General features: G+C 44.9%; 1 protein-coding gene and 1 long non-coding RNA gene across 2 annotated transcripts; one reads left to right on the top strand and one right to left on the bottom strand.

The window, feature by feature from the left end:
• Positions 1 to 231,949: 231,949 nt before the first annotated feature.
• LOC138294203 (uncharacterized) lies at positions 231,950 to 259,681 on the bottom strand. The gene is made up of 3 exons (XR_011203265.1): positions 259,569 to 259,681; positions 258,689 to 258,736; positions 231,950 to 232,186 (listed from the first exon to the last, which is right to left on the bottom strand). It is a non-coding gene; the product is annotated as an uncharacterized lncRNA (long non-coding RNA).
• A 124,085-nt stretch (positions 259,682 to 383,766) lies between these two features.
• On the top strand, positions 383,767 to 1,096,620 carry ST6GALNAC5 (ST6 N-acetylgalactosaminide alpha-2,6-sialyltransferase 5). The gene is made up of 5 exons (XM_069232254.1): positions 383,767 to 383,953; positions 390,087 to 390,308; positions 835,399 to 835,808; positions 930,627 to 930,734; positions 1,095,867 to 1,096,620. The coding sequence occupies exons 1-5, from the start codon at positions 383,936 to 383,938 to the stop codon at positions 1,096,096 to 1,096,098; spliced, it is 990 nt and encodes a 329-aa protein (XP_069088355.1). The 5' UTR covers positions 383,767 to 383,935; the 3' UTR covers positions 1,096,099 to 1,096,620.
• Positions 1,096,621 to 1,153,433: the final 56,813 nt, after the last annotated feature.

Here is a 1,153,433-nt window from a genome sequence, read left to right as displayed (position 1 = left end):
GAGGGATCCAACTGGAGTCAGGAAGGTGTAGAACTGGAACATGTCCCTGCTGTTGTGGGCCTGGGTCCTTGTTCTATCGCCCTAATCAGGGAAGTACATCAAGGTATTGATTGTTCTCCCCTGCTTTAGGCTGGTAGGGGGTTGTGTTGGACTTTTTTGCTTATGCATGGTCATCCCCAATCTTTTGCCTCCTATTTTTTTCGTGACCTGTTGCTGTTAGCTTTTGAACTCTGAGCACTTTACCACTGCTAACCAGTGCTAAAGTGCATATGCTCTCTGTGTAAAATTGGATGTAATTGGTTTATCCATGATTGGCATATTTGATTTACTAGTAAGTCCCTAGTAAAGTGCACTAGAAGTGCCAGGCCCTGTAACTCAAATGCTACTAGTGGGCCTACAGCACTGGTTGTGCCACCCACATAAGTAGCTCTGTAATCATGTCTCAGACCTGCCACTGCAGTGTCTGTGTGTGCAGTTTTAACTGCAAATTCGACTTGGCAAGTGTACCTACTTGCCAGGCCTAAATCTTCCCTTTTCTTACATGTAAGGCACCCCTAAGGTAAGCCCTAGGTATCCCCAAGGGCAGGGTGCAGTGTATGGTTAAGGTAGGACATATAGTAAAGTGTTTTATATGTCCTGACAGTGAAATATTGCTAAATTCGTTTTTCACTGTGGCAAGGCCTGTCACTCTCATGGTTAACATGGAGGCTACCTTTAAATCTGATTAAAGTGTAGATTCCCTTTTGGAGCGACTGGACATGTGGAGTTTGGGGTCTCTGAGCTCACAATTTAAAAATACATCTTTTAGTAATGTTGATTTTAAGATTGTGTGTTTGAAAATGCCACTTTTAGAAAGTGAGCATTTTTTGCTTATACCATTTCTGTGACTCTGCCTGTTTGTGGATTCCCTGTCTGGGTCAGTTTGACAGTTGGGCTGGTTCCACCACACACTAGACAGTGACACAAAGGGATATGGGGTGTAGTCTGCATTTCCTGATGAGCCATGTGTGCTAGGAGGGAGGGGAGGAGTGGTCACTTACACCTGAAAGGGCTGTGACTGTCCTCATACAATGCAGTCTCCGACCCCCTGGTGAGTGTCTGGGGCCTGGCCTGGGCAAGGCAGGGTTTCGCATTCAAAAGAGACTTTACTTTGAAGTAGGCCTACTTCAAAGGAGAAATTGGGTAGAAGAAGGGCACCCAAAACCACAGACTTTAGATCACTTCTGGACATCAAGAGGAACCTCTGCCTGGAGAAGAGCTGAAGAGCTGAGGAGAAGTGCTACCCTGCCTGTGACTGTGCTTTGTGGAGCTATCCTGCAGTTGCTGCTTCTGCCAGAGTAAGAGGGCAAAGACTGGACTTTGTGTGCCTTCCATTTTGTGAAGAAATCTCCAAGGGCTTGATTTAGAGGTTGCCTCCTGTTGTTTGAAGTCTCAGGGACAGCAAAGACTTTTCTCTGATAGCACCTGGATTCTCTGGAGAGACTCCTGCTCTGACAAGTGGTGCGCTATCCAGTCCCTGGGCCCTTGAAAGGAAAGCTGGTGGAAATCCAAGGAAATCGACTTCGGACAACTTCGGGGCGGAGCCACTGCTGAATGCGGTGACGCCGCCTGCAACCGAGTCCATGATCTTCAATGGAACGCGACGACCTTCACAGGCCCCACGCCGCTGCACCCCACTGAAGTCTGCGACTCCGTGGAAGTCGCCGCACCACATTGTGACCGACGCCGCTCGAAGTGCGCGGATTAAACGTTTCGCACAGACGCTGCGATCCCCGACTTCTTACAGTGACTTGTTTTCACTCTTTACCAAAGGTACTGTACTTTAGGGTCTACGCGACTCTGTGTCCGGCGCCACTGGTGTCGGCTCGTTAGGAACGACTCCGTCACAACGCCATGTTAACACCTCACCAAAGCATTTTGTGTTTCTAAGCGCCATTTTTGAGTTTAATCTTTAAAAATTCATAACTTGACTTGTGTATGTCGGGTTTTGGTCTTGTTTTGTTTAGATAAATAGGCAATAGGTAACAGAGAGCAAAAAACACCACAAAGACACTCCACACCAAGTTAGAAAAATAGATTATATTTTTATAAATGAAACAGACTAAAACAACAAAAAGACAATAAGTAGAAATCGAGATATGAAAATATATGTAAAAATTAGCAGTTAGAAGCGAATAAGAGTTCAGGCTGGCTACAAGAACCACGCAGGGCCCGCTGAGCAAAAGTACCTTAATCCTTGCCGTAACACAAGATGCTTCAGTGGTCCCCACTCAGTTGGTGTGCGACGCTGGATTTCTACATGTAACTACAGTGATGCATCAGTTCTGCTGAGTGAAGCACCGGATCCCAGTGTGCGATGGTTCAGAGTGTGATATGCTGGGTTAAACCATGCTGAAGCGAACGATGCATCGTTCTTCTCCAGGCAGTGGTGCAATGCGCTGGCTTTCAAGCGGTGGTTCCAGAGGCGATGCTACGGTTTCGAGTACGATGCATTATGTTTTTCCACTTAGTGGAGAAGATGCGCTGGTTCCAATGAAAATGCAGGGGCTCTGGTAGTTCCAGCAATTTATACTCACCTCCAAGGGCCCTGGACTGAGTTGGCACCTCTAGGTAGAGCAAGACTTGCAGCAGCAAGATTGAAGAGAAGTCTTTGATGTACCTGAGACTTCAGAACAGGAGGCAAGCCAGCAAGCCCTTGGAGTCACTCTGGGTTCAAGAGCGATGGGTCCAGTCCTTTCTCAGCAGGGCAGAGGGCAGCAGAGCAGAAAAGCAGTTCTTCCAGAGCAGCAGTCCAGAGTGACAGTCCTTGCATCAGCACAATAGTGCTTTTTCCGGGCAAATCTCTTCACATTTCCTGTACTGCACTGATTTAGTAGGGTCAGAAGTCCAGTATTTATAATCAGTCGTGCCTTTGAAGTGGGGGTGATGACACGCAATAGTCTTTGAAGTGCACAGAGGTCCTTTCTTCCTGCCCTGGCCCCAGACTCACTACAGGTAGTTATGCAGTTTTTTTTGTATTGAAGCAGTACACTTCATATTCAGGTGTAAGTGTTAGCTCCTACCTCCCATCCTGTCAGGTGCGTACCATCAGGATATTGATGGCCCATCAGTCACAACGTAGCTCCCTTTGTGTGTGACTGTCTGGAGGTAATGCACAAAGTCCAGCTGTCTCCTACCCCAGACATGTATTGGATATAGGCTGCAGGCACACAGAGATAAGAGCAGGAAAATGCCAACTATCTAAAAGTGGCATTTTCAAAATTGTAACACAAATCGGACTTTACCATTAAGGGGGATTTATTATTACATTTCCATAGATACTGAACATGATATATCTACTCCTTCCCAATTGGGAATTACAGCTCATTAAATGTAATAAGGAATCCCCAATGTTAACCAATGAGAAGGGTCGGCCTTACAGTAGTGAAAAACATTTTTTTAACGTTTTCACTATCAAGACAGGTAAAACCTAAAAGTGCATGTCTGTCTTTTAATTGCATAGCACCCTGCCCCCTGGGCTACCTAGGGCCTACCTATGGAATAAAAGGGGAGTTTAAGGCTTGGCAAGAGGTTCTAAATGCCAAGTCAACATGGCAGTGTAAACTGCACATACAGTCTCTGCAATGGCATTCCTGAGACATGTTTGAGAGCTACTTGAGTAGGTGGCACAAGCAGTGCTGCAGTCCGGGTAGCAGCCTTTAACTTACAGGCCTTGGGCACATGTAGTGCATTATACTATGGGCTTACAAGTAAATTAAATATGCCATTTGTGAATGTACCAATCAAACCATGTTTAGGGATAGCAAGCACATGCACTTTACCACAATTCAGCAGTGGTAAAGTGCTCAGAGTCCTAAGGCCAACAAAAAAAATCTGCAACATTGTGGGGCATACAGTCAAAATGTTTGAAGGAAAACTACCCTAATGCTGTCAGATCTAACACACGTTTATCATAAAGCCTTTTGTATAAAACAGGCTTTGTTCTGGCTCTCATCTAGTTCTTCTCCATATAGACCTCTCTGGCTTGATATGGGGTATCCTTACTTGCCCCTTTTTTTTCCCAGGGAAGCCCTTTATTTTCCACAAAGATTAGCATTACCTCTCTGCCACTGTTTAAACATACTTGCATCATCTTGTTGCTCTTTTACCAACCACAAATTATAACTGGAGAAGCCTTCTTCAGTATCCTATGTGGTATAACAGTCTTGCTGCTTTGAATAAAAAGCCAATATTTTGGAAGTCTTGGATGCAGAGGGGGTTTGGGGTTTGTTGGATGGTGAACTCCCAAATTCCATCCCTCAATTTCAGAAATCATTTAACTTTCCCCATACATTCCTGTCCCAATTTTATGTCCTCATTAATATTATCATAGATGTTTTGTATTCGCTGCCAATAGCTTTAACTCCCTTTTCACCCAAATCCGTCATTTTTACTATTTTGACTTCTACTCCTAAAACCTCCCTGATGTATAAACATTTTTTCTCTCTTGAGCCATCTAGATCTAAGTCTAAGGTTGAACTTAATTGGGAATCTGATTTGGGATGTATCTGTTCTATTTCATTCTGGAACACAACATGATATAAAATTCACAAGGTATCCAGAACGGCTACTACTACTCAAACACTATTTTTTGTGTAGTAGACTTTATCATACCCACCACTCGACTTGCTAATTTTTCTAAGAGACACTGATGGTGGTTGTTGGTCCTGTGGTTATGCTACTTTCCACCCACTGCTTCTTTTTGGCAGAAAGTTTGGTCTTAGCTTACAACAATTTATAAACTATGTCCTACTTTTTCCCCTTCGATCCTTTTAAGGTAGTTTGTTAGATGAATCAAAGCTGCTCATTCATAACAATACGCTGTTGGATCTCTTACTTGCATTAGCTTTCCAATAAATTACAATTAATTGGAAGTGTTCCTCTAATATTTCATACAAGGCATGGTAGTACAATCTATGTCATTATCACAGATTAGATACAGCCTATGTTTCTTTTTCACTTCCATATGTAAATAGAGAATTATCATAGTTACTGCTGACAGATTTTCTAGATGCTATTATTGAAAGGCAAATTAATTGTATTTCTTCAGAAAACGCCATAATCTGTTAATTTTTTTTGCATATGTCTATAGTTTATCATATTATCAATTTATATTGATTTCACTTTTATTTTCTCAGATTGTTCCAATTTTATGACTTGGCCTTCAGGTTTCATACCCCCCTACTTTTTTCCACTCATAATTAAAAATAATTGCTAGAAAGCTTATTTTCTTGTTGTCATTACAGTATTGATATTTTGGTCTACAGCATATTTTTTACTTTCCTCATTATTTCTATTGTATTTGGTAATTTTCAATAACACTTTTCAAACTTAAGAAGAAATGGATCTATTTCAACATGACCAAGAAACATATTTAAAAGGTCAAAATTCTATAAGTTTAAGTTCATTCCGCATTAATTAGGCTGATGATGATTACATTTCCTGTGAAATCACTGTTAAAACTTTTGTAAAATCCACCCTTTTGACTTTGATTGAGATAATATAATCAGTCTTCTGTTTGTCACCTTGTACTACTAATTTTTTTTTTCCACCTGTGAGTCTTCATATGAATGTCAGAATCTCAGATATGTACTAAAGCCCAACTTACTGACTTGCAATTCAGTTAGCTACTGATAGCTGTAAGAAATTGGTTGACTTGTTGAGGGGTTTGGATCTCTGTTAGAGCAGCAACCCCAAACCTTGTCCGGGTGAAGTCACAAGCTAACCCCAATTAACCTGTGCTCAACCCTCGGGAAGCTTTGGACAGTGCAGCCAGGCTCAACTTAGAGGTAATGTGTAGAGTATTTATGCAGCACTTCAAAGAGTAATAAAGTGAAAACACAACACAAGAAACATCCCACAACAATTTAGAGAAATAGAGGAAATTCTAATAAATAAAACAAGACGAAAGTGACAACAAATCCAATCAGTAGAACCAGAATTTTGCAATTTCAAAGATTTCAGTGAAAACAGTGCCAAAAAGCACAAAGCACCAACTGTGGATATCTGGCCAGGCAAGACTGGAACAAAAACATTCAGGCTAACCTTGATGGAGTTGAGGGCCACTGTGATGGAGTGCAGGCCTGCTACAGAGACCCAGTTAGGATCGCTGAACAAGAGCACCTTTTATCCTGGTTGTGCAACATTGCAGAGTCCCTCATTGAGGATGCATTGCACAGCTGTGATTCCTAGGAACTGCACAGCTGTGATGCATGGTCCTGCATCATTGTTGAAGGTGCTGTCAAATAGCGGTTTGTGATACGAAGTCCTGCATCAAGATCTGTTGTGCACAGGCTGATTCTGAGGAAGTTGCAGGCCTTGCGATGCGGAGTCTTTGATGAAGGGCTTGCAGTGCGATGGGCTGCATCACGGATGCGTTGTGCAGTGGCAGTTCCTTGGAGGCTGCGGACGGTGATGTGAAGTCCTTGCCTCAGGGAAATCCATGCAGCAGAGGTGATGAATTGGTTCTGCGTAAAATTACGCTTCTCAGCAAAAAAGGTGCATTGGCTCTGCTGAAACCACAGATGGCCTGGCAGGCCCACGTCAAAGAGTCGTGGACTGGTGTGCCACCACTTGGCAATGTAGGACTCACAGATGGCAGAGTCCAGGTGCCGAGTTCAAGATTGTTGAAGCCTTTTGTCCCTGAGGTTCTAGTCAGACGGCCAGCCAACTGGCCCTTGGAGTAATCTGGGGTCCGCCACGCCAAAGATCCCAGATCTAACAATACCTAAATCATGTTCTTGCCTTGATGTGCATGAAGCTATAGGTTGGTTCTCTATATGTTGAAATGGTGTATGACATCAGCCGGAGGGAGTTGAGGCCCTGAAAAGTATTAAGGACTTGAACTTCTGTGAAGAGAGCAGTAGTTCTAATTTGACCACGGAACAGTAAATTAGAGAAGGCAGTGAATGATAGAGGGTAAACCCTGTCTTCTCCCAAGTGTGATCCTTCAACAGGAGTAGATGTTTTAGGTAATCTTTCAGCCAATTTTAATGCATAAAGTTGTGGGTTGCTAGGAATGTCAAGAAATCCTAAGGTAGGAATATCGTCCACTAATTTGCGATTGTACCCAAACTTATCAGCTAACACTTCTTCTGGTCAAACTGCTGCTGTTGGAGATGTATTTACTGTTAGAGGATTGAGTTCAGAAAGCTCTTCATTCATTTTGGAGAACCAATATATTTTTTTTTTTTGCCTCAAAACAGGCTTGAAGCATTTACACATTTGTTAAATCTTCTATTAGACATAAGTTAATCTCTGTTAGAGTAAATCTTGAATCTGTTGAGTTTTTTACCTATCGATTCACCATCCCTGTTTATGGGAGTCTTTTATTACTTTACAGGTATCACTGCTCACCTTCACCTTAGCCATCAGGATATCTTTGAACAGAGACTGAATCTTCTTCAATGTCTGTTTTTCTTTAATTACATAGTTTTCTGTAAAATTTGTCTAGGGCTTTGGGTTTTTGGACTCCAAAGGCGATCAATAGAGTGCAGAAAATTCAAGGTGAATGTGTGAATTTGGATGTGGTTTTTCACTGTCACTGATTCATTCAACAGATGAAACAAATGAAACAAATGAATGTTACAGGAACAAACTGAGTTTCTTTCTACCAATTTTCTAGCAAGCAGCTGTGGAATCCCAGTTCCAGTTACCCCAAATGATGTGTGAGCACTACTTTATATAACCAATCATTCTTGCCTAACACCACAACTCTCTGTGGCTCCAGATAGCAGGGCATAGGAGAAGCATTGAAGCCCCTATAGCTGTGTATGGTGTAGGAAAAGCATTGAAGCCTCTATAGCTATGTAGGATATTCAATATATCAATATATTAATATATAAATAATATTGCAATACAGACCTTCTCTACAAAACAGTATACAAGAAATATATTATGTTATGAGATATATATTGTGTTAAAATTAAGTGCCAGCGACAGAGAGTCCAGTTGGAATCAACAGTGTTTATGGACTGGCTTGACAGCGCAACTGCTGCCAGATAATTATGTGAGCATCACTAGCGGGCTTTTGACTTCCCCCACTTGTTAGGAACCAGGAGTACATGTTTGATTGGGCAAATGTTGTGTGCTTCCACAAACAACATCCTTGCCCATCACACAGCTGCCATCATTTTATTTATTTATCTAACTGGCTAAGATTGAACGTTCAGGGGCACACAAATTGCATGGTAATGGTGTAAATGTGTCTTAAGTAACTAGATAGTTTATGATGTTTGTCTTTCTCTTGTAGCAGCACAGGAGGAGGAGGACTGTCATTAATCTACATTAATTATTTAGGTCTGTCTTCACAGTGCAACAGGCATCTAACCTTTTAACCTACACTAATATTATTCTACAGTTATTTGCTCCCACATACCTGCATAATCATTTCCATTCTATTTTTTGTAATGGTTCACATTACCATCCAAAATTCTTTAAAGCCAGATCTATTGGCATTGCCAATGGTTGTCTTGAAGTGTGTATTAGCTTGTTCAAGGGGAATTCATGTTTGAACAATATACACAGGGTCCTGCTACACAGCCGAGGTGCCTTTTATACGGATTTCCAAATTCCAAATTCATTGACAAAATACAAAAACTTAAACGTTTCCATTGAACACAATCATCGACATATAGTATCAAGTTAAAAACAATAAAAATAAAATATTGACAATATTCAAATCAGCAGTATTCTTCCAATATTATCTTCAATTTCGGGTGAACAGGTGAAGGGAATTAGAAAACTACTCTTACAGGCACTAAGATATTATAGAGCCTAAAATCTTCTGGCACATCCACCATGTGGTCTTGATAGATGTAGCCAAAGCAAAAACTATGACTGCCCTTGTGTTGCTTTCAGATATCCTCAATGAATTAATGCGATCAGTCAGACCCAAAACTCATCACATTGGAGCTGTGATCTGGTGTATGCCATACAGAAAAACAAAAAGTGCTCCTCCTACTTTTCTGTTAAAAGACAGACTGGGCAGAGATTTGACTTGTTGAATGACGAGGCCCATCGTGAGTCTTAGTTAGCTGGTGGGAGGACCCATAATGAAACTGCAGGTAATGGAAACATGCTCAAGATAGGTTAATGTAATCCAGGACATACTCAAATTCTAATACATTTTTGTTTATAAGAAAGGCTTTGGTCCTGCTGACTGTAGAGTTGGAAGGCTCACTAAGTGTAATAAAATGTGCCCAATATGGCTGCTTGACAACACATTAAACATTGCTGTTCATGGTTGGGAGGGCACACCACAGGCTACCCAGCGATTGGCTGCTAAAGGTCTGCTTAATGTATGTCAGCCAAGTGATTTTATATGAATCTTTTAAGGCAATAACATTGATTAGGACTTCTCTAAATTGCATCAAGGCCTCTGTTGTGTCGCAAGGATTCTGCTTTTGCATAACGGTGCCATTGGACAACAGAACGTCAGAATGCAGGGGCTGTTTGACTTATGCCAAATAAGTACTGTAATACCAAAATATCTAGCTAACTCACAGTGCCCTAATTTCACTCCTAACCTCACAGAATGGCAGGCAGTTTTGGCAACCCAAAAAGCACAACACTCTAGCCCCCTCTCAGGGAACCTTGGTGAAACAGGTCAGTCCTTTTCGTACATTATCTCAGACATACATATCAATAGCAACAGTAAAAGAGACACGATGAAAGTGCACAATATATTTATTGCAACTAACTTAGTCTATTATGAAGCTAATTAGATGTGATTACAATATTGGTGATAATTATAAAAATCAGAATAGCAGTCAGAAATCTGTATAACACAAATAGTGCCACCATAATGCAAATAAAGTGGCCTAAGCCTATCTTGTTACGGCATGCACAGGAAGACTATTATCATTGTTAGTGATTTCTGGGAGCAACAAACCCCATACCTCTGTTTGGGTAGTCAAGTGGTCCTCTTAGGGACGTGTAAACCCAATTTGCACTGGCTGCATGCCCAAGAGGGCATCTATTCCACAGACTGGTCAGCTCTTGTAGAATCCTTCTCTCTAAAACTAAACACTTTGGGACCTAATTTATAACATTAGCTTGATACTTTGTTATGTGTATAGGAGCCTGGGAGTGATTGCTGGATGGACAGAAAACACATAACTGGTACATGTGCCTGATGAGCAGTCACAGAATGTACAGACTGAATCCCAGGAAAGTGGCTGCAAAACAATCAACAGCAGAGTGTGTTTCAAAACAATGACACGAAAGAAAAATGTGCAATGTACGACAGTGCAGAGCAGAAACATCATAATTACTATAGTGCTAAGAAAATAGGCATAACATTAGTGAGTTCAGGGATGGGCATCATGGCAGTTGACTATACGCGAAGCCAGTACATTAAAGGTGATAATTCCGCCTCTTCTGTAAAGGGCTTGAGGGCGAGGGCCAATCTCAGCGGCAGGAGTGGTATCCCGTGCACCAGAAAGGCAACAGTCCTGTGCCCTAGACAGGCATTAGAACTTATAAAGTTATTTGTCACCCATTTCAAGATGCGAGCAGTCACTATAACCCCACCACTCAGCATCGCACAAAGCGGTGCTTTTGATTTTGACGTTATAAATCTGCATCACAGTGGAGATCAGATAGGGTAGGATTTGTTTGTCAAATCTCATGATGGCAAATGCTCTATGGCTGATTAGTGCACAGCTCTTTTGAATTTGGGGTTCCCAGGACTCCTTATTCAGCAATCTGATCCCTAAATAGTGGAATTCTGATACTCACTGAAGAGGAGAACCACCTAGTCTAATAGTACTGCCCAATCTCTTCTTTTTAGAGCAAATCATGAATTTAGGGGCATATTTATAAGCCCCTAGTGCCACCTTGCACCACATTAACGTCATTATTTTTTACACCAATGTGGCCCAACATGGCCCAAATCCTAGCAACATATTTACAAAGTGGTGCAATGGGAAAAAGTGGCTGCAGAAGAAGGCTTGTGTTTTTTTCCCTGAAAATGGCATCAACAAAGGGTTTGTGGTGCTAAAATCACCAGCTTCCCAGCTTTCAGGAACAGGCAGACTTGAATCAGAAAACCCAATTTTTCGACACACATTTGGCATTTTACTGGGACATACCCCATTTTAAAAAAATTTTGTGCTTTCAGCTTCCTACCAGTCAGTGACAGAAATGGGCGTGAAACCAATGCTGGATCTCAGAAACCTAAACATTTCTGAAAAGTAGCCAAAATTCTGAATTCAGCAAGTGGTCATTTGTGTAGATCCTACAAGGGTTTCCTATAGAAAATAACAATTGAAAAAGAAAAATATTGAAATTGAGGTGAAAAAAACTGAAATTTTTCTCTACGTTTTACTCTGTAACTTTTTCCTGCAATGTCAGATTTTTTAAAGCAATACACCGTTACGTCTGCTGGACTCATCTGGTTGCGAGGAGATATAGGGCTTGTAGGTTCATCAAGAACCCTAGGTACCCAGAGCCAATAAATGAGCTGCACCCTGCAGTGCGTTTTCATTCTATAACGGGTATACAGCAATTCATTTGCTGAAATATAAAGAGTGAAAAATAGCTATCAAGAAAACCTTTGTATTTCCAAAATGGGCACAAGATAAGGTGTTGAGGAGCAGTGGTTATTTGCACATCTCTGAATTCCGGGGTGACCATAGTAGCATGTGAATTACAGGGCATTTCTCAAATAGACGTCTTTTTTACACACTCTCTTATATTTGAAAGGAAAAAATTTAGGGAAAGACAAGGGGCAATAACACTTGTTTTGCTATTCTATTTTCCCCCAAGTCTCCTGATAAAAATGATACCTCACTTGTGTGGGTAGGCCTAGCGCCCACAACAGGAAATGCCCCAAAACACAACGTGGACACATCACATTTTTTTAAAGAAAACAGAGGTGCCTACCTGTAGATTTTGGCCTCTAGCTCAGCCGGCACCTAGGGAAACCTTCCTTCCCTTTGAAGCCTCTCTGGGCCTCCCCCACGTGATCGAAAGAGAAATGCTTTGCATTTCTCTTTCGATCGTGCTGGAAGCTGAGCTTCCAGCGCAATGGGAGGAGGCCCTCTGTGATTGTCAGCGGGCGATGCACGCTGATGTCACAGGGGGGTTAGGGGGTTGGCGGTGGAAGGGGAAGGGCTTCCCCTTTCATCCCTGGCTTTGGGGGGTTGGTGGGGAGCACAGGGGCAGAGCGCTAGTGCTCCCCCCAGTTCCCGGGAGTAGGACAAGGTCACCTCGTCCAAGGCACCCAAGAGGTTAAGGGGCTCAGGGAAAGTGGCGCTGCATTTGGTGCCGGGCCACTTTCCATAAATCTGCTCCTTAGCCTATACAGCATTGATCTTGAATCCATGTGTGTCATGAAAAATAAGAATTTGTCCATAAGCGTCTGAAGGCCTATGTGTGTTTTAGAAAGGAGCAAGGTGTCATCAGCAAAAAACAAAGCTGGTAACATTTTGCTAGCCAGAGATGGGGAGTCATTAGCACAATTATGTAGGTAATCTATGCTTTTGTTCATAAACAAAAGAAAAAGGGTGGGGGCCAAAACACAGCCTTGGTAAACACCTTTTGCTACATCTATCATGTCCTTCAATTCCCCATGTGGTCCTCACTAGATCCCAGCTTAGTTCCCCTCATGCAATTGCGTAATTATATTCAACAAATTGCCCAAGAGGTTCATGTATGTTAGGACCTTCCACAATTCTGCCCTTCGGACCAAGTCAAATGTTGCTCGGATGTCAATGAAAGCAACAAAGAGTGAGCAATTTCGGTCTACAGTCTTTAGCCATAAGGTACCTAAAGGTCTTGGCAATGGTTCTAATTTGTGGCTTAAATCCTGCTTGGAGGGGGGAGATGACATTGTTATCCTCTATCCAAGATGTTAAGTGGCCCAAAACCTGCTTGCAGAACATTTTTTGCAGGTTGTCTAATAAGCTAATAGAGCAGTAGTGACTAGGGAGGTTACAATATCACTTTTTGTTGATTGGCACAATTTCCATTCCTTTCCACATAGATGGAATTTGGGCCAGATGTAGGAACAAAACATTTTGCGAATTGCAAATAGCGAGTCATAGCGACTCGCTATTTGCAACTCGCAAAATGTTATGCAGTACGGTGTCTCAGACACCGACTGCGACTCGCTATGGGGTCGCAATGACCCACCTCATGAATATTCATGAGGTGGGTCGCAAATTGCGGCCCCATAGCGAGTCAAGGCACTCGCAAACATGGAGGCCTGCTGTAGTCAGCAGACCTCCGTGTTCGTGACTGCTTTAAATAAAGCAGTTTTTTTTTTTTTTAAAGTGTAGCCCGTTTTCCTTAAAGGAAAACGAGCTGCACTTAAAAAAAAAACGAAACCTTTAGTTTCGTGTTTTTTTCAGGGCAGGCAGTGGTCCCTTGGACCACTACCTGCCCTGAAAAAAATATTTGGGGTCCATTCACAAACTGCGATTCAACCCTTCCAATTTGCGAGTGGGTTACCATCCACTTGAAGTGGATGGTAACTGCGATACGATTTGCGAGCGCGTACGCGGTCGCAAATGGTATTGCATCCCACTCAGACTCGCAAATAGGAAGGGAACACCCCTTCCTATTTGCGAGTCGGAAATGCATTTTGCGAGTCGGTCCCGACTTGCAAAATGCATTTCTGAATAGGAAACTGCGATTTGCGACTCGCAAACGGCAAATTTTGCCGTTTGCGATTCGCAAACAGTTTCCTACATCTGGCCCTTTGTGTCTACAGCTGTTACTTTGGAAACAATGTTAATATATGGTCCCCAGATAGAGAGGTGAGAACAAAACATATCACAAGGAATGTTATCTAACCCTGGGGTGTTCCCCTGCCTTTGAGAGCAAATTGAAGCCAAAGTTTCCTTGAGGGAAAAGTTAAATGTCTGGGTCACAAGGCTTGGAACTTCTGTATGTCTGTCAGAAAATGGTGGTGGGCTGTTGGACAGCTGAACTGGGTTGTTACACAACAATTAGAAATGCTCTTCCAATTCTGTGGGCTGAATAGTTATTTGGGTTGTTTAATCTGATCTTTGGCTCCTTGGTTCGCTATCTGCCAGAATGTATTTGACTACTTCTTAGATGAGGCCTCTAAGAGATCTCCCCAAATTGATTGTTCCCACCTTCATTTGGCCAGTTTGATTGTCTCCCTAATTATTGCTCTAGAATACCTGATGGCAGCCCTTTTGCCTGACTTTAGGATAGTCACAAAATTACTACTAGCCCTCTACAAGCAGCCAAGAACAACTCCTGTGCTTTTGAATTCTTGACACCCTGTTTGGAATCCTTTGTGAAGTATTCTTTGGGATTCAGAATAAGTGGATATGTTCCTTAAGGATGGAATCTGGGTAATCACAGTTCTCAAATATGTTTTCTATGTAGATGGCCACTTCATCATAAATGCTGGGGATCACGTACTTAGTGGAACAAAGTGCATTCCAATTGATGTTCCTTCGACTATATTCTCATTAGATATTGGGCCCTCCATTGTTGTAGGAGACAAAAGGTAACATAATGTTATTATTAAAAATGTTGCAGTTACTCTCGACTTTATGCTTGGCCAATATACCCACAATGGGTCCACAAAAGCAGAGCTCTAAGAGGATTTAGTCTACAGAGCTAGTGTATTTGCCTTGGTGAAATGTTGGATCAGGTCTTAGGTCCAGAGCAGAACAACCATTGCAAGCACATAATCCATGAGTAAGAGTGAGGTCCGCCATTTGCAGAGTGGCCCTATACAAATTGATCCTTAAGGGAGATGTTAACTTGAGAATATTACATACCACATCTTCCTCTGTGCATAGGTCTTGTGCTATATGATTGGTATTGAAATTGAAATTTCAGTCCCCTGCAATGATGACATTGTAAGAGAATACATCTGAGGATAATATGGGATCCACTTGTACAATAATTCTTGATTATACCCGCCAACCTTTGCTTCTATTATATATGTTGATTAGCAGGATGGAAGTCCTAGGGCATTATGACAAGCCCCTGAAGATGAGGTGAAGGAAGTGACAACTCTGTGATACAATACTTCAGTGTAATGGTCACTCTTATTAATAAACACCCTGAGGGTCTCCCAGCAGATAAGCTAATTGCAGAATTAAAAACACTTTTGTAACCAATCTAATACACATTTTCCAGTACCCCTGTCTCTTGAAAGAGACGTACACTGTGATCATCAATGAACTTTCCCCACCCAATGTCCTCAGGTTTTGTCTTGATCCCTGCCACATTCCAACTTAGCATTGATGTTGACATTTGCTGATTAGCATAAGATTCCAAGGGTGGTAATAAAGAAGAGGAAGGGGACAAAATTAGTGGGTGGAATGATATTAGGAGAAGCACCTAAAAGCCTTGAGATGTTTCACACAAATATAAAGGGTGGGATAGACCTATTCTGGGCAAGAGAAGGAGAGGCTCTCTAAGATTCAACTCTAGCTATCTCTTGGGCCAAGTCACACAGAGTGGGGGTGAACATATTTGGCACTCCTTTTCCTGGTGCTGATTCTCCACCAAGTGTGTTAGTGCTAGTGGTCAATGTGCATTGTGTGCGAGAGCTGGAGCAAGAGGAGGGGTCAGACAGGCCATTAAAAGGCCACGCAATATCTGTCACCTGGTAGTTATTTTCCGGTAAGGAAAGGACTAATTCCACTTCATTAACAAAGGGGTATTTGGTTGGATCCTTTTGGTCATGCCAGCCCAGGTGGGGGGTAGATCCTAGGTTAAACTCTCTTGCACCAAGTGGCAGTCAATCGTTCTCATTTAGGCATGGAGGGGATGCAGTGGACATTTGGAATTGGGTAGGGGTATGGTCCTTGCTATGAGAATTATTCAAAAGCGTTTACAGGAAATGGTGATAGAAATAGCTTAAAGATAATAGCTTCATGCCACACTCCTGTGTATTGGCTTGGCTATGTTTTGAGCCGTATGTTTGGGCTAGCCTTGGATACCTAAAGTGGATTATCACGCAGTATCCTTCTATGTTTTTCTCTAGTGGGCCCACCCATCTAGCTCCATGAACCATTAAAATGTTATGGGCGTTTGAAGAGGGGAAGTCTTAATTAAAGTTAAGGCAGTGCAAAACCTTATTCCTAAGCTGTTGGAATGTTTCTACTGCATGTTGAGGAAGTGGGGGAACTTGATACAATACTGCCACACAAGGGCAGGCAGCTGGAAGATTGTATATAACATTGCTAGTTGGAGGCTGCAAAGTTGCAGTCCGATTCCCTTGGCACACCATTGCCCTCCCTAGGAGCCTGTCAATCAAGCAGCTGCAAACCTTGTTTTCTGTGGATGTAGCAGCTCCATGCTCCTCTGACATGTATCACTTGCTGCAGCACCCCAGAATCCTAGCTAATATTTAAACTGAATATTGGATTCTGCGCTAGAGGTCAATGGATCGATATGACATAGGAGTGAGGGGATGCCATCAGAGAGAAATGTAAGCAACAACAAATATAATATAAATCAAGATCTTGAATCTCAAACAATAACCACACCAGTTTATTAAGAAGAATTATAGGATTTATTTCCCTAGATTAACAATGCTAATGTCACAAACATAACTCTCAAACATAAATGATAAGCATATAGGATTAATAATGGTTGATTAGAATGTCTATGTCTGAGTTTAGTCAAAACAATCAAATAATAATCTCCAAAATAATAACACTGATCAGCAACACCAAAAGCGGTAACAATGGCAATGTATGCATTAGTACAACAATCAAAGAGTGTCAATATAAATCTCGAGCATTTCAAAGTTAATACCCTCAATAACCACAAATTAGCATCAACATGTTGGGCTTCATGTAAAAAGAATTTAGAAACACAAATTTAGAAAAATCGGTTATTATAAAAAGAAAAACATCATTAATATGCAGCAATCAGATTATAAATTGCAGCTGGTACCTACAAAGCAAAAGAGACACATATAACATATCAATTTAATATGTTATCCCAACGATAATAACATGTAGTCTACTTCAGCAAGGGGACATCATCAGGTAAGTCTTCAGAAGAATCGCGCCTAACAATTAGCTAAACCCACACTGCTAATATGACCCAGCCTACGGTTCTCCAATTCTAAAATCTCAAATCTCTGACTCTTCTCTGTAAAATCTGCCTAAAGAAAATCCTACTCAGGTTGTTATACACATTTTCAAAAAGTTTATGATTGGTCAATACATGGGGTGTTTACAATTCAACCAATAAAAACTCTAATTGATAACCTAAATGTTGAAACATCTACGTCAAACATGACATTTTCATAACAGTAACTTTTCCTCTTCCGTCTTGTCTGTAGCTCCATTCTTCCATCTCATCTAGAACTTCTCTTCTCAGGAAGAAACTTTCACATTTGTTACATTCATTTCCATCCTTGAGGAAGAAACCATGTATTAGTAACATTCTCAAACAATAGAACATTCAATTTATGCAATGGTCAGTTACATATGGCCTTGTAAGACATAATTCAGCAAGCCGCTAGGGGTAGCTGTGGACACATCTATCAAAGCATCAAATACGCTTTTATGTAAACATTGAATTATGGAAAATAACCACAACATTTAGTTAGAAGTTTGCTCAGTTAGGAACAGAAATGAACTGTGGCAACCATTTTCAAAAGTCACCCGTTTTAGACATTAATTCATTATGCATTTAGGGGGTCATTACGACCCTGGCGGAAGGCGGAGAACCGGCGGTAAGACCGCCAACAGGCTGGCGGTCTTACTTTATGGAATTATGACCATGGCGATGACCACCGCCACGGTCATCCGCCGGTTCTCCGTTCTGTCCGCCAGGGCGGAGACGACCGCTGGGCTGGATACCTGTGTCTCCAGCCCGGCAGCCGTCACTATACCGCCGGCTGTATTTTGACCCGGCTTACAGCCGTGGATTTCCAGCGGTTTGAACCGCCATGAAATCCATGGCGGTAAGCACTATCAGTGCCAGGGAATTCCTTCCCTGGCACTGATAGGGGTCACCCCCACCCCTCACCCCCACCCCGACTCCCTCACCTACCCCCCACCACCCCTGCCACCCCCCAATGTGGCAGGGCCCCCATCCCCACCCGACCCCCAACATCACATCACCCATACCCACACGACACGCAGGCACCACCTACACACTTACACGCACACACGCCGACATACATGCCTACATCCACACACACAGTCAGACACGCACACCCACATACAAACATACACGCACACATCCATACAGACACACCCACAGAAATACACGCACTCATTCCCATACACACAACACCCCTGCAAGCATACACGTACTCACACACCACCTCTACATACACACACGCACATCCCATGCACCCACACAACACACAACACCCCCCCTCCCCTCACGGACGATCGACTTACCTGGTCCGACGATCCTCCGGGAGGGGACGGGAGCCATGGGGGCAGCACCGCCGACACCACACCGCCAACAGAACACCGCCACGGCGAATCACAGGACGTGATTTGCTGGGCGGTGTTCTGTTGGCGTGGTGGTGAAGGTGGAGCAACCTCCACTTCCCCGCCTCCCGCCAGTATGGCTGTTGGCGGCTCTCCGTCCGTAAAAGGACGGAGAGCTGCCAACGGTCATAATAGGCCGAGCGGCAAACCGCCACCCCCTTAGTGTTCCAAAATCATTAATAAACATGTTAGAAAATGTACAGTCTCACAGTCCCTCCTCTGATGACTATTTATGTCATCACACTAATCCATAATAAATGTATTTATTATCATCAATACTTCAAAATTTTGTCTAATTTATTTTCGCATTATTTCTTTTTCTTCTCTTATTTTCTCCATAGAATTTAATAATTTTTATGTCAAATCTTTTCCGATTCTTTTCTAATTTCCTCTTTTTCAAACATTTTATCATTTTATGTGTTTTATGTGTTCCCCAGATTCCAATTAAACAAAATACAATTATTGACACACATTTTGCTATTATCAAAATAATTCCTCTTCCCACATTACTAAACCAATTTCCCGCAGCTGTAATTCCCTTGCCAGCTTTTTCCCAAACTGTTATTTCTGCTTTTAAATCTTCTTTGTTAGTTGTTACATTTTTAATAAATTCTTAAACTTTTCCTGAATTATCAGGAATATATGTACAATGATTCAAACCAAGTAATTTGCAAACTCCGCCCTCCTTTGCTAAAAGAATGTCTAACACAAGGCAGTTTTGAAGTGCCTTAGCTCTTGTAGTGGCCAACTCAGTATCAAGAAGAATGATAGCTCCAGAATAATTTGTCAACATGTTATCCACTATTGTAGATAACTTCTGTATCTTGATGGAATTCAAGACTACTCCCACTGAAGGAATTATAGCCCCATAAATGTCTCCTACAATGCTAGAAATTGATTCACGCTGGTGTCTCGTTTGAAATTTCATCATTTCAGGCATTTTACTCAAGTCTTCCAATTGACAGATTTTCGGAAAGACTATCCCCAAGTAACATGTTCAATACCATCCTCTAGGAAGATGGTAATATGCATTTCTTCCACAAATATAGTAAATACCAGGCACTATTGGATCCTGTCCATTCATCATAAAATCCCGCTTACTCCTAAACATAAAAACATGTTTACACTCACTCTTTCACACAAACTCACTATCATTCTTACTCCAAGGTCTATTTATACAAAGTCTTCCCACGTGTTCAGCATCTAATGTTAGTTTTCCTTGTTTAGTAATATCAACATAAGCATAATCAACCCCAGGTCTTCTACTAATTATTCCCCTTATCTATCTTAGCCTTAATTTCTCTTCCTCTATCTTCTGTGTCTTCTAAGAATTTATTTTCTACAGGTGTTAGTAAGCATGTTAGATTTTTCCTATGTGTGAATGCAGTGCCAAAAGATAAAGTAGGCTCAAAGAAATCTCTCATTGATAACTATGTTATTATCCTTGGCAATTCTATTCAAATGACCTATGACAGGTACAAATGAAAATACCATGACATAATTTGAATAGAAATACTGAATATGTTCTTGATTATAGAAACGCGTTAGTAAAAAACTGCAACGTATAGCATAAGTTGCAGGCAAGCTATGGTAAGTAAATCCTTTTTCCACTGAAGTTGGAATCTGTGTACATACATAACAATCTTTCGCGTCCATCAACATACTCATGCAATAGGTGATAGAAAACATTAGAAGAAAGCTCCTTCTCTTCATGCAAATATTTACCATCTATTCTAAACGTGTCTTTTGTTCGTGATGTACCAGTTGTATCCAAAAAAATTATCAATCTTTACAGTATGGTTGGCTCCATTCATCTCATAAACAGTCACGCCTACAAACAACAATAAACACATTAACACACTTGCTACTGCCAATACAGTACTTGACTTTACAACAACTAGTTCTACTGTTTTGGTTAGGAAAGTTTCTCATGGTCTCCATAATCTAAAAAAAAAACAAAGAAACAACATTGTCCCAAAATTTTCAAAAATTTGGTAAATTAGGTAAACGAACAATCACAATCTCTCCTAAAATAATTATTTTCACAAAAATTCATTTACTCAGGACAGTCTCTTTTCAATTTCAGTATAGCAGCTTGTCAAAATCTGTCATCTTTCTGTCAATTCCTCTTATTAAAGTCTCTCTTAAGCACGTCTTTTTTAAACAAAAATTCAACTTCTTTTCCCAAATTCTTTTCTTATAATCTTCACGTGTCAAAATTAAAGTTTTCAATATCTCTGTCAAGGCAATATTTCGAAAATTCTTCTTTCCAGTTATTCATTGTTAAATATGCTAAATATCGCTCATTCTGGTCCAGCATACCACTTACTTGCAATTCTCTTTCTTTTTGGTCTTTTACTGTTTTCACCGTCTCCTTCATTCAACTCTTTTTCCTCTTCTATTGGTGGTAATACATTAACTCTTCTACTCTTTGAACTTTTCTCTGACTAATTGTCTCCTTTTAATGTCTTTTTCGTCAACAATTTTCTTAAGAATGAGTCTTCACTTGCCTTGGAACCTTTTTTTTCCGACGTTCCTGCAACTGGTTCAGGAAGAGTATAATCCACTTGGGCGGGACTACCCTCAATTCCTTTCCTAATGGGGTCAGTCCTTTGTTCAGTGTGGTATGTCAAACCACCTGCTTCTGAGGACACCCTCCTCTGAGTATATCTTCTCTCAGCCAGTTCTTTCTGATCACTCTCATTCGAGGACACCCTCCTCTAATCACACTCAATCGGAATTTCTCTTCTTCTCTTTCTGTTGGGTCGTTCACTTTTCTCGTGTGGCTAGCATGCACCCAGTTCGGCAAACCTGCACACTTTACAGCTGTCATTGTTGTAAGTATGATTTGATAAGGACCTTTCCACTGTGGTTCCAGGCAAGACTTCCTTACGTGCTTTCGTATGTGCACCCAGTCACCAGTTCTCAAGCTATGGCCTTGACCTTGTGTTTGCTGTACTGTTGCTGCTTCCACCTTATGAGAAAAAGACCAAACCACATCAGCTAGGCTTTTGCAATAATCTAGCACCATGTCACCTGTAATATTCACAAGTGCATTTTCAGGTATTGCTGGCAATGTCACTGCTCTCCCTATTAGAAATTTTTGTGGAGACAACCCAGTCTCCTCATTAGGAGTACTTCTCATAGACATTAGCACTAGTGGTAAAGTATCTGGCCACTTTAAATTTGTTGATGCACATACTTTTGCCAATCGGGATTTTGAAGTTCCATTCATTTGCTCTACAAGTCCTGTGGCTTCTGGGCGATCACTACAATGTAGTTTCTGCTAAATGTTTAATGCTGAGAAAATAAATTTCATCACTTCGTTATTGAAGTGGCTTCCTCTGTCTGATTCTATAGAGACCGGGAAACCGAAACATGGAATTAGGTCTCTCAGAAGTAACTTAGCTACTGTAAGGCTGTCATTTCTCCTTGTTGGATATGCCTCAATCCAGTGACTAAAAATGCACACAATCACCAACACATATTTCAAACCAGCACACGCAGGCATCTCAATAAAATCCATTTGAATTCTGCTGAATGGACCTCCTGCCATGCCTATATGTCTCATGTTGGCAGCTGTTCCTTTTCTGACATTCATCTGCTGGCACACCACACATCTATGGCAAACCAGTTCACCAACTTGTCTAAATTTGAGATTATACCAGAACTATTTAAAACACCTGATCATTGCATCTCTCCCTATCTGTGCCTGACCATGATAGTACCTGGCCATTTGCGTCAACAGACTGTTTGGTAAATCCACGTTTTCCTCTATTGTCATCCAAGCTTCGTCTTCTCTTTGAATGCAATGATGTTTTATCCAATCCCTACGCTCTTCTTCTGGAACATTGTTCCGTATGGCCTTCTCCTAGTGTCTCAACAATCTGCATGGTAAAATTTGTATACACTTCATAATTTTCAGACATTCATTCCCAATTTCTCTTGAATGAAATTCCATACAGAGCACAACATTTTGCAACCTAGTCTGCATAAGCATTTCCCAATGTTACATAATCTTGTCCTCTCTGGTGTGCACTGCATTTAACCACAGCAATTTTCTCCGGTTTCTGTACAGCTTGTAGCAAATCTTATTACTTTCACCATTTCTCACAGGTGAACCTGATGATGTTAAAGACCCCTCTGTGACCAAATTTGCCCAAAATAGTGTCCAATATCAGATCCATATTGACTATCAGTGTAGATCGTTTCCTTCATCTGGTCTGATAATAGGCATGCTCTAGTAAGAGCCACCAATTTTGCAACTTGAGCAGAAATTACTCCTTTAAGCCATGAGGCTTCCAGTATGCCAGTAAATGTGCCGGCTGCGTAACCTGCTCTTAATGCACCTCTGTTGTCTGTTAGACAGGATCCATCAACAAAAAGGATTTGAACATTGTCTTTCAAATAAGTGTCTTTAATGTCATTTCTTGGTTTTGTACATAATTCTGTCACTTCCAGACAATCATATTCAATGTCATCTATTTTGTTTAGATCTTCTCCCTTATTTGGTAATAAAGTTGCCGGATTAAGCACTGTGCATCTCTTTATTTTTACATTTGGTCCTCCAAGGATTACTGTCTCATATTGTGTCAACCTTGCATTTGTCAGGTATTGCCTTTTTTATCTGGTTAATAGAATTTCTATTGAACAAGGTACCATCACTGTCAGAGGATAAACCATCACAATGTTTTCACTTTGAGTTATACTCTGATCAACTGCTACAACTGCTCGTAAGCATCCTGGTAATGCTGCTGCAACATTATCCAAAGTAGCTGGAACGTGTGCTACTGGTCGATTGACACCACCATTTGTTTGTTTCAAAACAGATAAGGAACATCCATCATGCTAATGGCAAAACAACAAGAAAGGTTTTGTGTAATCAGGCATACCTAAAGCTGGAGCTTGACACAAACTCTCTCTCAGATCAGTAAATGCTCTCATGCATTCCTCATCCATCATTATGGGATCTGAAACATCCTTATGTGTCAGTCTTTGCAGTGGCTTAGAAATAGCTGAAAAATTCATAATCCACTGGCGACAATATCCTACCATTCCCAGAAACATTCGCAACTCTTTCTTTGAACTATGGTTTTTCATTTTAATTATTGCCGCTACTCTTTCTCTTGGAATTCTTCTTGATCCTTTTTCAATCAAATGACCCAAATATTTCACCTCTTGCTGACAATACTGCAACTTAATAGGAGATACCTTATGTCCACTGTCTCCCAAAAAGTTCAACAATGCAATCGTATCCTCTCTACATCCTTCCTTTGTCTTTGATGTAATAAAAAAATCATCAATATATTGCACCAATGTCGATTGGTAAGGCATTACCAGTGACTCCAGGTTCTTTTTCAAAATCTGATTGAAAATTGATGGTGATTCTGAAAACCTTTGAGGAATTCTACACCAGCAGTAGACTCTGGTCAGGAACTTGAAACAAAAGAGATATCTATGGCCTCATGTAGTGGCACGGAAAAGAAAGCTCGGCACAAATCAATCACTGTGAACCATTCTGCATCACACGGAATATGAAACATTACCACTGCTGGATTAGGCACCACTGGACAACATTTTACCACAATATCATTTATTTTTCTCAAATCCTGGACAAGACAAATTTTTCCATTCGGCTTTTTCAAACCCATAATTGGTGAATTACACGGGCTGCTCATCACTTCTTTTAAAACTCCTTGCTCTAAAAATTGTTCTATCAATGGTCTTATCCATTCAATCGCCTCATTTGTCATTGGATATAGTGCAGTCTGTGGAAACACTAGATTCTCTTTCACTGTTACTTTGACTCCTTCAACTCCTTTATTCAAACCAATGTCTTTTCCTGATAAATCACACACCTTTAACTTAACCCTTTATTGTAAATCAATCGGCAGATCTTTTGTTTCAAAAACTGGAAAAAAGTTAATTAAATCTACCGAATTATTATCGTCATTTGTCGTCTCGTTTCGATATCAGTCAAAGGAAGTTCTTGAGACACCATCCTTCTTTCAACAACAACTGACAAATCTTTTCCATCACTATTTGTCTCAATCTCAATCCCCTTCATTGAACACAAAATTGAACAATTTATTTTGCACAGCAAGTCTCTCCCCATAATGACACTGGGCTAAAATCACAAATAACAAAACCATGGAAATCTCTAAAATTTCCAACCTTCACAAGAACTGGTTCTGTAAGAGTATTAATCAAATGTTTATTTGCAATTCCTACTATCTGCACTGTCTTCTCTGAAATTGGTATGTCTGGAACGTCTACGGTTCTCACTTGTTAGAAATGGGGTCTTTGGTTGGCAGTCAGGTTACCCCCTGTCCAAGCAAGGACCCTCACTCTAGTCAGGGTGAAAGAGAATCACCCTCACCTAGCTCCTGCTTACCCCCTTAGTAGCTTGGCAGAGCAGTATGCTTAACTTCAGAGTGCTAGGTGTAAAGTATGTGTACCAACACACACAGCAACTTAATAGAAAACACTAACAAATGACACAACACAGGTTTAGAAAAACAGGAAATATTTCTCTAAACAAAACAAGACCAAAACGACAAAAATCCACAATACACAAGTCAAGTTATCAATTAAAAAGCAAAAAGAGTCTTTATGTAGTTTAAAACACACACTAACACTGTTAGCGTGAAAATGTACCTTGGGTGTGCCAAAAATAACCCTGCATGGGTGAGTGTGCGTCAAAAAGGGCTTGCGATGGGTCAACTTCACTCACGAGTGAACCTTGCGTTGTTTTTCCTTTCGTCGGGTCGGGCGCGTTGTTTCTTCTCTCCGCAGGAGAGAGAAGCATCGATCCGGTCAGCACTCTCGGGTCCGGGCAGGCCTTGCGCTGTTTTTACACACCCAGCGGTACTTGCATTGGAAATCCAGCTGCACGATGATCCGAAAACCACGCAGCGCGGGTTGCGATCTCCTAGCCTCCATCAGCGATGGTGTGCATCATTGCTCCAGCTCTGTGCGATGATTCTTAGGTAGCATTTCTGGCGAGTGTAGATTTTCAGCTGAGGAGCCAGCGGCGCGTCATTTCTTCAGCCGCAGATCGGAGTTGCGTCGATCTTTTCTCTGCATGGCACTCCGTGCGTGGATTTCCTCCTCTTAGGCTGCCTGCTTCTCCTTTCAGGGTCCCAGGAACTGGATGGGCACCACGGGGCAGAGTAGGAGTCTCTCCAGAGACTCCAGGTGCTGGCAGAGAGAAGTCTTTGCTGTCCCTGAGACTTCAAACAACAGGAGGCAAGCTCTAAATCAAGCCCTTGGAGAGTTCGCCTCAAGATGGAAGGCACACAAAGTCCAATCTTTGCCCTCTTACTCTGGCAGAAGCAGCAACTGCAGGATAGCTCCACAAAGCACAGTCACAGGCAGGGGAGCTATTCTTCCTCAGCTCTTCAGCTCTTCTCCAGGCAGAGGTTCCTCTTGTTTCCAGAAGTGTTCTCAAGTCTGTGGTTTTGGGTGCCCTTCTTATACCCAAGTTCTCCTTTGAAGTAGGCCTACTTCAAAGCAAAGTCTCTTTTGAATGTGTAATCCTGCCTTGCCCAGGCCAGGCCCCAGACACTCACCAGGGGGTTGGAGACTGCATTGTGTGAGGGCCACTCCTCCTCCCCCTCCTAGCACAGCTGGCTCATCAGGAAATGCAGACTACACCCCAGCTCCCTTTCTGTCACTGTCTAGTGTGAGGTGCAACCAGCTCAATTGTCAAACCGACCCAGACAGGGAATCCACAAACAGGCAGAGCCACAGAAATTGTATAAGCAAGAAAATGCTCACTTTCTAAAAGTGGCATTTTCAAACACACAATCTTAAAACCAACTTTATCAAAGGATGTATTTTTAAATTGTGAGCTCAGAGACCCCAAACTCCACATGTCCATACGCTCCCAAAGGGAATCTACACTTTAATCATATTTAAAGGTAGCCCCCATGTTAACCTATGAGCGGGACAGGCCTTGCAACAGTGAAAAACAAATTTAGCAATATTTCACTGTCAGGACATAAAAAAAACACATTACTATGGGGGTTATTCTAACTTTGGAGGAGGTGTTAATCCGTCCCAAAAGTGACGGAAAAGTGACAGATTTACCACCAGCCGTATTACGAGTCCATTATATCCTATGGAACTCGTAATACGGCTGGTGGTATATCCGTCACTTTACCGTCACTTTTGGGACGGATTAACACTCCTCCAAAGTTAGAATAACCCCCTATATGTCCTACCTTAACCATACACTGCACCCTGCCCTTGGGGCTACCTAGGGCCTACCTTAGGGGTGTCTTACATGTAAGAAAAGGGAAGGTTTAGGCCTGGCAAGTGGGTACACTTTCCAAGCCGAATTTACAGTTAAAACTGCACACACAGGCACTGCAGTGGCAGGTCTGAGACATGATTACACAACTACTTATGTGGGTGGCACAACCAGGGCTGCAGGCCCACTAGTAGCATTTGATTTACAGGCCCTGGGCCCCTCTAGTGCACCGTACTAGGGACTTACTAATAAATCACATATGCCAATCATGGATAAGCCAATTACATACACATTTTGTAAAGGAGCACTTGCACTTTAGCACTGGTTAGCAGTGGTAAAGTGCCCAGAGTAACAAAACCAGTAAAATCAGAGTCCAGCACACATCAACAACCTGGGGAACAGAGGCAAAAAGTTAAGGGAGACCACGCCAAGGATGAAAAGTCTAACATCACTGTTGAGCATGTTGCTCCTGTATCGACCAAAAAATTAACCTCATGACCATGTACTTCACTCTTCACATAAGGAACCCTCTGATCCACTTCTAATTATGCGGCCATCATACACTCCTCCTCATCTGAACTATCTAATGACCATTCAGCTTTTATTTCATCCTCACTGTGTAAAGGAAACTGTTCAGATGTTTTTACACTTTTGTTTTTCCTCTGATTTGTGACCACTTGCGAAAGCATTACTGTTGTTGATCCATGGGACTCTGTATCATTTGAACCTGTCTCGGCATATGCATTTGCTGTACAGGCACAATCTGCACCTGTGGCTGCATTTGTTGCATTTGTGGCATTTGTACCTGATGTACCTGGGGCTGTACAATCTGCACCTGTTGCAGTGGCTGTAAAGGCTAAAAATCTGGAAATTTTGATTCTGACCCACCATTCTCGGTCCTCTCATGCTCTGATATGTATTGACAGCATTTGTCTGTTGCACAAGACCACCTTGATTTAACATCAGGCACTGTCTCTTCCAATGACCAATTACTCCACAATTATGACAAGGTAATACCTTTCACCTTTGTTCATCCTGCATCACCACTGAACTCAAATCCACATTTCTATTGACTACCGGAAGCATCATTCCACCTCGACCTCTGCCTCGACCTTGACTCGGAATCAAACTATTTCCCTGTGGCATCTGCTGAAAATTTTCCTGTAATCCTTTCTGTGCAGCCTTAATCTGCATCACCATCGCTTATTCTTTCAACTTTCTCTGTTTCAACTCAATCTCATCACTACAGTATTTAGTATACTGTAACACCTCATCAATCGGTTTTGCTTGCCAGCAAATTAAATGAGTCTTAATCATCTGATGTATTTCTGGTTTCAACCCTTCAACAAACCTGAGCACCAAGTGCTTCATGTTCTCTTTCTCAATTGTTTCTACACCACTGAATTGTTTGAACGCTTTCAACAATCTTTCATAATATGCATGTACTGATTCTTTTCCTTCTTGTGATGTTCTATCTATGCGCTGCCAATCAACGTTTTTTGGTGAAACTCTTGTTTTCAAAAAACTCAATGACCTTGTAGTAATATTTCATTACTTTAGGAGATGGTGCACCTGTTTTCAGATCTCTCTGTGGGTCACTCGTTGGCTAATCAACACTCCTTTTGCATTCGATCCCCAAATCTGCTGGAACAACAATATCAAAAAGTGTATTCATGTCTACCCACAGACATTCCGCAAGTTTCACAGACCTATCTGTCTGCTGGTACCACTCCATTGGTTTCTCTCTCAATCTTGGGTAATAATTTGTAAAACTTAAAATATCATTCCTATTCCAAGGTACATGTACAAAATTCCCTCCAGGTGTTTCCCTAATTGGTAACATTTGCACTGAATCTCCTGGTTGAGGCACATCATCTTTCTTTGGTCTTTCTCTATTCTTGACCAATCAGCCTTCCCATTTGTCTAATGCTCTCCATACCTGCACTCTTTCAAGTAATTCTCTAAGATGTGTTTTCATCCCTGCAGATTTCATGTGTATAAAATCTTCTTCCTCCCTGTTTAATCTGTAACTTATTTTTAAACTTTTCATTTTTGACAAATCAATTCATAATCATCTGCTATTTCTTGTAACTGCTGATGAATTGCCTCTGCCCCTCTGGTAATTATTTTACACAAATATCTCAATTGAGCTTCAGTATAGGACTCAAGTCTATTTATTCCCATTGTTACTTCCAGAAGTTAATTTTCTTCCATTGTCAATCGTACTCTGTTTATTGTGTCTTCCTCTCTGTCCTTTCTTTCTAATGTTTTTGAATTGCTTAGATCATCCAACCAATTTGTTATTTCCTGTGCAGACAAGCCTTTTAACCCCTTCGCTGCCAGGCCTTTTCCCCTCCTCCGCCAAGGCTTTTTATGGCTATTTGGGGCAGTTCTCGCTTTGGCCCTCATAACTTTTTGTTCACATGAGCTACCCACGCCAAATGTGCGTCGTTGTTTTCCAACATCCTAGGGATTCTAGAGGTACCCAGGCTTTGTGGGTTCCCCTGCAGGAGACCAAGAAATTAGCCAAAATACAGCAAAAAAATAGTTTTTTCCAAAAAAATGGGAAAAAGGGCTGCAGAAGGCGTCTCGGGTTTTTTCCCCTGAAAATGGCATCAACAAAGGGTTTGCAGTGGTAAGATCACCATCTTCCCAGCTTTTAGGAACAGGCAGACTAGAATTAGAAAACCCGATTTTTCAACACAATTTTGACATTTTACTGGGACATACCCCATTTTTACTATTTTTTGTGCCTTCAGCCTCCTTCCAGTTAGTGGCCGAAATGGGTGAGAAACCAATGCTGGATCCAAGAAAGCTAAACATTTTGGAAAGGTAGACACAATTCTGAATTCAGCAAGAGGTCATTTGTGTAGATCCTACAAGTGTTTCCTACAGAAAATAACAGCTGAAATACAGCCATTTTTCTCCACATTTTACTCTGTAACTTTTTCCTGCGATGTCAGATTTTTTAAAGCAATATACTGTTACGTCTGCTGGACTTTTCTGGTTATGGGGATATATAGAGCTTGTAGGTTCATCAAGAACCCTAGGTACCCAGAGCCAATAAATGAGCTGCACCTTGCAATGGGTTTTCATTCTATAACGGGTATACAGCAATTCATTTGCTGAAATATAAAAAGTGAAAAATAGGTATCAAAAACACCTTTGTATTTCCAAAATGGCCACAAATAAGGTGTTGAGAAGCAGTGGTTATGTGCACATCTCTGAATTTCAGGGTGCCCATACTAGCATGTAAATCACAGGGCATTTCTCAAATAGATGTCTTTTTTACACACTGTATTACATTTGGAAGGAAAAAATGTGGAGAAAGACAGGGGGCAATAACACTTGTTTTGATATTCTGTGTTCCCCTATGTCTCCCGATAAAAATGGTACCTCACTTGTTACCCAGAATCCTTTGCAAACCTCAAAATTTGGCCAAAAAAACACTTTTTCCTCTCATTTCGGTGACAGAAAGATCTGAGAGGAGCCACAAATTTCCTTCCACCCAGCGTTCCCCCCAGTCTCCCGATAAAAATGGTACCTCACTTGTGTGGGTAGGCCTAGCGCCCGCAAAAGGAAATGGCCCAAAACACAACGTGGACACATCACATTTTTCCACAGAAAACAGAGGTTTTTTTTTACAAAGTGCCTACCTGGGGATTTTGGCCTCTAGCTCAGCCGGCACCTAGGGAAACCTAGCAAATCTCCACAGTTTTGAAAACTAGACCCAAGGGGAATCCAAGATGGGGTGACTTGTGGGGCTCTGACCAGGTTCTGTTACCCAGAATCCTTTGCAAACCTCAAAATTTGGCCCAAAAAACACTTTTTCCTCTCATTTCGGTGACAGAACGTTCTGGAATCTGAGAGGAAACACAAATTTCATTCCAGCCAGCGTTCCCCCAGGTCTCCTGAGAAAAATGCCCCATAACACTATCTGGACACATCAAAATTATCAAAAACAAAACAACCTGTTTTTGCGGGGGGCACCTGCATGTTTGGTCCTGGGCTCAGCAGCCATCTAGGAAAACCTACCAATCCCAGACATTTCTGAAAACTAGACACCAAGTGTGAGTCCAGGCAGGTCTGACTTGTGTGGATCCCCCAATGTTTTCTTACCCAGAATTCCCAGCAAACCTCAAATTTAATCAAAAATCACATTTTTCCAACATTTCTGTGTGGGATTACCGCACTGGGACAAATGCCATACTACTCAACCCTCCCCTCAGTCTCCCAGTAAAAATGATACCTCATTTGTGTAGGTGGGCCAAGTGCTTGTGAAAAAACATGTCGATATTGAGGGGGAACCAAAGGGGTCCAAAAGGGCAGTTTACAAAATAAAATTTTTAGGCTGACAAGTGCAGCAGAATTTTTATCGGTATAGATGAGACAATGCTGGGTGGTAGGAATTTTGTGGATTCCTGCAGATTCCGGGAGGTTACTTCACAAAAGCGTGGGAAAAATGTGGGATTTCCAGCCAAGTTGGAGGTTTGCAGGGCATTGTGGGTATGAAAATGGTGCGAGGTGCATGTGAAACACTCCACCCTGGAATCACCCAGTTGTTTAGTTTTCAGATGTGTCTAGGTCTTGGGGATTTTTCTACATGGCAGCGTCCCAAAGTCCATAAAGTGCAGCCCTCACCATTCCAAGTGGGACGATTTTGAGAGTTAGCCAAGCTCTCATGGGCCAAATGTAAAACCAAAACACAAAATAATCAAATGACTTCTTGCTTGCTGTGGGATAAGATGTTTTAGAGTGCGGAGGAGAGCTGAAAGACCGTTACCCCCTTCAGTTGGGAATGTGGCATAACAAGGCCCATACTGGTTGGTAGCCACCACCCCAATATATATATATATATATTTTTTTAATTCCCTGGCATCTAGTAGACTTTCTGCCCCCGGGGTGTGGATCAGGGGTAATTGCCCCATCTGCCCACTGGTGGGCATAACAACTTTGGCCCCATTTATTTGGGGTGGGGGTATGGCCATACCCCCACCCTCCTATTTAAAAAAAAAAACAAATACCTGGCCTCTGGTGGGTTTTCTGCCCGCTCTTGGGGGCAGATGGGCCTTCCAAAAATAGGCCCATGGGGCAGATATGGCCAACAGTAATGTGCCCCCATGGGGAGCGACCCTTACCCAAGGGGCTGCCCCTCTAAAGAAAACACATGCATACACACACACCAATCCCTGGTGCCTAAGTGGTTTCTGCCCCTCTTGGGGGCAGATTGGCCCCCCAAAAAAGTTGTACAATCTGCCCTCAAGGGGGGCAGAAATGGTCTAAATACAATTTGCCCTCCAGGGGAGCGACCCTTGCCTAATGGGTCGCTCCCCATCTCGAAAAAAAACAAATAAATAAAAAAAAACACCCCAAAAAAATTAGCCCTGGAACCTAGAGGTTTCTTCCCCCCCGGGGGCAGATCGGCCTAATAACAATAGGCCGATCTGGGGGCAGAAATGGCATAAATATAATTTGCCCCCTAGGGAGCAACCCTTGCCTAAGGGGTCGCTCCCCAGAAAAAGAAAAAAAAAAATGATCCATTGCGCATAGTGGATTCTGCCCCCCCGGGGAGTGACCCTTGACTAGAAAAATATTTCCACCCTGGGGAGTGACCCTTGCCCAAGGGGTCGCCCCGCTCATGCCAGTTTCATACAAAAAAAAATCCCTGGTGTCTAGTGGGCATTTCAAAAGCCGGATTGCTTTACAATCCGGCTTTTGAAATGCTCTGAGAGACTTCAAAGGGAAGGTAATTCCTTTCCTTCCCTTTGAATGCTCTCAGGCCCCCATCACATCCGATCGCCCTGGAAGCTGACCTTCCAGCGCGATGGGGAAGTGGCCTCTGATGAGGTCAGCGCACAAATGTGTGCTGATGTCATCAGACGTCACTGGGGGGTATAGCGGGGTCGGGGTGGAAGGGGAAGGGTTTCCCCTTCCATCCCTGCCTTGGGGGTGTGGGAGGGACATCCACAGAGGGAGCGCAGCGCTCCCTCTGAGCTATGTGCCGACGACATAATGGTTACGTCCTCAGCATACGAGCACTGTGCCGCAGGACATAACCATTACGTCTGCAGCACAGAAGGGGTTAAAGAAACTCCATTTGACTGTGCACCTAAATCCTGCTCTTGTCCTGAACTTGCGCATTGCTGCGGAACCATTACTCTCTGTCCCTGACTATTGTAAGATATTATTCCTGAATTTTCAACTGGAGACAAGAATTAGTCTCATTAAAGGTTAGTCCTTGTCTGGGAATTAATCTTTCCAAAACCCCATTTTGAACTTTAATCGGAGAAGTTACTCACTATTGTTTACTCGTGCATATAATGGAGTTACCTGACCCATCATAATAGCTACAGTAATTGCATCCGCATTAGCTAATGATCCAACCCTCTGCATCTGTCCTGCACCCAGGCTCTGCTTTTATGGAATCTGTATTTGAACAGGGTCTCATACATTCAATCCTTGTTGACCAGGAGACAGCAATAAATTAGTAGTTGTCCTTATGAACTGAGCCTCTGTCTGTGTCTCAGGAATGTTTATTTCAAACTGTTGTCTATTATTCAATGAATCATTGAAGCTACTCTGCATCTGAACTCTTTCATTATTCGGGATACCTCTTGATATCTCTGATGTGGATGGGGCAGTAGGAACTGTATTGCTGATCCCACTCCCATTTGATCCACTATTACCCCTCTGGTTCGGATGTGGTGTAGGATAAGCCTCTAAAATCTCAGAAATGATCTCATCTTCACCCATCTCATCGTCACCATTGAACATGAATCGTTTAAAATGTTTACATTTTTTTCTTTAGTCTCTGTTAAACCTTTTTTCTTTTTCTTTCCTTCTTTTGTTTTGGCCTCACCCTCCTTTGTTCTCGCAGGAAATATTCAAATTCCCTATAGTGTTTCTACTGTCTACCTTTTCTGCTCTTCATCCCATCTAGCATCCGCTAGCGTCTTTTCTACTCTCCTTATTTTCTTTTCAAACTTTAATGCCTGTTGTTGTCTTGCTACCAGCTCCCAAATCGCTAAGGCTTTGTATTGTGCTGGCCTGAATGGAGGTTTTAAACTGTACATCTTCAACCTCAAACTCACCAAATTCTCAAATTAAATGTTCCATTCTCTGGAAAAGCCAAACACCCTTCTTTTCTTGCAATCTTAACCCAATGTTTCAAACAAAGACACGCTCCTGCACCCTTGTCCTTAAATATGATATATGCCGGAGTATTTTCTGGTGGACAAATTTCTCCTTCGAGTGCTGGAAAATATTCATCACCTCTCAATGCGCTTCCCAAAGCCTTGAAAAACTTAATTTTCAACTGAATTAATTCAAACCTGATGCCCACAACAAAAATTATTTCCGAACTCAGTTAAAACTAAGCAACACATATAGTAAATCAAATGTAAATAAAGAACAATCAATCATGAAAAGTGACTACGATCCCACAATTCGTTTTGACCCTCTCACCTTCCAATCACGTTACCCTATTGTCAGACTGATCAACGAATCCGTGCGCAACCATTCTCACTAAACAACCAATCCTAGCGCTGCACCACTTATGTAACACTAACACACATCTCCTCCCAGCGCGATCACCAAGGCACTGACAAAGTCTATTGTTCCGATTTCTTTCACATCCCACACATAAAATCGACACAATATTAATTTGCGAGCAAAACTCAAAACTAAAATATGAAAACAAATTTGCCCATTTACTACAGGTAGGATAACACAATCGCTTCAGAACCTTCCAAAGTAACCTTCAGCTTTCGCCTACTCTTTTTCACAGATCCTTGCACTTAGTACTCACCAAATCTCAGTGTAGTTTCAATTACACCAATTATCTCACATCCTCAACTTATCAATCATGCCAGATCGGCCTATTAAATGGACAAATTACAACATATACCAAATGTCTCACTACACTTTTCAATATACTCCGGAGTCCCAGACCTCTCTCCTTAGGTCCTTAATTTTTTCTGCATTAAGCGCCACACTCAAATGAAGAACACAGCTTCCCTACTCTCATGCCTATAGGAATAAGAACACTCCTTCTAATTTCTACTTGAGTACCTCCACTCATCTAAATTCGTACACACCTCAATCATCTGCAAATTAGCTCAAGCTATGCAAGCGTGAATCACTCCACTCAATTCAACCAAACACCTCTAGAAACATACCCTTCAACCTAGAGGGCCTCCAAGAACCAGGGAAAGTCACTTAAAGCAACTAGCAACTCATCTTGACAAATCTGTATAACATTTCAGAAAAAAAAAAGAAAACCAACAAATTTTGTTCTTCAAGAAAAGAAAATCTTACATTATTCTCTTCTATGACATCATCAATTAATGACGTAACTGTAATCTGCTACCAAAATCTGCTGCGGTGCCTCAGAATCCTAGCTAATATTTAGACTGAATAGTGGATTCTGTGCTAGAGGTCATGGATCGACGTGGCATTGGAATGAGGGGATGCCATCAGAGAGAAACGTAAGCAGCAACAATAATAATATAAACCAAGAGCTTGAATCTCAAACAATAACCACACCACTTTATTAAGAAGAATTATATGATTTATTTCCCTAGATTAACAGTGCTAATGTCACGAAAATAACTCTCAAACATAAATGATAAGCATATAGGATTATTAAAGGTTGATTAGAACATCTAATATATCTAAGTTTAATCAAAATAATCAAACAAATAATCTCCAAAATCATAACACTGATCAGCAACACCAAAATCGGTAACAACGGCAATGTATGCATTAGTACAACAATCAAAGATTGTCAATATAAATCTCGAGCATTTCAAAGTTAATACCCTCAATAACCACAAATTAGCATCAGCATGTTGGGCTTCGTGTAAAAAGAATTTAGAAACACAAATTTAGAAAAATCTCTTTAACTCGGTTATTATAAAAAGAAAAACATCATTAATGTGCAGCAATCAGATTATAAATTGCAGCTGATACCTGCAAAAGAGACACATTTAACATATCAATTTAATATGTTACCCCAACAATAACAACATGCTGTCTATTTCCGCAAGAGGACATCATCAGTTAAGTCTTCAGTAGAATTGGGCCTAACAATAAGCTAAACCCACACTGCTAATATGACTCAGCCTCCAGTTCTCCAATTCTAAAATCTCAAATCTCTGACTCTTCTCTGCAAAATCTGCCTAAAGAAAATCCTACTCAAGTTGTTACACTAATCTTCAAAAAGTTTATGATTAGGCAGTACATGGGGTGGTTACGATTCAACCAATGACAACTCTAATTGATAACCTAAATGTTAAAACATCTACGTCAACCAGGACATTTTCATAACAGTAACTTTTCCTCTTCCATCTCGTCTGTACCTCCATTGTTGTATCTCATCTAGAACTTCTCTTCTCAGGAAGAAACTTTCACATTTGCTACATTCATTTGAATCCTCGAGGAAGAACCCATGTATCAGTTACATTCTCAAACAATAGAACATTCAACTCATGCAATGCTCAGTTAAACATGGCCTTGTAAGACATAATGCAGCAACCCGCCAGGGGTAGCTCTGGACACATCTATTAAAGCATCGAATACGCTTTTATGTAAGCATTAAAATATGGAAAATAACCACAATATTTAGTCAGAAATGTGCTCAGTTAGGAACAGAAATGAACTGTGGCGACCATTTTCAAAAGTCACCCATTTTACACATTAATTCATTATGCATTTAGTGTTCCAAAATCATTAATAAACATTTCAGAAAATTTACACTCTCACTCACTCTCACCCCTCCTCTTCTTCAGGGAGCTGGGAAGGTTGGGACATGTATCACCCAAAGAGTACATACCAGAAAAACTTCCCTTGCTTCGGGGTATAGTGCACTCTTAAAAAGCGTGTCACTCTTGCCCCTCCTCCTTTTCAGGTCGCTGGGAAGGCTGTGACCTGGGGTCTCCCGAGAGGCCACAGCAGCAAAGGGTCCCGCACAATGGGGGTAGAAGTGCGCTTAAATAGCACAAGTGTCACTCTCGCCCGTCCACCTCCTCAGGGCGCTGGAAAGGCTGGGACATGCAGCCCTCCAAGAGTCCACAACAGATTCCACAATAGGAAAGCATTATACAGAGTTCATTATTCAAGTGACTGTCACCATCACCTATTCCATAATGTTCCAACACTGCTAACTGATATCCAGTCAATCATATTGATAAATTAAAAATAATACACAACAGGAAAATGTCCAGCACCACAAAGATTGAAGTGCGCTTAAATAGCGTGTGTCACTCTTGCCCCTCCTCAGAGAGCTGGGAAGGTTGGGACATGTACCCCCCAAAGAGTACATAACAGAAAAGCATCCCTCACTGCAGGTTATACTGCACTCTTAAATAGAGTGTGTCACTCTCACCCCTCCTCTTCCTCAGGGCACTGGGAAGGCTGGGGCATGCCGTCCTCAAGAATTCACAACAGAATCCACAATGGGAAGGCATTATACAGAGTTCCTTACTCAGGGTATTGTCACCATCACTTATTCCAAATGTTCCAACACTGCTAACTCATATCCAATCAATCATATTTATAAATTAAAAAGCAGAAAGCATGATGTTATTTTCATTTCTTCTGTTAAATATTTCTTTCTTCTAACAATTTTTTTATTAGGTATCAATGAACATTAGAATATTGGAAGGCTGGGAGCTCCATTTAAGACAATGGAGTTCTCTGGGCTTCTAAAGGCTGGTAAAAGCCCAGTGCTCCAACATTTCAATGTTTGTCTTTCAGCAACAAATGTGAACAAAGTCCCTGTGGAGCCCGAGGGGATTACAGTCGCCTAGGGCTCCTCTAGTGGCAGAATGTTCTAGCACCCTTATAGCATGCTGTAGCTGGGCTATACCTTTGGCTCGGGCCTTTAACACTGGAGTGGGCCTTTAATTGCCAGAGTAGCCCACTATAGCGAGCAATTAGGCTATATTGCAACAATAATAATAAATGTAATCAGACATTATTGGCATATTTCAGCCATCTGTTTAATGGTTAATTTCAATTAGCTGTTAAAACATTTGAATAAATGGACATTTTTAGCAAATTTACAAATATTGGAAGTAAATGAAGAACTTGCAAATACATCGACTAAGAATGGATAAACGAGTGAAAGGAACTTACTGGTGTATTTATATCAATCGAAAAGGACACCTTTTGTCACAGCATTTCTAAATGGACAAAATACAAATCAAAAAGCTTCATATTTTATAACAATGATCCCTTGAGTATTTATGTCTGTGATTGATGGGTGATTCCTTGCATACGTGTAGCACTAACTTCAATGTTCTGTTATAAGTGTAAAAACCAGACCAACAATATTCACAGTCATTAGCATTTCCAGCAGATGGTGTTTTCTATTAAAGCAAGCGGGAACATCTTCAGACCATTACGTTGCGTGTGATATTCTGATTTATAGTTCTCTCATCATTATGCTGTACTATGTAAATTAGATACATTTGCAAATGGTGATTCTTTCTGCTTCTGATGTCTTCCTTGCTTTATTTCCTCTGGTGATGCACTTTTCAGTCTATTAGGTGATTATAGTTTTCCAGTAGATATGATGAATACATTGGTGTTGTTTTGGCACTGCCAAAGCACAGCAATAGGTGAGGAATGAATAAACGCAGAGGAGAGAGGAACTGAGTAGAAAATGTATGTGTAGCAAATCTATCAATGTATCTCTTTCTTGTTGCTCCTTTCTGAAGCTCTTTACTGTGAAAACCCTTCTTACAGACCTAAAAGGGATTTCCAGTTGTTCCAGATCACCCAATGTTTTTATATATTTTATCTTAATAGACGAAAATAGGGAAAGGGGATCATTTCTATGTGAACAAACCACACGGAAGAACACTCAGTATTCAAATACCTCAAATCCTTGCACAATATTAAAGTCTCATACTGGTAATATAATTTAATCCATCAACTTAGAATAACTGAATCTGTTTATCAGTCATTGTCACATATACAAAACTAATTTTATTGATTAGAAATCATTTTGAAAAACACTGCACACCACTTACTATACACTAAAATACTGCTTTCCAAACCATGATCCAATTTGTAGAGTGAAAAACCTTTGTGACCCGTCTAGCTTTAATGGACATGAGGTGGGCAATTATTTGATGAAGTGGTAGAGCACTGTTTTTGTTCCATTGAAATGGCCACCAAATTTGCACAGACATACAGTTTTACTGATAAAACTATATTGCACATTGATTGCATCGATTATATTGGGTTACTTTGAATATTCATCATTTGTCTATCACCAATAAAGTGTCTTGATTTGTTTTGATCCTATAAAATCTTTGTTTCCATTACACGTCAGAATTATAAAATATGTGCTTCATTTTGCTTTCCTAATTGTTGAATGTGTGCAATTCATTTACAGGTATTTACATTTTATAGTGTGCTACAAATAGGGCTACTACAGCATTTCTTTCCAATTCCTGCACCCCAGCAAGGTTGTCACATAAATCACCTTTCTTTACCTCAGTGCTGTTGGGCCTTGTCCCTCTGCATGTTTCCTTCACCTCCACTATTTTGCTGAATTTGTTTTTTGTTTCTATTGACTTTAGGGCTCTGTGCACTTTACCACTGCTAACTGCGCTAAAGTGCTTGTGCTGTCTCCTAAAAAATAGTAAAATTGGCTTACACCTAGTCAGCACATTTAACTCACTAATAAAGTGATACTATGTGTACCCAGAGCCTGTAAATTAAATGCTACTAGTAAGTTTGCAGCACATAATATGCCACCCACTGAAGTAACCCTTTAAAACATGACTCTGACCTGCCATATCAACCTGTGTGGAGTTTTAACTGCCATTTCACTGGCAAAATAAACCTTTTTTCCAGGCATAAACATCCTTTTTAAATGCATACGTCACCCCTTGGGTAGATCCTAAACAGCCAAGAGGACAGTGTGCTGTGTGTGTAACATGGTAGACAAGTAGATTTAGGTTTTACATGTCTGGTTAGTGAAAAACTCTTAAATTTGTTTTTCAGTACTGCAAGGCCTACCACTTCCATAGGATAACATTGGGTTGCGTTATTCCATTTATTATGTGATAACGTTTGATTGGAAGCAGACAGAAATGTCTAGTTTGGTCTCAAATTAGTTGTAATATAAAACCCTCTTTAATGTTGTAGTCTGATTTTAAGTCACAATTTTGAAAATGCCATGCTTAGACAGTTAGCATATTGTTTTCCTAACCACTGGGTGCCTACAGCTTGTGTCCAAATGTGTAGTTGACTTTTGAGTGTTCTTCCCAGATAGTGTTACCCTGGAAGACTGGGTGTTAGCAGGATGGGCTACCTTGGGCTGATGTGAGGGGCAGAGCTGGCACCTGCATAATTGAGCTTTAAAGGAATTGCCTTAGCAGACTCATAAAGAATTTCACACTATTCTATTGTCACCTCAGACTCCACAGAGCAGCGGCAGGGGAAGAAATTTGCAGAAGCAGCTGTGGGGAGGGGGGAGTCTAGAAGTTTCTCCCACTTCAAAACTGCCACCACATTTAAATATTGGACCCTCAGACCAACTCTTCAATACTCTCCTGGAGCTGTGGAACACTATAGAAGTATTGCCTTGTACTTCGGAGTACTGTTCTGCTGCTTGAGGACTGCCTTGTTTCTCAGAGCACCGCTGTGCAGCTTGAGGCCTGCCTTCTTTCTTGGAGGACTGTTCTGCTGCTACCAGAGGAATGCCCTGTTGCTTGAGGCCTGCCTTGTTTTTCAGAGGACTACCCTGCTGCTTGAGGCATGCCTTGTTCATAAGAGAACTGCTCCGCTGCTTGAGTCCTACCTTCCTGCTTGAAGGAGAGAGGACCATGTGCTTGAAACCAGGGCTGGTAGAGTGCCTCAAAGAGTCAGTTGGCCGACCTCCTGTTTCGAGCTACAGGGACACAACAAGACCCAGAGGGCTTCCTGCAACTGCCCAGGTGGTCTGGTGCAACTGGCCCTGCATGGACATGAAATTGAACTTGCCTAGACCTGCAACTGGGCTTGCCTGAACTCTGCTAGCCTCTGCTAGTTCCTGAGCCCCAGTGGTACCTTCATAGATCCTGGATTCTTCACTTCTGTGGAATCCTGAAGTTTTGAACTCTGCATGCCAGATGTTGAGAAGGTGACTTTTTCAACGTGACTAACCTGGTCTTTGTATTTGACCTGCACTCCACCGTGGTGGGACTCAACTTGTGACTTTGTCCTGGTCTAGCCCGACCAGATACTCACCCTTAGTGCTTATTGATCCTTGGCACTATTTTTAAATAAATCTTTACAATTAAATATCTCTGGACCTACTGTTTGGACTTTTGTCATTTTGGTCAAAATTTTATTTATTTAATTTTACTCTATTCTTCTAAATTGGTTTCAGGTTTTTCTTGTGTTGTGTATTCACATTATTATAGTGACTTTTGCAGTTCACCATGATAATGATTGTGGCTGTTCCTTGAGAAGGGTTGATATCCCCCTCAATCAATAACCCAGTTTCTCATAACTGCACAGTGAGAGGAGTTTGTAAACATCAATCCCCATGTAAAAAAAATAAGCAGCCATTTATCGGGAAACATAGCCTGACATTTGACCTCTAGCTTTGAAGCGCATCAAAAGTGACATGATAAATACAGAATTTTGAAGTCATCTTTATTAATTGCTTGGACATCCGCGACCCACAAAAATCAGCTCATGATCCATAGTTTGGGAAACTGCACTAAAACTTATTTTTGAAAGTTGGGTAGGTTTATGATTCCTTTACTAATTTTCTCCTGATTGGTTTAAAAACACTTTTCTGACCTAAGATTTGCAGATGTAGCTGGGTACCTAAAGAAGGTGACCTAACAAGGGAAACCCTCCAAATATTTCTTCAAACATACTTAAAAACACAGCAAATAAAATGAAAATGACACACTCAAGAAAAGTGCAATAATCATGTAGGAACACCACATTCATCATTGCTACTGAAATAAGCACATTATGTAAAATCTTAAAATTAATGCAAGAAAGAGGCAGCTTTGAATGGCGATGCCTCTTTGGCATGAGGACGAGAAGGTAGAAGATATGACATGTGAAGGCTGGCCCTTTTGGTGTGTGCAGGGATAGATTCAGAAGTGATTAAGGAGCAAATGAAGAATGTTGTACAGAAATAGGCTTTTTGAAAGCCATGAGCAGTTGGAGACAGACTGTGAATACAGAGTCATTCTGGTACAGTTAAGAGGCAGAGGAAATGGCCTGTCTGATAGCTGCATGAGGTTGGAGAAATCTGAGATCACAGAATCATCTATAAGAGCTTTGGGTTGAGAGGAGAAGGTAAATAGTCTATTTGAGTTGGAAAGATTTGAGTTTACAGAGTAATCCTGAATCCAGAAATGGGCTCTAGCCATGGCAGATTATAGAGATTTGAAAATTTAGAATTATTTAGTAAGCGTTGAGATGAAGAGGTGAAGAATTATTGTTCCCTTTTTGATGGGCTGGTTCTACTCTGTTTATCTTGCAACATTTTGATTGAGGTGGTATAAAGGTGTTGAAAGGTACCATCCAAAAGTGATATTGCTGTTTTAAAATCTGTTGTGTTCAAAAGACGTATATTCAGTGATAGGGAGTGATAGCGCTTATGAAATAACATTAATACAAACAGCTATAGGTTTACAAAATGAATCAAAGCAAGAAAATGATATCCTAAACAAATTTATATACAACTACAATAGGCATCACAATCAGTGGCAAGACCTTCAAAAATCCATTAGGGCTTTCAAAGTATAATTTAAACAGAAAGATTTCAGCTATGATATAATCTGAAAAGCAATCCTACATATAGCTGTAGACCTATTCACAAACTGCAGTTTGAAGTACTACAAAATACTATTCACAAACCCAGGAGCTGTGGTCCACCTCCATCTCCTCTATAATTTTATGTTTGGAGAGCATTACCATGATTGGGCAGTCTCTGTACACATAGGAATAAGGTTTAATTGTAAATGTAGAAGGGGGGACAGGGTGGAGTGAATGGAAATGGGGAATGATTTCTACTAAAGGGGAGGGCTTAATGGAGGAGTGAAGATAGGTTAATGGAGGGCCAGTGAGGGGTTTAGGAAGGGACATACACCAAGCTACAAAAGAGTAACTCAGTTTTTATTTACAAATGTAACTTCTAAAGTTACTACAGCCAAAAAGGAAACATTTGCAAACGCACTCAGAGCTGAAGTAATTCTAGCACCCCACTTGGCCAACACCTGTTACTAAAATACACTCCAAAAAAATAAAATAAGGGATAACAGCATAAAATGATGGAAGTAGAGACTTACAATAAGACCCCACAAGAAATATTGTTAAATCAAAATATATTGTTTAAAATAGCTACTAATATAAATAAATGTAATTTAATGTTAAAAACAATGTCAATAAAATATTTTTTATTTTATTTTAACATATTTTGGTAACTTTTTTTGCATTTGGAAAATTAACGCATTGCCGTCTTTATCTATCTCAATGACTTTTAATTAATTCTATGCATCACTTTTAATAATTACTAATACATTTTTGTTTTACATTGGCTGGATATGATGTTTGTAATTTAACCTTCAGAAAACTAATTTAAAATATTTAATTACATTTTGGATTAAAATAAGTAAGTAATGACATAACATTTTACTTGTTCTATGTTTAACTTTTATGCAACACATTTACAGTACAATATATGAAATATAAAATATGTTTACTATTTTCTCCAAGAATAATAAACTTTTTTACTTTACCATTAGGAGATCTCTGCCACCAGGAATAGGAATAAGACCAGATATATATTCTAAGACTATATAAAAAAAAGCATCATAAGCATTATAAAATGTATGGAGCTTATTCACCAAAATTATTGTACATATGAGTAAATCTACACATGTAAACATACGCAAACTTTTGTGTGACTTTACTACTTTCGGCTCTTCACCATTTACAAGTGTTAAGTTATGCAAAAGGGTAGAAACATGAAACGTATGTCTCCTCACCCTTAAACTGGGAGTGGTTCCAAATTTACAAGCATGAAATTACTACAGGCAAAAAGGAGAAGTAGTAGGTCCTAAACCACATGGCCAGCCACTAATTCTGCAAAACCCTCCCATGGGAAATAATGTGTGCATATGTATGTATATATAATATATATATATATATATATATATATATATATATATATATATATATATATATATATATATATATATGCAAAACAAAGTTGTCCTCCGGAGAAAAGCGCACTCTCAACAGGTTGCAGTTTAGTTTGGAAAGAAGCAAAGCCAGTAACATTCAAAGAATTCTTTACACATTTTTCAGGCCTTACGCGTTCCAGACATCTCGTCCTTGGTAACAGGCCAAATGCTTGGGTTGAGCTAATGATTGCAGGCACCTGATTACTTGATTAAATGCTCTGGTTAGTTACACAATGCACCCTGGTCGTGGTAGACCTGCACATTTATATTACATCTTTAGTAGACAATCATTTCTGCCTTGGTAGGTTGCTGCAGCCAAACACACATTGAAGCACATTTAAAAACCTTAGTAGGTGAATTGAAAACACAGTTACCGAGTTTTGCTGAAATTATTCCATACTGTTGCTCTTTACATGATGATGTAGTAAAGTCACACAGACTTGCTTTCTATCTGCAGGGGTGCTGCTTTCACGGCTGGACAGGCCGTTATTTATGTGCAAAACAAAGTTTTCCTCCGAACAAAAGCGCACTCTCAACAGGTTGCAGTTTATTTTGGAAAGCAGAAAAGCCAATAACATTCAAAGAATTCTTTACACGTTTTCCAGGCCTTACAGCGTTTCAGACAGAATTTTTTTTATATTTATTGATTTAATGTGATATTATGTTTATGCTTTGTTTAGTTAGTTTTGTGTTGCTATTCTAAGACAATATATATATCTGGTGTGACGTAGTATATGCGGTGAGCACAACAGCCCATGACGGATTTTAAATCATACTCGAACAATTACGTTTTGAATCTAGCAAGGGTCCACATATAGGGAAATGATGATTAACACCCGCCTTTCAGACGGAGAGTGTTTAAGTAGGTGAATGCTTTGAGGAAAATCTTTTAGAAAGACGCCATTCTGGGACCTGGGAATCAGCACAGATAAAAGCAGGTCCAACCCCTCTGATAGATAACTCTGTGTTAGATATGCCATACCAAATATATTCAGCAGTGGCAGCTGGCTCGTATTTACAATGGGGGACAGGAGAGGAGAATACAATTAGAATAAAAATTTTAAAAAGGCACTTACCTGATGATGATCCTCTCTCCTCTCTCCGTCTCTCCCAGGTCCGATATGCGATGGTCACGGGACCCAGGAAACTGCACAAGCCAATCCTGATGCTGGTTTCATGCTGGCAACCAGCATGAAACCAGTGTCAGATCGGTGGAAGCGGCCTCTCTGAGCTCTCATCAGAGTGCTGGAGGCCTGTGCTTTCTCTAACCCAGCTGTCTTAAGACTGCTGGGTTAGAGAAGTTTAAAGTGCACATGTCAGGCTGGCTGTCACAAGAAAAGCGAGTCTAGCAATGTAGATATGTCTCTTCCTTCTCTTTTTTCCATTTGTGCATTATGTAGATTGCTTGGTTTTGAATTAGAATGCTAAAATGGAGAGATAAGTCAGTGATAACACTATTAAAGGAAACTGATAAAAGAGACAGAAGTTAAGCATACATTCAGATTAAGAAACCAAAAACGTTGAATTAGGTAAACTATGATGTGTGTACTGGGAAGGCACGAGATTTGCACTCCTTGCGCCTCGAGTAAATGTGCAGGTTAATTCTATCTCTGTAGGCTTTAGTGTTGACAGCACTTAAGGAATACTAGCTCCGTGGAACTCCACTAGTGATTTGGGTGACTCTGGAAGTTGGTGAATACTGTTGTGCCATTAGTGGTAACAAGTTTTGAAGAAAGTTGAAGGTGAGTGGAGAACACACTCCACGCTGATAGCTGTGTTTCAGTCAAATATATACACTATGGCCCTCATTCCGACATTGGCGGGCGGCGGACGCCGCCCGCCAAGCGGAAACCGCCATTTGGCCGCTCCGTGGTCAAAAGACCGCGGAGGCCATTCTGGCTTTCCCGCTGGGCCGGCGGGCGCCCGCCAAAGGAGCGCCCGCCGGCCCAGCGGGAAAGGCCCTGCAACAATGAAGCCGGCTCCAAATGGAGCCGGCGGAGTTGCAGGGGTGCGACGGGTGCAGTTGCACCCGTCACGATTTTCACTGTCTGCAATGCAGACAGTGAAAATCTTTATGGGGCCCTGTTGGGGGGCCCCTGCACTGCCCATGCCAGTGGCATGGGCAGTGCAGGGGCCCCCATGGGCCCCACGACACCCGTTCCCGCCATCCTGTTCCTGGCGGTAAAAACCGCCAGGAACAGGATGGCGGGAAGGAGGTCGGAATCTCCATGGCGGCGCTGCTTGCAGCGCCGCCATGGAGATTCAGCCCAAGCAGGGGAAATCTGGCGGGAAACCGCCGGATTCCCTTTTCTGACCGCGGCTTTAACGCCGCAGTCAGAATGGGCATTGAAGCACCGCCAGCCTGTTGGCGGTGCTTCCGTGGGCTCCGGCCCTGGCGGTCTTGGACCGCCAGGGTCGGAATGACCCCCTATATAATGAAAGCAGCACAAGTAAAAAAATAATATATTGGTTATTAGACCTAGGTAAACACGTTCAAAATATGATCAATAGGAATAATTGCACACTTTCACTATTAATGTGTAAGTCATTACATTTGTTTACATGTATGAGGTTGTAACTTATTCAAGATGTTTACATGTATCTATTACATTTACAAGTTTAAATGTATATGTTGAATGGGCTTTCAGGATTTATTTGTATTTTTTTGTAATCTGTTTCTACTCAAATATCGAATATATAAATCCTGGCATGATATTTTATATGAGTAAGACTTAACTGTGATGATATGCCATTTGAAAGGACTGAAAAAATTCTCACGTTTGAGAATATTGAAGTGATTAATATCCAGTTATGCTAAAAACTTTTTTTTTTTAATTCTTATTTCATTCCCGAAGAAGGAACTGTGATCACTGTGAAAAAAGTGCTGGCTGAGGCAATGTTTGTTATGGTGGCTAAAACTTACTTTTAATGGTGTTTCTAAATAATGTATAATAATGCGATTAGGAACAATTCCTGTGAAACAAGTTTTAATTTTGCAAAACTGTGTTTCCTATGGTAACTCAACAATATATCAGAATTAATCTATACACAATTTTCAAGGACTGTTTGAATGTAATATTAAGGTAATATGTATGTAATATTAAGATAAGGGCTCCCTACAAAAGAAATGATTTCCATAATTTCATGGGTCATTTGCTAGAATATATATTAAAAGGGATGGAGGGGTATGAGTCCAACTGGCATTACCGCTTCTTCATTAAAATGTCTCTAAGTGGCCGAAATTTGAAATATTGCAGTCTTGGTGGCCTTTAAATAATGAATAAGCAAATTGAAATACAGAACCTCCCCATACCTTGTTAGCTTTAGAAAGGCAGAAGGAATGTAGGGCTAATCCGAAAATACCCACTCTCCATGTTCTATAGGTATCTTGAGAAACGAATGTAAGCAACCTCGTACAAGAGCCAAATGTGTTAAAACCTTAAACTTATAATGTTTGGTTTGGAGGCATGGCCTAATTAAGCATATCAGATCATAAGGTTGGTGACACTAACGTACTTGATTCAATTGAATTGCTAACCTATAAGACTTAACTAACTGGGTCAGTCCACTCCCTAGTGCTAGGTTGTAATGAACCTGAAATTTGGAAAGTTCCCAGCCCCCTTGAGTATGAGAAAAATGCAAAAACTCCACCTTGGCTTTTATGATTCTAATTAAAGTTGGTTACTGCATCGTGCAAACTACAAAAAATAATGAGAAGAAACAAAAATTGGAAAGGGTGTAATCAAATACAGCAGGTTCAGAAGGATTAACAAAATGATCTACCAAGGTCAGCCGAAAGTGTTCCCATGCCTTCATGAGTCTTGTTATTTGCCTCAACAAAAGCACGATATTTGCTTCAAATATTCCTACATATTTTCTGTCCAATGGGATTCTAGGAAATTCTAGCTTACCAGATGCATTCACATCATGTTCTACCCATTCTACCAGTTTTATCTATGATTTTCTACTGTTTAATCTGTAACCTACTTCTTTCCCAAACTCCCTCTAATTGCCATTGTGGGATTAGTTGTAATAATGATCATGTAATCAGCATATGTCGAATCTTCAGGCTATAGGGTCCGACAACCCATGGATCTGTGTATTATGGTGTACTGTAATGAGGTATGGTCCAGAAACAAGGTGAACAAGACAGGAAGATTAAAGAGAGTGGGCAATGCTGTCTTGTCCTTTGAGTTATAGAAAACAGTTCTGATATTTGATTGTTTATCAGGAGGCATGCCTGTGGCTTTCCGAATTACATTTTAATGCAGTCCATCTTGGATTTTTCTGTGGTTTGCCACTGGAATGTTCACATCTTCCAGTCAAATGTTGCCTCCCTATCTAAAGTAATATGTGCTACTGGCTGTTCCTTTCCACCCGATCCAAAAAGGATACTATAAGATTCATTTGTGAGATTGTATCCCTTCAAGTTATGAACAACACTGAAAAGAGGATACCACAGGGTGCATAGATGCTTTGCTAAAATACCGGTCTCACCAGAGCTTCACGATGGCAGTTGTTGGACTTTTTTGCTTATGCAGGGTCACCCCCAATCTTTTTGCCTTCTGCCTCCTATTTTTTCTGACCTGTTGCTTTTGAACTCTGAGCACTTTACCACTGAAGTGCATATACTCTCTTTGTAAATTGCATTGTTGATTGGTTTTTCCATGATTGGCATATTTGATTTACTAGTAAGTCCCTAGTAAAGTGCACTAGAAGTGCCAAGGCCTGTAACTCAAATGCTACTAGTGGACCTGCAGCACTGGTTGTGCCACCCACATAAGTAGCTCTGTAATCATGTCTCAGACCTGCCACTGCAGTGTCAGTGTGTGCAGTTTTAACTGTAAATGCGACTTGGAAAGTGTACCCTCTTGTCAGGCCTAAACCTTCCCTTTTCTTACATGTCAGACACCCTTATGGTAGGCCCTAGGTAGCCCCAAGGGCAAGGTGCAGTGTATGGTTAAGGTAGGACATATAGTAATGTGTTTTATATGTCCTGACAGTGAAATATTGTTAAATTTGTTTTTCACTGTTGTAGGACCCTGTCCCTCTCATAGGTTAACATGGAGGCTACCTTTAAATCTGATTAAAGTGTAGATTCCCTTTGGGAGCGTATGGACATGTGGAGTTTGGGGTCTCTGAGCTCACAATTTAAAAATACATCTTTTACTAAAGTTGATTTTAAGATTGTGTGTTTGAAAATGCCACTTTTAGAAAGTGAGCATTTTCTTGCTTATATGATTTCTGTGACTCTGCCTGTTTGTGGATTCCCTGTCTGGGTCAGTTTGACAGTTGGGCTGATTGCAACTCACACTAGACAGTGACACAAAGGGAGCTGGGGTGTAGTCTGCATTTCCTGATGAGCCATCGGTGCTAGGAGGGAGGGGAGGAGTGGTCACTTACACCTGAAATGGTTGTGCCTGTCCTCACACAATGCAGTCTCCGACCCCCTGGTCAGTGTCTGGGGCCTGGCCTGGGCAAGGCAGGATTTCACATTCAAAAGAAACTGTACTTTGAAGTAGGCCTACTTCAAATGAGAAATTGGGTATAAGAAGGGCACCCAAAACCACATACTTTAGATCACTTCTGGACATCAAGAGAAACCTCTGCCTGGAGAAGAGCTGAGGAGAAGTGCTGCTCTGCCTGTGACTGTGTTTTGTGGAGCAATCCTGCAGTTGCTGCTTCTGCCAGAGTAAGAGGGCAAAGACTGGACTTTGTGTGCCTTCCATCTTGTGAAGAAATCTCCAAGGGCTTGACTTAGAGCTTGCCTCCTGTTGTTTGAAGTCACAGGGACAGCAAAGACTTTTCTCTGGCAGCACCTGGAGTCTCTGGAGAGACTCCTGCTCTGACAAGTGGTGCCCTATCTAGTCCCTGGGCCCTTGAAAGGAAAGCTGGTGGAAATCCAAGGAAATCGACTTCGGACAATTTCGGACTGACGCCGCTGCTGAATCCGGTGGTGCCGCCTTCACCTGGCTCCATGATCTTCGCTGGAACGTGACTACCTTCACAGGCCTGACATCGCTGCAGCCCCGCCGAAGTCCGCGACTCCGTGGAAGTCGCCGCACAACGTCGTGACCGACGCCACTCGAAGTGCACGGATTCAAGGTTTCACACAGACGCCGCGACCCCCGACTTCGAGCATCAGCTCGTTTTCATTTCTTCACCAAGATACTGTACCTGGGGGTCTACGCGACTCTGTGTCAGGCGCCGCTGGTGTCGGATTGTTGGTTACAACTCCGTTACAACGCCGTGTTAACACCTCATCGAAGCATTTTGTGTTTCTAAGCGCTATTTTTGAGTTTAATCTTTAAAAATTCATAACTTGACTTGTGTATGTCGGATTTATGTCATTTTGGTCTTGCTTAGATAAATATTTCTTATTTTCCTATACCTGTGTTGTGTCATTTTGTAGTGTTCTCATTAAGTTACTGTGTGTGTTGGTACAAATACTTTACACCTAGCACTCTGAAGTTAAGCCTACTGCTCTGCCAAGCTACCAGGGGGGTAGGCAGGGGTTAGCTGAGGGTGATTCTCTTTTACCCTGACTAGAGTGAAGGTCCTTGCTTGAACAGGGGGTAACCTGACTGTCAACCAAAGACCCCATTTCTAACAGCGGTTATCACAGGCGGCAGAGTTTGAGCATGAATGGGCTGTTCACAGTGCCGAGGAGCCCAAACCTCAGGTTTTTCAGCCTTTTTTGTGGAGGAGCTCTCACTGATGCCAGCCAAGAGTCCAGGGCCTAGGGAGCAGCTGTTGGAGATTGTGACTCCCTCCAGCAGATTCTCGGGTAGGTCCAGGCAGGTCCAGTTGCAACTAGTCAGCTGGGGAGTTGAAGAGAGGCCTCTGGAAGCTTGTTGTGTTCCTGTAGTTCACACAGGTAATCAGCCAACTAACCTTCGGAGTCACTCTGTGTATCCTGGGATCTGGACAAGCAGGTTCAATCTGTCTTTTTCAGACAGGAAGGCAGTCCATCAAGCAGCAAGACAGTCCTTCTTTTAGCTGGGTAGTCCTTCTTCTGAATCATCCAGAGGTCTAAGAGTGTTCTGATGTGTGGGTCTGATGATCGCTTTTTAAACCTGGTGCCAGCTTTTGACTGGGGGAATTCCCTGACTGACCCCCAAATATGGTTCTAGTCAGTTCTCCCCACTCCCCTGTTCCAGGCTCCAAACTGTCTAGGGAACAAGCTGCAGGGCAGACTTGGTGGCAGGTTTCTTTTGTGTGTGCTGTAGACAAACCCTTTTGAAGTGTAAGAGAGGCTGGGTACAACATTCCACCAGCCATCCTGTCCACACCTAAGCCCCCTTCGCCTTATTGTCTGGGAAGCAATACACAAACCCCAAAAACAAAGCCCTTCTGTTGAGAGAAACATGGTGGATAGCGAAGACAGCAGGCCTAAAGATCTCCTCTAGTGCCCTGCATTGTGAGAGGTACAGGCAAACACAATGTAGAGATTACCTGTAGATAGTGGGTGAATTTCGGAGTGGTCATTAGGGGTGGCGTGAACGGTTGATGGGGGAATCGTGAAGGGCTAGTGGTGTTTTCCAGAGAAGCCTTGCTGCAGTATTGCACTTTGGAGGGAGGAGTCACTAGGACTCCAGAGGATCAGCAGGCCTCATTACAGATTCCTCTCCTGTGAGTGCTAGCAAGCATCAGCACAGCCTGGCGGCAGTGTCCGGATTCACCAGGGGCAATTATCACAGAGTTTATGGCTTTGGAGGTGAGGAAAATTGAAAGCCACGCCAGCCACCATATGAGTTCAGTGCAGGGGCCCACGACAAGCATCATCGAGAGAGCCTGGGGATCACCTGCAACACCAACCAAGCTGAAAAAGCTTAGAGGAAAGAGGTTAGTGCATTCTGGTGCAAAGTGTGGTAGGTTAGGAAGGGTGATGGCAAATATTCTCTAAGAAAATAAATAATCAAAGAAGATTAGAGACCCCAACAAGCCTGGAAAGCAAAACAGGTTAAGAGGTTATGGCGGTGTTTTGGCCCTGAGCACTTCCCCTGTTTTGGCTGCAACTATGTATATTCCAAACTGTACTGCCACAAATACGGTATCTCTAAAATCCATACTCTGGCATCTGCTCCTGCTCCATTAGCACTCCCCACTGCCCCCTCCAAAGCAGATGTAGGGCAAAAAGAACAATTGAGGCTGTGTCAAAAACTCTACATAGTACGATGATTACTCCGTCTCTGAAGTCTTTTTTAAGGTTCAGTCCACAAAAGAGGTGGGTAAGCCAGCTCTCTCCACACGTAAGCCTCTAGATGCTAGACATAAGAGCAGATCCTCGATGGAGGCAGGAATGTATGGTCTGTAAGAGACTGTAAGCGCAGAGGGGATCATAGCAGGGGTGCCCACAGAGATTAGGTTTCAGGTTTTGGTGGAAAAGGGTCCTGATCTCAACCAGGCCAGAGAATCACAATCGTACAGCAGAAAGGGTGGCACACATAACCTTACGGGACAGGTAGGGGTTGAGATGCTGCTAACATATATAATGGAAGGGGTTAAGTCTAAATTTTTTATTTACAGTTTCTGAGACGAATCAGGCAAGCATAAAAGGCACCTGTGAGACTCTGGAAGGGAAGGTGGACACATTATTGTTAGGGATAAACATGACGGAATTATCGCTGAAGGAGCTTAAGGAAGAAGTTAAGGTAAATTCTAAGGAGATTTGAGCACTAGGAACAGACAAGCAGGGGCTTCCAGACAAACCAGAATCTCTAGATAACAATGGAAGGCGCAATAATGTGAGCTTGCTGAATATTACTGAACAAGCTGAAGGAGATGATATGAGAGGTTTGTGATTAATCTAAATAAAGAATGTATTCCATCTGTAGATTCTAGAAAGTTGGCTGTGAAGAAGATTCTGATTAACTTTAAGTCTTGCACTCTGTAAGAACTGACAGCTTCTAGTCAGGAATTGGTCCTTTTGCATGAGATCAGACATTTCAGGCACCACACAGGACTGGCAATGAGATTCAGGGAAGCATAAACAAGAATGTAGGCCACTGCCAAATTAAGGATACCTGCAACTGGTAAAGTCATGTTGAATAGGAGCATGAATAATCTGAGAGAACCAGGGGGAAGGAGACCTTACTCAAACAGATCAGGGCACAGAAGAGGTAATATTGGGACTAGATGAGAGACTCAAATGGGTATAATGAGACTATCCAAAAGGATAGTAGGGAGGGTTCCCTAGGGGTCTTTGGGGGGGGGGGGACTGAAGAGGCAGTCAGTTTTTTTATTTTTTAAATGAACAATGGATCAGCTCCCCTGCATATAACATGGGATGCTTTTTAGAGAATTTATTAGGGTAGGGAATATCAGTTTAGTGGCACGAAGCATAAAGAATCCTAGCATAAACTTAGTGATTTAGAGGAAACAAATACAAAAATACAGGGGGACAGAATTGCCTATTGTGGAGTGCAGGAATTAACTACTCTCAACAACAAGATCAGAGAGGCAAGGGATGAGCTTGCTGACTATCTGGAAGGCATTTTGTGTAGGAAATGAGAAGCCAGTAAGTTGGTCCACCATGAGTGTGTGGGAGGATAGAGGAAGCTTTTGGCCGGGAAAAGATAGGTGGATAACGGGAGTAATGTTATTAGGTTGTTTAAAGACATAGATACTGGAAAATGGTGTACCGATGAGAGACATATAGGGCTTTACCAGCTTGTATTAGGAGTTATACAATGATGATCTGGAGGTGTTGGAAGATTAAATAGAAAATTGGCTTAGGACAATTCCCCTTCTGAAGCTTGGGCCTGATTTGAAAATTGATCTAAATCAGGAGATAAGTCAGGAGGAGGTGATGGTGACAATTATGGAGGTAAAAAAAAGGGGACAACCTCAGATCCTGATGGCCTACCAAATTAATTGTATATGGCTTTGGTGGATGAACTAATCCCTATATTGGGAAGGTTGCTAGTTCATATTTTTTAAAGAGGAAATACTTCACTATGATCATGGGATGAGGCCACAATTAGTGTGATATTAAAGTCTAATGAGAATCCTAAATTCTTTGAACCTTACAGAAGTATCTCATTGCTGAACTGTGATTACAAGACTTATAAACATATGTTGGCCAGAAGATTAGGTCGGCCGATCGGGGGTCTTGTTCATGACGGACAAAAGGGCTTCATTAGGGGATGGTAGCTACATGAGCGTTCACACTACTTGGTGGAAGCAGTGGATATGGCAAAAGAACAGAAAACACCATTAACAATCTTAATGTTGTGTTGTAGAAAAGGCTTTTGACAAAGTGAGTGAACCTTATCTAAACAGGGTAATTATACATGATGAACTGGGGAAGGAATTTCAAGAGCAGACCGATCAATCTACAGAGAGTTGACCAGGAGAATTTTCCATGAATGGGAGACTGACCTGAGAGGTCATAATAAAGAGAGGGACCCAGCAAGGGTGCCCATTGTTGCCCTTGTTGCTCAACCAGTATATTGAACCTCTAGCAATAATGATGAGGGAAAATCCCAGCATTGTACCTGTCAAATGCAATCAATGTTAGAGGAAGGTTGCATTGTATGCATATGGTTTGATGGTTTATACCTCAAGTTTGGCATGCTCATATCCCATTATTCAGCTAACTTTGGGGGAGTTTGGAAAGGTCTCCAGTTATCTGTTGAACAAGCAATAAAGAAGATAAGGGGATGGAATACCCCATGCAAAAGCCCCCCTCTTAAAGAAAGAAATTAGGTATCTTGGACTTTCAGTAATACAAGATCTGGATAGGATGGCCCAAGTCAATTTTAACAAAGTTATGACAGATACTAAAAGACTTTTAAGGTCATGGATGTGTCTGCCGCGTACGATCTTTGGGAGAGCCTATAGTATGAAGGTGTTGACACCACCAAAGTTCACCTTCATCTTCAAAAAGATTCCGCAAACAATTTCGACAGAGTGGTTTAAGAAACTGCAGGGAAAAGTAAGCAGCTTTTTTTGGGCCACCAGGGTTGTTGGAATTGCATGGAAAAAACTCAGCAGGAAGACGATTGATGGTGGTATAGATGCCCTGGACTTCCAAGTCTACTGTTGAGCCTCCTAGTTGAAGTACATAAGAACATTGCTAAGGGGAGTGGATTATTTACAGACAGGTCTAATGTTCCAGGCCATGCTGAAAAAACTGCCATTTGGGGGGTAGACATTCCTTAAACAAGTAAAAAAAAAACAGTTTTTTAAGCAGGTTAGACTGAAGACTCTGAACGCTGCATGTAGGCTTTAGTTGCAGATTAGATGGGTTTTAGGGATGCCTTATTATTGTGAATTTGCCCAAATCTCCAATTTGCGTGGAACCCTGGAATGTCTACAGGAAAGTTTATCAAGACCTCTAAAAAAAGCAGAGCTAAGCAGATGGGGCAGATCATCATGAATGTTAGTTTGAAATCTTGGGGAGATATATATCAGATCACAGGTTATAGGTTTTCCAGATTTAAGTGCTATCAACTGGCCAGGTGGGCACGTTGGCTGCATCAAGATGTCAGGGGGTACATTGAGTGGGGAAAACTACCGCAAAGTAGCTCCCCCAAAAAGCGATAGGTGGCCAAATGGTCTTGGATGATAGTACAAGGCATCAATTGAGTCTTCAGCTCGCCAGAGGAGATTTTGAGACAAGCCCTTTCCAACTTTGGACATAACATACTTCTGCTAAATATTTATGTTTACTTTATGTGAATCAGTGAAATCTGCATCTCTCAAGCAAAATAATCTGTTTGCATTACACAGAACCACTGGACTCCAAAAAAGCTGTCAAGATGACTAATGATCTGGACCTGTACATGTTTCTGCAGTGTCCCACTGTTCAGCTCTTCTGGCAAGACGTGGATAAAGCTCTATCCAAGATGCTGAGTAGAGAAATAAAAGTAAGCCTGGCACTGGTGATTTCTGGTACCTTAGAGGATAATTAAACTATCTAAGAAGCAGAGATCAATTTATTTGTGCTAATCCTGCTGTTGAGAAGGGTGATTTGCATGAAATGGGTATCCTCTACCTCTATAGGATATGCAGAGTGGGCACTCTCAGCTCGGCATGTTAGTAACCTTGATTATAACCGTCTTTCATCAAGAAAGGCAGAGATGTGGAAGAAACAGGAGAACTGATGGAACAAACGGAACCTGTGAAGGGATGATATTCAGTTGAAGAATGTCCGATTATTAAGACCTAGGAACCAACACCTGGGAAGAACGGGGGCCAGCATGATTAATCAACCAATGTTGGGTACGTCTTGGATAAGGTCTTGCTCGGATTGAGGCATTTAGGTAGCGGGTGTAGTTCCAGTGATCCCTCTCATTGCTACCTGCTGCAAAATGAGGACTAAAAAAAGAGGAAAAAGAGAAGAAGCAAAGCCACTTATGGTCCTGTGACCCAGATCACTGGTTGGTTGGGGTAAGAAAATGCCAACATTCTAAAATTGGCATTTTTAGAATTATAGCTTAAACCTGCTAAAATAGCTAACTAGCTAAAATAGCTCAAATCTGACTTCATTATCAAAGAGGATTTTAAATTACAATTAATTTTAGCGTGAACAGCAATTCTGTATTGCTCCCAATTTAAAGTTAGCAGTTATTAAAAGTAATAAGGTAACTGAATATTAGTCAAAGGCAAAGATAGGCCTTATAACAATGAAACACTTCCATAACATGTAAAACTTACTTACCCATGTCCTAATTGTTAAATACAATGCACCCTGCCCTACAAGCATTTAGGGCCTAACTTAGAGATGATTTATAAGTTGTCTGAAGTGGCAGACCTGATACATGTTTTACAGTGGTACTTTAGTGGGTGGCACAATGAGTGCTGCTGCCCACTAGTAACACTTAATTTACAGCCCCTAGTAGTAGGAACTTACAATTGAATTAAATGTGCCAATTAGGTGTAGTTCAGTTGTACCAGGTTTGAAGGAGAGAGCACAATCACTTTAGCTTTGGTTAGCAAGGGTAACATGCACAGAGTACTAATGCCAACAAAACGAGTGCAGCAAATGAGTGCAGAGTGTGAAGGCACAAGGGTTGGGTGAATACCATGCCAAGGATGTTGGATCTAACATTCTACCTTCTGTTATTGTGCTTATCCACTTATGCAGTAAGGGAACTAAAATGTTTGCAGCTTCTTGTTGAGCTCACCAAGAATCTGGGCCAGGTCTGGTTTTGTTTTTTAAATTGGCTAGATTTCAATAGCCAGTTTAAACTTTTAAAAAGGGGGTAGAAGCAGAAAATATGATATCTAATCTTCATTCAAATGTGATAATTATAATTTCTCACAAAAGTTGAGAATTGACCAGGTCTTTCTGCTGAGGTGATATAAGTGAACTGCCCCTTCTCCTGGGCTGATTGCTGCAATTAGTGCTCCTCCCTCCACTACACTGGTGCTTTATAATTGGAACTTTTGAATTTTTCCATTGCCTGGACCACATGTTTAGCTTAGACATGAAAGCTTTACTGTTATTATTTATATAACTTCATTTTGTTCTTGTACCGTCACACAGCACCATTTTAGGATGGAGAAAGTCCTTAAACTGATTGATCACTCTTACATGTCTCCTTTTTCATTCTTCTTTTACATGAAACACAGTGAATCATATAATACCCCTCATTAATGCATCAAACATATTCAAATGACTTGCATCAGAGCAGCATCTTTAAATGACAAAGTTCAAATATCTCTTTCTTTAAATTTTTAGGTATCTTTCAAACCATGCAGATACTTTCTAAAAATCCAATGATATGCGGCCTCAGGCCAGAGTAAATATTGTATGCTCACATCACTGTGTTGCTCAGACACTATTCTGGGGCGTGCTTTGCTGTGTCACTGGTATTATAAAACAGTCTATTCTGGACTGTGTGAAAAAGAATAGAAGTATTTACACTGCCTTGAGGATATACACTCACCAGATGTCTGACTGTTGTAAAGAAGCGTACATTGCTTTCTGACCTTCTTCCTTCTCTTCCTTTAAGATGTATCGAAGTGTCTGCTTGGGTTGCAATATGCAGGTGAAATCACCTATAACCTAATGTGATAATAGCCATATTAATTTGTTATACAACCAGTGCTTTAAATGGGCCGGTACTGTCCGGTACTGAGTACCGGCACTTTTTTATTTTGAGAGGGAGAGTACCGGCACATCTCAAGAATAACGTAATACTTTCAATTGGAGAGTACCGGCACTTCTTAGAAACAAGCAGGTACTCTGATATAGAGTACCGGCACTTTAATTTTTCCATTTCAAGCACTGTATACTCAATATAACCGCACACCAAGCTGCCAGTGCAGACAGCTATGGCAACATATTTTATGAAGGTTACTTGTGTCATATGAGTTACAATCTTAAAGTCCATTTTCAAAAAGACTTTCCTGATCTGGAATGCAATTTCAATCGACTGTAAACAGCTGAAAAGTCTGTTCTGCTGCTCCCTTTCCATTGCGTGTCGCCAGGAGACAGTTATAATCACTGTGGTTGCTGCCCATCCTCCAGATTCGCATAGGGAATGGTGGAAGTAGCAAAAGCACCACTGCCTCGTTTCTTCAATGACTCACATCCATGCTCCTTCCTTGGGCTTCCCAGCAGGTACTTATCCCCAACTCCATCTAGCCCACTGGGCATTATCCACCAGACAGGTATGAATATGTACAATGCTATCGCTGTTGATGCAGACACTTAGGCCCGTATTTATACTTTTTGACGCTAAACTGCGCTAACGCAGTTTAGCGTCAAAAAGTTTTGCGCCGGCTAACGCCATTCTGAAGCGCCATGCGGGCGCCGTATTTATTGAATGGCGTTAGCCGGCGCTAGCAGACCGGCGCTGCCTGGTGTGCGTGGAAAAAAAACACGTACACCAGGCAGCGCCGGCGTTGGGGAAAATGGCGTTAGGGCATCTTAAAATGGTGCAAGTCAGGTTGACGCCAAAAAGTCGCCTCCACCCGATTTGCGCCATTTTTAACGACGCCCAGACGCCATTTACATGACTCCTGTCTTAGTAAAGACAGGAGTCATGCCCCCTTGCCCAATGGCCATGCCCAGGGGACTTATGTCCCCTGGGCATGGTCATTGGGCATTGAGGCATGTAGGGGGGCACAAATCAGGCCCCCCTATGCCAAAAAAATATATAAAAAAAATAAAAAATTATACTTACCTGAACTTACCTGAATGTCCCTGGGATGGGTCCCTCCATCCTTGGGTGTCCTCCTGGGGTGGGCAAGGGTGGCAGGGGGGGTCCCTGGGGGCATGGGAGGGCAGCTGTGGGCTCATTTTGAGCCCACAGGTCCCTTAACGCCTGCCCTGACCCAGGCGCTAAAATCCGGCGCAAATGCAGGGTTTTTTGCCCCGCCCACTCCCGGGTGTGATTTTTGCCCGGGAGTATAAATACGACGCATTTGCGTCGCAGTCATTTTTTTAGACGGGAACGCCTACCTTGCATCTCATTAACGCAAGGAAGGCGTTCACGCAAAAAAATGACGCTCTTTCCTCATACTTTGGCGCTAGACGCGTCTAACGCCAAAGTATAAATATGGCGTTAGTTTTGCGCCGAATTTGCGTCGAAAAAAACGACGCTAATTCGGCGCAAACGGAGTATAAATATGCCCCTTAATTTAGCACCATACATGAATGGCAACAAAGCCACCTCAGATTAGCAGTTTTGGAGATCAGGCAGCGTGGCACCTCCCACTGAGCGCTGTGGCTGCCATTTCTTCCCGTGATATGTGCGATGTGAGATTGCTAAACAATGAGGAAATGAGGCGCGTGGCGTCTGGTAACACTGTAGGGACACGCTGTTAGCAATGGGGCAGTTCTTCAGAGCAGTTACTTTGTAATAGAGTTGAGGAGGAGCTGCTAAAAAGGGGTGTTGCAGGACAGTGGAAGAGGTTGTATTTAAGGTTTTAAGATATGGTGAAGGACAGAAGCAAGTTGTAGAGACAATTTGATAATGTGAAACAGTATGTGATGGACAGCGGTATGCAGCAAGGGAGTCATGTAGAGCTGATGTCCCTGATAGAAGTGCAATTGGCTACGAGTGCATGTGTTTTGAGTGTAATGTTTAGCCAAAGAATATAATTTTCCCCAATATTAAGCAAACATGCATATGCGAGTTTCACCATGCATAGAATCAGGATCATTATTTAAATCATGTCTTTCTTGAATTCACAAGACTTACCTAGAATGCTGTGATAGTTGTGTATTCTTGTTTGTCTTTCTTTATATTCTATAGTTACTATTTGATGAAATACCGACACCTTTGTGCAATAGCACATATACGTTTGTTTTTTTCACCAACGGGAAAATACTCTGCCCCACACCCTCACCAGTTTGAGGAGTGTGCCCGATCCACCCTGCAAGAGAACTTGCTTCTGCCCTTAGCAGTAAGTTTTTGGGGGGCTATTTCAGTGGTGGTAAGAGGTCCGCAATTAATTTAGAACACCGGAACAATCTAGAGTTGGTGGCTTAGTAAACATCCCAGAGAACCCTACCCAAGAACTGCTTGTTTCCACTGCTTAAATGGAATTTATTACGCGTGGGATAATCGTGTTCATTAGTAAATGTATTTATGAGGGGAAGTCAACTTTCTGAATAGCTTGCACTTGTAAATCGAGTACAAGAAATTCAGATTTACAAGGGCAAATGCTTCTGGATCGGGCATACGCTTTTTGAGGATTGTGACGAACATACTAGCATTTTCCTTTCCTCCAAAAGCTCATCAGCTCACCTATGTTGGATCTGACATGACCCAGTATAACCCAATATATCCTGCGCTTTTCAGATTTCTATTACTGGACGGAACTGAGCAATTATCAGGATGTGTTTGTTTTTTCGTTTAATGTCTGTTCAATTGAGAGGGCTCACAAATTCACGACCATTTTAAAGAAGATTTTGTTCCAGAAAGAGGAATCTACATACCCTGTATTTCTGTGTCTTTTTAGACAATATAAGAATTTAACCAGCCTTCCTCGTGGAAGATAATGCCACGTAAAATTATCATGTACAAGTAAGATTTTGCAAAATACAATCAACAGACGTGTTTTAACAAACCATAACATGTTTGCAAGAGCTTTAAAGATTCCTAATTGCTTTCTTATCTTGACTATTTGCATGAAAAAGGTAAACATATAATTAGTAAAATTGCCTGCGGTGAAACTGATTATTTTTACATTCTTTTTCTTTCATCATAGCCATTATTTTCAATGCTACATATATTAATCACTGATACTTAACATAAGTGTGGACCCCCTGAGGCTAAATGAGATTCATTGATTTGATTCTAATTCTATCTACACTATCCTCTCCTAATGTTCAAGCATATTAATGTACATAATTGTTGTGTTATCTGTTGCTATTGGTAAGAAAACGAAATCATGCAACCTTTAGGTTCCAGACTCATTACCTGGACTTCGCAGCCATGTGCTTTGCAAAAATGTGTACCGAAAGACAAACAAGCTTGGGCAATGCCAATAGGTCTGGCTTTTGAATGAATGTGCCTTTTGTGTTACTCATGTTTGTACTCGTGCATCTATTCATCCATCCACTAACTCAAAGCTGCATTCATCCTCTGACACAACAGCATAAAAACACACACAAAATCAATAACATATAGAATACAGGTACTAAAAAGAAAGCTTGTAGCATATGCTTACAATAATGAAACTAAACATAATAGCAGGTGCCCTTCTTGCGAAGGCAAAACAATGATTCACTATGAACAACAGCATTCCACAATGGCATCCTGGTTTAGGGAAAGTGACTGCATAGAATATGGTGCACTGCCGATGATATGAGCTGTAAGCAAGTGACCCATTACCACTTCCTAAAGAGCTGTAGTAACCTCTCAAGAAACATTAAAATACAATGTAGAGAAGCAAATAAGTAAAAGGGGACTACAAAAGTAGAAAATTAAAAACTAATGGGCTGGGAAAACCAGCCCTGACCCCGAAGCATACTCATTTTTAGGTGGGCATATGTGATCAGAAAATGCTGTCATTCATATGGTAAGAGACAAAAGAGCCAAATAACTTGACTGAACCATTATCCCATGCTGTTTACTGTCATAATAAACCGATCAGAACTATGGCAACATATTTGTTTTTCTTAGTGAACCAATCAGGCTTGTAGATCTTATTGTTGACTTATCACCATACCCACCTGAGGCATCCTGTATTAAGCTTAAACTTTTCCATAAGGCAGACATGCAGTCCTAAAATTACATAGTGTACAAAATTACAGTTGGCAAAGCAAAATACAGGCTGTCTCTGGAGGGACTAACAAAGGTTCTGACAGTACAAATCATCTGTATCCACGATTTGTTAGAAGATGCAATCAGGACCAAATTCCTTGCCTACTATGATAATCTGTGAGATGCGATGTAACAAACAACTGTCAGTAGGGCTTATTACAGAGTAACAACAATCTACTCTTAAATGCATTTTGGCATTAACATATGCTTTTCATAATCAAAATCTCAGCCTTCTGCCTTTACCATAACACTTTAGGCCTATAGCCTTTATCATTGGCTTGTCACCTTGTCCAACTCAGACCTACAGTGTTCGGTCATAAGTTCAAATCAACATACCCCTTGGTTTGTTCATGAGGGTCAACAAAAACAAAACCCTTGCCTACTAGTAATCTGCAAGATGCTATGTAACAAAATACCTGCCTACAGACTTCAGCATAGTGTAATAACAGTCCACCCTCAAAAGCGTACTGCCTTTAACACAAACGTTTTACAATAAGTAAGCAAGGCCTAATTGCTTTGTTATAAATTTTCATTATGAACAAGTCACGCCTAGGGAATCTGACATAACATTTCCCAATGAACAGATAAGACCTCTAGCCTTTACCACTAGAGCTTGTCACTGTATACAACATAGGCCTGCTAACGTGCACATAAAGTGGCAGCCATTAGGCATACATTTATACAATTACAAATATGTACACAATTACGACTTGAAAAACCATATACAGCCACTTTCAAAAGGCCTAATCATCACAGTGAAATTCGACATCCAGTGTATGTAAGAGTGGGGGGTCAGCACCAAAGTCTTTGCCGCCTAGATTACATGTAAGCAAATACCTTTTTATAGCCTGTAACATAATGTGATAACAATCCCTAATAGTGGCCTATTGGCATTACCATGTGCGTTTCACAATATATATGCCAGAGCTACTGCCTTTGTAATAGCTTTTCATAATAAACAGGCAAGACCTATGGCACTGGGCACATTTCCTTGCGCACCAATCAAGCATACAGCTGTTCTTGGTTTTTCACTACAATAGCTCAGGGCTACTGTACTAGGCGTAAGCTTTCCCGCAAGGCAATCACCATGCATACAGTCAGAAAATTGCAAATTTGTACTCAATTACAGTTGGCAAAGTAAAATGCCATCTCTCCTAAGAAGGTTTAACAAGGATACCTTAAAGTGCAAATCTTCAAAATTCCAATATAGAGGCTTATCTTCATGCATGGTGTATGTGTTGCACTTTTGTGGGTTCACTGACATGATATCATGAACAATAATATTGGGAGATAAAATATCATATCAAAAATATTATTAGCAAAAATATTGTGATCCTGTACTTATAATGTCAAATGCAAACATATTGTGGCAAAAATGTAGTGGACAAGTATATAGACCAAAAATATGCTAACTAATTTATTTTTTTAAATAAATATTGACTTTAATGTAATTTATTTAAAGTAGTTTGTTATTTAAAAGTAATGCATTGGTTATGTAATACATTTAATGCAGGTTATTTTCCGTGCTGGAGGTGCCTCTGACAGTGATTAGTGCTGAACGAAAATCCACAAGGGAATCAGCAGCAGATTCCAGATATGTAGATATTTAACAGAGTTCTGATCAATGAATTCCAACTGGTAATCAGACTAACAGTCATTCCGTACTTTTGGCACTAGAAAAACTATTGAAAAAACTAATGAATAAGTGGTGGGAAATGATCTCATTACAGACATATATTCAGGTTGGTCACATTACTAGTGGGTGTAAGAAGCTTTGCCATCTCTTCCTATGAGATCCTTGACTCCCAAATGCTTGAAGAAAGGTTTGAGAATATTCATTGTTATTTTATAAACATGCTTAGTGAAAGTCTTAGTTAAATATGCTAAGAAAGACTGAGAACAATGTTTGCAAGAAATTGAAACTATCCTGAAAGGTTTAAAGAAATGTAACAATCAAGAAGCTATTGAAAACTATAATCAACAAAAAACTTGACAAGCAGAGGAAGTTTCAAAGGGACCGATATGATTATAAAGCAAGCCACATCCCTACCATCAGCACAAAATATGACGGTCTAAGGATGCAAGAACAAAAGACCCTGTCACATACAAAATATGATGTAGCGATATCAGGTAAACTCTCAGGGACAACATTAGAACCAGAAAAGGAGCAATCAAAGTTTCTTTAACAAATTTTCATTGATGAACAATAGCAGGACTCCGGCACAAGGAAGGGGAGACAATCATGTGGTTGAAGAGGGAAAAATAGAGAATGAAGATCAAGAAAAGCAAGAATAGACAATCAGGGCCCTATGGGAATCGTAACAAGGGACAGCACATTTGAACTATGTAGCCCATTGCGGTGCTATGCACATTATGGAACTTGACTTGTTAGGTGGAGGATTTGGAATATAACTTGTGCTACTGATGATTTCTATATATTATTTTAATTTATTATTTTACTTTGCATGACTTTGGGTTTTTGCAAAGCCCTGGGTTTTATGTTCATTAAACAGTAAACATATTATTTTACAAGAAGGTGCTTATGCGTACATATATATGGATTCATGTATGTTGTCCTTTCACTATGTTTATGATCACCTTTTCACAAATTAATTGTCCTGACTATGCCTACCTATTCATGAGTAAGGCTTTAGCCAAAACACATTGGATGGCTCATAGTCTACATTAATTGACTGGCATTATTTACCTCCTGGTACTGCATTCATGTTTTTAAATTTGTTTGTGTTCCTTGGTGGTCTAACTGTTTGCTCTGGGAGCACAATGCAATTTTGAACTATTTGATAGCATGTTATTTTTTTCCTCTGAAAGGATCATCTAAAGACAGATTTAAAAAACAAAAATAAGAATCTCTTAGCTTGGAAGCAAAGTTCGTGTGGCAAAAGAGAACTGAACTTGGCTCAGCGGTGAGATGCATCTGAGACATGGTTGAGATGTGGCCAGTGCAGTTGAGGGGAAGACACAGAGACGTGGTGGGCAGACAGAGAGGTGGGGGAGCACTGCAAAATCAGTAAATGCCCCACCACCTGCGGCATCCTACGAGTACTGAGGAAGTCTCAGCAGAGCAGCTTCAACCTGCAGGCAGCATGTAAATTGCAACGTGACTGTAAGGGCTCTAAGCCACAGGCTCCTCATGTTTTGTGTAGGTGGCTAGAATTTGGCCAGTGCAACTTGTCCTTCGTAGAGGAGTCTGCCTGCCTCACACATGCTCAATTGCAGCCCTGCTGCTCTGCTGCCTTGCTCTCTGTTGCCTTGTCTATTTTGCCTGCACTGCCAGCACTGCCTGCAAGGCCTAGAGAGCCAGCCTTGTCCTGCTAGCTCACTTAAGGCTCACCCAAGGCTCTATATACCTCAGCTAACCTTTGGTGGGGTTACGTAACTCACAGTAGAATACTGCAGTACTATAGTGGACATAATCACTATTACCATTGTCTGCCTTGAAGTGACCGGAAGTGCCTTGAAATGCCTCAGTTTTAGGATGCTCCTTCCTAGCTCTCCTTTGAAGGAATAAATCTCTTGTGGGATTATAGGGCAATTAAGAAGCACAGCAAATCAAGAGTTGTATTCAGCAAACACAGGATGAGCCTGTAAGGAGCCAACAGGGAAAATAAGACAGCTTAGGAGACATTTTCAGTGATACAACTCAATCAAACCAAGCATCACAGGCATTGTTACAGGCAATAGGCTATAAGCTACAGGCTGCAGGTTGTTCTGATCTAAGGGACTCTGGATCGGCTCGGGATTTTGGAGGGACAGTTTAATCTAAGAGACTCATGGATCTCAGGATTACAATTTATTTAACTCAATCAAGGACTATGTGCAGCAATCTGGGTTGGTGGCAGCTCAGAAAAATCTTAAGAGTCAGTATTGCCATAAGCTGACTAACTAAAACTAGTCAAAATGTAAAACAAGGGGACCTGTAGTGAATCAGAACCGCAGAAGAAAAAGAGCTCATATGGCAAGTGGGAACTGGAACATAATACAGACCCCGCCAATTACAATAAATGTTCCTCACCAGTCAAGAATTGTTGCTTACCGGAAACGGCATGGCTCAACCTGGAATATAGTCCCTCACAGCCTAAGATTACAGCAAAATTCAAATATTTTATGGATGCCAGGGCAGTTATATAGTCAAGCAGCAAAGACATTTCAGGCCTTTCCTGTCCACTTAGCCCCATCATAATCATTCACCCACAGGGGAGGATTAAGAGTGACCTGACAGCCACTGATGACGTTTAAGAGACTGACAGTTCAGAGAACCTTAAGGCTAAAGGGGGAATGCCAGAAACAGTAATAAGAGAGGTTAGAGAAACCAGCAGGGGAATAGTAGGATTTTCTTCACCAATTATAAATCCAAATTCCAGAATGACAACCCATGAGCAACCATCAAACATGGAATTTTAAGCTACAACTGATCCCAAACAGAAGGGACAAAACTGAGCGGGCAAAGCAGAGTTTTCAGACTCCTCGCTGAGAATTGATGATATTCCCCACTTTATATACTGACTGGAGGAAGAGGGGGGTCAACCACAAACTTTAGGGTGAAATTGAGGCACCAAACATCAGAGCTGGGAGTTCATGTGAATCCTAATATAGACCAGGAATCAACAGTCTTGCGAGGGGGAACCTAATTGTAATAGAGAAGTAAGAGGGAGCCAAGCCACACAAGCTGTATACGAAGAGGGTTCTGAGCTCATCAACTATACGCTCAAGTCAGCAAAAGACCTCTCACACCGAAGTACTCAGAAGTTGGAAAAATATGGTGGTCACATATGCTAATAACAATGCCAACAATTCTAACTATACAGTAAAGCTAAAATTACAGGAAGTAGCCATGAGAAAGACTCAACAGGAGGAATCTGGCCATCTTTGCTTAACTCTTGAACTATCAACAATCAGTGGAAGTGATGAATTATAAAGCCAACAAATTGGACGTTCAAATCAGTCTTTCAAATGCTTTGGCTGTGTAGGTATCAGAGATAATCAGCAAGAAAATTGCTGATTTGAACAGCCTGATAACACACACACAAACAGAGGTTTCCAGCACCAGGCCAACATGTATCTGCTCCCCAGTTCTCGATAAACTTGAAATCTTAGATTGTAAATTCACTCCGTATTGAGTTAAAGGAAGCTTAGCTGCAAAAGACATCCAACAGCCAAGGGCACAACTCAGTCACTTTGAGAGTTGATCGCACCGCTCTCACATTTGGATTCCGGTTAAATCAAGTGAGCTAATCTCTGATACCTTGTTCTAGAAGATGTCCAGGTTGAAGACCAACAGCAATTCACATAACAGCAACATATACAACAAAAGAGGGTAATATGTACAGAATCCGCCTGAGATATCTTTAAACAATTGGATATATTGCTAATTCCCCACAAAAACACAGGCTATGCACATTCACTTGCAGCACCCAGGGCAGACTGTGAGTTTCTCGGTCAGACAATGAGAGTCTATTCCATTTAGAATAAAGCTTGGAGCACTTCTCCAAGAATTTAAAGCAGAATAATTGGAGAGGATAATTGTTGTAAAGGGCCTTTCTGCAGGTTCACCCCCAAACGTTTTTGCCTTCCTCCTCCTCTTTTTCTGACCTCATTTTTGCTGGCTTTTAGAACTGCTAAAAAGTGCTAAAGTGCATATGCTCTCTCCTTAAAACATGGTGACATTGCCTCATACCCAATAGGCTTATTTAATTTACTTGTAAGTCCCTAGTCAAGTGCACTACATGTGCCCAGGGTCTGTAAATTAAATGCTACTAGTGGGCTGCAGCACTGGTTGTGCCACCCACATAAGTAGCCTCCAAACCATGCCTCAGGCCTGCCTCTGCAGTGCCTGTGTGTGCAGTTTCACTGCCACTTCGACTTGGCATTTAAAAGTACTTGCCAAACCTTAAACTCCCCATTTTCTACATATATGTCACCCCTAAGGTAGGCTCTAAGTAGCCCATAGGGCAGGGTGCTATGTAGATAAAAGGCAGTGTAGGAGGCTGGACTGGCTTGTAGTGAGTACCAAGGGGTACTTGCACCTTGCACCAGGCCCAGTTATCCCTTATTAGTGTATAGGGTGTCTAGCAGCTTAGGCTGATAGATAATGGTAGCTTAGCAGAGCAGCTTAGGCTGAACTAGGAGACGTGTGAAGCTACTACAGTACCACTTAGTGTCATATGCACAATATCATAAGAAAACACAATACACAGTTATACTAAAAATAAAGGTACTTTATTTTTATGACAATATGCCAAAGTATCTTAGAGTGTACCCTCAGTGAGAGGATAGGAAATATACACAAGATATATATACACAATAGCAAAAATATGCAGTATAGTCTTAGAAAACAGTGCAAACAATGTATAGTTACAATAGGATGCAATGGGGAAACATAGGGATAGGGGCAACACAAACCATATACTCCAAAAGTGGAATGCGAACCACGAATGGACCCCAAACCTATGTGACCTTGTAGAGGGTCGCTGAGACTATTAGAAAATAGTGAGAGTTAGAAAAATAACCCTCCCCAAGACCCTGAAAAGTGAGTGCAAAGTGCACTAAAGTTCCCCTAAGGACAAAGAAGTTGTGTTAGAGGAATAATGCAGGAAAGACACAAACCAACAATGCAACAACTGTGGATTTCCAATCTAGGGTACCTGTGGAACAAGGGGACCAAGTCCAAAAGTCACAAGCAAGTCGGAGATGGGCAAATGCCCAGGAAATGCCAGCTGCGGGTGCAAAGAAGCTTCTACTGGACAGAAGAAGCTGAGGTTTCTGCAGGAACGAAAAGGGCTAGAGACTTCCCCTTTGGTGGACAGATCCCTCTCTCCGTGGAGAGTTGTGCAAAAGTGTTTGCTAGCTGCAAATCGTATGGTTAGCGTTTTTGGACGCTGCTGTAGCCCTGGAGGGACCAGGAGGTCGCAAATTGGACCAGGAGAGAGAGGGGACGTCGAGCAAGACAAGGAGCCCTCTCAGCAGCAGGTAGCACCCAGAAAAGTGCCAGAAACAGACACTACGAGGATGCGTGAAATGGTGCTCACCCGAAGTCGCACAAAGGAGTCCCACGTCGCCGGAGACCAACTTAGAAAGTCGTGCAATGCAGGTTAGAGTGCCGTGGACCCAGGCTTGGCTGTGCACCAAGGATTTCCGCCGGAAGTGCACAGGGGCCGGAGTAGCTGCAAAAGTCGCGGTTCCCAGCAATGCAGCCCAGCGAGGTGAGGCAAGGACTTACCTCCACCAAACTTGGACTGAAGAGTCACTGGACTGTGGGGGTCACTTGGACAGAGTCGCTGGATTCGAGGGACCTCGCTCGTCGTGCTGAGAGGAGACCCAAGGGACCGGTAATGCAGCTTTTTGGTGCCTGCGGTTGCAGGGGGAAGATTCCGTCGACCCACGGGAGATTTCTTCGGAGCTTCTGGTGCAGAGAGGAGGCAGACTACCCCCACAGCATGCACAAGCAGGAAAACAGTCGAGAAGGCGGCAGGATCAGCGTTACAGAGTTGCAGTAGTCGTCTTTGCTACTATGTTGCAGGTTTGCAGGCTTCCAGCGCGGTCAGCAGTCGATTCCTTGGCAGAAGGTGAAGAGAGAGATGCAGAGGAACTCGGATGAGCTCTTGCATTCGTTATCTAAAGTTTCCCCAGAGACAGAGACCCTAAATAGCCAGAAAAGAGGGTTTGGCTACCTAGGAGAGAGGATAGGCTACTAACACCTGAAGGAGCCTATCAGCAGGAGTCTCTGACGTCACCTGGTGGCACTGGCCACTCAGAGCAGTCCAGTGTGCCAGCAGCACCTCTGTTTCCAAGATGGCAGAGGTCTGGAGCACACTGGAGGAGCTCTGGACACCTCCCAGGGGAGGTGCAGGTCAGGGGAGTGGTCACTCCCCTTTCCTTTGTCCAGTTTCGCGCCAGAGCAGGGCTAAGGGGTCCCCTGAACCGGTGTAGACTGGCTTATGCAGAATTGGGCACATCTGTGCCCAAGAAAGCATTTCCAGAGGCTGGGGAAGGCTACTCCTCCCCTGCCTTCACACCATTTTCCAAAGGGAGAGGGTGTCACACCCTCTCTCAGAGGAAGTTCTTTGTTCTGCCATCCTGGGCCAGGCCTGGCTGGACCCCAGGAGGGCAGATGCCTGTCTGAGGGGTTGGCAGCAGCTGCAGTGAAACCCCAGGAAGGGCAGTTTGGCAGTACCAGGATCTGTGCTACAGACCACTGGGATCATGGGATTGTGCCAACTATGCCAGGATGGCATAGAGGGGGCAATTCCATGATCATAGACATGTTACATGGCCATATTCGGAGTTACCATTGTGAAGCTACATATAGGTAGTGACCTATATGTAGTGCACGCGTGTAATGGTGTCCCCGCACTCACAAAGTTCAGGGAATTGGCTCTGAACAATGTGGGGGCACCTTGGCTAGTGCCAGGGTGCCCTCACACTAAGTAACTTTGCACCTAACCTTTACCAGGTAAAGGTTAGACATATAGGTGACTTATAAGTTACTTAAGTGCAGTGAAAAAATGGCTGTGAAATAACGTGGACGTTATTTCACTCAGGCTGCAGTGGCAGGCCTGTGTAAGAATTGTCAGAGCTCCCTATGGGTGGCAAAAGAAATGCTGCAGCCCATAGGGATCTCCTGGAACCCCAATACCCTGGGTACCTTAGTACCATATACTAGGGAATTATAAGGGTGTTCCAGTAAGCCAATGTAAATTGGTAAAAATGGTCACTAGCCTGTTAGTGACAATTTGGAAAGAAATGAGAGAGCATAACCACTGAGGTTCTGATTAGCAGAGCCTCAGTGAGACAGTTAGTCACTACACAGGTAACACATTCAGGCACACTTATGAGCACTGGGGCCCTGGGTTACCAGGGTCCCAGTGACACATACAACTAAAACAACATATATACAGTGAAAAATGGGGGTAACATGCCAGGCAAGATGGTACTTTCCTACACAACCCCCCCCCAAAACGAAGGACAATAAGACTAGCCATGACCTGATGAGTCTTCATTGTCTAAGTGGAAATATCTGGAGAGTCCATCTACATTGGAGTGGCTACTCCCAGGTCTATGTTCCACTGTATAGTCCATTCCCTGTAGGGATATGGACCACCTCAACAATTTAGGATTTTCACCTTTCATTTGTTTTAGCCGAAGTAGAGGTTTATGGTCTGTCTGAACAATGAAGTGAGTGCCAAACAGGTATGGCCTCAACTTCTTCAGAGCCCAGACCACAGCAAAGGCCTCCCTCTCTATGGCAGACCAACGCTTTTCTCTAGGGGTCAACCTCCTACTAATAAAAGCAACAGGTTGATCCTGGCCCTCAGAATTAAGTTGTGATAGGACTGCCCCTACTCCTAATTCAGATGCATCAGTTTGGACATAGAATTTTTTAGAGTAACAAGGGCTTTTCAGGACAGGTGCAGAACACATGGCCTGCTTCAGCTCCTCAAAAGCTTTCTGACAGTTTGCTGTCCATAATACCTTTTTAGGCATTTTCTTGGATGTGAGGTCATTAAGAGGGGCTGCAATGGAGCCATAGTTCTTAATGAACCTCCTGTAATACCCAGTGAGGCCTAGGAAGGCTCTCACCTGAGTCTGAGTAGTAGGGGGAACCCAATCAATAATTGTTTGGATTTTCCCCTGAAGTGGTGCACTCTGTTCCCCACCTACAAGGTGTCCCAGATAAACCACCTTACCCTGCCCTATCTGGCACTTTGAAGCCTTGATAGTGAGGCCTGCCTTTTGCAGGGCCTCCAAAACTTTCCATAGGTGGACCAGGTGATCATCCCAGCTGGAGCTAAAGACAGCTATATCGTCCAAATATGCTGCACTGAAAGCTTCCAGCCCTTGCAGGACTGTGTTCACCAACCTCTGAAAAGTGGCAGGTGCATTTTTCAAACCAAAAGGCATTACAGTAAACTGGTAATGTCCTCCAATGGTTGAAAATGCAGTCTTAGGTTTAGCATCTTCTGACAATTTGATCTGCCAATACCCTGCAGTCAAGTCAAAAGTGCTTAGATACTTGGCAGATGCCAGTGTATCTATGAGCTCATCTGCCCTGGGTATAGGGTGAGCATCAGTTTTGGTTACCAAGTTGAGACCTCTATAGTCTACACAAAACCGCATTTCCTTCTTTCCATCTTTGGAATGGGGTTTTGGTACCAGTACCACAGGAGAAGCCCATGGACTGTCAGAGTGCTCAACCACTCCTAGTTCTAACATTTTCTGGACCTCTTGCTTTATGCAGTCCCTGACATGGACAGGCTGCCTGTAGATCTTACTTTTGACAGGCAAGCTGTCTCCAGTATCTATAGTGTGCTCACACCAAGAAGTGGTACCTGGCACAGTAGAGAAGAGTTCAGAGAATTGATCTAGGAGATTTATGCAATTGTCTTTTTGCTCAGCAGTAAGACAATCAGCCAAAACTACACCTTCCACCAGAGCATCTTGTTCTGTGGAAGAGAAGAGATCAGGTAGAGGATCACTGTCTTCTTCCTGTCCCTCATCAGTTGCCATGAGCAGGGTGAGATCAGCCCTGTCATAGTAGGGTTTCAGGCGGTTGACATGGAGCACCCTAAGGGGACTCCTGGCAGTGCCTATGTCAACTAAATAGGTGACTTCTCCCTTCTTTTCAACAATTGTGTGGGGTCCACTCCATTTATCTTGGAGTGCTCTGGGGGCCACAGGCTCCAAGACCCACACTTTCTGCCCTGGTTGGTACTGAACCAAAACAGCCTTCTGATCATGCCATTGCTTCTGGAGCTCTTGGCTGGCCTGAAGGTTTTTACTGGCCTTTTTCATGTACTCAGCCATCCTTGATCTGAGGCCAAGTACATAATCCACAATATCCTGCTTAGGAGCTTTTAAAGGTTGTTCCCAACCCTCCTTTACAAGTGTGAGTGGACCCCTAACAGGGTGTCCAAAAAGAAGTTCAAAGGGGCTGAAGCCCACTCCTTTCTGAGGTACCTCCCTGTAGGCAAAAAGGAGGCATGGTAGAAGGATATCCCATCTCCTGCGGAGTTTTTCAGGGAGACCCATGATCATGCCTTTGAGAGTTTTATTAAATCTCTCCACCAGTCCATTTGTTTGTGGATGATAGGGTGTTGTGAACTTGTACGTTACACCACACTCCTTCCACATGGCCTTTAAGTATGCAGACATGAAATTGCTTCCCCTGTCTGATACTACTTCCTTTGGGAAGCCCACCCTGGAAAATATTCCCAGGAGGGCCTTTGCCACTGCAGGTGCTGTAGTGGTCCTTAAAGGAATAGCTTCAGGATATCTTGTGGCATGGTCCACTACCACTAAGATGAATCTATTGCCTGAAGCAGTAGGAGGGTCAAGGGGGCCAACTATGTCAACCCCTACCCTTTCAAAGGGAACCCCAACCACAGGCAGTGGAATAAGGGGTGCCTTTGGTGTGCCACCTGTCTTGCCACTGGCTTGACAGGTTTCACAGGACTTACAAAATTCCTTTGTGTCCTCAGACATTCTAGGCCAATGAAACAGGGGAACAAGTCTGTCCCAAGTTTTCATTTGTCCTAGATGCCCAGCTAGGGGAATGTCATGTGCCAGGGTTAGGAGGAACTTTCTGTACTCCTGAGGAATCACTAATCTCCTGGCAGCTCCAGGTTTAGGATCCCTATGCTCAGTGTACAAGAGGTTGTCCTCCCAGTAAACTCTGTGAGAGTCACTGACATCCCCATTAGCCTGTTTGACAGCTTGCTGTCTGAGACCCTCTAATGTGGGACAGGTTTGCTGTGCCACACTCAGCTCCTCTCTGGCAGGCCCCCCTTCACCCAAAAGCTCAGCAGTATCTGCTTCCAGCTCCTCTGGTGTAGGTTCTGCACAGGGAGGGAATTCTTCTTTCTCTGAAGTTGAATCCACTGTAGAGGGAGGGATAGTAGGAAGTGGTTTGCTTCTACTAGCCCTAGCTTTAGGGAGCACTTGGTCCATTGTTCCAGGATCCAAGCTTCCCTGTCCTTTTTGCTTTTTGGCCTGAGCCCTTGTCAAAGCAAAAATATGCCCTGGGATGCCCAGCATTGCTGCATGGGCCTCCAACTCCACATCTGACCAAGCTGATGTCTCCAAATCATTCCCTAATAGACAGTCTACAGGTAAATCTGAAGCTACCACAACTTTCTTTGGACCAGTAACCCCCCCCCAGTTGAGATTAACAACAGCCATGGGGTGGCTAAGTGTGTTGTTGTGAGCATCGGTTACTTGGTACTGGTGACCAAGTAGGTGTTGTTCAGGGTGGACCAGTTTCTCTATGACCATAGTCACACTGGCACCAGTGTCCCTGTAGGCCTGAACCTCAACACCATTTATTAGGGGTAGCTGCTTGTACTTATCCATATTAAGGGGACAAGCAACTAAGGTGGCTAAATCAATAGCCCCCTCAGAGACTAACACAGCTTCTGTGGCCTCCCTAACAAGGCCAACCCCAACTAAGTTACCAATAGTGAGCCCAGCTACTCCCTTGGATTGGCTATTAGTAGGTTTGCTCCCACCACCACTGCTATTAGTAGGGACACTAGGTGTAGCAGTAGGGGTTGTAGTGGTAGGAGGCTTGGTGCCTTTCTTTGGACAACTGGGATCTGTTGTCCAATGGCCTTTTATTTTACATAAATAGCACCATGGTTTATTTTCCTTGTTTTGATTAGAAGAGGATTTGGGCCCACCACCCCCACCAGAGTGTTTTTGTGGGCCTGATGAAGACTCATTTTTAGATTTGTCCCCACCCTTGTCAGAAGACTCACCATCCTTCTTCTTGTTGCCATCTTTGTCACCCCCTGTATGAACTTTTCTGTTCACCCTTGTTCTGACCCATTTGTCTGCCTTCTTTCCCAATTCTTGGGGAGAGGTCAGATCAGAGTCCACCAAGTACTGGTGCAACTAATCAGACACACAATTATTAAGAATATGCTCTCTCAGGATCAAGTTATACAGGCTGTCATAATCAGTAACTTTACAGCCATGTAACCACCCCTCCAAGGCCTTCACTGAATGGTCAATGAAATCAACCCAGTCTTGTGAAGACTCCTTTTTGGTCTCTCTGAACTTTATCCTGTATTGTTCAGTGGTTAAGCCATAACCGTCCAGGAGTGCATTCTTAAGAACTTTGTAATCATTAGCTTCATTTTCTTTTACAGTAAGGAGCCTATCCCTACCTTTTCCACTAAATGATAGCCATAGGATAGCAGCCCACTGCCTTTGAGGGACATCCTGTACAGCACAGGCCCTCTCAAGTGCAGCAAACCACTTGTTAATGTCATCCCCTCCTTATAAGGGGGAACTATCTTGTGCAGATTCCTGGAATCATGCTCTTTTGCAGGATGACTATGGGGAATACTGCTGCTGCCACCATGGGTTTCTAAACCCAGTTTCTGTCTCTCCTTCTCTACTTCTAAAGTCTGTCTATCCAAATCCAGCTGTTGCTTCTTGAGCTTCAGTCTGGTTTGTTCCACTCTCAATCTATTGAGCTCCCTTTCTAACAATCTGTCATCAGGGTAGGTGGGAGGGACATGCCTTGAAACAGAAGTGTGGTGAGAATGGACAGAAGGAGACCTGTCCCTTACAGAGGGCACCCTAACAGCTTGGCTAACAGAAACATCAGTACAACTGTGGTGAGAATAAATGCTTTTGCTATAATGTGAGACAACACTATTTGTATGGTGTGACTCCACATCATTACCAACTATGCTAGACTGTCTAGTAATGGGCAGGCTAGGAAGTTTCTTTCCTGAATCTTTTCCTGGGGGAGTCCCTGGATCAGATTGGGAACCATTAGCTACTTTTTCAACAGATGGGGCACTTCTTGCCTTATCTTGTTCTCTAAGCATGTTAAGTAACAATTCCAAGGAAGGATTCTTCCCTACACTCAAACCTCTCTCTATGCAGAGACTCCTTGCTCCTTTCCAGCTAAGGTGATCATTTGCAAGTTTGGACAGATCAACATTTTGGCCTGTGCCAGACATTTTTAGAGAGAGTTAAAGTGATAGAAAAAGATACAAAGTTTGTCAGAGCTTTTAGAAAGACAGAGAAAAAAAACTTTTAAAACTTTTTAGAACTTTTTAGAAAGTTAGAAGTACTTTTCAGCACTTAGAAAAGAGTGAAAAGAGGAAATGAAAAACTTTTTGGCTATGTGTATATACACTGACCTTGTTTTGTATATTTTTCTCTTATGAAAAGTACAATGACAAGAGTGGTAAGTAGTCTCAAAGCACTTATCCCACCGCTGCACAACCAATGTAGGAGGCTGGACTGGCTTGTAGTGAGTACCAAGGGGTACTTGCACCTTGCACCAGGCCCAGTTATCCCTTATTAGTGTATAGCGTGTCTAGCAGCTTAGGCTGATAGATAATGGTAGCTTAGCAGAGCAGCTTAGGCTGAACTAGGAGACGTGTGAAGCTACTACAGTACCACTTAGTGTCATATGCACAATATCATAAGAAAACACAATACACAGTTATACTAAAAATAAAGGTACTTTATTTTTATGACAATATGCCAAAGTATCTTAGAGTGTACCCTCAGTGAGAGGATAGGAAATATACACAAGATATATATACACAATAGCAAAAATATGCAGTATAGTCTTAGAAAACAGTGCAAACAATGTATAGTTACAATAGGATGCAATGGGGAAACATAGGGATAGGGGCAACACAAACCATATACTCCAAAAGTGGAATGCGAACCACGAATGGACCCCAAACCTATGTGACCTTGTAGAGGGTCGCTGGGACTATTAGAAAATAGTGAGAGTTAGAAAAATAACCCTCCCCAAGACCCTGAAAAGTGAGTGCAAAGTGCACTAAAGTTCCCCTAAGGACAAAGAAGTCGTGTTAGAGGAATAATGCAGGAAAGACACAAACCAACAATGCAACAACTGTGGATTTCCAATCTAGGGTACCTGTGGAACAAGGGGACCAAGTCCAAAAGTCACAAGCAAGTCGGAGATGGGCAAATGCCCAGGAAATGCCAGCTGTGGGTGCAAAGAAGCTTCTACTGGACAGGAACGAAAAGGGCTAGAGACTTCCCCTTTGGTGGACGGATCCCTCTCGCCGTGGAGAGTCGTGCAGAAGTGTTTTCCCGCCAAAAGAATGCCAACAAGCCTTGCTAGCTGCAAATTGTGTGGTTAGCGTTTTTGGACGCTGCTGTGGCCCTGGAGGGACCAGGAGGTCGCAAATTGGACCAGGAGAGAGAGGGGACATCGAGCAAGACAAGGAGCCCTCTCAGCAGCAGGTAGCACCCAGAGAAGTGCCAGAAACAGGCACTACAAGGATGCGTGAAACAGTGCTCACCCGAAGTCGCACAAAGGAGTCCCACGTCGCCGGAGACCAACTTAGAAAGTCGTGCAATGCAGGTTAGAGTGCCGTGGACCCAGGCTTGGCTGTGCACCAAGGATTTCCACCGGAAGTGCACAGGGGCCGGAGTAGCTGCAAAAGTCGCGGTTCCCAGCAATGCAGCCCAGCGAGGTGAGGCAAGGACTTACCTCCACCAAACTTGGACTGAAGAGTCACTGGACTGTGGGGGTCACTTGGACAGAGTCGCTGGATTCGAGGGACCTCGCTCGTCGTGCTGAGAGGAGACCCAAGGGACCGGTAATGCAGCTTTTTGGTGCCTGCGGTTGCAGGGGGAAGATTCCGTCGACCCACGGGAGATTTCTTCGGAGCTTCTGGTGCAGAGAGGAGGCAGACTACCCCCACAGCATGCACAAGCAGGAAAACAGTCGAGAAGGCGGCAGGATCAGCGTTACAGAGTTGCAGTAGTCGTCTTTGCTACTATGTTGCAGGTTTGCAGGCTTCCAGCGCGGTCAGCAGTCGATTCCTTGGCAGAAGGTGAAGAGAGAGATGCAGAGGAACTCGGATGAGCTCTTGCATTCGTTATCTAAAGTTTCCCCAGAGACAGAGACCCTAAATAGCTAGAAAAGAGGGTTTGGCTACCTAGGAGAGAGGATAGGCTACTAACACCTGAAGGAGCCTATCAGCAGGAGTCTCTGACGTCACCTGGTGGCACTGGCCACTCAGAGCAGTCCAGTGTGCCAGCAGCACCTCTGTTTCCAAGATGGCAGAGGTCTGGAGCACACTGGAGGAGCTCTGGACACCTCCCAGGGGAGGTGCAGGTCACTCCCCTTTCCTTTGTCCAGTTTCGCGCCAGAGCAGGGCTAAGGGGTCCCCTGAACCGGTGTAGACTGGCTTATGCAGAATTGGGCACATCTGTGCCCAAGAAAGCATTTCCAGAGGCTGGGGGAGGCTACTCCTCCCCTGCCTTCACACCATTTTCCAAAGGGAGAGGGTGTCACACCCTCTCTCAGAGGAAGTTCTTTGTTCTGCCATCCTGGGCCAGGCCTGGCTGGACCCCAGGAGGGCAGATGCCTGTCTGAGGGGTTGGCAGCAGCAGCAGCTGCAGTGAAACCCCAGGAAGGGCAGTTTGGCAGTACCAGGGTCTGTGCTACAGACCACTGGGATCATGGGATTGTGCCAACTATGCCAGGATGGCATAGAGGGGGCAATTCCATGATCATAGACATGTTACATGGCCATATTCGGAGTTACCATTGTGAAGCTACATATAGGTAGTGACCTATATGTAGTGCACGCGTGTAATGGTGTCCCCGCACTCACAAAGTTCAGGGAATTGGCTCTGAACAATGTGGGGGCACCTTGGCTAGTGCCAGGGTGCCCTCACACTAAGTAACTTTGCACCTAACCTTTACCAGGTAAAGGTTAGACATATAGGTGACTTATAAGTTACTTAAGTGCAGTGAAAAAATGGCTGTGAAATAACGTGGACGTTATTTCACTCAGGCTGCAGTGGCAGGCCTGTGTAAGAATTGTCAGAGCTCCCTATGGGTGGCAAAAGAAATGCTGCAGCCCATAGGGATCTCCTGGAACCCCAATACCCTGGGTACCTTAGTACCATATACTAGGGAATTATAAGGGTGTTCCAGTAAGCCAATGTAAATTGGTAAAAATGGTCACTAGCCTGTTAGTGACAATTTGGAAAGAAATGAGAGAGCATAACCACTGAGGTTCTGATTAGCAGAGCCTCAGTGAGACAGTTAGTCACTACACAGGTAACACATTCAGGCACACTTATGAGCACTGGGGCCCTGGGTTACCAGGGTCCCAGTGACACATACAACTAAAACAACATATATACAGTGAAAAATGGGGGTAACATGCCAGGCAAGATGGTACTTTCCTACACAACCCCCCCCCAAAACGAAGGACAATAAGACTAGCCATGACCTGATGAGTCTTCATTGTCTAAGTGGAAATATCTGGAGAGTCCATCTACATTGGAGTGGCTACTCCCAGGTCTATGTTCCACTGTATAGTCCATTCCCTGTAGGGATATGGACCACCTCAACAATTTAGGATTTTCACCTTTCATTTGTTTTAGCCGAAGTAGAGGTTTATGGTCTGTCTGAACAATGAAGTGAGTGCCAAACAGGTATGGCCTCAACTTCTTCAGAGCCCAGACCACAGCAAAGGCCTCCCTCTCTATGGCAGACCAACGCTTTTCTCTAGGGGTCAACCTCCTACTAATAAAAGCAACAGGTTGATCCTGGCCCTCAGAATTAAGTTGTGATAGGACTGCCCCTACTCCTAATTCAGATGCATCAGTTTGGACATAGAATTTTTTAGAGTAACAAGGGCTTTTCAGGACAGGTGCAGAACACATGGCCTGCTTCAGCTCCTCAAAAGCTTTCTGACAGTTTGCTGTCCATAATACCTTTTTAGGCATTTTCTTGGATGTGAGGTCATTAAGAGGGGCTGCAATGGAGCCATAGTTCTTAATGAACCTCCTGTAATACCCAGTGAGGCCTAGGAAGGCTCTCACCTGAGTCTGAGTAGTAGGGGGAACCCAATCAATAATTGTTTGGATTTTCCCCTGAAGTGGTGCACTCTGTTCCCCACCTACAAGGTGTCCCAGATAAACCACCTTACCCTGCCCTATCTGGCACTTTGAAGCCTTGATAGTGAGGCCTGCCTTTTGCAGGGCCTCCAAAACTTTCCATAGGTGGACCAGGTGATCATCCCAGCTGGAGCTAAAGACAGCTATATCGTCCAAATATGCTGCACTGAAAGCTTCCAGCCCTTGCAGGACTGTGTTCACCAACCTCTGAAAAGTGGCAGGTGCATTTTTCAAACCAAAAGGCATTACAGTAAACTGGTAATGTCCTCCAATGGTTGAAAATGCAGTCTTAGGTTTAGCATCTTCTGACAATTTGATCTGCCAATACCCTGCAGTCAAGTCAAAAGTGCTTAGATACTTGGCAGATGCCAGTGTATCTATGAGCTCATCTGCCCTGGGTATAGGGTGAGCATCAGTTTTGGTTACCAAGTTGAGACCTCTATAGTCTACACAAAACCGCATTTCCTTCTTTCCATCTTTGGAATGGGGTTTTGGTACCAGTACCACAGGAGAAGCCCATGGACTGTCAGAGTGCTCAACCACTCCTAGTTCTAACATTTTCTGGACCTCTTGCTTTATGCAGTCCCTGACATGGACAGGCTGCCTATAGATCTTACTTTTGACAGGCAAGCTGTCTCCAGTATCTATAGTGTGCTCACACCAAGAAGTGGTACCTGGCACAGTAGAGAAGAGTTCAGAGAATTGATCTAGGAGATTTATGCAATTGTCTTTTTGCTCAGCAGTAAGACAATCAGCCAAAACTACACCTTCCACCAGAGCATCTTGTTCTGTGGAAGAGAAGAGATCAGGTAGAGGATCACTGTCTTCTTCCTGTCCCTCATCAGTTGCCATGAGCAGGGTGAGATCAGCCCTGTCATAGTAGGGTTTCAGGCGGTTGACATGGAGCACCCTAAGGGGACTCCTGGCAGTGCCTAAGTCAACTAAATAGGTGACTTCTCCCTTCTTTTCAACAATTGTGTGGGGTCCACTCCATTTATCTTGGAGTGCTCTGGGGGCCACAGGCTCCAAGACCCACACTTTCTGCCCTGGTTGGTACTGAACCAAAACAGCCTTCTGATCATGCCATTGCTTCTGGAGCTCTTGGCTGGCCTGAAGGTTTTTACTGGCCTTTTTCATGTACTCAGCCATCCTTGATCTGAGGCCAAGTACATAATCCACAATATCCTGCTTAGGAGCTTTTAAAGGTTGTTCCCAACCCTCCTTTACAAGTGTGAGTGGACCCCTAACAGGGTGTCCAAAAAGAAGTTCAAAGGGGCTGAAGCCCACTCCTTTCTGAGGTACCTCCCTGTAGGCAAAAAGGAGGCATGGTAGAAGGATATCCCATCTCCTGCGGAGTTTTTCAGGGAGACCCATGATCATGCCTTTGAGAGTTTTATTAAATCTCTCCACCAGTCCATTTGTTTGTGGATGATAGGGTGTTGTGAACTTGTACGTTACACCACACTCCTTCCACATGGCCTTTAAGTATGCAGACATGAAATTGCTTCCCCTGTCTGATACTACTTCCTTTGGGAAGCCCACCCTGGAAAATATTCCCAGGAGGGCCTTTGCCACTGCAGGTGCTGTAGTGGTCCTTAAAGGAATAGCTTCAGGATATCTTGTGGCATGGTCCACTACCACTAAGATGAATCTATTGCCTGAAGCAGTAGGAGGGTCAAGGGGGCCAACTATGTCAACCCCTACCCTTTCAAAGGGAACCCCAACCACAGGCAGTGGAATAAGGGGTGCCTTTGGTGTGCCACCTGTCTTGCCACTGGCTTGACAGGTTTCACAGGACTTACAAAATTCCTTTGTGTCCTCAGACATTCTAGGCCAATGAAACAGGGGAACAAGTCTGTCCCAAGTTTTCATTTGTCCTAGATGCCCAGCTAGGGGAATGTCATGTGCCAGGGTTAGGAGGAACTTTCTGTACTCCTGAGGAATCACTAATCTCCTGGCAGCTCCAGGTTTAGGATCCCTATGCTCAGTGTACAAGAGGTTGTCCTCCCAGTAAACTCTGTGAGAGTCACTGACATCCCCATTAGCCTGTTTGACAGCTTGCTGTCTGAGACCCTCTAATGTGGGACAGGTTTGCTGTGCCACACTCAGCTCCTCTCTGGCAGGCCCCCCTTCACCCAAAAGCTCAGCAGTATCTGCTTCCAGCTCCTCTGGTGTAGGTTCTGCACAGGGAGGGAATTCTTCTTCCTCTGAAGTTGAATCCACTGTAGAGGGAGGGATAGTAGGAAGTGGTTTGCTTCTACTAGCCCTAGCTTTAGGGAGCACTTGGTCCATTGTTCCAGGATCCAAGCTTCCCTGTCCTTTTTGCTTTTTGGCCTGAGCCCTTGTCAAAGCAAAAATATGCCCTGGGATGCCCAGCATTGCTGCATGGGCCTCCAACTCCACATCTGACCAAGCTGATGTCTCCAAATCATTCCCTAATAGACAGTCTACAGGTAAATCTGAAGCTACCACAACTTTCTTTGGACCAGTAACCCCCCCCCAGTTGAGATTAACAACAGCCATCGGGTGGCTAAGTGTGTTGTTGTGAGCATCGGTTACTTGGTACTGGTGACCAAGTAGGTGTTGTTCAGGGTGGACCAGTTTCTCTATGACCATAGTCACACTGGCACCAGTGTCCCTGTAGGCCTGAACCTCAACACCATTTATTAGGGGTAGCTGCTTGTACTTATCCATATTAAGGGGACAAGCAACTAAGGTGGCTAAATCAATAGCCCCCTCAGAGACTAACACAGCTTCTGTGGCCTCCCTAACAAGGCCAACCCCAACTAAGTTACCAATAGTGAGCCCAGCTACTCCCTTGGATTGGCTATTAGTAGGTTTGCTCCCACCACCACTGCTATTAGTAGGGACACTAGGTGTAGCAGTAGGGGTTGTAGTGGTAGGAGGCTTGGTGCCTTTCTTTGGACAACTGGGATCTGTTGTCCAATGGCCTTTTATTTTACATAAATAGCACCATGGTTTATTTTCCTTGTTTTGATTAGAAGAGGATTTGGGCCCACCACCCCCACCAGAGTGTTTTTGTGGGCCTGATGAAGACTCATTTTTAGATTTGTCCCCACCCTTGTCAGAAGACTCACCATCCTTCTTCTTGTTGCCATCTTTGTCACCCCCTGTATGAACTTTTCTGTTCACCCTTGTTCTGACCCATTTGTCTGCCTTCTTTCCCAATTCTTGGGGAGAGGTCAGATCAGAGTCCACCAAGTACTGGTGCAACAAATCAGACACACAATTATTAAGAATATGCTCTCTCAGGATCAAGTTATACAGGCTGTCATAATCAGTAACTTTACTGCCATGTAACCACCCCTCCAAGGCCTTCACTGAATGGTCAATGAAATCAACCCAGTCTTGTGAAGACTCCTTTTTGGTCTCTCTGAACTTTATCCTGTATTGTTCAGTGGTTATGCCATAACCGTCCAGGAGTGCATTCTTAAGAACTTTGTAATCATTAGCTTCATTTTCTTTTACAGTAAGGAGCCTATCCCTACCTTTTCCACTAAATGATAGCCATAGGATAGCAGCCCACTGCCTTTGAGGGACATCCTGTACAGCACAGGCCCTCTCAAGTGCAGCAAACCACTTGTTAATGTCATCCCCTCCTTATAAGGGGGAACTATCTTGTGCAGATTCCTGGAATCATGCTATTTTGCAGGATGACTATGGGGAATACTGCTGCTGCCACCATGGGTTTCTAAACCCAGTTTCTGTCTCTCCTTCTCTACTTCTAAAGTCTGTCTATCCAAATCCAGCTGTTGCTTCTTGTGCTTCAGTCTGGTTTGTTCCACTCTCAATCTATTGAGCTCCCTTTCTAACAATCTGTCATCAGGGTGGGTGGGAGGGACATGCCTTGAAACAGAAGTGTGGTGAGAATGGACAGAAGGAGACCTGTCCCTTACAGAGGGCACCCTAACAGCTTGGCTAACAGAAACATCAGTACAACTGTGGTGAGAATAAATGCTTTTGCTATAATGTGAGACAACACTATTTGTATGGTGTGACTCCACATCATTACCAACTATGCTAGACTGTCTAGTAATGGGCAGGCTAGGAAGTTTCTTTCCTGAATCTTTTCCTGGGGGAGTCCCTGGATCAGATTGGGAACCATTAGCTACTTTTTCAACAGATGGGGCACTTCTTGCCTTATCTTGTTCTCTAAGCATGTTAAGTAACAATTCCAAGGAAGGATTCTTCCCTACACTCAAACCTCTCTCTATGCAGAGACTCCTTGCTCCTTTCCAGCTAAGGTGATCATTTGCAAGTTTGGACAGATCAACATTTTGGCCTGTGCCAGACATTTTTAGAGAGAGTTAAAGTGATAGAAAAAGATACAAAGTTTGTCAGAGCTTTTAGAAAGACAGAGAAAAAAAACTTTTAAAACTTTTTAGAACTTTTTAGAAAGTTAGAAGTACTTTTCAGCACTTAGAAAAGAGTGAAAAGAGGAAATGAAAAACTTTTTGGCTATGTGTATATACACTGACCTTGTTTTGTATATTTTTCTCTTATGAAAAGTACAATGACAAGAGTGGTAAGTAGTCTCAAAGCACTTATCCCACCGCTGCACAACCAATGTAGGAGGCTGGACTGGCTTGTAGTGAGTACCAAGGGGTACTTGCACCTTGCACCAGGCCCAGTTATCCCTTATTAGTGTATAGCGTGTCTAGCAGCTTAGGCTGATAGATAATGGTAGCTTAGCAGAGCAGCTTAGGCTGAACTAGGAGACGTGTGAAGCTACTACAGTACCACTTAGTGTCATATGCACAATATCATAAGAAAACACAATACACAGTTATACTAAAAATAAAGGTACTTTATTTTTATGACAATATGCCAAAGTATCTTAGAGTGTACCCTCAGTGAGAGGATAGGAAATATACACAAGATATATATACACAATAGCAAAAATATGCAGTATAGTCTTAGAAAACAGTGCAAACAATGTATAGTTACAATAGGATGCAATGGGGAAACATAGGGATAGGGGCAACACAAACCATATACTCCAAAAGTGGAATGCGAACCACGAATGGACCCCAAACCTATGTGACCTTGTAGAGGGTCGCTGGGACTATTGGAAAATAGTGAGAGTTAGAAAAATAACCCTCCCCAAGACCCTGAAAAGTGAGTGCAAAGTGCACTAAAGTTCCCCTAAGGACAAAGAAGTCGTGTTAGAGGAATAATGCAGGAAAGACACAAACCAACAATGCAACAACTGTGGATTTCCAATCTAGGGTACCTGTGGAACAAGGGGACCAAGTCCAAAAGTCACAAGCAAGTCGGAGATGGGCAAATGCCCAGGAAATGCCAGCTGTGGGTGCAAAGAAGCTTCTACTGGACAGAAGAAGCTGAGGTTTCTGCAGGAACGAAAAGGGCTAGAGACTTCCCCTTTGGTGGACGGATCCCTCTCGCCGTGGAGAGTCGTGCAGAAGTGTTTTCCCGCCAAAAGAATGCCAACAAGCCTTGCTAGCTGCAAATTGTGTGGTTAGCGTTTTTGGACGCTGCTGTGGCCCTGGAGGGACCAGGAGGTCGCAAATTGGACCAGGAGAGAGAGGGGACATCGAGCAAGACAAGGAGCCCTCTCAGCAGCAGGTAGCACCCAGAGAAGTGCCAGAAACAGGCACTACAAGGATGCGTGAAACAGTGCTCACCCGAAGTCGCACAAAGGAGTCCCACGTCGCCGGAGACCAACTTAGAAAGTCGTGCAATGCAGGTTAGAGTGCCGTGGACCCAGGCTTGGCTGTGCACCAAGGATTTCCGCCGGAAGTGCACAGGGGCCGGAGTAGCTGCAAAAGTCGCGGTTCCCAGCAATGCAGCCCAGCGAGGTGAGGCAAGGACTTACCTCCACCAAACTTGGACTGAAGAGTCACTGGACTGTGGGGGTCACTTGGACAGAGTCGCTGGATTCGAGGGACCTCGCTCGTCGTGCTGAGAGGAGACCCAAGGGACCGGTAATGCAGCTTTTTGGTGCCTGCGGTTGCAGGGGGAAGATTCCGTCGACCCACGGGAGATTTCTTCGGAGCTTCTGGTGCAGAGAGGAGGCAGACTACCCCCACAGCATGCACAAGCAGGAAAACAGTCGAGAAGGCGGCAGGATCAGCGTTACAAAGTTGCAGTAGTCGTCTTTGCTACTATGTTGCAGGTTTGCAGGCTTCCAGCGCGGTCAGCAGTCGATTCCTTGGCAGAAGGTGAAGAGAGAGATGCAGAGGAACTCGGATGAGCTCTTGCATTCGTTATCTAAAGTTTCCCCAGAGACAGAGACCCTAAATAGCTAGAAAAGAGGGTTTGGCTACCTAGGAGAGAGGATAGGCTACTAACACCTGAAGGAGCCTATCAGCAGGAGTCTCTGACGTCACCTGGTGGCACTGGCCACTCAGAGCAGTCCAGTGTGCCAGCAGCACCTCTGTTTCCAAGATGGCAGAGGTCTGGAGCACACTGGAGGAGCTCTGGACACCTCCCAGGGGAGGTGCAGGTCACTCCCCTTTCCTTTGTCCAGTTTCGCGCCAGAGCAGGGCTAAGGGGTCCCCTGAACCGGTATAGACTGGCTTATGCAGAATTGGGCACATCTGTGCCCAAGAAAGCATTTCCAGAGGCTGGGGGAGGCTACTCCTCCCCTGCCTTCACACCATTTTCCAAAGGGAGAGGGTGTCACACCCTCTCTCAGAGGAAGTTCTTTGTTCTGCCATCCTGGGCCAGGCCTGGCTGGACCCCAGGAGGGCAGATGCCTGTCTGAGGGGTTGGCAGCAGCAGCAGCTGCAGTGAAACCCCAGGAAGGGCAGTTTGGCAGTACCAGGGTCTGTGCTACAGACCACTGGGATCATGGGATTGTGCCAACTATGCCAGGATGGCATAGAGGGGGCAATTCCATGATCATAGACATGTTACATGGCCATATTCGGAGTTACCATTGTGAAGCTACATATAGGTAGTGACCTATATGTAGTGCACGCGTGTAATGGTGTCCCCGCACTCACAAAGTTCAGGGAATTGGCTCTGAACAATGTGGGGGCACCTTGGCTAGTGCCAGGGTGCCCTCACACTAAGTAACTTTGCACCTAACCTTTACCAGGTAAAGGTTAGACATATAGGTGACTTATAAGTTACTTAAGTGCAGTGAAAAAATGGCTGTGAAATAACGTGGACGTTATTTCACTCAGGCTGCAGTGGCAGGCCTGTGTAAGAATTGTCAGAGCTCCCTATGGGTGGCAAAAGAAATGCTGCAGCCCATAGGGATCTCCTGGAACCCCATACCCTGGGTACCTTAGTACCATATACTAGGGAATTATAAGGGTGTTCCAGTAAGCCAATGTAAATTGGTAAAAATGGTCACTAGCCTGTTAGTGACAATTTGGAAAGAAATGAGAGAGCATAACCACTGAGGTTCTGATTAGCAGAGCCTCAGTGAGACAGTTAGTCACTACACAGGTAACACATTCAGGCACACTTATGAGCACTGGGGCCCTGGGTTACCAGGGTCCCAGTGACACATACAACTAAAACAACATATATACAGTGAAAAATGGGGGTAACATGCCAGGCAAGATGGTACTTTCCTACAGGCAGGACATGAACATGTGTGTTCTATATGTCCTGGTAGTCTAAAACTCCTAAATTTGTTTTTACACTGCTGTGAGGCCTGCTCCTTTCCTAGGATAGTATTGGGGCTACCCTCATATACTGTTTGACTGGTAGATCCTGATCTGAAAGGAGAAGCCAGGTCATATTGAGAATGGCCAGAATTGTGTAACAAAATTCTGCTTAATAGTGAAGTTGGATTTTATATCACTATTTTAGAAATGCTTCTTTTAGAAAGTGAGTATTTCTCTACACTTAAAGCCTTCTGTGCCTTCCAATCCACGTCTGGCTAGGTTTAGTTGACAGCTCCCTTGTGCATTCACTCAGACACACCCCAAACACAGGATACTAAGCCTCACTTGCATACATCTGCATTTTGAATGGGTCTTCCTGGGCTTGGAGGGTGGAGGGCTTGACACTTACATGTCAAAGGACAGTAGCATGCCCTCACACAAAGAACTGCCACACCCCCTACTGGACCCTGGCAGACAGGATGGAACTGAAAGGGGACCTTGTGCACTTCTAAGCCACTCTTTGAAGTCTCCCCCACTTCAAAGGCACATTCGGGCATTTAAACAGGGTCTCTGACCCTATTAACTTAGACACTTCTGAGGTAGACACTCTACCTGACGAGACACTTCCTGGAGAAGAGAACCAGAACCTGCATCCTGCAAAGAAGAAGTGCCAGGCTGCCCAAAGGACTCACCTGTCTGCTTTCTGTGAAGGACTGCTGCCTTGCTGTTGCCCTGCTGCCTTGCTGTTCTCTGGCTGTGGTGAGAATTGCTCTCCAAGAGCTTGGCTAGAGCTTGCCTCCTGTTCCCTGAAGTCTCATGACCAAAAAGACTTCGGCCCTCTTTACAACGTTGGCGGCAAAAGCCGCTTACTGCCGTGCAGAAGACCACCAACACACTGCCGCGGAATTCCGCCACAGCCATTATGACCCACAGCTCGGAATCCGCCAAAATTCAGACACCCACACAAGTCCGCCACACCAAAGGTTAGTGATAAACTGGCGATAATAAAACCTCCACCGTCACGCCAACAGAAATACGCCCACACTATCACGACACACGAATCCACGCGGCAGTCTTTCAACCGCGGTATTCCATTGGCGGTACACACCGCCGTGCTCAAAATACACACACTTTTACAAAACACTGCCACATTGGACAATTCGAAACACACACACCTGATACACATACACACACCACTCCCACACACCCATTACAATATAAAACACACACCCACATCACCCACAAACCCCTACAACCACAATTACCGAGAGAAGGCCATAGAGAGACACCACAAACAACTACCAAGCATCCACAGGCACACAATACCATCACCCACAGAACTTCCACGCACCTCACACAACACACCACTAAATATTACCCCACTTATCACTACACACGGAGGAGTTGGAGAAACTTGTGGATGGGGTCCTCCTCCAGTACAGGCTACTCTACGGTCCTCCAGACAAACAGGTAAATACACTGGGAGCATGCTGTATAGGCTATGCCTGTGTGGAGTGGGGGGGATGAAAGATGGGGGGGGAGATTGAGGCGTGCATGAAACGACGGTGAGTGCATGTGCATCCTGGCAAGGGTAGGGATGGGGGCCAATGACTGTGACGGTGCATTTGGTAATAACTTTTCTTTTCCCCCTGTACAATTCATGTAGGTCAGCGCCCACCAGAAAAAATATACTTGGCGTGCCATCGCCAAGGACGTCCGGACCCTGGGGGTCTACCACAGACGGAGCACCCACTGCTGTAAGAGATGGGAGGACATTCGCCGCTGGAGCAAGAAGACGGCGGAGGCCCAGCTGGGGATGGCCTCCCAACGTGGAAGGGGTGCCCGTCGCACCATGACCCCCCTTTTGTTCAGGATCCTGGTGGTGGCGTACCCGGAGTTGGATGGGCACTTGGGGGCATCACAGCAGCCACAAGGGGGTGAGTACACTCTCATTCTGCTGATTTTGCGCGCAGTGGAGGTGTCTGGGTGGGGGAGGTGGGCTGTGGGTTTCCCTAGGCCAGGGCGAGGGTGCTAGTTAGGTCCCCTTGTTCTGGCAGACCCTGTGGCACCCCACCCCACCTGTGTACAGTGCCAAGTACACCTAGTCAGGCTCCTGTGTCATCCATGTGTGCAGATGTCGTCCATAGCCTTGTAGGCCATGTCCCAGGGATTGAACAGTGGAGCCCAAGTGCGCGGCGTAGTGCAGGGGGCTTCTGTGTCTGTTGTGTCCGCCAACGGTAGCGGTAATGCATGCACTCAACATGTCTTTCTTCTGTCGTCCCCCCCTTTTTGTGGTCTCCCTGTTCTTGTGTGCATTAGCATCATCAGGCGGAGGAGCAGTGGCACCGGAGCAGGAGGGAGCTGCATCACACATGGGCGACACTACGGACGCGGAGTTCACCAGTGGGACGGAGGGCGAGGGGAGCTCCACGGCAGGGACAGGAGCTGACACCAGTGACACGGACTCATCCTCTGATGGGAATTCCCTTGTGGTGGCAGCAACATCTGTGCCCCCCGCATCTACAGGTACAGCCGCCACCCCCCTTCCAGCACCACCCTCCCAGCAGCCCCTCAGCCTTTGCCCTGTGCCCACTCGCCCAGGAGGGTGGGCATCACCTTCGCCCCAGGCACCTGAGGCCCTGCCCCAGTCACCCCTGCTGCCCTCAGTGAGGAGGCCATTGACCTCCTCAAGTCCCTCACTGTTGGGCAGTCTACCATTTTGAATGCCATCCAGGGTGTAGAAAGGCAGTTGCAACAAACAAATGCATTCCTGGAGGGCATTCATTCTGGTCAGGCGGCCCTTCAGCGAGCTTTTCAGACTCTGGCCTCAGCACTGATGGCACCCATTGTCCCTGTGTCTAGCCTCCCCCCTCCAACTTCCTCCACCCAGACCCAATCCCCTCTACCTCAGCCTATCCCAAGCACACCTTCAGACCAGCATGCACACACATCAACACACAAGGGAAGCTCAGGCAAACATAAGCACCACACATCCCACAGGCACTCACGCAAGCATCACACACATGGAGGCACACCAACATCCACTGCCTCCACTGTGTCCCCCTCCTCCTCTTGTCTCTCCTCCCTCCCAGTCTCATCTACACTCACACCTGCATGCACTACATCTACAGCCACTACTGCCATCACCAGCACACACACCACCACACCCCGCTCACGTGCAGTCACCACCCCCACTGCCATTCACATGTCCCCTGTGTCCTCTCCCAGTGTGTCTGTGACGCCACCTCCCAAGATACACAAACGTAGGCACACACCCACCCAACAGCCATCCACCTCACAACAGCCTCCAGCGCATGCACCTTCACCCAAAGTCATCAAACGAAAACCTCCTACAACCACAACCTCTTCCTCCACTCCCAAGCCCCCTCCAGCTACCCGTCCCAGTGTTTCCAAAAAACATTTCCTGTCCAACCTTGACCTCTTTCCCACACCTCCCCCACCCCGTCCGTCTCCTAGGGCCCGACTCTCCAGGTCCCAACCTAGCACCTCAGCCACAACATCTCTGGGACCAATGGTGCCTGTAGTCACCAGAATCTGGAGTGCACCGGCCACCAGGGCAGCCAGTGTGGCACAGAGCCACAGCACAGACAGTCCCCCACCTGTGAAGCATCAAAAGTTGGCCAGTGCCCGGCGGGAGAAGGGGAAGACTCCAGCCTCTCCCAGGGGTACAGGTGGGATGGTGGAGTCAGCCACAAGAAAGTCAGCAAGTCTGGGAGTCGGAGAAGACCGCCATCATCCCCGCTGCCCAGGAGGCCACCGCCAGCACCTGCCCTGCTGCCCAAGAGGCCACCGCCATCATCCCCGCTGCCCAGGAGGCCACCGCCATCATCCCCGCTGCCCAGGAGGCCACCGCCAGCACCTGCCCTGCTGCCCAAGAGGCCATCATCCCCGCTGCCCAGGAGGCCACCGCCATCATCCCCGCTGCTCAGGAGGCCACCGCCAGCACCTGCCCTGCTGCCCAAGAGGCCATCATCCCCGCTGCCCAGAAGGCCACCGCCAGCACCTGCCCTGCTGCCCAGGAGCCACCACCATCATCCCCGCTGCCCAGGAGGCCACCGCCATCACCAGCCCTACTGCCCAGAAGGCCACCGCCATCATCGCCGCTGCCCAGGAGGCCCCGCCACCAGCCCCGCTGGGCCAGAGAGGACCGCCAGCACCTGCCCGCTGGGCCATGAAGGACCGCCAGCAGCTGAGTCACTGCAAAGGACCCCGCTGCAACAAGCACCGCTGAACAGGGCACCACCGCCACATGCAACGCTGAACAGGGCACCACCGCAACAAGCACCGCTGAACAGGGCACCGCCGCAACAAGCACCACTGAACAGGGCACCGCCGCCACAAGCACCGCTGAACAGGGCACTGCCGCCACAAGCACCGCTGAACAGGGCACCACAGCAACAAGTACTGCTGAACAGGGCACCGCCGCCACAAGCACCGCTGGCCCATGAGCGCCAAGGGTCCGTCACAAGCAGGATGAAGCACTCTGGGCACCAAGCCCCCTCCAGAACGAGTGGAGACATGCATCCACTACCTGTGTCCTTGGCAGGATGAAGCACTCTGGGCACCAAGCCCCCTCCAGAACCAGTGGAGAAAGACATCCACTACCTCAGTCCTTGGCAGGATGAAGCACTCTGGGCACCAAGCCCCCTCCAGAACCAGTGGAGAAAGACATCCACTACCTCAGTCCTTGGCAGGATGAAGCACTCTGGGCACAAAGGCCCCTCCAGTACCAGTGGAGACTGTCATCCACTTGAGAGACTGTGTCTTTGCACTCCCCAGGATAAAGCAGTGGGCAAACCACCCACTGTAGAGACTTGAGAGACTGTGGCTTTGCACTCCCCAGGATAAAGCAGTGGGCAAACCACCCACTGTAGAGACTTGAGAGACTGTGGCTTTGCACTCCCCAGGATTGAACAGTGGGCATGTGGCCCCCTTGTGGATTTGGCGTTGTGCACTCAACCGGCTGAGGTGCCCCCCCTTTCGCTCCCCCTGAGGTGCCTGTTTTATTGCTATCTGATGCCCCTGCAGTGTTCTCTCCGTCATGGTCGGGGATCTTGTGTGGGCCTCGCCCATACCGTGTGGGCCCAGTGTTCCATGGACTTCAATGGAGCACTACCTGGACTACTATTCTTGGTGTATATTTTGTTTATGGTGTATATATGTATATTTTTGCGTACTGGATTTTAATATATTGCAATGGTTACACTAATTTTCTTTGGTCTTTGCATTCTTCCGGGGGGGTTGCGGGGTGTAACTGTAATGTATCAATATGTCTTAGTGTGTGTGTTGTCGTGGGTGAGGGTGGGGGTGGGGGTGGGGGTGGGTGTGTTGTGTGTGTGTGTCCCTGTTTTTTCCCTGCCCCCTCCCCTGTGTCGTAGGTGCAGTACTCACTGTGGTCTTCGCCACCGGCATTCGTGCTCCTGGTAGAGGAGCAAGAACATAAGGGCTGGCAGGATCTGCAGCTCTGGTTCCATGGCGTCCTGGTTCCTCGTGGGGTGTGTAGAGGTGAGCGTTTTCTCTTCGAAGTCCTGTTTCCACCGTGTTTTTGTCCACGGTGAATCCGCCCCGGAAAAGGTGGCAGATTGGTAGGTTGTGATATTGTGGGCGGTACTTTGTCCTCCGCCTGTCTGTTGGCGGTGACCGCCGCGCTGTTTGTTTGTACCGCAGTGGCGGTCGGAGTGTTAAAGTGGCTGTCTTTGTTGGCGGTTTCCGCCACGGTCGTAATTCCAATTGTTTTACCGCCGGCCTGTTGGCGGTCTTACCGTCGCTTTAACACCGTCCGCCAGTTTTGTAATGACCACCTTCATCTCTACAAGAAGGACTCCTTCTGTGGCGAAAATCGACGCACAGCCTGACAGAAACGATGCACAGCCTGCATTGCGGTGAAAATTTCATTTCGATGCAGCGCCAGCGTAGCGACCGGAAATTCGATGCATGGCCCAATGGATCGACGCACAGCTGACCCGGACCGACGCAGCCCGACTTCCAGAGAGAAATCAATGCAGCGCCTGCCGTGCAGTAGAAATTTCCACGCAATGTCCACCGGATTGACACAGCCCCTGTGACTTCATCCTGTCAGTGCCGGAAATCCACGCATCATCCCTATGGTGTCCGAAAACCGCGCAACCCGAAGAGGATCCACGACCAAGTGCCGTAAATCACCGAAAGCCATCCTTGTGTGAAAACTAAATTATGCATTGCCGTGTGTGGCACGAGAAATCAACACATACCTCCCTGTTTTCCAAGCATCTCCTCCTCTGCAGTTTTTTGCGTAGATTTTGAACGCAAACCAGGTTCTTTGTGCTTGAAAGAGACATTTGTTGCTTTTAAAATACTAAAGACACTTTATATCATTTTTACAGGGATATCTCAACATTTACTTATTGGATTTTATTTGTTTTTTACTTTGACCTGCATCTTATCAGATAAATATTATATACTTTGCTAAACACTGTTTGGTGTATTTTTGTGGTGCTATACTGTGTTATTGCATGATTTATTGCACAAATACTTTACACATTGCCTTCTAAGTTAAGCCTGACTGCTCAGTGCCAAGCTACCAGAGGGTGGACACAGGATAATTTGGATTGTGTGTGACTTGCTTGGACAGGGGTAACCTGACTGCCAATCAAGGACCCCATTTCTAACAATAATGCTAAACCCAGTGTTTCAAAACAGTTCCGTAGAAGACTGTGGCTGGCTACCAGGCACCCTAAACTCAACAAATACGTTCTGATGAATTGAAAGTGATCGACAAGACAATGGATTCCCAGTGATAAAGATGTTCAGGGTGTGTTGCTGAAACATTATTGGCCTGGGTGGTAAAAAGAGTGATTCTAAGGGGCATATTTATTCTCTGTTTGCACTGTATTACCATATTTTTTTAACACAAATTCAGCGCAAACTTAACTCCATGTTTATATTTTGACGGTAGACCCGTCTAGCGTCCAAATATTGGAGTTAAAGTCATTTTTTGCATACGTGAAACCACTTGCGTCAATGAGACGCACAGTAGGCATTCCCGTCCAAACAAAGATTCAAAGCCCCTAGCGCCTTATTTATCCCTCTCGTGAAAAAATGGTGCACGAGGGGAGGGATGCAGGCCTAAATAATGGTGCTAAGCCTTCTTAGCATCATTATTTAACGCCTGGGTCAGAGCAGGCGTTAGGGGACCTGTGGACCCATTTCCACGGTCAAACCAGATGGCCCTTTTTCAATTACCACAATGAATGTCTACATCCACCTAAATGCAACATCAAGAACTGAGGTATGAGAAAGCCTGACATATGAGATCATGAAACTGCAGAATGAGAATGTCAAGTCAGAATTCTTAGCATCAGGAGACTTTATATGTGGCTTATGGGCTCATTGGGACGAAACAAAATTTTGAAGTTGAAGAGCAATCCTGGGATATACCTCAATAAGGAGGAATGTCTCGGCAAAAAAATGATAAAAAAAGGGCAGTTACTGTTGGAAAATTTGATAATCTGGGTCTTTGAGTAATAAACTGAGAGTGAGTCTCATTGATGGATTATACGCTGATGAGCTTGCCCTTACTGAAATATGTTTACTTGTTCACGTTAGGAGAGAATACCAACAGTGATCATCTTCCTCAAGAGATAGAATTGTCAATCAGAGCCAAAGACTATGAGTGTTTAGCTGACCAAGTACTTTCAATACACATAATGGATAATAAGAAGATAAAATGCACACCCTCCTCCCTGCAAGCCTACTCTAATGATGCTAAGTTAATATTGCAAGAAGTCAAGAAGAAGGGGATTAGTCCCATGAGTAACTGGGAAGATTTCACCTGCCAATTTTCAGGGAAGCATGCAAAGTTAGTAAAACATTGCAAGCAGGAGTCTGCCTATAGCATCACTAAGCAAACTTCCTGGGAGGGAAACATGCACTATAAACAACATTAAGAGATCCTCAACTAGAGTCTTAAATTCAAAGGTCTCAGAATCCACATTGGTGCATTACTTAACAGAGCATTTCAACATGAGGAACATAAATCATACAGGGATAGACCTCCTCTTCCATAAACTGACTGAGTAGAGAAGCCAAAAGTACAACCCCTCAGAAGAAGAACCTCAAAATAACATCTATGAGGATAAAGATCTTGTTACAGGTTATCAGCCCATATGAAACCAAGAGGGAAAGAAGCCCTCTGCTGATGCCAGCTGGAATTTCTTTATTTATTTATTTATTGGATTTATATAGCGCACAGCTACCCGGAGGTTTCCCGGCGCCGAGACAATGCAAGACAAAAGGCAGGGTCAGGAGATCAACTTGGGCGATTACTGGTTAAAAAGCCATGTCTTAAGCTCCTTACGAAATCTAATGAACACCCTTTCGTGCCGTAAGTGAAGAGGAAGAGAGTTCCAAAGAGAGGGAGCTAGGAAGGCAAAAGAACGTCCCCCCATTTTGACACGTCTGAATCTGGGCACCTGGAATTTGTGTTGATTGGAGGATCGAAGAGAATGAGAGGGCCGATAGAGTTGGACCAAAGTTTTAAGGTAATTGGGAGCTAGGCCCATAGTAATTCTATGCATATAGCATAGAGCTTTGAATTTGATGCGATTCTCAATTTTCAGCCAATGTAGTTCACAAAGTGCACCAGAAGTGGGAGCAATTCTGGGAAGTTGACAAAGAAGCCTGGCCGCAGAATTCTGAACAACTTGAAGTTTGTGTAGTACTTCTTTATTTGCACCCAGATAGAGCACAAATCCAGTCTATAACCCTGCAGAGTCTTGCAGCAGGACATTTTTAATCAATTCATGTGGAATTCAAAAACACATAGGTAAGGGATGATAAGAAGGGGGTCCGGGCCAAAAACAGATTTATGCTGTGATTTATAAAGAATAGCCCGCTTTCTTGGTGGATCAACTAGTCCTACTTTTTAGTTACATTCTATGCAATAGCAATATTCCTTTTTCATGGAATGACTGAAGAAAATCTCCAATTTATAAAGGAAGTGATAAAAGCATCCCAGGAAACTATTACCTGATAGCCTTAATGGATAATGAGGTCAAATATTTTCCCAGGATCCTATTGGAAAAACTTCAGTCTTGGGCCAAAGATATAACTATAATCCGACTGAATCCAATGGGCTGTCCTAAAAATAGTGGAACAACAACCAAACCCGTAGCCCTTTCCCTCCTGACTGACTTTGCAATAACTTCTAATCAATCACTTTATATATGTTTCAATATTACAAAGTTGCTTTGGACAGGGTAGACCGGAATGAACAGCATGTTTGGCATTTAAGTAAAAACAAGTTAGAGTTCTTCAATGATTAGAAATACTTAGGGGTGTTTTTCAATGCCAGTGGCAGCTTTAGTAATCAAATGGAGGATATTTAAAGGAAAGGCAACATACTCATAGCAGATGTGGGAGCACGGCATAAAAAACTAGTGGGCCCAACTCTAACATTGTATTACAAGTTTCCCAAGCAATGATATTTCCTTCTTTAACCCATAGGAGTGAAGACTTGAGATGGTGGGACAGTACAACATTGGATGAGATAACAACAAAGATCTACAGGAGCAATTTTAAATTACCAACAGATACATCTCCTGCCCAAATCTAAGCTAAATAAATATTGGCAAACAGCACTGGTGTGGCTGACTTGACCAATATAGCTATAATGGAGAGTTTTGGGGGCTAGAGCTTTTCAGCAGTATGTATATTGGGTTGCGACCTTGATCACATTTTCTGACATTTTATTCTAATGCATCAAAACAAACATTGTCATCATGTGTTTGTGCATTGTTTCTACTGAATCTTTCAAATCTGAATACGAAAAGCAATCTGGATAAAGTAAAAAAAGAAATTTGCTGAAAGGCAGACATTAAACTCAGTATAAAAGGAACTGAATTAGTACATACATGTGCAGATAAGGATGGCATTGTTGATATAATAGATTCATTCACATGTAAAAAGTATTTGTACTGATGAATAAATTGTGATGAAGGATATGATTACTTGTCCACATACCAAAATAATTTGAATATAGATGATGAACTAAGTTATTGAAAGAAAGAAAGTCTGTTAACCATGGAACAGGGTATGCACAACTAGTTAGTTACAATTAGGACCATGTTTCCATAGAAAAATCCGTTTTTGACTTACCTATATCTTTGGCACCATTTGATGAATCTTCACGAATTCCAAAATTGTGCCCATGTGATTACTGTTATGAATATAAAGTTCCAGGGTGATCCGTCAAGTGGGGGTCGAGAAAAAGGGGGGGGGGCAGAAAAGTTGTGTTTCCCATGTTAATTCCCATAGAACCTTTCGGCACGACTACAGCCTAAACCACAGGATTGCATTATACCAAATCTGACAGAAAGCTAGCTTTCAGTACGGAGATTAAGCTTTTGCTTAATTGTTGTAAATCTGTTCAGTAGTTTAGGAGATGTTAAAGGGAAAATAATTTGTATATCTAGGTCCGCAGATCCTTCCTGATGAATTTGCAAATAGTGGTGAGCTAATGCAGGGGAATGTACAGTTCTGATTGGCAGCCAACCAGGAAGTGTTGGCAGCCATCTTGCGTCTTGGCTTCAGCAGATTCCCACAAAAGAAAGCATAAAAAAAGGAAAAGTGGTCAGGGTAGAGTCACTCTGACTCCTCAACTCTGGTGTAGAGGTAAAAATTAAAAAAAGAAACAAGTGCTGTCTCCTGCACTTGTTTGATTAAAGCCCCCAGTTGGGCCAGGTCTGGATGGCATGTTTAAAATAAAGGAGGGGGTGCACTGGGGTTTATCTCTGTCCCAGACACCAGCACCTACCCAGGGCTTAAGTGTTATTGTAGATGGGGGGCGCACGGTCCCCCCACAGCCCTGGGGACTGCCACCTCCCTAGGGCTTTAAATAAATACAAATGAGGGGGGCCGTTTGTATATACAAACGGAGGACCACCATCTCCCTGGGGCTACAACAAAAGAGTGAAGGGGTTTGTTTCTGACCCCTGAGCCCTGAGGACCAGCACCTCCCCGGGGCAATGCTTTTAGGATAGGGGGCCATGCGGCCCTCCTCGTTGAGGAATGATGGCCTTGGGAACCTCCACCCCCAGGAGAAGGCTACTGCTATATCCCAGGTTGCCCGCCCCCAGGACATAGTTGTTTGCTTTTGTTTTGTGGGAGTTGACAGCCCCACCCAAGCAAAAGCAAACAAAGTTTGCATTCTGACAGCAGGAGCTGTCAATCAGCTCCTGCTGTCAGAAAGCAGAGCTTTCATCTGTTTCCCTGAAATATGTGTGCAGGGAAACTGGTAACAACATTGCTCCCACAAGCTGGGAGCTGCTTTTTAAAGCGGATCCCTGCTTGTGGGAGTAATGCCAGCTCCCACAGGGAGGGAAGAGAGGGAGAGAGATTGTCATTGCAATGGTCTTTCCGTGCAATGACTTAAAAGATTAATACCAGCAATATGTATGGGAAGAATGTTATGGTTACGCTTGGATGCAGAGCAGAACAGAGTCACTTTTGGGCTAATGGTCATGGTCCTGCGCTATCACTCAGTAGGTTGAAGGTTAAAATCCTAGTATGGCTTTGCAGTGTAGTTGTTTATGTACAAGTGTTTGGACTGTTAAACCTTCATAGGGATAGAACATTCACGTTTCTTTCCAATCACACACTAGGGTTGAGTGGCATAGTTATGCCTGGAAGCATCACATTAAGCAGTCAGTTAAGGCCTAAAGGTTAAGGTCACAGATCCTCACACTGAAAGTTGAGGGCTCTACTCCTGGTGTGCCTCTGGTCATTTTCCTTCTTTAAATTACCTTAAACTTCAAAAGTATAAGGTTCATACTGAAAGGTGATCTCACTCTTTTTCTATTTGTCGAGAAATATCTCATTCTAAGTACATCATTCAACAAGGACTCAAAACTCTCTCTCTCCCTCTCACTTTCTTTTTCTCTCTCTTTCAATCTCTTTCCCCCACTCACGCACTCATTCATATCCTTACGCACCCATTCACAGACCCACTCAGACACTCATGCACCCACTCACAGAACCACCCAGACCCTCGTACACCCACTCACAGCTGCCCACAGACCTTCATGCACCCACTCACAGACCCACTCAGACTCTTACACACCCACTCATAGACCCACTGAAACCCTCACGCACCCACTCACAGACCAACACAAACAGTGATGCACCCATTTACAGACCCAATAAGACACTTGTGCACCCACTCTTACATCCAGGCACGCACTCTCACAGGCACTCTTACACCCCAATACACCCTATCACACTTATTTTCACATCCAGAGAGACTGGCTGTGGCCAACTCCTGCTGCGCAAGGCCAAAGGCAGTGCTCAGTGTGGGGTTGGGTGGTTAGGGGGATTGGCACATAGCAATCATGGCAATCAGATCAGCTAATGGTCCCCTGAATTGCTATTGGGATTGTAATACACTCACCTCATTGGGTATTTTCTGATTTTGGACACCAGGGTTGGAGGTCTGTTTGCCCCAATTACACAGAGACCCATGGAGGGAATTAGTACTATACATTTTGTGCGATTGAAGGTGATTTGGTTTGATTTAGTTACTTAAAATTTTAGACACCTGTATTGGCAGTCCGCTTGTCTCTTCTACATTGAGACTTATGGAGTTAATTAATGTTATGTAGGAAGTGCAATAAATGGTGTTTTTTGGTTTGCCCAATAACATTCTGGGCTACATTATTATTGCTGACCACAGAAAGAAAGTTAGATTGGTAGTTTGGCGAAGTACAGTGGTATGGTTGGCTAATGGTTTCCTCCAATGAGGACTCGCACCTGGGTTGAGATTGTGGCACACTTCTCAGATTGGATAATGCCTGATTATGGACACCAGAATTTACCCCTATCAAATGGGGAATAATGGAGTGAATCAAGGCTATATGTGGAATGAAATAATCGGTTGTTTGGATTGCCCTCTCACATTCTACGTTATTGAGAACATCGTCTGTAGAAAGTGAAGCCGATTGGTGGTTTTGAGATATGGAGTATTTTGATTGGACAATGGATTCTTCCAATGAGGACTCACAACTGGGATGAGATTGTGACTAACTTGTCTTATTGGGTAATACCTGAGTATGCATACTGGGACTGGCTAAAGGTTGGCTCCTATCAAATGAGGAATAATAGATTGAATCAAGGCTATATGTGGAATGAAATAATTGTTTGTTTGGATTGCCCTATCACATTGTGGGATATGAAAAACATCATCTGTTGTAGAAAGTGAAGCTGATTGGTGGTTATGAGATATGGAGTATTTTGATTGGACAATGGTTTCCTTAAATGAGGGGTTGCACCTACAAAGGAATTAGGGCAAACCTGTTCACAACCAGTAAGGCATGGTAACACGGAGTCCCACAGCAGGTTGGTGTTGATACAACATGAGGCGGAATTGGTGCTACAAGCGGAGTCATGGTTATGGTATGTTTTTGTTTGGAAAATGTGAATTGGGATATGACTGAGTCTTTGGAGAAAATGTGTTTGGTTGATTCAGGGTGTAAGATTGCATATGCTTGTGTGATTAGGACTGTGGTGACATTGGGATAATGAGGATGTGATGTTTGGTTTATTGTTATTATTGGATCTGGGGACAATGATGTGAATGTGGATATATGGACAGAAAATGTTTCATATGATGGGGTTGGTTCAGGACCCCTTTTTTCTCTGTCCTCACTTGATGAAACACGCTTGAAACTTTCCAGTCTGCAGCTGAACTAACTTGCGTACTAGTTTTGGACATTTTGTGAAGATTTATCAAACAGCACTAAAGATTAGTCCTTTGTCTATTGTAAAAGTTGGCCCTATCTATAACTACATACTGGCATAATTTAAGGTGAGAGGGGGCATGCAGTGCCCCCTCCGAGAGCCTTAATAGACCGTGAGGACCCATGCTAGGGGCCACATACAATATAAAAGGGAAAGCAGATGAGTTCCCACCTCCCTGAGCCTTCTTGGGCCCTAGTAACTACACCCCAGGCCAATATATAAGGAGAGGGGGGCATGTAGACCCCTCCCCTAGCCTTAATAGGCCCAGAGGACAACATCCCCTGGGGCTAAATACAGCAGCGGCTGATGCAAATCTTAAGGGGAGTGGTGGGGAGGATGGAAACAGAGGGTAAAAAAATTATATTAATAAATTCACCTTACTTCTGTCTCCTGCAGCCTCACTACTGTTACCTCGATGAGTGTCCCAGCATTCACTGGGACACCAGCACAGGCTCCCCAGCAATCGTGGTGCTGCTTTCATGCTAAACCTAGCTCAAAAGCAGTGCAAGATTGGTCTGAGCAGCTCGGTCTGCCACTCAGACAAAGCTCTGGGGTCTGTGCAGTTTCTTTAGCCTGGCTGTTAAACACAGAGAAACCTGATTGTGAATGTGTATTGGCTGACCTGAGTTGACGTGCCAAACAAATGTGCACTTAATGCACTCTCTCCTTCCCCCCCCCCTACCTCCTGTGGCCCAGCCCCACTCCTCCCTGCACTGCTGGCTGAGCCAGCAGCAGAAAAATAAAACAACTATGGTTTCAAACCATTAGTAATTAATAGAGTCCTTCATGTCACAAAGGTCATCAGAATGTGACAGTTAATGTTTTATGTTAATCGGAGTGTAAATGGATTAACGTAGAAAACTGAACTGACACGCAATTTGAATGTGCACTTGCTTCTATTTCAGAGCTCGACTTAGGTGGTATTTGAATTAAGTTACATGTTAGAGGGATTATCAGTGCATATAGAAACAATACTGAATTTGTGATGATTAGTAAATGATTAATGTGTTTAAAATTATGTGCGAAAGTGAGAGAAATTGAATTCTCTGTTGTACTAATAAAATGCAGTTACAAAGCTTTCTCATTTGAAATGTAATGTTTTATTCAAAATAATCAAATATAATAAATGTGGAATTTGTAAGGTTCCATTTTATGCGTGTTTTTACTAAAACATTTTAGTTAAATGCATTTTATATTTCTCTTGTGTTAGCATGAGTGAGGCATGTTGAAGCTTGTAATTTGTGACCGTGCTAGAAATGCTGATTCATTTCCTAACATGAACTTTCTTTTAGGCTATGTTCTCGTGAGAAGCTTAGCTAGTTGGTAATAGATTCTATTGTTTAAGTATACAGAGAATGTAGCATAGTGTCCTTGGTGGAAGAACAGTGTGAAACATGGACTGGAAATGTGTACAATTGTTTCAAACGTGCATTGAGCCATACAGATAGAGGATCGATCCATGACAGACCTGGGAAGGAATGGGACTGTTTCAATTTGGAGTCATACGATTAATTTCTATTGAATGATGCCCATTCAACGTGACATGAACTGATACTTTTGATGAATCAGAATCCTTTGTGAATTGTAAAATACTGAGGAATATTTGAATTTTGAAGCATACTCTTGCAGTCCTTGCAGTTCTTAGCAGCTTGCAGAGAGCTTCTGATGCCGTGCCCTAAGATAACTATAACTCGCGTCCTCGACATGCACAGCTTTCTCATCAATAATTTTACTGCAAATGTTACAATGATATTATTAATGATGGCAAAGAAGATGTCATGAGTGATGTTATATCTCAGGTAATTAGCAGTTCATGGTGAAGGAGCGAGTTATAGCTACCTTATGGCTCTAATTATGGTTACTTGAAATAACTCTAACAGCTGAATTTCTATGGTTTTGTGCATGCACAAACTGAACCTAACTATAACATCCCTGTAACCTTTGTTTTTTAGCGAAGTTCTAAGGTTTTTTTTATTCTATTTCCTAACTATAACGTCACTGGAACCTATGTTTTTTAGTGAATGTCTAGGTTTTTTTTAACGTTACATAAGATGCCTATCGCAATGCACGGTAGGAGTAATGAACACAGGTCCTGGCTCCCTAATTCCCTTATTGACTGCAATATCCTCAGTAAAAAATGTTTTCAGTTTTCCACTTCGATTCCATCAAGATGGCATTCACATGTGCCAACCTTTTGGCATAAATTCAGAATGTTAGCACTGTAGTTCCTCATTAGAACACTGTAAGCTGCTGATCACCAGGGAGTTAACTGGCAGTCTACTGCTGGTGTTGAAAGTGCACGTTTCTTTCCACATGTTAGATTGTTTTAATAAAATAGAAGAGAAGAGAAAGGTATTTATGCTAATTTTTCTTTCTACAGCACTAGATATAACTTCTATGTCAAAATGAACCCTCTCATCTTGTTGTTTTCTAAATTAAATGTTTGACATTTTACCAGCTTGATTCACTCAAGATGACTTCAGTTGTGCCACACGTTTGTCATAAGTAAGACTGCTAGAGCTCTAGGTGTTCTTTAGAACACTCTGGGAGGCGGCAGTAGAACACAGGGGAATGAACTGACAGACTGCTCCTGTTGTAAGTACATGTTTTACTGAGAATGTCTGACTTCATTCTCATATGGCTGAGAAAGATAGTGTGAATTTACAAAAATATGGTCTCATTTTAGCTTCTGGAGCACCGTCCATAAGGTGAATGGAAAAATCACAAGAAAACCGTTTTCCTTCAGACATGTTTTATGAAATCCCAGCAGGGTAGAATCACCTTAGAACACATCACAATCCCTAAAGTTAGTATGGTACCATCAACAAATGATTTCTATTATAACTAGAATTTATCACCCTTACATTTTCTTTTTTGTGACCATCAAATCCTGCCATTCACTACAATGCATTTCAATGGTGTGCTTTCATGTATATTGGTCCCAAGTTGGCTGCCATCATTTCAGGTTGAAGTGCTGACAGCCAATCAGATCTCTCCATGAGATCTGTGCTTAGATTCTATCCAGATATACATATGTGGTTTTCTTTCTGGACCAAGAGCTACTTTACTGCTGAATTTGGTGTAATTCATTCCCATAGGACCTTTAGACACGACAACAGGTTGAACCACTGGATGGAACTACACCTCATTTGACAGAAAGCTAGCTTTTGGTATGCAGATTGTGCTTTTGCTTATTTGGTGTAAATCCGTTCAGTAGTTTTTCAAACTTTAAAGGAAAAACTAATTTTTGTTATCTCTGGCCGTGCCTACTGCGTGAAGATTAAGAGCTCGTGCACAGCAAATGAACAGCTCAGATTGGCTGGCAACACTTCAAACCAGAAAGTGTTGGCAGCAAGGTTGGGACTGGGCTTGAGCCGAGTCCCACAAAAAAGTGTAAAATAAAAAAGACAAGGGGCCAGGGTAGGGACACCTGGACCCCTTAGCTCTGGTGCTGGGGTCCCCTGCCCCAGCGGAAAAAAAAACATTTTTTAAAATTTTTAACCCCAAATCACGACAGTATCATGAGCTTGTGGGAAAAATGTAAAAAAGCAAGCACAGGCTCCCGTGCTTGTTTTTAATAAGCCCCAGGTGGACCAGGTCCCAGGGACAATGTTTTCTTTTAAATGGGGGGCCTCCTGGTCCTCCCACAATGCCGGAACCCACCACCTCCATGAGGCAAAATGATTTTCAGATGTGAGGGAGAGCCCACATCCTCCCCCACAGCCCAGGGACCATCACCACCTCCCCAGGGCACCATTTAAAAGGCATGCGGGGTACCCACCCCAGCAGCTCAGGGACCACTACCTCCCTGGGGCAAATAGTAAATAATGTAAAGGTGGTCTGTTTCAGACCCAAGCCCGAAGGACCACCACCTCCTGAGGCTATTTCCATGTTGAGGCCCCCCTCAAGGAGCCAATGATGGCCCTAGGGACTGCCACCCCCCAGGGCCGACTCTGCTATGTCCTGGGGTGCCCACCCCTGGGACATAGCTGGTTGCTTTTGCTTTTGCTTGGTGGGAGCTAACAGCTCCCACCAAGCAAAAGAAAACATCACTCTGCTTTCTGATAACAGGGCCTGTCAAACAGGTCTCACTGTCAAAAAGCAGAGTTTTCATCTGTCTTCCCTGCATGCAGATATGCGTGCAGGGAAGACAGATCACATGGGGAAGTGCCCTGCATCTGATTGGAGAACCAGTATCCCCCTGTTTTTCACCCAGGACCAAGGATAAATATGGCAGAGCTGCACCCACACCTCAGATCCCTACTAGATCCCTACAATGAAGAACATCAGAAGAAGAAGAAGGACTGCCCTGCTGGACCCCTGACCTGCACTTGGACACTGCGCTCTGAAGGACTGCACTGGCTTCACCACAAGCAGGACTTTGCCTGGCTTCAACTGATTCAAGAAGGGACTTCCTGTTTGCTACAGGTGGCAAATTGCTAACCAGAGTCACCTTCCTCAGATCCAGAAGAAACTGACCAGCTGACCACAGTCCAGTGGCTGTTTTGGAGTTTGAGCCAGATGCATTCAGGGAGTTGTAGTCCACACCCTCAAGGAGTAACTCAGAGCTTCTGGAACCTTGGGGGTGAGCTGTGGACTCCAAAATAACCTTAAAAGACCTTCTGGAAGAAGATCCGGAAGTTTGGAGAAGATTGGAGAACTTTTTGGAAAAAGCTCCATAGGGGCACCGACCCGTCACGGCAGCTCTAGCCGGCTTGCCTCAGCCACGACCCGACCTGACTTGCAGGTTTATCCCGCTGAAGAAAATCTCTGAAAAATTGACTAAGTCCGAACGTAGGAAGTTGACAGGGACCTACCGAGCAGTGTTTCCAAAGAGGGCCCTAGGGACGTTGGATCAAGATTCAGGTTCGACCCGGTCGAAGGATTTTCATCTAAAAAAAGCATCTAAGTCTGAACATAGAAATCTTCATAGAGGGCTCTTGCGACGCGTATCCAGGAAGGGCTCCAGGGAGGTCGGACTGGACTGGTGACTTCGTCCCGCTGAAAAAAATCTTCAAGAAAACTACCAAGTCCAAAAGTAAACTTTTGACCAAGGCCTCCCATTCGCTGTAGCAAAGCAAAGCTGCATCGCAGTTGTCCTTAAACTTTGACTTTGCCCCAGACGAGGTATGACCAGATGACCAGATTGGCGCTTTTTGTTTCTATGTTCTACAAAACACTTAGGCCCTAATTACAATATTGGCGGTTATAACAGCCTACCGCCACGGCGACGGCTGCCAACATACCGCCGGCGTGGCTACCAGCCGGCAACACGTATTATGACCACCCACGGTATTCCTCCTGAAATCTGCCGGAACGCTGCCGCCGGTCATGGCGGCAGATGGCAGTAAGGCAGCGCTGCTGACAGCAGAACCACCACGCCAGCAAAACACTGACGACCGTATCATGAGCAATGACACGGCCTGGTGGTGTTTTGCTGGCGGACGCTGCTGCTGACAGCAGCGCCGCAGACCGTCTCCAGCCGGAGGACCCCCTGCAAGCAGGTAAGTTGGATTCTCCAACTGGAGAGGGGGGCGTTGTGTGTATGTGGGGAAGTGTGTTTATGTTTTGGGATGCATGCAAGCGGGTGTGAGTCACGTTGGATGCATGTGTGCATGAGTGATTGTGAGTGTTGTGGATGCATGTGTGTGACAAGGTGTGTTGGTGTGTGTTGTGGTATGTGGGTATGTATGTGTGCAAGCGTGGGTGGAGGTGGGTATGCGTGTGTGTATATGAGTGCGCGTGTGGGTGTGTATATGTGCAGGGCAGGAGCGGCGGGGGAGGGTGGGGGAGGACTGTGGGGAGGGGGTGAGGGGCAGGGGAGACCCGGTCAGTGCCAGGGAAGGGATTCTACTGCCATGGTTTTCGTGGCGGTACAGCACACGAAAACCACGGAAACCATGGCGGTAGGCCGGGTCGTAATCCCGAGGGTGGGAACCGGCTGCCGGGCTGGAGACCAAAGTCTCCACCCCAGCGGCTGTTACCACCCTGGTGGTCGGTGTGTTAAAGTGGCGGTGTTGGATGGCGGAAACCACCAGGGTCCAAATCCCATTTTTTTTACCGCCGGCCTGTTGGCGGTATTACCGCCGCTTTAACACCGACCGCCAGGGTTGTAATGAGGGCCATAATATCATAAAAAATATACTGGTTTATTTTTGCTGGCAAAACAAAAATTTAAGTGGATTTTAGACCATAAATAGTGCCATATTGAAACTGGAAAACCATATATCCAATCCTGCTTTTCAGGGCCGGACTGGGAACCCAAAACAGCCCAGGCAATTTTGTTGGGCCAGCCCCTGGAGTTTGGGGGTGGGAGGGTTATAAGTGTGAAGCACTGCTGCTTTTAATACCGGAGGCCGATATTACAGCATTTCTGCAAAAACGACCCCCAGTAACAAAAACGGCCTCCGTCACTGCAGATCCAGCCACTAGCCTTCTGGGGAAGTGCCCAATGCCCACTACAGCCACTCCGGCCCTGCTGTTCTTTTAGTAATTCAATCTTGGTTTTAGGTTTATCAATATCGTGTAGTATAAGTGGTTTCTAATAGAGTTAAATGATTCTTCTAAAATGTTCCTTCACCACATTGGAACAATGAATGGCACTTTTAATATGTTTCTTAGTTACACAAGGAACTTCACTAAGGTCCATGGTAATCTCGATTCAGCCATTAATGGAAGACACTTGCTGAAGTCTGACAAAGCCATAATGAGTCTTCAGATGGTGAAAGCAGCCAAAATCTCCAGATGAAATACTGGGCAAAAACCTGCAGGTGTTTATCTAGAAATATCAAATCCAATATGTAATGTCCCCACAAAACATGCAGGAGTAAATTCCCCCCTTGGATCTACTGATGATCCACAAAAAGTAATTTGCCTATTTAGACTGAGAGCAGTTTCTGAATAAAAAAGTGGTACATAGAAAAATGTATAATCTGAATAGTTCTTTCCCAATGAGTCACCAAGCAACAGAGCTGAGTCATAAAACAGAATAGTATCCAGAGTTAACAGCGAATATGGGTCAGATTGAGTAAGGCTAAGAGTCTGTCCAGATTGTCGCCTTCAGATTGTGAGCAGGGCGCTCTCCTAATTCTAAGAGTGATCCTATCTGTTTTACTGTACTTACCAGGCTCCCTCTATGAAAATAGAGGGGGTTACATCTAAGTCTAATAAATAACTAAAGCAAAATGTTAACAACAGTGCCATGAGTTCTGATATCAAACATGGGCATAAATGTCATGAACGTCTCATTTATGCTGGGAAGACGAGTCTGCAACCAGCAAATGTTTTTCCTCTGTTGATGACACATTCAGCATGACACAAAAGACAAATTAGGCAATGCTTAAGTACACTAGTTGGTGTTTTCATTCATTCTCTTAAAACAATACTCATATTGAATGAATGTAGGCCTATCTCATACGACTTCCAACCATCTTTATTTCCTCCAAAGAGTCTTTTAATTACGTAAATGTAAGTAAAACTTTTGTAAAGCGTTCAATTGTTGTGGCGTCGTAGTGCTAACATTCTCTAAATAATGAACAGTTGAATTAGTTGACGCAAATAGAAAAGAGCCATGTTTGAAGCATTTTACTGAAGGATGCTCTGTTAGATTGAGATCTGAGGGCAAGGAGCATGGTGCTCCAGAGTCTACATGCTAAGAAAGAGAAGCTTCTCCCTCCCCATCCAACTCTCTTTTTAGGAACCACTACCAAAGAGGCGGTGCTTGATCGTCGTTTATGAGAGGGTACATGCCAGAAAAAGATTTTCTGGAAATAAGACGGGCCTTCTCCATAAAGCACCTTGTGTTCCATGCAACGGGCCTTGAATTTCATTCATTCGCTAATTACCAGCCAATGTAAGTCCTGAATACCTTCGGAGATAGAATTATATTTAGGTATTTTAAGCAGCAGATGAGCAGCTGCATTTCGAAGTGATTGGAGCTTCAATTGTTGTCATTTCTGGATTCGTAAATAGAGTGTGTTGCAATAGTCTATCCTAGATAGTACTAATGCTATGATAACCTTTTTTTGCATTTCCAGAGGGATGAATGGAAAACCCTTTCCGTAAAACTCTACAAAGATGGAAGCAGGAGGATGTGACCAGTTTTTTTTTTTTTTTTATTGGAGCGACAAAGCTGTCCAGTAACAACACCCCCAGATTTGTTTGCCAGGCAATTTCTAAATTTACTGGCTACTTCATCAACATCCGATGAAATAGACACCATTATTTGTGTATCGTCTGCATAGGCCACAGCAACAAAGCCATAAGACCTAATAAGAGGGATGACGGAAATGTTGAATAACATGGGGGACAATGATGAACCCTGAGGCACCCCACAGGGTAAGGAAATAGGATTTGAGACAAAGGCCCTGATTATGACCTTGGTGAAGGGGATTATTCCATCACAAATGTGACGGATATCCCACCTGGGAAGCAGCCTAAACAACCACACGGGAACAACTTGGTGTGTTGTCCACGAAAGCGGAACAACTCTTTCGTGAACAACAACCTTATTTTCCTCTGCCTTAACCACGCATGTTCGGAACAATGAACATGCGTGGGTAAGGGTGAGGAAAACAGACTCAGGATTGGAGAGGATGGGGTCAGGTAAGTGGGGCTAAGGTAGGGTTGGGGGTAGTTTTAGGGGCAGAGGTAGTTTTAGTTTTTAAGGGCGGGGTGGGGGGTCAGGGTAGTTTTCGTTTTTTAGGGGTGGGGGTCTGGGTAGTTTTCGTTTTTAGAGGCGGGATGGGGAATCAGAGTCATTTTAGGTTTTAATGGCGGGGTGGGGGATTGAGGGAATTTTAGGTTTTAGGGGTGGGGTAGGGTGTCGGGAAAGTTTTAGGGGCGGGGGTGGGGTAGTTCACGTTTTAGGGGCGGAGGGCGGGGTAGTTTTAGGTTTTAGGGGCCAGGGTGGGGGGTTGTGGTAGTTTATGAGGCGGGTGGTGGGCTGGCTAATTTTAGTTTTTAGAGGTGGGGGTGGGGGGTCAGGGTAGTTTTAGGAAAGGGGTGGGGGGTCACAGTAGTTTTAGAATTTAAGGGTGGGGGTTGTGGGGTCACAGTAGTTTTAAGGGTGGGAGTGGGAGGTCGGGTAATTTTAGTTTTTAGGGGTGGGGTGGGGGTCCGGGTAGTTTTAGGTTTCACGTATGAGGTGGGGGGTTGGGTTAGTTTTAGGGGCAGGGTGGGGGGTTGGGGTAGTTTAGGTTTTAGGGGTGGGTGTGGGGATGGGGTAGGTTAGGTTTTGGGGCAGGCTGGGAGGTCATTGTAGTTTTAGGGATGGTTGGTCGGGGTGATTTTAGCTTTTAGGGGTGGGGGTTGGGTTAGTTTTAGGGGTAGGGAGGGTGTTTGGGTAGTTTAGGTTTTAGGGGCAGGGGTGGAGGGTCGCATGCTGGAACCATGCATGCCGTTCCACGCATGCCTTTACCAGGCATGCCTTCACAATGAAAAATCACTGTTAAGGCATTCATGGTACAGGCATTAGTGGTAACAACTTGGTCGTTGTTCCGACACGTTTTTTCAGGCATGTGTGATTCCAGCATGTGTTGTACCAACGTATATTCATCCTGCCCACCGTATTACAAGTTCCATTAGATCCTATGGAACTTGTAATACGGCGGATGGGATTTCTGTCACGTTTGTGACGTAGTAATCCCCTCCGCCAAGGTTGTAATCAGGCCCTAAATCTCCAAAAGCCGCACTTTGTTCTCTATCAGAGAGAAAAGAGCTGAGGATGTTGAGGGCTGTGCCCTCAAATTTCGATACTCTCTAGCCAGTTGACAAGCAGAGAATGGTTCACCGTGTCCAATATGGATAAGAATCAGCGCAGCCCTACCTCCTGAGTCCACCAGCCTACGAATCTCATTGGTGACAACCACTAATGCAGATTCCATACGGTGTAGCGGTCTGTATCCATGCTGAGAGGGATCTAGAATATTATGGACATCTGGGAATGGCATAAAGTCTTCATTCAGCACCTTCTCCAGATTTGTAGCAGGTAAAGGTGGTCTAGATATAGAACAATAGGTTTAAGTGTCCTCTGGACCCAAAGAAGGTTTTTTCAATAATGGGCAAATAGACGCCCCCTTCCATTCTGCTGGAAATCGACCCACAGACAGTACCCTATTACAAAAATACAGTAAGATGCCTAGTGACTATCTTAGAAACCATATGCAATACAAATGGTGGGCAGGGGTCCAATGATGAGCCTGACTTATTCGTCCCAAGAAGTCTGATTGCTCTATCCTCAGTTAAATTTGTGAAGCAGTCCAGCACATTCTGACTGACTCCACCATCCTTCTGTAATTTCTGGGGTGGTGACCAGAGGGGATGAATATTGCTCAAGCTATCAAACATACAATTCAAGAAGACACTTCTCACTTTTGCCTGAAAAAATTCGGCCAACTTAATGCAAAATACTTGTGTAGGAGCTGTCCATTTCAATTACCATTTTAAGAGAGATAGAAACTTAACGCAAACCTATTGCCTGAGTATATAATTTCTTCTTTATGCATAAGGTTTTTTCCATGCATAAGGATCATATTTCATTTTTTGCTTTATTAATCTCGCGTGATAGGTTTCAACATTTGTGTAGGGCTTTCACCTTTTGGCTGACTGTCCTAAGTAAAATCGAAAACAGTGAGGTTATGTAATGCTTCATGTATTTTTGTTGATCTAGTAAATGGGTCAAGAACACACTGAAAAGCTCGAAAGCGAAATCAGGAGGTAATGTCTTGTGGTTTTCAATGGCTATATAAATTCTTACATACAGTTGTTACGGGATTTACAAAGACCCCTCTTAAATTATTAAACCTGTCCTAAAGAGAGTCATAGAGGTGTCAAAAGGGTCATGTAACTACAATAAACTCTGAAATAAAATTACAAATACACACATACTTACCCACATACACAATTATACATGTATATATATATATATATATATATATATATATATATATATATATATATATTGCATCTTTCTCAAGCATATGCTTAAAATAATGCATTTTACTAACCCTCACAACAGTTTGCCAATGCCAGAACTGTTAGCTTTGCCAGTGTTTTTCTTTTATTTTAGGCATCAGCATGACAGGGCACAGAGCAATATTAATAGTTCTCTTCGGGAAACACTGAGGAAATAAATAACTTGTGATAACATTTTTTTCATCTGGTTGGAGCAGTTTGACAATGCAATTACACAACATTTTAGTAAGAATTATGGCATACAGCTTGTTAATGTTTATTTTTTAAATTGACCGTGCAGGTCACATTTATTTGTTTTTTGTTTGTACAAAAAATAGCCCGATACCTTAAGCCCCTAGGAAGGAGTTGTTGATAAGTTGCCAAAAGTTGAGGATCCCCGTTCTGCTCCGAGCTTTAGCATTTGACAGAGAATCTTTTGATTCTAGGCGTCACTTGTTCCCTGGACCTCAGCTGTAAGTGTGTTGAATATGATAAAATGTTATATACGTGAAATTATATTTACTTTTGCAAATGAATGCGTACAAATGTACCTTTGAATTAAAAGATCTTGTGTAAACTCCCTACATCGCTTATTAAAGTACATCACTTTGAGCTCTCTTGTTAGGATTATGCTATATAAATACTGATACAATATACTACATGATATATATCAGAGGGCAGTTACAAACTTCGATCATTTATGCTAAAAAATATTGCTTTTCCTTTTTACATTTGCAAAAGGCAGCGCGGATGTGTTTTTGTTTCTGTCACTTATGCTTAAAATGTAGAGGACTAACGACTCATGGCAGGCTCTTAACACTTTGAGTTATTCCATTAGGTTTAAACCTCTAACCTGCATTTTGCACAGTTATCTTCAACATATGATCAACTCACTGAGAAGTGATATGTTAGGGACCGGCCTTGGGAGGACTACAGCTGCAATGTAACAATTCAGACAACACCTTAAAAATCGAATATCAACGCAGGTATAACTTAGCATATAGTGGAATTTCAAGGGCTTAAAGGATATCGTATTACTGGAAGATCAGTGCATGGTGCCCAGCATTACAGAAGTGGAGGTTTGCGTCCCGCAAATGTGTGAATACTAGAATATCAGTGTATTACAGGTTATTTATACATGTGCATCATGGGAATATTTTGATAGTATCAATATAGTATTGTTACTGCTCAATGCAGGGCAATAAAGAGATACCCCCTGAGAGCTCTGTGGGTTCCCCAGTGCTACGAGACCAGTACATCATAATGGTTTTGTGGGTATCTTTATTAAGCCTGGGTGGAATTTCAATTACATTGAAGTAATTAGAGTAATTTCGGTAATTCCGCTTTAACATTAGACATTGAATTACCAATAATAACTCGATTACTCCTGCTTGTGTAATTAAGAGTAATTTTATTAATGTTCTGCTGCATTTAGCGCTATTTCTTAGTGCAAAATGTATCCTTGCATCCATTTTGCACGCGACGGGTAATTTTGCGCTAAGAAAATAGTGCTAAATGCCGGGAGTAATTTGGTTGAAAATACTACCTGAAGAGCACATTTAGCGAGCAGCTCCTCAGACTCCCTAGTCGTATTATGTTGCTTTTACTGCCATTTCTACAAAATTAATTTTCATACCCATTTTGGACACAAGAGGGAATTTTAGTACTAAGAAGTTGATTTATATTCAGAATTACTCTTTATGCGTAATTATGCCTAATCTCACAGAATATTTAAGTAATTTCGAGTGATTACAGTACACTGAATTACATGAGTTACACTTACTCCTAATTTTTATTACTGCAAGACCAGTCCAAGGTGAAGTGTCTGTGTAGTAGTACTTGAGGATTGTGTGCAGTCAGCCTCATATATCACATGTGGTGGAGCAGCGAGGTCACATGGCTCGATACTGTTTCCAGATGTCACCAATGATAAGGCTCCACACTCCTAAATTTCCATAGTTCGGAAACAGAGGCATATCAACCACAATAAAGGTACATAATTGCTGAACCCTCCAAAATGGCAGAACCGTGAGTTATTATCGAGTATTCAGCAAAGAGCTTTATTTGGTGAAATGTCTAGAAGATAAGGTGGTTCCACTCGCCTGGTAGCTGTCCATGTTTTAGGTCAGAGCACTAAGAAAGATATCAGTGCATGGTAGAAGACAAAATATAAGACCAGTGTGAATCTTTTTAATGCACTGTAAAATGATAACTGTTTGTTTGATACTGCGAGGAATGGATTGTTTTTGTGTTTTAAAAGTGTAGACTAAAAATAAAACGTTTAGAGCTAGTTACGCTGGACATTGCAAATTATATAAATTCAGACCGTGCCAGGTATTTCCTTTTACTGAGTATGATAGCTCTGCTCTCAAACCTACCAGTTCCATCGCTCACTACTACAAGCTTCCATCTCACCAATTTAGTTTGGTGTCCTATATTGCTTATCAAGATATCTCCCACCACCTCGCATCTCTGCCACTGTAGAGAGCAAATCAAAATTCTTTCTAACCCTCCAGAAATATATTTTCTGAGCAGTAGTTTCTTGTCAGCATTTTACCATGACACTTCCAACCAAACCAGGGACTGTACCATAGTTAGGTTACCTCAGAACTTTGCTTTTCCTCTGTGTCACAGGGAATAATTTTTTGACAAATTGGTTTTTAATTTTTACATGTCTTTATATGTACAGTGCAGCCACTTTTTCTTACACCGCATGACTGTCAAGATTAAAGGGCTTAATACGAGTCTGGCAGTTTTAAGACTGCCAGACTCCCAGTGGCGGTCAGACTGCGCACTCCTCGTGGTCTCACTGACAAATTATGACCCTGGTAGTCAGACCACCGGGGACCACTCCAATGGCAGGAACATGGTTCCAGACGGGGTGGCAGTGGTTGGACTCATGGTCTGCCACAGCAGCGCTGAGTTCAGTGCAGCCGTGCTGGTCACGATTCCTCTTTCCACCAACCTTTTCATGGCAGGGACCCCACCATGAAATGACTGGCAGAAAGGCAGTGCAGCCCCCCCTGCCCAGCACCCTCAGAATGCACGCTGTCTGCTTCAGCACCCTCTGTGCAATGACAATGGCCTCGGCTCCATGCCAATGTCAATGCTGCACACTGTTTCTAATGGGCTGACCAGCGGAAACCTCTGACTTCTGAGGTTTCTGCTGGGTAGGCCAGTGAAAACATTGTAATCGGCCCGGGGTGAAACCACCACCTCCGCGGCATTCTCCTCTCCATGGGGCTGAAAGGCCGACAGTCGGCCCGCCAGCCTCATAATGAGGCCCTTGAAGTTTGCAAAGGATTGAGACATAAGCCGTCTGTCTGTGCATGACATCAGTAAATGCTAAATCACACATCAGCTGAAATCGGTTGTGAACTTGCAAAGCCAGTAGATCTGCTTTATTTTGTTATTGCAAGCAAGCATCTTTTGTGTGTGCTTGCATTGATGCATTAAAGTCAGATCTGTTGGTTCTGACAGGGCTCGTTCTAGGAACCTATCCTTTGTTTATTCATGTGGGTGATTTCCACTAACGAATACCCAAATATTTAGCATGTGCTCCATACTTAATTACACATGGATGGCTGTTGAACTAGGCACTTGAGTTCATCAGTTTATACCTCTCGAGTTAAAGGCCCACATTTACTAAGGGCTTGCATCACACAAGGTGACGTTGGGTAATGCAAGCCCCAAATGAGTTTTACGATGTCACACAGAGCCAGTCACCTTGCATCACTCTGCACGGCATAATAAATCTGGAGTAATGCAAGGTAGAGCAAGTTGCTCCCTTGCATTTATTTTGCCCTGGAAATGTGTTCCATGGGTGGAGCCTGGGTGTTCCCTCACATCCACCCATGGTTTGTGGTGTATGCCCAGATTTACTAACAGTAGTGATATGCCTTATCAGGAGAGGTGTAACAAGGAGAAACATGTTTATTTCTCCTAATTTTTCCTCTTCCTACGTGTGCAGCACACATACAAAAAAGCAAAAAGCCTGAGAGGATTGTTTTTGCGCAGGAATACATCCCTTCCTGCACAAAAGCTATCCTGCCTGCATACAGGCACCCTGCACCATGGTGCAAGGGTGTTTGCACTGGTCCTTAGCAGCCACTAATGCACCAGCAAAGAAAGATACCACAAATGCACCATATTTTAGTAGATATGGCTCATTCCTGCCCTCTCCATTTGAGGCAGCGCTAGTGAATGCTAGTAAATCTAACTCCCCGTGCATGTGAATCTTTTGAGGCCTATTGCAAGAATGTGATGAGCAAACTGCGTATCTTCGATGAGCAAACAGCCTAGAGTGATAAACATAAAGACAGACACCTGGTATACTATATAACAAAGAGCACCTTAGCCCACAGTTTTTATTACTAAAGAAAATAACAGTCGCATTTACTAAATTTCAGGCCAACAAGTTAGAAGTGGAGTGCAGCTTACAATTTAACAAATCTAGTTAAACATCAGTATGCTGTCTGAAAGTGAAAAGGATTTAGTACTACTGCCTGGTGGGTCACTTTGAACCTTTAGGAGTCTTGAAAATAATGGCCCAGGTTTCTCTTGGGATTCCCTATCTCCAATATCTCCAATGTTACCGTGTTTCTTAATGAGGTAATGATGTGAATATATGTTACTTAATAAACAGTATGGGAAATATTTTAAAAATGCTGGTCCTTGCATCTTGTCATTGTTGCTCGCTATTGTTGTCAAATGCCTTTACTCTGGCTAGCCTCATTCAAAATAAGATGAAAAGGCCTGCTGCCTTGTGTTTTTTTTACACTTCTTAGTATCCAGACTGATGGTGTCTTGGCAGCTGCGCTGAGAGCCATCAAAGATGGTCAACCTATCTGCAAGCTAGGTGGAAGTGCTGGTAGTGATGGCTTTGTACATGATACTCTTGGCTTTAGATGTGGTGAATGCCAGCAATGATATGGCGTTTAGGTTGTGGTATTTAGGATGCTCTTAAAGAGAGCCAGTGTGGAGTCTGGGAGGCCATGGAGGAGGGTGATACCACCATTCAGATGCAAACTTATGAGAAAGGCAGTTCTGAAGTCGCTTTCTGAAAGAAACTGTTTCACTTTCTTTGAGGGGAAAAGGGTAGTATCAGGCCATCTTTGCTGTTTTGGCAATGATTTCCTTGACTGCAAGGTTGGTGTCAAGGGTGAATCCAAGAAACCGGGCATTGTAAGCTATCAAGGTTCATGTTATTGAGCCCTGTTTCTATTACTACTTTCTTGGTAAACTTGCAGAATAACAGACATTCAGTCTAAGTGGAGTTAAGTTTCAGGTAGGTTCTAGGCATCCAGGTCTGAATGAGGTGCAGGAAGGCACTGGATGTGTGTAGTAGACAAGGCTTTCAAGTAGTCCTATATCATAGGTGTATTGGTGAATTTTTATGCTGTTGGCTGTAAGTACAGTTCCAAGGAGCTCTATGTAGAGGTTGAAGATGAAAGTGCACAGCCACCTGGGCTACTTGGTATGTGATAGGTAATGTTTCAGACCTGGAGGTACCCAAACCAGTGATGTTGCTTTCTGTGCAGATAGATGATTCAGAATTAAGCCTGCTTGCCTGACAATATCTATTTTTTTCATGGACCCTACTCCTGGTTCTGGTATGCACAATCTACACAATCTAGACACACCCATTTCCACAGTGGGTACAATTAAATAAAACAGTTCCAGTTCCCAAACCAGTGGTTCTTATCTGATGAGGATGGCAAATAGTGCCTACTAGCAATGTCAAAATCTTCTTCATATGCAATCATCTATTTTGTGATCTGTCTGAAGAGGGAATAATGTCCTCAACATAGGTGTTGTTTGACATGCATAAAAGAAACAATTGATGTAGATTGGTCTCACAATTCATTTAATTAAAATGATTCTGTGGCGTGGGTAGGCTCTGTCTCTCATTGAAACATTCTTCATAGTGAAGTGGATGTAGTGGACGTGACATTACAGACAGAAATCTGTAAATGGCTTTAGCAGAGTTCTGCACCAACCCTCCTAGGATTATGGCTGTGAATCGTTCAGACAAAGAAATCAAAACAGCCCTCAGAAGGAATTGGAGGGTTATAAAGAACGATGATGAGTTAAAGATTGGGTAATAGAACATCTAAAAATCACCTATAGAAAAACACCGTCCCTTAATGATTTGTTAGTCAAAAGCTACCTACCTAAACAAGGAAGTGGGATAAGAAACTGGCTTCAGACTGAGGGCTTTTTTAAATGTACCAAATGTAAAGCCTGCCGGTATGGTAAGAATATGACAGAGCTCAAGTGCCTTGATTGGTCCATAACGGAAATCAGCGAACAGATAGGATGTGCAACCTCATTTGCAGCTTATTCCCTAGAATGTGGTTGTGGCAAAAGATATTATTAGAAATTATGGCGGTCATTCTGACCGCGGCGGTCGCCACCCGCCAAGCGGTTCCCGCCGAAAGACCGCGGCGGCCATTCCGGCTTTCCCGCTGGGCCGGCGGGCGACCGCCAGAAGACCGCCGGCCGGCCCAGCGGGAAAGCCCCTTCAACAATGAAGCCGGCTCCGAATGGAGCCGGCGGAGTTGCAGGGGTGCGACGGGTGCAGTGGCACCCGTCGCGATTTTCACAGTCTGCAAAGCAGTCAGTGAAAATCTTTGTGGGGCCCTGTTAGGGGGCCCCTGCACTGCCCATGCCAGTGGCCCACGGCACCCGTTCCCGCCATCCTGGTTCTGGCGGTGGACACCGCCAGAAACAGGCTGGCGGGAAGGGGGTCGGAACCCCCATGGCGGTGCTGCATGCAGCGCCGCCATGGCGGATTCCCTGGGCCAGCGGGAAACCGCCGGCTCCGCGGTCAGAATCGCCCAGGAAGCACCGCCAGCCTGTTGGCGGTGCTTCCGCTGCCCTCCGCCATGGCGGTCATGGACCGCCAGGGTCAGAATGACCCCCCATGTCTCTGGTTGGCAGTCAATTTGCACTCTGTCCAAGCAGGGACCCTCACACTAGTCAGGGCAAACGAGAAACACACCTGGTTAACCCCCACTCACCCCCTTGGCACAAGCAGGAAGGCTTAACCCAGTAAGCAATGTATAGAGTATGTGTACCAGCACACTCAGTAATACAGTGATAACACTACAAAATGGGCACCACACCAGTTTAGAAAAATAGGAAATATTTATCTAAGTCAAACAAGACCAAAATTACAAAAATACAACATACTCAAGTCAAGATATGAATTTTCAAAAGAAGAAGCCCCTCATTATGACTTTGGAGGTAGATCCCGCTTACCACTCCTGTGACGGCCCGCCAACATACCGTTGCGGAGGCGAACATTCGTTCACCATACTATGACACACACACTAAGGTTAGTGTTAAACTGTCAGTATGAACACCCAAACTGTTACACCAACAAAACAACACCCTCTACATTATGACCCACGAATCACCACAGCGGACATTCAACGGTGGTAAACCATTGGCGGTATACACTGGCACGGTCAGAATGGCCATTCAAATATAAAACAAAACAACATTGGCCAACACTGAAAACACACACCTGACACTGTAACACGCACCACACCCACGGACCCACAGCACTATAAAACACACACACACATTACCCACAACCCGTTCCTAACATGAAAATAACCAAGAGATAGCCACGCAAATCATAGACACAACTACACACACACCACAAACACCCTTTCATCCGTCACACACCCCACACCCCACCACATTACTCAACACCCACTGCACAACAAACAACACACATGTCCCCACAAAGCCACCCCCGTTTCACTGATGAGGAGTTGCCGGTCATGGTGGAGAAAATATTCAGGGTAGAGCCACAGCTGTTTGGAGCACAGCTAAAGTAAATCTGCATTGCAAGGAAGATGGAGCTATGGCAAAGAATCGTGAACCGTGTGAACGCCGTGGGACAGCATCCACGAACAAGGGATGACATCAGGAAGAGGTGGAATGACCTACGGGGAAACAGTACGTTCCATGGCAGCAAGGCACCAGCTCGCCATCTAGAGGACTGGCGGTGGACCCCCAATTCCTCCCCCACAGCTGACATCATGGGAGGAGCAAGTCTTGGCAATACTGCATCCTGAGGGACTCACTGGAGTTGCCGGAGGACTGGACACTGGTGAGTCAATATTTAACACCTATTCCCCCATACCTGCATTCCACCACTACCCCTCACCCTGACACCCACCTCTCCACTCTATCCCACACAGTGCACCAACACAAACAACAATCCTAAATGCCAAGCCTTGCATGCCATACCTACTGCATGCACGTCCCTCCCAGCCCTGCATGTACACCCACCACCAATGTATGCACAGCATGAAGAACTAACAATCCCGCAATACATCATCATAAACAAAGGTGGCAGGGCAACAGCAACGATATAGGGGAATTTAGGGATGCAAAATATGTCACAGACATGTAGCATAATACACCACTTACATCCCCACCAGTGCTCCAGCCAATCCCAGTGGCAAGGAGGTGCTACGGCTACCCAGTCCCCCACCAGATGTTGCCCCCAGTGATGACAGCAACTCTGGACTACTGGATCTGGATGAACTCCCTGGCCCAACAGGGGCCACTGGTCAGTCGGATACCCCAGCCAACCCCCACTCCACCACAGAGCCTCCCCATCAGTATCCAACACCACAGCAGCCACCCAACGTCCCCACACCTCTGTCCACGGTTCTCATAACATCATTTTCTGACTCTCCTCTGCTGGGCTCTCGTCTGCAGCCATTTTGTGTGTTGCGGGAGTAGAGCTACTGTCGTCGCTCGATTGTCTACGCAGGGACCCGCGCTCATGTCTCACAGCGGAGCCTCCGTGACAGATGCCATTACTGAAGACTCCATCAGCATTTTCGTACATCTGGCTGTGTAAGGATCAGCTATTTCTTCACTGTAACACTGGGAGCAGAAGCGGGACTCGGCTCAGTGGAGCGGGGCGCGGCACGGCGGTTGGTAGCAAGCTGAACTGAGCATGGAGCCGGACCTCACCGAGGACGAACGAACTGAGGACACCCGGTGGCTGTTTTTAGCAAGGAGGCGTGCATTGCTGCAATCAGGGAGAGGACGTTGTGAGGCCAAGAAGCCGGTGGTTAGGCGAAGTAGGCAGCGGGGCATTGAGGTTCAGCCTGGTGAGACTGCTGACTCTATTAACCCTCTATTAACCCCCATCCTCCGTCCCAATGCCCTGTGCCCCAGCCCCTACTACAGCCCTAAGCTAAGAGCAAACAGCACAGGATCCTTAAATTCAGACTTTTTCTTTGTCTTTTTCTCTGGTCTCTACCAGAGTGGATTTAAATGGCTCAAGTGGGCTCAAAGTGGACTCAAGTGGGCCCGGAGGCCCTAGTGGGCACGGATAATACTCTGCCTACCGTTCAGTGAGTGGAGTGGTGGCAGGCAGGCAGTAGGTGGAGGGGGTAAGGATATCCCAACCCCCTTTGCCACTTCTGTTACTGTCAGTACTATATTGCGTACTGTGGCTTATGGTGGCGTACATCGGGTAGCGTGGACAGCGTGGTCAGCTTTGGCTTCTCAGTGGATCCAGGTGAGGAGTTTGTGAGGAGCACAGGCCCTCACCCTCGACCTTAGTTGGAGAGTCCTGAGGAATTTTGGAGTGTAAAAGGAACCTAGTGGCATTAGTAATTTGTTGTTAGCCCCTGGTGGTGGTGCGGAAACGGCTGGTACCAGGTCAGACCAGTGCGGTTTGCCCCCCTCGGGTGCTGGATCAAGAAGTGAAGGAACTCCTACAGTGAAGTCCCCTGCAGTGTAGAGTGTTGCGATCTATTGTGGAAATTTATTGTGGAAATCTGCATACTATTACGTCTTAGTATAATACTGGGTATATACCTGGTATACAGTATACAGTACACAGTGCATGGTGCACAGGATGCCGGCAACCAAAGCTCAAGCATGTGGCATTAAAAGGGGTCCTACATCAGAAGGGGGAGTGGGGAAGATAGCGGAGGCAGCTCAGGACAATATTCTAAAGATAGGCCATGACCAAGGGTGGGAAGCAATAACCGGAGAGCAAGGGGCTATGTCGCAAAAGGTATCTAGTATACCCCATAGAGAAGTCAGTAAGCAAGGGAATAGAAAGAAGGGTAGGCATGGAGGGGAAGTGGAAATGGAAGTAGTAGAAGAAATAGAAGAAAGAGGAGAAACTAATGGTTTGGAGGGAGAGAATAATAGTAAGAGATCAGTGAGAAGTAGGGGTGGTAGAGAATTAGTAAACCCAATTTACCCAATGAAGAGTGGGGTTTCATTCTCCCCTAATGACCATGAGAATAAGAAGGAGCGAGAAAGCCCCAGTGGGAGTAAAGGCAGGTGGATCTATTTGGAGCCTTGGGGAAGAGAGATTGGGAGGAAACGGCAAAGGAAGTTAAAACCCTTGAACCGTACACGCCTTTTAGAAGTTATGGCCTTGTGCCCAAGCTTATCTGACTGCATTAGACGATTAGTACTACAAGCAGAGGCGGAACTAATGAAGGAGGGTAGAAGATTAGTGCAGGGAAATGTGACAGAGGATGAGTCACAAGATAGGCGAGCCCTCAGGTGCCATGCAGGTTTATTCCCAAACCAAGTGCAGTGTAATCTGTCATATAATAAAAATTGCAGAAGGTGTGTGGATGGAAACAATGGTAGTTTAAGTGTAACCGTAGCCACTGAGTATAACGACTCACAGTGGAGGAATGATCTTGAGTCCATTGTAAACCCCTATGACAAGTATAGTAGGGGAGAATTGAGTGAGGTGAACTAGGAATTAAGCACTGCGCACAGCCATTTGATTTTATCCTGGAACTTGGGAGGATACAATAAACACTTAAAACAAGAACTATTTAAAGGAGAGTTCGAAGAGTATGATGTAATGTGTTTCTTGGAAATTTGGCTGTGCGATGAACCCGAACCAGTAGATGGTTTTATGAGGCTTTTCAGAGGAGCAACATGGCAAGGGTTAGGACGTCCATCAGGGAGCATATTAACGTTAGCCTCTATAAGAATAGCGAACAAGATCACAGAAATAAAAACCAAATGTCGCTGGCTATTGGTAGGCCAGGTAGATCTCTACAATGAAATTGGAGGTGTTAAACAGGTTTTGATAATCAATGTTTATAAACAACCGGGGAATACGTCTGATTATAATACCCAGTGGGGTCTCTTTGAGGAAGATTTGGAACTTCTATGTACTGGTAAAGCAGGATACTTAATTTTAATGCTGGGAGATTTTAATCATAAACTTAACCCTAACGGTAGTGACAATCTATATAAGGAGCTATTGGCAGCTGCACAAATCCCTAGTAGCATCTTTCCCAATGTAGAAGGTTCTGCCCGTGGCTTGTCCTTAGTAAGAACTTTAGGATCTCTAGGCATGTTATGTGTAAATGGGTGTATGAAGATGGATCGTCAGGCAAAAAAGACTTTTCGAATAGGCAAGCAGGAATGCCCTATTGATTATGCTTTTGTAAACACTTGGTTCTTTGGAGAAGTGCTAGACTTTGAAGTTCAGCATATAGAGGGCAGTGATCACTGACCACTCCGTTTAGCAATACGATCAGCTGGTAAAACCCAAAAAGAAAGAGAAAAGCCATTGATAGTGCTAGTTGAGTATCCCCGTAGGATAACGACTTGACTTACAGAAAGTAGTCTTGAAGTACTTAATAATCTGATAGTAAACTATCCAATCCTTAGTATGGAAGAAGATCCAGAAGATATACTCAAAGGCTACAATAAGGGCATAATGGTTAACTGCTTAAAAACTAAATAAAAAATATTGCAAAAGGGAAAGTTAAAGGGTGAACCACATAAGACAAATAATAGCAAAACATGGTTACATTGGGAATGTAGGCGGAAATAGCAAATGAAGCGAAAATTAGAAAGGGAATATAAGCTAAGACCCTCCGTGGATACGGAAGAGATGCTCCGTCAAGCAAAACAGGGCTATAAAATATTGATTAGACAGAAGAAACAAAAATATGCCAATAAAAACTGGTATATAATGATTGAGGTGATAAGAACACGGAATATTAGGGGCTTTTGGCAGCTGGTAAGGGAGGGGAAAAAAGGTAGGAACTATGCGGTGTCTGGTCGGAGAAGAAGACTGGTATAAATATTTGTCCTCATTATATAAAGGTACCGATGATGCAGAAGGTTATAGTATCATTAGGAAGTTTGGCGAGAACATGAGATTAGCTTTCGCCCCACAAAAAATAAAAGAAACTATTGCAGCACTAAAATTAACTAAAGCGGCTGACCCAGACAATCTCCCAGCAATAACAATAAAAAAGAATATTGATTTGTGGACTAAATTTCTCTGTGCTACGTTTTGTAAAATTTTGGATCATGGCCGTTTCCCAGAGAATTGGAAGGGTGCCATGATAAGACCAATTCACAAAAAGGAGGATCCAACTCAACCAAAAAATTATCGGCTCATAAGCCTCTTAGATGTAGGTGAAAAGTTATTTACAAAGCTATTGCTGGGGTTAATCAAAGAATGGGCAGATTATAATGATTTGATACCAGTAGAACAAGGTGGCTTCAAAGAAGGGCACTCAGCAATCGACCACTGCTGTAGTCTGTGGGCATTAACAAAAAAATCAGTGGAAATGCGAGGCAGCCTGGTTTGGTGCTTCGTTGATTTTCGTGCCGCATTTGACTTGGTAGATAGGAAATTACTATCAGGTTATGCTAAAACAGTTAGGGATTGGTTTGGATTTATTATCGCTCCTTCAGGGTCTGCATTCACAAAATTGGGCCCAAGTAATTTTAGATATGAGCGGCTCACTTTCAAAAAGGATCCCCATAAAGAATGGCCTTCGCCAAGGTTGCGTGTTGGCCCCAATATTATTCTCATTATTTCTGTCAGACCTGCCAGGGTTGTTACGGGAGACCAAAGGCTTAAGCCCAAAAATGGATGGTGTACATGTTTCCTGTTGACGATCTAGTGATAATGGATATGACCGAGTTAGGGCTACAAAGAAAATTGGAGGCGTTTTACTCCTATTGTCAAAAGAAAAAAATGATAGTACGTATGGAGAAAACAAAAATAATGTCTATAGGGAAAGAGAAAAGTGCATTTACCTACCATTTAGGAGGAGAAAAAATAGAGAAGGTAAAAGAATATAAATACTTAGGCATATGGTTTGACTCACACTTGAGATGGAAAGTTCATATCAAAGCCCTAAAAAATAAAGCTCTATCATCAGTTTGGGGATTAAAACAATTCAATAATAAATATGGGGGTCCTCCCTTCCAGCTGGTTATTTCTGCCTTTAATGCCAGTTCCAACATGGAGTGGAAGTTCTAACATTTTCTGGGAAATTAAACTGGGAGTCAGAAGAAAGCATTTGTGTAAAGCATATGCTCTCACTGTCCCCTTCAAGTATGCAACACAAAAGGATGATGGACGTAGTGCTGAACAATGCAAACACTCACCCCCAGTCACAGATCTGGGTTTAATCCATCGTTGTTCATCCTGGGACCGGTTTCAGGGTTTCACCCCTCATCAGCCAGGCTAGCTTGAATCCAGTGGCACAGTGAGCAAGGGACCCACGTCTGGGAATACACTTAGGTCAACTTTAGCAACACAAAAGGATGATGGACGGAGTGCTGAACAATGCAAACACTCACCCTCAATCACAGATCTGGGTTTAAGCCATCATTCTTTTGCTCACCATGCCACCCCAGTTTGGACCCAGCCATATGCAAATCAGTCTTGACACTGTTCCTCATGGGAACAGTCCAGCCCGAACTGCCAAACCAAATCCTCACTGGACCGGAAACAAGCATCCTGGGACCGGTTTCAGAGTTTCACCCCTATCAGCCAGGCTAGCTTGAATCCAGTGGCACAGTGAGCAAGGGACCCACGTCTGGGCATACCCCCCACACTTAGGGCAACTTTAGCAACACAAAAGGATGATGGACGGAGTGCTGAACAATGCAAACACTCACCCACAGTCACAGATCTGGGTTTAATCCATCGTTCTTTTGCTCACCATGCCACCCCAGTTTGGACCCAGCCATATGCAAATCAGTCTTGACCCTGTTCCTCATGGGAACAGTCCAGTCCGAACTGCCAAGCCAAATCCTCACTGGACCGGAAACAAGCATCCTGGGACCGGTTTCAGGGTATCACCCCTCATCAGCCAGGCTAGCTTGAATCCAGTGGCACAGTGAGCAAGGGACCCACGTCTGGGCATACCCCCCCACTTAGGGAAACTTTAGCAACACAAAAGGATGATGGACGGAGTGCTGAACAATGCAAACACTCACCCCCAGTCACAGATCTGGGTTTAATCCATCGTTCTTTTGCTCACCATGCCACCCCAGTTTGGACCCAGGCATATGCAAATCAGTCTTGACCCTGTTCCTCATGGGAACAGTCCAGCCCGAACTGCCAAGCCAAATCCTCACTGGACCGGAAACAAGCATCCTGGGACCGGTTTCAGGGCAGCACCCCTCATCAGTCAGGCTAGCTTGAATCCAGTGGCACAGTGAGCAAGGGACCCACGTCTGGGCATGCCCCCCCCCGCTTAGGGCAACTTTAGCAACACAAAAGGATGATGGACGGAGTGCTGAACAATGCAAACACTCACCCCCAGTCACAGATCTGGGTTTAATCCATCGTTCTTTTGCTCACCATGCCACCCCAGTTTGGACCCAGCCATATGCAAATCAGTCTTGACCCTGTTCCTCATGGGAACAGTCCAGCCCGAACTGCCAAGCCAAATCATCACTGGACCGGAAACAAGCATCCTGGGACCGGTTTCAGGGTTTCACCCCTCATCAGCCAGGCTAGCTTTAATCCAGTGGCACAGTGAGCAAGGGACCCACGTCTGGGCATACCCCCCCCACTTAGGGCAACTTTAGCAACACAAAAGGATGATGGACGGAGTGCTGAACAATGCAAACACTCACCCCCAGTCACAGATCTGGGTTTAATCCATCGTTCTTTTGCTCACCATGCCATCCCAGTTTGGACCCAGCCATATGCAAATCAGTCTTGACCCTGTTCCTCATGGGAACAGTCCAGCCCGAACTGCCAAGCCAAATCCTCACTGGACCGGAAACAAGCATCCTGGGACCGGTTTCAGGGTTTCACCCCTCATCAGACAGGCTAGCTTGAATCCAGTGGCACAGTGAGCAAGGGACCCACGTCTGGGCATACCCCCCCCACTTAGGGCAACTTTAGCAACACAAAAGAATGATGGACGGAGTGCTGAACAATGCAAACACTCACCCCCAGTCACAGATCTGGGTTTAATCCATCGTTCTTTTGCTCACCATGCCACCCCAGTTTGGACCCAGCCATATGCAAATCAGTCTTGACCCTATTCCTCATGGGAACAGTCCAGCCCGAACTGCCAAGCCAAATCCTCACTGGACCGGAAACAAGCATCCTGGGACCGGTTTCAGGGTTTCACCCCTCATCAGCCAGGCTAGCTTGAATCCAGTGGCACAGTGAGCAAGGGACCCACGTCTGGGCATACACCCCCGCACTTAGGGCAACTTTAGCAACACAAAAGGATGATGGACGGAGTGCTGAACAATGCAAACACTCACCCTCAATCACAGATCTGGGTTTAAGCCATCGTTCTTTTGCTCACCATGCCACCCCAGTTTGGACCCAGCCATATGCAAATCAGTCTTGACACTGTTCCTCATGGGAACAGTCCAGCCCGAACTGCCAAACCAAATCCTCACTGGACCGGAAACAAGCATCCTGGGACCGGTTTCAGAGTTTCACCCCTATCAGCCAGGCTAGCTTGAATCCAGTGGCACAGTGAGCAAGGGACCCACGTCTGGGCATACCCCCCACACTTAGGGCAACTTTAGCAACACAAAAGGATGATGGACGGAGTGCTGAACAATGCAAACACTCACCCACAGTCACAGATCTGGGTTTAATCCATCGTTCTTTTGCTCACCATGCCACCCCAGTTTGGACCCAGCCATATGCAAATCAGTCTTGACCCTGTTCCTCATGGGAACAGTCCAGTCCGAACTGCCAAGCCAAATCCTCACTGGACCGGAAACAAGCATCCTGGGACCGGTTTCAGGGTATCACCCCTCATCAGCCAGGCTAGCTTGAATCCAGTGGCACAGTGAGCAAGGGACCCACGTCTGGGCATACCCCCCCACTTAGGGAAACTTTAGCAACACAAAAGGATGATGGACGGAGTGCTGAACAAAGCAAACACTCACCCCCAGTCACAGATCTGGGTTTAATCTATCGTTCATTTGCTCACCATGCCACCCCAGTTTGGACCCAGGCATATGCAAATCAGTCTTGACCCTGTTCCTCATGGGAACAGTCCAGCCCGAACTGCCAAGCCAAATCCTCACTGGACCGGAAACAAGCATCCTGGGACCGGTTTCAGGGCAGCACCCCTCATCAGCCAGGCTAGCTTGAATCCAGTGGCACAGTGAGCAAGGGACCCACGTCTGGGCATACCCCCCCCCCCACATAGGGCAACTTTAGCAACACAAAAGGATGATGGACGGAGTGCTGAACAATGCAAACACTCACCCCCAGTCACAGATCTGGGTTTAATCCATCGTTCTTTTGCTCACCATGCCACCCCAGTTTGGACCCAGCCATATGCAAATCAGTCTTGACCCTGTTCCTCATGGGAACAGTCCAGCCCGAACTGCCAAGCCAAATCCTCACTGGACCGGAAACAAGCATCCTGGGACCGGTTTCAGGGTTTCACCCCTCATCAGCCAGGCTAGCTTTAATCCAGTGGCACAGTGAGCAAGGGACCCACGTCTGGGCATACCCCCCCCACTTAGGGCAACTTTAGCAACACAAAAGGATGATGGACGGAGTGCTGAACAATGCAAACACTCACCCCCAGTCACAGATCTGGGTTTAATCCATCGTTCTTTTGCTCACCATGCCATCCCAGTTTGGACCCAGCCATATGCAAATCAGTCTTGACCCTGTTCCTCATGGGAACAGTCCAGCCCGAACTGCCTAGCCAAATCCTCACTGGACCGGAAACAAGCATCCTGGGACCGGTTTCAGGGTTTCACCCCTCATCAGCCAGGCTAGCTTGAATCCAGTGGCACAGTGAGCAAGGGACCCACGTCTGGGCATACCCCCCCCACTTAGGGCAACTTTAGCAACACAAAAGAATGATGGACGGAGTGCTGAACAATGCAAACACTCACCCCCAGTCACAGATCTGGGTTTAATCCATCGTTCTTTTGCTCACCATGCCACCCCAGTTTGGACCCAGCCATATGCAAATCAGTCTTGACCCTGTTCCTCATGGGAACAGTCCAGCCCGAACTGCCAAGCCAAATCCTCACTGGACCGGAAACAAGCATCCTGGGACCGGTTTCAGGGTTTCACCCCTCATCAGCCAGGCTAGCTTGAATCCAGTGGCACAGTGAGCAAGGGACCCACGTCTGGGCATACCCCCCCGCACTTAGGGCAACTTTAGCAACACAAAAGGATGATGGACGGAGTGCTGAACAATGCAAACACTCACCCCCAGTCACAGATCTGGGTTTAATCCATCGTTCTTTTGCTCACCATGCCACCCCAGTTTGGACCCAGCGATATGCAAATAAGTCTTGACCCTGTTCCTCATGGGAACAGTCCAGCCCGAACTGCCAAGCCAAATCCTCACTGGACCGGAAACAAGCATCCTGGGACCGGTTTCAGGGTGTCACCCCTCATCAGCCAGGCTAGCTTGAATCCAGTGGCACAGTGAGCAAGGGATGTCCAATGATGGCATGGACTTACCTGGGACTACAAGCAACACTGAAGTTCTGGTTAAGTATAAGAGATGAAGGGAACTGTAAGATCGCGAGATTGTGTAAAAAAGAAATAACAACAAGCAAGTTACATTGGGCGCTACAAATGAGAGGACGGTTAGAAAAGATTTGTGTCCTCTTAGGCTTACCCGGCAACCAGTGGTGTGGTGCACAAATTCTGAAATCTAATCTATGAAGAACAGTGAAGGAGAGAGCTTACTCTCTAAGACCTGAAGTACTTAGAGAGTAAAAAATCAACTCAGGCTATGGTTGTCGGATGGCGGAATCCGGAAAACGTTCCCTATATAAAGGCTCTACCTAACCCAAGATTAAGAAACTCAGTGTTACAGTTCCGAATTGTGCTGAATCCAGGCTATAGAGATCCCAAGGTAAAAGCATTCCTTAAGGATGCCCAGGGTTTATGTACATGTGGCTTACAACAGAAATATACTATGCAACACTTTTGGATTGTCACTGGTTTTTAGAAGTGCGTAATACGTTTTTAAAACCAATTTTTAAGGAATAAAATATTATTAATCGGGACCAAGCATTTAGGTTACTCATTGATATGAGATTTTTAAATGTAACCTGTGCATTGGGCCTATTTTTAAATAGCCTTAGAGGTGTTTTAACTGGAATTATAGGCTCCGGTACGATGTAGAAGGTAAACAGGAATGAAGAGTTTTTAATACTATAAATAGTTGACGGTATTTTAGAAAATTGTGCCAAGTTATAACAAGGCAAGATTTTAAATGGAGAGTACGTTATTTCTGAAATTGCACTTTATGAGATTATAAGGATTTTATATCGGAAATTGCATTTTAGGAGATTGTAAGGACCTGAGTCTAATCAGAATTGTATGTGGGATAAATCCGGTTGGCACGTTGCACTTTATGAAAATTGTAAGAATTTGAACTTTGTAGGAAGTAAAGAGGAATGAAGAGATTTTTACTATAATTTACTATTTTAGAATTATATTGGACACTGGCATTTTAGAAAATTTTGCCTCGCCTTAATGAAATACGATAAAATGAGGTGCATTTTATATCGGAAGTGTGAGAAAACAGGGCTGATTGCAGAGGCCCCATAACTTTTTGCCCCCATTTTCCACTTTTTGCTGGTGTTTTCCTGACTTTAAAGGTGCCCTGGGCACTGCTAACCAGTCCCAGGGCCTGTGCTCTGTGTAAAATGGATATGCAAATTAGGCTAATTATAAGTGGCTAAGTTAACCTACCTATAAGTCCCTAGTATATGGTAGGGCATGTAGGTTTAGGGACCACAGCATAGGTGGTGCACACCTAGGTGCATTGCTGAGGTGCCCAGTGTCATTTTAAAAGCAAGCCTGCCTTGCTGGCTGCTTTTAAATTAAAGTTATATGCAAATTCGACTTTGGAATTAAAGGTACTTCCAAAGTCTTAAACTACCTTATTTTTACATATAAGTCACCCCTAAGGTGTGCCCTATGTGCCCCTAGGGCAGGGTGCCATGTAACTATAAGCAGGGACTTTATAAAAATAGATTTATAAGCCCTGGTGAGGTAAAAACAGCCAAATTCGTTTTTCCCTCATTGAAGTAAATGGCCTTCATAGGCTAGAATGGGCAGACTTTATTTTAAATTTTAAAGTCTCCTTAAATGTTGCATACCAAGAATTTGGTATCAAATTAATTGTTGTAATAAATCCTACAACTTCCAGTTGTTGGATTTAATATAACTAGTTCAGGTAAAAAGTTTAGACTTTACCTAAAAAGTTGCCAATTTCAGCTCTGCATTGTTTTTGCTGCTGTGCTCTGATTGGCCAGCCTGCAGCAGCTTCTGCCAGGCTGCCTTGATGAGGTGTGAAGTGGCCAGGCTTCACACAAAGGAATGTGCTTGGGGGAGAGAATCTCCCCTCAGCAGATGGTGAGGCAGGAAGGGGGAGGGCTGCCAAACTGGTCTTCAAAGGCAGAGAAGGACATTTGCAGCACCCAGCAACACCCCCACATCCTGCAACCCCAGACAGCTAGGTGCCCCCTTGATTAGATTAGGAGAGGGCAGGAGAGGGGTGTGTTTATGATTTTTAGCCACACCAGTGGGTGGGCTCAGCCAGATGTAACCTCCAAAAATCAGATTCATCCATGTTGGATTTTTAGAGACTGTTGCCTTCTGGGATGGATTTTTGCCACACTTCCCAGGAAGTGGTCATCACAGGGGGACGACCCTGTCCCTGATTGGAGAACCAGGGCCCCCCTGCTTTTCACCCAGGAGCAAGGATAAAACTGGCAGACCTGCACCCACACCTCAGATCCCCTCCAGAATTCAACAAGAAAGGAACTAAAGAAGAAGAAGGACTGCCCTGCTGGACCCCTGGCCTGCACCTGGACCCTGCACTCAGAAGGACTGCACCAGCTGCACACTTGGGCTTCACCACAAGAAGAACTTTGCCTGGCTTCAACTGGTTCAAGGAGGGACTCCCTGTTTGCTACAGGTGAAAAATTGCTAAACCAGAGTCCCCTGCACCAACTCCTGAAGAAAGCGACCAGCTGACCACTGTCCAGTGGCCAAAAAGGAGTTTGCGCCAGGTGCATTCTGGGAGTTGAAGTCCGCACCCCCCAAGGACCATCACAGAACTTCTGGACCCTTGGGGTGAGCTGTGGACCCCAAAAGAACCTTAAAAGAACATCTGGGTGAAGCCCCAGAAGTTTGGAAAAGATTTGAGAATTTTTGGAAAAAAGCTCCAGAGAGGGACCGACCCGCCGCGGAAATTCTAGCCGGCTTGCCTCAACCGCGACCCGGCCTGACTTCGTGGTTCGTCCCGGTAAAGAAAAACATCCAAAAAAGAGACTAAGGCGGTCATTCTGACCCTGGCGGTCAGAGACCGCCAGGGCGGAGGACCGCGGGAGCACCGCCGACAGGCCGGCGGTGCTCCAATGGGGATTCCGACCGCGGCGGTAAAGCCGCGGTCGGACCGGCAACACTGGCGGTCTCCCGCCAGTGTCCCGCCACCCCATTGAATCCTCCAAGGCGGCGCAGCTTGCTGCGCCGCCGAGGGGATTCCGGCCCCCCCTACCGCCATCCAGATCCCGGCGGTCCAACCGCCGGGAACCAGATGGCGGTAGGGGGGGTCGCGGGGCCCCCGTAAGAGGGCCCCTACGCGACGGGTGCAACTGCACCCGTCGCACAGCTTTCACTCCGCCGGCTCGATTCCGAGCCGGCTTCATCGTGGAAGCCTCTTTCCCGCTGGGCTGGCGGGCGGCCTGAAGGCGGCCGCCCGCCAGCCCAGCGGGAATGTCAGAATTACCGCCGCGGTCTTTCGACCGCGGAACGGTAACCTGACGGCGGGACTTTGGCGGGCGGCCTCCGCCGCCCGCCAAGGTCAGAATGAGGGCCTAAGTCTGAACGTAAAAAGTTGACCGGGACCTCCCAGCCATCGTATCCGAGAAGGGCTCCATGGACGTCGGATCAAGATCCAGGTTTACCCCGGTCGAAGGATTTTCATCTCGAAAAAACGACTAAGTCCGAAGGTAAAAGTCTCCACCGAGGAAACCCACATCGCGTATCCGGACAAGGGCTCCAGGAGGTCGGATTCAACTGGCAGGTTCGTCCCGGTGAAGAAAAACTTCAAAATAAAGACTAAGTCAGAAGGTAACTTTTTAACCGAGGCCTCCCGCGACCTGTAGCCGAGCAGGGCTCCATCGCGGTCGGCCTGAAAGTTTGACTTTGCCCCGGTCGAGGTGCAACCAGATGACCCGATTGGCGCTTTTTGTTTCTAAGCGCTAGAAAAGTAATAATTCTTTAAAAATTCATATCTCCGGTTCCCCTGAACCGATTTTAATCGTTTTTGTGTCATTTTAAAGATAAAAATATAAACTATTTTTATAAATTGGTTTTGGATTTTTAAACTGTTTCCTGTGTTTTATTTAATTACTGTTTTGTGATATTTGAATGCTTTACACTTTGTCTCCTAAGTTAAGCCTTGACGCTCGTTGCCAAGCTACCAAGGGTTGAGCTGGGATTAATTTACTGAGACCTAACTGTACCTATGTGGAGGTTAGTGGCTTGTTGCTAGGTGTAGGTACCTACCTGCCCTACCAATAACCCATTTTCCAACATAATTGGAAGCAGCGACGGGATCCTGTACTTGTGTTCAATATCACGTTACAGTTTTAGGTAAAACAAATTAAAAATCCTTTAAATTGTCCTAGTGCAAAAATTGTTTTTAATTTTTAATTTGGATTAATTTCAATTATTGAATTTTTGTAATTTTTCTAAATTCTTGTTTCCAATTTTTGCAAAAAGTTTTTGTTGACACAAAACTAGGGAACCATAGAGCTTGATCTGGCTAGCCTACCCACACTGACAGTAGTCCAGCTTAGGGGGTTGTGTATTGAAAGAGGGTTGCCTGCAACCACTGATCTCAGGAAGCAAATCCTGATCACATCCCTGACAGCATGGGCTGAGGCCCAAGAGGTAGAGTCAGAAGAAGCTCCAGAGGAGGGAGAAAGAAGGGAGGATGCAAGCTCTAACCACTCAGGGGAGGGAAGGCATCTGACCCTAAGTGAGGACGAGGAAGAACGGTCCTCAGTAAATACAGTCACTAGGGGCAGATCCAAAGCTAGTGGTGGGAAGGGGGTCCTTTCAGGAGGAGAGAACCCATCCATCAGAGAAAGAGAGCTGGAGGCCCAGCTAGCATACATAGCTTTGGAAGCAGAGAAGCTGGCCCTAGAAAAGCAAAAGTGGGCATACAAAGAAAAAAGAGATGAAAGCAGCGATAAAGAAGCTGAGGTGTCCATGGGTGGGGGAGTTTGCCCCAGGTTACCCAAGGGGGTAATTCCTGCTTATGTAGAGGGGGATGACATAGATAAGTGGCTGGGGGCCTTTGAGAGGGCACTCCAAATGAGAAGGGTTAGGCCTCAATACTGGGGTTCCCTTTTGTGGGAGTTGGTCCCCAACTCAGGGAGGGATAGGCTTCTGACCTTAAGGGGGGAGGAGGCAGATTCATACCCTAGTATGAAGAGGTGCTTAGCCAAGAAGTTTGGTCTGACCCCAGAGCAATATAGAATGAAGTTCAGGGACACCCAGAAGGTCAGTACCCAGTCTTGGGTTGACTTTGTGGACATTTCACTAAAGGCACTAGAGGGCTGGATTATTGGTAACAAAGTAGATACGTATGAGGGGTTATACAATCTGATCATGAGAGAGCACATCTTGACCAATTGTACCCAAGAAAGGTTACGCCAGCATCTAGTGGACTCTAAGCAGACCAACCCTAGAGAGCTAGGGGAGGCAGCTGATGAGTGGTTGAGAACCAGGGTGGTTGTCAAGTCCCAGGGGGGAGACTCCAAGAAGGGGGGGACAGGTCCCCAAAAACCTAAGGAGGGAGGTGGTAAGCCCACCACAGAGACTCCCTCTGTACCCCAGAACCCTAAGAAGGAGGAGAGTAAATCCCACTCCCACTCTGACAAGCAGAGACAGGGAGACCCAGGGTTAAAAAAACTCTTGGACAGTAGGGCTTGCTTTGACTGTCAGCAGACAGGTCACTTCAGAGGAGATGCAGCCTGTCCAAGGAAGGTGGTTAGCACTGGGCTGTCCAGTGTAGCCATAGAGGAGGATTCCTCAGATGATGAAGTCCTCCTAGCATTGTGCTGGGAGACAGGACCAGATGGTAAGCTGGTGATCCCTGAGGGTGGGAGTAGGCACTTCCACCACATTCAAGTGAATGGGATCCCTACCACTGGCCTGAGGGACACCTGTGCCAGTCACACTATAGTGAGTGACCGGTTAGTGACGCCAGACATGTATGTCCCAGGAAAGACAAAGAAAGTCAGGATAGCCACAGGGGAGGTCACCTCCAAACCTGTAGCCATAGTGCCCCTAGAGAGGGAGGGTATCCTTGACTGGATTAGGGTGGTAGTCAGTGCTGACCTCCCCCTAGATTGTATCCTGGGCAATGACCTCCCAGAGGTGAGTCTGGTCACAGATGGGGTGGTCGCCCAGGGAGCCCCCCCAATCCAAAGTCCTGGGGAGTCAGTCCCGACAGTTAGGAGACAGGGGTCCCCAAGAAAAGGAAAGAAGAAAAGGAAGGGTAGGCCACTCTTAAAGAGAGTTCCAGGGAGCCAAGGGCCTTCTGCCCCAGTAGGGGGGGAGCCCAGAGTTGGCACTGGTGAGGCCTCACCTGACCTCAAGGAAGTCCTGAGTAGTCAGGCAGGTGTCCAGATGCAAGGTGTTGCCCCTGCATTGACAGAAGGGAGAGTGGAAGGAGGGTGTCTGCCACAGGAGGTGGTAGCCCCCCACTCTAGACAGCAAGAGGGGTGCCAGGACCCCAAAGATGCCCCTAAAGCAGCTCAGCCACCTGTCAGTGGAGAGCTTAGGGTGTGGTTCTGGGTACTGACAGCTGTCAGTAGCCTCTGCTGGGTGCTAGCCTTCCTGGCAGCACTGTACTTGGCCTGGGAGGCAGACCCCAGGGCCAATAGCAAAGTAGGCCCCCTGACCCTATTGGTCATGGTGGGGTTGCTCAAGTGTTGGGTGACCTCTTTGGGTAAGCTAGGTGTTGCCCTAGCAAAGTTTGGAGTAGGGGAGGTGGGCACCTCACTACCCAAGTTGGCAGAGAGAAAGGAGGAAGACCCCCCTAGAGGAAAGTTTCAGTTTGTGTTGGGTCCTTTTACTGTTGGGATGGCTTCACTACCCATAGGGAGTGACCTTGACAGGAGGATATAAGGCAGAGTAGGCCCTGCAAAGGGACAACCAGTTTTCTTCACTGTCTTCCTCGCCTAACAAGCCAGGAAGACTCTCCCAGGGTTGGGCTGAGTCTCCTGGGCGTGTGGGCTGGGGGGGGTTGTGTGAGAAAACAGGGCTGATTGCAGAGGCCCCATAACTTTTTGCCCCCATTTTCCACTTTTTGCTGGTGTTTTCCTGACTTTAAAGGTGCCCTGGGTACTGCTAACCAGTCCCAGGGCCTGTGCTCTGTGTAAAATGGATATGCAAATTAGGCTAATTATAAGTGGCTAAGTTAACCTACCTATAAGTCCCTAGTATATGGTACGGCATGTAGGTTTAGGGACCACAGCATAGGTGGTGCACACCTAGGTGCATTGCTGAGGTGCCCAGTGTCATTTTAAAAGCAAGCCTGCCTTGCTGGCTGCTTTTAAATTAAAGTTATATGCACATTCGACTTTGGAATTAAAGGTACTTCCAAAGTCTTAAACTACCTTATTTTTACATATAAGTCACCCCTAAGGTGTGCCCTATGTGCCCCTAGGGCAGGGTGCCATGTAACTATAAGCAGGGACTTTATAAAAATAGATTTATAAGCCCTGGTGAGGTAAAAACAGCCAAATTCGTTTTTCCCTCATTGAAGTAAATGGCCTTTATAGGCTAGAATGGGCAGACTTTATTTTAAATTTTAAAGTCTCCTTAAATGTTGCATACCAAGAATTTGGTATCAAATTAATTGTTGTAATAAATCCTACAACTTCCAGTTGTTGGATTTAATATAACTAGTTCAGGTAAAAAGTTTAGACTTTACCTAAAAAGTTGCCAATTTCAGCTCTGCATTGTTTTTGCTGCTGTGCTCTGATTGGCCAGCCTGCAGCAGCTTCTGCCAGGCTGCCTTGATGAGGTGTGAAGTGGCCAGGCCTCACACAAAGGAATGTGCTTGGGGGAGAGAATCTCCCCTCAGCAGATGGTGAGGCAGAAAGGGGGAGGGCTGCCAAACTGGTCTTCAAAGGCAGAGAAGGACATTTGCAGCACCCAGCAACACCCCCACATCCTGCAACCCCAGACAGCTAGGTGCCCCCTTGATTAGATTAGGAGAGGGGTGTGTTTATGATTTTTAGCCACACCAGTGGGTGGGCTCAGCCAGATGTAACCTCCAAAAATCAGATTCATCCATGTTGGATTTTTAGAGACTGTTGCCTTCTGGGATGGATTTTTGCCACACTTCCCAGGAAGTGGTCATCACAGGGGGACGACCCTGTCCCTGATTGGAGAACCAGGGCCCCCCTGCTTTTCACCCAGGAGCAAGGATAAAACTGGCAGACCTGCACCCACACCTCAGATCCCCTCCAGAATTCAACAAGAAAGGAACTAAAGAAGAAGAAGGACTGCCCTGCTGGACCCCTGGCCTGCACCTGGACCCTGCACTCAGAAGGACTGCACCAGCTGCACACTTGGGCTTCACCACAAGAAGGACTTTGCCTGGCTTCAACTGGTTCAAGGAGGGACTCCCTGTTTGCTACAGGTGAACAATTGCTAAACCAGAGTCCCCTGCACCAACTCCTGAAGAAAGCGACCAGCTGACCACTGTCCAGTGGCCAAAAAGGAGTTTGCGCCAGGTGCATTCTGGGAGTTGAAGTCCGCACCCCCCAAGGACCATCACAGAACTTCTGGACCCTTGGGGTGAGCTGTGGACCCCAAAAGAACCTTAAAAGAACATCTGGGTGAAGCCCCAGAAGTTTGGAAAAGATTTGAGAATTTTTGGAAAAAAGCTCCAGAGAGGGACCGACCCGCCGCGGAAATTCTAGCCGGCTTGCCTCAACCGCGACCCGGCCTGACTTCGTGGTTCGTCCCGGTAAAGAAAAACATCCAAAAAAGAGACTAAGGCCCTCATTCTGACCTTGGCGGGCGGCGGAGGCCGCCCGCCAAAGTCCCGCCGTCAGGTTACCGTTCCGCGGTCGAAAGACCGCGGCGGTAATTCTGACTTTCCCGCTGGGCTGGCGGGCGGTCGCCTTCAGACCGCCCGCCAGCCCAGCGGGAAAGAGGCTTCCACGATGAAGCCGGCTCGGAATCGAGCCGGCGGAGTGGAAGCTGTGCGACGGGTGCAGTTGCACCCGTCGCGTATTTCACTGTCTGCGCAGCAGACAGTGAAATACATGTAGGGGCCCTCTTACGGGGGCCCCTGCAATGCCCATGCCAGTGGCATGGGCACTGCAGGGGCCCCCAGGGGCCCCGCGACCCCCCCTACCACCATCCGGATCCCGGCGGTCGGACCGCCGGGATCTGGATGGCGGTAGGGGGGGTCGGAATCCCCGCGGCGGTGCAGCAAGCTGCGCCGCCGTGGAGGATTCAATGGGGCGGCGGTACACTGGCGGGAGCCCGCCAGTGGTGCCGGTCCGACCGCGGCTTTACCGCCGCGGTCGGAATCCCCATTGGAGCACCGCCGGCCTGTCGGCGGTGCTCCCGCGGTCCTCCGCCCTGGCGGTCTTTGACCGCCAGGGTCAGAATGACCGCCTAAGTCCGAACGTAAAAAGTTGACCGGGACCTCCCAGCCATCGTATCCGAGAAGGGCTCCATGGACGTCGGATCAAGATCCAGGTTTACCCCGGTCGAAGGATTTTCATCTCGAAAAAACGACTAAGTCCGAAGGTAAAAGTCTCCACCGAGGAAACCCACATCGCGTATCCGGACAAGGGCTCCAGGAGGTCGGATTCAACTGGCAGGTTCGTCCCGGTGAAGAAAAACTTCAAAATAAAGACTAAGTCAGAAGGTAACTTTTTAACCGAGGCCTCCCGCGACCTGTAGCCGAGCAGGGCTCCATCGCGGTCGGCCTGAAAGTTTGACTTTGCCCCGGTCGAGGTGCAAACAGATGACCCGATTGGCGCTTTTTGTTTCTAAGCGCTAGAAAAGTAATAATTCTTTAAAAATTCATATCTCCGGTTCCCCTGATCCGATTTTAATCGTTTTTGTGTCATTTTAAAGATAAAAATATAAACTATTTTTATAAATTGGTTTTGGATTTTTAAACTGTTTCCTGTGTTTTATTTAATTACTGTTTTGTGATATTTGAATGCTTTACACTTTGGCCCTCATTCCGACTTTGACCGGCGGCGGTCGCCGCCGGCCTGTCGGGGGCCGCCAGAATACCGCTGCGCGGTCAAAAGACCGCCGCGGTAATTCTGACTTTCCCGCTGGGCTGGCGGGCGGCCGCCTTCAGGCCGCCCGCCAGCCCAGCGGGAAAGATGCTTCCACGATGAAGCCGGCTCGGAATCGAGCCGGCGGAGTGGAAGCTGTGCGACGGGTGCAGTGGCACCCGTCGCGTATTTCACTGTCTGGCAAGCAGACAGTGAAATACTTGTAGGGGCCCTCTTACGGGGGCCCCTGCAATGCCCATGCCAGTGGCATGGGCACTGCAGGGGCCCCCAGGGGCCCCGCGACCCCCCCTACCGCCATCCGGTTCCCGGCGGTCGGACCGCCGGGATCTGGATGGCGGAAGGGGGGGTCGGAATCCCCTCGGCGGCGCAGCAAGCTGCGCCGCCTTGGAGGATTCAATGGGGCGGCGGTACACTGGCGGGAGACCGCCAGTGTTGCCGGTCCGACCGCGGCTTTACCGCCGCGGTCGGAATCCCCATTGGAGCACCGCCGGCCTGTCGGCGGTGCTCCCGCGGTCCTCCGCCCTGGCGGTCTTTGACCGCCAGGGTCAGAATGACCGCCTTTGTCTCCTAAGTTAAGCCTTGACGCTCGTTGCCAAGCTACCAAGGGTTGAGCTGGGATTAATTTACTGAGACCTAACTGTACCTATGTGGAGGTTAGTGGCTTGTTGCTAGGTGTAGGTACCTACCTGCCCTACCAATAACCCATTTTCCAACAGGAAGCTGCACTTTATGAGATTGTAAGGACTTGAGTCTAATCAGAATTGTATGTGGGAAACCTGGTTGGCACACTGCACTTTATGAAATTATAAGAAGCTGAACCTTAAATTAATGATCTATGTAAGTAGAGCTGGTTATTAAGACTTAGAATGATTTAAGAATTTTGTATGTGAATGTGGTATGTAATAGAATTTTTTTTTACATTTTATTGTTTTTATACTTTTAATGGCTATGCCAAATAAAATAATTTGTGAATTGAATTGACAGGACACGTCAATCAGCAGTGTGCCCACCTGTACAGGGGCCCCAGTCCACACCTCACAGCCAAGAAAATCAGGGTCCTGGGGTCAGTGGAAGTGAGCACACCACTCAGGGGACACAGGCACAGGGGGACAGGGACACACAGAGGACAGCTGTGCACCAAGGGTGAGGACAGTCCCATGGAACCGACTGCCCAGGAGGCACTCACCCATGTCCTGGGGGCTGACCAACAATCCCAGGACAAGATGGGTCAGGTGATAGACATCATGCAGGAGAACCAGCAGCTGCAGGAGGAACACCACCAGGAGACCAGGAAAGAATTGCAGGCCCTCAAAACCACCATGGTCTCCATAGCAGGGGTGCTGGGTGATGTGGCCAACATACCAGCGGGCCCCTACCACTAGCCAGTCAACTGAACAGCCCTCCACATCTGCTGCAGCCAGTGGACTGGAGGCCCTGCCACAGCACCCGCAGGCTATCATCACCCCTCCCTCTACAGAAGGTGAACCACCCCCCAAACGTTCCCTGAGGCCCAGACAGACACCAGAGACACTTGCCAAGACAAAGACCACCACCAGGAAATGACACCCTCTTGAATGTCCCCCTGTGTTCCACTCTGTCACCTTGTCTACTTTGAACTGCTATTGCTTCCCTTCCTATGGCCCCTTGGACACTGGATCTGTGCTACAAACAGACTGGACCAATATCCTTGACTCACCTCTACCATCACCCCATTCCATTGCACTATTCCTTCTAAATATTTCCCTTCAATAAACAGGCTTGAACACAACTTGAGTGATAGTGCTTTATCTGACAAAAATGTGCAATGTTTTGAACTGTTTCTTCTTGTGCAATTGTCCTGAACTTTGTGATTCCATCCAAAAAATGTCCTGTAGCTGTTTGTAGTCATCACATCAGTACACAGTTGTAACCACACCAACATCTGCAAAATGGGAAGGCATAGGTGACAAGTTGGGATGCAAAGGAAGTGAGTGCCATCATGCTGCAGCCACACAGAAAAATAAATAATCAGAGGAATGGTCAGTTCCACTGTCGTACCTGTGTGTCATTGGGAGTACTTCTGAATAACTGATGTCCTGTTGTCCACATCCTCATCCTCATCCTCTGCCTCCTCTTCCTCACTGTCCTCAGGGTCCACTGCTGCCACTGCAGTATTTACACCCTCCTCCTCCTGCAGATAGGGCACATGTCCTCTGATGGTCAGGTTGTGCAAGATGCAGTATGCAACAACTATATGGCAGACCTTCTCAGGGGAGTAGCAGAGGGATCCACCTGTCGAATGGAGGCACCTGAACCTGGCCTTCAGGAGACCGAAGGTCCTCTCAATCATTCTCCTGGTTCACCCATGAGCATCATGATACCTATTCTCAGCCCCTGTCCTCGGATTCCTTACAGGAGTCAAGAGCCAGGACAGGTTTGGGTAGCCAGTCACCTGCAAGAAGTGAGGGACAAACATTAGCCTTGCACAATGGCTTGGGGAATGATTCCTGATGCCATACACTGACATGCATTGGGTGGGGACCCAGGCTTACCTATAAGCCACACCTTGTGCCTCTGTAGTTGTGCCATCACATGTGGGATGCTGCTATTCCTCAATACGAAGGCGTCATGCACCAACCCAGGACACTTGGCAGTGACGTGGAAGATGTACTTGTCATCCAGGCACAGCATTTGCACATTGAGTGAGTGGAAACTCTTCCGACTCCTGAACACCTGTTCATTGGCCCGGCGGGGGACAAATGGCCCCAATAACATTTGAAAAATGTCCCATTGCATAGAGACCAGTCTTCACATTGGCCAAATCATCCACTTGAGGGAAAGCGAAGTAGCTGCACATGAGCAGGGCAGCCAAAATCCTTGCCAGCACTATTGAGAACATTGTCTGTGACATTCCTGCAGCCAAGCCCACTGTCACTTGGAAAGAGCCAGTTGTCAGGAAATGGAGCACTGATAGGACCTGCACCAGGGGGGGAATCCCAGTGGGTTGAAGGATAGCAGATGAAGTGTGTTACAGTGGTTAGAGCGGCAGACCCTGAAGCAGAGATCTGGCCCAGGACCAGGGTTCAAGTCCCGCCTCGGCAGGTCTTGGGCTCAATTCCCTTGCACCAGATAATTCTCGCCTTGGTGCCTAATCTAATTAATGGGTCCCACTCTGGGTAATAGCTTGCTTAATCTCCACAACGGCCCCAACAGCGCTTGGATGCCTGGCTTCACCCTGGGGGTGCCCAGGATTGGGCACCTCACAGGGAAAAGCCAGGAGGGGTTCTATAGCGGTATGTGTACAGTGCCTTGAGACCCTGACGGGTGAGTAGTGCGCTATACAAGTGCTAAATTTACAGATAACAGATTAGGCTCCAATTTTGCACACAGCTCTGTGAATGTGGCCCTGTCCAGTCTATAGGTGAGTATAATGTGCTTCTCCTTCAGTGTAGCCAAGTCCACAAGGGGTCTGTACACGGGGGCTTGCCTCCTCGTCCTATTCCTCTGCAGTGGTAGGTACCTAAGGGACACAAGAGTGAGAAGGGGGTGACAAACTGAACAATGGAACCACCACTTCAGTGTACATTGACCATGTATGTAACTGGATTATGCATATGGCAATGTATGTACAACTGACAGCAATGACGCAGTTTTCAATTTAAGAATGTTGACCTGCACCATAAAATGGCGATCGCCCATCCTGTATGTAGGGACAGGTGGAAGTGATGTAATTTCGCCGGCGTTGGGCGTCATAGCGGAAGGCAGTCTTGCACCGCCATGCTATTCCTCATTGGCTAAAATGGGACTCTATGGAGTACAGTGTCCAATGAGGATCACTGGTGGCAGTGATGGTGTACACCGCCTCGGACGTGACCACCATTTCTGACTATAACCTCACTTGATTCCACTGCGTGTGCTGCTGTGACCTGTGTCTGGAACCTGCCATGGCCCGTGTGACAGGGGAAGTTGGAGCGCCTGGTGGCTGGGGTTCTACCCCTGTATGGACAGCTGTATGGACCTCCAGACCAACAGGTGAGTACACCATTGGGACGACACATGCAACAAGGTTGCATGGAGATGTGTGTGTGCTGGAAGTGTGTCATTTGGGTGGAGGGGTATGGCTGGTTGTAGTGTACATGCAGGGCTCCAAGTGTTGTGCGTGCCTGAGGAAGGAAAATGTTTTTTGTGGGCAATATATGTGTCTGTCTGTTTCTTCTGCAAGTCAGCGCCCATCAGAAGAAGGGATTGTGGCATGCCATTACCAAGGATGTACGGACCCTGGGGGTCTATAGGAGGCATAGCACCCACTGCAGGAAACATTGGGAGGACCTGAGACGCTGGGCCCGGAAGACCGCGGATGCCCAGCTGGAGATGGCCTCCCAACGAAGGAGGGGTGCCAGTCGGAACCTGACCCCCCTGATGGCCCACATACTCGCTGTTGCCTACCCAGAGCTGGATGGACGCTTTAGGGCAGCACATAAGCCAGAAGGGGTTGAGTACAGTGTGTGTAACACCCATCTTTGTTGTCAGCCATAGAATGCAGGTGGTGGGTTTCAGTCAGTGGGTGCCCCTTAATGCCAGCTCATACATTGCTGCGTGGTCCAGCTCAGGCTAAATGGGGAATAGCAAAATCATGTTAGCTTGCTAGGTGGCATTCCATGTCAGACAGGGCTTAGCAGGCCCCAGGAGGGGTGCAGATGGTGGTGGTTGGCTCTCATCTTGCTGTGGTACCTAGCCAATGGTATGCCAGTGCAGTGCATAGTGCTCAATCTTGGTCCCCGTGTGTGATGGTAATGTGTATGCCATCTGTGGTGTTGGTGCTGTATTTGACCCGACGCCGTGGGAACCAGTGGGACGGAGGGCGAGGTGAGCACCACGGCGGGGACAGGAGGTGACAACAATGACTCTGAATCCTCCTCCATTGGGAGCTACCTAGTGGTGGCAGACACCTCTAGAACCACCACAGCTACATCTACAGCTGCCACCCCCATACCAGCACTGTCCTCCCAGTAGCTCCCTACCAAGTTGCCCATGCCCGCCCACCCAGAAGGGTGGGCATCTCCTTCACCCCAGGCACCTGAGCCCTGCTGCCCTCAGTGAGGAGACTATTGACCTCCTGAGATCCATCTCTGTAGGGCAGTCAGCCATAGTGAATGCCTTCCAGGGGCTGGCATCCAAGATGCAGCAAGGCAATGCCTACCTGGAGGGCACCCACGGTGGGTTGGCGGCACTACAAAGATAGTTTCAGGCTCTGGACTCCTCTCTGATGGCAACCAGTGTCCCTGGTCCTACAGTCCCCCCTACAACTACCACTTCCCAGTCCCAGTCCCAGTCCCCTGAACCCCAACCCATCCCATGCACATACAGACAAGCATGCACACAAAATATCACACAAGAGTGGCACAGACAAATGCAGACAGTAAACTTCAAGCCACAAGCACTCACACAAACAACAGGCAGTTGCACCAACAACAACATTCACTCCCTCCACTGTCTCCCCCGCCTCCTCCCTCACAGTCACACCCGCATTCACACATGCATGCCAGCATCAACAGCCACCACCACCATCACCGCATCATGCAGCACACCCATCTCTCTTGCAGACACCTTCAAAACATCCATCCACACGTCCTGTTTGTCCTCTCCCACCCTGTCTGCCCCCACTCCTAAGAGACACAAATGCTCGCACTCAGACACCCAACAACCATTCACCTCACACACATACACTGTCTATGCACCTGCACCCAAGTCAAGCAAACGTACACCCACTACAACCACTACATCTACTTCCACTCCCATCCCTCCTCCCACATCCCACCCCAATGTCCCTAAGAAGCTTTTCCTTGCCCATCTTGACCTCTTCCCTCCGCCTCCCCCCGGCCTGCCCGTAAGGGCAGGGTCCCAACGACCCTGCCCAGCACCTCAGCCAAACAGTCAGACACTGCTCCCACCAGGAAATCTGCTGCTGGCACGAAGAGGCCCCTGAGTGTGATGGCAGCCATTCCCAGTAAGTCCACACCTCAGAAATGAAGCACTAGGGTGGGGAAACCTAAGGGACAGAGGACGGGGTCAGTGGAGGCAACTCCTAGACCTGGAGGCAAGGACACAGGTCACATGACAAAGGCGAAGGGAACCATTCACAAGATGGAAACCAAGGATCACCCAGCAAAGGAACCCATGGAGCCCCCTCCACCAGCAAAGGAACCTAAGGTGCCCCCTCCACCATCTGAGGGCAAGGAGCCCCCTCCACCAGCAAAGGAACCCAAGGAGCCCCCTCCACCATCTGAGAGCAAGGAGCCCCCTCCACCAGCTGAGTACAAGGAGCCCCCGCTAATATCTGAGGGCATATAGCCCACCTTCCAGAAACTGTGGCCTTTCACTCCCCTCCAAAGACTGTTGGGCAAAGACCCCCCTCCAGAACCAGTGAGCATGATACCCACTCCAGAGACTGGCCTTTCACTCCCCTGCAGAGACTGTTGGGCAAGGAGCCCTCTCCAGAACCAGTGGGCATAATACGCACTCCAGAGGCTGTGGCCTTTCACTCCCCTACAAAGACTGTTGGGCAAGGAGCCCCCTCCAGAACCAGTGGGTATCATACCCATTCCAGAGACTGTGGCCTTTCACTCCTGTCCAGAGACTGTTGGGCAAGGAGCCCCCTCCAGAACCAGTGGGCATGAAACCAACTCTAACTGAGGTGTCCCCACAACCCTCCTACCCCCTGAGGTGCCTGCCTATTTCCAACATGATGACCCTGAACAGTGGAGTCCGGATGTTGTCAGGAGTCAAGTTGGGGCTTGGACTATGCCATATGGCCATGTGATCTTTGGTACTTTGGACTGGCCATTGGCCCAATCTGTACATTGACGTCTGTATTTTAATTTCATGATTCATTATGGTGGCTGTTGGCAGCAAATTACAGTGTTCGTACTTCAGAATTGTTGTCCTTGCATTATTTGCTTGTGGGTCCTGTGACAGTCGTTTTACTCTGCAGCAGGTTCTGTGTATGTGGTGTGTGTGTGTTGTGCGTGTGTGTGTGTCACTCTCCTTTTCTTACCTCCCTCCCTCCCTTGTGTGCTAGGTGGCAGTACTCACCGTTGTCGTCTTCGTCGTTGTTGGTGCTCCAGGACGGCCATGGCATGGTAGAGCACCAGGAAGACTTTGAGTTCCAATTCAATGGCTGCAGCGGAGTCCTCTGTGTCCCTGATGGTGAGTCTTTTGTTTTCTGTACTGTGTTTCCGCCAGGCTTTTGATGGTGTTCGTACCACCCCAGAAATCCTGGCTGTTTATTATGTAATAATATAGTGGGCAGTACCTTGACTTCCACCTAGCTGTAGATGGCTACCGCCGTGGTCAGTGGTGTTAATGCCCTGGCGGTTGGTTTGGTACATTGGCTGTCTATGGGAGGTATCACCGCCATGGTCATAATTTGGCAGTAATTACCGCCAGGCTGTTGGCAGTATTACCTCCACTTTAACAGTGGCGGTCAGTACACCGCCAATGTCATAATGACCAGCTAAGAGTCTTACTTCATAGAAAACAATCGAAACATTAATTTGACAAAGTACCTGGTTTGCGTCAAACATAAAGCCACACGGGCGAGCGTGCGTCGGAAAAGTCAGTGATGGGTCGATTCCTTACTCAAAGTGAGGCCGTGCGTAGTTTCTTCTCCGGTCTAGTAGGCAATGCGTTGTTTATCTCCCTCACAAGAGAGCGGTGCATCAATTTCCAGATGGGACACCTCGGATCCATGCAGGTTCACGATGACTTTGACGCCCAGGGACGATGCATGAGAAATCCGGTCCCACAGTGTTAGAAGACTGCGTTGCATGGGGTTTGCGTCGTTATCAGCAGCCGCAAGCTGGTGCTGTGTCGTTTCTCCAGCCACGATGCGTTGATCTCCCAGTTGAGAGGCAGGTAGAATATTGATTTTAGCTGCAAAACAGGAGGCGCGTCATTTATCAACAGTGTTGCAGATGGTTTCGTGGAAAATTCCAAGCACAGTGTTCTGTGCGTGTATTTCCGCTCTTATTCTGCCTTTCGAGGGCCCAGGGACTGGATAGGGCACCACTTGGCATGGCAGGAGTCTCAGCAGAGAGTCCAGGTGCTGGCAGAGGAAGTCTTTAAAGGCCCTGAGACTTCAAAACCCGAGGCAAGCTCCGTTCAAGCCCTTAGAGATTCTTCACAAGCAGGAATATACTACAAAGTCCAGTCTTTGTCCCCTTTCACAGACAGAAGCTAACTGCAGGATAGACCAACAAAGCACAGTCACAGGCAGGGGCAGCACTTCTCCTCAGCTCTTCAGCTCTTCTCTTTGGCAGAGGTTCCTCTTTGTTCTAGAAGTGATCTTGAAGAAATCTAAAGTCTGGGGTTTTGGGTACACTACTTATACCCCTTTCTACCTTTGAAGTAGGCAAACTTCAAAGGAAAGTCTCTGTTGTTCACAAGCTCTTGCTTGCTGAGGCCAGGCCCCAGACACACACCAGGGGGTTGGTGACTGCATTTTGTGAGGGCAGGCACAGCCCATTCAGGTGTAAATGACTACTCCTCCCTCCTCTCCAGCTCACATGGCTCATCAGGATATGCAGGCTACAGCTCAGTTCCGTTTGTGTCACTGTCTGGAGGAGATTCACAAACAGACCAATTATCAGTGTGGCGCTGAAAGTAAATGCACAAACAGGCAGAGTCACAGAATGGTTTAAACAAGAAAATGCCCACTTTCTAAAAGTGCCATTTTTGAACTAACAATCTAAAAGCTAACTTCACTAAAAGATGTGTTTTAGAGTTCAGAGACCCCAAACTTCATATTTCGATCTGCTCTTAAAAGGAAATGGCACTTTAAGGATATTTAAAGGCAGCCCCCATGTTAACCTATGAGAGAGGTAGGCCTTGCGGCAGTGAAAGCCTAATTTGGATGTATTTCACTGTTAGGACATGTAAAACACATCAGTACATGTCCCACCTTTAACATACACTGCACCCTGCCCAGGGGGCTACCTAGGGTCTACCATATGGGTGCCTTACATGTATAAAAAGGGTACACTTGCCAAGTCAAATTGGCAGTTTAAAACTGCACACACAGACACTGCATTGGCAGGTCTGAGCTATGTTTACAGAGCTACTAATGTGGGTGGCACAACCAGTTCTGTAGGCCCATTAGTAGCATTTGATTTAAAGGCCCTGGGCACCTCTAGTGCACTTTAGTAGGGATTTACTAGTAAATCAAATATGCCAATAATGGAAAAGCAATTACACATACACTTTATACAGGAGCACTTGCACTTTAGCACTGGTCAGCAGTGGTAAAGTGCCCAGAGTGCCAAAAACAGCAAAATCAGAATCCAGCACACAGTCAAAACATGGGAAGCACAGACAAAAAAAGACAGGGGAGACCACATTAAAGATGCCAGGTCTAACAAATACATAAGGAGTACTATAAACAAACTAAAATTACGCACATTGCAACATTTAAGAACAATAAAAAACAAAGACTATTCCTATGTTATTGCTAAACATATTTGGGAACAACACGCTCAGGATTATGAGAATTTACGCTACTATGATATCTATCATGTGAAGACTAATATAGGAGGAGGAGATTGTGAATTGACCCTTAGGAGATCAGAGTCAAGGTGTATCATGATAATTGGAACAGAAATACCTTGGGGTCTAAACATGGATGCTGAACTTTATGTTCATTTATGAACCAATCATGGAACTAGACTGGATGTCTCTGATGTATTTTATGCATGTGACTTTTTTTGGAATCATCAGTTGGGGACTCGAATTGTTGAACAGTGCAGAACAAATGCTGTCCTCTCACCTAATACTTTTATATATTTTTTCTATTTTTATGTTGTCTATCATTTATGCTGTCTTATCAATTCCCTTTTCTTACATAAGATATCACATAAGGATCACATAGTCATGAATCTGCTTGTTTTTATGAGATCAGTTGTCTCTTGAGATGAGGATGTGTTTTTGATACTCTTGTGAAATTCGTACTTTTACCATGATCGCAATTGTGGAATGCAGCAGAATAAGTGTTGTCCTCTCATCTACTATCTTGATTTATGCCACTTATCTCCTTTGATGAATCATGTTATTATTATATTATTGAGTTGAGCTCGTGAAAACATATCAAATAAGTTCTTTACCATTAGTGAGCAATAACTTGAGCAAATCATTGCTGAATTAAGTGATTATTATATTAATTAGATTTCTCCCCTTATGCAAGGAGTGGAGATTGACTATAAAAGATTGCACAGGGTAAAGATGAAATTGTTTATTTTATGCAGTCTGTGCATTTATACCTTTATGATGAGGTGTGGGTAAAATGAGGAAGTTCCTTTAAATTGATGTTTTGCACTGCACCATGGGATGGCCCAGTCATAGGCTTTTGCCGAAATGTGTAGGCCAGTTTTCTATGTGGAACCTCGCTCTTTGCACTCTATTATTATGAAATAAAAACCTTTTGTAATAGCAAATTAATCTGTTCTAGTTTGTGCTGTCTCCTGGATTTGCCTGTGGGAAAAGGTCGTTGATTTGGGCTGAATTTGTAGGAGAAAATCATATATATATATATATATATATATATATATATACATGTATACATACATATTAACACTTGAAGCGGTGTGCTCAGCTGCACCTGAACGCCGGAGGTGCCAGATCGGACGCGCGCCACCGCGTCTAATATATTCACACAGCTCCAACAACTCCAAGAAGGGGATCGGCACTCCGAGAGCACTGGCAAATAAGTTTTATTGATGAACTACGGGATGCGTTTTGGACTGAAACCGCCTTTGTCAACCTCGCGGTCGCCATTTTAATACTTGCATTTATGCCTCGTATCCCATCACGTGATTCGAAAGCATAATATCTAAACTTCTGACAACAGCACCTTTCATCTACTACATGCAAAAAGTATTTAAGTCATCCTTATATCTTCTATCATATAATTACAACTGATTATTTTCAATAACTGTTAACCTTCCAAATAATAGTCCACATTGTAAATAACATCGCTTCATACAACGATGATAAATGGTTACATAATCAAATGGACTAAACTTTCAAGGAACATAACAATAACAATTTAAAAAATCAAACAATAAAAAAAGTATCAAAAATGTATCAAAAAATATATGACACCCTCACTGTAAATAACAGTAACAATCTGGTCTTTCAATGAAAATGTGGAGCATATAATGTTCCTTATGTACCCAAAATATAGATATACTGAATGCACAGTGCCAAATCCTGCCACATGCCTATCCATATGTGTAAATACTGAACTAATTGATATGTATTGACAATTCTTCATGAATATTCAAACCATTTGGTTCTTTAGCATCCAATTTGATAATATATCTGGATTCTAACATACGCAATTTCAGTTCTCTATTACCACCTCTTACATCATAGGGAATACCATCTATAGTGCTGTATCTTATATCTTGCAAATTATCAGCATGGTGACTGTGCATGTGGCGTGCAACCGGATACGAATCATCATTATGTTGTATGGCTCTCAAATGCTGTAAAATGCGTTTATATGCTTGTAATTTGGTACTCCCTACATATTTTTTAGGACAGCTACATCTCAAAATATATATCACATACTCACTTTTACAGGTGTAATGGCCCTTAATGGTATGTATAGTTTTCTCTCCTAGCTGTAAAGATTTCATGTTCACGCCATTTTTGCACGCTTTGCATTTTGCACATTTGAAAATACCATCTTGTTGTTTGAATCACCCTGGTTGCATGACTGCAGTTCTAATGTCACTTTTAACTAGAATGTCATGTGGATTTACTCCTTTTATGTGTTTTTGAGGGCGCATTAGGTATCACTTTTCCAATAACAGGATCACTTTGTAATATATGCCAATGCTTGCGCAATATGTTCCTATTCTGAAAATGCACTACATTATATGCTGTGATAAATCTAACTATATTGGATCCTTCATCTCTATTTTTAACCGTTTGGACCCTGGAGCCAAACAGGAGTGTATCCCTAGTTAGAGTCTTCACTTTCCTTTTTGCACTTTCTAAGGTTCTATCTGGATAACCTCTTGCTTTAAGTCTTGCACTTATTTCAGCTTGGGCATTCTCAAAATACTCATGGGTACTACAAATTCGCTTAGCTTTCAAAATTTCACCAAATGGAATAATCTCTTTCAACAGAAGGGGGTGAGAACTAGTGGCATGCAATATGCTGTTGCCTGCAGTTGGTTTTCTGTACATAGTGGTTTGTAGCTTGTCTTGATTGATAATGATCTTAAAATCTAGAAATTCAATTTCACTTGTGTGTATATTACCAACAAATTTCAAGTTTAGATCATTCAAATTGATCTGTTGGATGAACGATCTCGCACTCTCCTCATTACCTTGCCATATGACACAAATATCATCTATGTAACGCAGTCACATGACAATTTGTTTGTTCCATTGATCTAAAGGAGGATTATTAAGTACCTGCTCTTCCCACCATCCCATGTACAGATTTGCATAACTTGGAGCAAAGCAACTTCCCATCGCTGTCCCACATTGTTGTTGGAAAATCTCCTTGTTGAAAAAGAAGATATTGTGGTACAAACACCAATTGATCATTTCAATTAACATCTTACTGTGTTGGTAGAATTTGACCGGTCTGACTCTTAAAAAGTGTTCTACTGCTCTGACTCATTCCTTGTGTGGAATACTAGTATAGAGGGCAGAAACATCCAAAGTCATGAGGAGCATGTTAGAATCCCAACTTACATCAAATACCCGCTGTAGGAATTCTGTCGTATCCTTCAAATATGAGGGCAAGCTTGTCACCAAAGGTTGCAAAAACACCTCAATATATTGAGATACAAACTCAAATAGGCTTCCTTGAGTAGCTACAATTGGTCTACCTGGTGGTTTCAGGGCATTTTTGTGAATTTTAGGAATTAGACAGAAAACCGGTAGTCTAGGATAATCTACCTTTAAAAAATGTTATTCACCCATATTGATTAATCCTTGTTCCTTCCATTCCCACAGATTTTTATGAAACTCCTTTTTGACATTATTGACATAATCCATATCAACAGGAGATATATATGTATGTATAGTTCTAGAGCTTGGGATAGAAAGTTAAAGAACAGTATGCTTCGGTATTTTGTCCCACAATATTGCTGTTACAATATTCCCCCCATCGATATTCGGTATTCGATATTGCAAGCCTATACCCATTCCCAGTGGTGGCCAAATATAACACACACATAATAGTATTGCCAAGCAATTTCCTGCACTCACTCAGTGAAAGGGAGTTGCTATTACCTCTACTTTGATCGTGGAGCTCAAAGTGGCACAAAGTGATTCTGCGTATCGCTAATCTAACACATGACTCAGGCTGCAGAAGGATGCTAGTATCCTTATAAACAATGAAAACATAGATGTGATTGGACAAAGATTGCCCAAAATGAGAGAAACATGTTTAGATCCTTCCCTTGTTTATGTCTGTCTTCATGATACATGTGCCAGGATTGGATACTTTGAGAGAGGCTTATTCTCAAGGATCCTTTTCCCTACTCAGAGTCTTCAGGAAACATTAAAGCCAAAATGTATTGTGTTGCCGTTATATGGTGACTAAGCAGGGACATAGCTTCCAACTAGCATTCTTTATATTGTTTACAAGGTAAGATTGCTGCGGTTTCTTCAAAATCTGCTCACTGTAAGAGACTCTCATAACACAAAATACTCCCACTTTTCTTAAGAAAGTGCTCAGTTGGTTAGCTTTGCATTGTTGTTTGGCCAAGTACCTCCCCAATCTGATAATCAAATATGTAATTTGGAATTAAGAAAGACCTCTCAAGTGTGGGCTAACAAGTGTAGACCAAAGAGAAGGGGAATCCTCAAAAGCCTTTCTTGCACTCAGGACCTTACTGTGCAGGGCTGCTTGCAAAGTAAAGTTCACAAATGAGGTATCAATTGGCTGGGGTCAGGGATAAAATCCATTTAGTAACTTATGCTGTCAAGAAAGTAAATGGCATTCTTGTAGCTACAACCAATATGGCTTTCAAGAAGTCCAGATGTGCAGCCCACCACATCCCTGGTGTAGGTGTAAATCTTCCATATGCTTAGGTGACCTTGCCTAGGACAACATGGCACTATATATGCTTAACTATCAGTATTGCTGCTTAGTTCTAATTAATATAGCCTTAAGTTGCTTATCATGGAATTTTATGATTGTGCTGAATTTGGCAAAATGGAGGACTGTACGCCTTTCATGATGCTTTCTGCTTTTATTATTCATACCAGAAAAGTTGATAGTGCACTCAAGTATTTTAAGTGGTCAAATGAAAGCTATTTTTCATTCTGAGTGAGTCTGTATTCCTCACTTGTCAGTTCTCTTCAGTAATTCGAAAGTGGAAATTTACTTGGAGATCCCAGCTTTCCCGGAAGCTGATCTATAACGTGCAAAAGCTAATCATGCCCCTTGGTTATTTAGCTTAGATTTGTGTTGTCTGTAAGCAGCAAGGTCTACGATCATATCTACTCCCCAACCATGTTTGCCATGCAAAGCAGTAGCAGCTGGTGTCAGGGAAAAGTAGTGGGGCAGCATTGGGGGTCAATAATAAAACAAAAAAAAAAAAAAAAGAACTTGCCGTCTGCTCGCTGCTCTTCTGCTGTGCATAGGCTGAGGCTCTGCGACTCCTTAACGGTCAATCCAGATGCTGCTCACATTATGGTTATGCCCATGAAAGCAGTATCGGGATTGAGCAGAGTGGACTGGTTTTGTGCTCCATCGGGGACTGGAAACCTATGCCTGCTGTTTAGCCATCCTAAGATGGTTAGCCAAACTAACATACGCGCTGACAGCAGTGCCCACCACCCCTCCACCATTCTTTGTGTGGCCCCACCCCCAAGACTCGGCTCCTGATGAAAAATAAAATAATAATAAAAACTGTGTTATTATTTTATTGTTCGTCAGACACCAAAATATAAAATTATAATCTTATTATCATTTCATTGTTCGTTCATCTCTGCTGGCAGGGGGGCAGATCTCTTCCATCGGCGGAGCCAACACTGATGCCAAGGCATTGAGTTCTGTCTGTAGGAGGCCCACTATGGGGGCAGTGCACTGCACATTTCCCTTCTCATGCATATAGAAAATGGTTTATCTAACTGTTATCTAAATGTGTTTGCTGGACTTCATTATCTGCACAGGTGAACCAGTGTCTCCCCTTTGGATCACAGTAATACATTGGTTCAAAGGACATGAGCTCTTCCCACTTACATGTGTCTATAGGTAAGTGGAAAGCAGCTATGGAAGGTTTTTTGTTCATAGACTTCCATGATGTTGGGCAAAGGTAATGGGCAAGCTCTTAAATACCTAACCTTTTTCACAGAGACTGAATGGATGGAGAAATAACATGTTGCAGTGATAGCTGCTCTTATAGACATGCCAAAAGCCATGCCAAATTCATGCATGCTTTGTTACTTGGATTGCCTGCCTCATCAAAAATCACTTTGTTGGAAACCTGAATAACATCTGCATGAAGATAATGAACTTGCTACTGTATATGAGTATATAGTATATGTGTGTGTATAATTTTTTTTAATATACATGCACAACCACATAGATAGATAGATAGATAGATAGGTAGATAGATAGATAGATAGATAGATAGATAGATAGATAGATAGATAGATAGATATTTTTAGGTCTTTACAGTGGGTATGGGTTTTTGGGTGCTAAGGGAAATTTTAGGGTTTAGCGTGGGTATATGTTTTTGGGTGGTTAAAGGATTTTTACGGTTTAGGATGGGTATAGGTTTTTGGGTGGTAAGGGGATTCTTAGGGTTTGGGGTGGGTATAGGTTTTTTGGTGGTAAGGGAATTTTTAGGTTTTAGGGTGGTTATGGGTTTTTTGGATGGTAAGGGAACTTTTAGGTTTTAGGGTGGTTATGGGTTTTTTGGTGGCAGTGGAACTTTTAGATTCTAGGATTAGTATGGATTTTTTGGGTAGCAAGGGAACTTTTAGGTATTAGGGTGGTTGTGGGGTTTTAGGTTGTAAAGGACCTTTTAAATGCTAGGGTTGGTATGGGCTTTGGGGTAGTAAGGCCATTTTTAGGATTTGGGGTGGGTATGGGTATTTGGGTGGTAAGTGAACTTTTAGGGTTTAGGGTGAATATGGGTTTTTGGGTGGTAAGGGAACTTTTAGGTTTCAGGGTATTTATGGATTTTTGGGTGGTAAGGGAACATTTAAGTTCTAGGGTGGGTATGGGTTTTTGGCTGGTAAGAGACTTCTTAGGGTTTGGGGTAGGTATTGGTTTTGGGTCGTAAGGGAATTTTTAGGATTTGGGGTGATTATGGGTCTCAACCAGAGACTCCACTTCTACATGCCCACCAGGCAGCTCTGCTCTGCCGACCTCGCCCCCTCTCTGCCATCCCACACATCCGGAAGGCCACAGCCAGAGGAAGGTCCTTCTCCCACCACGCCGCCAAGACCTGGAACCCCCTTCCCATCCCCCTCAAAAGATCTCCCACCCTATCACAATTCAGAAAAGACCTCAAAACTTGGCTCTTCACCTGATCTCCTCTGTTCTTCGATGACCACTCACTTACTGCCCCCCCCCCCCCAAAGCACCTTGAGACCCTAGCGGGTGACTAGCCGTGCTTTACAAGTACACTGATCGATTGTAGGTGGTAAGTGAATTTTGGGGTGGGAAAGTATTTGTTTTATGTGTTCAGGTGTTATTGATTAAATGGTGTGGGTATATGTATATATGTATATATATACAACTGATGCCTTCCCACAAAAAATGCAAAGATTTTACAAGTAAAAATAAACCCATCTATATAGAGAGAGATAATATGTGTATGTGTGTGTGGTCTCTCTCGCTCTCTCTCTCTCTCTCTGTATATATATATATATATATATATATATATATATATATATATATATATATAAAGGCTTTTGTTCTAAAGGCAAATTCATTTTAAAAAATGTTCTTGTAAAAGCCTTTTGTTGTAAAGGCATTTTCGTTACAACGCTTACGTTATAAAGCCAATTGTTCTAATGGCATTCGGTATTCCGTCATACATCCTCAAAAAATAGAGTAATACGGTGCAATAGCACTATACAACAGATTACATATTTCGCTGCTGGTTTTAGCTACTCATGATTCTATGGACATCTGCATTAGTATTTTGTTAAAATTATGCGCATTCTAGAATTTTTAACAGTTTATTGATGTAACATCCCTGCATTACTGTAACACTACCATCATCTATCAATTAATTTTATTTTCTAGTTTTTCTTGTTCCTGATATAACGATTAGTCCTCTTAATGCACAAAGTGCGATTTTCCAGGCAGGGTTTAATTAATCATAATCAAATTATTCTCTTTCAGCGGAGTGAGCCTGATCTTTTTTGTAAACATTCCCAGAAGTCAGACGAGTTTTAATTACTAATATGGTTTTGTTCTGAGCTTAGAGGAGTATTTTTATTCACTAATTGACCCTCTTCATTCCCAGTGTCTAGACACAAATCGCCCCCCACAGTCTGTAAGAGCGGCTTTACGTGTACATACTCTTACTAAAAAATCGTTTCTATTCCTGTAATATTTCTGTACACATTGAATAGTGAAAATGGAAACACAGAGTGCTCCAAAGAGCACAAAAGAATACCAAAACTGTGTGGGGGACCTAATTACATTGTATCTTACACTTGTTCTCATCACAAGCACTTTAGGATTCAATAGCGACTGTTATCATGGTGATTATGATAAATTCATACCCTGAGATTCACAGAAAAACCGCTAAATGCACCAAAAGCAATGTGTTTACCATTAATACTGTGCACCACTGTAAATAATTGATGCATTACAATTGTGGTACGGAAAGTTACCTAAACATTTAGAGAAAGTGGAAGGGTAAAATCCAATACAATTATTTTATTAATGCAACTAGTCTTATTCTAAAAACTGACCATCTGTTAGCGCTTGAAATGTGATAAAGGCATTGGCAAATAAAATATGTTTGGCAATGGCTACAAAAATGTTTGATTTGCGAGGGCTTTGTTTTATGTAATGGGTTTTGTAAATCTTTATCACTAAAAATATTAAATAATGGCAATCCGGGTGGGCATACTCATGAGCACATCTGACCTTGAAATTACGGGATGAGAGTAGCTCTGTAGCAGTGTTGGGCCATCAGCAATATAAACAAGCATATGCAATAGATCTCACGTTTGCTCCACTTGGAGCTATTAGCGTTGTAAATTCCTAACTGTACTTTTCTTACCACATAAAGTGAAAATGAAAAGTAAAACAGTTGACATAAGGAAGTCAATTCAAAGCGCCAAGGCCGCCATGAGCATGAGTGCAAGAGTTATTGACTCCCTGCGTGAACGTATAGAAAGGATCGCGGCTGGGATGAAAGGCAAACCCGAACCAAAGGAGTGGCCCTCACACGCTATAATAGTAGAAAGTATGACATAGTGTAATGGCCAACAAAAATGTTCACTTAGTGAAATCGCCTGGGAGGGAACTCCACACACAAAGGAGGGACATTACACAAAATGCACCATTAAAAATAAAGCATTTAAAGCAAGCACTCTAAAGAATGAATAGCAGATTGGGCATGGTTAAAAGCCCACAGTAAGATTACAACAGGCTAGAGCGCTTGCGCTCGACCCTAAAAACTTTTACATGAACCTAACTCTGGTGGAGAACTTTTGGCTCCTGTCAAAGATAATGAATGGAAAAAACAAACAACTTTCCAGGTATTCGAAAGAAACACAGCAAGGAGACCTGTTTATAATGATGGGAAGCCTGATACAACAGGCCTACTACTTATTTCACTCAGACATAACAAGCTGATCTCTTACTGCAGGTGAAAGAGAGGGGGCCCAGCCCGGCCTCCTCCGGTCTCTGACGGGCTAAGGACGGGCCCGCCCTTGGCCCGGGCTTCGCCCGGGCGCCGCCCGCGCGCGTCCCGCGACGGCGGGAGCGCAACGAAAGTTTTAAAGGGCTCCTTGCCCTGCTGACAGGCACCTCCTCCCGGCTCCTCCAATGCGCGTCCCGCGACGGCGGGAGCGCAACGAAAGTTTTAAAGGGCTCCTTGCCCTGCTGACAGGCACCTCCTCCCGGCTCCTCCAATGCGCGTCCCGCGACGGCGGGAGCGCAACGAAAGTTTTAAAGGGCTCCTTGCCCTGCTGACAGGCACCTCCTCCCGGCTCCTCCAATGCGCGTCCCACTACTTATTTCAAATCCTGTTGATATTTTAAATCCTGCTGAAACCTACACATAGCACTGCATGGTAGAGAGTGTGCCTTTCAGTCTTGGCCACTGGCTTATGACATCAGCAAATATTTAAACTAACACTGAATAAAAAAAAAATTGTTTAGGGAACAACATGAATACTCTTCTTTACTCTAACAACCATGTGCACTGCAGAATGCATAAGCAGATGCACATAAGTACTTACATATCACCAGCGAAACACCAACATTCAGGCAAAGTCATTAAAAATTCCAGATGCACTGGCAAATAAAACTTAACAAATAAGAACAGGTTCTCTCCAACTTTTGAACCTTTCACATTGAATACTGATAAACACGTGTTACTTTAAATTACGCAAGTATGTAACTGTTCTGTGATACCATCTGATATAGCTCTCTTGTTGCACAAAAGATGACTACTTCTTTTAAGCTCAAAAAGGCCTATCTTTCCTTGTCGTACTCACATGTATTGCTTCTATCACTTTCAAGTGCGCTAAATATCAGATGTTACTAATATTCAGCTCAGGGTACTCAATCAATTGACTCACGTTTTAAGGATGAAAGAGTGGAATTTGTACTCATGACATGCAAAGCACTACATTTCATAGTTCAAACTTTCAGCTCACTGAGCCATCCTTCCAGCCACAGCAGTCTAATATATTTCCTTTACTGCCCAAAATTAAGAGTGTGTAAAACAAAAACAGTCCTCTCTCTTTCATATTTTGCAAGCCGTTATCACCAGGTTGCATATTATTTCTCATATTCATTAAATACATTTCAGCACAAAAGGAGCAAATACCTATTTTGACAGAAACTGGCTGCTGCTCTTATTAGCCTCTCGAAAGCCTACACTGTTTTCCAGGAAGCACCATCTTTACTCACAAAGCAAAGCACGTAAAAAACACACCCGTTGGAAGTTCCCATTCTACAAGTGACCATCCTGCTCATCTGTTCCAAGAGCACAGCAGAGAAAAAAATTATATTTTTCAAGTGATTGTCACAATTTGATGGATTTAGCAACACAAGATCAACAATTACTGAAACTAATGCATAATAAATGCACACAGTGTTGACTGTTACGTTTTGCAAGTGAGGAGCAGAAACAGGTATACAAATCGCTCCTCGACAACTAGCATTGGCAAAGCCAATGGATCGCTCCTTAGTGACGCACTGGCTTTTCAAATGCAGTGCAGCACCTACAAAAAGAAAACAAGCATTTGCAATGCAATCAGTGTTGCGTTTGCTCAAGTTAGAGCTATTAACGTTGTAAACTGAAGGATGCGTGGCAATACATATGTGCAGCGGCAGCCACCGCAAATCTCAAGGGGAGGGCGGGCTTTCGTGTGGATGGGGGAAATTTACCAAAAAGAATCACACAAAAAAAAAAACTACAGCGATCGCGCTGTGTAAAACTCAGCAAGATTGCGCTGTGTAGGAAATAAAAAGAAAAAGTAGTCCAGAAACAATGCTGAATACATGGAGCCTTGTACGTTTTCAGTAGTTGGCTGGTGCGCTCAAGGAGGGCTAATCACTGGAAAAGGTATGAGCTATGCATGCCTTTCACAAATGAAATAAATCAAATTTTAAAAGGCAAGACCACGAACCAATGAAAGTGATGGGTGTGATATATGTGTGGTTAAAATCCCACAGAGAGATTACAACAGAGGCCTCAGCTCTTACGTGCTCGACCCTAAAAAGGTAAAATAAACATTGGGTGAAGACAAAACTATATTTTCTTTATCAAAAATACACATTGACAAAGTATTCCCTAGCATTGGAAGGGATTACTTTTTGTGGATGTGCACCTTGTATAAGAGCGGAATTTCATCACTCATAATGAATAAGGTCAATGGCTGAAGTGGGCTGATCCATTGCTTAACACTGTATAAACTACTGGAAGAAAGAAAATCGTGAGCGATACAACAGACGACTGGATAAAAAGGACTGGTTGAGTCTTAATAAGCAGATATGTCCGTAAAATTGCTAAAATCAAAATATCTTGGCTACCTTCAACTCTAACATTAAACACGTATCTCAGCAAAGCTCACGTGACAGAAATGTGGCGAGTTGTCCCTCACTTAGACATCTGTCCAGTGCCAGGAAGAACAAGTATACTTTTCAAGCAAATGCTCTGAGATTAAGCCAGTTCTTTCTTGAGTACGGTGACCATCCGTCCCGGATATGTCGGGACAGCCCCGGTCATTCACCTGCAGTTCCGGAGGATTTTTGCAATTTCGTGTTAGATCCCCTTTTTCCGGTTAGGGTTGACTTCAAACAGTGAAGGCACGTTTCATGTTTTACAACGTAAAGAGCCATCTAAATACCATGTATGCTGCAGGGTATTAAAGGTGCCTTTTTGTTTATTCATCTAGTCCCTCGTCTGTGTTTCAATATTGATGATCACTGCCAATCAGTGCCCCTTGCATCATGTTGAATTGGTCATTTTCTGCGAAATGTCGCTGGTCTCCCTATTCTTGAGAGATGACAGATTGCAAGTGGGAATACGAAATAGTGGCATATTTAGTGAATATAGACGTCACTGTAGGCTTTAGATTGGTAATGCAAAGTGTATCAATGTGTTTTTTCTAAGTCTAAGAACGTGAGGTTTCATAATCTTTATAACCAGATGCACAGTTGTTTTTTAGCCAGGCTCTATTTATTGTCCGCCCTGACTGCCAACATCGCTTCCTCTGCCCATAATGGAAGTGGAATCAGCCTTCGGAGCTTGTACGAAGGCAAATTCAGCATTCATTTTGGAAAACCTGCCTCTTTCCAAGCTGCTTTGGCACTCAGCAAACCTCTGTCTTTACAAGCAGAGCTTAATGGGTTTGGTCAGCAGTATAGTGTAACAGATGTCTTGCACGCAGCCATGTCCGTGATTTAGAAACATGGTGTTTCAGCCTGGCATGGCGCGGATATTCCCAGCGGGGTAGGCCTGTGGCAGCCTGTTGCAGATGAAATACGGTGTTGTAAAATGTATGAGGTGTGCTTTGGTGGTCTGTAAATCTCGGAAACATTCCGGTAATTTTCTGGGTTGATTTACCAGGTTGCCTCATTATTTTACTCATTTTGATATCCACTGAAAGAGCATAATCCGCAGTTATCAAAACAAGATAACGTTCGATTTTTTTAAATCTCTGATGTCCCTTATTCCTCTAAGCATTCCATTTAGAATACTTTCTCTTTGTTCTGAACAAAAGTGCACTCAACAGAATTTAGGTTTAACGTTAGCCAATACTTTTGATTTTACTAAAATAATATTTATAATATACTTATCTAAAGGGGCTTTTTGTCACCTCTCTTAACCCATTGGTCTGTTGTTGTATCATTCCCATTTTGCTTCTGCCCACTACAGCATACAGCATAGGAGCGATGGGTCAGCCTACTTAAGTCTCTGGTTAACATTAGTCCCAGTGTAGCCTGGGCGCATTTGAAGTATGCACAGGGAACAATCCAGTTTTATCTGTTTCTGTCTTCATTCAATGCCTTTGTAAATCCCTTTTGAAGTGGAATGCTGGTATTTCACAGTTTACTATATTATGTTTCTGGACTAGGTCTCAACAATGGTCCTTTGATCAACTTTGCCCAGGAAGCAAAACAAACGTTATGGTGTTCAGTTTTCAACACATTTCCAAGTTTTATTTAAACATAGATGTGGTGTAATATGGGATTTAGTATCCAATATTTTATACTGTGAACTCTTTTTCCTTCCTTCTTTCTTCTTTCATTCTTTCTTTCCTCGTCTTTCTATTTTTGCCTCCGTTTCCTTTTCTTACTTTTTGCCTCCTTCACTTTTTTATTCACTTTTCTCTCCTTTTTTGCCTTTTATTTTTCTTTCATTTCTTTCTTTTTCTTTGTCCTTCTTTCCTTTTTTCTTCCACCATTCCTTTATTCTTCCTTCTTTTTTCCTCCTTTCTTTTATTTTCATTCTTTCTTTTCCCTTCTGTGTTCACTTTTTCCTTTTCATTCTTTCTTTCCTTCTTTCTTTCTTGTTTGCCTTCCCTATTTCTTTCATTCCTTCTTTTCTTTTTCACCTCCATTCCTGTTTCTTTTCTTCTTCCTTTCCTTTTTTTGCACCTTAATTTCTTGCCTTCTATATCTTTTTGTTTTCTTTTTATCCTTCTAGCTTTTTGTCTTCTTTCCTTCTTGCTTTCTTTCTTTCATTTTGCCTTCTTTTTTCCTCCTTTCTTTCCTTTTACCATCTTACCTTCTTTCTTCCTTTGTTTGCTTCTTTCTTTTTTCCCACTTCCTATCTTTCTTTTTTGTCTGCTTCCTTTCCTTCTTGCTTTCTTTTTGCCTTCTTTCCCTTTCCGTCTTTCCCTTTCCTTTCTTTCTTTCTTTCTTTCTTTCTTTCTTTCTTTCCCTTTCCTTTCTTTCTTTCTTTCTTTCTTTCTTTCTTTCTTTCTTTCTTTCCTTCTTTCTTTCTTTCCCTTTTTCCATCATTTTTCTTTCTTTTTTGCCCTATTTCCTTTTTTCCTTTTTTTCTCTTTTCCTTCTTTCTTTATTTTGTTCTTTCATTCTTTCTTTCTCACCTTTTTCCTTTTTTGCTCTTCCCTCGTTTCATCCTTTTTTTCCTCCAACACTTTCTTCCTTTTTTGCCCTTCTTCCTTCCTTTCTTGTCTGCTTTACTTCCTTTTTGCCTACCTTCTTTCACTCCTTCATTCTTGCTTTTTTTCTGAAAGGCACAGCTAGCAGCCAATGCCAGACCAATGGCTTTTTTAGGTCTGTCTTGGCCAAGATGTTTTGATTTTACTAAAAGTATGATCACATAGTTATAGGGCTTTCAGTCAGACCTCATCCATTAGTCCTTAATTGTGTCATTCATATGTTTTTTTTTCTTCCACCCATTCCAGCATCCCTCAAGTGGCCCAGTTCAGCCACTGACAGACTTCACTATTACGTACAACATGCTCCCCTTTCACAAGGAGCACATACGCACACATGGTAGTTTCTTTCAGTGCCAGGTGTGCCGGGTGTACCATGGTAACAGGTACTTTTTTGAGAGCAGAAAAAAACTTTTACCTTTAGCAATTCTTTTTTTAATAAGGGTCAGCAGCTTCCCGAAAAGTAAAGTTTAACGACAACCATGACAAAACAAGAATTGTCAAAAGGCTGGCGACCAGAGCCAGACCTATTGGGTTTCCCAATGCTTGTTAAATATATAACACTACCTCGTGCACTGTGACCCTCATTTAGAGTGGGATGATAAATATCGGTATGTGCAGTAACTTGTGAGGACTTCGTTGTTGTCATTTATTTAATGAGACAGAGGCCAATGACAGCCTAAATTGCTGATGTCATTAGAAGCAATGACTGTAATGGATAAAACCTTATGGGTTATGTACTAATATTTTGCGTGTGCACATCAGTGACACAAAGGGAAGCAAAGTTTACTCACATTTAAAAGTCCAAAGGACTGACAGCTTAGCCCTCGGGTGTTTTCATACAGAATACATACTATTCCCCTAGTCTAATTGTGTATTCTGTTTTTTCTGTCCCTGGCAGTGTTGTCTGAGCTCCCTCTCTTTGCAGATGAGCCTGAATGAGGTAGCACGACCAAAGTTTGAGATTCTGAATTTTGGGGATATTTGTGTTTATTGAAGATTTGCAGTTATTTGGGCTGTTCAGTTTCTACAATCTTTTGCGTCTGCTACATAAAACAAAAGCTCTTTAATAGTAAATAAATGCCCGTCCATGAAATCAAGCACACTAAGGAAATTGTTGCCATGTATCCAGTTAGCTATGGAAGTTGCAAATAAATTCCAACAACAAACAAATGATAGCCTCTCTCCCAGGAAGCACTTTAAAAAAGAGAATAGGAGTGATGTTACAGGAACACCTAAAGGGAGGTCACAAAAATTATTTTGAATGTCTAGGCTTTTTTATTTTCTTTCTATTAAAAATCACAAAACTCAAGCTTTCCCTGGCTATGTATATCCCTAAATTTAATTCAATGCTTCTATGTGTAGGTATTGTTGGTTTATGTGTATTTACCCCGGCTTGATATCCATTTTTTGTGTTCTTACTATTACTTTCATTCAAGACCTTAAGACTGCAGCACGTACCACTAGGCTGTAAAAAATTGCGAGCAGAGACTTGGCAGGAAAAAACTATGTAGGCTTTATCTGACGTCAAATGCTGCCTCCACAAGAAGTACATGAGTCCAAATTAATTGGCTCACAAGTAAAATATAAGATTTAATTAAATAGTGGTAGCATAGTGTGGAAGTTAAATTGTAACCACTGCCAGGCTCAGCAATATGCACACTCTCAGAAAGGCAGCCCGATGTAGCCTAAATTCGGGGAAATCACGTTACTCACTCCTACGGAGTAGGAAACACCACATAGGCGGTCAACGTAAGAAAAAATTGCAGTCCAACAGAGAAACTGTAAAAGATGCTATCAACGGTCGTGGTGACGTGTTTCGGTAGGGCACTGCTTTATTCACCGGAGAGCATATGGTAAAATCATATACAGCTGTCAGCCAAAAAAAATTATATATTATCACCAATCAGATGTGAAGAAATGGGACATATAAAACATACATAAAGCCAAACATATAAGGAAATATAAAATAACATTTAGCGATCAATCTCCATCATCATAATTTCATCATGGTGTCAATATTTAACATAAAACATCTCTCCACATAAATGTCATCTTTTTACTAGTCCAGCCACTGTAGGCAAGGAATTGCAAGTTTTAGTTTCGCCACAGAGGCTCTTTATTCTTCACAGCGAAGTTCAAACTGGAAAAAAGCATTCCTATTTAGTAAAAAAAAACATGCACTCTTACAAACTAAAAACACACACCATAAGGGACAGATAGGACAAGGCTCAGATTGTTTTAAATGTACAGATAACTCTTCTGTGATACAGAAACCACAAGGAGAATATTAAGGTTAACTATGTACGAGGATTCCAATCTATAAACCGCCCACAGGTCGGAGCTTGGCTGCCAAATAAAAATGCCCACCTAACGCCAAAGCTCCTGACTGCCATGGTCTACCGGAGAGCCAGCTGCATCATTTGGATTGCATCCGATCATGATATACCCTTGATCATGATCCTCACCACTCAGGGCGACACCTGACTCTTCCAGCTGCCCTTTTTGGGATCCAAGAGCGCCCAAGACAGGCAGGACCTGACAGCCACAGTCTCGAGGACAGAGCTCCCGGGAGGGGAGAGGAGGTGGCACGGGTGATACCTACACCCAATCTGAGGACTGATTCCATCCTCTACCCGACCACATCCGTCACTCCTGAGGACCACCTTCAGTGGAACAACTCCCCTGTAGCACCCACCTCATATCATGGGAGCCCTGCATCCTCGTCCCAGAGTCCATTGGCCCTTCCAACCTCAGCCACACCAAATGATCGCGACTTGAGTCCCATCGCTGCATTTGATGCAGAGATTGCACCATTCTGGAAGGGGCCCCTCCCACCTTACCTCCCGCCCCACCTGTTAACAATGGAGTGCCCCTTTCAACCGATGCAGTGACTCCCTGACCTGGTTCTGGCCAGGAGTCCACTTGGCTCCACCAGCCTGCCCCCGTGCCCCTGAACCTCCCGAGTGCCACCTGGACAGCAGTTCGAGGACCTCCTCCACCCGCAGGCACCCGCCTGCGCCTCATCCCTGGTGCCGAGTGGTAGGCTACTCCGGTTACCGGGTAAGTGTTCCTTTTGTGTTTATGTAATTTTTGTATGCCGTACTTGCCGCTTATGTACTCTGTATTCTGTTTATGCCGCTTTTTCTTTCAGCTTCTTTAAATCCTCCTGTTTTTTCCTCTGTTATCCTCTGCAGTGCGCTTTTTGTGCCCCCCTGACTCCGCTGTTCTGAGTTCTCCCGCCCGTTCTCACTCCACCGGCTCCGGCCAGTCTCTGCCTCCCCTGAAGCCCACCCCCACGCACACCCATTGGCCCCCTCCCTCCTCCCAGCTGCTCCACCCTCCCACCCCACCCTCTTAATGACGGCCACTGCGTGGAGCCCCATGTGACTCCCTGTGACCCCATGTGACCACGCCGCAACCTCGGCTTCATCTTGGACCCTCTTCTCACCATGACCAAACAAGTCAACGCCGTGTCCTCCGCCTGCTTCCTCACCCTCCGCATGCTCCGCAAGATCTTCTGCTGGATCCCCGCCGACACCAGAAAAACCGCGACCCACGCCCTCGTCACGAGCCGCCTGGACTACAGCAACACCCTCTATGCTGGGACCACCGCTAAACTCCAAAAACGCCTGCAACGTATTCAAAATGCCTCGGCCCGCCTCATCCTCGATGTACCCCGCAACAGCCACATCTCCGCACACCTGAGACACCTGCATTGGCTCCCAGTCAGCAAAAGGATCACCTTTCGACTTCTCACCCACGCACACAAAGCCCTCCACAACAAGGGACCGGAATACCTCAAACGTCGCCTCAGCTTCTACGCCCCCACCCGTCTCCTCCGTTCCTCTGGCCTCGCACTCGCTGCTGTCCCTCGCATTCGCCGCTCCACGGCGGGTGGGAGGTCCTTCTCCTACCTGGCAGCCAAGACCTGGAACACCCTCCCCACCAGCCTCAGGACCACCCAGGACCACTCCGCATTCCGGAGACTCCTCAAGACCTGGCTTTTCGAGCAGCAGTAACCCCCGCTCCCCCCTAGCGCCTTGAGACCCGCATGGGTGAGTAGCGCGCTTTATAAATGTTAATGATTTGATTTGATTTGATTTGATTTGACCTGGTTCTGGCCAGGAGTCCACTTGGCTCCACCAGCCTGCCCCCGTGCCCATGAACTTCCTGACTGCAGCCTGGACAGCAGTTCGAGGCCCTACTCCACCTGCAGGCACCCGCCTGCGCCTCATCCCTGGTGCCGAGTGGTAGGCTACTCCAGTTACCGGGTAAGTGTTCCTTTTGTGTTTATGTAATTTTTGTATGCTGTATTTGCCGCTTGTGTACTCTGTATTCTGTTTATGCCGCTTTTTCTTCCAGCTTCTTTAAATCCTCCTGTTTTCCTCTGTTATCCTCTGCAGTGTGCTTTTTCTGACCCCCCCTGTTCTGAGCTCTCACGCACGTTCTCACTCCCCCGGCTCCTGCCGGTCTCTGGCTCCCCTGACGTTGCCTCCCCTGCAGCCCACCCCTGCGCACACCCATTGGCCCCCTCCCTCCTCCCAGCCGCTCCACCCTCCCACCCCACCCTCTTAATGGAGGCTGCTGCGCAGACGCGCCGCTGGCGTGCCAGAGGCAAGTCTGTCTGCGCCCGACCGCGCCTGGACCGCGCCCAGCGCCAGTCCCCCTGGTCCCCCTAGCCAAGACAACCCCAGACAACACTACTGCGCAAACACACTCCACTCCCTCAACCCAGGACCACGCCCGCATGCACATTAACCAACCCCACACACACAAGGACCCTTCACCTGCTATGCCTGCCGTTTTTCATGCTCCACCGCTCACACCTCCGACACCCACACGCCCCACACCACCCCTGGCACCACTCACACCAAACACCACAACCTCAACACAACAGACTCACGCACAACCCCCACACACCCTAACAGCCCCCACCACAATAAAAACCACAACCCCAACACACGCCACTACAACACCCCCACAACCCACAACAACAGCACAGGCACCCACACCAACACCATCGCAGGACACAACAACAACACCCCCCACAACCATCTCAACTGCCTACTCCTCAACACCTGATCCCTACACAAGCACGCCATAGAACTCTGGGACCTCATCACATCACACTCACCTGACATTGTCTTCCTCACAGAAACCTGGTCTAACCACTCATCTGAGACCGACATAGCCACAGCCACCCCTGATGGATACAAACTCCAACGCAAAGACCGCCTAAACAAACCAGGAGGTGGCATCGCTATCCTGCACAAAGACACCATTAAGGTCACCACCAACACACACAACACCCTCGACAGAGCAGAACACATGCACTTCCTAATCCACATAAACAATAATACCACCCTCAGAGGGACACTCATATACAGACCCCCAGGGCCACGCACCCCCTTCTGCGACACCATCGCGGACACCATCAGCCCTCACGCACTCTTCTCTACAAACTACATTGTCCTTGGTGATTTTAACTTTCACCTGGAGAACCCCCAAGACCACAACTCCTCTTCAATCCTAGACAACCTCAACAACCTCGGACTCAAACAACTGGTCACAGCACCCAGCCACTCAGCAGGGCAAACACTAGACGCAATCTTCACTTCGACCCAACACATAACCTACACCCACACCACCGAATTCCATTGGACCGACCACCACTGCGTCAATTTCTCCTTCGCCAAACCCCCCACACACCACCAACGACACACCACGCCCTACCGCTTGCGGGACAAGATCCCCACAGAACACCTGAACTCCCAACTGGCACAGAACCCCCCCACCCACACCAACGACCCCAACACTGCTGCCCACAACCTCACAAACTGGATCACCACCTGTGCAGACACCTCGCCCCCTCAGAAAAAACATCACCAACCGCAACATCAAGAACGCCCCATGGTTCACCACTGAACTCCAACCGCCAGAGGCAAGTCTGTCTGCACCCGTCCGCGCCTGGACCGCGCCCGGAGCCAGTGGCCATGGTCCCCCTAGCCAAGACCACCCCAGACAACACTACTGCTCAAACACACTCCACTCCCTCAACCCAGGACCACGCCTGCATGCACATTAACCAACCCCACACACACACAAGGACCCTTCACCTGCTATGCCTGCCGTTATTCATGCTCCACCGCTCACACCTCCGACACCCACTCTCCCCATACCACCCCTGGCACCACTCACACCAAACACCACAACCTCAACACAACAGACTCACGCACAACCCCCACACACCCCAACAGCCCCGCCCCTACCCCCACAAACCACGCACACAACCTCAGCATCATCCTGGACCCTTCCCTCTCCATGACCCAGCAAATCAACGCTGTCACCTCCTCCTGTTTCAACACACTCCGCACGCTGAAAAAAACCTTCAAATGGATTCCCATAGAGACCAGAAAGACCGTCACCCATGCACTCATCAGCAGCAGGCTAGACTACGATAACGCCCTCTATGCCGGCATCACACACAAACTCAAACGCAAACTCCAGAGAATCCAAAACACAGCTGCACGCCTCATCCTGGATCTCCCTCGCCATGAACACATCTCACCGCACCTCAGATCCCTTCACTGGCTCCCAATCGACAAGAGGATCACCTTCAAAATCCTCATCCATGCGCACAGATCCCTCCACAATGACGGCCCAGCCTACCTCAACCAAAGAGTGAACTTCCACACTCCCATCCGCCACCTCCGATCTGCCGACCTCGCACTCGCCACAATACCCCGCATCAAACGCACCACCATAGGAGGCAGATCCTTCTCCTACCTCGCCCCCAAGGCCTGGAACTCCTTCCCCACCAACCTCCGCAAGACCCAGGACCTCCGGCTCTTCAGATAAAAACTAAAGACATGGCTATTCGAACAGTAACCTTCCCTCCCTCCCACCCCTGCCTCCCAGCGCCTTGAGACCCTAACAGGTGAGTAGCGCGCTCTATAAATGTTTTGATTGATTGATTGATTGGACCCACTGCTCCCGGAGTGCAGAGCTGTCCCCATGAGGCCTACTGACTGAATCAACACTACCCGCCTTAGAGATTGCAAGCCCTGGCCTGCGGGCTGAGTGACCCACACCCTCCACTATAGCCGCTCACAACACAGGACCATCCCTCCCTCCTGGTCCAGAAGCCCCAAAACAAATGCAAGCACATTAGCATGCACTGGACACAGTCTATGGCCTGCCCTCTCACCCACATGTGCAGGGGCCTCCTTTGGAACGGATAGGAATAAAAAATGCAGGGTGAACAGAATGCCAAAGTACAGAAGGTCGACATATACAAACTGCTCGCTTCTGCTAACTAATCGGACTTCACTTGGGGTCTCACCAGACAAAACACACAATGCTGGGGGAGGGGGTGAACTGCCTGACCTGGCCTACCAACACCTGTCCGCAACCACTGGCCCCAGGGCTCTTAGACTGAATTGTCTCTGCTTGATAATGGAGGACTGGCCTTCTCTGCCCAGTTAGCTGGCTGAGGCAGACAATCCTTTCCTCCAACTAGATATGGAGATGACCTCCCCCACTCCAGTTGGCTGGACGCCATACCACCCCTTCTATCCCATCAGGTGCTCACAGCTTAGGGCTGGCATTCTCTTTACAGCAACCCTGGTGACCCTTCAAGAAACTGAAGTCTCCCTACACATTGCTACTCTGCCAAAGTCTGGACAATTTCTGACCAGCCTGAAGAGGTACCTCCTTCACCCCCCCTCTCACCCCCAAAGCAATAGGATTGGCTTTTCTAGCAAAGAAGCGGTGGCAATCTGTGTGCCTGTGGGCAAGCTCTGTCTGGGATCTCTTCTGCTACCCACCACAGGCCATTCAGCTTCTGGGGCCTGGCTTACTGAGAGGAGACTGACAGGGTTCAAACCCCTGACCTTATGCTGCACACCTCTTGTACCACAAAAAGGCAGCCCACAGGTCTCTAACCCACTGGCTACAAGTGTCGTCCATGGCTTCTGGGAAAGTATTGCACCAGGTGTGCTTTACAGAGGCTGTGGTCCATCATAAAGCTTCAACACTGGCACTGTCAGGACACATGAATGACACAATGGAACACTTCCAGCAGGAAGTCACAGCGTTGACCTCACCACCGATACAAAATCCATCAAGATGGAAATAGGGCCATTCTAAGGATGACTAGATGGCACAGGCTCCTGCCTCACTGTGCCAGCATCGCACATGACAAGCTCTGAAGACTGGAACTCGGTACACTGGGACTTTGTCCACAAGGTCACAGACCTAGAAGCCAGAAGCCAGAGAGATAGCATATGCTTTGTCAGCTTCCCAGAGAAGATTGAATGGGATGACACATGGCTCTTCCTATGTTACCTACTCCCACACCTCATGGAACTGTTTTCACCCCACCCCTGGAGATCCAACATGCCCACCGTATCCGTGCCTGCAGACCTACCAACAGCAACAAAGTTAGCCCACTTACAGCATGCCTTCTGAGACACACCCAGGTTAGGCAAATTCTGACCAGGGCCAATAATCATAGCCCCAACAACTATGAAGGGCACAAAATCCACATGGATGCAGATTTTTCCAGGGAGACTAATATAAAAAAAAAAAGCTTTCCTAGCTCTCCGACATGCTCTACGAAAATGGGACATTAAGTACAGACTGCCTGAACTGGCTGGAATGTGGATCCCCATAGATGGCAAGTACAGGGATTTCTTGAACAGCAGGACACTGCGCAGGCTCCAGTTTGGACACAACCCGCTCCCCTGCTAACACTGGGGACACTCTCACAGCCAAGGCCAACAGAAAATCCCAGCAACTGGGTAGACCACAGAAACGGGGTTTCCAACCCCATTCCCACAGTGGGAAGTAAAGAGCTAACAGGGCAGTGATGGACCTCACACTTGAGACAAGAAGAGACAAATTCCTGCGCACCACTGAGAGTGCCCAGGGTCTTTGAAATGGCTAATGGTGCCCACCGGGCGCCCCTTCAACACCCTGCGATGCTGAATTAATTATTACCTCCAGTTTCTTCTAGTAAACTTTGCCAATGCCTATATGTACCATGCCTCCCACCCCCAACTGTTCTCTGCTGATGAATGTTTTCTATTACAAGGTATAATGTTCTATGTTGTTTCCATTGTCCCTATCACATTGCAGTGATGAGGCCCAACCCTCTGGGGTCCCACTAGACACACGCTTTTCGCTAGCCAGGATGGTTGCCTTTTCCACCCTCAGATCTTAGACCAAGGCCCCCTCCACCACAGTCTGAAGGGGACACACACACCCCGACACCCCTCTGGCAACCTTTTCTGGAAGATGTTCTGAATTTCATTGATTCTTGAATATTCTCTGTTCAGCCCCCATTTGGACCCTCCTCTCTGCCCTCCACGGCTGCCACTCTCTTCTCTTTTATGATGACACAGACCCCATCTAACTTTCCATCTCAACCCAGCCAGGCATTTGGGGACTTACATAAGTAAATGTTTTAGCTCTACCGACCAAAGCAGTATAACTCCCTCCCCTCTACTCCTCCTACAAAAGGGAAACATGACCCCGGCTGACCCACCCTCCCTGTACACAACCCACCACTCTCCCTCCCTTCTTTGCTGGCTCTGCCAGCTCCAATCTGCATGCCACTGTTCTTTCATCCATTTCTCTCACAAACCCCTTCCACCATCCCTGCCACCACCCGCTAACCATGGCATCCACATCCCTGACGATGTAGCTCAGCAGTCAGAGCGATCGCCTCAGCATCGGCACAACATCTTGTGATTCTGGGCAAATCACTTAATCTCCCCGTGCCCACGGATAGTGCGTGGATTCCCTCATGGGTGATAAGCCATCAATCAATCAATCAAATAATTTCTTAAGCGCACTACTCACCCGTTAGGGTTTCAAGGTGCTGTGGGGGTGAAAGGGGTTGCCGGTTACTGCTCAAAAAAACATGTTTTAAGGTGCTATCTGAAGGTTAGGAGGTCCAGAGTCTTGTGTAGGTTGGTGTGGAGGGAGTTCCAGGTCTTGACGGCGAGGTGGGAGAAGGATCTGCTGCTGGAGGTGGTGCACTGAATGCGGGGACTGTAGAGAGGGCGAAGTCAGCGGAGCGGAGCTGTCGAGTTGGTATGTGGAAGTTTACTCGTTCGTTAAGGTAGGCCGGTCCAGTGTTGTGGAGTGCTTTGTGAGCATGGACGAGGACTTTGAAGATGATCCTTTTGTTGATGGGCAGCCAGTCTAGGGATCTGAGGTAGGCGGATATGCGTTCGTGGCGAGGGAGGTTGAAGATGTGATGCTATATACATCTACAGATCTCATTTAATTTCATATCCTGGAATGCCACAACCTCACTCACTACATCAAGCAAAAAATATCCTAGCATGCCTGAACACGAAACACGCAGGTATAGCCTTGTTACAAGAAACCCACCTAACTGGCCCTGAGGCAGATAAATTCAAATGTGACTGGGATGGCAAGGTTATATATAGCAGTTGAGCCACACCTCTGGTCCCCGGGGACATGACTCTGCCAAATAAGTGTGAAGTGGCCATCCTACCATGCAAATCTCTTCCTCCATTCTTAAGACATGGACAGACCCGGAGGAGAGATACATCTTTGCTTGCCTCAAATTCCTTGACAAAACCCTGTGTGTGGGGTCGATCCATGTGCTTTCCTCTTCCATCTCAACTGCACTCTCATGGAATTAGGCTCCACACCCATCTTGCTGTAGGGGCAGGATCATGACTTTAGATTTTGTAATTGACCAAACTAGTCCACTAGACAGGGCCACCAATGCGGATAGGGCAATCCTAAGAGACATCCAGGAGGACCATGGCCTCCTTGGCACCTGGCTCCTTCGTTACCCAGCTGACAAGTCATACACATGCTTATCCCCAGTACATGATACCCAGTCTAGAGTGGACTATTTGCTTATCTCCCAATCCCTTACACTGATGGTGTCAGATACCCTCATCCTAAAATACTTGCCCTCCGACCATTCCCTAGCAGCCTTCTGCTAAACGTTGGAGGGCCAACACCTATTATTAGATGCCCAAAAGGAAAATGCTCCTCCAATCTTATCATTAAAACCTAGTTTGCTGAGAGCAGGGGTTTTACTACATTCACATAGTCACTCTGGGAGGAGATGAAGGCCACAATCAGGGGTCAACTTATGCAAAACATAGCCCTCCATAATAAGCAAAGGGTGACAAAACATGCCTTTCTGGAAATGGCAATTTGGGACCTAACTTGGTCATATTGTTCCATCCTACTGACTCCACTCAATGGCAGTTGGAGAAGGCAAACATTGACCATAACGGCCTTTTCTCCTCCAATGCGGGACATGCACTTAGCAAACCCAGATACCACCATTAGGAACAGGTGAAATCTGCAAGATTGTTTGCAGCCCAGCTCTGACATCTGAAGGCAACCTCCACAATCCCAGCTATTAAAGATCAAACCAGGCATCTCATCACAGCCCCCCAGAGATGAAGGATACCTCTCAGAGTAGTATAGATGCCTCTACACTCCGGAAACTACCACTGGTGAGTCCTGCATCAGGATTTTTCTCAGTTTGGTCCACCTCCCCCAGCTAAAAGACAAAGGATGAACACTACTCTCAGGAGTGATCAGCAGAGGAGATATTTTGTGAGCCATCTCCGCTGCTTCTTACAGCAGAGCTCCAAGGTAAGATGTCTTCTCTTCTGAATTCTACAAATGGACATGAACAAACGTGACAGAGTCTCTCGAGGTGGCCTACAAGGAAGAAGAGGAAACAGGTGGCTTAGGATTGTTTTTCGCAAGGCACTCATAACAGAGGGTCCCAAACTGGGTAAGTACCTGCTGTCCTGTGACAGCTATCGACCCATATCACTCCTCGATGAAGATGTCAAAGTCCTGGCCAGGATCTTGGCAGTTCGACTAAAAACAGTAATTTCTACACTCATACACCCCATGTAGGTCAGTTTTGTCCCAGATTGGACTTCTCACAACCACATCAGAACCTTGGTTCATGTCCTCTGGCATGCCAAAGACATGCCGGACGAGGCGTTAGCACTGTCTCTTGATGCTAAAAAGGCAAAGGATCATGTAGTCATGTAGAGTGGGGATACCTCTTTGCTGTCCTTCACAAGTTTGGTCTGAGAGATGACTTCACAGCACAAATCCAATGGAGCTGTGACATCCCCTCAGCTCAGGTGAACTGCAGGGGCTTTCTATCCGTCCCTTTTCCAGACCAATGTGGGACACAACATGGGTGCCTTCTCTAGTCACGCCTCTTCTTGGTAGCCCTAGAACCTTTAGTTATGGCCATCCACCAATTGCTGGAGATTGTGGGCATCCCCATACCAGGGGGGCCTTCATCCATCCTCCTTTGTGCGGATGACATCTTATTGACTTTCAAGAACCTCCCTAGATCCCTCATGAACCCTCTGACTGTTAACAGAGGACTGGACCACATGATGAAGGACAACATAGAACTCCTTCTAGAATGGACCTGAGCAGACCTTGCTAAATGGACACATCTTAACCACTCACTCTGGGGTCGGGTGCACACCTTTAAGATGGTTGCCCTCCCAAGATTCATGTACATCTTTGGCATGCTACCACTCCAGATCACAATCCTGCTGCTCAGATCCATTTACAGAATCATCATGGGTTTTCATCGGAGGCAGTGCCATTCCATGGACGGCAATGTCCAAGCTAATTGCACATAGGAAAGAATGGTGGCTTGTGACTTCCCTTGGTTGAATACTACTCTCTGGCACTTCACCTTGTGCAGCTTGTCTCTGTGCAAAAGGGAACAAATGATCCCCCCCGGGTTCAGATAGAGAGGAACTTATATCAGAGCCCACCCATCCTCTAGCTGCTCTATGCGTATGGCACACTTCACCAACTGTATGATCTGGCCAATGGATCAAGTCTGGAGATGAGCAAATACCTTTCTTTCAATTGATCACCACCTGTGCGATGAGACACCCCTCTTGCTGAATGGGAGTGATATGGCTGACTGGCCTATATGGGAGGTGGGCATCAAAATCCTCTCTCAGATCCTCGACTGCAGATCCTTCAAAACCATTCACGGTCCTGGAAGAAGAATTCTACCTACCCCGCATCAGCAATGGTGATACCTACAACTCTGCCACGGTCTCTATAGCAGGTTGGGTGCACCACCAAGGAATACAGTTCCCTCCTCCAGGGTTACCTATCTCCATTTGCGGGGCCTCTACAATGGAGTAGTGTCTTGCCTGTACAATCTTGTGATATGACATAAGTACTCACTACCCTAATCACACTGACTACGAATTATATGGCAAGGGGCTCTGTACATAGAGTACGATGAAGAAGACTGGATTGAGGTCCTAGAAAACTTGGAGTGGTCTGAGGGAGTCCAAGATTAAATTTTGCCTCTTTATAATGGTGCGGTGTTGGTACTGGACATCCTCAAAATGAGTACGCACAGTCCTCCTACACCACTTGAAATGTTGGCAATGTAATCACCTGGGATGTGACACAAAGCATGTCCTATTCGACTGCCCCGAGATCCTAGGCTTGTGGACAGCAGTGTTGGCCAAGCTACACAGAACGCTACCCCTCCCCTCCATGCCAAACAGTGTTTCTGCATGACACAACAGACACCCCCCCTGATGACACATCACAAGTACTATTTTCTTGCCACAGCACTAACCTCAGTCAAACTGTGCATACTGCAACATTGGTGTTCCCCACACATACCCTCACACAAGGAATGGTTAACCAAAATGTATATGGCAGCATCCTAAGAGAAGCTCATTTATATGCTAACTGTGTGGGCCCCAATCCTGAGTGATGATCAATGATTGGGACAATGGTGAGTGAGAGCACCTTGAATCCTGACCCCCGACAGGGTAGGCATTGTCACAGTCCTTTGGGGGGGTCACTAGAGACTTCTACACACAGCTAAACCCCCCTTCTCAGAGGACCTCACTGGTCCTCTCCTCTGGGATAGCACCCTCATCAGAACGATCGCCAAAGACCTTGGGCCCTCCACACATTCCCCCTTTTCCGAAGGGATGTGTCCATGTAGTCTGCCCACTACCTCATGCTTCATACACTTTCTTCCTCTACTTATATTCCTGCCATGGAGAGGCTGTCTGCAGACCCAACTCCCCTCATCGCCCACTATCTCCATCACACCACCCTTTCTTAGCCACACACCCTTCAATTCCCATTTTCTCCACCCCCACCACTGACCTTCTCCCTCTACTTAGAGACAGCATTTTAGTTGGAATGCAGTGGAGCTATGGACTCTACTCGACTTGGCTTCCCCAGACGTCGCCTTCGTGATCGAGACCTGGATGAACCCCTCCTCAGCATCTGACATCGCCATAGCCATCCCGGACGGCTACAAGATCACCCGCAGGGACCGCTCCAACAAACCAGGAGGAGGCATCGCCATCATGCACAAGGACACCCTCAGGATCACGACCAGCACCGAAGACACCCTCAGCAACGCTGAGGACCTGCACTTCCAGATCCACACTGACCCAAACACCACCCTCTGAGGGACACTTGTCTACAGGCCCCTGGCCCCCAACAGCATTTCAGCGACTCCATTGCTGACGTCATTAGCACACACGCTCTCGCATCCACTTACTACATACTCCTTGGGGACTTAAACTTCCACCTTAAGAACACCAACGACAATAACAACGCCACCCTGCTCGACAACCTCGACAACCTCAGCCTCAAAAAGCTCGTCATGACACTGGCCCACTCCGCAGGACACACACTCGACCTTATTTTCTCTGCCAGCAACCACGTCTTCTTCAGCCACACCACCAAACTCTACTGGACAGATCACCACTGCATCCACTTCTCCTTCAAGAAACCCACAACATACCACCACCCACACTGGATTCCCCACTGCAGCTGGAACAAGGTCACCGAAGACCAACTAATCACGACCCTCTCCTGAAACTCACCCGTCCACATCACTGACACTGACACAGCTGCCTGCAACTTCAGGCAATGGATCGACACCTGTGCCAACACTCTTGCCCCAATCAAAAATCCCTCCAACAGACGCACCGACAAATAGGCCTTCTGGTTTACTGCCGACCTCCACGAATCTAAGAAGACCTGCCGAAGACTTGAAAAGAAGTGGCGCCATGATCAGACACTGGACAACCACTCAGCCTTCAAAAACGCCATCCGCCGTCACCACCACCTCATCCAAACCACCAAGAGAACCGCCTTCAAAGACTGAATCAACAACAACGCACACAGCCACAAGGAGCTCTTCAACATCGTGAAGGAACTCTCCAACCCCAGCTCCAAAGCCAATGACATCCCACCATCTCAAGACCTTTGCAACTCCCTACCTTCCTACTTCCACTGCAAGATTGCAGTCATCCACGACATCTTCAGCTCTCAGACCCCCCTGGCAACCACCAACACCACAGACTCACCACCGATCAGCCTACTGCTCTCCTGGACCCCCGTCAACGACAATGACACCATCGAAATCATGAACACCATCCACTCTGGCTCTCCATCTGACCCCTGCCCTCACCACATCCTCAACAAAGCAAGCTCCGTCATCACACCCCAACTATGGAAGATCATCTACAGCTCCTTCAAGTCCACCACCTTCCCGGAGAGCTGGAAACACACAGAAATCAACACCCTCCTCAAAAAACCCAAGGCAGACCCAAAGGACCTCAAGAACTTCCGGCCTATCTCTCTGCTCCCCTTCCTGGCAAAAGTCATCGAGAAGGCTGTCAACAGACAACTTACCCGCTTCCTCGAGGAGAACAGCACCCTGGACCCTTCCCAATCCGGATTCCGCAGCAACCACAACACCAAAACTGCCCTCATCACCGCCACCAACGACATCAGAACCATACTGGACAATGGCGAAACCGCAGCGCTCATCCTCCTGGGCCTCTCAGCCGCGTTCAACACCGTCTGCCACCACAACCTACGCACACGCCTCAGCAATGCAGGAATCTGCAACAGAGCCTTGGACAGGGTCACCTCCTTTCTCACTGGCAGAACCCTGAAAGTCCTCCTCCCCATTCTGATCCAAAGCCACCAAAATCATCTGCGGCGTCCCCCAGTGTTTGTCCCTCAGCCCGACCCTCTTCAATGTCTACATGGCCCCGCTCGCTAACATCGCCCGATCTCACAACCTCAACATTATCTCATATGTCGACGACACCCAGCTGATCCTCTCCCTCACCAAGGACTCCGCCAATACCAACCTCCAAGAAGAAATGAAAGCCATCGCCGAATGGATGAGGAACAGCTTCCTCAAACTCAGTTCCGACAAGACGGAAGTCCTCATCTTCGGCTCCACCACCTCCTCATGGGATGACTCCTGGTGGTCTGCCACTCTTGGATCCGCTCCGACTCCCACCGACCACACACACAACCTAGGATTCATCTTGGACTCCTCATTATCCATGACCAGCAAGTCAGTGCCATCTCCTCCTCCTGCTTCAACACTCTCGCATGCTTAGAAATATCTACAAATGGATACCCACCGAAACCAGAAGAACAGTCACTCAAACCCCCGTAAGCAGTAAACTGGACTACGGCAATGCCCTCTACGCAGGAACCATGGCCAAACTCCAGAGGAGGCTGCAAAACATCTTGGACATCCCTTGCCACTGCCACATCACACGCCATCTGAGAGACCTGCACTGGCTCCCTGCCAACAAGAGAATCACCTTTAAACTCCTCACCTACGATCACAAAGCACTGCACAACACCAGACCAGAATACCTCAACAGACAGCTCACCTTCTACACCCCGACCCGGCATCTCTGCTCCGCGGACCTCGCCCTTGCAACCGCCTCACGCATCCGCAGAACTACAACCAGCGGCAGATCATTCTTGCACCTCAAAGCCAAGATGTGGGACACACTTCCCACCCACCTACATCAGACCAAAGACCTCCTTACCTTCAGGAGACTTCTCAAGACCTGGCTGTTCGAGCAGTAGCAGCACTTTCCCCCTCCCCCTGCCTCAGCGCCTTGAGACCCTCACTGGTGAGTAGTGCGCTTTACAAATTCCTTGATTGATTGAATGCTGGGGGCATGGATCAGATCACTTCACAGATAATATTATTGTTGTGTTTTACAATACCCCACGTGTTAGACCTGGCATCCTTGACATGATTTACCCTAACGTTTTGCCAGCTGACCTCCTGTTTTTCTGACTCATTTTTGCTGGCTCTTAGGATTCTGTGCACTTTACCATTGCTGACCAGTTCTAAAGTGCAGGTACATGGTAACATTACTTTCTGCACAATTGACATATTTAATTTACCTGTAAGTTCCTAGAAAGTGTAGAAGACGTGTCCAGGGCCTGTAAATTAAATGCTGCTAGTGGGCTTCCAGCACAAATTGCGCTACCCAGTACAGTAGCCTTCAAACATGTTTCAGGCCTGCCACTGCAGAGCCTGTGTGTGCAGGTTTGAACTGCCATTTCGACCTGGCAAGTGTACACACTTGCCAGGCCCAAACCTTCCTTTTTGTTATATACGTCACCCCCAGGGTAGGCCTTGGATAGCAAAGGGCAGAGTGAAGTGTATTTAAAATGTTTACAGGTACTTTTTAGTTTATCATATCCGGGAAGTGGAAAAATCTTATTTTCATTTTTCTCTGCTGCAAGGCCTAACTCTACCATAGGTTAACATTGGGATTGCCTTAAAACATCTTTTAAGTGTAATTTCCAATTTTGAGAAGATAGAAATAGGAGTTTGTATCTTTGGACTCACAATTTAAAATCACAACACATGATGAAGTAGGATTTTAAATTATAAGTCTAAAAATGCCACTTTTAGAAAGATGGCATTTTCTCACTTTAACCATTTTATGGCTTAGGTTGTCACGGAATATATTTCTGGGATGGGCTGGGTGATAGCTACACTTTGTGAATTCCCTTTAGAAAACAATAAACACAGGATACTCAGCTGCGTCTACATGCAACTGCATACTGATGGGTCTTCCTGGGCAGAGGGAAGGGGAGGGATTTCCACTTACACTTCAATAGGTGGTCTCCTGTCTCTACACAAAAGGCTGGTTACCCTCTACAGACAGCCTGGCAGACAGTGCTAGCACAAAACGGGCCCTTGTGCACTTCAGAGAACTCCATTGAAGTCTCCCCTACATTAAAGGCCTTTTTGGGTGTAAGTAATGGACCCCAAACCCCACCAAACTAGTTCACTTTGGGTTCTGAGGAGACTCTGCATTGTCGGCGGTCCGACCACCATCCACAAGTCTGGTGGTCTAGTGACCCCCAGACTCATAAGGAGGCACTTAGTGATGGCATTCTCTGTATCTTTGTACATATTTGGGAGAATGGCCCTGACGCACGATCAATGAAATAAACTTGCACACTGACCAGACTACTCAAAATCACTTATAATATGTCTATTCGATGGGAGAATAATACTTTGGGCATCTATTAATTATTTTGAAATACTTAAATTACCTACATACTTGCCCCTTGACTGAGCTCCTGTTCAGAAACAATATGGTGATGCTGAAATGAGGTTTGGGAGGGAGAAACAGTGCTCCTTTCTTCACTTTTCAGCAGGCTTACAGATTCTATTGATCACAGAGTTTAGCCACTTTTCATGACTCTTAGACTGCAGCTGAGCAGTACAACCTGATGAAAATGTGGTACATCCCACAGAATCACAGGTGATAATACTTTCACTTTCACTTCTGGTATCCAGACTGGAATCGAACTCCTTTACAATACTGATGCATATCAGAAAGAGAGATGCGCATTGAACATAGGTGCAGCGAACAGATATCCACACGTTATTAACACTTCTGAGCATATCACAGTAAGCAAAATAGCAATATGTATATACAGTCTGATGCTGATTTAGCACTGATTTAAAAAGTAAAATGGGATTGCACCAGAGTCAGATAGATTTTCCTAGAGCTACAACAAATTGCCAGGATTCCAAAAATGTACAACTGTATCTAACAATGTGTGGCCATATATCTTCAATATTTTCAATATTTTTTTTAGGTTTCTTTGTACTAGTAAAACTGTTTTGCTTGTCGATCTCTACTGTACTATTACTGCACTGGATTTTGAACTAGCAAAACTAATTACAGAGTTATACAACAAATATTCTGGGCTGGTAAGTTTAGCATCCCAATAATTTCATAATAGATCAGGTAATATCTTGAAATGTTCTCACTGGGGCGTTTTAACATCTTGAGCTCTCTGGAGCGTCCTGTGGCTCTAAAAAAATCATAGACCATAATCCTGGAAGCTGTTGTACAACAGTTGAGAAAAAAGTCATGGGCATAGCATGAAAGATGAATTAATATATTAGTTAAAAACTGGTGTGGGTCTTCACTATAGATTACGGAAAAGTACCTTAATGTTGTGCTATACTTTTCTATCTGCGCTTACCTTTTGATATTTTGATCCTGAATATTTTGGATATGGTATTTAGATATCATAAAATTCTTGGATTCAATATGCCAAACTACAATTGTTAAAACAACCATCATAAGAAGATGTGTTCTGCCAATTTTACCAATGTGAAGGGGCGGCTCCTCCACTAGGGCAGAAGAGCATCGCCCCACCCCCTGCAGCTGCAAAACCTTTAAAATAAAACTATAATAAACTTTGCTTATTATCATTTTCTATTAAAGGGGCAGGGCAAGGGTACTCAGCACTCCCCCTCAGCACGCATGTGTGTTTGGCTGGCCGTCTCAGGACAGCCAAACACACTTGCGCAGTAGGCTCTCCCCAGCCCAGCAACTCTGTTGCTGGGCTGGAAAGAGCCAGCACAGGCTCCAAGTCTGCCTGGGAGTTCCCTGGCTGGGCGCTCCTAGCCAATCCTGATGCTGCTCTGAGCAGAGTCAGGATAGGTCACAGGGCAACCTGGGAGCCTGTGCCTGCAGAGACAGAGATGGAGAAGTGGAGCAGAAAGTTGTCTTTCTGGCACAGAATTGCAAAAAGTGCAAGACCTATGCATCTGTTAATCACAGGGATCCAACTAATTTCTTCCATTCATTGGTTCAGACACTGATTTATCTGTGTTAAACTTTGTGCTGCTCCTTCCGTTAACTTAATGAGCCTTACTACAACCTGTGTATATTTCTCCTTAAGGTAACAAATACTGTATTGGCAGCAAAATGCTGAAACCCAAAAATATTAAATGAAGCAATTTCCTTCATCCAGTTAAAAGAGCAAGACACACACAGTGGATGTGGGCAGAGGATATACCACATAGTCACAGAGCCTATATGTTGCTAAACTGCTAAAGTGCTTCCTTTTTTAGAGAACACCTATAGTGGAAACAAGTCCAAAACTGATTTAGAGTTTGGCAGATAGGTTACTCCGTCACACGTGTGAAGGATATCTTATGCACAATATTACAAATGCATTACGTCCTACAGCACTTATAATAAGTCAAGCATGATATCCTGTCACATTGTGAAGGAGTAATCCATCCACCAAACTCTAAATCAATCCCTCAGGTTAGCTAAGGTATGTTTAATTCTGGCAGGAGATAAGTTATACAAAGAGGGATGCTTTATACATTTCTACTGCTGACCATATGTCTTTGTTTGTTAAGGTCTGTTGGAAATGGCCCTCCCTGCAGGGTTATCCCCAAACCTTTTGCCTTTCTCCTCCTATTTTTCTCACCCTCTTGTTGTTGGCTTTAGGACTCTGGGCACTTTATTACTGCTGATCAGTGCTAATGTGTATGTGTTCTCTCCCCTACAAGTTGGTATAATTGGTTTACACCTATTTGGTGTATTTATTTTACCTGTAAGTCCCTTGTAATGAAGTATACCATATACCCATGGCCTGTAAATTAAATGCTAATAGTGGGCCTACAGCACAGATTGTGCCACCCACATAAGTAGCCTTTCAAACATGTCTCAGGCCTGCCACTGTAGGACCTCCATGCACATTTTACTGCCAAATTGCCTTGGCAAATCAAACTACATGCCAAGGACTAAACTCCCTTTTGGTTACACATAAGTCACCCAAAAGGTAGGCCGTAGATAGCCCTATGGGCAGGGTGCTGTGTATGCAAATGGTAGGACACATTTCTTTATGTATGACCTCTCTAGTAGTGATAAACAGCATATTTAGTGTCTCACTAAAGTGAGCTCTGCTCCTCATAGGATTGCATTGGAAATGCATATGTCTATGTGGTATTGTCGGATCTTTGAGGGGTGGCATAGGCATGTTTGGAATGATTGGAATGGTACTGAGAAATGCTGCTTACTGGTGCAGGTGGATTTTTTATTAGCATTATAGAAATGCCACTTTTAAAAAGTGAGCGTTTCTCTGTGCTTAGGACTCTGGTGTTTCGCAGTTTGACTCCAATCCATGTCTGGGGCAACTGACAGCTGGGCTATGTGCAGACCTCCCAGACAGCCATTGCACAGGGAGGGTGGAGGTGTAACAGGATTATATCTGCATACTGAATGGTTCTCCTGGGCCAGGAGAGGTAGAGACGGGGCACACATGCATCTGTAAAGGCTGTGCCCTGACCTCACACAAATGGCTTGTTTTCCCCTTTTCTGATGTCTGGAGCCAGTGTTGGAGAAGATGGGGAATTCCTGGATAGTGCTGGTTGGAACCCCCCTCCCCACCTTTGTGAAAGTTGTGCAAAATGAGTATAAGTACAGGGGGGTGTCCCTTGCATGACGAGCACTTTTGGAACTGTGACCAAACCTCTGTCAAACTGCTGGAGTGCACAAAGGACTAATCTGGACTGCTCTTCTCTTGTTACCCTCCTACCTGGTATCTGCTGGGTTGTACACAGCACTCATCTGGTTTGCTTTTCATCATGTTGCCCTGCCGCCAGCCTGTTCCTTGCCTCTAAACTGCCAAGCCTCTGTGGGGCTGCTAAGGGGAACCACCACTTGAACCACATGTTGTGTGCTTGTCTGCCTGCCTCTTTTGCTCTTTTGTGTTACCCCTTTTAGTGCCTTCCAGGGAGCCCAGTGTGGAGAGGGCACTGTTTTCCTGCTCCCTGGCCACGTAATGTCCCCAAACACCCGAGGAGCACCCCTTTTTGTAACTCCTTCGGGTGCGGGGAGCACCTGTTCTTAATATTCATTCCATGCGTGGTGAGGTGTTTTGTGGCTATAAGCTTATGTGGAGTGCTTCGTCCTCTTTTTGTGATCAAGACCAGCGCAGGCCAGAGTGCTCCTGTATTGTCCCACCCAGTGTGGGTTGGGAGCCCTGGGTAATTCTGATGACCTGTGCACAGGTGGGAAAACAGGACTGCAAGACAGGCCTGTCCGGTGAGAACCATACTTCTCTGTGACTCATGACAGGCTGACAAGCTGAAGGCTAGCTCCAGCTGGCCCCACCCCCTGGCCTCAGCACTGAGTCTTCCCCTGCTGGACTGGCACCAAAAAGCATCACCACTGCCACAGTCCCACTTATTCGTGGGTAGCAGTCTTTACTTCTTTTGTTTCCTTGGGGACTTTTATTGTGGAGAGGACCCAAGGAGGGCTCCTTCACGATCCTCTGCTGAGTGGGTGCCTCCTCCTCTTCATTATCTCAGGAGGACTCAGGGACATCTGGGGAGGACTGAGGAGTGTTGGAGCCGACCCTGGGAGGGGCATGGAGACGCCTTCAGAAGGAGTGTAGGCATTACTGCACCCCCCCAGAATATAAGCGCAAGTGCTACTGCACCCATGATTTTTCTTCACAGAAGACCTTTTCCGTGAACACTGCACAATGCTTAGGGCCACCTGGAAATTTGCAGTGTCTACCCTAATTGCCTCTGCACACTATTACCCTGAGGTGTAGTGAGTGCACCATGTTTGGGTGATACCTGCAAACCTCCCAGGGAAACCCCCAATTGCAGCATATCCTCTGATACAGGTGCAGATGGACTGCTCCCTATGTGTCAATGAGGTACATTTGATGGTTCATGCCGGAATTGCCATTCGTGACAATCCACGAATGTTATTGCTGCATGTAATCAGGCATTTTGTTCATGATGTTGTATTTCCAGGGGAGCAATTACCCCCTGTAGTTTCTGCACAGTACTTATGGGTAAGTTGTGTGTGGCTCTTGCATAATTATGAGCACTATTATGTCATAAAACTGTATGCACCCTAATCCTAACCTGAGGTGGTTTCTGATATAGGTATCTACTGACCTAATGATACCTATTGCATTTGTTCCTTCATAACCAGGATCCTGACTATGGTTCTGTCAGTATACTACACACAGTATTTGTAACTGGTGTCAGTGCTGGTCTGTTGATAAATATGTATAATATATATATGTACATTTTCATATAACTTATTGTAGAGTCTCTTTTGTGTTGTATTTATTGGGTCACTGGTGTGTGTGTGTGTTGTGCAAATGCTGTAAAGAGGACCTCTGGGGATAAGCCTGACTGCTCTGCGCTAAGCTATTGGGGTGAGCACAGGCTATCTTTGGTGTGTCGCTTACTCACCTGACTGGGGAGGTGGTTCGTGAATGGCTGAGGCGCATGCCCTAGCCAACCAGAAACCCCATTTATAACAAGATTCTTCTAATCTGTGTTATAAGAGGCTTCTTTGAGCTTCTTTACTTTGCTGTTGACTGACACTAATGAGGAACTCGTGTTTGAGAACTCCACCATGGTCATTAAGACAAGATCAGACATCAAATGTTTATAAAGAATATTATTGATCTTTGTAAGAAACTGGGTTAATAGTTGGGCTGGGTGGCTACTCATCTCAAGGAATAATTACAATTCTTGTCAGAGTGGACCCTTAAAGTCACTAAATGATTCTGATCCAAACACCCTGGTAGCTATACACAGTGCAGACAAGCTTAAAAGCTTAACTTATGACTATGTGTAAAGTACTTATGCAGTGCCAAAGCATTATTAAAGTCAAAATGCAGCAAAATAAAAATCCCAAACTGAATTAGAAAAATTGAGTAAAATTGAATAAACAAAAATGACAGCAAAATTACAAAGGTCTAATAATTGGAACTAGAGACATGATTTTTTACTTTTTTAGGTAGGAATGACAGCAAGAATTATAGAGTGCCAATGATAGTCAAAGTTGGGGAATGAGCTAGGTTCACTTCTCATCTCCCTTAAGTCTAGGAGTGCCCTGGAGTGGGTGCCTGGAGATGCCACATTTAAACCTGTCACAAGCTAGTGAGTGAGAATCACTCCTGGACATTCCCTGAGCAATGTGGCAAATGTTTCTGGGGCCAACTCTACCCACTTTGAACATTTTCAAGATGGTGAAAGTCTTCAGCCACACTAAACCTGACCTCTAAGGGCTGGGTGTGGGGGGATATACTATGGTAATCCTATTGTCCTCCCACATCTAACATCAAAATCCAGTTTTGGATGGTCATTGTACCCCAAACAAACTCAGAAAGAGACTTCTGGTAGAATAAAGAAGGATTTTCAGCAACCAGGCAGTGGATATACAAGTATTGTTTTGGTACCATATTTCCCTTCCTTTCAAGCATGCCCCCCAGTGTTATATGTAGACCCTAGCAGACCTGCCAAGCAGGATTTTACACATCAGCTGGATTTGACACTGTAACAACAAAAAGGGACCCATTGTGATCAGAGACTGCCTGGATAGGTGTACAACAAAAAGGGCCCTTCCTAGGTGTCAGCTAACATTTGTCTGTGACACTGGAGGCCTCTTCGAAGTTAATCCAGTTCTTGGGTCCAACGCCATTGGTCATCCTGTCAAGGTAACAGCAACATCTCCCCACACTCAGACCTTTTTTCTCTGCCAATTGTCATACTTCTTCAAACGTTCATTACTCACTGGCGGAAGTTGGAGAGCTAATTAAAAATTATCCTTCAGGAACTTTGTTTTATTCAAGCTATACACTAATGTTGTACTCAAGCCATATTGGAATCCTGACACCGAATCCCAGCTCTGGAGATTCGAGTGAACGAGGACAGAAGGGTCGGTTGCTGGAGATGGGATGAATCTGTGGTGCCTCCTTAAATTTGTACTTCAAATGGCAAATAAGTACGTATGTTACTTACCTTCCGTGTTCCAGTCGGAGATCTTCATCATCACAAACTTCAAACAAGGAAAAGATAATTATCTAAAAGTACATTTTTTATTTAATATGTATCACAAATGAATTGCATTTTAATAACTATTAAAAAATATTTGTTTAATTATTTTTCTGGCTGGTCCCATTCCCTAGATACAGTATTAACATTTTTAACCTGTTCTCTGGTTTACTACATAGAACAGTTAGACCTGCCAAAGTGAAAAATAGTTTTGGGTGCTTGAGGCTGGAAGGACATACTAACATTAAGGCGGTCATTATGATCCTGGCGGTCTTCAGACTGCCAGTGCCATGGTGGTGGTCGGACCGCCACCGCAGTCCGGCAGCCACATTACGACCATGGTGATTGCGCCTCGGTTGGACCGCCAGCACTGCAAGATCACGACTTGTTGCCTGCATGCCAAACTCAAATGAGTGGCTAAATGTCTACATTTCTTACTTTTAAATACCATGCAGCCCCTTTTGAGAGAGACACGGCATTTATATGGGTGACTTATTAATATTTAAAAGGGAGGTTTTGACCTGTCAGAAGGTATTATTTTGACAGGTCGAATTGCACCATTTAAACTTGCACAGTAAAGCTAAAATGGAAGGCCTGAAGCAGGCCCTCCACATTTGCACTACCACCGTAGTGGATGGCACAATAGGTGCTACAGTCCTCCACTTGCATCCAACTTTCAGGACCTGAGTAAAACTTGTACCAGACACTAGGGACTTGTAGCTAAGTTAAACATCCCAATGAGAAGTATGCCATGGGGGCACAGAGACATACTGACTAGCACAGGCACGGGTTCTCGTGCTGGGTGTCATTCAAGTAAGCATTAGTGGCACATGTGACAGTGACTTATGGAAAGTAGTGTCAGACCACATGAATCTTTGCACCTCTAGATTAAGGACAGGTACAGGTAACCTGTTGGGACCTGTAGATGAGTGTGGCCAAAATAGGTGCTGCTCATGAAAACTAAGGTGTCTCCATACATCTTGTCTTAAGAAAGACTCTACTAGATGAATTATTCTTGGACTACGTTTTGAGGGGTGGAATGTCGACAGAAAATGAAATATAGCCTGTACTACTAGAATAGGAGAAAGGAATCACGAAGTGTTCTAATCTGCCCATGTGAAATGTAGATGAAAATTCAGTAGCCAAGCTAATATGAATTGATTACAATTAGTTTTGAAAACTTTGCACTTTGTTTTGTTTTGTCAGTGTGCATGGATCACCTTGCATTAAGGTTTATTGTTTATGAACCAGTTTATGAACAACAATATATGCCCTGCGAAAGCATCACTTTGGGATCTTATTTGTGGGTGTTTGAAATGTTTATGGGATTGAGGATTGCTTGACAACCTCTGATTGAAGAGACATATACTGTATTTACACATAATCCGGCAGAACAAAACTTTTATTTGTACATGTTTAAAGAGGGCGCACAGGCACTTTACTACTGGTTAACAGAAGTAAAGAGTTCTAAAGCCAGGAAAAATATAGGGTCCAACAAAAGGCTAGAAGTCTGAGGTGACCACACAGAAAAGGTGGATTTTGTATACTTTTGCCCTCAAAAGTAGCCCCCATAAAATAAATGTTCACCCTTCTTTTTACAGCACATCATTAAATATGTTGCTATCATTGTCCACACTGCTTGTTTAACTTGAATTTAAGTGTTACTTGGGCTTGTACCTTGTTCTTGGTACACCAAAATTCTCTCCTGTAATCCTGCATAATGTGCTAACTGGCTACTGATAACAAATGTTATATGGTTGCTAGTTTAGTGTCTTTAGTGTAGCCTTACTGCCCATTGCAAAAGGCTATACCAGTTTTTAAGGGCCCTGAACCCAAGTTATAGGCCCGAGCCACAGGTAGTGCCTATAACGAGAGAGAGGGCCTTTACCAGCCAGAATAGCCTGAGGCAGCTAGGCTGTAAGGCTATTGTAACATTTCACTCACTAAGGCTAGAACTAAAAAGGGAGAAACAGGAAGACAAACATTGTAATGTTGGAGCAGAAGGCTTATTTGAGCCATGAAAAGCCTGGAGCTACTCTATTGTCTTCAGTGGAGCACCCAACATTCCAGTGTTCTAATTCCTAATACAGTATTTTTTCCTTCCCTTAATACACTGGAAGTATAGAATGCATGGGAAAGGAAATGTGAATTGCCAATAGGCATTACACTAACCATTAACTTTTTAGGGTCGAGTGCAAAGCGCTGTGTCCCTTGTGTAATCTCTCTGTGGGCTTTTAACCACGGCCAGGTCATGCCCATTATTTTGGTTGGTTTGTGGGCTTGCCTTTTAAAATTCACTTGATTTAATTAGTGAAAGGCATGCATACATCTTGCCTTTTCCGGTGTATAGCCCGCCTCGAGCGCACCAGCCAACTACTGAAAAATAGAAGGCTCCATGTTGTTAGCATGGTTTCTGGACTACTTTTTCTCTTTAATTCGTAGGCAGCAAGATATCGCTGGGCAGTAGTCGAGCGCTTTGCATGACCTCGACCCTGTTACATGGATTATTGCACTTTTGCCGGGTACATGGATAATTGCACTTTTGCCAATACGTTTCACTGTGAGCGAACTTCTGTTTCCTTTTGTGTGTCTGCTTTGCTCTCATGGCGGCCCTCGGCTTGCTTATGTGAAACTATTTTACTTTCGATTTTTAGTTTATGTGGCAAGAAAAGTCTGGTTAGCTATGTGAAACTGTTTTACTTTTCATTTTCAGTTTATGTGGCAAGAAAAGTCCAGTTAGGAGTTTACAACGCTAATAGCTTTAACTCTTTATGGGTTGCTGCAGCAGTTCCTGTTTCCTTGGCACCCGGAATCTAATTTTCAATTTTAGTTACATTACTACTGCCAGCATCCGATTTCACCTGTTACGTTTTCATTTTCTTTGGACTTTCCAAGCAGGAAAGAATTTGTAGGTGTTTCTTGGAGGCATTCAATAATTATTTGCTCTCCGCCTCCTTCTCTGAAGATGCACACGGTTCACTATTTCAGTTACTATCAGCACAGATACACAGGGACTGTGTGTTTCAGCCAATCACTCTGTTGCAGCATTGTCAGCTTTTTTTCTACATTGGTGAGTCTGTACTTCTCAGTAGGATGGTGCGTGGTTGTTGAGCAACTTTGAAAGATGAGTGCCTTTGCCTTCCCAAGAGAGGCTTAAAGTGGTTTCCTTTAGCGCCTCATCATGGGTAGTAAGTGCTATATAAATAATCATACAATACATTCTTATAGTATTTCACTGTGATTTTGCTTCTTTGCTTAGAAGCATCAATGCAAAACTACACTCACACACCTTCTGCTCATGATGAACTTCTGTGTGATATCCCTGTAATGGCCCTGCCACTGGTGGTGGTTGTCAGGGGAACTGTAGCATATTTGAGGGTCTGTCACTTTTCTATATGGATATTTGCGTATTTCAGGACAGACACCAGTTCTTCTCCATGATAGCCCTGAGTCATCAAGTATGAAAGCTGTGATGCGTGGGAAATATGTCAGAAGTTTCACGGCAGATTGGGGTTGCAGTTGTCCCTGGTGTCCCAGGGTATTGCCTTATGAATGAGCCCAAAACGGAGCACCAAGTACACCTCTTTAGCACCCTAGATAGCAAACAACAGACAATAATTTGTTGCCCAGCAAGTAGTTTAATTTAAAGAAAAAGTTAACTTTTAACTCCAAACGCTGAGCCTGACGTTGTCATCTTGTTGCAAAGGTTGGGGATAGTTCCTGCCTTTTGCAGCTATACTCTTTTTAGGGTCGAGCGTGCAAATGCTGTGGCCTGTTGTAATCTATCTGTGGGCTTTTAATCACACCCACTCTTGCTATTCCTTCTTTGTTGTGCTTGTTTTAAATGCTCCATTTATATTGGTGCATTTTGTTAATGTTCCTCCTTGTGTGCTGAGTTCCCTCCCAGGTGATTTCACTAAGTGAACATTTTGTTAGCCATCACACTATCTCACACTTCCTCCTTTTACAGTGTGTGATGGATCCTCCTCCGGTTTCAGTTTGCCTTTCATCCCAGCCGCGATCTTTCATCCCAGCCTCGATCCTTTCTATACATTCACGCAGGGAGCCAATAACTCCCCAGCTCATGCTCATGGCGGCCATGACGTTTTGAATTGACTTGCTTCTGTCAACTGTTCTTCTTTTCATTTTCAATTTATGTGGCAAGAAAAGTCCAGTTAGGAATTTGCAATGTTAATGGCTCTAACACGAGCAAACGCAAGACCCATTGTAATGCAAATGCTTGTTCTCTGTTGTCTCTTGAAATGGTGAGAACCGGAATTCAGTAGATAATTTAGTTGCAAAGTTAGAACAAAATAGATAACATTGTTTCTTAGCTGCTTTGTGAAAGAGATTAGTCAACTAAAGCTGTCCAGTTGTCATCGAGACACTGAATTTAATTGGGCAAATGAGTGGTGGAGACAAAGAAAGAAGTTACAAGTTTGAAAACTGTGTGATTTTAAAAATGCATGTTCCTAGATTAGTGTGAGAATGCTTTTTCAGACAGGCTTCTTACTGGCTTTATAACTCTATAGAGTTTCTACATGCTTTCACATCTTTAACATATGAACTTTTTATGGGTTCCTATAGAAAACCGATTTGTCTTTCTTTTATAAAGCCATATTCTCGGCTAGACTAGGAAATCAAATTATATGAAACAAGATTCATGCATTATTCTGTTTATATTTCATTTATACATCTTTGATATATGATTTTTTATTTTGTCAATAAAGATGAAAAACTAAGAAAACTGAAAATAAAAATACTTAACCTTCATTCAAACTGTCATCATTGACTCTTAAAAGAAATGTAATTGATGTATTGAAAATTGTTAAGCATTTGATTGCAGCTTCTACTTGTCACTTACTACACCTCCAAGGTTTATTGCTTGGGTCCAGTAGTAAAGCAAAAGTCTTTAAATTATTTCCTATTGGCACATCTGCTCTAACAAAGTTGGTAAGTAATGTTAGGTAAAGTTGGCAAGGTAAAGAAGCTGCAAAAATTAAAAAGTGCCCGAGGTACATAAATCCCCAACTGTCTAAAGCCTGACTTCGAAGATTGACGAAGTATGGTTCTTGAGGCAGTTGTCAGTAATGGTTGAAGAGTGGTAGGCTTCTACTTCGGGTGTGATTATCAATAGGGTTATGCAACATAATTATGATGATTAATTATGATTGGTGAACTGTATATTGTTTTGAAGAATGTTTGATCATTGATGATTTGAATTGAATTGCTGAGGCTTATGTGCTTTTGTCAAAAATTGGAAATCAGAAGGTGTAAATACCTTAAGACTCCAGTTGTTGATTGTTCTATGGTTTTCTTTATAAGAAGCAGAAAAATACTGTTATTTTATGTTGCATAGAATTGTAGACTTGAAGCTTTATGTGTGTACAAAGAAATTGTAAAGGAGGGTGAACAGTTGCAAGGAGCAATTTTTATGTCATTTTGTGCTGCGCTGGTATTGGTTATTTGATGTAAACTCTGTGATATGATTGATTGAGTTGTGTAGAGAGTTACTCATTCATTAGTGTATTTAAATACTAAGCCACTCTGTGATTGGAAGAAGGGCTTTTCTGAATTAGACATTTACGCATCAAAATCAAAACATTGAGACCTTGTATTCTGTTTTATTTGTCATTTATTGAATTAAATTTGAAATAATTACATTTTTCAAGGCTATTAGAAATTTCATTAAGGGTGATATGGCTATTGCTGTTCTGGAACTTGAAGAAGAATGCCTGCATATCATATGATGATTAAGGAAGGATTGCATACATTTGTATGATTTCAACAAAGGTGCAAGATCATTAAAAAAGAAGTTCCACTGAGCTTTCCTAGATGGGGATCATTTAATTTAAGGAGGTCACGAGAAATTCTTTGTGAAATGAATTCACCTCCAAGACCCAGGCAATTTTTACCCTTAAGCACTTGGGAGAAAATGGCAAGGGAAAGAGAGAGAGAGACAAATACCAGAGACAAAAAAATGAGCTATGCAAAATTATGCAGATGCAGTTTGGGATAAACAAAAACAGAAATGGGTAAAACACATAGTGGAGGAAACTAGATTATATCCTGCCATTACAAAAGAGAAAAGCGAGCAGTCAGAGAAAAGCGAGAAACCTAAAAAAAAAAAGATTAAAGGAGATTTAGAAATAACTGCTGTACCAAAAACAGATTCTGAAAAAAATGTGGGGATGAGATTTTGGAAGAACTATTGGCTGAATGTCCACTGCTATATGTGGGACGTGAAGGAAGTGCTGCAACAACAGTAAATAATAATGTAACAGTAGCTACAACTCCTGCTGACCCAAATGCATATCAGATTGCTAGACAATCGCAAGCATTACAACTTGTTTTTACCAACCTTGTTGATAAAAAATGATGATAGTAGAGCCAGTTATTACTAAGCCAATTGTGCACAGCCTATTCTTCAACAAGTGATTCCTAATAATACACAAACTCAGATAAGTGCTGCTCAAACTTTGATGCCTGCAGGGGTTACTGTTCCTGTAATAAGAACACCACCACAAACTACTATGATGATTACAACACAGACAGTATCTGCTCGAATTGCTTTGGCCCAAATGCAGTGACTCAAAGAGTGGCAGGAGGTTCTTCGGTGAATGGATACATTCCAACATCACCCAATTCTCAGATTGTAGTTTGGACACCTCTGCAAACTATTCAAACATTAAGAGAAGGAAGGCAAATTGTCTTCACAACACAAAAAGTACCAGGTTAAATAAATCTGTTGGAAAATAGGATTTTTCTGCTATGGTTTGAAGAAAGACTATTAAATGTTCCAAGATGAAAAATTTAATTAGAAGAAATAATTAAAGGATGCCTAGATTTTGATCATGTAAATCATTATAAATAAATCATTGCTTTATTTGTGTAAAGCAATTACATGGAGAGCAGCGACACTGTATGACAAATTAACAGAACAGACAAATAATATGATATTGCTATTTCAAAGAGCATCCCATTACAGAAAAGTTTCAGGGTAAATCTGGATGATGAGTCAATCAAAAACATGCGTTCTTCAGGAATGCTATTACATATTACTGAATTGGTGAAATGAGACCACAGATGGATCGATTTTGATAAATTAGAAAATAAATGTTCAAGAAAACATGACGAAAAGAAAGAATCAGCACAATATGAAAAAAAAGAAAAAAATGATCACCAGATCCCTCAAATGATGAGGGAGCTGCAGCTTACCCTTCAAGAGAAATTCCAGCTTGACCCTTAAAGTAGAAGAGACCTTGCATCATTTACAAACAATTTTCCAAAATTGAGAGAGAGTCCTACGTTGTGGTACACACAACTTGAAACTTTAACATTTCAAAGGAATTGTGGACAGATTTAAATACATTCTCTGACATTGTTGTTCCAAAGGATTTATGGGCTGAATGTAAGATTGCAGTTCAGTGGCCAGACGAAGAGCCGATGAGAGCTCCTTGTACAAATGCACTCTCACCTCTTGCAATGACTTAGTATAATGAGGTGATTACTTTTTTTCAGGGGAGAGTTCCTCCTGATGATTTGGATTATGTGAGGTCGAATCGAGTTCAGCAGGAAGTGAAGAAGTCAGTCCATGTATATTACCCGAGGTTGTTGAAAGCATTTCTGCAGCATAGGGTCAAACATATCTTTAACCAACAGCTATGGGATTTTTTATACAGTTTGTGCTTTGATTGATTAGCCAGCACATACCGCAGAATGTGGTTTGTTGGCAGACAAAGGGCCTTTTTTAGAGTTTGACGGAGGGGGTTAGTCCTTCACAAACATGATGAATATCCCATCTGCTGTGTTACGGTTCCATTATTTCCAATGGAAATCGTAATATGGAGGACGGTATACCCATCATGTATGTGACAGAGTAACCCATCCGCTAAACTCTAAAAGTCTTTAGATGAGGTCCTGAAATGTGCAAAGTATTGTAGTGATGAGCAAGAGATAAAACAGCGGAATCTTAAAGAGAAGTTTATGTTAGCTCAGGCAAGGTTGACACAGAGAGACTGTTAGAAATGGGGTCTTTGGTTGGCAGTCAGTTTACCCCCTGTCAAAGCAGGGACTCTCACTCTAGTCAGGGTAAGTCACACACAATCCAGAATATCCTGTGCCCACCATCTGGTAGCTTGGCACTGAGCAGTCAGGCTTAACTTAGAAGGCAATGTATAAAGTATTTGTGCAGTAAATTATGCAATAACACAGTCGAAAACCACAAAAATACACCACAAAGTGTTTAGAAAAATATATAATATTTATCTGGTAGGATGTAGGTCAAAACGATCAAGATTCGATAAGCATATGTTTGGATATCACTGTAAAAATGATATAAAGTGGCTTTAGTCTTTTAAAAAGCAAAAGTGTCTCTTGCAAGCACAAAGTACCTGGTTTGCGTTCAAATTCTCAGCGAGAGACAGCAGAGGAGGAGGTGCGTGGAAAATGGGGAGGTGTGTGTCAAGTTTTCCAGCTCACACAGACGATGGGTCGGTGAGTTTTCATGCAGGGCAGGCTTTGCATCGATTTCCGGCACGCAGACTGGGATCTTCTTCATGTTGCAGGGTTTTCGGACGCCCAGAGGACGATGCGTCGAAATCCTGGGCGTGCAGGACGAAGTCACAGGGGCTTCGTAGATCTGGTGGTGATGCATGGAAATTTCTGCCGCACTGCAGGCGCTGTGTCGATTCCTCTCAAAAAGTCGGGCTGCGTCATTCCGGCTCAGCTTTGCGCCAATCCAGTGGGCCATGTGTTGAATTTCCGGTCGCAACGCTGGTGCTGCGTTGTTTTCCTTTTTGGGAAGTCATGCTGCGTTGATCCGGTTCAGCATGCAGTGATTTTCTCACCGTGAAGCAGGCTGTGCGTTGTTTCTTGCAGGCTGTGCATCGATTTTCACCGCACAAGGAGTTCTTTTCCAGGAATGAAGTCTTTTTGGTCCTGAGGCTTCAGGGAACAGGAGGCAAGCTCTATCCTAGCCCTTGGAGAGCACAGCCAGAAGACAGCAAGGCAGCAGGGCAACAGCAGGGCAGCAGTCCTTTGCAGAAAACAGTCAGGTGAGTCCTTTGGGCAGCCAGGCAGTTCTTCTTGGCAGGTTGCAGGTTGTGCTGCAGAGTTTCTTTACCAGGAAATGTCTTGTCCAGAAGTGTCTGTGAAGTAGAAGTATCTACCTCAGAAGTGTCTAAGTGCGTAGGGTCAGAAACGCTGCTTAAATACCCAAATGTGCCTTTGAAGTGGGGGAGACTTCAAAGAGTGGCTTAGAAGTGCCCAAGGTCTGATTTCAGTACCATCCTGTCTGCCAGGGTCCCAGTAGGGTGTGTGGCAGTCCTTTGTGTGAGGGCAGGCTACTGTCCTTTGACATGTAAATGTCAAGCCCTCCACCCTCCCAGCCCAGGAAGACCCATTCAATATGCAGATGTGTGCAAGTGTGACTGAGCATCCTATGTTTGGGGTTGTCTGAGTGAATGCACAAGGGAGCTGTCAACTAAACCTAGCCAGATGTGGATTGGAAGGCACAGAAGGATTTAAGTGTAGAGAAATGCTCACTTTCTAAATGTGGCATTTCTAAAATAGTAATATAAAATCCGACTTCACCATTAAACAGGATTTTGTATCACCATTCTGCCATACTAAATATAACCTGGCTACTCCTTTCAGATCAGGATCTACCACTCAAACAGTATATGAGGGTAGCCCTAATGGTATCCTATGAAAGGAGCAGGCCTCACAGCAGTGTAAAACGAATTTAGGAGTTTTACACTACCAGGACATATAGAACACACATGTTCATGTCCTGCCTTTTATCTACATAGCACCCTGCCCTATGGGCTACCTAGGGCCTACCTAAGGCGTGACTTATATGTAGAAAAAGCGGAATTTATGGCTTGGCAAGTACTTTTAAATGCCAAGTCGAAGTGGCAGTGAAACTGCACAGACAGGCACTGCAGAGGCAGGCCTGAGGCATTGGTCGCTATGGGGGTCATTCTGACCCTGGCGGTAAATACCGCCAGGGCCGGGGTCTGCGGTAGCACCGCCAACAGGCTGGCGGTGCTCCGCCGGGCATTCTGACCGCGGCGGTACAGCCGCGGCCAGAAGCGGAAAGCCGGCGGTGTACCGCCGACTTTCCGCTGCCCATGGGAATCCGCCATGGCGGCGCAGCTTGCTGCGCCGCCATGGGGATTCTGGCACCCCATACCGCCATCCAGTACAGGATGGCGGTATGGGGTGTCGTGGGGCCCCTGGGGGCCCCTGCAGTGCCCATGCCAATAGCATGGGCACTGCAGGGGCCCCCGTAAGAGGGCCCCACAAAGAATTTCAGTGTCTGCTTTGCAGACACTGAAATTCGCGACGGGTGCAACTGCACCCGTCGCACCTTCCCACTCCGCCGGCTCCATTCTGAGCCGGCTTCCTCGTGGGAAGGGTGTTTCCCGCTGGGCTGGCGGGCGGCCTTTTGGCGGTCGCCCGCCAGCCCAGTGGGAAACCCAGAATGACCGCCGCGGTCTTTTGACCGCGGTACGGTCTTCTGGCGGTTCCCGCTTGGCGGGCGGCTACCGCCGCCCGCCAAGCTTAGAATCAGGGCCTATGTTTTAGGAAGAGAGCATATGCACTTTGGCACTGATTAGCAGTGGTAAAGTGCGAAGAGTCCTAAAGCCAGCAGAAATTAGGTCAGAAAAAAAGAAGGAGGAAGGCAAAAAGTTTGGGGGGGACCCTGCAGAAAGGCCATTTCCAACAGAGACTTTCAGATTCAGTCATTTACAATAAATGGTGGTACAGCACAATGCGTTGGTGTTCAAGGTAGTATACAAGGAGTAGGATTTCAAGCAGAAATGCAAGGTGATCAAGGAAGTGCTGTTGTTTCATAGGTACAGAACCTCAGGCTGATCCGAGCACAGGTGTGGATGTGGCAACGCTAAGGAAAACAACTCCTTCTCATTTTTGTAACAAGGTAGGCCCTTGGAAGTGCATGTGTAGGCTCAATCCAGATAGAATAAACAATAATCAATTGCAAGGAGAAAACCAGATGCAAATGTAAAATGTGCCCCCACAGCAAGTGCAAATGGCAATGCAAAATCAACTTCAAATGATACCAGTTTCACAAGGCCCAATGGTTCAACAGAATGTGGGTAACACAAGATCTAATCAAAATGAATTGCCCTGAATAAATCAAAATACAATGCAAATGAAAAATCAAAATGTGATTGAGCAATTTCCTATGTTTGATGATAAGAGCTTAGATTCAGGCATGTCATAAACGCAGAGTCTGAGAGGGGAGGTGGATTTGGTGCTTGACACAGTCTTAGAGGTAGACCAGAGAGGAAAATTTGTAGAAAGTGAAGTTAATGGCCAAAATAAGTCTTTCTTTATTGACATAGGAGCTACCCGTTCCACTGTAAGTACAACAGAAGTCCCAGACTTACCTCTTTCAGGAAAGAAGATCCAAATTGTAGGTGTTACAAATTGAGGATTTTCAAACACAATCCCGAAAGAGGTTGCTGTAAAATTAGGATAATTTAAAGAAAAACACCAGTTTGTTGTTTGCGACTCAAGTCCTGTAAGTCTGATGGGAAGAGACCTAGGGGGTTATTCCAACTTTGGAGGAGGTGGTAATCCGTCCCAAATGTGACGGATTTACCACCAGCCGTATTACGAATTCCATAGGATATAATGGACTCGTAATACGGCTGGTGGTATATCCGTCACTTTACCGTCACTTTTGGGACGGATTACCACTTCCTCCAAAGTTGGAATAACCCCCCTAATGTGTAAACTAAATTATACAATTTATTGTACACCAAACGGGGTCGAATTGCAGACCCACGATGAGGATGTTGAGTTCAAATTGCTTAACAAGAACCAGTAGAACTTTACCCAATGCTGACTGTAGAGGATTAACCACAAGATCTAAAAGAGACAGTGAATCTAAAAGTATGGGATTTCATAGGGAAATAAATAATTTACTAATAAAAGGTGTAGGACTAGTCTGAATTAATGTCAAACCAAATGCCATTTTCCCAAGAACACCACCATATCAAATGACTCCAGAAACAAAATCAGGAATAATACCAAGCATTGAGGACATGATCCAGAAAGGCATTTTAAAAGAAATAGTTGGTAGTCAATGCAACTCACCAATTATGGAATTGTAAAAGCCTAATGGCAAGTACAGGATCATGCAAGACCTGAGAAAGGTTAATGATATTTTAATCCCATGTTCTCCTGTGTTACCAAATCCAGCCACCATACTTTATAGGTTCACTGTATAACAGAATGATTCACAATTGTGGATCTTTGGTGAGCTTTCTTCTTGATTCCATTACACAAGGATAGCCAGCTCCTATTCTCTTTTGTGTTGTGAGGGGATGTATTAGCATGGTGTTGAGTCCCATAAGGCTATAATGAAATTCCATCTATTTTTTACCAGATTTTAAAGAAGAATCCGGAAACACTGATCGTGCCCTGCAACTCAATTCTTCTCCATTATATTGCGGACCTATTGGTGGCATCAAGGACAAAAGAATCCTGTAAACAAGACACCATTGCTTAACTGAATCATCTGGCTGAGAATGGACACAAGCCACCCCCAAACAAGTTACAATAGTGTCAAAAAGAAGTCCAATATTTGGGACATATCACTGAAAAAGGAACAACAAAATTGTCACGAGAGAGACTGGAAACTATTTTGCAAATGAGTTCTCCAAATACACATAGAGAGGTCAGAATGGTTTTGGGAATGGTTGGCTACTGTAGACCGTGGATACCAAACTTTTCCTTATTGGCAAAGCCTTTACTGAGGCTGACACACAGAGATATGCCTGATCCAATTGCATGGGGCAACACAATGCATGAAAGCTTTCCTAGAGCTGAGAGAAAATCTCTGTCATGCCCAGGCACTGGGCATGCCTGATTATTCAAAGGAATTTAATTTGTTTTGCAGTGGGCAGGAAGGCTGCATTCTCTCAGTGCTTACACAGGTGCATGGTGATGCTAAAAAATATGTGGCTTATTTTTCGGTCACACTTGATGCTGTGGCTGCTGTGCTGCCTGGTTGTCTTAAATTAGTTGCAGCCATCAGTTCTAGTTTGGAAAGATGTGAAAGCATAGTGATGGGACAGCCTTTAGCCTTTAACTGTTGCAGTCCTACACTCAGTTGAGGTTTTGCTTACCAGAATTAAAACCCAAACCATGACAAGCATACGGCTCACCAAATATGAACAGCATATATTAGGCTCTAGTACTATAAGATTAAAAAATGCCATGTTTTTAATCATGTTACACTGCCCCCCCACCTGAAAATGATGTATCGGATGAATATGAGTATGACTCTTGATATTATGGATAAATGTACAAAGCCAAGACCTGATATGAAGGATGAGCCTTTGATAAGCCCTGATTATGCCTATTTTGTGGACGACTCATGTTAGAAAACAAATGATGATTTTTTTAGAGCAGCTTACGCTATTTGCACAATATAAGAAATAATAGAAACTTCAAAGCTTCAACCTTAACAGAAGTTACAGAACTGATTGCTCTTAACAGAGCTTGCAGCTTAATGGCCTGAATGAGAGTGCCTGTATTTACAGATAGTCAGTATGGCTTTGGAGTAGTCCATGATTTTGGACAGTTATGGTCACAGAGGGGGTATGTGACTTCCTCCGGTTCAGCCATCAGGAATGGTGAACAGGCGAGATGACTGCTGCAAGCTTTACAGCTTCCAACAGAAATTTCTGTTGTTAATGAACAGCATACAGGAGAAAGAATGGTTAGGTCACTGTCCACAATAGATATGCAGATGAAGTGGCACACTATTTTGCATTTGTGGCCTATATATTAAATAGAACATTCACAGATAGATCTCAAGAGGACACCTTCTATTCTATTCTGATGACAATAGCTGAAACTTGGGAAGTATTAAAAGCCATGCAGGAAAATATATCTGAAGCAGAACAACACAGGTGGATCAGAGCAGAATGTAGTAAAGATGAGAATAACATTTAGGTTTCAGTAGATGGAAGACTAGTGTTACCAGATAATCTGTTATCTTCAATGACACAACATTTCCATGGACCTACACATCTAGGTAGGGACGCAATGGTGAGGACGTTTAAGGAAAAGTGGCTTATTCCCAGATTTAGAGCCCATGCAGAAGAATTATGGCACAGATGTGTATCGTGTCAACAAATGAATGTTGGGAAATGAACACCAGTTACAATGAGTCACATAGGAAGGTAAGGAAGTCCTTTCAACAGAATGAAGATGGGTTTTATCAAAATGCCTGTTTGTACTTTCCTGGTTATAGTGTGCATTTTCTCTCAATGGGTGGAAGCCTACCCTACAAGGAGAAATGACAGTGTCACTGTAGACAAGCTGATTTTGAGGAAGTTAGTTCCAAGGTACACTATGCCTCTTTCTTTGGAATCAGGTTGAGGAACTCAATTTACAGTGAGACCATTAAAGGTTGACAACAGTCTGTGCTTCTTTTTCACTGAAACTGCCCTGCGCTTTACCATTCGTGTTGATAAGTATGGAAAGTGCCCCTGATAGAAGGACTGTTTATCCCCATATGAGATACTCCTGGGTAGAGCAATGAAATTACCTGTTGTTCCTGCAAATGCACTTGTAAATATAACAGTTGTCATGGTACTCGATAATTGCAAAGGACAAGCTGATGAGGTGCATTCTGTCTCTCAAAAGGTGGAAGCTGTCACTGTAAATTCACATCAAAAGCAGTGCCATGGCCTTGGCCCAGGAGATTGGGTTTGGGTGAAGAAGTCCTGTCTGGAGACTGTGGAAAGGCGCCTACCAAGTCAATCTGATGACAAACACAGCTGTCAAGTATGCTAGTGTGCCAAGCTGGGTAAATGCTTCTCATTCTCAAGGAACAAGAGATCCTTAGGAAGAATTAGTGTTCTAGGAGCCAGAACCAAGAACACTGGTGAATGTACCACCACAGGTTGCACACACTCAAATGGAGAAAAGAAGAGCTTGTGATCAGAGACAAAAAGAAGAAGAAAGAGGTGAAGATCCTCAGACAGGTGAAGAAAACAAATTTACAGATGTCTCACAAAGTGACATTGGAGCTCTTGACATAGAAAGTGGAGAAACAGAAGCTCAAGTTGCAGTGACAGTTGAAATACCAGGAGAACTACAAGGCGATCCAGGAGAAGGAACAAGTTTTGGGTCAAGAACAATAAAAGACTTCCATAGTGCTCAGTGGCTAACTACTTACAAATGAAAGAAATTGAAATCAAGTGTGTCTGTTGAATCCATACATAGACAATCAATGAAGAAACAGAATCAAGTGATACAAGTGACACAGACGGAGACCAATAAATACTCAGAAGATCCAAAATAACTTTTTAAAAGATATTCAGCACCTGAATAGACGTAGTAAACAAGTCAAGTACTAAATTTTCCAATTACAGATTTGCTTGTTTGGAGTAAAGAATTGCCTGAACCCCCCTGAATTTTTAAATAAATTCAATTGGGACTCAATGCATTAAACAAACTGCTTAAACTAAAATTTAAATAAAGTTATTAAAGAAGCTAAGAAGAGTGCCTAGGTCTGAGGCAGCAGAGGAAGAGTAGAGATATCATTTTAGAAGATGTAGGGTTAAGGAAGACTAAATGAAGATTGCTATAAATAAAGCTGCAAAAAACTAACAAAATGAAAATATTAAGAAAATCTGCAAAACCAAGACTTTGCTGTTTCATATTTGTTTCGCTTTATAAGATTTGACTCTAGAATAACATGTGTACCTTAACCAGAAATAGATGTAAGATTATTGTAGCCATCTTATTTATGCTAATAGTTTTGTTTGCAGTTGCCATATTATTGCTAATACGTTTTACACCAGAGACAGACAAATCCATTGAGATATTCGCTAACACAACATCTAGAACATAGATTAATGAAGATGAATTGAAGGTTTCTTGTGTAGATTACATAAAAGAAGATTGCTCGACAAATGTTGATTCTAGATTATTGCTAGAGTATACAAATGCTATTGAGGTGAAGGACTGCTATGTTTGCACACATGTGTCCTCTTCAGCTGATAGCCTATAGTCACATTCCTCTTTCCTATGCTATATTATGCAGTACTTTGCTTAGTTTGGAAGATAGGCTTTGATTACTATTTTTCAAAAGATCCACTAATGAAAAGCATGAATTTACATCCACAAGCTAAAGGGATGAAGACAACCTGGTATTATTTTAGAACTTTTCTGCCAGTAAACACTGTTAACGTTCAAAAATAAACTAACTTGCTTAATGAATCCATTAGAATCCATTAGAAAAGGTTTTCATTCTAATACTAGAGGAGAAAAACATATGATTTGGTTGAAATACATATAAAAATGAAGATGTCTTGAAAACTGTGTGGAAAAGAGAGGAGAAAAGGTTTAGAAGAAAAATGCCTGTTACAAAATTAAAATTAGAGGAGAGACACAAAGGAAATGTATGTGTGTTTACAAGAATAAAGACACCAGTCAGGAATAGTAGGTTTTGAGTTATCAGGAAGAACATGGCAAATTTTGCAGGAGGATGATCAAACTATACCTGGAGTTTACTTTATCTGTCGAGAGAATACCTACTTTATAATGCCAACTGACTGGGAAGGATGTTGCTACTTAGGTTTGCTGTTTCCAAAAATGTATTATGTACAGAGTCTAGATGCACTAACAATGACACCTGCACATAGATATTCATGCAGTCTGAATGAGGGAACACATTTAGTGGGAGACATATTTGGAGCTATTATATCAGCAGTGGGATTTATTAAATGATGAAACTATTAAAAAGCTTTCAACAATAGTAGATAAGCTGGCATCTAGCATGTCTGGAGCTTTATTAGTTGAAAGCACCGAATTGGTTGCAAAAAGATGGTATTTTAAAAGTGCTGTTCTTTAGACATTTTACTTGCCAAAAAAGGTGGAGTCTGCAAGATGCTGAAGACTGTTGCACATATATCCCAGACAAGAGTAAGAAGGTTATAGATTATGCAAAGAACATTTCTGACTTGAAACTTTATTTGTAACATTATGAAACCACTAGAATAGTTCAAAGCTTTGCAAAAGGAATTTCTTGAATAAACACAGGATGAGGAATCCTCAGAGCTATCTTAGTTCCTGCATTAATAGTATTTGTTTGCTTTCTATCCACTTTAGCAATCTACAAGACAATAAAATGCTATTAATAAAGATCATGAATAGCAGAAAGAAGAATGATTTTGAATTAAGTGAGCATTGTAATAAAGTATATCATAGACTAAAAGAAAGAGAAAGTCTGAAACGGAAAGGAAGAGCTCAGCAGAAGATAAGAGTGAAATCTGAATGAATCTGTGAATGTGATTTTGTGATGGTCTTATATTTCTTTTGATAATTTATTTATAAGGTGACATGTATAGGGTAAATATCAATTACCCTTAAAGGTCGACACAAATCTTTCGACTCAGATGGGAGTGAGATGCCATCCTAACAGTCAACATCAATAAGATCAAATCAATAAACATCACTTTCAATATTGGAGTCAGTAATGTAAATGCACCATGGCCTATGTGGCCATGAATCACTACACCAGTTTAGTAAAGGTGAAAGTTTAAACATGTATTGCTCTTTAGATTAACACTGCTAAGATCATGTAAATCAAATGCAAGACAAAATGACAAAAGTACAGAAACAATACAGGTTGACCAAATCTTCAGAAGAATCTTAGCCTAGACAGAATATTTATCATTAAACATCAAAGGACCACCATGCAGAATAAGAACAACAGAGGAATGATAGACACAGAATACATTTAGTTATCATGGATGAATTGTTCAGAGTCAAATTATATGAAACAGTAGAACTTAGAATAGGACATCCTTAACTATCACTCTGATTCAATATGCATGTTTGGGCTTTGTGCAAAAAGAAAAGAAGACAAAAGTAAATTTGGAAGACACCCAACTGTGGCGCTTACCAAAAATTGTGGTTGGGTTTTCTACAGAAAGAAAACAAAAAAATCTTCAAGAAAGACAAATGCACATTTGGTTATACCTCTCCTAAATGGATCAGGAAGCAGCAATATCTTCATCAGTTGAGCGTCTTCTGGTCTTCTCCATCAAACAATGGCATAAAAGGGAACAGTTCAGTAATGTTCGGCCCTAATGCATCTGAACTGTCAATGACAGAAAGCTAAGGATACAGCACTTCATTACACAACTGAGTGAAAGTACAAATGAACTTACTTCACCGAAATGTTGCTATATTAAATCCCTAAAAAGCAACTAACTACGCTTCTATTGGTCAGACCATGGGGTGGTTTAGGTGAGAGCCAATGAAATTTACTCCAGGTTTGGGAAGTAACTTGTCTTCATTTTCTCCAGTCACAATTGGCCCATTATCTCTTACTGCAGTCACCAGTTTCTGCAGTAGAATACGCTTGTTGTAGGTAATGCATGAGCACTAAAGCCGTTTGTTCCTGGGGGCACATTATCTCTTCCCAGGAAGACAGACACATGTTACAACATAAGAACATAACTTTTCCACTGTGTACGAGCTACACAGGATGCTTAGAGAAACATTATTTGCAGCGTTAACACTTTTAAATTATTGCTTCTGGAAAAGTTACTAAAAAGTGAGGCCTTTTTAAAACCAATGCTAAAACATGAAGAATAAGGCCCTCATTATGAACACCGCACCGCTGGTGGTGGCAGTAACAACTGCCAACAGACGTGCGATCTGAACCGCCAAATAATGAACTTACTGAAACACAGGCATCCTGAAAACTACTCACCGCCAGCAGAGGAGTGCCGACAATGACGACAGAGCCCGCCCACAGGCCGACGGAAAGGCCCTACTCGCCCATCAAATAATGAAGCACTAGACCGCCGTCAGTTCCAGGGTGGGAACCACTGCCACTCAAAGCCAGACGGAAACCAAACAAATATCAGGAAACACTCACAGGAGCCCCACACAATACGCCGAAGTGGACATGGAGAGAGAGTTGCAGATCATGCCAGCCCTGCTCCTTGCCATATACCTCCACGACTGAGACGCCAACGAAGACGACAACAGTAACTACTGCAACCTACTAAACAAGGGAAGAAAGGGCACAGTTACATACCCACCCACTCCACCCACCCTGCAATGCTCCCACAACCCTTCACAGCAGCACAATCCATGCACCCCACAGCAAGAGGTACTTGCCCGACCCAAGGCAAATCCAACCTGCCCAAAGTACATACATGTGCCCCACACCTCACGGAACAGGGGCAGGGGGTGGTGGTGGTGGGGATTTATTACTGGGGGCTTAGATTCACGTTTGGAAGGTGGAGGGGGTTTGGGTTTGACCTTGGAAGGTGGGTGAGTGGGCTTGGGCCGGGGAGTGGCAGATGGACCAGGTTCAGCACGGGGCTTCTTCCTCTCTGGGGAAGGGGCACGGGAATGGGAAGGGCGGACAGGGGCGGGCTGTGACGTGGGAGGAGTGGAAAGGGCAAGGAGGTGAGCACGTTTAGGGATGAGATGGGGTGGGCCAGTGGGTTGGAATAGGTCAACACGGGAGAGGAAAAGTTTCTTAGGTGCAATTGGGGTGGACCTGGAGGAAGGCGTGGAAATGGAGGTAGAGGGAGTGGTCGTGACAGGTGTAGGTGTGCGTGACGTGGCTGCAGGTGACTGGACAGTATGCTGAGGTGTGGTGGACGTGTGATGGGTGTGTGTTTTGGTGCATTTTGAGTGTATTTGGAGGAGGGGGGTGGACACAATGGGACAAGACAGGCTGCCAGTGTAAATGGATGTTGTCGGGTGTCTGCAAGTCTGGTGAGTGTGCTGCATGTGTTAATTGAAGTCGTTGTGGTGAGTGCAGGTGTGGTGTCTGGGGTGCATGAATGGATGTGTGCTATTGTGTTGACTGCAGGCACAGGGTCAGCAACATTCAATGAGGGTGCAGTGCCTGTGAGTGTGCATGTACAGGGGACAGACAGGGATGCGGAAGAGGTGGACACACTGGGGGAAGTTGATGTTGGTGTGTGTGCATGTGTATGTTGGCTGTGTGTATGCTTGTGGTGGGAGGTGTGGTGCTTGTGTTTTGAAGTGTGCTTCTTGTGTGTTGAGGTGTGTGCCTGCGTGTCAAAATGTGTGCTTTGGACGGGTGAAGGGAGTAGGGTGCTGGAAGGGGTAGAGGTGGTTGGAGGGGGGACCGATTGACCAGGGACACTAGCTGCCGTCCAAGAGGAGGCCAGAGCCTGAAAAGATCTCTGTAGGCCAGACACGGCACCGTGAATGCCATCCAGATAGGCATTGGTCTGCTGCACCTCTGATGCTAGCCCCTGGATGGCATTGACGATGGTTGTCAGCCCTACAGAGATGGTTCTCAGGAGGTCAATAGCCTCCTCTGTGAGGGCAGCAGGGCTGACTGGGGCAGGGGATGAGGGGCCTGGGGCGAAGGAGATACCCACCCTTCTGGGTGACCAGGCACGGGTAACTCAGTGGGGAGCAAATGGGAGGGCAGTGATGGTATGGGGGAGGTGGAAGATGGCACAGTAGGGGTGGGCCCACTAGGGTCCGCCACCGCCTGGGAGCTCCCATCGGAGGAGGTATTAGAGTCACTACCTCCAGTGGTAGTTGCCTCCCCCATGGTACTCACCTTGCCCTCCAACCCAGTGGTCCCCTTAGTGTCGGATGACTCTGCCTCCGAGGATCCGTGGGCCGCTGCATCCCCACTTGCCGGTGCCTCAGCTCCCTCGCCAGATGATGCTGATGTACACAGACAACACAAGAGAACAGGGATGGGGAGACGAAACAGGAGAGACACTTGTAAATAGCTGAATGGAGGTACATTAGTGGTTCACACATACACCAACCCAGAAAACCTTCCACCAGGCAGCAACTACCGCTAGACACATGGCTATGCCCCTGACTAGTGGCCAGAACCCTGCTCTCCAGCCATTCCCCAAATAACTTAAGGACCTGACGTACTGCAGACTTGACCCAAACACCCTACTCCCCACAGGGGCCATTATGTAGATGGACATCAGTCAGATGCACACACACACATCCATCAGGGGGCCAAAATATGGTATATGTACTCACCCCCTTGTGACTGCTGTGCAGCCTTCAAGCGCCCATGCAGGTCCGGGTACACCACCGCCAGGATGCGTTGCATAAGGGGGTTCAGTGCCTGACGGGCACCCCTTCCTCGTTGGGAGGACTTCCCCAGATCTTCCTCGCCCAGCGCCGCAGGTTCTTCCACCTCTTCCTGCAGTGGGTGCTCTGCCGGTTGTTGACCCCCAGGGACTGCACTTCCTTGGCGATGGCATGCCAAAGTGACCTCTTCTGGTGGGCGCAGACCTAAATGGGACACACAGAAAAGTAACACTGAAGCCAGACACTGGCCAATCATATACAGCTGGCTATACGTCCACTATGGGACAAACATTTCAAACAGCCTAACAGCACACACACACGCAGCATGTCAGGAACCTTGGACCATACAGTGTCACAGGTGCACACATGTATGCAGCCAACACCCACCACTACACACATCCATGCCCCCCAATCCTCCTACTCACCTGTACCTCTGGCCAACCGAAGAGCTTGGCGTACAGGCGCAGGACCCCGTCCACACGCTTCTCCTATTCCTCGTTGGTGAAGGCTGGGGTCCTTTCCCCTGCAACACGTGCCATTTCCGTAACCAGAGGCAGGACGCAGCAGTACATTTAGTGGAGTACCTGCATGCTCAAGATCAGGGAGTCAAGTGAAGTTGGGGTGACGAGTTTGCGTACGCACTGCAGCGGTGTGCACCGTCACTGCCAGCGGCGATCATGATATGCCAAGATTGCCCATTGACAACCATGTTAACCAATGAATGTGTGCACATCGGTAAACACCGCCTTACGCTATTACGTCAACCGCTAGCGGTATGAGGTCACTTCTACCACAACACTGCTGGATTACAGGGGCAGACATTTTGGCCTTAACTACGCAGTTGTAAAACCCTCATCTACACAATGCGGGCCCTATTGTACCCTATACACCCCTAATCACGTAGCAATATACATTACCTCACCTGACCAGTTCTGACATATCATTGTGGTCATCTTGCTGTAATGTCACACATACTAAGCATTAGTGTCGTCGACAATCATGCCAGCAGTGTTGAATGAATAATAATGTGTGCAGATGTATGTGTGTTCCTCACACGTGTTTTCAACTCCTCCTAGGTACAGACCCTTGTGGCGAGGAAGGGCCCCATCGGTGTACAGACCACTTGTTGATTTGCGGACCATGGTGGACCGTCACATCATTATCAATTACTGACTCACTCGTGCAGCTATTCATGAACTTTGCGCATTACTGAATCCAGCACTGACACCGGCAAATCATAATCAGCATGCCATCCCTACTGAAGTGCAGGTGCTCTCTGCACTCCATTTCCTGGCCACAGGCTAATTTCAAGTGACAGTGGGCATGGGTGCAAGTTTTTCACAGCCAATGTTTAGCATAATACTGTGAAGATTCCTGAATGCATTTGAATGTCACCTACAGTCCTATGTGAGGTTTCCCCAAAGTGCTGACCTACCTGCCACAAGTCGGACTTCTATGCCTTTCCCAACATACCCCATGTGATAGGTGCCATCGATGGCACCCACATAGCTATCATCCCCCCAAGAGTCAGTGAACAGGTGTACAGAAACAGGAAGAACTTGTATTCCATGAACATTCAATTGGTGTGTACTGCAGACCAGTACATCTCACATGTGAATGCAGTGTTCCCTTGTTCAGTCCATGATTCCTTTGTGCTGAGGAACAGTAGTGTGCCACACAAGATGGAACAACTACAAGAGGACAGAGGGTGGATCATAGGTAGGTGTTTCTGACATTGCCACATAGCAGACAGCCAGGCTGCCTGCCTTTGAGGGTTGTCAATGAATGTCCTGTTTTGCACCTTTTTCTAGGTGATTCTGGTTATCCCAACTTGCGTTGGCTCCTGACACCAGTGAGGAATCCTGGAACAGATGCAGAGAGGAATTACAATGAGGCCCATGGACGTACTAGGAGGGTGATAGAGCGCACAATAGGTCTCCTGAAGGCTAGATTTTGTTGCCTACATATCTCTGGAGGTTCCCTGACCTATGGTCCTGAAAAGGTGTGTAGAATAGTGGTGGCCTGCTGCATGCTGCACACCGTGGCTGTGAGAAATTCTATCCCCCTCTTGGAGGAGGGGGGTGCTGTATATCCAGACCAGCTTCCTCAGAGAGGGGATGAGAGTTATGGTGATGATGATGAGGGGGGAGATGTACAGACCAGGACCCAACTGATACAACTCTACTTCCAGTAACTTTGTGGGACAATTGGATGAGATTGCTGTCTGTGCATCATACTGTCAGTGTGCCTTGTCATCTAGAGGGGTGTTGGGTCAATACTCATTGCCACTGTGACCAGGTCTGCATAGGACAGATTACAATATAGTAAAAAAGTTCAACACATCTGTAGGCACAGCAAACATGTAAGGCACGTGGTGCTTTTCCTGCTACTCAGATAACAATAAAAGAGTTATCATACAGTTGCATACATACTTCACTTTGTTTAAACTTACTGACAGGGGGCATTGTATTTTTTTTGGTGCAGGAATAAAATCGTGCAGATTACAGTGATAGGAGTGGCCTACCTGTGGTTGTACAATATGGCAACATGGTCGCAGCATTGTTGGCAGTAGTGGTAGGTCCATCAATGTTTACAAGAGTTTGTTCTAGTTTTCACACGGTTTGGTGGTTGATTCAGTGGGACACTTGGAGGACAGTTCTTGCCAGAGTCACTTCTTTGAGGGGGCCTTGTTCTTGGCAGGTGTTCCTGTGTCATATCTGGGCCTGGGGGTCTGTTTGGGCTCCTGGTGTTGGCCGGTACAGGTTGAGATGGATGTCCCCTGTGTGTCCTGAGAGGGTGGTACATATGCAGTTGCTGCTGATGCTGTTGTTGTCCGGTCTGTATCCTGGCATGTAGTACGGGCTTCCTGGTCTGTGTGGGTCTCAGGCTGTGTTGGGACATGGTGCAGCAGCACACCTGCTATGCTGGCCATTGTGGCATTGTGCAGTTTCCACTGCTCCATGGCCTCTTGGTGGTGTGCTAGCTGCATTCTTTGACTCTGCTCCAGGGTGGATACTATCTGGGCCAATCTGTCATGGGTATGGTGATATGCTCCCAGGACCTCAGAGATCATGTCATGGGTTCCAGCATCCATCCTGTGGCCTCCCCCCTGGGCCACTGATGCCCTCCCACTGGGCCTAGCCCCCTGTGCCTGTGTCCCCTGCACAGGTCTGGTGTTACCACTTGTACTGGGGCCCTCGTGTTCCTGCCTGTTGGTAGGGGGTGACTATGGCCTCTGTACTTGTGTTCCACCAGTCTGTGGCCTGGATACACAGGTGTGGGGACGGTTGCCCACGGCTGATGTTGTTGGCTGGGTGGTAGGGGTCTCAGTGGTATCCTGGGTGGGGCTGCTGGATGGTGACGGTCCAGGACTGTGTGAGGGGCCAGGGTGATCGTCAGTGTCCAGGGTTCTATCCTAGTGTCCTGGGAGGTGCCTCTGTCTCCCTGTGCCCACTGCCTCTCCTTGTCCTGCCCGTCAGGGTGGCATGGGTGGTGGTGCCTGTTGGGAGGAATGGACATGTCTGTTACATTAGCATGATCGGATGGGGTGCACAGGACTGGGCAAGTTTGTGCAGGTTTCACACTTTGGGGCCATGCAGGTTGCTTTCGTGAGGTTAGCATTGCTTTTTTGCTTAGGATGTGGAGGTACATTGTGGGTGCTGTAGGACATTGTGATTCCTTTCAGGGGTGGGTGGCTGTGCACAGGGGGAAGGATGTGGGCCTGTTAGTGGGTTTGTGAGCATGCAGGGGGACTGGATGTAGTGATTGTGGCCTGGGTGGGGTAGTGGTCCTGGTGGAAGTCGGAGGGGTGAGGTGGTGCATGCATTCCAGGTGTGATGGATATGGGGTAGTTGTAGATGACATACCCGAGTCCATTCCTCCAGTGAGTCCAGTGAGTCTCTCAGGGTGGAGGATGGCCAGTACCTTTTCCTCCCAGTCAGTGTAGTCGGGTGGTGTTGGTGGAGGTCCTCCCCCAGTCTTCTGGACTGCAATGTGGTGGCTGGATGCCATGGACCTGACCTTCCCACGCAGGTCGTTCCATCTCTTGTGGATGTCGTACCTGGTGCGTGGATGGTGTCCCACTGCATTGAGCATGTTCACTATTGTCAGCCATAGCTCCATCTTCCTGGCGATTGGCATGTGCTGGACCTGTGTCCCGAATAATTGTGGCTCAACTTTCAGGGTCTCGTCCACCAAGGTCCTTAGCTCCCTTTCTGTGAAGTGTGGGTGTTTGGGGGGGTGCCACGGTGAGTGTTGTGAATGGTGTCTTGTGTGGATCTAGGTGAGGGTGCTCTTGTGTTGTCAGGTGTATGTATTGTGTATTGTGGTGTTCGGTGTCTGCTTCTGGAGTTCTCTGTATTAGTTGGCCTAATTTAATTGCAAAGGATTGTGGGGTGTGTCTGTGTGTGTTTTATAGTGTTGTGGATGTGTGTCAGGTGTGTGGGTTTCAAACTTACCAATGTATGCATTTCTTGCTGTTGGGTCCACTTGCCGCCCGTGGCGGTCTGTACCGCCAATGGTCGTTCGGCTTCCACTAATCCTCACGGTGACTTTGCTTTATTATTTGGAGGGCGGGGTGTTTGTGTGCTCGGCAGGAGTGGGGTGGGAGGTCCATCATTTCTGCCGATAAGGTCCTGGCAGAGACTGATGGCAGGGAGATTTTTTTCAGTTTCTGATTTTTGCATCATTATATGGCAGGTTGCTGATGAGAGGTGAAACCCCGAAACCGGTCCCAGGATGCTTGTTTCCAGTCCAGGGAAGACCTGGCCTAGCAGTTCGGGCTGGACTGTTCCCATGGGGAACAGGGTCAAGACTGATTTGCATATGGCTGGGTCTAAACTGGAATGGCATGGGCAGCAAAAAAACAATGGATTTAGGCCCAGATCACTGTACGGGGGTGAATGTTTGACAATGTTCAGCATTCCGTCCATCACTTGTTGTTTTTGCTTTGTCGCCCTAAGTGGGAAGGGTATGCCCAGACGTGGGTCCCGTGCTTCCCATGCCACTGGATTCAAGCTAGCCTGGCTGATGAGGGTGAAACCCTGAAACCGGTTCTAGGATGCTTGTTTCCAGTCCAGGGAAGACCTGGCCTAGCAGTTCGGGCTGGACCGTTCCCATGGGGAACAGGGTCAAGACTGATTTGCATATGGCTGGGTCCAAACTGGAATGGCATGGGCAGCAAAAAAACAATGGATTAGGGCCAGATCATTGTACTGGGGTTGAATGTTTGACAATGTTCAGCATTCTGTCCATCACTTGTTGTTTTTGCTTTGCCACCCTAAGTGGGAAGGGTATGCCCAGACGTGGGTCCCATGCTTCCCATGCCACTGGATTCAAGCTAGCCTGGCTGATGAGGGGTGAAACCCCGAAACCGGTCCCAGGATGCTTGTTTCCAGTCCAGGGAAGACCTGGCCTAGCAGTTCGGGCTGGACTGTTCCCTTGGGGAACAGAGTCAAGACTGATTTGCATACAGCTGGGTCCAAACTGGAATGGCATGGGCAGCAAAAAAACGATGGATTTAGGCCCAGATCACTGTACTGGGGGGTGAATGTTTGACAATGTTCAGCATTCCGTACATCACTTGTTGTTTTTGCTTTGTCGCCCTAAGTGGGAAGGGTATGCCCAGACGTGGGTCCCGTGCTTCCCATGCCACTGGATTCAAGCTAGCCTGGCTGATGAGGGGTGAAACCCCAAAACTGGTCCCAGGATGCTTGTTTCCAGTCCAGGGAAGACCTGGCCTAGCAGTTCGGGCTGGACTGTTCCCATGGGGAACAGGGTCAGGACTGATTTGCATATGGCTGGGTCCAAACTGGAATGGCATGGGCAGCAAAAAAACGATGGATTTAGGCCCAGATCACTGTACTGGGGGTGAATGTTTGACAATGTTCAGCATTCCGTCCATCACTTGTTGTTTTTGGGTTTCTGTTCACCGCCAATGGCAGACTTCTGTTCGCCGTCGTCACATTTCATGATGAGGGCCTAAAACATTTCATAATATTTAAACTACAAATCCTTTTAGTACATTTTAATATTCATCTTTCAGTTCATTTAATTATGAATAAACAAAATACATTTTCATTAGACAGTTATTTTCTTATTTATACACATTGTTTGTGGTGTCCATCATGTCAGCTACACATTTTTATTTTTTAATACATAATTTTCAAACAATCTTTTATTGTATGTTACTTCACACTATATTTAAGTGGCACAATTGTTATTAATAATCTTCGCACTATCACAGTTCTAAACCATCTGATGGGGCATTGGAGGAGTGTTTTCTAATTAACAAAATATTATGTACAAAATTAAACATGCAAAAATTACAGTAGACCTGAAAACAAGAATGAAATGCATTTATTTTTCTTCTGTGCTATCCCAGCAGCTGAAAAACACAGAGGCCACAGTAACATGTAGTCCTTAGTTGAAGAATGCACCATTGAACACATATTTGACTTGTTTTGCCATTAGTGACCTAGACTAGAATTTTATTATGAATAACTCTTAAAACCTTGTTTAGCTTATCTGATGAGTACAAATGTGAGTAAGCTCACAAAATCTGTTCCTTTATGAATAGACTGGATAGAAAAGGGCTGTCCCTGGTCCAAGTGGAATGTTGACACTGCTTATGTGCCGATAAAGACCAGCAAGTCTTTCATAAAAGTTTGAGTCTCAGTCGATCACTATGGCCACACCCTTAGAAATCTAAAACATGAATCAACAGTCAATAAAATAAATTTGAAAGTACCATCTATAAGGAGTGGTCCGCAACTATCTAAATAGATACATTCTTATGGCTTATTTGAAACTAAACGAGGCATATGTGGCAGGCGTGCAATGCTGGAACGTTTACTTTGTACACAATTGTCACAACAAAGGACATATGTTTTAGTCTGTTTATAAAGATACTGCAAAAAGTAGTGTTTCTGTAACAAGGAAACTGTAGTCGCCACTTCAGCATGAGCAGCAATTATTAAATCCAACTTGCAGGCCAGGTCGGGTATCACTTGATCACTCACCCTGGGAAGGTGGGCAAAAGGAATATTTTGAGAACTGAATAAATAGGAGTCTTTGCTGGATTTCTTTTAGTAGGGGCATACCACTAGCTGAAGCCCTGACCGCAGCCATGATGTCATCTTCTGTTCTCATATGTGAATGAGTAATTGCAGCTACTAACAAAGTCTGAACAGGAATCTTAACGTGCACACAGACACGTTGATAAGTCAATCTGCGTATGACATGAGACATTAGCAAAGCATGTTTAAGAGCTGCCACCATTCCTCAAGCAACTTATTTTTGATAGCATTAATAGCATTACCTTTAGAATCTCTGAATCTATTCAAGTGGCAATAATGTAAATTAGTATTGAAGGACTGGACGCAGTAATAAGAATCGCACACTAAAAGTGTGGGGAATTCCCAAGCTTTGCCTCCAAGGCTTACTGTGATAAAATGGACACCCTTGGTGTTGCTGTGCATTTTTCCACTCCCTGTCATCATAAGGGAAATTTGATAGTGGAATGGATAGAAAAAGAATGCGTGGGAAAGGAAATGTGAATTGCAAATATGCATTACACTAAGATTGAACTTTTTCTCTCCTGTTTCTTGAATTGGTGAGAACAGGTTAGAACTATTCAGTCGATAGTTTAGTGGTAATGTTAGAACAAAATAAATAAATAAATTACTTACCTGCTTTGTGAGAGAGATTAGTCAATGGTAGCTGTCCTGGACTTATGAAGACATGAAATTTGACTGGTCGAATGAGTGGTGGAGATGAAGAAAGAAGATACAAGTTTCAAAACAATGTGATTATAAACTGTGTGTTCCTAGATAAGTGTGAGAATGCTTTTTCAGAGAGACATTTAGCAGAGAAGCCTTAGGAATTCCCTCCTCCCTTCTGTTACTCTGTGATATCTCACAGACGCTGTCTGACTACTCAGACTCACTTTGAGCTGCTTTATTTTTGACACTTAGGTTCATATCCAAGATTTTTGCCTGAAACTTACTTGCTTTAAAACTCTATTGAGTTTCTAAATGCTTTCACATCTTTGAATTATGAACCCTTTATGGGTTCCTTTAGCAGACTGATTTGTCCTTCTTTTATAAAATCATCCTCTAGATTAGACTGGACATTAAATTGTATGGAACGTGATTCATGCTTTGTTCTGTTTATATTTGATTTATAAATCTTTGATGTATGATATTTGATTTTATCAATAAATATGAGACACTAAGAAAAATGAAAATAAAATTCACCTTCATTCAAACTTACATCATTGACACTTAAAAGAAATGTCATTGATATTTTGAAAATTATTAAGTGTTTGATTGTAGCTTCTACTCGTCTCTAACTATACCTATAAGGTTCATTGTCTGGTGTTCAGAAGTAAAGCAGAAATCTTTAAACTATCTTTAACATATTTCATATCAGCATTTCCAATCTAACGGTCCCTTTGTCAAGTGAAATATTGTGAATACTGCCAAACAGCAGCAGTGATACAAAAGTAGAATCAAATAAAGGGCATCTTCCAAAATGAAGAATGAGTGTAAGACATGGGGATTCCAATGCAAACCATTTGTTTAGAAGCGTGCATGTAGGAGAGAAGATTTCAACTAAATCCTCTCTCATCTATGTTAATGTTTCTAATACAGTAATGTTTCTAATACAGGGCTCTCCCAACACCATTTTACCAAAACACATTCATCCACAGCAAGATTGATCAGTAAATTTACATTCAAATCCATTTATATGAGCCACAAGGCATCATCTTTTTCTGCCTTAAATCACAGAGGGACAAGTAAGGTATGGTAGAACACTGGAATGTTGGGTGATCTACTGAAGAAAATTAAGTGTCTCAGAGCTGACAATGGCTACTATAAGCCATCTACACCATTATTCCAATGTTTGTTTTTAAATTACAGCATTCTCATTCTACCCTCAGTGGATGGAATGTTCTACTAGCCTTATAGCCCTTGTGCCTCAACAATACCAGTTGTTAAAGACCCTCATACAGCTTAGGCCTATAACTTGCGTTCAGGACTTTTATCAAGTGGCAAAGTGCACTATAAGGCTATATTAAGTGAATGTTTCTTTTGCCTTGAGGATGGATTCAAACATAAATTTTTTTCAAGACAGTGTTTATGTCGCCCCTTAACAACAGTTTCAATCATCACTATCAATAAAAATAAAGGGTCAACCTCTTGTTTTGAATTTTAAAATCCTAAAATGAAGAAATGTAGGTGACTCCCTGTGCATGCCTGTTATTGGCATTCTTTTTTGCTGGCTAATGAAATGCCTTATGACCTAGTAGTAGTAGTATTGGGAGTAACTAATCAACACTGTAGGACTCCAGTAGAAACTTAAATTGTGTTAACTTAAGAATTTAAAATATTTGAGTTCTGAGCACTTCACGCAAAAATCCAAAGGTTCCATATACATGTGTTTGGTGAGGAACATTTTAGTGCTTGATTAAAAGTTTAGTATTTCCATTTTGACTATTTAGGACCACAGCCTGGATCTTATTGTCATTATGATTATATCAGAGATTTACCCAGATTACTTTACTGCTGTACAATATAGGGATTAACAAATAATGCAGCTTTAGTTAAAATTGTAGTGCCATTTTCATGAAACACAAGTAACACTTTCTCATTACTATCATTCTCAAAAATGGATACTGTGCACATTTTGATCATAAAGCTAAACTACTTATTAAGTGCATTTCAGAGTAGCCACACTCTTGCTACTTCTCTTAATAACATAATTTCATATACAAAAAAGAACAGAAAGCGATCATGCCCTAGATAACAGAGCTCAATGTCAAATGTCCCCTTCATCAACAGGCAAGTTCCTTTCCAAGGATATGGAACAGTAAATTAAAAGAAGATCAGGTGGTCTGAAATATCTATAGGAGCCATTGGGAATGGGAGTGTTTCGCCAAAAGAAAAATAGAACTACCCTTCGAACAATCGCAAAATGAAATGTCAAATTATAAAAGGTTACCAAAGCAAAAAAAGAAATTGAAAACCTGTATTGTCTTTAAAAGCAAAGAGGGATCTCAGTAGAACCCTAAGATAAGCACAGAAGCAGCCCACTCACCAATGGATCCAAACCAAAGTGAGGTGCCTAATAAAGGTTACAGGAAGAAGTCTTGGGAGGAAAACCTCATACCAAGACAGTGTTACTAGACTAAAGCACTACACGTTAGCAGGAAGAAGAACTCATTAGATTTCTGGAGGTTGGTAATCAGCCTTAGCCAGCCTTCAAATTGCATTAATAATTCAAACCTTACAAAAAATAGGTGAGACAAGTTCATATATAATCATTTTAAAGGATCTTGGGATGAACCTTCACTAATGCAGAAAGAAACAAAAAGTCAAGGTCCAACACTGACTACATCATTGGATGAGCATGGCCTTAGCTTCTCCGGAGACCATGTCTGCAAATCAATCCAGAAGTGTAGATGTGATGAGCGGGCTCCCCAAGGTTCTATATAAAACCAACCCTATGTTTGGGGCAACAACACTGACCTTTGTTTTCAATAGTACACTATAGTTAGATGGCATACCGGACTCATAGAAAGGTTCAATTATCAACCCCTTATTCAAGGGGGGTGATCGAGCACAGCCAAAGCTAAACACTTTGCAGGCCTCCTAGTAGCAGAGCTAACCTGTTGGGCAAAAGGGAAAAACATCATCCCTCCAAATCAATCCAGCTTACACAAGGTGGGGGTATGTCAATTAATATCCTGGCCCTATCAATCATAATAGACAAATTGAATCGAATTAAACAACCATGTCACCTCTGTTTTGTGGACTTCAAGACTGCATTTGATTTTGTCCAGCATAATCTGCTCTGGCAGAAACTGTCATGGTGGGTCATTGCATTGTGCTTTCTAAAAGCAATTCAGATGCTGTGACATGCACTTTGACAAGAGAAAGAACTGTGGTTGGTTCTTGCCTATCCAGAAAAATATATATATCTCACAGGGCCTAAATCAAGGCTGTGTGCTGGCACCATACTTAATCATCCTGTTCTTGGTGGGTTTGACCACAGCCCTTGATGAGATAAATGCCCATGATCCAAAGCTAGGGACCTCCACATCTCTAATCTTCTATATTCGGACAATGTGATTCTCCTTAGCCAAAAGAAAGTTGGCTTACAACGTCTTACTAACAAATTAGTCAACTTTACAGAGAATAACAGCATGACGATAAATCAAAAGAAAACAAAGTTTATGGTAGAGAGTAGCAAGATTCACAGACAAAACCAACGGTACCTACATGATAATTGGCTGGAACTGGTTAAAAGCTACAGATATCTTGGGGAGCTGTTCAATGATATAGGCAGCAGGTCAGTGCACTAACCCTGTCATTTCAAACATTAAGGAGGTTCCTTAATGGCACAGCTTTCACACCACTCTTGAAGGTAATAGCTGCAAAACTGGTTCCAAGTCTATCATTCGGGAGTGAGACCTTACATGATGAAGATGTCATGACTCTGAACACAATTATTTCAAAAACCTATAGCGTCCTCTCTCATCTGCCCCACAATGCATCACAGGCCCAGAGTGGACTCAAGTTTAGCCAAGTAAACCAACAATGTACCAGAAAGGGTGTGTATATCAAAACCTGGAAAATAATAAATCTGTGGTGGACAACCCACTGAACAAAGCCCTCCAGCATGAAATGCAAAATGATTAAAGTGCTCCAGCTGGTCAATATCGAAATACAGCCATTGACGACTTGGAAGTTCGAACGCTATGGGACTTAACAATCTCACAGGGGGCCTTAAAATAATTAATAAATGGGATGGTTAGAACAATTTGTTTTTTATTGAGTCTTTAGCCTACAGATCACATGCCTGTACAGTTATAAATGAATATAAAATCCTTAAATTTCAGCCGTACTTGGACACCAGATGATCCATGAAATTCATTCATTAGGTATTGTTTTGGCCTTCTCCCCAGTCACGCTGGCGCTGTGCCCTGGCTTTGAAGTAAAGAACTATGCATATGTAGGCTATGTCATACATCTGAGTAGAATGTCATCCCTCTACTCTGTATCTGTCTGGGCCTCATGAGGTAAAGCAGTAACTTTCTGTGAGTGTGATGGAACCAACAAGGCATTAGTTCCTGCAGACAGGCGGTTACTGTATGTTTAAACTGATCGACACAATCCTGAGTTGTAGTTTTTCACATTTTTTAATTTAAGCAGCACAAAAACTGAAGGAGCATGAACCTCCTTACCTAACGACACAACACAATTGTATGTATACATTTTGATTCTAATGGTTTTATGTAAATTCATTGAGGTTGCTATGCATGTGATATTATTTTATTATGTTATGACTTTTAAAATCTTGTGTGATTGATATTTATCACCTGATCTCATCATGCACAAGAGTGCCTCTATTTGCCCACAGACCTCTTTTCCATGCCCTCAAAGAAGGAATCTGAATAATCAAATTGTATCTGCCCAAGAAACCCACCCCAGAGCTCTGTTACTGTAATAAATAGTCACATTGATGAATTTGAACAATTGCACAGTGAACTTTACCCATTAATGAGATTTTAGTATTTTATTCCTATCATAAGGCTTCTTTTATTGGGAACAAATGAGAAATCATTATGCAATAACAAGACTGTTTTGAATTTTATTGTTAATTAATTTTTCTGATTTTATTATCAGTGTAATTGTTTTAATTAACCATGCACTTTACAAACAAACTTGAAACTAATATGTGCACTAAACATTTGGGATAATAGGAAGCACCTCTTCTTGATGTTGCTGCTGCACTTTTCATCCTTTGCAGGAATCAAATGCTCATTGAGGTTTATGGATCTTCGGGCCCAGGAAAGGGTGTGGTAGAACCATTACACAATTTCAAATACAAACCAAATAAATTTCACAGTATGGCCAATGTAGCCATACAAGGAAAACTTCAGTCAGAGATAAAGTTAAGGGGTGTATTACAAACTCAATCTCAAAGTCATGTAAACGAGATTATGAAAATAAAGAATCACCAAGGGTTGACCAAGGCAACGAAAAAGATACAAACAAAATAACATCAGAATTACAAGGCTCTCAATTAAGATCATACAAAACATAAGCAATAGAACATGTGTATTAGAAAAACAAGGTTGCACATTTCTAAATAGCATTAGTTAAATACAAGTTACTGAGCTAAAGAGCTGAGCAATAAAAGGTAAGCCTACTGCTAACCTAATTAGGGAAGTACACATGTGGGGACAAACACATGTGGGTAAAAAATAAAAAGCACAAAAATGGCAAAAATTATTTGGAAAAAGTTATTCTCAGTCCCCAAATAATTAACTAAAGTGGGGAAAATGTAGGGAAAAAAGAGAACATCAGCATGTCAGAAAATTGGTCATGAGTCTTCGGATAGGGCACAAGGGGAAATATTTGAACTCCAGCGGGACATCTTAAAGGGGAAAAAGCTGAGAGGAATATGTGTCTCCACGGGGGCTCAGTATATGGGATTCTTCACCTGGTTCTGTCAGAGACTGCTCAGGACTGCGTCTGACTCAAAATATTCATCAGTATATCAACATTTATCCAATTCATCAAAGTGGTCAGTTTATATTATGTTGAAAGGGTTGCCATCCAAAAGAAATCGCTCACACGACTTCAAAAGTTACACTGCCATCTTTTCCCATGTACACCATGAAAACACCATCTCTCCATCCGATCCCATGTAAGGTTGCAACAAATGTTTAAACTTTTAGTCCATAGTCCAGGATGTTCCAGTTTTGAAGGACACAACTACAAATATCTTTACGTCTTAAACAATGCATTATTCCATTACCAACTAACTTCTTATGAGAAAGAAATCTGAAAGAAAGTTCATGTTAAGCAGAATGACACTGTAATTTCTGCACAGTCACAAAATTAAACTAACAGGAATTATAATACCATGTTTATGTTCATTGATTTAATTATGCACATTAGAATATTTCAATATAAATGCAGTTCATTATTGTTCATGTTACATTAATTCAAATATGTTATTGTTACTGGCACATCTTAATAAGTGTGGTGTACTACTTTATTTTTATAACTTTGCATACATATTTAAAATATAAATCATCAGAAATTCAATACTGCTTTTTTATATTCTCTTAATGCAGAGCCTAAATTACAAGTTAACATCACTATAATTCAATTAATATTTGATAAAACCCAAACACTACCAAGCTTTCTAACATTGGGTTCAACATGTGCATGTTTAAATTGACTATGGGCCTCATTACGACTTCAGCTGCTGCAGGCAAAAGACCGCCAGTACTGGAGGTCTTTTGCCCTCCATATTAGAAGTGTTCCACTGGGTGTTTTTGCCCACTGGCCCAGCGGAACACTCACCACTATGACGCTGGTTCGTAATTGAGCAGGCAGCAATGTTGTGGTGGGCCGGGTGCGACAGCACCCGTCATGCATTTCACTGCAGTGGCAGTGAAATGCGCGATGAGGCTGCGCATGGGGTCCACTGCACTGCCCATGCCAAGTGCATGGGCAGAGCAGGGGCCCCAGGAGCCCCCAGCGGCTTCCTGATGCCTCCATTTCACCAGCCTTTGCATGGCTGTGCTTGCAGCGCTGCCCTGGTGGATTACAACAACTGGGACCGTCAGGCTGCAGGCTGGCTGCAGCCTGGTGGTGTCAGCGGTTTGACTGTGGCGGCTCCACCACGGTCATAATGGGGCAGCCTTAAGACTGCCAGCCTCGTAATGAGGCACTCTGTGTTGTCAATTGTACACTTCAAACAAATAATTCTACATTAACTTGATACATTTCTAACATGTGTAAGTGAATACTATAGCATGAGGGACATTCCAACATTTCAGCTATATCAATGTCCTGCAAAGATCTCTTTCATATGCTATCATAAAAACTTTAACTTGAGCCCTAGGAGAAAGACAAAAGGTTTATGGACCTTTTCACTAACTGTTGTACAATTCCATAACCACCACAATTTGCCAAGTATGTCTCTCTATATGACTACATTTGGTTGTATCTTCACTTCACAAAACACTCACACAACTTACAATGTATCATGTAAGGCACAACACTGGTCAAACATTTGATGATAGTTTTGTCATAAATTTAACTTGTATATTGAGCTGAAAAATTGGTCTTTATCCTGCACAACCTATGACATATTTATTTTTCAAATGTGTCAATATATCAGCTTACCATGACTGTTTTTCATTTTCACTTGAAACTCTCTCAAGAGGTTTGTGTTCACAACTGCCAAAATCCTAGCAAATTTTGGTTAAAATTTAGATATGAGATGATCTGATCATCTTCTTCTAGTGGATTATAAAAAAAAAAAAAGTTGTATGAACAATGCTATAATCTCTGTGAAGATTACATATCAGGCCCCTTTCCAAAAAACCCTTAGCAATTTAGGCGGTCATTCTAACCGCGGCGGGCGGCGGTCGCCGCCCGCCATGCGGTTACCGCCAAATGACCGCACCGCGGTCACAAGACCGCGGCGGCCATTCTGGCTTTCCCGCTGTGCTGGCGGGCGACCGCCAAAAGGCCGCCCGCCAGCACAGCGGGAAAGACCCAGCAACGATGAAGCCGGCTCCGAATGGAGCCGGCGGAGTTGCTGGAGTGCGACGGGTGCAGTAGCACCCGTCGCGAATTTCAGTGTCTGCTAGGCAGACACTGAAATTCTTTTTGGGGCCCTCTTACGGGGGCCCCTGCAGTGCCCATGCCATTGGCATGGGCACTGCAGGGGCCCCCAGGGGCCCCGCGGCACCCCCTACCGCCATCCTGTTCCTGGCGGGAGACCTGCCAGGAACAGGATGGCGGTAGGGGGTGTCAGAATCCCCATGGCGGCGGTGGAGGATTCTCAAGGGCAGCGGAAAGTCGGCGGTACACCGCCGACTTTCCGTTTCTGGCCGCGGCTGAACCGCCGCGGTCAGAATGCCCAGCGGTGCACCGCCAGCCTGTTGGCGGTGCTACCGCGGTCATTCGCCCTGGCGGTTTTTACCGCCAGGGTTAGAATGACCACCTTAGTCTTGCTGAAGTACTCTACATATTAGGCCTTGGCAAAATAACAGAACTTCTGTAATGTTCTAATGTTTGCATTATGTAATTTTGCTTCTTTTTACACATGACCGGAGGGTTCACACAGAAAATGTATCATTAAGAAACATGATCTGCAAAAATCAGTTTCATGCTTGTATCTTGAAAGACATTATTATGTAAAGTTCATACTTAAATGGAAAAAATCATACATGTTACCTACAAACCACATTTTGCACTACAAACTAAATTTTGTTAACATTTATGACAGTTCGCAAAGTTTCAGGAAAGAAATTTGCAATTTTACACACGCCTCATATTTACAGATATTCTGCACAGTATTTTCCAGGCAGGTCTTGATAAAATATATCCATGTTTTTGTTTAATTTCACAAGAGTCATTGTCAAGCAAGCCTTAATTTGATATCCAGATGTCCGTAAGCTCTCAACATGGCCTGCATACTATCTATGATCATGTTTTCCTAACTCTTTTGAGTCCCAGATCAGTCTTAGCCCACTTCATTGGTGTAATCTCTGCCTGAATAGTACTGATCTGATATAGAATCTGTCTGCCATTTTCTTTCAGTTTTTCCCAGTGTGTACATTTTACATATTTAAATTGTGTCCTCATTTAGTATGTTCATCCTATTTATATGTTTACAAATTAAAAACTTAAGACTGTTATTCCTGAGCATTTTTCCATTGCACCCAACCAATCTTAATAGCAGAAAACCAAACATCTATCTAATTTATTTTGCATTTTCATAGAGGGGTGTCAATATACTAAACAAAGACCAACTAGAGAGATTGAGTATCTCTGTACAGGGGGAAACGGCCTTTGCAATGCAGCCGGAGCCATGCAGGTCGTAAGGACGCAAAGCGTTGCCACGCTTGCCCTGAAATACGCATGTGCCTGAACCACGCAAATGTGTGGCTAAGGCACCATGAATTTGCGTGGTTCAGGCACACAGGAGGAACAGCCAGAAGAGGAATGTGGCGGCCTGCTAATTGGAGCTGGGGCGGGTGGAGTGATTTTTAAGGACCGGGTGGAGTAGGTTTTAGAGTTCATAGTGAGGTGAGTGGGTTGTGGGAGTTCACAGGACAGGATGGGGTAGGTTTTAGAGTTGCGGGCAGGGGCAGAGGGCCAGGGTAATTTTTAGGACAGTGTAGGGTAGGTTCTAGGCTTTAGGGCAGGGTGAGAGGTCAGGGTTGTTTTTGGGACAGGATAGGGTAAGTTTTAGTGTTTAGGGCAGAGGTGTCGGGTTGTTTTTAGGTCCGGGTGAGATAGTTTTAGGACAGGACAGGGTAGCTTTTAGGGTTTAGAGTGGGGTGGGGCAGTTTTTAGGACAGGGCGGGGAAGGTTTTAAGGTTCAAGGCAGGGGTGAGGGTTTGGGATAGTTTTTAGGACAGGGTGCGATAGGTTTTAAAACAGGGTATGGTAGCTTTTAGGGTTTAGGGTGGGATGGGGGTTGGGGAAGTTTTTATCACAGGGCGGGGTAGGTTTTAGGGTTCGGGGGGAGGGAGGTTGGGGTAGTTTTTATGAGTGGGTGGGGTAAGTTTTAGGACAGGGTATGGTAGCTTTTAGGGTTTTGGGTGGGGGTGGAGAGTTGGGAAAATTCTTAGGACAGGGCAGGGTAGTTTTTAGGACAGGGTAGGTTTTAGAGTTTAGGGCGGGATGAGGAGGTCAGGGAGGGGTTGCATCACAAAACCATACATGGGATTACCAAATATACCGGTATTAAGCATGCTTTTACAATTAAATTTGTTGTAAAGGCATGTGTGTTAAAGGCATGCATGGTTAAGATGTGGTCGCGGTACCGACAGCATCGTTACACTGTGTGTGGTTCAGTCATGTGTGGTTATGTCATACAACCCCGTACAGGGATACAGCATTAACAATCATTAAACCATATATGAAAAGAAGAGGATGGAGGGCTGTAGTTCAGCAGAGCACAACACCAAGGAATGTGACAGGTCTAGGGGAGAAAGATGGGTGTGATCAACGGTAGTGGAATTCTGCAGCATAGGTAAAATTTGTAGATGAGGATATGAGGTTACTTTAGTAAAGGTTTGATTGCCAAGCAAGGCAACATAAATAAATATTGGGGTGTAGTTAAAGGGAATAAACAGGAGACCAGGATGGTTATGTAAAGGAGGAAAAGAAATGGAGATAGGAATAGAAGAATGGTATGAGGAAAATAATGTGTGAAAGAAATTGAAGAATAATTACTTGCCCAGATGCTGTTTGAAGAAATAGGTTTTTGGGTTTTAAAGGAGGTCCTCAAAACAACCTAGCTTATTAAGCAAAGAGTTTTGCAGGAAAGGGTCCAATCTAGAGAATGACTGAGTTGTAGGTATGTACTGTTTACTCTTATGTTTCAAAGTGTGTTTACTCATAAGGCTATTTGGTATCTTTGGAAATTTTCAAGAAGGATCAGAGGCATTACGGTTATGAAGACACAGGCTTTGGCAATCAAACATACCATTTCAAATTGAATTGCACGTCCAAGGGAAGTCATTTTTTTCCTATGAGATTGATACAGGTTTTTGTGTCTGATACCACTCTGTTTACTGAGTAGAGGACAGTGGTGAAAAGTTGGCTTTTGTCATTTCTCTAGTCAATGCAGAAGAAGATGAGTGCTTGGACAAGTCCCAAGCCCAATGGTTGAAGTAAGTCTTTTACTTTTTTTAATGAGGAGTCATTGCAGATTTCACAGTATGTTCCATGTGCAATAACTTGGCTAGAGTCAAGTCAGATATCCAGTCAATCTATGCGAAGTTCAGGCACACATTTGCCACAGATTTTGGAATCATGCTGATAGTGAACACAAATAAATTCAATTTCTTTGGAAATTTAGCGCCAGATGTACCACCATTTCATTTTGCAAGTCTCTAATTGTGATTTGTTGCGAATCGCAATTAGAGACTCACTAAATGAAATGTACAAATGTGTCTCAGACACATTTTAGTGATTCCCAAAGGGGTCTCAAATGACGTACCTCATTAATATTCATGAGGTAGGTCGCAATTTGTGACACCATTGGAAATGGCCAGATGGTAGCCTGCTGGGAACAGCAGACCACCATGTCTGTATCTGCTTTTCAATAAGCAGGGGTCCCAATTTGAAATTTGTGTTAACTGTGATTGTTTTGTGACCCCAGTCATGGTTACAAAACAATCATACATACCATTCAGATTCGGTATTAGGAAGGGACGGCCTGAACAACCCCCCTCTAATATTGAATTGCAAAAACCAAATTGCAATTCGGTAACAAGTTACTGATTGGCAATTTGGGCTTTGTACATCACAAATTCTGTGACTCTGTGAATCGGCCCATTTGCTACTAGAAAAATGCTTTCTACATGTGGCCCTTAGTTTTTAGAGTTTGAAGACATCCAATTGTGAAGTTTCATCAGATTTATTTTATTTTCAAGGGGCCTTGAAACACTGATACTGAAGGGGCCTTGAAACACTGATATTTTGGGATAGAATTGGTGACTGTATATTGGTGGATTCCAGTTCCTACCTCTTCCAGCAAGACTCTGAGTGGCTCATATAGAGATTTAATAGCATTGGTGTCAGTAATAGATCTTTGAGAAACACCTCTGACTCTGAGGCAGGGTTAAGCCTGTCTAAGCGTAGCTTAACCAGTTGGCCAGGAAAGAAGTGAAACCCTTCTTCAGAGCTCACACAGATTTCAAGGACAAACTGAATCCTCTGATGATTCAGTGAGTCAAAGAAGGATGAAAAGCTACCTTTATTTGGTGTTGGGGTAGACGATGATAAGCTTTTTGAGCATTGCTGTTTCGGTTTTGTAACCTTTGAGAAAAGCTGATTAGTAGGCAGACACGTTTGCAAATTGAAAGAAATAATTTGTGATAATTGTAACTTGGATGAAATTGTCATAATAGAATGTAAGCGTTTGATTCTGTGATGGTTTTAGTTATGTATTCTTTAATTATAGGCTTGAACATGAATTTGGAGTAGTAGTTTGGTGGGGTAGATTTGGAATTTGAATATTTTTTTTTATTAAATTGACGTAAAATTCTTTATGTAATGAGCTAGGAGAATGTTGTTTAATGGTCCGAACTTGATTTGGCTATTTGGAATAAGATCATTACATTTTTAAGAGTTTTATATTTAATTTTTCAAATAATTTATTTTTTGTGGATGTCAGGTCTTCTTTGTAGACCATAAGGCAGGAAGAGCCATTGAAGTTTTGTTGACTTCTGCTTTAAACCAGCTTCTGAAGCCACATTTCCTTCATGTGTACATACTCTTGCTATATAGCTTGCATGCATAAGTTAAGTTCTTACAGATTCAGCAAGTTTTTAACAAAGGTGTGTCAGAACCCTGTTCAGAGGGCATTGGGGCAAGCAGGAACTACTGTGCAATGGTCAGAAGTCCTCAAGGAACAGCCAGCGGGTCCCCGATGCTCCTCTGATGCTGGTAAATTTCTTGAGATCCTACCCACAGGTGATGGGGGTTGCGATGCTTGAGGTGCTGGTCCTCAGACAGGGCTTGGGCCTGCTCCGGTCACTGCCTCCCGCTCATTACGATGGTATGGACCAGTGTCTGCTCCTAGCATTACCTTGTTGGCCCCTTGGCATACGGGGTAACAGTGCACTCTCCTTGCACATGCTAGAGCCCAATCAACACAGCAGCAACCTTTACGGCAGCCCCACTTGGCATCCGGGGTCACTGACTTAGCTCCTCACTCAGGATATGGCCCATTCGGCACTGCAGCACTTCTTTGCCATGGCCATATCTGGTATAGGCATTCACTGACTTAGCTCTGCTGATGGGCTATGGCTCAGTCATCACAGTCCCACTTCTTCGTGGTGGCCCCATCACGCATACGAGATAGGTAACTTAAAACCTGTACACAGGCGATGATCTGATCGGTGCAGCAGCAGCCTCCCCCACACCTTGCTACAGGGATCCAATTGGCACGATCTCAACTGGATCTTGCTCCCTCCAATGCTCTCCTCTTCCCTCACAGGGCACACTGGTATTGGCAGGCAAGCGCTGGTTCTCCAGGCTTCAGGGGCAGGTTGTCAAGAAAGCCCAGGATGATGTAATCTCACCCAGTTGGAAGACTGGCAGGCCTTTGCCCCCCATCCTGGTCACAGGCAGAAGTCTTGCAGAGCTTCTCCTCTTGGAACAGTCCGACTGGCTAATTGACAGTTGACAATTTTGAAGGCCTCAAGCTTTCCTCTCTTTCTAGAGGGAAGTGTCTAAAGAGGGGAAATAAGTGCTGGTTCCCAAAAATGAGTGCCCGTGGACCCTACTGGCAACCACTGGTCAATTTAAGAACTGTCCTGGTCATTCCTTACAAATTTAGTGCCCTTTCTTAATTATTACAATACCACAGCAAGATGGAGGCCTTTGCATATCTAGTTCAGACAGTTTACCACGTTAGGGTGTAGAATAACCTTCCCCAGAGGAGGTCATCCTCTACACAACCATCAATATCTAAATGGTGCTATCTACATGACCAGTACTTGTTTCTGTGTACAAATAGTATTAAAAACCCACCTAGGGGCTGATGTTCCACAGTGTATTGTTGTGTAGCCATTTTAGCTATGATTTTATACATGTTATTTCTGCGAACTAGGCCTGTCGTTGTGCACCTTAACCTAGATATATTTTATTTAGCTTTGTTTTATTATTTGACATTAGCCACAATTGCAGTCTTTTTTTATTTTTTCTATCTAGTTTTTCTTCGCCTAGGTCAGCTCTGCGTTCTTAAACAAGACATTTCTTTCACTCTGTGCTTTTCTCAAGGCTGCAGTGAGATAGGTTGCCGGCAAAAGTGTTACGCTTTGTCTCCAATGTTCACAGAATCATACACACTTCTTTCTTGGAACTTCAGCTATTTTATTATAAAAACTCTACTTTGACCCATGTACATTAGAGGGAGATTCCAGCCAGATGACCATGACTGTATGTTGATTGCTGATTGCTTCGCTACAGCTGCTTATGTAGACTACCGGCCTCTTGCTCAGGTATGAGGGATAATGTCTTCCCAGGAGGAACACACTCTATTGCCCATTTGTCTAAAAGCAAAACAAAAACATTTAAATATGGTTGCAGTACACACAGCAGCCATCTTGAGATGCTTATTCTTACGTTTTAACAAAAACGATTCCAAGATGGCCATCAGTCGTGACTTTACTCAACGATATGGCAGAAAAACAAAGCATTGGCAAAGTCAATAGGTCTGTTCCTTGCATCAGTAGAGAAATTAATTTATTTTGCCAGTGCAATGGTCTTTGTGTGTCTTGAAGTCCTATGTTCCCATCTTGAAGTTGTCTCTCCATCTTCTGAAATCCTTTCAGAGTCAATAAAATAATTAACTTTGAGTAATCATAGTAATTACACTACTTTAAAACTATGGTGACAAATGCTACAGAATACAGTGATTAAGACATTATAATCATAGCAATAGGTGTGGCATTGCTAATCCAAAATATTATGCAAGAGGTCATGTATATATTGATGTGATTGGTGATGTGATACCAGTGTAAAAATTAAAGAAACAATTATATCATCAATTACGTAGGTTGAGATACCACAATGGATGTCGTTGGCACTGCAAGTGTGAGTTTAGATGGAAACATTCACGTCAATTTAATATATGTAGTTTGTGTGTAGGTTCTAGAATAGGCTTGTAAATCTTGCAGTAGTTGGCAACTGACACCCTATCCATTTTGATACAATTTAAACGTTTTTTTCGAACAGCAGAACAGCAATAAAGAGATTATTGCTTACGTACATTTTGTCTTCTGCCTAGCTTTAGAATTTTGTTATGGCTGCTCTGATTTAGACATAACTGGGAGCTTTTTACCTTCCCTTATTCTGTGTGCAATTCCCTCTGAGTAGTATTCAAAGGAGGTATTTAAAGGATGTTTTTAGCATCTCTGCATTTTGAAGGAATCTCGAGACATGAATTATGGGGCCTATTAGTTTGTTTCTTTTTTGTAGTTACTTTCACATACACTTAAACCAACCTGTCTGGTAGGAATACGCTTGTTCACTGGAGGAAATAGTGAATCTGCTCATGAGACAACTATAACTTGCCCTTTTTATGCTCTGTTGACAAATCAACTTTGGACATTTTCCTAAAGTCTTGGTGGTGGCTCTGTGAGCTTTCACCCATTCACAATGGACCCATTGTCCTTTTAATCGACTATTCAACAAAATAATTTTGAAAACTTTATTCTTTCTAGCATGTTTTTTGGGTGAAGCAAAACCTAAATGGACTCATAGTGGTAATAAAGACAAAATCCCATTAACAGTAGGGAAAACTTTAGTTTATGGAGTCCAGGTGAAGAAATGTATGGAGTCTGGGTCAACGATTCTCCAGAGCCAAGCACATATGGTATCCCCTTATTGAATAGAATAATAAACTACAACCTACCTACTGAAAAGCATATCTCTCCCATAGGGTAACATTGCAATTGCCTTATTACATTTTATAAGTGTAATTTTCAAATGGGAATAGATATATATTCAAGTTTGGTACCTCAGGAACCACTATTTAAGGTCCTAACTTATGGTGAAGTTGGATTTTAAATTGAAATTCTGAAAATGTCACTTTTAGAAAGTTTGCATTGTGTTACTTTAGTCATTTGGTGTCTCTGACCACATGTATGGGGTGGATGACAACTGGGCTTTGTGTAGTTCCCCTAGACATCCACACAGAATGGGAGCTTAGGTGTGACTTGATGGGCCATCCTAGCAGGATTAGATGGAGGAACTTGACCCATCCCCAACTACACCTGAATAGGCTGTGTCCTGTCAACACAAAAAGGGCTGCATCGTCTCCTGAAGTTAGTCTGGAGCAGGACAGGAAGGGCAGGACCTCTGTGCACTTCGGAAACCTGTTTTTGAAGTCTCCCTACTTCAAAGGCACCAATGCATATATGAACCAGACCTCAGCCACCACCATTTAAGTACACTTTTGGACCTGTAGATACTCTTTCAAGAAGCAGGACTGCTGTGCTGCTAAAGGACTGCCACTCGGTTGGACTGCACCCTGCTTGACTCCTGCTTTGCTTTGCTGACCTGCTGCACTCTGCTTGGGTGAGAAGAACTGAACCTGCATCACTTAAACCCAGAACCCAGAGTCAATCCAAGGACTACTAGGCTGCCTCCTGATTTGACATCTCAGGGACATAAAATACTTTAATGCCCCCTGCTTCCTCACTTGGACCCAGCCATCTGTGTTTCTACCCTTCTAAGTGGTGCCATCCCAGTCCTGGACCTTTGGAAGTGAGCCTGAAGTTCTTGTCTGCAGAACCACCATATCCTCTCTGCTAAGGGATGTTTCCTCAAGCAGAACCTATACATTGTTCTTGCTGCGCGGATTGGACCTGTTGCAAAAGGCTTGTACCACTGTATCTGGGTTCAATGCATCACCTTTGGAACTGCTGCCGTGTGACACTTTTCCTCCCAGTGCAAGCTACTCCCATCTCCTGTTGACGGCGGCCTCAACGATGATGCCTAAACTCTGCATCGCAGCTTCACCCCTCAGTGGAACCGATTAATCGCCATGACTGCACAATGCATTTTCAACATTGCAAATCCCTTTGACAGGATCCTCGACGTCAATACAACAGGACCTCACACCGCAGCCTTATCACATCTCAGAACTGATGCATCACCTCGGCTGCATGATGCATCTTTGACAAGATCCACGCAATGCTCTGCAATCCGGATTTAAGGTACTTTTTCAGTAGGCCTAACTGGGTCCCTTTACCCAGCCCAGATATCCCCAATAGCACTTCTTGCTTCTGTGTGCTATTTATACTAAAAACGTTGAACTTCAATATCTCCAGTTCTACTTTTTGTTTTATTTATGAAAATCTACACTGTGGGGGTCATTACGACCCCGGCGATCGGTGTAATAGTGGCAGTAGTATCGCCAACAGTCTGGCAGTATATACCGCCACTATTATGACATTGGCAATTTGGCCAAAGCCAAACCGCCAAGTTAACACACTGACCACCATGGCCCTAACGGCCGCCGGGCTGGAGACTATAGTCTCCAGCCCGGGGCCGTCACTAGTCCACACATGGCATTTTGACCCAACCCACTGCCATAGTTCCCGTGGTTTCTATACCGCCACGAGAACCATGGCGGTAGGCACTATCAGTGCCAAGGAGTTCCTTCCCTGGCACTGATAGGGGTCTCCCCCGCCTCTCCCTCCCCTCTCCCTCCCGACCCCCTGATATATACACACATACATGCACATACATACACACCCATACACACACACATTCCCACATTCACACATGCATGCATGCATGCATGCATACATTCATACACACTCACAGCAGCACTCACTAACATACATCCAGGCACACACGCACTCTCACGACACAACATGCACGTACACACACCCATTCATGCACACACGCATTAAACACGCATGCACGCATTCAAACACTGTCACACATATCCCCACACACGCACACAATACCCCCACCCACTTCTCCTGTAGGAGACTGGATGTGGCGCTGCTGCCAGCAGCAGCATCTGCCAGCAAAACACTGCCAGGCCGTATCGTGGCTCATTATGCGGTCAACGGCGTTCTGCTTGCATGGCCCTGCAGCTGGCAGCAGCGCCACCTTACCGCCATCCGCCGCCATGACCGTTGCCGGAATTCTGCCAGCCTTCTGGCGGAATTCTGGCAATGGTCATAATTCGGTGGACGATCGGTTGCCACAGCAACGGCATGTTGGCTGCCGTCGCCATGTGGGTAGGTGGAATTTGCCGCCAATCTTATAATGAGGGCCTAGGTTTCTAATTCTGTTGTGGACACCTTTGGTGGTGTATTCCAACTGTGTTACTGTTTGAGGTGTTGCACTAATACTTTCCACATTGCTTCTAAGTTAAGCCTGACTGCTTTGTGCTAAGCTCCAGGGGTTAAGCACAGGTTCTTCTTGACCAGGGTTCACATCTCAGTCAACCAACAATCCAATTTCTTGCAAAATTCATAAACGAATTGCACTTTCATGTAACTGAAATAGACATGAGTGTGTCATCTCATTGGTTCCTTTACTGAAGTGCTATACATTTAAAACTCTGGGAAATATCCATTTGATGTTATAGAAATATTTTTTAGCCATACAACCCACCTGTATATTCGGCATTCTGCCAAAATTGTGTTTAAAAAAATTATGAGAAGCAAATATCATGTCAAAAATATTGTTTGGCCAACAATATTGTGGGTCACAATGTTAAACTATTGCTTTTGTAAGTCTTTTATAGTGTAGTTTAAATATAAGTGCCCAAAACATATATATTTACATATGTGTTTCTGTAGTTTATTTTCTAATAAGTAGGCATAATTGTTAAATCTGAGCAGTCTAAAGTATATTATTTTACCAACTGTTGCTTACGCTAGAGTAGGAATAGTAGTTCTGACTGCTCTAAAATCCAACCCCTTTCCTACTGTTGCTTATATTGGCACAAGACTAGTAGATGTAGCTCCGCCAAAGTTCAATACTTTCTGTAAGATCTGAAATCCATAGTGTGGAATTTCCCCAATCTTTTTACCTTCGCCCCTTCTGCTTCGCTGGAGTTTTGTATGGCTTTAGAACTCTTTGCAGTTTATCACTGCTAAACAGTGCTAAAGTGGCTGTGTTCTCTCTCTAGAACATGGTAAAATTGGCTTACATCTGATTGGCACATTTAATTTACTTGTGAGTGCTTAGTAACCGGTACCACGTGTACCCAGGGCATGTAAATTAAATACTATTAGTGGGGCTACTTGATAAACAAAGTTATGTGCTTCCCAAAGGTGATGCTTTAAGCAATTTGCCTGAATAGCGGGTTACTGATATGTTTTACTTATGTTCTTCCCTCTTCCTATTTTTGTCTGACAGGGGTGTTCTACCAAACGTAGCGAAGTATGCAAGGTAGGCCCACCACCTGAATTTGTATCACCTTTTTAAACAATATTTTTGGGTAAAGGTCCTATATATAAGCCCTGAGGAATGCTCAAGACCTTTAGGCGAATAACACATGGGCAGAGACATGTTGGGGTATAAATTGGGCATTGCACTCATTATAATCCCTCCATAATATGTATATAGTGGTATTTTATTCATATCAAGGATACCACTTTAATAAAAAGGATACATTTTGTGGTTTAAATGTTAAATTTGATTTGGACCAGAGTTCCTTGCCGAGCCAGTTAATACCTAACAACTCCCTCAAGATAGCCCCACTTGAGATTGAGCCGTCCTGGTAGTATTATCTTACCAAGGTGGGATGAGGTAGCCGATGATGAAGCATGTCACATTACGTGAGTGAGCAAACCTCATCCAAATCTTTGAAATGTCAGGGAACTCCTTAGTAGGAAGGGTGACAATAGTCTCTTAAAAGAAGAAGATCTAGGTTAGTTTATTAGGAGTACCACGCACTATGTGCATTGATGATATTGACATAAATTGAGACTAGCGTTGCACTCCATTAAGCCTCAGCATTCTCCCTCTGTGTGTAAGATTGTCTTTCGTCACCCCATGACTTCGTAAAGCCTTGTCAGGGGAAAGGTAAGAACTTGCAGAAACAGACGTGGTGGTATTATAGTGGATCCTTCACTTCAAAGACTGCCATTGATATAAATGTTGGACCTCCAGGGCTACTCATCAGTACACTCCTGGACCTGCAGATATTACAGAAGAATGACTGCCCTGCAGCTCGAGATCTGGACCTATTCCCTTCATCCCATGTTAACCTGAGTGACTCAAAGGGCCATTTGCCTGACCGCCTGTCTTAGCTACAGGTAGAAAACAAGTTCTAGAGACCTCCATGCAATTGTGCAGCTGACCTGCTGCACTGGACCTGCTTGAGCCCTGCTGGCCTCTGCTGGAGTGAGTCCCTGATCCCTAAGAGCTGCCTCCTCAGGGCCTGGACCCCTTGGTGGCATCAGTTGAGTTCCTCCTAAGATAAAAGGTGAGATCCTGCCAAGACATTGCCACCAGTGATGACCGCCAATGCAAAGCTCCAGTGAACCTAACTCTGAACCCTACAGCAATGACAGCCAGCTGTGACCACCAACATGAAACTCCAGCAATGAACTTCTGCCACTGGATCATCACACTACAGCACCAACCATCTGGGACACCCAGCCTGCTTCTCACGCTACAGTGGCAACCACCCGCAATGCTGTCCCTGCTGCTTGCAACCTCCTCCTCTGTGAATGGAACTCTTTGCAACAGACTTTGAGAAGACAACTTTTTCAGCTGTAGTAACCTGATCCCTGTACTTATGTGGCACACAAACAGTAATAAAATGAAAACAACACAGTGAAAATCCCACACGAATTTAGAACTATCTTTAATAAATAAAACAAGACCAAAATTACAAACATCCAATTAGTAGAACTGGAGATATGAGATTTTAGAGAAAATAGAGCCAAAAAGCACAAAGCGCCATTTGCGGATATCTGGTTGTGCTGGACTGTGACGAAGTTACAAGTAATAGCCAATCATGATGGAGCAGTGGCAGATACAGGAACCCTGTTGACCCTCATGAACAAAGTAGCTTAAATCCTGGTTTGCGGAGGCTCCATGTCAAAGGTGCATTGCGCAGCTAAATTGATGTGTCAAAAATGTTTTGTTTATCCGGTCAATAAGGGCTTGCAGTGCAAAGTTCAGCATTAAGAGTGCAGCCAGGGTGATGCATCGGTTTCGATGAGCTGCAAGGCTGCGATGTGGGATCCAGCATTGTTGCCAAAGATGCCATCAACGAGAGATGAAAGGTCCTGACCCAAAGATGCGTTGCACAGTAGCATTCTGATAGGACAGTGGGCTATGATGCAATGCAGTTCTTTGTGGCAGGGAAGATCCATGCAGCAGTGGCAATGCATCTGTTCTGCTTGGAGCAGAAGAGATGTGTCAGTCCTTCTGGATCCACAGAGGTCAGCAGATCACCATAGGCCAAACTTCCAAGGATGCTGGTTTGGCATAGCCTGACAGGGTAGATCCACACATGGCAGAGTCCAGGTCCTGGGTTCAAGGTACTTGAAGTCTTCTCTCCATGAGGCTCAAGTCAGCAAGCCAGCCAATTAGCCATTGGAGTCAGTGTGGAGTGCCGGGTTCAACATATACAGGTCCAGTCCTTCCCACCCAGACAAGAGGCCAGCAAGTAGCAGGTCAGCGCAGCAGGGTTAGCCAACAATTTGTTGCATTCTTCTTTGTGAAATTGATTTCTACTCAGGATCAGGGGTTTGAGAATACCCTGAGCCTTGTTAGCAAGGTTGTTGATGTCAATGTTTCTAATGACACAGAACCATGATTTTTCCATCTTGAATGGATACAACGTGTATAGGTGTGCTAGAAATTGGGTCACTGGTTGCTGGGGGTGTGAGCACTGATCAAGCAGTAACCATTATCCTAATCAGGGTAAGGCACAAGCAAACCCCAAATTAAGCTGTGCTCAATCCCCTGGTACCTTGGCACAGAGCACTCAGGCTTAACTTGGAGGCAATGTGTAAAATATCTGTGCAACACCTCAAACAGTAAAACAATGAAAACACCACACAAAGATCCCACACCAAGTTGGAAACATAGAGCTTAAATCAATAAATAAAACAATCCCCAAATTATAAAAATCCAATTTGTAGAACTGGAGTTAGGAATTTTTAAAGAATAAACTGTAAAATAGCACCTGAAAGCAAAAAGCACAGACTGCGGCTATCTGGTCATGCTGCCTCAGGTCAAAGTCAAAAGTTCAGGCTGACTGTGATGGAGCACGGGTGAGATACAGTCACAGATTCATTTTGCTGAAGTTTTACCTTCTCAAGTTTTATGCCAAGAGTTCTGTATAAGTTGGAGAGGGCCGCATGGAGCAGCGAGAGAGTCCTGGGCGGTGGTCTGCGTGGTGCAAAGGGCAGGCTGGGTGTCACAGACAAGTGGCTACAACTTTGGCGGTCCTCCATGTGTGACTGATGCTTGCTGTGTGAAAAGACTGGCTGGTGGCATCTCGCCCTGAACTTTGGTGTGAGCAGCATGGTCTTGGTGGGAACCGGCCCATTTTTGGTTTCCAAGAGCCCAAAAACTTGATTTAAAGAGCCCATAAGCCACACTAAGGATCCAGCACCAGAGAGGCACCACTTGGGGGTCAGGAACTCACTGCAGCTAAGACCAGGGGCTGGTTGGGGAGCATTGTATGTTCCTGAAGCTCAGATAAGGAGGTCAGAAAACTAGCCCTTTGAGTCACTCTGGGGTCGTGGGTTCAAGATGATGTTGCAGATCCAGTTCCTCTTCCCCATGTTGAAGGTAGCAGACAATGGGTTGGCACAGCAGGGCAGCAGTTCCTTTAGAGTAGCAGACCAGCAGAGTGGCAGTCCTTGTAGCAGTACAATAGTCCTAATTCCGGGCAGAGTATCTACAGGTCAAGAGATGTACTCAAGTGGTGATTTCTGTGGTCCTTCTTTTATACAGTTATGCCTTTATAGTTGGAATAAGCTTCTAGAGGCCTGCTTCACACCTCCCCCCTGCAGGAACTGTAACACCTAGCAGTGAGCCTCAAAGGCTCAGGCTTCGTGTTACAATGCCCCAGGGCACTCCAGCCAGTGGAGATGCCCGCCCCCTGGACACAGCCCCCACTTTTGGCGGCAAGTCCAGGGGAGATAATGAGAAAAACAAGGAGGAGTCACCCACCAGTCAGGACAGTCCCTAGGGTGTCCTAAGCTGAGGTGACCCCTGCCTTTAGAAATCCTCCATCTTGATTTTGGAGGATTCCCTCAATAGGAATAGGGATGTGCCCCCCTCGCCTCAGGGAGGAGGCACAAAGAGGGTGTGGCCACCCTCAAGGACAGTAGCCATTGGCGACTGCCCTCCCAGACCTAAACACACCCCTAAATTCAGTATTTAGGGCCCCCCAGAACCTAGGAAATTAGATTCCTGCAACCTGAAGACGAAGAAGGACTGCTGACCTGAAGCCCTGCAGAGAAGACGGAGACGACGACTGCTTTGGCCCCAGCCCTACCGGCCTGTCTCCCCACTTCAAGGAAAACTGCAAAAGCGACGCATCCAACAGGGACCAGCGACCTCTGAAGCCTCAGAGGACTGCCCTGCATCTAAAAGGACCAAGAAGCTCCGGAGAACAGCGGCCCTATTCAACAAAACTGCAACTCTGCAACAAAGAAGCAACTTTTAACCCCTTAGCTGCTGGGCCTTTTCCCCCCCAGTGCTGAGCCCTTTTTTGGCTATTTGGGGTAGTTCGCGCTTAGGGCTTCATAACTTTTTGTCCACATAAGCTAACCACGCCAAATTTGCGTCCTTTTTTTCCAACATCCTAGGGATTCTAATGGTACAAAGAGTTGGTGGTTTCCCCTGGAGGAGACCAAGAAAATAGCCAAAATACAGTGAAGATTTTGTTTTTTCCAAAAAAATGGGAAAAAAGGGCTGCCGAAGAAGGCTTGTGGTTTTTTCCCTGAAAATGCCATCAACAAAGGGTTTCTGGTGCTGAAATCACTATCTTCCCACCTTTCAGGAACGAGCAGAGTTGAATCAGAAAACCAAATTTTTCAACACAAATTTGGCATTTTACTGGGACATACCCCATTTCTACTATATTTGGTGCTTTCAGCCTCCTTCCAGTTAGTGACAGGAATGGGTGTGAAACCAATGCTGGATCCCAGAATGCTAAACATTTCTGAAAACTAGACAAAATTCTGAATTCAGCAAGGGGTCATTTGTGTAGATCCTACAAGGTTTTCCTACAGAAAATAACAGCTGAAATAAAAAAATATTGAAATTGAGCTGAAAACAGCCATTTTTCTTTATGTTTTACTCTGTAACTTTTTCCTGCAATGTCAGTTTTCTGAAAGCAATATACCGTTTTGTCAGCTGGACTCTTCTGGTTGCGGGGATATAAAGGGCTTGTGGGTTCATCAAGAACCCTAGGTACCCAGAGCCAATAAATGAGCTGCACCCTGCAGTTGGTTTTCATTCTATACTGGGTATACAGCAATTCATTTGCCGAAATATGAAGAGTGAAAAAGAGGTATCAAGAAAACCTTTGCATTTCCAAAATGGGATCAAGATAAGGTTTTGAGGAGCAGTGGTTATTTGCACATCGCTGAATTCCGAGGTGCCCATACTAGCATGTGAATTGCAGCGTATTTCTCAAATAGACGTCTTTTTTACACACTCTTATATTTGGAAGGAAAAAATGTAGAGAAAGATAAGGGGCAATAACACTTGTTTTGCTATTCTATGTTCCCCCAAGTCTCCCGATAAAAATGATACCTCACTTGTGTGGGTAGGCCTAGTGCCCGCGACAGGAAATGCCCCAAAACACAACATGGACACATCCTATTTTTTTTAATAGAAAACACAGCTGTTTTTTCCAAAGTGCCTACCTGTAGATTTTGGCCTCTAGCTCAGCCGGCACCTAGGGAAACCTACCAAACCTGTGCATTTCTGAAAACTAGAGACCTAGGGGAATCCAAGGAGGGGTGACTTGCGGGGCTCGGACCAGGTTCTGTTACCCAGAATCCTTTGCAAACCTCAAAAAGTGGCTAAAAAAACAAGTTTTCCTCACATTTCGGTGACAGAAAGTTCTGGAATCTGAGAGGATCCTCAAATTTCCTTCCACCCAGCGTTCCCCCAAGTCTCCCGATAAAAATGATACCTCACTTGTGTGGGTAGGCCTAGCGCCCGCGACAGGAAACGCCCCAAAGCGCAACGTTGACACATCCAAATTTTTTGAAGAAAACAGAGGTGTTTTTTGCGAAGTGCCTACCTGTAGATTTTGGCCTCTAGCTCAGCCGGCACCTAGGGAAACCTACCAAACCTGTGCATTTCTGAAAACTAGAGACCTAGGGGAATCCAAGGAGGGGTGACTTGCGGGGCTCGGACCAGGTTCTGTTACTCAGAATCCTTTGCAAACCTCAAAAAGTGGCTAAAAAAACAAGTTTTCCCTCACATTTCGGTGACAGAAAGTTCTGGAATCTGAGAGGAGCCACAAATTTCCTTCAACCCGGCGTTCCCCCAAGTCTCCCGATAAAAATGATACCTCACTTGTGTGGGTAGGCCTAGCGCCTGCGACAGGAAATGCCCCAAAACAGAACGTGGACACATCACATTTTTTCATAGAAAACAGTGCCTACCTGTGGATTTTGGCCTCTAGCTCAGCCGGCACCTGGGGAAACCTAGCAAACCAGCACATTTTTGAAAACTAGAAACCCAGGGGAATCCAAGATGAGGTGACTTGTGGGGTTCGGACCAGGTTCTGTTACCCAGAATCCTTTGCAAACCTCGAAATGTGGCTAAAATAACACGTTTTCCTCACATTTCGGTGACAGAAAGTTCTGGAATCTGAGAGGAGCCACAAATTTCCTTCACCCAGCGTTCCCCCAAGTCTCCCGATAAAAATGATACCTCACTTGTGTGGGTAGGCCTAGTGCCCGCGACAGGAAATGCCCCAAAACACAACATGGACACATCCTATTTTTTTTAATAGAAAACACAGCTGTTTTTTCCAAAGTGCCTACCTGTAGATTTTGGCCTCTAGCTCAGCCGGCACCTAGGGAAACCTACCAAACCTGTGCATTTCTGAAAACTAGAGACCTAGGGGAATCCAAGGAGGGGTGACTTGCGGGGCTCGGACCAGGTTCTGTTACCCAGAATCCTTTGCAAACCTCAAAAAGTGGCTAAAAAAACAAGTTTTCCTCACATTTCGGTGACAGAAAGTTCTGGAATCTGAGAGGATCCTCAAATTTCCTTCCACCCAGCGTTCCCCCAAGTCTCCCGATAAAAATGATACCTCACTTGTGTGGGTAGGCCTAGCGCCCGCGACAGGAAACGCCCCAAAGCGCAACGTTGACACATCCAAATTTTTTGAAGAAAACAGAGGTGTTTTTTGCGAAGTGCCTACCTGTAGATTTTGGCCTCTAGCTCAGCCGGCACCTAGGGAAACCTACCAAACCTGTGCATTTCTGAAAACTAGAGACCTAGGGGAATCCAAGGAGGGGTGACTTGCGGGGCTCGGACCAGGTTCTGTTACTCAGAATCCTTTGCAAACCTCAAAAAGTGGCTAAAAAAACAAGTTTTCCCTCACATTTCGGTGACAGAAAGTTCTGGAATCTGAGAGGAGCCACAAATTTCCTTCAACCCGGCGTTCCCCCAAGTCTCCCGATAAAAATGATACCTCACTTGTGTGGGTAGGCCTAGCGCCTGCGACAGGAAATGCCCCAAAACAGAACGTGGACACATCACATTTTTTCATAGAAAACAGTGCCTACCTGTGGATTTTGGCCTCTAGCTCAGCCGGCACCTGGGGAAACCTAGCAAACCAGCACATTTTTGAAAACTAGAAACCCAGGGGAATCCAAGATGAGGTGACTTGTGGGGTTCGGACCAGGTTCTGTTACCCAGAATCCTTTGCAAACCTCGAAATGTGGCTAAAATAACACGTTTTCCTCACATTTCGGTGACAGAAAGTTCTGGAATCTGAGAGGAGCCACAAATTTCCTTCACCCAGCGTTCCCCCAAGTCTCCTGATAAATATGATACCTCACTTGTGTGGTTAGGCCTGGTGCCTGCGACAGGAATAGATCACACAACGGTCAATGTTGGTCCTTACGTGAGGCAGCTGTTGACCCTGGGGTGATCCATTCCTGACACAGGCACTAGATGTAGGCACTCAAGTGGGGTAGTGTTTTTATCAGGACAGGTGAGGAGTCACTGGGTGGTAGGAATGTTGTGGATCCCAGCATATTCCTGTAGTTTGTGTGACAGAAATGCGAGAAAAATAGAGTTTTTTTTCAACATTTCAGCTTTGCAGGGTATTCTGGGTAAGAAAACTTTGGGGAATCCACACAAGTCACACCTCTGTGGACTCCCCCGAATGTCTAGTTTCCAGAAATGTTTGGGTTTAGTGTGTTTCTCTATATGGCCGCCGAATCCAGGACCAAAAACACAGGTGCCTGCCTTACAAAACCAGTTTGTTTTGCCATAGACAATTTTGATGTCTCCACAATATGATTTGGGTGGTGGAATTTGGGGCTGAACTAAATTGGTGAGCTCCCAAGAGAGCACTCTCTCTCTGCTTGCCGCCGCATTCACCTGCTCTCTGGGTTGGCCTAACCCACTATTACCCAGTTGCACGAACAGCTTGCGAAGGGACAGCAGGACTGTCCTCATCACCTCCCTCATAATGTACTGGAAGAGGAGTTTTCGAATGGGACTCCTCTGACTGAAAAATCACTCCCAGAGTCTGCGCCATTATCCTATCCCTCAGATGCTGTCTCAGTATCTGATGTCTCAGTCTCTGATCCTATGTCAGAGCGGTCCTCTATAACCCGAGTGCAGGCAGCAGTCATCCATCAAGATGCCATCTCTGCTATTGGCTAAACTGTTGCTCTAAAACACTAGCCTACGTAGACAGTCACAAAATCGATGGTGTGTGTGAGATACGTGCAACAGTAGAGGCCACCTTACCTGCGCTTCTTCCCTCAATCAGCACGTACTTTCAAGACACTCAAAAAACACCTTGTCACATACCATTCGTCACAGTCTTTAGCACCTCCTGCGCCCAGTCCAACAATCATTATTGGTGCTCCCACTCCCTCCTCCTCGGATTCCCTCATTACCACCCAGCAAAAGTGCCCTTCATCTCTCCATAGACTTTACTAATGTACTCAGCTATTTACATAAAATACAGATGTGCTCTTTGTAGTAGGCATATAAACCTTCTGCGCTTCTTTATGGCACTAAAACTGCCACTAGACAAGTCGGACCCTTTTCCCCCCAGGGAAACCACACACATATTGACAAAAGTGATATATATATGACAGCCAACCACCTGAAACTCAACTCAAGCAAAACCGAAATAATCCTCTTTGGCCCACACAAAAACACCTGGGACCCCCCATGGTGTCCCACCACGCTAGGCCCTGCACCCACCCCCGCCAACCACGCACGCAACCTCAGCATCATCCTAGACTCCTCCCTCTCGATCACTTAACAAATCAACGCTCTTACCTCCTCATGCTACAACAAACTCCGTATACTGAAAAACATTCAAATGGATCCCCACAGAGACCAGAAAAACGGTCACTCACGCACTCATCAGCAGCAGCCTTGATTACGGAAACGCCCTCTACGCCGGCACCACTCTAAAACTCAAGCGCAAACTACACGCATCTAGAACTCAGCAGCATGACTCATCCTCGACCTCCGCCGACACGAACACATCTCTCCACACCTCAAATCCCTCCACTGGCTCCCCATTGACAAAAGGATCACCTTCAAGATCCTCATCCTCGCACACAAATCACTCCACAACACAGGCCCTGCCTACCTCAACGAGAGTCAACTTCCACACCCCCACACGAAACGTCCGCTCAGCTGACCTCTCTCTCACCTCTGTCCCCCGCATCAAACACACCACCACCGGGGGCAGATCCTTCTCCTACCTTGCACCCAAAACCTGGAACGCACTCACAACCCACCTTCGCAAGACCCAAAACCTACTTCTTTTCAGGAAGGGCCTCAAAACCTGGCTTTTTGAACAGTGAACCTCCCAGCCCCTTTCCCTCCCCCTGCCCCCCCCCCCCCCCAGCGCCTTGAGACCCTCACAGGTGAGTAGCGCGCTTTATAAATCTCTTTGATACAGATCTACCTCTATATATATATATATAAATATATATATATATATATATATATATCTACATAGATATATCCATGTACCTAGATATATCTATCTACATAGATATATACATATATTTTTTTTTAGTTGTTGTATGGTTTCCTTGGGGGCCAAAATGGCCCCCAGGGAAACCCTACAACATCTAAAAAAAAAAAGAATTGCCCCCACAGGGGGTCACCCTGCCCACGGGCGACCACCTGTCATTTAATTTTTTTTTTTGAATTTTTTTTTTTGGGGAAAAAAGAAAAATCCCCAGGGGGCCCCTACCTTTTTTTTTTTTCAAAAAAAAAATATGCCGGGGGGGGCGGTCCGTTTTCCGGGGGGGCCACCCCCCAAAAGTGAAATCCCTGGTGTCTAGTGGGGTTTCCTGGCCCCCGATCGCAGCTGTGCTGCGATCGGGGGCCAGGAAACCATTTCAGAAGGCCTCGTAAGAAAGGGGAGACTCTCCCCTTTCTTACGAGGCCTTCCCGAACGTGTAAAAGGCCGTTTTCCCCATCAAAGCAGGAAGCAGCCGCAAGGCTGCTTCCTGCTTTGATGGGGAAAACACCTTTGCGGCACGCTGACGTCACAAAGGGGCGGGTGGGGGGCGGGGGGAGACACAGTAGCTTCCGTGTCTCCCCAGGGAAGTAAAAAAAATAAAAATAATAATGCCCTTCCTGGTGTCGGCCACTGGTCGTGACCCGCACCAGGGAGGGTGTGTGACGCCCGCACCAAAGCGGTTAAGGACCACACGTTTTCCGCCGGAAGCGTGAGACTTTCCACTCTGCACCCGACGCCCCCGGCTCGACCTGCGGAAAACCAACACTACAGGGAGGACTCCCCTGTGACTGCGAGCCGTGAGTAGCCAGAGTTGACCCCCCCTGAGCCCCCACAGCGAAGCCTGCAGAGGAAATCCAGAAGCTCCCCTGACCACAACTGCCTGCTTCAAGGAACCCAACGCTTGGAAACCACACTGCACCCGCAGTCCCCAGGACCTGAAGGAACCGAACTCCAGTGCAGGAGCGACCCCCAGGCGACCCTCTGCCTAGCCCAGGTGGTGGCTACCTCGAGGAGCCCCCCCTATGCCTGCCTGCATCGTTGAAGAGACCCCTAGTCTCCCCATTGATTCCTATTGAAAACCCAACACCTGTTTGCACTCTGCACCCGGCCGCCCCTGTGCTGCTGAGGGTATACTTTCTGTGTCTGCTTGTGTCCCCCCCCCCCCCCCGGAGCCCTTCAATACCCCCCTGGTCTGCCCTCCGAAGTCACGGGTACTTACCTGCTGGCAGACTGAAACCGGGACACCCCTATTTCCATTGAAGCCTATGTGTTTTGGGAACCACTTTGACCTCTGCACCTGACCGACCCTGAGCAGCTGGTGTGGTAACTTTGGGGTTGCCTTGAACCCCCAACGGCGAGCTACCTTGGACCCAACTTTGAACCCTGTAAGTGTTTTACTTACCTGTGAACTTAACATTTACTTTCCTCCCCCAAGGAACTGTTGATTTTTGCACTGTGTCCAATTTTAAAATAGCCATTTTTGCCAAGACTGTACATGCTATTGTGATAATTCAAAGTTCCTAAGATACCTGAGTGAAATACCTTTCATTTAAAGTATTGTTTGTAAATCTTGAACCTGTGGATATATAAGAAAATATATTTTTCTATTTAAAAACCTATTGGCCTGGAATTTGTCTTTGAGTGTGTGTTCCTCATTTATTGCCTGTGTGTGTACAACAAATGATTAACACTACCCTCTGATAAGCCTACTGCTCGACCACACTACCACAAAATAGAGCATTAGAATTATCTCTTTTTGCCACTACCTTACCTCTAAGGGGAACCCTTGGACTCTGTGCACACTATTTCTTACTTTGAAATAGTACATACAGAGCCAACTTCCTACAGTCACCACAACAGCTGACATCCAGTCATGCACCCCAGACACCACACCTGCACTCACCACGACCACATTCACACACACTTGCAGCACACTCACCAGACCTGCAGACATCCACACAACATCCATCTACACTGGCAGCCTGTCTTCTCCCACTGTGTCCACCCCTCCTCCAGAAACACTCAAACACTCACACTCATCCACACCATACACATCCACCATACATAAGCATACTAAACAGGCACCTGCATCCACGTCCAGCACACCTACACCTTGTACCACCACTCCCTCAACCTCCACTCCCAGACCTGCCTCCAAATCCCCTCCAACTGCACCTAAGAAGCTTTCCTCTCCCATGCTGACCTGTTTGAACCCACTGGCCCACCCGGCCTTGTCCCTAAATGTTCTCATGCCTTAGCCCAATCCACTTCTTCTTCCTCAAAGTCTGCCCCAGTCCGCCATTCCCATTCCTGTGCCCCTTCCCCAGGGAGGAAGAAGCCCTGTGTTGCCCCAGGTCCCTCTGCCACCCCCCGGTCCAGGCCTACTCCCCCTCCTTCCAAGGGCAAGCCCAAACCCTCTCCACCTCCACCTCCTAAACCTAAGCCCAAGCAAGACCCCTGCTTCAAGACCCGACTCACAACCAGTGCCACTCCCTGTACCTTTTCCCTGAGGTGCCTGGCTGCCCCATTGATGCCCCTTCTCAGTGGAGATTCCTTTACCATTGTAGGGGTCAAGTGTGGTTTATTTTTCTCCTTCCGGGACTTTGAAATGGACTGGCCAATTGCCTTGTTTGAAAATTCATATATATTTCCTTTAAATAAATTTTAGTGCCCAGCAGACATGGTTGGTGCAATATTGAGCCGTTGTGCACAGTTTAAATGTGGGGGCGTGGTGTTTACAGGTGTGTGCATTGGTGCAGGTATTTGTTGGCTTGTGACTGGCAAGTACATTTTGTTATGGTATGTATGGCTTGGGATGGTGGGAGGGTTTGGGAGTGCGTTTCCGTGTGAGTGGGGTGGGTGTGTGTGTGTAACTGTGCCCTTTCTTCCCATGTGTACTAGGCTGCGTTACTTACCGTTGTCGCCTTCGTCGTTGGTCACGGTCCTGGAGAAATATGGCAAGTAGAAGCACTGGTATTATTTCCAACTCTCTTTCCATGTCTGCGTCGGCGTGTTCTGTGTGCCTCCGGTGAGTGTTTCCATTTATATGGGTCGTTTCCCCCACACTTAGCCTGGCGGAGATTCCTGCCCCGGAATTGATGGCGGTGTGGTATTTCATAATTTGTTGGGCGGGTAGGGTCTTTCCCCTGGCCTGAGGGTGGTCTCCCCCGTTGTAGCGGGACTACCAAAATGACGGTGGGTGGATGGCCCGCTGCTTGTTTCTCATTGGCTTCTTTATTTGGCGGACCAGACCACCAGCCTGTAGGTGGACGTTACCGCCGGTGGTGCCGTATTTCCCCCCATGTTTATAATGACCACCTAAGTCTCTTGAGTATGACATGGGTTCCTCATTAGAGAGAGGTCATCCGCTCAGAACACAGTAGTCTTGGCCAACAACCAACAATGTTCTGTATACAACATTAATGTTTGTGTTTAAATATAGCTACCTGACAGTCACCAGTTTGAGGTCTCGGCCTTTAAATATTCCAGGGCAATCAGGAATGTTATAGACCAACTCTTCACCAAAAACTGAAAAAACATTTGTATTAAGAAGGCACCTCCAGAACTAGTAAGGCTGTAGATGGTACTTGTTAGATTTGACAGCCTTAGGGTAGTCACCCCTAACTTTTTGCCTGCCTCCCTCCGCTTTTTGGACACTGTTTTTGCTGGTTTATAGACTCTGTGCACTTTACCTCTGCTAACCAGGGCTAAAGTGCATATGCTCTCTCCCCTAAAACATGGTAACCTGGAATCATACCTGATTGGACTATTAATTTACTTATAAGTCCCTAGTAAGGTGCACTCTATGTGCATAGGGCTGGTAAATTAAATGCTACTAGTGGGCCAGCAGCACTGGTTGTACCACCCACTTAAGTAGCCCCTTCTCCTTGTCTCAGGCTTGCCATTACAAGGCCTGTGTGTGCAGTTTCACTGCCACATCGACTTGGCATTTAAAAGTTCTTGCCAAGCCTAAACTCCCCTTTTTCTACATATAAGTCACCCTTAATGTGTGCCCTAGGTAACCCCTAGGGCAGGGTGCTGTGTAGGTAAAAGGCAGGACATGTACCTGTGTAGTTATATGTCCTGGTAGTGTAAAACTCCTAAATTCGTTTTCACACTACTGTGAGGCCTGCTCCCTTCATAGGCTAACATTGGGGCTGCCCTCATACACTGTTGAAGTGGCAGCTGCTGATCTGAAAGGAGCAGGAAGGTCATATTTAGTATGGCCAGAATGGTAATACAAAGTCCTACTGACTGGTGAAGTCGGATTTAATATTACTATTCTAGAAATACCACTTTTAGAAAGTGAGCATTTCTTTGCACTTAAATACGTCTGTGCCTTACAATCCACGTCTGGCTGGGCTTGGTTGACAGCTCCTTGTGCATTCACTCAGACACACCCCAAACACAGGGTACTCAGCCTCACTTGCATACATCTGCATTTTGAATGGGTCTTCCTGGGCTGGGAGGGTGGAGGGCCTGCTCTCACACAAAGGACTGCCACACCCCCTACTGGGACCCTGGCAGACAGGATTGAACTGAAAGGGGACCTGGTGCACTTCTTAGCCACTCTTTGAAGTCTCCCCCACTTCAAAGGCACATTTGGGTATAAAACAGAGCCTCTGCCCTACCTCATCAGACACTTGCTGGAGAAGAAACCTGAACCAGAAACTACATCCTGCCAAGAAGAACTGCCTGGCTGCTCAAAGGGCTCACCTGTCTGCTTTCTACAAAGGACTGCTGCCTTGCTGTTGCCCTGCTGCCTTGCTGAACTCTTGTCTGGCTGTGAAAGTGCTCTCCAAGGGCTTGGATAGAGCTTGCCTACTGTTCCTTGAAGTCTCAGGACCAAAAAGACTTCTCTCTTTTACTTGGACGCTCCGTGCGCCGAAAATTTAGACGCACAGCTTGTTTCGCGGCGAGAAAAACGCCGCACTCCGACGCGACGCTCTGGGGACGATCGAAAATCCGACGCACGGCTTCGCAAGGATAACACCGCCCGACCTCTAGAGGAGACATCGACGCGACGCCTGCCGTGAGATCGTAATTTCAACGCGCAGCCCCGCAGACCGACGTCTAGAGGAGAAATCGACGCGACGCCTGCCGTGAGATCGTAATTTCGACGCGCAGCCCCGCAGACCGACGCGCAGCCGGAGAACAAGCAGGAAAATCCACACACAGACCCGGGACATCTGGTAATCCCCGCGATCCACAGAAAGAGACTGTCCGCGCGCCGGAAAACGACGCACGACCTCCCCGCGTGTAAAATAACGACGCAAGTCCGTGTGTGCTGGGGAGAAATCGACGCACACACCCTTTTTCCACGCACCTCTTCCTTTGTGGCCCTCTGAGGAGATTTTTCCACGCTAAACCAGGTACTTGTGCTTGAAAGAGACTTTGTTTATATTCTAAAGACTTTAAGACACTTCGGGGGTCATTCTGACCCCGGCCGGCGGCGGTAGCCGCCGGCCTGGCTGGGACCGCCAGAAGACCGTCCCGCGGTCAAAAGACCGCAGCGGTCATTCTGGGTTTCCCACTGGGCTGGCGGGCGACCGCCAAAAGGCCGCCCGCCAGCCCAGTGGGAAACACCCTTCCACGAGGAAGCCGGCTCCGAATGGAGCCGGCGGAGTGGAAGGTGTGCGACGGGTGCAGTAGCACCCGTCGCGAATTTCAGTGTCTGCTAAGCAGACACTGAAATTCAAAGTGGGGCCCTCTTACGGGGGCCCCTGCAGTGCCCATGCCGTTGGCATGGGCACTGCAGTGGCATGGGCACTGCAGGGGCCCCCAGGGGCCCCACGACACCCCTCACCGCCATCCTTTTCCTGGCGGTCGAAACCGCCAGGAACAGGATGGCGGTGAGGGGGTCGGAATCCCCCATGGCGGCGCAGCAAGCTGCGCCGCCATGGGGGATTCCTCAGTGCAGCGGAAAACCGGCGGGACACCGCCGGTTTTCCGGTTCTGACCGCCGCCATACCGCCGCGGTCAGAATGCCCTCAGGAGCACCGCCAGCCTGTTGGCGGTGCTCCCGCCGAATGACCCCCCTCATATCACTTTTCTGTGATATTTCTACAATTTTCCATTGCAACTTTATACTTTTTGACCTACAATTATCCTGATAAATATTATATATTTTTCTAAACACTGTGTGGTGTATTTTTGTGGTGCTATATGGTGGTATTGTATGATTTATTGCACAAATACTTTACACATTGCCTTCTAAGTTAAGCCTGACTGCTCGTGCCAAGCTACCAGAGGGTGGGCACAGGATAATCTTGGATTGTGGGTGACTTACCCTGACTAGGAGTGAGGGCTTTTGCTTGGACAGGGGGTAACCTGACTGCCAACCAAAAACCCCATTTCTAACAGTACTGATTTGAGGTCCGACTACTGTGTGACCATACATATCCTGTGGTTATGCATTTGGGATTGGTGCATTGTGAGCGCATTAGATTTGGCTTAATTGACACCAATTTTTAAGTTCACTTAAGAAATTACATGGCTGACTTTACACAATCCCTTGTTCCAATGGGCAACATTTCAGTAGATATGAACTCAGAGTTTTGTATACAACATTTTGGGAGGGAAGTACTGCTCCTCAACACTGAAAGGAAAACCTTAGGAAAAATCTTGACTTATGGAAGTGTAGAGATTCAGATTTGTTATGTAGCACTCTTCCAGACTGGTATAAGGAATTCCTAGAGGGCTTTGATAAACAGAAAGTGTTAGACCTAACAGCTTTACGGTGGTCTCCCCCAAACTATTTTCTCTCCACTTTTCTGAACTCTTTTTTGCTGGCTGTACTCTCTTCCCTAAACATGGTAACATTGGCTTCTACCCAATTGACATATTTAATTTACCTATAAGTCCCTAGTAAAATGCACAATATATGTCCAGGGCCTGTAAATTAAATGCTACTACTAGACTTGCAGTACTGATTGTACCACCCACATAAGTAGCCCCTCACTGATTTCTCAGGCCTGCCATTTCAAGGCCCGTCTGTACACTTTCACTTCCACTTCATCTTGACTCCCAAAGTCATTTTTCACTATTATGAGGCCTGCTCCTTTCGTAGGCCAGCATTGGAAATGCTGTTATATTTTTTAATTCGTAATTACTGATCCGAAAGGAGTGGCATTGTCATGTTTCATATGGTTGAAATGACAGCGCGAAATTCTGCTTACTCGTGAAGTTGGATTTCACATTACTATTGTAGAAATGCCACTCTTAGAAAGTAGGCTTTTCTCTGCACTTACTGCTCTCTGTGCCATACAGCCTGTCTCCAATCCACATCTGGTCTGTTCTGGTTGACAGCTCCCCTTGTGCATTTCACCCAGACAGCCATGAACACAGGACACACGGCTGCACCTGCATTCATCTGCATACTGATGGGTCTTGCTGGCCAGGAAATGTGGAGGGGCTCTCACTTGCACTTCAAAGGCTAGTGGCCTAACCTCACACAAAGGACAGATAGCCCCCACAGATCTCATGGCAGACAGGACTGTGTTGAAAGGGGAAATGGTGCACTTCAAAATCACTCTTTGAACTCTCCTCCACTTCAAAGGTACTTTTGGGTAAATATGTACTGGGTCTGTGACCCCCTTAGATCAGGCACTTCTGGACTGGCAACTGGACTTTGTGAGAAGGACTGCAGTGCTGCCCAAAGGACTCAACTGGACTACTCTTCTGCTTGTTGCCCTGCTACTCCCTGACTTTGCTGGAAGGAGTTTGCCTTCCCCCACAAGAGATCTCCAAGGGCTTGGACTGAGCATGCCTCATGTTGAGAAGTCTAAGGGACACAGTAGAGCTCATCTGACAGCACCTGGGCTCTCTTGCTGAGAGTCCAAATTTGCTAAGGGGTGCCAAACCCAATTCCTGGGCCCTAGGGTGTGCGTTCTGGTGAAACAAAGAGGAAGCCAGTGCACTGACTCCCAAAACGACTTCAGGACGGGCACCACACTCTGATGCCGCACCGCCCCGTGCACTGGATCTGTGTTCTTTGCAGACTGCATCATTTGCCACAGGCCCAACACCAACCCAGTGTCTCTGAAGTTCCACCACAGCATGAGTCCAGAGCACTGTGTCACAGACGTGGCACCGACTCCGCTGCAGCACCTGTGGGTCCGTGTTGCAAACGTGAGCCCACAAAGGCGGCTCCTCACGTCTTGCCCTGCTGGATCCATTCACCTCACTGTGTCGTAAGGAACCGACCCTTCGCAACCAATGCCACATCATTTCTTCTGCAACCGTAAGGAACCAATGCCTCACCACCCCTGCCTAGCATTAAGGAACAAACGCCTCACCTCCCTGGTAGCAATAAGGAACCAACACCACACTTGGTCCAGCGATGCCTCACATCACCGACTCTGTGGACCATCTTTGCTTCCCTCATTGTTTCCAATGTACTGTACTTGTGGTCCATGCGACTCCATAACCCACCTACTCTCTCCCACTAGTGGTGTCACACTGTTGGAATTGGCTCTGTCACTATGTTGTGGATTGCACTAGTTGGAACTACGGTGTTGTTAAGGGCTATACCACAGTTAGGGGGTTATTACAACTTTGGAGAAGGTGTTAATCCATCCCAAATGTGACGGATATACCACCAGCCGTATTACGAGTTCCATAGGATGTAATGGACTCGTAATACGGCTGGTGGTATATCCGTCATTTTACGGTCACTTTTGGGACGGATTAACACCTCCTCCAAAGTTGTAATAACCCCCTAATTCTTTTAAAATTTGTATTTTCACTTGTGAACGTTGCATTTTTACTGTTTTGGTCTTATTCTATTCAGATAAATATTATCTATATTTTTAAACTGGTGTAAAGTACCTTTTGTGGTGTTTTCACTGTGTTATTGTATTAGTTATTGCACAAAGACTTTACACATTGCCTTTCTAAGTTCAGCCTGCCTGCTATGTGCCATGCTACTAGAGGGTGAGCACAGGATAATTTAGGTTGTGTTGCTTCTTACCCTGACTAGGATTGTGGTCCCTACTTGGACAGGTCGCGTACCTGTCAACTAGAGACCCAATTTCTAACAGAAGGCTTGTGAGCTAGTACCTCCCTAGGACTATGACTGCCAGATAGATCTGATCCCTGGAGCGGCCTTGCAGTGTAGTAGAATTAATGTACTAACAGAATCAGAAACCCAACATCTAAGAGAATACTTAGATGAGAACCTGGCTTCAGGTTTCATTTGGCCTTCTCAATCTCCTGTGTCATCTCCTATCTTCTTTCTTACCAAGAAGGGAGGAGACGTGCACACATGAAAAGGTGAGTGAGCAATAAACCTGATGTGTATATAGATATCCCTAACCACGGATACTGGTACTATTGGACCAGCTCCAGGGAGTAAGAATGTTAACGCACTGGGGGGCATATTTATCAAGGTCTTGTATCATCCTTGTGCCAAGCAAGGGGACTCAAGGATGACACAAAACCTAAATGAGAATTATCAAGCCATGCAAGGCCACCTAACGTGGTCTGAGTGGTTAGCTAAATCTAGAGTAACATAAGGCAGCACTAGCCCCTGCCTTGTGTTACTCTGTGGCAGGGAGGCGATCCATTGGTGGAGCGTGGGTGTTCCTATGCATCCTCTCATGGATTCTGAGACATTCCTAGATTTACTAACATTGATAGACCTGGAAATGTGTCTGAATTGTACACATTTCCACCAGAGGAACAAAGAGAGAAAATATCTTTATTTCCTCTTGTTATTTCCTCTTTCTAAGTGTTCTGAATTCGGCAGCACACTTAGAAAGATCAAAATTCCTCTGGGGATTGTTTTGTTCCATCCTGCCTACAACACAGGCACCCTTGCACTATGGTGCAAGGGTGCCTTCAGTGACCCTCAGCAGCCAAAAGTGTGCCAGCACTAGGAAAGGACAAGAACGTGCTGTTTAATAGTAAATATGTTGCATTCCTGCCCTTTCATGCAGCACACAGCAGCAAGGTAGCTTGGTGTGTTGCATTGCATGGGTTTTGATGCATATGGGCCTAATTGTTGAATTAACTCACTAATGAACATAAGAAGGGAAAATTACAACTAGATTACAGTGTTTTCATCTGTCATTTTTTGCCCCAGTGACCAATCTAAAAAAGTGATATACCATTATGCTGAACAGAATCTTCTGTTCCAAGGGATATAGTGGCCCATATTTATCAAGGTTTTGTGGCATCCTTGCCTCACTCAAAGGACACAAGAGACAAAGCAAAACATAAGTGAGATTATCAAGCCATGCATGGCCACCTTGCATGGCCCTGAATAGTTTGCTGAATCTAGAGTAAAACAAGGCAGAGCAAATCACTGCCTTGTTTTACCTTGCAGCAGGGAGGCGTGCCGTGGGTGTTTCCATGCATCCACCCATGGATTCTGGCACATTCCTTGATGTAGCAACATTGGTAGACCTTGGAATGTGTCAGAATTGTATGCCTCCCCACCAGAGGGGCAACAAGGAGAAATAGCTTTATTTCTCATAGTTGTTTCCTCTTTCTAAGTGTGCTGCAATGTGCAGGAAAGTGCCTATGAGGATTTATTTTGTGCAAAAGGTGTCCTTTGCAATGCAGGCACTGTAGCAAAATGATGCAGTGTTACACCACAAGCTGCGAAGTGGCCCACGGCCAACCAGACAACTTCTCTCATGTGCCGTTCTATGCAGCAGGATGCGCTGTACTCTTATCTGTAGGGTGGTGTCTATGCTGGCGAGCTACCTTTGGAGTTTGGGAGTGAATCTTCACAGCGGTTGGCCCACCAGTACAGTCTTCATTGTTCCATTCCTGTGGGCCATGCTGGAAGCTACAATAGTTATCCTTCCCAGAATTTCTGGAAGGAGTTTTTTAGTAATGAGTCCATCATGGCATCCTCAACAGACTTTTTTTCCCAATCCAATATGGCAGCCTCATTTCTTGATTTCATTTCCAGCCCTAGCGGTATATAAGGAGTATGATTTCCCTCTTCTTTGCAACACTTTTTCACTCCTGTAGGTGTGCTTAGTCTTCATGTTGGCATTCTGGTTGTGCTGTTATCCTACACAGCTGTTGGCTCTTCCTCTCCAGCTGGAGGTCCCTTTCCTGCTTGCTCTTCTGGTGGTTCCAGTCTGCTGGGTCCTCTGGTCCTTTTTGTCATCTGGAGCCACCATCATCAACAGAGGTTTTTTCCCTTTGGATTTTTCCTCCTAGCGGCTCCTTCTGGAGGGAACTATCTGCTTGGGTGCTATAAGTGTCAGCGGTATTGTGCTACCAGAATGGGTCGCCATTAACTCTGGCATACCAAGACGGTCAAGACCTGGGTTCAAATATCTTCATGAACTTAAAAATGGACTGAGTACACTGTTCCAAGAAAAATCTATATACAGGGACGAGAGGTGTCAGTACTTTAGTAGGAGAGCCCTCAACCATCGATTAGGACACTGAGCATCATCATTGGGCTGTCTCCTCGTCAGACCGGCACTGCAATGTCTGGCGGACCACCACACATGTAGTGGTGGCACTCAACGGGAGATGGTGTGGCAGATCAAATAGGGTCTGCAGTAAGTACTGACAAAGAGAAGGGAGGAGAGTGAAAGATAGGTTAAAATTGTCTCTGAACCCTCGGCATCATAATTTAATCACTCAAAATTAGGATCAGGCCAAGATTAAAAAACAAATGAAGGAGTTCTTGAAGGGAATAATGTCCCACTGTACTCCTAAAAAAAGGGAAAGTAGGTGATGTACCCTGCCCTAACACTATGTGGTCAACATGTTTTGCGCCTCTATGGTCAGAAATTGATCCAATGGCGCTTCATCAGGACCATGAACTATAACTTCTCCTATAAAGACAAACAGTAAGTGCTGAAAGGTCACTTACTGGACGTAGACTATTTGTCACTGTCAGTCGGTTGGTTGGTAGGTCGCCCTGTGTAAAAAATAGAAACAGAGACATACATTGGTGTCTATGAAATAACAATATAAAGAATGTGATAGACATAATAACCCCGATAACAAAGTCTGGCACAATGGACATGACATAGAAGGCTTACCATCCCACGTGGAGAAAGAGCATCATAGGGACACGTAAACCTCAAACCAAAGGAGATTTCACTACATATAGAAAAAATGACATTAAAGTATATTGTCGAAATTAGTGATCTCGGTTGGCGCATAGATACATATACTTGTAGTCACTGAGTTGTGCTCCCAAATATATTCCAAGTCTGTAGGTATTAATCTAATGTCACTGGATATAAAAATATAAAGGACTAGCAGAAAAAAACATACTTCCCTGGTATTACCAGTATTGTAACAAGTAGTTCATGTAAAAAAGTAAAAATATAAATGTGACGAAGTAAAATGAATGTAAATAGAATTCAGCAAAAGCCCACGTCTAAACAGTTGATCATAATAGATGTTAACTCTGGCTATCCTGCAATCAACTGCAACAACAATCACACGATGTCAGTCCTTGTCACTGTGTTGACATGTGGGAACAAGGGAACCACATGTCGAGGCAAGTTAAATTAAGAAAAAAGAAAGAGGAAGACTAAGTTGAAGTCTTCCTGTAATGCCGGCAGTCTCACCTTCCCGAGAACGCGTACCGAAGGCCAGCGGCACAGCGTGCACGGGAGGTGATTTACACCAAGATTAATTCAGGAAACTGTCTTGTTAATGACAAGCGGTTCAAACAGCGCGATGCAGAAAGGCTCCCACTCGTCGTAGAGGGTTAAATTTAAGCAGAATGCAAGACTTACATGACATCTTCCAGTGGTCCTGGGGCCACACCTACCCGAGGTCGCGTGCCTGGAGACAGTGGCACAGCGCGCTCGGGAGGTTTTAAATAGTCGGCAATTAGCCGAATGCAGGAAACACCTGTGTCGTGATCAGTAAAAACTGAAGACAGACTAAAAATGAGAATTGAACTCCTAAAAAAACGGCGGCCATCTTGGAAAAGCTGTAAACCGATCCTAAACATATGGATAACGGTCAAAAATGGAAAATACTGAAATACAGTGGGTAAGTAAACTCGAGAAAATCGAAAATGTCAAAGAGTAATGTCGATTTAAATGAAGTCCTGTAACGGTGTACAACCGGATTTCCAATAATTAAACAGCCCTGTTTGTAGGTAATGGGAACGTAGCCCAGGAAAAGTAACAAGGGCATTGATCCTAATAACTAAGAGTGAGGATGCAGTGAAAAATGGGACTGCAATAGTGCAAAATTGCAACAAATGCGGTGTCCCAAGTCTAAATAAAAATAAAGAATGCCGAATACAGACTAAGGTAATAGGGTCCACCACGGGATCTCATCATTTAGACCCTCGCTAGATGTCTTAAGCTTAAAAATCCAACGTTGTTCAGTCCGGAACAGGTACTTAGGGTCATTATCATTGTATCTGGGCACCTGTAAGACTATCCACCACAAATCATTGGGGTCATGGTTAGCTTCCAAGAAATGCGAACTTAAAATCGACATTACTCTTTGACATTTTCGATTTTCTCGAGTTTACTTACCCACTGTATTGTAGTATTTTCTATTTTTGACCGTTATCCATATGTTTAGGATCGGTTTACAGCTTTTCCAAGATGGCCGCCGTTTTTTTAGGAGTTCAATTCTCATTTTCAGTCCGTCTTCAGTTTTTACTGATCAAGGACACCGGTGTTTCCTGCATTCGGCATATTTGCCGACTATTCAAAACCTCCTGAGCGCGCTGTGCCACTGGTCCAGGCACGCAACCTCGGGTAGGTGTGTCCGCAGGACCACTGGAAGATGTCAAGTAAGTCTTGCATTCTGCTTAAATTTAACCCTCTACGACGAGTGGGAGCCTCTCTGCATCACGCTGTTTGAACCGCTTGTGATTAACAAGACAGTTTCCCGAATTAATCTTGGTGTAAATCACCTCCCGTGCAGGCTGTGCCGCTGGCTTTCGGTACGCGTTCTCGGGAAGGTGAGACTGCCGGCATTACGGGAAGACTTCAACTTAGTCTTCTTCTTTCTTTTTTCTTAATTTAACTTGCCTCGACATGTGGTTCCCTTGTTCCCACATGTCAACACAGTGACAAAGACTGACATCGTGTGATTGTTGTTGCAGTTGATTGCAGGATAGCCAGAGTTAACATCTATTATGATCAACTGTTTAGACATGTGGGCTTTTGCTGAATTCTATTTACATTCATTTTACTTTGTCACATTTATATTTTTACTTTTTTACATGAACTACTTGTTACAATACTGGTAATACCAGGGGAGTATGTTTTTTTCTGATAGTCCTTTATATTTTTATATCTAGTGACATTAGATTAATACCTACAGACTTGGAATATATTTGGGAGCACAACTCAGTGACTGCAAGTATATGTAACTATGCGCCAACCGAGATCACTCATTTCAACAATATACTTTAATGTAATTTTTTCTATATGTATTGAAATCTCCTTTGGTTTGAGGTTTACGTGTCCCTATGATGCTCTTTCTCCACGTGGGATGGTAAGCCTTCTATGTCATGTCCATTGTGCCAGACTTTGTTATCGGGGTTATTATGTCTATCACGTTCTTTATATTGTTATTTCATAGACACCAATGTATGTCTCTGTTTCTATTTTTTACACAGGGCGACCTACCAACCGACTGACAGTGACAAATAGTCTACGTCCAGTAAGTTACCTTTCAGCACTTACCGTTTGTCTTTATAGGAGAAGTTATAGTTCATGGTCCTGATGAAGCGCCATTGGACCAATTTCTGACCGTAGAGGCGCATAACATGTTGACCACATAGTGTTAGGACAGGGTACATCACCTCCTTTCCCTTTTTTTAGGAGTACAGTGGGACATTATTCCCTTCAAGAACTCCTTCATTTGTTTTTTAATCTTGGCCTGATCCTAATTTTGTGTGATTAAATTATGATGCCGGGGGTTCAGAGCCAATTTTAACCTATCTTTCACTCTCCTCCCTTCTCTTTGTCAGTACTTACTGCAGACCCTATTGGATCTGCCACACCATCTCCGGTTGAGTGCCACCACTACATGTGTGGTGGTCCGCCAGACATTGCAGTGCCGGTCTGACGAGGAGACAGCCCAATGATGATGCTCAGCGTCCTAATCGATGCTTGAGGGCTCTCCTACTAAAGTACTGACCCCTCTCGTCCCTGTATATAGATTTTTCTTGGAACAGTGTACTCAGTCCATTTTTAGGTTCACGTGGAGGCAGAACGTACACTGGACCACAATTCTCCCAGTCCCTCTCCTTTTTTCATGACATTGAACAGCAGTTGTGCTGTGGGACTTGTGTCTTTTCCTAATTAGGATATTTTTCTTTTTCAGTCTATGTTTGACCATGGATAATTTCCAGGGTCTTAGCTATGACGACGAGGTAGTTTCGGCCATTTTACAGACTCCGTCTATCCTCGCCAGTGATGGCTCGGCTCCATCAGGTAGTCTGAAAGAGGACTGGGACAAACTATCCTCTTTGAAGCGTGAATTGATCAAAACCATCATGCATGGGACGATCATGATGGAATACCTGAGAGCCAACATTGCCCGAACCGTTTATTGGTTTCAAATATGCCCAGGATCTTTCTACAGGATTTGGCCTTCAGGAAAGACTGGGCACAGATTGCATGGAAGTGCACTCGTGACTGGCTTGTACTTATTATTAATACCTCAAAACGTTTAGCTGAGTCCATCACAATACAGATTAACTGTGTTGAGAGCTCAATTAAAACAACAGTCACTCTAGCGGCATTCAAGAGCCGCCTCCTTGAGATTAATGCGGAACTCAATGAAACTAAAGAGTTCCTTACTCAACCAAAAATCTCTAAATTACAAAAAGATATTGGCAAGTTCGAACATGAAAAGGTCTATCCCTACATCAAGGAAGACTTTGAGGCTGACGTACAATCTCAGTCATTAGATGAGTCTTCAGTATCTTACAAGAAGACTCGGAACTATAGCAGCAGCTCCTCATCCGATGGATGGAGCACTGATGATAGCATGCCCCAACCTTTCTACAATTTTCCTCAATATCCCAATAATCAACCATTCTTCTGGCAACCTCCTTACCCATTTTTTCAACCTCGCCCTATGCCACCTTATGGTCCTTTTTTAGGCCACGGCCCGGGCAGAGGAAGAGTCAGAAGGAAAGGAAGAGGCAGGAGAGTACATTGGGGCAGAGAAGAACCACAGATGGTCACCCGGAGCCAGAACAAGATCCCTCCCCGAGGACCTAGTGGTGAACCTGTCCAACAGGCAACTGTCTGTACATGAATCTAGAGTCCTTAATAGAGGCCTAGGTTTTGTACCTACGCCTCCTGAGGACTCGTTTCGCCTAAATTGTGAGTTGTCTGAATTTTTCAGAAAGGTTTGTTTACACTTCTTCTTTAAAGATCGACCTGAACCTCCTATCATAAACGATACAGGTTTAAAAAAAAAAACTCCACTTTTATGCCTCCAGCCAACTCTCTTCCTTGTGAGGTATTGGCCTTTGAAAAAGCTGTCCTAGCAGACCTTGACCAGATTAATCCTAAACGACCTTTCATCAATTTACCTGCTCTTGAACAGGAGGCCCTTAAGACTTTGTCCAATGACTCACCTATAGTCATAAAACCAGCTGACAAAGGAGGAGCTATAGTCATTATGGACTCTGCTGACTATAGGCAGGAATGCCTTCGCCTCTTGAGTGACACCACTTATTATGCACCTGTGACTCGTGATCCCACAAACTTTTTACAGACCCAAATAAAAAGCATGATTGAAGAGACTAAGGGAAATGTCTGGATCTCTTCAAAGGAGGCAGAATTTCTGGAGACTACACATCCCCGCACTCCGTATTTCTACTGCCTCTTTCTTTTTTCTTAATTTAACTTGCCTCGACATGTGGTTCCCTTGTTCCCACATGTCAACACAGTGACAAGGACTGACATTGTGTGATTGTTGTTGCAGTTGATTGCAGGATAGCCAGAGTTAAAATCTATTATGATCAACTGTTTAGACACGTGGGCTTTCGCTGAATTCTATTTACATTCATTTTACTTCGTCACATTTATATTTTTACTTTTTTACATGAACTACTTGTTACAATACTGGTAATACCAGGGGAGTATGTTTTTTTCTGATAGTCCTTTATATTTTTATATCTAGTGACATTAGATTGATATCTACAGACTTGGAATATATTTGGGAGCACAACTCAGTGACTGCAAGTATATGTATCTATGCGCCAACCGAGATCACTCATTTCGACAATATACTTTAATGTCATTTTGTCTATATGTAGTGAACTCTCCTTTGGTTTGAGGTTTACTTGTCCCTATGATGCTCTTTCTCCACGTGGGATGGTAAGCCTTCTATGTCATGTCCATTGTGCCAGACTTTGTTATCAGGGTTATTATGTCTATCACGTTCTTTAGATTTTTATTTCATAGACACCAATGTATGTCTCTGTTTCTATTTTTTACACAGGGCGACGTACCAACCGACTGACAGTGACAAATAGTCCACGTCCAGTAAGTGACCTTTCAGCACTTACCGTTTGTCTTTATAGAAGAAGTTATAGTTCATGGTCCTGATGAAGCGCCATTGGATAAATTTCTGACCGTAGAGGCGCGAAACATGTTGACCACATAGTGTTAGGACAGGGTACATCACCTCCTTTCCCTTTTTTTAGGAGTACAGTGGGACATTATTCCCTTCAAGAACTCCTTCATTTGTTTTTTAATCTTGGCCTGATCCTTATTTTGAGTGATTAAATTATGATGCCGGGGGTTCAGAGCCAATTTTAATCTATCTTTCACTCTCCTCCCTTCTCTTTGTCAGTACTTACTGTAGACCCTATTGGATCTGCCACACCATCTCCGGTTGAGAGCCACCACTACATGTGTGGTGGTCCGCCAGACATTGCAGTGCCGGTCTGACGAGGAGACAGCCCAATGATGAGGCTCAGCGTCCTAATCGATGCATGAGGGCTCTCCTCGTCCCTGTATATAGATTTTTCTTGGAACAGTGTACTCAGTCCATTTTTAGATTCACGTTGAGGGAGAAGGTACACTGGACCACAATTCTCCCAGTCCCTCTCTTTTTTTTATTCAAATATCTTCATGTCATTCCAAACCATGTGGCAGATGTCCTCAACCAGAGAGTCTTGATGCACAAATGTGCCTGTGTTGGAGTTAGGCAGCCAAAAGTGTGCCAGCACTAGGAAAGGAGAGGAATGCATTGTATAATGGTAAATACGATGCATTCCTGTCCTTTCCCTTTCACGCAGCGCAGCACAACAAGGTGGTTTGCTGCATTGTGTTGCATGAATTTGTTATAAATATGGGCCTGGATGTCCAGGGCGCGTATCACCATGTACAAGTCTGACAGGGCAATGAATGGCAAACTGTGTACCGAACCAAGTTTGATCTCTTTGAGTGCCAAGTCATGCCCTTCAGACTCTACAGCACCCCATCAGCCTTCCAATATTTCATAGACAATATCCTGCTGCGATACCTAGATGCCTTCTGTATTGTCTATATTGATGGTATTTTAATATATTTAAAGCCCATACTGGAACACATGAGTCATGTGAAGGCTGATCTCAAACAACTGAGAGAGAATCAACTGTTCACCAGATTGGAGGCATGCCAATTCCATATCACTGAGTTAGAATTTTTGGACTATGCCATCAATCCTGACGGAATAAGGATAAATGAAGGTGTGGTGTCTGTGAAACCAATAGAATGCATCCTTAGGTATAAAAGCCCTAAACAGTTTCCTGGGTTTCTCGAATTTTTACAGGGGTTCATTAAATCTTTTTTCAGCCATAGTCCAACCCATCACCCACTTACTTCACATCCGAATGTCAATCTACCCTTTTTAATGGAAGAGGATGCGTCCTATTTCACTATTGGATGACGTCCTTTCCCAGAGACACTCAGAAACTGGTCAAATGCACTCAGTGACCTACTATTCTAAAAAATGCACTGCAAGTGTATTGAATTACATTATCACAGATAAAGTATTGTTAGCTATCAAGTGAGCATTTGAGCAGTGGTGCCATTATTTGATGGGGGCTCAACACACTGTGATAACATATTCCGACCAATGGAATCTTCAAATCTGCTAGAGTAGTGGTTCTTAACCTCTGGTTCAGGGACCCATAGGGGTCCACAAAGCCTCCTCAGGGGGGCTGTGACTGCTTAGAATATTAAATAATTTTAACAGATTATTAAAGTGTATATAAATAAAGTAGCTAAATGTACAATTGAAAATTTTAAAATGTATTGTAAATGTCAAGGAATTTGAAATTGGAGGCTAAAAGTTAAATTAGTATCCTCGGATTGATTCATGAGAGCAGTGCAGGTGCATGAAACAGAGTATAGTATGGACAAGGCCTGGCTTCAATTGAATTTAGAAAAGCTCCAATCTTTCTATTGAAATTAACAATGTTATTTGTTTTTACTTATGTTTTCAAATTAAACAAAATGTGTTGAAGTTTGTGTTGTGCTCTTTTCTGTAATTTTTGTGTAATGTTTTGTAGTACAAATCATTGACATTGCTTAAGCTGGGATCCGTGCCTTCTAGTAATGACTCAGTCGGGGGTCCCAAGATTCTAATAATAATTCAGTCGGGGGTCCTATGCTTCAATAATGATGAAGTGGGGGTCAGCAGAAGTCAAAAGTTTTGGAACCACTGTACTAGAGCCCTCACTCCACGACAACCTCATTGGTTGTTTTTCTTCTCAGATTTCAACTTTGTAATCAAATATCTCCCAGGACCCCAAAATGAGAAGGCAGATGCCCCTTCCAGAATGCACGATCTATTTGAGGAAAATGGAGTGTGTCCAGTCTTTAAGCCCCCACTAATCTTATACCAATCAGTCAAGCCTATTGAAGAAATCCTTTATGTGGAGCTGATTTAAGAGATCACATTAAAACTATGGACAAAGATGCTTGTGTCAAAGCAGACAGAATAGGAAAGAAAAGGAAGGATTATTGTACCATCATGGTGTTCCGAGTAGTACTCTTCAAAATCAGGTCTTAGGGGGTCAATACAACATTGGCGGTATAAGGCGCTTACCGCCGTGCAGAAGACCGCCAATACACCGCCGCGGCCGCGGTAGACCGCCACAGCTATTATGACAGACATCATGGAATCCGCCGAAATTCAGACACCCACACAACACCGCCACACCAAAGGTCAGCGATAAACTGGCGGAAACAAATCCTCCACCTCCACGCTAACAGAAACACGCCCATGCTATTACGACCCACGAATCCACGCGGCGGTCTTTCAACCGCAGTATTCCATTGGCGGTACACACCGCCACGCTCAAAATACACACACATATACAAAACACCGCCACATTGGACAGTTCCAAATACACACACCTGATACACATACACACACCACTCCCACACACGCAATACAATATAAAACACACACCCACATCACACACAAACCCCTACAACCAGAAATTCTGAGAGAAGGCCAGAGAGACAGCACAGCTATTGACAACCCCATCACACAGAGGCACACAACACCATCACCCACACAACATCCACGCACAAAACACCACATACCACTACACTCACCACACTCATCAACACATACACCACCCCACACATCACACATAACACCCCATGTCACGCCAAAGACACCCTCGCTTCTCCGAGGAGGAGCTCAGGGTCATGGTGGAGGAAATCGTACGGGTAGAGCCACAGCTATTTGGCTCACAGGTACAGCACACATCAATAGCCAGGAAGATGGAGCTATGGCAAAGAATAGTGGACAGGGTCAACGCCGTGGGACAGCACCCAAGAAATAGGGAGGACATCAGGAAGAGGTGGAACGACCTACGGGGGAAGGTGCGTTCAACGGTCTCCAGGCATAACATTGCGGTGCAGCGGACTGGCGGCGGACCCCCACCTCCTCCCCCACAACTAACAGCATGGGAGGAGCAAGTCCTGACCATCTTGCATCCTGAGGGCCTCGGAGGAGTCGGTGGAGGATGGGACACTGGTAAGTCAAATCTTAACTATCACATCCCCCACCCTACCTGCATGCTATCACACACCCCCACCCTCACACCCTCCCCTATCACCCCAAATCCTCACTAATCTACCCATGACACCAATCACCCATCCTAACACCAAGCCCTGCATGACACAACTAAGCATGGTCCCCCCTCACTAAAGCATGCCCACTGCACATACCCAGAACCCCCCACCAACCATCACCACACAAGCCCCCACACAGGAATGCCTGCACTGGGGATCACGCACACCCAACCATTGCACACCATTACACACACAGATGCAATAATCATGTTCTCATACCCCTGCAGGAACCCGAAGGAACGTCACCGCACCAGAGGGTCCAGACAACACCACTCCACCCCCAGAAGAGGCCCACAATGACAACAGCAGCTCTGCCCCACTGGATCCGGATGACCAGCCCGGACCATCGTGGGCCTCTGCACAGTCGGTTCCCCTTGCCCAGCCACAGCCCAACACCGAGCTGCCACCCTCTGGTAACACCAGCACAGCACCCACCCAGCGGGCCCAAACCTCCCTACCCAGGACAGGTCATTCAGCGGTGTGTCCACCACTACAGGGCACCCAGGATAACCCACCACCCCAACAACAACAGGGACCTGGGGGCAGTGGTAGTGGGCACACGGTCCAGGGGACGGAGGCACAGGAACACCGGGGAACTGGGAGAGCTGCTGTGCGACAGAGGGAGGACAGGCCAAGGGAACCAACTCTCCAAAAGGCCCTATCCTCCATCATGGGAGCATACAACCACTCCCAGGAGATGATGGGCACGGTCCTGGACAAGTTGCAGGAGACCCTGCGTTTGCAGGACGAACTGTATTTGGGGTTCAGGGAGGAGCTCAGGACCATCAGCTCCGCCCTGGGCACCATCGTAGGGGTGCTGACGACCATTCAAAAGACCTTGAGGGACACCATGGCACTCAAAGGGGCCCCTGACACTAGCCAGGACGACGAACTGCCCACCACCTCCGCCGGCGCTAGTGGACAGGACGCCCCGCCACAGGACCACCACACCAGCACCCCATCCCCTGCAGACGGAGAACCACCACGCAAGCGGTCCCTGAGATCCAGGAACAGTACAGAGCAAGATGGCAAGACCCCCGCCAGGAAATAAGACCACCCTGATTGTCCCCCCACTGTCCAACTTTGTCACCCTGTCCAGATTGGAACTGCCCCAGCTCCACTTCCAATGCCCAGTTGGGCAGTGCACCCGTGAGACGAATAGACTGGACTCTGCCATAGACATTCCTCCGCCATCACCCATCCCCATTTTACAACCTTCCTTGATTTTTTTAGCACTTAAATAAACACCCTTGAAAGCCAAAATAATCTTTAGTCAGTCTATGATTTAGAACTTTGTATTATCAATTACAGTGTCATAATGGGTTACCCATTGTAAGGCTAACATACCAATGTCACACATCACAAGCCCTTGAAGGATGCAAGCAGTTGACACGTAGGTTTCCACACTTGTGAAACTGAAATGGAAGGGTACAACTCAATTAACAAATAGTGAGTGAAATGTAGGTACAGGATAGAGGTAGACGTGTGAAAGTTAATGTAATGTTCAACCAGAAAATGTTCTCACCTGTGTGTCACTGGAAATATTGCTGTATGACTGACTCCCTATTGTCGTTTTCTCCATCCTCAGCTTCATCCTCATCACTGTCCACTGGCTCCACAGGCTCCACAGCTGCCACAACACCGTCATCTGGATCATCCTCCTGCAGAAAAGGCACCTGGTGTCGCAATGCCAAATTATGGAGCATGGAGCAGGCGATGATGATGTCGCACACCTTCTTCGGTGAGTAGAATAGGGATCCACCTGTCATATGGAGGCACCTGAACCTGGCCTTAAGAAGGCCGAAGGTGCGTTCGATTACCCTCCTAGTCCACCCATGGGCATCATTGTACCGTTCCTCTGCCCTGGTCCTGGGATTCCTCACTGGGGTCAATAGACACGAAAGGTTGGGGTAACCAGAGTCCCCCAATAGCCATACATGGTGCCTCTAGAGTTGACCCATCATATCAGGGATGCTGCTATTCCGCAGGATGTAGGCGTCATGCACAGAGCCAGGGAACATTGCATTTAACTGCGAGATGTACTGGTCTGCCAAACAGACCATCTGGACATTCATGGAATGATAACTCTTCCGGTTCCTGTACACCTGTTCACTCCTGCGGGGGGACCAGAGCTACATGGGTCCCATTAATGGCACCTATGACGTTGGGGATATGTCCAAGGGCATAGAAGTCACCTTTCACTGTAGACAAATCCTCGACCTCAGGGAAAATGATGTATCTCCTTACGTGTTTCAGCAGGGCAGACAACACTCTGGACAACACGTTGGAAAACATAGGCTGGGACATCCCTGATGCCATGGCCACTGTTGTCTGAAATGACCCACTTGCAAGGAAATGGAGCACTGACAGCACCTGCACGTCAGGGGGGATTCCAGTCGGATGGCGGATTGGTGACATCAGGTCTGGCTCCAACTGGGTACATCATTCCTGGATTGTGGCACGGTCAAACCGGTAGGTGAAGATGATATGTCTTTCTTCCATTGTCAACAGGTCCACCAGCGGTCGGTACACCGGAGGATTCCGCCATCTTCTCATATGTCCCAGCTGACGGTGCCTAAGAAGGACAACAGCGAAGAACCAGTCACTATTCCTCCAGGTATGTACCCACAGTTACACGCAAGACTACACCAGACAAAAAAGCCTTCCTGTATGTGTGTTGAGTATAGGCCTAGCTATGCATGACGCAGTAGTAAATGAAGCCATGTGGGCCCCTGAAATGGCGGCTGTCTGACCTCTAAACTGGGACAATGGGATTGTGGGGTAACTGCGCTGGCGTTACACACCGTCGCGGTAGGCGGTCGTAGACCGCGGCGCAATGCTGCATTGGTTAACATTGGACCCTATTGGTCCCAGGAGCCAATGAACAGGTGCGCCGGCGGTGATGATGCGCACCGCCGCAGACGTCACCGCCGCGGACGTCACTGCCATTTTCTATCTCTTCACTCACTAGATACCTGACCTTCGACAGGAGAGGACCTACACTGCTAGTGCTGCTGTGACCTCGGTCTGGAAGCGACGATGGCTGCTGCGTCTGGGGAAAGGGCCCCTGCCTTCACTGCACAGGAGTTGGAGAAACTTGTGGATGGGGTCCTCCCCCAGTACACGCTACTCTACGGTCCTCCAGACCAACAGGTTAGTACACAGGGAGCAGGTTGTATGGGCTAAGCCTGGGTGGAGAGGGCTGGGTGGAAGAGGGAAGTGGGCAGAGTACATAGAACAGTTATGCATGGGAATGAATGGGCCACATGGCCAGAGTAGGGAGGGGGCCACTCACATTGATGGTGCAGTTGGTAATGACTGATCCTCTTTCCTTGTGCATGTCATGTAGGTCAGCGCCCACCAGAAGAGGGACATTTGCCATGCCATCGCCAAGGAGGTCCGGACCCTGGGGGCCCACCAGACATTCGTCGCTGCAGCTAGAAGACGGCGGAGGCTCAGCTGGGGATGGCCTCCCAACGTGGGAGGGATGCCCGTCGCCCCATGACCCCCCTGATGTTCCGGATCCTGGCGGTGGCCTACCCGGAGTTGGATGGATGCTTGAGGACATCACAGCAGACACAAGGGGGTGAGTACAAACTCATTCAGCCCACTTTGCGTGCAGTGGAGGGGTCTGGGTGGGGGAGGTGGGCTGTGGGTGTCCCTAGGACAGGGCGAGTTAGGTAGGCAAGGCCCCTCCGTAATGTAGGCCATGTGGCACTCAACCCCACCTCAGCAGAGTGCCAAGTTGAGGTATAGTTGCCCCTGTGGCATCCATGTGCGCAGATTCCCACGATTGCCATGTAGGCCATGTCCCAGAAATTGCATGCGCAGAGGTCAGGAGCACGGCGTAATGCAGGGGGCAGCTGCGTCTGTCTTGTCAGCCAACGGTAGCGGTATGCCATGCACTAAAACTCTCTTTGTTCTGTCTCCCCCCCTTTTCCTGCTCTCCCTGTCCTTTTGTACATCAGCATCATCAGGCGGAGGTACAGTGGCACCGGAGCACGAGGGAGCTGCATCCCACATGGCCATGGAGGGCCACACCACAGACTCTGAATGCACCAGTGGGACAGAGGGCGAGGGGAGATTCACATCGGCCACCGGATCACCAACCAGCAACTCAGACTCGTCCGCCGATGGGAGCTCCCCTGTGGTGGCGGCACCACCTGTGCGCCCCTCTTCTACAGGTACAGCCGCCACCCCCCCTACCAGCACCGCCCTCCCAGCAGCCCCTCAGCGTTCGCCCCGTGCCCGCTCACCCAGGAGGGTGGGCATCACCTTCGCCCCAGGCACCTCAGGCCCTGCCCCAGTCACCCCTGCTGCCCTCAGTGAGGAGGCCATTGACCTCCTCAGGTCACTCACTGTTGGGCAGTCTACCATTGTGAATGCCATCCAGGGTGTAGAAAGGGAGTTGCAACACGGTGATGCATTCCTGGAGGGCATTCATTCTGGTCAGGCTGTCCTTCAGCGAACCCTGCAATCTCTGGCCTCAGCACTGATGGCAGCCATTGTCCCTGTGTCTAGCCTCCCCCCTCCAACTTCCTCCACCCAGACCCAATCTCCTGTACCCCAGCCCATCCCAAGCACACCTACAGACCAGCATGCACACCAGTCAACACACCCAAGTAGCTCAAGCAAACATAGGCACCACACACACCACAGGCACTCACGCAAGCCTCACCAACATACAGACACAGCAACATCCACTGTCTCCACTGTGTCCCCCTCCTCTTCTCCCTCCTCCCTCCCAGTCTCGTCTACACACACACCTGCATGCACCACATCTACAGGCACTAGGACTCGCACCAGGACACCCAGGACCACAAGCCGCTCACCTGCACTCACCACCTCCACTGCCATTTACACTTCCCCTGTGTCCTCTCCCAATGTGTCTGTGACGCCCCCTCCCAAAGTACCCAAACGCCGGCAATCACTCACCCAACATCCATCCACCTCACGACAGCCTCGATTACCTGCACCTGCACCCAAAACATCTAAAGTGACACCTCCTACAACCACCTCCTCTTCCTCCACTCCCAGACCCCCTCCAGCTACCCATCCCAGTGTTCGTCAGAAACTGTCCCTCTGTCAAATTGACCTTTCCCCCCCCTCCAATTCATCAGTCCTGTCGTAGCGCCTCAGACAAAAAGCCTCCAGTACCAGTGGTGTGTGTTCCAGGTTTTTGGAGTGCACCGGCCACCAGGGCAGGCAGTAGGACCCGGAGCCAAGGCAGTGGCAGCCCTCCCCCTGTAAAGGCTCTGAAAATGGACAGTGGACGACTGAACCGTCTTAAGACTCCTGGTGGGACGACAAGTGACATGGGATCGAAGGCGATTGGTGAGTCAGCTGTAACTCCACCAAAGGTGGGGAAGGTCCAGAGGAAGTCTGCCCAGCCTGTTGTGAGTGTCACGGCGGAGAAGTGCGCCATCATATCCAGTGGTCCAGATACAACCGCCAGCACTGTCATCACTGGTCCAGAGACCACCGCCAGAGTCACAGCCCAGGAGGGCCCAAGTATCGTCACTGGTCCAGGGACCACCGCCAGAGTCACAACCCAGGAGGGAACAAGTACCGTCACTGGACCAGAGACCACCGCCAGAGTCACAGCCCAGGAGGGCACAAGTATCGTCACTGGTCCAGAGACCACCGCCAGAGTCACAGCCCAGGAGGGCACAAGTATCGTCACTGGTCCAGAGACCACCGCCAGAGTCACAGCCCAGGAGGGCTCAAGTATCGTCAGAGACCACCGCCAGAGTCACAGCCCAGGAGGGCACAAGTATCGTCACTGGTCCAGAGACCACCGCCAGAGTCACAGCCCAGGAGGGCACAAGTATCGTCACTGGTCCAGAGACCACCGCCAGAGGCACAGCCCAGGAGGGCCCAAATATCGTCAGTGGTCCAGAGACCACCGCCAGAGTCACAGCCCAGGAGGGCACAAGTATCGTCACTGGTCCAGAGACCACCGCCAGAGTCACAGCCCAGGAGGGCACGAGTATCGTCACTGGTCAGGAGACCACCGCCGGAGACATTGCCCAGGAGGGCACAAGTATCGTCACTGGTCAGGAGACCACCACCGAATTCACAGCCCATGAGGGGCCAGGATGCCACAGCCCCGCTGGGCAATGATGGAACGTCATGCCACACACCAATGTCCGTATCAGAACCGCCATGTCAAAGCACTGCTGAACAGGGCAAAGACCGCCATGTCAAAGCACCGCTGAACAGTCCTCAAACGCCATGGCAAAGCACCGCTGAACAGGGCAAAGACCGCCATGGCAAAGCACCGCTGAACAGTCCTGAAACGCCATGGCAAAGCACCGCTGAACATAGCAAAGACCGCCATGTCAAAGCACCGCTGAACAGGGCAAAGACCGCCATGGCAAAGCACCGCTGAACAGTCCTGAAACGGCATGGCAAAGCACCGCTAAACAGGGCAAATACCGCCATGGCAAAGCACTGCTGAACAGTCCTGAAATGCCATGGCAAAGCACCGCTGAACAGGGCAAAGACCGCCATGCCAAAGCACCGCTGAACAGTCCTGAAACGCCATGGCAAAGCACCGCTGAACAGGGCAAAGAACGCCATGTCAAAGCACCGCTGAACAGGGCAAAGACCGCCATGGCAAAGCACCGCTGAACAGTCCTGAAACGGCATGGCAAAGCACCGCTGAACAGGGCAAAGACCGCCATGGCAAAGCACCGCTGAACAGGGCAAAGACCGCCATGGCAAAGCACCGCTGAACAGGGCATGCACTGTGTAGGAATTAATGGACCGCCACATCAGGCATCCTTCTCCCATGTGCAGCTGGGACAGTGACAGCACAGGAACTTTCATGTGGAGACTCATCCATTCTGGGCACCAGTCCCCCTCCACAACCAGTGGAGACCTGCATCTACTTGAGATACTGTGGCTTTGCACTCCCCAGGATGTAACAGTGGGCAACCCACCCACTGTAGTGACTTGAGAGACTGTGGCTTTGCACTCCCCAGGATGTAACAGTGGGCAAACCACCCACTGTAGGACTTGAGAGACTGTGGCTTTGCACTCCCCAGGATACATCAATGGGCATCGAGCCCCGTCGTGGATCTGGCTTCGCATTCATCTGGCTGAGGTGCCCCCCCTTCCCTTCCCCCTGAGGTGCCTGTAGTGTTTCTATGTGATGCCCCGGCAGTGTTCTCTCCGATTTTGGTCAGGTATCTATTGTGGGCCTCGCCCATGCATTTTTGGACTGTTGGTGCACCGACATTGTTGTGTACATATCTGCACTACTTCTCGGATTGTATGTGTAAATAAGAGTGATTTTGAGATATGTATATCTGTATATTTTTGTATGAAATGTGTATTGGCACATTACGATGTTTGCCCGAATTTCGCATTGTCTTTGCATTCTTCCGGGAGGATTTTGGGTTGTTACTGTGATTTTTGTGACTACATTGGTGCGTATGTTGTGATATGCGAGGGTGGGGGTGTTTGGTGGGTGTCCCCCTAACTTTTGCCTCTCCCCTCCCCGTGTCGTAGGTGCAGTACTCACCGGTATCTTCTGCGCCTACGTAGCTGTTGGTCGTAAAGGAGCAGAAAAACAAGGGCAGGTAGGATTTGTAATTCGGACTCCATGGTGTCCTCCTTCCTCGTGGGATGTGTTCAGGTGAGCGTTTTCCCATAGCAAAAGCTGTTTCCGCCGTGTTTTTGTTCGCGTTGGTTCCTCCCCGGAAAAGGTGGTGGATTGGTGGGTTGTAATAGTGTGGGCGGCACATTGTCTCCCGCCTGTCTGTTGGCGGTAACCGCCGCGCTGCTTGTCTGTACCGCCGTGGCGGTCGGAGTGTTAATGTGGCTGTCTTTGTTGGCGGTTTCCGCCACGGTCATTATTCCTTTTTTTTCCACCGGCCTGTTTGCAGTATTACCGCCGCTTTAACACCGTCCGCCAGGATCGTAATGACCCCCTTAATTTGGAAGCACAGTTCTGATTTAGCTGGTCACATGGCCCTAGAGCAAACCAAGGCTGCAATCCAATTATATATTTTTTTAGCCTTCTTTACTTCTGAATATCAGATGCCATGTCATTCCATGTGCTGCATGTGTCCAAGGAAAGACAGCATAAGAACCTACTAGGTTGCTCCATCCTATACCTGTTCCATCAAGTCTGTGGCATACTATTCCCACAGACTACATTGCGTAGATTTCCCCTAGTAAGAGGAATAGTGTGATACTTATGGTAGACCATTTAACAGAATGAGACATTTTACAGCCTTCCCCAACTTAACTCTTGTCCCTACATTAGCACATGTTTTTACACTACACATTGTCAAGCTACATGGGATTCCAAATGTAATAACAGGCTGGGGATCTCAGTTTGCAGAAGGATTTTAGCAACAATTCTGTATGGCCATGAATATAGCTATCCGAATGTCCCCCAGTTACCCCTCAGAAATTGACAGCATTACTGAACACCTCAATCAAAGTTTAAAATAACATATGACTGTTGGACATGGCTTTGCTGAGGGAATTTTCCTGAAACTTTGGCTTTTTTCTCCAAGTCTTTGCTGACTGTCTGTGTGTGACCTTAGGACTCTGGACACTTCCCCACTGTCTAGCAGTGGGAAAGCGGGTGCACCCGTCCTACCTATGGTAGGAAGGGGTGGGTACAGACATAGTTATGGTGCTGTACCTAGGGCCCTGTAAAACAGGTATACCACATACCCTGGCTACTAGGTGGACAAGCACTGGGTGTGCCACTTGCATACAGGGTGGCAGTCCAGATGTGGTGGATGCCTCTGAGCAGCCTTACACCTTCCCCAAAGTGCCGTGTTGGTGTGGCTGATGGTAGGCAGAGGGCAGGGTGGGGATACGAAGGTGTACCCACTCCGGACAGGGCAGCAACACCATGTGGGTGTCCCCTACCAAAAAATGGTGTTGGATGCATCCATAAGGGTGGACTGGTCATCTACTAGTGGTTGTGGGCCATGGGCTCTGTCCCCCTTTATGGGCAGGAGGGAAGTGTACGCACTGAGTCTGGCATACGAGGCCAGTGGGGTCACACTTACACAATGGGGAATTTCATGTATGTTGCACCTGGAACAGCTTGCTAATAGGGGTACCCTTGTCAAGGGGCACCAGATCATGTAATGAGCCAGGCCCAATGGGCCTCTCCATGCCCATGTGCACATGGGAGCTCCAATATATGGGGAGCTTGGCATAGCTGGGCTCGAGGTGCCTAATTACACCAGGGCAACATATGCTTCAAATGAGGCTGACACAAATTGCCTTTGTGTGCCTACTTGCAAATTGGTATTGCCGTGTGTGATTAGTGACTAGTAACACTTGCCTAGGTGTGCAATTCGCACCCTGGTGGTTTTCCTATATAGGTACGGGAGCTGGCATTACTTGCCAGGGTGTGCACATTTGCACACGGTTAGTCTAAGATAAGAACAGAGCTTGATAGAACAGGACTCTGGGGAATTCTAGGGTGAGTCTTGTGCTGACAATGTTTAGCACCTTATGTGGGTGCAGGGAGGGAGTGTATTGTTTTCCTCATGTGTACATACAGTAGTAGTGTCTAACATAGTTGGCCCTCATATAGTGGCTTCCTTTGCAAATTGGGGCATGGACCCAGAGTTAGATTATACCTGTACTGTCTGTGAAGTCTCCTTCGTACCACGCAGGGTGGTTGTGGCTGGGAAGTGCTGTGTCTTTGCTTTACACATTGCTTCTGTGATATGCCTGACTGCTCTGTGCCAAGTTACCCATTGTGAGCACAGGTTACACAGTAAGTGTAATCACTCACCTTTGACGGGAGTGCAGATTCTGCCTGGCTGGGGTCATCCCTCAGCCAACCAGAAAGTGCCACCTCCAACAATGAAGGGCCTGGCAATTCAGCAATGGGAAGACTGGAGTATGCACTAGAGGGTGGCAACGTTTATTTACAACAATTCAGAACATTCAACCTTGGGGTACACCCCATTTTTTTCTTACTACCAAACATACAATTGTTTGAGTAGCCGGTGACTTTCACTAATCCAACAGTGTAAGAACATCCTCAAACTATTCTCAAGCAGGCTACAAATATATTGGAAGTACCCAAAGACAAGACAAAAAACTATGCTGATAAAAAGTGTTCTGCCTAACAATTGAGAGAGGGGCTGTCATGGTCACCCAGAGCACAATCTTGCCCATCTTTCTGCACACCGAGAAAGAGCCTAGAACCAAATTGTTCTCCATGAAAGGAGGAGGGTGAATACTACAAATGCATGCCTGGTGACACAAAGTTTGGTTGCCCACACCACAGGCACAGAAAGAGTAGCTCAACTAATAGTCTTTGATGACACGTTAAAGGGTGATTTGTTCACTTGTTACTGTAACCATCAATAAGGGAAAGGTGAACCTCTCATCATGGTTTATGGTTAATTATTATTTTGTTTCCCAAAAACCAGAACAAATGGCAAAGCATGATTGAACTGACTACATGCACTCTGATCTACCTGTGAACACTTTTGTAAAGGTATGGAAAGTTACAGAAAGTCACTCTAGACTTTAGGATCTTTGCCATCTTGAAATCAGACAGGGTCTAAACACCACATTCTTGGCACCACATCCTTGCTAGACAATTGGTGTGCTTCTTAGTAGAACGTTTGTGCTCCAGTGAAGTTCCTTACAGCCAATGGATTCTCTAGAGTATCACCTGGTCAATTGAAGCACTGACTGTCTGGTTCCATTGTAGATCGCCACCTGAAAAAACAAGGAAAGAAGTAAGGTTAAATATTTACCCAGCAATGGCATGCATGTGTTCAAATCTACACGAAGGGGTAGAGGGCCTGACACTTTCATTTGAAAGGTAGTGGCCTGCGCTTACACAATGGACTGTCAAAACCCTACTGGGACTCTGGCAGACAGACCTGTACTGAAAGGGGACCTTGTGCACTTCAAAACCACTCTTTCAAGTCTCCCCCACGTCAAAGGCATTTTTGGGTATATAAACTGAGTCTCTGACCCCACCAAATCAAACACTTCTGGACCTGAACCTGCAAACTGTCAAGAGGTACTGCCTGGCTACCCAAAAGACTCACCTGGACTGCTTTGCTGTGAAGGACTGCTGCCCTGCTGTTGCCCCGCTGCCCTGCTGCCCTCTGACTTTGCTGAGAAGTGCTCTCCAAGGGATTATATTGAGCTTGCCTCCTGTTTTTTGAAGTCTCAGGGCCAAAAAGACTTCATCTCCTCAGAAAACTCCTTGTGCGCCAAACATCGACGCACAACCTGCTGGAAACAACACACAGCCTGCCCTGCATCAAAAATATTACTGCACAGCTGAACCGGAATGATGCAGCCCGACTTCCCCAATGAAGATTGATGTAGTTCCAGTGTTGCAACTGGAAAATCGATGCACGGCCGTACTGGATCGATGCATAGCCGAGCCAGAACAATGCAGCCTGACTTCCTAAGTGAAGAATCGATGCAGCACCTGCTGTGCAACTGAAAATTTGACACGTCGCCTGCAGGACCAACGTAACCCCTGTGACTTCTTCCCACACACCCAGGAATTTTCCTGCATCATCCCTGGGCATCCAGAGATCCCTGCATCGTAGTGAGGAACCAAGTCTGTGTGGCAGAAATCAACACAAAGCCCCTTGCAGCATGGAAAGAAACGACGTGTTGGAAAATCTGACGCACATCTTATTTTTCCATTCATATCCTCCTCTGCAGTCTCCGTGCATGGTAATTGTTATGCAAACCAGGTACTTTGGGCAAACAAGCATCAACTGTTGATTTATAAGATTTAATACTCTTTTTAAACTTGCAAAAGTGATATCTCAACTTGTGGTTATTGAATCTTAATCATTTTGACCTTAATTAAACCAGATAAATATTGTACATTTTTCTAGACCTGTGGGGTGTATTTGTGTGGTGTTTTCACTGTGGTACTGTACGATTTATTACACAAATACTTTACACATTTCCTTCTAAGTTATGCCTGACTGCTCAGTGCCAAGCTACCAGAGGGGGGGCACAGGATAGATTGGATTGTGTGTGACTTACCCTGACTAGGATTGTGGTCCCTATTTGGACAAGGGTGTATACCTCTGCCAACAAGAGGCTCAGTTTTTAACATTGGTGATCAGCGGTGAGGATAGGACTTGTGTTTGCACAGTGACATACAATAGCTATGTGTACACTACCTGCCCCCTGTTAAAGGTCAATTTGATTTGTTCTCTTTTTGCTGCAATTGTTTTTTGCTTGACATTTTAATCTAATCCCAAAACAACATGTCTCTGACTGGGTCTCAAGGATGAGCTGGAGAGTTTGACCTAGCTAAGCTGGAGACATACTCTGTCAGCCAGCTGAAAGGGTTCTGAAAGGGGATGGGAATACCTACCCCGGGCTCCCCCAGAAAGGAGGAGTACCAAAAGGCACAGAGGGCCTGGGCAGAAGCCCGTTCACAGCAAGATGTTGAGTTGGAGGAGCCACAGGATGGCTCCCAAGAAAATTTGCCAATAGCAGTGGGGGGTGATACCCCCAGATTTGTGCCCTCTGCTAAACCAGGGAGCAGTGTCTCAAGTTACAGCCCAACTGCAGAGGAAAGGAGGAAGGAGAGAGAATTTCAACTGAAATTGGCAGGATTAAACTTGGAGACAGAGGAGAGGAAGGCTTAGAGGTCCTTGGCAGAAAGGAAACTACTTCTGGCTCATGGACTGAGTCTAAAAGAGCTGGATCTCAAGTCTAAGCAGTCTGAGTCCAGAAGTGATGGGGCAGCATACAGACAGGAAATGTTAGAGACAAGAAGCTTTGTATACCCAGAAATGTGGTACCAAGTTATGTGGTGGGAGATGACATTAACAAATGGTTTGATGCCTGTGAAGTTGCACTAAGGGCTTATGGAGTTCCTGAAGAGGAATGGGAAACGGGCTTGTGGAAACATGTACCAGTAATAGGGAGGGACACAGTTCTCATATTAGAACCAGAGGACCATAACACATACCAGCTTATGAAAACCATTTTGCTTGCCAAGTTTGGACTGACCCCTGCAAAGTATAGCCAAAAATTCAGGGACAGACCCAAAATCTCCATTCAAACTTGGGTAGACTTTTATGAGTTCTCTAGCAAGGCACTGAATGGATGGGTGTGAGGCAAATTATGTGGGGTTATATAATTTGATCCTGAGAGAGCATATGCTCAGTATTTACTTTACAGAGTTGTACCAGCACCTGATTGACAGTAAGCTGACTAATCCCAGGAAGCTTGCTGAAAAGGCAGATCTATGGGCTAACACCAGAGTATTCAGACAGTATCCGGGGGGACACACACAAAGGTGGTCTGGGTTCCCACCAGAAGAAAGAGGTGGGAGAAAAACTTAAAAATAAGGATTTCTCAAAAGGCCCCAAAAATAATTCCCAAGGGAGTAGTGGTAACCAGTCTTAGGTGGTCATTATGAACACGGCAGTAAATACCGCCGAGGCGGCTGTGAACAGAAGACTGCCGTTGGTGGTGAAGAGAAACCCGCCATATGATGAACCAAAATCCCGAACCTGCCACAAATCACCAGTCACTGCCAGGACCCTGTCGGCGGAAATGCTGGACCTTCCACTACGCCACCGCCGAGCACACCCACACCCCACCCTCCAAATAATGATGCACAAATCACCTTGGCGGTCAGTGGAAGTCGAACAACCATTGGCAGTGCCGACCGCCACGGGCGGCAAGTGGACTCAACAGCACCTGACACAACATCATAAAACACTCACAGACACACCACACAACCCTTTGCAACAAAACTAGACCAACTAGGACAGAGAGCACCAGAAGCAGACACCGAACTCCACTATACACAAGACTCACACCGACCCACAGAAGAGCACCCTCACCGTGATTCCAGCCTCGACACCATTCACCACACCCATCATATCACCCCCCAAACATTCACGCTTCACAGAAAGGGAGCTAAGGACCATGGTGGACGAGATCCTGAAGGTGGAGCCACAAATGTTCGGGGCTCAGGTGCAGCACACATCCATCGTCAGGAAGATGGAGCTATGGCAGGCATTGTCAACAGGGTCAATGCAGTGGGACACCATCCACGCACCAGGGACGACATCGGCAAGAGATGGAACTACCTCCAGTGAGGACCTGGCTTGGCAGTTCAGGCTGGACTGTTCCCATGAGGAACAGGGTCAAGACTGATTTGCATATGGCTGGGTCCAAACTGGGGTGGCATGGTGAGCAAAAAAACGATGGATTAAACCCAGATCTGTGACTGGGGGTGAGTGTCTGACAATGTTCAGCATTCCGTCCATCACTTGTTGTTTTTGCTTTGTCGCCCTAAGTGGGAAGGGTATACCCAGACGTAGGTCCCGTGCTTCCCATGCCACTGGATTCAAGCTAGCCTGGCTGATGAGGGGTGAAACCCCGAAATCGGTCCCAGGATGCTTGTTTCCGGTCCAGTGAGGACCTGGCTTGGCAGTTCGGGCTGGACTGTTCCCATGAGGAACAGGGTCAAGACTGATTTGCATATGGCTGGGTCCAAACTGGGGTGGCATGGTGAGCAAAAAAACGATGGATTAAACCCAGATCTGTGACTGGGGGTGAGTGTCTGACAATGTTCAGCATTCCGTCCATCACTTGTTGTTTTTGCTTTGTCGCCCTAAGTGGGAAGGGTATACCCAGACGTCGGTCCCGTGCTTCCCATGCCACTGGATTCAAGCTAGCCTGGCTGATGAGGGGTGAAACCCCGAAACCGGTCCCAGGATGCTTGTTTCCGGTCCAGTGAGGACCTGGCTTGGCAGTTCGGGCTGGACTGTTCCCATGAGGAACAGGGTCAAGACTGATTTGCATATGGCTGGGTCCAAACTGGGGTGGCATGGTGAGCAAAAAAACGATGGATTAAACCCAGATCTGTGACTGGGGGTGAGTGTCTGACAATGTTCAGCATTCCGTCCATCACTTGTTGTTTTTGCTTTGTCGCCCTAAGTGGGAAGGGTATACCCAGACGTGGGTCCCGTGCTTCCCATGCCACTGGATTCAAGCTAGCCTGGCTGATGAGGGGTGAAACCCCAAAACCGGTCCCAGGATGCTTGTTTCCGGTCCAGTGAGGACCTGGCTTGGCAGTTCGGGCTGGACTGTTCCCATGAGGAACAGGGTCAAGACTGATTTGCATATGGCTGGGTCCAAACTGGGGTGGCATGGTGAGCAAAAAAACGATGGATTAAACCCAGATCTGTGACTGGGGGTGAGTGTCTGACAATGTTCAGCATTCCGTCCATCACTTGTTGTTTTTGCTTTGTCGCCCTAAGTGGGAAGGGTATACCCAGACGTAGGTCCCGTGCTTCCCATGCCACTGGATTCAAGCTAGCCTGGCTGATGAGGGGTGAAACCCCGAAACCGGTCCCAGGATGCTTGTTTCCGGTCCAGTGAGGACCTGGCTTGGCAGTTCGGGCTGGACTGTTCCCATGAGGAACAGGGTCAAGACTGATTTGCATATGGCTGGGTCCAAACTGGGGTGGCATGGTGAGCAAAAAAACGATGGATTAAACCCAGATCTGTGACTGGGGGTGAGTGTCTGACAATGTTCAGCATTCCGTCCATCACTTGTTGTTTTTGCTTTGTCGCCCTAAGTGGGAAGGGTATACCCAGACGTGGGTCCCGTGCTTCCCATGCCACTGGATTCAAGCTAGCCTGGCTGATGAGGGGTGAAACCCCGAAACCGGTCCCAGGATGCTTGTTTCCGGTCCAGTGAGGACCTGGCTTGGCAGTTCGGGCTGGACTGTTCCCATGAGGAACAGGGTCAAGACTGATTTGCATATGGCTGGGTCCAAACTGGGGTGGCATGGTGAGCAAAAAAACGATGGATTAAACCCAGATCTGTGACTGGGGGTGAGTGTCTGACAATGTTCAGCATTCCGTCCATCACTTGTTGTTTTTGCTTTGTCGCCCTAAGTGGGAAGGGTATACCCAGACGTGGGTCCCGTGCTTCCCATGCCACTGGATTCAAGCTAGCCTGGCTGATGAGGGGTGAAACCCCGAAACCGGTCCCAGGATGCTTGTTTCCGGTCCAGTGAGGACCTGGCTTGGCAGTTCGGGCTGGACTGTTCCCATGAGGAACAGGGTCAAGACTGATTTGCATATGGCTGGGTCCAAACTGGGGTGGCATGGTGAGCAAAAAAACGATGGATTAAACCCAGATCTGTGACTGGGGGTGAGTGTCTGACAATGTTCAGCATTCCGTCCATCACTTGTTGTTTTTCCTGTGGGGGATGGTCAGGGCCATGGCATTCACGCACCACATTGCAATCCAGAAGACTGGGGGAGGACCACCACCAACACCACCCGAATACACAGACTGGGAGGAACAGGTACTGGCCATCCTGCACCCTGAGGGACTCAGTTGCGTCCTGGAATTGACATCTTCCCCCTCCTCATCATCACCATCACTCTCCTCCCCTCTCTGAGGAAGCTGGTCAGGATATACAGCACCATCCACCTCCAAGAGGGGGACAGAATTTCTCACTGCCACGTTGTGCAGCATGCAGCATGCCACCACTATTCTACACACCTTTTCAGGCCCATAGGCCAGGGAACCCCCAGAGATATGTAGACAATGAAATCTAGCCTTCAGGAGACCTATTGTGCGATCTATCATCCGCCAAGTACGTCCATGGGCCTCATTGTAATTCCTCTCTGCATCTGTCCCAGGATTCCTCACTGGTGTCAGAAGCCAACGCAAGTTGGGATAGCCAGAATCACCTAGAAAAATGTGCAAAATACAGCAGTCATTGTCAAGTCTATTAGTCAGACAACCTGGCTGTCTGCTAGGTGGCAGTTAGTGACAGAAACACCTACTTATGATCCACCCTCTGTCCTCTTGTAGTTGTTCCATCTTGTGTGGCACACTGCTGTTCCTCAGCACAAAGGAATCATGGACTGAACTGGAGAACATGCAATTCATATGTGAGATGTACTGGTCTGCAGTACATACCAATTGGATGTTCATGGAGTGAAAGTTCTTTCTGTTTCTGTACACCTGTTCACTGACTCTTCAGGGTATTATAGGTATGTGTGTGCCATCAAGACAGATTTGATGGCAAGGAGGTCAGTACTTTGGGGAAACCTCACATAGGACTGCAGGTGTCGTGCAAATGCATTTAGAAATCTTGTCAGTATCATGCTGAACATTGGCTGTGAAAATCCTGCACCCATGCCCACTGTCACTTGAAAGGAGCCCGTGGCCAGGAAATGGAGCGCAGATTACGATTTGCCGGAGTCAGTGCAGGATCCAGTAATGCACAAAGTTCGAGAATAGTTGCACGGGTGAGTCTATAATTGATTATGATGTGACGCTCCACCATGGTCCGCAAATCAACAAGTGGTCTGTACACCGGTGGGGCCCTTCCTCGCCACAAGGGTCGGTACCTAGGAGGGATTCAAAACACGTGTGAGGAACACACATACATAGGCACACATTGTCATTCATTGTGCACTGCTGACTTGATTGTAAGGACTCAAAAGTAAAATCTGTTTGACAGAATTTCATCTAGAACACAATGAGTGAACAGGGTTTGTTATGTGTGGTATTGTTAATGGTCACGTGCATAGGTGTGTTAAGTGAACAATAGGGCCTGCATTTGTCAGATTTATCAGATATCTTTTTTATTAATGCGTAGTTATTGGCAAAATGTCTGCCCCCTGTAATCCAGAACTGTTGTTGTGGAAGTGACCTCATGCCACTAGCAGTTGACGTAACAGCGTAAGGCGGTGTTTACAGCCGTTTGCAAAGTTATTGGTTAACATTGATGCCAATGGGGAATCCTGGCGTATCATCATCGCCGCCGGTGGTGACAGTGCACACCGCCGCAGTACGTACACGAATTTGTCACCACAACTTCACTTGACTCCCTGATCTCGTGCCAGCAGGTACTCCACTGAGTGTACTGCTGTGTCCTGCCTCTGGTCATGGAAGTGGCTCGTGTTGCAGGAGAAAGGGCCCCAGACTTCACCCAGGAGGAATTGGAGAGGCTAGTGGATGGGGTCCTGCCCCTGTACACCAAGCTCTATGGACGGCCAGAGGTACAGGTGAGTCGGGGGTTGGGGGCAATGGTTGTGTGTAATGGATGGTATTGGAAGTACATAGGTGTGCACCTCTGACCCAGCATGGGCCATGGTTCATGCCATGCTGCGTTCGTATGTCCTGTAAGTCTGTAAGTACTGTCCGTCCCATAGTGGACATATAGCCAGCTGTACATAATTTACAAGTGCCTGACCTCTGTGTTACATTTCTGTGTCTCCCTTTTAGGTCAGCGCCCACCACAAGAGGGCACTTCGGCATGCAATTGCCAAGGAGGAGCGGACCCTGGGGGTCTACAATCGGTGGAGCACCCACTGCAGGAAGAGGTGGGAGGACCTGCAGCACTGGGCGTGAAAAATCTGTGAGGCTAAGCTGGGGAAGTCCTCCCAAAGTGGAAGGGGTGCCCGTCGGGAACTGACCCTCCTCATGCTACGCATCCTGGTGGTGGCGTACCCAGAACTGGATGGGCTCTTGAAGTTTGCACAGCAGTCACAAGGGGGTGAGTACACATATCACAATCTTAACCCTTGATGGAGGTCTGTGTGTGCATTAGGGTTTATGCTGCTTAGTTGCAGGGACTCTGACTAAAGTCCATCTACATGATGGCCCTCGTAGGGAGTAGGGGTGTTTGGATCAGGTCTCCTACACGTCGGGTCCTTAGGTAGTTCAGGGGATGGGTGTAGAGCAGGGCTCAGGTCACTAGTCAGGGGCATGGCCATGGGCATAGTGGAAGGGGCTGCCTGTTGGGGGTGTCTTCTGGGAGGGTGTATTTCTGGCCACTATGTTCACTCCTTTCAGCTACTTACAAGTGTCTCTCCCATTTTGTCTGCCAATCCCTGTTCTCTTGTGTTGTTTGTGTACAGCAGCATAATCTGGTGAGGGAGCTGGGGCACCAGCGAGTGGGGATGCAGTGGCCCACAGATCCTTGGAGGCAGAGTCATCTGACGCCAAGGGGACCAGTGGGTTGGAGGGCGAGGGGAGTATCACAGGGGAGGCAACTACCACTGGAGGTAGTTACTCCGATACCTCCTCCGATGAGGGCTCCCTTGCGGTGGTGGACCCTAGTGGGAACACCCCTACAGTATCATCTTCCGCCACCCCATGCCATCACCGACCTCCCATTTGCTCCCCACAGAGTTGCCCGTGCCCGCTCACCCAGAAGGGTGGGCATCTCCTTTGCCTCAGACACCTCCTCCCCTGCCCCAGTCAGCCCTGCTATTGACCTCCTGAGAACCATCTCTGTAGGACAGACAACAATCGTCAATGCCATCCAGGGGCTAGCATCAGAAATGCAGCAGACCAATGCCTATCTGGATGGCATTCAAAGTGCCTATCTGGATGGCATTCATAGTGCCGTGTCTGGCCTACAGAGATCTTTTCAGGCTCTGGCCTCCTATTTCACGGCAGCCAGTTTCCCTGGTCATTCCGTCCCCCCAACAATCTCCTCTACCCCTTCCAGCACCCCACTCCCTTCACCCGTCCAAAGCACACAATCTGACACGCAGTCAAGCACCTCAACACACAAAAAGCACACTTCTAAACACAAGCACCACACCTCCCACCACAAGCATTCACACAGCAACATCCACTTCCCCAAGTGTGCCCACCTCTTCCGCCTCCCTGTCTGTCCCCTCTACAAGCACACCCCCTGGCACTGCAGCTTCAGTCACTGTTGCTGAGCCTATTCCTGCACTCACCACAATAGCAGACTGTCAGAGTCACCAGATCCTCGGGGTCTGCGCACGTTCCCAACACGTCCACCACTGAACAGCTCCAAGACTCTGATAGATAAATCACAGAGGCTAAGAGAGTTCAAGAGGGGAAGAGGGGATTAGGAAGGGAAACAGCTGGGAAGGAGACCTGTAGTAAGAAAAAGGTTAGAACACACAATATGAAAATTATATCTCCTGAAATCAATACTAGACTATGATTCTAAGCATAATCATTCTGAAAACATGAACAATCTAAGAATTAAGTTTAAAATGACTAAGTTTCAAGATGGCCGAATACCTGTAAGAGAATCAAGATGGATTAAATGAAAACTTTCTTATTCAAGTACTTTCCTTTACATGAGAATCAGAAAAACATTCTGACTAAATTTTAAACCAGTCATATAAATCCTTTTTTGAGAATGCATACTAGGACCATACAATATTGCATCTAGAAACTCTGATCTTCTGTGTACTCTTAAAATGTTTCAACACAAATTGCGCATATTGTAGATTTATATTTATATATATATATCAAACCAAGGCCCTATCAGGGTTAGAGTGACGCATAAATTATGCAAAAAACAAAGGAGAACTCTGGGAAGTTACCAATTTTAGGTGGAGAGCTGCTCTAGTAAGGAGCACCCTGCAACACCAGCGACACTCTAAATTTGCTCACCTCAAATGTCTGCTTATCTAGCAAAGTTTTTAAGCATAGGATTAGCACAGTGCTGTCCACGCCGAGCTAGATAGTGACAAAGTCTTTTGCCATTTGTACAGCAAAATCTTTAAGCATAAGATTGACATAGTGTCATCCTCGCTGAGCTGTAAAATGACAAAATCCATTTACCACTCCAGGCACAATATTATAGCTTTGGACTGGCCAAATACCATCCAAGCCAACCTGGAATGAGTAAAGCAACTCCTGACACGTGTTTTGCAGGGTGCTCCTTACTAGAGCAGCTCTCCACCTAAAATTGGTAACTTCCCAGAGTTCTACTTTGTTTTTTGCATATATATATATATATATATATATATATATATATATATATATATAGTAAACACCATAAAAGGATTGTGCACCATGAATAACACAATATGGATTCAGGAAAAACAAGTCACATAACTTGTCAACTCGAATATTACATGATAAATATCTTAGAATAGTGGCATACAATAAACAACATGAATTAAACTCGAGGAGAGAATCGTGCTTCTTGCCGATTCGAGTGTCACCATGTAAAAAGCCAAGAAATGGTAATACGCAATGAATATCCAAGTCAAATCATCATTAAACAAATCGCGTGTCTTGCCGATTCGTAAACCACGATGTAAATGCCAAGAAATAACAGCTCACAATGAATAACAAGATCAAAGTACAATGAAACGAATAGCGCGTCTTTTGCTGATTCTTAAGCTACCATGTAAATGTCAAGAAATGGTAGCGCGCAATGAACAACAAAGTTAAAACACCATAAAACGAATTGCGCGTCTTGCCGATTCTTAAGCCACCATGTAAATGTCTAGAAATGGTAGCGCGCAATGAACAACAAAGTTAAAACACCATAAAACGAATCACGCGTCTTGCCGATTCTTAAGCCACCATGCAACTGTCAAGAAATGGTAGCCTGCAATGAATAACAAGATTAAATTACATGAAACGAATCGTGCGTCTTGCCGATTCGCAAGTCACCCTGCAAATGTTGCAAACACTCAAGCGCATATTTCACACGCGCAAAGTACTCTGTCAAATCATAAAAGAATTAGGCCCGAGAACATGAGAGTTCTCGATAACGGCGTCGGGAGGCCAGCCCAACCACCGTCTTACCGCCCAGAACAAGGATCTCCAAATGAAGAATGAAAGTCAGATGTCTGGAAGATCAAATAGGCCACCGGGACAGGAGCTCAGGAAGTAGCTGCTGCTCTGCACCGGGACCTCTGAATAGTGAGCACTTGGAGCTGGGCTGGCTACTTTTGATAGAGTCTTGGCCCAGCCCACAACCACACCCAGGCATGTTGCAGGGAAAGTCTCTAGAAGGCCCTGGAAAGGGACCACACCCTAACACACTCTGAAAGCCTGCAGCAATACATTGCAAATGAACAGCATTTGTAAGCACATTAAAAATAAGTTTTCAGGATTGAACTCTGCAATGCAAAAGGTTAAACAACAACATATCAGCACAATGCATAAATTAAGTTGTTTTGAGAGTGCTGGTTTTTTGCATTCAGTACTCCCCTCTCCCAGACGCACTCTAGGGCCTGGTTTGCCTGAATTAAGATGATGAAAGCGTCTCACAAGTACTGGAGCATGAACATCAGATGTGGAAACCCATGAGTTACTTTCAGGACCATAACCTTTCCATGAGATTAAGTACCATAGATTACGCCCTCGTAGTTTAGAATCCAACACTTTCTTAACTTCATATTCTTCTTCTCCCTGTACTAGAACAGGAGCTGGATGAGGGTGGACCCTTTGGACTGCCCTTTTAAATAAGGAAGTGTGGAACACTGGATGAATCCGTAAGGATCTGGGCAATTGTAGTTTATAGGTTACCGGATTGATTTGCTGAAGGACTGTGTAAGGACCTATACATTTGGGATTAAACATGTGCTTCTTCTTGAAGTCTATGGCCCCCATTCCAACATTGACGGGCGGCGGAGGCCGCCCGCTAATGTTGCGCGGCAGAAATACCGCTCCGCAGAGGGTATTCCAAGTTTTCCCATGGGCTGGCGGGCGGCCGCCGAAAGGCCGCCCGCCAGCCCAGTGGAAAACAACCTTCCCACGATGAAGCCGGCTCGTAATCGAGCCGGCGGAGTGGGAAGGTGCGACGGGTGCTACTGCACCCGTCGCGTATTTCACTGTCTGCTATGCAGACAGTGAAATACAAGCGGGGCCCTCTTACGGGGGCCCCTGCAGTGCCCATGCCATTGGCATGGGCACTGCAGGGGCCCCCAGGGGCCCCGCGACACCCCCTACCGCCATCCTGTTCCTGGCGGGCGAACCGCCAGGAACAGGATGGCGGTAGGGGGTGTCAGAATCCCCAAGGCGGCGCAGCTTGGAGGATTCACCAAGTGTCACCATGTAAAAAGCAAGAAATGGTAATATGCAATGAATATCAAAGTCAATTCGTAAACCCCGATGTAAATGCCAAGAAATAACAGCTCCCAATGAATAACAAGATCAAAGTACAATGAAACGAATCGCGCGTCTTTTGCCGATTCTTAAGCCACCATGTAAATGTCAAGAAATGATAGCACGCAATGAACAACAAAGTTAAAACACCCTAAAACGAATCGCGCATCTTACAGATTCTTAAGCCACCATGTAAATGTCAAGAAATGGTAGCGCGCAATGAACAACAAAGTTAAAACACCATAAAACGAATCGCGCGTCTTGACGATTCTTAAGCCACCATGCAACTGTCAAGAAATGGTAGCATGCAATGAATAACAAGATTAAATTATATGAAACGAATCGCGCGTCTTGCCGATTCGCAAGTCACCCTGCAAATGTCACAATCACTCAAGCGCATATTTAACACGCGCAAAGTACTCTGTCAAATCATAAAAGAATTAGGCCCGAGTACATGAGAGTTCTCGATAACGGCGTCGGGAGGCCAGCCCAACCACTGTCTTACCGCCCAGAACAAGGATCTCCAAATGAAGAATGAAAGTCAGATGTCTGGAAGATCAAATAGGCCACGGGACAGGAGCTCAGGAAGTAGCTGCTGCTCTGCACTGGGACCTCTGAATAGTGAGTACTTGGAGCTGGGCTGGCTCCTTTTTATAGAGTCTTGGCCCAGCCCACAACCACACCCAGGCATGTTGCAGGGAAAGTCTCTAGAAGGCCCTGGAAAGGGACCACACCCTAACACACTCTGAAAGCCTGCAACAATACATTGCAAATGAACAGCATTTGTAAGCACATTAAAAATAAGTCTTCAGGATTGAAATCTGCAATGCAAAAGGTTAAACAACAACATATCAGCACAATGCATAAATTACGTTGTTTTGAGAGTGCTGGGTTTTTGCATTCTAGTCGCCAATAGAGCGCGCACTTCCCTGGTGTTGACACAGACATCCATACATGCACCCCAGACACCACACCTGCACTCACCACAACTACTGTAGTTGACACATACAGCACACTCACCAGACTTGCAGACACCCACACAATATACATCCACACTGGCAGCCTGTCTTCTCCCACTGTGTCAACCCCCTCCTCCAAAAACACACAAACACACCAACACCCACACATCACACATCCACCACACCTCAGCATACTGTCCAGTCACCTGCACCCACAACACGCACCCCTACACCCTCTGCCTCCACTCCCACGCCTTCCTCCAGGCCCAACCCAATTGCTCCGAAAAAACTTTTCCTCCCCGTGCTGACCTCTTCCAACCCACTGGCCCACCCCGTCTTGTCCCTAAGCGTGCGCACCTCCTTGCCCTTTCCACTCCTTCCACTTCACAGCCCGCCACTGTCCGCCCTTCACATTCCCGTGCCCCTTCCCCATAGAGGAAGAAGCCCTGTGGAGAGCCAAGTCCATTTGGCTCCACCCGGTCGAAGCACACACCTTCAGAACGCAAGTTCAAGCCCCACTCCCGTTGCAAATCCCCACCCCCAGCACCCACTGCCCCTGTTCCCTGAGGTGCCTGGATGCCCCATTGTTGTCCCATTAGGTGGAGTACCATGCACTTTTGGGAGTCAGGTTGGGGCCATTGTAGCCCACACACGTCTGGCACTATGGACTGGCCATTGGCCTTGTTGTGAATAATTAGCTCACATATTTATGTGTGGCCTGTGTTTTGGCGGCACACTCTTGAACCCTGGTCTCTCGTTTCATTGTTTGTGGGTGTGGGGCATTTGTATGTACTATGGTCGGGTTCATTTCCCTTCTGTCAGGTAAGTACCTCTTGCTGTAGGGTATATGGGTTGTGCTGCTGTGAAGGGTTGTGTGAGCGTTGCGGGGTGGGTGGAGTGGGTGGGTATGTAACTGTGCCCTTTCCTCCTCTGTGTTGTAGGTTGCGGTACTTACCGTTGTCATCTTTGTCGGCGGTCTCGGTCATGGAGGTATTTGGCAAGGAGCAGGGCTGGCATGATCTGCAGCTCTCTATCCATGTCTGCTTCGAAGCATTGTGTGGGCCTCCGGTGAGTATTTCCTTATATTAGGTTTGTTTCCGCCTGGCTTTGCGTGTCAGTGGTTCCCGCCCCGGAACTGACGGCGGTCTAGTGGTTCAATATTTGATGGGCGGGTTGGGCCTTTCCGTTGGCCTGTGGGCGGACTCTGCCGTCGTCGTCGTCACTTCTCTACTGGCGGTGGCTGGTTTTCAGGATGCCTGTCATTTCAGTTGGTTCATTATTTGGCAGTCCGGACAGCTCCTCTGCTGGCGGTTTTTACCGCCACCGCCGGCGGCGCGGTCAGATTTCTGTGTTCATAATGAGGGCCTTAGTCTGATTCTGAAAAGAAAGGTTTTGTTGACCATAAGACAGGGAGGTTTGTACCCCAATGTGCAGAGTGCTCCAAGTATGGTCACTCTAAGGGTGACTCCAGGTGTCCAAAGTCGACACAGCCCTCAACTGGAGGGCAGACAACTGGGTTGGCTAGTGTAGCACTCGGGGAGGAGGTAGTCCCAGTTAGCTTTGGGGAACAGATAGAGGTGACCCTAGTGTTCCTGGGGGAGGAGGAAATGGTGCCAAAAGCCCACATGCCTGCTAATACTGCCAAATATAGACAGTGGGTCACCATTAATGGGCAAAGGGTGGAGGTTCTGTGTGACACAGGAGCCACTATGTTTACTGTCAGGGGTCTCTTGGTGTCAGCAGAGTAGGTCATCCCCAATACATTCCACCAGCTCATAGTAGCTGACAATCATGAGAGCCACCTACAGGTAGCTCTGATTCCCTTTGAGTGGTGGGGTCTCTGGTACTCTGAAAGTATCTGTGAGTCCTGCCATGCCTGTAGATTGTCTGTTACGCAATAACCTTGAACATACTACCTGGAAGGAGGTAGAGCTAAGGTCTGACCTGGAGATGTTAGGTTGGCCTGAGTGGGTTTGCAGGACCACATGGTCCATGGCTACCCGGGAAGGAAGTCAAGGGCATCTGGAGCCTGGAAAAATGGCCGAGACAGCTGCCAAGGAGAGGAGCAAGGGGGCGTGGGAAACCGGTCTCAGAAGTTCCCACGGGGGTTGACAGGGATCCCTGAGGAGGAGGCCCCTTAGCCAACTGGGGTGGACACTGCTGCCCGGGGTAACCTACCTGAGCTTGCTGGCTGGCAAGTTGAGGGTGGGCCAGCTGGGGAGGAATTCTGCCAAGCGCAGAAGGAATGCCCCACTCTTGACAATCTGAGGCAACAGGCCTCAGCTGAAGCAGTAGGTGAAGCCTCTGGCGATCACCATATACATTGAGAGAGTGATCTCCTCTACCTTGAGCCTAAGCTGCCAGGGGCTGGGGCAGCATGTATGCTAGTGGTCCCCCATGGCTACTGGGCCTTCCTACTGGGTCTAGCTCATGACATTCCCCGGCGGGACATTTGGGGCAAAACAAGGACTACATCAGGCTTGTCATCCACTTTTATTGGCCTTCCATGCAAGTGGCCTCAGATGCATTCTGTAGGTCATGCCCAATCTGCCAGGCTAGTGGGAAGACAGGGAAAAGGCTCAATGCCCCCTGGATCCCACTCCCCGTCGTTGGCACCCCCTTTAAAAGGGTGGGCATCAACATCATTGGTCCTTTGGACCCCAAGACTGCCTTAAGCAACAGTTTTATCCTGGTTTTGGTTGACCAGGCCACCTGCTACTCAGAGGCAATCGCTCTGAGGACAGTGACTGCACTGGTGGTGAACAGAGCTCTGATGGGGATATTTACCCACGTGGGATTTCCAAAGGAGATTGTGTCTAACAGAGGCACAAACTTCATGCGCGCATACTTGAAGTCTATGTGGGACGCATGTGGGGTGACCTACCGGTTCACTGCCCCTTACTATCCTCAACCCAATGGTCTTGTGGAGAGATTCAACAAGACCTTGAAAGGCATGATCACAGGCCTCCGTGAGGCAATGAGGCTTAAGTGGGATGTCCTCTTTCCATACCTTCTCTTTGCTTATAGAGCAGTGCCCTAAAAAGGGGTGGGGTTCAGCCCCTTTGAACTTCTCCAAGGGTACCCTGTCAGGAGACCCCTAAGCTTAGTAAAAGAGGGGTGGGAAAAAGCTTCCAGGAAACAACGGCAGGATGTGGTCAGTTACATGCTGCCCCTCTGCAACCAGATGCAGTGCTTCTGGAAGAAGGCCAAGAGCAACCTCTAGGCCAGTCAAGAGGTTATGACACAATGGTATGACCAAAAGGCCACCCTGGTAGAGTTTCAACCTAGCAACAAAGTATGGTTGATGGAGACAGTTGAGCGTAGGGCCCTTCAGGAGCACTTGACTGGCCCATTCAAAATCAAGGAGCATAAGGGGGAAGCCACTTACTTAGTGGACCTCAAGTCCCCTAGAAAATAAAGGTGCTCCATCAGAACTGACTGAAGCCTAATTTCAAGAGGTCAGAGGTCAGAATGCTTCTGGTGACAGATGAAGAAATGGAAGAAGAGATTGAACCTCTACCTAAGCTTCTCTCTGCCAAGGAAGGTGATGGGTCAGTGGAGGGCATCAATCTCTCTAACTCCCTGACCGTGGATCAGAGAGGGGACTGCTACCAGTTTCTGGAACATTACTCCTCCCTGTTTTCCCTCAACCCTGGGCTCATACACTTGTGTGTTCATGACATTGACACAGGAGACAGTCTCCCTGTAAAGAACAAAATTTACAGGTTGTCAGTGTGAAGGCCAGCATCAAGGAGGAAGTTGTCAAGATGCTGGCTCTTGGGGTAATTGAAAAGTCCAGCAGTCCCTGGTCCAGCCCTGTGGTGCTGGTTCCCAAGGCTGCTGCCCCGGTGCCAGGCCAGAACTTAGGTTCTACCTGGGTCTCAACTCTGTCACAAAAACAGACACTCACCCCATCCCCCAAGATGATGAGCTCGTAGACAGTCTAGGTGCTGCCAAATTCCTTATTAACTTTGATCTCAGATCAGAGCACTGGCAAATCGCCTTGACTGAGGGGGCTAAAGAGAGATCTGATTACCAGTTCAGAGTAATGCCCTTTGGATTGAAATATGCCCTGCTACCTTCCTACGGTTGGTTAACGGGGTCCTAGCTGGCAAGGATGCATTCTGCGCAGCCTACCTAGATGACATCGCCAATTACAGTTCCAGCTGGGAGGAACACCTGCTCCACCTCAAGGAGGTGCTTCAGGCTCTGCAACAGACAGGCCTGATCATCAAGGCCAGTAAAGGCCAGATTGGGCAGGGTTCTATGGTGTACTTGGGACACCTAGTAGGTGCTAGCAAGATGCAGCCCCTCTAGGCCAAGATTGAGACAATCATGGCCTGGCAACCACCTAGAACCCAAACTGAGGTGAGAGCCTTCCTGTGTCTCACCAGGCACTACCGCAAATTTGTTAAGAACACTGGCACCATAGTGGCATCCTAACAGAAGTCACATCTAAGAAACAACACAGGTTGGTGAATTGGACAGAGGCTTGTCAGAAAGCCTTTTACTCCCTGAAGGAAGCCATGTGCACAGCACCCGTGCTCAGGGCCCCTGACTACTCCAAGGAGTTCACTGGGTGTACAGGTGCTTCAGAGTATGGCATAGGGGTGGTTCTAGGATGGCTGAATGAGGAGCACCTTGATCAACCAGTAGTCTTTATTAGCAGAAGACTATTACTATAAGAACATAGGTGGAGTGCAATAGAAAGAGAAGCATTTGCTGTGGTCTGGGCACTGAAGAAGCTGAGACCCTACCTTTCTGGGACTCACTTCCGGGTTCAGACAGACCACAGGCCCCTCAGATGGCTCATGCAAATGAGGGGTGAAAATCATTGAGGTGGTCCATTTCCCTATAGAAGATGGATTTTAGGGTGGAGCATCGCCGACACAAATGCCGATGACCACACAAATGCTGATGGTCTCTCCATATACTTCTACCTTAGCGATGAGAGCTCCCAAGGGGTTGGGTAGTTCTCCCCACTTTCAGCTGGGGGACACATGTTAAATCTGACAGACTTAGGGTGGTCATCCCCCAACTTTTTGCCTGCCTCCCTCCACTTTTCGGACACTGTTTTTTCTGGTTTAAGGACTCTGCACACTTCACCACTGCTAACCAGTGCTACAGTGCATATGCTCTTTCCCTACAAACATGGTAACATTGGTTTATACCCAGTTGGCACATGTGATTTGCTTGTGAGTCTCTAGTAAAGTGCACTACATGTACCCAGGGCCAGTAAATTAAATGCCACTAGTGGGCCTGCAGCACTGGTTGTGCCACCCACGTAAGTTGCCCCTTAACCATGTCTCAGGCCTGCCATTGCAAGGCCTGTGTGTGCGGTTTCACCGCCACTTTGGCTTGGCATTTAAAAGTGCATGCCAAGCCTTAAACTCCCCCTTTTCTACTTATAAGTCACCCCCAAGGTAGGCCCAAGGTAACCCATAGGGCAGGGTGCAATGTAGACAAAAGGCAGGACATGTACATGTGTGTTTTACATGTTCTGGTAGTGGAAAACTGTGAGGCCAGCTCCTTTCATAGGATAGCATTAAGGCTACCCTCATATCCTGTATGAGTAGAAGATGCTGATCAGAAAGGGGTAACCAGGTCATATTTAGAATGACAAGAATCGTAATGGAAAATCCTGCTTATTTGTGAGGTTGGATTTTATATTACTATTTTAGAAATGCCACTTTTAGAAAGTGAGCATTTCTCTGCATTTAAAATCCATCTGTGCCTTACAGCCTGTCTCCAATCCACATCTGGGTTGGGATTTGTGCATTTCACCCAAATAACCACAAACATAGGACACTGAGTCACACCCTGCACTCATCTGCATACTGAATGGGTCTTCCTGGGCTGGAAGGATGGAGGGTCTGACACTTACTTTTCAGAGGCTAGTGGCCAGCCCTCACACAATGGACTGCCAGTCCCCCTACTGGGACCCTGGCAGACAGACCTGTACTGAAAGGAGAACTTGTGCACTTCAAAACCACTCTTTGAAGCCTCCCCCAATTCAAAGGCATTTGGGGTATATAAACTGGGTCTCTGGCCCCACCAAATCAGACACTTCTGGACCTGAACCTGCAACATGTCAAGAGGAACTGGGTAGCTGCCCAAAGGACTCACCTGGACTGCTTTGTTGTGAAGGACTGCTGCCCTTCTGTTGCCCTGCTGCCCTCTGACTTTGCTAAGAAGTGCTTGTAGTATATTGTATCTATATCTTTTGTCTGTGTAATATTTGTAGTTGTATATTTGTTTTAGGAATATAGGCCCTCATTACAACTTTGGCAGACGGCAACCGCCGCCCGCCAAGTTGTAACCGCTGTGCGGTCTCCAATGCAGCCGCACTCCTGCGGTGGCCATTTGGACATCCCCACTGGGCCGGCGGGGATGACGGCTGCAACATGGAAGCCCGCTCCAAATGGAGCTGGCGGTGTTGCAGGTGTGCGACGGGTGCAGTTGCACCCGTCGCGCTTTTCACTGTCTTCTATGCAGACAGTGAAAAGCTCCATGGGGCCGTGGCAGGGGGCCCCTGCATTGCCCATGCCAGGGGCCCCACGACTCCCCTTTCTGCCGTCCTTTTCATGGCGGTTCCTACTGCCATGAAAAGGCTGGCGGGAGGGGGACTCGTAATCCCCTGGGCAGCGCTGCCTTGGGGGATTACAGCCACCGGGACCAATGTTGCGGGAAAACGCCGGGACCAATATGGCAGGAAAACACTGGGACCAATATGGCAGTGCGACTGCGGCGCATCCGCCGCAGTCGTAATCCCATAGCAAACACCGCCAGCCTGTTGGCGGTGCTTCTGTCGAAACAGCCCTGGTGGTCTTTGACTGCCAGGGTTGTAATGAGGGCCATAGTTTATCTTTGTTGTATTTATTGTGATACATGGTGTGGTCTGTTTTCCCCTCTGACTCTGGCTCTCCTTGGATCTGCTGGAATGCTGATGGCGTTCCAGGAGCAGCATTTGGAGAGGGAGAGCTGCAGGCTGGTGTGGTTGGAGTTTCATCTTCCTACCATTTAACTAATAAAGACAGCAATTCAACTTTACTTCACTTGTGGATGTCATATTTGGAGCCACCAAGTCACTACTTTTTTGGCGACAATTGGACATTGAACCTGGCTTCGTCCTGTATGAAACTTCAGCGCACAACCTTTTTTATAAGAGGTACTCTTTGTTTTTTCCATGATCTTTTTTTTGGGGGGTTGCTTTTGCCTTTCCCTTGATCGTATACTCAGTTTTTTTTATTTTTCAGCTGAGCGTCCGCATCCGCATTTTGTCATTTTTGTTTATTGTATTTTTTTTCTTCCGTCTCATTGCCATAGAAACGAGAGTCCAAGCACGGCTTGTCCCATGGCTGTTTGCAGCTCGCGCCAGCACCTTGCCGATGCAGCACTCGTTGTCTTAGCAACTGCGGCTTGGCGGCTCTCAGGTGGTGCTCTCTCATTCCCAAAGACTCGCAGCTTGACGACTCACTGCTTGTGCTTCTTCATCTCGGGAGACTCTAGTTTTCGAGTCTCTATCCAGCATTCAAGTATTTCATCAACATCATAGCTTGCGTTCAAAGTTACAAAAGACTATTGATTGGCGTCCTGCATTCAGGTCGTTATTATTGTTTCTACAGTGCATCTAGACTGTTGCGAGTGGTGCTGTTCGAAAGTTCCTTGCTAGTGACTTTATTTCTTTGCTCACTCGTGAACATTTACGGTGGAACTTTTATTTAGTGCTACAAAGTTACTGGAGTTTGCAACTTTTGTTCTATCTGATTTGAATTCTGTGAAACATATGTGCATTGAAGATCATTTTGAATTTTTGGATTCTTTAAGTTTTTTTTTCGTTTAGCATTTTCAAAGACTTTACTTATAATATACTTCACATGTAGTGTTTTAATGTGTGTTGATTCTGAGTATACGTTTTTTCAATTTGGTTTTGTGTGTCAAGGGGTATGGTCTAAACTAGTTTTCTACTAGTTTGTACGCCATTGTTTTTTTGACTATGCAGAACATTACACCACCTCCAATTTTTCTATCATTACCTGGAGACCCTCCTATTCCATGGAACAAATGGAAGAAAGTCTTTCTTACTTATATCCAAGTCTGTGGAAGCAATTTGTCAGCGGAGAGGAAAGCATCTGCTCTTCAACATTGTCTAGGAGCGGAAGGACAGGACATTTTGGAAAGGTTGCCTTCTATTAATTCCGGATGGTGCAGAAGAGAATACTTCTCTTAATGAATTTAAAATTATTTTGTTAAAGCTAGATAGACATTATTTACCCAAGGTTTCCATCATACTTCAGAGATATTATTTTGGTAAATGTAAACAAGGTGACTCACAGACAATTGAAGACTTTGTCACAAATTTACGTAAGCTGGCTGGGAAATGCAGGTTTGGGGATAACTTGGATGAGCGCATCCATGACCAATTCATGCTTGAATGCAGAAGTAACACAATTAGAGAAGCTCTTTGGTCAAAAGGTGATCCTACATTAGATGAGGTTTTACTTGTTGTGAAACAGATTGAACATTCAGAAACATGCATTGAAGATTTACGGAAGTCAAAAATTAATACTAACTCAGTGCAAAGAGTGGGTGCCAAAGCTAAACCTAAAACTAATTGCAATACAAAATCAAAATTGTTATGTTTCAGGTGTAATTCAGCTTCACACTTAGCTAATAGCAAAGATTGTCCTGCTATTAATGCTACTTGCAATAAGTGTGGATAGAGAGGGCATTTTGCCAAATGCTGTAAGTCTGTAAGCAAAGTGAAGCGAAAGTGAGCAAAATTGGATGTGACAATGATGAAGACGATCACAGTTTTATCCTGCAAGTAGTTAATGATGTGAATTGTGTTTCCAGTATTCAATGTGAGTATCCATCTGATATAGGAGAGGTGGATGGTATCAGAATTTCTATGATGATGGACTCAGGCGCAAAATTGACTTTGGTGTCAGATGCTGACTATACAAAATACTTTGAAGGAAAAGTAACACTTCTTAAACCTGATGTTACACAGTATAGCTATGGTGGGAAATCAATTGAATTAAAAGAGGGTTTTGATGCGACCATTGTTTTCAAGGGGAACAGAATCAATGGTAAAGAGTATGTTCCTGTAGTGGGAGATACCATACTAAGTTGGCCACATCAAAAGTTGTTGGGAATTATTTTAAATCCTAATTCTGTTCCACAGGTTCAAGTACAGAAGGTTTATAATTTGGGAATTTAGCTTATTGATGAGTTTCCTGATGTCTTCAACGATATAGTGGACTGCATCAAGGGGTATAAACATTGCTTTGTATATTAAGGAAAATGCAACACCCATCGCCTGTAAAGTTAGGAATACTCCTTTTAGTTTGCAAGGTAAAGTGAAAGCAGAGCATCATAGGTTGCTGTCACAAGGTATTATTGAGAAAGTGGAAGCTTCTCAATGGATTGCTCCCATTGTGGTAGCCATGAAAGGTTCAGGAGGGATCAGGTTGTGGGTTGACTTACGTAATCTGAATAAGGAAGTAGTGGAGGGTAGGTTTCCTTTACCTAACATTACTGAGATGGTTAGTTCTTTAGGCAATGCTAAGTACTTTACTACTTTGGATCTTAGCTCTGCATATCATCAGGTGCCTTTGTGTGAAAAATCCAAATTGCTGAGTTCTTTTATTACGCCCTTTGGTGTTTACAAATTCAACAGGATGCCTTTTGGTCTTTGCTTGGCTGCTTCTGTCTTTCAGAGACTTATGAATGAGATTTTGGGTGACATTGAAGGCATTAAGTTTTTCCAGGATGATATCCTCATTTTCACTGACACTCTTGAACAAAATAAGCAACGTGTCGGGGAGGTTTTATGTATTTTTCAGTTGACGGGCATCACTTTGAAAGGGGTTAAGTGCAAGTTCTTTAGATCAGAAATTTCATATTTAGATCACATCATAACTGGAGATGGTATCAAACCAAAAGAAGACTTAGTGAAATCTATTGTAAACTTGTCTGCCCCTGTGAAGAAAGATGAAGTTCAGGTGTCTTTGGGTGTGGCTGAGTCTTATTATAGATTTATACCTAATTTAGTGAAAAGATCTTCTTTCATCAGGAATTTGCTCAGGAAGGGAACTGAGTTTCTTTGGTCTCCAGAGTGCCAGATGGAGTTTGATGATTTGAAGGAAGCTTTATCCTCAGCCCAGTCACGCTGCAGCTTTCAACCGGGTCTTCCTTGCTATGTTACTACAGATGCTTCTGAGAAAGGTTTGGGATGTGTTCTGAAACAATTGAAGGATGGTAAAGTTAATATCATTGCTTTTGCAACACGTAGTTTAAGTGGAGCTGAGTATAGGTACTCTACAATTGAAAAAGAAGCTTTAAGCAGTTCCTGTGAGGAACTTTCTTTGAGGTACAAACGGATCATAGACATTTACGTGAAGTCTTTGAGAAAAAGGGGTTGGACAATATTTCTTCTCAAATTTGTAAATGGATTGTGGGTCTTCAAGATTTTCATTTTGTTGTAAAGTATATGCCGGGTTGTGAGAATAGAACTGCAGATTGTCTTTCTAGAATGACAATGGGAAATTTCAATGAACATGATGTTGATACATCCTGGTAGGTTGATGAGGATGTTAAGGTTTGCAGTATTACAGATGGATGTGTTTCTGAGAAAGACTGGTTGAAAGAGTTAAGCGAGGATGAAGAACTGCTGGAGATCATTAGATTATTGGGTTCAGGCTTGACTCTGTACAGGGATGAGAAAAATAGTATACAGTTTAAGAAAATTTGGCATGAATTGTCCATCCAGAAGAAATTGGTGTTGAGAGGTGGTAGGTTGATACCTCCTCTTGCTTTACGAGACCGCCTTATTAATCTTGCTCATGGTGACCATCATGGTATTTGCAAGACAAAGGAGAGAATGAGTAGTGTTTATTGGTGGCCTGGCATGGATTTGGTGATAGAAAGAAGAGTTTGTGATTGTGTGGAGTGTAGGCTGGCTGATAAATCCTTAAAGCTTAGGACTCAACCTATGATTTTGAAGGAGATTCCAAAAGAAGTCTGGGAGGAAGTCTCTGTTGACATTTTAGGTCCAATTAATTGTGGGGCTATTACTAAATATGTGGTAGTTCTTATGGATTTATTATCACGTTGCCCAGAGGTACTAATTACCTCAGAAATTACTTCTATGGCTGTGATGATTTTTTTGTCTGATGTGTTTGGCAGAGAGGGAAATCCAAGATATATATTAGCAGCTAATGGTGTTCAGTTCACATCAAAATTGATGTGTGATTTTTTGACGTCTAGAGGAATTGTTCACAAAAAATATGCATTATATCATCCTGAGACTAGTGGAATGATAGAACGTTTTAACCGAACTTTGAAAGAAACTATCCAGTTGGCTAAGCAGACTGGGAAGAAATGGGAAAGCATGATCAGATGTAAAGTTGAAGAGTATAGGTTTACTCCTCATGCAAGCACTAGTCAATCTCCTTTTATCATGTTCAAAAAACATGTTCCTCATACCAAGATGATTCCACCATGGGTAAAATGTTATGTTGAGGTGCAGTTTGACTATGAAAAACAAAAGAATATTGCCTTTGAAAAAGAATTGGATTGTCCAAATAAGAGGAAACTTGCTTATGACCTTTGGAAGTCGGTGAAGGAGTTAGATGTAGACGTGCGTGACTTGGTCAAGGTCAAATTGCCAAGTAAAATTGGTAATAATCACTCACACTTTAGTATTGTGTTCAAGGTTCTAAAAGTGTTTAAGGGGGCGGTTAAGGTTGATGATGGTCGTATATGGAATCTGAATAGGGTTGTCAAACTTAAATTAGCCTTTATTTTCTTTGCTCTGTATTTTTGTTGTTTTATTTTTTTGGGGGAGGGAAGATGGTGTAGTATATTGTATCTATATCCTTTGTCTGTGTAATATTTGTAGTTGTATATTTGTTTTAGGAATATAGTTTCTCTTTGTTGTATTTATTGTGATTTATGGTATGGTCTGTTTTCCCCTCTGACTCTGGCTCTCCTTGGATCTGCTGGAATGCTGATGGAGTTCCAGGAGCGGCAGTTGGAGAGGGAGAGCTGCAGGCTGGTGCGGTTGAAATTTCATCTTCCTACCATTTAACTAATAAAGACCGCAATTCAACTTTACTTCACTTGTGGATGTCATATTTGGAGCCACCAAGTCACTACAGTGCTCTCCAAGGGCTTGGATTGAGCTTGCCTCCTGTTTTCTGAAGTCTTAGGGACAAAAAGACTTAGGCCTGCATTAGGAACCTGGCAGTACTGCCGAATGCTGCGCTGACGGCCAACAAAAGACCTCCAGTGGCGGTGGAATGCACACTGCCACATAACGATGCCAAAAGAACAAACCACCATAAATTTTGCAACCTTCACCCACCTCCAGGGCCAACGACGGAGGAAATGCAGTACACCTCACTCCGCCACTGCCATGCAGACAAATCCTCTGCATACCAAATAATGAGGCACAAATCAGCTCGGCGGACAGTGAATTTTGAATACCCATTGGCGGTACTGACTTCCACAGCCAGCAATGGGATCCACCAACAACAAATGCACACATTGGTAAGTCCGAAAAGCACACATATGACACACATCCACACCACTATAAAACACACACATACCCACCCCACAATCCTTTTCCACGCCAATAGCATGACAGATATTGAGACAACAACACGCATACACTGAACTAACCATCACACGTCACACACACAACAGCATCTTCACCAACACACCTACAACACATCACCCACAACACACACCATGGCACCCGCTATGCACCCCCGCTTCACCGACAGGTAACTAAGGACAATGGTCGACAAAATACAGAGGGTCAATGTAAGAGGCTGGCCTGGCTTGTAGTGGGCACCAAGGGGTACTTACACTCTGTACCAGGTCCAGTTATCCCTTATTAGTGTAGAAGAGGTGTGTAGCAGCTTAGGCTGATAGAAAAGGTAGCTCAGCAGAGCAGCTTAGGCTGAACTAGGAGACGTGTGAAGCTCCCACTATACCACTGGAGTCATATGCACAATATCATAAGAAAACACAATACACAGATATACTAAAAATAAAGGTACTTTATTTTTATGACAATATGCCAAAAGTATCTCAGTGAGTACCCTCAGTATGAGGATAGCAAATATACACAAGATATATGTACACAGTACCAAAAATATGCAGTAATAGCAATAGAAAGCAATGCAAGCAATGTACAGTCACAATAGATTGCAATGAGAGCACATAGGTATAGGGGCAACACAAACCATATACTCCAAAAGTGGAATGCGAATAACGTATGGACCCCAAACCTATGTGAGCTTGTAGAGGGTCGCTGGGACTGTAAGAAAACAGTGAGGGTTCGAAAAATAACCCACCCCAAGACCCTGAAAAGTAGGTTTAAAGTGCACCTAAGTTCCCCAGAGAGCACAGAAGTCGTGATAGGGGAATTCTGCAAGGAAGACCAACACCAGCAATGCAACAACAATGGATTTCCAGACGAGAGCACCTGTGGAACAAGGGGACCAAGTCCAAGAGTCACACTCAAGTCGGGAGTGGGCAGATGCCCAGGAAATGCCAGCTGTGGGTGCAAAGAAGCTGCCACCGGATGGTAGAAGCTGTAGATTCTGCAAGAACGAAGAGGACTAGGAAACTTCCCCTTTGGAGGATGGATGTCCCACGTAGTGAAGAAGCTTGCAGAGGTGTTCCCACGCAGAAAGACTGCAAACAAGCCTTGCTAGCTGCAAGGGTTGTGGTTAGTGTTTTTGGATGCTGCTGTGGCCCAGGAGGGACCAGGATGTCACCAATTGCGTGAGGAGACAGAGGGGGCGTCCAGCAAGACAAGGAACCCTCTCAGAAGCAAGCAGCACCCGCAGAAGTGCTGGAACAGGCACTACGAAGAATAGTGAACTGGTGCTCACCCGAAGTCACAAAAGAAGATCCCACGACGCCGGAGGACAACTCAGGAGGTTGTGCACTGCAGGTTAGAGTGTTGGGTACCCAGGCTTGGCTGTGCACAAAGGAAATCCTGGAAGAGTGCACAGGAGCCGGAGCAGCTGCAAATCACGCGGTACCCAGCAATGCAGTCTAGCGTGGGGAGGCAAGGACTTACCTCCACCAAACTTGGACTGAAGAGTAACTGGACTGTGGGAGTCACTTGGACAGAGTTGCTGAGTTCCAGGGACCACGCTCGTCGTGCTGAGAGGGGACCGAGAGGACCGGTGATGCAGTCTTTTGGTGCCTGCGGTTGCAGGGGGAAGATTCCATCGACCCACAGGAGATTTCTTCTGAGGTTCTAGTGCAGAGAGGAGGCAGACTACCCCCACAGCATGCACCACCAGGAAAACAGTCGAGAAGGCGGCCGGATCAACGATACAAGGTTGCAGTAGTCGTCTTTGCTGCTTTGTTGCGGTTTTGCAGGCGTCCAGAGCAGTCAGCGGTCGATTCCTTGGCAGAAGGTGAAGAGAGAGATGCAGAGGAACTCTGATGAGCTCTTGCATTCGTTATCTAAAGAATTCCCCAAAGCAGAGACCCTAAATAGCCAGAAAAGGAGGTTTGGCTACTTAGGAAGGAGGATAGGCTAGCAACACAGGTAAGAGCCTATCAGAAGGAGTCTCTGACGTCACCTGCTGGCACTGGCCACTCAGAGCAGTCCAGTGTGCCAGCAGCACCTCTGTTTCCAAGATGGCAGAGGTCTGGAGCACACTGGAGGAGCTCTGGGCACCTCCCAGGGGAGGTGCAGGTCAGGGGAGTGGTCACGCCCCTTTCCTTTGTCCAGTTTCGCGCCAGAGCAGGGCTGGGGGATCCCTGAACCGGTGTAGACTGGCTGATGCAGAGATGGGTACCATCTGTGCCCATCAAAGCATTTCCAGAGGCTGGGGGAGGCTACTCCTCCTCAGCCCTGACACCTTTTTCCAAAGGGAGATGGTGTAACACCCGCTCTCTGAGGAAGTCCTTTGTTCTGCCTTCCTGGGCCAGGGCTGCCTGGACCCCAGGAGGGCAGACACCTGTCTGAGGGGTTGGCAGCAGCAGCAGCTGCAGTGGAGACCCCGGGAAAGGTAGTTTGGCAGTACCCGGGTCTGTGCTAGAGACTCGGGGGATCATGGAATTGTCTCCCCAATGCCAGAATGGCATTGGGGTGACAATTCCTTGATCTTAGACATGTTACATGGCCATGTTCGGAGTTACCATTGTGACGCTGTACATAGGTAGTGACCTATGTATAGTGCACGCGTGTAATGGTGTCCCCGCACTCACAAAGTCCGGGGAATTTGCCCTGAACAATGTGGGGGCACCTTGGCTAGTGCCAGGGTGCCCACACACTAAGTAACTTAGCACCCAACCTTTACCAGGTAAAGGTTAGACATATAGGTGACTTATAAGTTACTTAAGTGCAGTGGTAAATGGCTGTAAAATAACGTGGACGTTATTTCACTCAGGCTGCAGTGGCAGGCCTGTGTAAGAATTGTCAGAGCTCCCTATGGGTGGCAAAAGAAATGCTGCAGCCCATAGGGATCTCCTGGAAACCCAATACCCTGGGTACCTCAGTACCATATACTAGAGAATTATAAGGGTGAAATTGGTCACTAGCCTGTTAGTGGCAATTTGTACAGAGTGAGCATAACCACTGAGGTTCTGGTTAGCAGAGCCTCAGTGAGACAGTTAGGCATCACACAGGAAACACATACATATAGGTCACAAACTTATGAGCACTGGGGTCTTGGCTAAATACAACAATCAGAAGAAAGGAAATGGCAGGTAGGGACAAATTCAAATCTCAATTGTACGAACAGTCATTAATTCTGTTACACCTCAATTAATTTCTTTCACTTATTTATTTCAAAAGATTTTTTATAGTGAAAAAGGATATATGATTGTCTAAAACAAAACTTAATACATATTACAAGAGTGGATGAGACATTACTCACATAAATCACAAATAACCCGCAGTGAAGATAAACCAACCAAAATTGATACCCTACAAATTTGAGTAGTGGTCACTATTGCATAACTTTGCTTGTGATCCACTTTAATTGACTAAGGCAATGGGCTTTTCATGCACTTCAGTATCAACGTATTGTGTATTTCTTCCACACAGACGAGATGTAGTGCATTGTTCAGTCTTTACAATATAGTCCGTTTATTTGGCAAGCCCAATGCACTTGCAGTAAAATGGAGTCAACGCGTTTCGGCCTACTAATTTAGGACCTCATCAGGACTGAAGAAGGGTAATCATAGTTCTAAAAACAATTAGACAAACAAAAAACGATTTCAGGTATATATACAGTATCATACATAAAGTAAATAAATAAATAAAAAGGTGTAGATTATATGCCAACAGACTATTTGGTAATCGATCCATCTTTCTGTTAAACACAGTATTAGCTTACTATGGAAATATCACAGACTTTGCAATCCATCATCAAGTTTTGGCGACCATGTTTTACCTGTATTGAAACTTTTCTAAATCAACCTCCCACACGGAATGCTCTACTATTATTACTATTATGTAAACCTCATGATATTATCTTACTTGAAGGAAAGCAACGTGGAGGACACCCATTCTCTATTATTGTCTCTCTTCCTCAAGCGTTTCGCCAAGCTGATATTGCTTATTTAAAGCGAAGTACACCAGCGCGGTTCATACCGATCACCTGTCAGGGGAATAGACGGAACTCTCATGAGTGAAGAGGTCCTAATTTAGCGAACAAAGTGACGGCTGACTTAACTTAATGACCAAACTAGCAGCAAAGCGCTGGGGCTACAGAGCGCAAAAAAGTGTATACCATCAATCTTACCGGGTACGGCGTGTCCTGGTTGCACTTTCTTTTGTGGCACGGCTTTCTCGGAACACGTTTTCGTGTATAGATAGTTACTAAGCAACGTCACGTTCACTACAGCGTGCTGACGCTGTACATAGCAACGGACGACGAAAAATGAGTCAATTCGTTATAGCAGCCCATTATAATAGCGCGGTGGCCATCTTGGAACAGGTTGAACAACCATCCTTCCGTTATTTTATGCGGACGCAAATGCTACTACAATTAAGGGACGAATATCGTCCTCAATATCATTACTGGATATAGACACCTGAATAAATTAGGGATGATATACATCAATTACAGCAGAGGAAACTAGCTTTTGGCTAAATTTATCTGTTATCATAGAGTCCTATGTGTTTAAACAGAGTATTTTTTTAAAAAGCAATTATATTGGCCATCTTAAAAGTACCTCCTTTATGAATACTTACTTCCTAGGGAGTTCTTTGGAAGGAATTATCTTGCAATTCTGGACTATTTTAACAGATGTTGTCAGTTAAAAAATGTAGCCCATAACACATATATATATAGACTCTGTTTTCAAGACTGGATAAAGGCAAACATAAAAATGAATATACATATCAATCCGGTAAAATGCAATACATTATAGTTCTGTGAACCCAGCCGAATTTTTTAAAATTATTTCAACTAGATTCGGGATCTCACTTAATTAAAGCCCACATTTCATCATCATCATTTAGTCCGGTTTTAGCTGTGTGAAACCTCTCAATGAATCTTGCTTCCATTTTTAGTAATTTCTTTGTCATTGTAGATCCATCCAATTTGGGTTGTATTGCCAATAGTACTGACCACCAGATATCTTCTTCTGTATGCATCCGGTTCAAATAGTGCTCGACTAATGGTGCTCCTTTGACTCCGCATTTGATTCTAGAACGGTGTTGAAGAATCCTGGTTTTTATCGGTTGTGAAGTCTGTCCAATGTACGTTTTTCCACATGGGCACATTATACAATAAATCACATTTTTAGTGTTACAATTTGTAAATTCATTTTGAACATGTACTCTTCCATTTATTTTCACCTCTTTGGTATCTTTTGTATATTTGCATGCCAAACATTTACCACATCTATAATGCCCTTGGATTGCTGGCAGTTGTAATAGAGTTCTGAGATCTGTCTTTCTTTCAGGTTGTTTTTGCGCTGCCTTAACCCATTGGTCTTTTAGGCTATGTGCCTTCTTAAATGAAAAAAGTGGTTTGTCTATATTTAACTCGCTGATGATTTTCCAATTACGTTCAATAATAGATCGTATTTTGTTTGCCTTAGGACTAAAGGTGATCACACATGTTAGAGGTACATCTTTTGTTTTTTCTTTTGGAACTAGTAGTGTTTCTCTTGGGGTGAACCAAGCCCTTTTAGCTGCATTTTTAACCAATTTTTTTGGGTATCCTCTATCCATAGGTTTCTTAGTCAAATCTTCTGCATTATTGAAATAGTCAGTTTTTTCAGTACAATTCCTTCTAATTCTTAAAAATTGACCATAGGGTAAATTCTGTTTAAGTGTTCGTGGATGCCCACTTGAAAAATGTAACAGAGTGTTACGATCTGTGGGTTTTTTGTATAGGCTGACTGCTAGTTTACCGTTTTTATTCCATATCCATAAATCGAGAAAATTGATTTTGGCTTTATCTTTACTCATAGTAAATGTGAAATCGTCTGTACGGTGATTTAGCCAGTCGTGAAATGCTTTTAAAGTATCTTCCGTCCCTTGCCAGACCATCAGAATATCATCGATATATCGAAACCAATGGTCAATGTGCTTTCTAAAAGGATTAGTTGGTGGATAGACCCATTTATGTTCAAAGTAGTCCATCACTAAATTAGCGATCTCTGGGGCAAAACTGCAACCCATTGCAACGCCTTTGACTTGGCGATATAACTGATCGTTATATTTGAAGAAGTTGTTTTTTAGACAAAGTGTGGCTAACTCCACTAAGAATTCTGTAGGCGGAGTCTGAGGTTGAGAATTATTATTCAAAGTTTTTCTGATGATTTCAATCGCTTCGTCTTGTGGGATATTAGTATACAGTGACTCGATATCGAAGGTAACCAATAACTGGCTATTCTCTTCGAATGCTAGATTTTCTAACTTGTTGATGATATCCATGGAATCCCTTACATAAGCTGATGTTTTAGTGACAGCAGGTTTTATAAACACATCAACAAATTGGGCAAGGGGTTCTAAGATGGAGCCACAGGCTGATACTATTGGTCTGCCCGGTGGATGCTCTGAATTTTTATGGATCTTAGGAAGAATATAAAAACAAGGGATTCTTTCATCAGATTGGTTTAGAAAGTTATATTATTTTGTACTAATCCATCATTGTTCTTTCGCTTTAGTTGGAAGTGTGTCAATTTTGCTGCTAACCTGTTTTGGTATATCATCTTGTATTTCTCGATAATGGAGTGGGTTACTCAATTGCCTCATGGCTTCCTGATTGTACTGTTCTTTACCCCAAATAACAATCCCACCTCCTTTATCTGCTGGTTTTATAATGATTTCTTGGTTTTTAGCCAAATCTTTAATGGCTTCTTTTTCTGTTCCGGAACAGTTATCATTAAAATAGATTCTTTTGGAGTTGAGTAAGTCTAATTCTTTTAACACCAGATTCTCAAATACTTTAATTTCTTCAGGTAAATCATTTCTTTCTGGTAAAAAACTAGATTTAGGTCTCAGACCACTGTCCTCATTAACATCTTGTGTTGAGGTTATGCTAAAAAAGGCTCTCAGTCTAACCTTACGAAGAAATTTCAATATTTCTATTTTGCTTTCAACAGGGCCTTGGTTCCGAATGGAAACAAATGATAATCCTTTACTTAACACATGTTTTTCTATTTGTGTGAGAGGGTGTGAGGACAAGTTATAGATGGGGATTGGGTCTTCTGGTTTCATTATTGTCGTCTGTAGGCTCTCCTTCTGGTTCGAAAAAAGTTTTGATCTTGAAATTGCCCCCTGCTGTTGCCACTCCCTCTTGATCCTCTGCGGTTGCCTCTGCCTAAAAAAGGTTGTGCCGCAGAGAAAGCGCCTTGGGTCTCTGATTCAGAGGAGGTATCTGAGAAAGTGATGAATTTTTTGCGTGATCTTGTCTGAAATTGGAGGTTGAGATTATTGGGATTGTTGTTTTTATAGAAATCTTCTCTTAATTAAGGGTAGGTATTAAGAATATCAAAATTCTTAATGTCTCGAGCTAGTTTGGTTGTTTTTTGATTGATTGTATTGATTTTAAAATCTGCTATAGTTTTATTAACTGCATCCAACAATTGTTGGGCATTTTGTATGGTGTTATCTGCCGTAATCTCTTGTTCTAAATCGGCAATTTCTTTTAGTTCACACTCACTAATCCTTAAAGCTGTCTCAACCGACAAAGCTAGCCAATCACGAGAACATTTGGTACCTACCCCACTAAATTGTGTTAAGTATTTAGGGTCACCAGTAAAAATCACAGGAATATTTCTAACTTGTAAACCTGGTGGAATTGTGTTATTTTTTAGATGTTCAAGTAATACCTGTGCATGTAATTGAGTTCGAGTATTTTTCTTCTTAAATTGTTTTAATCTCTCTATTTTATCTAATTTCGGTGTCTCACTTGGTGGAGATTCTCCACTAAGGAGTGATGGTAATTCTAAGAGCTTCGATATTTGTTCCTCTGTATAGCTAACTGTTTGATGATCTGACATATTATCTGTTTAATATACGAGGTGCACCAATTTGTTTTTTTTTAGAGTTGTCTGTGGCTAACCACCTAACAAGCAATCAATCATATCCTTTTTAACCAAATAGTATATCATATATCCTTTTTTACTATAAAAAATCTTTTGAAATAAATAAGTGAAAGAAATTAATTGAGGTGTAACAGAATTAATGACTGTTCGTACAATTGAGATTTGAATTTGTCCCTACCTGCCATTTCCTTTCTTCTGATTGTTGTATTTACCCTGGGCAGGTTAGGGTTATAGGGTTCCCCCTGTTTTCTCGTACACTGGGGTCCTGGCTAGCAGGGTCCCAGTGACACATAACAAACATACTGAAAACATAGGGTTTTCACTATGAGCACTGGGCCCTGGCTAGCAGGATCCCAGTGAGACAGTGAAAACACCCTGACATATACTCACAAACAGGCCAAAAGTGGGGGTAACAAGGCTAGAAAGAGGCTACTTTCTCACAGTCAAGCCACACCTATTCGGGGCACAAATGCAGCACCCTTGGCCATGAAGATGAGCTATGGCAGATGATAGTCAGCAAGGTCAATGCCATGGAAAACCATCAACGCACAAGGGATGACATCAGGAAGAGATGGAATGACCTGCGCGGGAAGGTGCGTTCCATGGCATCCAGGAACAACATCACCGTACAGAAGACTGGTGGTGGTCCCCCACCTCCTCCCCCAAAATACACTGACTGGGAGGAGAAGGTCTAGGCTATCCTGCACCCGGAGGGCCTCACTGGAGGACTTGACTCGGGTAAGTCAACTACAATACCTTAACAGTCACCACACCTGTAATGCATGTATCACCCCATCCCTCTCACTACCACCATGACCCCATCCCCTACTCAGCCCAAAACACCCACACACTCACATCCTTGTCACCTGCATACCCACAATCCCCCATACAAAATCACCATCCAGCCCCCGTCCACTGTCACCAACCCATGCATGTAATGTCAGGAGCACTACAACGCACACAATGCACCACCCCCCTCCAGAAATGCATGAAAGTGAACACAAAGGGACCCTGCATGCCACTACATGGGAATTCAACCACCAATTACTGCTGACCAGTGCTGCAATTGACAAGAAAGTGCAGGACACCTACATCTCCATTCTCTCACACACAGGCACCACCACCCATGCCACCCGTACAGAGACGTCAAGGAGTGCCAGTCCTCTACCTGAAGACGAAGGCCCCACTCAGGAGAGTGCAGAGGGATTTCTGGATACAGAGGAAATCCCTGGCCCATCCCACACCCCTGAACAGTCACCCTCCAGAAGCCCTACCCAGGACACCACTGTCACCCCTACCACTCAGCCACCACCATCAGCTCTGGCCCAATGCCCCCACACCAGTGTCCCCAGGCCACTGACTGGCTGCCCACATGTACAGAGGCCCGAGTCTCCACCCACCACCAGGCAGGATGATGAAGGGCCCATTGCAAGTGGGACTGGCAGACCTGTGCATGGGACACAGGCATAGGGGGCTAGTGCCAGTGGAAGAGTATCAGTGGCACAGGGGGGTGGCCTAAGGAGGGATGATGCTGCCCAGGAGGTCATTGCTGAGGTCCTGGGAGCATACCACCATGCCCAGGACAGGATGGACCAGACCCTTGCCATTTTGGAGCAGAATCAGAGGCTGCCGGTAGCACACCACCAGGAGGCCATGGATCAATTAAAACAGCTCAATGCTACCATGGCCTCCATTGCAATGGTGCTGCAGCACCAGACAAACATCCAGCCTGAGCCCTCCACCCACATGCAGGCCCCTTCCGCTAGCCAGGACACTGCCCTGCCATCTACATCTGCGCAGCTACTGGACTTGTGGCACTGCCAGAGGACTCACAGGACACCTTCACCCTTTCCCCTGCTGCCCAGCTTCCCCCTCGCAAACTTGGCCTCAGACCCAGACATCCCACTGAAACACCAGCCAAGACCAAGCCCACCACCAGATATTGACTCTGCCCTGAACTGTCTCCCTTGGTTGGCACTGAGCTACCTTGTTGACATGCCATTGCCATCTCACCATCTTCCAATGGCCCCATGGACTATACCCCTGTGCTACCAACAGCTGAGCAAATGTACCTGAGTATGTTGTTCACCATGTGCCAACTCCCTTCCACTGTCCCATCACTCATGGATGTTTTGACTTTGAATAAATACACTTGTGCACTCAAAATATCTGTCCTTAATCAACATGAGCAATCAATTGTGAATGTGAATGCATCAGCTAGTTACCATCATAATGCCGCTTTTATTGCAGGAGGGGGTCTAACAGACTGTAGTGTTTGAAGTGTGTCACACTGTACATTCCGTTGCTTTATCGCATATCTGTTTCTTCAGTCATAAAGTTGCCACACCACTGGCAAGGAACACCGCAGCACTTAGTACATAAGTAACCCTGAAACATTGCAGTAAAGCCATTAGCATAATAGAAAATGTACCTCAGAGTCATTGGAAGTATAGTCAGATTAGCTGGGTTCTAGAGTTGTCTTCCCCGTCTTCTTTTCCATTACTCTCATCCATCCTCTGAGATGGCAGGGGTGGTTGGACAGCATGCTCCTCTTCCAGAAGTGGGATAACTTTCCTCACAGCCAAGTTGTCCAGCATGCAGCAGGCCACCACTATCTGGCACACCTTGTCAGGGACAAGGAACAGGGAGATGCAGGCTACAAAATCTTGCCTTCAGGAGTCCTATGGTCAGCTCTATCACCCTCCTAATGCGACCATGTCCTCATTATAATGCCTCTCTGCATCTGTCCTGGGATTTCTCACAGGTGTCAGGAGCCATTGCATGTTTGGGTGGCCAGAATCCCCTGGAAAAGTGTGTGAATGAGAGTTAGAAGACACACTTTGTACTTGAATACAGCCTGCCTGGCAGGTACGTCACTAATACAGTGTCATACACACTCACCTATGAGCCAAGCTCTGTCCCCTGTAGTTATCCCATCATGTGTGGCACACTGCTGTTTCTCAGGACAAAGGAATCATGGACTGATCCTGGGAACCTTGCACTGACATGTGATATGTACAGATCAGCAGTACACACCAATTGGACGTTCATGGAGTGAACGTTTTCACGATTCCTGAACACCTGTTCATTTTCTCTTGGGGGTATGAGGGCTATGTGGATACCATCAATGGCACCTATCACATGGGGGATATTTGTAAAAGCATAAAACCCAGATTTGATGGCGGTGAGATTAGACTTTTGGGCAAACTGGACATAACTTTGCAGGTGCTGCACGAATGTATTCATGAAATTAGACAGGATGTGGCTGAACATTGGCTGAGATACTCCGGCTGCCATGCACAGATAGTACCTGCACAGTCGTAGGTATGGCATGTGGATTCCTATCAGCTGGCCTCAGAACATGCTCCATTTCTGCACAGAGTTCAAGGATTGTTGCTCGATTCAGGCGGTAATTTATGATGATCTGACGTTCCTCCATGGTGGCCAGATCTACCAGGGGTCTGTAAAAAGATGGGGGCCTCCCTCGCCACATGGGTCTGTACCTATTGTGGAGGAAGAGAAACACATTGAGTTGGGACATACACTGGCATAACATGGTAAAACAATTCATGTTTTACATGCAACACAATTGTACCTCACACAGACACAAAGAACGAGGTAATCATGTCAAGCTAATGTGTGGTGAGATGTCTTCGTTTTTATGGCATCACAGTGTAGACACACTTCCCACCATGATTCCATGAGGAGGACCACTAATTATGACAGTACTCGACGAAGGGGAGAGGGACTGAAGCCATGGATTAGGACCCTGCCAGTCTATGAAGTTGTGGTGGATGCAAATTGGCTACCCCCTGCCATACAGGTATTGTAGTGTAAAGTGACTTTATTCCGCTGGCATAAGTCGTCATGGCAGTAGGTGGCGTTCACCACTGTGCACCTGATCATTGGATCACATGGTTGTCAATGGGGAAGCAGGGCCAATCATGATCATCGCCGGCGGTGACGGTGCACACCCCTGTGGTATCTACCGCCATTTTGCCATGCTCTTGGCACTTGACTCCTGCACCTCGGTTAGGAAAGAACTCCACTGGGTGAGCTGCTGTGTCCTGACTTTGGTCCCTGAGATGGCACGTGCTACAAGGGGAACGGGCCCCGGCCTTTGCCACGGAGGAGCTGGAGAAGCTAGTGGACGGGGTCCTACACCTATATGCAAAGCTGTATGGGTGACCAGAGGAGCAGGTGAGTTGCTATTTGTCCTCCCTAAATGTGTGTGAATGTGGTGGATGCCTGTAGGCATTTTTGTTGGCCGTGTGAATGCTCCCCCCTAGTGTGTCTGGCATTTTTTGGCTTGGCTATTGTCTACATGTATGTCTCCATGGGCTATGTCATGTTAAACTGTGGTGGATCGTTCTACAGGTGCCTAAACACAATAACAATGACCCTAAGTACCTATTTAGAAAAGAACAACGGTGGGTGTTCAGACTCAAGACATCCAGCGAGGGGCTGAATGATGAGATCCCTTGGTGCACTTTGTCACCCTAACTGGATTGTAACACATCAAACTTTACCAACATGACAGCTTTCTGACATTTAGTTTCACTTATATGACCAATGTATACGGGTTCCTTTTCTATCTACATCTGTCTGCATTAACAAATTTTTTGGGGGGTTACCCTCATGTACATTAGCCCACCTCTGGGCTCAAAACTCTATTTTTGGCCACCACAGAGTGACCAGTAAAGGACATTGTGGTACACATCCGTATTTTTACTAGTGAGATGGCGCCATCTATGTTTTATATAGGAGCCCATCATCGGTGTTCCTTTTTCACCACCAAGATGGCCGCCACCTATTTTTCAGCCAGATCCTTATTGAGAACACCTTTACTAGCAAGATGGCCACCGTCCTACTGGACGCGTTCCATCCTTTATTTTTACTGCCTCAATCGTACCAGACCTGCACGCTTAGTACTTCCAGAAACAGACGCGAGTGGTCGCGCCTTCACTTTTGAGTATATTAAGAGCTCCGACGCGCTGGTTTAGTGTCTCCAGGCATGCGGTTGAGGGCAGGTTTTCTGCGGGACCGAGGACAGAATGAAGTAAGTACTCCTTTTGCATGCTGTTTTTTTGACAGGATATTGACAGCAGATTTCCTTAGAAACTTTAAAGATTACTTCTCTGCTTGCACAACCGTCCACCATGTGTTTGAGATTGTGGTCTGACAGTGATCAGACCCTTTGCTAAAGGTTATGATGGAACTGTTTTCCACCCCCCTTAGTGACAGTTCGTATTACATGTGAGTGGCCAATGAACAAAGAAGCTTTTTATGCATATTGTTTTGCTTCTCAGCATCTCTAAGCAGTAACCTGTCAGTATATATTTAATTCATGTATTACTATACTGTTTTTACACCTAGTAATTTGGTTTGAGGCTTGCGCGTTCCTATGATGCCTATTCTCTACTATGGGATGGTAAGCCTATTTTGTTATTTCCGTGTGTGCAGCACTTGGGACCTGGGTTTTCTGCAATTGTATCACCCTTTGCGTCCCGCACAACTTTCTCACTAATGAACCTCTATGTTCTCACTTTCATGCAGGGCGACTGATTGACCAATCGACGTTGACGAATAGTCCTCACTCAGTAAGTGACCACTCAGCACTTATTATTGCATATAAGAATAGGAGAAGTAGTTGTTACGGTCCTGATGAAGCGTCATGGGATCATTTTTGACCATCGAGACGTGAAACATGTTGACCAGATTGCTTTAGGATTGGGTACACTACTTTTTTCCTCTGTGTGAAGTGCAGTGGGACATTATTCCCCGCATCCACTCCCCTTGTTTATCTTTTAATCTTGTCCTGAACCTTTCCCTGATTCATTAAAAGTGATGCTTAAGGCTCGGAGCCAATTTTGATTATTTCCGTCTCTCCTACATTTTTTTCAACAGTCAGTATTCGTTTCAGACCTAACCGAATCTGCCACACAATCTTCGGTATAGTACCACCACCATAACTGGGGTGGTCCGCTAGACATTGCAGCACCGCTCTGACAAGGAGATTGCCCAGTGATGAAGCTTGGCATCTTCCCAGATGTTTGAGGGCTCTCCTTAAACCACTGACTTCTCTCAGCCCTGCATGTGTTTATTCTTTGGATCAGTGTACTATTTCTATTTATATGTATAAGTTTTGGGAGACCGTACACTAGACCATTATCCTCCCAGTCCCTCTCTTTTTTTTGATACCTCACCTCCTGCCCCAGTCAGTCCTGCTGGCCTCATGGAAAACACTATTGACCTCCTGAGAGCCATGTCTGCAGGGCAGACAACCATTGTGAATGCCATCCAGGGGCTAGCATCCCATATGCAGCAATGCAATGCATACCTGGAAGGCATTCACAGTGCCATGTCTGGCCTACAGAGATCTTTTCAGGCTCTGGCCTCCTCTTTTATGGCAGCCAGTGTCCCTGGTCTTTCCGTCCCCCCTCCCACCCCCTCTACCCCTTCCAGCACCACACTCCCTTCACCCATCCCAAGCACACATACAAACAGCATTGCACAGAGATCAACACACAAGAAGCACACAGGGAAATACAAGCACCACACGTCCCACCACATGCAGGCACACACCCAACATACCAAAGCAGACACACCAACATCCACCACGCCCACTGTGTCACCCTCCGCCTCCTCCTTGTCTGTCACCTCACCATGCACACCCACATACACTGCAACCTCGGTCACTGCTGCTGGCCCCATTCTTGCAGTCACCACAACAGCTGACATCCAGTCATGCACCCCAGACAGCACTCCTGCACTCACCACAACTACATTCACAGACACTTGCTATGCACTCACCAGACCTGCAGACACCCTCACAACATCCATATACACTGGCATCCTATCTTCTCCCACTGTGTCCACCGCCCCTCCTCCCAAAACATACAAACACTCACACTCATCCACTCCACACATATCAACCAAACATGAGCATACTAAACAGGCACCTGCATCCACATCCAGCACACCTACACTTTGTACCACCACTCCCTCAACCTCCACTCCCAAAACTGTCTCCAGAACCCCTCCAACTGCACCTAAAAAGCTTCTCCTCTCCCCTGTTGACCTGTTTGAACCCACTGGCCCACCTCATCTTATCCCTAAACGTTCCCTTGCCCTCACCAAGTCCACTCCTTCCTTTTCAAAGTCCTCCTCAGTCCATCCTTCCCATTTCGTGCCTCTTCCCCAGGGAGGAAGAAGGCCTGTGTTGCCCCTGGTCCCTCTGCCACCCCCCGGTCCAGGCCCACTCATCCTCCTTCCAAGGGCAAGCCCAAACCCTCTCCACCTTCTAAACCCAAGCCCAAGACCTCCCCTTCCAACCTGAGTCCCCACCCCTGCCACCCACTGCAGTGCCTGGCTGCCCCATAGATGCCCCTTCTCAGGGGAGTTTCCTTTTGCATTGTATGCGTCAAATGTGGACTATATTTGCCCTTCTGAGTGTTCTGTATGGTCTGGCCTATGGCCTTGTTTGGACATTGTTGTTTATTTATTCAGATTACATTTTAGTGCCCAGCAGACCTGGTGGTGCAATGTAGACCCGTTGTGCAGAATTTCACTGTGGGGGTGTGCACAGAGGTGTGCATTGGTGCAGGTATTTGTTGGCTTGTGTCTGGTAAGTACATTTTGTTTGGGTATGTATGGCTTGGGGTGGTGGGAGGGGTTGGGTGTACGTTGCAGGGTGGGTGTGTAATTGTGCCCTTTCCTCCCAAGTGTGCAAGGCTGCAGTACTTACCATCATCATCTTCGGCGGCGGTCATGGTCCTGGAGGAATATGGCAAGAAGAAGCACTGGCTTTATGTCCAACTCTCCCTCCATGTCAGCGGCGGCGTGTTCTGTGTGCCTCCGGTGAGTGTTTCCCTTTGTGTGGCAGTGGTTCCCACCCTGGAACTGATGGCGGTGTGGTGTTTCATTATATAGTGGGCAGTTAGGGCCTTTCCTCCGGGCTGAAGATGGCCTCCGCCGTCATCAGCGGGACTACCAAAATGGCGGTGGGTCGATGGCCCGCTGCCTCTTTCTCATGAGCTTCATTATTTGGCAATCCAGACTGCCAGCCTGTTGGCAGTAGTTACCGCCACCTTCGGAGGTGCGGTGTTTGCCGCCATGTTCATAATCACCACCTTAATATCTTCAAGGAAACTCCTTGTGCACAGAAAATTGACACACAGTCTGCCTGAAACAAAGCACCGTCTGCCCTGCGACGAGGGAATAGCTGCACAGCCAAACCGGAATACTGCTACCCGATGTCCCGAGCAAACATTGACGCAGCACCTGCGTTGCGACCCGTAATTCAATGCACAGCCCTACGGGATCAACGCACACTGAGCCAGAATGACGCAGCCCAACCTCCTGAGTGAAGAATCGAAACAGTGCCTGTCGTGCAACAGAAAATTTGACGCATCGTTTACCGGATCAACGCAATGCCTGTGACTTCTTCGGGCACGTCCAGGATTTTCCCTGCATCTTCCCTGGGTGTCCACAAATCCCGACATCGCAGTTAGGAACCAAGACTGCATGCCAGAAATCGACGCACAGCCCCTTGCAGCATGGAAAGAAACAACGCAACGTCTGTGCCGGGTCGGAAAATCCAACACACACCTTATTTTTCCACACATCTCCTCCTCTGCGGTCTCTGTGAGTGGTATTTTTGACACAAACCACCTACTTTGTGCAAACAAGAGACAACTGTTGATTTATAAGATTTAAGACTCTCTTTAAACTTGCAAAAGTGATATCTCAAATTGTGCTTATTGAATCTTTATCGTTTTGACCTTAATTTAACCGGATACATATCTTATATTTTTCTAAATCTGTGTAGTGTATTTTTGTGTTTTGTTCACTGTGTTACTGTATGATTTATTGCAAAATTACTTTACACATTGCCTTTTAAGTTAAGCGTGACTGCTCAGTGCAAGGTACCAGAGGGTGGGCACAGGATAATTTGCATTGTGTGTGACTTACCCTGACTAGTATTGTGGTCCCTATTTGGAAAAGGGTTATACCTCTGCCAACTAGAGACTCCATTTCTAACAAAGGCTTAATCCTGCAAGCCCTGATTTAATTGAAAAGACCTTGATCTTTAAGAAAGGTCAATAGAGACTCAATTCACATGGCCAGAAAAGGAGAATTTGAGACTTAAGACCTTTATAGACTTGGATTGTACTGCACACTTTAGCTTGAGAACATAAAACCAAACTACTATAGAGGTTGATGGCCTACACATTTTGAATATGTAAACCCATCTGAGTTCTAAAAAAGGACTCTCATCATGCCAGAGCCCTGGTCAGGGTTACCATGCCCAAATATAACTCAGGGAAAAAAGGTTAAGGTGTGTATGAAATTTATAGAGTGTATACTGTGTAGCAGTACAATCGTATGTAATCTATTGTGTGAATGTTCTCTGTGGAGATGTGGAGTATGAAATTGGTGTCTTCTCAGATCCAAGAGAGGAAGAATCTGAGAAAATCCAGTTGTTGACAAAATGTGGCCAGTGGTTGGCATTTTTCCTCATTTCATCCCTTTCCCCCATTCTTTTCAGTGTTCCTCGGATGTGGGCATACCCTTGTAAAATACTTCTTTGAGCACCGGGGCATGATAGGATACTCTATGTATTGCTCCTCCTAGGCTGGTTACCTGAGGGTAGTGCTCTTGATCAGACGTTAATCTTGGGCTCTGACAATATGTTTTTCCAGGAACAATGTTCTGTCTGGGGGATATTGGTCAAGTTTGAAATCCTGTGCATTATCAAAACCCACAATGTCCCAAGTTAGATTGAGAGACAGAACTGTGTCTTAGAGGACATCAAGAAATGATCCAAGACATGGTAAAGTTGAGGGAGAAGCAACTCTGAGTGCCAAGGGAGGAGGATTCAAAGCACCATTCCTTGGTCATGCAGATGTCACAGACCATTTCAAACATGTGCCTGTATTAAGCTGCATGGCCAGGACGTGGGCTTCAGTCAACTGGGAAATAACCTCAACTTGCAAGGGCCATCCCACTCACAGACCGTACCAGCAGCCCACCTGCACCCCCCGCAAACCTATCTGCTCACACTCCATAACCTCACTCCAATATGGGATTGTTACTGTATAACCTGATGCATGGATAATATTCCTTTGTGCACATGGACAACAACCACCTCCATCCTCACGAGGAATTTATTTATGACTAATTGACACAGTATCACACTACACATCCCAACATTTTTATTTACTATCTCACAACTTTTGATGTATATAGAAAATATTTATTATTAAGTATTTCCAAAAAATCCAATTTGCACTTACGTTTCAACTTTGTCATCTCTTGTGTGTCCATGAATATGGGTGTTTGATAATAATGCAACTACATATGTTAGACTGAGGAGCATTTTTCAAAAACCCTTACAAAAACACACACATACATCTACAGACATCCCCCACGTATCGATATAATTAAGAATACAACCAAGTTACCATTCAAATAATATGTGTACACATCATATTAAAATGTTTAAAAATAAATTATTACATTTGTTTTTGTGGAAAAGTAATTTGTCCATGAAAAGGGGTGAATGATCAAACATTGGTGCTCATTTACAAGCCCCTTGTGCCGCCATAGCATTATTATTTTTATGCTATGGCAGAGCAAACAGTCCCCCACACAGCACCGCATTTACAAACTGGCCATTGCACCAGTTTTTAAAGCCTTGCACCACATTATACCTGCGCCAGGAATAATGAATGCAAAGGTAGGCGTTCCCCTGCAGAAAGTGCCGCAGAAATGGCGCAGTGAGATTTCACTGTGCCATTCTGCGCCGTCACAGCGTCATTTTTTTAATGCCTGCTCAGGGCAAGTGCTACAGTGACATTGTGCTGTGTTCAATTGTGCCTCCCCCCAGCATTACTACGGTTTAGCACCACAACTGCATCAGTTTTTTCTGACTCAGCTGTGGACACTATGCGCCATGGAGCACTGTACTGTAAATACAGTGTTCCCATGGCATCATTGGGGGGGGGCGCAGGGCAGCACAAGAAAACTGGCCCATTGATTATGATACGCCAGTTCCTTATAAATGAGGCCCATAGTGCATTAGTCCATGAAGGGAAATTATACTTGGAAGTGGTGTGGGCAACTGAAAAATCATGTCACGACTGACAGACAGCCAGCCTACATACAAAGGCAAATAGGAATAATGTTTACAAAACAATCAAACTGATCCAAGTACATATGGTCACAAAAATGTTCAAAGTCAGAAAATAATATTCAAGTGCAAAGTAAAAAAGTCCAAAACAAATATGAAGTCAATCCACAACCCATACTGTATCCAATGTGCTATCCTGGGTTGGCAGACAAAGTTCCTGGCCTTTTCCTCAGGCTAAGACCATGCACGGGCACTTGAGGTTGCGAGCGGGATGGCATACACCACGTGAGAATAACTATGCATAGGGTAGGTTTAATAATTGAAAGAGGAAGGAATACTAGATGATACAGCAACACCTGTATGGGAGGATTAGGAATCATAACGAGTGAAAAGGAAATGGCTTAAGTCCAGGAGGTAACAGAGCTATCACTGCTGGTCATTCTCTGTCTCTTGGTGTGCCTTCACCTCTTGCGGCTCTTTTTCAATGCCTCCAAGAGACGGCATTCTAGCCAGCAAAGAGCTATTTCACGGATTCCTGGAAAGCAGCTATACTGACCTACTTAGGGGGTTGGGGCGAAACACCATGTGAGGGCTCAGGTTTTAAGTGGTGAACCTCACATTCAACTGATGATCTTGTGGGTGGGCGTAAGGAGGAGGATTAACTATGGTGCAGCTGAAGGCCCTGTTGTTGAGGGGCCTCGACTTGTGCAGTGGGAAGCTTCATTTCCCAAAAGCAGAGGGTCCTGCTCTTCGAAAGGCACAGATGTAAATTCTAACTGTCCAAGAGGAGCCCCATCACCTTCCTACACCTGACCTGTTGTGTCCACATCGACCACTCCCTTGGTGGTCTCTTTAGCCTCTGTTTGGTGTCACTTATGTTGTGAGCAAGTAACTGTCCAGACAGAGGCACACTCCCAACTGGTGGATACTTCCTTCTCCTCTCCGATGGTGGTATTATCCTCTTCCTGTGCCCAAATGTCAGCTGAGATCTCCCTCCATATTCTCCGCTGGTTCCCTGGTCCGCCTGTTCACTGATCTGTTGAAAAGAAAAAGAGAAAAAAACATAAGAGTAAAAGACCACTATTTCATTTTAAAAACATTCTTTCAAGATTTTAAATGTAATCGCGGCACTAAATGAAAATTGCACACGGTCAAATCCTCTTTGCCATGCAAGGTTATAAATTACAAATGTTTCTTTTAATAATGAGTGTCTCTGGTTACTAAAGGTGAGATGAAGCTCATATTATTTGTCAGTTAAAAGCAGCTCTTTATGAATGACTAAAAAACAAAAATATATCTTCACCATATGTGAAGTATTGATGTACTAAGACAATGTCACAATATGGTGGCAGAACAGGAACATGCTCCTGAATTGAGGGTCCGGTTCAGAATTTATTTTTATTAGTACAGCATTCAGTTGTATTATATGGTGATGTGATAGCTGATGCGTGTAATTGTACAATGTATTACATTGCAAGACAACGGCCATTTTATAATGTAACTGAGCGAAAAGGTCAAAAACGCGTACTGCACAATGTATATGATGTGCGTCTCCCAGAAAATATGTACCTACATTAAATATGTTAAATGCATTAGTAAGTGTCTCATTGCAGCAAATAAGTCATTATGCCAATAGTAAGTACACTAAAAAGATTCCTATGTGGAAGCAAACTATAAAGTATCTTATTATAATTAATCCAAATATATAATTAGCAAATTTTGCATTACCACTAATCATACAGCTACATATTGTACTTAACAAGATATAATTGAGACAACATGGACAAATCCCAGCAAAAATGTGACGTGATATTATGAAACTTTCAAATGGCAGAAAAGGGGAGCCGTGGGTACCATGGATCTAGCTGGTAGGATACCCACAGTACATCCTATGCCTTCAGGGGTGTCCATTATTCGAGGTCCTCCGATAACTTGAAGATCTTTTGATGTGAATATCCACTGCACTAAAGCACAGGCTGATGTGCTACAAGATCTCAGTCTGTGTAGCATTGCTCAGATGAGTTCCAGGTCCCTGTTATAGCTAAGAATATGTATTGAGGAGCACCTTCCAATCATTTCTAATTCCTCCTTTGAGAAACCGGTAGACCTCTCCTCTCAATCTTCAACCGCTTGGTGAATTTTTTAGTAAAAGTATCAGAAGAATGCATGAGTATTTTGGGGCGGTCTTTGGATGGCTCATGAATAGGCTGCTTCCTATTTCTGTATGTAATATCCTGCTAACTGTGGTAGCAGAGAACTCTACGCTGACTTGAGAGTTCTCAACTTCTGCCAAGGAGTTCTCCACTTACATAGTGGGGAGGAGAATTCTGCTACGTAGGCAGATTAAATTAGGTGTACCCAGATTATGGATGGCAAAACAGGTCTGAATTTGTAAAAGTCTTAAAGCAATACCTGAAAAACATAATTAAGGTCATGAGCTACTATCATATAAAGGCAGATGCCTTCGAATATGAAGATGTGTGGATGTAAGCATACAGTGTTATGCATTACGGTACATTTGGGGTGTTGTGGTCAATTACAATTCCCAGTGTGTGTGAACACAGTGATGAAGTACACTAAATTGATGATTTACTGATTTATGTGTTAGTGGGTTCATGTTACGGTGAGACTTGCAATTTTGGATATTACATCATGGCAATTCAAAACTGATGTCTTCTATTTGTATTTGTGGAAGAGAACATAGTCTATAATTCATCATTGACTTGACACCATCCAAACACCATGATGCAACACCAAACTAGCAGGTCAAGTGAAATGTGAGTCTACTATCGGGAAGTCTCCCAGACACTGTTCTGTGTCCCAGTACGGAAACCTGGATGGTGCCTTAATTTAGAGAAAAGGTCTACATGTAAGGACAGTTACATGTTGATGTTGTACAATGCTCAACGGGCTACATTGATCTTGTACACCACTTCTGGAGATTACTGATGCCTCCCCACCCCCATATGATAAAGACAGATGAAGCACATTTAGGATATACCAAATGTATGCCCATTAATGGCTTTTCTACATTTGTGTCCTCTGTCATACCTCTGGTATGGCTGGACATCAGAAGGGGTGAGGAAATGAAGAGACAGGGCATACCAAACATTACCTGCAACAAAGACATGCGTAACTTGTTATAATGTGGTTACCTTGAGATGAAGCAGAAACTCTAGATAGGCAATGTCAGTAATACATGTGTCTATTGTGATGGGGTGAAGTTACGAGTGACTATGTTTGTGAGGACATTCTTTAGGCATGCATGCAATCCCAGTATGAGTTAGTAAAACTTACTTAGTAGCACGATGTCTCCGAATTCTCCAGCAACCAACTGACATACAAGTACAGACTGTAAAAAATGCAACAGTTGAGGTTGCACCTTTGAAATGTAATGAGGCAGCCCATTGGATCACTGACAGCTTGCACATAGATGGAGTGCCAACTGTGGGTAGGTGTTTCGTGTGGTGGGGTGGTTGAAATGCCATGTGGGTGCAATCAGTGATTCTTAATACTTAAGGTACATGGCAATGGAATAAACGTTCTGTGTCACATGTTGTCTTTCCGTCAGTGGTTTCAGCATGGCAATACATTGACATGCCCTACCTGCAATTCATCTCAGTACTTGTCACAAACAGCATTATTGGCTTACTTGTGAGTTGCCTGCAGTGTCTCTCTCCACTGACCCAATGGAAAGATCCAGTGGTCAGGAAATGGTGTGCAGCTAGTATTTTAACATGGGCAGGGATGGCCTGGCAGCAGGCTGTAAGTGAATTAAGTACCTGCTTCCATCCAGTAACTGTGTCAAGAATCGTATGTGGAGAGAAATGGTATCTGGCAATGACATCCCAGCATATTAATTCTTTGCTTCTAGAACATTGTCTCTCCCCCTAAAGTATTTTTCCTCAAAATGAGAAGCAGTGCAACAAACCTGTTTGCCAGCTTGGTGAAGCAATGGTTTTATTTGTTGCTTGCCTTCTTCTGTAAGTCGGGTTTCCGTGATTAGTTGATGTTATTATGACTTTCACATGGTGATGGGTGTGGTGCAGTCCTGGTAATTCGCTGCCTCCCCCCATAAATACAAGGGTGTTGATTGTGATGTATCCCTGGTGTGATCTGTCTTCTATAGTAATTGTGACTATATTTACTGTTGTGTTATTAAAATAAAAATGGAAAAAAATAACATTGTGTTTCGTTAAATCTAGTAATATTTTCCTCTTTATTTTCCTGTTTGGCTATGCAGTATCACTTTCATTGCCTGTCTACATTTATTTATATGACAGTGCACTGCAGTACCAGGGGTAGGCCATGTGTGGTGTATGACATACTCCAAGGTTTTGCTTAAGTTGGTTCGAGCCTGTTTGGTCAGTAGTACTATTGGAATAAATACAGGTGTAACTTTGGTGAATAGCTATAGTCTTTCTCTTTTGAAGGTGCTTTATTATTTGCCTGCGCTCCCTATGTCCTTCTTTAATACCTCCTTAACTCCCCTATTTAATAGTAGATACTACCCATGTTCCAACAGCTACCGTTGCCTCTCCCACATTTGCATCAAAACAGAGACTAACCTGTGTGGATTTCTCTGCACATGTGGTGTAGAACACTGCACATATGTGATAGGGCAAGTGTGGATAGAGATCTTCAGCTGGAAGATAGTGAGTAGCATTTTGAGTATGTGCATTAGTGCTACTGGAGTACTGCTTTCCCTACTAAAAATGCTTTGGTGAATAGGGGCCACTCTTTCCACCTACTTGTGTTTTTTTATTATGTACTAAATGCCAAGACCACAGGCTTATGTTTCCAGCCACAAAGACACTATAGCTCAGATTCAGAGTTGTCTAAGATTCAGAGTTGGCTAAGACTTACTCTTGTAGAACAGCTGAATTCTAAGAATAAGAGAATAGTACTTCAGGAATACTCATACCTTACTCCTGAGGTTCATTAGTAAGTCAGGAGTACTAGAAGAGTAAGTCACGACCACCTAACATTTTTGTGAATATGGCCCTTTGCCTCTACTGTTTCCTGGAAAGCTAACACATGTATGTACTTAAGGAAAATAGGGCATTGTACATTGGTATTTAGGACACCCATTATGACCAAAAGAAAAGTGACTTTGTGCGTGTTTGCTTCTACTCCTTACCTCATGGAGTGCTATTTGGAGTATTTATTTGAGATCCATTTACACAATGGGTGTCCGGATGTTGTGGAGTCATTGGAACATGTACTGTCATTCTGGGATTACTTCTTTTATCATTACTAGATCAATATTTTAATGTTTTAAAGATCTGCTTCAATCAAATGCAATTACTAGCTGCTAACACGGTATAGATGTACGGCTTTGAATGTTAGATTGAGGCTAATAATTTGAAGCTTTTAAAAGCAAATTGCAAAGATCCTCACTGTTCCTAGCTTCAATAAACACCAGACATTAATAAAATGAAATTGTGAATTTAATCAAAGCACAAAGACGTGGCCTTCATTTCAACAAACTCACCTAAGCCCTCGCAACTACCCAAATCATTGTTCAATCTTGGCATCATCAGCTTCTTCAATGAATCTGATGTCCAGATGTTAACTAAGTGACATTTAGGCCCTCATTACAACCCTGGCGGTAAATCCCGCTTACTGCTGTGCCGACGACCGCCAACATACCGTGACTGTGGCGGTATTCCGCTACAGGTATTATGGCCACACAGAGAAATCCGCCACAATACAGACACCCACACAAATCCGCCACGCCAAAGGTCAGTGATAAACTGGCGATAGCAAAGCCCGCACCGTCACGCCAACAGGAATACGCCCACAGTATCACGACCCACGAATCACCGCAGCGGTCTTACAACCGGGGTAAACCATTGGCAGTACACACCGCCGCGCTCAAAATAGACACACATTTACAAAACACCACCACATTGGATAATTCAAACTACACACACCTGACACATGTACACACACCACACCCACACACTCACACCACTATAAAACACACACCCACATTACCCACAACCCTTACAAAGAACAAATTTGAACAAGCAGAGAGAGAGAAAAGCAAAGACCACACCATCAACCAGAGGCACAGAACACCATCACACATACACCATCCACGCACATCACATAATACATTACAATACAGCACACCACACATCACCTCACACATCACTCACACCACATCATGGCACCTCAAAGACACCCCAGGTATTCTGAGGAGGAGCTAAGGGTCATGGTGGAGGAAATCATCCGGGTAGAGCCACAGCTGTTCGGATCACAGGTGCAGCAGACCTCCATTGCAAGAAAGATGGAGCTATGGCGGCGAATCGTCGACAGGGTAAACGCCATGAGACAGCATCCAAGAACCAGGGATGACATGAGGAAGAGGTGAAACGACCTACGGGGGAAGGTATGTTCCATGGTTTTAAGACACCAGATTGCTGTACAGAGGACTGGCGGTGGACCCCTACCTCCTCCCCCACAACTAACAACATGGGAGGAGCAAGTCTTGGCGATCATGCATCCTGAGGGCCTCGCAGGAGTAGCAGGAGGACTGGACTCTGGTAAGGCAAATCTTCACTACTTTATCCCCCCACCCTACCTGCATGCCATCACAAACTCCCACCCCTACCCTCACCCCCATCACTCCACCACCTCACATATACCCCACTATCACAACCCACCACTCCCAATACCAAGCCCTGCATGCAACACCAATGCATGGACACCCATCACAGACCTGCATGGACACCCATCACCACAGCATGCACACTCAATAGACTCACCCAGCCCACATAATCACACAAGGCCAAGGCGACAGTGCAAGCACATTTATACAGGGAAACACACCCATTGCACAAGATGGCACACACAGATAAAATAACAATGCATTAGCATCCCCCCTACCCAATGTCACCGGACAGGAGGTGCCAGCCATATCCAGTACCCCCACAGAAGAGGCCCACAGTGATGACAGCAGCTCTGCACGCCTAGATCTGGATGACCAGCCTGACCCATCAGGGACCTCTGGACAGTCAGTTCCCCTGCCACAGTCCCAAACCACCACAGAACCTCCCCCCTCAGGAAACACCAGCATAGCACCCACCCAGCGGGCCACTGTTCCCAGGACACATCAATCAGCAGTGTGTCCACCACTACAGAGACCCCAGGCAACCCCACTAACCCAGGACGATCAGGGACCTGGGGTCAGTGGCAGTGGGCACATGGTTCAGGGGACAGAGGCACAGGACAACAGGGAAGCTGGGAGGACTGCTGTGCGACAGGGGGAGGACAGGCCCAGGGAACCCACTCTCCACGAGGCATTCTCCAACATCATGGGAGCATACCACAATTCCCAGGGGACCATGGGCACGGTACTGGCTAAGTTTCAGGAGACCCAGCGGCTGCAGGAGGGACAGTACATGGGGATCAGGGATGACCTCACCAAAATCTGCACCATCCTGGTCACCATAGCAGGGGTGCTGGCTGATATGGGCAAGACCATGAGGGAGGCAGTGGCTCAACAAAGGGCCCCTGACACTAGCCAAACCGAGGAACAGCCTTCCACCTCCACCGGCACTAGTGGACAGGAGGCCCCGCCACAGGAACAACAGGCCACCAGCACCCCACCCCCTGCAGAAGGAGAACCACCCTGCAAACAGTCCCTACGATCCAGGCAGAAGAGAGAGAACATTGCCAAGACCCCCGCCAGGAAATAAGACTCTCCTGATTGTCACCCTTCTGTCCCACTATGTCACCCTATCCAACTTGAACTGCCATTACTCCCCTTCCTATGCCCCATTGGACAATGCACCTGTGATACAAATAGACTGGACTCTACCATGGACTTTCCTCCACCATCACCCCAGCCCCTTACACATACCCCTATACCCATTAGCACCTAAATAAACACCCTTTAATCAAAAACCAATCTGGAGTCAGTCTGATCTTTCACAAATGTATCATTACAACATTAGCAACAAATAGCAATGTAAATGTTCATTTACTCATACAAATGTATGACAGTTGTTGGGCAGCAGTACATATAGCAGAAGGCAGAATGGGGTACCCAACCCTGCAAAAAGGAAATGCAAAGTGAGCAGTCAGTGTCCATAGACAGAGGTTAAGTGGCTTACATGTACAATGTCCTAAAGTATACTGAAATGTGATGAGGAGTTACAGTCTCTTACCTGTGTGTCACTGGAAGTACTGCATGATGATGTTTGTTCTGTTGTCAATATCTACTTCCTCTGCCTCCTCTTCCTCACTGTCCACAGGCTCCACCGCTGCCATCACCAGGCTCATACTCCAGCAGAAAAGGCACCTGGCGTCTCAATGCCAGGTTGTGCAACATACAGCATGCCACGATTATCTGACACACCTTCTTTGGTGAGTAGTATAGGGAGCCACCTGTTAGATGGAAGTACCGGAAACTGGCCTTCAGGAGGCCGAACGTCCTCTCAATAATACGCCTAGTTTGGCCATGTGCCACATTGTAGCAGTCCTCTGCCCTTGTCCTGGCATTCCTCACTGGGGTCAGTAGCCATGAGAGGTTGGGGTAACCAGAGTCACCTGCAAATTTCGAGGGATACCTGTTAGACACACACTAACCCTTAGGGACTACCTAATACCCAGACACCTACTCATACTGTGTGGGGAGCTTGGGCTCACTTATTAGACACACCAGGTGTGTCTGGAGTTGGCCAATCACATAATGGATACTGCTATTCCGCAAGATAAAGGCATCATGTACAGAGCCAGAATACTTGGCATTCACATGGGAGATGTACTGGTCTGCCAAACCCACCATTTGCACATTCATCGAATGGTAGCTTTTTCTATTTCTGTACAATTGTTCATTTCTGCGGGGGGGACAAATGCCACATGTGTTCGATCAATGGCACCAATGATGTTCGGGATATGTCCCAGGGCATAGAAAAGCTTTCACTGTGGCCAAATCCTCCACCTGGGGGAACCCGATGTAGCTGCGCATGTGTTTCAGCAGGGCAGACAAAACTCTGGTCAACACGTTAGAAAACATTGGCTGAGACATCCCAGATGCCATGGCCACTGTAGTTTGAAAGGAGCCACTTACCAGGAAATGGAGCACTGACAGGACCTGCACTAGAGGGGGTATACCTGTGGGATGGCAGATAGATGACATCAGGTCTGGCTCCAATTGGGCACACAGTTCTTGGATTGTGGCACGATAAAGTCTGTATATGATTATGATGTGTCTGTCTTCCATTGTCGACAGGTCCACCATGGGTCTGTACACCGGAGGATGACGCCATCTCATCATCTGCCCCAGCGGTTGTAGCCTATGGAGGAGAACGGTGAGCAGAGGGTAATTTACCACATAGGTAGCACAGCTGTGTCTGCAGTAATGTTAGCAAATCCGTGTGTGAAATAGTTAGTCCGTATATGTGCCAATATGTGCTGTGACGCAATTAGCTGCCATGCCATGTGCACCCCTAAAATGGCGGCTGCCTGACTTGTGAGGAGTGACAAGGGAAAATGAGGTAACTGCGCTGGCGTTGTGCAGCATTGCGGTAGGCGCTCGAAGACCGCTGCGGAACTCAGCATTGGTTATCATTGGGCCCTATGGGTTCCAGGAGCCAGTGGCCATGTACGCCAGCGGTGACAGTACGCACCGCCACGGATGTGACTGCCATTTTCTATCTGTTCACTAACTTGATACCTGACCATCAACAGGAGAGGACCTACACTGCAAGTGCTGCTGTGACCTGAGTCTGAAGCGACAATGGCTACAGTGTCTGGGGAAAGGGTCCCTGCCTTCACTGCGGAGGAGTTGGACAAACTGGTGGATGGGGCCCTCCCCCAGTACACGTTACTCTACGGTCCTCCAGACAAACAGGTGAGTACACTGTGAGCATGATGCGTGGGCAATGCCTGTTTGGAGTGGTGTGGAAGTAAGCCACATGTTGGGGGGGGCTGAGTGCTGCATGTGAGGATGGTCAGTGTAAGTGCATCAGGGCATGGGTGGTAACTGGTGGGCAATGAGTATGACGGTCCGGGCGGTTGAGTAATTTCCTTTCCTCCTGTACTTTCCCTCTAGGTCAGCGCCCACCAGAAGAAGGGTATTTGGCATGCCATCGCCAAGGAAGTGCGGACCCTGGGGTTCTATCACAGACAGAGCACCCACTGCTGCAAGAGATGGGAGGACCTGCGCCACTGGGGCAAGAAGACGGTGGAGGCACTGCTGGGGCTGGCCTCCCAACGTGGAAGGGTTGCCCGTCACACCATGACCCCCCTGATGTTTCACATCCTGGTGGTGGCCTATCTGGAGTTGGATGAGCACTTGAGGGCATTACAGCAGCCACAAGGGGGTGAGTACAGTGTCATAAAGCTGACTCTGCGCAGTTTAGGAGGGATCTGGGCGGCGGGTGTGGGCTGTGGGTGCCCCTAGGCTAGGGCGGTAATGCCCGGGTAGGTCCCTTGTTTGCAGGCTCACAAGCACCCCTACCCCAATTGTACAATTGGGCAGCTACTAGTGTGCAGAGTCCTGTGGGTGTCAGGTGTACATGTGTTGACGTTAGGCATTGTACCCCATAGGGTGGTGACTACCATAGTGACTGGTTGGGCAAGGCCTAGTGCACAGGGCAGCTCAGTGTGTGTTGTGTCCGGCCAAACGGTAGTGGTATTGCTGGCATTGACCATGTGTGTCCTCTGTCTTTCCCCCCTTCTTGTTTTGTCACCCTGTCCTTGTGTGCATTAGCATCATCTGGCGGAGGAGCAGAGGCACCGGCGATGGAGGGCGCTGCATCCCTCAAGGCCCATGAGGGTGAATCCACGGAGGGTGAAGGCACCAGTGGGACGGAGGACGAGGGGAGCTCCACGATGGGGACAGGAGGGGATACCAGCAACAGCGACTCCTGCTCTGATGGAAGCTCCCTGGCGGTGGCAGAAACCTCTGTGCGCACCCCAACTACAGGTACAGCTGCCAGCCCCCCTACCAGAACCGCCCTCCCAGCAGCCCCTCAGCGTGTTACCTGTGCCCGCTCACCCCGTAGGGTGGGCATCTCCTTTGCTCCAGGCATCTCAGGCCCTTCCCTAGTCAGCCCTGCTGCCCTCAGTGAGGAGGCTATTGACCTCCTGAGATCCCTCACTGTTGGGCAGTCAACCATTCTGAATGCCATCCAGGGTGTCGAGATGCATTTGCAGCAAACAAATGCATACCTGGAGGGAATTTATTCTGGAGTGGCGACCCGACAGAGGGCATTTCAGGCTCTGGCCTCAGCACTGATGGCAGCCATTGTCCCTGTGTCCAGCCTCCCCCCTCCAACTTCCACTACCCAGACCCAATCCCCTCTACCTCAGCCTATCCCAAGCACACCTTCAGACCAGCATGCACACACATCAACACACATAAGTGGCTCAGGAAATCATGAGCACCACACATCACACAGGCACTCACACAAGCACTATGGCCATGCACACATACCAACATCCACTTCCGCCACTGTGTCCCCTTCCTCCATGTCCTCCACCTCCCTCCCAGTCTTGTCTCCACTCACACCTACATGCACTACATCATCCGCCACTGCCTCCATCACAGCACGCCCATGACAACACACCGCTCACGTGCAATCACAACCCCCACTACCATTCACATGTCCCCTGTGTCCTCTCCCAGTGTGTCTGTGAGCCCTCCTCCCAAAGTATACAAATGCAGGCACGCAGCCACTCAACAGCCATCCACCTCACAACAGCCTCCAGCCCATGCACCTTCACCCAAAGTCAGCAGACGTACACCGCCTAAAACCACTACATCTTCCTCCACTCCCACATCCCCTCCATCTTCCCGTCCCAGTGTGTTTAAAAAACTTTTCCTAGCTAACTTGAACCTCTTCTCTACACCTCCCCCCGTCCGTCCCCTAGGGCCAGGATGTCTAGATCCCAGCCCAGCACCTCAGCTACCACATCTGCGTTTGCTGTGATCCGTGCAAGTCGGGGTGGATCGAAGGGGGCACCCGTCTGAGCTGCCAGTGTGCCACCTACAGATGTGAAGGACCACCCAATTCTGCCACCTGCCAAGGTCAAAAAGGGGCTGGCTTCCAGCAGGGGAAAGTCGCACCACCCACCCAGCAAGGCCTCACCCACACACAGAGAGGACAGTGCCAAGGTCCCAGCTGCGACTGCCAAAGTGGGAAAGGGACACAAGACAAAGGGCAAGTTTCCTCAGGGCACGATGCCTCCTGGTGAGGGGCTGGTGACCACCATTTCCTCAGGGATGTTAGCGACCTGTACCACAGTCACCACCGCCGCAACGACCACCACCTGCACCGCCACCTGCACCGCCGCTGCCACAACGTCAGTCTGCAGCATCCTCCCCAAGGATCAGCCATCCGAGCTTGCCGGAGACGGTATGGTGTCTCCCTCCACCACAACAGACACCTGCACCATGGCCAGCACCGGCAGCATCTCCGCCGCAGCCACCACCGCAGCCACCGCCACAGCCACCGCCACCTGCACCACCATCTGCACCGCCACGTGCCCAGCCAGTACCACGATATCGGACGTCAGCAGCATCACCAGTGGGCAGCCATCCGAGGCACCACCACCAGCACTGGCATGACCTGCAGTTGGCAGCCTAAGTCGCCGCAGGATGGAGTGTGGCTCTGCCTCCATGGAGTATCATGCTACCTGTTCCATGTACATCACGTGGCTCAGACACCCAGGTGAAAGGATGTTAACTGCCACACCCCAGGTGCAGCATTACTGGGGACAAAGCCCCCTCCAGAACCAGTGAAGAAAGGCATCCACTCACCCAATCCTTGGCAGGATGAAGCACTCTGGGCACAAAGACCCCTCCAGAACCAGTGGAGAAAGACATCCACTCACCCAATCCTTGGCGGGATGAAGCACTCTGGGCAAAAAGCCCCCTCCAGAACCAGTGGAGAAAGACATCCACTCACCCAATCCTTGGCGGGATGAAGCACTCTGGGCACAAAGCCCTCTCCAGAACCAGTAGAGAAAGGCACCCACCAGAGTGACTGTGGCTTTGCACTCCCCAGGACCAAGCAGTGGCTATCCCACCCACTTGGGAGAGTTGAGAGACTGTGACTTTGCACTCCACAGGACCAAGCAGTGGGCAACCCACCCACTTGAGAGACTTGAGAGACTGTGGCTTTGCACTCCCCAGGACCAAGCAGTGGGAAAACCACCCAATTGGGAGACTTGAGAGACTGTGGCTTTGCACTCCCCAGGACCAAGCAGTGGGCAACCCACCCACTTGGGAGACTTGAGAGACTGTGGCTTTGTACTCCCGAGGACCAAGCAGTGGGCAAACCACCCACTTGAGAGACTGTGGCTTTGCACTCCCCAGGACCAAGCAGTGGCATGGAGCCCCCTCGAGGGGCAGTGGCATCGTACCATAATCCGGCTGAGGTGTGCCCCTCCCCTTCCCTCTGAGGTGCCTGTGTTTTTTTTGACCTGATGCTCCTGCAGTGTTATCTCCGTTTTGAGGCAGGTGTCATGTACGGGCTTCGCCCATGCTTTTTGGGACCAGTGGTCCACGGACATTTACAAGGGACAGTGTACAGCCTTGTGTATCTAATGTGAACTTTTGTATATACTGATTATTTGATTTTCTCTTGCTATATCTGAATGTTCCAATATCACACTGGTTAGACTAATTTCCTTTTGTCCTTGTGTTCTTCCATGGGGTGACAGGGTGAATCTGTATTGTTGGATGTGTTTGTGTGTATATAGGTCTGGGTGAGGTGGGGTGTTGCGTGCCGCGTGTGTGTGTTACTCTCTTTTCCCTCCTCCCTTCCCCTGTGTGCTAGGTGCAGTACTCACCATCATCGCCGCCACCGCCTTCTTTCTACTTCTTGGTGTATTAGTAGACACACCAACATGGGGAGGATCTGCAATTCGTGCTCCATGCCGTCCTGGTTCTTTGTGGAGTGTCGAAAGCTGAGTGGTTCCCCTTCGTTGTACAGTTTCCGCCGTGCTTTTGATGTCGGTATCGCCTCCGAAAAGCTGGCAGATTGGCCTCTCATAATGCTGTGGGCGGTACATTGTCTTCCGCCTGTCTGTGGGCGGTGACTGCCGCAGTGTTTGTTGCTACCGCCGTGGCGGTCGAAGTGTTAAAGTGGCTGTCTATGTTGGTGGTTTCCGCCGTGGTCCTAATCCCATTTTTTTTACCACTGGCCTGTTGACGGTGTTACCGCCGCTTTAACACCGACCGCCAGGGTTGTAATGAGGGCCTTAATATTTTCTTCAAAATCTAAATGACACAAATAATCCATCTGCTGTCTTGCACATTTTCTGACTTTTGTTTTCTTAGTAAGATTTTGATCATTGTTAAAAATGTAGGGCCTAACATAGATCTCGGCGGATGGAATACTCTGTCACAAATGTGACAGAAATCCCGTCCACAGTATTACGATCTCCCTCAGATAAAATGGGATTGTAATATGGCAGACGGGATATCCAACACTTTTGTGGCAGAATATCCCCCTCTTCCAAGATCTAAAACAGGCCCTTAGATGAACTTGAGAATGATTTTGAAAAATTAGTTCATTATTTTCCATCAAAGACATAACAATATATTTATTTACATCGATGCCCATTGAATTACCTTCCTCTAGACCATTCTACTTCCTGCTGTTTCTTTGAAACATCTTTCCTATGCAAAGCTAATCTGGATCAATTCCAGGGTTTCCTATTCTCCAAAATCATCCATAGGCATTTGGTCATCTTGTGCACAAAATTGTACTACTTATTTAGAACATATGACGTGTGCCATAAAGTTTCACTTTAACACTTTCTCCCTCATATATGTTATTCTCTCTCACTTTTTTTCTGGTGTTTTAAAAAATGTGTATTCCTCTTTTGACAAACAACCAATTTTTCTGTAGCATGTTCCTCCACCAGTTTTTCTTGTTTAAATCCTAATTCCAAGGATTCACTTTAATAATAAATGATGATCCTTCATTATCACACACGTGTTATTCATCAAATGAGTTCTGTCTATTTAGTCCTTCTGGATTTTTTGCATTTGACTACCCGGATTTTGGACTTTTATCATGAACATGCCTCTCCATCTGAGTTGCACTGAACTAAATTCATAGTAGATGCACTATATTTGGACTAGAGGTTGCTAACTACAAGTGTCCACCTTTTAAGATAAGGTTGTTCCCGCATATCTAGGGTAAAAGGGTCTGAGCTTGTTACACATGGATCATGAGCATATGTGTGTTCAGGCGTGTGTGGGCTGTGTGTGATACTACCATCTTGCGCAGCTCAGTATAAGCACAGATGATCTGTCACAGAGGGGACTAATCAGGGATTGATACTAACCTGGGATAGGCTCATAAGGTGAGTGCGTATTCACAGTGTAGGTCGGTAGAGCTCACCGTAGGTTTGTGGTGCTTACACAGCATTACACAGTATAGCAGAAATCTGCATTAAAATACAGTTTCACTCCACTTACCTACCGGGCCCAGCAAGATATCAATATGTGGATAATCATGCACCCCATGTCTAGATTTACAGTCCCTAACATCTAGCTATGCTTATTATTGCTATAGGACTTTGGGTTGTTAGCTGAGAGGGTGGAAGCCCCACTCAGGCAACAACCACAGTTCTTGTGAGGTGAACCACAAACATCACTAAACTAACCTGTATTTTACCTCTGGTAGCATGGGACAAAACAGTCAGGCTTAACTTAGAGGTATTGTGTAAAGTATTTTTGTAGCAAACAAACAGTAAGTAAAAACAAAAACAAAAGAAAAATCCAAAACCAATTTAGAAAAAAGAGCACATTTTAATAAATAAAATGACACCAAACAAACAAAATACAATCATTAGAATCAGAAATATTGAATTGTAAAATTTTAAGTGAAAATAACGCCAAGAAGCAAACATGCCACTTGCAGATATCTGTTATGTTGGACCAGAAGAAAGTCACAAGTTCAGGCTGACCCCAGTTGATAGCCGAGTGGATACAGGGGCAAACATAGTCCCTCTGAAAAGTTAACTTTCTAAGTCCTGGCTTGAGGAGTTCCGCTCACATTGGAGGAGTCCACGAGGAGGAGACTTTCGGCACAGAGAGCAGGTCAAACATTGTAGATGGTCGTTGCTGTAGCACGAAGAGCCAGTAATCACTGGAGCTTTGCTTTGATGGCTGATGCAGGCTGTCACTGCTGTGGGGTGAAGTACAGGTCTCACGTTGCCAGTCATCATGGATGGTCACTGTTGGCACAAAGAGCAGGTCTCACTGGAGCTTTATGTTGGTGGTTATTATAGGTGGAAGAGTTTTGGTGAGAACAGGCCCATTCACTGTTGCGAGGAGCCCAAACTTCAGTATTTTCACCGTCTTCATTAAAAGGAGCACTCACTGATGCCAACCTAAGGTCCAGGACCTGGGGGGCACCTCCTGAGAATCAGGACTCACTCCAGCAGAGGCCAGAAACAGGGCTCAGGCAGGTCCAACTGGTGCTGGTCAGCTGAGAGGTTGCAAAGAGGCCTCTGGAAGCCTGCTGTTTTGCTGTAGCTCACACAGGAGATCAGCCAACTGACCCCTGGAGTTACTCTGGGTAGCCTGGAATCAATACAAGCAGGTCCAATCTTCTGTGTTCAGATAGCAAGGTAGTCTGTCAAGCAGCAACACAGTCCTTCTGACAGCAGGGCAATTCTTCTTCTGATACTTCCACAGGTCCAGGAATGTTCTGATGAGGGGTTTTAAAGGTCCTCTTTTCATTCCTTGTTCCTTCCTTTCTCTGTGAAATTCCCTGACCTACGCCTAAAACTGATTCTGGTCAGATCTTCCCCTTCCCCTGGTTCTCCCAACCTGTGGTCTGGGGACCCCTGTGGGTCCACAGAGCCTGTTCAGGGGGTCTGTGATTACTTAGAAAATGAAATACTATTAATTGATTAATGAAGCATATATACATAAAGGAGTTAGATGCACAATTTAAAAATGTAAAATGTTCTGTAACTGTGAAGAAATTTGAAATTGGAGGCTAAAAATGAGGTTCGTGTTCTCAGATTGATTTTTGAGAGCAGTGCAAGTGCCTCACACAGAATAGAGTATGGACAATGAATGGCCTAAATTGAATTTACAAATGCTCCAAGCCTCCAATTAAAATCAGAATTTTGATTGCTGTTATATTCGATTGTGAACTAAATAACTTATGCCATCATTTGTTTATATGTTAGGTGAATGCTTCTTTCTGTATTGTTTGTGTATTATTTAACAGTTCAAATAATCGAAGATGTTAAGACCAGGTTCACTGGCTTCCAATAGTAACTCAGTGGGGGTCCCAAATTCCAATAAAAATTTATTGGGGGTCCCCAGTTTCCAGAAATAATTAGGTAGGGGTCCTCCCAAGTCAAACATTTAAGAACCACTGTTCTAGGGTTACAAAGGCTAGGGTAGGCCTGGTGTCAGATTCCGTTGTGTGCTGTGGGCAAGATCCTTTTGAAGTGTATTCAGGGTAGGGTCCTCTCCAGCAATCTTGCTAAGAAGACTCTCTCCCAACTACACCCAAGTCCCATTGTTTACTTTCTGGGCCCAATACACATCCTTGATAGGAGACCCATGAACAGGCCCATGCATCTGAAAACACATAGAAAGGCCTCAGAAACGTTGGGCAGGAAAATGACAACTTTCTCAAAGTTGCATTTTCAAAATTATAATCTAAAATCTGACTTTACAATAAGAAATATTTTAAATTACAATTGATTTTTAGTGCGAACATTTTTCTCTATCTGTTTCCAATCTGAGGTTAGGACTTATTGAATGCAATAAGGTAACGCAGTGTTAGTCTATAGGAGAGAAAGGCCTTACAATAGTGAAAAATGACTTTAGGAGTCCTATTTGTTATAAACCATGCCTCCTGCCCTATGAACCTTTAGGCTCTACCTTAGGGGGTGGCTTATACTTATTAAAACGGAAGGTTTACGCCTGGCATATGGATGATTTTGGTAGTTCGAAGTGGCAGTTTAAAACTTCATGCCAGGCTGCAGTGGTAGGCTGGGAACATGTATTAAAAGGCTACTTGAGTGGGTAACACAATGAGTGCTGCTACCCATTGGTAAAATTTAATTTATAGCCTCTGGGTATGTGCAGTACCACATACTAGAGACTTGCTAGTAAACTAAAAGTACCAATCAGGTGTAGTCCTATTTTACCATGTTTTAAGGATAGAGCACAAGCCCATTTACTACTGGTTAGTAGGGAAAAGTGCACAGATTCTTAAGAGTGAACAAAAACGAGTTCAGCAAAGGATGAGAGAACAGGGCAACAATCTGGGTTGACCCTGCAGAGAAGGTCAGGTCCAAGAATAGCAAATTTGTCATAGATCCCTGGCTCGGCTTAGAATCAGATTCTAGCTCCCTCGCCCCTTTACTGAGCCAAGGTAATTCTTCTTCTTCCCGGTAGAGAGATAAAGGTCCTCCACAAACAACAGCACAACTAACAGTCCATTACCCAGTTCCTGGGAAAAGAAGGGGTGGGAAGGAATCAGGCAGCAGTACATGGGCATCAATTCATCAAAATGCCCGGGGTAGCAGAAATTAAATCACATGCCCTTGGGCCCTAATGGCATCACAGAAGTGATATCATATGGCCCTTGATCCTTTGTTTTCCAGAAATTCATATCATATGACCTTAACCATGATGGTATGACAAACATCTATTTTAGACACCACTTGTGCTGATTTGAGCTTTGAAATTTCTGGGGAGTAAATCTTACCTCTATATTGTAGTGAGCAAGGAAATCCAAAAAGCCAGGCCTCTGCTAACTCGGTTCATCCTTGCATAAGACAATTGTGAAAATAATGTGGTAATATACTGCATTTTAAAGTGTAATTTTCAAGGAAATGTGCTAAAACATCTTAGACTCTGAAATTACACTTGTTACTTTTTCAAACCCTTTCATGATATTCTAAGCCAATGAAACATGATGCTCCCCAGAAGTAGACCCAATTCTGTTCAAAATGTGCTATGGATGCCATCATATGTCAAAAACTACCTCCAATGGACCTTGGACAGCATTTGGTCATGGATGCACCATATGCCACGGGTACTCCCCATACTCCAGAGCCAGAATGTTTCCATTTATACAATCTATATATCATATATTGTCAACAATTACCTCAGTATGTCATGATCAGCATTTTGTCATGTTTGCCCACCTCCCATTTGTCAGGCCGCCCTCCTACATGCCAAGAAATATCTCCAATTTACTAATGCCAATATTACCTCTAGTATGCCACTAACAGTGTTTTAACATGGGTGCTAATTATTCAAACGATTACCTCCAATGTGCTGTCCGTATTTTGCCACAGCTGTGTGTCAGGCTATGAATTGTCACGCGTATACCAGACTGTCTCTATAAGACAAGAAGTACCATTGGTATTCTAGGGCCTAAGACAGATTTACAAGCATAACACCATGCTCTCACAGTGAATTACGTTCACTCACTCACACACACTGTCGCTCACATGAAAACATTCTTACCCTCAAGTGCACACACAACATAGATTTAAATGCATTTTTACTTACCCTAGCTGCTATCAGAGGCACATTCCAGGTAATTGTGCTCCATTTTTATCACACTAATAGTGAATAATGGAATATTATTTACTATTAGTATGAAAAATCTTGTTCTGAAAACAATGAGTCCACAGTCACGCCTGTGTTCCTGGTACTGCTTTTGCCACCTCTGAGGCCAGGGGTCAGAAAGACAGTGTCTCAGCTGTGACCCTGGCGACCCCTACATGAAGTCCATGCAGCTGTGTCGTCTAGGGGAGGAGTTGAGGCTCTCAGGGGAGCTCTTTCAATAGACAACTTGAAGTCACCATATTAGATTGTCCCAGAATGCTGGTCAGGAATGGTGGTACAGGTTTGAAGGGATGATGTGCCACCCTAGGATAGGCCAGGGGTGCTCAGCTTATTGAAATTGTCCCCCCTGCTTAAGAGCCAAATAAAAACATAACGGACTGGGAAGCAACAACAACAAAAGAATGCCCAGCTAGAATGAGATGCAACCTCGTGCCCTGCAAGGATTGACTTTGGGACTTTGACTCCAGCAGACCTCCAGGAGTAGGATGGGTCTCTCCACCATGGCCTGTGCTACTGGCCCCCTAGTGACTCCTGAGTAATGGTTGGGGGAACTCACCCACTCGGAGACCATGGCTGGTTTCCCCTTGACTTTCTTTGGACTCACCAGAAACACAGGTGCCCATCATGAAGCCAGGAGGCTCTGGGACCAGCTGTGGAGGGGTTGCGGAAGCTGACTCCAAGCAGGCAGGAGCACAAGGAGTCCATGCAGAGGACAGGTCTGGTGCAGGAAGACAGAAAACCTAGCTCCCCACAAGAAGCACATTGTCTAGAGGGAAGAAAACGCTTCTGGTGACTAGGGCTGGCCACTAGGAGCACAATAAGCCCAGAACCATCAAAATCCACCCTACAATCCAGGGTTATCTCCCTTTAAAGTTTGGGCCCCCAAGAGGCCCACACCGAGAATAAACAGCGCTTCATCATTTTTCAAAGATTTTCCTCGAGAAGGAGCAAGACCAGGGCCATGGGTCACTGCAACCTCATTAGTTCAAGTTAAATAGGGAGGGGATGCCTGTGAAGTCCTTCTCCAGATCCTCTATCAGCCCCAAGGACACCATTCGCTGGGGCCCAACAAAATTGCAAGTATGAGCCCCATCCCCCAGAACAGAAGACAAAAAAGAGCAAGGAAGAGACTGGAACTCTGTGCACTCCCACACTGCTGATTGCTCCCTCCCCCCTTTGTCCCAGTCTGCAGGGAGCAGGAGGCAAGGTGGTGAATATGTGTTGATACATCTAGGAGCTGAGGCAAAAGAGTAAAGATGAATGTCAGAATTGTGAGACTGGGGCTGAGGAGATATATGATAGGTGACATAAAGGTTATCAAGGATGGCAAAATCACAAACATAAACAATCATAAACAATCATAGATAAATGGTCAGAGGATGAACATTTGTTAGAAATAAGAAAAGGTGACAATAAGCTACATATTGATTTAGATGGTAGCTTGTGTTTTGGGGTTAAAGACATACCTGGCCAACCAATGGCAGAGAGTTGAATTGATGTTTGCAGAATGTCCCATGATATCATCTGATATATGGTACATAGAGTGTTTTGTAAATTGGGTTAATGGTTGAGGGGTGAAACCTTACTAAAGCAGCAACAACAATTTCTGTCATGATGAAGTCGCAAGCAAACACCAAATTAACATGTGCTTAACTCTCTGGTTACTTGGCACTACAGCAGTCAGGCTTAACTTAAAGGAAATGTAGAAGGTATTTATGCAGCACTTCAAACAGTAATAAAGTGAAAACTCAAAAAAAGAAAAAACCCTCACCAATTTAGAAAATAGAGTAAAATTTAATTAATTATTTGATACCTAAACAACCAAAATTCAACAAGTAGAACAGGAGACCTGCAATTTTAAAGGTTTCAGGTAAGTTCAGCGCCTAGAAGCACAAAGCACGACTTATGGTTATCTAGTCTTGCCAGACTGGGTGAAAGTCAAACGTTCAGGCCGACCTTGATGGAGTGCAGGCTGGATACAGAGACCAGGTTAGTCCCGCGGAAAGAGTTACCTTTGCATTTTCCCTTATCAATATGTACACTTTCCAGGGTCAGCCTGATGTCATGACTCCTTGTCAGTTTAATCCAATACTTGCAGGAGTGGCACTGAAAGTGATAGAAAATATCTTGTACACTAAGCATAGAGTAGCCAGGGTGTGTTTAGTTGCCCTTAGTCTGTTGCTTGTATTCCCGACTAGAGGACTGGCTTTTATGGTAGGGTGGATCCTTTTGGAGCAGGACAAAACCAGATTTGAATATAGTAGGTCTTTGTCAAGCGTGGCATTACGGGCAAAGAAACAATGCACTGAATTGTGGTCCTGAATAATTACAGATGACTGACACTAGTTCAAGCATTCTACCCATGACTTTTTCTATTTTTCTAAATGAGAATCACAAAGTGTGATATGTGTGTTCCGATATGGGTCCCCTGCTGAATGCACCGTTAGGCGCAATCTGCACTTTTCTGAGGTGGTGCAAAAGTCTAAAACCTGTCCATGGATGCTCATATTCCTGTCGGAATAATACCTGGCCTGGCAAATCCAGTGGGTTTCAAAGGAGCTCAGCAATGCAATATCTCACTTCGTGGCACCTTTGTCAGTCATTGACTTGGAACGTGCTCCACATGAACGTTTTGACTTCCATTTCAGAGACTAAGGGCCTGATTTAGATTTTGGAGGAGAGGTTGCTCCATCACAGTGGTGACAGATATCCAGTCTACCGAAACCTAAATCCTATAGGAAACAATGGAATTTAGATTTCGGTGGCGGGATATCCATCACGTTGTTACGGAGAAACCCCTCTGGTGAAATCTAAATCAGGCCCTAAGTCTTAGGAGAAAAACATTTATTGGGATGGCCTACTTAGCGTGTCCAACCTCTGCTATATTGCAGTCAGCCTGAAAATATGCCTCATCCCTGGTCATCAATATACTGTTGTTTTTCAATGGTACTTTACTTTGTCTATGCATTTTTTTGCCTTAAAAGCTTTACAAATAAATGTCTTCACTTTGATGATCTTGTTATCTTTTGCTCATTAATTGTGCTCTTTTTTTAATTGGTTTGGGAATTTTATTGTGTTGTGTTCTTTACAATTGTTAGTATTGATTGAACCTAACATCTACTTTTCAGGAAATTGCCTACTGCTTGCAACATGGATGCAAGATGTTGGAACAGAAAAGTGACAAATGTACACTCCTGCCATGAGCGCTCAGTGAGATGGGATGGATTTATGGATCCTTGGTACTGATTTTTGGTCATGAGTGAACCCGGATCATAAGTATGCACCATGACCTATGCCTCTCTCATGGTAATGTGGTCTTATTAGACTAAGGGAAGGGGAGCGCAGAAGGCGCTACCCTTATAGTGGTAGAGGGTTACTGTCCTTACCTGGAGTAAAGTGACTTGAGTGCAGTGGTGGCAGCATACTTCTTTTGTATTTAGTAGTGATCAGTAGTGTGAACAGACCTTTTTACCTGTGTTATGAAATAAATGCCTAACCACCCCACTCATGTAAAGTTTTGCTCCTATGTATCTAACGTGAAAATGTCCTACATAGTGAATGCTTGTAGTACCGGACAGTGCTGGGCCATTGCATATGCATGCTGGGATGTATGCATGCCTGTCCCTGGTATATAGCATGGAGGCCTGCTGGTTCCATTTTGGAAGCCCAATGCCAGGAAAGGCTAGTGGCAGTGAGGACTGCATCCTCCAGACATGACATGCGGATTGCTAACATTACTGTGTGCTTGGGTGGGAACATATCCATTGGAGGATGGGGAGCAGAATATTCTCTATGCACATCAAAGGTCTATTTGATTCCAGGAATAGTAAATGGTCAGTGGAGCTTTGGCTCATTGTAAGGAAGATGGTAGGCTAGGTAAAGCTGGAACTGTAGGACCAACGGATCTTGGTAGAGGGGACGTCTTATGCCTTTGAACCTGTGTGAGCCATATTTCAGTGGAGACTGACAGCCAAGTGTGAGCCCCAGTTAAACACTTGGGCCAGACATTAAATCACTTCTTTGTCTGGATGTGGACTATAAAGGTGGAAGTATGAGTCACACAAGTTGGTCAACAGCAATGTCTAACAAGGAAATGAAGATCACAAAGACTTCGATGCTGTTGTAACCAAGACCTGGGACCAAGGTGTGCCAGTGTCCCAGTTTGGTGAGGGCTATCACCCAAGAAGCCAAGAACATCAGGAGCACCAGGCTTCTACCTGTCTGCCAAGACCAGTGTGCCCTGTGAGGAGGAGAAGAGAGTCTGGAAGGAGTAAGAACCAGTAGGAATCCTGACAAGTGGATCCTGGTAAGTAGAGTTTGAGGTGTCAGGTCCAGTCGAAATCTGTGTTGCAAGTGAGCCACCCCACTCTTGAGGAAGTCAGTAACCCTTGTTTGGGCTGCCGCGAAGTTTGGGGCTGTTGCTTGCTTCAACCGATATTATTGTGACTGTCACCCATGTACACAACCCCCATATACCAGGAGGAGGCCACTAAGACTGTTGGGGCCATTGCCCTGGACAACTGACCTTCTTAGGACCACTGGCCATGTCCATGACCACCCATATGTTAGGAGGGTCTACTAGGGCCATTGGCACCGTCACCCTCATCGGAGGAGTTTTGCAACCAGTACAGTGATTTAAAGTCGAGATCAGAAGCCACTCTGCAGCATCACCACTGCCGCAACACCTTACTGGCAAGAACCATGGAGAAGAAGCCATTTGCTGCAATCAGAAGCCAGCATCGACTGTGACCACCTCAGCATGTCACTCCACTGACCGCTGCAAAATGTGGTGCAGCTTCTCATTGCCGGAGTGTGGGAAGACATGCCCCATCTCCTGAACACTTCTTCAGGCCATGGTTGGGTAGGACCGGACTAGGGCTAGCAGACCTTTCTGAGATTTTCAGGAGCTCAGTGGATAGGCACTATATTGAGCTGAACTTTCAGGCCAAACCAGAGTTTGTTGTGCATCACTAGTATAGACAGTATTTGTGCAGTCGACTTCAGAGAACTTGCAGGGACACATTTGGTAGTTTGGTGGATGGAGGGAAAAGACCCATGGGGGACTGTGCCTATGAGAGACCTGAGATACTTTTATTGTGTACTATTTAGCATACTGAACTATACATTGCATAGGAAAGTCCCCTCTTTCTGGCATGGTTACTCCCACTTTTTGCCTGATGTCAGTGTGCTTCGACTTTTTTCACTGGTATCCTGCTAATCAGGACCCCAGTGATTGTGCTCTCTCTTCCAAATTTGGTCATGTTAGTACTTTATCACCCCACAATTGGCATACTGGTGTACCCCTATACGTTCCTGGTAGATGGTACTTGGATACCCAGGGCATTGGTACACCATGGGTCTCCCATGGTCTGCAGCATGTATTATGGCACATGCAAAGTGTGTGTGGAGGCCTGCCATTTGCAGCCTGGGTGAAAAGGTGCATGCACCCTTCCACTGCTGGGCAGCACACCAGGACACTGCAAGTCACCCCTATTGTAGGCTATCTCAGCCCAAAGGGCAGGTTGCAGGTACCTGTGTGTGTGGGTACCCCAGCATGAGCAGAGGTGCCCCTATGAACTACAGTTCCAATTCCCTGGACTTCGTAAGTGTGTGGAAGTCATTTAGCTACGTACTGGCCTCTGGTCCAGCTACACAATGGTACCTCCGAAGCTGGCCATGTTTGGTATCAAACATATGGAAATCATACCCCAATACTGATTCCAGTATTGGTAGTATGATTCCATGCACTTTGGGGGTTCCATAGAGGATCCCCCAGTTCTGCTCCTATCAGTCTTCCAGAGTCTGCGGGCAACCCGTGCTGTTGCGGCCCCTCAGACACAATTCTGCCCTCCTGCTGCTTGACCAGCTCAAGCAGGTGACAGCAGAACAAAGGATTTCCTGTAGGAGAAAGGGGTGCAACCTCCTCTCCTTTGGAAATAGGAGTCACTGGGCTGGGGAGGGGTAGCCGCTGCATGTCACTTGACTGCTTTGAAAAGCACATTTGGTGCCCTCCTTGGACAATCTGGTTTGCACCAGTTCAGGGGCCACTGGTCCCTGCTCCTGTGCGAAACACACATAGGAAAGGGGAGTGTCCACTCCCCTGCCCAGCTCCACCCCTAGGGTGGTGCACAGAGCTCCTCCAGGTGGCCTTTTGGTTCTTCCATCATGAAACAAAGATGTGCAGAGACCACTGGGAGCATCCGACTGGGTAGGCCAGGTAGCTGATGTCAGAGACCCTTCCTGATAGGTGGTCACTCCAGAGAGTGACCAAACCTCTTTTTGAGTTATTTAGGGACTTCCTTGAGGGTAGGTCCTCAGATTCATCATGCAAGACTCCTCTAGGACCTCTCTGCAAAGACATCCTCTCCTCCTGGACTCTGGAACCGTTGCTGGGCAACACAGGAACTGAACAATACTGCAATGCATGAGAAGACCTCTCTTTGCAACATTGTTTCCATGGTTCCTGGCAACATTCTGCAATATTTCCACAGCTGTGCATCTTCTGGGGTCAGCAAGACTTCAGCTGCCCCAAGTAGGAAGAAGGAATCTCCCTTGCAGTGAAGGAGTCACTCTGGGATCTTCTGTCCTCCAGTCCTGCAAATATTCTCCAACACAAGTGATGGTTCTGAGGGATCCCCTAAGTCTTCTCTGCCTTCTTTCCAATGTGGGAGATGGTAAGCCCTTGCCTCTGCCTCTGGGACAGAACACCTGTGCACCACAACTGTTGCACCAACCAAGGCTTGTTGACTCCTGTTTGAGGGATCTTCAGGCTCCAAGTAGCCCAAGCTCCCAATACTCTACCTTTGTAAGGACAGTTTCCTCTTTGCTGCTCCAGTGACGTGGGACTCCTCTTCAGGTGTGCTGACTGGGCCTCACTGCGACTTACTGTGCCTGCTGCCAGTGGGTTGCCTGTGGGGGCTCTGACTGCCGCTGCTGGCTCTCCCGCCTTCTGAGGGTCAACCCAGACTCCCCTTCAACGGTCCAGTCCCCAGATCCTTGCTGATCCTCCACAGCTCTGCAAACAACCAACAGCTCCTCTTGCATTTGCTTGTGCTTGTTGGTGGCCATCCTGACCACTAATCCATCTGCAATCCAGTGACCATCAAGGGACAGCTCACAGGTGACTTCCGGGACTCCACTGCAGCTCGTGGACCCCACAACTGGACTTCATCCATCACCGTCGACCTGGCTCTTCAGCTACAGAAGGGTGGGAATTGGCTCCTGCCCCACCTAAACACTCCTGCGTGGACTGGACTCTGTCCCCTTCTTTTGAAGGTCCTCTTCACCCAGAATCCGCCCTTGGGTTCAACTGGTCCGGTCCTGCCTCTGTATACACCAACCGTGACATCCCCATGTTAGCCTATGGGAAAACCAGGTAACTTACCTCTCTGCACCTGGCCACTGGGGATCTTCTAGGTACTTACCTTTTGGGGTTCCACTCTCTCCCAGCGCTTGTCTAACTACTCCATACACTCTGGTTGGGGATACCAATTTGCATTCCATTTTTTTAGTATATGTTTTGGCCCCCCCATAGGGCCCTTGCTAATTTATGCTTTTTCTAGTTAAACTACCTGCGTATATCTTGTGTGTCCATACCTGCGGAGGGAGGTATACCAATGGTAGTCTAGTGTGCCTATAATAAAGTACCTTTATTTTTGCAACACTGTGTGGTTCCTTTTAGGTGTGAAAAGTTACTGTGTGACTGCTGTGGTACTGCAAGTGCATCACATCCCTTCTAGCTAAGTCTTGACTGCTCACCACAGCTACCCTAGAAAGCCCTGGCTTTCCAGACAATGTAAAACTAACTAATTGGGGTTTGCCTGGACCCAGTATGAGGTGTAACACCAGAGGTGTCCTCCACAAACAGGACCAGCTTACTACACTTTGCATATGTAGTAAATAATGCTGTATTACACCTTTGCCTATGTAATAAATACAAGTTTTCATATCAAAAGTTATTGGCATTGGGCTAAACAAACCACTATAGTTCAATGCATATTGTGATTGTAACATTAATGTGGTGGGATATGTCCAAAATGTGAATTTGTATACTCTGACACAGTGAGTGGGCATAGAAGTAGGAATTCACAGCCTGCCAGTGACAATGTCACACATCAAACTGTCAATTATATGTGAAATAACACTGTCTTACCTGTGTGTCATTGGAAGTATTGATGAATGACTGCACTTCTGTTGTCATCATCCTCATCCTCTGCCTCCTCATCATCACTGCCCACAGGGTCCAATGCTGCCACACGGCCATCTCCAGCCTCCTCCTCCTGCAGAAAAGGCACATGGTATTGCAAGGCAAGGGTGTGCAACATACAGCATGCCATGATGGTCTGGCAGACCTTCTTGGGTGAGTAGCACAGGGATCCACCTGTTAGATGGAGGCACCGAAACCTGGCCTTCAGGAGGCTACTACAGGCCCATGTACCTCATTGTAATGTTCCTCTGCCCTTGTCCTGGCATTCCTCACAGGGGTCAGTAGCCATGAGAGGTTGGGGTAACCAGAGTCACCTGCAAATATTGAGGGACAACTGTTAGCCATACACTCACCCGTAGGGCCCACAACACACCCATACACCAACATCCACTGGGTGGGAACCAGGGCTCACCTATTAGCCACACCCTGTGCCTCTGGAGATGGGCCCTAACATTTGGGATGCTGCTATTCCCCAGGATAAAGGCATCATGCACAGACCCAGGATACTTAGCATTGACGTGGGAGATGTACTGGTCCGCCAGGCACACCATCTGTACATCCATGGAGTGAAAACTCTTTCGATTTCTGAACACCTGTTCATTTCGCTGGAGGGGGGCAAATGCAATATGTGTTCCATCTATTGCCCCAATGATGTTGGGGATATGTCCCATTGCATAGAGGTCAGCTTTCACTGTGGCAAAATCCTCCACCTGGGGGAAAACGATGTAGCTACACATGTGTTTAATCAGGGCAGCCAACACTCTGGTCAGCACTATTGAGAACATTGGCTGTGACATTCCTGTTGCCAAGCCCACTGTCACTTGGAAGAACCAGTTGCCAGGAAATGGAGCACAGATAGCACTTGCACAAGAGGGGGGATCCCAGTGGGGTGACGGATAGCAGATATTAGGTCAGGCTCCAATTGGGCACACAGCTCAGTGATTGTGGCCCTGTCAAGTCTATAGGTGAGGATAATGTGCCTGTCCTCCATTGTTGCCAAGTCCACCAGGGGTCTGTGCACGGGGGATGTCTCCATCTCCTATTCATCCGCAGCGGTTGCAATCTATGGGCCAAAAGAGTGAGCAGCTGGTCATTATCTGTACATTCAAACCACTATAGTTCAATGCATATTGTGATTGTAACATTAATGTGGTGGGATATGTCCAAAATGTGAATTTGTATACTCTGACACAGTTAGGAACCATGGCCTGCATCCCCCAATGGCAACCACCTGTCCTGTATGGATGGACAGGTGGAAATGAGGTAATTCCGCTGACATTGTGTGCCGCTGCAGGAGGCGGTCGAGAACCGCTGTGCAACTCCTCCTTGGCTATCATTGGGCCCTATGGGGTACAGTGGCCAATGGTGATGTACCAAAAAAAGGAGAGGGACTGGGAGAATTGTGGTCCAGTGTACGGTCTCCCAAGACCTCAATATGAAATAGAAATAGTACACTGTTCCAATAAATGTACCTGCAGGGAGGGGAAATGTCAGTTTTATCAGGAGAGCCCTCAAGCATCCACGAGGATGCTAGGCATCATCATTGGGCAATCTCCTCGTCAGACCGGCACTGCAATGTCTGGCGGACCACCCCACACACAGTGGTGGTACTCAACCGAAAATGATCTAGCAGAAATGAGGTCTGCGAAAGATACAGACAATGAGAAAAATTATAGGAGAGACAAACAAATTAAAATTGACTCTGAGCCTTAGGCATCACAATTTAATAACTCAGAACAAGGTTCAGGCCAAAATTAAAAACAGAAAACAGAGGGAGTTAATATGGGGAATAATGTCCCACCATCCTCCATGGAAAGGAAAAAGGTAGTGTACCTAGTCCTAACACTGTGTGGTCAACATGTTTCGCTCCTCTACTGTCAACAAATGATCCCTTGGCGCTTCATCAGGACCGAAATAACTACTTCTCCTTCTTATACAAAAAAAGGGTCAGTGCTGGAGAGTCACTTACTGAACGTGGATTAATTGTCACTGTCAATAGGTCAGTAGGTCGCCCATCCCATAGTAGAGAAAAGGCATTCTAGGAACGCGCCAGCCTCAAACTAGAGGGACTATATTCAAGTCGTCCTGTGGTCCATCTGTGCACCTACCCAGGGTCGCGTGCCTGGAAACAAATGGTGATGTACGCCAGAGGTGACGGTACGCACTGCAGCGGACGTGGCTGCCATTTTCTATCTGTTCACTCACTTACTACCTGACCTTCAACAGGAGAGGACCTACACTGCATGTGCTGCTGTGACCTGTGTCTGGAACTGACCGTGGCTCGTGTGACTGAGGAAAGGGACCCTGCCTTCACCTAGGCGGAGTTGGAGCGACTGGTGGATGGGGTCCTACCCCAATACCGACTGCTGTATGGGCCTCCAGACCAACAGGTGAGTACACCGTGAGTCTGATGCATGGGGGTGTGAATGCATGGGGTGGGGGTGCTGTGTCTGAAGGCCTCATGTAGGGGAGGATTGGTGGATGGGCCCTGGGCAGCGTAGACCATGTATGCTGGGCCATGTCTGTGCCAATGGGGATGGGAAAAGGCATGGTGGGCCATTAGTGTAACAGGCAGGACTAATAGCTTTCCCTGTGTGTATTTCCCTGCAGGTCAGCGCTCATCAGAAGAAGGGTATATGGCGTGCCATCACCAAGGACATGCGGACCTTGAGGGTCTACGGCAGGCGGAGCACCCTCTATCGGAAACGGTGGGAGGACCTGAAAAGCTGGGCACGGAAAATGGCAGAGGCCCAGCTGGGGATGGCCTCCCAACGAGGAAGTTGTGCCTGTCGAACCCTGCCCCCCCTGATGGCCCGCATACTAGCAGTGGCCTATCCAGAGCTAAATGGGCGCTTGGGGGCATCACAACAGCAACAAGAGGGTGAGTACAGTGCCATCATTATTACTCATGCCTGGTGCAGTGATACCCGGGTGGGGGGTGTGGGCCCTGTGGGTGCCCCTAGGCCAGGCCTGGCATTGCAGAGTAGGACACATGTTGGGCAGGGTTCTGATGTCAAAGTCCTCCAACCGAGCTAGTAGGCAACCACTACTGGGCAGGAGTCTGTGGGTCTCAGGTATGCTGCAATTTGCATTCGGTGTCCATGCCATGGGCTGCTGACTAGCATTTTGACTGGTAGCTGCATCCCACAGGACCCAGGAGGCCGAATCCACCGACGGTGACAGCACCAGTGGGACGGAGGGCCAGGGGAGCACCACGGGCGAGACTGGAGGGGACAGTTCAGACACGGATACCTCCTCCGACGGAATCTCCCTGGTGGTGGCGAATACTTCTGTGCCCACTCCAGCTACTGGTATAGCCACCTACCCCCCTACCAGCACCGCCCTCCCAGCAGCCCCTCAGCGAGTTGCCCGTGCCCGCTCACCCAGGAGGCTGGGCATCTCCTTCACCCCAGACTCCTCAGGTCCTGCCCCAGTTTGCCCTGCTGCCCTGAGTGAGGAGGCTATTGACCTCCTGTGAACCATCTCTGTTGGGCAGTCAACCATTGTGAATGCCATCCAGAGGCTGGCAGCCCAAACGCAACAGACCAATGCATTTCTGCAGGGCATTCACACTGGCTTGGCGGCCCAACAGAGATCAATCCAGGCTCTGGTCTCCTCTCTGATGGCAGCCATTGTCCCAGTTTCCACCCTTCAACTTCCTCTCCCCAATCCCATTCCCCTCAACCCCAACCTATCCCAAGCACACAGTCAGACGAGCAGACACCCAGGACAACACACAAGAGTGGACATGGCAAACACAAGCACCGCCGAATGACCGCCCCGCGGCGGCCATTCCAACTTTCCCGCTGGGCCGGCGGGCGACCGCCAAAAGGCTGCCCGCCGGCCCAGCGGGAAAGCCCCTGCAACGAGGAAGCCGGCTCCGAATGGAGCCGGCGGAGTTGCAGGGGTGCGACGGGTGTAGTGGCACCCGTCGCGATTTTCACTGTCTGCTAAGCAGACAGTGAAAATCTGTATGGGGCCCTGTGAGGGGGCCCCTGCACTGCCCATGCCAGTGGCATGGGCAGTGCAGGGGCCCCCAGGGGCCCCACGACACCCGTTCCCGCCATCCTGGTTCTGGCGGTGAAGACTGCCAGAAACAGGCTGGCGGGAAGGGGGTCGGAATCCCCGTGGCGGCGCTGCAAGCAGCGCCGCCATGGAGGATTCCCTGGGCCAGGGGAAAACCGGCGGAAAACCGGCGGTTCCCCTTTTCTGACCGCGGCTTTACCGCTGCGGTCAGAATAGCCCAGGAAGCACCGCCAGCCTGTTGGCGGTGCTTCCGCTGCCCTTCGCCCTGGCGGTCATGGACTGCTAGGGTCGGAATGACCCCCTTTATCTCACAGCCACTCACACAAATTCCATCCAGAAACAGACATACCAACATCCACTGCCTCCACTGTGGCCCCCCCTCCTCCTCGTCCACCTCACTCCCAGTTGCGTCTCCACTCACACCTGCATGCACTACATCCTCATCCAATACCACCATCACCAGCAAACCTATCAGTACACACCCCTCATTGACAGTCACCACCCCCACATTCATGCACACGTCCCCTGTGTTGTCTCCCACTGTGTCTGTTCCCCCATCTCCGAAAGTACACAGACACCCAACAGCCATCCACCTCACAACAACAGTAAGGATCCATCCCCAGCTGCAGGAAGGAAGGGCAAGGAGCCAGGCCCAGCAGCAGGAAGGAAGGGCAAAGGGCCTGCAACAGCAGGCAGTAGAGACAAGGGGCCTGGTGCTGGGACTCAGTCGGAGCCACCACCACTAACCATGGCAGTGCAGCTGACAGAGGCTTCAGGGGATGGGCTGGAGCCTCCCTCCTCACCACCACCAGTAGCACTGCCACCAGCACCGCCACCTGCCCTAGTGGGCAGCCGTCCGATGCTGCAGGGGATGGGCTGGAGCCTGCCCCCCACCACCAGCTCCATCAGCAGCACTGCCACCAGCACCGCCACCTGCCCCAGTGCGCAGCCGTCCGAGGCTGCAGGGGATTGGCTGGAGTCTCCCCCACCTCCACCAGTTCCACCAGCAGCACTGCCACCAGCACACCAGCAGCAGCAGCAGTCCCAGTGGGCAGCCGTCTGAGGCTGCAGGGGATGGGCTCGAGCCTCCTCCCACCACTACCAGCTCCACCAGCAGCACCGCCACTGCCACCACTGAACAGCCGTCACTGCCGGTGGACAGTGTGTAGTCCTGTGTCCATGGGCTGCTGTGCAGCCTGGCCCCTGCAAATCCTCTGGGTATGACACTCAGCTGAGAGATTGTGACCTTGCACTCCCAAGATCTGCATCACAGGACATGATGCCCCCTCCAGAACCAGTGGATAAGACATCCTCTCACCCCATCCACTTGAGAGACTGTGGCCTTGCACTCCCCAGGACACAGCACAGGGCATGTTGCCCCCTCCAGTGCATGTGGGCAAGTCACCCACTTGAGAGACTGTGGCCTTGCACTCCCCAGGACACAGCACAGGGCATGTTGCCCCCTCCAGTGCATGTGGGCATGTAACCCACTTGAGAGACTGTGGCCTTGCACTCCACAGGACCAAGCACAGGGCATTTTGCCCCCTCCAGAGCATGTGGAAAAGTCACCCACTTGAGAAACTGTGGCATTGCACTCCCCAGGACAGAGCACAGAGCATGTTGCCCCATCCAGGACCAGTGGCATTGTACCATCTTCTGGCTGAGGTGCCCCCCCATTCCCCGTCTCCCTGAGGTGCCTGGCTATTTTCGACCTGATGCCCCTGCAGTGTTCTCTCCGTGTTGTTGTTGAGGTCTGGGCAGTGTCCCTTGATTTGTAAATATGTATATACTTTTTTATTTGCATGCACGTATTACTGCTATGTTTATCTTATTACACTCTTTCTACTCTATTGTAGTTGTCCTTGCATTATTCCTGAGGGGTACGGGGTGAATATGTTATAATACTGCATCTGCGTGTGTGTATGGTGTTGGGGGTGGGGTGTTGCGTGTGTGTGTGTCACTCTCTTTTTCCTCCCCAGTCCCCTGTGTGATAGGCGGCAGCACTCACCGTGGTCGTCTTCGCTGCCTTTGTTGGTGTTTGTAGTGTAGCAGCACGTAGAACAGCATGGGGAAGACATGTAAATCGGGCTCCAAATCGGGCTCCATGTCATCATGGTTGTTCCCTGAGTCTCTACAGGTGAGTCGTTTCCCTGCTCTGCAGTGTTTCTGCCAGGCTTTTGATGTTGTTGGTAACTCCCCAGAAAAGGTGTTTCCTATTTCATAATACAGTGGCTGGAACATTGTCTTCAGCATGGCTGTAGGCGGTTACCGCCGTGGTGCCTGTTGATTCTACCCTGGCGGTCGGTGTGTTAAAGTGGCTGTCCGTCTGAGCTGTTTCCGCCATGGTCATTGTTAGACTTTTCATCCTTGGCGTGGTCTCCCTTAACATTTTGTCTCTGTTTCCCAGGTTGTTGATGTGTGCGGGATTCTGATTCGGCTGTTTTTGTTACTCTGGGCACTTTACCACTGCTAACCAGCAAGTGCACTTTTACAAAATGTGCATGTAATTGGTTTATCCACGATTGGCATATTTGATTTATTACTAAGTCCCTAGTACAGTGCACTAGAGGTACCCAGGGCCGGTAAAACAAATGCTACCAGTGGGCCTGCAGCACTGGTTGTGCCACTCACATAAGTAGCTCTGTAATCATGTCTCAGACCTGCCACTGCAGTGTCTGTGTGTGCAGTTTTAAACTGTAAATTCGACTTGGCAAGTGTACCCACTTGCCAGGCCTAAACCTTCCCTTTTCTTACATGTAAAGCACCCCTAAGGTATGCCCTAGGTAGCCCTCAGTGCAGGGTGCAGTGTATGGTAAAGGTAGGGCATTTAGGCCCTCATTCCTACTTTGGCGGGAACCACCAGAAGACCGTACCGCGTTCAAAAGACCGCGGCGGTCATTCTGACTTTCCCGCTGGGCTGGCGGGCGACCGCCAAAAGGCCGCCCGCCCGCCCAGCGGGAAAGCACCAGCAACGAGGAAGCCGGCGGAGTTGCTGGTGTGCGACGGGTGCAGTTGCACCCGTCGCGATTTTCAGTGTCTGACAAGCAGACATGAAAATCAATGTGGGGCCCTGTTAGGGGGCCCCTGCAGTGCCCATGCCAGTGGCATGGGCACTGCAGGGGCTCCCAGGGGCCCCACGACACCCGTTCCCGCCAGCCTGGTTCTGGCGGTGAAAACCGCCAGAACCAGGCTGGCGGGAAGGGGGTCGGAATCCCCATGGCAGCGCTGCTTGCAGCGCCGCCGTGGAGGATTCACAGGGGCAGCGGGAAACCGGCGGGAAACCGCCAGCTTCCCTTTTCTGACCGCGGCTTTACCGCCGCAGTCAGAATAGCCCCAGAAGCACCGCCAGCCTGTTGGCGGTGCTTCCTCCGTCCCCTACCCTGGCGGTCTCGGACCGCCAGGGTAGGAATGACCCCCTTAGTGATGTGTTTTATATGTCCTGACAGTGAAATACTGCTAAATTTGTTTTTCACTGTTGCAAGGCCTGGGTTAACATGGGGGCTACCTTTAAATATGATTAAAGTATAGATTCCCTTTGGGAGCAGAAGGCTCACAATTTAAAAATACATCTTTTAGTAAAGTTGATTTTAAGATTGCGTGTTTGAAAATGCCACCTTTAGAAAGTGAGCCTTTTCTTGCTTATACCATTTCTGTGACTCTGCCTGTTTGTGGATTCCCTGTCTGGGTCAGTTTGACAGTTGGGCAGGTTGCACCTCACACTAGAAAGTGACAAAAAGGGAGCTGGGGTGTAGTCTGCATTTCCTGATGAGCCATCTGTGCTAGGAAGGAGGGGAGGTTTGGTCACTCACACCTGAAAGGGCTGTGCCTGCACTCACACAATGTAGTCTCCAACCCCCTGGTGAGTGTCTGGGGCCTGGCATGGGAAAGGCAGGATAACACAATCAAGAGAGACTTGCTTTAAAGTAGGCATACTTCAAAGGAGAAATTGGGTAGAAGAAGGGCACCCAAAACCACAGACTTTAGAACACTTCTGGAAACCAGGAGGAACCTCTGCCTGGAGAAGAGCTGAGGAAGAAGAGCTGCCCTGCCTGTGACTCTGCTTTGTGGAGCTATCCTGCAGTTGCTTCTTCTGCCAGAGTAAGAGGGCAAAGACTGGACTTTGTGTGCCTTCCATCTTTAGAAGAACTCTCCAAGTGCTTGATTTAGAGCTTGCCTCCTGTTGTTTGAAGTCTCAGGGACAGCAAAGACTTCTCTCTGCCAGCACCTGGAGTCCCTGGAGAAACTCCTACTCTGCCAAGTGGTGCTCATCCAGTTCCTGGGACCCTGAAAGGAGACACTGGCAGCCTAAGAGGAAGGAATCTAGGCACAGAACACCATGTGGGGAAAAGATTGACATGATTCCGATCTGCGGCTGAAAAATCGACGCACTGCCGGCTTTGCGGCTGAAAATCGAAGCTCACCTGCAACGCGACCGGAAGATCAATGGCCGGGGCTGGAGAAACGACGCACAGCATTGCTGACGGAGGCTGGTGAGATTGCAACAAGCGCTGCGTGGTTTTCAGATCATCGTGCGGCTGGATTTCCAACGTAAACACTGCTGGGTGTGTAAAAACGACACAAGGCCTGCCCAGACCGAGAGTGCTGCCCGGATCGACGCATCGCTCTCCTGCAGAGAGAAGAAACAACGTGCCCTGACCCGATGAAAGGAGAAACAATGCAAGGTCTCACTCGCGAGTGAAATCGACGCATCGAAAGCCCCTTTTTGACGCACACTCGCCTGAGCGGGGTTATTTTTGACGCTCCCAAGGTACATTTTGACGCTAACAGTGTTAGTTTGTGTTTAAAATTACATGAAGGCTCTTTTTGATTTTTTTGTGATAACTTGTGTATTGTGGATTTTTGTCGTTTTGGTCTTGTTTTGTTTAGATAAATATTTTCTATTTTTCTAAACCTGTGTTGTATCATTTTGTAGTGTTTTCATTAAGTTACTGTGTGTGTTGGTACAAATATTTTACACCTAGCACTCTGAAGTTAAGCCTACTGCTTGTGCCAAGCTACCAAGGGGGTAAGTAGGGGCTGGCTGAGGGTGATTCTCTTTTACCCTGACTAGAGTGAGGGTCCTTGCTTGGACGGGGGTAACCTGAATGCCAACTAAAGACCCCATTTCTAACAGTTATAATTTTGCAGTTATTACCGCTGGCCTGTTGGCGGTATTACTGCCACTTTACTACCGACCGCCAGGTTTGTGCAAGCGCGCCTTAGAAAGTAAACTTACAAGGGGACGCGTATAGGTCGATGAACTTTAAGAATCGCATGGAGTATCCTAATCATGTAGTGATTACTGAACCAATAATCAACGTCAATAATCAATATCAACCACTCAAGGGACCCAAAAGAAAAACCATATTAATTAGAAATAACCATCACTCAAGGAAAAGGTTAATAATTTGTATTCCCTATTGATTACAATTCTAATTCACGTTAATTTTGCCTTTATTAATCAATCTTTATGAATTCATCAAAGGAAGCATTCTTCTTCAAAGAAAAAAACATAAGCAACAAATGTGAATTATAAGTCAATGAATATCAGCACTAATGGAGCAAATCAGCAATTTTATTTGTCAATCATTTGTCACCGTCAAAGTCTCCCCTGTCAGCCTACCTAACCAAGATTAGCATCAGCATGTGGGTCTTCATGCGAGAACATTTTAGTGAAAACATCAATTTGGAAAAATCGACCTAAGAGAGAATTTCTATAAAACAGCGCAGTTGGTACCTAGAAGAAAAGGCACAAAATTAGACTGTAACATTTTTCATAACTACCGATCCAGGATGGATCAGCAATGAGTCAGACTTCGTCCCCAGGTCATGAGTGGTCAGCTACGTATCAGGCTCACAGAGTGTAAGCCCAATTATCAGCACTTAGGACAGCGTCTCCTGACGTCATCGACTTTTTCCTCTCAGTTCTGATTTCGCTCCCCTTGTCATGACTTTTTATTAGGGTCTCCCAGTCCGACCCACTAATTGCTAATTGGTTGGTCCATCGGAAGTTATGACTTTAACCTATAGTTTTTGTTTACTGAATCTCTATTTTTGCATAGACATCATATCCCTTAAATTTGATTGGTCCTTCTTGTGATGAGAACATCATCCATCCGGCTCTTCAGGTAACAAAATTGTTGCACACAAGTATTTAGTCAGTGTCTCTATTGTTCAAGTCCTGGGAAAGTACATTTAGCCTACACTACACATAATTCTATCAAATTGCCTTCATCATCTCCTATCCGCTGGTACATTGCAGAATGTTCTAGCAGAGCCATCTGAACTCTGCACAGTTCAAGGTCATTTACTTCGGTTACCAGTCCTCGCAAGCCTTGTCGAATCTTCACGTTGTAAGCAGGCAAGGCCCAGTGAAACCAGGCCTTTAATCCTGCTAAGTTAAGAATGCGAATTAACACAAAACACAAGTTATACATCCAGTTATGATATATTAATACATTTTACATGCATTTTCTCATTATTTCGTATCTGTTAATACACTTGTAACCACTTCCCGTGGGCACATTTTTACTTACACAAGTTATTTTCCAATTTTAATTTCTCTACGCATTTTTCTCATTAATAAACGCACATTAATCCTTAGAAATTTCTCAAATTAGTATATCTGCTCCATCAGTCCCTCCTCTGATGACTAAATATGTCATCACACCTTTCTTGTCAACACTTCACAAACTGGTCTCAGAGGTATTTTGTCTTCTTCTTGAATTTTCCCAAAAAATTGTCTCCTAGGTGGTTCTTCCCTCCTCTGATCATTCTTACCCCTCTTTAATTTTACCTTTTGCCACAATTTACTTTCCCCTATAATCCTAGAATAGAAACAATCACAATTAATATTCCCTTGACAATTTTCCATAATACCCCATTCCAAATTTTACTAAACCAATTTCCTACAGAGACAAATCCATTTCCAACCTTCTCCCAAACTCCTGGTTCCTTCAATTCTTTCAAATCCTTGCTTGAATTAGTTAAATTAGTAAGTAAGTCTCTTATCTATTTATCACTCTCAGGTATAAATGAGCAACAATCCCTAGCATTTATAATTTTACAGACTCTGCCGTCTTTTAGTAAAATTATGTCTAAAGCAAGACCATTTTGAAGCGTCATAGCTCCATCTGCAGCCAATTCAGTATTTAACAGGAGTATTGCCCCTGTAAAGTTTGTCAGCATATTATCGACAATAGTAGACAATTTTTGTATCTTGTTTGCATTCAAAATAACTCCTACAGAAGGAATTATTGCCCCAAAAATATCTCCTACAATTACAGAGGCGGTTTCCCTCCTCTGTTGCACATGATGTAATTCAGTCACTTTTTGTATTTTCTTTAAATCATCTATCTGATAAATCTTAGGGAAACTATCCCTAAATAGCATGTCCCATACCATCCTCTAGGAAGATGGTAATAAGCATAAAGTCCACAAATATAATAAATCCCAGGAATCCCAGGGTCTGCACCATTCAGCATAAAAGTCCATTTACTCTGAAACAAAAACACAGGCCTACATTCACTCGTTCCCACAAACCTGATTTTGGCCTATATACACAAAGCTTTCCCACGTGTAATGCATCTAAGGCTAATCTCCATTGTGTTTTAATAACAGTGCAAGCACAGTTATTTTTATAAGTTCTTTTCTCAAGCACTTTTTCTAATTTTTCCTTTAATGCCTTCCTTCTATCATCAGTATGCCCTATAAAGCCACCTTTTCCATCGGAGTTAATAAGCAGGTCAGATTATTACGATGAGCATAAGCAGTGCCAAAAGTTAGTGTTGGCTCAAAGAATCCTCTAACTAACACTATATTATGCTCCTTAGCTATTTTACTGAAGTATCTAATAATAGGAACGAAGGAAAACACAACGTCGTGATTTGAGTAGAAATATTCAATATACTCCTGGTTATAGAATCTGGTTAGTAGCAGACTACATGTTATGCCATAAGTTAGGGGCAGACTATGGTACGTAACCCCTTCTTTCACGGAGGAATGAATTTGCGTACACACAAGACAATCCTTTGCATCCAACGTCTCCACTTACTCATTCAACAATCGATAGAAAACATTAGAAGAAAGCTCTCCTTGTGCATTAGTATAATCATACAAATATTTTTCATCTAGCTTGAACCTCTCTAGAGCTGTTAGTATAGTAGTTTCTTGAACAGGAGTAATAGCAGCTTTTTTCATTTCATTAATGGACATTCCCACAATCATTATTACAAACGTTATTCCACACATAATTGCCACTCCAATACTCAAATATATACAATACCTAAGATTCCTAACACTATAATTTAATTCAGCCATGATCTATAAAGAATCAGGAAGCAGAAATAACACTTAGATAAGGTGCAACAAGAAAAATCCAAATTGAAAAATCAAAAATATGCTTCTTTTCTCACAATTCGGTTTCATACACAAGAACCCTTTTCTTCCTTTGTCAAAAATCGGTTAGCAGCTTGTCATATTCAGGTTTCAAATGTCATATCAGGTTATCAATGTCTTCTCTGGGTTTATTTCAACAGTCTCCTTTCAGATTTCTTCAGATTTGCTCAACGACTCAGTGTATTGATTCCCTTCAGGTTGCATCAAAATACTGATTCAGAACTTCTCTGTCAAAGCAAAAGGACATTAACTCGTTTTGCCATTCACTTGTTGCTGCATATGCCCACTCAGGACCTGCGTATCTTCGACTTGCTCAACCTTCGTACTCCTGCTGGTTCTCCTTCACTTAATTAATCTTTTCTCGTAGTGTCTATTTCTTCCTCTAATGGTTCATTTATAACCAATTCTTTCTTCTTGCCTATTTGAGATTCATGTATATTGTCTCCTTTCCTTGCTCCTTCTGTCAGTAATCTCTTTAAGATTAGACTCTTCTCTTTTCCTCTATCTATGGTGTTTTCTCTTGATGAACCTGCAACAGGTTCAGGAGGAGTTGGATCACTTTGGCTTTGATCCGTCTCAACTCTTTCCCCCTCTTGTTCTGACACTTGGTCTGCATGTGCTTTGGCACGTCTACTTCTGGGAGAACTCCTCCTGTGGTTGGTTCTCCAGTCGTTTCCGTTGAGTTAGGCTCTTGCCCTGCTTCTTGTACTCCTGCACCTTCGCCTCTTACTGGTGTAATTGACCCATCTTCCACCAGCTCTGGGTCAACTTCAGGCTCAACTTGCTCTGGCTCAGGAAGTGCCTCTTGTTTCGCTGCTGTTGGTGCTCTCAACAACACTTCTTCATGATCTTGTGGACTCACCACTCTCTTCATATGGCTCGCCTGTATCCAGTTAGGCAGTCAGGCACACTTCACAGCTGTCGTAGTTGTCAGTACCACCTGGTATGAGCCTTCCAACACGGCTCTAGGCAAGTCTTTTGAACATGCTTTTTGATCACAACCCAATCTCCAGGTCTTAGTTGTGACCTGGGTCATGGATGGGTGGCAGGGTAACAGCCTATACCTGCTGAGAGAAAGATCGAACCATATCAGCCAGACTTTTGTAGTAGTCTAACACCATATCATCTGTAATATTGACAAGAGCATTTGCTGGCATTGCTGGCAGTATCATTGCTCTGCCCATGAGAGTCTCATGTGGTGACAGTCCTGTCTTTCTGTCAGGTATATTTCGCATTGTCATCAACACCAAAGGTAATGCATCTGGCCATTTCAGGTTTGTTGCAGCACATATTTTGGCAATTCTTAATTTCAATGTACCATTCATTTGCTCTACAAGTCCTGATGCTTCTGGGCGGTAAATGTGATACAGTTTCTGCTCAATGTTTAATGCTGCACATCAGAGTTTGATCACTTCGTTATTGAAGTGTGTTCCCCTATCTGATTCTAATGAGATCGGAAACCCGAACCTGGGTATTAACTCTCTAAACAACAACTTTGCAACTGTAACACTGTCATCCCTATGTGTGGGGTAGGCTTCAATCCAATGACTGAACACACACACAATCACCAACACATACTTCAGTCCACCACACGCAGGCATTTCAATGAAATCCAGTTGCATCCTGCTGAATGGTCCTCCTGATCTTCCAATGTGGCTCAAATTCATCACTGTCCCTTTTCCCACATTTAGTTGCTGACAGAGCACACATCTGTGACATACTGCTTCTGCTGCTTGTCTGAATTTTGACTTAAGCCAGTGAACTTTGAACAATCTAACCATGGCATCTCTTCCAATGTGTGCCTGGCCACGGTAGTACCTGGCCATCAGAGTCAATAAACTATTTGGCAGTACAATCTGGCCCTCTTCGGAAACCTGAATTTCAACTGGTCTTTGGACACATTTGAACTTCAACCAAAGCCTTTTCTCGTCCTTGTCTGCATTTTCCTGCAACATTTTCAGTTCTTCTAAGATGTCAATTATTTTTAAAGTGAAACTTGCATACTTTGTTTCTTCTTCAGGCATTAGTTCCCACTTGTCCTTAAACGATATACAGTTCAATGCCACTTGATCTGCATATCTATTTCCCAAAGAAATGTGTCTTTTGGTTGGCACTGCATTTCACCACAGCAATTTCTTCAGGTAACTGAATTGTGCACAACAACTCTTTTATCCGGTCACCATTTCTCACTGGAGTTCCAGTTGAGGTCATAAAACCTCACTGCGACCACAATTGGCCAAAATCATGAACAATTCCAAATCCATATTGACTATCAGTGTAGATTGTGACTCTTAACCTCGCAGAGACATAGCAAGCTCTGGTAAAAGCTACTAGTTCTGCCACCTGTGCAGAATACACACCTGGAAGCCAAGAAGCCATGAAGCTTCTAATGTGCCACACAGCATATCCTGTTCTCAGTGTGCCGGTTCCATCTCTGAGACATGAACCATCAACAAAAACAATTTGATCATTTTCTTCTAAACAGGTGTCTCTAATATCAGGCCTTGGTTTTGTACATAGTTCAGTTACCTCAAGACAATTTTGTTCAATATTTTCCTCTTTCTCATTTTCGACAGTATCACTCGGAAGTAATGTTGCTGGATTCAGCACTGTACATCTTTTCAATGTTACATTTGGAGCACCCAATATGCTCGTCCCATACCTTGTCAGTCTTGCTCCCGTCAAATATTGTGTTTCAGTCCTTGTCAGTAAAATCTCAACATTGGGAAAAACTTTGACCAACTGCGGCTACTGCGCGCAGACAACCTGGTAAAGCTGCTACAACCGGGTCCAAGGTAGCTGAAAAATAAGCTACTGGCCGATAAACACCTCCCTGGACCTGTGTCAAGACAGACAAAGAACAAGCATCACGTTAATGACAAAACAATGTGAAAGGCTTTGTGTAATCAGGTATTCCCAACGCATGAGCCCTGCATAAACTCTCTCTCAATTCGGTGAATGCTTTCACCTGGTCCTCATCTAGGACAATAGGGTCTGTAACTTCCTTATGTGTCATCTGCTGTAAGGGTTTGGCTATTTCGGCAAAATTTGGAATCCACTGCCTACAGTACCCCACCATTCCCAGGAACATCCTTACATTTCTTTGAGAAGCCGGGGGACCTCTCTACAGAATCATAGTGATCCTTTCTCTGGAAATTCTTCTCAACCCTTTTTCAATCGATGTCCCAGATATTTTATTGACTTCTCACAATACTGTAATTTCACAGGCGAGACTTCATGTCCAAACTCTCCCAAATGATTCAACAGGGCAATCGAGTCATGCTTACACTTGTCCCTTGTTCTAGATGCAATCAAAAAATCATCAATGTACTTCCCAAGAGTCGATTGGCATGGCAATTCCAACGACTCCAGATTCTTTTTCAGGATCTGATTAAACAGGGATGGTGACTCGGTATACCCTTGTGAAAGCCTGTACCAGCTGTAGACTCTATCTAGGAATTTGAAACTAAAAAGAAACTGACTATCCTCATGAAGTGGCACAGAAAAGAAAGCTTGTGACAGATCTGACACTGTGAACCACTCAGCATCGCAAGGAATCTGAAACAGTATCACTGCTGGATTGGGCACTATCGGACAACCCTTAACCACCATGTCATTCACTTTTCGCAAGTCCTGCACAACTCGTACTTTCCCACATGGCTTTTATAAACCCATTATTGGTGAATTACATGGGCTACTCACCACTTCTTTTAACACTCCTTGTTTTAGAAAGACTCTGATTATTTGTGCCACTTTCATCAAAACATCCTGTGCCATGCTATATTGTGGAAGCTGCAGGAATACTGCAGTCAGCTTCAAAGTGATTTTAATCGGCTCTACTCCCTTAATCAGACCCACTTCTTTTCCTGTCAAGTCCCAGACTTCCTCCTTTACAGTTCCCTGTAAATCTGCATGCAATTCTTTCACCGTAAACATTGGGAAAAATTCAATTAATGGGTATTCTTCATAGGCATTGTTGACTATCATTGAAGATGTCTGCTCTTCTTCATCATCGCCATTGGTCTGGACTTCTATCCCTGTGTCTGAACAGTTAATGGAACATTTGGTCTTGCACAGTAAGTCTCTACCCAATAAGGATACGGGACTCGAATCACACACCACAAATCCATGCATACAAAAGTAGTTTCCAATTTCAACCTGCACTGGTTCTGTGATTGGGTTTGTCAACTGTCTGTTTTTCACTCCCACTACTTGAACTGTCCTGCCTTAAAGAGGTATGTTTGGAACTTCTATGCTTCTTACTGTAGAGTGCGTAGCTGCCGTATCAACCAAGAATGAGACCTTGTAACCCATCACTTTTCCCTTCACAAAAGGCCCTCTCCGATCTACATCTAGGGAAGCAGCAAGCATACAGGCTCCTTCATCCGAACTATCACTCATCCATTCTTCATTTATTTCATCCTCACTGTGAAATGGGAACTGGTGTACTGTGTTATTACTATTGTCTTGTCTTTGAGCTGTGACCTGCTGAGTAAGCATCACCTGTTGCTATTCCCTCAGGGCTTGAGGTATTTGCATTTGCATTTGCTGTCTAGGTACCATGGGCACCTGCTGCTGTGCTGGTGGTCATGGAGCGAATTGTGCAAGTGGCACCTGCAATTGCTGCACTGGTAGGAAATTCTGTCCTCGAATTTGAGTATTTGGAACAAATCCCTTCATTCTTGGGACTTTCACAATTTGAAATGTACTTACGTCACCTTGCTGAACCACACCATCCTGCACCATCAATGGACACTCCCGCTTCCAGTGTCCCACGTTTCTGCACAAATGACACGGTAACATCCTTTTCATACCTTGCATGTTATTCTGCACAACCACAGTTCCGAAATCTGGTCAACGCATAATATCCATCCCACGTCCTCTGCCCCTCACTTTAGTTTGAAACATGACAGCTCTCTGTTGCGGCAGCATTGGCGGTACTAAAGCTCCCTGAGCTCCTGTTTGAGCTGCTTTGATTTGTATCACCATCGCCTTCTCTTTAAATTTCTTTTGTTTCAACTCAATCTCATCACTACAGTATTTAGCATATTGCAACACCTCATCAATCGGCTTTGCCTGCCGGCAAATTAAATGATTCTTAATCATCTGTCCCACTTCTGGTCTCAGACCTTCAACAGATCTGAATACAAAATGCAACATGTCTTTCGGCTCAATTGCTTCCTTACCACTGTACTCTTTAAATGCTTTCAACAATCTCTCATAGTAAGTATGTATTGGCTCTTTGGACTCTTGGACCGTCCTATCAATCTGCTGCCAGTGAATGTTTTTTGAGAGATCCCAGTCTTCAGGAACTCAATCACCTTATAATAATGTTTCATTACCTCAGGTGAAGGTGCACCTGTTACCTTGTCCCTCTCTGGTTCACTCGTCGGCCAGTGTACTGCTCTCTTGCTGGAACTACTATCTCCAGTAACGTGTTCAAGTCTTCCCACAAACATTTGGAAATCTTCACAAATCTCTCAGTCTGTTGATACCATTTAACTGGCTTTTCTCTCAATTTTGGATAATCATTTGCAAAAGATATGTCATTCCTGTGCCAAGGTACATGAACAAATTGCCTCCCTGGAATTTCCCTCATTGGAAGCATCTTAACTGATTCCCCTTTATCAACAACTTGCGCCCCCTCTTGAGAATCTTGTTTCCATTTATCTTTTTTCTTTATCCATCTACCTTCCCACTTCTCTAATGCTCCCCAGATCTGTGCACTCTGCAGCAGTTCTCTCAAGTGTGCTTTCATTCCCGCTGATCTCATGTGTTTGAAATCCTTTGCCTCGAAATCTAATTTGTAACTGCATTTCAAATGCTTAGTCTTTTCAATGTCGATGTCATGTTTTCATGCTAATTCTGCCAGCTTCTGGTGTATTTTACTCACCTCTTTTGTGATCTTTGAGCATAAGTACCTCAACTCTTCTTCTGTGTACGTTTCTAATCTGTTCACGCCTATTGTTCCTTCAGCTAATTCTATGTTCAATCTAACGCAATTTATATGATCCTCACCCCTAGATGCATTCTGAGGAGTGTTTTGACTGTCTAACCATTCACTTAATTGCTGAGCTGTTAACCCCTGCAATGAAATGTTACTTGCATTCGGCACTGGTAACTGTTGTACCACTGCGCCTGAAGTTTGCGGGGTCAGAAGTCTCAGACCCTAACTTGTAATTGGGCCATTTACTGCATCTGGAAGCACTACATGGACTAAGATCCATTAGAGGTCTAGATCCATTGAAACTTTGTCCTGGAGACAATATTATCTGCGCGGGATCACTCACTCCCCTCCTCACAAGACTGTGACATTTCATTCTGTTCTCCTGCCTCTGACTTCTTTTGTGCAAATAAGGGTACCGATGGACCAAGAGTAATCGGTAGCAATATTGCATCTGGAGCTGCTCTAGCACCTGCACCTTGTGTGAGTGCTACCCCCACTGCCTGATTCATAACTGGTGTAAGATCTGGCTGCGTTCCTATCAGTGGTGTAAACTTCGGTAGACCCTGTGCTTGGGCTGAAGGCAACAACATTAGTTTCGGATCTGTTTGAATCAGCATTGGCTTCGGAAGCACCTGTTCCCTCGGTACCATGATATTCGAGACTGTCTCAAGAACTGGCACATCTGGATATATTTTCTGCACTGAAGGTGGATGTATCTGCGCCTGAACTACAGTACTAGTTCCTGCATTAGGTGTACTCTGTACTACCCCTGGCAATTGTCCGCCTTCTGTCTGTACAGCTTCCTCAGCTCCCTAGGCTTGTGCCGGAGCAGCTGTAGGGGCAGTAGCATTAGTACCTGGACACCCCGCATAGGTTGATGAAGGTGGAGGTCTATCTCTCAACAATTGCGTAATGAGATCCTCAACATCAGAATCATCATCATCTATATAGAATTTTCTCATTTTCTTTCTTCCTTCACTCTCATCCTCTTTAGCACTATCTTCCTTCTCTGCCTTGTCTCCCTCTGCAATTGCAGGAAACTATTTAACCTCCTGCAGTGTTGCCATCTTCCATCTCTTTTGCTCCCAATCCCATCTAACTTCAGCTAATGATTTTTCCACTTTCTTCATCCTTCTCTTGAACTTCATCTCCTGTTGCTGTCTGGCTACGAGCTCCCAAATTGCTAAAGCTCCAAACTGTGCTGGTCTCGGTAATGGCTTCATGTCATATAATGACATTTGCAATTGATCCAAAATTTTGAAATTAAACATCCCATGCTCCGGAAACGCTGAAGACCCTTGATTTTTTGTAACTTGCTCCATTTCTTCAACCATAGATACGGTGCTACACCTCACTATGCCATCACAAAATAAGCCAGAGAATCCTCCGGTAGGGTTGGCTCCCCCACTGATGCCTTAATGTAAGTATCGCCCCTCACTGCACTCTTAAATGCCTTGAAAAACTTCATTTTGCCTGTTCTTTTCATTTATGATTCAAAAATGAAATTACTTTTACTCCCAAGATTCCCGTCACCTGCTTACTCAACCAATTGACTCTTACGGATGGCTGCCAGTCTGGTCGTGGCTCTTCTCACTTACCAACCTATCCCAGCGCGGCACACTCTGACATCACACTCACACACAGCGGCTGACAAACTCTTGCGGCTCGTCCTCCTTAACTCGATTCACAAAACCAATGCAAAATTATTGTGAGCTTTTACCAAAACCCAATATATATATATGTTAAAAATTGGGTTTTTGGTTGGCAGTCAGGTTACCCCCTGTCCAAGCAAGAACCCTCACTCTAGTCAGGGTAAGTCACACACAATCCAAAATTATCCTGTGCCCACCCTCTGGTAGCTTGGCACGAGCAGTCAGGCTTAACTTAGAAGGCAATGTGTAAAGTATTTGTGCAATAAATCATACAATAACACAATATAGCACCACAAAAATACACCACACAGTGTTTAGAAAAATATATAATATTTATCTGGATAATTGCAGGTCAAAACAAATAAAGATGCAATGTGAAATTGTAGAGATATCACTGAAAAGTGATATAAAGTGTCTTAAGTCTTTAAAAAGCAAACAAAGTCTCTTTCAAGCACAAAGTACCTGGTTTAAAGTGGAAAGTCTCTGCAAAGGGCCGCAGAAGAAGAGATACGTGGAAAAATGGTGTGTGCGTCTATTTCTCCCCAGCACACACGGACTTGCGTCGTTATTTTTCACGCGGGGAAGTCGGGCGCCGTTTTCCGGCACGCGGACAGTCTCTTTCTGTGGTTCGCGGGATTACCAGATGTCCCGGGGTCTGTGCGTGGAATCCTAGGCTTGTTTTCCGGCTGTGCGTTGTTCCGGTGGGCTGTGCGTGGAATCTTCTCCCTCAAGGCAGGCGTCGCGTCGATTTCCTTTCTGGAGTCGGGCGGCATTTGTCCAGGCGAGGCCATGTGTCGAAGTTCCGGTCGCACCGCAGGCGTCGCGTCGAGCGGCGTCTTTCCGGATTGGCGTACGCTGAATTTTTCACAGCGGACCAAGCTGTGCGTCCAATTTTTCGGCGCATAAGGCGTCCAACTGAAAAAGAGAAGTCTTTTTGGTTCTGAAAATTCAGGGAGCAGGAGGCAAGCTCTATCCAAGCACTTGGAGAGCACTTCAGCAGCAAGGCAAGAGTTCAGCAAGGCAGCAGGGCAACAGCAAGGCAGCAGTCCTGTGTAGAAAGCAGTCAGGTGAGTCCTTTAGGCAGCCAGGCAGTTCTTCTTGGCAGGATGCAGGTTCTGGTTCAGGTTTCTTCTCCAGCAAGTGTCTGATGAGGTAGGGCAGAGGCCCTGTTTTATACTAAATTGTGCCTTTGAAGTGGGGGTGACTTCAAAGAGTGGCTAAGAAGTGCACCAGGTCCCCTTTCAGTTCAATCCTGTCTGCCAGAGTCCCAGTAGGGGGTGTGGCAGTCCTTTGTGTGAGGGCAGGCCCTCCACCCTCCCAGCCCAGGAAGACCCATTCAAAATGCAGATGTATGCACGTGAGGCTGAGTACCCTGTGTTTGGGGTGTGTCTGAGTGAATGCACAAGGAGCTGTCAACTAAACCTAGCCAGACGTGGATTGAAAGGCACAGAAAGATTTAAGTGCAAAGAAATGCTCACTTTCTAAAAGTGACATTTCTATAATAGTAATATTAAATCCAACTTCACCAGTCAGCAGGATTTTGTATTACTATTCTGGCCATACTAAATATGACCTTCCTACTCCTTTCAGTTCAGCAGCTACCACTTCAACAATGTATGTGGGCAGCCCCAATGTTAGCCTATGAAGGGAGCAGGCCTCACAGTAGTGTAAAAATAAATTTAGGAGTTTTACACTACCAGGACATATAACTTACACAGGTACATGTCCTGCCTTTTATCCACACAGCACCCTGATCTAGGGGTTACCTAGGGCACACATTAGGGGTGACTTATATGTAGAAAAAGGGGAGTTCTAGGCTTGGCAAGTACTTTTAAATGCCAAGTCGAAGTGACAGTGAAACTGCACACACAGGCCTTGCAATGGCAGGCCTGAGACAAGGTGAAGGGGCTACTTAAGTGGGTGGCACAACCAGTGCTGCAGGCCCACTAGTAGCATTTAATCTACAGGCCCTAGGCACATATAGTGCACTCTACTAGGGTCTTACAAGTAAATCAAATAGCCAATCATGGATAAACCAATCAACAGTACAATTTACACAGAGAGCATATGCACTTTAGCACTGGTTAGCAGTGGTAAAGTGCCCAGAGGTCAAAATCCAATAAGAACAGGTCAGAAAAAATAGGAGGAAGGAGGCAAAACGTTTGGGGATGACCCTGTCAAAAAGCCAGGTCCAACATGACCCCCTTCCAGCCTAAAGCCAGGGGAGAACAATCACTATCCTGATGTGCTTCCCTGTTTGAGGCGACAGAACAAGGACCCAGGCCCACAACAGCAGGGGCATACTCCAGTTCTTCGCCTTCCTGACTCCAATTGGATCCCTCTGACCATACTCTCAGGGCCCACTAAGCCAACCCATGGGGAACCTTTCTCCTTACCTGCGGATACCATCTGTGCAGCACCTAACCTTACTTTGCCCACAGATGTATCCCAGGAGCAGGATAGTACCACCAGGACCAACACAGTGGTGTTGCCCACTCTACCCCCGGGGTGTGACACTTGTCCCCTCCCAAGGGATAACTCTGTCCACCTGGACAGCAAGCCACAGTGGTTACTGACAGCTGTCAGGGATGAGAGCCAGGCCCCAGGCCTCTCAAAGCTCTCCAACCACTTTGGCTGTGGAGAGTGGGGGGTGGTAGCCCTAGGTGCTGGGCACCCTTTAACCACTCTCCCTTCCACCAGGTCAGGGATGACAGCCTGAACCTGGTCCTCCCCTCTGGGGCTCTGTACCCTCCCTCCTGGAGCGGTAGCCCCAGAGTCCAACATGGTCAGGGTGCTTATAGAAGCTGCCCTGTACCATTCCTCCACCAGTGCAGGGCTGTTAACCTGCAACTGGCCCTCCAACCTGGGGTCTGTACCTTCAGGTTGGACTAGGGCCTGGGGTGAGGTTTCCCTCCCCCTGCCCTCCCTTCTGGGGTCCAGCACCCTCCAACTAGGAGTGGCCTCCTCAGAAGACAACATGGTAGGGGCACTGTTATCAGTAGCCCCTCCCTCCAAATCCGGGGGACACCCTGAACCTGGTCTTCCAGCCCAGGGTCTGTACCCTCAGACTGGATCACTGCCTGGCAAACCAAGACTTTCTGGGGGGCATGCCTACCCCCCACCAGGTCAGAGTTTAACCTCTGAACCTGGCCATCCAACCCAGAGTCACCACCCTGAGGTTGAACAATTGCCTGGCACGCCAGGACTTCCTGGGGGGCACACTGACCCCCCACCAGGTCAGAATTTAACCTCTGAACCTGGCCATCCAACCCAGAGTCACCACCCTGAGGTTGAACAGTTGCCTGGCACACCAGGACTTCTTGGTGGGGGGCACCCTGACCCCCCACCAGGCCAGAGTATAACTCCTGAGCCTGGTCATCCAACCCAGAGTCACCACCCTGAGGTTGAAAAATTGCCTGGCATGCCAGGACTTCTTGGGGGGCACACAGACCCCCCACCCGGCCAGAGTTTAACCCCTGAACCGGGTCATCCAACCCAGAGTCACCACCCTGAGGTTGAACAATTGCCTGGCACGCCAGAACTTCCTGGGGGGCACGCTCACCCCCCACAAGGGACACACTGTCCCCAAGGGCTACACAAGAGTCTGGTTGGCGCAGGTCTCCTGACCTCTGCCCATCAGGCAGAGTCTGGATCTCCCCCAAACCAGAAATGGTTTCACCTGGGTCATTCCTGGGGGGCTCTGCTCTCAGAGCTGACCCCTGATTTCCCAGGACCTCCACTGGGGTCCGCAACCCCCTCTCAACCCTCTGTCTGGACTTCTGCACCCCCTCACTCGGAGTGGTACTGCCAGACACCAGAATGGTGGGATGCTGGCTACAGTCACCCCCCCCAAGTTCTTCTGACACTGCGGGCCTCCCTCAACAGGTGGCCCTACGGTACAGGCTAGGCTTCCCTCCTGGCGTTCCCTCATGGAACCCTCTAGGACCTGGGACCTACCTGGGACACTACAATCCTCTCCCACCTCACTTGGTTGGGAGACACCTAGACCACTCCCTTCAGGAGCACCCCCAAATGCCTCTTCAGACTCTCTGGTATTCACCCAGAAGTCTGCCTCCATTGTAAGCTCCCTGGGGTCAGAGAACTCATACTCCACCTGGTGTTGGCATAGCTCTGGAAAATAAGGACCAGACATATGCTCTCCAGCAATTACATCACTCTGCCCTTCACATGCATTAACCACAGTACCCTTCACCCAACCATCCAGTGACTCAGCCTTGAAAAAGCACTCTACATCACCCTCCTGAGACTGGTGAGACAGTATCTGACTGTCCCTGACACTCAACCCATACTCTTCTGGGATATCTCCACACTCTATATCCAGGACGTCCACCAGGGGGGAACACTTTTTCCTGTCACTCTCTTCTAGAGCCAGTAAAGTGTCCCTCCCCCCAGTAGGAATATGACTCCCTGTGCCAGTTCTCCAATCCTTCTCAGGGACCCTGTGCATAAGGGGGAACTACCTCATAATCTTGAACCGCCAGGGGTGTGTCAACTCCCTTCTTCAAGTTGGGCACCACATCTCTGGGCTTGTGGCCTTCTTCAGCAGTACTGGATGCAAGATATTTGCTGCCATCATCTGAACTGGACTCAGCCCTTCCGGCTTCTAGTTTCAGCTCAGCTCCTGAGCTGCAATCCTTTCTTTTTCTAGGGCTAAGGCTCTTGCTGCCTCAGCCCTCTCAATAAACTCATCTAGCTCTTCCACCTGCCGCTCTTGAGCTAGGAGCCATTCATCTCTCACTGGTTCTCTTTCCTCATCTGAGTAGTCCTCCTCCTCATAATCATTCTCAGGGCTATGATTCCTTTGGTTCTTTGCTGCCTGTTCCTCTGCCCATTGTGCTTCTCCCCAGGCTACATAGATATCTAGCAGTTCCATCTTAGTGGATCTCCTTGACATGGGAAGTCCCAATTTTCTGCAAAGCCCCCTCAGCTCAGCCTTAGTGAGGGATTCAACAGGTACAAGGTTTGACACATCGTAGTCTTCTGTGAAGCTGGAATCCATTCCCAATCTGGCAAGGTATCACAGGCAAAACCAAAAATCAAAGTCCAAAATCAATAATATATCCAGGAGGACATCAGAGAACCAAAAGCAAAAAGATGAAAAATCAAGTTGACCTCCAACTGTGGGTAGGTAGTGAAATACTTAGCTACTGTATGTCACTGCACAAATACAAGTTCTATCCTCCCCGCTGATCACCAATGTTAAAAATTGGATTTTTGGTTGGCAGTCAGGTTACCTCCTGTCCAAGCAAGAACCCTCACTCTAGTCAGGGTAAGTCACACACAATCCAAAATTATCCTGTGCCCACCCTCTGGTAGCTTGGCACGAGCAGTCAGGCTTAACTTAGAAGGCAGTGTGTAAAGTATTTGTGCAATAAATCATACAATAACACAATATAGCACCACAAAAATACACCACACAGTGTTTAGAAAAATATATAATATTTATCTTGATAATTGCAGGTCAAAACGAATAAAGATGCAATGTGAAATTGTAGAGAAATCACCGAAAAGTGATATAAAGTGTCTTAAGTCTTTAAAAAGCAAACAAAGTCTCTTTCAAGCACAAAGTACCTGGTTTAAAGTGGAAAGTCTCCGCAAAGGGCTGCAGAAGAAGAGATACGTGGAAAAATGGTGTGTGCGTTGATTTCTCCCCAGCACACAGGGACTTGCGTCGTTATTTTTCACGCGGGGAAGTCGGGCGTTGTTTTCCGGCGCGCGGACAGTCTCTTTCTGTGGTTCGCAGGATTACCAGATGTCTCGGGATCTGTGCGTGGAATCCTAGGCTTGTTTTCCGGATGCGTGTCGTTCCGGTGGGCTGTGCGTGGAATCTTCTCCCTCACGGCAGGCGTCGCGTCGATTTCCTTTCTTGAGTCGAGTGGCGTTTGTCCAGGCGAGGCCGTGCGTCAAAGTTCCGGTCGCACCGCAGGCGTCGCGTCAAGCGGAGTCTTTCCGGATCGGCGTGCTGTGAATTTTTCACCGCGGAGCAAGCTGTGCGTCAACTTTTTCGGCACACAAGGCGTCCAAATGAAAAAGAGAAGTCTTTTTGGTACTGAGACTTCAGGGAACAGGAGGCAAGCTATATCCAAGCCCTTGGAGAGCACTTCAGCAGCAAGGCAAGAGTTCAGCAAGGCAGCAGGGCAACAGCAAGGCAGCAGACCTTTGTAGAAAGCAGTCAGTTGAGTCCTTTAGGCAGCCAGGCAGTTCTTCTTGGCAGGATGCAGGTTCTGGTTCAGGTTTCTTCTCCAGCAAGTGTCTGGGGAGGGAGGGCAGAGGCCCTGTTTTATACTAAATTGTGCCTTTGAAGTGGGGGTGACTTCAAAGAGTGGCTAAGAAGTGCACCAGGTCCTCTTTCAGTTCAATCCTGTCTGCCAGAGTCCCTGTAGGGGGTGTGGCAGTCCTTTGTGTGAGGGCAGGCCCTCCACCCTCCCAGCCCAGGAAGACCCATTCAAAATGCAGATGTATGCAAGTGAGGCTGAGTACCCTGTGTTTGGGGTGTGTCTGAGTGAAGGCACAAGGAGCTGTCAACTAAACCTAGCCAGACGTGGATTGAAAGGCACAGAAAGATTTAAGTGCAAAGAAATGCTCACTTTCTAAAAGTGGCATTTCTATAATAGTAATATTAAATCCAACTTCACCAGTCAGCAGGATTTTGTATTACTATTCTGGCCATACTAAATATGACCTTCCTTCTCCTTTCAGATCAGCAGCTACCACTTCAACAACTTATGAGGGCAGCCCCAATGTTAGCCTATGAAGGGAGCAGGCCTCACAGTAGTGTAAAAACGAATTTAGGAGTTTTACGCTACCAGGACATATAACTACACAGGTACATGTCCTGCCTTTTACCTACACAGCACCCCTGCTAGGGGTTACCTAGGGCACACATTAGGGGTGATTTATGTATAGAAAAAGGGGAGTTCTAGGCTTGGCAAGTACCTTTAAATGCCAAGTCGAAGTGGCAGTGAAACTGCACACACAGGCCTTGCAATGGCAGGCCTGAGACAAGGTGAAGGGGCTACTTAAGTGGGTGGCACAACCAGTGCTGCAGGCCCACTAGTAGCATTTAATCTACAGGCCCTAGGCACATATAGTGCACTCTACTAGAGTCTTACAAGTAAATCAAGTAGCCAATCATGGATAAACCAATCAACAGTACAATATACACAGAGAGTATATCCACTTTAGCACTGGTTAGCAGTGGTAAAGTGCCCAGAGGTCAAAATCCAACAACCACAGGTCAGAAAAAATAGGAGGAAGGAGGCAAAAAGCTTGGGGATGACCCTGTCAAAAAGCCAAGTCCAACAATATAAAACAATCCTGCTGGTTTACTACAGGAAGGGACACAATCGCTTCAGAGACCTTACGGATTTTCACTAATGGCTTTCTTGGCTCATATAGCTATTCCTCTTTCTCAGTCCCCCACATTCGCAAGCAAAATTCGACCCGCAAATTTTACTCTCAACTGATCAATGGGTTTGTTCTGGTGCACATAGAACTCGCCAAATCTCAGTCGAATTTTCTTCCACCAATTATCAAACTCACTGACTAGTTGACCACCCCCGATCAACCTACTAAACCAGGCAGATTACAACATATAACCAAGTGTCTATTACACTTGTCAATATACTCCGGAGTCTTAGACCACGCATCACCAAACATACATCACCAACAACAATGTGGATAATTTTTTTTAGCACAAAGCGCCACACACATGTGAAGTCCGACGACTTCCATGCTCTCATACTATGGAGTACGCACACTCCTACTAACCCCAGCTGGAGTACGCAGACTCCCTACTTTACCTCACATCCCACAATTCACCTGCGATTTGCTTTAAACCTGTGCAAGCGCACCCTACCACTTTTACACTATCTCAAAACATGCCGAGAACATCCCCAACTTTACTAGCAGGATCCAGGATCTGGGAAAGTCATTTCTGGGCTTTAAGGGAACATCAACTAATCCTAACTTAAACTAATACCATAACCAAAAATCACCACATAACTAGTTCTCCAAGGAAACTAACCATCAAGCTGCTACCAAAAACTGCGAGCACGCCCGGTCCTTAGTAAGTAAACTTACAAGGGGACGCGTATAGGTTGATGAACCTTTTGAATCGCATGGAATATCCTAATCATGTAGTGATTACTGAACCAATAATCAACATCAATAATCAATATTAACCACTCAAGGAACCCAAAAGAAAAACCATATTAATTAGAAATAACCATCACTCAAGGAAAAGGTTAATAATTTTTATTTCCTATTGATTACAATTCTAATTCACGTTAATTTTGCCTTTATTAATCAATCTTTATTAATTCATCAAAGGAAGCATTCTTCTTCAAAGACAAAAAACATAAGCAACAAATGCAAATCATAAGTCAATGAATATCAGCACTAATGGAGCAATTCAGCAATTTTATATGTCAGTCATTTGTCACCGTCAAAGTCTCCCCTGTCAGCCTACCTAACCAAGATTAGCATCAGCATGTGGGTCTTCATGCGAAAACAATTTAGTGAAAACATCAATTTGGAAAAATCTACCTAAAAGAGAATTTCTATAAAACAGCACAGTTGGTACCTAGAAGAAAAGGCATAAAATTAGCCAGTCACATTTTTCATAGCTACCTAACCAGGATGGATCAGCAACGAGTCAGTCTTCGTCCCCAGGTCATCAGTGGTCAGCTACGTATCAGGCTCATAGACTGCAGGCCCAATTATCAGCAATTCGGACAGTGTCTCCTGACGTCATCGACTTTCTCCTTGCAGTTCTGATTTCGCTCCCCTTGTCATGACTTTTTATTAGGGTCTCCCAGTCTGTCCCACTAGTTGCTAACTGGTTGGTCCATCGGAAGTTATGACTTTAACCTATAGTTTTTGTTTACTGAATCTCTATTTTTGCATAGACATCATATCCCATAAATTTGATTGGTCCTTCTTGTGATGAGAACATCATCCGGCTCTTCAGGCAACAAAATTGTTGCATTCAAGTCTTTAGTCAGTGCCTCTATTGTTCAAGTCCTAGGGAAGTACATTTAGCCTACACTACACATAATTGTATCAAATTGTCTTCATCATCTCCTGTCCCCTGGTACATTGCAGAATGTTCTAGCAAAGCCATGTGAACTCTGCACAGTTCAAGGTCCTTTACTCCGGTTACCAGTCCTTGCAGGCCTTGTCGAATCTTCATGTTGTAAGCAGGCAAGGCCCAGTGAAACCAGGCCTTTAATCCGGCTAAATTAAGAATGCGAATTAACACAACACATAGGTTATACATCCAGTTATGATATATTAATACATTTTACATAAATTTTCTCGTTCAGCATCTGTTAAAACACATGGTAACCACTCCCTATGGGCACATTTTTGCTTACACACGTTATTTCCCAATTTTAATTTCTCTACACATTTATCTCATTAATAAACACACATTAATCCTTAGAAATTTCTCAAATTGGTATATCTGCTCCATCAGTTGTAATGTGGGCCTTTGAGTGCTCGACCCAAGCTACCACTGGGAGTCAAGCCCAGTTACTCAGGATCGTAGAAGGTCGGCAGGACTGAAAGGCCTCAACCCCCACTGGGAGGCTCAGGCACCAATGCTTGCTCTGTGGCCTCCGAAATGAGCTGTGACAGAAGGGGTTGAGCAGAGATTCTCTCAGAACACTCTTTTGACATAACCAGATTTTATTGATTGAGTTGGCAGGGACCTCCCCTTCCCAAATTAATAAGCCAATTTCTGACAGCAATTAAGCACGTTATCGCTACATTTAAATTTAGGACACTGATCTGAAAATGCCAATTTCAGGCGCACACAGTGGCAAAGGCGGTAACATTATTGAGTGCACGCTGAATAAGCAACCAGAGGAATTGATGTAGAAGCCATGTTTATTTATGAAAATAGCAAGCTGTAACACTTCCTCTGACCACTTTGCACACAAATCTCTATAGCATGCGCACGATTCAGAACAATGAGCTGTATCCGTGGCCTTCTTACCCGCTGCCCGCTGGTGCTGTCCAATCAGCACTAATGGGAAACTTTAGGCGAGGGCATTGGAAGAGCCACATTCCATTGTTCAAGTGAGTTTGGTTTCTTATTATTAATCATGATCGGGGTTAATGTGTTGAGGGGGCACAGTTGGCATGCGCACGCAGCATGGCACAAACATTGTTAAAAAGACATGTAACTCAACATGTCTTACGTGACTAGAGCTGAAAACGCGCCATGCTGCTTCCATTGTGCGGGCAACTATTCAGGTGCTGAAACTGCGCGCGCTTGCAGTGGGCCGGATTGTGCCTTTGAATATACTACAAAGCATGTTTCCCCGATTATTAGGGAAATATGAAAGAAGGCACGCTGCGGACGCCCACGTCATTATTTTCTTAGAACTGCACTCCCTTGCTTGTGCAACACGGGAGGGTTTCCCTCACGCCCCTCTTCCATCACAGATCCGAGAACTGCTCGGTGCCGACCGGGCAGCTGCAGCAAGATTAACACTCGAGAACAATCCGTCTGCATGGCTGTGAACGCGACACCCACACCTCAGCAACAACCTCAGGGATTCTTAGTTGGGGAGCCGACATGCGTAGCTATCAACAGTGCAGCAGGTGCAGTGGGTCCGTGACCCTGGGATATTAGGGCCCCACTGAACTCACCGTTGTACTGTATTTTACTAGCAACCCGATGGAGAAGGCCCATTTCCTTGTTTACACCTAAGCCCCATGCACCGGTGGTACCCCACTGGCGTCCAAACAGCTAAAGGTGAACCTTTGGAGTGAAGAAGGGGAACTGCTTGTTTCAAAAAGTAACTCTGATTTCAGGGGCGAGAGGGACTACCATCACAAGGGCCCCAGCCTTTCCCGGGAGGGGGGGGGGGGGGTTATTCGGCCTATGAATATCTGCGAGTTATGGGAGACTTGGGAGGCCCTCTTCACATTCTCCGCGTTAGGCCGGGACCCGAGGGCGGAGGGGGAGGGTATTAATTTGCCCTTCGCCGCTAACCGTTTTCAATGTTGCTTTTCTCAACTCGTCCCTAGCAAGATGTTGACAATTAAGACAGTTTCTTGTTTTCTGACACGTGTGGTTTTATTTTATCGTTGCAACCAGAGAAACTGTTCCGTTGCAAATTCATGTTTGCGCAGGGATTGGGATTTAAATCCATACTTAGAAATGGGAATCTGGGCCGCTTGTTAATTATCGCCACTAATATCTGTTGTGATCTTCGGGTCAGGGGTTGGAAAATCTGGTCCTGCAGTGTTGCGACATCGGTGAATTGAGACGCGATGTCGGTAATTTGAGCCGCTTTCGACAGGATAAGGATAATGGGCCAGATGTACAAAAGGATTTTACCCATTCTGTGTCTATGGGAAAAAGCTTTCGTACATATGGCCCTATATGTGTTATTTACAGCGTTTAGGAGCGGCATGGGTATGCAAAATAGCGCTATCTAAGAAACATATTATTATGAGTGCAGCAAGAGTTCAACAGTAAAAACCATTTCACTCAACCATAAAGCAGGCCCTACAAATAGCCAAATAACTGAAAGGTGCACAATGACCTCAAAGACCACCTATTCTGGCACTGTCTGGTTGCTCTGTAAAGCAGTTCGACCATGAATACAGGATTACACGAGCATCCACTTTCTCTGAGCACCAACGCCCAATAAATAGAGTGACGGTCTGCGCGTGCCAGCTGGTTTTCTGGAGTTCCCAAAGTCGCTTTTACTTTAAGCCGCAACACTTACCCCTCCCGCTCCTTGCCCTACTGACAGGTCGCTCCTCGGTTAGACCCCATAACAGGAGCAGTCCGCCGTCTCTCCGCGGAGCCGGGAGTCAGTCCTGCTGGGAAATGAACCGGCAGACCCGAGGTGGCAGCAGATATTACCTGCCTGCTGATGGAGGCTGCTTTGAAAAGGCAGAGCACACCTCTGTCTCCTCATCCTCCACATCAGAAGATTCGTGGTGAAATCTTGGTACTTTAAATGTACACCCACGTTGGCACAGTCTGTAAGTATGACGAAAGGCAACCCTAGAAGCACAATAAATTATCATCGAAAATGCATAAAATCAAATACTTGACGTCAAGTCAACGGAAGTGCGATTTTTAGAAATGTCCGATCTACAGAAAACGGCGGAAAGTGACGCCTTCATGTAGTCAAACAATAAAAGGGTCATTAGAAAATGTCTGTATTCCTGTTGCAAAAATCATTCATACTAAGAAGATAAAACGTAGAAATGTAAATCATACGCCTTTCTGCTCTCTTCTGCTTTTTAAATTGGCCAAAAAGAAGGCACGTTAGGTAATAAAGCCTTGTCAATAGGTAGGGCACACCCGTCTGGTGAATGGGGATATGTTGTTGTGAACATGCTTAGCGTGGGATGTGAGCGTGTCTATGAAACACCAAGCTTGATGGCGGCGGCGGGCTTTAGGACCCGGCAGAGACGGCGGGAGGCGGCTGTGTGTGGATATCACCGGGAGCCTAAAGAGAATGCTGCTGAAAGCTGCCTTCAATCTGCGGCTCAGCAGCAGCACCTCCGCGACCAGGGCTCCAGATCCTCACTGTTCCCGGAGCACCACACCGGCGGATAGCTTACAATGGAAGGCGTGAGGAGGAGGGGGTGCGCGGGGAGCACAGCCTGAGAAGCCCCGCATAGGGCTCACCATGAAGAAGCCGCCGGTGGTAAGTGAAGTGATGTCTGGGAATATCGGAGCAAAGGGTACAGGAAGGGTCCGTGTGGAGGGATGTAGAAGCTATTGTTGAGCAGATGAGCCCGGATCTGAAGCTGCGCGGTAAGATACAACAATTCAAAACCTTCCAGTCAAATTTAAACAATCACCCTTTCCAAACCTCACTACAGCCACTGTGCTGCCAAATGAAACCACACTTCGAACCTAGTGCAGCTAGATACATCAACAAACAATTAACAGCCAAACCAAACCTCACTTCAGACACTGTGCTTCCAGGTCAAACCACACTTCACACATAGTTCAACTGGATCAAACCACAAACCCTTAGCAGCCAGACCATCCAGACACTGTGCTGATGAAACCACATTTCATGCTCAGTGCAACTAGGGCAAAACACAAACCGTTGGCATTAAGACCAAACCTCACTACAGTCACTGCACTGATGAACCCACACTTCACACCCAGTGCAACTAGATCAAACCACAAGCACTTAGCAGCCAGACCAAACCTCACTACAGCCACTGTGCTTCCATATGAAACCACACTGCAACGAGATGAACCCACAAACACTTAACGGTCAGACCAAACTAACTACAGCCATTTTGCTGCCAAATAAAACCACACTTCAACCCCTGTGTAGCCAAATAAACCCTCAAACACCTACAGTCAGGCCAAACCTCACTACAGTCACTGTGCTTCTATGTCAAACCACACTTCATCCCCAGTGCAGCCAAATAAACCCACAAACACTCAACAGTCAGACCAAACATTACTATAGTCACTGTTTCGAGATCAAATCTTACTTCATCCCCAGTACAACCTGATCCAATTACAAACCCTTAGCAGCCAGACCAAACCTCGCTACAGTCGGTAAGATCACACAACATTTCAAAAACTTCCAGTCAGGTTTAAACAAACAACCTTTCCAAACCTCACTACTGCCTCTGTGCTGCCAAATGAAACAGCACTTCAAACCTAGTGCAGCCAGATAAACCCACAAACAACCAACAACCAAGCAAAACCTCACTACAGACACTGTGCTTCCAGGTCAAACCACATTTCACACCCAGTGCAACTAGTTCAAACCACAAACCCTTAACAGACAGACCAATCCTCACTACAGCCAGTACACTCATTAAACCACACTTCACACCCAGTGCAACTGGATCAAAACACAAACCCTTGGCAGCCAGACCAAACCTCACTAAAGTCACTGTACTGGCTTCACACTCACTGTCACCAGATCAAACCACAAACCCTTAACATCCAGACTAAACATCACTACAGCCAGTGTGCTGCCATGTGAAACCACACTGCAGGCAGATCAACCCACAAATACTTAACAGTCAGACCAAGCCTCACTACACCCACTGTGCCTCCATATGAAACCAGATGTCAAGCCCAGTGTGGCCAGATCAATCCTCACACACTAAACATCTAGACTAAACCTCAATACTGCCTCTGTGCTGATGAAACCACGTTTCATGCTCAGTGCAACCAGATCAACTCTTGGCAGTCAGACCAAACCTCACTACAATCGAGGTACTGATGAAACCACACCTGAAACCGTCAAACTAGATTAAACCACAAACTCTTAGGATCCATACTAAACCTCACTACACCCACTGTACTTCCATATGAAACCACACTGCAACGAGATGAACCCACACACACTTAACAGTCAGACTAAACCTAACTATAGCCACTGTGCTGCCATATGAAACCACGCATATCAAGCTCAGTGCAGCCAGATCACCCTTCAAACATTTAACAGCCAGACTAAACATCAGCACAGCCATTGTGCTGCCAGGTGAAACCACACTTAAACCCCAGTGCAGCCAGATAAACCCTCAAACACTTACAGTCAGACCAAACCTCACTACAGTAACTGTGCTTTCATGTCAAACCACACTTCAGCCCCAGTGCAGCCACATAAACCCACAAACACTTCACAGTCAGGCCAAACATCACGTGTTTCCAGATCAAATCTCATTTCATACCCAGTACAACCTGATCCAATTACAAACCCTTAGCAGCCAGACCAAACCTCACCAGTCACTGTACTGATGAAACCTGTGCAACCAGATCAAACCACAAACCCTTAGCATCCAGAAAAAAACTCACTACATCCACTGCGCTGCCATATGAGCCATACTGCAGCCAGATAAACCCACAAACACTTAACAGTCAGACGAAACCTAACTACAGCCACTCTGTCTCCATATGAAACCACACGTCAAGCCCAGAGCAGCCAGATCACCCCTCAAACATTTAACAGCCAGACTAACCCTCACTCCAACCACTGTGCTGTCAGATGAAACCACAGTTCAACCCCGATACAGCCAGATAAACCCTCAAACACTTGCAGACACACCTCACTACAGTCACTATGTTTCTAGGTCACACCTAAACCCACAGACACTTAACAGTCAGACCAAACATCACTAGTCACTGTGCTTCCAGATCAAATCTCACTTCATACCCGGTACAGCCTGATGAAATCACAAACCCTTAGCAGCCAGACCACCATCAAGTGGAACCACTATGTTGTCATGGCAAATCTCACGTCATGCCCAATGCTTAGCCAGAACAAACCACATACCCAAAGCAGCCAGTTCAAACTTCATTACAGTCAGTGGCAATTAGCAGCCAGACCAAACATCACCACAAACCTCGAGCAGCCGGACTAAAACCTCACTACAAAGCGCACTACAAATGGGCTGCTGCCAGACCAAATCTCACTTCATCCCTATTACTGCAGGACCTCATCGCATCACCGTCGCTTTGTAACCAAATCAAATGTCACTAAAGCCACGTGGAGCATACTAAATGTCAGAAGAAACCTGCATGACCTTCTAAAACGTAATTGCAGGAAAGCTTGGAGCCAAAAATCTGAACATCCCATACAACAATCGACGCAGCCGGCCTGTACCAACAACGGGCTCCGTGCAGCCAAACCAACTCCCACCAATCACTACAAATAATTTTCATACAAACTATATGTATCTGCAACCCATGCGCTGCCTCACAAAACCTCACGTCGAATATTGCACATGTGCATGTACCTCACTACACTGTCAGCAACTACACCGTCATCCCTCACCAATCACTACAACATGTTTGCTGCTAGCCCAAAGTGGGGGCGCAGCATCCTTTGGCGCAGCAGGTGTAGTGGCGGGGGTCGGGGGGTGGATGGGGGGTTTGACTAAACCTTGATTATTGCTGTATTTCACAGTTCTACACCACTTACAATGTGGTTTGTTTCTGGATTGCGAGATTCAGGTTCGTGAGCTTTCTCGAATTAAGAGTCTGTTAATGCGCTGGTGGTACATCGGTTCTTTTAAGTTCCCTGCACTGAGGGAGAAGAGCGAGATTTGCAGGTTCGGTCGGAGCGTAAGTCAAGGTGCCCTGTAAACTTTGAAAGTCTGTGGTTTAAGGGTTAATGTGAAGCAGTCGCACCTGGCTGTGTGCTTGGGCACTGCACGTGTCATTCGGAGGCTGAAGCTATGAGCATAGTGGTGTGTTCCAAGGGGAGGTGTGTGGTGTGCACAGGTTTCACCCTTTGCGTGAACAGGCTCTCCACAGAACCGTACTAAAATTGCTGCCTGCGTCTGAGAGCCCGCGCTGGCAGCGGCCTGTCTCCAAACATACAGAAGTGCAGGAAACTCCGATCGCAGCAGACGTCGCGCCAGGAGACAGGGCGCTAAGGGACAGGCTCTTCTGGGAATGCATGTCTCTGAGGCCCACGCGGTGCGGAGGAGTAGGCAGCTCTGCTAGATAGAGAACAACCACGATTAGACAGCTCAGGACAATAAACAGAAGGGAAAACTACCTGGACTTGGGAAATGGACAACTCCGATGTATAGACAGTTTTGAAAATAGACGGCTATTACACTGACAGCACAGAGGAATCTACTCCACCCATATGTGTGGATGAAGAGTTCTGAGGGACAGACAGTCCGGAGGGCTAGGCAGCTTTGGGGAAGTATACACTCAAGAGGATCGGGACGCTAATTTTGACTGGTCATGTTTGGGAAGTAGGCAGGTTGGGGAATAGCCCTTGCGTACAGCTAGTTCAGAGAAACAGACACGACTGTCGACTCTATGGGGCAGTCGCATCAGGGTAGCAGGTCGGAGGGCCAGTCATTCCTTTATGACGCCCGTCGCTCAGGCATAGATGGGAAACTACCACGATTAAACTTCTCAGAGCAACAGTCAACTCTGACGGTGAGAGACTTGAGAAGCGCAGCCGACCTTGGAGTGTGCCCGGGGCTCACTCAGTTCTGAGAAACAGTTATTTCTGTGAGACAATTTAGCTCTGAAGGACAGTGGTGTTGAGGTGCTCAGAGGGACAAAATCTGAAGGACAGTGACATAGCCAGTGTGTCATTGGTTCTTGTGCAAGGATTCGCTGTTGTAAGTGAAATACAGTAAAACACAGGATGCAGTGCGCCCCTCGTGTCCCTGGGACCAGGTGCCACTGCACCTATTGCACGTATGGAAGCCAAACCCCTGTCGAACGACAGTCGAAACTGGGGATTAGACTGCTCTGAAGAACAGTCATCTTGGAGGAAGAGACGGCAAGGGGGTGGGGTGGTGCAGTCAGCTCTGAGAGACTATCAGCACGCATGGCCGACTAGGTAAAGGGACAGACACCAATGACTGATAATCAGCTGGGAGATGCAATCAGCTCTGGAAATTAATCAGCTGCGACGGACTGTCAGGTCACAAGGGCCGTTATCTCGGAGGGGCATTCAGTCCGGTGGTATCATAAGTTCCGAAGGCAGACAACTCAAAGAGTCAGTCAGCCACGAAGAACTGTGATAGGCAGTCGCTTCTGGGGTGCAGTCATGAGAGAGGGAGAGTTAGCATGAAAGTTCAGTCAGTTTGAAGACAGTCAGATTTGAGGGATGGGACATGCTCCGAAGAATGTTCAGATCTGTGGATGAGATAGTTCAAAAGTAAATACTGTTCAGAGGGACAGTCCCTCTGAGGGATCATCAGCTGGGAGGGACAATCAGCTCTTGGAATTAAACAGCTGCGAGGGACAATTAAGTCAGAAAGACCGTCCTCTCGGAGGGACAGTCAACTGCGAGAAAAAGTAAGCTCCGAGGAACATTTAACTGTGAGGGACACTCATTTCTGAGGAGCAGCCATGAGTGAGGGGCAGTTAGCGCGATAATAGATGCTGGGTGGACAGTCGGATCTGAGAGACAGTAAGCTGTGAGGGAACGTCAATTCGGAGAGACAAACAGCTCTGATAAACAGCTCGTTGGGACAGTCTAGTAGTAGGGGCCCTCAGTTTGGTAAAACAGCTGTGACCGATAATAAACTCGTATGGTTTGGGACAGACAGCTCTGGGGGACAATCATCGCGTTTTTTTTTTTTTGGGGGGGGGGTTAGTCTGCTAGTAGGGGGAGTCATCTTGATGCAACAGTTACCTTTCAATTATTGTATGATAGTATGCTTGTAGGAACAGCCAACTCGAAGGGACAGTCAACTGGAGCGACAGTCTGCTCGGATGGACACAGCTTTGAGGGAGAGTCAGCTGGCGCGACAGTCTACTTTGAGGGACACTCAGCTCCGAGGGACAGTCAGCTGCAGCGACAGTCTGCTCCGAGGGGACAGTCAGCTTGCGCGGCAATCTGCTCGGAATAACACCCAGCTTTGAGGGAGAGTTAGCTGGCGCGAGAGTCTGCTCCGAGGGTCAGCCAGCTCTGAGGGACAGTCAGCTGGTGCGACAGTCTGCTCGGAGGGACACCCAGCTTTGAGGGACGGTCAGCTGGCGCGACAGTCTACTCGGAGGGACGCCCAGCTTTGAGGGACAGTCTGCTCCGAGGGGACAGTCAGCTGGCGCGGCAATCTGCTTGGAGTAACAACTAGCTTTGAGGGAGAGTTGGCTGGCGCGACAATCTGCTCGGAGAGACAGCTGGCGCGACAATCTGCTCGGAGGGACACCCAGCTTTGAGGGACAGTCAGCTGGCGCGACAGTCTACTCGGAGGGACACCCAGCTTTGAGGGACAGGCTGCTCTGACCAGCACCCACCCGCTTGGACGGGCCGCGCCGAAGCGCATAGAACTCTCCCCGGACTCCATGTGCCTTACCGCCTTCCGCTCTCTCCACAGCGCCAGGGACTGGCCGCCTTCCTGGCTCTCAGCATGGTGGGCACCAGCCTGTTGATCGTGTACGGAGGAGTCGGCGGGAGGCTGCACAAGGGACTGAGGCTGCAGCAGGCGGCGGAGAGCTCAGGCGCAGGGGGGGACTCCCTGATCCGGCTCCCAGGCAGCAGCCAAGCCCCAGCCTCAAAGGTCCTGCAGGGCTATGTCAGCGTCAGCGACTACCGCAAGGTAAGACCCGGACGACCCGCCACTGGGAGGGATGGAGAGGCACGGGTGGAGCATGGCTGGGGACTGACCGCAGCCATGAGGGAATGAGAATGAATGATCGTGAATACCTCCTCCTGGCCGTATTTTTATTGGGATTGTCTCCCCACTGATGTTTTAATAAAGGTTGTTACGGAAATGTGTATGTGTTTATATGCATTTTTTTGTCATCAACCACCAATCCACTCTGAGCCTTAAAAGTGCAGTGCCTCTTTCACTCACCTCTTCCTGCTCCCTCCTCACACGAAACTTTTATATGTCTGGGGCGGCAACCTGTTCTTCTCTCTGTCAAGTCTGTGCCACAGTGTTTATGTTTCTGTAATCCCTGCCTCTCGCGGGCCGCATCCCGTTGCACACACCAGCTGTTGCGAGTCCGGGACTGGTACCCCTTTCTCTGTCTGCACCAGGGCACAAGTCCTAAAAAACGGATTGGGGAACTAACCAAGTTAGGCAGTGTACAAGTGACTTCATGGTGCATGACATCACAGCGTGACATCACTTCATCACAGGAAGTGATATCACATTCCATGACATCACAAGAAGTGGCATCACATCTTGACACTCCACACACGTTTTGCAGGTCTACCATGGGTACATTTGAGCGAATTATTAAATTTTACAAAGTAGATTTTGATTATGGTTTGTGCCAAAAAAGTGAAGTAATCCCGATACAAAAGGTGGGCCTCAATTTATATATTTACTTTTTAAAAACTCTGCCACAAAGAAGTTGGCAGCAAGGAGAAGCATAGCACTAAATCCATTCTGCAGATTTGGTTGCAAAGTCTACATTTTAAAATATCCCATCGGTTTAAGGCACCATCTGTACAGATCTTTGTGTGCCCAGTAAGTCCCTGATAACAATAACATTGGTAAGATAACTTTGGAGGGTAACATATTTGCTGGAAAGTCCTATGTTTTCCCTTGACAGATTTTTAGTTTATGTAGCTAGGTAAGTGAGTTACTACTTTTAACACACAGATCCTTTTATTACTCACAGTTCATAAATTGTGATCCTTCTAATATAGCACAGTGAGATATGGACATGTGACTCCTACACCTTGTAATGCTCACTGTCTTATGTAGCACATTTAGGACATTGATTTACGCATTTATAGGATTTACTGTGCTCTGTAAAAGAAATAAAACAAAATAGTGGTATTTAAATTGTTAATTGTTTAAAGACAGGAACAAAGCAACACATCTGACAGTCTTACAGTGCACACATATCTCATATGTGGGGGCTGAACAACCTAAAAAGCATGCCTCTCAATTATTTGGGAAGTGATAACAACAAGCTGTGAGCCGTTGTTCAGCTCACTTACATTTGCATCTCGTTGTGAGGATCAGATAGATTCTGGTCAGCTTAGTGAAACAAAAGGAGGCCTAATGGCCCCTTAAATTTGGCCTTTGACATGGGCCCAGCTAAAGTCTGAAACATTAAAGCCTCCTCACTGCCTGCCCGTAACAACGTATGCCTTAACAACGCAGTCAGAACCACGACCGTGTCATTTCCACGCATGCCTTTACCACAAATTTCGTGGTAAAAGCATGCCTAGTAAAGGTATGTGTGGAAACGCATGCAAAATGGCATGCGTGGTTCTGTCATGCAACCCCCACCTGCCCTGAGGCCCAAATCTACCTCCACCCCTAATACCTAACCTACCCCGACACCACCACCCACCCTGAGCCCTAAAATAAAATACCATCCTAACCCCCACCCGCCCCTATAAACTAAAGTACAGCGACCCTCCACCCACCCTTAATTCTAAAAAAAAAAACTACTCCGAACCCTCACCCTTTTCCCATAAAACTAAACTACCCGACACCTCCACCCACCTGAGCCTTAAAAAACCCAAAAACCTACCTGACCCCTACTCCTAGTAAGTAAAATACCCCGACCCCCCACCCACCCTAAAAAGAATACCCTGATCCCTAAAAACTAAACAACCGATGCCCCCACCCACCCTGAGCCCTAAATTAAAATACCCCTACCACCGTCCCAAAAAAGTAAACTACTCTGACCCCCACCCCCACAGGAGCCCTAAAAGAAAAAAACTACCATGACCCCACACTCCCGCCTCTAAATAGTAAACTACCCGACCACCCATCCACCCTAAGCCCTAAAAAAAAACGATCCCGACCCCCCCTACCCCTGCCCCATAAAGCTAAATTACCCTGACTCCCCACTTACCTGGGGCTAAAAAACAAAAAAAACCTGCCCCTAAAAACTAAAGTACCCTCACACCCCCACCCACCATAAGCCCTAAATACACCCCACTGCAAAAAAATACCCACAAACCCTGCCCCAAACCCACTTACCTCACCAAATCCTCTCCTGATCCTTCCTCCTCTTCTCTCCTCCCTCCTCCTGCACTTCCTTTATCCTTTCCCCATCCCTTTAAAAATAAACTACCCGCCCCCACCCCCACCCCAAACCCTAAATGAAAAGAAATACACAAAACTCCCCAGTCAAGCCCCTAGAAAAGAACTACCCTGACTCCACACCATAATCCCTTAAAAAAATACCCAAACCCCTCACCCCAACCCTTATAAAAAGAAACACTGCACCCCCAACCCCCCATTCACCCCAATCCCTTAATCCACCCCTGCCTCAGCCCCACTTACGTCACCGCGTCCTCCCCCAAACACCGCATGTTTTTTTCTGTGCCTTAACCACACATATGCGTAGCTCAGCACATGCGTGGTTAAGGCACAGAAAAAGCCATGCGTTGTTCAGGCAAGCATGGTTACACCTGCATGGGAAACATCCGCGTCCGCGTTGTTAAGGACGTTTCCGCCATCACGCTTGTTACCTGCACACATTGTATTATTGTGCTCCATATTGCAGGGCGCAAAGCACAATATTTTTTGAGTCGATCACCCTTTCCTCTCTACGTCATCTCCATGCCTCAAAATGCTTGTATGCGTTTATCCCGCTCTCACCACGTCTGCCTGCCTCAGATACCCCTGACTGTCACGTACACACCTACTACACGAAATGAAGTGGTTCCATCCGGATCCAAGATCTGGCACCTCTTTTTGAGCCGGATCCAGGACAGAATGAGTGCATTTTGTTGAATTTGACCCAGTGTAATTTGCTGGTGACAGCCCTAGTTAGAACCAACACAAATGTCTCACATGAAGGGCATGTGCCTTCAATTTGGTGGTGATTCAGGCCGTCTGGGAGCTAATAATCCTTAACATCTAAATAGATGGCAATGCAATGGAGGGAAAAAGTCACTCATCATGTTGTCAAATTCACAAGTGCCTAACAGGCACTGTGATTTGGAGCCTGGACTTTAACTTTGTTGTCCGCTATATGTAAGGGATTTGCATGCACTGTAAGAATGTCAGATGCATCTGTATATAGGAGTAATTACACTTATGCCAATTTCTTGCTTACTAATTACTTTTATTATTTAATTTCTTTTATAGCCCTGCTTATCCCAATGTAGAGTATCAGAGAGATTGACATCATCCACACATATTATACAAACAATGGATCATAAAAGTCTTAATGTATGAAATGTTACATAAAACAATGAAGATTACAAGGAGTCAAACATCATCAATATTGGTAGGAGCTATGTTAAGAGTCCTTGGTCTGGAGGAACACCAAATCAATATTTAAAACATAACGCAGTGATTGTGATTGACTGTACAAATATCCCTTCAATACTACCCATAGACCCCCTTTTAGCAACCTGAGAATTAAGAAAGCTAGAGATCAAAAACCATACAGTGATTAACCCATGCTTTTCAGTTAGCTTGCAGCTCCTTGGTACCAAATCATAGCTCACTGTGCTATACTAGAAGGATGGTAACTTGATCACAGAATGATCTCTGTGACAAAAGCTGTAAGTCACTGAGTTATCTACCTACAAAAAAACCTGTAATCTGAATGTTACACAGTATTCCTTGCAGAATGCATATTATCCCTCTATGCCGCTCTATGATGACTCAGAGTTGTGACTAGGCAAGACACATATTTCCTCAGCAAGCACATCAACCATAAGAGTTTTCTTACCATTAATATTAACACCTGTACATTGCCCAGCAACCAAATATTTCTGCATCAGGTGCCTGCACCCTGTAAAATATTTAAAATGTCATCCTGTATGTGACTAACAGGCCAACTAAGTAAGCCAGAAGAGACGTAGGGCCTGATTTAGAGTTTGGCAGATGGGGTTACTCTTCCTTAAACGTGATGCATATCCCATCCACCATATAACAATCCCATTATATCCTGTGGGAATCGTATATGGCAGATGGGTAATCCTTCATGGTTGTGACGGAGTAACCCATCTGCCAAACTGTAAATTAGGCTTTCACTGTTACATTGGCCCTTGTTGCCAATATTTTTGCATAAGAGTTTAAAAAAAATAAGTGTATAACTTACCCCTCATGACTCCTCCCCTTTTCTGTTGCCACTCCTTGACCTCCAATTTATGGAACACAGGACCAATGTTTTTCGATTTCTGGCACTATCCGCACCTCATAGTGTTTAACACCTCCCTGTCACCTGCACACTTGACACTGGTCCTTGTCGGTGACTCTCTTACAGATGGCATTCATCTTTTTTCATAGACACCAGGATGCTCTTAGTGCTGCTGCTTTGTAGTGATTCATGCATGTCCTAAATAAGCTGTTTAGTACAGTCTGAGACAGTGAATGAATTCAGCTTAAGCGCGTGTGTGTCTTCACACAAAGGACACTCACATTCTCACCTCATGATTTTGATGGTTCCAAACACATTGTTGTGTATTATCTTCACACACAAAGAATTCTGAACTCGCCTTGTGATCAGTGGGGTAACGCAATGCAATCACCCCGCAGAGTGTGATAAGGGGCCCCTGAGTCTACCATATCACACAGATATTCATTGACTAATGATGAATCGGGGCCCCCTGAAGGGTTGGGGGACCCTGAGGGATTGGGACCAAACTTGCTCTGCCTGCAGAGGCTGTAGGTGCCTGCATTGCACCCCTGATTATGAGAAGTTGTATAGTATATTAAGAGTGTGTCTGAGGCGGTGGACTTTTATATTTGAATTGTAAAAAGGCTAAACTTATTGCTTAGGCCCCATCACAGTTAGGATTAAGGGGCTGCATTGGAAGCTTTTCCTCTCAACTGTATATGGCTACATGTTTTGATTCTGCTTAATTCTTGTTATGTTATCTTTTTTGTTATATGTGATCATGTTTATTAAGATTTCTGTTATGCTATGTGCTACATATAGTTTATTTTACAGTATTTTATCTAACCTGTGCTTACTTTAGATACCACTGTAATACACACACATACATATGTATATATACTAGATTAGTATAAATAAATGTGTGTATGTATGTATTCACTGAAAAAACAAATGTCATAGTAACCTTATAGTTAGGTATGGTAATAATATCGAATTTTTAATTTAAAAAACCCTTGAAATTCACTGAAAAAACAAAGGTTAAAGTTACTTGTTATTTGAGGTTTTATCAACAATGTCATCAATGATGTCATTGAACATGTCATGAGTAATGTAATATGTGAGGTCCGAAGCAGTGCATGGCGGGGCGCAAGTTACATTTAGCTCAGTAAACTATAACTGATGAATTTGAGTGTTTTTTGTTTAAAACCATAGTTTTTTTGGTATAACAAGACCCAACCATAACATCACTTTAAACTCAGGGCCCAATTTAATTTTTGGCAGAGAGGGAAGTCTGTCACAACAGTGCTAGAGATCCCTTTCTGCCAAGGCTACCATCTGCTCACCTGATTTAAATGTAGGCGGATGGTAGTTTGATGACAGTGCAGATTATCTGGTCTCTGCTGTGGTCAAACGTCTCCGGCAGCCCGACTGAATAATGGCCATCAGAGATTTGGCTATATGTCCGCCCACATAATTTAGATGGGCAAACATACAGCTGTTTTTCAATGTTCATCACTGCCAGGAAAAACCTGGTGATACAGCCAATTGAAAAGTGGTCAATGCCCCCCTTGCCATGGGAGGAAATTTCCATGGTATGGGGTGCATTGTATTTATTTTTTTATTTACAAAACGATAATCCGACGTTGGGATTTTCTTTTTCAAAATTAAAAAAAATATATAACTTTGCCATTTGGCTGTCACGTTTGATGGAGCCGTGTGGCAACGATACAGTGCATTGGCATGAACTACTTTTATCGCTGTCCTTGTCAGTGCTTGAAATGTCTGCAGGTGCAACAGGCATTTAAAAATTTGGCGATAAGCGCCTCCATCAGTGCGACAGAGTAAATTTCTCTGTCGCCCTGGCGGAGGACAGCCGGAGTGGCAAACAATAAATCGGGCCCTTAGTTTTTTTCATTGAATTGCTAGTGTTCTTTTAAGCATAAGCTAACATCCTATTATCTTACCTAAATATAACTTAACTTCAACCTTTGGTAACATACCTACTTTTTAACCTTTACTTTTTCAGTAACTTTTTTGATCATATTCACCCAACTCTCTCACTGAGCATAGCTTCAGGCCATGCATGACATGGGGTTTGTCGCAGGGTCTGTCTACGGTCAGGCTCTTTGTCAACCCCCTGTCAGTAGCATGGGCCTTGCATAGTTTTCAGCTGGGCATGGCATGGAGCTGGTCCCAGGAACTAGTATTAGGGTATATCATATCACATGTGGATACTTAAGTTACGTTATACTAAGTTACGTTGACAGGCTTCTAGATTTGGCAGTATTCAGTCACTCATTGTTCATTGAGTCATTAGGCTTTGCACTGTTAGCTAATGACAAGGCATGTGTCGCTGACCTGACAGGAGCACTTTCAGGTCACTAGTTTGAAACAGAAACACTAATTATCAAGGTTGTTAGTGATCTGAGATATTCCCAGTCTGGTGGCTTTAAGTGATTATAATGAAAGTAAAGGTTGAGAAGCTTTTGGGTAGAAACAGTTTGCTAAAAAGTGTATAAGTGCAATTTACATGAATAATACTAAAAGGTGTCTCCCCTAATTGAAATCCCTTTAAACAAATCGTTCAGTTCTCATTTTATCATTCAGTTTGTTTTAGTACCAAATGTTTTATGTCACAACATCTAAGAGGAGTAAGGCGGTCAATCTGGTGCACTTTTGAAAACAGGGTTGCGCTCTCACTCCAATGCCTGAAATCCACACATAGACATGCACCAGACCATGTATAGTTGCTGGAAGTCTCCGCAGGGAGACAATGTAGGCCAGAGTTTAAGAAAAGTGGCGCTGCATCCAATACAGCGCCACTTTTCTTGCGCCCCTTTGCGCCCCCCTACTTCACCATGCATGCGCTGTATTTAATTTATGGTGCACTATGGCACAGGGTAGGGGCAATAGGTTCAAAGCTTGGCACTAATACTGCAGAGTACATAGGGGACCATTGGAAAAAAAGGTAGGCCCCCTTTTAACGCCTGCTCTGTGCAGGCTTTAAAAATAACCATTAAAAATGGTGCATTGGAATCTCTAACAGGGGAACACCCCCTTCCATACATTATACCTGGCGCAGGCATAATGTGGCGCAAGGGACTTTGTAAATATGGCACAGAGAACTTGGCCTCGTCGGGCCACATTATCGTTCTAAAAAATTATGCTAATGTGGTGCAAGGAGGCACTAGGCGCACTAAAATCTGGCCCATAGTGTAAAGAGGTCATTTCCACATCCGTTCATCGCCTCCTTGTGCAGGCTGTATGAAAAGAGGTGTGCCTTGTGAGGAGTTTGTGCTCCTTGGGGGAGTTATGTTTCAAGCGCTTTCTTGCTAGCATAAAGTCTAACATGTATGCTCAGTTTAAAAGGTAAATTCAGGTAATCACTGCCTCTGAGTATCAGCCGTTTTCTGAGTAGGTTCATACTGTCTCATGTAAAGTATTGGGACAAATAATTTCTTTCCTTCTGGGCATTCATCAAGCGTTTTTTGTTTGTTGCAGAATGGCAACAATTCCGAACACTGATTTATTTTTGCTAGACATATATAAGGAAAACAGAAGAAATCGAATCTCCTCTTTCAAAATGCGAAAATTGAAATTATATTTTGGGGAAATTAATTCTAGTATAAAGAAAACAACAAAATACAGTGCACAGTCAATTACTCCGGGCGTTAACAAAGATTGTTCACCTGCTAGTTCGATTTAATTGGTAAAGTTTGTAAAACCAGTTCACAGTAAAGGGGAAGGTCGGTCTCGAGCCCGTTCTTCCACGTAATCCAATTTCCCAGGGTTAAAAAAAAAGCAAGAACGGGAAGCAGAAAAAAATATTTTAAAGGACGGATCTCTCCTCTTCTTTCGCTCTTTCTGTGCTCTGCCTGTTACCACTACCCGCAGAAGGAAGGGGTAGGCTGTGGCGGGCAGGCTGTGGGGGCAGGTGGTTGGAGGTTGTGGGGGGGTTGCTGTGGGGGGAGCAGGCTGTGGGGGCAGGCAGTGCCTAAGGAGGTAAGAAATGGGATTGGCCTACATGGGATAGTTGATTCCGAGCGGTGTCAGCAACCAGGCTTGAAACAGAATTAATACTGCTGTCTCTTTTTTCTGTTCTCTGTAGCACTAATGGTGGTGTCAAAGAGATATGCCCAACAAACTATACAGAGTGTGACATGAACCTCTAGGACTGCCCCAGGTCGTGGACCGATTTTCAAGTTACACTGATCTCAAGGTCTAACCAGAGCCTCACTATCACCAAAAGCCAAGTTCCAAATCAGAGACAATCACATTCACCCAAAGGCCTCGTACAGATCATAGCCAGAGCAGTATATCTACACCAGGCATATAATGCTCAATTGCAGATTATCGATAATCATATTCACCTTAGCTCCACACAGGTCATAAACAGAGAACCATATTTACCTGAAGTCCTGTCACAGATGAGAGGCAATCACATTCACCTCAGACACTCTCAGAAATCACATACAGAGCATCAGGTGCTCCTCAGTTCCTTTCCCCTATCACAGAGTGTGAATCCCATTCACATCATGTCATGGATCAGAGGCACGGAATCACATTCACCTCAATGCCTACCTTATGTCACAAACAGAGAATCATATTTACCTCAAGGTCTTCCTCATAACATAGACTAACAATGGCATTCGCCTCATTGGCTGTTGCAGATCGTAGACAGATAGTCACTTTAATCTCACGGTATGACACAAAGTGAAGACATCACATTATATAAACTCGAAGGCTTGTTGTAGATCATAAATACATGTTTATTCAGTACGCATTTCTAAATGACTTGTACCACACAGATATATTTAATCTCAGTACAAACGTTCTTAAGTCTGTGAGATGAATGAGTTGAGTCTGCCTTTATAAATTACCATCAAACTACAAAATAGATTTCTTGAAAGGAAAGATGTGTGAATGTCAATAATCAACTTACCTCCTCCAAGGCATACAGATGCAAGGCCTACTGTTTTTTCCTTTGGGCCAAACCACCAGTGTTGTGGAATGCTACGGATGCTGAATACCATGGTGCCTAGTCTTGATATCTCATGCATCTTTTTTTCCTGAATCTACATTTTGTATTTCTTTATCACAATCTTTCAGGTTCTTTTTCATGCTTGCTTTTTCTCTCAGACAGTATTTCCCTATTTTCCTCAATCCTTCTCTCTGTCTATGTCTCCATTTTCTAGGCCAAAGTTTGATGTGGAAATTTAAGTCCCTGTCCCTAAAATGGGTGTTGATGCCCACCACCAGTAACCACCAGCACAAATTACGCACTGAGCAAGAGTAACAGAGCACTTCATTCAGAGAAGAACCACAATTGTGTACTTTCCAGAGTGTTATCCAGACAAGTTTTTGAGATCTCTCGTTGTTCATAAGCAGGGTCCTGGATCACATGTGGTCACCCACATTGTAAGTAGGGAGTTCCACATTTTGGAGGTGTTGCCTGAAAAGGCAGATTTCATAGTGGAACATTTCCTAAACTTTAGAAAGATTTTTTTTTTTACATGTCTTTATGAGCATTTGACTCAAAATGTACATGAGAAAGCTGGGGGAATGCAGAACCACACAGGGCATCAACATGCTCGATACACTATACAGTATTGTCTTAAAAGGATTATGTAAACAAATACATGCCATGTACCATTTCCAAACAATAAAGTTGAAACATATGCATCAAACATTAAATAAACAGCAGCAATATCAACAGGAGGTGTCGATTCCCAATGGGGGTAAACCCTCCCCAGCTACCCACCCAAATACAGCTTGTGTAGGAAAATACATTTCAAGATGAACTATGGGGGCAATGGGCAAAGGGGGTAGTGCAGGGAAGAAGATAATCAACCCTGAAAAAGGTGCGGGGTAGGATGCGTAACCAGGGCCCCAACCTCCCCAACACACAATCACAATTATACAGCTATTCACCAAGAACATAAGCGCTCATCTGGGCTCCAACTCCAACACAACATGAAATACCACCATGCAGGGCTTCCCCAGCTCTCGATCCGGGAACTGCCAGAGAGGGTAGGCAGCTCATCTACCACCAACCGGCCAACCAACATGTCTGCCCTTATTGCCCAATCATGGTCAGCGTGCTCACCTGTGCGCACAACTCGGAGCCATCTCTTCTCTGCCACGCCCCATTCCTGCATGTCTGCCAGCCATTTACCGCTCATCAGGGCTGCAGACTGTGTCCAGTGTATGCCCACTCTCCTCTTAGCCAGCACCAGTCCTAGCAGTGCAAACCTGTGGTGTATGCAGGCCCCATGTTTAGGCATCGGGAGTTCTCCCAACAAGCAGTGTTCAACAGAGGCCTCCACCGACACCTGTGTGTTTCTATCCACTGTCCTCAAGACCTCCTTCCAGTACCCTTGTAGCTTGGCACAGAACCAGGTCATATGGAGAAAGTATGCTGGGGTCGACCCACAGCAGGGACATACCTCCGAGTAAGCCCTGTTCATCTTGTGTAGTAAAACTGCTTAAGTTTAAACCTCACATTGCTTGCCACTTCTTTAACTTGGGCAAACACTCTCTTCCGTGAGGGGCGTTGGCAATGGCCCCATCCACCTGCCCCCAACCGCCATCACTTCAATATGTTGATCCTCTGTAAAAACCTTGTATATATGAAAGATCAAGCCACGAGTCCATCCAGGATCAGCAGAATCTGCAGAGTCCAAGACTCCACTTGCTTAGTTGGGAAGGTAGGCCAGATCTCACAGATTATACTGGATACTTTGGCATATTGTGGGAAGTAGCCTTGGCAGTGGCCAAACTCATCTCTAGTTTCTGCCATTGTGAGGAAAACACCATTAGAGTATAGGTTCCCAACAGTAGTACAACCGCCCTCAAACCATTTTGTTAAATCCATCACTGATGGGACTGTACATTTGGGTTTCAACCAGCGTAGCAACAAATGGCTAAAATAGGGGGCCTGATGTAGCACCTGAGTGAATGCAAGTTCCCAGGCTGTAGCCACCTGTTGAACAACGAAACGGTGATCGACCGGGAGTCTCCTCCCCAACATGAGACAGTGTGGGAGGTCCTCCGCAGCAGCCCATGTGCCTAGTAGGTTTCTTTCCCCATTGGGACCACCTGAACACCACTGAGTGGCATATTGCAGCAGGCTCGCATAGTAGTACAATTTCAGGTCTGAGAGACCCAGGCCATCCAGGTGAGTGCCTAACTTCAGGAGATCTATTTTGACCCTGCTGCGCTTACCTGCCCACATCAGGGGCACTAGGAGATTGTTAAGTCAGGAAAGGGTGGACGGAGGAATGTCACACATAGCATTTTGTAGGTGTAGAGGCAGCGGAGTAACAGAACCATGTTGCTGAATGCAACCCTACCCATCACGGACAGTGGCAGAAGACTTAGAAATGGATGGACTCCTCCAGGACTCTGAGGACTGTACCCAGATGAAGTTAACATTTACCTACAGGGGTACTTGCTAGCTGGATCCCCAGATGTAAAAAAATAGTCTCTCTCCCACTGAAGCCCAGTTACTGGGAGCTCGGTTGCCACAATCATGCCAGTGAAGGCAGTGGGAACAACACCGTCTTCTGTCTATTGATATGGAGTTTGGATACTGCACTGAATTCAGACATGATTTGCAATAGGATCCCCACTGACTGCTCAGGGTGGGTAACATACACTAACACGCTGTCCACATAGAGCGAGACAACATGAGTGATGCCCCCCACCGCGACTCCCCACTTGGCCATGTTGTGACAAAGGCATTTGGCTAACAGCTCCATCACCAAGGTGAAAAGGAGTGGTGACAAAAGGCAGCCCTGTCTGGTACCACTTTCAATAGGGAAACACTCCAGCACCACAGAGCCTGTCTGAACCCAGGCAACTGGGCCAGCATAGAGCAGTTTCACCCAGGACAGAATTACTGATCCAAACCCCATTCCCTGAAGAACCTCCCAAAGGCACTCCCAATCCATGGTGTTGAATGCTTTTTTGACATCCAAAACAATTAAGGCTGCCTCCAACTCACCATCAGCGACAAAGTGGATCACATAAGACAATCTCTGCAGATTTATTTGGGTCCCTCATCCTGGCATAATGTCACATTGGTCCTCGTGAAGAAGGTTGGTAACTATGCCTTCGCCGGAATCTTGACATCCACCCCCAACATGGACAGGGCTCTATAAGAGCTGGGATCTGACAGGACCCTCCCGGTCTGGGAAGCATGACCATCTGTGCTTCACGCATGGTCCGTGGCAAAATCCTCTGCCTCCGCTCTTTGAAAAGGGTTTTTAGTAAACGGGGAAGAAGTAACTCTGAAAATGTTTGGTAGTACTCCACCGGCAGCCCATCTGGTCACAGAACCTTCCGCATGCCATCCTCTGGACAGCCTCCCTCAGCTCCTCTATCGAGAGTTGCTCCTCGAGGGCCTTGGACTCTTCAGCTATGAGGCTAGGAAATAACAACAGATCCAAGAATCCAGTGTCTTCTCTAAGTTACTGTCCCCTGTTAAGTTATAAACAAACCCAGGATGATACAGCAGAAGGAGATTGATTGCAGTCCGGGCCCCTGCCAATGTGTCATTGTGGTACCTCAGAGAAAGAATCACCGAAGGCGGGCATTCCCTTTTAAGTAGACACACCAGTAGATGTCCTGATTTGTCACCCTCACAATGAAATAACTGGCGAAATTTACGCTGAACCAACCAGTCCAGCCTATCCAAAGCCTCCCCCACTGCCCTCTAGGCTGTTATTAGTGACTGTCGTTGAGACCCCTGTGTAGAAGCTGCCCTTTGGAGGTTCGCCAATCACTTTTTTCCCTCAAGCAGTTGGACGTACAAGCAATGCCTGGTGCCGCTAATACGTGACAGGCACTGGCTTTGTGTCACAGCTTTCAGTGCACCCCATTCTAATCTCCTCTGTGATGCTGTGGACCAGTTGGAGTTAAAATATCCAGTGGTCACTGCTATGAGCTACTCACATAAAAGCAAATCAGTGAGTGCCTCTGATCTGAGCCACCACAGGGCACCAGAGGATGGTTGCCTCCCATTCCCCCACTCCAAAAGTAACAGTGCATGATCCAAAAGGAACGCACCCAGTGTCTGCGTCGGCATCACCTCAGTGGCAACATCCGCAGTGACTAAGAATCTGTTTAGGTGACTATATGTACCACGAGTTGGGGAATAACAGGTGTATTCTCTGACATCTGGGTTTGTTGTGGGCAAGACATCCAAGCAGCCCACTGAGTCCATTACTGTACTCAGCGCAGTCACCATATTCTGCTCGGTACCCAACCTGGGAGGATGGCGATCCCGATCACCATCCAGCACATGTTTAAAATCCCCTGCCAGGATTAGGGGGGCCCTAAAGTAGGGGAGGAGCTCCCACTCCACGTCTAGATAAAACTCCCCATCATCAGTGTTGGGTGAATAAACATTCAACAAGCACAACCGGAGGGATTTACCCTAAATATCTGCTTTAAAGTTTTGCTTCCAGAATGGCACCTGGGAGCCACCCATATTGAGACACTGCAAGCATAGTTGGAATATGTAGCAAAATAAAACTGCCCCCTTGATTTCCTCTGTACCTTCTGGGCCGCGCTCTCGAAAAGGGTTTATTCTGGAGTAGAGTGATCTGTATACCCTGTCTTTTGAGGTATATGTGGACTCTGTATCTCTTCACATAGGAGTTAAGACCCCGCACATTTCATGTCACCACCTTTATTCGTGTAACCATAAAAACCTGCAGATCGTCCTGACCCATCCATCCATCCTTCCCCACCCTGCCATCCATCTGTGCGCCATTACTGTAACATAAAAACATGTTAAAGAAATAGAACAACTCATCCCACCCACCTGGCAAACACTCCAGAACAATTTGTGTCTCCCCAATCATTGCAGTCTTGTAATATCCCCCGATCAAAACTCACTACACTACAAAGGACCCACTACTGCAGTTAGACATCAACTCTCAACTACAATGACATAGATGAGGAGCTAAAGCCTGGGGACCACAGCTGGCAACTGTCACCAGGCCCAGCCTGACCCCAAATGCACACCACAACACACTATGTTCACCCACTTACAATCAAGTGTACCATCCTGTCTGGCCACCATCCAAGAGATGGATCTGGAATCCCCACTACCTACTTTTCTCTGCTTTTCCAACTGTTGTGAGCAGCAGGACCTCCCCTGTCCCATTGCCAGTTCTGTGAGGAGGTGGCACCAGGATTCTGTCACTTCCACAGATCTTCAGCCAGTCTCACACTTCCTCAGGGCTGGTGAAAAACTATGAACGCTCGTTGTGCAATACGTTCAGTTTCGCAGGATACAAAAGCATATAATGGAGTCCTATGGCTTCTGTTTGACCCCCCAAATATCTGGTGTAGATGTTGCACCTGCCTTGTATAGTCAGGAAATATATGAATCTCATGAATCTCAAATTTGGGATCTTTGTCCTGATGTACCACACTTAAGATAGCCCCTTTGCAATGACTGCGGTTTGGGGTCCCTGGCAGGGGCTGTGGCACCAAGGCATGGTGAGCTCTCTCAGCCACCAAATAGGTAGACAATTGAGCCAAGAGAATCATTGTCGCTATCCAGTGCTCAAGAAAGAGTTCTAGAGTCTGGTCCTCCACACCCTCAGGAAAACAAAATAGAGGTTACATTGGTGGGAGCTGCCCTCTGCATCTTCAGCTCTTGCCTACAGCGTGATTGTTTTGGCTGACAGGGACTCCAACACAGCCTGCAATGAGGCCGCCCCCCTTCCGCTCCACAACATCTCACTCAGTAGACAGGGAGTGTTCCGCCACCCTACGAAGATCTGCATGCAACAGACCCAAATCTTGAGAGACACTGCTAATTTTTGCCTGAACAACCGCATCCGAGGCCTCGATTGCAGTCAGTAGTTGAGCACCAGTCAGACCTGTGGCTTAGAGATGCATTCCGAGTTGTCTGGCAGCAGAGGAGTTGGCTCCGTTAGGGGACCCCAGAGCTGTGAAGTTGTCTATTTTAGTCTGCTGAGACCCTCTCTGCGGTCTATCCTTCCCCGTGGTGGGTGGCAATTGCCTCAGTAGATGGGCTGGATGGCTACACAGGACGATGGACAGCACCAACCAGAGACAGGACCCGCTTGCACTCCCAGGTTCCTAATGGGAGTGCAGCACGAGCAGCCCCTTAGTGGCTAGTGATGGTCTCCCTCAAGAGCACCTATGCTCAGCCAGAAATTCCCAACATGTACTGCTCTACCACGGCTCAGCAGCTGAACCCTCAGCGTCTTGCTTCCTCCTTTGCAGTGACAATAGCAGGCCCACACATGGGCCAGGTGACACAGGGGCCCAGCTAGGCCTAAAAAGAAGAGCTCCTCTGACCTAGGAGCCATTCAGACAGAGTATCAAGTCACTGGAGGCCACCCTCAATGTGCAACTATGTATCCGGTGTATCCAGGCTTGAAGGGTGGGTGATCAGCAGGCAAGTCCACAGGTCAGCACTCCCCGGCACCTCTCCCAGTGGCCACTGCACAAGCCCTATAGTGGCCCAGTGGGGGCAGCAGCACAGGATCCAGCAGGGCCCAAGAGTCCTCAGCATGCATGCCCTCCCCGCAGCACATCTCCAGCAGGCTGGGCAATCCAAGCTGGCAGGTCCATGAGGCCACCGCAGTTCTGGGGCAAACAATGTCAGGGGCAGACACAGCCAGGTCTGTGCACACCCTGGTGCCAGCAAACACACACCAACCTGTGTCTGCGATCCAGCAAGCAGTCCCAGGCTGCATCACGCCGCTCCAAAGCATCTGCAGCCGCAGGCCCAAGGAGCACGGAAGGTCTGCACTGGGGGTCTAGGTGAAGGGCCGGAGCAGCAGTAGAAGGGATCGAACACCTCTGAATCCCCAGAAGACCTTTCCCAAAGCTCAAGTGAGGTAGGCGTGAAGTCCCCATGTCGATGTACATCTGTGGCAGGGTAAATCGGTCAGCAGGTCCTCTCCGGCTACAGACACCTTGCAGCTGCAGTTCCACTAACGCAAAGGTGTAGCCATACAGGACCGGGCCAGGTGGCTCTGTCACGCTGCAAAAAGGAGTCTGGGCTACAGTCATCAAATGTCCATAGTCGGATAGGCAAGAGGAATGAAGGATAATAGATAGGCCGGGCTCAAAACTCACTAACAAGCTTCCGATGCGGCTGCCATGTTGCCCATGCCCCCTAAATTTCAGAAAGTTGAAACACAGGAATATTGCACTGTCAGTCTTTGCTTCTTCCAAATATCATCTGATTGTTTTGATATTTGACATGTCTCTCTCTGTGTAATGGCTTGCTAGTTAGACAGGTAGCGTTGAAAGTGTGTATGCCCCTGGGGTAGCCAGTTTAGTGATGTTAGAACAGGCTTAGTATTGTGACACTTTTTTGTTCGCGATATGGTGGTGCAGCAAATGGAAGGACTGCTTTTAGTCGCAGAAGACGTGGCTTGAGGAGGCCTAAGAGCAGTCTTGTTAAGTAAAATGTTGCTATTTCCATGGCTTGATCTGTCTTTTTGAGATCTGCATTTGTTTGAAAGAGTTGGTTGTGTCATCTGATTGTTGGGACGAGAACGTCCCCTGCATAATGTATAGCCATGTCTGCTGCCCTGCTTGCCTGAACTGCCTATACCTAGATCCTAGTTTGTAATTGTTGTCATTTCACATACTAATCCTATATGCATGCATTGACCTAGGCCCTGTCTTTGTTGATGAAAGATTCTGGACTTTGACCTAAACCAGGAGGGGAATACCAAGCACACGCTCATAGTGACAGAGGGCTACCACCCATGCACTCCCCATTAGAGAAACAAGTCCTTTGAAGGGGTTAAGAGGCTTGGCTCTCTATATGATCTCTGTCAGGAAGGTTCATAGACAGTTGGAGGAAACCTGCTCACATCTCTTTGTACGTTTGTAGTGGGCAACCACTTTGAAACTGTCCAAAGTATTGCAGGAAAAGAATAGAGCTTGTCCACGACACATGAAAGATTACCAACCCAAACAGGTTTCAAAGAAGAAGACCTGGAATACACATCCCCCATCTGTAAAATTGTTCTAAAGACCATAGCTCAAGTCCCAATGGTGTTCATTGTTGTGCTCTCTTCAACTGAAGGGTGGGGAGTGCTCAGCAGAGCAGCCAACTGTTGGTCTCTTACTGACAGCCAACTTCCCGGAGATGATGCAACATTGCCTGTAATCTGAAGGAGAAAGTACTGAAGTGTCCTGGGTGCAAAGACATCCTGTGTGTCAGAGAGGGAAGAAAATGCCAACCCCACATGCGGAGCTGATCATGAAAGGGACTGCCATAATTGAGGCTGGCATAGGGTCTGTCTAACATAGACTTGCTAAGCACTTACATTAAATGAATCACAGTAGTGCAATAATGGGCAGTGCAATCTTCATTATTTATCCCCGTCAGAGCTACAGCGGAAGATGTGTGCCCGAGTGGAAGACCCGACCAAAGTTGGGATAAGTGCCTGTTGGTGATCTGTGTGCCCCCCTGCCCCCAAGTGGAGTGAGTGATCATGGCACTGCCAGATTGTGTCAGTGCGTTGGACCATTCCTAAAGTCCAGGTGATTTGAGAGGTGTCATTGGGATGCCTCATAAAGAATCGTGGCTGTGCATGCCTAGAGACCACTGCACAGAGCCACAATTACCTGTGGGCTGTTTGTCGTCACACCCAAAAAGAAGCACCAGGTACTCAGTGGACTACTAGAGTGAGCCCTCTGTGAGCATAGATCTATCACCAGTGGGCCAGAAGAGGCCCACCGACAGAAGCCTCCACTCATGCCATGATCCTTCAAGCAAAGCGGTGTGCAGCCAGCTGTCATGCAGCTCCCTTGAAGAGTGCTGTATGCTGCCTGGAAGTTTACTGCTCCCGGTGAGGTCCAACTCCTGCAGGTGTGCTGAACGCAGTCCTGCACTGCTCCTATGGGAATAAAAGTCCCTGGGCCTGAGAAGCTAGCTGCTAATAGCACATGGAGGTGGGGGGCTGCACCCAAAGCCAGTACCTTTAACTCTGGATGAGGAGGGGGACCCATGAAAAACAGGTGGAAGGGTAATTGAGCTAGACAGAAAAGACCCTGAACAGCACAAAGACTCACACCCATAAATCAGGTGTGTTGGACCTGGCTTTTTGACAGGGACATCCCCAAACTTTTTGCCTCCTTCCTCCTATTTTTTCTGACCTGTTGTTGTTGGCTTTTGACCTCTGGGCACTTTACCGCTGCTAACCAGTACTAAAGTGCATATGCTCTCTGTGTAAATTGTACTACTGATTGGTTTATCCATGATTGACTATTTAATTTACTTGTAAGTCCCTGGTAGAGTGCATCACATGTGCCTAGGGCAGGTAGATTAAATGCTACTAGTGGGCCTGCAGCACTAGTTGTGCCACCCACTTCAGTAGCCCCTTAACCCTGTCTCAGGCCTGCCATTGCAAGCCCTGTGTGTGCAGTTTCACTGCCACTTCGACTTGGCATTTAAAAGTACTTGCCAAGCCTAGAACTCCCCTTTTTCTACATATAAGTCATCCCTAATGTGTGCCCTAGGTAACCCCTAGAGCAGGGTGCTGTGTAGGTAAAAGGAAGGACATGTACCTGTGTAGTTATATGTCCTGGTAGTGTAAACCTCCTAAATTCGTTTTTACACTACTGTGAGGCCTGCTCCCTTCATAGGCTAACATTGAGGCTGCCCTCATACACTGTTGAAGTGGCAGCTGCTGATCTGAAAGGAGCAGGAAGGTCATATTTAGTATGGCCAGAATGGTAATATAAAGTCCTGCTGACTGGTGAAGTCGGATTTAATATTACTATTCTAGAAATGCCACTTTTAGAAAGTGAGCATTTCCTTGCACTAAAATCTTGTTGTGCCCTTCAATCCACGTCTGGCTAGGTTTAGTTGACAGCTCCTTGTGCATTCACTCAGACACACCCCAAACACAGGGTACTCAGCCTCACTTGCATACATCTGCATTTTGAATGGGTCTTCCTGGGCTGGGAGGGTGGAGGGCCTGCCCTCACACAAAGGACTGCCACACCCCCTACTGGGACTCTGGCAGACAGGATTGAGCTGAAAGGGGGCTTGGTGCATTTCTTAGAGACTCTTTGAAGTCACCCCCATTTCAAAGGCACAACTTAGTATAAAACAGGGCCTCTGCCCTACCTCATCAGACACTTGCTGGAGAAGAAACCTGAACCAGAAACTACATCCTGCCAAGAAGAACTGCCTGGCTGCCCAAAGGACACACCTGTCTGCTTTCTACAAAGGACTGCTGCCTTGCTGTTGCCCTGCTGCCTTGCTGAACTGTTGTCTGGCTGTGAAAGTGCTCTCCAAGGGCTTGGATAGAGCTTGCCTCCTGTTCCTTGAAGTCTCAGGACCAAAAAGACTTCTCTCTTTTAATTGGACGCTCCGTGCGCCGAAAATTTCGACGCACAGCTTGTTTCGCGGCGAGAAAAACGCCGCACTCCGACGCTGATCGACGCGACGCTCTTGGGACGATCGAAGATCCGACGCACGGCCTCGTAAGGACAACGCCGCCCGACCTCTAGAGGAGAAATCGACGCGACGCCTGCCGTGAGATCGTAATTTCAACGCGCAGCCCCGCAGATCGAAGTCTAGAGGAGAAATCGACGCAACGCCTGCCGTGAGATCGTAATTTCGACGCACAGCCCCGCAGACCGACGCGCAGCCGGAGAACAAGCAGGAAAATCCCCGCACAGACCCGGGACATCTGGTAATCCCCGCGATCCATAGAAAGAGACTGTCCACGCGCCGGAAACGACGCCGACTTCCCCGCGTGGAAAATAACGACGCAAGTCTGTGTGTGCTGGGGAGAAATCGACGCACACACCCTTTTTCCACGCACCTTTTCTCTTGTGGCCCTCTGAGGAGATTTTTCGACTCCCAACCAGGTACTTGTGCTTGAAAGAGACTTTGTTTATATTCTAAAGACTTAAGACACTTTCTATCACTTTTCAGTGATATCTTTACAAATTCGTATTGCAACTTTGATCGTTTTGACCTGAAGATACCCAGATAAATATTATATATTTTTCTAAATACTGTGTGGTGTATTTTTGTGGTGTTATGCTATGGTGTTGTATGATTTATTGCACAAATGCTTTACACATTGCCTTCTAAGTTAAGCCTAACTGCTCGTGCCAAGCTACCGGAGGGTGAGCACAGGCTGATTTTGGATTGTGTGTGACTTACCCTGACTAGAATGAGGGTTCTTGCTTGGACAGAGGGTAACCTAACTGCCAACCAAAAACCCCATTTCTAACAAGGTGCCTTTACACTATTGTCTGTGTAGTGGAATTCTATGTGTAATAAAATACTTGTTTTCTAAGAGAAGTGCTGGGATAGACATTGATCTTATTGTGCTGAGGGGTGGCCTTGATTATTGAGCCTCAGTACCCCCACACTAACCTCGATGAGAAGCATGTGACTGCTCGCGTTTGCTGCCACTGAGCTTCTAGCTCAGGAAAGGGTTGTACTTGCTTCAGTCTGCAAATCCATAATCGGGCTGGTACAGGACAGCAGTGGTAAAAGGCCTCAACCCCACGATTGTGGTACAGTAGCCCCTGCCTGACCTGTGACCTCCTGAACAGGGCCTCAGAGATGTTGATTTACCCTTTGCTATTGCCTTTGATGCTTATGGCTAGGTTCAGAGCTGAAGCATAAACAAAACTCAGCCGATTAAGTTGTTTTTAAAATGGGAAACATCCAGAACATCAAGTCCGGAACAACGCTGTTGTTTACCACGTAAGCGCCATCACGCTTGCCGGTACAACCACTCCCAATTTTTTCTGCCTTGACCACACATGTGCTGAACAACGCACATGCATGGTTAAGGGAGAGAAAAAGGGAGATTGCATCTGGAGAGGACACGGCAAGTAAGTGGGGCTGGGGCAGGGTTGGGAAGTAGTTGGGGGGTAAGAATTATTTATTTTAAGGGGGTGGGGTGGGGTGGGGGTTGGGGTAATTATGTTTTTTAGGGCGGGTGGGGGGTTGGGTAGTTATGTTTTAACAGTGGCAGTGGGGGTCGGGGTAGGTATGTTTTTAGGGTGGGTGGTGGGGGGTCGGGGTAGTTATGTTTTTAGGGCGGTGGAGGAACGGGGTAGTTATGTTTCTGGGGCGGTGGTGGTGTGTCGGCGTAGTTATGTTTTTAGGGCGGATGGTGGGGAAGTTGGGGTAGTTATGTTTTTAGGGCAGGTGAGGGGTCGGGTAGTTATGTTTTAGGGTGGTGGCTGGGGGCAGGGTAGTTATGTTTTTAGGACGGGTAGAGGTAGGATAGTTATGTTTTTAGGCTGGGTGGGGCAGGGTGGTAGTGTTTTCAGGATGGGTGGGGGTGGGGTAGTAGTGTTTTAGGGCAGGTGGGGCGGTCTGGGTAGTAGTGCTTTTAGGGCTAGTCGTGGTACTTGTGTTTTTAGGGTGGGTGGGGGGTAGTTATGGTTTTAGGGTGGGTGGGGGGTCAGGGTAGTTATGTCATTAGGGCGTGTGGGGGCAGGGTAGTTATGTTCTTATGACGGGTGGAGGTAGGGTACTTATGTTTTTAGGCTGGGTGGGGGCAGGATGGTAGTGTTTTTAGGACAGGTGGGAGTGGGGTAGTAGTGTTTTTAGGGCAGGGGGTGCGGTCAGAGTAGTAGTGTTTTTAGAGCGGGTCAGGGTACTTGTGTTTTTAGGGCGGGTGGGGGATAGTTATGGTTTTAGGGTAGGTGGGGGTCAGGGTAGTTATGTTTTTAGGGCGGGCGGTGGGGGGGTGGGGGGCTTGTGTTTATAAGGCGGGTGGGGAGGGTCGGGGTACTTGTGTTTTTAGGGTGGTTGGGGGGTGGGGTAGTTATGTTTTTAGGGTGGGTGGGGTAGTAGTATTTTTAGGGCAGGTGGTGTAGCTCACGGTAGTAGTGTTTTTATGGCAGGTGCGAGAGTGGGATAGATATGCCTTTAGGGCACGTGGAGGGGTGGGGTAGATATGTTTTTAGGGCAGGTGGAGGGGTCGGGTAGCTATATTTTTAGGGCAGGTGGGTGGGGTGGTATGCTAGAACCACACATGCCGTTCCCACAACTGTCTTTACTAGGCATGGTTTTACAACAAAAAATGGTTGCAAAGGCATGCATGGTAAAGGCATGCGCTGTTCCGACTGCATTATTCAGGCATGTGTGGTTCGCTCATGTGTTGTTCCATCATACAACCTTTGAAATGATACTTATTCTGTTCAAACATTCAGTTCATTTAGCAAATAAACTGCTGGTTTGTTTGGAAGAAATACAGAGAAACTCTGGTTTTTGTAAGCTGAGTTTTAGCTCTATATTTTTGTATACACAGGTATTTCTGTTACAAAGATGATCAGTGTCAGGAGGCTGTTTGAACATCTATTTCAACCTATAACTGGCGTCATCCCCATATTGTTGAAAGGATACATCATGTTTTGGCAGGAGCTCACTTCCACATGGTTCTTCTTCTTCTTCCATTTCTCTTCCTATAACCTGGAGTACTGTATTGTAATTGTATTTATATAGCGCTTACTACCCCTGACGAGGCGTTGACATGCTTGTTGATGAGTAGCATGCTACGCCGGAACTCAAATGATTAGTGGTGGATAGTATATGGAACTACGAGTTAATTTGAGTGGTACACATGTGAGTCTGTTAGTAGGATTGAATAGAATAATGGAGGTCAAAATCTAAAAAGTGTTAATTGTGAGATCTATGTAGTAAGATGAGGTTTGGGATGAATAAAAAGAGAGATACGTGAGGGAAGAAATTAAAAGGGTTGTTTGGGAGATCATGGTACTAAAATGAGGTTTGGGGTGAGCCAGGAGGGATAGAGGAGGGAAGAGTCTAGAAAGAGTCATTTTTTAGATCATAGTGATAGGATGATTTTTGGGATAAGTCAGAGAGTGGAAACAGAGGAAAGATTGAGAGAGGTATAGGGTGAGACAGAATAGTGCACTGGAGAGAGTGAAAGTTTTTTTTTTCAGTAGGAGTAAAGCAATAAATATATAGATACATGATTACATTGAAAGGGTACTTATATGTAAGGAAGATAGTATATTGAGATTTTAAGTTGTATTGTATACACACAGACTTCAAGTGTTGCTGTACTAGAAGATAATTTATTTTAATTTTATTTGTATCTCAATTATGCATGTATTTATTCATTTTAAAATGTTACCTTTTCCTCAATATTTCAATAGTGAAGTGCTTAAAGATAAATAGTTATGATAATATTAACCTACTGTGATAGATAAATAAAGCTGAGACCCATAAGCATCTATTTAAACAACTTATATAAAAACTATGCAATGATCTATAAACATGTAAACATGTTAAGCATAGAATATTATTATATATCTATATATATAAATATATATATATACATATATATATATATGAGTAATATATACCTTTGTAAAGCAGATATAAAGAGTATCTATATATTTTAAAAACCGTAGTTATTATAAATATTTGTACAAAGAAATATGCACATCTAGATATATACATATAATCAAATTATAAATGTTCACGTACACAGGGATATATGGTACATTTTGTTGCCTATGGTGTTATGCATGTGTGTGTGTGTGTATTTATAATGTAACAAAATTCCTACAATTCACCAGACTGAAGGTGATTAGCCTTTGATCAATATGTTTGATCAGTATGTTTTTCTTAGTCTTAACCCCCTCTCTTCCTCTTGGCTGCCAGCACTCAGTTTGTACTCTAGCACGGGTAGGAGCCAGTTAAGCTGCATTATCCGAGCTAGGAACCTGTGGAGCAAACTACTAGGTAGAATTATTGGAAAAATAGAAATAACATTTCTGGAAGATTCCCAGGGGGCCGGTTTGAATTCAATTAATGTGACTTACCATAATTTCCTCCTCCTCACCCTGTTTCCCTCAGATGACCTCAACAGCCACCCACTCAGTTAACAGGCTCCAGTCGACTGCCTCCTGTAGGAGGGAAGGGAATACCCTAATTAAGTACATGCTGCAGCTATCTCTTTCTCAGGGAAGGATACGGTGAGTGGAGGTGGAAGGTGCCTGCTTGATGCACCCAAGGGCTTACGCACAGGGGTGCGCTGCTTACCTCTTCTTTCTAGAAGTCTGAGCCACCTGCAGATGATGTCTCCTTTCTTCGAGGGAAGATTTAATCGAACAGGCGCAAAGTGCACATGTGGTGGTAATATTTACTGCTTAATCGGCTACTATGTATCACAGGGATGGAAATATGAGAGAACACATTTTGGAGATTTAACTGAGGTTAAGTACCAACATTTCTAAGGCATGGACTTGGAGATCAGTGCATGTGTGTCACAAAGCTTCCTCATGTGGAAGAAGGGAATGCGTCTGTAGCTGCGTACAAGGCCTCTGTTGCTTACAGTGCAATTTGTTTGCCTCTATATTTATCTGCATAGCATACACAAGTAAAGCCATCCTGTTAGTTTAGCTGACTAAGGCATCCACTATTATATTGTTAGGTCCTGCTAGGTCCATAAAAGGTCTAATCGTTATGTAGTCGATGAAATGGGTACAGTTGAGCTGGGTGACCTTGACCCCTGTTGTGTGCCTAGAGGCCGTAGAGTGCAGCATGTAAGTGTATGAGCCATTATTATGACAAATCGCTGCACTCCTCTAAACTTTATGTACCTTAAGTTAAACTAGTATGGTCAACAAGCATGAGTGCCCGATTAACCCGACCAACTTTTTGTTACTACTTTGCCTAGTGGCTCGGAGGCACATAGAGAACACATAAATATATACTACTACCACTTATTTTACAACGACTATTATTACTAATATTACTAACAATAACAACAATAATATCTATTATTACTATCATCATCATCATAACTATTAGAAAAATATTCCCAGTAAACTCCCTTTGAGTACTCATGGAGATATACAAGTGTTGTACATTTCAAAGCTATCTCCTTGTCCTATTACGCTTTAAAACGCACTTTAGGATAGTGAGTTTGAGATCATCGTTATTTCTTGAGCACCAAGGTAACATTTAGGTATGTGCAGATGTTGAAGTCCATTGAAAATAACAGATCCATCCCTAGGATTAGTTGAATGTCTCACAATGCTTTGCTGTATTACAACTCTTTTCAAGTTTTACTTGACGAGCATGTTAACAGAAAAGCAGCAAGGAGACAAAACTAAGTAACAGGAATGGGGTGAATAACTACTCAGTAAATTCCAAGAGTATTCTGAAAAAAAACAATTTAAAGCCCTTAATTAAAAAAACATACATCTTAAGAATCTGGCCTTGATAGAAAAATGTGTTGCATCGCCAATAGTAAAAGTGTAACAGAAAAACAGCCAATAAGATAGACAAATGACAGTTTCTCTTCTATCGACTTTCATGTTTCCCAGTAGTCTCTTGTTACAAAGCGGCAAATGAAACATTAGAACTTTCGAAACACAAATGACGTAAAATAAAAAAAAGTTTCGCATTTTTTATTGTTTCTTAGTGATGGGCAGCGAGTGGGGTGAGGGAGGTGGGTGGGTAGGAAGCACTATTTATGATACACTTACTCTAGTGTCGTTACCGAGAGACTAACATCAGGGCATGTTGTAATTTAATGACAGTGCTCTGCATAGGTCACTGTTAAAACCCAAACCAAGACATTGATCTAACATTTAAGGATAATTGAATCTATAAGACTAGCACAGCAAATTGTAGAATCTAACGTCGTTAAACAAGCAACGGCTTACGCAAGATGGACTTCAGGGTCAAAGGGCGATAACGTTATCTGTAACTATCATGTTAAGCCACAACAAATGCACATACTGATCAACCGAAATTGCATCTTCAGACTATGCATACATTTTCTTCCTTTATTTACTCATCAGCCTGATGGACTCGCTGAATTTGAGCGTGTAGGCCTCGGGATGCGAGAAGATCACGTGACAAAGGGATGACGGCCCCATATTCACATTTATCTTGCGGGCAGGCTGTGATGGCAATTGATTTTTCAAATTCCACCGAATTAAAAGCCTTCCCTTAGAACTTCCAAACTCCTGTTGTACTGGTTTCAAAGCCTTCAGTTTTCTGCAGAAAGAATTCCCACAGGCTCACTGGAAACAGACCACGCAATGCCATCAAATCATTCAGTTTTCGTAACTATCAACAACAAAAACAATGTATATTCTTTATCCGTAGCATACAAGGTACTGGCATTATTAGCTTTTTTAGTCTTCTGGAAAATAAAAACTATGGATACCTGCATGTGATGTACAACCCACAAAGAAATGGTTCTCATTTCATTGATTTTCTGGATGAACATTTCAATTGAATTCTTCAAAACTCAATTTGGAGTGGAAGTTATGGTTTGTATGTGGGTCACATAACACGAGTTATGATTTGTGTAGCTTTCCATGGCTGTACAATCTCAAGTGCTGTTTTCTTTAAATTCAAAACCTTAAGATAACTAAGTGTATTTCTGAAGTACTTTAAACGTAGGTCAAATATTGCACAAATTGCAGTGGTATAAAACCCCATATTTTACAGAAACCATGAAATATGGAATATATTTCAAGGTTTACTGTGAAATATGGATTTTTATCTTAAAGAAATCCAACAATTCACTCTGCAGAGCTTTTACACTGCCGGGGTTACTGGGATTATGCAGCATGGGGCATAAAATTATGCAACAATGCCTTCTTAATTATGGAGCAAAATATGCAAATTGAGTGGCACATGCTTTGGCAATATGATGTGCTAACTAGATCATACCTGATCTTCCTGTGTCCATGTACTGGCAGTCAGATGAAAAAAATAATAATTCCATCCCTGCATTGTTCAAGTATTGTAGATATAAAAGTGACTTGGCCATGTGTCGTATATGACCATCAAAATGCAGTCTCTAACAGGCGAGCTAGGAGCTACATGCAGCCATGTAAATATTTCAATGTCTGCTCAACTGAATCAATCAAGTGAGCTAAACACTATCTAGCTATTTGGGAAAGGAAAGGGATAAGACTTGAGCTTTTCAAAAGTGCATTTACTAAATAGAACAAAAACACATATTTTACAGCTGTTATTTCCAAATATGTAAAAAGCTAAATATGTTGAGGGCAGTTCTTAAAAAAACAATAGAAGAAACTGATTGAATATTTGGTGCCCTATTAAAATACCCGAACAGTATTTACACAGCAATATGTAATGTATGTGCCTATAAGAAAATTGTGTGTTTCTCTCTCAGGGCTGCCCTTTGATGGTTTAGTTAAACACCCACTAAATGCTAAAGGAACCAGCTGATGTGCACCTTACCAGGGGCTTTCCTTGTGTGAACCGCGGCCACTCCTATCCTGATTCTTAAAACTATGAAATGTTGTCATCAAATCTCCGGGAGGTATTTTGTAGGTTAATGTCGCTCATACTACGTAAGTTCAAGTCGTTAGTTTAACTGCTAAATTGGACTAAGGAAAAGTTCAATATCAGGCTTGAGACTTATAACAAGGGTAATATCTTAGATTATTTCCAAACAATGTAAAAATAAATGATTGATTGGATAACTCTGCTCTGTGAAACAATGTCCATAAGATTAAACCTGGATTGATTCGTATATGCTTTGGACATGTAATTACAAAGACAACATATTTTCCAGCTTGGGGTGGTGTATTTTCGGCATTCACCACAGGGTTGTTTCACATCTTTAGAGTTGGGGCTATTGTTAGACAACTGAAATGTTTTTGTTTAGTCGTTGCTGATTTATTACATGCATTTCCTGTGAGTAATGTGTTGCTGCTGTGCCGAGCTGCCATGAGTGATCCAGGGAGTCTACAGAGAAACCAGTGTACCTTTGTGATAAGTGGACTGTTTGGGCATTGTCACAGCCCCCACATCAAGACTTTGACCTGTCTTTCTAATAGATCAGCAACCCGATTCCCTAAAACTACAACAGTAAATCGAGAAAGGCTATGTAGTACTCTTTAAGGAAACCACAGTTTAAAACTCAAGGAACTTCTACCATCTTCACAATTCTAGTGTAAATAAGTCCATGATATCATTTAGAGATTTTTTCTGGTTTAACACGAATTGAAGGCTTGGCTTTGGGTACCTAGGTAAACAGTTTGGATTGCACATCTGCCTTTGTGTGTTTTGTGGGAAATGGTGAGCTCCGTTTCTTGAAACTAGTGCACCCATATCAAATAAAATTGCCTATTAGTTCACCACATCCAATAAAATATATTGGCGTGTGTCTCACTGAAGAGTCTAAGGGATACCGGGGCCTGTATAGCAGTTTCTAAATTCAGCCCTGTAAGAAAGTCTGAACATTGTTACTTTATCTCTCAACCCACATATCAACAATGTAATCGAATCTGCTGTGTACCAACTCTGAATTTCAAGGAAACCAAGGCATCTCCGCTTCTCTCAAGCTAACCCTTATGTCAAAAATGTAGTCCTGGATGTGATATGATCAGCCATCTGTGAAGGTATCTCAAACGTACAAAAAGTGATGTAAGGATGCTTGCTACCCACTGGCAATTGCTGGGGTAGCATTCCAACCCATAATTATTTTGCCCACCATGCCACCTCAGAAGAGGGCTGCCCATATGCAAATCTGTTGTGACCCTGCTCCAGTAGGAACAGTCCAACCTGAACTACCAAGCCAAATCCTCTTTGAACCAGAACACAAGCAACCCAAGACAGGTTGATTTGCATTTGGCTGGGTCCAAATTGACATAGCATTGTGAGCAAAAGAACAATCAGTTCGGATGCTACCCCAAGCGATTGCCAATGTGTAGACAAATTGCAAGCATTCCTTCCATCAACGTTGATGTGTTTGATGCACCACCGTAAATGGCAAGGATAACCCCTACATGGGTTCTGAGCTCACTCTGCCACTAGAACCACGCCATACCTGGCTAATGAGCCCTTAATAGAGTGAAATAGTCCTTGGTTGCCTGTGTTTTGGTTCAGTGAGGACCTGGCCTGGCAGTTCAGGATGGACTGTCCCCATTAGGAGCAGGGTCAAAGCTGATTTTCATAACGCTGTGTTGAAACTGAGGTGGCATGGTGACAAAAGAATGATGGGTTGGGATAGTACCCCGAGCAACTACATTGAGTTAGACAAATTGCAAGCATTTCTCCTATCAACTTTTGTGTGCTACTTGTGAAGTTATGCCAACAAAATCTTTATAATCCCCCCAAAACATACTACAAGCTGCTGTCATCTCACCTCTGAAGTCAGTGTTTAAAACACGAAACCCTCACTCTGACCTCACAAATCTGGCACCCTATAAATGAAAACATTTTTTTTCAAAACTTTAGGTTGGCTTATCATCTATAGTTCATTCAAAATTCTGAGAAAGATATTTTTGAAAAAGAATATTCAGGTAGAAATAAATGAGTCAGTCATCACCATTTTCTGAAACTCTAACCTCATTTAACTTTTCCTTGAGACTGACTTTTATCTCTCTCAGACCATTTTACTTTCTCTACACTCACAAAATGAACTTTTTTCCACAAAATGAACTTTGGAATAGCGTGATCGTAAGCTGTATCCCACCCTAAATAGGTCATTGACCATTCCAGGCATTAGGATGAACAGAAGCAAGGAGCTGTGCGCTTCGTGGTTTGAGATGGGTTAGTTGTTTGGATCTCAAAACTAATATGTTAAAATATTCCTATATTAACAAACCAAGCAACAGCTACTGTTATGTAAAGAGCTAAAGTTCTCCTTACACACCAATGTCAGGAGTGATGAACTGTAACAAAAGAGTGTGAGATTAACAGTTGATTTGCATCCAATGTTGAGCTGGGCAAGAATGCCATGGACACCCTTATTTAATAAAAAAAAACATATAACCGTTTTTTTATCTAGCTCTTCTTGACTGATATCCCATGTACTCTACCTCTCGTGAAATACATAGCACAGATGTGGTCAGTTCCTTTAGCCACATTCACCAGATTCCTAACATGTGGTTTTGCTGATCCATGCCAGGGAGTCCACCTCAACAAGGAGGAAATTGTGTGACACTACTTGTTGGCAATAAAATTATGGCAAGTTTCTACTTGATTGAGTACACCAGAGAAACCCTTTACTATGTGCAAGGGCACTGAGATTGACACTTAAAAGATTCTCTGTGAAATTATCCTGCTTGAGTAAGAAAAGTCTTTTAAGCAGTACTAGTGGAATTACCACTGCAACCTCTAGCTCTCAGTCTCAACAACTGGATATTTACTACAGAGTTTGTAAGCTACTTTATACAAACTGTAGTCAAACACATACTAATTAAAAAAAACTCTCAAACTGTCATCACTGTAAAGTTATCAACATAGCAACCTCGTGACCTGGGTCTAATTGGTGATATAATGTTGGATTGTGTAGCCCAGTGGTGCAGAGGTGCCATAACCCCATGGAGTGACCTCACAGCCCAAAGCATTTGAGTACCCCAGGTGTACGGAAATGCCTCTTTTTGCATGTTCCTCCCCATATTTTTGGACTGATGCTCCTGTTTTTCCGACTCTGAGAGTGCACTGAGGTCAGCTAACCACACCTCAGTGCCAATGTTCTGACCCTATACAAATTGAATGTCGAATTGAATACACCCAATTGGCAAGGAATTACTTACTTATAAGTCCCTACTATATGGTACCCAGGCAAGTAAGGCAGAGTGCCCACTCAGAGCTGCAGCACTGTGTGGACCACCCTGTCTGTGACAAAGTATAAAGTGGCCCCAAACCTGCCACTGCAGACTGGAAGGACAGTGCTTTCACTGCCAGTTAGACTTCGTCATTCACACCAATGGCAAACCCATCCTATCCCTTAACACTATATGTAGGTCACTCCTAAACAAGGTCTATAGAGGCCTGTAACAGTTATGTTAGGTAAGACGTATATTTCTTATATGTTTTAACAAAAACACATCCAAATTGTAATTTTGCTGTTGATAAAGTTAGCAGCCCCATTGGTTAGCACAGGATTACCTCTTGGCACCCCAGCCCGGCTAACTCTTTAATGAGACTACTTAACCAACTCATGCAAGGTATCAAGTTAATCATGTCATTAAACCTGACCTGATGCCCAGATCAAATTTAATACCACACTATTAAAGGTAAGAAACGTTTTGGAAGTTGCCACTCTGTGCTCCAGCTATCTGAGAGGCCTCACAAAGGTTGTGGCAGACAGACAGCTTTCTGACCACCTAAATAGACATGTGAATGACTCTCCAGCACAGGATCAAAGGCAGTTGCTACATAGTGCAGTGTAATCTCCTCCCCCAGGATGCCCACTAAGGGTGTTAGCACATAAGGCGAGCTTCAAAAGTAAAGCCACCTTTGTGAGGGAAGTAGCACCAGCACCCCTCTGCAGGACACCTTTTTTTTCCTGCAGACAAAGTCGAGACAGGGTCAAAGAAGGAAAAATTGCCCCAAAACCAGTTCTACAGTGGGTGTGTAGCCCTCTGGTAGACACACATCTAGGGTGGGCTACCAAGCTCCTACAATCAAGGAAGATTCATACCATCTTGAAAGGGGCAACGATGTGGCATGTTGGGGCAGCCAGGTGCCACACATCACAGGAACTTTGTCTCTAGGTAGGAGAGAATCCAGCAGCCCATTGGCTAATGACGGTGTGGTCCTCTTAGGGCACTTTCCTGGGATAAATATGTCACCCCTGGCACTCTGACCCTATGATCATGCTGAAAATGAAAAGAGGACTGAAGAAGGACTGCCTAGCTGACCTTGGACGAGCACAAAGAGGGGCTGCATCATTGGAAGGACTGCACATGGTGCACTTTGGGCCAGCAAAGATTGGACTGTGCCTGTGGATCCTGTCTCAGGGAAAAGTTGATTCCTAGCCCAAACCAACAGCAGTAACTCCAAGGATCAGTCAGCTGATCTCCTGGAGAGAGCGCCAGGGACATAAGAGATGAAGTTGCAAAAATCGACAAGTTGGTACCCACTGAAGACGTTTTGCAGCTACCAGTCGCAGGGCACTGAAGAAGAGAAATCGGAGATAGGCAACATTTGCGTCAGAATCTGCCTGACCTAGGAGTGCTATCCAAGTCTGCATTTGTCACACCCAGGGGACACCAGCCCCCACCATATGATCACAGGTTATTGATTAATGAATGAGATGCAGTGCAGTATTTAATTATGAGTGTGTGAGTGAGAGAAATAGCTCTTATTGCAGCACACAAATTGCTCTAGAGGTGCTTCAGGCTGCTATATAATTTTGTCTCAGTAATTAAAAAAAACAGAAGCAATTGACTACACATTTTTAGAAAGAACAAACCTAAGGATTTTGTACATTTTTGATTCTATAAGGCAAGGGCACACAATACAAATATTGTTGCTCTCCTCGAGGTTTTACAGTCCTTGGATATTTACACTTAAAGTTTCAGTATAAGAGGTTAAGGGGCTTATTTATACTCCGTTTGCGCCGAATTTGCGTCGTTTTTTTCGACGCAAAACTAACTCCATATTTATACTTTGGCGTTAGACGCGTCTAGCGCCAAAGTTCATGGAGTTAGCGTCATTTTTTTGCGTGAACACCTTCCTTGCGTTAATGATATGCAAGGTAGGCGTTCCCGTCTTAAAAAATGACTCCGATGCATATGCGTCGTATTTATACTCCCGGGCAAAAATGACGCCCGGGAGTGGGCGGGACTAAAAAACCCGCATTTGCGCCGGATTTTAGCGCCTGGGTCAGGGCAGGCGTTAAGGGACCTGTGGGCTCAGAATGAGCCCAGAGGTGCCCTCCCAATCCCCCAGGGACACCCCCTGCCACCCTTGCCCACCCCAGGAGGACACCCAAGGATGGAGGGACCCATCCCAGGGAAGAAAAGGTAAGTTGTGGTAAGTATTTTTGTTAATTTTTTTTTGTGGCATAGGGGGGCCTGATTTGTGTCCCCCTACATGCCACTATGCCCAATGACCATGCCCAGGGGACATAAGTCAGGAGTCATGTTAATGGCGTCTGGGCGCCAAAAATAAATGGCGCAAATCGGGTTAAGACGATTTTTTTGCCTCAGCCTGACTTGCCCCATTTTTGGACGCCCAAACGCCATTTTTCCCTACGCCGGCACTGCCTGGTGTACGTGGTTTTTTTTCATGCACACCAGGCAGCGCCGGTCGGCTAACGCCGGCGCTAATTTTTTTGGTGCAAAACTGCGTTAGCGCAGTTTTGCATCAAAAAGTATAAATATGGCCCTAAATGTGTGATAAGCTGTTCTAAAATGTTAATGCTTTCAATCTTAGCACTCAAGCGCTGTTTAGCAGTCAAGTAATGGACACAGCCCTGTTCTCTTGCATCCTCTACATTTGCTGACTATGCTCACAATAAAGGGTATTTAGGGTTAACATTTTCACGGTCAACATGTCCTTTGTTTGGCTGAGTGGAACAACAATGTGGAGCCTTGCACTTTGCAAAAGATCCAGTTCACAAAAATGTTGCTTGCAGGTTCCCAGCTTAAATAGCAATATATTCTATTGAGTTCTTAAGGGGTATCACACTTCTCGGAGACTAGGCAACGATTGTACACTATAACCTTTAGGGTTGGGAAAGAGTAAATAAACGTATTTTAATATCATGATGTTGACACAATAAAATTCATTTTAGCAAGGTGTATAATTGGTGACTTGACCAAATGGCAGACCACATTTTCTTAAACTGTTTTGGAAGTGAGCAAGGAATGCATTTTAAAGGAGTATCTCCATCCCCTCTGAAGAATGTGATAACTTCCATGAAACAATGTTGTATAACTGATTGTTAAGAAGCCGCGTACCTCTGAGTCAAGAGATTCGAATTTAGGTCTAGAAGGGCTTCATAATCTAATGGGAGGTTTCATCTGTTATCATGTAATGCAAAGATCATCTTGTAGAACAGTGTGTCATACTCAAGAGTTAGTCGTGAAAGGGCAAGGAGCATGAAATGTCTATTGTTAAAGCACAAGTAATCTGGAATGTATTTCGTGAAATATTCCCAAATTGAGACTTTACATTCATGTTAGGCAAAACGTTATTTCGTACTCAAAACTATAACATAACAATCTGTGAATAAAAAGTGGCATAAGGTATAAAGAGAATGACACTTATATACCCCTCAGTGTTGTTTCGAAACAAGGTATGATAATGTAACAACAAAAGAGAAAATAAATAAAAATACATCATAAGGAAAAAGTGTACGAAACAAATAGGTAGTGTATATATATAAACATACGTCTCACAGCTGATGATAGCTGGCTAATACACAACGTTTAGTCATAGAAATGTAGCAGAATATCAGAAAAAGCATATTTGTTTATGTTTCATGTATTTATTTATTTACTTTGGAGTTGCTATTAGGTACACCGTTGCTCATAAATAAAGTCTCTTGGCACTGTGTGATATACATGATGTAGACTGAATAGAAGTCAGACGATGCGAAATAATGAACAAGGAACCAGGTTTTGAGCAGTTTTCTGAATTTAACTAAATTTGCTTCCACTCTGATAACAGGAGGAATGGCGTGCCAGAGTATATCTCCTTTCACTTCGAGTAGTATTTCCATTTGCAGCTGGCACTCTTAAGGGAGTAGTTTATTAGCTGCTAAAACTGATATGGAAGGTGCTAGACCTGCGATTGGAAAGTAGTCACTTGTCTCTAATATCACCTGGACTATTACCTAATAAGGGAGCCTGAATGACCCTACAGAAACTTTTACATGGTGCCCTGAATGCAGACTCTACTGCAGTACTTAAAACCACATTTACTAACGATTTGAGTCGGGTTTGCAACAGAAAACTGATGCAAAGTGTTATGGTGGGATTTACCATCCAACGCAACCTGGATTTGCGTGGGATAATATCCCAAAGTAACACAACGTTGTTCAATGCTCTGCTTTGCGTTAGACTGCATCAATGGGATTTACATGGGTGGTCATGGGCAATTCTATGCAAACAACCATGGGTTCTGACACAAAGTCTTATGTACAAAAAATCGTAGACAACAGTTTAATCCAAAATCTTATGCCCCTTCAAAGCAGGCACAATGAGGAGAAAGCTTTTAATGTATCCTGTTTTTTTGTACTATGTGTGTGGGCTGCATTGTATAGCATATACAAAGCAGGAAAAGTGTTAAAGAATATTTTTTCACTAGATGAGGTCCCCTTCCAAAGCAAAACCTGTTTGTTATAGAATGCACACATACTTGCACTAAAACACAAGGTTGCATGCATTAGCGCATGGCAACCAAAAGTGCATCAGTGCAAGGAGAGAGAGAGAAACGCCACCACATCTTAGTAGATATGGCGTTGTTCTGCTCTCTTCCTTTCACAGAACTAGCACAGCATCTTTAGTTGCTGCACTGCATTACTTTTTAGAAAATTTGGGCCTTATTTTGTAAAGAAAAATAGGTTCAGAGGCCCAGCTTTTTCTTAGGAGCCAGCTGCCAGCTCTCCTGAATGCAGGGTTGCTGAATACCAAAGCCCCTAATCTTGATCCCACCTTATGCTTCTTTCTGCTTCCAACCTATTCTTCCTGGCTCTTTATTAACCTCTAGCATCTTCTATTTCATCCATGCCTTCACCTTTTGTGATGTTTTTCCTAACTTCTCTTTCTCCGTCTTTTTGCCCCTTCTGACTTTCTCTCTCGTGAACTAGATCAGTTTGATGGCGATGATGGAAATCAAGCCCTTGTCTTCAAAACTAAAACCTGGTGTCGAACACCTGCACCCACTTCCACAAATTAAGATCTACATATGTAGGGAAGTGATGTTGTCATCCTTGAGCGGTGAATCTTTTTTTTTAATAGCAAGCAATTAGTATGCAATTTAGAACGCAACGAAGAAGCTAAATGCATTCTAGGCTGCTGCAGAATATATTTGTGTGTGCCTCTGTTTACACGCAGTAATCGTACTTTTGGAAGTATGGATTTAATCAGTTATGGAGAACTGATTGTGGAAGGCGTGGGTGCTGGGGTCGGAAGTCTGATGCAGTGACTCATGCAATCACAGCTACCTCATTTCCCAGTGAGGTCGTCAGTAACACACACGTACCCATCCAGAAGGCATCTGAAATGAGGTTCTTTTCGGGGGGTTTGGACGCCTGCTGTGATTGTTGTGCTATCCTGTGCCGGATTAAAATGTTTGCTAGTCGTACTCACTTCAAGAAGCATAAACAAACTACATCTGAGCATTACCATTTCATGCAGAAGGAGTGTAAGCTTAAAACCAGCAGCAAGGCAGCACGCGCCTGGTAATTGGAATCATTTGCATGAGTGATTCCTTAGTATGTGCTATATGGGGAAATCATTACCTAAGCCTCTGCTCTGTCACGATCCCAGGAGGGGCATTTATGAGCGCCAACCAAGTGCAAACCCCTCGAGCCAGTATATGACCTGCATCCATTTTGATGAATGAGTTCCTGAAAAAGAATACAAGTTTTTACCCAAAAATATCAATTAATTGCTTTTTGGCAAAAAATGTTTATCAGAAATTGGGAGGATTATATGTTCTTTAAAACAACGATGGACTGACACACTTAAAAAAGAACCTAGATATGTCTGGACAAAAAGCTCAGAAAAGTAATGGAAATAATGAGTTTTTTAAATATTTGTATCAATTTTATATGTGAAGCAAATCTTTGTTACGTGATGCTAAAACCACTGCAAATCAAAGATCAAACAGAAATCTGTTTGTAAGGCTGCATGCGATGGATGCACATTGATTTACTGGAGTTCATATTGGACTCGGTTTACAAAATTGTGCTCATATGTGCCCCTTAGGCCATAAACGTTAACTTTGTAGACAAAATCATTTATTATTCTAAGAATTAGGATTTGCGGATGTTTCTGCCTGCAAAGTCTGAGGGTAAAAACAATGCTACAATATAATCCAGCCCACGGTTATCTTTGTGTAAAGAAGAGTACTTCTTCTACTAGAAGATAGATATTATACATATTGCAAAAGGTCGCAGGTAAGTATGTATGGATGTAAACCCAATAAGCAAGCAGGTTGGACACCTCTCACATTACCTCATGCATTACCCACCACACGTCTGATAATCTAGGAATTCCTACTGTGGTAGCTAGTGGAGGTGCAGTGTTTCCCTCATTTAACTTGGAACAGCCAAATAGTCTCTCGCGTGGCCTCTTGGTTGTGGAGGCTGTTGCAGGACTTCTACTCTCAGTCTGTGCTCAACAGAGTTGTGCTGGGCCTTGGTCAAGTCATGCAGCAGAGCTGCCTGGGCTGAGTTGGTGCAGCCACTCATCTGAGTCCTGAAGACAGCACGGGTGGCTGGTTTCTGGTGGTGTCCCTTGTAGGGAAGTACCATCTTGCCTGGCATGTTACACCCATTTTCACTGTATGTATGTATGTTTTAGCCCCTGTGTCACTGGGATCCTGCTAGGCAGGACCCCAGTGCTCATAGTATGTGCCCTGTATGTGTTCCCTGTGTGGTGCCTAACTGTATCACTGAGGCTCTGCTAATCAGAACCTTCAGTGTTTATGCTCTCTCTGCTTTCTAACTTTGTCACTGCAGGCTAGAGACAAAATTTACCAATTCTCATTGGCACACTGGTACACCCATATAATTCCCTTGTATATGGTACTTGGGTACCCAGGGTATTGGGGTTCCAGGAGATCCCTATGGGCTGCAGCATTTCTTTTGCCACCCATAGGGAGCTCTGACAATTCTTACACAGGCCTGCAACTGCAGCCTGAGTGAAATAACGTCCATGTTATTTCACAGCCATTTTTCACTGCACATAAGTAACTTATAAGTCACCTATATGTCTAACCTTCAGCTGGTGAAGGTTGGGTGCCAAGTTATTTTGTGTGTGGGCACCCTGGCACTAACCAAGGTGCCTCCACATCGTTCAGGGCAAATTCCCCGGACTTTGTGAGTGCGGGGACACCATTACACGCGTGCACTATACATAGGTCACTACCTATGTATAGCGTCACAATGGTAACTCCGATTATGGCCATGTAACATGTCTAAGATCATGGAATTGTCACCCAATACCATTCTGGTATTGGGGGGACAATTCCATGATCCCCGGGTCTCTAGCACAGAACCCGGGTGCTGCCAAGCTGCCTTTCTGTGGTTTCCACTACAGCTGCTGCTGCCAACCCCTCAGACAGGTTTGTGCCATCCTGGGTTCCAGGCAGCCCTGGCCCAGGAAGGCAGAACAAAGGATTTCCTCTGAGAGAGAGTGTTACACACTCTCCCTTTCGAAATAGGTGTGAAGGGCTGGAGAGGAGTAGCCTCCCCCAGCCTCTGGAAATGCTTTGATGGGCACAGATGGTGCCCATCTCTGCATAAGCCAGTCTACACCGGTTCAGGGATGCCCCAGCCCTGCTCTGGCACGAAACTGGACAAAGGAAAGGGGAGTGACCACTCCCCTGACCAGTACCTCCTAGGGGAGGTGCCCAGAGCTCCTCCAGTATGTCCCAGACCTCTGCCATCTTGGAAACAGAGGTGTTGGGGACACACTGGACTGCTCTGAGTGGCCAGTGCCAGCAGGTGACGTCAGAGACCCCCTCTGATAGGCTCTTACCTCTCTTGGTAGCCAATCCTCCTTTATTGGTAGCCAAACCTCCTTTTCTGGCTATTTAGGGTCTCTCCTCTGGGGAATTCTTCAGATAACGAATGCAAGAGCTCACCAGAGTTCCTCTGCACTTCCCTCTTCGACTTCTGCCAAGGATCGACAGCTGACTGCTCCAGGACCCCTGCAAAACTGCAACATAGTAGCAAGACAACTACCAGCAACATTGTAGTGCCTAATCCTGCCGGCTTTCTCGACTGTTTCCTGGTGGTGCATGCTCTGGGGGCCATCTGCCTTCACCGTGCACTGGAAGCCAAGAAGAAATCTCCTGTGGGTCGACGGAATCTTCCCCCTGCTAACGCAGGCACCAAAAGACTGCGTCACCGGCCCTCTCGGTCCTCTCTCATCCTGATGAGCGTGGTCCCTGGAATGCAGGAACTCTACCCAAGTAACTCCCACAGTCCAGTGATCCTTCAGTCCAAGTTTAGTTGAAGTAAGTCCTTTCCTCCCTTGACCCTTGCAGCTAGCAAGGCTTATTTGCGGTATTTCTGAGTGGGAACACTTATGCAACCTTCATCACGACGTGGGACATCTTTCATCCAAAGGAGAAGTTCCTAGTCCTCTTCGTTGTTGCAGAATCCTAAGCTTCTTCCATCCGGAGGAAGCTTCCTTGCACTTTCATCCAGGGTTTCCTGGGCTCCTGCCCCCCTGGACACTATCGCGACTCTTGGACTTGGTCCCCTTGTCTTGCAGGTCCTCAGGTCCAGGAATCCGTCTTCAGTGCTTTGCTGGTGTTTGTGGTTCTTGCAGAATCCCACTATCAAATCTATTGTGTCCTTTTGGGGTAGTAGGTGCACTTTACTCCTACTTTTCAGGGTCTTGGGGTGGGGTATCTTGGACACCCTGACTGTTTTCTTACAGTCCCAGCAACCCTCTACAAGCTCCCATAGGTCTGGGGTCCATTCGTGATTCGCATTCCACTTCTGGAGTATATGTTTGTGTTACCCCTAGACCTATGTTTGCCTATTGCATCCTATTGTAATTCTACACTGTTTGCATTACTTTTCTGACTCTTACTTACCTGTTTTGGGTTTGTGTACATATAACTTGTGTATATTACTTACCTTCTTACTGAGGGTACTCACTGAGATACTTGTGGCATATTTTCATAAAAATAAAGTATCTTTATTTTTAGTAACTCTGAGTATTGTGTTTTCTTATGATATTGTGCATATCATATAAGTGGTATAGTAGGAGCTTTGCATGTCTCCTAGTTCAGCCTCAGCTGCTTTGACATAGCAACCTTCTATCAGCCTAAGCTGCTAGAAACACCTCTATTCTACTAATAAGGGATAACTGGACCTTGCATAGGGTGTAAGTACCACAGGGTACCCACTATAAGCCAGGCCAGCCTCCTACATCCCTCTTCAGACAGGCCTTGCCGTTTTAGTGGGACCCGTTTCTCTGATCTGGTGAGTCTTGATGGTGGTCACACCAGACTCCCTGGGATGTGGCAATAACGCAGTTCTCCATCCAGCTGCAGACTTCTGGTGGTAACTTAATGGGTTCAAGGTGCTTTGGGGCTTGAACAATTAAGTCTGATCAAGTGCTCAGGACTCCACAGCCTCTACAGCCAATCAGTGCATTGCACAGACAGCTTCGAGGCCACAGCTTTGTCTGTGAATCAACATAGACTAGTCATCTCACTGTGGGGCAGTGCCAGGCTTAGCACTCAGTCAGTGAGCAAGGTACCCTGCAATGGGGCCATGGATTTGCAGGACTCTAATTTTGCAGTGGCAAGGGCCACTCAAACATGGATTGGTTCTGCCACAGTCATGCCAACCACAATCCTGGGCAAATGGCTAGTGCCACAGTATATGTCAATCCGTTCTTCAATTGGACAGGCAGATTGGGCACCCTTGGGCAAGTGACACACCTATGACAATGGGGATGATGAAAGGAGCCATTTGGTCACACCTCAGAAGCACTGCAGTTCTCTAAATGAGTTCAGATATCAGCTCCCAGGCTAGAACGCAAATCACAATAGTTGTGACAAAGCATGGCACCAAGGTCCACCACTTCTGTTCACAACAACAACCTCTTGTAGGTTTTGCACAGTCATTGTGTCTCTTTCAGGCAGGACACCTCAGGTTTCCATGATAAGACAGGCAGGTCTTCCTCTAAATGAGGCTCAGCTAATGTCCTCTCTCTTCTGCGACATTTGCTGTCAGTCAGACTCCAGCTCTAGCTGTTGAGTAGCCATGGGTGCACTCTGTGGAGCACGACCTCCTTAATCAAAGAGAACTTGGAACTGGAACAAATATGTGAGCAGATCCTCTTCTTATGCAGGGATGGCAGACAGAAGATGTAGATTATTTTTCTTTCCTTGCATAACTGGTTTGGATTTATTGTTTTTTCATGTGTCCTCTTCAGGCTGTCTTCCAGACTCAGACTTTGTTTTCAGTGGTGCTCTTAGAGCAGAGCTCTCTTCAGTTTTTTGCAGGCTCAACAGAGGCAGAAAGATGTTTGAGCAGCCTGCTTCCAGCTATCAATAGCCAGACCTAACATTGCACAGAAAGAGGTACAAGGAGCTGGCCCCCTTCTAAACAATCCTTCATACCCTGACAACAGGAACAGCAGCATCCCCCACCCTTCACCCTTACCATCCATTACATGGCTGTTTAAACAAATAGTAATTAGCAGCCTCCTGTGTCAAAAGGACCTTAGTGCATTTTTGATGGAAGTGTGGAAACGTAGAAGATTATGAGTGGTTGAAAGTTCACCACAAGTATTGATGACATTATCCTTGATATGTAATTGAAACTTGAACTCAACTCCTGGTAGCTATAGAACAGAGCAGACCGTCTTAACTGAAGAAAATGTGTAAAGCATCAAGAAGTAGCAAAATAGCTAAAAATGGAGATCCACAATTTTTAAATTACATTAACACCAAAAAGCACAAAGCACCAGCCACAGTAACTGGTCACGCTAGAGCAGGACAAAGGAAAAGTTTAAGACTCACTGCAGTGGAGCATGGGTAAGATTCAACGTCTAGGCAGGTCCTGGTCAAAGAGTTAACTTCTGAGTGAGAAAATTTCAGAGAAGTTGGAATCCTCAGTGGGGCAAGGCAGCAGGCTGCTTCCGAAGACGTGGTCCCCGACAACTAGGTGCTGAAGGACAAAGTTGCTGTAAAGTCGTCGATGAAGGTGGAAAAGATCAGAGTGGGATAAGTTCAGAGTTCACACCCAGGAAGCCGCAGATGTGGATCAGATGCTGCTTGGTGTCAGATCTAGTGAAGATTTCTATTTTAACACTAAGGTGGTCATTATGAGTTTGGCGGTCCTGCTCCGCCGCGTCGGCGGTGGCTGTAACACCGCCAACAGCATGGTGGAGCAGGACTGCCAAATTATGACCACAGCGGTGAAAGGGCTGCAAAGCAGCCAGTTCTCCGCCTATACCACCAGGGCGATGGGACCACCAATGATGGGACTACCACCGATGGTATTATGAATCTCCTTTCCGCCAGGGATTTCCTGGCGGCAACCCCGCCAGGATATCCCTGGCAGAAAGGATACTGGCGACAGGAATTAACATTCCTGTTGCCAGTATGCGACTCTCCCACCTTCCTCGATACAGCTGCGGCCCCCTTCCCGCCCCAAGCCCTGTAGACACCACCGTCCCCACCCTGAACCCCGTACATACCCCGAACCCGCCATCCATGCATGCACACACCACACACACTCGCACACACATTCACACACATACACGCATCCACAACACCCCACACTGACACACATTCACACTGATACATGCACACACATGCACACAAACACCCTCCCCTCCATTCACACACTCACCCCCCCCATTCACACACACAACACTCAACACCCCCCTATCCCTCATCCCCCTCCCCTGTCGGATGATCATCTTACCTGACTGCGGTGGTCGTCTGGGAAGGAACAGAGTCCATGGGGCCTGGTCCACCAGCTCCACCCTGTCACCACCACGCCAATTACAAAGTTGTAATATGGTGGGCGGTGTTGAGATGACGTGGCAGTGTCAGGGGAGCAACCTCCACTAGACCACCGACTGCCGGTATGGCTGCTGGCGGCTCTCCACCCAATTTATGGCAGAGAGCTGCCATGAGTCATAATATGGAGGTCTCCTGTCCGGCGTGACTTTGGCGATCAACTGTTTTGACATCCAAAGTCATAATGAGGACCTTAGTCGCTTTTATGGAAGTCAGATTCATTCAGGGGGCAAGGCTGCAGGTGATCTGCGTTGGGCCCACTGAATTGGACTTGCTGTTGCACAGGAGAACATAGAAGGACAGACTCAAGTCCACTAGTGCAGCACCTTCAGTGCTCCCAGTCCCTCAACAGTACACGAAGCAAAAAGTAAGCAAAATGTTTTGATGCCCCAGGTGTGCAGGCTGACATGTGCCAAGGGTTCCAAGACCTCAGGAACAGTACTTGGGGGTAAGGACTCTCTCCAACAGAAGCCACTAGCAGAATCTAGGGCAGGTCCAGTGAAAAATGGTCACTTGGGATCTTCCAGGAAAGTGGGCCTCATGCAGTTTTTGTGTCCATGTTGGGTTTGTTGTTCTCAGATGCCTTTCAGCGTGGGGACAACTGAATCAAATTTGTGGCTGTGGAGTAGAATGTAGCAGAAGTTACAGCAAAGCCGGGTCCACTGGTGATGCACCTTCGGTTGATTGTCATGGCAGTTTGATACTGGTCTTCTGTTGGTTCTCCATGCAAAAATCCTTGAAAACCTTTATAAGTCACAGGCTTTAGTGTTAGGCAGGAGTACAGTCTGACACCAGCAAAGAGTTTCAAGACCTCAGAAAAACACTTGGGGATCAGGACTCATTCATCAGAAGCCGTCAGCAGTGTCAACAAAGACAAAAACTTTATATTGTTGGATCAGCAGAGTCCAGGGCTGGTCACCTGGGCTCCTTGCGAAAAATAGGCTTCTTGCAGCTTGTGTATCCCTGTAGCTTAACAGGACGTCTGCCACCTGTCCCTACTAGTCTAGTTCTCAGGCCTGGTCACATGGGGGAGAAAGTCAAGCCCCTTAGGTTCTCCTCCCATTGGTCCATAAGTGTTCTGAGGAGGGTTCCCAGAAGTGCAACTTTTATGCCTGGCAGGTGGGCGTGACTCCAGGCCCCTTCGTAACCAGTAATGAAAAAGTTCCCTGGGGCAACCATGTCCACTTTTGTAGTAGTTTGTGTGTGCACTATTGCAAACAATCCCATGGTGTCCCTTCAACCTAAACCCAAGATGGCAGAACTTTTCCTCACTTGTGCAGAGCATCTGTGCCCAACCCGAGGTGTGGCCAGGGAAATGAGTAAACCCTTGCCTGTAGTTACTTAAAACCAGTTCTAGAGGCTGCTCCTCTCCCACTGGGATTTGTGCTTGGCTGCAGGGGCATAGCTTTATGGGTTATTTTGAGGTGTTATGTCCCCTAATATATCTATTCTCTAGTAAATAGTTGGGTTCAGGTGTTTTCAGCCTAGTATGGTGAGGAGTCTGTCGGATTTCACCTGGGATTTTTACATACACAGACAAAACACACACAAACATGCACACTCTGTCTCTCATCTCTGTTTTAGAGGTCTTAAAAATGTTGCTTATTTTATAAAGTATTGTGCTTTAAGTACGTCTTACAATCTGCACACACTTCTTTTCTGCCATCTCTTAAACTCTCCTTCTGCACTGCTTCTCTTATATTGTATTTTGCTGACTTATTATGGCTGGGATTGGCATACAAAAACATTGTTAAGCAGCACTGAATATCTTTGATAGCCTTTTTATGAAAAAAAATGTAACTTCACATTAATATGAGTTTATCTGCAGCCTGTTTATTGTATAAGTGTTGCAGCTCAAATGGCTAATGAAGAGGCCCTTACTTAAATTTACTGGGTTGTGAAGTAAAGCACCATAAATTATGTCATTTTCCAGACATGCAGATAAAGTGTCACAACACTTGTTTTTAGCACATGTTGTTTTGCAGATTGTGTTTGTGACACACTGTTGACTCTACAGGGATGAATTTAGTTTCTGTTGTCTGCTAGAACTGACAGTGAAGTTCATAAATTAGTGAACTCTTGTGTTTTTTCATTTGGAGGTTGGACATCTTAGTATAGTTGTGCGAACTACCCACATTCTATCACTTGATCCTCTTTATGGTTTGTGTGGTGCCCCATGGTGGTACTGGGATAAATGTTGTCATTAATACTAAATCAAGGGTTGATGTGGTAGGAAATGTTTTGTTGCTAACAGCTAATTCATAGTCAGGACACAATCAGATTCGGAAAAAGAAGTCCAATAAACAAATCTATTTAAACTGTATAAGGAACAGTATTCCTGCATCCATCCTGATCGCCCCAGCCTTGAGGCTCTTTAGGAAAGACTTGAAGACTCACTCAACATTACATTACGTAGCAGAAAAACTACGAATCAGCTCCCAGGACTCAGCCATCTCTTCAGTTGTTTACATCATCTTTTCTGTTGACTATGTCTAGTGCTCAGCTGACTTTTGGTTATGGTCGCACTACACAATATCAAATATGTACATAGATATGTGCAACATAATTAAGCAATTCTGCGAGAGAAAAATCTGCTGTTTCATCACTTGAACACCAATAGGAGACAGGAGTACAGTATCAGAATGCTAAGGCAAAGAGAGCTGAGAAGTGTTACACTGAAGACTGACAAGAAGCCATTACAGCAGACAAACTGTTGTGTGTGAGAATATTAAGGACAGAAATATCGCAGCTATACATGTATTATTTTTAACCCCATATAGAAGTTAGTTATGGTTCAGCAAATAGAAACCAATAAAACCCCTGAAATTTGACTGCCATAGTATGCAATGCACACACTTACTCTCTCTTTCTTTCTCTCTCTCTCTCTCTCTCTCTCTCTCTATATATATATATATATATATATATATATATATATATATATATATATATATATATATACACATATACACACAACAACATTCATATATATATATTCACTGAAAAACAAAAGGTGACAGGAGTTTTATAGTTAGGTACAGATTTTACACACACAAAACCTTAGAAATTCAGCAGTCATAGTTATACTTATATCAAGAAACTATAACTCATGCCATAAGGTAAATATAACTTGCGCCCTGCATGCTCAGTTTTCTAATCAATAATTTTACTGCAAATGTTGCAGCGATATTATCAATGATGTCATAGAAGATGTCTTGACTGATGTAATATGGGGGTAATTAGCAGTGCATGGTGAGGGTATGTGTTATAGTTACCTTTGGGCAGCGAGTTATGATTTCTTGAGTTAACTATAAGTGCTGAATTTCTGTGATTTTGTGTGTGTAAAATCAGAACCTAACTGTTAGAAATGGGGTCTCTAGTTGGCAGAGTTATACACCCTTGTCCAAGTAGGGACCACAATCCTAGTCAGGGTAAATCACACACAATCCAAATTATCCTGTGCCCACCCTCTGGTAGCTTAGCACTGAGCAGTCAGGCTTAACTTAGAAGGCAATGTGTAAAGTATTTGTGCAATAAATCATGCAATAATACAGTGAAAACACTATATAAAATACACCACACAGTTTTAGAAAAATATAAGATATTTATCTGAGTAAATTAAGGCCAAAACGATCAAGTTTGATAAGCACAAGGTCAAATATCCCTTTTACAATGATAAGAAGGGTATTAAATCTTTGAAAATCAACAAATGTCTCTTGTGTGCACAAAGTACCTCGTATGCATCACAATTACACGCAGGAAGACCGCAGAGGAGGAGATGCATGGAAAAAGGAAGGTGTGCGTCGTATTTACTGATGCACACAGACAATACGTCGATTTTTCTCATGCTGCAAGGGCTTTGCTTCGATTTTCGGTGCGCAGTCTTGGATCCCCACTGCGATGCATGGTCTTTTGCCGCCCAGGGATGATGCGTGGAAATCCTGGGCATGCAGGACGAAATCAGAGGTGCTGCAGGAATCTGGTATAGTGATGCGTCGGAGTTTCTCTCACACAGCAGGTGCTGCATTGATTCCTCACGCAGGAAGTCGGCCTGCGTCGTTCCGGCTTGGCGATGCGTCAATCCGGTAAGGCTATGCGTCGAAGTTCTGGTTGCAACGCAGCCGCTGTATCGATCTCCACTCAGGGAGCCGGGTTGCATCATTCCGGTGCAGCGATGGCACGAATCTTTCACTGCGGCCCAGGCTGTTCATTGTTTCTGGCAGGCTGTGCATTCATTTTCACAGCACCAGGAGTTTCCTTGAAGAGTAGAAGTCTTTTTGGCCCTGAGACTTCAGGAACAGGAGGCAAGCTCAATCCAAGCCCTTGGAGAGCACATCTCAGCAAAGCCAGATGCCAGCAAGGCAGCAGGGCAACAATAAGCCAACAGTCCTCCACAGCAAAGCAATCCAGGTGAGTCCTTTGGGCAGCCAGGCAGCTCCTCTTGGCAGATGTATGTCCCAGGAAGTGTCTGAGTTGGTGGGCTTGGGGACCCAGGTTATATACCCAAAAGTGCATTTGAAGTGGGGGAGACTTCAAAGAGTGGTTTTGAAGTGCACAAGGTTCCCTTTCAGTACAGGTCTGTCTGCCAGGGTCCCAGTAGGGGGTTTGGCAGTGTATTGTGTGAGGGCAGGCCACTAGCCTTTAAAATGTAAGTGTCAGGCCCATCCACCCTTCCAGCCCAGGAATACCCATTCAGTATGCAGATGAGTGCAGGTGTGACTGAGTATCCTATGTGTGTGGTTGTCTGGGTATAATGCACAAGGGAGCTGTCAACCAGCCCAGCCCAGATGCGGATTGGAGACAGGCTGTAAGGCACAGATGGATTTTGAGTTCAGAGAAATGCTCACTTTCTAAAAGTGCCATTTCTGAAATAGTAATATAAAATCCAACCTCACCAAAAAGCTGGATTTTGTATTACCACTCTGGTCATACTAAAAATGACCTGTTTACCCCTTTCTGATTAGAATCTACCACTCTAACAGTATATGAGGATAGCCCTAATGTTAGCCTATAAAAGGAGCAGGCCTCACAGCAGTGGAAAACGTATTTAGGAGTTTTCCACTACCAGGGCACATAAAACAAACAGGTGTATGTCCTACCTTTTACCTACACTGCACCCTGCCCTATGGGTTACCTAGGGCCTACCTTAGGGGTGACTTATATGTAGAAAAGGGGGAGTTTAAGGCTTGGCAAGTACATTTAAATGCCAAGTCGAAGTGGCAGTGGAACTGCACACACAGGTCTTGCAATGGTAGGCCTGAGATATGGTTAAGGGCTACTTATGTGGGTGGCACAACCAGTGCTGCAGGCCCACTAGTAGTATGCTATCTAAGGGCCCTGGGCTCATGTAGTGCACTTTACTTGGGACTTACAAGTAGATCAGATATGCCAAGTGGGTATGAACCAATGTTACCATGTTTAAGGGAGAGAGCATATGCACTTTAGCACTGGCTAGCAGTGGTAAAGTGTGCAGGGTCATAAAACCAGCAAAAACTGTGTCAGAAAAGTGGAGGGAGGCAGGCAAAAAGTTGGGGGATGACCACCCTAATGCTGTCAGGTCTAACACTTACTATAAAGCCCCTGTAACCTTCTGCTTTTCAGTGTATTTCCAATGTATTTTTAAATTCTATTTCCTAGCTATAATGTTCCTGTAACCTTTGTCTTTTTCACTGAATGTCCACAGTTTTGTTATTGCTGTTTCCCTATCTATAAAGTCCCTGCAACCTTTGTTAACCTTTGTTTTTAATTTATATATATACATATATATATGTGTGTGTGTGTGTGTGTGTGTGTGTGTGTGTGCGTACACACCTTCAACATATTGCAGTAGTCCAAGTTTTAAAGTTTTGGGGTCAGTAGTTTGGCAGGTGCATTTTAAATTCTCAACATTCCAGTAGAATACAGCGCCACGCTTCATAGTGCAAGCAAGCAAGCTAAATGGGTCCCAATTCGTTGGTTTGGTAGCAGAAAAAAACATCCCCAGTTGAGAAGCAGTGGCTCCTCATTCTGTAGGGCTCTGGTGCCACTGCATCTGCTGTACTATTGTTATTTCGTACCTTCTCCATGACTGGTTTTGATAATGAAACATTCCACGCAGATGTAATCATTCACCGCCTGTCAAAGTAAAAACATAAATATAAAACACCATCAGTGTTCAGTGCAAGAGTGATTTATCAAACAGCCTTCCCACCTAAAGGGCCAAATGCCTGGGGTGGGTGTGTGTATGGTGCCCTATGACGTTCAGCGCACCTCTTTAGGAGGAAGGCTTTTCCACCCACTCTTTCTCTGCCCGCATTCGTATGTATACAAAACATATTCAACCTAATTCTTGCTCTTGCTAAAGATACATTCATTTTCCTCCCAAGTTATTGATGACCTCTTATGCGGCAGTAGTAGGGGAAATGAAGCTACAAGTGAGTTGTGAAAGGTCATCAATAATGACTGCGCGTGAATAATGGATCCTCAGTCAGCCCATTGGATTTCTTTGATGATTTATTTCAATTTTGTGTGTGTTGTTCGGTTTCTGCTGGAGCAGGGCTTTCTATTTTTAAAGGAACATTTTCTCTCTACAATACCAGCGGTGGCACGGATTGAGTGCTCCTGTCGATACTCCATGGGGGAAGTAGGAAAGGTTGGGAGTGGAAGCCGCCTTGCCTTCATTAATGCGCGCTCACGGTCGGCGCGTCAATGATGGAGAAGTGCTCGTGGCAAGAGCTGCCTCTCCTTTGTTCAGTCCACAGGTATTCAGAGTTTGTAGACTGTTACGTGACTCAGTTGCAGGAACGAGACTAGAGAAGGCTGTTGTGTTATTTAAACATTGTGTTTCGTGGGATAACAGCATCAGAAATAATAATAATAAGTACAATAATATTAAAAAGAACAGCGCAGAAGATGATGATAATAACAGCTCATTCTTATAGTCTTTTTGCTGTAAATCCACCTTACTAGGCAGTTCAGTTATTGGATTCTTTTATATAGTTACCATAGTTGAATCTCTTATGTTATTTATATTTGTTAAGTGCTGCAATGGTATTCTGGTGCTGTGCCTAGCCCAGATGTGGCTTGCGGAGGTTAAAAGGGACGGGGTAGTGCGATGGGAATGAGGGGGGAGTTTAGGGAGTGCGGCGTTGGGGGCGGCACACAAGGGGTAGAATTTATTAATATACAAAAATAATTTTAAAAACATACCTAAGTGCCGTGCCGCCGCTCCTCCGTCCTCTTAGCAGGTACAGGCTCTCAGCCTGCCCTGTGGGCAATCCTGACGCTGCTTAGAGCAGCATTAGGATTGGCTGGGCGCGCTCAACCAAGACGCTCCCAGGCAGAATGGGAGCCTGAGCCTTTTCTCTCCAGACCGGCAACACAGTGCCGGGCTGGAGAGAGCACGCTGCACATGTGTGTTTGGCTGGCCCGAGACGGCCGGCCAAACATACATGCGCACTGAGGGTAGTGCACAGTACACTCCTCCTCAGCCCCATCATACCCATTGGCCGTGGTGGGGGGGTGATGCTCCTCCAGCACAGCAGAGGAGCCGCCGCTGGCCTAACCCTGTCTAGAGAAGGTTTTTTAATTGAAAAGCCAGGTCTTCAGCTTCTTGGGGAATTCAAGGAGAGGGAGAGAGGAGGAGAAGGCTCTGATGTTGTGTGGGAGGTCTCCCATGCTTTAGGACCAATGTAAGAGAATGCCCGTCCACCTGATCTGGTTCTCTGTGTGCATGATATGTGTTTGTGTAGGAGTATTGTGGAGTGGTGGTGTTTGGGTGTTTGGTGGAAGATGATGCCACTGTTCAGGTAGGTATAGTGCCTTGAATGTGTGTGTGAGGAGTTTGAAATGAGAGGATATATATGCGCTTGTGTCCCCTTTAGCAAGCAAAACAAGGCAGAAAGCTACCACCCTGGTCTTGGTAACTTGTGGAGCGATTGACTTTACAGGATTCATCCCATTGTTGTGTCTGATGGAGTAACACAGACGTCCTCTTCTCCCAAGAATCAGGAAGAGTTGTCAGCTTCCCAATTATTTTAAACCTCATTTGGCCCCAACAAGGCACTACAAACATCTGTACCAGATTTTTGTTGATGTAAGTATTAAGCGTAAATTTGGCAATTATAAGCTGTCCCAGAAAAGTACTCGTAGTTTATAGCAAAGTGGCCTAATAAACAAGGGATAGTTTACATTAAGCCACTCATACATCACAATTGTTTTTCTCTACTTTTAAAATGCAAGAGCGCTGAAATTGTGTGAAAGAATTCCACTTACTCTCAGTACTCATTGTCCCAGTCCTTCAAAGAGATCCTGTTTGGATGATGTTTTATTATCCTCATCCACGGATTTATGTAGCACTTATGGCACAAGAGCATCCAAGCACTTTCTGCAGTAAAGAGGCAGGATGAAATTAATTTGGCCAGCCAGAACAGGTGCATTTTAAGTTTCTTTTGGAAAGGCACACAACAGACAAAGTGAAGCCAATGCTGTCAATAGATTCGGTAGGGGATGCATTCAATGCATATCATCAATTTTCTTTTAAACAGTACTATCTCTAGTTATCCAATATATTATGCATAGATTCTATTGGAAGCATCTATCGTTTACACCAGCTTAAAAGTTTGATAATTCACGGTTATGAAATAGCAACATTTGATAATGAAGCTTGTTACCCACTACTGCTACATCATAAAGGCGTTTCAAGCCAAGCTGACAAGGCTCTCTGAGAGCCTGTCAATGCTGCCCCGGAAAGCATGGAGCACTTCTTCTAGAGGGAAGAGAAGGAATTGCACAGAAAGATGTAGGGGTTGGTGACAGGAGGTCATGTATTTTTTTTTATCATGGGAGAGGGAGGCGAGGTCATGCTATGTATGCCCTCCCCCATTACGTCTCTGCCCCTGAATAGCTGTGGATAGCAGGTGCAGTAGATTTTGGGGGCCATACAAAACATAGAATTATAGATGGGTAAAAAGTGAATCACGGGGATGTTTTTCACCTAGGGGTTCTGAATGACATCATAGAAATATCGAGCCCTGTTTGATGTTCCTTGGTGAAAAACATCCCTGTAATTCACTGTTACACATCTCAAATTCTATATATTACTGTGAGAAAATATATTTGCATCGGGGTTTTCTCCCATGTTTTTCACTTATTACATTTTTCATTCAGGTTCTTATGTGAGATTTGTTAATCCGGCCCCAGCAGTTCATGTATATATTTGTATTCTTTTCGAGTTTAGCAGCATGTGAAAATTAAATTTGACTGGTGACATAACATTGTGTTGGGTCACTAGGGTAACATTGGGCGCCATCAAGCCTGAGCAATACATGTTAAGTTAGCTGTAGGGGTGCATACTGTACCTATTTATTACACATCACGTCCAACTCTGTGCTGGTTTATGAAGTTACGGAGTAACATGGCTCAAAATTTGTCCTCATTAGGTTTGTAAGTCACACCAAACATTTGCAAGAGGACTTTGCATTTTTTCAAAATTTCCACAGGTGTTAATTAATTTCATTTAAATAATTGACATGGTTTCCAATGGAATGCACATTTTCTCCTTGAAATAGTCACTTCTCATGAAGTTCTGCATATTTCTATGATATTGAATTAAATAAACTTCCTAATTTTGCACACCCCTATTAATAAAAGAAATTTGATGTGATAGAGCAGTTATTTTACTCAGAGCTGAAACTGAACTGGTACTGTTTTACCTTCTGAAAGTACGGTTACCTTCACATGAGGAAATGTGCGTTGAGATTTAAAAAACAGTATTTGACAGAAACATAAGTGCATTTTCGTCTAAGGCTAAGTGTGTAAGTGCATGAAAGTTAATACATGTACAAACTTTGGAACTTTTAGGACAAATGACAGCCTTTTTATGAGTGGATGTTCTAACATTTACCTGTGCTGCTTGGGGCCTGGGCAAGTTTGTATTCAGTAGACTAATATTTTAGTGCCTCTCTCTAGACAAGAGCCTGCTCATGCAATTTGACCACCCTCGTAAATAAGGTTCAAAGTGAAATTAATGAGCTAAGATAATCTATGGCATGGTCTAGTTACTTAGCAGACACTGAGCTCTCACCAGAGTGTGTACCATGTGTCTCTGCTCGATCGAACGACATGTCTGCTAGATAAAACTGGTGACTCAGAACGCTCTCCTCTCTCTTTCATGTTAGGTAATAGCCTAGCTTATGCTATGAAACATGTATACAAGTGTAAACGTGCAATCCCCTGTGCTCCCTTCAGCTGCTGTCTGACTTTGCAAAGCCTGGATCTCATTTGATTGTGTTTGTTGTGAAAGGTGTGAGTGTCATTGTGTTCACAGTATTATACGTTTCAGCTTCCGGCAATACACTGCAAAGCTTTCTAACCTACAATTAATCGTGTTTTTAAACTCCACCATATTCGCATGTGTATACGGAGGTTAGGTCGCTTGACACTTTTCTTAGAATGTATAGCTATAAGCCAGTGATGTGGAATAGCGACAAATTCAGGCTTTCAGGCCGGAGGTGACCTCTTCTTGCTTTATCTCCTGGTTTTACTGCTTTGTGAGCATAACATCACATCAAATCATCAATTCAGTATTCTTATTCCTTCATTAATTGGGATATAAAATTTGACCACTGTGCTTAATGCAGACGCCTACTTGTTGCCAACGTCTACATAAACGCGCTCTAACCTCCCATATAATTCCTGCTTGCTGCGAATTAAATTTAATAAAACCCCAGCATTCACATTCGTTTGGGGGTGTCTTTTTAATGTATACAAATAGACATAGATTTCAGAGTCTTCTTTAGCTATGCTGCATAAATAATAAGCTCAAGGGTGCTGTATAAATACTGTATGCCTTCAGCGCAAACGTTAATGTGAAACTTGTGCTGCTAAAGTGCCAGGGTGTTTTAATTTGTGGTATTGATATCATGTGCCCACACATTGTCCAATTAGTATTAATAAACAACCCTTGTAGCAAGGATCTCCAAGAAATTCATTTTTGTATGAGACATTTCATGCTTACACCTGCAGAAAATACCTAAACTACAACTCTCGTCTCATAGTTGTATATTCATCTATGATTCCCAAACCATGGGGAGCGTGTGAATTTGAGTTAAGGGGATTTTCTGCTGTAAGCTAACATTATTCTCAACTCACATGAATAAAAAAAGGAACCCATGCTGTGCTTTCATAATGGAAAATGAATTTCTAATTATTTTTATTTTTCAGCAGCAGTGTAACATAATACCATTTACAAAATCCACCCACATTTAGCTATCGAGCTTTAACAGTAATCCTACTACACACATCCAAAAATGTGCTCCTCTGCAATAGTGAACTACAGTCTCAAAAGAGAAAAAGGTAACAATACATGATTTTGTATCGAACCTGTGTTTTCACAACCATGTGTAGAAAAAGAATAAGATTATCCTTGTATCTCCTGTCACTAGGTATGACTAGATTGGCCCAACCAGGTCATGACAAACAGGTGGACACAAAATGGTCCATAAATCAACTGCAAAGAAGCATACTCGTCCTTAATATGTCTGAAACACAGATTGATCGTGCCTAAAAGTGTGTTGTCAATTAAAACATGTCCTCAAATTGTAGTTTAGCCCTAAAATGTCCCTGAAAAGTCTTTGGCAACCTATCAATCATATAACACCCTGTCCTCTAGTCCACCTGGAAGTTTGCCCTGTAACCTGAGGCTAGTTAACCAGAATGATCCTGTCCTTTACTCCTCCACCATTTGAGTCATTTGACTCAGATTTCAGGATCTTCCATATTAGACTGGTGATATTGTTTGTTTCAGATGTTTTATTTCCTACATAACCACCATCAAAACTGGCACATATTTGGAAGTTCAACAGCCGGATTATTAAGAGAGGACTATTTTTTTAAGAACATGGGGTTTCAGCTATTTATATACGTCTCGCCTGAGCAACCTGGTACAGATTGATGGGCTGGATAGGAACATTTCAGGCTCTATTGGTCAATTCTGATATCTTCTGTGTATACCAAATCCACAATCCAAGTCCACCTAAGTATCCAATGACAATTCGTTTTAAAGTAAGGGCTTAACAAAAAACAACTTAATCATGATGTCAACAATGCATAAAAGGCAAACGCTAACCTAGCCTAAACCAGGAAACTATATCCACAAGTAAAGCATCAGACTTGAAGTGTAGGAGTTTATGGCTCTGTCTTTGGTCTTTGGTTGACAGTCAGGTTACCCCCTGTTCAAACAAGAACCCTCACTGTAGTCAGGGTAAAAGATAATCATCCTCAGCTAACCCCTGCTTACCCCCTTGGTAGCTTGGCACGAGCAGTAGGCTTAATGTCAGAGTGCTAGGTGTAAAGTATTTGTATCAACACACACAGTAACTTAATGAAAACACTGCAAAATGACACAACACAGGTTTCGAAAATAGGAAATATTTGTCTAAACAAAACAAGACCAAAACGACAAAAATCCACAATACACAAGTCAAGTTATCAATAAAAATGCAAAAAGAGTCTTCATGTAATTTTAAACACACATTAACACTGTTAGCGTGAAATTGTACCTTGGGTGCATCAAAAATAACCATGCACGGGTGAGTGTGCATCAAAAAGGGCTTTTTTTAATGCGTCAATTTCACTTACAAGAGAGACCTTGCCTAGTTTCTCATTTCGTCGTGCCGGGGTATGTCATTTATTCTCTCTGCAGGAGAGTGATGCGTCGATCCGGTCAGCACTCTTGGGTCTGGGCAGGCCTTGCGTTGTTTTTGCACGCCCAGTGGTACTTGCATCTGAAATCCAGCCGCACAATGATCCGAAAACCACAAAGCGGGTTGCGATGTCACAGCCTCCGTCAGTGATGCTGCATGTCGTTTCTCCAGCTCCATGCGTCGATTCTTCGGTCACGTTGCAGGTGAGCGTCGATTTTCAGCCGCGAAGCTGGCGGTGCGTCGATTTTTCAGCCACAGATCAGAATTGCGTCAATCTTTTCGCCGCACGGCGTTTTGTGCGTGGATTTCTTCCTCTTAGGCTTCCAGCTTCTCCTTTCAGGGTCCCAGGAGCTGGTTAGGGCACCACAGCGCAGAGTAGGAGTCTCCAGAAGTGTTCCAAAGTCTGTAGTTTGGGTGCCCTTCTTATACCCAATTTCTCCTTTGAAGTAGGCCTACTTCAAAGCAAAGTCTCTCTTGAATGTGAAATCCTGCCTTGCCCAGGCCAGGCACCAGACACTCACCAGGGGGTTGGAGAAAGCATTATGTGAGGGCAGGCACAGCCCTTTCATGTGTGAGTGACCACTCCTCCCCTCCCTCCTAGCACAGATGGCTCATTAGGAAATGCAGACTACACCCCAGCTCCCTTTGTGTCACTGTCTAGTGTGAGGTGCAACCAGCCCAACTGTCAAACTGACCCAGACAGGGAATCCACAAACAGGCAGAGTCACAGAAATGGTATAAGCAAGAAAATGCTCACTTTCTAAAAGTGGCCTTTTCAAACACACAGGGGGTTATTCTAACTTTGGAGGAGGTGTTAATCCGTCCCAAAAGTGACGGAAAAGTGACGGATTTACCACCAGCCGTATTACGAGTCCATTATATCCTATGGAACTCGGAATACGGCTGGTGGTATATCCGTCACTTTACCGTCACTTTCGGGACGGATTAACACTTCTCCAAAGTTAGAATAACCCCCACAGTCTTAAAATCAACTTTACTAAAAGATGTATTTTTAAATTGTGAGCTCAGAGACCCCAAACTCCACATGTCCATGCGTTCCCAAAGGGAATCTACACTTTAATCATATTTAAAGGTAGCCCCCATGTTAACCTATGAGAGGGACCGGCCTTGCAACAGTGAAAAAAGAATTTAGCAATATTTCACTGCCAGGACATATAACACACATTACTATATGCCCTACCTTAACTATACACTGCATCCTGCTCTTGGGGCTTACTAGGGCCTACCCTAGGGGTGCCTTACATGTAAGAAAAAGGAAGGTTTAGGCCTGGCAAGTGGGTACACTTGCCTAGTCGAATTTACAGTTAAAACTGCACACACAGACACTGCCGTGACAGGTCTGAGACATGATTTCAGAGCTACTTATGTGGGTGGCACAACCAGTGCTGCAGGCCCACTTGTTGCATTTGATTTACATGCCCTGGCACCTCTAACCAAACAATACCAATGTTGACATATTGCATACAAGTAAATGGATTTACTGCAAATCTAAATTTCAAAATAGTGGGTGATTAAATGGAAAAGTAGTTCATGAACTTGAAGACTTCTATTTAACAAGTGGGGAACCTGTTAGATCTCCAGCTGGATCATACAAATTGCCACTTTCCGGGAGATTTACCAGAATGTAAAACATTTAAAGATGGAAAGGGTAGCTATCCAATTGATTTTGCCTAGGTTGCTTTCGGGCTCTTCTCCTTTTGCAGAGATTATCATTTAAGTGATCATGATGATAGTAAATACCTATTTACCTCAATGTCCTTGATGGCTTACCCAGCAGCAAAGACAATATAAGCACCATAGCTATGAATGCAATACCCTCATCTTCATAAAACAAGGTATTTTAAAACTGCTCTTATTAAAGTGTCCAAACTCCAGAATTTGACGAGTTGTTGTGGTTATGAATCTCTTAAAATTACGAGTTGCAGCATGCTTTAAAAAAACAGCTCAATACTAATCTAAGTGTTCCTACCATGGTTGCACTTATGCTAACGGGAATAAATTCAGATTTCATAAGAGTGCAAAGCCCTAAAATGAGTAAAAAAAAAAAAAAACAGGCCTGCAAAATTCTAAGAAGGGGAAAATGACACAATCATATGATTCTTTAAGGAAAAACACAACTGTATCTTCAGATGATAAACAAAAAAAAATGACTCTACCACAAAGTTATATCTTTTCGGTCTGTGATGTATTACAAAATATACGTTTTATGCTCTTAGATCTGTTTTTTAAAAACTATCTGGAACTCGTAGGTGTAAAGAAACATGTTGATGATGCTTATGCCACAGGAAATGGTATTTGTACAGTGAAAAAAACTATTTTTTTAAATATGAATCTTTTTATGTTTGCAATTTTAGAGTTTGCTCTACGAGATAAAATAGCTATTTGATTCTATGTAACGAGAACCCTCAACTCCCCTGGTTTATTATAGGTTAAATAGCAGAAGTACATCGTACAAGTACATAATACGCCAGACACAAAAATGGCCATAATTCCTGGGTTGCATCAGAAATCAGTGCTTAAAAAATGATTTTGGAAAGCAGAAATCAGTACAATAACACCAATAGCAACATGATATTCCTCATTCCATATGGTGCCACAGAAGATCAACTTGTGATACCGTGAAAATACCAGTACCATGAACTACTAACACATCTGCTATCTGTAAGACCCAAGGCCTCATTTACAAGAATCAGATGCATCAGCTCCGAAGCGTCAGATTTCTTGCACTACCCTATGACCCCATAATGACGGCATGGATGCAATGTATTTACTATACAGAGCTCCATAGCGCACGCTTTTGATGCATCTGTGGTGCTAAACTCATGCATTGATGGACTAGCGGCAAAACATGACTTTACTCCAGCAATGTCAGGAGGCCCCCATTTAGAAAAGCCCAGCACCAGTTTTACGCCTGCTTCGAAGTTGCTGAATGATGCATTGAAATGCTGTAAATTTCACTGCGTCAGTTCTGCATGACATTTCCTGTGGTAATGCCTACCTTCCATACTTTATACCTGGTGCAGGAATAATATGATACAAGGCGTTACAAACTGATGCATTGGGCCCAACGTGTCAGTTTGTAAATGTGGAGCAGTGTAGAGCACTGCTTGCACCACGTTGCGTAAAAAAAAGAAATGACAACGGTGGTGAAAAGGCCTTGTATTTGAGGCCTCCAGTCTGATATGACCACTCCTTAATTCTAAGCTCCTAATAATGAATGCCTTAGTGAATTTAAAGTATGAAATATACAGAATAACAGAACATTGCTAAATCTTGTCACATTTCTGTCACAGCTTCTATTTTTTTTCAATTGTTAAATGTGTAATCTCATACAAATAACCGAACCTAGGAGTATTTTTAGAGAACACTGAGTTAAACTGTGTCATAAGTGAAAGCTTAGACAAAAAGTCAAGTAGAAGAAAATGCATGCTTACATGCATTAATTCCCTCCACTTGATTATTAGTCTTTGAGTTTTTCCACAACCCTGATTTAGCAGGTGTTGAAGAACATGACCTGATTTTTCCAGCTGGAAAAACTGTGGAAAAATTGCTTTTGACTTCGCTGCAGCAGCAGCCAAGTCTAATGCAACCGGAGCACACAATACTTCCCTTTGCTAAAAACAAATGACCCTCCGATTCACTACTACCCTTACCCCCCAACATCACCTTCCACCCCACACACCTACTCCTGTAGACATCTACCACCCTGATAGAGCAGAGAATAAATGTATGCCATAAAACTGCATTGAATATAAGATTACCTGTGTCTTCATGGTAGGTAAAATTAGCCCCACATAGAAATTCCCCATTCTCTGGGATTTTATTCCTAATTGCATGATAATGGGGCAATTTCACTGCTTATAAACGGTCAAATTGTGTGCAATTTTACAATGCAGGAAAATACTCCAGTACAGTGCAACTCATAATTAGGGCCTGTTAGAATTTTCATCCTTGGTGTGGTCTTCTTTAAATTTGCCCCTGTTTCCCAGGTTGTTGATGTGTGCTGGACTCTGATTTTGCTCTTTTTGTTACTCTGGGCACTTTACCACTGCTAAAGTGCAAGTGCTCCGTTACAAAATGTGTATGTAATTGGTTTATCCATGATTGGCATATTTGATTTATTAGTAAGTCCGTAGTAAAGTGCACTAGAGGTGCCAGGGCCTGTAAATCAAATGCTGCTAGTGGGCCTGCAGCACTGGTTGTGCCACCCACATAAGTTGCTCTGTAATCATGTCTCAGACCTGCCACTGCAGTGTCTGCGTGTGCAGTTTTAACTGTAAATTCGACTTGGCAAGTTTACCCACTTGCCAGGCCTAAACCTTCCCATTTCTTACATGTCAGACACCCCTAAGGTAGGCCCTAGGTAGCCCCAAGGACAGGGTGCAGTGTATAGTTAAGGTAGGACATATAGTAATGTGTTTTATATGTCCTGACAGTGAAATATTGCTAAATTTGTTTTTCACTGGTGCAAGGCCTGTCCCTCCCATAGGTTAACATGGGGGCTACCTTTAAATCTGATTAAAGTGTAGATTTCCTTTGGTAGCGGATGGACATGTGGAGTTTGGGATCTCTGAGCTCACAATTTAAAAATACATCTGTTAGTAAAGTTGATTTTGAGATTGTGTGTTTTAAAATGCCACTTTTAGAAAGTGAGCATTTTCTTGCTTATACCATTTCTGTGACTCTGACTGTTTGTGGGTTCCTTTTCTGGGTCAGTTTGACAGTTGGGCTGGTTGCACCTCACACTAGACAGTGACACAAAGGGAGCTGGGGTGTAGTCTGCATTTCCTGATGAGCCTTCTGTGCTAGGAGGGAGGGGGGAAGTGGTCACTCACACCTGAAAGGGCTGTGTCTGCCCTCACACAATGCAGTCTCCAACCCCCTGGTGAGTGTCTGGGGCCTGGCCTGGGCAAGGCAGGATTTCACATTCAAAAGAGACTTTACTTGGAAGCAGGTCTACTTCAAAGGAGAAATTGGGTATAAGAAGGGCACCCAAAACCACAAACTTTAGAAACACTTCTGGAAGCAAGAGGAACCTCTCCCTGGAGAAGAGCTGAAGAGCTGAGGAAGAAGAGCTGCCCTGCCTGTGACTGCTTTGTGGAGCTATCCTGCAGTTGCGGCTTCTGCCAGAGTAAAAGGGCAAAGACTGGACTTTGTGTGCCTTCCATCTTGACAAGAAATCTCTAAGGTTTTGATTTAGAGTTAGCCTCCTGTTGTTTGAAGTCTCAGGGACAGCAAAGACTTCTCTCTGCCAGCACCTGGAGTCTCTGGAGAGACTCCTACTCTGCCCTGTGGTGCCCATCCAGTTCCTGGGACCCTGTAAGGAGAAGCTGGCAGCCTAAAGACAAGGAAATCCACGCACAGAACCCTGTGCGGGGAAAAGATCGACGTGACTCCGATCTGCGGCTGAAGAAACGACGCACCGCCGGCTCTGCAGCTGAGAATCGACACTAGCAGGAAACACGACTGAAGAATCGACACACGGAGCAGAAGAAACTACGCGCTGCATCGCTGACGGAGGCTAGGAGATCACAAACGTGCTGCAGGGTTTTCGGATCATCGTGCGGCTGGATTTCCGACTCAAGTACTGTTGGGCGTGAAAAAACTACGCAAGGCCTGCCCGGACCCGAGAGTGCTGACCGGATCGACGCATCACTGTCCTGCGGAGAGAAGAAACGACGTGCCCTGGGCCGGCGAAAGGAGAAACAACGCAAGGTCCCGCTCATGAGTGGAATCAATGCATCACAAGCCCTTTTTGACGTGCACTTGCCCAGGCGGGTTATTTTTGACACACCCAAGGTACTTTTTCGCACTGACAGCGTTAGTGTGTGTTTGAAACTACTGGAAGACTCTTTTTGATTTGTAATTAATAACTTGACTTGTGTATTGTGGATTTGTATTGTTTTGGTCTTGTTTTGTTTAGATAAATATTTCCTTTTTTTCTAAACCTGTGTTGTGTCATTTTGTAGTGTTTTCATTAAGTTACTGTGTGTGTTGGTACAAATACTTTACACCTAGCACTCTGAAGGTAAGCCTACTGCTCTGCCAAGCTACCAAGGGAGTAAGCAGGGGTTAGCTGAGGGTGATTCTCTTTTACCCTGACTAGAGTGAGGGTCCTTGCTGGAACAGGGGGTAACCTGACTGTCAACCAAAGACCCCGTTTCTAACACCTAGATTTAAGTATGATTCCCCAGTGCAACACCTATTTGTCAAGTATATTGGATCCTGAGGGCACCAAACTTTACTATCTTTGTTTTTACCAAATGTGGCTTCAGTTAATTCAATTCATTATGTTTACGGAGGCCATTTAAGGCCCTTTCAAAGTATACTGCAGTTTGATCCAATATTGCTGTATCATCTGCATGCTGTAACAGTGCAAACAGTGTGCCCCCAGTTTTCTGTGGTAGGTTTTTAAATCAACCAGGTCTGGCAGAAAATCTGCAGTATATTACTGAAAAAGCACAGGAGCCAACACACATTCCTGTTTCAGGCCCCAATTAGTTCAGATTTTGTGGGGGGATAGTAGACCCATTTCCAAGTTTCATCCTGACCCAGGTATCGGTGTGCAGCAATTGGATGGCAGTGAAAAGCTGTTCTCGGATTTTCCATGCCAACGTACTCCATAATGTACCCCTATTGAATTTGTTCATAATATGTGCATTGTTGAAATCAATCAAAATGGTGACAGCCCAATTTCTTCAGCATTACATTTAATTCTTGAGAGACCAATATCATTTAGTCTCCCGAAGGCCTACCACCATATAAGTTAGTTGCTGGCTAATTAAAGTTATAAAACTCTCATGAAAAAATAATAGGTAAGTTTCCTTTATTAGTGTAACATCTTTTTCGTTTAAAAATGACAAACATTAAAGATAATTTGTTTATTATTCAGACAGAATGCATTCCGCAGTTGACTGGGCTAATATTTTTGTTATCCTATTTTGTTCTTCTCTTCTCTAGGGAAAACTAATGTATCTCCATACGCATGCCTCACTTTCATTATGACTAAATTAGGGAATCACAAAAGAAGTGTTTATTTTTTGGCTAATTTAAGATCATAGGTAGGAATTGGGTCATTTAATCATCAATCATTCTGCTCATTTAAAGTCCTGATAGCCCTAAGCACACTGAATTCCAAGTTTTTATGATTTTCTCAAGAACAGGTAACTCATCATCATGAAACATTTGTAGTCAAACAAAACCCACTTTATTAGCAGATTCATTAACCTTTTTTTTTTTTTAGACCAAACCAAGTATGGCATCTCCTTTTTTCTTTCTCTGCCAGACTTGTATTCTATAAAGCCATAAACAATCCTCAGAGACATTTCCTCTTTCTAAGTGTGCAGCACACATAGAAAAAGATAACAACGAGGAGAAATAGAGATATTACTCCTCACTGTGCCGCGCCTGGGAAGACATAGCCTTTTTATGCATTCCCAGGTTTACCAATCTTGGAAAATCGGGAAATGCTCCAAAATCCTTGGGAGGATATGTGAGAACACTTACACTCCACCCATGGAATTCTTTCCCAATGCAGAATAACACAAGACAGCTATTTCATTTGTCTTGCGATGCTCCAGATTTACCAAGCCATATAGGACCATGCAGCGTGGCCTTGCTTGGTTTGATAAATCTCATTCTGTGTTGCCTCAACCTGCATCACCTTGCGTGGCCCACGGGTGATGCAAAACATTGAAAAATATGGGCCTGAGTTTTTAGCATAGTGCATCATTGGTTGTTTCAAGATACTGCTTAAATCAGGAGAGTTTAACTCTGACCTTGTATGCTTGGGTACTTTTTGGGTACCTTTATTTAGAAAGGCATTTACATTATTTCATTGAATATAATGTTTGTCAATAGAACATTCTGATTTGTAGGTCACTGACATACAGGAGGGTTCCTATAGTACATTATATTACAGTCGGAATCAATATAAAACAGTTTAATAATGGAGTAATTGTACTTATACTGTTAGGATGCTGAGCATTATTACACTCCACAGCCAGAGAATGATTAAGTTATACATACACATCACAGCTTCTAAAGGAAGGTGAGGCAGAACACTGGAGTTGCACTAGGATCAGGAATAAAAATGCCTTACCACGTGATGATGGATGCTTGTAGCTATGCAAAGTTCTGATGTTCGACTCCCTTGTACCACTAACCACCTCCACTCAACTTGGTAGTGCAAGTACTGCAAGCCACAACAGGCTGACGGCCTTTCTCCCTGTTTCTTATATCCTGACTGCTTTACCATCTCTGCTCACTCATCTTCACCCACTCCGCTCGAGCTCCCACAGCAACACCTCCTTTCCACTGGTTTCGGTCACGTAATCAGTGCCTTATGCTCCCTTATGGAGCTTTGACAGATAGAAAGAGAACAATGTCTCAGTAGAAACAGCAGCAGTGCAAGAGAGGGCCCAAGCATGACTGGCCACTTCCACAGTTTGGACAATGGCACGGGGGTAATGTAAAGAGGTTTCCTAATAGTTAGAAGCTATAGCATTTGTGAAACTTCCTCAGATGAAACAGGGAACAGATGAAACACACTGTATCTTACTTAATTAATGTTCACCCGCCAAACACAAAGCTGAATGACAAGATTTCTTCATATGGCACAAAACTGATTTATTTGTTTTGACAATAACGTGGATGCATGATGCCTTAGACCCTGATGTATCTTCCAGTGAATTACGACCTATGCAGGTAGATAGGCCACACAAGAAGGAGGGAGGAACAGCTGTAGTTTTTAATACATTGCTTGTCACCTATCTATTCCCTTCTATGTCTTCGCCTCACCTGAACTCTTCAACTTTATGGGTGTTCTTCTTTAACAGAATGCATGGTCGAATGTAAATTTTATGTTGGGTGGACTAAAGCTTCCTTGGCTTGCCCAGAGCACTCTGACTCTACTAATCTTATGAGTGCTACCTTAAGGGTGACTCAACAGCTAAATATCTCCCACACCTGATAATGGTTACAGACTAGATATAGAGATTTTGCTCCTTGCACAATGGGAGATGCTTGGAAACATTGTCCCTACTTCAGACCACTATGGTGTTTTTGTTAACAGGGCTGCGTGATCAATAAGAGTGACCTATCCGTAAATCCTTTAAAGGTCACTTCTGGTCTACAGATACAGAACAATAATCTTAGACTTGTGACAGATAATCCTCTCACCTTAACAATTAATCAGAACGCTCACATCATAAACTCTTAATTTGAATTGTCGATTTCCAACAAGATAGATATGCTAATGTAAAATAGAAAACACAATTGATCACTTTATAACAACTACTCCTTGGTATACCACTGACCTAGTACAAGCAAAGAGTCACTGTAAAAGGCTGGAGCATATTTGTAGGTCAGGGTGGAATACGGATAAGAAATGTATTTATACAGCAGTCCTTAGTAGTTATAATAAATGATTTAGAGGGAGTGCTCCCAGATTACTATGGTAAAATCATTCCCTCAGCCCCAAATTCTAACAAGGAATTGTTTTTGATTTTCAATTCTTTCACCAATCCAGGTCGAAAAGCAATTTTTCTTATCCACTGTCAAGCAATATGAGATGCACTGGTGGAATTCTTCTATGACAAAATAAATCAAATATGTTCACTGTGTTCTGTAAATTAATAAATTGCAACTTTCTTAACCTCGGCTTCTGAGCACAGGAATTATGATCATCAGAATCTGGCATTACGGCACTACTAAATCATTGCTACATTTGATACAATCTGGATGACTTTTGGGAAGCAGGAGTCCTTCAACTGGCACTTACTGGCCTTCGTCCTATCTTAACATCTCTGTTTAATGCTTCAATATTTTACTGCCTGCTCTTTCTAAATGAAATAAAACTATTGTTACTCCACTTGTAATAAATTGAAAGGCAAATTCTAGCATCTTTAGCAACTGTCGACAATTTCACATCACTCAATTCCCATGACAATTCTGGAAAGGCATAAACAGAGAGATTGCTACTTTTTTTGCTGTTTAAAGCAGCTCTAAATACTGCACATTCTGAATTAAGATCCCTACAATGAGACAGCCTTGGTGAATGCTTGATGAGGGGATAGACTAGATGGGAGTTTTCTTGACCTCTATATCACCTTCAATACCATTTCACATGAGATTCCTGGTATCAGGTTACAAGAACATGAAACATGAGCGAGCCAGGGCTCTGGAATGGCTCATCTCTTATGTTAGAGACAAAAGCCAGGAGATAAACAAAATCCACGTTTTTTCTCCAAATTTTAACCTTTACAGCAAGGTGTGTATCGGCTCTCCACGAAATCCCACATTGATCAATAGTTATATGGTTCCACTCTCTTCCCTGATTACATATTTTGGCTTCTCGTTTATGATGTATGCCAGTGATGAACAGTAAAGCTAGTTTTAAACTTGTTTATCAGCAGTTGTGTCATGGATTCCAAGAAAATTACTTAAAACTCAATGCCGACAAGACAGACATCTCCATTTTGGATACCCACGCAAAGCTGTGCCTACTGAATGGTGGTTCATGCAGCTTGGCCTTCCACACCCAGTGTTTCCTTAGTGAAGAATTTAGGCACCACTGTTGGCAACTCTTTATCCTTCCTGCCAGATATCAACAAAATTACGGCCTCAAGTGTGTGCTATTGGAGTTAAATATGCTTAAAAAGTGTCCTTTGCTTCCCAGTATTGTTGAAAAATTGTAATCCAGGCCATTAATCTGTCATCACTGGATTATTGCAACACTTTGTAGTTCCTCCAAGTGTCCACAAGGTAAACTCCAATTTCTTTAGAACTTTGCTGCGCTGTGTTGGTACTACACAGACCCAGTTTTGGCTGATCTCAACTGGTTCCTGGTAAGCAAATGCATTGTGTCTAAGAGACTCTGCATAGCTCACTGTGCTTTCTATAATCACGGCGCAGGTCAAAGTTAAATCTTACATTCCCCATCAGTTTATTCAATTGTCTGTAGCAACGCTGGTTATTCCTCCTTGTTGCAAACTGATGGTGTTCGGCGGCCCCTCTTTCTTTGTCTGTGCTGACATTCACTAAAGGTCCCAACTAAATCATTTTCTCGTTTGGAAATGGCTGAATAGATGATTTTGTAGCATGTAAACCTATATTATTTGTCACTGTTGCTTGTCTACATACCTAGTGTCAAGACAACACCTGAGGTAAATGTTAATTGCTAAAAAAATGTAAAAGTTGCCAGGGAGGGCATACTATTCAGTTTGTTGTTCAATATTCAGCATCTATATATGGGCATCAATCTAAAGTGCAATATAGATCCTAATCTTTGGGAACGTTATTACATCTAGGAAGGTTGTGTGCTGGCCCCACGCCTGCATATTGATATATAGTTGAGATCCCTATGAGACAGAAAGATGGTCTTGGTCAAAACGTCTGGGATGGAAGTGGGACACTTCTACATATAGGCTATCTAATAACCAGACACTATCGACCTGAATTCTTATCCAGAACAAAGATTTTGCACATTTGTTACCCTCACAAGATTTGAGTTTGGTGAGAATGAAAAATGTATGGTTCTGACAGGGGCACTGGATGCAGGGGCGCAGAAAGTGTCACTGCACCCCCAAGATATTCTTGTAGGAGTTCAGAAGTGGTACGAGCAATAAAATGGCATTTAATTTTGTTTTTATCTTGTTGCTTTTGCTGTGAGTTCAAAAACAGTGGTGAACAAAAACTGCTGCTTATTCAACATCGTATGCACCTTTCCTTTCCTTGATTTCAAAGTAAGAGGCGTTTGTAATATGAGCCAAGGGACAATCCTGTTGGGGTACAGGAAGTATGAAAAGAAATAGTATCAAAGGTTTTCTAACATACAACATTTAAATACTTGTATCAGCATCAAAAAAAGTTCAAACGAGGCACTTTTTTTGTCATTCTGAAGTTTGATCGAAACAAAGATTTTAATAGCATTAAAATTAACTGAGAAGCTTTACTTGTGTGATGCGCACATGATAAACATACGCAGAAATCTGATGTTGTATGTGATCCACATATGTTTAGCAGTAAAGCTTCATGGATGGTGCAAATTTTGTGAGCGTTTGAAAGTGCAATTTCAATGGAAATGTGTTTTCTTTTAAGACTAATACCCCAGCACTTCATGCTTTAATCATATACTTTGGAGGGTGTGTTCCAGATTGCATAACAGTACACACGCCACTCACCCACCTTTCTCCTGCCAAATAGGCATGGCTCATTTGCTACACTTTGTATGCCACTTGGATGTTTCACAGCCTATAGGGACAAAAACACTGACGGCAGCATCCCCACTCTGAAAACGCTTCCAGTACTACTGAGTTCTGATCTAAGGGTGACACATTAGTTATTTTCGAACGTGCAAGTGAGATGCTTCTTAAGTAGATTGGTTTTTAGCCCTTTCTGGAAGACAGTGAGAGAAGGAACGAAGTAATGTGGCGCTGCAGTCGATATCCTTAAGGAACAACCAGAGATTGATTGGTTAAGTGCCCCTGATTTCCTGATGCATGGGATTTACAGTTTTTTTTCCTATTGCTGCATAAAACCTCAGTGATTATTAATCGAAGTGCAGAATTAAACAAGATGGATTTGCATGTACGGTAGGCTGAACGCACAGAAAGTATGAGTAAATAATGTATAGTGAACACGACTGTGGCAATTTGCCCAACATGGTCTGTGCCTAAGATGATTTTCATCACGCCTGTCATAATGACATTTCTGCAGTCAAGCTTGGATAATATAGTGCCTAAAGTACTGGTATTGAGTTGGTTTTCAGATTGTGATAGGTTTCTAAAATGCAGAGTTGGTGTGCTCCCTTCAAGCGTTTTTGATGTGGAGATTCATATGTGCCTTACTGTCAAGCATGAACCCTATCATATATCATTTCATACTCGTGTAGCAAAGATCCCTTTCTCTGCAGGAACCAATAGCATTATTGCTTGAGGAGTTGCTGTGGTAATTAGGTTTGTGAGATGGTCATTTATTGCCACCCTCATGTCTATATTGTGATAGCCCCAGGTAGAGCAGCAGATCATCATTGTAAGTGCAAATTACTGTCTCTAATGCACTCAAAAAACTGTAAAACATATGAACAGAAAAAAAGAAGGGAACCAAGGTGAACCCATACCCTCTTCCAAATTTATGAAAGCTGCAAAGCATGTGCTAGCCTTTGAGAACACAAACTGCTGGTTCTTGAGAAACCAACTGAATAATGTTGAGAGTATTATTTTAAGGCCATTTTTGAAACAAACTGTGGCAAGGTCAATAGGTCTTTCCTATGCAAGAGTTATTGGCTCTGCCAATATGTTTTAGCCGTGTTGTACACCAGTTGGCTGCAATTCAGCATGGCTAAAAATTAGTGGAGTAGAGGAGAGCCGTGTGGAGCGTCAGAGTGGGATGTGAAGAGTGGAGTAGAGTGTTGTAGAGTGGACTGGCAGAGAATGTCATGCATTGGAGTGGCAATGTGTGAAGTCATATAGAGTGTCATACACTGGAATGGCATAGAGTTCATTGGACTGGTGTAGCTTGCATTGGCGTAAAGTGTTGCAGAGTATGGTGGTGTACAGTACAGTGACATTGAATTCAGCATTGTAGAATGCAGTGGCATAGATTACAGTAGTGCACAGTAGAGTGCAGTGGTGCAGAGTTGGGTGGCACATAGTGGAGTGGAGCAGAGTAGACTGGCACAGAGTAGAGTGGCACAGAGTGCATTGGTATGGAGTAGAGTGGCATAGAGTGGTGCAGAGTGGAGTGGGTTAGAGTTGAGTGATGCAGGGGGCAGTGATGCAGAGTAGAGTCGAGTGGCATAGAGTGCAGTGGTGTAGATTGTTGCAGAGTATAGTAGCACAAAGTAGTGCAGAGTAGAGAATAGTGCCATAGTGCATAGAGTTCAGTGGCATAGAGTGCTGTGGCATAGAGTGATGTAGCGTAGAGTGTAGTAGTGTAGAGTAGAATGATGTAGAGTTTGTTGGTAGGGAGTGCAGTGATGCAGAGTAGAGTACCAGAGTGCATTGGTGTAGAGTGGAGTAGAATGGTGCGTTCAGAGAACAGTGGCAGAGAGTACAGTTATGTAGAGTAGAGTGCAGTGGCATAGAGTGGAGTGTTATAGAGTGTTTTGTGTAGAGTGTATTGGTGTAGAGTGCAGTGGCTAAGAGTAGAGTGACGTAGATTGTAGTGGCATAGAGTGAACTGGCTCAGAGTGGATTAGAGTGGGGTAGAGTGCAGTGGTGTAGAGTAGATTGTTTCAGAGTAGAGTGAAGTGGTATACAGTGGAGTGGTGAAGGGTAGTGTGCAGGTCCATAGAGTGGCATACAGTGTAATGGCTTAGAGTAAAGTGGTGTAGAGTGCAGTGGAATAGAGTGCAATGGTGCAGAGTATATTGGTGAACAGTAGATTGACATAGAGTGCAGTGGTGAAGGGTGCAGTGGAGTAGAGTAAAGTGATGAAGAGTGCATTGGCTTTTAGTAGAATGGTACAGGTTAGACTAGAGAGGCTTAGCATGAAGTGGCATAGAGTGCAGTGGTGCTGAGTGGAGTGGTACAGAGCACGGTATAGTAGAGTGGTGCAGAGTGCAGTGGTGTGGAGTGGTGTAAGATGGAGTGATGGAGAGCAGAGTGCAGTGGTGTACAGTGGTGCATAATAGGAGTGGTGTGGAGCAGAGTGTACATGGTATGTTAGTGCACTGACTTTACAGACAACAAATGTTCAGGTGAAATTACCATTATGTTTGCACAGACGTATAGTTTTGATAATAAAACTATACAGTGCACTACCAAAAATGTGCGGAAATAGTGTAATGATTTGTTTTCATCATGTTAAACTATTTGTTTCCAACACACTTCGGGAATAACAAAAAATGTGATTCATTTGTGTTCCTATTGTGTTGCATTCTGAAATACTCACACAGTTCATTTAAATGTTGTTGTATGCTAGATAAAAATCTTTCCTACCTCCAGTATCAAGCAGGATTGGGACATGAAGCCTCCCACTTTGAAAACAGAGAAAGAAAAGTAAGCAAACGCCTTTGAAGACAGTGCTTGACATTTGACCTCAGTTTTTGAATGCGCAACAAATGTGAGAAGATAAGAACAAGATTTAAAGGCCTGTTTTTAGAAAGGGAGTCCCTGGAAAAAAACAGTAAACATACTTTAGGTAACGCGAAGGACAAACTGAACCTGGAGGGCCTAAAGCAAATAAAGCCAGAAAATGTGAATTATGTGAAATGTTGGAAATTGTAAAAGTGCAAATTTCACACAATCGTTTGCTGCAGAGAACTAGTGCAAGCAGTGAATGCCTCATGGGAGTCAAGTTTGAGTAGAAAATGTAACAGAAGAGATTTCTTTTATCAAGCCAGTCCCCTTGTTGGTAGCTCTAGTGGCCTTTGAATACCTTTGTATTCAAATTTTCTTGATCTCTAAGACATTACGGGGGTCATTACGACCCTGGCGGTCATGGACCGCCAGGGCCGGGGACCGCGGATGCACCGCCAACAGGCTGGCGGTGCATCCAGGCCTATTCTGACCGCGGCAGTAAAGCCGCGGTCAGAAAAGGGAAACCGGCGGTTTCCCGCCGGTTTTCCCCTGGCCTGAGGAATCCTCCATGGCGGCGCTGCAGGCAGCGCCGCCATGGGGATTCCGACCCCCTTACCGCCAGCCTGGTTCTGGCGGTTTTGACCGCCAGAACTTGGTTGGCGGTAACGGGTGTCGTGGGGCCCCTGGGGGCCCCTGCAGTGCCCATGCCAATGCCAATGGCATGGGCACTGCAGGGGCCCCCTAACAGGGCCCCACCAAGATTTTCAGTGTCTGCACAGCAGACACTGAAAATCGCGACGGGTGCATCTGCACCCGTCGCACCCTTTCCACTCCGCCGGCTCCATTCGGAGCCGGCATCCTCGTGGAAGGGGGTTTCCCGCTGGGTTGCGGGCGGCCTTCTGGCGGTCGCCCGCCAGCCCAGCGGGAAACTCAGAATTACCGCGGCGGTCTTTTGACCGCGCAGCAGTATTCTGACGGCGGAAGTCGTAATGACGCCCTACATGTTTAATGGCATTGAAAATCGTGCAAATCAGGGAAACATGCTTAGAATAGCTGTGTATCGAAGGAGAAAGGAGCAATTACCTTTGGTTCAATAATCCTTAAACATTTCAAATATAATAGTTTTGAAGTCACTTAAAAACACAACTGTTAGGAATGTCAGGGAATGAAACATTGAAATGAAATTCTACCTAGATTAAAGTCCGGTGAACATGAATTTAAATGTGCATCAATGGCACAGCTAGCATACTAGGTCCTCAGAGACATACGAATGAGCCAATGTGTCTAAGATTTGAAGACAATAGTTAAAGTTTAATCGGAGTAAACCTAAATTTTGATATGGGTATGAGTTGTATCTCAATTGCTGAATCCTAAAATCTGAGGTTGTGTGACTTGCTTACTATTTCAACCATATAATTACTTAAAGCAGTCACTGCAACGCACACAAGTTAACATTTTCATTATAGAATTTCTCCATCTGAAAATCCAATTATAAAATCAGCTCCCTAGAAGAAACAGTTTACACATTTATTATTACAAAGAGGTGCTTTTCTAATATTCTGAATAAGGAAACTGATGATTGGTAGAAGGGATGAATACTGCTGCTTATATAAGAGTTGTGCTGTGAAAACCATTAAAATAAAGCAAATGATATGCAAATAAAGCAAATTATGCAAAGCTCCTTTTGAGGTTAACCAAAGTAAAAACTGGAACCCTGTGTAAGCTCATATTTTAGGTACGGTTCAATGCAAGTTAAGCCAATTAATCCATAAGTGGCAATCAAAGCCAATCTATAGATTTTAACCCTGTTTAAAATATTGTAACATTTTGGACATAAGACAACTGCAGGAATCGAAATGGCAAATCCCCTGCCTGCAACTTTAGCAACATGATTGCCACTCTAGATTTCTCAGGTATCTTTATTATTGGTTTCGCCAAGGTCCATAGTTAGCTCTGCCAGGTGTGGAGGAAGATCAGACACTGATCTAAGGTGAATGGTCCACACCATGTTTAGCCCCCCATGGCTCATAGTTAGCTCTTCCAGGTGTGGAGGAAGATCAGACATTGATCTAAGGTGAATGGTCCACCCCATGTTTATCCCACCAACTTTCAAACAGCAGTGAATCATTGGAGGTCACTTGGTGCTTGTCACAAATTGGGATTCCCCTCAGTATGATAGGGACAACAATTAAGTGGGCACTGACAATGCAGTACTATTTTTGCACCCAATTGGTAGTGGAAATTCCCTCAGCAGTGACATGGAGCTCTGTTAGTCTTGGCATCCTTGGCATGGTCTTCCCTAACTTTTTGACTATTGAATTTAGGGTCTCTGAACTCACAATTTAAAATTTCATCTTTTAGTGAAGTTGGTTTTTAGACTGTGTGTCTGAAAATGCCATTCTTTGACTCTGCCTGTTTGTAGATTCACTGTCTGGGTCAGTTTGAAAGTTGGGCTGTTTGCACCTCTCCTCTAGACAGTGACACAAAGGGAGCTGGGATGTAGCCTGCATAGCCTGATGGGCCATCTGGGCTGAGAGGAGGGGAGGAGTGGTCACTTACACCTGAAAGGGCTGTGCCTGCCCTCACACAATGCAGTCTCCAACCCCCTGGTGTGTGTGTGGCTCCTGGCCTGGGCAAGAAAGGATCTTGAAAACAACAGAGTCTTCTCTTTGAAGTAAGCATACTTCAAAGGCAGAAAGGGGTATGAGAAGAGCACCCCAAATCCCTGAAAATCAAATTACTTCTGGAACCAAGAGGTATCTCTGCCAAGGGGAAGAGCTGGAGAAGCTGGAGTAGGAATACTGCCCATTTGCCTGTGACTGTGCTTTGCTGGGTTGGCCTGCAGTAGCTGCTTCTGTCTGAGAGAGGATCAAGACTGATTTTTGTGGGACTACCCACTGGTGAAGAATCGCCAAGGGCTAGAATTGAGCTTGCCTCCTGTTGTTGAAGTCTCTGGGGCATCAAAAACTCCTCTCTGCCAGCACCTGGACTTTCTGCTGAGAGTCCTGCCCTGCCAAGTGGTGCCCTAACCTGTCTCTGAGCCCTTGAAAGGTGAAGCTGGTGGAAAAGGACATAAATCCATGCAAAGACCACCGTGCTGGGAAACCTTCAACGCACCACCCGCCTCACAGTTGATAAAGGACATGCTGCCGGCCTCGCGGCTAAAATCGGCGCTCCACCTGCATCGCGGCTGGGAGATGGATGCAAAGCGGCTGGAGAAACGAGAAGAAACACCGCAGCGGCTTCTGTTAACGACGCAAGTCCCCATGCAGTGCGGTTTCTTGACACCGTGCGACCGGATTTCAGCACAATATTGCTGGGCATGCAAAACAACTCAAAGCCTGCCTGGACCCGAGATGCCCGTCCGGATCGATGCATCGCTCTCTTGCGGGATAGAAGAAACAACACATGCCAACTCGACCAGAGGAGGAACAACACATTTTCTTGCTTGCGGGTGAGGAATTGACGTATTGCTGGTCTTTTTTGATGCACAATCGCCGAAGCAGCTTTATTTTGACGCTACCCAGGTACTTTTGTTAAATAACAGTGTTCTCATTGTTTTCTAAATATTAAGACTCATTCTTTTTAAAATTAATATCTTGACTTGTGTATGTCAAATCTTAGTCGTTTTGGTCTTGATTTGTTTAGATAAGTATTACCTATTTTTCTAAACCTGTGTTGTGTCATTTTGTAGTGTTTTCACTGAGTTATTGTGTTTAATGGTACAAATACTTTACATATTGCTTTTGAAGTTAAGCCTGCCTGCTCGTGCCAAGCTACCAAGTGAGGTTCCTTGCTTAAACAGAGTGGTAACCTGACGGCCAACCAAAGTCCCCATTTCTAACAATCTCAGAGAAAAAGGATTCCACCAGAACATTTCTCCACAGGTGGGTGCTTTCATGAACTTCTTCTGTTGTGGCAAAGAAAGAAACTCTGCTGCATTGATAAACGGAAAATCCATTAATCAAAGTCTAAATCAGTCTTTTGGAATAAGGCAAGGGGCAAGTACAGTACATTAACTCACTGAAGGGACCCCACTCAAGAGGCAAAGACCTTTGGATTACATTTTTAGCTGTCTAATAGAGCATGTGCTATGGAGAAAAAAGGAAGAGTCAGTTAAGAAACATTCAGCCTAAAACTAAACGCTGGGCCATGTCCTGCCAATGTTCCTCCCTCTGTCCATCTTCTACATCTTCTTTCCCTGACATCCCCTTTCTGAAATTGTTGGTTAAGTCCCTTGGGAGTAAGAGATAGAAAGGATATTCATTGCTGCATAAACAGTGTACAATCCTATGTAAGCGATTCATTTGTCACAAGCCAATTAAAATGCAGAAGGCTTGTGAGACGTATAGTAAAACGTTAGAGCAAAATGACAATTCAGAAAGCAAGCAGGCAACAAAACAATTCCAAGCGATACATCAGAACGTGGGCAAAACATCCCTAAGTGCCGTCACTTCATGATTAAGCACTCATTAAATAAGGCATGTGCCAACACTTTAGTGTTACCTCAGTTCAAATTTCGTACAAAGGATAAGTAAACAAAAGGAATGTGAGAAACGTCAACAGATTCCAGGCTAGATCTGTGATTGTCTATGCTACAGCTGGAATCCAGAGGTTCTTGATTGGTCAGTGAATTTGTAATAGCAATCTGTCAAAAAGTAGGAAGTGATACAACCAGCTAGCCCATTACACATGAAAACATTTTATGAAAATATAGATCGCAGTCTTTTAATACCAACCGTTGTCACAAGTCGTTTGGTTCAATCTTCGGTTCTATTCTCTTCTTTGTTTTCCAGTCATTACAACCTAAATTTTCTGGTCCCTACCGAGACTGATGTATTGAAATCCTTGCAACTCATTCCTATAATAAGGACCATTTGCTGCTGCCGAAATTGGGTTTATCATTGCAGCAGAGAGGGCCGTAGTGTTTAGATAAAAAAGAGCGTTTGGAAGTTTGAAAGAATAAAAACAGCTCTTATAACCATATAAACCTCGGGCTTGATATTGAACTGAATGTCAAGCCAGGAATCAGTATGGGCTATCAAAACTGAGTGTTAAGAAACTCCATATCATTGACCGGGAGACTTCATTGATTCGTTAAAGAATGGGAAAAGAATCTGGTGGATGTGCTACTGATAAAGAGAAAGCTAAAGAGATTGAAGCCATAGAGTTTTAGATGTCCTGAGAAGATTTTAGAAATATTTTGGCATTATTCAATGAATTCTACTGACTCCTAACTATCATGTTTTCTTCAAACGTATTCACTGTTTCGTCTAGTTCAGTCTGGGTTTCATCCAGGTTATTTTGCCAAGGCTCCACTTTTTTCAGTTGCAGATTCCTTACGTCAGGCTCATCATAATAAACAACCTTCTATTTTTATTTGTCTAGATCTCTCTGTCACTTTTGTTCTTCTAGATCTCTCCACAGCTTTTGACACATGGACTCTCTATCTTGAGTGGCTTGGTATCACTGGGAATGTTATGAACATGGTTTCTTCAGTTCTTTTCACTTACCTTGTAAGGCAAGCTTTGTGCTCCCTTTCCTGTTCTCTGCTGGGCTCCCAAGGGCACTGTCTTGATCCTTTACTATTTTCACCATATTATATTCCACTCACTTCTTGTCATGTAGCTCTAACTCATATTTCCATGCAGATTATTCTCAAATCGAATTTATTTTTCCTAACATTTGTGGTACTCTTAGGAGCAATAATTAAAACCTAATCTCACAAAACTGAAATTCTTTTTTTTCAAAGATTCTTTTTTGTATGTTCCACAATTATGGCCCTGAATCACAGTCTTATTTTCTCTACACATATTCCCTTTTTGTGTCTGCTAGAGATCTTGGATTTGTGTTTGATAATATCCAGCTCTCTTCTCCGCCTATTCTTGCAAATTCTTATCAGTTCTAGCTGCATAATATGTGCAAAATCAGATTTCGTTGTCATTTGCTTCTCTAAAACCTTTGCTGCTGGTCATGGTTCTTTCCCATATTCTCTGCAGTTCATCACTTTAATCTGATCTTCTTAAATACCATCCTAAATACCCGTTTGCCCATTACAGATTGCTCAGGATTCCCGTCTACGTTTTCTCATGTACGTCTGATTTTTCTTCTCATCCATTGTTCTCACATTTTGCTCAGCCATACTCGCCTACATTGGCTTCAACCTTCTCTTCAGTTTAAGGTGCCATCTCTCTATTATTTTCACTGTCTTCACTGTCTAGCAAGAACTGACCAGTGCTCTTTCATTACCTAAACATATCTGATCAACTGTAAACTTAATTGCACCTTATTCTTCTTTCACATTCAAGGTACCATTTGACTATTTTCGAGAAAACACTTTGGGAAAAAGAACAGTAATCAATAAGTAAATAAAGAAAGGTTTTGGCAATATTAAATGTACTCGAGGGATTATTAATAGATGTATGACAACGTTTTAACGTTAGCCCTCGTTTGTCTTTCTCTTTAGTTGCTTGAGTTTCCTGGTTTTTATACCTGTTTTTACCCAAATTATCAGGTGCATTCAGCAGATGGTCCTACGACTGGTGAAGGTGAGAAGCGTTGTCAAGATTTTTGGATGCACTTGCCAGAGCTTTACTAGTTTCCTTTCTGACATGTACAGAGCCTGCTATTATCTCACACCACATCCATGTTAAAAACAGGCACAGCCGATGGATTTTTACTTAAGTCCTTCTGGAGCCCCTGTTTTTGGATCTGAGCAGCAAGATACTCGATGAAATGTTAGCCCGAGTGGCAGCACAGGCCCCATTATAAAGAGCTTATAAAGAGATAAGCAGTGGGCAATGCCCCAACTGTGGCATCACTTCCTCGACTTTCTCTCTCTTGGGGCCTCCAGTGCACACTGCCTCAGTGTCCTCAGGCCACCCCAAAGCCCCTTCATCTGTGATTAGGCACCATTGAGTGGCTACACCCAAGGTGTTCTGTATTTTACAAAGATGATAACGCTCTTGTTAGTAGTGGGCGACCAATATAGTTATAGTGATTTGCCTTCCTTCCTTTCCTCCTGCATAGAGTGGAGGAGCTAGTCTTACCTGGAGTGCTGCACATTTCGCAGACAGGCAAGTACTCATACTCTGTCTGGGAACACTAGGTGAAAGCTGGCAGAGTACCGATGACAGCGCTGGCAATCCCCCCGTCTCTTTGGTGTGTTCTTTAAGACCCCTCTGTTCTGCACCATGCCAGGAAGTCATCGAACAGAAAGCCGGAAGTGATGGCTAAAAGCCAGCACAAGCAAACAACTGACCAGTGATTACCACTGTGATCGTCTCTTCCACAAAAAGGGCTAACCTACTAGTGGCACTCTTTTATTTTCACTGGTATGTATGAATTACGGCAACCTTTATGAGCACTTGAATAATATAATGCTAGCAACCTTAAAGCCGAAATTACACATTTATTTGCAACTCCCGAGACCAAATAATAGCACTTGGATTAGTAAAGTACCAAACGAACCCATCAGCGCATTGGAGCTCATTCTAGGCATAGGTTAGAAGTAACGGTGTTGGGGGTGCTGTGGCACCCCAAAAATACCCATGCTGTAGTTTAGAAGGTGAATGAGCAATAAAGATGCATTTAAATTTATTTTTTGTCTTCTCAATTTTGATCTGCTTTCAAAGACAAAGGTCAAATCTCAAGCCATGGCTGTCAAATTACTGCTTGTTGAGAAACTGGTGTTTACTTTTATTACTCTGAATGGAAAGTGAGGAGATTTTGTAAACGTGACTCATGTGACAATCTTGCTGGAGTAGGGGAAGGGAAAGGAAAGCTTGTAGGATGTACTTTTTTTTTAATACACAACATTTAAATACCTGTAATTTAACTATACACATATTGCAAAGTAGATGGGCAAATAGGACAGTACAAATGAAGCACATCTTTTGTAATTGTGAAGTGTATTGGAAACAGTGTTTGAATAGTATCAAAACAAATCAAGACTCTTTACTTGGACAGGAGCAAAGGATAAATATTAACTGAAACCCGATTTTCGCATGTTATACTTTCTGCTCTATATAGTTTTACCAGCAAAAAGTCACGTTTATGCAAATTTAGTGCTCATTTCAACAGAAAATGTGCTGTCTGTAAATGACAGTGCACTACCACATCCGTGTTCCAAAAGGCTCCACAGGCTGCATTCTACACCCCTACCACTCTCCTGCTCAATGGGCCTGCCACATTTACCATACTTATTTTTTTGTGTGATGCTTGGATTCGTCACAAATCCTATGACTTTAGTGAGATAACATTAATGGCAGTACCCCTATCTGAAAAGTGTTCTAGTACCACTGATTCTAGGGCTGCAACCTACCCCTGACATGAGCATTGCGCCTAGTGTAAGGAAAACACAAATTCAATGACTTAATCATGTAAAAATAAAAAAAGAACATGTGGATAAGCTGCCATTTTAGTGAAGACCATTATCAAGTGAAATGTGTCTGTCCTCGAGTCTTTGATATTTATGTTAGGGGCACATTATCTGCATGAAACAAGATGCGCGCATATTTATCTCTGCCTTTTTCTACTTGTCCTCTTCGATGATGTTCTCTGCATTGTTTGTACTTGTCGTCATTAGTGATGTCACCTACCCTGTCTGATCCATGCAGCAGCTCTTGTGAAGTCGATCCCTTATTAACCATCTTGTTTTTCCAAACAATGGTGTGTACGTGTTTCTGGTGTGTCTGGTGTTTGTGTGCCTCATGGCTTGACATTCAGAGGTCTGGGCTCTTATACGGAAGAGAAAATATTGTCAGACTGCACTTAAATCAAGGCTATCTTTTTAACGCCAACATACAATAAGCACATTTACTTACATTACTGAAATTAGTGAAGCACTTATGTTCTCAACATAAGCATGTACTGCACGTCAGCACTGCTAGCGCAGGGGTTTTAATAAAAATTATTAATGAGTATTCATGTATTCTGAATAATATATTTGTGTAGAAAATATAATAACGTAGAAAAATAATGCACACATTTGAAAATGTGATTACGATGAGTGGCCGCCAATGCTCACAAAGTGTACTTATTAATAGTCTAATACAATAAAATATTGAGCATATGTTTGACTAATGTGGTAATATGTCATATTAAAGGTTATGCATTATGTATGAGCTTTATTAGTTGTAAGCCTTAACTTAGCGAAGGTCTTGGCCTACTTGCCACGCCTCATGCCAAGCTGTATTTCTTAACGTGTAATAAATGGCTGTCCTAGAGGGTTAAGTTGTGATTTTCCATTGTATTGTGTTAACGTGCTTGCAGCTGGGAATCTTTTCTCATGAGAACCGACTGCTAGAAGATGCTGTTCTTGCTAATGCAACATTATGTGCGTAATGTGTGTGAGACTGGCTTTCTCAGGAGGGGAACAATGGAGACACTCCCTGGAGTAGAAGGTGCAACAATATTGTTACCTGACGAGCCGGATGATGAGGAAATCGCTAGAGAAACCAATCAATGACGTGAACGGAGTAGTAGTAAAATTCATAGATTTGGAGTTTTAGTTTTATTGAACAAAGTGGGGAACATGCGATCCCTTTACCAATAGGGATTTGGGAAATAGTTTTAGTAAATTCAACTTAATGAGACTGCACCGAGAGGGGAGCGCATTCTTGTCTAATTGACGTCTTGACAAGAGATTGCTTAACTTTGTTGCTTTAAGACTGCGTTTTCTGAACTTTGACTCTGAATCCTGATGCCTTGCTGATCGACTGATGTCCTGAGGACGAAGACTGATTCTGCTTGCTCATCCATTCTGAGGATAGGTATTATGAATTAGAATGTTGTCTGTTATACATATTTGCTTTTCCTTTCTAGGTACCAACCGCACTGCTTTGATAGAGCCAGAGTTAGATGTTTTTCCAAATTTGTGTTAATAAATTGTTTTGCATGAAGACCAACATGCTGATGCTAATCTGGTGTTAGTTAATGATCCTCACTAATGAAAATCTGCTATAGGGAATAAACGTTGGAAGTCTTTTCTCTGCTGAACTTAAATGGAGGTGATCTAGTAGTGAAATTGTTCTTGCTGTTAATTTGCACCGTAACCATAGAATGTGTAATGGTTCAAGCTTTGATTAAATTACATTTCTTCCGCTGCTTTGGACAGCCAGTATTGTTTCTGTATGCGTTTCACTTGATTTTGAGATTGACACACATGACACTAGCATTGTTTATATAGGGAAATACACATTCTAACTTTTACTAAAAGGTGTGGTTATTCATGACTGAAAGGTCATGGTGTGTGACAATTACTGACTCTATTGATTATTATCGATATTGATTATTGTTGATTGTCGATATTGTGTTTTGGTTATTGATTATTAATCTGTAAAACAGGAATTATGGTGGGAACATCTTAATTGCAAGTCAAAAGATTCATCAACCTGTTCACCTAAGTTTACTTATTAAGGTCAGACGCACTAACAGTGCCATCAAGTTATGCATTATTTAGACCTTCAAAAAGTCGCTTTTATTATTTTACTGCAGATAATGTATGTAAGGAAACAGTTTGAAACAGGCATGTCCCCCAAAATATTATACATTATAAAAAATACCTCTGCAGCCCATGCTTTTTACAGTTGGTAGACCATTCACCACGCAGGTATTCTATGGTGACCACACCCAGAAAGTGGACAGTCACATTGTATGGGGTCCACAAGAAGCCCTCACTGTCTATACAGATAGATCTTAGGGGCACATTTAGAAGAAAGTGGCGCATTGGTCTCAATTCACCACTTTTCCCGCACTCCCACTGCGTCCACCTAACAACTCCATGGTTGTGCCGTATTTACTATACGGTACACCATTGCGGTTGTTACCATAACAACGTAAACATTTTTGGTGCTGTTGTGGCGCTTTGCTACACTAGAGCCAAAACCTTTGGCACTAGTTCAGCAAAGCACAGGGAGGCAATGGCCCATACAGGAGCGTCACTTTAACGCCTGCCTCTAGCAGGAGTTAATAATGACATAAAAAATGACGCAGTGAAATCTTGTAAATTTCACTGTGCCATTTTTTGGGCCTTTTTCTGGGGGAACACCCCTCCCTTGCATACATTATTCCTGGCGCAGGCATAATTTGGCACAAGGGGTTACAAAGTGGCTCAATGCATGCATTGCGCCACATCGTAAATATGGCATGGGGGAATGGCCTCCTTAACATCACCTTACAGTCCAAAACTTTATGCTAGGGCTGCCCAAGGTGGCAGTACGGGCTTGTAAATATGCCCCTTACTTTCTTAGTGCACATAAGTACCCCTCTATTGACATATGTGAATAATGGCAGAAGCTCCTATTGCCGTCCTACTCCTGCCATTTTTATATAACCGTAGCACCCCATGGTGTTTAGGATTGCCATCTACTCAAACCAAAGTGGTGCAGGGGAGGTGTGTTTGTTTAGAAAATGTCTATATCCACAAAAGTTGCATTAAAAGCGCATGCTAATGGTGTCATGAAAAACGCATTCTGCTCACTTCTATAAACCCGACTCATGGCGTGCCTTCACTGGCGTTTGAAAAAAATGGTAGCCTGTTGAACTTCAGGAGTAAACCAGTAAACCAGATGACTAAGCATAGTGTACTACAAGAATAACTCACGAATGGCCAAAACAAATTTCTGCCACTCAGGCCCTGAAAGTTTCCAATTGCCATTTATGATGCAAGACAATAAAAATCGCTCCTTGTTTACTTATTTCCCATAGCATTTGCGCTCTCAGTATTGTGACTGCAGTATACAGCATGTGTTTATATTATCTTATGTAAAAATACTATTTTTTACTTCTTCTGAATGATACATTGCAAGGATGATCCAGAACATTGTCATAGCACATTACTCGCAACGAAAGAATGCGATTTAATATAGCAAATATATCGATGGTACCGACTTATGGTGAGTGTAATAAGCATTGTCTTCGTTGGAAAAGTTGCATCGGATCTTTTCAAAGCTGATGCAATTAGAAAACTCATTGTGTGTGCATAAATCTCATTTTGGTCTCTGGTACATACCAGGAAGATAAAGGTCAGAGGGGGGCGGCATGTTGTCTTAAAACTGTATCTGATGTCCTACTTTTTTCAAGCTCCCTGCACTTGGACATTGCTTATTCACAAGTCTCTCTGAAATATTCTGCTGCATGATTTGGGAACTTGGCAGAGTGCAAGACTATACCTTGCATACCGTGAACAAGAATGCAAGGCAGTATGAAACAATTAAAACAGTTAAATAGGTAAAGAACATAAGGGTATATATTTATGAAAAGTGGCACTGCACTAGGTGCAACTGGTGCAGAGCCACTTTTCAAAGGCCCCTTAGCACCCCCCTAACGCCACCATGGTAGCATCGTATTTATAATACAGCATACCATGCCGGTAGCTAGGGTGACTAGCATCATGATTTTATGCAGGACTAGCGTCAAACATTATGGCCCTCATTCTGACCCTGGCGGTCTTTGACCGCCAGGGCGGAGGACCGCGGGAGCACCGCCGACAAGCCGGCGGTGCTTCAATGGGGATTCCGACCGCGGCGGTAAAGCCGCGGTCGGACCGGCACCACTGGCGGGGTCCCGCCAGTGTACCGCGGCCCCATTGAATCCTCCGCGGCGGCGCAGCTTGCTGCACCGCCGCGGGGATTCTGACCCCCCCTACCGCCATCCAGATCCCGGCGGTCGGACCGCCGAGATCCGGATGGCGGTAGGGGGGGTCGCGGGGCCCCTGGGGGCCCCTGCAGTGCCCATGCCACTGGCATGGGCATTGCAGGGGCCCCCGTAAGAGGGCCCCTAAATGTATTTCACTGTCCGCTGCGCAGACAGTGAAATACGCGACGGGTGCAACTGCACCCGTCGCACAGCTTCCACTCCGCCGGCTCGATTCCGAGCCGGCTTCATCGTGGAAGCCTCTTTCCCGCTGGGCTGGCTGGCGGTCTGAAGGAGACCGCCCGCCAGCCCAGCGGGAAAGTCAGAATTACCGCCGCGGTCTTTCGACCGCGGAACGGTAACCTGACGGCGGGACTTTGGCGGGCGGCCTCCGCCGCCCGCCAAGGTCAGAATGAGGGCCTATGACTCTAGTCCTGCAAAGCATCCAGAGGCCCATTATAATCAATGGGAGCCTCTTTTTAACGGCTGCACTTAAAATGCAGATAAAAATGTTGCAAAGGAATCTTATAGATTCCTTTGCCCCATGTTTTCAGCCCTCCTAGTACCGTAACAAGCCCCTCGCATACATTATGCCTGGCGCAGGCATACTGTAGCGTAGAGGGTTACAAAGTGGTGCAATGCAAGCGTTGCCCCACTTTGAAAATATGGTGCAGCATTTTTCCCCTTCCAACGCCACATTAGCATAAAAATAATTATGCTAATGTGGCGTTGAAACAGCGCAAGGGCTCCATAAATCTGGCCCATAATGTCCAGAGAAGGCTAATCCTAATATAATAAAATAGTTTACCAGGCACCTATCAAAATAAAGCAATCATTCCCTTAGTATGATGGCACATGTCCTTCCCTGATGACCAATGATGATGCTGTTCTAATGATCTTGGCACATGGGGGCTGGAGTCCAAGGCAGTCAAACTTATCCTCTCCACAAGTGACCTAAGCCCTAGGCTGTACGCTCGTCTAACCTTCGTGACACATGGGTGCTGAAGTCCAAAGCAGTCACACTTATGTTCTCCAAAAGTGACCTAAGCTTTAGGCTGTACACTTTCTAACCTCCATGGTATATAGGGGCTGGAGCTGAAGGCAGTCACACTTATCTTCACCTCAAGTGACCTCACCTCAGGCTACCAACTACTCTAAACTCTTTGGCACATATGGACTGGAGACATAGGCAGTAACAATTATCTTTGCCTACATGTTGGCTGTTGGTAAGACTAATGCACAAGCTGAACAAAGAACTTCTGTGAAGTTTCCTTGGGTTGGCCTATACATGGTAGCGTAGCAAAGATAACATGGGCCCTAGTGCAAGCAAGAAAAATAGCCCCTTTGACTGCTGTTGTGATATCAAAATACAGCAATGTCAGGGTTTAATGCGCCCCTCTGGAATCTTGGCCACATTGTTTCTGCACCTACTGCACCAATGGTAGATATGCTCATGGCTATGCATGTCAAACCTGTAAAGGGTTGACTTTCTCGCAACCTACTAGAATAATCTGTCTGTGACATAGGCTGTTTCAAAGGGGCTTTCTGGCTAAATGTAGCCAACTCTCTAATATATCACAGTGCCAATATCAATTTACGTTCGAGTATTAACAAATTTTAACTTTGTGAAATGGGGCCTCCAAGACATTTTCTCCACAATTCAGGGTGAAAGAGAAGCAGCTTAGAAAAGAGCATTGTTGTACAACAGCCATTTTATGGAAATCGGGTCTCATTAAAACAAATGTAACTTAGAGTTTAATTTGATCACAGAGATTGGGAAATGGCACTAATGCCACCAGCTTCAGAAAATAGGTACTTTGGCCTGAGAAATTAAAATAGCAATCAGAGTTGAGCTACCTAGTTTAGTTGTGGTTTTTATCAGATAAAAAAAACGTGTGTGTCTGAACCTTTTAAACTGAATTAGTGATGCAATTACACATCTGGTTAGAGTGTGCCACATTCACATGGACTAACACACTAGACTGGTGATGCTGAGGAGTTGATCTACGCTTGCTGCCCTGAACATTTGCCAGTGAATATCCCTGGTGTCTCCTGGCAATTTTTAAGACTACCTCCTTTCCTCTCGGGGACATCCTGTGGTGTGCAGGCAGCAGGTGCTGGCACATGTGCCAAATGGACTGGGCTGGCTAGTGATGGATGAGGTTTGAGGGCAGAATTGAGCTATGCAGCCACACAACTGTTCTTGGCCATGATTGAGTTTAGAAATACACTACACTGTAATAAGTGTAACAGGATGTTTTTTAGAAACAGATCAGTATTAGCTACTAATAAAGTTTGAGTTCTCCTTTGAAAACCCATGCTGGGTCAACTAGTGCAGGAGGAAGAAAAAGAAGAAGAAGACGATAGAAGGAAGAATGAAGATGAAAGAAGAAGAAGGAGAAGAAGAAGAAAGAAGGAAGAAAAAGAAGGAAGAAGAAAGAAGAAAAAGAAGAAGGAGAAGATCTTCCCTCTCTGCAGTGGTCGAAGAATCCCTTTCTGTTGCCAGTGGGATCCTGAAAGAACCATTTATTACCTCTTCTTAAATCGCTGCCCTCCACGGCCAGGTTCTAATAACTGGAACAACCCATTTACTAATCTGGTCCACAGTAAGTTTTTGAATAACCGCTGGCAAGAACTGCCTTCATGATGCCACTGGCAAGTCAGATATCCAGGGGGATTTAGAAGATCCTGGAAACGAGGGTGCTGCCCATCTTCCAGTATAGCATCCCTGGTAACTAGTGTAACTAGTGTTATTTTTTAACGCAGTACCCATCTGTGTTAATTTTTGCTTTCTTTTTTTCCAATGAAAAAGACAGGATTTTCCTTCTGCCGTACTCTGGCCAATGTATATGTATTCTGGATTTCAGGATTAGTGGAAGATTCAGGTCTTTAAGCACATGCATCAGGAATGTCTCTGAGCAAACTTTCTCGACTGGAGAGAACAGTCCAATGCTTGAAAAAGAGTTAAGGCCAAACATCTAATCAATGCTTGTTGCTCTTTAGTACTGCTGCACAGTGGTCTAGGATATGAATTATTTCAGTGCCAGTTGCCCATGGTGATCAAATGAATACCAAACCAGTATTTCGGAGGGATCCAGTTGTAGCAGACTCAAAAACGTTTTCTGGTTTACAAGCAGCTTAATGGGACTTCCATTCAAGGGCTAGATGTGGGGTGAGAGTGCCAAGAATGTGCCAAGTGAGGCATTGAGCCACACGCTGCCTAGAAGCAGTACGAGGAGCACATCACTTACATAACTTTTGGTAATCTCTTAACCTTCTCAGCACTCTCGGTATGGATGTAACACTTCCTTACAGTAAGTGCTACAAGTAACACTGCTGACGTGCGCACGGAGGTCATTTTCCCAACTCAGATTCAGAAACCGCATGTGCCCTGGTGAGAAAAACAGACTTGAAAGCAGACGATAATGACAACAGTAAATCATCAAAACTCAATTAATAACAATAAATTTTTAAGATGCGCCATCCTTATCCTTAAAACGAATTTGAACTTGCATGTGTGGGGACGGACTAACACATGCAGACAAAACAAAAGAAGAGACAAAAATGATTTGGAAAATCATCTAACAAGGGTAACGCACTATAAAAAATTACACTGGTATAATCTTCGAAGCTGAAAAGGAAACAAAAAGAACCACAATAGAGTTTATATACCTCTCCTCATGGGACAGCAGACAGGAAAGATTTGTCGATCCAGAGCACTCACAACTTCTCAGCATCAGTAGACTGTAGCATCAGGGGCAGTGAAGAACACAGGCTGCACATAGGGCAAGATAGCAGCTCAGAATGTTTTCGGCATATTAGCACTGAACAACATAAATAAATGGGACAAATAGAAAGGATGACTGGGGTCCTTCAGAAGATATTTAAGGGTCAATGGGTTTCAGGAGTTGAGAAAGGAGTATTACAGCAAGGTGTTTTAAGCAAGACTGACTAAAGTTTTCAAACGTCTCTCCCTAACTAGAAATGTCCATGAAGCTCTGATTGGTAGACTGTGGGGGACCATCTTGTGAAAGTTGATCAATTTCCAATGAGAATTATAGACACCCATCAGGTTTGCAACTATTCCAGATTTTCTCAGGGAAGGTATGATGTCATCTCAATGAATTCATGTAGTTCCCCCAAAATATAACTTTTAAAGAGTTTTAAATATTGGGTTCCTTTCCCAGGCTTTTACAAGATGATTCTAACAGTTCTCATGTGAAATTCAATAATGCTTCCTGTCTCGTTCGACAACTAGAACAAATACTGTTAGAATTGTTATTAGTTTAATCAAATCCTCGGCTTTCAATACAATATGACATTCTCTGACACATCAGAAACCTAGAAAATAATTCAGGTCAAGGGGAACATGATGAATTAGCCTTTCTTCCACTACTGCGGCAAAATTAATCTTCAGGCCTATTGTAGCTAAGAAAGCCTAAATACACAGCTAAGTGAAATTATTATATATTAAATCTCTTGCGCATCTTACAATTTAAATCAAATGTGCGAAGCAAATTATTTAATTGCAATAATTATGCATGTTAATAAATTTGTTTAAATCAATATAAGTAAGATTAATTCATGTTCATTTAATACTCATAATATACTTCATCTCTACTGTAGCTCTAAAAATAATATCTTTAACATTAATTCATGTCAGTAGTTCACTAAAATATAAATACACAACATCTTTTCATGGCAAAAGGCGATGCCCAAAATGAATGGAAGTCACAATGTCCATCATAATTCAAACAAGCACATTTTACATTTCATGTTAATTTCACTGCTAGGCTTTTAAATCAACATTTATAAGTTGCGATGTGCTAACTTCTGTGTATTAGTAACATTTGATCTCTATCAATACCTTATGAAAATCCCTATTCTCTTGAGAGAGACACTGAAGTTTGCTTTCCCATGCAACAGAAGCTTGAAAAGCAAGTTGAAACACAAAGCTGAACGACACAGGATGATGTTTCCACAGAAGATGTTTTGTTTAATTTGTGGATTATCATTTCCACATGAAGGTAAATGTCCCGCCATTGGAAAGATGTTCAAAGACTGTAGTAAAGAGAACCATTTTGTAACAGTTTGTAAGATGAAGGAAAAAGTAAGTTTGTCATGGTGAGAAGACAAAATGGCCAACTGGATGTTCCAGAAGCGACGCTCAATGCACTCCCACAAGGCCAAGCAATCAGTTGAGACAAATCAACACCAAACAAAGTTGATTGTGATCTAAATCAGCATCAAAAGGTTTGTCAGTGTTAGTACTAAGTGAAAGAAGATGATTTTGCAATGTCGGTGTTTACCTCAGAAAAATTTACATACGTATGACTGGCTGCATATGAAGGAAAATACAAGTCAAAGAAATGTCGACATGAAAAAGCACCCAAGTCATTCAAACAATGTCCAAAGATTACAATGAAGATAAATGGTTGTTCAATACTTTTCATCTTCAACAGGGAGCATCCATAAACATTGTGCCTGAGGAGAAATGTAATGAACTAACTCCATTGCCACCACTGACGCCATAAACCAAAGTGTACACATGGGCTGCATCAGCACCATTGTTGAGTAAAGGATTATTCGTAATGACTATGAAACACAAGAAAGCCAAAGTGCAAGCATCCATTCACATACTTTGAAGTGCAGCACCAAGTGCCTGTTTACCCATTTGCAGCACAACTGCTGATATGGGACTGATCTCAGTGAATATGAATGCTCATCATGAAGTAGTAAGTCACTGCCCTTCATTGTTTCATGGATTAGGAAAACCTAAGTCTATGGAAGCACCATTGCATATTAATGAGGATGTCTGTACTGTTGCTCAGAGACACAGAAGAATTGCTTTTCATTTACAATAAGCTGTTGAAAAAGAACTCGAATCATTACTCATTGAGCGTTGTACTGGTCCAACACCATAGGTTTCTCCCATAGTGGTAGTGCTCAAAAAAGACAGTGAAGGAGCTGTACGCATATGCGTGGATATGTGTCAAGTGAACAAGGCAATTAAAAGAGAAAGACATCCGGGGCCACAAATGGCCAACATGATAACACAATTGAATGGTGCAAAAGTCTTCTTTTGACTTGACTAGAAAAAAGGTTATCATCAGCTGGAACCCGAGGAGAATTGCAGGCACCTTATACATTTTTCTACACATATTGGTCTGTTTCGAGACAAAAATCCTACGTTTCGGTGTGTCATCAGCTGCAAAGATTTTTTAAGACATCGTAAGGCATACCATACAGAATGTTGTGAATACCTTCACCTATAACAATTACATATTAGTTTTCGGAGGTACACAGAAGATGCACGTTAAAACTCCCAGGCAAGTGTGTTGTTTATTTGTTGATGCATGCTTAATGCTAAATGCTTAGAAATGTGAATTCAGTAAGACTAAGCTAACATTCTTTGGTCATATCTTTTCTGATGGGGTATGATACCAGATCCAGCTAAAGTACAAGTGTTGTCAACTGCTAGTCCCCCACAAGATGTTCCTTTGTTGCACTCATTCCTTGGCATGACCAGTTTCTGTACTGGATACATATAAGACTTTGCAACTGTGAGTGCTCCATTGAGAGCTTTGATGAAAAATAATGTTTAATTTCACACGGCCCATCAATGAGAGCAAAGTTTTCTGAGAACCAAACAAGCTGATGAAAATGCTGCAGATGCTACAGAAATGGCATATTTTCATACACACAGAACCTGGTTGGGTTAGGCACAATCCTTGCACAGCACAACGGATAGCCAAATGCTTAAAGCCACATTGAAGCGTATGCAAGCAAGAGTGTCCCAGACTGAACATGCTTATTCATAAACTGAAAAAGAATGTTTATCAGTGGTGTTGGCTTGTGAACATTTCTACATGTTCGTATTCAGAAAACCTTTCACGCTTGTGACAGATCATCAAGAATTGCTGACATTTTTTTGCAATCCAAAGGCCTGGATGTCTCCGTGCTTTGAGCATTGCGGCCTATGAGTACAAGAGTAGAACTACACAATTGAGCATCAACCAGGGAGAGATCAAAACCTTGCAGACTACTTCTCCTGAGTGCCTATACAGTGTCAAGGTATGCCATTTAAGACAGATGAGGCCTAAATAAGCTTCATTGTGAAATCAAACACAACAGCTGCCATTTCGTTAGAACAAATTGTCACGCCCATGAGTCAGAATAGTGACATGTTAAAACTGAAAGACATTATTACACATCAGTCATGGAGCTAACATACTCGGCCTCTTACCTGTGACAGAGAGTAGCAGAAGTTTAAAAATGTCATTCTAGAGAGTCTGCAAAAACAGATAATTGAAATAATCCATGAAGATCATTGCCAGAAAACGGGTTCTACGAGATTGAGTCTGATTTCCTCATTTTGATGAAATAGTTGAACGAGAGTTGAATGCCTGTCATTTATGCAACTGCTTGTCATTGAAAACTACTCAACTCCCATGAAATATGTCAGAATTGCCAAAGCATGCATGGGAAAGAAGTGCAATTTTTTTCGGTCCGCTTGACAATGAACATCACCTAATGGTGCTTGTAGATAAATACGCCTTCTTTCTATTAATAGAAGATCTCTGATCTATTACTCAGGAAAGAGTCATCAAGAGATTCAATGGCATCCCTGCAATTTTAAGGTCTGACAATGGCCCACCTTTCAGTAGTCAAGAACTCAGAGACTTCCTCAATCTAGTTAATGTGAAGCAGTAGAAGAGCACATCTCTTTGGCCACGGGCTAATGGCCTTGTTGAATGTTTCATGAGTACATTAAAGAAAGTTGTTTATAGTCCTGCATTGGAAAAGCTCGACCTCAAGATTGTCTTGAATTCCGCCCTTTTACTACTCCTCGACCACAGGTAAAAGCCCTGCAGTGTTGATGTTTGGAAGAGCAATGAAGACCAAGTTACATCAGTGGGCCTAAACAAGGTCAAGAACTGATGAAGAGACCTGGACAAAAGACTTGGATCATAAAAAAGAAAGTGAGGGCCTATTCTGAAAAGAGATGACATACAAAAGGCATTGTTTTCACGAGAGGAGATTGAGTGGTCATCCATCAGCTGTGAAAACGTAAATCTGATGCTCCATTTGATGCTGAGCCATTCCATGATGTAACCAGCAAAGGACACATGGTGACGGCCCAACGTCCGTGGAAATGCATTCCATGAAATTCCTTGCATTTCAGACATGGGACTCATCGTTTGTAAGATACTGATGCAGAGACGGGTTCAGAAAAGACAATTAGAAGACCTCAAACTGCTGTTGCTTCTGCATCACCAATGCAGATTATGGACACTCTTGTTGCTGAGTGCCAGTTTCCATAGACACGATCAGGTTGAGTCATCAAATCAACAAGAAGGCTTATTGAAGAGTTATGATTGTGAATATATTGGTAATTTTTTTAATTTTTTTATTTAACAGAAGGTGATATGCTGTGTTGTCTGAGTATGAATAACAGAACCCTTTAGGCTCCTGAAAGACTCCCTAGAGTGATGATGTGAGTTTTAGAATGTGATGAAGTGAATGCAGGATTTGAATATAGAGTTTGCAGTTACACCCAGATGAATAAAGCTGTGTAACACATAAATCCCTGTGTGGAATATTAATTGGCAGGTAACCAGGGTGGGGCCGACGCTACAACAATAAAACATCAACAGCCAAAAGCTCAAAATGTGAATTAATGAATGAATGACTGTTTTTTGTATAGCACACAGCTACTCAAGGAGTGACCAGGAGATAAGGCAAAATAATGGATGAGGATCCAGACTTATAGATTGAATAGATAGGATTTTTAGGGATTTTCTTACATTTGCCTCATCCGTGAGGGAGGAAGCTGATTCTCAATCTTTGCAACAAGTACCACAAAGAAGGCATCCCCCACTGCTTTCTTTTAAGGCGGGGTACAGTGATCAACCGTGCATTTCTCGTGTGCAGTGCTCTGGCAGGGCAGTATTTGAGAATCTTCTCATTAAGATATTTGGGCCCTGTATTGTGGAAGGCTCAGTGTGAGATCAGTAAGGCCTTAAACGTCACTCATTTATGGACTGTCAACCAGTGCAGTTGTTCCCAAAAGTGGGATACCGAGGAATGTTTAGACAACTTAAACAGAAGACAGATTGCTGTGTTCTGTACCACCTGGTCCAAACTAGAAAGAATCAATGCCCTTCCACTGACCATAGAAAAAAATCCAGAAATGTCTTTAGCATTCCTGAAATCCAGAAAAAGAATCTCACCACTGCGGCTACCTGGGCTTTGAAGGAAAGCTGGACATCAAACTGCACTCCCACATTCCTCGCTACCTCCATAGGAGTGGGTGGTGGAGTACTGCTAATTGGTCAAGCACCCAACAGGCCCCGAAAAAAGTTGTGGCCAAACAGCAAGATTTCCGCTTTATCCAGATTACACTGTAAGCAATTTATTCTGAGCAAATCAATTACTGCTTCCACCAAACTCTAAACGTTTCATTAGCAGTGGCTGAGTCGCCCCTGTAAGAAAGGCAGTAGCTGCGTATCGTCTGCATACCAAACGATTTTATTGCTGAATGACTCAACCAAGAATGCCAGAGCAACCATAGAAATGTTAAAAAGAGTTAAGCCTAGTGCAGAACCATTTGGCACCCCACATTTTAATGATTTCACCTCTGAGTAGGTCTTCGTGTCCATTTTATATTTAAACTGTTTGGAAAGAAGGACTATTTGTATATCATTAAAAATGGGTAATCCTTTAGGTACTTAGGCAGTTTTACAGTTGTTTGTACTTATTTTCTTTCTGTTGATACGTATGACCTTCTGTTGCCTTTCCCAGATAGGTGTGTGTGTCATCAATATGCCTGATTAGTTAGAAAATAAATAATGAGTTAATTTCCCTGGAAACGTGTAATAATGTATTTTAAAGCCATATTAGTAAGGTTAACTATGACATGGATTTTTCAGGTTTGTGTCATCTTAACACTATGTTTCTGCTAAATTTCAAAAAATTAATATGAAAATTTTTGATGAACATTTTCTTGAAACAAAATAAATGGGAAATTGAAATTCCCTCACTTGCAGAAGACATAATAGGAATTTAATTGGAAAGCAAAAAGGCCAATCAGAAAAAGAGAGAGAAGAATGAAACAGGTCTATAATTATATATTTGCAGTGTATTAAAACTAACAGCTGGTTTGGAAACAACCATTTAAAAATGAGAAATAACACCCTCTGTAAAATTAAGTATTGTGCTTGGAAAAGAACAACAGTCTATTTTATAGCTAAAGATTTCAATTTAGAAAAATATTTTCCTCGAAAATACACTAAAACAGTCTGCATGAGCAATAAATGAAATGGGGCCCTTGTGTCTGCCTTATCGTAATGTTAAAATATCCTGATCAGTCTACACAAAGATATTTAATCAAAATTACGGATTGATAAATCATAACTCTCGAGCTACTTTGTCAAGTCTTGTAAAGACGAGTCCCAGCATCGGCTGAACATCCAGTGATTAATTTTTTGCAGTTCTATACAGCACAAACTCAACCCGAAGGTATTGGAGCTCTTTACGTGAACACCAGTTACACTGCACGAGGAAACATTCATTTTTTGTAGGTAGGGATGATTAGGTGATTTGCCCAAAATCACAGGATGTTTAGCCTACACTGGCACTGGAATCTGGTTCCCAAGCTCCAAAGTCAGCTGAGTTGGGCATTATGCCACATTCTCATTCTTGACAAATCACTATGGTCCATATTTTTATTTTTTTCATGCAACACAATGCAGAAAGCTACCTTGTTGTGCTGGACTGTGTGAAAGGGCAGGAATGTGCTGCATTTAACATTACACGGTGCGCCTCCCTGTCTTATAGTAGCGCTAGCACACTTTTGGCTACTTAGTGCCAATGCAGACACCCTTGTGTCTTGGTGCAAGGGTGTCTGCACTGTGGACAGGATTGTTTTTGTGCAGGAGGGGACACCTCACTGCACAAAAACAATCCCCAGAGGCGTTTTCCTCTTTCCATGTGTGCTGCAGAAAACAGCACATGTAGAAAGAGGAAAAAAAAACAAGGAGCAGCAGGGATATTTCTCCTTGTGATGCCCCACCTGGGGAGGCATAGCATTTTGACACATTCCCAAGTCTGCAACTGAGAGTAATTCAAGATTGCGATTTGCACTGCCTTGATCTACTCCAGATTTAGGAAGCTCCGCAGGACCACTCAAGGTAGCCTTGCGTGGCTTGATAAGTCTCACTCAGGTTATGCATCACCATTTCCGTCCCCTTGTGCGGCGCAAGGGCAAAGCAAAGCTTTGATAAATCTGGCTCTTAATCTCCCATTGCATAAAACAAAAAATGAATCTGACCTTGTGTAACGTAACTGGTGCGCATGTAAGGTTCTCCAATGCCCTTGGGCCAAGTTCCCGCTATATAAAACTGCAAACAAAAACAAAAGCGGATGATGTTTTTAGATCTCTGAGGCCAAGCGACAAATAAAAGCAAATCAAAATTTTAGGTTGAATATGAGGAGGATGGATGCGTTACACATATGCAGCGTATTTTAGTTGTCTTTTCAAAATGACATAACTGTAACAAATATTGATGGGGCAAGACTGCTGTTCTAAATCAGGATAATGGCCATGTCACTTTGAACATCTGGTCCACCCTCTCCAAAGTTAGGGCTGCATAAAGACGTTAATGAGCAGCAGTCTCAGGTCGTTGAGGGATTGGTCGATGGATGCCAGGTCTCACAGGATTTTTATTCCATTACTTGCCTGTTAGTTTTCTTAGAATTATAGCTGAAAATACGTTTTAATCACAAAGCGTTAACAGACCTCTTTACCTGGGATGATATTTTCCGAATGGTTGCAAAACATTAAGTTATAACGAGGTTTCACATGAGTCGGGATTTGTCATTAACCAACTAAACTGTTGTTTTTATAAAAGCAAGGCATTGTGTTTGCTGCTTCAAAGTACCCCTCAATGTTAATAAATGTCCTTTGTGCTTAAACACCACTGGTATGTGTTAACTACCCAATGCTTCTTCTCCTTCAAAAATGGTGTCAATTGAATGCTGTGAAAAACAGCTGCTGAATCTTGATATTAGCCGAAATCCTCTTTATCCTTGTAGAAATCCTGACCTGTCATCTACAAATCTGCACTTGTCTAGTACACATCTTCATTTACCTTGATCGAAGCCCGCTTGTCTGCATGAGAAACACAGACAGCTCCTGCCTGAAGACCTGATGATGTACGGACAAACACTTGCTCTTACAGCGGTAGGAGAAACGAAGGGTGATTGATGGTACGCGCATTGTACCACTTTACTGAGCTGCCTACAAAACAGTAAAAGAAATGCAAAAATGGTTCCTTGCATTGTCCTTTGCATACATTACTGTCTTTTGGGAGCGAGATTAAGGAACAAACTTCCAGCACAGTTCAGGAGACTTGAAGTGCTAGGCTTCTGTTCTGACTGAGTTGGCTTTCTGTGACGTTTTATTTTTGTTTGTTCGTGCCTAAAAGCTGCCTCTGTTGCACGCTGCAATGTGTAAGAAATAAAATCAAAAATATTTTAACTTCTATTGTCTCATTAAATCTGGGAGAATTTTAGCTATTGGCTGAAATTCTCTGGCGATAAGGTTATATAAATTAACACCTCTTTGTACCTAGTCTATTATTATTGTTTTTTTGCCATCTAAAAATAGACCAATTTGCCATTAGTATGGTATCAGACACACCTTTGATAGATGGTTCTGAGGTTTCATTTGGAGACTGGAGTCTGGAGATATGCGGGCTACCTCTCTCAAGAGTGTGTGAGACCGGAAGGCTTTACCAGGTAGCGTGACAAATGGCAGTCAGTGATTATTATTATTATTATTATTATTATTGTTTTTGTTGATCAAACCATTTTGTCATATAAATGTAAAAACACACATATATGTATATGCAACCAAAATACAATCTATAAAGAAGCCACTCTATCATCACTCGGCGCCTATCAAGAGAATAGTTTTAGTTGTTAATTCCCAGTCTTCAATAAAATTGTTTACAAATATATTTTCCTTGGAACAATAAATCATGGACAAGTTAAAGGGATATGGGAGAGATGGTCGGAGACGCAGTGCTCACAAATGCACTTTCAGAAGCAATTTCTTTAACATTTACATTTTTGACCCTTTTTCTGTAGACACCCTATCCCATCCTAAGAATTAGAAGTTGTAAATGAGAGTCCTGGGGAAATAGGTAGCCGAAGAGCTCTTTACAGCACAAAATTAAATCAATGATATACCTTTAATATACAAGTGAACCACTTCAACTCAATGAGCTTTCGAGAGTTAACCCCTTAGCTGCTGAGGTGTTTCCCTCTCCACTTCTGAGACCATCTTTGATGCATGAGGCATTTTGTGCTTAAGCCTTAATAATGTTTTGCCACAAAGGGTACCCAGGCAAAATGTGTATCCTTTTTACTGCATCTTGAGGATTTTAAAAGTAGTGAGTGTTTGTGGATTCCCCTGGAGAGAAGTGAGAAAGCCAACAAATTACTCCATTCAGTTGTTTTTTTAAACAAGGAAAAAGTTTTGTGCAGGAAAACATGTTTTGACCTACATATTGCATTAACAATGGGTATGATGTGCCAAGATCATTGTTAGACTTTTCATCCTTGGCGTGGTCTCCCTTAACGTTTTGCCTCTGTTCCCCATGTTGTTGATGTGTACTGGACTCTGATTTTGCTGTTTTTGTTACTCTGGGCACTTTACCACTGCTAACCAGTGCTAAAGTGCAAGTACTCCTTTACAAAATGTGTATGTAATTGGCTTATCTATGATTGGCATATTTGATTCACTAGTAAGTTCCTAGTAAGGTGCACTAGAGGTGCCAGGGCCTGTAAATCAAATGCTACTACTGGGCCTGCAGCACTGGTTGTGCCACCCACATAAGTAGCTCTGTAATCATGTCTCAGACCTTCCATTGCAGTGTCTGTGTGTGCAGTTTTAATTGTAAATTCGACTTGACAAGTGTACCCACTTGCCAGGCCTAAACCTTTCCTTTTCTTACAAGGCAGACACCCCTAAGGTAGGCCCTAGGTAGCCTCAGGGGCATGCTGCAGTGTATGGTTAAGGTAGGACATATTGTAATGTGTTTTATATGTCCCAACAGTGAAATATTGCTATATTCGTTTTTCAATGTTGCAAGGCCTGTCCCTCTCATAGGTTAGCATGGGGGCTACCTTTAAATCTAATTAAAGTGTAGATTGCCTGTGGAAGCGGATGGACATGTGGAGTTTGGGGTCTCTGAGCTCGCAATTTAAAAAGACATCTTTTAGTAAAGTTGATTTTAAGATTGTATGTTTGAAAATGCCAATTTTAGAAAGTAAGCATTTTCTTGCCTATACCATTTCTGTGTCTCTGTCTGTTTGTGGATTTTCTATCTGGGTCAGTTTGACAGTTGGGCTGGTTGCACCTCACACTAGACAGTGTCACAAAGGAGCTGGGGTGTAGTCTGCAATTCCTGATGAGCCATCTGTGCTAGGAGGGAGGGGAGGAGTGGTCACTCTCACCTGAAAGGGCTGTGCCTGCCCTCACACAATGCAGTCTCCAACCCCTTGGTGAGTGTCTGGGGCCTGGCCTGGGCAAGGCAGGATTTCACATTCAAAAGAGATTTTACTTTGAAGTAGGCCTACTTCAAAGGAGAAAGTGGGTATAAGAAGGGCACCCACAACCACAGACTTTGGAACACTTCTGGAAACAAGAGGAACCTCTGCCTGGAGAAGAGCTGAAGAGTTTAGGAAGAATAGCTGCCCTGCCTGTGACTGTGCTTTGTGGAGCTATCCTGCAGTTGCTGCTTCTGCCAGAGTAAGAGTGCAAATACTGGACTTTGTGTGCCTTCCATCTTGAGAAGAACTCTCCAAGGGCTTGATTTAGAGCTTGCCTCCTGTTGTTTGAAGTCTCAGGGACAGCAAAGACATCTCTCTGTCAGCACCTGGAGTGTCTGGAAAGACTCCTACCCTGCCCTGTGGGGCAGCACATGGATTGGTCCACTTTACGATGCCCTCATCATCCGGCTCTCCTGTTATCGAAAATGTTACATGTTCCTCTTCAGTCAGAGGCTCTCATTGTTCAAGTCCTGGAAGGTACATTTAGCCTACTCTACACATAATTGTATCAATTTGACTTGATCATCTCCTGTCGGTCAGTACATTGCAGAAAATTCTAGCTAAGCAACTTTGACATCGGGTGATGCATTAGCTTCTCTGCAGTGCATTAGAATATCAGCTTCTTGTGCGAGGCCTGGAAAAGACTAGGCCTTAACCTTAGCCAAGTTAACTTCTACAAATTAATACAAAACATAGGTTATACATTTCATTATAACACATTACTACATCTTTAGTTATTTTAGCATAACTTTGTATCAATGGCTGCCACTCCCCATGGTCACAATTTCAAACGTGCACTTTATTTTCTCTACAATTAATTTCTCTACGAACTTTTCATTACCAAAACACATAAACATTCGTTAACAATTTCTAATTAGCATATTTGCATCAGCAATAACATATCTGTTTTTATTAGATGCATGCTCAATACTTTTTCTAATGTGTACTGCTGGAAGTTATTTGTGTGACACATGATATGTGATTAGAGATGCAGTATGTGAGAATGCAGCAAAATCCATCTAACTGATACATCTGTGTTCTGTTGGAGGTGAGTGCAATGCTCTTTCTAATGCATAATGTGAATATTGGCATGTGATGTTCTGAGCATGTTGATACCCAACTCCATGGTGTATCTGTGCTGTGTTGGATGTGTGAGTAATATTCTGCTTACTGTGTACTATTTAATGTTTTGCTTTTGGCTCGCGATATGTGATTAGAGATCCATGGACTCTTGAGCAGCGTGATACCCAACTACATGGCATACTGTGATGTATTTGCTGCGTTCCATCTCAAGTGTTGTGCATAACACAAACAGTGCTAACTTTGCTAAATGTGGTAACCGAACATTTAGTATTGTCAGTAATTGAAGGACAACTAATGTGATACTCATTAACAAACCTGCTTCTGGAGTTTGATAAATGATTGGATTTACATTATTTCCTGCACATCAACAGGTATATACAATAACAGACTGACTGATCACTTAACCCTTTGAAACTAACTATACCAAGACCAAACCAACTTCTTTTATGTGACTGTAAGTAGAAAGAGTATAATGCCTTGTTTAGTTATGTTTTGTTGAAAATTGAAAATGTAGAAGTCTAAAGAAAAACGTACTCTAACTCGGTGTAGCTTCTAGAAGCACTATAAGGTTTTCTGAGGCAAGCCTTGAAAGTGACTGACTGCCTTAAACATGATGGTCTTTTTATTAGGGCCCTGGCAGCCATTGGTCCTGCATTACTTCTTTTTCTTCCCCTGTCACACATTAAGGACCTGATATCAAATGGCCTGGTAACAAGGTCTCGTAATACCTCACTCACTATTACCAATATCAGGTGGTATTTATGCACTCATGCAGTGTAATTATCGTTTGTCACATCTGGAATAAGGAATATAAGGGGGAAAATGGATATTTGTTTCAACAAGTGGCTAGTCACTGTGAAGAGAGAAGAGACCAGCAGGGCTGAATTAATTACTGTGAAAGCTTGCATGCCTCAGAAAGTAGGCTTTTATACGGTCACATTACAGTATGTGCATCTACATCTAAATTAAAAAGTACCTTCACCAATTAAATAGATTTTTGATAGATTTTAAAAGGTTTTTCTAAACTGACTTTTAATGAAAATCAAGCCTTCTCAGGAAAATCAACAGTGAAAATTTCACTTGGCATGTATGTACTGTAGGGAACTACTAATCTAAGTAATGATCTTATACCACGTCATACATTAATTACCCAGCTTTATGGGCTATAAGACTTACATACATGTGAATTAGCTGATGTGTAAAAGAAGGTTTTTTTCCACATGTGAAATGTTTTTTCTTTTTCCGCTGTTGGGTACTAAGCTGCAGATATGCTACAATAGTTGGCCTGAAGCCAGTCTTTTTCAGTCACACACGAGGGTTGTGAACATGTTTCCAGCACCCAGTAATTGAGCCTTACAAATTAAATAAGCCAAATTCAGAATAGGCACATTCTCACAATTATTTATGGGTCACAGCACATAATCTGAGAGGTTGAAGGGTGGAGTCACAGGGCCCAGAGTTAAAATACAGTCAAAATTAGTTTAAAAAACACATATAATTCGCAGAGAAAATGGAGAAAGAGAGACTTTTGTAAATAACTGTGGCCTTCACATTTTCCATCAGTTTCCACAAAATCACTTCTTACAGACAAATGGATTTCAAAATCTATTGCAGATTGAGAACTATGGGCCTTATTACGAGTTTGACGGACGGTTTAGGACGTCGACCGAACTTCCGACAAGGAGGTTGCGTCCATTGTGGCTACCTCCTCGTCTGGCCCATAAAGAGTTTCCCGCTAGGTCATCAGGCAAAAACCTGAGTTTCCGCCTGCTGGCCTAGCGGGAAATAGCCTACAGCATTGTCTCTAGCTCGTAATCGAAGTGCATGGTCATTTCAGGTTGTAATCCTCAGAGCAGCGCCACTTGCAGAGCTGCCCTGGCAGATTATGACTACCACAACCACCAGACCGCCAGGATCACAGATCCTGATGGAGCTGGCAGTCTTACCACGGCCCAACTGCCATGGTCCTAGTATGGCATTCTGACTGCTGCATTAGCAAGCGACCGCCAGAATCATAATGAGCCCCTATGTGTTTTTCCATATTCTGGGCTCCAGGAAGAATATTCACAAATTCAAGTGCATCCCTTATTAACAAAGGGATGATTCTGGTCTTGTTTTCACTTGCTTCTTTCCCCTAAGCCAGTTGGGCCTGGCACTTAACTGATCCAGGAGAAGGCACAATGCACGCATAAGACAAATATGCCCCATGCTTGCTAAGTGTGTTCTGTAGAGTAGCACTCATGCACTGACTGAGGATTGGTGTATTTCATTAAATGACTTTTGGACTGACCTGCCATGCACTCTAGCCCTCATGCACGGCTACAAGGATCAGCTTGAAAGAACCCGTGTGTGTCTAATTTGTCTGGTCTCTTGGGCCCTGACGAGGCCAAAAATCTTTGTCCACATGCTGGTCCTTTTAAGTCAGCCCATCTTGCAGACCAACAGTGCCAGATTGTCCAACATGTCAGTCTAACTCTATCCTAAATATCTATTCCATTTAGTGTAATATGGCATTAAACTACTGCACTCAAATTCAAAGTAGAAATCAAATCAGCTCCATTTCCATGTGCTGACCCTTTAAGTCCCTTCTTATCCAGGAAAATGCACCTTCTCAGCCACACAAGGCAACTTCTGGGAGTGTGTTAAATTCACCACACCCCTACTCGGTCCCACATGTTGCTTATAGGATGTAGTGCATCCTAGTATTTTGGGAAATCACCAAACACTTTAGTTTTTAAAGGGGATGTGATGTACCACTGAGAAGCTTTTAGGTCAGCCCTCCAACTACAGACAGATACCTGTGAATTGGGAGCGGCGTGGTGCAAAGGGATGTGTTAATAAGGAATAAGGATAGTGCCCATTGCAGATTTGAAAGTGAACACTTGTGAATCTACCATCTTGTGCTGATAGTTCTGTTGCATGTTTAGCACTGGTATGGCTACTTTACATATACTTAAATTTGATCTGTTGAATATATGCCTAACTCTCATTAGTATAGCCCCACACGTAGGTCCAACGTACTCTATAGAGAAGGATGTAACTACTACCTGTGTGACTAAATTCACAATGTACAATGTTGCTATAAATGCATACCAACATATGTGAATACCATGCATGTACGTGTGTACGTTTATGTGTTCTTAGATTATGTGAGGCTTGATTATAAAGATGTACTAATCAGCTATAGAGCTGTACATTTTTAGACTCAAATTTTCCTTTGTCCATTTTGACCACGAATGTACTAGAAAAAGTGACCAGTTATAAATAATTCATTGTTGTGGCTGTTCTGGAAATGTAGCCCACTTTCTACACAAGAGTTCATGTTTAAAACAGAAGTCTGAAACGCAGTATGTAGGGTACAAAGGATTTCTGCTAGCATGGAGTTATCTGCAGATCCTTCATAAACACAACACAACTGTCAGCCGAACATGTTTGTCCCTGTCAAGGTACAGAGCATTATCTATGTTTGTATAAGTCTGAAATAGACTTATTTGCAATTTACAGTTTGTGGATAGTTAGTCGGGTTGACTGTATGATTTGTAACAAGGTTGTCCCGCTATTACTGAGGAAACTGATAAAGTTAATAGATCTGACTAAAGTTATACTACTTAAATGTACCCCATGATGCCTTTGGCTCGCCCCTTCAGACATTTGGCACAGATCCTGTTCATCATTACAGCCAATGGCATTCAAGTTCCGTTCATATGTTTCTGATGTAATCATGTAGCTGATTCTATGAAAGGCCCCAGGCTGCTTTCGGACCTTGAACAAATGTCTAGTAGAAGCTTAAAATCCTGTCCGATACTAAAGTAAGAAATGTTTTAGACATTCAAAAAGACATTTCTTCACCTTACCACAAATAATACTCCGCCACTCTGAGCTCTAGCCCAGGAACATTTGATATTCACATGAAACACAAACAAATTTTGAAAGGCTGGGAAGTTTATAAAACCCAAATCTACTATTGATCCCAAAACTGGTGTCCACTTCAGCTAGTCCAACCAACATCTGAAGTATCGAAAACTCACATGCCATTAATTCCATATTTCTGAAAAGCAGCTTCCTTTCAGCCCTTGTCAATGCCAAATTGTGCAAGATTGCAGTCTACTTTGGCTCTACTGAACAACTAGTCCCAGAAACATCACAAAATCCAAACCTTGCAGCAGGGCTATTGTTAGGTGAGATTCCCTAAGGTTTTCACATTCAAAGCTGTTGCTGTGGTCAGGGGCATTTTGTACATGTAGGTGATCCCCGGCATTTCACAAGGTGCTCTCTTAAGGTGGGCACCAGCTTCAGGGACAAAATCAATAAAAAAAATAAAAAAGGATTCTCCTGCATAATGGATGAAATTCATGGACACAAATGACAGTCTGCTACAGTATGCTAGCAAAATGTTGTCAACATGTTTCCGTTTATGTAATTCACCTCTACATCTCCCTTTTGAAACACCCAGTAAGGTACAGATTCCCCCCAAGCTATAAATAATTTCTCTACACATACCACAAGCACTACAAAGCCTACTCAATTTAATGGGCCTCAGGGCTCCTAAACTTCTTTCAGACAGTATTATGCACCTCAGATGTAGCCACATTAATCAATGTGTTTTCAACTGTTATCTGTCCATATCCAGATTGTCCAACTTGAAACACTTAATGGCATAGTTATATTTTACCTCCCTTGGTGAGTATTAAAGATCAATGTGGGCCCACGTCTAAGGTTACTGATCTACGAATTCAGAATTTCTCTTGGGCCTTTACCAATACGGGGGGGGGGGGGGGGGGGGGGGTCGACATCTGCCCGGGGCACATTTGTTCCAGGGATTCGGAGTTTTAACTCCATTAATGAAAAACAACAGCAGGGTCTGGTGTTTCTGCACTGACTGCTATATGCTATTCTCCCATTCCCGACCATTTACCTTGCACACAGTTCACTAAAATATGCCCTGAGAAGGAAAAACAGCAGTGTGTTTTAAATGCAGGACCTGTAATTCCAATGCAAGCACAACACATGTTTCCACCAACACAGCAATTACAACAAAGCTCGTATAAGGGGCAGTGTCATTATATGGACTATTGTCACACACTGATCTTTAACTGGTTGATGATTTCTAAGTCGATGCATTCCTAGTGTTAATTAAACACATCCTGTAAAATATGCAATCCAGCTCTCGCCCGGCCCCCTCACCACCAGGTGCAATAACACTGTACCTGGTATTTGTTTTAACAAAAATATATTATTGAACAATTCTTGATTAGAAAAAAAAACACAGAGGCCTACTTAATGAGGACATTCTTCTTAACAGCCTTTCAGCGCCATTTCGATGGGATGGAAATTTAGACTACATTAGTCAAAGGTTCTTTCTGCCGTGAGCAATGGTCTGTGCTACATATGCCTAGTCAGTAATTCAGCGGCCTCCTTTCGGAAAATAATGTTATATATGTATTCAGTGTATTTTGTAGCATCATTAGGCATTGTCATGGCTTTGATTTTAATGAACAGAAAGTGCTTTGTTTATTTACACCTGTTTTCAAATTACGGTTTGTTTTGCCTTTGGCTGGGGATGGTCAGGAGCTAAAAAGAACAGCAGCGATTATGCCCAGCAGTGCATCATTTGGAATTGCAGAATCTAAGCAAAGGAAAATATGTGTGGAAGTGGCAAGGAGATTTTGGGTCCATTGTCAAAGATTTCGCTGTGACTTACTGGTGCGTATTCCTTGTTTAATATATGTGCACACGCACCAGCTACCATACTGGTTACAGTTGTTTTTTTAAACCCCTTCGCTGCCGGTCTTTTCCCCCTCAGGTGCCAGGCTTTTTTTTGGCTATTTGGGGCAGTTCGCGCTTAGACCCTTATACATTTTTGTCTACATAAGCTACCCACGCAAAATTTGCGTCCTTTTTTCTAACATCCTTGGGATTTTAGAGGCACCCAGAGTTTGTGGGTTCCCCTGGAGGACACCAAGAAATAAGCCAAAATACAGCAAAATTAAAAAAAAAAAAAAAAAATGGGAAAAAGGGCTGCAGAAGAAGGCTTGTGGTTTTTCCCCTGAAAATGGCATCAACAAAGGGTTTGTGGTGCTAAAAGCACCATCTTCCCAGCTTTCAGGAACAGGCAGACATGAATCAGAAATTCACATTTTTCAACACAATCTTGGCATTTTAATGGGACATATCCCATTGTTTTACTATTTGTTGGGCAATATACCGCTATGTCTGCTGGACTCTTCTGGATGTGGGGATATATAGGGCTTGTAGGTTCATCAAGAACCCTGGGTACCCAGTGCCAGTAAAAGAGCTGCACCTTGCAATGGGTTTTCATTGTATACCGGGTATACAGCAATTCATTTGGTGAAATATAAAGAGTGAAAAATAGGTATCAAGGAAACCTTTGTATTTCCAAAATGGGCACAAGATAAGGTGTTGAGAAGCAGTGGTTATTTGCACATCTCTGAATTCCAGGGTCCCCATATTAGCTAGCATGTGAATTACAGGGCATTTCTCAAATAGACAAGGAAAAAATGTAGAGAAAGACAAGGGGCAATAGCACTTGTTCTGCTATTCTGTGTTCCCCCAAGTCTCCCAGTAAAAATGGTGCCTCACTTGTGAGGGTAGGCCTAATGCCTGCAACAGGAAATGCAACATGGACACATCACATTTTTACATTGAAATCCGACGTGTGTTTTGGAAAGTGCCTAGCTGTGGATTTTGGCCTCTTCCTCAGGGAAAGCTACCAAACCTGTGTATTTTTGAAAAGTAGACTCACAGGGAACCCAGGCTGGGGTAACTTGTGGCACTCTCCCCAGATTCTGTTACCCAGAATCCTTAGCAAACCACGCAATTTCGCAAAACAATACTTTTTCCTCACATTTAGGTGACAGAAAGTTCTGGAATCTGAGAGAAGCCTCAAATTTCCTTCGACTCGGCATTCCCCCACGTCTCTTGATAAAAATAGTACCTCACTTGTGTGGGTAGGCCTAGAGCCCACGACAGGAAAGGAGTGGACACATCACATTTTCCCAAAGAAAAATTACCTGTTTTTCGCAAAGTGCTTAGCTGTGGATTTTGGCCTCTAGCTCAGCTGGCACCTAGGGACACCTAGCAAACCTACACATGTTTGAAAACTAGACACTTAGGGAAATTCAGAATGGGTTGACTTGTGGTGCTCTCACCAGGTTCTTTTACCCAGAATCCTTAGCAAACCTCAAAATTTGGCAAACAAATACTTTTTCCTCACATTTCGGTGACAGAAAGATCTGGAATCTGAGAGGAATAACAAAATTCCTTCCGTTCAGCATTCCCCCAAGTCTCCCAATAAAAATCGTATCTCATTTGTGTGGGTAGGCCTATTGCCCACAGCAGGAAATGACCCAAAAGACAACATGAACATATCACATTTTCCCACAGAAAACTGACCTGTTATTTGCAAAGGTCCTAGCTGTGGATTTTGGCCTCTAGCTCAGCGGGCACCTAGGAAAACCTAGCAAACCTGGACATTTCTGAAAACTAGACCCTAAAGGAACCCAGGATGGGGTAACTTGTGGTGCTCTCACCAGGTTCTGCTACCCAAAATCCTTAGCAAACCTCAAACTCTGGGAAAAAAACACTTTTTCTTCACATTTCAGTGCTGCAAAGTTCTGGAATCTGAGGGGAGCCACAAACTTCCATCTACCAGCATTTTCCCAGGTCTCCCGATAAAAATGATACCTCACTTATGTGTGTAGGCCTAGTGCAGCAAAAGGAAATGTCCCAAAACATTATGTGAACAAATCAAAATGATCAAATACAAAACTACCTGTTTTTGCGGGGGGCACCTGAATTTTTGGTCCTGGGCTCAGCCGCCATCTAGGGGAACCTACCAAACCCAAACATTTCTGAAAACTAGACACCCGAGGGAGACCACGGAGGTGTGACTTGCATGGATCCCTCAGTGTTTTCTTACCCAGAATCCTCAGCAAACCTCAAACTTAGCTCAAGAATCACATTTTCCCACATTTCTGTGTGGGATCACTGCACCAGCACAAATTTTCTACCACCCAACGTTCCCCTCAGTCTCCCGGTAAAATGATACCTCACTTGTGTAGGTGGACTAAGTGCCTGTGACAGGGAAGAGCCAGATACCTGTCGAAAATGAAGGGGAATCAAAGCAGGGTCCAAAAGGGCAGTTTGAAAAAAATAACATTTTAGGGTGACAATTGGTGCAGACTTTTTATCAGTATAGATGTGACAATGCTGGGTGGTAGGAATTTTGTGGATTCCTGCAGATTCCGGAAGGTTCAATCACAAAAATAGGGAAAAATGTGTGATTTCAAGCAAAGTTGGAGGTTTGAAGGGCATTGTGGATAAGAAAATGGTGCGGGGTGCATTTGAAGTACACCACCCTGAACTCACGCAGATGTTTAGTTTTCAGACTTGTCTATGTCCCGTAGATTTTTCGACATGGCACCATCCCAAAGTCCAAAAAGTGCAGCCCTCACCATTCCAAGAGGGACGATTTTGAGAGTTAGACAAGCTCTCATGACCCAAATGTAAAACCAAAACCCAAAATAATCAAATGTCCTCTTGCTTGCCGTTGGGATAAGATCTTTTAATGTGCGGGGGCAAGCTGAAAGTCTGTTACCCCCTTAAGTGGGGGTGGGGACATAACCATGCCCATACTGGTTGGTAGCCACCACCCCCACTTGTCTTTTTTCATAATTCCCTGGCATATACTAGGTTTTCTGCCCCAGGGTAATTGCCCCATCTGCCCACCAGTGGGCAGAACAATTTTGTACCCATTTATTTGGGGTGGGCGTATGGCCATACCCCCACCGTCTTTTTTAATTTTTTTATTTCCCTGGTGGGCTTTTTGCCCCCCCTTGGGGCAGATGGGCCTTACAAAAAAAGATGATGAAATAGCCAACAGTAATATGCTCCCATGGGGAGTGACCCTTACCCAAGGGGCTGCCCCCCCAAACAAAACACACACACACCAATCCCTGGTGCCTAAGTGGTTTCTGCTCCCCGGGGCATATCGGCCTAATAAGAATAGGCCGATCTGCCCCCAGGGGGGGGGCAGAAATGGCCTAATAAATATTTGAGCCTTTCTCAAGGGGTCGCTCCCCTTCATCATTTTTGTAAAAAAAAAAAAACTCCCTGGTGTCAAGTGGCTTCTGCCCCCGACCCCCTGGAAATCCCTATCTACCAATGTTCGTAAATAGGGATTTGTGTCAGAACCCATGGATGGTTTCATGGGAATGCTCTTGCATCACACATTTGACACCTCTTGACGTAGAGAAGTGCAAAGTGTTACTTTACTTTAGTTTGGGTGGGGCTACATTTCAGCATAAATCAAGTCTTGCGCTGGTAAGTAAATCCCAAAAACACTTTGCACTGGTTTGTGTAACTGTGAGTGATGCTGCATTGTTGCAAAGTGTAAATCTGGGCCACGCTTTTTATATGGAAGTGTGGGAAAATGCCCTTTGGTCACTAGCTTTTCTTTGCTGAATTTTGTTGCTAAGGTTTGAACTCTACACACTAGGTCACTGTTGTCCAGTGTCCCGTGTATGTGTTCTGGCTTCCAAAAGACATAGTAATTGGCTAATCCCTGAACGGCGTATTGAACCCTCCTATAAGGCCATGATAAATGGTGTAGAATCTATACTCATGGTATGGAAAGTTAAATATCACTTGTGGAAAGGGAACATCCGGAACAACGACTCCGAAATCACAACATCATTGTTAATGCAAGCAGAACCACACTTGCGTTAACAACGACTCCCTTTTTCTCTGCCTTAACCACGCATGTGCTGAACAATGCACATGCGTGGTTAAGGCAGAGAAAAACGGAGTCAGCACCGGAAGAGGCCGCGGTCAGGTAAGTGGGGCTGGGGAGGGGTTGGGGGGTAGTTTTTAGGGGTGGGGTGTATTAAGGGCTTAAGGTAGGGGGCCGTTGAGGTAGATTGTTTTTTTAGGGGCAGGGTAAGGGGATCAGGGTAGTTCTGGTTTTTAGGGGCAGGTAATCGGGGCAGTCCTGTTTTTAGGGGTGTGGTTGAGGGGTTGGGGTAATTTTGTTTTGGTGTGGGGGGTAGGGGTACTTTTGTTTTTGGGGATGGGGGATCGGGGTAGGTTGTTTTTTGGGGTGGTGGATCGGGGTAGTTTGTTTTTTGAGGGTGGGGGATCAGGGTAGGTTTTTTTGGGGGTGGGGATGAGGGGTCAGGGTAGTTTGTTTTTTGGGGAGAGAGGGGTCGGGGTAGTTTGGTTTTAGGGGTGGGGGGATCGGAGTAGTTTCGTTTTTGGGAGTGGGGGTTGGGTTAGTGTTTTTGGCGTTGGAGATTGGGTAATTTTGTTTTGGGGTGGGGGATCAGGTAGTTTGTTTTTTGGGGTAGTTTGGTATTTGGGGTGGGGGTCGGCGTAGTTTGGTTTTTTTGGGGTGGGGTGATCAGGGTAGTTTTGTTTTTGGGGTGGGGGCTCGGGGTATTTAGTGTTTTTGGGGGTGGTGGGTCGAGGTAGTTTGGTTTTTGGGTGTGGGGGATCAGGGTAGTTTGGTTTTTGGGGGTGGGGTGGGAGATTGGGTAGTTAGGTTTTTGGTGTGGGGTGGGGGATCGGGTAGTTTTGGTTTTGGGGTAGGGGCTCGGGTAGTTTGGTTTTTGGGTGTGGGGGGTCAGGTAGTTTGGTTTTGGGGTGGGGGATCATGGTAGTTTGTTTTTTGGGGTGGGTGTCAGGGTAGTTTGGTATTTGGGGGTCAGGGTCAGGGTAGTTTGGTTTTTGGGGTAGGGGTGTGGGGATCGGGGTAGTTTAGTTTTTGGGGTGGGGAGGGCATTTGTTTTTGGGGTGGGGCAGGGTAATTTAGTTTGTAGGGGTGGGGTAGTTTGGTTTTAGGGCGGGTGGGGGGATGGGGTAGGTTTTAGGGCTCAGGGTGGGTGGGGGTATCGGGGTAGTTGTATTTTTAGGGCAGGAGGGGGGGTGGCCTGTGAAAACCACACACGCTGTTCCACGCATGCCTTTACTAGGCATGCCTTTACAATGAAAAATTGTTGTAAAGACATGCGTGGTAAAGGCAATAGTGGAAACAACACAGTTGTTGTTCCAACCTCGTTGTTAAGGCATGCGTGTTTGCCACTTATTGTGCTATCCAATAGTGTGTCACAGGAAAACATGGCTTTAGGTGTACCATTATAGGCTGCCAGCTGCAGCGAAATCCTGCAGCTTGACCTGTCAAACTACCCTTTTCACAGGGGAAGCCTCAGGGTAGAGTGCATGTTATCTACATGTGCAACATGTAGAAAGTTAATGTTATTATGTCCCTGCAGTGACAAGCCCTCAAACGTTATATTCACTGCGGAAGGCTGTGGCTATCCTATTAGACAACTATAGTACAGACTAAAATATGAATGCTGTCATCTGGGTTGGGAACAGCTAGGAAAATGATTTAACCTGTATTTTAATGTTTACAACAAATTCAATATAATAGTAGGGTTACAATTTTAATACATATTTAGGAAACAAAGCTTTTAGAAAGTTAGCTTTTCCCTGCCTGAGGCTCATGGAGGTTAATTTGTGCCTGACAATAGCTGCCAAGCCAGTGGTTGACCTTAATGAGGTATGAAAACTTCTTCCAGAGCAGAACATTGTCTCGGGTGGTGGGGGTGTATTTTTCTTTCCCTTACAGGAAGACCATTGAGGGTGAATCTAGAAACTTAGACATTAGGAAGGCAAACTTGTGTTTTCCTAACTAGACTAGCTCCAACTCAGTGAGAGGCAAGCTCCCTCAACTTTGAGTACCCTCAACGGAGGGGGCTACTCATTTTCCTGGGCACAGCTCTGAGCACACTTGTTCTGCACAAGGGAGAAACAATTTCCACATATTGAATTTTCAGAGTAAGATACACTGTGGGATTTTTGCAGTATGTCAAACAGGAACTGCAGAAAAAGTGGGAAGAGTTGCTCCTGGGAACTTTTACCCCATTGATTTGGGAGGAACCATAAGTCAACCCCACCAACTACCTACTACCAACCATAAATGTGGCACTAAATGGCACCTTTCACAGAACTTTTTCTGGACCTGAGGAGGAACAGAAGGAGGACGGCACCAGCTGTTTGAGACATGTGAACACACCTCAAGGGCTGGTTCTGCTCCCACTTATACCCCGGACAAAGATGTGGACTCAAAGGTTCAGTTTGCTAAAGTCTTGTGTGGCTAAAGCGATACAAGCTGTAAGAGGTAATTGTCTAAAGTGCCCACCTTGCTAGTTGCAAGCGGACCTGATCTAGACCCTGCTAGTGGCTTCTGCTGGAGTGGGCATTGACCACTATCTGCTGTCCTTGAGGTCATGGGATGCTTGATTTTGTCTATCTCACGTTCTCCTACAATCTCTGAAAAGCTATGGGACTTTCAGCTGCCAGAGAATCAGGACCAACCACCCCAGGGGAGGCAGCCATGGCACAGTTAAAGAGTTAGGGTATCTCTTACTTGTAGCTTCTCCTCAGTAGCAAATCCATTTCAGCACGCCCTTAATGAGGAGATATCCGGCCTTGTAGCACTCATTATAGGATACAGCCTTGCTACCTTGTCCTCCTGGAGAATTCTAAGCTACAAAACACAAAGTCCACACATAGTAATATTGACAGAAAAAGGCATGAAAAGTATAAGGCTAACAGGAGAACCTCCCTGGGTGCAAAATGTAAACTTTTCCCACTCTCAGCTTTTTTCTACCAAAAACAACAGCTTCAGAAGGATCTCTTTTTAGAGGACCTTCTCAGATGTCCTCTGCAACCTTGCCTGATGAAGGTTTTTGACATCCATTTCTGAAACTGAGTCCTAATGTAAAATCTTTGACCAAGAAGAACCTGCTATGCGTATCCAACTTGCATTCTATCAGGGTGGGCCTGAAATCAAGCCTGGATCTCAGTCACCCACAACAAGTCTCTAGTGATTGGTGCTTTACATTTTCTTGGCATTTTTCTCTTAAATCTTTAAAAGTTCACACCTCTTATTCCCCTTGTTTGATTTTTGTTGTTTTGGTGTGATTTTGTTTATTAAATTTCACTCTATTTTTTTAAAATTGGAGTGGGGTTTTTATTGTGTTGCGTTTCTGGATTTTTAACTGTTTTTGTACTTCTAAGTTCTTTACACATTTTCTTGAAACTAAACTTGTCTGCTCTGTGCCATTGTTGCCAGGGATTGAGCTCAAGTTTAAATTATTGAAAACGTTGTCTGGACCTACCAGGTTAGTGACTATATGACTTGTGGTGGACTACCATTCACCCCAATTAACAAATTACTTTCATATAGGTAGGGGTGACAAAATGCGTTGCTGTCATTCACTTTTCTTTAACTGGTAACACCATTGGGGAGTATTAGATCCAGCCTGTCTTTTATTACCTTTTTGCAGTTTAAGCTACAGATTTTGACTACATTTTTGAGACTATGACATAATACAAAGCCCTTTGGACAGAAAGCCTACTACCAGGTAGTTTCATAGACGAAAAGTTAGTGGAGCAGAACTAGGGTTTTGTTTCATAACAATGTTACTTTGAGAAAACATAACCTCACATGAACATTGATGTTCTTTTCAGCGCTTCAAGTGGCATGAGGATATTTTACCTAGGAATAGAGTCTTTCACAAAGCCCAGTGTGCCTTAAGCCTAGGTCTTCAAGTGTGCTCAGAAAAGTAAAATGTAATTTGTGGTCAAAACATATCAAGAGTCTCACGCCTAAAGTGAGTGTGGGCATAAGATAAACCAACTCCCGAAATTTCACCCATCAAGCTGCTGCAAAAAGTATGAAAATGGCTCTCTATAAGGTGAAAGAACCCTTAGCACCTACCCCGGCTATGAAGAATAGCAGTTTGTAGGAATACGGGCAGAGACAAATACACATGATTTAAAGAATGTAGCGCTTCGTGACTCTGCATTTCTCAGAAGGGAGCCGTCCATTTGTTGTGCCCTCACCGTTGTGATGAAGCAGGTCGTCATGCCTGCACCGTGGCACGAGGCCATAGCGTCTGCAGTGAAAAATGTCTCCGTTCAGGTTGTCTCGCTTCCCAGGCCTCATCTACGCAGTCTTGCTGCGCTTGCATCCCTCCCGAGCGGCGCCGCTGTCCGCCAGACAGATAGAGCATTTGAAAAATGCTACTTTTTGAAGACTCTGTTCTCAGATTGCCTGCTTTGTGATTTCATTGCACATGTCGACACCTTGATCCACTGCTCTGCTTTTTAAAAAGTACTATAGCTAAAGCTCCCACGTGCACATTATTTTTTCACACCAGGTGTCTGTCACCCGAAGAGGGTTTCATCGCTTTCACCTTATTCTCCTTTTTATCTTACGAGAAGCACATATATATTGCTTCCAGAAATATATTTTTAGCATTTTACTCTTTTACAGTGAATCTCTTGGAAATTCAGCGACAGATGGCAAAAAAGAAATGAAAAAATGGATAACGTTATACGCATCCAAGGGCATCCTTCTGCAAGCCTAGTAGTGTAAAATTAAATTTACATTTTCTAATAGAATGAATATCTAAGATGGCCTACAGCAGATGGCGGTTCTTCGTATAATTTTCCCCATCAGCGCAGAATCAAATGCATGCATATATATGCACACTCTCATGCTCACGTGCATGCAGAAACGTACACGCACCAACCAGTACCAACCAGTCATCAGCATAGTGTAGCTTGCATTCACCTGTCAAACAGGATGCCGGTGGTTTGAACGTTTGTGAGGTACCTCCATGTCACCTGCAGAACACGTGTACTCCTTCCATCACGAGCAGTGTGCGCCTATGCACACATTTGTTTGTGCACATTTTCCCCTCTGTTTTCACCCGTGTTGCCTCATTGCTGTGATTCAGATTGTGCACATCACCTGTGGTGGTTAGGTTAGTGCATATGTTCATTTTCAGCAGTTACAGCGCGTTTTCTAAATTGTTCCTTACTAATTATATCGCAAAAGTACTTGGTTAACACTGTTTGAAAGAAGTGCTTTTTATTCATGTAAAATGATGAATACTTTCATTCACTGTACTTTTGAAACTGTAAATCACATATCTCCAATATCACTCTGCTGTAGAATTGATGGTGAGGAATTTACCACTTATCATTTTTTTTAAAACAGTGATTTGGATGCTGCTCCTCATCAACTGAGGCCAGTTTAATTTCAAAAGATGGATGTGGGGAAATGAAAAACCGGCTCCCTCACAATCCACTTTCAGGTATGGGATGCCTAACAGAATGCTTACATTCATCCTAAGAGCAGGGGGAGACACATTTTAGTTTTCTATTTAGCTAGAAAGTTCCTGGGCAACTTCTAGGATTTTCTCAAAGGAGCCCATTCTACAAAAACTTCCCAGGGCCCAGGATCCGTCTGCATGACCTGGTACCTGTCTTAACCGATTGCACCAAACTCCACCAAAGATGCTTGTAGAGTTTTAACTACTGTCTCAACAGACACTTCAGAATTTAAGACATTGTTATTTGTATTTTCAGGTATTTATTCATTCTAGGGATTCCAGAACTTTCATTTGAAAGTAACAGAATTTTACAACTGCCCTCATTTGCGTAGTAAACAATTCTTCCCTGTAGATAGCAACTCCGGATTCCTCACTGTGGTGGACTGCATGGGATAAAGTCCCATCACCTATGGTCAGAGATCGAAGGTTCATAGAGATCTATCTCCCGAGGCAAGTACTTCAGTCAAGATGATGCTCATCTTGAAAAAAATGTGTTGCATCCAATAGAAAAATGCATCAGGGCAGGATCTTAACATTGTCAATGAAACTTGATTGGAAGATACAATCTGCAAGTCAATCTGTGTGCCTTTCGAAAAAAAGTGTAAGCCACACCTAGATCGTATACCCATATTTATACTCGGTTTGCGCCAAATTAGCGTCATTTTTTAATGCTAATTCAGCGCAAACCTAACTCCATATTTATACTTTGGCATTAGACACGTCTATCGCCAAAGTTATGGAGTTTACGCCATTTTCTGGACGTGAAAACCTACCTTGCATCAATGAGATGCAAGATAGGTGTTCCCGTCCAGAAAATGATGATATGGCCTTAGCGCCTGTTGGACTTTTTTGCTTATGCAGGGTCATCCCCAATCTTTTTGCCTCCTGCCTCCTATTTTTTCTGACCTGTTGCTATTGGCTTTTGAACTCTGAGCACTTTACCACTGCTAACCAGTGCTAAAGTGTATATGCTCTCTGTGTAAATTGTATGTGATTGGTTTATTCATGATTGGCATATTTGATTTACTAGTAAGTCCCTAGTAAGGTGCACTGGAGGTGCCAGGGCCTGTAAATCAAATGCTACTAGTTGGCCTGCATCACTGGTTGTGCCACCCACCTAAGTTGCTCTGTAATCATGTCTCAGACCTGCCATTGCAGTGTCTGCGTGTGCAGTTTTAACTGTAAATTCGACTTGGCAAGTGTACTCATTTGCCAGGCCTAAACCTTCCCTTTTCTTACATGTAAGGCACCCCTAAGGTAGGTGCTAGGTAGTCCCAAGGGCAGGGTGCAGTGTATGTTTATGATGGGACATATAGTAATGTGTTTTATATGTCCTGATAGTGAAATATTGCTAAATTCATTTTTCACTGTTGCAAGGCCTGTCCCTCTCATAGGTTAACACAGGGCTACCTCTAAATCTGATTAAAGTGTAGATTCCCTTTGGGAGCAGGTGGACATTTGGAGTTTGGGGTCTCTGAGCTCTCAATTCAAAAATACATATTTTAGTAAAGTTAATTTTAAGATTGTGTGTTTGAAAATGCCACTTTTAGAAAGTGAGCATTTTCTTGCTTATACCATTTCTGTGACTCTGCCTGTTTGTGGATTCCCTGTGTGGGTCAGTTTGACAGTTGGGCTCGTTGCACCTCACACTAGACAGTGGCACAAGGAGCTGGGGTGTAGCCTGCATTTCCTGATGAGCCATCTGTGCTAGGAGAGAGGGGAGGAGTGGTCACTTACACCTGAAAGGGCTGTGCCTGTCCTCACACAATGCAGTGTCCGACCCCCTGGTGAGTGTCTGGGGCCTGGCCTGGGCAAGGCAGGATTTCACATTCAAAAGAGACTTTATTTTGAAGCAGGCCGACTTCAAAGGAGAAATTGGGTATAAGAAGGGCACCTAGAACCACAGACTTTAGATCACTTCTTGACATCAAGAGGAACCTCTGCCTGGAGAAGAGCTGAAGAGCTGAGGAGAAGTGCTGCCCTGCCTGTGACTGTGCTTGGTGGAGCTATCCTGCATTTGCTGCTTCTGCCAGAGTTAGAGGGCAAAGACTGGACTTTGTGTGCCTTCCATCTTGTGAAGAAATTCACAAGGGCTTTATTTAGAGCTTGCCTCCTGTTGTTTGAAGTCTCAGGGACAGCAAAGACTTCTCTCTGCCAGCACCTGGAGTCTCTGGAGAGACTCCTGCTTTGACAAGTGGTGCCCTATCCAGTCCCTGGGCCCTTGAAAGGAAAGCTGGTGGAAATCCAAGGAAATTGACTTCGGATGACTTTGGACCAACGCCGCTGCTGAATCCGGTGATGCCGCCTGCAACCGACTCCGTGATCTTCGCTGGAACGCGACGACCTTCGCAGGCCCGATGCCGCTGCAGCCCCACTGAAGTCTGCAACTCCGTGGAAGTCGCCGCACCACGCCGTAACCGACGCCGCTCAAAGTGCGTGGATTCAACGTTTCGCACAGGAGCCGTGATCCCCGACTTCGCGCACCGACTTGTTTTCACTCTTTACCAAAGGTACTGTACTTGGGGGTCTATGCGACTCTGTGTCCAGCGGCGCTGGTGTCGGCTTGTTGGGAACGACTCCGTCACGACGCCGTGTTAACACCTCATCGAAGCATTTTGTGTTTCTAAGCGCTATTTTTGAGTTTAATCTTTAAAAATTCATAACTTGACTTGTGTTTGTCGGATTTTTGTCATTTTGGTCTTGTTTTGTTTAGATAAATATGTCCTATTTTCCTAACTGGTGTTGTGTCATTTCGTAGTGTTTTCATTAAGTTACTGTGTGTATTGGTACAAATACTTTACCCCTAGCACTCTGAAGTTAAGCCTACTGCTCTGCCAAGCTACCAAGGGGGTAAGCAGGGGTTAGCTGAGGGTGATTCTCTTTTACCCTGACTAGAGTGAGGGTCCTTGCTTGAACAGGGGGTAACCTGACTGTCAACCACAGACCCCATTTCTAAAAGCGCCATATTCATCCCTGTGCTAAAATCTAGCTCCATTATTTAAGGCCCCCTTCCTCCTGTGCTAGATTGTAGCACAGGGAGATGGGGGCATTAAATAATGGCTCTAAGCTTGCTTAGTGCCATTATTTAACGCCTGAGCCAGGACAGGCGTTAGGGGACTGTGGGCCTTTTTCCATGGTCAGAGACCATGGAAAGATCCCACAGGTGCCCTTCCCTGGCCCCAGGAACACCCTCACCCACCCCCACTCACACCAGGAAGACACCTAAGGGTGGGGGGACCCCTTCCCAGGTAGGTAGAGGTATTTCTTTTTTGAAGTGCCATTGGGGGGCGTAACTTTGTCCCCCCTACGTGGCACTGTGCCCAATGGCTATACCCAGGGGACATAGGTCTCCTGGGCATGGCCATTGGGCTGTGGGGCATGACTCCTGTCTTAACTGAGACAGGAGTCATGTCCATGGGGTTCTAATGTCAGAAAATGGCGCTAGTCTGGGCAGAGGCATTTTTTTTGCCTCCGCTCGTACTAGTGTCATCCTCTAATGCTAAGCCCCCTGTCCCCCCTACGCCACCCCCACCTGGCTAACGTCCTTTTCTCTGATGCTAGCCGGGCCTTACCACCGGCTAGCGCCATACCATAAATATGATGCCCGGCCGGCGTCTTGGTATGGTGCTAGCCGGCGTAAACTTTTTGATGCTAAACTGCGTTAGTGCAGTCCAGTGTCAAAAAGTATAAATATACCCCTCAGTTTGGCCGGCAGACTCACATACACATTAAAGTGATTCAGCTTTAGTGAGAATCGTTGTAGCTCCTCATGAGCCACATGTCGTGGAACAAAGTGAAAATATTCATCTTTCTGAACAGTATTGTCATGAAGAAGGGGATATATTCTAACAACGTCCTCCTTGGAAAGATATTATGTTTAATGGTGTCAAAACCACTGAAATCATTGCCTCATTTCTACATGATCAATGTAGAGCTGTAAACAAGAGTAAGAGATGTGAATGCCAAATGAGATGGCTATGGGTTCTCTGAGGTCTCAGCAGGGTACTCCTGCAGTACATTGCGAGTTATGTGAGCCTCAAAAGATTCTTAAATGTTAATAATCTTGTCAGGAAAACTGACTCAGATTGTCACTCAATTCTTGGGAGTGAATAATCAAGAAGCGAGTTGTCGCAGGGACCAGTAGTCCTTTGAAAATCTAAATCACCTCTTTAAAAAGATTGGTTGCATAATTCATTCTGGAAGAATAAGAACTCTTTCTGTCTCCACAATATATTTTTGTATTTCCTGGGCAGAACCCATTGGGTAGCAAGATATTATGGCAGATACTGCAAATGCCTTTTGTCTTCCAATCTATAAATCACATTCTTCTTTACAAATAAAACCTCATTGAGCTTCTCATTGCCCCCTGTGCATGTCATCCATCTGTTTTTATTCACCATTAAAGAAGACCTCTTTTAAAGTAGTCATTGAAGATATCCAGAAATAGTTGTATTCAGGCACTAACCATATGACTCTGGTGTGTCGAAATGTTCAAAAATATAAAAAAGAAGAACATAACTTATTTTGGCTAAATGCTAAATGAATAATTGGTACAGCTTTCTTGAGCAAGAACAAGGATTACAGAGAAGTCACGCTTTTTGTCCGAGCTGAACAGTTGATCTACAATTTTATTTTTGATAAAATAGTTCAGGTCAATGGCGGCCGGCAGCTTTAGGAGGGAGGGGGCGGGCGGGACACACGCACACACACACACACACACACACTCATTCTTTCACACACAGACATGCACGCACGCACATCCATTAACAACACTCATACCATTCCAACATGCACACACGCACCAAACATTCATTTTAAAACATTACACACACTCATTCTTTCACACACGCTCGCACATCCATTAACAACATCCATACCATTCAAACATGCACGCACGCACCAAACATTAATTTTAAAAGATCGCACACACTCATTCTTTCAAACACACACACACGCATGCACGCACATCCATTAACAACACTCATAACACACAAACATGCACACGCGCACCAAACATTCAATTTAAAACATCACACACATACACACACACACACTTACCTTCAGCTTCCAGGTCCCAGGAGGGTTGGGACTGCTCTCTACCCTCATTGGCTGACCTTAGGCAGCAGTCCCAGCCTCGTCACAGAGTGGGACGGGGTCAGTGAGACTGCTGACCCCACCCCACTCTGTGACGAAGTGTCACTGATTGACACTCGCCCAGAGCACTTCAGGGCTTAAATCTGAAGCGCCCAGGGAGAGTGTCAATTGGTGACGCTTCCCTCGCCCCCCAAGGGAGGGCCTCGAGGCACCTTTGCTGAGCCGAGGATGTCACACCCATAGGAGCTGTGACTTCTTCAGCCCAGCAAAGTTCAGCTCAGGCAGCCAGGAGTGTGCGCAAATCGCACATGTCTGCTCCCGGCTGCCTGAGCTGAACATGGAGAGTGTCTGTCAGGCTGACCTTTGTTCAGCATGACAGACACTCTTCATGAGGGGCAAAAGGTGGGGGGCGTGGCCCCTCCACCCTAAAGGACGAGCCGCCACTGGTTCAGGTCATTAGAACTGAAAACAGCAAACACTTATGCACCACTGTTACTGAGCATTGGTTTAATACCATCATGATCATTATCCATACTTGTTGGAATTTCACAAGACTATTTTATTTTCCTGCAGGGGCCTCATTACGAATTGGTGGGCGTCTGCACCAGCGATACCAGAGGGCCAGAATTACGTTTGCCAGCTGGTATGTCCCTTATAAACTCAGGCAATTCCAAGTTTTTTTTCTGAAATGGGCGAAAACTGCTCATACCTGAATTTACGGTGTGCTTTTCCGAGCTGTTTTTCAACATGATGAGGAAAAAAACTCTGACATATTCTGCCTGCTCTGAGCAGGAAGATCTTCTCAGCAAGACTGCTGGTGGGGTTGTTCATTATGGGGGATGGGGTGATGCTTGTGCCTGTCTGGGGGGGCATTTACTGATCCCTCTGGCAGAAGCAGGCATTGGGTAGACTGTACAATGTTGCTTTCCACATTGCTTGCCCCTGCAACCTCTCTGAGAAGCCCTGTGTCTGCGGACCAGAGATTATTCCAGGCCCTGAGCACTCGTAATTCTGAGTTACTTTATTTAAATCAGAGTGACCACTCTGAGTGAGATAACACATCTTGGAATGACTGCCGTTGTCTTGCGTGAGTGAGTTAAACCTAACTGTGTGAAAAAGCAGAGTGGATTGTCTCAAAATCAGAAAATTGAAGGTAATTTTAGAGAACCGTCAGTATATATTCTACCAAAATAGACAATAAAACGGCAGGAGTCTGGTCTATAGGATGAAGTATCTTGTTAAAGTTTCTGTACAACTGACGCTGTTTTATGTGACAGACATTCTGTTCCCTATTTCCTGTATTTTTCAATTTCGTAGTAAAAGTGTAAAGATATTTTAATATCTTTCAAAAAACAACTAAAACTCCAGGCAGACACATATCTCATTTATTTCTTCCCTCTTTCTTTCTTTCGGCATCAGAACAAAGTATTAATTAGATATAGTCATCAATATCATAGATAACAGATCAAACAGTAGTTTTTATTTTTACATAAAACAAGGAACCCATTAGGGTAGAAAGGTGAAACCTGTACATTACTCATTACCCGCCCCCAACTCATTACAATATGACAATATTTCGATTATTGTCCTCCCTCAGTATTCCCTTCTCTTAATAAAAAAGTGTTACCCTTGTTGTGATATGATTTGTATCCCTACACTCGATGTACTTGCTTATTTTTTTATTTGTTTGATTCATTTGTTTCATTTGATTTACGAATTTTGCAGATTTGTTCATTAGAGTATCTCTATACTTTCGTAGCTCTGGTGTTACCACCTTCATACAGCCTGGAGTGCGGTATGTCTCTTTTTTATTTAACTTTAGGTGTATTTAGTTCATTAAAATAATAAAATGAACACAAAAGTGGTAACAGCTTACGCCTTTCATGGTACTGTGTCCTATCGCATCCTCAATAAGAGCAGAGACACTAAAACGAAAAAAACAACCTATATTTATTTCTCTATATGTGTCGAGGAATATGTCACAAAATGGAAATCTATGTAAGACTTTCGTTCCCGGAAGATTACATTAGTAAAACGTATTATCTGGTAATTTCCTCTCTTTTGCTCCTTTGAAAGTTGCAATGAAGCAGAGGAAAACTGTTCATATTTTCAAGTCCATTAAAATCAGGATGTGCATTCGGAGACAGCTTACTCAAAAGGGGACCGGGGATTCACAAGACAGAATCCAGCAGAATTGCTAATTAAAATTCCATATAGTTGTCTACCACTCATTCGCACTTCATTACAGCAGTAATTATTCTGTCCCTCTCCGTGTGAATAACAACTTTAAACTATCAAACACAATGTTCTCTGTATTTCCGGAATTTCTTGACAATAGCGCGCATTGAGTGTCCAAGCGTACATGCTGAGACTGGATGCCCGAGAAGAAGCACTTCAGCACTTTTTAGTTAAAAGACAAAAACGCTTTTTGACGGTGCAGGGTGGCAGTTGTTTCCACACAGACAGTAAAAAGATTTTTTTAGCTCAGTTATATTAAAACAAATATGTTTTTTTTTGTTTTGTTTGGATCATTGTTTTATCACAATTCCATTGAAAAGGTGTTCTGCATTGGGCATTTGATTAATAAAACTCAGACTACCTGGTCACCTTTCTCATGCAGAATAACATCACATATTCATGAAGCAAACTTCAGAAACATCAGCCAAGCCATAGTCCTCTCCCACACCTCAATGTACTCCTTGTCATCTTAGAGGACTCTCTTCTGGGTCTAGTGAACAACACCTTACACAGTACAAGGGTCCTCACCAAAGGATTACATATGTACAACCAAATCTCTTCCACACTGATGAACCCACAATGGTTGCTTATATAGACCTGTATACAGGGCCTCTGAAATTAATTCTACGGTTCTGCAGCCACAGCATTGCCACATAATCATTAATGTGCCACATACTCCATAATCTGCAGACTTTACCAAAAAAAAAATGTTTGTGGCTCAAACTAATCAAAAGTTACCAAAATCGATGCCACACACATTGCCGCACAGTGGAAGGCCCTTTGCAAAAGTTAACTCACCATATGTAAGTAATTGGATTGTTAGTTGACTGGGGTGGGAGCCCTGGTCAAACAGCAACAAAGGTCCTTGTCAGGTTGAGCACAAGCCAACTCTAAATTGGCCCGTGCTCAACTCTCTGGTAGTGTAGTCAGGCGCATAGAAGCAGTATGTAAATATTTCAAACAGTAATAAAGTGAAAACACCACACAAAATGATTGCACACAAAGTTAGAAAAAATAGATTAAAAAAAAAATAACAATACCAAAACAACAAAATCACATCAGTAGAATTAGAGAAATGCAGTTTTAAAGATCTTAGTGAAAATAATGCCTAAAAGCACAAAGGGCCAACTGTGGGTATCTGGTCGTGCCTGACCAGATAAAGTCACAAGTTCAGACTGACTGCAATGTATCGAGGGGCCATCTACAGGAACTCAGTTAGGCCCGCAGAACAGAATACCTTAAATCCTGGTTTGTGAGCATTCAGAGGATCCATGTTGGAGATGCATTGCGCAGCCGAAGCAATGCATGGGTTCCAAGTTGCTGCAAGTCTGCAGTGGAGGTCCTACATCATTTTCAAGGATAACGTTGATGAGGGCTTGCAATGGAAAGTCTGGCTTCAAAGATACAGCATGCAGTGGGTTTTGCGGGGCAATATGTTGGTTTCAAGGAGCTTGGAGGCTGCAATGGGGAGTCTGGTGCAATGTGGATTCTAGTGTCATCCTTGAGGCTGCTTTCAATGAAGAATGTGAGGTCCTGCGCCTTGGATGCATCACACAGTGGTGGTGGTTCCGATGAGTACATGGAGGTATTGCAAGTCCCTGTGACGGGTCCAATCCATGCAGCAGCAGTAATGCATCGGTTCTGCTCAGCTTGCACCACACTACAGAGGAGATGCATAGGTTCCACTGGATCCACAGAGGCTGTCAGAGCACCTTACACCCACTTCTAAGGGTCCAGGGATGGGATGGCCCGCTTGGCAGCGTAGACTCAAGGATGGCAGAGTCCACATACTGGGGTTGAGGTTTCTGGAATCTTCTGTCCCTGAGGCTTACGTCAGGAGGCCAACCAACTAGTCCACAGAGTCACTCTTGTGGTCCTGGGTGCAACAGATGGAGGTCCAGTTCTTCTCACCCAGAAAAAAAGATCAGCAGGTCAGCAAAGCAGGACAACAATCCTTCAGAGCAGCGGTTCAGCAGAGTGGTAGTCCTTTCAGCAGCACATCAGTCCTCCTTTGTAGCAGAGTATCCACAGGTCCAGAAGAGTACTGGAGATTTGCTGTCTGAAGTCCAGTATTTATACCCAGTTGTGCCTTTGAAGTGGGAAGAATGTTCTAGAGGCATGCCTTTGGAGTGCACAAATGACCTGCCTTCCTTGGGCCTGGCTCCAAACTGACTAAGGGGTGATGCAGCTCTTTGTGTGGAGGTAGGACACAGCCTGTTCAAGTGTAAGTCAGGCTGGGCCCAGCACCTCCCTCCCATCCTGGCAGTGTAGGCGCATAGGAGTGAAGGCTGTATAGGAGGAATAGACCGAGCTCAACTGCTATCCACACCCAGTCATGTGACTCAGAGAAAGGAAGCAGACACTAAATGACTAAGGCAGGAAAATGCCAACTTTCTGAAAGTGGCATTTTCAAAATTGTAATTTAAAATCCAACTTCACCATAAGTTAGGATTTATCATAACAATTCCAAAATCTCCAAACATGAACTGGTTACCTGCTCCCATATGGAAATTGCAGCTTATGAAATGTAATGAGGCAACTCCAATGTTATCCTTTGTAAGAGGTAGGCTTGGCAGTAGTTACATATGTATTTAGGAGTTTTTCCCTACCAGGACATGTAAAACTTAAAAGTACGTCTTGCTTCTAAATATATTGCATCCTCCGGCCTGTCCGGGGCTTGCCCTTAGGGGTGACATATGTATTAGCAAGCATATGCAATGCAGTGGGTCTTAAATTTGCTCAAGTTAGAGCTAATAGCATTGTAAACACTTAACCAGGCTTTTCTTGCCACACAAATTTTTAAAAAAGAAACGCAGCGCGTTTGCACTGAAATTGAAGAGCCCGATCGCACTACATAAAGCCCAATGCGATCGCGCTGCGTGGAAAATAAAAAGATAAAGTAGTCTGGAAACCATGCTGAAAACATGGAACCTCATATGTTTTCAGTCGTTGGCAGGTGCGCTTGAGGAGGGCTAAACACCAGAAAAGGCATGATGTATGCATGCCTTTCACTTATGAAATCAAGTGGATTTTAAAAGGCATGCCCACGAACAAATGAAAGTAACAGGCGTGATATGAACGTGGTTAAAAGCCCAAAGAGAGATTACAACAGGGACGGAGCATTTGTGAGCTCGACCCTAAAAAGGAAGGTTTGAGCCTGGCAAAAGGTTTGCTTTGGCAGGTCAAAATGCCAGTTTTAAAACTGTACTTGCACAGGTTTTAATGGCAGGCCTGAGAAATGGTTAAAGTACTACTTAAATGGGTGGCATAATCAGTGCTGCACGCGCACTAGTAGCATTTAATTTACAGGCACTGGACACAGGTAATGCCACCCTACTAGGGACTTACAAGTAAATTAAATATGCTGTTAGAAATTTGGTCTCTAGTTGGCAGAGGTATGCACCTTGTCCAAGGAAGGACCACAATCATAGTCAAAGTAAGTCTCAACACAACCTAAATTATCCTATGCTCACCCTCAGGTAGCTTGACACAGAGCAGGCGGGCCTAACTTAGAAGGCAATGTGTAAAGTATTTGTGCAATAACTCATACAATAACACAGTGAAAACATCACAAGACTCCACAACAGGTTAGACAAATAGACCATGATTTTATAAATAATATAAGACAAGAACGACAAAAATCCAATGTGTATAAGTTGAGATATGATTGCTTGGAAGCAAATAGCTCCTCTAGGGGTTACATTAGGTCGCGCTGGACCAGGCCAAAGTCAAAGTTTGGGCTGACCACAATGTATTTGAGGCTGGTTACAGGACCACGCAGGCCCCGATGAACAGCATCCCTGTCTTGGTTGCAGGCGCAAGATGCAAGGTGAGATGCGTCGACCGGGTTGCAATGTGTTGATCTGTCCCATGAAATGATGGCGATGCATCGATTCTGAAGACAACCACTGGAGCAGAGATGCTTTGGTTCTGAAGTGTGATGTGCCAGGTTTCTCCACGCAGTCAAGGGATGCCTCAATCTCCATAGGCTGCTGCAGCACCAAAATGCAGTTCTGATGTGTCGGGCTATCAAGGTAAATCATTGGTTCTGAGTGCGATGTGCCAGTTCTGCTCCAGCAACTGCGTTGTGGCACCGGTTCTGCTACATGCAGAAAGGAGATGCGTAGATTTCCATGATGCAAGTATCTGGGTCCACTTCCAGTAAACCAGGCACAAGAACAGAGTTAGAAACTTTGATATCCCTGAGTCGCAGGCAACAGGAGGCAAGCCAACAAGAATTGTTTGGGCAAGGCAGATTCCAACTCTCTCTCAACAGGGTCAGAGAATAGCAGGCAGCAGGGCAGTACCGCAGAAAAGCAGTCCTTCTAGGTCAGCAGGCCAGCAGAGTAACCGTCCGTGTTGCAGCACAGCGGTTTGTCTGATGGAGTCCAGTTGGTGGTCCAGAAGTGTCTGATTTGGGGGGTGAGAGACTCACTACTTATACCCAGTTGTTCCTTTAAAATGTGTGAGACTTGAAAGAAGGGTCTTTGGAGAGCTCAGAGGCCGATTCTTCCCAGCCCTGGCTCCAGACACACGTGGGAGGTAATCAGCCTTTTTTGTGGGGACAGGCACTGCCTATTCAGGTGTAAGTAAAATCTCCTCCTACCCTTAATGCCAAGGAACAGTCATCAAAATACAGATAAGTGCAGATGAGTACTCAGATACACCTACTCTTCCTGTGTTTGTTACTGCCTAGAGGGAATGCACAAAGTATAGCTGTCACACACCCGACCTATACTGAAGACAGGCTGCAGGCACACAGAGCTGTAAGAGCAGAGAAATACCTACTTTCTAAAAGTAGCATTTCTAAAATAGTCATGTTAAAGCTAACTTTACCATTAATTATTATTTCCATTCCAAAGATATGAAACATGATGCAGCTACTCCTTTATGATCAACAATTACAGCTTAAAAGTGTATTCAGGATTTCCCAATGCTAGCCTACGAGACGAGTAGGCCTCACAGTAGTGAAAAAGGACTGTGGGAGTTTTTCACGACCAGGACATGCATATTTCAAAAGTACTTGTCCTACCTTTGAGTTACATAGCACCCTGCCCTATGGGCTGCCTAGGGCCTACAATAGTGTTAATTTATATATAACAAAAGGTGAGTTTAGGGTTTGGCAAGGGGATTTAAATGCCAAATCGAAGGGGCTGTAAACTGCACACACAGGCCCAGCAATGACAGGCCTGAGACATGGTTAAGGGGCTACTTTAGGTGGGTGGCACAATCAGTGCTGCAGGCCCATTACTAGGGTCTAATATACAGGCCATGGGCACATGTAGTGCACTTTACTAGGGACGTATAAGTAAATTTAATATGCCAATTGTGGAGAAGCCAATGTTACCACATTTTTAGGCGAGAGCACAAGCACTTTAGCACTGGTTAGTAGTGGTAAAGTGTGCAGAGTCCTAAAGCCAACAAGAAGATTCAACAAAAAGTGTAGGGTAAAAGGGAAAAGGTTTGGGATGATGCTTCAAAGAGTACCATTTTCCAGCACACTCCCCCTCAAGTCTAAAGCCAAGGTAGACTAAACAATACTTTGATGGACTTTCCTGCTTAGGTTGATAGAACATGGACAATGACCCACTACTGCAGGAGTCGTTGCCAGTTCTATTTTTCTATGGGCCACTGGGCTGATCCACGGGGATCCCTTCTCCTCACCTGTGGACCCCATCTGTGCAGCACCTAACCTTAATTTGCTCAAAGGCTTGTCCCAGTAGGTAGATAGTACCACCATGGCCAACAAAGTGATGTGGCCCATTCCACCCCTTGGATCAGACTTCTGCCTCCAGTCCAAGGAAAACTATGTCCACAAGGACAGCAACCAACAGAAGCCACTGACAGCTGTCTGTGTCAATCTAGGCCTCTCTGAACTATGTGGTTTCTCAGAGCGGGGGCAATGCCTCTGGAGTTCTGCACCCTTTCTCCACACCCATCAGTTCAGGGGTGGTAGCCTGAAATTGATTGATGAGTCAGTCTGTCCCATGCTGTGATGGTGATGCATCGGTTCCGAAGACAAGTGCTAGAGCTCAGATACATTGGTTCCGAAGTGCACAGATTCCTAAGGCTAGTAAAAACAAAGTCAGCAAACCAGAGGTTGAAGGCAAAAAGTTAGGGGGAAAACCATTCCATGGATGCCAGGTTACACACCTCTTTCACTTCTTCATTGCTGTGCTGAGGTGTTAAAATGATGCTAAAGAGGTGAAACCTCTGCCCAGTGTTAACATGTGCAAAACTGACAAAATATTCAAATAATAACACCGCAAGTTGTGCTACATTACATCACATAATTTGTCTTCCTTGCCACATTATTTAGTCAACCTTGCAATATAATTTGATCCTCCCTTGCCACATAATTCCAGTCACCTTGCCTATACGATATTCAAAACCCGCTACATTACCAACAAAGCCAAATCAAAGAACCTATTATCCTACCTATCAGATATACTCTCCTTTCCAGGGGATGAGTACAACACTTGATTATATAATATTGCTGGACTTGAAGTCAAGTAGTGCAAAAAACAGAAAGGACAAATCTTCTCAGGATCAACACCCTGGATGTGAAACAGCTTCTTACCAAGAGGCAAACTTATACATGTGCTTCTTCACTTCAGCAAAAAACTGGCAACCCATTTCTTCAAGAAATCAGTTGGTCCTGCAGTGGGACGAAGCATGAAGAGCCATTTCCAGCTAGTCAGCTCTCTAATTTTTGTGTACCATCTTTATTCATTTCCCCTCCCTGCTGCTATTTACAACGCCCCAATTCATATTAGTCCACGCCACAGCTTGCATATTCTTATGTGTACAAACTCAGTGGCAAGGAACATATGAAAAGTTAATATGAAAAATGTAAGGTGGCCTTGAGAAAGGATGTATGTCCTTTGCATGAATGGGATGGGATTTGACTAATATTGCTTTTCTGAAATCGGACACAAGGGTAATCTAGAGTAGCTAGTAAGGCAGATGGTTGTAATATAAATCCTTCTGCTTCAGTTTCTTCTTGTAGTAGTTTAACTCATGAATGTCCATTAAGACATAGCTGCATATTATGTTAATTTGAAGGGGCAAAAGGAATGGTGGGCGGTATGCCAGGTTTAAGACATGTAGTCCTGATGTCCTTTAAGATGTAAAACAACTACTTTAAAGAAAGAACAAACCCCGCCAAGATACAGCAGCAGTGTGGAGCAGTGGTTGTCTGTAAGAATATCAATGACAAAAATATTGTGTGGACAGAAAAGCGTATTAAAACAATGGAGGACCAAAATATTGAGAAGGTAAGGCAAATAGGTAAGTATAGATTTACTATTCTTAACTCTGTATCTACATACCTGGAACACACACACATATATATATATATATATATATATATATATATATATATATATATATATATATATACACACACACATAAAGGTACATATATGTGGAGTAAACTGTAATACAACTTTGCTTTTTCATAGAATCTTCCTCCTCAATATTTTTGTCCTTGTTATTCTTGACATAATATTTTGTCCACACAATATTTTTTCTTCAATAGCTTGTCCAAACACCCCTGCAGCAACTGATTATTCAACTGAAAATACGCCGCCAGCCTAGAATGGGGAATGGACATTCCAGATTCCTTAAAGTAATAAAACCATAGCAGAGTCCATCAGCAGCAACCTTATCAGCATGACCTGGAGGTGATGTTTTTAATTAACACTGTGGCATGATTATCAAACGAGAGATCCAGGTGAAACCACACTCTCAGGTCTTTAATTGATGTGAAAGGAGAGGACATGAGCAACGGCAGATGCAATAAAATATGCTTCAGTGGCCTAGAGTCTACAGGTGGGCGAGTTACTGAAGGCTCGAGTCTGGCTAAGGGCAAGGACCAGGCTTCGACTCAGTTCAAAGTTCTCTTCAAAACAAGACAAAAACAAGTTTAATTTGAGCACTGCAAGAGAGATGGAGAGTATGTGTTTGTTTCTCTGCCTGCACGATTGCATGCATTAATTATTATTAAGTCTCATAATGGCATGTGTGTGCATGTGAACCTTAATCCATACATTTATAGGTGCAAGTATAATTGCAAAATCTTCCCTCCTATGGGACCGTGCATGCAGCATCACAAAATATTTCCTCCTGCTGGCAATGCAAGCACAATCTGACCAGGGGGCCAGGTACATAGAGACAGCCTGTGAGAGGCATTAAGGTCAATTCCTTATATGGAAGTAATTACGTTTGTGGAATGTGCACCATGGACTATTTCTACACAATTAACTCAGAGTTAAGGACAATAGAGCCCACCCAGTCTGTGCACTCCCTGCCTCTTCAATGCAGACAGGTCTGTTTAGCCTCCAGCCTTACCACCCTTATTGTCCCCTGTGATCACTGAGCACTGCAGTCCCCAGTCTCGTCCTAGGCTTCATTACCTCTGCTTTTATCAGGCTCTCTGAGGCAGTTGTTTCATGATTCCTGGAGAGAGGGCAGCCCTGCTCTCACACTCTTGGCTCACAGATGGCACACGTTTTGCCACTCAGGCTAGCTCACCCACATGGATGGATGGTCAATGGGAGAAGCCTATTGTAAGAAAGTGGGTTATTAGTTGCAAAAGGTGTCCTTCACAAATAATAAATCCACAACCTTACATCTACTTGAAGCTAAGTACTCTGTTGTAGCAAGTGACTCTCAGGGTATAGAAGCAGGGTTGTCTAAAGCCTATATATGTGAGGTGGTGTGGGTTAGTACCCAGTCTACAGACATGCAACAAACCACACTCAATAAATCATGTCCAGCCTGAGCTTTTAATTGGAAAATAAGCCATTTCGTACATAGAAACTACTCAATACTAGACATTCATTTACAACTATATTTATGTTGGCAGGAGGAAATACCTATGGTGACACCCTTCTTACAGATAACACTCCTAATGAGCCCTGGATCCTGCAACCGCAATGCCCCTCATACATTACAGACACAATATTATGGGATGTAGTAAATAAAAGGCAGACCTACTGACTTTATCAGGTTGTCACCACATTGATGAAAGCAGAAATATGTCTTAGTAAATCATTGCAATACCATTAAAACTGCAATGGATGGTACCGTCTCACAATGACATTCGTTAGGGTGTGTAATGAATGAGTGTTAATGTAGTGATTATTAATACAGTGTGTCAGATCATTTCAATCACCTTCATTAAAACATGCAATGAATCACTGTTAACTTTGTGATGGCTACTCAAGCATTCTCAGGATCTTTACGACATATAATGATTAATTGCCAAATTAATCATTATTAATAAAGTATTTCAATTTCAGTAAATGTGTGCATGAGTCTTTCCTCTACTTTTGTCATGCACTCACCTGGTCCTAAAGGCAGAGACGACACTGGAGCCAATGATGGACCTCCACTCCCTCTCAGGAAGATGTAAGATCCAGACTTATTCTAGATTCTTTGGCTTCCAGAGGCAGAAGGTACAAAATAAGAAAAAGAATCTTGCTGTACTGAATCTGCTGCAAGACGGTACTACTCTGCTTGAAAGGATGCGTCACTCCTGGGGCATTCTGGGTATGCAAAGACGTTTACAGAACCAGCATCTCTGATTCCGGGAAGACACAATACCCTGGGAATAACAAGAAGAGGAAATTAACATCAATATACTAGCAATCCCCTACATGACTTACAATGCACTGCTTCAATAACTAACACTTACAGGTTTCTTCAAAATCACAGCAAAGGAGCAGGATACTCAGGGGCATATTTATACTTGTTTTGCACCGAATTTGCATTTTTTTTTAACACAAATTCGGTGCAAAACTAACTCCATATTTATACTTTGGCGCTAGACCCGTCTAACGCCAAGGTTATGGAGTTAAAGTCATTTTTAGAACGTGGAAATCTACCTTGCGTCAATGAGATGCAAGGTAGGCATTCCGTTGCAAAAAATGACTCTATGGCCTTAGCGCCATATTTATCCCCCTGTGCTAAAATCACGCACGGGGGGAAGGTGGTGTCAAATAATGGTACAAAGCTTACTTGCACCATTATTTAACGCCTGGGTCGGGGCAGGTGTTATGGGACCTGTGTAACTATTTCCATAGTGGAACGCCATGGAATAAGCTCACAGGTGCCCTCCCCAGGCTCCAGGGACAACCCCAGCCACACCAGAGGGACAGCGGAGGACAGGGGACCCCATCCCAGGTAAGTATAGGTAAGTACAGGTATTTCGTTTTTAAGTGCCATTGGGAGCCCTGAAATGGGCCCCTCTACATGGCACTGGGTGCAATGGCAATGCCCAGGGGACCCTGGTCCCCTGTGCTGGCCACTGGGGTGGTGGGCATGGCTCCTGTCTTTTCTAAGACAGGAGTCATGTGGTATGGATGGTTTTGTGTCAGAAAATGACGCTAGGCTGGTTAGAGTCACTTTTTTTACTCAAACCTGCCTAACGTGATTTTCTGGTGCAAAACCCCCTTCTCCCATACCGCCACTCTCACCCGGCTAACGTCATGCTTTTTACGCTAGCCTACCCTTTGCACCTGATCACACCATTCCATAAATATGGGGCCCAGCGGGCACTCAAGAATGGTGCAAACCTGTGCAAAACCTTTTGATGCAAAACTGCATTAGTGCAGTTTTGCACCAAAAAGTATAAATATGCCCCTCAGATTCTTGGATAAGACCATAGATTGGAGTTACTGGCACTCCCTAGGTTTTACTCAATACATGGTTTGGAGTTGGGACACTACCAAGGCATACTGGAAACAAGGTTGCTCTTGGTACATAGGTTAGAGTTTTAACAAACTCTAACGGTATGCTAGAGACAAGTTTACACTCTGAACTAGGATACACTTGGACCAAGGTTACATTCAGTGCTTAGGTTGAAGTTACTGACACTCCCAAGCTTACAGTCACAACAAGGTTATACTCAGAACAAGGTTATACTGGGAGCATAGGTTGGAGTTACTGACACTCCCAAGGTTACACTTGGCACATAGCTTAGAGGTAATGACACTCCCAAAGTATACTAGAAACACTAGGAACAAAGAATAAGCCTCTGGTCCATGAACAAAAACAGTTCAGCGCCAAGGTGGGAGAGAGGGTCCTGAGTGAGGACTAGCAAGTTGTGCTGGAGGAAAATTATGGAGAAAGAACGGGAGACACCTCTAGAGTCTTGAAGAGGTTCACAGGCCTACTTACTACTGTAAAGGGTTAGTGCACAATAACCTGAAGGGAATGTACTTAAACTTGTGTAGTACTTTAACTGGAATCTGAAGACAGCAGAAGGCTCGATGCAAGAACCTCAAGAGAAGGCGAATCGTAGCTCATGAAGGAAGACACTGGAAGCGTTGCAGAAGCCACGGTCACAGGATCATCAAGAAGGCTTTGAAGAGGAGAGCTCTGTTAGCTCCAGGTGACTTTGGAGTTGAGTGCAGGGTCGAAACTGGTGCAGGACTGGAATTCTAGAAGATCCGGGTAACTCAGGAGGTGAGTGCAGGGACGTTGCTTTCACAGGACAGGGACAAGGCCAAGCACCAATGTAGGTCTGAAGGGTGTATGTATACTGCAAGGAAAGAATGTTCCAAAAAGGCATGTGTCCCTCACGGAAGTGTGAAATATGCCAATGTACCTGGGGAAGATCATGTGTTACATACAACGGATAGGTGCGAACAGTAATTGACAACAATAAACAAGTACAGCAGAAGCCTAAGTGCATTATAGTAAAATTCAATGGTTCACGGTGGAAATGTAATTTTACTATCCACGTGATATCTGCAGGTGCACAAAAGACCACACTTGCACAGCAACAGAACAGGAAGGTCAATGGATCAGGCTTCCTGTGAGAGTAATCGTAAAGTGCTCAAGACTGAAGGGTGCTAAAAGGGAAGCGTGACTTGGAGTGCTCGGTACAGAGAGGTGCCACAAGGGAAGGGTGACATGAGAGCAGCGAGTTAATCCCACAGCACACAAGGCACAAAATGGAGTTGTGACAACATTTAACACAGTGTAGCGCAGTCTTAGAGCCCACCAACAAAGAATCTGGCACTCCAGAACCTTTAGGCGAAAGCCCAATCTTTGTGAGTGTTTGAAGTAATGCAGCACATCCTTCCCCTTAGGGTGACATTTGAAGGAACTCTTCTAGGGGAGAGGGACAGATGCAATTCTGGCAGCCCTCACAGCCCTCAATAAAAATGAGCACATAGCAGAAAAGGTACATTTTCCCAGCTTTCTAGAGGAATCTGGGGATTTCCTCTCTCAAGTACGCTGTGTTTCCAGGTGGTCACAGAGATGAAAAATCCTCACAGAAACAAGGCGTACTCAATGGAGCCAGGAGATTTTACTGACTCCTTTGAGTACACTGTGTTTCCGCAAGATACATTCATGTCCTTGGCCATCCAGCCCCTGATTTATCAGCAGTAAATTAAAGTGCGAGATTTTTATCGGGATTGTATCTTTCACACAAGCATCATCCTCCACTACTTCATCCATTCCTTTTCCCTGAGAAAAGCCGAATGTTCCCTGAAATTGCTGATGGGCTCCTTGACGCTTCAGGCATTACTTCTGTAGCCTTCAAGTTCCTTGGGAGCCCTCCCACTCATCCACACAGGGCTGTTCACTCTTTTGTGAGCTCCCTTTCCTCCGACTCCTCATTTTAAGAATCCTAATGATGATCCCACATTGCGTTATGGGATTGAACACCATTGTCTTATAAACATCGACCCTATTTTCATTGTTGCATATGAATCATATGGGATGTTTTCTTGTTTACATAATACACATACTGATCACTTTTTTTACTTGCGTGTATCGCACTAAAAGTAGTACTGAGTACTTTTGCCACTTGCACCTGTCCCATGTCATTGTTTGTATATTTTTTATCAAATGAAGAAATTATCACTTTTATTGTCCCATGTATTATTAGATGGCATTGCGTATATCAGTATATTGGGATAGTGAGTGAAACTGGCAAAAAAAAAACCCTACGGAAAATATTGACTTTCAATAGTTTGCTGAAATATTTAGTAATGACTGTCAGTTTGAAGTTCCTTATCCACTGAATTCCAAAGTTGTACTCTTGCTAACAGCTTGATTTTTATAGTGGACCGCAGAATACTTCTGTTTTAAAGGGCTGTTAATAGCTGGTATTTCTGCCTCTCACTTTAGTGGTACGTGGTTTACCGACTTGAGAAGGACGGGGGTCCTGTTGGCTTTGCAGTGGTTTACACTTTTGACCTTCAGGTCGGCCCAGATATCAGAGGTGAACCTTGACTCACTGAACTAAGTTTTAGGTGAATATTTGATGAAGCAATGGAGACTCGCTACCAACTGCTCTTCTTCTACATTAGAAACCCACATAGCAAGTGACAGGATTGTAAAAATGTCCCACAATCCGTTGCATGTTTAACATTAATGATACTAAAGAGAGGTGGTTGATGCCTAGCGACGCACATCTGTAACTAATAACAACAATAATAGTATGTCATTAATAAATCCTGTGGCGGGTGCCAACCTGGTGCAAGAAACCCAACCACCACGGGTTTCGGGGTGCACACAAACAGGGGTGGATATAAAAAACACCTATGTCATGTGCTGTACATTACAGAATCTAAGAAAAGTAGCACCCAGGGCACTCCAAAAACATGAGTCCAAGAATGGAAATCTTTGTGTGAAACGTTTTAATCCTTGGTGATCGGTAGTAAATCGTAGTTATAAGATGTTCAAGTCCACATATAAAAAAAAATTAAATATATACGAGTTACAGAAACAGTCTGAATCCTCAGAATGAACAGGTATATAAGAGAAACAAAACAGCCAACACGTGTTTCGTCCTCACGGACTTTTTCAAGGCTGAAAACAGAAACAAAAAGGGAACTATTTACAATTAATAGCAATGTCACCTGGAAGGCACATTTGAAAAGTGCAAATATTATAGGCGTGACGTGAAAGGGTGATTTTGCTACAGCGTGAAGGAATATTAGGGATAGAGAAAACCCTTTAGGCTCCAACGTTAACATTAGAAAAAGAAGAAGAGGATTAGGTAGTCACCGTAAGTGCACAAAAAGAAAAGGTTGATAACATACAGTTGTAAACCTGGAATATTCAGAGAAATCTTAAAGAGTGGGAGACCAGATGGTCAAAGTCTATAGAAAGAAAAAACAAAGAGTACATGGTGTTGAGAGATGTGAAACAGGACAAAGCTAGTGGGTATAGCAATTTACCTCAAGATAACTAAGAAACAAGTAGCTAATGTAGTTCTGTTGGAGATCCTAATGAAAAGACTTTATCTAAGAAGGAGAGGCAAAAAACTGAAAGAAGCAGTGTTACTAAAAGAGTTAAGAACGATGACATGAGTATGAAATTAAAGGATTGAAATAATTACAAAAAAAGAGAGAGATGGAGGAAGAAAGGTAAAAGAAACCTACCAAAAATTTTTTTATTAAATATTGAGAAGTCCAAAGTGGTAAAAGGCGCGTTCCATCAATGTAGGGGACAGGTATTCCTAATGCGTCATGATACTGTGTCCAGTGGTATATCCATAGTGAGGGACATACAATAATTGTAGGGTCTAAGTAGACCCTGCCTGTAGAACTAGACCGGAACAGACAAGGAGAAAAAAGACGCTATGTCACGTATAAACAAAGAACGGTCCATGCGGTATAAACTATAATAAATGCTCCGTGTTAGAAGCATGTTTAGACAGGTATATATAAATGGCCCTGTCCTGACTAGTAAGATCAATGTCATGAGAGAAAGGTACGCAAAACGAAATACGTATGGGGAGAAAGGGCATTTAACTCCCCCTGCTCAACCGGCACAAAAAGCGGCGTGTTTGGTAAGAGCCACAAGGATATGTAACTTGAACCAAACCCATTACGTGTTTCACATAACTATCTAAGAATCGAACCATTGGTTATAGTTTATACCGCATGGACCGTTCTTTGTTTATACGTGACATAGCGTCTTTTTTCTCCTTGTCTGTTCCGGTCTAGTTCTACAGGCAGGGTCTACTTAGACCCTACAATTATTGTATGTCCCTCACTATGGATATACCACTGGACACAGTATCATGACGCATTAGGAATACCTGTCCCCTACATTGATGGAACGCGCCTTTTACCACTTTGGACTTCTCAATATTTAATAAAAAATTTTTTGGTAGGTTTCTTTTACCTTTCTTCCTCCATCTCTCTCTTTTTTTGTAATTATTTCAATCCTTTAATTTCATACTCATGTCATCGTTCTTAACTCTTTTAGTAACACTGCTTCTTTCCGTTTTTTGCCTCTCCTTCTTAGATAAAGTCTTTTCATTAGGATCTCCAACAGAACTACATTAGCTACTTGTTTCTTAGTTATCTTGAGGTAAATTGCTATACCCACTAGCTTTGTCCTGTTTCACATCTCTCTACACCATGTACTCTTTGTTTTTTCTTTCTATAGACTTTGACCATCTGGTCTCCCACTCTTTAAGATTTCTCTGAATATTCCAGGTTTACAACTGTATGTTATCAACCTTTTCTTTTTGTGCACTTACGGTGACTACCTAATCCTCTTCTTCTTTTTCTAATGTTAACGTTGGAGCCTAAAGGGTTTTCTCTATCCCTAATATTCCTTCACGCTGTAGCAAAATCACCCTTTCACGTCACGCCTATAATATTTGCACTTTTCAAATGTGCCTTCCAGGTGACATTGCTATTAATTGTAAATAGTTCCCTTTTTGTTTCTGTTTTCAGCCTTGAAAAAGTCCGTGAGGACGAAACACGTGTTGGCTGTTTTGTTTCTCTTATATACCTGTTCATTCTGAGGATTCAGACTGTTTCTGTAACTCGTATATATTTAATTTTTTTTTATATGTGGACTTGAACATCTTATAACTACGATTTACTACCGATCACCAAGGATTAAAACGTTTCACACAAAGATTTCCATTCTTGGACTCATGTTTTTGGAGTGCCCTGGGTGCTACTTTTCTTAGATGCATGTTTAACATTGCACATGTTACTCCATTACTTTTATTAGATTAGCACTTTTTTCATCTTTTCATATATAGCAAAACATATAAATAAATACAAAAATATCCAAAATGGAACATCGCTTTCAGCATTGATGATGGACTGCCACGGGTAGCGTGTAAATTCTGGATATTCTGCTGTCAAAGCCTTCAAAACATCCTTTACTAAATATCGTACCCTGGAATAAAATGAATAATCTCTAGAATCAGTCAGTGTGCTCAATACTGACTCTTCACTTGAAATCGGATATCTATTACCTGGAGTGTCTTGTAGTGTGCAAGTGCAAACTCAATTAGAACGTGTAAAGAATATTTTTTTACAATCCAACCTTGCCTCTGAGTAAAGTGGCTGGCATACATAACCTTGCATGGATTTCATATATTGATTACCCACTAAACTGAACTCAATTTTCCATCACCTCTCGTACTCAAAGATTCTTGCATTTTTTATTTCTCCTATTCCCACATTGGCATGTCTGCCCAGTGTGAGCATCAAATATGATGGGTCTCAACAAGATAATTTAGTTTTACCTAAAGGAACTGACAGGCACTCTGTACAGCAGGAAACAGAATTATGGAGAAGCAAGCCAGTCCTTCCCTTGGCCTTCAAACGTCCTCAGCAGAGGATCTCAGGATTGATGCTTTTTCCTGGCTCTGCAGATGTTTGGGCTCTTAGTGCCGACCTGCGGTCATTACTCTTCAAGAATTGTCTGATTTGCTCACTTCTACTAAAGAATGAGAGTAACTTTAAAGGTGTAGCTGAGAAACCCAAATCATGTGGTCAGAGTAACATCCAGTGTGGATGTCACCTATGGCATCCTTGGCGTGGTTTCTCTTGAATTTTTGACTTCAGACCTCCTGTTTTTGCTGACTTTATTTTTGCCGGTCTCAGGATTCAGGGGGTCATTCTGACCCTGGCGGTCATTGACCGCCAGGGCCAACGACCACGAGAGCACCGCCAACAGGCTGGCGGTGCTCTCAAGGGCATTCTGACCGCTGCGGTTTGGCTGCGGTCAGAAAGGGAAAACCGGCGGTCTCTCGCCGGTTTTCCGCTGCCCTATAGAATCCTCCAAGCTGCGCCGCCATGGGGATTCCGACACCCCATACCGCCATCCTGTTCCTGGCGGTTCGCCCGCCAGGAACAGGATGGCGGTATGGGGTGTCGTGGGGCCCCTGGGGGCCCCTGCAGTGCCCATGCCAACGGCATGGGCACTGCAGGGGCCCCCGTAAGAGGGCCCCACAAAGAATTTCAGTGTCTGCCTAGCAGACACTGAAATTCGCGACGGGTGCAACTGCACCCGTCGCACCTTCCCACTCCGCCGGCTCCATTCGGAGCCGGCTTCCTCGTGGGAAGGGGTTTCCCACTGGGCTGGCGGGCGGCCTTCTGGCGGTCGCCTGCCAGCCCAGCAGGAAACACAGAATCACCGCAGCGGTCTTTAGACCGCGGAGCGGTGTTCTGTCGGGGGAACTCTGGCGGGCGGCCTCTGCCGCCCGCCAGAGTTGGAATGACCCCCTCAGTGTACTTCACCCTGCTAACCAGTGAGGAACTGTTTGTGCTCTTTCCCTAAACCATTATGACATTGGAGAATCCCAAATTAGTATATTTAATTTACCTATAAGTCCCTAGCAAAGTGCACTATCTGTGCCCAGGACCCGTAAATTAAATGCTACTGGTGGGCCTGCAGCACTGATTGTGCCACCCACTTGAGTAGCATTCAAGCCATATCTCAAGCCTGCCACTGCAGAGCATGTGTGTACAGTTTTACACTGCTATGTCTACCTGGTGAAATAAATCTTCTGTCAGGCCTAAATCTTCCCTCTTCATGCATGTAAGTTGTCCCTAGGGTAGGCCCTATACAGCCCAGAAGCTAGGGTGCAATGTATATAAAAGGTAGGACATGTAATGTTAAGTTGTAAATGTCCTGGTAGTGAAAAATGTCCAACGCCGTTTTTCACTACAGCAAGACCTACCTCTCCCATTGGATAACATTGGGATTACTTATTTACATGTTATAGGTGTAATTCACAATTTGGAATAGATAGACTTTTCATGTTTGGTGTCTCTGGATTAACAATTTAAAATCACAATTGATGGTGAAGTCGGATTTTAAATTGCAGTTTTTAAAATGTCCCTTTTAGACAGTTGGCATTTTCTTACTTTAGTCATTTAGTGCCTGCTGCCTGTCTGTGATCACATGTCTAGGGTGGGTGACAGTTGGACTTTGTGTATTACCCCTAGACAGACACACATAATGGGAGTTTAGGTGTGACTTGATGGGCCATCCTGGGAGGGTGGGAGGAAGGAGCTGGGCACAACCTCACTTACCCCTGAATAGGCTGTGTCCTGTTCCCACACAAAGGGGTGTATAACCCTCTGTAGTGAGTCCGGAGCCAGGGCAGGAAGGGCAGGGAGTCTGTGCACTTCCAATGCATGTCTTTGAAGTTCCCTAACTACTGGACCTCTGACACCACAACTTCAGCACACTTCTGGACCTGTGAATACTCAGCCAGGAATGAGAACTACTGTGCTGCTACAATGATTGCCACTCTGCTGTATTGCTACTTTGCCTGACTCCTACTTTGCTTTGCTGACCTGCTGCCCTCTTGTATGAAAGTGAGAAGGACTGGAGCTGTATCTCTCAAATCCAAAACCCAAGGTGTAGCTGGCTGGCCTCCTGTTCTGAAGTCTCAGGAACATAAAAGATTTCCAACCAACCTGCTTCTGCACCTGGATTCTTCCACCTGTGAGTTTGTCTGCCACGTAATGCCACCCAAGTCCCAGGCCCTTGGAAGTGGATGTAAGGTGTTTGCACCAGTGGAACCGACACATTCTCTGCTGCAGAAGCAGAATTGATGCATCCCCACTGTTGCATGGAACAGAACCGCACTTTTGGAACCGCAACTATGACACTTTTACCAGTGCAAGGCCCTGCATGCCAATTGGGCAGCCTCAACACTAAAACTGTGTATCATAGTCCATTAGTTCATCAGAACCAGCACATTGCCTCAACTGCCCAGCGTATCCTCAACACTGGTCTTCACAGTGCAAGCCCCCGCACCTGGATCCTTAGCGTTGACGTAGTAGGTGCTTGTATCCAAACCCTGCTAGATTTCGGAAACCAACGCATTGCGACCATTGCATGCAGAAAATTGACACATCACCTCTATTTTGTGGTTTAGATCTGACATAACACTTCGCAACCCGAATTAAGGTAGTTTTGTTCAGAAAGCCTAACTGGGTCCCTGTAGCCAGCCTGCACGCCATTGTGGTCGGCCTGAACTTTTGACTTTGTCCAGGTCCGGTGCAACAAGATAACCCATTTTGGTGCTTCTTGCTCCTAAGCACTATTGTACAGTTTATTCTTTCAAAAGACATAACTCCAGTACTACATATTTGATTTATGATGTTTTGGTCTTGTTTAATGTTTTGAAAATCAGAGTTATGTTTCTAAGTTGTGCAGTACATTTTTGTGTAGTGTTCTCACTGTTTTACTGTTTGAAGTGTTGCACAAATACTTTTCTCACTGCCTTCAAGTTAAGCCTGACTTCTCTGAGCCAAGCTACGAGAGGCTGAGCAGAGGTTTGCATGACACTTATCCTGACTAGGATTGTGAGTGTTGTTTGACTAAGGCTCACAGGGCAGTCAACAAGCAACCCAATCTCTAACAGATGACAATACATTTTGGGGGTTGGTGAGTTGACTTTCCACCCAGCCATCAAAACTCTATTACTTGTGCCCTAATAACGATCCTGGAGGTCTTATGACCGCCAGACTCGCATTGGCGGTTGGAACGCCACATTACGACCACGGCGGTAGCGCCGTGGTGAGAGCACCAGCACCACCAGTTTTCTTCTCCACAACAGTCTGGCAGTGCTTGTGGTCCTAATCCACCAGGGCAGCGCTGCAAGCAGCGCCACCATGGGGATTACGACACACTTCTCCACCAGCCATTCCATGGCAGCAACCCCGCCAGGAAAAGGCTGGTGGAGACAGGGTGCAGGGTGCTCCAGGGGGCCCCTGCACTGCCCATGCATTTGATATGGGCAGTGCAGCCCCCCCCCCGGCTAGCTCCTTTGCAATGTTCAATGTCTGCTTAGTAGAAAGTGAACATTGCGACAGGTGCTGGCGCACTCTATGCTCTACAGCATTGCTGCCAGCTCTATTATGAGCTGGAGACAATGCTGTAGGCTGTTTCCCACTGGGCCAGTGGGTAGAAACTGAGTTTCAGCCTGCTGACCTAGCAAGAAACTCGTAATGGCCCAGGCGGGGAGGCAGCCACAATGGCAGCAACCTCCCCGTAGGAACTTCGGCAGACAAGCTTTTCCATCTGCCAAAGTCATAATAAGGACCTTGGTGTTCAATCATACCGATTTTCTCACACCCTCTGTTTTTGATTAGCCGTCCAACAATTATCAAGTAAACTTATGCATTATCCCTTTACCCTCAGTTTTTATTTTAGAGCTTCATGTCACCCGGATAAAGCATGATGGAGGGGCTGGAAATATAATTTAGCTGTTTATAAAGATACACCTCTGTGGGTCACTGCAGATAAGTTGAAGATCATTAGAACAATGCTGACTGGAATCCTTTTTTATGCTACAAAAGAAATGACTAATATAGCAGTGGCGGCTGACGCTCAATGGGGGTGGCGGGTGGAACAGAACTGGGTAGGAGAGGGTGAAAGAAAAATTAAAAAGTAAAACAAAAAATGCTTACCTTCTGGGGAGAAGCGTTCGTCTTCCCTCCATCCTCGTCCTCTTCCTCTTCCTGGCTGCACATAGGCTCCCAACCAATACGATGCTGCTGTCACCAGCATGATAGAGCATCAAGATTAGTCTGAGCAGCCTGCTTTGCCACTCAGGGAGCCTGTGCGTGTTCTCCACTCGGCTGTGCAATACAGCCAGGTAGAGAACATGCAAAGGCCAGCCAAACAGACATGCGCACTGTGCTCTGCAAAACCCCTCCTGCAGCCCTCCTCCAGCCCACTCCCTCCTGCCCAGACCCGCCCCACCCCTTACTCCCAGTTAAAATAAAACGATAATAACATTGCTTTATTATCATTATTATTTTAGTTTTTCTTTCCCCACAATCCAGTGGGGCAACACTCCTCCGCCTTAGCGGAGAAGCCGCCCCTGTAATATAGTTATAATACTATACTATTAGTGCCTGTTTTGTCATGCAAGGGTGACAGTGGTAGAATGAGCTGTTTGTTATCTATCCCCCAGGTGCTTAAAAGCACCTGTGCCACCACAGCTTTATCATGAACAAACCATTTCACACCAAGAATTGCAGAGATTTAAAACCTGTAACATGGAATGGGCAAGCTCTATGCTTGGAGAGCTGTATTGCATACTTACTGGCTACAACATTTCCTCAGTGGCAGCTGCTACCAGGCAGGGCTTGTGTGGGAGCATGTGGAGCTAGGGGGGTAAAAGTTTGGGGAATAATAGAAAAAATTGCACTTACCTGCTGCATTGCCTCTGCCTCTCCTGCAGCCTCAGTGCTTGCTTTGCTCCCCTCCCCACCAAATCCAGATGCTTCTCCGTGCCGGAATTGGCCTGAGTGGGAGGACATGGGGCTCAGGGAGGGAGTGGGAAAATGATTATAATGTATTATCATTTTATTTCTCTACTGCCCTATTAGCAGTGGGGCAACGCTCCCCCTGCATCGCTTCAAACTCTTCATCTATAGATGCTAAATTTGATTTTGGCCTATTGCTGTTTAATTAACTAGTTCTCTGCCAAGGTTGTGTACTAGCTCCCTTACTTTTTACCTTATTCATAAATGAGGTAGTGAAGTAAATGACCTTTTGTCAAAATGATGCTCCCTCTCTGGATGGACAAAAAATCCCCATTCTTCTCTTTGCAGATGATTTGTTGCTTATCTCAAAAACCCCAATGGAGCTACAAACTCTGGTAGATAGGTTCAATCTTTTCACCAGAGAACATGGACTGGATGTTAATGTAAGCAAAACTAAACTGATGGTGTTTCATACTGGTTCTAGCAAAAGCTGCTCTATTTATATAAATGGAGTTCCGTTAAATAAAGTTAACTCCATAGATTACTTGGGTGTTAGAGTATCCAGTAAATTATCCTGGGAGGATCAGATTTTGAAGAGTTCTGGGATTCTGCAACACAGTGCTGCCTCTGTACTTCGCTTTTACCAAAGCTCTATTACTAAAGCAGTACTTCCAGCAACTAAAATGTATATAGCTAAGGCTCAGGGGGCAGCTCTATATGGTGCAGAAATATGGGGATCCAGCACTTATATAAAATAACAGTGGGAGAGAACTCATTTGCCAAGGCCCTGTTAGCGTGCCCGCGCAGCACACCCCTTTTTTTAGATTTAGGGTTAAAATGAGTTGCCAACCTAATTACCTTGAGACCTTTAATTTACTGGATAAGGTTGTGGACCACCCCTGAACTGATCTTTTATAAAGCATCATTAGTTGATTTACTAAAAAGACCGAACACAACAACAATTCCCTGGATTAGACATGTATCTTATTGGTTTTGATTACTAGGTTTGGCTGATTACTGGGAGAACCCCCATAACTTAGAAAAATGTTTTGAAGACCGTTTATTGGTCCTATATTAGGGCCAATTACATAACTTGTAAACCTTATAGCCGGTTAAAGAATTGCTTTCTTAACTTTAAGTGGTTTCCGCAGTATGAGCCATATCTAGATATCATACCAAACTTACTGGGTAAAAGCTTATATGCAAGATTTCGATTTGGAGATTTTGATTTGGAGTTTTGCCTCTATTGTCCTTGACCAGCAAATGGGTCAGTCTACCAATACGGATATGTGTCCTGCGTGTGGTGATGCGACCGAGTCTATTGAGCACTTTATGTTCTTTTGTCCTGTTTACTCTATCCCACGTATAAAGTGGATTCACAGAATTTGTCAAGAACTGGGTTTAACCAACTGTAATCAATCATTAAGGATTTTAAAAACCCATAGATCCCATGATTTAATATTAGCAGTTAGCAAATTTTTTGTTGCAGCTTGGCATATACACAACACCGTATTTTAACCAAAAATAATTAAATACCATGTGCAATTAGATGCTGTTTTGCAAAATATGTTAAGAACTGGGTTTAATCAACTGTAATTAATTATTAAGAACTTTAAAAACCCACAGATTGTACGATACAGTCTTAGTAGTTAGCAGATTTCTAGTTGCAGCCTGGTATATACGACGCTGTATTTTAATCAAAAATAATTAAATAACAAATGCAAATTAGATGCTGTTTTAGGATTTTATCCATTTTATGCTTTTTATCTTTTTATCATCTTATATATTGATGTTGTATTTGATTAAGAATTTTGTATTGATGTGTATTGCTCTGAAGGCCAATGGACCGAATAAAGCTTGTTCTGTCCAAAAACAAAAACAAAAAAATAGTTCTCCCCTTTTCAGAGCAGGGGCTTGCATAAAGAAATAACATTTATATACCAACATGGCAAAGCACAAACTTTTCAACAAATTCAGCATGATGCTGACTGTATCTCTCCTGAAGCTAGAAAAGTGAACTTACTTTCTCATGCTTCAAAAGCAGCAGACAGCTGTTTACAAATCTGTCATAAGGTACTTTAATTTTTGTTTTATAATAGTAACATTAGTAACATGATAATTGCTTTTTCATTCACCTGTTTGTTTCTATTTTCCTTTATTATTATTATGATTATTATTATTATTATTATTATTATTATAGCAAATTAAGTCCCCAAAGCAGACTTGTGGAAATGTGTGCAGTTAGTACACTGTCTGCTTCCAGTTCTAGCTTTGCTAAGGATCAAAGGAAATACATTTATGCTTTAGGTAGATAAAACAATAGCATATCACTGTTTAACACTGCACCTCATCTTTCTGAAAAACACCCAAACAGGAAATTGATGTAGGGGCATAGGTATTCCCAGACACTTACACCGTGTATACAGCTGTATTCAAAATGTCCGGTGGTGTTGTGTGAAGGAAGGTTGGAATTTTGCACCTGTTGTAACACTTACTAGTCAACATGTCAAACTAATTTGCAGAAAATTTAGTAAGTTCTAAACTGTGATACTTGTTAAAAAAAACACACAAAAATATGTGAAGACAGTGAAGACATCGCACAGTCTCCTTCCACAACCTTATAGTTTTGAGCAGTGCTATCAGATTGCACTACAAAACCTGAACTTTTGCCAGTGAGCCGAGCACTTAGTGGAATGACCTCAACTGAAAGAGTCGCACGCAAAGGCATGCGGTGCCACGAAGAGTCAAGAACACCAGAGCATGTCATATCTGGAACTATAACGTAACAGAGAAGAAAATTAAAAATAAGCAGCAGTAAATAAGCAATTGCAGCTGGTACTTGAAAAACAAAAGACAAATAACAATTCACAGCTCATACATTTACCAAATCACTACAGTAATCAACAACAACATCTACTTCGTCAGTGGGACAGCAACATCAGACACCAACATCAGGACAAGAATAAGGATAGGGGTAATGGTTTAAAATTTAGACTATAAGATTCACTAAACCATAGCATAGGTTCAGTATTGAACAGACATAAACTAAAAAAATACCAGAAATGTCAATAGACTATTTGGAAAACATGAAATGTCAAAGTGACAGATCATAAAGCAATAGAATCTCTAGGACTCAGGATACGCAAAAATCCCAAAGAAGAATGACCCCACAAACAATGGTGACTGAATATTAAATTCAACTTGTTAAATGAAAATGATTGGATAAAGCATGAGGTCAGAAAGTTATGGCCATTCAAAACATTAACAGATATCAAAAATATACAAACAGTTTACTCCAAGCCCTTGTATTTGCTGTTATTCCATTGACAAAATCTAAGCTACTACATTTGTATCCTGGACTTCCTTTTCTTCCGTCTCATCTGTGGATCCTTTGTTTCCACTCCACCGTTATACGAAGTCACAGGAAGAATGATGACAAAATATGCTACACACCATTCCTTTACCCTCGAGGAAAAACATACAAGTTAGAAACATATCTTCAAACAATGAAGTCAGTCAAAACTACACAACACACTAGAATCATTTTATACAGCTGGCATTGTACAATGGCCTAGCATATGCTTCTACTTTAGCCCAGCAAAGGCCACTCGAAAACACATTTATTTATACCATTTGTTTAAATTAAGAAACACACTCTCTTGTGAAGACAGAATAATGTCATCAATTTAAGTTAGCATGAACAAAATATAGGCCTTACATAAGATGGTGGTCATTCAGTTAGTCACAATTGTCGTAAACATAATATTATTATCTAATTAATTCACACTTTGATCTGTAGGTATAATTACATAAAGCCTCAACATTTTATCAAGAAAATCTCAGCTCTTACAATACATAACCTGCATTGCTTACCCAGTGCTATTAAGCATTCCTTTAGGCAGACTAATGTGCTTTTGGGAGACTAGTCTTATCCTCACAAGCCACCTGAGGTGAGCTACATTAAAACCTTGCTGAGCAAGGGTGAGGCAGTGGAGCAGCTAGGGTTCTTAGGGGCATTTTCAGCCTGTGATAGTCATGAGAGGAATAGAGGTGTAACAAAAGCTGAGGGGGCCCCCCTGCAAGATATGCTGAAGGGGCCCCTCACAGTTCCATTAGTAGGGGCTGTAGGGGCCACGTCCAGTATGAAAGCCTGGGGTCTCTCCGCACCACGGGGTTGCGTTAGCCTCTGTTCCACCCCTGAAGAGGAAGAGAGGCTATTGGTAAAAACCCTTTTTAACTGTAGTCTAGATGTTCCCTTTCAAATCGAGGGCATGCTTTTAATTTGCACAAAGTTATTTGGACCAGCGCCTGAAAACTGCCACTGTCCTGACAAATCCTGGAATTCTGCTTACCCTAACCATGATTGATGCGAATGTCAGAGAAGTATTTGGTGTGTTCTCATCCAAGATGAATGGCCTTACTGGCTTGACATACTCGATCTAACATTCACAACCGGAAAACAATTAAATGTGAAAATGACTATTCACAAATGTGTTTCTGAAAACACATTGTGATTTTGCTCAAGGAAGTTTTTTTTTAATAGCAAACTAAAAGAAATAACTTAACTTTCAACATGTCAACATGATCTTTGTGGTATTGTTAGGACTGTAGATATATTTGTTTATTTATGTCTTTGTTTTATAAAGTATAAAATGTACCCACATCCAAATGTTAAGAGGACTTTTCTAAGAATCTTCATGTCATTTAGTGCGAAAGGTGACATAAAATAAATAAAAAAGAAATAGTGACAAAGTATTGTCTGAAAGTTAGCAAGAAAATAAATTGTGACAGTAAAAAGGGGATGTAAGGGCATAAGAACAGATACTGTAAGTAATCATAGGCTGTCAAAATAATTGTAGAGAAGAACAGATCAGCATCAGCAGTCATAATCACAAACGTCGGGTAGATGATTACCGTCAAGTTTTAGATAGGCAGCACCATCATTGAGATGACGGAAGTTAAAAGCATTTCAGGTCTGCTTTTGAACATCCAAAAGAGGGAATGGTTCTGATTGGGAAGGAGCAAGGAAGTTGGTGTGGAATACAATTGCTTCAGTGTGCTTTATTTCATGAACATTGGGTTTTAAAGGAGGCTTTCAGAGCTGTGAAGGGTATGTGAACCTCCTGGGATGTTCAGTTGAGCTAATTCAAAGATCCTGAATGCAAGGATTTGGATTTCTAGAAGGTCAATTTCAACTTAATCCTATGACCACTTGGGAGTACTCAAAGTCTCAAGGGTCGCCTTCAGATTAGCCTTTTGAAGTTTGAAAATACCTAACAGCAATGCATTTCCATAGTCAATCGCATAAAATAACAAGGGTTGTAACACAGATTCCATGTCCTCCTCAGTAATTAGATATTGTCATTCCACTGGCCTTAACAAGTCTGATTTGGTGTTGAATTCCTATTGTGTGTATGTGGGCTTGAAGGTTTCAAATTTGTGTTCACTAAAAGTCCTAAATCTTTTATACAATTGAGGATGAAGCACTTACATTCAAACAAGTTCAGTGAGTCATGACCAACTCGTACTGGGATAGTGAATTTTGGAGGAAGGTAGAAGGAACTCTATTTTTATCTGGTTTCAATTTTAGATGATTACTACAAATCTAGAACTGGATGTTGCTGAGTATCTGGGAAATATAGACAATGCCTTCAGGAGAAGAAAATTAAATTAAAGCTGAGTGTCATCAGCTTGTCAATCGTAGTCTCAGGAGTGTGCCCATGAACTCTATGTAAAGATAATGAAGATAGTAGGTAAGCCAGAGCCTTCTTGCTTACCTACTGACTGCGTGAATAAACGGGGTACAGTATAATTAATTGAAGTAGGAAAAGAGCCAGATGAAAACTATCCCTCTTAGTCACTTGTGTTCTTCCAGGATTTTTAGGAGAGAGGAAAGATTGACCCTGTTAAAAGTTGCTGACATTTCAAGGAGAACGAGAAGACAGAAGTTGCCACAGTCTAGAGTGAAATGCATTGTCTTCTGTTTAAAAAATTGCAGTCTCCGTGCTGCACCCAGAAATAGAGATAGATGGGAAATCATCAAGTAGCTTATTTTACATGATGAATTGTTTAAGCTTGAAGGTGGTTTTCCAAAATATCTATTGTGGCAGGATCCAAAATGCAAGAGCTGGTTTTGTGCTTCCACATAGTGTTAATAGGCTCAGATTTGGGGCCACATGTACAATCAATACTTTTTGCAAGTTCCTGATTGTGGGGGTCATTCCGACCCTGGCGGGCGGCGGGCACTGCCCGCCGGGCGGAGACCGCCAGAAAACCGCACCGCGGTCAAATGACCACGGCGGTCATTCTGACTTTCCCGCTGGGCGGGCAGGCAACCGCCAAAAGGCCGCCCGCCCACCCAGCGGGAAAGCCCCAGCAACGATGAAGCCGGCTCCGAATGGAGCCGGCGGAGTTGCTGGTGTGCGACGGGTGCAGTGGCACCCGTCGCGATTTTCAGTGTCTGCTAGGCAGACACTGAAAATCATTATGGGGCCCTGTTAGGGGGCCCCTGCACTGCCCATGCCACGACACCCGTTCCCGCCATCCTGTTCCTGGCGGTTTTTACCGCCAGGACCAGGATGGCGGGAAGGGGGTCGGAATCCCCATGGCGGTGCTGCGAGCAGCGCCGCCATGGAGGATTCTTTGGGGCAGGGGTAAACCGGCGGGAAACCGCTGGTTGCCCTTTTCTGCCCATGAAGCACCGCCAGCCTGTTGGCGGTGCTTCCGCGGCACTCTGCCCTGGCGGTTTTCAACCGCCAGGGTCAGAATGACTGCCTGTGACTTTTTGTGACTCACAATTAGGACGTCACAAAATGCGATGCACATCAGTGTCTCAGGCACTGTTTATTTTCCCAATGGGTCGCAAATGGAGCTGCTTCATTACAAGTCATGAGGCAGGTCACAAATTTCTACCCATTGGAAACGGTCTGTAATCACAGGGATAGTGGCCTGCTGGGGTCAGAAGACCACTGTGTCTGTGATTGCTTTTTAAGTAAAGCATTTTTTTAAAGCAGCCCATTTTCCTTAAAGGAAAATGGGATGCATTTCAAAATGAAAATAAAAAAAAAATATTTTCATTTTTTAAGAGTAGACAGTGGTCAATGGGACTACTGCCTGCTCTGAAAACATGTTGGCACCCACATTCACAAAGGGGAAGGAGTCCCTTGGGAAATGGGTTACCACTTCACGAAGTCGTTTTAAAACCGTATTCCAGTCAAAAAACATTCACACATACCACTGCAAGTTGGTATTAGGAATGGATGTCCTTAACACGCCCCTTCATAATACCGAATCGCAAACCCTATTTTGCGAGTCAATAATAGGTTATTGATTCTCAAAATAGGATTAGTACATGTAAAAAGGCTTTTTAGCGGTTGCAAACAATTCACTGTTTGCATCCACTAAAACCTTTTGTACATGTGGCCTTTGGTGATTTCCCTGAAAGATGACCAGAGGCCTGTCCATTTCAGCTTTGTAGTGCATTAAAAGGAGACACTTTTTATTTGAGCAAGAGAGAGATCGATGTTTTTTACTTTCCACCCAATTAAACTGGAGAATTTTCCAATTTACCAATCACACTGTAGAGCAGAACATAGCATTGGAGGCTTCATTGTATGTGTGTCATGTAAACTGAGAAGATTATCACAATTCTGCTCTCACAGTTATGAGCCTGACTAGTAGAGCTACTTGAGAATGTAAGTGAAGTGGTTAGGTGTTCTAACAATGCAACTCATGTTTGGAAAATTCAAATCCTAAAATAGGGATATTGGGATTTTGCTCTTGTAAATGGTTTTTTTTCACTGAGAGATATTTCACCTTGTTGTAAGCAACTTTGCTTAGAGGAACAGGATTGTGGATGCTCCCCAATATGGTCATCTTCGAAGGTTGCTGAGCACCCACGTAGGCGATGGTCAGTGTTTACTAAATTGTTGTAGGTAGTTTCCCACCACAAAAACGTTTGACCTTTTCTCTTGCAAAATGGCAAATCTGTTTTTATCAAAGGAGTGTGGAGGGACTGGCCCTTAAACTGATGATGGGATAGGGAAAGGCGTCTCTCCACTGGAACACTTTTTTACCAAGGACAAAGTACAAAAAGTTACATGGTGTAAACGCAGGGACGGCTCCTCCATTAGGGCAGAGGAGCGTTGCCCCCGCCAGCAGCAGAAGCTGCAATCCTTTCAACACAAAGGGAAAATAAATTATGTGTATTATCCCTTTGTGGTGAGAGGGGCGGGCATTGGGGATGATAGCCATGGAGGAGAGTGCACACACAGAGCACTCCCCTCAGAGTGCATGTGTGTCTGGCCGACCGTCTCGCCAAACACACATGCGCAATAGGATCTCTCCAGCCCAGCAACTGAGAGAACCTGCACAGGCTCCCATTCTGCCTGGGAGCACCCTGGCTGGGCGCTCCCAGCCAATCCTGTTGCTACTCTGAGCAGCTTCAGAATTGGCCGCAGGGCAGGTTGGGACCCTGTGCCTGCAGCTGGAGCAACAAGGGACAGAGGAGCACCGGTGGCAAATTTTTTGTTAACTGCCCCACTCCACATTTTCCCCGCACCACACCCACCCAGCCCCTTTAAAAACGAGCGAGCTGTGACTGTGTAAACGCACTTTAACATTTCATTTCTGCATGCATTGATGGCTCTTCATTTGAGTAGTTAATGGAATGTACATCAGTTGAAAATTCCAAGCAGTGCTTCCAGCATTGTTTGTGAGTTTTGTGAATGTTGGACAAGTTCTCATAATGTAGGCACATTCCAGTTCAGTGCTTAATTTGTGCTTGTTATTTCCGGTGCGGAGCACCGGCACTTATTTTTGAGGGCTGGAGCTTAATTTTCTGCCTCAAGGATTTATTGCAAGCAAAAGACACATTTGGGAAAAACTAAGGAAGAGAGAAATGAAAAAGCGTCACAAAGGGAGAGAGCAGAAAGCTGCAGGAGTGAGCTGAAAGGACAGGAAGTGGCTGTAAATGGACTAAAGAGGCCCGAGACGGCTTCCGGATTACGCTGCCTCAGTATTCTGTGATCCCACATTTAACTGCAGTAGTCACGTGTTTCAACGGCGAGCTTTGGGCGCCGGAACGTTTTAATTTACAAATTAAGCACTGTTCCAGTTTAAATATATGCTTCAAAAAAATCTCCTCATTAAAATTGAAATATGAACGAGATATGGAAACACTTAGGTACTAGCTGCGTTTCAAAATCCCTACCGAAAGAGTACACATGGTTGTGGAAAGTTGAGTTTACAGTGTATTCTAAAACGTGTAAAAACAGCAATATTCTGATTATTATTAGAGAGAAGCACGTTTGTAAAAAACAGTGTGCCAACAGGCTCAATATTCTGTTAACGCGCTGATGAACAGGAAGTGAATATACTTCACTATCTCATTCTGGCTATTTTTAGGAGTCACCCATGAAAATGTATTTAATCTTCTTACAGAAGCCCATGAGTCATCTTTTATGTAACGCAGATTAGACACGTTTTGAATGATAACGAATAAAACATGAGAAGGATTAGCTGAAAGATTTGTTTTGGATGGAAAATAAAATGATTTTGCCTGGACATTTAATAGTATTATATTCAGGAAGATATGTAATTATTTATTTATCAGTTCATTTATTTATGAAAGTTTGACTAGCACTGGCCATGTCATCTTCAGAGCAGTTTTCATATTAATCACAGACAGGTACTAGCCATATGCAAATCAGCCTTGATCCTGTTACACAAGGAAAAGTCCTGCCCGAACTGCTAGGCAAGAGCCCCTTGAACCAGAATACAAGCAACACCCTATCTGTTTTGGCCTAATTCAATATCATTAGTAGTGTGCATCTTGGTTTTACTGGCACAGTGAGCACAGGACGCATGTCTGGTCATACACTCCACACTAAGGCCCATATTTATACTTTTTGATGCAAAACTGGGCAAATACAGTTTTGCTTCAAAAGGTTTAGCACCCACTTGCGTCATTTCTCAGCACCATCCATGCGTCATATTAATACTATGACGTACGATGGCGCTAAGAAATGTTTAGAGTAAAAACTTTTGCCGTAAACCCTTGCGCCCTGTCAAAGGCAAAATGACGTTAATGCTGCAAAACTGACTCTAACCCGTTTTGCAGCATGTAAACATGTTGCAAAAGGATTTGCCCCATTTTAACACCGCATTTGCATCAACTTTAGAAGTACAAGCAGGAAATAGTGCAATTCAAAGGGAAGATGGAAGCAGCAGGCCAGGAGGGACCCCAGTGTGACTCCATACACACAGGAACCAGCTGGGAGGATACACAGAATTCCTAGGAGAAGGAAAAGAAAAAAGCACAAGTGTCGGTTCATTGAGGAGGAGCACAACATCCTTCTCAGAGGGGTGACGGAGTACCAATAACAGCTCTTAGTCATCTCCAACTTGCCAATTGGTAAGAGAGACGCTATGTGGCAGCAAATGGACAAAATCAACAGTGTGGCAGAGGTGAAGTGAACTGTCATGGAGAGCAAAAAGTGCTGGCATGATTGTAAGCATAGAACTAAGGAGGAGAAAATGGCCATGAACAGAGAGGCAGCACTGCAAACTGGAGGTGGAAGTCCAGCACCACAGAAGGACCTGGATGAGATGGAGGAGATGGTTGCAGTAGTCATCCCGGAAGAGCTGGTCACAGGAATACAAGGACAGGACAGTGCAGACTTCCAACAAACACCACAAATGCAGGGTAAGTTGCATGGGGGAAATAACAGCCAAACTTACTAATACCAGAAGGGGAAGGTACATAGGACACACTCAATGCATGCCAAAGAAGTGCAGCGGGACACATTGCCCATGAATCAAGATGCATTATTCACACATAAGCAACACGTACACACACTTTGGTTTTGCCATGCACCACAATACATACACAACCTGGACATACGTCAATCCCCAGGGCTATACACCAACATGTACATATGCAGCACATTGGGGGGAAGGCACATCTAATTACTGTGCCTGTGGCTGTGTCATCACAACACCCCTTGCATATAGTCAAACCTACCCTACCTACACAACTGAGACATCAGAGAAGATGAAGAAAGTCAATACCATTCCTGGGGTTACGTCATTGTGGTGTCTCTTGCAGAAACACTACGCTACGGCCATGTCCCATTGCCGAAACACGTGTGCTGCATCTTACAGGACACATTAAAATGACACCTTAGCTAACATTACTTTTACATGCGCAGGAAGAAACACCACCCCACACATAAGCAACACATCTCCACAAGGCAGCCACTTCTTCATCATGCTGCATCAATGCCTATCTGGGTGCAGGGAGAACTAATCTGTGCAGCTGCTGGGGGAATTGCAGAGTGGTCCCATACCACAGTAATTATGGCACTACCCTGCGTAATTAAACTGGTGCAGTGTTGAGCCACACATATTGGCGCTGATAAGAACTATGCCACTAAAGAAGAATTTGCTCTACAGATTGCAATCTGTAGAACCCAACACATAGAGGCTGAATCCACAACAACTCTGACATAACCATGTGAGCCACATAGGAATGGGGAAGCAATCACACAAACACAACATATGGTGTATGTCTGTGAACATCATGGTGCACATTATCACATTGATGGGTGGGGGATGGTGCATGGGCAAGTCTGGTGTGGGAAAGATTGCCAGTGCGGTCTTCCCTCGTGGTTGGCATTATGAGTTTCAATCTGGGTTGGCGGGTGGAAATCTATCTGCTTATGTCAGCTCTGTGGGGAGGTTACCACAACATTGTTGCTGGATCAAATAGAGCGAGTGCCAATCTTGGGGTGAATTGGGTGTAACAGCACATGCTGCACTTGTGACTGCAGATCAGGCAGTGGAAAGCTCAAAGGGCCTGGGCATGGGGGCCCCTGCACTGCCCATACTCGGTGCATGGGCAGTGCAGGGGCACCCAGGGGTACACCACACCACATTACCACCAAGCTGTGCATGGCGGTTGGATCATAATCTGGAGTGTAGCGATGATCGAAATGCTGGACTGTTGTCACAAGACAGGTGGCATTGCCAGTCTATTAGCTGGAGGCAACCTGTCAGTGCCAGGCCATTGGCCTGATCGGCTTTTCCCATGGTCAAATTGTGCAAGTTCCAACTGCGCTGTTGGATGTGGTCATATTGCCAATGGCAGTCTGGTGATCTTAGGAATGCCAGACTTGTAATGAGAATCCATGTGTGCACTAGTACAACTAGATGCAATATCTCCATCAAACTAGCTAGAGGCCCTGATCAAAGTTGAAAATAAGACAACTGGCTATGTCCATAATTTAGTGGCATCAGGCACTGTCATATACAAAATGCTGTTCACATCAATAAATGATGCCCAGTCCCTGGGTCTACCCCTGTGCCAGTTGTAAATTAGCTGACCTGCCACAATGCTGCATCCCTTGCACCATAGTGCAAGTTTGGCTGCGTTGAGGGGGATATCATAGTTGTGTATGAGGAGCCCCTTCCAGCACAACCAGAAACTGAAATGGCAATATGTTAGGTCCATGTGTGCTGTGTAATGCAGCACACATACACAAACTTAAACATGATGAGCAATCAAAGTAAACTTCAGCATTGTGCCTTGGTAATGCCATCCGTGGGGTGGTGTAAGATATTGGTGCCACCTCAGGTGTATGATAAAACATAAAACTGGGGCAAAATGCAATGTGTGTTGGTGTGGCTCGACCACTGCAACAGCTATTGCAGGGCCCTCCCATGCACATTGATGCATGGAAATGGGCCATAATAACAAGGTGGTGTCAAGCCACTACAAGGGCATACAATACACCTTGTATATATAACGCAGCCTATTGTGTCACCTGAGCTTCCCTTTACGTGACACTCAGTCGGGAAAAGGGCTGATAAATCGGACCCATAATGTACAAGAACAATGATTGGGATGTAAGTTGTCGCTGAGACTCCAATAGCAATTCAGTGATTTGCCATGGTACCTGCCACAATATACAAAGATTGATTTTACAACATATCATTGCAGAGGATGATGGCTCTCCTGCTGATCTGCCTGTCCTGGAGTTCACCGATGACCTGGATGACCAGCTGACAACCATCAGCCAACAGACTCTCCAGGATGTCCTGGCATCCCTCGAGACACCACCTCCAGTTGCAAGGAGGAAAATCAATGTTGCAGCCTCCCCAGATGACCCACCCAACACCCAAAATATACTACCTGCCAGTACAAACACAGCTCAGGACTCCGAGGACCCAGAGACAAGCTTCCAGAGGACAGCGGTAGGAGTCCAGTGGGAGCTGGACAAGCAGGTGTGGGTGGGGATGGAGTCTGTGGCAAGCAGCCTAGAGAGAGTGTGCACGGGCCTTGTGACAGCTAATGTACACATAGCTGCCATCAGAGGTACACACTCCACAGTGGACTCCAGCAGTGTCTGGTGGAGACAGCTGCTGCCATACGGGAGAGGCCACAACAACTGCCCTCCCAAACTGGCAGCAGCATGATAGAGAACAAGCTGGACTCCATTCACTGTGAAGTGGCCTCCCTCAGGAAAGACACAGCTGCTTACCACCGGGATAATGCAGCCATTTTGAAAAATCAGCAGTTCCTCCTTGCTGCAGTGATGCCATCTGTCACACCACAAATGGCAGCTGCCGGGCGTTTTGACTCTACATCTTTAACCCCTGAAGTGTGTGTTGTCCCTCTACTTCTCCACCAATGGCACAGGAGCCGCCACACACATCAGAAGCTGAAGATGTGGAACAAATTACTTTTACTCAGAAAAGTACCTGGTAGAACCAGTCTGTGCCACATGGGCAGCTTTCACCTTAGTTCTGGGCTAAAGATCATGTCAGTGTTGTCACAGTAGGATATGTGCACTCTTCACACACCTACTGTTGACCTGTCTGCTATGGATTGTCATTGTATCTCACTTACCAATTGGCAATTTTTGTTCCTCTACACTTACCAACACTACTCCAAAGCATGTCTCATGACATGTCCCTCAACCCTGGATTTGTATCGTGTCACAAATATTTGGATTTCCAAAATGGGGTCACTGACCTGGATATTGTAAATATCTCACTATCACACTTCCACTTGTAAATAAACACCTTGTACACATTTAGCGTGTCTACTTCTATTGTGATCCGTTGACTCAGCTAAATGATTGTAATGTGTGAATCCATGTCATATCACTGCATGAGTGCAGGACTGTGTGGGCACAAACATGACCAATGTGTATTCTGGTCTCATCACCTACAAGCAATTCACTGAGTATGTTACAAATAAAGGAGAGATATAATGTTTCCTCATCATATACAGCAGGTATGGCTGAAAAGCGAGTCTAGGGCAATATCGTCAGCTGGGAGTACCAGAAAGACTCATTGGTGTGGTACGGAGGTAACTAACCTCATTAGTGATGGCAACTGATCAGTCTTGCAGGATAGAGTTCCAATTGTTGCTGTTGTCAGATGTGTCACAGTTCCCAACAATGTTACTACAGGACCCCAACACTGACAGCTGAAGTACCAGACTTACCTGTCCAATACAAAGTATACATAGTCATCATGAATGGTGGGTACACTGGATGGCAGATGCATGGAGTAGTAGATGTGATGTTGCAGTCACTGTGACAGCTCTGTTGTCCATAGGGTAGCACATGGTAAATGAGGGTTTTAAAGGCAGGACAGATTCCCTAGGCCATTCCCCCAATTTTCACGGTGCACTCATGGGGAGAGTCATGAGACTCACACTAATTACACAGGCCGTATACAATTATAACAAGATATTTATTATTAAAATGATCTACCTAAAAACTACTAAAACCTATCCTATCCTAAACTAAACTATACTAACTATACTTATCATACAACTACACTTATCTAACCTATGATAAACTTAACTTAAACATAAAACACCACACCCTGAACATTGCCCCCCACCCCTCTTAAGAAACAAGAAACAAGGTAGGACAACAATTATTACAACTACACATGCACTAACTAATCTTATGTCCTAAATAAATATATTTTTTTTGTATTTTTTACTCTTTTTTATAAACATATATAAAACCCAACATGACCCCCCACCAACCTACCAATAAAAACATAAGAATAGTAACCCACCCCCGAACTACACTTATCCTACCTAATGGCTACACTACACAAACCTACCACTAACTACATAAAACCCAAACTAAAATATGGTACAACTTTAAAAGTGAGGGGAAGGAACTGGGAGGTAGTTCATTGCTGTACAAGTCCAATTCCTGGACTTCTTCACCTTCTTCTTTATGTACTTTAACAGTTTGCAGTACTCTGTCAAATCTTCCTCAAACTTGTCCAAATGCCTAAGGATCAGGTTGATGTCCCGACGTAGGTCAAGTTCAAACTGGGATGGCCCAGTGGCTGATGGTGGCAAAAGTGGTGCCTGTGTGGTGACTGGTGCTGCAGATGTGGATGGGATGGGTGCAGCTGGGAGCCCTTGCATGGTTGATGTGCCTGCTCCATCCTTTGTCTTGGGTGGTTTTGTGGGTCCCACGTGGGGAATGCTCGCCATTCCCCAGAAGCTTTTTCAGCACAGAAATGGCGTGCCATGAAACGGTATCCTGTGCGCACCTCCAGGGTGTGGCGGTAGCGTTCAGACCTCCGGTTGAACTGGCGCCTTTCATCATTTATCATGTTGGCAGCTGTAAAATGAGGACAAGCAACCATCAGTAGCAGCATTAGGTGGAGTATGTGCAGATTTGTAACTTGCACTGCTACAGCTGATTACACATACAGTCCTACACACATTCCTCAAAAAAATGAATTGCTCCTCATCTGCGTCTATATTCAACCTTACATCACCAGTATCTTGTACATATCTGTGGGATGACGTCAATCCATTGTAAATCAAGGGGGACTAACAATGGACTGCTCAACAGCACTCACATCTACACTGTGAGCAACAAGTGTCTCAACAAGTTTGGATTTCCTGTCTCCCTGAGCAGAAGGGGGGTTGAGCATGCAATCCATCAGCTCATCACCCCTGTTGATGCGACAAGGCCTGAGCGCTCATCATGGAGTGAAGGAGTGGGCCAATTGTTAGGGGGACTGCTAGCTACAAAGCTGGTATTCTAGGTTGTAATACAACTGCATTCATGTGTCCAGGTGTAAAACCTGGCCTGAACCTACCTTACTAGGGTCCAGCTGCATTTCACATGCTGTGGCCACATGTACAACTGATGTTATCTTGCCATGAGAAAGGTTGTGCAAACCCTGAGCTGCACATTACTGTTGTCGTGACATAACAGCACTGGAGCCCCCTACCCTGTGCCATGTAGTTCTGTGTGTGTTCAATAGTACACACATGGTGGCTGTATGGATGCCCTGAAGCCCACAGTAATGGTGTCACAGCTTTGGGTGCTGCAACTGTATCCAGGAGTGTCTTACATCGTTAGCAGATGCATGTCAGATATCCTCACAACACTAGCTACACACACAGCATTGGCTTCTTATACATCTGTGATGGGACCTACATCAGTCACAATTTACATGGTGGCCACACCATATTGGTTACACTGCTGACATCTGGTGTTAGGATATTAATAGACTTTCACCTGAAACATCTTGAGTGGAGTTGTCCACACATTGTGTACACTGATTACTCCAGTTCTGGACATTATGGCTCCTTGCTGTACCACTACCTCATCATCTCTGGAGGGTACTGTGGCACCTGTGGTTTGTGTATGTTTCCTACAGAATACCTCTAGAGAGTAATGCAGTTGGAACCAAACAGCTGTGCCATCCTGTCAACAACTGTGAGCTATGTGTGGCACACAGTGCTGATTATGGTGCTGTGACAAGGTTGTTTACAACAGGCATGCTATGTACATATGCAGATGGCCTGTGACCTATGATGGCAGACATCCATCAATATGTGGTCAGCCATTACTATTCCTTTTACACACAACTCCATGCCAGCACACATTGTCCCTGTAACTACATGCAAGCCAATCTCATTGCACAACTGTACAACATACATGATGGGAATGTGACAGGGCATAATGCTGATGGACAATTGGCAGCGCAGCACTTCCCCATATTCACAACTCAAGGATGCGCCGTATTGACTAGGAGGGTGCGCATCACAGTGGTGTCACCTACACCATCGCTAATCTTGCTTCCAGTATGTAACCCAGTCACCCTTATCCTATGGTGCATAGCTGGCAACGTTGAGGGGGAGATAGCCATTGTGCATGCATGGACACCTTCCTACACAAACAAAATCTTCAAAGGGTCTTTGCACTTTTGATGTGTGCTGCCAAATGCTACACCCATTGAAAGAGCAAAATATGGAGGGTACAACAACATGTATGTTAGCTTGTTGTGGCCTGCTAAAGACACACGCTGTGTTTTCAGGATTTGCTACAGCATCTAGTGTACGAAAATGTGTAGATCTGGGACACTGTCTAATTGCTATGTGTGTTGCAATGGCATAGCCACAGCAACACCCATTCCACAACCCTTCCACGCAAAGTGCTGCATGTGAAGGGGCTGTATTGACAAGATAGTGTGAAGCCACAAAATGTGTCCTAAGCCCAACTTGTATACACGGTGCCTCCCCTGAGCCTCACAAATATTGAAGCTCCGGTGGTGCTTGGGCCTCTTACTCATGCCCCATGATGTCACCATCCATCCTCCTATGATTTCTGATCATTGGTCCATAACTCTACATCACTCATTGCATTCCACACTTCTGACTGGCTCACATGAAACCCTGGAGTAGCTAAAAAGAGGCACAATATGACACGTACTGGATGCATCTGGGTCTTCAAATCTTGCCTCCTCTCTGTTGATGTATGGGGTAGGTAGACCTGTAAGACATGAATTTTAAACATTGCTTAGTGTAAATCCTAGTTAATGCAAATGGACAACATAGTTCAATGTAAACGTGTTAGGCTGTGTGAGGAAGTCATCCTAATGGAATATCAGTAGACATGACAGACACGTACTCTCTGATGAGGTAGACCCACACATCTACAAACCATCATTGTCCATGAACCTGTGGTGCATTTCAGTGCACCATGTCTACATGGCATTGTCATGCAGCTGTCTGTTAGCACAACACCTCTGTGACCGTTTGGGACAGCTTGAACATGTATATCCCACCTGACAGCCATGCTATGGTTGTTGCAGTGGCTGACCCATTATCACGACCATAGCATGTCAGCCTGCATCAGATGTAGTATATACCTATGTCATGATCATGGGGAACTGATGAACTGCTACCCTGGGGTTGTGTGGGTTTTCCAAGGTGTTGAGGATTGACATTAAACATCCTTCGGTGAAGTAAGTGAAATGTGTGTGCCATCACAAGGCCCTCCCACTATGAAAATTGCAGTGGAAGTGGACTCATGTGAACATAGTTGTAACTACCTGCACATTGACGTATCTGAAACATGGATGTATTGCCAATGGTGTGTGCCCTGCCATTGTTGCCATGGTATACTATTGTTGAACCAGTGAGGGATGAGTACATGGGCATAGGAATATGGCTCAACACAGAAACTCTTGTTCATTGGTCAGAGGATGCATCTGGTGTTGCAGGTTAGTGAGTAATGTCCCAGTGATGGAGCTGAAGCAGTGCAGCCCCATACTGCCAATGAGGAGCATCAGGCCAGTGGAACAGACCCAGCACGTGTGTGGTCATGGAGATCGTACAGGCTGACTCTGATACACAATGCACAGGTCAAATGGTACTGCCAGTAGTCTGGACCCAGTGCATGGTCAAGCTCCCTAACATGGCCTTGTATAATGACACCAAGAGGCCTATAGGACTACAGTATTGCAGCACCTATTGCATCTACACTGTCCTTGTGGGCATTAGTGCACCCCTTACTCACATCCATGTGTGTTCGTAGTCATACTTAAGTCACAGCATGATGGCAGTGTGGTCCTACATCATGTATACATGTGGAGGCCAATTATGCACTCAGCAGGAGATGCTACAGATCACAGAAACTTTTGATGAGTACATAGAGGCCCTTCTCATACATATCTATGCCCAATTTCTACACCTACACTCAACAGCCCTACAGAGTTATGGAATTCATACATAGGAAAACATGTTGTGACTCTGAGGTTTGGAGTTTGCCCTCCATGGGTCATTTTTACACACCCTTTCATGGCTAATTCATGGCACAGGCATCATTCCTAGCTGGTGTTCGATAAATTTAACTGTGCATTCATCACTGCACTTGGGTCCATATATATGGAAGTGGTGCTGCGCCTGTTGTTGTGCAGGCCCTAGCGCACCCCTGATACCACCACGTGTACGCTGTCTCCAATAGACTGCGCACCATGTTGGTAGTTAGAGGGAGTAGCATCACAATTGGGTGGCAGTAGTCTGGGGCTTTGCAGGATTAGCGGCAAAAGTTTTTTTGCTAGTCCTGCTAAGCACCCAGGGGCCCAATGATAATTATGGCAGCATATTTTCATCGCCTGCAAAGAGCAGGCGTTAAGAAATCTTCCACAAATAGGGTACAGTGATCTCATTGACTTCTGTGTGCTAATTCAGAGGCCCCCTTGCATACATTGTGCCTGGCACAGTCCTGATGTGTGCCAAGCCTTTCCAAAGTGGTGCAATTAAGGCATTGCACCATTTTGTAATGACAACGGAGGGTAAATGGCAGGTCTGCGCCACCTTACCGTCAATAATATTACACTATGGCAGCAAAAAAGTTGCTCTAGGGGCTCCTCCATATGCCCCTTCATGATGGTTATGCAGGGTTCATCATGCATGTGTCCTGCAATGACTGAATTGTTCTACATTTGAACTGCAGGCCTCAAGTGCCGCAGAAACTCTTCATACAGGTTGCTTACAACATGTTCACAACCATTAGATGCAGCACTCAGACTTATCTACAACTGTCTATCTATGCTAAATGGAGCTGATTGTTTGGCAATGGGAGACTTACCAACAGTTCCTCCGATTTCGATTTCCAAATGGCCCAGCACATCCTGCTCCCTTGCCACCAGATCTGCCCACCGATGCTTTAGCTGGTGGTCATTGCGTCCGCACTTGAATATGCATCCCAGATGGTAGACGACCGTGCCCCACCACACCTTGCCTCAGTGGGGTAGCTGAGGACTATCTGGCCACCCAGATGCAGCATCAGAGGCAGATAATGGGCCAACAAATCAACCCCCCAGTTCATCAGAAAACCTTCTCCCCATCCTACCCTTCCCACACATTTCCACCAGGGAATGGATGTCACCCACAACAAAATGTGAAATGAAATTTAAGCCAAACAACTACCCCAAACTCCCCACACTACCCCAACAACTAAACTACCCCAGACAGACAAGTCACAATACAATGACAAAAACAGTACACTATCAATACACCTTACAAGTAAATAGACAATTTAGACCAAAAACACAGGATACAGCACAAGGGACACAACAAGACCTCCAAACACACCATAAATCCACCAGCACCTCCACAACACAACCACACACAGTCACAGGGGAACAGACTGTGAAGTGAAAGTGAAACTACACTTATTGTACCATGCTTGTAGGCAGGATATCCTGGTACATCACTTCCTGGGCGTGTGCATCACGTTTTTGGCGTCATGCGTGTTGTTTTTTTACGCATGAGAGTCATGCGTTGATTTTTCTCCATGGTGCACTGAGAGTAGAGGAAATGTTGAATTGCCGCTCAGGGCCCAGGCGTTATTTTTTACATGTTGCGGTGTGTTGATGTATTTGCATATTATTATTTTTTTACGCACACCAGATTAGCGTCATTTTTTCCGTTGTAGCCCTTGAATGCACCCTGTCTAAATTCACATGTTACATGGGCTGTCTTACTATGTGGAATATGCTATTTGGCTACATGTGCAAGTCTTTGCATTATTGCCATTACGGTGTTATTGGTATGTGCAACCAGTATGTGTATTCATGTGTCAGCTGTAGGCACTCACTCATACTTTGAGCATATGTGCATGTGTCCCTACACTCTGACCACATGTATGTTGGCACATGTGGGCTATGTGTGTACATATGTGTATGACTAGTGAGTAGCAGGTGGGGTACAGTGTTATGTCTGTGGGCAATATAAGTCTACATACCTATAAACATATTTGTGTATAAGCCCTGTCTCAAACACATGCTAAAGCATGTGTCAACCATTACATTTTGTACTCGGAGTGTGCAGTGGACTGGGACTGCATTGACTTCACGTATCTCCTGCCAAGTTGTGTGTGCATGTGTGTCTACTCACTGGTTACTTATCGTAGTTAACTAGTTGTAGGTCAGCTACACGTGTGCCATGGAGTTTCCCATGCATCTTAGTTGCTGCACATGTTATAGACATGTGTGTTGGTGAACAATGCTATATGCCATGTGTCTTTATTGACATGTGTTGTGTTATTTGTGTCATACATAATGACATTGCGGTTTCAAGCAGATGTGCATGCTCACATTGATATCTTCCTGCATGGACAGAAGTTTGTTTCTAACCAGTGCCTGTGTAGTCACATCACTGGCACCTATGTTCTGTATGTCACTACACAATTAATGAGAAAATCTTAACTCTCACAGGTTTTGTGATATTTTGCTGCTAAATTAGCTGTTGTACTGAATCCATTCACATTACCGTGGATGGCCCATTATGGTGCTACATGTGAGCAGAGATCTTTCGGATATGTGTGCCTGCCTCCAAATGTATATTCAAATTTGTCAACATCATGTTAGTCATGCCTGTCACATACAATGCCGTACCACTGTCTTGCAGTGTTGCAGTGTGGCATACATTGTAGGCCTACCCATCTTCATCAATGTGTGAGTTTGTATGCCTACACAAACCCATGGTTGCATGTGAGGGTGCAGGTTAATGGTGCTTCACTTCACTCTCCCTCCTGTGCACGTACATCAAGCAACTGACATTAACATACGTTGATGTTCTCAGAGCAGTGGTACGTGGATTATTAAACTGGGATTGCTACCATTAATGATAGCTAATTTCAAGCCTGTGCACACTCCCTCATAGATTGAGATATGCACAAATATGGTAATGCAGACCTGGTTGAAATGAATTTCAATGCAGTACTTGATGTCAGCCTTCCCCTCTTAGGTTCAGAGGTCATGTGCTTACACATATAGGACATGTATGTATTTTTGGAGTCCAAAGTTGTCCATGTTCAGCCTGCTTGTATAACTGCTGTGACATCAATGTTGGACAAATGACATGGTACAGATGGAGTTGTATGTGACTGGCTCCTGTTCTGGTACTATGGGAAGGGCAAATACCATGGTTTGCTAGTGGCAAACATGTCTGGGTCATGTACGAACATGGCCATCCTCTTGGTACTTCAGTTAAAGTTTGACATGCAGACATTAGTACCTTACAGTGTCTGTTTGGTGTATGTCTGATCATTATCCCTTTTTTATGCCTTCACTGGTGAGGTATGTATTGTGTTCTCCATTTCTCCCAGTCTTTTGTCTTCTAGTACCTTGTACACATCTTCTACAGCAATATCTGGTGATATAGGGACAGGATACAACATGAGACTTGTGTAATGTGGAGATATTCCCTTCTCCTACAACTTTCAACTTAGTAGATAATGTTACATTGACAATATTAGTGATATCTAATGAGTGCCAGACACACATGGCATTACACCTACAACAGCACTTGAGTAGTCTCCACATGACATGGCGTGTTGTATCAGCAATACTTTGTGGGTATCTCAGAGCTGTCCATCCACATCCACCGTTGAACATGACAATGCAATTCTCCCAGCATGCCACAACCTAGCTGACTCTTACCATGACTGAATGATGTTGAGGTGTATTATCTACTTAGTGCTGTATAAATCCTTTGCCAGAAGCTACTGACATGGCTGTGTCTACTCCCACTCAGTATGATATGGGTATCTTACAGTATAGAACAACACTGCACATGTTCGCACATGCCACACCTGATTGTGATATCGGAGGCTAGTACATGTATGAGCTATTTAGTTACATTTGGTACCATGCAATGGATCTGCCATGTAAGTGACAATGAGTGGTTTGTATTGCTATGTGCTGTGTAATGTTGGTATATGGGGCATACTGTGTAGACATGCAGACACAGGTCAATCATTGTGGATAATGGCATACCCGTTTCTTCCAAGGACAGACATCAATACATTTGTCTTCATATATTTCTCATTATTAGCAGTAGCCATGTGTGAATCAACTCAATTTGAGCGACAGATGTGCATCCTATGTAGATAGGGAGTGTTACACACTCTGCCTACATTTTAGCCAGACTGTCATTTGGCTGATTCGTTCTCCCATTAGAATTCATAAAACCAAACAATCTGTTATTTGCTTGTTATGGATTCAACAGCCATAGCCGCTTTGTGCACTTTCAAGCCATTGGCCATTCCCCAGCCAATGTGTATGCGCTATACATGATTTACAGTCCTCCATGGTCAGGGATGTGGCCAAATGCAGTGCCAGAACGTATTCCCATGGACACATTGCGCAGGCTCAGCTTCCAACATTGGTCACATTCAATGGGCAATTACTGAAGGAGCATCGTTACCTATGATGTTCCCCACCCTTGACACATGCACCGTGCAGGCAAAGCTGCATTCACACAGAGTAGTGACAGTGTTCAGTTCTAACATTGCTTAACCTCCATTTCTTGACAGCTCCTACCTTATGTGTGGCCCCCTTGCATACAGTCTGTTAGGCAAGGTGTTGTGGTGGTGAATGGCCTAAGAAATTGCTCTTTGCCCACATGATGGCACAATATATGTAGTGGTGCATGGATTTAGGCCTTCAGAAGTCACATGCCAGGGATTTAGGTGTCACTGATATGTGAGCTGGAGTCTGTATAACCCCCTACATCACCAAGGATGTGTGTACTATACTTGTTGTTTTTGTTTTTCTGACACACTTCCTGAGGTTAGAGTCACATTCCAGTGGTATATATATTGGACAATGAGTAGACCAAGGATTATGTTGTTAAACCTTAGATTGGAGGTAATTACAAATGACTTTTCGGGTTGATTAGGTGAAAAAGTTCTGAAAAGTGGTCAGTTTCCTGTGAACTAATGCCGCTGTGTTTGGTTGTTCCCACTCAAGGTCCTCAGCCCCATCATCCTCTTTCTCCTCATTGTAAACATCAACTTGTCCATCCCAGGGGACATTGTTTCTTACACACATGTTGTGCAGGATAAAACATACCAGTATAATCTTGCATACCAGCGGGGGAGCATACAGGAGGCTTTCTCCTGTCATGTCCTGGCACCTGAACCTGGATTTGAGAAGGGTAAATGTCCTCTCCACCACAATGCGTGTTTTCCAGTGTGCTTCATTCTAGGCTCGCGGTTCATTGGTTGTTGGATTTGCAAATGGGGTCATGACCCACGGCTGTATGCCATAACCTTGGTCAGCTGCAAAGATAAGAGGGTAAAATTTAGTGATCACTTGAGAGGGATCTGGAATAATCCATGGCAGTAGTTGATTGCAGTTTAAGTGGTGAATCAGAGGTGATTGTGGTGTTGTATATGTTCATGGTCTTGTAATATGTTTCAATTTGACCGTGTTGATGTACATGACATTCTTGGGTACTAACTCAAGTACCTGTATGTGACCATCTGGAGACCAATACGTATGCTCATCATGTATGTAACATGTTTTGTGTAGTCCATATTAGTATCAGGGTCCTTATATTATATGGAGGCTACCACCTCCTTGCAGCACAATGGTGTCAGATGTACAGCCAGCATAGTTGCCCTACAAAGCCAGCCTATCCCGTTGATGTTGGCATGTGGCATTACGTATGCAGTGCAACACTTAGTGGGCCTTAGTGGCAGATGATGGTTGTGTCAGCCATCTTGGCCCTCATTACAAATCTGGCGGTCTCAAGAATGGCAGACTCAATCGGACCGCTGCAGTTGCGGCAGTCTGACCGCCACATTATGATCATGGTAGACCCACCACGATCGGACTGCCAACATCGCCAGATTGCCACCAGACAACAGCCTGGCAGTCAAGGCAGTCTTTATCTGCCAGGACGGATTCTGACTCCCCATTCTGCCAGCCAACCGCCGTGCAAGTGCTGGTGGAATGGGGGTGTCAGGTGCCCCCTGGAGGCCCCTGCATTGGCCATGCACTTGGCATGGGCAGTGGCGGGCCCCAAGGACAGCCCTGTAGCACTTTCCACTGCACCAATTACAGGCAGTAGAAAGCGCAACTGGTGCTGCTGCACCCGCCCCAACGCCACATTGCAGCTAGCTCAATTAGGAACCGGCTGCATGATTGTGGCCCTCTTCCCAGCTGGGCCAGTGAACGGAAACACTGCTTCTGACCACACGCCCAGCAGTGAACTCCTAATAGGGCCAGCAAGGTTTAGATTACAATGGCGGTCTTACAGCAGTGGAAGTTGGCCTCCGCCGGACAACAAACTCTTGATGAGTGCCCAGGTATCCAAAGATGTGTATCACATATTAGTAGGATGATCACATTTGGTACAAGTGTATGTCCTAGCTTCTTAGTAATTGGATATTTAGCCAGACTTACAACACATGCACACTGCAGACTTTGGGAGGGGACCCAGCTATTTTCGGAAGTGTCACTTAGTACAGTGCATGTATGGCCAGTCATGTCCTTCATACTCCTACAGAGGCCTACTATCGCATCCATGTACATTACAGTTTAGCAGTGAATCAGCACCATGGTGAACTATTACAGTACAGGCATGATGGTGTTAGGAGGTGCTAAGTGGGGCATGTGAGGTGTCAGTTGAGTAGTTGTGGCACCATTTCTCATGATTCTGCCCCATGGTCTTTAATGCCAGGTACATTAGTCTTCCTATGTGTGCGATACAATGCATTTGACAGATGTATGTGCAGCCTACAGGTATGTCAGATATGGGTAGGTTAGTTGTTGTTGTTGTTGGCACCACTTGTGTGGCATTTGATGAAGATTGTGCCTGAGTTTTCCACACCATGAATGAGGTGTGGTGTGCCTAGGTGTGACTTTCTTTATGTGGCTATGCCATAGGCTATTGAAATGGCAGAGCTATTGTTGGTTTGGTATAATGTGTGCGAAGCATATTTAATGGTCAACCAGTGGACATTTGTAGTAAATTGTAGTCTTCTTCTGTATGCAAAGGGGACATAGCTCCTTCACATGGTGTGGCTGTTAGTCTGTGGCTGTGTTAGGTACATGTGTGTGTCTGCGTTTGTGATGTCCAATCATTGCGGTGTACTGCAGCATGTTGCATATGTGTTTTTGCCAGTACATCTGTGGTCTAATGGCCATGTGTATTTGCTGTGGTGTATATGTTGTTTGTCCTACAAGGTTGGTGTGTTGTGAGTGTTTTGATAGGTTGGTTGACTTACCGACAAGTAGGCCATTGCCATATTGTCCATCCTGGAATCGCTCGTTGGTGGTGGAGTGCCGGAATATAAAAACATCATGGAGGCTGCCGGGATACTTGGCTGAGATGTTTGTGAGGAGCCACTGTTGTCCACAATAGCCTGCACATTAATCAAATGTGTGTGCTTGCGGTTGCTGTAGAGTTGTTCTGTGTCAGCAGGTGGCACCAGCTGTACATGGGTGCAGCCCATTGCACTCAGCACATGCGTAAAGCAAGCAATCTGATAGAAACCTTGCTTGGTCTCCTGCTGCTGTTGCTGGGTGTTTGGGAAGCAGATGTGGTGGGGTGTGAGGCGGATGATGGCATCTAGGACCTTAGGCAGGAAAAGTGATTTTAATGGCTGGGAGACCCTGTTGTCTGAAAGGATACAGGAGCCAGTATGTGCAGAACAGTGAGGAACTTTGTGATTGGTAGGAAAAAAACTGGTCTCAGAGGTGCCAGTGTAACAAATCCCAAAAATGTTGGGAATTTGCAGCCTGGCTGTAATGTCTGGTGCAATCTGGTTTAGCAGGCATAGAATGGACTCCCAGTTGAGACAGTAAGTCCTGATGATGTCTTCCTCCCTAAGGCCAAGGAGGGTTGTCCTCTGCCAAGATATCCTCTCCTACCTTCGGCGTTGCCTTTGTGGGTGTTGTGGTGGTGTTTGGGGTTGATGTTGTGGAGGTGGAGGGAGCTGCTGTCATTGCGGACATCTCCGTTGTGTGGCTAGTTGGAGCAGTACGACTTCCATGTTGTCCTGGTGGTTGCAAATGTTCTTTCTTTGAATTTTCCTTATGTAGTGGTGTATGTGCTTCATGTAACGCCTGCTCAGACCCAGGCATTAAAATTTGACACAAAACATGGTTAATGCCATTTTTTTGGTCTGCCTCCCACCTGTGCGTCATTTTAGCATGGGGGATAAATATGGCGATATGGTTTAGAGTAATGGAGTGGATGGGAATGCCTAGCTTGCATCTCATTGACGGAAGGTGGGTTCATGCATCCAAAAAAAAATGACGTTATCTCCTATATGTTGACGCTAGATGGGTCTTTAATGTCAAGATATAAATATGGAGGTATGCTTGCGCCGAATTTGTGTAAAAAATAAATGAAGCAAAATCAGTGCAAACAGAGTATAAATATGTCCCCAAGAGCGTTGCACTGAGGAACTAAAAAAATTGATGGGTGCAATGCTCAATTTAATCTAAACCACTGCTAATTACAGGGGCCGCATCTCAGTCCACAGTTTTTTAAAAAGACACTAACCTTGTGGAAAATCCAAATATTCATGAAAATAATGAATGTTCACTTAAAAATTTAAAAACATGTGGAAAAATAACAAAAAAGGAAAGAAAAATATAGAAGAGAAACATCTAAAAAAGACAACCAAAGGGTGTGCTCAATGGGGGTAGGCTGCCTGCAGAGGATTGTTCCCAGCCCTACAGCCAACCCTGCTGCTTATGGTGTGCAGTGGCGGTTCCTCTCCTATAGCAACCGAAAACTCACATCACCTGCCATGCCTAAAACACATAGCAAAAGACCCTTTCTAAAATGGCATAGGAGAAAAGCACTGACAGCTAAAAGCAAGCAAACATGGCAAGAGGCTTGAGTTATTGCAGGCTCTGTTTTTATTACTGGCAAATTTCAGTTGCTTTTCACAGTTTACCCATAACACAGTTTTCAGTGACATTACAAAAGATTTCACAATTTTTACATAATTGGTGATGGTTTTTCAGAGCAAGAGGAATGGTACGTGTTTAATGTCACATCCTACACTTAATAACAGTCTAAGGAATTCAACTAGTGCAAACTGTATTATAAACCAGGCAGCATACAATGTGTGTGTTCAAAGCAACAAATTGCATGGTGAGGATATATTGCAACTCACAGCTGGAAAGCAAAGAACATATTTTGTACTAATGCACGAGTCCAGCTATTTAGCTCCTTGGCTTAAAACTACCCTCAGATATCTGGTGTGATCTGCAAATGTAAAAAGCATAAATCCCAACAAAGCATCATATGTTTCAAGCGGGTGTGGTCATGCAAGATGGCCAACAGAATGCGTCCTTGAGCAGCTCCTGCAGGCTCTGCATTATCCTTCACCATCCTGTTGTACTCATGCCTAAGATGCATGGATTTCAACCCCAGACCAAGGGGAGAGCAGTTGGCAGTGTTTAGGGACACGTACGCTTTGCCTGGGGGCTCCTGCGGTGGAGAGCACCCTCCCGGCTGACAGTGAGTCAATTGGATCTGGAACAGGCTGCGGTCTTTGGAGGAAGCCGATCCACTCCTGATAGGCCATACGGTCGCCAGGAGGAGAGCCCAGCACCTGGCCACTGCAGAGGATGCTGGGGTGTGGGTGCACTTGTGAGCCGACCCAGAGAGTGGGAGCTGCCTGAGGATCGGGACGTCCCTGATAAAAGTGCCCGCCCGGACAACACTAACGCAACCTGCGCTGTAGAGCGTCTCTGGCCTTGCAGCTTCTGGAGGTGGGCGAGAGGCCACTTTGAATCTCTGTGTCAATGACATGCTTGTGGGCCCTCTCCTCACCTAATCTCCTGTGGGCAGGTGATGACAGCAGTGAACTGAGGAGTGGGGGTGCCTGAAGGGCGAGGCACCCCACCAATGAGAGTGCCTGGCTTGGTGGTGTAATTGGGGCCTGCGTCATCGGGGGACTCCGGGTCTGGGAAACCAAGAGACAGAGGTGCCGCTTCTCTGGGACTAACAGCACATACCAGTGGATCCTGTGCCTGAGTGGGTGAGTGCCAGAAAGGGGGTGCCCACCTGGGAGCACTTGAAAGACAGCTGCGGGTGGTCCTGGGGTGTGGGGCTGCCCTCCCATGCTGTGAGATAATACTAGGCAGCAGTTTTTGGCCGAGGTGGGTGATGCCCCAACTCTTGGGCCCCACAGTGACTGGAACATAACTGGGCTGCTTGGGCCACACATGGGATCTTGTAGGCCAGAGTTGGATCCCTAGTGGAACAGAACAGACTGTTGAGGGGTGGCCTACCACTTGCTTGGGAGCACTGGCACAAGTCATTAATGAGAGGCCGCCTTGTTAGCATACAAGACACTCCTGTGGGGATTGCAACACGCAAGGTCAGCTTGGGCCCATTTGGTGTGGAGTGCTAAGGACAGTGACCCCCATGTGCAGTGGACAAGAATACTCTCTGTGCTTTAAAGAGTGCCTGTGGGGTACTCATTATCATAGTCCATATGGGGAAGGGAAGGCACCCCGCTCACCTGCAGGGGAACGCCATTGAGCACTATACAAGGGGGTTCTCACAGCAACGTTGTGCAGGCACCATCCCTGTAGGAGCCATCCTGAGTGGACATCCTGGCAGCCGTTGAGGGCTCCTGAGTGGTACTGGAAGGGAAAATAAAGGCTCTGTCTATCGAAGTGAACCTCATTTGCAGACTGGAGGAAGGTGTCAGACAAGATCTGTTCTGAAGAGGGGTCCATTACTGAACTCCAGACCTAGGTAACTGCACTGAAGAAGCAGGTGGCTGCCATTACATCAAAGCAGGGACCCTGGAGGCATGGGCTAAAGATGCAGAGGCGAGGTCATGTCGCAATAATGTTCACCTTCTGGGGTTCACTGACTAGGCTAAGGGGGGGTGCAACGGAGAGCTTTGTGGAGAAATGGATCAGAGACACTTAAGCCGTATGTCTTGTCTTCATTCTTTGTTGTTGAGAGGGTGATATGGGCACCTCCCCCCCCCCAGACTGGGGGCCCCACCGCAATCCATCATAGCACAAATACTAAGTTACAAAGATTGAGACTGTATTCTCTATGTGGGCCAAGATACTGAAAACAGCCACTATGTAAACTATAAGATCTCCATATTCCAGGACTACACGCAGAAAGTAAAGGGGCATTGCAGATATTTTCTGGAGGTCACGAGAAAGCTGAAGGCCATGGGACTTCTATCCTGCAAGACCGCATGTGATCTCAGAGGGCAAGTTTCACATCTTTGACTCACCAGAGGATGTCTCATGGTGGTTGGAGATGTGGAATAAGGTGCCACAGGAAAAGGAGGCTAATTGAGAACTGGAGCTCACAGTGAGGTGGGACCACACTGCTCAGACTGGAGGATGAAATGAGCCCATGCACAGACCTTGTGGGGGCCATAAAGGTCGAGAGTCCCCAACAATTGTCAATCAGGGTGATGGTACCAAAATATGTATGTTCAGGGTATACAAACACGTCTCCTTCAGGTTGCTATGATGAAGTTTTCTGGCGTAAAAGAGACTTGAAATAGACTTCCCAAACCCAATAGCTAATATGAAAATTGAGGGTTGGGATTATTACAAAGTGTTTCGGATTGACACTAGGGAATTTGCGACATGTAGAAAGTGTTGATATTCACCCACAGAGGGGGGCTATCAAAGACACAAATGGAGTTTCACTGGTCTAACATTTCACCATCACCGGTACATCTTCTCCCATACAGCCACTGGAAGAAATCATCACCTCTGAATGGATTTGAGTCTGGACATTTAAAATAATATTATTACTATCTTTCAGCCCTTCCAGTTCCAGATTTTTCAGCGAAGACTCATTCTACAATTTAGGCTTCACATGGGCCAAATTCTGGTTGTTGCCACTAAGTTTGATTCTAGGTCATTCTACACCAGTGACCTTCCAGTGGACATCTGCTTTCATCTAGTCTTCAGTAAAGTTTACATATTGATAGATAGATAGATATTAATGCTATTTGTTGGACTTTTTTGCTTATGCAGGGTCATCCCCAATCTTTCTGCCTCCTGCCTCCTATTTTTTCTGACCTGTTGCTGTTGGCTTTTGAACTCTTAGCACTTTACCACTGCTAACCAGTGCTAAAGTGCAAATGCTCTCTGTGTAAATTGTATGGTTGATTGGTTTATCCATGATTGGCATATTTGATTTACTAGTAAGTCCCTAGTAAGGCGCACTAGAGGTGCCAGGGCCTGTAAATCAAATGCTACTAGTGGGCCTACAGCACTGGTTGTGCCACCCACATAAGTAGCTCTGTAATCATGTCTCAGACCTGCCACTGCAGTGTCTGGGTGTGCAGTTTTAACTGTAAATTCGACTTGGCAAGTGCACCCACTTGCCAGGCCTAAACCTTCCCTTTTCTTACATGTAAGGCACCCCTAAAGTAGGCTCTAGGTAGCCCCAAGGGCAGGGTGCAGTGTATCGTTAAGGTAGGACATATAGGGGGTCATTCTGACCCCGGCCGGCGGCGGAAGCCGCCGGCCTGGCTGGAACCACCAGAATACCGCTGCGCGGTCAAAAGACCGCTGCGGGTATTCTGGGTTTGCCGCTGGGCGACCGCCAGAAGGCCGCCCGCCAGCCCAGCGGGAAACACCCTTCCATGAGGATGCCGGCTCCGAATGGAGCCGGCGGAGTGGAAGGGGTGCGACGGGTGCAGTTGCACCCGTCGCGATTTTCAGTGTCTGCATGGCAGACACTGAAAATCTTGGTTGGGCCCTGTTACGGGGGCACCTGCAGTGCCCATGCCATTGGCATGGGCACTGCAGGGGCCCCCAGGGGCCCCACAACACCCCATACCGCCACCCTGTGCCTGGCGGCCAAAACCGCCAGGAACAGGATGGCGGTATGGGGGTCGGAATCCCCATGGCGGCGCAGCAAGCTGCGCCGCCATGGAGGATTCCCCAGGGCAGCGGAAAACCGGCGGTAAACCGCCGGTTTTCCGTTTCTGACCGCAGCTGTACCGCCGCGGTCAGAATGCCCAAGGGAGCACCGCCAGCCTGTTGGTGGTGCTCCCGCGGTCGTTGGCCCTGGTGGATTTTACCGCCAGGGTCAGAATGACCCCCATAGTAATGTGTTTTATATGTCCTGACAGTGAAATATTGCTAAATTCGTTTTTCACTGTTGCAAGGCCTGTCCCTCTCATAGGTTAACATGGGGGCTACCTTTAAATCGGATTAAAGTGTAGATTCCCTTTGGGAGCAGATGGACATGTGGAGTTTGGGGTCTCTGAGCTCACAATTTAAAAATACATCTTTAAGTTAAATTTATTTTGAGATTGTGTGTTTGAAAATGCCACTTTTAGAAAGTGAGCATTTTCTTGCTTATACCATTTCTGTGACTCTGCCTGTTTGTGGATTCCCTTTCTGGGTCAGTTTGACATTTGGGCTGGTTGTACCTCACACTAGACAGTGACACAAAAGGAGCTGGGGTGTAGTCTGCATTTCCTGATGAGCCATCTGTGCTAGGAGGGAGAGGAGGAGTGGCCACTTATCCCTGAAAGGGCTGTGCCTGTCCTCACACAATGCAGTTTCCAAACCCCTGGTGAGTGTCTGGGGCCTGGCTTGGGCAAGGCAGGATTTCACATTCAAAAGAGACTTTACTTTGAAGTAGGCCTACTTCAAAGGGGAAATTGGGTATAAGAAGGGCACCCAAAACCAGAGACTTTAGATCACTTCTGGACATCAAGAGGAACCTCTGCCTGGAGAATAGCTGAAGAGCTGAGGAGAAGTGCTGCCCTGCCTGTGACTGTGCTTTGGGGATCTATCCTGCAGTTGCTGCTTCTGGCAGAGTAAGAGGGCAAAGACTGGACTTTGTGTGCCTTCCATCTTGTGAAGAAATCTCCAAGGGCTTGATTTAGAGCTTGCCTCCTGTTGTTTGAAGTCTCAGGGACAGAAAAGACTTCTCTCAGCCAGCACCTGGAGTCTCTGGAGAGACTCCTGCTCTGACATGTGGTACCCTATCCAGTCCCTGGGCCCTTAAACGGAAAGCTGGTGGAAATCCAAGGAAATTGACTTCGGACGACTTCGGACCGACGCTGCTGCTGAATCCGGTGACGCCGCCTGCAACTGACTCCGTGATCTTCGCTGGAAAGCGACAACCTTCGCAGGCCCGATGCCGCTGCAGCCCCGTTGAAGTCCGCGACTCCGTGGAAGTCGCTGCACTACGTCGTGACCGCCGCCACTCAAAGTGCGTGGATTCAACGTTTCACACAGATGCTGCGATCCCCGACTTCGCGCATCGACTTGTTTTCACTATTCACCAAAGGTACTGTACTTGGGGGTATATGCGACTCCGTGTCCGGTGCCGCTGGTGTCGGCTTGTTGGGAACGACTCTGTCACTACGCCGTGTTAACACATCATCGAAGCATTTTGTGTTTCTAAGTGCTATTTTTGAATTTAATCTTTATAAATTCATAACTTGACTTGTGTATGTCAGATATTTGTTGTTTTGGTCTTGTTTTGTTTAGATAAATATTTCATTTTTTCTGAACTGGTGTTGTGTCATTTTGTAGTGTTTTCATTAAGTTACTGTGTGTGTTGGTACAAATACTTTACACCTAGCAGTCTGAAGTTAAGCCTACTGCTCTGCCCAGCTACCAAGGGGTAAGCAGGGGTTAGCTGAGGATGATTCTCTTTTACCCTGACTAGAGCGAGGGTCCTTGCTTGAACAGGGGGTAACCTGACTGTCAACCAAAGACCCCAATCAGTAAGTCATTGTAACCATCAAAAAATGGTAGCTTCTTAAAACTCAATTCAAGTTCTTCTCTCACTCCATGCATTTCAATATATCTGCTGTCTACTTTATTTAATTTCTCATTTAGAAATTGCTTTGTTACTAACGTTGCTTATAAAAGCTATTATTTCTATATTCGACACCATTTTAGTGACTTATCTCTTATAGTCACACTATTTTACAGGTATAAATCCCAGGAAGTGAATAGAAATAGATCGAACAATTTTCCTTTATGCATCACTGGAGACATGAAGTTCCACTTACAAACAGCTATTCTCTTTTTTTGCATTCACACATATAAAAAACATTCTTATTTTTGACCTTGAAGACAAACTACATTAAAAACATGACGTAAGAGCAGAATTATCACTTCTAAGTTTTTTCTCCCTTGCTAAAAGCTCATGCAGACAGAAAAATGCAAAAAAGTGGAAGAATTTGCTCAGCCGGAGGATATACTGTTTGAAATATTCACTCTGTTGCTTGCATCTTTCAGCCTGTCACTTCCCAAGCACTTAAATCGAATCCTCCGAGGGACTATTTACAAACCTTCAGGAAATAGAACAATCAGTACCTGCACCTAAGTAGACATTTACCAGCCTCATATCAAATACCCATTTTGCTGTCTTAACCAATTTGTCAAAGCATTCCTAAGGCCTGTGACTGGGGACGCCTAAGGAGACACAGGGCAGAAAAAGGACAAAGCTCCTCATATATAGTAATAATACGTGCATGAATGCATTTATGGAAAGCATTTAGCTATGCATGTGTTACATGTTAATTAATGATGGCCGATGAGCTTGATATACCTTAACCTTTGGGTAGGACTTAAGCCAGTTCAGAACTACATGCTTTTTTTCTATCACCATCCATTATACAAACAGAGACAGAACTCTAGACTGTAGTTACAATGTATAAGAACATTTATAAACAAAAAAGCATTAGCACATCCCGGTGTTCAGGCCTCTGCACGCCCATAATTTAAAAACAAATGTGAAACATATGCAGTATGCCAAGATGGTTAAAAATTAAAATAAAGGGGTGGCCCAGCAGCTAAGTACACTTCTTTTCGGGCAACTGTGTACACATGCTTCCCCTCACTGAGGAAGGGAACCAGTGGAGAAAGAGACCTCACCCATTGGCCATGCTGTATGTGTAGTGTGCAGAAGTAAAAGATGAACGACACTGTGATGTCGTTGGGTGAAGAGGTATGACTGAACGCCCTGTGTATATGGATTTTTTTTATTGTCAGTTGTTTGAAATAAATAAGTCTGATGAGCCTTAAAAATTGAAGCCATTAATATTAATTTCACCGTATAGCTAGAAGGACTGCTATTTGCAGAAATACTGTAACGGTTGCATACTTTCCTGCTTCGTGATCTGTAAAAAAACTAGAAATGGAGGAAATACAATTATAAATAACATCCAAAATGCCTTTAAAGAACTGCTGATAGATGTTCTTGTTGGTAGTAGCTGTTCTTCTACTGATAATTTTTATTGAAATTGTGCTTTCTTGAACCTATGTCTTTCCATAAAAAGACCCTTCGAAATATGGTTCAATTGTTATCGCTATCTTACTGCTTTTGACAAGTTATTAAAGACTATTGACAAAGAATCTTTTACTTTTTAAGTTCACGGCCCATTTGGACCTGATGTACGAAAGTATTTTGCAATTGCAATAACTGCTATTGGTAAAATCGCAGGATGTGAGACAACAAAATGACATTTATCAATATACCAAATTCCTTTTGCGAATTGGAAAAGCCTTTCCAAATCACAAAAGAGTCTATACAGTTCATCCAAAATCGCAATTTAGAGGGTTCGGTAAATGGTTACTCGCTCCTACTGAATCTGAATCGTATTGCGATGTATCAGTGGTTTTCAAAAGCAGTTGCGAAATGTTACCAACTCCTCAAAGGAAGTGATAATAGATTCGTAAAATCGAAGCTGTCTCGGTTGGACAGGTTCCCCTGCAGAAATCATGTTGGGCAGCATTAAAGTAAACAGTCTAATGTATGTGGGACCACTGTTTGCTACTCCGCCCCCCCCCCCTCCCCCTCCCTGAACCCCTCCCAAATCGGATTGACCGATTTTTTGTTGAAGGAACACAGACTGTAAAAAACAAAACAAAAAACAAAAAAAACTTTGCCATTCGCCTGGGGATGGTGGTATGGTGGTCTCATGTTCCCTGCAGGCCACCATCTCTGTCTTTGTAGTCAATCATAGGTGTCACAACAATGACCTGCATAATTCATTAAGCAGGTCATTCTAAGGCCTCCACACGTTGCATGACAAAATTACAGAACAGGGGCAAATATCTATTGCACAATCTGCACCCAGTGTTTGCGATCAATCTGTTAGTACATCGGGCCCATTGATTCCAATATTTGAACGCAACATATTTTTCAAACATAATTCTCACAGCAGACAGTTCTGATTCAAACATCATACTTAATTTATCCTTAAAATGCCTGTCAACAAATCAGCCTTACTTTTGGGAATCAGTTCAAATCCAGTGCCAGATACCAGACTGCTGGTTCTTAAGTTCAGGACTGACTATCAAAGTTTTCCCTCTATCCTATTGAAATTCTGCCTATATGTAAAACATTCTTACAAGGGCCTCTTCACTCCAAATGTATGATCCTGATAGAGACAGTAAGCACTCTTTGAATAGGATCTCATCATGAAAATGATTGTTCATTTGTGAACGTGATACAATTATAGTGCTGGGTAAGATATATCCAGTTCTCTCAAATATTTGAGATTTTAGTGTAGTACTACATAGTGCACATTTCAATTCAACTTGTGCAGCTAGTCTGTCTCCTCTAGTGCCCAAGCATATATATATATATATATATATATATATATATATATATATATATATATACACATATATATATATTACGTTTCAACCCATAACCACATAGACCTCAGAAAATGACAGAGGAAGCCTGTGGAGATGGTGAACTGTTGGTAGAAGGTGGAGTTCAATTGAAGACTGCCATGTGTTTATTTACAATGAGCTTTTACCGAGAAAAGATTTTGTACCTTTCTAAAAAGATGGATCTTTTTTTTACATTTCGATCCCAATGAGAATTATTAATGGGATTGTGTCTGTGAATATAACAATATCTGACTCAAATGCTTAACCATCATTCTTTGTTGTTGTATTTCTACATTTTAGATGTGTATATTTCCCTGTGATAAACTGTACATTTTACTACATACATTCGAAAAACAATCCCTCCAATTGCTACTCCACTAGCGCCAGCCTCATTTGAGTTTAAATTATACAATTAGATAAATGTGGAAGTTGCATAAAAAGTTGCTTACAGTTTATGGCAAGACATAAAAGTGTAGTTTTGCCCACACAAGCAGATGTATTCTGGAATTAGTTTTTAGCTTTGATGATCTAAAGATTCCAGATTGTGATCAGATTTAACCATAATGTAGCTCAAGCTATCTGACCAGTCTCTACACCAGATTTCCTGGCAAAGTAAATCTCACGAATGGGACATCATGCACCTAGAAATTTCTTGAAAAGGCAGCTTCATTCCTGTTAGAAATGGGGTCTCTAGTTGGCAGTCGTTTTGCATCCTGTCCAAGTAGGGACCCTCACTCTAGTCAGGGTAAGAGAGACACCCAGCTCAGATATCCCTGCTCCCCCTGTTGGTAGCTTGGCACGAGCAGTTAGGCTTATCTCAGAAGCAATGTGTAAATCATTTACACATAACACACAGTGATACAGTGAAAACACTACAAAAGTTTTAGAAAAATAGCCAATATTTATCTATATAAAACAAGACTAAGGGGGTGATTCCGACCCTGGCGGTAAAAACCGCCAGGGCCGGGGTCCGCGGGAGCACCGCCAACAGGCTGGCGGTGCTCCTTTGGGCATTCTGACCGCGGCGGTACAGCCACGGCCAGAAACGGAAAGTCGGCGGTGTACCGCCGACTTTCCGCTGCCCAGGGGAATCCTCCATGGTGGCGCAGCTTGCTGCGCCGCCATGGGGATTCTGATCCCCATACCGCCATCCTGTTCCTGGCGGTTTCGGCCGCCAGGAACAGGATGGCGGTATGGGGTGTCGTGGGGCCCCCGTAAGAGAGCCCCACTTTGAATTTCAGTGTCTGCTTAGCAGACACTGAAATTCGCGACGGGTGCTACTGCACCCGTCGCACCCCTTCCACTCCGCCGGCTCCATTCGGAGCCGGCTTCCTCGTGGAAGGGTGTTTCCCGCTGGGCTGGCGGGCGGCCTTTTGGTGGTTGCCCGCCAGCCCAGCGGGAAACCCAGAATGACCACCGTGGTCTTTTAACCGCGGTACGGTCTTCTGGCGGTTCCCGCTTGGCAGGCGGCTCCCGCCGCCCGCCAAGCTTGGAATGACCCGCTAAGTATGATAAAAATCCAACATACAGTAATACAAATCTGAATTCTGCAAGAATTGCTCAAAATACAGTTCCTTGAAGTTGATAGCTCTACCTGGGGCTATTACGGCATCGTGATCAGCAAAACCAACAGTTCAGACCGGCTGCAGCATTGCAGGCCAGCTACGGTGTTAGGAAGACACGCAAATAGTACCTTTGGGCGTCGTGATCCTCGCGATGAGATCTGGAGAGCAGCATCACTGGCGTCTTGGTGTCGGTTCCGGTGGTTGGTGCGGGGGTCGTCGGGGCCTTGAAGTCACACGTGTTGCAGATTGAACTCCAGGCTGATAAAGTCAAGAGCACTGGTGTGAATGGCATCAGGGCTGTGGTGCAAAGCGAGATGATGTGACGTGCGATGCCCACAGGTCATGGTGCAGGCAGTTGCTCGGTAATGGCGTCTAGTGGCGTCAGTGAGACAAGGGCTGTGGTGTGAAGCGGGGCGGTGCGACATGCGGTGTCACCAGATCACGGTGCAGGCAGTGGTGTCATCGTTGCTGAAGCGCTGTCATCGGTAGGCCCAAGTCAGCAGTGCAGCACGGAATGGGCTCCGTGCAGCATCCACAGGTCATGGTGTAAACAGGGACGTCTGTTGAACTCACTGGAGTCGATGGTGCTGGTGTCGGTGGACCGGGGCTGTGGTGAGGGACAGGATGGTGCTTTGTGCTTCTTACAAGCGGTGTCCACAGGCCACGGTGCAGTCAGCGGTGTCGGTGTCAGCAGGAGCGGCAGTGTTGGGGATGCCCAGGCTGAGGTGAGAGCAAGGCGATGCTGGAGTGCAGGGCCCACAGGTCACAGTGCAAACAGCACCTTGGCGGTGGCGTCAGATGACGGCATCAGTGAGACCAGTTTTGTGGTGCGAAGCGGGGCAGTGCAACTCCATGTGGTGTCGGCTGGTGACAATGCAGGCCAGCGGTGTCGTTGGCAGCATCACAGTGGTTTTTCTTCTTGAACAGTACAAAACACACAGTTCCCAGTGCTGTAGGTAGATGAAACCGAAGTCTTTGGTGTCCCTGAGACTTCCAACAGGAGGCAAATTCTACTCCAGGCCGTTGGAGACCTTTCTCAAGCAGGACATACAGCAGTGTTCACTCTTTGCTCTCTTTTGAGGCAGAAACAGCAACTGCAGGCTCGCCCAGCAAAGGAACACAGCAAAGGGGCAGTACTCCTCCTCCAGCTCTTCAGTTCTTCTCCTTGTCAGAGGTTCATTTTGATTCCAGAAAGATTCTAAAAGTCTGGGATTTTGGGTCCAAAACGTATACCCCTTTCTGCCTTTGAAGTTAGGTAACTTCAAAGCAAAGTCTCAAGTGTTTTCAAGATCCTTCCTTGTCCAGGCCAAGCCCCAGACACACACCATGGGGTTGGTGACTGCATTGTGTGAGGGCAGACACAGTCCTTTCAGATGTAAGTGACCACTCCTCCCTCCCCTCTAGCTCAGATGGCTCATCAGGATATGCAGCCTACACCCCAGCCCCCTTTGTGTCACTGTCTAGAGAGAGTTGCAAACAGCCCAACTGTCAAACTGACCCAGACAGGGAATCCACAAACAGGCAGTGTAACAGAATGGTTTAAGCAAGAAAATGCCTACTTTTTAAAAGTGGCATTTTCAAACACACAATCTTAAAACCAACTTTACTAAAATATGTATTTTTTTAATTGTGAACTCAGAGACCCCAAACTCCAAATGTCTATCCACTCCCAAAAGGAATCTACACTTTAATCATATTTAAAGGTAGCCCCCATGTTAACCTATGAGAGGGATAGGCCTTGCACAGTGAAAACAAAATTTAGCAGTATTTCACTGTTACGACATGTAACACACATAAGTACAAGTCCCACCTTTAATATACAGAGCACCCTGCCCATGGGGCTACCTAGGGCCTATATTAGGGGTGTCTTATATGTAGTAATAGGGAAGGTTTAGGCCTGGTGGCAAATGAGTACATTTGCCAAGTCGAATTGGCAGTTTAAAACTGCACACACACACCGCAGTGGCAGGTCTGAGACATGTTTACAGGGCTACTAATGTGGGTGGCACAACCAGAGCTGCAGGCCGACTAGTAGCATTTGATTTATAGGCCATGGGCACCTCTAGTGCACTTTGCTAGGGATTTACCAGTAAATCAAATATGCCAATCATGGATAAACCAATCAACAGTACAATTTCTGTAGGGAGCACTTGCACTTTAGCACTCTGACCTGTTTTTGGTCCAGAGCTCGCCCCCCACGTCCGCAGCACCAACCTGCTGTCTCCTGCCTCTGACCCCCGCCCACGCTGCTGCTAGCGTGTTCGAGGCCCTCCTCCACCCGCAGGCATCCTCCTGCACCTCATCCCTGGTGTCTAGTGGGCTCTAGTAAGCTTCACTTGACCCGTGTGCCGCTTTCCGCCGTCATCCTGTAAGTTTTTTTCCTCATTCTCAGCGCCTTGCCTCTTTGCGCTTCTGCCCCCGTCGTGCCCCTTCTGTTTGTGCCACTTTTCGCCGTCCTGTAAATGCGCTTTTACTGTTTTCAAGCGCCTCGCCTCCCGCGCTTCTGCCCCCGTTGTGCCCCTCTGATTGCTGTTTCCCCGATTGTATACTGTGCCATTAGTGTATTTCTGTGTCTGTTTTGAAATTGTGACTGTTTTCAAAAATTGTGCCCGACTTTTTTGCCTTGTTTTTCGTGTTTTCGCCCCTTGGGCGCTCCCCCTTGCTCTCCGCTCCCTGCCGCTGCCTCCCTGCGGCCCCGCCCCCCTCGCGCCCCCATTCGCCGCTCCCTCCCGCCTCCCCCTCCCAGCTGCTCCTCCCTCCCTTCTTAATGGCTGGCGCTGCGCTTCGCGAGTGAGCGACCTCTGACCTGTTTTTGGTCCAGAGCTCGCCCCCCACGTCCGCAGCACCAACCTGCTGCTCCTGCCTCTGACCCCCGCCCACGCTGCTGCTAGCGTGTTCGAGGCCCTCCTCCACCCGCAGGCATCCTCCTGCACCTCATCCCTGGTGTCTAGTGGGCTCTAGTAAGCTTCACTTGACCCGTGTGCCGCTTTCCGCCGTCGTCCTGTAAGTGTTTTTCCTCATTCTCAGCACCTTGCCTCCTTGCGCTTCTGCCCCCGTCGTGCCCCTTCTGTTTGTGCCACTTTTCGCCGTTCTGTAAGTGCGCTTTTACTGTTTTCAAGCGCCTCGCCTCCCGCGCTTCTGCCCCCGTTGTGCCCCTCTGATTGCTGTTTCCCCGATTGTATATTGTGCCATTAGTGTATTTCTGTGTCTGTTTTGAAATTGTGACTGTTTTAAAAAATTGTGCCTGACTTTTTTGCCTTGTTTTTTGTGTTTTCGCCCCTTTTGCGCTCCCCCTTGCTCTCCGCTCCCGGCCGCTGCCTCCCTGCGGCCCCGCCCCCCTCGCGCCCCCATTCGCCGCTCCCTCCCGCCTCCCGCTTCCCAGCTGCTCCTCCCTCCCCCCTCCCTTCTTAATGGCTGGCGCTGCGCGTCGCGAGTGAGCGACCTCTGACCTGTTTTTGGTCCAGAGCTCGCCCCCCACGTCCGCAGCACCAACCTGCTGTCTCCTGCCTCTGACCCCCGCCCACGCTGCTGCTAGCGTGTTCAAGGCCCTCCTCCACCCGCAGGCATCCTCCTGCGCCTCATCCCTGGTGTCTAGTGGGCTCTAGTAAGCTTCACTTGACCCGTGTGCCGCTTTCCGCCGTCGTCCTGTAAGTGTTTTTCCTCATTCTCAGCGCCTTGCCTCCTTGCGCTTCTGCCCCTGTCGTGCCCCTTCTGTTTGTGCCACTTTTCGCCGTCCTGTAAGTGCGCTTTTACTGTTTTCAAGCGCCTCGCCTCCCGCGCTTCTGCCCCCGTTGTGCCCCTCTGATTGCTGTTTCCCCGATTGTATACTGTGCCATTAGTGTATTTCTGTGTCTGTTTTGAAATTGTGACTGTTTTAAAAAATTGTGCCTGACTTTTTTGCCTTGTTTTTCGTGTTTTCGCCCCTTGTGCGCTCCCCCTTGCTCTCCGCTCCCTGTCGCTGCCTCCCTGTGGCCCCGCCCCCCTCGCGCCCCCGTTCGCCGCTCCCTCCCGCCTCCCAGCTGCTCCTCCCTCCCCCCTCCCTTCTTAATGGCTGGCGCTGCGCGTCGCGAATGAGCGATCTCTGACCTGTTTTTGGTCCAGAGCTCGCCCCCCACGTCCGCAGCACCAACCTGCTGTCTCCTGCCTCTGACCCCCGCCCACGCTGCTGCTAGCGTGTTCGAGGCCCTCCTCCACCCGCAGGCATCCTCCTGCGCCTCATTCCTGGTGTCTAGTGGGCTCTAGTAAGCTTCACTTGACCCGTGTGCCGCTTTCCGCCGTCGTCCTGTAAGTGTTTTTCCTCATTCTCAGCACCTTGCCTCCTTGCGCTTCTGCCCCCGTCGTGCCCCTTCTGTTTGTGCCACTTTTCACCGTCCTGTAAGTGCGCTTTTACTGTTTTCAAGCGCCTCGCCTCCCGCGCTTCTGCCCCCGTTGTGCCCCTCTGATTGCTGTTTCCCCGATTGTATACTGTGCCATTAGTGTATTTCTGTGTCTGTTTTGAAATTGTGACTGTTTTAAAAAATTGTGCCCGACTTTTTTGCCTTGTTTTTCGTGTTTTCGCCCCTTGTGCGCTCCCCCTAGCTCTCCGCTCCCTGCCGCTGCCTCCCTGCGGCCCCGCCCCCCTCGCGCCCCCATTCGCCGCTCCCTCCCGCCTCCCGCCTCCCAGCTGCTCCTCCCTCCCCCCTCCCTTCTTAATGGCTGGCGCTGCGCGTCACGAGTGAGCGACCTCTGACCTGTTTTTGGTCCAGAGCTCGCCCCCCACGTCCGCAGCACCAACCTGCTGTCTCCTGCCTCTGACCCCCACCCACGCTGCTGCTAGCGTGTTCGAGGCCCTCCTCCACCCGCAGGCATCCTCCTGCGCCTCATCCCTGGTGTCTAGTGGGCTTAAGTAAGCTTCACTTGACCCGTGTGCCGCTTTCCGCCGTCGTCCTGTAAGTGTTTTTCCTCATTCTCAGCACCTTGCCTCCTTGCGCTTCAGCCCCCGTCGTGCCCCTTCTGTTTGTGCCACTTTTCGCCGTCCTGTAAGTGCGCTTTTACTGTTTTCAAGCGCCTCGCCTCAGGCGCTTCTGCCCCCGTTGTGCCCCTCTGATTGCTGTTTCCCCGATTGTATACTGTGCCATTAGTGTATTTCTGTGTCTGTTTTGAAATTGTGACTGTTTTAAAAAATTGTGCCTGACTTTTTTGCCTTGTTTTTCGTGTTTTCGCCCCTTGGGCGCTCCCCCTTGCTCTCCGCTCCCTGCCGCTGCCTCCCTGCGGCCCCGCCCCCCTCGCGCCCCCATTCGCCGCTCCCTCCCGCCTCCCAACTGCTCCTCCCTCCCCCCTCCCTTCTTAATGGCTGGCGCTGCGCGTCCGCGCCGCTGGCGCGCCAGAGGCGCGCCAGACGCAAGCCTGTCTGCGCCCGTCCGCGCCTGGACCATGCCCAGCGCCACCCCCCCTGGTCCTCACGCCCCCGCACCTCCTGCTTCCGATACTCAGCCCACGAACTCCTTGCCCTCAACCCTGGCCCCTCCACAGAGTGCTTCCTGGCCACCCCGAAGCACACCAAAGGACCTTTTTCCTGCCGCACCTGCAACTTCTCCTGCAACAGAACTACGAAGCCAGCAACAACCAATACAAACCACCTGCACTGCATCCTCCTCGACACACTCTCTGCACGAAAACACGCCATCGAGCTCTGGGACCTGCTCGACACCACCGCCCCAGACGTGGCCTTCCTGACCGAGACCTGGTGGAACGACTCTTCGGCCCCTGACATCGCCATCGCCATAGCTGACGGATACAAGATCACCAGAAGAGATCGCACCAACGGAATCGGCGGAGGGATAGCCATTGCCCACAAATCCACCCTCAAGATCCACACCCACACGGACGACACCCTCAAGACAGCCGAACACCTCCACTTCCAGATTCACATGGACCCCAACACTACCCTCAGAGGAACCCTCATATACCGCCCCCCAGGACCAAGAGCCCCCTTCAGCGACACCGTCTCCGACCTCGCAAGCACCCACGCCCTCACCTCTCCAGACTACATCCTCCTGGGAGATCTTAACTTCCACCTGGAAAACAACAACGACGCCAACACCGCATCACTGACCACCAACCTCCTCAACCTCGGACTCCGTCAGCTGGTCAACACTCCCACCCACATCGCCGGACACACGCTTGACCCACTCTTCACCTCAAGCAACCACATCTCTTTCAGCCACACCTCCGAACTCCACTGGACCGACCATCACTGCGTCCACTTCTCCTTCAAGAAAAACACCGAACACCACCGCATCCCTCTACCGCGTCACCGCCGCTGGGGAAAAGTCACCAACGACCAACTAACCAGCACACTCGCCAAAAACCCACCACCCGAACCCACCGACCCAAGCACCGCCGCCATCAACCTCCATCAATGGATCCTCAACTGCGCCAACACCTTAGCCCCACTCAAGAAACCCACCGCCAACCAAGAAAAGAAAAAACTAGCATGGTTCACAGCCGAACTGACCACCTCCAAATGCACCTGCCAGAAACTCAAGAAGAAATGGATCCTCGAGCGCACACCCGACAACCTTGCCACCCTCAAGGACGCCAACCGTGAACACCACCAACGGATCCGACTCGCCAAGCGCACCCACTTCACAGAACGCCTCAACAACAACGCCCACGACTGCAAAGAACTCTTCTGCATCGTGAAGGAGCTCTCCAACCCTAACGCCAACGTCAACGACGTCCCTCCCTCCCAGAAACTCTGCGACGATCTCTCCACCTTCTTCCACCAGAAAATTGCAGCCATCCACGACAGCTTCAACACCGCACCTCCGCCAGACCCCACCCCCGACGACTCCTCCCACGCCTGCCGCCTCACCACCTGGACCCAAGTAGACGACGACGAAACCCTAACAACCATGAATTCTATCCACTCAGGCTCTCCCACGGACCCGTGCCCACATCACGTATTCAACAAAGCCGACGCCACCATCGCCCCCAAACTCCGCAAGATCATCAACCTCTCCTTCAACTCCGCCACCTTCCCAGACAGCTGGAAGCACGCAGAAATCCAACCCCTCCTCAAGAAACCCAAGGCTGACCCCAACGATCTCAAAAACTTCCGACCGATCTCTCTCCTCCCTTTTCCAGCGAAAGTCATCGAGAAGATCGTCAACGCACAGCTCGCCCACTTCCTAGAAGTCAACTCCATCCTAGACCCCTCACAATCTGGATTCAGACGAAACCACAGCACTGAGACCGCACTCCTCGCCGCCACAGATGACATCAGACAACAAATGGACAACGGCGAAACCTCAGCCCTCATCCTCCTCGACCTATCTGCCGCTTTCGACACAGTCTGCCACCGCACCCTGCTAACCCGTCTCCACGAAGCCGGCATCCAAGACAAAGCCCTCAACTGGATCTCATCCTTCCTCTCCGACAGAACCCAGAGAGTCCGACTCTCACCCTTCCGCTCCAAAGGCACCAACCCCATCTGCGGCGTCCCCCAAGGATCCTCTCTTAGCCCAACGTTGTTCAACGTATACATGGCCCCCCTCTCACGACTGGCCCGTCAACACAACCTCAGCATCATCTCCTACGCCGACAACACCCAGCTCGTCCTCTCCCTGACCAAAGATCCGCTCACCGCCAAAACCAACCTCCACGAGGGACTAAAATCCATCGCCGAGTGGATGAGCAACAGCCGCCTGAAGCTCAACTCCGACAAGACGGAAGTCCTCATCCTCGGACGCACCCCCTCGGCCTGGAACGACTCCTGGTGGCCCACCGCCCTCGGACCCCCACCCACCCCAGCCAGCCACGCACGAAACCTCGGCGTCATCCTCGACTCTGCTCTCACCATGTCCAAACAGATCAACGCCGTCTCCTCTTCTTGTTTCAACACCCTCCGCATGCTCCGCAGGATCTTCAAGTGGATTCCAACAGGAACCAGGAAGACGGTGACTCAAGCCCTCGTCAGTAGCAGACTTGACTACGGCAACGCACTCTACACAGGCATCCCAACGAAAGACATCAAACGACTCCAACGCATCCAGAACGCATCCGCCCGCCTGATCCTCAACATACCCCGCCGATGTCACATCTCCCCCCACCTGAAGGACCTCCACTGGCTCCCTGTGGAAAAAAGGATCACCTTCAAACTCCTCATCCACGCACACAAGGCACTCCACAACACCGGACCCACCTACCTGAACACCAGACTCAACTTCTACGTCCCCACACGTCAACTCCGCTCGGCCAACCTCGCCCTCGCCATCGTCCCCCGAATCCAGCGCAAGACCTCTGGCGGCGGATCCTTCTCCTTCCTCGCCGCCAAGACCTGGAACTCTCTCCCCACCTCACTACGCCAGACCCAGGACCTCCTCACCTTCAGGAGACTCCTCAAGACATGGCTCTTCGAACGCTAGCAGCACCCCCCCACCACCCCCCCCCAGCACCTCGAAACCCTGTCGGGTACATAGCGGGCTTTATAAATTCTTGATTGATTGATTGATTGACTAATCAGCAGTGATAACATGGGCAGAGACAATAAACCAGCAAAAACAGACCTGAAAAATAGGAGGAAGAAGGCAAAACGTTTGGGGATAACCCTGCAAAAAGGGCCATTTCCAACAATACCCTTTACAAAAAGGTGAGAGGTGCAGGGAGGGGAAAAAAGGCAAGGAAGAAATGTGAGCTTGATTTTGGCAGCAAGGCCTCAAGGATGAGTCAGCTGGATCTTAGATGATGGCCATAGTGGGAGAGTTTTGAGCAGAAAGAGCCAAGGTGATGGTTGCAGCAGGTGGCGATGGGACTGAGGTCTTTTAGTGGTTGCTGGGGAAGCACGAGTTTGAGCACTGATGTTAATTTTGACAGAGGGTACAATAAACAGGGGTTGGGTACTAGCACAATGTAGCTTCAGTTTTCCACTACCTTGCACAACCATATGTAGCAATGGAAATGGTTTCTCAATGCGCAGATTTGCTGCTGATATTGTACCATTTTTATTTTAAAAATCCTCACTCACTTCCTACTTTACAAAGTTTAAATATCTAAAAATAAAAATTAGCAAAGTTGTGAGTTGGACAACCTTGCAATTTCCACACTTGTAATATGAATATCCAGAAAGATACTTCATGATTATTTTTATGGTTTGTAGTTTTCAGTCAAAACCACTGATAATCAATAAAAATACAACAGAAGGAAATAATTGCGTCTCGATGGAAACAGAAAAACACCATATTATCTTGCACTTTTACTGCTTTGTTACCTCTACAGCCCATCCATGGACGTCATTTATGGATCGTCAGGGGTAGTAGCTGCGACCCTGGCTTGCTCACTGCGACCTCTGGCACTGCCTTTGCCTCCCCTGGCCTCAGAGGTGGCAAAATTTGTGCGAGCAACACAGGGGTAGCTCATCCTTATGGACTTTGGCTGGGTTTCCACTTTCATAGTTTTCTGTAATTTTTGTATTACAGTAACAGTGAATAATATCATGTTATTCACTGTTAGCATGATAAATAATGAAGTACAACTAGCTGGAATATAACTACCCCTGTCAGCCAAGTTAAGCACAAATTGCTTTTAAATGTATCTTGTGTGCATGCTTAAGGGTAGGAGTGTGTTTATGTGAGATACAGTGAGTGTATCTGTGAATGTATGTGTAAGCATGTGTGTGTGAGATTGAAAGTAAAGGTCAAATGGTGTGTGATTTTGCTTCCCCTACCCTTGGCATTTTGTTTTGAATTGAAGTCTATAAGCCAACATCTAAGCATTTTTCTATGATGGACGATCAGGTCATGGAAAGCCACTTAATATGACTTTGTGACCAGCCACAACATAGCTGAACCATAGGGACCTACTTCCACTCTTGTTTTAGGAGCATGGTTTACTTCACATGGCTTCACCTCACTGTACACTGCATGTAGCTTTATAGTGGCCAGCAGGTTTGCAGCTAACTCTGAGCAGGGTCTCAGACTAGGCAGGACAGCACCAACATGATGCCATCCTCCTTTAGTGAGACCATGATAGAAGACATACTATCATCATATTCAGCACCGATGTGCTGCCCAGAAGGAGTACATGCAACGGTTTGTCTGAAACTATGCTGCATACACCAAATGAAATAATGAAGAAAATTTACTAATTGGTGTATGAGCTCACAAACACAGATCTTTTTATTTCCTAATATGTGCTTCAAACGGGACAAATTCATCACATCAAGTGCATGGACCTTTTCTGAGCCTGTGCACTGCCCTAAGAAGTGTTCAAAGGATTGCCATGTTCAACATTCCTTCTTATTCCCCCCATGCCAAAATGAAGGTTGGAACGTATGATGATGAAAAATGACTTGGCACTTGGCAACATCACTTGTAGAACTACTGTGATCGCTTTTAATGGAAACTTTTTGCCCTTTACCCCTTCTTTCAATCAAGATGGAAAATTAACTTGAACTGTGCATGATGCACATAGCACAAAGATAACATGCTTTATGCAACTCTCATACAAGCCTGGAGCATGAGACTGCTTCAATACAGGCCCATATGCACGGTAAAACCAATGCTCTGAGGTTCTCATGCTGCCTTTCATATCTATAAGCACAACATCTCGCAAAGGCCAGAATGTAAAAGAAACCTTATTCACAATGTAAATGGCAAATGATCCAAGGAATGCTGTGGGTTATAAAGTTTCTTTACCGCCTCAACTGCTGCTTCACAGAGCAGCAGCTTTTGCTGACACCAAAGGGCCTACACACATCAGCAGGCACATTAATTTCATAGCAAGCATCTCCCTTAAGTCCAGGTACAGCAACTGGGGGCCCTAATCAGACAGTAATAATACATTTATCAGCTCAGTGTGTCCTTGGTATATTGAGACAAAGGACAAGACTGTGTTACACCGAGTTGCAATAATACAGCACACAGAGCACCCTACGATATATATAGTAGGTCCTCCGTAGAAAATCTTCATTCAGTTGATTTTTGCCATTTATGTGAAGAAACAAAAATAGCGAGAAGGCATGTTAAACAACCACTATTAACCCTTCACCTGCTACAGTCAAAGCATAACGAGGAGCAGACACATCTAAAATAATGTGGGTGGGACTGGAATGCTGGAAAGAATAGTTTGAGTGCTGGGAAATGAAAGAGACAGGACGGTGAGAAATAATGAAACGGTAACTGCACGAAAACGGCACAAAGAGAGTTAGGAGAAGGTCAGAAGGAATAAAGAACTGATAATAACTCTGCTAACTAGTGATTTTTACAATTGTTGAAAACAGTCGAAACCAATTTTTTTTTAAAACACTGGATTTCACAACACATACGAACTGAAGTAAAGAAAGCCAAATCATGTTACAAATCAGTGTCTTGAAAAATTTAGATTATGCATGTTTGGGATTGTTTTACCCAATGTATTATTGTTGATTATATTGGGAATGCCTGTTTTCATAGGTCCTTAAAATAATACCCAGGAATAGGTTATTTGTGTTTTATTTCTACTTCTTTGCTACACAATATCCTTTACCTGCTTTATTACTCCAACATGGCGAATATCTAATTAAATACAGTTCTTCATATACTTCTGTAAGATGTTTACTTAGGCGTATAACATTTCTGAAGTTGTAACCTGCTGATATCTCTGCTTAAAGGTATTGGTCAGCCAGGGCTTATGTCTTCAGCTCTTTTCTCTTTTTCCAACACATTGGCTTATTGTTTTTTCTGCATAATTCGAGGGTCAGCCAAACACCGATTGTGCTCCGACTGCAGTCTGTACTGTTTGTTTTTGTGCCCAAAACAGATTTTGTTGTTTATCTCACACAGTATGTATAATTTATGTAAATTCGTATAGCTGTGGTAAATTGCTGTTTAGCCACTCTTTAATGCTGAAACTGACAAGATGAACACTGATGGGTGAGAGTTTGCTTTCATCCTAGAAAATGTGAGGTGCATAGGGTCATGGAGTAGAGGTCCATTAAGAAATACTATTGAGCACGGTGATATGAAGTGATCCTCTGAGTTGTGGGGTTCAATGCCTCTGAACAAAGAAATGGTAAGTGCCATTGAAGCATTCTGTTGGGATTCTTTTGGTCAAATGGTAAGTGCCAGTGAAGCATTCTGTTGGGATTCTTTTGGTCACATGGGGTGTGGGGAGGGGAACTAGGGTAGTCAGAAAATTACGCTAAAGACAAAAGGATACATGAAGAAGGAGTCCCTGAAAAGAGTGAATTTAGTTAGGTTTTTCTGTTGAGGATAGCTAGCCAGCTGGTCAGTTTAATGTAGCAAGCCAAATGCTTATGCCTATGAAGTTGCCACCTATTGGCACTCTGGTACAACAAAACACATAGGCCCAGATTTAAGAGGCCTAGTGCCATCTCACGACACAATACCGTTGTTTTTTTAATGCTAATGTGGCTTTAGATGGCCAAAAACGTCACGCCATATTCACAATGCATGCATTGCACCACTTTGCAATCCCTTGTGCCACATTATGGCTGCGCCAGGCATAATGTATGCAAAGGGGCATTCCCCCGTTAGTGGGGATGAAAAAATATCACAAAGAAGTCTAAGAGATTTCTTTGCATCATTGTTTTCAGTATTTGTAACGCCTGCTCAGAACAGGCATTATAAGGGGGCACACCATTTTTTACAATCGGCCCCTATGTACTGTTCTGGGCTAGCATCCAAACTTTGGTGCTAGCCCTGAACAGTTCGTCAATAGCATCAATAATGTTGACGCTATTTCCCCTTACCCTGTGCTATGGTGTGCCTTATTTTAAATATGGCACACACATGTTGGCGGTAGGGGGGTGCTAGGCGGTGCACGTAAAGTGGCACTGCACTGGGTGCAGTGCCACTTTTCTTAAATATGCCCCATAGTTAATGGTTCCAAATATAACAAGTGGCGGTTCATAATTATAAATGTATTGTTCGGAACTTTAAGAAAAAATAATAGCTAATATATTGAAATGAACTAATTCTGAAAAGTTACCTATTGAGAGATGTGCTTGGCTGCTACCTAGCTCTTCAAAATAGGGCTCTCTCTATCATAGATGTCAACTAAGAGTTGCCAGTGATATAAACTGGTAGTCCTGGCTTTCCTTTGGTAGTCCACTGGCACTACTGTTTCTATCTATTGTCTATGGTTTATGAGGGCAAAATGAAGAAGGGAAAGCAGTGTGTGTCTTCTTGCCCCCCCCCCAACAGCAAATAGGACATTGTTGAGAGTTAGGATGGGACAGCTGTCTAATGCTATCAGCCACCCTTGATTTTTGTGGAACCACTGTTCATCCTTCCATCTTTCTCCTGAAGGAAGCAGGTGCCAAAGAACCCAAAATGCATCTGACTAAGTTTCAGCATCCTCCCATCCTCCTCTGTGACTACACCAGGATACCAAAAGATTCTGAGAATAAATGGTTGTCCTATATCCTCAGGAAAGCACCATTACCTAGCATGAAAAGTTAATACACATATCATGCTACAACATACAAAAACAACTGTATTGTTATATATACATCTTTCAAATTGTACTCATATATTGCCTATGACCGACGCCCACCAAACTCATTAGGTTGGAAGACCGCCAGTTCGGTCTTTCGACCGCTGGTCCTATTATGGCCCAGCGGGAAACTACCCACAACATTGATACAAGCTTGAAATCGACAGTCTGTAATTCAGGCAGTGAAAAGCGTGACGGGGCAGTGCAGGGGCCCCCATGGGGCCCCCGGCACCCCATCTACGCCATCTACGGTGGAACTGCGATGCAAAAGCTGGTGGACACATAAATTGTAATCCCCAGGGCAGCGCTGCTAGCAGCACTGCCCTGGCAGATTAGGACCAGTGGCATCACGGTGCTGTGCGGCTTTCGCCATGGTCATAATGTCCTATGACCGCCAGACTCATAATGAGGGCCTGAGTTCTGCTGAACTTGAATTATAACATTGACAGTTGGACAGATCATGATGACTGTGATAGCTGGAGCCCATAATCTAGTATAATGTATCCTCTTTTTAGGGTTTGACTTCAGACGGCAATTAGCTGGTAGACGAGAGCTATTACTGTTGCTCAACGCACAACATAAACATATTGGAACGTGCCATTCAGCCATTGGGAGCAATGGTTCAGCTTCATTTAAGCACTGGTTAACAAGGTTGTGCTTCAGCATTTGTATCAGACCACAACATTTCACATATTTAAACATCTTAAGGAAGTAGGCTTTTCATTCTGGCATTAACTGTGAAAGCATTGTCAGTGCACACATTTATGTATCATTTCTAGGCCCCACCATGCCACACTTGTCTGTTGCTTCCAAGTGCTCCACTGCACTTCTCCTCCTGGTTCCAAGATGTTTACAATTTTTATTTATTTTTTATAATGGCCCAGCAGTTACAACATGCTACCGTGCTCCACACATCTGTGTTTTATGTTTTGCTACCTTGGTTTTTCTTTTGGTTGTGGCTCACTACACATTTAAAATGTATGCCCTCACAGTTGATGTCAAAATACTATTTCACTGTGGACATTCAGTTATATGTTCATTAAGACAAGCCTAAATGGGCTTAAAATACTTAATTCTACATCCTCACATGTATAAATATTAGAAAAGCTATTCAAAGTAATTTAATTCCTAGTTTTTAAAATCTTCAAAATCTGATGTAATGTTATAATCATATTTTTGATAACTTGACTCAAAAAATAACTTTATTAAAGTGTATATTAGACTGCCAGAGCTGACATAAAGTAATTCTGCCACTCATCACACCTCCAGAGCTGGAATGCACATTCTTGGCCCTGAGAGTTTTTGACTCTGGATCAGGAGAATATGCTTGTGTTTGATCCCAGGAAGGAAAGGGTGGTATTACTGCTGACCACTTAACAGTCGTTAGGTACCTGGGAGTGAATGGGAACAGTTGGAAGAACAAATGATAGAATTATTTCTATTTCGCAGATTGCTGCTTTAAGGCCCTTGCTGTATTGGATCCGGCTCTGGATAACAGATGCCCTGTCTCCATTTCGTTGTGGGCTTCTCAAACTGGTGGGCAGTAACACTATCAGTAAAACGAAATGGTGTACTTATGTCAAAGATTCCTTATTCCATCTAGGTTTTGGGTCTTATTGGTCAGACCTTTCTTCTATTCCTAAAAATGCTGTGCAGCTATTGAAGGATGCTTTTTGGCACAACGCTCAGATTGTGCAATTTACTAAGATTGTTCCGTTGTCAATGTCTGATAATTATTTATCACTCAAATGCCACTATGAATTTGAGCCTTATATGGATATAGCATTATCTCCATTTGCGCGAGCTCTTTTTGTTAGATTCAGAATAGGGTCCCTCCCCTTGTGTTCCCTAACGTCCAATTGGCATTGTTCCACTAATAGTTCCAAGCTCTGCCCGATGGGCCAACGTGAAGAGTCTATTTCACATGTTCTCTTTTATTGTCATGCATATCGCAAACAAAGAGCTTGCTGGATTATCCCGCTCTGCAAATCTATAGGCGCCAGGTCTCATTTGTATTCTGAGAGAATTTTTAAATCTGATCCATCTCCCGAGGTAGTTTTACCAGTGGGAAAATTCCTCGAAACAATCTGGCGCCTCAGACTAGCAACTTTAAAGAATAAGACTGGATAGCTAATTTTAAGATTTATGTATGCACTTTAATTGACCTTTTGATGTCTGATTTTAGTATTTAATTTTTTATATTAAGATACTGTTTTATTGCATTATTGAATACCCATGGGCATAGGGAATAGGGTCCTTGTTGTGTGGTACACTTTAAATTTTGGAGATATATATTGTGATTATTCTGTTCGAATTTTAACTTTCTATTATCTCTTTTACATTTTTACTGTGCTTATATTTTTAAGTGTTTTACAAATTCCAAAAATTAACAATTTATGATGCTTGTATTGTACTTTTATGGTATGTTTTTACTTACCGAAATAAAGTTAAATGATGATGATGATAGAATTTTTTGCCTGGAAAACCCCGGGAGGGCTTCTCCAACGTATTGCCAGGACTATCCTATACAGAGGTGTTCTGTTTTATTGAAACGGGGATTCCTTGTTGAGTTTATAGTAATGCAACCAGGAAGTGCTTCAAAAGGAGGTGGAGGGATTGCAAGCACATAGAGATTGGGTGGCAGAATTTTCCCAGTTGCTAGCTAAAGCAAGTGATAAATCTTGTCCCTCAACCATCACCTTTTGAACATTTCTGGACCTACGAAGACTCCACCTTAAGAAGGCCCTCCTGAAAGTAGACTCTGGGCTCCTGCTGAAAGAAGAGGACTCATTCAGTGAGTCAAGAACAGGTGGCTGAAATTCAGTGACACAATCAGGGCTCAGCTGAGCACAGAGAACTGAGCCCTTCAAGAGACCTGACTGGATAGAGACCTGGTGCCTAGAATCCTGTCCTGAGTTGCTAGGATCTGCAAAATAACTAGAAATAACTTTACCTTCAAATGAAGAAAAGTGGGATTTAGTCACTTTTTCCACATCTGATGGACAGGGACAATGTTCCAGCACTGCCTAGGAAGGTGGCCCCCAAGGCAGGCGAGAAAACCCAGTTCATCCCACCGTGAGCTTTTTTCATGCTGAAAACCAGTTAATCTGGACCTCACTGTTAACAGTACGTGGCCTCATGGAGCACTGCCCATCTACAGCTTCAAACTCTTCCCTACTGTAGGATTTTGACTTCCAAACAAGTGGCTCAGCTTGAAGATAAAACTTTGGGGCAGGATGAGGTAGCAAATCTGTCTGGCTGGCAAAGCAGTCTTGGTGGTCATGAGATCCAATTTTGCCCCACTTGGAGATATTTGTGCGAAAACCAAATTCTTCTGAAGTAGCTCAATGATATTGTGTTTGAATTTGAGGGACCCTCACAAGCCACAGCTTTGGATTTTGCCCTGCTGGAACACATTGATTTACATTTCGGAGGGTAGGTCTGAAGGTAAAATCTTTGACCAGTATCACCTATTTTAAAACAATCATCCCCAGTTTCCCTTAATCTAGCATTTTGGTCTTCACAATTTGTTTTTAGTATTATGTTTCTCTTTTTTAGTGAATCGTTTAGGGAACTTTATGGATATTATTTTCTTTACTTCAACATTTTTGATATTGCTTTAAGTTAATATGCAATTCTCTGGGCATTGCCTTCTTCTTGTACCATAGCTACCTGGAGTTGAGCAGAGATTTTCCCAGAACTATATTTTGACCTAACAAGATTGTGTTTATTAAGTTGATGGGCATCACCCCTATCCAAATTAACAGCCACCTTTCTGATCGTTTTCTGACAGTATATTCTATTTTAGCTAGATTTGATTCCACTACATAAATAGCAGGGCGCCATTAGCACATAGAGCGTTTGGCTGGTTTTAGCAGCCAAAACCTCCAACTAACAGCACAGATCTGTGGTGTTTCTGCAGATCTTACAATTTTGATGGGGCTAATAACTGCTGTTACTTACCACTTCAATATTCAATGGGACCTTGTTGTGAGGCCCAACATGGTGATTTTCAAACTAAATTCTTTGGTGTTGAATATCCCTTCTTTGGCGTGATGTCATATGCAAAATGCAACCCCACGCTTGGATACACTATTAGATTTTGTCATTTTAAGTTTAGACCTGGCTGCATTACAAATAAAATATTTTTAATGGCCAGCACAATTTCAATCAATTGATAGTGCCACTGAGAAGATGTAATTCAGCATCAGTGATATGGACATTTTAACAAATTTTGTTTTGACAATTGTCAGAATTTCTCTTTATGTCCACCACTGTTGTGTCCCACGGGGTGCACAAATTTCCCTAAACATAATTTTCTTTATGTATGGCATCATTGGTTGAAGTTTTCTGCAGGTAACACATATCAAAAGTACTTACAATGGAATACCATGCTTTTCAAACAACAACATGCAAACCCATTATTTATATGTTGTGAATAAGGTTCCTACTGCTTTGAGCAGTTATCAGCTTTGAGGAAAAAGGTATTTATTTTCCTTCTAAGACCCAGCCAGGTAAAACAAATGACCTAGGTTGTTCACTGTCTGACAATCCTGTACCCCTTCAAAGACTAACCCAAGGATGATCTCAAATTAGCTTTAAAGAGATGATGTAGCACCTCATCTGTGTTTGTTTGGGCTTATACATATGTTGGGGTGATCTTGCCATAGGCGTTTAGAGTTAGAGATCAAAGAACTAATGGTCATGGGCTTGCTCAGTTGCCTTAGTGCCTTCATGCTTCAGTGGTAAACATGATCATTCTTCTGGGACAAGGTGTCCACTCACCATCTTTCCCTTCAGCAGTTACAAATTGTTCTGGAATACACTGCATTCTCAGCGAGAAGAGGGCTAGTTCTGATTCCTTAATGTGAGGCCAGGTACTGAAGCTGCTATCCATCACCAGTGTGATCATGCCACCGGGTACATTGCTACGTAAATTTCAGAATTCTGCAGTGTAAAAGGAACATTTTGGAAATTGAGCTAAGTAAAATACATTACTTTGCAATCATAGATGGCTCAGTGTCTTTAGTAAATCATAAAGGAATCTGTACACAAAATAAGCTCACAGATCATATTTGAATCCTGGCAAATTCACTCTTTATGCTTTAAAGTACTTTTTGTTTTGATAGTACTATTTCCCACACCAAGACCACCAAAAGCTTGCAACTACCAACCACATCTCAAAAGTGCAATAACAGGCAAGTAGCGTTTAAACACTGTTCATGATGCAGCCCCGTACCCTGTCTATTATAATCCCATCCTTCCACAAAGACCAAAATCAGAGATTCTCATTCCCTACTCTTCCCAAAATGAACTGGGAGTCCTGCATCATCTCTGCCTCCCTCCCAAAACATACATTCCTGGAGTACTACATCCGTACATTTCCAAAACATACATATCTAGTATCCTGCCTTGTCTTGCCCCTCCAAAAAGACCCATGTATCTGGTATCCTGCCCATTCTGCCTCCTAAGTGCAAATGCTTAGTGTCCTGTACCTTTTCTCTCCCTCCCAAACCATACATCTGTGTGTTCTCTTCTTACCTTTCTCACACAAGAACACATATTTGGCACGGTGCTCCCTCCATCCGAAAACACCTGAAGTAATCTTTGCATGCTCTGTTTACATACCCCCACTGCATTTTATATATTCATTTGAGTGCACATTTCTAATTTATAAACACACATTTAATTCCATATTGCTTGGACAGTTCTGCAATGAGTTCTAGAGGTACTTCATATATATCAAGGTGCATAAATGTGGAGAATGAATAGTAAATCCCTACTTACCTATTTGCACTTACCTTCTCAAAGGTTTGTTCCTTCTGTCCCCATGATATTTGTGTTTTTGATATTCTGTCAGTGATCCGTAATATAGGTATTTAAATGATTTATAATGTTTTATAGGTCCACGTGAAGATGCAACAATATTAATATGTTGATTCTTGCATAATGCTATGTGAGGTCTTCCCTTTCTAAATGTTAGGAAAAATGTAATTAAGCTGTGTACAGAGAAGTAGAAAGCATAGAGGAAATCTTCAGCTTCATAGGGGACCATTTCAAGCAAACAGAAGCTGTAAACACCCTTTGGGAAAGCCACAGGCTGGCATCTCAGAGCCAACCCAGCCTTACAGGCTTGCAGGACACCAAAGCTACCAAGCAGAGATAGACAATGACCTTCTTCAAACAGAACAATACTTCTATTGTTCAACTAAGGTATGCAGTAAGAGACCACCTTTGAAACTCACACAGACCCGTTTGATGCTAGGAAAGCTCACATTAAGGCGAATTTTATATCTACAAAAATACAATTTTTTTGCACTAGTGTAAGACATTGATTTACAATTATAAAAAATATCCTTGCTGTGCACTCTTGATCATGTCTATTCATGACTGTTGGACCTGGCCTGATTTGCAGGGTCATGCCTAAACCTTTTGCCTCCTTCCTCCTACTTTTTCTGACCAGCTTTTGTTGGCTTTAGGCCTCTGGGCACATTACCACTGCTAACCAGTACTAACGTGCATATGCTCTCTGTGTAAATTGTATTGGTGATTGGTTTTTCCATGATTGGCTTATTTGATTTACTATTAAGTCCCAAGTAAAGTTCACTAGAGGTGCCCAGGGCCTATGAATCAAATTCTACTAGAGGACCTGCAACACTGATTTTGCCACCCACATGAGTAGCCCTGTAAACATGGCTCAGACCTGCCATTGCAGTGTCTGGGTGTGCAGTTTTTAAACTGCCAATTCGACTTGTCAAGTGTACCCACTTGCCAGACCCACACCTCCCTTTTTTATACATGTAAGGCACCCCTAAGGTAGGCAGTAGGTAACCTCATAGGCAGGGTGCAGTGTATGTTAAAAGTGGGCATGTACTGATGTGTTTTACACGTCTAACAATGAAATACTGCCAAATTCGATTTTGACTGTTGTAAGGCCTACCTCTCTCATAGGTTAACATGGGGGCTGCCTTTAAATATGCATAAAGTGTAGTTTCCCTTTGGGAGCAGATAGAAATATGGAGTTTTGGGACTCTGAACTCACAATTTAAAAGTACATATTTTGGTAATGTTTTTTAAATTGTTAGTTTGAAAATGACACTTTTAGAAAGGGCTTTTTCTTGCTTAAACCATTCTGTGACTCTGCCTGTTGGTCGATTCCCTTTCTGGGTCAGACTGACAGTTAGGCTGTTTGTGAATCCCCTCTAGACAGTGAGACAAAGGAATCTGGGGTGTAGCCTGCATATCCTGATGAGCCATCTGGACTAGAGTGGAGGGAGAAGTGGTCACTTACTCCTAAATGGGCTGTGTCTGCCCTCACTTAATGTAGTCTCTGACCCCCTGGTGTGTTTCTGGGGCCTGGCCTGGGCAAGGCAGGATCCTGTAAACAACAAGACTTCCCTTTGAAGTTTTCCAACTTCAAAGGTAGAAAGGGGTATAAGTAGTGGACGCAAAACCCAGACCTTACATTTCTTCAAGATTACTTCTGGAATCAAGAGGAACCTCTGCCAAGGAGAAGAGCTGAGGAGCTGAAGGAGGAGTACTGTCCCTTTGCCGGTGACTGTGCTTTGCTGGGTTTGCCTGCAGTTGCTGCTTCTGCCTGAAAGTGGACAAAGACTGGACTTTTTGGTATATTCCTGCTTATAAAGAGTCTTCAAGGGCTTGGATTGAGCTTGCCTCCTGTTTAGAAGTGTCAGGGCCATCAAAGACTTCCTCTGCCAGCACCTGGACTCTATGCTGAGACTCCCCGGGCCCTTGAGCGGTGAAGTTGGCAGAACAAGGACTGAAATCCATGCACAGGACACCATGCAGAGAAATTTTCGACTCACCACCTGCAACACGGCTGAAAAACGATGCACCACCCACTTCGTGGCTAAAATCGATGCTCCACCTGCATCGCAGCTGGGAGATCAACACATCGTGGCTGGAGAAACGACGGAACACCTGCTTGAGGCTGCTGATAATGACATAAACCCCACGCAGCTTGGTTTTCCAACACCGTACGACGGAATTTCTCACGCATTGCGCTGAGTGTCAAAATCATCTGGAACCTGCGCGGATTCAAGGTGCCCTGTCCGGAAATTGATGCATCGTTCTCTTGCGGTGGAGAAATATGACACATCGCCTACCCGACCGGTGAAGAAATAATGCACAGCCTCATTTGCGAGTAAGGAATCAACACATTGTTGACTTTTCTGACGCACGCTCGCCCATGCGGCTTTATTTTTTACGCAACTTAGGTATTTTGTGTAAAATCAGCCTTTCCATTGTTTTCTGTGGAGTAAGACTCTTATTCTTTTGAAAATTAATATCTTGACTTGTGTATGTTGTTATTTTGTCATTTTGGTCTTATTTGATTTAGATAAATATTGCCTATTTTTCTAAAGTGGTGTGGTGTCCATTTTGTAGGGTTTTTACTCTATTACTGTGTGTGTTGGTACAAATACTTTACACATTGCCTCTGTGATAAGCCTGACTGCTTGTGCCAAGCTACACGGGGGTGAGCAGGGGTTATCCTAGGTGTGTATCTCCATTACCTTGACTAGAGTGAGACACCCTGCTTGGACAGAGTGCATACTGACTGCTAACCAGAGACCCCATTTCTAACAATGATGAAAAGAGATTCAGAACCCATTAACAACAAATAATCCTGTGAAGTCTCACAGGGCTAATTGTTACCCAGAACACACTATCTTCATGTAAAGCTTAGATCAGTGGTTCCCAACCTTTTGACTTTTGTGGACCCCCACTTTATCATTACTGGAACCCAGAGACTCCACTGAATCATTATTGGAATCCAGGGACCCCCACCTTAGTCATTACTGAAAGCTGGGGAACTAATTATTTAATGTCATTTAATTTTCTAAGCAGTCGTGGACCCCCTGATGAGGCTTTGCGAACCCCCAGGGGATCCCGGACCACAGGTTGGGAACCAATGGCTTAGATGTTTTGTGGGATACAGTCCAGCTGGTTTCTTTTCTCAGGGTGATAAGTTAGCATTGAGTCTGTATTTTTACCAGACGGTTTAGAAAACCTAAATTGCAAGCCGGATTTCGCATAAAATACTAAAAATGTATCCCATACATAGCTGCCATCACACATAGCTGTGATCTGCACCATGCATCTCAAGCACTTTTATCTGGGAAGATATTACATACAATGTCACACGGGTACAACAGTCATGCAAACCATTTCCTGTCCAACCCAGAGAAACTGTAGTATTAGAGAAGGGGCCAATAGATGCTGTGTAATCCAGCTGTAATGCAGATAGCGCTGGTACACCAACAGTGTAGAAGGCCCTCCCTCATTTGCTTGGGTGCATGGCTCAATGTAAAAGATGCAAACACTTTGACTCTGCACCCGCGTCTTGTAATTGGCACGGATTCAGAGGCAAAGACATCTTCAGTAGGGTGCAGCAAAAAGAGCGAAAACTGTCTTCCTTCCCAGTTAAATTCAATGGAAATGCGATTAATATCGATAGGCTTTTGCACGTGTACTGCAAGGGTGTACGAAGCAAAGGAAAGAATGAGCAATGGTGTTTTATATATTACAGTAACTTACCCAGAACTGACCACAGGTTCGAATGCCCTTCTCAATGTAAGTAAGAAAAATAGGCATTGTCCCTTATAATTCTTAATTGCACATCCTTGTTACTAAGGCAGTGTTAGTCAACATCTAACGTGTTTAATCACAGACCACCTCATATAAACTGTGTGTGCTCACTAATTGTGTAATATTCTTCTAATTACAGTTTTAATCTGTAAAATGTAGAACTAATATATTTGGCATGTATAAATGTTTTTTTAGTAAAAAGCACTGTCCAGTGACTTAAAGACAAAATATTTAATGTGTGTTGTGCCATTTCGTTTTACTGACAACAATATTCTTTTCAGACTGCTTAAAAATAACCAGTCCTTTGTAGACATCTGCAATAAATACCATTATTGCTTTACACAAATGAGGTAATTTGCTAGAATAAAGTGCTTTATTGAAGTGTTATGTTTTGATAAATGCATCTGTGAAGGTCTTTAATAGGTCTCTGTAAAACCCATTATTTGCAATGCAATTATAATTGTGCATGGCACTGTAAGTGTTGTTTTCCAGAAGATTAATCATACTGCACATTTTGGAATGCAAATTTCTTTTATAAAAAGAAAATAATGGTGATTGCAGCTTGTGACTTATACATACAGTAAACTGGATGAGTCTACGGAAAGTATCTACACCCATGTGATGCTCATGAAGTGTTCGGGAAGCATGTATTCTTTGAAACAATGCCTGTGGCTGGATTGAAAGTTTGTAGTTGGGGAAAAAAGTAAAGCAAATAGATTTTGCATTATTTTTGATGCTTGTATGATAGATATCAACTAACGATTTGAATGAGGACAGAAGATGGTGCAAACCGAGTTTACACTACTTTTGCAACGTTAGCGTAGTCAAAATGAACAAACCTATAGCTCCATTTTTGAACAGTTACTCACTGAACTGATTTGAAATAAAAACAAAGAGTTTTTTCCATATCTCAATATTTAAAGCGAAAGAATACTAAAAGCAAAGGCCTCATTTACAAGGTTCTTGCGCTGATGAGGCACCAGTTCTTTTGTGAGGCTGCAATGGCGCAAAAACAACTCCAAATCTACAAAGTGACTCTAAACACCTCTGGCGTCCCTTTCACTCCTGGGTGCCAGCTACTGACAATGATATGCAAGGTAGGCAATCCCACGCAAAAGGCTATGCAGAACTAACACTGTGAAATTTACAACATTTCACTGCATCGTTCAGCAACTTCACAGTGTCAAAAATTTAACTCCTGCTCAGAGCAGGTGTTAAACTGACGCAGGGCTTTTTCCTATGAGAGCCTTTTTCGCATTGCTGGAGAAGCGTCATTTTTTTATGCTAGTCCAGCAATGCTTTACTTTAGCGCCAACAGATGCATCTGAATTTTTTACGCATCTGTGAAAACCTGCGCCATTGCGCTCTGTATTGTAAATACAGCGCATCCATAGCTTTATTAGGGAATTGTTAGGGAACGCAAGAAATCTAACTTATCGGAGTTGATGCATCATTTTCTTGTAATTTAGGCCCATAGCGTTTTCAAAGAACAGAATTTGTTAATATATATATATATATAGGCATATATGAATTATATATTTTTTCAGTGGTTTTAACTGAGGTGCTGAAATCTTTATGTGATATTTACAGGAGCAAAATCTCATTGTATTCTACATTAGTTCTTTTTTACACTTATTGATGCAACAGCAACCCCTGATTTAATGGTGATCTATTTATGGTAAGAGTTTTCGCATAAATCTGAATATGATTTGTGCATTGTTCTTGACTCTGTTAAGAAAAAACATACATAGAATTGGTCTTTTTTTGGCCAATTAAAAAATGTAATTAAAGTTTTTAAGTAGTCACTGGTCACCAACTTGAGAGTGAACTAATCACTCTAATCACTTCATTCAAGACCATATCTTCTTTAGGAACATGTGAGTAAATTGCTAGTTATTGGATAGGCTCTCTTCTATTTCTGTTGCTTCCTCCTTTACTCTAGTTGTGAAACCATGTGACGCTCACATTTCCAATATAAATGCAAGTATGCATTCTGCTCTGTTTCTTTTGACTTTATTATAAAGTCAATATATATACAAACATTGGCAAAGCCTATAGGTCTGGCAATGGCAAGTACATGATGTTTTTTCTTTGTAACCATGTGCAGTAGCTTGCTTATTCCAAAAATCGAATGGAATTAATGTAACCTCAGTGTACAGCTTTGCATCACTGCAATCCAGCTGTCATTGCATGAACTGTGGAAGTAACTGTGTCTAAAATTGGTGTCTGAGTCTTGCATAGACTAGTGTTTAAAAGATACAGTTTGGGGTTATAGTACATACAACTCCCAGGCTTCATATCACTTGTTCTGCATTTCTGTGAAATGGAGACAATGCTTATAAAGGAGAATAATAAGAGCTTTGAGATTACTGGACAAATATAGCAAAACAATGTTTAGAGTTGATGCAAAACATAAACACATTAGTTCTGAATTGTATACTATTTGATAACAACTACCTGCAATATATATATATTTGTTGTTGAAGTTACAATAATGATATAGGATCAGGACACAGCCATAATTTATAGCAGTACAAAATGTAAAACACTGCAGTAAGAAATGCTACGCAAAACAGGTTCCTCATGGATGAAAGGTACCTTTCATTCTCTGAATATGAACAACCACTGTAATCATTAGATATAAGCAGGGACATTGGAATTATGTGGCATAGGAGGGCAAAAACGTGTAGCAAGGCTTGGTACATATTGCAGCAAGCTTAGGCATATTAAGCTTGAATTAGCACATTCTTTGGCAGTATAAGTTTAATATTTTGTTATTTAACAACCAACAGATATTATTTATGTTAGACTTGGCATCCTTGGCATCCTTGGCCTAGCCTTCCCTAACTTTTTGCCTCTTTTCTCCAGGTTGGTGATGTGTGCTGAACTCTGTTTTTGCTGCTTTTGAGACTCTGGGCACTTTACCACTGCTATCCAGTGCTAAAGTGCAAGGGCTCCTATGTAAAATGTATGTATAATTGACTTTCCATGATTGCCATATTTGATTTACTAGTAAGTCCCTAGTACAGTGCACTAGAGGTGCCCAGGGCCTGTAAATCAAATGCTACTATTGGGCCTGTAGCACTGGTTGTACCACACACATGAGTAGTCTGGTAAACATGGCTCAGACCTGCCACTGCAGTATCTGTGTGTGAAGTTTTAAACTGCCAATTCGACTTGGCAAGCGTATGCACTTCCCAGGCCTAAACCTTCCGTTTGCCTACATGTAAGGCACTCCTAAGGTAGGCACTAGGTAGTAGCCCCATGGGCAGGGTGCAGTATATGTTTAAGGTAGGACATATACTGATATGCTTTATATGTCCTAACAGTGAACTACTGCCAAATTCAGTTTTCACTGTGCAAGGCCTATCTCTCTCATAGGTTAACATCGGGGCTGCCTTTAAATATTATTAAAGTGCAAATTCCCTTTGGGAGCAGATAGGAATACGGAGTTTGTGGTCTCTGAACACACAATTTAAAAATACATCTTTTGGTAAAGGTTGTTTTTGGACTGTGTGTTTTAAAATGCCACTTTTAGAAAGTAGGCATTTTCTTGCTTAAACCATTGTGTGACTCTGCCTGTTTGTGCATTCCCTATATGGGTCAGTTCGACAGTTGGGCTGTTTGCACCTCTCCTCTAGACAGTGACACAAAGGGAGCTGGGGTGTAGCCTGCATATCCTGATGAGCCATCTGTGCTGGAAGGCAGGAGGCTAGTGGTCACTCACACCTGAAAGGGCTGTGCCTGCCCTCACACAGTGCAGTCTCCAACCCCCTGATGTGTATCTGGGACCTGGCCTGTGCCAGGCAGGATCTTACAAGCAAGAGAGACTTTCCCTTGAAGTTTGCCTACTTCAAAGGCAGAAAAGGGTATAAGTAGTGGACCCAAAACCCCTGAAAATTAGATCACTTCTGGAATCAAGAGCAACCTCTGCCAAGGGGAAGAGCTGAAGAGCCGAGGAAAAGTGCTGCCCATGCCTGTGACTGTGCTTTGTTGGGCTTTCCTGCAGTTGCTGCTTCTGCCTGTGAAAGGGGACAAAGACAGGACTTTGTTGTGCATTCCTGCTTGAGAAGAATCTCCAAGGGCTTGAATTGAGCTTGCCTCCTTTTGTTGAAGGCTCATGGCCATCAAAGACTTCCCCTGCCAGCACCTGGCTCTCTGCTGAGACTTTTGCCCTGCCAAGTGGTGCCCTATCCAATCCCTGGGCCCTTGAAAGGTGAAGTTGGCAGACAAGAACTAAAAATCCATACACAGAACTCCATGCAGGGAAATTTTCGATGGACCTTCCGCAACACGGCTGATAAACGACACGCCTCAGGGTTCGCGACTGAAATCGACATTCCACCTGCATCGCGACTGGGAGATCAACGCATCGCTGCTGGAGAAACTACGCGCAACACCCGCTTACGGAGGCTGATAACAACGCAAACCCCAAGCAGAACGGTTTTCTAATACCGTGCAACTGGAATTTCCACGCATTGTCCCTGGGTGTCAAAATCAACCCGACTCTGCGCGGATCCGAGGTGCCCTGTCCAGAAATCGATGCATCGCTCTCTTACGAAGGAGAAAAACAATGCATCACTGACCCGACAGGAGAAGGAAACAACGCACTCCTCACGAGTAAGGAATCGACGCATAGCTACCCTTTTCCGACGCACGCTCGCCCATGCGGCTTTATTTTTTAGGCTAATCAGGTACTTTGTGTAACAACAGCATTCTCAATGTTTTCTAAGGATTAAGACTCTTATTCTTTTGAAAATTCATATCTTGCCTTGTGTGTGTTGGATTTCTGTTGTTTTGGTCTTGTTTGGTTTAGATAAATATTACCTTTTTTTCTAAACTGGTGTGGTGTCCATTTTGTAGTGTTTCACTGTATTACTGTGTGTTGGTACAAATACTTTATACATTGCTTCTGAAGTTGAGCCTGCCTGCTCGTGCCAAGCTACCAAGGGGAGTGAGCGGGGATTAACTGAGGACGATTCTCCTTTACCCTGACTAGAGTGAGGGTCCTTGCTTGGACAGTGGGTAACCTGACTGCCAACCAAAGACCCCAATTTCTAACAATTCCATTCCACCACAGAAACACAAGAAGCTAGGGGTCAACAGGTCAAACACAGCACTAGACACACTAGAAACATAACAAGAGAGGCACTTGCCTACCTTTTTCATATCAATCTCTCATTCTCTTGTAATCTGCAGAGTGTCTAACTGGCCTCTACAACAATAACATGATGGATGTAATGGAGGCAGCTCCAGTTCTCCTCAAGAGACATGAAAACAAAAGAGCCCCTCCAAGGTAAACATAAACCAAAATGAAGAGAGAAGAAAAAGAAGCAGATAAAAGGAACACGCACAAAAAAGAAATATGGAATGTTAAGGCATCCTTCATCAGAACTCAACTTGATACTGCAATGCAAAAAATAGACCACAAAAACTCCTCAAAATTACCAACAGGTTAGCCCAACAACCCTAACGTCATCACAAACATCTCCACGGAGAACTGTGAACATTCACATCATTTTTTCAAGAGAAAAGATTCCCCACAACAAATAAAGAAGGGTAAAAAACAGTGAACAAATAGGTTATAAAGAGTTCACAACATCTAGCAACAATCATGTTTCTGTATAAGCCATCAAAGCACAAAATGAGGTAGAAATTAGCAAGAGCATCACTTCAGTGGCCTTATCCCTTCTAAAATCATAAAAGATCTCAACCACCTCATTTCCATCCTTTAGACAAAAGTTAAAAATGCATCTCTGACACAAAGCATTATCCCAGATTGCTTATCGTGGATCTGACAGATCTAAATAGCTTTTGACTGGTATCCAGCATCCTTTCCGAGCAATACTGTTGGAAAAATACATTTGCATCCAACTATGTCAACAAATCTAGCAATTCAACCTGCTCAACAAGTGCCAATTAGGTTTTCGACCTGGGCTCAACACAGAATCAGCCATCCTGACACATTTTAAATACTGGACCACAATGACTCCTGACTCATACTCCTAGACCTCTTCTTGGTATTTGTCACTGTCAATCATGATTGCCTTCTTAAGCTACTTGACCACTGAATGGCTAGCAGCAATTCAAACTGGGATGTTCACTATCCAATACATATCCAGTGAGTATGGGTGTACCTCATGGATCAAACAGATCTGCTACACTCTTCAATATATACATAGAACAACTGATGGAGATGCTTGAAAACCCAACCTTGGCTGTTGTGGAATTACCTCAAATAGAACTATGTGAAAGCAGAAATCCTGCTCTTCTTGCTACTTCACTTTCTCTCCCCAATAAATAAATGTCTGACACACACATTTCCTTTCAATGTGCATACCCACAACAGTGAAAGCAATAAAATCTCTTGGGATCACACTATATAAAAATTTAACATACAAGCACACATCAGTGCAGCTCTACTTAAAAAAGTCCTCCTAGGAAGATATCACCCTGCTGAAGAGGATATATTTCTATGGGTTCCTGCTGGCTATTATGAAGCCTCGTGCTTTGCTAAAAGCTTTAATTTCATTGACATTACCACTTTAAAATGATCATGGCTACATTTCCAAAGTACGCTTTTCAGAAATACGTGCACAAAAAAGGGCTGATGGAAAAGAAAGGTAGGCACCTATACTAGGACAGCACCAAAGTTAACATAGTTGAGAATCATCTAGGCTGCTGCTGAGCTATATGCTATGAGGTGTAGCCTATTAATAAGTAGGGCTTTGCAATGTAATTTGAGATCTGTTTCAACAAACCATTGACACAGTAAAAATAAAAGTAGAAAAAAGAATAAGCATGATGAGATTAAAATGTGACTCTCATACATTGCAAACATACACAGCTGCCAGGAAGCTCCATACTAATGTCTCTTTCACAGTGTAAAAATAAAAGCTAAAAGCAATGAATTCATGCTGATGCCTGTTGGACATTAACGTGCCTTTTTGTGGTTCTGAAAGCTGTAGCTCAATTAACATTAATATGTTAAAATGCTCGTGGCACCATTTAAAAGTCAAGCTTTTGAAACATTCTTTTGAAAAATAATGGATTAAAAAAATAGAATACTCAAAGTGGGGTTCAAACCGGGACACCGTGACTAATAAACATAGATGCGTCTGCTCATAGATAGAATGTTCCTGCTGAGCATAGGGCAGGACTGACACAGGCTCACAAAAATAAGAATCAGGATGACTAACTTGTTTTGGTTTCTTGTGATTTGAGGTATCCTCTAAGCTGCTTACACCGTGAAACTAGTAGCAAGTCTGCTGGAGTAAAAATTAGCAGTGACGTTTATACTGAAGTGAAGCCCAGTAGCAAAACTGGGAGCTTCCTGATCCTTGCAAAAAATAAAAAATTACATTTTCAGAAAGAAAAAACAATGCTTTGATAATTCTTGATTACATTGTCCAAATACAGGATTCATTCATGTGGGTCCCTTGCATACATGTACAAGTCTTTCTGTGGTGTTGAGAGCTGTAACTCCATTAACATTAAAATGTTTAACTGTTTGTTGCTCCTTTTAAAAGTTAAGCCATTAGATTTTTTAATTAAAAAAAAAATTGGATTAAAAAAAAGGAATGAATCATAGAAATGAGGGTCAAACCAGGGATGGCATGACAGGAAAACACACACACTGCCAATAAATTATAAGGCAAGAAGTTGTATCGTTCTAAAAAAATAATCTTTTGCTCCTTTGGTAGCCTAATGGCAAAGCTTCAGTGCAGCTTAAATAGGGAAATTGATAATATGCTTGCTGCTGTGAAATCTAGCAGTAGCTCCACTCTGTAGTGTCTGGACTGCAGGCTGAATCAAGGCCCAGGTAGCAGAGTCCAGGATGCTGCCAGACCTTTCCAAAAGTGAACAATAACAAAGATAATTTTAAAAGGATTTTGTTTTAAAAATACCACATGTTCTCGCACACACTATTTTGATGGCTAATGTAAGCATTGTGCACAAGCAAAATGGTGTCACTCACAAAGAGGGAAGCCAGGGGTTGAAGTGGGCTGACCCACTTTCCTATGCTGTAAGTGTTGATGGGCACAAGTGAAAGTGTGAATGACAGTGAATGACAAATTAGACAAAAGGATGAAGGTCACATATGAAAACTCCCTATATGCATGTATAGTAGTTCTTTTTTTCTAAAACCAATAGGCTAGTGAGACAGCAAAAGCTTCCTCAAAGACAAGACTTAAAATGTATTATCCTATATTATTGTACTTGGTGCCATCACAGTGATTGAATGGCTAAAAACTGGTGTCACTGTGTAGGTTAGACTAGGTTTTCCATAAACAGGCCTAAGTGTGAATAAAATATTTATTTCACATCTCTGCATAGGACAATACTAGGAAGATAATCAGAAGTTACTTTCCACTTCGTTTTCAAAATCTGATTTAATGATTATATCAGATTTTGTAGAATTTTATTGGACAAGACACTTAACTATGAACATGTATTTGGACTGCCTAAACCAGAACTGGCTCAAACCCACTTCTGCAACTCATTACACCTAAAAAGAATAATACACATTTCTAAATGAAGGTGACAGTTATGCTCTGTCTGTCAGAGGACAATGATTTGAACTTTGGACCCAAACAAGTGGCCACTTAGTATGTATTTGTCTTGTGGGAGGGGCACAGGAGAGTTTGCAGAACAGCCTTAACACTTCTTCTTTTGATTTACTGATCCCAAATGGTGCTGACAGGATCTGCTCCTATTTATTCCCACTGCCAGGTTATACTTTCGACTTCAATCTAAGAAGGAGGGAGATCCAGTTTGGTCCCTGAGTGAGGAGAGGGGACCTTACCTAAATAGGGAAGTAGTTATGAGCCTGCTTTGAGCATTTGCAGATGGACAGTTTTAGCCATTTTAAAATTAAGGCTTCTGATAATTTTCACAGTAGAGAGAAAAGCTGCTAAATGAGGTGAGCATTGAGTGAGAAAGTAGACAGTGTAGGGTAAGGAAAATCCTCAGAAAGATAGGCTAATGCACAGCATAAAACAGGTACTTCACACTTCATGAAAACATTCCTGGATCTGGGAAAACCACACCTGAGGAACAAGACTCTACTGGAACAGAGGGACTCAATGACTTCTGATTACTGGTGGAAGAAGAGAAAGAAAACTCAATGACTCAAGGACTCATATCTCTGCTTGGCATCATATGACTGGAGATGCTGTTTGCCTGCTCTAAGAATACAAGAATCAGAAGGATTCCTGACGCCAACAAGGCCCAGCTGACCACAGAGTACTCACCTTGCAGGAGACATGGCTGGGAGAGACCTGGTGCGTAAACGCCTACTTGCAGGACCTGGGACGTCAAAGAGAGATCAGTTGGTACTTTCTCAGCAGCTAGAGAAAGTGAGACTTAGAAATGTTTTGAACCCTAAATGACCGTGACAAGTGCTGAGATGTGCCCAGGGAGGTTGCATCCTGAGCAGGCAAAACAATCAGGTTCATCTCGTTTGTAGCTTTTTGCCACACAGAGAGTAGGCTCAGCAAACTTGATGGTGAAGGCATTAAAGCAACTTTCAGGGACCCTCAAAGGCTTAAGCTTTGGACTGTACCCTTCAGGAGGCTTTTGACTTTCGTTTCAGAGACTAAGGCCCAGATTTATGCAAAAGTGGTTCAGCGCAGTGCTGCACCAAAAATAGCAGCGCCCCGCTGCACCACTTTTGAAGCGCAGGGATGCGCCATATTTACAGGAATACAGCACATCCCTGCGTTTCCCCCTGTGCTGGTGCTGAATTAAGCTGCCTAGCACCAACACAGGCATTCTTGCACCATAGTGCAAGGGTGTCTGCATTGAGGTGATAGATTGTTTATGTGCCGGAAGGTGCGTTACACCTCCTTTTAAATATGGAGCAGAGGTCACATCAAGTGATGCGCCAATGGTGCTAGGGGCTCTTAAATCGACCCCCTAAGTTTGAATGTAAAAATCTCTGCTCCATCACTGTTGGTCTGAAATCACACCTAGGTCCAAGCCAACCATGATCTTTTGCTTTCCAATGGTGCTTTACTTTTTCTAAGAGATTCTTACTGTTACATTTTCTATTTTTCTAAGTGGGTTTGGGGAATTTTATTGTGTTGTGTTCTTTATTTTTTATTTTTTAGTACTGCTTGAACTTTAGACACGTTTCTCTAGGGATTCCTTGATACTTTTGCAATAATTGCAATTGATTCTAAGAATTATTTCCCCAAAGCATATTCTGTTTATTAAGTTGCATGCTTTTGTCTGTGTGGCTCTTAATGACTCCTTCTGTATCAAGGCCAAATGAGGGCAATGCAAATAAGACCTCAGCTCTGTGCTTTGTTTCTAAACATTAACTAAGGTATTTGACAACCAACCTCTGTACCAGAAAGCTCCAGTGGAAACTTGTGGAGAGAAAAAACATAAAGATGAGGCATGTTACTAGTTTCATTGTGAACACCATTTTGCATTTATCTGCAGTATCTGAAGTGTTCTATGTAGCTCTGCCAGAACCTTCATTATAAATCCCTTGTCTGGTTAAGTCTAGTAGAGTATGAGCTGTGGTTTTACAATGAAAATTGTGCGAGATCACAGGCAACATTTTACATTACTGTACAAAGTGCTCTAAAATAAGGATGCTTGCTTTCTCTTGCACTGAATTGTATATGTTATTGGATGTTCTATTGTTGAGTGTAAATCTCAAATCACTTAACTGTGCACACATATTTCTCATAGTCTGGATTTTCCCCCTGCTGAATATCATTAAATGTCTGCAAGTAGGACTTAAGAGTGTAAACAGAATGCATATATATAGATCATCCTGTGATTGAATTTACACTTATGTATATGACTTGTGATTGACACTTCACTAGTAACTAAACAATTTCCTGCACATTACCATAGTCTACTACTTCTTTGTTAGGGCCTAATTAGTCAATTTCACTATTATTTCCATTGGTTGTGAAACTATGCTACATACATAAATGCACGGTGTACTGAGTGCTAGCCAGACCTATGGCTCTTGTGTTTAGGTGAAATCAAAACATTTTGTTGATAATATCCAGCAACAAGAATAGCTTTATCATAAAAATGCATATAGAAGAATATAAGCATCCTTTGTTGTTGGTACTGGTCTTTAACTTTTAGATTTGCTAAGTTTCTTACATTTTTTCTCTTTGCAACAATGTCAGCCAGCCAAACTCCTTAAACGCCAATAACAAAATGAACATAATAACCCAAAATGCACTGTGATCCAAACGTATGTATTCAGATGTTTTCCATTTTGGAAAGGGCTCATTTTTCATTTTGTGGAGCCATACAATCTATGAATACTAGTCGTTTTCCTATGATGTACAGAGTCATAAATGTTAGTGGATTGTCATGGAAATAGATGCAAGTGGTAGATTTCAACAGCACTTGTCCTTCAGTAAAATATTCCTATGAACTACCCACAAGATGGGCATTCACATTTTTTAGTTTACTAGAAAATGTGCAAGAGGCCTTTTGACTTTACGTCTTTTAGCCCTCCAAAAAAACATTAGCCGTAAGCCTATGGGTTTTGATGGTATTCCCCTACCTGGAAACACATATTTACTTCAAACTTGTTCTACAGTTGAGGTACGAGTTTGAGAAACCCCTTTGTCAAGCGCATTGGGCCTCATTACGACTTCGGCGGTCCTTTTCTAGGACTGCCGAAGCCTCTGCAGGCAAAAGACCACCAATCCTGGAGGTCTTTTGCCTACCACATTAGCAGTATTCCGCTGGCCCAGCGGAACACTCACCACAACATTGATGTCTGCTCATAATTGAGCCGACGACAAGGATGTGGTGCGTCGGGTGCGATAGCACCCATCGCGCATTTCACAACCCGTAATTTGGGCAGTGAAATGCACGATGGGGCTGTGAATGGGGGCCCGGCACTGCCCATGCACCCCCATTCCGCCAGCCTTTCCATGGCGATGCTTAATGCCATGGAAAGGCTGGCGGATGGGGACTCATAATCCCCAGGGCAGCACTGCTTGCAGCACTGCCCTGGCGGATTACAACCGTCTGAACCACCGGGACCACCAGGCTGCAGGCTGACTGCAGCCTGGTGGTGTTGGCAGTTTGACCGTTTCAGCTCTGCCGCGATCATAATGGGGCGGTCGGACCGAACCGTCTGTGGAGGTCTGACCTCCATCACGAGTGTGGTGGTCTTGAATACGCCGCACTCGTAAAGATAATGAGGGCCATAGTTTGTGAATACGCTCAATGTTTCAACTTTGTTGGTGTTCCATGCACCTTACATGAACACCCTTGCTGTTATCCCTATTTCTCACCATAGGTCTTTGACTGCTGATAAACCACCATACCAGCAACCTTTCCTAGTCAGAAGTTGGATTGGTCATTTATTACCCAGTGATCTTGATTCTGTAAATCAGGATCTGGAACTTTGCACTCGCAGAGCGTTTTCCTGTGCACCCAAGAAGCATTTAGTGCTACTACTAGATTAAAACATGTGACTGTGGATGCTGAGCATATTCATGGCACCTGTAACATGTTTTCTATGGCTTTAAAGTCATGAGATTGCATTTGTTAGTCAGACAATAACAATGTAAATCAATTTATTTACTTTTTGCTGATTCTCGAATAACATCTAAGGTAAGCACCTGCAGCAAAGCTATTTATATGAGCTGGCAAATTCAGAAAGATGTCTCAAAACAGATATAACGATTTGTGCATAGATTTACGTCATCCCTATTATTAAAGCGGGGTAAAAGCCCTGTCAAAACATCTGGGCCTGCTATGATTCTTATGCTGCAGAAGAGCGCTAGATACCTCACTGGAAAATAGATTTTGCATACATGTATAAATCTCTTTTGTGCTCAAGGGCTTCTGGAACATACATAGCTATTCATTTATGATTATAGCCCTCTATGGAGGGATAGTCATTACAGGTCATTACAGGTTGTCTTCCTGAATTTGAATCTCTTAACAAAGGGTAGGGCCGTTATTGACTGTATTGTCCTAGCATAAACGTTATAATGCTATGAGAACATTGCACTTTCAGCCGGTGGAAAGGTCTACTTTAAACAGGGAGAAACAGACATAGCAGTGTAATCCTGTAGCAGAAGGCCATACCTGCCACTCCTGGCTATTTTCCACTCTTGGCTGGATTGTTTTATTAAATATGCAAACCTTGTTTGGCAGAAGAAGAAACCATGATTTTTTTTAATTCTGGATCTTTACACAAAAGTACTGAGTTTAGTTTTAGAATTTTAGATAACTTTGGTAGTGAAAGTTATCATTCAGTCTGTTCTAAATTACAAAATGATGATTCACAGAAGACAATTTTTTGAATGCTTCTTTGTATTAGCACTGCCCTCGAGAACTGCAAAAATCCTCATCATCTTTAGCTAATATTTGCTCTTTTGTTGTGTTAAAAAAATGTATGCCCTGTTTCTATTTTGTCAGCTTAATACAACATAGATCAGGTAACGTACACTAGTCTCTCAGTAAAGAATGTAGAGCCATATGTACAGAAAATAGGAACTGCAGTTTCCTAATGTATCAAATAAAGATTTCCAAAATAGCGATTCCTAAAGGGTGTGCAAATAGAATGAATATTAATAAGGCAGGTCGCTATTTGCGACCCGTTATGAATCTCAGCCATCACAGGGGTGGTGGCCTGCTGAGGTCAGCAGACGGCCATGTTGGTGATTACTTTTTAATAAAGTGATTTTTTTGAAAATGTAGCCCATTTTCCTTAAAGGAGAATGGGATGCATTTTAAATAAATCAAATGAAACTTTTAAGTTTCATTTTTTAAGAGTGGGTAGTTCTTAAAAAAATATTTGTTTCAACATTCACAAAGGGGAAGGGGTCCCTTGAAGACCACTTCCCATTTGAGAATGTTTACCACCTCTTTTGAGGTGCTAGTAAAACATGAATGTTTTGTGTCTGGAATTTAGTGCAAAGCAGTCATACATACCTTTGTGATTATTTGGAAGGGAAGCCCTTAAGCAGCCCTTCCAAATACCGAATCTTAAACACAAATTGCAATTCAGTAACGTGTGTTAGGGTTTGTACACAGCTAAGAGCATGTCCCCTCTCACTGCACTAGTGGGTTCTGTAATAGCTCCCTTTTAAACTTACTATTGAAAGCCTTTCTTGTTATCTCACCTCCCCCCCCCTAGGCTTCTGTGTATGTTGTTTAATGTGCTGTTTTGTTTACACATTGGGCCTTGCTTTTACCAAGGCTTCTTTAAACACTCCTCCCTAGGCCATGTGTTAATCCAACTCATTTGCATAATAACTGAAACTCTGCACACCTTTCAAGAACATGTGCAGCATGTGAGGACCACACCCAGCTCTTCAAACCACACCCAGCTCTGCACACCTTCCAAGAACATGTGCAGCATGTGAGGACCACACCCAGCCCTTCAAACCACACCCAGCCCTGTCTATAAAAGGCATCCCCCGAGCCTCACCCAGTGCTTGTGCTCGTCTACCTCCTGTTTACCTGGGAACAGATCCCTCGGCGCTGGCACTCCTGCTCTTTACAGACTTTCATTGACTTCAATGGGCGCAGCTTCTGGCTCTTCCTTCTTCTGGTTTCCGGTTCCTCCTTGCTTCAGCCTCTCTCCTATGAGTAACCTGCAAAAGAGAAAGAAGACAAGGTTAGACTGATCAGTATCTCTTGCCAGCAACAAGTAAGTGCAAAACCTTTTATTACCTGAAAGAACTTTGACAACAATTTCTGGATTTGTGTATAGACAATTTGAAACGAGATACCTTCCACGAACATTGTGATTCAAACTCTTTGTTACAAGAATATTTTGCAGAACTTTGTGAAGCAAACATTGTTTTTTCTCATGGAACTTTTAAGAATCGAACAGTGGAAACCATTAACAGCAAGGCAAACAGTAAATCAAGGACTTGCACAAATTACATGCTGTATTTTGATGTAAAAGTACAGTATTTGTTTTATAAAAGATTCTGGAAATATGGGAAAAAAGCTTTACAGTAATAGAAAACACATCCCAGAGCAGTAACACATTCCAAACCTGGAAACTAGAGACCAGGATCCAAGAGGCACCAGTTTCTACAGAAGTCAGAAAGGGTCGCAGATTTGTGCAGCACTTCAACAGTGGAAACGCAAGAACGGTTTTGTCTCTTTTTTTTATTTTATCCACTTCCCCCCTTCCCTTGAGCTTCTGTTCTTAGTGCACTGTTTTAAAAACTAGTGTGCTGGAACAAGCAGTTTCAGGGTGGGGTCGGATTGTCTTCAACCTCCATCAGAACTGAACAAGAACTCAGGTGAGCTGGGCTTTGACAACGTGTTAATGAATCGCAGTTTCTGATCTCTACGTATGTAAAAGCACTTTTGCGGTCGGACTGCAAAAGTGATTTGAACATATGGCCCATGGTTTCCTTGAGAATTGAGATACTTGATGATTTGACCACCTGCATGACTTTCCTGTCGTATTCGTCCATTAAGTCAAATATGGACTCTTCATAAAATGAAAGCATGTAGAGTGTGGCCTTCATCTCCTACTTATGTAACTCTATCGGCCATCTTTTATGTTGGGGGTCCTTCAGCGGCTGTCATCACATCTCATCAACATGCTCTTGGGTGTTTTGATAGATTAAGGGGCACCCTTAGACTTACCTGTGTTCCCACATCAAAGCGGGGTGTGTCGTTTACTGACTACCTTCAATTTGATTGCAAAACGTGATAAATAAACGAGATAGTCCTGAGCCTTGAAGAAACCATTAGACTGATGACAAAAATGCTGCCAAACATAGAACATTTTAAAACTGTGCCTCTAGTAGTGTCTAAGGCAGAGGGAAATACAGATGCAATTATAAACGAAGAAGCACCAATAAATACATGTCTAGATGGATGAAAATTAAATAGGATTCAAGAGTATTGAATCTTTGTTTGGGGCAACGTTTATGAAGGAATGCGAAGGCAAAATGTTTTGGGTAAATGGCTCGCCCTTTTCTGAAATCTAGAGGCAGTCAATATCCCTCAAGAAATGGTAAAAGTAGAAAAGCTATAACTAACAAAGAATATGGAGAAAGGAAGGGCCAGGGAAATGCTAAGGCCGTGCATAATATTAACTGCACAAAAATTAAATGGTTCAGCAAAAGAGCCAAATCTCCAATCTGGGTTTGACATATGTAGTTTTAATGCTGTGGTTCACCCAGAACAAGCTCCAATTCTTCATGCATTTGTAGGTGAACCCCTTTTGCTCCCCATTCCTTCTCATTGCTTCTTCCTTTCATTATCCTTGGGGTGACTCATATGTGATGGCAGATACATCAATTTCACGTCTGCCCCTCCTTTCGCATCAGAATGTACAGACGCATATATTGTTTATGGCATTGAAAAACATCACAATTCTATTTCTCAAAGGAAACACAGGGCTGGCTTTTGTCTCCGTAAGTAACCTATATTCCATGTTAAAGACACAAAGAACTTTCTTAAGTTCGACAATTGAAGGGACACATAAAAACTGAAAAAAATGGTGCTAACAATCATCTAACATATATTTGCCTCGCATATATATGCATGCCTCATTCTTTCCTTGGTGTCAGGGTGTGACATACTGTTATTAGTATTTATTAGCAGGCTTCAGAAAATTCCACATTTTGGCACCAGGTCTGTTTGGGGAGACACGTTCCATCGTGTCTTGCTTGACATGTTGCCTATTCTTTGGATTCCGGTGATTTCATTTTGTGGCAAGACCAGAGGCTCCTATTATGTGTTTCTTTTCTTACTTTATTAAATAGCAGCAGTCAAGAAACTACAGTTCCCATAAGGTCAGATGAAAAGGGCCAATGGGAACTAAAAGGTGTACAACAACAATAACCAATGAACATGTACATAGGGTATTATGACATCACTTGACTGCGAACAGTCTTCTTTTTTTGAGATAGGTTAGTCAGAGTTAAACAATGGAAAAATGGCAAAAATAATAAGAATAGCCAGAATGCTGGCCAACAGTTCAGAGCAAAAGTTCAATACTCCAGAATATGGAGAACGGTCGGTGCGAGAAGGATCCATGCCTCGAAGAACACTAGCGGGAGAAAGCGAAGATAGGAAACTGGAGCGCCAGGACACAGTTGAAGTCCTATGATGGTGGTATCGCCTGTGCTGAGGCTAGAAGATGGGGGGGGGGGGAATAAATGTTACATCCAAGTGGAGGGATAATGCTCGCCTCCGTGTCTTTAATAAAATTATGACTTTCCATCAAAAAACTAGGAAAACCTACATTTTATGGCAAGACTGGAGGCTCCTATTATGCGAGTTCAAAGCATATTAATTACATTCAATGAAACATTATCAACAGGTTTGCAATAAAAAACTCTAAAAACATAATCGTAAGACCAATCTGCAGTTTTAAGAATATCCTCGAGGCGAGACCCCGCCCAAAATGCTTTAGAAGCCATTGCACCCCTAGAGGAATGAGCACCAAACATGGAAGTATCGATGCCAGCTAGGGACATAATCCATTTGACCCAATGTGCTAAGGTAGCTGCAGATACCGGATTAAAAGGTCTCCTGAAAGAAATCAGAAGTTGAGAAGCAGAGGAGGTTCTTAAATCTGCAGTTTTTTGTTCATAAACTTTTAAACATTGTGCAACACATAGTTTAGGGTGATCTGGAAAATATGGATAAAAAATAGAAGTTAAATTAGTCTTGGTACGGCGAGTCACTGTGAACAAAACACCAGAATGGGTAAACTGACGAATAGAAATATCTAAAGCTCTAACATTCGAAATACGTTTGATAGAAACAAGACATAAAAGCATAGTTAACTTAGCGGATAACATTTTTAGAGTAAGCATACAATTATCAGGCCATGACAATAAAAAATTTAAAACAATATTAACATCCCATAACTGGCTGTATTTTGGCATTGGAGGATTGGAAAATTTTACTCCCTTCAATAAGCGACAAACAAGTGGGTGTTCACCAACTGGCTTACCATTAACATATATGTGATTAGAGGAGATCGCGGACCTATATAGGTTAATGGTACGAAAAGCTTTGCCTTTACTGTCTTCAGCCGCTAAAAAATTAGCTCTCATCTGAAGGACTGTGCCTGCCTCTAACAATGCCGGCTCCAACCCCCTGGTGTGTGTCTGAGGCCTTTCCTGGGCAAGGCAGGATTTCACAAGTAGGTGTGAGTCCCCTTTGAAGAAAGGTGACTTCAAAGACTAAAATGGGTATAAGAAGGGCACCCAAATCTACAGACTTTAGAAACACTTCTGGAACCAAGAGGAACCTCTGCCTGGAGAAGAGCTGAATAGCTGAGGAAGAAGAGCTGCCCTGCCTGTGACTGTGCTTTGTGGAGCTATCCTGCAGTTGCTGCTTCTGCCAGAGTAAGAGGGCAAAGACTGGACTTTGTGTGCCGTCCATCTTGAGAAGAAATCTCCAAGGGCTTGATCTAGAGCTTGCCTCCTGTTGTTTGAAGTCTCAGGGACAGCAAAGACTTCTCTCTGCCAGCACCTGGAGTCTCTGGAGAGACTCCTACTCTGCCCTGTGGTGCCCATCCAGTTCCTGGGACCCTGAAAGGAGAAGCTGGCAGCCTAAAGACAAGTAAATCCACGCACAGAGCGCCGTGCGGGGAAAAGATTGACGCAAATCCGATCTGCGGCTGAAAAAACGACGCGCCGCCGGCTCCGCAGCTGAGAAACAACGCTCGCAGGAAACGCGACCGAAAAATCGACGCACGGAGCAGGAGAAACGACGGGCAGCATCGCTGACGGAGGCTGGGAGATCGCAACCTGCGCGGCGGGATTTTCAAATCATCGTGCGGCTGGATTTTTGACTCAAGTACCGCCGTGCGGAGTTATTTTTGACGCACACCCGCCCGTGCGGGATTAGTTTTGACGCACACCAGGTAAATTTTCACTCTAGCAGCGTTAGTGTGTTTTTAAAACTACTTAAAGACTCTTTTTGATTTTTAATTAATAACTTGACTTGTGTATGGTGGATATTTGTCGTTCTGGTCTTGTTTTGTTTAGATAAATATTTCCTATTTTTCTAAACTGGTGTTGTGTCATTTTGTAGTGTTTTCATTAAGTTACTGTGTGTGTTGGTACAAATACTTTACACCTAGCACTCTGAAGTTAAGCCTACTGCTCTGCCAAGCTACCAAGGGGGTAAGCAGGGGTTAGCTGAGGGTGATTCTCTTTTACCCTGACTAGAGTGAGGGTCCTTGCTTGAACAGGAGGTAACCTGACTGTCAACCAAAGACCCGATTTCTAACACTACCATTGTAGCACTCTGACAGAATTACTTACTAAGGTTGTGCTCCAGTGCATGTGTGGCACACAGAGACACGCAGCATTGAGGGGCATACTTATGAACGCATCACGCAGTGCAGTACAGCAAGTCACCTTGCTGCACTACGTGATACGGAAAGGACAGGAGAACACCATACTTAATATTGTACATCACGTTCCTAGCTTTTCCCTGCACTGGCACACAAAGTGCTGCCTAGTGCCAACACAGGCACCCTTGCGCTATGGTGCAAGGGTGCCTGTGTTGGAAGCAGGATTGTTTGTGTGCAGGAAGGTACACCTTATTGCACAAAAACAATTCCTAGAGGCATTCCCCTCTTTCTAGCATAGAAAGAGGAAGTAACAGGGAGAAATAATATTATTTCTTCTTCTTACACTTAACCTGTGGGGGCGTAGGTTTTTGAAGCGTTCCCAGTACTACCAGTAATGGTAAATCTTGGAATGCTCCAAATCCGTGTGGATGTGTGGAACATTTAAGCTCCTCCCATGGAACGGCTTCCAAGGGAAGAGTAAGGCAGCGCAGCAAATTGAGTTTCGTTGCGCTACTCTAGATTTATCGAGCCAGACAAGGCAACGCAAGGTAGCCTTGCCTAGCTTGATAAATGTAACTTTAAAGTTTGCATCGCTGTTGCTCTCCGTTGCGTGGCAAAAGAGCGACGCAACTCTTTCATAAATATGCTTCTGAGTCCCCATACTAACCATTATGAAAGCCTGAAGGTGGAGCACGAAACTGCGTAGCGCACACCAGTACCCGAACAGCCCTTAATAAAGCTAGACTTAAGTCCCTCTATCTGAGCGCAGAGATGTTTCTACCTGTTCCTTTTTTCAGTGGCACTAACTCAGTCATTAATGTAAGAAATCATTTGTTCAAACTTAAAACGCAATGCTTTCGGCGTCGTTCACAAACATATTTAAACAGCAGAGATCCGTAAATGGGGCCGAGAGAACAATGGCTTTTGTGTGCGTTTTTCCAAAGCGGTTCTCTGTATTTAATCCAATTGAACGTTTAATCACATCCCATTAGCCTGAAAGGGCTATGTTAAGCCCCGCGCGCTGTACAGGGATGGAATCAGATGCTCCGTCGTCTTTCTCAGGCTCTAGGCTGTGATGGGGCCTTCTAAGGACAAGACGAGTCTGCCATCAGAACCCTCTGTAGAGTCACAACCCTATTTATGGATTGACCATTTATTAGGCACCCTGGCTGCTCTTCCCGGCTCTCCTGGCAGCCAGTCGCTTCAGGAAACGTGTGGAATGATGGCCTTACAAAGGACAATTATCACCGCCGGATTCAATCAGATTTGTCGCGGGCTCTTAGACACATCTTAGAGAAAGATAGTCCCTATTATTTGTAAGTGCTATCTTACAAATACACATAGGTAGGTAGCTGGCTGCCTATTTTGTGCGAATGCTTTTTTTTTTATTACCTAGTCATTTAATGACTTTACATTTTCTTTCATCTGTCAAATTCGTTGTACGGTTAGTGTTTTGGTATTCAGCCCAACAACTCAGCACCATAATGGAAAATATTAAAACTCTGTCAAAATGCAGTTATAGACTGGAAAAAGGGAGCATTATTTATTTATGAGGTGCCTTTTCTAAAAAGAATTGAGTACAATAATAGCAACGCTTATGTTCCTGAGAAACAACATTAAAACACCTTTGGTTGTGTCTGCTGAAACGTTGTATTGTGCTAGGAAGGCACACTCCATTAACATCTTTATTTTCATGTACATCCCGAGGATTACATAAATGCATCACCAAGTATCTGATAGCAACTGAAAATGCATAATGTAAGTGCCCAAGTGTTAATGAAAACAGCACTGCAGCCGAGCACAGGCAGATAATAGCCAAGTTGAATACATTTCCAGAGCAGCAGCAAAGCACATGTTTTCAATATTGCTAATTATAAAGGAAACCTCAAAAAAGACAGGAAATGGCAGGCACTACCTAGGTGAAACACTGTGCCCGGTACTGTGCCACCACTTCTTTTCGTTTAGTTATTGCTGAATCTGTATTGTGCTGCAGCTTTGCAATTTATGCAATTACCGCCTATGTTTATGCTGCATGAACGTGAATAAGATGTTTTAATGTCATGAAAATGAAAGGCCAAGCCCACTTAGCTTCCATAAAAGCGCTCCCACTCCAAATTACAAGCGTGGGGTACGTGGTGGTAGCAGTCAGCCTTTAGCATAAAGGTTAGTTTTAAACTTACCTTTTAGTTGTGCTCCAAATTGCTGCTTTACCGCGAATCAACTCGCCTCTGCTGTGCTATATATTATTCTACAACCTAGTATATTGTAAATGTAGTGCCTAGCACCAACACCAAGGTGGGTGGTGCTCAAACCCATGCAATATCAGGGAAGACGCTCATTGGGTCGCATTACAGATAGCCATGGACGACATTTCGGGGTCTTCGGCGGTCGCAGCTGCAACCCCTACATTGTCCTCTGCGACCCTTGGTACTGTCTTGACAACCCCTGGCTTCAGAGGTTGCAAAATTAGAGCCAAGAGCACAAGTGTGACACTGGACTCCTTATATTCTGTGCATTTTTTGCTATACTAATAGTGAATATTATTCAATTTTTTACTAATAATGTAATAGCAAATGGAGCAAAATTACCTGGAATCAGTGGTTAATTTGAGCTGGTGGTTTCCTGTAATCAGCACCAGCACTTACGACCGTGGTGGCACTGTTTGTCTAATTTAGGGATGAGAACATACACAGCTGTTTATTGATTCAATTTGCATTGAAAATAACTAATACCTGCCCCCCTGCCCCCAAGACATTCTTATAGCTTTGGAGGCCTGTAATAGTCTCAGTTGTCACTCTTCTAGGATGTGCTGGTTAGGAGTTGTGTTTGTACCGACATTTGCAGCACTGGCAGGGGCAATGGGTCGTGCAAGCTGCCGTGGTCTTCTGATGAGGACCCCCTCACTTATTTTTTTTGCAAATTACGCATTGCCTGAAATGGCCCTTTGAACACAGCTAAGGTACGTAAAAAGCGCATTCAGGTATATGTTTGAGTGCGTGTGCTTGTGAGTGAACTTAACTGAGTGTGAGAATGTGGTGTTGCAAATCCTTCTTAGGCCATGGCATACCAAAGGTAAATCTTGTCTTATAGAAATAGCCTGTGGTAAAATAATGGGGCTGGCATATTTGAGGCAATTCGTAGCCTGACAGACACCGGCAACAAAATATTGGCAGCACATTGGAGTTAATTCCTGGAATAATAAGCACCCATAATAAAATACTGTTAGTGACTGTTAGAAATGGTGTCTTTGGTTGGCAGTCAGGTTACCCCCTGTCCAAGCAAGGACCCTCACTCTAGTCAGGGTAAGTCACACACAATCCAAATTATCCTGTGCCCACCCTCTGGTAACTTGGTACTGAGCAGTCAGGCTTAACTTAGAAGGCAATGTGTAAAGTATTTGTGCAATAAACCATACAATAACACAATAAGCACCACAAAAATACACCACACAGTGTTTAGAAAAATATATAATATTTATCTGGGTATTTGCAGGTCAAAATGATAAAAGATGCAATGAGAAATTGTAGTTATATCACTGAAAAGTGATATAAAGTGTCTTAAGTCTTTAAAAAGCAAACAAAGGGGGTCATTATGACCCTGGCGGAAGGCGGAGAAGCGGCGGTAAGACCGCCAACAGGCTGGCGGTCTTTTTTTTTGTATTATGACCATGGCGGTTACCGCCATGGTCATCCGCCGCTTCTCCGTTCCGCCCGCCAGGGCGGAGACAACAGCCGGGCTGGAGACCGGGGTCTCCAGTCCGGCGGCCATCACTATACCGCCGGCGGTATTTTGACCCGGCTTACCGCCGTGGATTTCCTGCGGTTGGAACCGCCATGAAATCCATGGCGGTAAGCACTATCGGTGCCAGGGAATTCCTTCCCTGGCACTGATAGGGGTCTCCCCCACCCCCACCCCCACCCGACTCCCTCCCCTACCCTCCCCACACCCCTGCCACCCCCCAAAGGTGGCAGGAACCCCCTCCCCACCCGACCCCCACCATAACATCATTCATACACACACACACACCGACATACATGCCAACATCCACACACACAGTCAGACAGGCACACCCACATTTAAACATACACGCACACATCCATACAGACATACCTACAGACATACACACACTCATTCCCAAACACACAACACCCCCGCAAGCATACACGCACTCACACACCCCCTCTACATACACACACGCACACCCCCATGCACACACACAACAAACAACACCCCACCACCCCCCTCCCCTCACGGACGATCGACTTACCTGGTCCGACGATCCTCCGGGAGGGGACGGGAGCCATGGGGGCAGCTCCGCCGACACCACACCATCAACAGAACACCGCCACGGCGAATCACCGGACGTGATTCGCTGGGCGGTGTTCTGTTGGCGTGGCGGTGGAGGTGGAGCAACCTCCACTTCCCCGCCTCCCGCCAGTATGGCTGTTGGCAGCTCTCCGTCCGAAAAAGGACGGAGAGCTGCCAACGGTCATAATAGGCCGAGCGGCAAACCGCCACCACTGGCGGTCTTCCGCACTGCGGTCCCTCGGCGGTCTTGGAAAAAGACAGCCGAGGTCAAAATGACCCCCAAAGTCTCTTTCAAGCACAAAGTACCTGGTTTGGAGTGGAAAATCTCCGCAAAGGGCCACAGAGGAGGAGATGCGTGGAAAAATGGTGTGTGCATCGGTTTCGCCCCTTCACACACGGACTTGCGTCGTTATTTTTCATGCGGGAAAGACGTGCGTTGTTTTCCGGCGAGCAGACATTCTCCTCTGTGGGTCACGGGATTACCAGATGTCCCGGGGTTTGTGCGTGGAATCCTGGGCTTGTTATCCAGCTGAGCGTCTTTCCGGTGGGCTGTGCATGGAATTTTCTCCCTCACAGCAGGCGTTGCGTCGATTTCCTCTCTGGAAGTCGGGCTGCGTTGTCCAGGCGGGCCGTGCGTTGAATTTCCGGTCGCATCGCAGGCGTCGCTTCGATCTTTTCCATGCGGGGTCGAGCGGGGTCGAGCGGCATCTTTCCGGGTTGGCGTGCGGTGAATTTTTCACCGCGGAGCAAGCTGTGCGTCTAATTTTTGGGTGCACAAGGAGTCCAGCTGAAAAAGAGAAGTCTTTTTCGTCCTGAGACTTCAGGGAACAGGAGGCAAGCTCTCTCTAAGCCCTTGGAGAGCACTTCTGCAGCAAGGCAAGAGATCAGCAAGGCAGCAGGGCAACAGCAAGGCAGCAGTTGTAGAAAGCAGTCAGGTGAGTCCTTTAGGCAGCCAGGCAGTTCTTTTTGGCAGGATGCAGATTCTAGTTCAGGTTTCTTCTCCAGCAAGTGTCCTAGGTGGTAGGGCAGAGGCCCTGTTTTATACCCAAATGTGCCTTTGAAGTGGGGGAGACTTCAAAGAGTGGCTAAGAAGTGCACCAGGTCCCCTTTCAGTTCAATCCTGTCTGCCAGGGTCCAAGTAGGGGTGTGTGGCAGTCCTTCATGTGAGAGCAGGCCCTCCGCCCTCCCAGCCCAGGAAGACCCATTCAAAATGCTGATGTATGCAAGTGAGGCTGAGTAGCCTGTGTTTGGGGTGTGTCTGAGTGAATGCAGAAGGAGCTGTCAACTAAACCCAGCCAGACGTGGATTGTAAGGCACAGAAAGATTTAAGTGCAAAGAAATGCTCACTTTCTAAAAGTGGCATTTCTAGAATAGTAATATTAAATCCAACTTCACCAGTCAGCAGGATTTTGTATTACCATTCTGGCCATACTAAATATGACCTTCCTATTCCTTTCAGATCAGCAGCTACCACTTCAATAATGTATGAGGGCAGCCCATATGTTAGCCTATGAAGGGAGCAGGCCTCACAGTAGTGTAAAAACTAATTTAGGAGTTTTACACTACCAGGACATGTAAACTACACAGGTACATGTCCTGCTTTCACCCGCACAGCACCTTGCTCTAGGGGTTACCTAGGGCACACATTAGAGGTGACTTATATGTAGAGAAAGGGGAGGTTTAGGCTTGGCAAGTACTTTTACTTGCCAAGTCGAGGTGACAGTGAAACTGCACACACAGGCCTTGCAATGGCAGACCTGAGACAAGGTAAAGGGGCTACTTAAGTGGGTGGCACAACCAGTGCTGCAGGCCCACTAGTAGCATTTAATCTACAGGCACTGGGCACACATAGTGCACATTACCAGGGACTTATAAGTAAATTATATAGTCCAATCAGGTATGATCCAAAGTTACCATGTTTGAAGGGAGAGAGCATATGCACTTTAGCACTGGTTAGCAGTGGTAAAGTGCGAGTCTAAAAGCCAGCAAAAACAGTGTCCAAAAAGTGGAGGGAGGCAGGCAAAAAGTTAGGGGTGACCACCCTAAGGCTGTCAGGTCTAACAGTGACATACTAAAGGTAATCATGTACCAATACATTGGAGGTATTTCTTGGCATGAAGGAGGAACGCCTGACATATGTGTGAAGGGCAAACATGACAAAATGCTGACCATGACATACTGAGGTAATTTTAGTCAATAAGGGTAACCTACGCTTTTTGGAAGGCATAAATAGAAACATTCTGCCATTGGAATATTGTGGGCACCCATGGCATGTGGTGCGTCCATAACAAAATACTGTCCCTAATACAATGGAGCTAAGTTTTTAGTTATGGTGGTATCGATAGCACAATTTGAAAAAATGGTGTGTATTACTAAGGCAAATTTCACATGATGTTTTAGCAAATGTATTTGAAAATCGTACTTTAAAATGCATTACAAGACCACATTCTTTTCACAATTGTCTTGGAGGGTGGGAACCTGTTAGTGGAGGCCTGACTTTTTGGCTTCTCTTGCTCACTACAATACAGGGTAAGATTTACTTCCCAGAAATGTCAAAGATCAAATCAGCAAAGATGGTATCTAAAATATGTTTGTGATGTCATTGATGTCATCATGGTTAAGGTCATATGAAATGAGTTGCTTAAAAAAAAAGGATGAAGGGTCATATGATATCACTTCCTGTGATGTCATTAAGGTCAAAGGGCATGTGATGTCACTTCCTCTACCTGCGGCATTTTGACAAATTGAAGCCCATGCAGACAGCTTTAGCTGCTTGGCTCACAACTCGTTAGCACACAACACACCACGCCGAGTACAGATTTACATACACATATGGGCAAGGGCTTTCCATTCCCCCTTCTGTCATTGGCTTCTTTAGGTATGCTCCCTTCAAGCACTGGCTCAATGGGCTGTCAAGCATGCTTTGCTCGGCCAACCGTATTTTGAGGATGTTTACAATGTCCACATCAACATTCTGTATTTGTGAGAGGAACAAAGAACATAGGGCCAGATGTAGCAAACGTTTGCGAGTCGCAAATGGCCCGAATCGCTATTTGCGACTCTGCAAAATCGGAAACGGGATGCAAAAATCCCATTTCCGACTCACAAAAAGCGATGCGAGCCGTTACCGACTCGAAAAATTTGCGACCCCATTTTGCGACCCGCAAATAGGAAGACGCAATTTGCGAGTCGCAAACCATATGCAATAGCAACTCGCAAATTGCGACTAGTCGCAAAAAGCCCTGTTTGCCTGTCCAATTTACCACTAACTCAGAGCAGGTGGTAATCATTACCAAAGTATAAAAGGAGACCCAGAATGCATCTGGGTTACTCAAGATGGCGGAGATATACCTGATAGCAGTGAGGAGGAGAGCCCACGCAGCCCAGCAGAGGAGGAGGAGGAGCCAGAGACAGGAGAAGATTTACAGAACAAGGCAGACACTCTCAAACCGAGGAGGAAATATACGATAAATATAGACTTAGCAGCGCAGCTATACTAGATTTAATAGAATTACTCAAACCACAGCTAGAACGCCAGACTCTGCGCGGCTGCGCCATCCCTACTCATGTGCAAGTGCTGTGCTCACTGCACCTCTTGGCCTCGGGGAGCTATCAGGGGGTCATTGCTGTGGCAGGTGGGGTATCCCAAAGTGCACTATCAAGGTTCCTCAGGGCTTTCCTAGATGCCTTACTCACACACATGTCCCAATACATATACCTACCCAGGAATGATGCAGAAATTAACAGCACCAAGTTGGACTTTTACCGGATTGCCAACTTTCCCCATGTCATAGGGTGTGTAGATGGGACACATATTCAAATATGCCCTCCTGCAAACCTGGAATATCTGTTCCGCAATAGAAAGTGTACCCACTCACTCAATATTCAGGTTGTTTGTGACGCCCATTATGTAATCACTGACATTGTAGCGAAATTTCCAGGCAGTACTCATGACTCCTACATTTTTAGGCACAGTGGGATACACCAACGCCTGGAACGTGGGGAGTTTGGAGACGGATACCTCCTAGGTAGAGCTGCATACACCTTGTAGACATGCACACAGATCAATGTGCACACCAACCAGGACTTTCTAACAGTGTACTTTTTGTGGCCAACAGGTGACAGTGCATATGCCTTACGGCCATGGATACTGACTCCGTACTTAACACCCAGCAATGAATGTGAGAGGCGATACAACAGTGCACATAAGAGGACCAGGAACCTGATAGAACGAACCTTTGGATTGCTGAAAGCACGGTTCAGATGCCTTCACCGAAGTTGAGGTGCCCTCCAGAATACCCCATAACGGCATTCAAAATAGTTGTCGCATGCGCTATCCTGCACAACATTGCCACCCGACGTGGGCTACCTCTCACCCCTGCAGACCCAGATTCTGAGGATGACGAGCAAGAGCAACCACATCGCCATCATGGGGATAGGAGCATCGCAAATCAAGGCAGACTGAGACGGGAACACATTGCAACACAATACTTTGGAAGGTACGTGCCAACTTCTACCATACTCACCAATTGAACAAACACTCCATTTGTTAAATGGAACAAAAAAATTATTTAATATGTGCAAAAACCGAACTATATACAATGAAAAACTGTTCAGGGACTTCAAAAAGCCCACCTGGCATGGGACACATTGCCATCATGTGCCCCAACATCAGGGACAGTGGTCAGTTTACAGCCTACGGCGGCCTCTGCCAGCCTGGCTGGTACCAGGTTGCTCAGCAGTGCTCTGCCTCGTACTCCCACTCCGGAGCACCCTGGTGTCACCAGCAGAGACACTGCTGACAGTGGAGCCCTCCTCGCTGTTTTGTGGGGTGTCCCCTGTACCCCTGTACCCCTGCCGTGCCTCTAATGAGGTCGATCACATGGGTGATCCGGCCCAGGCCCCTTGCCACATCACCCGAAAAGTGGCCCATTTCCACCTGGAGGCCGACTGTTCTCCTTGACAGCCCAGTAGTGTTCACTGCCAGTCTGCAAATAGAGGAGGCCATCCTGTCCAGCCTTTGGAGCAGCTGGCGGTCCCTGCGCCGCGCACCCTCACTCTGTGTAAGCAGTCCAGCCACCAGTTCACGCATTGACAGGGCTAGCTCACCAGTGTTGTTGCCAATTACCTCCAGTTGTGCCTGAACCTGCTGCATGCTGTTTTCATTGCTCCTTACGAAGCGCTGCAGAACCCCACTAATCCGCCCTAACATTTGATTCTGCAGGCGCTGACCACGTAGCAGTTGTGCCTCTGTCAGTGTGGTGGATCGAAGCCCTGACTCTGCCTGCAGCCCTGCTCTCCTCATCCTGCGTCGCCTGCGCAGCGGTGGATGCCCTGTGATGTGTGCTGTGGCACTCCTGGTTGTTGCTGGTGCAGGCTCCGAAACCACTGTTGCAGCGGGTGTTGCCATAGAGGGGATGGTGTTGGTGGTGCAGGTGGGAGTGGTGGCTGCTCCTGTTGTCTCCTCATGGGGCTGGCTGACCAGTGGCACCTGGCTGCTGTGGCTGGTGGTGGTGTCTTGTGGGCGACCTGTGGGACTTGGGGAAAACACTGTCAGTGTCTACTATCTGTTGCACACTTCCAAATAAAAATTTGCCTATTAACTGCCTACTTGACTACATTGCCCATAATGCATCATGCTGGTATCTGCTACTCTGAAATGGAGCTATCTTGGTTGTGCATGCCCCTGTGTACATGGTGGGTGGGGGTATGGCATTGATAGGGTTACAGGCATATCACATGGTACTCACCGGTTGATGTTCTGGGCTCAGAGGTGTCCAGTTCTCCAAATCCTGTTACAGACTCCGGCTCTAGGGTCTCCTCCACCCTTTCCTCCAGGGGTGTGGGTGGTGGTATGGAAGATGGTCCCCCTCCTGTGCCTCTCATCTCCCGGAGCCTTTCTGACACCCTCTCCTTGGTCCGGGAACGGAGGTCGTACCACATCTTCTTTATTTCATCCATACTCCTGTGGCTGACCCCCAGGGAGTTTACCTTCTCCTGAATTTCCTGCCAAATTCGTTTTTTGGCAGAGTCTGGCACATTGAGGGCTGCCTTCCCAAATAGCTCATCATTGTGCTGACAGCATTCCTCTGTGAGCACCTCCAGCTCCTTCTCTGCAAATTTCAGCTTTCTCTTTCTGGGAGTGTCAGCCATGGTTGCTGTTGCTCTGTTAGCTGTGCAGCAGTTAAAAAGGGTGTGGTCCTACCTCCTCCCAGGTGTATTTGTAAACTTCCTGGCTGTGATGTCATCATCATGTGCCAGGAAGTGTTTCCAGATTGTTCTGGAGTGTTCTGCAGCACCTGCATTCAATTTTCAGCACAGTCGCAATTTGCGACACCCGCTCGCAAATTGCGAGTCCGTTTTTTGCGCGGTCGCAAAAAGCGAGCTCGCAAACAGCGGACTCGCTATCTGGGGTGCGACTCCGGGTGCGAGTCGCAATTTGTCCCCGCAAATTCTACCTGATTCCAGTTAGCGACACGCAAATTGCGAGTCGCACATGCTCGCAAATTGCGAGTCGCTAATTTTTTTGTACCTACATCTGGCCCATAGTCCCTCTAAGGTCTCTGATCTTTTGCTTTCTCCATATTGTGAGCTGTTTAATATCCCCTACCCAATTATCACTTCCCTTGCTGCTTCTGTTCATGCTGGTGCTTGTTTCAAAGTGACCGTAGAGAGGCAACATACGTCCTTTATTAATCCTATCCATATAGACTGTTACATAAATTAAGAATGCCTTAAAATGTCATGTCCTGTTGTAGCTCAAAATGTGAGCAATTTTAAACACTGCTCACAGCTCCGCATGAAAACCAAAGATCAGTAAAAAGAGAAAATGGAGAGAGGGAATTAAGAAACTGAAGGAGGCTGACGGGCTGTAGAGAGAGAGAGAAAGTGACACTCTCCATATTGTCTTCTTTTGTCATACACCAAAGGCAGTTTTCCTGTTTAAACATAGCCTCTTCTTATGTATGCAAATTAGAAAAGCCAGTACAAGCAGAAGGGGTGGCTGTCTTTGAGAAGGAATGCTGTCATGGACATAAGAAAGTAATCTTAAAATACGCCTCAACTACATTTCCATTCTCATCATGAGAGAAGATGACCCCGGTAAACTGTGCCAGCCCAAAAGATGAGATGAGTCCGACTAATCTAGTGTTTAATCTCAACAGCCTCAAGTCACACAAGTCTCCAGTTCCTACTTGATATACATAAGTGAGCAGTTTCTCACCCATTAACACACTTAGGGCCAGATGTACAAAGTTTTTTTCTGATCAAAAAATGCCTGATTTGCAGAATTGGGCCACTTGCAACCATAAAAAAGCATTTTTGAATGTACCAAACCCTATTGTGCAATTCGGTAATCTATTACCAAATCGCAAATGGGTTCACGATTCGCTATTACGTGTCAAAGGCATCCCTTCCTAATAGCGACTCTCAGTGGTATGTATGAATGTTTTGCGATTGCAATAAATTAGCTTTTTACCACCAAATTCAATTTAGTGGTATCCCATTTGTAAATGGTAAGGGCCCCCAAGGGACCCTTTCCCCTGTGTGAATACATGCGAAAATGATTTTTAAGGCCAGGCAGTCTACTCTTAAAAAATGAAACTGAAACATTTTATTTTTTCTTGTTGAAACACATCCCGTTTTCCTTTAAGAAACAAGTATCTCATTTAGTTAATTCAGTTTGCTTACCAACTCCACAGCTGTATTGGAGACCCATGCTTATGTGATCCTGTCAGAGTGTACCACCCTTGTACAGTAAAAGAGGGACTTGGTCTCACTCAGTTTACAAAAGAAATATGTTGTTCTCTGCATATCAGTGATAGACTCAGTGATATAATATTAAAATGCTACTGTCAAAATATTCTCTGGGCATAATTTTTGGGTGCTAAATGTAATCCACAAAAAATCGCCCTTTAGGAGGTAATAATAGAAAATGTACACACAGTGCAACAATATTTTTGAAAACGATATGCAGGACACTATGTTTATATCAAACAATATTTCTGTAGATGAGATTCTGACATAAAAAAGAATCAGTGATAAAGAGATGAAAGAGAAGAGGAGGAAATATTGTGTCATGCTTCTATGCAGCCTTCAATTAGTTAAGCAAACTTTAATGTTCCGTATAGAGCACTAATCCTCAAAAGAGGTGTGACAGTTCCTTTATGAGAGTTCCTGCAGAGCACTGCATGGTTCACCAATTTAAAATCACTAAGTAGATCAATGTAAACACTAACAATGGCACGTAACATTTACATTTTCTCTGCCACAGAGCTCAGAGTCGAAAAGAATACAGCAGCATGGTGGAATTTTGCTTTCTAAGGCTCGTTTTACCCCTGGGCATGAGATGATTAGAGCTTTATCTAGCATGGCCATTAAAGTGTTGGAGGTTGCAGGGAATCTGTCTTCGGGATTAGGATGACTGGTTTTCTTCCCAGTTGCTGAGGTATAAACATCCACATTTTCAAGAATATTCAACAATGGCACTTGTTTTCCAACACAAGAGGACATACTAAACATAGATTTGTTTGGGTGGAACAAAAGCTGAGGTGCTTGGATACCTGAAAACAACGATACTCGATTACACCGTGTGCAGCTATGACACACAGAAGTGTTTTTTTCATGCCACCATTGGATCATCACTATCAATGCGCTTCAAAGTATAGATGACCTACTTTGAAAGCTACAAACACATTCTACAAAACATAGATGTATGAAAGACTAAAATCTGGAACCAAATTGTTAGACCTGGAATCCTTGGTGTGATCTCCCCTGTCTTTTTTGCCTCTGCTTCCCATGTTTTGACTGTGTGCTGGACTCTGTTTGTGTTGTCCTTGGTACTCTGGGCACTTTACCACTGCTGACCAGTGATAAAGTGCAAGTGCTCCTGTGTAAATTATATGTGTAAATCACTTTTTCATTTTTGGCATATTTGATTTACTAGTAAGTTCCTAGTAAAGTGAACTAGATGTTCCCAAGGGTCTGAAAATCAAATGCTACTTGTGGGTGGCAGGACTGTTTAAGCCACCACATTAGTAGCCCTGTAAACATGGCTCAGACCTGCTACTGCACTGTCTGTGTGTGCAGTTTTAAACTGACAATTCAACTTGGTAAGTGTACCCACTTGCCAGGACTAAACCTTCCCTTTTTATACATGTAAGGCACCCTTAATGTAGGCCCTAGGTAGCCCCATCTGTAAGGTGCAGTGTAAGTTAAAGGTGGGACATGCACTGCTGTGTCTTACATGTCCTAACAGTGAATTACTGCTAGATTTGTTTTTGACTGTTCCAAGGCCCATCTCTCCCATAGTTTAACATGGGGGCTGCCTTAAAATATCCAAAAAGTACAATTTCCCTTTGAGAGCAGATTGACATTTGGAGTTTGGGGTCTCTGAACTCACAGTTTAAAAATGCATCTGTTAGTGAAGTTGTTTTTTAGATTGTTAGTTTGAAAATGACACTTTTAGAAAGTAGGCCTTTACTTGGTTAAACCATTCTGCGACTCTGCCTGTTTGTGGATTCCGTATCTGGGTCAGACTGACAGTTGGGCTGTTTGTGAATCTCCTTCACACAGTGACACAAAGGGAGCTGGGGTGTACCTGCATATCCTGATGAGCCATCTGACCTGGAGTGGAGGGAGGAGTGGTCACTTACACCTAAATGGGCTGTGCCTGCCCTCACACAATGCAGCCTCCAACCCCCTGGTGTGTGTCTGGGGTCTGGCCTGGGCAAGGCAAGATCTTCTGTACAATAGAGACTCTCCTTTGAAGTTTGCCTACTTCAAAGGCAGAAAGGGGTATAAGTAGTGGACCCAAAACCCCAGACTTTTAGATTACTTCCAGATTCATGAGGAATCTCTGCCTAAGGAGAAGAGCTATAGAGCTGAGGAGAAGTGCTGCCCCTGCCTGTGACTGTGATTTGCTGGGCTATCCCGCATTTGCTGCTTCTGTCTGTGAAAGGGGACACAGACTGGACTTTGTTGTGCATTCCTGCTTGAGAGGTATCTCAAAGGGCTTGGACTTAGCTTGCCTCATGTTTTGAAGCCTCTGGGACAGCAAAGGCTACACCAACCATTCTCTGAGCCGGCAAGCTGTGGACTCTAGCTTGCCAGAGGGTGCCATTCCAGTTCCTGGGCCCCTGGAAGTGAAATTCTGGTGGAAATCCTGTGAAACGTCACCGGACGCCGCTGTGCGACTCCACTAAGAATGCCACTGCACAGAACCCGCAACACCGCCTGCACCTGAAGCAGTGGACCTCGCAGAAGCGCAACGACCCCATCGACTCTGCAGTCCTCGTGTCATCGCAGCCGCTGATCCCGCACAAACTCGCAGAGATCGGAGTGTCGTGGGCTCAACGTTCATGACTCCCATCTCTGTTGCAGTGCCTGTGACGTGATCCCATGAGGTCACCCCAGAGCATTGTGACTTCGCCGGACTTTGTCTTTGCCGGAGGCACCAAGGGACCGTCACTTCGCAACCAACGCCACCTCACCTTCACTGCTACGCAGTAATGACCCAATGCCTCTTCATGATTGTTAGAAATGGGGTCTTTGGTTGACAGTCAGGTTACCCCCTGTTCAAGCAAGGACCCTCACTCTAGTTAGGATAAAAGAGAATCACCCTCAGCTAACCCCTGCTTACCCCCTTGGTAGCTTGGCAGAGCAGTAGGCTTAACCTCAGAGTGCTGGGCGTAAAGTATTTGTACCAACACACACAGTAACTTAATGAAAACACTACAAAATGACACAACACCAGTTTAGAAAAATAGGAAATATTTATCTAGACAAAACAAGACCAAAACGACAAAAATCCACCATACACAAGTCAAGTTATGATTTTTTAAAGGTTTAAAATAAAAAGGGTCTTTAGGTAGTTGTAACACCACACTAGCGCTGCTAGCGTGAAAATGTACCTGGTTTGCGGCAAAAATAACCCCGCACGGGCGGTGTGCGTCGAAAGTAACCCTGCACGGCTGTGTGCGTCGAAAACAACTCGGCACGGCGGTGCGCGTTGAAAAAGCCAGCCACACGACGATCCGAAAGTCCCGCGGCGCAGGGTGCGATCTCTCAGCCTCCGTCAGCGAGGCTGCGCGTTGTTTCTCCTGCTCCGGGCGTCGGTTTTTCGGTCGCGTTTCCTGCGGCGTCGTTTCTCAGCTGCGGAACCGGCGTCGCGTCGTTTTCTCAGCCGCGATCGGATTCGCGTCGATCTTTTCTCCGCACGGTGCTCGGTGCGTGTATTTTTGTCCTTAGGCTGCCAGCCTCTCCTTTCAGGGTCCCAGGAACTGGAAGGGCACCACAGAGCAGAGTAGGGGTCTCTCCAGAGACTCCAGGTGCTGGCAGGAAGAAGTCTTTGCTATCCCTGAGACTTCAACAACAGGAGGCAAGCTCTACATCAAGCCCTTGGAGATTTCTTCTTCAAGATGGAAGGCACACAAAGTCCAGTCTTTGCCCTCTTACTCAGGCAGAAGCAGCACTGCAGGAAAGCTCCACAAAGCACAGTCACAGGCAGGGCAGCACTTGTTCCTCAGCGATCAGCTCTTCTCCAGGCAGAGGTTCCTCTTGATTCCAGAAGTGTTTCTAAAGTTTGTAAGTTTGGGTGCCCTTCTTATACCCATTTTAGTCTTTGAAGTCACCTTCCTTCAAAGGGGACTCACACCTTCTTGTGAAATCCTGCCTTGCCCAGGCAAGGCCTCAGACACACACCAGGGGGCTGGAGACAGCATTGTCAGAGGCAGGCACAGTCCTTTCAGATGAGAGTGACCACTCCACCCCTCCCTCCTAGCAGAGATGGCTAATCAGGAAATGCAGATCACACCCCAGCTCCCTTTGTGTCACTGTCTGGTGTGAGGTGAAAAACAACCCAACTGTCAAACTGACCCAGACAGGGAATCCACAAACCAGGCAGAGTCACAGAATGGTTTAAGCAAGAAAATGCTCACTTTCTAAAAGTGGCATTTCCAAACGCACAATCTTAAAATCAACTTTACTAAAAGATGTATTTTTAAATTGTGAGTTCAGGGATCCCAAACTCCACATGTCCATCTACTCTCTAGGGGAATCTACACTTTAATCATATTTAAAGGTAGCCCCCATATTATCCTATGAAAGAGAGACAGACCTTGCAACAGTGAAAACGAAATTGGCAGTATTTCACTGTCAGGACATATAAACCACATTACTATATGTCCTACCTTATCCATACACTGCACCCTGCCCTTGGGGCTACCTAGGGCCTACCTTAGGGGTGCCTTACATGTAAGAAAAGGGAAGGTTTAGGCCTGGCAAGTGGGTACACTTGCCAAGTCGAATTTACAGTGTAAGAATACACATACAGACACTGCAGTGGCAGGTCTGAGACATGATTACAGAGCTACTTATGTGGGTGGCACAACCAGTGCTGCAGGCCCACTAGTAGCATTTGATTTACAGGCCCTGGCACCTCTAGTGCACCTTACTAGGGACTTACTAGTAAATCAAATATGCCAATCATGGATAAACCACTTACATACAATTTAAACAGGAGAGCATATGCACTTTAGCACTGGTTAGCAGTGGTAAAGTGCTCAGAGTTGAAAAGCCAACAGCGACAGGTCAGAAAAAAATAGGAGGCAGGAGGCAAAAAGACTGGGGATGACCCTGCATAAGCAAAAGTCCAACACGACCCCCTACCAGCCTAAAGCCAGGGGAGAACAATCAATACCTTGATGTACTTCCCTGATTGGGGCGATAGAACAGGGACCCAGGCCCACAACAGCAGGGGCATGTTCCAGTTCTACGCCTTCCTGACTCCAGTTGGATCCCTCTGTCCATACTCTCAGGGCCCACTAAGCTAACCCATGGGGAACCCTTCTCCACATCTACAGACACCATCTGTGCAACACCTAACTTTACTTTGCTCACAGATGTATTGCAATGGGCAGATAGTACCACCAGGGCCAACACAGTGGTGTTGCCCACTCCACCCCCGGGGTGTGACTCTCGTCCTCCCCCCCCCAGGGGCAACTCTGTCCACCAGGACAGCAAGCCACAGTGGCCCCAGACAACTGTCAGGGATGAGAGCCCGACCTCAGGCCTCTCTAACCACTGTGACTGTGGAGAGTGGGGGGTGGTAGCCCCAGGTGCCTGGCACCCTTTGACCACTCTCTCTTCCACCAGGTCAGGGATGTTAACCTGACCCTGGTCCTCCCCTCTGGGGCTCTGTACCCTCCCTGCAGAAGCGGCACCCCCAGAGTCAAAAACTGTCAGGGTGCTTGTAGAAGCAGTCCTGCACAATTCTTCCATCAGTGCAGGGATGTTAACCTGCAACTGATCCTCCAACCTGGGGTCTGTACCTTCAGGTTGGACCAGGGCCAGGGGTGAGGCTTCCCTCCCCCTGCCCTCTCTTCTGGGGTCCTGAACCACCCAACTAGGAGCGGCCCCCCCAGAAGACAACATGGTAGGGGCACTGTTAGCAGTAGCCCCTTCCTCCAGGTCAGGGGGGACACCCTTAACCTGGCCTCCCAATCCAGGGCCTGTACCCACAGACTGGATCACTGCCTGGCAAACCAGGACTTCTTGGGGGGCATACCTACCCCCTACCAGGTCAGAGTTTACCCTCTGAACCTGGTCATCCAACCCAGGGTCACCACCCTGCGGTTGAACCACTGCCTGGCACACCAGGACTTCCTTGGGAGCACACTTACCCCCTATCAGGTCAGAGTTTACCCCCTGAACCTGATCATTCAACCCAGAGTCACCACCCTGCGGTTGAACCATTGCCTGGCACACCAGGACTTCTTTGGGAGCACACTTACCCCCTATCAGGTCAGAGTTTACCCCCTGAACCTGATCATTCAACCCAGAGTCACCACCCTGCGGTTGAACCATTGCCTGGCACACCAGGACTTCCAGGGGGGCACACTTACCCCCCTCAAGGGACACACTGTCCCGAAGGGCCACACAAGAGTCTGGCTGGCGCAGGTCTCCTGACCTCTGCCCATCTGACAGAGTCTGGATTCCCCCCAACCCAGAAATGGTCTCACCAAGGTCATTCATGGGGGGCTCTGCTCTCAGAGCTGACCCCTGACCCTCCAGGTTCTCCACTGGGGTCCGCAACTCCCTCTCAACCCTCTGTCTGGACTTCTGCAACCCCTCACTAGGAGTGGTACTGCCAGACACCAGAACTGGTGGGACGCTGGCTACAGCCGCCCCCCCCAAGTTCTCCTGACACTGTGGGGTCTCCCTCAACAGATGGCCCTATGGTACAGGCTAGGCTCCCCTCCTGGGGTTCCCGCAGGGAACCCTCCAGGACCTGGGACCGGATCTCGGGCACCTTGGGCCTCAACCCATCCCCATTCCCTCTCCTCTGAGACTGGACATGGGGTCCCTCACCCATCCCACTACACTGGGACCTACCTGGGACACTACCATCCTTCCCTACCTCACTTGGTTGGGAACCACCTAGACCACTCCTCTTAGGAGCACCCCCAAATGCCTCTTCAGACTCTCTGGTACTTACCCAGAAGTCTGCCTCCATTGTAAGCTCCCTGGGGTCAGAGAACTCACACTCCACCTGGTGTTGGCATAGCTCTGGAAAATAAGGACTAGACATATGCTCTCCAGCAATTACATCACTCAGCCCCTCACATGAATTAACCAAAGTACCCTTCACCCAACCATCCAGTGACTCTGCTTTGACAAAGCACCCCACATCACCCTCCTGAGACTGGTGAGACAGTACCTGACTGTCCCTGACACTCAACCCACACTCTTCTGGGATGTTTTCACACTCCATAACCAGGACTTCTACCTGGGGGGAACCCCTCTCCCTGTCACTCTCACCTAGAGTCAGTAGAGTGTCCCTCCCACCAGTAGGAATATGACTCCCCATGCCAGTTCCCCAATCCACCTCAGGGACCCTGTGCATCACTGGAGCTACCTCATACCCCTGAACCTCCTGGCGTGTGTTAACTCCCTCCTTCAAGTAGGGCACCACATCTCTGGGCATGTGCACTTCTTCAGCAGTACTGGATACAAGATTTTTGCTGCCACCATCTGAACTGGACTCAGCCCTCATGGCCTCCAGCTTCAGCTCTTCACAGCTCAGCTCTTGAGCTGCAATCCTTTCTTTTTCCAGGACTAAGGCTCTCTCCTCCTCAGCCCTCTCAAGCTCTGCATCTAGCTCTTCCAGACTCCGGATTCGAGCTAGGAGCCACTCATCTCTTTCTGTTCCCTCCTCCTCAGAGTAGTTATCCTCCTCCTCAGAGTAGTTATCCTCCTCAGACTCATTTGGTGGTGTTGCCTGACAACGTTTCAATTCATACTGAAACAGGGCTGACTCAAGATCCTCCCTTCTGGATTTCTTGTTCACAGCCAGTCCCCTTTCCATGCAGAATGCTTTAAGCTGCCACTTTTTATACATAAATAGGTGCCAGAAATGGACTTCCATTCTGCAAAGGCTTCACAACCAAAAAACAAAGTCCAAAAATATTAGCAATACTTCCAGGAGGACATCAGAGAACAAAAAGCAGAATCACAAGACAAGTAGTATGTGGTCACGTAGTGGTCTGAGATCAAAACAGTAGTGTACACTTAATTACTGTATGTCAAGTACAAATACAAGTCCAATCCCGACCGCTGGTCACCAATGTTAGAAATGGGGTCTTTGGTTGACAGTCAGGTTACCCCCTGTTCAAGCAAGGACCCTCACTCTAGTTAGGATAAAAGAGAATCACCCTCAGCTAACCCCTGCTTACCCCCTTGGTAGCTTGGCAGAGCAGTAGGCTTAACCTCAGAGTGCTGGGCGTAAAGTATTTGTACCAACACACACAGTAACTTAATGAAAACACTACAAAATGACACAACACCAGTTTAGAAAAATAGGAAATATTTATCTAGACAAAACAAGACCAAAACGACAAAAATCCACCATACACAAGTCAAGTTATGATTTTTTAAAGGTTTAAAATAAAAAGGGTCTTTAGGTAGTTGTAACACCACACTAGCGCTGCTAGCGTGAAAATGTACCTGGTTTGCGGCAAAAATAACCCCGCACGGGCGGTGTGTGTCGAAAGTAACCCTGCACGGCTGTGTGCGTCGAAAACAACTCGGCACGGCGGTGCGCGTTGAAAAAGCCAGCCACACGACGATCCGAAAGTCCCGCGGCGCAGGGTGCGATCTCTCAGCCTCCGTCAGCGAGGCTGCGCGTCGTTTCTCCTGCTCCGGGCGTCGGTTTTTCGGTCGCGTTTCCTGCGGCGTCGTTTCTCAGCTGCGGAACCGGCGTCGCGTCGTTTTCTCAGCCGCGATCGGATTCGCGTCGATCTTTTCTCCGCACGGTGCTCGGTGCGTGTATTTTTGTCCTTAGGCTGCCAGCCTCTCCTTTCAGGGTCCCAGGAACTGGAAGGGCACCACAGAGCAGAGTAGGGGTCTCTCCAGAGACTCCAGGTGCTGGCAGGAAGAAGTCTTTGCTATCCCTGAGACTTCAACAACAGGAGGCAAGCTCTACATCAAGCCCTTGGAGATTTCTTCTTCAAGATGGAAGGCACACAAAGTCCAGTCTTTGCCCTCTTACTCAGGCAGAAGCAGCACTGCAGGAAAGCTCCACAAAGCACAGTCACAGGCAGGGCAGCACTTGTTCCTCAGCGATCAGCTCTTCTCCAGGCAGAGGTTCCTCTTGATTCCAGAAGTGTTTCTAAAGTTTGTAAGTTTGGGTGCCCTTCTTATACCCATTTTAGTCTTTGAAGTCACCTTCCTTCAAAGGGGACTCACACCTTCTTGTGAAATCCTGCCTTGCCCAGGCAAGGCCTCAGACACACACCAGGGGGCTGGAGACAGCATTGTCAGAGGCAGGCACAGTCCTTTCAGATGAGAGTGACCACTCCACCCCTCCCTCCTAGCAGAGATGGCTAATCAGGAAATGCAGATCACACCCCAGCTCCCTTTGTGTCACTGTCTGGTGTGAGGTGAAAAACAACCCAACTGTCAAACTGACCCAGACAGGGAATCCACAAACCAGGCAGAGTCACAGAATGGTTTAAGCAAGAAAATGCTCACTTTCTAAAAGTGTCATTTCCAAACGCACAATCTTAAAATCAACTTTACTAAAAGATGTATTTTTAAATTGTGAGTTCAGGGATCCCAAACTCCACATGTCCATCTACTCTCTAGGGGAATCTACACTTTAATCATATTTAAAGGTAGCCCCCATATTATCCTATGAGAGAGAGACAGACCTTGCAACAGTGAAAACGAAATTGGCAGTATTTCACTGTCAGGACATATAAACCACATTACTATATGTCCTACCTTATCCATACACTGCACCCTGCCCTTGGGGCTACCTAGGGCCTACCTTAGGGGTGCCTTACATGTAAGAAAAGGGAAGGTTTAGGCCTGGCAAGTGGGTACACTTGCCAAGTCGAATTTACAGTGTAAGAATACACATACAGACACTGCAGTGGCAGGTCTGAGACATGATTACAGAGCTACTTATGTGGGTGGCACAACCAGTGCTGCAGGCCCACTAGTAGCATTTGATTTACAGGCCCTGGCACCTCTAGTGCACCTTACTAGGGACTTACTAGTAAATCAAATATGCCAATCATGGATAAACCACTTACATACAATTTAAACAGGAGAGCATATGCACTTTAGCACTGGTTAGCAGTGGTAAAGTGCTCAGAGTTGAAAAGCCAACAGCGACAGGTCAGAAAAAAAATAGGAGGCAGGAGGCAAAAAGACTGGGGATGACCCTGCATAAGCAAAAGTCCAACAATGATGCTGCTGCTCATCTACCCCACAACAAGAACAGTTGATGGACGGAATGCAGAACAAATCAAACATTCACCCCCAGTCACAGATCTAGGTTTAATCCATCAGTTTTCTGCTCAGCATTCCAATCCAGTTTGGACCCAGCCATGTGAAAATCAGTCCAGCCCAAACTGCCAGACCAGGTCCTCCCTGGACCGCAAACAAGCATCCTGGGACCGGTTTCGGGGTATCACCCCACCACCACCACCGGAACTGACGCCGCCTCAGATCCAGCCACACCTCGCTCCCCAACTCCGTGCACCTGCCTGTTTTCCACACATTTCGCCAAGGTACTGTACCTGGGGTCTGTGTGACTCCGTGAACTGCACCAGTGACATCCCATTGTGGGAAACGACTCCATCACGATGCCGCTTAACATCAAATTGCAGGACTGGTGCTCCTAGGCACTATTTTTGTGTTTTTAGTTGCTAAAGTCATATTTTTAACTGTGTATTGTGTATTTGGTCTTGTTTATTTAGATAAATATTTACTATTTTTCTAAACCTCTGTGGTGTCCATTTTGTAGCGTTTCACTGAATTACTGTGTGGGTTGTCACAAATACTTCACACATTGCTTCTGAGAAAATCCTGATTGCTCATGCGAATATACCAAGAGGGTGAGTAGGGGTTATCTGAGTGGGTATCTTCCTTATCCTGACTAGAGTGAGGGTGCAAACCGACTGCCAACTAGAAACCCCATTTCTAATACAAATAGATCCAAGATTTATGCCTCTGCAGTGGTTTCCTGTTATAGCCACAAACACTACTGTTCCCTGTATCACTCACAAGGCAGAACGGTACAGTCTGCTGAGGCACCAAATGTCTCACTACAGCTTCTGAAAAGCTTTAAACCCAGATCTATTTTCATTTTGTATGATTGTTAAGTTTCCTTTTTGCAGCAGCCCTGATGCAAAATCTATTTTGGCATTTACTATCCCACACAATTACATGGCTTTGTAATTTTTTTTTTTAAAGTAACAGAATGCAATGCATAGCACTGCCTTGTGTTACCTTGCATCAGGGAGGAATTACATTGGTGGAGCATGGGCGTTTCTGTGAATTCTCCCATGTATTTTGGTGCAAACCCACATTTACAAAAGTCACTAAACACAGATTTGTGTCACAATGGTGCACCTACTCGAGGCTGGGGTAAGAATGAGAAATATATTTATTTCTCCTCGCTTCCTCTTTGGACATTTGTGGCATTCTGCAGTAAACATACAAAGAGGAACATACCTCAAGTATTGTATTGTATTGTATTGGTGCATTTGTAGAGTGCATTCCGGCAAAAGCATCGAAGTGCTAACAGTTTGGTGTGCAACAACTGTCCAGAATCCAACAAAGGCAGCCTTGAGGCATGAGTGTGCCTGCATCGGTGCTAGGAAGTCCAAAGCACGCCAAAGCAAGAAGAGAGCTGAACTGTGCCATAACTTTCTAACAATGACACAGTTTAGCTGTCTTCCTTCCACACAACGCAGAGCAGCAACTTAACTGGCTGTGCTGCATTGCGTTAAATGTTTGTAAATATGCCCCCAAGTGCGAAACCTTGAGGGGTGAAGAATTTTGAAGCAGAATACGTGCAGCGGAGGCACCATTTCCTTACTATGCCCCTCTGCCCAACATTCGAAACTTGGAAGACCACTTCACCGCCATGAAAGAATCAAACACTCATTTTCTGACGGGGATGGCCCAATGTAAACTAAAAAGCAGGTGAAGAGGAGATTCTGTTATGTTTAAGACCTTCATTTATGGAATGAAAAACATGGGCAAAGTAATCTTCATATATGTGTTGAATGTCATCCAAGCATGAGTTTTTCTGACAGCTTGTTTGAGTCCATTTAACAGGATTTGTGCATGTATATCCCTGACTCCAAAGTATACAGAGGTGAAGGGCCCCTCTAGTCTTAAACTGAACCTATTTTTAATGGGGCCTCAGGCTTTTAATGTTTGAGGCTCTCTAAGGCATAAACTTGCAGTGGGCAGGTAAACCTGCTTGCAGCAAATGTGCAAACGTCTGCAGCATAGCACCAGGCGTGTGCTAGCAATTTACACATGGCACTGCATTGTACAGCTGCCCATCTGCAAACAGCTACAGTGGAATGACGCTATGTAACGTGCTAATATGCTTAATTAAAAACAAGTCGTTTTTTTTTTTTTTTTAGGTCTGGCAAAGGCAAACGGTTAGGTTCCATAAACTTAGGGCCTTATTCCAGCTAGCCCAAAAAATTGGGATTCATGTGCAAACACCTGTTTGAGCGGAAATGACAATGATAAATGGCTGTTACTGGATGTGATAACGTTTGCTTGCTTTGTTAAGGTCACATGTGCCAGAATTTAACATTTTGGTGATTTAAGCACTAAAATTGATTGGCCCCAAAGAGTCAGAATATGTGCAATTTATCACACCTTAGGAAATTCCAAACCCTGGGGCGTCGGATTTATTAGGTGCCATTACTCCTGACTATTTTTCTAAAGCCCTTGTGGTCGAGCCCAGAGAGTAGGGTTGGGTCCAGCCCCAATTTAGCCACTGGGGTGTTTGGGTGGGCATCCTTGAGCCATTTGCTCGAGTTATTGTCAATCTCATCCTGAATCCACCCCTAGCAGTATTTTACTGTGTGAAAATTATTCTCAGTTATGACATATTTATTTGTTTCTCCCATACAGGTATTATGCAGAAAAAGCAGTTGCCTCTTTGTGTATTTTTACACTGCAGCAGGAGTTTTTAGTATTTTTCAGGACTTGAGAGGAACCCTGATCCTACGATGCCGGCAGCTCTATCCTAATGGTGCCAACAGCTCTCCTGCTGCTGGGAACTTGTGCAATGCCATAGTAGTGGCCAGGCTTCCCAAGTGCTGCCTACGTATAGCACCTAATATACCATTCCTGGCCAACTAAACCTACCTACCTACATGCCTACGATATTCAAATGTATATGTACCAAACAGAACAACCATACCTAACCTACTATACCTAACATACCATACCTATTTCACTTCCATTTCTACATGCCACACCATGCATAACCTACTTATCTTGCATACCTAAAAAGCAAATCTACCATTCCTTCCCTACAATGCCTAACCTACCGCACCCAACATACCATGCCTTTGCACCACAGCTACTCAACCATACTCAACCTACCATAGCTATCAAACACATCTAGGAGGGTGAGAGGTAAAGAGTAGGTGGCATTCACGTGTTTTGGTACTAGACTCCTAAGCTGGGAACCTGCACATCGAACATGGCAAGTCCTTTTACCATTGAGAAAGTAAATTAAGGATTTACCACACTTGTACAATGGTGTTCACTCTAAGGATAAGCACAAGATCACTAGACTGACCAACAACAGCTGTTTTAATCCTGTAATTTAGCCTTGGGTCACTGTCTAACACGAATAAGAAAAACAAGGCCTAAATGCCTGCTTTCCAGTTAGTGAAACAGTAAGGTGCGTGTCTCAATACTCCCTATGCGTGCGACATCACTTTCTGTACAGTGCATGATGATACAACGTCTCTTGATATTGAACGGAACTAGTTCTGTTCCATCTAAGCATACAACTCTAGCAAAGTGTGGTGGCAAATCCTTGTTAGTGAAGATTGCTTGTTAGCTACTAAAGGAACTAATAGGTCATGCAAAACACTGGTTTGTAGTAAAAGGTGCCTTTGGTTTTCCTTAGAAGGCTGCTGAAAGAGTATAGGTATCCAAAGCAGACGTGCAAGAATGCCAGACAAGTGACCAAGTAATGGAGTACTACATCCGGAGTACTACTTCCACTTCAGAAAGTTGAAAGGTTGGAGAGCCCCAAGTCAGACAGAGGGCATTGTTTATACACATGCAGTCAGAAGAAAAGGTCGCCAGAATCTCGAGTAACCACCCGATCTCGAGTCAAATGACATCTCACACATAGTTCTAGAGGGAATGATGAGGCATGATGCTAAAATACCTTTTTTGGAGAAGACCATGAAAACTTTTTTTTTTTTTTAAAGAATCCTTCTATGTGCTAGGAAGATGTTCTAGGAAAAGTCACACATCTCCAGGTGATAAGTATCTCCTTTTCTGGATTGGCACTTGATGAATGGAAACTAACATGCATAATTTGGTGCTTATTGAACGAAAGTAAACATGTATCAGTTTTTACCGGGCATTTTCACCTAGAACCTATTTGCAGGTATGACCTGTCCAAATTTACTGGGTGAAAATAGAGACAGTTTGGTAATGGCTGCAAAATCAGAATTCCGATATGTGCAGTTACAGGAGTTATTGCACACATCAGAAATTATCAACCTACTTAGACCGTAAATTTGAGTAGTATTTGTCTTTCCCAGAAGTCACCTCAGAAGTCATATACCGACCCCCAGTTGCACCATGGGATGGAATAGCACAATTGTGCAGAATTCCACGATAAATCTGTAATAGAAATGCAAAAAAATATTAAGTGAATTACTCTAGATTCATTTACATTTTTCCCTAACGTATCCTAATGTGGACAATTTATCCTAAAAAGGCCTTACTCTGGAAGGAGGAACTACCGTCTTCTCTGAGGAAATTAAGAATAAAATAGAAGTGGGAACGAGGACATCAATGAGCTTCGTGACTTCTTGTCTTATCAAACATTGTGACCATAGTTGGTCTAGTAAAGAAGAGGTAAGGTCCCACTTGAATAGACAGGATTTTGAAGTATCAGAGTGCCAATAGTTCGCTGATTTTACAAGAATGAGATTACACTGAGAATTGTAATTGCTCCACTTCGGGTTTTATTGCAGAGGACAAGTAACTCTCAATTAGGGTGCAGCACAGACAGAGAAACTCAGCCAACACGTGTTTCGCCCTTCCGGCGCGTACGCCAGGGCTTTCTCAAGGCATGTTGTGCGGATCAAGTTCGGCTTGCACAGACAATCAACTGTATAAGAATCAATTCATATGGTAAATCTGATTATAGTCGTAGCACGCATAGAGTGCTGGCATTCACGTCCGTCACCGTATATGTTGGTAGTGATAGGATTCGGAGGCAACTGCATGAAAAGAGAAAGATGGAAATAAGTTCTGAAGCAAAAAAGAGTGATTAGCCCAGTCTCCACCTAAATTAAACCAGCCCTTCACCCACAGACTGTCAACAAAGCACCCATCAGAGATCCACTCTTCACCATGAAATAAGCATGTCTGAAGGGCCACACGTGACCACGTTATTCACAGAGAAGCAGCACAGATGATTAAACCAAGAAATCTGAAAAAAATGATTCCTGCCCTGATGTGTGTCATGAAGTCAGGGCTCATTGTCAACTGGGGGAATATTTCAGCACATCAACCGTGGTAGTGCTTGAGGCCAGAGCATTACACACAATCCATATATGTCTCTGATATAAGTCACACAAGTGTGTATCCTGGTTGAGGATTACATGAGGAAGGTGATCCCAAATGTCCCTAAAACCATGACAAGCTAACCAGGGTGTGCCATGCTGAGGAAGTTCCTGTCGTGATTCAGAGGCCTCGAAATTGCCTAGCAGCTTTGTATTTCAGAATAAAGCTATGACACAGAAATATTATATTTCATCTGTCACTTGACAGGGTATGCATCATTATTTCCTTGGTCTTTCATGAACTGATCTCAGTTTTTCCGTACAAACTGTTTATTACTTGTCAGCTCCTGAAACACACCCCTTCGACTACCGTCCACCAGATGTCTCCCCACCACCCCTTTATTTTAGACTTTGGATGACTCTATTATATTTATGTTTGTATTAGTGCACGAGTCGTCGTAGCGTTTTGAAGTTTTTGTGTGGTTTATTCTAATGCACGAAATCACGGTTAATATGTGTTTAATCAAAAGCAAACGTGTAGAAAAATACGGTCATTCAATATTAAAGTAATTTACGTGGGCTATTCACTTTTTAAAATTTATATTTACTTTGCTAATGTTCTCTCTGAATACTCAAATAACTGATGTTACTTTCGAAACTAGGCCTAGGGTATCTACTGGCATATGTAGTTTTAGTGAAAGTAACTGGAAACTGAGATGCTCATTCTTTTTTCAATGCACAATACGTTTTAGGTGCTTAAAATTGTCTATAGTCCATGAATCTGGAGAATATATTGATCACTCGAGCAAAAAACGAGTTTTTGAGTAGTCAGATATAAACAAGTATTAACAAAGCATACGATAAGGTAGTGTAAAAACATTAGTAACATTTCAAAATATCAGATCAAGGCAGTGGACAGCAGAGAGTGTTCTTTAAGTGAGAGGGCCATATACTGTCCACACTACAAAAACGCAATGCCTGACCTTCCTCCAGCATCCCAGGAAGATGTATCCTGCTTATCCATCCTGCCCACTGAGACTTTCTAGCCCAACCCAAAAGGACTATGTTAGAAGCTAATGGTAAAGAGTGCTCAATTAATAAACCCATCCGAAATTGAAACATGTCTGAGAATAAGGGCATTGCAATTGAAACTCCATATCAATCAATCAAATAATTTCTTAAGAGCACTACTCACCCGGAAGGGTCTCAAGGCTCTGGGAGTGGGGGGGAGGTGTGACTGCTCAAAAAGCCATGTTTTAAGGTGCTTTCTGAAGGTTAGGAGGTCCTGGGTCTTGCGTAGGTTGGTGGGGAGGGAGTTCCAGGTCTTGGCGGCAAGGTGGGAGAAGGATCTGCCGCCAGAGGTGGTGCGTTGGATGCGGGGGACCGTAGCGAGGGTGAGGTCGGCGGAGCGGATCTGTCGAGTTGGTATGTGGAAGTTTACTCATTCGTTGAGGTAGGCCGGTCCAGTGTCATGCAGGGCTTTGTGAGAGTGGACGAGGACTTTGAAAATGGTCCTTTTGTTGATGGGCAACCAGTGTAGGGAACTGAGGTTGGTGGATTATGTGTTCGTGGCGAGGGAGGTTGAGGATGAGACGTGTGGCTGCGTTCTGGATTCGCTGGAGTTTTCTATGAAGCTTGGCTGTGGTCCCTGCGTAGAGGGTGTTGCCGTAGTCCAGTCTGCTGCTGATGAGGGCGTGGGTGACTGGTCTTCTTGTTTCTAAAGGAATCCATTTGAAATTCTTGCGTAGCATGCAAAGGGTGTTGAAGCAGGAGGATGATATTGCGTTGATTTGCTGGGTCATGGAGAGAGATGAGTCCAGTACGATGCCAAGGTTGCGTGCGTGGGTGGTGGGTGTTGGGGGTGTTCCGAGGGTGGTGGGCCACCAGGAGTCGTTCCATGCTGTCTTGTTGGGGCCAAAGATGATGATCTCTGTTTTGTTTGAGTTCAGTTTGAGGTGGCTTGCCGTCATCCATTTGATGATGTTGAGGAGTCCGGCGTTCAGGTTAATCTTGGCGGTGGCTGGGTTCCTGGTGAGGGAGATGATGAGCTGGGTGTCGTCAGCGTATGAAATGATGGTGATGCCATAGGGGTGGAGGATGTTGGCGAGAGGAGCCATGTAGATGTTGAAGAGGGTGGGGCTGAGGGAGGATCCTTGGGGGACCCCACAGATGATCTTGGTGGCTGTTGACTGGAAAGGAGGAAGGCAAACTCTTTGGGTTCTTTCAGAGAGGAAGGAGGTGAGCCAGTCCAGGGCCTTGTGGTGAATTCCAGAGTCGAAAAAGCGTGCGCAGAGGGTTTGGTGGCATACAGTGTCAGAAGCTGCAGAGAGGTCTAGGAGGATGAGGGTGACGGTCTCACCCTTGTCCACTCTGGTCCTGATGTCGTCTGTGCAGGCGATGAGGGCGGTCTCAGTGCTGTGGTTCTTGCAGAATCCAGACTGGGAGCCGTTGAGTATGTTGTTTTCTTCTAGGAAGCAAGACAGTTGTGCGTTTACTATCTTCTCAGCGACCTTTGCGGGGAAGGGGAGAAGAGAAATGGGTCGGTAGTTTGTGAGGTCTTCCGGGTCTGCTTTGAGTTTTTTGAGAAGAGCGTTGACTTCAGCGTGCTTCCAAATATCTGGGAAGGTTGCGGTGTCGAAGGAACTTTTGATGACGGCACAGAGCTGGGGAACGATGATTTGGCTGGTCTTGTTGAAAATGTTGTGGGGGCAAGGGTCTGTTGGGGAGCCTGAGTGGAGGGAGTTCATGGTTTTGCCGATTTCTTTGTCGTTGGTGGGGGTCCAGGTGTTTAGTCGGTCGGTGCGGCAGGGAGTTGTGGTGTTGGTTGTGTCGGTGGTGGTGATGGTGGGTGTTGATGATGTGAAGCTGTTGTGTATGTCTGCGATTTTGCAGTGGAAGCAGTTGGAGAGGGAGTTGCAGAGGTCTTGGGAGTGTGGAGAGTCGATGGTGCTGGATTTGGGTTTGGTGAGTTCTTTGACAATGACAAAGAGTTCCTTGCTGTTGTGTGTGTTGTTGTCTAGGCATTCTTTGTAGAAGGACCGTTTGGTGGTCCAGATGAGATGGTGGTGTTTGCGCACGGCTGTTTTGAGGGCTGAGAAGTTGCTCATTGAGGGTTCTTGGCGCCAGGCTTTCAAAATTTTTCGGCATTCTCGTTTGGAAGACTGGAGTTCTATAGTGAACCAGGGGGCGGTCTTGATGGTGCAGGTGTTGTTGTTTGTTTCCAAAGGGGCGATGGAGTCTGCAGCAGATATCCGCTAAATCTGGGATTTTGGAAGACCTGAGCATATCAACAAAGACAAAAAAGAGAAAAAGAAAATTATTTTAGAAAATACGCTGAGAAGTATAGCATTAACGTGGAAAAAGCATCATCAACCATGAATGTTCACAAAATATATTGTCATATTGAGAATGTAAAAACAATGTCCTTTCATGTTCATGAGAACATTTTCAGTTAGTCAAGTACCCTTGTGCTTTATGTGTTCTTTATGAGAACGGAAGGCGCTAAAATACAATTGTTTAAACCAAATTCCAAGACAGTGTTGTATATTTGATAATGCTGGGATTTAGGTGATTCATTTAATGTCACCTTTCAGACATAAAACCGTAATTTGAAGTTGATGAAAAATATAGAATGCAGATTAAATGTGTTACCTATCATATTATACGTTAAAGCAGTCAGTTAGACTAGGCCTTTAGGAATTTAGGGGGATATTTATCAGCAACTTGCATGGGTGCAGGTCAACAAAAGTGACCTAAGGCAGGCCAATTTCTTGATAAAGTATTTGAATTCCAGCACAAACTTTATGTGCACTGGAAAATGCCCAAAAAGTAGCGCAAATACAGATTTGAGCACCAAGGAGGCATCTCATGGGAGGTATATGTGCGTTCCATCCTACAACACGTTTTTTGACACAAGCCTTTTCTACTAACAATGATAGATGGGGCTTTACTCCAAAAGATAAAAAATCATTTTAGCAGGAGATAACCAGGTTAAATGTTTTTATTTCTTTTAACTTTTACAGTGTATATGCGTAGTGTTCTACACAGAAAGGTTCCCTTGGAGTTTAAAACATATATTAAACATCAAACACACACCCACCCTTGCCCTTTGGAGCATAGTTGTGTGCATGACACCAGTTAGCCTGAAAGAGCACCAGTGCTAGTTAAGACAGCACCGTCACCATATCTTAATAGCTATGGCATTGCCCTATTCTCTCTTCTTAGTGCAGCACAGTGTAGCAACTTTGGTGCACTATAAATTAATACATCTTCCCCCTCAAGTCCTCATTTTGAGGGGGGATCATAATAGCTTTTATTTACCGCCCCTTTGCACCATCACATGCTACACACATTACAAGTTATTACTTCCCACACATTCACTTGCACACCATCCCACAAATATTACATAACATTCATACCGAGGGAAGCAAGAAACTTTGATACATATTGCATAGATGTTGTGTGTATGTAGTTTGTGTGTGTGTGTGTCTAATTGTGTTCTTTTAGAATCAATGCTGAAGGTGGCCTATGTATTTGAGAGAAACTTGCACTTATACTGCAAATGCTCCACCTCTACTCTATATGTGAAGATGCATGCAACGTTTTTGTCTGTGTCATTGCTCTTTTGTGCATTTGAGGGAAACCTACACCACTATGTAGTACCTATTTGATGGATGTGGAAGTGGACACTTTCTTGTGCATATTATATGTTTCTGTCTATGTGCATAGCTGTGTGTATCTATGTATGTATGTTTGAGTGAGTGTTTTAGTTTGAAATAGGACCTTGCCCTACTGCTGCTGCAACATGCCATTACTTGCTGTTTGTGCTGAGGAAGCTTGCACTGCTGCCTCTGTGTTGTGTTTTAGTCAATCTTGGTAGAGCTATAAACAAACAAAATGACTAGCATTCCCAACACTAATTAATTGTCATCTTCTCCCCCATTGATACTTCTGGTAATCATTCTCAGTGGTTTTCTTGATCTTTCCTTTTAATAGCCCATTTTCCCATTTTAGCCATGTTCTTCCAATTTAGGTCTGTAAACAGTAGCCATTCATGGGTCTTACCTCAGACCTAAATATGTTTAGTGCACATATAGGGGGTCATTCTGACCTCGGCGGTAAAAGGCTCTTACCGCCGGTCAGAAGTCCGCCATTCTACCGCCGCGGCCGCGGTAAACCGCCACGGTCATTCTGACCCACAACTGCCAAGCCGCCAAAAACCCGACATCCACGGAAGGCCGCCTCATCAGCGGGCAGCGATAAACTGGAGATGACCAAACCTCCACCGCCACGCCAACACAAACACGCCCATGCCATTACGACCCACGAATCCACGCGGCGGTCATTCAACCGCGGTATTCCATTGGCGGTACACACCGCCGCGGTCAAAATACACACCCAGCTCCAAAACACAGCCACATTGGACAATTTGAAATACACACACCTGATACACATACAAACACCACCCCCACACATCCAAGCAACTATAAAACACACACCCACATCACCCACAAACCCCCACTAGTTGGAAATCGGAGAGAAGGCGATAGAGAGAGAGAGAGCGAGCACAGCAATCGAAAACCCCAACACACACAGGAACCCAACATCATCAACCACACCACATCTACGCACACATCACCACACACCACCACTCACATCACCACAAACACCACCCCACACCTCATCCACACCACCCCATGGCACCGCAAAGACACCCCAGGTTTTCGGACCAAGAACTCAGGGTCATGGTGGAGGAAATTATAAGGGTAGAGCCCCAGCTCTTCGGCCCACAGGTGCAACACAACACAATAGCCAGGAAGGCGGAGCTATGGCAGAGGATCGTCGACAGGGTCAACGCTGTGGGACAGCACCTCAGAAACCGGGAAGACATCCGAAAGCGCTGGAACGACCTACGGGGGAAGGTACGGTCGATGACACAACATCGCTGTGCAGAAGACTGGCGGCGGACCACCACCCACTCCTCCCGAATTCACAGCATGGGAGCAAGAGGTCTTGAACATCCTGCATCCTGCGGGCCTCGCTGGAGTAGGCGGAGGAATGGACTCTGGTAAGTCTAGTCTCAACTACTCCCCCCCCCAACCACCAGCATGCCAACCCACACCCCCACCCTCACCCCCAACCCCCCAGCACACATCCTCCCTGCCAATGTCTCACCAGCACAACCCACCCAACCCAAAACCAAACCCTGAATGCCAACACAAACCATGGACACCCATCACCTGTGCATGACCACTGCACATACCCATCCCCCCCACAAACCACCCTCACAACTCCTGCCACAAGGGAATGCCAGCACTGGGGGACAAGGGCACCCACAAATCGCACGCCATGGAACACACAGAAGCAATAACCATACTCTTTCACCCCTGCAGGGCCCGAACGCCAACACACCGGCCAGGAGGGTCCAGATATGTCCATCCCACCCCCAGAACAGGCCCCCAGTGAGGACAGCAGCTCTGTCGACCTAGAACCTGATGACCAGCCCGGACCATCGGGGACCTCTGGACAGTCGGTTCCCCATACACAGACACAGGCCACAGCAGACCTAACCCCCTCTGGGAATATCAGCACAGCTCCCACCCAGCGGGCCCATGCCTCTGTCTCCAGGACAGGTCAATCAGCGGTGTGTCCGCCACTACAGGGCACCTAGGCTGACCCAACACCCCAACAACAACAGGGACCTGGGGGCAGTGGTAGTGGGCACACCGTCCAGGGGACAGAGGCCTGGGGAAACAGGGCAACTGGGAGGGCTGCAGTGCGACAGGGGGGTGAGGACAGGCCCAGGGAACCAACTCTCCAAGAGGCCCTCACCACCATCATGGGAGCATACCACCGCTCCCAGGAGACGATGGCGACGGTACTGGCCAGGTTCCAGGAGATCCAGGCACAGCAGGAGGAACGGTACATGGGGTACAGAGAGGAGCTCAGGAACATCATCCTGGCCCTGAACCTAATAGTCACCACATTGCGGGACCATGTGGCACCCCAAAGGGCCCCTGTCACCAGCCCGGACCAGGAACAGCCTACCACCTCCGCCGGCGCTAGTGGACAGGAGGCCCCCACACAACGACAGGCCACCAGAACCCCACCTCCTGCTGAAGATCAACCACCCCGCAAGAGGAGCCTGAGATCACAAAGGAAGACAGAGTAGGATGCCAAGACCCCCGCCAGCATAAGATACCCCCGGATGTCATTCCACTGTCCCACATTGTCACCCTGTCCAACCTTGAACTGCCCCTGCTCCATCCTTCCACAGGCATATGGACAATGCACCTGTGCGACCGAGAACTGGACTCTGCCATGGACATCACTCCACCCCCACCCATCACCGTTTTACTATCATTGACCTATATGTAGCACTTTAAATAAATCACTAATTGCACTTAAAACACTCAGGAGTCTGCTTGTATTCTTAACAAATGTATTACACATAACGGTTCAAAAATGTTCAGTTACATTGTGAAGACAACATACCAATGTCAATGTGCTTTACTCCATGGACGAACAAACCAGAAGTCACGCAGTGGGTCGTACAGCTCTGAAAAGGGAAGGGAAAGTCACAATTCAGTTGAAAGGAACTGGGGGGAAACACAGAAAGTAATGATGCAGGAGGCCAGAGGTAAATGTAAAATGGCGTGGGGGATTCTTACCTGGGTGCTACTGAAAATACTGTTGTATGACTGTGTCCCTGTTGGCCGTGTCGTCCCCGTCGTCTTCCTCCTCTTCACTCTCCACAGGCTCCACAGCTGCTACAACACCACCATCTGGACCATCCTCCTGCAGAAAAGGCACCTGGCGTCGCAATGCAAGATTGTGAAGCATACAGCAGGCCACGATGATCTGGCACACCTTCTTGGGTGAGTACATTAGGGATCCCCCTGTCATGTGCAGGCACCTAAACCTGGCCTTCAGGAGGCCGAAGGTCCTTTCTATGATCCTCCTAGATCGCCCATGGGCCTCATTGTACCGTTCCTCTGCCCTGGTCCGGGGATTCCTCACTGGGGTCAGTAGCCACGGCAGGTTGGGGTAACCAGAGTCACCTATTAGCCACACACGGTGTCTCTGTAGCTGTTCCATCACATAAGGGATGCTGCTATTTCGCATAACATACGCGTCATGCACTGACCCAGGGAACTTGGCATTTACATGGGAGATGTACTGGTCAGCCAAACAGACCACCTGGACATTCATCGAATGGTAACTTTTCCTGTTTCTGTACACCTGCTCATCGTCTTTTGGGGGTACTAAGGCCACATGGGTCCCATCAATGGCACAAATGATGTTGGGGATATGTCCAAGGGCATAGAAGTCACCCTTCACTGTGGCCAAATCACCCTCCTCAGGGAAAGTAATGTAGCTCCGCATGTATTTCGTCAGGGCAGACAACACTCTGGACAAAATCTTGGAAAACATAGGCTGAGACATCCCTGATGACATGGCCACTGTTGTCTGAAAAGACCCACTTGCCAAAAAATGGAGGACTGACAGAACCTGCACCAGAGGGGGAATTCCTGTGGGTTGGCGGATGGGGGACATCAGTGCTGGCTCCAGCTGGGCACACAGTTCATGTATAGTGGCTCAGTCAAGTCGGTATCGAAGTATTATATGACGTTCCTCCATTGTCGACAGGTCCACCAGCGGTCGGTACACGGGAGGATTCATCCTTCTCCTCGCAAGTCCCAGCGGACGGTGCCTAGGAAGGACAACATGGAGTACAGAGTCAAGCAACCCACAGGTACGTAACTACAGCTTGCACAGTACACGATTCTCAATGCATTGAATGGCTTGTAGGAGTGGCAATGCAAGGCCTAGGCCTGTGTGACGCAGTAGAAATTAAGCCATGTGGGCCCTTGAAATGGCGGCTGCCTGACCTGAGAAGTGTGACAGTGGGATGTGAGGTCAATGCGCTGGCGTGACACACCGTGGCGGTAGGCGGTCGAAGACCGCGGCGCCAAGCCGCATTGGTTAACATCGAACCCTATGGGTTTCACGAGCCAATGACTAGGTGCGCCGGCGGTCGCGGAACGCACCGCGGCGGTACGCACCGCCGCGGGCGTGACCGCCATTTTCTATCTGGTTAATCACTCGAGACCTGATCATCCACAGGAGAGGACCTATACTGCAAGTGCTGCTGTGATCTCGGTCTGGGAGATACAATGGCTGCTGCGACTGGGGAAAGGGCCCCTGCCTTCACTACAGAAGAGTTGGAGAAACTTGTCGATGGGGTCCTGCCCCAGTATGCGCGACTCTACGGTCCTCCAGACCAACAGGTAAGTACACTGTGTGCACGTTGAATGGGCTATGCCTGGGTTGTGTATGGTGGATGTAAGATGGTGGGGTGGGGAGACAATGACGAGTGCAAGGCACGACAGATGAGAGCATGCGCCACATGGCAAGGTTGGGGAGGGGGGGCCAATCACATCTATCATGCGGAAAATTGATGATATTTCAATTTCCACCCTGTACATGTCAAATAGGTCAGCGCCCATCAGAAAGTCGACATTTGGCGTGCCATCGCCAAGGAAGTCCGGAACCTGGGGGTCCACAACAGACAGGGCACCCACTGCCGCAAGAGGTGGGAGGACATCCGCCGCGGGACCAGGAAGACCGCCGAGTCACTGCTGGGGATGGCCTCCCAACCTAGGAGCGGCTTAGTGCATGAGGCTCCTGTGTCTGTCCTCTCCGCCAACGGTGTTGACAATGCATGCACTCAACCTGTTTTTATGTCTCCCCCCACCCTTTTTCTTTATCTTCTTGTGCATGTGTGCATTAGCATCATCAGGTGGAGGAGAATTGGCACCGTAGCACGAGGGAGCTGCAACTCACAAGGCCCCGGTGGGCCATGGCACAGACACCGAGGCCACCAGTGATACGGAGGGCGAGGGGAGCTTCACAACGGGGAGCCGTGGTGACACCAGCGACACCAACACGTCCTCGGATGGGAGCTCCCTAGCGGTGGCGGCAACATCCGTGCCCCCCGCCTCTACAGGTACAGCCGCCACCCAGCGCACCAGCTCCGCCCTCCCAGCAGCCCCTCCGCCTTCGCTCCGTGCCCGCTCGCCCAAGAAGGCGGGCGTCTCCTTCGCCCCAGGCACCTCAGGCCCTGCCCCTGTTACCCCTGCTGCCCTCAGTGAGGAGGTCATTGACCTCCTACAGACCATCATTGTTGGGCAGTCTACCCTTTTGAATGCCATCCAGGGGGTAGAGAGGGAGGTGCATCGTAGCAATGCATACCTGGAGGGCATTCATTCGGGTCAGGCTGCCCATCAACAATCGTTCAATGCTCTGGCCTCAGCACTGACGGCAGCCATTGTCCCTGTTTCCAGCCTCCCTCTTCTAACTGCCTCCAGCCTGTCTCTGTCTCCTGTTCCTCTGCCTATCCCACCCACACCATCAGACCAGCCTGCACACACCTCAACACCCAAGGGCAGCTCATCCAGACATAAGGACCACAGATCACACAAACATTCACCCAAGCAACACCCAGATGCAGACATGCCAACAGCCACTACCACCTCTGTGTCCCCCACCTCCTCGTCTCCCTCCTCCCTCCCTGTGACGTCTCCACTCACACCTGCATGCACACCACCAACAGCCAGTACTTCCATCACCAGCACACCCTCCAGTACAGTCCGCACACGTGCAGTCACCACCCCCACTGCCATTTACACGTCCCCTGTGTCCTCTCCCACTGTGTCTGTCACCCCCTCTTCCAAGACACACAAACGCAGGCAGCCACCCACCCAACAGCCAACCACCTCACAACAGCCTCCAGCCCATGCACCTTCACCCATGGACAGCACACCTGACTCTCCTACAACCACCTCCTCTTCCTCCACTCCCATAACCACTACACCTACCCTTTACCCTGGTACTAAAAAACTTTACCTCTCCAATCTTGACCTCTTTCCCTCACCTGACCCCCCCTCCATCTGCTAAGAGTCCCAAGAGCGCCTCAGCCACCACCAGCCCGGCTTCAAGGGTCACCGTAGTGCATGGATTTTGGAGTCCCCCCTTTGCCAGCAGTGATACATCGGTCAGCAGCAAGGGGACAGCCAGCCCCCCCCCTGGAAAGAGGACCCGTAAAGTAAGGGGCCGCCGCGGGACGACTGACACGGCTGCCCCCAAGGACCAAAGTTCTGCCACTTCACCTGCCACAACATCCAGGGGAGGCAAGGCCCAGAGAGCCACATCGAAGGAGGGCAAGGGCAGCAGGGCGGAGAAGTCAGCCAGGAGGAGCGCGGACCAGGAGGGCCCCACAAGCCCCATTCCGGGTGTGAGGGAGGACACCCAAGGGCCCAGGACACTGTCACCGAAGGGTCCAGCAACTGCACGGTCGGAGGGCGACTGAGCAGGGAGTTGTGGCCAGGTCTGACTCCCTTGACTTACAGAACAAGCACCGCTGAACAGGGCCCCGCCGTCCAGAAAGGCACCGCTGAACAGGGCCCCGCCATCCAGAAAGGCACCGCTGAACAGGGCCCCGCCGTGCAGAAAGGCACCGCTGAACAGGGCCCCGCCGGGAGGAGCACCGCTGAACAGGGCACCGCTGAACAGGGCACCGCCGGGAGGAGCACCGCTGAACAGGGGCCCTTCATCTCAAGCACCGCTCCGCTGGGCCCTTCATCTCAAGCACCGCTCCGCTGGGCCCTTCATCTCAAGCACCGCTCCGCTGGGCCCCGCCGTCTCAAGCACCGCTCCGCTGGGCCCTTCCTGTCAGGCACCGCTCCGCTGGGCCCCGCCGTCTCAAGCACCGCTCTGCTGGGCCCTTCCTGTCAGGCACCACTCCGCTGGGCCCTTCATCTCAAGCACCGCTCCGCTGGGCCCTTCATCTCAAGCACCGCTCCGCTGGGCCCCGCCGTCTCAAGCACCGCTCCGCTGGGCCCTTCCTGTCAGGCACCGCTCTGCTGGGCCCCGCCATCTCAAGCACCGCTCCGCTGGGCCCTTCATCTCAAGCACCGCTCCGCTGGGCCCTTCATCTCAAGCACCGCTCCGCTGGGCCCTTCATCTCAAGGACCGCTCCGCTGGGCCCCGCCGTCTCAAGCACCGCTCCGCTGGGCCCTTCCTGTCAGGCACCGCTCCGCTGGGCCCCGCCGTCTTAAGCACCGCTCCGCTGGGCCCTTCATCTCAAGCACCGCTCCGCTGGGCCCCGCCTTCTCAAGCACCGCTGGCCCAATGACAGTGCCGTTTCTGTGTCGTGGTACTGTTCACGCTGCACTCGGGCCACCCTGCCTCCTCCATTGCCTGTGGAGACTGTTATCCACTTGATAGACTGTGGCTTTGCACTCCCCAGGATATGACAGTGGGCAAGCCACCCACTGTAGAGACTTGAGAGACTGAGGCTTTGCACTCCTCAGGATTGAACAGTGGGCATGGTGGCCCCTTCTTGGATCTGGCGTTGTGGACTCATGTGGCTGTGGTGCCCCCCCTTCCCTTCCCCCTGAGGTGCCTGTAGTTTTATCATCTGATGCCCCTGCAGTGTTTTCTCCAACGGACTCAGGTCTCCTGTGTGGGCTTTGCCCATGTGTTGATACACTTTGGCCCACGGACAGTTGAAATTTCAGTGACTGTGCTGGACTTATTGCCTCTATTTCTCGGTTACGCAATGTTTACACTTGGATTTTTTTGATTCATTTTCCTATTTTACCATGACTTCAATGAACCTATTTTATACATAAATTTATTTTCGCACTTTAATTATATCTTTTCATTATTCCGGGGGTTTGGGTGGGGTCACTTTGACTTGGTGCTCTGCATTGGTGGGTAGATAGTTGGGGGGTGGGTGTGATGCGTATGTGTGTGCCTGTAACCCTACCTCCTCCCCCCCTCCCCTGTGTCGTAGGTGCGGTACTCACCGTTGTCGTCTGCGCCGGAGTTCGTACTCGTGGTAGATGAGCAGGTAGACGAGAGCAGGTAGGATGTTCAATTCGGGCTCCATGCTGTCCTCCGTCCTCGTGGAGTGTATAGAGGTGAGCGTTTTCCCGTTCGTAGTCTGTTTCCGCCGTGTTTTTATCGGCGGTGCTCCCGCCCCGGAAAAGGTGGCGGATTGGTGAGTTGTGATAGGGTGGGCGGTACATTGTCTGCCGCCTGCCTGTTGGCGGTGACCGCCGCGCTGTTTGTGTGTCCCGCCGTGGCGGTCGGAGTGTTAAAGTGGCGGGCTCTGTTGGCGGTTCCCGCCAGGGTCAGAATTCCATTTTTTGGACCGCCAGCCTGTTGGCGGGTTGGCCGCCGCTTTATCACCGACCGCCAGGGTCAGAATGACCCCCATAGACTCCTATCTGTTAGATATTATTACATGCTGAAGTACTATAACAAAGGTCTCAAGGATAGAAGGGAACAATGCAGTATTCCTAGCTTAGGCAGAGAGTTTTCTTTGTCAATCTTCTATTTCATGCTTGTACCCACCTTATTTTGATGGAAAGCATATATAAGTTGCCAGAGCTATTAAAAAAAAGAAGTGCCATTGATGGGTTCTCTTGTCTTGTTCATTGTTGACACGGACAGAGGGTCAGGTGATATCAGGTAGTGCTGCTTTTGCCATTCCATAGCCTCATTATCATGCGTATTGTTGATTAGTCAACCCACCCCTGGCCTTATAAAGGAACACCCAGGACACTTTGTCAAATACTTTTCAGCATCTTGGCAATAGATGTAGTTTTTCTTGTCACTTTCTAACTTGTGTTTAAGATATTCCACTTGCGTGGGCACTATTAGAGTGGCAATTACTTTAGATTATAAAGCTTTTTGCATATGCATTACTAGCCTAATTTACTATTACAATTTGGTGTGTACTGTGCAATTATTTTTTTATCAGTCGTTGACAATACAATCTCAAGTGTTAAATTTTGGGACCAAATTCACTGCTGTGTTTTCATAAAAATTTACAGTAATGCTGCCTGGCTCTCGCTAAATAACAGACTCAGATCTGAATATTGCTTGTACACATCCTACATATTAAGAAATGGGTGATAGGCTAGTGTGAACTTGCCGTTAAGTTTGGGACAATATCTGCAATAACCAAAGATTTAATTGTCATGTAGTTAAGTTCTGGAGATGTAATGCACATTAAAAAATACTAAAATAAAACATTTTTCTATGAAAGCTAAAAAAATGCCAGGAATGTATTTTATTACATTGTATATTGAATTTATGAATGCAACACCCACGAGTTTCATGGCACTATTGGAGTCCATGGACTAAAACACAGCTTTAAAATTAAATGTTAAAAAAATCTTACGTTCCTTCTGAAATTAAAGAGCAATGGAGTGAGCATGACGATCCAGAGGAAGATTTTTTTCATGCTTTGGCACTGGTTACGAAGAAAGCCCTAGCTCCAAAACCAGTTTTCGTTCAAGGAATGTTCAGCAAAAATGTGTCTGCTGAAGCCTTTCTGCAGTTGATAATGTATGCACAGCGAACTTGTTATGAACAAATTGGAGATGCTAAAGTAGCTTTCTAGGCAGCTTTAGGCTAACACAGTTGTTAACCATAATCCAGACAAGTTCGAATGATGGCTAGTTCGATGTTTGTATGGTGCTCTGGGTTTTCAGCTGCCAGAACAGAAGCTTGCTACTCTGGAGATCTAAGTCGTCAATGACAATTGAGAATCAATAATGATACATAAATTGCATATTGCTTTAGTTGGAGTGGAGGAGAACCAATAGAAGCTGGCTAAAGATTAGGAGTACACTTATCCAAATAAGTTATCAAATGCTATGTTTAATTTAAGTTCTATTTAACATGCATTGTCAGCATATGTGTAGAAATTTACGCCAATTGAGTGACGGTTGTGAGCTAACAGAGCATATACACTTTGCATAATAATGGGGAAAACACAACTACCTGTGTGACAATTTGATGGGGTTTTCCTCCAGTTTAAAAAGATAAAGAAAGATAGAGTGAGTATGGTTAAAGAGGAAAGATTTTATCGATATCAGAGACAGGTCATCTAAGCCAATGTCACAAATTCTTTTGAGAAGTAGTGAATGGTCACTGGTATCAAAGGCCGCAGACATCTGAAGTAAAACAAGTCTTTTGATTCCACCGCAATCTACAAGTCTTTAAAGATCATCAGATTTAGAAAGTACCAGTACTTCATATTACTTTCAGTTCTGGAACCAGCTTGAATATAGTGCAGTAAATAGTTAGATTCCATGAACGCAGACACTCAGGTGAAAGCCAGCTCCTAAAGAATGTTTCCCAAACAAGTTAACAGTATGGTCGCGATTTGATGCCACTTTCCCTACCACATTGAGGGCCGTATTTATACTCCGTTTGCGCCGAATTTGCGTCGTTTTTTTCGACGCAAATTCGACGCTAAACTAACGCCAACTAACGGCATATTTATACTATGGCGTTAGAGGCGAATAGCGCCAAAGTTCCCGGAATGTGCGTCATTTTTTAGCGTGAACCCCTTCCTTGCGTTAATGATATGCAAGGGAGGCGTTCCCGTCTAAAAAATGACTCCCAGGCCTTTACGTGGTATTTATACTCCCGGGCAAAAGAGACGCCCGGGAGTGGGCGTGGCTAAAAACGGCGCATTTGCGCCGCTTTTTAACGCCTGGGTCAGGCATGGCGTTAAGGGACAAGTGGGCTCAAAATGAGCCCAGAGTGCCCTCCCCTACCCCCAGGGACCCCCCCTGCCACCCTTGCCCACCCCAGGAGGACACCCAAGGATGGAGGGACCCACCCCAGGGACATTCAGGTAAGTATTTTTTTATTTTTTTTTAATAATTTTTTTTGGCATAGGGGGGCCTGATTTGTGCCCCCCTACATGCCACTATGCCCAATGACCATGCCCAGGGGACAGAAGTCCCCTGGGCATGGCCATTGGGCAAGGGGGCATGACTCCTATCTTTACAATGATAGGAGTCATGTTGATGGGGGATGGGCGTCGAAAATAAATGGCGCAAGTCGGGTTACGACGATTTTTTCGACGTAACCTGACTTGCCCCATTTTAAGACGCCCATGCGCCATTTTCCCCCTACGCCGGCGCTGCCTGGTGTACGTGGTTTTTCTCGCGCACACCAGGCAGCGCCGGTCTGCTTGCGCCGGCTAACGCCATTCAATAAATACGGCGCCCGCATGGCGCTTCAGAATGGCGTTAGCCGGCGCAAAACTTTTTGACGCTAAACTGCGTTAGCGCAGTTTAGCGTCAAAAAGTATAAATATGGGCCTCATTTTGAATACATTTTGTCACCAACTTTAATTAAAGATGTTTTGACCTGTTCCCACCATTATCGTAGAGAGTAAATAGGATGTAATGTAATATACTTATTAAAGTCAGTTCGAAAGTAATATACTTATTAAAGTCAGTTCAAAGTACTGCTGTCTTTGTAGATTTCAAACCAATTCATAATCACGTTCTATCACATGGTTTTGTGTCCACTTTGATGACAAAGCCTACGAGAAATGTTGAGTGATGTTAACTAAATATGCTTGGCTTCGAGTGAATTCCTACAGGGCAAGTTGCTTTTGTTTATCAATGACACAAAGCGTGGATTTCAAGCTATCAAAACAAATTATATTTTTCCCTCGTGATGCACTGCACATTTTTATGTAATAATTTGCGCTGCACTGGATTGTAGCCTATGGTTCACCAGTTAATGTTGCACATGTATCTATTTATTGAGCATTTATAAAATGCTTTCTCATCCTGTATAATTTTAGAGCACAAGGTAGCCATGTGACAAAGTGACTAATAGAGATAGAAGGTGACGAAAGACACATAAAGCACACTAGAGTACCAATAGTTCAGAAGGCAAAATGATGCAAATAGTTTTTCAACCTGAAGTGAAAACATTTTTGCTCCCCCTTAAGTTGGCGGTAGCAAGATAATATGACTACATTTTGAAGTGTACTTTTTCAATCACAAACTACATTTTATGAACATTTATTGTAGGTTTAGATACAAATAAGGAGTCTAACTACTTGGCCCTCTTGGTTTCCTAAAACACATGATTATAGGTCCATAACCTATTGGCAACATATTAGTAGTACACACAGGTAAGTAAGCTATATCACTACCCTGAAATAGGTTACACATATAATCATGCCTAACCACACTTAAAATATTGACACAATGACTAATTTACTAAAAAAGGGTAACATGCAGACATAGGGGTTGTTTGTGATTTGTATGGTTCACCATCTTTTTTGTTTTTGGACTTGTGCCCCCTGAATATTTGGAATTTCACAGATTCCCATAGGACACTCGGACTTCCTTCTGCCTCAAATCCTTCGCCTTCTGGGTCTGTCAGGGGTTCGACTTCAAACCTGTATCTGCCTGCTTCTGGGAGAACCTCTCTCTGAGTTGGTTCTTCTGGTGCCTCAGTTGAGATAGGCTAACCGTCACCCCTATGGATCTCATTTACTGTTTGAGTGATCAAGCCGTCCTCAACGGGCTCTCCTTCAGTCTCAGTTCCCCTTTGATTGCTCTCTGGCCCTGAGACTTCCTTTTCTGAAGCGGTTATTTTCGACAATTCAATTTCCTCATCAGTTGGGCACAGCACTTTTTTCGTGTGACTGGCATGGAGCAAGTTTGGAATTCCCGCACACTTCACAGCAGTAGTAGTAGTTAGTATCACTTGATACGGCCCCTTCCAACGTGGCTCCAAACACGACTTCCTCACGTGTTTCTTGACAACAACCCACTCACCAGCTTTCAGGTTGTGACCTGGATCATTAATCGGTGGCAGTGTGGTTGCTTCCACCTGGTGAGAGAAAGAGCGGACCACGTCAGCCAGACCCTTGCAGTAGTCCAACACCATATCATCTTTGATATGCACAAGAGCATTTGCAGGTACTGCGGGCAATCTCATAGCTCGGCCCATGAGAATTTCGTGAGGAGACAGTCCTGTTTTTTTGTTAGGTGTATTTCTCATTGACATCAATACTAAGGGCAATGTGTCAGGCCATTTCAAATTTGTAGCTGCACACATTTTTGCCATTCTAGACTTCAGGGTACCATTCATTTGCTCCACTAGTCCTGATGCTTCAGGGCGGTAACTGCAATGCAACTTCTGTTCAATGTTCAGTGCGGCACACAAGAGCTTAACCACCTCATTGTTGAAGTAACTTCCTCTATCTGATTCTAAAGAGATCGGAAACCCGAAACGTGGTATGAATTCCGTAAGCAGCAACTTCGCTACTGTGAGGCTGTCATTCCTAGGTGTGAGGTAAGCTTCAATCCAGTGACTAAAGATACACACAATCACCAACACGTAGCTCAGACCTCCACACACAGGCATCTCAATAAAATCCAATCGCATTCTGCTAAATGGACCTCCTGCTCTCCCAATGTGGCTCAAATTCACCACTGTCCCTTTCCCCGCATTCATCTGCTGACAGATGATGCACCGATGACAGATCACTTCTGCGGCTTGTCTGAATTTCGGGGTGAACCAATCAATTTTGAACAACCTGATCATGGCATCTCTCCCAATATGTGCTTGACCATGGTAAAACCTTGCAAACTGTGACAAAAGACTGTTCGGCAAAACCATTTCCCCCTCATCTGAAACCCACAAATCATCAGGTCTTTGTACACACTGCATTTTAAGCCAAGAGCATTTCTCCTCTCTGCTGGCACAACCCTGTAACAATTTTAATTCCTCCATTGTGTCAACCAACCTCAGTGCGTAACCTATGCATGTCTCATTTTCTGTTTCAGGTAACAATTCCCACGGATCCTTGAACGATATACAGTTCAATGCACAAAACCTTGCGACTTGATCTGCATATCCATTTCCCATTGACACAAAGTCTTGAGATTTCACATGAGCGCTGCATTTTACCACGGCAATTTCAAGTTTCAAAGTTGCCGGGTTCAACACAGTACATCGTTTTAGTGACACATTTGGTGACCCCAATATAATTGTCTCGTACTTTGTCAGTCTAGCATTTGTCATGTGCTGAGTCTTAGTTCGTGTCAACAGAATTTCAACTGAATGTGGGACCATTACTGTTAAGGGATGTCCCATCACTGTGCCTTCACACTGGGCGAGGCTTTGACCAACTGCTGCAACTGCACGCAATCAACCTGGTAAGACTGCTGCGACTGGGTCCAAAGTAGCTGAAAAATATGCTACTGGTCGGTTTGCACCTCCATGGACCTGTGTCAGGACAGACAAAGAACAAGCATCACGTTCATGACAAAACAGGACAAAAGGCTTTGTGTAATCAGGCATACCTAAAGATGGAGTCCTGCACATACACTCTCTCAGCTCAATGAACGACCTCATCTATTTCTCGGACATAGTTAGAGTATCTGGGTCATCTTTAACCTCCTTAACTGTCAGTCTTACCAAGGGCTTGGAGATAACTGAGAAATTCGGGATCCACTGACGACAGTAGCCCACCATTCCCAGAAACATAATAACATCCCTTCGAGATGCCGGGGGATTCATCTGCAATATGGCAGTCACGCTTTCCTTGTAAAATTTCCTCGACCCTTTTTCAATCAAATGACCTAGATATTTCACCTCTTTCTGACAGTATTGCAGCTTCTTCGGGGACACCTTATGCCCATTCTTTCCCAAGTGGTTCAATAGGGCAATAGTATTGTACTTGCAGTCATCTCTTGTTTTGGAAGCAATCAACAGATCATCAATGTACTGCACTAGAGTCGATTGGAAAGGTAACTCCAATGACTCCAAATCCTTCTTCAAAATTTGATTAAAAATGGAAGGCGACTCCGAAAACCCTAGAGGAATTCGACACCAACTGTAAACCTTGTCCAGGAATTTGAAACTGAAGAGAAATTGGCTGTCCTCATGAAGAGGCACTGAAAAGAACGCTTGGGACAAATCAACAACCGAGAACCATTCTGCATAGCATGGAACCTGAAACCCCATTATAGGTGAGTTACATGGGCTACTCATTACTTCCTTCAAAACCCCCTGCTTTACAAAGTCTGCAATTATCTGCGTTACCTGAATGAGGACATCCTGTGCCATGTGATACTATGGTACCTGGGGAAAACGGCATTTGGCTTCACATCTACTCTAACTGGTTCCACTCCTTTTATCAGTCCCACTTCCTTTCCAGTCAGGTCCCAAACTTTCTCTGTGACCGTCCCCTGCAGGTCTGCGGGCAGGTCAGTCATTGTGAACACCAGGAAAAAGCTTATCAAAGGGTACTCTTCATCTGTGGTCTCTGTCTCAGGTTCTGAGATCTGACCATCATCCCCTTCATCATCACTGTTTATCTGCACCTCAATTCCCTCATTAGAACAGGTGATAGAACACCTTGTCTTACACAGCAAGTCTCTTCCCAGTAGGGACACGCGACTGAAATCACAAAACACAAATCTGTGTAATCCCTGGAAGGTACCAATCTCAACCTGAACTGGATCTGTGATCGGGTTGGTCAGGAGCTGATTTGCCACTCCCACTACTTTTATTGTGCGTCCTGAAAGGGGCAACTTCGGAACCTCTGCACTCCTGACTGTAGAGCCTGTAGCTCCGGTGTCAACCAAAAATGAGAACTTGTGACCCATCACTTTCCCTTGCACATAGGGTCCCCTCTGATGTACTTCTAGGGACGCTGCAAGCCGGCAATCCTCACTATCTGAACTGTCATACAACCATTCATCATTTATTCCATTTTCACCACGCAATGGGAACTGTTGTACTGTGTTATTTTGACCCATTCCTTGACTTGTGACCTGTTGAGGAAGCATCACCTGTTGCTGTCCCATTGGCGCTAAGGGCAACTGCATTTGCTGACTAGGTACCACGGGAATCTGCTGTTGCACTTGCTGCATCTGCACTGGTTGCATACGTGGCATCTGCACTTGTTGCATGGGCTGGAGACCCTGCATCTGAACCATGTTATTCTGAATATTTGGATTAGGACCCCTCATTCTTGGTTCTTTAACATTTTGGAATACATTGATATCATTGCTTTGTTGAACCGCACCTTCCTGCACCATCATCGGACATTCCCGCTTCCAGTATCCCACGCCCCCGCACACGTGACATGGCAACACCTTCTTCATCCCTTGTACATCATTCTGAACCACTACTGTATTCAAGTCTGGACCACGGTTCACAAAACCTCCCCAACCTCTACCTCTCGTTTGCGTCTGAAACATACCATTTCCCTGCAGCTGTTGCACAATCTGTTGTATTTCGTTTCCCTGCATCCCTGCTTGTGCTGCCTTAATTTGCATCACCATCACCTTCTCCTTCAACTTTCTCTGCTTCAGTTCAATCTCGTCACTACAGTATTTCGTGTACTGCAACACCTCATCAGTCGGCTTCGCTTGCCAACAAATTAAATGATTCTTAATCATCTGACTTATCTCTGGTCTTAGCCTTTCAACAAACCTGAACACAAGGTGATTCATATCTTTCGGTTCTGTGACCTCCGTGCCACTGTAGTGCTTGAATGCTTTCAACAACCTCTCATAGTAAGCATGTATCGACTCTTTGCCTTCTTGTGCCATTCAATCAATCTTTTGCCAATCAATATTCTGCGGCGACACCTTCTGCTTCAAAAACTCAATTACCTTATAGTAATACTTCATTACCTCTGGAGAGGGAGCCCTGGTAGCCCTATCCCTTGCCGGTTCCTCAGTTGGCCAGTCAACACTTCTCTTGCATTCAAGCCACAAATCAGCTGGAACTATAATCTCAAACAATGTATTCAAGTCTTCCCAAAGACATTTTGCAGGCTTCACAAACCTGTCTGTCTGCTGGTACCATTCTATCGTCTTTTCCCTCAGCCTGGGGAAGTCATTTGTGAAGGACAAAATGTCACCTCTGGACCATGGTACATGGATAAGAACCCCTCCAGCTGTCTCTCTCATGGGTAGCATTTTTATGGTACTGGTCTCCGGCGCTGGTTTTGCCTGCTGCTGCTCCAGGCAGTCACTTTTCCTTTTATCTCTTTTCTTTTCCCATCTGCCTTTCCATTTCTCTAAAGCTCCCAAACCTGTGCGCTCTGTAGTATCTCCTTGAGGTGTGCCTTCATTCCCGTAGATCTCATGTGATCAAAATCTTTAGGTTCGAAGTCTAATCTGTAACTTCTCTTCAGATGCTTAGTATTGTCTAAGTCTATGCCATGTTTATCTGCTAGGTTCACCAACCTTTGGTGCACCTTGCTCACTTCTTTAGTTATTTTCGGGCACAGATATCTCAATTCTGCTTCAGTATATGACTATAGCCTATTCACTCCCATGCTCCCTTCAACTAGTTCAGCTGCTTCCACGCCCAACCTCACAAAATTCAGGTATTCCTCCCTCTCCGACTGCTCTGCTGTCGCAGGAGTAGTCTGCGGTGAACTCAGCTTGTCTAGCCATTCATCAGCTGTTGCGTAGTCAAGCCTTGCAACTAGATATTTCCGGCCTGCATCAATGGTGGTTGCAACATGTTTGTACTTGGTATCTGTGGAGTTAGTAGTCCCAAACCTGCCTGTCTCATTGTCTCTAGAGGAACCCCAATCGGACTGAAGTCCAACAAGGACCTAGATCTTTCTGCTGTCTGTTCTCCCAGTGTCATCCCTTGAGAGCTTTCTGCGAGCCCTCCTCGCATCACCTCTTAAGTCATTACCCCTTGGTCACATACACTAGGCTTTGCCTGTGCATACAGAGGTACGGGTGGACCGACTGTAATCGGCAAAGATATAGCAGCTGGCGCCTGCCTGTTTCCCAAACCCTGGGTATCATTAACTCCCATAGTCTGATTCATTATGGGTGCTGTGACTGACTGCGGTCCTGAGACACAAGTGTAATTCGGAACCATTTGTTGCTGCGGCTGGGGCAGCAGAAGTAGAGTTGGCTCCATCTGTACCAACTTGGATCTTGTATATGCTTGATCTGGCGGCACCATCAAATTCGTAGTGGTCTCTAATGTTGGGACATTAGGGTAGAGCCTCTGAACCGGTGGTGGCTGTAACTGTGTCTGCATCTCTGGGACAGTAGACCCCCTGACACTATTCTGTACTGGAGCTGGTGTTGCAACTGCATTTACCTGAGCTGTATTCGCTGATCCCTGATTCTGTGTTGAATTTAGAGGACCTGCACTAGTACTTGGTCTGTTGTCATTCAGGGCATATGGCGGTGGACGATCCTGTAACAACTGATTTTGGAACTCATCGTCATCTGAGTCATCTGCATCTGCCCAAGACCTGTTATTTTCTTTCCCTCTACTAGAACCCTTGTCTGTTTTACAAGTGGACTTTCTTCCCTGTGCATCGGCTTCTTGAGTTATTGCCAGAAACATCATGACTCCGTCTGTTATTTCTCTTCTCCACATCCTGGTCTCGCTATCCCACCTAGCCTCCGCTAGCGTCTTTTCTTCTTTTCTCATCCTCCTCTCAAACTTTTGTTGCCTCTGTCGTATGGCCATTAAATCCCAGATCGCTAACGCGTCAAACTATGCTGGCCTTGGAAGCGGCTTTTGCTCAGTTAGCGCCTTTCGCAAATTCTCTAGAACCCCTATGTTGAACGTTCCATTCTCTGGAAATGCCAAACACCCGTCTTTCTCTGTCAATTTACACCATTGCTTTAGCCAAAGACATGGCGCGAGTCCCTTCTCCTCCATTACGGCATAAGCCGGAGTATCCTCTGGTGGTGTAGGCTCCCCCACACTTGCGGTAATGTACACAACTCCCCTCAAAGCGCTCCTTAAAGCCTTGAAGAACTTCATTTTTGCGTCTTTTATTTAGTTTATAACTGAATCGGGAAGTGACTTTAATTCCCAGAACACCCTTCGCCTACCTTCTCAACCAATTGCCTCTCACGGATGGCAGCCAATCCGTGCGCGACCCTTCTCACTAACTGACCTATCCCAGCGCGGCTCCAATGACGTCACACCCACACACACTGCGGTTGACAAAGTCTTGCGGCTCGTCTTCCTCCCACTCGATTCACACCAAACTAATGCAATATTTTGCAAGCACTTAACAACAAAACTCAAATTTGCCGGTTTAGTACAGCAAGGGTAACACAATCGCTTCAGAACTTTACAGAGATTTCACTTTAAGCGTCAGCCGCTACTCTCTCCTTCTCAGATCCCGCACTTGCAAGCAAAATTTGACCCGCAAATTTCACTCTCGACTTGTCAATGGCTCGTCCTAGTGCACTTTAGAACTTACCAAATCTCCATCGAAGTTTTCATTCACACACTTTGACTCAAACTCGACTCGTCAACCACGCCCGATTGACCTATTAAACCACGCAAATTACAACATAAACCAAGTGTCTCATACACTTATCAATATACTCCGGAGTCTTAGACCACGCAGGGTCCGTACATCGCCAACAACCACGTGGACATTATTTTTTTAGCACAAAGCGCCACACTCACATGAAGTTCACCGACTTCCCTACTCTCATACTGCGGAGTACGCCCACTCCTACTAAAACATCACCTGGCCTAAAATTTCTCACAAGCCTCACAATTCACCAGTGGTAGGCATAAGCTGTGCAAGCGCAAATCCTACTTCACTCACACTACCACTAGAACGCCGAGAACATACCCAACTCACTTCGGCAAGCTCCGGGGTCCCGGGAAAGTCATTTGGGGCTTAGGGGAACATCATCTCTCCAATTTGCATTATCTCAAAAACAATTTTAAAGCAAGGGTCCCAAAGGGCTGAAACCGTTCTCTGCTACCAGAACTGATAACGCGTCCCGCCCTAGGTAATTTGCTTACTCTGGGACTCGTTTTGGGCCAATGAACCTTTTGACCCTGATTGGAGACACCTTAGGACGATATATCTAATCTGCATGTCAATCAATAAGTCAATAACCTCTTCAATATTCACATTACTAGATCAATCAAATTAGTTAATAACATTAATAAGAATCGAAACACAACATGACCTTTCAGCCATGAATAACCACACAGAATTTGGTCAGATTTCTGATATTTATTCCCTATTTGTTACACTCTACTAGTAAGTTTATTAGTCTCAATACCAGAAAACACATCAACAATGTCACAATATGGCAACTTGAATACGAGTATCATTAGCACGTTATTCAACAAAGCAAAGATTCCGTTGTTTGTCTATTTGCACCAAATGTTAGGGACTCCTTAACTAACCTCGAATTAGCATTAGCATGTTGGGTTTCATGCAAAACAATTTAATAACACAGATTCAGAAAACATTTAAACTATGGCGTCTGTCAAAAGAGCAGTTGGTACCTAGAAAGAAAAGGCAAACAGACAATTACAATTTCATCATCATATAGTTACCCTCCGTAATGGGTCAGCATTTAGAGTCAGTCTTCGTCCGCAGGACAGCAGTCGATTCGCCATCAGCCAGGTCAGAACAGCAAAGTCTCAGCAAATGGGGCAGAAAGTTCTTTCCTCATAAGGAGGAGAAGAAATGGATATCGGGCAAGACAAAGTGAGGATGGTTTAAAGAATCAAAACAGCAAAGATAGAGATGGAATGTCAGAGTTACAGCAGCGGTGTCCCTCTAATGGCTGATTTCTCCTTGCAACACGTCGTTAAAACGAATTTGTCAGACAAGTCTCTAATTTCCCATTGGTCAGTATTTGGTGCACCATTATCTCTTTCCAATGATCAGTTGGTCACCTTACTAAAATGTTTACGCATAAGACAGTTCTCAAGCAGCTCATTGGCTCCTGTGATTTACATCTTCATCGGGTGAAATGGCAGGTAGAAAAAGTAACACTCCTTGCTTTAGTCAGTAGCTCCATTGTCTTTACCAGTTTGGGCGACCTTGCACCTGTTGCGAATTACACTGTTGCATTCAACAAGAATGTCTCCTTGAGCAAGTCAGGTCTCATGAGACAGAATTTACTACGGTTACACACATCTCTCACATCTCTAACTTCTGGAAAAGTACGGCTACATGTCCTTCAGGAAGACAGCACATTGCACGTTAGAAAAACACATTTAATATGAGACCAGGCAACTAGGCCCAGACCCTTGCTAACCAAGGCCTAGTGACTAAATTAGTAAAACCTCAATACATGATTTATAAAGCTGGTATAAAATCACACATTAGCACATCATTAATTCATCATTTATCAAATTCATTGATCAACGTATACATTGGTGGCCACCCCCGTGGGTACATTTCAAACACGGACATTAGTAGTGCATTAATTCAATCTTTCTGCAATCTCGTTATACATTCTTTTGCAAGCATATTCATATTAATATTAATTATAAAAGCTATACTCCAACAGGTGAAAGCCAGCTCCTAAAGAATGTTTCCCAAACAAGTTAACAGTAAGGTCGCGATTTGATGCCACTTTCCCTACCACATTGATTTTGAACACATTTTGTCACCAACCTTAGTTAAAGATGTTTTGACCTGTTCCCACCATTATCGTAGAGAGTAAATAGGATGTAATGTAATATACTTATTAAAGTCAGTTCGAAAGTAATATACTTATTAAAGTCAGTTCAAAGTACTGTATGTCTTTGTAGATTTCAAACCAATTCATAATCACGTTCTATCACATGGTTTTGTGTCCACTTTGATGACAAAGCCTACGAGAAATGTTGAGTGATGTTAACTAAATATGCTTGGCTTCGAGTGAATTCCTACAGGGCAAGTTGCTTTTGTTTATCAATGACACAAAGCGTGGAGTTCAAGCTATCAAAACAAAATATATTTTTCCCTTGTGATGCACTGCACACAAACTAAAAAATATAATTTACATTTTGGGATGCATTTTTATGTAATAATGTGCGCTGCACTGGATTGTAGCCTATGGTTCACCAGTTAATGTTGAATATGTATCTATTTATTGAGCATTTATAAAATGCTTTCTCATCTTGTATAATTTTAGAGCACGAGGTAGCCATATGACAAAGTGACTAATAGAGATAGAAGGTGACGAAAGACGCATGAAGCACACTAGAGTACCAATAGTTCAGAAGGCAAAATGAAGCAAATAGTTTTTCAACCTGAAGTGAAAAGTACTTCTTTAATCGCAAACTACATTTTATGAACATTTATTGTAGGTTTAGATACAAATAAAGAGTCTAACTACTTGGCCCTCTTGGTTTCCTAAAACTCATGATTATAGGTCCATAACCTATTGCTAACATATTAGTAGTACACACAGGTAAGTAAGTTATATCAGTACCCTGAAATAGGTTACACATATACTCATGCCTAACCACACTTAAACTATTGACACAATGACTAATTCACTAAAAAAAGGATAACATGCAGACATAGGGGTTGTTTGTGATTTGTATGGTTTACCATCTTTTTTGTTTTTGGACTTTTGCCCCCTGAATATTTGGAATTTCACAGATTCCCACACAAGCCAAACCATTCCACTAGCTCTGCACTGGGGGATTAGCAGTCAATCATATGAAGAGTTGAGGCATGTGCATGTTTATCTGCATTTTGCTGAGAGTAAGCATTTCTATTACGTTTGTAACACTAACCCATAATTAGCACCTCTAAAATCGCCTCATCTTCAGAGCAATTTTAAAAGTGCAGTTTGGGTAGGAAATGCCTTGCACATGTTTGAAAATATCCAAACATGTGATGCTACGAATATTCCCATGATCTAAAGGAACAAAGACAGAATAAAATGGTGCTCAAATAATGTGCCCAGAATTCTCAGGATCCAACTTGTTAGAGAGATATGTCTCTTGCATTGATTAATAACTTGATCTAAAATCAAACTAATGTACTCAGTCATCATTCTCTGGGTACATATCTGTGGTTATCACTTACAGAAGGCAAGCAATAGTCCTTGTGGAAAGTCCCTGGATTAAACACTGCATCTTCCTTCAGCACTGGCTATTCTTCCAATGAAAGGTTGAGGCACAGGTTGATAATGCAGAGAGGCACTGCTAACATCTTTTGGTCATGGCCCTTTCTGCAGGATCATCCGCAGACTTTTATGCGTTTACAGTCCGCCTTTTGCTAAATTTGTCTTTGTTGGTTTTAGGACTCTGCATACTTTACCACTGCTAACCAGTGCCAACGTGCTTGTGCTCTCACCTCTAAACATGGCAAATTGGCCTATACCCAATTGGTATATTTAATGTACTCATACATTTCTAGTAAAGTGCCATTACCTGAGCCCAGGTGCTGTAAATTAAATGTGACAAGTGGGCCTGCAGCATTAATTGTGTCACCTCCTCAAGTAGACCTTCGAACATGTCTCAGGTCTCCCATTGCAGAGCCTGTGTATGTTGTTTAACCTGACATTTCGACCTGGCAAAGTAGTCATTTTGCCAGACCCAAACCTCCCTTTTTAATACATAAAAGTCACACCTAAGGTAGACCCTGGCCAGCTCAGCGGGCAGGGTGCAATGCACCTAAAAATATAGGGCATGTACTTTTAAATTTTACATGTCCTTCTACTGAAAAACTCTTGAATTTGCTGTTCATCACTGCAAGGCCTATCTCTCTCTTAGGGTAACTTTGGAGTTGCCTTATTACATTTTATGAGTGTAATTTCTAAATGGGAAGAGGTATTTGATGGCTCTGTGGATTCACAATTTAAAATCTTAACTGAAGACAAAGTTTGATTTTGAATTAGTTTTGAAAATGACACTTTTAGAAAGTAAGGATTGTCCTGCCTTAGCCATTTCTTACCTGTAGCCTGTCTCTGGTCACATGACTGGGTGTAGCTGACAGTTGGGCTTCGTGTATTGCTCCTAGACAGCCACACACAATAGGCAGCTTAGGTGTACCTGAATAGGCCAGCAGGATGGGAGAGAGCCGCTGGGCACAGCACCAATTACACTGGAACAGGTTGAGTCATGCCTTCTCACAAAGAGCTGCATACACCTTGTAGTTAGTCTGGAGCCAGAACAACGAAGGCAGGATGTCAGGGGACTTCAAAGGGAAACTTCTGGAAGCTTCTTCCTGACTTCAAAGGCACAACTGGTTATAAATACTGAACCTATGACACTGACCCTACAATACACTTCTGAACTTGTGGATACTATGCAGGACGAAGGAATGCTGTGCTGCTACAAGGAATTCCACTCTGCTGGACTGGTGCTCTAAAAGAATTGCTACTCTGCTGTGCTGACATGCTGCCAGCTGCCCTCTTGCCTGGAGAAGAAGATCTGAACCTGCAACTTCATCTTGAACCCGGGGGGCCAGAGTGACTGCGAGGGCTTGTCTACAGGCCTCCTGATCTGAGACCCTGGGACATAAAAGGTTCCCCAACCATCTTCTGGACCCTGCTGCAGCAAGTTCCTAACCCCAGGTGGTGCCTCCTAGGTCCTGGACCCTTGATGTGGCTCACAGGCTTTTGGAATCTTCATGACTAAGAACAGGCCCATTCGTACCGGAATGCACTACTCGCACTGAAGTTCAGCACCAGCTGCCAACCTGTCTTTTCGAACAACAAGTATCAATCACCTGTGGAGGACTGACACTTCGAAGCGCTTTCTCACCCATCTGTGATGCCCCACCTGCTCTTAGCACCACACCGATCACACTTGCGAGGCTCCACTTGCTCCCTATGACACTCTGCAACACAAATGGGACTCTTGGCACAAAAAATGAGAAGGTAAAGCTTCAGCTTGACTAATCTGAAACTGTATCTGACCTGTGCTCCATTGCAGTCATCCTGAACTGACACTTTGATCTGGTCCAGCGCGAACAGACAGCTGCAGTTGACACTTTATGTTTTTAGGTACTATATTACAGTTTGTTCTTTAAAATTCATAGCTCCGGTTCTACTGATTGGGTTTCTGTCCTTCTGGTCTTGTTTTATTCATTTAATTAAGCTCTATTTTGCTCACATGATGTTGTATCTTTTTATGTGCTGTTTGCACTATGTTACTGTTTGAAGAGTTGCACAAATACTTTACACATTGCCTCTAAGTTAAGCCTGACTTCTTTGTGCAAAGCTACCAGCGGGTTGAGCACAGGTTAAATTGGGGTTTTAGTGTCACTTACCTTGACTAGGATTGTGGTTGCTGCTTGACCAGGGCTTGCATCCCAATTAACCAGTAACACAATTTTTAACCATATCCATACATGCAGAACTCTTTTAAAGCTCCATTCCACACAATTCTTCATGGAGCAGAGCCTTTCCCCCATACAGCTGATAAACCCATTGATACATGTAACGTAAATGGTTGACTTTTTGTCTGCACAGCTTGTGATAAAAAAAATCAACTAAACATAGACTACATTGACATTTCTATTTAAACTGCATTGTTTAAGACAAATTCAAATGATATCTTCAATATTATTCCACATAAAATCATCTCCAATGTGTCCTTCTCAGCATTGTTAGGAGGCCCACCTCTCTTTTCGTGAGCAGTGTCACTCAAGGTTGGTAATGCATCAGCTGTAGGCACTGTGTGACAGGTCACAGAGTGCTGTCAAGACTTGTTCACATTTCATCCATCAGAAATGCAAAAAAATGTGTTGTCCTACTTGTGAATGACTTGAGTGCACATAATGGACAGCTGTATACTACACAACATTGATGTCATTATGCATACTAATAAATGATATCTGAGCTGGTCAGATGGTTCAGTAGACGATTGTAGCCACTACAAAGATATGTGTTTGTCCTCATGGTCACAGATTTCATGGATTCTAATACCAGTGGGTAACACAGCCTCTCATCCTATTAAGATTTATCATCAACCATTGAGCTGGGTAACAGTAGACATCAGGGATAATGTTATAGATATGGTACTACGACAAATACTTAAGCATTTCCCCTCAAAACTCGTGAACCTTAGGAGACCATGTACAACCAACTAACTTTTCTACCCAAGGAAATGAACATCATTGGCGTTATTAACACCTGTGGTTGAAAGGTTTGAGGTGAATGCGCATTACTGTGAGACCTGATCAACCATATAACAATTGGATATGATAAGTGGAACCTCCCAAGCACGGTGAGGTGCTGCATGACATCAATAAGTTGTGAATAAGTATTTGACTTCTAGTTTGACACTTGCTAATAACAGACCAAGGACATGTGTCTGACAAGCAGAACGAACAATGTTCACTCGTTTGGACACCTAGATGTTTTGTTTAATCTGTGGAAACTAATTTCCCCTCATTTCTTTACTATTCTTTATAATTCACAGCTTTTGTGAGTGCGCTATTTTCTTTTCCTGTCAGAAAGGTATACCACTACCCCTCTTCCTTATCAGAAGCTATCAAGGTTTGCATCTTATTTCATTATGCATCATTATGTAATTTTATTGATTTAAATATGTGAAGAAACACATTATCACCTATGATGATCTGTGATGTGACTTCAAGTGAATGAGAGTTATTCACAAGCCACTTTGAAGCTCTAACAACTGATTCAAAGGATATAATTTAAGTCAAGGAACACAGATCTCATTATATCTTGATTAGTTTCGAATAGGTCCCATTTTTGCTTTTTTCCATCTTTGTGGATTTGGTCAGACCTAATTCTTCTTCTGAGCAATTTGCTACCCAGCCCTCAAACACTGTTATTTCTTTAACCCAGGATTCTCAAATGTTATCTTTGTATTTCTGACTAACTATTCCCTGAGGCAACTCCTTTTACTGGCTGTCACATTTTAATGCCCAGGAGGTATTTTCTACTTAATGGAAGAATGGAGGAAGCTATCTATTGTGCCAGTTTGAAGACAAAAGAATTCCACTTTGTTGTGCCTTCTCACATACAAAACAACCAACCCGTTTGGCTGGAGTCTTTTGCCCCAAATCAGTAGAGATATGCAGTACCAGATAGCACGTGCCTCTCATAAAACAATTAGGAAAGGCTATGCATTATTTATTATGTATCAAGGATTGTGCGATATGTAGTATGCAAGCAAAAATACGATTCCCTATCATACAACTAAGCAAATAGTGTCACGTAGGCTCTCATTATTCTAATGAGACTACTAGATTTTGAGCGGCAGGATCGCCTGCGGCGTGGGAGACTAAGTCTGACCCACTGCGGGTGACTCCTGTCATTCCAATCTGGGTTTTGCTCCGGCCAACTAGCAGTGCCTCATCTCTACCCGAGGGCAGGGATGACTGGGCAGCTGAGCGCATGACATACTTGGTCTCTCAGGGAAGCCGTGGTCACTCAGGTCTCATCCGTTTCTCTCAGTTATCTTGATCTCATATATAAATGACAGACAGAGGCAGTAAATGTTTCAATAATGATTTTAATAAAATGACTGCTTTTTAGATAGCAAAGCGTGAGCTGCAATAACCGGGACGACACAGCATGACAGTATTAAAATTGTGACGAGAAGAGTGAAGCATAGAAATAACGCTATCATATTGTCACTATGGTCAACAGACTAATTTATACCTAGGCTATAATAGAGCACAGCGTGTTAAGCTCTAATTCTGCCCTTCAGGTTCCCCTGGGAAGACATCATCCCCCATACCTGAGTAAAAGGCCTGCAGCCTGCGTTAGCATCTGTAGCAAAGCATTCGGCAATCAGCATACAGTCGTGGTTCTCTGGCTGGAATCTCCCTCTTAACGTGTAAGGGACAGGGAAGTGTTTTATAATAAAACAACTGATGTTCTGCAAAAATGTCCCTACGTAAAGATGTGTATTTTCTAAGAAAGTTGGAGACTAAACTTCTACCACGTTCACCGGCGATGTACCGTGCTGTAGCCTTGGAAGAAGCACAGAGTGAGTAAGAATGTCTTGTTTGAGAACAGAGTGCTGGCCTAGGCAAAAACAGCGAGATAAACAGAAAATAAAAGAAGACCATAAAAGTGGCTATTGTAATAATAATAAAATAAAGCAGAATAAAATATATATAGGTTAGAGTGCACAGCGGCTTGGCCTAGTGTATTAAAATAAGGTGCATGGAGCTATAGCTAAAATGGCTACATAACAATAGCATAGTTAGTCTTGCTTGTTTGCGTACCTTTTTTGAGGAAGAACTAGTGTGCAGATTGACAGCGCTCTTTAATTCTTTTCTATCCGAATATAGTTAGGTTGATATTAGTCTGCATTACAAGCTTTACTAAAACCTGCCTTTTACATTTAGATTATATTTTGGTGCACTTTCTCAGCTCCTGCGGCAAGGAAATGTCTGATTATGATGTCAAACTATGTTGTACGCAATATTTGGTGTTGTGAGCAGAGGACAATGCACAAGACAATACAGAGTAATTTAGGCAGTGGCGACCTGCGATGGCGACAAACTCACCATATTTCAGGCTCCACCGGGTGTGGCACTTCTCTCCCGTGTCCATGAGTAGGAATGGAAGGACTTCCTTCCTGCTTAGTGGAACGGGATTCCAACCAATCCTGGAGCTGCTCTCATGCTGAGAGCAGTTCCAGGATTGATGGGAGCAGGCTAATCCAGTGCTCATTTTTAGGCTGGGGGCCTGGGCCATCAATCCCCTGGCTATTCAGCAGCCCTGGGATTGTTGGGTCTACAGTGCGCATGTCGGGCTGGCTGTAGAGAGACAGCCGGCCAACCAGACATGCGCATTGTAAGGGGCACCAATGTTCCTGCAATTGCAGGATTCAGCCCTGCCCCATCCCCTCACGCTGTACACAGCATGAGGGTGAGGGCAAAATAAAATGGCATTTAGTATGCCATTTTATTTATGTTTGCCAGCTGCTCTTGCAGCAGGTGGGGTGACATTCCTCCTCTATTATGGAGGAACCACACCTGAATTTAGAGCCCGATTCAGATCTTGGCGGAGGGGTTACTCCATCACAACGGTGATGGGTATCTTGTCCGCCAAAATCTAAATCCCATTGTTTCCTATGGGATGAAGATTTCATCGGACAGGATATCCGTCACGGGAGACAGGAGATCTGAATCAAGTCCATAGTTTGTAGTTTAAGGAAAGGCATTATAAATTGCTTAGAAAATAATATCTACCACTTTTAAGTCGACATAGGTCAAATGTGTTTTGCCCAGAGTAACCTGTTTTTAGTCTGGCTTGACAGTGCAGCTTTCTCTAGACAGTTATATGGGCATCACTAGAGAGCAACTTCGGCTCCATCCACGTTTTGAGAGAAAGGAGTACATGTTTTGATTGGGCAGAATTTGTGTGCTTCCGCAGAAATAGTGCTTGCCTTCCACAAAGCTCTTACATTTTGTTTATTTATCCATCTGTCTAGTTTGAACTTTCAGAGGCACACATGACATTGGAATTCAATTAAAACGTCTTAGATAACTAGATAATTTGTTTTCTTTTTCTCTGGTAGCAGAACAGATGGGAGGAGGGCAGTCATTATTCTACATGGATTTTTTGGGTCTGGCTTGACAGTGCAACTGTCACCACAATTTTAACTTACACAATCATTATGCTACAGTTCTTTGAGTCCACACAAATACATGCTTGATAAATACGTAAACTCAGTGTATACACATATTGCCTATGGAGATATGAATAGAATAATGGGTGTCTGCGGTTTCGTAAAGTTACATAATACAGTGAGATGATTGTGAACTGTTGTTAAAGAGCATGCAGAGAAAGTGCGTGTGAAGCATCATGCAAATACAGTCTTTGGATCATTCCCATCCTAAGGCATCATGCTGCCTCCCATACTGACAATTTTAAACACATGCTACTTTCTGCGGACTTCTCAAGTAGCATAGGCTGTAGAAGCGTAACAGCATCTGAAGGTTGTAAGGGAGCAGGGACTATAGTTAAATAATTGCTTTACTGTGTAATCTTACCAACTCATCAAATCAGATGTTCCTGCTTTGCTAAGATGACTGACCTTGGCCATAAGTGAGAATTAATCAGGAGCTGCAAATCAGATAAACTAGTCATCACAGTTTTAATCTCAATCTCTTAGGAGTAAATGATGAGAGTTGGTGTTAAAGCTTTATTGAAGTGTCAAAATCTTTTAGTCTTTATTAGGATCAATAAATCTCATCAATGCAATTGAATCAATTAAAGAAATTATAAAAGATCAATATTAGGACATTAGCATTTAAGTGTGTTACATAAAGGAAAAGTGCCTATTTTAAGTGTAGAGAATGAGAGAAAAGTGTCAGTAACAACCCATAAAGAACTCTAAATCAAGATGTGAAGTCATGAAGCTTCAGCATCAGGTCTCAAATATGAATCAAGGCAGAACGTCCCTTAAAGAGAGATTCAAGAAACTCATTAGAGTCTCAGAGCAGCATAGATTCAGACAGGGAAAATGAAAGGGACTCTCAGAATAAATCAGAGAAATATATCAGCCAAGGGCTCTGCAGAGAAGTCAAGAGAGGATCTTCCATCAGAACCTCTGAACACTCTATTATGTAGGCCTTTATATTAAACATTCAAACATTCAAAACAAGTTTTCTCCTTCTTCATTCCACTCATTCAATCAGCTTGCGGTGTCTTTGTGAGAACAGGAAAGTATCTGTCTACTGTCGACTAAGCAGTCAAAAGAAAATGGTCTACAAATATTGACATTTGAGTGAAACATTATGTGAAACATTTTGTAGAAACTCAGGAGAGTTCCCATCATTAGCTTACTATAAGACAATTACATTTCATGGTTGAGCTTTAACATCACTTCATTAGATCATAGATTTCTCACACAATTCACTTAACTAAACTATTGTTCAGATAGAAACATTCTACAGTAATTAAACTAAACATTTTAATACTTTATAATATTCTATGAAAACAAGTCTATGGGAAGATCAAAATGTAGCACTTTCTATTAGGTCATACATTTCTCAATGTGTTAGCTTTATTGATTCTTAACATTTCACTTTCTTAACCTAGATCAGCTTCTGTAAAAAATTGCATTCTGCAGCTATTCAAACTTAATACTTGTAAATGTGAAATCTTAGTGCTCCCAATGTATTTTAAAAACTGGCTTTTGTCTGAAGCCTTGTGTTATTTCTAGTTGTTAACTGCATTCATTTTCATTATTTAAAAATCCCCTATCAGATGGAATGCTTGTAAAATTTCCAGATGCTGGTTTACGATTAGGGTCCATCAATTTTTTGTCCTCAGTATAAAGTGTATCAAATCAGTGGAATTTCAGCCTTGTGGACTGTACTGCTTGTTGACCTTCAGCACTTTGAACACTTGTAGAGCTCATAATGATAAATGCTGTATTTCTAAACTTACAGAACAATGCAACCATCTTGAATAATCTTTCATTAAATTTTTAGGAGCAGATTTATGAAATGTGGCGCTGCACCTTTTCTTGCACCCTTAGCCCCTCCTAATACTTCCATGTGTGCACTGTATTTAAAATACGGTGCACCATGGCAGTAGTTAGGGGACTAGCATCATTATTTTTGATGCTAGTTTGGATTTTTGCAGAATTTGCATAAAAACTTTTGATGCTAATCCTGCAAAGCACCCAGAGGCCCATTGAAACCAATAGGATCCAACCTTTAACACCTGCTCTGAGCAGGCATTAAAAATCCTGGAAAAAAAGATGCAAATAAATCTGTTATATTTCTTTGCGACATTTTTACAGCCCCTTTAATCAGGGAATGTCCCCTTTACATATATTTGGCCTGGCACAGGCATAATACATTATGCCACTTTGTAAATATGGCGCAGTGTTTTGGGCCTTCTAACGCCACTTTAAAAAAAATTACGCTAATGTGGCGATGAAATGGAGCTAGGCCCTCTTAAATCTGGGTTTGCAAGCAAGAACAAGTGAACTTCTGAAAATCTATTTTTTATTTTGTCAGCTGTAAAGACTTTATAATTGTTTTACTAGATTTCTTATAACATGATTGAGCACTGTGAGAGTAATATATCTCATAGTCGATTCCTAATCTCCTACTTGACAGCACTGGGTAATGCATCTTCAATATTTTGCAGAATCAATAAGCACATATCTTCATAGGGTGTCTTTGGCATCACAATTTCATATTCATTTCTGTTACTTCTTTGACATCATTGTCCAAAGACAAATTCCCTTTAGCTGAAGCACTTCAGCACAAATTGGTATTTTTTAATGAGGAGAATGTACAACAACACATTACGTGGTCACATATTCCAGGTTAAGTTTCTGGAACAAAGTGGTCAATAACAGAATGTATTGTCATAGTTTTTGAGACGCAGTCCCTTACTCACCTCATTACAATGCGTTGTGGCATGTATCGCATCCAGCAAAAAATATATCCCAGTGCATTTCTTCAATTCGGGCACCAAAGTTTGAAATTCCATGATTACTATTTAAAGTATTGTTAAGCACTGGGACGTCCAGTTGAAATAGAAAGTATTGTGCTTGATCAATTTGAATAATTTCTGTCCTGGTGAAAGCTGGAAAATTATAATCCTGGCTGACCAAAAGACTGGAGGGTATCGAGTGATATTATATATTGACTCTAGACTTGGAAATGAAACTTCTGCATCTATTATGAGTGATCAACCGACTACTAAACAGAGAATGCAGGCTACATACAGGTTGGCTGCTGCGTAGCACTTTAACCACTGTTAATATTCACAAATACAAACAAAACAAATGACTGTTTTTTTCAGTAACTTGTGTCAGCAGTTGTGGGCTTGCCCACCGAGATTTTTCCTTTGGGTCGTACGTGAGCACACCACACTCCATTGTTGTTTTTGGAAGCTCAGTACTTTAGGAAGTCTAGGGGAGGAAGGTATTGTGACATGAAGCATTAATGACATCTTATTTACGACTCGGTATGCCATTAGCCTGGGTATGCATGCATCATGGAGAAGCAAGGTATGTTCACCCAGTAACCCTAAATAGAAATCCAGATAAATGTTCAGCTAGACAATATTGCAGTAAATAAAGGTATTTTGACAATAGAAGATGTTGTGCCAAAAACCATTTGATAGCGGCATATACATAGTCCTGTTACCTTGCATGTAGAAGTGAATGTAGGTCCCTGGGAAGACAGACATCTTGATAATGCTATTTTGAAACATACGTGATACAACCAATTCAAAGCATGTTTTTATGGTAGAAAATGCTGTATTTTTTTATACTTATTGAACGACTTTCTCAGAGTATCAAGAGTTGCATACTGCTGCTATCCTGGCGTATTTGGGAAACTTTGGAAACTTTGGAAAGGGTCTTCTGCAATGCTTTATTTAGAATACTGCGCTATATCACAATATCGCGTTGTTTCCTTTATTAACAAATATTTAAAGCTACCTTCTTATCCTGCTTCTTGACTGAGCTGCAGTTACGCTCCCGTATCACTTTAAAGTAAAGAATAATATATAGTGAGAAAAGTGTTTTGTTCAAACTTGGATTTTCCCTTCCGTTCCAAAATATTGGTGGTTTTTGCGACTTGCTGACAAAGCCGGTGCGAATGTGAGGTTTTCCTAGGGTTGTCTCTACCGAATCTTTCAGTGTAAGAGTGCATGTCAATTCACCTTCCTCCTAACCCTTGTCAGTTAAGTAAGTCATTTAGTTCTGTTGCTTAGGGCCGTGTGCTCTACGGAGCATGGCACACTTTCCTAGTGGTATTGGAGTGTTTTGTGAATGTCTGTTTGTTGGAGGGGGAAGGGGGCATGGAGCTCATTGCTTTACTGAGCATGTGAATTCATTTTAAAGTGATACTGCTGGTTTTGTGTTCTGTGTGGTGCAACAGTGAGAGTTTGTAATTGTTGTTTCAGGCACATAAAGTCAGCAAGTCTCTGTGGTTGGGATTTAGTGAAAAAGCTCAGTCCTAGCAATCTACCTCACCGTGTGTCTCCTGTTCCCTGGCATCCCAGATCCAGTGTCTCTATGTTGTTATCTTAGGACTCCCTTCTCAAAAACTCATAGGCTTTTTAAAAAAAAGCTCTGGGAATTGGTTTAACACAGATTAACTTCCCCTTACTACCATACATCACCACCGAAGTATCAAAATCTTTAAAGTGGTTGCAAGATTATAAATGAAGCACCTATAAAATGTTGAGAGCATTTGTTAAGAAATTAGTTCTCCTGGTTGTACTGCAAGTAGTTTGATACAAGGACCAGATTAGGTATGCCGAGGGTTGTATTTTATATCCAGGATGCAAGGCTTTTCATCAGTTCCCATCAGAAGCTGTGCGGTGCTGTGATGCAAAGTCATGCATCAAGTTGCATTGCGTGGAGTCGGTTCCGATGAGGAGCTGCGAGAGCTGCAATGCTAGGTCCTCCATCAAGTTGCATCATGCTACGACGGTTGCAAAGTGTCCACCAATCAGGAGTTGCAATGGGTTGTGTTGTGAGATCTTGTGTTGCGCTGCATCAGATTTGATGGAACTCATAGGCAGAGAGGAGTACACTCTGACGCCAGCCAAGGACCAGGACCTGGGGGCATCTCTAGGTGATTAGGACTCACTCTAGGCAAAGCCAGCAGCAGGCCTCAGGCAGGACCAATATTGGGTCCCAGGCACGTCCAATAGCAGGTTCAGACAGGTCTAGTGCAGCAGGTCAGCAGGGTAGTTGCAGGGAGGCCTCTGAAGCTTGTTGTGTCCCTCTAGCTCAGACAGGAGGTTGGCCAACCGACCCTTTGTGTCACTCTGTTTAGCTTGGAATGAGACCTGTCCTTCTCAGACAGCAAGGCAGTCAGGACACTCCTCTGGAAGCCGGCCCATTCTTCTTCTGTAACTTTCACAGGTCCAAGTGTGTTTTGTGTAAGGGCTCTGGAGATCTGATATTTATACCTGGTGCCAGCCTTCATGTGGGAGGACTTCCTGTCCTATCCCACATCTGGTTCTAGAAAGTCCTTCCCCTTCCTCTCTCAAGGCTTCAAACTGTCTGGGATGACAAAAAACATGACAGGTCTTGTGTAAAGTTCCTTTGTGCGTGCAGGAAGCAAAGTCCTTTAAAGTGAAGGTGGGGCTGGGTACAGCTCCTCGTCCACTCATCCTGTTGACTCCTAAGCCACCTTTTGTGTTACTATCTGGAAGCAATACATAAACCTCAGTAGCACAGCCCTTCCGAGTCATGTGACCCAGGACACTGGTATAAGGGAAAAATGGTTGGGACAAGAAAATGCCAACTTTCCTAAAGAGGCATTTCTAGAATTGTAACATAAAATCTGACTTTCCTGTTAAAGGGGACTTTAAATTACAATTCATTTGAGTGTGAACAGCCTATCTCTATTTCATTCCAATCCAAAATGTGCACCTATTAAAAATGTAATAAGGTAGTCCAGTGTTAGTCAAAGAAAGAACGGTAGGCCTTACAACAGTGAAAAACAACATCTCTGAGTTTTTCACTGCCAGGACATCTACAATTAAAACGCTTATGTCCTACATTTTAAATACAATGCACCATGCTCTATAAGCCTTTTGGGCCTACCTTAGTGGGGACTTGGCAAGGGGTTTATTTTGCCAGGTTGAAATGCCACTTTAAAATGGCACTACTGGCTTCATTGGAAGGACTGACTCATGCTTTCAAAGGCTACTTTAGTGTGTGGCACAATGAGCCCTGCAGTCCCGCTAGTAGCATTTAGTTTACTGGCCTGTGGCACACGTAGTACTATTTACTAGGAACTTACAAGTAAATTAAATGTGCCAGTTAGATGTAGACCAATTTTACCATGTTTGAAGGTGCGAGCACTACCACTGTAGCACTTGATAGCAGTGTTTAAGTGCACAGAATCCTAAAGCCAGCAAGATCAAAATCAGCAAAACAGGAGAGGTGAAGCCAAAACGTCTGAGGGAAGACTTGGCCAGACCAGCTCAGTTTCCCACCCCAAGATAGTTGAAGTGACTAGCATCCAGTTTGTTAACAGTAACAGCTTCCATTTACGGAGTTCAGAAATGGCATAGGTGTGGTATAAATCACTATATAAAAATACATTATTTTTTCATTCTATTTGTGTAGTACTAAAATGAATAACAATTTAAAGAAAATAACTCTACCATGTATCAGAAATAGTTGTCCATTTTAAATATAAATACGTTTTATTTATTTTTAAAACAGGTGTCTGAGCCCTGATAGATGACCTAACCTTGCTGAAATTGCAAGGTGTCCATGACTGAAGTGAAGCCGTCCCTCCTCCCACCTCAGCATTGTGCATCATGTCTTAATTCTCGCCCTTCACTCTTATATCCTATTCTCTCCCCTCATCCTTCATGCCCACACAACTCTCCTTATCTCATACTAACACAAATAGAAAATAGATTGTTTTGCAGCCTTCTGGCCCACCGTTTGATGAGTACATTTAACAATATTGGACTATATTCTAGCCGATGAATAAATTGATGAGCTCTGTTTCAGCCACGTACACAATCTTGGCTAAACATACCCAACTAATAAATAATGCAGAATGCAATATTTGTGAAAAAATGTTGTCTCTGATTTGAGATGAAAGTAAGCGTAACTCATGGTGCTATTAAACTATTTGGAAGTTCAGAATCAGCATCAGTATGATTACACATTTCAATTAGACAACACCTTTGCTATTTTACATAAATAAATATATCATCCAGGGGAAGAATGGAGGTCACGTTTGGAACTCCTTCATAGGATTCCATTGTTAACTTTGATATTACAATGATGTGCTTGAAATATTCAAATGATGTGCATTCATGCATGGTAGATTTCAATTCAATGTAAAATTGTGTTACTCTTTCCTTTTGCAGATGATAGCATTGGTATGTAATAGTAGTTGAGATAAGTAGTTAATGATCATTTCTATGTGAAACAAAACTTAAGACGAGAAGAATAAACTCTGCAGGGATAGCGAGAAGTGATTAAATCAACCAACAAATAGATTTCAGACCGCACTGTTTATATTATGTTTTTTTTCCTTCTAATATACCCTGCAAACCTTCAAATTCAAAGTGTCAAGTTGTGTAAAATTATGCCTCTGCTGTTTATATTAACTTCCTTTTTCCATTCCATTCTCAGAGGTTGTAGGCTAAAATTATACCACTTTTGTGATCTTGATGCTGAGCAAGTAACTCTAGTCTAGGTCTAGTTATATGTGCAGGGGAAACTTCTGTTCCACATGGCACCTAGTATAGATATTTTAGCAATGTTAGCAATGACAATTTTTCAACATTATTTTCAGTATTAGGTGTGCGCCTAGTGCATCTGTTTCTTGCTGCAACTTGTAGAACAACAGACTGAAGTCTCACATGCTTGTAAATGACCCCAGTCTTTAGATATATAGTTTTCAAATATTTTGTATATATTTTGGAAATGGTCAGATCCATCACAGTAAAAATGGAGTAATGTAAATGTAGGTTGCAATAACTGGTGAAAAAATGCATAGCAATCAGTGACAAGGGCAGTGGTGATGTGCGTAATTGCATAATTTGCTTTCACGTAATATTGTGAAATTTTGGCAAAATTGCACATAATTATGTGAGATGCAAATCCATTTTTTCACACTATAGTTTAGCACAACATATGTCCTTCCATCAATTTTTTACACAGGGATGAGTTAAGTAGAAAAACCACAAATGTACCATGAACTGCTACTCGCATTCTGTTTTTTTCCATGAATGGCACATTTGCTATAATTTTTTTTACCACTAATGACGTATAATTACATGATGTAAAGCCTAGATTTTCTACATTTTATGTAAGAAGCATAACGCAAAATTGCTGAACGCCACCATAATTTAAAATTGACCCAGGCCTAAAGTGCAGGGACTGTGCTCACTTTAAATATGACTTTAATAGAAAAAGTACAAATTAAAAACCAACAGTTAAGCAATGGACATAAGTTCAAAGAGGATTACATTATGTGGGTCATCTGTTTGTAACAAGGAGCAAGGTTTCCATGTAAAACCACAAATGTATTTCAACACGATTCAACCATCATTTGTAAATAAAAGGGTCTTCATTAAGATAGCTATTATTTCTCATGCATATAGTATCACACATCAAGGAGCCTGCAAAGTTTTCAGTGTTCCAGGCAAAACGGAATATTTGCCAGCTGGCATGTTCGCTATGCACTGAAATGGTGCCCCTTTTGACCCTTTTTGAGGAATAAAGTGCCACCACAACATCAAAAGGGAGTCCAAGATAGCCTGCTGTTTGACAAACAGGACTAACAGTTGAAAGAAGAGAATAGCAATAAGTCAGTCAAGAGGTACAGTGTAGCAAGTTGATGCTGCGGGGGACCCACATGAAAGACTTACACACTGAATGGACATGATGAATTTGCATCATCAGTATGTAACATGATTAGGACCTCTATACAGATGTACAGAGATCTGGGAGGCATGACCAACTCATGTGCACAATTTTACAAAAAACTGGAAAACCTCTGGGTAAGCTCTACCAGTGATTTCTACTTAGCTATATGCATGCATAGGTGTTATCAGTTCAGCATTCATTTTAGTATTCAGCATTGTAAGTATGCATCACAAATGTAATCAGGGATCCACTACCAGCACCAAGGAGAAAGAACATACATGAGGAAGTGGCAAGCTCCTTCCTCACAGGTTCCTTGAAAGACAACCTTCAGCAATTTAGGATGTTGAAATAAATAGCTACTGAGCAGCAATTAAGATTATTTAACCTACCTTATTTTAATGTAGTAGATTTATGCATGGCTGCATCCTGCATGCCATTCACTATGTTATTGTTTTGCAACCTTGAGCTAATATTTTCATCCTAAATTTCTCTAAAGCATCAGATAAACTAAGTAGCCACAAAAACAATATTAATAAAATAAGTAAATATTCAGATACTGTGCTAAAATCTATAAATACACACTCAGAACAGTAAATGAATCTAGGAAAGTCGAATAACCCTTTTGGAGTCCCATCTGCTCTGCAGCAAAAAAGGATTTCCCTGCCCTGCCAGAGGTTGGCAAAACTCTTGGTCCCTGACATCTAAAAGAGTAATGACTAGAGTCCTTAATAGAACTATTTTTTCAATAGAGATAAGAATCTGACTTGCCACAAATTTGGACTTTCTTTTAAACATCCAATTTCCCAACATAAAGGTTCTAGTGTCTTAGCGTAGTGCAAAAAAATTACTTATCTGGACTCCTTTATAAAGAGATGTCTAATAGGAACATTTAGCCAAACCTGTGGTCTATTTGTAAGTCCTTCATGTCCTATGAATGTGGAGATGCACTCTTGCCACAGATATTCTCCGTCCCATCTGGACCCTGGGGCACCAACTACACACCATGCCTGTTCTGCCCCTTCTTTGCATGGTACTAAAGGCTGAACTGTTACCTCCTCTGGCCATCTTAAACTTTGTTCCACCAAATTGTAAATTATCCTTACTGCTCTAAGATCAATAACTTCATACCTTACATTTCACTACAGTAAATGCCTTCTCTCAACTAAAAGCAGATACTATTTAAGGTGACTAATTTATTCCTGTGGGTCTTCCTCTACACGAGAACCTTTATCAAAACAAATTGGTTGAGGTTCCTTAAACTTTCTCGACCATTTTCCCATGTTTCACTTGATATTCCTTTACCACTTCAGATGCTGAGTTTTCATACTGGTGTATAATAGCCCATTGGGTAAGCTCATGACTAACCACAAATTGCTCACTTGGAAACCTGCGTCTGAGTGGTCAGAAACAAAATTCAATACTTCTTTTACCTCATGTTTTTATAAGCTTTGTCCTGAAGCTTTGTGTTTTTGAAGCGGGCATCATTTTGAAATGACTCAAAACGAGTTAAATATATGAATATTTTGGAAAACTACATTTTAACATATTATAAGAAAGTAAAGCAAACACTTCTTTTTATTTCTTGAGCTGCTTTGTTAGCTCATACCTGTTATATGGAAAGAACTGCAGTGGACAAATTGACTGATAATCGCAAAACCAATAATTTGCAAATGCCAATAAGTAATAGCTGTGACAACTGCAAAGGTAATACCACTAAAAATATTTGTATACATAAATTCACATCCTAAATACCTTTGTGTCACTTAAGTGGGAGCAGAACAGAAGTGAAGCAATTTGAAGTTAGAAAATAAACCATATGCTCTCTCTTCCGATCTCTGAAATATATTAGGACTTTTAACTCCTTTTCTACTTTTATGCCTGTATGGATTTACTATTCCATCCCCTTCATTATACAATGTTTTCTAAGGTACACATTTTCACTCAACAATCCTTTTATAATTGATTATGCTGTTCTGCTGTAGCAGTCCTGATGTACTAAGTAAATTACTTTTCTTGCATTTATGTTACATTTGCTCTAGTAAATCCCATGATGGTTTTAAATGTGTTCATAATCTTGACAAATCATAGATATTAGGACTTAGCTTGGTAGTTCAAATGAGTATTACACTATTTACATGTAAAGGAAGTGGTAAAAATGTAAACCAAAACACCTGAGCACAATACTGAAACTTTTGGTGATCTGCATGAATTGTAGTTCTATGCACGTTCAGTCAACAATGATAATTTCTGTTCCAAATATATATTTTTGTTAATGTGTATCTATCTTGGTGGATACAAAACTCATTAACCTGTCTTCTGATACTGTGGACCTCCCAGTGAGTTTGACACCAACCTTCCTATGCAGATCCAGGCCTTAAGATCTCCAATGAGTTTCACTGACAGCATCCTTCACTAGTTCTCCTGCTACATATCCAACAGCAATTCATTCTGCTGAAGTGGAGATTCTTGTACCTCAAATATTGAGTACAATCATTAAGGGCCAGATGTAGGAAATTCCGGCTTTGCGACTCGCAAATTGCGAGTCTGAGCGACTCGCAATTTGTGAGTCGCAAAGCCGGATGCAGGATGGTGTCCCTGACACCATCTGCGAGTCGCAAGGGGGTCACAAAGGCCCATCTCATTAATACTAATGAGGTGGGTCGTAATTTGCGACCCCCTTGCGAGTCGCAGCACTCACAGGGATGGTGGCCTGCTGGAGACAGCAGACCACCATGTCTGTGACTGCTTTTAAATAAAGCAGTTTTTTTTTTTTGTAATGCAGCCCGCTTTCCTTAAAGGAAAACGAGATGCATTACAAACGAAAAAATGAAACGTTTGCAGGGCCATTCACAAAGGGGAAGGGGTCCCATTGGGACCCCTTCCCTTTTGCGAATGGGTTACCACCAGTGAGACACTGGAGGTAACTGCGAATTGCTTTGCGACCGCGTTCGCAGTCACAAAGCAATTCTGCATCGTGATGCGACTCGCAAATAGGAAGAGGAACACCCCTTCCTATTTGCGACTCGCATTCCCTTTTGCGAGTCGGTAACCAGGTTACCGACTCGCAAAATGGGAATGGGCATCGCGATGTGGCTTTTGCGCCTTGCAAACAGCGATTTTCGCTGTTTGCGAGGTGCAAAAGCCTTGCTACATCCGGCCCTAAGTAACTCCCGCCATTGGTCATATGGACCTTTGCTAGTCAACAGGGAGAGGTGATAAAGAGCAATCATTTACATCAAATACTAGGAAGAGTGAAGCCCAAATGGGGCTTCACAAGAATCCGAAATTAGAAGTCAGTGTGAGTTAAAGGGTTTTATTAACAAACTTGTTCAAATCGACTTATTCACTTAGTATATCATAAATTTACTCATTGTTATTACAGATTCAAATAACCCATCAATCGATATTTCAAGACAAGCTAAAATACCACATTAGTAGGAATTATAAATAAAAATAGATAAAATGCAGTAAGTGTGTCCCATAAAGGAACATTCCTAATATAAATTTATGGGGTTTTAAAGCACAAAGGGCATATTCTTCATGAGGCAAGGTAAGGTGTTTAGATTAAGAAACCCAAATGAAGGGCTATGACAAGGGAATAAGAATGCATAACCATGAAGCCTTAACACTCAAGCAAAAAAACACAGAAAAAGCTGGAAGGTTTTCCAGCTCAAAGTCAGCAGACATCATTAAAGTCTACTTCCTACATTCTACAGCAATCTCTGGGTGAGAAAGGGAAGCTCTCTGAAAGATAGAAGCCTCTGTGAAGGGCTCTAAAGGTGCTCCTGAAGGGCTCTGACTAATCTAAGGTCCACACACTAATATAACTCTACCAAAACATTATTTGTAACAAATGTTACATTCCCCTTTCTCAACAACCAATCAATTTTAGCAAACTCTGGGACATCTTCACAATGCACTGTAGAAGTATGTCCTTGCTTCATTACATTTGATCAAATGTGGTTCTGCCCATGAGTCGCATTCCTGTCATCTCTCTCCTCATGGTGAGAACCTCACTATTAGTTGTCTAATACATAACACATGCCGGTTTACTAGCTAACAGAAGACTTCTGGAAAATTACAGCATCTGCAGTGGAAGAGAAAAACATCTCTTTCAAGAAAACAGTCTTTACTTGATACTTCCAACGCCTCAAACACTGCCTGTTTCACATCCTAACCTTCATGTCTAGCACCTACCCGAAGCTTAACTCCACCAATACTGAATTCCTGCTATTTACTAAAAATAACAATCAAACACCAACTTTCACCAAAAGCAAAGTCAATTGGATTCACATTGGACACTCACCTTCCCTCAAGGACCACATCTTCAAAAAAACAAGACAGCCTTCTTCCGAAGCTCTCTCCAGAGCTCTCTCTTGCAAAGAAAGTCAAAACATATATCCCAGAAGCAGAGTTCAGAAATGTCTTTCAAATCCTCTTATTCTTGACCTTTCAGGGTGGCACATCTGTTTCTAAAGTACCAGCACTTTAAGTAGTAAATCCATTAAAATAACAAGGCTAATGCTTACTTGGTGGCAATATGAAGCAGAGGTTGCTGTCTGCAATCACATTAAGGGAATTGGCACTACTGTAGGGTGGAGGCAAAAGGGCATCCTGATTCCTTTTTTCCCACTAACTTCAGATTCCAAAGTCTGCAAAATAGATGAATTTGGCCATGGATGGATTTAGGTTGATGCTTAAAAGGTTTTGAGGCATGTCTTCAGCTGGGTGGGGCAACGATCAAAGGCTACCTTTAAGTACTACTTGATTTTGTTTGGTTCTCACAGATAGTCGTGCCCAGATCTTTCAGGATGACTGAGATGAGTTTCATGTTCAGATTAAAGGTAAACAGCTGCTAATAGGATGGAAAGTTGGCAAATTCCCAGATTGCTGGGATGGGTTATGATCCAGAGGATCTCATTTTCACAGCAGGTTTCTATTCTGCAAATACTTTTATAACTAATGCAGTACCTTAGAAGCCCCTTTTTGTAATAGAAGATTTAACAAGGGGTGCGATAGTACTGCTTAATATTGATAAGAATGCAGTTCATATTGCAGTTTATTTATTTATTGCAAGCGTCTTGACATAGTCAGAACATTAGCCAACTGATTTACATGGAACAAAACACAGATTACAGTAGTATCACCATTATTACAGTGGAATTTAATGAGAAGAGAGCCAGTAGAATTACCAAAATGAATGGGGAGGATATCATAGTCTTGTATGTGGTGCTTGAAGAGGTACATCTTTCTCTCCTCATTGTGTGGGCCATCCTATATTCAGCTACACTGTGCTTCCTAAATGACTGCTTCTTGGCACAGAAAGAGAGGTGGTAATATCTGAGAGCAGGTAGATTCCTGTCAATTAATACGGGTCCATTTTCAGTTGATTTCAGAAGGCTTGCAGGTTACTGGCATTCAGTAGTTGAGAAGGAGAATGCTTCATATGATAGGGGGGCTATTAGTCACCAAACATATCTGCTGGATTTTCAAATTTATATGGGAATCAAGCAGAGACTACAGTTGGAGGAGACTTCAGGGACTGGTGGCGGCATATTTTTGCATTCTGTGCTGTAGATAGGAGGGTTTTGCATCTCAAAATGAGACAGAGGATTTAAAAGTGGTTCTGTCTTTCACTGACATCAAATGGAGTTTTCTGTGACAGAATATGGTGCTTAGGGTTTTTCCTAGGCTGTGAATTAGGCAGACTCTGGTGTTCAATGTTTTTTACAGTCTGTTGGCTTGGCTGGCTAGCAGACCTTGGTATGGAGAGTTTCAGTAGTCCAAAAATGGAGTGCCAACCACTGCAGTGTGATAGGCTTTGTAAAATTGTGAGGGGTCTCTTAAGCATTTTGAACCAGTGGCAGGCAGATTCAACCACTGTTTCAATTTGGGAGATAAAGCAGAGCTTACCATCCCAGAGCGTGCCTATACTTCTCACTCAGATTTAGATTAGTGCAGTGTCAATGGGAGAGGGTGGACAACAAAGTAAGTCAAACTTCATAAGTACATATGGAAGCAAGGACCAGACTTGCTGAGTTGAAGGCTATTTTGGTTATTCAAGTTTCAATGGCAATAGGAGCACTGGACACATGTTCAAATTAGTAGGAGGAACCAGCGACTCGTAGATAGACTGAGTGCTATCAGCCTAGGAGTGGAACTGGAGATGGAAGGCAGATACAAAGTGTCCAAAGGGTTTGATTTAGATGCTGAGGAGGAGGGAGGCATAGGCGAACCACTAAGCTGGAAATGTACTTGAACTCTCCTACTTGAAAATGGTCCTTGAAAAATGATTTAGAGCAGAGTACTGGGTGGATAGAGAAGTGGGCTACCAATTGGAGATGGTGCTGTACAATGTTATGGTCCACAATGTCAAAGGCTATGTATAAGTTGAGTAAACTCACAATGCAGAGGGAATCTACATTTGTCACGTGAAGGATATTGTCCCATACATTCTGAAGTGACGTTTTTGCTCATAACTGTAACTTTCACTACAGCAGCAGAACAAACACCAGTCAACCAGACAGAATTGCAAAATTAGCTCAACCAGCAACTTTAATGAACAACAAAGAGTGGGCGTAAAGAGCCACATAATTACCTGATAGGATTGTGTGAAAGTCATAGTCAAACACATAAATGGTTGATACCACAAGATTTATTGAGCACAGCTCAATAGAAGGCTACATCCACGAACAGTCAAAGCCTCTCTCAAAGTCTTCTCAACATCTCCTCCTAGTTTGAATCTACACATCCCAACACATTCTAGAACTATATTACAACACACAGCATGTCCTTGGGGTCAAAGGGCTTGCACTAGATACACAGAGTGCTCTATATGTGAAAAGTCAATGTACAATGTCAGGCATAAGAAAAATGACCTGTTATCATCTAGTCACATCCACATGCTAAGCCTTTCAAAATAATATTGTTAAATATAGTTATAGCCATTAAGATATTGTTTTCACTGCTCCCTTTCCTTCACAGAAATTACATCACTGTTATTCTTGGTATCTTAATCTCTTTATAAATCACCGAATATGCAATTAACAAAATAACAGAAGGTGGTATTCCAGTGAATATTTGATTTCACATAAGGCAAACCTTAACTACTACTGGTCCTGTTTCTTTCAGGTGAATTATTGAGATTGAGCTCAGCCTGACAAGTTACAAACAAAATGAACTTATATGGAGGAGAGTGATTTCTGTGATATAGACATAATTGAACACACAACTCTAAATTTTGCCAGACTCATCAATGACCTCCCTAAACAAACCCACATCAACCCCAGTTCAGGAGCCTCCACTGACTCCACATCCAGAAGAGATGCCAGTTTAACATTCTGACACATGCCTACAAAGCATTACATGACCAGGGACTGGCATACATCAACCACCATGTGAACTTTCATCAGCCTGCCAGATACCTGCGATCCACCTCCATGGCCTCTGCACACACTCCCCGTATTTCCCTCAGCCACAGTGGTGGTCTCTCCTTCTCCTACATCATGCCAAGACCTGAAACGACCTGCCCCTTCCCCTACAAACAGCCCCCTTCCTGTTGGACTTCAGAAGGAGGCTTAAGACCTTGCTTTTCAACTGAGACCTTTGCAACCTCAACCCTCGGATACCCTCAGGGGTGATAGAGTTGTGCTAAACAAATTCTGATTGATTGATAAATTAAGCCTATCACTGACACTGCCATGCATGGGCCTTCTTTTGAGGTTCACTGGTGACTTCAGTTTCACTGAAACAACTCAAGTTAGCACTATTGTTCACTTCAGTATGAATGTTATTTCTGCTATGTAGGTTTGTTATACAGATTTGAAGAGCACATTATCATTTGGGAAGGTATCCTGGTGCTCTTATGTAAGTACCTTTTGCCCACTTTTTAGCATGGAGGTGATTATGGTCATAGTCTTATTTCATTCCATCCTGCTTGGACTACAGGAAATCCTGTTAGATTATCACATGTAATTACCTGCATTCAAGACATGGGGTCTCTGAGAGCTATACATGAGGATACCTGATGTGTGGTCCTGTTCAGTGCTTTAAATGGAAAAATAGAAGTGCAGGTACTCTGTAATAGAGTACCTGCTTGTTTCTGAGAAGTGCCGGTACTCTCCAATTAAAAGTATTACGTTTTTCTTGAGATAAGCCGGTACTCTCCCTCTCAAAATAAAAAAGTGCCAGTACTCAGTACCAGAGAGTACCGGCCCATTTAAAGCACTGGTCCTGTTGGAAACTGTGAAGTTCTCAAAAAAGTTATTTAACTTTTCGTCAGGTTTTTAGAAGGTTGAATACTGGGGCCTGGAGACGGATTGATTATGCATAATTGATATATTCTGCATGCTACCAATCACCTTACTTGCACCGAGCTGGTATTTGTCAATGTGCTTTACTTCAGGCTTGATGCCATGGATGGTCTTGCCCCATCAGGCTATTTCGCTGCATCAGACATATTTATATAGGCATGCTATTGCATTATATGGCTTTAAAGCCCCAGAGCTTGATGCCATGGATGGTCATGCCCCGTCAGGCTTGTATGCTGTGTTGCACAGATTCTTATAGTGACATGCTCACATTAGTATGGCCTTGTGAATCCAGAGGGATCTGGTACTGTCTCCCATAATTTCGAGGATTCCTACATGAACCAGAATCAATTTGGTTGGTCCCCAAAATCTATAAAGTAATCTTACCCACAAACTTTGATAAATTCTCATATTCTGGTCTTGCGAGGATTATTTTCCCTAATGCAGTTCATCTTGTCTATGAATGTCCTCCTGCCTGGTGATTCCATGAGAGTACTTTAATGCCTGGTCTAGCTATAATATGAATATTGCAAAATATGTTTACCATTTGCAAAAAAATGTATGTATAAAATTAAAGCTGATAAAACAAATCTGCCTCCGAGTAAAAGAGGACCTACTATAGGCAATGCAGTGTTTAGACTTTGTTGACATTTACTTCCAATGCACACTCAGAAGATATTGATCTTCCAAATGTCTTGAAACAGAAATTACGTTGTGTTTAAAAGGTACACCTTAGACGACCGGAACAGCCAGTCAGTGCTAAAATGGATTAACATCATTACACTGCAAAACATTTCACTGGCCAGAATTCGTTCAGTGGGATAAATTGACTTCTGACGCTCCTTCAACCAAGTGCCAATAGTATTTTACTTGGATTACAGAAATGCTACAAGCCCATAACTCCAGCTACTGGTGAAATTGTTACTGACCTCTATTACTGGATCGCCATTTACCTTAATGACTATTTTCTTGAACTTAAAATCAGAGATGCCTCTGAGAGCACAATGTGTCTATTGTGATGCAAAATACCAAGATTGCACGGTGTGCATGACATAGAAAAAACAAACATGCTGAATGTTCCTAATGGACCCGTAAATTATGTACATGGTGGAATAAAATGCTTAGGAAATCGAAATGAAGCACAGCCGGAAAATCTAGGCCCAGATTCTGAAAGGTGTCACACAGCGTAGTGCAGCAGCCAAAAAATGCGCTGCGTGACAAGGAGAGAGCAGGAGAAATGGCACTCTCCTCCCCTCTCCCTAGCGCCTGTGCTGATTTCAGCTGCTGTGTGCCACGCTCACACCATAGCACCATAGTGGTAGGGTGTGTGTGCGTGTGTCTAGCATAGGTTTTGTACAGGAAGGTTGACCTTCCTGTACAAAATACTATGCCTAGACAAGCGTAAATGCTTTTCCTACTTTGTATCTGTGCTGTACAGTGCAGCACGCATACAAAGTCGGAAAGGGAGGGAGAGTCTGATTTTCAGCGGCGTTCATTTTTGGCACTAAACCCTTTCTTCTGATGTTTCAGAATAGGGTTTAGCCTCAAAAGGCATGGGTGGTAGCACGAGTACACCCACACACCACCAATGTAACGTCCCCTTGACTCAAAGTAATGCAAAGCAGTGTTTTGTGTTTCTTTGCATTACTTTGCCACACAAACCAACGCACATACCAATTTGCGTTGGTTTGTGAATGCCAAATTTTTTTTACCGTTGGTTTAGCGTTGCAAAAGCAACGCTAAACCAACACTAAACCCTTGGGAATCTGGGCCCTAGTGTTTCCATTTACATTATCTATTATTATTTCTTGTTCAGTCATGAGTTTGCTGTCATCCTCGTCGCCAGTGTTGCAGGGAGATAGAAGCTCCAACGCACCTCAATGTGAAGAAATAGTCTTTATTTAACACAGCTCCAAATTACTTGAGGGCAGCCACACACTGATCCCTCCAGCCCACAGCCACCTCCAACTGATCAAAATCACAAATCATCTGCATATCGGAGTTTCCATACCCGATCACTGCGAATTTTCTATTATTCGATATATTTTCATGAATGTTTCCCTATTCAAGTTTCACCAGGTTGTCCATGGCGGGAAGTGATATTGAAAAAGTGTGGAGGTGCAGTAATATTCACACTACTTGTAATTCAAATTTGCGGCAAACTCCGATTTGCAGCCAGATAGAGATTACCAGGAACTTTCAATGAGGCCTTCAAGCCAGCCCAGCTTTTGCTTTCTTTTTACTCCTCATCTTCCTCTATGTCTCTCTTTGCCCTCTTTGTGCCTTGTGCTTTAAGCACTGGCAACTCTGAGAAAGTGACGGAGACAGTGGCTTGGGCCCTTTAATTATCCCCCTAAGGCTCCAGCTTCCCTGGGGAATGTCTGATGTTATAAATGGCCAATCAGGCCATGACCAGGACATTTTCACTAAATATTTTCACTGAACTCATCAACCCATTCTATATTGTTACATGTGAACCTTTATTGATCAGTTGTGGGGTGTGGCACATGGAAATGTTGTGCTGTGTGGAATTCACTTGGTCATTTATACTTTGTTATTAGCTTCTGCCGCAAAACAATCCCATTGTATAAAACATTGCCACCTGGTGTTGGCTGTATTTTACACATTACTGTTAAAAAATGGAAAGTGAGGAGCATGGTCTATTTACTGCATTACCTTTTATAAATGAGCAACCACTGGAGTGTAATTTGTGCTCAGTTTCTTATATTTGCAAGTGATAGGATTGGTAGTGTTAACCGCCTGCACTTGTTTTACCTCTACCTCCTTCATCTTCTTGGCCTAGAAATCAAATCAAATCATTAACATTTATAAAGCGCGCTACTCACCCGTGCGGGTCTCAAGGCGCTAGGGGAAAAAAGGGGGGTTATCGCTGCTCGAACAGCCAGGTTTTTAGGAGTCTCCGGAAAGCGGAGTGGTCCTGGGTGGTCCTGAGGCTGGTGGGGAAGGAGTTCCAGGTCTTGGCCGCCAGGAAGGAGAAAGATCTCCCACCCGCCGTGGAGCGGCGGATGCGAGGGACAGCAGCGAGTGCGAGGCCAGAGGAGCGGAGGAGGCTGGTGGGGACGTAGAAGCTGAGGTGTCTGTTGAGGTATTCCGGTCCCTTGTCGTGGAGGGCTTTGTGTGCGTGGGTGAGAAGTCGGAAGGTGATCCTTTTGCTGACTGGGAGCCAATGCAGGTGTCTCAGGTGTGCGGAGATGTGGCTGCTGCGGGGTATGTCGAGGATTAGGCGGGCTGAGGCGTTTTGAATGCGTTGCAGGCGATTTTGGAGTTTGGCTGTGGTCCCGGCGTAGAGGGTGTTGCCGTAGTCCAGGCGGCTCGTGACGAGGGCGTGGGTCACGGTTTTTCTGGTGTCGGCGGGGATCCAGCGGAAGATCTTGCGGAGCATGCGGAGGGTGAGGAAGCAGGCGGAGGACACGGCGTTGACTTGCTTGGTCATGGTGAGAAGAGGGTCCAAGATGAAGCAGAGGTTGCGGGCGTGGTCTGTGGGGGTCGGTGCGGTGCCGAGGGCCGTGGGCCACCAGGAGTCGTCCCAGGCGGACGGGGTGTTGCCGAGGATGAGGACTTCCGTTTTTTCAGAGTTCAGCTTTAGGCGGCTGAGCCTCATCCAATCTGCGACGTCCTTCATACCCTCTTGTAGGTTGGTCTTGGCGCTGGCGGGGTCCTTGGTGAGGGAGAGTATAAGTTGGGTGTCGTCGGCGTAGGAGGTGATGATGATGTCGTGCTTGCGTACGATGTTGGTGAGGGGGCTCATGTAGACATTGAAGAGTGTCGGGCTGAGTGATGAGCCTTGGGGTACGCCGCAGATGATCTCGGTGGGTTCTGAGCGAAACTGAGGGAGGTAAACTCTTTGGGAATGGTTTGAGAGGAAGGAGGCGATCCAGTCCAGGGCCTGTCCTTGGATTCCGGTGGAGCGGAGGCGGGTGATTAGGGTGCGGTGACAGACGGTGTCAAAGGCAGCCGAGAGGTCGAGCAGAATGAGGGCGACTGTTTCACCGTTGTCCATCAGGGTTCTGATGTCGTCAGTGACTGAGATGAGGGCGGTTTCAGTGCTGTGGTTGGTTCGGAATCCGGTTTGTGAGGGGTCGAGCAGGTTGTTGTCTTCCAGGAAGGTGGTCAGCTGTTTGTTGACGGTCTTCTCTATTACTTTGGCTGGGAAAGGCAGAAGAGAGATGGGGCGGAAGTTTTTCAGGTCGCTCGGGTCAGCCGTAGGTTTCTTTAGTAGGGCGTTGACTTCGGCGTGTTTCCAGCATTCGGGGAAGGTAGCAGAAGAAAAAGAAGAGTTGATGACGGTCTGGAGGTGCGGGGCGATGATGTCGTCGGCTTTGTTAAAGATGAAGTGCGGGCAGGGGTCCGAAGGGGCGCCGGAGTGGATAGAGTTCATGATGGATTTGGTTTCTTCCGTGTTGATGTGGGACCAGTTGTTGAGGGTGATGGCCGTGGATGCCGGTTCGGTGGTGTTTGGTTGGGTCTGGTGTCCGAAGCTGTCGTGGAGGTCGCTAATCTTGCGATGGAAGAAAGTGGCGAGGGATTCGCACAGATCCTGTGAGGGCGTGACAGCGTTGGCGTTGGCGCTGGGGTTGGAGAACTCCTTGACGATGCTGAAGAGTTCTCTGCTGTTGTGTCTGTTTTTGTCCAGTCTGTCGGTGAAGAAGTTCCTTTTGGCAGCGCGGATCAGGTGGTAGTTTTCGCGGGTAGCGTTCTTGAGGGCGGTCATGTTGTCAGCGGTGCGGTCCTTGCGCCAGGCTTTCTCAAGGGCGAGACAAGTTTTCTTTGATTCTTTGAGGGTGTCAGAGAACCAGAGAGGTTTTTTGGTGTTGGTCTGTCGATGCGTGCGTTTGAGGGGAGCAAGGATGTCTGCGCAGTTGGAGATCCAGTTTGTGAGGTTGAGGGCTGCATGGTTGGGGTCGGTGGTGAGGGTGGGTTGGTTGGCGGCGAGTGCGGAGAAGAGTTGCTCTTCGGGGATCTTGTTCCACTGTCGACGAGGGATGGGTTGGGTGCGGAGGTGGCGGGTCTCGCGTCGGAATGTGAAGTGGACGCAGCTGTGGTCGGTCCAGTGTAGGGCGGAGGCGTGGCTGAAGAAGACGTGTTTCCTGGCGGAGAAGATGGGGTCAAGCGTGTGTCCGGCGATGTGGGTGGCGGTGTTCACCAGTTGTTTGAGGCCGAGGTTGGCGAGGTTGTCGAGCAGGGTGGTGGTGTTGGGGTCGTTGTTTTGTTCCAGATGGAAGTTGAGGTCACCTAGGAGGATGTAGTCCGGCGAGGTGAGGGCGCGCGGGGAGATGAAGTCGGCTATGGCGTCGCTGAAAGGGGCGCGTGGCCCGGGAGGACGGTAGATGAGGGATCCTCTGAGGGTGGTCCTCGGATTGGTGCGAATCTGAAAATGCAGGTGTTCAGCAGCGAGAGGGGTGTCTTCGGTGGAGGTGGTGACGCTGATGGAGTCTTTGAAGCCGATGGCGATACCTCCTCCTACCTGGTTGGTGCGGTCTTTTCTGGAGATCTTGTAGCCTTCGGGGATGGCAGTGGCGATGTCAGGGGCCGAGGAGGCGTTCATCCAGGTCTCCGTGATGAAGGCGACGTCCGGTGCTATGGAGTCCAGGAGGTCCCAGAGTTCAACGGCGTGTTTGTGGACGGAGCGAGCGTTGACTAGGATGCACTTGAGGTGGTTGATGGCGCGTGGGCTTGTGGTCGTGGTTGGTGCGTGGTGGAAGGTGCGTTTGCAGGATTTGCAGGCGAAGGGTCCATGGGTGTGTTTGGGGTGAGCTTGGAAGCAAGTGTTGGAGCGTCCTGGGTTGAGGGCGTGGAGGGTGGTGGGGTCGTAGCGGGTCAGCGGTGCTTGGGAGAGCTGGGGACCAGGGGTCGTGGCGCTGGGCGCGGGACACGCGCGGACGGGCGCATACGGGCTTGCCTCTGGCCGCCATATGAGGTAGGAGGGGGGGAGGGGTCAGGTGGGGCGAATGGGAGCTGGGGGGCGGGGGCGTGCAGGAGGTCGCGGCGGGAAAGCGCGAGGGAGGGGGGAACAGGTAGAGTGAGTAGAGCTGGGGGAGGGGGGTTTAAGGGTGGAGGGGGGTGAGTGTTAGGAGGTTTAGGAGATAAGGGAGAAAGATAGGAGTAGGGTTGAGAAGATAGGGGAGGGGGGGTTGTAGAGGTGGGTGAGGGTGAGAGGTAGAGTGAGAGGATAGGAAGATAGGTAATAGAGGGGGTGGGGGAGGGGGGAGAGATAGAGAAATAGATAGAGAAAATGATTAGATAGGGAAATCGATAGATAGGGAAATAGATAGAGAGATAGGAAGATAGGAGGAGGTGGAGAGTGAGGGAGTTAGATAGTGGGATAGAGAGATAGAGAGATAGGTAGATAGGAGGAGTGAGGGAGGTAGATAGTGAACGGGTTAGATAGGGGAGATAGAGAGGGGGATGCGAGTGGGGGAGGGGGATGAGGCAGGAGCAGGAGGGCAGGCGCGGGGAGAAGAGGACGGAGGAGGCAGAAGAGCCGAAGGCAGAAGACAAGAAGAACAGAAGACAAGAAGAACAGAAGAACAGAAGAACAGAAGAACAGAAGAACAGAAGACCGGAAGGAGAGAAGAAAGGAAGATCAGAAGACCGGCAGGAGAGAAGAAAGGAAGACCGGAAGAACACAGAAGAACACAGAAGAACACAGAAGAAGATACAGAAAACGAAGAACAGAGGGCAGAAGACCACAGAAGAAGATGAGGAAGAAGAGAAGAAGAGTGAAGACGGGGGAAAGAAGTGTACAGAAGAAGATTACAGATGAGGAGCGAGGAGGAAGAACAGAAGAACAGAGAAGAAGAAAAGAAGAAAAGAAGCTGGAGCAGGAGAGAGGGTGAGTAGCGCGGGGCAGAGCGAGGGGCTGGGAGGGGGGTACTTACTGTGAGGTGGGTCTCAGGAACTCAGGAACCTGGAGGAGCTGCAGCGGCAGGGGGAGCGACCTACCCTTGGGTCAAGGGTCGCTACCACTGTCGCGCAGCGGCCGCCATATGAGGTAGGAGGGGGGGGAGGGGTCAGGTGGGGGCGAAGGGGAGCTGGGGGGCGGGGGCGTGCAGGAGGTCGCGGCGGGAAAGCGCGAGGGAGGGGGGGACAGGTAGAGTGAGAAGAGCTGGGGGAGGGGGGTTTAAGGGTGGAGGGGGTGGGTGTTAGGAGGTTTAGGAGATAAGGGAGAAAGATAGGAGTAGGGTTGAGAAGATAGGGGAGGGGGGTTGTAGAGGTGGGTGAGGGTGAGAGGTAGAGTGAGAGGATAGGAAGATAGGTAATAGAGGGGGTGAGGGAGGGGGGGAGAGATAGAGAAATAGATAGAGAAAATGGATAGATAGGGAAATCGATAGATAGGGAAATAGATAGAGAGATAGGAAGATAGGAGGAGGTGGAGAGTGAGGGAGTTAGATAGTGGGATAGAGAGATAGAGAGATAGGTAGATAGGAGGAGTGAGGGAGGTAGATAGTGAACGGGTTAGATAGGGGAGATAGAGAGGGGGATGCGAGTGGGAGAGGGGGATGAGGCAGGAGCAGGAGGGCAGGCGCGGGGAGAAGAGGACGGAGGAGGCAGAAGAGCCGAAGGCAGAAGACAAGAAGAACAGAAGACAAGAAGAACAGAAGAACAGAAGAACAGAAGAACAGAAGACCGGAAGGAGAGAAGAAAGGAAGATCAGAAGACCGGAAGGAGAGAAGAAAGGAAGACCGGAAGAACACAGAAGAACACAGAAGATCACAGAAGAACACAGAAGAAGATATAGAAAACGAAGAACAGAGGGCAGAAGACCACAGAAGAAGATGAGGAAGAAGAGAAGAAGAGTGAAGACGGGGGAAAGAAGAGTACAGAAGAAGATTACAGACGAGGAGCGAGGAGGAAGAACAGAAGAACAGAGAAGAAGCGAAGAAGAAAAGAAGCAGGAGAGAGGGTGAGTAGCGCGGGTCAGAGCGAGGGGCTGGGGGGGGTACTTACTGTGAGGTGGGTCTCAGGAACTCAGGAACCTGGAGGAGCTGCAGCGGCAGGGGGAGCGGCCTACCCTTGGGTCAAGGGTCGCTACCACTGTCGCGCAGCGGCCGCCATATGAGGTAGGAGGGGGGGGGGGGGCGAATGGGAGCTGGGGGGCGGGGCGTGAAGGAGGTCGCGGCGGGAAAGCGCGAGGGAGGGGGGGACAGGTAGAGTGAGAAGAGCTAGGGGAGGGGGGTTTAAGGGTGGAGGGGGGTGAGTGTTTGGAGGTTTAGGAGATAAGGGAGAAAGATAGGAGTAGGGTTGAGAAGATAGGGGAGGGGGGTTGTAGAGGTGGGTGAGGGTGAGAGGTAGAGTGAGAGGATAAGAAGATAGGTAATAGAGGGGGTGAGGGAGGGGGGGAGAGATAGAGAAATAGATAGAGAAAATGGATAGATAGGGAAATCGATAGATAGGGAAAGAGATAGAGAGCTAGGAAGATAGGAGGAGGTGGAGAGTGAGGGAGTTAGATAGTGGGATAGAGAGATAGAGAGATAGGTAGATAGGAGGAGTGAGGGAGGTAGATAGTGAACGGGTTAGATAGGGGAGATAGAGAGGGGGATGCGAGTGGGGGAGGGGGATGAGGCAGGAGCAGGAGGGCAGGCGCGGGGAGAAGAGGACGGAGGAGACAGGAGAGCCGAAGGCAGAAGACAAGAAGAACAGAAGACAAGAAGAACAGAAGAACAGAAGAACAGAAGACCGGAAGGAGAGAAGAAAGGAAGATCAGAAGACCGGAAGGAGAGAAGAAAGGAAGACCGGAAGAACACAGAAGAACACAGAAGAACACAGAAGAACACAGAAGAAGATACAGAAAACGAAGAACAGAGGGCAGAAGACCACAGAAGAAGATGAGGAAGAAGAGAAGAAGAGTGAAGACGGGGAAAGAAGAGTACAGAAGAAGATTACAGACGAGGAGCGAGGAGGAAGAACAGAAGAACAGAGAAGAAGAAAAGAAGAAAAGAAGCAGGAGCAGGAGAGAGGGTGAGTAGCGTGGAGCAGAGCGAGGGGCTGGGAGGGGGGGGTACTTACTGTGAGGTGGGTCTCAGGAACTCAGGAACCTGGAGGAGCTGCAGCGGCAGGGGGAGCGACCTACCCTTGGGTCAAGGGTCGCTACCACTGTCGCGCAGCGGCCGCCATATGAGGTAGGAGGGGGGGGAGGGGTCAGGTGGGGGCGAATGGGAGCTGGGGGGCGGGGGCGTGCAGGAGGTCGCGGCGGGAAAGCGCGAGGGAGGGGGGGACAGGTAGAGTGAGAAGAGCTGGGGGAGGGGGGTTTAAGGGTGGAGGGGGGTGAGTGTTTGGAGGTTTAGGAGATAAGGGAGAAAGATAGGAGTAGGGTTGAGAAGATAGGGGAGGGGGGGTTGTAGAGGTGGGTGAGGGTGAGAGGTAGAGTGAGAGGATATGAAGATAAGTAATAGAGGGGGTGAGGGAGGGGGGGAGAGATAGAGAAATAGATAGAGAAAATGGATAGATAGGGAAATCGATAGATAGGGAAATGGATAGAGAGATAGGAAGATAGGAGGAGGTGGAGAGTGAGGGAGTTAGATAGTGGGATAGAGAGATAGAGAGATAGGTAGAGAGGAGGAGTGAGGGAGGTAGATAGTGAACGGGTTAGATAGGGGAGATAGAGAGGGGGATGCGAGTGGGGGAGGGGGATGAGGCAGGAGCAGGAGGGCAGGTGCGGGGAGAAGAGGACAGAGCAGACAGAAGAGCCGAAGGCAGAAGACAAGAAGAACAGAAGAACAGAAGAACAGAAGAACAGAAGACCGGAAGGAGAGAAGAAAGGAAGATCAGAAGACCGGAAGGAGAGAAGAAAGGAAGACCGGAAGAACACAGAAGAACACAGAAGAACACAGAAGAACACATAAGAAGATACAGAAAACGAAGAACAGAGGGCAGAAGACCACAGAAGAAGATGAGGAAGAAGAGAAGAAGAGTGAAGACGGGGGAAAGAAGAGTACAGAAGAAGATTACAGACGAGGAGCGAGGAGGAAGAACAGAAGAACAGAGAAGAAGAAAAGAAGAAAAGAAGCAGGAGAGAGGGTGAGTAGCGCGGGGCAGAGCGAGGGGCTGGGAGGGGGGGTACTTACTGTGAGGTGGGTCTCAGGAACTCAGGAACCTGGAGGAGCTGCAGCGGCAGGGGGAGCGACCTACCCTTGGGTCAAGGGTAGCTACCACTGTCGCGCAGCGGCCGCCATATGAGGTAGGAGGGGGGGAGGGGTCAGGTGGGGGCGAATGGGAGCTGGGGGGCGGGGGCGTGCAGGAGGTCGCGGCGGGAAAGCGCGAGGGAGGGGGGGACAGGTAGAGTGAGAAGAGCTGGGGGAGGGGGGTTTTAAGGGTCGAGGGGGGTGAGTGTTAGGAGGTTTAGGAGATAAGGGAGAAAGATAGGAGTAGGGTTGAGAAGATAGGGGAGGGGGGGTTGTAGAGGTGGGTGAGAGGTAGAGTGAGAGGATAGGAAGATAGGTAATAGAGGGGGTCAGGGAGGGGGGGAGAGATAGAGATAGAGGGGGTGAGGGGGGGGGAGAGATAGAGAGATCTTCAGAGCTCTGGTAAAACCATTAACTTTCATTTTCTACAAAAGTACAGAAATTTGTTCAAAAACATAAAAATCTGTCCTATAAGAGAAATATAATTATGGTGAAATGTGGCGATGGTGGAGTGAATAAAGAAAGGTGGTTTGAGGTGGTTTGAGGATAATGAAATGATAGGTAATACCAACAGCTATTTAAGATGAGTACTATTTATAAGCACAGTATAAAAAGAAGTTATCATTATTAATATCCTAGAAAATCAATAAAGGTGAGAGGTTGTATCTTGGTGGCTTGGACAAGAATACTCTATACCCCTGTAGTGAATGCTTAGTAAATTAGTTTCTATTTATGTATGTATTGAATAGTTTTGTAGAGCGCTTTGTGTCTTCTTTTGTTTCTTTCCTAACAGTACTAAATGTAGGAGCTAAAAAGCAGAGAACCCAGAGTGCAATTGTTTTTGGGTTGGGCTGTCTGAAATTCTTCATCATAATTCCCACATAGAGGAGGTTCAGTAGAAATCAAAATGAAATGGTTCAGTTTTCAGGCACTTCATTAAACACATGTAGTTCTCCTATGCATTCTGGCTTGGTTCCAGAGCATTTCACAGTTCCAGCCTCAACACTCAAGGCTCTGCTTCCAAATTTGATAATGAGATGTGCAAATTTGGCAGGGTGTTGAGGAAAATGTTTTCACTGTGAAGACAAAATTAAAGAATACAAGTTTTGTGTGAGCAAATAGGGGTTATTTGATTGACCTTGCAAAAAATGGGATAAGCAAATGTTTCACAAGTATCTGCAAGAAAACCTGTGACTGTCACAGGTTTCCAGGCATAAAGTGGCAAACCTACTTGAGATCCAAAAAGGAATACTTCTACAAATTTGAGGTCCATAATTACCTCAGTGGGTAGATGTACTCACCGGTTTGAAAATCATTGATTTTAGTGAGCATTCCTAATACTGAAAATGTCTCCTGAAGAAGTTAAAAGCCCTATATAAAGGTTGATTCTGTATTCAGTCTAGAAGAGATGACTGTGGAATGATAAATACATTCCAAGAGAATACTAGGTAAGGAATCATCTGAAAAAATATTTTTGACTGAAAGAAACCATCTGCATTATCTCACTGACTTGGGGAAAACAGGCATCAATGTCAAATCACAATTCAGTCAGGGTCCTTACTCGGCCAGAATGAGGCCCATTGTCATCTGGCCAAAAATTTACCAACCATAGTTCGGGATGCACATAAAAGTCCCACCTCATTCTTTAAATGTTCTTTAAATGTAGCTTATTATTGTTCATGCACAAGTTACTGATAGGCAGCTCATTGCTACAATCTGATATTGGATACACAGAGCCTGATTCACAAAGATATATTTGGTCACAAATGTATATTTACAAACAAACTCACCCTTTTTGTGCCTGCTAGAAATTAAAAAAGGATGCCTGGCACGTATAAACCCTTTTCTGATTGTGAAGATCTCTGTCGTAAATCTCACTCAATGGATGTGAAGTGGGCATTCTAACGTTTGCATCAGAAGTTTGGAAATGCTGGCAAACAGGTACATTTGTGGGCATACTCTTTCACCCTAGAAATGGTCAAAGATTTTACTCCAGTACTGGGTTGAACTATCACCCTTACAGGGCTGGAAGGGCAACAGTTACTCCCAGACTAGGTGGGGATGTAGAATTATGGCTAAAACCATAAGAAGAGATATTTTCCCTGCAGAGAAGAGAAAAAGGGGGTGATTCTAACTTCGGCGGGCGGCGGAGGCGGCCCGCCAAAGTTCCCCCACCAAAATACCGCTCCGCGGTCGAAAGACCGCTGAGGGTATTTTGGGATTTGCCCTGGGCTGGCGGGCGGCCGCCCGCCAGCCCAGGGCAAATCAACCTTCCCACGAGGACGCCGGCTCAGAATTGAGCCGGCGGAGTGGGAAGGTGCGATGGGTGCAGTGGCACCCGTCGCGTATTTCAGTGTCTGCATAGCAGACACTGAAATACTTTGTGGGGCCCTCTTACGGGGGCCCCTGCAGTGCCCATGCCAATGGCATGGGCACTGCAGGGGCCTCCAGGGGCCCCGCGGCACCCCCTACCGCCATCCTGTTCCTGGCGGGAGACCCGCCAGGAACAGGATGGCGGTAGGGGGTGTCAGAATCCCCATGGCGGCGGAGCGCACTCCGCCGCCATGGAGGATTCTGCAGGGCAGCGGGAAACTGGCGGGAGACCGCCGGTTTCCCGCATCTGACCGCGGCCGAACCGCCGCGGTCAGAATGCCCTGCGGGGCACCGCCGGTCTGTCGGCGGTGCTCCCACCGACCCTGGCCCCGGCGGTCTCTAACCACCGGGGTCAGAATGAGCCCCAAAGTGTGCATTGTGCAACCCCCCTGTGCGGAGTTCTCTGCTATGGAGAGCTCCGCTAAAAAGGAAGAGTAATCCACTGAAAAAAATCATCTGAACTTCTCAGGAGTTCGCCTGGCAATCTGCACGTGCTCAATTTCCCAGAAAAACGACTAGGAATATTCCAGTTTACATCTGGAGCAATACATTCGGGTGGAGGCGGAGATCTGGCCCACACTTTTATTGTTTTTTCTTTTAGTGAATAACGTCTACAGTGTCTAGCATAGGTTAGCCTATTGGTAGATTCTGGCAATCTTCTTTGCTGTCACAAACCCACAACTGTGTAACAATAATTTGATTAAAGAGCTTTTGGAACACAGCGATATACAGTCCTAAAACAAATCTTTGTTTCCTACTGAGATTATAATTCACCATTTGTTTCCTTTTTCAGTATCATGATTCATGTGTGACTCACAGAAAAGGTTTGAGAGTCTTGAAATGAGGAGCCCATTAGGTCATCTGTACTATTTACATTTGTTTTACCTGCTGCGTCAGAAAAGAGGACGCAGAATTATTTAATCAAACGAGCATTGTTAATTCAAATACCCTCTAGTATCATCAAAAACACACGTTGATGGTCTGCACTCAGTGAGGCATTTAACTTCTGTGGCCTCAGTTCAGCTCATAATTAGTCTCTTTGCCCTTGGTGGGAATAATTATATACTAAGGCTTACAATTTGAAGGCATTTATACTTTTCGTGTGCACCTCTGGTTTACGTTTCTTTGCATTAACACATATGCGACTTCATCTTTGTTTTGTCGATCCAGGTATTTTGCATAGCAGTTATGAAAATATTTTGAAAATGGTGGTCAAGTCCATATAAAATGTTAGCCGTGTATTTAAAGACTTACAAAGATTTACTTTTGCTTTTCTCAACACTATTAATTGATGGTTTGGGGCAGGCGTAAACGGAATTGTTTGCAAATAAATTAATATTGGAGAAGGCATTCCGTATCTGTCAAAGAGTGGCTTGCATTTAGGGATTTGCACAAAGGCCAACCTTAGGGCTTACTGTCTGTGCACAAAGTGTCATTGCACTACCAAGCTACTATGGCCATATTACATGTAGGGAAAACCTGGACCCTCACTACTGCTTGTATCCTAAACAGTCCCTAGACATCACAGCATGCAAGTCAAAATGTAAATAAAAGATTCCTTTGTCAAACTCAGATGTGAGAGAATTTTTTCAGACAGGACCCAAAAATTCTAATTTTAGCAGACCAGCCCAATTTACAAAAGCAATATTATGAAAGATATCATTTTGCGTTGGATTGTAATCAGTCCATCGGAAATGTGTAACAAAGAGCACATTATTTATCTATAGACATTTCACAGTTCTCATTATCTACTGTTTTGTATGAATGGAATTCAGGTCTAGTTTCTGTATATGCTCCAGCGATTATATCTCAAGCTCACTGACACTAATGTTTTGACACTATGAATTTCTCTTTGAGTTATTCATCTAATACGTATCTAATTTACCTTAAAAAGATTCCATACTTTGAAGTCTATTTCCTGTCTTTGACACTTATACAGCATTACCGCCTCTGTAGCAATTTTCAGTAGCTCTGGGAAGTTGGTTCACTGAAGCTCCTATCCCCCCCCCCTGGAATCGGACAGGTACTCTTGTCGCTATAGTCATGATGGTGTACAAATTTCACTAGATTATGTTTTGGGGTGATGGTAGAAGGTGTGTTGTTGTGATTTGAAGCTCGTTGAGGCCAGTTGCATAAAGAGATACCAAGGACAATTCAATAAAACCTAATTAGCAGGAATTGTTGTAAGCAGTATAACAACTTATGTTTCAGTCATTTGTATTTGGTTATGTACGAAAAAGACCTGTAAACAGCTAAGTTTAAAAAACATCTTTTTGCAAAGCCTTGACTACCACCCAGTGAGTCCATCTGTGGACACCTCAACTTCTCTCTCTGATACATGTGCCAGCAGCCACTCCAAATCTTAATTATCCAGGAAAAAGAACCAATAGCAACTGTTGCATCAAGTGGAGGAATTTGCTTCCTGATGCAGCCACCAGCATCACCTTTTTAATTGCCCTCAATCTTGGTGTACTGCTCCAATGGCATAGAAATGTTATTGGACTTCACATTTGCTTTGGAAACTTCCAACATGAGACAAGGGGCCTCATTATTAGTGTTGACGGTCGGACCGCCGTATTCCATGTGATCCGACCACCCAATAACAACCCTGGCGGGCGGACTCGCCCGGGGACCACCGTCCCCACTGGGAACATGGTTCCCGACATTATGACGGTGGTCAGAGTTGTACCCAGGTACCCAGCCAGGGTGGCAACTCCCCTAACCGCCATCCTTGGCAGTGTCGCCGACATGGAAAGGCTGGTGTTGAGGGTGTGCTTGGGGCCACAGGGGGCCTCTGGCATGGGAGGCGCAGGGCCCCCCCGGCCAAGCACCATTGGAATGCGCACTGGCTGCGTTGTAGAGAGTGTGCATTCCGAGGGTGCTGGTCGGCCCCCTCTGTGCTGCGAGTTAACACTTGGCTCCTTTAAGGGAGACAAGTGCTATCTTGTAGCACTGTTCCTGCCGGTCTGACTGGCGGGAATGCTCTATTGCAATGTTTCAACACTATAATGGGTGGGAGGGACGCCAGTGCCATGGCACTGGCGTCCTCCTCACAAGTTTGGTAGTTTGGCGGTGGGATGGTCAAACTCCTAATGAGGCCAACATTTTTCTGCCGTGACTACAGCATTCCTTCATAACCTGGAATAATGTTTTGCCCACCAACAGCACTTCTTCCTCTCAGTGCTGTTAGCTTACTTTCAGGGCTTCTTCACCACAAGCATCTCTCAAGATCAGTATCAAACTGGGAACCAAAAGCAATACTGTTAAAAACTATAAAACCCGCCCGGTCCCTTCTGCTCTTTCTTTTCATTCTCTTGTTCTCTATCTCTCTCTATTTTCCCTTTCCTTTCCCTCTTCTCTCTCTTCTATATCACTCTCTCTTTCACACTGTCTCTCTCCTTTTGACTCAAGCAGTGCCTGCTTCCATAAATCCCATAGAGCTGGAGACAATGGTGGTAGGCCTTCACAACTGGCTCCAGCCACCTGGGGAGAAGGCATTTGGGATAAATGGCCAGTCTGACCTTGCTTAAAATTGTCCACAGATAGGAAGACTACAAGTACTACCTGCTCACTTTTGAGTTAGCTGAGCTCCAAAAAACTTGCCTAATTGCAAGTGCACATTTTTAGGTATGCTAAATCCTTACTGTACGGTAACTATGTTCCCTCTTAGCACATCAAAGTCTTTGATCGCATGTACTTCCAAATCATATGGCAATACTTAGCACATCTATCCAGTCAATTACTTTCTCACAGCAGGGCATAGAAATGCAGCAGTGCTACTTGGACCCTAGGTTTACTGAACATGATTGCTACTTAAGGTAGGAAAAAGTCCTACAGACCCCCCTTTATAGATGTAAGCATACATTTAGGCCCATGTTATAGTGTCCTACATATAAGGGAGCATTGTGTCAAAATTGTAGTGCTGCATTGTGCAAACAGCTGAAAATTAAGTAGTACCAGCTGCATTAAGAGTTGCCTAATGCTGACATCATTAGCGGCGGTCTTGCTAAATCTGGCTCTTTTACATCATCCAGATGCTCATGATGTGATGTTTGTCTAGCACAGTGATTTTCAAAGTATGGCCTGGGGCTGCATGTGGACCCCTAGTCAACAGCAGCATGGGGCTGCTGCTTACCCACCTCAGCACTGATGTTAAAGATATGTTAAATTAAATGGCAAGCATTTATTTAAATGTTAATTGCAGTTAAAGAAAGAAAGTAACTAGGGTGTCTTGATCTTCACTTTAAGAACACCTCATTTTTAAAGACATTTTGCAGCAAACATATAAAAACATGATAGTCTCTACAAAATTTAAAAAGTGTATTTCATTATCATGCATGACTGTTTCACTTTAGTAAATCTGATTATATCAGTGCATTGAGAAGTAAGGTTTGCAAATATGACTGTAAAAACATTCATGCTCCCCACCTCCCCGCTATGACAACAAAGCCAATAGTGAACTAAGAGGCTAGTCAGGTGTTATCTGCACCCTTTAGGTTGCCATGGTTGCTATTATAAATGAACAACATTATAGTTTAATAAATTAATCACAGAAGAAGGATTTATACAGTACACACCCAGAAGTCATGTATTTTGAGGACTTGTTATATAGGATAATGAAACAAAAAAGGGAAAAGGGAAATAAAACAATTGCTTAGGATTACGCAATTTGATCAATCCCAGAAAGTTGGGATTGATCCTAGGTTTTCTTGCTCCGCATTGTGAAATTCAGTTCATCCACTAAATATACATGCTTTGCTTCCCCTACACCCACCTTACAACTAACCCACCCCACTGACCACCACACTGCTGGCGTCAGTGCGACCCTCAGTGACACCACAGGCTAAACATTTTGGCTCCTTGGAGAATGTTTACGAGAACCCATGGTCTAGCATATACTCTGAAATAGAGGTGCACCCTCCAGTACAAAGTCTTACATGTAGACACCACCACAGGTATGCAAGATGTGTGCTTTATGGTAAAGTACTAATGTTACATTTAGGTATAACATCCACTTGACCCCTAGCTTGCACCGTCTTTTCTTTGGCATTAGGATTTGAGAAAAGGTCAGATCACACCTTTTTCATAAAACTGGATTTTCATCAAAACCCTAGGGGCATATTAATGAGGGGTTTGCACCATGTTTGCACCGCGCAATGTGGTACAATTGTGGCGCAAACCACTAAGTCATATTTTTGAAGCCACGCAAAGCCACTTTGCATGTCTTTCAAAGGGTTCAAAAATATTGAGTAACGCAATGAAGTGAAAATCGTTGCAATATTCTTACTCTGCCCTAGGTAGGCATTCCATGGATGTTGCTTGGGTGTTCTCTTTCAACTCCCATGGTTTTTGACACATACCCAGATTTACCAACCCTGGGAAACCTGGGAATACGCCAAAATTCCACGCCTCCCCAGGTGAGGCATAACCAGGAGAAATATCTTGATTTCCCCTCATTTGTTAATCTTTTTATGTGTGCTGTATTTTGCAGCACACATAGAAACAGGAAAGGCCTCTCAGTACTGTTTTTATGCAGGAAGGTGCCCCTTCCTGCACTAAAACAATCCTGCATGCAACGCAGGCACCCTAACGCCATTGTGCAAGGGTGTCTGTCCTAGTGCTAGACAGCCTAAAGGACACCAGTGTAGGGGGAAAGAACAGGAATGTGCCATATTGGATAACTAGAGCACATTCCCGTCCTTTCCCTGTGATGCAGGGCAGTGCAGCAAGGTGACTTGCTGTGTTTCCCCGTGCCACAAAGCCTTTCAATCTGGGCTCCAATGTTTTTGTGATGGTCTTCTCCAGATACACTCCCTTTGTATACATTAGCAGGGGATGATGAAACATGATAGTCTACTTTCTACACAAAATAGATTTTGCACATGAACGTTTATCTGCAGCTGTTTCCAGCAGTTGTGATTATTTGCTACATTTTGCATAGCTAAGCGCTATGCGAGCGCTTGGATAAACCTTTAGTTAATCTGGAGCTTGGACTATGTAATCCTTCCAAACATGTAGCATTTGACTACTAATGGAATGCTGTTTGGAGGTGGTAGTATTGACAGGTGAGTGTAAGGCACTCAGCACATGCCATGTCAATGCATGGTGTACGTAAACATCAATTGAAGAACATGAGCTACCCTGTAAACCAAAAAAGGAACCTTATCTCCGCTACTTGTTTTTAATTAAAACAACTCTAGAGACTTTCAGCATGGGTACTTCGATTTTTATGAAAATCATCTACCATTAGCTCTTAAGCTGTTAATTATTTTCAGAGATTGTTGAAAAGTTCGTTCATTTATACGGCAGTGAACTATTGTTGCTTAGCTACTGTGTACATATCATCGACATTGAAATGATGGAAGATGCAGATTGGATTTAACATTCACTTGCTTTTTTTTGTTCCAGGACGCTTTTTGACAGTTGTGCTTTTTGGAGATTTTTTGTTGCTGTAGACCCTGCATTTGGTGAACATCAGTGTTTAAATGTTGTGGGATTGTGTATGTTTGATTTGAACGTCACAACGGCAACACATTTACATGCATGGTCCACTGACACCACTCAAACCACATGGAGTGTTCCTACCTTATGAACAGCCCTAAAATAGATACCTGCATCATTCACACCTCTAGTCGTTTTTATACATTTCTGCCTCAATTTAGAAATAGCAGTCACCCTCCACATGATTAAAGCAGTTGTTAACCCTCATCTAGGTCTCACTTGTAGAAATGTCCACATATCTGTATTTGGTGGTCTCAGCCTATTCATAACTGCCACTATGTCCACAACACAGATGTGGTTACTCAACAATCCTGAGGCCACCCACCTTTTCCTCTGTGCCAATATACTAGATACATGTGGTACATTGCTGATGGCTGTTTCCAATATCCTCTTGTGAATGAGGTGCCTTTGACTAATCCATAATTGTGCCTGTATTTGATTTACCTTGGGCTTCCTATGGTATGATTGTGTACAAATACTGCTTTATTTCAAAGTTTCTAACACCTTGTCTGATTGGCACTCAGTCTTACAACACTGCATCCTCCTTCACAAAGATATTCATACAAGTTTAGCATTGGTACAGCTCACATCAGTGGTTTGCCCATTCCTGAGGGCTCTTGTCTAAATGTGCCGCATGTACTCACAGGCAGAGTGTTTTGGTCTAGTGACCATTGTGAGTTTTGATAACAGAAATCTGGAATCTTTCTGAAGTCCTTCAATGTCACTTTCTGTTGTCCCAAATCAGCTGACCAAGCAGGCGTTTGGAGGCTACCACTCGTTTGTCAATTTATTAGGACTCTGGCATCTCGTTTGTTATCAGAGTTGTCATCTGACAGCTCCAGGTATTTAGTTTTCTGCAAGTGATTCCTCTTCCCGACTGTCTTTGAACTGGGGCATAACATTGCCCTGCAATATGGTGAAGGAACAACTTATGTCCTGATAGGGCCCATCTCTGCAGGTCTTCCTCCAGGAACCAGACCGTGATAGCACATAAGACCTTTTATTATTATTAAACTGAGAATCACAGACAAAGGGTAGTAGGGTCTACTCTGTAACCTGTATAATAGAGTGTTATTTCTATTTTTAAACAGTTGTTTGTGGGTATCAGGAGTCTCATTGTCTCCATAATATATTCTACAGGGGTGCCTCATGGCTGTTGGGTGTTAGAAATTGGGTCTCTAGTTGGGAGAGGTGTGCACCCTGTCCAAGTAGGGACCAAATCCTAGTATGGGTAAGTCAGATACACACCCTAAATTTACCTGTGCTCACCCTTTGGTATCTTGGCACAGAGCAGTCAGGCTTAACTTAAGAGGCAATGTGTAAAGTATTTGTGCAACACTTAAATTACAGTAACACAGTGAAAACACCACAAAAAGAACTCGATATGAATTTTTAAAGGACATCTGTAATGTAGTGCTTGAAAGTCCATAGCGATGGAAGGTTACATGAGGTCGTGCTAGACCGGGGTAAATCCAAAGTTGTGGCCAACCACGATGAAGAGCAAGTCAGCTACAGGATTCGTGCAGAGCCCACTGAACAGTATCTTGGATGGAGGGATGTGTTGATGATGTGGAGGTGATGCGTTGGTTCTGATCCGTGCAGTTAGGTGGATGCAGCATCATCGAGCCGCGCAGACCCCTCTGTGATGAAGGTGATGTGTTGTTATTGAGCTGGCTGGATGTAGGTGATGCATTGGTTCCAAGTTATGCAATCCGAGATATGTCATCAGCAGTCTCTCAGCGAGGGAGGAAATGCCCTGTCATCGAGCCACCCTGATCCCATGCGATAAAAGTGAAGTATCGTCATTGAGCCTCGCAGAAGCCCCTTGCGATTAAGGTATCATCTTGCTGCTGGATGTAGGCAGTGCGTCGGTTCCCGCTGACGCAACACCAGTGATGGGTCAATTTTTGCAGAATACAGCTAGAGTCCTTTCTCAAGCCCCAGGACTGCCACCTCTTGGCATGGCAGGACTTGATGGTGGCAGAGTCCAGCAGTTGGAGCAGGGCTGTAGGGAAGTCTTTGATGGCCCTGAGACTTCCGGAACAGGAGGCAACCCAGGAAGCCCTTGAGGTCACTTAGTTCTGTATAGGATGTAGAGAGCGAAGACCAATCCTTCTCACCCACAGGCAAGAGGCAGCAGGCCAACACAGCAATGCAGTTGAGCAGGGTGACAGTCCCTCCTGGCAGCACAGCAGTCCTTTTTACCTGGCTGAATGTCCTTCATATAAAAAAGTGTGCTGTTTTGGTGTGATGTGGGGTCCTGTAACTATACCCAGTTCAGTCTTTGAAGTGGGGGAGACCTCAAAGAGAGGCCTTTGAATTGCACAAGGTCCCTGACCTTCCTTACCTGGCTCCAGACACTCTACAGGTGGATATGCAGCTCTCTGTATGGTGAGAGACACAGCCCTGTTCTGGTGTAAGTGTCAGCTTCTCCCTCCAATCTAGCCCTGGAAGACATATCAGACTGATAATGGGCCATAAGGATGAAAATGTCACTCCCCACCTCCCTTTGTCTAGAGGGAATGCACAAAGCCCAGCTATCACCTTCCCCAGATGTATATTCAGAGACAAGCAGAGGCACAGAATGGTTAAAGTAAGAAAATGCCAAGTTTCCAAAAGTGGCATTCTCAGACTTAGAATTTTATTTAAAATCCAACTTCACCATAAGTTGAGATTTTAAATTGTGAGTTCAGAGATACCAAATCCCAAATTTCTATCTTTTCTCCATAGAAAGGCACACTTTAAGGCTGTTCCAACATAACCCCAATGTTAGCCCATGGGAGAGACAAGTCTTGCAGTAGAGAAAAAATAATTTAGGAGTTTTTCACTACCAGGACATGTTAAACTTAAAAATCCAACTTTTTAAATATAGTGCACCCTCTCCTTGGGGCTAACTAGGGCCTACATTAGGGGTGACTAATAAGGTATCGGCCTGGTAAGTGGGTGCACTTACCAAGTCGAAAGGGCAATTTAAATCAGAACACACAGGCTCGGCAGTGCCAGACCCGAGACTGCAGTGGGTTGCACAATCAGTGCTGCAGGCCAAATAGTATCATTTAATTTACTGCACTTGGGCACATATAGTGCACTTTACTTGGAACTTACAAGTAAATTAAATATGCCAATTGTGGTTAGGCAAGTGGCAACATGTTTAAGGGTACAGAGCATCTGCATGTTAGCACTGGTTAGCAGTGATAAAGTGCACAGAATCCTAAAGCCAGCAAAAATGAAGTCAGAAAAACAGGAGGACAGAAGGCAAAAGTTTACGGGAAACCTGCCAAGGATGCCAGGTCTGACAAAGTGCCACGATCTGGAAATTTGGACTCAAGCATTCATAGCAAAATTTTAAAATGACTTCACCCATGAATGATGTGATGCATCTAAATTTATTGTAGTTTAAAGAGGCACAGATGTAATCAACTATAGGGTTCTGCCTGCCTACAAGTGTTGTTTTAAACACAGGTTCCTCTATGATGACCATAATTAGCTGTAGTTACCATGGGGTACAGTGGGAAGTTGTCTACCTCCTTCTTATTGTGGTGGATCAATGCTGACTTTCTCTGAGGCAGTGGTGATCACCTCACCCATGGGTTTCCCAAAGTCTCCTCGTGCTCAGCTATGCCAGGATGATTCCATTTGGACATCTGATACATTTTCCTAAAAAAACTGGAGCACATTATGGCCCATAGTTAGTGGCTTTGTGGCCCAGGGCAGTGCACCATCACAGGGAAAAGACAGGAATGAGCGGTATTTAAATGAATACCGCACATTCCTGTCCTGTCCCCATGTTTGTGCCTTTTAGGCAGCCAAGCGCCAACACAGGATTGCATGCAGGATTGTTTTTTTGTGCAGGAAGGGGCACCTTCCTGCACAAAAACAATCCTCAGAGGCTTTTTCCTCTTTCAATGTGTGCTGAAGAATGCAGCAAACTTAGAGGAAAAAAACTCTCCTCATTTGTGCTCTCCAGAGGAGGAATATTTTTTGGCTCATTCTCAGATTTTCAAGTTCTTCTAAATCTGAGAATGCATCAAAATACATGGATGTTGCGTGGGGACACCATGCAACACCCATGGAAATGCCTCCCTGGTGCAGGATAATGTAACACAGCGATTTGCGCTTTGTTACATTACTCCAGATTTCTGAAACCATAGAGGGCCACACAGGGTGACCTTGTGTGGCTTCATACATCTCACTTAAGGTCTGTGTCCCTCTTGCAGCACGCTGCAAACCAGTCATACATATGGCCCTAAGTGTTTTGTGCTGACTACATGCTGTCAGGTGCTAAGTTAGCTAACATCTTTGAGGTGCATATTAATATTGTTTATCCTTAAGGTAAGAACTGCATTTGAAGATGCTCCAATGTTTGTGTTTATTGTGTGTGCCTGTGTGTATGTGTAAGCGTGTGTGGACAGTCTATGATGTATGCAGAGTTGTGTTTGTGGGGAGACTTGCTGGCAAACTCTTCAGATTGTGCTACATAAGCGGTACCACCTTTTTGAAAGATTTTAGTCTAAAACGTGCCACCTTTTCATTTGCTTATTAGATGATAATGTGTTCATTTCTGTATTTGCCTATAAAGATTTACATATTTGTTTCATCTCAGTTGGCCCACCACCTTGAAGCTGATTCATCAAAATGCAGTGAAGGAGTAAAAGCTTGTTTCTTTTGTCATTTTTTCCTGAGGATATCACTGACAGTGCCATTCTGATTTATGACCCATTGACATCACTGTGAGTGAGGTTGCATGGTCTTGGATGCTGAGGAAGTGACGTTCCTGAAACTAAAAATCGTGTAAAACTGCACAAATGATTAAATAACCAAAATGTTAGTAATTCAAATAAAATTATGTTTTGGTTACCACATGACAATTACAGTGCTGCCATAATATGCCCAGGGCACAGTCACGCTGTGCCAGGTTTGCAGCCACAATGTCATGATTTCAGCCATCACATTACAAGGTGCAGCATTATATGGCAACCAGAGTGTTCATCGAGGCCTAATATAGCCTTGGATTCCCAGCTATAGCCTTCAGTTCTAAGGGTCAGACATCCTCTTCACCAGAGTAGCACTGAATGTGCGGGTACAAACTCAGATGTCCATACACAACCCTGATATGCCAGCCCTACATGTGTAGCCCGTAGGCTACTGCTTTTTCAGCACAGTGTTGCCTACTGATTTCTTCCTCTGATCCTGAAGTCATGCTAACCCATGCGCTGAGCGATTTCAGAATAATTTTGAAGACATTCAAGCACACACCAAAGTGAAAGTAGAAATGTTCATGAACACAGCTTAGCAGCTAGCGTAGGGCTCGGTGAGAACTAATGTCCCTTACTTTTTACCTATAAGTACATTCCCTCTGCTGGAGGCCTAAAGCGTATTTGATTCTGAGTCGCCTGATAATACAAGTAACATGCTGTCTATGCTGTGCATGAAACGTGAAGTACCCCACCTCAAGCCTTTCATCTGAGCCCCTCTCTCGAAATGGCACAGTTCAAAGCAGACACATGACGCGGGCCACCACATACTAGTTGTGATTCTTGGCATATTGTGAGCATTCACGCCAGGCATGACAGTGTCATAGCCTGTTAAGTTACCACTGGCCCCAGCATAATGATTACAGTTGTTTTGAAACCTACAAAATCCTATATATATATTTTTTTTTTGGTCACAGCATGTTAGGATGTTTGTGACCACAATTAAATATCCACAAGTCTAGTTCCAAATGCCCAAGCACAGCTGCGCATGCTACGTCACAGGAATTAAATGGTCAGGTACATCTTCATATGCCCAGGTGCATCCCTAAATATCTATGCAAAGACTCACATATGAGATTACATCCTCAGTTGCTCATATCTAGTCTCAAATGCCCATCCAGAGCCTTGAATGCCACAGTACAGCAATCCAATACCTATGCATAGACTTGAATGCCAAGCAAAGACGCAAATGCAAGAACCACAAATGTCTACTATCTTATCATACACAGTTATAGCCTTGAGGACCCAGACGATCCTTGAATGGCCAGACATAGGGGGTTATTCTAACTTTGGAGGAGGTGTTAATCCGTCCCAAAAGTGACGGAAAAGTGACAGATTTACCACCAGCCGTATTACGAGTCCATTATATCCTATGGAACTCGTAATACGGCTGGTGGTATATCCGTCACTTTACCGTCACTTTTGGGACGGATTAACACTCCTCCAAAGTTAGAATAACCCCCATAGTCTCCATTGCCCAATTATAGCCTGAAATGCAAAGGCACGTGCCCAGCTGCTCAAGCACGATCTCAATGACCAGGCAGCTCATGTAAAGGCCTAGGTGTAGTAACATATTCAAACTGACGCATCATGAGTACAGATATAGGCTTGGATGTTTAGATTTAGACTTGAATGGCCAGTTCTGCTTGATTATACACAATGTAGCCACACAGTGTGCTTTGCAACCCCATAATGAGCAGTGCAGCCCCTCAAGGTTAATGTGAATCCAAATGTTTTGTGTAAGCCCAGAGGCAGAGTCCTTCCTGATATTCCTAGAGCAACCTGATTTAGCCAGATAGAGCAGACCGGCATTATAGGGGCTTCAGTGGCAAGGGGCTTTAGAGGCTGCCAATTAAATAGCAGATAGTTTTATCCCCCCTAGCCAGCATTACCCCCACTCAGCAAACCATTAATTTAGTGCAGGCTTAGATCCCCTCACTTTCCATGGGTCAGAAATTGAAAGAAATGGTCTGTTTCTGTTCTATGGAAGGCTTCAAAGCCAGGGCTTCCTCATTTCTAAAATACACCAGGCGTCACAGAAAAGGAGAAGGTGACGTGGAGTTCCCTGGTATTCCCCTTAGGACTGTGGGAATCTTGTTTTATGGCTTTCGCCTTTTTTCTCTCCAAACACCTGGAGACATCAGATTTGGAAGATATTCAAACCCTGGATACTTCTAAGCGTCTGGAAAAGGAACATGGCTTGGGAGGGATCTCCACTTGCCCAACTATACTCTTAGCAGCAGCAGTTTAATTGAAACTGATGACCTACAGATGGGCTGCAGGGAAAGAAAAGCATGTTTTTGAGTGCCACTGACCTTATGATATCTGAGCCAGAGGTCGCATCTGTGGTATAAGAGGTAGAAAAAGGTGAGCCACTAGAATCTATTGATTTCTGTTGTGGTCCCTAAATGATGTCCATGGGATAATAAATGGACTAAGAATTAACATTGTGTTGAGACGTACATCATATAAGTCTCTCGTATAGACAAATAATGAAGGGTACTTCCAAAAATATCTTCCAAAGGAGTACAGTCGAAAAAAATCCTTCCTGTCACTTGGACACCAATATAGATAAGTGTTAACCAGGAACAATATATTGTACCAATTAAAGTCATCAATGCTTTAGCTTACTGATGTGTATCATTTAAAGTGCACATTTTAAGCTCATTCTTGTCTGCAAATTTGTAATGACTCACGTCCGATCACATAGAATTTTATTTGTATATTTTAAAATAAACATGTTAGAACCAAGAAAGTGTCTTCCCATCCTTTCAGGCCAAAAATACAAATCCATATGGTGGGGGTTGATAGCTTGTGCCAGGAGTATATGAGCACTTGGGACCGGAACTCTGGATTGAGAACACGGATATAAGGTGGTTTTTCACACACTGGAACCTCAGAAACCGCCTGCTATGTTACCAGCTTCCATTGCTGGCATGGCTGCACACCTCATACAGCCTGAATGCAGTACTTTTTGACTGATATGTCTGCTTCATCAGCGACACACTGAAAACCAAGATGGCACCCGACGACATACATCTTGTATTAAAAGTGAACTCACCATCATACTGCTCATCTGCAATGCTACACTGAAGAATGGGGCTTCCTCTAAACCTTACTATGCTTTTCTCTCATGCTAAGTGACAGGCAAGGAGTAACATGTGATGTGAGTACTATTTTATCTATCTTTGAGCCTGCACACTGCACTCTACCACTTTACAACACACCCAGGCCTAGTGCTCTCCAATAAAGTCCTGCAACCCACTCCACAGCGGGCTTGATATCAGATATCGTCATTTGCCCTGGAATTTAAGCTTTTGGTGCGTAGACCCTGGACTCACCAATGAGACTCCACATCCTGACAGGCCCAACATCAACCCACCTTTGACTGTGCTGACACCCTTACCTCCTGCATCCAGGCCTGCTCCTTCAACCAGGATTCTGCAAGCTAGACATTAGTTCTCTCTCAGTCACACTGACATCCTCACTCACATTTTGGTGCTGCTGGGTCTTTTTTTCAGTGCTAATTCCAATCTGATCTGAATTCTGATCTACTCTGATGTGATATCTCTGCAGCACTAATCCCAATTTGTTACTCATAATTAGAAGAAATATCTCTGGAGCTCAACGAGTGCAATGATTCATCTCACCTGCAGTATGATTTAAGGTTCCATTACTGGACATTTGTAACACCAAACTTTACTTACTCCCAAATTTTACTCTTGCACTGTTCTTCCTCTCATGCAGGACCCATACTGAATTTATTATCGTCTACTATGGTATGTGTGGCCAAGACTATTTCTACCACCTAATATGGCAGTGCATTAGGATAATATAAATGGCAAGGATACAAAAGACCAGAAAGCATTTCTAAAACTTTCAAAACAGGTCTTCCCACTTCCAGAGTCCACAATCAAAGGAAAAGAAGACAGTGCTAGGGTTATGAACATTATCCTAAAGACACTGAACTCTCTCCATGATGTCCAGCAATGTACAAAGCCAAGTACAGAAACACTCCTAGCTGACCTCTTGAGCTTGGGAAATGAAGTTAACAGATTTGAGGAGGCAAAAGCATGAATCAGTAAAATAGAAGACAATCAGACCAATCTGAATAAAAAATCTAACTTCATGTCAAAGAGAATTGCCTCTTTTGAGAGAGAATTACCAGAACTTGAAGACAGGAATCCAAGAGGCAACTTGAGGATGTTCAGACTTCAGAGAATGCAGAAAAGGAAGGAGAATCCTGCATTGATTTTCTTGAAACATGGAATATCAGTCACAAAAAACTTTGAAATTAAAAGGGCCTATAGGATTCCCACTAGAAGACTATCTTCTCAACAAAATCCAAGGCCTTTGAACTTTCATCCTCCTAAGTTTCAACATACTGAACACATCCTTAACTGGATAAGGCAACTGAAATCCTTGCCTTAGAATGGTCACAGAATAGATATATCTCAGAACTATGCAAGACCAACAGTAACTCATAGGAAGAACTTCCTAAACATCAGACAAGACCTCAGGTCAATCAACATTGCCTAATCTTTTGACTGCCCACAAGATTAAGCGTCATGCATAAAGGGCGTTTAAAAATGTTTGACGATCTGAAAGATCTGGAAGCTTACATAAAAAAGACTTATGGATTCAAAAATAACACATTAAACTAAATGACTCCTATTCACATACTGTTATTACCCTGCTCTAATGTTCTAGTACTCTGGTTAGGTCTAAAGTTTCTGCTTTTATGACAATACTATGGTCAATATATACATTGTATTAAAGTTATCCATTATATTGCAGTGTTATCAGACTTTTGTCGTTCATGCTACAAAACTCACATTCACATTACTTTGTATTTTCATAGATACTGTTGTTATACTTATAATTATATTAGCAGTTTAATACTTAAGGACTTTAAAACAATATGACACTGTTTTTCTACTCAAGGGTTTCTCTTTATATTGCTATTTGCAATGTGAAGGTATTAGTTGATTCTTGTTATTTTTTTCTCCCTGAAGGGGAGCCATCGCATAGAAATGCCTATTCGAGACCTCCACTGTTATGCATGTTCTCTTTGGGGCTGGGGGAAAGGTTTTAATGGGTTTCTCTATTATTATATTTTGCTGTATATAGTCATTTACAGTACATTTGTATCAAAGTGCTGTTTTTCTTCTCATACTTCTTTCCTTAGCTACCTTTTCTACCCAACACTATTGGCATCATTACGACCAAGGGGGGCTTGAGCCAGCCAGGGTCGCAGTGGCAGTCGTACGACTTTTTGTCGGTCTGGCAGTGTGCTGCCCGGGGGATTACGAGTCCCTTCTCTACGGCGATTACATGGCGGTAGCCCTGCCATGTAAAGGCTGGTGGAGACGGGGTGCCCCAGGGGGGTCCCTGCACTGCCCATGCATTTTGCATGGGCAGTGCAGCCCCCCCCCCCGGCCAGTCATTCGCGATTTTAACTGTCTGCTTTGCTGGTGCACCCTACGCACTACAGCATTGCCGCTGGCTCAATTAGGAGCCGGCGTCAATGTTGTAGGCCATTTCCTGCTGGGTCAGTGGGTGGAAAAGAGTTTCCGCCCTTAACCCAGCGGGAAGGGGTTGCCTTCTCTCTTATTTTTACTCACCATACAGCCACTTCTACATGATATCTGTAACAGGTTGATAATGAAAGGCATACCCTTCTCATCTGCTACTCACAAAATGGCCACCTGTGCGGATGATGTACTAATCTTCTCTACTGATGCAGAGGACACTAATCCTGAAATCCTAAAGCTAATCAAACAATATTCATCTGTGTCTGGCTACTCTTCAATACAGAAAAAAAATACATTTTCCCACCTAATGTATTTTGTCTACTTTTCTTGCCCAACACCAATTTAAAATGGCAACCATCTTGCCTAAAATATTTAGGGATTAAATAACAAAAAAAATCTTAAATAAACAAGAATTCATTATGAATCTGCTTTCCTCTCCAAATGTAAATCTGTGCTATTAGCCTGGTCAACGAAATTCATCACTTGGTGGGGACAATCAATATGATGGTGGCTTCCCAAGTGAATGTTATCTTAGGGATGTTTCCATTATGCTTTTCGGTCACTTTCCACACTTATCTTGATAAACTAATCTTAAATTTCATTTGCAAAGACAAAAAAGCATGTATATCACAATGCATACTTAGACCTAATACATTGAAAGGTGGTATAGGAATCCCAAATTTTACCAATTACCAAACCGCTTTCCTTTCCCGACAAGCTACCCATTCAGTAAATCCCAAGCTACTTTCTTGTCCTTTTGGCTCGATATAGAAGCAAACTTGGCCAGTCGGTTAACTCTAATAAATCTATAAACAATTAAACTCCTAAAGGTTCCCCATTCATACTCTGTTTTGAAAGATGCCATCTCAGCAGTTAAGTGGCTGGACAAATGTTTTGAGAACAGACTGCAAAAATCATAAGTCTCTTCTATTTCGTTCAATCCACACATTAAAATAGACCTCAAACACGATTTCTGGGAAATAAGGGTACAATCAGGCATTCTTTTAATTAATAATCTAGGCTCTCCTAAGTCACCTCTTTTTTTCTCCATGCTATCGGAGAAATGTGGGATCCAATCTTCTGAGTTTGATAACTTCCTAAAAATCAAACTTGCAATTCAGAATCTTGGGGCTATACATACTTCAGATCCCATAAAATTCCTAGACTCCACCCTTAGCAAAGGTCATGTCTCCTTTACCATATACAAATTCGTAATGAAACTCACAAACCCAGTCACACATCACATTCAGGGTAAATGATCTGAATCTTGCAAAGCTAATAGCATCCACCCACTATCACAGATTATTTGTCACCAATTATTGGATACTATTCCTCGCTATAAAATCTCCCCTTTAATCTCTCAGTGCAGATATTGGACTGCCTACAAAGCATTTTGGACTCACATGAGACTTTACAAGTTTGGATTAATTGGCTCAAATCAGTGCTCCCATTGTAATAAATACGTTGGCGACCTAGATTTCCTTATTTTTGTATTCCAAACATATTTACTCATACTAGTAGAAGAACATTTAGCACACCATCAACGCGATATTCAGCACTAAACTCAACCTCGACCATATTATGATTTGGCTGGGCCCTTCAACGATCATACTGAAACCAGCCCTCGATCAATTGGACTTTTAACTATGAGGCCTTCCACTTACATTAGGCAGCAAAGTCAATCTTTCGGATTGGAAAAATTACAATAATATTTCTCATCACTCCTGGTGGCCCTGTGTTTGTTGTCAGAAGCGCAGATAACGTCACACATAACAATAACTTTAACACCTCTTCCTCCAGAATAACTGTGGAACAGCCTGGATTTATATTCAAAGAATATCAAACGTCCGTAAATTGTGTTATGAATTCTATACATATATATAAATAGAATATTCCATCCAAATTCCTCTTTATGCTATCTATGGGGATACCCTGTAAAAGCACTGACTTCTAATTGATGAGATATATCTCCTCGCTTTCATTTTCTCCTCCCCTCCTCCTTCTCCTCTCTTCTACATTGTTTCACCCTATGCCCAGAGAGGTGATTTTCTTATGTTTTACCATTCACCACTGTCACATTATATTTATCATCCAGAACCTATACTGCTTTCTTTTCGTTTTGTGTTAATAGTTTTGGTAAAAAAAACTTCAATTAAAAAAATAAGTTCTAGCTGGGCTAGTATTAAAACTGAACTCTTAGGCCCATGAAAAATATATGATGCAATTGTTTCATAGGAAAAGTAAGCAAAGAAGCATGCCGACAGAGCCTCCCCTCTACCCCACCTTCCATTCCAGGAAGGTAGAGGTAATTAGCAAGTATTGTTACCTTCATGTGTCCCACCCTGGCAATGGAGTCACTGTGTCAAGTTTTTCCGCTCCACCCGATTTCAGCTGGAGCACTTCCATCAGTGGAAAATATTCTTTTTCATCTTTTGCGGACTAATCCAGTAATTAGACTCACCAATGCTTGGTAATCACTGATTAATCCGGATTTCTGAACTATCTTTGAAAGAGGGAAGGAGCGGGGATTTGTTGTTCCTTTTTGTATCCTTTAACATAAGTATTCTCTAGAGGCCAGAAGATGTAACATCGGACAAATGCAAGCATTTCGCCCCTTTGAATACTTGCTACAGTGTCTTTTTTATCACAAATGCTTAGTACAGCTGCCTGAAATTATTACCCTTAAACCGTCTCATTAAATTGTGCTTTAGCAGAAAAATGGAGAGCAAGGATAAGCTTAAATTTCTAATGAATAATATTACTTTTAATAACCACGTTTTTTCCAAGCACACACATGCTATAATTCGAGAGATTACCTTGTTGTGAGTGAGAATCTGTAGGGGATCATTTTACAGTTAAAATTATCAGTTCTGATTTACCAACACTTATTTCGTATTCACGAAATGTGACTGGGAGGCTTATAACAATTCACAAAGAGAAGAATGGAGGGCCGTATGATGTAAGGTGAGCCCTGGAAGTAGGATGGCATCTGCTACACCATGGACATTAGAAAGAGGAGCAAGGACAGGGCCCCTGGGTACCACAAGTGTAGGACCTTTGGTGTATCACCTTTAGTGTATCAATTTTGACTAATATCTTCTCATGTCTTATCGCGGGAAGGGCAAAACTGTCCCTGTCAGTGGTCCATTGCGGAACGAAGCACGGACAGGTGCGGTAAAAGTGCTGTTCCTGTATGGCTCCATTCTTCATGTTGCCATGCCCCTTTTGTAATGGATTTAGAATGTCTTTCTATGGAGTCTTCTTGACTTCCTGAGCTGAACATCTTCCACCAGTTATCCCTTTGATTGTGCCTTGGCAGGAACCAAATGATCATGAATCTCGCTTCAGCCTAATTCTGAGATGCTCCAATGTGTTCAGCAATCCATGGTTTGGGTAAACAAGGGATGGAACATCTACCCATTAGTAGTTGGATTAAGTACATAGACCGCAGCCGTAGCATTCAATAATATCTATGAAATAGAGGCTTGCTCTTTAACAAGACATAATTATTTCCACCATTTAACCTTCCTTTGTTCTTTGTGTTTCCTAATTCTTTTTGCCATCACTTTGTTGAATAGTTACTGAGAACTGTACATCGTGTCATGCCCCACTGTTGCACAAGTTTGGCATATATTTCTCCTTTTGTTAACATGTACAAATAAAACTTTTGTTTACCAAAAGTACCAAATGTGAATCAGAAACTTATAATGTAATTTACTGTTTCACAATTAGGCATACACTGAGAAGCACATGATGGCACTATTCTGCAAGGTTTGCTTCGTTGATCCAAAACTCAGTCTGTGTTTGGATTTGTAGTTTTCTGCTTCGCAATTGTTCTATTTGGTGTACTGCCAGGAAAAGTGAGTGGCTCACTCAGGATTGTGAACCAGTCAACGTGGCATACAAAACCTATTTTACTCTGAGATCCAATTTCGCAATTGCAATACTTGAAACTGAGTCTCCCTTTGTCATACACATACCTGCCAGGCCAAGACTACAATACCTCGATTTTTTGTTAGCTGATTTCTGTGCAGACCCCTACACCTTTTTCATCCTGAGGAAGACCTACTATATACTAGTTCCTGACCAGTGTTTGAAATGTGTTGGTGTGCTACTTCGAGATGGAGGAACTCCAGGGATTAACAGGATTACACTACTGAATATCAACACCAACAATATTGTGGCATACTATTATATAGGACAGAATATTAAGGTCAAAATATTAAAAAGTAACTGCATATAGTGAAGTGTAGATTTACTATTCCTAACTCCACATCTAAGCACCTTGAAAATATGTATCAGGTAGGTACATATATGTGTCATTAGGTATGGAAAATGCAGACCAAGGGTCACCAACCTTTTCTGTAGGAGGAGCTAATTCTGATCAGTGAAAATCATCGTGAGCTACCGAAGGATAAACAATTTGTATATTATTACCAGACACCCCCATGCCCAGCTTCCTTGCGTTTAAGCCTAATGTCCATAGAGCCAGATACTATGGTTTGAACAAAATACTTAGACTAGGAGCACTATGACAGTGCTGCCATGTGAGTCAGTGAGAGTGTGGTCTTTGAGTACGTATGAACATGTGTGCATATGAATGGGATATACGTGTATGAATAACTGAGAGCATGAGTCAACTGTACCTGTGGCACAGGACATAACTTTTGCCACATGTGGCACTGCTTCATGTATAACACAAACATACAAACATTTTTAAATGGGACAAATTTTTAATTTATGTTCATAATGTGGAACATTTTTCTGCACTTTAAATTTCTCCCATTTAAAAAATGACTGTGTTTTTCACTTATATATATGGCACAGTGATCTGCTGGTCACTGGCAGAAAGAGGCCTGCTGTTATGTAAATACAACACTTTGAAAACAATTGAGAAAATTTGAATGAAAAGTTAACTTGATTATAAGATAACTTTTCCTTTTTTTTTTCTAATTTAAAAACATTGAGAAAGATCATTTGTTCCTACCTCCAATACTGAGTTGGCAAGGGCTTTTGCTAAGGAGTTAAATACCTTAATGCTTCAATTCTTTACCTCTGTGCCCTGGGTCATAAACCTGATGCCAGCACTGCTCCTTATCAGGCCCTGCTATCTGCAGCCTGAAGATAACAATGTAAACTAAACACAGCCTTGCCTTCACTTTAGAAGGAAAAATGTGACCCTGTTCTTATTTAAAAATGAACTCCAACCTGCAAGCTACTCTGAAGAGGTCTGGGAGCTACTGGTACCTCACAATTGACTCTTTAGAGACACCTGAGCTAGACTTACTTAACTGCCAATATTTTATATTTGATATTCTGTCCTCAATATGTTGCCCCATCGCTATTGTTTATTTGACATTCAGCCTCATATACTCTCCTTCTCTTTTCAATCCCCAATTGTATTGATCATCCTAAAGACACTTCTTCAGCTTTAGGTTTTAGACTTAGTGAATAGAACTTCACTGTTACACTTTGACATATTTAATCGATCATTTACGAATAATTATTTTGTTTCTCATATTGTAATGTGAATTGAAGCAAATCAGTGTTATTGATACATACTGATATAATCTACCAGCATGAAAGATGCACATTTGTGTGGCTTGTCCTTATTTTGAAAACATTTCAAAATTAAAACAGAGACACTTAAAAGCACTTTAGTAAAACCAGCTCTACAGCTTTTTTACACTCACCCTGGCATTAAGTTAGTCATTTTAGCAATCCAAAGCAAAAAGTGGGTACATTTATTCTCATTTACGTGCTAACCCAACCCTTAAGGTTTAAAATGGGTTGTATTTATGTTCTTTTTACTACATCCTTAGCACAATAATTCGATATGGCCTTGGTCCAGGGCTAATGCCTTCTGACCAGCCACTAATTGAGATTTCTTCAGTTGTGCAGAGAAAATTGATGGACAAAAGTTGAAGATGCTCCAGATTGGCACATGTACATCCATATGGAGTCAATCTAGGGAAAAGAAGCCTTGGCCTTGGAAGCTGGAAATCATTTGACAGGAGGATTAGCCATTTTATGGGTGAATAGGGCTATGCTCTACGGCAATTAACCAGAGTTGTACCTGCCTTAACAACATTATGAATACAGAACAAAATACATTTGTGCTAAATAGCTAAGAACAATGACCACCAACAAGGTTTGCAAACTCAACCTCACCTCCCTCCCCTTTCCTTAACTGACAAGGATAATTATCAGTAAAAAATGCCACTTTAGATTCAGCTTTATTTCCACAGGCTAACAAAGAAACTCCCTGGTCAAAGGAGGCTACATTATTCTGGGATATATTTAGGGTTGTTCTGGGTCACATAAATGTTCACCACATGCTCCTAAAAAAAAAGTCACAGTCATCTGCTTTTTGACAGAGTAGCTACCCTCAATTACATGTACCAGATTCTAATTCACAGAACCAGTAGGAACAGTTCTGGATAGAATATCAAGAGTAACAATATTGTGACACCAGAATATCATGTCAAAAATATAATTTACAAAAATATCGAGTTTCCATTCTGAGTATGTGTACTACCAAAATATTGATTAAAAATACTGTGTATCAGAATATTGTCCAAAAAGATGTCTATTGAAAAATACCATATACTCATACATGTACCCAAAATCCACACATATATTCAAAGATCTAGATAGCTAGAAATACTGTTAATTAGAAATATACATTACATTTTGCAATCTATTTAAATATATATATTCTCTAAAGAATCTAAAAACAATTGTTTATTTATAATAAAAAAATTATACTTTTGAATAACATTATATTAAAATGAAAAACATTAGTAATAACTTAAAATAAAAAATTAGCACACATATATAATCCAAACATATATGAAAAATATATTTAAATTATTACTATTAGCTAAATATATTATACCTATATATTGTATACATATGTAAAATATAAAAACAATATTTAAACAACTAAACATATATATTACAATATTGACAATAACGTAAAATTAACAAACACATTCGTAATAAAACATATGCCATACTTAATTACACTAATGAATTAATTACAAACTAAATAGCAAACTACAGTTTTCCTAAATCATATAAACATACAAAAGTATGAAAAATAATAATCAATAATGGACAACACAAGCAAAACCTTTGAAGTCCTTCAAGTACTCTATCCAAAATGAATGCAAGAATAGGTAAGTGTTGGAATTTAGAAAGGTAAAAAATTACTATTTCCACTTCAATCGAAGCAACAGTAGGAAAAGTGTTGGATTGTGGTGGGGTTAGATTACTATTTACACTTCAACGTAAGCAAAATCAGGGAAAAAATAGGATTTTGGAAGGGTTAAAGTTACTAGTCCAACTCCAATCGAAGCAACAGTAGGATAAGCATTGGACTGTGGAAGGGTTAGAGTTACGATTTACACTCTGATCTAAGTGACAGTAAGAAAAGTGTTGGGCCTTGGAGGGGGGTAGATTTACTATTCCCACTCCAATCCAAACAACAGTCTGGAAAGTGTTGGATTTTGGAGTGCTTAGATTGTCTACTCCCATTGCAACAAGCACAAAATCATATAAAATATTGGACTCAGGAGGGGTAAGATTTACTCTTCCCACTCCAATCTAAACAGCAGTAGTGAAATGTCGGACTTTGGAGGAATTAGATTTACATTCCCTAGTTCAACATAAGCAAAAGATAAGCAAGTGCTGAATTTTGGAGTGTTTAAATGTACTAGTCCCACTCAAACAAAATTAGGAAACGTTTTGGGTTTTTGAGGGATTAGATTTTCTATTCCCACTTCAGTGTAAGCATAAGCAGGTTTTAGAAATGGTTAACAAATTCCTAATCACTATTAAAAAGAAACATTTAGGGGGTTATTCTAACTTTGGAGGAGTGTTAATCCGTCCCAAAAGTGACGGTAAAGTGACGGATATACCACCAGCCGTATTACGAGTTCCATAGGATATAATGGACTCGTAATACGGCTGGTGGTAAATCTGTCACTTTTCCGTCACTTTTGGGACAGATTAACACCTCCTCCAAAGTTAGAATAACCCCCTTAATGTCTAACAACAAAAAGAGCAGCCTAGCACTTACCAACATTAAATATTAAGTAGATATTTTCAGAGTTCAGTGTAACCACATCCAGAAGACCTGAAAAATTGGAACCATGAAGTCAAGTAGCAAATGCCTTGAAAGAAGACAAGAAAGTCACTTAAAAGCGAACAATGGTTTTGCATTTAAAAACAGGCAGGTCTATGTTAGAGGTTAGTTGGAGTTGAAGAACCAGGTTATTTCAGAAAAAAAATTGAGCAGATAGGTAGTTTAATACTTTCTTAATGTGAATATCACAATTAGAATATTTAAGTCCATTGCTAGGGAATTTCAGACAGTTGACATCAGTGGTCGCTCTACATGATGAGCACATCAGCCAGGTAAGCATGAGTCTTTTGTTGCTCAAACCTCTGAGGTGATATTGACTCCGGCCAATTTTTTGCATTTTAAATGTGAGGACATGTTGGGCAGCTGCTTAACCTGCTTACTAGGAGAATCATGCCAGCTATCCGGGCTGCTCTCAAAGTTCATGAAAGCTGCAATTGATTACCTAAAATGTCCATGATGTCCTTATCCTTTCAAGCACGGAGCACTTTTTTAACCATACACCCCGCCCCCCAACCCAGGCTGCACCTCACTGGCTGCATTTGATCCACAGAACCCAGAAAGCACTTTCATCAATAGTCACCTTAAAGCTGCACGTTGCTATGTAATTTTAAATGATTAAGGGCCCATGCAAGGTGTACATTTAGAACTGTTAGTGTCATTATGTTTCCCTTGTTGTACGAAAGCACATGTGCTATTTTGGCTAACTGGGAATGGGAGCCTAAGCACTCTCAAGGGGATTACAAACCTGACTTTTCCCTCATTTATGAAATATCATTAAATTATGTCTTATTACATTTTATACTTGCTATTTATGTTGAGATGTTATGATTTTAATTAATGGAACCTCCTTACTTTTGGTACATTTCTTTGTAAACCTGATATCCTAACCTTGAATTTCAGAAACACCTTTGTAAAACGTTCTCCTGCAGAAATGAAAACTCAGTGAGGAAAAAAAGAATGAGATGCAGTTTCTTGTAGTGAGAATGGTCAATTATTCTTTAAGAACCTTTTAGAACATGCACAATTCTCTTGTGGGATGCAAACCATATGCTAATGTCTTCCCCCGTGGATCACCTTCGTAGAACGTTTTCAGTAATGCGCTTTTGCTGAATTATGTGTAGTTTTCACTGGGAAAACTTTAACCTTAAAAAGAAGGTTTAAAATTGAAGCAAAACATAAATAAGCTGGTTAATAAATAAAAAGCACACCCATGAAAGATTAGGTTATCCAGCAGGTTCTACTGCTTAGGTGCTTAGGGTATTTTTTAGAGATTAAACATTTGCAGTGTAATAAAATGTATTTTTAGCTAAATAAAATCCTTGTACAGAGAGAGGAGCTACGCTAATTAAAAGCTATCCTGCTCACTTTTCTACATTGAAAATGTATGGCAGAACCTCAGCACCACTTTCTGGAGCCAAAACAAGAAAGCGTTTCAGGTTGTCGAAATAAGAAACACTTAAAAATATTTACCCAGTCCAGTTTGAAAGGCAGCTCTTTTCTCTTTCGATGGCCGTGGCTTCCAAACTGTCTAAATTAAATGTAACACTAAACATAACACTACGGTTTGTAGGGTGTTTACTGTATATTGCACAGGAGAGACACGTTTCATTTTCAATGTTTCTATGCATTGCAACCTTTAAGGGGTATTTGTTCCATCCACTTGACTGCATCCACTTCAAACCTATTCACACAAAACCCTCATACAATGCTCCGTCACCCCAACTCCAACCCTCCACCCTCCCCTCCCCACGTGTAAAATAAATTTGATGTGGCGCTACCCCAGAAAATGACGTAATAATTTCTCAGTATCAGTATGTCTAACGTTAAAGTTCTCAAGTAATTTAAACCATTAAAGTTGTGCTTGACATGAAGAAATGCAGGTATACATTGATATTTAGTTGTGTTTTTCATGGTATCACAATAAATGCAGAGAAAAGGTTCGCATGCAAAACATTTTAAGTGAGATTGAATTTGGGTATCTCAAAGTGAAAAGAACAAAACCTACGCTCTGTATATGTTTTTACCTAAATAAATACAGTTTGTAAAATAAAAAACATACATATACTGAAAGTAAAGGAGCCAGATCGTCGGTATTAAGGATTTAAAAAATACCACGATTTTTTTTGTAATGCTGTCCTTTTTAGCTCTGCTTTGGGAGCCAGCAAATTAAGAGGGTGAGCTGAGCAGAGCGAATGATCTGGCTTGGCTCTAAAAGCCCAAACTGAAAACCGAGTCCACGGCATTTTTTCGCATGTAAATAGTGCAATAGAACTAACTAAGGTAAAGACTCTTCAAAGTTAAAAAAAAGCATTTCACTTAAGAGTAGTAGATTATTCTAAACATGAACTTAGAAATATTCATGCTCCCCAAACGGCTCTGATAACAAGACCATTAGTGAATCTCAAATCGACCTCATGACAAGGCCATTAAAGAACAACAAACCACCCTTATGACAAGTTCATCAGTGAACCAAGAAGCAAGTCATTTCTCAAGAGCACCCTGTATGTGACCTAGATTGTTAGAATAGGTGGAACAACTTTAAGATCTATTAAAACATACATACGAGCGGTTTTCGACAGCACACATCCTTAATTTATGCAGTGCAAGATGCTCTAAAATGTTGCTGTAAAAGATAAGAAGGAGAAGGCAAACAGGACAATTGCTAGTATCACAAAACTATGTTAAGCAGGGAAGTATAGATTGATCCAAAGATTCCTAGTTGTACAGTTCCACCACTAAATAGTTATCACGTTCTTTCGCCATGATTAATAATAGGTTCATGTGTTGTCTTTCATTCTTTGATGAGTTGCAACAGTGTGGTGCGTTAAATAAATGCATCCTATATTATGTTAAATCTACTTGAAACTCAGCTTTGTAGAAAAAAGGTGATTGAGGAAAGATGCGGGACAGAAACCATGTGAAGCTCACATTTGTTTTTTTCTTGAGGTTTCTATAAAACTTCCAGCTTAGCCACAGCCAAGCATCTGGCTTGAGTCTTCAATGATTTACCCACTTCTCTCGTTTATATTAGCATATTTAACTTTTCAGAGACTGTAACAATGCTATTCTGCACAGGGACATTTGCTAAACAGTTGAAGAAGTTTCGGTGAACTTTCTTTCCACCACTTCACGGCCCAGGGACATACCTATGGCTACTGCATTCCTCGTTTGCCTGGGGTTGCACCCCTTAGCCGGGGGTTCATTGAGGGCACGACACAAAAGTGATGGCTATATTCCAGAAACACATTTTGATTATCTAAAAGGCAGCAGAAATATTCATAGAAGTACCCAGCAACTTCCCAAGTACTTTGTGTTATATTAGCAATCGTATAATATGAACATAGATGGATGGAAAGAGAGTGCTGTAGTTAAAATGATGAAAAGTGATATAGGAACTATGTCTGTCTATGTCTGGGGAATTGAGGAGACCATTTTAGGTTTAGCACATTACTAAGGGAACAGAGACTTGTAAACACAATGCAATTACCACTAAAATGTCTACTACTTTTAATAGTAGTACATCATGGAGCTGGAAATCACCTGGTACGATATTCTTCCTACCCTCTCACCTTCTGTTTTTTTAAGCTTTTCTATTCATGTTGAAAGTTTAGGACAGACAAAATGTCCCTAAATCAATACACATTTCAACAATCTGGTGCCAAATATGCTATTCCACCAATTCAATCTGTGGTGCCATTGACTAGGGGGGAGTGCCTTTTTTGTTTTTATTTAGAATTAGTATGCCCAGTTTTATTTGTTTACCTGAGAAGATGGCCCACTGGTCCTTAGGCTCTTTCCAAAATAGTCTTTTGAGCTGCATGAAGTGGGTGCTGCATCCTTGTGAACTGGCAAGACGTCATCCTGCTAGCAAGGGACTGAGATCATAGCACTTTCAATACAACGGAATGCCTAGTCTGCACTAATGAGCTGCATTGTTGTAATCGCTCCTGCTGATTTGTGATGTGTTGACATTCACATATGCAAAAGAGGGAAAGCTAAACAAGACAATAGATTAATTAATTCAGAACGTTTTAGCGACTGCCCACACTGAATGGAATCATTCTGCCATGGTGCAAATCCAAACAACTTTGCAAACACACAAGATTCAGAGAAGCCAGGTTTTGTGTCAGTATTAAATAACAAGCACTATACAAGGCAATAGTTATGGATAAAAAGTGCTAACATACGCAGTAACAGGCAATTCAAACGCTGTTTTCATCTGTTGGCAGAATAAGGCAACCCCTAATGGCTTTTCTACATCTGTTTGAAATATTAAAGCTAATACACAATATGTATTACTCTAGTACTAACAGACCAGTATTTGAACAAAAAAGGTACAAATGTTGTGCTTAACGTTTCCAGCAGGATAAACTGTATTTTAAAGACCCCTGCATACTTGGCCAGCTATGTAAGTTCAGGCAGCACATCTCTGAACGCTCAATATACTTTAATTTGAAAGTCAAAAGGTCGTATCTTGGCAACGCAGACTGACCCTTTTATAATTCCAAAGTCAGTGAATTAAGTACCGTAAATTAGGCACTGATACATGTGCAGGACGAAGAGCTACATAAAACCCGTTCGTCTTGTTATTAAAATGAAGGCAACTGGAACAAGAGCCCTCACAACGGGCAAGTTGTTTTACTCCATAGGTCAAACCATGTTTAATATGAAGATGAAACATGAGCAGATCTCTTTACCTTTGCTACTGTTGCAGGATGTTTTATACTCCGCGATGTAACAACAATACTGCCTGCATTTATTAGACGAGATCTCACACACACTTAGAGCACTTACAGAGGTGACACACGTGCAATATGTAGCTCTATATAAGCTAAGTTATCATTGTTACGGCTGTTGTTATTGTAATAATAACAATACCTATAATAACTATGTAAAACAACAACAACAATCACATTAACAATAACCCTCCTCCTCCTCATCATCATCATCATCATCACAAAAGAGGATGTTCAGGCCACAGAACAGCCATAGATTGAAGGTTTAGACTCGCTTAAGCTAATACTGTTGTACCTGCAACAGAGATAGCAGTTTATGCTACATATAATTTGAATCATCCCCCGTGTTACAAATGCAGCAATAAGCTAATGTAAGTTGCCTGCACAGTTCTAACAATATAAATGAACCAAATTCAAACCAAATACATGAAATGACTTTTAATGGAAAAAGAATGAAAAGCCTTGCAAATGTACATAATGCATGCCATGCAGGCAAATATTCATTTTCCCTTGAAAAACGTTCTCCCATCATGGCTTATTCTTATAAACTAGGGAGCAGAATTTAATTTCAGTATTGTGGTTTCCTAATTGATTTCAAGTATGAACTAAAATGCTACTTTCACAAATGTTTGCTTCAATTGGGAGGTGGGAGCAGCTAAAATTGGAAGGTGAGAGCAACTAAAAACACAATTAGAAGAAGATCTCACAGCCATTTTTTCTCCTTTTGGACAGCTAGAGCCACCATGTTTGGGTAGTACACACTCTAGTGATTCCGGGAAGGATGCTTGAAAGAGGGCACACTCCATGGGTGCACAGCGGACGTGCACACCAGGTGCCTAAGGCAAGCCCGTTTGCACCATCAGCATCCCAGAAGCATCCAGTGCCAGCTATGCTGCCCATCTCTCCCCAGTAGGTAATAAACTCTTACACTTCAGAAAAGAGGTTTTATATAGTCTTGTCCCAGCGTCTAAATGTCTCACCCCACTACATAGTTTAGATGACGGGGTCTATTATACGTGTCCTTTATGTAATTTGCAGTTGATGTATTATAACACTTAAGGAGTTGAAGACTCAGTTCTCAGCAGTACTAATTAATGTATGTTCGGTGCCGAAAAATGGCGACCTCACTTTTGACCTGTTAGAAGGAAGATCTTTGGATCTCCTTTTTCTGACAGAAACATGGTTGACCGGTACCTCCCACCCGGCCATTGCCATGGCCATCCTGAAGGGTTTTAAGATCTATAAGAAAGACTGGCCCTCAGCGAAAGGTGGAGGCTTACCTCTGGTTTTAAAGGATGCATGGGAATCCAAACGTTTGATATTGAGGGCCTGAGCCAATCAGAGGCAATGGGTTTCTGTATCGCTTTCTCCCAACAACATTCGCTCACGGGTGCACCAATCTATAGACCTCCTGGACCAGTGGGACCGTTCATTAAATCTCCTGAGATGGCATTAACTCACTTAGCAGTGAGATATCGCCATTTCCTGGTTGTAGGGGATTTAAATATTTATATGGACAAAGTAGAAGATAGTGTGACAAGAGAACTCAGAGATAATATGGTCCCCTTAGAGCAGAGCCAATCTATATTTAAACCTACCCATATGGCTGGACATATACTTGACCAAGTATTTTCAAGCAAACCTTTGCTAGTGGAGGGTCCTACACCTGTGGTTTGGTCTGATTTGATCAAATTCTCATGGCAGGTTTCAACTAAAATTTGGGGCTCTGATGCTGAGGGCATAGCAACATATTGAGCATCTGTTAAAATTCCATCACAATAATTTACTTATGCTATGGAAGCTAACTCACCTTGTCAGTTGAGCTAGAGAAAGATGTAGATCTTCTGGACAACTGGATTAAGTATGCTATCAACACTGCATCCCCTCCTCTCCCCTGTAGAACCAGCAGAAGTAGGCCATCTTGCCCATGGTTTTCTGATCATTTTAAGGTAGAGGAAAAAAGGTGTAAGATTTTAGAAACGCAGCTGAGGAGAGAGTATAATAGCGAGGCTAAGGAAAAGTATAAAAATTGCCCTTGAGAAATACCATGAGGACATCCGAGCAGCCAAAAAAGCCTTCTGGTAAAATTGTTTTTGAAAATTCAAATAATAAGTCAAAAGAAATATTTGCTATTGTCAAAATGCTTACAGCTCTATTTGCTAGCATCAGGACCCACCACGTATCACCTGAGTGGTGTGAACAACTGGTCACTTATTTCTGAATGAAAATTCCGAATATTCAAACCAGTTTGTCCAATGGATCGAAAGCTGTTGCTTATTTATCTGACAGTCTGAGGGTTAGATGGACTCATCCTGACTCTGCTACTTTATCTAATTTTGAGCCAATAACTATAGAGAGCTCGTTGCAAGCTTTATGGACTTTAAAATCCGGCTCACCAGCAGATCCTGGTATGCATAAATTATTATTGGAGGGTGCATCCATAATCAATCCTCTGATTAATAGGGTACTCAATATGCTGATAACTACTGCAAGAGTACTCTCTACTGGAAATAAGTCAAGATCCTGACCCTACTAAAAAAAACTTTGGCAGACCCTTGTAGCCCTTCGAACTACAGGCCTAGTTCTCTTCTTCTGACCTTTTCTAAGATCTTGGAAAACATGAGAACCAGCAGCTTTCAGTCGTTTTAGAGGCCAATAATCTTCTGCACCCTAGGCTCGGTTTTAGCACAGAGACTGCTCTAGTGGAGGTAGCAGAATACATCAAAAGCACTTTAATATAGGGCCAAGCTGTGCTGATTATGTTAGATCTCTCGGCTGTCTTTGATATGGTCTCACACTCAAAACTCCTAGAGTGTCTCTGTGCTATTGGGGTGTCAGGATTAGCCTTGGACTGGTTTGCTTCCTTCTTGGCAGGTCGGAGCCACAAATCCGGATCCCGCCTTACTCACCAAAATCTTATGAACTAACAGTTGGAGTGCCCCAGGGCCGGCCTTGAGCCCCACTCTGTTTAATTGATAGCTGACTCCTATGGCCTGGATTCCTGAAGCTCTTGGAGCTAAAATTGTATCCTATGAGGATGATATGCAACTGTTGTTCTCGTTTGTTAATGGTGAGGATTTATCAGGGGTGCAGATTAAATCTTGTCTGCACACTGTCTTCCAGTGGCTGGCTAACCACCAACTTAAATGCAATGCTAATAAAATTGAAATTGTGTTTTTTGGTAGAACACTGCCTGAATACTGGAAGACTTTTGGGCTGGATAATGCGCCCCCTCCTGGCTGCCAAGAAGGTTAAGTTAGGAACTTAAGGTTTAATTTTGATGATAGCCTATCTTTCAAAGGTCAAATTAGTTCTGTGGTTTGCACTTGCTTTGGGATAAAGCGCTACCTGCAGACTTTTGTACACTTTCTGTTACTCTCTGCAAGAAAGCTGGTGGTCCAGGCCTAGATTACCTCATGACTGGACAACGGTAATGCCATGCATCTTGGACTACCAGAACAACAACTTAACAGACTCCAAGTTGTCCAAAACACTGCAGCCCGCTTACTTTTGAACTTACTATTCAGAACAATGAGGTCCCCCCAATTACGAGCTCTGCACCAGCTTCCTATTAAAACCAAGGATTCTGTTCAAGGCTCTGATACTAGTACCTGGTGCCTTGTACTAGTATGGTGTAGTTACCTTACAGCTCAGTTTAGTTTTTATAACCCTCAGAAAAATTTGAGATCAGCAAACAAACTATTAGCTTCTATCCTCCTGATTTGTGGCGCCAGACCTGGGGCTCGATCTTTGGCTTATCAAGCTGCACTGGCATGGAATAAGCTCCCTCTGGAGCTGTGAGCTCTTAGCAACACAGCAATGTTTAAAAAGAAGCTTAAGACCTGGCTTCTTGTGCAAATATAGGGTCACTATGTGCTTTTGTTCTTTTTAGACCAGTAGGATCGTGCCGGGACACTCTTATGAGTAGTAGTGTGAGCTATAAGTTGCTCCTTTATCATCATCAAATGCAAAGCACTGCTACTGTCTCTATAGGATGTAAATAAACAAAAGATTGATCCTTCAAAGTGAGTGGAATGCTAATAGACCAGACTTTATACAAAGACTTGGACATATTGTGCTCTTTGCTCTCAAGCATCACATTCTGCTTCTCTTACCTGAAGAAAATGCTCTATAATGTTTCTCAAGTAATATATTTTAATTTTGTAAGTAATGTTTTGGCACAGAAAATATTTAGGTGAAAAATAACATGTGACAATTAACATAGGACATTAATTTATTTATTTACATATCCTGCTTTAAGTGAGCAAATCCACCTTTTCAAAGTAGCTTCTGCATTAACGAGATAGCCCTTGCAAGATGATGAAAACAATTGCAGGTGAAGCACTCACTAGAAGTTGAACTATTACACCCAACAGCCAATAGCATTATCATGAGTTAGAAATACTTCTCAGGACTGATCCAAGATGTGATTGCACTGGTGTTAGGCTTTTCATCCTTGGCATGGTCTCCCTTAACTTTTTGCCTCTGTTTTCCAGGTTGTTGATGTGTGCTGGACACTGATTTTGCTGTTTTTGTTACTCTGGGCACTTTACCACTGCTAACCAGTGCTAAAGGGCAAGTGCTTCTTTACAAAATGTGTATGTAATTGGCTTATCCATGATTGGCATATTTGATTTAATGGTAGGTCCCTAGTACAGTGCACTAGAGGTGCCCAGGGCCTGTAAATCAAATGCTACTAGTGGGCCTGCAGCACTGGTTGTGCCACCCACCTAAGTAGCTCTGTAATCATGTCTCACCTCTGCCACTGCAGTGTCTGTGTGTGCAGTTTTAACTGTAAACTGGGCAAGGCAGGATTTCACATTCAAGAGAGACTTTACTTTGAAGTAGGCCTACTTCAAAGGAGAAATTGGGTATAAGAAGGGCACCCAAAACCACAGACTTTAGAACACTTTTGGAAACCAAGAGGAACCACTTTCTGGAGAAGAGCTGAGGAAGAAGAGCTGCCCTGCCTGTGACTGTGCTTTGTGGAGCTATCCTGCAGTTGCTGCTTCTGCCTATGCTAGAGGACAAAGACTGGACTTTGTGTTGCCTTCCTTCTTGTGAAGATCTCCGAGGGCTTGACTTAGAGCTTGCCTCCTGTTGTTTGAAGTCTCAGGGACAGCAAAGGCTTCTCTCTGCCAGCACCTGGAGTCTCTGGAGAGACTCCTACTCTGCCCTGTGGTGCCCATCCAGTTCCTGGGACCCTGAAAGGAGAAGCTGGCAGCCTAAGAGGAACAAATCCACGCACAGAATGCCGTGCGGGGAAGAGATCGACGCAACTCCGATCTGCGGCTGAAAAATCGACACGCCGCCAGATTTGCGGCTGAAAATCGCCGCTCGCCTGCAACGCGACCAAAGAATCGACGCACAGAGCTGGAGAAATGACGCGTAGCATCGCTGACGGAGGCTGGGAGATCGCAACCTGCGCTGCGTGGTTTTCGGATCATAGTGCGGCTGGATTTCCAACGCAAGTACCGCTGGGCGTGTGATATCAATGCAAGGCCTGCCCGGACCCAAGAGTGCTGACTGGATCAACGCATCGCTCTCCTGCGGAGAGAAGAAATGACGCTCCTTGACCCGACAAAAGGGGAATTGACGCAAGGTCTCGCTCGTGAGTGAAATCGACGCATCGCAAGCCCTTTTTTATGCACACTCACCAATGCGGGATTATTTTTGACGCACCCAAGGTACAGTTTCACTCTAACAGTGTTAGTGCGTGTTTAAAACTACATGAAGACTCTTTTTGCTTTTTAATTGATAACTACACTTGTGTATTGTGGATTTTTGTCGTTTTGGTCTTGTTTTGTTTCGAGAAATATTTTCTATCTTTCTAAACCTGTGTTGTGTCATTTTGTGGTGTTTTCATTAAGTTACTGTGTGTGTTGGTACAAATACTTTACACCTAGCACTCTGACGTTAAACCTACTGCTCGTGCCAAGCAACCAAGGGGGAAAGCAGGGGCTCGCTGAGGGTGATTCTCCTTTACCCTGACTAGAGTGAGAGTCCTTGCTTGGACAGGGGGTAACCTGACTGCCAACAGAAGACCCCATTTCTAACATTGGTGATCAGCAGTTGGGATTGGACTTTTATTTGTACTTGACATACAGTAATTAAGTGTACACTACTGTTTTGAGTGAAGACCACTACGTGACCACATACTGCTTGTCTTGTGATTTTTGATTTTTCTATTTTGAATGGATTTTTCCCTACATTCATTTTTGTGGTAATCTTTGATTGACTTCTGAACTTCATTTGGGAACTTGTTTTCTGACTTTTGGAACCTTGCACCTTTGTTGACTTTTCATCATGTCCCCATCTGGAGATGCATCAGTTGGAGCTGCTTTTGACCTAGAGAAATTGGATAGCTATACCAAGGGCCAGTTAAAGCAGTTCTGTAAAAGTTTTGACTGTCCCATTAAGAGCTCATCCAAAAAGGAGGAGCTGCAAAAGGCGCTGAGGGCCTGGGTGATAGCCAAGAGCATTGAAGGGCACACAGAGGATGAGGAGGATGAGGAGGAGGAAGCGCAGTCCATACACAATGGTATTGTGGGTGGGCCTGTTATGTCCAGGGAGAGGGTCTACATTGCAGGTAGCAGTGTCTCATCTAAGGGTCTGACCCTGGAACAATTGCAGGACAGACATGCAGAGAGGGAGCACCAGAGGGAGTTGGAGAAAATGAGGATGTCCATTGAAGAGAAAAAGTTGTTGTTGGCTCATGAGCTCAGCTTGAGGGAGCTGGACCAGAGGAGCCAGTCTAATAGGGATGGTGGCAGCCACATCACAGTGCAGCCTGAAAGGAGGGTACACATTCCTAAAGATCTTGTGAAGGATTATAAAAGAGAGGATGACATTAACTTGTGGTTTAAGGGGTATGAGTCTGCTCTCCATATGAATCTGGTCCCTGAAGCTCATTGGGGGGAGGATCTGTGGAAGCACTTTGAGGTAGAGGGGAGGGATACACTGACAGCCCTAGGGAGTGCTCAGAATCTCACCTACTCTAGCATGAAGGATGCCTTATTCACAAGGTATGGTCTCACCCCTGAGCAGTATAAGGATAAGTTTAGGTCCTACAAGGAGAAGGAATCCCAAACATGGCTGGAATGTGTTGATTCTTATTGCAGGTCACTGGATGGTTGGGTGAAGGGCAGTAAGGTAACTACGTATGAAGGGCTTTGCAATATGATTGCTTGGGAGCACTTGCACAGTTTATGTTTTCCAGAGCTACACCAGCACCTGATTGACAGCAAGCTGACTGACCCCAGGAAGCTTGCGCAGGAAGCGGACCGCTGGGAGAGCACCAGGGTCCAGAAGCGGTATGGGGGAGACCACGCCAAGGGTGGGCAGGGTTCTTCTCAGAAGAAGGGGGGGTAAGGGTAAACAGGGGGAGTTCTCTGAAGGGCCCCAAACTGATTCCCAGGGTAAGGATTTCCAACCCCCCAGTGAGAAGAAGCCATGGTTCTCCAAAGGGAAGCCAGTGGAGGTGGTCCTCCATGTAAATGCTATGCATGTGACCAGGTGGGTCATGTGAGGGGGGACCCCAAATGTCCCAAAAGTACACCGGCACCCACTAGTGTGCCGTCCCAGGGTTTGGCCAGTGTAGCACTTGGGGAGGAGTTCATTCCAGGTGGGTGGGAACCAGCTGAGATGACCCTTGTCTCACTAGGGGACAGTGAGATGGTCCAGAGAACCTTCGTGCCTGAGAACACTAAGAAGTACACCAATAGGTGACCATTAATGGACAGAGGGTGGAGGCTACGAGAGACACAGGAGCCAGTGTGACTACAGTGAGGAGTCAGCTGGTGTCTGAAGAGCAGATTGATCCCCGGGTACTTCACCAAGTAGTTGCAGTGGACAACTCAGAGCACCTGTGCAGAGTGGCGCAGGTTCCCTTTGAATGGGGGGGTCTCAGGTTCCTTGAAGGTAGCTGTAAGTCCAACCATACCTGTTGATTGTTTGCTAGGCAATGAGCTGGAGGATTCCCCTTGGAAGGAGGTGGAACACAGGTCTCACTTGGAGATGTTGGGTCTGCCTGGGTGGGTATGCATATCCACCCGGTCAATGGCAGCCGGTCAGGGTAATCAAGAGCCCCTGGAGCCTGAAGCAGTGGCCCAGGGGACCGCCAAGAAGAGGAAGGGCAGGGGGCGTGGGAAACCGGCCCCAGAAGTTCCCACGGTCCGGGAGGAGGTAGAGCCTGAGGGTGACGCCCCGGAGCCTACAGGGGAACAGGTGGCTGAACTTGGGGAGGTCCATGAGCTGTTGCAGTGGCAACAGGAAGAGGGGCCCACCAGGGAAGCATTCTGTGCAGCACAGAAGACATGCCTTACGCTGGAGGGTTTGCAGCAGCAGGCTGCAGACCAGGTGGCTGGCAAGGAGCCAGGATCACACCTGATTTATTGGGAGGATAACCTCCTATATAGAGAGCCTAAGGTTCCGGAGCCTGGGTCAGCCCGTGTGCTGGTGGTACCCCAGTGCTTCAGGGCCTTCCTACTGGGGTTGGCTCATGATGTGCCTTTAGCTGGACATTTGGGGCAGGACAAGACCTTTGAGAGGCTTGTCACCCACTTTTACTGGCCCCTAATGTGCAGGCACTCAGATGCACATTGCAGGTCTTGTCAGACTTGCCAGGCAAGTGGCAAGAGGAGGGGGGGAATGTAAGGCTCCCCTCTAACCTTTACCGGTGGTTAGTACTCCATTTGAGAGGGTAGGTATTGACATTGTGGGGCCTCTGGACCCCAAGACAGCCTTGGGCAACAGGTTCATCCTGGTCTTGGAGGACCATGCCACCTGGTACCCAGAAGCCATTCGTCTGAGGTCAGTCACTTCCCCTGTGGTGGGTCGTGCACTGATGGGGGTTTTTACCCGCATGGGGTTCCCCAAGGAAGTGGTATCTGATAGGGGTACCAACTTCATATCCATGTATATGAAGTCTTTGTGGAAAGAGTGTGGGGTGACCTACAAGTTCACCACACCTTACCACCCACAAAGTAATGATCTGGTTGAGAGATTCAACCGCACTTTGAAAGGCATGATTCAGGGCCTATCAGAGCCCTTGAGGCGGAAGTGGGACATCCTCTTGCCATGCCTTCTGTTCGCCTACAGGGAGGTACCTCCAAAGGGACTTGGGTTTAGTCCCTTGGAGCTGATATATGGCCACCCTGTGAGGGGACCTTTGAGTCTGGTGAAGGAGGCTTTGGCGAAAGCTCCTAGTAGACCCCTCCCCCCCAGGATCTATTTAGCTACATGCTGGCTTTGGGAAACCAGACTGCCGCCTTCAGGGGTCTCGCTCAGGACAACCCGGAAGCAAGCCAGGAGGGTATGAAACTGTGGTATGACCGGAATGCCACTCTGGTCAAGTTTCAACCTGGTCAGAAAGTGTGGGTAATGGCGCCAATGGAGCCTAGGGTGCTCCAGGATAAGTGAACTGGGCCATTTGAGGTGGTGGAGTGCAAGAGTGAAGTCACCTACCCGGTGAACTTGCAGTCTCACAGCTTAATGAAGTGGGCCTAGATCAACCCGTAGCTTTCATTAGCAGGAGGTTACTACCCAGGGAACATAGGTGGAGTGCCATAGAACATGAAACGTTTGCTGTGGTCTGGGCACTGAAGAAGCTAAGACCCTACTTGTTTGGGACTCATTTCCGAGTTCAGACTGACCACAGGCCCCTCAGATGGTTAATGCAGATGAGGGGTGAGAATCCAAAACTGTTGAGGCGGTCCATTTCCCTACAGGAGATGGACTTTACGGTGGAACACCGTCCTGGTACAGAACACGCCAATGCTGATGGTCTGTCCAGGTTCTTCCACCTTAGTGATGAGAACTCCCATGAGGTTGGGCGGTTGCTCCCCACTTTCAGCTGGGGGGATACTTGTTAGACTTTTCATCCTTGGCGTGGTCTCCCTTAACTTTTTTGCCTCTGCTTCCCAGGTTGTTGATGTGTGCTGGACTCTGATTTTGCTGTTTTTGATACTCTGGGCACTTTACCACTGCTAACCAGTGCTAAAGTGCAAGTGCTCCTTTACAAACTGTGTATGTAATTGGCTTATCCATGATTGGCATATTTGATTTATTAGTAAGTCCCTAGAACAGTGCACTAGAGGGGCCCAGGGCCTGTAAATCAAACGCTACAAGTGGGCCTGCAGCACTGGTTGTGCCACCCACCTATGTAGCTCTGTAATCATGTCTCAGACCTGCCACTGTAGTGTCTGTGTGTGCAGTTTTAACTGTAAATTCTACTTGGCAAGTTTACCCATTTGCCAAGCCTAAACCTTCCCTTTTCTTACATGTAAGGCACCCCTAAGGTAGGCCCTAGGTAGCCCCCAGGGCAGGGTGCAGTGTATGGTTAAGGTAGGACATATAGTAATGTGTTTTATATGTCCTGACAGTGAAATACTGCTAAATTTGTTTTTCACTGTTGCAAGGCCTGTCCCTCTCATAGGTTAACATGGGGGATACCTTTAAGTATGATTAAAGTGTAGATTCCCTTTGGGAGCAGATGGACATGTGGAGTTTGGGGTCTCTGAGCTCACAATTTAAAAATACATATTTTAGTAAAGTTGATTTTAAGATTGTGTGTTTGAAAATGGCACTTTGAAAAAGTGAGCATTTTGTTGCTTATACCATTTCTGTGACTCTTGCTGTTTGTGGATTCCCTGTCTGGGTCAGTTTGATAGTTGGGCTGGTTGCACCTCACACTAGACAGTGACACAAAGCGAGCTGGGGTGTAGCATGCATATCCTGATGAGCCATCTGTGCTAGGAGGGATTGGAGGAGTGGTCACTCACACCTGAAAGGGCTTTGGCTGCCCTCACACAATGCAGTCTCCAACCCCCTGGTGAGTGTCTGGGGCCTGGCCTGGGCAAGGCAGGATTTCACATTTAAGAGAGACTTTGCTTTGAAGTAGGCCTACTTCAAAGGAGAAATTGGGTATAAGAAGGGCACCCAAAACCACCGACTTTAGAGCACTTCTGGAAACCAAGGGGAACCTCTGCCTGGAGAAGAGCTGAAGAGCTGAGGAAGAAGAGCTGCCCTGCCTGTGACTGTGCTTTGTGGAGCTATCCTGCAGTTGCTTCTTCTGCCTGTGCTAGAGGACAAAGAATGGACTTTGTGTTGCCTTCCTTCTTGTGAAGATCTCCAAGGGCTTGATTTAGAGCTTGCCTCCTGTTGTTTGAAGTCTCAGGGACATCTCTCTGCCAGCACCTGAAGTCTTTGGAGAGACTTCTACTCTGCCAAGTGGTGCCCATCCAGGTCCTGGGACCCTGAAAGGAGAAGCTGGCAGCCTAAGAGGAACAAATCCACGCACAGAACGCCGTGCGGGGAAAAGATCGACGCGACTCCAATCTGCGGCTGAATAATCGATGTGCTGCTGGCTTCACGGCTGAAAATCGATGCTCGTCTGCAACGCGACCGGAGAATCAATGCACGGAGCTGGAGAAACGACACGCAGCATCGGAGGCTAGGAGATCGCACCCACGCTGCGTGGTTTTCGGATCATTGGGCGGCTGGATTTCCAACGCAAGTACCGCTGGATGTGTAAAAACAATGCAAGGCCTGCCCGGACCCAAGGGTGCTGACCGGATCGACACATCGCTCTCCTGCGGAGAGAAGAAACGACGTGGCGAAAGGAGAAACGACGCAAGATCTCGCTCGTGAGTGAAATCGACGCATCGCAAGCCCTTTTTTACGCACACTCGCCCGTGCGGGGTTGTTTTTGACGCACCCAAGGTACATTTTTACGCTAACACTGTGAGTGTGTGTTTAAAACTACATGAAGACTCTTTTTTGCTTTTTAATTGATAACTAGACTTGTGTATTGTGGATGTTTGTCGTTTTGGTCTTGTTTTATTTAGATAAATATTTTCTATCTTTCTAAACCTGTGTTGTGTCATTTTGTAGTGTTTTCATTAAGTTACTGTGTGTGTTGGTACAAATACTTTACACCTAGCACTCTGAAGTTGAGCCTACTGCTCGTGCCAAGCTACCAAGGGGGTAAGCAGGGTTAGCCGAGGGTGATTCTCCTTTACGTTGACTAGAGTGAGGGTCCTGGCTTGGACAGGGGGTAACCTGACTGCCAACAGAAGACCCCATTTCTAACAAATGGTTAAAGGGACTTGGCCCAAAAATGCTCTCTTTGCATTATACACAAGAGGTAGTATTTGCTAGACCTAGATATAAGTTATATGTAACTATTTACAGATGTTTCCCTATTGTAGCCTGGTGGTATCACAGTCTTCCATGTCCAATATTTTTGAAGAAACATATTATGCACTGACAAAACAAAATTACATACAGACATTTTCATTCACAGTAGCAAAGTTCATCATAGCTTCACATTTCCAAGTTTCATTTGTAGATGCTCGCAGTGAAGCTGGGCTCTAGAAGCCATTTCGCACAATGTTATAGTCCATGCAGTTTCAAGTGTTTTCTTTGGTGACGTGAGACTTTAATCTTTACCTTGATTTTCATAGGTCACGTGCACTGATGTTTTTATACCTAACATCTTATTGTATAATGTCTTGAAAAAGGATTCTGTTCCGGTGATTGGTTTATAACTAATAAAACACAATAAACTACTATACAATAACATATATTTCACACTTTAGATATAGACAGTGGCATATAACTAAAACAGACATTTATCCTTGTCCCAGCACCACAGCAATGTACAAAAACACCTTTGTGTTGCTTCAGTAATACGTAGAATTACATCAGTTTTACATCAACAGCCCTTTCAATTTTCAAAAACATACAACAAAAAAACTTGGTGATTAGCTGCACTCTTCCAGGAACCTTTTTGCCCTGTTGTGAATCTGGGCAACTCTGCAGACTCGCAAACTCTGAAAACTGGCATAGTCTTAGCACTGTATAAAAATAGGTAAATGTCATTAATTTACGGATGTGTGTCACTAGTGTAGCCGGGCTGTAGTAATCTTCCAGTGGCTTCTACCAATAAGTTATTGTGCATGCAATATATCATACACTACCCGATCCATGAATCTGATTGTGGTAGGCTAGTTTTTTTTAGCAACTGCAAATCTCATTACTGCTGAACAAAATCATACTTGGGAATTGTCCATAATATCCTCTCCTTATTTATTTTTTTGCTATTTTTAAATGTAGTGAGTTTTTACACCTTTTCCAAGGCAACAATCTTATTTTACTAATGCATGCCAGGAAGAATTCACCAGTAGTATAACAAGGAACATCTTAATGCCATAATTTTTTTTTTTTTAAACAACAGATGATGAACGAAATGTAGAGCACATCAAACATTGACCCCCAGTCACAGATCTGGGTTTAATCCATCGTTTTTTTTGCTTGCCATGCCGTTCCAGTTTGGACCAAGCAATATGCAAATCAGTCTTGACCCTGTCTCCCATGGGAAAAGTCCAGCCTGAACTGCCAGGTCGGGTCCTCCCTGGACCAGAAACAAGTATCCTGGCACTGGTTTCAATGTATCACCCTTCATCAGCCAGTTTGATTGGTTCCACATTCCATCCATCATTTGTGTTTGTTTGTTTTTGTCACCCTAAGTGTGCCGGGCACGCCCAAACGTGGATCCCGGGCTCACTGTGTTTCTGGACTCAAGCTAACCTAGCTGATGGAAAGTGATACCCTGAAATCAGTCCCAGGATGCTTGTTTCCAGTCCACGGAGGACCTATTCTGGCAGTTTAGGCTGGACTGTTCACATGGGGAACAGGGTCAGGACTGATTTGTATATGGCTTGGTTCAAACTGGGGTGGCATGGTGAGCAAAAGAACTGATGGATTAAACCCAGATCTGTAACTGGGGGTGAATGTTCAATTGGTTCCACATTCCATCCATCATTTGTGTTTGTTTGTATCATTTATTTTTGTGGTATTTGCTGTGAATGGGAATGCATTTTGTGGGTTGCCTTTCTGTTGTTCAGTATTTAACAGATACTTTACTTTCAATTAACCTACATCTTGCAAAATCACCCTCTTCCTGCACCTTACCAACTTCCACTCTGAAGTAAAGATTCTTACTCTGTCCTCCTTAGATCACCACTGACTAGCCTCCTCAAATAACTCCATCGAAGGGATATAGAAATCCACCTCTGTGCAATTGCATACCCCATTGAGTTTCAAACTAAAGTATTGCAGATCACCTCCATACTGAAACAACTCCTTTTAAGATTCATTATGGCCTGCATCGGATTCAAATGGTACTGTGTGGCCTTCAAAGCCATGAAGTCAAAGTACTGAAATACCTACCTCTAAATATTCATGTCTTTCAAAGCCTACACATCACCAAGAGCTCATCCCACACTAGACTGCAGATCCTCAAGGAATGCACCAAAAACATTTAAACAACCTTTCAATGCTTCAAAAAAGAAACATGCTATCTCTACAAATCACTCACCTCTCCTATCCTGTTCTCTATATTTCCTGCAAGAAATACAACTCATCCACTACTCTCTAAAGCTAATGCAATCATGTAAATTCCGAACTAAGGGCCCAATTTATATAATGGTGCATTGCCGGCCATGAGGATGGAGTAAATTACTCCGTCTCCATGACTGACAGAGCACCAGCCACATTTTTAAATGACCACTAAGCAACCAGTCATTTATAAAGACACTGGCAGGAAGCGCCATCACAGCGGTTCCTGTCAATGCATTCTACTCTTTGCTACAGGGCAGCATTGGAAGGAAGCAGCCCTGTAGCAAAGAGTATTTTATTTTATTTTCAAAAAGAATATCGCAAATTGTGATTTTGTTTTTCAAAATTAAAAATATAATGCTCCCCTCACCATGGGAGCCTTCTCCCCTGGAAAGGGGAGCATTATATAAATTTTATTATTCCTTACTGCCAGGCTTTACCTGGCTTTACGGAACAGTAACAAATGAGTTAATTCCACCCATCTAAATTGGGCGGGTGGACATGTAGCTATTTCTCCTACCGCCCTTATTCCCTAGGGCCATGGGAGAAGTTTAGTCCCGGTGGAGACAGAGTGGTCCCCGCTGTGGCTAAACTGAAGTACACCCACAATATAATCAGGCAGGCGGATCTCAGTCACCCTTCGAGGCCAGATTTGTGATGTACAAATACCCTCGCTAATATAAAACATAATGGGCCAGATGTATGAAAGCATTTTGCATTCGCAAACGGTGCGAATGCCCGTTTGCGAATGCAAAATGCAAGTTCAGAATGTATGAAATACATTCTGAATGCAATTTTAAGGAATCGCTAAAATAGCGATTCCTTAAAATTGCGACCCTGTTTAGAGAGTCGCAAATTGCGACTCTCTAAATTAAGGATTCCTTATTTGCGATTTCTTAGCACATGTATGAAGCAATTCCTAAATGCAATTTTGGCATTTAGGAATCGCTAATTACCACCAAGTTGAACTTGGTGGTAACCATGTGCAAAATTTAAAAATGCATTTAAAATGCATTTTTAAATTGTACATGTAAAGCACACATGCCCTTTTGGCATGTGTGCACCTTACATGTCCCCCAATTTTTTTTTGGGGTGCAGCAGAGGGGGCCTCCCCCCCCAGCACCCTGGGGTTTTGCATTTCCAAAATTGCGATTTCTGGTACAGAAATCGCAATTTTGGAAATGCAAAAAATTTGCAGATGTGGCCCAACAGGCCCATAGCTGCGAATGGGGACAGATTCTCTATTTGCGATTCGGTAATGGCATTTGCGATTTTTAAGAAATCGCTATTACCGAATCACAAAAATCATACATACCTTTTTGCAATTCTGAAATAGCGATTTCTTAAAAATCGCTATTTGAGAATCGCAAATCGGTTGTATGATACATCTGGCCCAATATACAAATTCAATTTTGTTACAATAATAAATTGCTGACATTTTGCTTCATTCATTATCCAAATCAATAGTTACCCGTACTTCCATTTTCAGTATGATCTTTGTTTTGTATGTTTGGCATCCTAGTTACTTATTAAATATGTGCATTGTGTATTTTACACAGTAATCTACAGACATTCCTTTTAGAAAGTGTCACCACCCCACATGTCTACCCTGATATGATTTCAATACGGTCTCCAAAGGCAGAAATATTAATTTAGTGATGTTTTAATGCTGGACTGCATATTTTTGTACTATTTGATATTTCCTGCCTATATTAACTACAGCTCATAAGTGTTCTTGTTATAAAAGTTCTAAATTCTGTGCTTCAGCATTGCTCAAACTAATGAAAAAGTGCATATCAGTGGTGCATGAATCACAAACTTGATGATGCAGTTCAATTACTTATTTATTTAAAAAGCTGTAAATTGCTACATGTAGCTGTTTCGTTACTTCAGAGTGCTGTGAATGGTGCGAGGAAAAGGCATAAGGCAGAAAAGGTGTGTTGAAGTCTGATCTGTTGGTTTAGAATCCATGTCCAATTTTCTTCAGTAGTGTCCCCTAAGTTCGCCTAAAGAACAGCAGACTTAGTTCAGTTGTCTAAAGTTTCTTGAAAAGCTTGTGATTTGTTTCAGATCTTAGAGCAAGGTTGAGGGTCTTCCACAGTTTAGGTCCATGCATACCCAAGGATTCACTGTCATGTTTAATTTTCTGGAAGGAATATTGATTGATCAGGATTATGTTTTTCCTGTTTCACAGTCTTACTGGGTCTTGCCCTGATGGTTGTCTCCTTTTTGTGTGGAAAATTTATCACTGTCTTCCAAAAATTGCTCGGTTTATTACTTTAGTGTCCGATCACTTATCATCAATGCACTTTCTTCTGAGATATATGTTCTTGCCGTGTTAAACACTGCATAACACAATAGCGCTTTCCGTTAGCTTTGCGGTCATTGTTTACTGTGTACATTGCTCAATAAATTGTTGTAGACTAAAATCATCTTGTGGAGAATGAAGCAGGAGGGCAACATTTAACCACACTTCCCTCTTTGGAGAAATATTCGAGACAGAACGAAAACACTGGGTTCACAATTTATATTCTAGTTCTGCATTAAGTCTGCACTGTCGTGAGCAAAACAGTTACACAAGTTAGCAATGGTAAGAGCATTAATAAAATGTCACGTTTAGGGGCCCTTTAGCGCCCCCTAACACCACTATGTTGGTGCCGTATTTAAAATACAGCGCACCATGGCCGTAGTCAGGGGTATAAGCGTCATTATTTTTTACGCTAGTCCAGCGCTTTGCAGGATTAGCATCAAAATTTTGACAGTAATCCTGCAAAGCACCCAGAGACCCATTGAAAACAATGGGAGCCTCCCTTTAACACCTGCTTTTAACTGGTGTTAAAATGCCAATAAAAGTGCCGCAAAGAAATCAGTTAGATTTCTTTGCGCCATTTTTTCACCCCCTCCCCAGCACCGGAACGCACTCTTGCATACATTATGCCGGGTTCAGGAAAACGTGGCGCCAGGGGTTACAAAGTGGTGCAATGCAAGTCACCACTTTGTAAAGGTGGCGCAGCTTTTTTCATTTTCCAACGTTAGCGTAAAAAATAAAATGAGGCTAATGTGGCATTAGAATGACGCTAGGCCCTCTTAAATCTGGGCCTCAGTCCGGTACCTAGTGAGATACCCTGAGGTTCAAAGACACCGTTTTGATTATTTTGCACAGTAACTGGGGAATATGATCTATTCACTAAGTGGCCTCTGCAAATAAAGTCCAAATCAAGAAAATTCCTGTGTCGATGCCAGGGTTCCTAACTCTGTGACCAGATCAAGAGAAAAATGCTAAAAAAAATTCTACACAGCAATTGTCTTACTATTTTATCATTAATTTATGCACCTTTAAGGGCGCATGTTTATTTGAACAAAAATGTTTAGTTATCCACTATGCAGCAAACAATATTTCTACTTCATGAGAAATGTGAGAGGAATGTTTACAACAAGTATTAAAATTAATGGAGCTTTCTGTAATAAACTTCTCAGACTTAATTCCAGGGTGCAATGAAAATTCTAAAGTAAAGCCTGGAGAACAAACTGTGTTGATGCTCAAGGAATCTGATTATTAAGAGAGGTCTTCTCACAGTCTAGAACTACAATGTGTGCTTCTATTTTTAAGTGTGTTACTGTCATGAGACTGCCATGTCTGAAGTCAGTTAGGAGAGGAGTCCCCAAAAGTATGTAAACGACACCCGATGAGGACCTCCCAGTAGTCACCGAGGGTCGTGTGATAAACAGTGATTATTCAGAAACTGTGTAAAGCATTGCATCAGATGTAGCCTACATATTTCTCACACGATACTCAGCACATTTATGTGAAAATTGTAACATTTTAATTTTTTACCATTATTTTTAACTGTATAAGTATATATATATATATATTTGAAATTTGCAACGCATTAGTACACCTTTGCAAAATTTGTATAAGCCTGCAAAATTCGCTAATTTTGTTTCACAAAATGTTCTTGTAATTTGCATCATTTTCCAGAGAAGTCATAAAATTCACAAAACAAAATTTTACAATATCACACATGCCATTTAATTTTGTAATTAGATTTTTTATGCCTCATCAGCAAAGTAGTAGTCTACAGGGAGACATGTTTAAAATTTTCAGGTTATTATCATTTGGGTGGACGTAACTCACATAATTCAGTGTAGTGTAACTATGTGACATTACTTACGGTTCTGTGAGATTATGCATAATTACATGAGAAGAGTAATTTTGTGTTTAGCGCTATTTCTTAGTGCAAAAATACCCCCTCACATCCAAAATGGGTGCGAGAATGCATTTTGCGCTATGAAATAGTGCTAAATGGAAATTTACACAAATATTGAGTGAGACTGGCCGCTCATGCTCACTAAATGCACTGTTCAGGTAGGGTTTTGTCCCAACTTTCTCCCAGCATTTAGCACTATTTTCTTACCATAAAATGCCCCCTCTCTTCCAAAATGGATGTAAGAATGCATTTTGCGCTGTGAAATTGCACTAAAGGCAGCAGTACACGAATGGTGAGAATGAGCCTTCACACGGGCACGCTAAATGTCCTCTAGCAGTAGGATTTGTTTCTCCTAATTACTCTAAACCACACATGAAGGAGTAATCATGTTATTAACAGTAATTCTATGTCAAAGAGTAACACAGAATTACCAGAATTACTCTGATTACTCCAGCATAATTGAAAATCCAGTCAGGCCTAATTATCATAATTGGATAGCAAAAGAATGCTAAAACAAATCTTCAAAATTAACAATTTCTCATTTTCTCTCCTATATTTAAAGTTTAGATTATAATGCCACATAAAATAAAAGGACTATAAAATAAACAATTCTATTTTCAAGCTGAAGATTTTGCTTTTCAAGTAACGTGATAACTAGATTGCATATGATTAAATCACCAGGCCACTTCTACAATGCAGTTATAGGTGAAAGATTCTGATTCACACCTACAAGGCCCTTCACAATCAAGAAACACCATTCACAAAACCACTGCCTGAACTTCCATCATCCCTCCAGACACCTGCAGTCCACTTCCCTCTCCCTCGCACATACTCCCCGCATCTGCTGAAGTGGAGGATGCTTCTTCTCCTGCCTCGTGGCAAAATCATAGAACAACCTTTCTCTTCACCTGCGAACCACATCCCCTGTTCTGGAATTCAGGAAAGGACTCAAAACCTGGCTTTTCAACTAAACCCCTTAGCAGCTATGATCTCAGCTTCTGGATAACCTCATGGGTGAATAATTGCACTCTATAAATCCTGTTTGATTGATTGGTTGAAAGGGAACACACACAACTAAGCTTGTTTTCTGACTCAGAAGTAGGTTAAGTTAATTAATATTCAGGTGATTAGTTCCACTTGTTTAGGAAAAAATGTTAAAAAAATATTGTTCACACTACAAATAGGGCATGTCCATATTGTATAAAAATTACTTATTTTTGTTGAAAGCCACGTATGATTTTGCAACACTGACCATAAAGGTTTGTGATACCTTCAGAACGTTTCAGAAAAATGCTGGATTTACGCTTCCATGATATAAGGGCATGGCTTCAGATAGTGCATGTAGGAGGAAACTGATCAATCAAACCACTGAATGAAATTAACCTACAACAGATTCTAGCCCTCCCATTTTTTTGTTCTTTTTGTTTACAGTTCAATAAGGAATTGGCTCATTTTGCTAAATGATTTGACAGTAATGTGCAAATTATCACCTTTGCAAATCTGTGATTACAGGGTCACCTTACCTATTTGTTTACTGTGTAGTGGGTTAATAGGTTCATCTTAAGGGCAATAAGTACATGATCTACAGATGCCATAAGACTTAAAAAATGAGAAATACATGTTTTTTAGGAACACTCTGGAGACTCATGTAGAGTCACTAACATGCGCAGCCCGCCAGGTCAACGGAAGGTCATAGCTTCTCCACTTTTGGCTGAGGACCATCTGTCATAGGCAAGCTCCAATTTCTGAGATTTCAGTGATGCGCCACTGCAGAAGCTCCTTCAAAGGCACAGTTCTTTTGCTCAGTGGGCACCAAGTTTTGTGCTCCAATGAAGCACATATTTTTATTATCTAAAAGGAACTTCCAATGTATGAGTATGTCCTTAGAACACAAAAACAATGGCCCTGACACACAAGGTGTTTGCTTCTTGTGCATGGGGCCATTGTGTGTTTTCCCTACTTTAGGCCACAATGCCTCACATGGTGGTCCAGGGTAACAGTAGCAAAGTGTGATCACCCCACCCTAAACTGAGCAGGGCCACCACTTCTGTGACCTGGTAGTCCTATGATGGACTGGCTGCTCGAGCAAGAGTTTATACTGGATAAACGAGCAGATACACCACAGTTTAAACTCAACCCTGCCCTGCTTTACCAATCTTAGAAGACCCCTTCGTCAGTGCAAAAACATAATTGTCTTTTTCCCATTAAGAGAGTCAGGTCTCAGAAAGAGAGGAGTAAAAGTAAAAAAATCAATGTAAGTTATGGGCAAAATTTTAAAGTAAAACAATAACAAAATGATTTTCTTTGGCCTACTTTTACTTGCCTCATGCCAAACAGAAAGTCATTTTTTTCAGTACAGTCATTGTTGGAAAATGACCATTCCTGCAGGGTCATCCCCAAACTTTTTGCCTTCCTGTTCCTATTTTTAATGGCTTTGATTTTGTTGGCTTTAGGACTATGTGCACTTTACCAATTCTAACCTCTCCTAAAGTGCTTGTGCTCCCTGCTTAAAACATGGTAAAATTGGCTTATCTATAATTGGCATATTTCATTTACTTATAGGTCCCTAGTAGAGTGCACTACATGTGCCCAGGGCCTGCAAATTAACTGCTACTTGTGGGTCTGGAGCACTGATTGTGCCACCCACTTAAGCAACCCTTTAAACATGTCTCGAGCCTGCCATTGCAGAACTGTGTGTTCAGTTTTACACAGACATGTTGACTTGGCAAAATAATCCCTTTGCCAGGCCCACACCTTCCCTTTTTATACATATACATCACCCCTAAGGTAGACCCTGGGCAACCCTGAGGGTAGGGAGCAATGTATTTAAAAGGCAGGACATGTACTTTTACGTTTTACATGTCTTGGTAGTGAAAAACTCCCAGTCATTGTTTACTACATCACTGTCTATCTTTCCCATAGGATGACATTGGAGTTGCCTTATAACCTCTTATAAGTATAACTTCCATTTGGGAAGAGATAGATTTGCCATGTTTGGTATCTCTGGAATGACAATTTAAAATCACAACTTATGGTGGAGTCTGATTTTAAATTGGAATTTTGAAGATGCCATTTTTTGAAAGTTGGCATTTTCTTACTTTTGCCACTTGGTGCCTGTTGCCTGTCTCTGCTCACATATGAAGGGCGGAGTCTCAGCTGGGCTTTGTGAATTCTTCCTAGACCGCCACACATAATGAGAGCTTAGATGTGACCTAATGGGCCATCCAGGGCAGGATGGGAGGTAGGAGCTGGGCAGAGCCTCACACCTGAATTGTCTGTGTCCTGTCGAAACACTAAGGGCTGCATAACCCCTGGTAGTGAGTCTGGAGCCAGGACACGAAGAGCAGATACTTTGTGCAACTCAAAAGCATGACTTTCAAGTCCCCCCCCCACTTCAAAGGCACAACTGTGTATAGGTACTGGACCTCTCATACCACCTTTAAGTACACTTCTGGACCTGTGGATACTTTGCCAGAAAGAAGGACTGCTGTGCTGTTGAAGAACTGCCACTCTGTTGGACTGCTACTCTGCTGGACTCCTGCTTTGCTGTGCTGACCTGCTGCCCTCTTGCCTGGGAGTGAGAACGACTGGACCTGCATCTCTCCAACCCAACTCCAAGGGCTAGTTAGCTGGCCTCCTGATCTGAAGTCTAAGGGTCATTCAAAACTTTGAACCATTCTGCTTCTGCACCTGAACTCTGCCATATGTGAGTCTGCCCTGCCAAGTGATGCCACCCCAGTCCTGGACCCTTGGAAGTAGACCTAAGGTGCTTGCTCCAGTGGGACTGATGCATCCTCTGCTGCTGGACCAGAACCGATTAATTGCAGCTGTTCTGTGGGACAGAATGGTGCATTATCGTCACTGTGTGGGTTGGAACCTATACAACAGACTTGCATCGCCGCATCATGGGTCCAGCACATTGTCTTTGGAACCACCACTGCTCAACGCTTTCCCCTGTGCAAACTTCTCACTTCCCTCATTGATGGCAGCCTCAATGGTGACGCCAAACATCCGCATCACTGCTGTTGCGCGGATCAGAACCAACGCATCATCTCAACTGCCCCACACAACCTCGACACCGGACTTTGCATCACAAGCCATGTCGCAGGATCCTTATTGTCGACTCATCAGGTCCGGCAACCGCAGCCTCACTGCATTTTGGAACTGAAGCATCGCCCTGGCTGTTCAAAGCATCTTTGTTTCGGGGCATGTATCTCTCCCTAACAAAGATTTAAGGTACTTTGATTCAGCGGGCCCTGTACTTTGATTTTATCCTGGTCCCAGATGTCCCCAGTTTGTGCTTCTTGCTTCTAAGCACTGCTTTACAGTGTATTCTTTAAAAAATAATTACTTAAATTCTACTAATGGGACTTTTGTTATTTTGGTCTTGTTTTATTTATTAAATTAAGTTCTGTTTTCTAACGCAGTTTGGGATCCTTTTTGTATGGTGTTTTCACTGTTTTACTGTTTGTAGTGTTGCACACATACTTCACACATTGCCTTCAAGTTAAGTCTATCTGTTCCTTGCCAAGCTAGGGTGATCATAGGTTAATTTGGGGTTTGCTTGTGCCTTACCCTGACAAGAACTGTGGTTGCCGTTTGACCAGGATTCACACCCCAGTCAACCAACAACACAATTTCTCACAGTCATTAACTGTGTTTCCCTCTTTAGACTGCATTTGAACATCTCTCCAAACATTTACAGCAATATATGCTCCATTATTTATAAATGTATCCAAAGTAATGTGCAAAGTATTCTGGCATGTTGTCTGGTTGCCTGTCTCCGGGTGTGCACACCTAGTCATGTGATTTGCAAGTTCTAGGACAGCTGTTCTGCATATAACCTCTGAGTGCCAGTGTGTATCGCAGACTTAGTTTATTGTGCCACCACAGACCCATTATTTCAAACATAAAAATACTTTCTCCCCCTTAGTTTTACATTTCCAATTATGCAGAGCCAGGGTGGGTACTATATTCCGTGCTCCTTTTTCTTTTATATTGTGGTAGTTTTACTTTTTGTTTTATAGTAAAACTTTAGTACCACAAGCCACTGAATTCCTGATGCGTGCAAGTAAGGTCTTATTTTGTGACTGTTTGCATATCTAAATGGTGTACTGCAATGTACAATTCATAATATGCCTCTTCAAGTTGGCGGGTATCTTAATTTGTGTGACTGGTGTCTGTTTATTGCATCTCTGACTGCTACAGAATACAGAAACCAGACAAAGGAAATTCTGTAGTTTAGAAGGCTGCAGGGAGTCATCTCTCACTAGACAGAGCTTGACTAAAAATTTCAGAGCTATAGACTTGTGTGATGTTTATAATCATGTCCGGTGTCCTTGTGGGCATGTGGCAACCCTATGCTAGGAGGACCAAGAAACAGAAAGATGACAGAATGGGCCAGCAACTGCTATCACAGTCTAGAGCTGGAATTGAAGCCCACCAAATTAACTTTACCGACTCAGGGAGATCACCACAAGGTCTTTAAGTTGCCTGGTTGCTCTCTATGAGACAGTATTTCTTTTGCACGTCCCCTTTTACCGCAACATACGTCAAGACAAGGGTGGAGCTTTCAGGAAACGTAATTGACTTCTGAAATGAAGCTAGTTGGCCCAGAAGCTGCGCCAATGCAGACATCAGTGCTACACTTCTGGAAATAAATGTTTGATTGCTCTGTTCCCTGCTTAGCCACAATCAGGAACGCTTAGCATAGCATTTCCTAGCCACAATAATTGTTTTCAAGGTCTTCAAGCCATAATGGTCTAGCCTATAGGTAAATATATACAAGGGGCAGTAGTGGCACACGGACCTTCATAACTGAACTGCAACATCCCCTTGCATCACTGAACATCACTCTGCTACACCTCAGCATCACGTTAGCATCTGTCAGCATTACTCTGGCAGCAAGCTACTCCGTTCCTATCTTAGCAGCATTCTGACACTGAGGAGTGAACTGACATAACTATACTCCATTCTAACACTGATCATTTTGATGTGTAATGGTCACACGCTGGAATCCTTCGCCGGGCAAGGTGAGCAGTACTCTAGTACTGAGCAGCTCCACTACATTACTGAGAAGTACTTTGTCACTGAACTTTTTTCTGACATAATTTACTATTTCTATTGCCACAGACGTTCCTTTTATAAGGATCCACCAACCCACCCGTAATTAAGTAAAAAGTGTTCTGGCACGTTGAATAGTTATCTGAGATACTTAAGCATCATTTTCACTCCGAACCACCCTGTGACACATCTGAAATACAACCTGACTGTGTCTAACCCACTGCAAATAATTCAACAGTTTTGATCATTCGATGACATAAATGAAAAGTAACAGAGTATTCTGATAATCCCAATAAACAATACACATAGGGGGTCATTCTAACCCTGGCGGTCGGCGACCGCCAGAGCTAAAATGACGGAAGCACCGCCAACAGGCTGGCGGTGCTTCCTTGGCCATTCTGACTGCGGCGGTAAAGCCGCGGTCAGAAAAGGGCAACCAGCGGTTTCCCGCCGGTTTACCCCTGGCCCAGGGAATCCTCCCATGGGGATTCCGACCCCCTTACCGCCATCCTGTTCCTGGCGGTTTTCACCGGCAGGAACAGGATGGCGGTAACGGGTGTCGTGGGGCCCCTGGGGGCCCCTGCAGTGCCCATGCCACTGGCATGGGCACTGCAAGGGCCCCCTAACAGGGCCCCACTAAGATTTTCAGTGTCTGCAAAGCAGACACTGAAAATCGCGACGGGTGCCACTGCACCCGTCGCACCCCTTCGACTCCGCCGGCTCCATTCGGAGCCGGCATCCTCGTAGAAGGGGGTTTCCCGCTGGGCCGGCGGGCAGCCTTCTGGCGGTCGCCCGCCGGCCCAGCGGGAAAGACAGAATGGCCGCGCGGTCTTTTGACCGCGGTGCGGTCATTCGGCGGTTCCCGGTCGCCGCCCGCCAATGTAGGAATGACCCCCATAATCTGGCTCTTTGAGGTGCAGCCTTAATATAACTAAACTGCGCACTGGCATAGACCGCCCCATCGCACAAGTAGCAGTGGTGTGTTAGCAGTCCTTAATTGGTGACTATATTTGCCTGTGCTGTGCACCATCACTTAGGGCCAGATGTAGCAAAGGGTTTTTCCCATTCTGTGTCAATGGGAAAATGTGTTCGTACATATGGCCCTTATTTCTTAACATCCGCACACATTTATCAACATCTACCACATGGAGTCGCTGTCTGTCTATTTCTGAACAATGTATTATATATTGAAAATAACACCAGTGAGTCCAGGCTGATCTTACACCTTTTGTGACCAGGAATAGTAAAAATTGCCACACTAGTAGTAGTGTGATGGTCAGTAGGTAGCGTCACTATTGGAATTTGGCAGTGCTGGTTTGGACAGTGGGTGTTGCAAGTCGTCTTGAGAAATGTCTTGGGCCGTGGCATGTTTTTTTCACAAATTAAGCACTGTATACTAGACCAGCAGAATTGAGCAACCACTCTGGCATAATTAAGCACCACTAGAAACACTTAGCATCCTACTGACATAATGAATCAAGGCTCTGGTATAATTGAGAAGAAACACTAGAATAATATAGAAGTCTTTGTTATAATTTATCACCACGGTTGTCATAATTGGCAATCCATTGATGGCATATATTGACATCTGCCAGTGTCCATTTGTGTGCACTCTAATACATAAATCAGGGAGGAGGCAATGCCAGGGTGCAGCAGCTCCTTAGAAAGCATGGTGGTCCCTATGTGATGGTGGAGTTTTTAAGTCTGCTAATGTACCCTATGGTGATACCTTTCATGGCTACAACAGCACTGCTTTGCCACCATCCGAACTACTGCTTCTCACCTACTGCCATGCATCACCAACTGCTCTGCCTGCCTCTTAAAGGCCCTAGCTGAAGCGCAACCGTGGCAGTTCATGAAGGTAACATGAAACATGACATCAGATACAAATACAGTATGGCATTCCTACTTGCAATTGATCACATTGTCTAACATGTAACAATAATGTATAGTAATGATAATTGTGATATTATATAAATGTCCCCCGCTTCTGGTGGGGACTTACACAAAAAAATGCCATTTTGGTTTAACAAGGTTCAATGGTGCGCCTATAAGGGTTTCAAGTGGAAATTGGTTTGTGCTAGGTGGTGATCTTTCTAAGATAAATTTATATTTATGGAACTATAAATATAAACACCTTAGATTTGATTTCTGCAGGCTAGGCATAGAAATGTACATGATATATTTCAACAAGACGGGTGTTTCCACCAAGGTGCTACAGGTGGCAGCATAGGCAACCTGAGCAACACTCATTTTGTCTCTTATGTCACTGTGCAAACATGGAAGATATTCAATTGTGCAAACTCGCATATAACCAATTTTATGATTTCTCTAAATCTACTGCATCTCTTTACTAAGCTTTACCTATCCCTGTAGATCACTTGTAGAGTGAGTAAGGTGATGAATCATAGGGAACCTGATGATAACATGAACGTACATTAAATTCCAAATATTATCCAGGCAAGTCCCACCTTCCATCTTTCAGGAGTCTTCTCCCCAACTCTATCACATACAAAAAAAACTACTGACAACCTAAAACTATTTTACTTGCAGAAGAACGTCTCTGCAGTTTAACATATTTTCCAGTGAGTGGAATTTTGCCAGTTTTGCAGAATTCCTCACAATTGATGGAATTTCGCCGCTCCCTGCATCCCCAGTTCTTTGATGAAGAACAAAACACCAGGATGCATCAAAATTCTTTCATGTGTTTTTCCTAATGTGAAAACCACCAAAAAAGATAGATGGCAACACAACTGGTAACATGAATCAAAACAATATCACCCTCAACTGTTCAGGAGTAAGCCTAGAGTACTGCAAGAGTAAACCACTGCAAAACCTTTGCGAATCAGACCTTGAGTTCACGTTTCCATATACTTGTAATATCCTTGGTATTCATTTAGTAATATTTATAATTATTTTATGATAAAGGGGGTCATTCTGACCCCGGCGGGCGGCGGGAGCCGCCCGCCTGGAGGGAACCGCCAGAATACCGCTGCGTGGTCAAAAGACCGCCGCGGGTATTCTGGGTTTCCCACTGGGCTGGCGGGCGACCGCCAAAAGGCCGCCCGCCAGCCCAGTGGGAAACACCCCTCCATGAGGATGCCGGCTCCGAATGGAGCCGGCGGAGTGGAGGATGTGCGACGGGTGCAGTAGCACCCGTCGCGAATTTCAGTGTCTGCTAAGCAGACACTGAAATTCAGGGTGGGGCCCTCTTACGGGGGCCCCTGCAGTGCCCATGCCATTGGCATTGGCATGGGCACTGCAGGGGCCCCCAGGGGCCCCACGACACCCCATACCGCCATCCTGTTCCTGGCAGCCGAAGCCACCAGGAACAGGATGGCGGTATGGGGGTCAGAATCCCATGGAGGATTCTACAGGGCAGCGGAAAACCGGCGGGAGACCGCCGGTTTTCCCTTTCTGGCCGCGGCTGAACCGCCGCGGTCAGAATACCCTGGGAGCACCGCCAGCCTGTTGGCGGTGCTCCCGCCGACCCCGGCCTCGGCGGTCAAGGACCGCCGGGGTCAGAATGACCCCCAAAGTGTCTTCTCTTGGCTTTAATAATTATTTCCAGAGAAAAATAAATGTCTCTGAGATTTGATGTTTCCGACTTTCTTCGAAGCTTCGCCAGTCCCTAAGGTTCCCAAGCCTAATTGTACTCTTGCTTTGATTGCCTCAAAGCGAGGACACAATTATTATACTTTATGTAATCATTTTTGACCTGCAAAATAAAAGAGTTCCTTTGAAAATTCATGGATATTTCAGATGGAAATTTAATACTTTGTCCTTATTTAGACATGTTCATGGATGTGCAGCGGTAAGTTCCGCCATCTTGTAAACACCGTCTGTAGCAAAATACGCAGACAACCTATGGCGAGTGTGAAGAGATGTTAGCACAAGTCAAGCTTAAGGATAAAAACCCTTCTGACATAATTATATGGGTGACAGGAAGGTATGAGTTTCTTTGTGAAGGAAAGAAAATAGGTTGTTGTAGAAGCGCCTATTATCTCCAGAAGCAGTCTTTTAAACTGTCTATTCCAGTTAATATATGATATTTCCTAGATTGTAGCTCAGGGTGGGAGGTGTTTAGTCCATGCACAGATGCCCCAAAAGCCAACTTTATGATGGTTGAAAGGAGCTGTCAAATCTTCAGGCAATTTATTACATGCCTTAAGGTGTCTACACAAAACCCACAAGCCATGAAAAAAGTTACAGAGGCAATTTTAACAATGAATGGCTCAAAAAGTATAGTGGCGAAATATACTTTGGAATGTGTCAGGAAGATAAATATTAATTGTGGACATATACAGCAAACAATTGGTTCGTAGTGCTATCTCATAAAAGTCCATCTTCAGTAAAACCAGTGCAATTGATGTTCTGCTTTCCCAACCATTGTTTCAAATAAGCAAATGTAAAATCAATGGGATTCAATAGGATACGGATTATTCTTATACTTACTATTAGTAATAATAGAATCATTTAAAGTTGTAGTAAAAGTAGTAGTAGTTTTAGTAGATTAGTGTTGCTGATTGAACTGACATCAGTGGAAACAAGCACTGGCAAAGCGAATAGGTCTGGTGTTGGCTGCAAACCTTTTGGCTTTGTCAGTACTTGTTTTGTCATGGTTTTTGTAGAACTTTATTGTTGAGTAAGCTGCCAGCCCTCGTTAAATAAAAAAAAATAACATTGGCTAAAAGCAAAAATATTTTTTCCACCTGAGAAAGGACATAGAAATAATATTAGTCCCCACGACGTAAAGGAGCTAGTTTGTGTGTGAATGTTCTCCTTGTGAAGGTGCAGAATGATGTTACTGATAATGACGTTAGTCAGTGGCTGAAGTGGCTAACTGACGGTGCCACGCTCTATGCCCTAGTGGCTGGAAGAAAAATCTGTATGACACAATAACAGGTCAGTGAATGAAGAGAGATGGCTGAAGGACCCTATAAATAAGTATATTAAACATATACTTTTAGTAAAATCAAGATGTTTTGTCTAACAAAGACCTAAAAATTGAAATTTAGCATACTTCACTCCTGAATTTCATTGTGCTGAGGACTGTTATCATTATCATTACTAGTGTAGCAGTAATTGTAGCACTAGTAGTAGCAGCAGTAGTAGTAAAAGCATTACTTAAATTAGTAGTAGTATTAGCAGTAAATACAGCAGTAGTTATAGTTGGAGTGGTAGTAGCAGTGGTGTTAACATTGGGCAAAGTATAGGAACACAGGAAAAATCAGAAACAGATAAAACTGACATCAACTTTTAGTCAACCCAAATTTGCCTTACCTCGAGAAGTGGACAGAGTGAATTTTCACTTACCATCTGCACTATTTCATCTACTTCTGTAATCTTTTGGATACTGAGAAAGTGGTCTTCAGACTTTCTTGGATGATGGAATCTACTTGTGATTAGGGCTTTGATATGGCTAGATCTACTTTCAGCATTCAATACCACTGCACCCTTTGGCCTGCCTTTATAATAATAGAATAGTGGTGAATACACTGATGTGGATAAAATCCTATCTCACTGATAGTTCACAATTCATATGGCCCTGTACTCCTACTCTCAACTAAGTCTTAGTAGGAGATGCAGCCCCCTTCTCTGTGCCCACTTACATCCACTTTTCAATAGTTATTTGAGGCTACTAACCAAACTGATTCGCTCCTTGAGTTTTTGCTTACAAATGTTAGAGGTATTACCCATTTGCTCCTTAAATACAGTCTGTTGTCAAACACATTTTGTACAAACTTCTTAGAAAGCCTCCTACAAACATTTTAGATTGTCTCCTGGCAATTGATAGTTGGGTTTGTAAAAATGGGTTCTAGATATATATATACAAACAAACTGGGATTATGATGCTTGAATCGTTTGCATACTGTTTGGTTCTGATATTTCACCATAAGTGCTAGGTTTGTGGCTGCCCATGGGTTGCTTTTTATACAAGGCAAGACATTTAGGCATATCAATTGGTTGCATTCAACATTAGTTTCCAGATTTGTCTGTCAAAAAACTTGAATCCTACAGTTTAAAGACACTTAAGCATATCCTTCTGAATTTGTTTGTGCAGACATCAAGAAGAAGGTTTTAGTGCTATCCAGAATTTGTTTTGTCAGTAGTATATGCTTGGGATTCCCATCACATCTAGTTCAATCTTAATAGCATTTGCAGAATGCAGCAGCCCAGTTTTTACCGCACCTAAAAAGGTATGTCTGGAAAGCACCAGCACTACACACATTACACTGCCTGTCCATGGCTCAATTCATTGAATTTAAACCCATTAGTATTATTAATCAGGCCTTTTAATGGCCAAGTATCCCATGCCTGATTATTAATATCAAACATTATCTACCTGCGAACTTCACCTAGATATGTGTCCTGACCAGTGGATGGAGGAGTGTAGATAGTCAGAACTATTTGGTTCAAGCAGCAAATCTGTGGAATGAACTGCTGTAAACCCTCAGTTATAGGGCAATAGGTTCCTTCCATTACTCCATCAACTGGGTGGGTTGTTGAGCGTAGGCTGTGAACACACCAAAAGGTAACACATAGGGGGTCATTCCAACCCTGGCGGTTGACTACCGCCAGGGCCGGGGACCGCGGATGCACCGCCAACAGGCTGGCGGTGCATCCATGGGCATTCTGACTGCGGCGGTACAGCCGCGGTCAGAAACGGGAAACCAGCGGTGTCCCGCCGGTTTCCCTCTGCCCTAGGGAATCCTCCATGGCGGCGCTGCAGGCAGCGCCGACATGGGGATTCCGACCCCCTTACCGCCAGCCTGGTTCTGGCGGTTTTGACCGCCAGAACCTGGCTGGCGGTAACGGGTGTTGTGGGGCCCCTGGGGGCCCCTGCAGTGCCCATGCCTTCCTCATGGAAGGGGGTTTCCCGCTGGGCTGGCGGGCGGCCTTCTGGCGGTCGCCCGCCAGCCCAGCGGGAAACTCAGAATTACTGCGGCGGTCTTTTGACCGCGCAGCGGTATTCTGACGGCGGGACTTTGGCGGGCGGCCTCCGCCGCCCGCCAAAGTCAGAATGACCCCCATAGTGAGTTGTTGTGTTCAAGAAATTGTAGCAAACAGAAGAATGCACAACAATATGATATTAATAGCAAAAGTAATAATAATAATGATGTGACAACAATAATTATGATTACTATGATTGTTATTATTATTAGTAGTAGTAGTAGTTGTAGTACTACTAGAAGTAGGATTAATAAGAGTAGTAGAAGAAGAAGTAACAATGATGATAGTAGGAGGAAGAGCAGTAGTAGTAGTATAAATAGAAGTAATATTGACAATGGTGCTAATGCAAGTGATAATGATAATTTCTATGTCTATTAATATTATGTTTATTACAATTATTATTATAAGTAGTAGTAGCTACAATAAAGTTATTGTTATAGAAATAGAAGTACTTTTACTATCAGTTACATTCTCACTGTTGATGTAGCAAAACAATCATAATAATCATCATCTTCACAATAACAGCAATACCAATAATGGCAATGGTAATAATATTAGATATGATATTAATGGCACTAAAGATAATGGGTATTGTTATGTTTATAGTAGTAGAAGAAGTGGTAGCATTAATGGCAATAATACAATTATTATACTAATAGCAACTGTATAAGATTTATTATTTAAGATTTCAATGTTGATGTTGCAAAACTGTATCCTTGCCTAGTCTTGTCTATTAAACTATTTTGTATGCTTTTGTTCTCTTCATACCTTCCTTGTTTGTCTGGAGGTTTTCTTTCTTACTCTGAGCTACTGAGAACCATATCTAGGAAATTCCAGTGGTTGCAATGTAGTGACATGGAGTATATAGTAAATAAATAAAATTGTCTAGTCTAGTGGCAGATGGTTAATTGATAACGCTGATCATATATACTGTTGTTAGCGCGTTGGTCCTTAATAAGTTAACTTACAAGGGGACGTGTATAGGTCGATGAACCTTTTGACTCATTTAAGGTGTTCTTACCATAGCTCCTGAACAGAATCAATAATCAATACACAATAATCAATAATCATTAGTCAATTCAATAACAGTGGAGTCAGTAATTGTCACACACCATGACCTTTCAGTCATGAATAACCACACCTTTAGTAAAGGTTTAGTAAGTTTATTTCCCTTATATTAACAATGCTAAAATCATGTAGATTAATCTCAATATCAGATGGAACGCATATAAGAACAATACTGGTTGACCAAAGCAACGGAAGAAACGCAATCTAATCAAAGCTTGAACCACAATATATTCTAAAGCAATAGTACAGATCAATAGCAAAGTTAGCTGCAACAAAGTAATCACGTACATAGAATTCAGCAAGATAGCTTGTGAAACATTTTTCCCTCCATTTTGTCAGTCATCATGTGAATAGCCTCAACTAACCCAGATTAGCATCAGAATGTGGGCTTCATGGAAAACAATTTAGAACACAAATTTAGGAAAACATCTAACTAAGGAGAAACTATCAAAATAGTGCAGTCGGTACCTAGAAAGAAAAGGCATAAAAATTCAATTAAGTCATATTGTCATATCTACCTATACATGGTATGGGTCAGGAAACAGAATCAGTCTTCATCCTCAGGTCATCAATCGATCAGCAACACATCAGGCTCTCAGTCAATGAGTAATGAGGCCAATGACAGAATCTCCAATCTCTTCTAAGGCTCTTCTCGACAGCAGTGAGCCTAAAAATCCCAAAATCTCTTTCTATTCTGAAGTCTTTTCCCCCTGTCGCATTGTAATATCAGAGTCACCCAAACTATCCCCTAATTCCCTATTGGTCATTTAATCGTACGTTATTACTCTATCCAATAAATAATTTTTCGACACCAAATCTGTGCATTCTAATATTTCATCCTTCACACGTCATTGATTGGTCTGCTTTACGATGTTCTCATCATCTGGCTCATCAGGTATCTAATTTGTTGCATCTTCTTCTCCAGTCAGTGTCTTCATTGTTCGCATCCTGGAAAAGTACTTCTCGCACACATTACATACAGCTCGATACATTTTAAGGACACTGTCTCTTGTTAGTTGGTTCTCATGGAAAGCTTCTGCTAAGCATTGTATTAAAACAATGAACATTTCACAGTTAATTCACTCTGTCAGCATTTTCTATTAAACACTAAGAAATACAGCTTCTGCATGAGGCCTGGCAAACCTAGGCCAAGACACTTGCTAAGTTAAAACCTATAATTAATAGCTAGAACATACTTCACAACCCTAAATGTGACATATTGCTATATTAATCTAATACATTTTCAATATTTAATGAGTATTAATCATCAACTAGTACATTTCGTGAACACTGGTGGCCATTTTTCGAGGTTCACAATTTCAAACGTGCAAATTATTTTTCTATGTTATTTCATTTTCTACATGTCATTATTCAAAATACATGAACACTCATTAATAAGTTCTAATTAGGACATCTGCTTCAGCACTGTCAATAGCTTTTGGATGCTGCTTGTGAAATCAAAACAATGTCAAAAACTAATATTTTCACTTTGTTTTATTTCTCCCACCTTTGAGTCTTTGTTTTAGTAGCTATAATCTTTCACATCTTCCACATAGCTATTACAAAATTAGGCACTAGTGAATATAAGCCCTTTGTTATCTAATTATGATTTACTGTTGTCTGCTGCAGGACCCTACTCTGAGGTCGGGTGCCTCATTTAAGGAAAGGGCAATTAATAGTCATTAATGTCAGGCAGCACAGAATTATAATTGGGAAAGTATCCCTAATGGGGATATTATTCACTATTGGTTACGAGTAGCATCTTAGATAATGAGGTAAGGTTTGAGTTAGCAGTGGAGCCCAACAGAAACCCAAGGTGGAAAACGTTCTCCTTTTGATACTCTACTATGAGACAAGGTAGACACTGGAGCTCCTCGGGTGATGCAAGGGACAACACTTGCCTGAAATGACTGAGGCGCTTTCAAACCAAGCATTGAATGGGGACAGGTAAACCATGCAAAAGATTTACTAATGATGATTGCTCTGACATGGCTATGAACCCCCTTTTTTATATATTAAGTTACAGGTGTTTAGATATGTAGTTTATCCATGGTGTAAAATGAATTTCATAAACTAATACTTCATAACATTCAATGTACAGCGGCTGCTGCTGAAGTGGGTACACACACGGGTCCTTTGAAAGAATTAACTGCATTACATAACTGTAGCAAAAGAGCTAGAATCGACGTCAAATGCCTCAAATACTTTTAGCCCTTAACTTTCCCAAATGTGTTCTCAAATGGTAATTAGATGTAGTTACATGTATTGGGGTGTGCTTAAATGTTACTGCTTGGTGGTTGATCCTGAAAGGGTCTCAACAAGCTCTGGTGTTACTTTTTGTAGCCAGGCAACTATTTGCTCCCTCTTTGCAAGTTTAAAGGTCAGTAGAAAGACTGCTAAATGTTACATTCTTTTAGAGCAGTATTTAAAGCTGTGGCTGGGTCTCGCAGCAGTCGGTAAATTTCTTTCTACAGGTTTACATCCGCAGATTGCATGCTATCTCGAAAAAAAAAAAAAAAACACCAGCTACTTTTGCTAAAACACTGCATAAAACATTGACTTCAACTTAAAATTTAAATGTTTCCTTCTTTACTTATTTTTAACGCCCCTGTCCTTTCTTTGCACACATCTCCTGTGCATATTAACTACTCAAATATCTAAATTGCGCCTTAATCTCCCTTTCTTTCAAACCATATCCCTGCAACCTAACACAATCTATTCATTCCATCAACCAATTGCTTATCACATATACCTGACTAATGATCATACCTAACGTGTAAAACTACCACAAAGAAACTGGGGTACATAAATGGAATGTTTTTTTGTTTTTTTATATCATAGCGAATAACCAATAAACTAACCAATAAACTAACTTAGGACTCTGAGATTCATGCTAATTGCGGTGATCACAACAATGTCTCGTCGTGGGTAAAAAGTGATATCCAAATGCAATTTCAATAACATTCAAATAATTAATCTTCAAGTTTATGTTCTAAATGCTCCAAATTTCATTCCATAACCTTAAACACCTCTCAGAGACAAGCAAAGGTATCATGAAGTAGCTGTAAATATCAGAAAGAAGAACCTGTAAAAGCTAAAGGAGGTGCTGGAAGCTGGCATTCGCTTATATCCCTTTGGTTTGTGGGGATCCAGAAAAAAATGTGGAAGAAGAAAGAAGGTAGAGATATCACCCCATAGTGCATTCTGTACAATGTTCTTATTATCAGGGCAGATGTGTTTCTGCTGAACATTGCCAGTGTAGAGAGCAATATATGAGGTTAGTAGCATTGATACCCAAGACATCATCCTTCACCCACAGAAACTAACTCCCACTTTCCCTGTCCAGATCATTTCTGTGATCTGCACTTTCAGTCAAATCTGTAGTTAATGCACACACAGTAGGTTTCCTGATTGGCTGGGCCAATTTCATGATTTTATGGAGTTTACTAATAATTAATAGGTTTCATCTTGTTCACATGTTAGAACAGCCCCGAATTGGTGGGGATTTCCACCCTTTGTGTGTTGCTTTATACAGTACCAGTTTGAGAGTACTGAGGTGTATGGATATGATGCCTACTGTAGGACCAAATGTAAATTCACATCTCACTGTTGCCTACTTCCTCATCATTCATAATGCATTATGAATGGCAACTGTTTTTTTTACTCATGGAGCTCTCTGTCGAGTTACACAAACAGCGGCGGCCAACGCAAATCTCAAGGGGAGCGGCGGGCGGGGAGATGGATGGTGACTGGTTGTGGGGAGGTAAAAAAACAATTTACAAAAATGTGTCTCTTCCACCTCCTGTCACCTCGCTCCTCTTCTTCTGGTATCTCAGCATCCACTGAGACACCAGCACAAGTTCTCGTGCACTACTGGTGCTGCTTTCATGCTAAAGTTAGCATGAAAGCAGCATCAGGAATGGTCTGAGCAGCTTGGACTGTCGCTCAGACACAGCCCTGGCATCTTTGCAGTTTCTCCATTCCGGCCACTCAACACAGCTGGGCTGGAGAAACCTAAGTGTGCATGTGTGTTTGGCCGGCCTTAAATGGTGCACTTTCTCCTTCTCCTCCTCCCCTCTCCCCCCTCCCATAGCCCAGCGTCTCCCCTCCCTTCACATGCTGCTGGCTGAGCCAGCAGCTGAAAGATAAACCAATGAAAACATTTTGTTTTATTTTTCAGTTCCTGGCTTAGCCAGGGGGCGACTCTTCTTCACCGTTGTGAAGGAGCTGCTCTAGTACACAAAGTAAAGTGTGATGTCATTTATAGAGGCAGGATTATCCTACATGTGACCAAAGGAAAACCAATGAACAGATAACTTTATGCAAGTTTCAGTCAGTTGGGCCTATACCAAAATACGTGGATCTGTAGGCATTTGTGGACCTTAACATGATTTGATCCATCTGGTGTAGAAAAGGTTATTTTATGGAGGAAAGTGTGTGGGTCTGTGTATATGTGTGCAATACATATGTGGCGCATATGCATGCACATTTAAATGCATTTTAGCACGTTTGTTTTTGCATATTTCTCTGTGCATGCACGTATGTAAATTCACAGTTGAGGGTTTGGCTTTGTGACTCTTGGCACCTTTGTGTGCATGGACAAATGTGTGCCCATGTGTGTATATGTATGTATTTATATTTATGTACGTGTGGGTGATTTGGCATACGTGTGCTTACTTGTTTGTGTGCACACTCGTGTATTCGTATGGAACGGTATGTGTGCATGTGTGTGTGTGTTTATGCATGTGTGTGGTTGTTTCCTTATGAGCCTAAGGGCCATATTTATACTCTGTTTGCGCCGGATTTGCGTCGTTTTTTTTTACGCAAATTCGACGCAAAACAATCTCCATATTTATACTTTGGCGTTAGACGCGTCTAGCGCCAAAGTTCATGGAGTTTGCGTCATTTTTTAGCGTGGACACCTACCTTGCGTTAATGATATGCAGGGTAGGCGTTCCCATCTAAAAAATGACTCCCAGGCCTGTGCGCCTTATTTACACTCCAGTGCAAAAATGATGCATGGGAGTGGGCGGGTCAAAAAATATGACGTCTAGCCGCGTTAGCGTCATTTTTTAACGCCTGCTCAGGGCAGGCGTTAAGGGACCTGTGGGCTCGGAAGGATCCCAGAGGTGCCCTCCCATGCCCCCAGGGACACCCCCTGCCACCCTTGCCCACCCCAGGAGGACGCCCAAGGATGGAGGGACCCATCCCAGGGACATTAAGGTAAGTGCTGGTAAGTATTTTTTTTTTTTTTGTGTGGCATAGGGGGGCCTGATTTTGGCCCCCTACATGCCACTATGCCCAATGACCATGCCCAGGGGACAAAGGTCCCCTGGGCATGGCCTTTGGGCAAGGGGGCATGACTCCTGTCTTTGCTAAGACAGGAGTCATGTTAATGGCGTCTGGGCGTCAAAAAAGAATTGCGCGAATCGGGTTGAGGCGATAATTTTGCCTCAGCCTGACTTGCCCCATTTTTTGACGCTCAAGCTCCATTTTCCCCTACGCCGGCGCTGCCTGGTGTGTGTAATTTTTTGGGGATGGCGCTTCAGAATGGCGTTAGCCGGCGTTAAATTTTTTGACGCACAACTGCGTTGGCGCAGTTGTGCGTCGAAAAGTATAAATATGGCCCTAAGTGTTATTTGGAGAAGTTGCAGCTTCTTACAAAACACTCTTCTGTATACAAGTCAGTGAAATTACTGAAGGTTTCTTTAGAACCAGCAGCGACACAAATGAAAAATCTAGGTAGCCTGGCAGTCCTAATATTGGATTGGGATCAGTTGCTTAAGCAAAGGGATACAAGTCCGATGGGATTTGGTTGTTTATTATTCTACATTTAAAGGAAAACAGTAGACAACAGCCATTCCTAACGAGTATGCATTTTTTACAACACTGTCCGATGTAACTAACTTTGATCAACCTTATGCATTACTGCTGACTTTCTGTCTCTCTCCTCCACCTTGGGTAAAAAAAAATTCTCTTCTCTGATTGTTTTTCTGCTTGCCCATTACTGAGGTTGATAGCTGCAGGATATCATCCTATCCCATCTCCCTCTCCAATAAGGCCATGATTGATAATAATCTCCCACACAAGACACATTTATTGGACTCAGGTCAGAGTCTACTCTCTAAATCTCAACTTTATGTGTGCTAACAATTTACAAGATTGCCCCCGTGTTTACCTCTGGTGGCTTAGGGATGGCAGAAGCATTCACTTGTTAATCAAACTTCTAGATATAAGCCAGGCTGCTCCTCAGTAGGCTCCCAGGGCCTAATAGAAAAACAATCTCAACCCTCTAGATGATTGGAAATGTCAAAAAAAGAATTATCTACAGATTGAAACGTATGCATTTTATTTTCAAATAACTGGGGAGTGGTTAGTGTGCGTTTTTCGTATTTGATTGTGCACATAAATATAGCAGACATCTAGTGTTCAATGATTTGAAATTACAACGTTTCGCTAGTTCCATTTCAATTTAAAGACCCTAATTTACAAAAATATGAGTACATTTCGGCATATGCAGTGTAGGTGTATGCTTTTGTTGGTTTGTCTAAATCACAAAGGCACATAAATAATGACTTGGACAGGCAAATACACTTAGAAATGAGTACATCCTCACCTCTAAAATGATGCAAATGTGCTGCCTTTTGCAAATAATATATGTTCCCAGTATTACTCTTTGAAATCTGCCAGGAGCAGATTTCCAGATGGACTACTGTAAATGTCATGTGTCATAATCCCCACGGTTGGACTGGCCTATCTGGCAATCAGGTGGTGCCGGATGGGCTGGTCTGACAGATCAATGTGTGACCTGATTTTCAGCAGTTGTCGGACGCTTTTATGGCCAGGTGGACTGGTTATTATAGTTGATTTCACCGACATTGCCATTTTTTTTAGCTATCTGCTTCGCAAATGGGGCCACTAATATTTTGATGTATGGTCATTTTTTGTCCTAGTCTGACCAGGGTAATCCCCAGCCTCCTGTTGCCAATCTGCATATGTTGCCGTAGTTTAGTATTACACAGAGAAATTAAACTTGATGTACGAACGCTCACTTTTTACCCCACGGAAAGTATTGTTTTTCCTTGAGAAGAAAACCATTCCCCTTAACTATTTCCACAACTCCCTTTTCTAACAATTTCTAATGTGGGAAAAGGTTGGGTCTCTGTTTGAGAATGCCCAGGAAGGTAGACCTTTGTTGATGCTCTCTAAAATACAAGGCTCACCATGCCTTAGCATAAATACTTCCTGAATTCTTCTTGGTATTTATGACTGCTTATTTTTCTGCATTCATGATGCAGCAATCTGCAGTAGCAAAACCATTTACGCCTTCCCTCTATGAATTCCTGGCAGCCTTCCATTTAGGTATTTTTGGCTGTAATCGTATGTTTATGGCAGGAAATATGTTTGAGAATTGGACCCCATACTGCGCACCTACGCACGATGGTATTTTAAACATTTGGATAACGTACAAATATTTCCAAAATACGCTTTTCTGTATAATGCATTAATTAATAAACTGGTTAGGTAATTAACAAATAATGTTGATTTTCTCTTGTTTTCTAACCTTACATTTGCGGTGCGTAGAGTACATTTTCTTACAGTGGAAGAAATCTGATTCCTATTTTCCTTTGAATGGGCCTGTTTTGCAAAAATGTCACTATGAATGACCGTGACTAACTCAGTTAGTATTATTGGCTTACTGCAGGAGTCCAGGGGTAAGCCAGATGCACTAATGGCTCCGTCCTGAAACTGAACAGTAAGCCAGTAATACAAAGAAAAGTCGGAGCATAACATTTGTAAATAAAGTCTGAAGTATTTATTTAAGCAAATCTTTGCTGTAAGTGACTTGTGTACTACTACTACTGGCTTTACTCCTGAATTGTGGTATGTGTTGTGTTAATGTTCTGTTGATTTTCATAGTGTGACTCCTTACTGACATTTCCCTGAACCTGTGTGAAGTTAGCAGTCAAACTATATCATATGGGAGTATGTAGGTACCTTGATCTTCAACTGTCCTGTCCCTATGCATTTCATAAACCGTGACAATGTGCCAATTGTATATCATAATACCCTGCTGATCCCATATAATCAAACTCTGCTGAATCCAATTACATGGCTTTAACCCTATTAGACCTGACAGCCTTAGCGTGGTCACCTCAAATTTTTGCCTGCCTCCCTCCACTTTTTAAAAAAAAGTTAAATCAGCTTTTTTTAAATCAAAATACATATGGGTTATATACTAACAATACAAGATATCTATCATAATGATAAAGATATAATTTTAAAATGAGTTGTAAAACTGTTTAACATTTTAAAGTATAAAAAAGGGGAGGAAACAAGGAAAACGGGACAAGACCATTTACAATGCAAAAAATGCATAGGAACTTCAACAGTTAAATATAAGAAAGTAATATTCAAAAAAGCATAAATGTAAGCTAAGTTAAAATTCACTCAAGAACAGAGAAAATAAAGAATTCATGGTGGCCTAAAATTCTCAGATAATGTACAATTAGTAGAATTACAAGCAACAGCATTAAGATAATCAGTCAAAAATAACCAGTACAAATCTCTATTTATGGAAGGGCAGCATAAAGAGGTAAAAGCAATATCTAATCTATGGTAGTGACAAACATTATTCCACCAAGCTTTATAGGAAATATTGGATGAATTTTTCCAATTGAGAGTAACTTGCTGAAAGGCCAAAGCTAACATGAGATCCAACAATTTTAAATTATCATCATCTGAAACAATGTCAGCAGAGGGATTACCTAAAAAAAGCACCAGCGGAGATAATTGGGATTGCAAATGAAAAATGCAGGTAAGCTGACACCAAACTTTTCTCCAAAAAGAAACAGTAGGAGGACATTAAAAAAGGATATGCATAAGATCTCCCTTTGGGCTATTGCAGGACCAGCAACTTGGAGTGGAGGATACAGAACATTTTGCTATAGTAGCAGGGGTAAAATAAAGTCTGTGATAAAGAAAGAAAAGTGACTGTGTGGTAGACGCTGATATTTTATAAGATCGATGCCACACCTTATTCCAAAAGGAAACAGTCCAGGTACATCCCAAATCCAACTCCCATTGAGATTCAATTTTAGATTTAGGACGAGTCAAAACAGGAGACTGAAAAAGTTTATAGATATTTGATGCCTTAGGATATGAGATAAGAAAGGAGGACAAAGAAAAGGGTAATTCCGAAGAAGAAGAAGGGGAAGGCAAGGAAAAAAGTACATCAAGAATAATATTAATAAGAAGAAGATATTTAGGCATAAATGAATTGGGACAATGAAATAGAAGTTGGAATTGTGAAAAAGAAAGTGGAGTATTATTGGAGAATAAATCCTTGATGCAAATTATATTTCTCTGACGCCAGGATTTCCAAAATAAGGGTTTTTTATTAATAGTGGTAAGACAATTATGCCTAATAGGGGAATTCAGAAAAGAGGAATGAGAAACCGAAGGAGGTAAATAGTGAGAACGCAGAAGAGAGCAAGTATGTTTAAGAAGCAGAGAGGAGATAAGTGAAATATTATAGGAAAAGGATACCACCTCACTAGGGGAAAAAGGCAAAAGAAAACAACACTCAATATCCAACCATAATGGAGTAAACCTAGAGTCTGACAGGGAGACCCACCTAGAAGCTTGGCGCAAACAAAAGGATTTGTGATACAATCTAAAATCAGGAAAATTGACTCCTCCCTCCTGTTTAGAATGGCAAAGATGACTGAGAGAAAATCTAGATTTCTTATTGTTCCAGAGGAATTTAGACAATTTGGAGTCCAATTGTGTAAAAAAGGTACCAGGTAAAGAAAGCGGAATCATGGATAGGATATGTTAGACTTTTCATCCTTGGTGTGGTCTCCCTTAACTTTTTGCCTCTGTTCCCCAGGTTGTTGATGTGTGCTGGACTCTGATTTTACTGTTTTTGTTACTCTGGGCTCTTTACCGCTGCTAACACTGCTAAAGTGCAAGTGCTCCTGTTTAAAATGTGTACGTGTTAGACCTGACAGCCTTAGGGTAGTCACCCCTAACTTTTTGCCTGCCTCCCTCCACTTTTTGGACACTGTTTTTGCTGGTTTATAGACTCTGCGCACTTTACCCCTGCTAACCAGGGCTAAAGTGCATATGCTCTCTCCCCTAAAAACATGGTAACCTGGAATCATACCTGATTGGACTATTAATTTACTTATAAGTCCCTAGTAAGGTGCACTCTATGTGCATAGTGCTGGTAAATTAAATGCTACTAGTGGGCCAGCAGCACTGGTTGTGCCACCCACTTAAGTAGCCCCTTCTCCTGGTCTCAGGCCTGCCCTTGCAAGGCCTGTGTGTGCAGTTTCACTGCCACATCGACTTGGCATTTAAAAGTTCTTGCCAAGCCTAGAACTCCCCTTTTTCTACATATAAGCCACCCTTAATATGTGCCCTAGGTAACCCCTAGGGCAGGGTGCTGTGTAGGTAAAAGGCAGGACATGTACCTGGGTAGTTATATGTCCTGGTAGTGTAAAACTCCTAAATTCGTTACTGTGAGGCCTGCTCCCTTCATAGGCTAACATTGGGGCTGCCCTCATACACTGTTGAAGTGGCAGCTGCTGATCTGAAAGGAGCAGGAAGGTCATATTTAGTATGGCCAGAATGGTAATACAAAATCCTACTGACTGGTGAAGTCGGATTTAATATTACTATTCTAGAAATCCCACTTTTAGAAAATGTGCATTTCTTTGCACTTAAATCCTTCTGTGCCTTACAATCCACGTCTGGCTGGGCTTGGTTGACAGCTCCTTGTGCATTCACTCAGACACACCCCAAACACAGGGTACTCAGCCTCACTTGCATACATCTGCATTTTGAATGGGTCTTCCTGGGCTGGGAGGGTGGAGGGCCTGCTCTCACACAAAGGACTGCCACACCCCCTACTGGGACCCTGGCAGACAGGATTGAACTGAAAGGGGACCCGGGGCACTTCTTAGACACTCTTTGTAGTCTCCCCCACTTCAAAGGCACATTTGGGTATAAAACAGGGCCTCTGCCCTACCTCATCAGACACTTGCTGGAGAAGAAACCTGAACCAGAAACTACATCCTGCCAAGAAGAACCACCTGGCTGCTCAAAGGACTCACCTGTCTGCTTTCTACAAAGGACTGCTGTCTTGCTGTTGCCCTGCTGCCTTGCTGAACTCTTGTCTGGCTGTGAAAGTGCTCTCCAAGGGCTTGGATAGAGCTTGCCTCCTGTTCCTTGAAGTCTCAGGACCAAAAAGACTTCTCTCTTTTACTTGGACGCTCCGTGCGCCGAAAATTTCGACGCACAGCTTGTTTCGCGGTGAGAAAAACGCCGCACTCCGACGCTGATCGACGCAACGCTCTTGGGACGATCGAAGATCCGACGCACGGCCTCGCAAGGACAACGCCGCCCGACCTCTAGAGGAGAAATCGACGCGACGCCTGCCGTGAGATCGTAATTTCAACGCGCAGCTCCGCAGATCGAAGTCTAGAGGAGAAATCGACGCGACGCCTGCCGTGAGATCGTAATTTCGACGCACAGCCCCGCAGACCGACGCGCAGCCGGAGAACAAGCAGGAAAATCCACGCACAGACCCGGGACATCTGGTAATCCCCGCGATCCACAGAAAGAGACTGTCCGCGCACCGGAAAACGACGCCCGACTTCCCCGCATGAAAAATAACAACGCAAGTCCGTGTGTGCTGGGGAGACGCACACACCCTTTTTCCATGCACCTCTTCGCTTGTGGCCCTCTGAGGAGATTTTTCTACTCCCAACCAGGTACTTGTGCTTGAAAGAGACTTTGTTTATATTCTAAAGACTTAAGACACTTTATATCACTTCCCTGTGATATTTTCCATTGCAACTTTATTCTTTTTGACCTACAATTATCCTGATAAATATTATATATTTTTCTAAACACTGTGTGGTGTATTTTTGTGGTGCTATATAGTGGTATTGTATGATTTATTGCACAAATACTTTACACATTGCCTTCTAAGTTAAGCCTGACTGCTCGTGCCAAGCTACCAGAGGGTGGGCACAGGATAATCTTGGATAGTGTGTGACTTACCCTGACTAGAGTGAGGGCTTTTGCTTGGACAGAGGGTAACCTGACTGCCAACCAAAAACCCCATTTCTAACAGTACGTAATTGGTTCTCCATGATTGGCATATTTGTTTTACTGTTAAGTCCCTAGTAAAGTGCACTAGAGGTGCCCAGGGCCTGTAAATCAAATGTAACTAGTGGGCCTGCAGCACTGGTTGTGCCACCCACACAAGTAACCCTGTAATCATGTCTCAGACCGGTCACTGCAGTGTCTATGTGTGTATTTTTACACTGTAAATTCGACTTGGCAAGTGTACCCACTTGCCAGGCCTAAACCTTCCCTTTTCCTACATGTAAGGCACCCCTAAGGTAGGCCCTAGGTAGCCCCAAGGGCAGGGTGCAGTGTATGGATAATGTAGGACATATAGGTGGTCATTCTGACCTCGGCGGTAAAAGGCGCCTACCGCCGGTCAGAAATCCTCCATAATCCCGCCGCGGTCGCGGAAACCCGCCACGGTCATTCTGACCCGCAGAAGACAAACCTCCGAAAATCCGACCGCCACAACAGACCGCCAGACCAGCGGTCGGCGGAAAGGTGGAGGTGACAAAACCTCCACCGTCACGCCAACAGAAATACGCCCATGCCATTACGACCCACGAATCCACGCGGCGGTCATTCAAACGCGGTATTCCATTGGCGGGACACACCGCCGCGGTCAGAATACACACAAACGAACAAAACCCAGCCACATTGGACGATTTGAATCCCACACACCTGATACACATACACACACCACTCCCACACACACAATACAATATAAAACACCCACCCACATCACCCACAAACCCCTACGCTAAAAAATTCGTAAAGAAGGCAAGAGCGAGACACCAGCATCCAAAAAATAACATCCACAGCCACTCAACACCATCACCCACACACTATCCACACACAAAACAACACACACCACCACACTCAACTCACTTAAATACACATACTCCACCCCACACATCATACACACCACCCCATGGCACCCCAAAGACAACCCCGCTTCACAGACGAAGAACTCAGGGTCATGGTGGAGGAAATCGTTCGGGTAGAGCCCCAGCTGTTCGGCACACAGATACAATACACTAGCATTGCCCGGAGGACGGAGCTATGGCAGAGGATTGTCGACAGGGTGAACGCAGTGGGACAGCACCCCAGAAATCGGGAAGACATCAGGAAGCGATGGAACGACCTACGGGGGAAGGTGCGTTCCATGGTATCCAGGCACAACATCGCCGTGCAGAAGACTGGCGGAGGACCCCCACCTCAACCCCCACAATTCACATCATGGGAGGAGGAAGTCTTGAACATCCTGCATCCTGACGGCCTCGCAGGAGTCGGCGGAGGAATGGATACTGGTAAGTTGAAGCTTCAATACTGCTTCCCCCCCACCTGCATGCCAAATCAGACCCCAACCCTCACCCCCATCCTCGAACCCCACCCTCACCCCCACCCCCATCCTCACCCCCACCCTCACCCCCACCACCATCCTCACCCCCACCCCCACCACCATCCTCACCCCCACCCCCAGCACACCTATTCCCCGCCAATGTCTCACCATCACAACCCACACATCCCAAAACCTAGGCCTGCATGCGTCCACTAAGCATGGACACCCATCACCAAAGCATGCCCAATGCATATACACATCCCCCCCACAAGCCACCCTCACCAAAGCCCCCACACACGAATGCCAGCACTTGGGGACACGAGAACCCACAGATACACCCATATGCCACACATTGAAACTATAACCATACCTCTATACCCCTGCAGGACCCGACCGTCAACACACCGCGGCGGAGGGGCCAGAATTATCCACACCCCCCACCCAAGAGGCCGTCAGCGATGACAGCAGCTCTGTCGATCTGGACACCGATGACCAGCCCGGACCATCGGGGACCTCTGGACAGTCGGTTCCCCTCACACAGGCACAGGCCACTACAGACCCTAACCCCTCTGGGAACACCAGCACAGCTCCCACCCAGCGGGCCCATGCCTCTGTCTCCAGGGCGCGTCAATCTGCGGTGTGTCTACCACTACAGGGCACCCAGGATAACCCACCACCCCAACAACAACAGGGACCTGGGGGCAGTGGTAGTGGGCACACCGGCCAGGGGGCAGAGGCCCAGGGAAACAGGGGAACTCGGAGGGCAGCTGTGCGACAGGGGGGGGAGGAGAGGCCCAGGGAACCCACTCTCCATGAGGTCCTCACCACCATCATGGGAGCATACAACCGCTCCCAGGAGACGATGGCGACGGTACTGGCCCGGTTCCAGGAGATCCAGGCACTGCAGGAGGAACACTATTGGGGGTACAGGGAGGACATCAGAGCCATCAACACCACCCTGGTTACCATGGTAGGGCTGCTGCAGGACCTCGTAAACACCAGGGCGGACACTGAACAACACCCAAGGGCCCCTGCCACTAGCCTGGACCAAGAACAGCCAACCACCTCCGCCGGCGCTAGTGGATAGGAGGCCCCCGCACAGCAGCAGCCCACCAGACCCCCACCTCCTGCAGGAGAAGAACCACCCCGCAAGAAGGCCCTGAGATCTCGCAAGAAGACAGAGTAGGATGTCAAGACCCCCGCCAGCAATGGATACCACCTGATGTCATCCCACTGTCCCACATTGTCACCCTGTCCGTCCTTGAACTGCCCATGCTCCATCTCTCCACAGGCCTCTGGACAATGCACCTGTGTGACTGTTACTCTGGACTCTGCCATGGACATTCCTTCACCATAGCCCCCACCCACTTGAAACCACCCATCCCATTTTGAGCACTTCAATAAACACCTATTTTGCACCAAAATATCTGGAGTCTGGCTGTGATTTCAATAGATTGTAATTGACATGACAGTGCAAATATGTCCTTGTACATGGTGAAGTCAACAAACAGCTGCCACAAAGCTGTAGTCCATGGGGAAACGAAGCACAGGACTCGTAGTGGGGACCCCAGATCTGAAATAGGGAGGGAAAAGCCAAAACTCAGTCATCATACACTGGGGCAAATAGACAGGCAGCAGAGATGCTGGAGAGTAGTTCACATTTACTAAATTATCTTTGAAATGTTACCTGTGTCCTATTGGAAGTACTGTTCAATGATTCTGTCCCTGTTGTCTGTTTCAGCCCCGTCGTCTTCCTCCTCGTCACTCTCCTCAGGTTCCACCGCTGCCACAACACCACCGTCTCGACCATCCTCCTGCAGGAAAGGCACCTGGCGGCGCAAAGCCAGGTTGTGAAGCATGCAGCAGGCCACGATGATGTGACACACCTTCTTAGGTGAGTACATTAGGGATCCACCTGTCATATGCAGGCACCTAAACCTGGCCTTTAGGAGGCCAAAGGTGCGTTCGATCACCCTCCTAGTACGCCCATGGGCCTCATTGTACCGTTCCTCTGCCCTGGTCCGGGGATTCCTTACTGGGGTCAGTAGCCACGACATGTTGGGGTACCCAGAGTCCCCCACTAGCCATACACGGTGTCTCTGTAGCTGTTCCATCACGTAAGGGATGCTGCTATTCCTTAGGATGTAGGCGTCATGCACTGACCCTGGGAATTTGGCATTTACATGCGAGATGTACTGGTCAGCCAAACACACCACCTGGATGTTCATTGAATGGTAACTTTTTCTGTTCCTGTACACCTGCTCCCTGTCTCTTGGGGGAACCAAAGCCACATGGGTCCCATCAATGGCACCAATTACGTTGGGAATATGTCCAAGGGTGTAGAAATCACCCTTCACTGTAGCCAATTCGCCCACCTCAGGGAAAATGATGTAGCTCCTCACGGATTTCATCAGGGCAGACAACACTCTGGATAACACCTTCGAAAACATGGGCTGAGACATCCCAGAAGTAATTCCCACGGTTGTCTGAAATGACCCACTTGCCAAGAAATGGAGTACTGACATGACCTGCACCAGAGGGGGAATCCCTGTGGGTTGGCGGATGGGGGACATCAGGTCGGGCTCCAGCTGGGCACACAGTTCATGGATAGTGGCACGGTTAAGACGGTAGGTCAGGATAATGTGGCGTTCTTCCATTGTCGACAGGTCCACCAGCGGTCGGTACACGGGAGGATTCATCCGTCTCCTCGCCCAACCCAGCGGACGGTGCCTAGGAAGGACAACATGGAGCACACAGTCAAGCAACCCACAGGTACGTACTCACAGCTAGCACAGTATACGATTCTCTATGCAGTGAATGGCGTGTCTGAGTGGCTATGCAAGGCCTAGGCCTGTGTGACGCAGTTGAATTTGAGCCATGTGGGCCCTGGAAATGGCGGCTGCCTGACCTGTGAAGTGTGACAATGGGATGTGAGGTCAATGCACTGGCGTGGCACACCGCGGCGGGCGGCGGGCGAAGACCGCGGCGCAAAGCCGCATTGGTTAACATTGAAGCCTATGGGTTTCAGGAGCCAATGGCGAAGGGCGCCGGCGGTGGCGGGACGCACCGCCGCGGTACGCACCGCCGCGGTACGCACCGCCGCGGACGTGACCGCCATTTTCTATCTAATTATCCACTTGCGACTTGAACTTTCACAGGAGAGGACCTATACTGCAAGTGTTGCTGTGACCTCGGTCTGGAAGGGACAATGGCTGCTGCACCTGGGGAAAGGGCCCCTGCCTTCACTGGAGAGGAGTTGGAGAAACTCGTGGATGGGGTCCTCCCCCAGTATGCGCTACTCTACGGTCCTCCAGACCAACAAGTGAGTTTAATTCAATCTGGATTTGGGGATACTGGCTGGCTTGGGGGCCTGGCGGGGGGCCTGGCGGTAATGGGGGGCATGTTGGGCCTGGCGGGGGGCTTGGCGGGGGGCATGGCGGGGATGGGGGGCATGTTGGGCCTGGCGGGGGGCATGGCGGGGATGGGGGGCATGTTGGGCCTGGCGGGGGGCCTGGCGGGGGGCATGGCGGGGATGGGGGGCATGTTGGGCCTGGCGGGGGGCATGGCGGGGATGGGGGGCATGTTGGGCCTGGCGGGGGGCCTGGCGGGGGGCATGGCGGGGATGGGGGGCATGTTGGGCCTGGAGGGGGGCATGGCGGGGATGGGGGGCATGTTGGGCCTGGCGGGGGGCCTGGCGGGGGGCATGGCGGGGATGGGGGGCATGTTGGGCCTGGCGGGGGGCCTGGCGGGGGGCATGGCGGGGATGGGGGGCATGTTGGGCCTGGCGGGGGGCATGGCGGGGATGGGGGGCATGTTGGGCCTGGCGGGGGGCCTGGCGGGGGGCATGGCGGGGATGGGGGGCATGTTGGGCCTGGCGGGGGGCATGGCGGGGATGGGGGGCATGTTGGGCCTGGCGGGGGGCCTGGCGGGGGCATGGCGGGGATGGGGGGCATGTTGGGCCTGGCGGGGGGCCTGGCGGGGATGGGGGGCGTTGGGCCACTGGAAAGGAAAATGCTGACAAACTTGAACGTGGTATTTCTCCCTCCCTGTACGTGTCACATAGGTCCGCGCCCATGAGAAGATCGGGATTTGGTGTGCCATCGCCAAGGAAGTCCGGACCCTGGGGGTCCACCATCGACGGGGCACCCACTGCCGCAAGAGGTGGGAGGACATCCGCCGCGGGACCAAGAAGACCGCCGAGTCTCTGCTGGGGATGGCCTCCCAACGTAGGCGGGGTGCCTGCCGTCAACTGAGCCCCCTGATGTTCCGGATCCTGGCGGTGGCCTACCCTGAATTGGATGGGCGCGTGAGGGCAGCACAGCAGACACAAGGGGGTGAGTACAAGCATTATCTACTCTGTTGTCGCGCAGTGGAGGTGTCTGGTTGGGGGAGGATGGCTGGGGGTCCCCCTAGGCCAGGGCGATATCTGTAGGCTGGGCACCCCCGTAAGCCCCTGTGTCCCCAGCCACCACCCTCAGTAGTGTGTCAGTACAGCCATCCCTGGGCCGTGTCATCCATGGGTGCAGTTGTCAACTCTAGGCGTGTAGGGCATGTTCCACGGAATGCGTAGCGGACCCCAAGTGCGCAACTTAGTGCAGGGGGAATCTGTGTCTGTCATGTCCGCTAACTGTACCCGAGATCCATGTAATCAATATCCCTTTATTTCTCTCTCCCCCCCCCTTTTTGTTTGTCTTTCTGTGCTTGTGTGCATCAGCATCATCAGGCGGAGGAGAAGTGGCATCGGGGCAGGAGGGAGCTGCATCTCACATGGCCCAGGAGGGCCATGCCACAGAGTCAGACTGGACCAGTGAGACGGAGGGCGAGGGGAGCTCCACGACGGGGACGACTGGAGCCTGCAGCGACACGGACACGTCCTCGGAAGGGGGCTCCCTTGCGGGGGTGGCACCATCCGTGCCCCCCGACATTACAGGTACAGCCGCCACCCAGCGCACCATCTCCGCCCTCCCAGCAGCCCCTCAGCGTTCGCCCCGTGCCCGCTCTGCCAGGAAGCCGGGCATCTCCTTCGCCCCAGGCACCTCAGGCCCTGCCCCTGTTACCCCCGCTGCCCTCAGTGAGGAGGTCATTGACCTCCTCCGAACGCTCATTGTTGGGCAGACTACCCTTTTGAATGCCATCCAGGGGGTGGAGAGGGAGGTTCATCGCAGCAATGCGTACCTGGAGGGCATTCATTCGGGTCAGGCTGCCCATCAGCGATCGTTCCAGGCTCTGGCCTCAGCACTGACGGCAGCCATTGTCCCTGTCTCCTGCCTGCCTCTACTAACTCCCTCCTCCCAGTCTCCTGTTCCTCTGCCTGTCCCACCCACACCATCAGACCAGCCTGCACACACCTCAACACCCAAGAGAAGCTCATCCAAACATAAGCACCACAGATCACGCAGACATTCACACACGCAACATTCCGATGCAGACATGCCAACAGTCACTACCACCTCTGTGACCCCCACCTCCTCGTCTCCCTCCTCCCTCCCTGTGACGTCTACACTCACACCTCCATTCACCTCACCATCAGCCAGTGTTTCCATCACCAGCACACCCTCCACTCCAGTCCGCACACGTGCAGTCACCACCCCCACTGCCATTTACACGTCCCCTGTGTCCTCTCCCACTGTGTCTGTCACCCCCTCTTCCACACCACACAAACGCAGCCACCCACCCACCCAACAGCCATCCACCTCACGACAGCCTATCCCTCCTGCACCTGCACCCAAAGACAGCAAACGTGACTCACCTACAACCACATCCTCTCCCTCCACTCCCATTCCCACTGTACCTACCACTCTCCATTGTCCCAAGAAGCTCTTCCGCGCCACTACTAACTTCTTTCCTGACCCTGAGCCCCCCCCTCCTTCTCGTCGGGGTAAGAAGAGCACCTCAGCCACCACCAGCCCTGCAGCCCCCTTGACAAGGGTGCAGGGGTATTGGAGCCCGCCAGCCCGCATGTCTGGATCTTCGCCCAGCAGCAAGGGGACAGCCAGCCCACCCCCTGGGAAGAGGAGCAGAAGGCGGAAGGGGCGCCGCAGGAGCCCGCCTTCTACATCCCCCCCGGACACCACCCAGAGACAGTCACCAGCCACAGCTCCAAAGGGAGGAAAGGGACACAGGCCCACGACTAAGGAGGGCAAGGGCAGCAAGTCGGAGAGGTCAGGCAGCAGGCCTGCTGCCCAGGAGGAGCCCACAACCCCCATAGCCGCTGCCCCGGGAGGAACCGGCACAGCTGCCCCGGGAGAGCCCACCACCCCCATAGCCGCTGCCCAGGGAGGACCCAGCCCAGCTGGCCAGGAGGGCCCCACCACCCACAGCCCAGGTGGGCAGTGAAGGAGCACCATCCCCGCTGCCCAGGAGGGCACCACCAGGCAATTAGCAGTTGGCCATAGACCGGCCTCCGTCTCAAGAACCGCTGAACTGGGCCCTTCAAGGCAAGGACCGCTGAACTGGGCCCGCCGTCTCAAGAACCGCTGAACTGGGCCCTTCAAGGCAAGAACCGCTGAACTGGGCCCCGCCGTCTCAAGAACCGCTGAACTGGGCCCTTCAAGGCAAGTAGCGCTGACCTGGGCCCCACCATCTCAAGAACCGCTGAACTGGGCCCCGCCGTCTCAAGAACCGCTGAACTGGGCCCTTCAAGGCAAGAACCGCTGAACTGGGCCCCGCCGTCTCAAGAACCGCTGAACTGGGCCCTTCAAGGCAAGTTGCGCTGACCTGGGCCCCGCCGTCTCAAGAACCGCTGAACTGGGCCCTTCAAGGCAAGAACCGCTGGCCCTTTGGCAGACGTGGCAGGGCAGGATCTATCTCGGGCAGGGCTGCAGGATGTCCTCTGGCCAACTTGCCTCCTCCAGTGGCAGTGGGGTCTGTTATGGACTGTATGGACTGTGGCTTTGCTCTCCCCAGGATGGCCCAGTGGGCAGGCCACCCACTGTATGGACTGTATGGACTGTGGCTTTGCTCTCCCCAGGATGGCCCAGTGGGCAGGCCACCCACTGTATGGACTGTATGGACTGTGGCTTTGCTCTCCCCAGGATGGCCCAGTGGGCAGGCCACCCACTGTATGGACTGTTTGGACTGTGGCTTTGCTCTCCCCAGGATGGCCCAGTGGGCAGGCCACCCACTGTATGGACTGTTTGGACTGTGGCTTTGCTCTCCCCAGGATGGCCCAGTGGTCATGGAGTCCCCTCGTGGATCTGGCGTCGTGTACTCAAGTGGCTGAGGTGCCCCCCCTTCCCTTCCCCCTGAGGTGCCTGTCCGATTTTCTTTCTGATGCCCCTGCAGTGTTCTCTCCGTGGAGTTCTTGTCGTGGGACTGGGCCTTGCCCCTTTGCACAGGAACCCTGTGATCCACGGACAGTGGTTGGACTACATTTAGTAGCTGTATATATTTTGTATATAGTTTATTTATTTATTGGGATTACTGGTGTCCATATTTCAATATATCTGCCCGTTTATGATCTCTTCTTTTGGTCTTTGCATTATTTCGGAGGGGGGTGGTTTGTGGGTTGTGACAGTGATCTGTGGGAATGCATTGATGTGTGTGTTGTAGTGGGTGTGGGTGGGTGGGTGTGTGCCGGTAATCTTTTCCCTCCCCTGTGTCGTAGGTGCAGTACTCACCGATGTCTTCCGCGCCGCCGGGCGTGCTCCTGGTATATGAGCAGGAATAGGAGTGCGGGGATGACCTGCAACTCTGGTTCCATGCTGCCGAAATCTCGCGTGGAGTGCGTAGAGGTGAGCGTTTTCCCGTTCGTAGTCTGTTTCCGCCGTGTTCTTATCGGCGGTGCTCCCGCCCCGGAAAAGATGGCAGATTGGTGGGTCGTAATAGGGTGGGCGGTACATTGTCTGCCGCCTGGCTGTTGGCGGGAACCGCCGCGCTGTTTGTTTGTACCGCTGTGGCGGGCGGAGTGTTAAGTTGGCGGGCTGTGTTGGCGGTTCCCGCCAGGGTCAGAATTGCATATTTTAGACCGCCGGCCTGTTGGCGGCTTGGCTGCCGCTTTATCACCGACCGCCAGGGTCAGAATGAGGGCCATAGTAATGTGGTTTATATGTCCTGACAGTGAAATACTGCCAACTTTGTTTTTTACTGTTGCAAGGCCTGTCTCTCTCATAGGATAATATGGGGGCTACCTTTAAATATGATTAAAGTGTAGATTCCCCTAGATAGTAGATGGACATGTGGAGTTTGGGGTCCCTGAACTCACAATTTAAAAATACATCTTTTAGTAAAGTTGATTTTAAGATTGTGCGTTTGAAAATGCCACTTTTAGAAAGTGAGCATTTTCTTGCTTAAACCATTCTGTGACTCTGCCGTGTTTGTGGATTCCCTGTCTGAGTCAGTTTGACAGGTGGGTTGTTTTTCACCTCACACCAGACAGTGACACAAAGGGAGCTGGGGTGTAACCTGCATTTCCTGATTAGCCATCTCTGCTAGGAGGGAGGGGTGGAGTGGTCACTCTCATCTGAAAGGACTGTGCCTGCTTCTGACAATGCAGACTCCAACCCCCTGGTGTGTGTCTGAGGCCTTGCCTGGGCAAGGCAGGATTTTACAAGTAGGTGTGAGTCCCCTTTGAAGAAAGGTGACTTCAAAGACTAAAATGGGTATAAGAAGGGCACCCAAATCTATAGACTTTAGAAACACTTCTGGAACCAAGAGGAACCTCTGCCTGGAGAAGAGCTGATAGCTGAGGAAGAAGTGCTGCCCTGCCTGTGACTGTGCTTTGTGGAGCTTTCCTGCAGTGCTGCTTCTGCCAGAGTAAGAGGGCAAAGACTGGACTTTGTGTGCCTTCCATCTTGTGAAGAAATCTCCAAGGGCTTGAGTTAGAGCTTGCCTCCTGTTGTTTGAAGTCTCAGGGACAGCAAAGACTTCTCTCTGCCAGCACCTGGAGTCTCTGGAGAGACTCCTGCCCGACAAGTTGTGCCCTATCCAGTCCCTGGGCCCTTGAAAGGAAAGCTGGTGGAAATCCAAGGAAATCGACTTCGGACGACTCCGGACCGACGCCGCTGCCGAATCCAGTAACGCCGCCTGCACCTGACGCTGTGACCCTCGCTGGAACGCGACGCTCTTCGCATGCCCGACGCCGCTGCAGGCCCGCTGAAGTCCGCGACTCCGTGGAAGTCGCCGCACCACGTCGTGACCAATGCTGCTCGAAGTGCACGGATTCAACGTTTTTCGCACAGACGCCGCGATCTCCGACTTCGCTCATCGGCTTGTTTTCCTTCTTCACCAAAGGTACTGTACTTGGGGGTCTACACGACTCCGTGTCCGGTGCCGCTGGTGTCGGCTTGTTGGGAACGACTCTGTCACGACGCCGTGTTAACATCTCATTGAAGCATTTTTTGTTTCTAAGCGCTAGTTTTTAGTTTAATCTCTAAAAATTCATAACTTGACTTGTGTATGTCGGATTTTTGTCGTGTTGGTCTTGTTTTGTTTAGATAAATATTTCCTATTTTTCTAAACCGGTGTTGTGTCATTTTGTAGTGTTTTCATTAAGTTACTGTGTGTGTTGGTACAAATACTTTACACCTAGCACTCTGAGGTTAAGCCTACTGCTCTGCCAAGCTACCAAGGGGGTAAGCACGGGTTAGCTGAGGGTGATTCTCTTTTACCCTGACTAGAGTGAGGGTCCTTGCTTGAACAGGGGGTAACCTGACTGTCAACCAAAGACCCCATTTCTAACAAGATATATAATATGTTAGGAGAAATCATCATTTTAATGGAATCAAGACGACCTCACCAAGATAAAAATAAGGGATTCCAAGCCAGAATCGATCTATCAACTTTCTCTAAAGCCTCTGAAATATTTACTTCAATTGACTTTTTAATGGATGAAGTGAACCAAATGCCTAAATATTTAATCTTGGAAGAATTCCAGTGAAAACCAGTGATATCAAACGATGCTTTAAAACAAAATTTTGTTAAAGGGAGGATTTCAGTTTTATCCGAATTTATCTTATAACCTGAAATCAAGGAAAAACCCTCAATTTCCCAAAGTAGAGACGGAATCGAGAGCTCAGGGTTTGAGATATATAAAAGTATATCATCTGCATATGCCGTTAATTTTAAATGTTTCTCGCCATACTGGAAACCTTCAATTTTAATGTTATTTCTAATGCTGGATAGAAAGGGCTCGAGAGCTAGAATAAATAGGAGTGGAGAGAGCGGACACCCTTGACGTACATCTCGGCGTAATACAAAATATCTAGGCAATTTCCCATTTGCCAATATCGATGCCATTGGAGATTGATAAAGCAAAGAGATAAATTAAATGAAATGAGGCCCTAAACTATGCCAGGCTAAAGTTTTTAATAGAAAAGACCAATCTAACACGGTCAAATGCTTTCTCAGCATCTATGGAAATTGCCGCTAGAGAATACGACGGAGCGGGAGCCTTGCTGAGTACATTAAAGAATGTTCTAGAATTGTCAGAAGCAAGTCTACCTTTGACAAAACCTGTTTGTTCCTTACTTATCATCGCAGGTAAAAGGGTATCAAGACGTAGGGCTAATAATTTAGCAAAAATTTTATAATCTGTATTAAGAAGAGAGATTGGTCTAAAATGTTTACAAAAAGTATGATCCTTACCGTCCTTTGGAATTAGGCAAATCGAAGCTTCCTGAAATGTGCCCCCTGTAAAACCAGAATCTATGAAGAATTTGAAAATTTGAAAAAGTTTCGGAAGTAACAGGTCAGAAAAATGTAAAAATAATTCCACTTTAAACCCATCCGGACCAGGAGTTTTCCCTTTTTTTAGAGATTGAAGGGCTTTAAAAATTTCTAACGAAGTAATATCTACTTCAAGTGAAGTAGCATCAATCAGTGTCTTATTAGGGTTTGGAATATTCTTTAAATAATCATCAAGCTGTAATGGGGTCGGGACTGACTCAGGAGTATAAAGGGGCATATTTATACTCCGTTTGCGCCGAATTTGCGTCGTTTTTTTCGACGCAAATTCGACGCAAAACTAACTCCATATTTATACTTTGGCGTTAGACGCGTCTAGCGCCAAAGTTCATGGAGTTAGCATCATTTTTTTGCGTGAACACCTTCCTTGCGTTAATGATATGCAAGGTAGGCGTTCCCGTCTTAAAAAATGACTCCGATGCATATGCGTCGTATTTATACTCCCGGGCAAAAATGACGCCCGGGAGTGGGCGGGTCTAAAAAACTTGCATTAGCGCCGGATTTTAGCGCCTGGGTCAGGGCAGGCGTTAAGGGACCTGTGGGCTCAGAATGAGCCCAGAGGTGCCCTCCCCTGCCCCCAGGGACACCCCCTGCCACCCTTGCCCACCCCGGGAGGACACCCAAGGATGGAGGGACCCACCCCAGGGACATTAAGGTAAGTTCAGGTAAGTATTCTTTTTAAAAAAAATGTTGTGGCATAGAGGGGCCTGATTTGTGCCCCCCTACATGCCACTATGCCCAATGACCATGCCCAGGGGACATAAGTCCCCTGGGAAAGGCCATTGGGCAAGGGGGCATGACTCCTGTCTTTGCTAAGACAGGAGTCATTTCAATGGGGGTTGGGCGTCGTAAAAAAATGGCGCAAATCGGGTTGAGGCGATTTTTTTGCCTCAGCCTGACTTGCACCATTTGTGGACGCCCATACGCCATTTTCCCCCTACGCCGGCGCTGCCTGGTGTACGTTGTTTTTTTTTAACGCACACCAGACAGCGCCGGCAGCTAACGCCGGCTAACGTCATTGAATAAATACGGCGCCCGCATGGTGCTTCAGAATGGCGTTAGCCGGCGCTACATTTTTTGGCGCAAAACTGCGTTAGCGCAGTTTTGCGTCAAAAAGTATAAATATGGCCCAAAGTGTCTGGTAATAATTAATAAATTCAGCTAAAATATCTTCATCCTTAAAGAGGGACTCACCAGTATCTGAAACTATAGACTTCACATTATGGCGTTACTTTCGTACTTTTAAATAATTAGCCAGAAGCTTCCCCGCTCTATTCCGACCTCCATAATAATGTGCCCTACTACGTAGAAGAAAAGAGGTAGCATTATCCGTTGAGATTTTGTTAAATTGCAGTTTTGCCTGAATAAGTTCTTGTATATTAAAATTGGAGGGGAAAGAATAGTACTGATGTTCTAAACGTTTAATTTTGGAAATAGTAGTGCTTGATGCTGGGCATTGAACGTTTTTTTTTATTAGAGACAACATTTATTATATGACCACGAGCCGCAGCCTTAAACGAATCCCATAACAATTGTGGAGAAACGTGAGAATCTTCATTAAATCGAAAAAATGTGTCCGCAAAGGCAACAAAGGAAGTGGAAAATTTAGAGTCAAGTAATAAAGAATTATTAAATCGCCACCTATTGGACTTGGGATGCACCGGGAGCAAGTCAAAATCTGTAATGACTGGGGCATGATCAGATATTACCATAGGTTCAATGGAGGAGTTAATAAGATTTGGGGATAAAGTTCTCCATGAGTCAATTAAATTACATTGTGAGAAAAATGCCTTAAATTGTTTATGCATTTTATGGGGAGAAATTTTTATTACAGATTGCCTATCTATAAAGGGATCAAGAATTTGATTGCAATCCCCTCCAATAAGAAGAAAATCATCATTATAATGCAAACATTGTTTAGTGATAGTGGGCCAAAAAAGATAATCTGAATTATTTGGACAATAAAGATTACCAATAGTCATTGTAATCCCATTAATACTAAACCTCACAAAGAGCCACCTACCATCAGAATACGAGTCTTGTGAAATAACATTTACTGATAATTTTTTTATGGCAAAGCACAATTACACCATTTTTCTTTGTAGATGAAGGTGAAGTAAAAACATTGCCCACCCAGCCTTTTTTAAGTTTCATAGCCTCAGAGTCCGTCAAATGGGTCTCCTGTAGAAGAACCAAGTCTGGGTTATATTTAGATAAGTGGGATAAAACTCTCTGCCTTTTGATTGGATTAATAAAACCTTTGACATTCCAAGAAACAACCCTGAATTTACGTCACATAACCATGTATATACACAAAAGGCCTTGTACCATAAATAACTGAAAATACATATAAGGGAAAAGAAAACAGAAAAAACAAAAGGAGAGAAGAGTAAAGGGAAAACAGCAGGAAAAAGGTATAGAAAGTAGTCCAAAAAAAAAGAAGAGACAGTATATGTCAAATAAAGACGACTGCAAAAATATACCTGAGATGAATGAACAATAGGGGAGGGGTGGTGACAGCACAGACTGAAGACGGAACGCATCAACGGACAAAGGTTACGAGCAAAAATAATGATTATAGAACACCAGGAACCTGTGAAAAGAAAACAATACATTAACAAAAAAGGGTCTGTAGTCACGTCAATATAGTATACTGTATAAACTGCATACAAAGGACCATCAATTCTACTGCAATAATAGTGAAAGGGCATAATAAATTAAGAAACGGATATAGTCAACTTGAAGAAGGACCAGCTGTTTCCATAGAGTTTGTAGAGTGTATTCGTAGGAAATCACGAAGAACTGCAGGAGAGGTAAATGAAGTGGTCTTTTTTTGATGTCACTTTGAACAAACATGGATGGAATAATCCAAAACGAGCTCCCAAGTCACGAAGCTGTGGAGGAAGATCCAAAAACTCTTTCCTCCTGTCTGCTGTAGCTTTGGACACATTCTGTGAAATGAAGATTTTACTTCCCTGCCAAGAAATTTGTTTTCTGGTTTTCGCTGCGTTAAGAATTCTCAATAAGTCAGTAAATTCAAGAAAGAAAATAATCACGCCTCTTGGTTTAGATGTGGAGGAATGCGGAGCACGATGACCAATGCGGTGTGCTCTTTGGTTTTTTAATACTGTAAAAGATGGTAGATCCACCAACTGTGGAAAGAATGATGTGAAAAATGAATTTGGGTCACTCCCTTCAAGACCCTCCGGTAATCCATAAAGGCGAAGATTATTGCGCCTATTTCTGTTTTCCAAATCCTCCGTAAGAGTCTTTAAGGTTGCCACTTCCTTCTCCAAACTAATAATTTTATGTGTTTCATCCTGCACGTTGCTGACTCTTTGTTCCAAAGCAGAGACTCTCACTTCCATTTGAGACCACTTAGAATCAAGATTTTGTATCCGAGAATTAGTTTCTTCAATAAAAGGACGCAATGCACATATTTCGTCAAGCACAAATTCAAGAGAGATCGGCAAGGGAGATTTTACTGGTGAAGGTGGGTCCTGTTTGACCCTCTTGTGAGTGGATGCAGAAATATGCTGAGAAACTTTAGGCGAAGAAGAAGATGAGGAAGACATCTTTGAGATGGAAGAAGAAGACTCTGCAGCAGAAGTGTCCAATTGAAAAAAGTGTGAAAGTTTGACAGCTGAGGAGGACTGATGCGACAGAGCTTTTATTTTCTTTAGTTTGCCCATATAAAAATAAAAAACCTTCAACAAGGAAGCAAGTGACACAGGAACTCCAAAAATATGTTAGCGAAACAGCAAAAAATAAAAAACTAGGCTTGCGCAAAAAAGAAAGTCAAATATTCAAAAAAAGTATAATGTAATGGTGAGCAAAGCTAGTCAAAATGGCCGCATTCATGAGGAGAAATAAGAAAACGTAATTAAAGAGTCAGGAAATATGCTAGGCAGCCCAAAAAACGATGAAAATGCTCACCAAAACATCCCATGGTTGTTTTCAGAGGAACGACATTAAAAAGAAGAAAAAAAAAGGCTCCAGCGGTAGAGATTTGTCCGATGATGCGCGGAGCTCCGTTATCAGGCGGCCATCTTGGTCGTCGGCTCGCGCGCAGATCCTTCCTCAACTTTTTGCCATTGTTTTTGCTTGTTTTAGGATTCTGCACACTTTACCACTGCTAACCAGTGCTAAAATGCATATGCTCTCTCCCTTCAAACAAGGTGACACTGGCTCATACCCAATTGGCTTATTTAATTTACTTATACGTCCCTAGTAAAGTGCACTACGTGTGCCCAGGACCTGTAGATTAAATGCTACTAGTGGGCCTGCAGCACTGATTGTGCTACCCACACAAGTATGCCCTTAACCATGTCTCAGGCCTGCCATTGCAAGGCCTGTGAGTGCAGTTTCACTGCCAAATCGACTTGGCATTTAAAAGTACTTGCCAAGCCTTAAACTCCCCTTTTTCTACATATGTCATCCCTAAGGTAGGCCCGGGTAACCCATAGGGCAGGGTGCAATGTAGTTAAAAGGCAGGAATATACCTGCGTAGTTTATATGTCCTGGTAGGGTAAAACTCCTAAATTCGTTTTTCACTGCTGTGAGGCCTGCTCCTTTCATAGGTTAACATTAGGGCTATCCTCATATACTGTTTGAGCGGTAGATTCTGATCTGAAAGGAGTAATAGGGTCATATTTAGTATGGCCAGAATGATAATACAAAATCCTGCTGACTGGTGAAGTTGGATTTAATATTCCTATTTTAGAAATGCCACTTTTTTAAAGTGAGCATTTCTCTGCACTTAAATACTTCTGTGCCTTACAATCCACGCCTGGCTGGGTTAGTTGACAGCTACCTTGTGCATTTCACTCAGACAACCTCAAACACAGGAAGCTCAGTCACACCTGAACACATCTGCATACTGAATGGGTCTTCCTGGGCTGGGAGGGTGGAGGGCCTGACACTTATATGTCAAAGGACAGTGGCCTGCCCTCATATAATGGACTGCCAAACCCCCTAGTCGGACCCTGGCAGACAGGGTGGAACTGAAAGGGACCTTGTGCACTTCTAAGCCACTCTTTGAAGTCTCCCCCACTTCAAAGGCGCATTTGGGTATTTAAACAAGGTTTCTGACCCTACCAACTCAGACACTTCTTGACAAGATACCTACTAGGAAAGGAGCTCTGAACCAGAACCTGCAACCTGCTACGAGAAGCTACCTGGCAGCCCAAAGGACTCATCTGACTGCTTTGCTGTAAAGGACTGCTCCCTTACTGTTGCCCTGCTGCCTTGCTGACCTCTGGCTCTGCTGAGAAGAGCTCTCCAAGGGCTTGGATTGAGCTTGCCTTCTGTTGTCTGTCAGGGCCAAAAATACTTCACCTCTGCAAAGAACTCCTTGTGCGGTGAAAATCAACACACAGCTTGCTGAAATCAACGCACAGCCTGCCCTGTGGTGAGAAAATCATCACATTGCCAAACCAGAACGACGTAGCCTGGCTCCCCGAGTGGAAATCGACACAGCACCAGCGTTGCGACCGGAACTTCGACGCACAGCCCACCGGATCGACGCATCCCCGAGTCCGAATGATGCAGTTTGACTTCCTGTGAGAGGAATCAATGCAGCACCTGTTGTGCAACAGAAATTTCCACGCATCACCCACCGGATCGATGCAGTTCCTGTGACTTCTTCCTGCACGCCCTGGATTTCTCTGCATCGTTCCTGGGGCATCCAAATACCCTGCAACCCAAAGAGGATGCAAACCTGCGCGCCGGAAATCAACGCATCTTCTCCTCTGCAGTCTGGATAATTTAGACACAAACCAGGTACTTTGCACTGGCAAGTGACCATTGTCGTTTTTGAGAACTAAAGACTCTATTTATCATTACAAAGGTGATATTTCAAAATCGTATTTATCACATCTTGATCGTTTTGACCTTAAACTATTCAGATAAATATTCTATATTTTTCTAAACCAGTGTGGTGTATTTTTGTGGTGTTTGCACTGTGTTATTGCATGATTTATTGCACAAATACTTTACACATTGCCTTCAAAGTTAAGCCTGACTGCTCAGTGCCTGGACAGGATGATTTGGATTGTGTGTGTGACCCTCACTAGAGAGAGGGTCCTTGCTTGGACAAGGGGTAGCCTGACTGCCAGCCAAAGACCCCATTTCTAACAAACCCTATGTACATAAGTGTGCTAAACCATAAGTAGAGGACTGAGCTCCCCCAGTGCCATGACTACGTACTCACTCTCTGCACTCACTCTCAGTAGCTAGACCACGACACTAACCTGCCCCTACAGGGTGACAACGTCCTAAAAGCAGGATGCCCTAATGTGGGTATGTGCTTAAGTTTCACAATTGGGCCACCACTCTTCTTTGTCCCAGCGGTGATTTATACATTGGCAGCATGCTTACATTTTCTGAGACATTGGCCTCATCATGACGCACGGCTGTGCCAATATACTAAACGTATGCTGCGTGATTATCACACCACACCAGTGGCTCACCATCTATGTCACTCCATCGATCAGCAATGGCACTGCAGATTGGCGTGAACACTTTAGGCACTAATTGTAGCGACTTGTTTACTTGTCCCTGAGAGATCCAAAGCCGCTAGCCTTCATTTTCACTGAACTGCATTATGCAGTTTGACAGAACAAGAAATGTGAGAATTAGATGTTGTCTGGGAAAGGGTTTTGCATCATGTCGTTCTATTATATCCGTGAACTCTGAGTCTGAACCCCCGCCTGCTTGGTGTGATTGTTAGTGGTATTAAATGGAGACTGCAGGAAAAGTAAACATCATTTCTGAGTGGCTTTGAAAGCTTTGCCATTGCCCTACGATGAGTTTCGAAGTCATGTTTTTGTTTTATTCAATACACAGAGCACATTTTCCTGTGTGAAACGTTTGGATATTTGACATTGGAGGGCGGATGTATGTCATGCCACTGAGGTGTTAGTGTGGTACACGGTGACCGGAACAGGTACCAAAGAGCGAATTTATGTTTACAACAGGGCAGCTGTCTTTCAACTCAAATATTTGAAAATCAGATTTTTCGAAGACCGTCGCGGAAAAATAAAGCTTTTCAAAGAGGAAAAAAAATGCAGATTACTTATTATAATTGTTTAGATTAATTAGTCCTAAATCTCACAGTGGAGGCGGGGAGGGGTATTAAAGAACTTAGGGGGCTACATACAAATAGGGCTGTGGGCAAGGCAGTGAGGCCCTATTGTCTAAGGCAGTGACATTAACGCCGTAGGCACAGCATTCCAGGATCCTTCCCATTCAGAAATGTGCTCTTGGGGCTTGGAGTTGGTAGGAATTTATGTTCATCCAGAAGTTTCAAGCAGAGTTCATTTAGTTCTGTAAACTTCAGCTCCGAAGATAACATTTAGAAAATAGAAACTTTAACTTTAACTGAAGCAGTACCCCTCAGCTCAATAAAAAATACATGTGAGGTCACTGCTATGCACGTCAACTAGTGGGAGAACAAGGCATCATATCTTTAGGAGAGTGATGAAGAACTGGCTGTTTCCTGCATCGTAGCCTACCAGTAGGAACTTTCGGCTCGCTTGAAGTGGGTTTTCTTCTCTGAATTTACAGCGAAAATGTAACATAGGGTGGGTGTAGCATACAAATACTAAAATAATAACAATAATAGGAACCGAAACTTGCCAAGTACCTAGTCATTGGAACGAATATACTCGTGAACATTTGATCAGGAATGAAATCAGAAGGACAATGTAAAAGAGAGCAAATCAGATCCATGAAAACATCTACGAATTCGTTTATCGGGGGGTGCACCTACTTAGCACAATCCATCATTCTGCATTGATAGAAGGATATAAATATTCTAGGACTGACAAAGAACTACAGCAAAGCACCATAAGCTGTTACACAAATGTACACCACAAACAAAGGGTGCTAAAACTAAAAATCAAAATATCTACAGTCCTCTGCACTCATATTTAGGAAACATATAAATATGTTAAATATGTTATATGTGCTCTAGCAGCTGTTTGATCCAGGCATGCTATATTAATGAGTACAGAAATAAAACTTTTTAATATTGGTGTTTGTATGGAGATTAGTTAAGCTTCATCCCAGTTCATTGTTTTTTGTCCATCATGCCTCCTCAGACAGGAACCATCCAAAGTTGATTCACATGTGCCTGGTTCCTGTTTGATGTGTTACAAAGGAAGGGCAATCCACCACCCCCTGCAAGCTTGGGTAACAAAATCAACTAAAGACAGTGGCCAAAAAGAGAGTCATTCATAAACCAGAGTACACTTGGTCCAGATATTTAGGCATGTCTGATATATGACACATTAAATTGAATCATAATAATTAAACACAATCAAGTGTTTAACCGTATTCAAATCAATTGTATTGGATAAACAAGATCAACCATAAATAAGAAAATGAATTAAACAATGAATGAAAAATATGTGTACGAAAATAAAGCTATAGAATTCACTTTATGTATTTTGCAGAATAGCATACATTAGTAGGGGTACAGAAAAAAAGCATTCAGACACACATATGTCCAGTGTGTAGTTTGTCCACGTTTTTACAGTAATCACATGTCATACAAATGTATGTTCAATTCACTCTCAAAAAGAATCAGAAGAATATAGCAGGATGTATGCTATACCTGCCTTGCCTCCTGATCTTGCTGATTAACAAAAGGAAATGTTACTTAAATAATATTGCATCTCCATGAGCCAGGTGTAAACCATGTTTCTATTACATATTAAGTAAATATGTGGCTGCAGACGGAATTTGACACCTTCTAAATGTTTGTCTTCCATTAGCAGAATGTCTGGGAGTGTCTTTTGGCATAAATGAACAATGCCTATCTTTTAATGTTGTCCTTTGGGCCACTTGTATTTCATGACAGCGGGATCACAGTACTTAGATTTTCATCCATACTATGTCCTCTGGTATGTCTTCCATTGTTTCATAGTGTCTTGCCTCTCATAACTTAGTTTCCATCTGTGTTATGATCTCCTTTATGCCCCCATTGTCCCATTTCCCCCTATAACTTCCTAAACATGCCCTGCATTTCTAACTGGATCATTTTCCCTACATTCTTGTTCAACTTCAAAAGTCTCAACTAGTGGATGTCAACCCTAACTTGAACCCCTAAACCTGAACTCATGCCACCACTGCAAAAACACCCTAAGTAAGTAAAGTTGCCACTGCCTCCCCTTCTCTACTTCCCTCTCTCTCTGCTTTTGCTGTTGAAGTTATTCTAGTTCCGTTCCCATGTTTACTGTAGAGCCATGTCTGTTGCAAATAGCTCTCCATCCAGAACCACCGTCTCTGTCTCCCTCAAGTTACCACTTCTATGGGTTCTCAATGACAGCTTCTTCTTATTCTGCTGCTGTTTTAGGCCATATGTAGCTGTGAGTCTTTTTCTCTGCCTCTCCCGGAATTCAGTTTCATTGCCTCATTGGTTCATCTGGTCTCAACCTTAGCTTTCCTGGGGGCCACTTCAGTGCCATTAGTTCCCTCCAATGTTCTGCTGTGATCCTCAAAGATCTTTTTCCTTGCTCTTTGTTCTCCTCCAGATCCTCTTGGCTGTCTGCATCTTATGCGTGGCTCCTCTTCTGCTAGCTGTCAGACCTTCCCTTGCCTTAGTCCCAACTGGCAGTGTGGAGTAAACATATGGTTTACATTCATCATTCTAATTTACTTTTCAATTTCTTCAATTGACTCTCCCTGGTTTTGGACATTTTTGGTAAAATTTGGAAAGAAATAGGCTTTGAAAAATGTGTAGGTGCAAACTACATATGGGTGACCGCTTGAGAGCCCTACATAGAGGTAGTAAGTGCAAAATAAATGTTACAGTTCGATATAGCATAGCCTTATGGTTTGTACAGGTCTTAAGTCATGTGTTCTCCACCCTTCCTGGGACTCCCAGCTCAAACAGTTATTGATTAATCTACCCCTCTCAAACTCTCTTTTTTATAACGTCCTATTGTAGCTGGAGAATTTTGACCTTATTTTCTCCAATTTCTGCATGTAACGACAGCCTTAGGTCGTCGACAGCTTTCTGTATTTGTTCTCAACCTCTGCCCCGTTATTTGGTTGTACTGATACAAGGCGCAATACATAACTATGGGCCATATGTACAAACACTTTTTCCCATAGACAAAGAATGGGGAAAAACCTTTGCTACATCTGGCCCTATGAAACAAGCAATCATTCTTTCCTTTATGCTGCATCTCTAAAAACGTGAATGAAAGGACTGCTTTCCGGCCTGTGCTTCTTAAGTCAGTGGCTTTCATAGCAAGAAGACTATTCAGCGTCTTTCTAGGTCTTATCATGACAGCGGGTTAGTAATTCACCTTGCTGAGAATGAGAATATATTTTTTGTCTTAAATTCAATTAGTGCTGAGCTGCAACTCAGGTGTGTTCACTAGTGTAATTCAAGGGACTCCATGTGCCTGTCTTTTATCAGGCACCAGCGCGGTTTGCCATCTATGCCATGAAGCCACAGATAGGCTTTAATTCTGACTGAAGCAGAGCAAAATTACTGCTTGGAATTTCACTCTGCCTGATTCAAAACGGGTTGGATTGTCCACACGTTTTTTTCTGGGAAGGAGGAATCATACACAGTTTTTCCGCTAATGCTTCATTTTGATGATTTTTTTTTCAATGACAGGGCGACATACCCTGATTCCGCCACCGAAAAAAAACTTTTCCTTCCTCTTCCTACTCCACCTGCCCTCCCTTCCCTCACAACCACCGAATCCAGAGGTCATCACACACATGTATCACCTGCTCAGAGCACATCTAAATGCATTCATTAAAACCACATGGAACTGGGAATTCTGTGTGGATTTATCACCTAAAAAAAGGTTCCATGACGTAATTTCACATTCCATGGAGTTTTCCATTTAATTGCATGGTACTGGTGCGCATTTATTTCACTGTAACAGTAAAATAAAATGTAACCTTACCCTTACCCTAGTGCCGTACTACTCGCAGTCAGGCCTCTAGTGGTCTAAGACAGCGGTTACCATCCTGTGGTATGCAGACACCCAAGGGTCTGTGACATATTCTCAGGGGGCCCGCAAGCCTGGGCCGGCAGGATGGCACTTCTCCAGCTGAGGCCTCTCGATAGAAACGTGTGTGTTTTATATTTATTACTTCCTTTGTGCAGCAGTTGTAAAAGCACTGCAAAGTTCCTTGTACATCCAGCAGCTTTCGAGCAAAAATAAAAGCATCAAGATAACTCTAGTAATTCATGTTCCTGCTGGAGAGAGATGGAAGTTTTATCTAGGGGCAGTTTTGACTCCTCTAAGGTATGTGAGATGGTTAATATGCCTGCAGCAAAGAAAATGTATCATGCACAGAACAGTCATTTATGTGTATTGTAGCAAAGTGGGTTACTGCTTTTGTCACAGAAATTCTTCCGTTACTGTGCAGTTCATAAGTTACAATCGTAATCTAGCACAGTGAGCTACAAACTGTCATCAAAGAGCTGCATGCAAACTGCATGGCACAAATTAAAAAGTTATGTTTTTTTTCCCCAGTCTTTCATTTTCCTTAAGATGCTAAAAATGGTTTGCTTGCGCACAAATACTTTTTAACTCTTGTCAGTAGTTTGCACCCTGTCCAAGCAGGGACCCTCGCTCTGGTCAGGGTAAAGGAGTCAGACAGCTAAGATAACCACTTCTCACCCCCTTTGTAGCTTGATATGAACAGCCTATCTTATCTCAGAGGCAATGTGTAAAGTATTTGTATACACACACTGTAACACAGTGAAAACACCACAAAAGTACTCTACACCAGTTCAGAAAAATAGCCAATATTTATCTGAGTAAAACAGGACCAAAAGAACAAAAATCCAACATGCACAAGTAAAGATAGCAATTTTTAAAGATTAAACTTTAGTATAGCACTTAGAATCACAATAGCACCATCTGGGGCTATCACAACGTCTTGATAGACTAGTTCCCAGCAATCCAGTTCCACTCACAAGGGAGTAAGGGCCAATCACAGAGTTGCATCGACCCCAGGTATAGTACCTTGGAAAACAAGGAAACAAAGATGTTGCACAGAGTCGGGAAGGTGAGTCATCGCTGGAGCTAGGTGAGGCGTCAGTTTCTTAATACTAGACAGGGAAGGTAAGGTGTTGGTTTCTTACAGTTGCAGGGGAGGTGATGCTGTGTCGGTGGCAAAGCGTTGGTTCTTTACAACAAGGTGGGGTCAATGAATCCAGCACGCGTTGACTTTGAGTGGTTACAATCACACCATAGGGCCAGAGGTGCTGTGGCAGAGTTGGAGTAGGATGTCATGGGTGTCAGTGACACAGCATTCACGACTCACATTGTGGAGGGACTTCGGAGGTGCTGCGGCAGCATCCGGCATGAGGCGTTGGTCGCGGTCATTGCATTAATCGGGTACCATGGTTTCTGTGCAGGCAGGAACACGTAGTCAGACAGCAGGACCTGTTCCAAAGTCTCCCGGGAGTTCATGTGTTTAGTTTCTACTTGGTTATACCAGACCTCAAACTAAAGGGCCCAGTGACTGGATTTGGCACCACTTGGCAAGTCAGGACTCTCATCAAGAGAGCCAAGGTGCCTGCAAATGAAGTCTTTCAGGGCCCTGAGACTTCTTAACAGGAGGCAAGCTCAGTTCAAGCCCTTGAATAACATTGGAAATCAGGATGTAGAACGCGCAGTCCAGTCCTTTCACTCCGGGAACAGAAGCAGGAAGCAGCAGGCCAGCACAAGATGGCCACAGGCAGTGTGCCAGTCCCTACTACAGCATCCAGCGCTTCTTCCTGGCAGAATTTCCTCTGTCCAGATGGATTCTAACTTTGTGGAGTCAGCGGTACGGTATTTATACCCATTTCTACTTTTAAAGTAGGCAACTTAACAGAAAAGTCTTTGTAGTGCACATGACTCTGTCTTAGCTGCCCTTTCCCCAGGCACTCTCCAGGGGGTAGAAGACTGCTTTGTGTAAGGACAGGTACAGCCATATTAAGGTGCAAGTGTCAGCTCCTCCCACCCCTCTAGCTCAGGAAGACCGATCAGGATATGCAGGACACACCTTAGCTCCCTTTGTGTGACTCTCTAGAGTGAATTCACAAGCAGCCCAACTGTCATCCTGACCCAGACGTGTATTCCACAGACAGACAGAGGTACAGAATGGGTAAGCAAGAAAATGCCCCAGGGGTGTGGAATTTATTAAAATATCTACTTGTCCAGGGGACAGGTTGCTTCTCAAATCTACTTGTCCTGTAAAAAAATCTACTTGTCCCTTTGGTGCCATATAGTGTGGCGACAAATTATGGCAGCAATCTCATTATGTAAGAGCTCTGATAATAGCCTCTCTGATTATGCCAGGGCTACTACCTTAGTAGGGCTTGCAGTTTCAATCCCTACTGTAGCAATTTCCTTTTTTTCCACCTTTCTGCAGATCTGCATACTGGGGCTGGAGGAAGCAGTAAGCAATAGTTCCAGGGCTGGAATGCCTTTGAGTCTGCAAACCTACTAACCTGCATGTTTTAAAGATTTTTACCAGCTTCTCTCTAATATTTTCCCATAATAAGAAAGGTTGGACATTTACTCCTGACAATGGCAGAATTAGAACTTCTTCCAGGGTTGGGAAGAAAGTGGCTGGAGGGAAAATGAACTTGCAAATGCTCAATAGATTTTCACATGAGCAAATCTACACATCGTATTTACCCATGCTAAAATACAGTTCACAAATATTTTATAGGGGTACGACATATACCATGGGTGCACTTTTGTGACTTTCTTTAAGAATTTGGGGCCACATGTCAGTAGGTTCAGATTTGCGACCTGCAAATTGCGAGTCAGAGAGACTCGCAATTTGCGAGTCGCAAATCCGAATGTAGGATGGTGTCCCTGGCACCATCTGTGATTCGCAAGGGCTTCGCAAATGCCCACCTCATGAATAATCATGAGGTGGGTCGCAATTTGCGACCCCCTTACGAATGGCGGCCCTCACAGGGATGGTGGCCTGCTGGAGACGGCAGACCACCATGTCTGTGACTGCTTTTTAATGAAAAAGGAAAACGAGATGCATTACAAAAACTAAAAATGAAACGTTTTTGTTTCATTTTTTCAGAGCAGGCAGTGTTCCACAGGACCACTGCCTGCTCTGAAAAAATGTTTACAATGACATTCACAATGGGGAAGGGGTCCCATGGGGACCCCTTCCCTTTAGCGAAAGTGTTAGCACCCATTTGAAATGGGTGCAAACTGCGATTGGTTTGCGCCCGCGTTCGCGGTCACAAAACACCCCTTCCTAATTGCGAGTCGCAAACCCGTTTACCGAGGTTACCGAGTCGCAAAACTGGGTTTGTGCATCGCAATGTGCTTTTTGCACGCCGCAAACAGCGAAAGTCGCTGTTTGCGACATGCAAAAAGCTACCTACATGTGGGTCTTGGTCCCTAATTAGGTCTGGTGTTAACAAAACATTTTGTTTTTATTAAACTTCTATTTCTCTCTCTTTCGGCTGGCTTTACTGTGAGCGATCGCATTCTGCTCTTCCACAAGGAGCATATTGGCACACAAAGTAGTTTTGTTCAGTGTCAGGAACTACAGTGGCAATCAGTGACATAACGAAACTGGAGGGTGCCCCTTTGCAAAGAACATGGAGGAGCCCCCTCTCCAGACTCACTCAGGCCAGGTGCTCTGCTGAAGGAGCCCCCAGGAGGGCAGCTGCGGGGCCTTTGTTATGCCACTGGTGGCAACGTGTGCTTTTAGAGTTCAAAAATGTTTTTTTTTTTTTCCCAGTGTTTGTTACAGTGTTGAGGGCCTGATAGCTCCCACAACAATAAAGTGTTACAAAAGCCATGTCAAAACAAGACACGCATTGATGAAACTAAAGGACTTATAAAAATATGTCAGATCAGTTGGCTTTGTCAGTGTTTGTTTATTTTCATGCTTCCCATAATCGTGTTGAAAATGGTTACACTGATTTTCCATTAGAAATATTTTTGGGAAATGCTAGCATGCACCAACACATTTTACTAAATGACACTTCATTTGCATCTAATCAGAGAGCATTCTGGGAGCATTATACTTAGCCTCATAGCCTAAACTTTTCAAACATGTGTATACACGTTTTTTTTTGTACTGGAACCAACGTCTGTAGTGAAGTGTGACCTTAAAACATTTATTTACAGCACTCACCCTAATAATGAAGGATTTCAAATAATGAACCATAAATACAAGTTTGAACAGCATTATCTTTTGGAAACACATTACCTCAACTGCAGAGAGTTCGCTCTCTGTAAACAGGCAGCCAAAGGGTTTGTGCTGCAGAGGGTTGGGCCTACTTGTCCCAAGGACAAAGTAAACATAAAAACTTGTTGCCCTTGACCCCAAACAAGATGTCCCGGGCGTCGGGCGATAGGAATTCCACATCCCTGTGCCCCTTTTTTTAAAAGGGGCATTTTTCAAACCTACTATTTCAAAACCAACTTCACCAAAAGATGTCTTTTTAAATTGTGAGTTCAGAGACCCCAATATCCACATCTCTATTTGCTCCCAATAGGAAATTAGACTTAAAAGATATTTCAAGGCAATCCCCATTTTACTCTATAGGAGGGATAATCCTTGCAATAGTGAAAAACAAATTTAGCAGTATTTCACTATCAGGACCTGTAAAACACACCAATACATGTCCTACCTTTTAAATACACTGCACCCTGCCCATGGGGCTGGCTTGGACCTACATTAGGGGTAACTTACATATAGTAAAACAGAACGTCTGGGCCTGGCAAGTGGGTGCACTTGCCAGGTTGAAATGGCAGTTTACAACTGCTCATACAGACACTGCAGGGGCAGGTCGGAGACATGTTTACAGGGCTAGTCCTGTGGGTAGCAAAATCAGTGCTGCTGGCTCATCAGTAGCATTTGATTTACATGACCTGGACACCCATGGTCCACTATCCTAGGGACTTACTAGTAAATCAGATCTGCCAATCATGGATAAACCAATTACCAACACAATTTAGACAGAGAGCCCTTGCACCTTAGCACTGGTCAGCAGTGGTAAAAGGTCAGGAGTCCTAAAGCCAGCAAAAATTAAATGCAGCACAGTCAAAACCAGGTCAGATGCAAAAGGTTTGGGAATAACCCTGCAAAAAGACTCTTTTTCAACACTAACCACTATGATATGTTCTGAACAAGCGTGGCTCCTCCGCTTCATCGCCTCCCCCCCCAGCAGAAGCAGCAGCTAAAAACCTTTTACCAAAAAATTATAATAAACTATGTTTATTATAATTTTTTGGTAAAACAGGCAGAACAACAGGCTGTGATGAGCACTGAGGGGGGAGTCACTGCCCATGTATGTTTGGCAGGCTGTCTCCGGCTGGCCAAACACACTTGCGCATTAGGCTCCCTCCAGCCCGGCACTGTTGCCAGGCTGGAGAGAGCAGTCACAGGCTCCCAGTCTGCCTGGGAGCACCCTGGCTATTGTGCTTCCATCTAATCCTAACGCTGCTCTGAGCAGCATCAGGATTTGCCGCAGGGCACGCTGGGCGCCTGTGCCTGCCGCCTGTCTGTAGCCTAGGAGAGGAGTACAGCGGTGGTAATGGCGGCACAGGTATGTTTTTTTTTATTTATTCCCCCCTACACACCCACCCACATGCACGCCGCCCCATCCCTATTTAACACCGCGAGCCGCTCCAGGTTCAGAATCCTGAGTTTGTTCTTCTCCAGACCAAGCACTCTCAGAAAATGCCTACCAGTGTGGATAACATGTGAAACCTATACCTTGTAGTCCCCTGTAAAGTGTTCCAACACCCTACACTGCTATCAGAAGTGCTATAAAACAAATGAATTACATGCGGCAGAGAGGCTACGGAGAGATGAGAAGCCTTTGTGTTTTTACTTCCTTTCCCCCACCACATATTTATGTGAAAAAGCTTTCTCAGATCTTATGTACCTAAAAAATAAAACAGAAATTATTTGGGAATGTAGAATCTGACCGAAGGTCCAGCTTTCCTAAATAAAACCAAACATTGGAATGTTAGGGCCATAATTATACTTTTTGACGCAAAACTGCGCTAATGCAGTTTTGCGTCAAAAAAATTTGCGCCGGCTAACGCCATTCTGAAGCGCCATGCGGGTGCCGTATTTAATCAATGACGTTAGCCGGCGTTAGCCGCCGGCGCTGCCTGGTGTGCGTGGAAAAAAACGACGTACACCAGGCAGCGCCGGCGTAGGGGGATATGGAGCTTGGGCGCCAAAAAATGGGGCAAGTCAGGCTGAGGCAAATTTTTCGCCTCAACCCGATTTGCGCCATTTTTTTCTACTCCCAACCCCCATAGAAATGACTCCTGTTTTAGCAAAGACAGGAGTCATGCCCCCTTGCCCAATGGCCATGCCCAGGGGACTACTGTCCCCTGGGCATGGTCATTGGGCATAGTGGCATGTAGGGGGGCACAAATCAGGCCCCCCTATGCCACAAAAAAAAAAAAAAAAAAAACACCTACCTGAACTTACCTTAATGTCCCTGGGATGGGTCCCTCCAACCTTGGGTGTCCTCCTGGGGTGGGCAAGGGTGACAGGGGGTGTCCCTGGGGGCATGGGAGGGCACCTTTGGGCTCCTTCAGAGCCCACAGGTCCCTTAACGCCTGCCTTTTCCAGGCGCTAAAAAACGGCGCAAAAGCGGGCGTACGTCATTTTTTTTGACCCGCCCACTCCCGGGCGTAAAATTTGCCCGGGAGTGTAAATACGGCGCACATGCCTCGGAGTCAATTTTTTAGACGGGAACGCCTACCTTGCATCTCATTAACGCAAAGTAGGTGTCCACGCTAAAAAATGACGCAAACTCCATGGACTTTGGCGCTAGACGCGTCTAACGCCAAAGTATAAATATGGAGTTAGTTTTGCGTCGGAATTGCGTAAAAAAACGACGCAATTCCGGCGCAAACAGAGTATAAATATGCCCCTTAGTCTCTGAGATGCAGCGCCAACCTCCCTATTAAAATGTTTTGATTTTTGCATTTTTTTTCAATATAAAATAAATATATCTTTAGTGATTCGAGTATTTGTTTGGTGTGTACTTGTTTATTTTTGGAGAATTACTGTTTTCACGTTTGATATGTATATCGTACAAATTGCTTGGGGGGTCCCCGGCTTCCAGTAGTGATTCAGTGGGGGGCCTCAGGAGTCAAAAAATTGGGAGCCAGGGGTCCCAGAAAAGAGCTCAAGGTACTATTCCATGGAGGCAGTGCCCAGGATCCACGGTAGCAATCGTTATGATTAGTGAATTTCTCTTAAACCAGATGTCCATACTTCCTCAAGAAAAAAAAAACATGTTGTAGCTCAATGGACAAGGGGCCTGAGGAGATTGTTGTCGGTAAACATGTCTGCGCCAGCGGGTGTTCCAATGCATCTGAGTGAGCAGCGGTGCTGACTGCATTACTTTTAACCTTATTAGCACTTCATCTTGCTTGCCCAAGCATGATGCCAGAGCCACTGTTTCACCTTAGCGCAGACTGCTTGGATCATTCATCAAACTGGCGTAAAAGGTGCTTGAAGGGAAATGCATGCAAATAGCGCATTAAGAACCTGCGCGCGCGGAGGCATGAACATGCCGACCCATATCATTAGGTGCCTGAAGAATGGCAGATGTGGTGCATGCGGAGCTGCGAATGTACATTTTTGCAGGGCCGGGAATAGCTCGTCGCACTATTATTTTTTTCTGTTCAAGCTCGAAGGTCTCAAATGCAGAGCCGTCAACAGGATGTGGATTTGATACGCGATAACGATTCAGTGGTTGTTATCTTCAGCCAAGTGGAAGTAATGTAAAGTGCTGGTATGAAAAAGTATTAAGGAAGTGGAGGACGCACGGAAAAACAGCTTATAAGAACGATTGCGCCATCTGAAGTACCTTTCTTATTGTGCTCTGTGACTGAGCTGAAAGAAACTCGCTTCCTAGATGAGACTGGAGGAGGCAGGAAATGTCAGTCGACCTGCTCGCCTCATAGCCATTTCACGACTTCAGCCGGAACAAAGGGGGAGAGTTATTATTATTTACAGTGCAACCCTTTGTGTAGGGTGAAAAGGCAGGACAAAGCCATATTTTTTTTTTAAACGGCGGCTGTTATAATTTCCTATACTGGCGCACAAAAAGCCTGCCCAGCGCCACACACAAGTTTTACACCATGGTGCAGACATGTTGGTCCGTGACGGCTAGCATATGATTTGCACTCAAAGCATACACTCCCAATACAAAATCCTACTTCTAGAAAAAATCATATGCATTCCACACATTGGATGTGTGTTGTACAGCGCACTACTCATGCACCGTGTGAAATGTTTGAAGGAATTCACATACTTTAAAAAGTTAACATCTGCTTCTAGGAGGTTTTTTTCATGCAAAGCCCTGTCTGACGAGTTTGGGCGCGTGCCCAAAACCATGGGTGCTTGTAATATTCTAGCAAATTAACACCGTCGAGAGCCCCTTTGATGCAAAGTGGAGTAAAGCAGTGCAGATGAAATGGCACCCTTTGCACTGGAAACTTATTATTCTTCCAAGACTTCTTGCCACTGTGCATCACTTTGTACCAATGCAAGCTCTAAGTAAATCTGCCCCAAAGACTGGACTTTTGGCCCTCAGTCTTTCAGGGATGTTCTCGACATGGTAACGGTTTTGTCATCAAATTATGCTTCGTCGCTGACGTTAGAAAGGACTGAGTGGTGCTCTGCATCCTGATGAAATCTAATACAAGCAGAAGATGGGAACTAGACAACTATGGCTAAGTGACATTTTCTGCACAAACCATTATTCTTTCAGTATCGTACATGGCTTTTAGACGCAATGCTCATGTTCATTTTTCACAAGAGATACTTGTAAATTGCATTTTGCACATCATACTTATTTTCACATCATTTTTGGAAAAATGTCATGTATTTTACATATAAAATTGCTGTTTACCGATCTGCTACTCTCGACCAATCTAGATGAGTTTCACTAAACCCCTATTCCACCTTACCAGAGTGCTCTAAACCTACAAGAGGCATCACTATATGTTTTTAATGGCTGTTTACACACCTTGCCACATCCTTCGGAGCTGGATGCAGAGAGGAACATTTTATATAACCTTTTTTGCCCATTTTTTTTATGGTGCCCCTTTGAAAAAGAAATTCAGTCAAATTGCAATTATTCACAATTTCTGCACGGGCAGTATCCTTCAAGTCCTACCTGGAGGGAGTTGTGTATGTACAACTGTGCAATAGATGTATTATTGTACTAAAACAGTTGCAAAAGCCCCTAGGCATGCCTTCCCTTATCAGGTGGGGGGAACCCACCCCAAAAGTAACATAACCTCAGGATCTGTTTAAGGCAGCATAATGGAAATGTAATAGTAAAGAGTTAGAGATACACGGGTTATTTGCTGGTTTTAAGGTGAACAGGAAAGCCTGAATGGAATCTATATGAAAGATGTCTGGTCAAAATCTGAGGCATGCCTCTTGGAGATATATTGAGCGCACATTTTCACCGAATGGGCTCCCGGTGAGCCTGCAGGACCACTTTTGGGTAAAATATAGCTATCAACATAGTGGGTATCTCTAGATATTGTAGACTGAGCACTGCTGAGCTGGCAGAGATGGCGCATTTTCCATCTCAGCGGGTTTCCTGATCACCGACGGGGTCCTAATGACTCCGTAGCTAATAAGTGGTTGTAGGAGGTGTCTGTCTGCTGAGTTTGGGTGAAGGTGCATGGTCTGGATGCTGTTGTGAGGTGGATGGCTGTTGGGTGGGTGGGTGCTTGCGTTTGTGTACGTTGGGAGGAGGGGTCACAGACACACTGGGAGAGGGCACAGGGGACATGTGCATGGTTGTGGGGGTGGTGACTGCTCACGAGGGGCGTGTTGTGATGGGCGTGCTGGTGATGTAGGTAGTGGATGAAGATGTAGTGCATGCATGTGTGAGTGTAGATGCTACTGGGAGGGAGGAGGATGAAGAGGAGGAGGGGGGCACAGTGGAGGCAGTGGATGTTGGTGTGTTTGCATGGGTATGGTGCTTGTGTGAGTGCCTGTGAGATGAAGTGTGGTGCTTATGTTTGCCTGAGCCACTTTTGTGTGGTGATTTGGGTGAATGCTGGTCTGAAGGTGTGCTTTGGATAGGCTGGGGTTGAGGGGAATGGGTCTGGGTAGAGGAAGTTGGAGGGGGAAGCTAGACACAGGGACAAGGGCTGCCATCAGTGCTGAGGCCAGAGCCTGCAATGCTCTCTGTTGAGCCGCTACGCCAGAGTGAATGCCCTCCAGGTATGCATTTGTTTGTTGCAAATGCCTCTCGACACCCTGGATGGCATTCAGTATGGTTGACTGCCCAAAAGTGAGGGATCTCAGGAGGTCAATAGCCTCTTCACTGAGGACAGCAGGGCTGACTGGGGCAGGGCCTGAGGTGCCTGGGGTGAAGGAGATGCCCACCATCATGGGTGAGAGGGCACGGGAAACACACTGAGGGGTTGCTGGGAGGGCGGTGCTAGTAGGGGGGGTGGTGGCTGTACCTGTTGTTGGGGTGGGCACAGAGGTGTCCGCCACCACCAGGGAGCTTCCATCGGAGGAGGGGTCACTGTCTGTGGTTTCCCCTCCTGTCCCAGTCGTGGTGCTCCCCTCACCCTACGTCCCACTGGTGCCCTCACCCTTGGTGGATTCGGCCTCCAGGCCCATGTGGGATGCAGCTCCCTCCGCCGCCAGTGCCTCTGCTCCTCCGCTAGGTGATGCTAATGCACATAAGGACAAGGTGACAAAACAAAAATGGAGCGGAAGAGACAGGGAACACTTGGTCAATGCCAGCAACACCACTACTTACTTACTAAGACAGTCACCAGCCCATTGGGTACAATGCCTAACACCAGCATATGCACACCAGAAACCCACAGGACCCTGCCCAGTAGTAGATGGCGACTTACACTATTGGGGTAGGTGTGCTCCAGAGCCTGCCCAACAAGGGACCTACCCTGCCATGTTCACCCTGGCCTAGGGGCACCCACAGCCCACATCCCCCACCCAGGTACCTCCTAATGCGCACAAAGTCAGCTTGCAGAATCTGTACTCACCGCCTCGTGGCTGCTGTGATGCCTTCAAGCACCCATCCAAGTCTGGTTATGCCACCACCAGGATGTGGAACATCAGGAGGGTCATGTTGCGACAGGCACCCCTTCCTCGTTGGGAGGCCAGCCCCAGCTGGGCCTCTGCTGTCTTCTTTGCCCAGCAGCGCAGGTCCTCCCATCTCTTGCGGCAGTGGGTGCTTCACCTGTCAAAGACCCCCAGGGTCTGCACCTCCTTGGCCATGGCATGCCATAAACCCTTTTTCTGGTGGGCGCTGACCTGGAGGGAAAAGCCAGCAGAAAAGGGAATTATTCACCCGTCTGGACCGTCAGACTCATTGCACACAAGTTCCCACCCATCACCTGACGCACATACATTGACCACCTTATATGCTGCACTCTGGCCAGGACGCCTCAGCACCCCCCAACATGTGGCTTACATACACAGCACTCCATACATTCATGGCCCACGCATCATGCTTACAGTGTACTCACCTGTTTCTCTGGAGGACCGTAGTGTAACCTGTACTGGGGTAGGACCCCATCCACCAGTTTCTCCAACTCCTCCGCAGTGAAGGCAGGGGCCCTTTCCCCAGACACATGAGTCATGGTCGGTTCCAGACACAGGTCACAGCAGCACTTGCAATGTAGGTCCTATCCTGTTGAAGGTCAGGAAGCAAGTGAGTGAATAGATAGAAAATGGCGGTCACGTCCACGGCGGTGCGTACCGTCACCGCCAGCGTACTTCACCATTGGCTCCTGGAACCCATAGGGCCCAATGATAACCAATGTGAAGTTGCACCGCTGTCATCGACCGCCTACCGTGACGGCACACAACGCGAGCGCAATTACCTCATTTCCACTTGTCCCTCCTCATGGGTCAGGCAGCCGCCATTTCAGGAGGGCACAGGGCATGACACCTAACTGCGTCACATCAGACATTGGCACATCAACTGACTCACAAGTTCACATACTGTTTCTGTGAAGTAAATAAATCAACATTAGTGAAATAGCTGTTGGAATATGACCCTCTGCTAACCGTTCCCTACCATAAGCTTCAACCACTGAGGCAGAATATGAGATGGCGGCATCCTCCAGTGTACAAACCCCTGGTGGACCCTGTGACTATGGAGGACAGACACATTATCATTACCTACAGACTTGCTTGTGCCACAATCCAAGAACTATGTGCCCAATTGGAGCCAGACCTGATGTCAGCTATCCACCAGCCCACATGAATCCCCTCTTTAGTGCAGGTCCTGTCAGTGCTCCATTTCCTGGCAGGTGGTTCCTTCCAAACAACAGAGGCCTTGGCATCAAGGATGTCTCAGCCAATGTTCTCTAACGTGTTGACCAGAGTGTTGCCTGCCCTGCTGAAACACATGCGCATCTACATCGTGTTCCCCCAGGTGGAGGATTTGGCCACAGTGAAGGCCGACTTTTATGCCCTGGGACATATCCCCAATGGCATTGGTGTCATTGATGGTACACATGTGGCATTTGTACCCCCCCTGGAGAAATGAACAGGTTTACATGAATAGAAAACTCTATCACTCGATAAATGTGCAGATGGTGTGTTTGGCGGACCAGTACATCTCCCATGTGAATGGCAAATATCCTGGCTCTGTGCATGACGCCTTTATCTTGAGGAATAGCAGAATCCCATATGTGATGGGCCAACTCTAGAGGCACAGGGTGTGGCTAATAGGTGAGCCAAAGGTCCCCACCCAGTATGAATTGGGGTATGGGGTTGTCCCTAAGGGTGAGTGTGTGGTTAACAGGTATCCCTTGATATTTGCAGGCGAGTCTGGTTATCCCAATCTCACATGGCTACTGACCCCAGTGAGGAATGCCAGGACAAGGGCAGAGGGACGTTACAATAAGGCACATGGGCGTACAAGGAGGATCATTGAAAGGACTTTTGGCCTCCTGAAGGCCAGGTTCCGGTGCCTCCATTTCACAGGTGGCTGCCTGTACTACTCACCCACGAAGGTGTGCCAGATCATCGTTGCATGTTGCACGACCTGGCCTTGAGATGCCAGGTGCCTTTTCTGTAGGAGGATGTGCCTGGAGATGGTCTTGTGGCAGCGGTGGAGCCTGTGGACAGTGAGGAAGAGGAGGCAGAGGAAGAAGATGTGGACAACAGAACCAATATAATACGGCAGTACTTTCAGTGACACACAGGTAAGACACTGTAACTCCACTTTACATTTCAGTTATCTGTTGGACATTGTACAAGGCAGCCTCTTTCCCTATGTCTATGGCCACTGACATTTCCCTTTGGAATCTCTATTTTCAGATCTCTGTGCCCCAATCTGGCTCCTGCAATGTGTTCTGCTGCCCACCAAAGGTCATCCTAAAGTATATTTCACTGTACATTTGATTTGCAATGCTTTGATAATGTTGTGCTAATATATTTGTGAATCATTAGACAGACTCCAGATTGGTATTTGTTCCAAGGGTGTTTATTTAGGTGCTCATAAGTATAGAGGGATGTTCAAGGGGCTGGGGTGATGGAGGAAAGTCCAGGGTAGAGTCCATCACAGGTGCATTTTCCAATGGGGCAAAGGAAGGGGAGCAATGGCAGTTCAAGGTGGACAGGGTAACAGAGTGGGACACAAGGCTGACAATCAGAAGAGTCTTATTTCCTGGCGGGGGTCTTGGCAATGTTCTTTGGCTTCTTCCTGGTTCGCAGGAACCGTTTGGGGGGGTGGTTATCCTTCTGCAGGGGGTGAGGTGCTGGTGGCCTGTTGGTCCTGTGACGGGGCCTCCTGTCCACTAGCGCCGGCAGAGGTGGAAGGCTGTTCCTCGGTTTGGCTAGTGTCAGGCGCCCGTTGTTGTGCCACTGCCTCCCTCATGGCCTTGCCCATGTCAGCCTGCGCCCCTGCAATGGTGACCAGGATGGTGTATATTTTTGTTAGGTCCTCCCGGATCCCCAGGTAATGTCCGTCCTGAAGCCGCTGGGTCTCCTGCAACTTGGCCAGTATCTGGCCCTTCGTCTCCTGGGAATGCTGGTATGCTCCCAGGATGTTGGAGAGTGCCTTGTGGAGAGTCGGTTCCCTGGGTCTGTCCTCCCCCTGTTGCACAGCAGTCCTCCCAGCTTTCCTGTTGTCCTGTGCCTCTGTCCCCTGAACCGTGTACCCACTGCCACTGACCCCAGGTCCTTGATTGTCTTGGGTTTGTAGGGTTGCCTGGGGTCCCTGTAGTGCTGGACACACTGCTGATTGGCGTGTCCTGGGGACAGTGGCATGGGCCCGCTGGGAGGGTGGTGTGCTGGTGTTTCCTAAGGAGGGAGGCTCTGTGGTGGGTTGGGACTGTGGCAGGGGAACCGACTGTCCGGAGGTCCCTGATCGGCCGGGCTGGTCATCTTGATCCAGACATGCAGAGCTGCTGTCGTCATTGTGGGCCTCTTACTGTGGGGGGACTGGATATGTCTGGCACCTCCTGTCCAGTGACATTGGGTAGGGGTCCTGTTGGGGTGTAAATGCATAGTTATTGTATCTGTGTGTGTCATCTTGTGCATTGGGTTAGTTACCCTCTCCTCCTGTGCTTGCATTGTTGTGTTTGCCATTGTGTGATTAGTGTTTTGGGGTCTGTGTGGGTATCTGACCTGGACATGCTTTGGTAATGGGTGTCCATGCTTTGGTGTTGCATGCAGGGCTTGGTATTGGGATGGGTGGGTTGTGATAGTGGGGCATATGTGAGGTGTTGGAGTGATGGGGGTGAGGGTGAGGGTGGGGGTATGTGATGGCATGCAGGTGGGGTGGAGGTATATGGCAGTTAAGTTATGACTTACCAGAGTCCAGTCCTCCTGCTACTCCTGCCAGGCCCTCAGGATGCAGTATTGCCAAGACTTGCTCCTCCCATGTTGTTAGTTGTGGGGAGGAGGTGGGGGTCCACTGCCAGTCCTCTGTACTGCTACCTGGTGTCTGGATACCACGGAACCCACCTTCCCCCATAGGTCGTTCCACCTCTTCCTGATGTCATCCCCTGTTCTTGGGTGCTGTCCCACAGCGTTGACCCTGTCTACGATTCTCCGCCATAGCTCCATCTTTCTACCAATGGAGGTGTGCTGCACCTGTGCTCCGAAAAGCTGTGGCTCTACCCGGATGATTTCCTCCACCATGACCCTGAGCTCCTCCTCAGAAAACCTGGGGTGTCTTTGAGGTGCCATGATGTGGTGTGGGTAATGTGTGAGGTGATGTTTGTTGTGCTGTGTGATGTGTTGGGTTGGGGTGTGTTGTTTGAGGTGTGTGGATGTTGTATGAGTGATGGTGTTGTGTGCTTGTGGATGCTGGTGTAGGGTTTGCTATTCTCTCTCTGCTCATTCACAAAAATATTGTTGTAAGGGGTTGTGGGTAATGTGGGTGTGTGTTTTATAGTGTTGTGAGTGTGTGGGTGTGGTGTGTGTATGTGTGTCAGGTGTATGTATTTTGAATTGTCCAATGTGGTTGTGTTTTGTAAGTGTGTGTGTATTTTGAGCGCAGTGGTGTGTACCGCCAATGGATTACCGCAGTTGAAAGACCGCCTCGTTGATTCGTGGGTCATGATAGTGTGGCCATATTCCTGTTGGCGTGAAGGTGTGAGTTTTGGTATCGCCAGTTTATCACTGACCTTTGGTGTGGCGGACTTGTGTGGGTGTCTGTATTGTGTCAGATTACGAGATGTGGGTCGTAATACCTGTAGCGGATTTGCGCCGCAGCCACGGTATGTTGGCGGCCTTCAACACGGCGGTAAGCCAGGGTTGTAATGAGGGCCAATGTCTTCCAACCGATTAATTAATAAAGAGTTCATTTGAATAAAGATCAATCTAACAGATGATTTAGAATTGTAAGTAATAGGGAAATACAACTTGTTAACCTTTTTCCTGAGTAGTGGTTATTCTTGATTAGTATGGTATAACGTTGTGTTTCATAGAGTGATTCCCATGATATTGATATTAGTTATTGACTCAATTGTCACTGCATGACTAGGATACTCCATGCGATTCAAAAGATTCATCGACCTATACGCGTCGCCTTGTAAGTTTACTTACTAAGGACTAGGTTTGCTAGAAGTTGGATATTGCCAGGTTGGCCATCCTGATCTAGGCGTGCAGAGCTGCTCTCATCACTGTGGGCCTCTTCATGTGGGGGACTGGATGTGGCTGGCACCTCCTGTCCGGTGACGTGGAGTATGGGTCCATTGTTAATGTGTCTGCGTGTGCCATCTTGTGCATGGGTGTGTTTCCCTGTATGATTGTGATTTTGTCAGCTTGGCCTTGTGTGAGTGGTGATTTCGTGGGCTGGGTGAGTCTCTCTACTGGGCATGCTGTGGTGATGGGTGTCCATACAGGTCTGTGATAGGTGTCCATGCATTGTTGTTGCATGCAGGGCTTGGTATTGGGATGGCTGGGTTGTGTTAGTGGGGTATATGTAAGGTGGTGGAGTGATGGGGGTGAGGGTAGGGGTAGGAGTTTGTGATAGCATGCAGGTAGGGTGGGGGGGATAAAGTAGTTAAGATTTGACTTACCAGGGGAGGAGGAGCCAAGATGGCGGCCGGGACGGTCGCTTGATCTGAGCGCTCCGTTCCCGGCTACCTCGAAACATCCTGGAAGGCGCCCCCCCGCGGCCTTGTAGCGGCGGCCGGGACGGCGGCTTGACCGGGGGAGACCGGGGCACCCAACTTGTGCCGCGAGCGCCCCTCGGTGCGCGTGCAAGGCGGGGCTGGGACTCGCGAGTCTGCGCCGGGTGTGGTGCAGAGCGGGAGGAGCTGCGGCCCCGATCGCGCTCTCGCCGGGCACGGCCGCCTCCCGCTTCCACGCCTGCTCGTGGCCGGGGGGGCTGAAGAGACGCGTCCAAAAGCGGACCGCACGGCTGATCTCACTGGGCGCCCCGGGACGCGTGAAGCTGGCTTGAGGAGCTGGGGCGCCATCTTGAATTTTACCGCGACAGCAGCCGCGGTGTAAGCTGCAGAGGGACAAAGAAGAGGCCCGGCAAAGAAGACGCGCAGCGGCCCAGCAGGCTGCGGGGGTTCCCGGTGCTGATTTTTTTTTTTAAAACGAGGTGAGGAGGGCACCTGCGAGGGGGGGGGACACCAAAACTAAGCTGAGGGGAGGGGGCAAACCCTTGGAGCGACAAGCACTCCCCCCCGCCACCCCACCTCCCCATTTACGCAGAAAGGCAAGATGGATGTGGACTGCGTGCTCCTGGGAGCTCGGACTACTCAACCAACGCAGAGTGGATGGCTGGGTTGGACCGCGGGCGTGTGGTCTGCCCTGGACTCCCCTGCAATGGGTCCCTGCCGCGACTGTCCTTAGCTGCACAAAGTTTATTTGCGGCGCCCTGCGATCGCCCTGACCCGCGATTTCTCCCGCGTGTCGACGCCTCTCCCGGCTGTCCAGCACTTCTCCCCTCTATCTGAGGGAGCCTCTGACACCAAGCCCTCCCGCCACACAAGAAGAAACGAGTGTTCTCCCCCAGCGGTTACACCCTCCGCATATTCCGGTGGGCCCGGAGGACAGCCCCACAAGAACTCATAGCTGGAACATTGAATCCATTAATGACTGCAGCATTTGTCATTGAATATCCAGGCCACAATAAGTCAGAATAAGACTAAATGTCCTTTGCTTTGCTGCCTAATCTCACGCCCTCAACGCCGGATGTGCGCTCCATGCCCAGGCAACTCAGTAAAAGTTTAAAACAACGAATCAGGAAGATTAAAAGTGCGTAATCTCTGCAGATTGGGAGGTAATCTCAGAACAGCCAAAATGGCCGGCAGAGCCAAGTCAACCAGGAATCCAGATCGAACTACCCAAGCGATAACGCCTACCGACCAACAATCTGGCCCATCCCTACAGTCATTGGAAAGCACACTTCTAGCGCATTCTGCTCAGTTGGAGAAAGTATTGCAGGCAATACTGGACACTAAGTCATCCTTGGAAGGCAGAATTGATGCAGTCGCGCAAGACTTGAATCTCTTACGAGTGGATCATCGAAGCGTAGCTGAAAAAGTGAAAGCTGAAATAGCTGATCTAACTCCAATAGCGCAAGGGAACCAAAAACAGATTCAGCGCATGGACGAGGAGCTGAAGATACTCTGGAGAAGATCGGAGGAAATGGAGAGTAGGGCGTGCCGAAATAACGTGAGATTCCTGGGCTTTCCGGAAAGTATGTGTCAACCGGAATCAGAAATTTCCTTAGAGCAGTGGCTTATCAAGGAGGTGTTAAATGGGGCTCCATCCAAGTTTTTCTCAGTTGAAAGGGCTTACAGAATCCCGGGCAGACCTCCAGCCCCCGGCCAGTCCCCCAGGCCATTGATTGCCAGGTTCTTGAACTATAGAGACCGTGACGCAATATTGCAACAATTCCGCAATAAGGGCCCGTTCAAGTATGAAGACTCGAACATTAACGCTTACCCAGACTTTACGCAAGAGGTGCAGAACCAACGCAATTCTTTTGTTAAAATCAAGCAACGCTTACGAGAACAGAACATAAAATATGCCCTGCTCTTCCCAGCCAAGCTAAGGGTAGTGATGGAGGACCGTACCCATATATTCACCAACCCCGAGGACGCCTGGACATGGCTCCACGCCAAGGGCCTTGCACCCCCCCGGGAGGACGAAGAGGGGGACGAGAAATGGCAAAAACCTGCTTCAAGGAAGCGACCCAAACGGCGCACCAGAGGCCAGCCCAATGTCTGGCAAGCAGCAGAGGAAAGAGCAAAAGTGCTAAAAGAGACGCCTTTACACATGCAAAGCCGCAGTACAATTGCCAGTGGTCTTGAGGAGCAGGGATCGGACTCAGACACACCCAGCTCCGCATCCACAGTAACAGGAGAACTAGGTGGGCCGAAGGTCACCCCAAGAACTGCTGACGAACTGTAAACTATTCGTTCAGGCCCAGAGAGACTACCAGGAACGATGCTTGAAACTTGAAAATCTACAGAGACTCTGCGACACTGCCGAGACGTGGGGATACAGTGCCTACAACAATATGCATCCTTGATATAAACACTAAGCTAAGTGATTGGGGGCACAAGTAGGTGGTACATGGCGGATGGGCGGGGCCAGAGGGAACGGATTTATGCCAAGGGGGGGCGCCTGACGATATTGGCAGACTAAGTCTGCGGCACGACGTGAGCCCCTTACAAGAGCCACATCTGTACGATAGGAGAATCCCACTATGCAAATCCAACCGGATAAGAGTTATTTCACACACTTTTAAGTTTTGTAGTTTCACTGTAGTTGTAAGTAGTATAGGGGGTTTAATCAGGGGGGTGGGGACTAACAGTTCAGCAGAAATGCAAGAATCGGAATTACTTAACGCACAAAACATAGATCTGCACCCGCTATATTTAAATATCAGCAACAGAAAGGCAGAGACCAGGTGGGCCAACACTAAAGCCCAGATTCATAACACAGCAACATATCCCCAGTACCCCATATGATGTCTTCCCGAAATTATACGAAAAAACAGTATATTATACTAACATGGAATATCAGGGGCCTTGGGATGCTGAGCAAACGGGCTAGAGTGCACGCTCGACTTAAAAGACTAGGAGTGCATATCGCTATTCTGCAAGAGACACATATGCTAGAGGGGGACATACGCGACCTGCGCACAAAGTGGGGAGGCCAGTTGATAGGCACAACATACTCGCGAGAGGGGTGTTGATTTGGATAGCGGCGGGAGTTCCATTCCTCATGTCAGCACACAAGATAGACCAGGGAGGGAGGTACGTAGTAGTGGAGGGCAGACTAGACGGCAGACAAATGGCTGTGATCGGGGTATACGCCCCCAACAGTGGCATCTCGGGCTTTCTTACCACTCTCACCCCAACGTTGCTGTCCCACCCCATGCCCCTAGCCATCTGGGGCGGTGATTTTAACAGTACCCCTTCAGCAGCATTGGACAGAACCAGTGCCCACCCGAGCGCACCAACTAGTAGGAAGCCCGTAAGTCCCCTGCAAGAATGGGCAAATGTTATGGGTCTATATGATATATGGCGATTAGGCCATCCAGAGCAAAAAGAATATTCATTTTACTCGGTCCCACATAATACCCACACTAGAATAGACATAGTATGGGGCACCCGCGAAATAGGGGCGCTGATCACTGAATCTGAATACTTGGCAAAGACAGTCTCGGACCATGCGCCTCTGAGAGTAACACTGAATTGGGGCAGGACACGTCAGGCAATTCCCACTTGGAGATTCCAGGCGGAGGCTCTACAAGATCAAGCATTCGCCGCAACATTGGGGAAATCAATAGGCCAATATTGGGAAACAAACGCTATGTCTGCAACAACCCGGGCGATAGAATGGGATGCCCACAAGGTAGTGGCACGCGGAGTATGCATGTCCACTACGTGGGGAGTGAGACGCTCTTTACAGGCGGAAATTAGCAAACTAGAGAAGGAGCTAAGGATTGCGGAAAAAGCGGTAGCACGGGGGGAAATCACTAGCACTGTCCTCAAAGAAAAGCGCTCAAAATATAATGAGGCAGATAGCAGGCTCCGCTGCCATGACTACAACTATTACTTAACCAGGTTGCAAACGGAAGGAGACAGATCAAGTAGAATGCTAGCGTGGCTACTCCGCGAGGATAGACAGCAAGCTCCGATAGGTGCCATCCGGGTGGGCGCACATGAGATGGCTACTACACAAGTAGAAATAAACGAGACGTTTAGGAATTACTACTCAAACTTATACACTAAACATACCTCGTGCACAGCTACACAACTTGAGGCTTTCCTGGCGGACTCCTGCCTACCCCAACTACCACAAACAGATAGAGATGGAATTGAAACCCCCATAACAACAGAAGAAATAGAACTAGCCCTTGCACAGCTGCCCAGGAACAAAGCGCAGGGAGCAGACGGCCTCCCCTCGGAGTATTATAAAGCCTATTTACCCAGCCTAAAATCCCATCTGCTAGGAGTGTTCCAGGAGGCGTGGACTAAAGAAAGCTTACCTATATCTCAAAGGGAAGCTATGATAGTGGTACTCCCTAAACAGGGTCGAGACCACACGGATGTTAAATCTTATAGACCACTATCGCTGTTAAATACAGACTGCAAAATATTAGGCAAAATATTGGCTAATAGGTTAGCCCCCCTCATGCACTTATTGATTCATGCAGATCAAAATGGCTTCATCCCAAAGCGTAATACCTTCCTAAATATCCGCAGATTGCTGAGTATAATAGGAGACACCCCCAAGATTGCACAGGAGGAAATGGTGCTCTCACTAGACATAGAAAAGGCCTTTGATACGCTGGAATGGGACTTCCTGATGGCTACGATGGCCCGTATGGGAATAGGCCCTAATTACATTCGTTGGGTCCGGACATTGTATTCTAATCCAAGTGCGAGGGTGAAGACAGGCGGGGTGATTTCTGATAGTTTCTTGATTTCCAGGGGGACACGGCAGGGATGTCCCTTATCCCCGCTATTGTTTGCCATAGCAATGGAACCGTTAGCGGCAAAAGTACGCCTCATGGAGCACGAATGGGGAATTATTAGGAATGGGTTACATCACACGATTTCATTATATGCAGATGATGCTTTGATATATATCAGGAACGGTTGTGCAGCTATCCCACCTGTGATGTCTTTATTGGCTGAATTTGGAGGCCTGTCTGGCCTTGTGGTAAACTGGGAGAAGTCCTGTGTGTTCCCCCTGGCAAAAAGGGCCCCCAACAACCAAGACCCCCCAGAGGTAGGGCACCTAAAGTGGTGCCCGACAACAATTAAATATCTTGGGATAAACATATATCATGCCACAGAAGACTTAAGAGACGGGAACCTGGGGAAGGCGCTAACTTCCATAAAAGGCTCCCTACAATTTTGGAACAAGCTTCCGCTCTCGCCACCCGGTAAGGTGGCGATTGCTAACATGTTGATTCTACCTAGGCTCCTATATTATTTTACGGCCCTGCCGATAACCATTCCCAAAAGTTTCTTCGGCAATTTAAACACAGCATTACTGCAGCTCATTTGGGGAGGTGGTAGAGCGCGAGTGGCGCTATCCACATTGCAATGCCCGTTGGATAACGGTGGCCTGGGAACTCCGAATTTTGAAAGATACTATGCTGCCGCACAACTTCAGTGGGTCCAATATTGGATCCACAGACCAGAGCAAGTGGAACCCATGAGCCTAGAGCCTCGGCGGAACGGGACCCCCCTTTTAAATTGGCTGACGTCAAAGCCCCCCAAAGCGGTACTGGTTAACCCTTTGCTTGTAGCCGCGCATGCGTGTTGGGTTAAATATGTGCAAAGAGGAGCGGATAAGCTTCCTTACTCCCCACACATACCGCTAAATTATCTACTGGCTGGGACTGCAGCTGGAATGCAAGCTGTAAAGCTTTGGAATGAAGCAGGAATACAGACAGTAGGGGATTGCTTCGAAGACGGCAAATTAATGACGTTCGAGGCTCTCCAGGCCCTCACAGAGATAAATTCGGGTCAGTTCCTGACATATCATGCCGTATGTCATGAAATTAGAAAAATATGGGGAATAGGCACTTCGGAACCAGAGACCTCCCCAGTGCTCCACCAGCTTCTACAACACAGTGATCAAACAAAAATAATATCCAATCTATATAGAATCCTCAACAAGACTCCTGATGCACAGGCAGGGAAAGCATGGAGTAGATGGAATGCAGTACTCCCCACCCCGATCCCACTGGAAGACTGGCCCAAGGCCTTGTCTCACATCAGAGGCGTGTCAAGGAATCCCAGATTTAGATATACCCAATTCAATTACACGCATCAAACATATCTTTCCCCAGCCAGAATAAAGCGCATGTTCCCTGATTCAGTACCAACATGCCCCAGATGCAAAATACCGTCAGCACCCTTCTACCACATGGTATGGGAATGCCCTAATATACAAACGGCCTGGGCGGAGGTGGTAGGGGAGGTATCTGGGCTAACGGGACTTGCACTGTTAGCAGACCCTGGGTCCTGCCTGCTGGGACTGAGGAAGAGACCAAAAAAACAAAGACACCTGCATAAATTTATAGACTTGGCCTTTTTAATGTACAAAAGATTAATAGCAATGCGTTGGAAAGCCCCTAAGGCTCCTGATCTGAAATCCTGGTACTCTCTAATAATACGCTGGGCTCGCACTGAATACCAGGTACTAAAAAGAATGGTGCGCGAAGGGCGACAACACACAGGATGCTCCACTTGGGATGATTTGGTAACAAAATTGGAGGCCAAAAACGATGAGAAGCCTCCTTGAATCGGGGCACATATAATCGCGATAATCACGACATAAAATCCCCTGCATCCCCCATTACGGAAACAAAATTCATAGGGCACCCAGGCATCATAACGCACACACATCATCTCCTCCCATCTCTCTAGTAATAATTGTCCATCAAATTTTCGTCACCACAGTCCCAGCAACACGTGTGGAGCAGAAAACCAGGGTAGCTATCTGCATACACTAATCCGGATGGTGCCCTCCTCAGGCAGCCAGGGAACTCATGCATGCAAAACAAGGCCCACACTGGTCACGAGCGAATGCCTCTATAAAATAAACAATAAAGGATAAACCCGTGGAGGGTGCAGCCAGGAATGATACTGTAAAACTAGAAGTGTTCCGTGAAGTGCATATTGGGGGGGTGTGTGATTGTTAAATGATCCAGATATTAGTTATTGTATTGGTTTATCCTGTGGTTGCAAATTAAACAATTTGTATTATTTTTTTGAAATATAAAATCAATAAAAATATTTAAAAAAAAAAAAAAGATTTGACTTACCAGAATCCAGTCCTCGGGATGCATGATCGCCAAGATTTGCTCCTCCCATGTTGTTAGTTGTGGAGGAGGAGGTGAGGGTCCACTGCCAGTCCTCTGGACTGCTACTTGGTGTCTTGCAACCATGGAATGCACTTTCCCCCATAGGTTGTTCCACCTCTTCCTGATGTCATCCGTTGTTCTTGGGCGCTGTCCCACTGCGTTGACCCTGTCCACGATTCTCCGCCATAGCTCCATCTTCCTTGCAATGGACTTCTGCTGCACCAGTGATCCGAATAGCTGTCGCTCTACCTGGATGATTTCCTCCACAATGACCCTTAGCTCCTCCTCAGAAAACCTGGGGTGTCTTTGGGGTGCCATGGATGTGGAATGTGTGATATGTGTGAGGATGTGTGGGTTGATGTGTGACGTGATGTGTTGGGGTGTATGCTGTGATGTGCGTGAATGGTGTATGGGTGATGGTGTTCTGTTGCTCTGATTGAGTGGGTGCTCCTAGCTTGTCTCTCTCTGTCTGATGTCTATTTTTTCACTGTAAGGGGTTCTGGGTAATTTGGGTGTGTGTTTTATAGCCGTGTGAGTGTGTGGGTGTGGTGTGTATGTGTGTAAGGTGTGTAGTTTGAATTGTCCAATGTGGTGTGGTTTTGTAAGTGTGTGTGTATTTTGAGCGCGGCGGTGTGTACCGCCAATGGTTTACTGCGATTGAAAGACCGCCGCGGGGATTCGTTGGTCATGATACTGTCGGCATATTCTTGTTGGCATAATGGTGTGGGTTTTGCTATCACCAGTTTATCACTGACCTTTGGTGTGGCGGACTTGTGTGGGTGTCTGTATAGTGGCGGAATTCTCAGTGTGGGTCATAATACCCGTGGCGGAATACCACTGTGGTCACGGTATGTTACCGCCAGGGTTGTAATGAGGGCCTTAGACATGAACTCTTCATTTTCCCACGCTCATCAGCAGCAGATAAGCCAACATTAAAACTCATAATTCATCATCATAGTTCTAAATGAAAGGAACACCAATACATTTTGGTGATCTACACAATTTCAAATTAAAACACTGCCCCAAGCCTATGTTGGAAGAACATGTGGATATTAACTCCAATCCAAAATTGCATGTTTTGTTGCTATACAGGATGATATGGTGTGTGGGGTGAAGCAAAGCAAAATTATATTTACACCATAGCATGCGCCACCAAGTATTTAAGGTGCAAAGTACTGAGATGTTACAAATCAAGGATAGAAGAGAAAAATCCTATTTAAAAAGTGAAGAAAAAGAAATTGCATTGGATAAAATGGTGATGTGAAAAACGTAGAATTAAAAGAAAGCACTAGGAATATTATAGAAACTATTGAGATCATAAGCCATTTCATGACTGTGGTCTAGGAAAGATGGGTTGAAGAGACCAGCTTTTAAACTACTTACAAAAATAGAGGTTGGATTGAATCTGATGAAGCTCAGGAGATACATTATTACAGTGAAATGTTCATTGCTAAGATATGGCACCAGCTCCGTTATCATGTAGCACCCCCAAATTGTTGGGGCCAAACCTTGTAGATTTCCTAAGCCCCAAAAGAAAAGTATGCCCTTTTTGAAGAAAAGGAAAAATGTCATTTGTCTCTAAATTTTCCCTACTATGTTCAAGTAGGGGAGAATGTTAGGAGTCAGACAAATCTTGTCAGAGAACCTCTGTTGTGCTGGTTGTAAATAGATCTCCCTGCCACACCCCATACCTTACAAATCAGTAAAACCAGCACATAAACATAGTAGTTGGTATTTTACATTACATGAGTATTTATTTTACATCAAGGGTCTCCTACAGAAAGTTGAAGAGCCTACTGGTAGCTCACAGCGCCCTGGAAGTAGCTCTGTGAAGTGGAGACCATCACAGTATGTAATTGAGAAGGTTTAGCTATTTTGAAGGTGGCAGCACTACAGCAATGAAGTGCTTACCACACAATGCCACACACTTATCAAAACCTCAGTATGACAGTCAGCAGTACCTGCAACATCACCACCTGTCTCAACTCAGTTTATCAAACTCATATGGAAATTGGTCACTTTGCAATTCCCTTTTAGCTGCTGAAGACCCCTGTTCCAGAATATAGACAACCAATATATCAGGACGGTAATTATTTGTATGTAAGTTTATCTTGAAGATATATCTAAAATTAAGGCAGATAGATATGGAGTTAAAATAATAAAGAGTACATGGGTGCCTGTAAATCCAATGTAAAATCTTGTCTCTAATTTCCTTATTACTGACAACTTCTGACATTTCTAGTACCATATTATAATGAATCGATGGAACAGTATCAACTATAATACCTTATTACAGTTGAGTTCTGACATCACCAGGGCTCCGGTGACTATCCAAGATAAAAGACAGGTCACACAGCTGCAATTTTTAACAAGCAAGAAAACGAAAACTGTCTTTTCTTGCTTATGTTTTATTTAAAAATGTGTTGAGCATAAAGTAGATGTTTATGGCAACATGTTAATTTTTCCCTCTAAACATCATTAAAGAGAAAATAGAATGTATCTATCTTTTTTCTTCTGCTTTTTGCTGTGCCTAATTTCACATTAGAGTCCACTTTTATTCTTCCGGAATGAAAGCGTGTTAGAAATGGGGTCTTTGGTTGGCAGTCAGGTTACCCCCTGTCCAAGCAAGGACCCTCACTCTAGTCAAGAGAATCACCCTCAGCTAACCCCTGCTTTCCCCCTTGGTAGCTTGGTACAAGCAGTAGGCTTAACTTCAGAGTGCTAGGTGTAAAGTATTTGTACCAACACACACAGTAACTTAATGAAAACACTACAAAATGACACAACACAGGTTTACAAAAATAGAGAATATTTATCTAAACAAAACAAGACCAAAACGACAAAAATCCACAATCCACAAGTCAAGTTATCAAATAAAAAGCAAAAAGGGTTTCATGTAGTTTTAAACACACACTAACACTATTAGCGTGAAAATGTACCTTGGGTGCATCAAAAATATCCCTGCATGGGCGAGTGTGCATCAAAAATGGCTTGCGATCAGTCAATTCTACTTACGAGTGGGACTTTGCGTCATTTCTCCTTTTGTCGGGTCGGGCGTGTCGTTTCTTCTCGCCGCAGGAGAGCAATGCGCCGATCCAGTCAGTACTCTCGGTTCCCGGCAGGCTTTGTGTTGTTTTTACATGCCCAGCAGTGTTTGCGTCGGAAATCCAGCCATACGATGATCCAAAAACCACGCAACACGGGTTGCGATCTCCCTTTCTCCATCAGCGATGCTGCGCGTTGTTTCTCCAGCTCCGTGCATGGATTCTTCGGTCGGGTTGCAGGCGAGCATCAATTTTCAGCAACGAAGCCGGCGCCGCGCCGATTTTTCAGCCGCAGATCGGAGTCACGGTGATATTTTCCCCGCACGGCGTTCTGTGTGTGTATTTCTTCCACTTAAGCTGCAGCTTCTCCTTTCAGGGTCCCAGGAACTGGATGGGCACCACTTGGCATGGTAGGAGTCTCCAGAGACTCCAGGTGCTGTCAGAGAGAAGTCTTTGCTGTCCCTGAGACTTCAAACAACAGTAGGCAAGCTCTAAATCAAGCCCTTGGAGATCTTCACAAGATGGAAGGCACATAAAGTCCAGTCTTTGCCCTCTTACTCTGGCAGAAGCAGCCACTGCAGGATAGCTCCACAAAGCACAGTCACAGGCAGTGCAGTTCTTCTTTCTCAGCTCTTCAGCTTTTCTCGAGGCAGGGGTTCCTCTTGGTTTCCATAAGTGTTCTAAAGTCTGTAGTTTTGGGTGCCCTTCTTATACCCAATTTCTCCTTTGTAGTAGGCCTACTCCAAAGCAAAGTCTCTCTTGAATGTGAAATCCTGCCTTGCCCAGGCCAGGCCCCAGACACTCACCAGGGGGTTGGAGACTGCATTGTGTGAGGACAGGCTCAGCCCTTTCAGGTGTAAGTGACCACTCATCCCTTCCCTCTTAGCACAGATGGCTCATCAGAAAATGCAGACTACACCCCAGCTCCCTTTGTGTCACTTTCTAGTGTGAGGTGCAACCAGCCCAACTGTCAAACTGACTCAGACAGGGAATCCACAAACAGGAAGAGTCACAGAAATGGTATAAGCAAGAAAATGCTCACTTTCTGTAAGTGGCATTTTCAAACACACAATCTCAAAATCAACTCTACTAAAAGATGTACTTTTAGATTGTGAGCTCAGAGACCCCAAACTCCACATGTCCTTCTGCTCCCAAAGGGAATCTACACTTTAATCAGATTTGAACGTAGCCCCCATGTTAACCTATGGGAGGGACAGGCCTTGCAACAGTGAAATATAAATTTAGCAGTATTTCACTGTCAGGACATATAAAACACATTACTATGGGGGTTATTACAACTTGGAGGAGGTGTTAATCCGTCCCAAAAGTGACGGTAAAGTGACGGATATACCACCAGCTGTATTACGAGTCCATTATATCCTACGGAACTCGTAATACCGCTGGTGGTATATCCGTCACTTTACCGTCACTTTTGGGACGGATTAACACCTCCTCCAAAGTTGTAATAACCCCCTATATGTCCTACCTTAACCATACACAGCATCCTGCCCTGGGCCTTCCTTAAGGGGGCCTTACATGTTAGAAAAGGGAAGGTTTAGGCCTGGCAAGTGGGTACACTTGCCAAGTCAAATTTACAGTTAAAACTGTATACACAGACACTGCAGTGGCAGGTCTGCGACATGATTACAGAGCTACTTAGGTGGGTGGCACAACCAGTGCTGCATGCCCACTAGTAGCATTTGATTTACAGGCCCTGGGCATCTCTAGTGCACTGTACTAGGGTCTTACTAATAAATCAAATATGCCAATCATGGATAAAACAATTACATACACATTTTGTAAAAGAGCACTTTTACATTGGTTAGCAGTGGTAAAGTGCCCAGAGTAACAAAAACAGCAAAATTAGAGTGCAGCACACATCAACAACCTGGGAAACAGAGGCAAAAAGATAAGGGTGACCACACCAAGGATGAAAAGTCTAACAAAGCGTATTATCTCTTTCATACTAAAAAGAAAGACACCAAGAAATTCAGTTGTTTGCAGGGATGCTGATGGTGTGACCACATATTATAAGGAATAAAGTACCATCTGCTGTCCATTCGAAGGCTGCGCAAGTCCCTTTGGAGTTCCATTACATTATAAAAGAAATCAGCCTTTGTTCCGCTGAATAGTCCTCATGAGTTACAATATTGTTATAATATATGGCAGGGAGTATTTTTATCCAATATATACAGGTTACAAAATATTATAAATATTATGGTGATATTTAGATAACATCTCACATTCACTCTAAAACTCTACCAAAGATCTAACAGCATAACTGTATTAGTTTACCATATAAAATATGCCAATTCATGTAAAGCCTCCCTGCATACCTTATTGTCCCATTAGATCAGAATCAGGCACTCCACGATTCAGCGTCACTCCAGCAACTGGTCTTGTGGTTACCCTTGCCTATGCAGTTCTATCTTAGGATCCTTTCTTATGCCTGTGGCACAAGGAGTAGTTAGCTCAAGCTCCCCTCTTGTTTAGTTTCACAGGATAGAGAGCAATGCTTTTTGTTCAATATATATATATATATAAAATGGAAATTTACTGTTATTGTTCTTCCGACAAAATGGAACTTGCAAAGGCATATCTTGTTGTAGTCACATTTCAGCTGTTTTGCTTCCGAAAAATATGGAAATGTTCCTTCCATCGATTGTTAAAGTGAATCCCATAAGACAAATGGCAACCAAGCACACATTTCATTGAACATTTAAATCAGCAAGTTTGCACTTCCCCGACACACGCTAATATAGTTAGTGCACTAAACAGTTTTAGCATGCGACCAGTCCTGTAATGTAAATTACATTTAAAATACACACAGTGGATTTGCCCCACACTCCCCTCTTGGAAAGACTTACCATTGGAAAAAATCAATCCCTCAGAAGAAACTTACTGTATAACTTAGGTTACCAAAGTATTTGATGGTCATCTTCTTTGACAGCTCAACTTGGATGTAATATTCTGAAACATTTTTTGTTAGAAACTCATCGACAAGCATTTCTCCTGTGCATCCCTGCCGCTTTATATTTTTTCGGTTGTAAGGTATGTTATCCCTAAAATGTACACACTCCAAATAGTAGTATTTATTGTGTTTGTAGTTAAAGTTAAATGTTAATCATACCTACTGGTGCTCTCTCTTTTCCTTATGGTCTGCTTACAAGCCGCACACAGCCGCCGTGTCTAGTTTCAATATTAGTCGTGTATGACACTTCTTCTGCTTAATGTTGAGCAGAGAAAATTGAAATTTGATGATGATAGTTAAAGAAAACAGGGATCTAAAATTTAATTGGCTGCGTTAAACTGTCTTTTATTTTATTGGAAGATTTTTTTTTATCTGGTCCCTTTTTACAGCATCTGGGCCTGCTTATATTGTAATATAGTAGGTGATCTGTTCTTCTTAATTCAGTCACTTAAATGATAACACCTCCGATTCGACACTCTCGGTGGTATTTTCATTAAAATCTCGTGTTAGACATTAAAACTCTAATCCTCTTTTTTCGCCATTTTTTATAAAATGGACAGGAGTGGTGGATTACTTAAATATTTAAAACCTGAGGCATTCATTTAGAATGGCATGCGATAAAAACGTTACCCCATTCAGGACCGGCAGTGTGTTCTGTGATTTACCTTTTCTCACGCATAAGTGTCCGATATTTGCAGTCATGACCTTTCCCACACATTACTGTGCAGGGTAGCTGCCACCAGATTTTCACACTAGTCACATTTCTAATGCTAGTATACTGACAGATTTGGATTTATGTTTTAAAAGCTGTTTTTTTCCACGTTTGTTTATTAGTTTTCAATATTTACAATATGATATTCCGTTGTTTGAATTGACATTTTTGCAGATAATATCAAAGTACATATGTTAAGAGATTGCTTTGTCAGAAGTTCTTCAGAAAACATCCTTACAGAGTGATTTACAAACATTTGTTTTATGTATCAACGAAACTTTAAACTGGAAAAAACATACTGTGCTTACATGTGATTGTATATGATATGATGGGATGAAGTGAGTGTTGTGTTCAGTGTCAGAAAAGAAGGGGGGGTTGCAGTGTAGGTATCTACTGTAGGCATCTTGGTGGATGTACATATGGAGCACAGTAATGCACATATCAGTGAGGAACTTGCATCTCAGGGCGGATTTAAATCATTTTTGGCCTCCACATTCAGAACCAGGGGGTCCCAGCATTCCACTCCTGTGTGGGTGATACCACAAGCTCGAAGCCAGCGGAGATAGTGGACTTCTGCTTTGTCCCAAGTTAGCAAGTCTTTTAACCATTGTGTTATGAGCAGAGGAATCAAAGATTTCCATGACATAGCAATCCTGCATCTAAATAATACAAATGCTAAATCAATTAACCTGTGAAGGTATTTATCTCCTTTTTTATTGGAGCGAATGCCTAGTAGGCAAGAGGTTGGTGTTATGGGTAAGGGGTGGTTAGTCAACTCCGATATCATTGCGGTAATCTTGTGCCAAGTGGTTTGTAAAGGACAACTACTGTTGGTGTAAATGTACTACTTTTTTGGTAAATTGATCCATCCAAAAATTAACAATGAAAATCTTTTTGTGAAATCAGGATAGCCAGAAAAAAACAACACAGACATAGCAGACCTGACTCAGGTCCCTAGTACCCAACTACAAAGCTAAGAATACATTTATCTGAGAGCAGAAGGTTGTGACACCTCAAACAGCCCCCTGAAACTACATCCCGTGCCTAAAATTACCACGGGCTTCATGCAGTGTTTGAACTTTGCATATGTGCATGCACACAGTCTTTCTGTACGCAACCCCTGATTCAAGGAATGGGAGTGCACAGGTCAGGAGGGACAGCTTTGGCAGCCCGAGTAATGAGCACACTATCTGAGGTTGGCCCTTCTGAATACTAAATCTGAGAGTGTTAATTGGCTCCTATTAGTTGTCGATGGAGGGAGAGGGACCTGCTGATTTCAACAGACCTTCCACCCATGTAGTCATGGAAATGCAAGGATGTTCCTTTCAGTGGACCGGCTTTGACCTTGCTCCAGATTTGTCAGTGTCTTTTGTATGCTCATTTCTCTGTCAGATTTGCCAGTTTAAATTGTAATTAAGCTAAACTGGGGGTGATTTAGGTGAGCTGGGGGAGGTCCAGAGATTGTTCAGAGGCCATTCACTGCTCAGCCAGGGACTGCCCAGTGAACATAAAAGGGGTCCCATGCTGCCTCATTTAATTCCCTATCATCATCAAGGGTGCCATATTTCTCTCCGCTCAAAGCGCCATCTTAATAAAAGCCAGCTCTACGTAGAGTACTGATCAAATCTTCAAATTCTTATTGTTCGTGTGCTTTCTCCCAATATGTGTGTCGGTCTCGCCTTAAAAGAGAGTACAGCTACGTGCCTGAGCACAATGTATGATAGTTTATAGCACGTGTAGTCACTGTTTGTCCTTGGCGTCCATACAAAGTCGGATTTGGACTTTAAGTGTGTAAATGATCATATGAATATTATTAGTGGAAAAAATGGTCATCGAGGTTTTCGTTCCTTAAACAATTATTGATGTGACAAAATACGCACTTTGTTTTTCAGTTCGTGTACAAGCATGTAAAGAAAGGATGTGACAGGACTTTTTTCTGTACTTTTTATCATATTGATAAGTTAAAGAACATTTCTTTTAGAGCCTCTGACTTCAGGCATCTTTAAGTCAGTAACGACACTTCGACTGCTATCTGATTTTTCTATGTTGTAAAATGCTTGTACATCAATTCAGCCCTGTATTCTTTTTTGACAGCCCCTGAAAATGCACTGCAAGATCTGTGCCCTGGTAACAAGCTCTGGACACCTGCTTGGCGGCAAACAGGGAGATAAGATTGACCAGACCGAGTGCGTAATACGAATGAATGATGCGCCCACGCACGGGTACTCAAAGGACGTAGGCAACAGTACGAGTCTCCGTGTCATTGCACACTCCAGTATCCAGCGGATTCTAAGGAACCGTAATGAACTATTAAATATGAGCCAAGGGACAGTGTTTATTTTCTGGGGCCCGAACACCTACATGCGGAGAGATGGGAAGGGTTTGGTGTATAACAATCTACAGGTGATGAATAAACTACTACCTCAATTAAAAGTACACGTAATTACACGTCACAAGATGCTCCAAATTGATGACCTCTTTAAACGAGAAACTGGAAAAGATAGGTAAGAAGTCTGACTTCAATACAACATGCTATTTGTTTTTCTTTCCACTGTTATTTTACAGAAATTGCTGGATTTTTTTAAATGCACAAAATGAAAGTATGTGTCTGTCAAAAATCTTCTAAAGTCACTTCTGTGAGTAGAATTAGTTACCTTTTTAGCTGCATAGATAACTTGGCGGGTAATGTTGGGTTGCAAAGGAGTCGCTATGGGCCAGATGTATCATCATGGCCCTTTGTGATTCGGAAATAGCGATTTTTAAGAAATTGCTATTTCCGACTCGCAAAGTGCCATGTATCACATTTGCGAATTGGTAATAGCGATTTCTTAAAAATCGCAAATGCTATTACCGAATCACAAATTGTGATACCAGCCCCATTCGCAGCTATGGGACTGTTGGCCCATATCTGCAGATTTTTTGCATTTCCAAAATTGCGATTTCTGAACCAGAAATCGCAATTTTGGAAATGCAAAACCCCAGGGTGCTGGGGGGATAAGGCCCCCTCTGCTGCTCCCCAAAATATTTTTGGGGGACATGTAAGGTGCACACATGCCAAAAGGGCATGTGTGCTTTACATGTACAATAAAAAAATGCATTTTAAATGCATTTTTTAATTTTGCACATGGTTACCACCAAGTTCAACTTGGTGGTAATTAGCGATTCCTAAATGCCAAAATCACATTTAGGAATGGATTCATACATGTGCTAAGAAATTGCAAATAAGAAATCCTTATTTAGAGAGTCGAAATTTTAAGGAATCGCTATTTTAGCGATTCCTTAAAATTGCATTCAGAATGTATTTCATACATTCTGAAATGGCATTTTGCATTTGCAAACGGGCATTCGCACCGTTTGCGAATGCAAAATGGTTTCATACATCTGGCCCTATATTTTGCATAGTGACTGCTTTGTGACTGCCTTCAATTTTCTACAAGAGATATACAAATCTCTCAACAGCACAAAATGAGCATGTGGTAGGAAATGCAGAACATTGCATAGTGGTACGCAGGCAAGATTTAGTATAAATGAGGCAGCATTCAACAGGCTACAAATGCAGGGACAGAGGCCTGCAGGAGACAGCAAACCTCCCACAGTGCTTAATTTGAGCTGGGGCTTGCAGATGGAGACCATCACCACTTATTTTTGGAGACCAGCATTTATTGTTCCTCAACAGAGTTTGATCCAGGCAAAACAGATATAAAAACCCTAAAGGAAGGAAACAAGGGAGAATAGAAAGACTAAAAAAGTCCAAAGGCAGAAAACAGGAATGACAAATAAGCTGCAAGAGTGATATTAAAAGGCAGCAATTACTAGTTGGTGGATTAAACAGGCATGAGGTGGAATCAAGACTATGCATCCTTGGTATTCCGTATGCCACCCTGTATATCCCTGGCTGCAGGCTTTTCAGGAAAACTTTGGGACCCTTAACCTATTTATGATTTAAGCATTGCTTTCCCCCTATAGGTCCCTCAAAAAACTGTCTGTTCTTCTCACAGCTGACAGAACACATTTCCAAAGTGAAAGTTAAGCTTCTGGACAAATTTCCCTCTGCAAATGACTAACACCCCTGCTGGATTTTGAGTTACTGGTTGAGGGGGTGAAACCCTACTCAAGCAGCATCCACAGTTTTTTGTCAGGGCAAAGTCACAAGCAAACGTCAAATTAACCTGTGCTTAACCCTCTAGTGGCTTGGCACACCCAGTGAGGCTTAACTTTGAGACAATGTGTAAAGTATAGAGTACTTCAAACAGTAATAAAGTGAAAATATAACTTATTAGGTAGTAGGTTTAAATGAAAATGGTGCCTGAAAAACAAAGCACTAACTGTGGTTATCTGGTTGCAGCAGACTGAGACAAATTCACAAGTTCAGACTGACCTTGATGGAGAGCAGGCCAAGTACGGGGACCGAGGTAGGCCCACTGAACAAAATACTGGTTTGTGGTGAAGATCCATGCCGAGTATGCATTGCACATTTGCGGTTCTGAGGAGCTGCAGGGCTGCGATGCAAAGACCTGTGTCGGGATGCATTGCACAGTAGCAGTTTTGAGACACTGCGGGGTGGTGATGTGAATACTTGCGCCGAGACACATTGTGCTGCAACAGTTCTGAGGAGGGTGGGGCTGTGAAGTGAGGACTTTCATCAAGATGCATTGTGCAGTGGCCATTCTAAGGAGCTGCAGTAGTCCGGTGTCTAGGATGTGTTGCACAGTGGTTCTGATGCGGGGCTGCAATGCAAGGTGATGCGTAAGTTCTGCTGGAAGGACAGCTGGGCTGGCACATCACCTTCAGGCCCACTTCTAAGGGTCCAGGACTAGGGTGGCACCAACTGGGGACAAGACACAGAGTACAAGTGCTGGGTTTAAGGTGGTTGTGTTAAGAGTCTCCCCTTTCTTACGAGTCCTTCCTGAAAGTGTTTCCTGGCCCCCGGTCGCAGCACAGTTGCGATCGGGGGCCAGGAAACACTTTCAGGTTTCCTGGCCCCCGATCGCAGCACAGCTGCGATCGGGGGCCAGGAAACACCACTAGACGCCAGGGATTTCACTTTGGGGGGCGGCCCCCTCGGAAAACGGGCCGCCCCCCACGGGCATATTTTTTATTTAAAAAAAAGGTAGGTGCCCCCTGGGGGGGGGGGGGGGGCGTGATCGTGCCCCCCCCAGGGCATTTTTTTTTTCTTCAAAAAAAAAAATAAAAATAAAAAATGACAGGGGGTCGCCCGTGGGCAGGGTGACACCCTGTGGGGGCAATATTTTTTTTTTAGATGTTGTAGGGTTTCCCTGGGGGACATTTTGGCCCCCAAGGAAACCATACAACAACTAAAAAAAATAGATGTGTATATAGATCTATATATATATATCTATGTAGATAGATATATCTATGTACATTGATATACATCTATAGATATATCTATGTAGATAGATAGATAGATATATATATATATATATATATATATAGAGGTAGATCTATATATATCAATCAAAGATTTATAAAGCGCGCTACTCACCCGTGAGGGTCTCAAGGCACTGGAGGGTGGGACGGGGGGAGGGAAAGGGGCTGGGAGATTCACTGTTCGAAAAGCCAGGTTTTGAGGCCCTTCCTGAAAAGAAGTAGGTTTTGGGTCTTGTGAAGGTGGGTTGTGAGGGCGTTCCAGGTTTTGGGTGCAAGGTAGGAGAAGGATCTGCCCCCGGTGGTGGTGTGTTTGATGCGGGGCACAGAGGCGAGAGAGAGGTCAGCTTAGCGGACGTTTCGTGTGGGGGTGTGGAAGGTGACTCTCGTTGAGGTAGGCAGGGCCTGTGTTGTGGAGTGATTTGTGTGCGAGGATGAGGATCTTGAAGGTGATCCTTTTGTCAGTGGGGAGCCAGTGGAGGGATTTGAAGTGTGGAGAGATGTGTTCGTGTCTGGGGAGGTCGAGGATGAGTGGTGCTGCTGAGTTCTGGATGCGCGTAGTTTGCGCTTGAGTTTTAGAGTGGTGCCGGCGTAGAGGGCGTTTCCATAATCAAGCCTGCTGCTGATGAGTGCGTGAGTGACAGTTTTTCTGGTCTCTGTGGGGATCCATTTGAATGTTTTTCAGTATACGGAGTGTGTTGAAGCATGAGGAGGTGAGAGCGTTGATTTGTTGGGTCATCGAGAGGGAGGAGTCTAGGATGATGCTGAGGTTACGTGGGTGGTTGGCGGGGGTGGGTGCAGGGCCTAGCGTGGTGGGCCACCATGAGGGGTCCCAGGTGTTTTTGTGTGGGCCAAAGAGGATTATTTCGGTTTTGCTTGAGTTGAGTTTCAGGTGGTTGGCTGTCATATATATATCACTTTTGTCAATATGTGTGTGGTTTCCCTGGGGGGAAAAGGGTCTGACTTGTCTAGTGGCAGTTTTAGTGCCATAAAGAAGCGCAGAAGATTTATATGCCTACTGCAAAGAGCAAATCTGTATTTTATGTAAATAGCTGAGTACATTAGTAAAGTCAGCCATTACCTGCGCTATAATACCAATGAAATGTATGTGCGGGGTGGAGGGCAGCTATGTAGAGATGAAGGGCACTTTTGCTGGGTGGTAATGAGGGAATCCGAGGAGGAGGGAGTGGGAGCACCAATAATGATTGTTGGACTGGGCGCAGGAGGTGCTAAAGACTGTGACGAATGGTATGTGACAAGGTGTTTTTTGAGTGTCTTGAAATTACGTGCTGATTGAGGGAAGAAGCGCAGGTAAAGTGGCCTCTACTGTTGCACGTATCTCACACACACCATCGATTTTGTGATTGTCTACGTAGGCTAGTGTTTTAGAGCAACAGATTAGCCAATAGCAGAGATGGCATCTTGATGGATGACTGCTACCTGCACTCGGGTTATAGAGGACCGCTCTGACATAGGATCAGAGACTGAGACATCAGATACTGATACAGCATCTGAGGGATAGGACAATGGCGCAGACTCTGGGAGTGATTTTTCAGTCAGAGGAGTCCCATTCGATAACTCCTCTTCCAGTACATTATGAGTGAGGTGATGAGGACAGTCCTGCTGTCCCTTCGCAAGCTGTTCGTGCAACTGGGTAATAGTGGGTTAGGCCAACCCAGAGAGCAGGTGAATGCGGCGTCATGCAGAGAGAGAGAGAGAGAGAGAGAGAGAGAGAGAGAGAGTGCTCTCTTGGGAGCTCCCCAATTTAGTTCAGCCCCAAATTCCACCACCCAAATCATATTGTGGAGACATCAAAATTATCTATGGCAAAACAAACTGGTTTTGTAAGGCAGGCACCTGTGTTTTTGGTCCTGGATTCGGCGGCCATATAGAGAAACACACTAAACCCAAACATTTCTGGAAACTAGACATTCGGGGGAGTCCACAGAGGTGTGACTTGTGTGGATTCCCCAAAGTTTTCTTACCCAGAATACCCTGCAAAGCTGAAATGTTGGAAAAAAACTCAATTTTTCTTGCATTTCTGTCACACAAACTACAGGAATATGCTGGGATCCACAACATTCCTACCACCCAGTGACTCCTCACCTGTCCTGATAAAAACACTACCCCACTTGAGTGCCTACACCTAGTGCCTGTGTCAGGAATGGATCACCCCAGGGTCAACAGCTGCCTCATGTAAGGACCAACATTGACCGTTGTGTGATCTATTCCTGTTGCGGGCACCAGGCCTAACCACACAAGTGAGGTATCATATTTATCGGGAGACTTTGGGGAACGCTGGGTGGAAGGAAATTTGTGGCTCCTCTCAGATTCCAGAACTTTCTGTCACGAAATGTGAGGAAAACGTGTTATTTTAGCCACATTTTGAGGTTTGCAAAGGATTCTGGGTAACAGAACCTGGTCAAAGCCCCACAAGTCACCTCATCTTGGATTCCCCTGGGTTTCTAGTTTTCAAAAATGTGCTGGTTTGCTAGGTTTCCCCAGGTGCCGGCTGAGCTAGAGGCCAAAATCCACAGGTAGGCACGGTTTTCTATGAAAAAATTTGATGTGTCCACGTTGTGTTTTGGGGCATTTCCTGTCGCGGGCGCCAGGCCTACCCACACAAGTGAGGTATCATTTTTATCGGGAGACTTGGGGGAATGCTGGGTGGAAGGGAATTTGTGGCTCCTCTCAGATTCCAGAACTTTATGTCACCGAAATGTGAGGAAAACTTGTTTTTTTAGCCACTTTTTGAGGTTTGCAAAGGATTCTGGGTAACAGAACCTGGTCAGAGCCCCACGAGTCACCCCATCTTGGATTCCCCTAGGTCTCTAGTTTTCAAAAATGCACAGGTTTGGTAGGTTTCCCTATGTGCCGGCTGAGCTAGAGGCCAAAATCTACAGGTAGTCACTTTGCAAAAAACAGCTCTGTATTTTGTCAAAAAATGGGATGTGTCCACGTTGTGTTTTGGGGCATTTCCTGTGGCGGGCGCTAGGCCTACCCACACAAGTGAGGTATCATTTTTATCGGGAGACTTGGGGGAACGCTGGGTGGAAGGGAATTTGTGGCTCCTCTCAGATTCCAGAACTTTCTGTCACCGAAATGTGAGGAAAACTTGTTTTTTTAGCCACTTTTTGAGGTTTGCAAAGGATTCTGGGTAATAGAACCTAGTCAGAGCCCCACGAGTCACCCCATCTTGGATTCCCCTAGGTCTCTAGTTTTCAAAAATGCACAGGTTTGGTAGGTTTCCCTATGTGCCGGCTGAGCTAGAGGCCAAAATCTACAGGTAGGCACTTTGCAAAAAACAGCTCTGTATTTTGTCAAAAAATGGGATGCGTCCATGTTGTGTTTTGGGGCATTTCCTGTCGCGGGCGCTAGGCCTACCCACACAAGTGAGGTATCATTTTTATCGGGAGACTTGGGGGAACATAGAATAGCAAAACAAGTGTTATTGCCCCTTATCTTTCTCTACATTTTTTCCTTCCAAATATAAGATAGTGTGTAAAAAAGACGTCTATTTGAGAAATGCCCTGCAATTCACATGCTAGTATGGGCACCTCGGAATTCAGAGATGTGCAAATAACCACTGCTCCTCAAAACCTTATCTTGATCCCATTTTGGAAATGCAAAGGTTTTCTTGATACCTCTTTTTCACTCTTCATATTTCAGCAAATGAATTGCTGTATACCCAGTATAGAATGAAAACCAACTGCAGGGTGCAGCTCATTTATTGGCTCTGGGTACCTAGGGTTCTTGATGAACCTACAAGCCCTTTATATCCCCGCAACCAGAAGAGTCCAGCAGACAAAACGGTATATTGCTTTCAGAAATCTGACATCGCAGGAAAAAGTTACAGAGTAAAACATAAAGAAAAATGGCTGTTGTTTTCATCTCAATTTCAATATTTTTTTATTTCAGCTGTTATTTTCTGTAGAAAAACCTTGTAGGATCTACACAAATGACCCCTTGCTGAATTCAGAATTTTGTCTAGTTTTCAGAAATGTTTAGCTTTCCGGGATCCAGCATTGGTTTCATACCCATTCCTGTCACTAACTGGAAGGAGGTTGAAAGCACCAAAAATAGTAAAAATGGGGTATGTCCCAGTAAAATGCCAAATTTGTGTTGGAAAATGTGGTTTTCTGATTCAAGTCTGCCCGTTCCTGAAAGGTGGAAAGATAGTGATTTCAGCACCAGAAACCCTTTGTTGATGGCATTTTCAGGGAAAAAACCACAAGCCTTCTTCGGCAGCCCTTTTTTCCAATTTTATTGGAAAAAACGAAATTCTCACTGTATTTTGGCTATTTTCTTGGTCTCCTCCAGGGGAAACCACAAACTCTGGGTACCATTAGAATCCCTAGGATGTTGGAAAAAAAGGACGCATATTTGGCTTGGTTAGCTTATGTGGACAAAAAGTTATGAAGCCCTAAGCGCGAACTACCCCAAATAGCCAAAAAAGGGCTCAGCACTGGGGGGGAAAAGGCCCAGCAGCTAAGGGGTTAAGAGTTGGATCTGATGGTCTATTATTTATATCTGGTGCCTACTTTGAAGTATCAGAAGGTTCTGGATTTCACCCCCAAGAGTTGTTTGGAATTTCTTGCCTCACTGCCCTGGACCTAGCTTGTATGGGGTCAGAATAGATTAGTGCCAAACCCTTTGCGAGTGGGCTCAGCCAGAGCCTTGGTAATGTGCAAGTGTGGTTCATAACAGCTCCTCTCCCTCATCAAGTCAAAGGTGGCCCATCCTGCCAACACCTACCCCCCTTTGTCTGTTTGGAGCAATACACAAAGACCAACTGCCAGCTACACCTAGCCATGTGACCCAGGATGCAGGCAGAAGACACCAAATGGTTGGGACAAGAAAATGCAACTTTCTAGAAGTGGCATTTCAGAATTTTGACTTAAAATCTGACCCTATCTTTAGAGAGGGCTTTATGTTTTAATTCATTTGACACTGCACTCAACAGTCCTATCTGCTCCCATTTGATATGCAATAAGTTAAACCAATGTTATCCTATGGGAGAGGAAGGCCTTACAATACTGCAAAACAAATGTAAGACTTTTTTGCTTCCAGGATATGTAAAAGTACTTGTTCAACTTTTAAAATACAGTGCACCCTGCCCTCTCGGCAGTTTAGGGCCTAACCTAGGGGTGATTTATATGTATTAAAATGAAGGTTTAGGCCTAGCAAAAGGTTGATTTTGCCAGTTGAAATTTTAGTTTAAAACTGCAAACACATGAAGCAGTGGCAGACCTGAGACTTGTTTTACAGGGCTACTTAAATGAGTGGCATACTCAGTGCTGCAGGGCAACTATTCTGAAGGTAAAGGAAGATGGGCAACCCAAAAGCCTGGTATCTGTAATATATAAGGTAAAAATGCCAATAAAGGAGATTATTTCATAGAAAGTTTAGAGCAGAGGTTTATCAGATGTACTTAACTAAAAGTTACTTTTGATTAAGCCCTTCTGATAAACCTCTGTTCTAAAACTCCTATGGAATAATCCCTTATATTAGCAAATTTACCTTGCATATTGCAGGGTCACTAACACCATTTTCTTTACAGGCCCTGGGTACATGTAGTGCCACTTGCCAATTGGGTGTAAGTCAATTTTACCACATTTAAAGGAGAAAGCATGCACACTTTAGTACTGATTAGTAGTGGTAAAGTGCACAGAGTCCTAAGGCAAACAAAAAGAAGATCAGCAAAGATGGAAGAGAAAGGCAAAAACTTTGTGGGAAGACCACCTAAGGCTGACAGGCGTATTAACCATCTTTCATGAATGTGTGTCTAACCAGTGATTTGAAACCGTAATACCACTGGTCAGTGGCATTGTGATTTGGAAGGAGGGGCACAGCCCTTTTGAGCTCCCACTACAGCTTCCTATTCACAATGAGCCACAAAATATGCTTTTTGAGTCTGGCAGTATTTTCCAACTTGCAAAATAGCCTATGTATATTGTAACTTGGTGTTTTACATGCAATATCATGTACATGTATTACACATCAGATAGATGGCATAAATAGCCCTAAGTCACATGTATCCGCAGCAGGACACAATACCAGACCTGCCAACTCACACGTTGCCACCATGTGTCACACGATTTTGGCTCCCTTCACAGGGTCACCCGGAGAGGAGCCGAAGTCACACTGTGGCAGAAAAAACTAGCAGGAAACCACTGCACAGAGTGGCTTTCCTGCTTATTTTTGGAGGCTGTAAGCAAGCCATGTCCATTAAGGATTATGAAAAGACCCCAGGATATGGGTGATGGCCTCAGTGACCCTTTGATTTTCTTTGGGAGGGGAAGCAGAGGGAGGGTTGGTTGAGGCCTTTTTTTTGGGGGGAGGGATGGACGTTGGCAGAGGCAAAGAGCCTTTAGGTAGGTCTTGGCATGGGACCCCGCCTCCCTCTTTACACAGTGATATTTCTTTAGAAGTTGGCTGGTATGCAATACTTAGTCAGCTTTTCCAGTCACTCCTTCCCTCCCTCAGCCTGCGACCAAAACAGTGTGCCCAATACAGTATCATTACTGACACAGCACACTTTTCATTGGTTCACGTGCTTCACATAAACTCCGTTCCACTTGCTCGCATTCCCCTTCCCATGTAGAAGAAACCTCCCGTAGGAAAGTAGTGCACCACAAACAAGTGTTTTAGCACAGGGCATCTTTGCCAAAAGCCTGAGCTAAACAGCAAGAGGAAGCTTTGCTCACTGATAATTTTTTTTTACACTCAGTAGGGAAAGTAATGTTACCTTTAAACCTTCTAGGAAAGTCCAAAACTTGTTCTAAAAGAATGAACATCTTGTGGAGGGCAGCAGGACCCAGAGGACCCTGTTGGCCATATTGTTAGAGACTTCACCCTTAATGCAGAGGCTCTCAATTCCACGTGTCCTAGAGGGAGTGTGTGTGTGCACACATTCTGAGAGGTATGACCTAAGAATTAGAGGTGTTGCCAAATAATCGATGGAATGAGTAATCGACAGGAAATGAAATCATCGCATTTGTAGGTATCTGGAAGTTAGTTCCTGGAAATCCCTACACCAAAGGAAATTCGATTTTTGTTCTGAAACTTTGAGCTTAACTCTTATTGAAGACTCATTTAAACATGCATTAGCATAGAGAGGACAATCTATAAATGACATATACCGATTTATGAATCTCCTAAGTAAAAAAAAAACCTCTAACTTAATCCTGCTCTTATTTTTAGAATTAGCACAGCGGTGTATGATTGTTTATCTCTAGAAAATGACTTTACGAAAACGCAAATCTCATGGTTTTTAAGTTACACCATTGTAAAGGCATACACTACAAAATGATCCATTAAAAACACCAGAACAAAGCAACAACAATACCAATATCGCAGATGACACACGGGATTGAAATTTCACTGGGACAGCACTCGTTGAACCACGTCAAAATTCAAAGAATGCACGTAATTAAAGCCAAGGACGCATATGGATCAAAACAAACACGATAAATCATGCATAACCATCCGGACTAAATGAACAATGTCCACAACAGTTCATTCGCTATTAAACATTCCCAATAAACGCGCACATTAGTATACCATACCATTAAGTATCTCAAGCTGGGACCTACAACAAAAGGGAGTATCCTTTTTGCATGCATACCTAAAATATGAACGCACAGAATATACGCCTTATGCATGCATGTGAAGTACAAATGAGGCATAACAATCGGAGTGGTCTGTCATGTTGGAGCTGTTCAAATGTACACATTCACTATTCATGAGGGGAATGGGTGGGATTATGGTTCTGTAATGAGAGGTGATATTTGGTTTTGCTTCAATCCTGGGACACACCCTCAAACTCTTAACATGAAGGACAATTGCAAAGGTTTTTTGCAACACATTTCTGGTCACTTTGGACAGTTCTAAAATAAAAGTGTAGATTGGTGGAATAAGTGTAGATGACTTTGTGTGAAGGATCCGCAGTCACCACCATTTTCACAGGGCGGATGGAGTTCAGAGGACGTGTTGTCCAAAAGCATTTTGATTTGTCTGAAAAATGTTTACTTGTTTTCATTCTTTTCAGTTTCATGATCGCACCTTTTCGATCACTGTCATTGACTGTAGTAACTTTTTTGTGTGACTATTATCCACCTATGTTTCAAATGCAAGGCATTCCTAATTTACATCTCACTGCCTCCCTTGTTTTGAGAACTGCAGGATGGAGTATAACTTAGAAAAAACACATACATGTAACTTTTGATTATCTTAAACTAATCCACTTTTGTAAATCAGCCCAACAGTTTATCATATCACTATTATTGCACAGTTAACAAAAAGCAGGACCATTGTTCAACTTCACCATGAAGAAGAGTTATTTCTGGATGTCATCATCTCCCTCTTCAGTTTCCTTAACAATTCATGTAATAAATACAGTCGGACGAGCCGTAGCAGCAGCAAAAGGTGCACTGGTGCTAATTGCCAGGTGGTAAATGGACATCAGTCCCAGGAAGTGGAGGGCACCCATGCTGTAAAAGGCTTGAGCTGCCCCACCGAGACCAAAAGTCTGTGAAATTGTAGTTTTTTTTCAGACAGACGTGGGTGATGCTGGCCTCCTTGCTTCTACTGTGCATTCCTTTGTGGTGCTTCTTCAGTTCCTTTTCATATCTTTGGCAGGAGTCACGAAGCTTCTGAAATCAGTGCTACACTCTATCGCAACCTTGGATATATTTATGATGGACTGCTGCTCAGCCCACATCAGGTGTGTCCATGGCAACCTAAAAGGAAACGTAGAGGCCATCTACTGCTTTCCTAGATTCTCCTGAGTGTAAGCCTCTCCATCAGCCTCCAGCCCTAACTTAACTCCCACACTGTCACAAACCCAGTGCGTAGAACAGTGGATGGACTGTGTTGTTTTGTGCTGTGATTAAAGCCTGCCATTATAGCCGCAGACACATTGTCATTACTTTATAATGATGGACTGAAACAGGCCCGCCCTACTGGCAGTGTGGAACCAGTGCTGCAGCAGTGTATGGGCGCAGTAGTGCAGTGCGTCGGTGTAAACAGACTGTTTCACTGCTCTCAAAGAAATGACACTAGAGTATGCTAAGCAATGTTGGCAGCTATGCTAGAATGCACAGCAATGTCAGAGGCTATGCAAAAAAATGATCCTCACAGCATTAAGCATCTGGTCTTAAGATCAGAGCGATGGTCATAGCAAAGGCAAAATTGGTACAATCAATAACATTTGTCCTTTACAAAGATCACCCAGAATCCCTACTTACAATGTAATGTGTTCACTTTTTCTTTTTAACTACTTTTTTCTATTGGTTCAAAACACCTTAAAATGAGCACGCTAACTTGACACCTATGTAGTGGAGATGGAAAGACTGTCTGCACTAAGTATGACGACCTGGGGGATAAATGGGAAACAGCATAGTGGATATACGGTGATTATAAGGGCATTAGATAATGGAACTATCTAAAAAATTATGTTATGAGATGTGCTTGGAGGATCGCTAGTGAAGATTTGGAAGTGTGCAGTCAGTAGGTGACCTTTACCATCCCTTTTGGGACTGCTTCAGAATTAGACGGTATCTACAAAGTCAGGAATTAGAATAATGTTCTTTAGTTTTATAATAAACATGATCACTTTATTGATGGTGAGTTGAAGGTAGGTTGGGGTCAAGGAACTTTGGAACTCATTTTGGAACAGCACCTTTTGCTGCTGCTACGGCTCGCCGGACTGTATTTATTACATGAATTGTTAAGGAAACTGAATAGGGAGATTTTTCAATGATTATGATTGTGATTGATTGTGGCTATATGGGGTCCTTCTGAAGTAAATTGTTACAGGTGTTGGTCTACCGGAAGTGTGTGCTTCACAACTGCAGAACAGGAAAGCCTGACAGAATCAATGTATGAAAGCTAATACAAGATTTATCAAGGAACACAGCAAGCACATTGAAGATAGAATGAGCGCCTATGGCAGGATAGCGGCCATTGAAGAAAGCTACAAAACTTTAATTGATAGACAAAAAATCACTGTATTAAAAATCAAAACAATACGCATACTACCCAACTGTTCCCACTTTGAACGCTCCCTTACCTTTTGCCAAACCTGCAAACTACTGCGCAATATACAGAACAGAGGATGAATTGCTAAATCTGAATGACTGCTGGCTGCTGCCTGGGCAGCGTGATGGATCCCAATAAGTGTATTTGTGTCATTAATTTCAACCTACGTGCTGATGACATGTGGAAAGCTTGAGATAGGAAGCAAGGAAAGCAGTCAGTGAGAGGGAGGGTGGGGAACACAGAGATAGTAATAAAGAAAAACAAGAGGAGGAAGATTTAGAGCCCTGAAACCAGGAATGTAGGAAGTGCAGGGAAGTCAAGAAGAGGACAGAGAGCGAGGGGATGAGGAGAAGAGAAAAGCATGGACAGGAAGGGAAGCAATAGTGTGTTGAACTACTTCTTTGTTTCCAGTCACCAAAACCTAATCTGAACAATATTGGAATAGTGTAAGCCTCACACAAATAAACGGATTGATAGACAGCCATTTTAAGCAATAGAAAACCGTTGAAAACACATGAAAACAGTGGCTGAAAGAGGCTAACCTAAAGCACACTCTCACAATATTACAACTAATGTGTACCTTTCTTTTACTTTAAATTATAGATAACAATGAGATCGCCCTGACAGCTACAGCTGTCTGTAGCGAAACCTAATAAACAGAGTTGGGGTGAGTTGTTATTATTTTACTCCAAGTAACAAACAACATGAATAGTGAAATGCTAATATTTCTCCCAAGAGGATTTGACTCTTTTAGGTTCTGGTTTCTTATTTTCTTGCTCACAGTTTTGCAGTACAATAAATGCTATCTGTTCCTTACCTGGGGCACTTTTATAAGAAAAAACAATGAAAACAAATATAATATTTGTTTCAGATAAGTTATTGAGCAGACCAGTAAGCAGACAAGAACACCGTGAGATAGGAACAGTTTCCGTCAAGATGGTACCTTCTAACAAAGACATTTCTAACATAAGGTACAAATTCATCAAAGTGTTGCACAGAGTGGAATTCTACAGTATTTTCATTTCAGTATTTGGTCTCTATAAGAAAGGACACTAGTGTAAGCTTAAAGTGTGTTTGCATTATATCACCTTGTCTCTCATGCATCTTCGAACTAAAAGCCTACTCATAAAGAAGCAAGTTTTAGAGTAGTTTTGCAAGTTTTGAGATACCAGTGCAGGTCAAGTGGTTAAAAAGAATAGAAGAATATAGCTTTCTTTGTCAGCATAGGAAGTTTGTGTTCTGTGAAGGACATGCAGAGGTCACAGTAGAAACAGTTCTACTGAGCTGAAGCTGTTTGGAGTTTGTTAACCTTAGCAAATGAAACAAGTCAAGCAAATACAGGCCATGCAGTGTTTAGAAAGGAAAATGCAAGTTTAAAATGCAGTATTTGGTTAGGCCCATGTTTCACTCATATGGGTTATTAATTAATTAGATTTTATTTTTAATGAAATCTCGAGCAACTTTATACATGAGTATATTCTCTACACCTCTCCACTCTATATATGCTCTATCCACGCTAAATAGGGCACATGAAACTTTCACCAATTTTTGTCTGATGTTGCATATGTGCCAAATTCTAAATAACCCCTTAGATTACTATAACCCAGAAATTGGTGTGATATTTACTGCACCTGATAAAATATCTAACAAAGTCTGACTCAGCTGAGTTGGGTTTGAACAAGTACAAAAAATACCAACCAACTACGATTTTTGGGAAAATTAGGATTTTGGTGCCTAATGCACTGGTAAATACCAGGCATTTTTCAACTGAAAATATTAGCAGGCTTGACCTGCTGCCATTTCTCACAATATCGCAGTAAACCAAGTTACTCATAATAAGTGCATTAGTGGTAACACATTTTCAGGTAATTCGTAAGATTTCAATGTATGTCAGGGGAGCTACTCATTTATTGGCTTTTACAATGTTTTGGAAGCTTATTAGGTTTACCTCATACTCAAACAAAGACATCCCCCACAGATAAGCTGTGTTACAATGTGTGTGACTGCCCTTCCACACAGCCACTAGCATGAAGACTGCTCCTTCACATCGCTGCAAAATGAAAATTGAGTCTATTTTTTCGGATGCCTATCAAAATAATAGTATCAGGTGGTGGATTATATTTAACTAAAGAGAAACAAGAGGAAGCAATATTTGTACCTCCAACACGGTTATAATGAAAGAAAGTAGCGAAAAGTTCCCAGTAAATCTGTGTCCCTTGACATCACAAAGTTGGCCTAGGCACTTGAAATATGCTGTTATAATTTAATAAGGGTGCATTAAGAAAATATGATTCTGAACCAGCTGTATAATAATTGGCTAAAGGAACATAAATTAAATAACTGCAGGAAGGGTAATTCCATAGAGACTGTAAATGAGATTCTTGTGGAGCAGAAGAGCTTTAATTATAATTTAGTGTGCACTATAGACTTGACAGCACTGTGCATAAACCCTCTCCACTGTATAGAAATAGCTGATATTTTTGCTTAATAAGCCTATGATAAGCCTGCCTCTCAGCATGCATTGCTTCAGTACAGCTAACGAGATCTAATAAAAACATGTATACTGTGTTTTCCGGCATCGCCTGCATAGTTCACAAAGAAAATCAAGTTTTATGTAAATATTCTACATATATCCACAAAAGATATATGCTGATTTTTGTTTAGATTGATTCTGTTGTTCAGTAGAGTTTATTGCACAGTTATTCTCTACAGTCTCCTCTATTGAGAATCCCAGAATGATAATATGACTGGGAAGTGGGAAGGCCATACATTCAGCCTCCACACAGCCACCAAAAAAAAACCTTAGGATTAAAAAATAAACTACAGACATAAATGCACACACGCACATGGACATATACTCATACATGTACACACATGTATGTACACACACACACACATGCATGCACAAATGTGCACATTCACACACACACACACACACACACAGTGACTTTCAGTCACAACTAGACAAATAAGCAGCGAAAGTACTGTAACTTTGGACTTAATTTAAAATAGACCACTCTTTCTATATATAATGCGATGATATGAGAGGCCAATGTTGGGATAGAAGTGCCCCTTAATTAAAGTATACCTGCTCACATCCACCACAAAACTGGTAACTATCTCTGGACTACCATTACAGTTAGCTGTCCAAAGGGTCCTGCTACTCCATCTCCATCTGACTGCTTCATTTGTCCATTCCTGTGAGACTTGCCTAGGACCCAGTCTGAAAAGTGGTAATGTTTGTGCAGCAAGGTGACACCACTTATTCTGCTTGCTACAGTTGTGTTACTACTGAGGCATTGTACATTCTAAAGGAAGTGGCTCCCACACATGCAATTTACAAACAAAGAGCCAAGTGGCTTCAGATTAGATACGTCCACCTTGGAGGCCTCTTATTCATAGTTTTGTCTTCACCAGGGGCTGGCATATCCTGCTGTCATAGAAATCTGGTTCAACGATAGTAAGTGATGGCTGGTTTGTGACCTGACTACCCCCTCATGTCAGTCTTATGGTCCAGTAGGGGAGAAGTTTTGCCTTTTTTTCACAGTGCATCTAAGCCAGTGCAGTGATAGTGGAATACTACAGTCCAGACAGTTCTATATCTCACTAGGACTTGAAGAGGATATTATGTTTAAAAATGTCTAAGATGTGACTTAGGAATTTAACTTCACCTAACATTTTTAAGGGGCTTTGCATTAACTGGTCTAGATATTTACTAAGGGCTTCACCAAAATTACTCAATGCCATATATTTCTTTTCCTCCTGCACCTATTATTTCTTTATTACACTTCCTCTGTAGTTTGGTTGCCCGTTTCTTTGTGAGGTTTTCAAATGATCTTAGCAATATTAGCTTTAATTTTATGCCAACTATCCATGCGAGTCCAAAGAAAAAAATCGAATTTTTATGTTAAATGTGTGGGGCAAAACAGAGAATCTATGAGAACATCCCCACTGAATGTGGCCCCAGGATGTTTTCAATAAGCCTCAAGATCAAAGAGGTGACAATTTTTTTAACCTAGCGCAGCCCATTGATTGGACAATCTGGAGTTCTCACAAGCCTTGTTCACTCCTTCCCCCGGCATTGAAGCTCTTGGACCAATATTTTGAAACAGCCATTGAAAGGTTTGCAACTTTGTGCCAGAACCCAAACATAAATACACTTAAGCTATTAGGGCATAGTAAATAAGCACAATAATTTTGTACACAGGGGTAACAATAGCTCCAACTTAGAGAAGGTCACAACAGACCCATTGTTTGAGAAGAAAGGTGAACAGAATGGTTGGAGAAAGGTCAACTAATTAGGGTTACCATGGAGATTAGGGCCACACAGAAACCTTCTTGTTACACAGCTCATAAATCTTCATAATCCCAGGTTGATACTGAGAGAGCGTAGCTGATATAATTTATATTAACATGAAATGTTTATAAATCAATGTGTGATGATGCCACATAGAAACTATAATAATAGTAATTTTGCTTAGACGTGCACTTGAATTGTGACCACAAGGAGTGGCCACCAATATATACGTAGACTAACAATAATGACCAAAATGTTTATATTATGTTTAAATAAGTTTATACTAATGTTTGCGTTATTGAATCTGTATTGAAATCCTCATAGGCCTTAAGTTAGCATGAGCCGAAGCTTAGCTGCCCTGGCTCTCATATTAAATGCATTTTTCTATTTTCCAGTGTGCTGACTCACAAGGGGACATGACCATGCTTGTTCTTTTTCTTCAAACTTGGAAGATGAATGTAACCATGTTAGATCCGTTCTCATCACTTTCTCTCGCTTACAGAATAAATGTTAAAGTAAAATTGAAACAGTGTAGATTAATGTAATGTACAAGGTCATTCAAACCAGGGAAGACAATGGAACTGCTGACCAGAAGATGTGCAAAGAATTTCAGAAGGATGAAATCATACCGGACGTACCACCTCTGAAGACGTCAATTACGAAGACCAATCAAAGATTTGTAAAATAATATGGGGTGAAAAGTAGGATTATCTAATGTGTATTTTGATAGTTTGAAGATAGTGGGGTATAATAGATGACCAATAGAATTTTGGGGGAATGTACAACGAAAAAGGGATAAAAACTCATGTCACGGGGAGTCATTGGGAATTAGGTAGGGAATGCTATTGATTTTTATCCAGAAACTCTGTCACTCTGTTTGGTGATTTATTGCTTTACTTAAAATCATCCTCGCCCTTAGAATTGTACATTTTACACTTTACCTCCTTATGAGGAAAGGGCCCTTTTGCCACGGAGCTGAGTTCTGACTGATGGCGATTTGACTGAAGTCCTGGGGACGAGACTGAACCTGTGCGCTGACCTAAACTTTGGAAGGTAATTATGACAATGCGATTGTGATTTGTCTGTTTCCTTTTCCTTTCTTGGTACCAACTGCTTGGTTTTGACAGAGGCCTTAGCTAGATGTTTTCCAAATTGATGTTCTAAATTGTTTTGCATGAAGCCCAACATGCGAATGCTAATCAGTGGTTAGGACAGGTATTCACCAAACTGACGGAAATAGACAAACGACCGAGATTATGCTTTGTTGAACTGACGCGTGATTGACACTCTGCTAAATTGATCTATGTTCACGCCGTGTTATGTTCTGATGTTTGTGATTCTCGCTTTAATGGAAGCTTACCAAAGTTGCCATATCATGACTATGTTATTATGTTTCTTGGTGTTGAGATTAACGCATTTGCTATTAGACTGTAATTAATAGGGAATAAAACTCATCAAAATTCTACTAAACAAGGTGTGGTCATTCCTGGCTGAAAGGTCATGGTAGCGTCTTTGAATTGATTAATGACTTTGACTAAAGTGAAATGCATTGTCGTGAAAAATATCGATGACATTATTGATGTACTGATTGATATCTTGATTAGCTATCTCGTCCTAAGGTGTCTCTCAACTGGGTCAAAAGATTCATTGGCCTAAAACGAGTCCTGATGTGTGATAAATTATCATAAAGGTACGCGTTAACAGTTTTGGTAGCAGAGCGACGGTTAGGCCCTTTGGGGCCCTAGGACGAAGAATTATTGTTTAAATTGTTTTTCTGAGATAATGCACATTGGAGATATGATGTGTATCTGAATTCACCATGATTTTCCCGGGATCTCGAAGCCTACCTAAGTGACTTGGGAATGTTCTCGGCGTCATAGCATGTGTGGTGTAGGATTTGCGCTTGCTCAGCTTATGCATTTTTGCAGGTGATTTGTGAAGTTTGTGTGTATTTAGGCCAGGAAATGTTGTTTTAGTAGGAGTGGGCGTACTCCGCAGTATGAGAGTAGGGAAGTCGGCGTACTTCATATGAGTGTGGCGCTTTGTGCTCAAAATTATCCACGTGGTTGGTTGTTCATGTACGGACCCGTCGTGGTCTAAGACTCCGGAATATATTGACAAGTGTGGGAGACACTTGGGTTTATGTTGTAATTTGTGTGGTTTAATAGGTCAATCGGGCGTGGTTGACAAGTCGAGTTTGAGTCAAAATTGTATGTGTGAAACCTTCGATGGAGATTTGGCAAGTTCTAAAGTGCACTAGGACGAACCATTGACAAGTCGAGAGTAGGATTTGCGGGTCGAATTCTGCTTGCGGGAACTGAGAAGGAGAGAGTAGCGGCCAAGGCTTCAAGTGAAATCTCTGTAAGGTTCTGAAGCGAATGTTTTACGCTTCCTGTAGTAAACCAGCAAATTTGTATTGTTGTTGAAGGTGCTCACAGTAATTTTGCATTAGTTTGGTGTGAATCCAGTGATGGGCGGACGAGCCGCAAGACTTTGTCAGCTGCAGTGTGTGAGTGTGACGTCCGTGGTGCCGCGCTGAGATAGGTCAGTTGTCGAGAGGGGTTGCGCACTGATTGGCTGCCGTCCGTGAGAGGCAATAGGTTGAGAAAGGTGGGTGAAGAGTGTCCTGGGAACTAAAGTCACTTTCTGATTAATACAAATAAGAGAAAAATGCAAAAATGAATTTTGTCAAGGCTTTTAAGAGTGCTCTGAAAGGAGATGCAAACATTATGCCGAGTGAAGGGGAGCCTACACCGCCTGAGGGAACTCCGACTTACATAGTTATGGAGGAATAAGGTGTCGCGCCTTGTTTATGGATGAAACAGTAGCGCAAATTGACAGAAAAAGAGGGATGTTTAGCGTTCCCAGAACATGGGACGTTCAATACGAGAGTTCTAGAAAATCTAAGGTGGATGTTAAGTGTACAGAAACCACCTCCGAGGCCAGCTCAGTATGAGGCTTTAGCGATTTGGGTTTTAATGGCCCTTAAACAGAGACAAGAAAAATTCCAAAGAAGAATAAAAAGGGCAGAAAAGACTTATGCGGAAGGTAGGTGGGATAATGAAAGCAAAATGTGGAGACGGGGAATAGTTGATGGATTAAAATTATTCCCAGCTATAACACAGGGAGATGAGACGCAGGGAAAGAAAGCCACCTGTAAAACAGACAAAGACTCTAGTAAGCCTCAAGGAAACTAAGAGATCTTGGGAAGAAGAAGATGATTCAGACGATGAAGAATTCCTGAATCAGATATTACATGATCGCCCGCTACCTTATGCGGTAAGCGATAATGTCCCGAGCACTAGTACGGGTCCTGGGAACCAGATGCAGGAGAAGGGAGTTACTAATACAGTACAGACTAGTGATACGGTTTTGATACAGAATGGTGTCAGTGTACCCACTGCACCAGACATGCAGATACAGTTGCAACCTCCACCGCAGATGCAGAGAATCTATCCAGACGTCCCGGTACTAGAGACTACTACAAATCTGATAGTGCCGCCAGACCCGATATATACAAAATCGAGGTTAGTGCAGATTGAGTCAACTCCGCAATTGCTCCCCAGCCGCAGCCACAACTGATACCGGGATATAATCCAGCGCTGGACCTCCATTAATACCTGCCCCGGCTTCACTGGATCAGACCTTTGGAGTCGCTGCTCCACGAGGTTTGGGACCAGGTCAGACACCAGCTGCCATATCGTTGCCAATTACTGTTGGTCCACCGGTGCCATTGTACGCACAAGATAAGCCTGGTGTATGTGATCAGGGAGTAATGGCCCAAGATGTGTTAAGAGGAGGGTCCATAGGAACCCCTCAGTTAATGGCCCCAGGAGAACAAGCTGTTGAAAAACCAAGGTCTTTGATAGACCTTAGCCCAGTTGAAGCCCCGTTGGAAGTAATGAGACAGACAGGGCTAGGAGTGTTAACTCCACAAACAATAGGTACGAATGCTTAACAGTCGCCGATGATGCATGCGGGGAACATTTCACTGCAAGGGTTTACGGTACAACAGTTGAATGAGTGGTTAGAGAAGACCTATGCTTCGCAAAAGACTACAGTAACTACAGTGGAACCAGGAAGATCAGAGAAAGATGATTACTTAAACTTTGTGAGACGGGGTGTGGAAGCTGCTGAATTAGTGGAAGGGACAATGGGGGTAAACAGACTAGAGTCATACACAGAAGCAGAATTAAGATATCCGTGCCCCAAGATTACTAAAGAAGTAGGCAAGGTACATCAGAAATTAGCAAACCTGGCAAACAAATACAACATTGATATTGAGAACACTAAACATTTGAAAAGAAGTTACAGGTTAGACTTCGATTCAAAAGATTTCGAGCATATGAGGTCTTCTGGAATGAAAGCACATCTAAAGGAAATATTGCAAAGTGCGCAAATCTGGGGAGCATTAGAAAAATGGGAAGGCAGATGGGCTAAGAAAAGAGACAAGGAGAAAGGTGACAGCCTGGGTTCAAGTAAAACTAAAACCACACCAGATTCGGAATCAGTAAAGATACTACCAATGAGAGAAACAGCTGGTGGAATTTTAATTCATGTACCGTGGTCTCGAGGAGACATCCTATCTTTTACTAATGATTATCCCAGGTTGAAGGAGAAACCGATCGAGTGGTACCAACAAACAGATAGGTTTGTGAAGCTTGCGAAGTGTCTCTGGGAAGACCTGAATACCTTGATTGAGATCATTGTTCTGCCCGACTTATGACTTGAGGGCAAGCGAGGGGTAGACTGGCCGACGCAGGAGCGGCAAGGGATAAGGTGACCGGAGCACCCTCTGAGGAGTGATTGAGCTTTTGAAGCAGAAGGTGTTGCCAAAAGTGACTGATTGGCAGAAAATCGACCGAACCTCACTGGAGGTTAAAGAGTCAATCCATGCTTACTATGAGAAATTGTTGAAGGCATTCAAACATTACAGTGGTACTGAGACCATTGAGCCGAAAGACATGAACCATCTCGTGTTCAGATTTGTTGAAGGACTGAGACCAGAGGTTAGCCAGATGATTAGGAATCATTTGATCTGTTGGCAGGCGAAGCCGATTGATGAGGTGTTGCAATATGCGAAATACTGTAGTGATGAGATTGAACTGAAGCAGAAAAAGTTGAAGGAAAAAGTGATGGTGATGCAGATAAGGGCAGCGCAGGCAGGAATGCAGGGAAATGGAATTCAACAGATGATACAGCAGCACCCGCAAGGGAATGGTGTGTTTCAGGCACAACCGAGAGGTCGAGGTCGAGATTTTGTGAATCGCGGTCCCGACTTGAATACTGTTGTGGTTCAAAATGACACGCAAGGGATGAAGAGGATGTCACCATGTCACACGTGCGGGGCGTGGGGCATTGGAAGCGGGAATGCCCAAATGTGGTGCAGGATGGTGTCATTCAACAAAGCACTAATGTTGGTACATTACAAAATATGAGAGGTCCAAAATTGAGAAATCAAAACCCGAGTTTTCAAAATAACATGGTACAGATGCAGGGGTTACAGCCCATGCAGCAAATGCAAATGCCGCATTTTCAACCAGCGCAAATGCAGCAGGTACAACAGCAGATTGCCATGGTACCTAGACAGCAAATGCAATTACCAATGGCTCCGATGGGACAGCAACAGGTGATGCTTCCTCAGCAGGTCACAGGTCAGGTGATGAGTCAAAATAATACAGTACAGCAATTCCCATTACGTGGTGAAGATGGAATGAATGAGGAATGGTCGGATGACAGTTCAGACAGTGAAGAGTGCAGGCTTGCAGCGTCCCTAGAGGTAGATCAGAGGGGACCTTATGTAGAGTGAAAAGTGATGTGTCACAAGGTTTAATTCTAGGTTGACACCGGAGCTACACGCTCCACAGTTAGGAGTGCAGAAGTTCTGAAATTGCCACTTTCGGGGCGTACCATAAGAGTGGTCGGAGTAGCTAACCAGTACTTGACGAATCCAATTACAGATCCGGTGCAAGTTGAGATTGGCAACTTCCAGGGACTGCATAAGTTTATAGTCTGTGATTCATGTCCAGTATCTCTACTGGGAAGAGTCTTACTGTGCAAGACGAAATGTTCGATTACGTGTTCCAATGATGGAACTGAGGTGCAGACAAACAGTGATGATGAGGGAGATGATGGTCAGTTCTCAGAGTTAGAGACAGGAACTACAAATGAAGATTACCCTTTGATCACATTGTTCCCGATGCTTACGGTGATTGACTTGCCTGCTGAGTTACAGGGAACAGTGACAGAGAAAGTGTGGGATTTGACAGGGAAAGAAGTGGGACTGATAAAAGGGGTAGAACCAGTTAAAGTACAAGTGAAGCCAAATGCAGTGTTTCCCCAGGTGCCACAATATCACATGGCACAAGATGTTCTTGTCCAAGTGGCACAAATAAATGCGGACTTTGTAAAGAAAGGAGTCCTGAAGGAAGTATTGAGCAGCCCATGTAATTCACCGATAATGGGTCTGAAAAAGCCTTGTGGGAAGGTTCGAATTGTACAGGATTTGAGAAAAATAAATGAGATTGTGGTAAAGTGTTGCCCCATAGTGCCCAATCCAGCAGTGATTATGTTTCAAGTCCTGTGTGATGCTGAGTGGTTCACCGTTATAGACCTGTCACAAGCTTTCTTTTCGATACCTCTTCATAAAGACAGACAGTTTTTATTCAGTTTCAAATTCCTGGACAAAGTGTACAGTTGGTGCAGAATTCCTCAAGGGTTTTCTGAATCACTGTCCATCTTCAATCAGATACTGAAAAAAGACTTAGGGCCTGATTACAACTTTGGAGGAGGTGTTAATCCGTCCCAAATGTGACGGATATACCACCAGCCGTATTACGAGTTCCATAGGATATAATGAACTCGTAATACGGCTGGTGGTAAATCCGTCACTTTACCGTCACTTTTGGGACGGATTAACACCTCCTCCAAAGTTGTAATCAGGCCCTTAGAGTCCCTAGTACTGCCTTTCAATTCAACTCTAGTACAGTACAATAACGATTTGCTGATTGCGTCCAGGACAAAAGATGACTGTAAATATGACACAATTGCCTTACTGAATCATTTGGGAAAGAACGGACATAAGGGTGATCATTACAACATTGGTGGTAAAAGCCACTTACCGCCGTGCAGAAGACCGCCAACACACCGCCGCGGAATTCCGCCACAGCTATTATGAACCACATCTCGGAATCCGCCAAAAGTCAGACACCCACACAAGTCCGCCACACCAAAGGTCAGTGATAAACTGGCGAAAACAAAATCTCCACCGTCACGCCAACAGATATACGCCCACACTATCATGACATATGAATCCACGCAGCGGTCTTTCATCCGCGGTATTCCATTGGCGGTACACACCGCAGCGCTCAAAATACACACACTCTTACAAAACATCCCCACATTGGACAATTAAAAATACACACCCCTGAGACACATACACACACCACTCCCACACACCCATGACAATATAAAACACACACACACATCACCCACAAACCCCCACAACCAAAAATTCAGAAAGAAGGCCAGAGAACAACAGCATCCACAGGCACACAACACCATCACCCACACAACTTCCACGCACCTCACACAACACACCACTACACATCACCACACTTATCACCACACACTCCACCCCACACATCACCTACACCACCCCATGGCACGGCAAAGACACCCCAGGTTCTCGGAGGAGGAGCTCAGGGTCATGGTGGAGGAAATCGTCCGGGTAGAGCCACAGCTATTCGGAGCACAGGTGCAGCACACCTCCATGGCTAGGAAGATGGAGCTATGGCGCAGAATAGTGGACATGGTCAATGCAGTGGGACAACACCCAAGAAATCGGGAAGACATCAGGAAGAGGTGGAACGGCCTACGGGGGAAGGTGTGTTCCATGATCTCAAGACACCACCTGGCGGTTCAGCGGACTGGCGGCGGACCCCCACCTCCTCCCCCACAACTAACAACATGGGAGGAGCAGGTCTTGGCGATTCTGCATCCTGAGGGCCTCGCAGGAGTAGGTGGAGGAATGGACTCTGGTAAGTCAAATCTTAACTATTACATCCCCCACCCTACCTGCATGCTATCACATAGCCCCCCCTCGCCCCCAGCACCCCGACTCATCACAAATGTCCCAACATCACAAACCACCCATCCCAACACCAAGCCCTGCATGCAACTACAAAGCATGGCCACCCATCACCAAAGCATGGCCACTGCACATACCCATACACCCCCCTAAACCACCATCATATCAAACTCCCACACAGGAATGCTAGCACTGGGTACACGCTCACCCACCCATTGCACACCATTACACACACAGATTTAACAAACATCCTTTTATACCCCTGCATGACCCCTATCCAACGTTACCGGACAGGAGGGTCCACACATGTCCACACCACCAACAGAAGAGGCCCACAGTGATGACAGCACCTCTGTCCAACTGGATCTAGATGACCAGCCCGGACCATCGGGGACCTCTGGGCAGTCGGTTCCCCTCACACAGCCACAGGCTACCACACACCTTCCCCCCTCTGGAAATAGCAGAACAGCACCCACCCAGCGGGCCCGATCCTCCGTCCCCAGGACACGTCAATCAGCTGTGTGTCCACTACTACAGGGAACCCAGGATAACCCACCACCCCAACAACAACAGGGACCTGGGGGCAGTGGTAGTGGGCACAAGGTCCAGGGGACGGAGGCACTGGAACACAGGGGAACTGGGAGGGCTGCCGTGCGACAGGGGGCGGACAGGCCAAGGGAACCCACTCTCCACGAGGCCCTCTCCTCCATCATGGGAGCATACCACCACTCCCAGGAGACAATGGCAACGGTACTGGCCAAGTTTCAGGAGACCCAGCGCATGCAGGAGGAACAGTACATGGGCTTCACGGAGGAACTCAGAACCATCAGCTCCACCCTGGGCACCATCGTAGGGGTGCTGAAGGAAGTACTCAACACCAGGAGGGACACTGTGGCACTACAAGGGGCCCCTGACACTAGCATGGACGATGAACTGCCCACCACCTCCGCCGGCGCTTGTGGACAGGACGCCCTGCCACAGGACCACCACACCAGCACCCCACCCTCTGCAGAGGGAGAAACACCCAGCAAACGGTCCCTGAGATCCAGGAACAAGACAGAGAACGATGCCAAGACCCCTGCCAAGAAATGAGACCACCCTGATTGTCATCCTACTGTCCCACTTTGTCACCCTGTCCATAATTAAACTGCCCCAGCTCCACTTCCTATGCCCATATGGGCAATGCACCTGTGAGACTAATAGACTGGACTCTGCCATGGACACTCCTCCGCCATCACCCCTCACCATTTCACTACCCCCTCCAATATTTAGCATTTAAATAAACACACCTACAGCACAAAATGATCTGGAGTCTGTCTGTGATTTCGAAATACTGTATTAGCAATTACAGTGACAAAATGTTTTTGAAATAGTAATGTCAACATACCTATGTCACACAGCTCTAGTCCATGAGGAATCTAAGCAGATGTCACAGAGTGGGACCCACATCTGTGAAACCGTAAGGGAAAGTGACAACTCAGCGACAATACACTGGGTGAAAATGACAGACAGGAGAGAGGTAGTAGTGTTAAAGTACATGTAGTAGGCAGGATTGTATTCTTACCTGTGTCTCATTGGAAATATTGCTGGATCACTGAGTCCCTGTTGTGCATGTCTTCTTCCTCTGCCTCCTCCTCATCACTGTCCACAGGCTCCACAGCTGCAACAACACCGCCATCTGGACCATCCTCCTGCAGAAAAGGCACCTGGCGTCGCAAAGCCAAGTTGTGAAGCATACAGCAGGCCACGATGATCTAGCACACCTTCTTTGGTGAGTAGAATAGGGATCCACCTGTCATATGGAGGCACCAGAACCTGGCCTTCAGGAGGTCGAAGGTCCGCTCGATCACCCTCCTAGTTTGCCCATGGGCCTCATTGTAGCGTTCCTCTGCCCTGGTCCTGGGATTCCTCACTGGGGTCAGTAGCCATGACAGGTTGGGGTAACCAGAGTCACCTGCAAATGGTGAGGGGCAACTGTTAGACACACACTAACCTGGAGGGATAACCCCAGACCCAGACAACCATTCCCACTGACTTGCTTCCAGGTGCTCACCTACGGTGGTACCTTGCCACACACGGTGCTTCTGGAGTTGACCCATCACATAAGGGATGCTGCTATTCCGCAGGATGTAGGCGTCATGCACTGAGCCAGGGAACATGGCATCCACATGGGAGATGTACTGGTCTGCCAAACATACCATCTGTACATTCATAGATTGATAACTCTTCCGGTTTCTGTACACCTGTTCACTCCTGTGGAGGGGGGGGTGACCAAAGCCACATGTGTCCCATCAATGGCACCTATGACGTTGGGGATATGTCCCTGGGCATAGAAATCACCTTTCACTGTAGGCAAATCCTCCACCTGAGGGAAAACGATGTAGCTCCGCATGTGTTTCAGAAGGGCAGACAACACTCTGGACAATACGTTGGAAAACATAGGCTGGGACATCCCTGATGCCATGGCCACAGTTGTTTGAAAAGAGCCACTTGCACGGAAATGGAGCACTGACAGCACCTGCACTTGAGGGGGGATTCCTGTGGGATGGCGGATTGCTGACATCAGGTCTGGCTCCAACTGGGTACACAGTTCCTGGATTGTGGCACGGTCAAGCCTGTAGGTGATTATCAAATGTCGCTCCTCCATTGTCGACAGGTCCACCAACGGTCGGTACACCGGAGGATGCCGCCATCTCTTCACATGTCCCAGCGGACGGTGCCTATGAAGGACAACAGCAAGCACAGAGTCAAACAACTCAGAGGTACGTACCCACAGTTTACCCAGAACACCAATCATACACAAAAGGTGTCCTGTATGTGTGTTGAGACTAGGCCTAGGTATGTGTGACGCAGTTGAAAATGAAGCCATGTGGGCCCCTGAAATGGCGGCTGCCTGACCTGTAAAGTGGGACAATAGGATGTGAGGTAACTGCGCTGGCGTTGTACACCGTCGCGGTAGGCGGTCGAAGACCGCAGCGCAATGCTACATTGGTTAACATTGGACCCTATGGGTCCCAGGAGCCAATGACGATGTTCGCCGGCGGTGACGGTACGCACCGCCGCGGACGTGACCGCCATTTTCTATCACTTCAATCACTCGATACCTGATCTTTGATAGGAGAGGACCTACACTGCAAGTGCTGCTGTGACCTCGGTCTGGAAGAGACAATGGCTTGTGCGACTGGGGATAGGGCCCCTGCCTTCACATCGGAGGAGTTGGAGAAGCTTGTGGATGGGGTCCTCCCCCAGTACACGCTACTCTACGGTCCTCCAGACAAACAGGTAAGTACACAGGGAGCATGTTGTATGGGCTATGCCTGTGTGGAGAGAGCTGGATGTAAGAAGGAAGGGGGCAGAGTGCTGCGTGCATGAAAGACGGTTAATGCATGTGCCACATGGCAAGGATAGGGATGGGGGCCAATCACTTTGACGGTGCAGTTGGTAATGACTTCTCTTCTTCCCCTGTACATTTCATGTAGGTCAGCGCCCACCAGAAGAAAGATATTTGGCGTGCCATCTCCAAGACATCCGAACCCTGGGTGTCTACCACAGACGGAGAACCCACTGCCGGAAAAGATGGGAGGACATTCATCACTGGAGCAAGAAGACGGCGGAGGCTCAGCTGGGGATGGCTTCCCAACGTGGGAGGGGTGCCTGTCGCACCATGACCCCCCTGATGTTCAGGATCCTGGCGGTGGCCTATCCGGAGTTGGATGGGCGCTTGAGGGCATCACAGCAGACACAAGGTGGTGAGTACACTCTCATTCTGCTGACTTTGCGCGCAGTGGAGTTGTCTGGGTGGGGGAGGAGGGCTGTGGGTTTCCCTAGGCCAGGGCGAGTTCCGTAGGCAAGGCCCCTCCGTAAGGCAGGCCATGTGGCACCCCAGCCCACCTCTGTAGACTGCCAAGTACAGATATTCATGCCCCTGTGTCATCTATGTGTGCAGATGTCGTCCATAGCCTTGTAGGCCATTTCCCAGGAATTGAACAGTGGAGCCCAAGAGCGCGGCGTAGTGCAGGGGGCTTCTGTGTCTGTCTTGTCCGCCAACGGTAGCGGTAATCCATGCACTCAACATGTCTTTCTTCTGTCGTCCCCACCCACTTTTTGTGGTCTCCCTGTTCTTGTGTGCATTAGCATCATCAGGCGGAGGAGCAGTGGCACCGGAGCACGAGGGAGCTGCATCCCACATGGCCCTGGAGGGCGAGACTACGGACTCGGAATTCACCAGTGGGACGGAGGGCGAGGGGAGCTTCACGGCGGCGACAGGAGCTGAGACCAGCGGCACTGACATGTCCTCTGATGGGAGCTCCCTTGTGGTGGCGGCAACATCTGTGCCCCCTGCATCTACAGGTACAGCCGCCACCCTCCCTACCAGCACCGGCCTCCCAGCAGCCCCTCAGCCTTCACCCCGTGCCCGCTCACCCAGGAGGGTTGGCATCACCTTCGCCTCAGGCACCTCAGGCCCTGCCCCAGTCACCCCTGCTGCCCTCAGTGAGGAGGCCATTGACCTCCTCAGGTCCCTCACTGTTGGGCAGTCTACCATTTTGAATGCCATCCAGGGTGTAGAAAGGCAGTTGCAACAAACTAATGCATTCCTGGAGGGCATTCATTCTGGTCAGGCGGCCCTTCACCGAGCTTTTCAAACTCTGGCCTCAGCACTGATGGCAGCCATTGTCCCCGTCTCTAGCCTCCCCTCTCCAACTTCCTCCACCCAGACCCAATCCCTTGTACCTCTGCCTATCCCAAGCACACCATCAGACCAGCATGCACACACGTCATCACACAAGGGAAGCTCAGGCAAACATAAGCACCACACATCCCACAGGCACTCACGCAAGCAACACACACATGCAGACACACCAACATTCACTGCCTCCACTGTGTCCCCCTCCTCCTCGTCTCCCTCCTCCCTCCCAGTCTCGTCTACGCTCACACCTGCATGCACTACCTCTACAGCCACTACGTCCCTCACCAGCACACCCACCAGCACACCCCGCTCACGTGCAGTCACTACCCCCACTACCATTCACACGTCCCCTGTGTCCTCTCCCAGTGTGTCTGTGACGCCCTCTCCCAAGATACACAAACGCAGGCACACACCCACCCAACAGCCATCCACCTCACGACAGCCTCCAGTGCATGCACCTGCACCCAAAGTCACCAAACGTACACCTCCTACTACCACCACCTCTTCCTCCACTCCCAAAACCCCTCCAGCTAACTGTCCCAGTGTGTCCAAAAAACATTTCCTGTCCATCCTTGACCTTTTTCCCACACCTCCCCCTCCCCGTCCATCTCATAGGTCCCGAACTAGCACCTCAGCCACAACATCTCCGGGACTAGTGGTGCCTGTAGTCACCGGTATGTGGAGTGCACCGGCCACCAGGACAGCCAGTGTGGCACGGAGCCACAGCATAGACAGTCCCTCACCTGTGAAGCATCAGAAGTTGGCCAGTGCCTGGCGGGAGAGGGGGAAGACTCCAGCCACCAAAGCCGCTCCCAAGGGTCCCGTTGGGAGTGTGGAGTCAGCTGTGACACCTTCCAAGGTGGGGAAGGGCCACAAGAAACCCGGCAAGTCTGGAAAGAGCTGCACGGCGGAGAAGACCGCCAGCCCCAGCCCAGCTGCCCTGGAGGGCACGCCAGCCCCAGCCCAGCTGCCAAGGAGGGCACCGCCAGCCCCAGCCCCGCTGATCCGTGAAGGACCGCCAGCACCAGCCTCGCTGGGCCATGAAGGACCGCCAGCACCAGCCCCGCTGGGCCATGAAGGACCGCCAGCACAAGCCCCGCTGGGCCATGAAGGACCGCCAGCACCATCCCCGCTGGGCCATGAAGGACCGCCAGCACAAGCCCCGCAGACCAGGGCACCGCCATCTCAAGCACCGCTGAACAGGGTACCGCCAACTCAAGCACGGCTGAACAGGGCACCGCCAACTCAAGCACGGCTGCACAGGGCACCGCCAACTCAAGCACCTCTGCACAGGGCACCGCCAACTCAAGCACCTCTGAACAGGGCACCGCCAACTCAAGCACCGCTGAACAGGGCACCGCCAAATCAAGCACCGCTGCACACGGCACTGCCAACTCAAGCACCGCTGCACAGGGCACCGCCAACTCAAGCACCGCTGCACAGGGCACCGCCAACTCAAGCACCGCTGAACAGGGCACCGCCAACTCAAGCAACGCTAGCCCATGAGCGGCAGGGGCACTGACGCGACTGGGTCCGTCACGGGGTGAGTGATGCACTCTGGGCACCAGTCCCCCTCCAGAACCAGTGGAGACTGTCATCCACTACCTCTGTCCTTCACAGGATGAAGCACTCTGGGCACCAGTCCCCCTGCAGAACCAGTGGAGACATCCATCCACTACCTCTGTCCTTCACAGGATGAAGCACTGTGGGCACCAGTCCCCCTCCAGAACCAGTGGAGACTGTTATCCACTTGAGAGACTGTGGCTTTGCACTCTCCAGGATGCAGCAGTGGGCAACCCACCCACTGTAGAGACTTGAGAGACTGTGGCTTTGCACTCCCCAGGATTTAAGAGTGGGCAACCCACCCACTGTAGAGACTTGAGAGACTGTGGCTTTGCACTCCCCAGGATTGAACAGTGGGCAACCCACCCACTGTAGAGACTTGAGAGACTGTGGCTTTGCACTCCCCAGGATGGAACAGTGGGCAAGCCACCCACTGTAGAGACTTGAGAGACTGTGGCTTTGCACTCCCCAGGATTGAAGAGTGGGCAACCCACCCACTGTAGAGACTTGAGAGACTGTGGCTTTGCACTCCCCAGGATGGAACAGTGGGCATGTCGCCCTCTCGTGGATTTGGCGTTGTGCACTCAAGCGGCTGAGGTGCCCCCCCTTTCCCTCCCCCTGAGGTGCATGTTTAGTTGCTGTCTGATGCCCTTGCAGTGTTCTCTCCGTCATGGTCGGGGATCTTGTGTGGGCCACGCCCATACCGTGTGGTCCCAGTGTTTCCACTGACTTTCTTTGTGCAGTACCTGGACTACTATGCCTGGTATATATATTTTGTACATGGTGTATATATATATTTCTGCCTACTTGTTTGTAATATATTCCGATGGTTACACTCATTTTCTTTGGTCTTTGCATTCTTCCGGGGGGGTTTTGGGGGGTGTAACTGTGATGTATTGATATGCATTATTGTGTATGTTGTAGTGGATGGGGGTGGGTGTGGGGTGTTGCGTGTGTGTCCCCCTGTTTTTTGCCCCCCCCTCCCCTGTGCTGTGGCAGTCGGAGTGTTAAAGTGGCTGTCTTTGTTGGCGGTTTCTGCCACGGATGTAATTGCAATTTTTTTACCGCCGGCCTGTTGGCGGTCTTACAGCCGCGTTAACACCGTCCGCCAGGGTTGTAATGACCACCAAAGTGTCACCAAAGAAGTTGCTGTACTGTCAGAAAGAGGTGAAATACTTAGGGCACTTGATTGAGAAAGGGTCCAGGAGAATATCGAAGGAAAGGGTGACTGCTATTTTGCAAATGAACCCTCCGACAACCAAGAGAGATGTCAGGATGTTTTTTGGAATGGTGTGCTACTGTCGCCAGTGGATACCCAACTTCTCGATTATCTCAAAACCATTGATAAAGCTGACAGGCAAAGAGATTAAGGATGAGCCGTATACCATAGCTTTATCCAAGGATGAGCTTGAGTCATTCATGGAATTGAGAGAGTGCATGTGCAGAGCACCAGCTTTGGGTATGCCTGATTATACGAAGCCGTTTCTACTGTTTTGTCATGAACGTGATGCTTGTTCTTTGTCTGTCTTAACACAGGTCCATGGAGGTGCAAATCGCCCTGTAGCATATTTTTCAGCTACCTTGGACCCCGTTGCAGCAGCCTTACTGGGTTGCTTGCGTGCAGTTGCAGCAGTTGGTCAAAGCCTCACACAGTGTGAAGGCATAGTGATGGGACATCCCCTAACAGTAATGGTTCCGCATTCAGTTGAGATTTTGTTGACACGAACCAAAACTCAGCACATGACAAATGCCGGACTTACCAGATATGAGACAATTATATTGTGGTCACCTAATGTTTCATTGAAGCGATGTACTGTATTGAACCCGGCAACTCTACTCCCTGTTGAGAATACCGAGATTAATAATGAAGAGGAAGTGGAACATGATTGTCTTGAGGTAACAGAACTATGTCCCAAGCCCGACCTGATATTCAAGATACACAGTTAAAAGAAAATGACTGCATCATGTTTGTTGATGGATCCTGTTTGAGGGACTCAGTCGGAATGCTGAGAGCCGGTTACGCTGTATGTACCATAGCTGGTATCATCGAAGCTTCCTGGCTCGAGAGAGTGTATTTCTCACAAGTGGCAGAGCTAATTGCCCTTACTAAAGCATGCCACGCAGCTGAAAATCTGAGAGTCACTATCTATACTGACAGCAGATACGGATTTGGAATTGTACATGATTTTGGCCAATTGTGGTCGCAGAGAGGTTTCATGACCTCCTCTGGTTCTCCTGTGAAAAATGGTGAACAAATTAAGGATTTGTTACATGCAATTCAGTTACCTCTTGAAATTGCTGTGGTGAAATGCAATACTCACGTTAAGTCACAAGACTTTGGGGGTCATTCAGACCCCGGCGGGCAGCAGGAGCCGCCCGCCTGGAGGGAACCGCCATATGGGCGCTCGACCGCGGAGGCCATTCTGGCTTTCCCGCTGGGCTGGCAGGCGACCGCCAGCAGGCCGCCCGCCAGCCCAGCGGGAAACCCCTTCCCACGAGGAAGCCGGCTCCAAATGGAGCCGGCGGAGTGGGAAGGTACGACGGGTGCAGTTGCACCCGGCGCGAATTCCAGTGTCTGCTGAGCAGACACTGGAATTCAAAGTGGGGCCCTCTTACGGGGGCCCCCTGCAGTGCCCATGCCATTGGCATGGGCACTGCAGGGGCCCCCAGGGGCCCCACGACACCCCTCACGGCCATCCTGTTCCTGGCGGTCGGAACCGCCAGGAACAGGATGGCATTGAGGGGGTCGGAATCCCCCATGGCGGTGCAGCAAGCTGCGCCGCCATGGGGGATTCCCAGGGCAGCAGAAAACCAGCGGGAGACCGCCGGTTTTCCTGGTCTGACCGCAGCCAAACCGCCGCAGCCTGTTGGCGGTGCTCCCGCATCCCCGGCCCCGGCGGTCCTTGACCGCCGGGGTCGGAATGAGCCCCTTTGTGTCCATGGGAAACGGTTATGCAGATCAAGTCGCGAGGTTTTGCGCATTGAACTGTATATCGTTCAAGGATCAGTGGTGTTAGAAATGGGGTTTTTGGTTGGCAGTCAGGTTACCCCCTGTCCAAGCAAAAGCCCTCACTCTAGTCAGGGTAAGTCACACACAATCCAAGATTATCCTGTGCCCACCCTCTGGTATCTTGGCACGAGCAGTCAGGCTTAACTTAGAAGGCAATGTGTAAAGTATTTGTGCAATAAATCATACAATACCACCATATAGCACCACAAAAATACACCACACAGTGTTTAGAAAAATATATAATATTTATCAGGATAATTGTAGGTCAAAAAGAATAAAGTTGCAATGGAAAATTGTAGAAATATCACGGAAAAGTGATACAAAGGCCCTCATTCTGACCCCGGCGGTCACGGACCGCCGGGGCCAGGGTCAGCGGGAGCACGGCCAACAGGCTGGCGGTGCCCCTCAGGACATTCTGACCGCGGCGGTTCAGCCGCGGTCAGAACAGGAAAACCGGCGGTCTTCCGCCGGTTTTCCGCTGTCCTGCAGAATCCTCCATGGCGGCGCAGCTTGCTGCGCCGCCATGGGGATTCTGACACCCCATACCGCCATCCTGTTCCTGGCGGGTCGCCCTCCAGGAACAGGATGGCGGTATGGGGTGTTGTGGGGCCCCTGGGGGCCCCTGCAGTACCCATGCCAATGGCATGGGCACTGCAGGGGCCCCCGTAAGAGGGCCCCACTATGTATTTCAGTGTCTGCTTTGCCAGGGTCGGCGGGAGCACGGCCAACAGGCTGGCGGTGCCCCTCAGGACATTCTGACCGCAGCGGTTCAGCCGCGATCAGAACAGGAAAACCGGCGGTCCTGCAGAATCCTCCATGGCGGCGCAGCTTGCTGGGGATTCTGACACCCCATACCGCCATCCTGTTCCTGGCGGGTCGCCCGCCAGGAACAGGATGGCGGTATGGGGTGTTGTGGGGCCCCTGGGGGCCCCTGCAGTGCCCATGCCAATGGCATGGGCACTGCAGGGGCCCCCGTAAGAGGGCCCCACTATGTATTTCAGTGTCTGCTTTGCAGACACTGAAATACGCGACGGGTGCCACTGCACCCGTCGCACATACCCACTCCGCCGGCTCCATTCGGAGCCGGCTTCCTCGTGGGGAGGGGTTTCCGGCTGGGCTGGCGGGCGGCCTTCTGGCGGTCGCCCGCCAGCCCAGCGGGAAAGCCAGAATGGCCTCCGCGGTCTTTCGACCGCGGAGCGGCCATATGGCGGCTCCCTCCAGGCGGGCGCCTCCCGCCGCCCGCGGGGGTCAGAATGACCCCCAAAGTGCCTTAAGGTCTTTAGAATATAAACAAAGTCTCTTTCAAGCACAAGTACCTGGTTGGGAGTGGAAAAATCTCCTCAGAGGGCCACAAGAGAAGAGGTGTGTGGAAAAAGGGTGTGTGCGTCGATTTCTCCCCAGCACACACAGACTTGCGTCGTTATTTTCCACGTGGGGAAGTCGGGTGTCGTTTTCCGGCGCACGGACAGTCTCTTTCTGTGGATCGCGGGGATTACCAGATGTCCCGGGTCTGTGCGTGGATTTTCCTGCTTGTTCTCCGGCTGCGCGTCGGTCTGCGGGGCTGCGCGTCGAAATTACGATCTCACGGCAGGCGTTGCATCAATTTCTCCTCTAGACTTCGATCTGCGGGGCTGCGCGTTGAAATTACGATCTCACGGCAGGCGTCGCGTCGATTTCTCCTCTAGAGGTCGGGGGCGTTGTCCTTGCGAGGCCGTGCGTCGGATCTTCGATCGTCCCAAGAGCGTCACGTCGATCAGCGTCGGAGTGCAGCATTTTTCTCGCCGCGAAACAAGCTGTACGTCAAAATTTTCGGCGCACGGAGCGTCCAAGTAAAAGAGAGAAGTCGTTTTGGTCCTGAGACTTCAAGGAACAGGAGGCAAGCTCTATCCAAGCCCTTGGAGAGCACTTTCACAGCCAGACAAGAGTTCAGCAAGGCAGCAGGGCAACAGCAAGGCAGCAGTCCTTTGTAGAAAGCAGACAGGTGAGTCCTTTGAGCAGCCAGGCAGTTCTTCTTGGCAGGATGTAGTTTCTGGTTCAGGTTTCTTCTCCAGCAAGTGTCTAATGAGGTAGGGCAGAGGCCCTGTTTTATACCCAAATGTGCCTTTGAAGTGGGGGAGACTTCAAAGAGTGGCTAAGAAGTTCACCAGGTCCCCTTTCAGTTCAATCCTGTCTGCCAGGGTCCCAGTAGGGGGTGTGGCAGTCCTTTGTGTGAGGGCAGGCCCTCCACCCTCTCAGCCCAGGAAGACCCATTCAAAATGCAGATGTATGCAAGTGAGGCTGAGTACCCTGTGTTTGGGGTGTGTCTGAGTGAATGCGCAAGGGGCTGTCAACCAAGCCCAGCAAGACGTGGATTGTAAGGCACAGAAGGATTTAAGTGCAAAGAAATGCCTAGGATCCCTACGTCTCACGTTGGAGGAAATATACTCTATGTGAGGGTCAAAGAGTGTGAAGTTTACATAGAGTATATTTCCTCCAACGTGAGACGTAGGGATCCTAGGCCCTGACGAATGCCCCGAGACCTTCATTGGCTCACTTCTGAGGGCAGAAACATGTTGGCTATTAGTTAGGTGACCCTGTGAGTCCTTATCCTCACAGAGGTGTCCCAACCCCTGTTTTAACTACACCAGTCAGACACCACCATTAAATTTGTCACTCCTCACAGGTGTCTGCTTAGGTGTTTTTAATTTTTTTCACTAGATTAGCTGGATCCCGATCTTTCCAGAAACAAGTTTATTTACGCACTCCCTCCTGTTCCTTTAACAGTGAGGTTGAGTCCGCCCAGGTGGCACTGTCCTACCTGGGTGGGTCTAGGTGGTCAAATGATGAAGCATGACACTATATAGTGTGTGAGACCACCTAGTCCGTAAAGGAACTCCCCCCGGTGTTTCTCCCCACGCATGCACTCTGCAGTTACTTACTGACATTACCCTTCCAAATAGGAATACATACTACCCAGGGCCACGCTGGTACCCGCGACGCCCTCGTTAGAGAACCCCGTACTTTCTTGTGTATTTTGAGCTATAGGGAGCTAAGTACGGTGTGTTCTTCCATATTTGTCCCTCCTTCTCCCTCCTCCTCTCTCCATGTGTAATGAGAGCTATGAGGCTGCCTGCAGTACCTGCAAATGCTATTGTGAATATCACGGATGATATGGTGTTGGACTACTGCAGGGTTTGGCTGATGTGATTCGCTCTTTTTCTCACCAGGTGGAAGCTAACACCTTGCCACCGATCAGTGATCCAGGTCACACCTTGCAAGCCGGTAACTGTGTGGTTGTCAAGAAGCACGTGAGAAAGTCGTGTTTGGAGCCACGCTGGAAGGGGCCATATCAAGTAATATTGACAACAACCACTGCTGTGAAATGTGCAGGCGTTCCAAACTGGATACATGCCAGCCACACAAAGAAGGTAACGTGTCCAACTGATGAGAAACTTGAAGTTTCCGACTCAACAGTTCCAGAAAGGGAAGTCTCAGGACCTGAAAATAGCCAAGAGAGAACTGCGACTGCAGGAGAGCCCACTGAGAACAGCCTTGTCCCTCAAGCAGTAAACAAGTTCGAAAGAGGTGTCAGTGTGCCTATCTCACTAGAGGCAGCAGGAGAACTAAGTCAAGGAGAGGTTCTCCCAGAAGCAGACGGATACGGGTTAGAACTTGAACCCGTTACAGATCCAGAAGAAGAAGAAGGCGAAATAGTAGAGAGAGATCAAAGTACACCGGCATGCCCTGAGCCTGTTGCAGGTCCATCAAGAGAAAACACCATACTACAAGAGGAGGGTGCTGTTCAGCAAACAGGAAGAAGGACAAACAGGAAGAAAGGACAAACAGGAAGAAGACGCATAAAGGAGATAACTGGCCAGAGAGAAAGACTGCAAAAGAAAGGAGAGTAGCAGGTGAAACAATAACAGAAGAAACAGATACATCCCGAATAGAGGATCTGAGTGAAGGAGAACTGCAAGGTGAACGCAGACTGAAAAGAAAAAGAATCGCAAATAGAAGGTTCGCAGGTCCTGAGTGGGCATATGCAACAACATTTGAATGGCAATAAGAATTCTTAGCGTTCTGTTTTGATCGAGAAGTACCGGGCCAATACTACGGTACCTGAAGTAACTCAAAGAAAAAGACTTTGTTAAAATTGGAAACTGAAAAAACTAAAGAAAAGAGACTTATAAATTACCGGATACGACACTGATAACCTGATTTGACTTTGAGAACCTGATTATGACAAGCTGCTAACCTGATTTGACAAAGGGGTCCTGGAGTGAGTGAAACACTGTAAATACACGCAGAGAGAAGGATACTTTTTGAATCAAGGAAGAAAAAAAAGAGAGTTTTATATCGTCCTCAAGTATATTGTTGTTTTGCCATCTGATTCTTTACAGACATGGCCTATAATAGAGGTAGTAACAAGAAGGGTAAAGTGTGTGGTTGGTTGAGTCTTATATTAGGTATGGTGTGTGCAATAATAATTGTGGGAGTGATTGTGGGAATGCCGTGGTTGGATAAGAAAGTAACTGACAATGCTTCAGAACCTGAGACTGCAACACTAACACCGTGGGAAAAGTTTGAGCATAATGCAAAACACTTGCATGAGGGAACTAACTCAAAGGGGGAACTTTCCACTAATGTCTTCTATCGCTTGCTGAATGAGTATGTTGAGACCATGGATGCGAAAAACTGATATGTGTGCACAAAGATACCTTCATCAGGGCAAGAAGGGGTCACTTACCATAGCCTTCCACAAACCTACGGGATAAGTTGTAGCTTGCTATTAATAAGATTCTATAATCAAGAGCATGTGCAATATTTTTATTCAAATTTGGATGTTGTGTTTTCTTTTGTGCCTGTGATTGAGTTTCTGAACAAGCTAGCTAAGGAGCATTGTATAAAATTAGTGAGAGGTTTCTTTGAACCAACGCTTACATTTGGGACAGCTTATGCAAACCGCAACAATCTGACTTGCTTATTGACACCTGTAGAGAACAGCTTTTTAGATCACACTGATGATAGACGCAAAGCATTAAAAGAAAGATTAGAAAAAGGGCTAGAAAAACGTACATATGCAAATGATTATGCTTACACTGCAATAAAGACACAAGGCAAACTAGCTATAGATGCATTACATGTAGGAAGACTTTGTGTATATATAGGCCAAAATCTGAACATGACACTTTATTTGTGGGAACGAGTGAATGCAGACATGTGTTTTTGTTTCAAAGTAAATGGACATTCATGTTAAATGGACAGGGTCCAGCGATCCCTGGGATCTATTACATCTGTGGACTTAATGATTATTACCGTCTTCCTATTTGGAAATAGTTTTCCCAAAGATTTACCAGATGGATGACTTAAAGCAAATACCTAAAACGTCTGAATTACAACATACTAGACAAAAACGAGAGACAGCGGCTGCTGTCGTTGGTGACATATTTGGAGCCATAATTCCTTCAGTAGGGGTTATCTTAAACTCCATAAAGATTCAAAAGTTGTCTACTATTGTGGATAACATGCTGACAAATTTTACAGTGGCTATATTCCTGATGGATACTGAACTTGCTGCGGAAAGAGCTATGACTCTTCAAAATCGGCTTGCTTTAGACATTCTTTTAGCAAAGAGTGATGGAGTCTGCAAGATGCTCAACGAGCGTCATTGTTGCTCATATATACCAGATAATAGTAAAAAGATTAGAGGTATGCTTACTAACTTAACTAAGGATAGTGCAGATCTGAAGGATTTGAAGGAACCTGGAGTGTGGGAGAAATTTGGAAAGGGAATTGCCAGAGTAGGGAGCTGGTTTAGCAATATTTGGAATGGGGTACTTGCACAAATATTAGGGGGTCTATTAATTGTTCTGGCCTGTCTATTAGGATAATGGGGAGCATGCAAAATTAATGATAAAATCAAAAGAAATTGGACAAAGAGAAACAAAAGGAATGAGGAAAGTGAAAGGGAGAACTTGTTTAATTGAAATTTGGGAGAGCTCACACAAAGGACAAGATGTTGAAATGCGCATTATGCGTAAAGTGAAAAATTAAAGTGAAAGGTTAAAGGAAAGGTTTGTGATGACGAACCTCATCAGAGGAGGGACTGAGAGAGCGTAGCTGATATAATCTATATTAACATGAAATGTTTATGAATCAATGTGTGATGATGCCACATAGAAACTATAATAATAGTAATTTTGCTTAGACGTGCACTTGAATAGTGACCACGAGGAGTGGCCACCAATATATACGTAGACTAACAATAATGACCAAAATGTTTATATTATGTTTAAATAAGTTTATACTAATGTTTGCGTTATTGAATCTGCATTGAAATCCTCATAGGCCTTAAGTTAGCATGAGCCGAAGCTTAGCTGCCCTGGCTCTCATATTAAATGCATTTTTTCTATTTTCCAGTGTGCTGACTCACAAGGGGACATGACCCTGCTTGTTCTTTTTCTTCAAACTTGGAAGATGAATGTTACCATGTTAGATCCGTTCTCATCACTTTCTCTCGCTTACAGAATAAATGTTAAAGTAAAATTGAAACAGTGTAGATTAATGTAATGTACAAGGTCATTCAAACCAGGGAAGACAATGGAACTGCTGACCAGAAGATGTGCAAAGAATTTCAGAAGAATGAAATCATACCTGGCGTACCACCTCTGAAGACGTCAATTACAAAGACCAATCAAAGATTTGTAAAATAATATGGGGTGAAGAGTAGGATTACCTAATGTGTATTTTGATAGGTTGAAGATAGTGGGGTATAATAGATGACCAATAGAATTTTGGGGGAATGTACAACGGAAAAGGGATAAAAACCCATGTCACAGGGAGTCATTGGGAATTAGGTAGGGAATGCTATTGATTTTTATCCAGAAACTCTGTCACTCTGTTTGGTGACTTATTGCTTTACTTAAAATCATCCTCGCCCTTAGAATTGTCCATTTTACTCTTTACCTCCTTATGAGGAAAGTGCCCTTTTGACACGGAGCTGAGTTCTGACTGATGGCGATTTGACTGAAGTCCTGGGGACGAAGACTGAACCTGTGCGCTGACCTAAACTTTGGAGGGTAATTATGACAATGCGATTGTGATTTGTCTGTTTGCTTTTCCTTTCTAGGTACCAACGGCTTGGTTTAGACAGAGGCCTTAGCTAGATGTTTTCCAAATTGGTGTTCTAAACTGTTTTGCATGAAGCCCAACATGCGAATGCTAATCAGTGGTTAGGACAGGTGATCACCAAACTGACGCAAATAGACAAACGACCGAGGTTATGCTTTGTTGAACTGATGAGTGATTGACACTCTGCTAAATTGATCTATGTTCACGCCGTGTTATGTTCTGATGTTTGTGATTCTCGCTTTAATGAAAGCTTACCAAAGTTGCTATATCGTGACTATGTTATTATGTTTCTTGGTGTTGAGATTAACGCATTTGCTATTAGACTGTAATTAATAGGGAATAAAACTCATAAAAATTCTACTAAACAAGGTGTGGTCATTCATGGCTGAAAGGTCATGGTAGCGTCTTTGAATTGATTAATGACTTTGACTAAAGTGAAATGGATTGTCATGATAAATATCGATGACATTATTGATGTACTGATTGATATATTGATTAGCTATCTCGTCCTAAGGTGTCTCTCAACTGGGTCAAAAGATTCATTGGCCTAAAACGAGTCCTGATGTGTGATAAATTATCATAAAGGGACTCGTTAACAATACCATGCTGTGATTGCTTCCTGCTATGATGCAACTTAAACCTTGAATTAGTTGAAATAGTTAGTTTATTAAATTAAGTGTGGCACTACCTATCATTTGCGCCAAGGCCAAACCAAGATGCTGTCTTACTGCGGTTAAAGTTGATCCTAACAAGTAAATTCTATATTGTGCCACCACTAAGCAAACTCTCACTATCACACTGAATGACTTAACTTTCTACACCAAGAGCTATGCTCCTCTCTTATTAAATTCAATTCGATTTGCAGGAAGGAAAGTGTTTTTGGGACTTTTGCCAGTTGGCTCGGCATCCCTGCCAATACAATCTGAATAGGTCAAACACAGTTCTTAGAGAATTACTGCTTAAATCCTGGTAGATCTGGCACAAGCAGCAGAGGATGCCTAAAGAATATGTTCAAGCAGTGCCAACAATTTTAAAGTCAAGAAAACAGCACAATAAAATTCCCAAATTAATTTAGAGAAATAGTGGGAAAATGAGAAAAAAGATGCCAACATCATTAAAATTGAATAAGTGTAACCAGGGACATGAAGTTGTAAACCTTTAAGGCAAAAACAGTTATGAAAACTAACATACAGTTGAAAAACAATAGTTTATGGTTGACCGGAATCTAGAAATGACCAAAATGAAGCAGAGGTCAAATAGAAGAGGGCCTTCCTAGTCAAAGGGCCTGATTTACAAAATCAACTTACACTTTTGAGTAAGTTTACACTTTTGCATAAGTTTACTACTGTTCATTTTTCACAAACTGCACTTTTATAATAAGTCTAGCAATATACGTGGCCAATCATTGGTCCTCCCATACCCTGGGGTTGTGACCGGCAATTGCATGGTGATCGGATCTGTGTGTTACTACAGTTATGATTTGTCCATTTAAGCCATTGTCCTGGTTTAGATTTTTTTCTGATTTGTTATTACATTCTTGTTACTTATGATGATTTAACTAATTAGAAGTCTAAATTCTGCTGTTTTTCTTTGGGGCTCATCACTTCAAACAAAATATGTTTTACTGATGACGTGTGCCTAGTAGATGACTAAAACTGTATTCATTGGGTGGAAGTTCTAGTTTAGGGTCAATCAACGTCTCTAGCAATTCTTGTTCTGGCTGCATGCTGAGAAATAGTCCACTTTAGGAGTCTGCCCCCTACAATTGCCCCAAATCCTCCAACAAGCATTACTCACTGGATGCTTCTTCATTATGCCTCATGTCTCTTTAAACAACTTAAAGCTAACTCTTTGCCAGAATTGTGTTCGTTAGCTGATGGAGGTATTGCAGGCCTTACAAGTTTCTACCCTAAGGATAGATCCTGGTACACAATGCATACAACCCTTGGAGCAGTGCAGTTTTCGGCTCCACCCACCATATATCATTTATATGCATTTACATGTGATTCATACATTCAATGTGTGTTTAATGTCATCACTCATGTTTCATTCTAATAAGAATTGTAGTAAATCATTATTTTATGGCTGTACATAATGCATGTGCAACCGTACTAAATTGAATGATTAGCCATGCAATCACATTTATTGAATACAATTAGCTGGGTACTTCACACTCTAAGATTTGCTAGGGTGCAGTTTCATTTTCTGCTGCAGGTGTGTTATCGAGTTTCTCGTTAGCTATGGAAAAAGGTTTATTGTTATGTTTCGGACCGATAGTGAGCCCTTAATTTGTAACTAAAAAGGTGCCGGTGCCCAAAGCCCTCCTCTTAAACACGCGGCTGCTGCAATTTAATGTGCGAAAACGGAATACTGAGGCGGCGTAATCCGGAAGCCATCTCGGGCCTCTTCAGTCCATGTAAAGTCACTCCCTGTACCTGCAGCTTTCTGATTTCTCTCATTGTGACGCTCTTTCGTTTTTCTTTTCCTCCGGCTTTCCCAAACGTGTATTTTGCTCACAGCAAATGCTTGAGGCAGGAGACTAAGCGCCGGCCCTCAATGATAAGTGCCGGTGCTAAGCACCGGAAACAGAAAGCACAAATTAAGCACTGAGGCCTGGGAAGAGAAAACTGGCAGCAGGCGTGAAAAGATGATGGTGAGAGGAACCTCCTGCACCCGGCGAGCTAGGAAAATGCAACTTTCAAGGACAAGCAGATGTTTACCAAAATGTGTGAGGGTGAGAATTTGTAGTTACTGATTCTCTGCAAATGCCACCACTAATTTGCCTTGCGCGGTGGAAGAGATATGTGGATGTGCTGGAACCTTCGACTGTGCTTTTAATTAGTGTTCTATATTTAGTTAGATTCAGACTCTACCCTGGCATAGAAGAGAGCAGACCTTTCTGTTGGGTTTTTTTCCCGAGTGGAAAGCTTTATGCTAGACACGCTTTTGTTACCTGAGGTTCCCAGCATGCTGACACCTATTTCCTTCCTCTCCGGCCTTCTCTTATTATTTAATTTAGAGAGTGTGGGTTTATTTATGGAACACATTGTATGGATAACTTACATTCGTTACATATTATTTATTACTATTCTGTACTTTATAATACTTTAACCTAGTCTACTTGAGCACCTGAATATTATGCCTCTATAAATAAGCTTCTTAAATCAATGCCTAATTTGCTGATTGATTAGTGACTAACAAGTTGAAAAAAAGCCTTTATGGTTGAATTACCATCCTCTCTGTCGACATTATGAAGCCTTTTGGGTTCACAGTATTTGAAATGCACTCCCGAAATTAGCTCCCTCTCATTACATCAAGTCAGCCACCACAGCTCCATGCCACCAGTGGGGGATTCTGTTAGATGATTTTATTAAAAGACTGAGTTTCAGCTACCCCAGCTTCATCACCCTTCTTATGAATACCTAGGAGGCACTTTGTCAGCTGCACAGAGGGAGGGGACGAAGTGAGATTTACGTCATCACCTTTATACATCCAGCTATGCAATTAAACTGTCACCTACTGCATCTGGGAAAGTAATGACAATTTCTTACAGAGGACCGTTATGGTAAAATAATATTGTAAATACGAATTTGTCAATGAAACAAATTAATAGATAAGAAGCATTTGCTGATAACCTGTAAATAGTAATTTGGTAAATAAGTAAATTATCTAAAAAAGAGATCTTAGAGAAATATTAAATCAAATACACATTGTTGGGGGGGCCATGACAATTTCCTGACCGTTTCCTCCTGTGAAATGGCTGTTTTCATTGTGTTACTTGCCTGTTGCTATCCTTAATTTGTACAGAGTAATAGCAGTCACGGTCAATGGCTAGTGTGAGCTGAACCCTAGATTAGGAACAAGCTCCAATAGTTATATCGCAACCTAATTATGTAATCTTTGCTATCTCAATGGCAGAGCAGTAAAGAACAAGCATTTGCAATGCAATGGGTCTCACTTTTGCTCGAGTTAAAGCTATTAGCGTTGTAAATTCCTAACTGGACTCTTCTTGCCACACAAACTGGAAATAAGTTTTAAAACTGTTGACATAAGCGAGCCGATTCAAAGCACCGCCGTGATCGTGAAGAGAGGGACAAAAGGAGAAAGAAGCTCGCTCGCAGTCAAAGTTATCGACAAAAGTGCATTTATCCATGTAACAGAGTCGATGCCAAGGTAGTGACAAAACCGCCCTAAGGAGGGACAAACATAAAGCAGTTACCAATGAAAACAAAGGATTTTTGAAAGTCAAGCCCATGAACGAGTGATAGTGATGGGTGTGAGGTGGGCGTGGTTAAAAGCCTAAATACATATCAACACATTGGAAAAGCAGTGCTTGCGCGCTGCTATGCTCAAACTGAAAATCACTGCAGAAGTAGCTGACAGCCAAGTCAATATACATAGAATTAAGCACTAGTTTCATTGATTCTAGATTATTTGGGAATGTTGTCCATTTTTGCTCCACTTTGCTAAAACAATAGTGCCACTACCTCTTCTAATGACTCTAAAGCTATATAAGCTAATGTAAATATCAGTGCCTGCATAGGCCACAGACACCTACTGAATCAAGTGGGGTCATAATGGACTGTCACTGTAAGTATTAGAGCATTGTATGGAGCATCTTGTTTTGTTCCCAAGAGAACCCAATTGGCTATCATAGTTCTGTAGACTATTGCGGCATGTGCAGGACAAAACTGCCACTAATTCCATGGGACTTAAAAAAAAAACAAAAAAACTCTATTATATCACTAAGGGCCAGATGTAGGAAACTCCCAAATTGCGACTTGCAATTTGCAAGTCCCTGCGACTCGCAAATTGCAAGTCGCAATTTGGGATGCAGAAAGGTGTCTCAGACACCTTCTGCGAGTCGCTATGGGGTCGCAAAGACCCACCTCATTAATATTAATGAGGTGGGTCGCAATTTGCGACCCCATAGCGACTCAGGGCACTCACTGGGATTGAGGCCTGCTGGGAACAGCAGACCTCCATGTCCGTGACTGCTTTTAAATAAAGCAGTTTTTTTTTTGCAAAGTGCAACCCGTTTTCCTTAAAGGAAAACGAGCTGCACTTTGAAAAATAAACCGAAACCTTTTGTTTCGGTGCTTTTCAGGGCAGGTAGTGGTCCATTGGACCACTGCCTGCTCTGAAAAATTATTATTAGGTCTAGTCACAAAGGGGAAGGGGTCCCATGGGGACCCCTTCCCGTTTGTGAGTGGGTTACCATCCACTTCAAGTGGATGGTAACTGCGAGTCCATTTGCGACCGCTTTCGCGGTCGCAAATGGAAGTGCATACCACTGCGACTCGCAAATAGGAAGGGAACACCCCTTCCTATTTGCGACTCGGAAATGCATTTTGCGAGTCGGTTCCGACTCGCAAAATGCATTTCTACATACCAGATGGGGTTTAGCGACTCGCAATTGGCGTTTTTCTCCGTTTGCGAGTCGCTAAACCTTTCCTACATCTGGCCCTTAATGTTGCAGTGCAACGTATTTTGAGTATTCAAGAAATAAAATAGGTATACATGTGATAGAGTATATAAAGAAAGATTTGGTTGCTGTCAGTTGGTAAGAAAACCATGTTCATGTTCAACCTTCATAGATTTTCACCTGGATTTTAGGTAATAATTTAGCATTTGGTTATGTTATGTTATTTCATGTCATGTTATGTTAATAATTTTGTATAGAGCACGTTCACCATTGTTTGTTTTGACACTGCTGCAATATCAGACACTGGAGCAACTGAATGAAATGCTGTTTTAAGGAACCATGACCCAGATGTCCAAAATGATTTTGCATTTCTTAACTGACCGAATCGCTATTTCAGGCCATTAAGAAATGCAAAATCTGAATTTGTTATGTATGAATGCCTAAAATGCGGTTGCAAAATGCGATCCCTATGCTGTAGGAATCGCATTTAAGAAATCGCTAAAATAGGGAATTGCTATTAGCGATTCCCTATTTGCAAATCGCAACCGCATGCAACAAGAAATCACAATTGCGACGAGTGAAAAAGGGGCTGTTAAGAAATACAATTACCATTAACCAGACATGTGGTAGTCACGTGCAAACTATAAAAAGAGCCTCAAAATGCATCTGGCTCTTTCACAATGATGGCACTATACATCCTAGCGAGGCAGATGTGGATTCAGGCTGAGAGGGACAGGAGGAAGATGAGTCAGGAGAGGATATTTAGAGTGAGGCTCACCCTCTTTAACTTGACAGAGTAATAGATAATAGAAAGGTACAGACTGTCTATCCAGGATCATACTTGATCAGATAGCTGATATACAGCCTCAGCTACAGGCCCCTGCACTGCGGAGCAACCCTATACCTCCCCATGTACAGGTATTGTGCTGCCTACATCTCCTTGCATCAGGAAGCAACCAGTCAATCTTTGCAGTGGGGGGGGGGGGGTGTCACAGAGCACATTATCAAGGTTCATCCACAAGTTCCTAAATGTAATGGTTGCTAAACTGAACCAATACATCTATTTTCCAAATACCCCTAAACATTGCAGCAGACACAACTCAATTTCTATATGGTGGCACAGTTCCCTAATGTCATTGACTGTGTGGAATGGCTCACGTATTGCCATAGGCTTCCCTTCAACATCAGAATATATTTACAGGAACAGTAAGAGCACACACTCCATGAATGTGCAAGTGGTGTGTGATGCATCCTCTGTCATCACTCACCTTGTGGCCAGGCACCCAGGCAGCACACACAACTCATTCATGTTCTGGCACAGTGGATTACACAAACATCTGGCACAGGGGTAATTTGGAGATGGGTTCCTGCTAGGTAAGTTTATCTCAAAATCAGTGCATGCACTGGCCAGGAGTGTATGTGTCAACTGACCAAATGGCTTTCCCACTTTTGATTTAAAGGTGACAGTGCATAATTCCCACTTTTTATTTAAAGGAGACAGTGCATATGCCTTATGCCCATGGATCCTCACACCTTAACTGACCCCTCAGACACCAAGTGAGAGATGGTACAACAGGGCACACAAGTCAACACAAGTCAGCTCAGACATTGAGCAAACCTTTGGCATACTCAAATCCCAATTCAGGATTGTTTGACTTTTCATCCTTGGCATGGTCTCCCTTAACTTGTTGCCTCTGTTTCCCAGGTTGTTGGTGTGTGCTGGACTCTGTTTTTGCTGTTTTTGTTACTCTGGGCACTTTACCACTGCTAACTAGTGCTAATGTGCAAGTGCTCCTATACAAAATGTGTATGTAATTGGTTCATCCACGATTGGCATATTTTATTTACTTGTAAGTCCCTAGTACAGTGCACTAGAGGTACCCAGGGCTTGTAAATCAAATGCTACTAATGGGCCTGCAGCACTGGTTGTGCCACCCACAATAGTAGCTCTGTAAACATGTCTCAGACCTGCCACTGAAGTGTCTGTGTGTGCAGTGTTGAACTGCCAATTCCACTTGCCAGGCCTAAACCTTCCCTTTTCTTACATGGAAGGCACCCCTGAGGTAGGCCCTAGGTAGCCCCCTGGGCAGGGTGCAGTGTATGTTTAAGGTAGGACATATAATAATGTGTTTTATATGTACTAACAGTGAGATACTGCTAAGTTCGTTTTTCACTATTGCAAGGCCTGACCCTCTCATAGGTTAACATGGGGGCTACCTTTAAATCTGAATAAAGTGTAGATTCCCTTTGGGAGCCGATGGGCATGTGGACTTTGGGGTCTCTGAGCTCACAATGAAAAAATACATCTTTTAGTAAAGTTGATTTTAAGATTGTGTGTTTGAAAATGCCACTTTTAGAAAGTGACCATTTTCTTGCTTGAACCATTCTGTGACACTGCCTGTTTGTGGATTCCCTGTCTGGGTCAGTTTGACAGTTGGGCTGTTTGCACCTCTCTCTAGACAGTGACACAAAGGGAGCCGGGGTGTAGCCTGCATATCCTGATAAGCCATCTGTGCTAGGAGGGAGGGGGGAGTGGTCACTCACACCTGAAAGGGCTGTGCCTGCCCTCACACAATGCAGTCTCCAACCCCCTTGTGTGTGTCTGGGGCCTGGCCTGGGCAACGCAGGATTTCATAAACAAGAGAGACTTTTCTTTGAAGTAAGCCTGCTTCTAAGGGCAAAATGGGTATGAGAAGGGCATCCAAAACCACAGACTTTAGAACACTTCTGGAAACCAAGAGGAACCTCTGCCTGGAGAAGAGCTGCCCTGCCTGTGGCTGTGCTTTGTGGAGCTATCCTGCAGTTGCTGCTTCTGCCTGTGCAAGAGGACAAAGACTGGACTTTATGTGCCTTCCTTCTTGTGAAGAACTCTCCAAGGGCTTGAAACTGAACTTGCCTCCTGTTGTTGAAGTCTCTCTGCCAGCACCTGTGGCCTCTGCTGAGACTCCTACCCTGCCAAGTGGTGCCCATTCAGTTCCTGGGACCCTGAAAGGAGAAGCTGGCAGAACAAGAGTAAGAAATCCACGTACAGACCGCAGTGCGGGGAAAAGATCGATGCAACTCCAAGACGCGCCTGAAAAATCGAGGCGCCGCCGGCTTCGCAGCTGAACTCGACACTCACCTGCAGCGCGGCTGGAAGATCGACGCATGCAGCTGGAGAAATGACGTGCAGCATCGCTGATGGAGGCTGGTGAGATTGCAACCCGTGCTGTGTGGTTTTCGAATCCTCATGCAGCAGGATTTCCGAAGCTGGGTGTGTAAAAACAACACAAAGCCTGCCCAGACCAAAGAGTGCTGTTCGGATCGATGCATCGCTGTCCTGCGGAGAGAAGAAATGACGCACACCCGACCCGACCAAAGGAGAAACAACGCACGGTCTCGCTCGTGAGTGAAATTGATGCATTGCAAGCCCCTTTTGAGGCACACTTGCCCGTGCAGGTTTATTTTTGACGCACCCAGGTACATTTCCACGCTAACAGCGTTACCGTTGTGTTTAAAATTACATGAAGACTCTTTTTGATTTTTAATTGATAACTTGATTTGTGTATGGTGGATTTTTGTCGTTTTGGTCTTGTTTTGTTTAGATAAATATTCTCTAGTTTTCTAAACCTGTGTTGTGTCATTTTGTAGTGTTTTCATTAAGTTACTGTGTGTGTTGGTACATATACTTTACACCTAGCACTCTGAAGTTAAGCCTGCCTGCTCATGCCAAGCTACCAAGGGGGTGAGGGGAGTTAGCTGAGGGTGATTCTCTCTTACCCTGACTAGAGTGAGGGTCCTTGCTTGGAAAGGGGGTAACCTGACTGCCAACCAAAGACCCCATTTCTAACATTGGTGATCAGCGGTTGGGATTGGACTTGTATTTGTACTTGACATACAGTGATTAAGTGTACACTACTGTTTTGAGCTCAGACCACTAAGTGACCACATACTGCTTGTCTTGTGATTTGTGCTTTTCTCTTTTGGACTTCTTTTTGTTCTACTTCTTGCTAATCCCTTAATTGACTTTTTTGAAACTTCATTTGGGAACTTGTTTTTCTGCCTTTGGAACTTTGCACTTTTTTAACTCTTCATCATGTCTCAATCTGGAGATGCATCAGCTGGAGCTGCTTTTGACATAGAAAAATTGGAAAGCTACACAGTGGCTCAGTTGAAGCAGTTCTGTAAGGATTTTGCCTGTCCTGTTAAGAGCTCATCTAAGAAGGAGGAGCTACAAAAGGCGCTAAGGGCCTGGGCGACTGCCAAAGAAGCTGAGGGGCACACAGAGGAGAAGCAGGACAGGGAGGAAGGGGTGCAAGTCCCTCACAATGATGTAGTGGGTGGGCCTGTTATGTCCAGGGAGAGAGTCTCCAGGGCAGGTAGCAGTGTGTCCTCCAAGGTTCTGACACCTAAAGAGTTACAGGACAGACAGGCAGAGAGAGAATACCAATTGGAGCTGAAGAAGCTCAGTCTAGAGATGAAAGAGAGAAGCATGGCCATTGAGGTAAGGAAGATACTGCTGGCTCATGAGCTTAGCTTAAAGGAGTTAGATTAGAGGAGCCAGTCTAGTAGAGATGGTGGCAGCAACAGTACAGTGCAGCCTGAGAGGAGGGTGCATATTCCTAAAGACCTTGTGAAGGATTACAAGAGGGAGGATGACATATACTTGTGGTTCAAGGGGTATGAGTCTGCCCTTCACATGAATTGGGTCCCTGAAGCTCATTGGGGGGCGGGTCTGTGGAAGTACTTTAAGGTAGAGGGAAGGGATACACTGACTGCCTTAGGGGATACTCAGAATCTCACCTACACTATCATGAAGGATGCCCTACTCACAATATATGGTGTCACCCCTGAGCAATATAAAGACAAGTTTAGGTCATATAAGAAGAAGGAATCCCAAACATGGTTGGAATGTGTTGATTCTTTTTGCAGGTCACTGGATGGTTGTGTGAAGGGCAGTGAGGTAACAACGTATGAGAGGCTTTACAATTTGATTGGTTAGGAGCACTTGTACAGTTTATGTTTTCCAGAGCTGCGCCAGCACCTAATTGACAGCAAGCCGACTGATCCCAGGAAGCTTGTACAGGAAGTGGTCTGCTGGGAGAGCACTAGGGTCCAAAAGAAGTATGGGGAGACCACGCCAAGGGTGGACAGGGTCCCTTTCAGAAGAAAGAGGGGTAAGGGTAAACAGGGGGAGTTCTCCAAAGGCCCCAAACTGATTCCCAGGGTGAATATTCCCAGCCCCCCAGTGACAAGAAGCCATGGTTCTCCAAAGGGAAGCCAGTGGCAGGGGGCCCGCCACGTAAGTGCTATGCATGTGGCCAGGTGGGTCATGTGAGGGGGGACCCCAAATGCCTCAAGAGTACACCAGTACCCTCTGGTGCGCCGTCCCAGGGTTTGACTAGTGTAGTGCTTGGGGAGGAATTGGATCCAGGTGGGTGGGAGCCAGCTGAGATGACCCTTGTCTCACTAGGGGACAGTGTGATGGTCCTGAGAACCCTTGTGCCTGAAAACAATAAAAAGTACAGGCAGTGGGTGACCATCAATGGACAGAGGGTGGAGGCTCTGAGAGACACATGAGCCAGTGTGACTACAGTGAGGAGTCACCTGGTGTCTGAATAGCAGATTGATCCCCGGGTACTTCACCAAGTAGTTGTAGTGGACAACTCAGAGCGCCTGTGCAGAGTGGCACAGGTTTCCTTTGAATGGGGGGTGTCTCAGGTTCCTTGAAAGTAGCTGTGAGTCCAACCATGCCTGTAGATTGTTTGCTTGTCAATGACCCGAAGGGTTCCCCTTTGAAGGAGGTGGAACACAGATCACATTTGGAGATGTTGGGTCTGCCTGGGTGGGTATGTTTATTTACCAGGTCAATGGCAGCCCGTCAGGGTGGTCAAGAGCTCCTGCAGCCTGAAACAGTGGCCCAGGGGACTTCCAAAAACAGAAAGGGCAGTGGGCGTGGGAAACTGGCCCCAGAAGTTCCCACGGTCCGGGAGGATGCGGAGCCTGAGGGTGACACCCGGAACCTACAGGAGAACAGGTGGCTGAACTGTGAGAGGTCCCTGAGCTATCGCAGTGGCAGCAGGAAGGGGAACCCACCAGTGTGTGTGTGCAGCACAGAAGACATGCCCTACTCTGGAGGGTTTGCGGCAGTAGGCTGCAGATCAGGCAGCTGGCAAGGAGCCAGGATCTCACCTGATCTATTGAGAGGACGACCTCCTGTACAGTGAGCCTAAGGTTCCTGAGCCTGAGTCAGCCTGTGTGCTGGTGGTACCCCAGTGCTTCAGGGCCTTCCTACTGGGGTTGGCTCATGATGTAAAATTAGCTGGACATTTGGGGCAGGACAAGACCTTTGAGAGGCTTGTCACCCACTTTCACTGGCCCCTAATGCGCAGGCACTCAGATGCACATTGCAGGTCTTGCCAAACTTGTCAGGCAAGTGGCAAGAGTCAGGAGAAATGTAAGGTTCCCCTCCAACCTTTTCCAGTTGTCTGTACCCCCTTTGAAAGGGTTAGCATTGACATTGTGGGGCCTCTTGATCCCAAGACAGCCATGGGCAACAGGTTTATCCTGGTCTTGGTAGACCATGCCACCCGGTACCCAGAAGCCATTCCTCTGAGGTCAATCACTTCCCCTGTGGTGGGTCATGCTTTGATGTTTTTTTTTTAACCGCATGGGGTTACTCAAGGATGTGGTATCTGATAGGGGTACCAACTTCATATCCACGTATATGAAGTCTCTGTGGAAGTAGTGTGGAGTAACCTACAAGTTCACCACCCCTTAGCACAGCCAAAGTAAAGGTCTGGTTGAGAGATTCAACCGTACCTTGAAAGGCATGATTATGGGCCTGTCAGAGCCCTTGAGGCAGAAGTGGGACGTCCTCTTGCCATGCCTTCTGTTTGCTTATAGAGAAATGCCTCAAAAGGGATTTGTGTTTAGTCCCTTTGAGCTCATCTATGGCCACCCTGTGAGGAGACCTTTAAGTCTGGGGAAGGAGACTTTGGAAAAATCTCCTAGTAAACCCCCGCAGGATGTATTTAGCTACATGCTGGCTCTGAGAAACCAGACTGCCTGCTTCAGGAGTCTCATACAGGAGAACCTGGAAGCAAGACAGGAGGACATGAAACAGTGGTATGACCGGAATGCCACTCTGGTTGAGTTTCAACCTGGTCAGAAAGTGTGGGTGATGGCACCAGTGGAGCCTAGGGCTCTCCAAGACAAGTGGACTGGGCCTTATGAGATGGTGAAGCCCAAGAGGGAAGTCACCTATCTGGTGGCCTTGCAGACTCCCAGGAGCCCTTTTTTTTTTTGTAAACATATTTTATTGGTTTTTCAAGTCCACAACTCCCCCGCTGGGGTCCACAAACGCTTATTTATACAATATTTCTTGACTAGTCACTGCTTTACTGCTAGTACATATCCATGTAGCATTGAAATCATGGCTGAGGGACAGTACAATCTGGTATTGCTCATCCTTCTCAGTACATCCTGGTATTATGGTGTACATGCTTGAAGCAAACAGTAGTGCGTGCATTGCTCTGGTCAGCAGACTAAAGTCATAGTTTTTCAGTTCCATTCAGCCCCATCCCATCCCCATGCCCCCTCGCTCCCACTCTGCCCACACGCTCCCTGCTCTGTGCCAATATGTCTGGCTGCACCCAAACTTGTATGGCATCGGGTGCCTCTTTGCTTACTCCTGTTCATGGGACATGTATGTGTTCAGGCCTCTTCTCTGCTAGTGGTCTACTATGGAGGGAGTGTCGCTGCATAGTGCAGTTGGTGTAGTATGGATAGTCTATTCTGTCTGGGGAGGCTCTACCTCATCCTGCAGCACTGTGACAATCTGTTCCCATGCTTCCGTCAGGTCCGGGGAGCGCCACCCTCGGGCCAACTCCCATTTCAGAACCAAACCTTCATACTCTGCCCATCTCCTTAACTCCCTCTTCAAGCTTTGGACATTGGGAGCCATTGAATTCTTCAAATTTGTTGTTAATTCCCATTTGGCCAGGATGTACGCTAGGTCCTTGAGTTTACTAGTTGCCCTGGTCTTAGTAGTGTGGGGGAACCAGTGCAACAAGCAGTGGGCTGATGCACACTCCGCTTCTCGCTCAATTACTTCCGCTGCGTATGTAGTCACTGCCTTCCAGTATGTGATCAAATGGGAGCAGGACCACAACATGTGTATAAAGTCCGCCATCTCCTCTCCACATCTAGGACATTTCGCATTGAGTATATGTACGTCTTTTCGGAGTAAGATATGCCCTGTGTATAACATAATGGTGAAACCTGGCATTCCTAGAGACCTTCGGGACTCTGTCTAATATCTGGTCCCAGGCCTCCTCTGGTATGAGGGTTCCCAGATCTGTCTCCCATTTATGTTGTAGGTCGTCTAGGGGATGCATCATTCCTGTGCGAATCGGCCTATATAAACCAGAAATGGCTTTTTGTGTGTGTCGGAGGTCATTATGTGAGTACTGGGTCAATGAGGGGGTGGCTGACCACTTAGTAGGTGCCAGTGCTTGCTAATGGTATGTGTCAGTGCTCAGTACAACAGAAAGTGACCCCTTGGCAGGTCATGAGTCTGTTGAGAGTCTTCAAATGGTAATAAATTAGTATCATGATAAAGGTCTCCCATATGTAGAGCCCCCTCCTCTTCCCAAGTCGCCAGTCCCCTCCAGTCTCCTGCCTCAGGAAGCCACAGCAACCATGTCATCAGTATCTCAGGTGTGTAGAGTATAGTCGTGTGTGACCTATAAAGAACGCCGTGGCCGGAATCCAAAGCGGCAGTGCTGCAAAATAATATAAGAGCTGTGGCAGCACTATCATCTTAATGAGTGCTATACGCTCGGCCACGGAAATCAGGAGTGTTCCCCAGAAGCCCATGTTTGTTTTCAATGCCCTTATGGCTCCCCCAATGTTACTTTCCAAGACATCCGCCCTTGTGTGATATATTCTCACTCCTAGGTATGACATACAGTTGGGTTCCAATGTCACATTATCTAGCCCCTCAGGTGTCCTGCGATTCTCCTGCAATGGGAACAAGTACGATTTCTGCCAATTTACCTGCAAGCCCGTTAAGCGACCGAATAGTGCTAGGAGGGCACGAGCTCCCCTAAGGTCCGAATCAGTGTCTTGTAGGAATAGGAGGAGGGCATCCGCATACAGCGCTATTTTGTGAGGCAGGTTCCCCTGCGTCAAGCCCTGATACCAATCAGCGGTTGTAGCTTGGGCAGCCAGTGGTTCCATCGCCAAAGCAAATAATAAGAGCGAGAGCGGGCAACCCTGTCTAGTGCCCCTTTCTACTGAGTACTGGTCAGAGACCATTACCTCGGTTCTAACCCTTGCTTTTGGCTATGTATATAGAAGTTTTGTCCATTTGAGGAAGCCCTTCCCTAGGCCCATAAGAGCAAGGACAACCGTATAAATAGTCCCATTCTAAGCTGTCAAATGCGTTTTCTATGTCTACTGCCAGTATGGTTGCCGTGTCTACCTGTGGGGCAACATTATCCAGGATATTAATAACTCGATGGATATTCTTGGCATTATTCCTAGTAGGAATGAAGCCTGTCTGGTCTCTGTGGACCAATCGGGTCATGTATGGGAGTAACCTAGTCGCTAGTATGCGGCTTAGGATCTTATAGTCCGAGTTCAACATAGATAGGGGCCTATAAGCTCTGCTATCATCTGGCGGTTTACCTGGCTTTAATATTGGAATTATCAGTGCTTCTTTTGTAGAGTTTGGGAGGAGACCAGTTTTGCATGCTTGGTTAAATAACTGCACTAGCTTAGGGGTCAGGTCCTGCTCGTAGGTGGCATAAAACTCTAATGGCAGTCCATCTGTGCCTGAGGTTTTCCCCCTCGCCAAGCCTTTGATAGCATCTCTAATATCCGAAGGCTCTCTGTCGCCCCCCAGTGCATTGCTCTCCTCCTCGCTGAGGCCTCTATTTGTTAAGTATTTTAAGAAGGACTGTATGACATCCCCTGCCCCGTGTGATACGCTAGTATAGCGTGCCGTATAATATTAAAAAAAGTGGTGATTGATTTCATCTTGTTGGTACAGTCTAGCCTCTTGGGGGGTCTTAATCTCTAATATGGGGTTTCCTCGCTTTACGGGGTTGGCCAGCCATGCCAGAAGTGCTCCCGCTTTATCTCTTTCTGCATGTGCCTTTATCATACAGTTTTTATAATCAAAGCATCTGAGCCTCTCTGTGTGGGTTGCAAGTCTCTCCGTGGCCTCAGTCACTCCATCCCGCAGCTCAGGGCGTTCTGGACTTAGTATTTCTCGCATTCGCAATTCAGTTTCAGCCATCTCTATCTCTCTAAGCAGTGTCTTCCTAATCCCCATTGATGCAGCAATGGAACGGCCCCTGATCACTACCTTGAATGTTTACCACAGTATCTGGGGGAGGGGGCCAGTGCCTCGTTATCATCAAAATAATGTGTAATGTGTTCCCGTATTTGAGTCCCGTACGCCGGATCCTCAAGGGAGTCAGGCTTTAAGCGCCAGGTAGGTATATTCGTGGTCACCTTTTCCCATGTTAGTGATAGTAAGACAGGGTTGTGGTCCGAGATTGTGCGTTACAGGTATTCCACCTCACTAATCTGGGCCTGCATATCAGGTGTGCATAAAAAGGTGTCCAGTCGGATGTGTAAATCATTTACTGCTGAGTAGAAGGAGCATTCCCTAGTGTTTGGGTTAAGGTGCCTCCATGAGTCTAGCAATTTCCAATCTACCTGCCAACCCTGAAATATTTTGGCTAATGCATTGACTGGCCAGTCCCACAGCAGTGGGTGGGATCTATCCAGTTCAGGGTTTGCCACACAATTAAAGTCCACCCCTATTGTCTGGAGGAGGCGGGGGGCCAGTGTTCGTGAAAGGCGGTCTAGGAATGTGCTTTGGTCCTCGTTTGGTGCGAAGATATTTATGTCTCATCCCTTCAGGTGGCCTGTGACCACCACAAAGCATCCCTCTGAGTCTATTAATGTGTTTGTCATTTGGAATGGTACTCCCGCCCGTATCCAGATAAGGGTACCTCGCACATAGGCTAAATACATTTTGTAAAATGTCTGGCCCCCCCACCTTCTCTGCAGTTCCTTTCCCTCTGCTGCTGTCAAGTGTGTTTCTTGCAACATTGCTATGTGTGCTCCTCTCCTCTGTAAATATGAGTATACCTTATAATGCTTAGCCATGATATGCTTTCCCCTTATGTTCCAGGAGAGCACCTTGTACTTTCTCATATCACCTTTATCTAATCAAGCGTTCTAATACGATTGCGCACATACGCGTCTCCTTAAGCTGGCGCATCTTAGTATCTTTCTTTTCCTTAACTATTAATCGTGCATTACAGCAGGTGGGCTTCGTAGTAACTGTTAACTGTAACTTCCCCAACTCCACTCCCCCCAGGACCGTTGTCGAAACAGCCCCCCATCCAAACTTTTACCAACTAGAACCAGTACTTAAAGGGTGAGTGAGAGTACTTCTCCAACCGCGTGGTGCCCACAGCTCCGCAGTCTCCCCGTCATTTTTCCAGATAGTTCAGCCATGCCTTCTTCAACGGATCTCAAATCATGTACAGCAACTGTGCCCCACTCAAGCTATATGAGTTTTGCCTATGTAGTCATATTATGTCGGCAGACGTTCCAGGTGTCACCACCAGCATTTCCATGCTTAGTGCCATTGAGCTCTCAAATCCTCCATCAGAGTCGGTTCCCTGCCTTGCTCTCATTGGGGCATATTTATACTCTGTTTGCGCCGGATTTGCGTCGTTTTTTTTTACGCAAATCCGACGCAAAGCTAACTCCATATTTATACTTTGGCGTTAGACCCGTCTAGCGCCAAAGATCTTGGAGTTTGCGTCATTTTTTAGCGTGGACACCTACCTTGCGTTAATGATATGCAAGGTAGGCGTTCCCTTCTAAAAAATGACTCTAAGGCATGTGCGCCTTATTTAAACTCCCGTGCAAAAATGACACACGGGAGTGGGCGGGCCTGAAAAAATGACGTCCAGTCGCTTTTGCGTCATTTTTTAACGCCTGGTCAGGGCAGGCGTTAAGGGACCTGTGGGCTCGGAAGGAGCCCAGAGGTGCCCTCCCATGCTCCCAGGGACGCCCCCTGCCACCCTTGCCCACCCCAGGAGGACGCCCAAGGATGGAGGGACCCATCCTAGGGAACTTAAGATAAGTTCAGGTAAGTTTTTTTTTTTTTTTTTTTGTGGCTTAGGGGGGCCTGATTTGTGCCCCCCTACATGCCACTATGCCCAATGACCATGCCCAGGGGACAGAAGTCCCCTGGGCATGGCCATTGGGCAAGGGGGCATGACTCCTGTCTGTGCTAAGACAGGAGTCATTTCAATGGGGGTTGGGAGTAAAAAAAAATGGCGCAAATCGGGTTGAGGCCAATATTTTGCCTCAGACCTGACTTGCCCTATTTTTTGACACCCAAGCTCCATTTTCCCCTACGCCGGCGCTGCCTGGTGTGCGTCATTTTTTTTGACGCACACCAGTCAGCTGCGCCGGCTAACGTCATTCGATAAATAAGGCGCCCGCATGGTGCTTTGGAATGGCGTTAGCCGGCGCTGAAATTTTTTACGCACAACTGCGTTGGCGCAGTTGTGCGTCAAAAAGTATAAATATGGCCCATTATTTCCTGGGTGCGTGGGCTAGAGTCCCGCCCCCCCAACGATGCCACAGAGGCAGTAGTTCGCTGTGTCTGCTCTCTGCCTTCTGCTGTGGTGGGCGGCCCCCTCCCGCATCACGATCCTCTGCACCGTCGATGTCTTCTCCTGGGCCTGGGTTCGCGGGATGTACCCAAATCCGTGGGGTCTTCCCGCCCATCGATCCACTCCCTCGCTTCATGCGTCGTACGGAAGAACTTCGCCCCTTGGCCCACTGCGACTCGCAAGGGAAGAGGGAAAAAGCATGGCATACGGGATGTTCAGCGATCGTAATCGCCTCTTGATGTCCATGAAGGTTGCCCTCTGTTTTTGCACTTCCCGAGAGAAGTCAGGGAAAATGCAGACTGTACTGTTCTCCACATTTAGGTCCCCTCTTTTTGAGTCTGAGCCAGGATGTGGTCTCAGTCCTTGTAGTGTAGGAGCCGGGCTATCACCGGCATCGGTGCGCCCTGGGGGGGGAGGGGTGCGCCGGCACTCTATGCACCCTCTCAAAGGCAAAGAACCGCGATAGACCCTCAGTTGCCACTTCTTCTCGTATCCAGGTCTCAAGGTATTCTGTTAAATCTGTGCATGCAATTTTCTCGTTTAATCTACGATTCATATATTATTCCTTCTTGTCCTATTTTCAGCATCCTCAGCGTGGGCCATCAATGTCTCTACATGCTTCTTGAGGGAGGGTGGTCACCCGGTCTCCCACTCCGGTCACCACCGGCGTGAGCTCCTCCATGTTTCGTTCTCCTGTCTCAACTCTTTCTGCCAGCCATCTTTGATCTTCTCGCAAGAGGCCCAGATCTGTAGTGAGTGCATCTATTTTAAATTCTAGGATTTCTCTGGAGGACGTGATGGCCTGTAATATATCTCCTAGCAACGGCCCTTGGACGGGGGCATCCGGGGGTAACATTTGCTCCGCAGTCGCCGTGACTGGGGCAGTGCAGTCTTGTTGTGGGCCCATGTTGTTTCTTTTCTCTTGTTGGGTTTTCCCATTGTGTAAGAAGTCTTTAGGGCCTTATCCCAGTCCTGGTTCCCCATATGACAAGGCCCTCCGAGCTATATATGTTCCCCTACGTCCAGTCGCCTCCACACTGCACCTGCAGACCAAAGGAAGTCGCTGTCTAGTCTTCCAAGCCCTGGTGCCCCCGTCTCTTTCAGTCTCTGGGGGGTATGGGAACACTCATGATTTCGCCTCTGCCTGATTCTTTGCATCACTCCGCACCCAGTTGTGCTCGGTGGAGCCAAGCAGGGGAGGGGCCGCGCTCGTCACACTCATTCTATGGCCTCTGTCGAGCGGGGTCCATCCCTGAGGCCCTGCCGGTCCTGCCCTCAGGCCTTCTCAGTCCTTGCCACCCCGTTAAATAATAGAAGCCAACTGCTTCTGCCTGCAAGGGCGGGGCCACCCACAGGCGTCCTGCTGTTCCGATACAGAGCCCCGCTGCCGGATATCTCCGGTGTCGTCATTCCCGTTCAATAGCGGAGGGGATTGTTCGTTTGGGGCGGGTGTTCTCAAGACCTCCTGAAGGCTGCCCTCCTCACGCTCGCGATCGGAATCGTTACATCTGCCATTTTGGGGTCAGGTAGCCAGGCAGACGCTCCCGTTTCGGATCACCACCGGGGCCTGTTGCTGTTGTTTTTTTTTATTGCGCTGCTCTTCCCCCCGTCCCAGGGCCTCGTGGGGGGAAGTGGGTGCTCACACCGGGAAGCTGCTGTGTCAGGATGGTTGCCGATGTGGGACTTCGGGCCGGAGCGCCGTCCTTCGGCTGCTCACTCCATGAGCTCCAGGCCAGGCCCCCGACTCCCAGGTACCCTTTAAGGGTCCTGCATGTTAACCGCCTCAAACCCCACTTTGAGCAGACTGCACTGTCCATGCACCTTGCAACAGATGATGGGGTGGAGGAGGAGAGTGAGCCTCTTCCAGACCTCCAGTCTGCAGGAGAAAAAGATGGGTCTGTGCAGGGAGTGATCCTCTCCCCCTCCCTGACTGCAGACCAGCAGAGGGACTGTCAACAGGTGTTGGGCCAGTTCGCCTCACTGTTTTCCCTGATCCCAGGGGTCACACCCTTGTGCACGCATGATGTGGACACTGGGGACACTCCACCCATTAAACAGAAAGTTTACAGGGTGACTGACAGGGTCAGGGCTAGTATTAAGGATGAGGTATCCAAAATATTAACCATAGGGGTTAATGAGCATTCCAGCAGTCCTTGGGCCAGCCCAGAAGTATTGGTCCCAAAGGCTGCTGCACCTGGTGCCACTCCAGAACTCAGGTTCTGTGTGGACTACCGGGGACTCAATGTGATCAGCAAGAATGACGTACACTCCATCCCCCGAGCTGATGAGCTCATTGACCGTTGGGGGCTCCCACCTACCTCAGCACGTTTGACTTAACGTCTGGGTACTGGCAGATTGCCTTAACTGAGGGGGCCAAGGAGAGGTCTGCATTTTCTACCCCAGATGGGCACTTTCAATTTCAAGTGATGCCATTTGGGATGAAGAATGCACCATGCCACCTATCAGAGGTTGGTCAACTAGGTGTTGGCTGGGCAGGATGAGTTCAGTGCTGCCTACCTGGATGACATTGCTGTTTTCAGTTCCATATGGGAGGAACATCTGCAACACCTCTGCAGAGTGTTGGAGGCCCTGCAGAAGGCAGGCCTCACTATTAAGGCAAGCAAGTGCCAAATAGGGCAGGGTTCTGTGGTGTACTTGGGACACCAGGTAGGGAGTGGCCAGGTGGCACCCCCTACAACCAAAAATTCTGGGAGCCCAGACTGAGGTGAGAGCCTTTTTAGTTCTCACTGGCTACTACAGGAGGTTTGTCAAGGAATATGGTACCATTAGTACCCCCTTGACTGAGTTGACTTCTAAGAAGCAACCCAAAAAGGTGATCTGGACAGAGGCTTGCCAGACCGCTTTTGATGCCCTGAAGGCTGCGACGTGCACAGCACCTGTGCTGAAGGCACCTGACTACTCCAAGGAATTTGTTGTGCAAACAGACGCCTCAGAGCATGGTATTGGAGCAGTACTCTCACAGCCTAATGAAGAGGACCTAGATCAACCCATAGCCTTCATTAGCAGGAGGTTACTTCCCAGGGAACGTAGGTGGAGTTCCATAGAACGCGAAGCATTTTCTGTGGTCTGGGCACTGAAGAAGCTAGACCCTACTTGTTTGAGCCTCACTTCCGGGTTCAGACCGACCATAGACCCCTCTGATGGTTAATGCAGATGAGGGGTGAGAAACCAAAACTGTTGAGGTGGTCCATTTCCCTACAGAGGATGGACTTTACGGTGGAACACCACCATGGTACAGAACACACCAATGCTGATGGTCTGTCCAGATTCTTCCGCCTTAGTGATGAGAACTCCCATGAGGTTGGGTAGTAGCTCCCCACTTTCAGCAGGGGGACATGTGTTAGACTTTTCATCCTTGGCGTGGTCTCCCTTAACGTTTTGCCTCTGTTTCCCAGGTTGTTGATGTGTGCTGGACTCTGTTTTTGCTGTTTTTGTTACTCTGGGCACTTTACCACTGCTAACCAGTGCCAAAGTGCAAGTGCTCTTATACAAAATGTGTATGCAATTGGTTCATCCATGATCGGCATATTTGATTTACTGGTAAGTCCCTAGTACAGTGTACTAGAAGTGCCCAGGGCCTGTAAATCAAATGCTACTAGTGGGCCTGCAGCACTGGTTGTGCCACCCCAATAGTAGCTCTGTAAAAATGGCTCAGACCTGCCACTGCAGTGTCTGTGTGTGCAGTTTGAACTGCCAATTCGACTTGGCAAGTGTACCCACTTGCCAGGCATAAACCTTCTCTTTTCTTACATGTAAGGCACCCCTGAGGTAGGCCCTAGGTAGCCCCATGGGGAGGGTGCAGTGTATGTTTAAGGTAGGACATATACTAATGTGTTTTATATGTCCTAACAGTGAGATACTGCTAAATTCGGTTTTCACTGTTGCAAGGCCTATCCCTCTTGTAGGTTAACATGGGGGCTGCCTTTAAGTATGATTAAAGTGTAGATTCCCTTTGGGAGCGGATAGACATGTGGAGTTTGGGGTCTCTAAGCTCACAATTTAAAAATACATCTTTTAGTAAAGGTGATTTTAAGATTGTGTGTTTGAAAATGCAACTTTTAGAAAGTGAGCATTTTCTTACTTAGACCATTCTGTGACTCTGCCTGTTTGTAGATTCCCTGTCTTGGTCAGTTTGATAGTTGGGCTGTTTGCACCTCTCTCTAGACAGTGACACAGAGGGAGCTGGGGTGTAGCCTGCATATCCTGATGAGCCATCTGTATTAGGAGGGAGGGGGGAGGACCTGAAAGAGCTGTGCCTACCCTCACACAATGCAGTCTCCAACCCCCTGGTGTGTGTCTGGGGCGTGGCCTGGGCAAGGAAGGATTTCACAAACAAGAGAGACTTTTCTTTGAAGTAAGCCTACTTCAAAGGGTAAAATGGGTATAAGTAGGGAACTCAAAATCACAGACTTTAGAACACTTCTGGAAACCAAGAGGAACCTCTGCCTGGAGAAGAGCTGAAGAGCTGAGGAAGAAGAGCTGCCCTGCCTGTGACTGTGCTTTGTGGAGCAATCCTGCAGTTGCTGCTTCTGCCTGTGCAAGAGGACAAAGACTGGAATTTGTGTGCCTTCCTTCTTGTGAAGAACTCTCCAAGGGCTTGAAACTGAACTTGCCTCCTGTTGTTGAAGTCTCAGGGACAGCAAAGACTTCTCTCTGCCAGCACCTGGGGCCTCTGCTGAGAATCCTAGCCGGCCAGTGGTGCCCATCCAGTTTCTGGGACCATGAAAGAAGAAGCTGGCAGAACAAGAGTAAGAAATCCACGCACAGACCGACGTGCGGGGAAAAGAGCGACGCAACTCCGAGACACGGCTGAAAAATTGACGCACCGTCGGCTTCGTGGCTGAAATCAACACTCGCCTGCAGCGTGGCTGGAAAATTGACACATGTGGCTGGAGAAACGACGCACAGTATCGCTGATGGAGGTTGGTGAGATCGCAACCCGCGTGGTTCTCGAATCATCATGCAGCAGGATTTCCGGCGCAAAGCATCGCTGAGCGTATAAAAATTATGCAAAGCCTACCTGGACCCGACAGTGCTGTTCGGATTGACGCATCGGTTTCCTGCGGAGAGAAGAAACAACGCAAGCCAACCCAACCAAAGGAGAAACGACGCACGGTCTCACTGGTGAGTGATATCGAAGCATCGCAAGCCTGTTTTGATGCACACTCGCCTGTGCGGAGTTATTTTTGACGCACCCCGGTACATTTCCACGCTAACAGTCTTAGCGTTGTGTTTAAAATCACATGAAGACTCTTTTAGATTTTTAATTGATAACTTGACTTGTGCATGGTGGATTTTTGTCGTTTTGGTCTTGTTTTATTTAGATAAATATTCTCTATTGTTCTGTACCTGTGTTGTGTCATTTTGTAGTGTTCTCATTAAGTTACTGTGTGTGTTGGTACAAATACTTTACACCTAGCACTCTGACATTAAGCCCGCCTGCTCGTGCCAAGCTACCAAGGGGGTAAGCGGGGGTTAGCTGAAGGGGATTCTCTTTTACCCTGAATAGTGTGAGGGTCCTTGCTTGGACAGGGGGTAGCCTGACTGCCAACCAAAGACCCCATTTCTAACAAGGATCATCGACAAGACCGAGGTGCAGTCCTTTACAGGCCACACACATGCTGCAAGATAATAGTGACCTGTGTCATCCTGCACAACATTGCGATGAGGAGGGGATTACACAATTTTCACCTTTTCTGTCCCCTTGCTGTGCTCCACTTCCCAAATGCATTGTGCCATGGTTCTGATCCTGGCTCAGACTCAGAGTGTAGGTGGCGGGTACGAAGAGTGAGGTAGGCTGCTTGAGCAGAAACATCACTCATGCTTGAGCCCTCCTCGCTTTCAGGTGGGGATGGAATAGAGGGCAGATGCAGGTTGTGTGTCTGGATGTTCTCCAGTGCAGTTGTTACCTGCACCAGGCCCCCTGCAACATCCTGGCAGCAATGGGACATCTCTGCTTGGATGTTGACAGTACACCTTGCCAGGCTTGATATGGCATTGGCCAGGCAGTTTATTGCCCTGGAGAATGTGTCAATGCGCCCAATGTACTGTCTATGCCATAAACGCTGCAGTCTGTGCTTCATTTCCACTGCTGTATGCCAGTGCTCCTGGCTCTTCTCCACTGCCCTGGTCAGGCGCTGCAGCTCCCTGATGACTCCACTTATGTTTTTTGTTCTGTAGGTGTTATGTCCATAGTATCCCTCTCTCTAGTCGACCATAGATGCCTGGTGTTGTTGCAACTCCTGAAAAGGGCACAGTGGACATGGTGACAGGCCTGGTCTCAGCTGTGGTGTGCTCCCTTATAGAGGACTGGTCACCATCACTGTCGGGAAAGGTTGGCAGTGGTGAAGTCCTGACTCTCCTGCCCATTGGGGTGGAGGCGCATGGTACAGGTGATGGTGCTGCAGCTGGACATCACTTCCAGTAGCAGGTCCTGTGACATCTGGGATCTGTGGGACATATATGCACAAATTAATTGTATTTTTTTTGTTGCTTTGGGCGCAACAATGTTGAGATGTTGCTAAATGTGTGTATGAGGTTTTGGAGATGTGGCCATTAGCACTCAGTACAGCATGCAGGTGGTGTGCACTACAACTCCCATGATGCACTGGCTGGATGGGTCAGACACCTGAATGGAATAATTCACACTGTGATGTATGTGCTGTGGTTTTCCTAACCACGTGGCCTGCATGGAACCTGAAGGTATGTTACTTGTATGTGCAGATGTAAAGGCAAAGGATTCCATTAGACAGGTGCTTGAAAGGAGACACTGCATTCTCCAATTCATTTTTTCCGAATTTGTGAATACTCAGGAAATTGTGACGCTCCCGAGCGGTTATGTATTTTTAAATGTTTGCAACTGACTTTGAATTTCAATTGGTACTCCATAGTAGGCCATTGTAAGGGATTTCAAAATAGGGCTATCATGTGAGCTCCACGGGGGATTGTGAATTATGCAAGCTGCTTGGTTTTGATTGACCTGTAGTCAGTCTTTAAGTGTGTTGGGCAGATCAAGATAGAGTGAGATGGCATAATTTAGTTTACAGGTGACCAAGGCCATTGTGACTGTTGCAAGGGCATAGTGTGTGAGAAATTGGCCAGTCTTTTTAATTATTTCTTACATTAAGATACTTTTGTAAATCATTTCTCCAATTTGGGGATTTAACCCCTTTGTTGCTAGGCCTTAACTTCCCACTATTGAGCCCTTTTTTGGCTATTGTTGGGAGTTTGTGGTTGGAGATCCATAACTTTCGTTCTACATAAGGTACGTTGGCCAAATTTGCATCCATTTTTGCCAACATCCTGGGAATCTAACAATATCGAAGGTTTGTGGATTCCCATGGAGGGGGCTGAGAAAACAGGCAAAATACAGCACAGTTATGAGTTTTAAAAAAAAATAGGGAAAGAGTGTTCCACATTAAAGTGTCTGCTTTTTTCCTAAAAATGGCATCCATTAACGGTTTACTGTACTGAAGTCACCATCTTCTCAGCTTTCAAGAACATGTAGAGTTGAATCAAACACCCTAATTTTGTACCACAGTTTTGGTATTTTTCTAAGAGGTACCCTATTTTCCCTATTTTTTTGTGTTTTTTTGTGCTTTCAACCTTTTACACTGGTAGAAACCAGTGTAAAACACGCAAATGATTCAGAAAAATACACATTTCTGTAACCTAGACAAAATTTGGAATTCAGCAAGGGGTCATATGTGGAGATCCCTCAAGGTTTTCCCAAAGAAAATAACTGTTGAAATAAAGAAATATTGAAAATTAGTAGGAAAAAGCAGGCATTTGTGACAACATTTTCATCTATAACTTTTTGTCACAATGGCAGATTGACAAAAGCAAAATACTATTACGTCCACTAGATCCCCTCTGGTTGTGGTTTGTAGGTTCTCCAAGATCCCTAGGTACCCACAGCAAACAACTGACCTGAACTATGCAATGGTTTTCATTGAGTATTGAGAATGGATCAATTCTTTAAGCAAAATAAGCAGAGAGAAAAATGGGTATTAAGGAAACTTATGTATTTCTGAAATAGGCACAAGATATAGTTTGAGAGCAATGGTTATTTCTCCATTTCTGAATTTGTGGGTAAAGGGTTTTTTGTTTTGTTTATAAAATGTCATCTTTCTCATACACTGGTTTACATTTGAAAGGCACCAATGCAGCAAAATCTAGTTGGTAATATCAAATGTTCTACTATGCTATGCTCCCAAAAGTCTCCCGATAAAAATGGTACTTTACTTTTGTGGGTAGACCTAGTTCCCGCAACAGGGAACAGCCCAAAATGCAACATGGACGCAGTGCATTTCTCACCCAAAACTGACCCCCTTTTCCCAATGTGGGTAGCTCTAGATATTGGATCCTAACTCAGGTGCCACCCAGGGACACCTAGCAAACCTGTACATTTTTTTAAAGTAGACACCTAGGGGCATCCAGGGTGGACTGACATGCATGGCTCTCACCACATTATGTGAAACTTTGCCAAAAACAAACATTTTTCTCACATTTCTGTGATGAAAATTCTAGAATCCACAGGGAGGCACAAATGTCCTTCCAACCAGCATTCCCCCAAATCTTCTGATAAAAATGGTACCTCACTTGTGTGGAAAGACCCAGTGCCCGTGGCAGTAAATGGCCCAAAACGCAACATGGATGCTGCACATTTATCTACCAAAAAAATGACAGTCTTTACCCAATGCGGGTAGCTCTAGATTTTGGACCCTAGCTCAGCTGCCACCCAGGGAAACCTAGCCAACTGGTTAAAATTTTAAAACGAGATACCTAGGGTGATCCAGGGTGGGCTGACTTGTGAGGCTTTGACTACATTTTGTTACCCAGAATTCCTTACACCTGAAACTGACAAAAAACACATTTTTCTCAAATTTCTATGATGGAAAGTTCTAGAATCCGCCGGGAGCCACAAACTTCCTTCCACCCACATTCCCCCACATCTTCCACTAAAAATGGTACCTCACTTGTGTGGGAAGACCTAGTGCCTACAACAGGAAACGGCCCAAAAGGCAACATGGATGCTGCACATTTTTCCAGCCAAAACTGACCTTCTTTTCCTAATGTGAGTAGCTATAGATTTTGGGCCCTAGCTAAAACTGCCACCTGGAGAATCCTAGCCAACCTGTACATTTGTAAAAACCAGACACCTAGGAGTATCTAGCATGGGCTGACTTGCATGGCTCTCACCACGTTTTGTTACCAAGAATCCCTTACAAACATGAAACTTTGACAAAAAAGTGGAGACTTCCATTTATGTTGTTTGGATCAGTTCCTGTTATGGGCACTAGTCCCAGCCACACAAGTGGGGCAGCATTTTTATTGGGACAAGGGGGGAAACACTGGGTGGTAGGAATTTTGTGGTTTCCTTCTGATTCTGGAAGAATATGGCACAGAAATGCAATGAGAATGTGTGATTTTAGTCACATTCTGCAGTCTGCAGGGCATTGTGGGAATGCAAACCTCTTGGTATCCACTAGAGGCATACTACTCTGTACTCCCCTAGGTGTCCAATTTGCAAAAATATCTAGAGTTGGTAGATTTGGCAGAGAAAGACATATGTCCTCCTGTTTGCCCTGGTCACCCCCAAACGTTATGGACAGATACTGGTGGTTACTGACTCTTGGCTGTGCCCTGGGTACTGCTTACCAGTCCCAGGGCCAGAGCTCTGTGTAAAGTGGATATGCAAATTAGGCTAATTATAATTGGCAAAATTAACCTACCTATAAGTCCCTAGTATATGGTAGGGCATGTAGGTTTAGGGACCCCAGCATAGATAGTGCCCCCATTTTTGCACTGCTGATGTGCCCAGTGTCATTTTAAAGGCAGGCCTGCCTTGCTGGCTGCTTTTAAATTAAAGTTACATGCAAATTCGACTTTGGAATTAAAAATAGTTCCAAAGTCTGAAAACTACCTTATTTTTACATATAAGTCACCCCTAAGATGTGCCCGTTGTGCCCCCAGGGCTGTGTGCCATGTAACTATAAGCAGGCAGGTACCTTATAAAAATAGTTTTATAAGCCCTGGTGAGCTAAAACAGCCAAATTCATTTCCCCTCATTGTAGTGAATGACCTACAATGGAGAGGCAGCAAGGAAGAACTACAGGAGAAGAAGGACTGCCCTGCTGGTCCCCTGGCCTGCATCTGGACACTGCACTCTGGAGGACTGCACCAGCTGCACACTTGCGCTTCACCACAAGAAGGACTTTGCCTGGCTTCAACTGGTTCAAGAAGGGACTCCCTGTTTGCCACAGGTGAAAACTTGCTAACTAGAGTCCCCTTCACTAACTCCTGAAGAAACCAACCAGCTGACCACTGTCCAGTGGCCAAAAAGTAGTTTGTGCCAGGTGCATTCTGGAAGTTGTAGTCCACACCCTCAAGGAGAATCTCAGAGCTTCTGGAACCTTGGGGTGAGCTGTGGACCTCAAAAGAACCTTAAAGGAACATCTGGAAGAAGATCCAGAAGTATGGAAAACTTTTGAAAAAAAAGCTCGATAAAGGGACCGACCCGCCGCAGCAACTCTAGTTGGCTTGCCTCAACCGTGACCCGGCCTGACTTGCAGGTTCATCCCGGTGAAGAAAATCTCAGAAAAAGTGACTAAGTCTGAACGTAGGAAGTTGACCGGGACCTCTCGGGCAGTGTATCCGAAGAGTGCTCCAGGGACGTCGGATCAAGATTCAGGCTTGCCCCGGTTGAAGGATTTTCATCTTGAAAAAACATCTATTCAGACATCTATGTTACGTGACACACACACAACCATTCACGCTGCCAGCCACAGGCCCAGCACATTATAACACTCACATCAATAGACAGTGCCATTCAAGGGCCCATCACTTTCATACACCAGCATGCCTGACACAGCAGTCACACCGGCTGGTGGCTGATGGAGTGGGTGGACTGGCATTTGGCTAGCAGTGTGTGTAGTGATCAGCAGCAAGACACTACTCACAATCCACCACCCAAATGCCAGCTTACACACACTGTCAGACAAGCAACAGTCCATGAACACAGCTAGCTAAGCGCCAGTCCACGCACACTGCCAGTCAAGCACCGAGCCACACACACCACAAGCCAAGTGCCAGTCCATGCACACCTCCAGCCAAGTGCCAGTCCACGCACATCACACCCAAGCACCAATCCACACACAGTACCATCACATTTTTTTAATAAAAAAGAAAACACAAAGCAATCAGAGCTAAATACTAAACTACAAACACAACAGCTCTAACTGAATCCATCACACTAATGCCAACTGTGAAACTGAACAAAAAATATAAAATGATATAGACCAGGCAGATCACTTTCACAGTCATGGTTGCTCCGAAAAACTCAGTTGCATGTGGTACAATCTAAAGCATGCAGGCACAAACAGCCCAGGTTTGGAAGGACACTCTGGGCAGTGCATATGACTTTCCTTCTGCAAGCCTCTTCACATACAGACTCTAGATCTCTTACAGAGATTGTTTTTTTTTGGGGGGGAGTGGGAGGAATGTAATCAGCAAAGTGGTAATCTTTCAATCTAGCCACATCCTCCACCACTCCAGCTCTAGGAACACCTGTCTATTCCACTACAACAATGCTACCTATCACAGTCTTCTGAAAATGAACAGACATCATCTTTGACTCTGGAGAACAATTCTTGAAGACAACAAAGGCTTTGAAGTTTGCACAATTAAACAAATAGATATCCAACTTCTGATACGAAATGTAAGCCTTACGAACAGCAGTGTAAGGTTCCAACCTCTGATCTACTCTATCTACACCACCCATGTGCCTATTGTAGTCTAAAATGCACAGGTTTGCACACTTCAGCAACCTGACAAGAAACAGTCACAGATAAGTGGATGGTGGTCAGCATATAGAAATCCCTCCTGGCTGCAAATCTCACAGCCAGCAGTTCATCACTACGTAAGGCACCGCACTGTCCCCTCTCAAGTTTTTTTTACAAACTAGCTCCATTCGATAACCTTTACGGTTAGAGCGGACTGTACCAAAAGCAACAGTGCTCACTTTGAACAATTCCCTGAGCAATTGAACACCAGTGTTGAAGTTATCTACGTATGAATGGTGATCTTTGTTAAAAAGTCCTCTACCAAGATCCCACACAATTTTCTCACTAACTCCAACAGTGGACAGACAACCAGGGTGGTCAATAGTGGAATCCCTACCAGTGTACACTATGAAATTATAGACATATCCTGTACTACTCTCAGACAGCATATACATCTTAATTCCAAAACAATCCCTCTTGCTAGGAATGTATTGCCTCAAAACCAAATGGCTCTTGAACAGGACCAAAGACTCATACACAGCTATTTCTTTTCCTGGAACATAGATCTCTGAAAATCGATCTACAAAGTGATCAAAGACAAGGCCGAATCTTAAAAAGATGGTCACAATCAGGGTAATCTTGTGGCAATGCTGAAGCATTATCAACAAAATGCAGCATCTGAAGCAGATGAATATACCGGTCACGACTCATGATTGCAGGAAATATGGCCATTGCCATACAGGCACTGGTAGACCAATATGAAGGTAACGACAGCTTCCTCATCAAGCCCATCAAAAAAGTTAAACATAAGAACTTCTTCGACTCACCTTGATTTGTGTAGAGTCCATCAGGTAGCTCTAGAGTGGGATTAAGTCTGGCACTACAGTCTGTTCAACAATCTCATCCAAAAATAAATTGTCCATAAAAAAATGAAAGAAATCTTTAGGCAATACGTTTTCGGTATTCACACTACACCCTGAGACACTAGTAAAGGCAGGCAATGCCAGCTTCACCATGGTCTTCCAATGTAAAGCCTTTCAGCCCCAGGCTGCAATCCAGATGCATCTTGCTGCACCATCAGCACATCAGTGTCATCCTCTAAAACAGGCACTTCCTCCGCACTGAGGGTGGCTTCATTATCAAATGATTCCTTTTGGACAGAAAATTCACGGGCAGAATCATGGACTTCCTCCTTTGCCTCAGATGCAGAGCCAGTCTCATAATCATGGTCAGAGGAAGATTCAAGCAGTATACCAACAACCTGGTGAGAGGCAATCCTGCAGCTAGCCATTAATTTTTCTATTGAAAGTAACTTGACAAATAAGTTAGCAACAACCAACACTATGTAAAGTAAATATTAAAATAAAGTGTGGCTTTAACACAAAGACTTTTATATTCAAAAATGATACCACTTGTTTGCCAGAGACTGCAAGACTCACCAGCACCTACTTTGCACCAACACAGCAAGCAACAACATCTCACTAAAAAGGAAAAATAATACACATAAGACAACACAATGCACATCGTGCACAAATCCAAGGAGAATTTCAGACTCAATAAAACGTAGTAGTGGGACTTCATATGTGTGAGAAAACATGACTTTTTGCAGATGTCAGCTCATTTTTTTGCCCCCATTTTGACTGATACTAGTGTTTGCTGGCTCTCATTGAGCCCAGGGCACTGCTACCAGGCCCGGGGCCAGTGCTCTAATTAAGAAGGTATATTGTAAATAGGTATATTTACAATTGGTACTGACAACCTATCCAAAAGTCCCTAGTATATGGTAGGGGAAGTAGGTTTAGAGGCACAGTAGATTAAATGCACTTAAGAGTTCACTGCTGTGAAGCCGGTCAGACTGCTTCTAAAATAAAACTATGTCCAAATTCGACTTTAGAATTCAAAGTTCTTCCAAAGTCTTAAGCTATCTTATCTTTACATATAGGTCACCTCTAGAGTCTAAAAGCGGCCTAAAAGTTATTTTATAAGCCATGGTGAGGGAAAAACTGCCAATTTCATTTTTCTCCATTGCAGTGCATTACCTTCATAGGCTAACATAGGAAGGCTTTAATTAGCATTAATAAAGTCTCTTTTGATAGGAGTGAGCTAAAAATTTAATTCATGCTGTCAAATTTATAGTTAGAATAAATCCAAAACCTTGCTAAGGTTAGATTTATTATAACTATTACAAGAAAGTAGCCTTAGAACTGCTTTCCTAAAGCTATCCAAAATCAGCCCTGTAGTAGCCTTTCCTGATTGATCAGCCTTTGACAGGCTGAGCCAAGCTGCCTTAATTAGGTGTGAAGTGGCCTGGGCTGAGACAAATGAGACATCTAGTGGGAAGAGAACTGATGCAGCAGATGCCAGAGCTGGAAGGGGGCTGGGTAGCCAAACTGATCTTCAAAGAGGGAAAGACAGTTGGGATATAAACCAGACCTCCCCATCTCCTGCACCCCAAGCCATATGGGAGGCCCTGTAATTAGATTTGGAGAGGGACTGGCAGGGTATGCTTATGCAGACCTCAACCTCCAGAGAGGTTTTCTCCATTTTTGGATTTTTTTGGAACAATGCTCTGAGATAAAGGAAGTGGTCATCAGAGAGGGGGGTATACTGTACCTCATTGGTCAGTGGTGGCCCCCTGCTTTCCAGCCCAGAAACCTGTATAAATGTGAGAGAGCTGCCTAGCAACTCGGGATCCTACCTGGAGACATCAGAAAGAAGTAGTACTGCCCTGCTGAACCTCTGGTTTGCACCAAGAAAGACTGCACCCATACGGACTGCATCTGCTGCACACTCTGGGCTTCACAAATAGAGGACTTTGCTTTGCTTCAAAGACTTCCGGAGTGGTCTCCCTGTAAGCAACAGGTATAAAAGAGCTACCAAGAGTCACCTGCATCAAGTCCTGCAATAAGAGTCCAGCTGACCAGCGTCCAGTAGACTTTTAAGTATTTGACCAGGTGCTTTGTGGATATTGCAACCCCAACTCTCCAATGAGCAACTCAGAGCTTCGGGAATCTTTGCTGGTGTTATGGACAGTTCAAGACCCCAAAAGGACCTTCTGAAAGAAGGTCCAGAAGTTTGGAACCATCTGAAGAATTTTTGAAAAAAAGCTCCAGAAGTGGACCGATCTGTCGTCAAGAGTCATGCGTCTACATCAACCCACAATCTGGCCTGGATTTCAGGTGTGCCCTGCTGAGGCTCCAGAGCTTTTTGTCATGAGCAAGATTTCCAGGAGTTGACTGACGCATCGCGCTGAACCAAGCCGCTGTCATCGAACTGCAAGCCAGCCTGACATGGAGACCCGCTGAAAGTCAAGAGAAAAAGTTCCAAACAAGTGACTAAGTCAGAAGTTGAAATTTCGACCAAGGCCTACCGCTCAGTGTTTCCAACTTGGGCTCTACCACGGTCAGCCTCAAACTTTGACTTTGACCCCTTGAAGCGCAACCAGGTAGCCACTGTTTGCTGCTTATCACTTTTAGGAGCTAGAAGGCACATCTTTACATTTAACCTTTAAAAAGTCATATCTCTGGTTCCCTACATTTGATTTTTGTTGTTTTGGTGTCATTCCAAAGATCACAGTATGTATAATATTTTAGTATGATGATATGAAATGCTTTACATACCTGTCTCCTAACTCAAGCCTGACTGCTCATGAGCCAAGCTACCAAGGGTTGAGCAAGGGTTAATTTATTGAGACCTTGATTGGACCTTATGTGTGATTTGGCCTTATAATTAGCAGTAGATACCTACCTGTGCCTACTAATGAACCACTTTTCAACAGTATGAGCTTAAGATCATACTCTGCCATTCCTTTCTTCAATATGCTTGGCTTTTTGTCAGAGTAGTCTTGCTGTTGTTGATGCTCTGTTAGAAATTCAGTTACTGGTTGAAGGGGATGAATCCTTACTCATGTAGCAACCACAATCTCAGTCTCTGTGAAGCACAAGCAAACCCCAAGTTAACCTATGCTTAATCCTCTGGTATCTTAGCACAAAGCAGTCAAACTTAACTTAGATGCAATGCATAAAGTATTTATGCAACACTAAATTATTGGAGGCTGAAATGACTAGCATCCAGTCAGTAAAACTGGAGATATGTAATGTTAAATATTTAAATGAAAATAGTGCCTAAAAGTTCAAAGCTCCAACTGTGGTTATTCAAGGTGACCATGATGGAGCGAGGGACGGATACAGAGACAAAGTTAGGCCCGCTGATCAAAGTACCTTAAATTGTGGTTTGTGGAGTGGTGCAAGATCCCGTGTCGAGGATGTGTCCTGCTGCAGTGGTTCCAAGGAGCTGCGATGCAGAGTCCTGCATCATCATTGAGGATGCCGCTGATGGGTGACTTGTGATTCAAAGTCTGGCATCAAGGTTGCATCGTGTATTGGTGGTTCTGAAAAAACTGCAGAGTGAAATCCTGTGTCGTCATTGCATAAGCATTGCACAGTGGTGGTTCAGAGGAGACTGTGGGCTGCGATGTGAGGTCCGGTGTCAATTCCAATTCGGAGCTGTGAAGAGATGAATTTCTCTTTATTGATTCTGCCCACATGACCACAGCTGGGCTAGCAGAGCTCCTTCAGGCCCATTTCCAATGGTCCAGGCCCATAGTGGGATGGCACAACTTGGGGGTAGGACCCACAACAGATGCTGGGTTCAAGGTGGTTGGAGCCTTTACTTGCTCTGAGGGTCTGATCAGGAGGCCAGTCCATTAGCCCTTGGAGTCCCTCCGGTGGTCCTGGGTTCAAGATGCAGGTCCAGCCCTTTATACTCAGGCAGCAGGGCAGCAGAGTAGCAGTCCTCCTTATAGGGTGGCACAGCAGTCCTTCTGAGTCTTTCACAGGTCCAGCGGTGTACTGAAAATTTCCATCTGTTGATGCCTGATGCCCACTTTGAATTAAGAGAAGGTTCTGGAAGTTGCCTGAAGCTAGTATCCATATGCACAATCATTCCAAAATCCCCACCACAGTGCACTGAACCGATTCACTACTTTTGCACATCCGGCTGGGAGCACTGAGGCTACTTTTGTCTCTGGCAGGTGCTGTGGGAGCTGCTTCCCGGAGGAAGGCCTGCCCGGTCCGGGATTTGGCACTGTGCCTGTTTACCCCAGTAAGGCAGTCAAGCAGTGGGGCTGCTGGCAGTCAAGCAGTGGGGCTGCCACGGGGCTCAGTTACATGAGCTGAGAGAGCCGAATGAGGCTCCCTGTGTTTGCTCCCTCCAGAGCAGAAGTGATGAAAGGTGTGTGTTACTGAGATCTGCTGTGCATACCACAAAAAAACAAGATCTCGCTCCAGCTAAATGGATTGTGTCATCTGATGGGGTCCGCAGCGTTACTGGTCCCACTGAGGTGGTGCAAGATTGAATGCAGAAGCACACTAAAATAGCAGCAGTGAGAGCATCAGACAACTAATGGATTAAACTACCTTCCCAGACTCTAAAACAACCTTGAAAAAGCAGCAACGAGCTTCTCCCAGTGGATCACAGAATGCACCGATGCCATCGCCCCCACCAAGACAGCTAAGGTCAAAAGAACGAAGCAAAAGAGCAAGCTGGTTCACCGAGGAACTGCACTCCTCCAAATGCAACTGCTGACAACTTGAAAGAAAGTGGCACATCACCAATAAAACAGAAGACTGCACACCTTCAGGACTGCCCTCAACCAGTACCAACCCCTCCATAAAGAAACCAAGAACACACTGGTAGACCGCATCTGAGTCAGCATAAACCACAGCAAAGAACTCTTTGCCATTGTGAAGGATTTCAATACCACAGCCACAGAGACCAACATCACTCCCTTTCAGCAACTGTGTGACAACCTTGCGGACGTCTTCCACAACAAGATCTTGGCTATGTACAAAAACTTTAAATGCCTACCCTCCACCACAGACAGAATCAACCAGCTCACATGGACAAACACTCCTCACCACGCACTATCTCCATCATAAACTCCATACACTCGGGAGCACCCATGGACACCCAACACATCTTCAACCTCAGAAGCAAGACAATCGGCGACTAGCTCATGAAGGTCCTGAATACCTCCATCACCATGGCCTCATTCCCAGAGGTCTGGACACATGCTGAAATGAGGCCCCTCCTGAAAAAAAAAAAAACATCTGCCGACCCAGTTGATTTGATGAACTACCGGCCCATCTTTCTGCTCCCCTATCCAGCAAAAGTCCTTGAGAAAGCGATCAATTAGCAACTCACCCAACACCTAGAAGGCAAAAACGTCTTGAACACCTCGCAATCTGGATTTCAAGCTAACCACAACACTGAGACAGCCATGATTACAGCCACAGATGACATCAGAGCCCTTCTGGAGAAACAACAGCCCTCATCCTCCTGGACCTGTTTGCCGTGTTTGAAACTGTCTCCCACCACCTCCTGACCAACAGACTCCACCACTTTGAGATTCAAGGAAACACCCTCAAATGGATTGCTTTGTACCTCACTGGCAGAACCCAAAGGATCAGTCTCCCATCGTTCACCTCGGAGCCCAAGAAGATCATCTGTGGAGTGCCCCAAGGATCATCCGTAAGCTCGACCCTCTTCAACACCTACATTACCCCCCAGGCGGTCACAGTCAGATCACATGGACTCAACATCATCTCCTAGTACAATGACACACAGCTCATCCCCCCACTGTCTGATGATCCCTCCACCACAAAAACGAACTTTCACAGATGTATAGTGAATGTAGCGGAGTGGATGAAGGACAACTGTCTCAAACTCAACACTGAAAAAATGGAAGTCCTCATCTTTAGGAAATACACCTTGCCAAGGACTGACACATGGTGGCCTGCAGAGCTTGGCACTCCCCTCACCCCAACAGACTACACCTGCAACCTGAGCATCAACCTCGATAACAAGCTATCCATGGAGAAACAAGTTGATGCAGTCTCATCTGCCTGCTTCCACACCCTTCGCATTCTCTGCAAGATCTTCAGGTGGCTCCCAGCAGGCATCAGAAGGACTGTCACGCAGGCCCTCATCTCCAACAGACTGGACTATGGAAACACGCTCTACAGAGGAATCACAGCACGCCTCCTGAAGAGACTCCTTACAATAAAGAACTCAGCAGCTAGACTCGTACTGGATCTCCCCACAAGGACCCATATAACACCCCATCTTAAAAAACTACACTGGCTCTCGATTCAGAATAAATGCCTGTTCAAGATGCTGACCCATGCCTAAAAGGCCCAGAACACTGAAGGACCAGCATACATCAACAAACGCCTGACCTTCCATCAACTGACCAGACATCTCCGATCAGTTTCCCTCGCCCTCGCAGATACCTCGCGGATCCATTGAGCCAACAGCACATGATGCTCCTTCTTGCACCTGGCAGCCAACTCTTGGAACAATCTCCTCCTGCACCTCAGGGCCACACCGTCACCAGCAATTCAGAAAAGAACAAAAGACCTGGGTGCTCGAATGAACATTCCTCCATGCAGCAGGATATAGTTCCAGCGCCTTGAAACTCTCATGGGTGATTTGCCACGCTCTATAAATGTTTGATTGATTGATTGAAATAGCCCTGAGATAAAACTGTAGGCATTGCAACATGATTTATTAAAACAAAGGCCATGGTGATATAAAGCGCTTATACTAATGTGGAGTCCTCGCTAAAATGATTTAATCTGGCTCCCTGAGGAAATGTAAAATTGTCAAATCACAGGATATTTAATATAACTCATCACTGACTCTGCTGGAAGGCAGATGCTTTGCTGGTGCCACTGAGTGTATTCTTCTTAGCCAGTTAGGAGTCATGATACTTTGAATTTGAATCTAAATGGTGGCTTTGAGCACAGGCTGGAATAACTGATACCATATAGATAGCCCTGAGATTAAGATGCAAAAGTGGATGGTCTGAAGGTGTTCTCCTTTCTGCTGGGTTGTTGCACGGGCTGGAAATTCCTGCTAAATGTGCTTACACACAATTCATATTGATGCACCACGACAGAACCATGGCACATTTAAAAAGACATAGTTTTAGCACAAACTTTGCAGCCTTGCCAATCTGGCCAATATTAACTGGGCTGAGAGTGTAAGTAACTCAATGAAAAACAACGCAGATGCCCATCAGACAGCAAGAGTCAAATGAGGCACAACAAAATGATAACCCTAAACAAGAGGATTCTGTCTCTTCGTCAGAACCACAGAAGTAAAGACATTACTACTATAGATGGAACCCAGAATCACGTCAATCAACTCGGAAATGGATTTCCTGACGTGCTGGCTTGATGATTTGAAAGACAGTGACATACATGAAGTTAGCAACATAAGTGAATACTGAAGGCGTCAGTGCTGCTCAGGCTATAATGGTTAAGGGAATGGCTAGGGAGATGGACAAAATAAGCTTAAGAATGAAGATTTAGAACAGTGCTCCAGCAGGATCAACCTCAGGTTGACAGAAGTGGCTGAGTCAACATCAGTAGGCTGCAACCTCTCACTTCAGTTGGTGGTGGAAAGAGTTCCCCAGTGTCTAGCACCTAGGCTGATCCCTGGGGCATATCCTCGATCCATACATCACCAATTTGCTCAATTACTGGGCCTGTACCTAGATTTTGCACTTGGCATGAGAATCAAAAATAAAGCAATGCCCATCCCCTTTTTTTCCAGACTCCACTCAAATCGTGGAAGAGGCCAAGAAAAGACTTGCATCTGTAAAACTGGAACTAAGCATTCAATATGCCATGCTATACCAAGGTAAAATATTCATCTTTGCTGGCCCTTCAGCAGCACATTAATTTCTAAGCAAGCAGCCAGTGCAGAACAGGTGGCTTCTACATGAAATTCCCTAGTAGAGGCATCCTTCAGTGATGTGAAAGAAGGTGCCAGGGGCTAACCAACTCTTATCTGTAAGTAAAAACATCAAATATCAGGACAATAAACTTTGTAAATTGCAAGTGTGTTATATGGGACAGTTAGCCCCATAAACTGCCCCAGCTAGGTGCTGGGATAGGGGAGAGAGGCACATTCCTTAAAATAATTGGATCATATCACTCAAATTAAGGTACTTATCTTATGCATAGTATGTCAGATATATAACATTATACTTTTTTGCTACTCTGGCCCTCCCAAGCTAATTTCTAATTTGGAACTTGGTTCAATGAAACTACTGTTTTCTTTCTGAGCTGTTGGTTTCAGAAATCAAGGTTCTAAGGTATTGCACTGTGGGGTTTTGGGCCATTTGTGGACGAGGGGTGGTTTGAGAGGAATTCAATGTCTTTGCTGTTATGTGAAATAACTTTGATTTGTTGTGTGAATCAGATGAAACACTATTGCTGCACATAATGTGGAAACACAATGCGATACAGGATGACAATGGTTGAATGGGAAAGGGAGACAGCTAACGTCCTGCAAATCATGAAATGAAATGTACAGAGGCTCGAAACTCCTCATAAGATGAGGCAAGTGATGGTATATGCTAATAGGCACAACATTGGCATTCTTTGTGTACAAGAAACACACCTGATTTCTACCCTCCCACACAATTATGCTGACTCCTGGACCACTCATCGTTTCTTTTCCTCATACTCTACATATTCAACCATAGGTTACTATATTAATTAAGAGACATATATTCTTTAAACACCTTTATTCCATCATAGACGAAGAAGGTGGATGGATACCTGATTATGCAAGGTATATTGATATTAACCCATACACACATTGATAAACTCTTATGCCCCCAGTCAGGATTCACCTGATTTTTTTGACAAACTATTTTGTGAAGTGTATACCTCATTGAACAAATATTCATATTGGGAGGTGATAATAAATAGACTCTAGATCCAGAGTTTGATCATTCAGAAGACATTCCCAGGAGACGCAGTAGGGGTTGTGACACACTTTGTGGCAATATATTCCAGAATTGGATTATTGATTTGTTAAGGGTTTGGCACCCAAGTGAAGAGTGAATTCACCTTCCACTCTTCTATACTTGGCTCCCGATCATGTCTGGATTTTCGGTTGGAAACCAAGGAAATTGTGGGCTTCACCACCATTATTCATTCTTTGCCAATTACATTATTGGATCATTTACTGGTAATATAACTTACTGGTAATTTTAGGGGTACCCATTCCTGATGAGTGGTGACCACACTCATTCTGGCACATACAGCAGACATGCATTAACCCCTTTGCTGCCAGGCCTTTTCCCCGTCAGGTGCCAGGCCTTTTTTTGGTTATTTGGGGCAGTTCGCGCTTAGGCCCTCATAACTTTTTGTCCACATACACTACCCTTGCCAAATTTCCATCGCTTTTTTCCAACATCCTAGCGATTCCTGAGGTACCCAGATTTTGTGGGTTCCCCTGAAGGAGACCACGAAATTAGCAAAAGTAAAGCGATAAATTCATTTTTTTGACAAAAAAAATGGAAAAAAAGGCTTCCGAAGAAGGCTTGTGGTTTTTCCCCTGAAAATGGCATCAACAAAGAGTTTGCAGTGCTAAAATCACCATCTTCCCAGCTTTCAGGAACAGGCAGACTTGAATCAGAAAACCACAATTTTTCAACACAATTTTAGCATTTTACTGGGAACATACACGATTTTTACGATTTTTTGTGCTTTTAGCCTCCTTCCAGTTAGTGACAGAAATGGGTGTGAAACCAATGCTGGATCCCACACAGCTAAACATTTCTGAAATGTAGACAAAATTCTGAATTCAGCAATGGGTAACTTGTGTAGATCCTACAAGGGTTTCTTACAGAAAAGAATAGCTGAAATAAACAAATATTGAAATTGAGGTGAAAAAAACAGGCATTTTTCTCCACGTTTTACTCTGTAACGTTTTGCTGCTATGTGAGATTTTTTAAAGCAATATACTGTTACGTCTGCTGGACTCTTCTGGTTGCGAGGATATATAGGGCTTGTAGGTTCATCAAGAACCCTAGGTACCCAGAACCAATAAATAAGCTACACCTTGCATTGTGTGTTTTCATTCTATACCGGGTATACAGCAATTCATTTGCTGAAATATAAAGAGTGAAAAATAGGTATCAAGAAAACCTTTGAATTTCCAAAATGGGCACAAGATAAGGTGTTGAGAAGCAGTGGCTATTTGCACATCTCTGAATCCAAGGGTGCACATACTAGCATGTGAATTACAGGGCATTTCTCAAATAGACTTCTTTTTTACACACTGTCTTACATTTGGAAGGAAAAAAAGTAGAGAAAGACAAGAGGCAAAAACACTTGTTTTGATATTCTCTGTTCCCCCAACTCTCCCGATACAAATGGTACCTCACTTGCGTGGGTAGGTCTAATGCTTGTGACAGGAAACACAACATGGACACATCACATTTTTACATTTAAATCTGACATGGTTTTTGCAAAGTGCCTAGCTGTAGATTTTGGCCTCTAGCTCAGCCGGCATCTAGGGAAACCTACCAAATCTGTGCATTTTTGAAAACTAGACACATAGGGGAATCCAAGATGGGGTGACTTGTGGGGCTATGACCAGGTTCTGTTACTTGGAATCCTTTGAAAACCTCAACATTTGGACAAAAAAACACTTTTTCCTCTCATTTCGGTGACAGAAAGGTCTGGAATCTGAGAGGAGCCCCAAATTTAATTCCACCCAGCGTTCCCCCAAGTCTCCCAATAAAAATGGTACCTCACTTGTGTGGGTAGGCATAGCATCCGCAATAGGAAATAGCCCAAAACACAACGTAGACACATCACATTTTCTCAAAGAAAACAAAGCTTTTTTTGCAAAGTGCGTAGCTGTGGATTTTGGCCTATAGCTCAGCCGGCACCTAGGGAAACCTACCAAACCTGCACATTTTTAGAAACTAGACACCCAGCGGAATCCAAAATGGGGTGACCTGTAAGGCTCGCTCCAGGTTCTGTTACCCAGAATCCTTCGCAAAACTCAAAATTTGGCCCAAAAAAACACCCTTTCCTCTCATTTCGGTGACAGAAAGTTCTGGAATCTGAGAGGAGCCACAAATTTCCTTCCACCCAGCATTCCCCCGTGTCTCCCGATAAAAATGGTATCTCACTTGTGTGGGTAGGCCTAGCGCCCACGACAGAAAATGCCCCAAAACACAATGTGAACACATCACATTTTCCCAAAGAAAACAGAGCTGTTTTTTAATAGTGCCTAGCTGTGGATTTTGGCCTCTAGCTCATCTGACACCTAGGGAAACCTAGCAAACCTGCACATTTTTGAAAACTAGACACCTAGGGGAATGCAGGATGGGGTGACTTGTGGGACTCTCACCAGGTTCTGTTACCCAGAATCCTTTGCAAACCTCAAAATGTGGCCAAAAAACACTTTTCCTCTCATTTCGGTGACAGAAAGTTCTGGCATCTGAGAGGAGCCACAAATTTCCTTCCACCTAGCATTTCCCCAAGTCTCCTGATAAAAATAGTACCTCACTTGTGTGGTTAGGCCTAGTGCTTGCGAAAGGAAATGTCCCAAAACACTATCTGGACACATCAAAATTATCAAATACAAAACTACCTGTTTTTGCTGGGGGGCCCCTGCGTTTTTGGCCCTGGGCTCAGCTGCCATCTAGGGAAACCTACCAAACCCAGATATTTCTGAAAACTAGACACCCGAGGGAGTCCAGGGAGGTGTGACTTGCATGGATCCCCCAACGTTTTCATAGCCAGAATCCTCAGCAAAACTCAAATTTAGCTAGAAAAATCACTTTTTTCCCACATTTCTGTGTGGGATCACCGCACCGGGACAAATTTCCTACCACCCAACGTTTCCCTCAGCCTCCCAGTAAAAATGACACCTCACTCGTGTAGGTGGGCCATGTGCCTGTGACAGGGAAGAGCCAAAAACATGTCAAAATTGAGGGGAAACCAAAGCAGGTCCAAAAGGGCAGTTTGAAAAAAAACATTTTTAGGCTGAGAAGTGCAGCAGAACTTTTATCGGTATAGATGAGACAATGTTAGGTGGTAGTAATTTTGTGGATTCCTGCAGATTCCGGAAGGTTCCATCACAAAATGTAGGAAAAATGTGTGATTTCCAGCAAAGTTGGAGGTTTACATGGCAGCATCCCAAAGCCCAAAAAGTGCAGCCCTCGCCATTCCTAGTGGGACGATTTTGAGAGTTACCAAGCTCTCATGGTCCAAATGTAAAACCAAAACCCCAAATAATAAAATGTCCTCTTGCTTGCCGTGGGATAAGATGTTTTAGTGTGCGGGGGAGAGCTGAAAGACTGTTACCTACTTCAGTTGGGGTGGGGACATAACCAGGCCCATACTGGTTGGTAGCCACCACTGCACTATTTTTTTTTATTCCATGGCATCTAGTAGACTTTCTGCCCCTTGGGGTGTGGATTGGAGGTAATTGCCCCATCTGCCCACTGGTGGGCAGAACAACTTTGGCCCCATTTATTTGGGGTGGGGGTATGGCCATACCCCCACCCTCTTATTTTGAAAAAATAAATCTTCCCAGGTCTCTGGTGAGCCTTCCAAAAATAGGCCAATATGGCCAACAGTAATGTGCCCCTATGGGGAGCGACCCTTGCCCAAGGGGCTGCCCCCCCAAACAAAACACATACATACACACACACCAATCACTCGTGTTTAGTGGTTTCTGCCCCAAGGGGGGCAGAAATGGCCTAAATACAATTTGCCCCCCAGGGGAGCGACACTTGCCTAGGGGGTGGCACCCCATACATAAAAACATAAAGTAAATCAAAATATATATATCCCTGGTGTCCAGAGATTTCTGCTCCCCCTGGATGCAGATCGGCCTAATTGTATTAGGCCGATCTGCCTCCAAAAGGCCTAAAAATATTTTGCCTCCCCGGGGAGCTGCCCTTGTCCAAGAGGCCGCTCCCCTAATGCGTTAGTATATAAAAAAAAAATCCCTGGTGTCTAGTGGCTTATCAGCCTAATATAATTAGGCCAATCTGCCCCCAGGGGGACAGAAATGGCCTAAAAATAATTTGCCCCCCCGGGGAGCAACCCTTGCCTCAGGGGTTGCTCCCCACATGTAAAAATATATATATATTTTTTTAAATGTATCCCTGGTGTCTAGGGGTTTTCGATCGGCCTAATTATACTAGCCCGATCTGCCCCCATTGGAGAAAGAAATGGCCCAAAAATATTTTGCCCCCCCCCCAGGGAGCGGTCATTGCCCAATGGGCCGCTCCCCTTATGCGTAAGTATTAAAAAAAAAAAATCCTGTGTGACTAGTGGTTTCTGCCCTCGGGGGGGCAAAGATGGGCCAAAAATATTTTGTCCCCCTGGAGAGAAGCTTCTGCCCAAGGGGCTGCTCCCCTTATGCGTAAGTATATATTAAAAAAAAATCCCTGGTGTCTAGTGGTGGTGGCCTAAAAATAATTTGGCCCCCTAGGGAGCAACCCTTGCCCAAGGGGCCGCTCCCTTTATTGAAAATACCTAAAAAAAAAATATTCCCTGGTGTCTTGTGGGCATTTCTGCTGCCCAGTCGCATCGGGCAGCAGAAATGCTGTGAGAGACAAGAAAGGAAAGGTCGTTCCTTTCCTTTCTTGTTTTTCCCGCCCCACCTCCCGGTCAGAAGAGAAATGAAAAAGCATGCTTCCAGCACGATCCGAGGTGACCTCTGATGAGGTCAGCGCGTGATTTGCGTGCTGACCTCATCAGATGTCACTAGGGTAGTGGAGGGGTTGGGGGTGAAAGGGGAAGCAATTCCCCTTCCTTCCCCAACTGTGGGCATGTGGGCATGTGGGAAGAAGGCCCACGGGGAGCGCTAGCGCTTCCCATCATGGGCCGGGTGCAGGACGAGCTAGTCTCGTCCAAGGCACACGGCAACTGTGTGCCTGGACGAGACCAGCTCGCCCGCAGCACCCACGGGGTTAAAGACCCTATGTTTAATCAGGGAATTAGAGAAGCAACAATTATTTTGAACCTAATAAGGATTAACATCTCTGCCTCACTTTGGAAAGCCTTTGAAACAGTAATAGGAGACAAAGATATACCTATGGGAAATGGCAACCTTAAAATTTACATAGTCCCACCTAACACATCTAGAGAATGAAAGACATGGCCTAGAATGCATAGCATGACAGACCACACTAACCTATGTTCACTTCATAAGGAACTAGAAGAATTTAAGTTTGAAGCAGACAAAGAAATCAAATTCATGAACCAAAACAGCACATCCAGAATGTAGAGAGAGAAAGATATTCCAAGATATACATCATCATTGATGATAAGATCGCAGTGGGCATCAAACAATGTAGTACAGATCAACTCCAGGGAAGGATATGTGCTTTATAAATCCAAGGATATTTTAGAAGACTTCACTAACTTCTGTACAGCAAGATTAATCATGTAAAGGAAATAAGTGCTTTCTTAAATTAGATAGAGCTAAGTTAACATGAGCTGGAGGACCGAGAACCATTATGTCAACCAATTACACTAGAAGAAATTACATACGCAATTTGACATGTGAACAATGATTGTGTCCCTGGAGTAGACAGCCTTCTGGCTGAGTTCTATAAAGGATGTGTCTAATTGCTGGCTTCTGCTTTGCTAGAGGTATACGAGGAGGCCTTTCAGAAATGGCAGCTCCCACATTCAATACGGCAGGCTACTGTTATAACACTGTTAAAACCAAATAAGCCCCTGAACTCTGTGAGTTATACAGACCACTGTCACTCATCAATGTAAAATCCTGACTAAAATACTGGAGAAAAGATTGCTCCCTGTGCTTCCCAGTTTTATTAGGCTGGATAACTCTCTATGTTCATACCAGAAAGATCCACATCAAATCATTTGTGTTCACTTTTTTACCTCACCCACAAGACAGCCCCCATAAAGAATCGGAGGCCACTTTCCAAGATGTAGCAAAGGTCTTTGACTCAGTTGAAAGTCCCTTCTTAATGCCTCTGCTTGAAAAAATGGGAGTGGGTAATTTTATGTTAAACTGGGAAAAGTAGAAATACACTACTTTAGGATTACACAGTTTAACAATTTACATCACTCATACCTTTTCGCGACAGGATAGCAAAAATGTACTGGTAGCGAGTCCGGTGTTCCCCAGATGTATGGAGGTCAATGCAGATTTCCTTCATATGTTGTGGCTCTGCCCTGCAATAGTGATCTATTGGTAAAAGGTAACCTCCTGTATTTTTTATGTCACTGCATCTGTTCTGCCATGTGATCCTGCATTGTGCCTTCTACATTCCTAGGTAGTAATGAAGTCTATGCGACAATTGCGGGGATTCCAGGCTCTAACAATGGTATTAGCAAAGGGATGTATTGCCGTGGCTTGGAAGGCTAAGACTGCCGCTCTGATCACCACATGGCAGAAGGATGTGGTCAGGTGGACATATGCAGAATTTGTGGTCCAAGCGGATACCAGAGCTTGCGATGGTAGGTGTAACCTCCTGGAGCAATGGAATGAATATCTGACCACACTTAATGCCCTGCTCGCTCCTCCTGAGCTGAGTGATGAGGCTCCCCTTTGATGCCCAATATTACTGTCCTTAGGGGGCTGTGCCCTGCTGCAATTGTGCTATAATTGGTTATCGGGTTTTTAAACCAGATTTCCTCGTACAACCATACTGTACCATCCTGATGTATATGGTATATGCCACAAGAAAATTTAATAAAAATCTATGACTAAAACAAAGTATATATACACTGACCCATGAGTAACAATGAAGGTAAATGGTGAGTTGTCTGCTTGGATGAAGATTGAGAGGGGTATGAGACAAAGATGTCCCTTGTCCCCGTCTTGTTTGCTATTATGGTCATACCACTGGTGTGTATCCTTAGGAAATATCCTCACAATAGGATTATAAAGTTTAAGAAACATAACATTATTTGATTACTATATGTGTCCTTAGGAGTTTCACTCAATATTCAGTACTTTCAATGTATTATTTTTATTGTTTGATGGAGGCACTTAAAGATAGAACTGAAAAATATACAAAGATCTAATATATCCAAAAGGATATCCTACTCATAATAACGTACCCCTCCACAAACCTGCGCTCATTAATACATGAAATAGTGGCCTTTGGGAGCCAATTTGAGTTAGAGCTCAATTGGTTGAAATCTGTGATGGTTCCATTAACTAGTAAAACAGTCTGGCCTGAGGTGCATTCGCTCCTCAGGTGACCCTTTTAGATACTTAGGAATTCTGCAATTCCCACCACCTTTGCTGCAAACTACAGCAAAACTTTGCACAACTTGGAATCGATGATAGATAGGTGGATTAGGCTATCCCTCACGGTTGCTGTCATACTGCATTAATGAAAATGGTGGTGCTACCAAAGCTTTTGTACTATTTCCAGAATATCTCCCATTCCCCCCACTTAGGCATTCTTTGGACAGTTAAACACATTAATTATCAGACTGGCATGAGTGGGTAAACAGCCAAGAATGAGATGGGCAAAACTACAGGTGCCATACAAACAAGGGGGGTTTTTACTTTGAGGTATATTATTTGATTGCTCAAGCACAATTTGCACATCAATGGACACACAATTGTTAGTTAACACCTCATAGTGATTTGAAGGCAGGGATGATAAGACCGAGTTCAGTAAATGGGGCACTTTACCAGAGGGCAGTAAGCCCTCATAAAGAACTACACATGGGTAGATGCACATCATAGACATGGTGTAGATTAGCAACAATATGCTGAATGACTAAGCCATACTCATCTTACATTCCGTTCGTATTCAACTCATAATTTCTAACTATACCAGAAAGTACAATGACTCTACAATTGATATGCAGCAACAATCTGAGACTGTTCTCATAGAAAGAATCTACAACATATCAGGAATTCCAGGGAGAAGATGCAAACAACATATTAACTTATCAGAAACTCCACTGTGCTGCAAAACTCTTTCAGGCGTTCCTGAAGGAGCTGGAATTGTGTGAACTGCACACCTTAGTCCTGGCTAACCACCACCCTAGAAAAGTGAATGGTGAGTAAAATGCAGTAATTTGAAGGTTGATGACAGATAGTACATGTATCAGATCACAATGGGCACGGACCTAGGGAAAGAACTAGCAGAGGCTCAGTGGTCTTTCTGCTGTCAGCAAACTAAGAGATCTCCCCTAAGAGGAGGTTTTGCCTGATTCACTTCAAATTTATACACGCCAGCCAAGTGATTCCTGCTTGTTGACATCTATTGGAGGCCCTGCTCCACTCCAGATGCTTACTTTATAGCTTTAGCAAGGTATTTCCCAAGCGTAACTGAATTTGTGGGGGAAGTGAGACAAGCACTTAATGTAATGATTGAGGGTGAGGTGACTCTAAATCCACTGATAGCACTATTGGGGTACGACAAATTTATTCCTAAAATTTATAGAAAGATTGTCACTACTTGTTTATTTCTGGGAAAGTGCAGAGTGGCAATGATATGGGGAAATGGTCCAATTCTTCAAAAAATGGTTTAAGGACATGGCATTCAGCAAGGAATTCATTGATGTATACACCTCAACATTTCCTGCCATATTGGCAGACATAACTGAATTGGAAATTCCAGCCAAACTTCCTCCTATGCTTTGAAATGCATTAATGGCATTGTGTGTTGCCATGCTTTGCAATGTACCAATGGCCAAAGTGTACCTGGTGATAGGGGAGAAAGATATTTAAGAATCTAAATCTCTGCGGATATAGTGATGCCCTTGTGTTCTCCATGGATGTCTAGGATAACTCTGGTTATACATCTGTATAACACACGCGCTTCCCTAAACCCCATACCAAACACCTTGGGCCCAATTCACAAAGGTGAACTTAGACTTTTGGTCTAAAATTACACCAAAAGTCTATGTTTATGACTTTGGGAATTCACAAAGCACATTTATAAGTGCTATCTTTAGGTCTTCACTCATGGGGGATCACCTGAAAAAATGCTTCAAAATTATTTCTTACTTAATTTTCAAAATCTGATTTAGTGGTAGAAGCAGATATTTAATAACATAAGTGAAAAAAGTGACCTCATACAAATTTATTTTTCTCTGTTTTGACACTTAGGGTCTGATTTAGAGTTGGCGGATGGGTTACTCTGTCACAAATGTGACAGATAATCTGTCCACCATATTACGATGTCCATAGGATATAATGGACTCTTAATATGACAGACAGAGTATCTGTCACGTTTGTGACGGAGTAACCCCATCTGCCAAACTCTAAATCATGCCCTTAGTCCTGTCCAGAGCTGGAATACACATCCTTGGCTGGGAGAGTTAAAATCTATGATCTGCTTATAATCGGCAGATTGTAACCTTAATAGTTTCTAATGTGAATTTCCACAACTGACTACCTGTATTTGCTGCAAAGTGAAAAACCCTTCGCAAATGCTGACTGGTCACCTTTTGGTTGCTTATTGATGCATTTTGGTGTTAAATTGGTCCTAATGAAGTTAGACATTTTTGCACACAGTGTTAGCTATATTGGCTAATAAATCAAACACAATAGGTGTTTTGTATATTGCAAAGCCGGTACTCACGTTTTTGAAGGTGCCCTCCTTTGCCAACATTAACAAAAAGTAGAATTAGTATTTGGCCATTCATTAAATTGAAAGTGTTATTTTCTTTGCAGTTATATACACCAAACTCACCCGGACAGTATTGGAGTGCCTTACCTGAGCATCAAGACTGGAACCTGTTTCCCCAGTTCCAAAGTCAGTTTCACTGGCAGTAATGCTACATGCTCACTCTCACACTGCGGTGCGAAACACAATCATACATGTGTTAATTTCACACTGTCTGCTGCAGCCTCACGTAACACTCTGATTTCAAATAAAAGAAGCAGCCCCTATCTCTTTGATGGATTTGCTGGGACTCCGGGTGCACCGCCTGGCAATACAGGAGTTTTCATCAAGCTCCCAGAGAGAGTCTGGGTGCTGGAACAAACAAGGCTCTGCATGCCCACATGCGCAGCTTACAAGGAACATAGGTTGTGGCTACAGAGCACTAGACAGGTCTACCTGGTGGTTGATGGGTTCTGGAATATTAAAACAGGGGTTCCTGAGTAGTTACACAGTAAGATAAACAGAAAGAGCTGCAAAAGAATGTCAGTGACTTTGAAAAAATAGTTAAGATTGGTTGGCAGAATTTCTCCCATCACTGACTAAACACATGATAAATATGACACCTCAACCACCACTTTTTCAGAAATTTCCTGGACCTTGGAAGACTACACTTAAATAAGAAGGCCCTGCTGGAAAAAATGTGAAATGCAAGAATTGGTTTGAGAGGTAAGTATTTGGTGTACCATAGGGAAAACTGTATACTCCTAATTTGGAGCCAGAAGAAAATGTTGGTGGCTTTGTATTAGGAGCTGTCAAAGTTGGGGTGGTGGGGGAGTTTTTTGATCAAGAAATGTACAAGAAGACCATCCAAGAAATGATATGGTAGAAAATAATCAGCAAAGAAGGCAATAGGTTGGCAGACTGGAGCATTTAGGTGCGGGTGGAACAATACATTCATTTTGAATGTCAAAGAGGTGCTGTTGGATTTAGGAACAAGGAAAATTAGTGATGTACACTACCAGTTCTTTAGCAGTCTACAGAGCAGAATCATATTGACAATCAAGATAAAAAAGAAAAGAGAAAATTGTGAGCATGTTTTTCATCATCACCCTTGAGGAAACTAGGGATTAAGAGTTGCATTTTAAGAAATGAAAGAAAACAGCTGACAAGCAGAACGAAGATAAAGTGATAGCATCTGTGTTCTGCTGGTATAGTTCTGTAATACCAAGTTGGATAAACAAAGATGTACTTTAACATGAGAGATGGGAGTGACTTCTCCTGCTCTTTTCATAACAGTGTCTTGAACTTGGGGTTCTTCTATCCAGTGTGAGTGCAGCTTCAGTTGTAGTGTTGTGTGTTTTCATATTCCTACGACAACCATTCAAACGTGCTTTTTGAAGAAAAAAAATGTACTGCATAAAGTGTTAGGATGATAGGCCAGAAATGCGGAAAATAGTTCACAGCCCACAGCTTAGTGTGTGCTTGGCTCTGCATTGATTATCAAAACAGATTATTTGCACCCCACTAATGAAACGTGGAACTGAAAAAGACATTGATGGCTGTTGATCTTTGAAAGTAGTCGGGCAAAATACTTGCCTGGAGTCCACCCTATTTTTTTCAAAATTTGCTGGAGAGATGTTATGTTAATAATTGCCTTTGTTTGTCAATGTCAGCATTTTGTTATGGTACCCTCTTATGCTAAGAATTACATACAATATTCCAGTATCAGAATTGTGCCATTGATACTGCCCATATACCGTGAGTGGCTAGTATATCACAAATTATCTTTAGAATTTTAGAGCCAGCATTTTATTATAGTTTACCTACTTCATCCCACACTCCTCAGTCCCAGTAAGCCATGGCTGGCCTCTCTGAGGCAAACATTACCTCCAATATGCCAGCACCAGCCTTTTGCAATAGAAGACCTCTTATGTCAAGTGTCAAGTATTACTTCCAGTGTTATTATTTTCAGGGTCTGCATTTTGCCTTGGGTGCCCTCCCTTATGGCAAGAATTACCTCCACTTAGCATTTTGCCATGGGTGCCCTCATACCATGAATTTCCTTCAGTATGAATACACCAGCATTTTTTCTACAGGGCGGAGGATCCCATACAAAGAATTACCTAGTATGTTGGGGTCTGCATTTTGCCACGGATGCCTTCCATTGTGCCAAGAATGATCTCCAATATGCCAGCAGAAGCATGTTAGCTTGTGTGCTGCCATAAGCCTAGAATATGTTTGGGTATGCCATGACAAACTCACAATCATAAAACAAATAACCAAACCTACCCTCTCTTACACTTTCTCCCTCTCACGCATACTCTCTCCCTCTCACTCATACTCACTCCCTCTCACATTCGCTTTCTTCCCACTTACTCTAACTCACATTCTCCCACTTTCTCATTCTTACTCATACACACTCGCATTTGTTGCTCACACACAAACATACTCATGCTCACTTATTCTTACTGTCATTTACAAGCACGCTTACATAGACTCACCCTTTCACAGTCACTGAGTTTGGGCCCTGGTGAAACAGCACCTACTGCACCATTGATATTTACACACCTGCCTCATTTCTACTCCCCCTCACAATCTCCAAACTCTCACTCCTTCACTTTCTCCATCACACTCACTTTCACTTATTCATACACTACCTCAAACTCAGATTATCACTCACTTTCACTCTCATTGACACTGTCAAACAAACTAACACTCACATTGTCATTCAGTCTAATTTACTATAAATCACTCACAAACACATATACACACATGCACAAAGATTTTTTTTTTTATTTATCTTGCTTCCTTTGCTAGCTACTTGGAGGCTCTATAGGAGCAGCAGAGCAGGACTCTGGTGCTGGGCACTGGAGCCAGTAAGCCACATTACTCAATGAGGAGTCAGATAGAACAGTAAAGCCACGTTTGAAAAAGGGAAGACTCCCCTAAATCCCTCTCTTAGCTTCTTATTAGGACTGGAAGCACAGTCCTATAAGAAGCAAGCACAGTGCTAGGGATTCTGCCCCTGCTGCTCTGTGTGGTTTCTGATTGGCCACAAGGATGCACTGATGGCAGTCACATCTTAGCAGATGTACTGAGCTGCCTGAGGCATGCACAGTATCTCCGCTTAATAAAATGGATGTTGCCTGTGTGAGGGGATCGTGCACATAAATGTGCGATACAGACATCCACCTACAGACTGTTGTATTTTTAGCCAGCACTCTGTACCGGGACCTCCCTCAATTCCTTCAGCCCCACTCCTGTCATCAGGAGCCTGGTGACGAGGCTGACAGGGCTGACCTTCACACTGGCACTTTTCATGAACACTGTTCAGGTAAATAATTAGCAGTTGTGGTTAGATGCACTAAGAGGTGTCTCATAGAAGGCAGCGTTGCATCCCCAAAGCTCCAGACTTGTAGCCAGCACTGTAGGACTTGGTACCCCTTCAAAAATTAATTAGAGGCCCTGAATTGACCCTAATGTGGGTGACCTCAAGGGTATAAACCATCTTATGTTGAGTGGATGCCCTTGAGTGACCGGCCAACTACACTACAAGTGCTGCATGGGCTTACATTGCACTTCTGACCACCACTCTTTGTAACGTATGGTATGGCAATGTACATTCAAATGTGGTAGTTCAAATGGGATTTTTAAAAATATTGTAAAATGTGCCTGAAACTTGCAATAAATGTTTATGAGAAATCCGAAACCACTTTTGTAATACAACTAGATGCATGCTGTCAATAAATGGAAGTGTCTATTTGTGTTTTAGAAAGATCTCCAATACTTGGCTAAGCACGGGATGGTTCACCATGACGATTGCACTGGAGCTCTGCGACAGGATAAATGTTTACGGCATGGTGCCAGCAGACTTCTGCAGGTAAGAATCATTCCGTATTCATCCTTCATTTTGTAAAGATAAATAAATAATATCCTATTACAATATTGCCCATCCAATTGTAGCAGATAGTTGGCTTGCAACAAGATGTAGTCTTGAATAATACATGGGAAAATGTGTTTGTTTGGCATAAATTATTAACTGTTTGGGTTCCCCTAGGCAGAGAAACAACCAGGTTTAATTATTTTTGCCCATCTATCACTGCTGAACTACCAAAGCAATTTCATACTAAAACCGCAAGGAGCCAAAGGCACATAAATCATTAGACAACATGAACCTTGGTGTGATTCACTTTATAATATTTTTTTTCCAAAAGAACATGTTGGCATGTTGAAGGGTCAAACAATTTCAGAATATTATTCCTCAATATTTCATATGACAGTAGTATACTAACTGTATTTGGCAAGTAGACAATAATTAATGCTAAATGTTAGAAATTGGGTTTCTGGTTGGCAGAGGTATGCACCTTGTCCACGCAGGAACCACAATCCTAGTCAGGGTAAGTCAGATACACACCATAAATTAACCTGTGCTCACCCTCTGGTAGCTTGGCACAGAGCAGTCAGGCTTAAGAGGCAATATGTAAAGTATTTGTGCAACACTTCAAACAGTAAAGCAGTGGAAACATCACACAAAAAAGATAACCCCACTAGGTTTGAAACATAGATCTTAATTTACTGAACAAAACAAGACCCAAATGACATAAATCTAATATGTAGAACTTGAGATATGAATCTTTAAAGATTAAAATACAATATAGAGCTTAAAAGCATAAAGCACCAAGATCTGAACTTCTGGGCAAGCATCAAGATTCTGGAAAGAAAGGGCCTGTTTGCGGTCGTAAAGAGCCCAAAATATTGAATTAAGGAGCAGAAAACCATTTCCAAGGGCCCAGGACTGGAGAGGCGCCTTTTGAGGGTCAGGAGCTCATGGAAGATGGGTCCTGGATGTGAAGCAGGTGAGTTGGAAGTCTTTTGTGTCCCTGAGACTTCGGAAAACAGGAGCCAGTTAGCAAGCCCTTAGAGTCACTTAGATCCTGGGATGTAGAGATGCTCCTGCTGCCAGGCAAGCGAGCAGCAGGCAGCAGGTCAGCACACCAAAGCCAGAGTCCAGCAGATTTACAGTCCTTGTAGCAGCACCAGCACTTCTTCCTGGTAGACTATCCACAGGTCACGAAGTATACTACGTTGGTGGTGTCAGAGGTCCTGTACTTATACCCAGTTGTGCTTTTGAAGTTGGGAAGACTTCAAAGAGAGGTCTTTGAAGTGAACAAATGTCCTCCTTTCCTGCCCTGGCTCTAGACTCATTAAAGGGGATATGCAGGCCTTTGTGTGGGGCAGGACACTGCCCACTCAGGTGTAAGTGTCAGTCCCTTCCTCCTATCCTTGAGTACAAGAAAAGAGATTGAGCTACAACTAATGTCCACTGCTATCTACAATTGTAGAACAACAACAACAATCAAGATAACTGAAATACACAAAATGATATTTATTACATATGTGTGTACAACAACAAAAGAACATAATAATCAAGATTAAATATAAAATATTTACACATTCACAGGGAACGACACATACATTTATATATAGTGAATAGACAGAGACAAAGAAAAATGCAAAACAAAACACAACAAATAATGAAAAATAATAGAATCATAACATTGAAAAAAGGAACAAAAAATCCAAGTTGTCCAAAATACAATACAATACAATTTAGATATATACTTTCTCTATAACATTAATTTAAAGTCTTACTAGTATTCACAGTTTTAACATGTTAACTTAGAACCAGATCGCGTCTCCACCTAATTCAAAAAAGAAAAAGTACTTGGACCCTAAAATTCATATTCCATTATAACAACTGTAGGAACTAAGCCTACGCGCGTTTCGGCGGTAAACCTCTGTTTTGTAAAGCCGCGATCTGGTTCTAAGTTAACATGTTAAAACTGTGAATACTAGTAAGACTTTAAATTAATGTTATAGAGAAAGTATATATCTAAATTGTATTGTATTGTATTTTGGACAACTTGGATTTTTTGTTCCTTTTTTCAATGTTATGATTCTATTATATTTCATTATTTGTTGTGTTTTGTTTTGCATTTTTCTTTGTCTCTGTCTATTCACTATATATAAATGTATGTGTCGTTCCCTGTGAATATGTAAATATTTTATATTTAATCTTGATTATTATGTTCTTTTGTTGTTGTACATACATATGTAATAAATATCATTTTGTGTATTTCAGTTATCTTGATTGTTGTTGTTGTTCTACAATTGTAGATAGCAGTGGACATTAGTTGTAGCTCAATCTCTTTTCTTGTACTCAAGTATTTCCCTGGATGGGCTACGCATTATACCAGGGACCCTCGATAGTCTTTCCTTCCTCCTATCCTGCCATGGCTCATCAGTCACCCCTAAGCTCCCTTTGTGTGTGGCTGTCTAGAGGGAAAGCACAAACCCAGCTGTCACCCCACCCCAGAGGTATATTGGAGACAGACAGCAAGCACAAAATGGCTAAAGGAAGAAAATGTCAACTTTCTTAAAGTGGCATTTTCAGAGCTGCAATTTAAAATTCGACTTCACCATAAGTTGTGATTTTAAATTCTGAGTCCAGAGACACCAAACTAGACAGATGTATCTCTTCCAGATTGTAAATTACACTTAAAAGATGTAATAAACTAATCCCATTGGAGAGCTAGCCCTTGCAGCAGTGAAAAACGGTTGTTTCACTACCAGGGCATGTGAAACTTAAAAGTACATGCCCTGCCTTTTAAATACATTTCACTGCCCTGTGGATCACATAGGGCTTATCCTATGGGTGACTTGTATGTATAAAAAGGGAAGATTTAGGGCTTGCAAGAGGTTTATCTTGCCAGATGGAAATGGCAGTGAAAAACTGCGCACACAGGCTTTGCAATGGCAGGCTGGAGACCTGGTTAAGGGACTACTTGAGTGGGTTGTGAGTAGCTAACTTAAATATGATAATTGGGATTGAGCAACTGATGCCATGATTTAGGGAAGAGAGCACAAGCACTTTAGCACTGGTTAGTAGAGGTACAGTGCACAGAGTCCTCCAGCCAACAAAAATGAGTTCAGAAAATGGAGGGAGGCAGGCAGAACGTTGGGGGGAAGGTCACCCTAAGGCTGTCAGATCGAATACTACAGAATAAAGCATTTTTCATACATTAGAAAATGTGTGGTGACACTGCTCATGGAAGCTGACTAGATTGTTTGGAAGTCTTTATATGATTGAAAAAGGTGCTGACATAAGTGGGAATGAGAACCTTGCTAGAAAAGTGCGAAATAGAAAGTGTGACTTGGGTGCTAAAGGAAAATGGCTGCAACATGAGTGAGGTCCTGAATACTGTGGCAATAATGATTGTTCTGTATAATTCTGAAGCTACTGTCATTAACAAGGCACATCCTTGTGGTGGTCTTTCGGAGATCTGAGACATGAATTAAAATGCTGTTCAGGCCTCTGCAACCATTTTCAGGTGTTGGCAGCTACTAGGGCATAATGGGTCACAATCCCTGTATCACCTTACACTACCTTGTACTGCCACAAACGTACTAGGCAGGTGCGATGGGTGATGTTAGAGAGAAGAGTTAATGTGGCTAGTTGCAAGGGGAAACCTCGAAGAGATGTGGAGCCACAGAGGGAAAATGAGAGAAGCAGTGACATCATGAGGTTTCAAGACTGTTTAGGTGGTGTGGCTGAGACAGAAGTAACTACAGGTTATAAAAGCAAAGTAGACATTTTCAGACCACTCAACTGAGTCCCATGGCCGGTCCTTAGTGTGGACAGATATCTGTATTTGCAATGGGCCGGTAGCATAGTGAAGCACTCAGGAGGCTCCAGCCACCACCATATCAAAGAAATTGAAGAAAGACTGCATAGCGGCAGCGTATACAGGAATAATCTTAACAAGTCCATAATCTATTTATTTGCTTTCATAAAGAGGAGCACACAGAGAAGGTTCTGTTAAACTGCAGACAGCTATAGGCGATTCCCTAAAAAATATGCAATAATGGAAATGCTGCAAACTATGAAAAGACAACCACAGGATCAGATGCAAAGCTGGAAAACTGATAGTGTCTCAATACACATTTAAAATATGGTGAATGGAATAAACAGGATACTAGTGCAATAGAAGATAAAGTTGCTAAGCCTAAAAGAGGTGCTGAAAGTGAAAAGACGCTAGATGGGCAATGGAGGGATGAAAAGGCAAATGGAAACATTAGAAAATCAAATGAGGACTACATACATGAGAAACATTGGATTTCTGGCTAGATCCGGAGGCACACATCATGTCCCTCATTCGAGTTTAATCTGGAACCAAGAAAAATGCAGTCCAATCTCATGAAGTAATACTGCATCAAATTTAGGATGTTGGATGTCGCAAAGAGAAGTCAAGGAGATACATCATGGTCCACATAGGTGATTCTAGAAAGGGTAGAGATGAAAGGAGAGGCATTCCTTAGTAAATTAAGTGCTTGCATCTTCCCAAATGTAGGTAATTTAACAGACATCACATGGATGGAGCTTGAACCGTACTGGTTCACCCCGCTAGATGATACTTTTTAGGCAGGTTGCAGGCCTCCAAGAAAGTGCCTTGAGACCCTAATGTAACATGTGCTTTATAGATGTAGTTAGTTGGCTCATTTTACATAATAGCAAAGCAGCTGCTGGATACCTCATTCCTCAGGCCACACTTTGACTCCCATATCAAAAACCATTTATTCAGCAATCTTGTTCTGTGAACGATGTCCTGTTCTTTAAGCTGCTCTCTGCTTGCTGAACACCAGCTGTGTGTTCCTGCACTTGTTAGCTTATCAATACCTTACCAGTATCTGCTCTTTGGCCAACTGTCCATTATTGATTGACTTTTATATTTGCATGTGGCATTTGTTTCTTTTTTTTTATTAATAGATGTATGCAACCTGTTCTAAAAACAACTGCATGATTGAACTATTTTGTGGAGAACCTTAAGCTTTAAAAGGTCCACAACAGCACCTTTTGAGGTTTAATTATTTTATCTGAAAGTTTAGAAAAAATATAACAAGACCACTTCTTATTCCCATGGAAAACAAAATACGTAAAGAAAAAGGCACTTTGTGTGCACACCTTAGGAAGCGTCCTCTATCATAATCACTATATATATATATATATATATATATATATATATATATATATATATATATATATATGTGTGTATATATATATATATATATATACATATATATATATATGTGTGTGTGTGTGCGTGTGTGTGTGCACAGTACGTGCAAGCCTTTTTATGTTCTCCAAACCTATTTCATACGTAACACCAACACATCTTATTTATTTTCTTTTATCCACTAACAAATGCCAAGGAACTAATCTAGAAAATGTAAACGTATGCCACATTTAAGCCCTCTAAAAATCAATACAGCAATTTTGCAAAGATCATAAACAAACACCATTGAGGCGTAAACATGTTTGTGTTTTCTGATCACATAGAAGTTGTCATATAATAGAGAAAGCTGTCTGAAAATCTATTTGTCATCACTGTCCAAGTTATGAAAATGTAAACTGTTGTTTTTACATGAATTGACAGCTAAAATTAGGTTATGCTTTCATCAAACTAAAATAAGGCAGGATGTGCAGTGCTTTTAAATCGATAAGAGTGCGCTCATTTTAGAACAATCTTGCATAATACATACTTCTAAAATGCAGTGTAGGATTGGAACAACTATATAAGTGAGTTTATATTGTGCATATTTACACCCCTTCCATCGTGGTGCCATCCTCTGCCTTTCCCATTTCCCTCACCTTTCTCCTTTGCTTCTAACTAATTAATCTAACTAATTAATGTTTATGAATAAAGTAGCCTGTTTGGGAGAAATGGTACATAAAATGCATTATACAAATGCAACCGTACAGGTCAGTACTGTCAGAGAGAGGGTAAAGTCGAATCCTAAATATGTGGTGAATATTGAAATCTAAGAGTGCCTAGAAAGGTGAGATTTTCGTTGAGAGAAGTGCCAATTTCCACCCCTTTATCCGACTAGAAGAGTTGTACAGGATTTATTTTTTAATCATTCTTACATATTCCAGGGTCTAAGTTCAACTGGTGTTGACCAGAACTCTTAGTCAGATCACCACTGGCACAGAATGCCATCAGCCCAACATTCTATCGGACTATTAGGTAGACACAAATACCACACGTATTCTTTCAAAAAGGTGAGACAAACAGGTCACCATTAAAAGTAATCTCTTATTGATTTCATAGTGAACAGAACATTATTAGAGATATGCCTAAGATGTCTGCCACAGTGAAGCAGGAAAGTAATACAATAGTTGAGTTATCCTAAATTTCCACACATAGTATGTTTTTTTTAACCGATCTAAATATCATAGTTGTGGTCTTTGTGAAACAGAGTTAAACAAGTGGTCCAATGTCAGTAGAGCGTGAGAGATAAGTGTTACGCCGTTAAAGCACTATTGAGTTCAGTTTCTGTTTTCCAATTATAGGAGAACAAGCCAGCACAGAACCCTGTCACAATGTATTATCTATTCCAGCTTTGACAACAACAAATTTGGGTCTGGTCAAATAGCCAGCAAAGTATTAGCATAAAGATCATACTTGGTGCTGAGTCTGTGGTAAAGAAGGCAACATAATATATATTATAGAGGTGGAGAGAAGCAGGTTGAAAAAGCCGGAAGATATTCTATGAAGCCCCGGTTGCCAGTGTATGAATTTTAAGGAATGGTACAATCTATTCAATGATTAGGAGCCAGCATAGGAGGTAAGAAGGCCCTCGTTACGAGTGGCCCATCTAATTCCAACACATACAGTATCACATGTTACCATATTGGAATTATTATCTGTCGATATATGCTGGCTCTGATATAATCATCATCCCCCAGATAGATTAATCAGGTCAAAGCTGTCAGTATTTACTGGGGAACAAAATGCCTGGAAAATATCAAGTCATGTTGTTCTGGTGTAGTAAGCACCATCACTCTCCAGAACCAATGAATCTCATCTCCAGCGCTGGCCTTCAGAACTGACGCATCACCATCACTGAGTGTGCCAGATTGACACATTGCCATCCTTGTGAGGGTCTGTTGGAAAATGGGTTATTGGTAGGGCAGGTAGGTACCTACACCTAGCAACAAGCCACTAACCTCCACATAGGTACAGTTAGGTCTCAGTAAATTAATCCCAGCTCAACCCTTGGTAGCTTGGCAACGAGCGTCAAGGCTTAACTTAGGAGACAAAGTGTAAAGCATTCAAATATCACAAAACAGTAATTAAATAAAACACAGGAAACAGTTTAAAAATCCAAAACCAATTTATAAAAATAGTTTATATTTTTATCTTTAAAATTACACCAAAACTAATAAAATCGGATAAAGGGAACCGGAGATATGAATTTTTAAAGAATTATTACTTTTCTAGCGCTTAGAAACAAAAAGCGCCAATCGGGTCATCTGGTTGCACCTCGACCGGGGCAAAGTCAAACTTTCAGGCCGACCGCGATGGAGCCCTGCTCGGCTACAGGTCGCGGGAGGCCTCGGTTAAAAAGTTACCTTCTGACTTAGTCTTTATTTTGAAGATTTTTCTTCAGCGGGACGAACCTGCCAGTCGAATCCGACCTCCTGGAGCCCTTGTCCAGGATACGCGATGTGGGTTTCTGCAGGTGGAGACTTTTACCTTCGGACTTAGTCGTTTTTTCGAGATGAAAATCCTTCGACCGGGGTAAACCTGGATCTTGATCCGATGTCCATGGAGCCCTTCTCGGATACGATGGCTGGGAGGTCCCGGTCAACTTTTTACCTTCGGACTTAGGCCCTCATTCTGACCCTGGCGGTCGGCGGAGAGACGGCGGTCGGACCGCGAACAGACCGGCGGTATTAAAAATGGCATTCTGACCGCGGCGGTCCCCGCCGCGACCGACCGCCACTTCTCCACTCCGACCGCTACGGCGGTCATGACCGCCGGGCTGGAGTTTGCGCACTCCGGCCCGGCGGTCGTCCCAAGACCGCCAAGGGTATTATGACCCTGCCTACCGCCGCGGTTTCTTGCGGGCGGGAACCGCCGTGCGAACCATGGCGGTAGGCACTATCGGGGCCAGGGAATTCCTTCCCTGGCACTGATAGGGGTCTCCCCCACCCCCCACTACCCACCCGAGTCCTCCCCCCACACCCTCCACCCCCCTGCCACCCCCCAGAGGTGGTACGAACCCCCTCCCCATCCCCACCCCGACATGCACATACATGCACCCCGACATGCACACACCCCCAACATGCACATATACACACCCCCTACACACACATACACAACGGGGACACATACCCGCACACATACATGCAGACATGCGCACCTGCCGAACAGCACACATTACCCATAGACACAGCAGCACCCCCCGCCCGCATACACGCACTCACACACCCCCTCTACACACTCACACGCACACCCCCATGCACGCCCACATCACACAACACCCCCCACCCCCTCCACTCACGGACGGTCAACTTACCTTGTGCGTTGGTCCTCCGGGAGGCGACGGGAGCCATGGGGAGGTGACCGCCAACAGAAGACCGCCAACAGAAGACCGCCAACAGAAGACCGCCACACAGAAATGTGGGTCGTAATTCTGTGGGCGGTGTTCTGCTGGCGTGGCGGTGGAGGTTGACCAGTCTCCACTTTCCCGCCGTCCGCCAGTGTGGCTGCTGGCGGTTTTCCGGCGGAACGCTCCCAGCGGTCAGAATGCGCACAGCGGCATACCGCCGCGGTCGGCGGTCTTCACCGCGGCGGTAACTCGGCGGTCTTGCGAAAAGACCGCCAAGGTCAGAATGAGGGCCTTAGTCTCTTTTTTGGATGTTTTTTTTACCGGGACGAACCACGAAGTCAGGCCGGGTCGCGGTTGAGGCAAGCCGGCTAGAATTTCCGCGGCGGGTCGGTCCCTCTCTGGAGCTTTTTTCCAAAAATTCTCACATCTTTTCCAAACTTCTGGGGCTTCACCCAGATGTTCTTTTAAGGTTCTTTTGGGGTCCACAGCTCACCCCAAGGGTCCAGAAGTTCTGTGATGGTCCTTGGGGGGGTGCGGACTTCAACTCCCAGAATGCACCTGGCGCAAACTCCTTTTTGGCCACTGGACAATGGTCAGCTGGTCGCTTTCTTCAGGAGTTGGTGCAGGGGACTCTGGTTTAGCAATGTTTCACCTGTAGCAAACAGGGAGTCCCTCCTTGAACCAGTTGAAGCCAGGCAAAGTCCTTCTTGTGGTGAAGCCCAAGTGTGCAGCTGGTGCAGTCCTTCTGAGTGCAGGTTCCAGGTGCAGGCCAGGGGTCCAGCAGGGCAGTCCTTCTTCTTCTTTAGTTCCTTTCTTGTTGAATTCTGGAGGGGATCTGAGGCGTGGGTGCAGGTCTGCCAGTTTTATCCTTGCTCCTGGGTGAAAAGCAGGGGGGCCCTGGTTCTCCAATCAGGGACAGGGTCGTCCCCCTGTGATGACCACTTCCTGGGAAGTGTGGCAAAAATCCATCCCAGAAGGCAACAGTCTCTAAAAATCCAACATGGATGAATCTGATTTTTGGAGGTTACATCTGGCTGAGCCCACCCACTGGTGTGGCTAAAAATCATAAACACACCCCTCTCCTGCCCTCTCCTAATCTAATCAAGGGGGCACCTAATTGTCTGGGGTTGCAGGATGTGGAGGTGTTGTTGGGTGCTGCAAATATCCTTCTCTGCCTTTGAAGACCAGTTTGGCAGCCCTCCCCCTTCCTGCCTCACCATCTGCTGAGGGGAGATTCTCTCCCCCAAGCACATTCCTTTGTGTGAAGCCTGGCCACTTCACACCTCATCAAGGCAGCCTGGCAGAAGCTGCTGCAGGCTGGCCAATCAGAGCACAGCAGCAAAAACAATGCAGAGCTGAAATTGGCAACTTTTTAGGTAAAGTCTAAACTTTTTACCTGAACTAGTTATATTAAATCCAACAACTGGAAGTTGTAGGATTTATTACAACAATTAATTTGATACCAAATTCTTGGTATGCAACATTTAAGGAGACTTTAAAATTTAAAATAAAGTCTGCCCATTCTAGCCTATGAAGGCCATTTACTTCAATGAGGGAAAAACACATTTGGCTGTTTTTACCTCACCAGGGCTTATAAATCTATTTTTATAAAGTCCCTGCTTATAGTTACATGGCACCCAGCCCTAGGGGCACATAGGGCACACCTTAGGGGTGACTTATATGTAAAAATAAGGTAGTTTAAGACTTTGGAAGTACCTTTAATTCCAAAGTCGAATTTGCATATAACTTTAATTTAAAAGCAGCCAGCAAGGCAGGCTTGCTTTTAAAATGACACTGGGCACCTCAGCAATGCACCTAGGTGTGCACCACCTATGCTGTGGTCCCTAAACCTACATGCCCTACCATATACTACGGACTTATAGGTAGGTTAACTTAGCCAATTATAATTAGCCTAATTTGCATATCCATTTTACACAGAGCACAGGCCCTGGGACTGGTTAGCAGTACCCAGGGCACCATCAGAGTCAGGAAAACACCAGCATAAAGTGGAAAATGGGGGCAAAAAGTTAGGGGGCCTCTGCAATCAGCCCTGTTTTCCCACAGGGTCCAATCTCACCACGCATCTTGCTTCTGTGACTAGGAAAGGTATTTTGTTTCCCGGGGCCTACATGGGTCTTATAGCCATTCTGTGCTCCATCACAGATGGCCCAAACTTTGACTTCGTACTGGTCAAGCGTGAACTAAAGTAACCCCTATGAGAGCCATTAGATTCTAAGCGCTATTTTGCTTCTATTCTTTGAACGTAAATATCTCAACTTCTACACACTGGATTTTTGTCGTCCTGGTCTTAATTCATTAATAAAATCATAACCTATTTTTCTACCCTGGTGTGAAGTCTTTTTGTGGTGTTTTCATTGTGTTACTGTACATGTTATTGCACAAAAACTTTACACATTGCCTTCTAAGTTCTATTCCATATATTGCATTATGGGTTTGTGGGAAAATCATCCTTTTAGCCTCGTCACTCAATTTTTTCCTGACTGATACTGGTGGTAACTGACTCTGACTGCGCCCTGGGCTCTGTTAACCAGGCCCAGAGTCAGGGCTGCAATTAAAACGGTATATGGTACTGTGTATAATTACAGTTGGCAATGGCAGACCCCTGTAAGTCCCTAATATATAATAGGGCAAGGGGGATTCAAACTACTTATAAGTCCCTAGTATACAATAGGGCAGGGAGGTTTAGAGGTACAGTAGATTTCTTGTGCTGTCACTTTTAAAGTCAGCTCTGCTTTGCAGACTGTCTTTAAAGAAAACATATATGCAGATTCGCTTTGGAAATGAAGCTCCCAAGTGGTAATCTACCTTATTTCTACATATACGTCCCCCCTAAGGTCTCCCCTAGGTGACCCAGGGGTGGGGTGCCACTTAACTATAAGCAGGAACATTATAAAAGATGTTTTATAGGCCCTGGTGGGGGTAAAACTTGACATACATTTTTTCACCATTGTAGATACTTTGGGGGTCATTACGACCCCAGCGGTCAGTGGTATAGCGGAGGTATTACCGCCAACAAGCTGGCGGTACCTACCTCCATTATTATGACATTGGCGGTTTGGCCAAAGCCAAACAGCCAACGTACCAGACCGACCGCCATGGAGGTAATGACTGCCGGGCTGGAGACTTCCGTCTCCAGCCCGGCGGCCGTCACTAGGCCGCCCATGGCATTATGACCCCGCCCACCACCATGGTTTCAGTGGTTTTGGTACCGCCACTGAAACCATGGCGGTAGGCACTATCAGTGCCAGGGTATTCCTCCCCTGGAACTGATAGGGGTCTCCCCTGCCCCCTGCCCCTCCCCAGAATACTTACCCACCCTCCCCCTCCCTCTCCCCACCCCCGCACATTTACACACATACACGCACATACATACACACCCATACACACAGGCATACACACATTCACCCATGCATTCATACATTTATACACACTCACCGCAACACTCACAAACATACATCCAGGCACACACGCAATCTCACAACACAACATGCACGTACACTCACACCCACTCATGCACACACGCATTACACTCCCATGCACGCATTAACACACAGTCACACACACCCCCACTCACGCACACAACACCCCCAGCTCCCTCTCCTGTCGGAGAACCCGACTTACCTGCTTGCAGGGGGTCCCCCGGCAGGAGACAGGTTGCAGGGGTGCTGCTGCCAGCAGCAGCGTCCGCCAGCAAAACACCGCCAAGCCGTGTCATGGATCAGGTTCTGTTTTGCTGGTGTGGCGCTGCTGCTGGCAGCAGTGCCACCTTGCCGCCATGACTGTAGACAGAATTCCACCAGCCTTCTGGCGGTATTCCTTCTACGGTCATAATGCCATGGACGGTCAGTAGCCATGGGGACAGTATGTTGGCGGCCGTCGCCGTGGCGGTAGATGGCATTTGCCGCCAAGGTCCTAATGAGGGCCTTAGTTCCATAGGCTAACATTACAATATTTCACATACATTTAAATATTTTTAGGAAGGAGGCAAATGTGTCATTCAAGGACTCAAGAGATTGGTTATGATAAATCCAACAACTTGCTACTGTTGAATTTACCATAACTGTTGCAGAAAAAAAGTTATAAGACTTTATTTTCCTTGAGCCAAATTACAGGCTTCTAGCAGCCTCTCTTGATTGATCAGCTTTGACAGGCTTAGCCAGGCTGCTTTGATGAGGTGATAAGTGGCCTGCATAGTGCAGAGGTTATCTGGTAGGGGGAGCTTTGCAGCTGCAGAGCACATGCCAGAAAGGGGGCTTGGTAAGTCAAACTGGGTTTCAAACAGAACAGGACAGAAAGGAATGCTAGCGAGGCCTACCTTCTCTTCCTGTAACCAAAGCCAGATGGCACAACCAAGAAAGGAATTTGCAGATGCCGAGGAGGGGGAGTGTTAATAGAAATGGGCCACACCAGTAGGTTGGTTTAGCCAAGTCATACTCCTCTGGAAAGGAATCCTCCATCTCAGATTTTTATAGTGCAGTGCTTTGTGGGACGAGAATATGCCACACTTTGGAGGAAGATGACATGCTTTTGGCTAGTACCCTGAATGTCATTGGACAGGGGTGCTCCCCCGATTACCCACCCCAGAGTATTGAATAAATATGTGAGAGCTGAATAGCACCTCAGATCTGCTGCCTGAAACCACAAGTAAATAAAGGACTGCCCTGCTGGAACCCTGGTCTTCACCCAAAGGACTGCCCTTGCAGCACACTAGGGAGAACAGCCCTGAGGACTTTCCTTGCTTCAAAAAGGATTAAGGAGTGGGCTCCCTGAAAGCAACAGTTTAACAGAGCTTCCCTGCACCATCTCCATCAAGAGTCACCACCCTGGAGGGTGTCCAGTGAACTTTTAAGGATTTGGTCAGGATTTGGTCAGGTGCATTGTGGGAATTCCAGTCCAAACTTCTAAGGATTATCTCAGAGCTTCTAGACCCTTGGATTTGTGTGTTGGACACTTTGAACCCTCAAGGGGATTTTTAGGAGGAAGTTCTAGAAGTTTGGAGCAACGTTTGGAAAAAGCTACATTCGGTGACCGACCTATCAACAAGAGTCAAGCTGCCACCCTGAACCACAACCCGGCCTGAATTTTAGGTTTGTCCTGCTGAAGCTCTGGAGCTTTTGCCCGTCTATGAGACTCCCAGGATTTGACCAGGGCCCCAATGAAAAGCAAGCCAAGGACATTGCATTGAATCCTGGCCTCATAAGGAGCCTCTCCTGATGACAAGAGAAAACCCTCCAGAAAGGTAAAACTTTGACCAAAGCCTCCCACTCAGTGTATACAAGCAGGGCTCCATTGTGATCAGCCTCAAATTGTGACCGGGCCCAGCACGACCAGATGTTCCCAGTTGGTGCTATTGTTTTTTAGGCTAGGCAGTAGAAAACACAATTTTTGATTTAGGGCCAGATTTAAGAGAAAATGACGGTGCACATTACTGCGCCAAATTTGGCAGCATTGCGCACCGTCATTTTCAAAATGTAGGGATGCGCCGTATTTACTAGAAAACAGCACACCCCTGTGTTTCCCCCTGTGCGCCAATGCAGCAACCCCTGCACTATAGTGCAAGGATGGCTGTGTTGAGGGGGAGATTTTTTTTGTGCAGGAAGGAACACCAGGTCTGAAAAGTCTGCGGAGATTCTTATATCAGTCCTTGTTTTAGTTCAGTTGGAGTAGTGCCAGGGCTCAGACAGTTGCCTAGGATGACACCAATTAACGGGATAGGAGTTACCATGATCAAGCAGTGATAGTAAGGCATTTTTAATATACAGAAGAGATGTTTTTTTCCTTGGTGTAGGCCATTGTTTAGGATAGTGCTGAAGATGGGGCATGAGTTGACATGGTGAGTCAGGCTGTGTCGGTTGACCAAATCCAATAAGCACAGCAGATGGCTTTGATTTTCAAGATTCAGTAGTTTGAGCAATGCAAAAAGAGTGGAAGATTGGCAAGGACTGGTTTTGTTGATTTGATTTCTTGTTTTTGGCGTGGGGCATGATGCAGCTCTTAGTCTTGTATAGGTATTTATGATTTTTTGCAAAGAATGTATGTGATTTATTACTGCCACGAACAGATATGGAGCGATGAAAGCAACCTTTTTGGTTACAGACATCTTGAATGATAGCAAAAATATATTTGGCAAACATAGGTGAATCCTAAATTAGTAAACACTCTGAAATTAGACCCTATTCCTTTAAGCAGCATGCAAGGCGTGCTCTGTAAAAATTTGCTCTGCTGCATTTTCATGTTTGAGCTTCTCCATTGATTGTTTTAGTGGTATTGTGGCAATCCGGATTTATTTTGTTTCCCTAAGCGCTGACCACTTGATCAGCATGTATTGCAGTCTGTGGCTTTAGCCCTCCAACTGTTATTCCGCGCTAGGACTAGAACAAAGTAGCATAACTCCATGATGGGGCATAATTACAACTATGGCACCTATTTGGTGTTACAGTCAATTTGTCTATTCGTGAATCAAGCCCAATGCATCTGTGCATGTAGGTCCTCATTAGAGAAAGGACAGCGTAAATACCACTGTGCCCATACAGAAGAGGAAGTACTGTCCTGTGTTAAAATACTACTTGTCCTCTGGTAAACACTTGTGGCAAAATTTCAGACAGCATTTTCGCTGGGAATGGCCTATGTACTTGGTAATATTCTGCATTATGCCAACTCAAACTTTTGTTGCTCATAGTCCTTTGAATAACCGTTAAACAGACAGGTATTATCCTACTCTACTTACACAATCTTACCGTTTTTACATAGGACCCTAAGTTCCCATAAAACGATTGCGCCAATATTGCTACATCCTGAATTTGCTACCAAAGCCACATCCGGTCCCAAAGGGCGAGGCCATCTAAGAGGTGTGCAAAAAGAAGCAAAGCTAGTGATGCTACGAGATTGTTACACCAACACAAGGCAATACAAATTAGTGGTCTGGAAAACTCACTTGCACCAGTTCTATTCATTGACCTCTGGCAGGAGCCTATTGCACTGCATGTGCATTTTTTTTAAATTCACATATAGAATTAATTGTGTATGTTTTTGTTTCTGTGCCATGTCATTACATATGTTTCCTTCAGCAATTTGTGCCCGACTGTGCAGTGTTGTTTCTCTTGGGGTGTGGGTGGAAGGACAAGGGAGAATGGCGATATAGGACATTTCATGTTAGTTTCATGTTTTTGTAAATTCTTTCCCTATTGTTTACTCAAGTCAGGGAGATCCAGCATAGATCTAGAGGACATATCCATGCCGTATTCTCGAGTTGAACATTAACTACGAAAATAGGTTTGATGAGATTCAAGAGTTACATATCTATGAAGTATTTACACTAAAAACTAGGATCTGGCCCTTCTGAGTCGACATTGACCACCCTAAAATGTAAAACTGCCTCGCTATGCCCAGATGTTATGGGAATTTGAGCATTGAAAATGGAGATAACATGTTTCAGTCCACCACTGGCATTTAGTGATCATTGAGTCAAGATACGGGGACCGATTCACACAGATTTTTCAGTGACCAGTGGTGGGCTACTTTTGTGAGATGACTAACTTATTACTGGATTTCAGAAGTACGCAAGAAGCACTCTAAATGTACTCCTGAACTACATTAGTTCTACGAGAGTAAGTCACAGCAGCATCTTATAAGTTGGTATTTCTGTGGCATTGTTTAAAGTGCACATACATTAGTTGTTAAATCAAACCCAGTGAAGGAGGGACATTGCTGCATCTAATGGACACTCAATTTGTAGGAGATCTACCTAAATATATTGCATTTACAAATAACTCACAAACAGCCAATTTGTATAACTTTTCAAATGAAAATATCTAATTTAAGGCACATACATATGCATACTCTATGAAGGAATGTTTGAATTTGCAGGGATTCTCCAAGGACTGCTGCAGTGTTCACGATAATTTGCAGGTGTTGTAGAATTCATTAGCACACACATCTAGAAGTACTTGTATATAGAGAACGCTAAGAAATTTACATTTTAGTATTTGAGAATGTGATGCAAAAGTGCAGTTGCACTCGAATATTTTTTTTTTACTTCCTGATAGGCAACATTATTTTTTCATGCATAGAATGTTTCTCCGTGACTTTCTTCAATCGTTGAAGTTTATTTATAATCCCACCATGAAAACACATTTAGTTCTGCCTTGAAAAAAACAGATATGCAACCATTTTTCAAGTTGGAAAGCTATCTAAAGATGGCAAGCACAGACAAACTTGAGTCTGTTGGAGGTGTTCCCGCCCAGGAGCACCCCAGACTCACCTCTAGTTGCAGAGTTTCTCACATGGTAATTGCACCGTACTGGCACAAATGATGACAGCGACATTGAGGGGAAATATCCAACTTTTAGCGCACCTAGTCCTTAGTAAGTAAATTTACAAGGGGACGCATATAGGTCGATAAATCTTTTGAATCGCATGGAGTATCCTAGTCATGCAGTGACCTTTGAATCAATAACTAATATCAATATCATTGGAATCACTCTATGAAACTCAACGTTATACCATAATAATCAAGACTAACCACTACTCAGGAAAAAGTTTAACAAGTTGTATTTCCCTATTACTTACAATTCTAAATCATCTGTTAGATCGATCTTTATTCAAATCAACTCTTTATTAATTCATCGGTTGGAAGACATTGGCCCTCATTACAACCCTGGCGGTAAATCCCGCTTACCGCCGTGCTGACGGCCACCAACATACGGTGGCCGCGGCGGAAATCCGCTACAGGTATTACGACCCACATCTCGTAATCCGACACAATACAGACACCCACACAAGTCCGCCTCACCGAAGGTCAGTGATAAACTGGCGATACCAAAACTCACATCGTCACGCCAACAGGAATACGCCCACACTATCACGACCCATGAATTAATGAGGCGGTCTTTCAATCGCGGTAATCCATTGGCGGTACACACCACCGCGCTCAAAATACACACACACTTACCAAACACAACCACATTGGACAATTCAAAATACACACACCTGACACACATACACACACCACACCCACACACTCACAACACTATAAAACACACACCCACATTACCCACAACCCCTTACAACAACATTTTTGTGAGAGAGAGAATAGCAAACAATACACCAGCATCCACAAGCACACAACACCATCACTCATACAACATCCACACACGTCAAACAACACACCCCAACACAACACATCACACAGCAAAACAAACATCACCTCACACATTACCCTCACCACATCATGGCACCTCAAAGACACCCCAGGTTTTCTGAGGAGGAGCTCAGGGTCATGGTGGAGGAAATCATCCGGGTAGAGCCACAGCTTTTCGGAGCACAGGTGCAGCACACCTCCATTGGTAGGAAGATGGAGCTATGGTGGAGAATCGTGGACAGGGTCAACGCTGTGGGACAGCACCCAAGAACAGGGGATGACATCAGGAAGAGGTGGAACGACCTACAGGGGAAGGTGCATTCCGTGGTATCCAGACACCAGGTAGCAGTACAGAGGACTGGGGGTGGACCCCCACCTCCTCCCCACAACTAACAACATGGGAGGAGCAAGTCTTGGCAATACTGCATCCTGAGGGCCTGGCAGGAGTAGCAGGAGGACTGGACTCTGGTAAGTCATATCTTAACTACCATATCCCTTCACCCCACCTGCATGCCAAAACATACCCCCACCCTCACCCTCACCCCCATCACTCCAACACCTCACATATGCCCCACTATCACAACCCACCCATCCCAATAACAAGCACTGCATGCAACACCAAAGCATGGACACCCATTACCAAAGCATGTCTAGGTCAGATACCCACACAGACCCCAAAACACTAATCACACAATGGCAAACACAACAATGCAAGCACAGGAGGAGAGGGTAACTAACCCAATGCACAAGATGAGACACACAGATACAATAACTATGCATTTACACCCCAACAAGACCCCTACCCAACGTCACCGGACAGGAGGTGCCAGACATATCCAGTCCCCCCACAGAAGAGGCCCACAATGACGACAGCAGCTCTGCATGTCTGGATCAAGATGACCAGCCCGGCCCATCAGGGACCTCTGGACAATCGGTTCCCCTGCCACTTTCACAAACCACCACTGAACCTCCCCTCTCAGGAAACACCAGCGCAGCACCCACCCAGCTGGCCCATCCCTCTGTCCCCAGGACACGTCAATCAGCAGTGTGTTCACCAATACAGAGACCCCAGGCAAACCCACCAACCCAAGACAATCAGGGACCTAGGGTCAGTGGCAATGGGCACACGGTTCAGGGGACAGAGGCACAGGATAACAGGGAAACTGGGAGGACTGCTGTGTGACAGGGGGAAGACAGGCCCAGGGAACCCACTCTCCACGAGGCACTCTCTCATCATGGGAACATACCATCATTCCCAGGAGACCATGGGCACGGTACTGGGCAAGTTTCAGGAGACCCAGCGGCTGCAGGAGGAACACTACCTGGGGTTCAGGGAGGACATGAAGTCCATCAACACCACCCTGGTCACCATTGCAGGGGTGCTGGCAGACCTGGCCAACACCATGAGGGACACGGTGGCACACAAACGGGCCCCTGACACTAGCCTGAACGATGAACATCCCTCCACCTCCACTGGCGCTAGTGGACAGGAGGTCCCGCCACAGGAACAACAGGCCACCAGCACCCCACCCCCTGCAGAAGGAGAACCACCCTGCAAACGGTCCCTGAGATCCAGGCACAAGACAGAAAACATTGCCAAGACCCCCACCAGGAAATAAGACTCTCCTGATTGTCACCCTTTTGTCCCACTTTGTCACCCTGACAACTTTGAACTGCCATTACTCTACTTCCTATGCCCCCTTGGACAATGCACCTGTGAGACCAAGAGACTGAACTCTACCATGGACATTCCTCCACTATCACCCCAGCCCATTGCACAACCCCCTCCATTTATTAGCACAGAAATAAACACCCTTGAATCACAAACCAATCTGGAGTCAGTCTGTACTTTCACAAATGTGTAACTGCAACCTCTCAGTAATATAGAAATGTCAATGTTCATGCTCACATACCAATGCTACACAGTTGTTGGGCAGCAGTAAATATAGCAGAGGGCACAATGTGGGACCAGGATCTGTGAAATAGAAAGGCAAAGGGACAGGTCAGGGTCCATACACAGAGGTAAAAAGGCGGATCTATGCAATGTCCTACAGTAGTATGATATGTGAGAAGCAGTGCCATCCTCTTACCTATGTCTCACTGGAAGTATTGCATGATGATGTTGTTTCGGTTGTCTATATCTTCTTCTTCTGCCTCCTCTTCACTGTCCACAGGCTCCACAGCTGGCACAAGACCAACATCAAGCCCATCCTCCTGCAGAAAAGGCACCTGGCGTCACAAAGCCAGATTGTGCAATACACAGCATGCCACGATTATCTGGCACACCTTCTTCGGAGAGTAGTACAGGGAGCCACCATTCAGATGGAGGCACTGGAATCTGGCCTTCAGGAGGCCGAAGGTGCGTTCTATTATCCTCCTTGTTCGCCCATGTGCCTCATTGTAGCGTTCCTCTGCCCTTGTCCTGGGATTCTGCACTGGGGTCAGTAGCCATGACAGGTTGGGGTAACCAGAGTCACCTGCAAATATCGAGGGACAACTGTTAGACATCCTCCAACCCTTAGGGACTCTCCCATACCCAGACACCTATGTCAACTGTATTGGGACCTTGGGCTCACCTATTAGCCACACCCGTTTTGCCTCTGGAGTTGCCCCATCACATAAGGGATGCTGCTATTCCTCAAAATGTAAGCGTCAAGCACAGAGCCAGGATACTTGGCATTCACATGGGAGATGTACTGGTCTGCCAAACACACCATCTGCACATTCATTGAATGGTAGCTTTTGCGGTTTCTGTACACCTGTTCATTCCTGCGGGGGGCAAATGCCACATGTGTACCATCAATGGCACCAATGATGTTGGGGATATATCCCAGGGCATAGAAGTCACCTTTCACTGTGGGCAAATCCTCCACCTGAGGGAACACGATGTAGCTGCACATGTGTTTCAGCAGGGCAGATAACACTCTGGACAACACGTTAGAGAACATTGGCTGTGACATCCCTGATGCCATGGCCACTGTTGTTTGAAAGGAACCACTGGCCAGGAAATGGAGTACTGACAGGACCTGCGCTAGAGGAGGGATTCCTGTGGGATGGCGGATAGCTGACATCCGGTCTGGCTCCAACTGGGCACACAGTTCCTGGATTGTGGCACGATCAAGTCTGTATGTGATAATGATGTGTCTGTCTTCCATTGTCGACAGGTCCACCAGGGGTCTGTATACCGGAGGATGCCCCCATCTCATCACCTGCCCCAGCGGACGTGCCCTATGGAGGAGAAGGGTGAGCAGAGGGTAATAAACCACATAGGTTTCACAAGGCTGTTTAGCACAATCGTGATATAATTGGTTTGTGCCTTTGTCTGTCCGTATTCCTGGCCAAAAGTGCTGTTACGCAGTTAGTTGGCCTGCCATGTGGCCCCCTGAAATGGCGGCTGACTGACCTGTAACGAGGGAAAAGGGGAAATGAGGTAACTGCGCTGGCGTTGTGCAGGATCGCGGTAGGCGGTCAAAGACCGCTGCGCAATTCAGCATTGGTTATCATTGGGTCCTATGGGTTCCAGGAGCCAATGACGATGTACACCGGCGGTGACGGTATGCATCGCCCTGGACCTGACCGCCTTTTTCTATCTGTTCACTCACTTGATTCCTGACCTTCAACAGGAGAGGACCTACACTGCAAGTGCTGCTGTGACCTAAGTCTGGAAACAACAATGGCCACAGTGTCTGGGGAAAGGGCCCCTGCCTTCTCTGCTGAGCAGTTGGAGAAACTGGTAGATGGGGTCCTTCGCCAGTACACGCTACTCTACGGTCCTCCAGACAAACAGTAAGTATACTGTGTGCATGGTGGATGGCACATGAATGTATGGAATGTCGTGGATGGAAGAGACAGGGGTGGGCACAGGCCAGCATGTGAGGATGGTGAGTGTATGTTTTTCTGGGCCAGGGTGGGAGGTTGGTGGCCAATGAGTAAGAAGAACCGGACGGGGGAGTAACATCCATTCTTAATTCACTTTTCGCTGCTGGAGCAAGAAGACGGCGGAGGCCCAGCTGGGGATGGCCTACCAACGTGGAAGGGGTGCCCGTCGCACCATGACCCCCCTGATGTACCGGATCCTGGCGGTGGCATATCCTGAGTTGGATGGGCGTTTGAGGGCATCACAGCAGCCACAAGGGGGTGAGTACAGTCTCATTCAGCTGACTCTGCGCGCTTTACGAGGTGTCTGGCTGGGGGAAGTGGGCTGTAGGTTCCCCTAGGCCAGGGCAGACGCACCAAGGTAGATCCATTGTTTTGCAGGCTCAGTGCCACTCCATCCCCAAAGGTGGTGGTGGCCCTCTACACCTAGTCAGGCTCCTGTGGGTTCCAGCTGTGCATCAAATGGGTTTAGGCAGAGTCCACCATGGGCATGTGCTTTTCCCCTGCACAGTGCATGGGCTGGTGCATAGGGCTGCTCCCTGTGTGTTGTGTCTGCCAGCGGTAGTGGTGTTGCAGGCATTGACCATGTGTCTCTTCTGTCTTCCCCCCCTTTTTGTTTTGTCATCCTTTCCTTGTGTGCATCTGGCGGAAGAGCACTGGCACCGGAGCAGGAGGCAGCTGCAACCCACATGGCCCAGGAGGGTGAATTTACGGGACAGAGGACGAGGGGAGCTCCACGACAGGGACAGGAGCAGACACCAGTGACAATGACTCCTCCTCTGTTGGGAGCTCCCTTGCGGTGGCGGGCACCTCTGTGCCCACTGCAACAACAGGTACAGCCGCCACCCCCCCTACCAGCACCGCCCTACCAGCAGACCCTCATCGAGTTTCCCGTGCCCGCTCACCCAGGAGGGTGGGCATCTCCTTCGCCCCAGGCACCTCAGGCCCTGCCCCAGTCAGTCCTGCTGCCCTCAGTGAGGAAGCTATTGACCTCCTGAGATCCCTCACTGTTGGGCAATCAACCATTTTGAATGCCATCCAGGGTGTCGAGAGGCATTTGCAGCAAACAAATGCATACCTGGAGGGCATTCATTCTGGGGTGGCAGCCAAACAGAGAGCATTTCAGGGTCTGGCCTCAGCACTGATGGCAGCCATTGTCCCCGTGTCCAGCCTCTCCCCTCCCCTCCAACTTCCACTACCCAGACTCAATCCCCTGTACCTCAGCCTATCCCAAGCATACCATCGGACCAGCATGCACACTCATCAACACACAAGAGTGGACATGGCAAACATAAGCACCACACATCCCACAGGCACTCACACAATTACCAGACCCATGCAGATGCACCAACATCCACTGCCTCCACTGTGTCCCCCTCCTCCACGTCCTCCTCCTCCCTCCCTATCTCATCTCCACTCACACCTGCACAAACTACATCCTCAGCCACTACCTCCATCACCAGCACGCCCATCACCACACACCGCTCACGTGCACTCACCACCACAACTACCATGCACACGTCCCCTGTGTCCTCTCCCAGTGTGTCTGTGAGCGCTCTTCCCAAACTACACAAACGCAGGCACACACCCACCCAACAGCCATCCACCTCACAACAGCCTCCGGCCCATGCACCTTCACCCAAATTCAGCAGACGTACACCTCCTACAACCACTACTTCTTCCTCCACTCCCAAACCACCTCCATCTTCCCGTCCCAGTGTGTCTAAAAAGCTTTTCCTGGCTAGCATTGACCTCTTCCCTACACCTCCTCCCCTGTCCTTCCGCTAGGGCCAGGATGTCCAGGTCCCAGCCCAGCACCTCAGCCACCAAATCCTCCAGCACTGTTGTCTCAGCAAGTCCTGTAACATTGCGGGCGGCATCCATCAGGGCTGCCAGTGTGCCACCTAGTGAGGCCAAGGATTATCCCATTCCACCACCTGCCAAGGTGAAGAAGGGGCCCATATGCCGTAGGGAAAAGTCACACCAACCACCCAGAAAGGCCTCCTCCAAGCCAAAAGGGGACAGTGCCAAGGGCCCAGCAGCGCCATCCAAGGTGGGGAAGGGACACTAGGCTAAGGGGAAGTCAGCACAGGGCACGGAGCATCCAGCTGAGGAACTAGTGTCACCCCTTTTGTAAAACAGAACAGCAACCTGTACGGCGGTGGACACCGCCACCTGCACGTCTGCTGCCTCAGCAACAGACCCCAGCATCATCCCCAGTGGGCAGCTGTCCGAGGCTGCAGGAGACGTCCTGCTGTCTCCCTCGACAGGTGCTGACACATGCACCACCGGCAGCATCTCCGCCACAGACACCGCCGCAACCACCGCCATCAGCCCCGCGACGTGCACAGACAGTGCCACCACAGCCGACATGGCAAACATTCCCAGTGGACAGCCGTCCGAGGCTGCAGGAGACGTCCTGGACCCTGCACCGCGTACATGAGGCATCACACCCAGCACTGTTAGTACCAGCAGGTGGCAGGCAAAGTCGCAGGAGGGTGGAGTGTGTCTCTGACTCCATGGTGTATCATGCTATCTGATCCCAGGCAATCTTGTGGCACACACACCCAGGTGAGGGAATGGGACCTGCCACACTGTATGTGCAGCACTCAGGGCACCAAGCCCCCTCCAGAACCAGTGGAGAAAAGCATCCACTACCCCAGTCCTTGGCAGGATGAAGCACTCTGGGCACAAAGCCCCCTCCAGAACCAGTGGAGAAATGCATCCACTACCCCAGTCCTTGGCAGGATGAAGCACTCTGGGCACAAAGCCCCCTCCAAAAGCAGTGGAGAAAGGCATCCACTACCCAAGTCCTTGTCAGGATGAAGCACTCTGGGCACAAAGCCCCCTCCAGAACCAGTGGAACATGTCACCAACTGGAGAGACTGTGGCTTTGCACTCCCCAGGACCAATCAGTGGGCATGGAGCCCCCTCATGTAGCAGTGGTGTTGTCCCTTCATCCTGCTCAGGTGCCCCCCTCCCTTTCCCCCTGAGGTGCCTGTTTATTTCTGAGCTGATGCCCCAGCGGTGTTCTCTCCATTTCGACTCAGGTATCATGTACCATGCATTTTGGGACCACTGGTCCACGGACAATGATTGGACACTATCCGGACTTCTGTAGTTGCTGTACATATTTGTATCTACTGATGATCTTAAGTTATCTTAGCCTATCTGAATTTACGATGATTACACTTGTTACAATCATTTCATTTTGTCCTTGCGTTCTTCCAGAGGGTGACAGGGTGTAAATGTAATGTTGATGCATGTATTTGTGTGTATGTTGTTGTGGGTGAGGGTGGGTGGGGGTGTTGCGTGTGTGTGTGTCACTCTCTCTTTCCTCCCCCCGTGTGCTAAGTGCAGTACTCACCATGGTCGTCGCCGCCGTCTTTGCTGCTCCTGGTAGAAGAGGAGGTAAACCAACATTGGTAGCACCTGTAACTCGGGCTCCATGGCATCCTGGTTCCTCGTTGGGTGTCGAGAGGTGAGTGGTTTCCGTTCCAAAGACTGTTTCTGCCGTGCTTTTGATGGCGTTGCTACCGCCCCGGAAAAGGTGGTGGATAGGCCTATCGTAATACAGTGGGCGGTACATTGTGTTCCGCCTGTCTGTTGGCGGTTACCTCCGTGGTGTTTGTTTCTACCGCCGTGGCGGTCGGAGTGTTAAAGTGGCTGTTTGTGTTGGCGGTTTCCGCCATGGTCGTGATTCAATTTTTTTTACCGCCGGCCTGTTGACGGTCTTACCGCCGCTTTAACACCGACCACCAGGGTTGTAATGAGGGCCATTGTCTCTTAAAGAAAACATATGCGACAAAGCAACACCATAAGCTATGAATATCAGCATTAATAATGTAATTCAGCAATTAAGTTCATCAGTCATTTGTCACAGTCAACGTCACCCCTAACAGCCTACCTAACCCAGATTAACATTAGCATGGGGGTCTTCATGCAAAAACAATTTAGAGAAAACATTAATTTGGAAAAATCTACCTAAGTGTGAATCTCTATAAACAGCGCAGTTGGTACCTAGAAGAAAAGGCACAAAAAACCTCAGTCACAATATTATAACTACCTATCCAGAATGGATCAGCAACAAGTCAGTCTTCGTCTTCAGGTCATCAATCAGTCAGCTATGGATCAGGCTTACAGAGTAGGAGCCCAATATCAGCACCTCGGACAGCGTCTCCTGACGTCATCAATTTTCTCCCCACAGTTCTGATTCTTCAACCCTTGACATGACTTTTTATTAGGGTCTCCTGACATCATCCCCCTAATTGCTAATTGGTCAGTCGATCAGCAGATATGACTTTAACCTATAGTTTTTGTTTACCGAATCTAGTAATTTTAATAAACTTCAAGTTACACGAAACGGATTGGTTCTTCATGCGATGCCCTCATTATCCGGTCCTTCAGGTATCAAAATTGTTGCATATGGCTCTCCAGTCAGTGCCTCTATTGTTCAAGTCCTGGGAAAGTACATTTAGCCTGCTGTACACGTAATTGTATCAAATTGTCTTCATCATCTCCTGTTCGTCAGTACATTGCTTAAAATCCTAGCTGTTTTGCTGATACCGCTCGACTGGCTTCTCTCTCATTTTTGGGCAATCATTTGTAAATTACAGTATATCACTGCTGTGCCATGGGACATGAACAAACTGCCCTCCTGGAATCTCTCTCATCGGAAGCATTTTTACTGATTCCTTTTCTCTTTGAACCTCCTCAGATCCTTCTTGTGAATCCTGCTTCTGCTTATCTTTTTTCTTTGTCCATCTCCCTTCCCACTTCTCTAATGCTCCCAAAATCTGAGCGCTCTGCAGCAATTCCCTCAAATGTGCCTTCATTCCTGCTGATCTCATGTGCTCGAAATCCTTTGCCTCGAAATCTAATCTGTAACTGCGTTTCAAATGCTTTATTTTCTCAGTTTCAATGTCATGTTTTTCTGCCAGCTCTGCCAATTTCTGATGTATTTCACTCACTTCTCTTGTAATCTTTGGACACAAATACCTCAGCTCCTTTTCAGTGTAAGATTCCAATCTGTTCACACCCATTGTTCCCTCAGCTTACACAATTTATCTGCTCTTCACCTTTGGATGCATTTTGAGGAGTGTTTAGACTATCTAACCATTCATTTAACTGCTGAGCTTACAATCCCTGTAATGAAATGTTACTCGCATTTGGCATTGGTAACTGTTGCACCACTGCACCTGAAGATTGCGGTGTCAAAAGTCTCAAACTCTGACTCGCATTCGGGCCATTCACTGCATCTGGAAGCGCTACAAGTGGACTAAGATCCATTAAAGGTCTAGATCCATTGAAAGTTTGTCCTGCAGATGACATCATCTGAACAGGATCACTCACTCCCCTCCTCACAAGACTCTGTGATATTTCATTCTGTTCTCCACGTCTGATTTCTTTTGCGCAAATAAGGGTACCGCTGGACCAACAGCAATTGGTAGCCATGTTTCCTCTGGAGCTGCCCTAACACTTGCACCCTGTGGGAATGTTACTCCCGTTGCCTGGTTCACAACTGGTGTAATATCTGACTGTGTTCCTATCATTGGTGTAAACTTCGGCAAACCATCCGCCTGTGCTAAAGGCAATAACATTGGGGTCGGTTCTGTCTGAACTAACATTGGCTTTGGAAGCCCTTGCTCCCTCTGCACCATTATGTTCGAGACTGTCTCAAGAACTGGTACATCTGGATAAATTCTCTGTACCGTAGGTGGATGCATCTGCGCTTGAACCACAGTAGTAGTTCCTGCATTAGTGTACTCTGTACTCCACCTGATACTTGTCCGCCTTCTGCCTGTACTGTTCCCTCAGCTCCCTGTGCTTGTGCTGGAGCAGCAGTAGTGGCACTAGTGCCTGGACCCCCTAAATAGGTTGTTAAAGGTGGAGGTCGATCTCTTAACAGCTGCGTAATGAGATCCTCAACATCAGAATCTTCATCATCAACATAAGACTTTCTCTTTTTCCCTGCACTTTCATCCTCTTTAGCGGCATCCTCCTTCTCTGCCTCATGCTCCTCCGTAATGGCAGGAAACAATTTAGCACACTGTAGTGTTTCTGCTCTCCATCTCTTCTGTTCCTAATCCCATCTAGCTTCAGCTAAAGATTTCTCTACACGCTTCACTCTCCTTTAAAACTTCATTTCTTGTTGCTGTCTAGCCACCAGTTCCCATACAACTAGAGCCTCAAACTGTGCTGGTCTCTGTAACGGCTTCATCTCATATAATGCCATTCGTAACTGGTCCAGAATTCTCAAATCAAACGTCCCATGCTCTGGAAATGCTAATGTCCCTCGCTTCTTAGTTAGCTTACACCATTGCTTCAACCAAAGACACAGTGCTACACCTCGCTCCTCCATCACAATGTAAGCCGGAGAATTTTCCGGTGGGGTCGGCTCCCCCACTGATGACTTAATGTAAGAATCACCCTTCATCGCACTTCTGAATGCCTTGAAAAACATCATTTTTGTCTGTTTTGTTTATTTCGATTCAATATTAAAATGACTTTTACTCCCAAGATTCCCTTCACCCGCTTACTCAACCAATTGCCTCTTACGGACGGCTGCCAATCTCCTCGTGGCTCTTCTCACTAACTGACCTATCCCAGCGCTGCACAACTTGACGTCACACTCACACACAGCGGCTGACAAAGTCTTGCGGCTCATCCTCCTCAACTCAACTCACACGATTAATGCTAATTATTTGCGAGCACTTACCAAAAAACCAATAAGTAAAACAAACCTGCTGGGTTACTACAGGAAGGGACACAATTGCTTCAGAGACCTTAAGGATTTTCACTAATGGCTCTTTTGGCTCATGTAGCTATTCCCCTTTCTCAGTCTCCCACATTTGCAAGCAAAATTCGACCTGCAAATTTTTACTCTCAACTGATCAATGGGTCTGTCCTGGTGCACATAGAACTCTCCAAATCTTGAAATTTATTTTACTCATTTATCACTCACGCTGACTTGTTGACCACGTCCGATCAACCTACTAACCCAGACAGATTACAACATATACCCAAGTGTCTCCTACACTTGTCAATACACTCCGGAGTCTTAGACCACGCAGGGTCCGTACATCACCAACAACCATGTGGATAATTTTTTAGCACAAAGCGCCACACATGTGAAGTTCGACGACTTCCCTACTCTCAATCTACAGAGTACGCACACTCCTTCTAACCTCAACTGGAGTACGGAGACTCCCTACTTACCTCACATACATCACAATTCACCTGCGGTTTGCTTAAGCTTGTGCAAGCGCAACCTACCACTTTCACACTATCTCAAAACATGCCGAGAACATACCCAACTCCACTAACAGGATCCAGGATCTGGGAAAGTCATTTCTGGGCTTAAGGGGACATCATCTTTGCTACAATTGCCATTTCAGAAAAACAAAATTCAAACCTCATAAAATATGAACAACTAATCCTAACTTAAACTACTACCATCACCAATAATCACCACATAACTAGTTCCCCAAAGAAACTAACTATCAAGCTGCTACCAAAAACTGCTAGCGCGCCTGGTCCTTAGTAAGTAAACTTACAAAGGGACGCGTATAGGTCGATGAATCTTTTGAATCGCATGGAGTATCCTAGTCATGCAGTGACCATTGAATCAATAACTAATATCAATATCATGGGAATCACTCTATGAAACACAACGTTATACCATACTAATCAAGAATAACCACTACTCAGGAAAAAGGTTAACAAGTTTTATTTCCATATTGCTTACAATTCTAAATCATCTGTTAGATCGATCTTTATTCAAATCAACTCTTTATTAATTCATGGGTTAGAAGACATTGGGGGTTATTACAACTTTTGAGGAGGTGTTAATCCGTCCCAAATGTGACGGATATACCACCAGCCGTATTACGAGTTCCATAGGATATAATGGACTCGTAATACGGCTGGTGGTATATCCGTCTCTTTACCGTCACTTTTGGGACGGATTAACACCTCCTCCAAAGTTGTAATAACCCCCATTATCTCTTAAAGAAAACATATGCGACAAAGCAACACCATAAACTATGAATATCAGCATTAATAATGTAATTCAGCAATTAAGTTTGTCAGTCATTTGTCACCGTCAACGTCAACCCTAACAGCCTACCTAACCCAGATTAGCATTAGCATGGGGGTCTTCATGCGAAAACAATTTAGAGAAAACATTAATTTGGAAAAATCTACCTAAGTGTGAATCTCTATAAACAGCGCAGTTGGCACCTAGAAGAAAAGGCACAAAAATCGTCAGTCACATTACTATAGCTACCGATCCAGGATGGATCAGCAACAAGTCAGTCTTCCTCTTCAGGTCATCAATTAGTCAGCTACGGATCAGGCTCACAGAGTACGAGCCCAATATCAGCACCTCGGACAGCGTCTCCTAATGTCATCAATTTTCTCCACTCAGTTCTGATTCCTCACTCTTTGTCATGACCTTTTATTAGGTTCTCCCAGTCCATCCCCCTAACTGCTAATTGTTTAGTCGGTCAGCAGATATGGCTTAAACCTATAGTTTTTGTTTACTGAATCTACTAATTTTAATAAACTTCAAGTTACACAAAACGGATTGGTTCTTCATGAGATGCCCTCATCATCCGGTCCTTCAGGTATCAAAATTGTTGCATATGGCTCTCCAGTCAGTGCCTCTATTGTTCAAGTCCTGGGAAAGTACATTTAGCCTGCTCTACACGTAATTGTATCAAATTGTCTTCATCATCTCCTGTCCGTCGGTACATTGCAGAAAATTCTAGCTAAGTAACTTGGGGCCAGATGTAGCAACTTGACAATTTGCGACTTGCAAATTGCGAGTCCCTGCGACTCGCAATTTGCAAGTCGCAAATTGCTATGCAGTACGGTGTCTCAGACACCGACTGCGACTCGCAATGTGGTCGCAATGACCCGCCTCATCAATATTCATGAGGTGGGTCGCAAATTGCGGCCCCATTGCGAGTATAGGCACTCGCTAACAAGGAGGCCTGCTGACGTCAGCAGACCTCCATGTTCGTGACTGCTTTTTAAATAAAGCAGTTTTTTTTTTTTAAGTGTAGCCCGTTTTCCTTAAAGGAAAACGAGCTGCACTTAAAAAAAAAACGAAACCTTTCGTTTCGGTATTTTTTCAGGGCAGGGAGTGGTCCCTTGGACCACTCCCTGCCCTGAAAAAATGTTTTTGGGTCCATTCACAAAGTGGAAGGGGTCCCATGGGGACCCCTTCCAATTTGCGAGTGGGTTACCATCCACTTGAAGTGGATGGTAACTGCGACTCCATTTGCGACCGCGTACGCGGTCGCAAATGGAATTGCATCCCACTGCGAGTCGCAAATAGGAAGGGAACACCCCTTCCTATTTGCGAGTCGGAAATGCATTTTGCGAGTCGGAGCCGACTCGCAATATGCATTTCTGAATAGCAAAGTGGCTTTTGCGCCTCGCAAACGGCGATTTTCGCCGTTTGCGAGGCGCAAACACTTTGCTACATCTGGCCCCTGAACTTCGAACGGGTCAAGGCTGCAGTTCATGATTTCCAATCCTTTGCAAGGCGTCTGGTTTCACCATGTTCAGAGCGTGCGAGGCCCAGGGGAACTAGGCCTTTAGTTCAGCTAATTTAATAACACAAAACAGAGGTTATGCATCTCATTATGACATATTACTACATTGTTCTCATATATTTTCATTATTTTTCACATTTTCATTTGTTTTAGTACACATGGTGATCATACCCCGAGGGCACATTTTTCAAACATGCACATTATTTTTCTACAATTAATTTCTCTGTGCATTTTCACATTAGTAACAACGTGTAAATCATTAATAATTTTCTTAATTTGCATATCTGCTTCAACACAGCCACTCTTTACTCTGTCATAGATGAGATTTTCAGACCTGCCAGCCCACACTGTGCCACGTGTAACACAGGATATCGGCTCCCTTCACACAGTCACACGGTGAGGAGCCAATATCACATGGTGGCAGGTAAAACGAGCTGAAACCCACTGGAATAGTGGTTTTCAGCTAATTTTCAGAGGCTTTCTATCTCCGATGTCCATTAATTGGTGTGAATGTGAACACACCCGGGCACATCAGCAAAAGCCTCAGCAAGTTTTTGTTTCTTTTTTAGGGGGGGAGGCTTGGGGCCAGGTTAGGGTCAAAAGTGACTCTTAGGTGCTTCTCGGAACCAGGCCCGCCCCTTCTAGGCCCCGCCCTCTCCTCACATGGTGTGATTTTTGTCGAAGCAGGCCTGGATTTTTCCCCAGTGCATTGTGTTAAGGTTTATTGTGAAATAGGCCCTTAACGAATAACTGGAGAGCAACTGGGAATTTGAGACTGTTGCCTAGCCCCAGTATTACTTATGTTTGTAAGGATTTACCTGTAGAGAAAAGAAAAGCAAAAGTTGCTTCCTTTTGTGCATTTGCGTTTATATATGTCAGTTTTCTTCAACACGAGGACAACATTTTATGCTGTGTAAGTAGAAGTCTCTTCTTCTACACCGCCACCAATTTTGGGGGTTGTAGCACCCTTAAGCCTACACTCAAAACGCATTCACATTACCAGTGGTAAATTTATGATTCTATAAAAGGCAGGGAAATACCCATAAACACTCTTCTGCGTGTGTGAGCCCATTCAAAATCACCCACAGGAGCAAATATACTTCTACAGAAATTCCGCTCTACAGGTAGAATTGGCCTGTGAGCTGATACTATTCGTAAGGGTCAAAACCTAATAGTTCTTTGAATTAAGAACAAAATTGAATTGGGCTGTGCATAAAAACATATGAACAAGATTCAAAAATCCTGGTGTGAGGTACAGCAATTTGAATTTAAGAGAATTTCAAGTAAAATGTATTGCACACCTTTTCATGTCACCATAGCAAATCAAGCTATGACATTCCGGAATTATGTTCTGCTAAATATAATGCAACGTATTAATTATCATATATACAATTGTTGGGCAGGTAAAGAAAAGTAATGTAAGAAAATACTACGCTGGTGCGCCACTCAACTGCAGCTCCCGAGTTAAATTTCAAACGCACGTTCGTGGTATAAACATACATTCCTGTCATGCATAACGTTTAAACTCTGTCTAGCCATCTACTTTTCTGCTTTAGTGTTTAGCCTAGCTCTTTACCAAAATGACATCACCTTTTTCTTTTAACAACTATTTGAATATTAATTAGTAGAGTAATGGCTCAAGGTGATCGTTGTCATGGAACTAAATTAAGATCTCATCTGTTACATAAAGGACATCTGAAAGGTATCCTGAATACCAAACAGTCATCTAGACTGGAATTACATAATTAGGATCATTTACTGAGCTCTGTCTGTGTAGGAACAAATTATCTCTGTGAAGTGACCCCTGCATACAAAACGCCATTGTGTTTTATCATTGAGAAGGCTGCTCCTGACAATTTCTTGGTTAGTCATTTGGCTGGCGAACATCATATGCTGGCAATTAAAACATACATATTTAACCTTTTATTTTACTACCTTTAATTATACGTGAACCTTTTTTTGCAGTACATGAAAAGATGTTATTAAAAAGCAGATTAATTAGAACAATTGAGAAGTTTGCCTCTTCATACTTGCTGAAGGTATAACCTTCACATATCTATGGTCCAGTAACCGGATCTAAGGTATGGATGAATACACACAGATTTAATGTAGAAAGGTTATGCTTTGCACAAGCCCCGCAGTTTTAACCTGTTGAGTTTATACATTATTATGACACATGTAGGTCTTTATTGGAGAGCAGGATACGTAGATACTTATGCTTTATAATTAGTTATATCAGAAGTATTAATAAGGCATATTTGGAATGGGCTCCGCGGGATTATGGTGCCCATCATCCCTGCTGACACACCTTCCTTCTGAATACTGCAGAACCTCTTTCAGAAGCCACATTCCTTCAAACACATGACTGAACCCAATCAGTATGTGTTTATCAGTAACAAGGGGTGGGTTTAACTGATGCTTTTAATGCCACAACATAAGGGTTGACCCAATCCAACATAGTCTGCATGAAGTGGGTTATGTTTTTAAGACGTCTGCAGTGTGAGGGCTCATAAAACTCAGTGCCTCCGAAATGGCATGACTGTGACGTGCCAGATGATACAACGATTCTGACAGAACAAAGGTCCAGGCCATTGTTCATGGCAAACAGTATGTTATACTCTGAAGAAACTCTTATTACCCTGAGGCACTGGGACTTGTGGTCATTTACCATGTGATTGGTGTGCACCTGTAGATTGTTCAACTTTAACAAGTTCATGTGTTAGACCCGATTTGGGGGGTACACAGCGCAGGTAGAGGTTACTGCACCCTAACAATGGTGGTTGAGGTTGTTTTCAACTGATGCCACTGGGTCTGTCCTACTATGGCTTTCTAAACTGAACGAAGAACAACCTTTCCCTCTTTAGACTTTTATGGTAGCGAGGGTGAGTTGTCACAGGCTTCTCTGGGATGTTGTGAGGGGTGGGTGGGGAGAGAGCTTAGAACTCAACAGAAACCAACAGACCAAATAATAATGTCAATATTGTGGTTTAATCTCATACCAAAACTGACTATTACACAATCCAGTGGGTAAGCTATAGAGGGTTCTCATAAGGTGCATTTCTAACACAGAGGCACTACAACTCACTCCTTCCCAGTAACCATTCTTTCCTCAGTTATGGTTGACATCCCGCTATTGCTTTCCTCAATACAGTATGGGCCTATGCAGGTATTAGGCTCAGGTGCAGGTCACTAAAATGAAATAACTGATTCAGGAGCAACTCAGTTCAATGTCTTTTTCATTTGTTTAGCATATAGTCTCAGATTCCCTCTTAACTTGCTGGTTGTTTATGGCATTCTGGGCTGTGCAGTGGATGAAAGTGGCACTCCCACCCGCACAGTGATGAATGACTCTTCTTTTGTGGAAACCACAGCCTTGCTCTAGATAAGGTTTGTGGGACAGACGTGGTGACACAGGATTGCCCGTGAGTACTGGTCTTCAGCAAAGGTGGCTGAAGAAAGACTCTCAGTAGTGGCTGTTCTGTCCTCAGGCAGAATTTCTTGCAGTGGTGCCTTTGAGCCATCTTCAGCCTCCTGACCGATGGGAGATCTCAGCTTTGGCAGCACTAACCTCTCTAGCTCACTGCAGATTGTCAAGCTACACAGATATTCATGTCTAGTACAACTGTAATAGATGTCATTCAGAAACTGTGCGGACAGTCAAGAGGACCACCGCAAGACATTTATTATCTATGGCTCACTCTCTTGGGGTGACAGTTTTCTCTGGGAGCTGATGATGCAAGGAACACACTAGACTATTCCATCTGGAGAGTCTGCAGAGTAATGTGCTCTCATTCCTACTCTCAGGAGACTGACAGGCTTCTAAGCTCGAGGCACACTCCCTGCTCCTCCAGCAGAAAGAGTTGACTCCATTTGATGTCTCTTCACCTCTGGAAAAGCGTCTTTCAGGTAGACACCAGCCCTAGTTACCCAAAAATTCTTTGAGTGCTCTGTGGAACACTCCTGTCATTGGTTAGGAAGCACGTGGCGCTGGAGCAAAGTGAGGTGATTTGGATCCCACTTTTATACACTGTTTCCAGCCAGCGGATGTTAATCTACTGTCTAAGGCTTCAGTGTAGGTTTCAGTTGGCTCTCTTTCAAATCTAATTTGCATGCTGCACTCCTCCAGACCCAGGCTTTGTGCAAAGTTATGGCTCGCACAGAAGGTTGCTTGGTGTTGGCTCCAAACAGGAATCCCCAAAACATGGGCACAATGAATTGTGAGTTGTTCTCACCTGGCAGTTATCAGCCTTCCTAATGCAGTAATTAGAGGCAGACCCTTGTTTTTAATGGCTGTGCTAAAGAAGATCTGATCAACAGTCCTTAGCTTGCAAAGACCTTAGGGAAATTTTAGAGGTGACCCATTCCCCAGCCTTCTCACTTATGTGTCTGTGTTTCCACTTTTCAGTCACTATAAAGCAGGCAATACACTTCGACTTTCTTAGGGAAGGTATCCTTATTTTCCATCTTGTGCCATGCTAAACCTGTCAGCGCTTGGGGTGGTTTCCTCTGTTGTTTTGCTACTGACCTCCTGTTTTTTTATCCTATGCTGAAGTTTGTTTGCTGGTTTTAGGATTCTGGGCAGTTTACCACTGCTGACCAGTCCTAAAGTGAAAGTGTTCCCCATCTAAACTGTACTGGTGACTGGTTTATCCATGATTGGAATATATGATCTATTGTAAGTCCCTAGTAAAGTGCACTAGGTGTGCTCAGGGCCTGTAAATCATATGCTAATAGTGGGCCTGCAGCACTGATTGTGCCACATAAAACGAGTAGCCCTGTAAACTGCAGTGCCTGTGTGGGTAGTTTTCAACTGCCAGTTTGACCTGGCAAGTGCACCCAATTGCCAGAACCAAACCTTCCCTTTTACTACATGTAAGTCACCGGTAAGCTAGGCCCAAAGCAGTCCCGTGGGCAGGGTGCAGGGTATTTAAAAGGTAGGACATGTACTGTTGTGTTTTGCATGTCTTGATTGTGAAGTACTGCTAAAGTCGTTTTTCACTAATGCAAGAACTATCTCTCCCCTATGGTAATATGGGGATTGCCTTGAAATATCTTTTAAGTGTAACTTGCCATTGGCAGCAGATAGAGTTCTGGAGTTTGGGGTCTATGATATCACAATATAAAATACATATTTTGGTGAAGTTGGTTTTTGAACTCTAAGTTTGAAAATGGCACTTTTAAAAAATGGGTATTTTCTTGCTTAACAATTCTGTGCCTCTGTTTGTCTATGGAGTACACATCTGGGTCAGGATTACAGTTGGGCTGTTTGTGAATTCACTCTAGACAGTGAGACAAAGGGAGCTGATGTGCCCTGCATATCCTGATTGGTCTTCCTGAGCTAGAGTGGTGGGAGGAGCTGACACTTGCACCTGAATAGGCCTTTCCTAACACAAGCAGTCTCCAATCCCCTGGAGTGTGTCTGGGGCCACAGCAGGAAAGTTTGCCTACTTCAAAGACAGACATGGGTATAAGTACTGGATCTCTGGCCCCCACAAAGTTAGAACACTTCAAGACTGAGGACATTCTGCCAGGAAGAAGAGCTGGGTACCTTAGGAGGGACTGCCACTCTGCCTGTCCATTTGTTGTGCTGGCTTGCTGGTTGCTGCTTCTGACCAGGGAGTGAAAGGTCTGGACTTTGCTTTCTACATCCTGCTTTCCAAGGTTCTCCAAGAGCTTGAACTAAGCTTGCCTCCTGTTAAGAAGTCTCAGTACATTGTAGACTTCATCTGTGTTGGACTTTTGCTTATGCAGGGTCATCCCCAGTCTTTTTTGCCTCCTGCCTCCTATTTTTTTCTGACATGTTGCTGTTGGCTTTTCAACTCTGAGCACTTTACCACTGCTAACCAGTGCTAAAGTGCATATGCTCTCCTGTTTAAATTGTGTGTAAGTGGTTTATCCATGATTGGCATATTTGATATACTAGTAAGTCCCTAGTAAGGTGCACTAGAGGTGCCGGGGCCTGTAAATCAAATGCTACTAGTGGGCCTGCAGCACTGGTTGTGCCACCCACATAAGTAGCTCTGTAATCATGTCTCAGACCTGCCACTGCAGTGTCTGTATGTGTATTTTTACACTGTAAATTCGACTTGGCAAGTGTACCCACTTGCCAGGCCTAAACCTTCCCTTTCCTTACATGTAAGGCACCCCTAAGGTAGGCCCTAGGTAGCCCCAAGGGCAGGGTGCAGTGTATGGATGAGGTAGGACATATAGTAATGTGGTTTATATGTCCTGACAGTGAAAATACTGCCAATTTCGTTTTCACTGTTGCAAGGTCTGTCTCTCTCTCATAGGATAATATGGGGGCTACCTTTAAATATGATTAAAGTGTAGATTCCCCTAGAGAGTAGATGGACATGTGGAGTTTGGGATCCCTGAACTCACAATTTAAAAATACATCTTTTAGTAAAGTTGATTTTAAGATTGTGCGTGTGGAAATGCCACTTTTAGAAAGTGAGCAGTTTCTTGCTTAAACCATTCTGTGACTCTGCCTTGTTTGTGGATTCCCTGTCTGGGTCAGTTTGACAGTTGGGTTGTTTTTCACCTCACACCAGACAGTGACACAAAGGGAGCTGGGGTGTGATCTGCATTTCCTGATTAGCTATCTCTGCTAGGAGGGAGGGGTGGAGTGGTCACTCTCATCTGAAAGGACTGTGCCTGCCTCTGACAATGCTGTCTCCAGCCCCCTGGTGTGTGTCTGAGGCCTTGCCTGGGCAAGGCAGGATTTCACAAGAAGGTGTGAGTCCCCTTTGAAGGAAGGTGACTTCAAAGACTAAAATGGGTATAAGAAGGGCACCCAAACTTACAAACTTTAGAAACACTTCTGGAACCAAGAGGAACCTCTGCCTGGAGAAGAGCTGATAGCTGAGGAAAACGTGCTGCCCTGCCTGTGACTGTGCTTTGTGGAGCTTTCCTGCAGTGCTGCTTCTGCCAGAGTAAGAGGGCAAAGACTGGACTTTGTGTGCCTTCCATCTTGAAGAAGAAATCTCCAAGGGCTTGATGTAGAGCTTGCCTCCTGTTGTTGAAGTCTCAGGGATAGCAAAGACTTCTTCCTGCCAGCACCTGGAGTCTCTGGAGAGACCCCTACTCTGCTCTGTGGTGCCCTTCCAGTTCCTGGGACCCTGAAAGGAGAGGCTGGCAGCCTAAGGACAAAAATACACGCACCGAGCGCCGTGCGGAGAAAAGATCGACGCGAATCCGATCGCGGCTGAGAAAACGACGCGACGCCGGCTCCGCAGCTGAGAAACGACGCCGCAGGAAACGCCACCGGAGAATCGACGCCCGGAGCAGGAGAAACGACGCGCAGCATCGCTGACGAAGGCTGAGAGATCGCAACCTGCGCCGCGGGACTTTCGGACCGTCGCGTGGCTGGCTTTTTCGACGCGCATCGCCGTGCCGAGTTGTTTTCGACGCATATAACCGTGCAGGGTTATTTTCGACGCACACCGCCCGTGCGGGGTTATTTTTGACGCAAACCAGGTACATTTACACGCTAGCAGCGCTAGTGTGTTGTTACAACTACCTAAAGACTCTTTTTATTTTAAACCTTTAAAAAATCATAACTTGACTTGTGTATGTTGGATTTTTGTCGTTTTGGTCTTGTTTTGTCTAGATAAATATTTCCTATTTTTCTAAACTGGTGTTGTGTCATTTTGTAGTGTTTTCATTAAGTTACTGTGTGTGTTGGTACAAATACTTTACGCCCAGCACTCTGAGGTTAAGCCTACTGCTCTGCCAAGCTACCAAGGGGGTAAGCAGGGGTTAGCTGAGGGTGATTCTCTTTTATCCTAACTAGAGTGAGGGTCCTTGCTTGAACAGGGGGTAACCTGACTGTCAACCAAAGACCCCATTTCTAACATTGGTGACCAGCGGTCGGGATTGGACTTGTATTTGTACTTGACATACAGTAATTAAGTGTACACTGCTGTTTTGATCTCAGACCACTACGTGACCACATACTACTTGTTTGGTGATCTTTTGATTTTTCTCTTAAGGACTCTTTTTATTCTACTTCCATGATTTTGCTGATCCCTTGACTGATTCTTTTTACTTCATTGGGAAATTATTTTTTCTGCCTTTTGGAACTTTGCACTTGTGACCATCATGTCTCAATCTGGAGATGCAACAGCTGGAGCTGTGTTCGAAATGGAGAAACTGAAGGAGTACTCAGTTGCTCAATTGAAACAGTTCCTTAAAGATCTTGACTGTCCCACTGAGAGCTCCACCAGGGAGGGGGAGCTGCAACAGGCACAGAGGGCCTGGGTGACAATCAAGAAGGCTGGAAGGCACACAGAGGAGGAGAATATGGGGGGGGAAGTGCAGAGGATACACAGTGGTGTAGTGGAGGAACCTGTTACGCCTGGGGGGAGGGTCCCCAGGAGGGATGGCAGGGTGTCACCCAAGGGTCTGACTCCTGAAGAGTTACAGGACAGACAGGCAGAGAGGGAGTACCAATGGGAGCTGAAAAAGCTCGACTGGGAGCTGGAAGAAAGGAGGAGGAACCTAGAGATTAAAAAAATGATTTATGCTTACGAGCTTAAATTGAAAGAGCTGGAAGTCATGAGGGCTGAGTCCAGCTGGAATGGTGGCAGCAACAATTGTATATCCAGTGATGCTGCAGAAGTGCACATGCCCAGAGAGGTGGTGCCCTACTTGAAGGAGGGAGTTAACACACGCCAGGAGGTTCAGGGGTATGAGGTAGCTCCAGTGATGCACAGGGTCCCTGAGGTGGATTGGGGAACTGGCATGGGGAGTCATATTCCTACTGGTGGGAGGGACACTCTACTGACTCTAGTTGAGAGTGACAGGGAGAGGGGTTCCCCCCAGGTAGAAGTCCTGGTTATGGAGTGTGAAGACATCCCAGAAGAGTGTGGGTTGAGTGTCAGGGACAGTCAGGTACTGTCTCACCAGTCTCAGGAGGGTGATGTGGGGTGCTTTGTCAAAGCAGAGTCACTGGATGATTGGGTGAAGGGTACTTTGGTTAATTCATGTGAGGGGCTGAGTGATGTAATTGCTGGAGAGCATATGTCTAGTCCTTATTTTCCAGAGCTATGCCAACACCAGGTGGAGTGTGAGTTCTCTGACCCCAGGGAGCTTACAATGGAGGCAGACTTCTGGGTGAGTACCAGAGAGTCTGAAGAGGCATTTGGGGGTGCTCCTGAGAGGAGTGGTCTAGGTAGTTCCCAACCAGGTGAGGTAGGGAAGGATTGTAGTGTCCCAGGTAGGTCCCAGTGTAGTGGGATGGGTGAGGAACCCCATGTCCAGTCTCAGAGGAGAGGGAATGGGGATGGGTTGAGGCCCAAGGTGCCCGAGATCCGGTCCCAGGTCCAGGAGGGTTCCCTGCGGGAACACCAGGAGGGGAGCCTAGCCTGTACCATAGGGCCATCTGTTGAGAGAGACCCCACAGTGTCAGGAGAACTTGGGGGGGCGGCTGTAACCAGCATCCCACCAGTTCTGGTGTCTGGCAGTACCACTCCTAGTGAGGGGGTGCAGAAGTCCAGACAGAGGGTTGAGAGGGGGTTGCGGACCCCAGTGGAGAACCTGGAGGGTCAGGGGTCAGCTCTGAGAGCAGAGCCCCCCATGAATGACCTTGGTGAGACCATTTCTGGGCTGGGGGGAATCCAGACTCTGTCAGATGGTCAGAGGTCAGGGGACCTGCGCCAGCCAGACTCTTGTGTGGCCCTTCGGGACAGTGTGTCCCTTGAGGGGGGTAAGTGGGCCCCCCTGGAAGTCCTGGTGTGCCAGGCAATGGTTCAACCGCAGGGTGGTGACCCTAGGTTGGATGACCAGGTTCAGAGGGTAAACTCTGACCTGGTGGGGGGTAGGTATGCCCCCCAGGAAGCCCTGGTTTGCCAGGCAGTGATCCAGTCTGTGGGTACAGACCCTGGATTGGGAGGCCAGGTTAAGGGTGTCCCCCCTGACCTGGAGGAAGGGGCTACTGCTAACAGTGCCCCTACCATGTTGTCTTCTGGGGGGGCCACTCCTAGTTGGGTGGTTCAGGACCCCAGAAGAGAGGGCAGGGGGAGGGAAGCCTCACCCCTGGCCCTAGTCCCACCTGAAGGTACAGACCCCAGGTTGGAGGATCAGTTGCAGGTTAACATCCCTGCACTGATGGAAGAATTGTGCAGGACTGCTTCTACAAGCACCCTGACAGTTTTTGACTCTGGGGGTGCCGCTTCTGCAGGGAGGGTACAGAGCCCCAGAGGAGAGGACCAGGGTCAGGTTAACATCCCTGACCTGGTGGAAGAGAGAGTGGTCAAAGGGTGCCAGGCACCTGGGGCTACCACCCCCCACTCTCCACAGTCACAGTGGTTAGAGAGGCCTGAGGTCGGGCTTTCATCCCTGACAGTTGTCTGGGGCCACTGTGGCTTGCTGTCCTGGTGGACAGAGTTGCCCCTGGGGGGGGGAGGACGAGAGTCACACCCCGGGGGTGGAGTGGGCAACACCACTGTGTTGGCCCTGGTGGTACTATCTGCCCATTGCAATACATCTGTGAGCAAAGTAAAGTTAGGTGTTACACAGATGGTGTCTGTAGATGTGGAGAAGGGTTCCCCCTGGGTTAGCTTAGTGGGCCCTGAGAGTATGGACAGAGGGATCCAACTGGAGTCAGGAAGGCGTAGAACTGGAACATGCCCCTGCTGTTGTGGGCCTGGGTCCCTGTTCTATCGCCCCAACCAGGGAAGTACATCAAGGTATTGATTGTTCTCCCCTGGCTTTAGGCTGGTAGGGGGTCGTGTTGGACTTTTGCTTATGCAGGGTCATCCCCAGTCTTTTTTGCCTCCTGCCTCCTATTTTTTTCTGACATGTTGCTGTTGGCTTTTCAACTCTGAGCACTTTACCACTGCTAACCAGTGCTAAAGTGCATATGCTCTCCTGTTTAAATTGTGTGTAAGTGGTTTATCCATGATTGGCATATTTGATATACTAGTAAGTCCCTAGTAAGGTGCACTAGAGGTGCCAGGGCCTGTAAATCAAATGCTACTAGTGGGCCTGCAGCACTGGTTGTGCCACCCACATAAGTAGCTCTGTAATCATGTCTCAGACCTGCCACTGCAGTGTCTGTATGTGTATTTTTACACTGTAAATTCGACTTGGCAAGTGTACCCACTTGCCAGGCCTAAACCTTCCCTTTCCTTACATGTAAGGCACCCCTAAGGTAGGCCCTAGGTAGCCCCAAGGGCAGGGTGCAGTGTATGGATGAGGTAGGACATATAGTAATGTGGTTTATATGTCCTGACAGTGAAAATACTGCCAATTTCGTTTTCACTGTTGCAAGGTCTGTCTCTCTCTCATAGGATAATATGGGGGCTACCTTTAAATATGATTAAAGTGTAGATTCCCCTAGAGAGTAGATGGACATGTGGAGTTTGGGATCCCTGAACTCACAATTTAAAAATACATCTTTTAGTAAAGTTGATTTTAAGATTGTGCGTGTGGAAATGCCACTTTTAGAAAGTGAGCAGTTTCTTGCTTAAACCATTCTGTGACTCTGCCTTGTTTGTGGATTCCCTGTCTGGGTCAGTTTGACAGTTGGGTTGTTTTTCACCTCACACCAGACAGTGACACAAAGGGAGCTGGGGTGTGATCTGCATTTCCTGATTAGCTATCTCTGCTAGGAGGGAGGGGTGGAGTGGTCACTCTCATCTGAAAGGACTGTGCCTGCCTCTGACAATGCTGTCTCCAGCCCCCTGGTGTGTGTCTGAGGCCTTGCCTGGGCAAGGCAGGATTTCACAAGAAGGTGTGAGTCCCCTTTGAAGGAAGGTGACTTCAAAGACTAAAATGGGTATAAGAAGGGCACCCAAACTTACAAACTTTAGAAACACTTCTGGAACCAAGAGGAACCTCTGCCTGGAGAAGAGCTGATAGCTGAGGAAAACGTGCTGCCCTGCCTGTGACTGTGCTTTGTGGAGCTTTCCTGCAGTGTTGCTTCTGCCAGAGTAAGAGGGCAAAGACTGGACTTTGTGTGCCTTCCATCTTGAAGAAGAAATCTCCAAGGGCTTGATGTAGAGCTTGCCTCCTGTTGTTGAAGTCTCAGGGATAGCAAAGACTTCTTCCTGCCAGCACCTGGAGTCTCTGGAGAGACCCCTACTCTGCTCTGTGGTGCCCTTCCAGTTCCTGGGACCCTGAAAGGAGAGGCTGGCAGCCTAAGGACAAAAATACACGCACCGAGCGCCGTGCGGAGAAAAGATCGACGCGAATCCGATCGCGGCTGAGAAAACGACGCGACGCCGGCTCCGCAGCTGAGAAACGACGCCGCAGGAAACGCGACCGGAGAATCGACGCCCGGAGCAGGAGAAACGACGCGCAGCATCGCTGACGAAGGCTGAGAGATCGCAACCTGCGCCGCGGGACTTTCGGACCGTCGCGTGGCTGGCTTTTTCGACGCGCATCGCCGTGCCGAGTTGTTTTCGACGCATATAACCGTGCAGGGTTATTTTCGACGCACACCGCCCGTGCGGGGTTATTTTTGACGCAAACCAGGTACATTTACACGCTAGCAGCGCTAGTGTGTTGTTACAACTACCTAAAGACTCTTTTTATTTTAAACCTTTAAAAAATCATAACTTGACTTGTGTATGTTGGATTTTTGTCGTTTTGGTCTTGTTTTGTCTAGATAAATATTTCCTATTGTTCTAAACTGGTGTTGTGTCATTTTGTAGTGTTTTCATTAAGTTACTGTGTGTGTTGGTACAAATACTTTACGCCCAGCACTCTGAGGTTAAGCCTACTGCTCTGCCAAGCTACCAAGGGGGTAAGCAGGGGTTAGCTGAGGGTGATTCTCTTTTATCCTAACTAGAGTGAGGGTCCTTGCTTGAACAGGGGGTAACCTGACTGTCAACCAAAGACCCCATTTCTAACAATCTGCCATTACCTGGGCTCTTCTGCTGAGAGTCCTGACTTGCCTAATGGGGCCAACTTAAGTCCCTTAGCTCTTGGAAGTGTAAATTAGTGACCTGAAGAGGAAAATCCACACACAGATGCGCTACGGCAGAAAACTCAACACAGCACCAGTCCCACAGCTGAAGTATCGATGCAGCACCTGTCTCACAGCTGCAGAACTGATGCAGCGCATGTTTCCCTGCGGCTCCATCAACACAGCGCATCTGGATTTTCCACGCATCGGCCACGGGCGTCACTTTCTCATTGACCCCGCACAGCAGTAATGAAACAAGGCTGCATATCTGGAAATTACTCTGCCAGTAAGTAACCAAAGCATCGCCTCTCCTGCGAGGAAAGAATCGACACATCACCTCCCTGCACAGTAAGGAACTGATGTATCGCCTTGCTTTTCGGCACGTCACCTCCCCTGCGGCCCGCATTGTCTTCGTTTTTGATTTATCCCAGATATTGTGTGTTAAAAAAGATACAACAATTGATTCCTAAAGATTAAAACTCATCTTAACATTTAAAAAGTGATATCTTTACTTGTGTATAAAGGAGTTTTGTTGTTTTGGTCTTCTTTTGCTCAGATAAATACTTGCAATTTTTCAAAACTGCTGCGGAGTACTTTTGTGGTGTTTTCACTGTGTTACCGTGTGTACAATTACTTTACACAATGCCTCTGAGATAAGCCAAACTACTCATGGCAAGGTAACAAGGGGGTGAGCAGCGGTTATCTGAGCTGTGTGACTCCCTTACCGTGACTAGAATGAGGGTCCCTACTTTTACAGGTTGCAAACCACTTCTAACTAGAGACCACATTTTTAACATTGGTGACCAGCAGTGAACATGGCCTTGTATCTGTACTTTACTTACAGTCATTGGAGTACACTACATCTATATCGCGGACCATTATACCCCAACATACTGGTTTGATTTTTCTCTTTTTGCAACTTTTCAGTTTGATTCACAATCATGTCTCAGTCTGGTGAGCCATCAGTTGGAGCTGCAGAGTTGGTGTTTGAGTAGGAGAGGTTTGAGACCTATTCGGTGCCTCAGCTCAAAAAGTTCTGCAAGGAGCTCAGCTATCCTATTAAAGACCTCACTAAAAAGGAGGAGCTGCAAAAGGCGCTGAGGGCCTGGTTGATAGCAAAGAATGCTGATGAGCACACAGGGAAGGAGAATGCTATTGTGAAGGGAGAGGAGCAAAACCTGCATGATGATTTGATGGAGAATCAGGATCTGCCTGGGAGGAGGGCAATCTCCAGGGTAAGCAGCAGTGTTTCCCCAAGAAGTCTCACCCCAGAGGAGCTGGAGGATAGGGGAGAGGCTAGGAGGCTTCAGATAGAGCTGGAGAAGCTCAAGCTAAGGCATGAGATGGAGCTTCAGTTGGAACAAGCCTGGTTAAAAAGAGAGGCAAAGAAAGAGAAAATCACCATAGAGGAGAAGAAAATGCTTTTATCTCAAGAGCTGAGCTTGAAGGCACTGGATCTAAAGAGCAGGTCCAGCACAGATGGTGGCAGCAGTTCTCCAGTGCAGTCTGAGGGAAATGTACATATACCTAAGGATGTGGTAAGGACTTTGTTGACATAGAGCAGTGGTTCAGTGGTTATGAGGTGGCATTGAGGATGCACAGGGTCCCCAAAAGAGATTTGGGGGCAGGCCTGTGGAAGTATTTCTGAGTGGAGGGGAGGGACATCTTATTGACCTTAGAAGTAGAGTATCAGATGAGGTATCTTGCCATGAAGGATGCCCTGACCAGGCGGTATGGTCTCACCCCAGAGAGTTACAGGGTAAAATGTAAGGAGAGTCCAAAGCTTGGATCCCAAACTTGGGTGGAGTATGTTAATTCTTTCTGCAGAGCACTGGATGGTTGGGTGAAGGGCAGCGAGGCAACAGGCTATCAAGGTCTGTACATTTTGATTGCATGGTATCACTTGTTTAGTCATTGTTTTCCAGTGCTGTGCCAGCACTTTAATGACAGCAAACTTACTGAACCCAGGAAGCTTGCCAAGGAGGCAAACCGCTGGCTCAGCACCAGGGTCCAAAAGACGATGAATGTGGGAGACTCAGCCAAGGGTTGGCAGGGTCCCCAACAGAAGAAGGAGGGGTAACAAGAATAAAATTAAGGAGTTCTAGAAAGGCCATCCAAATCAGTTCCCAGAGTAAGGATTATCAAACCCCCTGTGGAAAAGAAAAGTTGGTTCCCTTCAGGAAAGCCTGCAGCAAAGGGACCCCTCAAGTGTTTCACCTGTACTTAGGAAGGGCATTTCAGGGGGAGTCCCAAGTGTCCCAAGCAGACACAGCCCCTCCCCTCACTGGTGGACAGTCACTAGGGGTGGCCACTGTAGCACTTGGGGAGGAGATGGCCCCGGTTAGTGGTGGGGAGCCAGCTGAGTTAACCCTAGTCTCCCTTGGTGAGTGCGAGATGCTTCAGAGAACCCTCATACCTGGCAACACTAAAAAGTACAGGCCGTGGGTGACCATCAATGGAAGGCGGGTGGAGGCTCTGAGAGACACAGAAGCCAATATGACAAGTGCCCACTGTCATCTGGTGTCTGAGGAGCAGACAATCCCTAATGTGGTCCACCAGGTTGTAGCAGTAGACAACAGTGAGCACCAATGTTTGGTAGCTCAGGTTCCCTTTGAATGAGGGGAGGTTTCAGGTTCCTTGATGGTATCTGTGAGTCCATCCATTCCTGTTGACTGTCTGCTAGAGTACGACCTGGAGCACACTGCCTGTAAGGAGATGAGGCTCAGGTCGCACTTGGAGATGTTAGGATTGCCAGAGTGGGCATGCATGTCCACACGGTCCATGGCAGCCAGAGAGGGTGATCAGAAGGACCTTAAGCCTGAAACAGTGGTCTGGGTGCCTGCCAGGAGGAGGAGGGGCAAGGGGCACGGGACATCCGCTCCTGAGATTCCCATGGTCTGTGAGGAGGGTGAACCTGAGGGGGACGCCCAGAACGTACAGGGGAAGAAGTGGCCGAACTGGGGAACCTACCTGAGCAGACCCATTGGCAGCATGAAGAAGGCCCCACCAAGGAAGAGTTCTGTGCAGCACTATCCCTCTGAGGACGGTGACTGCACCCACTGTGGCCAGGGCACTGATGGGGCTCTTCACCCGTGTGGGTTTCCCCAAGGAGGTAGTATCTGACCGTGGGGCCAATCTCATGTTGCTGTACATGAAGGCCATGTGAAAGACGTGTGGTGTCACCTGCGAGTTCACCACGCCTTACCACCCCCAAAGCAGTTGGTTGGTTGAAGGGTTCAACCATACCCTGAAAGGCATGATCAGGGGTCTTGCAGAATCAATGAGGCATAAATAGGACTTCCTGTTACCATGCCTGCTGTTTGTCTACAGGGAAGTACCACAGAAGGGGGTTGGCTTCATCTCTTTTGAACTTCTGTATGAGCATCCTCTGACAGGACCTTTCAGTTTGGTGAAGGAGGTCCTAAGAAGCCACCCCAGGATATATTCAGTTATATGCTGGCTTTCATGAACCAGACAGCCCGCTTTCGGAAGCTTGCCCAGGACAATCTCAAAGCTAGCTAGGAAGACATGAAACGCTGGTATGACTAGAATACCACTCTGGTTGAGTTTTAGCCTTGCCAGAAGGTGTGGGTGATGGCTCCAGTAGAGCCCCGTGCTCTTTAGACCATTGGTCCTGGCCATTTGAGGTGAAGGATTTCAAAAATAATGTCACCAACCTGGTGGACATGCAGACTCCTAGAAACCCTTTGAGAGTCCTGTACCTGAACTGCTTCAAATCACATTTTGAGTGGTCTGAGTTGCCCATGCTCTTGGTCACAGATGATTAGGTGGAAGAGGAGAGTGAACCTCTCATCGACCTTCTGTCTTCCAAAGAGGAGGATGGGTCAGTGGGAGGTGTGAACTTCTCCCCTACCCCGACTCTAGAACAGCAAAGGGACTGTCCCCAGTTACTAGGACAGTTCCCGCCCATGTTTTCACTCATTCCTGGTGTCACCCAATGGTCTACCCACGACATTGATACTGGGGGCAGCCTGCCTGGGAAACACAAGTCTTACAGGTTGACAGATAGAGTGAGGAACAGCATCAAAGAGGAAGTCTCTAAGATACTGGAGTTAGGGGTGATTGAGCACTCCAACAGCCCTTGGTCTAGCCCAGTGGTCTGGTCCCCAAGGCTGCCCCACTCGATGTCACATCCGAACTGAGATTCTGTGTTGACTACCGGGGGCTCAATTCCGTCACCAACACTGACATGCACCCCATCCCCCGAGCTGATGAGCTCATTGACCGGTTGGTAGCTGCCAAGTTCCGCAGCATATTTGATCTAACATCTTGGTAATGGTAAATTGCCTTGACCAAGGGGGCAAAGAGAGGTTGGCATTCTCAATGCCAGAAGGGCATTGCCAGTTCTGTAACCTTTGGGTTGAAGAACGCCCCTGCCACATTCCAGACGTTGGTCAACCAGGTCCTAACTGGGTTAGAGGACTTCAGTGACACCTACCTAGATGACAGTGCTGTCTTCAGTTCTAGCTGGGAAGACTACTTGTACTACCTCCAGGAAGAGTTAAGGGCTCTGCAGAGTACAGGCCTCACTATCAAAGCCAGTAAGTGCCAGATAGGGCAGAGGTCTGTGGTGTACTTGGGACATAAGGTAGGGAGCGGAAAGGTGGAGCCCCTACAAGCCAAGATTGACACAATTCTTGCTTGGGCACCCAGCCCAGACCCAGACAGATGTGAGAGCCTTTTAGGTGTCTCTTGTGAATGGTCCACCAGCCTAGGGTCTGTACCCTCAGGCTGGACAGGAGCCAGGGGTAAGGCTTTCCTTCCCCTGCCCTCCTCCTGAGGTTCTGTACCCTTCTTTTGGGAGTGGTCCCCTAAGATTCCAGAACTGTCAGCGCACTGGTGTCAGTTGTCCTACCAGCTTAGGGGACATACCCTGCAACTGGTCTCACAACCCAGGGTCTGCATCCTTGGGCTGAACTGGGGTCAGGGAATAGTACATCCTTCCGTGCCCCTCCTTTTAGAGTTCCTCACCTCTCACCAGAAGCGGTACCGCCAGAAGACAAAACTGAAGGAATGCTTGTAGCAGCTGCCCCTTCCTCCAGGTCTGGAGAGATACCCTGACCCTCCAACCCAGGGTCTGTACCCTTAGGCTGGTCCGGGGTCAGAGGTGAGTTCTTCCTCCCCCTACTCCTCCTTCTAGAGTTCCACACCCTCCCAACTGGAGTAGTACCCCTAGAAGACAAAATGGTAGGAGCACTCATGGGAGACGCCCCTATCCTCAGGTCAAGGGGGATACCCTGTACCTGGTTCTCCAACCCAGGGTCTGTACCCTCGGGCTGAACAGAAGTTAGTGGAGAGTCCTTCCTTTCCCTCAAACCTTTCCACCTGGGCTTCTGTATCCTCCTCTGCAGAGTGGTACAGCCACAGACCAGAACTAGTTGGACTCTAATTTCAGTCACCCCCCAAGTTCTCTGTTAAGATGGGGTCCCCCTCCGTGGATGGTCTCCTGGTACAGAGTACGTTCCCTTCCTGAGGCCCCCTGGGGGCACTCTTCAAGCTCTGTGGTTGGGCATAGTTCACCCTGGGATGTCTCCCAACCCCACCTCTCCTCCTCCTCTGAGAAGGGACACAGGACCCTGTACCCACCCCCCTACAAAGGGACCTTGTCTGGGCTACTCTGATCTCCCCCTCCCTTGGTTGGGGGAGCCTGAGCCACTGCCTTTAGGATCACTCCCAAGTGCCTCGCCAGACCATCTGTTACTTTCCAAGAGGTCTGTCTCCTTTGCAAGTTCCCTGGGGTCAGAGAACTTAATCTCCAACAGGAGTTGGCATAGCCCTGGAAACCAACAATGGAACATGTGTTCTCTGACCATCAGATTGTACAACCCTTCAAAATTGTTTGCTGTGCTATCCTTCATCCATCCATCTAGTATGTTGCAGAAATTCTCCACACTAGATTCAGTCTTGCTGCCATCACTGGGCTCCATATGCAGTGCAGGTGAGTCCAGATCTCCAAAAGTATCAGGGGTCAGTGTCTTTCCCTGAAAAGCAGCTTTTTCCTGGCAAAGACCCTTTCAACTTGTGCCATCCTCTCCTGTGCTAAGACTTTTTCAGTCTCTAACTTCCTCCCTTCTGCTGCCAGCTGTGCCAGCTGCAACTTCAGGTCCCTCTCAGCCTGTCTATCCTTTAGTTCCACAGGGTATAGGAGGTGACACTGCTCCTGGCACTAGACCCAGTAAGGCACTCCCTATCTACGGGTCCTCTCTGTCTACTGGCATCCCTGCCCAGTCATTTTCTCCCTCTACTTCAAACTCTTCGGGGTTACTGTCCCCCAGAGTCCTCACTAATCTTAGGGTCCTCCTCAGGGTCTTCCTCAAAACCACTACTCTCTTAGTCCTTTGTTGCTGTTTTCCTTCCCACGTTCCTGTTCAAAGTCATACAGGGTGTTCTGAAGGTCCCTCTTGTCGGATTCCTCACTCACAGCTTGTCCTTTCTACCTGCAGAATCCCTTTAACTCCTCTAAGCTGTAACCCTACAGCTTTCCGAGGTCAAAGGTAGATTCCATTTTGCCCAGGTGAGTTGCAACAACAATAGTCCCAAGCGCAGGAATATGAAATAGGGGTAATAAATAAAAATGACTGATGTGAGAGAGCAGGAGGATCCCCCAATACAACACATAATGGTCTAAGTGCAGACTTGTTGTGCAAAAATGAGTCATTGTGGCATTATGCAAACGCAAGTCGTATCTGCACTGCTGATCATCAATGCTAGAGATGGAGTTTCTGGTTGGCTAGAGAATGTGTCTCAGTGAGGCAGAACCTACCACTCTAGTCAGGGTGGGTAAGTTACACACCAAAGATCACCTATGCTTACCCCCAGTAACTTGGTCAGAGCAGTCAGACTTATCCTCAGAGGTCATGTTGAAAGCATTTTCGTAACACACTCACACCAGTGACACAATAAATAGACCACAAAAGAAAGTCCACACCAGGTTATAAAAAATATGAAGTATAATATACATAAATCATAGACCAATATGCTAGAAATCAGTGAATACCATGCCGACGAGGCAATTGTTAGAATCATCACAATGAGTGCAACAAAGGAATCACTATTAGTCTGCCAAACATCATGAAAGACAAAATCTCTATGCACATTTTGCAGTCTCCTGATAGAATGCTCATTATCCTGACCAATATAATGCGTAAAACTGACATGAACCATAAATGCCTGGCTCATTATGCACCAGACATGAATATGTTATGAGTTTTCCAACAATAGGCAATCTCCCAGGATGGTACTTATTACCCTGGTTAACAAGCACAGGGCCATAAGTGCCATAAACCATAAGTAGAGGGCAAGCTTCCGGGATGGTACTTTTTCCTGATATTGCAAGACTCTGGAATATGCGGTTGTCCCCATAAACATTTGGGACCACAGCAAAGGGCCCAGGGTCACCCTTGTGCCTTCAACGTTTTTGACAGTACTGTCAACGGGTGCAGACGAGCTCCCCCAGTGGGGGAGCACCTACTTAGTATATTCAGCTGGTGGCTTCCACTCCAAGGTTTACGGTAATTTTTCAGTTAGCTCCCCACCGCACTGTCCTCAAGGCAGTGGGGGCCTGTAATGGCAATAGGGGCCTCGGTTGAGTCTTCCTTCCCGTCACCTGGCAATGAGGGATGATTCCCCCCCAGGTATGTCAGCATGGATGGGGTGAGGCATGCCGACGTAAGAAAGGAGCGGTGAACCCTATTTGGCCCTGCCCAGCGTGCAGCAAACAGCTCCGTGCACAGGTAAAGTGTGGCAAGCTGCCTCGTGGCTCAAAGAAGTAGGAGGGGCTAGGGCTCAAATGCTGCTCTTGGGTTCTGCTTTGAAAAGCGGACGTGGCAGTCAGGAGCATGCTGGCTTTAAGGTCACTTTTGTCCTCCAGGAAGCAGTGCTTCAGGGTAGATCTTCTTTGTCTTCATGTGAGGAGCGCTCACCACACGCTTCCCCAAGTCAGTCCCATTACTCAACACACGCTGCCTCGTCGACTCCGGCACCTAACCCACCTTAGCCAACATGCTTGGGGCGATGTAAGGTGTGGGAACTCTTCCCGATGCCAAGAAGGAGCATAGCACTTTCCTCATGCGCTGAGAATAGCACGCTCACCACTTGCTTTGGGGGAAATAAATGTGCTTTTGCCAGGTTCCCATGAAATGCGTCACACGCTTAATAATAAAAAGTGCTAGGGACAGTCCCTCCTGACTCTGGGAACAACACACAAAGCTCGCCACACACTGAATTTTGAATGAAGCAGAGGAGCAGGAAACAACGCTCCCCTTCGCTGGTCTCCTCAGGAGGCACTTGGGAGGGTTCATAAAGGGGTAGGCAGGCCAGCACAACTGGGCCAGATGCAGATCGGCAGTCTCTCCTGCCGCCCAACGAACAGTAGGCAGCAGGCCAACACAACAAAAGCAAGGCCAAATGGTCGTTCCTTCTGGCAGTCCTGGGTCCAGAGTCTGGGAGCAGGCTGGCAGCAGGGCCACAAACAGAAAACCCCTCCAGTGAGGCATTTAGGCCACCCAGTACTTCAGGAAGCAGGGCAACAACAGAAGAGCATTCCAGATGAGTCCTTCGGTGCAATCCAGCAGCCCTTCTGGCAGAATCCCAGTTCCCAAAAGTGCTCCTACAATCAAGGGACAAGCCCCTTCTGCTTATACTCAAAATGCTGTTGGTGAGGGGTGCAACTTCAAAGGAGACCTTTAAAGTCAAGCACAGCGCCCTTTCAACCCGGTCCTGTCTCCAGATATCAGTAGGGGTTAATCAGTCCATGGTGTGAGGGCAGGACACACCCTATTCACATGTCAGGTGTGAATCACCCTCCCTCTCCCCAGCCCAGGAAGACTATCAGTATGCAGATGTCTCTTCTGTCACACCAAGTCCCTCCTGTGTGTATGGAAAGTATCCGCCAAGTGGAGCTCTTTCTCTACCCCAGACATGGATTGGAGTCAGGCTGCAAAAGCACTAGAGTTATAAGCACAGAGAAATGCCCATGTTCTAAAAGTGGCATTTCTACAATGGTAATAAAAAATCCACCTGCACCAAAAAGCAGGATTTCTCACTATCATTCCAAACATACTAAACATGCCCACGCAATTCCTCATAGATCAGAAGATATCACTTAGACAGACGTCAGGGCATTTTCAAAGCAATCCTAAGAGCGGAGCAGCACTCACAATAGTGAGAAACTAGATAGGCTGTTTGTCACTACCAGGACATGTAGTACATAAAGACAAATGTCCTACCTTTCTCATACACAGCACCCTGCTCATAGAGCTATCTAAGGCCTACCTTAGGAGTGACTTAGGTGTAGCAAAAAGGGAGTTTAGGACTTGCCAAGTCGGTGTGGCAGAAAACTGCATACGCATGCCCTGCAGTGGCAGGCCTGAGACAGGTTTGAAAGGCTACCTCCGTGGGTGGCGCAATCTGCTTTGCTGGCCCACTAGTAGCATTTAATTTACAGGCCCTGGGTATATGTTATACCACTTTACAAGGGACTTACATGTAAATTAAATAAGTCAAACAGGTGTAAACCAATTATACCAAGTTGCAGGGGAGAGAGCACGTGCATTTAGCATTGATTAACAGTGGGAAAGTGCCCAGAGTCCTAAAGCCAACATAAAGAGGGTCAGAAAAATAGGAGGAAAAAGGCAAAAGGTTTGGGGATAACCCTGCAGAAAGGGCTATTTCCAACATAAGCCTTTTAAAAGTGATATCTTTAATTGTGTATGTTGGATTTTTGTCCTTTTGGTCTTGTTGTGCTCAGATAAATATTGGCTATTTTCCTAAATTGGTGTTATCACTGTGTTTCTGTGTGTGTGTGTACAAATACTTTATACATTGCCTCTGAGATAAGCCTGACTGCTCGTGCTGAGCTACCAAGGGGGTGAGCAGGGGTTATCTTAGCTGTATGACTCCCATATCCTGTCTGGAGTGAGGGTACATACTTGGATAGGGTGCAAACCATTGCCAACTAGAGACTCCATTTCTAACACAGGGGCATCCTAAATGGATTCCACTATCCCCAGTACTCAGAATCACACAACACACAGATTCCTATTTCCATTCACGTGACACAAAGAGGTGGGCAAGACACTGAGGCCTATATTTATACTTTTTTAGCGCCGCATTTGCGTCATTTTCAGATGCAAAAGGTGCGCAAAATTACAAAATACAACTCTATTTTGTAATTTTGCGCCATTTGTGCATCAAAATTTCAGTTTCTTGCTCCATTTTTATTAAGGGCTGAGTTAGTCAGAGACTGTACTTCTGAAAATAGATTGTTGGATCACTGAGCAATGATCCAACTGGTGCCACCCTGTGTGTAGAGGGTGGCACAGTTAAGTCACTTCCATTGACTGGTAGGTGTTTAGCAGTTACAACTGTAGACTTGGTTATTGGTGATTGAAAGGGGATGGCAACATGAATAAATGCATTGGTTCATGAAAGTGATATGATGTTTGCTGGCAACAGTGATAAAATTCTGAAGGACAATTAATGCATCTATGCTATGTACAGTAGGTACATGGGCATCTGCAGCCATTTAAATTCAGTTCAGTTAGTCCATTTGATATAGCAAGGCTTTGGGAAGACATAGTTCTTCTTTATCAGACCAGTTATTGAAGCCTCCAACTATACAAAGATGTGAATGTTTTTGCATGATCTCTAATACAAAGTTTGTAACGAGATCTGAAAACATGGGGTTGTAAGGGAGAAGACTGACGAGGAGGAGAAAGGACAAGAAATGGAAGGTGAAGGAGAGCTTCGTACAAGCATTGATTCTCATTTTGATGTGTTCATATTTTACCATGGATTTGTTTGTGTAATGAGATTCTGTGGACTGCAGAAGTACCTCCTTCTATGTCAGTGGTAGGATATTGCATGAGAATTGTGAAATAATCAGACATACCTTCATTCAGTGTCTTTGCTCACCTGGGTTTCCATAAAGAAACGTAGATCACCATCAGAGCCTGACAGAAGGTTGTAGATTAGATCATGCAGTTTTTTTAAACATCTTGCATCAATATCGGGGATTGGATTTGGCTGAGGTTTCTAGCTTTGGTGCTGCTAGACAATAGCACAACACTTTCCTGTAGCCATGGTGCCTCCTACTAAAAGCAAACAATGCTTGTTAAGCAGATACCCTGTAGAAATATCACAAAGAGGAAAAATCCAGAATGGAATAAACCTCCAGGGGCAAATGGAAGAAGTTTGAAGATCGGCATCAGAACACAAGCAACCCAAAACTGAGTTGGGAAGGAACCAGAATCAGTAAACTTGTAAGAGAGACTTGCAGAATGTAATGTACTTGAATCCAAGGATAATTTTAATTAACGACAAAGTGACAAAAATCTGAAGCAAGGAGCATAGAGCACAACAAAAATACTATCGAATGTATTCTGGTGTTCCTGCCTCTGAATTCAGCAGCCCTTTTTTACTAAAGAGACCAGCAGCAATGTCACAGGAAGTACAGGAGCCATCCTGGATTGGGAAGCTGCTTTAGGAATCAAATGTACCCACAAACGTGGATTGGGAATAATGATATATTTAAAGATCCTTCTCTTCCTGTAAACCTATGTGAAATGAAAGATTTTAGAAAACAGATTGTTAAATCACAGAAAGTACAGAAGCTATCTCAGATTAAGAAATAGCCAAAAGAATCCACTGCACCCATCATCTTGGATTGGGAATTGTAAGAAACTGGCAGGATTAGTTGAGGAGGGCGAATTCCCACCTCAAAATATTATTACAGCCCTTGTCTAAGGAAACCTTCCAGTTACCTAAATTAACCTGAGCTCAACACACTAATTGCTATGGCACAGACTAGATAGGCCTACCCTAGAGGCAATGTGTAAAACAGTTATACAGTAGTAAAACATTTATAAGGTCAAAACACAAACACAATCAAGATCCACACCAATTTAGAAAAATAGTGAATATTTTAATAAATTACATGAAATCTATGGGCACCTCTTCCTCCAGTGGAGGGATCACCCACCCCTTGCTCCTCTTCTTCATCCACTGCCTCATCATCCTTTTGCTCCTGTGTGGTGGACTGCAGCAGGGGGACCTCCCCCCATGCTCCGATGGCTATCTGGTACTCCTCCATATTGGACCCCTTCACCCCCTTGAGCACTCTATCCTTACAAAGCTTTCTCAGTTTTTCCATTCTAAGGCTCCCAATGCTGCTTACATCCACTTCCATTCTTTCACAAATCACAGCTGGAAAATCAGAAGTCGAAATTAAATTTAGAAAAAATAAATAAAAAAGAACAATGAAAAATCAAAAGTTAATGTGAAAAAGTTGATTTTGATGTTACATTACAGAAGGGAGTTTTAGTTTTACCTTAAATGAATGAATGGTACTGCAATATTCATACCCTGGATCCCGCCTCTGAACATCATTATACAAAATTGGGAGTACTAGTTGAGGGGGGTGAGTGCCCACTTCAAATAATTATCACAACCATTGTTAGAGTGAATTCTTAAAGTCACTAAATTAACCTGAGCTTAACCCCCGGTAGTAATGGCACAGAGCAGACAGGTTTAACTTAGAGATAATGAGTAGAGTATTTATGCTGTACCAAATAGTAATAAAACACACCACAAATCCCAAATCAGTTTTTAAAAATATAGAATATTTTAATAAATAAAATGACAACGAACAGAGACAAATCCAATAAGGGAAGCCATAGATATGGATTTTTATGTTTAAATATTAAAATAGAGCCAAAAAGAGGTAAACACCAACCACAGTCATCTTGTTACACTCGACCAGTAACTAGGCGAAAGTTAAGGTCTGACTGTGATGGAGTGTGGGTTCCATACAGAAACCAGGTTTGACCCAGCCAGTTTTACCTTTGGAATCTTCAGAGGGGTAAGGCACGAAAGGGCTCTATATTTCTGGATAACCACTGGACAAGGTCTCGTTGAAGCTGTAGACTCTGATCAGGAAAGCTCAGAGTGTAACAATTTTGATTTTCACACCTAGAGAAGGCCCCTAATGGCTCAGCTACGTTTGGCCCTGGGAATCCACTTCTTTATCCTACAAGAGGGAGAGCAGGTCAGGTTTACTAGGTTTCTTCTAAGGTCACACAGAGCATTTTCAGTCCCCTCTTGTTCTTCCACAGTTCCACAAAGGGTTCTGAGGAGGGTACTGACAGTATCACATTTATAATTGGCACCATCCTGTGGGTGGGGGTGACTCCTGGCCCCTACCTTTCTCTGAGAATACTTTGGTAGCATTTCTAGCAAACCCAGAATTAAAACATCCTGCTTCTCTTTACTGATGAAGGACTAAATCCAGAAACACATCTAGAGATATACAACACTAGCTGAACCAACAAGGGTGAAAAACTACAGACCACCACTGAAGTAAATATGAACTTGTGCCGCATTTACCATAATGCATAGGGGCAGATTGAATGCTGGGATGTGAGGCAATGTGCTACCACCCTCCTTGCCTTTAAAAAGGCTTCTTGAGCAAATGAGCTGACAAGCTCTGGTTGATGCACCTCTGTGCCAGTGAGTGGTACTGAAACATGAGAAGACTTTGGCAACATTTCCAGCAACCCCAGAAAGAAAAAAACCTGCTGCTCTCTACTGACGAAGGACTAAATCCAGAATTGTGTTTAAAGATATACATCACTAACTGCACCAGCAAGGGTGAAAAAACTACATACTACTGCCGTAAGCATGAATTTGTACCACATATACCTTAATGCATGGACCAAATTAAATGCTGGGATGTGAGGCAGTGTGCGTCCACCCTCATCCTAGTTAAATAGTTGTTAACTACAGTTAACTATAGATCAGCGACCACCATTAGCTGTGTCATGGAATGATCAAGGAGATGGCATCGTCCATATTAAAACAGTGTTATTGTGGTTATCCACATCTCCAGTAGAGTTAAATACTCTGTTGGGGAGCAACTTTCACAAAAATATGCAGCATACCAGTGGGAGTGACATCAGCCTTCTGTGCAAGGAATAATACCAGGACCAGGGGAGTACAGATTAAGACTGGGGTTATCGTTACAGACATAACGTAACGGTTAGGAATAAGGTACACTGGCAGAGTTAGTTACATACAGGGTACAGAGTGACATCAGGATTTAGCTGAACCAATGGAGCTGTGGGTACATTCAAGTCATGTCTGGAGTGTACTAATAGAGCGTTACTTGCATAAGGGAATATAGGCTGGTTGAAGGCACATTAGTAGAGCTGTGTGTGTTTGCTGCAAAGGTATGCAGGGTTTGAGGAGCACTCAGATTTTTAAATACACAGAGATATGTTCAGAACATGTTTCAGATACAAGGGTAAAGGCAAGTATGTATAGAGTGCCTGCAGATTAGGCACGAAGATCACCAGCAAAGCTGCATTTGCATATCTTAAGTGCATTGGAGGACTGAGGTTTACAGACAATGCTAGATGTGCCCAGATTATGGGCAGGTCGGAACTGAGGTGCAGTGTCAGATCAATGTGTATACAGCATACCAGCAGTTATAAGAATGAACTATAATGACAGTGCTGTTATTGTACATAATATGTACAGGAGAGGTATGAAAAACGCAGGCATATATTGAGGGCACACAATGTATGGCTAAGTCAAGACTGAAGAGCACTATGGAGCTTTCTGTGAGCAGAGTATTTGCAACATAAGGTTAATGCATAGTGGCAGAGCTATGTACAGATTGTACATGTATATTTGGATTGAGTTAATGAGTTGAGCTTTGTGTGTACAGTGAATGTCCAAGTAAATGCTGAGGTCTATTACTAGATTGTGTTCATGTAGTAGCTGGGCTGCTCCTTCAGCCTGCTCACACACTGCTATTTAAACACAAAATGGCATTATCTTGTTCTCTAAGCTCTGGGGTTGCAGATGGACCATTGTGTAATGCTCTTTCCTTACCCCTTTCAAATTCTACACTACATGCAGCTCCCATATCTCAAACGTTTTCTTTGTTCTTTGCTAGCCAGAAACAGAAAAGGGGTAATTTCACTGCTCTCCTTATGAACCATGCTTCTTGAGTGAGATGCCCCATAAAGTGTAGAGCCTGAGAAAAATAAGCCCAAGTGTTTGATACTTGTGACTACCCTCTCTATGCATGCAGACCAAAGGATGAAGTTTGTCTCTGTGATCCTCCAAAGGCCTTCAGCTATTGGTGGCTGCAGCACCTGGGTAATCTATAGGTGCTGGACGTAGGGCTCTGGGGGGTGCTGCAGCATCTCCAAAATAACCATCCTGAAAGTAAATTAACAATATAGATGACTTAAAGTTTTGTTTTTATCTTGTCAAGTTTGCTGTGCATTCAAGACAGAGGTTAAACATCAGGTTAGTCTTTTGAGAAATTGCTGCTTATTCTTTTAACATATTCTTTTGTGTTCCCTTTTCTTTCTCTGACTAAGAAAAAGGAATTGAGGAAGGGTCCTAGAAGAATGTAGAGTCGATGCAAATAGGTGAGGCATGCTGCTGTTAGTGGTTATGGGACGAGCCTCCCTATGTAAAATGATCACCTTACCAAAACTATTGTATGTAAGCTTTGTAATATACCGAGAAGGTTCCTCTGGAATCATAGGGTCCCTATGATAGCCTTAAGGACCTTATACAGGTTCTACTATCATAAGGGGATCGCCTTGAGAGAGCTCAAGACATATTACAGGGCTACTCAGTTACAGATTATCAATAAGAGGGGGTTTACCTTCCAGAGTGCACCGGTGAGGCAAGTCGAAAAGGACACGGATGACACCTGTCACTTATGTGCTTTACTTATATGGAAAAAGGGAGAGGAAACACCTGCTTACACCGACAAAAGTGGCCCTGAAAGCATGAGTGGAGGTACATAGAGCTATTGATTGGCATGGAATGGTGACACTGGGCACTGTTATGGAAGTAAATGGCCCTAAAAGAGGTCCATAAGTTGAAGGTTTTTAAAAAGTGGGAACTTGTGGGTATAAAAGCCCTAGGAGATATCCTCCACTGAGGGAACTGAAACCCTTTGAAAGTTTACAGCCAGAATATCAGTTAGCCCCCAGCCAATGATACAAATAGTTACAATTTACACATGCACTCTTGTGAAAGCAGAGCACGGAGAAAGACATCATAGAATATTCTCCCTTGCTAACCTTGATCAACAATTCCCCAGGCAACCTTCAAAACCTACCGGCCAGAGGGGGGTGGATATTGGAGAAATGAAAGACATAGATTGGCACCCAGAGGAAGTAGCTATCAAGTCCTGATTAAGGTTAGTATAGTTGAAAATACTACAAAATACTACACCCCGGATATACTACAACCACAGTAAACTGTTCGGAATGGGTAGAGCATCCAACTCCGGATGCCTGAGGTGTATGTCCAATGACGGAATATCCCTACATACCATATGGGGATGTCCAAAATTAAAAGGCTTTGGAGGGATATGATGCAGGAGCTGGAAGAAGTTAGTGTCCTGGATATACCGGGAATGTCCCAGCTACTACTCTTGGGGATCCCAAATGACAGACATTCAGTGTCGACCACTGGGATTTTGCATATTGGGGGTTCATGGTGGCCAAGCAGGATATGGCCATGTTGTGGGAGCAGACACACACACCAAAACATTGTAAAATGGAGGGAGGGAACAAATATATGCATGGAAGCAGTAAGGGTGGTATTAGGAAGTAGGGGGTGCTCCAAGAAGTTTGAAAAGGTGTGGGTATAATGGAGGAACTGCCATGGGCTGGAGGTTTGATGAGGTGATTCAGGAAACTAAGGAACTTTGGACTGCTGCCACAATCCCACCCACGGTAGGGAGAAGGGAAGGGAGAAGCATGCAAATATATTAGGTTTGAGTAGCCCTGACACCAAGGGTGAGAGTCAAAAGGGAGGGTGGGAGAAGTATCTATTGTACAAAAACACCAGCTTAATATCCATCTCTACTATACGGGTGGGGGTTTTGCCTCTAGAATCAATAAAAAGAGTTTGAAACAAATTGAGAGGATGTTGTAAAGAGAACTTTGTGACAAGCTTGCTCGGGTACAGTGAGTGTGAAAGGAAAGGTAATTTGTTCAAACACAACAACATTTCAATACCTATAAAATAAACTGTACAAATATTTCAAAATATTTGAACAGTTAGGAAAGCTTTCATGGTCCACATTTTTTTGTAATTTTGAGGTGTGATGGAAACAAAGATTCATACCAAATTATGTTGTGATGCACAAATTACAAATATTCATTGAACTGTATGTCTATACAAGTGTTCTGATCATTTCAATAGAAAATTAGCTTTTTGTAAATGACATGCTTTAGTAAAATATTAGTAACAGTATGCTCTAAAATGCAACACCACCTGCATACTACACCCTTACCACTCTCTTACTGAATAGGTGCGGCTCTTTACTGCACTTGTTCTTTGCGTGATGCTTGGACTTTTCCCTATGAGTTCAATGATGTAACATTGATGTCAGCACCACTACTCTGAAAATTGTTACAGCACCAGTGTGTGCACCCAGGCCAAAACTAAGGGGACAGAAGAAAACCCCCTCAAGTGCCCCATCACATCCACTTCCCCTGCACTCCCTACGAGGCCTGCTACTTGACCTATAATACTGCCCAAAAGCTGAAGCTCCTCCAAAAGCCTGCACCATGTAGACAAAACAAACAGGAGAGCTCTTTTATTGGCCCCAGCCTCTCCATGCTGGCCTCCACCCAAACATCATAAGTCATCCAGGCCACTGCTACTGACTCCAAGCAGCAGCTCCAAGAGGTCTCTGTGTACATCCAGAAAGAGCATGGGGAAAAGGTTCACAACAAGCTGTGTCTGACTGGGGCCACCCATTGACATTTTCCTTATGACAATGAGCTAGCAGGGGTAAAGTGAAAGATAGGCTTGGAGTAGCAGGGGAGCAGAAAGAGGAGTGATATAAGGTGCTTTATATATGATCAAGGCATTAGAGGCATCTGGGTGAGAGTTAGAGAAGGAAGTGAGTCATAGAGGGGAAAGAAGGCCTTAGAGAAGAGAATGCAGTGAATGCTAGGTGGTGAGTAGAAGGACGAGGAGAGATGATGGGTGGCATCAAATAGTCTCACGATAGTAAGCAACGTTAGAGCATAGAAGTTTCAAAAGCAAAAGGGTTTGGTGGTAGATGACAGTAAGGGGAAAGGAGGAGGGAGGTAGTTGTAGACAAATCTGATGTGTGAGAGGAGATGATGTGACAGGGAGAGACATATTATATATGAACAAGGAGGAGGAGGACAAATGGAGCAAGTAAAGGTGAGGATAATGAGGGAGAGGAGGTGGTGGGCTATTAGGTGGTTAGGTGAGCTGTGGAAGGCAGAGGAGTTTGTGGAAGTGAAGATGATGAAGTACAGGGAGAAGTAGTAGTTGGATGAGACATAGATATAGGGAATAAATTTGGCTAAGGGGTGTTAAAAAAGGAATAGGCATAGAAAACTAGAGTGAGGGTAAATGATAGTGCTTATGAAGGTTGCAACATGGTTGTACTTTGCCCAGCATAGCACTCAGCAGTGCTGTGATATGTTAGCATGTTTCTTTCTGCCTGCAGCAGGATTTTTGTGTCTTCAGTGGCTGCAATATCAGCTTTAAGGACCAGTTTCTCTGGGGACCAATTAGACAAACAAAGTGGATTGTTGTTATAACTCTTTTGTTAGATCCAAAGACTTAGGGGGTCATTCTGACCCTGGCGGTCATTGACTGCCAGGGCCAACGACCACGGAAGCACCGCCAACAGGCTGGCGGTGCTTCCTGGCCAATTCTGACCGCGGCGGTAAAGCTGCGGTCAGAAAAGGGAAACCGGCGGTTTCCCGCCGGATTTCCCCTGGCCAAAGGAATCCTCCACCATGGGGATTCTGACCCCCTTCCCGCCAGCCTGTTCCTGGCGGTTTGCACCGCCAGGAAGAGGCTGGCGGGAACGGGTGTCGTCGGGCCCCTGGGGCACCCCTGCACTGCCCATGCCATTGGTCGGAATGCCCCCCGCGGTCATCTGACCGCTGGGCGGTGTTTCGGCGGGTTCCGCCCGGCGGGCGATGCCCGCCGGGGTCGGAATGACCCCCTTAATGATTAGCTACCAAATAACAGTGTGATTGGGTGCCTCCATTTGGGCTAACCTCACTTAAAGATATAGCTTAGATTGATCTTTAAAATGAAGCAGGCACACTGATGACATTGATTCATTAGATTTTCATTTAACTGGCTCCTTGTTCCCTCTGCTGTTTTCTGATCCTAGAATACCTCTCTCATTTTGCTATACATGCATCAGGAAAAACTGTATTCAGAAATGACAGGTGTTGCTGTTGCCGATTGTAATGGTACTGAATTTATCAACCTTAAAAAGCTGAAGACTGAATTGGTCCTCCAAAGATGACATTTTAGACATGTGCTACCTACTTATAGTCTGATACATCTCTAGTGAAACATTTGCCAGATTGGAATATCTGGTTGCTTTGCTTATTTATATAATTATTGTCCTTCTGTTGTCTGTGCTCTCCCAGCGGTTCATGAATCAATCAATTAAAGAAACACAATGCACTGAGGACCCTTACATGGGCAGAGGCTTAAGAGCTTATTCAAAACTTTCCTAGTTCTTCTAGCCTATTCCTGAATCCCAGGAGTAAATCAGGAATAGGCCAAGCGTGGTACAAGAGTAAGTCGCACCTACTCATATTAAAATCTTTGTCCATTTTGCCCATAGTTAGCAGCATGTGATAACTGGAGTAGAATCTTCTGACCATTTGCTATGCATGTCTTTTACAGTATGAACATTTGTTGACAATATATATCTGGCCAATCTCTTCATTTGGTATGGTGGGTCAGTCAAAGAATATCCTTTGCAGTGTGCATGTTCTGAGCTGAAAGCGTGCACTTTGGAATCTGAAAGGTTAATGGTGTAGATGGTGCTTCATTCTAGCACTGACCACTGTCAAATCTGCACAGTTACCAGGCATTTGTGGTGCTCCATATCAGAGAGCATACCATCATATTGAATGAGTGAAGAGCAAAGATTGCCCCATTTTACAATCCAAGTTCGTTTGGTCTGTTGATGACCTGCCGAATCGGTTGTGAATTCCTAAAGGCAACGATTGTGGTAACCATGCAGCAACTCTCCTATTACCAAAAAACCAATATTTGGATATAGTGGATATGAAGACATTTCGGAATGTAATGTTCAATTTGCAGTGAATATCTTAAGATCAATCCTGGGCATTTTTTAATAATAAAGTAGATCTTTAAATGCTACTCTGCAGTAATGTGTAGGGACCTTGTGATTAGGGGTGGGCAAACAGTTTGCAAAGTTTTTCCCACTCCACGCAGAGTGTCGAGTTCCGAACAATTCCCAAAGTGAAGCACAGTAGAGCTTTTTCTCTTGCTCGCCAATGTTAAGATGGCGAGTGCTAGTAAGAAAAATCGATAAATTGGCAAGTGAGAGTGAGCTTTGTGAACCCGAGTGGTCACGATAGACCGCAACTGCTCGCAAAGAGAAAGCTGTCACTTGCATTGAGTAAGCTGCCGCTTGAGTAGAAAATCTAGTTGAGGGGCAGAAAGAAGTTAGCACCCTGTGGTGCTCCACATGATGCAGTTCGCTCTGAATTTAACAGCACAGTAGAAACTCCTGGTGCTGAAAATCAGCGTGAACAGCGCAACTTACCCAAACTCCGCTGCTCACGGAATTCTGTGTAGCACAGAGGTGTTTTTTTTGCCACTGCTCACAGTTCCCCTTACAAGAAATCCCGGAACTCGCCCAGGCCTACTTGTGATAGCATTTTCTCAGTTAAACTTCAATTTAAAATTGTCTTATGTGTGTAACCAGAATGTCTAGGGCAGTCCCAGGGGTAAAGTCACAAGGATGGAACAGAATTTTCTTGAAAAATGAAAAACAGGTGTCAATATGGAAATTGAAAACGGCTTGCAAACCGTGCCAGCATACATAATCTACAAAGGGTAAGGTGTTTGACTACAGGGAAAGGAAGGTATACGTTCAGGGAAGAGTTTGATATTGTTGAAGACCCCCTGGTAGAAAGGAATCGTCCCATAGGTGGTTTATTAAGAGAATCATCAGCACAATTAAATATGTTTGACATTTAATGACAGATTTGGACATGATATTCTTTGACCTGATCAGTAAATTTAAAATGAAATGATATATCTGGCAGAACCAAAAACTGCAAAACTTTATCAGTCTTCGACTTCCTGAATCTAGATTGAATGAGATCTATTTCTGCAATACAATGATATAGCATGCAGGAAAACCACGTCATAATATTTCTTCTGCTCCATATTTATGACTTTGTAACATTACCAAATGTTCTTGTTATTTTTCTGAAAGCAGCTAATTGCATGTTTAAGACCTGCCAAGAAAAGCGTATGTGATTGCTAAATCAAGTGGGAGTTATCCATTGTGTATCATGCAAACGATGGCAAGTTCTGAATAAGCAGTTAAGGCTTCTGCATGGATCAACATAATTATGTGACGATACGTTCCATTTATTTGTACACACAGAAAAAGTAGTGGCTTCTCTTGCTGCTGAAACATTGAGAAGAAGGTGGGTTTAGAAGACAAGTCAAATGTTAAATGTTAGGTTTCTTTAGTAGTAAGTGCAGGGGAGACAAGGAGAACTGTGGGAAAATGGAAATTAATTACTACAAAATGGTTAGCGTCAGTGGAAATGTCAAAGGACGTTTAAGGAGGATTACAGGGAAAATACACACTCAAATAAAAGTACCATATTTGCTATTTACAAAATGTGCTTCTAATTCTACTAAAGCCCAAATGCTGATAACATAGGCTTAAATGTACTCCAGCCTAGTCTTGGAGTAAGTCAAGCACTACACATGGCCAATCATGGTTACTGTAACACACTACAATAGAAACAATGGAGGCGCGGTATAATATTAACACCTCATTGGGAATAAAGTAAAATAAATTAAATGAATTATACATTTTCACCTAACTATAACCATACTTTATCCTTTGTTTTTTTAGTAAAATGTATATATATGCTTGCTAGAAATTAAACATGAAAATGCTAGTGACATCAGCGATTTTATTTGTAAAGTATTGTTCAAAAAATAATATTTTAAAAATAATTAATGTTTAAATTAATTTACAGTAACATTCTAAGTTAATTCTAAGAGGCAATGTGTGGCATCAATTGTTTTTAGAAATCTTTGGCTAATATTTGTTTAAAAGCATTTTTTTTTTTTTAACATTGTTAAGTTTATTCACTTTTAAAAAAAATAAAAATAATTGTTACATTTCCCTATATTTTACTATAGAGAGGTCACCGCTTGGGTTGGAGATCTCTACAAACAGGTGGGAAGTTATTAATAGCAACTTTACACTTGTAGGTTCATTTAAAGGAGTTTCTATCTCCACTTATGAGTAGGTGGAGGCTCCTAGGTTTACATCTGGGTGTAAATCACCAATTAGAAGTGGTGAACAGCAAAAAAGTGGAGATTTATATATCGATGGAGGAATAGCTCTACACCTGACTAGATCTGAACATGCCTACTGTGTGCATGATCACCCCCAACATTTTAGAATGATGCTGCTGGTTTTTCAATTTTGAAGTCCTTCTTAACAGTCCTCAGTGCAAATGCTCTGATCCTTGGAAAGGTAATGTCTGCTTGGTTCACCCACAATTGAACTGACATAAGATAACTTGTTTATAAGTCCCTTCTTTATGGTACCAGGGGTATCAAGGGCCTGTGTCCTAAAGTGTCTTTTATGGACAGCGACACTTATTGTGCCACCATGAATGCGACAAAGCAAAGTATGGCTCCCAGCCTCCCATTGCTGCCTTGCAGGGCAGTTTTCGACTGCTAACTTCACTTTGCCATTTAAAGAAATGGCTAAGCCAAAACCTTCCTTTTTAATATTTATACGCCACCCCTAAGGCAAGCATACTGAGCACAAAAGGCAGGGTACATTATATAAAAAAATTGGACATGTGGTTTTTAACTTTACAAGCCCTGACAGTAAAAAACCTGCATTGTAATTTTTACTGTGGAAAGGCTAGTAGCCTCCTTGGTGAGTGCAGGGTTACACGCTGACCTCTCAGCAGCACTAACCTCTGAATGAGTCAACTAAATATGATACTTCAAGGTATCAAAACAACTGTTACATTAAACTTGACTCGAGGCTCAGGTTGAATTGAAAGTAACTTATGTACAAATGGAAATTTTAGTAAGTAGTTACTTTGTTGCCCAAACTTTTTTAGTGACTGTTTACAGTTGCTGACAGGAGACATCCTTCTGCTGTCCTGGGGGAGAGTTGTGAACGACTCTCAGGAAGGAACACAAAAGGCCTGCTGTTGGAAGAGTTGTAACTTCTCCTGGCAGGAAGGCCAAACTGGGTGTGCGCCCAAAAAGTGAGCTTCAAAGAGGAAACCACCTTTGAAGGTCATATTGTGGACACGCATGAGAGGGGATGCTCTTTTGTTCTTGCAGACAGGTTGGCATTTGTGATGTTTTAGGGGGACCCATGGCAATCCATGGGTCAAGTAAGCCCCAGGTAGTCACACATCTGGGAAGGGTTATGGAGCTCCACTTGCCAAGAGAGGGGTTCTTTCATGTTGGTAGTGGGCACAGTAGTGCATTTTGGGTTGGTTAAATGCCCCACTTTATAGGATTGTCATCACTAGGCAGAAGGGGGCCTGGTAGCCCATCAGCTATTTGTCACTGCATCCCATGAGAGAAAAGACTGGGCATAAAAGTGTCACCTTTAGCACCCAAACCTCAGATCATGTCTGTGCTGGAGAAAGGAGAGAGAAAGCCTGCCCTGCTATTCCACAGCTCCAGAAAAGAGAGGCTGCACCAAAGACCGGACTGCACATGCTTCTCTTTGAGCTAGCAGGGGGCAGACTGTGCCTGTGGTGCCCTGCTCGAGGAAAAGTCATCCCTCAGACAGAAGAAGTGACCCCAAGAGTCAGCTGGCTGATTTCCTGTTACAGCTACAGGGCCACAAAAGCTGAAGAAGCCTGCCATGGTGAGTTGGTAGCCAAGAACACCTGAATGCTGCTTACTCCCAAAGTGCAGCCTCAGAGACTGAGACCCGACGTTCAAAGGTTGTATCCGAGTCGCCTGGATTTGGGAGAGTCATCACAGGACAGTTTGGGCACCTAGTGAGGAGGTTAGAGGAAAACGCTGGTTTCACTGTAACCAGAGACAACTAGACCAGTGGACCGGGGCCAACAGTTTTTCAGCTGGATTTCACCCAGACTTTGAGGGACACTGACCCTTGTGGACAATGTCACATCACTGTGTTCGTGGACCAAGCAGTGGCCCCAAGAACAACCCTGTAACTGGATCAGTACCCTTGAGCATCTTAAGCATGCTGTATCCCGTGCATCAGGACTGCTCCATTAAAGTCTATTGCAGTTTGTCCATAGCGCCTGAAACTGAGCTGGAAACTGCTTTCGCTGTGAGCAATTAGCCAACTAGACCTTTTTGGTCCCTGTGACTTGCTCCCTGCAGGATGTGGTCATCCAAAGTGGACGTGAGTAGTAGTTTATAACGTTATAAACATTTGACAAAGTTTACCGCTAGCCCAGTCCATAACAATGATTTATTGCGCTTAGTGAAAAAGCAACGACCCCCCCACAGTGTATGTTTTTATGGAGTTTGGGGTCTCTGAGCTCACAATTTAAAAATGCATCTTTTAGTAAAGGTGATTTTAAGATTGTGTGTTTGAAAATGCCACTTTTAGAAAGTGAGCATTTTCTTGCTTATACCATTTCTGTGACTCTGCCTGTTTGTGGATTCCCTGTCTGGGTCAGTTTGACAGTTGGGCTGGTTGCACCTCACACTAGACAGTGACACAAAGGGAGCTGGGGTGTAGTCTGCATTTCCTGATGAGCCATCTGTGCTGTAGTCACACAATGCAGTCTCCGACCCCCTGGTGAGTGTCTGGGGCCTTGCCTGGGCAAGGCAGGAATTCACATTCAAAAGAGACATTACTTTGAAGTAGGCCTACTTCCAAGGAGAAATTGGGTATAAGAAGGGCACCCACAACTACAGACTTTAGAACACTTCTGGAACCCGAGGAACCTTTGCCTGGAGATGCGTTGAAGAGCTGAGGAAGAAGAGCTGCCCTGCCTGTGACTGTGCTTTGTGGAGCTATCCTGCAGTTGCTGCTTGTGCCAGAGTGAGAGGGCAAAGACTGGACTTTGTGTGCCTTCCATCTTGTGAAGAAATCTCCAAGGGCTTCATTTAGAGCTTGCCTCCTGTTGTTTGAAGTCTCGGGGACATCAATGACTTCTCTCTGCCAGCACCTGGAGTCTCTGGAGAGACTCCTGCTCTGACAAGTGGTGCCCTATCCAGTCCCTGGGCCCTTGAAAGGAAAGCTGGTGAAAATCTAAGGAAATCAACTTCGGACGACTCCGGACCGATGCCGCTGCTGAATCCGGTGATGCCGCCTGCAACCGACTCCGTGATCTTCGCTGGAACGCGACGACCTTCGAAGGCCCGACACCGCTGCAGCCCCGTCGAAGTCCGTGACTCCGTGGAAGTCACCACACCATGTTGTGACCGACGCCGCTCGATGTGCGCGGATTCAACGTTTCGCACAGACGCCGCAATCCCCGACTTCACGCATCGGCTTGTTTTCACTCTTCACCAAAGGTACTGTACCTGGGGATCTACGCGACTCTGTGTCTGGCGCCACTGGTGTCGGATTGTTGGGAACGACTCCGTCACAACGCTATGTGTTAACACCTCATTAAAGCATTTTGTGTTTCTAAATGCTATTTTTGAGTTTAATCTTTAAAAATTCATAACTTGACTTGTGTATGTCGGATTTTTTTCGTTTTGGTCTTGTTTTGTTTAGATAAATATTTCCTATGTTTCTAAACTGGTGCTGTGTCATTTTGTAATGTTTTCATTGAGTTACTATGTGTGTTGGTGCAAATACTTCACACCTAACACTCTGAAGTTAAGCCTACTGTTCTGCCAAGCTACCAAGGGGTAAGCAGGGGTTAGCTGAGGGTGATTCTCTTTTACCCTGACTAGAGTGAGGGTCCTTGCTTGAATGTGGGTAACCTGATTGTCAACCAAAGACCCTATTTCTAACATTGAGATGTCTATTTATAGATAAGAATACTACTTATCTTTATAAATTGGTATTGGATGTTATCTGTTGTGTGTCTTTCTTATTCAACTTTTGTGGTATTTCTTAATGCTTTTCATTTGTACATGTGATAAATCCTGACTGCCCAGAGCCACTGCTACTCAAGGCAGAGCTAAGGTTTTTCAAAAGAATGTGACTGGACGCTGTATAGATAATCAGTTTATTACATAGTGAGGTGTCACAGCCAGATAATATAATAAACCTTTTTCCTCACAAAGACTTATCACTGTGATTCAGGACCTTAGTTACTGTATGATATTAGGTTGGATTTTGTTTATGGTTTAGTAAATGTCCTATGTAGTGGGGAACAACGTGAGTTAAAGGTATATGAATCTGGTTTTCATCCAATGGTATTCCAATTTGGCTGTACACTTGAGTTCAGCCATTACCTAGAGGAAATTGTGCAGGCATAAAAAGGGGCAAACTACAATTTGTGTGGACCTGTGATTTGAAATGTGTGTAAACACCATTTGCACCGAATTTCAAACTAAACTGTGGCACCCTGAATGGGTGAGTAAATCTCTTTCATGAGGACCTGCAGTAATTTAAGCTTTTCAATGCCTCATAGCACATCAAGTTTTCTGAAGTGGGCCAGATTGGGAAGTAAAGGAAGCTCTGACAGCAGAGCCGAACCATATTGCAGCAACTGAGCTTGGCTGTCACTTTTGTGATTGAAGGGTTAAGGTGTGGGAGAGACAGGACAAAATAGTAGTTTCACTCCACTCTAGGCCACTCCACTCAACAGCACTCCACTCAACACCCCTCTACTCTGTGCTACTCTAGTCTATTCCATTCCACGCTACACCATGACACTGTATGCAACTCCACTCTGTGCCACTCCATTGTATGCTGTTCAACTCTTTGCCACTCCACGCTATGCTAATCCACTCTACACTACTCCAATCTACACCACTCTACTGTACGTCACTCCACTCTATGCCACTCTGCTTTACCCAACTTCACTCTACCCCACTTCACTCTACACCACTCTATGCTACTCTACTCCTCAGCACTCAGCTCTACACCACTCTACTGTATGTAACTCTACTCTACGCCACTCCAAGCCATTGCATAGGAAGAAAAAAATGATGGATTTACTTTGTGATAGGATACCAAAAATGTTTACAAAATTTAAAAAAACATACAAATTCAATGAAAAAAACAAAGGCTAAAGATTAGTTATGGTTAGGAAAACACAATCAATTCTTTCTATACAATCTTAAACTACACAAACATTAGAAATTCTAAAGGTATAGTTATACCTTAAATTTATAATTTATGCACCACCTTCAAATTACTAAACCTCACTCACCTTCAGGCATAGTGTTGTCAACTTGCTAGCCACACTACATTAAACATAACTTGTAACTTTATGATGCACTGCTTATATCCTTTCATATTACATTACTTATACAATGTCAAATCGTAGCATTCATAACAACACTCATGACATCTTAAATGACATAATTTGTCAGAATACTGTGCATGGTAGAGTGGCCCTGCTGCCAACCAACCCAGTGGCAGCCTACCTCCTCCGCAGGCAGCGAAACCCAAACTGTGCATGAACTTTGGTTGTGCATGGCATGGGGTTAGCTGCAGGGCCCTTCATTCAGCTAAACTCTGCTTCCAACTCCTCGCAGGCAGCCAACCCCATGTCTTTGGCCCTGGCCAACCTGAGGTTGGCTGCAGGACTTGGCCTTCAGACAGGCCCTGTGGCCAAACTTCCAGCAGGCTGCCAACCACTCTCAGCCCTTGACATGAGCAGCGAGGGTTAGCCTTCGGGCCCGGGGACTCCATTCCCTGGGACAAATGCATATATATATATATAGGGAAGGGGGGCATGCAGCCCCTTCACTGACCCTTAATTGGCCCTGGTGACCCCATCGCCCAGGGCCAGTTCCAATAAAAAGGGGGCTGTGTGACCTCCCTACCCACATATTATAGGCCCTAGGGACCCTATACCCCCAGGGCCAAATACAATTGAACAGAGGAGGAGAGAGTGCAGACCCTCCACCCTCTTCCCTGAGCCTTAATTGAACCTGGGGCCAACATTCTTGTGGTTCAAATACAATAACAAAAGGGGGGGGGCATGCAGCCCCCCTTCCCAAGCATTCTTGGGCCCCGGGGTCCCCATCCCCAGGACCAAAATCTAAGAGGAGAGGGCATGCTGCCATATTAATCCCCCGGATCATCCCACAAGTGTGGGGGGATCATTGTATTATTAGCCTGCCCCCATATTAGCAATTTGTTCAATATTTTCAGGACACAGTGGCAGAATCCCTAAGTCCTGTAAAGATGAATTCAATTATTTTCTACGGTTTGCAGCCAGCCAATCATGTCACTCAATGCCACAAGACCAGTACTGTTGCCATGGTACAGAAAAGGCCCTATGGGAGAAAAAACTCCCTTCACCATTTAGAGGGACCTAATTGTTTCATTTTCTGTACCTCTGGGCTCACACTAGACTATTTCTCCATATATGCCTAACTTTATTGAAACCATTCAAGCACAACACAAGCAGATCTTTAAAGGCTAATGTCTTGTTACAGGCTAAATGGATTTACACCAAATATCAAAAAGCAGGATTTCTGAGTAAATGGTCTAACTTTGACCAAGTTTGATATACAAGAGAGCAAAATTCCTCTGGGAATTAACATAGGAAACTAACATTTTAGGACTCCCCCTTTTTCTTGACTTTTTATCGGATTCCCTGAAGGTAGAAGTAGATTTTCACAATTTCTAATTCTTCTTAACCTAATGTAGAGATATCCTTGTTACATTTTTTATACTTCTTCCCTTAAACACAAGTACCATGCCGTTTTAGATATTTATGCACAAGAAGTGCTCAGCGTAGGATTGTGGGTTTTCTATACATTTATGAATGGCTTTAGGGTTTAGATTTAAGACAACCACTTCATCAACATGTAATAAAGTACACAATAAATGGTACCTTGCCTGGGGAGAGTCAACTATTGTCTGACTCAGCTTGAGAGGCAAGAGCTGTAAAAACAGAAAAAAGGAGTGGGAGATAACAGTCAACCTTGCTTCAGGACATTCTTCCTCTCTACCTTTGAGGAAAGGTTATGATCCGTTTCTCAAGAGTACATGGTATTAAATGAAGATATGTAGTGCCGTGATTAATTTCAGTAGTTGTGACGTGTTCTCAAGAGCCACAATTCTTTTCAATGGAGTTGGTTTGTCTACTTGGAGACTGTGGAGAAATCAATAAAAGTCGAATACACTAGTTAACCCGTACCACCCACTTGGTTATCTAAAATAACTTCTAATGTCACATTGTACCTTTTGCTGAGACCCAAAATTGTAAGCGTTCCAACGCACTTCTTTATTTTCCCAACAGTGTTATAGGGCTACTTGTCTAAAATTGCTTGCTAATTTACAGGACACAGTTCTATATATTTTAATTATAATGCTACCCATCTAAGAGTCTGGAGTAATCCCTGATTTGTAAAGTGTACCGGAACAGGGGTGTTAAAGATTTTGGCTAAACTTTTAACTCCTTTTTTTGTCACAGATATTGAGATATGATTGGGGTCAGTACCCCCCGAATATCTAGTTCCATTGATGAAGTGTATTATCCAGGGGTGGAGATGGTTTAAATTCTTCAGTATGCTGGAAGACTGTGGGTCAGCCGTGCATGCAGGGGACATTGGTGTTTCCATCTTGTTGGCACCATATGGCTCTGATAGATATTCTATCCTCTCTTGATTAGGTATGAAAAGTGGCTGGTCGGGTATCTTGGATCTTCATTTTTGTGCAATAATACTCTAAAACGATCTCACAATTACATATACAGCAGCTTCATGTAGGTCTACCCATAACTAATGTGTGCAACATCTTTTAATAGGAGTCCGGTATCTGCCTCTTCTTTTATATTATATCAAGGTTAATATCACTCAGCTTGAGCAGACTGCCTACAGATAAGGACATATAATTCACCCAGCATTTTACCCTATATTCCTGGCAGGGGATCTTTCAGTGAATTTAATTACTTTGTTGAAGTGTGATTCTTCTAACTAATGTTTCCACGTGTACCCCCAATTTCTCAATTATATCAATCTTGGGGTTAGTAATATTAACAACTACATTTCATCTTGTAAATTTGAAATGTTCCTAGGGCTGCAGTTTATGCTGCCACAAGACTTCTGAATCAATACAGGACCTTTTAAATTCTCCCATCAATAATTTCAGGACAGAGAGTTGGTGGTCACTTAATTTATAGATATTACATCATAGATATGAAGAAAACACATAATCAACTATAGAGGAACCTCGACATCTGCTTGAGTTGGGTTCACTAGCAAATCATTATCCAGCCTGCTATTCACAATCATGCATCCCTTCACTGAGCATAATGGGTAATAGGTATATTACATGCTTCTTCCGTGTCCCTGACTTATAGATTTCCAGTACCTGATTTGCTATTTAAATTGGCGACAAACAAAATGTGTCTCTCTTGTTCCTTCTCTGTTGCCTTACTGATAGTGAAGGACAGACCTAAATAGTGCTTTATGGCGCATGTATATGTTAAAAAGTAACCATGAATGATTTGGGGATGAAAAGGAGAACTGAGTTCTAGTCTTCAACGTGAAATTGCATTACTCGGATAGTTAAAGGTTTCATAGACCTTACGTACTTCATCAACAATATACTGACTCCTCCATATATGTGTCTTCTCTCGGAACTTCTTGCTTGTCGACTAAGTCCAATAGTTCTCTAATTGAAACTCCCCAGGTCTCTTGTCTCTTGCAATCAAATAACTCCAGCCCTAAATTTGTCTAGCAGTTGTTTTTTACCTGGGCCAAAAAGATGTCCAGCAATGTTCCAGGAGAGGGGACCATCAATATTTGGTCAAAATAAATTAGTCTATCAACATTAATATATTATGCGAATCTTCCCTTTGCCAGAACTGCATTCATTCAGGCTTAAATGGATGTATAGAACACATATACTAGGCTGACAGTCTTCTAAACTACATGATGCACTATTCACATACCTGGGCCACAGAAGCACACCATCAGAAGAGGAAAATAAATGGTAATGTGAATGGCTGTCAATTGCCTACACCTGCCAACTAGTGTTGGACCTGGACATTAAAAGTTGTTTTTCTTCCCAGAAGCTTATAATCAAAGGCTGTTGTGCGATCCCCTAACTTTGTGTTCCAATGGTCATGGGTGACAACTTCACCCTTATTTTTTTTTACATCTATCAGTATCGGGCGTGTTTCGTAACAGCTCCTAGGTCAAAGGGCTCACAGGGCTTTTCTTGGATATGGCTGTAGGCAACCTTCCACTCTCAAGTGAGGAGAATAATCTATCTGGTTCCTTGATAAACCAAATACATCAGAAATTACCTGATAATGATCTCTGAGGTGCAATTGTACATGGACAGATTCAGATTTGAGTACTCCATTGAAATTGCCTTCCCCCATATGTAGCCACCAAAAGAATGTGGGAAAATATAGGGTGTTAGAAAAGGGATCTCTGTTTGGCAGTGGTTTGCACCCTGTCCAAGTAGGGAGCCTCACTCTAGGGAATCACACAGCCAAGATTACCTTCACTACCTTGGTAGCTTGGCTCAAGCAGTCAGGCTTATCTCAGAGGCAATATGTAAAGTATTTGTACACACACACAGTAGCACAGTGAAAACACCACAAAAATACTCCACACAAGTTTAGCCAAGATTTATCTGAGTAAAACAAGACCAAAACCATATGAATCCAACATACACAAGCAAAGATACAAATTTTCAAAGACTAAATCTTAGTATAGTATTCAGAAACCCAACGCCACTCATGAGGGAGTGCGGGCCAGTTAAGGAGCCGCACAGACCTTGGTTACCATACGTTGGACATTGGGAGTAAGGGAGGTGAGGCGTCGCTTGAGCCGGTGTGGTGCCAGTTCCTTACTGCCACCGGGGATGTGAGGCATTGGTTTCTTGTTGCTAGGTAGGGGAGGTGAAGCGTCGGTTTCTTATGGTTGCAGGGGAAGTGATGCAGCATTGGGGGCAAGGCATTGGTTCCTTACGACAAGGTATGGTGGATGGATCCAGTAGGTGAAGATGTGGGGCAACTACTTTGTGGTGTCGCACTCATACCACGGGCCACATGTGCTGAGGCAGAGTTGAGTGCCATGGACATCGGTGACACGGCGCTCTGGACTCGTGCTGTGGTGGGACTTCTAAGGCACTGCAGCAGTATCGGGCCTCTGGCATCGGTCACGGTCATTGCACTTAGAAGTACCCATGGCTCTGGTGCAGGCAGTGGCACGGGGTCAGACAGTGGCACCAGTTCCAAAGTTGTTCTGGAGGTTGATACACTTGTTTATTCCTTGTTACACAAGAACTCACTCTCAAGGGCCCAGAAACTGGATTTGGCACCACTTGGCAAGTTAGGACTCGCATCAAGAGAGCCAGGCGCTCACAGGTGCAGTCTTCGATGTCCCTTAGACTTCTTAACAGGAGGCAAGCTCAGTCCAAGCTCTTGGAGTACCTTTGGAAGCAAGATGTAGAAAGCCAAGTCCAGTATTTTCACTTCGAGGACAGAAGTAGCAAGCAGCAGGCCAGCACAGCAAAGCACTAGGCAGAGTGGCAGTCTCTCCTACAGCATCCAGCTCTTCTTCCTGGTAGACTGTCCTCTGTCCAGAAGGATTCTGACTCTGTAGTGTCAGAGGTGCAGCAATAAAAACCCATTTCTCTCTTTGAAGTAGGTAAACTTCAAAGAGAAGTCTTTGTGGTGCACAAGACCCCGTCCTTCCCTGCACTGGCCCAGGCACACTCCAGGGGTTGGAGATGGCTTTGTGTGAGGACAGGCACAGCCCTATTCAGGTTTAAGTGTCAGCTCCTCCCACCACTCTTGGTCAAGAAGACCCATCAGCCTGGTAAAGGGCCATCAGGATATGCAGGGACACCTCAGCTCCCTTTGTGTGACTTTCTAGAGTGATTGCACAAACAGCCCAATTGTCATCCTGACCCAGACGTGCATTCAGCAGACAGGCAGAGGCACAGAATGGTAAGCAAGAAAATGCCCATCTTCTAAAAGTGGCATTTTCAAAGTTACAATTAAAAAAACAACTTCACCAAAAGATGTATTTTAAATTGTGAGTTCAGAGACCCCAAACTCCAAATCCCTATCTGCTCCCTATGGGAAATTATACTTAAAAGATATTTTAAGGCAATCCCCATGGTACCCTATGAAAGGGATAGTCATTGCAAAAGTAAAAGCAAATCTAGTAGTACTTCACTATCAGGACATGTAGAAAACACTAGTACATGCCCTACCTTTAAATACACTGCACCCTGACCCTGTGGCTGCCTTGGCCCTACTTTAGGGGTGACCTACATGTAGTAAAAGGGAAGGTTTGCATTTGGAAAGTGGATGCACTTGCCAGGTCAAAATGGCAGTTTAAAACTGCAAACACAGACACTGCAGTAGAAGGTCTGAGACATGTTTACTGGTCTAGTCATGTGGGTGGCACATTCAGTGCAGAAGGCCCCTTAGTAGCATTTGATTTACAGACCTTGAGCACACATAGTGCACTTTACTAGGGACTTACTAGTAAATCAAATATGGCAGTCATGGAGAAACCAATTACCACTACAATTTATACAAGGAGCACTTGCACTTTAGCACTGGTAAGCAGTGGTAAAATCTCAAGAGCCCTAAAGCCAGCAAAAACAAAATTCAGCACAGGATCAAAAAAAGGAGCTAAGAAGCAAAAAGAAAGAAACCATACTAAGAGCTGACAGGTCTAACACAGGAAAATGGATTGAACATCCTTCTGCTTTTGCCCACAGTGCAACACCAAGTGTCATTGGGCGGAGCACCACAGAGTGTGTAATCTCTGCCTCCTCCACTGAGCATAGTGGGACATCATGTGAGTCTGAAGAGGTGTTTAAGTGCAAAAAGACATAACATTATGTGGATAAGATACACTTAGCACATTTTAGAATGCATGAACAGCTGGTTGCCAAGACTTTGGACATTTTCGGCTTATCAGAGCCCGTCAAAATGGAAGTTCAAGAGGCAGGGCCTTGAGGAGTCCAAACATACTAGACAATGCCCAGCCCATAGACTGTTGGTATCATTCACAAAGGTGAACTTACACTTTATTGAAAGTTTACTCTTTTTTGGTATTCACAAACTGTGACTTAATAGTAAGTTTATGACTGTGAAGATTCTGCAGTCGGGGCTGAAAACTCTACTCATAAAAAGATAGGCCTGTCTTATCTTTTTATGTGGAGAGTTCTCAGAGGTCAACAAAAGAGGGCCGAAAAGGAAGTCTACTCCTAGGGCATTTGTCAGTACTAGCCCAGAGATGAGTACTTTTCTGAAACCACACACACACAGAACCATGGTGTTGAGGCAGGACCTTGCTTCAGAAAGAGACAGGCATCCAGCCCTGAACACTCAGGCAACAGCCATTGCCATCTGGTGCGCCGCTGCCCCAGGACGCTGGTCAACACAGGACCTCGGGAGCTGAGCAGATTACCGTGGAAGGGAACAGAGCATCACACCTCAATGCCTACAAAGACTAATGGTGACCCCTAATTAGTGTTTAAGTCAGTACCGAAACATCAGTCGAGGCCTTCGATGCCAAGATTGGATGTTTCTGAAATACCTATCCTCAAAAGACTGGCAGAGGATCTGGACCCAAGGCAGTAGAGACTTTTCATACATCCCAGCTCCCGGAAGATCTCTACAAAGCCTCAGGGGGAAATCTCTAGCAAAGTGTACCAGATAACAAAAAATTGAAGGCTCACCTTCATGGAGGAAATTGCTTTTGAGAAATCTCAGTCCCCAATGCAAAAAAAGACACAAAGACAAGACCACAAGCCCCACACCAATGACAGATTCACCTAGGCAATTGCTTCCACCTCTATCACACTCATGACCTCCACCATCTTCACTACTCCACATTCTCCAGAGTGGTCAGGGAGTGCATTTCAATTAAATGGGACTCTTGGCCATTTTCCTGGTCCTCAAATCATGGTACTCCATGATATAGCACAAGTTAGCACTTGTGTGAACAGACAACATGACAACCATGTACTACCTGCAAAAAAAGGGGGAATGCAATCCACCATACTTTTGTAATATGTGCAAAGGAGTTGGCAATGTGTAACTCGCCATCCCATCCATCTTATGGCAGAGCATCTCCCAGGGGCGAAACGACCTTGCAGACCTCCTAAGCTGGAGGCATCAAAAAGTCCACAAGGGGGACCTCCACTTGCAATCTGCACAAAGTACTTCCACCATAGATCTATTTGCCATCCACAAATATGCAGAGTGCCAAAGTTTTGCATTCAGGTACCCACACCCACAGTTCATGGGCAATGCACTATGGACAAATTGGCTGGGGATATTTGCTTACACTTTTCCACCTCTTCCACTCATCCCATATGTAGTCACGAAAATGAAGTATCAGCTACCCTAATTCTTGTAGCCACAATCTAGGCCAGAGTGCCTTGGTATTCCATGCTTTAAGAGATGCCTATCAGCCAATGTGAGAAACTCCCAATCAGGCAGGACCTTCTCACTCTGCAATCGGGCCAAACCAGGCATCTGGACCCCAAGCAGCTCAACCTTGCTATATGGCACTTGAGACTTTCAAATTTGGATATTTACAGTTATGAGAGAATTGTATGGCCATTTAAGGTGTCTGTTCAGGACATAGTTTCATACCTTCTCCAGCTTCACAAGGCAGGTCAAGCCCACACTTCTATTTACCTTCTTTAGTGCAGGCAGATCAGGGAACACCTTTCTCTTTTTCCAGTTCCTCTAGTAAAGACATTCATGGAGGGAGTCAAGATGTTTTTAGCCCCAAGATAAACACCTGTGTCTGCTGGAAACTTCAATATGTTTCTCACATGACTGATGGTCCTCCTTTTGAAACAATCTATTCATGCCCCTTGCAGTTCCCTTTATTGAAAGTTGCTTTCCTCATCGCCACAGTTTTGCTACGATGAATTAGTAAACTTCAACCTCTCGCTATCGCAGAGCCATTTATACAGGTTCACATGGATAGAGTGACCTTTAGGACCCACCCCTAGTTCCTGTCTATGGTGCTATCATCTTTTCATGCCAATCAGACTATTGGTCTGCTTGTTTTCTTTCCACAAACAGACACAGTGCAGGAAGAGTGTTTCTGCAACTGTCTACAGCACTTCACGCTATGAGCTGATGTTTACATAGTAAGTAAAATTTTTCATTTATATGCAGACCATCATTTGGAGCAATTAGCTATATGACGTGCCACCATGATGTGGGCATTGTTGTAAGCTTTGCTTAGTGTGTGTTTCTTGACTACTGACCTCAGCCGCATATATCTCAGCAATCATCATGGTGTACTTGTGGTAAAGCTCTGCTCAGCTCTACTACTCTGTTTAGCTGTGAGCCACAACAGGCGCTGTGTTCCTGTCTGACTGCAATCCATGTGCCCTGTGACTTCTATCAACTACTTCCCTTAAGACCTCTCTGTCCATGTCCCCTCTGATTCCTGTGACCCCCGGAGGATCCCTGGCTCCAAGTAGCTCTGAACACTGCTCTCAGCTGCAACAGCTTCTAGTCAAAGACCTTCCCCACAGAATTTGATGTCCTGGGCATGAGCAACCTGCAGTCTCCAGCAGGATGAAAGTCTCATACAAAGGAGGCGAGGAAGGTAGAACAAAGTGGTCACAATGGAGAACGAAAGCAAAGAGGTGGGCAAGATGGAGTGGGAGGGCAGGTGAGACAGGACAGGGGCTGAAGCAGACATGGAAGCTTCTGCATGCTCTAAACATTTCTAGGTTTGCCTGTGTGCCAAGTGTTTCCTCATTTGCATGTGTGCTGTAATGTACAGTACATGTACACACAAGGAATGTTTTGGGCTGTGCCTAGCAGAGTAATGTGCACTGGAAGTGTATCAAAAAAACAACAGAGGAGGGGCAAAAAATGGGAGATTCGGAGTCTAACTCCTGGTCCTGTGTGTAAAGTTCCCACTAAACAGTCAATCAAATACAGATTACACAAGGTTCCATCTAATTATGGGTTTCTTTCAAGTAAGAAGCTTTGGTCAGTAAATGAGAACCAAAGTTATTCGAAGCAAGAGCCCTCACTCACCATCCGGTGACATGCTTCATCATAGGGCCAGCTCCTCGTCAGGCTGGCGCTGCAATGCCTGACGGGCCCCACAGGGGGGCTCTTTGCCGGAGATCTTTTATGAATCGAGTGTGACCGGTCAAAGACAAAGGAGTGAAGGATTGGTAAATAGAAAAATTAAAAATGTCTAGAGGTAACTACTAATAATTTTAATTCTCATATTTATACCTCTGACAAGATTAAAAACCAGAAAAAGGGGGAGTTAGTGGGATAATGACCACAAACCCCATAGAAATACACATCGGTATGGTCGAAATAATGTCTCTTAGAGAAAAATGGCATATAAGAGACGGAGCACACAGGGTCCCCTGTGTCACTCTATGTGGTGGGTCAACATGTTTCTCGCTACTTACAGAAGAATTAACTTATGCGATTCATCAGGACCTAGTAACATACCTAATCCTATAGAACGTGGGAATTTCCACACATATGATAATCAAAAACCTAAGAGAATGTAAAAGAAAGAAAGAAACCACAATTAACATAACATAGTTCATATACAGGAAAAAATTCACACTAAATTACATTGTACAACCCCATATTGAAGTGCAAAATCACTCAAGTGCCAAGTGGTATATGAACATTTTATACGGGAAGGAACAAGTGAAAGGCCAATTAGGCAGGAAAACATCCAGATTGCTTAACCTCCAACTATTAATGGTAGGGCCACATCGGGGGAGTCCAGGCTAAAAAAATCAACTCTGATCTAAATATATATACACAAAAGAGGAACAAAAAAGAACTATCACTGAAAAGTTTGAAACTCCATTAAACTGATTAAACAGCATGTTGAAATAGTGATATGGGAGTACTAAATACACTAATACGCTCCTGTGTCCAAACGTTAGATTAATCTCAAGTATGCAGGGAGCATGAGAAGTAACGGAAAGTGTTACTATCTGTCAAAGCACGATCACAAAGAAAACATGTTTCAACAATGAAAATCCCCGTAGTGATGCCCATGTGATGCTATCAAGAGCGTGTGTCGCTACAAGCGCATCCATTCGTGCTGAAATATGGCAATAAAAGAGCATTATAAAAACAAAAAGCGCGTGTATACTAAAGGGCAGCGCGTCGCTGTTACAGCGTGTGGTATGCACACTGCGAGCCAGGACAAGCATTACGGACGGGGGAATCCCGAAGGAAAACCGCTGAGTCTCCGGACTCATAAAGAAGGAGGAACGGCGTTGCAGAGTTGCCGAAAGGAGATGGCACATGTCAGCCAGGGCACTGCCGGATAACCTACGCCAATTCTCACACCCGGTATCAAGAACGATACTGGACTCGAGGGGTTTTAAAAGGGAAGTAGGGCGGAAAATAGAAAAAGGACTCATCCGCACCAGATAAATGTCGGCCATCTTGGAGAATGCACAGAGAAGAGGTGGAAATGTGTCGGCCATATTGGAATGTGCAAGCGACCAAGGGCCAGATGTAGGAAAGGATTTGCAACTCGCAAACGGCAAAAAACTGCCGTTTGCAAGTTGTAAATCGCATTTTCCTATGCAGAAATGCATTCTGCGAGTCGGACCGACTCGCAAAATGCATTTCAGAATCGCAAATAGGAAGGGGTGTTCCCTTCCTATTTGCGATTCCTAGTGGTATGCAATACCATTTGCGACCGCATATGTGGTCGCAAATGGTGTTGCAGTTACCATCCACTTCAAGTGGATGGTAACCCACTCGCAAATTGGAAGGGGTCCCCATGGGACCCCTTCCAGTTTGTGACTGGACCCAAAAACATTTTTTCAGGGCAGGGAGTGGTCCAAGGGACCACTCCCTGCCCTGAAAAAATACCGAAACTAAAGGTTTCGTTTTTTTTTTTTAAGTGCAGCTCGTTTTCCTTTAAGGAAAACGGGCTACACTTAAAAAAAAAAAACTGCTTTATTTAAAGCAGTCACGAACACGGAGGTCTGCTGACTACAGCAGGCCTCCATGTTTGCGAGTGCCCATAGTCGGTATGGGGCCGCAATTTGCAACCCACCTCATGAAAATTCATGAGGTGGGTCATTGCGACCCCATACCGACTTGCAGACGGTGTCTGAGACACCGTTCTGCATAACATTTTGCGACTTGCAAACAGCGAGTCGCAATGACTCGCTATTTGCAAGTCGCAAAATGTTATTTTGCTACATCTGGCCCCAAATCGGTCAGAGTGTCATAAAAGACAACAAAAACGGGGTCTCACAGCCACAGATGGATAAATGTATGTGGGACAATTGTAAAGCAAGGATCATGGTATGATATAATAAAAAAAAACATAGTAAACAAATAGTGAAAGCTGGGTATTATTATTAATGGATAAAATTAATCCATTGGATATCGTCATTCAGACCAAGTACATGGGTCTTAAGTCTGAAGACCCACCGTTGTTCTTTTTCAAAGAGCTTCTTGGTACTATCAATACTATCTCTCATAGTTTCTGGAACCAACCATTTCATATCATTAGGTCCGTGCTGTTTCTCAACGAAGTGATTAGTCAGTTTCGTGGAGGATCTTTTACACCTGATGGTGCTGCGGTGTTCGTTAATACGAATTTTCACCATCCTGGTCGTCATGCCAATATATTTCAAATTACACGGACATGTAATCATGTAAATGCAATTCTTAGTCCGACAGTTGGTATGGGATCTAAGTTGCCAGGTCTTTAGTTCACCTATGTCTACCTCTCGGGTATTGTCAGTTAAGGGGCAAACATTACAGGAGCCACAGGGGTAATGCCCCTTTACTTGAAGCCATTGACCAGTGCCCAAATTGTTGGGGGTCCGATTCACTGTGGGTCTTGTATGGACCACCAAATCCCTAATATTGGGCGTTCTTTTGAAGGCAAATAGGGGACGTTCTAGAGTGGCACCTGCGCTAGTGAGGATGGGCCAGAGCCTGCGGATAATGCCTTTTATTTGGTTAGTGAGGGGGGTAAAGGTAGTAACGCAAGTTAGTCTAGTCTGTTGGGAACGGGTATTGTTAGTTAGTAATATTTCTCTAGGAATGTTACCTGCCCTCTTTTTTGCCTGTCGAATATTAGGTAGGGGATAGTTACGTTCACGGAGTTTGTGACATAGAGTTTTGGCTTGTGTGTGGTAATCATTTTTGTCTGAGCAGTTACGTCGTATCCTAAGGAATTGACCAAAAGGTAAGTTATCTCGTAGGGCTTTGGGTGATGACTGTTGTAAAGTAAAAGACTGTTACGGTCCGTAGGTTTGTGGTATACAGATGAAATAAGGAACCCATCCCTAAGTGAGATTCGTAAGTCCAAAAAAGAGACTTCTTTGTCAGAGACGGTAGAGCTGAAGCGCAGATGGGTATCCAAGGTATTAACCCATTGGGTAAAAGCTATCGCACGGTCCATTTCGCCGCTCCAAATTACCAAGATGTCGTCTATATATCGGCGCCATAATATAATTGTTAGAAATGGGGTCTCTGGTTGACAGTCAAGTTACCCCCTGTTCAAGCAAGGACCCTCACTCTAGTTAGGATAAAAGAGAATCACCCTCAGCTAACCCCTGCTTACCCCCTTGGTAGCTTGGCAGAGCAGTAGGCTTAACCTCAGAGTGCTGGGCGTAAAGTATTTGTACCAACACACACAGTAACTTAATGAAAACACTACAAAATGACACAACACCAGTTTAGAAAAATAGGAAATATTTATCTAGACAAAACAAGACCAAAACGACAAAAATCCAACATACACAAGTCAAGTTATGATTTTTTAAAGGTTTAAAATAAAAAGAGTCTTTAGGTAGTTGTAACACCACACTAGCGCTGCTAGCGTGAAAATGTACCTGGTTTGCGGCAAAAATAACCCCGCACGGGCGGTGTGCGTCGAAAATAACCCTGCACGGGTATGTGCGTCGAAAACAGCTCGGCACGGCGAGGCGCGTCGAAAAAGCCAGCCACGCGACGGTCCGAAAGTCCCGCGGCGCTGGTTGCGATCTCTCAGCCTTCGTCAGCGATGCTGCGCGTCGTTTCTCCTGCTCCGGGCGTCGATTCTCCGGTCGCGTTTCCTGCGGCGTCGTTTCTCAGCTGCGGAGCCGGCGTCGCGTCGTTTTCTCAGCCGCGATCGGATTCGCGTCGATCTTTTCTCCGCACGGTGCTCGGTGCGTGTATTTTTGTCCTTAGGCTGCCAGCCTCTCCTTTCAGGGTCCCAGGAACTGGAAGGGCACCACAGAGCAGAGTAGGGGTCTCTCCAGAGACTCCAGGTGCTGGCAGGAAGAAGTCTTTGCTATCCCTGAGACTTCAATAACAGGAGGCAAGCTCTACATCAAGCCCTTGGAGATTTCTTCTTCAAGATGGAAGGCACACAAAGTCCAGTCTTTGCCCTCTTACTCAGGCAGAAGCAGCACTGCAGGAAAGCTCCACAAAGCACAGTCACAGGCAGGGCAGCACTTGTTCCTCAGCGATCAGCTCTTCTCCAGGCAGAGGTTCCCCTTGATTCCAGAAGTGTTTCTAAAGTTTGTAAGTTTGGGTGCCCTTCTTATACCCATTTTAGTCTTTGAAGTCACCTTTCTTCAAAGGGGACTCACACCTTCTTGTGAAATCCTGCCTTGCCCAGGCAAGGCCTCAGACACACACCAGGGGGCTGGAGACAGCATTGTCAGAGGCAGGCACAGTCCTTTCAGATGAGAGTGACCACTCCACCCCTCCCTCCTAGCAGAGATGGCTAATCAGGAAATGCAGATCACACCCCAGCTCCCTTTGTGTCACTGTCTGGTGTGAGGTGAAAAACAACCCAACTGTCAAACTGACCAGACAGGGAATCCACAAACAAGGCAGAGTCACAGAATGGTTTAAGCAAGAAAATGCTCACTTTCTAAAAGTGGCATTTTCAAACGCACAATCTCAAAATCAACTTTACTAAAAGATGTATTTTTAAATTGTGAGTTCAGGGATCCCAAACTCCACCTGTCCATCTACTCTCTAGGGGAATCTACACTTTAATCATATTTAAAGGTAGCCCCCATATTATCCTATGAGAGAGAGACAGACCTTGCAACAGTGAAAACGAAATTGGCAGTATTTCACTGTCAGGACATATAAACCACATTACTATATGTCCTACCTTATCCATACACTGCACCCTGCCCTTGGGGCTACCTAGGGCATACCTTAGGGGTGCCTTACATGTAAGGAAAGGGAAGGTTTAGGCCTGGCAAGTGGGTACACTTGCCAAGTCGAATTTACAGTGTAAAAATACACATACAGACACTGCAGTGGCAGGTCTGAGACATGATTACAGAGCTACTTATGTGGGTGGCACAACCAGTGCTGCAGGCCCACTAGTAGCATTTGATTTACAGGCCCTGGCACCTCTAGTGCACCTTACTAGGGACTGACTAGTAAATCAAATATGCCAATCATGGATAAACCACTTACATACAATTTAAACAGGAGAGCATATGCACTTTAGCACTGGTTAGCAGTGGTGAAGTGCTCAGAGTTGAAAAGCCAACAGCAACATGTCAGAAAAATATAGGAGGCAGGAGGCAAAAAAGTCTGGGGATGACCCTGCAAAAGCAAAAGTCCAACACGACCCCCTACCAGCCTAAAGCCAGGGGAGAACAATCAATACCTTGATGTACTTCCCTGATTGGGGCAATAGAACAGGGACCCAGGCCCACAACAGCAGGGGCATGTTCCAGTTATACGCCTTCCTGACTCCAGTTGGATCCCTCTGTCCATACTCTCAGGGCCCACTAAGCTAACCCATGGGGAACCCTTCTCCACATCTACAGACACCATCTGTGCAACACCTAACTTTACTTTGCTCACAGATGTATTGCAATGGGCAGATAGTACCACCAGGGCCAACACAGTGGTGTTGCCCACTCCACCCCCGGGGTGTGACTCTCGTCCTCCCCCCCCCAGGGGCAACTCTGTCCACCAGGACAGCAAGCCACAGTGGCCCCAGACAACTGTCAGGGATGAGAGCCCGACCTCAGGCCTCTCTAACCACTGTGACTGTGGAGAGTGGGGGGTGGTAGCCCCAGGTGCCTGGCACCCTTTGACCACTCTCTCTTCCACCAGGTCAGGGATGACAACCTGACCCTGGTCCTCCCCTCTGGGGCTCTGTACCCTCCCTGCAGAAGCGGCACCCCCAGAGTCCAAAACTGTCAGGGTGCTTGTAGAAGCAGTCCTGCACAATTCTTCCATCAGTGCAGGGATGTTAACCTGCAACTGATCCTCCAACCTGGGGTCTGTACCTTCAGGTTGGACCAGGGCCAGGGGTGAGGCTTCCCTCCCCCTGCCCTCTCTTCTGGGGTCCTGAACCACCCAACTAGGAGCGGCCCCCCCAGAAGACAACATGGTAGGGGTACTGTTAGCAGTAGCCCCTTCCTCCAGGTCAGGGGGGACACCCTTAACCTGGCCTCCCAATCCAGGGTCTGTACCCACAGACTGGATCACTGCCTGGCAACCCAGGACTTCCTGGGGGGCATACCTACCCCCTACCAGGTCAGAGTTTACCCTCTGAACCTGGTCATCCAACCCAGGGTCACCACCCTGCGGTTGAACCACTGCCTGGCACACCAGGACTTCCTTGGGAGCACATTTACCCCCCATCAGGTCAGAGTTTACCCCCTGAACCTGATCATTCAACCCAGAGTCACCACCCTGCGGTTGAACCATTGCCTGGCACACCAGGACTTCCAGGGGAGCACACCTACCCCCTACCAGATCAGAGCTTACCCCCTGAATCTGGCAATCCAACCCAGAGTCACTACCCTGCGGTTGAACCACTGCCTGGCGCACCAGGACTTCCTTGGGAGCACACGTACTCCCCATCAGGTCAGAGTTTACCCCCTGAACCTGATCATCCAACCCAGAGTCACCATCCTGCGGTTGAATCATTGCCTGGCGCACCAGGACTTCCTGGGGGGCACACCTACCCCCCACAAGGGAAACACTTTCCCCAAGGGCCATACAAGAGTCTGGCTGGCGCAGGTCTCCTGACCTCTGCCCATCTGACAGAGTCTGGATTCCCCCCAGCCCAGAAATGGTCTCACCAAGGTCATTCCTGGGGGGCTCTGCACTCAGAGCTGACCCCTGACCCTCCAGGTTCTCCACTGGGGTCCGCAACCCCCTCTCAACCCTCTGTCTGGACTTCTGCAACCCCTCACTAGGAGTGGTACTGCCAGACACCAGAACTGGTGGGACGCTGGCTACAGCCGCCCCCCCAAGTTCTCCTGACACTGTGGGGTCTCCCTCAACAGATGGCCCTATGGTACAGGCTAGGCTCCCCTCCTGGGGTTCCCGCAGGGAACCCTCCAGGACCTGGGACCGGATCTCGGGCACCTTGGGCCTCAACCCATCCCCATTCCCTCTCCTCTGAGACTGGACATGGGGTCCCTCACCCATCCCACTACACTGGGACCTACCTGGGACACTACAATCCTTCCCTACCTCACCTGGTTGGGAACTACCTAGACCACTCCTCTCAGGAGCACCCCCAAATGCCTCTTCAGACTCTCTGGTACTCACCCAGAAGTCTGCCTCCATTGTAAGCTCCCTGGGGTCAGAGAACTCACACTCCACCTGGTGTTGGCATAGCTCTGGAAAATAAGGACTAGACATATGCTCTCCAGCAATTACATCACTCAGCCCCTCACATGAATTAACCAAAGTACCCTTCACCCAACCATCCAGTGACTCTGCTTTGACAAAGCACCCCACATCACCCTCCTGAGACTGGTGAGACAGTACCTGACTGTCCCTGACACTCAACCCACACTCTTCTGGGATGTTTTCACACTCCATAACCAGGACTTCTACCTGGGGGGAACCCCTCTCCCTGTCACTCTCAACTAGAGTCAGTAGAGTGTCCCTCCCACCAGTAGGAATATGACTCCCCATGCCAGTTCCCCAATCTACCTCAGAGACCCTGTGCATCACTGGAGCTACCTCTTACCCCTGAACCTCCTGGCGTGTGTTAACTCCCTCCTTCAAGTAGGGCACCACCTCTCTGGGCATGTGTACTTCTGCAGCATCACTGGATATACAATTGTTGCTGCCACCATTCCAGCTGGACTCAGCCCTCATGACTTCCAGCTCTTTCAATTTAAGCTCGTAAGCATAAATCATTTTTTTAATCTCTAAGTCCCTCCTCCTTTCTGCCAGGGCTAAGGCTCTCTTCTCCTCGGCCCTCTTAAACTCTTCCAGACTCCGGATTCGAGCTAGGAGCCTATCATCTCTTTCTGTTCCCTCCTCAGGGCCACTGCCCTCCTCTTTGGAGTAATCCTCCTCCTCAGAGTAGTTATCCTCCTCAGACTCATTTGGTGGTGTTGCCTGACAACGTTTCAATTCATCCTGAAACAGGGCTGACTCAAGATCCTCCCTTCTGGATTCCTTGTTCACAGCCAATCCCCTTTCCATGCAGAATGCTTTAAGCTGCCACTTTTTATACATAGATAGGTGCCAGAAATTGACTTCCATTTCTGCAAAGGCTTCACAACCAAAAAACAAAGTCCAAAAATATTATCAATACTTCCAGGAGGACATCAGAGAACAAAAAGCAGAATCACAAGACAAGTAGTATGTGGTCACGTAGTGGTCTGAGATCAAAACAGTAGTGTACACTTAATTACTGTATGTCAAGTACAAATACAAGTCCAATCCCGACCGCTGGTCACCAATGTTAGAAATGGGGTCTCTGGTTGACAGTCAGGTTACCCCCTGTTCAAGCAAGGACCCTCACTCTAGTTAGGATAAAAGAGAATCACCCTCAGCTAACCCCTGCTTACCCCCTTGGTAGCTTGGCAGAGCAGTAGGCTTAACCTCAGAGTGCTGGGCGTAAAGTATTTGTACCAACACACACAGTAACTTAATGAAAACACTACAAAATGACACAACACCAGTTTAGAAAAATAGGAAATATTTATCTAGACAAAACAAGACCAAAACGACAAAAATCCAACATACACAAGTCAAGTTATGATTTTTTAAAGGTTTAAAATAAAAAGAGTCTTTAGGTAGTTGTAACACCACACTAGCGCTGCTAGCGTGAAAATGTACCTGGTTTGCGGCAAAAATAACCCCGCACGGGCGGTGTGCGTCGAAAATAACCCTGCACGGGTATGTGCGTCGAAAACAGCTCGGCACGGCGAGGCGCGTCGAAAAAGCCAGCCACGCGACGGTCCGAAAGTCCCGCGGCGCTGGTTGCGATCTCTCAGCCTTCGTCAGCGATGCTGCGCGTCGTTTCTCCTGCTCCGGGCGTCGATTCTCCGGTCGCGTTTCCTGCGGCGTCGTTTCTCAGCTGCGGAGCCGGCGTCGCGTCGTTTTCTCAGCCGCGATCGGATTCGCGTCGATCTTTTCTCCGCACGGTGCTCGGTGCGTGTATTTTTGTCCTTAGGCTGCCAGCCTCTCCTTTCAGGGTCCCAGGAACTGGAAGGGCACCACAGAGCAGAGTAGGGGTCTCTCCAGAGACTCCAGGTGCTGGCAGGAAGAAGTCTTTGCTATCCCTGAGACTTCAATAACAGGAGGCAAGCTCTACATCAAGCCCTTGGAGATTTCTTCTTCAAGATGGAAGGCACACAAAGTCCAGTCTTTGCCCTCTTACTCAGGCAGAAGCAGCACTGCAGGAAAGCTCCACAAAGCACAGTCACAGGCAGGGCAGCACTTGTTCCTCAGCGATCAGCTCTTCTCCAGGCAGAGGTTCCCCTTGATTCCAGAAGTGTTTCTAAAGTTTGTAAGTTTGGGTGCCCTTCTTATACCCATTTTAGTCTTTGAAGTCACCTTTCTTCAAAGGGGACTCACACCTTCTTGTGAAATCCTGCCTTGCCCAGGCAAGGCCTCAGACACACACCAGGGGGCTGGAGACAGCATTGTCAGAGGCAGGCACAGTCCTTTCAGATGAGAGTGACCACTCCACCCCTCCCTCCTAGCAGAGATGGCTAATCCGGAAATGCAGATCACACCCCAGCTCCCTTTGTGTCACTGTCTGGTGTGAGGTGAAAAACAACCCAACTGTCAAACTGACCCAGACAGGGAATCCACAAACAAGGCAGAGTCACAGAATGGTTTAAGCAAGAAAATGCTCACTTTCTAAAAGTGGCATTTTCAAACGCACAATCTCAAAATCAACTTTACTAAAAGATGTATTTTTAAATTGTGAGTTCAGGGATCCCAAACTCCACCTGTCCATCTACTCTCTAGGGGAATCTACACTTTAATCATATTTAAAGGTAGCCCCCATATTATCCTATGAGAGAGAGACAGACCTTGCAACAGTGAAAACGAAATTGGCAGTATTTCACTGTCAGGACATATAAACCACATTACTATATGTCCTACCTTATCCATACACTGCACCCTGCCCTTGGGGCTACCTAGGGCATACCTTAGGGGTGCCTTACATGTAAGGAAAGGGAAGGTTTAGGCCTGGCAAGTGGGTACACTTGCCAAGTCGAATTTACAGTGTAAAAATACACATACAGACACTGCAGTGGCAGGTCTGAGACATGATTACAGAGCTACTTATGTGGGTGGCACAACCAGTGCTGCAGGCCCACTAGTAGCATTTGATTTACAGGCCCTGGCACCTCTAGTGCACCTTACTAGGGACTGACTAGTAAATCAAATATGCCAATCATGGATAAACCACTTACATACAATTTAAACAGGAGAGCATATGCACTTTAGCACTGGTTAGCAGTGGTGAAGTGCTCAGAGTTGAAAAGCCAACAGCAACATGTCAGAAAAATATAGGAGGCAGGAGGCAAAAAAGTCTGGGGATGACCCTGCAAAAGCAAAAGTCCAACAATAATATTGGAAAAAAATGGTTGTTCAGGGGTCAAAATATGGCGTTGTTCGAATGTGAACATTTAGATGCACGCCAGACTCGGCGCAAAAGTACTCCCCATAGATGTACCTTGTACCTGGTGGAAGAGGCTTTTCTCAAATTGAAAAAAGTTCTCTTGAAGGGCCACACTGGCACATTGCATAATGAAGCTCACTGGGGTATTGTTAGTCCATGTATCAGCTAAGAGTATTTCCTCTACAGCAGTAAGTGTGGCTTCTTGAGGGATGTTGGTATAAAGTGCCTCTACATCTAGACAGATCAGTATATCAGTAGTGCCAGACTCATTTATGTCATTCAGTAGAACTAAAGTGTCTTTTGTGTCCTTCAAAAAGGTGGACGTTCTCTGTACGATAGGTTGTAGGAAGAAGTCACAAAATTTAGATAGAGGCTCTAGCAAAGAGCCAATGCCAGACACTATAGGGCGACCTGAAGGTGGAAGACCTTTATGGATTTTTGGAAGACAGTAAAAGTATGGAGTTCTAGGATACTTTGTGTCAAGGAATTCCGCTTCTTGTCGAGTAATCCAACCAGCTGACTCTGCTTCCAAGATCATCCCATGAATTTTACGTTGTAGGCGTGGAGTCGGATCAGTGGAGATAGGGCGGTAGTAGGAAGTGTCACTAAGTAGTCTTCTACATTCCTGTTGGTAATAGGTGGTATCCATAACCACTATAGCACCGCCTTTATCTGCTGGTTTTAGAGTGATATCACGGTTGGAAGATAAGGAGTTGTTGGCAACCCGTTCTGATTTGGAGATGTTCTGGAAAGCTTTAGGGGGGTTGAGGTGCTGAATTTCATGTCGGACCGCCTTTTCAAAAGTGAGTACTTCCAGTGGGACCGAGGTACTGGGGGGCATGAAAGTAGAGGGGTTCCTCAAGTTGGTATCTCCCCTAGTGTCCATACTTAGACGGTCTTTGAAGAAGAAATATAGCCTAACTTTGCGAAACAAGGCTGCCATCTCACAGTGTAGTTTAAATTGATCCTCCCTTGGAGTGGGAACAAAGCCTAAACCTTTCTCCAGGACATTTAGCTCTGGTAGGGTCAAGGTGGAGCTAGAAAGGTTGACCACTAGGGTCTCTTTTGGCTTGTCACACTGCGGCTTCTGGTGATCATCTTCCTGTGCCCAATGGACATTTCTTCCTCTCCTTCTGTTTCTGCCTCTGCCTCTGCCCCGGCCTCTTCCTAAAAAAGGGTTGAAGTTGTATTGGGGCTGTGGTTGAAAATAAGGCATAGGCATTGGTTGCCAATGTGGTATCGACTGGTAAGGAAAAGGAGGGTTAAAATGGGTCGGTGGAGCGTAGCGATTCCGATTCTGTCTCTGTCCCTCATCTCCGCTCCAGTCATCCGAGCTGGAGCTATTCTGTGGAAAGCGGGGCCTCCGTTGTGAGGTATCAGAGTCATCTGAAGTCTCAGAAGAGCCCTCACATTGATAATCGTCTTTAGTGTAAGGATACACTTTCTCTCTACTGAAGCGTTTGATGTCTTTCTGTAATTTATTAATTTTCTGGCGTGTTAGATATTCTTTTGTCTCATTAAGTTCCGTGTTGATCTCCGATAGACGAGATTTAAATTGGGCAAGTTGGACAGTGGTTTTCATAGCTGCTTCAGTGATGGAAATCTGGATGGTGATGGAGTCTGCCAAACGTTTTGAGGTGTTAATAATAAGGATTAACCAATCACGAGTGCATTTCCACGATATCTGTGACCAATCCAGGTGAAATTGAAGATCTTGGAGAAAGATCCTGGGTACATTAGTGACAATAAGGCCATTTGGAGAAATATTGGCACTGAGATATTCAGTCATGATAGTCCCGTGTAAAACGGTCTTGATAAGTTCCTTCTTGAGAGTTGATAATTTAGTCCAGTCCTCTTTGGTGCCAGTGGAGGGGCCACTGTTATCATCCCCTAAAATAGAGGGAGTTTGTAAGATAGCTTGCACCATGCTATCGTCAAAGCTAAGACCCTGTAGGTCCGACATATTTCACCACCAAATATAGTCTATCGGGGTGTAAAAAGTAAAAAAGAAAAAAAATATTTTTAGAGCGAAAAGAGAGAAAAGAGAAAAGAGAAAAGACGCCCCGTAGCCAAAGGCTACACTAAATCATCAAAAAAACAACAGAGGAGGGGCAAAAAATGGGAGATTCAGAGTCTAACTCCTGGTCCCGTGTGTAAAGTTCCCACTAAACAGTTAATCAAATACAGATTACACAAGGTTCCATCTAATTATGGGTTTCTTTCAAGTAAGAATATCTCAGGGCCAATATTTCTCCAAATGGCCTTATTGTCACTAATGTACCCAGGATCTTTCTCCAAGATCTTCAATTTCGCCTGGATTGGTCACAGATATCGTGGAAATGCACTCGTGATTGGTTAATCCTTATTATTAACACCTCAAAACGTTTGGCAGACTCCATCACCATCCAGGTTTCCATCACCGAAGCAGCTATGAAAACCACTGTCCAACTTGCCCAATTTAATCTCGTCTATCGGAGATCAACACGGAACTTAATGAGACAAAAGAATATCTAACACGCCAGAAAATTAATAAATTACAGAAAGACATCAAACGCTTCAGTAGAGAGAAAGTGTATCCTTACACTAAAGACGATTATCAATGTGAGGGCTCTTCTGAGACTTCAGATGACTCTGATACCTCACAACGGAGGCCCCGCTTTCCACAGAATAGCTCCAGCTCGGATGACTGGAGCGGAGATGAGGGACAGAGACAGAATCGGAATCGCTACGCTCCACCGACCCATTTTAACCCTCCTTTTCCTTACCAGTCGATACCACATTGGCAACCAATGCCTATGCCTTATTTTCAACCACAGCCCCAATACAACTTCAACCTTTTTTAGGAAGAGGCCGGGGCAGAGGCAGAGGCAGAAACAGAAGGAGAGGAAGAAATGTCCATTGGGCACAGGAAGAGCCTCAGATGATCACCAGAAGCCGCAGTGTGACAAGCCAAAAGAGACCCTAGTGGTCAACCTTTCAAGCTCCACCTTGACCCTACCAGAGCTAAATGTCCTGGAGAAAGGTTTAGGCTTTGTTCCCACTCCAAGGGAGGATCAATTTAAACTACACTGTGAGATGGCAGCCTTGTTTCGCAAAGTTAGGCTACATTTCTTCTTCAAAGACCGTCTAAGTATGGACACTAGGGGAGATACCAACTTGAGGAACCCCTCTACTTTCATGCCCCCCAGTACCTCGGTCCCACTGGAAGTACTCACTTTTGAAAAGGTGGTCCGACATGAAATTCAGCACCTCAACCCCTCTAAAGCTTTCCAGAACATCTCCAAATCAGAACGGGTTGCCATCAACTCCTTATCTTCCAACCCTGATATCACGCTAAAACCAGCAGATAAAGGCGGTGCTATAGAGGTTATGGATACCACCTATTACCAACAGGAATGTAGAAGACTACTTAGTGACACTTCCTACTACCGCCCTATCTCCACTGATCCGACTCCACGCCTACAACGTAAAATTCGTGGGATGATCTCGGAAGCAGAGTCAGCTGGTTGGATTACTCGACAAGAAGCGGAATTCCTTGACACAAAGTATCCTAGAACTCCATACTTTTACTGTCTTCCAAAAATCCATAAAGGTCTTCCGCCTCCAGGTCGCCCTATAGTGTCTGGCATTGGCTCTTTGCTAGAGCCTCTATCTAAATTTTGTGACTTCTTCCTACAACCTATCGTACAGAGAACGTCCACCTTTTTGAAGGACACAAAAGACACTTTAGTTCTACTGAATGACATAAATGAGTCTGGCACTACTGATATACTGATCTGTCTAGATGTAGAGGCACTTTATACCAACATCCCTCAAGAAGCCACACTTACTGCTGTAGAGGAAATACTCTTAGCTGATACATGGACTAACAATACCCCAGTGAGCTTCATTATGCAATGTGCCAGTGTGGCCCTTCAAGAGAACTTTTTTCAATTTGAGAAAAGCCTCTTCCACCAGGTACAAGGTACATCTATGGGGAGTACTTTTGCGCCGAGTCTGGCGTGCCTCTACATGTTCACATTTGAACAACGCCATATTTTGACCCCTGAACAACCATTTTTTTCCAATATAATATTATGGCACCGATATATAGACGACATCTTGGTAATTTGGAGGGGCGAAATGGACCGTGCGATAGCTTTTACCCAATGGGTTAATACCTTGGATACCATCTGCGCTTCAGCTCTACCGTCTCTGACAAAGAAGTCTCTTTTTTGGACTTACGAATCTCACTTAGTGATGGGTTCCTTAATCATCTGTATACCACAAACCTACGGACCGTAACAGTCTTTTACTTTACAACAGTCATCACCCCAAAGCCCTATGAGAAAACTTACCTTTTGGTCAATTCCTTAGGATACGACGTAACTGCTCAGACAAAAATGATTACCACACACAAGCCAAAACTCTATGTCACAAACTCCGTGAACGTAACTATCCCCTACCTAATATTCGACAGGCAAAAAAGAGGGCAGGTAACATTCCTAGAGAAATATTACTAACTAACAATACCCGTTCCCAACAGACTAGACTAACTTGCGTTACTACCTTTACCCCCCTCAGTAACCAAATAAAAGGCATTATCCGCAGGCTCTGGCCCATCCTCACTAGCGCAGGTGCCACTCTAGAACGTCCCCTATTTGCCTTCAAAAGAACGCCCAATATTAGGGATTTGGTGGTCCATACAAGACCCACAGTGAATCGGACCCCCAACAATTTGGGCACTGGTCAATGGCTTCAAGTAAAGGGGCATTACCTCTGTGGCTCCTGTAATGTTTGCCCCTTAACTGATAATACCCGAGAGGTAGACATAGGTGAACTAAAGACCTGCAACTTAGATCCCATACCAACTGTCGGACTAAGAATTGCATTTACATGATTACCTGTCTGTGTAATTTGAAATATATTGGCATGACGACCAGGATGGTGAAAATTCGTATTAACGAACACCGCAGCACCATCAGGTGTAAAAGATCCTCCACGAAACTGACTAATCACTTCGTTGAGAAACAGCATGGACCTAATGATATGAAATGGTTGGTTCTAGAAACTATGAGAGATAGTATTGATAGTACCAAGAAGCTCTTTGAAAAAGAACAACGGTGGGTCTTCAGACTTAAGACCCATGTACTTGGTCTGAATGACGATATCCAATGGATTAATTTTATCCATTAATAATAATACCCAGCTTTCACTATTTTTTTACTATGGTCTTTTTTGATTATATCATACCATGATCCTTGCTTTACAATTGTCCCACATACATTTATCCATCTGTGGCTGTGAGACCCCGTTTTTGTTGTCTTTTATGACACTCTGACCGATTTGGTCGCTTGCACATTCCAATATGGCCGACACATTTCCACCTCTTCTCTGTGCATCCTCCAAGATGGCCGACATTTATCTGGTGCGGATGAGTCCTTTTTCTATTTTCCGCCCTACTTCCCTTTTAAAACCCCTCGAGTCCAGTATCGTTCTTGATACCGGGTGTGAGAATTGGCGTAGGTTATCCGGCAGTGACCGCTATTTCCTAAAGTAAGTGCCCTGGTTGACATGTGCCATCTCCTTTCGGCACCTCTGCGACGCCGTTCCTCCTTCTTTATGAGTCCTGAGACTCAGCGGTTTTCCTTCGGGATTCCCCCGTCCGTAATGCTTGTCCTGGCTCGCAGCGTGCATACCACACGCTGTAACAGCGACGCGCTGCCCTTTAGTATACACGCGCTTTTTGTTTTTATAATGCTCTTTTATTGCCATATTTCAGCACGAGCGGATGCGCTTGTAGCGACACACGCTCTTGATAGCATCACATGGGCATCACTACGGGGATTTTCATTGTTGAAACATGTTTTCTTTGTGATCGTGCTTTGACAGATAGTAACACTTTCTGTTACTTCTCATGCTCCCTGCATACTTGAGATTAATCTAACGTTTGGACACAGGAGCGTATTAGTGTATTTAGTACTCCCATATCACTATTTCAACATGCTGTTTAATCAGTTTAATGGAGTTTCAAACTTTTCAGTGATAGTTCTTTTTTGTTCCTCTTTTGTGTATATATATTTAGATCAGAGTTGATTTTTTTAGCCTGGACTCCCCCGATGTGGCCCTACCATTAATAGTTGGAGGTTAAGCAATCTGGATGTTTTCCTGCCTCATTGGCCTTTCACTTGTTCTTGCCCGTATAAAATGTTCATATACCACTTGGCACTTGAGTGATTTTGCACTTCAATATGGGGTTGCACAATGTAATTTTGTGTGAATTTTTTCCTGTATATGAACTATGTTATGTTAATTGTGGTTTCTTTCTTTCTTTTACATTCTCTTAGGTTTTTGATTATCATATGTGTGGAAATTCCCACGTTCTATAGGATTAGGTATGTTACTAGGTCCTGATGAATCGCATAAGTTAATTCTTCTGTAAGTAGCGAGAAACATGTTGACCCACCACATAGAGTGACACAGGGGACCCTGTGTGCTCCGTCTCTTATATGCCATTTTTCTCTAAGAGACATTATTTCGACCATACCGATGTGTATTTCTATGGGGTTTGTGGTCATTATCCCACTAACTCCCCCTTTTTCTGGTTTTTAATCTTGTCAGAGGTATAAATATGAGAATTAAAATTATTAGTAGTTACCTCTAGACATTTTTAATTTTTCTATTTACCAATCCTTCACTCCTTTGTCTTTGACCGGTCACACTCGATTCATAAAAGATCTCCGGCAAAGAGCCCCCCCTTGGGGCCCGTTAGGCATTGCAGCGCCGGCCTGACGAGGAGCTGGCCCTATGATGAAGCATGTCACCGGATGGTGAGTGAGGGCTCTTGCTTCGAATAATTTTGGTTCTCATTTACTGACCAAAGCTTCTTACTTGAAAGAAACCCATAATTAGATGGAACCTTGTGTAATCTGTATTTGATTCACTGGAAGTGTAGCCTTCCAGTACAAAACCTATGCCAGACATCATGCACACAACCTTACACTGTAGTGCAAGGGTATGTGCGTGGTGCATGGCTTCTTAAAGTACGCTGGCATGGGGGTGCAGAGAAACAGCACCATATCTTTACAGATCTCTATCCTTTTGACACCATGTAGCACAGTAACTTTGGTTGTTGCACTGCTTTGCATCAAATATTAGTAAATCTGCATCAAAGTGTTTCTACTATTTGCCCTTTCAGTAGTTAATGAAGGGCGAATGTTGGGCCAAGAATTCAACTCAGAGATGCCATCAGATGCCAACGTGTGTATGGAGCTAGTTCTGTTACCCCTGTCCTTTGATTAAATCAGTGTTGATGTTCGCCAAAGACTTTGTTTGTCCTGGCATTTTGATTTAATAAAACACATGCCTCCAAATGTTTGCACTCTTGGTAACTTATTATGACATCTCATGTTGCAACATGCCGAAGAGTAGCTCTTTCCCTTGACACATGAACAAGGTTGAGCCATGATGCACATGGTCAGAGTGACCGCTTCCAGTGCATCATACCTTCATTTCGGAAGGCAAGACTACTTTATTTCAAATATAGATTTAGTAGCCTCTGCCAGCCGCAAGTTGTGAAATCAATTATTAATACAATTCGTAGATGGCAAACACTTCAATTGTAACGTTTGGTCTTCCTGGATAGTCAATTGATTGTTCTGTCTTCGTTCAAAGAATTTCGACGAGGTGGCAGAAGTTTAAAATCGTTTCCATTTGTATTCAGAAATTCTTTTTATTTGCACAGAGGGGCGACCGTGCCTAATGTTGTGTCAGAGAGTTAGGCTGATTGAATTAAAACATTAACATCGGATGATAAACTGAAAGGAGCGCTCAATGTTCACGACACCCATCAGTGCACACACAGGAGAATGGTCACGTAAGGATGTTTAGCATTTCAATGGTCCATGGTTGGCGAATGGTGCCGTCTCACAATTGGCTAGTACACCATAATAAACCTTTGGTGAGTTTTCAGTGCTGAAGAGTACACAATATTTACCTATTACTCGAAAACATCAATAATAATAATAATAATAATAGTATTACTACGTGAAGTAAGGTTGAAGTTGAGATTGTGGGTAAAGAATATAAAACACGACATTGGCTTAGAAGAGCTAATCAGCAGTACAAAAAGAACAAGAAGGAGATAACGTTGCGAGATGGTTCCCCGATGTGAACATCCGTAAGCCTTTACTAAAACCAAGATGTTTATCAATATTTATTTCCCAAAGCGGGGGAACTGTTCTCTACAAGCGAGTGCAAACCAGCATGCTGCTTCCTTTTGGGCCGGATACAGGGAGCCTTAATTTCTGAATAACTAATATAATGAATTATTATGTAAAGTACAATGAAACGAGGAAAGAGAGAGTGCACTATGGATTAGCTCCTTTCAGCCTTTGGCTTTCATATGTTTTTCTTGATTTACCACTGAATGGATGGTTTGCATAAGAAGGCCAAGGCATTTCTTGGATACTTCGATTTTCCCGTCTGTGTCTGAGTTATGTTTTGGTGATCGGGCATACAGTAGTCCTTTTGTTAGGCTGCACAGGCAGCATGACGAACTGAAAGCAAGTGTGTGTTCCCCCTAACAAAAGCCAGACCTATAGTCTTTGCTACTGCTTGATTAAACATGTTCTCCTTAGAGGCCTGTCAAGTAAGTGATGGTTTATTGGGCTACACATTTCAAATTATATTTCTCTCATTGTCTCATTTATGTAAGTATTCTTTCGCTGGGCCTCATTCACAGAACTATTTGCACAAATCACTTAGAGGGTCGCCAGGGCCACCGACCACGGGAGCACCGCCTACAGGCTGGCGGTGCTCCAACGAGCATTCTGACCGCGGCGGTTCAGCCGCGGTCAGAAGCGGAAAGTCAGCGGTCTCCCGCTGACTTTCCGCTGCTCGTGTGAATCCTCCATGGCTGCGGAGCGCGCTCCACAGCCATGAGGATTCTGACCCCCCCTACCGCCATCCTGTTCATGGCGGGAAAGCCGCCATGAACAGGATGGCGGTAGGGGGGGTCGCGGGGCCCCTGGGGGCCCCTGCCGTGCCCATGCCAATGGCATGGGCACGGCAGGGGCCCCCGTAAGAGGGCCCCGCAAAGTATTTCAGTGTCTGCCTTGCAGACACTGAAATACGCGACGGGTGCCACTGCACCCGTCGCACCTTCCCACTCCGCCGGCTCGATTACGAGCCGGCATCCTCGTGGGAAGGTCGTTTTCCCCTGGGCTGGCTGGCGGTTTTTCAGCAACCGCCCGCCAGCCCAGGGGAAAACTTGTAATACCCGCTGCGGTCTTTTGACCGCGGCGCGGTATTTTGGAGGGCGGCATCCTGGCGGGCGGCCTCCGCCGCCCGCCAGGGTCATAATGAGGCCCTTAATTTGTAGTCCTACGACGTTCACAGAATGTAATCTTCCACTCGTAAATCCTTTTACCCATGCATAGTATTTCCATACAGACATTAAATAGAAGCTCTGAATAATCCCAGATTCTGAAAGTAACTAGAATTACAATGGATGATGAATGCCGCACTCTCACTGTTTCCCACCTGGACATGAAACTTTTGGGTGAGAAACCTTCCAAAAGTGGGTGCCTTCAACATTAAGAAATTCAGTGCTGGTGCCTCCCATTGGGGTGCTGGTGTTAATGGAGGTTGTAGTGGTGCTGCTGTTGATTGCAGAAGGGATATTGCTATTCCCATTTGTAGTCACTGTATTAAGGTAATGATGTGACTTGTGTGAATGGTAGATGAAGCTGACATGCTGCTGGTGACTATCTTTTTTATTACTGTCAGTATTCATGGTAGTGCTAATGGTCTCTACACCTAGCTGGGGAATGTGTTGAGGCTTTGTTTTTTCGTTGTTTGCCATAAAATCAATATTTTACATATTTGAGAGATTTAGCTGGTATAGGTAAGGTTGATGCTACTGTCAGTGGCACTGGTAGCTTGTGAATGCTCTATTATTTAACCTATAACCTAGAAATTCAGAAAGTTAGCAGTTAGCTTTTGACAATCACCTAGATTTGTTATGTGTGACTAGAACATGGTTAGATCAGGTGAAAGGTGATTTTTCCTGTTGTGCTCCAGACCACTTCCTGATATTATGATACATAAAGAAGAGTTTGTTCATCAGGATTAGAGGTAGGTGTGATGGTGATTTTATGTTGCTGTCTACAGGTGACAGTAATCAAGCCTACTAGAATCTCTCCCTTCAAGCACTTAGTAATCACAGTTTCTCTGAGTTACACTACGATTTAACCAATCTCATGTTGCATGATCCAACGAACAGAATTAGTCTACTTTGTTTTTTAAAGATTGTAATCTGCTGGAGAATAAAACTGCAATAAAAGATGGCAATTTCATGAGAGAGATAGGCTTTAGGAAGTTAGCGCACGTTCATAGTCACAAAGGTTGTATTATTGGCTGATCTATGCATTTGTTCTTAAACCTTCAAAGGCAGCTCTAACACCACTAGATTGAGTGTATAACAAACTGTTTTTGTTTGAAATAATTTATAAGGAAACGATTAGGCAAGCTGAAGCATAGTTTCCACCTTCACAAATGACAAAAATCGAAATAAAGATGGACTACTAAAGTGCATGAAATACACTCTCCCTTTGGGGACCCTTGATGCCAGGGCGGAAGAGTTCATTAGGCATTATAATTATGCTGTATCCGTGTTTGTTTACAAATGTGCCCCACTTAGGGAAAGAATACTTTAAATTAGTAGTTAGGAGAAAACCAGTTCTGCTGCAAACACCTGAATTTCCTAAAGATATAGGTCAAGTTTACTATGCAAGCTTAAAGGAAGGCACAGACTGATGTTAGAAACCCCAAGAGTTTGAGGAAAAACTATAAAATGATAATACTGATTCCATAGATTAGTCTTTTCAAAATGGCCAAGGGATACAGAAGGTGTGCCTTGCTCTAGATGACTATTGAGAACTGTGATGTTTATTGTTGGTCTGAGCCTTAACGGCACAACCAAGGGGACGGTGTGAAGACATTCAAAAGCTCATAAACATAAAATCCTACAGTTACGGGAAAAGATCAATCCAGTAGCTGTTTTTTCAGATGAGAATTATGAAAAATCAAAATTAATAATGGGCTTTGCACATGGAATTTATCCTTATTCAGGTTACACTTAATTAGGCAGTGAATTAGTTATTAAGGGGGTGATTTTAACCTTGGCGGACGGCGGAGGCCGTCCGCCAAGGTACTGCCGCCAAATGACCGCACCGCGGTCAAAAGACCGCGGCGGCCATTCAAACATTTCCTCTGGGCCGGCGGGCGCTCTCCAAAAGAGCACCCGCCGGCCCAGAGGAAATGCCCCTGCAACGAGGACGCCGGCTCAGAATTGAGCCGGCGTAGTTGCAGGGGTGCGACGGGTGCTGTTTGCACCCGTCGCGTATTTCAGTGTCTGCATTGCAGACACTGAAATACACAGTGGGGCCCTCTTACGGGGGCCCCGCGGCACCCCCTACCGCCATCCTGTTCCTGGCGGGAGACCCGCCAGGAACAGGATGGCGGTAGGGGGTGTCAGAATCCCCATGGCGGCGGAGCGCGCTCCGCCGCCATGGAGGATTCCCCCGAGCAGCGGGAAGTCGGCGGGAGACGGCCGACTTTCCGCTTCTGACCGCGGCTGAACCGCCGCGGTCAGAATGCTCGTGGGAGCACCGCCAGCCTGTTGGCGGTGCTCCCGGTGGCCGCCAGGGTCAGAATGACCCCCTAAGATTGTTGAAGGTAACTTCATGGTCCGATAATATGTGCTTCACCAAATTGATTAAGGGTCAGGAGGAGATTTTTGACTTGCTTATTTTAAAACAAAAAATCTTTTCGATAAGGAGAGTCCCCAGTCGAGCTGAAAAACCTAATTAGCGCTCCTCATAAAAATACTAATCTTTATCCTGCTTAGTACAGATCAATATCAATGTCTTTGTAACTCCTCCAGACCCCATTTCTTACAGGAAAATTGAAAGCATAGGTTGAATATTCCTTAGCCACATAAAGGCATCAATTAGGAATTCACAATTTGATTGGGTATCTTGGGTCAAATAAATTGGGCTGGAGAGAGAAGGAGACAATGCTTAAAACATGTCCATCCACTTTGTTTTGCCAATGCACGCATTGATCCCTAGACTGGGGACAAATAAAGAAGGGGTGTATTTTCTGGAAATGGCGTCTATTCAGCAACCTGCTTAAAATCAATGACGGGTAGATTTCAGGATAACCTAAGCCTAGAATATTGAAAGTTGATGAAGAGGAATAGGAAGGGTTTAATACCTGTTGCATGAAGAAAGAATACCCCACTCCAGCATTTACTTTGTTGGAGAAAGCATTGTCTACACAACTCCCAGATGATATAGAGAGTATTCATTTATGAAGGGAATGATGTTGGAAAGGGTCCTTTCTGCAGGATCATTCCTAAACTTTTGGCCTCCTTCCTCCTATTTTTTCTGACCTGTTTCTGTTGGCAATGCAAAAGTGCATATGCTCTCTGTGTAAATTGTATTGTTGCTTGGTTTACCTATGACTGGCATATTTGATTTACTAGTATGTCCCTAGTAATGTGCACTAGAGGTGCCTAAGGCCTGTAAATCAAATGCTACTTGTGGGTCTGCAGCACTGGTTGTGCCACCCACATTAGTAGACCTGTAAACATGGCTCAGACCTGCTACTGCAGTGTCTGTGAGTGCAGTATTGCACTGGCAATTCGACTTGGCAAGTGTACCTACTTGCCAGGCCTGTCAGGCCTAAACCTTTCCTTTTCATGCATGAAAGGTACCCCTAAGTTAGGCCCTAGGTAGCCCCATGGGCAGGGTGCAGTGTATGTTAAATGTGGGACATGTACAGATGTGTGCTACATGTCAATACTGCTAAATTCAGTCTTCACTGTTGCAAGGCCTATCTCTCACATAGGTTAATGTGGGGGGCTGCCTTTAAATATTATTAAAGTGCACATTCCCTTTGAGAGCAGATAGACATGTGGAGTTTGGGGTCTCTGAACTCACAATTTAAAAATACAGCTGTTAGTGAAGTTGATTTTTGGATTGTTGGTTTGAAAATGCCACTTTTAGAAAGTAGGCATTTCCTTGCTTAAACCATTCTGTGACCTGTTTGTGGATTCCATGTCTGGGTCAGTTTGACAGTTGGGCTGTTTGTGAATCCCCTCTAGACCATGAGACAAAGGGAGCTGGGGTGTAGCCTGCATATCCTGATGAGCCGTCTGTGCTAGAGTGGAGGGAGGAGTGGTCACTTACACCTGAATGGGCTGTGCCTGCCCTCTCCCAATGCAGTCTCCAAACCCCTGGTGTGTGTCTGGGGCCTGGCCTGGGCAAGGCAGGATCTTGTGAACAACAGAGACTTTCCTTTGAAGCAGTCCTACTTCAAAGGCAGAAAGAGGTATAAGTATTGGACCCAAAACCCCTGAAAGTTAGTTCACTTCTAGATTCAAGAAGAGCCTCTGGCAAGGAGAAGAGTGAAAGAGCTGAGTAGGAGTGCTGCCCCTGCCTGTGACTGTGCTTTGTTGGGCTATCCTGCAGTTGCTGCTTCTGCCTGTGAAAGGGGACAAAGACTTGAGGTATATTCTTGCTTGTGAAGAATCTCCAAGGGCTTGAACTGAGCTTGCCTCCTGTTTTGAAGTCTCAGGGACATCAAAGACTTCCTCTGCTAACATCTGGACTCTCTGCTGAGACTCCTGCCAAGTGGTGTCCTATCCAGTCATTGGGCCCTTGAAAGATAAAGTTGGTAGACAAGAGCTGAAAATCCACGCGAACAATGCTGTGCGGGGAAATTTGCGATGCACCATTCACAACACAGCTCATAAACGATACAGCTCCCTCCTTGCGGCTAATTTCGATGCTCCACCTTCATCATGGCTGGGAGATTGACGCATTGCAGCTGGAGAAACGATGTGCAACTCCCGCTTGTGGCTGCTGATAACAACGCAAACGTGATGCAACACGGTTTTCTAACAGTGTGCAACAGGATTTTCCATGCATCGTCCCTGGGCGTCAAAGTCAACCCGACTCTGAGCGGATCTGACGTGCACCATCTGGAAATCAACGCATCGCTCTCTTGCAAGGGAGAAAAACAATGCATCGCTAACCCAACCAAAGAAGAAGAAATGACACACAGCCTCCTTTGCAAGGAAGGAATCGACGCAGTGCTGCCTTTTCTGACACACCCTCGCCCATGCAGCTTTATTTTTGGCACTAACCAGATACTTTGTGCAAAATAAATGGAGTAAGACTCTTATTCTTTTGAAAAGTCATATTTTAACTTGTGTATGTTGGATTTTTGTCGTTTTGGTCTGGTTTGAGTCAGATAAATATTGCCTATTTATCTAAACTAGTGTGGTGTCCATTTTGTAGTGTTTTCACTGTATTAATGTGTGTGGTGGTACACATACTTTACACATTACTGAGATAAGTCTCACTGCTTGTGCCAAGTTACCAAGGGGGTAAGCATGGGTTATCTAAGTGTGTTTCTCGATTGACCTGACTAGAGTTAGGGTCCTTGTTTGGATGGGGGTAACCTGATTGTCAACTAAAGACCCCATTTCTAACAAATGACAATTAGGGGATTAAGCAAATAAAGCAATGGAATATGCCTTTCATGACATTCATCAAATGTATTTAGCATTCTAGACATGGTAAACCCTGACGTTTTAATGCAGCTAGATTTATTGACCACTTTTAGTACTTTGGACCAACGAATCCTATTAAAATTGTATGCGTAGGATAGGTGCCCAGGATGTCTGATATATCAAGAAGATGGTACTCCCCTCTCAAAAACATATCACCCAGGCTCAATATTGGGAACTCTGAGGCAGTATAGCATTTTTATATTTGGATTTTCTCAGGGTTCTTGTTTTTGTCAATTCATCTTTAGTATTTTAACTACCCACTCAGTGACCTGTTAAGGTAATTTGGGCTGTCTTTTCAAAAGTATGTAGATGACATTTTGGTGGCTAAGTGACCTTATAGAGCTTATCACAGGAACATTCAGACAAGTATAATGTTGGCTCATCCTCAGTACTTCTAATTCTAAGCCTCAATCACTCTCTTAAAAAGCTTAAAGTTAACAACGCTAAGTTCAGTGTGAGTGAAGTAGGAGTTCTCTCAAAAGAGAAGACAAAAACCTTTGAAGTTATCCTTGTTGAAGGGTGGTCCACCCATACTCATGTTAACTCAATTATTGAATTGTTCAATTATCATCTATTTTTTTAAAATAAAAAGTGGGATTAATCCACAGTACAAATATAAAAAAGATATTATTGCTGTTGTGATAATATGTACAAAAATTAATTATGTATGCGTCATTGTTCTTGGAATTTCATCACAGAAATTTGGTGAGTTGCAGGTCTTTCAGGGCTCTAGGGCTTGAAGTCTCAAAGGCCTTCCCATCAGCTGTCACATATACCAGACTTAAAAATGCTATTTAAAAGAGTCCAACTCCTCCTCATGGATAGATGGCATCTTTATTAATTATTCAACCCCACAACAAAACAGCAAATGTTTTTTCAACTCTTACTCAACTGCCTCGAATTCCATCACTGCCTTCTGATTTATATGGAATACAGCGCAAAGGAATACTGTGTCCAGATTTTGTGTGCCTGCCTACAAGCACACACAACACTTCTCCCCCTTGATAAATACAAACTCTGTACTTAATACTACAATAAATAAAAACAAAAATAAAAGATGAACAGAAGGTCATTACTAAGATATTAACATACTATGTATACATAACTACATTGTGCATACAAATCACAATATTGTAAATTTCATCTGCAAATAATACTTAAATACTACTGACATAACTCAATTGTGTAATCATTCACAATACAATATTGCAAATTTAAATACTTATGTAATACTCTAATCTTTTAGCTGTGTTAATAGTTGATCCCAGCCTTTCTCTTACCTTCACACTGGCTCCCAAGCCATTAGTTCCCATGTCCGAAAGTACTTCTTCTCACTCCAGATCCACTGCCCCTTATTTTCCAATACATTCTATATCCAACCAATCAGACCTTTTTACATTGTTTAACAGCTCTCCATTATTTTTTCCATTAGACTTGTATAATCTACTAGCATGACAAAGTTTCCTATCACTTAATAATGCAGAGTTGACCAAGTATTCTTTACTTCAAGAGAGGAGGAAAATCTAATCCCAACTTTCCTTACCAAACCACCCTTCTACACCATTATTTGATCCACTATTTGCAGTTGCATGACTTTAGCACCATGGATCTCATCATGTCTTTTCTCAAACACTTTTTGAGCCATAGAAATGCTGTTCCTCACTTTCGCAGCTGATCACTCCACCAACCTCGCTTTAGGCATCCATCTAGAATTATCCTTTGTCAACGGTGACCTGCTTCTCATTAATGCAAATGGATTTTTTCCAGTCCTTTTGCAAGGTGTTATTCAGTATGCCCACACCATTTTTTCAATTCAGTCTCCTAATTAAGTTTATTTCTTTTTGCTTATGTAATAACTCCCTTTAATACCCTACAAAAGCACTATTTACTGCAGAGTGACATACAGATGTATTTTTGTGATTCACTCCATTCCTTTGTATACAATTTTGAAACGTTTCTGACATGAACTGCCCTCCATTATCACTCACAATAGATTTAGGCAACTCTTTTTTTTGGGATACCTCATCCACAAATTTCACAACAATGTTAGTATCAGCCCTCTGCACCACTCCCACTTTCTGCTATTTGAAAAAATGATCCACCATGACCAAAACATACTTGACAGCATCCCTTTCATCCTGTACCGGTCCCATGATATCGATCCCTACTCTCTCCCATGACATACTATAGTATGCAAAAGAGGTCTAAACATATATTTTGACTTGTTGGAACTATTTTACTTCATACAATCACACACATTCATTTCAACTTCCTTGTCCAATCCTTGCCACTGTTGGAGTGCAAATATTATTAATAAAAAGTTTGACATTAAAATATAGTGTGAAATAACATATATTAAATGGCCAGATACATTAGGACCACACTTTACTGAATTCTTTCCCCATTCATAAAACTCATGATGTAGAATGAAGACCAGATGCTCAACTGATGAAAATGTCACTGCTTGCTTATCCATTTAGGAGAGGTATAACCAAATGTCCATTTGTCTTTCTTGCAGATTTTTATGTTTTCTCTTTTTAGAAAACCCAACCGCTATTTTGGTTAGCGCCATAGTCAAATGTTTTCCAAAATAATTTTTGTCTTCTTTTCTTTTTGCATGAAGCCCAAACATGCTTATCAAATTGGAGTAATAGTTAGGGATGCTAAAATCTAAATTCTACTAACTCACATTATTTGATTGTAAACAATTCATCTGTGATAACTAAATGTATTCTGTTTCCATCATTCATCTGTTATTGCTGTTATTCTGCATGGTAGTTTTTGAATGCTTATTGATAATTATCCTTACTAGGTTAGGATTCTTTTGAAGATTTGGTCAGCCTGTATAGTTTCTGTATTTTTTATCATTTGGTCTTGCATTTGATTCACATGATCTTAACATTGTTAATCTGAAGGCCACTGAATGTTTGAAATTGATTAAACTGGTGTGGTGATTCATAGCCACATTGGTCATGGTCCGTATAAAAACTGACTCCAAAATTAAAAGTGATGTTTATTGATTTGATAAGTTTAATGTTGATGGTTAGGACATTATCACACTCTTATCTGAGTCCAAAGATTTGTGTCGACCTCTAAGGTTAATTGATAGTTACCCTGTAGATGTCACCGTTCAATAAAATATCAAAAGAAATAATAGGCTGGGCATGCTTACACCACCAATAAGATTATTTCACTCACTCAGGTGAGCTTTATATATAATGTTATTACTTTGGCATGTAAAATACCTGAAGATATCAATTTCCCATCAATAAACCATCTTCTAGTAACGACCCAAATCTAACTTCCCAAAATGCACTTAAGTTCTCTTGAACCATATTTTTCTTTGGCCATCCTATACTAACATATGTCAGTACTTCCATCAATACTCAATCCTTCCCAATGTTCTCCTTCCTTTCATGCTTCATAATACTGTACCCTTCATCCTTTCTTTTTAACATTGCTATGGAACATGCATTTTCCAACGGTTCTTTGATAAGTAATGACATCCAGCTCAAAAATCTACTACTTTTTAAAACTCTAAGCATATACTGAACCTTATAGTTGTAATCAAGAAGATTCATAGATGAGTGTGCAATTCTTGGAGAAGCACCTTAAAGTACTTGTGTAGTTAGAGTCTTTGTGAGAGGTTTGTGGTCACAATGTGATGAAATAGGAGATTCAAAAATTGCCTAAAATGTTTCAAACCGTATACATATCCCAGAGTCTCTTACTAGCTAAGCTGAATTAGAGCTTGAGAAGCAAATGCAATACGTTTTTCTTTACCTGAGTAATCCAGCTGTGACAACACAGCACCAAGGGCCACATGTACCAACGTTTGCGACTCGCAATTTGCGAGTCGCAAAACCGAATGTTGTATAGTATCAATCACACTATTAGAGATTCGCAATGGGGTCGCAAATGCCCACCTCATGATTATTCATGAGGTAGGTCGCAATTTGCTACCCCCTTGGGAATGGTGGCCCTCACAGGGATGGTGGCCTGCTGGAGACAGCAGACCACCATGTCTGTGACTGCTTTTAAATAAAGCAGTTCTTTTATTTTTGAAATGCAGCCCGTTTTCCTTAAAGGAAAACAAGATGCATTTCAAAAACAAAAAAATGAAACATACCACTGCCTGCTCTGAAAAAATGTTTTCACTGACATTCACAAAGGGGACCCCTTCCTGTTTGCAAATGGGTTAGCACCAGTGTGACACTGGTGCTAACTGCAATTGTTTTGCGACCGCATTTGCGGTCACAAAACAATCATACATGGGACTGCGAGTCGCAATCCCTTTTTGCGATTCGGTAAATAGTTTACTGAATCGCAAAAATGGGTTGGTACATGGTAAAGTGCATTTTGCACGTCGCAAATAGCCCAATTCGCTGTTAGTGACGTGTAAAAGCCTTTGTACATGTGGCCCCAAGTCGCTTAGAATTAGCATCTGTTGTTACAATACATCTGTTGTTACAATAACTTTAGCATTTAGATCAAATACTTGTGATGATAGCACTGTACAAATGTCTTCCTTGATGCCCCTGAAAGCCACTTGACAGTCATTTGACCATTCAAATTTGGAAGCATTTTTTAAAGAATTGTCTAATTTGGTACAGAATAAAACTATACTAATCTTAAAAAAGTTTGCACATCATCCTTACTTTGCTATGATGGTGCTATCCTATTTGCTTCAAAAAGGTCTTTCTTTTAGATTATTCCATCACAGCTCACTTTATGACTCAAATTGGTAACACTCTCCCATGTAAATTTACACTTTGTCAATTCTGTAGTCAACCCCTTTTGCCTGGATTCCGAGAACTTTGTCCAACTTTTAATCATGGTCAATTTTGTTCTCTCCATGACTAAAAAATCATCCTCAAAAATACAACATTCTTTATATCTTTTTTATCAAAAAGTACCCATTAGTGTCTGGAACATCACTGAAGCTACAAACCAAAAGCAACCTATAGCAGTAATGAAGATAGTTAACTTGTTGCTGTCAGAATGTAAAGGAACCTGATGGTATGCTTCTGTGAGACCTATTGTGGACAACTATGTAGTTCCATTTGTAAGAGACAAACAAACATAAATACATGCTAATGGGAATCTGTCTAATAAGATATTCTTATTCAAATCCCTCAAGTTTATGCATAGCCTCACCCAGCCATTAACTGTGCATGCCACCACCAGCAAAGCCACCCACTATGTTGATTTCAGTTGTTCTATGACCCTGTGCTTCTCTAGGTTCTTTGATTCAGCAATTACTTTATCTTTTACTGGTAGAGGTATGTTCCTAGCTTTGCCTACAACTGACAGGTATCATCATTTAAAACAATTATGTGCATCAAGCTATCATGTTTTCCAATCCTTCCTTCAAAAGGCTTTAGCCATGTATTCATTGCTATCCACAGATAATACATGTTCCCAACTATTTGGGTGTAAAAAAGGTTCACAGTTCCTCTTCATCCCACCATCCCAAGAACAGAGGGTCCCTTATGAGCAATATATACTTTGCATTCTGCTGTTGTGCCAGGAAGAACAAACACCAATTTGTGGAAACCTAAGAAGTCTATAGTTTCTCCCATTAAACTCTGAGGAATAATATTCAGAGGTTCCAAATCCCTTACATTTGTTCCGACAAAAATTGTTTCCCATACTCCTTTATTTACAAATGATCATGAGGAACCATAATCAGCTACTAACTGCACTCCCAGCCCTCTTACCACCAAATCACACAGAGGTGTTTTCCTTCTTACACCATTCACTTGCAAAAACATGTTCTTGAATGCTAAGTCAAATTGTCCTCTTCCACCTCCTTACACTTTACACCACAATCACCATCCAGTACACATTTAACAGTGCAATTCCTTTTGTTACAGCAAACACTGAAGAAATATCCTCTAACCCCTAATATTATTGGTCTATTTCAGAACATTTTGTATCATATACCAAATAGTTAGAGCCTCCACATCTATAGCACCTCCCTTTCAAATACTCCAGTCTCTCTCTATTATCAACATATGTCTATACTTCTTCCATCTTAATTTTTTCCTTTCTTTCAATAGCTAGGTCCTGTTTATTCTTACTGGTAGTTACATTGCTCATTTATTTACTCATACTATTGTTTAAAACTGCTTTAAAACTGCTTATGCATGTCTCACTGGTAACTCTGCTTTTTTGCTACTGCTATAACTTCCTTAAGCTCAGCTTATCGGTTCACTCATGATCTATCTTGAATATCGGGGTTATCACTGTGCATTATGATGTGATCTCTAACCAAGTCATCATGCAGTCTTCCAAATTTACAAGTCAGTGGCAGCTTTTTGAGTGCTACAACATGATCCTCAATTTTTCATCAGAACCCTGTATACTGTTGGAAACGTTCAACTGAATAATTGTTACACATACTATGGGTGAAAAATAAACATTCAAATCCTCACCAACATATGCCAAAACATCCCCTTGACCCTCTGGCCTTGTTTTCTTTTACATTAGATTGTACACCTGCAGTCCTCCTGTACTAAGCAATGTAGCAAAATTACTTTATCTTTCAGGAGAAAATTCCTCATCTTCAAATGTTGCTAAATAATTAATTAATTACTGTTTCCACTCTTCCCACTTCATGAACAGCTAAGCGTTCGTCACCATAAATGTTGTAGTGACTGTAAGCTTAATGCACAAATATTATATTATCAGGGGAAAACACACTCCAGTACAAACTTCCGTCCAAATCAGCTATATACAGAATTAGTCACATACAGGTGCTGTCACGGTTGACTCGTCGCTTACCAGATTTATCTGCAGGATGGTCTTGCCGCTTGTAGGTCCTGCCTTGGCCGAGATATGGGCGACCCTTTCTGGTAGCTACGGTGCTGCTGACAAGGGAACATCAGGGTAGTCCGTGCCTTCCAAAAGGAGTCCCTGAGGAAAAACCCAAAGGAAAAAACCTCAAGGTTGGAACTCCCTAACACAAAAAAGCACAGGCAAGGTAAGTTTTCAATAACAAAAATATAACTGGAAGGGCCATAAAAAAGGGCAAAAAAAGCTGGAAAACACGGAGCGTGAGCACCACCAAAGGAAGTGTTGCAGCGCAAGTAGATCAAGTGTCTTAGACCTTATATACCCAAGAACAGGAAGTGACCTTCAAGAAGGGAAAAGATGCCATGTTAGTTTGGGAAAAACTACCATAGGAATATAGATGAAGTCACCATGTTAGATAGGGATCCTGATGCATGCAGGGAAGAGAAAGACATGCTGGGAAAAAAGAGCAAAAAACATGGCTCCACCCAACAAGAGACAGAGAATAAAAGGAAGAGCAAAAACAGAAGAGAAAAGAACAGAAAAAAACAAAGAACCAGGTAAGTGCCAGTGTGGGGGGAAGGGCCTGTCACTAGCTCCCAGGCTGCGCCGCACTCCGAGATCATCGAGGCGTGAGAAAACCCCAGGGCCTCGTGCAAGGAAACGCACAAAAGAAAGGAGTGTGGCATGACCGGCGGCCTAGGAGCTGAACCGCGGCCGCCGCGACCTGACTCGGAGATTCCGAGCGCGCCGCAGCAGGTCACGGCGCAACAGTAGGCCCCCCCCGGAGCCCTGGGTTTGTGTGGATGCAGACGGAAAAATTGATGAACCAAAAGGGGGGCGTGAACAGAGGAGGCATCTTCCCAAGAACATTCGCTCAAATGGTAGCCCTTCCAATGGATAAGATACTGGAGGTGATTGCGGAACAGATGGGAATCACAAATTTCTTGGACCTCGTACTCAGGTTCATTATTCACCAAAAGAGGAGGAGGACAGGTGAATTGTCTGCCAAAAGGATCAGATCTATACGGCTTCAGTTGCGAGACATGAAAGACAGGATGAATCTTCCATGTCCGAGGCAAACGCAGCCGAAAAGAAACAGGATTGATCTTTTGAAGGATAGAAAAGGTTCCATAATAACGGGGCTTGAATTTGTTTTGTGTTAAACAGAGTGGTAGAAACCGGGAGCAAAGCCAAAGTTTGTCTTGTACTTTATAGGATGGAGCCTCACAGCGTCTCCTGTCAGCCATTCTTTTCATCTGTTGCTTGGTAGCTAGAAGGTTAGAATGGATGAGGCGTTGAATAGTACGTAATCTTCGAGTAGAGGAAGTGATTGCAGGAAGTGTATAAGAATCTCTCATTGCAGAAGGAAAAGACTGGGGATGAAAACCGTATGAACACAAAAAAGGAGTATTCTTTGAGGCACCATTTATTGTGTTATTGTATGAAAATTCAGCCATAGGTAAATATGTGGACCAATTACTCTGAGTTGTGTTACAGAAGCAACGTAGATATTGTTCTAGTCCTTGATTTAGACTTTCCGTCTGGCCATTAGTCTGAGGGTGGAAACCAGAGGACAAGGCTACCTCAATTTGTAAAGTCTTACAGAAATACTTCCAAAAACGTGATATATTTTGCGGACCACGATCGGAGAGGATAATGTGAGGGAGACCATGGAGACAAAATATGTCTTGTATAAAAATATGACTCAATTCTTGTCAGGTTGGTAATTTCTTCAGGGCGGTAAAATGAGCCATTTTAGTGAAGGAATCCACAGTCACCATTATCACCCGTTTACCTGCGGAAGGTGGTAAAGAACACATAAAATCAGTTGATATTGTGTGCCAGGGAGCGGGTGGCAGAGGTAATGGATGAAGTAATCCTGCAGGCTTGGTATGAGGTGTCTTAGCTTGGGCACAGATGGGACAAGACGCCACATAACTCTCAGTATTTTTTTTAAGCGTAGGCCACCAGAAGGAACGGAGAAGTAGTTATTGCGTGGCCTTAATTCCGCGACGACCTGCTATAGGGTAATCATGACACATTTGGAGTGCTCTCCTTTGTACCTTTTTGGAGGGGAGAAATAATGCGTCTTTGTAATAAAAGTGTTCTTTGACTTTGCGTAATCTTGAACCTAGTTCTTTCATTTCCGAGTCAGAGAGAGTGGAGTATTCAGACTGTACTTCATCAAGAAAAGACTGTACTAGACCAATGATTTTTTGGGGGTCAATAAGATGTTGTGAAGGAGAACTTCAGGGTAACGTTGTGACAAGGCATCTGCAAGTATATTCTGAGAACCAGGGATACATGTAATATAAAAATCAAATTGACAACAAAAAAAAAAGCCCAACAGTCTTGGCGACTGTTCTGACATTGGAAGTTCTGTAGACATTGTAAATTTCGGTGGTCGGTTCGTACTTCAAAAGGTTCCTTGGATCCCATAAGGAAATGTTTCCATTCGTTACATGCTGTCTTTAGTGCTAGAAGTTCTCTTTCCAAAACAGAATAATTACGTTTGGAATCTGATAGTACATGAGGCAAATAAAAGATTGGATGCTCTAATCCATCGTCAATTTGTTTTTGTTGTAAGGCAGCCCCTATAGCTCTTTCTGAAGCATCAGTAACCACAATACATTGTTTAGTGGTATCAGGATGTCGTAGTATTGGAGCCTGGGCAAAGGCATGTTTTAAATCCTGGAATGCTCTTTCGGCAGTGTCATACCACATAAACCCATTACGTAAATTCTCTTTCTTAAGAACTTGTGTTATTTGGCTGGTTCGTTGAGCGAAATTGGAAATAAATTGACGGTAAAAGTTGACCAACCCTAAAAAACACTGTGTTTCTTTAATGAAAGAGGGGGATGGCCAATCTAGTATAGCCTAAACCTTCTCAGAATCCATGGAAATACCAGTTGGACTGATGTGATATCCAAGAAATTTCACTTCCGTTCTATCGAATTCACATTTTTCCGGTTTGCAGAACAGTTGATGTTGTCGAAGTCTGCCTAGGACTTGAGTTACATGCATGGTATGATGTGTAGGATTCTAAGAGTATATCAGGATGTCATCCAAGTAAATGACCACAGTGTGATTTAGCAGATCAGAAAATATCGAATCCATAAATCTCTGAAATATAGAGAGAGCATTGGTTAAACCAAAAGGCATTACTTGATACTCGTAATGACCAAAAGGAGTGCGAAAGGCTGTTTTCTATTCATCGCCTTCTTTTATTGTCAACAGATGGTAAGCTCCTCTAAGATCTAACTTTGTGAATCTGTGCGCTCCTCTGACAGAGTCCAAGATATCCCTTATTAAGGGTAAGAGGTATCTGTCTCTTATAGTATATTTATTTAACCCACGAAAGTCTATACAGGGTCGTAGATCCTTCGTCTTCTTGGGCACGAAGAAAAGAGGAGCCCCAGCTAGGGAAGAAGATGGAGCAATCAGGCCACTCTGGATATTTTCCTGCAGATAGTCCTTGAGTATCCTTTTCTCTGATTCAGTAAGCGAGTACATTCTACCAAAGGGAACAACAGCACCAGGTTCCAATGGAATAGTACAATCATACTCTCTGTGTGGTGGTAACACTGGTCTTGTTGGTTTTTTAAATACATCGACATAATCCATATAATGAATAGGTACCCCTTCGATAGCATTCATGGAACAACCCAATTCTGGTGCTGTGGGTAACATCTTCTTTGGTGACCAATATGTTCCTGAAGCATAACAGTGGTCTTGACAAAATTGCGAAGAAAGAGAAATAGTTCTGGTCTCTCAGTTGATATAGGGGTAATGCCTGGTAAGCCAGGGTATGCCTAGGATTATGGTATGGTTAGGTGTAGATATCAATTCGAAAGAAACATGTTCTTGATGTTTACCAAAGTGTAAACACAAAGCAGGAGTTGAGTTGATGACAGGACCGGAGGATAGCAAATAACCATCAACGGTATGAACTTGTTCCGGTATATCTTTTAATACTCAATGGATCCTGTGTTCCATAGCCCATGTCTCATCCATATATATTCCACTAGCCCCAAAGTCTAATAAGGCTAAAGTTCTTTCTTCCCGACCGTTAAGTAGCTGTAGGATGATCGGTAACAAAAACAATGTAGTGGAATTCTCGCTAGAAGAACTGGCAGAAGGTATAGCTGAAAATTCCATCCCCTCCCTTCTCATAGAGGATGGGAACTGGCGTTTCCCGAGGGTTTTACTGGACGGACGGGGCAAGTACGTAGCAGGTGGGCAGCCCAGCCACAAGAGACATAGAGCCTGATTACAACTTTGGAGGAGGTGTTAATCCGTCCCAAATGTGACGGATATACCACCAGCCGTATTACGAGTTCCATAGGATATAATGGACTCGTAATACGGCTGGTGGTATATCCGTCACTTTACCGTCACTTTTGGGACGGATTAACACCTACTCCAAAGTTGTAATCAGGCCCATAATCCTTTTCTATGCCGATTCTCACGTTCACTTGCCGTGAGGGGACCACAAGTGGTGTCTATTTGCATGGGTTCTTCTTCAGTTGTCTCTTTTGATGCTGATCGAGTTTCTTCAGTACGATGGACGACTGGACATGGATTTCCAGCATAAGAAGGACCACGATTCTTTCTTCTTTCAAGACGGCGTTCCTTTAGCCGTTACTCTATGGAAAGTGCTTGATCCATCAATCCACGTAGATCTTCCACTCTGGTTGAATGTACTAATTCATCTTTGATTTCATCTCGTAGGCCCATTCGGAACAGAGTGACCAAGGTGCGTTCTACCCATGTTGCCTCTGCTGCTAGTTGTCTAAAATGTGTAATATATTGAATAACATCCTGGTTACCATGTTGGATATTGCATAATGCTTCTTCTGCATACGCCTCCAATCCTGGGCGTTCGAACATTTGTTTGAAAGCAGTGAGAAAAGCTGGATAATCAGATAACTTAGTATCGTTGGCGGCTACAAACGGAGTTGCCCATGCCAAAGCAGGACCAGACAAGGCACTGATAAGATATCCCACCTTTGTTTTATCTTGTGCAAATTGTGTAGGACGAAAAGCAAAATAGGCGGTCAGGACATCAAGGAATTCTCATAGTGTGTTCGGATCTCCTGAGAAACGTGGCGTGGTAGCAGAAACGGTGGGAACATCGGTGGTTCGGGATACCAGGGCTTGACGTAAAGACGCATTTTCATTACGCACTTGTTGTAATTCCTCGGCTTGCTGTTGAATAGTCACTAGCATCGACTGGTTGGATTCTGCAGCTGCCGTTAAGTTATCCTCCATGCTGCTCAAAAAGGGCTGGTTTGTTTGGCACTGCAATTTGTCACGGTTGACTCGTCGCTTACCAGATTTATCTGCAGGATGGTCTTGCCGTTTGAAGGTCCTGCCTTGGCCGAGATATGGGCGACTCTTTCTGGTAGCCAAAGTGCTGCTGACAAGGGAACGTCAGGGCAGTCCGTGCCTTCCAAAAGGAGTCCCTGAGGAAAAACCCGAAGGAAAAAACCTCAAGGATGGAACTCCCTAAAACAACAAAAAGGCACAGGCAAGGTAAGTTTTCAATAACAAAATATAACTGGAAGGGCCAGAAAAAAAGGGCAAAAAAAGCTGGAAAACAGGGAGCGTGATCACCACCAAAGGAAGTGTTGCAGCGCAAGGAGATCAAGTATCTTAGACCTTATATACCCAAGAACAGGAAGTGACCTTCAGGAAGGGAAAAGACGCCATGTTAGTTTGGGAAAAACTACCATAGGAATATAGATGAAGTCACCATGTTAGATAGGGATCCTGATGCATGCAGGGAAGAGAAAGACATGCTGGGAAAAAAGAGCAAAAAACATGGCTCCACCCAACAAGAGACAGAGAATAAAAGGAAGAGCAAAAACAGAAGAGAAAAGAACAGAAGAAAACAAAGAACTAGCTAAGTGCCAGTGTGGGGGGAAGGGCCTGTCACTAGCTCCCAGGCTGTGTCGCACTCCGAGATCGCCGAGGCCTGAGAAAACCCCAGGGCCTCGTGCGAGGAAACGCGCAAAAGAAAGGATTGCGGCATGACCGGCGGCCCAGGAGCTGAACTGCGGCTTCCGCGTCCCGACTCGGAGCTTCCGAGCGCACCGCAGCAGGTCGCGGCGCAACAGGTGCACACTGTAATTGATCCCAATTTATCTGTGTTAAAATCCCTTCCACTGAGATCCATAGTACACTATTACTATTTTCCTTCTATTTTTTTCCCAAACGGATATTTGTAAACCCCCAATTTCATTCCTGAGGAGCTGTTGCTATGCACATTATGGAGGAATGTGAGTCATACGGGATGCCTGCTGCATAATGATGCGTACCGTCACTGGCATGTTGCGTGATGACATGTACAGGCATTATAATCTTGAATGTAAGCTCACACCCGCTTTGCGCCCAATTCTTACATGTTACAATTTCAAACACAAATTTCTTCCAGTTCCATACCTGATCCACACACCATGACCATTATACAACAAGCACTGTGGCCATGGCCGCTGAACATCATGCACTGAAGCTATTGGTTAGCCAGTCACATACAAGATAATTAATGTAACCAATAGATCCAGATCCACAAAGCCTAAATTTATAATTGCATGCATTCTTCTTTGCCCTTCAGCATTAATGAACCTCAAATCATAATTGAAAATAATGTAGAATATGAAAGCACATGTGGGTTTTCGGGGATATCGTAAAGTCTTTGCCAATTTTGTGTTAAAAAAAAGCCCAACTCCTAATCACAGATAGATAGTAATGACACAGCACCTTTCTTCACAACTCCTGCTCAACCTCCTCATGTTCCATCACTGCATCATGACATATGGAATACTGTGTCCAGAATCTATGTGCGTGTTTACACCATAAAAAATAGGGTCAACCTCTCCACAGGCAGCGAACCCCATGCCCGACATTGGCCTTTGGGTGTGCGTGGCGTGGAGTTGGCCAATCCATTGGTACAACCCTCATCCTGAGCCATTTCAGGCCATGGGTACCCTATCCCCCTCTGGGCCTTAGGAAGGGAGTGTGCAGACACCATCCCTGAGCCACTGCAGACCCCGGTGTCCACATACCATGTGGCTATTGTTTTGGTGTTTTTTAAAGAGGGGACGCACCTCCTCTCTCCAAGCCACAAAGGCCCCCCTAGTCCCATCCCCCTGTGGCTTTTTTCAATTAAGGGGAGAGGGGCATGCTGCAACCTCCCCAAATCACTAAGGGCCCTGGGATCCATCCACTTCCCTCTGACCTTCAAGGGAGGGGGTCTCGTAGCTCCTCTCCCTGAGCAATTATGGGCCCTTGGTACCCCATCCCCTGAGGCAAAAACATATATTTTAAGCAAAGGGAATGAGTAGCCACCTCCTTGAGCCACTATGGGCCCAGGCCTCCTTTTTTTTTTTTTAAAGTACAGGGGGCCCCTCTCCCAGCCTATAGTAGCCCCAGGGACCCAATACAATACTTTAGTGGCTGCACGGGAGAGACCCAGGGCCTCTGAGGCCCCAGCCGGTTGCCTGCAAAGAACTTCTTGGTGGGAGCAGCTGATTTTGTTTGCTCGATAGCCCTGCCCTGTGGGACCAGCTGATTTTGTCTGCTCAGGCCGGGCACAAGTAATCTGAGTTTTCCTGCCTACAAGAGTGGGGGAAGGAAACAAAACTCTGCTTCCACCCTCTGGGAACTTTAAAAATGCTCCCACCTGGTGTTTTCCTGCCTCTGCTCTTGTGGGCAGGGAAACTACTGTGACCTGAAGTTGGGCATCCCAGGATACAGTTTTTGAGCTGGCCCTCTGGGAATGTGGTCCCCAGGGCCTTTACAGGACAGGCAAAAGGAGCCTTCCTCCACATCGATTTTATATATGGCCCTGGGGAATGGGGTCCCCAGGGCCTCTTTGGGCTTGGGGGGGGGGAGCACATGCCCCTGTTGTGAGACTCTTGTCAAAATGACAAGACTGCTTAGTTGTGGGCAGCAGCATCACCGAGATGGGGGACTGAGTCTGATCCCAAACCATGTGGCAGCTGTTGGCCTAACACTTTCTGCCAGATAGCAGCACCTCACAGACACCATAGGTAAAATGATTTGTGGCAGCCCATCGCATGACATTCTTAGAATCCTGAGGGAAGTCTGGTGAAAACAGATCATGACCCGTTCTCTCAGTTACACAAGTCTCATACATGTAATGGCAAGCAGAAGCATATCTTGGTTCAATTGGATTTATTGAAGCAAATGCATTCTACGTAGAAAGGCATGAAATGTGATTATGGGGATGACGAAACCAGACACTATTACAACAGTGACCAAGAGAGTGAAACATAGAAACACCATATTTGTCACAATAATATTACTAATATTCCAAGACACACTACTAAGATTCCTACATGAGAGCAACTAGCAGTGATAGCTCTAATCTGCCTATCTAGTCCCGGGAGTGTATCACGAGCCCCATACCTGTGCTGCAGGTAAAGTAGAGGTCTGTTAGTCTACTGGAAATCATCCTCCATGACAGGAAAGGATTATTAAGGCAGCCTGATGTTTTATAATAAAAATTGTGTTATGCTTTAACGTGATAACACATCTCTTTATGAGTAAGAAAGACAAGGTACTCTCTGAGCCAGCAATACCCGGAAACCTATCATATGTAGCCTTGATGCGAGCATATAATGAAATATCATGCAAAGCAAAGAATAACAAAGTCCTGCAGAGAAAGGAAACGGATAAGAATAGTAAACCTTCACCACTAAAATGATACCTCGCTAAGCAATAAAAGGAATAAAATGCCAAGTGACTCAGTGAAGGGTCACAGGCCTCAGAACTAAGCTAAAATGGCAAAAATAAGTGGATGTGCCTAAAGACTAACCTCATGACACCCCCTCTTCCTTTGAATGGGTTTTGGCCCAGGGGGATGGTGTCCTAGGTCCTTTCCACACTCTGAGAGGGGGGCAGTTTGTCCCTGCTCCCCATTTTTTTCAAATTCAGCCTTGGGGGATGAGGTTCCAGAAACTGGCCCAGGCGGGGGGGCACTCACGTCCCATCTACAAATATTATATAAAAAGACCCACATACCCAGGCCTATTCCAGTGGTCTAAATAAAGTATAAGGTGCTGGTAGGCATTGTCTTAAAAAAAAAAAAAAACAGGGTCACACGGAAGTCCAGCAAGAGTTCTGCAGGATTGGTGTTTTTTTTTTTTTTTTCAAACTGTTTTTGGGCCCAGGGAATGAATGACCCTACAAGGCCTAGAGGAGCAGGGTACCCATACCCTGCCCCCTTATGTTTGTTTTTTAAATTTAAATAAACATGAGAAAGGGTAAAAGTCTGTGAGTCCTTTAATAGCTGTCTGAAAAATTGTTCTTCATGCTGTAGGCGGCCAATTACAGAGCTTGCTCCCAGAGGAGCATGTCTCCCATGGGAGCGAATTGGCCCAAGAGAAGAAAAAAGCCCCCTGGGCCAATGAGAACCCGACAGACTCTTGCAAGAGTCCCTGAAACTCAACCACTCAGATATAGAAATATTTTTCTCCCTTAATATCTTAAAAACTACTGAACGGATTTACACCAAAGCACGTTTCGGGACCAAGATCTACCTTCCTGCCAAATTTGGTGTAATTCTGATCAGCAGTTTTTGCAATGATGCTTCTTAAAGAAGTCTATGAAAAATCAATAAGGATTTTGCATTTTGGAAACACTGACCTAGCTATGACCACCCAGTGGCTACGGAAAAAAAATATATATATATATATATATATATATATATATATATATATATATATATATATATATATATATATATATATATCACATATTGGCAATCGCCAGTCGGTAGCTATAGTTAGGACCATTTTTTCCATAGACAGGGTGTTTTTTGTTTTGCCAATAACTTGACGAATCTTCACAAAATTTTCAAAACGTATACTCTGGCCAGCTGCTGTGGTGAATGTTTCTGGGTGATCTGTCAAGTCAGGGTCAAGAAAAAGGGGCAGGGCCCAAAACACTTTTCCCCCATTTTATGGTGGTGGGATTTTTCACATTTTTTAACACAACTACAGCCCGAGCTGCTGAATGAAATTACACTGAACTTCAGCTAGGTCTTGGTCCAGAAAGCATGTTTTTGTGATTTGGTGTAAATCCCTTCAGTAGTTGTGGAGAAATTAGACCTAAAAAATATAGATATAAAGGGATGCGGATACTCTGCGGATCCAACTGTCCCTGTGCTGATATATGATTGGCTGCCAACACTTCAAGCAGGAAGTGTTGTCAGCCATCTTGGGACTCGGCCTCAGTAAACAAATAAAAGAAAAGGGGCAAGGGTAGGGACACCCTGACCCCTTAACTCTGGTGCTGGGGTCCCAGAGGGAACACACTGGGGTTAAAAGCATTTTTTTTAAATGTCAGAAAAATCTGTGGATCCGCGCAGCCTCCCTTAAGGAGCCAATGATGGCTCTTGGGACCGCCACTCCCGAGGGCCAGCTCCTGCTATACCCCGGAATGCCCACATCAGGACATAGTGGTTTGCTTTGACTTGGCAGGAGCTTTAACAGCTCCTGCCAAGTGAGAGTAAGCACATCACTTTCTGCAAGTGTGAGCTGTCTAACATTTTCATGCTTCCCTGAGCGTAAATATGCGTGTAAGGAAAAATATAAAAATATTGTTCTCACAAGCAGGGAGCTGCTATTGAAAGCAGCTCCCTACTTGTGGGAGCAATGTCGGCAGCTATAGGAAGTGTAGTGCTGGTTAGGACCGTGGAGGCCTTGAGTCTCCCCTAGCGGTCATGTCACCTTCTCCTTCTCTTCCATCCCTTAAAGAGATGGAAGAGAGAGGAATTTTTTATTCCAGTGGCCTCGCGATACAGTGACTTCAAAGAGTCAATCTGGCAAGATGTTTGATAAGAATGTTATGGTTACGTTTGGATGAAGAGCGAATCAGAGTCACTTCTGACCTAATGGTCAAGGTCTTGTACTATCACTCAGTAGGCTGAAGGTTCAGATCCTAGTATCGCTTGGCAGTGTGCTTGTTTATTTTGTAGTGTTTTGACTGTTAAACCTTCTTAGTGTTTCTTTCCAACCACATGAGTGGGTGGACTGTCATAGGTACGTCTGGAAGCATCACAGTGAGGGGTCACCTATGACCTAAAGGTTAAGGTCACAGACCCTCACACTGAAAGTTGAGGCTTCTACTCCAGGTGTATTTGTGGTCATTTTCCTTCTTTAATTTCTTTTAAACTTCGAAAGTTTATGGTTTGTACTGAAAGGTGATCTCACTCTTTTTAATTGACAAATAAATTTTTCCTTTCACTTTGTCCAGAAATATCTCATTCTAAGCATATCAATCATCAAAGCCTGAAAATCTCTCTCTCTCCCTCTCTGATTTTCAAGTTCTCTCTTTCAATCTCTTTCTCCCACTCACACACCCACCTAAACCCTTACACACCCACTCACAGACCTGCTCAGACACTCACACATCCATTCACAGACCCACTCAGACCCTCATGCACCCACACACAGCCCTACTCAGATCCTCACGCACCCACCCACTCACAGTACCACTCATACACTCATGCACCTATTCACAGACTCACTGAGACCTTCACAGACACGGATGCACACACTCATAGACACACTAAGAAACTAATGCACTTACTCTCACACCCAGACAGACACTTTCACAGCCACTCTCACACCCAGATAAACCCTCTCACACCTATTCTCACACCCAGAGAGACAATCACCGCAGTGCACAGAAAAAGGCCGTTTGCGGTGTGGGGTTGGCCACAGAGTCTGGCCCCAGGTTATAGGGACGGTAGTTGGATTAACATATAGCAATGAAAATGATTTAATTTTTTACACTACAAAAACCATAGAAATTCACAGAAAAACCCACTGGTTACAGGGAAGTTATAGTTAGGAAAAATAATTTTTTCAAAATAAAATTCACTCGAAAAACAAAAGGTTGCAGGGATGTTTTTAATTAGGCTCACATTTTATAAACGTACACAACCATAGAAATTTACCTGTTAGAATTATGTCAAGTAACTGTAACTCGTGCCCAAAGGTAACTATAACTTGCACCCTCACCAACCACTGCTAATTACCCTACAAATTACAGCACTTACAGATGACATCTTTGATAACATCATTGATAATATCAATGTTATATTTGCAGTAAAAATTTTGACAAAAAAACTGTGCATGGCAGGATGCAAGTTATAGTTATCTTAGGTCATAATTTATATGTACTTGAGATAAGTAACTACACCAGGTGAATTTCTTTGGTTTTGCACATTTAAAATGTGAGGCTAACTAAACGTCCCTGTAACCTTTGTTTTTTAAGTGAAACTATGTATATTAATATAGATAGATAGATAGATAGATAGATAGATAGATAGATAGATAGATAGATAGATAGATAGATAGATAGATAGATAGACTAAAAATAATTCACCGCACTCCAGGAACTCCAAAAGTGTAGTTTATTCACAGGGTAGCAACCACCAATGGGTTTTAACTCTTACGAGTCATATATATATATCAATGTTTTTAAGTGAAAATATGTATATATACATATATATGTAGATATATATACAAAACAAAGTTGTCCCCGGACAAAAAGCGCACTCCCAACAGGTTGCAGTTTGCATTTTATTTCGTAAAAAGAAGCAAAACCAGTCACCTTCAAAGAATTCTTTACATTTCCCAGGCCTTTCGCATTTCAGACATCTCGTCCTTGATCACAGGCCACAGGCTTGGATTGAGCAAATAATTGCAGGCACCTGATTCCTTCATTAAATACTCTGGTGAGTTGCACATTGCAGATATATATATATATATATATATGTATATATATATATATATATATACACATATAAATCTATTTATAAATATAAAAACAAAAAAGAATTCACCGCACTCCTGTGTATTTTATTCACAGGGTGGCAACCACCAACGTGTTTTAACTCTTACGTGTTTTGCTCACAACTAGGATATGTATAAATATACATCTCACAGTGACGGTGGCCAGTAGGTAGCTATAGTTAGGATCATGTTTCCATAGAAAAAGCATTTCTTGGCTTGCCCATAACTTTGGGACCATCTGATGAATCTTCATGAAGTGTTTTTTAAAAAAGTGTTGCGGTGATTGTTGTTGTGCACAGAAAGTTTTGGATGATCCGTGAAGCAGACGCCAAGAAAAAGGGGGGATCAAAAAAGTTGTGTTTCCCATGTCAATTCACATAGGACCTTTAGACACGTCTACAGCCTGAACCATTGGACTGAATTACATCAACTTTGGCAGAAAGCTAGCTTTTGGTATGCAGATTGATCTTTTGCTTATTTGGTGTAAATTTGCTCAGTGGTTTTTGAGAAATTTAAGGAAATCCAAATTTGTACATCTCTGGCCATGGCGACTTTGCTATTATTTCATGAATAATTAATGAAAATTCGCAAATTTTCACGCATATGCATGTGAAAAGAAGCGCTGTAATTGGCTGACCGCAACCTAACTAGAAAGTCGTGGCCACCATTTTATTTCACAGGACATGGTCCCCGGGGTTGAAATTCCAAACTGAAAGTAGCATAAAAGGTCAAGGTGAAGGTACCCTGACTCGAAGGGTGTGATATAGTCGTGTTTTAGGGGAAAATTATGGGTTTGAAATAATTTGTTTATGCCACGCACGATATTCGGGAAACTTCACGAAATTTCAAGAAGTATTCCCAAATATGAAAAAATTGAAAGAAAAAACAGTGACTCATTCACACACTCATAGATGCACTCAGGCGCCCACTCACAAACCCACTCAGACATTCATGCACTCACTCAGAACCACTCATAGACTCACACACCTACTTTCAGATCAATTCAGACACTCATGCACCACACCCACTGACAGATCCACTGACAGAGACAGGTCCTGTGGCCAACCTGCCCTGTGCATGACCAAAGGCCATGCTTGGCACGGGGTTGGGTGGTTATAAGGACTTGGCTGCACGGCCTGGCTGCAGGCCTTGCGACCAACCCCGCCATGCACGGCAGGGATTGGAATAATATATAGTAATTAAAATTACTTTATGTTAAGAAAACATAGAAATTCACTGAAAAAACTAAGTTTACAGGGAGGTTATAGTTAGGTTCTGAATTTACTCATACAAAACCATAGAAATTCAGCCATTATAGTTTCAGTTCTTTCAAGTAACTATAACTTGCCTCCTAGGACCGAAAACAAGTGATTTACAGGAAAATCTTCAGAACAAATTTCAATCATCAGTCTGCTTGTATCCACTGAGGATCCTCTGAAGAATTTGCCACCTTCCCACAAACACTGTAGACCAAAACAAAGTAAATATTGCAGAGTTATAATGCAAAACCATCCACTATTTGCTCAAGTGCCACTTTACTTGACCAGCCAGAGAAATTACTCAGCAGTGTCTAATTTCAATGTATAGGAACTTAATACACGCCTATATTTGTTCCTTTTGGACCTGCAGAACACAAAAGCTTACATATGTTTAACAAGAGAAATTTCCATCAGAAAGCAACGCTTTGGTGAATTGAGTGTGAGGCCCCAACCAATGGCCTGACTAAATGCCTTTTTTCTGCTGTGCTTTGGGCACAAAATCATTATTAGAATTACAGTCTCTAAGCACTCCAAAATAATGACTCATTTAATACGTGTCACCCGCAGTCATTATTTTCATCAGAGCTCAATAAAGCATAACGTCAATGAATAACAGCTGATTGTGATGAAGTGTTCTTTAAAGAAATGCATCTTCATCTCTTCCCTAAACTGGAGCAGTGTTAAGGTAGTCCTTATGAATACTGGGATGTTATTCCAGATGCTGGGTGCATAGATGGAAAAGGCCTTCGGAGATATTTACGGATTGCTGAATTATAAAGGCAGAAAATTGTTGCCATACAGAATGATTTTTAATGAAGCTTATTGTCACATTGAGTACCACTCACAACAGGATGTGTGTAACTTTACATATTTCATTGACATTGACCAACCCACCTGTTGCTAAGTGCACTTATCATGTGCTTACATCCATTATGGTGGAGGAGCATCACACCACTGCTGAAAGGGAGAAGAAAAATAAAATAATAATAAATCTATTTTTACCATTTTATTTTGCACTTACTCAGCCAGTTTGCCAAGTCTGGTGTGGGGTGGTGCCATCATCTGTGTTAGTAGCAGCGAGGGAGGAGTGATTGGTGCACTGTACCTGGGCATGTCGGTTGGGCCGGCAGCCTTAGGATGGGTAAACTGACATGCACACTTAGAACTCTCCACCCGAGTTGTGTTGCACAACCGGGTGGAGAACTAGAGCAGGCTCCCAGTCCCTAACTGAGAGGTATTTCAGCCCACTCAGACCAATCCCGGTGCTTCTCTCATACTGGGTAACAGCATAGGAGCAGCATCAGGATTAGGTGGGGAGGGGAGCAGAGGAGCACCAAGGCAGCGTCCGGCAGTGGCAGGTAAGTAATTTTTTTTATTTATTATTCCACCTCCCCCGCACATGCTGCCCCACCAAGTGTTATTGGCAGCAGCTGACACTGCTTATTTCCCTTGCAGTGTCTAGATGTATTGGTGTGCATTATCTGCTTTACTTCAAGTTTTCCAGTTTGCAGTAGACAAAATGAATATGTCAGCATTCAGATTAGTCAAAATTGCCAAATCACTTTCGTAAAATAAAATTTCCAAAGATGAACAAATTTAAAAGAAAAAAATATATATTTTTTTGGTTTAGTGCAATCCTGCACCTATTTACAGGGAGTGCAGAATTATTAGGCAAATGAGTATTTTGACCACATCATCCTCTTTATGCATGTTGTCTTACTCCAAGCTGTATAGGCTCGAAAGCCTACTACCAATTAAGCATATTAGGTGATGTGCATCTCTGTAATGAGAAGGGGTGTGGTCTAATGACATCAACACCCTATATCAGGTGTGCATAATTATTAGGCAACTTCCTTTCCTTTGGCAAAATGGGTCAAAAGAAGGACTTGACAGGCTCAGAAAAGTCAAAAATAGTGAGATATCTTGCAGAGGGATGCAGCACTCTTAAAATTGCAAAGCTTCTGAAGCGTGATCATCGAACAATCAAGCGTTTCATTCAAAATAGTCAACAGGGTCGCAAGAAGCGTGTGGAAAAACCAAGGCGCAAATTAACTGCCCATGAACTGAGAAAAGTCAAGCGTGCAGCTGCCACGATGCCACTTGCCACCAGTTTGGCCATATTTCAGAGCTGCAACATCACTGGAGTGCCCAAAAGCACAAGGTGTGCAATACTCAGAGACATGGCCAAGGTAAGAAAGGCTGAAAGACGACCACCACTGAACAAGACACACAAGCTGAAACGTCAAGACTGGGCCAAGAAATATCTCAAGACTGATTTTCCTAAGGTTTTATGGACTGATGAAATGAGAGTGAGTCTTGATGGGCCAGATGGATGGGCCCGTGGCTGGATTGGTAAAGGGCAGAGAGCTCCAGTCCGACTCAGACGCCAGCAAGGTGGAGGTGGAGTACTGGTTTGGGCTGGTATCATCAAAGATGAGCTTGTGGGGCCTTTTCGGGTTGAGGATGGAGTCAAGCTCAACTCCCAGTCCTACTGCCAGTTCCTGGAAGACACCTTCTTCAAGCAGTGGTACAGGAAGAAGTCTGCATCCTTCAAGAAAAACATGATTTTCATGCAGGACAATGCTCCATCACACGCGTCCAAGTACTCCACAGCGTGGCTGGCAAGAAAGGGTATAAAAGAAGGAAATCTAATGACATGGCCTCCTTGTTCACCTGATCTGAACCCCATTGAGAACCTGTGGTCCATCATCAAATGTGAGATTTACAAGGAGGGAAAACAGTACACCTCTCTGAACAGTGTCTGGGAGGCTGTGGTTGCTGCTGCACGCAATGTTGATGGTGAACAGATCAAAACACTGACAGAATCCATGGATGGCAGGCTTTTGAGTGTCCTTGCAAAGAAAGGTGGCTATATTGGTCACTGATTTGTATTTGTTTTGTTTTTGAATGTCAGAAATTTATATTTGTGAATGTTGAGATGTTATATTGGTTTCACTGGTAATAATAAATAATTGAAATGGGTATATATTTTTTTTTGTTAAGTTGCCTAATAATTATGCACAGTAATAGTCACCTGCACACACAGATATCCCCCTAACATAGCTAAAACTAAAAACAAACTAAAAACTACTTCCAAAAATTTCAGCTTTGATATTAATGAGTTTTTTGGGTTCATTGAGAACATGGTTGTTGTTCAATAATAAAATTAATCCTCAAAAATACAACTTGCCTAATAATTCTGCACTCCCTGTATATTGACTTATCCAGGGACAACATACACTTTTTAATCAAAGACACTGTCTTCTGAAAATGTGCATTCTTTAAAAACATCTGCACGTCTGTAAAGCCCACACTGTGAACCGTGCGTATGAATGCAATATACCACAGCAAGGTTAAGGAAAAGAATATATTAAGGAAAATCAATCCTCTTAATAAATGAAAAAGAATAAAGAATGAAAAAAACACCTTGCTGTAACAGTGTTAATGCAGTAGTTTACTGTTCAAAGTTTCACAGCGGCAACTAAGATTGATAAAACATAATATCAGGAAGGAAAACCTGAACTGATATCAGTTTCCAAAGCTGTAGGACAAAATTTAGATTTTGGTTTGAAATGACTGTACTGATGGTCATTTTTTTCAATATCCAATTGTTTCAATATTTGTGATTCTGTAAATTCAGCATCATGAAGATTATGGATGAGATGAAATAGCATTCTGATATTTGGTATTTGTTCAGTGATAATATTTGAATTACTAATCTTGCTTCCCGATGGTTGATGTTTGGGAAAATATTTAGCAAGTTTAATTTTACCTATGAATTTGTAGGTGTTGATTTTTGTTTCGAGGAGGTCAAAGTGTTGTTCAGGGGAGAATGACAGGCTGGATACTGATGCAAATCTAATAGTCAACTTATCCAATTACCAACTTACAAAAGAGGAAAATAAATCACTTAATAAAGGCCTGACTTCGTTGAAACTAAAATCAACACCTACAAATTCATACGTAAAATTAAACTGCCTAAATATTTCTCCAAATGTCAACCACCGGGAGGCAATATTAGAAATCAACCTGACAATTCAAATATTATCACTGAACAAATTCAGATGACAAATCCTTACTTAATGATGATGAATGTCAAGTCTTATACAATGCCAATCCAGTCATTCCAACAATCTATTTTCTTGTAAAAATACATAAAACATTGACCAACCCACCTGGGAGATCAATAGTTTCTGGGTGTGGCTTCACCTACAAAAAGGTTTCCCTATATGTGGATCATGCTCCAATAGTAAACATGCTCAGTTCTTACATAAAGGATACTGGAGATTTTCGAAGAAATATTTCTAACATCAACTTGCATGAGGACTATCTCTTAATGACTATTGTCTCCCTTTATACATCCATTCAACATGAGATAATATTAAGAGCAATGGAGTATTCCCTTATGCAAAGGAATATCAGAGAAAATGAACATTCTAAGATGCTACTGCAGATGACTGAAATTAGCCTGAAATAAATATATTCTTATTCAGTTATCAGCAGTACCAACAAATCTGTAGGACCTCAATGGGAGTTCAGATCTCCGCAAGCTACGCCAATCCCACCATGTGGTGGTGGGAGAGAGAGACTGCATGGCCTGAACAGTATGAATCCTATCTAAATAAAATAGTCATGTGGGCAGATATGTAGATGATTTGTTTTTGATTTGGAATGATACTAAAGAACAATCCGGAGTATTTGATTTGCTCAGAGACAACAACTGTGGATTGCAATTTACATGTCACATGGATTCTGTTCAAATGAATTACCTTGAATTATGGGTCTCTAGTACGGTGAATTTCTAGAAACGAGATGCAACTTCTCGGATGACAACGTCATGGGGAAATAACTGGAGATTGCAAGAAAAGATTCTACAAAAGAGGCTACCTTGGGGCATATATATCGGGAGTGGTGCTAAGAGAGCTAAGTTTAAGATACACATACAATCCTTGATTGACAATAAGGTGGATGGCACTTCTGAAAAACAAGATGATAGTATCGGATTGATCCTAAGTAAAGGAAGCCAAGACATAGTGTACTTTGGAATCTTCTCAGCAGCGATAACATCTCAAAGCAAATTGTTTTGCGAACACAAGTCATGAATAGGAAAGTATGCTTACTGAAAGATAGACTTGTTAGGAACCACTTTGTAGATACTAAACCACAGAACTAGCTTAACCTTGGGAGTAATGGATTTGTCAGGTGCAACAGCTGCAAGGCCAGCAGGATTGGCATGAATGTCAAGTACATTTGTGATCACAAAGGTAGAACAATCAACATCAACCAGAGAATCATGTGCAACATACAGTTTGTGGTGTACATCATTGAATGAGAGTGCGACTTGAAGTATGTGGGGAGCACCACCTGCTCCTTAAAAACCTTTTTAAAAAGTGAATACTGAAACATATTAGGGCAGTCCAACACCAGGACACAGGCTATGCAATTGCCAAACATAAGTCAGTACATGCAAATAATTGGAGAACAATTACATATTATGGCATGGCACAAATGCCAAAGGATGAAAGAGGAGGTAATCATAATTGAAACTATGCCGTTTGGAATGGAAATATATCATGAGACTACGCAGTAAGGCCCCATTTGATCTTAATGCAGATGAGGTGTTACATGTGGATCTATAATTGTACAAATGTTTTGAATAACGCAGAGGACACTAGTTGTATCAGTGATTCTGGTAACATGTTGTGTTGAGCAATTTCAGATTGACCTTTTTTTAGGGGGTTATAAAAACTGTGGGAACACTAATGATGATACTATGTATGGGGGCACTTGGCCCTAAACCTTATATATGTTGGTGATGTTCACTTTTCCACAGAAACGTTGCACCTAATTATGTTGACATATTAATTTCAAGGTAATTTGCACGTGGGGAATATGTATCTGGCACTTAGCCCTCAACTTGTCGCTGGTATTGTGCCTGCCTGAAAACTAACATTTTATGGTGAATTTTTGCTGCAATCAGTACTTTGGAATGTGGGTATAAATATACAATACCACATCAATGATCGTCATTTTATATGCTAATTACCTTCTTGTTTGAGCACATAGCCATGTTTTTAATGTTTGTGGCACATTTAATTTTGGCCAAGACTGTTCAACACATTGCAGAAATGCAATATCAGTCGTCTGAATGCCATCATAGCTATGGTAATGGGTTCAATCACATAGGATCTCAGAGATTGAAGGAAATGGACAATCCATGTTGTCCATTGCTCTGGAACCCAAAATAAGAAGGAACAAATATGTAATAAAATTCAGTAGAATCTGTCACAATAAAGAACATTCTGGTGGGAAATACCAAGCAACACAGCCAATAAACTGGTAATGGGGCAATACCGTTTTCCAGGGGATTAAACATGAATCCCCAATGATGCCTCAGTTTCTCCACAGCCAATAAATCCACAACCATTTAATGCATTTCATTTTCATGATAGCTTCCTATGAGCTTCCTTTTAATGATAGCACCTACTTGGTGAAGCAAGTACTAGTACTTGCTTCACCAATCATAGAATACAATGTTACCCCCAAGGTCACATGTCACAACTGACATTCATCACTAGACAACACCTCAGACTGCAACAAGACTGATCCATATTTCTATCTCTTACCTCTGTAACTTTTATTTCCCTCATCCTTATATCTGTCATTACTTATGAGTTGAATCCCATTGTGAGACAGGAAAATTTTAGGAAAGAAATGCTGAGAATATGAGGCTCGTACATCCCCTGCTGGGTGTTAGAAAACCCCCCTCTTCTTTCTCTCTCGGACCAAGATGAAGATTTCAGAGGGAAACAATGACTTGAAGAACCATGCTGTGCTTAGACTTCCAACCTACTCTGCACTAATTTCCCTCTACCAAGCTTGTAAAATTGTGTGAGTGTAACAAGGACCTATTTATGGGGAGTGCTGGAATGGATCCATGTTTTGTGAGAAAGAATCTTCATGGGGATCTACCTGCAAGAAGAGAGATGGTATGTCACCATTATTGTTTTCTTCTGAGCATTAGCAAGCAGAAAGAAGGAAATATGGCACAGTTGTTAGAACTGCTGACTTTGGAAGGAAAAGCCAATTTATTTGGTGTGATCACCCCCATGAGAAGACACTATCTCGCTACTGCAGCTCCCTATATGCCATCAGGCTGATTATTTAGTTGGAGATGCAATGGGTTCAAAGTGTCTAAGTCTAGTATATCCTTAAGTTGTTCAATACAAACTATGGCAATCATCCAGGCCTTCAATGTGGCCTGGCAAATTACTGCATGAGCCTCACTCCTAGCAGACATGTCATTAATCTCTAACTATGCCCGTGCATCACTAAACTTGTATCCTGGGATTAAATATAATCCCTCAGTGCTTGTTCTCGGTTCTGTTGCTGATGGCTGGTATTATCCCCAGTTGCAGGTTCTGTGTGTTATGCAAATCCCCCCCGGCAGCTACCTCAGCAATCACACTGGCTTCAAACATAACCTCTGGCTCAGAAAACATCCAGTAATAAGTCTTCCCAGTATTTCTCTTCTCTTTGGCTCCAGTGAAGAATTTTCTTAAATTTAACACCTCTGACTCCTTCCAGAAATCAAGTTTTTTTGATCAGGGAATTGGTCACTGCAGGTTGGTTGGCAGCCCTGAGAGTGATCAAGCCACAGACACTGTTGCCCCTGTCTATCTCAATAGTTGTCTTTCACAGTAGATGTCCAGGGCACCTACGAATGCCACAAGACCAGAAGCATGACCTACTGACTCTGCTGCAGACCATTTTTGGAAGAGATGCCGGCCTTCAACCCAGACACCAGCTATGGTCCCAGGATGAGTCAGTTCATCCCACACAGCACATTAGTCTTTAGCAACCATTTCAACTCCTTCTCATTGCAGTGTAGATGAAACATGGTGAGTAAGAGATGAATTAGCCTCACATTTGCTTCTGCTTCTCACATTTGTTGTTCCTGCAGGGATAGTCACAATTATGGGCCTCCTCAGGTCCTGTGTATGCTCAAATTGCTCATAAATGTGGATAACTGTTTTCCCCAGTGGAAGCACTCTTAGGATGTACCCACCATAATAGATGACTAGAAAAGCCCCTCAAATACATTAAGCACTTAACCGCAATGGTCCTTGAGTGTTAAAGAATAGTATGTAGTCAGATTGAATTTAAAGGTTCCAGACAGCAGCGGCTCGCTTGGGTCACAAGAGGCAGGGCGGGTGCGGTGCGTGGCTGGGGGATGGACAAAATGTATTACAAAATATTTTTAAAATGTAAAAAACACTTACCTTACCACCGCTCGCTGCTCTGTTCCTCCGTCTCCTTGCTGCAGGCAGGAACAGGTCCCTCTGCACCCTGCAGCCAATCCCTGCTCAGAGCAGCATCAAGAGTGACTGGGAGGGCCCAGCCAGGGCTCTCCCAGGCAGACTGTGTTGCCAGGCTGGAGAGAGCCTACTGCGCATGTGTGTTTGGCCTGCCCGAGGCGGCTGGCCAAACACACACGCACTCTAGGGGTAGTGCTCTGTGCACTCGCCTCAAGTGCTCGACATCACTGTGGCCCGCCCCTTTAACAAACAAAACATTAATATTATTGTTTAGTTTGTGAAAGGTTTTGCAGCTTCTGATGCTGGTGGTGGGGGCGACTCTCCTCCACCCTAACGGAGGAGCCGCCCCTGGTTCCAGACAATGAATAATGCTAGCAGTAAAGCTCTGCTAAACTTTGCCCACATAAAATAAGTTGAGATTGCATAGTGCCTAAGTGGACCTTGGAACATGAAGCCCTCAGTTCTAACGTTGTGAGATTTGGCAAATATAATTGTGTCATTTTGGTCATATTGCTTTACTTTATGTGCCTAAAGTTTTATATACTTGTAATGTGATGCAATTCAAAAATCTGTAGAATGTAGGACTGTCTGGTAAAAGCCCAATATCTCATCCACCTCTCTTAATTACTGTCTGATGTATTGTGATTACATTGGGTCTATAATCTGGTTCCCTGTGGATCACAACACCCTGCATCCCTATAAACATACACACAAGTGTACTGTGTACAAAGTGCCCGGGTGTTAAATGATTCGGCCCTAATTAACTATTCCCTCTAATGTGCTTTACAGTTATATGGACTTCCTTTTAATCTGTGGATTCTAAAACGCTAGTAGAGTTCCTAAAATTCTGAGATACTATCACAGGAACAAGCCTCAAGGAATTCCAGTCATTCTTATTAAATTGCATAGCAGAACTTTTTGGCAGTGAAACACACATCATGCTGAGCCCCAATTGATCTCTTCAAAATCTACTTAAGCTACTGGCCGAGATTAGTTCCCAACACCATCTACAATTCCAAATGCATGCAAATGATATTCAGCTCCGCATTTGACTGGGTCTTCACAATTAACAGAACCATATCTCTAACAAACTATACATAAAACAGTGTTGGACATGCTGCAAGAGTAACAGTCGAGCACAAAGTGCTAGATCATGTTCCCAATGAAGTGGAACACAACCAATGGCAAGCCTGTTATTGGGCCTCGTCAGGAAGGTACTGTTTGAGTTCCTATGGCACAGCAAACAACACATACTCAAAAATCATATTGATGTGTTCTTATGACACACCTCCCGTTGACATATGTATAAACTGAACAGAATGAAGAGCCAGGAAGACAGCAGAAACCAGAGGTATTCCACCAGTGCAAAGACAGAAACCTTGCCCAAGCAATTCTAGATATGGACCCACCAAATTATTCTCTCCTTCCTTGAACCTCATTGTGAATTCTAGAGGCTCCATCAGGAGTGAGTTAACAATCATACCCAGCTTTCAAATACAGCAGTATAAAACTGCTAGCAGCTTGCCATTCCTGGCCAGAGTTTAGGTTACACACTGTGGGTGAAACAAGATTGAATCTTAAATATGTGTCTACTGGAGTAATTTAGGTAATAGAAAAAGGCTCACCAGATTGTCCAGGGAATGGGTTGCATTTTTATAAAGGGGTTACCAAAGCACATTTACGTTTTTGGAGAATCTTGCCATCTTCCAGGGAATAATACATTTATCTTTTTTTTTTAAATTGCAAGTTTGTAGGCTGTCTTCTTGGACACCTCACAGAAAAAGACTTACTAATTTTTAGAATAGTCATAAGACCCTTATCTGTCATTGTAGTACTAAAGCTAATGAAGTTTTAGGTGCCCCTGTGAGTGAACTGTGCTGTCCAGCACGGGTGTCAACACTTTTTCACAAATATCTGTTTTTGACTGGAATAATTTAGGAGTTTGTTCACTAGGTATTTATTGAACAACTCCTCCCCCCCCCCATTTCAATGCTTGTGTGTGGCCTGGATGGTTCCAGATATTAAGTATCATGTATCTTTATCTGCAGCATAATTGCCTGCACAAAAAGTAGAACTGTTTTGCCCCCATGGGCTGATGCCAACAGAAGTGTCAAGGTCAGAATTCAATGTAAACTCAACCCTCCAATCACCCTCAGGAGTGATAATGATGTATAGTCATAGACCACAAATGGTGCAAGGAAAAAGGGGAATATAAAGAGAGAAAGCACATCTGTTTAGTCAGTTGCTTAGGTCTCAGATGGTGGGTGGTATCAAGGTTGTAACCCACTGGGGAACTGGTGCTCGAAAGTCACGTTTACACTTTTGAACTAAAACTCCTTTACTTCTAAAACAACATACATTCAATACAATGATACTCATAGAAGAATAGAAAAACTTGCTTACCAGTACCCCACAGAGGACTCTCTACTGGTTGCTAAGCAACACTTGGAAGCAATCCTCATTACCACGAAGGAGACCAGTAGATGGGGGACATCATGACCTGCAGGGGAGAAGACAGACACAGCACCAAACAATTCCCCTTGAATGAACTAAGGAATAAAGATAGGACAAAAAAGTAACCCAAAAGGGCAAAAACAAAACAACACAAATGTGAGGGAAATGCCGGTTAAGAAAGTATAGTGGAAAGCCACAGTAAATGCCACAATAAAACACACAATGCCCAGGCATCACATTACTGACCATTAAAACCAAGTTGACATGGAAGGGAAGAGAGTACCTAGGAAGTGAAATGTATTCATTTTGGAAACACAAAAGCATTAAACTAAAAGGCTGATCATCATGTTTGAGTATGTTGTAGCCTCCAAGATCCGAACCTCTTGCTTTTTTTGTCAGCAATTTTCATCTGTGTTTGTGTGAATGTGAAAAGGGGTTTGCATGTTTTCACATCTTCTAACCTTAGGTGACCTAATAAGATCCCCAAAGATGAACTTATTCCTATTGAAACAACATAGGGGTAGGAAATCTAAAAGAACAGAATCAATACTCCAAAGGCTGTCACGCACTCACCTGATCCCAACTGCAGGGACGACAGTGGAGTCAATTATGGACCTCCAATCCCTCTCAGGTCGATGAAAGATCCAGGGATGAAACTCCTAGATCCTGTACCATCCCAAAGGTGAAAGAGGGAAGGGATAAAATAATAAGAAAAAGGAAACTTTTGGTACAGGATAAGCTCAGCAAAGGTACCACACTGCTTAACAAGATGCATCGCTCCTGAGACATTCTGGGTATGCGAAGGTGGCTGTTTACGGGACCAGCACCTCTGGTTTCATGCAGATGCAATACCCTGGGAACAACATGAAGAGGCACATGCCATCAGTACACTAGCAAGCCTTTACATAATAAACAATGCCTTGCTTCAGTAACAAACACAGATTTCTTCAAAATTGCAACATGAGAGCAGAATAATCAAGTTCTTGGATAAGAATTTCTGAGACTCTTGAGGAAGAACTTGAAATACTGATTGGCTCCTCTGACACTCCCACGGTAAACTCAGAACGTAGATTGGAGTTACTGGGACTCCCAAGGTTACACTTGATAAATGAGCTGGAGTTAGAGACTGTTGGACCTGGCTTTTTGACAGGGTCATCCCCAAACTTTTTGCCTCCTTCCTCCTATTTTTTTCTGACCTGTTGTTGTTGGCTTTTGACCTCTGGGCACTTTACCACTGCTAACCAGTGCTAAAGTGCATATGCTCTCTGTGTAAATGGTACTATTGATTGGTTTATCCATGATTGGCTATTTAATTTACTTATAAGTCCCTAGTAGAGTGCACTATATGTGCCTAGGGCCTGTAGATTAAATGCTGCTAGTGGGCCTGCAGCACTGGTTGTGCCACCCACTTCAGTAGTCCCTTAACCCTGTCTCAGGCCTGCCATTGCAAGGCCTGTGTGTGCAGTTTCACTGCCACTTCGACTTGGCATTTAAAAGTACTTGCCAAGCCTAGAACTCCCCTTTTTCTACATATAAGTCATCCCTAATGTGTGCCCTAGGTAACCCCTAGAGCAGGGTGCTGTGTAGGTAAAAGGCAGGACATGTACCTGTGTAGTTATATGTCCTGGTAGTGTAAAACTCCTAAATTCGTTTTTACACTACTGTGAGGCCTGCTCCCTTCATAGGCTAACATTGGGGCTGCCCTCATACACTGTTGAAGTGGCAGCTGCTGATCTCAAAGGAGCAGGAAGGTCATATTTAGTATGGCCAGAATGGTAATATAAAGTCCTGCTGACTGGTGAAGTCGGATTTAATATTACTATTCTAGAAATGCCACTTTTAGAAAGTGAGCATTTCTTTGCACTAAAATCTTGTTGTGCCCTTCAATCCACGTCTGGCTAGGTTTAGTTGACAGCTCCTTGTGTATTCACTCAGACACACCCCAAACACAGGGTACTCAGCCTCACTTGCATACATCTGCATTTTGAATGGGTCTTCCTGGGCTGGGAGGGTGGAGGGCCTGCCCTCACACAAAGGACTGCCACACCCCCTACTGGGACTCTGGCAGACAGGATTGAACTGAAAGGGGGCTTGGTGCATTTCTTAGACACTCTTTGAAGTCACCCCCACTTCAAAGGCACAACTTAGTATAAAACAGGGCCTCTGCCCTACCTCATCAGACACTTGCTGGAGAAGAAACCTGAACCAGAAACTACATCCTGCCAAGAAGAACTGCCTGGCTGCTCAAAGGACTCACCTGTCTGCTTTTCTACAAAGGACTGCTGCCTTGCTGTTGGCCTGCTGCCTTGCTGAACTCTTGTCTGGCTGTAAAAGTGCTCTCCAAGGGCTTGGATAGAGCTTGCCTCCTGTTCCCTGAAGTCTCAGGACCAAAAAAACTTCTCGCTTTCACTTGGACGCTCCGTGCGCCGAAATTTTCTACGCACAGCTTGCTCCGTGACAAGAAAAACGCCGCACACCGACGCTGATCGACGCGACGCCTTCGGGACGACCGAAACTTTGACGCACGGCCTCGCAAGGACAACGCCGCCCGACTTCTAAGGAGAATTCGACGCGACGCCTACCGTGAGCTCGAAACTTTGACGCATGGCCTCGCAAGGACCACGCCGCAGGACTTCCTAGGAGAAATCGACGCGACGCCTGCCGTGAGACTAAAACTTCGATGCACGGCCTCGCAAGGACAACGCAGCCCGACTTCCAAGGAGAAATCGACGCGACGCCTGCCGTGAGATCGAAACTTCGACGCGCAGCCCCCGCAGAACGACGCGCAGCCGGAAAACAAGCAGGAAAAGCCACGCACAGACCCGGGCCATCTGGTAATCCCCGCGATCCACAGAAAGAGACTGTCCGCGCGCCGGAAAACGACGCACGACTTCCCCGCGTGAAAAATAACGACGCAAGTCTGTGTGTGCTGGGGAGAAATCGACGCACACACCATTTTTCCACGTATCTCTTCTCCTGTGGCCCTCTGAGGAGATTTCCACCAGAAACCAGGTACTTTGTGCTTGAAAGAGACTTTGTTTACTTTTTAAAGACTTAAGACACTTTGGGGGTCATTCTGACCCTGGCGGCCGGTGGCCGCCAGGGCCACCGACCACGGGAGCACCGCCAACAGGCTGGCGGTGCTCCAACGAGCATTCTGACCGCGGCGGTTCAGCCGCGGTCAGAAGCGGAAAGTCAGCGGTCTCCCGCTGACTTTCCGCTGCTCGTTTGAATCCTCCATGGCTGCGGAGCGCGCTCCGCAGCCATGAGGATTCTGACCCCCCCTACCGCCATCCTGTTCATGGCGGGAAAGCCGCCATGAACAGAATGGCGGTAGGGGAGGTCGCGGGGCCCCTGGGGGCCCCTGCCGTGCCCATGCCAATCGCATGGGCACGGCAGGGGCCCCCGTAAGAGGGCCCCGCAAAGTATTTCAGTGTCTGCCTTGCAGACACTGAAATACGTGACGGGTGCCACTGCACCCGTCGCACCTTCCCACTCCGCCGGCTCGATTACGAGCCGGCATCCTCGTGGGAAGGTCCGTTTTCCCTGGGCTGGCGGGCGGTCTTTTGGAGACCGCCCGCCAGCCCAGGGAAAAACTCATAATACCCTCCGCGGTCTTCTGACCGCGGAGCGGTATAATGGGGGCGGAATTCTGGCGGGCGGCCTCCGCCGCCCGCCAGAATCAGAATCACCCCCTTTATATCACTTTTCAGTGATATCTTTACAAATTCATATTGCAACTTTGATCTTTTGACCTGAAGATATCCAGATAAATATTATATATTTTTCCAAACACTGTGTGGTGTATTTTTGTGGTGTTATATTATGGTGTTGTATGATTTATTGCACAAATGCTTTACACATTGCCTTCTAAGTCAAGCCTGACTGCTCGTGCCAAGCTACCGGAGGGTGAGCACAGGCTGATTTTGGATTGTGTGTGACTTACCCTGACTAGAGTGAGGGTTCTTGCTTGGACAGAGGGCAACCTGACTGCCAACCAAAACCCCATTTCTAACATTGGTGATCAGCGGTGAGGATAGGACTTGTGTTTGTGCAGTGACATACAGTAGCTAAGTATTTCACTACCTACCCACAGTTGAAGGTCAACTTGATTTTTCATCTTTTTTGGCTTTTGGTTCTCTGATGTCCTCCTGGATATACTATTGATATTTTGGACTTTGGATTTTGTTTTTTGCCAGTAAGACTTTGTCAGCAATGAGATTGCTTACCTACTCATTCTTTGTGCCTACTGACCACCTCACGAAGGCTGACCTAAGGAGGCTTTGCAGAAAATGGGGCCTTCCTGTATCAAGGAGATCTACTAAGATGGAAATGCTACATGCCTACATAGTCTGGGGGGAAGAAAGATGGGCAGAGAAAGAGGCAGCAAGAAACCAAATGACTAAGTACCCCTCAGATGAGGAGGAGGACTGCTCACATGAGGAGGAAGACTGCTCACATGAGGAGGAAGACTACTCAGATGAGGAAAGAGACCCAGAGAAAGATGAATGGCTCCGAAGTCAAAGGCAGCAGGAGCAACAGTTAGAGGAATATCTTGCCAGGGTTGAGGCAAAAAGACTCTTAGCCCTAGAAAAAGAAAGGATTGCAGCTGAAGAGCTGAGCTGTGAAGAGCTGAAAATGGAGGCCGGAAGGTCTGAGTCCAGTTCAGATGGTGGCAGCAAAAATCTTGCATCCAGTACTGCTGAAGAAGGGCACAAGCCCAGAGATGTGGTGCCCAACTTGAAGATGGGAGTTGACACACCCCAGGTGGTTCAAGGGTATGAGGTAGTTCCCGTTATGCACAGGGTCCCTGAGAAGGATTGGGGAACTGGCACAGGGAGTCATATTCCTACTGGTGGGAGGGACACTTTACTGGCTCTAGCAGAGAGTGACAGAGAAAAGGGTTCCCCCCTGGTGGCCGTCCTGGATATAGAGTGTAGAGACATCCCAGAAAAGTATGGGTTGAGTGTCAGGGACAGTCAGATACTGTCTCACCAGTCTCAGAAGGGTGATGTAGAGTGCTTTTTCAAGGTTGAGTCACTGGATGGTTGGGTGAAGGGTACTGTGGTTAATACATGTGAAGGGCAGAGTGATGTAATTGCTGGAGAGCATATGTCTGGTCCTTATTTTCCAGAGCTACGCCAACACCAGGTGGAGTGTGTGTTCTCTGACCCCAGGGAACTTACAATGGAGGCAGACTTCTGGGTGAGTACCAGAGAGTCTGAAGAGGCATTTGGGGGTGCTCCTGAAGGGAGTGGTCTAGGTGGTTCCCAACCGAGTGAGGTGGGAAAGGATTGTAGTGTCCCAGGTAGGTCCCAGGTCCTAGAGGGTTCCATGAGGGAACACCAGGAGGGAAGCCTAGCCTGTACCGTAGAGCCACCTTTTGAGGGAAGCCCCGCAGTGTCAGAAGAACTTGGGGGGGGTGACTGTCGCCAGCATCCCACCAGTTCTGGTGTCTGGCAGTACCCCTCCTAGTGAGGGGGTGCAGAAGTCCAGACATAGGGTTGAGAGGGGGTTGCAGACCCCAGTGGAGGACCTTGAGAGTCAGGGGTCAGCTCTGAGAGCAGAGCCCCCCAGGAATGACCCAGGTGAAACCGTTTCTGGTTTGGGGGAAACCCAGACTCTGCCAGATGGTCAGAGGTCGGGAGACCTGCGCCAACCAGACTCTTGTGTGGCCCTTGGGGACGGTGTGTCCCTTGTGGAGGGTGAGAGTGCCCCCCAGGAAGTCCTGGCATGCCAGGCAAAGATTCAACCTCAGGGTGGTGACTCTGGGTTGGATACCCAGGTTCAGAGGTTAAACTCTGACCTGGTGGGAGGTAGGTGTGCCTCCCAAGAAGTCCTGCTGTGCCAGGCAATTGTCCAACCTCAGGGTGTTGACTCTGGGTTGGATGGCCAGGTTCAGAGGTTAAACTCTGACCTGGTGGGGGGTAGGTGTGCCCCCCAGGAAGTCCTGGCGTGCCAGGCAGTTGTCCAACCTCAGGGTGTTGACTCTGGGTTGGATGGCCAGGTTCAGAGGTTAAACTCTGACCTGGTGGGAGGTAGGTGTGCCTCCCAGAACGTCCTGGTGTGCCAGGCAATTGCCCAACCTCAGGGTGGTGACCCTGGGTTGGAGAACCAGGCTCAGAGGTTAAACTCTGACCTGGTTGGAGGTAGGTGTGCCTCCCTGGAAGTCCTGGCCTGCCAGGCAATGGTTCAACCTCAGGGTGGTGACTCTGGGTTGGCTAACCAGGTTCAGAGGATAAACTCTGACCTGTTGGGGGGTAGGTGTGCCCCCCAGAAAGTCCTGGTATGCCAGGCAATGGTTCACCCTCAGGGTGTTGACTCTGGGTTGGATAACCGGGTTCAAAGGTTAAACTCTGACCTGGTGGGGGGTAGGTGTGCCCCCCAGAAAGTCCTGGTGTACCAGGCAGTTGTCCAACCTCAGGGTGCTGACTCTGGGTTGGATAACCGGGTTCAGAGGTTAAACTCTGACCTGGTGGGGGGTAGGTGTGCCCCCCAGAAAGTCCTGGCGTGCCAGGCAATTGTTCATCCTCAGGGTGGTGACCCTGGGTTGGAGAACCAGGTTCAGAGGTTAACCTCTGACCTGGTGGGAGGTAGGTGTGCCTCCCAGAAAGTCCTGGTGTGCCAGGCAGTTGCCCAACCTCAGGGTGGTGACCCTAGGTTGGAGAACCAGGTTCAGAGGTTAAACTCTGACCTGGTGGAAGGTCAGTGTGCCCTCCAGGAAGTCCTGGCGTGCCAGGCAATTGTTCAACGTCAGGGTGGTGACTCTGAGTTGGATGGCCAAGTTCAGAGGTTAAACTCTGACCTGGTGGAGGGTCAGTGTGCCCTCCAGGAAGTCCTGGCGTGCCAGGCAATTGTTCAACTTCAGGGTGGTGACTCTGAGTTGGATGGCCAAGTTCAGAGGTTAAACTCTGACCTGGTGGAAGGTCAGTGTGCCCTCCAGGAAGTCCTGGCGTGCCAGGCAATTGTTCAACGTCAGGGTGGTGACTCTGAGTTGGATGGCCAAGTTCAGAGGTTAAACTCTGACCTGGTGGAGGGTCAGTGTGCCCTCCAGGAAGTCCTGGCGTGCCAGGCAATTGTTCAACTTCAGGGTGGTGACTCTGAGTTGGATGGCCAAGTTCAGAGGTTAAACTCTGACCTGGTGGAGGGTCAGTGTGCCCTCCAGGAAGTCCTGGCGTGCCAGGCAATTGTTCAACTTCAGGGTGGTGACTCTGAGTTGAATGGTCAGGTGCAGAGGTTAAACTCTGACCTGGTGGGGGGTAGGTGTGCCCCCCAGAAAGTCCTGGTTTGCCAGGCAGTGATCCAGTCTGAGGGTACAGACCCTGGGCTGGAAGACCAGGTTCGGGGTGTCCCCCCGGACCTGGAGGGAGGGGCTACTGATAACAGTGCCCCTACCATGTTGTCGTCTGAGGAGGCCACTCCTAGTTGGAGGGTGCTGGACCCCAGAAGGGAGGGCAGGGGGAGGGAAGCCTCACCCCGGGCACTAGTCCAACCTGAAGGTACAGACCCCAGGTTGGAGGGCCAGTTGCCGGTTAACAGCCCTGCACTGGTGGAGGAATGGTACAGGGCGACTTCTATAAGCACCCTGACCATGTGGGACTCTGGGGGTACCGCTCCAGGAGGGAGGGTACAGAGCCCCAGAGGGGAGGACCAGGTTCAGGCTGTCATCCCTGACCTGGTGGAAGGGAGAGTGGTTAAAGAGTGCCCAGCACCTGGGGCTACCGCCCCCCACTCTCCACAGCCACAGTGGGGGGAGAGCTTTGAGAGGCCTGGGGCCTGGCTCTCATCCCTGGCAGCTGTCAGTAACCACTGTGGCCTGCTGTCCGGGTGGACAGAGTTATCCCTGGGGAGGGGACAAATGTCACACCCTGGGGGTAGAGTAGGCAACACCACTGTGTTGGTCATGGTGGTACTATCCTGCTCCTGGGATACATCTGTGAGCAAAGTAAGGTTAGGTGCTGCACAGATGGGATCCGCAGGTAAGGAGAAAGGTTCCCCATGGGTTGGCTTAGTGGGCCCTGAGAGTTTGGACAGAGGGATCCAATTGGAGTCAGGAAGGCGAAGAACTGGAGCATGCCCCTGCTGTTGTGGGCCTGGGTCCTTGTTCTGTCGCCTCAAACAGGGAAGTACATCAGGATAGTGATTGTTCTCCCCTGGCTTTAAGCTGGTAGGGGGTCATGTTGGACCTGGCTTTTTGACAGGGTCATCCCCAAACTTTTTGCCTCCTTCCTCCTATTTTTTTCTGACCTGTTGTTGTTGGCTTTTGACCTCTGGGCACTTTACCACTGCTAACCAGTGCTAAAGTGCATATGCTCTCTGTGTAAATGGTACTATTGATTGGTTTATCCATGATTGGCTATTTAATTTACTTATAAGTCCCTAGTAGAGTGCACTATATGTGCCTAGGGCCTGTAGATTAAATGCTGCTAGTGGGCCTGCAGCACTGGTTGTGCCACCCACTTCAGTAGTCCCTTAACCCTGTCTCAGGCCTGCCATTGCAAGGCCTGAGTGTGCAGTTTCACTGCCACTTCGACTTGGCATTTAAAAGTACTTGCCAAGCCTAGAACTCCCCTTTTTCTACATATAAGTCATCCCTAATGTGTGCCCTAGGTAAACCCTAGAGCAGGGTGCTGTGTAGGTAAAAGGCAGGACATGTACCTGTGTAGTTATATGTCCTGGTAGTGTAAAACTCCTAAATTCGTTTTTACACTACTGTGAGGCCTGCTCCCTTCATAGGCTAACATTGGGGCTGCCCTCATACACTGTTGAAGTGGCAGCTGCTGATCTGAAAGGAGCAGGAAGGTCATATTTAGTATGGCCAGAATGGTAATATAAAGTCCTGCTGACTGGTGAAGTCGGATTTAATATTACTATTCTAGAAATGCCACTTTTAGAAAGTGAGCATTTCTTTGCACTAAAATCTTGTTGTGCCCTTCAATCCGCGTCTGGCTAGGTTTAGTTGACAGCTCCTTGTACATTCACTCAGACACACCCCAAACACAGGGTACTCAGCCTCACTTGCATACATCTGCATTTTGAATGGGTCTTCCTGGGCTGGGAGGGTGGAGGGCCTGCCCTCACACAAAGGACTGCCACACCCCCTACTGGGACTCTGGCAGACAGGATTGAACTGAAAGGGGGCTTGGTGCATTTCTTAGACACTCTTTGAAGTCACCCCCACTTCCAAGGCACAACTTAGTATAAAACAGGGCCTCTGCCCTACCTCATCAGACACTTGCTGGAGAAGAAACCTGAACCAGAAACTACATCTTGCCAAGAAGAACTGCCTGGCTGCTCAAAGGACTCACCTGTCTGCTTTTCTACAAAGGACTGCTGCCTTGCTGTTGGCCTGCTGCCTTGCTGAACTCTTGTCTGGCTGTAAAAGTGCTCTCCAAGGGCTTGAATAGAGCTTGCCTCCTGTTCCCTGAAGTCTCAGGACCAAAAAGACTTCTCCCTTTCACTTGGACGCTCCGTGCGCCGAAATTTTCGACGCACAGCTTGCTCCGCGACAAGAAAAACGCCGCACACCGACGCTGATCGACGCGACGCCTTCGGGACGACCGAAACTTTGACGCACGGCCTCGCAAGGACAACGCCGCCCGACTTCTAAGGAGAAATCGACGCAACGCCTACCGTGAGCTCGAAACTTTGACGCACAGCCTCGCAAGGACAATGCCGCCCGACTTCCAAGGAGAAATCGACGCGACGCCTGCCGTGAGATCGAAACTTCGACGCGCAGCCCCGCAGAACGACGCGCAGCCGGAAAACAAGCAGGAAAAGCCACGCACAGACCCGGGCCATCTGGTAATCCCCGCGATCCACAGAAAGAGACTGTCCGCGCGCCGGAAAACAACGCACGACTTCCCGCGTGAAAAATAACGACGCAAGTCTGTGTGTGCTGGGGAGAAATCGACACACACACCATTTTTCCACGTATCTCTTCTCCTGTGGCCCACTGAGGAGATTTCCACCAGAAACCAGGTACTTTGTGCTTGAAAGAGACTTTGTTTACTTTTTTAAGACTCAAGACACTTTATATCACTTTTCAGTGATATCTTTACAAATTCATATTGCAACTTTGATCGTTTTGACCTGTAGATATCCAGATAAATATTATATATTTTTCCAAACACTGTGTGGTGTATTTTTGTGGTGTTATATTATGGTGTTGTATGATTTATTGCACAAATGCTTTACACATTGCCTTCTAAGTCAAGCCTGACTGCTCGTGCCAAGCTACCGGAGGGTGAGCACAGGCTGATTTTGGATTGTGTGTGACTTACCCTGACTAGAGTGAGGGTTCTTGCTTGGACAGAGGGCAACCTGACTGCCAACCAAAACCCCATTTCTAACAGAGACATACCCAAGGTATGGCATAAAGAAGGTTACACTCTGAACAAGTTTAGAGTTACTGGCACTCCCAAGGTTGTACTCAAAACATGGGTTGGAGTTACTGGCACTTCTAAGGTTATGCTAAGTACATAGATTGTTGTTACTGACACTCCCACGGTTATACTCGATACATAGGTTTGAGCTACTGACACTCCAAGGTATGCTAGAAACAAGGTTACACTCTGTACATAGGGTGGAGTTACTGACAATCCCAAAATTACACTCAGTAGCTAGGTTGGAATTACTGACACTCCTAAGATATGCTAGAAACAAGGTTACACCTGGTACATAGGTTGGACTTACTGACACTCCCAAGTTATGCTAGAAACACAGACTGGAGATTACAAGGTTCATACAGATATAAATCCCTTTTTAAAGACCATTCCTCTTCACACATTTGTTCAATAGAGAGAGACAGAATTAAGGGCCAGATGTAGGTAGCTAAAAAATTGCGAGTCGGAAATTGCGAGACGTTGCGACTCGCAATTTCCAACTGGCAATATGGTATCCAACATGAAAAAGCGACTTCATTTTGCGACTCGCAAATGAAGTTGCACCGCAGATTGCGAGTCCGCTGTTTGCGAGGTCGCTTTTTGCGACCTCGCTAAAAACGAACACGCAAATTGCGAGTGGGTGGCCCAAATTGCGACTGTGCCGCAAATTGAATGCAGGTGCAGCAGAACACTCTGGAAAACACTTCCTGACTCTTGATGATGACATCACAGCCAGGAAGTTTACTAATACACCTGGGAGGAGGGAGGACCACACCCATTTCCAACTGCTCAACAGCCAGCAGGAGGAACAGCAGCTACAATGGAGGAAACAGCCAAAAAGAGAAAGATAAAATTTGCAGAAAAAGAACTGGAGGTGCTGACGGACGAATGCTGCCAGTACCATGATCAACTCTTTGGGAGAGCAGCCCTCAGTGTGCCAGAGCAGGAAAAAAGGAGGATTTGGACTGAAATCCAAGACAAAGTAAATTCAATGGGTGTGAGCCACAGTAGCATTGAGGAACTTAAAAAAAGGTGGTATGACCTGCGCTCCCGGACCAAGGAGAGGGTGGCAGAGCGCCGCCGGGAGATGAGTGGCACTGGAGGAGGACCATCTACCATACCACCACCCACACCCTTGGAGGAAAGAGTGGAAGAGACTCTGGAGCCAGACGCAGAGTCCGGAATAGGAGAGCTGGACACGTCAGCGCCAGGACCACCAACCAGTGAGTACCATGAGACATGCATGTACACCCATATCTGCCATACCCCCACCCACCTAGTACACAGCAGCATGCACAACCAAAATAGCTCCAGTTCAGAGTAGCAACCACCTGAATGGTGCATTATGGGCAATGTAGTCAAGTAGGCAGCTGATAGGCAACAGTTTATTAGGAAGCATATAACAGATGGTAGATACTGACAGTGTGTTCCCTATGTCCCACAGCTCTCCCACAAGACACCACCTCCAGCCACACCGTCCAGGGGCCACAGGTCAGCCACCAGGCAGCACAGGACCCAGGAGCAGCCACCACAGGGACCTGCACCACCCAACCACAGTCCCCTCCAGATGCACCAGTGGCCATACTGGAGATTGAGTCAGCACCCGGTCCCAGCCACAGTGCCAGTGTACAGGACACAGAACCACCACCACGTCGCAGGCGACGTGTCAATGTCCCTACAGTGTCACAGGGGGAAGTAGGGGGCGCCTCCATTTCCGCCGCCGAGGCTGCACTCATCCATGGTCAGCGCCTGCAGACAAGGCAAATGAGACTTATTTCAGGGGCCATGCGGCGCATGGAAAGAAACCAAACAACAGGGCTGCAACAGGTCCACACAGAGCTACAACACCTAAACAGCAATGTTGGTGACCTTGCGCTCTCAATCAGACAACTGATGGCTGAACTTGTCACAGAGAGAGAGGGTGCAAGGCGCCGTGACCGGCAGCTCATCCACCGCCTAGACCGCATGGCTGCCTCCATCGTCCGGCTGGCTGTAAATACCACAGGGCTGTCACGCCTCACAGTCAGCCTACAGGTGGACATGGGCCACTTTGCCAGCGATGTGGCTCATGGGCTGGGACGTATAAGCCACGCAGTCGACATGATGGAGGCACGACAGGTGGCTTGGGGTGCAGCAGACATGCCGCAAGACAGTGAGGAGGGCTCTACCATAAGTAGTGCATCAGCCACAGACATCAGGGTGTTGCGTAGTGGAAGTGCACGGCAGGGCACTGCAGACGCTCCAGGAACCAGCCATGCTGGGCGTCCCAGGCCTAGGGTGTGAGCTACGCACTGACATACAATGGAGGCACATGAGGTTAATGTGTCCTCATAGCAGGTGGACTTTTACAGCCCCTGATCAGTAGTTTCTGTAAATAGTTTATTGGTTAACATCATTAAAGTTCTTGTTTGTTCCACTTCACACCTGGGCTCTTTGTGTGTGACATTCGTGTGTGTGGTGACAGTTAGCAGGTACCTTCCAAAGTATTGGTTTGCAATGTGGTCCCGTCTCTGTCTGCCTTGATTTGCAATGCTTCTATCCCCATGATGGCGATGTGGTAGCTCTTGCTCGTCATCCTCCGAATCTGGGTCTTCTGGGGTGAGATGTAGCCCACGTCTGGTGGCAATGTTGTGCAGTATAGCGCATGCGCCAGCGATCTTGAATGCTGTTAATGGGGCATACTGGAAGGCACCTCCACTTCTGTGGAGGCATCTGAATCTTGCCTTCAACAGTCCAAAGGTCCTCTCTATAATATTTTGGGTCCTCCTATGTGCACTGTTGTATCGCCTCTCTGTCTCATTGCTGGGTGTTAAGTATGGGGTAAGTATCCATGGTCGTAGTGCATATGCACTGTCACCTGTTTGGCACAAAATGTACAATGTTAGCTGGGCATAGATGGGTTCCACATTGACCTGTGTGTGTTTGTCTGCAAGGTGTATTCAGCTATACCTAGGAGGTATCCGTCTCCAAACTCCCCAAGTTCTAGGCGTTGGTGTATCCCACTGTGCCTGAAAATGTAGGAGTCATGTGAACTCCCTGGGAATTTGGCAACCATGTCAGTTATAACATAATGGGCGTCACATACCACCTGGATGTTCAGTGAGTGGATACACTTCCGGTTGCAGAACAGATATTCCAGATTTTTAGGAGGGCATATTTGTATATGTGTCCCGTCTACACACCATATTACATGCGGGAAGTTGGCAATCCTGTAGAATTCCAACTTGGTGCTGTTGATTTCTGCCTCATTCCTGGGTAGGTATATGTATCTGGACATGTGTGTGAGTATGGCATCTAGGAATGATCTAAAGAACCGTGAGAGTGCACTTTGAGATACCCCACCTGCCACGGCAATGACCCCCTGATAGCTACCCAAGGCCAAGAGGTGCAGTGAGCATAGCACTTGCACATGTGTGGGGATGGTGCTGCCGCGCACAGTCTGGCGTTGAAGCTGCGGATTGAGTAGATCTAGTAAATCTAGTATTGCTGCACTGCTAAGTCTGTATTTATCATATATCTCCTCCTCAGTTTGTTGGAAAAGTGTCTGTCTGGTTCTGTATATCTTCTCCTATCTCTGGCTCCTCCTCCTCATCTGCTGTACGGCGTGGGCTCTCCTCCTCCTTGCTATCACATATATCTCCGCCATCTTGAGTGGCACAGGTGCCTTCTGGGTCCCCTTTTATACTTTGGTTATGGTTACCACCTGCTCTGAGTTAGTGGTAAATTGGAAGTGCAAAAAGGGCTTTTTGCGACTAGTCGCAATTTGCGAGTGGCTATTTCATATGGTTTGCGACTCGCAAATTGCGACTTCCTATTTGCGGGTCGCAAAATGGGGTCGCTATTTTTGCGAGCCAGTAATGGCTCGTGTCGCAATTTGCGATTCGGAAATGGGATTTTTGCATCCCATTTCCGATTTTGCGGGGTCGCAAATTGCGATTCGGGCCATTTGCGACTCTCAAAAGTTTACTACATCTGGCCCTAAGTCTCTACTTCATTAAAAAGAGCAATTCCAATGTCAAGGTTCGAGAGAGGGTCTGGAGAAAGGACAAGCAAAGGGTACTGGAGGAAAAATACAGAGAAGGAACCTGAGACAAGTCTAGAGTCTTGAAGAGTCTGATAGTTAGGCACACTAACCTGATGTGAAAGTACTAAGGCTAGTCTAGCACTTTAAGAATCTCATGAGGAGGCAGAATTGTATCTCATGAAGGAAGTCACGAGAAGCGTTGCAAAAGTCAGGGTGGTCAATGGATTGTCAGGAAGGCCTGGAAGATTGGAGTGCTAGAAGTTCTGGGCGACTCCGGAAGTGAGTGCAGGGATGAAGATTGCACAGGCTGGGGATGAGGCTAAGCTCTGATGCAGGTTCAGATGAGTTGTTTATGCTTGAAGAAAATAGAGTTCCAGAAGGCACATGTCCCACATGGAAGCGTGGAAATTTCCAAAGAGCCTAGGGGAGATCACTTGTTGCATACTACAAATATGAGGACTTGCAGGTGGCATGTGCAAATGGTATTTGGCAAGAATGAACAAGTACAACAGAACCCCAAGTGCATGATGGTACAATTCAGTGGTTCACAGTGGAAGTGTAACTTTTCTAAATAGACACATGATTATCTGCAGGTGCAAAACAGACTAAACCTGCATAGCAACAAAGCAGGAGGGTCTATGGTTCAGACTTCCTGGGAGGGGAATCATGGAGTGCTCAAGACTGGAAGGTGCCATAAGGAAAGCATAACTTAGAGTACGTGGGCAGGGAGGCACCACAAGGGAAAGGAGACATGAGCCCAGTGAGTAAAACGCACTGTGCATAGGGCACAAGATGGTATTGTGACAAAATATATATTCCTTAAAGTTTTTACTAAAATGGAAATGTTGAAAATACGTCTTTTGTTGTTTGTTTCCATAAAAGGTGAAGGTTCAAGCATACTGTCCTCAGTCTATATTAGATAAACGGTGACATTCCAAAAACCTGCTCTATAGCATAGTATGAAATGCCAGGAGGCTCTCACATACACACAAATGCTCCTTTATCACATCGACAAAGTTTTACTTTGGTTCAGGTACATCTGCACGCTGCTGGAGTGTTTTGAGTTGGCCCTGAGCAAATTGAGTTGACTCATTTTCAGGTAAGGGCAACTTAAGGTACTGAAAAGCAATGGAGCCTGTCTTCACCTCACCTAAACGTCTGGCTTGCGCACAGGCAGGTAATGTGCATGACATTGAAGCATGCCCCAAACTGGTGGAGAGCAAACCGGGAGATACTCTGCTCCCATGGGACTCAAGCACAGTGCACTCTCTTCGTGCATTCATTTTGTGTCCTACTAGAACGATGCTCATGAGTCACTTATGCCAGAAGGATATGAAAGAAATGAAGTATAAATGATGAAAAACCTTGTTTGTGTTTCTGTCCTGTCCTCCTTTATTTAAGCACTCTATCTTGCCAGGGCATGCCACAGTCCCAGTACAGCATTTCACGCCCTATTCAACAAGTATATAATCTCTTTATCTAGCTGTGCATTGCAACCATTTCACCCTGTGAGCTTAGAATGAGCCCTGCCACTTTATGTTCATATACCCTAGAGCCAGAACAGTAATGGGTATGTGGGTAGATTAGTTGAAAAAAAACTGTTTCTGACTTGGAATTCATCCAGCCTGCAGAATCCCAGCACAGAGTGTAATCAACCAGGAAAATACCTGTAAATGTTAAGGTATCAAATAATTGGCAAGGTTATCCAGAGCCTCTGAGTATCATTAGCTTGTGCTCAATAAAGCACTTATCCGCGGTGTATTCATTACTAGGTAGAGCCTGTATTTTGTATGGGGCACCCTTCCCTGTCTGCACTGTGGTTCACCTTTAACTGACTGCGCTGGGCAAAGACTGCGTTTATCAATCTTATTATGGTTATGATGCTACTCCCTCCCCCCCCCCCCAGCACAGATAGCAACTTGCTCCTGCCCTGGGGTAGCTCATTAGTCAAAGGATGACCAGCTGTTTGAATCAGCCAGTCTGCCTTTCACAGTTCAGATAGCAACAAGCCTACACTTCAAAGTGACAGAGATCCTCCTGCTAGCAGATGGAATGATTGACGGTCCATTCAAGGGGAAAGTCTAGGAGTGCCATGAGACCCCCACCCCCGTTTGCCCCTTTCAGAGGGTGGCACTGGGGGCACACTGACTGTGTGACATCTCTTAGTGATGCACATTCAGTGGGCCCCCTGACACCTTATTTTTCTCTATACTCACATATATAATATGGCGTGGTCTGAGAAGCATACTGTTGCCTTATTTGCATGGGTCAATGCCCTTATGCAATTGAGGGAACACCCAATTGACATCTTTCCGGTGCTACATGGTCCAGATCGGTGCGCACAAGCTTCTGCAGCCCCGTCTGTAACACCAAAGTGCCCTGATGGTGCAGAAGCCAGATGTGGATGCCTGTTGCCACCTGGAGCACTGTATTGGTGTAATACGGCCCCAGGAATATACCTTTCAAGCACATTAATTCAAACGTTCATTGCACTCTGCACACCTTATTTTTTTTCCAATAGTCATTTTGATAAATTCGTTTTCGGTGTCTTAACATTGCCAGCTCACGCACACGCAGTTAAATTCCCTCCGCTCAGTACATTTCAGAACTACTGATCCTTTCATAAGGAGAAAAAGATTAGAGCCATTTCAAATTGCTAGAGATACAGCATGCTGTATATTTCCAGCAGTTCTGCGCTCAATTTAACTAATGCACTTGTAAGGAAGTCAGCGTCTTACACAGCAACATGTCAGTTCCATATAAATCACTGCTCTTCCTGCTGCTCAAAAAAACTGTTCCAATATCCTTAGGAGTGACGGGTTCAAGGGGAATTCCTACTATGTCTACGGTAGTTCCAATAATTCTAAAGTAGGTGTATATTTAAAAACGTTTCTAATCAAATTACACATTGTAAATAAATAATAGACTAAAAGAATCTGAGTAACACTATGTATAGTTAATACACAACATCATTAAGATTTCCACTTATGCAACAGAAGCATGGAGACTTGTGTCTAGTGCAGTGCTTAATTTAAGCCGTTGCTCTTATTTTTCCTCAATGGACATTTCCCTAGAGCGAAAGAGGCAAAAGACACAGAGGGAAAAGTGCGAGAAGAAGAGGGAATATTTGTCAGAAAGGTAAAAGCAGAAACCTGCACTAGTAAGATAAAGGGATAGGGAGTGTCTAGCAGTTAAATAAAGAAGCATGAGGTGTATTCCAGACAATGAAGCTTTGGGATTTTCCCCACTGGTACTAGCTGCGGGCTTCTGGGCAGAGCCTTGGGCACAGTCTTTAACTTTTCTACAAATTAAGCAGCGGGAGAGCGCCTCACCGTCTTGTTATCCACACCCAGCACAGATCCTACCCTTCTACACCTTCTTCAAAAAATGTTCTAGGCTGTTTTATCAGAACCATGTTTATCGATTTTTTTTTATAATGCAATTCAGTAATTAGCAATCACATCTTCTGTTATCGAGACATGCCATTAATCTCATTGCACTAACCAGTGGCAGCTCCTCTGTTTGGGCCGAGGAGCGTCCTCCCCCACCGCCAACAGCCAGAGCTGCAAACCTTTCACTATGTTTATTTTCCCTTTCATGTGAAAGGGGCGGGGCCATGGGGTGATGAGCAGTGAGGGCAGTGCACTGTGCACCCCCCTCACTGCGCATGGGCCGGCCAAACTTACATGCGCAGAAGGCTGTATCTAGCCTTCTGCACAGGCTCCCAGCCAATCCTGATGCTCCTCTGAGCAGCGTCAGGATTGGCGCAGGGCAGGCTGGGAGCCTGTGATTGCCTGCAGGACAGAAGAGGAGCGGTGCAGCGAGAAACGACGCGGAGATACATTTTTATTTTTAAAAAAAATTATTAAAATTTCATTACCCCTCTCACACCCATCCCTTCCCCCCATCCCGCACGCCACCCCACCCCCTGGAACCTCAGCGAGCCGCTGCTGGCTCTAACAGTTCTCTTTTTTGAGAACGACTAGTGACAGAATACAAATGAAAACAACAATAATCAATTGTAGCACTGAGTCATGTTCTTAAACTTAAGACAATCCATACTGCTCTTGTCTTACAGTCCTGTTTAGCTGGGATCAGGGACTAATAATAATACCACAGATCAAGAGGTAGCCTCTTTCTGGAGCTTTTATTCTAAGTGGGGGACACTACATCAAAAAAAATACTTGGAAATCTGGTTATGCCACATTTCACCCACTCTGATTCCATATGAGTAATTCGGCTGATATTTCAAAAACCTCCATTCTCACATTTAATTTATGTTAAATATCCGCATTTGTATTACTCTATCTGTGGTCTTGTTCTCCTTTTACAATGACCCTTTTGTCCAATTTCGTGCATACTATGCTTTACTATTTAACAGTGGGAATCTCACGTCGCAACAATTTCGATACTGTTCTGTAATCTTGTTTGGCTTATTTCATCTTCTTGCTCATTAGGAGCAAAACATTATGTTTTACATATTTGTCGATGTATTTATTTAACGTTTTCTTATGTGTACATATCACATGGTGCACTCAATGCCAAAATTTGCATATTCTGGTATTTACTGGGAACTATATCCCTTTAAATTTCAGCAATTGTGACCTGCTGAAGCTGAAAGGGAGAGAATTGGGAGGGTGGAGATAGTGCAAACGTGTTGCTCTTACCCATGACAGATTTAAATCTCTGACGTTTTCCAGGTTCTGAAGGGGGCATTGATTAGTTTGTTACACCCTATAACTTCCACTCCGCCCACCTCCCGCTTGTAGATTCAGCTACACAAAGGTCTTCATGTGAATAAATCCTTTAACATGTGCAAAATCAACTTTTCTAAATTAAACGTGTTTTCAACTTTTAAATAAAGTTACATGCACATGGAAGTCTGAATTAAAAGCATAAATATATTTGAGAACTGCAGGGGCAGCTTCTTCGCAATGGCGAAGGAGCGTTGCCCCCTTGGTTAAGAGACAGGAGCTGTAAAATGAAATTATTTTTAATTAGCATTTTATTTCACAGCTGATGGCTCAGCCCACAGCAGTTGCAGTGAAGGGCAGGGCTGGTCCACAGGAGGAGGGTGGAGATGAGGAGAGATTGCACCTAAGTGCGCATGTGTGTTTGGCCGGCTGTCTTAGGCTGGCCAAATACACATTTGCACTTAGGTTTCTCCAACCGGCTGTGTTGAACAGTTGGGCTCGAGAAATTACACAGACCCCAGGGTTGAGTCTGAGCGGCAGTCCAAGCCACTCAGACTAATCCTGACGCTGCTTTCATGCTAGGTGTAGCATGAAAACAGTGTCAGAATTGCTGGGGAACCTGTGCTGGTGTCCTAGTGAATGCTGGGATATCGGAAGAGAAGAGGAGCATGAGGTGGATCGCTGTGTCTGTGAAAGTACGTTGTTTAGCCTTTTTCATATATTAATATTTTTTATTCCCCCCCCCGTGACCCTCCCCCCTGACCCTCCCTTTGAGGTTTGCGTCCGCCGCCACAGGAGAATTGAGCCCTCCATGTCTATTTCCACTGTGGCACGATGAAAGAGCCGGCAAAGTCATAGTTTGTATATAAAGCAACTTTAGCAACAATGAACATTCAACAAGTTTGCCTTCAATCACCATAAGGCAAACATAATGCATACATTCAGGAAAACACTCTAATTTAAGTTCTCTTTTTAGTCACTTTGCACCTGCCTGCCTACTTAATACACCACCAGGCAGCCTAAAACTTTTTGTTTCCTTGCTTTCACCTCTAAAACCTGACTTTGCTTCTCTTATGCCCTGAGCCTGTACAAACAAGAGCCTGTACAAACAACATCTAACAGCCTTAGCACATGTTTCGTTATCTCTTCCCAATTCAAAGTATAAACGACATCCATTCAATGTATTGAGCTCAGAACTCGGGAACCTTCGAAATATATGCAGATTAAATCTCCATAGCATATTCCTTTACTATGAATTCATTAATTTAGTCATATACACATATAAAGTGCATTAGACAATTGATACATCATACAAAGAAAAACATTGAAAACCTAATCAAGTAGACCCAACATTCATCCTTAATCATTAAGGCCCGTATTTATACTTTTTTAGCGCCACATTTGCGTCACTTTTTGACGCAAAAGCGGCGCAAACTTGCAAAACACAATTGTATTTTGTAAGTTTGCGCCGTTTTTGCATCAAAAAGCGGCGCAAATGCGGCGCTAAAAAGTATAAATACGGGCCTAAACATTTTGGAAGAGCGAGTCATCTGGGATATATGGGGTTCATATTTTCAAACTTATCACAAACACATAAAAAATTGCATCTCTACAGAGTCTTCCATTATGGCCTTTTCGTTTTAAATTGCACATTGACTAGGAGTCCACAGTTTTGGCTGAATCACTTCAGGCCTTCTTCAGGATGGAAAAGATTGTAGTTTTAAACATGTTACAACATCTTGCTTTGATGTATCTCTCTCTTTTATACTCTCTTTAAAGTCTCCCAGGATACACAAATAATTATTCCTGTGGTATCGCTCAATACATTTTATCAGTTGAGTTATCTTCCCTTATATTTCCTTTAAGGGGGTTTCTTTCTCAATTCTAAACAGATCTCTTATGAGGTAAAAGCGTTCTCCTTCTCTTAGTTTACCCTGGAGCTACCTCCACATGTCCTGGCCTTCCCATGCATACCTTCTGTCCATGTATCCTTCCCTTGGCATCCTGCTACCTATCCTTCAAGGCCTTGGCACCTCTTTCTTTTGGATTCCCTTTCCATTCCCCTTATCAGTCTGTTCCTGTGTCCAAAACCCTAGTTCTAGACACTCTCGACTTTTTCAGTACCAAAAGGTGTTTTAATCCATGGCATCAGCCAAGAGCCATGTGCTCTCAGGTCATGTGGTGTAGTCTTTGGTGCCGAGGTAATAGCATTGCACTTTCTGTCTCCATTCTTCTACTGATACAGTGCTATGAGACCGACTGGTCTACCATGACAACACAGGTTATCCTCCATTACACAGATGCCACCACAAAACTTAACAAGCATTTGCAATGCAACGGGTCTCGCATTTGCTCATGTTAGTGCTGATAGCGTTGTAAACTCCTAACTCGACTTTTCACCTATCGGCAAAAGTGCATTTATGTATGTAAGCTGAAAAAGTGCATTTAACTATGTAAAGCGCTCGACTTCTGCCAAGCGGAATCGCACTAGTAAATTAGAAAAAAAGTAGTCCACGTGCCGGACACAAAACAGCGAGCATCCCATGTTTTCTGTACTTGGTCGATGCGCTCGAGGAGGGCTAGCCACCAGAAAAGGCATGACGTATGCATGCCTTTGACTAATGAAAGCAACCAGTTTTTAATAGGCCAGCCCACTAACCAATGAAAAACACTGACGTGACGTCGACAGGGCTCAGAGCCCTTTTCTAAACCCTAAAGCGTCTCGCTGCGATACGCATGCGCAAGCGCATGCAACGCAGGCTCGACCCTAAAAAAGCATGTCCAAACATTACTGTTTGCACCACCGCTCTGGGAAGTGCTAGTCAATAGTTTCCTAGTTCAGCTCAGTTAGGAGAGGATGGTGGAAAGCAGAAAACAGGGTGAGAGCAGGACGACACACCACTCACCTCACACCTACAAATGGGTCCTTGGTAAGCACAAGAGCGCGCAGGATTTATACCCACATCATTCAAGCAGATCAATGAGGCAGGCCAGGCAGTAAGACCCAGTGAGTGGGCACTCTCCAACTCCAATCTGTTCTTGCTGCAGAACACCTGGTTAGATTAGTAAAAGCACCACTAGTCAACCACGCTACATAGTAACCCCTTTCACCTTTCACTGGCCTGCTTCAGCCTGCTACTTTAGACAGCTTAATTCTTTGGCTTGTTACTTTAATTTGTAACAGTGGACTGGTCTCCATATGACACTGTAAGGGCCAGATGGAGGTAAGTAGAAAATTGCGACTTGCAATTTGCGAGTCATAGCGACTCGCAAATTGCAACACGCAATACGAGATGCAGAAAGGTGTCTCAGACACCTTCTGCGACTCGCTATGGGGCCGCAAAGACCCACCTCATGAATATTTATGAGGTGGGTTGCAGTTTGCGACCCCATAGCGAGTCTAGGCACTCACAGGGATGGTGGCCTGCTGGAGACAGCAGACCACCATGTCCGTGACTGCTTTTTTAATAAAGCAGTTTTTTTTTTCTTTTTGCAGCCCGTTTTCCTTAACGAGCTGCAAAAAGAAAAAATACCGAAACCATTTAGTTTCGTTTTTTTCAGAGTAGGCAGCGGTCCATAGGACCACTGCCTGCTCTGAAAAAATGGGTTTTTTGGCATTCACAAAGGGGAAGGGGTCCCATGGGGACCCCTTCCCTTTTGCGAATGAGTTACCATCCACTTCAAGTGGATGGTAACTGCGAGTTGGTTGGCGACCGCTTTCGCGGTCACAAAGCAACTCAGCATCTCGATGCGGTTGCAAATAGGAAGGGAACACCCCTTCCTATTTGCGAGTCGGAATCACATTTTGCGAGTCGGTACCGACTCGCAAAATGTGACTCTGCATCGCGATGGCCGTTTTGCAAGTCACAAACTGTGTTTTTCGCAGTTTGTGACATGCAAAACGGTTGCTACATCTGGCCCTAAACCCCTTACATCCTTGCTGGTCGTTTGGCTGCTTTTGCACAATATTTGGATATAGGGCTACGGGAAACAGCTTACAGGAGAACAAGTATTTAGGATGCTGGACTTTTTTTTGAAGGAGATTACCAGGAGAACAGTGTAACTCACACATGTGTTACTTGCACCAGATGGAGAAAGATTCAAGTGCAGATGCAAGTCTGTGAAACACGACTGTGTACATTTCTCACCTGTGTAATTTATGCAGACGTAAACTAGAGCTTCAGAGGGGTGGTTCAGAGGAGTGATCAGGGAAACTCACAGCACAGACCAGAGTTCAATTTGCAACAACCAAACAGGAGAAGCACATATTCTGTCATTATATTATTTGTGACACCATGTAATGTAAATGCCAAGACACGTGTCTCAACATATTTGCAAACGGTTTAAGTGGAAAAGGAGTGAGCGAGTTTGAACCCTTTTCTTTATGCCGGTATAGATTAAATTGTGTTTTATGGCTTTCAGACCCAGAAGGAACTAGAAGCCCCTGCACAGAGTGCACGACAGAAACTTGAGCCTGCAAAGTACATTACCACGGACCCAGTCAAGTTCTCCAGTTACAGTCTAGTGTTTGCAGGAAGTACAACAGCTGTTGTAGGAGGCTTTATTTTGCTATCGGCTTTTGAACAGACTGCTAACATATCTGGAGATCTGCGTTTCACTACAATAGTTGCCAAACGAGCTTTTATCTTGGGGAATAAAACGCTTTTGTTCAGGAACCAGTATAGCATTATGAAATATTATAATGTGCAATAATTCTTACTATAGGTAGTTGCCCAATTTATAGGCCCAAGCCGAAGGTTAGAGGAACTTTTAGTACCTTCTTGAAGTTTAATAAAACTTATCAAATCTAGGGGTGTGAGAAATGGATCCAGACCACCTGTGAACCACTCCTCTTCGAAAGCCTCATCCACGTGTTGTACATCAACAATCCTTGCATTTCTTCCCCACTCCAGTCCTCCTCCTCACCCTGCACTTCCGGCCTGCCTTTACCTCGCATTCAGCTCACTCATGCTTTAACACCTTCTCAAATTCTCTACTTTTATATCGCCGCAAAATTAGCCTTTTTGTACCCTTCCTGCTTCTGCCCTGCACCTCCTTCCTTCAATGCACTTGCTCGAACATTTTAATCCCCAACCACACCCATCTCCACCACCTACACTGATGCCCAGTGTCCCCACCTGCATTGTGGGAGACCCATTATTTCAGAACCTCTGCAAGCCACAAGCTTATGAAGAGTGTGTGAGTGGTCGAAGGAGATTGAAATACAAAAGACCAGTAGAAGCTCACATGGCCTCACTTACACGATCTGCTAACAAAGACGGATTAGCTTGCCGGTTAATAATACAGTAATGGCCTTCAAGATGAGCATTTTGATTAGGTGAGAAGATCAAAATATTCATTATGTATTAGCATTCACTGAGGATAACTGAATGTGGCTCAGCTATTCAAAAGGCCTAGACCTTTATTATTCATAGGGCTCATTGTCACTCACCGTGCCGTGGCAAACCTTTAACTAGGTAAGCCGGGCGTAATGACTCATGAAGTGTATTACAGATAATGTGCTGCCTCTAAAGCAGCTAAATACTCATGCTTTCTTGAAGCAGTTGGTCTGCCTTTCACAGTGCTGGTATTACCCAGCCTGTACTTTCAAGGGAGACATAGAACCCCATGAAGGCAGGTGCACCCACCTTCAGGAGGATGTGTGCAGGGGTCCATAGGAGTGGTCTATTTTGCCCCTCCAGAGTGGCACATTTGGGGGCTGCCCTGACATTTAACCACTTCTTTGTGGTGTTCAGTCAGTGTGCCTCCTGACGGCCTCTTTGCTTCTGCACCCATGTCCATACTATAGTTCAGGCACAGAGTCTTCAGGCACAGAGGCAAAGTGTTTCCCTCATTGGCATGGGACCACAATCCCATGCAAATCAGGGAACATACTCTTAGGATACTGCTAATGCTACATGCGCCTGGGTGCTAACTGTCGTTTGGTAATATCAAAGTGCACTGGGGTCTCAGAAAGCAGGCACATATGCCTGTTGCATCCCGGGGCATTATGCATAATACAGCCCCTATAATGCAACCAAAATAACAATGGTTATTTTGTTCCATCCTAAGTCATTGTACACCAGAACTAGAGCTGATAGAGTGCCATATTGCATTGTTTGTCCCAAGCAGCCCTACACCTTGTGCAACATGATAGAGTGGTTCAATCACCATCTGTTCTGGAAGTTTACCAGGTGCATGAGCTTCAAGGGAGGGCACAATCATTCCCAAAGGCACTATGTCAAATGCAGCTGCAGAAGGTTTTTATACTTCTCTGCCTGGACTACCATGATCTGCACCAGGGAGCTTCTGCCTAACTTTAGTAGGTGGTGCAGCCTTTGTAATCAGTGGCAGAGAGTCCCAGAGGGCTAGTGAGATCCTCCAGGTCCTCTCTTAAAGCTCCTCCAGCCTGCATTTGGACAAAAGATTTAGACCACCTCGTATGTGTTTGGTAATCTTCACATCTCTTAGGATGAACATTAGTTTTTTTGCGTACAACGTATTTGCGAAAAACTCCCTCCTGACGGGGTATCCCTGATTTCTGGGGGCCATGTCTCTACGGAAATGAGAAAAGGCACTCATGTTAATACAGAGGTTCTTGGACTCTGAAAGTGTCCTCGTATTCAGTAACAATGAAAAGAGCCTCTTTGTGGCTCTTCTGTTGGCCCAACAACCCAAGCAACACTCACACTCTGTGCTTTCTGTGACAAGGGACCCAGCTATTTTTGAAGAATTCTCAACAGAAACGTTTGCCAGTTATGTCTTCACTCCGTCAGGCATGCAGTACTACCTACTTTCATTTTCTTGGTTAGCTTTTCCTTTTTCTTCATCTTTGTCTCTCATTTTACGTTTAGAATACCAATAAGACTAACATGTTTTTAGATAGCTTTCTATACCACTATGCTGCCATTTTTAAGCACTATAAATGACAGGTGCAACTGTTACAAAATGTAATGGTATTCAATTTACAGACCACAGGCAGGGTCGGCCCTGCCTGGATTCAGACGATGACTCACTGTTCATCATACAGGTCAGCAGTGAGTGTGTAACTCTCCATTCGCCACCCCTCACCTGACAACCCCCCTTGCAACTCCCTCCGCCTTCCCAACACCACCACCCCACCACTGCCAACCTGCCAGAGTAAGGAGTGTATATGCATTTGGAATAAACGTGTGTTTCTGGGATGTATGTGTGCTTTTCCTCTGGAGTCCAGCTTGAAAAGATTATCGAGATATTTTTTTCAAGGATGGAATTAAAATATCAATTATAAAACGGAATCTCTTGGAGTTCGCATCACTTAAGTTTCAATGGTGCAATATTGGCACTGCCTGCTGCATCTGCCACCTGCTCTTTTAATCCCCTTTGATAGTAAAACTAGTCCCATTCAATTATTGCTTAAGAAATGAAACACCCACGGCTATGAATTTAGCAAGGGAAGTGGAAAAATGTAAATGGGAAAAGGGAAGAATGATAATAGGAATATGAATAAAGCATGTCATTTTATTGAAGATAGCATATTTTTTTCAATAAAAAAGGAAATTGCTGTATCAGATGTTTTTTATTCTTTTCTTCCCACAGGGATCCTCACCACCCATCTGTTCCTTACCATTATTATGAGCCTGCGGGGCCCGACGAGTGTACCATGTACCTTTCACATGAGCGGGGGCGAAAGGGAAGTCATCACCGGTTTATCACAGAGAAGAGGGTTTTTGAGAACTGGGCAAGGACATACAATATTCACTTTTATCAACCAGAGTGGAAGCCAGGGGCGCTTACGATAAATCATGGAGATACAAAACCAACCTACTGAGTGGTGAACATGCTGACTTGTATTGACCATGGCAGGTTGGGCTGGACGGTGCCCCTGGCTGTTGCAACAAACCATCCTTAGAAGAAAAAGGGTCAACGAATGTGCAAATAAAATTGCTGCAATATTCAGGAATGAAATAATTCAGATAGAGATATTTTGTATCAAACTGTATTTTAACCCTTGCTTTAATTTATTCTGCCACCTTGACCTTTTATCAGTGTACAAGTATGTATGGGATTTGTCATATGTATGGGGTTTGTCAAAACAGACGGGAAAAGACTGTGAAATGACTCGAAGAGAGTGGTTTTAGACACATATGCTGTTTATTTGCTATTAGCTACATTGTATGCTTTTTATATTACGTGAATGTACTGGAATTCCCTTTTGAGTTGCACATCTGATATAAATTCCTTGCAAGAATAGCTTTCCTAATTCAAACGTACTGTATGAAGAAAATTTGTTACAATAAACGTACTGATTTGCAGTCATTAATTATTAAACATTATTTGTACTATACATTTTAAAACTTTGCAACCATGAGTCTCTCTTACATAGAAGAAGGACATAAAGTCTTTTCATTTTCAATTTTTTTATGAAAGCCTCGGATGATCGAAAAAGAGGAGAATGATTTTTAAACATTAAGAATGTGAAAAGCTCAGGTCTACTAAATCTGATCTCTAGGGCCAGATGTACAACGTTTTTCCCCTTCCGCAAATGGCCCGATTCACAGAATCAGATTATTTGCAATAGCAAAAAAGCCATTTTTTTTATTTATCAAATCCAAACTGCAATTTGGTTACCTGTGACCAAATTGCACTTTGGGATTGCGAATCGGTATTTGGAAAGGGCGCATGTAAGGCATCCCTTCCTAATACTGATTCGCATTGCTATGTATAAATGTTTTGCAACCGAAATGTAGCTGCGCAATATTCACATTGGACCACTGCCTACTCTTAAAAAATTAAACGAAAACCTTTTTTAAACACATCCTGTTTTCCATTAAGGAAAATGGGCTATATATTTTTTTAAGTTCTTTATTTAAAAGCAATCACAACATGGTGGTCTGCTGATACTAGCAGGTCACCATCCCTGTGATTTTTGCGATTCCCTCTGCATCGCAAAGCAAGACCTACCTCATTAATATTCATGAGGTCAGTCTTTTTTGCGACCCACTTGGCATCACAGAAAGTGTAAAACACACCTTTGTACATTAGTGTTTATGATGACCAAATAGCGAATCGCAAACACCCACAATTTGGTAATTGCCAATACTAATGTTCGCACATCTGTCCCATAGTTCCTGAATCATTAGATTTGAAACGCTATCACTTCTAATGGGTATTAATTATTCTAATTCACAGACACGTTTACATTGTATGTCATTTCCTGGCCAAGCTCAACAATACATTTAGGTCATTATCTTACACACATTTTTTTTCACGAAACAAGTCATCCATCTGCGTGCTGTCATTTGGCACTAGATTTGTGGGCATTTTAATTGTGGCCACCTGAGCACGGTTTTCAGCCTTTCACTGTAGAATTCCCCAACAATCACTTCCATGTGAGAAACAGGTAAGTTGACCAATGGATGAAAACCTAGAATTAATGTGCCAAAATAGACATATGACTTCCTGTCAAGGGTCCAGGTTTGACTTCTGGTTTCTTCTGCAGTTGTTTCTGTTCAGTCAACTAATTGAGTGGTTGCAGTACCTTCCACTATACCCTCAGATGTACCAAGGTGAGACTTGCAGGGATAAAGACCCACATGTGCATAAGGTAAAGGCATATAAAGCCACAGGTGAATAAAACTGGAGACATTGGAAGATGAAGATGCTCAAAGATCAAGACTTGCAATTTGAAGACATGCAAAGGGGTACTTCTGTGTCATATTTTGAGCACTGGCTGTCCAGTAAAAGGAAGCGAAACATGGCGCATTCACAAGTCTTTCTTGCGCTAAGCAACCTTTCCAATGAGTGACTAAACAGAGAAACATCTGGGTCTTAATAGATCAGGACATGTGGCTAAATAGGCTAGACAGATTTATACTTAAATATTATTTACATGCCAAACAATAACTTTGTGTTCACTCTTGAGAATCTGATTGCATTCATTAGTGGCAAGGTGTGCACTTTTCAAGGTTTTGCTAAATCTTGGTGGTCAATCATATTTCAAGCCAGTAGACAGGTATTGCAAAATCATGTGAAGTATAAGCCATTGCCCATCACTCATTTCTGTATTAAGGTTTTATACAACGTGTTTTGATACAGAAATAGATATACCAATAATGCATCTCAAGTCCTGTTGTGCTAATTGGCCGTTACACCAGGCCCACCCACAAGAGAAGTAAAAGTAGGGTCACACGTCTTCTAAAGATTTGGGATGTTATTTTGGATTAATGCAGATTGATTTCAACAGCTCATCGGCATTACTCCTTCCTTCTTTCAGCAACCACGGACTCTAGGGGCTTTGGATATGACCTCCTATCCAATCCTTGGAAGTCTCTTGATCTGTGATCTTCTTGCAGCAGCTCAAGTCAATTCTTTCTGCCTGTACTCCCCATCACCCAATGGCTTCCACCACTTGCTGGGTGATGTGCATCCTGCAGAAGCCTGGAATACCCGCACTTATGGCACCCCTAACCAGGACAAGTCCAGAGAGATCCATAGGAACTCTGTTCCTTCAGGGTCTTCAACAAACCTACCTTCTGCTGTCCCAAGAGGAAAGTGAGAAGTTAGTGCCACTAGCACTGACTGAATAGTTTGATATTAGCCCAAGGATTTAAGTTGTCAGTTATTCACTTGACTCTAGAAAGGAGGTCATCCACGCTATTGGTCTGTCACCCTCTTCCCTTGCTATGCCCTCTGTTTCTCAGAGGTTCTTCCCTTGGTCAGGGGTTTAAAAATGAGGGTGGAGATGCCACACCATCCCTGCACCCCTAATTTACTCTTCAGAAAACAGCAATTTGGATGTCCCAAATGCCCTAAAGAACTGTGGTAATTTTCAAAATGCCTGATTGAACCAAGAGTGAAAAAGGCTATTCCTTTGGATCGAACTCCTCAATTCCAGATCTGGTTTCTTTCCTCCAAGACTTCAAATGAAACCTCTGCATTGACTGATGCCAGAACTCAACTTACCCTCTCTTTGTCTCTGTGGGAACATTAGAGAAAGGGAGTAAGGTAGGTAATCTTGTTATGGAGATTTCTCCCCCAAACCCTTCAACTTCCAGGAGAGAGCTCATTCTCCCAGTTTGTTTTATGGCTAAACAGCAGAGTAATTAACTTGGCCAGACAGGGCAGCTTAAAATGTGAATCTCATTATGCCAGTCCACTTAACTTTGTCCAAATTTGAAGTAAATAAAGAGGCATATAGAGCAAAACCAAATATGCGTGCTGAACCCAGGCATGAATAAAAAAAGTCAAAAACTTTCCTAAGCCATTACCAACCAACAATTGCATATTAGGCACTGTAAACCCCAAGTGAGAAAAAAATTAAACATTGCAGAATATATAACTCAGATAAGAAAGGGGAAAAATGCCTTGGATCTCTTTTTGAATTTTAAAGCCTTAGCAGGCCATACCCAATTTAATCTGAGTCTTATTTGTGATAGATCTACCTATGAGCAGATGCCTAAGCTGAATTAGGTAAGCAGCCCATCTCTCAGTCTTCACACATCTACATACAAATGTGAACCCTTATCATATGCAACATTCTCAGAGCTTTACTACAGCTGGACATGGCAATCAACCTTATTTTAAAAGCAAGACACTGACAGTTGATGGTCAAGTCCATTGTAAACAGAAGCTTACTTTGAGTGAGACTCCATTTGAGAGACATACTCAAAGTAGGTTTCCAAAAAGCAAATGTCCAAAAGCAAGAATCTAGGGATCATTATAGGTCAGAATTTTTTTTTCAGGCATACTCAATGCATCTAATTGACACCCCCCTTATCAGATCACAAGCATTCCAAAGAAAGAATTACTTTTTGGATGCAAAGAAAATGTAGCAAAGCACAAAACAGCAAATCCAAAACCAATGAATGGCTACTCTATTAAAAGACTTAGGGCCATATTTATACTCCGTTTGCGCCGAAATTGCGTCGTTTTTTTTGACGCAATTTCGACGCAAAACTAACGCCAACTAACGCCATATTTATACTATGGCGTTAGAGGCGAATAGCGCCAAAGTTCCCGGAATGTGCGTCATTTTTTAGCGTGAACCCCTTCCTTGCGTTAATGATATGCAAGGGAGGCGTTCCCGTCTAAAAAATGACTCCCAGGCCTTTACGTGGTATTTATACTCCCGGGCAAAAGAGACGCCCGGGAGTTGGCGTGGCTAAAAACGGCGCATTTGCGCCACTTTTTAACGCCTGCTCAGGGCAGGCGTTAAGGGGCCTGTGGGCTCAAAATGAGCCCACAGGTGCCCTCCCATGCCCCCAGGGACCCCCCCTGCCACCCTTGCCCACCCCAGGAGGACCCCCAAGGATGGAGGGACCCACCCCAGGGACATTCAGGTAAGTTCAGGTAAGTATAATTTTTTATTTTTTATATTTTTTTTTGGTGGCATAGGGGGGCCTTATTTGTGCCCCCCTACATGCCACTATGCCCAATGACCATGCCCAGGGGACAGAAGTCCCCTGGGCATGGCCATTGGGCAAGGGGGCATGACTCCTATCTTTACAATGATAGGAGTCATGTTGATGGGGGATGGGCGTCGTTAAAAAATGGCGCAAGTCGGGTTAAGACGATTTTTTCGACGTAACCTGACTTGCCCCATTTTAAGACGCCCATGCGCCATTTTCCCCCTACGCCGGCGCTGTCTGGTCTACGTGGTTTTTTCCCACGCAAACCAGGCAGCGCCGGTCTGATTGCGCCGTCTAACGCCATTCCATAAATACGGCGCCCGCTTGGCGCTTCAGAATGGCGTTAGACGGCGCAAAACTTTTTGACGCTAAACTGCGTTAGCGCAGTTTAGCGTCAAAAAGTATAAATATGGGCCTTAAGACACTGTGGCCCATATTTATACTTTTTGACGCTAAACTGCGCTAACGCAGTTTAGCGTCAAAAAGTTTTGCGCCGTCTAACGCCATTCTGAAGCGCCAAGCGGGCGCCGTATTTATGGAATGGCGTTAGACGGCGCAATCAGACCGGCGCTGCCTGCTTTGCGTGGGAAAAAACCACGTAGACCAGACAGCGCCGGCGTAGGGGGAAAATGGCGCATGGGCGTCTTAAAATGGGGCAAGTCAGGTTACGTCGAAAAAATCGTCTTAACCCGACTTGCGCCATTTTTTAACGACGCCCATCCCCCATCAACATGACTCCTATCATTGTAAAGATAGGAGTCATGCCCCCTTGCCCAATGGCCATGCCCAGGGGACTTCTGTCCCCTGGGCATGGTCATTGGGCATAGTGGCATGTAGGGGGGCACAAATAAGGCCCCCCTATGCCACCAAAAAAAAATATAAAAAATAAAAAATTATACTTACCTGAACTTACCTGAATGTCCCTGGGGTGGGTCCCTCCATCCTTGGGGGTCCTCCTGGGGTGGGCAAGGGTGGCAGGGGGGGTCCCTGGGGGCATGGGAGGGCACCTGTGGGCTCATTTTGAGCCCACAGGCCCCTTAACGCCTGCCCTGAGCAGGCGTTAAAAAGTGGCGCAAATGCGCCGTTTTTAGCCACGCCAACTCCCGGGCGTCTCTTTTGCCCGGGAGTATAAATACCACGTAAAGGCCTGGGAGTCATTTTTTAGACGGGAACGCCTCCCTTGCATATCATTAACGCAAGGAAGGGGTTCACGCTAAAAAATGACGCACATTCCGGGAACTTTGGCGCTATTCGCCTCTAACGCCATAGTATAAATATGGCGTTAGTTGGCGTTAGTTTTGCGTCGAAATTGCGTCAAAAAAAACGACGCAATTTCGGCGCAAACGGAGTATAAATATGGCCCTGTGTGTCACAATTCAAACACACACAGACAAATATTACTTTAGCCTATTTCTGATCAATAGCATTAAGAGGAACAAGCACATATGTGCAATAGTAAATAAGAGTTAGTATTTGCCAAAGTCAGATGCAACAGGTAACACACTTATAAAAAAGAGCAAGCAACTTGAAAACATTTGAGGTGAGTTAATCAACATTAATAGGAACTAAACCAACTTGATTCATCTCACCCATTACCCAAGGACCAGTACCAAAGGAATTCTTTACATGTCTCCAATGCTTAATTTGCTATTTATGTAAAAAACAAATGTACAATGTTTCATGACCATGAAATATAAAATATGTGAAATCATTAGAACTGCAGGGAACATAAATAACTCAATTAATCTCACCCTTTATCCAAAACTCATAACCAAAATGTTTCTATAAGTGGCTCCAAGCTGAATTTGCAGATATGAAAGAAACACATGTACAATCTCTCAGGATCATAGAAATCAACAATAAAAAAAAGGGATTTGATCAACTGCCACACAATGGTTGTCATCTATGTCATCTGCTCTCCAAGTAACACAATATATTTTGGGAGCACTAACAGAGTCACACCCATATCCAGGAACATCAAATAAAATTAAAAGGATTAGAACTAAGAAAGTCAGATTTGATTTGAATTAGACAATTGTAATGATAGGAATTTCTCTTTTCATGGAGTCAAACAAGCCATGAATTAAAAACATAGATAAGCTTAAGAATATGACACAATGGAAAAGTGAACTACAATGGATTGTGCACTTGGAGACCATAATATTTGGCCTCAACAAAGGTACTAATTGCATACAACATTATTATCATATTTCATTAACTTCTACTGTCTACTTTCATGTCCTATCCTCTTTTGTGCATCTCAAACTCTAAAACTAGTTTTCAGGTCTTTCAACTATAATTGTGACAATTCTTAATTCAATGTTATACCTGATGTTACACCAGTGATGATTGCAGACAACTGTTACTTCTGATAACTAGAACTACTTTGTTGTCTCATTACTAAGGTAGGTCTAATGACATACAGTACCATGACTTCCGACATTGACTTAACATACATCTTTTTAAGTAACTTATATGTGACATACTCAATTCACCAGGTCTTGGTGATGGCAAACAATGCCTATTTAGATCTAAAAATGTGGCTAAATTTATCACAGTGTTTTGAAAATCTCATCGGCTAATTCGCTGGATTGAAGAACATGCAAGATTCAAGACCAAAAGACCAAGAAAGGATTATTTTCTACACTTAATCAAATCACAAAACCATATCCAACTCGAAACGTATGGAGGTGTGCCATGATTGCTAAATTACAGTATAGGTTGTTGAATTGGGTTGTATGGTCACAACCAGTGGAAAAAACTGTTACACTCATGAACTGTTAATTTCAATCAAACTATCTCAACCTAACTCCAGAGTAAAATAAAAGCCCAAAGTTTCAGATTTGGGTCCTATACTGTAGGATTAACGAATGCTCACACTACTAGATCTTGGATTTCCTATAATTGTAACTGTTCAAACCAGCTTTTATTGAAAGAATCAAGTAAAATTCATGTCAATAAATGCAAAGTCTGTTGCCTAGATAGTCTACAGGATTCCTCAATACACACAGAAAAAGAAGCTATAACTGGACTTACATAAAAGTATTGTGAAAATCATAAGGTTGCAAAAGAAGAAAAATACTAAACATCAATTCATAGGGGTAGCAAACGTTGGCAAAGCCACAAATCCTCATCTCTGTGATGTACTGTCATTGCCAATGGTTTTTAGCCAGTTTGCACGGCATTCTCGATGTTGTGCAGCATGGCTAATGTAAAACAACAAAACCGTAAATGCAGCTACTGAAGTCATTTTCTATGCGCACTCAACATGCAAACATGCACCTACAAAATGCCATAGCTTGCTTGCATATTTTGTTTTTAGTTACCAATGCAAGGTGGATTGGTAACTAAAACCAAAATGTGCAAAATCTTTTTTTTTTTTTTTTTTAAGTGGATGGGGAAGCAGAAGCAAAGGGGTAGCAATAGGAACAAGGGAGCTGGAAGCAACACAGGGGATGGTGGTGGTTCACAGAAGCAACCTAAGGGAGAAGTAGGGGGAATGGAAGCAACACTAGTAAGACGAATGATGTGGAAGCAAAGCAGGGAAGGCCAATGGGACAGGGAAGCAACACAGGGAGGGCAGCAGATAACAGAAGCAACACAGGGATGGCAGGGGCAGATGCAACATGTAGAAGCACATGGGTATGGGCAACAGGGAGGTAGATGAGGAGAAGCACAAAGGAGAGGGAGAGAAGTATATCAGGAAAATGGCTCAAAATCAAAACACTCTGTGAGTTCTTAACCAAAAAGAAAAAAAGTAGTTCCCTAACTTCAAGCTCCTACACCAAACAAGCACACACATGGTAAAGAGACAATGTTCCATTGGATGGGCAAACAAAATGTGGAGGAGCAGGAGTGACAAGGAAAGCCAACCAATGGTAAGCTAGTGGTGGGCTCTAAGTCCCTCTATTGAGTGGCAAATATGCCTCGCAACACACAGCGCATGATCTGTCTAGTAGGCTTGACCTAAAAAGGGAAATAGACTCTAGTAAACATAAACCCACTGATAACTAGAAAGGTACATATGTGCTATAGAAGACACATTCTTGCTGCCCATTCTAAAATTCTGAGGCTATAAACAACATTGACAAAATTTAAGATACCAAAGAGTGATCTACTTTGCACTAAATGGGCTATAATGATATATTTATTTTATATTACCCATAGGTAAGATATGAGCATAGAATACCAGGAGATTAATGAAAAGATTCATACCTTTCTCACTCATTCTATCAAAATATCTGCTGCACAAGCTAAGGGATTCCATCAAAGTGCTTAACAGTGTCTTTGTCATTTCCACTATACCAACTATTGAGGTAGCTGTAAAAGATAGAATTGCTTGTGAGTTTAACAAGACATCTGAGAAATAAATATCTCCTATTGTCAGCACCTGTAATAAAAAAGAGGGCAGGTGAACATCCTTCATGGGTTCAGGCAAGAAGATGTCAGAAAACACCAACCTTGAATTCTGGATTAAATGGGAGTGAGGCACTCTTTTACCCTTTACCTCCTCCACCATCAAGCCTACAAAGAAGGAAAACATAGCTAATAGTGAAAACAGGGAGATGGAAATGGAATACAAGAGAAAGTACAAAGACTGAATTTCAGCACAGAGAGAAATTGTGTTGTTGGTTGAGGGGGATGTAAGCCTGTCTCAAGCAGCAGCCACAATCCTTGTCAAGGTGAACCTCAAAAGTAACTAAATTAGCCTGTGCTTAACCCCCTGGCAGCTTGGCACAAAAGCAATGAGGCTTAACTGAGAGTATGCAGCTCTTAAAAAAGTAATAAAGTTTAGACAAATAGAGTAAAATTGAATACATTATTTGATACCAAGACATCAAAAATCCGGCCAGTAGAACCAGAGATATGAAACTTCAAAGATTTAAGGTAAGTATAGCACCTAAAAGCACAAAGCGCCCCTTGCAGTTATCTTATCATGAGAGGCTGGTTAAAAGTCACAAGTTCAAGCCGACTGTGATGAACTTTGGCCAGATACAGAGACCAAGTTAATATTCCTGAAAAATGTACCTTTTGAAGTCTAGCTTGAATAATTCAGTTCATGGTACATGGGGACGGGAGGAGAGGCGAGAACATCAGGGTGGTCATTACTATAGGCTGGACATCAAGGACAGTTTTCACTGTAGCACAAAGATCCATTCGGGCGTTGCAAAGTGGTGATGCTGGATATTCGCTTAGTCAGCCACTGTGGGCTATTAATACTGTAGCATGAAGTGCAGAACTCACATTGACAGTCTTTGCTGTCATAAAAAGTCAAGTTCACCAAAGTTTCTCTTTGGCGGTTGGCATGGGTGGCAACATCTTTTCACAAATGGGCCAGCTCACCAAGGATTTCTTCTTTTCTTCAAGGAGGAGCTCAACTGATGCCTCACGCAGCAGGACAGTCCTCTGGTAGCAGGAGGGCAGTCCTCTGAAGAACAAGGCAGGCCTCAAGCAGTAGGGCAGACCTCTGGAGTATAAAGCAGTCTTTTTGAAGTCTTCCACAAGTCGAGGAGTATACTGAAGAAGTGGTTCAGGAGGTCCAATATTTATACCTGGTGATAGCCTTTGAAGTGTGGGTAACATCCTAGATACCCCCACATCTAGTTCTGGAATTGTCTTCCATTTCCCTCCCAAGGCTCCAAGTAGGCTTGGGTGACAAAAAACTGGTGTCAGGTTCCTTTGGGTATGTGCTGGAGGCAGAATAGCCTAGTTCCCCTTTGTCTGGGTCACAACACCCAAAGGTCAGTAACTAAGCTATTCACAGTCATGCAAAACAGGAGAAAGGCAGCAGGCACCACCAAATAGAAAATCCCAATTGTCTGTAGGTGGCATTTTCAGTAGTGAAAAACAAATTTAGTAGGTTTCCCCTACCATGACATATAAAACTTAAAAACATGTTTTACTTTTTAAATGCAATGCACCCTTCCCTATGGGCTGTTTAGGGCCTACGCTAGGGGTGACCTTTACCTTTTGAGAATGAAGGTTTAGCCTGATAAAATATGTAGCTTGTCAGGATGAATTAGCAGTTTAAAACTGCACTACAGACTGCAATGGTAGGCCTGAGACATGTTTTAAAGTGCTACTTAAGTTGGACACACAATGAGTGCTGCAGGACCATTAGGAGCAATTAATTTACAGGACGTGGGTACATATAGTACCATATACTAGAGATTTAAAATTAAATATGTCAATCAGGTGGAAGCCAATTGTACCATATTTTAGGGAGAATCACAGGTTAGCAGTGGTAAAGTCCACAGAGTCATACACCAACAAACACAAAATTCTGAAAACAGGCATGGTGAAGGTGAAGAGTGTGGTGGTGACCCTGCAGAGAGGGCCAAGTCCAACAATAGTACAAGGCTAAATCATCAGCGAATACAGTGTTTTTAACACTCACTTCAAACAACCTGAGTCAATACCTCACCCGTTGAAGACAATTATAATTTTAAAGAGGTTAATGTAAAATACAAAAATAGTGATATAAGTGCACAAATCCCTGTCTTCCCCATTAAGATCTCAAACATTTATCGGAGCCAAGACAGTAAATATATATGTGCTTTTCGTGTATTAGACAGGGTTGGTATTCACTTTATAAGTCTACATTTCAATCCATTACAGCAGTGAAGAGTCAACAGAAGCATTAACAACAGTCTGTTTAAACCCTTCCAGCATTATGTAAAAAGAGAGCACAAGGATTCTTTCCAATTTGTGTAATATTGCTAAATGATTGTGCCAAATTCATATGTGTGGTGCATCATTCAGATATAATCCTATGCTGTCTTCTAGATAACTATGAACACCAAGAAAATATTTGCAAATAATCTAGCACACAGGTAGGAGCTATTTTGACACTATGAAATAGGAAGAGCTTACTCACTGTCCAGTGAGGTGGTTCATTACTGATATGGCTATGGAAATGGAGATGAATTACTCTTTGCAGCAAGCAAAGCATAGTCAAGTTTAAGAGTGTATTTTATTACAGTTAAGGCCTGTAAGAGTTGTAATTGTGCCAGTGGACCAGTCAGTATACATATTTTCATAGCCAGATCTCATATTGCAATTCTTATAGTGCTTGTGGTGTAGAGTGGTTGGCTCTAGAACATCCCAGTAATTCTCTAACGATTGCTTCTCAGCAGAGTAGCATGGTCAAAATGTGTATTTGTATATCTCAATGCATATTAAAGCATGTGAGGATGTCCACAGGTATTTTTCAACATTTGTATATATCATTTTTTCTGATACAAATGGTTTGTTACATAAATAGTACAGGCAGAATCCAATAATATAGGGCCAGATGTAGCAAAGGGTTTGCGCCTCGCAAACAGCGAAAAACGCCGTTTGCGAGGCGCAAAAGACTCTTTGCTATGCAGAAGTGCATTTTGCGAGTCGGATCCGACTCGCAAAATGCATTTCAGACTCGCAAATAGGAAGGGGTGTTCCCTTCCTATTTGCGACTCGCAATGCGATTCAATTTCGCGGTCGCAAAATGAAATCGCAGTTACCATCCACTTGAAGTGGATGGTAACCCAGTCGCAAACGGGAAGGGGTCCCCATGAGACCCCTTCCCCTTTGTGATTGGAAAAAATAATATTTTTTCAGGGCAGGTAGTGGTCCAATGGACCACTTCCTGCCCTGAAAAAGACCGAAACAAAAGGTTTAGTTTTTTTTTCCAAGTGCAGCTCGTTTTCCTTTAAGGAAAACGGGCTGCAGATGGAGAAAAAAAAACTGCTTTATTAAAAAGCAGTCACGGACATGGTGGTCTGCTGACTCCATCAGGCCACCATCCCCATGAGTGCCCATACTCGCAATGGGGTCGCAAACTGCGACCCACCTCATTGATATTAATGAGGTGGGTCTTTGCGACCCCATTGTGAGTTGCAGAAGGTGTCTGAGACACCTTTCTGCATACCAAATTGCGACTTGCAATTTGCGAGTCGCACAGACTCGCAAATTGCAAGTCGCAATTTGGTTTCTTGCCCATAGTGTTTTCTTTTTGCAGGTCACATCACACTAATAGGCCCTTCTCTATTAATACTATTATCCCTCTGCTTTTTAACATTTCTAGATTACATCTAGCCAAACACTTTTTGTCATTGTCATCAGACACCTTATACCTATCTGCCCCTCTACCCTATACTTGAATTACTCAGTTTCTGACTCTATTTTTGAAGAGAATGTTGTATGAAGAGAACACCCCACCATAACATAACACCCTTGATGCTAGCAACAATACCTCTGAGATCAGATAACCTACTGGGTTTGGTAAGAGTGCTAGAAAACACATTTCCATTGTTAAAGATAGCAAAATCAAACCTGATCTTCTGTACTTCACACTAAACCGCCAGACATGGTAGGATATCTTCAGCGACTTGTTATCATCAGAAATAACTACACTACCCCTTATGACAAGAAACTAATCACTGAGACCTTTGTTAACTTACGTTATGAACTCTGCACTGGACTTTTTAACAATGGTAAAAGCAAGCTCCTCTCATCTGACGTCACCCTTCATATTTTCATCAAAAACGTACAAAACCATTGCACAAGACTCTCATTCTACCTCACACTTGTTACCTCTTGCAATACTCAAAAAAGTATAAAAAAGTATAAAAAGATAGAAAAAGTTGAAAAATTATTTAAAAAAATAGGAAAGTATAAAAGGTGACCCCAGGAGTTGGTCTCCTGGGTCTCCTAGAGGCTCAGGGATGGGGTTCACTGGCGCTCCCCTTTATAAATATGTTGGTCCCAGGGGATATGATCCCTGGAGCCTTTCTATTCTCAGGGAGTAGAACCACCCTCTTTCCCTTTTATTAACATATCAGCTCTGGGAAATGGGCTCCCTGGGGTCTCTTGGAGGCTCAGGGAGGAGGGCCACATGCCCCCTTCCTCTAAATAGTACATGTGCTGCCTACCCAGGCCCACCTCAGGGGTTTTTCTATTTTAATAGCGCTGGGCTGCATATTTGTTTTAATTTTAACACTGATTTGCTGCTTCTCTGTGAACTTACAGCAACATTTAAAAAAAATACATTTTTAGTCTTGGGCGAGGTCTCCATCACCAGGTCTAATGGGTCAGGGTATCTCTGCTCTGCACCCTTATGGGTTTTCTTTACTTTTTTCTTAGGATTCAGGACTGAGTCCTGAGTCCTAGGATGGCTGCCGCCACATTTTGTTGATGTGGTGGCAGTCAGTCAGATCTCAGCATGAGATCTGTCGGCTCCACAGATCCTCTGCAGCTTGATATATACACAATTTATTTTAGCCCTAATTACTCAAAAACTACTGAACCCTGAGTTACACAAAATCACAAAAAACACTCTTTCTGGATGAAGATCTAGCTTTCTGGCAAATTTGGTGTAAATTTGTTCAGCTGATTGGGCTTTAGCTGTGTCTAAAGTTTTCATGGCAATATGAATGGGGGGAATAGTTTTTGGGATCCCCATTTTTAATCTGCCCCTGCTTGACAGATAAAGCCAAAACTTTCTCTGCAGAAACTAGACCAACGTAGCACTATTTTTGGAAAGTTTTGTGAAGGTTCATCAATAAGCAATAAAGTTATAAGCAACACAAAATAGGCATATATCTGTCTAGAATTAGATGCAGTATTATTTATGGGTATTGTAGGAAAGTGGAGTATCATGCAGGGATGCTGGTTAGGCTTCACTATGTAATACTCTCACAATACCCCAAAGATGTTCCTTTGGATTCACAATAATAAATTCTTAGCTCACTCCTGGTAGTGTGGAAAGAGCAGTCAGGCTTTACTAAAGGATCATTTTTTAGGCATTTCAGAGTACCGATATGGACAATATGTAATTGACACCACTCAAAAGAAACCCAACATCGATTTATTAAAATAAAGCATATTTTTATATTCATTTAAACACGAAGATCAAAGTAAGGCTGATACATATAACCAGCGTTATGGATTTTCAAAGGAAAAATAACACTGTTCAAGCTGTCAAACCTTTGCATTGAGGTCAATGTGAAAAATCACTAGTGACAGCCTGTTGCTTGCATGGTGAGTTCAGAGAAGCCCAGGATGTGCAGCTCCCAGGATCAAGCTGCGAGAGTCAGGCCAATTTTACCTGGTTCATGGGACCTGGGTGCCGAGACATCCTAGATGTCCTTGGTGCTGAATGCAGGAGCCACAGGTGCCGAAACAATGATACGTGTGACACTCTATCACTTGCAGGTCGAGTTGTAGGTGCCCACTGGGGCTTATGCTTGTGTGGGCCACCTGGACCAGGAGTACCAGGCTGAACAACTCCATCTAGCGCTGGTGTCTCGGTGAAGAGGAGTGCTTGGCTATCCACAGTGCTGAACAGTAGCTGATTTTCTTGGTTTTACCACTCTGACTATGCAGGTGAGGAAGCAGCTGCAGAAACTTGACAACAGAGTCACTGGTGACATCGGATGCAGGAGTTGTAGAGGCTCTTGATCTTCAGCATCAAGTAAAGTTGGTGATGGCCGGGCTAGCCACCAATATGTCTTGGCAGTGGTAAGGTGGGGTAGAAGCTATCTACCTCTTCCAGAGGTCCTGGGGAAAATGATAGCCGGCTGCAACTTGGTGGAGACCTGGACTACAGCTCCCACAATGTACTGGGCCACCTGCCTTTGGGTGATCCCTCGGAGGCCAGATAGCCAGCACTTCTGCATTTCCAGTAGGTGCTTTATTCCCGCAGTGTTCAGGGGACTAGTGCCACTGGTCCAAGGAAGTCTGGGCTTGTCTTTGGCTCACAAAGGGTGCCCTCTCGCTGTGGGATTTTGGTCCAGTGTGAACCATAGCCAAGCAGTTTCAGGAGTGTTGTCATAGGATCAAGGTATCAAGCCTTTGTTTTTTGCACATTCCTGTTGTCGTCAATGCGGGTATTTTCTTGTCCTTTCTTCTCAAGCTGTTGCAGAACTGAAGGTATTGTGCCAAGGGTGCTCCTTAAGTCCTAGATTTAGAGGCATTAGGGGTGTGGGTTCAAATAACAAATGGGCTACTATCCCCAGCGACTAATCAACCCCTGAGGTGCCACCTTTTCTACCCAAAACCCTTAATTTTGCCAATTTCCAAGATGGCAAACGTTCTCCTAGGCTGTACAGACCAGGCTGCTCACCCTCGAGATGTATCTAGCATTCTGGCATGTAAGCCTCCTTACTAACTAATTTTTCTACCTGACCTTGTGCAGATGTGTCTGCAGGCAGGGGATGGCTTTGTCATCCATTAGGGGACAGCCTGCTTACATATCAGGGGTGGTATGCCCTGTGAAGTTCACCACCTTGATGTGCCACTTCATTAGCCTTCTTGAGAGGGAAGGAGGGTAGGAGGGAAAGAAGGAAGGAGGGAAGGAAAGAGGATAGGAAGGAGGGAAGTAGGTGTGACTTCCTTCTTGTCTAGGCCATTGTTCTGACTTCTGGGAGTGTTCACACTGCCTGGGGTGTAAAACTCTAATGGCGGCAGCAGCTGTGAGATGGCAGCCAGAGCACAGGAAAACTTGGGCAACGCGGTCGGCAACCACTAAGGTTGCTCTCTGGGTCCATGGCATATCATCCTCAACATGAGATTTGTGTCAGAGGCGAGAAGGCATGTTGTTGGATACCAAACATGACGCATTTCGGCAGTACCATAATAGAGCTGGCGACCTGGGTTTGCCTGGGTGCCAGCATATGTTTTTCTATGGACCATTGTTCACTTATAGTGTCCTTTAATGGAAAAGGACATTATAGGGGCATATATGCTTGTAATTATTAGTCAACACCTTTAATATTATGCACTCTGCCTCTTGGGCTTTAGGGGACCCTACTTTGAGGTGACTGACATATATTAAAGATCGTGCTTGGGCTGTGCAACACATGGTGTTGGCACAGTCAGGTTCGAGCAGTTTACACTGCTCCTGCAGTTTGCAATGGCAGGTCTTCTGTCAGTAGCTTACTTTGGTCACTCAGAGTGGCACAAACAGTGTTTCTGGCCCTTGTGACCCTTTAAAAACCATGCCCTGGGTACCACTGGTACCAAATACTAGGAACTTATAAGGGAGGGCTAAAGTCCTTGCCAATTGGGGATACCAATTCACAATTGCCAAGTATGAAAGAGAGCACTGGAACTGGGTCCTGGTTAGCAGGCTCCAGTGCACTGTTCTGAGTCATAACCTACTGCATTTAAAGCGAAAAGTTGGGGTGACCATCCAAAAGGGGCACTTTCCTACAGGCATCAATAGTCTTCTCTAACGTAGATGACTGCTATTATGTTGTGTCTTAACCGGTGTTCATTTTTTGAGGAAGAATCAGAAGGAGTTCTACATGGAGCTGCAAAATAAAGCTGAATTTGCTAGCTAAAAACAGAGATTTTCCCTTTGAATTATTGGAGGAGATCCTGTTCACACAAATGATTGGCTGGATAGGCCCTGGCCCCATTAGTATCCCAGGAGACTGTATTATCCTTCATTTTAAATCTCCTTCAATTGCTCAGTCCATATTGTGTTGGAACAAAGGTGTACACAGGCCTGGCAACCGCACTGTACCTGTTCCACTTGGCTATTTTTATAAGCCTCACTTTCTGACTGTGCCCCCGTCGTAGGTTACAAGCCGTGGTAATTCAGGGTAATGGCCTTGTTGTTCCTATGGAGTAATTGCAAGGTATAGCGCAGCCTGGTCTGCCTGATCCCTCTCCTGCCCTGGGCCTTACTTGGTTTAATGTGCCAGTCTGATGTTTTATCTGAAGTTGACTGACTGATTGAGCATCCCACTGGCCACCAGCTCTCAGGTACCAGCAGTGAGGCTGCTGGTTCAGTTAAAGAAATGACAGCTGGATCAGTTAAATCTAGCAAGTGTTTTTCCCTTGTAAACTGGAATATAGCAGGGCTTAAGGATAAAATCTTAATCCCAGACTGGTTGAGTTTTATCAATGGGGTTGATTTTGTTGTCCTATAAGAAACGTGGCTACCTCACCTTTTTTTTGCAGGGGTTTTCCATGTTGTCCCACACAACCCTCTGCTCATGGAAGAACCAAGGGCAGACTTTCAATATGGGTAAAATTAATTTTGAGGTCGACAGTGACCCCTATTGAGATGGGTAACCCTGCTTTTCAGGCAGTGCTTACTAGAGGTAATGAAGTATCTGTCTATTTTTATAAAGTGAACTTCTACAACAATGATTTCACTAGTTCACTTTATCATCTAGCAAGACTCAAACCAATTGGTACTAGTTTTGCTCCACAGTCTAGATTATTGCTTTGTGGAGATTTTAATGCCAAGTTGGGGTCCCATCAGGATGATCTAGGCTCCAAGGGTGCTGACTTAATTGAAGGTTGTACAGACAAAAGAGAGAGCGAGCTGAGGAGTCTATAAGCCTCAAGTTATTTTGTTGATTTAATTAGCCTCTCTCAGGTTTCCAGCCCGAGCATACCTACTATAGGGGAAGGGGACGGTCTTCCATCAATGATCATGTCTTTGCTTCAAGGTGTCTTTTGAAATGTATTTCCGAATGCACTATGTTGGACTTTTTCCCTTATGCAGGGTCATCCCCAATCTTTTTTCCTCCTGCCTCCTATTTTTTCTAACCTGTTGTTGTTGCCTTTAGAACTCTGAGCACATTACCACTGCTAACAACTGTTAAAATACACATGCTCTCTGTGTAAATTGTATTGTTGGTTGGATTTCCATGATTGGCATATTTTATACAGTGCACTAGTGGTGCCCAAGGCCTGTAAATCAAATGCTACTAGTGGGCCTGGAGCACTGGTTGTGCCATCCACATTAGTAGCCCCTGTAAACATGACTCAGTCCTGCCACTACAGTGTCTGTGTGTGCAGTTTTAAACTGCCAATTCGACTTGGCAAGTATACCCACTTGCCAGGCCTAAACCTTCCCTTTTCTTACATGTAAGACACCCCTAAGGTAGGCCCTAGGTAGCCCCATGGGCAGGTTGCAGTGTATGTTTAAGGTAGGACATATACTAAAGTGGTTTATATCTCCTAACAGTGAAATACTGCCAAATTTGGTTTTTACTGTTGCAGGGCCTGTCCCTCTCATAGGTTAACATGGGGGCTGCCTTTAAATCTGATTGAAGCGTAGATTCCCTTTGGGAGCGGATAGACATATGGAGCTTGGGGTCTCTGGGCTCACAATTTAAAAATACATCTTTTAGTAAAGTTGATTTTAAGATGGTGTGTTTGAAAATGCCACTTTTAGAAAGTGGGAATTTTCTTGCTTAAACCATTCTGTGACTCTGCCTGTTTGTGGATTCCCTGTCTGAGTCAGTTTGACAGTTGGGCTGTTTGCACCTCTCTCCAGACAGTGTCACAAATGGAGCTGGGGTGTAGCCTGCATATCCTGATGAGCCATCTGTGCTGGGAGTAAGGGGAGGAGTGGTCACTCAAACCTTAAAGGGCTGTGCCTGCCCTCACACAATGCAGTCTCCAACCCCATGGTGTGTGTCTGGGGCCTGGGCAAGGCAGGATTTCACAAACAAGAGAGAATTTCCTTTGAAGTAAGCCTACTTCAAAGGCCAAAATGGGTATAAGAAGGGCACCCAAAACCACAGACTTTAGATCACTTCTGGAAATCAAGAGGAACCTCTGCCTGGAGAAGAGCTAAAGAGGTGAGGATAAGTGCTGCCCTGCCTGTGACTGTGCTTTGTGGAGCTATCCTGCAGTTGCTGCTTCTGCGTGGTGAAAGGGGACAAAGACTGGACTTTTTTGTGCATTCCTGCTTGTAAAGAAATCTCCAAGGGCTTGTCTTGAACTTGCCTCCTGTTGTTGAAGTCTAAGGTCTATCAAAGACTTCCTCTGCAAGCACCTGGACTCTCAGCTGAGAATCCTGCTCTGCTAAGTGGTGCCCTATCCAGTTCTTGGGGCCTTGACAGGTGAAGCTGACAGTTCAAGATTGAAAATCCACACAACCTTCGAGATGCGGCTGAAGAAACGACGCGCCGCCGGCTCCGCGGCTGAAATCAATGCACTGCCTGCAGCACAGCTGAAGGATCGATGCACGCGGCTGGAGAAACGATGCACCACACCGCTAACGGAGGCTGGTAACATCGCAACCCCCACAGTGCGGTTTTGCTGATACCATGTGGCAGGATTTTTTACGCAAACCTTGCGGAGCACAGAAAAACGACGCAATGCCTGCCCTGATCCGAGTGCTTGCCCGGATCAACGCATCGCTCTCCTGCAGAGAGGAAAAACGATCAAGGGATGGGCTCAGATTGGTATGGTACTTAAAGACCCTAAGTCTATGCTCAGCCTTCTCCTCAGGAAACACTTGCCAGTATTCTTTGATTGTATGACCGAAATCACCAGTTACAAGTTACTTGGAGCCTTTCAACTTTTATGCACATATATCAAGAGTCATTTATTGAAACCCCTTAGTTCATTTCAAGACTGTACTCAATAATTTGACGGAGCTTGCTCAATAGCCAATCGTTGCTTAAGGAAAGCTCTCTCTGAACACCCTAGAGACACAGTAAAGGTGTGGGAGCCCAGAAGGGATTACTATCATATCATCAAGGACAGAAAAAAGTTTTGGATCCTTAGGGTCTGGGATTAGCAGGTATGGCTGCTTCACGAAATAACAGTAAAGCTTTCTGGGAGATTGTCAATGGGATTAGCCAGAGGGATGCACCATCAGGCCACCTTGTAGTCTGTGGTGTGCCTGGTGCGGACAAGTTTGAAGATTTTACTTCAATCTATCATTTAGCTGAGGAAAAGAACTGCAGCAATCTATTGAGGGCTTGTTTAGGGAATTACCCCCACTCCTGATCTCCATGGAAGAAGTAAAATCCACCATCAGACAGAGTTTGTCAGGCAAAGTGCCTGGGCCCGATGGGATATCCATGGACCTCACTAAGTGTAATGTTGAGATTTGGGGCCCTTTGCTCTCTAACCTGTTTAATAACTCTCTATCTACCAAGTTACCTAGCTCATGGGCGCACTCAATTATAGGTCCTATTTTTAAAAAAGAAGACCGCGTGTCACCAAAGTGCTACCGGCCTATTTCCCTTATTGACAGCTCAGTAAAAATTTTGGGGAAGGCAATCTATAAACACCTGGATCAGACTCAATAATATCCTTGTCAATACTTTTTTCAATTGGACGCGGTACAGTGTATCAGTGTTTGAACCTGCACTTGATTCCAGGGAAATATACTTTCACCAGGTGCTGCCCACTGTACCTGGCCTTTATGGACTTATCCACTGCATTTGACAGGGTAAACGGGGCACAACTATGGTAGGCCTTACTTGACTTAAGAGTTGAGGTTCCCCTAGTGGATTTTTTGCATATCCTGCATAAAACCCTGCGTGCCAGGGTGTGATATGGCAAATGCAGGAGAAACCACTGGGGTTTTCCCTTTAATAGCGGGGTGTGTCAGGGCTGCATTTTGGCTCCATTATTTTTTATTAGCTTTAGAAATGAGTTATTTGTTGACAGCTATTAGAAACGCACCAAAAATATCTGTTTCTGTCTAAGTGTTATCATATGTGGACAATGCTGTTTTAATGGCACGTACTCCTAGCGCTCTGCGGACTATGGGTGAATCCTTTGTCGGATTCTTGGGGAATCTAGACATGTTAACTAATTTTGGGAAGTCCCATATAATGGTGGGAGGCCCTTGAAGAAAGAACTTACGATCCCTCCAGCTTTCAGACCAGTCTTTGAGATCTGCACAAAATGTTAGCCACCTTGGAGTCACTTTTAACTCATCAGATTCCTGGCAGTCCCAGGTAAATGCCTCCCATGTGAAAATGAGAAGAACGCCCTGTTCTTTATTCAGCCTTGTCAGTGATGTTGGTCGAGGCCATTTATCCCCTATATTAAGATTCATATTCTGCACTGTGTCCCTAAAACTACATATAGAGCAGAGATGCGGGGTTCTCACAACGCTTCCTCTATCCAGGTGTAGGAAAATCGGATATGCAGGCAGCTGTTGAATCTCCCTCAAACTAGCTCTAATTTTATCCTTCACTTGAAGCTTAATCTGCAATATGTTTCTGACTCCATTGAGCTGACTCCACTCTTGTTGTGGGCTAAAATATGGTCCAGTGTAAGTCAAAGCTTCAACGGAATGGTCATTTTGGACTGTCTCAGTCTTGATATGGGGACTTTCAATTCCTTGGCTGAAGTATGTCGAAATGTCGTTCAGCAATAGTAGAGTCCCTGAAATGTTTACTGAACCGGAGAATATAAATAGATCCGACAAGGGGCTAGTGAAATCTTGCTCTGCAGAATTGTGTGTTTCACAAAAACTTGAGGAGGTTTTCAGCAAGTACCATCAACGTGATTGCTATACATTTTTTGCCCTGGGAGAGATGGCATTTTATTTGGAGCTGGAACGCTTGCGGTGGTCAAGGTTACTTTTCAGATTTAGAACATGGATAACCGTATTTATACTTTTTTTAGCGCCGCATTTGCGCCGCTTTTTGACGCAAAACGGCGCAAACCTACAAAATACAATGGGCCCGTATTTATACTCCGTTTGCGCCGAATTTGCGTCGTTTTTTTCGACGCAAATTTGGCGCAAAATTAACGCCATATTTATACTTTGGCGTTAGACGCGTCTAGCGCCAAAGTTTGAAGAAAGAGCGTCATTTTTTTGCGTGAACGCCTTCCTTGCGTTAATGAGATGCAAGGAAGGCGTTCCCGTCTAAAAAAATGACGGCGACGCAAATGCGTCGTATTTATACTCCCGGGCAAAAATCACGCCCGGGAGGTGGCGGGTCAAAAAAACCCGCATTTGCGCCTGAATTTAACGCCTGGGTCAGGGTAGGCGTTAAGGGACCTGTGGGCTCAGTATGAGCCCACAGGTGCCCTCCCCTGCCCCCAGGGACATCCCCTGCCACCCCTGCCCACCCCAGGAGGACACCCAAGGATGGAGGGACCCATCCCAGTGAAGTACAGGTAAGTTCAGGTAAGTATAACTTTTTTAATTTTTTTATTTTTTTTGTGGCATAGGGGGGCCTTATTTGTGCCCCCCTACATGCCACTATGCCCAATGACCATGCCCAGGGGACAAAAGTCCCCTGGTCATGGCCATTGGGCAAGGGGGCATGACTCCTGTCTTTACTAAGACAGGAGTCATGAAATGGCGTCTGGGCGTCGAAAAAATGGCGCAAATCGGGTTAAGACGATTTTTTTGCGTCAACCTGACTTGCGCCATTTTAAGACGCCCTAACGTCATTTTTTCCCAACGCCGGCGCTGCCTGGTCTACGTGGTTTTTTTCCACGCACACCAGGCAGCGCCGGTCTGATTGCGCCGTCTAACGTCATTCCATAAATACGGCGTTAGCGCAGTTTAGCGTCAAAAAGTATAAATATGGGCCAATGGTATTTTGCAAGTTTGCGCCGTTTTTGCGTCAAAAAAACGACGCAAATGCGGCGCAAAAAAAGTATAAATACGGGCCGGAGTCTTTTGTGCTTTACTGTAGATTTCAGGGCCTGGGGGGCGCAATTACCCGCCTGCCCGTGCAACCAAGCTTAAAACAATCATTATTACATTCTATGTTTTTCTGTACAGTTTATAAACATTTATTTTTAATTTGTCTTAAACATATTCTGAAAGCTCTTGTGTTCATGAAATGTAATGACACTTTATTGTACTTACAGGTGTTAGGCAGCCGAACGTCTGTTCAGCTGTCAGGAACCGAAGATCCGTGGACGGTTGAAGACTGTTTTTATATTTTGCCCAGTCAAGATATCTGTTGTACATTACTGGCAGTGGTCTATACATGTGTTATTGCATTCTATCCTAATTTTGTACTCTGCACTTTAAGAGGTCTGATTCCCTTGGAAATAATTTGCATCAATGTATTTTAATCTATATTTTATCCATCACCCTCGATGGATGTCTTTATTATGATAAGCAATCGTGTTGTGCCATAGTTGTTTCTTTCATGATTTTATTTCTGAAATTGAATAAAGATCTTTGAACTGGACTGCTATGATCAGTAGAGCTCCATGTTAACTCAGAGTTAGAGAGGCAATCTCCAATGGCTCTATTGTCTCTCTTCTGTCGCATTCCGCTTTCCCAGGCCTAGAAACGTTATCCTCCATTCTGCGTGATGGATTCTAACACCACCCTGACTCAGATATTAGATATAATAAAACACTGCAGCAAGGGGTCTGTTCAGTGAGAGCTGAAAGAGGAAAGGAGTCAGAATGTCTCTTAAGAGCTGTGCACCATGTTAAAATCTGTGAAGACAAAGTCAAACACTGCTATATGTAGATTCAAAAGACCCATATTTATATATTTATTTACTCCATTAGAAAGATTCAAGTTTAGCAAACCTACATTTTCTAACAGCATCCCCCATTGTAGCTTTACTACATCGAGGAAGGTCTATAGGAATGCAAAGATGTTTGTATTATTTCATGACGAATGTATGTTATATTTATCAGGAAAGCCAATGGCTTTTCCTGATCTCACTAAAGTGGCCTTCATTTTTCCTACTTAAGTGCAAACGCTGCTAGTTGGACTATTTTGTTAGTAGAAGGAAATGATCTTTTGCTATGTAACTTCAGCATTCTGTGAAAATACAAGGAAGGGTTTCGAAATAAAATCTCCTACCCTTTTTCTTGATGATGAGGTATTCATTTTAAAGCAAGGTAATGAAGATTATTTTACTTATATTATCATGTTTAACCGATCAGATGTTTGGAATGGTAGGCATGAAAAGAAAGGAGTGCCATTGTTCTATTGGGGCTTATAAAGTGAATTAAATGATGTCTTTACACAGGTGATGAATCCTCCTGAGAGACTGCTTGAATCTGTTATGTGCTGTTTATCTCGACAGCATTTTGAACCCATTAAGTGTGTCCTCCCTCCTACAACAGTGGAATTTTTAGGTTGCGTAATCACATCTGAAGGCATTACAGTGGATGATAAAAAATTGTCAATGAGAGCAATGGGCTACTTTAGCCTCAGGAAAAGCCATGCAAAGTTTACTGGGGTTTGCCAATTTTTATAGAAGATGTATTCACCAGTCCTCGAAAATTATAATATCAGTTACCAGACTTTTAAGCAAAGGAGCAATTTTTGTATGATAGAAGGAAGCTGGGGAGGGTTTTTGCCTTTTTTGGAGAACCACCTTTTTTAGCGCATCCATGTTGTGATATTCTGATGTGAAATTGTCATTCATTTCAGAAACTGATGCTTCCTGTCAGACCTAGGTCGAATCAATCTGAAAAAGATATTAAAGATTTCCCTATGATTTTGCTATCAAAAACCATGATTAATCACTCTGTACAACTGATTAACGTAGGATCATTCTTAATGAAAAAAACATCTACAGTCTATAGCTATGAGAACTTGGATTATCAAACATGAAAAAAGAAGTGAAAAGGATGATTTGTTCTATAAAGTGACAGAAATGTATTCACTTAGACAGCAAGCTCTGCTTTGGCTTCCTGATTCTATGACTACTGAGCACCCAGGAATACAACAAGATGATAGAATGAGTGCTGAAACTTTTCAAACACTCACCCCTAGCCACAAATCTGGGTTAAATCCATTGTTCTTTTGCTCACCATGCCACCCCAGTTTGCATTTGTCATTTTGGAAAGGCTATGCCCAGACGTGGCTCCCTTGCTCGCTATGCCACCAGATTCAAGCTAGCCTGGCTAATGAGGAGTGATACTCCAAAACCAGTCCCAGGATGCTTGTTTCTGGTCCAGGGAGGACATGGCCCGGCAGTTCGGGCTGGACTGTTTCCATGGGGGGGAGGAGGGCTTCATGGTCAAGACTGATTTGTATATGGCTGGATCCAAACTAGAATGGCATGGCAAGCAAAAAAATAATGGATTAAACCCAGATCTGTGACTGGGGGGTGAATGTGTGATTTGTTCCATCCGTGTGTATAGACATATTTCATTTGTGATCAAAGTAATACTTCCAATATGAACCTTATAGTTCTTTTGAGACAATGTCCTCTTCCATCCTGGCTCTGCCAAAAGGTGTCAATAGACTTTATAATAGAATAACCAAAGAGTAAGCAATGGTCAATATTTAAGTGCTTGTGGACCATTTGACTAAGAGGAGTCATTTCACTGCATTATAGTTAAAGAGCTAGTTCAAATGTTTGGGAACCAGATCCTTCACTTACATGCTATACCACAAGATTTGGCCACTGTCAAAGGGGTCTCAGCTTATCTCAAGGGTTTAATCTGCTTTGTGTAAGGAATTGAATATGAAGTTTATGTTTTCTGCAAATTATCATCCGCAGAATCACTAATCTTGCCAGACACCAACAGACGTTACCCTGCTAATTTAAATCTTTCAGGCCCAAGTTAGAGTTCAAGAATTGTGTGCCCAAATTAGAGTTCAAGAATTGTGTGCCCAAATTAGAGTTCAAGAATTGTGTGCCAGCACTGGAGATATAGTGTATCAAATACGGAAATGCTCCTCTGGCAGGACTACCTAAATCCCATTTTGCCACTAGCAAAGCCGTCCTTCATTCTGCAACCAGACTGATCACTGGAACAAAGAAATTTGACAGAGTCACTCCTTCACTTACCTCTCTTCAATGACCGATCATAGAGGCTCACTCCACCTTCATGACTGCCCGACTCTTGGAAAAAAGCAGGACTTTAAGACGTAACATACACTCTTAAAAACATGTTTTAAAAAGACATCCACCATGAAACTTTCTTACTCAGGGAATGCTCATAGACTATGGTATGCAACTTTTCCACACCCTTTCCAACTCTTCAAATCCAAGTTCAATGACAGTTTATTTACCTACCCCCCGCCCAATGACTGTCCTTGGTTTATGCCTTTGTTTGAAAAGTTTTCGTTGCTCTCCTTCCTACCTGATTTATGATGGGTGTACTGTATATAGATTATCTCGGGACTGCCTTTTGCATCTGTAGTTCCAATACGTATGCCTCCTTTCTTGGAATCTGCATCTTAAGTCTGTTCTTTCATGCCTTTCCTTTATGTGCACTTCTTTTGGTCTCCAAATAAGTGTATATAAACAATGATTTGATTATATTTTTTATTATGGTTGATTTTTTCGCAATCGAGAAAGAACAACCTGTTGTCAAACGTGGTATTTGAACAATTTAAAAATGATCGTCCACAAATCATCGTTTAGGTACAGTTTTCTGGATAAAAGTGTACACTATTACCCTTGTTTTATACTGCAAGCTCTGTATGAAAATATATACCTTTGCATACGTAAGGTTTGTTTGTAAATATCCCCACATTGCTAATAAAAATAGTCCATTAGCAATAGGATGCAGTGAAATGAACACACACACCTGCAATATTTTTTACATAACATCGCACACACCAGACCAAACTAGTACAGTTATAGCACTTAGATGAATAAACCTGCCCTGGGCAGTGATTACCCATCACAAAATATAACGATACAATGTGGCTAAAAGAAAACACATTACTTATTAACATGCATCCTCTGAACCAGTTTCCTGTGCAGTTTCATATTTGGGTCTACCCATGTATCCTAGAAATGTGGTTCACATGTCTCATCCTCTTCACCAAGTAGCAATGGTAAGTGCAAAAGAAATTAATGAGTATTCAACACATTCTCCCTCAACTCTCTACGGAAAGACGCACACTGCCAATGTTCCTTTCCTCTGCAAAGCGGCCCAGTCAAGGTGTCCTCCAACTCTGCTTTACCTGTACATTTATTTTCTTTCTGTGAAAGAGCAAAACATGTATGTCCACCATTCAACGAAGACTGAATGAATGCAGAAGTATGAAGGCATCAGTGAACAGGGGAGACGATGGCAAGGTACTCCCTTAACCGCTTGAGTGCGGGCGTCGGCCACTGGCCGACGCCCACACACCCTCCCTGGTGCGGGTCACGACCAGTGGCCGACACTAGGAAGGGCATTAATAAATCCTCGGGTGCGTCGCGCCCGAGGATTTTTATTTTTATTTTTTACTACCCCCGGGAGACACGGAAGCTACCGTGTCTCCCCCCGCCCCCCACCCGGCCCTTTGTGACGTTGCAAAGGTGTTTTCCCCATGAAAGCAGGAAGCAGCCTTGCGGCCGCTTCCTGCTTTCATGGGGAAAACGGCCTTTTACACGTTCGGGAAGGCCTTGTAAGAAAGGGGAGAGTCTCCCCTTTCTTACAAGGCCTTCTGAAACTGTTTCTGGCCCCCGATCGCAGCTGTGCAACAGTTTCAGAAGGCCTCGTAAGAAAGGGGAGAGTCTCCCCTTTCTTACAAGGCCTTCTGAAACGGTTTCCTGGCCCCCGATCGCAGCACAGCTGCGATCGGGGGCCAGGAAACCCCACTAGACACCATGGATTTCACTTTTGGGGGGCGGCCCCCCCCGGAAAACGGGCCACCCCCCCCCCCGGCATATTTTTTTTATTAAAAAAAAGGTAGGTGCCCCCTGGGGGGGGGGTGGCGCGATCGCGCCCCCCCCCCCCCCGGGGATTTTTTTTTTTGGGCCCCCAAGGAAACCATACAGCAACTAAAAAAAATATATATGTATATATCTATATATATATATATCTATGTAGATAGATATATCTAGGTACATGGATATATCTATAGATATATCTATGTAGAGAGATATATATATATATATATATATATATATATAGGTAGATCTGTATCAAAGAGATTTATAAAGCGCGCTACTCACCTGTGAGGGTCTCAAGGCGCTGCGGCGGGGGGGGACAGGGGGAGGGAAAGGGGCTAGGAGGTTCACTGTTCAAAAAGCCAGGTTTTGAGGCCCTTCCTGAAAAGAAGTAGGTTTTGGGTCTTGCAAATGTGGGTTGTGAGTGCGTTCCAGGTTTTGGGTGCAATGTAGGAGAAGGATCTGCCCCCGGTGGTGGTGTGTTTGATGCGGGGGACAGAGGCGAGAGAGAGGTCAGCTGAGCGGACGTTTCGTGTGGGGGTGTGGAAGGTGACTCTCGTTGAGGTAGGCAGGGCCTGTGTTGTGGAGTGATTTGTGTGCGAGGATGAGGATCTTGAAGGTGATCCTTTTGTCAATGGGGAGCCAGTGGAGGGATTTGAGGTGTGGAGAGATGTGTTCGTGTCGGCGGAGGTCGAGGATGAGTCGTGCTGCGGAGTTCTGGATGCGTGTAGTTTGCACTTGAGTTTTAGAGTGGTGCCGGCGTAGAGGGCGTTTCCGTAATCAAGCCTGCTGCTGATGAGTGCGTGAGTGACAGTTTTTCTGGTCTCTGTGGGGATCCATTTGAATGTTTTTCAGTATACGGAGTTTGTTGAAGCATGAGGAGGTAAGAGCGTTGATTTGTTGGGTCATAGAGAGGGAGGAGTCTAGGATGATGCTGAGGTTGCGTGCGTAGTTGGCGGGGGTGGGTGCAGGGCCTAGCGTGGTGGGCCACCATGGGGGGTCCCAGGTGTTTTTGTGTGGACCAAAGAGGATTATTTCGGTTTTGCTTGAGTTGAGTTTCAGGTGGTTGGCTGTCATATATACATCACTTTTGTCAATATGTGTGTGGTTTCCCTGGGGAGAAAAGGGTCCGACTTGTCTAGTGGCAGTTTTAGTGCCATAAAGAAGCGCAGAAGGTTTATATGCCTACTGCAAAGAGCACATCTGTATTTTATGTAAATAGCTGAGTACATTAGTAAAGTCTATGGAGAGATGAAGGGCACTTTTGCTGGGTGGTAATGAGGGAATCCGAGGAGGAGGGAGTGGGAGCACCAATAATGATTGTTGGACTGGGCGCAGGAGGTGCTAAAGACTGTGACGAATGGTATGTGACAAGGTGTTTTTTGAGTGTCTTGAAAGTACGTGCTGATTGGGGGAAGAAGCACAGGTAAGGTGGCCTCTACTGTTGCACGTATCTCACACACACCATCGATTTTGTGACTGTCTACGTAGGCTAGTGTTTTAGAGCAACAGTTTAGCCAATAGCAGAGATGGCATCTTGATGGATGACTGCTGCCTGCACTTGGGTTATAGAGGACCGCTCTGACATAGGATCAGAGACTGAGACATCAGATACTGAGACAGCATCTGAGGGATAGGACAATGGCGCAGACTCTGGGAGTGATTTTTCAGTCAGAGGAGTCCCATTCGAAAACTCCTCTTCCAGTACATTATAAGGGAGGTGATGAGGACAGTCCTGCTGTCCCTTCGCAAGCTGTTCGTGCAACTGGGTAATAGTGGGTTAGGCCAACCCAGAGAGCAGGTGAATGCGGCGGCAAGCAGAGAGAGAGTGCTCTCTTGGGAGCTCACCAATTTAGTTCAGCCCCAAATTCCACCACCCAAATCATATTGTGGAGACATCAAAATTGTCTATGGCAAAACAAACTGGTTTTGTAAGGCAGGCACCTGTGTTTTTGGTCCTGGATTCGGCGGCCATATAGAGAAACACACTAAACCCAAACATTTCTGGAAACTAGACATTCGGGGGAGTCCACAGAGGTGTGACTTGTGTGGATTCCCCAAAGTTTTCTTACCCAGAATACCCTGCAAAGCTGAAATGTTGAAAAAAAACTCTATTTTTCTCGCATTTCTGTCACACAAACTACAGCAATATGCTGGGATCCACAACATTCCTACCACCCAGTGACTCCTCACCTGTCCTGATAAAAACACTACCCCACTTGAGTGCCTACACCTAGTGCCTGTGTCAGGAATGGATCACCCCAGGGTCAACAGCTGCCTCACGTAAGGACCAACATTGACCGTTGTGTGATCTATTCCTGTCGCAGGCACCAGGCCTAACCACACAAGTGAGGTATCATATTTATCGGGAGACTTGGGGGAACGCTGGGTGGAAGGAAATTTGTGGCTCCTCTCAGATTCCAGAACTTTCTGTCACCGGAATGTGAGGAAAATGTGGTATTTTAGCCACATTTTGAGGTTTGCAAAGGATTCTGGGTAACAGAACCTGGTCCGAGCCCCACAAGTCACCTCATCTTGGATTCCCCTGGGTTTCTAGTTTTCAAAAATGTGCTGGTTTGCTAGGTTTCCCCAGGTGCCGGCTGAGCTAGAGGCCAAATTCCACAGGTAGGCACTGTTTTCTATGAAAAAATGTGATGTGTCCACGTTCTGTTTTGGGGCATTTCCTGTCGCGGGCGCTAGGCCTACCCACACAAGTGAGGTATCATTTTTATCGGGAGACTTAGGGGAACGCCGGGTGGAAGGAAATTTGTGGCTCCTCTCAGATTCCAGAACTTTCTGTCACCGAAATGTGAGGAAAACTTGTTTTTTTAGCCACTTTTTGAGGTTTGCAAAGGATTCTGGGTAACAGAACCTGGTCCGAGCCCCGCAAGTCACCCCTCCTTGGATTCCCCTAGGTCTCTAGTTTTCAGAAATGCACAGGTTTGGTAGGTTTCCCTAGGTGCCGGCTGAGCTAGAGGCCAAAATCTACAGGTAGGCACTTCTCAAAAAACACCTCTGTTTTCTTCCAAAAATGTGGATGTGTCCACGTTGCGCTTTGGGGCGTTTCCTGTCGCGGGCGCTAGGCCTACCCACACAAGTGAGGTATCATTTTTATCAGGAGACTTGGGGGAACGCCGGGTGGAAGGAAATTTGTGGCTCCTCTCAGATTCCAGAACTTTCTGTCACCGAAATGTGAGGAAAACTTGTTTTTTTAGCCACTTTTTGAGGTTTGCAAAGGATTCTGGGTAACAGAACCTGGTCCGAGCCCCGCGAGTCACCCCTCCTTGGATTCCCCTAGGTCTCTAGTTTTCAGAAATGCACAGGTTTGGTAGGTTTCCCTAGGTGCCGGCTGAGCTAGAGGCCAAAATCTACAGGTAGGCACTTCTCAAAAAACACGTCTGTTTTCTTCCAAAAATTTGGATGTGTCCACGTTGCGCTTTGGGGCGTTTCCTGTCGCGGGCGCTAGGCCTACCCACACAAGTAAGGTATAATTTTTATCAGGAGACTTGGGGGAACGCCGGGTGGAAGGAAATTTGTGGCTCCTCTCAGATTCCAGAACTTTCTGTCACCGAAATGTGAGGAAAACTTGTTTTTTTAGCCACTTTTTGAGGTTTGCAAAGGATTCTGGGTAACAGAACCTGGTCCGAGCCCCGCGAGTCACCCCTCCTTGGATTCCCCTAGGTCTCTAGTTTTTAGAAATGCACAGGTTTGGTAGGTTTCCCTAGGTGCGGGCTGAGCTAGAGGCCAAAATCTACAGGTAGGCACTTCTCAAAAAACTCCTCTGTTTTCTTCCAAAAATTTGGATGTGTCCACGTTGCGCTTTGGGGCGTTTCCTGTCGCGGGCGCTAGGCCTACCCACACAAGTGAGGTGTCATTTTTATCGGGAGACTTGGGGGAACGCCGGGTGGAAGGAAATTTGTGGCTCCTCTCAGATTCCAGAACTTTCTGTCACCGAAATGTGAGGAAAACGTGTTTTTTTAGCCACTTTTTGAGGTTTGCAAAGGATTCTGGGTAACAGAACCTGGTCCGAGCCCCGCAAGTCACCCCTCCTTGGATTCCCCTAGGTCTCTAGTTTTCAGAAATGCACAGCTTTGGTAGGTTTCCCTATGTGCCGGCTGAGCTAGAGGCCAAAATCTACAGGTAGGCACTTTGGAAAAAACAGCTGTGTTTTCTATAAAAAAAATAGGATGTGTCCATGTTGTGTTTTGGGGCATTTCCTGTCGCGGGCACTAGGCCTACCCACACAAGTGAGGTATCATTTTTATCGGGAGACTTGGGGGAACACAGAATAGTAAAACAAGTGTTATTGCCCCTTATCTTTCTCTACATTTTTTCCTTCCAAATATAAGAGAGTGTGTAAAAAAGACGTCTATTTGAGAAATGCCCTGCAATTCACATGCTAGTATGGGCACCTCGGAATTCAGCGATGTGCAAATAACCACTGCTCCTCAAAACCTTATCTTGATCCCATTTTGGAAATGCAAAGGTTTTCTTGATACCTCTTTTTCACTCTTCATATTTCAGCAAATGAATTGCTGTATACCCAGTATAGAATGAAAACCAACTGCAGGGTGCAGCTCATTTATTGGCTCTGGGTACCTAGGGTTCTTGATGAACCTACAAGCCCTTTATATCCCCGCAACCAGAAGAGTCCAGCAGACAAAACGGTATATTGCTTTCAGAAATCTGACATCGCAGGAAAAAGTTACAGAGTAAAACATAAAGAAAAATGGCTGTTGTTTTCAGCTCAATTTCAATATTTTTTTATTTCAGCTGTTATTTTCTGTAGGAAAACCTTGTAGGATCTACACAAATGACCCCTTGCTGAATTCAGAATTTTGTCTAGTTTTCATAAATGTTTAGCATTCCGGGATCCAGCATTGGTTTCACACCCATTCCTGTCACTAACTGGAAGGAGGCTGAAAGCACCAAATATAGTAGAAATGGGGTATGTCCCAGTAAAATGCCAAATTTGTGTTGAAAAATTTGGTTTTCTGATTCAAGTCTGCCCGTTCCTGAAAGGTGGGAAGATAGTGATTTCAGCACCAGAAACCCTTTGTTGATGGCGTTTTCAGGGAAAAAACCACAAGCCTTCTTCGGCAGCCCTTTTTTCCCATTTTTTTGGAAAAAACTAAATTATCACTGTATTTTGGCTATTTTCTTGGTCTCCTCCAGGGGAAACCACCAACTCTGGGTACCATTAGAATCCCTAGGATGTTGGAAAAAAAGGACGCAAATTTGGCGTGGTTAGCTTATGTGGACAAAAAGTTATGAAGCCCTAAGCGCGAACTACCCCAAATAGCCAAAAAAGGTCTCAGCACTGGGGGGGGGGAAAGGCCCAGCAGCTAAGGGGTTAACAAATCCTGAAAGTGATCATCAAGCATAGAGAATCACTGAAGATGAAAGTGGCCTTAGTAAGAGCAGACATCTCTTTAATAGGATATGCTTTTGTAGAGACTACTTGCAAGGATGATTTAGGTGGAAGCCATTGTCTCTATGTTGATAACTGCTGTGAAAGGCAAAGAAAATAGACTGCTGCAGAGAAACAACCTGCTGAAAGAGAGAGGTGGAGAGAGGTGATAATTAAGGAGGTTGATCTTGGAGACACAAGTTACAAATAATGCAAATATCCGAGCCAGATGAGAATGTAAACAAAGAAGATATCTAAAAGTATGGTTAAAGGCACTATTGGATGGCGGTAAACTTTATTTTCTCACTCGTACCAATGAGGATGTGATCTCTTGTGACATCACATAGCGGTATAATTGCAGATGTGCATAAATGCTGTGTTACAGGTACAGTACTGTAGCCATGGGGAGCCTAGAAAACCGAGTCCATTAGAAAATATAAAAATAGAATCTTCATTTTCCTGGACCACAAAGAGAATGTCAGGAAAAAATCCATTGACGAGATGAAAAGCATGATGCAATCATTATGCATAAGGTATATGTTTATATTTCTGGGAAAGCTGAAAGTGAAAAAATGAAAGGCACTGCTGTTTTGTGTATATTGCAAGAAGTGTGAAATCGATGGGAAACAGAATACAGAGGACTGATGAGCATTTACATTATAATGATAGGAAAGGATCAAATGGAATGAAGGTTATCAGCAAATCAATTACAGAAGAAGGAGCTCAGTGAAGAATTTCTCGACACAAATGAAAAATAAACCTATACAATATATAGGCACTATGCGTTGCTATGCCGTATATCGAATACGAATTGAGGACTGAAAATAAAACAGACACTCATTTGAAGTGAAACAGTACCTAAGATCAGATAAGAAGGGAGATTTGTATGGAAATAGAAAGGATACTTTGAGACAGATTGTAGATTCCTCTCTTCGCCTCACACGCTCGGAAACAGAACAATTACCATAGCTAGGCACAGGAATCAGGTGGGTGAAGGTTTGTCTGGGATGATCATAACAAGGATTTCGTTTTATAGTTGTTAGCTCAACTTTAAGTGTATTCAAAGCACCATTCACACTAGCTCTGACAAAGTCAACGGATCTTGTTTTACCATGAGTGAAGTGCTTCCTCATTGATTAGACAATTGTGTGTGTTTGTAAATAGATGAATGGATAAATGTGGGTAAATACTGCAGGTGGAGGGACGGAAGGATGAGAGGATGGGCAAATGGTTGAGGGTGCATGGATGGATGAATGAGTGACTAACAGTGCACAGTTTAATAAATCATTCATGCACTCACCCATTCATCTATTCATGAAGCTGTCAATTCATGAATCACTAACCCATTCATGCACTTATCCTAGTGCTGAGGGCCTCCTTTGGAACGCTGGAATCAAGTACTCCGTCACCCTTATGAAGTACCATGCACCAAATTTTGAGATGTCCACCAGCCCAGCTGACATCTCTTGCATTTATAATGCAGCAATGTGCTTCCTGTAAATGCACTGAAAGTTTGATGGATGGGTCCATCAACATGGTAAAACTGCGTGGATAACTGTCAATGTTTTTTATTTTCAAAAAAGAAAATCTCAAAGCTGGACTAAAAAATAAATAAAAGGAAAATTAATGACCCCTGCGCCACAGGAGTTTTCTCCCAGGGCATGGGGGTCAATATACAGTTTCCACTATCCCTGATACACAGTGAAAACTGATCATTTGTCTGTCCACTCTAAATAGGATTAGCGGACAACTGGCCAACCCTCCAATGGCGCTTAGTCTGTTGGACTGTCGCAGGTGTATGTCGGCAGCAGAGATGGAGCAATGTTTGCCATCGAAATACTGAAGGTCTACCTGACTCCAAATGAGATGGGCGGGCAGACTTTCAGTTTGGCAGAGAGGGTACCCCTTCACTGGTGCAATGGAGTACATTCTCTGCCAAGTGGCCCTGAGCCACTTACACATCTGTGCAATGACACATCCATTTATCCAACAATATATTTATTCTCACATTCACCTACTCACCCTTTCACACAACAACATGCATCAACCAAACAATCTATGAAGAATTACTCTTGCTTAAATAAACAGATCTATTGACATTGTTGGTAGTTGTGTTCAAAAACATAGCTGGACATTTTTCTTAGCATATCACCACAACATGATAGCTCACTCTGTGGCTGAAAATATATTCATAAGAATTAACATATATCCTTGACAATTATCGATATTGATCATGTTTATTCTTTTACCTTTGATACATTTGATGGTAGCGTGGACACAAATTTTGCAGCAACCTCAGTGGCATACATAAACAAAAGGTCATACATTCATACTACCATGTCTGACGATAATTGGAAAATCAGAGGGAATAATCATAGATTTGCTACTAAAGGGAATTTTCTGGTTGCACCACCTATACTGGACAGGTAACCTACATATTCCAATGTGGTAGCCCATTTTCATTTATTTCCGAGGGTAGGCTCATATTAAATTTATGTGATAATCTGGCAATGTTGCCAATCATCTATTTCAATGCACCCTGAGCCTGCAGTCACAGAAAGGTAAGCATCAGCAGGATATCTCTGTCCTGCTGCTATGCAACATAATACATCATGTAGTTGACATGCATTCTTCCAGTGCACATTTGCCGCCTCTAACTTAAAACATTGCTGCTTCCCTTCATTTAAATTCCTTTTACATATTCATCTTAAATGGGAGCGAGCAATGGAAAATATAACATGATGATGTATCTTGTTACTACTTGAATTTCCATTTCTTTCTTCACTTGTGATCTATTCCATGTGTACGTCAAGAAATGAGGATACTATAAGATATGATTGTAGGTAATCACATACATAACAACAACAATAACAAGAATTTACAATGCAATGGGTCTCACATTTGCATGAGTTAGAGCTATTGGTGTTGTAAATTCATAACTGGACTTTTCTTGCTACATAAATTGATCAACCTTGCCTCATAATTTGGTCTTTTCCTGTCACATAATTTCAGAGGCCATGCATATAACTAAAGCCCATCCATTTATCTTCTTCCTCTATCTGCAGCCAAAAAAGAAAATATTGCAATTTAGCATCCTAATTTAAATCTGCCATGCTAATTCCAATAGAACAGCACTTTCATCACCCCACCCCCAAAAAACTTTATCAGAAATAAATGTTTGGCATTCGACTGTAATGCTCAGAACATCCACTAGAGGACACTACAAGGAAAATAGCACTTGTAAGAGATATGGTCATGTTACCATATAGTTATCCCCTAGATGGCATAACCACATAAAAAGAAAATGACTCAAAGTTTTGCAGTGTAACGATACATTTAACACCCAAGGGGCGTAGTGCATTGCACTTTTTCAGGGCTAGTAGGCCTATTGCAATGATATTACAAACAAGACCCTTAAAACACAAACTACTCTCAGCTGTAGGGGCAGGTTGTAGTGAACATTTTGAAGGTGGTCCCATTGTCCAAGGACCACCACAGGCTGAGCTATGAGCAAAAATGTTTTGTAAAAGAATGCCCTACAAAGCATTATGGCACATCCCAGTGCAGCAAATATGGTAGTATGTTGACTGTAATGCTCAGACTAGCTCCTAGAGGACACCACAAAAAAATATAATGCATAAGAAGCAAGGTCATGTAGCCATGTAATTATCCCCTAGAGAGCATAACCACATGAAAATGAAATGGCACAAAGTAATGTAGTGCACCCATATATTCTGACCCTAGAGGATGTAGTGTCTTACACATTTTTAGGCCTACTGCAATACTAGAGCCCTTAGAACACATAGGGACAGATGTATCAACGAGGCCTTTTGCGAGTCGGTAATAGCAATTTCTTAAGAATTGCAAATGCTATTACCGAATCGCAAATTGCGATACCGGCCTATTCGCACCTATGGGCCTGTAGGCCCATATCTGCGAACTTTTTGCATTTCCAAAATTGTGATTTCTTAACAAGAAATCACAATTTTGGAAATGCAAAACCCTAAGGTGCTGGGGGCCTAGGGCCCCCTCTGCTGCACCCCAAAATAATTTTTGGCAACATGTAAGGTGCACACATGCCAAAAGGGCATGAGTGCTTTACATGTAAATTTTAAAAATGCATTTTAAATGCATTTTTTAAATTTGCACATGGTTACCACCAGATTCAACCTGGTGGTAAATAGCAATTCCTAAATGCCCAAATCGCATTTAAGAATTGCTTCTTACATGTGCTTAGAAATCACAAATAAGGAATCCTTATTTGCGATTTATTATTTAGAGAGTGGCAATTTGCGACTCTCTAAACAGGGTCACAATTTTAAGGAATCGCTATTTTAGCGATTCCTTAAAATTGCGTTCAGAAGGTCTTTCATACATTCTGAAATGGCTTTTTGCATTCGCAAATGGGCATTCGCACTGTTTACGAATGCAAAAAGCTTTCATACATTTGGCCCAAAGTTATTCAAGTTATATAGCAAAAGCTCCATCCATAAAAGAGTTTAAAAACTGAAGGGTTGGAGGGGTTATTATTTTAAGATCCTCACTAACCTAGTGTGGGTACCCGGAGATGACCTAAACAGAGTGTGTTATGCTGAACGTTTTGGTGGTGGTCCCATTGTCCTAGGACTACAAAGGCTGAGTTATGATCAGAAATGTTTTGAAAATAAACACTAGCAAAGCATTATGGGGCAACTTTTCTGAGTGCAGTGAGTATTGTATATCAGCTCTCTCGCTGTGCCGGGAGAGCTGCTTTGCAGATTTGTGTGTTTTTTAGTAAAGCATTTATTATTTATGTGGTTTTGGAAATGCTATGGAGCGTGAAGGGGAGAGCCAAAAGAAATGACTCTGATTAGGTAACAGTGTGAACGGTGTGGCCAGTGCTCCAATACCGCTGATGGAGTTTGTGCTGTTTACGCTGTGAGGGCCACGGATGTCATGGAGCACCAAGGGGAGAGACTAAAAGACAAAAATAGTTCACCCACACTGAAGTATATCAGCAATTGTGCAATTATCCATGTAACAGGGTCAGTCTGCACGGTGGTGAGAAACCCGCCCCAAGGTGGGACAAACTTAAAGCAATTACCAATGACATCAAGGGCCTTTTGAAAGGCAAGCCCACGAATGAGTGAAAGTGATGGATGTGAGGTGGGCATGCTTAAAATCCCACAATACTTGCAACAGATCAAAGTGCGTGCACACTCGACCTAAAAATGTTCCTCCAAACATTCAGGAGAGGTTTTGTTTTCCAGCATATATGTCAGAGAGCATCCAGCAACCCATTGTACCCTACTATTATGCTGTTTCGTTATTTTATAATTCCCACTCACTAACATTTAGGCAACAGATTCTGAACCTTTAATTGCGATGAGATTATTTACAACCCATTTGTTGAGAATTGTCATCTTGCTTTGCAGCTGACAGCATTGTTCTGACTGTAATTATCAACTGATTTGAATATTTATGTGCACGTAAGGCAAGCTGGTGTCACAATGTCTTCGTCGCTTGGTTTTCTAATGCCAGGGACTACAGCTGTTCACATAATTCATATTTATGCAGATTTTGCCGAAAAGGGGAATCGTTTGGATGCTTGTTCTTCTTTAGGTAGTATTTTCACCCCACCCTTAGCTTTATTCATGCGACAGTAGCAAGTGGCGTAATTGACCAATTCTTACAGTTTTTTTACATTTTGTTTCAGCATCATTTTTGATGGGACCTGCCTTCCAGTAAGTCCGACCGATGCTTTTCATCACTTTAACTTTTGGAAAAAAATGTTTTCCCTATTGATACATTTATTTCTTCAAATAACCCCCAGATACTCACCCCTGTTAGTCCTGATGATGAGCCATGAATTTATTTATCAGGTTTGAAACATCGTTGTTATGTCAGCAAATCTAAAACTATGAATTGAGCACATTATTACTATTTATGTTTCCATTTCGTGTACATAACTTATCCTCACCACTTGTAGATATCTCTACATGCAAGTTGCTTTCTAAATGTCACTACTTGAGCACTTCTGGAGCCCTGCTATGCAATGCATTTCAAATGGACTGTAAACAATAATAGTATGATTTATCCAGCCTTGAAATTAACTTTTATTTGTTCATGACAAATAACTGTTGATTGATCTGGACTAAAGTGAATTTAGACTAAAACTATTTTAATATATAAATGGCCTGCATTTTTAAACAGTCCATATAATTGAGTATTCGCTCATTAGAAAAGGATCCCTTTCTTTTTTGTGAATGTTTGTGCAAAACATTCCTTCTATTTTTCATAACGGGGGCAGCAGGATAGCATCTCACCCTTCCACAACCACTTGGGTACAACCTACATTATAAACTATTAATGCCCCAGGACATCCGAATGCCGACTTCTGCTCCACACAGTGGAGTTGGAACCCTAGGTGTATAGTATAGGTTGATAAGAGCAGTTTCAGAAACTATTTGTATCTTTAATATGATACCAAAACGATTAAAGTTGGATAGAGATATGAATTTATAAAGAATAAATGTTTTTTAGTGCATAGAAACTAAAACCGCCAATCTGGACATCTGGTCTATTGAGGACGATGGAGCCCTGTTCAGCTACATTGAGCAGGAGGCCTCGGTCAAAGTTTTACCTTTCAACTTAGTCTTTTTTTTCAGGATGAGTTTCCCACTAGGATGAAGTCGCAGATTCGACCTGACCTACCTGGAGCCCTCCTCAGATAGACGTTGCAGGAGACCTTGGTGAAGAATTCTACTTTCGGATTAGATTATTTTTCAGGATGGAAATCTTCATTCAGGTTGAAATTTAAATTGGATCCAATGTCACTGGAGCCCTCCTTGGATACACTGCGCGGGAAACCTCGTTCAACTTTTTACGTTCAGACTTTGTCACTTTTTTGGACCTTTTTTTCTCTGACGTCAGACGACCCTTCACAGCAAGTCAATTTCAAGTTGACATCATTAGATTGCCTTTCTAGGAGCCTCTGGTGAAATCCTGGAAGTCTGGGGCTCCGGAGCTTTTCATCGGGACGAACCTGCAAGTCAGGCCGGGTCGCGGTCGATGTAAGCCGGCTTGTCTCACGACGTTGGGTCAGTCCGTTATGGAGCTTTTTACCAAAAGTTCTCCAATCTTCTCCAAACTTCTGAATCTTCTTCCAGAAGGTCTTTGAAGGTCCTTTAGGAGCCCACAACTCACCCCAAGGTCCAAGAAGATCTGAATTGCTCCTTGAGGGTTAGTACTCCATCTCCCAGAATGCACATGGCTCAAACTCAAAAATGACCACTGGACAGTGGTCAGCTGGTCAGTTGCTTCAGCCTTTGATGCAGGGGACTCTAGTCAGCTACTTTCTAACGGTAGCAAACACGGAGTCACTTCTTGAACCAGTTAAAGACAGGCAAAGTCATTTTTGTGGTGTAGCCCAAGTGTGCAGCTGCTGCAGTCCTTCAGAGTGCAGTGTCCAGGTCAGGGATCCAGCAGGGCGGTCCTTGTTTTTGTTGTCTTGTTCATTGCAGGGATCTGAGATGTGGGTGCAGCTCTGCCATATTTATCCTTGCTCCTGGCATTGAAAGCAGTGAGGACCTCTTGACCAATCCCATACAGGCCACCACCCTCTTGGATGACCACCTCCTGGGAAATGTGGCAAAAATCAATCCCAGAGAGCAACATTTCTCAAAAATCCAAAATGGCAGAAATTCAATCATAGAGGGTAGGTCTGGCTGAGCCCAGCCACTGCTGTGGCTAAGTTCCCTTGACAAATCCCTCTCCTAATCTAATCAAGAGGCATCTGGCTATCTGGGTTTGCAGGAAATGGGAGAGGTCCAGACCTGTCCCCTGACCAGAGTGACCCCTGACCGGTTTTGGCCAGGTACACACTCCCCCGCACGCACAGCACCACCGAGCCATGCCCATGTCTCCCCCACCTCGCTGCTACTAGGGATCGAGGCCCTCCTGGACCCGATCCTCCCTGGTGTCTAGTCCTAAGCGCAGTGTGTCTTTTATTCTTTTTTCTCTCTTCCTTGTATTCTCTGTTTTTTTCTAATCTGTAATCTCTTTTTGCACTTTTTGACTGTTTTTATTCATTACGCCTTCTTTCCCGTTTTCCCACTCCGCTCTCCCGCCGCTGCGTCCCTGCGGCCCGCCCCCCTCACGCCCCCATTCGCCGACGCCTCCCAGCTGCTCCTCCCTCCCCCTCCCCTTCTTAATGCCGGTCGCTGCGCGCTAAGGTGAGTGACCCCTGATCGGTTTTGGCCAGGTACACACTCCCCAGCGTGCACAGCACAAACCGAGCCGTGCCTGTGTCTCCCCCACCTCGCCCTCGCTGCTACTAGGGATCGAGGCCCTCCTGGTCCTGATCCTCCCTGGTGTCTAGTGGTATGCGCCAGTGTGTGTTTTATTCTTTTTTCTCTCTTCCTTGTATTCTCAGTTTTTTTCTAATCTGTAATCTCTTTTTGCACTTTTTGCCCGTTTTTTATTCATTGCGCCTTCTTTCCCGTTTCCCCACTCCGCTCTCCTGCCGCTGCATCCCTGCGGCCCTGCCACCCTCCGCCCCCATTCGCCCACGCCTCCCGCCTCCCAGCTGCTCCTCCCTCCCCTCTCCCCTTCTTAATGGGGGTCGCTGCGCGCTGAGGTGAGTGACCCCTGACCGGTTTTGGCCAGGTACAAACACCCCCACGTGCACAGCACCACCGAGCTGTGCCCGTGTCTCCCCAACCTCGCCCTCGCGGCTACTAGGGATCGAGGCCCTCCTGGACCCGATCCTCCCTGGTGTCTAGTGGTAAGCGCCAGTGTGTCTTTTATTCTTTTTTCTCTCTTCCTTGTATTCTCTGTTTTTTTCTAATCTGTAATCTCTTTTTGCACTTTTAGCCTGTTTTTATTCATTGCGCCTTCTTTGCCGTTTTCCCACTCCGCACTCCCGCCGCTGCGTCCATGCGGCCCCGCCCTCCTCATGCCCCCATTCGCCCCTGCCTCCCGCCTCCCAGCTGCTCCTCCCTCCTCCCTCCCTTTCTTAATGGTGGTCTCTGCGCGCTGAGGTGAGTGACCCCTGACCGGTTTTGGGCAGGTACACACTCCCCCGCGTGCACAGCACACCGAGCCGTGCCCATGTCTCCCCCACCTCGCCGCTACTAGGGATCGAGGCCCTCCTGGACCCGATCCTCCCTGGTGTCTAGTGGTAAGCACCAGTGTGTGTTTTATTCTTTTTTCTCTCTTCCTTGTATTCTCTGTTTTTTTCTAATCTGTAATCTCGTTTAGCACTTTTTGCCTGTTTTTTATTCATTGCGCCTTCTTTCCCGTTTTCCCACTCTGCTCTCCCGCCGCTGCGTCCCTGTGGCCCCGCCCACCTCGCTCCCCCATTCGCACACGCCTCCCGTCTCCCAGCTGCTCCTCCCTCCCCCCTCCTCTTCTTAATGGCGCCAGCTGCGCGCTGAGGTGAGTGACCCCTGACCGGTTTTGGCCAGGTACACACTCTCCCGCGCGCACAGCACCACCGAGCCGTGCCCGTGTCTCCCCCACCTCGCCCTTGCTGCTACTAGGGATCGAGGCCCTCCTGGACCCGATCCTCCCTGGTGTCTAGTGGTAAGCGCCAGTGTGTCTTTTATTCTTTTTTCTCTATTCCTTGTATTCTCTATTTTTTTCTAATCTGTAATCTCTTTTTGCCTGTTTTTTATTCATTGCACCTTCTTTCCCGTTTTCCCACTCCGCTCCCCCGCCGCTGCGTCCCTGCGGCCCCGCCCCCCTCACGCCCCCATTCGCCCACGCCTCCCAGCTGCTCCTCCCTCCCCCCTCCCCTTCTTAATGGCAGTCGCTGTGCGCTGAGGTGATTGACCCCTGACCGGTTTTGGCTAGATACACACTCCCCCGCGTGCACAGCACCACCGAGCCGTGCCCGTGTCTCCCCCACCTCACCCTCGCTGCTACTAGGGATCGAGGCCCTCCTGGACCCGATCCTCCCTGGTGTCTAGTGGTAAGCGCAAGTGTGTCTTTTATTCTTTTTTCTCTGCTCCTTGTATTCTCTGTTTTTTTCTAATCTGTAATCTCTTTTTGCATTTTTTGCCTGTTTTTTCTTCATTGCGCCTTCTTTCCCGTTTTCCCACTCCGCTCTCCCGCTGCTGCGTCCCTGCGGCCCCGCCCCCCTCGTGCCCCCATTCGCCCACTCCTCCCGCCTCCCAGCTGCTCCTCCCTCTCCCCTCCCCTTCTTAATGGCGGTCGCTGTGCGCTGAGGTGAGTGACCCCTGACCGGTTTTGGCCAGGTACACACTCCCCCGCGCGCACAGCACCACCGAGCCGTGCCCGTGTCTCCCCCACCTCGCCCTCGCTGCTACTAGGGATCGAGGCCCTCCTGGACCCGATTCTCCCTGGTGTCTAGTGGTAAGCGCCAGTGTGTCTTTTATTCTTTTTTCTCTCTTCCTTGTATTCTCTTTTTTTTTTCTAATCTGGAATCTCTTTTTGCACTTTTTGCCTGTTTTTTATTCATTGCGCCTTCTTTCCCGTTTCCCCACTCCGCTCTCCCGCCGCTGCGTCCCTGTGGCCCCGCCCCCCTCGTGCCCCCATTTGCCCCCATTCGCCCACGCCTCCCGTCTCCCAGCTGCTCCTCCCTCCACCCTCCCCGCTGCGCGGGCGGCGCAACTGGTGTGCCAGAGGCAAGCCCGTCTGCGCCAGTCCACGCCTGGACCGCGCCCAGTGCCAGAACCCCTGGACCCCACAACAGCCACACCGCCAGACTTTGCTACGACGCCAGCACCATCCTCGCACTCAACACCGGTCGAGGTACCACCTGCTTCCAGGCCACTCCGAAACGCACACACGGACCCTTTTCCTGCAGCACCTGTAGCTTCACATGCAACAGAGCCTACAAACCTCCCAGGACCGAATTCAACCACCTCCACTGCATACTCCTCAACATCCGCTCCGCACGCAACCACGCCATCGAGCTATGGGACCTGCTCGACACAACCACCCCGACGTAGCTTTCCTGACCGAAACCTGGTGGAACGACTCCTCGACGCCTAACATCGCCATAGCTATTCCGGATGGGTACAAGATCTCCCGCAGGGACCGCATCAACGGAATCGGAGGAGGCATAGCCATCGTCCACAAGGCCACCCTCGAAATTCACACCCACTTGGACGACACCCTCAAGTCCGCCGAACTCCTGCACTTCCAAATCCACACCAACCCCAACACCACCCTCAGGGGCACGCTCGTCTACAGGCCCTCTGGACCCAGGGCTCTGTTCAGCAACACCATCGCTGACCTCGCCAGCACCCACACACTCGCCTCCACGGATTACATCCTCCTTGGGGACCAAAACGTCCACCTCAAAAACAATAACGACGTTAACTCCAACACCCTGATCGACAACCTCGCCAACGTCGGTCTCAGACAACTCTTTAGCACACCCACCCACGCCGCCGACCACACTCTAGACCCCATCTTCTCCACTAGCGACCACATCACTTTCAACCGCACCACCGAACTCTACTGGACCGACCACCACTGTATCCACTTCACCTTCAAGAAACAAACCAAACACCACCACACCGAGCGACCACCCCGTCGATGCTGGAGCAAAGTCACCGAAGACCAGCTGACCAATGCCCTAGCCCAGAGACCGCCCACAGACCCCACCGACCCTGACGACACCACCCACAACCTCAGGCAATGGATCATCGACTGCGCAAACCACCTCGCACCACTCAAAAAGCCCACCAACAACCAAACCAGCAAGAAAGCCACCTGGTTCACCAACGACCTCCAAGCCTCCAAGCGCAACTGCTGTAATCTCAAGAAGAAATGGCTCCTCGAACGCACACCAGACACAGCACTCAAGCACGCCACACGCATACATCACCAACTCCTCAGGCTAGCCAAGAGAGCCTCCTTCAAATCCCACCTGGAAAACAATGCTCACAACAGCAAAGAACTCTACAACATCGTGAAGGAACTCTCCAACCCCAGCGCCACCGTCAACGAAATCCCACTCTCCCAAGAACTGTGCGACGCACTAGCCACCGCTTTCCACTGGAAGATCGCTGACATATACAACAGCTTCAACACCCCAACCACCACAAACAACCCCAATCTCCCCCTCCACGAACTCCACCCGCATCAACCGCCTAACCTCATGGACCAACGTCAACGACGATGAGACACGCAAGATCATGAATTCCATCCACTCAGGATCACCATCTTACCCGTGCCCACACCACATATACAACAAAGCAGACACAGCCATCGCACCCCACCTACGGAAGGTCATCAATACCTCCTTCGAAACAGCAAAATTCCAGGAAAGCTGGAAGTACGCCAAAATCAATGCCCTTCTCAAAAAAACGAAGGCGGACGCCAAGGACCTCAAGAATTTCCGGCCCATCTCCCTGCTCCCATTTCCGGCGAAGGTCATCGAGAAAATCGTCAACACACAACTGACCCGCTACCTTGAAGACAACAACATCCTCGACCCCTCCCAGTCCGGATTCAGACGGAACCACAACACTGAGACCGCCCTCCTCACCGCCACAGACGACATCAGAAGCCAACTCGACAATGGAGAAACATCAGCCCTCATCCTCCTTGACCTGTCGGCTGCCTTCGACACAGTCTGCCACCACACTCTGAAAACCCACCTCCACGAAGCAGGGATCCAAGAGAAAGCCCTCGACTGGACCACATCCTTCCTCTCCGGCAGAACCCAGAGAGTCCGCCTCCCCCCCTTCCAATCCGAAGCCACCAATATAATCTGCGGCGTACCCCAAGGTTCATCCCTCAGCCCGCGCTGTTCAATATCACTTACACTTGACGACCGCTCCACGCCGCACACAGGGTCCCGACCCAAGGCTTATCATGGCCTCTCTCGCTTCCACTGGATTTCCACTCACCAACCGCCGTGAGTTATTTCGCTCTACACACAACCCATACCACAAGATCTTTATCTACTACATAGTACTCACTTACATTATCATCGACTTTACCCAGCACTCATTTCCCTGGCCGGACGGCCCAGCCTTGATGAAGTCACCTGTGTGACGAAACACGTGTTGGCTGTTTCTCGAAGACAACGCAAGTCTGTGGCAAACTGTGCCTACAGTTAAAGACACTGTGCATCATCGACTGTGGACCTTCCTATTTTGTTCTCCACATCCTGAACCTTACTACCAGGGATACTTTTCCTCAACACGAACTTTGATTATACTATTTTGTGTGCCATGGTCATACTGCTGCTGTTCATTATCTACATGGCCCCCCTCGCTCAAGTGGCCCGCCAACACAACCTCAACATCATCTCCTACGCCGACGACACCCAGCTCATCCTCTCCCTCACCAAGGACCCACACATTGCCAAAACCAACCTACACGAGGGCATGAAGGCCGTCGCCAACTGGATGAGAGACAGCCGCCTGAAACTGAACACAGACAAGACGGAGGTCCTCATCCTTGGGCCCACCCCCTCCACCTGGGATGACTCGTGGTGGCCAACCCCGCTGGGGACCCCACCGGCACCAACTGACCACGCACGCAACCTTGGCTTCATCCTCGACTCATCCCTCTCCATGTCAAAACAGGTCAATGCCATCTCCTTCTCCTGCTACAACACCCTCCGCATGCTCTGCAGGATCTACATGTGGATCCCAACTGAAACAAGAAAAACAGTAACACAGGCCCTCGTCAGCAGCAGGCTTGACTATGGCAACGTACTCTACGCAGGTATCCCGTCCAAGCAGCTGCAACGCCTCCAACGCATCCAAACGCCTCCGCCCGACTTATCCTCGACATTCCCTGCCGCAGCCACATCACCCCCCACCTGAAAGATTTGCACTGGCTCCCCGTCGACAAGAGGATCACCTTCAAGCTCCTCACCTACGCACACAAAGCACTCCACAACACCGGGCCAGCCTACCTGAACAACAGACTCAGCTTCTACACCCCCACCGACAGCTCCGCTCTTCCGACCTCGCCCTCGCCTCTCACCCCCGCATACAACGAAAAACCTCCGGCGGCAGATCCTTCTCCTACCACGCCGCCAAGACCTGGAACACCCTCCCGACTGACCTAAGGAAGATCCAAGACCTGCTCACCTTCAGAAGACACCTCAAGACCTGGCTCTTCGAGCAGTAGCAGCACCCGCCCCTCCCCCCCTTAGCTAGCACCTTGAGACCCTTGCGGGTATGTAGTGTGCTTTACAAGTTTAATGATTGATTGATTAATTGATTGTCCCAAATGTCCTTCCCTCTTTTGAAGTCCAGTTTGCCTGCTCTCCCCATCCTGTTTTACCATCTGCTGACAGATCTGCTCCCCCAGGCACTTCCTTTGCCCTCTGCCCAAGTCACTTCACACCTCATCAAGGCAGCCTCGCCAGGCTGCCAGAGGCTGGCCAATCAGAGATGGGCACTACAGAGCTGAAGTTGGCAACTTTCAGGTAAAGTGCTAAAACTCTTTACCTGAGTTATATTAGATTCAACAATGGAAAGTTATTGGATTTATTATAAAAACAATTTGATACTTTAATTATTTAGCTCCTTTGGAGACTTTATTAATTCAAAATAAAATCTCCCCATGTTAGCCTAAGGAGCCCATTCACTACAGTGAAGGGACACAAATTTGGCTATTTTTCCATCGCCAGGGCTTATCAAACATATTTTATAAAGCACCTGCTATAGTTACATAGCACCCAACCCTAGGGGCACTTAGGGCACACCGTAGGTGTGACTTATATGTAAAAATAAGGTAGTTTAGGAATTTAGAAGTACTTTTAATTCCAAAGTCGAATTTGGGGTTAACCTTAATTTTAAAAGCAGCGAGCAAGCAGGCCTGCTTTTAAAATTACACTGGGCACTACAACAGTACAACTATAGGGGGTACTATCTATGCTGGGGCCCCTAATCCTACATGCCCTACCATATACTCGGGACTTATAGGTAGGTTGGTATAGCCAATTATATTTGGCCTAATTTGTATATCCACTTTACACAGAGCACTGGCCCTGGGACTGGTTAGCAGTACTCAAGGCACAGCCAAAAGTTAGCAACCACCAGTGTCTGGCCAAAAGGTTTCGGGGTGACCAGGCAAAAAGGGGATCTTTCTTACACACTGAGGCACTTAAACGCAATAAAAGTATAATCACATGGGGGAAACAGAATTTTTCAATGAAACAATGAATATTCATGAGGGATATTTTGATCCTTAGGAAGGACTAATTGTGACTGATATACGGAGGGAGCAACAGAAAAGTAGAAAATAATGTTAATTCTTTTCAAGTATTTGGGGGTCCATAAAAAAAGGGATCATACAGATCTGTTTGGGATTGAAGCATGATCTAAATTATTAAATGATAAATATTTAGAAAGTTAAATATCGGGGATCTATTTACCTACATCTAAGCTGTGAAGTAAAATTGATCTCTCTGCATGGATGTAACCCCTTCTGTGCAGAGTTTGCTCTTTAATTTCCATTCATCAGAAATATATGTGGCATCAATTTGCAGGTATAATGTAATTTATGCTGTGGCTTTCTCAGATCATTGTCTGCTAAAATGCTGCAGGCCACATTAAAATCCCTACCTGTAATCTTCGAGAAGATGCTTTCAAGAAAGCAGCGCCTGAGGGGAATCATTTTCGAGAAGAAAGATAGTTTAGCTGAGCACAGTATATGTAGAATAAGAAAAAGAACATTGCGGAAATTAATACAAGTGGTAGTAAGTGGGGTTCATAACCGTAGCAGTAGTGTGCGCTAAGGACACATTAACAGACTGTTGAACAACTGAACAGAGTCAAACCAAAAAATGCTTGAGAACAAATTCACTAGAGGAAGCACGGGTTATTTCTGGTGCTGGTTCACTCACCCCACAAAGAGTACAGGGGTACTAAAACGTTTGAGAAGTTTGAATAAATGGATAATGAGGTCTGGCTATATGGAGAGGGAGACACTGTGAATGGGTGTAAAGAAACTATACACTAAATAAAACTAGGTGGTGCTGGCGTCAGTTCCCAGTATGAGGTTAAGAGCATTTTCCTCGAGTATGAGCACAACTCTATGCACAAGCACATCTTTGAGATCCAGTCTAAGTCTCATAGGCAGTGGAAAAGAGAACTAATTTATTTGGATAGTAACAGCCGACATCTGGCATGGCTGTAGCCAGTGAACAGTACAACACTACAAACAAAGCCTCTTTAGATGTCAGGGGACGAGGAGACAAGATGGTCTGCATCTAGATAAAACTTCGTTGTTTCTCTTTCCAAATCGAGTCAATGATCGCAGATTTGGATATGACACAGAGCACAGCTCCGATTGTAGTAAAAGTGCAGCAGTGTGCGACGGCTTTGTTGCAAATGTTTTGCATAACCTTCAAGTTGCAGTTACCTCATTTTAAGTGTTGTGTTAAAGACGTCGGAAAGATGAGTTGTTACAGCATTTCCATTGAGAAACTGTCTTACCTTTAAAAAAAATGCTTTATAATATATGGTACCCTGCAATATCTGTACAAAACACGTATCGAATTCCCTTACTGTGGGCGACTTGTGGTGCACTTAGTCACCTGCAACATAGAAATGAGGTCGCTGTTGGACTAGAATAACTTATTCGAGTTGAGTCATAAGGTAATAATGCCTCCTCTCAGAGGCAGACACAAGGATGAAAGATAGAACACCAAACATACTTAAATCTGCAGTTCTAAAAAAAATGAAAATCAAAATATGTTTTTCCTCCTCTGCTCTCTTTTCCAGATGAACAGTGATACACAGAAAGAGGATATGTATGGCAGCATGTTTTTTTTGCACCCTTATCAACTATAGAAAACACAGAAATTCTCTGCATGTTTTTACACATTCCGAACTAGAGCAATTTTTAAAAAATCTGACTTCTATTAAACTGATTCTGATATATATCTGCTACAAATATTGAACTGCTCTTCCGGTGTGTTTAATTTTGCACTAGAGCCTACTTTTATTCCAACCATGCTATATCTTTCATATGAAGTAACTTGATCTCTGGTCTCAAGCTTCTATTTGGTCATGGAACTCCTAAGTGGCTTCCAATACTGGCAGGATGTATGGCAGGGTGTACTTTATCAAATGTCATTTGCCATTGCACAGCCTGGGACGATGTAAGTGGCAGACTTTGCAAGAGGAAAAAAATCTTGTCTCTGTAGACTCTGATTTGCAATTTTCCTTGCAGCTCCTACTGGACTCTTTGCCAGTCCATGCAAGTTGCAGGGACATGGGAATGGATCAGAAACCGCCCACACTCCTACTCGCAAGGGCATGTATCAATGAATTGAAAGTACAATGGTGGGCCCAAAGCATTTAAAGGTTGATTACTCATATCAGTCAGTAATTCCTTGGAATGGACAGCTCCGTGCTCACTAGATGTCACCCTTGTGATATGCTATTTTATTTTTATATTGCACATTTGCAAAAGTGGATATAGAGATGGAGGTCTGCAGTCTCTCGTAGGAATCCATCTCTGCATTAGAAGCAAAGCGCAAGTAATTTATATTGTAAATCCTGGTTAATAAACATTATGAAATTATTATTTATGCGAGCGTTTGTTAATGGCCTCACTGCCCTGTTCCAGAAATTGAGCACAGTGCTGATATTTGGCTGGGTCGCATTGCTGTCACTGTACAGACACAGACCTCTGGTGTGACCCGGCCATCAATATTACTAATACATCTAGGCTCACACTCTGGAAATTGGCAGTATTTATAGATTTTTTTGATTAACTTCCAGCTTTTGTTCAGCCATTAACAACAATCTTTAACAAAAAGCGGCATTTCCTATTTAATCCCTTTTCCGTTATCTTGCCGGTCTTGAATAAGGTCTCACCCCTTTTGTTTTTCAAATTGTTATACTGAACATTTATAGCACTTCAACTTTCACCTATCATGGTCTCAGAACTGCAGACTGACAGCTCAGGCCTCTTGCTCTGATAGTGAAAAGAAGTGTTCTATTGCTTCAATAAAACCCGGTGCAGAACGTTGAAACCAGCTCGCGTTCCACAAGACCACTTTGTCTCTTGCCACAGCCTAAGCCACATGACTATTCTGTCACCTGGTACAGACGTGTCTGTTTTATGATATCACCTGTCATAGCCAATCTCGTAAGTATTGCTTCATTAGTTCAAATGTTACTGCAATACAAAATCACACCACGATCAGATTAGCTTTATAGCATTAGAACTATATAACTGAACCCCATTTCTTTCACTACGCCCTTTGCCGCTTAAGGAGGGTAATCCACGTGGTAATTCAGAACTGCATGTCAAGCACAGACCTACACATGCTGTTCTTCAACAGCGCTAAACAACTCTTAACAACTGGCTAGCAGACATGAACCTCGAAATCTACACCCTCTACAATCTCTTAGTTTCCCTCTCAGTACAGACATCTTATTAAAAGAACACATCACTATGAAAACAAGCCAGCATGGTAGTAGCAGTCCCTCCTGAAAAAAGTGAAAGCCTTCCAAGCCTAAACCAACTTTTAATCAATACTTCGAGAAATGGTCCTCTGCTACCTCTGTGGAGACAAAGCGCTGCCAAGGATGTTCAAAGATGACATTTTGGCACTCCTGAATGTCATCCTATTTGGTGCCTATGATGCCATGAGAAACAACTCTTCAGCATTCCTAGATAAGAACCTAGCCACGTGAAGGGGAGGGAAAATATTGCTAGAATGGAAACAAAAAAATACCAGAAAATAAGTCTTCTCAATTTACGCACCCAGGATCTAAAGCAATATTCCCATCAAAATCAGAGCTGCTCCTGCACTTCTACAATTCAGAAGGAAACTGAAGAATCATTTCTTTAAAGAACACTAATTCTTCACCAACCTTTACACAGCTCACTCCTAAAAAATACCTGGGATCCCACCATTTTGCTCAGAATGTTGTTTTCCAATTTGATGCATGCTATACAAGCAATGTGCTACCAGAGTATTTTTGTCTGAATATCAGCTGGCATAAATAGTGGCCATCTTTACGAAAAGGACATCCAAGACAATTTGCTGTGCTGCACAACAGGGAGAAAGCAGGAATGTGCCATATCTACTAGGATTTGACACATTTCTGCTCTCAACCAGCAGTGACACACTTCCTGCTATCTAGTGCCAATGCAGTCACCCTTGTTCTATGGTGCAAGGTGTCTGCATTACAGGCAACCCACCCTCCTGCACAAAACAAATCCTCAGAGGCATTTTTCCTTCGATGTGTGCTGCAGAATGCAGCATATGCAAAAGGAAGAAATTACAAGGAGAAATAACATATTACTTCTCATTACACTTCTGTTAGGAAGGCATATCATTTTGACACATTCCCAGGTTTACTAGTCTTAGTAAATCTGGGAATGTAGTATTATTAAATCTGGGAATGCACCAAAAATCATGGGTGGATGAGTGGGGAAACCCATGCTCCACCCATAGAATCTCAACACAGAGTAACTGCCTTGAGTTACTCCAGATTTACTAAGCCAGGCTGAGCCTCGCCTGGTGGCTCTGCATGGCTTAGTAAATCTTGCTTAAAGGCTTTGTGTTGCCTTGTGTCACCTTGCATGAGGGAAAGGCAATGCAAGGCCTTAAAAAATCTGGGCCAGTATGTTTTAAATATAGTCCACAAAAATATTGCCCAAATGGAGCTAATAATAGATAATCTGCACCCCTACATTTTTCCAATTCATACTTAGGACACAACATTTATGACAAGTGTTCTGAAATACAATGGTCATACTCATTAACAATTGAGACTTTCTATTATGAAGCTATACCGTATCTGCAGACGCCTGGAGACCCTGCACAAAAACTGATCCTCTTCCAAATGTCTAAGTAACTGGATCAAAATAGACCTTGGCCCACCAAATAAGAGACTGCACTTGGATCATGAAGATGGATGAGACTCTATGGAGAAAGTCGTTCTCCTTATAAGAGGTTTTTGTAACAAAAGAAACAAATCAAACTAAAGGGATTTACATTGTACTAGATGTGTAGATCATCACTTATGTCCTTTGAGATATCATCAATGTTGTCATCAATGATGTCATTTAACATGAGGGATATCTCATGTGAAATCACAAGAAGTGCATGTCAGTGGCATAAGTTGTAGTTAGCTCAGTAAACCATAATTGGTGAATTGCAGTGTTTTTGGTTTCTAAACATTAGTTTTTGTTATTTCAGCACATAACTATTACCTTAAACTTTTTTAGTGATTTTTTTTTTACATTAATTAAAATCTTATTATCATGCTAACTATAATATCACTTTAACCTTTTGTTTTTTGAGTGAATTGCTGAGGTGTTTTGATCATATTCATATTCAGCGAACTTCCGTAAGCACTGTTTCAGGCATGCGCAGTGGAAGGTTGGAAATAGGGCCAGACCTCTGGCAGGCAGCCTACTCCCACTCTGCATGGCCTTTGGCTGTGCATAGCAAGAGGTTGACTGCCGGGCCTCTTGAAACCCCTCTACTCAATCCCCGTCGCTGGTGGCCATCCACCAGCTGTGCACGGCCAAAAGCCTTGTAAAGTGTGGTGTTGGTCACGGAGCTTGGCCTACAGTCAGACCCTGCACCCATCCCCCTGTGAGAACCCAATGCCTCTCTGAGCACGGCCTTTGGCCTGGTTTAAGGGAGGGGCTGCCTACAGGGTGTTAGCAACCCACAGGGGTATAGGTGCAGGTTGTGGTTTGGCCCATCTACTGCTGAGTATTGGCTTTGGTCATGTGCAGCAGAGGGTTGACTGTAGGACCCGGCCTACAACCTGGCTTTGTGCCCAATCTGCTGCAGGCAGCCAAACCCCCAACATTGGATGGGAATAGCAGGTGTTTGGCGCCATGTCCTGCCATCCAGCCAGTCCCTAAACCCAACCTCCCATGGACAGTCAGTTCCCCTGGATCCCCAACCCACATTTCATTTATAATTCCTTTAAAAAATCCCATTGCATGTTAGACCTGACATGCCTTAGTGTGGTCACCCCTAACTTTTTGCCTGCCTCCCTCCACTTTTTGGACCCTGTTTTGCTGGCTTTTAGACTCTGCACACTTTACCACTGCTAACCAGTGCTAAAGTGCAAATGCTCTCCCCCTTTTTAAACATGGTAACTTTGGATCATACCTGATTGGACTATTTAATTTACTTATAAGTCCCTAGTAATGTGCACTATATGTGCCTAGGGTAGATTAAATGCTACTAGTGGGCCTGCAGCATTGGTTGTGCCACCCACTTAAGTAGCCCCCTTAACTTTGTCTCAGGCCTGCCATTGCAAGGCCTGTGTGTGCAGTTTCACTGCCACTTCGACTTGGCATTTAAAAGTACTTGCCAAGCCTAGAACTCCCCTTTTTCTACATATAAGTCACCCCTAATGTGTGCCCTAGGTAACCCCTAGAGCAGGGTGCTGTGTGGGTAAAAGGCAGGACATGTACCTGTGTAGTTATATGTCCTGGTAGTGCAAAACTCCTAAGTTCGTTTTTACACTACTGTGAGGTCTGCTCCCTTCATAGGCTAACATTGGGGCTGCCCTCATACATTGTTGAAGTGGTAGCTGCTGATCTGAAAGGAGCAGGAAGGTCATATTTAGTATGGCCAGAATAGTAATACAAAATCCTGCTGACTGGTGAAGTCGGACTTAATATTACTATTCTAGAAATGCCACTTTTAGAAAGTGAGCATTTCTTTGCACTTAAATCTTTCTGTGCCTTACAATCCACGTCTGGCTGGGCTTGGTTGACAGCTCCTTGTGCATTCACTCAGACACACCCCAAACACAGGGTACTCAGCCTCACTTGCATACATCTGCATTTTGAATGGGTCTTCCTGGGCTGGGAGGGTGGAGGGCCTGCTCTCACACAAAGGACTGCCACACCCCCTACTGGGACCCTGGCAGACAGGATTGAACTGAAAGGGGACCTGGTGCAATTCTTAGCCACTCTTTGAAGTCTCCCCCTCTTCAAAGGCACATTTGGGTATAAAACAGGGCCTCTGCCCTACCTCATCAGACACTTGCTGGAGAAGAAACCTAAACCAGAAACTACATCCTGCCAAGAAGAACTGCCTGGCTGCTCAAAGGACTCACCTGTCTGCTTTTTACAAAGGACTGCTGCCTTGCTGTTGGCCTGCTGCCTTGCTGAACTCTTGTCTGGCTGTGAAAGTGCTCTCCAAGGGCTTGGATAGAGCTTGCCTCCTGTTCCCTGAAGTCTCAGGACCAAAAAGACTTCTCTTTTTCACTTGGACACTTTGTGCGGCGAACTTTTCAACGCACAGATTGTTCCGCAGCGAGAAAAACGGCGCACACCGATGCTGATCGACGCGACGCCTTCGGGACAACCGGAACTTCGACGCACGGCATCGCAAGGATAACGCCGCCCGACCTCCAGAGGAGAAATTGACGCGACGCCTGCCGTGAGAGCGAAACTTCGACGCACAGCCCAGCAGAACGACACGCAGCCGGAAAACAAGCAGGAGAATCCACGCACAGACCCGGGACATCTGGTAATCGCCGCGATCCACAGAAAGAGACTGTCCGCGTGCCGGAAACAACGCACGACTTCCCCATGTGAAAAATAACGACGCAAGTCCGTGTGTGCTGTGGAGAAATCGACGCACACACTATTTTTCCACGTATCTCTTCTTCTGCGGCCCTTTGCGGAGATTTTCCACTCCAAACCAGGTACTTTGTGCTTGAAAGAGACTTTGTTTGCTTTTTAAAGACTTAAGACACTTTATATCACTTTTCAGTGATATCTTTACAAATTCACATTGCAACTTTATTCGTTTTGACCTACAATTATCCTGATAAATATTATATATTTTTCTAAACACTGTGTGGTATATTTTTGTGGTGCTATATGGTGGTATTGTATGATTTATTGCACAAATATTTTACACATTGCCTTCTAAATTAAGCCTGACTGCTCGTGCCAAGCTACCAGAGGGTGGGCACAGGCAAATTTTGGATTGTGTGTGACTTACCCTGACTAGAGTGAGGGTTCTTGCTTGGACAGAGGGTAACCTGACTGCCAACCAAAAACACAATTTCTAACACAGTGGTACTCCTGTGGATGGCCAACACCAGCTGCACCACGTCTATGACTGTGCAGTGCTGAGGGTTGGCCACATGGCAGCTAATTTCACTGTGGGTGACCAACCCCTGCTGTGAATGGCCTTTGACCATGCACAATGGGTGGTCAACTCCCAACAGAGCCCCAACTCACATTTATAATTCTTTTTTAAAAATTCACCAACACCCCAGTACTCCTGTGGTACCAGACACAAGCTTCATTCCCATGTACTGCAGTACAATGCAAACTTCATTCAATGAAGATTGAATAATACCTCTCTGGAGGGCTGCGTTAGGTAGTACTACAGAACGAGGGGCTTAACAAAATATTTTTTGGGGCCTTTTGGGGGCCCTCTGGTTCCCCACATAAGTGTCATGGGTGTTTGTACAAAAATTGAGTTGTAAATATTAGGAAACACAAATATCAGAAGAAAAATATTGTGATACAAAAATATGTTATGATGCAAAAAATATAATTGTCAAGAATATAATTTTTTAGGTAAGTAATATAATTTTTTAGAATACCATTGTTTTTAATATCGGCCTATTTTAATTTGGCCGATCTGTCCCCAAGGGGACAGAAATCACTAGGCACCATGAATTTAAAAACATTTTTTTTTACACATGGGGAACGACCCCTTAGGCAAGGATCACTCCCCTGGAGGGCAAATTTATTTTAGGCCAAATCAGCCCCCAAATCAGCCTATTTCTATTAGACACCAGGGATTGGTGTGTGTGTGTTTTTTGTTTGGAGGGACAGACCCTTGGGCAAGGGTTGCTCCCCATGGGGGCACATTACTATCAGTCTATTTTTGTAAGGCCCATCTGCCTCCAAGGGGGTCAGAAAGCCCAGCGGAGACTAAGGAAGCATGTTAAAAAAAAAAAAAGAGGATGGGGGTATGGCCATACCCCCACCAGAAATAAATGGGGATGAAGTTATTCTGCCCACTGGTGGGCAGATGGGGCAATTATCCCTGATCCAGTGCACGGGGTCAGAAAGCGTACTAGATGCC

Source organism: Pleurodeles waltl, chromosome 4_2 (assembly GCF_031143425.1).
Source record: "Pleurodeles waltl isolate 20211129_DDA chromosome 4_2, aPleWal1.hap1.20221129, whole genome shotgun sequence".
Lineage (NCBI taxonomy): Eukaryota > Metazoa > Chordata > Amphibia > Caudata > Salamandridae > Pleurodeles > Pleurodeles waltl.
The sequence above is the reverse complement of the archived record's forward strand: the minus strand, read 5'-3'. Positions and strand labels throughout refer to the sequence as shown.

Excerpts from the sequence above, each read along its gene's own strand:
- ST6GALNAC5 (XM_069232254.1), top strand. Across the intron at positions 390,309-835,398 it reads GCGTCAGCGACTACCGCAAG|CCCCTGAAAATGCACTGCAA; the intron begins GTAAGACCCGGA and ends CTTTTTTGACAG. Across the intron at positions 835,809-930,626 it reads CGAGAAACTGGAAAAGATAG|AAAGATCTCCAATACTTGGC; the intron begins GTAAGAAGTCTG and ends TTTGTGTTTTAG.